Source organism: Stegostoma tigrinum, chromosome 9 (genome assembly GCF_030684315.1).
Source record: "Stegostoma tigrinum isolate sSteTig4 chromosome 9, sSteTig4.hap1, whole genome shotgun sequence".
NCBI classification, from domain to species: Eukaryota; Metazoa; Chordata; class Chondrichthyes; order Orectolobiformes; family Stegostomatidae; genus Stegostoma; species Stegostoma tigrinum.
Genome location: NC_081362.1, coordinates 27,058,166 through 28,020,273, shown reverse-complemented (window position 1 = coordinate 28,020,273; position 962,108 = coordinate 27,058,166). Strand labels below are relative to the sequence as shown.

Sequence of the window (962,108 nt, the reverse complement as noted above, 5' to 3'; positions counted from 1 at the left end):
GAAAAGCAAATGCCTGGGAACACCAGCACCTGCAAATTTTCCCCTAAGACATGCCGTTCTGACTTGAGATATCTCACCATTCCTTCACTGCTGCTGGCTCAAAATCCAAGAACACCATTCCTAATACCTGCAACAGATAGACTGCAGCCATTTAAACAGGCCGCTGATTAAGTCAAGTAATTAGAGATGGGCACAAAATTCTAGCCTAGCTAGTGGTGTAACATACACTTAGTGCGTAGAAATATTCTTCAAACAACACTGAAATTAGGATCAGATAAGGATGAAAGACATAGAAGCATTTGGGACATTGTGTTCACTTTGCCATTCAATCAGATCATGGCTGATCTGATAATCCTCAACTCTATTTTCCGGCTTCATTACCATGATCTTTGATTTCCTGACTGGTGAAAAATATGCCTGCCTTAGCCTTAAATATGTTTAAAGACCCAGCTTCGACAGCCCTTTGTGGTGTAAAGAACTCCCTGGAGTGATTACCCTCAGAGAAAAAGTTCTCCTCATCTCTAATTTAAATGGCAACCTCTTATCCTGAGATTATGCCCTCTAGCCCTGGATTGTCTCATGAGGGAAACTATCCTTCAAGATCCCATAATCCTATATGTTTCAATAAGGTCTCTTCTTCTAAAGCCCAGTGAGTACAAGTTCGACTTACTTAACCTCTTGTCGTAAAAAAGACCCTCAATACCCAGAATTAACCTAGTGAACCTTCTCTGGACTGTCTCCAATTATTGTATCTCGCGTCTTTAATAAGTGGACCAAAAATGATCACAGTATTCCAGATGTGGCCTGAACAGTGCCTTATATGGTTTTAGAAAGACCTCTCTATTTTTAGAATAAAGAACTGCAAATGCTGGAGACCTGAAACAAAAGTAGGAAGTAATGGAGAACTCTGACAAAGGGTCACTGGATTCAATTCTGATATTCTCTCCACAGATGATGCCAGACCTATTGAGTTTCTCCAGCATTTTCTGTTTTTGTTCTCTATTTTACATGCCATTCCCTTAGAAATAAAGCCAATAGTGAATTTGCATTCTCTTTTACCAACTGAACAAATGAGTTAGCTTTTTGTGATTCATGTCCAAGGACTCCAAATCCGTCTGTTCTGCACGCTCTGCAGTCTTTCCCTATTAAATAAAATTCAGCCCTGTTCTTCCTCCTGCGAAAATGGATAATCTGCAATCATGTTCCATTTCCAAATTTTGGCTCACTCACTTAAATTGTGGGCTCATTGTGTCATCCTCACTACTTGCCTTCTCACCTATTTTATGTCATGTACAAACTTGGCAATAATACATTTACTTCCTTCTTCCAAATCATATACATATAAATAATTGTGGCCTTAGCACTATTCCCTTTGGCACTCCAGTTGTCACAGGTTGCCATCCTGAAAATGCTCCTTTTATCCCAAATCTGTCTTCAATAGTTAACCAATTCACTATCAATACTAACACATTACTCCCATCACAATGAGCTCATCTTATTAAGTAGCCTTATGTGTGATACCTTATTAAATGATAATCTGTTTCATTCATGTTAGTTGATGGATAAATATTTTCCAAGAATTCCAGGAGAGATTTCCTTTGGTTCGTCAAAGTGGTATCATGGGAGTTTTACCCATGATGGCAGTTGGGGCCTTGGTTTAACATCGCAGCAGTTAGGCTACACAGCACTCCTTCAATACAGTATTTGTGTATTGAACAGTATTTTGCACTCAAGTCCGTGGAGTGGAACTTAAACCTTAACCTTCTGATTCAGAAACAACAGAGAGCTACATTGAGCTTCAATTTGTAACACTCAAAATAGTACTATGTATCCTGTATCACTGCCACTAGTGTGATGATACTATGGCTTTAAGAGGTACATTTTGTCCTTTTTGTTTTGAAGACATGTTTTAAGACAGAGGTATCAAGCTGTCTGTTTGAATCCAATAAATTAAACAGCTTGTGAGGCACTTTTTTTAAGTTGGAACAATAAAAGCAGCCTGAATGGCTGGGGTCAAGCTTCCACAGAACCAGGATTTTTAGTTTTAGCTTGTAGCAGTTGCTGGGGTCTTGAAGTTGGGTTTGGAAGCTGCAGTACATCTCTCCCTGCAACTTGGTCTCTCTCTCTCTCTCTTAGGGTTTTGTCTTGATGATTTTCCTGCTGGATTAGAGAATTGCATGTGAGACAATCTATTTTACTGAATTTTCCTTTGCTAAGAGTGTGTTTATGAGATGTTACTATGTTGAAACAGTCACTGTTTCGTAGTTAAATAATCTATTATTCTGTTAAGTTTTCCAGCATAATTACGTTATTTCAATTTTTTTCTTCCTTTGGTAGTATATTAATTACAGTGTATAAATGAAATGTGTTTTGCTTCAAGACTAGAAGTTTGACCAATCGAATTAGATCTGTAACACAATACCTGGTACTTGAAATAAGAAAAAGTTATGGTCTAGGCTATCGTCTTAATATATCTTGAAGGGCTTTAGTCTGATCCATAACACTGGGAATGATGCACCACATGCTCTACCTCTGACAGCAATTCATTAGTAAATGTAGGCAAACCTGAACATCCTCCAGGATTGTGCTAATACATTCTAGATTCATTTTCATTTTAAAGGTACAATGCAAGTAACATTTGCATCACATTGTTGCCAGGTAATGGCCAACTTCAACAAAAAATCTAATCCATCTCTCCATGATCTATAATCTTATTATCACAGTGTCCCTCCCCATCAATATCCTGTAATTACCACTGACCTAAACTCAACTGGACCAATGAATAAATGCTGTGGCCACAAGAACCAGTGGACATTATGCAAAAACAGGTTCATCTCCTGACTCCTCAAAACATTTCTACTATCTGCAAAGAAAAAGGAAAGAATGAGGTAAAATATATTTCACAAGATGAATGACATTGCAACAATATCCAGGAAACACAACACTGTTTAGGGCAAAGCAGTCATCCGTGGCTGGCACATCCATTATTTAAATGTTCACTCAATGTGCACACACACAGCCCCCCACACTCCAATCTCTCTGGGCACTCTGGTTTCAGTGTCATTTACAAGATACACAACAACAACTCACCATGGCACTTCCCACAGAACCAGCCAATCTCATGAGATTTATTATCTGGAAGGAAAGTGACAGCAAAAGCAGTGGAATACAACTACTTACAAGTGTTTTTCTAATCATCCTGATTCAGAAATACTTTGTTATTATTTAATCATTGTCTAGTAAAATTTCTTAAAGTACAACACTTGTACCAGGCCAGGCAGCATCAGAGGAGCAGGAAAGCTGATGTTTTGGGTCTGGACCCTTCTTAAGAAAACACTTATAGCACTGTGTAAGTACCTTCACCTCATGGACTGCAATAATTCAAGAAGGCAGCTTGCCATTTCCATCTCAAAAACAACTAGGAATGAGCAACAAATATTGGTTTTGTTAACAATGCTCACACTGATGAATGTCAACAGAAGTGATGTAATACATCCATTGTATCACCACTGCAAATGTTGTATTACATCTTAAAAGCACTGGGAATGTGAGAACCCTTATGTCGAGCAATGCCTATAATTTCTTTTGTGAGGTGTACCTTTAAGACTAAAATTAATCAAGAGTGTATGCTGAAAGATTATTAATTTGTTAGGATGAGTTTCCAATAAATGTCCATGACCTGTGGTTGCTATGGGGATGAACAGCTAAGAAGCAAACGGTTAAAAGAAGTAAATTGCAGTGGATAATAAAGTGTGAAGCTGGATGAACACAGCAGGCCAAGCAGCATCTCAGGAGCACAAAAGCTGACGTTTCGGGCCTAGACCCTTCATCAGAGAGGGGGATGGGGTGAGGGTTCTGGAATAAATAGGGAGACAGGGGGAGGCGGACCGAAGATGGAGAGAAAAGAAGATAGGTGGAGAGTAGAGTATAGGTGGGGAGGTAGGGAGGGGATAGGTCAGTCTGATCCCCAGTTCTGCATAAGGGTCACTGGACCTGAAATCTTGTTTTTGTTCCTGATTCCCAAAGTCTTTTATTCATATATAAAGAGCAAGAGGGTAACTAGAGAAAGGATTGGCCCACTTAAGGACAAAGAAGGAAAGTTATGCACTGAGTCAGAGAAAATGGGTGACATTCTTAACAAGTACTTTGCATCGGTATTCGCCAAGGAGAGGGACATGACAGATGTTGAGGTTAGATATCGATGTTTGCTTAGTCTAGGTCAAACAAGTAATCACACATTAAGCAAAATGTGACAAGAAAGGGAGATTAAGACCATAAGACCATAAGACATAGGAGTGGAAGTAAGGCCATTCGGCCCATCAAGTCCACTCCGCCATTTAAATCATGGCTGATGAGCATTTCAACACCACTTCCCAGCACTCTCCCGTAGCCCTTGATTCCTTTTGAGATCAAGACTTTGTCGATCTCTGCCTTGAAGGCATCCAACGTCCCGGCCTCCACTGCACTCTGCGGCAATGAATTCCACAAGCCCACCACTCTCTGGCTGAAGAAATGTCATCTCATTTCAGTTTTAAATTTACCCCCACTAATTTTAAGTCTGTGCCCACGGGTCCTAGTCTCCCCGCCTAACAGAAACAACTTCCTAGCGTCCACCCCTTCTAAATCATACATTATCTTGTAAGTTTCTATTAGATCTCCCCTCAACCTTCTAAACTCTAATGAGTACAATCCTAGGATCCTTAGCCATTCATCATATGTTAAACCTACCATTCCAGGGATCATCCGTGTGAATCTCCGCTGGACATGCTCCAGGACTAGTATGTCCTTCCTGAGGTGTGGGGCCCAAAATTGGACACAGTATTCTAAATGGGGCCTAACTGGAGCCTTATAAAGCCTCAGAAGCACATCGCTGCTTTTATATTCCAACCCTCTTGAGATAAACAACAACATTACATTCGCTTCTTAATTACGGACTCTACCTGCAAGTACCTGCAAGTTAACCTTTAGAAAATCCTGGACCAACACTCCCAGAACGTTTTGCACTTCTGAGTTGTGAATTTTCTCACCGTCTAGAAAATAGCACATGCCTGTATTCTTTTTTCCAAAGTGCAAAACCTCACATTTACTCACAATGAATTTCATCAGCCATTTCCTGGACCACTCTCCTAAACTGTCTAAATTTTTCTGCAGCTTCCCCACCTCCTCAGTACTACCTGCCTGTCCACCTATCTTTGTATCATCGGCAAACTTTGCCAGAATGCCCCCAGTCCCTTCATCGAAGTCATTAATGTATAAAATGAACAGCTGTGGCCACAACAATGAACCCTGCGGGACACCACACGTCATCGGTTGCCATTCCGAAAAAGAGCCTTTTATCCCAACTCTCTGCCTTCTGTCAGACAGCCAATCCTCAATCCAAGCCAGTAGCTCACCTCAAACACCATGGGCCCTCACCTTGCTCAGCAGCCTCCCGTGAGGCTCTGTATCAAAGGCCTTTTGGAAGTCTGGATAGATAGCATCTACTGGGTTTCCCTGGCCTAACATACTTGTAAGCTCTTCAAAGAATTCTAACAGGTTTGTCAGGCACGACCTCCCCTTACTAAATCCATTCTGACTTGTTTTAATCTGTCTCTGCACTTCCAGGAATTTAGAAATCTCATCCTTGACAATGGATTCTAGAATTTTACCAACTACCAAGGTTAGGCTAATCGGCCTATAATTTTACATCTTTTGCCTTGATCCTTTCTTAAACAAGGGAGTTACAACAGCAATTTTCCAATCATCTGGGACTTTCCCTGACTCCAGTGACTTTTGAAAGATCACGACCAAAGCCTCTGCTATTTCCTCAGCCACCTCCCTCAGAACTCCCTCAGATTGAATAAGGGACAAAGCTAACAAATCAGTTCAGCCTACAGCAGTTATGGGGCACACAGGCAAGCATGGATTAACAACTATGTGACTAGAATAGTTAAAGTAGAGTAATTGGGTGAGCATTCGTGCTGGCATGTGTAGGGTAGATGTGATGTGTGACAAGATAAATACTAACATACGGGAGTGAGGTCACTTTAAGATAGGGGTCACTTTAAGGTTGGAAAACCATTGTGGCAGAACTAGCAGTAGAAACTTATTTATAATAGAATAAGTTAGAGATAAGTCAGAAGTAGAAGAAACCATTGTGGCAAGATAAGGCATGAATAGTCATTATATCATGAATTAAGTGTGGAGGGAAAAACCATAGTGGCAGGAGTGGAAAGGTAAGACAGGCTGACTTCATTGGTTTGAGATAAGATAACTCGAACTGTCCCAGTTGGGCATGCTGATAAGCTGAGCGAGAGACTGATAACGAAAGGGTATAAGAAGTGTAAGCCAAAGAAGCTTGGGGGCACTCTAGGAAAATACTTCTGGATTGTCACGGCTTTTATTTGCAAATAAAAGATCATCTACTTGAGGAACTCTCCGCGTCTCCAAGTGATTTTCTACCACATACGTGCTCTGTTTTGAACCTACACCACATATAATCGGGAAAACAGAGGTACAAACACAAACAAACAGATCTCATGTAAAGGGGATACATTATAAGATCAGATGATAGAAGCTTAGACTTTGCTGTCCAAAGAGAAGCCAGTTGTAGAGATGGACTGGCTGACCATTAAAAGCTCATAACTAAGTTGGAGGGTGCCAATAATTCAATGCTTTGGAACCATTCATGTTGAAATCACCCCATTTCTCACGTGGCCAGTCCAGCCCTAGATAGTTAAGATGGGACATCACATAATGGAAGCTTGAGTCATAGTTAATTTTTTTTATTGGTAAAGAGAAATTAGGGAACAGCCCTTCACAGCTATAAATTTAAAGGATATAATAATTGCAATCACCATGAAATTGATCAAATGATGTGTGGGTATATTTTGCCTTTTTTCATATTGAAGGAACTTACTGAAAGAAGTAGATTATCATAGCAAAGCTGAAGCCTATCTTTCACGTCCTTCACCACTTTGAAGAAAATTAGGGAAGAAGCATAATCTAAGCCAAACTGAATGGGGTAATAGCGAGAAAGGATCCAGCAAATGTCCATCTGGGCTCATCCATTTTTTAAACTGTGTAGTAATCTAAGCCTCTTCATGCAATTATTTTGGTGTTATTCTATCTGCGCTTGTAAAATGATACAACAATTTTAATTAGGAAGCCATTTGATAGCTGTGGTACTTCGTACCACAGTGTTTTCTAAAGTAAAAATATCAATCTCAAGTCATTTGTGAAGGTTTTAGCAGGTTATTAGAATGTAAGCTAATCATTCACATGTTAAACCTTATTATTTTACAAATAAAATGTAATTATTCTGCATCAGTTATATTTTCAACTCTGGTTTATTCAAATCTTGAACACAAAAGATTGCTAAGAGTGTCACTGTTATTCCTGGTTCAGGTCAGCTTTACTACTCAGCGCAGGGCAAGATTTGAGTTTGGCATCATTGCATTAACAAGAAACACAGCAAAGGAAGCAATGCTGTCAGTAACCTTCAACTATCAACTGTCAAAAAACATGAAACACACCACACACTTAGTAAAAGCTAGTCTGTGTTAGCTGTTGGTATCAAGGGATATGCAGATAAGGTGATAAACAAAGATAAACTAGAAATCATCTATGACCTACTGAATGGCTCAGCGGGTTCAAATGGTTGAATGGCCTGTCTCTGTTGCCACATTCTTTTGTTCATACACCTTGAATTATGAGGGTCTCGCATAGCAATAAAGATCCTAATCAGTATCAAAAGTATCTTTGCCATAACAGAGGATTTGATATTTGAGAATGACTTCAGTTATATTTGAAATAAAAGCAGTGGTAATTACTTGCGTAACATCTGAATAAATAACTCTGTAATGTATAACGTTAGCTATAATAGGTACGGGTATCAGTTTAACCTTTGGTCTCAATAGACGATAGTGATAAATTATTTTGGTTTCATGCTTCTGGCAAAGAGACTTGCCCACTGACAGCACATATTAGAATTGCAAGGCAATGCAGTGCACAACTTCAGCATCAGTACATTAGGCATGTACTGCCCACCATAACCTTGAGAGTCTGAAAGTCTGAGTATAATCACCTGCTGAAGTGGAACCTATCACAAAGAACAGATTTGAAGTGAGTCTAAAAAGATAATTGTAGTCTCATAGTTCATGGTCATTCAAAGGTTAAGGAGGGGTATGGACCAAATGCAGGCAAATGTGACAAGTTTAATTGTGAAAATTGGGCCGCACAGACATGTTGAACCAATGGGCCTGTTTCCATATTGTAGATCTCTATGATTCTATGTCTTTGAAAATATGCCGTATTTGCACAGCCCATGTTGTTATCATTTTCCACTGCTCCATAGGCTCAACGAATAATGTCAAGTGTATAAATGAGATACGATGCAGTGCGAATGTCTGACAGAATGTCAGAGGACAGCAAAGCACAAGCAAATATTGCGGTCAACAGTGGGGAATGAGCACTGGGGAAACCTAAGTCTAAAGAGAAAAGCCAAAATAAATTTCAGTAGGAGATCATGGGGCTTGACAATAACATCAAGTATTGTTAACTTATCCTTTTGACCTCACATGTATTTCATCAGCTGTAAGGGGCCTTCAGACATTTAGTTGTTGTGAAAACAATGTGTAAGTGGAAGTGGTAACACAGGTATGGAGCTGAGAGAACAGAGCAGGCCAGGCAGCATCAGAGGAGCAGGAAATTTGACACTTTGGGCCGGGTCTGTTCTTCAGAAATGGGGATGGGGAAGGGAGCTCAGAAATAAATAAAGAGAGGAGGGGTGCGAGTGCGGAAGGTAGGTGGAATGGTGACAGGTGAGTGCAGCTGGGAAGTGGTGGGAATTGGTCAGTGGGATGAGAGTGGCAGATTGATGGATGAGAAGAGTGACAGGTGGTGTCAGATCAAGGAAGTGGGGATGAGAGGGAGGGTTGGACATGGGATGAGGCCTGGGGTAGGGAGATTTTAAAACTGGTGAATTCCATGTTTAGGCCATCAAGCCATAGGCTCCTGAGGTGGAATATGAGGTGTTGCTCCTTTAGTTTGCAGTTAGTGTCATTGTGACACTGGAGGAGACCCAGGATGGACATGTCACCCACGGAGTGGGAGGGGGAGCAAAATAGTTGGCAACCGGAAGGTGTTGTCTTTTGTCATGTACAGAGTGCAGATGCTGTACAAAATGGTCTCTGAGTCTATGCTTGGTAGCGAGTTTTGAGAAGATTTGTAGCTCAGGTTGAGGTTCTGGATGTGAGTTTGCTCGCTGAGCTGGAAGGTTCGTTTTCAGACGTTTCGTCACCATTCTAGGTAACATCATCAGTGAGCCTCCGACGAAGCACTGGTGTTATGTCCCGCTTTCTATTTATCTGGTTAGGTTTCCTTGGGTTGGTCATGTCATTTCCTGCATTGGTGATGTTTGTCTATGCTTGGTCTCACCGATGTAGAGGAAGCGACACTGTGAGCAGTGGATGTAGTAGCCAAATTGATGGATACTCAGGTAAAGTGCATCCCATTTCTGAACAAGGGTACTGACCTGAAATGTCAACTTTTCTGCTCCTCTGATGCTGTCTGGCTTGCTGTGTTCCTCCAGCTCCACACTATGTTATCTTGGACCCCAGCATCTGCAGACCTTGCTATCTCTGTACAAGTGGAAGTGTTTGTTCTGGTGTTGTAAAACATTCCAGGACATTTTACACAAGTCTTATCAAACAAAACATGACATTGAGTCACAGAAGGGGCTGCTGTGGGAAGAAAAACGTAGGATCACAAGATTCAGAAACAGCTGTAAACCATTCAGCCCCTTGAGCCTGCTCTAATACTCAACAAAAAAACCAAAAGAACTACCGATGCTGTAAATCAGGAACAACAACAAAGTCGCTGGAAAAGCTCAGCAGGTCTGTGAAGAAGGAAACAGAGTTTACGTTTCGGGTCAGGTGACCCTTCCTCAGAACTGATGGTGGCTGGGAAAATGTCAGTTTATATTGCAGAAAATATGGAAGTGGGTGGGTTAGGGAGTAAACAATTGGATAGATCCCAAACAGAGAGAAAGACAGTTGGACAGACAAAGGAGTTGCTATCGATCAGGCTGGAAGGGTGAATAGTTGTTAATGGGGACTGTTAGGGACTAACAACATGGGGGGTGCAGTGGCAGGCTATGTGGTAATAAGACCTGGTGTGTGGGGTGGGGGACTGGGACATGGGAGAGTTTAGGCCCTAAAATTATTGAACTCATTATTGAGTCTGGAGGGCTGTCGAGTCCCCAAGCGGAAAATGAGGTGTTGTTCCTCCAGCTTGCATTGGGCTTCACTGGAACACAGCAGCAAGCCAGAGAGAGATGTTGGCCAGAGAGCAAGGTGGGGCATTGAAGTGTCGGGTGACATGCAGTTTAGGGTCTTTTTTGCGAGCAAAATGTAGATGTTCTGCGAAGCGGTCGTCAAGTCTACACTTTGTTCCCCAGTATAGAGGAGACCACATCGTGAGCAGTGAACGCAGTAGACTAGATTCTGGGAAGTGCAGGTGAAGTGTTACTTCACCTGGAAGGTATTTTTTGGCCCTTGGGGAGGGAGGAGGTAAATGGGCAGGTGTTGCACTTTTGCCGGTTACAGGGGTAGGTGCTGAAGGGCTGTGGGGCGGCATTGTGGGTGAAGGAGGTGTGGACCAGGATGTCCCGGAGGGAACAGTCCCTGCAGAAGGCAGACAAGGGAGGGGAGGGGAATATGTGTATGTTGGTGGCATCTTGCTGGAGATGGTGGAAATGGCGTTTGATGATCTTCTGGATGTGGATGCTGATGGGATGATAGGTGAGGATAAGGGAAACCCTATCGCTGTTGTAGGAGGGAAGAGAAGGGGTGAGGGTGGAAGTGCAGGAGATGATTTGACCTGGTTGAGGGCCCTGTTGACAACGGAGCTGAGGAAGCCTCGGTTGAGGAAGAAGGTGGACATTTCGAAGGCTCCCTTGTCAAAGCTGGCCTCATCTGAACATATGCGACGGCGACGAAGGAACTGAGAGAATGGGATGGAGTGTTTACAGCAAGTGGGGTATAGTCCAGGTAGCTGTGAGAGTCAGTGGGTTTGTAATAGATATTAGTAGGCAGTCCCTCCCCAGAAATGGAAACAGAAATGTTGAGGAAGGGAAGGAGGAGTCAGAGATAGATCAGGTGAAAATGAGGGAAGGGTGGAAATTGTAGGCAAAATTGATGAAGTGTTCCAATTCCAGATGAGAGAGGGAAGCAGCACCGGTGATATCATCGATGTATCGGAGAAAGAGTTGTGGGTGGGCGCCGGAATAACTGGAACAAGGAATGTTCCAAATACCCCATGAAGAGACAGACATGGCTGTTCTGATTGTGGTTTAGTTGCACATTCCTACCAAAACCTCATTACCCACTGCACACAACACCATTCCTCCCCTTCTCCAGTAATCCTAACTCCTTTGTTGATCAAAAACTTACTCAACCTCAGCCTGGAATGTACTGCAAATTTTGTTCTAACTGGCACGGGTACACTCGATAAACCGGCAAAAATTATATGCCTCAATATCGAAGTTTACGGTATTATCGCGATGTCCGAATAGTCAGTTGAGTGTGATTAAGATGGCTCTATGCTGATAACTTTTATTTAAGGTAAAATTGCATTATTATTTAAGTGATTTGAGCTGCAAGTAAAGTATAACAGTGATGTGTATACCCTCTGTATCATGTTTCTATTATTTAGTATGTTTTACATTGATTAGGTGGATCTCTTGATTAAACAGAATATTTGAGCAATCAGCATATTCCTTGTCCGGTTGATGCAGATAATAAAAAGTTTTTTGTATTGAATGTTCCATTAGAACATAGGACAGCACAGTACAGGCCCTTTGGCCCACGATGTTGTGGCAAACTTTTACGCTAAACCTAAGGTCGATCTAACCTCCACCCTACCTTATGCTATCATCCATACACCCATCTAATAGCTGCTTCAATGCCCCAAATGAGGCTGACTCCACTACCGTCTCCGGCAATGCATTACACGTCCCTACCACTCTCTGAGTAAAGAACCTACTTCTGATGTCTCCCCTTTATCTATCCCACTCACTTTAAAACTATGCCCCCTCTTTATTATGCAACGATCAAAAGATTGGTCATGAGAGTAGTTTTTAAGCAGGTGGCATGTTGGGAAGGAATTTCAATGCTTAGGTCTCAAGTAGCTAAAGATTTCATCAAAGTGATGAAATTGATAGATCAAGACTGAGTGTTGGTGGCAACAATGGAGACTAAGAGGGGCATAATGCTAATGGGTTGACAAAACAAGGTTCAGAATTTCAAAACTGAAGCATCAACCATTGAGACTGGGAATTAGTACAGCTCAGCAAATACAAGGCTATTCATTAATCGAATATAGTATGATTCTGATTTGAAGTTGTTTGAATGAAATTTGTGGCTGAACCTAGAATTTGGGCAGGACCTGGTGAGGAGAATAAAGAAAGGCACAGATTGAAAGATTTGAATGGGAATGGGAAGAGAAGTTGTGACTAAGCCAGAGGTATCTCATAATTATTCATATGGTTCAAATTGTAATATCAACAGAGCAGTTACGCAATGACACTTGCATATGAAGAAAAGTAGAAGGAGGATCAAACACAATGAAGATGACGTGACAAGAAGCAGGTGGACTCCTATTTCACATGGTGGAGGTAAAATTGGGTTGGAGTTTCACATGAAGACAATGCCTATGGATAGAATATAACAGAGAGTGAAAGATGGACTGCAATTGCACATGACTTTTTTTTTATTCATTGAGACTGATAGCAAAGGTAAGAGTCCATGGGATCCAAGGAAATTTGACAAATTGGCTGAGTGGCAGGAAGCAGAGGGTGATGGTTCAGGGGTTTATCTGATGGAAGTCTGTGTTCAGAGGGATCACACAGTAGTCAGTGTTGGGGCCCTTGCTAACTGTGGTTTATATAAATGGTTTAAACTTGAATGTGAGAGCGTTGATCAGCAAGTTTGCAGATAGTAGATAAATTGGCGGCGTGGTAAACAGTAAGGAGGATAGCCTTGGCTTACAAGAGAATGGTCTGATGGTCTGATCTGTGGCAAGTGGAAGTCAATCTGGATAAAAGTAAGATGACACCTTGGACAGGACAAACAAGGCAAGGGAATACATGGTGAATGGTAGGACCCATCGGAAGCACCAAAAATGAGAGGGACTATGGTGTACATGTATACCACTCTTATAAAGTATCAACACAGGTCGATAAAGTAGTAAAGAAGACATATGGGATACTTGCCTTTATTAACTGAGACAGAGTTTAAGAACATTGGTGGAACTGCATAAAATATTGGTTAGGCATGACTATAGTATTGTGTGTAGTTCTGAAATCCACATTGTAGGAGGAATGTGATGGCACAGGAGAAGGAGCAGAGGAGATTTACAGGGATGTTTTCTGGTCTGGAGAGTTTCATTTGTGAAGAGAGATTGGACTGACTGAAGTTGTTTTCCTTGCAGCTGAGGAAATGATTGATATGTATAAAATTATGAAACCATGGGTAAGGCAGACCTTGGTGGAGGGATCATTATTAAGACCATAGATTTAAAGTAAGGTACAGAAGGTTTAGAAGAGATGTGTGAAAAGCTTTTTCACCTAGAAGGTGTTGGGAATCTGGAACTCACTGCCTGAAAGGTAGGAGAAGCATGTGACCGCATGGTTACATTTAGTTGAATCCTATGAATTTGGAGAGCTGAAAGGTGATCTTATCAGTGTTGGATTATCTTAAGCATAGGATAGACTCTCGCAAGAACATGTTTGCTGGGAAAAGGGAAATTAACTCTCAAGAAATCTATCAAAATGTGCAGAAGCTCTTAGATTATCAAAAATCTGGTATATTAGAAAAATAGACACGACTTTCCACCACACTAGGAGATATTCCAGGCTGAATGATAAAAAGATTAGAAAAAAAAGAAATATTAGCAGAAGAGCTATCAGAAAGGTCAAGGCCAGAGGATAGAATGCAAATATAATAGAGAACATCACAGAAAAGAAAAGGAAGCATGTCCAGCTGTTCTCTAAATGGAAGCAGCAAAATCACTTGTAAAATTAATGTACGTAATTATTTAGTTAGCTAGAAATATGGAAAGCTAGTCTAAAAATGACTGCTAGGATATGTCTTCTAGAAGCCTAATGAATGACTGTACCGCAGGCCTGCCCCATTTCAGCCCAGGAGCCAGAACAGAGCCTGCCAAAAGATTCTATTCAGCATTCAAAGCCTTGTGCAAGACTCACACGCAACAGACAAGGAGAGTGGATTTCAATATTGCTGCAGAGCTGCTCGGGCTACCCCTGGCTGTTACCTCCTACATTTGCTGTTTGTTAGGTCACTGCTGTGCCTGTCAACAGTAAATACAGGTGAGAAATAGCCTTTGAGTAGCGAAACATGTGTGGCAAGTCTCTTTAGTTTCCTTGAAGTGAGAGTTTGTCATGTGTGTGTGTGCGTGTGTGTGAAGGAAAGGGGAGGAAGACAGAGTCAGTGTAAGGGAGGCAGGCAGAGAAAGTGTGTATGTGTGAAGTTAGGGAAGAAGAGAAAGTGAGAATGAAGAAGGAGAGATAGTGTGTGAGGAGTTCAAGGGACGGGTGCTGGGGGGTGGGTGTGGGCTGGAGGAATTGTGTCTGCCAGTCAGTGGGAGTGTCTGTCGGACGGAGGGACAGAGACATGAGAGAGACTATGAGAACCATGAGACTGAGAGTGAAGCCATCAGCAGGATTAATGATGATAAATAGATTGTGATGGATAGAATCATCATAGAATCCCTACAGTGTGGAAATGGGCCCAACAAGCCCACACAGCATCCTACCAAGGCCCATCCCCCAATCTACATATCCCTGAACACTACAGGCAGTTTAGCATGGCCAATCCACCACACCTTTGGACTGTGGGAAGAAACTGGAGCAAACCCGCACAGATATGGGGAGAATGTGCAAACTCCACACAGACAGTCGCCCAAGGGTGGAATTGAACCTGGGTCCCTGGTGCTGTGAGGCAGCAGTGCTAACCACTAACCACTGAGCCACTGTGCCACCTCGTACAACAATGACTGCAGACTGAAAACATTCATTACAATTAAAAGTATCAGGTATACACTGAGATTTTGTTTTTCATAGACCCGGGCATAGTGACTCAAGATGGTTATATGAAAATGAAGTTGATGTTGAGGTTGTATAATGGAATAATTCTCATACCAAGAGAATAATGAAGCTGAGAACAATGAAAAAAACAAAGATCTGAAGTTCCAGATGATAGATGTTAAAAAAATTCAATCATCTCAGTTAAAGCAAATCTAAAGATTGAACTAGTAACCCTGATATAGTATGGTAATTTATTATGACATGTATTTATGAAAATACAATAAAATATGTACAATGGTCATAATTAATCCGGTGCCATTTTAAATACTAAAATTATTAAATAAAATGCATACAAAGTTAAGACAAATTTCATTTCTTGCTCCAGTTGTGGGATGCTACCTTATTCTGCAGTGACAAAAGCTGTCCCTGAGGTCACAGCAGCAAGGAGGAAGCATGCTGAAGCAGATCCCACTGCTGCTGACCAAACCCAAAATGCTGCCTCTGCCGAAGCCACCAATACTCCAATCACCACCATAGCCAGCACACTGTCCCCACTCTGGAGGACCAGGCCCATTCTCAACTTCTGAAGACCAGCAGCTTGCATCCCAAGGAGTAAGGGTTCCTTCATTCCACCATTGTTGCAGAAGCAAATGTACCTGAAGAGATTGGCAACATTTTGGAGCCATGAAGTCATTGGCGGTGGAACAAATTCTAGAAGATTGCAAATTTTTTTTAATTGATGTTGGATATCTTCCTCGTGAATATCACATTAAGTTGGTTAGAGCCATACAGCAACTGCACAGGAGGGTTCTGATGCCCTCAAGTCCACCCTCAAAGACCAGATAGAAGAGAAAGAAAGCTACAACTTGTACTTTCTGCATTTGCGTCATGACACAATCTGGAAACTGAGTGCATGAATAGATCTAAAGAATCTCAATAAGCTTTTGAGGAGATCTCACTACCATTATGTCAACCATTTAAGAAATTTTGTTACAAGCTGCCAAGGCAGAGATCCTTCCAACGCTCAATGCAAAGGAGGATTACTAATAAGTAAAGCTAGAAACTGGGTGGTACAGTGGCTCAATGGTTAGCACGGTTGCTTCACAGTGATGGGGGACTTGGGTTCGATTCCACCCTCAGGCCACTGAGTGTGTGAAGTTTGTACATTCTCCCCATGCCTGCGTGAGTTTCCTCCAGGTGCTACAATTTCCTCCCACAGTCTGAAGATGTGCAGTTTAGGTGGATTGGCCATGCTAAATTGCCTGATGTGCAGCCTAGGTGAATTAGTCAGGGAAAACACAAGCTAGGGTGGGGCTGGGTCTGGGTGGAATGCTCTTCAGGAAGGGGCCAGTGTGGATTTGATGAGCCGATTGATCTTGCTCTACATCATAGGGATTCTATGAGATGAAAGCAGAAGTTTTCTACATTCTGGATAGTATTCATGGGATACAGATGTTGCACATTCTGTTTGGGATTTCCAGTGCTCCAGAAAAGTATTGATGCAGGCAGCACAAGATAGTCAGTGACCTTCCCAGAAACTACAGTTGATGATCTGCTGGTCTATAACTGTGGAGAAACATGGAACAAAACATCACAGGCTATGCACCAAGGGCATTAACACAAACTGAATAACGCTATGCTCAGAAGTTAAGAATGAGTACCTGGTTATTTTAATCAATACCTGTTTGGGAAAGACAAAATTACAATGGAGTTTGACCACAAACTACATCAAAGTGCACTAAGCCTCCAAAGGTAGGTGATGGCCTGATGGTATTATCGCTCGGCTATTATTCCAGAGACCCAGATAGTGTTCTGGGGATGTGGGCTTGAATCCCACCACGGCAGATAGTAGAATTTTAATTCAATGATTCAATGATCATGTGGAAATAAGAGTCTAATGATGACCATGAAACCATTGTCGATTGTCAGGCCAACAACACATCTGGTTCACTAACATTCCTTTAGGGAAGGAAATCTGCCATCCTTACCTGGTCTGGCTTACAGGTGACTCCAGACCCACAGCAGTGTGATTGATTCTGAACTGCCCAATGGGCAATTAGGAATGGGCAATAAATGCTAGCCCAGTTAGTGACACCCACATCCCATAGATGAATAAAAAAAATTTCCTCTGTCTTCTGCAGAGAATGTTTATTTTCAAAGATATCATCTGGGTGTGATCTACACGCAAGTGAAACAGGTATATATTGCCAACATGTTGCCAAGAGCAGAAGTAAGAATCATAGAATCAGACTGCATAGAAACAATACCTACCATCCAACCAATCCACGCAGACCATAATTCCAAATGAAACTAGTCCCACCTGCCTGCGCTTGGCCCATATCCCTCCAAACACTTATTACTTATGTACTTATTCAAATGTCTTCTCAACATCGTAAATGTACCCACATTCACCACTTCCTCTGGAAATTCATTCCACACATGAACCACTCTCTGTGTAAGAAAGTTGCCCCTCATGTCATTTATAAATCTTCCACCTCTCACCTACAAAATATGCCCCCAAGTCTTGAAATCCCCAACCCTGGGGAAAAAGACTCCTGCCATTCTCCTTATCTGTATTCCTCATGAACCTCACTCTTTATAAACCTCTCTAAGGTCACCTGTCAATGTCCTACACTCCAGTAAACATTACTTCCTATGAAAAAATTGAAAATGCTTGCAAGACAAATTGTGAAATTGTCCAGATTCAATCAGAAGCACAGCTTAGCAGCTCATCAACCTGACAGATACTAAATCTGTAAAGCAAATGTCTTGCTCAAATAAAATCAATTATGCAAGTGTAAATTTCCTATGCTGTGGGAAGCAGTGAAGAAAGGAAGACCCGAAGGCACCTGGGTTACACCTGTTGGAATAAAAATAAATTGTGTTTCAAAGATGTGAACAAAGGAAATTGAGTCATTATTGCTAAGGAGATGAGAAAAGAAACAGTAAAGTATGACTATGCAAGCAATCAAGGAATTCAGTCTAGTCTGAGGGAGACAAGAGAAATGTTTTACCACACAAATATAAGCAGTGAAATGTTGGAGTACAACAGCCAGTGCAGTACTTGTAATTGAAAAGTATGTTGAGCAATAGCGAGAGTCGCTAATGACACACTATATCCCAGACAAAGCATGGATGAAGCTGAGAATTGATCTCTTCTTTCTTGCCGGATCTGACCACCTTGTCACCATCGCCTGGGAGTCAGACCAGCTGATTTCAATGACAATGAATAAGACTGGAGAATGCTTGACTGCATATTTCAGATGCTAAGGCATTCTAGACATTGTCTTCAGTGACACTATCCCTCAGTTCACGGTTGGAGAATTGAGCCCCTTTGTTTCTTCGTTATCAAATATCTATCCCCAGTCAAATGGAAAGGATGAGGCAGCAGTGAAAATTGCTAAAGGGATCATAAGAAATTGAGCAAATCCAGCACAGTCTAGTACCAGAGCATCCTTGTGTGGAGCAGTACAGCTTCTGAACACATGAAGAGTAAATCAGTACAAAGACTACATCAGGAAGCACCCAAATTACTGTTCCAAAAATGAAAGAACTGAAGCCAGAAGTGGTGAAAGACACTGAGTAACATAGTCCAAGTAAAACCACAGAAAAGCAAATTTCACTTTGATAAAACTGCCAAGTCTATGTCAGATCTGAGCGTTGGTGAATCTAGTGAAATTATTCAATGCTGTAAACAAGAGTTAGCCCATGTCAGTAACTGGGGAACTATGATAAGCAATTATCACCATCTATGTAGGCAGTGAATAACTAGATATATCACATAACCGCAGACATCTATACATGCCAGAAAAGCTGTGCCTTCACTGCAGGCAGCTGATGAAAAAGATATGTTTTCACCAACTGCATAGAATACAAAACAATGATCAATTTCAGAGGCCCATCATTCCCCAGCAATGGAAATTAATTAGCAAACAACAACTACCATGGGAATGTAACTCCTCAGAGAAGGAACATCACCCTATGAATGAATAGATACCAGATGAACAGTCAACAACAACATACAAAGGTACCATTAGAAGACCTGCATAGTTGAAAGACTATATATGTAATGCATGTGCAAAGAAAAATGAAAGTGGCACTGACTATAGCTAACACATAATAAAGGTTCAGAATATGTTTTATTTGAGAGACTGGGTTATAAAGCGAAAAGTTGAAGTATACAAAGTTAAACATGTAGTCTTATCAGAACATAGGGCCGGTATGATAATTTCAGCTGTTTTAGGAATTGATCCCACACTGTTGGTATCGCAAATTGGCTGTCCAGCTGACTGAGCTAACTGACCACCTGGATACCTTTAAATTGAAATTATATTTTAATGTTATATGTTAAGAAGAGGAAGACTTTTTTTAGGTTTGTTCTATGAGTGATGATAGGTGGTTGGAGATTTGTTTTGTTTACATAGCTTTCAGGTGAACCATTACAAAAAAAAGGAAGAAAATCTGTGCTTAGTGACAGAGTCTAGTAACACAGGAGGTTAAAAAGTTAACAGCTTGCATGTTCATTTCGGGAGAAAAGTTCTTTAACTGTAGAGCTGTTATTATTTTCAGCAGTCTCCAAAATAATAAGAGCAGAAGGGGAATCTCTTGATCTCTTGAGGTTTTTAGAAGAAACTCTAGAAGCAAAAAGCTGCAGAGGTTCTGAGAAGGAAGACATGTTAAAGACATTTGTTTAATAGTATTGTCAGTTGAATTAGCTTTAGTTTGATTTTTGATTTTGATTTTATTGTCATGTACTAAAGTACAGTGAAAAGCTTTGTTTATGAACAGTACAGGTAGATCACTGCAAGCACAGGATGTACCAATCAAAAAGACTTAGAGGCATACATGTTACATTGCGGGTTACATTATTTGAGGCTAGAGTCCATTCAGCAATATGGTAACGGCCAGAAATAAGCTGTTCCTGAACTTGCTTTTGCACGTGTTCAGGCTTCTGTATCTTCTGCCTGATAGAAAAGGTTGTAGAAGGTCATTACCAGGGTGTAATGTGTCTTTGATGATGTTGGCTGCCTTTCTACAGCAGCAGGCCATGTAAATGGACTCCATGGATGGAAGGTTGGCTTCTGTGATGGCCTGGGCTGTGCACACCACCTTCTGTAGTTTCTTACGGTCCTGGGCAGAGCAGTTACCATACCAGGCTATTATGTACCCGGACAGTATGCTTCAATGGTGAGGGATCTTATGGACATGCCAAATTTCCTGAGGAAGCGGTGTTGTTGTGCCTTCTTGACTGTCACATCTACATGGGAAGTCCAGGACAGGTCGTTGGTTATCGTCACTCCAAGGAACTTGATGCTTTTCACCCTCTCAACCTCAGTTCCATTGATGTATCTTGGGGGCGAGTTCTCCTCCTTTCTTTCTGAAGACAATGTTCAGTTCTTTATTTTTGCTGATGTCGAAAGACAGATTGTTTTCATTGCTCCACATCATCTAGCCCTCTGTCTCTCTTCTGTATTTTGACTCATCATTGTTAGATATCCATCCCACTATGGTGGTGTCGTCAGCGAACTTGTTCATTCAAAATTTGACAACATAATCATAGGTGTAAGGGGAATGCAGCAGAGGGCTGAGGACATGTCTTTGGGGAGGTGCTGTAGCGTTGACTGTTATTGTGGATGAGGCACGGTTACGTATCCTCACTGATTGTGGCCTGTAGGTCAGAAAGCTGAGGATCCAGTTGCAGAGGACGGAGCTGAGACCAAAGGCACAGATTTTTAAGATCAGTCTCTAGGGGATAATGGTGTTGAAGCTGTAGTCAACGAGCAGGAGTCTGGTAGGTGTCCTTGTTGTCCAGATGTTCCAGGGATGAGTGCAGGCCGAGGGATATGGCATCATCTGTGGACCAGTTATGTTAGTAGGCAAATGGCAGGGGATCGAGGCAGGGTGGGAGACTGTAGTTGATGTTGGCCATGACCAGCTCCTCAAACCATTTCATGATTATTGAAGTCAGAGCTACTGGGCAGTAGTCATTGAGGCACATAGGATGTGTTTTCTTGGGTATGGGGATGATGGCGGTCTTCTTGAAGCAGCTGAGCACTTCTGCTTTTACGGGAAAGGTTGACGATGTTGGTGAATGCCTCCACCAGTTAGTCCACATAGGATCTGCGTGCTCAGCTGGGAACACTGTCTGGGCCCATTGCTTTCTTTGGGTTGACTCCCCAGGAATACTGATCTGATTTCTGAAGTGGTGACCTGGGGAACAGGTGTGTCCAGGGCTGTTGAGGCAGGTATCATCACGCTGGTGGTATTCTGCTCAAACTGAGCTTGGAAAGCATTGAGCGTGTCAGGGAGGGATGTGTCATTGTCCACTATTTTATAGTTTCATTTTGTATCCCATAGTGTTGTTTAGGCCTTGCCATTGATGGCAGGAGTCTGTGTGGTGGATCTGGGCTTCTAATTTGGTCCAGTACTGTCTCTCAGCTCCCTGATGGCTTTGCGGAAGTCATATGTTGGTTTCCTGTCTGGGTCACCCAACTGAAATGCTGCACACTTGGCATTCAATGGGGAGTGGATTTCCTGGTTCATCCAAGGGGAATCTTCTTGGGGAATACTCAGATTGACTTATTTGGTACACAGTCCTGCATGCATTTGCTAATGAAGTCAGTGATGGTGGTGGTATATTCATTTAGGTTTCCCGCTGAACACAAATGCGAACACGAACACAGTCCGGTCCACAGAGTCCAAGCAGCCCCGGAGACAGTCTCCCTCTGTCACAGACCAGCACTGTACTTCTTTTCATGAATAATTCTTCTGTTTCAGATCCTGCTTGTGAGCCTGGAGGAGGAACATAGCGCTGTGGTCAGATTTTCCGAAGTGTGGGTGGGGAATTATGCAGTAGGCACCTTTGCTGGTTGTGTAGCACTGGTCCAGAATGTTTGGTCCCCTAGTGGGGCAGGAGATGTATTGATGGTACTTTGGCAGCACCCTCCTGAGGTTGGCTTAGTTGACATCACCAGCCACAATAAATAGGGACTTGGGGAATTTTTACTCTAGTGTGTTTGTGGCAGTGTAAGTCATATCTAAAGCATTCTTCACATCTGCATGGGGCTGTCTGTAGATTGCTGTCAGGAATGGCAGAGGTGAACTCTTGTGGTAGGCAGTAGGGACAGCATTTTACTAAAGGTATTTTGGGTCCAGGGGCAATTGCTTGCCAGGGTCATTATATCCAAGCTCCAGGAACCACTGCCCTTCGCCTTGCGTGAGGACACCATGTGGTCATGCAGTGTATGAACAGCCTGTCACCTTGTAGGGCACAGTCAGGAAGAGCAGGAGTGAGCCAAATCTCCGCAAAGCAGAGAACACAACAGTCTCTCAGTTGCCTTTGGTAGGTAAGTCTAGATCTGAGTTTATCCATTTTGTTTTTGATACTTTGGACATTAGCTAGGAGCGTGCTGGTTAGGGGAGCCTTGAAACCTCCCCTTTCGGCCAGCGTGTTTGTTTAAGGGTGTTAGGAAGAGTCATTAACTAAATACAATAGTAGTAAATTAATGCAGAAATTTGCTGAGATGAAACAGATTAAAGTTTTGCCAGTTGACGATGAACTTCAGCGTGGAGACACCGTTGACTGAGGTTCACTGAAATTTCAGCATCTCTAAGATGATTGTTGGAGTACAAAGATTGTACTTTTCTTTCTGATACTTTTGATCATGCCATTTCAAATAGTTCCTACATAATGAAACATAGTTTGTGTTATTATGTCTAATGTTCTTTTGTTAAAAGTACATTGGTAGCCTCCTGCAAATATATTCAGTAACTGAACGGCATGGTAAACAACGGAAAATAAAACAAAAGTCCCATCAAACCAGGTTTCAGTCTAGATGTGATTTGTCTAGTATTACTATCAGCTGGGATCATAACACATAGTTCTGTTAATGAATAATCATTTTGTTTGAGACCATCTATATTGGATAACTTGGGTAATTACAAATTACAGTGCATTAGTTTTCTTGATAGAAGTCTAGGAGGGGGGAATGCTTGGAGAAATGCAATTATACGTAATGTATTTGCCGTTGCAACGTCGAGGGCCGAAGGGCCTGTTCTGAGCTGTATTGTTTCGGCTGGCTTGCCATGGTCATGTGCCATCTACCACTCCTGTCATTGTCTTTCAACAGCCATTGAAGACATTATTTGAAACAGACTTGTGTTCATTTGCTATTTTATGTTTTTGTTCATTTCTGTGTGAATTTCCTTGATTTGTGATATTTGTATTCGGGGATCCCTTACTTCTCCTATGCCATCTAGACTTCCAACTTCTAAGAAATAAGTGATGGCTCTATTCTTCCAACCAGAATGTACTATTTACCTGTTTTGAACTTCATTTGCCAATAATTTTCCAATTGTGCAAGTATGTTAATGTTTTCCTGAAAATTATTGTAAGCATCCTCAGCACTGACTAAACCCCTTCGCCTCCCTTACCTAATTTGGTAACTTCTGCAAATTTAGGAATTGTGTTTTTGTTTTGAAATTTCAAATCATTCATATAAATTGAGAACAGCAGTGTTCTAACACTTATGGAAGTCTACTTCATATCTTCTGCCACACTTAATGACTGACCTGTACTCATTTTCTGTCTTGCAGCCAGTTAGCAATTCATCCATTCATCCTGCCACTTGTTTACTGATTCTATGTTCTCTGACCTTATTCATTAGCTATCATGGACACCTGACTGAAGGTCTCTAAAAATCCAGATACATGACATCTACTGCATAATTATTGTCTAGTCTCTGTTATCTCTTTTAGAAAAAAAAGCAAGAAAGTTGGGCAAGCAAGACATTTTCTTCTGAAATCCATTCTGACTATTCATTATTATATTTCCCACTTCAGTTACTCGTCCCTTCTGTCCTTCAGTCAGAATTCCTTTTCTTCTCTCACCACTGATGGCATGCTGAGTGACCATCAATTCTCTGGACATTGGAAGGCTACAAAAACAAACTGAGGATAACAAAGAGAGCAATAAGGAAGGAGAGGATCAAATAAGAAGGTAGGCTAGCTAGTAATATTAGAAATGATAGTAAAAGCTTCTTTCAATACATAAGAAACAAACGAGAGGCAAAAGTAGATATTGGGCGGCTCCAAATTGATGCTGGAAGGCTACTGATGGCAGATAAGGAAATAGCTGAAGAACTTAATAAGTACTTTGCATCAGTCTTCACAGTGGAAGACATGAGTAGTTTGCCAACAATCAGGGAGAGCCAGGGGGCAGAGTTGAGCATGGTAGGCATTACAAAAGAGAAAGTGCTAGAAAAGCTAAAAGGTCTAAAAATTGATAAATCTCCTGGCCCTGATGGGCTACATCCTAGAGTTCTGAGGGAGGTGGCTGAGGAAATAGCGGAGGCTTTGGTCGTGTCCTTTCAAAAGTCACTGGAGTCAGGGAAAGTCCCAGATGATTGGAAAATTGCTGTTGTAACTCCCTTGTTTAAGAAAGGATCAAGGCATAAGATGGAAAATTATAGGCCGAATAGCCTAACCTCAGTAGTTGGTAAAATTCTAGATCCATTGTCAAGGATGAAATTTCTAAATTCCTGGAAGTGCAGGGTCAGGTTAGAACAAGTCAGCATGGATTTAGTAAGGGGAGATCGTGCCTGACAAACCTGTTAGAATTCTTTGAAGAGCTAACAAGTATGTTAGACCAGGGAAACCCAGTAGATGTTATCTATGTAGACTTCCAAAAGGCCTTTGATACAGTGCCTCACGGAAAGCTGCTGAGCAAGGTGAGGGCCCATGGTGTTCGAGGTGAGCAACTGGCTTGGATTGAGGATTGGCTGTCTGACAGAAGGCAGAGAGTTGAGATAAAAGGCTCTTTTTCGGAATGGCAACTGGTGACGAGTGGTGTCCCGCAGGGTTCAGTGTTGAGGCCGCAGCTGTTCACCTTATATATTAATGATCCGGATGAAGGGACTGGGGGCATTCTGGTGAAGTTTGCCAATGATACAAAGATAGGTGGACAGGCAGGTAGTAAGTACTGAAGAGGTGGGGAAGCTGTAGAAAGATGTAGACAGTTTACGAGGATGGTCCAGGAAATGGCTGATGAAATTCAATGTGAGTAAATATGAGTTTTTGCACTTTGGAAAAAAGAATACAGGCGTGGACTATTTTCTAAATGGTGAGAAAATTCGCAAAGCAGAAGTACAAAGGGATCTGGGAGTGTTGGTCCAGGATTCTCTGAAAGTTAACTTGCAGGTAAAGTCTGTAATTAAGAAAGTGAATGTAATGTTGTCATTTATCTTGAAGGTTGGAATATAAAAGCAGTGATGTGCTTCTGAGGCTTTATAAAGCTCTAGTTAGGCCCCATTTAGAATACTGTGTCCAATTTTGGGCCCCACACCTCAGAAAGGACATACTAGCCCTGGAGCGTGTCCAGCAGAGATTCATATGGATGATCCCTGGAATGGCAGGTTTAACGTATGATGAACGGCTAAGGATCCTAGGATTGTACTCACTCGAGTTTAGAAGTTTGAGGGGAGATCTAATACAAACTTATAAGATAATGTATGGTTTAGAAGGGGTGGACGCTAGGAAGTTGTTTTTGTTAGGCGGGGAGACTAGGACCCGTGGGCACAGCCTTAAAATTAGAGGGGGTAAATTTAAAACTGAAGTGAGACAACATTTCTTCAGCCAGAGAGTGGTGGGCTTGTGGAATTCATTGCCATAGAGTGCAGTGGAGGCCGGGACGTTGGATGCCTTCAAGGCAGAGATTGACAAATTCTTGCTCTCAGAAGGAATCAAGGGCTATGGGGAGAGTGCAGGGAAGTGGAGTTGAAATGCCCATCAGCCGTGATTTAAATGGCGGAGTGGACTTGATGGGCCAAATGGCCTTACTTCCACTCCTATGTCTTATGGTCTTATGGACACGTTCTATCCCCTTTCACAAAGATGCATTAACAAGCTTCTGAGGTCTGCAATTACGCCTTTTTCTAATGAATTGTTACTATGTATAGTAATACCTCTGTTATCTTTTTCCTTGACACTTTTAAAATGCAATCCATGTAGAGGATCCCCTTGTAGGGGATTTATCCTTTTCGATTAATTTATTCAATACCTACCCTTTAAAGAAAAATTTAAATGCATTTACCTGATTATTCAGCTTATTGTTCAATGTCAAGTGGAATGAATTATTTGTGTGAGAACCAGTCAAATATAATAATTTGAATGCTTGGAGCAGGAGGTGAAATGGTGAATAGGAAAATAAGACTGATAACGGAAGTGGGAGTGGAATGGCAGTCAACATAAAAAGGAAGCTAAAAGTCTACTTCATGCATGTAAATAGTAAATGGGTAGTGAGAAGTTGAGCGGGTGCTATTAGAGACAAAAAAGTTTATACATGACACAGGACAAGTCCAGAAAACATTGATTACTATGCATTGGTGGTAACTAATAAAGAGGAATCTGACAAAATATCTATAGAAGTGAAGATATTAAAAGCAATAAGATACTGTCAAAATTGAGGCCTCTAGTGGCATGGTGATAGTGTTCTTACTTCTCAGTCATGGGATCTAGGTTCAAGTCCCACCTGCTCCAGAGCAGTTTTATATCATCTCTGAACAGGTTATTGAGGAAAATATCTTAAAATTGAAAAGGAGATACTGGTAAGGCTCACTATACATAGGGTAGTGAAGTCACCTAATCTGATGGCTTGCATTCCAGATTCTAAAGGAAGTTGGAGTGGACATAATAGCAGGAACATTGCCAACATTAGTGGTGGATAAGTTTTTCGTATTCTTAAATCACAGAAAAATGCAGAGGTTTGAAGTAATTAAGGTGAACCAGTATGGATTTGCAAATAGTGTATCACACGTTTGATTAATCTCATCAACTTTTTGATGACATAGGATGTTCTCTATATGAATCTAAAGAAAGCATTATTCAAAGTATCACTAAAAGGCTGATTAGCAACACTAAAGCTTATGGAATAGGATAACTGACAATCTGGATAACAAATCGACGTAAGGACGGAAAGCAATGAGTCATGGGAGATGGTGCACAGTTACAGTCTCCAAAGGTCACTGCTCGGACTGCTTTTTTTTTAAATAAAAATACAAATTAACGATTTGGATCTTGGACTATAGAGTAAAATTTTTCAAGTTGCTAATGAATAACAAACTCAGACAAATGGCAAACAGTGGGGATGATATGAATCATTGGCAACAGGTTATAGAACATAGAAAAGTACAGCACAGTACAGGCCCTTAGGCCCACGATGTTGTGCCGTGGAATAATCCTAATCCAAAAATAAAATAACCTAACCTACATTCCCCTCAATTCACTGCTGTCCATCTACAACCAGGCTAGTAGTTTAAGACCCATCATAATGTAGTGTATATTCAGTAAAACCCCACGCACCTTTCTTATTCATGAATTCTTCCTAAATTACCTCATGCGATAAGCCCTCCAAGCTGTCATCTCTTAGTACAGCTATGACATTCTCCTGAATCAGTAATGCCACTCCTGAAACATCTGAACTCTGATATGTTGAGCTGTCAGTCTTGTCCTTCTCTCAACGAAGTCTCTGTAATGGTTACATTATAGTCCAATGCACAAATTCAGGCTCTAAGCTCATTTGCCTTGCCTGTTGCAATCTGAATTAAAATAACAGTTCAGACTGCAGTCCTACTGTGTAATGCCTGTTCTTCCTATTAAATTTACTTGATTTAACCTCTACATTCTCCTCAATGACTCCATATGCTGACTAACTGTTCTGGTAACTCCCTCCCTCCCCCCAGCGCATTAGTTTAAACCACCTTAAAGTTTGGGTGCAACTCATCCTTTTCGTACAAGTCCGTCTTGCCACGGAAGAGATCCCAATGATCTAGATCTCTGAAGCCTTCCCTTCTAGACTCACTTTTTAGCCTCAGCTCCTCTTGCAGAGATGTCCTTCAGATGAAGTAATTGACATTCAACAACTACAACCTTGCTTTGTGCTGGGTAGGACTATAAACAGGGGAGACATTCTCTCCCACCCTGAACTCAATTGACTCGTTTTGCTAGAACTCCTTGATGACATTTTCTCATCAAACGCTATCTTGATGTCGAGTGGTCATTCTTACCTTCCCTCGGGACTCCACTCTTCTGTTCATTTGGACTAAAGCTATAATGGGACCAGGAGCTCAGTGGCCCTGGCAAAACCCATACTGAGCATCAGTGAGTAGATTATTGTTGAGCAAATGCTGCTGGAAAGCAAAGTTGATGACCCCTTCCAGATTGGTTTTGTGCTACTTTTTTTCCAGTGAGGGCATGGGTGTCAGTGTTGTAGCAATACTGAAACTGCTTAGTTCTGGGGCATAAATATTCACTAGTTATCAGGGCCCATAATCTTTGCCACCAAATGCCTTTGGTCATTTCCTGGTATCATTGAAGTGAACTGAATTGGAAGACTGGCATGTGTGATACTGGGTCCTCAAGAAGAGGTCAAGATAGATCAATTTACTCAGCAGTGCAGGCTGACCATCTATGCAAATACACCAGTCCATCAGCACACATGGGCTGGACTTCCCATTGTTGAAACTGGGGATATTTATGGATTATCTCCTCCTGGTAGTTGTCCACAACCATTTGTGACTTAATACGGCAGGGTTTCATAACTTGGATCTGATCGTTTGGCTGAGGGTTTGGCTGTATCTTCTGTTGCTTCCACTGTTCTGCACTTATCTTTGTTGTAGTCTCACCAGATTAACATCTTATTTTTAAGGAATATCTAATGCTTCTCCTGTACTCTACCGTGATTCAAGGTTAGTCTCCTGGTTTGATGGTAGTGGTAGAGCGGGAGGAAATGCTAGGCTTTGAGATTACAGATTGTAGTTCAATATAATTCTCAGCCATTTTTGGGTTGCTAGAGATGTTCACAATCTATCACTTTAACACAGTGGCTGCACTGAACAAAGTAAGGAGAGTTGTTCTAAATGTGAAGATGGGACTTCATTTCTGCAAGGACTGTGGAGCAGTCACTCCAATCATTACGGTCATGAAAAGATGTACCTGTCACATATAGATTGGTGATGACAGGATCAAACAACTTTTTCCTTCTTACTCATTCCATCACCACTGCTGCTAGTCTAGGTCTGCAATAAGTGTCTTTTAGGACTGCACTAGCTCAGTCACTAGTGGTGTTGCTAAATTGGTGAAATAGGATATAGAACATAGAACAGTACAGCACAGAACAGGCCCTTCAGCCCACAATGTTGTGCCGACCATTGATCCTCATGTATGCACCCTCAAATTTCTGTGACCATACGCATGTCCAGCAGTCTCTTAAATGACCCCAATGACCTTGCTTCCACAACTGCTGCTGGCAACGCATTCCATGCTCTCACAACTCTCTGCGTAAAGAACCTGCCTCTGACATCCCCTCTATACTTTCCACCAACCAGCTTAAAACTATGACCCCTCGTGCTAGCCTTTTCTGCCCTGGGAAATAGTCTCTGGCTATCAACTCTATCTATGCCCCTCATTATCTTGTATACCTCAATTAGGTCCCCTCTCCTCCTCCTTTTCTCCAATGAAAAGAGACCGAGCTCAGTCAACCTCTCTTCATAAGATAAGCCCTCCAGTCCAGGCAGCATCCTGGTAAACCTCCTCTGAACCCTCTCCAAAGCATCCACATCTTTCCTATAATAGGGCGCCCAGAACTGGACGCAGTATTCCAAGTGCGGTCTAACCAAAGTTTTATAGAGCTGCAACAAGATCTCACGACTCTTAAACTCAAATCCCCCTGTTAATGAAAGCCAAAACACCATATGCTTTCTTAACAACCCTGTCCACCTGGGTGGCCATTTTAAGGGATCTATGTATCTGCACACCAAGATCCCTCTGTTCCTCCACGCTGCCAAGAATCCTATCCTTAATCCTGTACTCAGCTTTCAAATTCGACCTTCCAAAATGCATCACCTCGCATTTATCCAGGTTGAACTCCATCTGCCACCTCTCAGCCCATCTCTGCATCCTGTCAATGTCCCGCTGCAGCCTACAACAGCCCTCTACACTGTCAACGACACCTCCGACCTTTGTGTCGTCTGCAAACTTGCTGACCCATCCTTCAATCCCCTCATCCAAGTCATTAATAAAAATTACAAACAGTAGAGGCCCAAGGACAGAGCCCTGTGGAACTCCACTCACCACTGACTTCCAGGCAGAATATTTTCCTTCTACTACCACTCGCTGTCTTCTGTTGGCCAGCCAATTCTGTATCCAAGCAGCTCAGTTCCCCTGTATCCCATTCCTCCTGACCTTCTGAATGAGCCTACCATGGGGAACCTTATCAAATGCCTTTTGATAAGGTTTTCTCTCTCCCCTCTCAAATTACTAGCTAAAAAGAAAAAAAAAACCACACCTGGGAGACATTTTTCAACCATGTGGACAAACTTACTGGTGCATCATAACTGGCTTTGCACAAGTTTTGGCTGAACGCATGTGAGCTAACTTCGAGGAAGACACTAATGTCTGTTAGACGATCTTGCCATTGAATCCAGAATAAACAGCAAGGGCAGTGATGATGGAATTTCTCTATCACTCTTTGCTACTTAAGGGGAACAATGATGTTAGCATGTATGTGCAGGTTGGGGGATGGAGATAAGATTCATGATGTTCTGTAGTTGATAAGGTGTTCTGTAAGCAATACAGAGACGAACAGTGCAAAAAGGTTTCCTCCTAGTAACTTTAGAATAACAATCTGGACAGTTCAGATTGCAAGCTTGATCCAAAGCAAGATCATACTCTGGTTGTATTTTTCCAGTCCTTGACTCCAGTACTCAATCATATTGTTTCTGCAGAAAAGTGTAGCATGTATGATGGATGTACCATGGATCAGAGGAATCACTCTGCATCATCCCAACATTTGCAACTACAGCCATACCACAGCTCCTGCTTCTGTACTGTGTGCATTGCAAGCTACAAGTCCTCTGTGAAAAACCACTGCGTAAACCTCGCCTCCAAACAGAATCTTCATGGAAAATGGAGCTTACGTTTAGCAAATTCACTGGGTTACCTATTCGACCTGTGATTAAGAGATGCTGTGCCAACATCTAAAAAATTGCTGTCAATACCCATGTGCCAACCAACTCATCTATGAATCTTAGAATGCCCAAGATCTATAATCTAGAGATGCAGTGAAGTAATTAAAGATTATTTTGACTATTATTTACAACAGAGGAATTAACATACTTAGGGAGAGCATCTAAAACAAAGCGTGAGAGAGGGCAGAGCGATGTGGTGATAGAAAAAGATAGGGCCCAATACCAAGAATCAGTGTACAGACATCAGCCAAAGATGAAAACAATGCTTTTTAAAAATCCACCCAGTATCACAGGTGTAGCAATTCTGCTGTATTAGCTGAAGTAAGGTTGACATCTGTAGGTCAGGTCTGATTAGCATACTAGATGATGTTTACAGTTGTGTCTGGGAAATTGTCTAAGGTATAATAACAGTATTATTTTATCAGGTTGTTGCTTTAATAGTCTATGGGACAGCTCTCCCAAATTAGGTAGCCAAACCAGCCATTAATAAAGAGGACTATGCAGGGCTAACATGACAACTGATGATGTTTTATTCTTGTGACGGTGGTGTGTTTCAGTTAGGAGACTTGAAATTACGATCTATTAAACATATACTCTAGTTTAAATAGAGACTGCTGATTGAAGTGCCACGAAAATGATTTAGATAAATTACGAACCAGCATGTATGGGGGAGACAAAAGGTAATAGTACTGAATGCATAGAGCTGAATTAGAATAACCCAAGTGATTTATTTAACTGAGTTCCGAGGAAGGGTGACTGGACACAAAACATTAACTATTTCTTCCTTCACAGATGCTATCAGACGTGCTGAACTTTTCCAGCAACTTCTGTTTTTGTTCCTCATTTACAGCATCTGCAGTTTTTTCAGTTTTGGTTTCTTAAACTAGTTTGACGGCCACAAAGTCACAGAAGAATTTCTTAAAATTCTTTCCCTCCCTGCCCATTTCACTTCTCCCAGGATATGACATAGTACTTCTCTCTAGAACTTGCAAAAGGAAATAACATTGTGGTGTGAAATTATTTTTGGACAATTATATAGGTTGATGGTAACAGTTGAAAGATAAGAAGAATGCTTCCGGCTGCACAATAAAGTAGATAATCTTGTTTACATCATTCAAAGATTTTCCACAAAACAAAATAAACTTATTTGAGTTGCAACTAGGAAAAGGCAGCTCAAAAAAGTAGTCTCATACATTCAGGACCAACCTGCGTAAGGAGATCAAGAATCATTTGTCAATTAACAAAGTAAATTGTCCCAACTAGCACCTATTATGTAACCTCGTACATCTTGCCTCTCGCTCTGGTCAGTCAACTATCATATCCATACTTTTGACATATATAGTCTTCCTAATCCAAGTGGAAAGCAAAAAAGATCCATTCACCAATTAAAGGATCTGAAGACTGTTAGTCAAATAGTATTTCTCTATCAGATATATAAAAAAAACTAAGAAAATAACAAAAACCCAATCTTATTTTCATGTCCCAAAGATTTTGCATCAGGGTTGCGTAAGACAGTGCTCAAAAAGACTGATCTCCAATTCCTGGAAATTTTAGTCCAATCCTGGTGGATTGGTACCCCTCTACTCAGAATAAATTGAGTGATAAAATCACTTTTTAACCTTACAAGTCCATACTCCTTGGAATTCACAAAATGGATGCCAAGCACCAATGCAGAAATCTAAATTTGAAGCTCAAAAAACAGCAGGCAATTGAACATTTCTGATACCAGAAGTCATTATTTAATTATGCAGGTTTAGGAAACAATCTACATATTGTTATTACCTGGAACACCGTGCATTGATGGCCAACTAGATACGCACTGCTTGACATTGATCCAATCCAAAAATTCCACCAGCAGAGTCAACTTTTCAGCTCTGGCTCTATACTTCCCGAGGCTTATATAGTTATGCACCTACATAAGTTTGTCCATTGGGTAAAACGGCAAATGCTACCAGAACTAAAGGAAAACCAGCAAGTAAGATAGAACCAAAGAGAATATTAGGTCCAAATACAACTATTGGTGTTCCATCCTTAAAACCTGATAATGGTGAGAATTTCAAAGATGTTTCAATAATTATATACCTGCTGTACCTATGGCACAATTTCAAATTCTATCCCTGACTGGGTAAATCATTGCCAATCCTAACAGCCAGAATAATGAGAGTGTAATCATTTTACAGCATAAGAAGAAACTGACATTTCTCAAAGATGAGCAATGGAAGAGGAAAGTTAGCAGGCAGTACAAAACCAAAAGCATAGACAGAAACATTCGCTTATTGGAACAAACAGAAGCCACTCACTGGACTATTAACAAACATTTTAATCCATATAGGAAAAATATTATTTGCTGCCATGTAGTTGATTGCCTAATTTTACTGAAGGGAAAAACATGTAAATACCACTGCAGCGTTATGTAATTATGTTGCAGCTTGCCCTAAGTGATTAATCTAACAAGGTATAGAGTCCTCGAATTTCCTCCCTCCTCTCCCATAGATGGTGAATTATACTACAACAAACAGGAACAAACAGGTTTGAACTCTCTAATTAGCTACCCAAAGCGTTCATTCTTTACAGTCTGGACTATGATTGTCACGAGACTATTAAATGGGGCATGATACAGGACTTGACTCAACACTCACTTTGAACAGACGGTAGGTAGAAATAAGGACAACTTCAAATTACTGCTTCTCCTGCCTTACAATTTGTGACTGCAGACATCAAAAATTAGCAGACTAACATTTCCAAACTGAGGCCAACCATGATGTAACACATCTTGCATTTAGCATTCATTGGATTACCTTTTAGAAATAATTTTTCAATTTTGTTTCAACTTCTCTTTTTTAAAAGAAGGGGTTAAAGGGATTTAAAAGAAGATTAAACTCAAGGATTGCTAACATCAAATCATGTGAATTAGCATCTAACAGGATTGCTATCATGGTGTAAATGGCCCAATGTTTAAACCATTCCCTCACTCTAGTATCAGACTTGCAGCTTCAATAGTGTATTTGAGAGGCATCTCTGGTTGTAGCAGCAGAAAAATGAACTACGTACAATCAAAGCATGGGCATGCCCTGTAAATTAATACAGATTATAGTTTAAAACCAGAGGTACAGAAAATCAGCACAAAATTGTTTTTATGGCAATTACAGATATACAGATGTACATAAATATGCTGAGGTATTGTTGCAGAGGAGGAATAAATCCACAACATATTCAGTCAAGTTCCAAATATGATTTAGATTAAATAAACCTCTGAATATAGTTTTAATACAACGGAACAGCGAAAACTGACAGCAGATAGTTTGAGGCAAGGGGAAAAGAGTAATGGTTTTGAAGACATCCAGACTCAATTTCAGTGATAGTCTTAGTGGATATGGTTTGATTACAATCAATTCCATGGAGCATTTTACCTTGAAGTTCACCAGTCTTTCATCACCCAACTCTTAAAATCGGGAAAAAAAAGATAATCTGACTTGATTGCAAATTAATAATCAGTAAATGCCAGGACATATAAATGTATACCAATTACCCAAGAGAATTTTTTGAAGGCACTTGCTTGCTTTACATATGTATCTTATCCTTCATATCAAATTTCTCTTTGCCCATCATTTCTGGAAAACACCTGGTTCCAGGTGGAATACAATCAAGTACCAACTTAAGTAGGCTTCATTTACACTGGAGCCTCGATTCTAAAACCCAAGAACTTCCTGGTTGGATACAGTTCAGCAACTGGAAGAACATAACGTGCAACCACGTTTAGTGCTCTCACAGACAGCTGCTGAGATACAACATGCATTCCCATTTAAGAACTGGCTCACATTTATTCATTGTGCCTGCAGTTCAGCAAAATTATTTATCCAGTTTTCAAACTAGCTGATCTCAAGCTTGGCTACAAATTAGCCTTAGCATCCTGTGGTTAAAGATGAATAATAAGGTCAGATCCTCGTTCCTCAGTAACCTATGTCAGAAGTATGCATGGACGGACATCTGCCAAGAACAGGACTGGATGCTCCACAGAAGGGTAAGGCTGCCAATATAGTGTTAAGGGCCATGCTCAAAGGCAACTTTGACTATGTACTGAAGAACACCTCAGAACCATATTCAAGCAAGGAGTGAATTCATTCATGTGAGTAGGGCAGGTGGAGAAAATGTAAAGTGAAACTTGGCCAAAAAAATAGATTTGCCCAGTCCATTTAATACTACAATAACTTTTAATCATACTTGTAAGTAGCTATCCAACTACCTTTAACAAAAGTACATACGAAAATGCTTACTAACCCAAAACAGTGAAATTGATCACAAATGCAGTAAATTCAGTTTATGAACATATATACAGTTTGTCATATTTATAACAGCACATTAACATTCATCTGGGTGCCTGTAAAATGAAGAGGTGTGCATCAAAATGTTCTATAAGATCAAACACACACAAAGAATTCATCCTTCTGTAGAAACCAACACTTGAACAAATCCAAGTCGTTTCTGTGGTAGTGCAACAACATCCAGTAATTGAAAATGGCATCTTCTGTCAGAGTCTGTCTTGGCCAGGCATTGCTCATGAAGGTGCCTCTGTTGCTCTGTATTCCTGTCCTTTCTTCCCTTTGCTTTGTGTCTCACAGAGTTTGAGAATTACATTTCGGATTTCTTCTCGTTTCTTTTTGACTTGTTGCTGAGGAAACCATTCCATCAAATTCATAGGCAGTTCAAAACTTGGAATTGGATTCTGTGGATGGATTGAGCTGATATTAACACAGTGTAGCATACTGGAGGGGGAACAGAAAATATTTCTGCTGCACAGTACTTTTATAGCTACTGTCCAGACAACATTGGTTGTGTGTCTTGATAACATTGAAAACAGAAGCTGGAGTAGGCATTCCACTATTTAATACAATCACAGTTGATCAGCCAACTTAGTACCCTGTTCCTGCTTTGTCCCAGTACTCTTTGATCCCTTTAGCCCCAAGAACTCTATCTGATCCATTTTGAAAACATTAAATGATTTGGCCTCAACCACTCTCCGTAGCAGATAATTCCACAATCTCACGACTCTGGGCAAAGAAATTCTTCCTCATCTCAGGCCTAAATGGCATATCCTTGGAGTGTGACCCTTGCTTCTGGACTCCCTAGTTATCATGAACACATTTTCCTGCACTTACCCATCTAGTCATGTTAAACTTTTATGGGTTTCTGTGAGATCTCCCATGTTTTTCAAAACTCTAATGAATAAGTCTTAACTGATCCAGATACTTTTCATACATCAGTCCTGCCATCCCAGGAATCAGTGTAGTAAACCTTTGTTGTACTCCCTCCTTGATCAGAACAATCTTCCACAGATAAGGAGACCAATACTGCTCACAAAACTCTGGGTGTTTTCTCCCAAAGGCCCCCCCCTCTCTGATGAAGGGTCTAGGCCCAAAACGTCAGCTTTTGTGCTCCTGAGATGCTGCTTGGCCTGCTGTGTTCATCCAGCTTCACACTTTGTTATCATAGCAGACTACTGCTGCTCCTGTACTCAAATCCTCATTATGAAGGCCAACGTGCCACTTGCCTTCTTCACCATCTGCTAATCTGTATGTTTACTTTCAGCAAGTGGTGTACAAGGACACCCAGGTTTTTGGTGTACCTCCCACTTTCCCCAATCTACTGCAATTCAGATAGTCACCGCCTTCCTATTTTTGCTACCAAAGGTGAATAACCTCACATTTATCCAAATTATACTTCATCTGCCATTCATTTGCCCACTCACTCAACTTGGATATAATTGCATAAAAGTGACTGGTAGGTCAGATGACTGGTTAGGACACAAAAAAGGCAAAGGATGACAAGCGGTTAGTCAAGACAAATAAAGCTTGAGAAAAGGCTAGCTAGAAATCTGAAAATAGATAGCAAGAGTTTCTACATATATCTAAGAACTAAAGAATATTTTGAATTAAGTGCTGGTCCTCTAGAGGGTGAGAATGGAGAATTAATAGTAAATTTAAAAAATGGTGGCTGTGGTAAATAGATATTTTGCTTCTCTCTTCACCATGGATGATATAAAACACATCTCAGTTATACCTATAAATCAGGAGGCTGAAAAGGGTGAGAGAGAAATTTGGTGAAATTATAATCACAAGGAAAGTAGTACTGAGCAAATTGAGAGTTGCAGGTTGATGTGTCCTTAGGTCCTGACTGACCACATTGTGTGGCTTTAATGGCTAATGAGATAGCAGATATGGTTGGTATTAATTTTCCAAAATTCATCAGATTCTGCAAAGGTTCCTGTTAGACTGGCAAGTAGCAAGAAGGGAGAGGGGGAGAAAACAGGAAACTATAGGCCAGTTAGCTTGACATCTGTTGTAGGTGTTAAATTTGATGATTATTAACGAGATTATAACTGGTTACTTGGGAAAACCCGAGATAATCAGGAAAAGTCAGCATGGTTTTTGAAAGTGAAATGTTTAATCAATTTATTGGAAGGAGTAACATGTGCTATTGATAAATGAGATACCATTAACATGCTGTACTTGAATTTCCAAAAGGTATTTGGTGAGGTTCCACATCAAAGGTTATTGTGCAAAGTAGAAGCTCATGGTATAGGGTGTAACATATTACTATAGCTAGATGATTGGCTGGTTTGCAGAAATCAAACTGTGGAAATGAGTCTTTTTCTGGTTGGCAGGATGTGTTAAGTGAGGCTTTGCAAGGGTCTATGCTGGGCCCTCAACTATACGTATTCATGACTTAGTCAAGGGATCTGAACGCATGACGACCAAATTTGCAAATGATACAAAGATGGGTCGGAAAGTATATTTCTTTTATACAGAACACTGGTGAGATCATATCTCAAATACCGTGTGCAGTTTGCACTTCCTTCTTTAAGTAAGGACATAAATGCATTGAATGTGGTTCATAGGTGACTTACTAGATCGGTATCCGGAATGAGGGGTCTTATTTAAAAAGAAAGACTGAACAGGCTTGGCTTGTTCTCATTGGCATTTGGAAGAGTGAGGCCTAATTTAATTTGGTGTCATACAACCCTGAACAGTCTTAGTGATTCTGGAAAGGGTAATCTGTAACTCAAGCATATTTCTAAAATTAGAGGTCCCCTTTCAGGAAAGTAATTAGGGGTCACAATTTTCAAGATTTGCAGAGAGAGAGCTAGAAGTGAGACAAGGAGAAACTTGATTATTAACAGTGTTGTTAGGATTTGGATTGCACTGCTTGAAAGAATGGAGGTGGATTCCATTCAAAGTTTCAAAGGAGAAGTGAATATATATTTGAATGTGATGAAATTTGAGGACCATAGATCTAGGACTGGAGAATAGGTCGAGTTGGATAGCTCTTTCAGGAGTCGAAACAGGCATGGTAGATTGAATAGCTTCCTTCAAAATTCTACAATTATATGATAGAGATGAGGGGAATGTCTTTCCATCAGGGAGGGGTGAGAGACTTTGAAAATTTGCCTTGAAACTATGTAATTGAATATTGTTAAGGTGAAGGTGGATAAATTCTCATTAGGCAAGTGAATCAAAGTTTATTGAAGATACATAGGAATATAGATTTCAGAACACAAAAGGGATCAGCTGTGGCATTATTGAATGGCGGAGCAGGCTTGAAGGCCAGAATAGCCTAATTCTGCACCTAATTCATATGTTAAGTTGGTTTCTATTCTCATGTGAATAAGAACAAGATTACATCCAGATTGAATACTCATTGCCCAAGTTGGTTGCTGGCATCTCACGCATTCTTATCAAAGCAATGCAAAACTTTCAGCCAGGAAGATGGAAGGCAAAACTGACTGGTCACCCTGACAGATACATGTACTTGCAAAGCCTTTCTTCTTTTGCAGAAGATTTTCTCTCTATTCTAACACACAAAAGTTGATACTAACCTCAAAAAAACTTTCGACATACTGTAAGATATAAATACCACAATCACTAAAGTTATCTTGCTGAGGAACACGAGGATTGGAGCCCTTTATCACATCTTTGGTGAAAGCTCTTTTGCTTCCTTTTCTCATTTCCCACTCTACTTCAAGGTATCTGTTTCAAAGATCAACAAACGAAAGTTAAGTGGGGATAACCCTTATTAGAACTTTTTAAAAAATCCAATACTTCACAGAAATGCCCTTACTCTCGCAGGATCTTAACCACATTTGTACGACTTGGTCCACGTAAAGAATCCATGATGAGAATGCAAGGCCTGTGAAAGAGAATAAATGTGGAAGTGAGATTGTTATTGGTCGTTAAGTGAGTTAACAGGGTGTAGCAAAAACTTAATAACCTCTGATAGATATTCTAGAATTTCAAGAATATGTTTGCAATGTCACATTTTGGATTGTTTGAAGTCTGGTTACATAATCCACAAATGTATGATCAAAGAAGCACGAGTAGGCCACTTGGCCCTTTAAGCTTGCTCTGCCATTCAGCAAGATCTTGGCTGACCCAATTTAAACCTCAAATCTACATTCCTGCATATCCACAATAAACTTTCAGTCACTAGGTAATCTCAAAAATATCCACCTCTGCATTAAAAACAAATTAAAGATTCTGCATCTATTTCCTTTTGAAGAAAGAAATTCTATAAGAGACTCAGCCCTCAAAGAAAAACATCCTCATCTCTACCTTAAATGGGCACTCCTCATTTTTAAACTATAACTCCTAGTTTTACTTTCTCTTAGAAGAGGAACTGTTCCTTGAACATCCACCTGTCAAGTTTCCTCAGGATCTTGTGTTTCAATTATGTCATCTCCGACTCAGACTCTAGAGAATACATGTGCTGCCAATCTAGCCTTTCTTCATAAGGCAATCCACTCATTCCAGCCTTCTCAGGACTGCATCCAATGCATTAATATACTTCCCTAAGTATGATGACCAGTATACCCACACAGTACTCCAGAAACAAAAACAGAAGTTGCTGGAAAAGCTCAGCAGATCTGGCAGCATCTGTAAAGAAAACAAAATCAGTTAACATTTCAGGTCTAGTGACCCTTCCGCAGAACTCCAGATGCCATCTCACCAATGTCGTGATTAGTTGAAGCATAGCTCACTACTCTTGCATTCGATTCTCCTTGCAATGCAACATAACATTCTATTAGCTTTTCTGATTACTTGTTGTACCTGAATTCTAGCCTTTTACAATCCATGCACAAGGACACATATCTCTGTATCTGAGCTGTGTTCTGTCACTATTTAGATACTATGTTAAAATGGGCAATTTCACACTTTCTCATATTGTACTCCAGTTGCCAGATCTTTCCCACTAACAGCTTATCTATATCCACTTCACAACTCACTTTCATACCTATCTTCTTCTCAAAACAACAAATTTAGCTACTAAACATTCAGTCCCTTCACCCAAATAATTAACACAAGTTAAAGAGTAAAGACTCCAGCACCCACCTCTGTGACACATCACCTATCACATCCTGCCAGCCTGAAAAACATCCAGGTATTCTTACTCTCTGCTTCCTGTTAACCTGCCCATCTTTTATCCGTGCTCATACATTAGCATCTACACCAAGAGCCTTTATTTACTATCCTAATCTTTGATATGGCATCTGATCAAATGCCTTCAGAAAATCTAAGTACAATATGCTGGAATTGTATAAAATGTCAGAGATAAGGTGTGGAGCTGGATGAACACAGGAGGCCAAGCAACATTAAGCTTTCCTGCTCCTAAAATGCTGCTTGGCCTGCTGTGTTCATCCAGCTCCAAACCTTGTTATCTCGGATTCTCCAGCATCTGTTCCTATTATCTCTTGTATAAAATGTCAATTAGGCCACAGTTAGAGTACTGTGTGCAGTTCGGAAGATAAATCTTAAGCTAACTGGCCTGTAGTTTCCTGCTTTCTGCCTTTTTCCTTCTTTGAATGAAAGGAGTTATGTTAGCTTTTTCCAATCTAAAGGAATCTTCCACAAATCTAAATTTAAAAAAAGACATGAGCGAGAATTTTCTTTTTTTAAAAAAGACAGAATGGTGTGTGTGTGTGTGGAATGAACTTCTGGAGGAAATGGTGGATGCGGGCACAGTTACAATATTTAAAACGCATTTGGATAAGTACATGAATAAGAAACATTCGGAGGGATATGGGCCAAGTGCAGGCAGGTGTGACGAGTTGAGTTTGGGATTATGATTGGCATGGACTGTTTGGACCGAAGGGTCTGATTCTGTGCTGAGTTTTGGAAAATTAAAACCAATGCATCAATTGTCACTAGCTACTTCTTTAAAGGTCCTGGGATGAAACCCATCAGAACCTGGGGACCTGTCAATTCACAGTTCCAACAATTTACACAGTACTATTTCCCTCGTGCTTGTAATTTTCTTGAGAACACCCATCCCTACTTCACTCCCCCCCAACCACCCACCCCAGTTTCAATTCCTGATTTACAGCTATTTCTGAGGTATTACTTAAATCCTGTAGTGAAGGCAGACAATATTTCTGTTGAATTCATCAACCATCGCTTTATTCTCTTTTACTAATTTCCTTGACACATTTTCAAAAGGATTAACACAAAAAAAAATCCAAAGAAATTTTTCCAATCTTTTTATATTTTTGGTCAACTATCTCTCACACTCAGTTTTCCCCTTAAACGTTTGCCACCACATCTCTATTGCTATATCCCTTAACCCAAATAATCAGTTGATTTGGGCCAGCCCTGCTTTCATGTACTCATGACTGCCCTTATTTAAATTCAAAATAATAGTTATGGACCCACACGTCTCGCCGTTAAACAGCATGAAAAATGCCATCATATTCTGGTCGCTGTCAGATGATACAGTCGACTGAAGGGAGTACAAGATTGAAATAAAAATACACTGCTGGAAGATCTGAGATATCAAGAGCTACAGATGCTGGAGTCAGAGACAACACAGTATGGAGCTGGAGGAACACAAGCAGACCAGGAAGCATCAAAAGGAGCAGGCAAGTTGATGTTTTGGGTCAGGACCCTTCTTCAGAAATAGGGAGGGAGAAGGGAGCTGGGAAATAAAGAGAGGAAGGGTGGGGCTGGGGAAGGTAGGTGGAATGGTGATAGGCGAATGCAGGGAGCAAATGGTGGGGATTAGTTAGTGGGATGATGGGGCGGATAGATGGGAGAGAATGGACAGGTTGTGTCAGGTCAAGGAGCCGGAGATGAGAGGAAGGATTGGACATAGGATGAGGCAGGGGTGGGGAGATTTTAAAACTGGTGAAATCCATGTTCATGCTACAGGGCTGTAGGCTCCCGAGGCAGAATATCAGGTGTTGCTCCTGAACTTTGCAGATGGCGACATTATGACGCTGGAGGAGGCCAAGGATGGACAGGTCATCCAGGAAGTGGGAGAGGGTGTTTAAAATGTTTGGTGACTGGCATGTATTGTTGTTTGTTGAGAACAAAGCGCAGATGATCTACAAAATAGTCTCCAGGTCTACATTTGGTCTCACCAATGCAGAGGCCACCATATCCGGAGCAGTGGGTACAGTAGACAAGTGGACAGATGCGCAGGTGAACCCATCTGATATGGAATATTTGTTTGGTGCCTTGAATGGAGGTGGGGGGGGGAAAGGTGGTGCAGGGGGATGGTGTGGGGCAAGTGTAGCACTTAGAGTGGTTGCAGGGAAAGATGCTGGGTTGGTGGGGTTAGTTGGGAGTATGGAGCAGACGAGTGTCGTCGAGAAAGCAGTCCCTAAGAAAGATAGATAGAGATGGGGAGGGAAGTGCCTCTTTGGTTGTGGGATCGGATTATAGGTGGCAGAAGTGGCGGACAATGATATGTTGGATATAGAGGTTCGTTGGGTGATAGAATCCCCCTTGTCCTTCTGTCTTTATTTTTGTTGGAGGGAGGGGGTCTGAGGGCATGAGGGCTTAAGTGCAGGAAGTGCAAGAGATGCAGCTGAGTGCATTTTCGATCACTGGACGGGGGAATGTTATGGGTCCTCCTTTCTCAAGGGCATCTGGGATGTTCAGAACTGGAACACCCCATCTGGGAGCAGATGCAGTGGAGGCGCAGGAATGATGCAGCAGCATCAGTGTAGATAAATCAGAGTCAACATTTCAAATCAAGTGACCCTTCAGATAATGGTAGCTAGGAAAAAGTTGTTTTTTACACAGAAAAAAGAATGGGGAGAGGGGGTAAGGTGTAAATGACAAATAGAGAGACAGTCCAAAGACAGAGAAGAACAGTTGGACAAAAGGAATGGGTAATGGGAGAATGAATGGTTGTCAATGCGGACTATCAGTGGCTGTCAATGGGTAGTGTGTAATGGCAGACCATGTGATAAGATCTGGTGTGTAGGGTTTAATGTGTAAGGTTTTCTTGGAGCCTGGGATGGAGGTGGGGTGTGGGAAGGAAGGTGTAGGGGTAGATGTAACAGTTCCTATGATTGCAGGGAAAAAGTGCCGGGGTGAAGGGGCTAGTGGATGGTGTGGAGCATACGAGGGAATCACGGAGAGAGCGTTCCCTCTGGAAGGTAGATAAGGGTGGAGAGGGAAATATATCCTTGGTAGTGGGGTCAGTTTGCAGGTGGCGGAAGTGGCAGAGAATGATATGTTAAATCCAGAAGCTGATGGGGGGATACATGAGGACTAGGGGAATTCTGTCTTTGTTGTTATTGCGGGGAGGGGGTGTGCGGGCTGAGGTGTGGGAAATGCGAGAGATGAGGTCAAGGGTGTTTTCGATCACTGTGGAGGGGAAATTGCTGTCCTTGAAAAATGAGGATGAGGATGAGGATGAGGACATCTGGGATGTCTGGGAGTGGAATGACTCATCTTGAGAGCAGATGCAGCAGAGGTGAAGGAACTGGGAATAGGGGATGGCATTCTTGCAGGAGGGAGGGTGAGAGATGGCGTATTCTCGGTAGCTGTGGGAGTTGATGGGCTCGAAATAAATAAGTTTCCAGATGGTTACCAGAGAGATGGAGACAGAGAGGTCCAGGAAGGAGAGAGAGGTATCAGAGATGGTCTAGGTGAACTTAAGGCTGGGGTGGAAGGTGTTAAAGTGGATGAACTGTTCGAGTTCCTTGTGGGAGCACCAGGCGGCGCTAACAGTCATCAATATACCAGAGAAAGAGGTGGGGGATGGGGCCAGTGTAGCTGCAGAAGAGGGATTGTTCCACATATCCTACAAAGAGGCAGGCATAGCTTGGGCCCGCGTGGGTACCCATGGCTACCCTTTTGTTGGTAGGAAGTGGGAGGAATTGAAGGAGAAGTTGTTAAGGGTAAGGACAGGTTTGGTTAAGTGAATAAAAGGGTGTTGGAGGGGGGGGGACTGGTCAAGCCTGTGGGAGAAGAAGCAGCGGAGGGCTTTTAGGCTATTTGCATGGGAATGCAAGTCTACAGGAATGGCTATGTGAAGATGAGGTGGTGAGGACCAGGGAATCGGAAGTTTTGGTGGAAGTGTATGGCGGAGGTGGTGAGTTAAGTGGAGATAAGTTCGGTGGGGCAAGAACAAACAGAAACAATGGGTCAACCAGGTTAATGGGTTTTGGGAAGGAGGTAGAAATGGGCGGGTGTGGGGTTGGGCAACGATGAGGCTTGGAGTCTGCGGGTGGGAGGTCACCTGAGGCGATGAGGATAAAGGAAGGTCTGGGAGATAATATTTTGGTGGTCGGGGTGGGCTTTGCAGAACACCTCCGCTTGGTTCGCAATAAACAACTGCGCTTCCCAGTCACGAACCATTTTAACTCCCCCTCCCATTCCTTAGGCAACAAGTCCATCCTGGGCCTCCTGCAGTGCCACAATGATGCCACTGAAGGTTGCAGGAACAGCAACTCACATTCCGCTTGGGAACCCTGCAGCCCAGTGGTATCAATGTGGACTTCACAAGCTTCACAAGCTCCCCCACTGCATCCCAAAACCAGCCTAGCTCGTCCCCGCCTCCCTAACCTGTTCTTCCTCTCACCTATCCCCTCCTCCCACCTCCATTTCCCACCAACCAACCTCATCCCGCCTCCTTGACCTGTCCGTCCTCCCTGGACTGACCTATCCCCTCCCCACCTATCTTCTCCTCTATCCATCTTCAGTCCGCCTCCCCCTCTCTCCCTATTTATTTCAGAACCCTCTCCCCATTCCCCTCTCCGAAGGAGGGTCTAGGCCCGAAACGTCAGCTTTTGTGCTCCTGAGATGCTGCTTGGCCTGCTGTGTTCATCCAGCTTCACCTTGGAGAGGTTGAGGTGATGGATTTCATGGCAGCAGTTGATGACGATGACAAGGTTGTGGGAGGGTAGGAGTTCGGGGTGTGCTAGAGGAAGCAGAAGGGGTCGGCTGCGGGGGGGGGGGGGGGGGGGGGGGGGTGGTGGTGGTTAGGCTTGCAATTAAAGTAGTAAGTGTGGAGGCAGAGGTGGCAGAAAAACTGTGATTTCCAGGCGTGAACAGTATTCATTGATGCTCAGGTGGACGGGATAAAGGTGAGTCCTTTACTGAGGGCTGACTGTGCATCCTCAGTTAAGAGGCGGTCGGGGGGGGGGGGGTGAGGAGGCGAGGAGAACAGAAATGGGGAACACCCAGCAGGGTTGGGGGCTACTGTCTGCTGTGGTGCTGCTGGCTGTGTGGGTGATGGGTGATGGGTGGAGTGGCATCGGCGGCGAGTGGATATTCGGCTTGGGAACGCTGCAGCTCAATGGTCTCAATGTGGACTTCGCAAGCTTCAAAATCTCCCCAGCCCAAACCTCATCCCAAGACCAGCCCATCTCATCCCTGTCGCTTTGACCTGTCCATCTTTTCTCCCTCCTATCCGCTCCTCTCAGTTCACTGACCAACCCCCACACCTACTTCCTACCTACCAGCCTCATCCCTGCCTCCTGGGCCTGTCAGTCTTCCCTCCCACTTACCCGCCTCTCCCTTCTCACTGAGCAACCGCCTTCCCAACTCCCCACCTACACTCATCTTTACTAGCTTCACCCCACCTCCTTGACCTGACAGTCTTTTCTCCACCTATCTGGTCCTTTATCCACCTTCCATCATTGAAATAGAGAGAGAGGGAGGCAGAGTCTCCTTCCCCTCCCCATTTCTGAAGATGGATCCAGACCTGAAAATTCAGCTTTCCTGCTCCTCTGATGCTGCCTGGCCTGCTGAATTTATCTCTGATCACTTTCTTGATCTGTGCGCCACCCAGCCTTGCTCTCCTTTTGTTTTAAAACTTCATTGTATAATTTAATTGAAACATATAAAATAATCAGAGGGTTAGATAGGGTGGATAGGGAGAGCCTTTTTCCTAGGATGGTGACGGCGAGCACGAGGGGGCATAGCTTTAAATTGAGGAGTGAAAGATATAGGACAGATGTCAGAGGTAGTTTCTTTACTCAGAGTAGTAAGGGAATGGAACGCTTTGCCTGCAACGGTAGTAGATTCGCCAACTTTAGGTACATTTAAGTCGTCATTGGATAAGCATATGGACGTACATGGAATAGTGTAGGTTAGACGGGCTTCAGATCGGTATGACAGGTCGGCACAACATCGAGGGCCGAAGGGCTTGTACTGTGCTGTAATGTTCTATAATTTATTTTCAAACTTCTAACTGTGTAGGCTTTGACCTCTATTCATGATATTTCTGCAGTTACTTATCTACTTGATCACAACATTACCTTTGTTGCCTATGCCTACTGCTCTTTCAAATACTAGTTGTTTGACCAGGACAGTACGGACTTCATCCTCACTCCCATTTGAATTCAATAAAAGAAAAATCTGGAATTAAAGAGTCTAATGATGACCATGTATCCAATACTGATTGTTGGAAAAACCCTTCTAGTTCACTAATGTCCTTTAGGGATAGAATCCTTACCTTGTCTGACCTACATGTGATTCCAGGCTCACAGCAAAGTAGTTGATTCTTAACTGATCTCTGGGAAATTAGGAATAGGCAATAAATGGTGACCTAGCTGGCAGTGCCCTCATCACATGAATTAATATAAAACAAAATTAAGACTAAGCGATAGACTCAAGTCAACATGACGGACAACTGTTTTAGCCATTCATCACCAGATCTGACAGCCAGCTCAAGATCTCTTTTCTCTTAAAAACTGTTAACCCATCTGCAAACCTCCTTTTCTTCTCCCAAATCCTTGAATGTGCTGTCACCTCCCAAGTCAGTGCCATCCTTCCAGGAACTAATGTCTGAATTGCTCCCATCAGGTTTTTCCCCCTGCCACTGAATAGAAATGGCTATCATTTGTAAGGCCTGACACTTCATACTTTTGGCACAGGCCAACAGAATACAACGTAACAGTTTGTTGATAATACAGAACGACGAATCAATTTAAGGATTTTTATTTGGCAAGCCTACATTAATGCATAGGATTGCAGCAACTACTTGCTCACAAGTGTGACCACTGCAGGTATCAGCTTGGTCAGGGCTTTGCATAGCATCAACAACTAATGATATTTTAAAACTAACAATTCTACATTGATTCCTAGAGAAAATGGCAGAAAAAAAATTGGGAATGTAACAGTTTCTCAAGATGATAGAACAGTAAGAGGTAAAAGTCAGTGTAACAAAACCTTGTTTGGATAGCTCAGGAGATGTACCCATGTGAAGGATAACCAATAAAGTGTACCACACTTGTAGGCATTTAAAAGTCCACGAATCCAAAGTCAGATGAGGAGAAAACTCCACAATATTTATGGCAATTTTAAGAAATTATACTGTTTTATTGGTAGAGGGATTGAGACATGAGGTCACGTTGCAGCTGTACAAAACTCTGGTGAGGCTGCACTTGGAGTATTGTTGACAGTACTAGTCGCTGCATTATAGGAAGGATGTGGAAGCACTGGAAAGGGTGCAGAGGAGATTTACCAGCATGTTACCTGGTATGGAGGGAAGGTCTTATGAGGAAAAGCAGAGGGAATTGAAGCTGTTTTCATGAGAGAAGAAGATTAAGAGTTGACTTAATAGAAACATACAAGATGATCAGAGGATTAGATAGGGTGGACAGTGAGAGCATTTTTCCTCGGATGGTGATAGCTAGCATGAGGGGACATAGCTTTAAATTGAGGGGTGATAAATATAGGACAGATGTCAGAGGTAGGTTCTTTACTAAGAGTAGTAAGGGTGTGGAATGCCCTGCCTGCAACAGTAGTAGACTCGCCAACTTTAAAGGCATTTAAATGCTCATTGGATAAACATATGGACAATAATGGAATAGTGTAGGGTAGAAGGGCTTCAGATTGATTTCACAAGTTGGCGCAACATTGAGGGCCGAAGGGCCTGTACTGCGCTGTAATGTTCTATGTTCTATACTCAAATAGAGACTTGCCTTCTTCATAACACTCATGTACTCACTGTTTTGAAGGCTGCTGACCCCATGGTACACTTTCTGGTGAGCTCTCCTCTGTCATGCTGCCAGCTTCATTGCTATCATCCTTCATAATAGCAGAAATTTTACAATCAATACAAAGAACTGATCCTGATAGGCAGTGTGAGAGAAATATACAAAGTAAGCAAGCAATGTTACTGCCTTCATAATCACCAATTATACTCCATTTCCCTTGCTTGGAGTTCTGAACAATTCAAACGTGGTATTTAAAAGGACATTTTTATATCATAACAATATTGTCGAGGACATTAAAAAACCGACAAATGCATAATCATTGCACCAACTAGCTCGTGCATTTTACATTATCTTGAATACTATGCAAATTCAGTCAGTCAATCTTTGGACTTGTATAGGAGACATAACTTTTTGCTTCCATTATCATTATCACTGAGCGCATGTAGAATGCGGTTTCAATTCTCTATGCCATCTAATCTTTAAGGTGACATGAGATTTTATGCAGTTTTTAGACATTAGTCTTTACTGTAAGATTGAGAATATACTTTTTACACGGTGAGTGGTTAAAATCTTGAAACCCCTACCTAAAGAGGATGGTGGAGACAGATTTAATCATTACTTTTAAAAGCAAATTTGATAGCAGCCGAAAAGAAAAGTTTGCCACTCCTCAGGGAAAGGGCAGGGATGTGGAGCTCCTGTAGAAGGCTGGCTTGGTTCAGTTCTTTCAGAACTGTTCTGAAGAAGGGCCCTGAAATGTTACGAGATAATGGGAACTGCAGATGCTGGAGAATCCAAGATAATAAAGTGTGAAGCTGGATGAACACAGCAGGCCAAGCAGCATCTCAGGAGCACAAAAGCTTGGCCTGCTGTGTTCATCCAGCTTCACACTTTATTACCCTGAAATCTTAACTCTGCTTTCTCTCCATGAATGCTGCAGATCTGGCTTTACAAAAAATTTGTTTTTGTTTCAGATCTTCAGCATTGTTTTCCCTTATATTTTCGGTTTAATATAATGTTGCATTTATATGTTAAATTAGGTTGAACATAAATTCAAGCTATCAATCCCTCATGCTGTTAAAACCAAATACCAGTCCCTTAATCCTCCAGTTGTTTGTAACTTAATAACAATTTATGAAACAACAACAGTAACAGGCTGGAAGACACAGGAAAGATAGTTTCAAATTTAGAAATGTCATTCTATACACATTAACTAGATTTAAGGTTTCATGTTTGATGAGATTAAAACATGCGCATTACATGTGTAGGCAATGAACGGTGAACTAAAAACTGTATTCTTAATCTTACAGTAGAGACTGATGTGCTAAAAACTGCACAAGACTGGGCAAATAAAAGGCAGCCTAAGATGGGTTGGAAATGCAGGTGCATAAGCGCAGAGAGGCATGGTAAATAAGAGCAGCAAGCTAGAGATACAGGTCACTGCAATGGAACATGATGTACTGAAAATAATAGAGGCCCTGCCTCAAAGAAAGTGTAGATTGAGAACATCTGTCTCCAAATTACTAAGGATAGATAGGGAAGAAATAAAAAATGAAGACTGTTTGCAGTATTGGCGAAAAGGAGTAATGTTATCCAGGGAATAATGAGATAATCTATTTGATTAAAATTGAAGAACATCAATTTTTATTCTACTCAGTGAATACAGCAAGCCACCAAATAATATGAAGGAGATTGATAAACAAATCTGCAAGCTAACTATAAAATTGAGCAAAAATTGCACATTAAATCAGAGACAGCGAGATCAACTGTCGTCACATACAAAGGGCATACAAAGCTACAGCTCCTTATATGACTAAAGATATAATGGATTAAGTTCAGACCTTGAAACTGGGTGTGGGATTGTAATGCATTGCACACATTGGCATGCTGACTGCATAGCAGTCAATTTCATAAATGCAACTAGTTCTTGTCATTGAAATGTCTGTGACTTATTAGTTGTTTCTTGTGGATGTTTATCAGACAGGTACTATTCTGAAACACTTACAAGTGCAATTTTTGGCAATTCGTAAGTGTACAAAGCCATAAGCAGGTTATCCTGTATCCTTGAAATAATTACACAATGAAATGGCTATACAGAGTTATAATCTCACCTGGCTGTACTCCTGATCTGGTAAAAAGTCAAAGGAATCATCATTACCATCAGCATAACTGATTTGGATTTGCCTTAAAGCATCTGTTTAGAAAATCAACATACATTGTTATCAGTGTTGAAATTGAAATTTCTAAACATCAGCAGCTCAATTAAACCTCCAGCTTTGAAAATTATGCCACTGATGATAATATGGTTCAGAACATGCTAAAAATCTAAGTTAACAGCAGAATGTCCGTCAACCTCCATTGTCAATTTTGGGCCAACCTGATCACCAACTATACCCTATCACTAATTAGGGCCCACTTAACCTCTGAATCCAGAAAAATCCTGACCTCTCATTCGCAAACTTCAAAGACCAAACTGCAGTGTCCTGCCATTGGCCAGTCAGCTAGTCCTTTTAAGTCAAGAACAGTTTTTAAGTTTCATTCACACCCTCCTTTTAAACATCAAGAACAAACTCGAGAGCCATTTCTTGGAATTCAAAATAAATACTTGCTCAATGCTCTGAAACAAAGGTTTTCTATCAGGTTGATTTAAATGAAGTATACTCTATCAGATAGTTGAATGTCATGGCACAGTAAACCCATCAAGTCCAAGCACTTTTAAATAAATTTAAAATTCACCTGGATTTTACAATTCATAGCTTTTAGCAGAGCAGCAGTGATCTGCAGAGAAATGCTGCCATCGCAGTTAGACAAGTGGTGTGTGCAGAAAACAAATTGAGGTATCCTTTATTTGCAAAAGTATCCTGAGTGTTCACATAGTACAAAACTATAACCTGGTTAGACAGCTTACCATAATTTCACAGCTCCTTTGTTTCCAAACTATGTTTCAGATTAAGGGAACCATAATTTTCAATGAGGTCTCAGAAATAAACTTGCAATATAATTAAAACACCTCCACATTTGATACCAATTGAAAATGTTGCCCAAAAGCCTTCCAAGCTTGCAAAACTATGGGAAAATATGAAGTCTATAGCGGAGAAATCTTATACATCTCAGTAGAAAGCGCTTTTCCATCATTTCCACTTGCCCCCCGCAAAAAAACTGAATTTGTCATTTTGATTCATCATATTCGGCAAATATTTTAAGTGTAAGGACTAAACGAAAACTGATTTTTTTCAGTAATACATGCAAAAACATGAGTAGAATTATCAGAACCAAGTAACATTATTTAAAAGCCAAGACTTGGAAAGTAAAGAATGTAAAGTTGTCATCAATTATGAAATCAGTAAAGGAGATTCCGAAATGGCTATTTGGCAGGGGTACCAACCTCAAATGGCAGCTTGTAAAGTTTACTTAAATCTTGACTCAGGTTCCTTGTACAAAAGATAAAGCTTCCAGAGTTGATCAAAATCAAATATTGACAAGTACCTAGCTGTTTACCTTCTGCAACATTTTGTGTCTTCTGGTTTGCATTTTGGTCATCTTCTGATTCAGTGTTCAGTTGATTAACATTGCTGAGGAATTTATTAGGTGCTAACAAACATCTTCTTGTATGTAGTTTATCAAATTCTACACACTCACAGATATTGCCAACGCTAAGTTCAGGGATTTTGTCTATAGTGTCTGAAGATTTTCTCAACACATTTGCTGCAGTCGAGTTGTCAGCTAAACCATCAGTCTCCCCTTGCAATGATGACCAGTTATTGTTGCTTTCCTCGAGTACAGAGTTGTTGGATTGCATTCCTTCATTTTCCTGTGATTTAGAATTTGGTTCAGTGCAAAGGCCAGGAAAACAAATCACAGCCAAAAACCAATGGGCCCTAAAGCAGAAAGAAGAATTTTATATTAACATCTTAGTTCATTCCCAAATAACAAAGGCACTTAATTCAGTTTTCTGGATTAGGTTTATTTTCCCAAAATGAAAGCTTAGAAAACTTCCAAGTTATATTTTCATAAGATATATGAACCTGTAATGACACCAGATAGCTTAGCATATTTACCAAATACCCTGACCATAAAATCCAAATCCTATTCCAGATTTCTATAAATTACTTGAACTCATCAGGCCATAGTTGAAATCAATGGTTGCAACACAAAGATGCAATTGTCACCTCCTTGGCCACTCCTTGCCTCAACCATTCCATGCTTCAAATGTCTCCTCATTGCCATTTCTCATCCCTGAATCACCATCCAGAAAAGTCACTTTCAAAACTTTCTTGTAAATTAACTGGACTGCTTCACAGTCTCTTCTGCTCTAGTGCCCATACAATCTTCTGTATATGTCAAGTCACCGCATAGGAGATTTACTAGAAATCTATCAGGTATAATTAGTGGAATGCATTGCCGGAGAGGGTGGTGGAGTCGGCCTCATTAGGGGCATTTAAGCAGCTATTAGATAAGCATATGGATGATAGTAAAAAGGTAGGGGTTGAGGTTAGATAGACCTTAGGATTAGGGTAAAAGTTCGGCACAACATCGTGAGCCGAAGGGCCTGTACTGTACTGTTCTATGTTCTACGTTCTATAAGCAACTTCAGTCAAGTGGCACGAACAGAAAAACTGGGATTATTTGCCTCAAATCAAAACAGAGGGGGCTAGAAGATGTAATGGAAATGTTCAAAATCATGAAGGATGCTGAGAGAACCAATAAGAATCCTAACTCCCAGTTGCTATTCAGTTGAAAAATCATATGTTGATTTTGGCTGAGGGCAAGATTAGACTGAATTATAATATCTGCAATAATTGATTCATCAGTTAAAACTTTGCTGCAGATCAGGCACTAATAATAGCCACTTAGTGTGCCTGGAGATCCCAGAGCTATGCTCCAGTTATCAGTTTCTTGTGATCTTGGTTGATGATACTACTAGGCAAGTCAGAACCTAGAATATAATCTGCCTTTACAGAGCATATGTTTATGTTATTTGTTTAGTTGGTTAATGTAGCAGTTAGTCACCAAGACATGGTGACTCAGTGGTTAGCACTGCTGTCTGGCCAGGGACCAGAGGTCGATCCCACCCTTGGGAGACTGTCTGTGTGGAGTCTGCGCATTTGCCCTGTGTCTGCGACAGTTTCCGCTCGGTGCTCCACTTCCCTCCCACAGTCCAAAGATATACAGCGTAGGTGGATTGCCATGCTATATTGCCCATATAGCGTCCAGGAATTTGCAGGCTAGGTGGATTAGCTTTGGAATTCGGGAATCGGGGGTGGGTCTGGGTGGGAAGCTCTTTGGAGGGCCAATGTGGACTTGATGGGCCGAATGGCCTGCTTCCACATTGTAGGGATTCTATAGAAGATTACAGTCACATCAGGTTGTAGATTGTCTTGAATGACAAAATAAAAGTCGATTAAAAAAAGAGGAAAACAGGACTAACAGGTAAGTCAGATGCACTCAAGGCACGGTTAGGAACATAGGACAGGGATATCATAGCAATGGCTATGACGTGGCTCAGGGATGGATAGGACTGGCAGCTTGCTGTTCCAGGGTATACATGAGAAGGATTGACACGAGGGAGAGTGGTGTTTTTGATGAGGAATAAAATTATGGCTGCATTTGGGGAGGATATTCCTGGGAATACATCCACAAAGTTATTTGGGTGGAACTGTGAAATAAAAAGAAAGGGATGATCATGCTATTGGATTCTGCTATAGACCCCCCACCCTAGTAGTCAGCAGGAAATTCAGAAAAAAATGTGAGGAAATATCAGTTATCAGAAAGAATAATAGAGTAATATGGTAGGGGAGTTTAACTTTCCCAACATACACTGGGCTTGGATGGAGAGGAATTTGTTAAGTGTATACAAGAAAATTTTCTCAGCCAGTACGTGGATGTATCTACTAGAGAAGGTGCAAACTTGACCAACTCTTGAGTCATAAGGCAGGGCAGTTGACTGAGGTGTCAGTGGGGAGCACTTTGGGGGCAGTGACCATAATTCTATTAGTTTTAAAATATTGATGGAAAAGGATAGACCAGCTCAAAAAAAGTTAAAGTTCTAAATTGGAAGAAAGCCAATTTTGGCAGTATTAGGCAAGAACTTTCAGAAGTTGATCAGGGAGGGGGTGAATGTTCGCAGATAAAAGAGACAACTGAAAAATGGGAAGCCTTCAAAAATGAGATAAGAGTCCAGAGACAGTACGTTCCTGTTAAGGTAGGGCTGGTAGGTGTGGGGAATGCTGGTTGACTAGGGAAATTGGAGGTTTTGATCAAGAATAAGTAGGAAGCATGTGTCAGGTATAGACTGCAGAAATCGAGGAAGTATAAGGCAGTAAGAGTATACTTAAGAGGGAAATCAGGAAGGCAAAAAGGAGACATGAGATACTTTCGCAAATAGGGTTAAGAGACTCCAAGAGGATTATACAAATATGTTAAGGACAAAAGGGTAACTAGGGGGAGAATAGGCCCCATTAAAGATTAGCAAGGCCACCTGTGTGTGGAACTGCAGAAGTTGGGGGAGATAATGAATGAGTATTTTGCATCAGTGTGTGTTATGGAGAAGGACATGGAAGATAGAGATGTGACGGAATAAATAGCGACATCTTGAAAAATGTCCATACTATAGAGGTGGCAACGCTGGACATCTTAAAATAGGAGTAAGGTGGATAAATCCCTGGGACCAGATCAGGTGTACCCTAGAACTCTGTGGGAAGCAAGGAGAGATTTCTGGGCGCCTTGCTGAGTTATCTGTATCACTGAGGTGCCAGATGACTGGAGATTGGTTAACGTCATGCTATTGATGCTATTAAAGAAAGGTGGTAGGGAAAAGACAAGGGACTATAGATCAGTGAGCCTGACATCGGAGGTGGGCAAGTTGATGGAGGGAATCCTGGAGGACAGGATTTACATGTATTTGGAAAGGCAAGGACTGATTACAGATAGTTAACATGGGTTTGTGCATGGGATGTCATGTCTCATGAACTTGATTTGAGTGTTTTTTGAAGAAGTCACAAAGAGGATTGATGAGAGCAGAGTGGTGGACATGGCCTGTATGGACTTCAGTAAGGCAAGTGACAAGGTTCTTTGTGGTAGGCAAGGTTAGATCACATGGAATAATGGGAGAATTAGCCATTTGGATACCCAATTGACTCAAAAAATGTAGGGGAGGGTGGTGGCAGAGGGTTGCTTTTCAGGCTGGGGGACAGTGACCAGTGGTGTGCCACAAGGATTGGTACTGAGTCCACTTTTTATTATTCAGTTAAATGATTTGGATGTGAACGTAGGAGGTATGATTAGTAAAAAGTTGGCAGATGACAGCAAAATTGGAGGTGTAGTGGACAGTGAAAGTCACCTCAGTATGAAATGGGATCTTGATCAGATAGGCCAATGCATCGAGTGGCGGCAGATCAAATTTAATTTAGATAAAAGTGAGGTGCTACATTTTGTAAAGGCAAAGCAGACCAGGATTTATACACTTAGATGTTAAGGTCCTGGGGAGTGTTGCTGAACAAAGAATCCTTGGAGTGCAGGCTCATTGTTCCTTGAAAGCAGAGTCATAGGTAGATAGGATTGTGAAGGTGACGTTTGGCACACTTGCCTTTACTGGTTAATGCACTGAGTAGAGAGTTGGGAGGTCATGTTGCAGCTATAGAGGACAGGGTTAGGCCACTATTGGAATACTACATGCATTTCTGGTCTCCCTCCTATAGGGAGGATGTCGTCAAACTTGAAAAGGATTCAGGAAAGATTTACAAGAATGCTGCCAAGGTTGGGGGGTTTGAGCTATAGGAAGAGTCTAAATAGACTGGGGCTATTTTCCCTGCAGCATCAATGGCCAAGATGTGACCTTGTAGGGGTTTATAAATTCATGGAGGGGCATGGCTACGTTAAATAGACAAGACCTTTTCCCTGGGGTCAGGTAAAGTCCAAAACCGGAGGCATAGGTTTATGAATGAGAGGGGAAAGATATGAAAAAAAAATCTGAAAGAGATAAAAAGATCTGCTTCTTCATGCAGATTGTGGTGCAATTACGGAATGAGCTGTAAGGGAAAGTGGCCAAGATTGGTACAATTACGACATTTAAAAGGCATCTGGATGTGTACATGAATAAGGGTTTAGAGGGATATGGGCTGAATGCTAGCAAATGGGAGTAGATTTATTTAAGATATTTGGTCCACATGGACAAGTTGGACCGATTCGTCTGTTTCCGTGCTGTATATCACAATGACTAATTTTTAAAAATTAGCAAGAATTATCTCAGAACGCACAGCAAAACCTGTTCACAACATTTATTATGTAGTCACAGGTACAGCAAGATCTCCCACTTATCTGAATTCTTTAGGTTTCTACTTTTTTAAAATTCACTCATGGGATGTGGATATCATTGGCCAGCCCAGAATTTTATTAAGTTAAGTGTCAACCACATTGTTGTGGCTCTGAAGTGTTTTTGTTTTTTTCTACGGACTACCAAAAGTTCACAAACCAAGAGCCCCCCTCAGACTCAGTCTCGCTACCTGGAACACCAACCTAAAGATTAGCCAAGCAACTACACCAAAGACTAAAACACCTAGTAGAAGACTCATGCCACTCCATTCACTCCACCCAAGAATACCTGAACACCAAAGACGCCAAGATAGAAGAGGATGAAATAATGGTCTCCTTTGACGTAACAGCCCTGTTCACATCCATCAACATCAATCTGGCCATAGAAATACTGACTACACTATTAGAAGAACCAAAAACACATACACCAGACACCACCAACCTCATCAGCAAGGACAACATCATCAAGCTGGTGGACCTGTGCCTTACCACCCACTTCACTTTCAATAACAAAACCTACAGACAAACCAACGGTACACCCATGGGATCTCCAATATCGGGGTTCTTAGCAGAGGCAGTAATGCAGAGACTTGAACAAACAGCTCTACCAATCATCCAACCCAAACTTTGGGTCCACAACGTGGATGATACGTTTGTCATCACTAAACAAAATAAATTAGAGGAAACCTTCAAGACCATCAATAATACCCTTACTGGCATAACATTCACAAAAAAGGAGGAAAACAACAACGAACTGCCATTCCTAGATGTCACGGTAGAGCGAAAGGTCAATGGAGAACTTCAAACCGGCGTCTACAGGAAAACAACACATACGGACTAAATACTGAACTACAGGAGCAACCATCCCAACACCCACAAATAAAGCTGCATTAGAACATTATTCCAATGAGCCACCACACACTGCAGCACAGAGGAACTACGCAGAGCAGAAGAAAATCACCTATACAGCGTATTCAAAAAGACCGGGTACGCAATGAACACAGTCCGCCGATTTTCTCAGCAACAAACCAAAAGAAACAGACAAAACAGGCCCAGAAACCACAACCACTCTCCTCTACATCAAAGACATTTCCGAAATGACTGCCAGACTACTTGGACCACTTGGCACCAGGGTAGCCCACAAACCCACCAACACACTAAAACAGCAGCTCATGAACTTAAAAGACCCTATACAGACAACAAGCAAAACAAACGTCATCTACAAAATACCTTGCAAAAACTGTGACAAACACTACATTGGACAAACAGGCGGAAAGCTAGCCACCAGGATACATGAACATCAACTAGCCACAAAACGACATGGCCCACTATCACTAGTATCCTTACATACAGATGAGGAAGGACACCACTTTGATTGGGACAACACATCCATCCTAGGACAAGCCAAACAGAGACATGCACGAGAATTCCTCGAAGCATGGCATTCCAACTGGAACTCCATCAACAAACACATTGGCTCCAAATCAATCTACCACCCTCTGAGAAAAAGAAAAGGAAATGAAATCACCAACACAGGAAATGACACTACCAACCCAAGGAAACCTAACCAGATAAATAGAAAGCGGGACATAACAACAGCGCTTCGTCGGAGGCTCACTGATGATGTTACCTAGAATGGTGACAAAACACCTGAAAACTAACCTTCCAGCTCAGCGAGAAAACTCACATCCATTATATAATATTGCCAGATATTATGTGGGTTGCTGGATTAATACTCTGATGATAATAGACTATCACCTCCCAATTGCTTAACTGACTCGACAGTTTTCTTGCTGTGGACTGCAAGAGGATTGAATAGATATTTTTTTCCCCAAATGTGTCAACATAAGCTTTTTCACAAATCTGAGAGCCTGTCATAAAGATTCCTAAACAACCTCTCTTAGCTAAACTCTTCTGGAGGTAGCTTATTCCCTGAACTAGTTCTAGGACAGAAAAGAAAACCATCTTCTGAAGTCAACACTGAGGTCATCTGAACTGAACAGAAAAGCTTGCTTTTGAACTGAATTTCATAAAATCTTGTTCATCATAGATTCTTCTGAATCAGAAACAAAGTAGTGGCCTGACATATTTCCTTTACATGTCACAATCCAACATCATAAATGCCTTGCCGGGAACACTACAGGAGTGTGCAGTTGCTGCATTCTGACACATTGATTAGACCACTGTTCCAGAAAGACACTACAATCATTGTTGAAGAAAACTTTCACCAGTCAACTTTCACTAAATCTTTACCGAGAAATCAGTTTTCTCCCCCCGCACTTCTCTCATTTACATGTGGAGCTCAGCACTGAATTTCCTTTCTTAAAATCTCTCACCTTTCTTGACAAGGCCCATTTTAAAATTACACGACTAATTTTTTGTCACCTGTCCTGATGTTGCTTTTAGATCAATGCTAAATCAGTCTGATTTAAGCTTCTGTACAGTGTTGTGGGATGTTAAACTACATTCAAGTTGATGTATAAATACAAGTCGTTCTTATTGTTATGATTCAGCATTTACATTCCACACAAGGTTCTAACCATACAAGAGAAATTACTGGTGACAATTCAATACTGGATTCTACATTTTACTATTCTTTTGACACATGGATATACCACCAGTCATATCAACCATCAGAGCAATATTCTTGTTTAATCTATGGTCTTCTCACGAGTGGTTCATATAAAACCCTTTGAAACTCGTGAAACATAACTGACCACACTTCAAGGGGAAAGGCTATCAAACCTTAGCACTTGAATAATTCCCAAGATCAATATTTATGATATCCTGCATAAATTAACACAAACAGGTTGCTCCAATACTCACGTTTCATTAATAGGAACAAAAATAAAATCCTTTTGAAAAATATCCACATGTCTTGTCCACGTTTTCACTCTGGCATGACGTCGTTTTGGTAACCTAGTGATAGACACCAAAAGACTTAAGGTCATAGAATGCAAGTACAGATGAAAGAGAAGCACGAGATATAAAATATATTCACTGCTGGATGGCCTATATGAAAATTGTACTAACTATTAGTAATTAAAATGGAAGTCCATTATCATTCAAATTTAACTTTGGGACACAGTGTTAATTAACTGAGGACCCTTAGTATAAGTACAACATAAATATTGTCACTTCGGCATACAAAATATCTCAAGGAACATAACCACAAGGGGGGTTTAGGAGAACCAAATATGTATTAAGTTGAAAATAAGGACTTACAAAAGGTTTTCAAAAGTTATTCACAGTAGTAGAGATGTAGAAAACATTGAAATACATTAAAGAATGGACCTAAAGTGACCAAATTCTCTGCTCATGATACAGCAGAGTTCGGGAAAGAAAGGAAACCGAAAAATGCTCGAGGACATTCAGAGGTGAAAGACTTCATTCAGGTAGAAAAGATTCAGGCATTAAACAAAATTTTAAAATCAGACACACTGGGAAATTCAGGGAACCAATGTTGTTCAGCAAAGGAAAGGTGCGAAGAAAGAATAAGAATGTTGAAAGGTAAGATGCTTATGTTGCAGAGCAGAAAATAGGCAGCCACAGTTTGGTTAAGTTGAAACATGTCTCGGCGGATAATAGAACACTAGAGCACAGAAGTAAAAGTGAGGTCGAATTTTTCAAAAGCAAAACCAAAGTAGAAACAAAATCATCTCCAGGGTATGTCAAACGAGAAAAAATTTGAATGCCATGTATAAAAACAGAGGTGCATCAGAGAACATGGTCCCTAATAAGTCATTAAAGCTAGAGAAAGGATCAACAGATGCTTGGGGGTAATTTTCTGGACCATGTTGGTTTGCATGCTAACTATTTAATCAATACAGAGAGGCAACATCGAGGCTCTGGCTGTGTTTCACTCCAACCTAGATAGGTTAATTGTTTCAGGTGACTAAAAGGAATAAATTCCCAAGCCCATCCTCTGAGCCGTTAGATTTAGTTGCAAACGTTTCACCACTCTGTTAGGTAACATCATCAGTGTGCCTCTGGTGAAGCTTCAGTGTTCTGTCCCACTTGTTATTCATGCACCTCGGTTTGCTGGGGTGGTCGGTATTACTTCCGGTTCTGTTTCTCAGTGGTCTGTACACAGGGTTTATATTCAGTGTGTTTATTGGAATACCAGGCCTCCCCTGGTGGGTCTCTGTTGGGCTTGTGCAATTATGGATGTGTTGTCCCAGACAAATTAGTTTGTAGCGAGACAAGTGAACGACTAGAGGCGTGAACGACTAGAGGCCTGAACGACTGAGAAACAGAACCGGCAGTAATATCAACCACCCCAGCAAACCAAGGCATATAAGTAACAAGGAGGACAAAACACTGAGGCTTCACCAGAGGTGCACTGATGATGAAACTTTTGCAACCAAACCCACCGGCTCAGTAAGCATGTTACAACCTCAGTGTTGCTGAATTCCCACTAACAACATCCTGAGGTTACCAGCGCTGCTCGAGAGCCTTGTTGATTACACATTTCACCACTTTACTGATGATTAAATATAGACAGACAAGGCATTAACTGGCTGGGTTGGATCTGTCCTGCCTTTTGCAGACATGATACAACTGGGCAATTTTCCACATTGTGCAGTGGAAAAGCTTGGCTTGGAGTGAGGCAAGTTCTGGAGCACAAGTCTTCAGTATTATTGCTACGTTTTTGTCAGGGCCCATAGTCTTTGCAGTGTCCAGTGCTTCCAGCTGTTTCCAGATACTACATAGGAGTGAAGCAAATTGGCTGAAGACTGGCAACTGCAATGCCAGGGTCCTCTGGAGTAGGTGGAGATGGATCATCCACTTGGCACTTCTAGGTGAAAATTGGTCTGAATGCTTCAACCTAACCTTTTGCACAGATATACTGGTCTCCGCCGTTATTGAGGATGGAAATATTTGTGGAAGCTTCTCCTCCAGCAAGTTGTTTAACTGTCACCACCGTCCACAATTAGATGTGACTGGACTGCAGTGTACATTGTGGGTGTACCTTCACCAAGTAAACTGCAGTGGTTGAAGGCAGCTGCATGCTGCCACATTCTCAAAGCTAACTAGGGATGGGCAATAAATGCTAGAATATTTGCAACTCAAAACCAGGCAACTATGTGGTACTGTTAGCAATCAGCTGCAGCAGCAGAATTGCATTCTACCTCAATCTGTAACCCTGTCATATTCTCAATTTTACATTACCATCAAGCCAGCTGCAGGAATACCCATCATTGTGAATGGGAATACTTGTAGAATAATTAGTTGTTTAATTATCCAGCATCTTGTATATCACAGGACTGCACAGCTTCAAGATCAAGCCTGCTTCACTGAAGACTGCAAAGGGTCTACCAGAAGCAGCACCAGGTGACATTTTAAAACAAGGAATCAACTTGGTGAAGCAACGAAATAAACAAATGGGCAAATTGAAGTGCTGCAGTCCTGCCGTATCTGTGGTGCTAGATATTTAAATAACTAATTGTTCCACAAATATTCACATCCTCTATGATGGAGGAGCCCAGCACCCATGCAAAAGACAAAAAGATCAATTTGCATTCATCTTCAGCCAAACGCACTGAATGGACAATCCACTGTGGCTGCCTCCTTGTGTCACCAGCATCACAAATGCCAGTCTACAGTCAATTTGAGTGCCTCCTTATGATATTAAAGAAGGCCAGAAAACCCTGGACATGTGCACCAAAAAGACCCTGACAACATTTTGGTGATAGGACTTAAGATTTATGCTCCAGCACTTGTCATATTCCTTGTCAAAGTGTATCAGTTAAGCTACAACACAGGCTAATAACTGGAAGTCTGGAAAATTACTCAGCTATGTCCTGTTCACTAAAAGCAGAACAAATGTAACTCAGATAAAGTGTGGAGCTGGATGAACACAGCAGGCCAAGCAGCATCTTAGGAGCACAAAAGCTGACGTTTCAGGCCTAAACCCTCTGTGATACAAATGTAACCCAGTCAATTACACCCTATCAAGCTTCATTCTATCATCAAAATAATGGAATGGGTCACCAACAGTGTTATTATGCAGAACTTGCAAAGACTGACCTGTTCACTGGCACACAATTCTGGTTCTGCCAGGACCAGATGCTTCAGACATCATTATAGCCTTCAACAACAAAAAATCATAAGTTGCTGGAAAAGCTCAGCAGGTCTGGCAGCATCCGTGAAGAAATAAAAAAGTTAACTTTTTGGGTCCCGTGATCCTTCCTCTGAACAGTTCCAAGGGTCCCTAGATGCAAAAATTTTTTTTTCCCCCCCCCTCTTCACAGATGCTGCCAGACCAACTGAGCTTTTCCAGCAACTTATGATTTTGTTCCTGTTTTACAGCATCCACAGTTCTTTTGGTTCTCATTACAGCCTTGGTCCAAACAGACACAAGATGTAAATTCCATAGATGAAGTGAGATCTATGCAGCAAATCTGAAGTTAATGAAAATCAGGAAAAAGAGCTCTGCCGGGTGGAGCCATGATTAACACAATGGAAGATGGTTGTAGTTTTTTTGAAATCAGCTATTTCAACTCCACAACATCACTACAGGGAGGTCCTCAAGATGCTGTCCGAGGTGCAACCATCTTCAGCTGCTTTATGTAAGATTTTGCCTCCATCAGGTCACAAGTTGACATATTCACTGATGACTGCACAATGATCAGCAGCATTTGCAACTTCTCAAATACTGAAGCAGTCCATGTTCAAATGCAGCAAGACCTAGACAACATACAGGCCTGTGCTGCCAAGTGTCAAGGAATATTAATGCCACACAAATGGCAGGTAATTACCATCTTCAATATGCGAGAATTTGATCATCACCTTTTGATGTTTCAACGTGGTCACCATTACCAAATCACCAACTAAAAAATTTCGGGTGTCTCCATTGACGAGTTATTTAGAATCAGTCTCATTTTTGAACGCCCGCAACTCCATCAAGGGTGGACACCTTTGTGCCTCATACTACCGTAAGCTCATGGATAACCTCATGGTGCTGCATTTCTCTAGCTTCCACCCTAAACATAGTAAAACAGCCATCCCCTATAGACAAGACCTACACATACAGTTTCTGTTTGGATGAGTAGGAATGAGACAGACACCTGAATGTTTGAAGGACTCCCTCAAGAAACAGGATACAATGCTCACCTCATTGATTACAAGTCCTGAAATGCCACAACGGATGTTGGTCTACAAAATCATAAGGGGTGTAGACGAGGTGGATAGCAAGAAGCTTTTTCCCCCCCAAGAATGGGAGACTCAATTACTAGGGGTCATGAGTTCAAAGTGAGAGGAGGAAAGTTTAAGGGAGATATGCATGGAAAGTTCTTTACGCAGAGGGTGGTGGGTGCCTGGAACACGTTGCCAGCGGAGGTGGTAGACGCAGACACGATAGTGTCTTTTAAGATGTATCTGTACAGGTTCATGGATGGGCAGGGAGCAAAGGGAAACAAACCCTTAGAAAATAGATGACAGGTTTACTCAGAGGATATCGATCGGCACAGGCTTGGAGGGCCGAAGGGCCTGTTCCTATGCTGTAATTTTCTTTGTTCATTGTTCTTTGAACCAGCCATATAAATACTATGGCTACAAGAGCAGGTCAGAAGCTAAGCTAAAGCTTGTCTACATTCTACAAGGCACCAATTAGGAGCATGATGGATGAGGACAGCTCCAACAACACTCGAAGGTTCACACCATCCAGGAAAAGCAGCACACTTGACTGCCATTACATTTACACTTTCCATCACTGACATACACACTGCTTCCACAGTGCAATCAACCATTATTCCCAGCAGTAAATCATGAAGTGTCCTTTGATAGCACCCTCCACCCTATGGCCATGACAACCTAGACAGGCAAGGGACAACAGCAGCAGATGCATAGGAGCACCACACCTACAAGTACTCCTCCGAGCCCCACACCGTCCCAATTTGGAACTACATTGCCATTCCTTCACTGGGTCAAAATCTTGCAACTACCCACCTAACGGCATTGTGGGTGTTCCTCTATCCCAATGATTGCAACACTTCATGGCAGCTGCTCACTATCTTCTCCAGCGCAATTACAGGCAGGCAATAAATGCTGGCCTAGCAATTATTGCCTACATCACACAAAATTTTTTTTAAAAAGTGGCTCTCAAGTCCCTTAGAATTTAATTGACAATCCAACAAATAATTAAGCTATTGGGGAAGGATAATTGACTAAGTTACAACACCTGCAAGACAATAGGAAAATTATCTTAAGAATTTTTAGAAATCAACTCTCTTCCAAAAACACAATAAAACATAAACTGGGATTCTGCACACAGCGATCAGAGATGTTCTATTTTGTAAATCATATGGACAGAAAACTGCAGATTGTGAAACAGACAACCAGAAAACCCTAACCTAGCAAGCCTTAGATGAATAAACTAAACCGAATGCATCTATACTGGAACAGGATGGGTAACAGAAAAGACTACTTTAGAAATGAGCAGGATACCTTAGAAATCTGTGTTACTCATCCAATGTGGACAGAGGAAAATAAATTGTTTGAACTGAGCTGAAAGTATTTCGAAAGGAACATCAATGACAAGTCAAAGCAAAGTGCAGTGGATGCTGGAGATCTGAAATAAAATCAGAAATTGCTGGAGAAACTCAGTTGATGTGGAAGAGAAACACAGAGTTAACACAGTCGAGTACAACTTTAGAACTTGCTTTCTCCACGGGTATTGTCTGACCTGATTTTCATCAGCACTTGCTGTTCTCAGTGACAAGTTAATGGTCCAACATAAATGGTCAACCCCTCAAAACAATCAGCCTCACGGATTTCCCACTGGTGGGGTTCAGGAGGTCATCCTCAAAACTTTGGAAGAACACAGGATTTCTTCACAAAGCCTCTTTTTTATGCATTCCACTCCAATACAGGAAAGTCATGCAACTGTTGATTCACAGTCATGAGAGCTTACGATAGATTGGCAGATTCCGGAATGTTCCGTCGTTCTCGTTGATTCAGTCGTTTATAAAAAAAGGAGCTGAAAACATGTACTCTATCTGCATCTTGCTGTTTGATCTTTTCAAGAACCAAATACCTGCAGAGTTGAAACAAAAGTATCAGGACAAATTCAAAGTCAAAGAAAAAATTCTCATTTGTCACAGTAAAACTAACTCAACATGAACTGCTCTCTTGCTAGACACCTAAATAGTACAATTAAGTCAGATATTGTAAGAACTGCAGATGCTCGAGTTAGAGATAACACAGTGTGGAGCTGGAGTAACACAGCAGGCCAGGCATCAGAGGAGCAGGCAAGTTGAGGTTTCGGGTGGGGTCCTACTGTGCTCCTCCAGCTCCACACTGTGTTATCTAGTACAATTAAGTGACCTCAGGCCTTTCCATACCCTGTGGTGAAAGATCACCACCTCCATATTCATCTAACTTCCACCAATATACAGCTAATTGACAACTACACCAAAACTAATTTAACAAATACCTTCAGAAGACAGCCAATATCTTTTTCCTAATTTCTGCTCTCCTCCACGAACAGAATTGAAAATAATTAAATCAATATCTGAAAGAAAATTTGTATGCTCTTGGCTTTCCTGCTCAGGATCAGGGCACTCAGTTCTATTGGAAGCTGCAGTTATAGATGGTGTTGAAGAATATGCGGCATCCTTTAGATCTTCTGTGGAACCTTTCTAAAATTCTTGACAAATTGAACAGTGGAAATGATCCACCATTGAAATGTGGCAACTCAAATTTGAAACAATCTGAACCCATTTGTACCACTTTGCTTTACTTAACATTTTAGCTTCCTTCATATCACCTTTCCCTTGTTTCAACAACTGACACATTCACTCAAGAGTCAGAAATGTACAACTTCCAAGCTTCCCATCAACAATGGCACAGTAAATTTAAACTGACATACCACTCTTGAGAATGATTTATTGCCAAAGGTGGAGGTTTTGGCATGCTTTCAAAAAATTCAGCCTGCTTTTGAGGTTATTCAAGTGGATACAAAAGATCTTCTAATAATGAGAGATTTAATGGGTGCCGCAGACAACTTTCTAACTATGAAAATAGATCAAGTTATTAATTTAAATGCTACATATAAAATTAGCATTGTTAGTAGGAAACAATACATTTAAAAAGCATCTTAAGTTTGAGAAAACACTTTTACACAGGAACTGGAGAAGTTAAAAAAGTGAACCAGAAAAATTACTTAGAGCTGGAAAGCATTTAGAATGTTCCAAGGAAGTCACTTCATAAATGCGGATTCTTTTCTTTTATAAATGTAATTCACTTAACATTCTCAAATTCACTAGTGAATTAATATTCATTAGGCAAATTCAGTAATTTGCCACGTCAAAAATGGGAGATTTTCTGCAACACTGCACAGTGAAACGGTGGAAAAAAAATGAAACAGGCTACATTAAGTTTTCTGATAGTGCCACCCAGTGACATGAATTACATACTACGACATAGGGGTAAACTATCAAAATACTAGTAGACTTCACATACTGGAGTGGACAAACATCAAACATTTTGAACAAGGATTTAAATGGCTATTGGAAGAAACATTAATTCATTGCCATGCTGGAAGGTGGGATAGCGAAATGATGAGGGGGAGCCCACAACGAACAAAACTTGGAAGTCTGAATTTCTGTCTGTATATATGCTGTGAAGGTATTTTCATTCTCTCCTATGTGTCCCAATACCAGAGGTTAAAGAAATGCAGGCCAGCCACAATTAAATCTGAAAAAATGTCCAATCTGAGGTTTCCAGCCCTATTATTTTATGTAAACTGCCACCATCTCTGGAGAGCAGGTTAGCTGTTCAGGCTATTAATGTCTAGTACAACTATGCCTAGTACAAACTTAGTATACTATACCTAATCAAATTTGCTCACCTATGGTAAAATGCTTATTACTTCAGCTTAGTTCCCAAAAATAAGAGACAATATTTAATTCATCTAGTATTCAAATTAGTTGTTTGTATACCAATGACGATCTTCATACCATAATCTTGGACGGGGTATTGTGTACAAGAGTTGGCAGGTCATGATGCAGTTGTATAGGACTTTGGTTCGGCCACATTTGGAGTACTGTGTACAGTTCTGGTCGCCACATTACCAAAAGGATGTGGATGCTTTGGAGAGGGTGCAGAGGAGGTTCACCAGGATGCTGCCTGGTATGGAGGGTGCTAGCTATGAAGACAGGTTGAATACATTAGGATTATTTTCATTAGAAAGACGGAGATTGAGGAGGGACCTGATTGAGGTCTACAAAATCATGAGGGGTATAGACAGGGTGGATAGCAAAAAGCTTTTTCCCCCCCCAGAGTGGGGGACTCAATTACTGGAGGTCATGAGTTCAAAGTGAGAGGAGGAAAGTTTAAGGGAGATATGCATGGAAAGTTCTTTACACAGAGGGTGGTGGGCGCCTGGAATGCGTTGCCAGCGGAGGTGGTAGACGCAGACACATTAGCGTCTTTTAAGATATGTTTGGACAGGTACGTGGATGGGCAGGGAGCAAATGGACACAGACCGTTAGAAAATAGATGACAGGTTAGACAGAGGATGTTGATCGGCACAGGCTTGGAGGGCCGAAGGGCCTGTTCCTGTGCTGTAGGTTTCTTTGTTTCTTGATGGCTATTAGAATGATTACTTTTTTTTGATTAGATTATATTCCCTACAGTGTGGAAACAGGCCCTTTGGCTCAACAAGTCCACACCGCCCCTTGAAGCATCCCACCCAGACCCATCCCCCTATAAGCCACATACCCCTGAACACTATGGGCAATTTAGCATGGCCAATCTATCTAATCTGTGCATCTTTGGACTGTGGGAGGAAACCGGAGCACTCGGAGGAAACCCAAGCAGACATGGGGAGAATGTGCAAACTCCACACAGACAGTCACCCAAGGCTGGAACCGAACCAGGGTCCCTGGCGCTGTGAGGCTGTAGTGCTAACCACTGAGTCACTGTGCCACCCACTTGGTTTTTCTGTCACCAGGTCAGTGTCTGACTCAGCAATGATCTTTGGAGACTGCAGCATCAGGGAATGGGTGTATGGGTGGAGGCTCCGATGGAGATGCTCCAGCACTTGTTTTGGAGTGGAAGTGTTGTACTCACGCTTGTGATATAACAATAATTTATGGATCAACTTACATTGCAATTGGACATGTAAAAAGGTATCCAACAGAAAATTCTTTAAACACAGCTTCAAGATGGAAGACAAAAACATTGGAGTGGACTCAGGACGCAAGAAATTAAAAGCTGACGATAAGAATAGGCCACTCAGAACTCAAACAGAAAATAGATCAATTAGTTAGTAAGCTGGTTTTGCCATTCTGTTCAATTTTCAAACCAATATTCCATTTACCTTTTTGATTACTCTTAGTATTTCACCATTATGAAAATATTCTGGTTTGTATTTATCAGATCTAAAATGAATGATCTTGCACTTCCCTACATTGAACTGCAACTGCCACATTTCTGGTACTTAGTGTTCCTCTGAATTTTGTGTCCTCTGCAAACTTGGATATAAAACTTGATTCTTTCATCGTTAATACATACAGTGGAAAGCTGATGCAATTGTAGAGCACCACTCATCACATCCTGACAAACTCCAAATACTGAGATAACACAGTGTGAAGTTGGATGAACACAGCAGGCCAAGCAGCATCAGAAGGGCAGGAAAATTTGACATTTCGGGTCAAGACCCTTCTTCAGGTGGTTTTCTGAAGAAGGGTCTCGATCCGAAACGTCAAACTTTCCCAGTCCTCTGATGCTGCTTGGCCTGCTGTGTTCATCCAGCTTCGCACAGTGTTATCTCAGATTCTCCAGCATCAGTAATTCCTACTATCTCTGTAATGCTCTCCAAATACTCCCTTTATTCGTACCTATTACCAATATCCAATGGTTACCTCTAATTCGGAGTGCGTTGATTTTTGCTAATAATAGTTTGGGTGAAGCCTCGACATTGTTGACATCACAGCTTGTTATGCTAATCAAGTTCATCAAACCAAAATCCATTACACTTCTAATATTATTAAATTAACTATTCATTTAACTATTATCTCCAAATATCTCAGTCTCAAAAGAAATAATATTCCAATATTGATTTAAAATCTATTTTTCAACAATTTATTTTTTGTTATTGTCAGTTTCAAAGTTCGGCTGTTCTGAATTGACAATGCATTCTATCTAAAGTTTTCATGTATTTCAACTATAAGGTGCTTTTGCATACAACTTAAACAGGACCATTTTCTTCTCTGCATGCTCAAAAATATCATATCTATATATTTAAATACCCATATGCACCCCTTTACGTGCACACACATACACACACCCACCCCTATATTTAGATTATGACTTGAAATGACACTGCATATAAAATTATGGGACAAGTGCTGGTAAATAGTATTAGACTAGATTGGTTCTGGAGACTGGCACCAATACAATGGACTTTTTATATTCATTCATGGGATGTGGGCATAACTGGGTGTGCAGCATTATTGCCGAGAAGGCACGAAAGAGTTTACCACATTGGTGTCTATATTGGCAAGTATGCCCGATCAAGTAAGTTCAGATGCCCTTCCCTAAAGGACATCTCTCAGGCCCTTCGGCTCAACAAGTCCACACCTACCCTCAGGGAATACTGCCCATACCCATCCCTATAAACGCATCTAATCTACACATCTGAACATTATGGGCAATTTAGCAGGGCCAATTCACTTAGCCTACACAGCTTTGGACTGTGGGAAGAAGCCAGAGCACGCAGAGGAAATCCACACAGACATGGGAAAAACATGCAAACTCCACATAGACAGTCGCTCATAGGTGGAATCGAACTGGAGTCTCTGTTGCTGAGGCAGCACAGCTAACCACTCAGCCACCGTGCCATCCCAAATCAGACTACACTAATGAACCAGGTGGCTTTTCCTCAACAATTGACAATGGTTTCAAGATTTTTTTCTTAAACTGAATTCAAATTCCACCTGGGATTCAAATTGGACCCTCCGAAACCTGGGTTTCAGAATTAATAGAATAGTGACAGCAATCACTAGAACATCACCTCCCAACTGTCGATGTTAGACTATTTTAAGTACTTCCAAACAATCTTGAAACTGTGCAGTACTGTTTAAGCCAAGCATTCCAATAATGTCAGAGATAATGGGAACTGCAGATGCTGGAGATTCCAAGATAATAAAATGTGAGGCTGGATGAACACAGCAGGCCAAGCAGCATCTCAGGAGCACAAAAGCTGACGTTTCGGGCCTAGACCCTTCATCAGAGAGGGGGATGGGGGGAGGGAACTGGAATAAATAGGGAGAGAGGGGGAGGCGGACCGAAGATGGAGAGTAAAGAAGATAGGTGGAGAGGTAGGGAGGGGATAGGTCAGTCCAGGGAAGACGGACAGGTCAAGGAGGTGGGATGAGGTTAGTAGGTAGCTGGGGGTGCGGCTTGGGGTGGGAGGAAGGGATGGGTGAGAGGAAGAACTGGTTAGGGAGGCAGAGACAGGTTGGACTGGTTTTGGGATGCAGTGGGTGGGGGGGAAGAGCTGGGCTGGTTGTGTGGTGCAGTGGGGGGAGGGGATGAACTGGGCTGGTTGAGGGATGCAGTGGGGGAAGGGGAGATTTTGAAACTGGTGAAGTCCACATTGATACCATATGGCTGCTACCATATGGTATCAATGTGGACTTCACCAGTTTCAAAATCTCCCCTTCCCCCACTGCATCCCTCAACCAGCCCAGTTCATCCCCTCCCCCCACTGCACCACACAACCAGCCCAGCTCTTCCCCCCCACCCACTGCATCCCAAAACCAGTCCAACCTGTCTCTGCCTCCCTAACCAGTTCTTCCTCTCACCCATCCCTTCCTCCCACCCCAAGCCGCACCCCCAGCTACCTACTAACCTCATCCCACCTCCTTGACCTGTCCGTCTTCCCTGGACTGACCTATCCCCTCCCTACCTCCCCACCTACACCCTCTCCACCTATCTTCTTTACTCTCCATCTTCGGTCCGCCTCCCCCTCTCTCCCTATTTATTCCAGTTCCCTCCCCCCATCCCCCTCTCTGATGAAGGGTCTAGGCCCGAAACGTCAGCTTTTGTGCTCCTGAGATGCTGCTTGGCCTGCTGTGTTCATCCAGCCTCACATTTTATTATCATTCCAATAATGTACCTGCTTCTCTGGAGGGTCAATACTGAAAGGGCATCTATTGTTACGGTTCAACATTTTTTTAAAAACCTACTACACTAGATCTGTACCATTACCTTTATACTTATATCACTTGTTTAAATTGAAAATCCACGACTCAATGTTGATTCAGTTGCATTGAATATTTAATCAGGCTACAAATCGTTAACTGCCTATGCCGTTATTTTAATTTGCAGACAGCATTAAACTAAGTGTTAACTGATTTTTACATGCAGATCTTTTACGCAGATTAAAAAATATCCAAACATTGACACTTAGTTTTCCTTTCAATTGAATAGCTCCCTGAGAGTGTACACAGCACACTCATGAGTCATCTATTTGTCACCAAATTCTTATCCAGGTCCATGGTCTACCTTAAATTTTCAGTCAAATTTACGCAATGGTGCATGCCAAAAATCGTTTTCTGTAAAAATTGTTCGTTCACTTATCAGCTATTTATCTAGCCCCAATCCATAACGTGACTTCCACCATTTTACCCATTGCAACTATTAAAGCCTCAGAACCATGGTCAAGAGTCTGCTTCTAAACAGTTCACTACATATACTGCCTGTTACTACTTACAGAAATTTATAACAAACAGTATTACTTACTTTAAATAGAAATCTATGATAACATCATTTAAGAATTCTCCCTCTTTGAGGCAATAGAGATCTTCATTAGTCACAGATATGCCGCCCTTGGATGGAGGTGGTGGGTAAACTATCAGCCTGGTAAAAATAGAACCACACTTGGAGCCATAAAATTCCTTGAGAGATGGAAATGTATGTAAATTATAAGTAATTTTTCATTCTAGACAGTGCAACACTCTAAACTAAGTGCCAACTCATTCTACATTTAAGTGCTTAAAGCATTTGATGAAATTCCAAGTTGTTGCAGAAATGCACTTTCAATCAGGTTTACATCACAAACTATCCTAATTGCACTTAAGGGTGGCAAGGAAAAGAAAAATAAAACGAAAACACCAGAAAGTACGTTCAGTGACCTCACAACGCAGTGGATTGGGGTTCCAAAAAAGTTAATGGTTGCTAAATTTCTTCTGTATTTTCTTCCTCCATTACATGATATGTGGCCTCTGCTTAAAATTATCAACTGGAACATCGAATTCCATGTAAAATGGAATGAGGAATTTGAACCCCTCTGTATTCACAGTCATTTTATGCAACCCTGTATGTCAACAGTTAATTATTTCTGTAAAAAATAACTTTTATTACCTTCAAAAAGTCAACATTTAAAATAAACTCTAGTTTGCTTCAAGTACTTTTACTCAACTATTGAGAGTTTTCCTCTCAATTTAATGACTTACTTTTCAATAGGACCTGTAAAGGAAGTATGGGATGTTCCCAAAGCATCATCAGTTGAAAGGCTGGTGTTTCTCAAACAGTATTTGGAGGAAGCCTAGAAAAATAGATTAAAAACATGTCACATATAGGGGGAAGAAGAAAACAGAAGCAATGTTGGGGAATGGGGAAAAGGTTAGGAGGGACCAGGGGGCGAGGGGAAGCAGGTGAAATAGATGCAGAGAAAGACAAACACAAATTTGGGAGAAGTAGGGAGAATTACAGGGGTTGGCAGAAATAAAAGCAAGTCAATAAAGTAACTTACAGTTATTCTAGTAATTTTTCCCTCCATTACGGCAATAGATACTACAGCTTGAAATCAGATGCCTGGTGAAACTATTTTAAAGTTTGCCCACTTGTATTGTCAGATTGCTGGCGAGCCTGCCCCTCTCAAATGGATGGTATCTTCAGCCTATCTTTAATTCTTACCAACCAATCATAGCAGGACAGTTACCAAATTACCTCTGGAAAACACCAGTTCCTTTCACTTACAGAAGGAATGAAAATTAATAATGTTTGACATTCGATTAGAACTTAAAAAATCTTGATATGAAACTTCATTAACTAGTTGACTCATTCAGTAGAAAACCCACTTTCACTACTTTGGGGAGCAGATGAAGTTGACATTTGCAATATCCTTTCATGGCAAGGCGAAAGTTGACAAATACCAGAAGAGGTCTTATTTCTGCATTATTGCAGCTTATGTACTTAGAAACATATCCAGGTCTTTTTTTATTTAAAAAAAATGCCACAGTCTACCTTGAAATATAATCTGCTTTATCCGCTAAGATTGCCAATTCATGTTTATATAGATTTACAGACCCTAGTAACATTCACTGCTCCTTTCAGGCGAAGCCAGTTTAAATTTCAGAGTTTTGATTGCAAAGGTCTGCAGACTGACAAGATCAGCATTTACCAGTATAATTTAGGACCTTGGAGCATCTCCAAAACCAATTTACAACTAAGATAACTTGAAAACTACGATGTGGAGATGCCAGTGTCAGACTGGGGAGGACAAAAATCAGAAATTACACAATAACAGGTTTATTTGAAATCACAAGCTTTCAAGCGTAGCCCCTTTGTCAGGTGAAGTGAGAGAGACAGAGAAGAACTTATCGGCAGAGGGATCAAAAGATCATAGAAATGGTGCGAGTGGAGTGTTGAATAATAAATCTCTGCAGGTGATTAAAAAGGTCAGACAGTGAGAGTAAAACATCAACAGCAGATGAAAAGCGAAGGGATGACCTATAATCCAATTAAATGAGGCTGAGGGAGAATTACAAAATGTTAAAAATAAGGTAGTGCTGGAGTCATACCAAATGACTGGAATAACGTAAGATAACACGGAGTGAAGCCGGATGAACACAGAGGACCAAAGCAGCATCAGACGAGCAGGAAAGCCTGACATTTTGGGTCAGGACCCCTGAGAAATTTCTGAAGAAAGGTCCCGACCCGAAACGTCAAACTTTCTTGCTCCTCTGATGCTGTTTGGCCTGCTGTGTTCATCCAGCTTCACACTGTGTTATCTCAGATTCTCCAGCATTGGCTGTTCCTACTATCTGTGACTGGAATAATGTGATAGGTTTGAGTTGCATGCCGAGGGTCTAACCAAAATAATAAGTAATCCAAAACTGTACAAATTCCTGAAGACAGAGAGATCATAACAATTTATGAATGTGATGATGTCAAACAGGTCTGCAAGTAAAATTTTACCGATACAGAAATGCGGTGGGGTCACATGTAGCACGACATGAACCCAAGATAACGGTTGAGGCCACCTTCACAGGTACAAAACTTGGCAATGATAACCAATGAATGGACAACAGATGAATGAACACCGTGCAACAATCACCAGACAGCAATATTCCCTCCCAGTCGGAGAGCGCTTCAGCAGTCAAAGACACTTAGCCTCCGATCTTCAGTTGCGTCCAAAGCGGCCTTTGAGACATACAACGACGCAGAAACACAGTATAAATGGATAGCCATGTACCCATGAAGACTGTCTTAACCATGATCTTGGGTTCACATCAGGCTACATAGGACCCCATCACACCGTTCCATATTTGTAAAATCTTCCTTACTTTCCTATTTTGACACCTTGATAGATTGTATGATTGCTCTACCTTAATTAGTTTGTACCGTTTGGATTACTTATTATTTTGGTTACCCTTGGCATGCGACTCACACAACTGTCATGTTATTCCAGTCATTTGGTTTCTCTACAGCACCACCTTATTTTTAAATTTTTTTGTAATTATCTCTCTGCCTCAATTAGTTGGATTATAGGTCATTCCTTTGTTATTCAGGTGTTGACATGTCACTCACACCTTTTGGCACGGACAGTCACTCACACCATTCACATGATCTTTTGATCTCTCTGGCTATAAATTCTGTGTCTGTATGCTGCTCTCTCACTTCACCTGAAGGGGCTACGGTCTGAAAGCTTTTGATTTCAAAATGCTGTTGGGCTATAACCTGGTGTGGTGTGACTTCTGAACTTGAAAACTATGCTAACTTTTACAATATAAGGAATTTGTGCATAGTAATCTCCCACAAACTGAAACAAAATAAATGACTAGTTACATTTGTTTTAGATGTTGGTTGATGGATAAACACCGGCCAGGATATTGAGAAATTTCAAATGAACTCTCATTTTCTTCAAATGTTACCATAGGATTGGTGTGCAACTGATGTTTATCAGATTGATTCTGGGGACAAGATGACTGGATAGAATGGGTCTGCATTCTCTGGAGTTTAAAAAAAATGAGAAGTGATCAATGGGATACAGAAGGATTAGAAAACTGGACGTTAAGAGGCAGTTCTCCAAGGCTGGAAAACGTCAGGATAGAATGTTAGCTTCTTAGGGCCAAAATGAGGAGATTTCTTCACTGACAGAATTGTGAATCTTTGGAATTCTTTACCACAAAATGCTATGAAATGCCCAGTTGAAGAATTCATTTAAAGCTAACAGCAATAGATTTTGGGTGCTAAGGAAATTAATGGATTGGGTGAAAAAGGAGAGTCGATATTCATGTTCAGCCCTGATCTTATTTAAGGGACAAGCAGGCATGAGGCACTGTATGGCCTTAATACTGCTAGGATGTCTCATGTCAGTTTGTTCAAGTTGATCATATGTAATGGTCTTGATCTGCATGCAATGATGGAGGCACATTGCCTCATTAGTCCGTCTGGATGTTGAAGTCATTTTATTATTCTCTGAAGTCTGGTGCTGATTGTGTCAGTGCCATCTAACTGAGTTCGTATGAGTGATATGACTGAGGCTACTGCAGTGACTGTGCATCAATTCCGGCCAGATTATTTAAAGAGTTTTCCGGATGCGTTGCTCTTGGTGGATTTTCTGATGTCAAATCACCTTTACAGTTCACTCAGTAGTACTTACAGTATTACTACAGGACATACAGTAATACTTATAATTTAGCTTTCTATTCTCTGAGCTGCCCACCTGTCTTAAAAGGTACTTAGACAAGGAGCTTGCAAATCTTCATGCTGCAGCATCAACAGCTAGAACGGGGGGGGAGGAATGGTCCAAGCCTGATTCAAACTCTGAATACTCCCCTAGAGCCTGAAAGTCTATGCCAAGAGGCGCCACTTACCATTCAGCATCTGCAATGTGCTGAAGCAGAAATATCTTTTCCAAACTTACTGGATCTCATTCCTTTGTACTGACCTCATTACTAGTCAATGTCTGCTAATATGTTTAAATATAATGCTCTTCCCCAGTGACAAAGCATCTATAGAACCGTTTGATCAGGAATCAGACATGGCCTCACGAATAAAGTGAAACCTTGTTTGATCTGCTGCTCTTTTAACTTGAATTGCTAGCCCCAGCTCAAAAATAATGATTAGTTTAGTTTCCAATTTAAAGCTCCAAACCAGAATTAAAAGAAAATAAGAAAATGAAAATTAAGCAGAGGTTTTTACAATCCACTTTAGAAGTACTGTATTAGCCGTAAGCACTTTGGAATCTCCGAGCTTCAGAGAATCCCTACAGTGTGGAAACAGTCCATTCAACTCATCAAGTTCACATCGACCCTCTGAACAGCATCCCACCTAGACCCTGACTCCCCTAATCCTATCCTCGTAACCTCCATTTATTGTACCTAATCCACCTAGCCTGCACATCCCTCGACACTATGGGCAATTTAACATGGCTGATCCACCTTACCTACATATCCTCGGACTGTAGAGGGAAACCAGAGCGCAGAGAAGAAACCCACATGGACACGAGCAGAATGTGCATACTCAACACAGATAGACAGACGTCAGCCAAGGCCAGAACTGAGCCCAGGTTTGTGGCACAGTGAGGCAGCAGTGTTAACCACTGAGCCACCATGTCACCCCTTATTTATATATTCCTCTACGTGTACATTCCTAACATTTCTTGCGACACAGACCTCTAGTTTTCAGATACCTGACTGAAACCTGCACATTGCTTCATCTACTTTTAAAATTTCACAAGAAGGCACAATAAGTCATTGAGTCTGCACTAAGTGCACACCCTAGATTGTAGAGTTTTACACTGATGAGTCAGAATCTCAAAATAATACAGGTATTTTTAAGCCCTTCATTCTAAAATTGAATTTGAAAGAGAAGTGATACCAAAGCAAAGTAACTGCAGATGTAAATTCAGTGGTTGAGTGGCAAAACATACATGTAGACTGACAGACTGTAACACCTGGAAATGCCAGAAGAAACTTCAAAATGACAGACAGCTACCTCTGGCAGATGTTTTTATGTTTTATCCCACCAGGACAAAAAAGACGTCTTGACACAAGAGTAACTGAAGAATCAAGGTTTACTATTTCACATTACATTGCCATTTGTTTGCACCTAAACATCCATAAGACAATTCCATCGGTGGAAATAAACCACAGAAATACGGTGACATGCTTACCCCGCTCTCTTTAACCAACAGATTTCCTGCATGATGTTCTTCTAGGTTCTGTGTAAAAAGAAGAAGCCTACTGTTTGCTTCAAGAAAAGAAATGATGGCAAAAAAGTTTAGTATACTGTTCCTTTTGCCAATTTCAGTTAAAATCCTTTCCAAAATATCAGCTGCTTGAGGATCCGGAACAGCTTCAAAAATCAGAACAATGTACCGTTCAGCAGTAGCTGCAAAATACAACATACAAATCTTGGTCAATGTGCATATCCCTGGAAAAAAAAAGAGTTACGTTGGTGTTAAGTGCCAGCTATTTTCTGCATTATCCATGTTGTATTATGAAATAAACACAATGAATAATTTTCAAAAAGTACATGATAAATTGCTACTCTGGGGATCTACTGAAGATGAGAAGTAAAACATTGGTAGGACAAAACAACTGGTATTTGTACAGCATCTTTACTGGAGTTTGCATCAACACACTTGGTAGAAGAACGAGGGAAAGTAGATTGCGAGAGTCATTATAGACTTTTAAAGGCAAGATCAATCTTGATGAAGTGAATTTTTAAAAAAGTTTTAAATAATGAAGAGGGAAACACATACTGATGGTTTTTACATAAACCACTAGAAGACATTTGCTAAAGTCCCTCAAAAGCTTAGGTTCTGAAGGCAAATTAGTGACATGGTTAGGAAACTGGCGGAGAAGCAGATCATAGAGTGGGGAAGGGCCAGATGTGACAAGTCGAAAAATGCAATAAGCGGTGTTGCAGCCTCAATTATTTTCTGTATTTATTAATAACTTGAATGACATGAGGGAAAAACACTTACAAAGCTTTGCTGATGATCGAAAGAAAGGTTGCATTGAGAGATTTTACAGGGAAGCGTAAAATAAAAAAAATAACAGACATTAATGGATTTAGTGAACAAAAAAAAAGTGGATTTCAAAGCACATAAATAAGATGTCACTCACTTTGGATCTGTAGAGGATAAGTCAGTATATTTTCTAAACACTGAAAACTGAAAAGCAGTAAAGTTCCAAGGTGACTTAAGAGTCCACTTATATAGATCATTAACATATCATAAACAGGTATAGAAAATAATCAAAAGTAGTGCATGATCTTCAGCTACAGAGGACTAGAATACAACAGATTTGAAATCCCACCTCATCTGGATTACTGCATTTAGTTCAGAGCACTACATCATAGGAACGAAGCACTGGCCTTGGGAGGGGGTAAACTTTACATTCATAGAACGATGCAGAGACTCCAAGGGTTCATTTGTGAGAGATTAAGAATATTAGGGCCGCACTCACTTGAATTTACAATGTCAAAAGGGCAATTTGATTGAAGTTTTCATGACATTAAAATGGAACTGAACGGTAATGAGACAGAAATTATTAAAATGGATGGATTTGAGAAACAGGCACAGTAAATGCAACAGAGGAGAACATCACATAACATGAAGGATAAGACACAGGGAAAAATTTAAGTTATGCCATGCTTCATTTAAATTTGATCAATCAATTGTTCTTCAACCTATTTCTAAATATAAATGTCCATCTAATCAATGGAAAAATACTAGGACAGCTCAGCCCCACTGAATGCTCATCTGGCAGGGAGATCACAACATTAGTTAAGAAAAATCACAGCCAGGAAGAGCAACAATATATGTTAAAGTACAATCAAGAAAAGCTGAAATGAGGAACAGAAGAGGGATAATCAAACATTGTGCAGTGTACCACAGAATTCCAGAAAGGAAGATAACCATGTCGGCAAACCTCAGAAATGCAGAAACAATAGGGCATAATAGCAAGGGGTTCTAACTGTTCTAATTTAAAATAATTGTTACTGGTATAGAGGGCACAGATTTCCTGAAGTTGTTTCATATCAACATTTTTTTGTTAGCCAGTATTCAGCAAGCCTAATTATTTGCACATTCCTGACCACAACTCAGTTGTATTCATTGTATTTGTAGAAAAAGACAAAGATAAACTAAGAATCAGTGCTTAATTGGAAAGGGCCAATTTTACTAATTGGAAATGTGATTTTTGCTAAAGTGGATTGGATAAAAATCATTTTAGAATGAACATGGAGAAATGAATGAAATCGTAAAATTTGAAACAGTAGAATTAAAAAAGGGCAAGGAAATATGATTAATTGATAAACTCTTTCAAAGAGCCAGATGCACATAGAGGGCCGTATTCTTCTGTGTTCCAACATTATCATTCTGTGAAGAGATCAGGTTTTTAAACTAATATACGTAGAGACATGAAGAGCAACAGAAGGAGGAGGCTATTCTATTTCCACAAAGAGCCTATAATCCTTCACTTAAAAAAAGTGCAAACTGCCTTAGTTCAATAAAAACAACCTGTACTGATGGACCAACATTAATGCAGTGAAATGTTCCAAAGCATTTCACTGAAATTTTGCAATGAGAGATATTTAGGAATATAGTCCAAGAGTTTAAGATCGAGGCAGCTGATGGCACAAATACCAAAGGTGTAGAAATAATAACTGGGGGTGAATGAAAGTTCAAAATTAGGGTCCAAATATCCGAGGATTTTAGGTCACAAAAATGGGCTGACAGGAAGGTCATGGAGGAGAATAGGAATGTGAATATAAAATAGCAAATTTGGAAAATCAAGTCAAAGTTAGGTCAGCAACTAGTGGTAATGGTTGAATTATTAAGCATACAGGGGCAAGTAGCACTTAAGTACAGTAATATTCATATAAAAGATCAAGCAGCTTATATGCATTTATGAATTTAACTTGTTTCCTGCAATGGATTATACTTACTGTTCCCCTGAGAATCAAACCAGCTCTTTTCTTTGCTCATTTTGAGGGACGATCGTATATTGTGGCAAGCAGCAGGTGTCATTTGCAGAAAAAGTACCGGTAACACACGCGAACCACACCATTCACACATAGTGAATTCTGATGCTTTAAAAACTACCTCCTGAGATGACTCATTAGGTACTGCAAAGGAAGAGCATTTATATTACTGCCTTCTCTTTACTTTTTGTACACGAAACAAATTTTATTACTGATTTGATTTTAGTTTTAACAAAGAAACTACCAACAAATGGGTAGAGAATTAATTCAACATGGAAGAAATTCAAACTACATTCCAAATATAAGGAAGCTCACTGCTACTTTAAGTGATCTAATGCTGCTTCTGACTTCATTGACCTCCAACATAGCAATTCAGAATTGCAACATTTTAAGCAGTTTGGTTGACAGTTGGGTATGCACTGTTCTTGTTAATGTAAATAAGCTACAGGAGGATATGGATTCTTGAGTCTTACTGCTGATATCAATTTACAGTATAAATAGGCGTACAGAGAACACGACAACTTAGCTGATACACGGTTCAACCAAGGAACTTATAAAAAAGATTTTGTAAAGCTACAAGTTAGTAACTTTGTCAAATCAGCTGGAGAACAAATTTTTCAAAAAAGGTTACAAACATCAATTAATTTACAACCTAGTTAATTATAAAATTGTTCCAAATAAAATAATGTTGGTAAATTCTTCATGGTATCCATATAGATTAACATGAAAAAAGCACAAAAATGCTATACAAGAACAAGATTAGCACAGTAGAAAGAAAACAAATCACCAAATGGCAAATGAAAATTAGTTTTCACTGGGCAATAATCATTACAAAAAAACGCACGTGTATATTTTGATTCATTAGGTCAGCATTCTGCACAATTTACTTTAGGCATGAAATAAATTTTTCCTTCGCCAGCAAATGCTAGGATATAGGTTTAATTATTTGACAAGTTGGATTTGGAGAAGTGGTTTAGTAGTTAGATGTTGGAGTAAAACTGTTAGGTTTCTTCCCTCTGTAATCTTTGTGGATGTCAAGAAACGTCAACCCCAAAATGGAGGTTAATTTTGTTTTAAATCTCCAAAAAGGTGTCTTTTATTTTAAAAAAGGAAAATAGCCAAACAACTTTTCCCCCATTCAAACTATTTCATTCTCAAATTTATATGGAGGTTGTACATTTGATCTTGAGTTTTATAGTTCATTGATTTGCAGTTTTAGACATTAATTGAATCGACTTACCTCCCATACTGACCTTGATGAAGTCAAGACTGAACTGAAAGCAGAAGAGTCTGTTTTTAGTGTTTGCAAATCCAACAACTTCAGCTGTTAAACAGCATCAACAAAAAGATTTAACAAAATTACAACACATCTCTAACGAACAGCAATTTTCAATAAACCTTTATTTTTCTTCAAACAAACTTCAAATCTAAATTAAAATCAAATAAGGTTTGTTACATACTTTAGATGACACCATTCACTATTAGAAACATACACAATGTCTCCTTCTTCAACAAGCATTGCAACAGGACTTGCCCATTATCAAACGAACAGCTTCTGATCATCACGGGTGCTCCAACATGCCTGTAGTTTCAGACACCCACTAAATGGAGTCTCAGAAGCCCAAGTGTCCTACTTCTTACAATAGGACTGGTCCAAGGTTGTCAAAAACCATCAGATTTAAATTTAGAGATAGTAGAAACTGGTGCTGGAGAATCTGAGACAACAAGGTGTTGAGCTGGATGAACACAGCAGGCCAAGCAGCATCAGAGGAGCAGGAAAGCCGATTACAGGGCCTAGACCTGAAATGTCAGCATTCCTGCTCGGCCTGCTGTGTTCATCCAGCTCTGCGCTTTGGTAACTCAGATTTAACTTTAATTGGGCTTTGGTGTCTAAGGCCCAGTCTAAATTCATTGGCTAAAATCAAAGACCTGTTAAAAACCTAAGGAACTGTAGATGCTATAAATCAGGAACAAAAACTAAGCTACTGGAAAAGCTCAGCAAGTCTGGCAGCATCTGTGAAGGAAAAAAAAAGTTAACATTTCGGGTCCAGTGACCCTTGTGCAGAACTGGGGAACTGTTTTGAGGAAGGGTCACTGTACCCGAAATGTTAACTGTTTTCCTCCTTCACAGATGCTGCCAGGCCTGCAGAGTTTTTCCAGCAACTTTGTTTTCAAAAAAAAACTTGTCTTGGTAAAAATGCTGCTTTGCCTGCTAAAAGCATAGCCTTTTCTTACAATGTTTCAATTTCAAGAGCTCATCTGTTACTTCCTGCAGACAATGTTCTTTTTAATCTCCAAGCTTAAAGGGGCCACGCATTCTTCCCCCAATCATTTTGCAAAAACTCTAAGTGCCTTCTTTCCAATCCATGAGTACTATATCAATTTCAACACACGATAGCTGCAAATATATTTTGCAGCTTGCCCCCACATCCAAACCTTCAACTCCTTTCTGGATCAAAACTTCCTACAATACAGACTTGAAAATGTTCAACAACTTCAGCCTGTAATGCTTTCTGGGAACAAACTCTGAAGGCTAATGATCTTCAAAGACGAAATTCCTCATTATCTCAATTCTAAATGGGATACCCCCTCTTTTCACACCATGCTTCCAAATTCTTTATTCACCAACGAGGGGAAACATCTTCTCAGTATCCAACCTGTCAACTCATTCAGAATTTTGTATTTCAGTACAATTTCTTCTCATCCTTTTAGACTTCAATAATACAAGAATGAATGAGCCTAAACTTGCTCTGACCTGTTTCCAAAAAGTACATCCCTTCTTAAACAAAAGAGGTCAAAATTGGACACAGTATTCCATGTATGATCTCACCAATACACTGCACTGATCTGGTAAGACCTTTCTACTTTTATATAAAAAATACTGCAGATGCTGGAAATCAAAATCAGAAACAAAGAAACAGAAACAGAAACAGAAAGAAACAGAAACAGGTAGGAAAACTCAGCAGATGAGGCAGCATCCGTGGAGAAAAAAAACAGAATGCACGTTTTGGTTCAGTGACCCTTCCTTAGAACTCCAGCTTCCCATATCGTGTTTCCGCTACAAAATATCTGTCCATGCACTTGACCTATCTATGCACCTTTGCATTCCCTTCACCACTTGCTGACCCTAAGTCGACATTATCCAGGGCAGAAATGGCTAGCACGAGGGGTCATAGTTTTAAGCTGGTTGGTGGAAAGTATAGAGGGGATGTCAGAGGCAGGTTCTTTACGCAGAGAGTTGTGAGAGCATGGAATAAGTTGCCAGCAGTAGTTGTGGAAGCAAGGTCATTGGGGTCATTTAAGAGACTGCTGGACATGTATATGGTCACAGAAATTTGAGGGTGCATACATGAGGATCAATGGTCGGCACAACATCGTGGGCTGAAGGGCCTGTTCTGTGCTGTACTGTTCTATGTTCTATGTTCTATGTTCTATTATCCTTGAAGAAGGCTAACAATGACATAAATTCAAGGTTTTGCTGAAGGCTTGCTTAGGTTTTTGCATTGCCGCCCATCATCAACAGTCAACTGCATGGATCCCACTGAGTATCACCCAGCCATCCATAGTCAGCTACACTACTCAGCAATGACATAAAATCAGCTATTCAAACCTGGCACAGTCTTCTGTCCCATACATACTTGCTACCTGCCTTTTACATTTCAGCCCAACTGCTAGTAGCCTACTGCTCTCCTGAGACTCAATTGTTGTCCATGGTTTGGTAATGCCAATATCTTCTACACAACAAAGTTGGTTTTAAAAAGACAACGGCACGGAAAATTATTCTTGCACCTGGCAGTTGATCAAAGTTGGGAGATGATACAAACATCAACAGGTTTGTCAGTTTTCTTCTTTAAGGTGATCTCACACTTTAAGTGAGCCGCCCTCCCTACTCCTGGTTTGGCTTGTTGTGTTACTGGCTCTAAAAAACAACAATTATGAGTGTTCCACATGCTAAGACATCATTTCATTCTATCATTTGGTATCAGCTGCAGCTTTGTGGATAAATCTCTTACTTGAGACAAAAGATGGACATATAATCCAGCTGATGCTACTGGGCAGGACCAAAGGAGAGCTGCACTGCCGTAAGCACCACCACCAAATTAAATAACTACGCTATTGAATAGATGCAGAAACATTTTAAAAGAGGGACAGGAAAACTTTTCCTGGTGCCCTGGGCAACGTTCATCATCAATCGTCACATTGCAATTTGTAGGACATTGTGTTAACTCCTTGCTGTAATTCTGACAGTTGAAGTGACTGGACTTCAGAAGGTTGTAATGTACTACTACTTGGTCTACTTCTGAAGTCAAAGAAACTACATAAATCAAAGTTTTCTTTTCTTTTTTCCTCTTTCCAAACCTCCTCTCCCTTCTAACTCTGCTTGTTACTTCTGCTTAAGGTGTTCTCCTACTTTTTCCTCCTACCTTCCACCTTCTAAGTGGCAGCACAGATTGACTTATGCTGCAGTCCAATTGCTTAAACAGTAAATCACACTTGCCCTTGACCCTCTGTGTAACATTAAGGAAAATTGACTGGTTAACATTCACTTTGGAAAAGGATTCTAAATATTCCAGTAAAACAGTCATCTGCAACCTGCGAATTGGCACCAATTAGAATTGGAACCTGCTGATGCCAATGTTTCTCTTTCTTGACCTCTCCTCAGAAATAGTCTACAGAATCACAGTATGGATTTTGTTCTATTTGAAAGTAAGTCCATTCTGTTCCTTGAAACTTGAATTTCCTGCCTCATGTTCACATCCGAACACATGGTCAAGTTCATTTTTTAAATCCACTATCGTGTGGAAATAAAAGACAAAGCTCCAACAAAATGGAAACTTCCAAGAACATACTTACAATGACGGGTTCCAATACTGTTGTGCGAAAGCTTCCTATTCGTATACTTCGGCACTTGAGGATAATGCTTTCACAGCTATTTTCCACTTGCAAACTAAGAGCATCTGTGTGTGTCTGAGTAACTTCAAATTTTCTTTTTTTGCCTACTGTGTCATGATAAGAATTTCCAAACTGTAAAGAGAGTAGAGACGAAGAGAGCTTTTAAATGCATACTAATAACCAAAATGTTGTGCAGATAGATATGGACTTTACATATATCTAATTAGGTTAGGAAAAATTACAAATGAGTTTCTCCAACATTCTGTTCATTACAAATGAGATACTTTAAGATAAAATCTTTGTAGAATCTGAAACAAAGAAGTTAATTATTATTAATGCATTCTTATGTCTCATCTCTATCCCTCGGCTTACTTCAGTCAGTACATGGTATAGGAACTAAACTTCATGCAGCTATTACCATGGAAGATAAACGCTTTTTATATAAACTGATTTCTGGAGCAAATTAGAATTGCATCTTGGCACTATCCATGCTACTAGATTTATTGACTGTAAACAATTTTAGAATTCATATTTTAAGTGGTTTCAATGTCGACTTCAATCACAAAAAACATAAAACTGTCTGATGGAAATTCATCTTTTTCTGCTTTGTGAACATGGTGGGTGATGCAAAATGTGCAGAAACCAAATGGAAGTGGACTTCATACATTTGGTCAAGGTTATCCGACCTGGTTTAGGATAACACAGTCTCTCAATCAGTCAATGAAATAAATGAGCAGACATGTTACTTATCTTTTCAATGTTTCTTGTTTACAAAGAGATCAGCCCTGATTTACAGAAATGCACGTGCCCTAAAGTCTGAGAAATTACAAACAGTCACATTGACTTTGTTTCACTGTTCAGTCTCAACTACATTTACATGCCTAAATTTTGTACCCCATATGCTCTTAGCCAACAAATGTTCTACTTTCTCAATGGTAAAAGGTTGAACTATCCTAGCATCTTCTGGAAAACAAAATCCAAGTTTTTATTGGTCTTCATGTAAAGAGGGACCTTTCTACCTTTAAAGGTTAGGATCCCTCATTCTAGATTCCCCATTAAAGAAATTGCTTCCATATAATTACTTCCGTTGGCTCCTTATAACATCTTAAAGCGGAGCAATCAGGTTATTCCCCAATTTTCTACAATCAAGCCAAATTTATTCAACCTGCCTTCATAGTTTGACCCTCAGATCAATCTGCATCACGCTCAATTCCAGAGGCAGAAGAACACCGCATCATCTCTGTGGGAACAACAGTGTGAACAGCCCAGTTTTCCAAATTTGGTGGGAAAAATTATGACCGTGATCAGGATCAATTCCTATAGGCTAAGCATTTCACCTATAAATTAGAAGCTGCATCTTTATTCTCATATACCCTTACAGGACTGCCCCTGGAATGGATAGTTACTCTGCTTGTTGTAATTAGTACAGTATTAATTAATGTTACTAAATCATTTTGAAATGAAGTACATCACTTCATTCCAACTCCCCTTCTTGCTCTGAAGCATACATTTCGATTGAACTCCAATCCTCATCTTGTTTGCATGGGTTTGCTCTTACCAGAGCTGGCCACTTTTTTCTTCAGAAAAAGCTATCGACACCTATTTCAACCAAGCAGCAAACTCAATGAGCTCTATGGCATAATCTATCCAGCACCAGAAAAATTGCAAGTGAACTTTCCATACAGATCAGAAGCTACTCAGGCTGCTTTAAGAAAAAGCAAAATTACAGTATACTGTCATTTTTACATGGACTGGCAGCATACTGAAGTATACACCAAGAATGGAGAAATGAAAAACAGATTAAAAACCTTGGAAAACTACATTCAATTTGAGACAGAGAGCGTCATAAACAATAACGTAAATTATGACATTTCCTTTTCAAACTGTTTACAATAACCTGTTTAAAAATTAGTAATTATATGATGCTTCGCACAAATATGAAAACAGAAGTTGACTTTTAGCCCTTTGTGCGAGTGGATAATTAGCAACTTACCTCCACATTCCTACTTTTGTTCAAAATTGATTTGGTGAACAAAAGTATGATCTCAGATTTCAATCACAGTCAATTGCTACTTATGGATGTGAGTTTAAACTTCTACTGAGAATTCTTACGACATCTACTGAATCCACACTGGATTACCCCATATAGTAGAGTACACTACAGAGTAATCCAGTCAGTCCTATTCCTCCACTCTAGTTCCGTATGCCAACAAGTTTATTTCCCTCAATTTTCTAATCAATTTCCTTTTGAAATCACTTACGTCTTCACTTTCACCACCATTGCAGGCAACAAGCACTAGGTCTCTATCATTCACTGCATTAATAATGTTTCTTCACATGCCCTTGCATCCCTTGGGCAAAACCTTACCCATAATAGAAGCAAAAAAACTATAATCTGGATGAGAGTTCGCTCGCTGAGCTGAAAGGTTAGTTTTCAGATGTTTCGTCACCATTCTAGGTAACATCAGTGAGCCTCCGACGAAGCGCTTGGTGTTATGTCCCGCTTTCTATTTATCTGGTTAGGTTTCCTTGGGTTGGCAATGTCATTTCCTGCGTTGATGATGGCATTTCTTGTTCTTTTTCTCAGAGGATGGTAGATTGGCTCCAAATCAATGTGTTTGTTGATGGAGTTCCAGTTGGAATGCCATGCTTCTAGGAATTCTTGTGCGTGTCTGTTTGGCTTGTCCTAGGATGGATGTGTTGTCCCAATCAAAGTGGCGTCCTTCCTCATTTGAAGGAAAGGATACGAGTAATAGTGGGTCATGTCGTTTTGTGGCTAGTTAATGTTCATGTATCCTGGTGGCTAGCTTTTTGCTTGTTTGTCCAATGTAGTGTTTGTCACAGTTCTTGCAAGGTATTTTGTAGATGACATTTGTTTTGCTTGTTGTCTGTATAAGGTCTTTTAAGTTCATTAGCTGCTGTTTTAGTGTGTTGGTGGGTTTGTGGGCTACCCTGATGCCGAGAGGTCCGAGTAGTCTGGCAGTCATTTCCGAAATGTTTTTTGATGTAGGGGAGAGTGGTTATGGTTTCGGGGCCCGTTTTGTCTGTGTTTGGGTTTGTTGCTGAGAAATCGGCGGACTGTGTTCATTGGGTACCCGTTCTTTTCTTCTGCTCTTCGTAGTCCCTCTGTGCTGCAGTGTGTGGTGGCTCGTTGGAATAATGTTCTAATGCAGCTTTGTTTGTGGGGTGTTGGGCTGGTTGCTCCTGTAGTTCAGTATTTGGTCCGTATGTGTTGTTTTCCTGTAGACGCTGGTTTGAAGTTCCCCATTGACTGTTTGCTCTACTGTGACATCTAGGAGTGGCAGTTTGTTGTTGTTTTCCTCCTCTTTTGTGAAGGTTATGCCAGTAAAGGGTATTATTGATGGTCTTGAAGGTTTCCTCTAATTTGTTTTGTTTAGTGATGACAAAGGTGGCATCCACGTAGCGGACCCAAAGTTTGGGTTGGATGTTTGGCCGAACTGTTTGTTCGAGTCTCTGCATTATTGCCTCTGGTAAGAGCCCTGATATTGGAGATCCCATGGGTGTACCGTTGGTTTGTCTGTGGGTTTTGTTATTGAAAGTGAAGTGGGTGGTAAGGCATAGGTCCACTAGCTTGATGATGTTGTCCTTGCTGATGAGGTTGGTGGTGTCTGGTGTACGTGTCTTCGGTTCTTCTAATAGTGTAGTCAGTGTTTCTTTGGCCAGGTTGATGTTGGTGGATGTGAACAGGGCTGTTACGTCAAAAGGAGACCATCATTTCATCCTCTTCTATTCAATAACACCCTTACTGGCATAACATTCACAAAAAAGAGGAGGAAAACAACAACAAACTGCCATTCCTAGATGTCACAGTAGAGCGAACAGTCAATGGGGAACTTCAAACCAGCGTCTACAGGAAAACAACACATACGGACCAAATACTGAACTACAGGAGCAACCAGCCCAACACCCCACAAACGAAGCTGCATTAGAACATTATTCCAACGAGCCACCACACGCTGCAGCACAGAGGAACTACGAAGAGCAGAAGAAAATCACCTATACAGCATATTCAAAAAGAACGGGTACCCTATGAACACAGTCCGCCGATTTCTCAGCAACAAACCCAAACAAACAGACAAAACCGGCCCCGAAACCATAACCACTCTCCCCTACATCAAAGACATTTCCGAAATGACTGCCAGACTATTCAGACCTCTTGGCATCAGGGGAGCCCACAAACCCACCAACACACTAAAACAGCAGCTCATGAACTTAAAAGACCCTATACAGACAACAAGCAAAACAAACATCATCTACAAAATACCTCGCAAGAACTGTGACAAACACTACATTGGACATACAGGCAGAAAGCTAGCCACCAGGATACATGAACATCAACTAGCCACAAAACGACATGACCCACTATTACTCGTATCCTTACATTCAGATGAGGAAGGACACCACTTTGATTGGGACAACACATCCATCCTAGGACAAGCCAAACAGAGACGCGCACGAGAATTCCTAGAAGCATGGCATTCCAACCGGAACTCCAACAACAAACACATTGAGAAAACTAACCTTCTAGCTCAGGGAGCAAACTCACATCCAGAACCTCAACCCCAGCTACAAATCTTCTCAAAATTCGCTAAATTATAATCTAATCAAGCAGAATTAGCATGCCTTTGTGAAAGGGAAATCATGTTTGATTAACTTATTATAGTTTTTGAAGGAAGTCCCATCTAAACTGGACAGAGGGGAACCAGTAGGAGTGTTGTAATTTGATTTTTCAGAAAGCATTCAACAAGATTCTTCAACTTGATTGAGATTTCTTAAGAGGTAGCAAAGAAGATAGACAAAGGCATCTTGGTAGATCTTGTCTATACGGATTTTAGCAAGGCGTTCAACTCTCTTCCACACAGTAAATTGGTAGCTCGGTTTGGTCGTATGGAATCCAGGGGGAGCAAGCCAATTGGGTACAAAATTTCCTGGAAGGTAGGAAACAGGTGTGGTGGTAGAGAGTTGTTTTCCAGACTGGAGGTTTGTGACCAATGATGTGCCACCAGGATCAGTTTGGATCTACTGCTATTTTCCATTTATATAAATGATGTAGATGCGAATATAGGAGGTATGGTTGGTAATTTTGGAGATTATGTCAAAATTGGTAGTGTAATAGACAGCAAAGGTTATCTTGGTACAGTGGGATCTTGATCAGATGGGCCAGGAATAGCAGATGGACTTTAAATTTAGACAAATGTGGGATTTTGCATTTTGGTGAGGCAAACCATGACAGGACTTCTAAACTGTTAATGGTAAGGCTTTGTGATGTGCTGATGAACAAAGAGACCGAGAGGCGTTGGTGTATTATATTTGTCCCTTGAAGATGTAGTCATAAGTTGACAGGATCATGAAGACGACATTTGGCACTCTTGCTTTCATTGGTCAGTGTACTGAATATGGGAGTTGGGGCATCAACTTGCTGCTGTACAGGATTTTTGCAAGCCACTTTTAAAATAAGGCATTCAGTTCTGACCATACCCGTCATAGGAAAGATGTTATTAAACTTGAAAGAGCTCAGAAAACATTTACATGGATGTTGCTGGAATTGGAGTTTTTGAGCTATAGAGAGAGGCTGAATAGGCTGGGGCCTTTTTTCCCCCCTGGAGGGTTGGAGACTGAGGGATGACCTTTTATAAATAGAAACTTGTAAAATCATGGAAGGACATGGATAAGGTGAATAGCCAAGGTCTTTTTCCAGGGTAGGGGAACCCAAAACTAGAGGACATGGGTTTAAGGTGATTTGGGAAAGATTTAAAAGGGGCCAAAGAGGCAAACTTTTCACACAGAGAATGATGGTCGTATGGAATGAACTGCCAGAGGTCATGGTGGAGGTGGGTACAATTACAACATTTAAAAGGCATTGGATGGGTATATTTCCTAGGGTGGAGGTAGCTTTTACGAGGGGACATAGTTTTAAAGTGAAAAGAGTTAGATAACGGGGAGATATCAGAGGTGGGTTCTTTACTCAGAGTGGTCGGGGCGTGGAATGCATTGCCGAAGAGGGTGGTGGAGTTATCCTCAATAGGAGCATTTAAGCGGCTCTTAGATAGGCATATGAATGATAGTATAAACGTAGCAGCGGGGGTTAGATAGACCTTTGGTTTTGGGTAAAAGTTCGGCACAACATTGTGGGCTGAAGGGCCTGTACTGTGCTGTACTGTTCTATGCTTTATATTCTACGATCCCTGCTTCTTGCAATCAAAAAAACGTGAACAGTTTTTCTTTGTCTAACTTATTTAAACCAGCCACAAGCTTGTACACAATAAAAATTTCCCTTTAACCCAGGATGAACAATTCCAATTTTATCACCTTAAGTTTGTAGCTGAAACTCACATTCTTGGAATCTTTCCAGCAAGTCTCCTCTCTATCCTCAAGGACTTTCACGGGTTGTCCCCCCCAGGGTCAATTTCTCCATTTGTGGTTTGACCAGGGATTTCTCTCAGACACAATCTCTCTCTGTACACGGTACCTGTTCTTGGTCCTAATATCTTAGAAAGCTTTGAAAGGCCAAGAAGGAACTATGTTGTGCCTAATGGACGACTGTTTCTCTGTTCTTTCTCTTTTCTTCTAACCATTGCCTAAAATTCTGTTTCTGTTTTACAGCAAGGGCAGCATTGTGGTTCAGTGGCTATCACTGCTATCTTTCAGCGCCAGGGACTCAGGTTCAATTCTACCCTTGAGCGACTGTGTGTTGAGATTGCATATTGTCGCAGTGTCTGGGTGGGTTTCCTCCAACGTGTTCTGGTTTCCTTCACCAGTCCAAGGATAGGTGCAGGGTTGGGTAGATGGATTGGCAATGTTAAACTGCCCATAATGTTCAGCAATGTGTAGATTAGGTGAGTTATGAGGAATGGGTCTGGGTGGGATGCTCTGAGGGGCAGGATGAACTTGTTGGGTCAAAGGGCCTGTTTCCGCACTGTAGGGATTATTTTCTATTCTAGTGCCAAATTCAGATAACGCTATTGAGAAAAATAACAGCAAGACAAACAGTGATCTAAGAAGATGATTACCTAATCCATCTTTTCCAACCAAGTCCTCCACTGCTCACTCATTCTTTCTGCAAGGACAACGGCACGAACGGAATTCAAATGGAGTTGATCCCAGGTTTTCATAGAATCCCTACAGTGTGGAAACAGGTTCTTCGGCCCAACAAGTCCATACCGACCCTCAAAACATTCCACCCAGACCCATCCCCCTATAACCCACCTATCCTACACATCCCTGAACACTACAGGCAATTTAGCATGGCACATCTTTGGACTGTGGGAGGAAACCAAAGCATCCGGAGGAAACCCACAGAGACATGGGGAGAACACGCAACCTCCACACAGACACTCAACAGAGGGTGGAATCAAACCCTGGTCCCCTGGCACTGTGAAGCAGGAGTACAACCCACTGAGCCACCGTGCCGCCTCAATATTAATGCTGGTGTTTTTCTAATAGAACTCCTTTCCCACATACAATCAGGAACGAAACACATCCCTCCCATCATGTCCTTTACAAAATAACTTGTGATAATTCTCTAGGTCGAAAGATGTCAAAATTCTTTTGACTTGTTACACCATTCAAATGAAATTTACCACCCTTCAAAATATTGATTATTCCATCTACTGATATCAACTTCTATCTTGGGGAATAACGCAGTTAAACCATAACAATCATCTCTCCTATGATGTACTCCATGGAACAAAAACCGTTTTGATAATGGAGTCAACTATTGCCCAGTGACATAATTCTTGCCAAGTGAAAACATTCCACAGCACTCGTCTGAGAAACCAGGGATGTTTCTACGGTGCCCCAGTCAATAATGATCATAAAACCAACACTACAATCAACAGATGATCTGATTATTTTGTCACACTGCTGTTCCTGAGAACTTGCTGCTTTCAAGTTAGCTGCTGTATTTCCATCAGTAACTGTATGTAAAACCTTTTTTAAAAAAAGTGCTATTAAAATTAAAGGATTTTTTAAAAATGTTGTTTCATTGTCAGCAAGTAATAGAATATTTAGAGCTTTGCCTTTTTATTACCTTGTCTTTCATTTTGGCCTTTCTTGGTAAAGTAGCTGTAGATTCCACTTCTGTGAGTATGTTTTCTGAAATCTGTTCTGCTGCTTTCCCATCAGGAGGTTCCTCTAAGACAGGCTCTAAGGGTCTAGTGGAGGGCACAGGAGAAAGACTTGCAGTGTCAGTAACTGTACCAGAACGAACACTGTCCATTCTGCTACTTCCAGTACTGGCATTATCATCTTCTTCCTCTTCATCACTGGACAGCACAACTGGGCAAAAATTACAAAATTAGTGCACAGAAGCAGACCTAGCAACATTTCCCCAGTTTTAACAAGGAAAATTTCACTCATACATCGCAATATCATAAAGCAGCTGCAATGTGTAACAAACAGCTCAAAAGCAACTTTGTAAATATAATTCCATGCATCTTATGCTGTTAAAGATGATACTAATTTTTGCTTGGAATACGTTTCGGTCACAGAACAAAACAGACAAATGCAGAAGTGCGAAAAGGGATGTGACACCAATTTAGTCAGATCATGGATGAGCCGGGACCAAATCACCTTTGCCTATATCGCTTAATACCTTATGTTAACAAAAGTCCAATAATCTCTGTTTTAATTTTAACCACCAACTGAACAACAATTTGTGGAAAATTCAAAGCTTGTTTTGCAGGTAGAAATGTTTTGTAATCTTACCCTGAAAGGCTCAATCTTTAAGCTATACTTTAAAGTCCTACACTTAGCAATCAGCAGAAATAGCTTCTCACAATCTTTTCTATCCAATTCCTTAATGTCTTGAAAGGTTCCATCAAATTATCCTTTAATGTTCTAAGCTGTCGGAAATACAACTTATCTTTGCATAATTTTATCTTCTTATTTTTGGGAGCTGGGCCTCACTGTCTATGCTGGCTGTAATTTGCCATCTGTAATTGCCCTCAAGAAGATGGTGGTAAGTTGACTTCTTGAACTGCTGCAGTCCATTTGATAACAGCTAGACTTGTATTGTAAGGGAGGGAACTCCAGGATTTTGACCCAGGAACACTGAAGGTATGTAGACACAGCTCCAAGTCGGGATGGCAAGTGACTTGGTAAAGGAACTTGCAGGTGGTAAAGTTCTAAATGTGTCTGCTGCACTTGCCCTTCTAGATGGATGTACTCGTGAGCTTGGAAGACACTCAACAAGGAGCTTTGCTCAATTTCTACAGTGAACCTTGTAGACAGTAGACACCACTTATACAGAGCATAATTGGTGGTGGTAGAGAATGCTTTTTGAAGTGGTGTCAAACTAGCAAGCTGTTTTGTCCTGGATGGTGACAACGTTCTTGAATGTTGCACTTGTATTGCATGCATTCAGACAAATGGGCAGTACTCCATCACACTCCTGACTTGTATCTCGTAGTTGGTGGACAGGCTTTGGACAGGCAGGTGGTGAGTTACTCATTGCAGTAAGCCAAGCCTCTGGCCTGCTTCCATACCCACAGTACGTATATGGCTAGTCCAGTTCAGTTTCGGGTCAATGGAAACCACCATGTTGTTGGTATAGGGATTCAACAATGCTTATGTCAACGTGCAATGGTTAGATTTTCTCTTGTTAGAGATGGTCATTTTTTAGTATTTGTGTCATGCCAATGTCATTTGGCACTTGTCACCCCATACCTAGGTATTATCCAGGTCTTGCTGCATATGGACATGGACTTCTTCAGTTTCTGAGCAGACACAGATTGGTGACGAACACTATGCACTCAATGAACACGCCCCTTTAGATGTCATGATGAAGGGAACTCTGTGCTGAAGCAGCTGATGACCGAGCCTGGGACATTACCTGAGGGGCGTTTGCAGAGATTCCCTGGAGAGACCTCCAATCACAACTATCTTCTGTTATGCCAGCAGCACATTTGCTCTGATTCATATCCACTCCAGTTTTGCTACAGATCCTTAAATGTTGCAAAAAGTTAAGAGTGCAATCAAGCAGCACATGCTCCCAGGGCAACTCACATTTGACTGTATATCACCAGACTGCTACTCCTGTTGGGCATATGAAATAGGACACATCCAGTTATGGTGATGCTGTTGTCTGAGGCATTGCATGCAATGTATGCTTCCATGACCAAGATTTTGTCAGGTTGCTGCTTGACCAGTCTGAAAGACAGCTCTCCCAATTTCGACATTGTTGGTAAGGAGAACATTGCAGGGTCAACAAAGCTGGGTTTGCTGTTGTCGTTTTTGATACTCATGCGATCTGCTGGGTTTAATTTCTTCTGAGACATTCTAGCAGTTTATAAAGCTGAATTGCTTGCTTGGCCACTTCAGAGGGCAATTATGATTCAACTGCATCCGAGGTGGATAACCTTACCTTTGTCTAAATTGAAGTAAACTCGTCACAGATTTGATCAATCACTCTTGTTACTATAGTGGTTAAATACACCCTACTGATTTTCAAATTTCAATCTGCTTTTGGGATTTTCATGGACAGAAAATGTTTTCACAGGAAAATAAAAACTGATTTAAAAATGGCTGCAGTGTCACCTGACCATAGCTTCCTGAAACTTGACTCAAAGAACAGTATGATCGCCTCCGAACATTTTTATCAAGAAATTGAAACTAGTCAAAACAAGAAAAGGCCAGTTTCATCCATTTGATTTAGACCTTTATGAGTTGACATGTTGGATAAGGAAGGCGATGGCCTAGTGGTATTACCGCTAGACTGTTAATCCAGACACCCGGATAACATTCTGGGGACATGGGCTCGAATTCCACCATGGCAGGTGGAATTTGAATTCAATAAATATCTGGAATTAAGAATCTAATGATGACTGTGAATCCATTGTCCATTCTCAGAAAAACCTCTCTGGTTCACTAATGTCCTTTAGGGAAGAAAACTGCCATCCTTACCTTCACTTTGCAGAACATTTATGTTCTGCTTGCAAAAAAAGACCCTGAACTACCTGTTGCCTGCCACTTCAATGCACCACCCTGCTCCCCGGCCAACATCTGTCTCTGGCTTGCTGCAGTGTTCCAGTGAAGCCCAACGTTGGCTGGAGGAACAAGACCTCATTTTCCATTTGGGAACCCTACAGCCCACTGGACTCAATACTGAGTTCAATAATTTTAGGGCCTAAGCTCTCCCATGTCCCAGTCCCCAGCCCACACACCAGGCCTTGTTACCATATAGCCTGCCACTACATACCCCATGGTTGTTAGTCACTAACAGTCCCCATTAACAACTATTCACCCTCTCAGCCTGATCGTTAGCCACTCCTTTGTCTGTCCAACCGTCTCTCTCTCTTTGGGCTCTCTCCTATTGTTTACTCCCTACTCCATCCCCATCCCCTTTTTATTTGCATATAAACTGACATTTTCCCAGACGCCATCAGTTCTGAGGAAGGGTCACCAGTCCCGAACGTTCTATGTTCTATGTTAACTCTTTTCTCCTTCACAGATACTGCCAGATCTGCTGAGCTTTTCCAGCAACTTTGGTTCTGTGCCATCCTTACCTGGTTTGACCAACATGTGACTTAAGACCCACAACAATGTGGTTGACTCTTAAGTACCCTATGGACAATAATGCTGCCTAGCCAACGATGCCCTCATCCCGCAAAAGCATAAAGAACAAATATTTTTCAAAATGCCTGCAAGTGTCAGGCTCAGAGGCAATTAACCTGAACATGGGAGGGAGGGTGGCAGGCATAGTGGTAATATACAGCACTTGTGAGCGGATTGGTAAAGACGACCTTCAGTACAAAACTAAAGTGGCTTATGATATAGTTTCTCACAAAACCACAGAATAGGATATCTTAAGTCAAATCGACCTTGCATTACTAAAGACATGCCACCCAGACCATAGAAGCCTTATTAATTGCTAACCGATAATAGTAAACAGGGCAGAACCTTACCAGGCCACAGGATATTCAGGGGTAAAGGTTACAAGGTAGGCAAGTGTGACCGCATGTGTGAACAGGCACTGCATGTTTGAATCGATTCATAGACATTACATACACAACGACTTGATGTAACCAACACGGTCCAGTTAATTGAACTATGAATTTGATCTAATTTATCTACAGACCTAATGTAACTGACTGATTAGTCAATTGATTTACAGACTCAACGTAGTTACCTTGGTTAATTGACTTACAGACTTTATATAAAATCAATTGCATAGTAACAGTTTGTAGAATTACATAATTACAATATAAGATACTAGTATTGTGCGAGTCTTCTGTAGAGTCAGCTCAACTGTCCTACAGGATGATGTGAAGCTCCTCTATGTTGTAATCAGTTACCACTCGAATAAACTGCTGGTCCTGATGAATTCCCCGATGCCTTCAGAGGCCTCTTGCCTCAGAGGCCAAGGTCACTCCTACAACTCTTACCAATCTTTACAGATGCACCAGAAGAAGCAACCTATCTGGATGCATTACAGCTTGGTATGGCAACTGCTTTGCCTAAGACCATGAGAAATTACAGCAAGTTGTGAATGCAGCCCAGTCCATCATGAAAGCCAGCGTTCCTTACATTCACAGTGTCAACTCTTCTTGACGCCTTGCGAAAGCAACATAATCACAAGACCCTCCCAGCCCAGTTATACTCTCTTCCATCAGGCAGAGGATTCAAAAGTTTGAAAACACGTACCAACAGATTTAAGAACAGCTCCCCTGCTATTATCAGACTTATGAATGGACATCGCATATATTAGAGGTGATCTTCACCTTGAGTCCCAGTAGCTGTAACACTATATTCTGCATTCTGTTCTATTGCTCTGAAGTAGAACATAGAACATAGAACATAGAACAGTACAGCACAGAACAGGCCCTTCAGCCCACAATGTTGTGCCGACCATTGATCCTCATGTATGCACCCTCAAAGTACTTATATAACGTATGATTTGTCTGATTAGCATGCAAAATGATACTTTTCTCTATTGCAGTAGATGTGACAATAATAAATCAAAGTAGGAAGACATGGCAAATGCAACAAGTGTGAAATGTGTCATTTTTATGTGTGAAAAAATTGCAAAGACAGGTATAAAGTAGATACAGTATATGAAGTGTTTATATATGTGGGCAGGTTAAAGTATCTGTGCATGTTGAGAACAAAATCATAAAAGCATATATGTTTTTCTTGACTTTATTAATGGAGGCATAGAGTACAAAAGCAAGGAAGTTCAATAAAACTTTGAAATACTGGTTCAGCCTCAACTAAAGCCCTGTTGTTAGTTTTGGGCACCACACTTTGGGAGATAGAAAGGGGACAGAAAAGACTCAAGAATAGTTCTGGCAGGGGGAATTTCAGTTACATAGACTGGAGAAATTGGGTCTGTCCAACTTGAAGAAAAAGGTTTAGAGAGGATTTGTTCTAAATATTCAAAATAATGAGTGGTTTGGTTAGACAAGATGGGAGACATTCTATTGGTGGAAGGATCAAAACTAGAGGATGCAGACTTAATATTGATCAATAAAGCAATCCTGACACGAAGAAAAGTTTCTCCATGCAGCAAGCATTTAGCATTATTTTACAAGTCCTGACAAGAACCGTAGGTTGTGATCTGGTTAGGGATTGGTAACTGTTTAAAGCAGTTTGGGAATCCCAAATCCTCATTAAGATAAGCCACTTGATTTCACATATCAAGTTACCATATCAAGACCAATAAATAAATTAGCATTTATCATCAATCTTAAAGTACAAGATCCAATATTAGCATATGGTAAATATGAATTATCAAGCATTATATGGTCAAGCACTTTCACCTGTACATTAAGTGGCAGATACAACCAAAATTTTATAGAAACCTTCCCAGATGTCAGTAATTAATGAGCTACAAAAATCTTGTTAACACTTTGATGTTCTTCCAGAGGCTTTTCATTCCTTGCTCTTAAGGCACTATTTCTCAACTCCCTCCAATGTCACTCCCAAGTTCCTGAAACCATACTCACCTGGGGGCAGTCCAAGCTCATCTCCCAAACGTGTCATAACACAGACTGAGGCTAATAGCCAGTTCCATCTCATCATCCTCCGGGCCTCTCCTGCTCAGTTTACAGGAAGCCAGACACTGCACCAATCCACTGCTTGGAGTCTCCTCTTCCTGGTCTCCACCATCTAGGCTGTGGTCCCTACCTGGTCTTTCAGGAGATTTATCCTTTCTTTCTGGTTCTTGTTATCCTTGGTGGTGTCTTGATTTCTTCAGGTGTCAGTTGTTTCTTTCATAATTCCAGATTCATCTTCAACTTCCTCTTTTGGAACCAGTTCTGGATCTTGTGGGCTCTTTTATTACACAGCTCACAGTAGGTCCCATGACACCTGGTTTTCACTTGCTTGGTTAATGAACATCTGATTGTCCAGATGGCCAGGTCCTTTAAAATGTTTAAGAGGAATGCTGGTCCAAACGTGCATGGCCTGCCCACTCTGTGCAGCTGTCAGGATTCTCAGCTACCTATGGACACCTGGGAACATGCAAAGTTAATTTCATAACAATTTGGTATGTAATGTCCAGACAATTGAAGCAGGATCACAAAGTTTTTAAAAGGGAATTGGATCATTATTTACAAAAGGAAAAATTTGCAGGGCTACAGGAAAAAGATAGGGAAGTGACAAGAGGTGAACTACTCCTTTAGAGGGCCTGCATACAGATGACTAACTAAATAGTCACTTTGTGTTGCATCCACTCTAGAATTCTAAACCAATACTAATCAGCAAAAAAAAATTCAAGTGACCTCATCACCTTATTCCCAAGCATAGAACTACATAATTTTTCAGCTACAGATGTCAGGCTAACTTATATACAATTCTCTCCTTTCCCTCTCTCACCTTTCTGAAATAGATAAAGAGACAACATTCTTAGCTACAGAGATGGCTCCCAACGGAGAAATCTGTGGAGGATTAGTTAGGGTAGTTGCAAAGTACTCACCTATTTATTTCAGAATCTCTATGACGAAAACAATCTAGTCCTGGGGATTTGTCACTCATGCTATTATTTCCTTTTTTTTTGTACGATTGTTGTCACTCGTCTTTTCTAATTTATCCAGTCACTAACTTTTGTGTTCTTTTTCTTCTGGATTTGTGCAGGTCTCTCACTTCTTTCATCATTAATAGCATCTTTCTCCTTGGGATAACAACTGGCTCTGTGTCACATTAAAATTTTGAGCACTAACCACTCAAGACTGGTTGCTTTATCCAATAAAGGAACTGTGATCAGATTATCCTGGTCTATAAAACTTTCACTCCATTGGTCATCATATTTAATGAATCATCCTCCATTAGTCCCACAACTTTCTGCATGTTGAACAAATGAAAGAGGACAGCATAAAAACAGGCCCTTCAGCCCTCCAAATCCTCTGCTGACCATCATGCCCTAATTATTCTAAAAACAAACCTGCCATTTTTCCTTCAATATGCCTCTATTCCTTCCCTATTCACATACCCATCTAGGTGCCTCTTAAATGTCTTCAACGCGCCCGCCTCCACCACTTCTTCTGGCAGTGCATCCAGGCTGCTATCACAGTCTGCGTGAAAAATTTCCCTTGCACATTTCCCTTAAACTTTGACCCTCTAACCTTGAGCCTGTGAATCCTTGTAATTGAAACTTCAATGCTGGAGGAAAAAAAAAGCCTCTGACTATCCACTCCATTTATGCCTTTCAATTTTGTAGACCTCTATCAGATCTCCTCTCAGCCACCATCTTTCCAGTGAAACTTTTTAATCTTTCCTTACAGTCAATGCCTTGGAGACCAGGCAATATCCTGGTGAACTTTCTCTGCACTCTCTCCAAAGCCTCCACATCCTTCTGGTAGTGCAGTGACCAAAACTGCACACAATACTCCAAATGCAGCCTAACAAGGGTTATATATAGCTGCAACATATTTTACCAACTCTTATATTCCACGCCCTGGGCAATAAAGGCAAGCATGCCATATGCCTTCCTAATTACCTTGGCTACCTGTGTTGCCACTTTCATGGAGCTGTGGACCTGCACACCCAGATCCATCCAAATGGTCCAAATCCATCCTAAGAGTTCTGCCATTTACAATATAATTCACACCTAAATTTGATCCTTCAAAATGCATCAATTTTCATTTGTCTGGGTTAAACTCCATCTGCCATTACTAAATGCATCTTTTCCACCCTTTACCTTTCAGCAATCCAAAGGCACTGCTCATGTCACAATAACCCGGTCCACTCCTTGAATCATCCCCATCTCCCATGACACCAAAGAGGGCAGATATTTAGTTCCTACGATGAAATTTTCAGATGCTGGAGAGAAAGTCAAAAAGAAAGCTGTCAAAAGGCGCAGATCTCCGATTACTCCCAGCACAGCACACTAGCAAGAGCACACATCAAAAAATACAGAGAATTAATGCTTGGCTACTGGCATATTGCAGGAAGGTAGACTTCAGATTCTTGAGGGAGTTGGGGCCAATTCATGGAACTGGAAGAATCGATACAAAGAGGCAGGTTTCAGCTCAATGCCACTAGAGCCAATTGTGATAACCACCAAAAAAACCCCTCCTCCTCACGTATCAACCCACCAACCTCTGGATCCAGCGCATCATCCTCCGACACTTCAGCCATCTGCAATCCAATTCCACCAAAGACACTTATCCCTCCCTACCCTTGTCTGCTTTCCACTCCACACTCTGCTCCAGCCCCACCACACCTGGCACTTTTCCCTGCAACCGCAGGAGGTGCTACACCTGCCCCCACACCTCCTCCTTCACCCACATCCCAGACCCCAAGACGACTTTCCACATCAAGCAGATGTTCACCTGCACATCTGCCAATGTGGTATACTGCATCTGTTGTTCCCGTTGTAGCCTCTTCTACATTGGGGAAACCAAGCGGAGGCTTGGGGTCCACTTTGCAGAACACCTACACCTCCCAGTCACGAACCATTTCAACTCCCCCTCCCATTCCTCAGACAACACATCCATCCTGTGCCTCCTGCAGTGCCACAACGATGCTACCCAAAGGTTGTAGAAACAGCAACTCATATTCCGCTTGGAAACCCTGCAGCCCAATGGTATCAATGTGGATATCACAAGCTTCATAATCTCCCCTCCCCCTAGCGCATCCCAAAACCAGCCCAACTCATCCCAGCCTGCCTAACTTGTTGTTCTTCTCACCTATCCCCTCCTCCCATCTCAAGCCACACTCCCATTTCCTACCTACTAACCTCATCCCGCCCCCTTGACTTGTCCGTCCTCGCTGGACTGGCCTATCTCCTCCCTACCTACACTCACCTTTACTGGCTCCATCCCCACTTCTTTGGCTGGGCTGTCTCTTCTTCTATCTTCTCCTCTATCCATCTTCGAACCACCTCCCCCTCTCTCCCTACTTACTTCAGAAACCCCTTCCCCCTCCCCAATTTCCGATGAAGGGTCTAGACGTGAAACGCTAGCTTTCCTGCTTGGCCTGCTGTGTTCATCCAGCTCTACACCTGGTTATCTCGGATTCTCCAGCATCTGCAGTTCCTATTATCTCTGTTTTTGATTTTGCCGTTTTACCAAAGATGAGTTTGTGGGATTTTCTACATTAGTATTTAATTAGTAACAGTTACTCAACCTATCATTCCGTTAAGTTTTCCAAAAGAATTAAGGTATTCCAAATACTTCATTCTTTTCTTGAACTTGAACTAGTGTTTTGCATAACACAGCACCTGATATCTAGCTTTTTAGAGGAAACGGGGTGCGCAAAACAGAGAGACACACACACACACACGGGGAGGGAGCGTGCAAAGAAAAAAAGAGAGAGATAGAAAAGAGAGAGACAGAAAAAAAGAGAGAGACAGAAAAAAGAGAAACAGAGAAAAAAGAGAAAAAGAAAGAGAGAGAGAGAAAAAGGGAGGGAGGGAGGGAGAAAATTAGAGACAAGGACCCAGGGACAGACAGAAACAAAGACAAAGACAGAGAGATAGGGAGAAACAGGCACTGAGAGAGAGTTTTAAAGTTGATTAAGGACAGCCAACATGGATTTGTAAAAGGTGGGGTGAGTCTGTAACAAATCTAAAATTAATTGTTCGTAACAGTGAAGGTTGAGGAGGGGAGTACAATGAATATTGTTGGTGTGGATTTTAAGGAAGTGTGTGACAGAGTACCGTATAAAAGGCTGGTTAACATAGAACATAGAACATAGAACAGTACAGCACAGAACAGGCCCTTCAGCCCACGATGTTGTGCCGACCATTGATCCTCATGTATGCACCCTCAAATTTCTGTGACCATATGCATGTCCAGCAGTCTCTTAAATGACCCCAATGACCTTACTTCCACAACTGCTGCTGGCAACGCATTCCATGCTCTCACAACTCTCTGCGTAAAGAACCTGCCTCTGACATCCCCTTTATACTTTCCACCAACCAGCTTAAAACTATGACCCCTCGTGCTAGCCATTTCTGCCCTGGGAAATAGTCTCTGGCTATCAAAATAACTTCTCATAAGCAAGATTCCTATTCTAAGATTACTCAAGATAGAAGAATTTCACACTTTATACAACACCATTGGATCCTTTGCCCATTTATTCAGATGCATGTCATCTGTCAGTAATATTTTGTTCAGTGTGTTCAGTAACATTTTGAGTATTACGTGTGATTGTTCAATTTTCTTCAGTGAACACTATCATAGGTGATCAAATGATGTACATTATGTATTAGCATGTATAAAATCACTCAAGAGAATCATATGCAACAAAGGAGATGGCCATTTTGCCATTATCCCCAGATTGTTTCTGAATGAACTTTTAATCAGTTCCACTTCTGCTCTGTCAACAGCCCTGAAAATGGATATACAATATAATTGTAAAAAACAGTTTTGAAAAAGGTACTGTTTAATTGGCACATACATGCATAACTCTCTGCTTAAAGTAATTTCTTATCCCAGTTTCTAGCAACTTATCTCAGGTCAGTACCCCCATCATTTAGTAGCTGCTGACTCACATGTAATGAGGAGCACCTGGCTAGGAAAATGTGGGCAGATTTATTTCCTTCAAATAATTTTCAAATTTGCAGTTACTCTGCTAATAACTTTCAAGGTAGCAATGCACTTTAAATTACCTTAGCTTTTGCAACAAATTAAATGTTCAGAACAATTTCTTTAACATTATTGGGGATAGAAAAGTGTTACAAAATATCACAAAGTTTTGATACCAGAAATTAGGAAGAACTGGTGGAACATAAACTGAAGATAACCATTAAAATGACAAAGTGGGTATAAAGAAACGCTGAGATAACACGGTGTGAAGCTGGATGAACACAGCAGGCCAAGCAGCATCAGAGGAGCAGGAAAGCTTGACGTTTTGGGTCTGGACCCTTCTTCAGAAAAAGAAAAGCTGTTCGGGTATGAAATGCTCCACCACAAATACTTTCAAAAAAAAAGTTGATCATTTTGTTAATAAAAGGTCCAGAGAGAGAGAGAGACAGAGAGAGAGAGACAGAGAGAGAGAGACAGAGAGAGAGAGACAGAGAGAGAGAGACAGAGAGAGAGAGACAGACAATGTCATGTACAGTATACACCTGTGTCACAGTAAAAATAAACTGATTCTACATTGATAACTGAAATGCCAACAAGAGCCATTTTAAAGCAAAGATTTGCATTGTATACTACTGTCCTAGCATCAAAGTGCCAGAAAGAACTGAAGCCAAAGCAGCACTGTAATGGTATTGGGAACACGGCAGCCATTTTACACACAAGGGTCCCACAAACAGGAAGATAATCATGCCAATATAGTCTGATTTTGTGTATTAAAAAAAAAGTGATTCTGAGTTTTAAATCATGCCAAGCACCAGAATTTCCATGGTTTTCTCCAAAATAATACCGAGGTCTTTTGTCCTCATTGCAGACTACCAAAAGGGATTTGTTTTTACTGCTGCATTTGAATGCTAGTGCCTTCAAAAATATAAGAGAGATCTGTAGACACCACAATGGAGTGAGACTTGAACTCTCAACTATGATTAAGTAAGAGGGGACCACGTGACAGCAGTCCCACTCAGTAAGACAAAAGGAGGCAGTACAGCAGAATGCAGTACTGTACCATGTTGAAACTTGCAGCTAGGTTATCAAGGATGAGGTCAATGTTCATTTGTGACCAACAAATTTGTGATTTTTTTTTTCTGCAAGCATATGGAAGAAGAAGCATTGCCTTCCTAAAATAACACTTGCTAACCATACACTTGTAGTCTGTCCAGAATGACTAACCTTTAAAGGATTTTAGTGTTGCACCACAATAAGTAGATCTTTTAGTTGAGAGGTATTGAGGTCATGTTAAGAAATAACTGAGCTTTGCTAAAAGCTTAAAGCTCTCTGGAAGAGAGATGAACTAAAGTAACAGCATAGAGTAAAAGCAGAAACTTAGTACATTACAGCCAAGCTAACTGAACAAGGAACTTTAAAAGTGCAGACAAGGTAATCCTTCACTGAAGTATGAATAACTGCAAGGTTGTTGTTGAATGTAAAATCGTCACTTTTGATTGAAACAGTTTGATAACAACTAGTTCTTGTAGACAGTGTGACATATTTAGCATTATTTCCTTTGGAGTGTAATAAGCTAAGCTTTCCTGTTTTAGTGTTGAAAATACATTGGCAACCTCATGTTCAATCACTGACCAGGGTAAACAAACAGCAAAAATAAAGTTAATTGTTAGCCGAGAAACACAGGTCTCAACTTGGGACTCTGACTTGTCCAATATTACAGCCAGGATTTTAAAATACTGATTTGGTTCAGGACATGAGAACTGCACTCCAGTACAAACTGTACAGCCCGGTATATTCTGCACTCAACCATTACCAGCAAGCGAGGGGATCCACAATGGTTCGGTGAAGAGTGCAGGAGGGTATGTCAGGAGCAGCACCAGGCATATCTGAAGATGAGGTACTAACCTGGTGAAGCCACCAAAACAGGAATAATTACATGCCAAACAGCAAAAGCAAGTGACAGACAGAGTTGTGATTCCACAACCAACGGATCAGATCTAAGCTCTGCAGTCCTGTCAAATCTAGTTGTGAATGGCAGTGGATAATTAAACAACTCATTGGAGGAGGCAACTCTGCAAACATCCCCATCCTCAATGGTGGAAGAACCCAGCACATCAGTGCAAAAGGCTGAAACATTTTCAGCAATCTTCAGCCGGAAGTCTGAGTGGATAATCCATCTTGGCTTCCTCTAGTGATCCCCAGCATTACGTATACTAGTCTTCAGCCAATTCGATTCACTCCACATTGTATCACTGGATACTGCAAAAAGCTATGGGCCCTGACAATATTGTACCAATAGTACTGAAGGCTTCTACTCCAGAACTTGCTGCTCCCCTAGCCAAGCTGTTCCAGTACAGTCACAACACTGGTATCTACTCGACAATATGGAAAATTGCCCAAGTATGCACTCTACACAAAAAGCAGGACAAATCCAACCCTGCCAATTATCGCCTCATCAGTCTACATTCGATCAGGCAAGTAATGGAAGGTGTCATCAACATTGCTATTAAGCAGCATCTGCTCAGCAATAACCTGCTCAGTGGCCTCCAATTTGAGTTCTGCCAGGGCCACTCAGCTCCTGACCTCATTATATTCTTGGCTCAAGCATGGACAAAACAGCCAAATTCCAGAGGCGAGTGGAGTGTGACAGCCCTTGATATCAAGGCTGTATTCGACCAAGTGTGGCATCAAGGAGACCTTGCAAAACTGGAATCAATGGGTATCAGGGCCAAACTCTCCAGTGGTTGGAGTCATCCCTGAGATGGTCATGGTTGTTGGAGGTCAATCATCTCAGCTGCAGGATATCTTTGCTGGGGTTCCTCAGGCTAGTGTCCTAGGCACAATCATCTTCAGCTGCTTCATCAATGACCTTTCCTTCATCATAAAAAGGACAGAAGTGGGGATGTTACACAATGTTCAGCACTATTTGAGACTCCTCAAATACTGAAGCAGTCGATATTCACATGTAAAAAGATCTGGACAATCAGGCTCGGGCAGACAAGTGGCAAGTGACATTCGCACCACGCAAATGCCAGATTATGACCATCATTAGAGACAATCTAACCACCATCCCTTGACATTCAATGGAATTAACATCACTGAATCCCCAACTATCAACATCCTGGATGTCATCATTGACCAGAAACTCAACTGGACTCACCACATTAACAAAGTGGCTACAAGAGCAGGCCAGAAGCTACGAATATTGCAGTAAGTAACTCATCTCCTGACTCCTTAAAGCCTGTCCACCATTTCCAAGGCACAAGTCAGGAGTGTGGCAGAATATTCTCCACTTGCCTGGATGATTGTAGCCCCAACAATGCTCAAGCAGCTTGACACCATCCAGGACAAAGCAGCCTGCTTGATTGGCATAGCAACCGCAAGCTTCCACTCCCTCTACCACCCACCCTCAGTCGGAGCAGTGTGTACTATCTACAAGATGCACTGCTGAAATTCACCAAAGAGCCGAGACAGCACCTTCCAAACCCACAACCACATCCACCTAGAAGGACAAAGACATCAGATACATGGGAACAACACCATCTCCATGTTCCCCTCCAAGCCCATTCACCATCCTGACTTGGAAATATATCTCTGTTCTTTCACTGTTGCTAGGTCACAATTCTGGAATTCCCTCCCTAATGGCACCGTGGCTCAACCCACAATAGGAGGACTGCAGCAGTTCAAGGCTGCATCTCACCACCATCTTCTCAAGGGCAATTAAGGATGGGCAAGAAATGCTGGCCAGCCGGCGACACCCACATCTCACAAACGATTTTAAAAAAAATCAAATTCTAGGATTAGCTCATGTATGGGCATAACAGTTGAATTACAATAACAAATTACAATATGCTAGAATGGTTTAGCTGGAATTAGAACTCCCAGTCACAGTCCGTACAAATAGCAGTCTGCCTCTTTTACAACATTGAATGGAAGCTGTTTCTGTTGACATTTTTCTCCTTTTTAAGCAGGGTAGGCACAGTCCATGGAGTGGCTTCCTTTGATGCCGTAAAATTTGATGATACCACAGTATTGATAGTGGTATTAACAATAACAGCATCAATTTGTTTCAACAATAAATGTCTCCCGTCAAAAGCAGTGACTGGAGCTCCTATTCCCTTGGTAAACACTAAGGCAATAACTACTCATTGTTTGGCTCTGCTTTCTAGGTATAATGACATCAGGTAGCATAATTAACTTAATTTTTAGACTGCTTGGTTTCAAACCTAGCCGACTGCTTCAGCAATATAGACTCAAGCGTTAGCACACGACTGAAAGAGTGTTACATTGTCACTCATTTTTGACCCAGACGCTAAATTATGTTGTATTCCAACATGCACCAAGTTGTAGTCACTCATCATTGTTGCATTGGTATAGCTATAATGATTTCTACTCCACAGATGGATCACAATTAAAATAGTCATTTATTTTCCAAACACTTCACGACCTCATCCTGCATCATTTCAGTGTAGAAAGGTACAAAAAAAAACTCGATATGGTGGAAAATGTGTCAATGGAAGGGCAGATGTAAACATCTGCTGTTTGCTTCATGAAAAAACTGTTGATTGCAAAGTCACTTTTTCAAGATTAAACATAACAGCATTTAAACATTTAGATCAGGTTTCTCATGGCTGTTTATCAACCTACAATTTATTTTTTAACCTATTGTTTGAAATATGCTGCTGCTCACCCCTACTAAGCAAGCAGTCTGGTCTTGTGTCAAATTTTGCTTGAAGAGCTTTGAGGCAGTAGCACGCCACTCGTTATCAAGTCAGAGTCATACAATACAGAAACAGATCCTTCGATCCAAATCGTCCATGCCAACCAAGTTTCCCCATTTGCTTGGACTAGGCCCATAACCCCCTAAACCTTTCCTATTCATGTATCTCCCAAATGTCTTTCAAATGTTCTAACTGTACCTGCATCTACCACTTCCTCTGGCAGTTCATTCCACATATGCAACACCTGTGTGAAAACTTTACCTCTCTGGTCCCTTTAAACCTTTCTCCTCTCAGGTTAAGCAATTTATAAAGTTTGTTTTCAGTATAAAATTAGATTATATTCTGCACTAGAGTGAAGTATTCAAAAGACTTCAGAACATGATGGTGCACTTCCAAGGTATGAAAAATGACCGTAAAGTACATTACAAATACAAGAGTTTTCTTTCATAAGCTTTGCTGAAACCAGTCAAAGTTTAGGCTTCAAACAGCTGCTTGCACCTCATGATCACCTTCACTGATGAGATCCTGAACACACCTACAAATAAAAGACAGAAGCCTGGAAGTACAGAAGCTAAGTTTTGATTAAGAAAAGAGATATTGTTGAAGCTCTCTGCCTTGAACTCATCAGGACATTCAATATGCAAGACTGAACAAGATGAAATGCTCAGCTACATGACACTCAGCAGTAACAGATACTGCTGCGAAGTGGAAGGTTCCTTCCTTTTTGTTTGAAAGCAGTCGAGATCATCACCACTGCGTAACCAAATGAGTTATAAAAGTGTGCAAGTTTCGAATTGCAAGTATCGACCACAAAATAGTTTATTTAACTTTGCAAGTGGAGTCTTCAAAAGTACAAGTGGAGTTGAAATGCCCATCAGCCATGATTTAAATGGCAGAGTGGACTTGATGGGTCGAATGGCCTTACTTCCACTCCTATGTCTTATGGTCTTATGTTCCTTCAGGAAAAAACAATTAAATGGAATATAATCACATATTACAGGTTGTGTCCACAATCAATACTTGCCACTTGTATCAATGCAGTCTTCGGGCATAACTGACAGAAAACTTAAATCCTCCTCATTTTTGTTATGCTACCAAATGCATCTTCTTTCCTTAAAGATCTTAGTAACACTTAAGGAAATATCTGTTCATATTATGGCTACATCAATACTCTTATCATGCAGCATTACCATGCAAAGTGCCACATAGTGCACAATCCCTTGAACATACCCTTACACTTCTGGTGTGGAAAAGTCCATACTTACTGGGATCATTCATTGCAGGCTTCTTGGAGTCCATCCGTCCAGCTCCATATACAACCGTACGTTCCATCAATCCTATGCCGCCATTAGCTTGTAAAAAGTTGCTCCTGGTAGAATATAGTTTAGTAGTGGGTCCTGTAGTCAATATTATATCGAGAGAAGGCTTGTTGTAAAACACCTTGGTACTAACACTCATGTTGCCCTCAGCTTGTGTTGGGGCACATGCATGAATCGATGGACGTGGCTGAGGTGTCCCAACATAGGCGGAATCAGAAACTTGCTTGGGTCGTCTTATTGCATCTTTGGGTATTGGTTTTCTACAGTGTTCACACTTTGTATGATCTTCACTTTTTCTCCCACAATTTTTACATATACTGAAGAATTCATTGAGTGTCTGCCCCTGAAATTTGAAAAAAAAAGCAATGTTTTAAAATATAAACTTAACATTGGCATTGCAAAAGGGTCACATACTATCTTTCCTTCAATGTCAAACCTACTAGAATAACAGATTGAAATTGAACTAAAGATGTGAAAAGCATTTTAAATGCAGTGTGCTTGAATTCTTAAGAAAAACGTAAAACTCTGGGAAAACGGATGTGGTGAAATCAGCATTTTTTGAGAAAGAAACTGTGAGATGGAGGTGAAGGTGAAAACAAAAGAGGAATGTCTGAACCTGCCCCATCATAAAGTGGTTTTAAGTTTTAAAAAAAAAGTTGTCAAAGAAGAGCAGTAGTGGAAAAGCAGGGAAATAAAGGATAGGATCAGAGAAGGTACAAATGGTAAAAGCAGAAGGTTCACCAGCAAAGGGCCTCTACCATTTTCTCCACTTTTTCATGTTCTGCACGTGTTAAGTAACTTAAAGGAACATCAACACCAGTGATTTCTTCCAGCTCTGTTGGAAGGTCATTAAGTTACCAGTATTTATACCACATTGCTCTGGTTAGGTATGAAAAATGTCAAGAGATCACTCAGTGGAAAACAAGCACAAATAATCACAAGAAACCAAATGAAAACAGAAAATGCCAGAAGTGTTCTGATTAAACAGCATTTGAAGGAGAAAAGGAAGGCCAAAAATCCCTGCAAGATTGGTTTGAGTACTTATTTGATAAGTAATGCCAGTTTAACAGATTTACTGTTTGACGTTAAACATCTTGCATCCAAAACATGAACCTGGTGTTTTCATTTCAAGTTAATCAGTGGGCCTGCTACACTTCCAGCTTTGCCTGCTTTAATTTATGGCTGCAATTGCGTAGAGTTTTATATTCACTTCTTGTTCACTATATCAGTAATCAAACAGAATCTAGTTCAAAAATCATTTCACAACATAACTAAGATAAAAGACATCATTCAACTATTGCCTCCACTCTAATGTGAATACATTGCAAGTCTTGAGAATTTTCTGTTCTGCATCAGATAACAGAAAACCACTTTCAGGCTGAGCATGCCAACTAGAAACATACCAAGTAACAGGCCATATAATTACATATTTAAACACAAATATCAAAAAGGTAATTTGAAAATTTAAACCACAATGTAGAAACACCAATTACAATTTCTTCACTTTTGCTATGCAGAAATAACCAACACACATTTTAAAATAAAATCTTTTAATAACACTCTTACAAAAAAACTATTCAAGCCAAATGGCAAATAAATGGTAGTGGATCATGTGATTTTAAGAACAAGATCAAGATGAAGGTCCATTTAAATAGTCACTTGGTCGTAAAGGACTAGAGTATTGATGAATAAAAAGAGACAAACCACTTCAGATTCTTTTTACTCAATTCATCAGGATAAAATTGCCATAATACTAAATTGCAAAAGGGAACAATAATTTACATTGCTAACAAGAGTCTGCCGATTGATCTAATTCCCAACCAATCTTGCTCTGGGAATTGCCAGATATATCAGGAAACAAGTGAACTGCCAAGCTTTTGATTAAATTCACAGATCTGTTTAGTGTCACCAATGCACCACACACATGCACAAATTTATGCAACTTTATTCAGCCTTCACGCACATGCTCCTTTGCGTCAGCAAGTGAAGCCTATCATACCGTAGTCATTTTTAAAAATCTCATTAATTGATTTTGATAACTAACACAGAACTGATTGTTGCCAAATGTGAATGAAGCTAATTGTTGAAATTTAAAATGAAACTTGAATTTTGTTTCATGCTTTGCAATCCCATTTACTGTTTCATTCAAATAACGTTAATGTGTAATTATAAGAGATATTGCTACAAATGGCATTCTCCTTGGTGTCACTCAGCGGAGGCTAAATTCAAAATATATAAGTTGACTATGATTGGTTCAGGAATTTGATACGAGTACGGACAGACAAAAGGCTGTCCTCGAGCTTTTATTCAGTTGAAAAAGATGCATTAAGGTGGGCAAATTCTCTGTTTTCAAAGGACAAGGTTCAGAGCATGAATACATCTGGCTTCCAGCATACACAAGCAAGCCACATTGAGGGGTAGTGATAATCTTAAATTTCTACCACAATTCTTAGCATAAACAGGATTGCTTGGCATATATTGTCCAATTATAGAATGACCTCCAATGTTGAGCACTGTATTCAAAGTTTGATGAGGACAAGCTAGCTCGGTACTGTCAGTACTCTGTTGTGAATGTTACAGCTTCACTTTAGAAAGAAGTATGCTGATGAAAAAATAACCAGGGCGCAAAACATGTCACCAGCAGTGACCGCAAAATCCAGCTTGTAGAATGTGATGTGAGAAAGCTGCAGGAACGATTTCCTGCAACACTGCTGAACTTTTATAATGATGACAGCTAAGAAACCCTGTAATAAATCTTAAATAAACAGAACCTACACTTGACTTTACCTGGTATGAGCTGTTATGTTCACTAAACAGAGCAACAATAGCAAACAGATGAAGGAATATTTTAGTTTATACGATCCAATCATTGGACCAAAAGGCCTATATACCCTGGTTTCACAATTCTAGTGAAATTCATACATCGCAATAGTCATCGTGCGCTCAAATTGTTGTTCAAATCTTTCAGACACTTAAACCATCCAGGCTGATGGGAGGTAGATTAGGCACCTTTCAGGATTGAAAGCCTTAGGCCCACTCATGAGCTCACACTACGTACAGGGTAACCAGTAACCCACAGGATAGTTCCAATGCATCTAATTTCAGCATTAAGCTTATATGACACAAATAGCAACAGGCTTACTTGCGAGGTTGCCAATAAGATCACTCTTTAATACAAGGTGTATAGAACAGGAAGGATTCCCATCACTTGTGACTGTGACTGTGGGCTTGTGCTACACTGTAGATAAGAAACAACTCGCAAATTTCTCAAACTTGCACCCTGAAGAAAAGGAGTTCAATTGTTCATTTCAAAGGTGAACATCAGCATGGGATTGGACCTCTTAAAAAGCATGCAAGGAAAGTCTTACATGCAACTACAAATTCAGAAATGGCATTTTTGTATTGGGAATATGCAAGGGGTGGAGGGTTAGGAGTCATTCCATCAAAAGCGCTTGTTCTTGTGAAACCTGATGGATATGTAGTGAGGATTGGGCTCCATTTGAGCATATGAACTGCATGAGTTGCTATGTTCATAAGTTCAATAAAGAGAAATTCAAGCAATGGCAGCGCACCTAGTCTGCTATAATATTGTGAAGTGGTACAAATCTAAGTGGTCAGACAGACAGGTTTCATTGGAGTGAGGCAGAATCATATCTAGGAATTTAACTCGTGGGAATTCAACTGGTAAATTTTATGCAAGCTCAATTATAAAGTAAAAGTCAGATTCAGACCTCAAACTAATGCCTTTTCAGGAAATTAAAGTAGCCCTGTTAAACAGTCAGCTTTCCAATGTGGCAGTTATCTGTCAAACACTTGGAATTCCTTGCCTGAATTAGGTGTTGAACTACAGTCTATAGCACAAAAAAGGCCATTCAGCCCAGCAAGTCTGCACCAATCAAAAATAAATCATGTAACTATTCAAAATCAATTTTCCAGCACTTGGCACAGATTTGTATGCTTTGGCATCACAAATACACATCTAAATATTTCTTAAATGTTATGAGGATTCCTGGCTCTATCACCCTATTATGCAGTGAGTTCCAGGATCCTATCATCCTCTAGAGGAAAAAAAGCTTTCCTTACATACCAGCAAACGTACTGCCCCTTTCCTTTAATCTATGCTCCTGGTCTCCAATTCACCCCACCAATGCAAAAAAATTATCTTCCTGTCTGCCCTGGCTATGCCCCTCAATTTTATACATATCAATTATGTCTCCCCTCAGTCTGTCCTCGATCAAGGAAAATATCAGAGTTAACTATTACGTACTGTGCAGACAGATTGGCAGGAAAGACAGTAAGCAACCAGTGGCAGGCATTTAAAGGAGGTAATTCATTATGGAGGAAAAATGGATTCCAATAAGGAGGAAAGACTCTAAATGTGGAATGAAACCAACCACAGCTAACCAAGCAGGCACATTATGAAGTTGAAAGAAAAAGGTATAAAAGAAAGGCAAAGTCAGTGATAGCCCCATAGATTGGGATAAATTCAAAATTCAAGGGAAGACTAAAAATGATAAGAGAGAGAATAAGTGAGGGCAAACTAGCAAACACTAAAATCTGATTATACCAGCTCCCTTAAATACATAAAAACAGGAAGAGGGGTCACAGTGAACAGAGGCTTCTTAGAAAGTGAACCTAATGAAATACTTATGGGGGACAAGGAAATATTATTTTTGCATTAATCTTTAAGATGGAAGACACCTGAAATAAGCCTATACTAAAGAAGATGAGGGAGAAATTAAGTAGAATCACTAGAGAAGTGGTAGTAAATAAATTGATAGGGCCAAAGGTAGGCATGTGCTCTGGCCCTGAGGGTTTGTATCCAAAGATTCCAAAATAAGTATTCAGAGCAGGTGGATGCATTTAAAACAAAAACAAAGGAAATTGCTGGAAAAGCTCAGCAAGTCTGGCAGGATTTCTGGAGAAATTGAGGTAACGTTTCAGGTTGAGTAATGCTTCCACAGAACTTCTGAGCACCGAGGAAAGGTCACTTGACCTGAAACATTAATTCCGATTTCTCTCCAGAAATGCTGCCAGACCTCTTGAGTTTTTATAGCAATTTCTATTCTTGTAGTGCTTGCATTGATTGTAATTTTCTAAAAATCTTTGGGTTTTGGAGGATTGGAAAACCGCCAATGTGACATCAATGTTCAGAAAGAAAGGCAGGCAAAAAGCAAATAGCTACAAGCCGATTAGCCTTACATCTAGTGGCTGTATCCATGTTGGAATAAGTTAAAGGAATAATAGCAACACGTTTGGAAAATCAATCTAAATCAAGCAGAATCAGCATGGCTTTACAAAAGGGACATTAGTCAATTTACACACACACACACACACACACACACACACACACACACACACACAGAGACAAAAACAGTTCTGAGGAAGAGATAACACAGTCTGAAGCTGGATGAGCACAGCAGGCCAAGCAGCATCATAGGAGCAGAAAGGGTCACTGGACCCGAAGCGTTGGCTCAATTTTCTCCTCCACAGATACTGCCAGGCCTGCCGACCTTGTCCAGCAACTTTGCTTTTGTTCCTGATTTACATCATCCACAGTTCTTTTGGTTTTTATAGGTCAATTTATTACAGTTTTTCCATGAAATCTCAAAGAGTCGACAGAGGAAGACCAGTTGAAGTGTTGTATTTGTACTCCCAGAAGGCATTTCGCAAGGTACCTCACAAAAGGTTAAGTCATAAGAAAACAGCCCATGGTGTTGGAGGTAATATATTGGTGTGGGGTGAGAACTGGCTAATGGGCAGGAAGCAGCAAGTTGGGATAAAGGGTTGTTTTTCAGGTTGGCACCCAGTGAACGCTAGGGCTCCACAGGGATCACTGCTGGGATTACAATCGTTCAAGTGAAAGAGCAGGGAAGTGGACATGAGAAATGTCCGATCAGCTATGATCCTAAATATGGAGTTGCAGGCTCGAGGACTGAACAATCTATTCCTGTTCGTATTTCATATCGTCTTCATGAATGCGCTGTCTACAACATGCTCAGCATTGAGATGTTCCATACTGAATTCCCTACTGTTCAAACTCCAAAATGCAGTTAGCTAGCAACTACAGCTAGGCACACTTCCAGACAGGTTACCTGTTGTAGGAAGTTAAGAAAAGCAAGAGACTCAGGAGGTCTCTATACAAGGCACTATTCAAAGATCATGGGCAGAGAATGCCACATGGTCAGAGATAGGAGGACATTGCTGGACTAGTCAAACAGCATATCTGGGAATTTGACTCAAAGTGAAATTTAGCAAAATGATAAAGAGGTGCTTTAGGTCAGGTTTATTTCGAGAAATAAAGTCTCCAGAGCTAAAAACTGGGCAGGAGAAGAAACAACGTATCAAGAGGCTTGTCTGCATTGAGACAAACCATGGCACAACATCACGAGTACAGAGAAAGCAGGTGACTGATCAGCAGGATTGGACAATATTTTTCATCTTTAAAGCAAAATGCTGGGTTCTTAAGTCAGCAGTCCCTTGTTAGTGAGTATGATTGTCTAACAAGAATATTCCTTATTACCGGTCAAGGATTCGGAGAGACCTTGCATGGCTGATGAGTGCAATTCTCACGCTGCATCTTCATTGCACATTTGGCAGGAGATGGAATTGGTCCTTGCACTTAACACCATTGGCATTCCTTTCACTGATGGGTACTCTCAGAATATTTTTGTTTCTATAGAATCCCCATAGTGTGGAAACTTGACATTCGGCCCATCAAGTCCACACCAACCCTCCAAAAGAGCATCCTACCCAGATCCATCCTGTAACCCTGCATTTCTAATGGCTATCCCACCTACAGGGCAATTTGGTATGGAGAATTCACATAACCAGCATGTTTTTGGACGGTGGGAGGAAACAGGAGTACCTGGAGGAAACCCACGCAAACATGAAAAGATTGTGGAAGCTCTGCATAGACAGTTACCCAAGGGTAGAATCGAGCCTGGGTCCCTGGCACCGAGATGCAGCAGTGCTAATCACTGAGCCACCAGTTCATACCGGAGGCTTCTTCAGGCTGGACTAATCTGAACGAGGATCTCCAAGGTATTGACATTTGAGGCTAGTCTTTGAAATGCTTCCTTGGTCCTTTCTCTTATTCAAGTGCCTTCCTTGAGCTGGATGAAGATGATTAGCATTGTTGGTAAGAATTCAGACAACTTAAGCATGTAATCAGCCCAGCAGAGTTGATTTTGAATGATTATGGGCTCAATGCTGGTACTACTGGTTCCTTTGAAGAGGCTGACGATAGTACATCTATCCTCTCAGTTAATGCAGAGGATCCGTTTCAAGCAACACTGATGGTCTTGAGGTGGCATTATACTCCAGCTCCAAGTAGTCCAATTATGGAGTCATATAGAAGAGTCCTAAGGACAACAGCATGATATACAAGAATCTTGGCATCAATGCTGCGGTCATTAAAAACTCTCACCTTTAGGTGTCTGAATGTGGTGCTTGTGAAATAGATATGGTTTTGACTCTACATTCATGTCAACTTAAAATGAGAGGTGGCTCCTTGTGTGGGGGATATGTTGCACTTTTGGGTGGATTTCTCCAATTATCTTTTTGGAGGGATTGGTGAAGGACATGCGTCCTTTTAAGGTTGAGGCTGAGATCAATTCTTTTGTATGACTCTGAGGACGTTAAGTGAGGGTTGAGGATTTTCTTCTGAGAGGGCAGACATGACAGCCTTCCATACACTGAAGTTTTATGAGTGACGTCAGTGTCATTTTCTTCTGGGATTTCAATGTCCATACCACTGGGGCGCTTAGTCTTGACAAAGAAGAATGGTGGCAATGAAAATGAAGAGAGGGTGAGGGACAGTGACATATCCCTGCTTGACTCCTGTCTTGATGGAGATGGAGTCTATCATATTACCATTGATTAAATCTGTGACAAAAATCTTGTTGTGGTGGAGATAGAGGATGTCGATGAATTCCTCTGGGCAGCCATCCTTCGATATGATTTTCCACAGCACTTCCTGACTGAAATTGAAAGCGTTAGATCAAATTGGTGAAGGTCACATAAGCGATTGGTTCTCTAAGGGCAATAAATAGTTTTTAAGAATTTATGGGTGGAAAGTCTGACAGGCCAATTCTCAGATATGTATGAAGTCATTGACATTCCATATCTCCTAAGTAAACATTTGCAGGAAATGTCAGTGGCTGCACAAATCTGAAATCTGGGTTTTTGAACATCAACAGTAGCTCAAGTGACTGTCGTGTACCCATGAGGTAGGGGACTACATGAATTGCATGCATAGGGAGGCGATTAGAAGCAGACATTCAGAGGGGGATTAGGTGATTACCAGGCAGTCTAAAGAAACCAGGCAGGTAATGTAGGAGTTTCCCCCACGTAATGGAAATTCCATTTTGGAAACATACGAGGGCGATGCTTTCTCAGGGGAGTGCAGCTAGGGTGAAGACCATGGCACCCTGTGTAACTCAGCTGTACAGAGCTAGGAGGAGGATGGAACGGCAAATAGTTGCAGAGGATCCCAAAGTCAGATGATCAGACAGGTGTTTGTGGCAATGAACATAATTCCAGAATGACATGAGCCAGGGTCAAGGATGTCACAGACCAGATGCATAATTTTTTTCTGTGGCGTCAGGAGGGGTGGAAAGTGAAGGGAGGAAAAACTAAAAATCAGGCACAACGGTAATAACAGTATAGGTAGGAAATGGGATGAAGTCTTGTCAGCAGATTTCAGGGAGTTAGGAAGAAAACAAGCTAAATCTCAACAGCAGCAACCTCAGGATTTTGTCCTATGTCATGTTCTATTAAATGTAAGAGCAGGAGGATCCACGGATTTAATACATGGCTGGAAAATTTGTACAGGAGGGAGTGCATCAGGTTTCAGGAATTGAAACTAGTTCTGGGGCAAGTGGAACTTGTGCAAGCTGAATGGGTTACACCTTGAGACTATAAACAATAACCTCAAACGGAGAGATTAGCTAATGCATTATGTGGAAATTTACATAATACTTAAAGCGAAAGGCAAGAGAGATGTAAGCAACATGTTTTCATTTGCTGGGGAGTCTCGAACCAAAGGGGCACAACTTAACAGTGGGATGCCATTTAGGTCTGAGATGAAGAGAAATTTTTTATTCAGAGGGTTGTGAACATTTAGGATTCCTGACCACTATTCCAGTCCCCTCATCAGGCTTATAGATATGCATGTCTGGATTGGCCATGGTATCTCATAACGCTACCAGACACTAGTGCTGCATGTGAAAATCAGCTGAGTCATTGAATATTCAATCCTACCAGAGTCCATTTGCAATGCTGCGCTATGGAACACAAGACAAAATGTTTTGACAGCATGCCCATTTATCTTATATTACCAAATTATATTGCATGGAAGACAGAGGTAAAGACAGGATAAGATATTGCACATGCACATGAAGTCGGTGGAGTAGAGTTCAAAGAACCAAAAATAAAGGTTGTGATTCATATTCAGGACCATAAAAGATGTGATGCAAGCCATAAAAATAGGTATTGATGAAATGTGAGAACCTGAGCTCAAATAACTAGAGTTGAGGTGTTCCTGGGAACTAAGCTTACAGATTTTAATCTTTCAAATCACAGTGATTTAAAAAAAAATTCCTTTGCAGAAATCAGAAGCAGGCAAGTACAGATGAAATCCAGGATAAGTGATGATCATTATGGCAGTATAGTGTCTCAGTGGTTAGCACTGCCGCCTCAAAGGCCAGGGGCCTGGGTCCAATTCCACACTCGGGTGACTGTGTGTGCAGTTTGCTCATTCTGCGTCTGCGTGGGTTTCATCTGGGTGCTCTGGTTTCTTCCTATAATCCAAAAACCTTAGTTAGCGAAACAGTGGGCAGCTGAAAAGCATCACAGAAGAATTCTGAGAGACATCACTGCTGTCATCACAACTGAGAGAACTTGGTGTCAAGGTGTGGTTAAACCTGAAACACTGCACTGGTGTTTCCATGCCCTCCCTCCTTCCCTGCCCAAAAGGAAAAAAGGGCTCTGTTAGGAGGTCAACTGGTAAGATAATAATGTACAAAGGAACTGCCATTAACTGAGCAGGCCAGTGTTATAGTGGAAGTGCTGAGGCCTTTGCTCAAGAGGTGTTGGAATGAACAGGCTTAGCAGGGGCGCAGGTAAGGGCTCTTTAACTCTCTGTCTAGACTGAAGGCAGTAGGGATGGCAGTCACGGCAGTGGCATGCTCCTCTTGCAGGATGTGGGAGATCAGTGCAGCCGCCTGTAGCTCCTGGCAGACCATGTTAGGGAACTGGAATGGAGCTGAGCTGGATGTACTCAGAATCATCCAGGGTATAAAATATTACTGGCAGGAGATATAGTGAAGTGGTCACTCCTAAGGTGCAGGCTGCAGGTAGCTGGGTGACAACCAGAAGGGGTAAAAAGGGGGAAGGCAGATAGTGCAGGATTCCCCCGTGGCCATTGCCTTCAATAAGAGATACATTGCTTGGCATGCTTTTTTTTTGTTTGGAAGGGGCGATGGGTGACGACGACCTTTCATGGGCACTGTGGCCAGATCTAAGGCTCAGAGGATAAGGGTGCAGTCAGACAGCGATAATGACAGGAGACATGTGTGAGGGGGACAGACAGAAGATTCTGTGGATGCAGAAGAGACACCAGGATGGTGTGCTGCTTCCCAGGTGCCAGGGTCAAGGATGTCTCTGAGCAGATGCACAACATTCTGAAGGGGGAGGATGAACAGGTAGACAATGACCTCTAGCTATGTCATTTGTGCCGATGCACACAAAGGGATGGAGTCCTGCGAAATCAGCATAGGGAGTTAGGGAAGAAGTTAAAAAGTAGGAACTCAAGGGCAGTGATCTCCAGATTACTCTCAGGGCTACATGCCAGCAAGGATAGAAATAAAAAGATAGGCCAGACGAATGCATGGTAAAAGGAGTTGGTGTAGGGAGCAGAGTTTTCAGCTCTTGGGTCATTAGGATCTCTTCTGGTAGAGGTGACCTGTACAAGAGGGATGCATTGCATTTGAGCCAGAGGGGATCCAATATCCTCACAGTGAGATTTGCTTATTACCTAGGAGGGTTTAAACTAGCTTGGCAAGACAGTGGGACTCTGAACAAAATAGTGGCCATTGAAAAGTTGGAGAAAAAACATTAGCCATCGAAAGCAAGTTTACTATTCAGGATAGCCAGGGTGGGGTGGGGGCGGTGGCGGCAGTCAAGGGAGGGAAAAGACTTAAGTGTATTTATTTCAACGCATGAGGTTCTGACTAGTGGTGTGCCATAGGGGTCGGTGCTGGGACCTTTGTTATTTATTATTCACATAAATGATCTGGATGCAAAAGTACAAGGCATGATTACGAACTTTGTGGATAATACAAATTAGGAGGTATCATTGATAGCCAAGAAGGTTATCAAAAACTACACAGGGATCTTGATCAGTTGGGGAAATGGGCTAAAGATCGGCAAATGCAATTCAACACAGTTAAGTGAGGGATTGCATTTTGTAAAGCCAAACCATTTACCATTTAAGTCCTATCTTGATAAGGTCCTGCGGAGTATTGTGGAACAGAGGGACTTGGAGTACAGGTACATGATTCATTGAAAGTGGCTTCACTGGTAGAAAGGGTGGTGAAGGCAGCATTTGGCATACTGGCCTTCATCGGTTGCGGCACTGAGTTTGGGAGTTGGGATGTTATGTTACAGTCGTACAAGTTAATGGTGAGTCTGCATTTGGAGTATCGTGTACAGTTTTAGTCACCCAGTTATGCAGAAGACATAGTTAAATTGGAAAGTATACGAAGAAGATTTACAAGGTTGTTGTCAGGACTAGCAGGCCCAAGTTGTAGCGCGAGGTGGCCAGGGCAGGACTTCACTCCTGGGAACACAAGAGAATGAGGGCTGACCTTTTTGAGGTGTATAAAATCATGAGGGGTATAGATAGGATGAGTACATATAGTTTTTTCCCAGGGATGGGGAATTGAAAACTAGAAGGCCATAGGTTTAAAGGTGAGAAGGGGAAGATTTAAAAAAGGACCAGAGGGCAAATTCTTCATGCAGAGAGAGTGGTGCATATATGGAATGCGGTGCCAGAGAAAGTGGTTGAGACAGGTATAATAGCAGCATTTAAAAAAAACATTTGGATTGGTACATGGATCGGAAGAGTTCAGAGTGATATGGGTCAAACGCAGGCGATTTGAACTAGCTGAGTGGGCACCATGGTCAGCATGGACCAGTTTGGGCCAAACGGCCTGTTTCCATGCTGTATTACTCAGTGACTCTAATGTGCAGATTAAATGGCCGCATTAAGCTGCCCAAAGTGTCCAGGGATGTGCAGGCCAAATGGATTAACCATGGGAAATACAGGAATAGGTTCTGCAGAGATTCTATGATATTCAGGAGCAGTGAAGAGAGTGCTCTTTTAGCATTTCTGATTTGTGTTCTTGTGTTCTGATTGAGCTGGCAGAATCTATTGATGAGATTACAGCAGGTCACTTCAAAAATCTTAACACAAATCAGGTGGAGGCAACATGGTTATAAAAAGGAAAATTAAGTTGACTAATAAATTAGAGTTCTTTGAGGAAATAAAGATAAGAGGAGAAGTGAATTTTCTATACTTAAGATTTCCACAAGATATTTGATAAGGTGCCAGAAATTTAATATGTAAACAAGAGCATAGATACAGGATTGGTCAGCTCATATGGAGCAGTGGTAGGCATAAATGGGTCATTTTTCGATTGGCAAGATGTGACAAGTGGTGTGCTACAGGGTCAAATGTCAGGGTGTTGCCCTCAATTTCTTCTGAATCATATCAGTGACTTGGACAAAGAGTGGACGTATGGTTAACGTAAGATGTACAGCTGGATAAAAACAGCACGCCAGGCAGCATCAGAGGAGCAGCAAAGTTGACGTTTTGGGTCTGGATCCTTCTTCAGAAATGAGGTAGGGGAAGGGGGCTCTGAAATAAATAGAGAGGGGTAGGCAATGATGGAAGGTGGATAAAGGAGAAGATAGGTAGAGAGAAGACAGACAGGTCGAGAAGGCAGGGATGAAGCCAGTAAAGGTGAGTATAGGCAGGGAATTGGAATGCAGGTTGGTGGGTGAGGGAGGAAGGGGCAGCTAAGTGGGAGGGAAGACAGACAGGTCAAGGGAGGTGGGGACAAGCTGGGCTGGTCTTGGGATGAGGTCAGGGGTGGGGAGATTTTCAAGTCCACACTGAGACCATTGGGCTGCAGAGTTCCTAAGCGGAAAAATGGGGTGCTGTTCCTCCAACGTTTGGGTGGCATCTTTGCGGCACTAGAGGCAGCCCAGGATGGACATGTCATCCAAAGTATGGGTTGGGCAATTGAAGTGGTTTGCGACTGGGAGGTGTTGTCATTTGTCACGAACCGAGCATAGGTGCTCCTCAAAGCGGTTTCCAAGCCTCCACTTGGTTTTCCCAATGTAGAGGAGGCCACATCAGGAACAACGGGTACAATATACCACGTTAGCAACTGTGCAGGTGAACACCTGTTTAATGTGGAAGGTTTTCTTGGGGTATACTATCTCTGCATGGATGTATGGTTGTTAGATTTGCAGATGATACAAAGGAAGGTAGGAAAGTAAATTGCAAAAAGAACAGTCTGCAAGGGATATATAAATATGTTTAATGAGTGCAGGTAAATTTGGCAGTGGATTAGAGTGTGGAAAAATGTGAACTTGACAGGAATGGTGAAAAAGCGTATTGTTTAAATGGAAAGAGATTGTACCAACTGACATTTGAATGTCCTGGTAGATGAATCATAAAATGTTAAATATACGTTGATAGACAAGCGATTAGGCAAACAATGGAAAGTTGTTCTTTATTGTGAATGGAATGGAACGGAATGTACAAGGAGCATTTTGCTACAATTGTACAGGACATTGGGGAGGCCATACCTCATGTATGGTGTATAGTTTTGACCTCATTTAAGAGGGGACGTAAATTTGTTAGAGATTTGAATCTTCTCTGACCTATCGACTGACACCCAAGATGAGGGGATCACCTTACAAGATAAACTTGGACAGGCTGAGCCCCCTTTCCATCAGAGTTTAAAAGAAAGTAAGGCCAACTTACCGAGACATACAAGATCAGAGGTAACTTGTCAAGTATTATACTGACAGCATATTTGGCCATGTTGGAGAAATTAAAACTATGAGACACAGATTAAAAAATCATGAATCTCCCACTTAGTCTTTGGAACTCCTCCCCAGAGAACGATGGGGTTGGATCACTGAATATTTTAAATCACCGGGAGCTAGAACCCTAACCAACATTATTGTGAAGTTTAGGCCACATTCAAATTAATCATCACCTTACTGAATGCCAGAGACAACTAGAGGCCATACAAGGCCTTCTCGCAATCATAATTCTTATGCTCAAAATTATGTAAATGTGCAGTCTCACCTGTTTTGAATATTTCAACCAGACTTGTAACCCAATTTCCATCTTCTTGAACCACTTCCTATACCAATCAAGAAACTTGCTTCTATAATTAAAAAATGTCATCTCTGCAAGTGATTCTACGCCATGCATAGCATTTAATACTCTATATGATCAACGGTGTTATCTGCCAGACTTGATTATTTGGCATTTAGACACAACTACTAGCACATGTGAATGATGGAGCCCAGATAAACATGTCAAGATAAAACGATTAATAACATCAACTTTCACTACCTTTTCCCCCAGAATGCCATCGAAATTACTGGAAATGTTAAGTGCATCAAAGCACCTTCCATTTTCAATAGTCACAGGCCTCACTATGTTGTCTCATGATGTATTTTTTCAGTTATCGTTCTAGAGTCATTAAGAAAATCTCCAATGCCCACCTCTGGACATGCTGGATTTTGTGTAGCGGGAGCTTCAAGAGCTGTTGATTCTGTCAATGTTGCTGTTGAGCCTTCTCTCAGTCGCTTCATCGAAACATGTCTTTTAATGTTTGGCACAGAGTACATCTGTTCTAATTCTGGAGAGCCTACATCTGACAAAAGGCAAAGATTGATCTCTGTAAACAACTTCAAAAATTAGAAATACTTCATCAATATGAAGAGACCATTAAAACTTGCAGTAGGCTTACAAAAGTTAACAAACATCTACTGCAAATGTCATAGCATATTTGCACTCAAGATTGCTTAAAGTTGGTGCAAGTCAGTCCAAGAAAACAGAACTCTCAGATTTCAAATATTAGCTATTTTTTCTTTCCACAAGAGCTGTCTGGTGTATATTTCTAGCCTTTTCTGCTTTAATTTCAGCCACTCTAGGGGCAGAATTCATCTGTTTAAAAACATATGACTGGTCAGGTATCTCAAACAGATCTACAATTGACCTCTAACTGAAGCTAACTATTTTTTTTTAAATCATGTGTCATAAAAGTGATTTTAACGTAAAAAGTTATGAACCAGCTTTAAATTACAAACTCACCTCTCCCATCAGACTCCATTAAAATAATACTGTCCATTGGAACCCTTTGAACATCAGCTGGATATTCTTTTCTGAAAGTACATAAAAATGATTTTAATGTAAAAATTGGTCTTCACACGTAATAGACTTTTCAGTCCACTGCACAACTATACAGCCATAATAACATTTAATTTAGTTCACTTGTTAACAAAAGAGCACTCCTGCATCCACCATCCACAATAATCCACACCACCCACAGCATTAAAGCCAGACACAACTGAGTGCCTATTCACATTCACCTAGAAATGTCACTGCTAATTCAAAACAGACACTATTTTAAGAATATCAAACCCACCATTACTTTGGTCAACCTGAAAGTTTCATGGAATTCCGCTGAGCCCATTTCACCATTCAACACAATCATGGCTGATCCGCTGTCTCAATATCATACTCCTGCACTTGGTCTTTATTTTGATATCTTTCACCTCTCAAAATCTATATTATTTTCCTAAGAATATTCAGTGACTTGGCCTCCACAGCTTTCTGTGATAAATATTTCCACAGGTTCAAAATCAGTGCAGAAATTTCTTCTCATTAGTATGAAATGGCCTATCCCAAGACTATGGCCCCTTGTTCTGACCAACTGGACTAGAAAAATAAGTAAATCAGCCTTGCATCTATTCTGTCCAGCCATGTCAGAAAATAACGTTGTTTCAATGAGATCCCCTCTCATTCTTCTAAAATCCAGTAAATATAGACACAGTTGACCCAATTTCTCCTCAAGGAAGAGTCTGGTGAATTGTCACTGCACTACCTCTGTGGCAAGTAAGGAGGCCAAAACTGCAAGCAATACCCCAGGTGTGGGCGGCCTGTTTAGTTCCAAATGACTTTTTTTTGCCTCTGTTCTCAAACTCTCTTGCAAAGAAGGGCAACATACTATTTGCTTTCTTAACTGCTTGTTGCACCTGCAAGTAATCACGCATAAAACTATTTTAAATGACATTACAAGATATAAACATGAGCACATGCAATTATGCATTTTTCTTCGGAAACTAATTAAGATTTAACATGATGCCTCACATGATAGTGAGCTGCTTTTTGAACGAAGCACTAAAGAATGGGTCCTATTATTCAGCAATAACAGGCCTGATGCATCACTTTTAGGCAAAAGTGCATTAAGCAAAATTAAGCAAAGCACATTCACATTGACAATGATCCATTTAAAAGCTTGAATTTGATGCAACACTAGCAGGTTAAAATGCACGAAGAAAATTTTCAACAATGGATTCTAGTTTAATTTTAGTTGAGCTTCAGTAAAAATGCCATGGTATAATGAAAATTATACAAGTGCAGACAAGGGGTCCTGTGATGCAGGGGTAGTAATACTACCTCTGGTTCATAAAGACCTGATTTCAAACACAACCTGAAAATATATTTGAACAGATTGATGATGAATATTTACAAGTAGCAATAAGAGTTTCATGGCAGTGGTTATGCCCTTACCTCTTGGTCAAAAGATCTAGGTTCAACTCCTACCTGTCCTGTGAGGTCAGTCATAACATTCCCAAACAGGCTGATTAAAATTAGAGAAAATATTGCTACCTTGAAAATGGTAACTTCTCTTCTGTTTAGAGAGCAATGTTGGAGCTGTATAAAACTTTAGTTATGTCACAGCTGTAAGTAGAGTGAGTAGTACTACAGGATGTTTGAGATTGCACTAGAGGGAACACAAAACATTTGCCAAGACGTTGCCAGAGTTAGAGAATTTTAGCTATTAAGAGGGGCTGGATGCATGTGGTTTATTTTCTATAATTCAGAGATGGCTGAAGTGGGACCTGATATTGGTGTACAAGATTATGAGATACTTGGGCAAGGTGGACATAAAATAGCTGTACCCCCGAGCAGAAGGGTCAATAACAAGGGGACATAATTTTAAGATGAAAGGCAAAAGTTGAGGGGATTGGAGGAAAAATATTTTCACCTAAAGGGCAGTGAGAGTCTGGAATGTACTACCTGGGAGGGGAGAACAGGCAGGAGACCATACCACCTTTATGCAGTATTTTGATGAGCCCTTGAAACATAATAACATTCAAGGCTATGAGCCAATGCCAGAAAGTGAGATTTAATGTAGATATATTGACACAGACTTAATGGGTTGAAAGGATTCCTCTGTGGTGTACGGCCATATCAGAAAGCAATAGGAAAAAGCTATTCAGAATCAACACTTTTCTTGGTGAACAAACAAATATGCAGCTCAGGTCGTACTCCTGCTCACCGAACCGGAGTGTTCGATTGCAGACATTTCGTCACCCTGCCAAGTAACATCATCTCCGGTGAAGCGTTGGTGCTGTCCCATTTGTTACTTATATGCCACCGTTTGCTGGGGTGCATTCGGTTTCATTCTTTTTGGTACCAAATGCTTTGTGAAGATTTTGTGACAGATCTTTCACAGCAGTGTAATTAACTGCAAGTTACATTTTTGTAATTTGGCAATTAAGATTACATATACAATGAAACAAAATTGAAGTAGATACAAGGACTCAAATGTGACGCAGAGGTGTTGAATTATAGTCAACTTTGTACAAGTGCAGACAGTATAATGGTGGACTAATGATTACTCCTTGAAACATTGCAATCGATCTTCCAAAATCAAACAAACTCAGCACTAAAATCAATCTGAAACTGCTTAGTCACTGTTCACGATGAAACACTGTTTCTGAAGAACTGTTTCAATTTATGACACCTAGACTCTATAACAGGATAAAACTCTCATCTATAGCTTTGGAGCAGATAGGAATCTTGCTTGCACAAATTTGTTAGTGAATAGCAGAACAGCAAAATTAAATTAAAGGAACTTCAAATTTGTTTGTATTAAGCACAGCATGCAATATCAAAATTTAAAATGATTGGATCTGTGAACAGTATCATCAGAATTACAGCAAGTACATGTGCATTACTTTTGCAATTTTTATTATGCAATACTAATTAGGCAAAGATGATTAAACTGTTAGATCAGCAAGGTTATTCAGAACACCTGTGGTGGGAAATGGAAAAATACCATTTTGAAAGACAAATGCTAACATGAGAGCAGCTGAAACAGCACACTTGCATGTTTTGACTGTACACATTTTAAATGAAATCCCAAGCAAGTGGCAAGCACAAAATGCACTTACACTAATCAAGCCACTAAAAGTGCACAATTCCAAACACAGCTGTTATGTGAACACATCAACGGTACTTACCCCAGATCAGATAAGCCAAGATTGCTTTAAGAAAATGAGAAAAGGTAATAATCTCAGATTAATGTTATATCTTGACAGAGCAAAATATTAGTATATTACATGTTTCATCTTTCAGTTTCTTTAGAAGTTAACTATAAAATGCTATTTCCAATTATATAGAGGTTGCTCCTTAAAAAGCCCCTTATTATCTTGAACATAAATTTTGAAAAGTCCAACAATATCACTAATCAAAATAAGTGCTTAATCAGGCGATGCTTTGATAATTCCAAATTTTGAAAAGTTTAGAATTTTATTCCATGTATCACATTCCCAGCATCTCTTTAGATTGCACTGTAAAATTTGAAAAATAGACAAGAGGCTTTCAGCAAAATGCTTCTGCCAGTTTCAATTGGCATTAACTATTCCACTGAGTGGGTTGAAGTACTTGGAATCCTAAGGTTATTTTTTTAAAAATTCACAGAATGAAGGCATCACTGGCTAGGCCAGCATTTATTGCTCATCCCCAATTGCCCAGAGAGCAGTTAAGAATCAACCACCTTACTTTAGATTTGGAGTCACATGTAGGCCAGACCAGGTAAGAATGAGAGTTTCTCTTCCTAAAGGACATTAGTGAATCTTCTCTGACAATTGACAATGGATTCATGGTGGTTATCAGACTCTTAATTCCAGATTTCATTTCCCCGCCCCCTAATCCAAATTCCACCATTTGCCATAGCAGGATTTGAACCCAGGCCCCTAGAACATTACCTGGATATCTGAATTAACAATCCAGTGATAATACCACTGAGCCATCCCCTCTCTCCTCCACAACAGACAGTTGTCAACATCTTTATCACAGAGCAACACTCAGTCCAAATTCCTATTTTTTTTAAATGCCATAAAAGTGTTAATCACAAATTGAAAATACTGGACAGCTGAGGAACTACCATGCTACTACCATGATTTTACGTGATTATGATTCCCCTGGAGGCAATGATTTAATTAAGGCAGACTGAACTTCAGTAATTTGAAAACTGATGCTATAATTCAATCATGCGAAGATATGGACTGAAAAGCATGTTTAGAACATATAAATATCATTGCAAAGACCACACAATTTTCAACTTTATACTGAAACAGTCTTTTCTGCTTAAGATAGTTTAACCACAGCCTTGACTGACTCGGTGCATTTGGTGACTGAAATAGCTGCATGATTTACTTGAAAATGTTGTTCAAATGATATGCAAGGCACACTTGCCAGTCACCACAAAAATCTTTTACCCACCTCCCAAAATTTAGAATAAAATATTCATGAACAAACATGAGTTGCAGTATGAGTAGCGAAAAAATTGAAAAAATTCATGTTCCAAAAAAAAAGGCAGTTTCATTCATTGGACTTCGAACTACTCTACATACACAGAACAAAATAATTTTGGCTTTGTTAATATAAAGCAAGCTGATCAGTTAACAGTTGAAAGCAACCAATATGAAAAACATTAAAAGAGAAACAACAGTTACATTTCCTGACTGATTTATACATTCACTTTTTTTGTTTACCACATAATTAAATGAATTATGGTGAAATCTTTCAAGCACTGACATTTGGTCATTTGCTTAAATCTCAAACACTTGCTGATGAATAATTGGGTATCGCATGAAATCAAACCCCACATTGAACATTATTTAATCTCTTCAAATTTCTGCATTTGGATTTGATCAATGTTCATTTTTTGAAAACTTCTGCAAACAACCAATGCTGAAAAAAGCTAAATACATTAGAAGAATTCATCAGGATTCAGCTAGTTCAAAAAAATCAGCTTAAATTCACGCACACAACTGATTTATGTTTAGCAGCTTGTGTGTTTTCAGCAATTTTCATGCTCCCCAAAACAAACAATCCCTCTGCTGGTAATTTTATTCAGGCTCTCTAAAGCGAACAGCAGCACCTAAAATTAGGACAAAAACCAAACAAACTGCGGATGCTGTGAATCAAAGAAACAAAGAAACCTACAGCACAGGAACAGGCCCTTTGGCCCTCCAAGCCTGTGCCGATCAAGATCCTCTGTCTAACCTGTCATCTATTTCCTAACGGTCTGTGTCCATTTGCTCCCTGCCCATCCATGTACCTGTCCAAATATATCTTAAAAGACGCTAACGTGTCTGCGTCTACCACCTCCGCTGGCAACACGTTCCAGGCGCCCACCACCCTCTGCGTAAAGAACTTTCCACGCATATCTCCCTTAAAAACTTTCCTCCTCTCACTCTGAACTCATGACCCCTAGTAATTGAGTCCCCCACTCTGGGAAAAAGCTTTTTGCTATCCACCCTGTCTATACCTCTCATGATTTTGTCGACCTCAATCAGGTTCCCCCTCAATCTCCGTCTATCTAATGAAAATAATCCTAATCTATTCAACCTCTCTTCATAGCTAGCACCCTCCATACCAGGCAACAGCCTGGTGAACCTCCTCTGCACCTCCTCCAAAGCATCCACATCCTTTTGGTAATGTGGCAACCAGAACTGTACACAGTACTCCAAATGTGGCCGAACCAAAGTCCTATACAACTGCAACATGACCTGCCAACTCTTGTACTCAATACCCTGCCCAATGAAGGAAAGCATGCCATATGCCTTCTGACCACCCTATTGACCTGCGTTGTCACCTTCAGGGAACAATGGACCTGAACACCCAGATCTCTCTGTTCATCAATTTTCCCTAGGACTTTTCCATTTACTGTATAGTTCGCCCTTGAATTTGATCTTCCAAAATGCATCACCTCGCATTTGCCCGGGTTGAACTCCATCTGCCATTTATCTGCCCACCTCTCCAGTCTATCTATATTCTGCCGTAATTTCTGACAGTCCCCTTCACTACCACCTACTCCACCAATCTTAGTGTCATCAGCAAACTTGATCAGACCACCTACACCTTCCTCCAGATCATTTACATATATCACACACAACAGTGTTCCACAGGGATCTGTGCTGGGAACACCACTGGTCACAGGTCTCCAATTTGAGAAACTCCCTTCTACTACTACCCTCTGTCTCCTGTTGCCCCGTCAGTTTTTTATCCATCTAGCTAGCACACCCTGGACCCCATGTGACTTCACTTTCTCCATCAGCCTGCCATGGGGAACCTTATCAAACGCCTTACTGAAGTCCATGTATATGACATCTACAGCCTTTCCCTCATCAATCAACTTTGTCAAGTCCTCAAAGAATTCTATTAAGTTGGTAAGACATGACCTTCCCTGTACAAAACCATGTTGCCTATCACTGATAAGCCCATTTTCTTTCAAATGGGAATGGGTCCTTTCCTTCAGTATCTTCTCTAGTAGCTTCCCTACCATTGACTCAGGCTCACCGGTCGATAATTACCTGGATTATCCTTGCTGCCCTTTTTCAACAAGGGGACAACATTAGCAAGTCTCTAGTCCTCTGGACCCTCACCCGTATCTAAGGACACTGCAAAGATATCTGTTAGGGCCCCGGTTATTTCCTCTCGCTTCCCTCAGTAAACTGGGATAGATCCCATCCGGACCTGGGGACTTGTCCACAATAAATGTCTTTTAGGATACCTAACACTTCCTCCTTCCTTATGTCAACTTGACCTAGACTAAGCAAACATCGATACCTAACCTCAACATCCGTCATGTCCCTCTCCTTGGTGAATACCGATGCAAAGTACTCGTTAAGAATGTCACCCATTTTCTCTGAATCAGCGCATAACTTTCCTTCTTTGTCCTTAAGTGGGCCAATCTTTTCTCTAGTTATCCTCTTGCTCTTTATATATGAATAAAAGGCTTTGGGAATCAGGAACAAAAACAAGATTTCAGGTCCAGTGACCCTTATGCAGAACTGGGGAACTGTTCTGAAGAAGGGTCACCGGGCCCAAAGCATTAACTGTTTTTCCTTCACAGATGCTGCCAGACCTGCTGAGCTTTTCCAGCAGCTTTGTTTTTGTTCCTAAAATTAGGATTATGCTCAGTGAAAAGCTCATTGGCTTGTGCTGAGGTTATATAGAAATCTAATTCGTAGTTCAAAAAACTTTTAGAACTTGTGACTGCGTTCTACAACAGCGCCCCCCCATGCCTGAACTTCACATTCAGCCCCAAATGCTGCCAACTATTAGAGACTAAATAAATGATTGCGCAAGAAGAAAATTGAATCTCAAACTTTTTTTTAAACATATTGCAATTATCATTTAACTGAGTTTTTCCCATCATATTACATCCAAAGCCTTAACTGAGGTCAATGGAGACAGTTTTCTGTTATTGGAAATTACTGTTTATTTTAACTACAAGAGGCATTAGCTTTAAAAAGAAACACCAGTTACAAACATCAAAAAAAACAAAGAAAATTACAGCACAGGAACAGGCCCTTCAGCCTTCCAAGACTGCGCCGATCCAGATCTTCTACCTAAACCTGTTGCCTATTTTCCAAGGATCTGTATCCTTCTGCTCCCTGCCCATTCATGTACTTGTCCAGATACATCTGAAATGATGCTATCATGCCTGCCTCTACTGGCAATGTGTTCCAGGCATCCACCACCCTCTGCGTAAAGAACTTTCTAAGCATATCTCCCTTTAAACTTTTCCCCTCTCACCTTGAAATCATGACCCCTAGTAATTGAGTGCGCGTGCGCGCACACACACACACACACACACTCGTGTTTGGGGGGGGGGGGCGGGCATGGAGAGAAGAGAGCTGCTTGCTATCCACCCTGTCTATAGCTCTCATGATTTTATTGGCCTTAATTAGCTCCCCCCTCAACCTCTGTCTTTCTAATGTAAATAATCCTAATCTACTCAACCTCTCTTCATAGCTAGCGCCCTCCATACCAGGCAACATCCCCATTACCAAAAGGATGTGGATGCTTTGGAGAGGGTGCAGAGGAGGGTAATGTGGCAACCAGAACTGTACACAATATTCCAAATGTGGTCGAACCAAAATCCGATACAACTGTAACATGACCTACCAACTTTTGTACTCAATAGCCCATCCGATGAATGAAAGCATACCGTATGCCACCTTTGACCACTGTCAACCTGCATTGCCACCTTCAGGGTACAACAGACCTGAACACCCAGATCTCTCTCTGCATCAGTTTTCCCCAGGGCTTTTCCATTTACCACACAGGATCTTCCAAAATGCATCACCTCGCATTTGTCTGGATTGAACTCCATTTGCGATTTGTCCGTCCAACTCTCCAATCTATCTATATTCTGCTGCATTCTCCGACAGTCCCCTCCACTGTCTGCTACTCTACCATCTTCGTATTGTCTGCAAACTTGCTAATCAGACATCTGTACCTTCCTCCAGATCATTAATGTATATCACAAACAGTGGTCCCAGCACAGATCCCTGTGGAGCACCAGCGGTCACAGTTCTCCACTGGGAAACTCCCTTCCACTACTACTCTTTGTCTCCTGTTGCCCAGCTAGAACACCCTGGACCCCGTGCGACTTCACTTTCTCCATCAGCCTACCATGGGGCAGCATGGTGGCTCAGTGGTTAGCACTGCAGCCTCACAGTGCCAGGGATCCGGGTTCGGTTCCAGCCTCAGACGACTGCCTGTGTGGAGTTTGCACGTTCTCCCTGTGTCTACGTGGGTTTTCTCCAGGTGCTCCGGTTTCCTCCCACAGTCTAAAGATGTGCAGGTGGATCGGCATGCTAAATTTCCCCGCAGTGTTCAGGGGTGTGTGGGTTACAGCAGGATGGGTCTGGGTGGGATGCTTCAAGGGGCGGTGTGGACTTGTTGGGCCAAAGGGCCTGTTTCCACACTGTAGCGAATCTAATCTAAAGAACCTTATGGACTGTAGTAAGGCGTTTGATAAACATCAATGTCTTAGGCTTCAGAAATAGAGGCATAAAGCTAGAAATTTATGAAGAAGTCCTATAAAAATGTAAGTGTGGCTACAGCTGGAAAAAAGTGTGTTTAATTTCAGATGGCATATTTTAGGAAGAATTTCAAGGCTTTCATGGGGAGGGATTTACAAATAGTTGCTGGTGTGGGGGATTGCAGCTGTATAGATAAATTGAAATGGTGGGTTTTGAAAGAAGTGACTAAAAGGAAACCTGACACAGGTATTTAAAATCATGAAGGATTTAGGTGGAGTAAATAAACAAAATGGTTACCAGCAGTCAGTAATGTACAGATTTTAAGGCAGCTCACAAATCAACCAGAATGGAATCAGCAAAACCCTTTTTAGAGATGAGTGGTTAACTGGGTGTGAAGACGTTACTCTAGTAGGTGTAAAAAAAATTAAAACCACATACATAAACGTTGTAGTCTTAATTTCAACCACAAGTACCAAATAAACAGAAAGACCATAATGAACAAAGTTGGAGTAAAGTAGTTCATTGGTTAACATCCATTTTTATTCTTGACTTTTAGGTTATGATTGGAACCTGACACTACACACAGTATTTAGCATAAACAAGATTTCCTTCAAAAACTGTTTTCAGAGATTAGATGTCCATTTGATGCCGTCAAAATAATAAACTACTCTACAAAACGAATGGTAATTTAGCTCAACAATCTGAACAAATTATACAAAGGCTGTGTGAAATTTTTGTTTATTTCACTCAATAAAACTCCGTTTACGTGCCCATGAATAAAAGATTGCAACTGCAGTAAGTGATAAAAATTGAGATACATGTTTTCAACACTTTTACATGATCAAAGACGGGAAGAAAATCACTATTTTCTAGAAACAAAAGGTTATCTGGTACTTAAAACTAAGATCTCAGGTAACTCTTCTTCCTGTGACCAGGGCTTTAAGTAAAGCAGCAAACCTGCAAGACAGATGAATTGATGAAGCAATCAGTGCCTGAATGACAAGTAACCCCTAAAATATGAATTGGCACTACTGAAGCAATAAGCAGCAAGAACTGTTCTCAAGTGGCAGCCATAACAATCAAAAGGTTCAGGTTCAGACCCTATTGTGAAGATTTTAAATACATAAAAATCGGGGAGACAGTTCTGTAGTGATACTGTCACTAGGCTAGTAACAAAGAGGCCCAGGCAATGTCCTGAGGACAGCGAGTCAAATTTCACTTAGGCAGCAGGGCATGCAGCAAGTGCTGAGGGAACCAATCTATTCTGACCACACAGCCTCTGGTATAAAATGCTGCCATGGACAGATGCATCTGCATGATAGGTGAAGTTGACATAGCACACTTCCTTTGAAAGAAAAGCCCCTTCTTCACACTGAGCATATCTTTCATTGTGGAACATAGTACAAAACAATGCCAAATGGGAAAGATTCACAACAGAACTTGCCATGATGGACTTATATTCAACAATCTCTAAGCTCATAGCCCACCGTATACTCCACTTACCATCAAGTCAAGGGATAAATTCAGTGCAATAAAACATACTGGATAGCATGACAAGAGCAGCACCAGGAATTTCCAAAATTATAAACACTAATGAAAACAGCACATCCACTAATTTTCGGTAACCGTTTGAAGGTCAACAGTAATTACACTTCATATTCAGCTAAATGTGCAGAACTCAATACTTCAAATACAGCAATCAAGACAAATACCATTCTTTAGTCTTCTTGCAATACTAACAACGAGAAGATATCTGTTTGTCATACCATACAAAAAGGAAAGATTTCTCAATGGGGATTGCCAATCCACTCCTTTTTTAATGTAAATAAAATTTCTACAATTCTGAAAGATTCCAAATCAATCAGACTTCCTTCAGAAAGGCAAAGCAACTTTAATTCTTCTGGTGCCTCGCTGTGCAGGATATTTGGGGAAAGTCAAGCTATAACTGCTTTTTCATACCAGTAGCTGTGGTATTCAACGTGTTAAATGGTTTGTATTACAAGCTATTGCTTTGACACCTTCTGTGAAAGGGTAAGCACATTAGGCAAATGTGCAATTGGGGCAAAAGACTGGAAGAAGGACATGTAGGTGCTGCAGTGTTTCAGGCATGCAGCGGTGCACAGGCTATCAGGTAATTCAATCCCGGACAGAAAGTGATGGTTGGTGTCGGAGGGTAGGGGATGTTGTGGTCGTCCAGCTGTGGGGGAGGTGGGGAATGCCAGTTAGGATCCAAAAAGGTGTAAAAGGTTGTGCAGGAGGCCATGATTGTTTTGAATAGCGGGACAGGCCTAATGGGGTGAATGGCCTGTTTCTGCTCCTTTGTTCTCATGTTCTGAATTTGGTGGTCAGTTTAATAATTTTCTAGGTGTTTGGTTTTTAACCAATCTTTCCCAAGTCACTATTCAATTAATTACAGAACTCTCCAAGTCTCCAATTTAACTGCACATTCAGAGGGTTTCAGGCACAAAGGAAATTTTCATTGGAATCTTCAATTCCCTGGAAGATTCCTTGGGGTCTTCTATGTCAGGGATTCCACAGGGTCCCGACGCATAACTCTCATCGATACTGTAGAAAGAATCAGCCAGCCACTGGAAGATCTGGACCAATTTTTCAGGATTCTGAACCAGAGGATTTTAAAAAAAGTAATCCAATAAATTAACAGTTGGACATTAAAAAGCAGAATACCTTTGTGCTGCTGTTTTTACAATTGACTGCACGTTGGCATGAAGAAAACGCCTTCCACGAACCACACTTCCTGGACTCGAAGGGCCACTAATCACAAAGTTTTTATTCTGATTTTTTTCAATCTCCTTGTTTGGTTCAAGATGCGAAGTCACAGTCTCACTGCCAAAAATTGAAGCAAGTTAGCATTTCAATATACTTTTATTAGAGAATTGCCATTCTAATTATCTACCAACAAGCAGCAACATTAGCATCTTAGAATTGAGAAGGGATGGAAGTTTGTAAGAGCATACAAACTTTCAAGCAGATGACCATAAAACTGACCATGCTAAATAAAAAGCTAAAAAGAGTGACAATTGAAAAATAGGTTGTACAAGTTTATGTTGATCAAAAGCCAACATTACGTGCAGCCTCTGGGTCAAAGCTGTAGAACTACAAGTTGTTTTATAAATCTGTTGATGATTTAAGGCAGTCAATATATCCCATGCAGGTACACATTTGAAACTTTCTCCTAAAACCAAGCAGTGGAGGCCCATATTTTTCTAGCTGTGTTTTATCTTAAAGGTATCCCTGCATTTTGTTGAGTGTCTTAACACTGAAAATTTGGCACTTAAGTTTATGTTTCTTCACTTGTTTCCATGCAGCCACACAACTTCGTTAAAACATTCAATCATTAAGCGCAGTATCTAATGAGCTACACTTCATTCTTAAAATACACAACCAGCACAAAGATGCATGCTATTTCCACAGAGCATAGACAGTGCCTTATGAGAAAGGCTGTCTAATCATGCAAATATAGAAAACAGGATTGACCATTCAGCCCTTCCAGTTTGCTCTGCCAGTCGTTACGATCATGGCTGATCAGCCAACTCAATAGCCTGTTCCTGCATCTCTTTAGCTCAAGTGCTATATCCAACTTCTTGAAATCATACAAGATTTTGGCCTTGTCTGCTTTTTGTGGTAGCAAAAGCAACCAGAGTCTCAACACTCTGGGTGAAGAAACTCCTCATCTTGGTCCTAAATGGTTTACCCTGAATCCTTATAGTGACCCCTGATTCCGAACTTTACAGGCTTATGAGATTCCTCCTCGTTCTTCTAAACTCCAGTGAATAAAATTCTAACAAATTGAACATTTCTGAAGTTTGAGACTTTAGTTGACATAAGGAAGGAGGAAGTGTTAGGTATCCTAAAAGACATTTATTGTGGACAAGTCCCCAGATCCAGATGGGATCTATCCCAGTTTACTGAGGGAAGTGAGAGAGGAAATAGCCAGGGCCCTAACAGATATTTTTCCAGTGTCCTTAGACACGGGTGAGGTTCCAGAGGACTGGAGACTTGCTAATGTTGTCCCCTTGTTTAAAAAGGGCAGCAAGGATAATCCAGGTAATTATCGACCGGTGAGCCTGAGTCAATGGTAGGGAAGCTACTAGAGAAGGGGACTGTCAGAAATTACAGCAGAATATAGATAGACTGGAGAGGTGGGCAGATAAATGGCAGATGGAGTTCAACCCGGGCAAATGCGAGGTGATGCATTTTGGAAGATCAAATTCAAGGGCGAACTATACAGTAAATGGTAAAGTCCTAGGGAAAATTGATGAACAGAGAGATCTGGGTGTTCAGGTCTATTGTTCCCTGAAGGTGACAACGCAGGTCAATAGGGTGGTCAGAAGGCATATGGCATGCTTTCCTTCATTGGGCAGGGTATTGAGTACAAGAGTTGGCAGGTCATGTTGCGGTTGTATAGGACTTTGGTTCGGCCACATTTGGAGTACTGTGTACAGTTCTGGTCGCCACATTACCAAAAGGATGTGGATGCTTTGGAGAGGGTGCAGAGGAGGTTCACCAGGATGTTGCCTGGTATGGAGGGTGCTAGCTATGAAGAGAGGTTGAATAGATTAGGATTATTTTCATTAGAAAGACGGAGATTAAGGGGGGAACCTGATTGAGGTCGACAAAATCATGAGGGGTATAGACAGGGTGGATAGCAAAAAGCTTCTTCCCTGAGTGGGGGACTCAATTACTAGGGGTTATGAGTTCAAAGTGAGAGGAGGAAGGTTTAAGGGAGATGTGCGTGGAAAGTTCTTTACGCAGAGGGTGGTGGGTGCCTGGAACGCGTTGCCAGCGGAGGTGGTAGACACAGACACGTTAGCGTATTTTAAGATATATTTGGACAGGTACGTGGATGGGCAGGGAGCAAATGGACACAGACCGTTAGAAAATAGATGACAGGTTAGACGGAGGCTCTTGATCGGCGCAGGCTTGGAGGGCCAAAGGGCCTGTTCCTGTACTGTAGGTTTCTTTGTTTCTTTGTCAATCCTGCCCTGGAATCATTCTGGTAAACCTCACTGTGCTCCCTCTGCAAGAACATCCTTCCTCAGAAAGAAAACAAAACTGCATACAATATTGCAGGTGTGGTCTCACCAAGGCCCTGTATATTTGCAACAAGTCATCCTGCTACTGTATGTGAATCTTTCAACTAATGAAGCTAACATACTATTTGCCTTCTTACATGCTTACCTTCAGCAAATGGTGAACAAAGACACTCTGGGCTCAGCACATTCTCTTCTTTCAATTTATTGCCAGCTAATAATCTGACTTCCTGATTTGCTAAAGTAGGCAACTTCACATTTATCCACATCATCTGTCATTTATTTGCTCACTCACTCAGCCTGTCCAAATCACACTGAAGCATCTCTGCATCCTCCTCACAGTTCACCCTCCCAACCCGCCTTGCGTCATCTACAATTTGGAAGATATCACATTTAGTTCCCTCATACAATTCATAAATTCTGAATAGCTGGGGTCCTAGCACTGATCCCTGCCATACTCTACTAATCAGTGATTCAGAAAAAGGACTACTTTATTCCTACTCTTGGTTCCTGTTTACCAGCCACTTCCCTATCCACATCAGTACACTACACAGAATTCCATTCACTTTAATTTTACATGCTAATCTCTCGAGAGACTAAAGGCCCAAGCAACTCTACTTGTTATATCCTCGAAGAATTCCTATAAATTTGTCAAGCATGATTTCTGTTTGGTAAATCAATGCTGACTATCCAATCCTGAAGAGCCGTTTTCCAAATACTCAGCTATTAATTTGTTTATAATAGACACCAGCAACTTCCCTACAACTGAAGTCAAGATGACTGGTCTATTATTCCCAGTTGTCTCTATTTAAGAAGGAAGGCAGAGAGAGGTTACATTAGCTAATCTTGAATCTGTAAAAAATTGTTCGAGTCGCAAGGATCTTTGAAGATTATTTTTTGACCACTTCCTTAAATATTCGGGGATGCAGGTTATCTGGGCCTGGGGAAATATTGGCTTTCAAATCCCAATTTCCCCTAATGTAATTTCCCTACCGTAGTGATTTCCTTCTGTAACTTCCCTCTCACTGAACCATGTTCCCCAACATTTGAGGTGCTGCATCCTCTTTGTTAACACAGAACCAAAGCATATATTTGGTTTGTCAGCCCTTTCTTTGCTCCCCATTATAAAATCCCTTGCTTCTGATTAAGGAACACAATTTTAACCCCTCTATAACTTTCACATTGTCCATTTCCGACACTTCCTTTCCTTTCCCTGGACCTCCAGCTCCATTCCAGGGAATAGACTGTCCACTGCCATCCACCACAAAGCCACTGACTCCCATAGCTACTTTCACTATAGCTCATCATACCCAAGTCCTGTAAGGAACTTGATCCAATTCTCCCAACTGCTCCTCCAACATTGCATCTGTTCAGATGATACTACCTTCCAAAGCAGCACTGCAGACTGGCTTGCTTCTTCCGTGACTGTGGTTTCCCATCCACTGCAACTGACAGGGCCCTCAACCACATCAGACCGATCACCCGTACTTCTGCCTTTCCAGTGAATCATAGTGTAAACTGGATGAACATCACCACATGTTCATTCTAGGAACTTTCAAATTGTGAACCATTTGTTCCCATTCTTTTAGCTTGTTTCATTTTGTTATCATGTCTTCTCTCCCCTCCTCCACCTCAATGGGACTCAGTCAGAGTCATACAGCACACAAACAGACCCTTCAGTCCAACCGGTCCATGCCAAACGTAATTCCAAACTAAAATTCTACAGCATCTGCAGTTCCTACTATCTCTGAAACTAATTCCACTATCTTCTCCTGGCCCATATCCCTCCTAACCTTTCCTATTCATATACTTATCCAAATGGGTTTTAGACATTGTAGCTGCAGCCGCATCCACTACTTCCTCAGGAAGTTTATTCCACACGTGAAGCATCCTCTGCATTAAAAAAAATTGCCTTTCACCTTTAAAATGTGCCTCCTCATCTTGAAATCCTCTACCCTAGTGACGGCAACTACTATTAGCCCTATCTATACCTCATTATTTTATAAACTTTTACTTGGTCACACCTCAACCTCCAACACTGGCAAGAGACATACCATTATTCTGCTATCCTCACATTCCGAGCACTTAATCTGAACTATCAACATCTTTTCTCCACCAGTATCCTATACCCTTTATCCCCACATCACCGACCTCATAAATGCCATCTCCTCCATACTTCACTTCAGGTCTGAAGAGGACTCATCTAAACTTGAAACATTAGCTTGCTCTCTCTCCACGGATGCTGTCTGCCCCACGGTGATTGCTGGCACTGGTTGTTTTCAATATATTTGTATTCTAGTTTTCTCTCTTCATAGAACCCTTTCCAGTTTCTTTTAATGGATATATGTTCTCTACAAGTTTCTTCTCTACAATTTGATACAGTCACAACAGGATTATTTTGTAAATTCCACATATAATGTCTCATGGGAATTTGGTATTGCGTACATTTCAACAAGTTGCATAAAACATGCACATAATTTAGTACAAATAAAAGTCACAGACCTCATGATAACACGCAAGTAAACTCATTTAGAATTGCAGACTTGCTGTAAAAGTGTACTGGAAATGCCATCTAAGGACAGAAAAGTCAGTAAGCAAATGATGGTGCAAAATAAAAATGGAAAAGTCAGTCTCATCTGCGGAGTGAACAAGAGTTTCAAACTGTCCGTTTCCTTCTTGCAGGCACTGTTGACCTAAGTACTGCCAGAATTTTTTGTCTTCATTTCAGCTTTATAATATCTGTAATGTGTTGCTGAAGTGATAGATTTAAGTTGATTGACAAATGATCAGAGGCACCACAAGGAAACATTCCTTTAATCTGGAGCTACCATAATGAAAGATACAATAGTAACTGTCAAAAATGAATTGGATAAATACTTAAAGGAAAACAATAGAGGTATAGGAAAAAATAGCTGGTGAGTGGACTTAGTTTGTTTCTAACAAAAGCCTAGCACAGCCTCAATGAGTCAAATGGCCTGCTTCTGTGTATGAAATCTTTTGATCAATAGACCACAATGATTATTTTAGCTTGTCCATACACTTTAGCATCTTGAATCAATGCAGTATCACTAACATGTTTTGAATGTAAACAAAAAGCACTGGCTAAAGAGTCTACAGAAAATATTGCCCATCTGATATGTTTGAATTTAAATGAGTTTATAAATTTAACAGACCTTGGTTTCTTGCCAAACCCCAGCATGTTGAGTCCAGTTGCATTTCCTTTCAAAGTTTTAGCAAAACCACTGCCTTGATTTCTTCTTGTATAGTTTTTCAAGAAACCAGTACTGTTAACTGATTCTGATGAAAAGGGAGTTTTGGTCTGAAAGAGAAAGTAATCACAAGTGGCACTTTAGTGCACATATTTTCTGAATTTGTGTGGTCAGTTACAACTTAAGTGGGAGGTATTGTGTAGTGGTAAAGTCACAGGGCTAATAATCCACAGATCCAACCTAATGCTCTGGGGACACAAGCTCAAATCCTGTTACAGAAGCTGGTGGAATTTAAATTCAATTAATAAACATCTAGAAATTAAAGTTAGTCTCAGTAACAGTGTCATTGCATGGATTTTAATAAATCTGGCTCATTTCTCCTTCAGAAAAGAAAATCTAAAGGTTCTTGTTTGATCCTGCCAACAGGTGATTCAAGATCAATGTGGCTGACCTTTAACTGACCTTTGAATGGTCAGACCACTCAGTTCAAAAGGTAATTAAATATGGGCAACAAACTAACAACTGTCCTTGCCAGTGATGCCCACATCAAAAGAATGAATAAAAAAGAGCTTTTTCTTAAAAAAAATGACACTGCAATTCTCTCCACTTTCTTTGGTCCAATTCAAGAATGAACTATATGGCAAATGGAAAAGCCCTGAGGCAAAGTGATGGAGAGAGAGATCTGGGTGTTCAAGTCCATTGTACCCTGAAGGTGGCAATGCAGGTCGATAGAATGGTCAAGGCAGCATGCAGCATGCTTTCATTCATCGGATGGACTATTGAGTACAAGAGTTGGCAGGTCATGTTACAGTTGTATCGGATTTTGGTTCGACCACATTTGGAATACTGTGTACAGTTCTGGGCAGCGATGCCCATGTCCCAAGGGTGAGTGAATACTAAAGAACTCCTACCATTTCTGCCTAGTGGTAGCTGATTATGACATTTTTGTCACAGGCAACCAGGCTCAGATCTAACTTGACTGTAAACTAGATGCCAATTTATAAATACCTGAAGACAAAGGAAGTCTTACTGATGCCAGGCCCAAGACTCAGAGGCACAGCACAGAGTCAGAGACAAGAAAAAACTGTGGCTGCTGGAAACAACCAAGAAAAGGTGGATATTTTCTGATATCTCTCCAGCATCCTGCCTGGTGGCTAGGGACTGTGAAGATTAAAGACAACTCAAAGATTCACCATGCTATAATGGGGAGTCATCATAGTCACAGTAGAAGGTGGCTCTGATTTTTCCAAAGACTAAAGGGAAATTACTTTCACCAGACATCAGCTCTCAGCAAAATGGGGAGTAACATGCAGGTTGGAAGCTGGGATTTGAACTGATTCTTGTAAGGACTGTGATTATGCAGAGTGCAACAGAACATATTAACGAGGCTTAAAGTATTTGGTCATGTTAGGAAGCTACAGGGGATCTCTTTTCTATCATTTAGTAGGTAATTAATACTTAAATAGGGTCATACTTTATGGAAACAGATCCTTCAGTACAACTGGTCAGTGTCAAAACGAATTCCTAATCTGACCTAGTCCCATTTCGAGTCAGATTTGTACAGTATAGAAACAGACACTTCGATCCAACTCATCCATGCTGACCAGATATCCTGGTTAATCTAGTACCATTTACCAACATTTAGCCCATATCCCTCTAAAACCTTCCTATTCACGTACCCATCCAGATGCCTTTTAAAGGTTGTAATTTTACCAGCCTCCATAACCTCCTCTGGCAGCTCATCCCATGCAGACACCAGCCCTTGAGAGAAAAGGTGGTCCCTTAGGTCCCTTTTAAATCTTGCTCCTTCCACCTTAAGCTATACCCTCCAGTTCATGACACCCCATCATGGGAAAAAGACCGTGTCTATTAATACTACCTATACTCATGTTTTTCAAAAACCTCTATAAAAGATCACCCCTCAGCCTCCACAGAAACACAACTCAAACTCAATAGGTGTCGACAACATCCTAGTAAATCTTTTCTGCGCCCTCGAATTTAACATCCTTTCTTTAGAAGGATGATCAGAATTGTACACAGCATTGTAAAAGTGGCCTCACCAAAGCCCTGCGCAGCAACATGATGTCCCAACTCCGGTATTCAATGTTCTGACCAATGAAGACAAACATGCCAAATGCATTCTTCATCACACTGTCTACCTATGACTCCACTTTCAGAGAAAAATACACCTACACCTTATGTCTCTGTTTGGCACACTACCCGGGGCCATACAATTAACTTTAGAAGTTCTGCCCTGGTTTCATGGCCAAAAATGCAGCACATCATTTATCTATATTAGACTCCATCTGCCACTCCTCGGCCCATTGGCCCATCTGATTATCTGTTGTACACTTCACTGCCTACGACATCACCTATTTTGGTGTCACCTGCAAACTTCCTAACAATGCCTCCAGTGTACACATCCAACTAATTTATGTAAAATGAGGAAAAGCAATGACCAGCATCGATCCCTGCGGTACACCCCTGGCGACAGGCCTGCAGGCTGCAAAACAAAGCTCTACCACCACCCTGTCTTCTACCTGCAAGCCAATTTTGCATCCAACTGACTTGTTCCCCTGGACCTCACGTGATCTAACCTTACTCAACAGTCCACCTTGTGGAATCTTGTTGAGCACTCAAGTCCATACAGATGAGTACTGCTTTTCCTCAATCTTCCTTGTCATCCCTTGAGAAAACTCAATCAAGTTAGTAAGGCATGATTTCCCATGCTCAAATCCATGTTGACTATCCCCAAGGCTCACCTGTCTATAGTTTTGTGGGTTTTCCTTATAGCCTTTCTTAAGTAATGGCACATTAGCCAACCTCCAGTCTATTGATACCTCCCCTGTAGCTGACAATGAGACAAATATCTCAGCAACAGCCCAACAATCTCTTCCCTAGCTTCCACAAAGTTCTAGGAAACACGATCAGGTCCCAGGGCATTTATTTACCTTTATGCCTTTTAAGACTTCTAGCATCCAGTCTTCTATAACCTGGGCTCTTTTCAAGACATGGCTATTTATTTCCCCAAGTTACGTCACTTCCATGCCCTTCTCCACAGTAAATACTGACACAAAATGTTCATTTAGCATCTCATCCATCTCCTGGGGTTCCACACAGACAGTCATGTGGATTTTAAGGGCCTTATTCTCTCCCTAGTTACCCGTTTGCCCTTAATGTAGTCCTAGAATCTTTGGATTCTCCCTAACTATTCAAAAAGGTATCTCATGTCCCTTTTTGCCCTCCTGATTTCCCTCAAGTATTCTCCTTACTGCCCATATTCTCTAGGATTTCACTCAATCTCAGCTGTCCATCTCTGACACATGCCTTCTCCTTTTTCTTGACCACAGAAAAAATTAATAATGCTTGGTTAGTATTAAATTTCATTTTGTTTGTTGCAGCAAAATTCTTAAACTGTCACTTGGAACTCAAATCTCTTCAAAAGTTATCGCTGCCTACTGGGATTGCAAAAGGGGAGGAGTATTCTCATCTGTTTCAGTCAAGGTCAAGTACAGCATCATCCATATAGTCTTAAATTCTAAAACGATGGAATGGAAAGTCATATTGTATTTAAGGTCAGGATAGGATCCCTACCTATAATCTGAACAGAAGTAAAATACTAAATGATGTTGAAAATCTGAAAGCTGGAAAGTTAAGAGAACCAGTTTGTTTCAAATACATAAGCATCTAAGGATTTCTGTTCTGGTGACAATTGCATTTAGATAGTGCCTTGCACATTGCTCAAGTGCTTTTGAGCAGTAGCACTTGCTGGATCGCAAGAAATATACCAAACATTTTGAGCACAGCAAGAATCCACCGTGAAAAACACTGACAGAATTTGTTTCCGCGACACCAACTGAGACAAAGTGTTGGTTGGAACACCAAAATAACCCAAGTAAAAACAGATAACAGTCGAGAAACTCAGTAGGTTGGCGGCATCTGTCAACACAGAAACAGAGTTAATGTTTTGAGTTCAGCATAACGCGTCTTCGGAATTCCGAGGAGTCTTACAGGACTTGAAACATTAACTGTATTTCATCCACAGATGCTGCCAGATCTAAGTTTCAAAGAATAAAAATTGCAGCACAGGAACAGGCTCTTCGGCCCTCCAAGCCTGCGCCAATCGAGACCCTCTGTCTCAACCGGTCATGTATTTTCTAAGGGTCTGTATCCCTTCGCTCCCTGCCCATCCATGTAGCTTCCAGATACATCTTAAAGGACACTATCACGTCTGCATCTACCACCTCCGCTGGCAATGCGTTCCAGGCGCCCACCACCCTCTGCGTAAAGAACTTTCCATGCATTTCTCCCTTAAACTTTCCTCCTCTCACCTTGAACTCATGAATCCTAATAATTCAGTCCCCCACTCTGGGAAAAGATCCTTGCTGTCCACCTTGTCTATACACTCATGATTCTGTCGACCTCAATCAGGTCCTCTACTCAATCTCCGTCTTTCTAATGAAAATAATCCTAATCTATTCAACCTTTCTTCATAGCTCGTGCCCTCCATACCAGGCAACATCCTCGTGAACCTCCTCTGCACCCTCTCCAAACCATCCACATCCTTATGGTAATGTGGTGACCAGAGCTGTATGCAGTACTCTAAATGTGGCAGAACCAAAGTCTTATACAACTGTAAAATGATCTGCCAACTCTTGTACTCAATAGCCCATCCGATGAAGGAAAGCATGCCATATGCCTTCTTGATCACTTTATTGACCAGGGTTGCCACCTTCAGGGAACAATGGACCTGAACACCCAGATCTCTCTGTACATCAATTTTTCCCAGGATTTTTCCATTTACTATACAGTACTTGAGTACTTTGAGTTCTTTCGGATTTCAAGCATTAGCAGTACTTTATTTCTGCCAAGGATAACCCCTCCGCCTTTTCTTTGAAATAGCCACAGAGGGAAGAGCTCAGACAGACACAGTGGTAGTTAATAGCACAAATGACATGGGTTCAGTCACATCAGATGTAGTTTTTGGGGCCTACCTCTTCTTGTCTCATTATGATAAAGCAAAAAAGTGATGTTTGGAACACCATGACTTACAGCCTTTCACTAATGGGGATGCCGTATGAATTTTTAAAAAAAGGCATAGGACACCTTGCCCTATTGCTTCATCTGAAAGGCTGTACCTCCAATAATGCAGCATTCTTTCAATGCTCTACTGGAGAAGTCAAAGATCCAAGCTGACTCAAGTTCTGGATAGGAATTGAATGCAAAATTTTCTGACTGAGGGTACAATGGTGCTTTGAACAGACCCATGACTAACAGGGTTTATAGCTGATACATGGACTGATGTTTTCTCTTGGGATTTTGCCAACGTTCCTTATTTGTCTTTTTTTCTGCATTACTTGGAAAAGCTGCATGGATATAACTGGTAATTATTAGAATGCTTCACGGTACGGTCATATGAATGATGGTGTAGATACTCATCTAATTTTAATTGTGTTTTTTTTGCAATTTATGGGTTATTAGAAAGGTAATTCAAGCCACAATAAACCACGCAAATACATTATACTGACTTCAATTTTTCAAGGTTTGTTTGAAAGTTTTAGAGGGTCTCTGCATGATTTAAAAGAAAGCAATATCAACAATTTGCAAATTCGAAAGTGGTTAGCAGCTTTAATTATTCTGATCAGCAATATTAGATTACATGCCATAGGTATGGCAGGGTAGGAATGGAGAACAAGTGAGAGCATCAGGAGATGGTACAACTGTGGGAGGAGTAAATGAGGAAGCAGAGGAGAGAAACCAAATTTACTTGAAAACTCGACTCATCAGTCTCTAGACAGGAAGAGACTGCAGAAGATGGGGACTTAAACTTGGGAGTCACATTCAGTTACATTGGGACATGACACTATCTTTCAGTAGCACTCTACTCATTAACTAAATTAATTGTAAGGTTAAGTACATTTGATTTAGTTTAATCTCACATAAGTAAACTATCTTTTTCCAAATTGGAAAGTACAACACAAAGCAGCTTTAAAAAATTAGCGAGCTGTACATAATGAAAGGTTTCACTGTCATAAGCTCCAGGTCACATCATAGAACCTAATATAAACAATAAGTGAGAACTCTAATCATAAGGCTCCATTTATAGAAGATGAGTCATAATAGCTGCAGAAGCATATCTGCAGAAGATATGAAGTTTAAAAATTATGCCACGGATGGCAATGAAACACATTATGGTTGTATGTTCATTGTTAAATGAAATCCTTTACGTCATACTGTAGCAGTGTGTACGGATGAGCAATCAGGGACTCAGCTGGATTGGAGAAATCACAAAAAAAATCTGAACAACACTTATTTGAAACTCTTTCTGGGAATGGAATTTCCCTAGTACACATCCAGTGTCAGTCATTCCCAAGTCAGATACAGATAGCATAACAATTGTAAAACGTTGTGCCGAAATAAAAAATAAATTTCCAAATCACCAATTCCCAGAAAATTCCCAGGGCAGAAAAGTGATTTTTTTAATCTTTCAAACAGCTGTTTTGCGATGTATTTAAATGAGACAGCCAGACAGTTAGCACTTATCCATTTAGGTTGTTTACCTTAAAGAGGTGAATTATTTCTCTTATTGAAAAATAGCAACATTCGACATTGTGTACCAGATGAAAGACCATTTAAGTGTGCACTGAGGTTATGCCTTTCAAACTGATCTGGACTTTTGGAACATTTTATGGCCATGTTCTATCCTCAACATCACACTACACTTGACAATAAACACACTTGCATGCAGAAGTTATGCTGATCAAAACACCATGCCAGAATGGCGTCCAATGTTAAAAATTATGACTCATATTTATAGGTTTCTGGATGAAACATGGAGAATGTTCTTTTGAAAAAAGAAATCTTTCAGGTTGCAACACCTGCCAAATTTTCCATATTGGCACCAAGAATTGACCCAAATCTTAGGGAAAATACTTTCTTTTTAAAAATTGAACTTGTGTTTTGAAGTCACATTATAGTCAAAGCCAAAATAACATTCAAAAGACGGTCACACTTATAGTTCTTTACATTGGCCCGTTCCTCTTGTAAAAGCATAGAAATTATTGAAAATTCCAATTTTTCCTCCATAATAGTTTTGGGCACAATTTGAGGGTGCAATAATAGCATGATGCTGAATTCCTTTCGTGAAAAAGATGTAGACCTCAATATTACTGCACAATTTTGTATACGAGTTCACAGCTGGTTCAGATATACACTTAAGACTAATGGTACCATGTGTGTTTCTTATATTAAGCGATAGTAATTACTAATGTATTTTTAAGTATGTTTTTCACTCCACTCAGATTTCCAAGTGGTCTACCAGATAAATGAAAAGGGTGAAAAAACATGCAGCTGGAATTTTTTTTGCAAAAATTAGACATGGAAAATGAATATAAGGCTGCCTTATAAAATGATTTCAAGTATTACTACAAACAGCTGGAACACTGTGTTCCTTCACAATGGTCCACTGAATTCTTTGTCCTCTTCTTTAAACAGAAGATTTAAACTTCACTCCAACAAAAAAGAGATTGCCAGAAAAGCAAGCAAAACTGAGAAAGGGTGAATTGACCCAAAACGTTAACTGATTTCTCTCGAGATGCTGCCAGACTGGAGTTTTACCAGCAATCTATTTTTGTTTCTGATTTACAGCATCCACAGTTCAATTGATTTTTAAACTTCAGTGCAATTCATCTAAAAATACATTAAATAAGCATACGCAGAATGAAGGCCACATTGTGACCTGCACTTGTATAATACCTTTGACTTGTCAAAGGGTTTCAAAAGTATTTCACACAAGTGGAATCAAATTAAAACATCTATACAGAAGCCAAGTAGGAGGTAGTCTGTATTGCAATTCTTTAATTGCTGATGCAATTTCTGTTGGTATGCAACAGGACTGGAGGACAGTGAGGCTTATCCTGATTGATGACAAGTAGTATTTACACCATACACAAACCAAGGAATCACAATTTCCAATGAGAGAGGCAGCGAATCTAATTATTTATCCTTGAAGTTCAATGGCTGAACTATCTCTCTGAAATCCTGGAAATTGGCATCGACTTGACAGTTAAATGGGCCAGTTAGGGGAGGCGATGGCTGAGTGTTATTAGCACTAGACTATTAATTCAGAAACTCAGCTAATGTTCTAGGGACCCATATTGAAATGGTGAAATTTGAATTCCACGAACAGCCTAGAATTAAAACTTAAATGATACCCAAGAAATCAGTTAACTATCAGAAATACCATCGGCTTTGCTGGATGTTCTTCATGAAAGGAAATCTACCATCCTCACCTGGTCGGGCCTACACATGACTGCAGAAAGTCGGCAATCTGGTTCACTCTCAATTACCCTCTGATGTGGTCTAGCAAGCCACTTAGGCTAAACATGAACAAGAAAACCTCTGCTGATTATCACATATGCCCTCTTTCAGCTAGTGAAATCAGTGCTCTTCCACATTGAGCAAAACTTGAAGGAAGCATGGATGGTGGCAAGGGTGCAAGATGTACTCTGGTTGGAGGATTCCAAATGTCCAAGAGTGGCTTGGCAGAAGCACTACTGATTGCGCTGGTTCGGTGCTAGAGGATAAAGCTGCTAGACTAGATCTGTGTCAGGTGGCAAAGGAACCAAGTGGGAAAAACATTTTTGATTTCATCCTCAAATCTGCCTGCTGCAGACTCATCTGTTCATGACAATATTAGAAAGTGACTGCTGCACATTCCTAGAGGAGATAAAGCCCCACAGTCACATTGAGAATACCTGCCATTGTGTTGCATAGCATTATGCTACATCACTCTGAGCTGACCGAACTCAAGACTGGAGATCCACAAGGAGCTGTCAGCAGCAGAATCATAATCCAAAATGCAATCTAAAACCTCACCCGAATCTCCTATTCTAATCACAGCTAATCAAGCCAGGCAATCAATCCATGTTGAATGGAGAATACAGGAGGGCATGCCAGGGCATTATCAGGCATGCCAAAAATGCAGGTGTCAATCTGGTTAAGCTACCAAAACGGGACTACAGGAAAAGATAACGGAGGTGACAGGGTATAAGTATTTGGACTCCTGGGCCTGTTCACTCCCTCTCGCATGACCAACTGCAACCTTCAGTTTAATTTACTTCATTTAACTTTTGAATCAAATTCATCTTTTCTTCCTTCTACAGCTGTAGTGGTGGAGAGGCATTGCAGGGACTTTGAGTGGTGGATCCATTCTGTTCCTCGTGGCCATGGTGGTTGCAAAGGGAGCAATGGCTCCTGCGGTTCATTTTCCTCTGCAGCAAAGCAGCCGATCCCTTGCCATCATATACACCACCGCAGCCAGGCGATGGATGCCAGTCCAAGAATTGTGACAGTCACCTTATTATGGTGGCTGCTGGATTATTGGCAGCGATGAGGCAGCTTTGGCAGAGGCAGTGTTCTGGGTCCAGGCAGCGGGGGCTGCTTCAGCGTGCTTCCTCCTTGCTGTTGCAGCCTCAGGGACAGCTTGATGACTGCCGAGTGAGGCGGCGTCTCATAGCCACTTAAGGCATCAAGCAGCGTGGAAGGAACAAAAAAAAACCTGAAATTTGTCTTAAACTATAGAAAGAAATAATTTACACAAAAAGTTAGGTAATTAAAATGACGCAGATTATGGCAACTTAAACACATTTTACTGTATCTTCAGAAATACAAGTGATGATAAATTACTCTACCATAGACTATAGTATACAATTTGCCTGTTGAAAAGCATAAGCAGCAAGTGTTAGAGGTTAAGATACACCACAACCAACCATCTGCCATATTTCTCACCCCTCCCCCCCCGCCCACAGAGAAATGGACTTAAATGTTTTATGTTGAGTAGCCTTCCTTCTCTGGAAGGAGGAAGAACTGTTCAGTTAGAGCAAACTTGTAGCAGATTCACTTTTGTCTCTCTCTCTCTCTCACACACTCTCCATCGTTCTGACTTGAAGAAATATTGCCTTTCCTCCAAAATTGTGGGATCAAAATTTTGCGATTCCTTCTCTAATACTGTAGATAGACCTATGCCATTTGAAATGCACCAGTTTAAAGGAGGCGCTTCACCATCACCTCCTCAAGAGCAATTAGGAGTTGACAATACCAACTAAATCCACATCAAATGGAAGAATAAAAATACATTAGTGCCAATAATATTGCATTCTCATGCTCACGTCTGCTCAGAGCTTGAACAACAACTGCTAAATATTGTAGCTAGCTAAGAGACTTGAATCCAAGACTAGGCTGTGTCTTTACATGAAATACTCTAAACCAGGCTGAATGCCTTGCCTGTACAGGAACATGGCTAATGCAGTGTACAACCCACTGCTTTCTGTACTTGCATGTTAACTTCGTTTATAACCAGATCCATACAAATACAGGTATTTCCCAAGCTTCTGCCATTAAAAATTTTCTACTTTTCTGTTTGGTCACTAAAGTGGACTTCTTCATACATTTTTACCATCATATTCTGTCTGTCACTTTCTTTACTGCCTCAAAGAGACATCATGTCACAAAATGGAAACAGACCCTTTGGTCCAACTTGTCCATGTTGACCTGTTAACTTGTCTTATTTGCCTGGGTTTGGACAATTTTCCTCTAACCCTCTCTTATTCAGATACCTGTCCAAATGTCTTTTAAATGCTACAATTGTGCCAACCTTTGCCACTTTCTCTGACAAATCATTCCATACACACACCACACTGAAAAAGCTGCCACTCAGATCCTTTTTAAATCTTTCCCACAGTTAAACAAATTATGAAGAAAAGTATGCAATTTGGGATCTGAATTTCAAAAGCAGAGGCAACTGGATGTGGACCAATTCTGCAAAATGGTTTTTAAAAACACCGCTCTGAACAACATTTAGTACAATGCATTAATTCCAAGAAAGCATGTGACCGCAGGCAAAGAACATAGTAAAGTTAACAAATGGAATAGTTATGCTGATGAGTTGAAAAAAAAAACCAGTAAGCCATCGACAAAATTTTGCTTTCAGAACGGAAGTTTCAAGATTTCAGCTCAGAAGGGATAAAATCTTTCAATGAAAATTAGGTTTTAGTTCCAGGGAGCCAGTCACCATTGTTAAAGTGTTGTTAGTTTGTTGAGCTTCTAGAGAGCTTATAGAAAAATCGTCACCTTATTAAAACTGGAAAAAGTTAATGCCATCAGAATTAAGAAATTTTCAAAACTGCAAACTTGGAAATGTAAAACTATAACCACAGACCAAGGAAAAGAAACTTGGAGGTGTCCATTCAGCAAAGCAGAGTTGACGTCGGAATGAAATTTCTCTGCAAATGAGTCTCTGTAAAAAGACAGTGTTGGGAGTACGTTGAAATTTGGCTTTACTGTTTAAGATCTTTAAACTTGTCCAGAAAAATCATTCCCCACCTCCCCCCACGGATCTATGTATAACTAAATGCATGCTCAGTTGTTAAACAGCATCTGCAGTCTCGTGAAAATATATTTCATTGAAAAGCTGCTATGGTACCTCACGCAAAAATTAAATATTTGATACATTAAGTCATCTGGTATCTGATATGTTCAGTATTACCATCAAATGGGATAACACATTCCATTTATATATTTTCTGTTTCTTCCTCAGCATAATTTTCCATTCAATTAAACTTACCAAGTGACACATTAAACTTGACACCCTCACGTATGATATTAATAGAACACAAATAATAGACTTCCAAACATTGATACGTCTGATACTCCACCAATTTACATACTATCAGTCTGAAAGTGACCAGTTTACTCCTCTTCCAGAAGAACTTAAATCAAATAATAAAATTTTGTGTAATGACCTATTGGGTAGCACTTCAATGAATGCCTTTGGAAAAATATACTACACTCACTGGTTTGCATGTACGCTGTTCATGACAGTCTCAGAAAATATGAGCTTTGGCAACAGTGTTTCCCTTTCATCACTTCATGCTGGCTCTCCCCTATGATTTAAGTTCCTATTTTCATATCCCTAATGAAAGATTCCATCATTATCATACTTCACCATGGATGCCCAGTCTCTATATACCGGCTTTCCCCATGCAGATGGCCTGAAAGCCCTCCACTGCTTCCTCTTCCGCAGGCTGACCAATTCCCCTCCACCGACACTTTCATCTACCCGACCGAACTTGTCCTTAGCCTTAACAACTTCTCCTTCAACTCCTCCCACTTTCCTGAGACAAAAGGGGTCGCCATGGTTGCCTGAATGTGCCCAAGCTATGCCTGCCTCTGTCAGATACGTGGATTAGTCCCTCTTCTGCAGCTACAATGGCCCCATCGCCCCCACCTCTTCCTGTGTTACATCAATGGCTGTATTGGCACCACCTTGTGCTCCCACGAGGAGTTCAAACAGTCCATCCACTTGAACACCACCCACCCCAGCCCTAATTTCACCTGGACCATCTCCGATACCTCGCTCTCCTTCCTGGACCTCTGTCTCCATCTCTGATAACCACTGGGAAACTGATATTTATTTCAAGCCCACTGACTCCCCAGCTACCTAGATCACACCTCTCACCAACCTTCCTGCAAAAAGACCATCTCCTATTCCCAATTCCTTCACTCCCGACATCTGCTCCCAAGATGTGGTATTCCACTTCCAGACATCCGAGATGTCCTCATTTTTCAAGGACTGTAATTTCCCCTCCAGTGACTGAAAACTCCCTCGATCACATCGCTCACGTTTCCAGCACCTCAGCCTGCACAGCCCCTGTCCGCTATAACTAAAACAGAATTCCCCTCGTCCTCACGTATCACCCCATCCACCTCCGGATTCAATGCATCATTCTCCACCACATCTGTCAGATCAATCTGACCCCATGACCAAAGGATATATATTTCCCTCCCCACCATCATCTGCCTTCATGGAGACAAGGCCCCTCCAGACTCCCTCATCCACTCCACACTCCCCATTACCCCCACCACTCCCTTAACCTTCCATTGCAATTGCAGGAGATGCTGTACCTACCCTTACACCTTCCCCACCGCCATTCCAGGCCCCAAGAAATACTTCCACATTAAACAGATGTTCACCTGCACATCTGCTAACATGGTATATTGTATCCATTGTTCCTAATGTGGCCTCCCCTACAACAGGGAAACCAAGCAGCACCTTGGAGACCGTTCTGTGGACAACCTATGCTTGGTTTGGGACAAATAACAACACCTCCCTGTCGCGAACTACAACAACTCCCCGTCCCACTCCTTGGACAACATGTCCATCCCAGGCCTCCTCCAGCGCCACAGCGATGCTACCCGAAGGCTGGAGGAACAGCACCTCATATTCCACCTGGGAAACTAGTATCTCAAATGGTTCCAATGTGGACTTCACAAGGTTCAAAATCTCCCCACCCGCTGACGTCATCCTAAAACCAGCCCATCTCATCCCCGCCTCCTTGACCTGACCAATCTCCAACCCCACCTCCTACCTACCAACCTCATCCCTGCCTTCCTGACCTGTCCTTCTTCCCTCAACTGACCAACCTCCAACCGATACTCACTTGTACTGGCTTCATCCCCATCTCCTTGACCTGTCCGTCTTCTCTCCACCTCTCTGCTCCTCTATCCACTTTCTATCCCCCCCCACCCATTAATGAATTTCAGAGCCCCCTTCCCCTCCCCCATTTCTGAAGGGTCCAGACCCTAAACGTCAGCTTTCCTACTCTTCTCATGCTGCCTGACCTATGTTCATCCAGCTCTAAACCTTGTTATTTCAGGTTTTCTGGTTTTGTCTTCATCCTTTCATGATGAACCAGTTTACATTTCTTACCTTTCAATCCACCAGGGCTATTCCTAAATCAAGAAAATTTTGGAAGATCAAAACCAATGCATTCTAAGACAGACAGCTATAAAGCCATTGCTCTCATTTCTTTAAGCTCCATTACAATTTCCCAATCTTGACTATACAGATGTTTCGCTGACAGTTTCCTTTTTACGTATCTATGGAAGCTTTTACAACCTTTTTCTAAAGTCTCTTGTCAATTTCTTTTGGACTACTTGCTTAATTATTAATCCTGAGGATTTCCCAAATTCTCCCAATCTCCCAGACTTAATACATTTTTTGGCAACAATATAATCCTCTTCCTTTGAATGAGATCTTTACATTTTCTTTAACTATGGTTGAGCACCTCTCCCAGATGCATTTTCCCTTAAGGGAATAGAGATACAATCTATTTTTTGATCTTTACCAATGCTTACTATTTGTTAAATATTTTAAAATCTAGTTTTCCAATCCACCATTTTCAACTCAGTCTCATTCCTACATAGTGTACTTTGGTTTGAATTAAGACCAAAGCTTTAGGCTGAGCTAAGTCATACTTAATGTAAAATACCTTCATGCTATGATCAATCTCCTGGACAGGTTCCTTATGAGGTCATTAATTAAGGGCATCTCATTGCAGAATACAAGACCTGAAGTCATCTGCTCCCAGGTTGGCTCCTCAACATGTTGATTAAATTAAAACAACCTGGGATGCATTTCAAGAACGTGTCTTCTGCACTAATATTTCAAATTTTGTTTTGCAATTTTTAAAAAGACAAAAAATACTCTATGATTACTAGTTTACTGTGGTTATATGTACCTATGATTTGCAGATTTAGACTCTAGTTGACGTTACAACTATGTGCACAGCCCTGCGAAAGTTCTCAAAACTTGGAATGCAGGAGCTAATCATAGCGATCCTACACATTTACATCTGGAGGCAAGAAGAAGACGACTGTCACCGTTACATCTGATGAAAATAAATTAGACTCAACCATGATTAAACAAGTTCCGACAGTGAATGGGCACATAAATGATACCTGTTGCAAAATATGAGCAGCACATAAAAATCCAATTTGCTGTCCAGTGAGTAGAGAATCTTTTAAAGTAACATGTGTATTTGGGCTAAAATTACAACAGTGTAATCACTGTAGGATATATTATAATAATCAATACCTCAAGTGGACATGTTGTTGTTACATGGCTTTCAACCCAAAAAATGCATTATTTAGAACTTGCAAATTTTCTGTAATGAGGTGTAAGAGCAAGCAAATATAATGCACTACAAAACATGCCTTAAAACACCTCAAAGGCATGCACGTAACTTAGACTGACACTTCAGTGCAGGAATGTGGAATGATGCCTGCCAGTTGAAAGCATAAAATGAAATCTATTCAGATGACAAAGATACCATGGCACATTGAAAAATGAAAATTTTAGCAAGTTTAGCCATACAAGGGCATATTTAAGTATGGGTTAATGTATTGAGGGTTTTGCCTTTCCTACTCATTGGCAGTGAATTCCAGACCCCGACACACTGAAAAGAAATTCTCAACTCCCTCTAACACTTTTTCCATTTACTTTTCATCTATATCTCTGGTTACTGACCACACTGCAATGGATCTAAACTGCCATCTACAATTTTATATATCTCAACCACATCTCCCCTCAACCTCATGCTCCAGCACATCTAACTCCTCCCTCTGGCTTAAATATTCTAATCCTCCCAACAATTCCAAAACATCTGTTATTTCTTATATAATATTTTAGATACATAAAATCTGAAAGAGGCATTTAAAGAAGTTTAAATTTAATGCAAAGTTAATCATTCACTCTCAAATTATCCCAACATATTTTACAAGTTTCAGAAAAAAATTTTTTACATTGTGGCAAACAGCAAATATCCTCAACAACTTTGAAACAGCTCATTTTCTTACCTTTGGTTCTTCAGTTTCTTCACCGTCAGTGCTCAGCAGATTGGTTTCACTGTGAAGTGAAATTCTATGGTTATAAGCTTGAAATTAGATTTGGGTTTTATAAAAGGCAACATCAATTTATAAAAGGGTTTGCATCTGCTGTTCTTGCAAAAATAGACTTTTGCTTCTAAAAGGAAGAGAATAAAGAAGAGTTCATGTATTACACTTGTCCTCAGAGTGACTGGATGGATTAGGCACTATATTTAACCTGAACATTTACGATTGAAGGCAGAAGAAAATATTATGCAGTTTGAAGCATTATGATGGGAGCATTGGGGGCGAGGGGAGTGGTTATCAGTCTGTGGTTTTGTAATAATGTGTGATGATACTATGATTTTAAGAGGTGCATTTTATCCTTTTTTTTAAACTGAAGAAAGACTGAAACAGTGGTTTTGAGCAGTCTGCTCAAAGTCAATAGAGTAAACAGCTTGGGATATCTTTTTGAAAGGTTGGAACAACAGAACAGGCCACAACAGATGGGGTCAATCTCCCACAGACAAAATCCTGGCTCAGCTTTCTGCAGTTGCTGGGGTCTTGAAGATGGATAAGAAAGCTCTTATTCTTCTTTGTTATGCCTAAAAGTGGTCATTCTGTCCCTGCTGTTTGTCTCATACACAATCCTATCTATTTTAATGAATTTTCCTTTACTAAGGTTATATTTATGGGTGTTACTATATTTGAACACTTAATTAGTAATAGCAAATATATCTATTGTTTTCTTAAGCATGTCAATAGTTAGTAAAGCCAATTCTTTTCATTTTGTTTATTTTTACAGTACAGTTAAAAATAGAATGTGTCTTTTGATCAGATTAGATTCCCTACAGTGTGGAAACAGGCCTTACGGCCCAACAAGTCCACAATGCCCCTTGGAGCATCCAACCCAGATCCATCCTCCTATAACACACACACACCCCTGAACACTATGGGCAATTTAGCATGGCTGATCCACCTAGCCTGCACATCTTTGGACTGTGGGAGGAAACCTAGCACCCAGAGGAAATCCACGCAGACACGGGAAGATTTTGCTCAATATCGAGTGGTATCACCAACCAAACTGCATCTGGAAAGCAACACCGTACACTTACTTTTAAAATAGGAAAAGGTTCGGACTAAGTCTAGATTATCTTCTCAATAATATTTTGACAAGGTTTGGCTCTGGTCCAAGACACAAGACACTGCTCAAAGGAGCAAATGGTACAGCAGCCTATGCTGCAATTCCATCCCTCCATTAACATTTCAGTGTATTAATGGAAGCTTACTAACACCACAATTACTTGAATTGTCTGACTACTTGAAGAGCACACTAATTTTGAAATGAAAATAGAGACAGCAATATGATTTTACAGATTGTTGCTCAATGCTAAAGACAAAACTACAACATTAAAAAGGCTCCACTGGATAGACACGGAGGTGCCGGGATTGGACTACAGTTGACAAGGTCAGAAATCACACAATACCAGGTCCAACAGGTTTATTTGAAAACAAGCTTTTGCAGCCTCATTCCTTCTTCAGGTATTAGTGAGCGAGAGGTGGTATCAGACAGAATTTCTAAGTACAAAATCAAAGGATCACACCATTTATAAGGATGCATTAAACAAACCCAAGATGCTGTTAAATCTTTCATTAGTTAGGTTTTAATTGACTTCCATAGAAGTGAGAATTATTGTAGTTCATTTTTAACTTCACTGCACTGATGGAAGCACAACTGTATCATTTTGTCATCCAAGAGTTTGATTTTTTTAAAAAACATTTTAACAATGTATATGGATCATTAAAAACTTTAACTTTAAAGGCTTTGATGTCATTCAGAAACTGTTAGATCGAAGTCACACTTATTGCTTCAACTGAGGTAATTATCACAAGCACACACAAAGCAGCAATTCCACACAGTCTCAATGAGCGACACACTGAGTGGAGAAAGGGACACTGGTTCTTCTATGTGCTAATCTTTATTGGAATACATTTGAGGACACCATCTTGTCTTCCACCAGTTTGGAAAGTCTTACTTCATGAATAAGAGTCATTAAGGGAAAAGCTCGAGAAAGGTATGTTAGTTAGCCTGTCACCTTTATTGCAATAGTTAAGTGTAATAAGGAAAAAGTGCCCAGAGTATCTTTAGCCATTTTTTGCATCCACAACTTGTTGAGCATCTTCAATGCAATGAAAATGTCCAAAGCTCTTCATATGGGCATTATAAAACAAAATTTCACATTAAAAACTATACAAGGTGGTAACTGGTTGGATGACCAAAAGCTTCATTCAAAATGAAAGCTTTACAGATTGTCTTATTGGAGAAAAGTAGACAAGCAGACAAATTCAGGGAGTATATTCAAGGGATCCATTCTAAGCATTTGATAGCATGGTCACCACAACTAGAGAAATTCAAATTGGCTCAACAGGCCAGAATTCAAGAAGCTTTGTATTCAGAGAGGATTATGGGGAAGGAAGAGAATACCACATTGAGAAGCTGAAGGCCATGGTGGATTATGAAAACAAAGATGAGAACTTTAATGGTGACATTTCTTAATTGGGAGCCAATGCTGGTCAGTGAGATCTGGGATGATGGAGTTTAAGATAAGCGTGATGCATGGATCATAAAAAGGGAGCAAATTTCTATTCTGGTTATCTTCATCTTCAACTGTCACCCAAACTTTAGGTACTGTGTGAGATGTGGAAATAGCTATGGGTGAAGTTCAGAAAAAAAAAGTCAAAAGAAAGTGTGACTACTGAAGGCCATTCTTAGACTTGTCAACAAGAAACCAAGTTCCATAACAAATGTTTTGACCATTTAAAAAAAAAAGATCTCAAAAAACAGACATGAACATCCATCTACACCTTGACTGGGATGAACCGAAAGAAAGGAGACATTCCAATGAAGCTTGTTCCCAAGATCAGAAGACTGAATTCTGAAAAACTGCTGAAGAAGCTGTCCATTTTATGTGCCAACTGCAGTGACAATTCCAAGATAACTGGTACAGAAAGTGTAAATTTGGAACTGGTTTTCAAATTAAAGAATGACAAAAGGGCAAGGAAGAAAAAGCAAAATTGGAACAGATACATCCATTTGTCATGAAAGAAATGATCAACAAATGCAATAAGCCTGAAAGGCGGACGACACTAGAGAAACTCAAGGAGGTCTGACAAAGGGAGGGAGGGAAGGAGGAAATACTAACCATTTCTTTCTCTGTAGACACTGCCAGACTTGTTTAATTTCTCCAGTATTTTGTGTTTCATTTCATGGTGGACCTATGAATTATTTCTGGGTCACGAAACAAGATTAAATAGCCTTTTTCCTAGAAATAGTGTACAGTGATCTCAAAATTGATTTCAGACCTTGGTAACAATTCATCTAGAAGCACTAAAGTATTTCCATAAGAAATTTAAACTAAAATAAATTTCAGGATAGTTAGTCAAGACACATTTGATTGCTTGGTTCTATGTGCTATAAGCTGCCACTGCACCTGAACAGGCAATTCAGTATAACTAGTCAGTTATTATCTCTCACACAAGCAGGTAGTCTTGTTCATAGCCATCTCCTTTTTAAGCTCCAGCTTCTAAACATTACAACTTTAATTATTTTTAACCAAGATTATGCTACACCACCTTTTATCAACACTGCACTGCTTCTTATGTTTTTAGATGTTTCATGTTTTATTGATATCAATTTGAAGTTTCAATTAAACTTCAGAACTGGGTCAAAATTTTAAATCAACTGCAATTTAAAAAAACACTTCCAGCCATGTCAAAACTCTTGATGGACTTAGCAAACAAACAGTCATGATCCCAGAGCAGAATAGGACACAGCCACCTAATTTCAATTATTCTTAGAAGCTGCCCTCAACTCTGACACTATTTTCTCTCTGCCAAGCAGTTCTTAACCAATTTTCTAGACTCCCAAATTCCACATCTCTTCTCCAATGTTATTCAAACTCTCCTTTATCACACTCTTGGACAACCTTTTTTGTTCTTGCCCCTCTTCCAACCTCCAAAGCTACTTTAAAATTGTTAAATATACTTTGACAAAAAAATAATTAATTAATCTGAAACATTAATTCTCTCTCTCCATTGATGCTGTCTGACCTGTTGACAGTATTCCCAACATTTTCATATTGTATATCTTGGATGGTGAACATCCACAGCGTTCTAGTTTTGCAACCCATTTGGAGGTACCTACTCTCGTTTTTGTTCAAATGATTCCATACATCTCCCTATCTGAAGAATAAGGAATGCTGGATCTTTGTGAATATACCCTTCAAAAATCCTGAACATCAATGTGGAGCAGGAAGCACACAGCCTGAAGCTTTGGATCAATCTCTAAGGAATCCTAAAATATATGGCAGTCAGGCAATGTTACCCTCTCTCTCATCCCCACCTCCTTGACCTGACACAACCTGCCCATCTCCTCTCCCACCTATCTGCTCTTCCCACCTCACACCGCTCTCTACCTGCACTCACCCATCTCCATCTTATCTACCTTCCCCAGCTCCATCCTTCCTCTATTTATTTCTGAGCTTCCTTCTTCCCCCTCCCCCATTTCTGAAGAAGGGTCCAGACCCAAAAATGTCAACTTTCCTGCTCCTCCGATGCTGCCTGGCTTGCTGCATTCCTCCAACTCCAGCTCCAGCTCCACACTGCGTTATTAGAAACTTGTCCTTTCGTTCAACTGTTTATTTGCCATCTGTTCAAAGTTTTAGTGTTTGAGTGGAAACTCAACCTAAGTCATTAAAAGGGCTTGTAGAGGTTTACAAAATCATGAGGGGCATGGATAGAGTGAATAACTATTTTTTCCTAGGGTGTGGGAGTCCAAAACGAGACTGCCTATGTTTAAGGTCCCTTTTGAACCTTTCTCCTCTCACCCTAAAACTGTGCCCTCCAGTTTTGGACTCACCCACGCTGGGGAAAAGGCCTTGGCTATTTAACCTATCCATGCCCCTCATGATTTTATAGATTTTTTTTTTAAAAAATGTCACCCCACAGCCTCCGATGATCCAGGGAAAATAACCCCAAGCCTATTCAGTCTCTCCCTATGAGCCACATTGTTTATCCATCTGTTAGAAACTATCCTCTTTACTTGGATATATTTTTGCTCAGTCGCCATGAATTACCTCCCTAAACATGTCATTGCTTGCTAATTTATTCATTCAGTTCACTTGAGTTAACTCTATCCTCACTTCATTGTGAGTTCCTTCATTTAAGTTGAACACAGCTGTTTGACCTAATTTTTCACTCAAAATGAAAATTAAATTTCATAATATTATGATCACTACTTCCCATTTATTAAAAAAAACTTACCTCAATACCCATATCAGATCCAAAATAACCTGCTCAGTTGGTTCCATGATATAATGCTCCAGGAAACTATCCTTAATGCACTCTGAATAAGTGGTCATAGCTACCCTTTCCAATTTGATTAACCCAATCAACAAGATTAAAAGTCACCTGTAACTATTGCTCTTCAATATTAATGGAGTTAAGTCTGAATCAGAAAGATCAATGGAAAACTGTAGCAAAATTGCTTGCCGTTGGATTGCACAATCAATTCATCTAAATTTATTTTGATATCATGGCACAGGCATGAAAAGGAGCCAACAAACCAAAATCTCCTGAAAATCTGGCGTAATGGAAACAAATGGTATTTCTTACTAACAAAATTCAGCTTTCAATTTGATATTTAAAAAATGACAAAGATATGAAAAACTAAATTAGCTAAAACTTAATCTCTTGGAAAATAAGGCAGGGCAAGTGACTGAAGTGTTAATACGGAAACAGTTTGGGACTAGTGATCCTAATTCTATTAGGTCAGAAGAAGTCACATGACAAGGTAATAGTCCAACAGGTTTATTTGAAATCCTTACTCCTTCGTCAGCAAAGTTAACCTGATGAAGCAGCAATGATCAGAAAGCTTGCAATTTAAATTAACCTGTTGAACTATAACTTGTTGTCGTATGACTGCTGACTTTGTCTATCCCAGTTTATCACCCGCACCTCCACATAATTCTATTAGTTTTAAAAATAGCTAAGGAAAAAGATAAAATTTCCATAAAAAGGTTAACGCTCTCAACTGAAACAGGGCAAATTTTAATGGTATGAGACAAAAGCTTTCAGAAGTTGATTACAGTAGGCTGCAGGTAGACGGACAACTGGCAAGTGGGAGGCTTTCAAGAGTGTGATGATGAGCATTCACAGGTATTATGTTCCTGTTAGAGTGAAGGGTGAGACTGGTAATAGTAAGGAACAATGGATGAATAAAAATAGAGGTTATAGTTAAGAATAAGAAGAATTGATATTTAATATAGACAACAGGGATTGAATGAATCTTGTGGTTGGTTGGCACATCGTTTTTCCGCAGATGTTTCATTACCCTGCTGGGTAATATCATCAGTGCAGCCTCCAATGAAGTGCTATTGTGTTTTCCCACCTGGTATTTAAACTCGAGTCCATTGAGCTGGATTACCTCATTTCCAGTTTTCCTTTGCAGTACAGTGTATATGGGGTCAAGCTCTACGCGTTTGTTGATGGTTTTCTTTGTGGAATACCCAGTCAACAAACACAGAGCTCGACCCCATGTAGACTGTACTGCGAAGGAAAACTGGAAATGAGGTAATCCAGCTCAATGGACTAGAGTTTAAATACCAGGTGGGAAAACACAATAGCACTTCATTGGAGGCTGCACTGATGATGTTACCTAGCAGGGTAACAAAATGTCTGTGGACAAATAAACCAGCTAGGCGAGCCAACAAACCACAACATCCACAACCTGAACTACAAATCTGCTCTAAAACATTAAATGAATCTCTTGTAGAGTATAAAGTGTGCAGGGGCCTTCTTCAGAGAGAAATCAGAAAGACAGAGAAGATATGAGATAGTCTTGGCAGATAAAATTAAGGATAATCAAAAGAGATGGCATAGGAGTAAAAGAACAACAAGAGCGAGAATGGGGCCCCTTAAAGATCAACGAAGTCGTCTATGTGTTGAACCTCAAATGGTGGAGAGATACTATAAGAACATTTTGCATTAGTTTTTACTGTGGAGAAAGAAACAGAAGCTAAAGAACTCAGGGAAATAAATATTGATGTTTGTAAACAATTCACACAGTAGTAATAATGCTGGAGGTCTTAGATATATCTCCCTAGGACGTTGTTGGAAGTTAGGGAAGAAATTGCAGGGCCCCTAGCAGAAATATGAATATCTATAACCATGGGTGAGTTGACGGAGAACTGGAGGGTGGTTAGTGTTTTGCCTTTATTTAAGAAGGGCTGCAAGGAAAAGCCTGGGAACTATAGACCTGCGAGCTCTCTGTTGGTGGTAGGCAAGTTGTTGAAGGTAATTCTGAAGGATACATGCTCTTGGAAAGGCAAGAACTGATTAGGGATAGTCAACATGGTTTTGTGCAAAGGAAGTCATGTCTCACAAACTTGATTCAGTTTTTTGAGGAAGTAACCAAAAATATCGATGAGGACAGAGCAGTAGACATCGTTTACATGGACTTCATTAAAGCCTTTGCTTAGCTTCCACATGGTTGATGAAATAACCGCAAAGGCTGGTATCCCATCACCAGGTCACCCTTTGTTTACATGTGAAAAGTATATGGGCTCTGACTATCCAGCTGAGAGCCGGTGCTGACAATAAGGAAACACTGAATCTCCTGTTCACTTCAGCCAGCCGGGATTCCCTGACTGGGGGTTGTGAACCTGGGCCAATCAAGGAGTTCAGTCAATGCAATACCCTAGCCCTTGTTCCCATCACTATAGTCGACTAATTAATAAATTTAGATCTCATGGGATTCAGGAAGAGCTTGCCAACTGGAAATAAAATTGACTCGAAGGTAGATGACAGACGGTGATGGCAGAAGGTTGTTTTTTGGAATGGAGGCCTGTGACCAGTGGTGTTGGACAGGGCTCAGTACTGGATCCATTTTTGTCTGTCACCTATACAGAAAATTTGGGCAACAGCATAGGAGGCATGATTAGTAAATTTGTGGATGACACCAAAATTGGTTGCATAGTGGACAGTGAAGAAGGTTATCCAAGATTACAAAGAGACCTGGATCAACGGGCTGAGGAGTAGCAGATGGAGCTTAATTTGGATGAATTAACGGTAGGGCACTGTAGAACAGAGATATCTAGGAGTTCAGGTACATAATCCTTTGACGTTTGCATCACATATCAAGAAAGCATTTAGCATGCCTGCCTTTGCTGCTCAGGCTTTTGAGTATTGGAGTAAGGGTATCATGTTGAGGTTTTTAAGTGGATGTAGATGAGGCCTCTCCTGGAGTGCATTTCAGATCGCTTTACCAGATTTACCAGGCTGTTGCTGGGAATGGAGAGTTCGAGTTACAAAAATAGGCTGGGACATTTTTCATTGGAGCATATGAAGTTGAGGGGTGACCTTCTAGAGGTTAATAAAATCATGAGGGGCATGTATAAAGTGAATAGCAGGGGTCTGTTCTCTAGGGTGAGGGCATTCAAAACTACTCAGCATATTTTTAAGGGGAGAGAAGAAAGCTTTAAAGAGGACATGAGGGGAAACCTTTTTTTTAAAAAGCGTAGTGTAGTGCTGTCAGACGAAGTGTGGATACAGGTACAGTTACAACATTTATAAAGACATTTGGGCAAGAATATGATTAGGGAAGATTTGAAGGGATATGGGCTAAACGCAGGCATGTGGGATTAATTTAGTTTGGGAACATGGTCAGTGTGGACTAGTTGGACCAAAGGGTCTGTTTCCATGCTGTATGACTCAAACTCTTGTTTTTAATACAAGATGAAACATAAATCAGAAACTGTTTGTTTGTAACTTGAACAATCCTCCTTACTTCTTTTCTGTATTCACAGGACAGTCTTCTTTCTTTACCTCTTCACAGCTCCACTTACTTTTAAAGCCACAATCACTCTGAGCTGTTGATCTATCCAGCGCTGCAACAAAACCAGAAAGAGTTCAGACGAAAAATGCACAACCAGCTATTTCCTTTCTCTTCAATACCCAAGGCTGCTTAGCTAGAAAACAATATTCTGCAACATTAAATTTAGTTGTTAATAGGTATGGAAATGTTCACTATTAGGCAATAAGACAAAGGAGCAGACTTAGATCATTTGGCACATTGGGTCTGCTCCACCATTCAATCATGGCTGATATATTTGTCAACCTCACCCTCCTGCCTTCTTCCTGTAATCTTTAATCCCCTACTAATTAAGGGCTATCTCAATCTTCAATACAATCAAATGATGTCTTCCACAGCTTTCTGCGGCAATGAGTCCCACAGATTCGCCACCCTCTGGTTGAAGAAATTCCTCCTTGCTTAGTTCTAAAGGGTTGTCCCTTCAATCTAAAGCTGTGCCCTCAGGTCCTAGTTTCTCCCAGGAGTGGAAACATTTCCACATCCATTCTATCCTGTCCTCTCGAAGTTTAAAGTTCAGCATTTCTACTGGCTGGCTCCCATACCCATTTGCACTTCTCATTTGATCTGTCCGTACCCACGTTTACCCCATCCTTCTCCTATATTCTCTTTAAATTCCCACAACTGCCCCACAAAACCTTACCATCAGAAGAGTTGGCAATCACAAATCAAGTGGCCATCTTTGATCAGTTTATCACCTTCACCATTGACTAACTCTTTTCCTCAACTCAAAACTATTAGCTCCAACAACAATTTAACAGTAACCACTCCTTGCAATAAGGCAAGTGGGAGTTGAGGATTATCAGAGCAGCCAAGATCATATTTGAAGTCAGAATGAAAGCAAGGGGCTGAACGACCCATTTCTGCTCCTACTTACGGTCAAAAATATCGCAGATGCTATAATTTGATATACAAAAAAAAGTGTTGGGGAAACTCAATTAAACTTTCAATCTCTTCAAGGTATGCTCTTCTCCGCAACAGAATTTCCATTTTAGTCTTCTGGCTTACCAACTTAGTGCAAGAGCTGTTGCGTTTCTCCATCCCTTTGATTTTATTTCAACAGTAACTATGCTTTGACTCTTACTCCTTTGGCTCTCAAGCTTGTTATTTCTCTAAAGCATCACCAACATTTGAAACCTTAAAGTTAAAGTTAGTAGCCATAAGCTGGAGGGCGCACGTTCACTGAATGACTCCTGCAATTCCCGATGGCACCAAAAAATAGTTTTGGTTTGACTACCTCAAGCATCCCTTATCCATTCTTGGTTGTCAGAGAATCTAGAGGCATAAGTGGCAACCGTTCAGCAAGTCATGTTTTTAAAAGTCCTTTGCAAAAGCTGAGCAATTTAATCCTCTCGAATACATTTTCTCCAAGCCCTGCAAATTAGTCCCAAGTGCAAATTCCAGAGCAGATTGAAAATTTCTATGGAATCTGCTTCCTGTCGTCATTGATGTAACAGATTTGAGGTCTCAACAATCCTTTGAGAGAAGGAATTTCCTTTCACATCCAATTGAATTCATTCAAAATTATCCTAAACCCATGGCTTTCAGCTTAATCTTGCATACCAGACAAAAGCAATATATTTTTTCAACACTCCCCAATTTTCTATAATTTTACAGGTCTTCTTTGAAAAGAAGAAATCTCAGGGACGAGAATATCTTCACAAAACTGAAAGTCTTCCATGTGGACTGTCACTCTACAACACCTCCTCAAAGCCTTCAAATCCATCCAGAAGCAATTTTTTTTAAATAATACAGTTGAGGTCTAATCAAACATTAAAATATTTAACCATATTTTCCTGTCTTTTACATATCAATGTACAATATAAAACTGTTCATCTGCCATGGAGATGCATTATTTTGCCAAGACATAATACTGCATTATCCTTCAGGGGAGAGGGATAGCAGCTAGGCTGTTGAAGGCTCTAGCACAGCAGGCCATCAGAGTAACATTCGAACCAAGCAGATTACCACAAGTGAAAAACCAAACTGAACAAAACTCCTCTGGTTTGAATAAACTGATTCAAGCTTGTGGGATGCCCACATGCTCATTGCTGAGTAAATCTGACAGCACACTATGTGTACAAATACACTCATTAATAAATTATAAAATACAATGCTTCACAGTATGATTGAGGATGAGAAATCTTATGCCAAAATGGACTTTTAGAAACCTACCATTTGACTGTTACCAAACTTCAGAAAGGTTTGTCAAAAAACAAAAACAATCTTTACTGATGATTACTTTGACCAGGAACTGCAGTTCAACCCTCAGCAGCTTCCGAGCCAGCAATTTTTCCCCGCAAAAGTCAAAATTGACAGCAAATGAGGGGATACCAGAAATTCCAGTTATACTGAAATTATAATTAAAATGTTATGGATGCCAAACAAGGCTCAAAAAAAGCTTTTCTAAAAAAAGTTTGCTGTGAAATAGTTAATTAGTTAACAACCAGACAAAACTGGATTCTTATTAAGCAAATGAACTGAGCTAGCACATGTTGACAGCTGATGTAAGTAGCCAACTTACTGCAGCATTAGTGCTAGATGTAGCTTCCAACAGAGTGCAGAGTTGAACATCAAGTATGTTAAGTGGAAGAAGAAGAGATATTTGAATGTATTTGTCTAAACAAAGAAGTTGATTGCCAAGTAGGACTGGTGAGTATACCTAGTCTTTAAAGCAAAAATTAAAAGAGGTCCTGCTATTTGCTTTTCATATCTCTAGTTGTTTTTCTCTCGAAGTTGGGTTGTTAAGTAGAAGATTGATACTCATTAGAAGAAAAAGAGAGAGGAGGATATTGGAGGACTAAATGATAAATTAAATTCAGTATGATGGATGTGGCAGGTAGACGCTGCATTGCTGCCTTAATATCCAAGAATGCAACCCATCAGCCATTAGCCCTATTTTCCGCAAGTTCCTTTTTCTTTAATGAGTTATTGTACTTATTTCCTTCCCTTAATTATTCAGTATTTTTGGAAAGTTGTTAGTCTTCTACCAGAAAGGTTGATGAACAGTGTTTGTTCATTTCCCAGTTGACCATTATTTTACCAGCTTCAATCTCTAAAAGGCTTATGTTCACTCTTTTCCTTTTTATACATCTGAAGCAGCTTGATTTCTTTTTGAAATTAGTTCATTCTTTACCTAAAGTCATAGAATCCTACAGCATAGAAAAAGAACCTTTGGCCCACCACATATATGCTGACCAACACACAAATTGTACTAATCTTGTTTGTGTGTACTTGGTCCATAGCCTATGCCCTGGCATTACAAGTACTCTTCCAGATGCTTCTTGTTGCAATATAGTGTCTGCCTTCACCACCCTCCTCGAGCAGCACATTCCATATTCTACCACCCTCTGCGTGTAAAAATTCTCTGATCTCCTCCTCCTCACTGATGATGTTACCTGGAATGGTGACAAAACGTCTGAAAACGAACCTTCCAGCTCAGCGAGCAAACTCACATCCAGAACCTCAACCTGAGCTACAAATCTTCTCAAAACTCGCTATGTCCTCTAAACCAGTGCTTCACCTTATACTGATGTCCTCTGGTCTTACACACACCTGTCATGGGGGAAGAGATTATCACGATCTACTTGGCTATACCTCTCAACTTTGTATATCTTAATCAGATCCCCATTCAGCCTCCGATGCGCCAAGGAAAATCAACCCAGACTATCTAGTCTTACCTTATAGCAGAGACTTTTCATCCCAGGCAAAATCCACACGAATCTCCTCCACACCATCTCCAATTACATCCTCCTGATACTGTGGCAACCAGAGCTGCACACAGTATTCCATCTATGGCCTAATCAATACTTGATTAAGTTGTATCAAAACTTCCTTGCTCCGATATTCTACAGTCCAGCTAATGAAGACAAGCATCCCATATGCCTTCTTCACCATTGTGTCTACATGTGCTGGCACCTCCAGGATTATATGCATTTATACACAAAAGGTGCCTTTGTTCCTTAGTACTCCCTAGGGATCTACCATTCACTATGTATATTCTTCCCTAATTAGGCCTCCCAAACTTCCCTCACACTTATCAGAAGCAAATTCCATTTGCCACTGCTCTGCTGAAATTACCAGCTGTTCAACATTAGACAGTTGTTTGAGATTATCCTCCTCTGTATTAACATGTGCAAACTTGCTAACTATACCTCTACATTCACTTCCAAGTTGTAAATGCAAATAAATAAACTACACAGGTCCCAGCATCAAACCGTGTAATACACCAGTCACAGGCTTTGAATTACAATCACTTTGTCTCCTATTCATAGAATCCCTACGGAGCACAAAGAAGCCATTGGACCTACTGAATCTGGACCAATCTTCTGAACAGCATCCCAAGTGCATTTAAATTTAAATATCAACATATAACGTACAATTTGGTAGGGCAATAAATGCTGGGTATGGACTGACATCCTTGTTCAGTGAGTAATCAATTCAAATTAACCCCAGCCCATTGGGCACATCTAAGACTGTTTCTCTCGGCAGATGGTCTAACTTGCTGGGTTTTCCAGACTCTCTTGGTTTTTGTACTCTCTTATATTGGTCTTCTGTTTCAAGCTCATTGCACTAATGCCTGCAAGTCAGACAAACCATAGGAGTCTAGAGGTGACTGAATGCCATAGGGCTACACATTTCATGACATTGCTACCAATTGTGGAGGCAAAGAAGCTGACAGTGTTCAAGGTGGCAGCTCACCATCAGCTTTTCAAGAGCAATTAGGAATGGTAAGCAAATACTGGCTTTACTAGCGACATCAATATGCCATGAGAGAAGTAAACAAAAAGGTCAACTGCTGTTAACAAGTATTTAGTTCTAACTGCATTTGATAATGTTGCAAGGTGAAATGTTGATTGGATAAAGCCATTTAAAAAGCTTTTGCAAAGCCAGTCGGTACTAGTGCACTGAATACATTTTAAGTGCTGTCTTGGTAATCAAAGGCAACGGTAATGCAGAACTGTGACTGCCTCAGAACTGTGGCCTGATTACGAACTGTATTGAGTACAAGAAAAATACTTCTGTAACAGGCAAAAGGGAAGAGGAATAATAAACATGCATTACCAGATACCTACAAAGTAGCAAGGCTTATTCCCCAGTCATTGTTTTTTAAGCAATTGGAGAATACACAAATTGAAACACAAACTAGTTATTTTCTTTTTATTCAGTAGACATCCAAGTATCAAAAATATTCAAGAAAGGACAAAAAAAAATTACTCTTGCTTTGCATAATTTAAACTAATCTAATAAGTAAACATGGCTCAATCTAACAGATTGCATTCTGCTTCCCTTGAATACCTTTGCTTTCCTTTTATTTTCTGAAAGAGTTGAAATTCAAACAAGAAAAGGTGCAAGAAACACGGATGATTAAAAAGCCAAACTTTTGAGGGTGACTCCTTTGCACCTACAAACAGCATAGTGAATCAATCAAATCAAATATTTTACTCTGAAGTCTGCAGACACTTTGGAGAAGGCCAAGATGAAATTAGCTTACTTTTTGGCATGGTCATATGAGAGGTCATGTATGACTTTGCAGAGAGATCCCAAAATGCTGCTCAGGAATAGTAAAGGAAAGCTTGAAATTGAGCCCTGGAAGCAGATTCACCACAAGTTTGGCCGAAAAAGAGAGCTAACTTTTAGGGAGCATCTCAAAAAAAGGTGGAATGTATGAGGTTTAGGAAGAAATTGGAGGACTGACACCTTCAATCACAGCTACCAATGACTGAGTGGTGAAAACAGAGATTGTGCATGATGTCTGAATTAGAAGTGTATGCAGTTCTCAGCAGGGTAGAAGGCTAGAGCAAACACAGAGTTTGGAGGGGCAAGAACTTGGAGAAATATGAACAAAGGCTCATGTGTACTCATTTTGATACTGTAAAAACAGCTGTCCATGTTAACATAACAGAAACGAAAAAAGTGGAGCCTCCACAGCATATGAAATAAAGCTTTGACTTGAGACAATTCCAAAACACGCATCTGGAAGATTGGTAAAAATATAAGAGGAGATATAAACAGCCATGGAGACACAGCCACAGTCTGCATTGCAAAAGCACACCATGCTATTGTTGTTGCAGACTACACCAAACAGAAGTCTCAGCATTTTCCTTTGTTGCTGGTCTGGGTCCCCACCCCCACCACCCTGGCCATCAAATGTTAATCCCCATTAGACATCCTCAGAGGAAAGGATAAAAAAAACTGAAAACGTTATGCAAATCCACAACCTTGCCACCATCAGATTCGTAACAAGAGACTAATTTACGTTCAAAATAACTAGTGATAATATCAGGAAACCTTTTCTCAAAATGTATACCATTATTTCACAGAATGCAGACCTTACTGGCAATGCCATCATTCAATGCCCATCTCAAATTGCCATTGAACCAAGGGGCTTGCATGGCCAGAGGGCAGTTATATGTCAAACCTTGGATCTGGAGTTACATTTTGGCCCAACCAAGAAAGAATGACAGATTTCCTTACCTAAAAAGATGTCAGTTAACCAGACAGGGTTTTTCAACATTCGATGCTAGTTGACATGGTCTGTCTCACAGAGTCCAACTTTATGTTCCAGATGTGTTAACTGAATTTAAATTCCACCAGCTGCTGTGGTGGGATTTGAACCTCTGTTCCCAGCGTATCAGCCTAGTCCAGTGACATTATCATGACACTTATCTCCAAAAGCAAAATTACTGAAATCAATAGCAACATTCAAAACATAGCTGAACAGATACTGCAAGAGAATGAAATTTGCAGGGTTAGAAGGATAAAGCCAGGGATTAGGATAGGTTGATTCAGAAATGATGGCATGATGGTCTCGTTCTGTGTTGCAACACTCAAAAGATTCTTTCAATATGTGATAATCTTTCAGAACTCTTGCTGTCTTACATCTCTCCAACTATTTCCCCAGACTTTTAGTCTGTGTCTATAAAACAATTGGGTCATGAGTAGTAAGTTATGTATCCCACATGTTCGAAAGATGTTTCCTCAATCAACCATGGATTTATACATTGCTTCAATCAATCAATCATTCTTGCTGGTATTTGTCTAAAAATTCTGCCAATGCAGCTAGTGTCTGTCACTAAAGTTTCAGGAGCCAAACATAGCTTGAACACAAAATTGCTGTAAATTTAAATTGTCATTTGCCAAACCTAAAATTTTTGACCACCGGCACACTACCTTCTTCTTTGAGTTGATTTTTTTTCCTATCTGATTAATTTGGAGTCATATAGCATGGAACTAGAGGTTATAGTTTTAAAAAGTGAAAGCGGAAAGATTTAAAAAGGGGCCTGGGGAGGGGGGCAACTTTTTCCACAGATGGTGATGCAGATATAAAATTCTGGGGATACTTTGTTTTGTACTTTAAAAGGTGTTGTGTAAACGTATGTTGTTACTTCAAGTCGATATATATCACTTTGTACAAAAGAAAGAAAAAGTCAGTTCAAGTCCTAGTTGGGATAACCTTTTACTGAGAGGTGTGGAATCAATATATAATCCTCATAATTTTATCCTGGACTCTTTCCTCTTCATGCAGAGATTTACAATATAGAAGGAGGCCAAGATGGTCCACCAACCCAGAACAGCTCTGCATACAGTACTTCAGTACATCTCCCTCCACCACAGCTTAGAGTTTACTTTCTACAACCAAACATTCATTTTCCTATTGAAATTACCAGCCTGTTTCCTAGATGGATAGAATGTTCTAGGTCATAAACCCCTTGCAGAGTAAAAACAAACTCCTCATATTCCTCCTGTACCTCTTGCCCAAAAACAGGAAAATTGATTTGCATCATCCTCACTTTTTGTCGCTAGTTCAAGTTTAATGTGATTATCAAGGTTAGTTTATTTCAAGGTACATGACATAAAACAAAAACAGCAATGATCCTACTAGCGATAATGGGAATTGCAGATGCTGGAGAATCCAAGATAATAAAGTGTGAAGCTGGATATCAATGGTATCAATGTGGACTTCACCAGCTTCAAAATCTCCCCTTCCCCCACCCCATCCCAAAACCAGCCCAGCTCCTCCCCTCCCCCCACTGCATCCCAAAACCAGCCCAGCCTGTCTCTGCCTCCCTAACCTGTTCTTCCTCTCACCCATCCCTTCCTCCCACCTCAAGCCGCACCTCCATTTCCTACCTACTAACCTCATCCTACATCCTTGACCTGTCCGTCTTCCCTGGACTGACCTATCCCTTCCCTACCTACAGTCTCCTCTCCACCTATCTTTTCTCTCCATCTTCGGTCCGCCTCCCCCTCTCTCCCTATTTATTCCAGAACCCTCACCCCATCCCCCTCTCTGATGAAGGGTCTAGGCCCGAAACGTCAGCTTTTGTGCTCCTGAGATGCTGCTTGGCCTGCTGTGTTCGTTCAGCTTCACACTTTATTACCATGATCCTACTAGCATTGACCACTGGAGCACATCACTGTTTATTATCCTTCGATTGGAAAAATAACCATTTACCAAGTTGTTTTATGGCCTCAAATCAATCATTTTAATTTGATAGACAGCAACCTTCCTATTCAAGGAGCCTCAGTTTGCCTTGTCAAACATCTTCAAAATGTTTAAACATCATCTCTTAAATTCCTTTCATCAGCCTTCTGCATTTGTTAATCAAAGAATTCAGCGATCAACCATTATTTTTCATAAATATATTATGTTTCCTCATGTATTCAAAATTAACTTCCAACATGCGCTTCTTTTTCAAAGCCCCTTTCTCATACAGCCAACATGTTGTTTAATACAAATCTCAGTAATTCCTACAGGGATTTCCCTGAATGGCTACATCTTTCAGGATTCTATATTTTCTGCTTCATACAACCTAGATCAGTGTAGGTGGTCTCAAGGATATATTAACTAGAACTGCTCTCAGTATTCCCAGATGAGTTTAACGAGTTTTTTTCATAGCTCAGGCATTATACCTAGCTCTTTGTATTCCAGTCCCTTAGATACAAAGGTGTGCACTTCATTAAATGTTGTTGACTATGCTCTGTACAGGCTCATGACATCTTTATACCCTCTATCTTCATACTTCCACTATGTCAAGCTTTTCACAATGTATTCTATTCCACTTTTTTTTTTAAGATCCAAAATGGTTGTTTTCATACGTGCCTACGTCAGGATTATATTAACAAAATAAAATATCCCATTGTGCTTCACAACAACATTTTAGAACAGTCAACCACTGAAGGAAATATACAGTCCAAAGATCAAAAAAACACTTTGCATAGTCGCATATGGCAAAGCTTGCCTAGATCAGCGAATCTGCTGAGTAAAGCATGAAGTTCATAATCTTGAGAACAAGAGCAATGGCAGTGATGCTAACAGTTCTAAGCTTTTGGACAGAAGGGATAGGAAGAGAAAGAAAAAAAAACGAGAAAAGGAACTGCAGTTGATGTGATCAGCAGAAATAAGAGGCTGTGGGATCTTTGCAAGCTAAAGTCATGTGGGATAGAGATGGTTTACAGTTAAAAAAGCACATTCCACAATTATACAAGGAATCCAGAGATTTCACCTTCCCTCTGGAATTCAACTTGTTTGTTTATTTTTGAATCAAGGCTAACAAGGTCAGGAGCTGAGTGGCTCTAATGGAACCCAAACTTGGGCAAGAGTCAGCAAGGCAGTGCTAAGCAAGTGCTGCTTGATAGCACTCTAAATGACACCTTCTGTCATTTTATACATGGGGTGGTAACTATCCAGCTGAATTTGGCTTGTGTATGTGTGGGACATTCCTGGGCAATTTTCCCCATTTTTGGAATAATGCCAGCATTCTAGCTGTACTGGAACAGCTTGGCTTAGGTGGGCCAAGTTCTGGAGCACACGTCTTTAGTACAGATGCTGAAATTTTGGTGGGGTTACTAGCTTTTGCCGAATCCAGGGCCTTCAGTTGTCACTGGATAGCATGTAGAATGAGTCAAATTGGGTGAAGACTGGCATTTAACATTCTATGACATGAGGTGGTGACTAAAATGATTCAACGGCATGATATTTCTGGCTGAAGATCACATATGCTTCAGCCTCAACCTTTCCACTAATAAGCTGGGCTTTCCATTTTTGGGAATGGGGATAGTTATGGACCCTCCACCCCTAGGGAATCATTTCAATATTCAGCAATGTGACAGGACAGCACAGCTTAGATTTGATCCTTCAGTTGTGAAATTTTATAACCCAATCTGCCATTTGCTTTTAATGTTGCTTGATACAGAGTAGTCCTGTGTTGTCACTTCAGATAGGCACCTCATTTTTAGATCTGCCTTATGCTGCTCCTGTCTACGCTTCGGCTGATGGCCCACCATGCCTTATTCACGCATAGTCTTGAGTTACTAAGTCTGTTCAAATTCTGTTCTGATTAGCATGGTGATAATATCATACAATATTATGAAGGTTATCCTCAATGTGAGGTGGGTCTTCATCTCCATAAGGATCACGCAGTGATCACTTCTATTACGTACAAATACATCTGCAGCAGGCAGATTTGAAGATGAGGTAAAGTATGTTTTTCCTGGCTTTTTGTCTCAGACCCCATCTGACAGCTTAGTGCTTTAAAACTCGACCAGTTCAGTCAGTAGTGGTGCTGCTGAGCCACTTTTAGTGAGCCATGTTGTAGTCCACATTTCAGAACACATTCTATGCACTGGTCACCCTCAGTAGTTCTGCCAAATGGTGTTCAACATGACAACACTAATTCATCAGTTGAGGGGGCAGGGGTACAGGCAATCAGATTCCTTGCCCGTGTTAGATCTGATGCAATGAGACTTATATAAGGTCTGGAGTGGAGGACTCTCTGGAAACTCCTTGCTGGCTGTATGCCATCAACTCTGCTCTGTGCCCTGTTGCTAGAACAGTCTGATTAGGAGTATACAAGCTTGGTTAGTCTGAGCCAATGTTGATACTATGTTTCAGCAAGGAAGACTTTGCAAAGCTAAAAGAACTAATGGGCCATAGATTCCTGTGCCTAAGGTGATGTCCTCAGGGAATCATCTAATTTAGGCCTGTTCGTGTTAGGCAATTTCAGAGGGCAGGTAAGAATCAACATTACTGTGGCGAGAGTCACAAATCAACTAGTTTAGGTAAAGATAGCAGACTTCCTTCCCTAAAAAAGCTTTTGGTGAACCATGTGTGTTTTTAACCACCATAATCCATGATTTTAATGCAGTCAATAGACTAACTCTAGATATTTAACAACTTCAAATCAACAATACTTGTACCATGTTGACATTTCAATCTAAGCACCTGTCGTACGAGTTAGCCAAGATATTGCAATGAAAGGATAGGATAAGGTAATTAAAGCAGCTTCAGTGGAGCACATTTGAATTTTTAAAATTTTGGTTTGGCCTTCCTTGTTTCGTTGGCATTTAATTGCCATGTTTACTACTTCTGTGTACTTTCAGTGACAACTGTCATTGAACCATGTTGAGTTAAAACATATTTTCGTTGCACAGAATAAGGTAAATGAGTGAGGGATAGTGGGAACTGCAGATGCTGGAGAATCTGAGATAACCAGGTGTAAAGCTGGATGAACACAACAGGCCAAGGAGCATCAGAGGAGCAATAAGGCTGATATTTCGGGCCTAGACCCTTCTTCAGAATTGTCTTCATTCGGCTCTACACCTTGTTGTCTCGGATTCTCCAGCATCTGCAGTTCCTACTATTGCTGAAACAATTTTAATCCCATTGCAAAACCTCTTCTAAGGATGCTTGCCCTGAAGAAGTTACCCTCCTCCCTCCAGAAAAACCTCAGTGGATTTCTCTCCCGCCGCAACTCTCTCGTAATCTCTTCAGCCTTGAAACTGCTCGGCCACATCCTGAAGCAAACCAGGTAGGCACATCATCTTTCTTAGTACCTGCCTGTGGAACCAGATCATCCCCAATGGACTACGGTCCACATTCAGGCCTTCCCACTTTGGCTCCACCTGTGACAATATCTACATTCAGAATGTTGATATCCTTCAGAACCGTTTCTCCCTGCGACTTCTGAAACACCATTTCTGAAGAAGGGTCTAGGCCCGAAACATCTGCCTTCCTGCTTCTCTGTTGCTTGGCCTGCTGTGTTCATCCAGCCCTACACCTTGTTATCTAAGGCAAATGAGTGCCCCACTTGTTTCTCCACCTGCCCATGTGACTGGCAATAGCAACCATTGACAAGCAATGAATATAACCTTGGGTCTTGAAGTTCTTCAGTTTTAGAATTGGGATAAATGTACAAATCATTTTAAGTGTGTGTCCTTTTTTTTGTCAAATTCTTTTCTGTCGGGAGTTGAATGGATGAGGTTCCTACCCTCTCATTTCTGTGTCTCATTTTCTGCATATTTTTGTGTTATGGAATATCTAAATTATGTTTCCCTACAGTAGACCATTTCAGATGATGGATTGTGCCTGGGGTGTATGCTGCTTGTGGATTTAAAATTTGTGTTTCTGGCTGTAGAAACTGACACAAGCAACGATCCCTTTCACAGCTGATACTAATAGATAATGATGGCCTGTAATTCGCTGACTCTTTTTTTCCAATCATGTGATCCTGCTTCCAGTCTCTGGCCATAGCATTGGACCTCTTTTTTTTCCCCCACCGTCTTTCCAAACAGATTATCCTGTCAAGAGGAAGGGCATCTCATGTATTGAGACCAATTCCAGTTAACGTGAGGTCTTGATAACTGATGTCCACATATCTCAACTATGGATAACCTGTTAGTTTTGTTCAGTGGTGAACTTGCTATTGGCACATGTTTTGGAAACATAGCTATTGTCCATGGCTATTGGCCATTAAGTGCGCATGACCTTCTCAGTTCAGTACCTGTTAGAGTGAGGCAAACCTGCTGGGTATTCCTGCTCTCTGGTGTGCTTCCGTTTTTAGCACTCTGTTCTGCAAGGAGGTGCCTAATTTTTATCCAAGACAGCGGAGCTGGAAGGTATAGAGCTGTTTTAGAACATAGAACATTACAGCACAGTACAGGTCCTTTGGCCCTCGATGTTGTGTCGAGCTGTCATACCGATCTCAAGCCCATCTAACTATTCCATGAACGTCCATATGCTTGTCCAATGACGACTTAAGTGTACCTAAAGTTGGCGAATCTACTACTGTTGCAGGCAAAACGTTCCATTCCCTTACTACTCTGAGTAAAGAGATTACCTCGGACATCTGTCCTATATCTTTCACCCCTCAATTTAAAGCTATGCCCCCTCGTGCTCGCCGTCACCATCCTAGGAAAAAGGCTCTCCCTATCCACCCTATCTAACCCTCTGATTATTTTATAGGTTTCAATTAAGTCACCTCACAACCTTCTTCTCTAACGAAAACAGCCTCAAGTCCCTCAGCCATTCCTCGTAAGACCTTCCCTCCATACCAGGCAACATCCTAGTAAATCTCCTCTGCACCCTTTCCAAAGCTTCCACATCTTTCTTATAATGCGGTGACCAGAACTGTACACAATACTCCAAGTGCGGCCGCACCACAGTTTTGCACAGCTTCACCATAACCTCTTGGTTCCGGAACTCGATCCCTCTATTAATAAAAGCTAAAACACTATGCCTTCTTAACAGCCCTGTCAACCTGGGTGGCAACTTTCAAGCATCTGTGTACATGGACACTGAGATCTCTCTGCTCATCTACACAGCTAAGAATCTTACCATTAGCCCTGTACTTTGCCTTCCGGTTACTCCTACCAAAGAGCATCACCTCATACTTGTCTGCATTAAACTCCATTTGCCAGCTCTGCAGCTTATCTATGTCTCTCTGCAACCTACAGCATCCCTCGTCACTATCCACAACTCCACCGACCTTAGTGTCGTCTGCAAATTTACTAACCCATCCTTCTACGCCCTCATCCAGGTCATTTGTAAAAATGACAAACAGCTGTGGACCCAACACCGACCCTTGCGGTACACCACTAGTAACTGGTCTCCAGGATGAACATTTCCCATCAACTACCACCCTCTGTCTTCTTTCAGCAAGCCAATTTCTGATCCAAACTGCTATATCTCCCACAATTCCATTCCTCCGCATTTTGTACAATAGCCTATTGTGGGGAACCTTATCGAATGCTTTGCTGAAATCCATATACACACATCAACCGGTTTATTCTCATCTACCTGTTTGGTCACCTTCTCAAAGAACTCAATAAGGTTTGTGAGGCATGACCTTCCCTTCACAAAACCGTGCTGACTATCCCCAATCAATTTATTCTTTTCTAGATGATTATAAATCCTATCCCTTATAACCTTTTCTAACACTTTACCAACAGCTGAGGTAAGGCTCACTGGTCTATAATTACCAGGGTTGTCTCTACTCCCCTTCTTGAACAGGGGAACCACATTCGCTATCCTCCAGTCATCTGGTACTATTCCTGTAGACAATGACGAGTTAAAGATCAATGCCAAAGGCTCGGCAATCTCCTCCCTGGCTTCCCAGACGATCCGAGGATAAATCCCATCCGGCCCAGGGGACTTATCTATCTTCACCCTCTGAAGGATTTCTAATACCTCTTCCGTGTGAACCTCAATCCCACCTAGTCTAGTAGCCTGTATCTCAGTATTGTCCTCGACAACATTGTCGTTTTCTAGAGTGAATACTGTTGAAAAATATTCATTTAGCGCTTCTCCCAGCTCATCTGACTCCACACACAACTTACCACTGCTATCCTTGATTCGGCCTAATCTTACTCTCATCATTCTTTTACTCCTTAAGTACCTACAGAAAGCCTTAGGGTTTACCCTGATCCTATCTGCCAACAACTTCTCATGTCTCCTCCTGGCTCTGCTGAGCTCTCTCTTTAGGTCTGTCCTGGCTACCTCGTAGCCCTCAAGTGCCCTAACTGAGCCTTCACATCTCATCCTAACATAAGCCGCCTTCTTCCTCTTGAAGAGAGATTCCACCTCCTTCGTAAGCCACGGCTCCCGCACTCTACAGCTTCCTCCCTGCCTGACAGGTACATATTTATCTAGGACACACAGGAGCTTTTCCTTGAATAAGCTCCACATTTCTAATGTGCCCATCCCCTGCAGTTTCCTTCCCCATTCTATGCTCCCTAAATCTTGCCTAATCTCATCGTAATTGCCTTTCCCCAAGCTATAACTCTTGCCCAGTGGTATACACCTATCCCTTTCCATCACTAAAGTAAACATAACAGAATTGTGATCGCTATCACCAAAGTGCTCACCTACTTCCAAATCTAACACCTGGCCGGGCTCATTACCCAGTACCAAATCTAATGTGGCTTCTCCCCTTGTTGGCCTATCTACATACTGTGTCAGGAAACCCTCCTGCACACTCTGGACAAAAACTGACCCATCTATAGTACTCGAGCTATAGTGTTCCCAGTCAATATTTGGAAAAGTTGAAGTCCCCCATAACAACTACCCTGTCTCTCTCACTCCTATCGAGAATCATCTTTGCTATCTTTTCCTCTACATTTCTGGAACTATTCGGAGGCCTATAGAAAAACTCCCAACAGGGTGACCTCTCCTTTCCTGTTTCTAACCTCAGCCCATACTACCTCAGTTGACAAGTCCCCAAACATGCTTTCTGCAACTGTAATACTGTCCTTTTTTCTTATCTTTATGACTGTAGAGAATGATCTGAAGAATGGGCGGCACGGTGGTTCAGTGGTTAGCACTGCAGCCTCACAGCGCCAGGGACCTGGGTTCGATTCCAGCCTCGGGTAACTGTCTGTGCGGAGTTCGCACATTCTCCCCGTGTCTGTGTGGGTTTCCTCCAGGTGCTCAGGTGTCCTCCCACAGTCCAAAGATGTGGAGGCTAGGTGGATCGGCCATGCTACATTGCCTGTAGTGTTCCGGTGTGTGTGCGCGCGTTATAGGGGGATGGGTCTGGGTTGGATGCTCCGAGGGGCGGTGTGGACTTGTTCGGCCGAAAGGCCCGTTTCCACACTGTAGGGAATCTAATCTAATCTGCTCTGGTGTGATGCAAACCCAAGTCTTCAGAGCGTTTCCTGGTCTCTGGATTACAAGCCCAACAACAAACCACTGTGTTATTGCTGCCCCTTCATGCCAAAACTGACTGAAAATATAATCGGTAGCACCTTGATCTGACATTCTCGAATTTTCATTCCTATCATAGTTTGGGAACACTTTGTACCATATGCTGAGGCAACGCAGAAACGTGCCAAGTTCTTCTGACAGCAACTTTCATACTCATGACCTCCATCAGCTAGAAGGACAAAAAGCATCAGGTGTTGGTGTTCCCATATGCCTGTTAATTACTCTCCAAGTTACACACCATCCTGTCTCAGCAATATATCAATGATCATTCAACACTGTTTAGTCAAAATTCTGGAACCTTCCAATCAACAGCTCTGTAGGAATACATCCACCACATGGGCCTCTGAACGTCTATACAATAATTAACTATAAAAGTTTCTCAAAGGCAGTTACGACGGGCAATAAATAGTAGCCTTGCCAACACATTCAATAGTTGAAGCAAAAATCATGTTGGAATATTCATACAAAAATATGCTAAATAAATGAATGCACCTTAAAAGGTCATTTTTCCCCCAATATAAAAGCAGATCAGCATTCATAGTACAATTAAATGACAGACTACAAGTGAATCAATAAATATCTACAATTGACATGTGTAGCACAAGTTTCTAACTTGGTAGAACAACTTCAGAATTAAAAAACCTCTGGAAGCAATGTGCAGTTTAAACAAAAAAATCAGTTAACCATAAAAATCTTAACATCATACTGCACCCAATGGCAGAGCTCCAAAAATTATGTACTGAAGAGTCTGGCTGCTTGATAGCCCTGAACTGTGTGTTGAAATGGTTCCCAGGATAGAGGTGCAGATTCATAACTAGCTTTGCCAATGGAGCACTATCAGCAGTGAATAAGAGTCAGAGAGGTGCATGCAAAGAAAGTGAGATTCGGCCTTAAGCAGTTGTGGCCGAAATGGTGAGTAGTTCCTTCTACAGGATACTATTGAAGACCTTCACATTCATTTTCACAGCAATAAAGGAATAAAAAGATGATAGAAATGGAGATGAACGAATATACAGCAAAGAGAGAAACTGGATGAAAAACAGCAATCTTGAAATATGGAACATTCATAATACTCTCGAATTTTCAGTGTTGCACCCCGCTCTCCTCTAAAAAGCCTAAAAGGAGTATAAAAATAGAAATCCAGAGGCACAGTATTTTGTTCAAAATGGGGATTGAGGGCATTCAATTTTCCTTTAATAGGATGAAAACAGTGTGCCATATAGCCACATTAATCAAAATAGATCTAAATCTAGCTTCAAAGAAGTTGAACATATTTGGGCCATCAGTCCACTGGGCTGGACCACCAGAGCCGTCTCAAAGAGGTTTTACCTCATGCACTACACAGGTGCATGTGGAGTTTCTGCGAGGCCAGGTTCTCTCTGTAGATTTAAGCAAATTGAGAATGGACAGGATCCAAAATCTTCTGCTATTGTGTAGCAATTGCATTGGCGTTTTAGTCCTTTATTAAAACTGCCTGAACAAAACTGCAAACTACTCTTGGGCTGCGCACTGCAGTCATGAAAGTTGTGATGTTGCAGGGGTCTAGGCTCACTTTAAACACCTGACAGAATTCAGTAGAGTTAGCTATGATCTTATAGCCAGTTACAGCAGGACGGAAAGCACAGACTTTACAGTAGGAGATAAAACCACAAAACAAGGGGAAGAAACATTTTTCAAACTTGAGAGTGAATTGCTCAATGCAGGCATTGGGCAGCTAATTACAAAAGTTTGGCTGAAGGGAACTATGTACTGACACTAACGAGTTTGGAGACCTTTTACAGTTCACATTGTTACGTACCATATTAAACAAATTTGCCCGTAAAGTTCAATAGTATCTATCATAATCAAAGCATGCACTATTATTAAAGACCTTTCTGGAATAGATGGTTTTGGAAAAGATTCTTTTGAAAAAAAACTGGTTGTATTTTGAGTTAAAGTCAAGTTAGAATACTTCTTGATCATCTACATTAGTTTAATTCAGCTAGATTACTTTAAAAGAACATGACAAACAAATCTGTCAGTTTCAAAAGCTTTTCATGGAGTTTGAGAGATGCACACAGTAATATTATGTGACCATAATGCTTCTTTCGGCAAATATTTGGGAACTCCTTGCATCCTGTACCTGAAAAAACACTGAAGAATGCTTTAGGGAGATTAGGTTCTGGTCAATTCTATGTTTTACAATCAGACCTGGTGTGTTTGGTGGCACACTTTTCTGGACTCTTCATACTAATCCCTAATTGCAATATTTCGCAGGAAACACTGATCCATTTATAAGATCGCAGTCAAACAAAATTTGGCATAATGACACAGATTTATAGATGACTAAAAGAAACTCTTAAAAGATTCCAGACTTTGGGATCTTGAGAAATTGCTATTGTACCCACTTCCACCAACCTTTAAGTCATTGAAGTTGTTATCTGCACGAACATAATAATTCGTAGTAGTATAGCCCTACTCAGCCCTCAAGCCTGCACTACCATTGTGATATCAAGACCAAGACTAATCAGACTGTTCCATATTCCTACCTACACCTTTGTTGCTCATCAAGAATCTAATTCCCTCTGCCTTAAAAACATTCAAAGACTCTTCTTCCACTGTCTTTCAAGAAGAGTCCCAGAAACTCATGACCCCAGGGGGAAAAAAAATCTCATGTGTCTTAAAATGGAAATCCTTAATTCCACACTTTCCAACAAAGGAAACACCCATCCAAATAAGACTCATGTTATGCCTCAATCAATCCGTGTCTTGCTCTTGCAACCTCCAGCATTTGCCTATATTTACACAGCATTTGGAAGAATCTCTATTATACCTTGCTTCAGTAAATTAAAATGGATGACATCAAGTTCATGACTAAAAGCCTTCACATTTTTGAGAGACTAAAAGGAAGTTTGCTCCTTATTTTTGATGGCCTTCTGTTAAGCACAATTTCCACTGAATTTAAATCACGGAGAAATGATTCCTCAAGTATTTTGTGCAAAGCTGGCTGGACCGGATGGGATTTGAATTTGTAATTGCAGCCAAAGTTTTTGAAAACGTATGAGAATACTACTCAGCGGGCGTGAGTGTGCCGAGTGTTGAAATTTTCATAGGAACCACTGATACAGGTGATTCAAAAGGGAGCCTACAATTATCACGAGTGTATCAGCGTCCGAGAGGGTCTAGAAACTATAGCTGACTTAGTCTGTTCTTGGAAAAGATCCGGTTGTATTTGTTGTCTCTTTGGTGTATGCAGCAGACAGTTTGGAGTATCTCATTAACGGCTGCTTTTCCTGCAGTAGCAGGAAACATCCTGTATGTTTAAGTGCTTCATGTTAAACTTATGGCCCCTGTCTTCAAATCTCTACATGACCCCTTTGTGAAACCTTCACTGTGTGCATGCATGCAAATATTGTTCAACTATTTACTGAAGAAAATTTGAGTTGAAATCCTTCTTATTGAAAAAAGTGAATCGTTACTAAATTCCATCAATAGCTCCCGCACTGTGGAGCAACCAGCATTCAAGAAAATAAAGTCTGATTAACTCTGTCACTGGTGTGCAGCACAGGTCATAGACACTGGATTCATATGACATTGTCAATTGTTGAATGCAGGTCCTCGCTGCTTATAGACACACACTAGATTTCTCTAGTTTCTGGCCAGAAAGCAGACTACACTGTAGCTATGAAAGCTAGGATCACGTTCATGACCACAGAATAGGTCCTGTAGATCACAGGTTGACATCAGGTCCTCAGAGGATGTCAGAGACTGACAATTACTCCCTTATTGAAACACTGTCCATGCAAGTGCATGTTTCCCAACAAATGCTTAGGGTGGATGCTGTGAAACTTGAAAGGGTTCAGAAAAGATTTACAGGGATGCCAGGGTTGGAGGGTTTGTACTATGGGGACAGGCTGAATAAACTGGGGCTATTTTTCCTGGAGTTTCTTCAGCTGAGGGGTGACGTTATAGAGATTTATAAAATCATGAGGGGAATGGATAGGGGGAAAATAATCAAGGTCTTTTCCCCAAGGTGGGGGGGGTGGGGAGTCCAAATCTGTAGGACATAGGTTTAAAGTGAGGGGGAAAAGATTTAAAAGTGACCAAAAAGGGCAACATTTTTCCCCCCACACAGAGGGTCATATGTGTATGGAAATGAGCTGCCAGAGGAAGTGGTGGAGGATAGTACAATTACAACATTGAAGAGGCATTTGGATGGTAAATGAATGGCAAGGGTTTAAGAGGGATATCGGTCAAATGCTGGCTAATGGGACTAGATTAATTTAGGATATCTGATTGGCATGGTCAATTTGGATCAAAGGGTCTATTTCCATGCTGTCCAGCTCTATGACTCCAAGTACCGCGAATAATATCCAGTCCCTGTTCTCTGAAGTGTAGTAGAGTGTCCAAACACAGGAAAGGCAATAAAAGTGAAAAGCATTAAAAAAAAACGCTCATGGAGAACCTGTGCATAAATTTTGAAGGTTAGGTTAACAAGATTTATATAGAAACATGGGCTTTACAAATTGAGACATGGATTAGTGTTACATAGGAAACGGTTAGGATCAGGAATTCACTCGAATGCAAGGTAAATACAGACACAATTAGGGCTTTCAAAAGAATTGTTAAGTACCTAACAAACAAAAAAAATTACAGGTCACTGAGGAAAGGGTGGTGAAAAGGGTTTCGTGCAGTTGCTCTTGTACAGGCCTCTCATGGACACAAAATGCAAAAAGGACTCTTCCTTTGCTGCAGGCATGCTATGATGCTATTCACTTACGGACATATGCCAGTTTATTTATTCTATATCCACATAAAAGCAAAATATTCTATTAAAACACATTACTTTTGCTGCATCTTTTCTACTCTGCATGTATACAATTTACCAATTCACACTTAGAAAATGATTTAAGTTTGTGGGTCAAAGTCTTATAACAACCTAGTCTCTACAGCATGCACCATTTTTCATCATAGTCTTTTTTTTAAATCAACCTGTTCAGAAATATTACTACAAACTTCTGGAGCAGATGTAACAAAATCGGGGCCTCCTGGCTCAGAAATAGGTTCAATATCACTGTGCCGCAAGTGTCCCTCTGCCTTTCACTATATTCTCTCTCTCATCAACACAATTTTAGTTCTAATTAAGAAAGCTACTTGTCTCCCATTATTTTACCCCAAATTTTTGGCAGGCCTTGTAACCTGAAAAATTGAGTTTCCAGTTTGACACTAGGTCTCAATTGTGGTGACCATGTACTTCTTCCTAAGTTAGATTTAATTAAATCTATCTGTTGGCATGAAGACTGCTGATTTCGACAGGCATTAGCCTTTCATTAGAAAGTAAAATTCATAAACAGGAGCACTGCTGGACCCAATAATAGATAAATCAGAACAATAAGAGATGTTTATGTATTGGGAACAAAATAATGCATTGAGAACAGGAACCTGAAGTAACAAACTGAAGAAAATCTAGAGATAAACAGAATGAGAATGGAACCATGGAAACCAAGCCAGAAAATGCAAACCAAGAGAAGTGGAAAAAACAGCAGCTAAAAAAATTCAGTAGCTTGGAAGAATGAGCACGTAATTAGCAAATAAAAACTTTAACAAGCAAGGGTAATGTGGTGGATTTTGAAAGGAAGAATGAGGAGGCTGGGTATTCTTTAGAAAATAATATTTTAAAATATGGACTTATGGATCTGAATAACGTGTCCAAAAAAGGTAAGAACGTTGGATAAAGTGGTCAACCCATGTGAAATGTGCTGAGCCAGTAAACAGCAGCAACTGGGCACTAGAAATAAAATGCACTGGAACTGCATAAACTACAGCACGGAGAGACTATCAAACAATGAAGGAGGACTAATCTTGGAAACATCTGGAGGTGATGGAAACAAGTGTGTGGGAATGTGTCAGCTGAAGAGGAATGAACTCTGGGGGTGGATCTTGGAAATAGAATTTAATACCTAACAACAGGTGTTTGGCAGCAAGAACCTAGGACCAACACTCAGGGAAGCAAATAGCGAACAGAAAAAGTAAAAGTATTTTACATGCACATAAATTATGACAGGGATAGAATACTCAAGGGTGCACCCATTAAACTCAAGGAATGACTGAAATGGCAAAAATACTGAACTATTACTTTCTCCCCAAAAAGTAACATGACAAACACAACAGTGGAAGAGATCAAAGGAGGCACAGCATTCAAAAAGATAGAAAGCTAAATAGGGAAGGAAGTTGCAGTGGCAGATAACTATTAAAACTAATTCAAAATGAATAAACCATCTCATCCAAATAGATTGCATCCACTATTTTTTGCATTAGGAATAAACAGAGGTGCAGATGAAATTCATAAGAATAGTATTTTAATAGGGAGAAATATACTGTGTACTGAAGTACAAATCAATACCATCTGGAAGAGCATTAGGAGAATTTCTGCAGTGACAAAAGACAGTTTGTTAAATTGTTATTGATAACTTATGTGCAATGTATAATTTCTGAATCTGAGGTTTAAACATCATGGAGATACAGTTGTTAGATTAACAGTTTGTTATTGAAATGTTAGTACTGGTGCTTCACTAATTGAGATGTAAGCAGATATAATCTCAGTCTAATTAATAATTCAAACTCAAATTCATTTAAATTTTTCATGTCCTCGAAAATTGTTCAATTTATCTTACATATACACACCTCTGGCGACAATTACATTTGTGTATAATCTCGCTCACCTTTTCATGAAACTCTTCTTTCCCTTAATGTCTTAACCAAGTGCCACCAACAGTATTAATACTCAAATCCTTTCCACTATCTTAATTAACTAAGCTGTTCTTACAGCTTTAATTCCCTCCTCAAGGGCACTGTAGGTTTATCCACAGCCCACAGACTGCGGTAGTTTGAGGCAGCTCACCACCACCTTTTCAACGAGGGCCACGGTGTGGAGATGCCAGTGTTGGGCTGGAGTCGACAATGTCAGAAATCACAACACTAAGTTATTGTTCGAACAGGTTTATTTGAAAACACAAGATTTCAGAGCATAGCTCCCTTCGTCAGGTGAAGTGATTTCTGACCTTTTCAACGACAGAAAGGCAATAAATGCTGGCCCAGCCAGAGATGTCTACATCCCATGAGTGATGTTAAATAAAGGGAATTCCACAGACTAATATAACAAGGTGTAGAGTTGGATGAACACAGCAGGCCAAGCAGCATCAGTTGAGCAGGAAAGCGGACATCCCGGGCCTAGACACTTCTTCAGAAAATGGGTCAAGGCCCGAAGTGTCGGCTTTCCTGCTCGGCCTGCTGTGTTCATCCAGTTTTACACCTTGTTATCTCAGATTCTCCAGCAGTGGCAGTTCCTACTGTCTCACCGCAGACTAATAACTTTTTCTCCTCACCTTTTTCTTAAGAGAGACACCTTTTGGTTTCAAACTCCGTCCCCTAGTTCCAAACTCTCAGACCAATAATGTTTACACTCTACAGTAATCACATTGCACTGTACCCAGAGAATCTTCCCTTTGCCTCATCATAATTAAGATTCTCTGCTGTTTTATAACAGACAAGAATGTTATCTATAAATTTGTTATCCTTCGAATAACAAGGAGGTTTTGCCTTTTGAGGACACAAGGTCTACCTGCTAGGAAGTAAACAGAGGCTTTTCAGCAGTAAGTTTAATGGTGAACACCTCTGAAGAAACACCAGTGGATTTGAAACAAAAAAAAGTTACTCTCACTAGAGATGCTGTCAAACCTTCTTAGTTTCTCCGGCAAGCTGTTTTTGTTTCAAAGTTTAAGAACTCCTTTTAAAAGGCAATTTTTCAAGTTTACAGCACCCAGATCTCAAAAACACCATTCCTCCTTTCTCTCCTCACTCTCACACAATGTGATCAAGATAAATCAAAAGCTACAGATACTGATGAGTAATAGGCAAGTGCCTTATTGCCACATATCAAGACACAAGCACGAAGAGGTGGGACTAATTCAGTTAGGGATTACGTGAAGGGTCTGTTTCCATGCTGTATGAGTATACGACTCACAAAAGGAATTGGCTTTGAAATCTGACCAATTTGTAGAAACTTCTGGCAACATGAAAGCTGGAAGTAGTTTTAGATGTTGTTCGTACGCCAGATAAATAATTTTGTTCAAGATGTTACTACATGTTTTTACCATGTGAAGCACAATGCATTATTCTATTGCTGCTGAACAGGTAAGTGTCTTATGGCTAATTGACAAAAAAATTCAGATTAATTCTTAAAGTTAATTGTTACTTAGGTTATGATCACAGATTTTGCTTTCTAAGAAGCTCAGCATGGAGCCTGCAGCCATTGTCATCTCCAAACTTCTACTCCTGCAGAGTTTTTTTCTAGGCTGTACAGATGTCGTGTTTAGTGCAATGTAAAAATTTTAATTAGGGCATTAGTAATTGGAGGCTTGCCACACAGTGCACATGCACACAATAGGGCAAGTTTAGTTGAATGTGTACACTTCCACATAAACTGGAACAGTAAACAATGTTTTGCAGTGTATTATTCTATGTCCAGGTGAAATTTTGTTCTTTTATTAAAACATTTAATTGCTATTAAATGCCAAGTGCAGAAAGAAAATGTAATGTCTCCTCGGAAATAAAGTAAGCTGTAGTTGAAGTTGGACATCTACAACTGAAAAATGGAGAGTTTTACAGCTTGAAAAACAACTGCTGCACATTGTATCATGCAGCTCAACAAATGATACATGAGGAGAGAGAATAAGCCTGAATGACAACACAACCATTCCAGTTAGGATTCTGTCTGACAACAGCCCTCCAATTGCTGCAGTGGCACTTGCAGCTTCTTTTATAAAACTAAAAACAAACAAACAAACAAGTCTGCAGCACAACCAGAGGACAGTAAAATTGCCAGAACCTGCAGAATGCTTCATTTCTCCTCTTATTTGTAGAAAGGACAAGAAAAACCAAAGAACGCATTAATAAAGAATTCTAAAACAAGACCTGGGTCCACCTAATCAACCAGTGAACCAAGGAACAACTACAAAATGTAAAGACCAAAGCTTGTCGTTTTTGTTAAGATTTCCATAGTACCTAGAAAAATTACTTTCAACCTTATGGTCTTTGATCTTAAGAATTGTGTTTTCCCTAACCTGTTTTCTTTATCCACCTATTGTATCTGTACTAAACTGTCTTTTTTCCCCTGGAAATGGAGTGACCGCATGCACATTTAAGGCTTTACAAAGAGTTGTAGATTAAGTGCAAAGTGGTAGATTAGAAATTCTCTCTGTTCCCGTTGCGGAGAAATTACATTAAATATGTGCCTTATCCTTATGCGGTTGCTTTTGTCCCATCAACGGAAGACAAATTGGTTATTTTGTTGGTCTCTTCAGTTATGCATTTTATGGCAGCTTGTCAAGCAGTGCAGCACAGTGAACGAACACTCGTCACAAATAAATCATGACAAAAAAGTCTGAGAGCTCAATTACAATCTTTACAGCAGACCAAAACCTTGATGTACTCAACATTACTGGTCAGACACTCAGCATTTTGCCTTTCATGTCAATTAAGCATTCTTTATACTCCCTTGTCTCATGTTTGTTTTAAAAAGTGTTTCATATAAAATTTGCATTAGACACTTGATTAACATGCTAGTATCATTTTACTCATGTTCTTCTCCCTTTTGTAAGACCAAATCTGTCAATCTCAGAATGGGCCAAAAAAGAACTGTCCCAATTCCCTTAGTCCTTCATTCACAAATTCTTGGCTATCAAGCTTTTGGCCTTTAATTAATTTTGATATCTTATCCATACACACGTCATCACAAACTAACTTTGATGAATTTTTCCCCAACGAAGGCTTCCCAGCCTAACTGTTCCTCCCAGTATACTAATGTCTTAGCTCCCTCAAGTCCAAATATTGCAAATTTAAGCACATTTGGTGATCCGAGATAACAAGGTGTAGAGCTGGATGAACACAGCAGGCCAAGCAGCAGCGGAGCAAGAAAGCTGGCGTTTCGGGGATCAATTGGTTTTCATCACCAGATCTAGCTAAAATGCAAATCATCAAGTTCTTGTGCTGAAGTCCCACCTGTTCCAGAAGAAATGTGTAATAAAATCTCTGACCAGGCCGATTAAGAAATACACATTTTGGTCAATGCTGCCCATTGATTAAAAAAAACTGCCAATTATTCAAAGATCATGCAGGAGCAAAGTTAACACTTGAATTCTTTTCCATTCTCACCCCAGCAGGTCAATCCTTCTCAAAAGCTCATTCCTGTCTTAACCCTGAATTTACAGCTCACTCTAGTCTGTCCCTCATCTGTTTCCATGTGCTTTCTGAGCACAGCTTGTGAATGAGACCCATTTCCTGCCATTAAACCCCAAGTATAACTTGCCATATATGCAATGTTAATGGAGATAATGGTTCTTTCCTGTCACATACAATCCTTCTTTCATCAAATCTGTCATTTTCCCTCCACACAAAGAGAGTCCTTCTGTCTTTGCAAACCATCCATCTTATACCTCCTCGACATTCTCAACATCCTTAATTTGTTGTTGCCTCTAAAATCCTGACCTACCTTTCTCAGGAGCGTCTTTAAAGAACAGCCACAATCCATTGATATTACCGGACTTCCTTGAAGCAAAGTTAAGACAAATTCTTGTTGACAGTGATAAAGGATAAACAAACCTCAATCTTTCTACAGATTCTGATATGCTGGATCATGAAATTCCACTCCAACGCTTGCACCTTAGTGTTGCTAGGTAAGATAGAGTCATAGGGTCATAGAAAGTATAGCATGGAAACAGACCCTGCAGTCCTACTCATCCATGCCAACCAAAATCCTAAATTAATCCAGTCTCATTTGCCAGCATTTGGTCCACATCCCTCTAAACCTTTCCTATTCATAGAGGTATCCAGATGCCTTTTCAATGTTGTAACTGTTCCAACCTCCACTAATTCCTCTGGCAGCTTATTCCTTACATGCACCATCCTGCGTGAAAATGTTGCCCCTTAGATCCCTTTTAAATGTTTGGGGGAAAGACCTCGGCTATTCACCCTGTCCACGCCCCTTATGATTTCATAAACCTGCGTAAAAGCTCACTCCTCAGCCTCAAATGATCCAGAGAAAATATCCCAACCTATTCAGACTATAGATGAAACCCACTAACTCTGGCAACATCCTTGTAAACCTTTTCTGAACCCTTTCAATTTTCACAACATCTCTCCTATAGCAGAGGGACCAGAATTGAATGCAACACTCCAAAGTGCTCTTGCCTGCTTTCATTTGTACTTATCGTGTCATAGCCAGTGAATCACCTACAATGGTTTCATTTCTCATTCATGTACCCTGTTTTCCTCCAATGAATTAATCTGGGTCTGCTCGTTTTTCCACGTGTTGACACTGTTGTACCCAGTTCTCTCTCAATCTCCCCTGTTTCCAAGCTGTCTTGCTGCTTATCCAACAACCAATTTTAAATAGGGGAAATTCCAATCATTCAAATATTGAGAAAACTGAAATCATTATCTGCAGTTCCCAAAACTGTGTCCTTTGCATCAGAGCCACCTCTAACCCTGGCAACCAACTGAATCAGACTGATCACAATCATGCTTTCTTACACGAATTCAAAGCAAGCTTTGTACCACACATTAATAGGACTACTTAATCACAAGTTTCTAAAATTCGTACAACTTGCTTCAACTCATCTGCCATTGAAAGCATCACATACACCTTTGTACAGACTTGATTATTCCATAATAATCCTTGATAGTCTCTTGCACCCCACTCTCCTAAATTTAGAGTTGTTTCAAAATTCTGCTTGTCAGCCCTAAAGCACAAGTTCCAGTCAGTCACTCATCTCCTCTATGCACATTGGCCTACAGTGGATCTCATTCAAGAAATGTCTAGTTTCTAAATCCATCCATGACTGTCTACCAGACCTCCCACCTGCCCGCCTGATGGTGCGTAAATCTCTAATTCTTGAGATCCCCACACTCCACAGCTTCTGGCCACTTCAGTACTGCCTATTTTAAATCCACTAGCGCCAGTCATGCCTTCAGTTACCTGTTCTCAAGCTCTGTAATTCCATCCACTTTTTTCCTCCTTTAGACAGTAAAATCTACTAACTTGACCAAATTTTGGCAAATCGGGCTGAATGTCTCTGATCTGGCTTGATGCCCCATTTTGTTTGTGTCCCTTAAAACCCATTGGGATGTCTTGTCTGCTTCAAAGCAGACTTACTTATTACTTTAAAGCCGGTTTTCACAAAATCCCTACAGGGCTCCACAGCATCTGGAGGAAACCCATGCAGATGTGGGGTAATGTGCAAACTCCACAAAGTCACTCAAGGGTAGAATTAAACCAGAGCCCCTGGTCCAATGAGGCAGCAGTGTTAACCACTGTGCCACCATGTTGTACTTTTATTCGACTAATGCAGGTCAATAGAGTGGTCAAGGTGGCATACGGCATGCTTTCATTCATCGGATGGGGTATTGAGTACAAGAGTTGGCAGCTCATATTACAGAGATAATGGGAACTGCAGATGCTGGAGAATCCAAGATAACGAAGTGTGAAGCTGGGTGAACACAGTAGACCAAGCAGCATCTCAGGAGCACAAAAGCTGACGTTTCGGGCCTGGACCCTTCATCAGAGAGCTCATATTACAGTTGTATAGGACTTTGGTTCGACCACATTTGGAATACTGCATACAGTTCTGGTCACCACATTGCCAAAAGGACATCGATGCTTTGGACAGGGTCCAGATGACGTTCACCAAGATGTTGCCGGGTATGGAGAATGCCAGCTATGAAGACAGGTTGTGCAGATTAGGATGATTTACATTAGAAAGACAGAGGTTGGGGTTGGCGGGGCGGGGGGGGAAGCTGATTGAGGCCGACAGAATCATGAGGGGAATAGACAGGGTGGATAGCAAGAAGCTTTTTCCTCCCCACAGCAGGGGACTCAATTACTAGGGGTCACGATTTCAAGGTGAGAGAGGAAAAGTTTAATGGGAGATATGCTTGGAAAGTTCTTTACGCAGGAGGGTGGTGGGTGCCTGGAACGCATTGCCAGCAGAGGTGGTAGAGGCAGGCACGATAGCGTCATTTAAGACCTATCTAGACACATACATGAAGAATGGGCAGGGAGCACAGGGACACAAATCCTTGGAAAATAGATGACAGGTTTCGATAGAGGATCTGGATCGGCGCAGGCTTGGAGGGCTGAAGGGCCTGTTCCTGTGCTGCAATTTTCTTTGTTCTTTGTACAATAGAGAGAAAATTAAGCCAGTGATCTTACTCACTTTATGAATTTGTAGTGACATGTGACTCAAGGATGATTTCTTCTTTCCATCAGAATGCGCAGTTCATCAGTTACAACAGAGCAATATTAGAGCTTTTAAAAGGTCAGCAGTTGGGTGAAAAAAATGGGGTGCATGCTGATGCCAATCCTCTAGCAAATTCTCCACATTGCACCTATGCATTTCTGGCAATTCAAATGATGGCATCTAGCTGCATACCAAAGATAACGGTACCCTGTTTAACTTGGCAAAAAGCAAAGTACATAAAGTACTGGTCCATGCATTGCTGTTTGAGAATTAGTTGCAGTGATGTTCCCCATTGCAGTTCACCAGCAGGAGCATGCAGTCTAATTCACACAGAAATGCAAGGACCTTAAACTGACAATCAGCATCAAGAAGACAAAGATATGGGCCAGAATGTAGGAACTTGATCTGATCAGATTGACTGAAAGTACGAAGTTCCATGGTGCACCAAACCAGTGTTTTAGATTAGATTAGATTAGATTCCCTACAGTGTGGAAACGGGCCTTTCGGCCGAACAAGTCCACACCGCCCCTCGGAGCATCCAACCCAGACCCATCCCCCTATAACGCGCGCACACACACCGGAACACTACAGGCAATGTAGCATGGCCGATCCACCTAGCCTCCACATCTTTGGACTGTGGGAGGACACCTGAGCACCTGGAGGAAACCCACACAGACACGGGGAGAATGTGCGAACTCCGCACAGACAGTTACCCGAGGCTGGAATCGAACCCAGGTCCCTGGCGCTGTGAGGCTGCAGTGCTAACCACTGAACCACCGTGCCGCCCATTCTTCAGATCATTCTCTACAGTCATAAAGATAAGAAAAAAGGACAGTATTACAGTTGCAGAAAGCATGTTTGGGGACTTGTCAACTGAGGTAGTATGGGCTGAGGTTAGAAACAGGAAAGGAGAGGTCACCCTGTTGGGAGTTTTTCTATAGGCCTCCGAATAGTTCCAGAAATGTAGAGGAAAAGATAGCAAAGATGATTCTCGATAGGAGTGAGAGAGACAGGGTAGTTGTTATGGGGGACTTCAACTTTTCCAAATATTGACTGGGAACACTATAGCTCGAGTACTATAGATGGGTCAGTTTTTGTCCAGAGTGTGCAGGAGGGTTTCCTGACACAGTATGTAGATAGGCCAACAAGGGGAGAAGCCACATTAGATTTGGTACTGGGTAATGAGCCCGGCCAGGTGTTAGATTTGGAAGTAGGTGAGCACTTTGGTGATAGCGATCACAATTCTGTTATGTTTACTTTAGTGATGGAAAGGGATAGGTGTATACCACTGGGCAAGAGTTATAGCTTGGGGAAAGGCAATTACGATGAGATTAGGCAAGATTTAGGGAGCATAGAATGGGGAAGGAAACTGCAGGGGATGGGCACATTAGAAATGTGGAGCTTATTCAAGGAAAAGCTCCTGTGTGTCCTAGATAAATATGTACCTGTCAGGCAGGGAGGAAGCTGTAGAGTGCGGGAGCCGTGGCTTACGAAGGAGGTGGAATCTCTCTTCAAGAGGAAGAAGGCGGCTTATGTTAGGATGAGATGTGAAGGCTCAGTTAGGGCACTTGAGGGCTACGAGGTAGCCAGGACAGACCTAAAGAGAGAGCTCAGCAGAGCCAGGAGGAGACATGAGAAGTTGTTGGCAGATAGGATCAGGGTAAACCCTAAGGCTTTCTGTAGGTACTTAAGGAGTAAAAGAATGATGAGAGTAAGATTAGGCCGAATCAAGGATAGCAGTGGTAAGTTGTGTGTGGAGTCAGATGAGCTGGGAGAAGCGCTAAATGAATATTTTTCAACAGTATTCACTCTAGAAAACGACAATGTTGTCGAGGACAATACTGAGATACAGGCTACTAGACTAGGTGGGATTGAGGTTCACACGGAAGAGGTATTAGAAATCCTTCAGAGGGTGAAGATAGATAAGTCCCCTGGGCCGGATGGGATTTATCCTCGGATCGTCTGGGAAGCCAGGGAGGAGATTGCCGAGCCTTTGGCATTGATCTTTAACTCGTCATTGTCTACAGGAATAGTACCAGATGACTGGAGGATAGCGAATGTGGTTCCCCTGTTCAAGAAGGGGAGTAGAGACAACCCTGGTAATTATAGACCAGTGAGCCTTACCTCAGCTGTTGGTAAAGTGTTAGAAAAGGTTATAAGGGATAGGATTTATAATCATCTAGAAAAGAATAAATTGATTGGGGATAGTCAGCACGGTTTTGTGAAGGGAAGGTCATGCCTCACAAACCTTATTGAGTTCTTTGAGAAGGTGACCAAACAGGTAGATGAGAATAAACCGGTTGATGTGTGTATATGGATTTCAGCAAAGCATTCGATAAGGTTCCCCACAATAGGCTATTGTACAAAATGCGGAGGAATGGAATTGTGGGAGATATAGCAGTTTGGATCAGAAATTGGCTTGCTGAAAGAAGACAGAGGGTGGTAGTTGATGGGAAATGTTCATCCTGGAGACCAGTTACTAGTGGTGTACCGCAAGGGTCGGTGTTGGGTCCACAGCTGTTTGTCATTTTTACAAATGACCTGGATGAGGGCGTAGAAGGATGGGTTAGTAAATTTGCAGACGACACTAAGGTCGGTGGAGTTGTGGATAGTGACGAGGGATGCTGTAGGTTGCAGAGAGACATAGATAAGCTGCAGAGCTGGCAAATGGAGTTTAATGCAGACAAGTATGAGGTGATGCTCTTTGGTAGGAGTAACCGGAAGGCAAAGTACAGGGCTAATGGTAAGATTCTTAGCTGTGTAGATGAGCAGAGAGATCTCAGTGTCCATGTACACAGATGCTTGAAAGTTGCCACCCAGGTTGACAGGGCTGTTAAGAAGGCATAGTGTTTTAGCTTTTATTAATAGAGGGATCGAGTTCCGGAACCAAGAGGTTATGGTGAAGCTGTGCAAAACTGTGGTGCGGCCGCACTTGGAGTATTGTGTACAGTTCTGGTCACCGCATTATAAGAAAGATGTGGAAGCTTTGGAAAGGGTGCAGAGGAGATTTACTAGGATGTTGCCTGGTATGGAGGGAAGGTCTTACGAGGAATGGCTGAGGGACTTGAGGCTGTTTTCGTTAGAGAAGAAGGTTGTGAGGTGACTTAATTGAAACCTATAAAATAATCAGAGGGTTAGATAGGGTGGATAGGGAGAGCCTTTTTCCTAGGATGGTGACGGCGAGCACGAGGGGGCATAGCTTTAAATTGAGGGGTGAAAGATATAGGACAGATGTCCGAGGTAATCTCTTTACTCAGAGTAGTAAGGGAATGGAACGTTTTGCCTGCAACAGTAGTAGATTCGCCAACTTTAGGTACACTTAAGTCGTCATTGGACAAGCATATGGACGTTCATGGAATAGTTAGATGGGCTTGAGATCGGTATGACAGCTCGACACAACATCGAGGGCCAAAGGACCTGTACTGTGCTGTAATGTTCTATGTTCTAAAACAGCTCTATACCTTCCAGCTCCGCTGTCTTGGATAAAAATTAGGCACCTCCTTGCAGAACAGAGTGCTAAAAACGGAAGCACACCAGAGAGCAGGAATACCCAGCAGGTTTGCCTCACTCTAACAGGTACTGAACTGAGAAGGTCATGCGCACTTAATGGCCAATAGCCATGGACAATAGCTATGTTTCCAAAACATGTGCCAATAGCAAGTTCACCACTGAACAAAACTAACAGGTTATCCATAGTTGAGATATGTGGACATCAGTTATCAAGACCTCACGTTAACTGGAATTGGTCTCAATACATGAGATGCCCTTCCTCTTGACAGGATAATCTGTTTGGAAAGACGGTGGGGGAAAAAAAAGAGGTCCAATGCTATGGCCAGAGACTGGAAGCAGGATCACATGATTGGAAAAAAAGAGTCAGCGAATTACAGGCCATCATTATCTATTAGTATCAGCTGTGAAAGGGATCGTTGCTTGTGTCAGTTTCTACAGCCAGAAACACAAATTTTAAATCCACAAGCAGCATACACCCCAGGCACAATCCATCATCTGAAATGGTCTACTGTAGGGAAACATAATTTAGATATTCCATAACACAAAAATATGCAGAAAATGAGACACAGAAATGAGAGGGTAGGAACCTCATCCATTCAACTCCCGACAGAAAAGAATTTGACAAAAAAAAGGACACACACTTAAAATGATTTGTACATTTATCCCAATTCTAAAACTGAAGAACTTCAAGACCCAAGGTTATATTCATTGCTTGTCAATGGTTGCTATTGCCAGTCACATGGGCAGGTGGAGAAACAAGTGGGGCACTCATTTGCCTTAGATAACAAGGTGTAGGGCTGGATGAACACAGCAGGCCAAGCAACAGAGAAGCAGGAAGGCAGATGTTTCGGGCCTAGACCCTTCTTCAGAAATGGTGTTTCAGAAGTCGCAGGGAGAAACGGTTCTGAAGGATATCAACATTCTGAATGTAGATATTGTCACAGGTGGAGCCAAAGTGGGAAGGCCTGAATGTGGACCGTAGTCCATTGGGGATGATCTGGTTCCACAGGCAGGTACTAAGAAAGATGATGTGCCTACCTGGTTTGCTTCAGGATGTGGCCGAGCAGTTTCAAGGCTGAAGAGATTACGAGAGAGTTGCGGCGGGAGAGAAATCCACTGAGGTTTTTCTGGAGGGAGGAGGGTAACTTCTTCAGGGCAAGCATCCTTAGAAGAGGTTTTGCAATGGGATTAAAATTGTTTCAGCAATAGTAGGAACTGCAGATGCTGGAGAATCCGAGACAACAAGGTGTAGAGCCGAATGAAGACAATTCTGAAGAAGGGTCTAGGCCCGAAATATCAGCCTTATTGCTCCTCTGATGCTCCTTGGCCTGTTGTGTTCATCCAGCTTTACACCTGGTTATCTCAGATTCTCCAGCATCTGCAGTTCCCACTATCCCTCACTCATTTACCTTATTCTGTGCAACGAAAATATGTTTTAACTCAACATGGTTCAATGACAGTTGTCACTGAAAGTACACAGAAGTAGTAAACATGGCAATTAAATGCCAACGAAACAAGGAAGGCCAAACCAAAATTTTAAAAATTCAAATGTGCTCCACTGAAGCTGCTTTAATTACCTTATCCTATCCTTTCATTGCAATATCTTGGCTAACTCGTACGACAGGTGCTTAGATTGAAATGTCAACATGGTACAAGCAAGCTAGAAAAGTATGTGTAAAGCTGGAAGACTTCATCTTTTTGGCGATCGTAAAATTTTGAAGTACTATTCCACAATTTTTTTACACCGTGAGATTACGTTTATGGCGACATTTAGCACAAATAAAATCAAAGCTTTAGAATTCAAAACAACAGGAACGGAAATGATAACAGTTCAGTTCGCTGCTACTTCTAATATTTCACTTTCGTACTTTTTTGCTTAAAGTTGACGTACAGAGTAGTTTTAAATCTGAGTTTCTGTCACTCCTATAGGCCTAGACCGTCTAGAACAAGCCTTCAAATCAGCACCTCCACTGAATCCAGTTACCCTACCCTTTAAGGCGCACACAATATGTGCAAAAACCAGGACATCTCTTTTCCTTCAGCAACAAACAAACCGACATTACTCTCTCCAGTAACCGACAGCCAGTGAAGCTCGCTCACCTTCTAAAAGTAAGCTTCTCCTTCCCGCCATTTTTGTTTTCAGTCCTTTGTGGCCTCCGACCGAGCAGTACCGGCGGAGCGCGGACTGCACAACATCAGCTCAGCCATGTCAGTGCGCACAGTCCATGGGAAGGGGGAGGAGGGAGACAAGGCCGGAACCAACCAATCCGGAACTTAACAGCCGGGACCGGATCACCCGGGAACCCAGCAGCATCGGGCCCTGCCTACTGTCTGCCAGCGGTCTGGTCTCGTCATTGATGGTGTGTCGCAAATTTATGTGCGTGTAAGCGAGTAAAAATTGTAGCACTGTCGATTTTTCTCAACGTATGTTTCAGAAGTAGCGTACATTTCTCTAGATATTTAACAAACGACTGTGTGGTACATCCAGGGTCAGCAGATTTTCAATGGTTTGTATTCCGCCAGTGGTTTTAGGATTAACTGTCTAACTCAGTCGCTAAACTGTACTTGTCGAACGCGTGAATAATTGTATGCATATCTAAGATATGCAAAGGGTCATGTGATTTTACTTTGTACATTTTGTGCAGCACTTTATCAAATACCTTCTGAATGTCCAGATATCTATCTACCGGACCCCAATGCTCCTTACATCTTCAACAAACTAGCAAATCAGTCGAACGTGATTTACCAGTCATCCTATTTGCGAACTCTGATGGATTGTATTTTGACTTTCCAGATGTCTTGTTAATACCTTCTTAAGAACAGATTGCAACAATTTCCCAAAGATAGATGTCAATTTAACTGGTCTATAGGTTCTTATTTTCTTCCTCCATTTTTTGAAAAGGAAGATACATTATCATTTTACTCATCCAGTGGAACCCTTCCAGAACTAGGAAACCTTTGAACATCATAAATGAATTCATTTGCTAATATCTGCAACCACAGCCTACATCCTAGTATCTTAAAGGATATCAGGCCCTCAGAACTTGTCTGCTTTTAATCCTAGTTAGATCTGTACTTTTTCCCCTACAGAGTAAGATTGTTTTATGTTCCTGCTTTTTGATAACTTCAGCATTACCTGTAGCTGTGGGGATTATACTGTTGTCCTACGACATGAAACACAAGGCAAAACATTGCTTTAGGCTCAGAGCTAGTAGGAACTGCTGATGCTGGAGTCTGAGATAACAAGGTGTAGAGGTGGATGAACACAACAGGCCAGTCAGCAGGGGAGGAGGAAAGCTGACATTTCAAGCCTTGACCCTTCTTCAGAAAGTGATTTTTGGCTTTGTCATTTCTGTTTCCTCATTAATGCTCCAGTGTCATCCTCTAATGGTCCAACATTCATTTCAGCTGCTCTTCCTTTTTATATTCTTATAGAAGCTTTTGCAATCTTTCATATTTTGAGCCAGCTTCTTCTCATAAGTTCTCAATATTGTTATTACTTTGTTTAAAAAAGGCACTTTGTTGGTCTTTAAAAGTTTCCCAATGTTCCAACCTGACACTGATCATTGCGATATAGTACGTACAAGTTTTTATTTTTGTGCTTTCTTTGACATCCTTACTTAGCCATAATTTTTTCCCCCTCTTGCAATCTTTCTTCCTTGGAATATATTTTAGTTGAGAGAAATTGAATGTCTCTGTTTCTTTAAATGCCCATCACTATTCATGGACAGTCCTACCTTGTTGTGTGCCAAGTCCACAAAATCTGCCCTCACCTATTTATTTACCTTTGTTTAACACCTGAAAACTGTTGTGGGTCTGAGGTTTCTCAATTCTCAAACTAAATTTAAACATTCCTGCATACTGTGGTCTCACTTCCCTCAAGGATCCTTTACTATGAGCTCATTAATCTCATCTAATTACACAATACTGAGTCCAAACTGGCCTGCTCTTTGGTTGGTTCTCCAATATATTGCTCCAAGAAATCAACTCAAATGCACTCTGAAGTCTCCCTTGAGGCTAGCCTTATAATTTGACTAATTCAATCTATATGCATATTAAAATCACCGATAATTTTTGTCATACTTTTCTTACAAGCCCTCAATATTGCCTTCTTTATGCTTCTGCCCTGCTGTGGAAGTACTGTTGGGGGACCTATATTACTCCCACCAGGGATTTCTTTTCCTTGCTGCTATTATTTCTGATTCCACATCCTCATCTCTTGTACCAAAATTTTTCAATAGAACACTGATGCCCTCCTTTACTAACCATGCTACACCGCCTCCTTTCCTTTTTTTGTTTGATTTTAGAAACACAAACCTTGGATATTCAACTTCTAGACCTGATCTTCCTGTAAACTTCTCAGTAATCACCACTAAATCATACCCATTTGCCTCTATTTGCATTGTACTTTAATTTTATACTGCATGCTTTGCACATTCAGATACGAAACATTAAAGTTGGCTCTATTTATCAATCTTCCCTTCTGTTGCATGATTTCTTGGTGAAATGAGGTTCACACAGTCTGTCTCTTCCTTTCCTTTTCTGTTTAGGAATCAGCCTCATCACTAACCTGCACTCCTGCATTTAATTATTTTTAAGTTTTCTATACAACTGACACCTCCCACCTCCACTATTTGGTTCAAAGCCCTGTCTATAGTCCGAGTTATGTGATTTGCTAGGGCTTTGGTCCTAGCACGATTAAATTAGAGCCTGTACCTATAGAACAGCCCCCTCTTTTCACCATTGTCCCATGAAATCAAAATCTATTTGCCCCTACCAATCTTTAAGTTTTGCATTTCTTTAGTCTCATTTATTCTGTGCCAATTTATTATCTGGAGGTACAAGTCAGAAGGTAGAAGTTATCTGGAGATTACTACCTTTGTGGTTCTGCTTTCTAGCTGCCTGTATTGCATCAGCAGAACCTCTCTTTTTGTTCTACCTGTAATGTTGATATCTACATGGGCCATGACAACTGAATCTTGCCCCTCCCACTCCAAGTTCCTCTGCAGTGCAGTTGAAATATTCTTAGCCATGGCAGCAGACAGCTTTTGGGACTGTTGATCGTGGCTACAAAGAACATTGTCTATTCCCCTAACTCTACTACCCCTAATTACAACTACAATTGTTCTTTTTCTCCCAACTTGAATGGATTCCTGCAGCACGATGCTGTAGTAAGTTTGATGCTCATCCATCAAACTGACTACAGTTTCTGTTCTTGTCGACATAGGGATCAGGAATCTCAAACCTGTTGGACAAAGACAAAGGCTGAAGCTTTTCAGTTCTACCAGCCTCACTCGGAGTCACACCCCTCATCTCTGTCCACTGTTAGAGTTCAAGATCTTTTGATCGTGCCTTGTGAATCTGTTTTGTCTGGCAAGGGAATTGGCGCCCAAAAGTCTTAGAATAAAAATGACAAGAATTTTTTCCACACCTGACCTTGTTAGGATGTTGAATACTCACCAAGATGCAACACCTCACATTTATATATTGAAACTAAATCTGCCAATTACACAGCTCTGCACATTTTTGTTTCTTCTTTTGTCACAATCCTTCTCAGTTAAATAAAGCACTTTTTTGTTACTGCAAGCTTTGAATATGAACTTCCAATTTCCAATTCTAACTCATAAATCTAAATAGTGAATCAATGGTTCCAATACAAGTCTCTTTCCAGCACTTTGTCTGAATAAGTAATGTTAGCACTCTTTGATAGAGCTTACAATTTATCCTACCCTTCTGCATTTTAACATTGCCCTGAACTTTATTTTAAATAATGAATTATGACTCCAATTGGAACTTGTCTTAACTCAGATCCTCTACTTCTTCCCATTTTCTAGCCTTCATCATCTCTAAGCACTTCATTTTGCCCCGTCCACAACCTTAACCTTTCTCCCTCTGCATGCTTCTACCTCCCATTTTTCCAGCATTTTGCCATCTGAATAAGTAACATTAAACCCACTCTGCTTTGCATATTTTGACAGCTTGCTATTCATTCTGCTATTTGTTATCAGGCTTAATGCAGAGCGTTAATGAGTAAGTTGTAGCACCTCATAGGTTCATATACAAAGTGGGACAACTCATAAGAATGAAAGAAATAGAAGCAAGATTAGGATATTTGGCCCCCTCAACTCTTCTTTTGTGCCATCTTGCAGAGTTGAGGGCTATGAAGAGATTTTTTTTTTAAAAATCCACCTACCTTTTGTTTAAGCCTTTTCAATGATCTTGTCTTAACTCTCTGGGATAGAGAATCCCAGATATTTGTTACCCTCTTGGAGAGAAAATTCCTTTACATTTTAGCTTAAAATGAGTGACTCCTTATCCTACAATTATGTGCCCTAGTTCAAGGTTCCCGTACTAGTGGAAATATCTTCAATATATATCCTGTCAAATCCCTCAATCTTGAATGTTTCAGTAAGATCACCTCTCATTCTTCTAAACGCTAATGAGTAGAGACCTAACCTATTTAGCTATTCTCAACAAGTCAACTTCTGCAACCCACGACCCAGCCTAGTGAATCTCTCAAACTGTATCCAGTGGCAGTGCATATTTTCTAAATACAGTGAGCAGAACTATATGTAGCACTCCAAGCATGGTCTCACTGACATAACACAGTGTAGAGCTGGAAGAAAACAGCAGGCTAGGCAGTGTCAGAGGAGCAGGAAATCTGACGTTTTGGGTCGGGAACCTTCTTCAGACTCCAGCATCAGCAGTTCTTTTTATTGGAGATGGTCTCACCAACATCTTGAGCAGTTGTAACACCACTACCCTATTTTAAATCTCTAACCCCTGTGTAATAAAGACCAAAACCAAATTTCTTCTTCATTTCTTGCTCAACCTCTATGTTAACCTTTGTATTTCATGCACAAGAACATTTAGATCTCTCTGCACTGCATTATTTGGTGTCTCTCTTCTTCTTAGATAATAACGTGTTTTGCTATTTCCCACATCCAGCTGTACACCTTGTTATCTCAGAGCTTTCCTGCTCGGCCTGCTGTGTCCATCCAGCTCTACACCTTGTTATCTCAGATTCTCCAGCATCTGTAGTTCCTACTATCGACGTATGATTTCACACTTTCCTACATTAAACTCCACCTGGCATATTTTTGCCCACTTACTCAACATATCTATATCCCTTTGCCAGTTAATATGTCCATATCACTACATGCCCTTCCATCTGTTTTTATATAGTCAGTAAATTTGGGTGCATTGTTCTCTGTGCATCTCCTCCAAGTCATTAATATAGAAAATACATAATTGAGGCCTTAGGGCTGACTGATCTTTGTGGCACTCCACTAGGTACACTTTCCAATCAAAGATTTATTAATCCTGACATACTGTCTTCTATGTATTAATCAATCTTCACTCCGTGCTTACGTATTACCCGAAATACAATGAGCTCATAATTTGTGAAATAACCTCTTATGTCGCACTTATCAAATCCCTTCTGGAAATCCAAGTACATTATATCTGTCAGTTCACATTTTTCAATTCTGCTTCTTAATGCTTAAAGATCTCCAGTAAACTTGTGAAATGCAATTTCCCTTAGACAAAAAATTGTTGATTCTGTTTGATTGTGTTAAGATTTAAAAATGTCCTGCTATTTTCTCCTTTTGATCTATTTCCAACTTTAGACTTACTGGCCTATCGCTTCCTGGCTTAAGTGGTCTCTCATGCATTTCCCTAATTATGCTATCCCCATTACTACTATGTTTCTCTTTTCTATCCTTACTTGTACCATGGTGCTGCAGTAATTTCCCTCATCCTTTCTGCAGCTTGTGCCCTTGTCTACACTCGGAATAAGAACCTCATGTATTAGAAAAAGGGAACTAGCTCATGCTCTCCAAAGCTAAATTCTAAATATTTATACTTGCCTAATTTACAGTTGCTGTCTCAGGTCCCTGCCCACAGACCAAATTTGATATATTTATGGAATGTGATTGCCTCCCGTTTCTGATGTGTCACAGTGTCCATAGCTTGAACTTCAGCTCATTAGTTCTGAGCCAAAGTTGCTCGAGCAGCCAACACTTGCTACAGATGTGGTCACCATGGATTGTACCAGTGTCCATCTGCTTCTACATATTACAGCTGTAACATAATGTCTGCCCACAATCTCTATCCTACTCAGTGAATTTGGATGTTAAATATTTTCAAAGTAAATTTCTTAAATGTGCTGTTCAGTTGTAATAGCATCCATTGATTTAAACCATTTGACCATCAAAGGAGACATGGATGAAATATCTCCAGCCACCAACCCCAGCTATTTCTTTTCTTGTGGTGTCACACTTCTGCTCTGGGTGGTAGAAACAGGTTGATGAGACTCTCTGCCAGTTTTAAATTTTCTGCCACTGCTGCCTTTTTTGTGAAAATGCTGACTCTGCTCTCTCCCACTTTGTTTCGCAAGAGTCCTTCATTTCTTAACTCTTCTGTTTTGTGACTATTCCTGAATTCTCTTTTGTTTGTGCCATAGCTGTGAAAGGTACGAAGAAGGAAATTGATTCATTTATATGTGAGAATCCCCACGCTGCTCCGAAGCATTTTAAAGCCAATGGCTACCTTTCAAAAGTAATCCATCAATATTTGACAAATAATATAGCCAATTTAATTACTGAAAGCTCCCTTTAATAAATTAATTGCCAGTTAATTTACTTTTTGTGGTGTTGTTAAGAAACTGCATATGGAGCAGGAAGCTAAGAAACTCTGATCTTCTTAGAATATTTCAGTGAATTTTTTCATTTGTCCTGAACAATTAGTCTAGGATACAGTATCAGACCTAATCAAAATGAAAGACCTGTATTTACAAGTATTTCATGTTCACAGGGTGAACAAAAATATTTTACAACTAAAAAGGTACTTTGGAAGACTAGACACTATTGTAAAATAAGAAGTGTAGTAGTCAACCTATGCTCACAAGGAGTCACAAACGTGCTGAGATAATAAGGAGTAAATCAGTGAACTGCAGAATAGGTATCGAAAGCCTCGTGGAAGTACTGCTCTTTGATATAAGGCCATTTACATCCATCTGAGGGGGTTGAAGTTGGCTGCAGAAATCGTACATTAGTACTTAAATTGCCAGCTTCTAAATCAGAGACTACAGTGCTGTAGAATTATACAACAGGTTTTGTTAAGGGGAGATCATGTCAGACCAATTTGGAGGTGTTACATTTTCCTAATATGAACAAGGACAGAACTTATAGTAAATGATTGGGTCCTCGGGAGTTGTAGAACAGAAGGACCTAGGGATTCAGGTACTTAGTTCATTGAAAGTTGTGTCACAGGTAAACAGTGGTAAAGAAGGAATTTGTTTGCTTCTGTTGCTCAGACCTCTGAAAAAAGGAGTTGGGACATAATGTTGAGGTTGTACAGGGCTTTAGTGAGGCCGCATTTGAAGTACTATGTACATTTCTGGTTGACCTGCTATAGGAAGAATATTATTGGAGAGGGTGCAGAAAAGATTAAGGATGTTACTCGGATTGGAAAGTTGGAGTTCAAGGAGAAGCTAGATGAGCTGGGACTTGTTTAACTGGATCATAGGAGGTTGAGGGGTAACATTGTAGAGGTTTCTAAAATTAGAAGGGGCAATAGATAAGGTGAATTACAAAGGCCTTTTTCTACAGGATTGGGGAATTCAAAACTAGAGGGCATAACTAAGCGAGAGGAGTAAGATTTAAAAAGGACACAAGGGGCAACTTTTTCCAGAGGGTGGTTTGTATGTGGAAGTCAGCTGCAAGAAAAAGTGGTAGATGCGGGTACATTTGCAACATTTAAGACATTTAGAAAGGTACATGAGCAAGGAAAGATTTAGAATGAAGCAGGCCAAGTGTAGGCAAATGGGACTATTTTAATTTTGGAAACTTGGTCAGCATATGAGAGTTGGTCCAAAGGGTCTGTTTCTGTGCTGTATGCCTTAATGATTCTATAACTTGATTGACTTTTTCCAAGTAAAAACCAGGTGTTTAGGTGAGGGCAATGCATTTATGTAATTTATTTCGACTTCAGTTTTTTGATAAGGTCCCCCTTGGGAGATTGACAGCAAAGCCAACAGCCAATGGGATCCAAGGAAATTTGGCTAATTGGATCCAGAATTGGCTGAATAGCAAGAAGCAGAAAGTGATCGTTGAGTGTTTTTATTTGACTGGAAGTCCCGAAGGGGCTCTGCATGGATTAGTATCGGGACCTTTGCTATTTGTTGTGTATAAAAATTTAGTCTTTAATTTAAGGAGATTTTTCAATAAGTTTGAGAATGATACAAAAGTTGTTGAAGTGGTAAATAAGCTAGAATATTGTGTACTGTTCTAGAATCCACATTTATAGAAGGGAGTTATTGCACTGGAAATTTACCAGGACATTTCCTGGGGTGGAAAGTTTTAGTTATGAAGAGAAATTGGACAGACTGGGATTGATTTCCTCGAAGCACAGGAGACTGAGGGGGACAAGATTGAGATGTATAAAATTGGGGGGCATAGATAGGCTAGAGACTAAGAAACCTTCCCACTTGGTGGAGGGATCAATGACCGGGGCATATATTTAAAGGTAAGGGGCAGGAGATTGAGGCAATAGTAGGAAATATATTTTCATTTAGAGGACGGTGAGAATCTAGAACTCACTGCCTGTTAGGGCAGTAGAGGCAAAAAACCCTTAACATTGGAGAAGTATTTAGATGTACACTTGTGATCTTTACAAGCTAATGAACCAAGTCCTGGAAAATAGGATTAGAATAGTTAAGTGTTAGTTAAAGTTCATCAACTTTGCTAACGCCTTCCATCCCAACCTCAAGTTCACTTAGCCATCTGATATCACTCACTTCCTAGACTTCTGGTGATCACCTCAAAACCAACATCTATTTAGAGCTCACTGACTCCCACAGCTACCTAGACCACATCTCCTCTTGCCCACCTTCCTGCAAGAATGCAATTCCCTACTCCCAATTCCTCTGCCTCAGCCATGTCTGCTCCCAAGTTAGGGCATTCCACTCCTGCACATTGTACATGTCCTCCCATTTCAAGGACTGCAACTTTTTCCCCTCTTCAGTGGTCAAAAATGCTTGACCACATCCCTTGCTTTTCCCACACCTCTAACCTCACATCCTCTCCCTGCAACATTTCAAAGACAGAATCCTTCTTGTCCTGACATATTACCCGACTAACTTCTGTACTCAATGTATCATTCACTGCCACCTGCAATCTGACCCCACAAGCAAAGATATGTTTCCCTCTTCACCTCTATCTGCCTTCTGTAGGGGCTGTCCTTTCCCCAACTCCCTTGTCCACTCCACACACCCTATGAGCCCCACCACCCCCAGTACCTTCCCCTGCAACCACAGGAAGCACTACATCTACCCCCTCACCTCCATCCAAGGCACCAAACAAACCTTTCACGTCAGAAGTTCACCTGCACATCCATCAATGCAGTCTATTGCATCCACTGCTCCCGATGTGGCCTCCTGTACATCGTCGAGACCAAGCGGAGTCTCAGACTGCTTTGTAGAGTGCCTGTGCTCTGTTTCCAACAAATGACAACACCTTGCAGATGCGAACCATTTCGCCTCCCACTCCCTGGACGACATGTCCATCCTGGGCCTCCTGCAGTGTCACAATGATGCCACCTGGAAACTGGAGGTGCAGTACCTCATATTCCACCTTGACAGCCTACAGCCCAATGGTCTCAATGTGGACTTTACCAGTTTCAAAGTCTTCTTATTCCCTGCGTCCTTGAACTGACACAACTTGTCCATCTTGTCTCCCTCCTATCCACTCCTCCTACTGACCAAACCCCACCCCTCCTTACCTGCACTCACCTATCACCATCCCACCTACCTTCCCCAGCCTCACCCCTCCTCCCTATTTATTTCAGCTCCCTTCTCCCCACTTCTGAAGAAAGGTCCCAACCTGAAACATCAGCTTTCCTGCTCATGCTACCTGACCTGCTGTGCTCCTCTAGGTCCATACTTACCTGACTCCAGCATCGACAGTTCTTACTAACTCTTAGAATAACTAATGGTTGTTTTTGACTGGCGGTGACTCAGTGGCCCAAAGTGCCCTTTTCTGTACTGTAGGCCTCGACAACTATTTTCTTAAGACAAAAAGTGATCATTCAACCCTAGATACATTTGCTTTTAGAGCTGTTCAATTGGTCCCATTCCTCTCTATTTGCCACTGTCCTGTACTTTAGTTTAAATCATTCATAGAATCTCTACAGTGTGAAAACAGGCCCTTTGGCCCAACAAGTCTACCCCGACCCTCAGAGTCCCACCCAGACTGTTCCCCCTATAACCCACCTAATTACACAAAGCCATGGGTAATTTAGCATACCCAATCCACCTAGCCTACACGTCCTTGGACTGTGGGAGGAAACCAGAGCACCCAGAGATGGAGAGAATGTGCAAATGCCACAGAGACAGTTGCCAGAGGGTGAAATCAAACCCAGGTCCCTGGTGCTGTGAGACAACACTGCTAACTACTGAACCACCATGCTGCCCATGATGATCCCAATTAGAAATTTTAATTTTCCAAAATAGTAGGACTGTCCTCTATGCTAATCCTTCCTTTCCATCTCTCTCTCTCTCTCTGATGCCCTGCCCATCCTGTTAGCCTTCATTTCTAACTTCTTCATTCCTCACTTCCCCTTTCCTTAACTTCTCTTCACTTGCAACCTTTTAACTTTCTCTTGCTTTCCCATTATCCTCCTAGCCATCCTGCTTTCTCATCCTGGACTTCTACTACACTGTTATCTTTTCCCCCTGTTCTTTAACTCTGCTTGACCTAAATGCCACATTGACCTTGACTCTGGAAGTGAAGAAGTTAGATGAATTGAATAGAGCCACATTAACAGAACAATAAGAAATATGGTAGCTGAACATATTTGCATGCTGAACTGTGGAGGCATTGAGATAGACAGAGCTAGGTAATCCCGAAGATCAGATCAAAGCTGTGCAGTCCTTCCACATTTTGCCATGAATAACAAATAAATAACTTGATGAAGAAGCTGTATGACCACCTCTGTTCTCAATGATGAGTGGACCACTTACATCAGCATACAAGACAAGGCTGAAGCATTTAGAGCTATTTTCAATCAGAAGCACCAAGTAAATGAGCAACTTGAGGTTCCCACCATCACAGATACCTCAAAGTTAAGTGTTTTTATTTTAAATTTCTCTATTCAGTTGGCACAGCTATACATATTTGCCATAAGACAGATATCTGCAATCACAATGTTATATTCCTTAGTTAATATCTCTTCATGAGACATGTAAAGGAATTACCAACAAAGCTCATTTGTTCTTCAACCTCACAAATTCAACAGCCTCAGAGGATGTCTTCCTGTCCGACACCTTGAACCCTTCCGTTTCTGAAGGTATTCCTAATTTTTAAGCTACTCATACATTTTTTTAAAAAAAATCTGCCTTTACCATTTTGGAAACTGTTAAACTGCACCACCACAGAACTGTTCTGTCTAAAAGAAATCTCCTGCCACACTAACCTTCAAGGTAGATCTTGATAAAAGAAAACTGAGTTTTGTCTCTATTTCCCTGGATCAAAGACACCTGTGTTTTTCTTCCCCTTTTACCATTTATTTCATGAACTATTAACCTCAAAGGATTTTTTTTTTTAAAACTTATGTGCATTAAAATAAGGCTTTAACTTACCACACAACCTGGCACCACTCAATGAAGCTAAAATTGTGCCTCTTCTTGTTAACAAACAATATAGAAATACAAATAAAATTAAATCATACATCTAGTGAACAAATCCAATTTAACCAATTATTGTCCCATTGGTCTACTCTTGAACACCAATGAAGTGATCAGTGAGGTCATTGATAATGTTATGATCCCAGCTGATGGTAATATTGGACAAGTCAGATTTGAAACCTGGCTTGAATAGATCATATGTTTTATTGATTGCAATTTGTTCATTGTGGTGGGCAGGCATAGAACAAATTCAGAGATTACCAATATTTTAATGCGACAAGAGACTATCAAATTCTTTTCCATAAATGAAAATAAAAATTCAAACTATGCACATTAAACCATTTAAAACTGTTTTATTACAAATAACAGAAAAATTCTACCCCTTTATCCTCAAGAACAACCTAAAGGACATTGTTGCAGGAGCTCCCTGGAGTTCTGTCCTCGGCCTAAACAATTTATGCTGGTATATCCAAAATAATAAAGTGTGAGGCTGGATGAACACAGCAGGCCCAGCAGCATCTCAGGAGCACAAAAGCTGACGTTTCGGGCCTAGACCCTTCATCAGAGAGGGGGATAGGGTGAGAGTTCTGGAATAAATAGGGAGAGAGGGGGAGGCAGACCGAAGATGGAGAGAAAAGAAGATAGGTGAAGAGGAGAGTATAGGTGGGGAGGTAGGGAGGGAATAGGTCCAGGGAAGGCGGACAGGTCAAGGAGGTGGGATGAGGTTAGTAGGTAGGAGATGGAAGTGCAGCTTGGGGTGGGAGGAAGGGATGGGTGAGAGGAAGAACAGGTTAGGGAGGCAGAGACAGGTTGGACTGGTTTTGGGATGCAGTGGATGGAGGGGAAGAGCTGGGCTGGTTGTGTGGTGCAGTGGGGGGAGGGGACAAACTGGGCTGGTTTTGGGATGCGGTGGGGGAAGGGGAGATTTTGAAGCTGGTGAAGTCCACCTTGATACCATTGGGCTGCAGGGTTCCCAAGCGGAATATGAATTGCTGTTCCTGCAACCTACGGGTGGCATCATTGTGGCACTGCAGGAGGCCCATGATGGACATGTCATCTAAAGAATGGGAGGGGGAGTGGAAATGGTTTGCAACTGGGAGGTGCAGTTGTTAATTGCGAACCGAGCGGAGGTGTTCTGCAAAGTGGTCCCCAGGCCTCCGCTTGGTTTCCCATGCTGGTATATCATTGACTTTCCACCAAAATAAGTTCAGAAGTTTGGATTGCTGATTGCTCATTTGTGCCTGTTTGGCTATTGTAGGACTATTTGTGCCTACTTGGTTATTAAAGCAGTCTGTACATACATGCAGCAATGGTTAGACAACACTCGGCTTGCGCTGGTAGGTTGTAGGTAACATTCACACTGGAGAAATGCCAGCCAATGACTCATTTCCTCAGGTGTCAAGATATTTGCTTTGTCAAGACTTTGGACCTTGTTGAGGTTATCCCGTGGGTTAGTTTTCACTTTTGTTTGATTTGGAGATGTTTGGTTTTTGACTCCCTTTTTTCATTCTCTCCAACTCCTTTATTACGTGACAAGTTGTGTAATAACGTTACTTGTGTTGTTTTTTTTTCTTCGAGTTTTCCTTCAGATAGGATAGCATTTATGTACACACGTATATATTGTATATGTATTTTTATAATATTCTATTCCTGTTCCAAAATTGTAAGGATATGGAAAAGAACACAATCATAGAACCCATACAATGTGGAAGCAGGCCATTTGGCCAATCGAGTCTACACCAACCCTTTGGAGCATTCCACCCAGACCACCACCACCACCCCTGTCCCTACACCCCCCAAATCCGTGTGACCCTGCATTTACCATGAATAATCCACCTAGCTTGCACATCCTGGGGCAATTTAGCATAGCCAATCCACCTAACCAGCGCATCTTTGGACTGTGGGAGGAAACCGGAGCACCTAAAGAAAACCCAAGTGCAGGCAAGCATGTAGTATCACTTCAAATCAATTTTTTTTATGTTTGCCTGCCATGAGATTTAGGCAACAGTTATAAGGCATGATTTTATTGATTAATATAAATGGAATGATAGCAGTCTTCTCAAAGGTCAGTCACCTACGACACATTTTCGTCACTAAGGGTGACTTGGATCAGGTTCTAATAACAAGGCAGTTGTGGCAAGAGAGCTGATCAAGTTTTTTTTATATTAACTTGTAGTCCCCATAGATAAAAAGGATCAGAGAGCGGTCGCAGTGGTGGAACTAATTAAAGTCTCAGTATCTAGGGCACTAACGCATGCAGTATTCACAATGAGGTGAATGATTTGAAGGCTCAAATAAAAGAATTGATTTGATTGCCGTGACATACATGTGATTATAGGGTAATCAAAACTGTTTGATGTTCAAGAATATTCATCATTTAAGAAGCATATGCAAAAGGGAAAGGAGATGGGTAAGCATTCTTCATACAGAATAAAATCAGTACATGAGTGAAAGATGATATTGGATTGAAAAATCAAGGTGTAGAATCAGCTTGGGTGGAACTAGGAAACAGCAAAGTGCAGCAAATATTCAGAGTTTCTTATTAGCCACCAAACATTGGTGGTAATTGTGGGCATGGTATAAATCAAGGAATTACAGCTCCTTGTAACACAGGTAGTACAGTCATAATGGGTGACTTTGATTTATATACAGACTGGGTAGACCTAATTAGTACTAATGTTTTCTTTTTTTTTGCACAGAACAGGCCCTTCAGCCCACAATGTTGTGCCGACCATTGATCCTCATGGATGCACCCTCAAATTTCTGTGACCATATGCATGTCCAGCAGTCTCTTAAATGACCCCAATGACCTTGCTTCCACAACTGCTGCTGGCAACGCATTCCATGCTCTCACAACTCTCTGCGTAAAGAACCTGCCTCTGACATCCCCTCTATACTTTCCACCAACCAGCTTAAAACTATGACCCCTCGTGCTAGCCATTTCTGCCCTGGGAAATAGTCTCTGGCTATCGACTCTATCTATGCCTCTCATTATCTTGTATACCTCAATTAGGTCCCCTCTCCTCCTCCTTTTCTCCAATGAAAAGAGACCGAGCTCAGTCAACCTCTCTTCATAAGATAAGCCCTCCAGTCCAGGCAGCATCCTGGTAAACCTCCTCTGAACCCTCTCCAAAGCATCCACATCTTTCCTATAATAGGGCGCCCAGAACTGGACGCAGTATTCCAAGTGCGGTCTAACCAAAGTTTTATAGAGCTGCAACAAGATCTCACGACTCTTAAACTCAATCCCCCTGTTAATGAAAGCCAAAACACCATATGCTTTCTTAACAACCCTGTCCACTTGGGTGGCCATTTTAAGGGATCTATGTATCTGCACACCAAGATCCCTCTGTTCCTCCACGCTGCCAAGAATCCTATCCTTAATCCTGTACTCAGCTTTCAAATTCGACCTTCCAAAATGCATCACCTCGCATTTATCCAGGTTGAACTCCATCTGCCACCTCTCAGCCCATCTCTGCATCCTGTCAATGTCCCGCTGCAGCCTACAACAGCCCTCTACACTGTCAACGACACCTCCGACCTTTGTGTCGTCTGCAAACTTGCTGACCCATCCTTCAATTCCCTCGTCCAAGTCATTAATAAAAATTACAAACAGTAGAGGCCCAAGGACAGAGCCCTGTGGAACCCCACTCACCACTGACTTCCAGGCAGAATATTTTCCTTCTACTACCACTCGCTGTCTTCTGTTGGCCAGCCAATTCTGTATCCAAGCAGCTAAGTTCCCCTGTATCCCATTCCTCCTGACCTTCTGAATGAGCCTTCCATGGGGAACCTTATCAAATGCCTTACTGAAGTCCATATACACCACATCCACAGCTTGACCCTCATCAACCTTACTAGTCACATCCTCAAAAAACTCGATAAGGTTTGTAAGGCATGACCTACCCCTCACAAAGCCGTGTTGACTGTAATGTTGTGGAGTATTAATTTCTGAAGTGTGTTCAAAATGGGTTTCCGGTGAACTACATTTGAGAACAAACTAGGGATTAGGCTACTTCAGATTTAGTGCTATGTAATGAGAAAGGCTAAGTCAGTTACCATGCTGTAAAAGGGAATTCGGGAAGTAGTGACTGTAACCTGATAGAATTTTACATTAAGTTCGAAAGCTATATAGTTCATTCTGAAACTAACATCTTAAATTTTAACAAAGAAAATTACGAAGGCATAAGGAGCATGTTGCCTACATTCAATTTGAAAAACATGAAGAGATTTGATGCTGGACTACCGATGCCGATTAGTTAAGGAAGTATGATATGGCCTACAACAAATATACATTCCATTAAAACATAGAAGCCCCCCAAAATGAAAATGAATTAACTGTGGCTAACAAAGGAAATTAAAGATGGTTTTAGGTAAAAGGAAGTGGCTTATAAGATTGTCAGATGTGGTAAACGTGAGGGTTGGTAGCAGTTTAGAATCCAGCAAAAGATGATCAAGAAAAGGATTGAGGGTAAAGAGAATATGATGCAAGCTTGTGAAATATGTAAAAGTGGACGATGAAAGATTCTTTAGGTATATGAAAGAAAAATGTTGGGAAGGGCAGTGTAGACCTGTTACAGGCAAAGACCGGAAGTATTTACAATGGATTATAGGAAAATGGTAGAGAAACTGGATGGTCACTTTGTGTTGTCTTCATGAAAGAAAATCTCATTGAAATGCTAGAGAACTAAAGGACTGATATTAATAAAGAGGTGATTCTCTAAGAAATCAACAGTATTGAAGGTTGAATGATTTAACTGGGCAGAATCAACATTGATTAACAAAAGGGAAATCACATTTGACAAACCTATTGAAGTTTTTTAAGGATGTTACTTGTAGCACAGATAAAGGAAAATGGGTAGAGGTCCTGTGTTTGGATTTTCAAAAGGCTTTTGACAAAGTCACATGTAGGAGGTTAGTAAACAAAATCAGAGCACATGAGATTGGAGGTAGTATACCGGTATATATTGAGAGCTGGTTAACAGATGTACAATGGGAAGTAGAGATAAATAGGCTAATCTCAAGGTGGCTGTTATTAGTGGATTCCACAAGAATCTGCCACAACTGTTCACAATCTATTAAGAGATAATGGGAACTGCAGATGCTGGAGAATCCAAGATAACAAAGTGTGGGGCTGGAAGAACACAGCAGGCCAAGCAGCATCTTAGGAGCACAAAAGCTGACGTTTCGAGCCTTGACCCTTCATCAGAAAAAACCCTTTTTCTGATGAAGGGTCAAGGCCCGAAACGTCAGCTTTTGTGCTCCTAAGATGGTGCTTGGCCTGCTGTGTTCTCCAGCCCCACACAATCTATTAAAAAGTGGGTAAATGTGGGGACTGAAGGTAATATTTCAAAACTTAGTGATGACGCACAACTGGGTGGGAATGTAAGTTGTGAGGAGGATGCAAGGAGGCTTCAGGTGGATTTGGATAGAGGAGGTGAATGGGCCAGAATATGGCAGGTAGAATGTAATGTAAATAAGCATGAAACTATCCACTTCAGTAGCAAAACAAAATAGTAAGGCTGAATATTTTTAAATGGTGAGAGGTCAGGAATGACTGATATCCAAAGAGACTTTGCTGTTCTTGTTCAGAATCTTCTGAAAACTAGCATAATAGTGCAGCAACTAATTAGAAATGCACATGGTATGTTGACCTTTGTCACAAAGGGATTTCAATACAGAGGTATTGTCTTGTTGCAGTTATAAGGAGATTTTTTGTCAAAATGTGTCAGACATATAATTTAAAATAAATAACTGCTCTAGTTCCTCCACTCTCAGGTTCTGTCCCTGCCGATCACATGCTTCTCTAATAAAAACCATAAACTGTGGATGCTGTAAATCAGGAACAAAAACAAAAGTTGCTGGAAGCTCAGCAGGTCTGGCAGCATCTGAGAAGAAAAACATCAGGGTTAACATTTTGGGTCCAGTGACCTTTCCTCAGAATGTGCTCCTTTAGTTGTAGATCTGTCTCTGAAGAAGTAGCAACAGCAGGATGGGAGAGGCCTGTGATTGGAGGAACTGGAGCAGCAAGAATGGAACAGACAGAACCTTTGATGGAAGAGCTCCAGACTGCTTCTCTCCCATGCTCTGTACACTTCCAGTCAAACTCTGCATTGTTTCCCTGCCTCCCAAGGTGACGCCTGCTCTTATAGTTCGATCCTTTTGGACCATGGAAGACCCCGTAATGGACGGGTACAAGCTTTCTTGAATATTTTGTCTCCATCCAGCTACTTCTGATATGTCAAGGGTGAATTTGCCTGTTCTCTCTTTGTGTATGCATCACTGATCCAGCAAGTGAGATTCTGATCTTCACCTCTTGATAGTCAGCAGCATTATCATTGCTGAATATTGGTTCTGAGGGAAGTAACTCATCTTCTAATTCTCCACAGCCTGTCAACCAGAAATCAGGAAAATTATGGAAAATTTTCACAGTGTGTACTTCCCAGTGGACAGTCTATCCCCAGAAATGGAAAGATCTGTCGAGGAAGGGAAAAGTCCGAGATAGACCAGGCAAAAGTGAGGGCAGGGTGGGAATTGGAATTTTTCCAATTCCGGGCATGAGAAGTAAGCAGCACCTATGATTTAAGCAATATATTGGAGAAAGAGTTGTGGGTGAGGCCAGAATAGGACTGGAACAGGGAATGTTCCACATACCCCACAAAGAGACAGGCATAACCAGGGCCCATGCTGTTACCCATGACCACCTCTCTGACCTGAAGTAAATGAGGGGAGTTAAAAGAGAAGTTGTTAAGGGTGAGGATGAGCTCAGCCACGCAGAGGAGGGTGGTGGTCAGTGGAGGTGGTTCAGGCCTTTGCTTCAGGAAGAGGTGGAGAATCCTGAGACCATGCTGGTGCGGAATGGACATGTAAAGGGATTGCATGTCTGTGGTAAAGACGATGCAGCTGGAGCCTGCAAACTGGAAATTCTGGAACTGGCATAAAGGGTCAGAGGAATCCTGGATGTACGTGGGCAGGGGGTGGACCAAGAGAGAAAAGACTGCATCAAGGTTTCTATTAACAGCAGTTCACCCTCCCAGCCAGATTGTTATCAACTTCTTTGTCTGTCCCACTGTTCAACTCTCTCTAATGGCTCTATCCTCACCTATCATTTACTCCTTACCCCATGTCCCACCCTAACGTTTGCATATAAACTGACATTTTCCTCGGTACTGACTGTTCTGAGGAAGGCCCGCCAGATGTGAAACTTTAACTCTAATTTTTCTACAGTGATACAACTTCTATTTTTCTTCCTGATTTACAGCATACACAATTCTTCCAGTTGTTCTTCAGACTCCCTTCTCAGTTCAAGCTGTTTCAGCTTAACTCCTTTTTTCATTTTTCTTTTGTGGAATTCCCTTTCTTTCTTTCTTTCTCCATCGCTGGTGCAGCCTCTACCTCTTTTCCTAACATTTTCTTTCGATTTTCAGTTCCAGCCTGTAGCTTTTCCAATTTCAAAAGATGTGTTTTACAATCCTGAGTTTTCACCTCAAGGTTCTTTGCTGCCTTTTTCCTGACATTTGGGTAGAACTCAATCTCTAGATGCCTATCTAGCCCTTCTAATTTTTCCAAGGAAGAAGATTTTAGTATTTTATTAGGTTTTTTTCCGCACTAAGCAGTGTTAATGGAAAATGTGGAAATCTTAATGCTTTTAATATTAGATTCCAGAAGACATTATTACAGTCTCTCTTTGTCAAACCAGTTTATGAAAGAACAATTTATTTTCCTCATGAGCATTACTCTTTGCCTGTCAGAATTATACTGGACTCCAAGCCTCTAAATTTGTTCTAACTAGCTGAAGAGGAGAAATTAACTCCCCTCTAAATCCCAATTTGATTGGCCATAACAAATGTTTTTATTTCTTTTCAAGCATCTGCCATCATATCTTAATTAGAATATAAATAACTAGATCAAAGAAAGGAGCCCATTCCAATGGTTTATTGAGTGAATGAAAGAGGAATTTTATCATTGTTCTGTACAGTTAAAACATAATTTAACTCAACATCAAATGCACACAGAAACATTGGTAAAAGGTTGTAGTGTTCCATCTGAGTTCCCTGGATTTGCCTCAATCTGTAGTCAGCTGAGCACTATATAGCCATTTTAGGTTAACATCTTGAAAAATCTCTTCAGTCCATGAAGCTCTTGAATATTAAAGTGAGATGAAGGAAGTTGAAAATCAATATTCTGTGTGTACCATTATTGTAATAGTATCTCTCCACAGAAAACCATAAGGTTGAAACTTGGCAGTCCCTGAACTGAGCTATGGTAAGAAATTTTAAGATCAAATGCGATGTCAAGTGACCCTTCCTTGACATTCAGATGAACAAGTTTTCCAAGCAAGTCCTCTGTCAAGACATGATTTTTGAGTTTTACGAGAAGATTGTCATTGTGCTTAATGCTCAATTTCACTCTGCGTAGTACCTAATTTATCCTTGTTAATGAAGTCTCTCATTCTCCATCCATCAGTTGTCTGAACAGATAACTGGCAATTTCAGCTCAGCACTTGTTCCACCAGACCTTTATTTAGATGCCCACATCAATATCTTGTGCATGCTGTAGGGGCAGTGCCACAGCTATTTGCTAGCTTTACAGGGGTGTACAGTAGAAATGAAGCCTACTAGTCTCTGAGTCACTGCAAAAGTGGCCCTCCACCACCACCCTTAAGCCTGTGGTAGCTCAATATGAAGAAAGGGAACATGCCTCTGGACAGCATCCCTGAATATTTGCACATTTAATTTTCGCTGCTACTTGTGAGGTACTTTAAACAAGATAGCTAAATTTGTTTTAAAAGGTATTCAATGAAGGCAAGTTGTTATTGATTTAAGATACCATTATTTTTATTAAATCCTGCATTCTTTCGCAAATAATGAATGACCACTGAATATCTGCTAATACTGAAGGTTTTTTTTTCTCTTTTTAAATGCGTGATTTAAGTAAATGCAGTTATTTATGGAAATTCAGCGTCTCGCAATAGTTCATTGTTGGTCTGAAACGCATGCGCGTATTACTGGGTTGATCGATGAGTCGGTGTGATGTGCAGGACGCATGCGCGTACTATTGCGTTTATCGATGAGTCCGTGTGATGTGCAAGACGCATGCGCATATTATTGGGTTGATCGATGAGTCCGTGTGATGTGAAGGACGCATGCGCGTATTCGTCTTCGGCCAGAGCAGGTAAGTGAAGGTTAAAGTTGTGTCAGTGATAATGTGAACTGCAGATATTGGAGAATCCAAGATAATAAAGTGTGAAGCTGGATGAACACAGCAGGCCAAGCAGCATCTTAGGAGCACAAAAGCTGACGTTTCGGGCCTAGACTCTTCAGGGAGGGGGATGGGGAGAGGGTTCTGGAATAAATAGGGAGAGAGGTGGAGGTGGACCGAAGATGGAGAGAATAGAAGATAGGTGGAGAGGAGAATATAGGTGGGGAGGGGATAGGTCAGTCCAGGGAAGACGACAGGTCAAGGAGGTGGGATGAGGTTAGTAGGTAGGAGATGGAGGTGAGGCTTGGGGTGAGAGGAAGAACAGGTTAGGGAGGCAGAGACAGGCTGGACTGGTTTTGGGATGCAGTGGGGGAGGGGAAGAACTGGGCTGGTTTTGGGATGCGGTGGGGGAAGGGGAGATTTTGAAGCTGGTGAAGTCCACTTTGATACCATTGGGCTGCAGGGTTCCCAAGCGGAATATGAGTTGCTGTTCCTGCAACCTTCGGGTGGCATCATTGTGGCACTGTAGGAGGCCCATGATGGACATGTCATCTAAAGAATGGGAGGGGAAGTGGAAATGGTTTGCGACTGGGAGGTGCAGTTGTTTATTACGTACCGAGCGGAGGTGTTCTACAAAGCGGTCCCCAGGCAACTGATGTCCATTTCAAGCCCATCGACTCCCACAGCTACCTAGAATACACCTTCTCCCACCCACCCTCCTGCAAAAATTCCATCCCCTATTCCCAATTCCTCCGCCGCATCTGCTCCCACGATGAGGCATTCCACTCCCGCACATCCCAGATGTCCAAGGTTTTCAAGGACCGCAACTTCCCCCCACAGTGGTCGAGAACGCCCTTGACCGCGTCTCCTGCATTTCCCGCAACACATCCCTTACACCCCGCCCCCACCACAACCGCCCAAAGAGGATCCCCCACGTTCTCACACACCACCCCACCAATCTCCGGATACAACGCGTCATCCTCCGACACTTCCGCCATCTACAATCTGACCCCACCTCCCAAGACATTTTTCCATCCCCACCCTTGTCTGCTTTCCGGAGAGACCACTCTCTCCGTGACTCCCTTGATCGCACCACACTGCCCTCCAACCCCACCACACCCGGCACCTTCCCCTGCAACCGCAGGAATTGCTACACTTGCCCCCACACCACCTCCCTCACCCCATCCCAGGCCCCAAGATGACTTTCCATATTAAGCAGATGTTCACCTGCATGTCTGCCAATGTGGTATACCGCATCCACTGTACCTAGTGTGGCTTCCTCTACATTGGGGAAACCAAGTGGAGGCTTGGGGACCGCTTTGCAGAACACCTCCGCTCGGTTCGCGATAAACAACTGCACCTCCCAGTCGCAAACCATTTCCACTCCCCCTCCCATTCTTTAGATGGCATGTCCATCATCAGCCTCCTGCAGTGTCACAATGATGCCACCCGAAGGTTGCAGGAACAGCAACTCATATTCCGCCTGGGAACCCTGCAGCCCAATGCTATCAATGTGGACTTCACCAGCTTCAAAATCTCCCCTTCCCCCACTGCATCCCAAAACCAGCCCAGTTCGACCCCTCCCCCTCTGCATCACACAACCAGCCCAACTCTTCCCCTCTACCCACTGCATCCCAAAACCAGTCCAGCCTCTCTCTGCCTCCCTAACCTGTTCTTCCTCTCACCCATCCCTTCCCCCCACCCCAAGCCGCACCTCCATCTCCTACCTACTAACCTCATCCCACCTCCTTGACCTGTCCGTTTTCCCTGGACCGACCTATCCCCTCCCCACCTATACTCTCCTCTCCACCTATCTTCTTTTCTTTCCATCTTCAGTCCGCCTCCCCCTCTCTCCCTATTTATTCCAGAACCCTCACCCCATCCCCTGCTCTGATGAAGGGTCTGGGCCCGAAACGTCAGCTTTTGTGCTCCTGAGATGCTGCTTGGCCTGCTGTGTTCATCCAGCTTCACACTTTATTAAGTGAAGGTTAGGCTGGTAACATTAAGTCATCGGGCATCAGTATAGAAATGAGGGCCAACTGGGGGTGTTGCCTGTTTAGCATCTCGGTTGCTAACCTTGAGGTGCATTTCACTATCGACCGGCGTCTATATTGTCAGTGGGTTGCACAAAAAGACTGAGAGGAGGTTGGGTAGCAACTGGGGAGAAACCCTTATAGTGTGTGGCTACTTGTCCTGAAACGATAGTTTTCTCTTTCCAGAAACGTTCCCCCAACTAAATATTTCTACCACTTTTTTTTTTCTTGTTTCTGTTTTTATTTCAGATTTCCACTATCCACTTTAGTCGGGAAATGCTGACCAGGAGACCAAACGGTTGCGCCATCTTGCGTTAGGAAGGTGGGTGTTTCTCTGCCTTATACTGCCCATGCGTTCCGCCTTCTTGCGTTAGGAGGATGGGTGTTTCTCTGTCTTATACTGCTCATGCGTTCTGCTACCCTGGTGACTGGCCATGATTTATTTGTCTCTGGGTAACTGAGAGCTGGCTGTAATTATGTTTTAAAGATTGTTCTGCCCAGAGCTTAAGTATTCTTTCTGAGCTAAGTAAGCATGTTGGCAAATGGATGGTTTTAATTAAAATTCTCATTCCTCAACTTATTGAGCTTCAAATTATGGTGTGGTAATGTTGGACTTGAGTATTGCCAGAGAGAGAGAGGAAGAATTTGAAGCTTTTTGCCCTCTATTCATCACCACCAAACTTGGAAAGATAAACAATCTCAAGAGTTTGAACAATAACCAAATCCACCCAGTTAGACTTGCTGCTGTGCAGTGGCTATCCTATGGCTTTCCAGTCACCACAGTGCTGTTGACCCAAAAAGTAGATCTGCTGATCATATGATCAAGTAACGTTGTCCTGAATTTTAATATTGGTATGATGAAGGGTACTTAAATTCCAAATTTCAGCAAAATGGTCCATTGTTGTGCATAAGAGTGTAACCATGCAGTGGGCTGAAAAGCCCGAAGCAAAATATATGTTGATTGTGATCCTGTGATTGACAGCAGTTGCCAAACAACTGTGTGTGCTGATATAGAACACAAGAGTACAGCACAGTACAGGCCCTTCGGCCCACGATGTTGTGCCGTGGAATAATCCTAATCCAAAACTAAAACAACCTAACCGACATTCCCCTCAATTCACTGCTGCCCACGTGCATGTCCAGCAGTCGCTTAAATGTCACTAATGACTCTGCTTCCACGACTACCACTGGCAAAGTATTCCATGCGCTCAACTCCCTAGGTGAAGAACCTCCCTCTGACATCTCCTCTATACCTTCCTCCTAACACCTTAAAACTATGACCCCTCGTGGCAGTCAATCCTGCCCTGGGGAAAAGTCTCTGGCTATCGACTCGATCCATGCCTCTCATTACCTTGTACACCTCGATCAGGTCACCTCTCTTCTCTCTGGAGAGGAGGAGGAAAAGTCCGAGCTCAGTCAACCTCTCCTCGAAAGACAAGCCCTCCAGTCCAGGCAGCATCCTGGTAAACCTCCTTTGCACCCTCTCCAAAGCCTCCACATCTTTCCTATAATAGGGTGACCAGAACTGGACACAACATTCCAAGTGTGGTCTCACCAGGGTTTTGTAGAGCTGCAGCAAAACCTCGCAGCTCTTAAACTCAATCTCCCTGTTAATGAAAGCCAAAACACCATATGCTTTTTTAACAACCTTATGCACTTGGGTGGCAACTTTGAGGGAGCTATGCACTTGAACACCAAGATCCCGCTGTTCCTCCACACTGCCTTTAATCCTATATTCAACATTTAAGTTCAACCTTCCAAAATGCATCACCTCACATTTATCCAGGTTGAACTCCATCTGCCATTTCTCAGCCCAACTCTGTATACTGTCAATGTCTCGCTGAAGCCTGCAATTGCCCTCGATACTATCAACGGCACCTCCAACCTTTGTGTCATCAGCAAACATACTAACCCACCCCTCAACCTCCTCATCCGAGTCATTTATAAAAACTACAAAGAGCAGAGGCCCAAGAACAGAGCCCTGTGGGACACCACTCGGCACTGACCTCCAGGCAGAATACATACCATCAACAACTCTGCCTCCTGTCAGCCAACCAATTCTGAATCCAGACAGCCAAATCACCCTGTATCCCATACCTCTTGACCTTATGAATGAGCCTGCCATGGGAACCTTATCAAATGCCTTGCTGAAGTCCATGTATGCCACATCCACTGCTCGACCCTCGTCAACCTGTCTCGTGACTTCCTCAAAGAACTCAATAAGATTTGTAAAGCATGACCTGCCCCTAACAAAGCCATGCTGATTCCCTTTAATCACTCTATGCTTTTCCAAATAGTCATCAATCCTAGCCCTCAGAAATTTTTCCAAAACCTTGCTGACCACAGACCTAAGACTGGCTGATCTATAATTTCCAGGGATTTTCCTATTCCCTTTCTTGAAAAGAGGAACAACATTTGTCTCCCTCCAATCTTCTGGTACGACTCCCATGGAGAGCGAGGAAGCAAAGATCTTCGCTAACAGCTTAGCAATCTCCTTTCTCACTTCCCGAAACAACTTAGGATAAATCTGGTCTGGCTCTGGGGACTTATCAATCTTAATGATTGCCAAAATTTCTAGCACATCAACTTCCTCAATCTTGATCTGTTCAAGCCTGTTTTCCTGCTCTTCAAAGTTCTCATTCGCAACAAGGTCCCTTTCCTTCATGAAAACCAAAGCAAAACACTCATTTAGGGCTTCCCCTATATGCTCAGACTCCACGCACAAGTTCCCTACGCTATCCTTGATCGACCCTACCTTCTCCCTGATCATTCTCTTATTCCTCACATATGAGCAAAATGCCTTCAGGTTCTCCCCCATCCTTCCTGCCAAGCCTTTGTCGTGCCCCCTCCTGGCCCTCCTCAGTCGACTTTTGAGCTCCTTCCGAACAAGCCAAGTGAAGTTTCTGCAGTTGCGAATTTAACCTTAGGTTGGATTTGCCATCATCTAGAATTAGTACTCTCTGGTTTTCAGAATTCTTTCATCAATGGTGCATTTTCTTGCGATCTGCTCTGCCAGACCCCTCATAATAATCTCCAAGGCAAGCTAGCCCACTTCTCCAGTTGATCCACATAATGAAGAATTATTCTTGTCAATCTTTTCTGCATCCTCCCTAAACTTTGGCTTCACATTTATCCTGAAGTGCACTGCCCAGATTTGGACACAATACTCCAGTGGAGCCTGAAACAGTATTTTCTAGACAACTAACTTTTATTTTCATACCTCAACACAACTTCCCCACACAGGAGCATTTAAACTCATTCCACTAACCTCACCATCACCTAACTCTTAGGAGGTCCTAGTTTATGATGAAATTCTAAAAATAAAACACATCTTTCATCGACAGTCCTATATTTTAAACAAGGCTGGCACTCTTCCCACACACTGACGAACAATTCTCCCTACCTAATTGCATACGAGAGGGATCTGTAGAAAAAGACGACACCAGACGCATTTGATGTAAATAGTTTCCTTTTTTAAAAAGGCACGAAATGCATTCCAGTTACTTATGTAATGACACTAGTTCATACTGCGTAGCTTTCAGGTGGAACCCAAAACAAGTACAAATTGGTTGACAACTCGGAGGTGAAATAAACCTGACTCTTTCGTCTCTGAAAGTAACCTAATTGAACTGCTGGGATTGGAGACAAGGGTCATGGGACACAGACAGGATGAGCGGAATTGAGAATGCAACCACAGCAGCCATGATCTTGCCTAATGGCTTAACAAGCTTAAATGGCTTACTCCAACTTTATTCCAACACAGTGGAGGAAACAGTATAGTGAGGTCTGATAATCATACTGTAATAATAGCACATATACTGTTTTTAATGCTTAATGCCACTTTCTCCCTCAAATCATTATTCTCTCCACTTCAAAAGCCCTCTGCCCTATTCAATATTTTCTATCCCCAAATCAATAGCTCTCTTCCTCATTGATGACCCTCTCCAATCTTACTCACACCCAATGACTGTCAACAAGCCCAAGTTACTCAAACAAAACAGCACATTGCATTTAATGGGGTTCGTAAATGCAAGTTTCCACTATAAGCTTGATTTTGATTCTGAATATTATCCTCTGAGGGAATGCCCAAGACCTAATGGAATGGACACAGTAACTCAGCTAATTGGGTCTGAATTGGCTGTATAAATCTGGAGAGCTAGTAATCAGTGGGTTGAGAGTTTTGAGAAGTGTGGCTCACTGAAATAAAACTTGCCAAGTGTGAAGTTGAATTCTGTACAATTTTCTTTGATTCGAAGAATATTGTTGAATTAAAATTATAAAATGGTAACCCATCCTTTCTGAGAATTCGCCCCTTAACAAGTCTAGATACAGGATGCAGGCAACACTAGAAAAAACAAGGGCTGTACCCAATAGAATTGAGGAAACAAATACTATCGATATTAGAGAAGCAAAGAAATTGAGATTGACAGGAAACCAGTAAATCACAAATGCTCAGGGTGCAATTAGCTGATGTTTTGGGTGCAATTCAAAGTACCACTATGCCATGAGCTGGCCAAATTTAATAAATGTTCAAAAATCAAACATGAAGGAGCATTGCAATGACCACAAATTGGTGGCAACTAATACATTCAATGGGTTGAAGAGTCTTTTAGTTGTACAGTATTTGACAGTGGGTGCATCTCTCTCATTCATGGAACAAAATGACTAAAATGCTACCTTGATTCTGAATAAAGAAAGATCAGACAAAGTTAAACAATGAGAATTTGACCAGTTTCAGCTTTGGGGATAATATCACAATAAAGTTTTTGCAAAGAGTGGTTATTGCTTCTACAATAGCTTGACTCCACCATTTTATTGGCATTGATATAGCATCCAGTGAAATAATATTGTTATGAAGTAGACCATCGATTAATGAAGAAAGCACAGATGAAACCGGATGTGGAAAATGGATTTGCAATTTATACAATATAGTGTCCTGACTGCATACTTTTAAAGGAACATCAACTCAGGAAATTAATGTAGCATTATTGACATCTATGCTCAAAGCTAGTGAAAGATAATCGGTTCAGCTTAAGACATGGATTATACTAGTGTAAGTAACATTATGCTCGTATGAACCTATTTTCTGCAATTAAGTGAAACATGTTCAGACATGTGCCTTTTTGAGTTACCCAGGAGCTTGGGACCCTATTGTTTTCTCCATGGCAAAAACTTAGCTAGTGAATCAAATGTCAGTTAATCCCCTTTTCACGATAAATGGTTTTGGTTTCCCACTTCTAAGTTAGGGTATCCACATTGAAGGCCTGCATCAGGACATGATGGCTAGAAATATGTCAAAATGTCCAAGCAGCTTGATTATATTGAAAGGCCATGTTCACTGACACCAGTGTATGCACATGTATGAATCGTTTTAGGCGTTGCTGCCTTGTGAAGATCGTGTTGTGCTGGTGAGTGAGTGAAGAAGAGATGCAGACCTGCGTGGTGAGAGGGGACCATTGATAGAGAACTGGTAGGTGGGCCCCTCCTTGTCACCCATGCACAGTTGACAGCAAGTGCAGGTATTAATGAACACTGCCTTAACAAAAAGCTATGCTTGTTTGAAGAGATAGAGAGAACTGCAGATGCTGGAGAATCTGAGGTAACCAGGTGCAGAGCTGGATGATCACAGCAGGCCAAGCAGCATCAGAGGAGCAGGAACACTGATGTTTTGGGCCTGGACCCCATTTCTGAAGAAGGGTCTAGGCCTGAAACATCAACCTTTGTGCTCCTCTGCTGCTTGACCTGCTGTGTTCATCCAGCTCCACACCTTGTTATCTCTTTTGCTTGTCTGAAGTTTGGCATTCTGTTGTTTTGAGGACATGGTGAAAGCTCTTAGTGTGAGGGTGGTGGTGGTGAAAGGAGAGAGGGGAGGATTGGAAGGTATGGGTCCTCCCCTCCAGTGCCCTTCATATTTCGTCGTCCAACCTCAGCCCTAACCACAGGCCCATCTCACCCTACCCATGCATCTGGTTTGCATTTCAGCATTGCACTTATTTTGTGCATTCAAGCCACGTGGAATTCACATATGAAGTAATGATGTATGGGATGTGGAATCATGCACATGCACAGTTGCCCAGCAGTTCGAGTGTCAGCAGACAACGCTTTTTCTTTATATGTACTCATAAAAACCTGATTTCCGCAACCCAGTAAAGATCTGCTCTCAAGCTGTGAAATAATTATTCTTCACGGGTGCAAGTTAGTTCTTCCATCTGTGTTCAGATTGAGTTCTATCCCAGTCAGTACAATTAAATACTTGCAGTTCTTTTTTGGAGTTGAAATTATAACCCACAGTTTACATTTTAGGGGTCATTATTCTCTACAATTGCCTTCACACCCTGTAAGTTCAATCGGCCACAGGACCAAATAAAGAACTTTTACAGGACAATTCCCAAGTGCTCTGCAATGAAGATGTCCGTTGGATCATACATGGATACGTTACTCAAACTATTTAACTGGCCTTGCTGTAAATAAATTCATTGCATGTACATCATTTGACATTGCATTCAGGGCAATAATTATTTTCAATATGCTGAAAACAAAGCTGCAAAAGTTTTAAAAACTGCATTTGATGCTGTTTTGAAAGATGCAAGTTGCAACTATTGCCTCTAAATTTTTACTGGGATGGAGATAAGATGATTCCAGAAAACTGTTAAAATACTGTGTACGAAGGGGATGTTTGTCTGTTAATCCTCTGACTTAGACATCTGATGCTTCAGAGTTGTTCATGTCAGTTCATTCACATATAACAACAGAGCTGAATCGTGAAGGCATGCTGTGATTGATTTGGACCAATCATGGTTGGGAATTTGCATGATGGAAAACAACCTGTAACACTAATTTGATCAAGATGACAGAAAAAATCTAAAATAAATAGCTTCTGTAATTTCATTCAAATCCAATTCTGCAAATGATGTGGCCATTCCCATTTTACGTGCTCGTGATAATAGCTTGAGTCAGAAATCCTGCCCAACACTAATACTGAATATCTTGGAATAAAACAAAGAGCTGGAGATTCTGAAATAGAAACAGAAATTGCTAGCAAAACTCAGGTCTGGCAGCATCTTGCAGAGAGAATGCAGAGTTAATGTTCATTCCAGTGACTCTTCATCAGGAGTTCTGAGGAAGAGTCACTCAACTCAAAATGTTAACTCTGCTTTCTTCTACCAGGTGCTGCCAGAGCTGCTGAATTTTGCTAGCAATTTCTGTTTTTTGGTGCTGAAGTTTGAAAACTCTTGTTGATTGCCAGCTATGCTATGTGCTTTGTTCAGTATTCTGGTTAACTTTTATGACTCAGTTTTTATTCTTTGTTCTCTTTCACACTTCTTTCCCTTTTACTCTCCATACATTTGTTTAGAAGGTGAGAATTCTTTTGGTCAATTTTCCTTGGATTGAAAATGGTCTACTTGTTTTGCTTCATCCTTGCACTTAGGAGATATTTACTCTTAACTGTGGGTTTCTCTTTTCCCTTTCAACATTGCTGCTAATTTGTTAATAACAACAAAGCTGATTTTGGAGTTGTCTCATTCATTCAACCTGATAAGAACTTTGCATTTAGTCTGGTTTCAAATAAAGTATTTGTTTCTCTCTAAGAACCTGCACCTAATAATGGGTCGTGTCATTATTTATTTTGTTTCTAAAAGGAAAATAGATTTCTTCTTTCTTTTATAGATAGTTCCAATCTCTTTCCAGCACATTTTTGTTAAAATTCAACTGATCAGGAAGTTTTATCCTCCTAGCTGTAAGAAAAAAAATGTTTCCACTGGTGGAATGCTCGGGAACAAGAGCTTGCACGCTTTATGGTAATTAAGAGAAGTCATTGGGAAATCATTAATGCAGCAAGTGCTTGGGATCTAAAAATGCATGGTGTAGGTGTGTAGTGAGCAGGTTCAGTTGAAGCATTTAGTTGGGAATTGGATACTTCCCTGAAAAGCAAGAACGTGCAGCCCTATGAGGAAAGGCCAGGAAATGGCACTTGAGCAATTGCTGCTTATGCCAGATAGAATGGTTGCAACACAGAAGAAAGCCAGTCAGTGGTTCTGTTTAATTCTGTATTGTTGGTCAGGCTTTTTCACATTCTAACAAATTTGGGAGTTCTGCCTAAGAACTTTAAAAAAGAGAGGCTACACTCGAATGTTCAGTTATCATTATAGAGTCCCCATAGTGTTCAAACAAGCCATTTGGCCCAACAAGTCCACATCTACTCTCCAAAAAGCGTCCCAGCCAATTGACGTATCATATTGTTGTATTTAGCATTGCTAATTCACCTAACTTACACATCCCTGGACACTACGTGCAATCCCCCTACCCTGCATATCTTTGGACTGCGGGGAGAAATCGGATTGCACCTGGCAGAAACCCACACAGACATGTGGAGAATATGCAAACGCCACACTGTCGCCTGAGGGTGGAATCGAACCCGGGTCATTAGTGGTGAACATTACACACTGTGCTACCCTTGCTGTATTCACAAATTACAACAAGCAGGGACCTTTCTGGAGGAACAATACATAGAGAGTCAGCACTCCCTTTCAGTTAACCATCAAAAAGCCTTTGTTACTCCTTTTTTGTGTACAAATACATACAACATCCAAGCCATAAACCACAGCAATATCAGGTGGTTAAAAGGAACGTGCAACCTACGACTGGTCACAGTTTTATGAAGTAGTCTTTCAAATGATAGGATTACCTCAGCTGCAGCTGTAACATCTAAAAGTTGATGCCTTGTATAATTGCAACCAACGTGCTAAACTAAGGATGGATCCTGAGATAATGGGAACTGCAGATGCTGGAGAATTCCAAGATAATAAAATGTGAGGCTGGATGAACACAGCAGGCCAAGCAGCATCTCAGGATGGATCCTTACTGTCTGATTGTCTTTGTTTTTGTTTCAGATCAACTAAATGCGCAATTGTCCAGAATGCTTAGTTATTAACTATTAATTGGACTTTTAAAGTCTGAGTGTTTAGAGATGTGCACACATGCATCTTTCCAGATTCCTAATACTTATTTCAAAACCATTTAATAAGCTTCCATTGTCTTCATACTGATACGACTAGGTACAGAAGTTGGCCTTCCAGCCCCATTGAGTTTGCCCCACCATTCAGTAGATCATGACTCAGCTGATTTATTCTTGACTCCGTTTTCTTACCTTTTCCCCGTAACACATTCCCTTATTAAAAATCTGTCTTAGCCCTGAATTTACTTAATAACACAACCTCGACCCAGCTGTCTGTGGTAAATAATTCACAGATTCATAAGAAATTTCTCTTCATCTTCCTGTTAAAGTGCATAATGTCATTTTGCTAATTATTTTTCATCTGCTGAACTTTTTTCATTACTTTCTAAAACTATCTATTTCTCTCTGCAGACTCATTATGACATCCTCAACATTTGCCTTCTCAACTATTTTTCTGTCATCTACAAACTTGTTATGACACATTTGTTTTCTTCATCCAAATCAGTGTGTTGCAAATAATGGTGGCCCCAGTACTGATCTCTGTGGCACACCAATGGCTAACAAGTTGCCATCATGAAAACGCCCCTGTGCACCAACTCTCAATCTATTTAGCTAATCATCTATCCGTGTCTGTATCGTGATATGGAGGTGCTGGTGTTGGCCTGGGATGGGACAAAGTCACCTGATGAAGGGACAAAGGTCCGAAAGCTTGTGATTTCAAATAAGCCTGTTGGATTATAAGCTGGTGTCATGTGATTTATGACTATGTCTGCATCACCACGGACTCTTATTAAACAGCCTAATATATGGCACCTGAATGATTGCCTTGTGAAAATCTAAATATATTATACCCAGAACTTCCAATTTGTTTATCCTGATTGTCATCACCTCAAAAAATTCTAATCAATTTATCAGGCAATTAGGCTATTTGGCCCATTGAGTCTGCTCTGCTATTCATTAAGATCATGGCTGACTTGATAATCCCCAATGTTGTTTTCTTTTCCTGCTATTTCTCCTTAGCACTCAACTCCATTTTAGAGAGATGATGTTGTCTCTCTTTGCATGGCAATAAGTCAGTTTTCAAGACAAACTGTTCAATTTTGAGGGGAAACAAAAGGCATGTTTTTCTCAGGGTCCCAATGCATGATGGACTAAGCTGGTGAATCTTAAATACTGTGCATCATTGTGTAGCTTCTGTGAGCCTTGAACTGTACTACAATTCATCTTGCTACAGCTTACAGAACCTCACATGGGGAAACTGGTTTCTGCCTCAGTGTCTTTGTGATAAAGACTTGGAGAATCAAAAAAAAGTCTGTGTAATTCTGGCAATGGGCTGAGAAAGTTAAAATTAGTGGAGCACGCACATAGGAATGGTTCTCTGTTGCATTAAGCTAGAACTGGACTCGATATCCTTCCTCTGCTGACCTCATTGCTAAATATAGCAGTTTGTTATTTCAACAAATGAAATCTCAAGTATTGCAGGATCAAGAAAGGATATAATGTACAGACAACTGTTGAGTTGTTGGAGTTGGATGATCGTCTGATAAAGATGACATGTGAAATGTGTTTATTGTTCAGACAAAATCTGACCCATACAGCCTTTGAGTTATTTTGCCCTCCTAACCACTTAACCATTCTGTCACATCTTCTGAGGAAGTAAAAGGAATAATTTGCATTATTATGGTTGCATTAACATCATAGTACTTCTCACAGTCTCACAGGAACATTATCAGACAAAATTTTATATTAATCCACATATGGCTTGATGGCAAAAACACTTGGCCAGAGTTAGATTTTTAAGTAGCATCTTAAAGGGAGAAAGAGAAGTTCAACATCTGGGCGGGGATGCTGGATGTTCTGACCTCAGCAGCTGGCGGTATGTCTTTCAAAGATGATTAAAATCAGGAAAACTGAAAAGACTGTATTATATTTCTTTCTGATGTGAAATATGGGACTGGAATAGGTGAGAGATAGGGAGGCATAACAACCAGGGGCTGAAAATAAGGATGCAAAGTTTAAACTCATGACCTGGTTTAACCAGGATCCAGTAAAGGACTTGCTCCAAATTTAAAGCACAAGCAACAGAATTTTGGATGTATTTATCCTTTGAAGCAAGATGTGGGAGGGAGGCAGCCAGCAGTGCTCGCAGATTTTTCAAGTTTAGAGGCAACAGGCACCAAGTGACAGTTTCATAAGCAGTTGAGGAAGGGTTGGAAATAGGCTTGTTCTGGGGCAAGAGATAATGGGAACTGCAGATGCTGGAGAATTCCAAGATAATAAAATGTGAGGCTGGATGAACACAGCAGGCCAAGCAGCATCTCAGGAGCACAAAAGCTGACGTTTCTGCCCTAGACCCTTCATCAGAGAGGGGGATGGGGAGAGGGAACTGGAATAAATAGGGAGAGAGGGGGAGGCGGACCGAAGATGGAGAGTAAAGAAGATAGGTGGAGAGAGTATAGGTGGGGAGGTAGGGAGGGGATAGGTCAGTCCAGGGAAGACGGACAGGTCAAGGAGGTGGGATGAGGTCAGTAGGTAGATGGGGGTGCGGCTTGGGGTGGGAGGAAGGGATGGGTGAGAGGAAGAACAGGTTAGGGAGGCAGAGACAGGTTGGACTGGTTTTGGGATGCAGTGGGTGGGGGGGAAGAGCTGGGCTGGTTGTGTGGTGCAGTGGGGGGAGGGGACGAACTGGGCTGGTTTAGGGATGCAGTTGGGGAATAGGAGATTTTGAAACTGGTGAAGTCCACATTGATACCATTAGGCTGCAGGGTTCCCAGGCGGAATATGAGTTGCTGTTCCTGCAACCTTCGGGTGGCATCATTGTAGCACTGCAGGAGGCCCATGATGGACGTGTCATCCAAAGAATGGGAGGGGGAGTGGAAATGGTTTGTGACTGAGAGGTGCAGTTGTTTGTTGCGAACTGAGTGGAGGTGTTCTGCAAAGCGGTCCCCAAGCCTCCGCTTGGTTTCCCCAATGTAGAGGAAGCCACACCGGGTACAGTGGATGCAGTATACCACATTGGCAGATGTGCAGGGGCACACCTCCTCCCTCACCCCTATCCCAGGCCCCAAGATGACATTCCACATTGGCAGATGTGCAGGTGAACCTCTGCTTAATGTGGTATACTGCATCCACTGTACCCGGTGTGGCTCCCTCTACATTGGGGAAACCAAGCGGAGGCTTGGGGACCGCTTTGCAGAACACCTCCGCTCAGTTCGCAACAAACAACTGCACCTCCCAGTCGCAAACCATTTCCACTCCCCCCCCTCCCATTCTTTAGATGACACGTCCATCATGGGCCTCCTGCAGTGCCACAATGATGCCACCCGAAGGTTGCAGGAACAGCAACTCATATTCCGCCTGGGAACCCTGCAGCCTAATGGTATCAATGTGGACTTCACCAGTTTCAAAATCTCCTATTCCCCAACTGCATCCCTAAACCACCCCAGTTCGTCCCCTCCCCCCACTGCACCACACAACCAGCCCAGCTCTTCCCCCCACCCACTGCATCCCAAAACCAGTCCAACCTGTCTCTGCCTCCCTAACCTGTTCTTCCTCTCACCCATCCCTTCCTCCCACCCCAAGCCGCACCCCCATCTACCTACTGACCTCATCCCACCTCCTTGACCTGTCCGTCTTCCCTGGACTGACCTATCCCCTCCCTACCTCCCCACCTATACTCTCTCCACCTATCTTCTTTACTCTCCATCTTCGGTCCGCCTCCCCCTCTCTCCCTATTTATTCCAGTTCCCTCTCCCCATCCCCCTCTCTGATGAAGGGTCTAGGGCAGAAACGTCAGCTTTTGTGCTCCTGAGATGCTGCTTGGCCTGCTGTGTTCATCCAGCCTCACATTTTATTATCTTGTTCTGGGGCAATGCAGTTTCTGTTTCTTCAGGTAACTAATCTGGAGAAAAAGAAAATTGCTGCAGAACAGAAACGAAGTCCACACATAAAAAGAAGGCTAAATGGAAAATTGAGAAACTGAGTTATATTAAAAGATAGAAGGCTAGAATTTGTAAAATGAGCAGAGTAACTGAAGTTGCTTATGCTGAAGCTTTGTAATGCAATGGTCAGTTTGCAATTTGGAAACTGTTAAATAAATGCAAAGATTTGAGCAAAGCAAGTAGGTTGATTTCCCCCAGGTAATGAGAATGAATAACGGGGATTGGTTACAGAAGCTTGGAAAGAAGTGGTTAAATTGTAAAATAATACTGAAGTATGAAGTAAACAAAAATGAAATAAATCTGTACTTGTACTTCTCACAACTAAGCACCAAAGTAAAACGGAAATGAGTAATAAATAAATTTAAACATCTTTACCAAGAGTTTCTATAAACTATTTCCATAAACTGTCAGGTGGAGTATTTTAGTTAAAAGATACATGTATTACAGGGAGAACTCCAATTGTACTTTGTGTTCAGACGGGCATCTAATGATTGTAATTGTTCACTGCTGGATTTGGCAAAAGTGCAGTAATTATTTCAGTACCAAAAGAGCAGTTCTAATTGAATGATACAAGTAGTTTACATGTTGAGTGATGGTACATTATAATGATTTGGAGCTGAAATCTATTGTTCTTCAGAACCTTTATACTCAGAACAGGTGACAGAGCTGGGATGTAATTGATCTGGACTACTGGGCATCCCAGTGGCTCACTTAAAAATATGTGAATATTTCAGTGTGAGATTTAGATTATTCAATCAACTAATGTCCAATTTACATGTGTCAGGAAGGTAGACTCTAGCATATTTCAATCATAGGTTGAAGCAGAATCGACAGTTGTGCCATCTTGTTTGACCCTGAGCTAATTGACCGCTCTTACTAAGACTGCCTACTACTTCTGACAAAACACATTCTGTCTCAGTGCCAGAGGTAGTAGGAACTGTTGATCCTGGAGAATCTGAGATAACACGGTGTGAAGCTGGATGAACACATTAGGCCGAGCAGGAAAGGTTGGCGTTTCGGGTTGGGACCCCACAGTTCTGAGGAAGGGTCACTGGACCCGAAACATGAACACTTTCTCCTCCATGGATGCTGCCAGACCTGCTGAGCTTTTCCAGCAACTTTGTTTTTATACCTTCCTCCAGATCATTTATATATATCACAAACAACAGTGGTCCCAACGCAGATCCCTGTGAGCACCACTGGTCACAATTCTCCATTTTGAGATAATCCTTTCCACAACAACTGTCTGTCTGTTGTTTCTCTATCTATCTAGCTGGTACACCCTGGTCCCCATGCGAATTCATCTTCTCCATCAGCCTACCATGGGGAACCTTGTCAAGTGCCTTACTGAAGTCCACGTATATGACATCTACAGCCCTTCTCTCATCAATCAACTTTGTCACTTCCTCAAAGAATTCTCCCAAGTTGGTAAGACATGGCCTTCCCTGCACAAAACCATGCTGCCTATCATTAATAAGCCCATTTTCTTGCAAATGTAAACAGATCCCATCCCTCAATATCTTCTCCAGCAGCTTCCCCACCATTGATGTCAGTCTCACTGGTTGAGAATTACCTGGATTATCCTTGCTACTCTCCTTAAACAAGGGGAGAACTTAGAAATTCTCCCGTCCTCCAGGACCTCACCCGTGCCCAAGGATGCTGCAAAGATATGTTAAGGCCCCAGCTATTTCCTGTCTCGCTTCCCTCAGTAACCTGGGATAGATCCCATCCAGACCTGGGGACTTGTCCATCCTAAAGACTTTTAGGATGTCCAACACTCCACACTACACCGCCCCGCCGCCTTATGCTGACCTGACCTAGCATAATCAAACATCTAACCCTAACCTCAACATCCGTCATGTCCCTCTCTTCAGTGAATACTGACAAAGTACTCGTTAAGAGTCTCACTCGTTTTCTCTTCCAAAGCTTCATCTGTTTTCAGCTGCCTAGACCTTATGTATGTTTCCTTTTTTCCTCTTTGTTAGTCTTTCAATTTCACCTGTCATCCATGGTTGCCCTTTCTATCCCTCATTTTCACAGGGACATGTCTGTCTTGCACTCTAATCAACTTCTCTTTAAAAGCCTCCCATATATCAAATGTGGATTTACCCTCAAATGGCTGCTCCCAATCCACATTCCCCAGCTCCTGCCCAATTTTGCCATAGTTGGCCTTCCCCCAATTTAGCACTCTTCCTTTAGGACATAAGAACTAGGAGCAGGAATAGGCCACCTGGCCCCTCGAGCCTGCCCTGCTATTTAATAAGATCATGGCTGATCTTTTTGAGACTCAGCTCCACATACCTGCTCATTCACCGTAATCCTTAATTCCTTTACTGTTCAAAAATGCATCTAGCCTTGCCTTACACACCTTCAGCAAAGTAGCTTCACAGCAGGGAATTCCACAGATTCACAACCCTTTGGGTGAAGAAGTTCCTCCTGACCTCAGTCCTACATCTGCTTTCCTTTATTTTGAGGCGATATCCTCTAGTCCTAGTTTCACCTGCTGGTGGAAGCAACCTCCCTGCCTCCACCTTATCTATTCCCTTCATGATCTGATTTGTTTCTATAAGATCTCCCCTCATTCTTCTGAATTCCAATGAGTATAATCCCAGTCTATTCATAATCCAACCCTCTCAACTTTGTGTTGGTAAAACATCTGCAAACAAACTTAGCCATTCATTAAGGAAGTCAAAAACCGCATTTAAAAGTCATCTGGATGGGTACATGAATAGGAAGGGTTTAGAGGGATATGGGCCAAATGCTGATAAATGGGACTAGATTTATATAGGATGTCTGGTTGGCATGGACAGGTTGGACCAAAGGGTGTTTCTGGGCTGTATATCTCTGATACGCAGGACCACTCTCGTCTTTGTCCATGAGCATTCTAAAACTTACGGAATTGTGATCACTATTCCCAAAGTAATCCCGGACTGAAACTTCACCCACCTAGCCAGGCTCATTCCTCAGCACTGGGTCCAGTATGGCCCCTTCCCAAGTTGGCATATTTACATACTGAATTGGACTAAGCCTATAGCTGTTTAGGTACCATGTTAATTTCACTATTTTAACCTTCCCTTTCACACACTTTACAACTGTCAGTCTGAACATTAGGTCAGTTTGATGAAGGGCCACAGATTATCCAAAAAATGATGATGATTTAGGACAGCACACTGACTTACTGGTTAGTACTGCTGCCTCATGCCAAACCCTTGATATGGTCCTGAGTTCAATTCCAGTCTTGGGCAACTGTGTGTGGAGTTTCTACGTTTTTCCCTATGTCTGTGTGGGGTTTGGTTTCCTCCCACAGTCCAAAGATGCGCAGGTTAGGTGAATTGGCTTTGGTAAATTGTCCTGTTGTGTCAAGGGATGTGTAGGCTACGTGGGTTAGCCACAGTAAATGTTGGGTTACAGGGATAGAGTGGATCTGGGTATAATGCTGTTTGGAGAGTTGGTGCTGACTCCATGGGCTGAATGGCCTCTGCAGTGTAGGAATTTTATGATCACAAGTTCTTGTTGAGGAAAAACAATTCAAAGTCAACATATAATCAAAATAGGGAAAATAGACACATAGCCCGAACTCTCAATCACTCGACAGGTATTGAAATGGAATGATCTGATCTTTGTAGCCTGTAGAAATGATTTCCGAAATTGGTATGGAATCCACCTTAAGGTTGAATTGATAAGAATATCAAGCTAAAGTTAGCATGAGTTCACTTCTCTCATCTCCCCTTCACTTACAGTCATAGAGATATACAGCCCAGAAACACCCATTGGTCCAACTCATCCATGCTGACCAGGTATCCTACATAAATCTCGTCCCATTTGTCAGCATTTGGCTCATATCCCTCTAAACCCTTCCTATTTGTGTACCCATTCAGTTGACTTTCAAACTCGGTTGTTGACTTGCTCAATGAGCGGGTAAGTTTGTTTGCAGATGTTTCACCACAACACTAGGTAACGTCATCAGTATGCTTTTGGTGAAGCATCGGTGTTCTGTCCCACATTCTATTTATGTGTCTCGGTTTGTTAGTGTGGGTGGTATCACTTCCAGATTTGTTTCTTAGTGGTTGATATGAGGTCCAGCTCTACATGTTTGTTAATCTAGTTCCAATTTGAGTGCCAAGCCTCCCGGAATTCTCGTCCGTGTCTTTGGTCTGCTTGCCCTAGGAAGGCAACATTGTTCCAGTCAAATTGGTGTCCATCTTTGTCCGCGTGTATTTTGGTTCTGTTAATTAGGGTTGTCGGATCCTTTATTCTCATCGGTGGTGGCCCATATCCCCCTCAATTCTTCCTATTCATCTAACCATCCAGATGCCAGTCCTGTGTTCATTTGTGGGCTACCATGATTCCTAGGGGGCAGCGTAATCTAGTGGTCATTTCAGATATGTACTTAATGTATGGTAGGGTGACTGGTGTATGTGGATGTTTTGTGTCTTTCCGTTTGGTCTATTGGGTAGGTGTTGGCGGCCTAGGCTTTTCAGGTAACCGTTGTTTCTAATGATGCTGGATAAGTGTTCTTCCTTGGCTTTGTGAAGCTCCAGGGTGCTGCAGTGTGTTTTGGCTCACTTGAACAGTATTTTAATGCAGCCCTGTTTGTGGGTAGTGGTATGATTGCTATTGTAGTTAAATTCTTGATCCGTATGAATGGCCTTCCTGTGTACGCTGGTCTGGAGCTCACTTGCATTCAACCGTCACATCTAGGAAGAGAAGTCTGTTTTTGTTTTCCTCTTCCATGGTGAATTTTATGCCAGTGAGTATGTTGTTTATGAGTAAAATAGTTTCCTCCAGTTTAAAGCATTTGATAATGTCAAAGTTGTCATCCACATAGCAGATCTGTAGATTTGGTTGGATGGTGGGAAGGACTGTCTGTTCCAGTCTTTGCATTACGGCTTCCACTGTTAATCCTAGTGTGGTGATGAAACATCTGCAGACGAGCTTACCAGCTCAGCGAGCAAGTCAACAAACCAAGCTATAAATCATTTCAAAAACCTTGAATGCCTTTTGAATGTTGTAATCGTACTGGTCTCCTCCATTTCTGTGGCAGCTCATTCTGTACATGTACCACCTTCTCTGTGAAAAGTTGCCCCTTGGGTCCCTCTTATATCGTTCCCCTCTCACCATAAATCTATGCCCTCGAGTTTTGGACTTCTCCACCCGAGCAAAAGTCCTTGCCTATTTACCCAGTCCATGCCCCTCATAATTTTACAAACCTCTATAAGGCCACACCTGAGTCTCCGACACACCTCAGCCTCCAACACTCCAGGCAAAATAGCCCCAGCCTATTAAGCCATTCCTTATAGCTCAAACCTTCCAACACTGGCAACATCCTCATAAATCTTTTCTGAACCCTTTCTAGATTCATAACGTCCTTCCTATTAGGAGGAAGATCAGAATTACAAGCAGTGTTCCAAAAGTGACCGAAACAATGCCCTGTACAGCCACAACATGACCTCCCAACTCCTATACTTAATGCACTGATCAATAAAGGCAAGCATACGAAATGTCAGCTACACTATCCTGGATACCTGCAACTCTTCTTTCAAGGAACTATGAACCTGCACTCCCAAGGTCTCTTTGTTCAGCAACACCCTCCAGAACCTTACCATTAAATGTATAAGCCCTGTCCTGGTTTGCCTTTCCAACATACAGGTCCTTACATTTATCTAAATTAAACTCCATCTGCCACTCCTTGGCCCATCTGATCAAAATCCTGTTGTACTCTGAGGGAACCTTCTTTGCTGTCCACTACACCACCAGTTTTAGTATTGTCAGAAAACCTACTAACCAAGGCTCCAAATCATATATATAAATAACGAATAACAGCAGACCCAGCTCTGATCCTTGTGGCACAAGCTGGTCACAGGCCTCCAGTCTAAAAAGCATCCCTCCAGCCCTACCCTCTGTGCCAGTTCTGTAACCAGATAGCTACTTCTCCCAGCATTCCATGTGATCTGATGTTGCTAACCAATCTACCAAGAGGAGCCCTGGCGAATACCTTACTGAAGTCCATGTAGATTACATCCACCACTCTGTTCTCATCAATGCTCTTCATTACTACTTCAAAAAATTCAATCAGGTTAGTGAGACATGATTTCCCACACATAAAGCCATGTTGACTGTCCTTAATCAGTTGTTGACTTTTCAAATACCTGTAAATCATGTCCCTCAGGATTCCCTCCAACAACTTGTCAACTACATAAGTCAGACTCACCTGTCTATTGTTCCCTGGCTTTCCTTACCACCTTTCTTAAATAGTGGCACAATTTTAGCCAATATGTAGTCTTCAAGCACCTCCCCTAGATGATACAAATATCTCAACAAGGGGCCCAGCAAACTCTTCCCTCGCATCCCACAGAGTTCTAGGGTATACTTGATCAGGTCCCGAGGATTTATTCATCTTTATGCATTTTAAGACCTCCCTTACCACCACCCTCTAATATGGACAGTTTACAAAATGTTGCGATTTATTTCCCCATGTTCTCTATCTTCCATATACTTCTCCACAGTAAACATTGATGCTAGATACTTGTTTAGTATCTCCTGTAGTTCCACACGTTGATGGCCTTGCTGATCTTTAAGGGGCCCTATTCTTTCACTGGTTACCCTTTTGCCCTTAATGTATTTGTATAATCCCTTTGGATTCTCCTTAAACCTATTTGCTAAAGCTATTTTGTGTGCCCTTTTTGCCCTCCTGATTTCCCTCTTAAGTATAATCATACTGCCTTTGTACCCTTCTAGGGAATCACTCGATCTCAGCTGTCTATAACTGACAATCCTTCTTTCTTGACCAAAACTTCAATTTCTGTAGTCACCCAGCATTCTCTAAAACTAGCCTTACACTTCACCCTAACAGGAACATACAGTCTCTGGACTCTCATTATCTCATTTTTGAATGCTTCCTAATTTCCAGCTATCCCTTGACCTGCGAACATCCGCCCTCCAATCAAATTTGTTTCTCGGTTTCTTGCTGACCATTTGGGGGTCTATAGTAGAATCCCAATAAGGTGATCATCACTTTCTTATTTCTCAGTTTCACCCAAATAACATCCTTGTACATATTCCCAGGAATATCCTACCTAAGTACAGCAGTAATAGAAGACAGAACAATACAGCACAGAACAGGCCCGACAGCCCTCGATGTTGTGCCGACCTGTGAACTAATCTAAGGCCCTCCCCCTACGCTATCCCATCATTATCCATACGCTTATCCAAGGACTGATTAATTGCCCCTAATGTGGCTGAGTTAACTATATTGGCAGGCAGGGTGTTCCACGCCCTTACCACTCTCTGAGTAAAGAACCTGCCTCTGACATCTGTCCTAAATCTATCTCCCCTCAATTTGTAGCTATGCCGCCTTATACAAGTTGATGTCATCATCCTCGGAAAATGACTCTCACTGTCAACCCTATCTAATCCTCTGATCATCTTGTATGTCTCTATTAAATCGCCTCTTAGCTTCCTTCTCTCCAATGAGAACAGACCCAAGTCCCTCAGCCTTTCTTCATAGGGCCTGCGCTCCAGACCAGGCAACAACCTGGTAAATCTCCTCTGCACCTTTTCCAATGCTTCCACATCCTTCCTGTAATGGGGTAACCGGAACTGCACACAATATTCCAAATGAGGCCGCACTAGCGTTTTGTACAGTTGCAGCATGACATCACAGCTCCGGAACTCAATCCCTCTACCAAAAAAACTTAAAACACCGTAAGCCTTCTTAACAGTACTATCAACCTGGGTGGCAACTTTCAGGGATCTATGTACATGGACACAAAGATCCCTCTGCACATCTTCACTATCAAGAATCTTTCCATTGACCCAGTATTCTGCCTTCCTATTATTCCTCCCAAAGTGAATCACGTCACATTTATTCGTATTGAACTCCATTTACCACCTTGTGGCCCAATTCTGCAGCTTATCCAAGTCTCCCTGCAACATTCTTCCACACTGTCCACCACACCACCGACTTTAATGTCATCTGCAAACTTACTAACCCATCCACCAATGCCTGCGTCCAAGTCATTTATAAAAACGACAAACGGCAGTGGTCCCAAAACAGATCCTTGAGGCGCACCACTAGTAACCGGACTCTAGGCTGAATATTTTGCATCAACCACCACTCGTTGCTTTCTTACAGAAAGCCAGTTTCGAATGCAAATTGTTAAATCTCCCTCAATCCTGTGCCTCTGTATTTTCTCCAATAGCCTACCATGCGGAACCTTATCAAAGGCTTTACTGAAGTCCATCTACACCACGTCAACTGCCCTACCCTCATCCACATGCTTAGTCACCTTCTCAAAAAACTGAGGTTTGTGAGACACGACCTGCCCTTGACAAATCCATGCTGACTATCTCCAATCAAATTGTTGCTTGCTAGATGATTATAAATCCTATCTCTTATAATCATTTCCAAAATATTTCCTACAACAGACGTAAGGCTCACAGGGTCACCCCTACTGCCCTTCTTGAACAAGGGCACAACATTTGCAATCCTTCAGTCCTCTGGTACTAAACCTGTAGACAATGAGGACTCAGATCAATGCCAAAGGCTCCGCCATCTCCTCCCTAGCTTCCTAGACAATCCTCAGAAAAATCCCATCTGGCTCAGGGGATTTATCTCCCTTCACACCTTCCAAAATTGATAACACCTCCTTACTAACCTTAATCCTTTCAATTCTAGTAGCCCGTAACTCAGTCATCTCCTCTACAATATTTTCCTGTTCCTCAGTGAAACAGATGAGAAATAATCATTTAGCACCTCTGCAATCTCCACAGGGTCCACACACAACTTCCCACTTCTGTCTTTGACTGGCCCTATTCCTACCCTAGTCATCCTCTTATTCCTCACATACCTTTAGAAAGCTTTATTGTTCTCCTGTATTCTACCTGCCAATGTCTGCTCATGTCCCCTTCTTGCTCTTCTTAACTCTCTCTTTAAATCCTTCTTAGCTAATCTGTAACTCTCCATCGCCTCATCTGAACCATCTTGTCTCATCGTCACATAGGCCTCCCTCTTCCGCTTAACAAGAGATATAATTTCTTCAGTAAACCACGGTTCCCTTAGCTTATCACTTCCTCCCTGCCTGACAGGGCCATACCTATCAAGGACACGCAATATCTATTCCTTAAACCAGCTCCACATTTCGATTGTCCCCATTCCCTGCATTTTGCTAACCCATTCTATGCCTCCTAAGTCTTGCCTAATCGCATTATAATTGCCCTTCTCCCATCTATAACTCTTGCCCTGTGGCATGTTCCTATCCCTTTCCATTGCTGAAGTAAACATAACCGAATTGTGGTCATTCTTTCCAAAGTGCTCACCTACCAGGTCACTCTCTTCAAAGTGCTCACCGAGCTTAAATCAAAAACACCACTCCCGTCCCTTTCTTGCCTTCCTATAGCATCTATATCCTGGAACATCAAGCTGTCAGTCCTGTTCGTCCCTGAGCCACGTCTTTTGTAATTGCTATGATAATCCAGTCCCATGTTCCCAACAATACTGAGTTCATGTGCCTTACATGTTAGTGCTCTTGCATTGAAATAACTGCAATTTAATTTTTCAGCCCGACCTGATTTACTGCTGTGTTCCTGTCTGCCCTGACTTTTTTTTCTCTCCCTCTCTCTCTCTCTCTCTCTCTCTCTCTCTCTCTGTGTTTCTCTCTGTCTTTCATTCTTTCTCTCTCTCGCTCTCGCGCTCTCTCTCTCTCTCTGCGCTATTTCCCTGCTTTTCCCCCTCCTCTCCACTGGTTTAAATTCTCCTGAGCAGCTATAACAAATCTCCCCACCAGCATATTAGTCCCCTTCCAATTCAGGCGCAATCTATCTTTCTTATACAGGTTGCCTTCCTTTGCTCAACTCCTTTTTGTAAAGACTTTTTTCTGGGACAATGAGAGGAATGAATTGCATTCTAATGGTACCTTTAACATCACAGTCTTCACAGGAACATTATCAGACAAAATTTGATACTGATCCACATACGATGTATAGGTGGGTAGCAGAAAGCCTAGCCAGAGAGATTTTCAGTGAAAAGGAGAAAGAGAAATAGGAAGATAATAAAATGTGAGGCTGGATGAACACAGCAGGCCCAGCAGCATCTCAGGAGCACAAAAGCTGACGTTTCGGGCCTAGACCCTTCATCAGAGAGGGGGATGGGGTGAGGGTTCTGGAATAAATAGGGAGAGAGGGGGAGGCGGACCAAAGATGGAGAGAAAAGAAGATAGGTGGAGAGGAGAGTATAGGTGTGGAGGTAGGGAGGGGATAGGTTAGTCCAGGGAAGACGGACAGGTCAAGGAGGTGGGATGAGGTTAGTAGGTAGGAGATGGAGGTGCGTCTATGGGTGGGAAGAAGGGATAGGTGAGAGGAAGAACAGGTGAAGGAGGCAGAGACAGGCTGGGCTGGTTGTGTGGTGCAGTGGGGGGAGGGGACGAACTGGGCTGGTTTTGGGATGCGGTGGGGGAAGGGGAGATTTTGAAGCTGGTGAAGTTCACATTGATACCATTGGGCTGCAGGGTTCCCAAGCGGAATATGAGTTGCTGTTCGTACAACCTTCGGGTGGCATCATTGTGGCACTGCAGGAGGCCCATGATAGACATGTCATCTAAAGAATGGGAGGGGGAGTGGAAATGGTTTGCGACTGGGAGGTGCAGTTGTTTATTGCGAACCGAGCGGAGGTGTTCTGCAAAGCGGTCCCCAAGCCTCCACTTGGTTTCCCCAATGTAGAGGAAGCCACACCGGGTACAATGGATACGGTGTACCACATTGGCAGATGTGCAGGTGAACCTCTGCTTAATATGGAAAGTCATCTTGGGGCCTGGGATAGGGGTGAGGGAGGAGATGTGGGGGCAAGTGTAGCATTTCCTGCGGTTGCAGGGGAAGGTGCTGGGTGTGGTGGGGTTGGAGGGCAGTGTGGTGCGAACAAGGGAGTCACGGAGAGAATGGTCTCTCCGGAAAGCAGACAAGGGTGGGGATGGAAAAATGTCTTGGGTGGTGGGGTCGGATTGTAAATGGCGGAAGTGTCGAAGGATGATGCATCGTATCCGGAGGTTGGTGGGGTGGTGTGTGAGAACGAGGGGGATCCTCTTTGGGCGGTTGTGGCGGGGGCGGGGTGTAAGGGATGTGTGGCGGGAAATGCGGGAGACGCGGTCAAGGGTGTTCTCGACCACTGTGGGCGGAAATTTGCGGTCCTTGAAGAACTTGGACATCTGGGATGTGCAGGAGTGGAATGCCTCATCGTGAGAGCAGATGCGGCGGAGGAATTGGGAATAGGGGATGGAATTTTTGCAGGACGGTGTGTGGGAGGAGGTGTATTCTAGGTAGCTATGGGAGTCGGTGAGCTTGAAATGGACATCAGTTACAAACTGGTTGCCTGAGATGGAGACTGAGAGGTCCACGAAGGTGAGGGATGTGCTGGAGATGGCCCAGGTGAACTGAAGGTTGGGGTGGAAGGTGTTGGTGAAGTGGATGAACTGTTCGAGCTCCTCTGGGGAGCAAGAGGCAGTGCCGATACAAGTCATCAATGTAATGGTGGAAGAGTTGGGGTTTGGGGCCTGTGTAGGTGCGGAAGAGGGACTGTTCCACGTAACCTACAAAGAGGCAGGCGTAGCTGGGGCCCATGCGGGTTCCCATGGCCACCCCCTTTGTCTGTAGGAAGTGGGAGGAATCGAAAGAGAAGTTGTTGAGGGTGAGGACGAGTTCGGCTAGGCGGATGAGGGTGTGGGTGGAGGGTGATTGGTCGGGCCTGCGGGACGGGAAGAAGCGGAGGGCCTTGAGGCCATCTGCATGCGGAATACAGGTGTATAGGGACTGGACGTCCATGGTGAAAATGAGGTGTTCGGGGCCAGGGAATTAGAAGTTCTGGAGGAGGTGGAGGGCGGGGTAGGTGTCACGGACGTAGGTGGGGAGTTCCTGGACCAAAGGGGAGAAAATGGAGTCCAGATAAGTGGAGATGAGTTCATAGGAAGTTCTGAGCAGGAATTCTTAGGACCTGAGCTGGTGAGATTGTGTCTTCTTAAGATAGAGCAATTAAAATCAGAATTTCGAGAGGGTTAGGGTTTCTTCCCAACTCCTTGTTTAAAGACTTTATTTGGGATGGTGCTTCCTCATGCCAGTCTGTTTGTTTATGTTTTCCCCATTCATTTGACCACTTACAAGAAAATAGGTCACTCTTATGAGACCCAACTGCAAGTACATAGAAACCTGTTACTATATTAAAAATGTAGCTACACAACAGCACCTTATGAGAAACGTAAGCTAACATTATTAGCTTTGTTTAGCACAGTTCAGGCAGACTGTTGAGGGATAGATAGAATGTCTTTTATTGTCAAATGTACTCCGGTATAGGAGTGCAGTGAAAAGTTTTTAGAATGGCTTCCTTTAATGGCACCATCTTAGGTACAAGTACCTAGGTACAAATCCTAGAGTAGAAAATAGCATTGTTACAGAGTAACAAAAAATACATAGAATAGCATGAAACAGTGAAGAAGTTCTTCTTTTACTAGTTTTCGACTCTTGTAACATTATTTCTTACAACTTCCCATTTTGAAACAAATATTCTTATTTTGTCACAATCAGCTGCTGACTAATTTGGATATTCCTAATTGAATGAAATCATCGGGCCCATTCATGCTTTATGATGACAACTGTTGGCTGAATGACTTTAAGTGCTCTCAGTTTGAAAACAGAACCATCTTATCATTCTGCAAACAAGTTTGTAAGATTTTTATTCTTTTGCCAGTTTCAATTGATTTATGGTTTCGTTTGGCAACATTTTTGTCCCTGCCTACTTTTTATCCATAATTTGGATCAAATGCAAAGTGGAATAGGCCCTGTCCACCACTGAATAAGGTCCTACCCACTTGAAAGGTGTGTTCCTTTCTTAGACAATAGAGGGCCACAACCACATCTCCTAGCTGATACTCAGTATTTTTCATCAAGATTTTTGAGTTAATCTCCTAGCATGTTGGACCATAAATTCATCCATATTCTGAACATGCTTCTATCATTAACTCTCGCCATTGCTTTTTAAACACCCCTTGTAAAGCAAAGTGAATTTTGAAATGAAGCCATGCAGAGGCGTACTCATTAACCATCCCATCATAATGTCATAATCACTTTGGTTGCACTCCTGACCTTATGCACACAGATGATATAGTATGCGTTGGTGTGTATATTTTCTTTCTAAGGAATATTTTAAGGGTTCATTTGCCCCTTTCGACCATTCTCAATGAATCTGGGTGATTTTCATAAGTCACTGGAATCCTGAGCAAGTTTATCTAATGAGTTTGGTTGCTGGTCACTTTCTGTTCCTGTTCTGAGGAAGGGTCACCAGACCTGAAATGTTAACTCTTTTTTTTCCTTCTATAGATGCTGCTAGACCTGCTGAACTTTTCCAGCAACTCTATCTGATTTACAGCATCCACAGTTCGTTTGGTTTTTACTATATCTTCCTGGTTTGGTATTCCCTTCCTGTAGACTCTCCACACCCACACAAAGCCAAATAAGTTTAGGGGTGATGTTTATCTTACGCCACAAGGCCTCAATCCATTTCATAGATTTATTTATCAGAATCTGATAATATCTGTAGCTAGACAATCCTATGGCGAGATAAATTTGATAGGCTATCTGAATTATGTCCTGCGGAGGTGCTTTTTGTTTAGCGATAGTCTAGTCTAAGCTTGATGATTGATTATTGCTAGAATCATAAACTAATAAATTCTGGTTGTTAATTTCTCTTCATAGCAAGGTATGAGGTTCTGGATGTGAGTTTGCTCGCTGAGCTGGAAGGTTAGTTTTCAGACGTTTCGTCACCATTCTAGGTAACATCATCAGTGAGCCTCCGACGAAGCGCTGGTGTTATGTCCTGCTTTCTATTTATCTGGTTAGGTTTCCTTGGGTTGGTGATGTCATTTCCTGTTCTTTTTCTCAGGGGATGGTAGATTGGCTCCAAATCAATGTGTTTGTTGATGGAGTTCCGGTTGGAATGCCATGCTTCTAGGAATTCTCGTGCATGTCTCTGTTAGGCTTGTCCTAGGATGGATGTGTTGTCCCAATCAAAGTGGTGTCCTTCCTTATCTGTATGTAAGGATACGAGTGATAGTGGGTCATGTCGTTTTGTGGCTAGTTGATGTTCATGTATGCTGGTGGCTAGCTTCCTGCCAGTTTGTCCAATGTAGTGTTTGTCACAGTTCTTGCAAGGTATTTTGTAGATGACGTTCATTTTATTTGTAGTCTGTATAGGGTCTTTTAAGTTCATTAGCTGTTGTTTTAGTGTGTTGGTGGGTTTGTGGGCTACCCTGATGCCAAAGGGTCCAAGTAGTCTGGCAGTCATTTCAGAAATGTCTTTGATGTAGGGGAGAGTGGTTATGGTTTCTGAGCCCGTTTTGTCTGTTTGTTTGGGTTTGTTGCTGAGAAATTGGCGGACTGTGTTCATAGGGTACCCATTCTTTTTGAATACGCTGTATAGGTGATTTTCCTCTGCTCTGCGTAAAAAAAAACAGGAAATGACATCACCAACCCAAGGAAACCTAACCAGATAAATAGAAAGCGGGACATAACACCAGCGCTTCGTCGGAGGCTCACTGATGCTGTTACCTAGAATGGTGACGAAACGTCTGAAAACTAACCTTCCAGCTCAGCGAGCAAACTCACATCCAGAACCTCAACCTGAGCTACAAATCTTCTCAAAACTCGCAAGGTATGAGGTTGTTTGATTGTCTGTCTTTCCAAGTTGGCATTTGCTGAATAATGATTCCCTGTGGGGTGACTATACAGTAACTCAAGTAATACATTTGCCATGACTAATGAATACTGGCAATACAAAACCAACGGTCACTACCGAATATAAAGGTGGGTTGGATGTCAGGGTTCCATTTACAGTCTGATAGTCTACCAGCACTGGATAATCTCATTCTATGTGACAGTTACAAACATAGTTTATGGTTTACCAACCTTATGATCAATAGAATAAAAGACTTCGGAGTAGCGCAGTCTATTCTGCCTATGGAGTCTACTCCACCATTCAATGAGATCATGGCTGATCTATTAATCCTCATCACCATTTTCCTGCCTCCCAACCCCCATCGCCAACCCTTGATTTCCACACTGATTTAAAAACATGTCCGTCTCAGCTTTGAATATTTTCAAAGACCCACCCTCAACTGCCCTCTGTGGTAAAGAATTCCAAGACGCACCACCCCCAATTCTGTTTTCAGTGGCGACCCCTTATTCTGAGATTGTGCCCTCTGGCCTGAGTCTCTCCCACAAGGGGAGACATCCTTTCTACATCTACTGCATCAAGTCCTTTAAAAATCTTGTGTGTTTCAACGAACATGCTTCTCACCCCCTCCAAATTACAACAAGTACAGACCCAATCTACTCACCCTCTCCTCATAGGACGGCCGCTCCATACCTGTTATCAACATGCTGAACCTTCTTTGGACTACCCGTAATGCGAGTGAATCCTTCCTTGGATAAGGGACCCAGAACTGTTCAGAGTATTCCAGATGAGGTCTGACAGTTTTGGCAAGACCTAATACTTTGACACATCATTCCATTTGAAATAAAGACAAATATTCCATTTTCTGCTGTATTACCTGTTAAACATGAACAGGTCCTTTGTATTTCACGGACAAGGACTCCTAATCCCTCTGTTCTACAGTCTTTCTCTATTTCAATAAAGCTCAGGTGCTCAATTCTTCCTGTTCAAGTGCATATTTCCCTACATTATATTCTATCAATCCGGTGTGGCAAATCCAATGAATGGAAGGGATACATTGTGGTGTATTGGGCAGGATATACTGAGACGCTACAGAGGTGTTAGGAGTGACTTCCAGTCACGTTATCTAAAATTCAAATATCAAGTGACCCAGGCAAGCTGATGGCACCAGTTGTACCTTCTCGTCAGCTCGGTAGATTTAAGGGGGTTATTTGGACTGTGCAGCATGAATTCCTTTGAACTGTTTGTTATTAGGATAGATTGGTGCAGCCTCACCCCTTGAAGTTGGCTGAACTGATTTTACTTTATCATCAGAAGTTTTATATCTATTTTACAGATAATCTCAAGTTCGACTATTCCTACAAACAATACCTTCACACCAAGGGGCTTACACATTTATTCATCCCCATCTCTACCAAATCGTGTGTAAACAGTTAATGTTCAAGTCATTACACATGACTATTTACCAATTATTTTCAAATTAATACACATGACTGTTATCCAACCATATTTGTTTGTGTGTCGTAGTTGTTGTACATGCCTGTGTTCCACAAACAAGTCCTTAATCATGTTTCTGTTCAGAAAATAAATTTCATCTTTTTTCAGTTATAAGTGTTAGTAACTTGAGTCACTTTTAAAACGTCCGTGGAATCTTGAGCTTTTACAGGACATGATCTTACCTTCTCAGTCGTCCTATAATTATTCTTTGTCACTAACCCTTTGATCTTTTAGTGTGATGACCTATTCAAATTGTTGTTTGTGTTTTCTTTAAGTTCATCTATTTCCATAATCTGTTCTAAAACTCATCAGATTCAGTTATCTGTAGTCTCTGAATAATATCAGCTAGGATTTATGCTCCTTAATTTGGTTTGACGTTGTCTAGTTCTCTACCTGCAAATCACTCACTAAGATTAAAATAATAGGGGTGGCACAGTGGTTCACTGGTTAGTGCTGCTACCTCATAGTGCCAGGGATCCAGGTTCAATTTCAACCTCAGGTGGCTGTCCGTGTGGAGTTTGCACATTCTTCCCATGCATCGATTTCCACTGGGTGCTCCACTTCCCCCTCCATTCACAGTAGTGCAAGTTAGGTGGATTGGCTATGCTAAACTACCTACAGTGTTCAGAGATGTGTAGATCAGGTGTGCTGGCCGTAGGAAATGTATGGATAACGTAGGGTGATAGGTCTGGGTGAGATGCTCTTCGGAGGGTTGATGTGGACTTGTTGGGCTGAATGGCCTGTTTCCACACTGTGGGGATTATATTAAAAAGAAGTCTTATTTGGACTTAAAATTTCCCAGCTCTCTTTCACCTTGAAGAAACATCTTAGCAAATGTTTCTATTCTAAAGTTGTTCAAATCCAAATTTACATCCTCCTCCCAATTTTGCTCACTTCAGTAGGTATGAACATCTTTAAATATATCCTAATTGTTTTAATATTAGTTTCTCTAAGGAGTTCAGTGCCACTGCCGCCTTGATTCAGATGTTTTGATGCTTCACTAGCCTAATTAACCTCTTCATGCTATACCATTCATCAAGTAGGTGCACATGATTAAAACCTCTTCTTCAGTTCAATATTTTCCATCCTTTGTAGCAGTATATTTTGGAGTCAAAGAGCATGGAAACAGATCCTTCAGCCCAACTTGTTTGTGCCAACCAGGTTTACCAAAACGAAACTAGTCCAGTTTCCCTGCATTTGGCCCATATCCCTGTCAACCTTTTTCTATCCATGTATCTGTCCAAATGTCTGTTAAATGTTGTGATTGTACTCGCCTCTATCACTTCTTCTGGCAACTTGTTGCATGTAAGCACCAACCTCTACATGAAAACATTACCCCTCAGTTCCTTTTTAAACCTCTCCCCCTCACCTTAAACCCATGCCCTCTAGCTTTGGAATCCCCTACCTTGGGTAAAAGACATTGGCCATTCACCCTATCCACAGCCCTCATGATTTTATAGAACTCTTAGAAGGTCACACTTCAACTTCCTACACTCCAGAGACACAAGTCCCAGCCTATCCAGCTTCTCCTTTATAATTCAAATCCACCAGTCTCAGTAACATTCTTGTACATTGTTTTTTGCTCCTTTCCAGTTTAATAACATCCTGCATACAGAAGTGTGTGCAGTGCACCAAATGATGTCTTGTACAGCCACAACATGACATCCCAACTCCTATGATCATTGCTGAGACCAGTGAAGACAAGCATGCCAAATGCTGCCTTCATCATCCTGTCTTATCTGTGGTGCAACTTTCAATGAGCTATGTAACTGAACTCCTATGTCTGCCTGTTTGACAGCATTCCCCGGGGACTATGTAAGTCTTGCCCTGGTTTGTCTTATCAAAGGCAGCACCCCACATTTATCTAAATTAAACTTCATCTGCTGTTCCTCTGCCCACTGGCTCAGTTATTCAAGATCCTGTTGTACTCTGAGATAATCTTTTTTGCTATCCACTATACCATCAGTCCCTGAACTTATTAATCATGCCTCCAATAGTCTCATCCACATTGTTTATATAAATAACAAACAACAGTTAACCCAGCACTAATTCTTGAGGTACACCGCTGGTCACAGACCTCCAGTCCAAAATAAGCCTGCACCACTACCAAAAGCCAATTTTGCATCCCAAATGGCTAGCTCTTACCTGGAACTCGTGATCTAATCTTCCTAACCAGTTTACCACATGGAACTTTGTCGAAGTCCTTAATAAAGTCCATATAGACAACATCCAGCTCTCTGCCTTCATTTATCTCACTGGTCACCTCTTCAAAATAAAAACTCACTAAAAGTTTGAGAGATACAATTCCCCACACACAAGCCCATGTACAGAATCTGTAATCAGTCCAAGCCTTTCCAAATGTATGTAAGTCCTGTCTATCAGAATCCCTTCCAACAACTTGCCATGCTGTCAGGCTCACCGGTCTGTAGTTCCCCTGGCTTTTCCCCATCCTTTCTTCAATACCGCACAACATTAGCTACCCAGCAGTCTTCTGGTGCTTCACTCGTACCTATCAATTATACAAATATCTCTGTTAGGGGCCCTGCAGTTTCTTCCCTAACTTCCCACAATGTCCTGGAATATACATGAATAGGTCCTGGGATTTATCTATCTGCATGTGTTTTAAGACCACAAACACCACTGATTCTGTAATGTGGACTCTTTTCACAGCATCACTATTTATTTTAATGAGTTCCCTAGCTTCCATGACTTTCTCCATAGTAAATACTGAGGCAAAATATTTGTTTTGGATCTCACCCATCTCCTCTGGTTCCACGCACAGATGCCTTTGTTAATCTTTAAGGGGCTCTGTTCTTTCCCTAGTTACTTTTTGCCATTAATATACTTGTAGAATCTCTTCGATTCTCCTTAACCTTTTCTGCCAAAGCTATATCATGACCTCTTTTTGTCCTCCTGATTTACTTCTTACATGTGCTCCTTCACCCTCTGTACTCCTCAAGGGACTCATTCAATCCTAGCTGTCTATACTTGACATAGCCTCCTTTTTCTTCATCAGAGCCTCAATATCCGGTGTTCCATACTCCTGCCAGTCTTGTCCTTCATACTAACAGGAATTTGCTTTTGAAACCTCCCACTTGGCTGATGTCCATTTCACTGTGAACAGTTTCCATTCCCACGCCAGTCAACTTTTGAAAGTTGAGGCAACAAGGTGTGGAGCTTGATGAACACAACAGACTAAGCAGGAAAGCTGACGTTTCAGATCTAGACCTTTAGAAAATGATTTTGGCTTTGTCGTTTCTGTTCCCTCGTTATTAACTCTCCAGGGTCATCCTCTAAGGATGCCTACCTTGAAGAAGTTATCCCCAGTTCCTACTATCTCTGCAACAACTTCTGAAAGTTCCTGTCCAATGAAATCAAAATTGGCCTTGCTCCAATTTATAACTTTAATTTCTGGACCAGATCTATCCTTTTCTATTTTGAAACATTTCAATACAAATAGAATTGTGGCCACTGGTCCCAAAATGCATGCCTGCTAACAACTCAGTCACTTGCCCTGCATTACATCCTAAGAGGAGGTTGAGTTTTGCCTCCTTCTCTCATACAGCCATCCACATATTGATTGAGAGAGTTTTCTTGAACACATTTAATAAATTCCTCCCCATCCAAGTCCTGAAACACTATGGGAGCCTCTGTTGCTCTCTGGTGGGTGCTCCATGACTTGCGCATGCATGCATTTCTCCCTGTCGCGAGCATTCTCTCACCTTCCCTCTTGCTTTCCCACGTACACTCCCTCATGTGCATGCTATTTCCCCCTCCATGCTCCCTTCCATGTGCTCTCCCTCCCCACCTGTGCTTTTTTCACGTGCGCATTGTCAGTCTCGCACATCGTCTCTCATTCAGTTTTGCGTTCGGTCTTTCACTTTCTTTTGTGCTCTTCATTCTCTCGCTCCTGTGCTTTCTCTGTCATAAGCACGCTGTTTCTTATGTACATGCATTCTCGCTTTCTCATACGCTCTCTCTCTGTTATGCTGTTTGCACTCCCTCCCACATGCGCTTTCTCACTGTTGTGTGCTGTCAATCTCGCAAGCTGTCGCTCTTTTTCTCTTTGGTGCGCTGTCTCTGGAGCGGTCTCTCTCTATCCCTAACAAACTCAAACTATCCAAAAGCTGTTGCTATTCACCCCCAGGATCGCTTTGTTCCACTCCTCTCCTGCCACTGCTCAGTTGCTCTTCCTTTTAAGAGAACTGAATTTGACATTGGGCCACCACCTGAGGCATCGGGACAATATGTGGAAAGATAAGAAAAATCTCATGGATTTTCCTTTTGATTAGATCATGTAAGAATCAAGAATGTGTGATGTGGAATGGAGATACTGCAAAAGTGCGAGAAAATGTACTGAAACAATTTTCCTCCTGTGCATTGAAATCACTGAGACTGTGCATGCATTTTATGATTCCTCCTAATCCCTTTAAAGCTCAATTCAGTTTTCAGTCTCTTTTTTTTGAGAATCAAATCACATGAGTCCCTTATTATTATTGACTGCATCCAGGCTTAGCAGTTTTGAAATGCCTGATCAGCAGGTTTGGCAGCATCTGTGAAGAAGGAAGGGTCACCGGCCCCGAAACCTTAACTGATTTTTCTTTGTAGATGCTGCTAGACCTGCTGAATTTTTCCAGTAACTTCTGTTTTTGTTTCTGATTTGCAGCATTCAGTTATTTTGGGTTTTATTTTGAAATGCCCGATAATCCATATGTTTCATGTTGTTCAGCTCAATGTTAGAGAATGGCTTGGGTGAGTTACAGATGATTCCTTTTCAAGAGGTACAGTGTTTTCAGGCTTGTGAACATGAAGTCTCCAGACAAATTCACAAGTTCTTGAAGTTGCCTTGCCATGTCTGAAAAATGTCAAAGTCCATCCATCATGCTTCAGGAAACATTGGGTAGTTAATCCAAACATCTGACAATTCACAAACCCAAAATATTGAATATTATAAATTCTCAGAACTTTGAGTTCACAAAAAGAGTTGATGCGAAAGTCTTAGAGTCCTTCCATACGGAGACAAAAGCCACCTTTTTGTCGTATTTTTAGAACAAAGGACAAACCTACATGCTTTTCTGAAGAAGGGTCCAGACCCGAAATGTCAGCTTTCCTGCTCCTCTGATGCTGCTTGGCCTGCTGTGTTCATCAAGCTCTACACCTTGTTGTCTTTGTGTTTTGTTCAAATGAAATTATTCCTCCAATGTTTCCTTATTTTCTTGAAAGAATTAGTTCACATTAAATACTCATTTAATCTTCTTATCAAGTAAATCTTCTTATTCCACTGTTAAAAATTCACTTGTATGTTAAAATAATATTTGGAAGTTCACTGTGGTTAGAAAATGAAATTCCTTAAACTAAGCACAAAACAAATTGCAATGTTTTAAGAAAAGAAATAAATTATGTATGTTTTCTTGGTTCTTCTTTCTTTAAATAGCTTTTATAGGACTATAATCAAACTTTTAGAACAAAGGACAAAACTACATCCTTGTAGTTTATTCTTTTAGTTGCAAACTCTCTGAAATTGGCTTTCTGATTTCAAAACATGCCTTAGATTTGCTGCAATAAATTCTCACAGAAACTTTGAACATTCTAATTTAAAATAAAAATTTCATTATAATTTTGTTTTTATGACCAGACAGCTCATTTAAGGGAACACAACACTGCAACCACAGAAGCCTTTAATCAATTTGCATTCCTCTGCAACTAAGTTCCTTGTTTGGGACAGTCGTCATAACACGATAAAATCTCAACACGAATACTTTCCCTAGATTGGCAAATTTACATGCTTTTAAACTGACACTGGCACACAACATTGTAGCATCCTCCTTCATATTTACTTGCACATTCAAAATATGAACTCCTACAAATAATAAGCCTAAAATGCAGAATGTATGCCCAGATCTCGAGGTCAAAGGGGAAAGGAAAGACACACTGAAATTTAAATGTGTATAATCTCATCCATAACAGAAAGATATGAATAATTTGGATGTGAACGTAGGAAGTATGATTAGTAAGTTTGCAGATGACACCAAAATTAGTGTAGTGGATAGCAAAGAAGGTTGCCTCAGAGTACAACAGGATCTTGATCAGATGGGCTAATGGGTCAGGAGTAGCGGATAGAATTTACTTTCAATAAATGTGAGGTCCTGCATTTTAGAATAGATCCCCTACAGTGTGGGAACAGGCCCATTCGGCCCAACAAGTCCACACCACTCCTTGCAGCATCCCACCCAGACCCATGCCCCTCTAACCCATGCCCCTCTAACCCAAACACTCCTGAACACTATGGGCAGTTTAGCACAGCCAATCCACCGAGCCTGTACATCTTTGGACTGTGGGAGGAAACCCACGCAGACACGGGGAGAATGTGCAAACTCCGCACAGACAGCCGCCCAAGGCTGGTATCGAACCCAGGTCCCTGGTGCTGTGAGGCTGCAGTGCTAACCACTGTGCCACCGTGTCGCCTTGAGAAAGGCAAATCACAGCAGGACTTATACACTTAATGGTAAGGTCCTGGGGAGCATTGCTGAACAAAAAGACATTGGAGTGCGGTTCATAGTTGCTTGAAAGTGGAGTCACAGGTGGTCAGGATAGTGAAGGCAGCATTTGGTATGTTTGCCTTTACTGGTCAGTGCATTGAGTATTGGAGTTGCAAGGTCATGTTAATGCTGCACAGGACATTGGTTAGGCCACTTCTCAAATACAGTGTTCAATTCTGGTCTCCCTGCTATAGGAAGAATGTTGTGGGACTTGGGGCTGGAGGGTTTGAGCTACCACGAGAGGCAGAATAGGCTGGGACTGTTTTCTCTGGAGTGTTGGAGGCTTGGCAGTGACCTTAGAGAAATTTCTAAAATTATGAGGGGCACAAATAGGATGAATTGGCAAGGTCTTTTCTCCAGGGTGGGGGAGCTCAAAGCTAGAGAGCATAGGTTTACGGCGAGCAAGGAAAGATTTAAAGGGGACCTAAGGGGCTACTTTTTCACAGAGGGTGGTGCATGTATAGAATGAGCTGCCAGAGGAAGTGGTGGAGGCTGGTACAATTACAGTGTTTAAAAGGCATCTGAATGAGTATATGAATAGGAAGGGTTTAGAGGAATATGGGTCAAATGCTGGCAGATGGGACTAGTTCGGGATCGAAGGGTTTGATTTCATGCTGTACAGTTCTATGACTATATGACATACAAGACACCATTTAACAACCAAGGAATAAAATTTATATAAGACCAGACCACAGAGGGTTAATATTCAATTCAGTAGTAAACTCACATTCAAACAAAAAAGATTAATGACCCCAATGTAGTATAAAAACAAGTTTCTCTCTTTTCTCTCCCCGCTATCCTCCTCACCCCCACTCATCTTACCCTCCTTTTCCTCTCGTCCCCTCCCCCCCCTCCTCCCTTCCTCCTCCCCCTTCCTCCCTCTTCCAGCCCCTCCTCTTCCTCCCCCCGCTTGCCCGCTCCTCCTTCTCACCCTCACCCACAACCCCCACTCTCTGCTTCCTTCCAATCTTGGTTTCTAACTTGTGTGCTTAGGAACCTCTTGATCTGGACACTGCTGTCTTTGGAATTCTTTTTTAAGCAAGGAACTTTTGTGTTTTAGTTGAATCTTTTATCTTGCTGACAGTTAGTAAGTACTTTAAAGCTCTGTTGCACAATGTATGATGAAATACCTAGATTAGTTGAACAGTGTAACTTTCATTGGCCATCTGTTAGTGGTAAAAATGCTTTGTGTTCTGCTTACAAAACACTGAAAACAATTTGCCAGTTTGAAATGTAAATACTTCTTATTCTTTATTTTGTTTCTCATCTATTTTTATAAATTGTCATCTTCGCTTAAAGACACCTGAACTTTGATGCATGTGTGCTCCCAAGTTCCTCAATCTGATTCTAGTCCTCTGATCTTTAAGCTCCGTGCATGCATAACCCATGCTTTTCGAACTTGCTCTGGCTTTTCTGATCTTCAAACCTTACCATACTTTGGATCTCCAACCCAACTCTGAAATTTAGATTGGCCCATGAAGTGTGTACTGCCAAATCTACTCTTGTCTCACTTTCAAGCACTTGGCCCATTGCCTTAAATGTTATGATATTTCAAATGCTCATCCAAGTGCTTTTTAAAGGTTGTAAGGTTACCTGTCTGCATTACTGTCCCAGGCAATGCATTTCAGACCCTTCAGAGGTCCTTGTCACCCTGCTATTATTCTAAATAATAGATAATAAATTGTACAATTGTAAAACAAATTACTGTTGCCAGTACACATTTTTAAAATTACTAGGTGAGACTCAGCAGTTACTCCTTACCCTTCAGTTAGCATAGGTTCAGTCTGTAATTTTGGAGAAAAGACAGCGCAACAGCAATACTCTGTATGAGTTCCGAATGAACTTAATGGTCATTCTCACTCTGCCTGTTCCTGCCGGCATGACCCCCATCTCCCCTCATCAAAGTTCAAGAGATGGTGAGTTGAAAAGATATGGCAGACAACTGCTTTATCCACCCACAGAAAGGCTTTTTGGATTACGTAGAGTACTTCTGCGTATTATTCTTGTCCTTTAATACTGTTCACTGTTCCAGGGCTGTACAGGAATCTGAAGCTAACTAATGGCTTATTTTCTGTCCTGGAAAGTTGTAACCTTCAGACTTCTTTTTCTTCAACAGTAAATGTAAGGAGCTCATGGATTTCTTAGTTACTAAGTTAAAGCAACATAACCAGTGCCTCTGCTACATTTCTCCCTTCCCCTGTCCAGATTTCAAATATGACCCTCTGCTCTGGCCATGAACTTCTTACCTTTCTCAAATTTCGCATCTCTCTTCTTTCCCTCTCTGATCTCATTGTCTACCTCTACTCCCCTGATTCTATTCCCATTAAACTGCTCTCCACCCAACTTCTCCTCCTTGTCACCATGTTAACCAATATTTTTAATAGTTCTTGCTTCAGGATTTCTTCCCCGCTCCTTTAAAGTCTGTTACCACCCCACAACCCCAACGCCCAAAATGAACCCTTGACCCCACCATGGCTAATCCACCTCACCGTTCACATCTCTGGGACAATTAAGCAAGGCCAATCCACCTAAACTGCACATCTTTGGATTGTGGGAGGAAACCCACTCAGACATGAGGATTATGTGAAAACTCTCCAGTCACCTGAAGCTGGAATCAAACCTGGGTCCCTGGCGCCATGAGGCAGCAGTGTTAACCACTGAGCCACTGTTCCAACCACAAAAAATAAACCCTGTACAGTGGCATAGTGGTTAGCACTGCTGTCCCACAGTACTGGGGGCCTGGATTTGATTCCAGCCTTTAGTGACTGTCTGTGTGGAGCTTGCATGTTCTCTGCATGTCTCATGGGTTTCCTCCAGGTGCTCTGGTTTAATTTCGGTCTAAAGCTGTGCTGGTGAGGTGGGTTAGCCGTGGTAAACGTAGGGTTTTGGGGATAGTGTGAGTGAGTGGGTCTGAAGGGCTTTCTTCAGAGGGTCAGTGCAGACTTGATGGGCTGAATAGCCTCTTTCTGTACTGTAGGGATTCTATGGTTCTGTGATCCTATGTCCTTGCAAACTTACAGATTCTCCAAATTCCAATGTCTTTTCAAGGAGCTTGAAAATGTTGTTGTCCTCAAATCCATGTCCATCCTATCTAATATTCTATGTTTGAAATCCTCTATCTTTCCCTAACCATCAATGTGCTGGTATCCCACATTTAAAGCGTGTTCTAATAGTGCATTTTTCTTTTAGTGCAGTTTGTAAATAGTGGAATAAGGTTGAATAGTGCTGACCTCATTTTAATTTCAGCATAGCTGCTGTATATGCAGCAAGAGCCTTGTATATCTATCCATGCCCAATTTCTTTCTTAAACAGATGTACAGATTATTTCTTAAATGATGTAAGGCTGAAAAATGTAGATGTTCAAAGGGCCCTAGGTATGCTTCTCAAAGTCACTGAAAGCTAACATACAGATCCAGAAAGCCTGTTGGAATGTTAGTTTTTATTGCAAGAAGATTATTGCCAATGAGGGAATGCAACAAAGGTTCACCAGACTTGTTCCCAGGATGGCAGGATTGCTGTATGAGAAGAGATTGAACAAACTAGATCTGTTTACTCTAGAGTTTGAAAAATGAGAAGTGATCTCATTGAAACTTACAAAAGAATAAATGTTTTTACTGAGAGATTTGTGAACCTTTGTAATTCTCTAACCACAGAGAGCTATTAAAACTCGCTGCTTGAGTTTGTATAAGGTAGGGATTCAATAAATTTCTGATTACAATGGCATACAAAGGTTTGGAAATTGGTAGGCAAAATGCACTGAAGCGTTCAATCAGCCGTTGAATCGTAGGGCAGACTGGATGGGCTGAATGGCTTACTGTTGTTCCTGTGCTTTGCAATATGCTGTTTTATCCTTAAGGAATGTTTGTAGTTTATATCTAAAGAAGTACCTGAGACCTGTCCCATTACTCGTGCTAAGATGTGGCTTAAAGCCCTACTTATAACTGGAACTTACAGGGATATTAGCTATCGAGACAGGTAGAATGTTGACTTGTCCGGCTAAAATTATTTTTCCAAGTGCTTCACCACCTGTCTTTTTTCTTCCAAGTGCCCCATTCTTTTCTTCTTTGAAATTGCACTCCCAACATGCCCATCTTCACAGTAAATCTGCTTAATAACCCACAAAAGCAATTCGATGTTTTGTAGTTTTTGTCGGTCAAATAACAATATTATAACAAATAAACTAAAGATTGAGATACACAGTAATTTTCAATGATCCTTTACCTTATTTTTCTACTTGTGGCAATTTTGAGAAGATTAATTTTTAATTCCTGACAACTTTAATTCCTTGACAACTGATATGGAAAACAGTAAACATGTAGAGGTTAAAATATGGAGAGACATGTTTAAACAAAGTATAAAGTGACTACACACTATAGCAAGGTGGAAAGCTGGATTAATTTACATTTTTATGGACAGGCTCTCAGACCCTGCAGAAGTCAGGCAGCAGAAGGAAGGGCTAATGAAGGAACAAATCACTTCCTGGGTTAAACTGGGAAAAGAAACGTAGGGTTTGGTTGTCAGCTTGCACATCAGAATACAAAGCAGAAAGAAGAAAACCACAACATTCAGAATCTGCAGATCACCTGACTCGTAATTTGCAGGGAAATCAGTGCCTGAAAGAAAACAACAAAGAAGGAAACGAATTAAAGAACAGAAACAAGCAGAAAAATTCAAGTGATTAAACAAAAGCAGTCAAGAAGGAGACAAAGAGTTTAGGTAAGTCTGGGTTGAGAAGGGACACAGGGAAGAACAAATATTACCAAATATGAAAGGAATAGGTTATGAGAAATGATGAAAGAAAATTGAACTTTATATCCTGTGAAGAAAGTGGTAATTTGAGGGGGAAGGGCCCAGTTGAAATATTTAAACATTAAAATTAAATGAAGGAACAGCCAGCAGACAGCATTTGACACTAGAATAAAGCATGTTTTTATAAAAGAATTTTCTCATGATAAATGGTTTCAAAATTGCTTTTCACAAATAATGCATTTTGAATGAGCTGCCATATGAAGTAGCCTAGTTAAAAGTGCCAAAGTGTTTTTTAAAAAATCAATTTCAGATGCTTTGTTGGGAGTGTTCAGAGAGCTTCAATATTATGAGTGTTTTTGATTCATTAATTGGATTGAGTAGATGAGTTAATTGAGGTGACCATAATATGATATGGTTAAGGACACAGTAGAAAAATGGCAAATAAATTATTATGAAAACAAAAGCCGCTAGATTTTAGAAAATGAATGAACTGAAGCAAGTGAAATGAGAAAGTAACACAAGTACAATTGATCAGCAATAGGATTTTAAGACCTGGACGTGCATAGCAAAGAGGAGTATGATGAGAATGAAAAGCATTATCTTAAAGAAATGAAATAAATGTGTCAGGTTTTTAAAAAATAGTTTAGATTAGATTAGATTCCCTACAGTGTGGAAACAGGCTCTTCGGCCCAACAAGTCCACACCGTCCCTTGAAGCATCCCACCCTGACCCATTCCCCAATAACCTACACACCCCTGAACACTACAGGCAATTTAACATGGCCGATCCACCTAGCCTGCACATCTTTGGACTGTGGGAGGAAACCGGAGCACCCGGAGGAAACCCACGCAGACACGAAGAGAATGTGCAAACTCCACACAGACAGTCGCCCAAGGTTGGAATCGAACCCGGGTCCCTGGCGCTGTGAGGCTGCAGTGCTAACCAATGAGCCACCGTGTCGCCCCGTTAAATGTGGAAAGTCCAGGAGTGGAGCAAGCGGTAGAGGAGAATGGTTGTGTGATCATCAGAAATTGGTAATTGTAATTGACTACAAAAAATACTTTGCTTCACTGTTTATGAAAAAAATCTTAGGAAGAGTTGATTCATGAATTGGTTAAAAGAGAGATGAAATACATCACGGATTCCAGATTCCAGATCTATCACACAAATTTTGACAAAACATTCCAGGAAGATCTATTGGCCTTAGAGAGCGTGTAGCATAGAATTATTAGAATGATACTTGGTCTCGCAGGATTAAGCTATAAGTGTACTGCCTGAATTTTAGAAGGTTTATAGGGTTATTTGATTGACGTTTTGAATATATTATGGGGAACAGAGAAGAGGAGCTTACATGAAGCAATTTCCATTAATGAAAGACCAGTTGTCATTGTCTAAAGAAAGTGAGCCAGGCCACTTGGGAATGAAATTTGGAAGCACTTTTAAACATAAAGGACGGTAGAGATTTCAAATCTAGGTAACTGTTAAAAATGTATTAATAGTTTTTTTTGTTCTCCAGAGTGGCATGGTGGCTCAGTGGTTAGCATTGCTGCCTCAGCTTCAGGGTTTGGAGGTTACACTTCAAAAGGTTGTGTTTTCAAATAAACCTGTTGGACTATAACTTAGTGTCATGTGATTTCTGACCTTGTTCACAGTGACAAGGACGGAGATTTGATTCCAGCCTTGGGCAACTGTCTGTGTGGAATTTGCATGTTCTTCTCGTGTCCACATGGGCTTCCTCTGGGTATTCTGGCTTCCTCCCACAGTCCAAAGATGTGCAGGTTGGGTGAATTGACCATGTTGAATTGCCCCATACTGTCCAGGGATGTGCAGGCTAGGTGGATTAACCATGGGAAATACGGGGATTGGGTAAGGGAATGAGTTTGGGTAGGATGCTGTTTGGAGGGTTGGTGTGGACTCAATGGGCCAAAGGGCCTGCTTCCATGCTGGTGCAATTCTGTAATTTCGCACTTCTGTTAGGATCCTTGGGAATATCCTGTGAGGTCCCATCTCTTTGACTTACATAATTTCAAACAATTTCCTTGTACTGTATAGTAACTTAATTCACTCAACTAATTTAGAATGAATCTTCTTTTGAATATCCCTTTCTTCTGTGGCAGCAGCATCGGAGGCGGGTTTGGGTTCCTGGCAGCCTCTGCATTGTCGAGCTGGTGCTAGCACCAACTCATGGCTGCTGCTGCGTTAGGGTTCCTGATAATGACTGCTTCCAGTGCAGCTTCAAGGAGGTGGCAGTGGAGACGTGTTTGGGCCCCATACAAGACCCCATGCATCAGCAGCAGCTACATTGATGAGGTGGGCCTGAAGGAGACTCATGGAGGCGGCAGAGTCAAATTTTGGCTGGTGTGGTACCTGCGGCAGCAATGACATCCGCATTGGTGAGGTCCATCAAGGACTCATAATGGCAAGGGTGTCCATGGAGGCGAAATGGTGCAGAAGAGTGGCAACTTTCATTTCAGCTGCACAGTGAAGGCGACTTATGCCTGGCCACTAAGTCCACGGCGCGTAATAGAGCACTTAACATGAAGGACTATAAGTTTGGACACTTTATTTCTTCATGTTTTGCCTTTTATATTCTGTTTTTGGCTTATTTTTCTGTTTTAAGATGGCGCCAGAGCGTGGCGACACTATTCAACACTTTTCACTGTATTTTATAACGAAATACATATGACAATAAATAAATCAGATTGATATACTACAAATTTTGTATGCTGCAGCATGATTTTCAACTCTTGCAATCTCTTCTGTATGTAAAAGTCAACATTTTGTTAGCTTTTTAGTTATTTTCTGTATCTATACATTCAAAGACCTGTGTATCTGGACCACCAAGACTTTTCTTTCATCTACTGTTTCTAGTATATCATCGTTTAGAAAGTACTGTGTTCTATATTTTTAGGTTTTAAGTGGATGACCTCACATTTGGCAATATCAAAATTTATTTCCTGTAGTTTAGTCTCTTATTCTCTTATCCTTCAAAAAGGATAGGTAATTTTCTGCTGTAGACCTTATAACCTGATATGTTTAGTTCTCAGTCCTGACCGTCCTGCAGCCATGTCCCTATAAAGGCTACTAGATCATAGTTTTCAAGTTGAATATGTGCCTGCAACTCGTTTATTTTGTCCCTTACACGCTGTGTATTTGTATAAGGAATTCTAATTTTGGCTCTACTCTCTAAACAGTTCTTAAGTACCCTTTTATTATTCCTCCCTCCTGTCTTACTCAAAACACTTTTTAGAGTCCCACCTTGTTCATTAAACTAGCTTAATGACCCTGGCCATACTAGTTTTAACCACCCCAAACCATATTAGCAAACTTCCCTGCAAAGATATTGAAGCCCCGCTAGTTTAGGTGCTGTCATGGTTTTCGTATAGGTCCCATCTTGATGGGATCCCAATGATCCAGATATCTGAATCCCTCCCCTCTATAACAGCTGTTTAGCCACATATTCAGCTCTACCATCTTCCTATGTGTGGCCTCACTAGTGCGTGGCACAGGGAGTAATCCTAGGAATTACACCCTTGAGGTGCTGCTTTTTAACTTTTCCCCTAACTCTCTAAATTCCTTTTACAGGATCTTGACACCCATCCTGCCTGTGTTGTTAGCCACGACCTCTGTCTGTTCACCTTCCCGCTTCAGAATGTCCTGCTCAGAGCCATCCTGGACCCTGGCACTGGGGAGGCAACACTCTATCCTTGAGTCTCAGTTGCAGCCACAGAACAACCTATCTGCATCCCTGACTATAGAATCCTCAACTACAAATACTTGTCTGCACTTTTGACCCTCTGCTCGGCATGAGGCAGCTTTGGTGTCACTGTTCGGGCTACTGCTGTTTCTAGCCCCAGATTGGCCAGCCAGCACTCCTCACCCTGCCAATCCCCCACTCCCCCAAGAAAAAGTTGAGATCCCAGCAGAGATCTTTGCGAGATGTCATATCCTTCCAATTAGTGCTTACCCATTATTTCTACTCTTGCACCTAAAAGTCCTGAATAGGTTCAGACACTCTGTTTTATGATTCTGATCAGATTTAAAAATTTACCCATTATCTTTTGATGACTTATGCGCTGAAGATTTCTGAATGAGGACCACCTGTGACATATCTGTTCAAGAACTCTGTAATCCTCCAGCACAGAAGTACATTGCTGAGATGTGTATTCAATGCATTGTGTACTGTATTGTAAAGTTTAAATATTCAGACACTTTAAAAACTACATTAAAAGTTAGAATGATAAGTAATGGTTAAGTTTGGGAAGTGATTGAGTTAGGGAAAGGAATCATTGGGTCAAGTGAATTAGGGGCTATGGTGCCAGGTGGGTGAGAGGTTAAAGTATTATGTGAGTGGGTGTTGATGGCATGCCAAGTATGTGAGAGGGTTAACAGAACAGATTAGTTGGGGTTGTGTGTCAGGTTCAGTGATGTAGGTTGATTGAGTCCTGAAGAGGAAGGTCAGTTCAGGCCTTGGGGAGATAGGGTTAGAGGGCTGTCTAGGTTTGCAGCAGGGGTGGAGCTACTTACTCTCACTAAAGAAAGAAAAATGAGAGGGAATAGATTTAAAGTCATGTGAAAATGAAGGAAGGGTTATGTGAGGAAAAAAGTTTTCACAATTGGTACCATCACCTTTAACCAGTTGCAAACGTGTGCCATACACAAGAGACTGATGCCATATTCCAAAGCATTATACCAGAAAAGTTTGGCCCAGCTCAAACAATTTTTGACATGCTAATCGTAGCCCTGAAACACTCGATTCTAACTCACCCTAACACCACACTTGCTTCAGACACTGTCCCTTTCATAGGAATTGTCAAAATGTCTTCTATACTGCTGGACCTTTAAATCTCAGAATACAGCATGCCGACTGCTGCAAAAACGATGGTGATTTTCTTCACTCCTCATTCAGCAGCAAAGCCATTTCCACTTCGAACCAATGTCATGCTAGTAATATAACTCCATAACAAAGTCCTGACCTGATTCTCAATATTATAGAAAAGTTAGTCCTGAGCACAGTACGCCTTAATGTACTGGACACCATATTTATTCAAAACCCAGAGCCTAAATGCTCTGTACCTAAATGTTTTGTGTCCATTCTGATAGATATCCGTTTAGTAAGTAATTTAGGGCTGGTTAGCTCAGTTGGCTGGACAGATGCTTTACACTGTAGCATGATACCAATGTAGGTCCAGCAAAGTTTCAATTCATGCACCTGCTGATATTACCATGAAGGAGATAACACCGTGTGGAGCCGGAGGAACACAGCAGGCCAGGCAGCATCAGAGGAGCCGGAAATTTTCTGAAGTATCCCAACCCAAAATGTCAGCTTTCCTACTCCTCTGATGCTCCTAGCCTGCTGTGTTCTTCTAGCTCCACACTGTGTTATCTCTGACTCCACCATTGGCAGTTCTTACTGTCTCTTACCATGAATGACTTTCTTTCTCAACCTCTCTTCTTGCCTGAGCCCTGGAGACCACCTGGTTAAAAAACCAGTAGCCACCACTCCCAGGTGGGAATGCAGCCACATCGTCCAGTAAGACTATGGTAGCTTTACTTATATCTTTTAATCTAAGCCTTGAAACTCTGAGGGTCAGGTTTCTCCAATCCGTGTTTGGTTCCAACTCAAATTAGTATGGTAACAGAGCTAGTTAGTAGATATATGGTTCCTTTGTTTTTAAGCAATCTATGAAATATAAGTAGAATGTGACTGCAGCAAGTGTTGTCCAGGGCTTTGGCACCACGCAGTGGTCCTGGAACTTGATATAATTGAATATCCTAAATTTCATATCAGAGTGGTGAGTTTGCAGTCTGACAGTATAGAAATGGACTTTTGTTCTGAGGTGCAATGTACTGATCACTTTGCCCTCGGAAGCTGCAATCTTTTCGGTTATCACTTTTTGACAGTGGGTGTGTAGGTTCTATTACTGGGAATTGATTTGACTCAATCCTTTGTTGAGCTCTTGAAATTTGTGTATCTTGTTCGCCAGATTTCTATGCTTAACAACAAAGAAGAGAATGCAAGCCCTGGCCCAGGTAGCAATGGAAGGTTCTATTCAATGTGATCGCTTCTGTTTTGTGATTGGCTCTTGATCATGCTTGTATCTGTATTCTGTGATTTTAAAATCCACTAATAACCAATCTCTTACCAAACTTTAGCCACCTTTCCTCATGTTTTATATTTTTCAATTTTTGACTGACTGTCCTCCTGAAAAGTACTTTGGGGTTTTCTTCTATATCAAAGATATTACAGAAGGTTGTTCTTGGATCTGTGTTTGTGTTTTTGTGTAGTTCGGGTGCAATAAGTGTTAATTAAAAACTAAATATTCTAATTTATCGACAATAGACAGGTAATGAGGGGGGTGTTTTTGCTTTCAAGATTGGAGTCTATCTAAAATGAAGCTGAGAAAATAAAATAAGTCTCATAATTTTAATATAGTCTCTGAAGTTTATACAATATACATCAGTTTTTACTGTCTGTAATGAATAGTGTCATTTTCTGTCTTTTTGACGTACATGCCAAGTGTTTTTTCCATAATACAGCTTTTGAACTTCGTATTCTTTATCTTTCTTTTAAGAAAATATAAAATAAATTACAGTCCCTATCACCAAGTACAACAAGTCTCCTGCAAAGCAACTAGATACATCAGACAAAATTTTACGTGACCAACTAATTAGATATATAAAAATGCCCAAAAACTAGTGTAGAGATGCAAAGCATTTGAGGAGAGTGTTCCAGACTTTAGGGCAGTTCTTCCCAAATTTTTTCCTCACTGTGTAATCGCATTTCAGGCTTGAAAATTGTGACAGCCCTTTGGTGAGATTCTGTAGGGTGGAAGGGTGCTTGTGGAGAAAGATCTGAGAAAGCAGATCAGGTTTCCAACCTTCAACAGTGTGAGTAAAAACCGAAAGAACTGTGGATGCTGTAAGTCAGGAACAAAAACAGAAGTTGCTGGAAAACTTAGCAGATCTGGCAGCATCTGTGAAGGAAATAACAGTTCACATTTCGGGTCCGGTGACTGTCGTCAGAACTGATGGTGACTGGGAAAACGTCAGCTTATTTTCAGAACAAAGGGGAAGGGGGATGGAGCAGGGAGTAAACAATAGGATAGAGCCTAAAGAGAGAGATCAGTTGCACAGATAAAAGGTTGATAATGATCAGGCTGCGAGGGTGAATAGCTATTAGTGGGGACCATTGGTGACTAATAACAGGTAGTGTGTAATGGCAGGCTATGTGGTAACAAGGCCTCGTGTGCAGGCTAGGGGGCTGGGACATGGGAGAGATTAGGCCCTGAAACTATTGAACTTGATATTGAATCTGGGGGCCTGCAGTGGCCCCAAGCGGAAAATGAGGTGTTGTTTCTCCAGCTTGTGTTGAGCTTTGCAAGAATACAGCAGCAAACCCAAGATGGACATGTTGGTCAGGGAACAGGATGATGCGTTAAAGTAGCAGGCAATGGGTAATTCAGGGTCTTTTTTGTGAGTGGAACGTAGATGTTCTGTGAAGCGATCACCTAATCCATGTTTCATTTCCCCAATGTAGAGGAGACCATGTTGTGAGTAGCGAATGCAGTAGACTAGATTCTGGGAAGTGCAGGTAAAGTGTTGCTTCACCTGGAAGGTATGTTTGGGCCCTTGGATTCTGGGGAGGGAGGAGGTAAATGGGTAGATGTTGCACCTTTGCTGGTTAGATAGACCTGTGGGAGGGTGTTGGGGTTGAAGGAATTTTGAAACAGGGTGACCCAGAACGATCCCTGCGGAAGGCATACAAGGGAGAGGAGGGGAATATATGTTTGGTGGTAACAGCTTGCTGGAGGTGGTGGAAATAGCGCCTGATGATCACCTGAATGTAGATGCTGGTGGAATGATAGGTAAGCACAAGGGGAACCCCGTTGCTGTTGCAGGTGGCAAGTTTGGAGGTGTGGAAATGTGTCGGACCCGGTTGAGGGCCCTGTCGATCACGTAGCTGGGGAATCCTCAATTTAGGAAGAAGGTGACTATTTCAGAGACTTCCTTGCCAAAGTTGGCTTCAACAGAACATATACAACGGAGGAACTGAGAGAAGGGATGGAGTCTTGATAGGAAATGGGGTGTGAGGATGCAGAGTCCAGTATCTTCCGGGCATGCCCACCCTGAAGAAGTTCTGCTCCTCCCTCTGACAGGATTTCTGTTGCAATCTTTCTTCTTGCCCACCGATATTGATTTCACTGTCAGTTTTGGTGTTTGACCGAGTATTTGCTAAAATTTGTTTCCACAACCGTATCCCGTTACTCAGTGGCTATCTCCAGCTCAGACTTGCCACAGGTGGATTCCAAAAGAAGTTTCATCCCTCATGTTTTGAACCCTCCCAAGATCACAGATACCTCTGTGATATTCAGTGTGCCACGGACAGCTGCTCTGGCTGCATCCTGAGATCTACAGTCAGTGCTATGCGGCATCACATGCACACTCTCGACTTTTCTTTTCAACAGCATCACAACACACTGGTTCAGGGTTGCACCACCCTGTAGTTCCACTTCATCCTCTGGCTCATTTGTCGTGCTAACAAGAAACATTTTCTTTTCCTTTTCAGGCATCAAGGCCCACAAGATGCATCAAAGATACCCATGGCCCTCTGGAACCTCCCTCTCCTCCTCTTCTCTCTGACTACACCCCTCCCCCAATCCCCTACCTCCTGTCAGGTATCACCATCCCTCCTAACCTTCAGCTGTCCAATGCTGAACATGCTATACTCGCAAAGTCCTCAGCTTTATTCCTCTGCGTCCCCATCTTAATGAATTTCGGGCATGACGTGACGCCAAACTCCCCTTCTGCCATCTTTGCCACCGTGCTCATTTCTTTAGACAAGAGTCTTCTTGCTGTCCTGCAGACCCATTCACCCAGTACCAACCTCTCCCTCCGCCTGGACCCCTCCCTCCAGCCTTTTACCTGCACTCAATTTGTTCATTCAGAACTGTCGACATGATATTAGTCACCTCAATTTTACTGCCTGTCTTTCAAAATCCAACCTATCTCCCTCTGAACTGACTGCACTCTGTACACTCGGATCTAAGCCTGAATTTGTTATTAAGCCTGCCGATAAGGGTGGTGCTGATGTAATCTGGCGTACTGACCTCTACCATGCAGAGGTTGAGCGCCAACTCTCAGATACCTCCTCCCTCTTTCTCTGGACCATGATCCCACCATGAAACATCAGGCGATTGTATCTGCTATGGTAACTGATCTCGCTTCATCCAGTGGTCACCCTGTCTCTGCTTCCAAGCTGATAGTCCCGCAGCCCTACACAGCTCGCTTCTACCTTCTCCCAAAAATCCACAAACAGGACCGTCCAGGCAGGCCCATTGTTTCAGCCTGCTCCTGCCCCACAGAATTCACCGCTTCCTACCTTGACTCTGATTTCTAGAACAAAGAACAAAGAAAATTACATTACAGGAACAGGCCAAATCCAGATCCTCTATCTAAACCTGTCACCTATTTTCCAAGGATCTGTATCCTTCTGTTGCCTGCCTCTACCACTTCTGCTGCCAACACATTCCAGGCACCCACCACCCTCTGCATAAAGAACTTTCCATGCATATCTCCCTTAAATTTTCCCCCCTCACCTTTGAAATCGTGACTCCTGGTAATTGAGACTCTCACTCTGGGGGGAGAAAGCTTCTTGCGATCCACCCTGTCTGTACCTGTCATGATTTTGTCGACCTCAATCCATTCCCCCCTCCACCTCTGTCTTTCTGACATTAAATAACCTAATCTACTCAACCTCTCTTCATACCTAGCAGCCTCCATACCAGGCAACATCCTGGTGAACCTCCTCTGCACCGTCTCCAAAGCATCCACATCCTTTTGGTAATGCGCTGACCAGAACTGTACACAGTATTCCAGATGTGGTCGAACTAAAGTCCTTTACAACTGTAACATGACCTGCCAACTCTTGTACTCAATACCCCGTCTGATGAATGAAAGCCTGCCTTATGCCACCTTGACCGCTCCATCGACCTGCGTTGCCATCTTCAGGGTACAATGGACCTAAACACCCAGATCTCTCTCTGCATCAGTTTTCCCCAGGACTTTTCCATTTACGACATAGGATCTTCCAAAATGCATCACCTCGCATTTGTCTGGATTGAACTCCATCTGCCATTTCTCCACCCAACTCTCCAATCTATCTGTATTCTGCTGCTTTCTCCGACAGTCCCCTTCACTGTCTGCTACTCCACCAATTTAGTGTTGTCTGCAAACTTGCTAATCAGACTATCTATACATTCCTCCAGATCATTTATGTATATCACAAACAACAGTGGTCCCAACACGAACCCCTGTGGAACACCACTGCTCACAGTTCTCCATTTTGAGATAATCCCTTCCACTACAACCCTGTCTGCTATTTCTCTATCCATCTAGCTAGTACACCCTGGTCCCCATGCGACTTTACTTTCTCCATCAGCGTACCATGAGGAACCTTATCAAACACTTTACCGAAGTCCATGTTTATGACATCCACAGCCATTTATCAACTTTGTCACTTGCTCAAAGAATTCTCCCAAGTTGGGAAGACATGACCTTCCCTGCACAAAACCAAGCTGCCTGTCACTAATAAGCCCATTTTCTTCCAGATATAAATAGATCCTATCCCTCAGTATCTTTTCCAGCAGCTTCCCCACCATTGATGTCAGTCTCACCGGTCTATAATGACCTGGATTATCCTTGCTACCCTCCTTAAACAATGGGACAACATTAGCAATTCTCTAGTCCTCCGGGACCTCACCTGTGCTCAAGGATGCTGCAAAGATGCCTGTCAAGGCCCCAGCTATTTTCTCTCTCGCTTCCGTCAGTAACCTGGGATAGATTCTATCCAGACCTGGGGACTTGTCCACCCTAAAGCCTTTTAGGATGTCTAACACTTCTTCCCCCCCCCCAACCCCGCCCCCGCCTTATGTCGACTCGACCTAGAGTAATCAAACATCTGTCCCTAACCTCAGCATCCGTCATGCCCCTCTCCTCAGTGAATACCAACGCAAAGTGATCATTAAGAATCTCACTCATTTTCTCTGACTCCTCACATTACGTCCCTCCTTTGGCCTTGAGTGAGCCAACCCTTTCTCTAGTTACCCTCTTGTTCCTTTTGTACGAATACAAGGCTTTGGGATTTTCCTTAACCCTGTTTGCTGAATATATTTCATGACCCCTTTTAGTCCTCCTAATTCCTCGTTTCAGATTGGTCCCACTTCCCCGAAATTTTCCAAAGCGTCATCTGTTTTCAGTCGCCTCGACCCTTTATATGTTTCCTTTTTTCCACTTTGCTAATCTCACAATTTCATCTCTCATCCATGGCTCCCTAATCTTGCTCTTTCTACCCCTCATTTTCACAGGGACATGTCTGTCCTGCACTCTAATCAACCTGTCTTTTAAAGCCTCCCACATATCAAATGTGGATTTGCCCTCAAACGGCTGCTCCTTATCCACATTCCCCAGCTCCTGCTGAGTTTTGCTATAGTTGGCCTTCCCCCAATTTAGCACTCTTTCTTTCGGACCACTCTCGTCTTTGTCCACGAGTATTCTAAAACTTACAGAATTGTGATCACTATTCCCAAAGTAATCCCCCACTGAAACTTCAACCATCTAGCTGGGCTCACTCCCCAACACCAGGTCTGGTATGGCCTCTTCCTGAATTGGACTATTTACATACTGCTCTGGAAAACCCTCCTGGATGCTCCTTACAAATTCTGCTCCATCTAAACCCCTAACACTAAGTTAATCCCAGTCAATATTAGGAAAATTTAAAATCTCCAGTTACCGCGACCCTGTTGCTCTCTCATCTTTCCATAGTCTGTCTGCATATTTTTACTTCTATCTCACACTCACTGTTGGGAGGTCTGTAGTACAGCCCCAACATTGTTACCGCGCCCTTCCTATTTCTGAGCTCTACCCTTTTCGCCCCATTGCTCGAGTCCTCCATAGTGCCCTCCTTCAGCACAGCTGTGATATCCCCTTTGACCTTGCTCTCTATCCCACCCGAAGCATCTATATCCTGGGATATTTAGTTGCTAATCTTGCCCTTCCCTCAACCAGTTCTCAGTAATAGCAATAACATCATACTCCCAAGTACTTATCCAAGCCCTAAGTTCATCTGCCTCACCTACTACACTTCTCGCATTAAAACAAATGCACCTTAGACCACCTGGCCCTTTGCATTCATCTGCTGTCTGCCTACTGGTCCCCTTAGTCAGACTGACTTCATTATCTAGTTCCTTACAGGCTTTATTTACCACCTGTTTACTGTCCACTAACCTCCCCATTTGGATCCCACCCCTGCCACATGAGTTTAAACCCTCCCCAACAGCATTAGCAAAAGCACACCCTCAGGCATTGGTTCCAATCCTGCCCAGGTGTAGACTGTCCAATTTGTAATAGTACCTCTCCCCCAGAACCGGTCCCAATGTCCCAAAAATCTGAACCCCTCCCTCCTGCACCATCTCTCAAGCCACTCGTTTATCCTGCCTATTCTTTCATTTCTACTCTGACTAGCACGTGGCACTGGTAGCAATCCTGAGATTACTACCTCTGGGGTCCCGCCATTTAACTTGGCTCTGAACTCCCTAAATTCTGCTTGTAAGACCTCATCCCATTTTTCTGCCTTTATCTTTGGTGCCTATATGCACCACAACAGCTGGCTTTTCACACTCCCCTTTCAAAATATCCTGCAGTTGATCTGAGACATCCCTGACCCGTGCATTTGGGAGACAATGTACCATTCAGGAGTCTTGTTTTGGACCACAGAACTGCCTGTCTACTCCCCTTACAATCAAATCTCCTATGACTATAGCCCTACCACTCTTTTTCCTGCCCTTCTGCACAGCAGAACCAGCCAAGGTGCCATGAACCTAGCTACAGCTGCTTTCCCCTGGTGAGCCATCTTCCCCCAACAGTATCCAAGACGGTATACCTTCTCTCCCCTAGTCCAATCCCTGCCCACATACATCCATGACTCCTCTGATGCCTTACGCTGGTTCCAAAGCTTCCAGTTTGCCAGTTCCAGCTGCATCCTTTTTACCACAGACGTGCAATCCCTTTACACATCATTCCCCACCAGGAGGGTCTTGAGACACTCCACTTCTTCGAGGAGCAAAGACCTGAACAATTCCCACCCACCACCACCATCCTCCACTTGGCCAAGCTCATCCTCACCCTCAACAACGTCTCTTTTAACTTCTCTCATTTTCTTCAGGTAAGAGGGGTGGCCATGGGTACCTGCATGGGCCCTAGTTATGCCTGTCTGTTCATGGGATATGTTAAACATTCATTGTTCCAGTCCTATTCTGGCCACCACCCACAACTCTTTCTCCAACACATTAATGATATCATTGGTGCTGCTTCCGTCTCTCACCCCGAATTGGAAAACTTCATTAATTTAACCTCCAATTTCCACCTTGCCCTCACTTTTACTTGGTCTATCTCTGACTCCTCCCTTCCCTTCCTCAACATTTCTGTTTCCATTTCTGGGGATAGACTGTACATTAATGTACACTACAAACCCACTGACTCCCACAGCTACCTGGACCAAACATCCTCACTCCGCACTTCCATCTGTAAAGACTCCATCCCATTCTCTCAGTTCCTCTGTCTCCATCATATATGATCAGATGAGGCCAACTTCGACAAGGGAGCCTCCAAAATGTCTAGCTTCTTCCTCAACTGAGGATTCCCCAGCTCTGTGGTTGACAGGGCCCTTAAGAGGGTCCAACTCATCTCCTGCACGTGTCCCCACCCCTTCTCTTCCCACCTGCCTTAGGGTACCCCTTGTCCTTACCTATCATCCCACCAGCATCCACATCCAGAAGATCAAGCGCCATTTCTGCCACCTCCAGCAAGATGTCCACCTTCTGCAGGGACCATTCCCTTCTGGACACCCTCATCCACACTTCCTTCAACCCCAGCACCTTCCCCTGTAACCAGCAAAGGTGCAACACCTGCCCATATTCCTTCTCCTTCCCCAGTATCCAAGGCCCAAACGTACCTTCCAGGTGAAGCAACACTTCATCTGCACTTCTCAGAATCTAGTCTGCTGCACTCGCTGCTCACAACATGGTCTCCTCTACATTGGGGAAACGAAGCATAGATGAGGTGACTGCTTCGCAGAACATTTACGTTCTGCTCACAAAAAAGACCCTGGACTACCTGTTGCCTGCCACTTCAGCACACCACCCTGTTCCCTGATCAGCATGACTGTCTCTGGCTTGCTGCAGTGTTCTAGAGAAGCTCAATGCAAGCTAGAAGAACAACAACACCTTTTCCGCGCTGCCCAACAGCTCTTCTCTCTCTTTAGGCTCTATCCTATCGTTTACTCTCTACTCCATCCCCCTCCTAGTTTTCTCTGCCCATAAACTGACGTTTTCCCAGCCACCATCAAGCCACCATCAGTTCTGAGGAATGGTCACTGGACCCAAAATGTTAACTGTGTTTTTTTTCCTTCACAGATGCTGCCAGACCTGCTGAGCTTTTCCAGCAACTTCTGTTTTTGTTCAACAGAGTGAGATCCAGACTGTAGTTTTCTTTTGTGCTCATGGACAGGGTGGGATGGAAGTAAATCAAGGGGTTCTACCCTGCTTACTGTGCACTGACTATTGCTGGAATTATTGTCATGAAACTGGAAGCTAATAAATGGACGTAATCCAATGACTTAATAACTTAACCTGTTTAAACTTTGAAATCTTTCACAGCAAGGAATCAGAAACTTGTAGAGAAGAGTAGAAAAATTCGGTAAAATAAATGACTGTTTTTATTTTGCAGACAGGATGAATACTGCAGTTTGTGCCACATCGCCGTCCGAAGAACAATTTCATGTAGTTGTTTCAGGGGAAAGAGTCAAGTTTCTGACCAGCCTAACCCAGACTGAAACCCATCAGGGAGAAAAACCAGATTCAACAAATTCATCTGATCAGGGAACCAGTGCTACATCATTAGAACTGAAACTATTCGGTCGAACCTCTGAAAAAAGTATTTTCCAAGACATTGCTGTAGGATATTCTTCATTTCAGGAGTCACCTTGTGAGGCTAATAATAAGCTGACCACATTTCCAGGAGAGTTTGTGCAAGATGAAAATTTTAAATGTTCTCGTTGCGAAAAGACCTTCAAAGAGTTATATTTATTCACTGCACATCAGCGCTTCCACAAGAATGAGGATGCATTGAAATGTAAGGTGTGTGATAAAGTCTTTATGCACATGTCAAGTCTCCTGAAGCATCACCGTATTCACACTGGTGAACGGCCATTCAAGTGTGAGGTTTGTGGAAAGGCTTTCTCAGTTTCATCAAGCCTCTTACAGCATCAACGAATCCATACAGGTGAGAAGCCCTTTCAGTGTGATGTCTGTCTGAAGCGCTTTACCGAATCTTCATCACTGAAAACACATCAGCATATCCACACGGGTGAGAAGCCATTCAAATGCTCTGAGTGTGGGAAAGGTTACAGCAGATCCTCACAGCTGCTAATCCATCAGCTCACACATACAGATGAGAAGCCTTACCAATGTACAATTTGTCTGAAAGGTTTCATCCAGTTTACCCACCTAACCAATCACCAGCGAGTTCACACCGGTGAGAAGCCATTCCAGTGCAACCTCTGTCAGAAGCGTTTTGTCTCCTCTTCCTCACTTGCATCACACCAGTACATTCACACTGGTAAGAAGCCATTTAAGTGTGAGATGTGCGATAAGACCTTTACGCAATCATCAAACCTTCTGAAACACCGACGCATCCATACCGGTGAGAAACCATTCAAATGTGAGGTCTGTGAGAAAACCTTCACTGTGTCCTCAAGCCTTCTGAAACACCACCGCATCCACACTGGTGAAAAGCCTTTTAAGTGTGATGTTTGCTCAAAATGCTTCATTGATTCCTCTTCTCTGACAAGGCACCAGCGCATCCACACAGGAGTGAAACCATTCAAATGTGAAGTGTGTGGCAAGGTGTTCACAGTGTCATCAAGCCTCCTGAAACATCAACATATGCACAAAAGGTAGAAGACCTTCCACTCTGACACCTGCCAGAAATACTACACTGTCGCCTTTCTGGATGTAGCAGTATATCAACACAGAGGGAAATCTATACAGTTACTTCATATTTAGGAAGGGTTTAAGCCCTTCATACCCATTAGCATTCATTCATTTATTCATGAGTGACTGTCTCAAGCCTTTCAGTGCCATATTTTGGCATCACCATGACAAACATTATAGTGTCTGTAGATGGAGTTTCTACTCATTTACACTGGTAAAATCAACAGAACTGGAGGGGATCAACAGAACTAGTGCAGAATATCGGGAAGTTTCTAACTGCAAATTATGCCCAAAACCATTTAAATTTGTGTTTTCTGTAATATCGTATGTTAATTCAGCATTCAATTTGTGAGGATCTGATCATATCCACAGGATCCTTAGTAGAAATTGCACGATTACATGAACTGCCTTTGTTCAGGAAAACTCTGAAAGTTATGCTAATTTTCTTGTGTCACAGCATTAGTGAACAACTTTTAATTTTTTTTAGTCATTTTCAGTGGTTTTAATTAAAATCACTCAGAGGCTGATTAAAAGTGCTTGTTTTTGCTGATTAAACCATTTTCAGCTGGGTTTTTTTTAAATGTCGTGCAGCAGGTTACCCTTTAATGCATCAAAGAATACTTTTTAAGGAAGAAGGAACAGAAGCAAATTTTAATTCTTGTATGGGACCTGTGCATGACGGACAAGACTGGCATTTGTTATCTGTCCCTAGCGGTCCTCGAGTTAATTAGTTCTCTCGGCCATTTCAGAGGGCACTTAAGAGTCAGCCACATTACTGTGGGTCTGCAGTCACAATTAGGCCAGACTAGGTGAGAATGTCTCTTACGTCCCTTTGGGATGGAAATGTGAACCAGATAGTTTTTACAACAATGGTTTCATTATTGTCATTAGACAAACTCTTAATTCCCCAGAATTTATCAAAATTCAAATTTTTCTAGCTGTCGTGGTGGGAATTGGACCTTTGCCCCCAGAACATTAGTGTGGATTTCTGGACTGCCAGACCAGTAATATTTCCACTATTGTAATTACTGCCTTCCTGACCTAGTTTCAAGCCAGATTGTTTCAGAGATCTGAAGAAGGGTCTTGGCCTGAAACGTCAGCTTTCCTGCTCTTCTGCTGTTTGACCTGCTGTATTCACCCAGCTCTACACCTTGTTATTTCATGCCAGGTTGTGCTGGTTTAGGGAAACTTTAACACGTTTTTGATCATGCAGTTAACTTTGAGCGGACACTGAACTATGACCAAATCAATGCAATTTTGAGATAGCCTTCCTAGATTTATTTCACAGCCTTCAATCAAAGCTTTCACTTCAAAATTGATAAAAGGTTTGGAAGCTTATAAGAAATGTCCAGAATCACTAAAAAAGAGTTGCTTTTGTGTGGCTTCTTTCATGATCTCTGGATCTTTCAAAATATTTTAAAATGCAGTTGCTACCATAATATAAAAATAGAACAACCACTTTCCAGGCAATAAGCTGTCATCAACAGGCTTGAAATAAATCACAAATGAACTTCATGGAGTTCCAGATGGCATTTGATACTTGATTGCAAAATTGAGCCCTGTAGAATAAAAGAGTTAGTGGCAGCATGGATGTGAAGGTAACAGAGTATCAGGAAATAGAATAATGGTATGTGGTTCCTTTAGAAACCCACAACGAATTATATCATTTGGGGTTTTCCAAGGGTCATTACAAGGAACACAATTTCTCTTGATGTGTATTAAAGACCTATACCTGGGTGTGAGGTGTGCAGTTTGTAAATTTGCAGATGACACAAAGCTTGGAAGTATCGAACGGTGAAGAGAAAAGTGCTAGGCTGGTAGTATAGACAGAAAATTGACAGACGACATTTCTAGGGGAGAAATATGAGGTGATAGGAAACAATGAGGACAGAACATAAAATAAAAGATACACCTCCTGAAAGAGGTGCAGGGGCAGAGGAATCTAGAGGTGTAGGTGTGGAAATCCTTATAAGTGTCAGTACAGGTTAAGAAAATGGTTAATGAGGCATATGGGATCAGGGTTTTCTCAATTAAAAGTGTCAGCAAAGTGGTGGTTTACTCGATAGAACTGTTTCCTCTGAGTCAAAAAGTTCACAGTTCAAGTCTCACAAGAAACTTAGGCATGAAAATCATGGCCAACACTGCCATTTAATATATGAGGGATTGCTGCACTGTCAGAACTATTATCATTCAAATAAAATGTTAAACTGATGCCCTATCTGTGGTCTTATGAGGAGGTAATTATAATTGATCTACAGGTCTTGTTGTGTAGCAGTAGTGTTTCTCCCTCTGTGGGGGAAAAAGTCTGGGTTCAAATCTCACCTGTCCCAGAGGTGTGTCATAACATAAACAGGTTAGTGCGTGAAAGCAAGGAAGTTATGATGAAGTCTTACAAAACGCTGGTTTAGCCTCATTTGGTATATTGTGTGCAATTGTACAATGACATTCCAGGAAGGATGTGAAGGAAATCAACAGTATACAGAAAATTATTTTCAAGCATGGTTCCAGGCTTGAGAAACTTTGTCACATGGACGGATCAGAGAAACTGTTTCCTTAGGGAACATATGATTGAGAGATATGCAAGAAGTGTTCAGAATCATGCTTGTCTGTATAATGCAGAATAGGAGAATCAATTCCCTTTGGTGAAAGACTCAAGAACCAGAAGGTATGGCTTTATTGTGAGTGGTAAATAGAACTGAATGCAACATGGCAATAGTCTTTGTAGGATGAGAGGTGTTAGGATGTGGAATGCCCTGCCTGAGAGTGTGGTGGAAGGAGATAAAATTGTGGCTTTAGAAAGGAAATTAGGTTGTTATCTAAGGAAAGAGGGGGAGGAAAAAAAGACTTGCAGGGCTACAGGGAAAGGACAGATAAGTAGGACCGAATGAATTTGTGTAGCAGCAAGTAGATTTGACAATGGACCTTCTGAGTTATAACCAGTTATGATTCCAGTTGTTAGTTCAGATAAATGTTTAAGTCAGGAAAATCACTATCCGTGTGACTTGGGATCCTCATGCCATTCTGTATCATCGGGTCCTTATTTAAAATAATGATATGTAAACACAGGCATTTCAAATGACACAACTATAACAGATCCTTGATAATTTTGCAATCAGTGGTACAACCATTTTAATTATGGAATTTACAAAGGAAAATTTAGTCATTCCATGGATCATTCAGAAATGTTTCAGCAAGGAGTCTATCACTGGTGATTTTGCTGACACCTTAAAATATCTCACATTTTGGGAAGAGATGGGATTGTACCCCAGGAAAGAATGTGAATATTATGGAGGATCAAATGACAACCCAAGCACTTGAAAGTCTGCTGTGTTACTGATGCTTATCCAGTTCCTGCTGCAATTGCTTGTTAGAAACAGGAATTGGATCTCTAAATTCTGACTGGATTAACTGAAGTGTGAAGAACCATTACTTGATTACAGTAGGTTTTTTTCTGTCATGTCTAGTGAAAGTAGTGTTTTTCTTTGAACATCTTTTAAATGTAACAGGTAATTAAAGGGACTAAACACAACTGTTCAAACAATGCTTTGCTGATGTGAATTTTCTTCACCGAAAATCAATGTAATATTTAGCATGGAAAGTCAAAGAAAGAGATGAAATAAATTAGCCTGAGACACAATTAGTATTTCTGGAGAGATTGATGGCTTTGAGTATATTTTCCTCAATTTATATTCATGAAAATGTTATGCAGACAATTTGTGAACATTAGCAAATGGATGCAAATACATCACATGTTTAAAGGCTGGCTAACTGAAAATCCTTGCTTGATATCATGCACATAACTGACCATGTGTTTACATAATGAGTTTGGATTATTTCCTCTTGTTCAGGTATTAAAAATAAAACATTAAACATTTGTAATTGAATAAGAATCTCACTTCAAAGACAAAATTCTCCAGAGGAAGCGATGTCTAATTCATTGACTGGTCCCATTGAAATCTGTAGCAATCTATCCTTTTTCAAATACCAAGCTTTCTTCTCCAGGTTGCATCCTCAATCATTCAAAGACTGCAAATCTACAGCTGACACTATACTGTTAGTGTGTGTCAGGGAAAGGAGGGAGACAACCAGCCTTATCTCAGCCAGAATAAAGTTTGAACCCCATAATGCTGGTGTTATTCTAAACAACACATTTGTCATCTAATCAATAGAACGTAATGCCCCAACTTTCTGCCCCCTCCCCCACTCAGCCAAAATCTACTTGTGCCTATGTGTGTGATGCATTGAGCTGAATCCCCAACCTTCACAAAGATCAACATATTTCTCTTGAATTACACGTTAATGCTGTAGCTCAAAGTCGATCAGTTAGATTTGTCAGAGCCAATGTGAATGGTCGTGAAGATGAGTAATTGCAAGCAGATCCAAGAATAGCCTGACGCTCTTAATGAAATAAAAGCAAATTTAATGCTTAAAATTTGAAGCAGAAGCACAAAATGATGGAGAAACTCCACAGCTCTGGCAGCACCAGTAGAGAGAGAGGCTCAATTAATGTTTTGAATCTAATTTGAATTTTTCAGAACTATTCTGAAGAAGAGTTGTATTAGACTTGAAACATTAACTGTGTTTCTTGCTCCATTGTTAATGAGGTACCTGAAAAGATCTCTTTATTTTGGCCATACAGTGATGAATTTGATGTAATCATATTTTCGAAGTAACAACTCCTAATACCAAAATACACTATTCCAAGATACCATGTCTCTGTGACACCATGGGTAATGAACTCACAGGACAGCTAACATGTAAATCTGTACTGGCCAGGGATGAATCCATCTGACAGTACCATGAAATACTCTCCTTCTCAACCTGTCCCTTCTCCTGAGGTGTAGTGACTGTCCGCTTATAGTCTGATAAGACAGTGGTGATATTTTATATGTAAGGCATACCAAACGTAGCAACTCCTGGCAATAGAAGAAGCCATTACATCCTTGTGACAGAGAACTTCCTTAAATTTTCCCTTATTCAACAACTCAGTGCTACAACATAACTGTTGTTGACACAATAAACGCTACTTTCAGTTTATTGAGTGGCCTGGAATGGACAGTGTCTGACAACAGTCTGTGTTGTACTGGCAAACCGTTTCAAAACATTGTCACTCCAGCATCCACCTTTAAATGGTCCAAAAGAACTCATGGTATGTATTATCAAATCAATGATCACAAAGCAAATGTATTGCATCGTGTTGGTGCATTTTTGTGTAACACAATGCAGAAGGAGTTGGCTTCCTCAGTACAACTTATGCTTAGAAGGCAAATGAGTGATTTGCTGGAAAAAAAAACTATTTGACCATTCTAAGGCAAAGGACATTTTCTTCAAAGACAGAGGAGAATGAAAGAGATATATATGTGCGAGCCAGTAAATAACTGTGCTGTAGCAAGAGGGCAGGTTGGCAATACAGGTATAATTATTTGAATTGCAGCAAAAGCTTCTAAAATATGGACCCAATCCATGTAGAAAACCGTTATTGATCATAGTATTACACTGTGAAGGGACAGAAAATATCTAGAACAATTTCGAGCGCACCAGTACACACAAAGATGGTAAAGAAGTACACTGATGATAACTGCGCAGCAATGTTGAATGATAGCAGTCAGCAGCAAGACAAGAAAGTTGTCAAACAAGCGCAACAGGGCACAACGTAAACCTCTCCAGATGAGTCTATATTCACCAGATTAGGACAACTTGTCAAACCTTCGAAATGTTACATTGAAGCCTGAAATGTTTGCCTGAGATAACAAGGTTGTAGACCCTTTCTTCAGGGTCTAGGCCCGAAACATCAGTCTTCCTGCTCCTCTGATGCTGCTTGGCCTGCTGTGTTCATCCAGCTCTACACCTTGTTATCTCAGATTGTCCAGCATCTGCAGTTCTTATTATCTCTGAAATGTTTGTCTTGTAGTTTATATAACAATTGAACTGGCAACACATGCCAATGGACAACCAATTATATATGTTGGTAGAATGTTTTTAATCTTAGGAAACAAAGATATAGAATTGCATCTCACAGTTGGTATACCATATGCCTTTAAGATGCTTACTCATCATTATTGTATCATGGAGTGCAATGAGGATATAAAGATTACAGACTCCACCTTACCTTGGATCACTTGAAGTATGACACTAGACTGGAAGAGTGCTCCTCTGTTATGAACTATTAGCTTAATGTTAGCCCGGACACTTAAGTGTCTGAAGTATCAAATGCTTTTACATAGTAGTTCATCATGATGTAAGTCTCCGGAGTTCTTCAATTACAAAATCCATATCCAGTTACTTATAGTATGAGATAATGTAAGCATTGCTAGATTGCATAAAACACCAAAAGATACCTGTATGTGATTTTTTTTCTAAACTAGGATTGTTGCACATTGACCATCATACAGTCTCAACAGAGTGAGATTTTTATTCAATGGCAAGGGGGTTCCAAATTGGAGCCAAGATTTGCTATGAAATATAGTATGATCTATGCACATGCAAATATAAGTACATATCACCCCAGTGCAAAGAAGCTCACCAAAGCTCAATTCCCTCACACCTCATCATGCTGTACATCATCACAATGGCTCCCAGTTGTTTGCAACTGGCCCCTGCCACAGACCACACTTTGCCTTATCTACTCCTTCATCTGGTGCTGAAAGGAACACATACCAGTGGTCAGACTTAGACTCAGCAAAAGGCTGAAATCTCACAATCACAGTAGTGGTGGGAGAAAGGCAATGATCTGGTTGAAGCCCTTTAAATGGACAAAACAATAAAACAATAGGCTCTCGCAGTATTACTAGCATTTTCCAGAGCAGAAATGTCTTCCTGTTGTTGAGAGGAAGTCAGGAACTTAAAGTCAAAAATGGGAGAAAATCTATGGCCAGATCGTTTCAAGATCCAAAACTCACAAGGTAGATCTACCACCTCCCACTGCCTAATCCCAAACATTGGAGATAACAGAAATAAACCAGTTGCAAGAATGAAAGCACAAAGATCCCACAGCAGTATCCCTTTTCATGCAACGTCTCAATGCCAGCCTCTCAACTACTAGCCACCAGATCTATGGTGTACCACAGTGCCTCATTGAGCTTGGAGATAAACACCCACAAGCAGGACCTTCTGTCTGTCTCTCCATCTCTCTCCCTCTCTCTGTCCCACCAATCCCACACACCCCCACACCCCAAAGACACATCAAGACTGGTTTAATGAAAATGACTGAGAGAGACAGGATCTAATCAAACATAAGTGCTAAGCTTTCACAAACTGATAATTTCACTATGCATTAGCAAACAAACAGTGGACAAAAAGAGCAAAGGAGGTTCAACAACTTGGTGAGATCTACTACTTGTGCAATTTCTTCAAAGGTGTCAAAATAATCTGTGGTCCAATCACACAAGGACCCAGATAACTTAGATTTAATGATGGAGTGGAGGTCAGCAACGATAGGAAGCCAATCAGTTTTCTGGAGAGAACATTATTATCCATGATGATCCATAAGATGACCCTTGAGACTTAGTAGTAAAGCATGAATGTTGACACTCTTAATGAACAGGTTTGTGAACTAAGGAGCCAATGTGACTTCCCTGGGATAATGCTATAACAATTTTCTTGACTGCTGTCAGCATTTGCATGTAATGAGTGTTTTCATGGCATTGACCAGTTCTGTCTGAAGCCCAATGCAAATTTGGAGTTGGAGATCTTCTAACTCATTGAGGGGCATAACACTCTTTGTGGAAGGCCTGCCAATGCACAACGTATCTCTGCTTATCAGCTCTCTCCTGCATACCGTCCCTGTGAAATCTGCCTCAGAATCTTCTACAACCTTGTCCTCCACTTCGCTGTCACTTTTATCATTCTTCTCTGCAACCTGAATGCAGCAAAGGAAGAGTATGAATAGTGAGGCTGACAGGTTATAATGGCCATCTGGTACTGAGACATTGGCCCAGTTTTAAATCTGAATGTATGGCATGCAATCCTTTCCCCTCACTACCTTCACATTTTCCACCCACCCCATTATCAGCACTCCATTTTTTTCATATTCCACAAGCTCCTTCCTATTCCACGTACATTACATACCTCCTCACATATCCGTGCTTGCTCCAAGCTCCCATGTATCATTGATGGATGGGGTTAGTGGTGTGAAATGGTCAAGATCAAAAAGATGATGAAAATATGCTTACACATTATAATGTGTTGTATTGCATGCAGTATCATTCAAGAAGAAGTTCTGGTGTCTGTTGACTGCCAAGTGAGGGGTGAAACATATGTTTGATAATTGCCCAACAACTGCCCCCTCTTCCTGGGATTTAAGCTGATTTAGGAGACGAGTGGGTGGTTCAGAGAAATTAAATAATCAGCAAGGTCTGTTGGTCCTGCTGGCTGCGAAGTATCAATGACATAATATAATAACATCATTACAGTGCAGAGGCTATTCAATATACATTATGGAAAAACTTCAGGAGCTGTATTTTGAGATACAGCTGTTAAAAAAAAATCAATGTATAACGGTCTAATTTAACTTTAATTCAGACACATTTCCTACTGCAAAAAGCATTTAAATAATTAAATTCTGTTATGATCCCAGACCAGGCCGTCAAATTCATGTTATGACGTGGTCAGGGACTAGTGACATTTTTTCTTCAATAGACAAAGTGTGAGAACCAATTACTAAGAGAGTAAAACCATATAATTCTACTGTTTTGAATAAATAGCAGTAAAATTTACCATACAATGCTAGAACAGTCATGAAACATACATATCCATTATCCATATTCTAACATCCCAAAATGCAAATACAGGTAGCAGATAACTGCTTGAACATCCCACAGAAAACATCAAATACAAATGTAGTCAAGGTAAATATTAAGGACTTCTCTGCAATATCCCATCCCTTCCCGCAACTTTTAGTGAAACTGTGTGACATCAGATCTCATTAAAACTTTAATGATGAATGTATGGCATGAAATTCCACTTCTTTTCAAAGATATAACTTATGAATTCCCTCAAAAGCACAAGCTACTTCAATTGTTGCTCGTTATGTTCCCCTCCCATGTTCCATTGGGTGGTTAAAGTTATACTCTAGCACATATTTGAAGTACAATTCCAACTTCTTCCAAACTGTTAGCTTCTCAGAGCTAGTACTGCCCTTGCATTCCTCTGAATTCCAACTGTTGTTGGGTTTCTTCACCCTCACCCTCAGCTGCACTGATCTATTAATGGCTCACTTTTTCTGCAGTGCACCAGCAGCTCCTAGATCTTTTTCTATACCTTTGCCCCAACACTTGCCTGCAACTTGTGATTTCTAGGATTTCTCCGGAATCCTAACTGATGTGACCCTGCTCCATCACAACATTTTCAGGATGGAGCATCCTCTCCTTGCTCCAAAATGCCTTGCAGCCTGAAAGTAACAATGTTGTCCTCTGACTTTCTCCGTCTAGATGCCCAAAATTGACAACTCAATTACACACATGAAGAGTTCTGAGTACCATATTGAAAGTATTGCAGTAAGCCTACTCCCATTGCTAAGCAGCATTGAATTTTAACAACACAAATCAATTACTATTGGTGTAGTTTTGTGACAGTGTCCTGGGACATCCTGAACCCGTGGCAACTCAGCGTCTTGCTTACCTGGAGAAAATGGCATAAAGGGCAATAGACTTTCACCCCACCCCTCCATCTTCTGTGCATTCTGAGGGGCCCTTCAGTTAGGTCCTCTTCAATGTGGAGGCTATTTAGCATCTGCTGAAAGTTGCTGCTAGTCTTGGCTTTCTTGCTAGCTCATCTCTTCTTCATCCACCGCCCTGCACCTTTGTTCCAACACAACAACAGCAAGCAGAACCCTTACTATGGTTGAATCCATCAGTCAAGAACCTGTGGGGAAAATATTAGAAACAGAGCAATAATGTGAGCAGCCAACATTCACATCACTCAATTTAATGTATTCGTCCATACACTGGGACAAGGAGGGTCATGTAAACCCTATGTACGGACCTCTGACTTAGGCATGATGTGGAGGAACTAATGTTGGACCAGGGTAGATAAAGTCAGAAGTCACACGACACCAGGTTATAGTCAAACAGGTCTATTTGATTTCACAAGCTTTCACAGCACTGTTCCTTCATCAGGTAAAGTGTAGGGAAGTGCACAGGCACAGTATTTATATTCAGAGAGATAATAGCAAAATAATCCCAGGAAATTAAGAGTGCCAAAAGATAAATACAAATGGTGTGAAGTGTTGACGGGTTGAAGTTTTTGAAGGTGATCAGAAGTGTCAAATGGTGTGAGTAAAGTGTCAACAGCTGAATAGTAAGTGAAAGGATGACCTATGATCTGATTAATAATTACAAAAAATAAACAAAAATAGGATGGTGCTGGAGACTAATCAAATGGCTGGAATAACATAATAGGTATAACAGTCACATGACAAGGGTCTAACCAAAATAACAAGTAATCCAAAACTGTACAAACTAATTAAGGTAGCGAGACAATAATGAGTTATCAAAGTGATGGTGCCAAAACAGAACAGTATAGTGGGGTTACATGTAGCACGACATGGACCCAAGGTCATGGCTCAGGCCATCCTCATGTGTATCAGAACTTGGCTATTAGGTTCTGCTTGGCAATTCTGCATTGTTGTATATCTCAAAAGTTGCCTTGGGGGACACTTATTTGAAGATCAAAGGCTGAATGGCCTTGACTGCTGAAGTGTCCCCTTCCTAGTCAGGGACAACTGTTCAACACTTGGTTAGAGAATGAGACTTCTTGCTCGCCATGTTGAGAATCTTACTACTGCCTATCTCACCCAAGTTTTACAACTTTGAGGTTGTAGAATTGTTTGCTGAGCTGGTGAGTTTGATTGCAGATGTTTCCTCACCTTGCTCATATTTGTGGAGGTGGTTGTGAGCATCATTGATCATAACCCTTAGCATTCTACTACAACCACCTCCAAAAATATGAGCAGGAAATTGTGCACCAAAAATCTTTGTACTCCAAAGCAACCAACCAAGAATGGACAACAACACTGGAACAAGCCATCACTATACAACAACTAAAGACCAGAGCAAAGAAAAGACTAGCCTACCAGGAACACGATCCAAATTCACCCACAACAATGACACGGACAATAAAGAAACATGGATTAAGAACATCTCAGACTGACAACTTACAAACACTTAAAAGACTGTCCTAGTACGCAACTGAATTATAACTGCAGAGACGCTAAAAAAAACTGACTTCCTGGCTACACCGGACTCAACACTAAAGAACAATAGACTCACAGAAGAAATGCAGCAGACCATCAGACAGACTATAGTCCCAACACTTATCAGAAAAGGAAAGTGGAATATATTTAACACAGAAGAGAAGGAAGCACTGTAAAGATTCAAGGAAGGCAAAAACATTGTACTGTTACCAACGGACAAAGGACGCATGACTGTAATCCTTAATAGAGCCCGGTACAAAGAGAAAGCTAATGCACTACTAGCAGATACTGACACCTACCAACAGATGGCCATCGACCCAACACTACAATCAGAGAACTAGATTACAAAAACCCTGAAGAAATTACACAACTCAGGGCATATCAGCAAAACAGACTACCAAAAAATGAAGCGAGCAGGATCCAACACACCCCACTTCTATGGACTCCCTAAGGTACACAAAGCCAGAGGTCCCCCTCAGACCTATTGTCTCACTACCAGGTACACCAAAGTATAGACTAGCCAAAGAACTACAATGGAACTGAAATACTTAGTAGACAACACTTCCCACTCTATCCACTCCTCCCAAGAATTCAGCAAAATAATCCAGGATTCTAGAATAGAAGAGGACAAGATAATGACATCCTTCGAGGTAACAGCACTATTTACATCCATAAACATCGACCTAGCCAAAGAGACAATTGCCACACTGCTGGACAAATCAGGAAAGCAGACTCCCCATAACACCGACAGCATCAACAAGGATAGCACCCTGAAATTGCTGGATCTGTGCCTCATAACACACTTTAGCTTCAATGATCAGATATTCAAAAAAAATCAATGGAACACTAATGGGATCCCTGATATCGGAGTGGATAACAGAAGCGGTAATGCAAAGATTAGAATGAACAGTGTTCCCTACTATACAACCCAAACTCTGGGTCCACTATGTAGAGGACACTTTCGTGATTATCAAACGCACAAGACCAGAAGAAACCTACCGACACAAACAAAATCCTCACCAGAATAAAATTCACAAAGGATGAAGAGAACAGCAATGACCTTCCTTGACATAATGGTAGAACATAAGAACAACAGGGAAGTCCAGACCAACGTACACAGAAAGACCACATAAATGGACCAGATACTTAATTACACCAACAACTAACCCCAAAATCCATAAATGGAGCTGCATCAGGACATTATTCAAATGAGCCGTAATATACTGCAGCAATCTGGAATTGTGCAAAGCAGAACAGGAGCACTAATATGGAGTTTTTTAAAGGAAAGGAGACCCAAAAAACACAATCTGCTGTTACTTCTGCAACAGACCACAACAAGAAGACTCAACACAACCATACACACTAGTCACCCTATTGTGCATCAGAGATATACCAGAGATTACCACAAGGGTACTCGGACCCCTATGTACCAGAGTAGCTCACAAACCAACAACCACCCTACGACAGCTACTGATGAGCATAAAGGCGAGCTCATAACCACAACCAATAAAACCAATGTAGTATACAAAATATCTTGCAAGGACTATGAGAAACATTACATAGGCCAAACTGGAAGAAAGCAGACAATAAGGATACGTGAACACCAACTAGCCACCAAGAGACATGACCAATTCTCACTGATCTCAATACACACAGGCAAAGAAGGACACAAATTTGACTGGGACAACACATCCATCATAGTTCAAGCCAAACAGGGACATGCCAGGGAATTCCTGGAGGCCTGTCATTCCAACTAGAAATCCATCAACAAACATGTTGAACCGGACCCGGTATACAAACCACTGAAAAACAAAACTGGAAGTGATGCCAACCACCCCAGCAAGGTAAGGCGAATAAATAAGAAGTGGGACAGAAGACCAATGCTTCACTGGAGGCGCACTGATGATGTTACCTGGCAGGGCAACGAAACATCTGCAATCAAACACATTGGCTGGGAGAGCAAGTCCACAAACTCATCTACAACTGAGCTACAAATCTTCTCAAAAACTTTCCCAATTTTCTCATCAATACCCAAATCATTCAGTGGCTGAGAAGAATCTCCCCAAGGTTTTAGAGATTTGGATAAGGAATTGTTTTATTACTATACATTAGGAATGCCTGTAATGAGTTCACATGATTGAGCCTTTTCAAACTGGCACATGTGCTTGAGGTGAGAGGAAATTTAGTTCAAATAAATTTAGAAGAAATTTATAGATAACAGCTCAGAGACTATACTTGCAACGTAATGTACTAGGTTTCAGAAAGAAACTAACTAAAGCTTAGGAACTGGCATAAGCATTTCAAGTTTCCATGTTATATGACTATATGACTTGATGACGTATGACTGATCAACAAACATTTAAAAATAGATTAGCCAAAAAGACCAAAGCTTGAAATTTTGCTATTGGGAGACAAGGTATTAGTGTTGTTACCTGTTTCTGAGGAATCATTAAAAGTAAGATTCTCTGGACCTTATCAAATCAAATGTACTCAATAATTTGAATTATATAGTAAGTACTTCAGAAGGGACAAGAATTAGCGAGTCTATCATATTAAAGTGCCAAATAGATACCATGATCTGGAGGATAATCAGAATAGTGATTGATTCACAGTGGTGAAAGTCATTGTGAGTTGATCAAAAATATCACAACAATTGGAGAATGAATCAGAAATTGAAAGCTCAAGAGTTGACCCTCCAGTAATAATAATGTGGAGGTGCTCAAAATAGATGAAATATACCAGCAATATGACCTACAAAAGTTCGGACTGACTCAAAATTAATTAGCATGAATAGACCAGGAAAAACATTTTTGACCAAACATCATAGTGTGGGGTTTAAGATCATAAGACATAGGAGCAGAAATTAGGCTATTCATCCCATTAAGTCTGTTCCACCATGGTTGATAAGTTTCTCAACCCCATGGTCATGCTTTCTCCCGTAATCCTTGACCCCCTTGACAATCAAAAAACCATCTATCTTCATCTTTTAAGTATTCTCAATGACCTGGTCTCCACAGCCTTCTGTGGCAGTGAATTCCATGGACTTAACACTCTCTGGCGAAAGAAGTTTCTCCTTATCTCTGATCTAATCAGTCCTCCCTTTACTCTAAGGCATCCTTTTATATCCTACCAGTGGAAACATCTTCCCAATGTCCATTCTGTCCAGGCCATTTAGTATTCTGTAATTTTCAATTAAATCCCTCCTCATCCTTCTAAACTCCTTCAAGTATAGGCCTGGAGTCCTCAAACGTTCCTCATATATTAAGCTTTTCATTCTGTGGACCATTCTCGTGAATCTCCTCTGAATCCACTCTAAGGCCAATATATCTTTGCTGAGACATGGGGCCCAAAACTGTACACAATACTCCAAATATGGCCTGATCAGAGCCTTACAGAGCCTCAGAAGTACATCCCTGCTTTTATATTCAAGTCCTCTCAAAATAAATGCCAAAGTTGCATTTGCCTTCCTAAATACTGACTCAAACTGCAAGTTTACCTGGACGAGAACTCTCAAGTATCTTTGCACTGAATTGCTAAATTTTTTCTCTATTTAGAAAATAGCCTATGCTTCTATTCCTATTACCAAAGTGCATGACCTCACACTTCTCAACATTGTCCTCTGTCTGCTATTTCTTTGCCCACCTCTTAACCTGTCCAAATGCTTCTGCAGCCTCCCCACATCCTCCATACTACCTGTCCCTCTACCAATCTTTGTATCATCTGTAAACTTAGCCAGAATGCCTTTAGTTCCTTCATCTTGATCATCAATGTATAAAATGAAAAGTTGTGGTCCCAACACTGACCCTTGCAGAACACCATTTGTCACCAGCTGCCATCTTTTAACCTCACTCTCTGGCTATCTGGCAGAAAGCAATCTTATATCCACGTTATTACCTTCCTTCTAATGCCATGGGCCCTTTTCTTACTTAGCAGTCCCCTCTGTGGCACCTTGTCAAAGGCCTTCTTGAAGTCCAAGTAGATAACATCCATTGGATCTCCTTGCCCCATTTCACCATGCACTTCCAAGTATTCAGAAATCTCATCTTTCACAATGAACTCTAAAATATTACCCACAACCAAGGTTAGGCTTATCGGCCTATAATTTTCAGTCGTTTGCCTTACTCCCTTTTTAAACAAGGGTGTCATGTTAGTGATTTTCTCATGCTATGGAACCCTCCCTGACTCTAGCAATTCCTGGAAGATCACCACTAATGTATCCACTATCTCTTCAGCTTTCTCCTTAAGAACTCTGGTCATTTTGATTTATCCACCTTCAGGTCATACAGTTTTTCTAGCACATTTTCCTCGGTGATAACTATTATAACTCAGCTCTGTTCCCTGACTCTCTTGAAGTTTTGGGATATTACTCATGTCTTCCACGGTGAAGACTGATGCAAAGTAATTATTCAGATCCACAGCCATTTTCTTGTTCCCCACTACTATCTCTCCAATATCATTTCCAACAGTCCAACTTCCACTTTTGCTTCACTTTTGCCCTTTATACATCTAAAGAAACTCTTATACTCCTCCTTTAGTAAGTCCTACCGGCTAGCTTACCATCATATTTAATGTTGTCCCTCCTTATTTCTTGTTTTGTTGCCCTCTGTTTGTCTTTGTAAGCTTCCCAATCATCTGGTTTCCCACTGCTCTTCACCACATTATATGCTTTCTCTTTTGGTTTTATGCCATCCCTGACTTCCCTAGTCAGCCATGGTTGCCTCATAGTACCTGTACTATGCTTCTTTTTCCTAGGAATGAATTTTTGTTGTGTTTCCTGTATTACTCCTAGAAACTCTTGTTAATGCTGTTCCACTGTCTTTCCTGATAGGCTCCTCTCCCAGTCAATTCTGCCCAGCTCCTCCCTCATACTTCTGTAGTTACCTTCATTCAGCTTTAACACCATTACCTCTGATTCTAACTTCTCCCTCTCAAATTGCAGAGTAAACTCAATCATATTATGATCACTGCCTCCTAAGGGTTCCTTCACTTTAAGGTCCCGTATCAAATCTGCCTCATACCTTTGGGTTTGTATTACCCTAAAAACATGATCCTTTCAGACTCAATCCAATAGGAAGAGTTTAACTTAATGATTGAGTATGATTGAGTTGAGTAATAACAGCTGTATTTCAGCTTTGGAGTAGTGCTGAGACTGGGTCACTCACAAAGACTGTGTTTTATCATAAAAGCAACATTGTACCAAAAATGAATTCTTATCCTAATCCATAATTGTAATGAAATATATGGACCAACAGAATTTGTCACAGAAGACTGACTTGTTGGAAACAAGTTCCATTGAAGGAATAAAGCTTTTGTAACCCTGGATGGACTTTACTAATGTAAAATCATGCCATTTAGAATGAAAAATGCACCAGAAGCTTTTCAAAAAATAACTTGGAAGAACACTGACACCTCTTGAACAATTAAAATTACCAAATTGGTCTTAGATCTGACTAGAAGTGAATTTGCTAAAGCAAAAGTGACTTACTTGGTCCACAAAGTGGGACAAGCTGAAGAAGCACCCAAAGAGAGAAACACAAAGGTTTATCTTAGAAGTTTGCATGCTTCAAATAATGCACAAAACTTTGTAATATATTGGCATCAGTTGATTTTATCCAAAGTTCATTCTAAATTTCAGCACATGAAAGATGAAAGTTACAGTCCTATATGCCTTCTTAACCTGTCTTGCTGCCTTCTGGCATCTGTGGACAAGCATCCCACAATCCACCTGCTGCTCTGATCTTCCTAGTGTCCTGCCATTCATCGAGAACTCCTTTGACTTATTTATTCTTCCAAAGTGCATCACCTCCCACACATCAAGGTCAAATTCCATCTGCCATGAATCTATCCATCAGACCAACCCTTCTATTTCTTCTGGGAATCTAGGATCTTCTTCATCATAATTAACCACTCAGTCAATATTTGCGTCATTCACAAACTTACTTATCATCCCACCCGCATTGTCATCTTCATTGTGATCAGAGATAATGGGGACTGCAGATGCTGGAGAATCCAAGATAACAAAGCTTGAAGCCGGATGAACACAGCAGGCCAAGCAGCATCTCAGGAGCACAAAAGCTCCTGAGATGCTGCTTGGCCTGCTGTGTCCATCCAGCTTCACACTTTGTTATCTTGGCATCTTCATTGCTTGTAGATATCATGAACAATAAGTAACCCAGCATTTATTCCTGTTGTTCGCTATTGGACATTGGCCTCCTGTCATCCAATCAGCCTTATACTACCACTAATCCAGTTTTGGATTCAGCCTGCCAAGTTACCCTGAATCCCAGTGATAATGGGAACTGCAGATGCTGGAGAATCCAAGATAACAAAGTGTGGAGCTGGATGAACACAGCAGGCCAAGCAGCATCTCAGGAGCACGAAAGCTGACGTTTTGGACCTAGACCCTTCATCAGAGAGGGTCTAGGCCTGAAACGTCAGCTTTCGTGCTCCTGAGATGCTGCTTGGCCTGCTGTGTTCATCCAGCTCCACACTTTGTTACCCTGAATCCCACATGTTTTTGCCTATTTTCTCAGTCTCCCATGTGTGGGACCTTGACAAAGGCTTTGCTGAAATTCATATGAACTACATTAACTGCACAACCCTCATCAACACGTCTGATCACCTTCTAAAAATTCCTATCAGCTTTGTTAGACATGACATCCATCTGACAAAACTATGTTGGCTATCTCTGATCAAACCTTGCCCCTCCAAGAGGGGATTAATTCTCTCAGAATTTTCTCCAATAGTTTCCCTATTCTACTTCCCTGGTTTATCTCTACCACCCTTCTGTCCTCCAGACGAATGATTAGCAACAGAAATATTCATGCTGGAGAAAGACACTGAGCTCGGACTTGTCTGTAAAAAATTTTAATGTTTACTTATTCAACAACTCTAAAACAACTCGTTATTTCTATGGACTACAACACTTTGGATTTTTGGAGAGAATCCATGACAAGAATCTGAGACTATTTCATTGGAATTTAATATTTTAACCACACAATTTTAAAATCGTTTCCATTTCTGGCATCAATTGGGTTCATGACACTGCACATACAAATGCACTACACTGCCACCTAGGATGATATTTTAAACTGGTTGCCGGACCAGTATATTTGTTGCAAACTCAGCCTTATTTAACAAATATTGTCCTTTGCAGAATCACATCTAAGTTTCAACACTGTGATATGAGTTTTGCAAGTGTTGGCTGTACCTTGCCTGTTTGAATAGCTGAAAGAATGTTACGATATGCTGTGATCTTTACGTATTTTAATATCATTTATTGTAAATTTTGACTTTTGAATTAGTAACATGAGTTTTCTGTGTGTTTGTGAAGATAATAATTATCTTGTAAGTATTTCTGTAGTGATGCTGATTTATTTTAAAACTGCTTCTGTGGCCTAGATTTGGGATTGATAGGCTTTGTTTACCTTAAGTTGTTTTAAGACCCAGTAAAGTAAATAGTGGGGTCTCTAAGTTTGTTAATGATTTATGGAACTTGGATCTTTTTAAGCTTAAGGGAAATACACCTACTTGGAGACAGAGATTTTCTTTTCCATTTTATTTTGAGATTTGAGCAGTCCTTTGAAGCCCTCAGATAAAGATGTTCATATACACCAATGCTCCTGAGATGGGAAGATATAGTGAAAATAGATTACCTTGGAGTAAAGAGCTAGTGTTAATCCTAGAAGAGGTTACTTAAAGCTGAGTACATTTATGGTCAGGTGTAATAGCTCCAGAAAGTCAAAGTCACAAGTGACTGAAACATGCCGAGGTGTTATAGACAGGAACTCTAATGTAAGTACTATATGAGTGATGTTTTTGGGTACTATGTCAGGTTTATTTTTGGGTATTTGCCAACCAATCAATGTTCACCTTTCATATGGAATGAATAATATTTCCCCGTTATTTTGATATTTCTTGTGAATGTCCTGATGAGCGCAGCATGAAAATCTCGGATAATTGCAATATTCAAGTTCTGTATTTTCAAATAATCACCTGTTAACTAAGGTAAATTTGATTTAAAAGTTGACTCTTCAACAGTTGCAGTAGCTTCAATTCACTCAGGCAAACTTCTAGTTGCTATCAGAGAAATAGAGTTGCAGAGACCTACAGCACAGAAAAAGGCCCTTTGGCCCAACACATTCACTCCTGTCAAAAACGACCACCAAATTATTCTAATCCTAAATACCAATTCGATATATTTTGGCTAATTAGTGCTTTTGGCTTGCGTGGTACATTTATATTTACTGTTATGGAAGTGGTTGTCACTGGATTAATCCTTATTATTTCATAAATAATTATCACGATTTTACAGTAAACCAGTCACAGAAAAAATGTATGAAAAACAAAGAACTTGTTTATTAAGACTTGTCATGTAAAGCAAGCTATGTTTATGAAATAGACATGTTTCTGTTTGAAGCCTCCTGCCAACATCATATATTCTTAGATCAGGTATGTATAGCATGTTGCACTGCAAACCTCCTTTCTTGTGTCATTTTGGTCATCTTGTCAACATCAAAGTAACAGGATAGTGTACGCTCAAACACAAGGAAAGGCAGTTTGTCCACTGCAGAGAAAAAAAACACCTTAAGAGCTGAGGATGGACAATCTACCTCTAATTGGCCAATTAACAAAAGAGTTGCTTTAGGATATAAGAATAAGCTACTTGTTGACAACAGCAAATAAACAATGAACTATACAGTTACTGTTCATAACTTCTTGATCTTGCATTTATAAGTCCCCCTATTGATCAGTTGGCCTGCATGGGCCCACATGTGAACCAATGAAAGTAACTCTAATAACGACCAAACTCTGTTTCAAAAAATAATGACCAATCAGCTGGAAGAAATACCATGGTTATTACAGAATTACAGAAGTATTCCAGCACAGTCATAAATCACCTGTGTAATTAGGTCCAAAGAAACTACAATAGTACTTCTTGCGTTCATATAGTGGCTATCTTAAGGAATCTCATGAGAAGAATTATTTTTGAACTGTAATGGTTTACCATGTGAATAGTTAATTAGCAACTCGGATATCAAACAGGGGTTATTTTCAACATCTAAGTTGAGTTAATCACAAACAAAACTTATCTCATGCAAACTATACTGTAATTGCTGTGCCTAAAGCCCATATTCCAACAGGTTCAATGTTCCAAAACTCAGCTACACAATTCATTTCATAGGACATCAGAATTTTTTTTAACTTGGCTGTTGCTCTTTTGAATGTTCTTACTGACCCAAATATTCATAGATGTTTAATATACAATCAATACAAAACCATTAATATGCTTCCTATTTTCACTTTGTAGTTAACAGTGGTATTTTACCAGGTACCGAAGTGATGGGAGAGATAAAAAATAAATTGAAACTTGGATGAGATCTTCAACAGTTAACAAACTATGGTGCAGGGCACCCTGTGGTTAGTGATGAATCAGTGTGAATTCAGGTTTGACTGGCTGTTCACACGAGCACAACTGTTCATTTAGTCATTCAAACGTGTTGAGTATGAATACAGATCATGATAGATGTTATGACCATTACATTACAAGGAGCGTGAATATGTATTTGAAAAGAAATGGGAAAACAGTATGGAAATGGGATAGCAGTAGCTCCAGTTTTAAGAGCTCACAAAGGCCTAATTGGCTGAATGACCTCCCATCTGTGTTGTAGTTTATGACTTTATATGCATTGTAAATTGGTTATTTTATTAACTATTTTATTATCTTATTAAAGTTGCCACCTGACAATTTAAAAGAAGAACTTGTTCTTTATGTGACGTCTCGCATAACTTCAGGGTATGCCAAAGTTCATCACAGCCGATTAAGTAGCTTTAAATTATAGTCACTGATGCAATGTTGGAAAAGGACAGCCAATTTGCACAAAGTGCCAAAAAATTACCATGTGAAAATGACCAAATAAGTTCTTTAATGATATTGATTTAAGGATAATATTAAAAAAAACATTTTGAAATTTTAATTTTGAAGTAAATACTTGCTTTTTTGTACAAGGGTTGCTTTTGTACAATTTGCAAAATTATACCTTGTTCTAAGAAATAGTTGCTCATTTCGCTTCTTGTGATGGAACTTATTTATGGATGTTGGAGATTGTGGGAGTTATAACATTCAGAAAGATCTATTACAAAGAGGAAACTGAGAGAAAAGTACACTAGCTATTAAACTATTTTATGGTGTCTTCAGATATGCATTGTCAGCAGCTGATAATTACATTAGGAAACAACTTTCTCTGCCAACTATTTAAAACAGAATCCACAATGCACTTTTTAACATAAAAATGGTCTAATCCAGTTTGTTTATTTTGTGTCAACGTGAATTGTTTACAATGACTGAGTGATGCTAACCACTCATTCATTTTGAGGTGCTCATATATATTGTTCTTGTGTTTTATTGACATTGTTGTTTTTACAATCATATGGCAAACAAAGAGAAAATTGTCTCGTTTAATGGTTTTCACCCATTTTCCCACTAAAAAATATGTCAGATATACTTTTAACTAAATTGTGCAACTGGCAAGTCCCAACAGTTTGTCAAGGCAGTTCAAGGCTGTAATCCCATTCTGTTTGACAGAGTGACAAGTATAAAGATCATAAAGATTCAGAAAATATTGTTTATCCATTGTCAATCCTCAGATTATAAAATCATTCCCGGGATTACCAATAGCCTGTCTCCAATTCTTTTTAAATATGGAGCCATTTCATGCAATTTTCTCTTGGCGATGTGAGTACGCAGGTGGTTGCCAAATGTGGAAGAATTGGCAGATTTCTTGCCACAGATATTTGTATGTCTTCCCACCTGTATGAATACGCTACTGTGTCATCAGAATGGCAGCAGTGCAGTACAACTTCTTGCAAACTAGACACCTGTATACCAACTGTTGGTTGTGGTTACATTGATGTACTTTCAAACTCGAGTTTTAAGTATATTCTTTGCCACACACAAGACATTCAAAATGCTTCTTCTTGGAGTGAAGTGGTTGGATAATGAGTCGAGTCATCTTCTGGAATCAGCTTCACTCACAATCAGATCTTCACACAGGAGGTTGTGGAGTGTTCAGTTGTGAAATTAACAGTTCTCTTTCTTTTAATTGAAGTAAAGGAGCTAATTTCTTCTTAGAACTCAGAATTGGAACTTTAGAGTCTTAAATGAATTATATAGTCTGTAGTAAAAGAAGTAAACGGTACATTTTTGTTATATAATTGAATACAGATACTATACATTTCCTTGTAAATTAACAAATATTTAATCCACATGAAGATGATATTTAAGATTTCTCACATTGGAAATATGCCCCTTGTGTGGGCTGAAGCCAGATCAACCAGGTTCCATTTCTCATCTGTGCTGATTTTGTTCACTTTGGGAAAATAATGTACTGCTGTCCGTTTAATTTAGGATTTCTGCTCTGGACTGCTATCCAGGGATCTATGCTGGACAATATTATGTTGGCCGATTGATTTTGATTGTGATGCACTTTCGAGCCAAGTATCTGCTGACTTTCTAGACTTGGATTTAGTCACTTCTAGAAGCTATGAACTGAATAATGTTCATATTAGTAGAGAGGATAAGGTGTTGGAATTGAGATGGGGGAGAAGGAGTATTGTGTTGAAGTGAACAGAATGATAATTAGCAAATCGATTATCTATTTTGTACATGTCACACTTCATTATACAGCTACATATTCTCACTGGCAGAATGTTTTAAATAACATGTCATATTTATTTCATTGTTGTTGTTTCGAGTCTCCCTGAAATATTTGCATTTATAAAGCATTTATCACACAGCGGTGAATTTTGTCATAAATGGCAACAATATGCTTTAGCCAAATATTCTTTTTGGTAATATTGGCTGAAGGAGAGCATTGGTCTAGGGAATAACATATATCTGAGCCTTAGGAACCAGCAGATAAATATAATAGTACAATTGTAAAGGGGCACCTTTAACAAAGCCATCTTTCCTTAGCGTTGTACTGAAGTGTTTGCTTTGGTCACATGCACAGGTCCAAGCTGTTGCTTGAATGCATAACTTTCTGACTCAAAAGTATCAATCAAGCCAAACTGACATTCTTGGCAGACTGAAGGCCTGCTCTTGGGCCTTGGGCATTGTTGCTCTGTTAACTGGGTGTAAGGACGTTCTCGTCCAGTTTAGATTCAGTTCCTTGGCAGAAAGATTCTGCAATGGTTTGGAGTCTTCCCTTCCATCGTGTATTTTTACACTGGATTCTCCTTTTCATGCTGACCTGTATTGTCGACATTGTCTAAAGGATTGTTATCGAAGGATGCTGTTGTGATTCAGTGACTTCTTTTAAGGTTAATGCATTGTTAACTAACATCTGTTAACTGACACAACTGCCACCTCTCCGCCTTTTTAATCCCCTTGCCCACATTCTAGAGCCTGTTAACTTCAGACAGCAGAATTTCAACCTGTCAACTAATCCCTTGCCCTCTCCTTAAGGATAAATTTGATTCACCAGCCTCTCCAATTTTTCAACATTCTATCATTGCAGCTGGTATCTTCTGACTGAGTGCCACTGATGCAAATAGGGGATCTGTCTTTCAGGTACAGGTTAGTCACTAATGTCGACTTCACACTGTTACTGCTAATTCTTTGAAAGCAAACAGCAGGGAGGCAGAATATTCCAATTGGTCTATGGGCTCGTCAACTGTTCAAGGCATCACTGCTGAAGCAGGAAATCCACAAGTTTATCAGATACAAATAAAGAGCAGAAACTTTGGTTGATGACACTTCCTCCCAACACCACCTCAGGTTGTCTGTGTAGCTCTTTTTCCTGATTCCAAGTTTACTCACATTACATTTGGATGGAGGTGGCAGACAGCTATTGCATTACATTGATGTTGGTTGGAATTTTCATTTGTTTTATCAATGCTTTACAATGCAACTTTAATCTAGCTACTGACAGGGAACAATGGGGTGCTCAACTTACAAACATTCCCATACTGACAATAATGAAGGCACAATCTATACTAATACTGCAGAAGGAAGCTAGCCTGTCAGAGATTGAGAAATATGTAGTTGAACCTCTAAGGAAAACAGTGATGTCTTTGAGACCTCGGTAGTAACGTGCCAGGGCTCTGCTAAGAGGTCAGACCCTGGTATGGCACAGAGCGCATTGCTCCACCATCTTGTACAGTGGAGGAGTATTAGACAGAGTTTAACTGTTACAAAGAAGCCTGTCCTAAGCTCGTGTTGAGAAGAGCCCACACCAGAGCACGTTCAAACTGAAGGGCTTTCAGATTCTCAGGTCATTGAGACTAGTTTTTGGGCAGGAGGCACCAGTTAAAAAGGAGTGGGTTGCACCTTAACAGAACTGGGACAAATGCCTTCAGGTGAAGTTCATGAGATGGATGGTGTAATCAGACAAGAGGCAATAATCGGATTCTCTCTGTCCAGATAAAATTCAGTAATTACCTTCTGTTCCTTCCAGCGCAGGTTGATTATGTTGCCTGCAGGTGGCAACATGCCTTTCTGCATACATTTGCATCTCATTAAGTCTGCAACCCACTGGAATTAATGTCACTATCCAATCAAGAAACCTGACACTTCAGATCTCCAACAACAACAAGCAGATGTGTCCCTGGCAAGTTGTATTTCTTCCTTCTTAGGTGAAATACTTGCTGCTTTGTCCTTCCCCTGATAAAACTTTAGCGAGGGGAGTGCAGCCTGTCTCCCCAGGACACTTCCAAATACAATTGACACTTGGCAAACAGGAGCAACTTCAGGACGAAGGGTAGGCTTTAATGTACACAGCAAAGAGGTGTTGATGGCTAAAGGACAATGGACTGTAAAAATGGTGCACAGAGTGGTTGTGGCTGAACCGTATTGAACAGTGAATGCTAGGAAGACGAGAGGATAAGTTTGGTTAGGTTGTGCTCTAGTCAGTTCAGGTTTTTCAGTTTCCAACAGGAGCCCCACCAGCATGTGAAAAGCCCAATGAAAATACAATTAGCATAAGGCAGAGAGCTGATTGGTTGATATCTTGAATAAGTTGATTTTCTCAGCTTTAAAACTGCATTAATCAAAGGTAAGAGTTTGAGCTTCTTTTTATTAAGGGCACAAAGAAGGAATTTAAATTTTTTTTTGCTTTAAATTTAGGGCAAGGTTATTTTAACCAAAGGTATGGCAGGGAAGCTCAGTCCCATGTAATTTTGCAGCCTGCAGTGTGTGGGATATCTTGAAGTTCCTGGCAGTTGAGATGGATTGAAAATAATGGTTATGAGTTGTGAGGAAGCAATCTAATACAATAAGGCAGGATCTGGTCAAAGTGAACTGGGAGGAGCTACTTGTAGGAAATCCATATCAGCGGTGGGAAACATTCAAAAAGAGGAAAAATGAGAGTGCAGGGACAACATGTTCCTCTAATGGTGAAGGGTGAGACCAACAAATACAGAGAATGCTGGATGTTAAGTGATGCATCAGAAGGAATCTTATGGTAAATATTGAAGGCTCAAAGCTGCAGATGCCATACAGGAGCATAGAAGATGCAGGGGGTAGCTTAAAAAAGAAATTGAGAGGGAAGAGGTGTATGAAAAATCACTGGTGAATAACATTTAAAGAAAACCCAAATACATTTTCTAAGTATGCTAGGAGCAAAAGATAACTTGGGAAAGAAAAGAGCCCATTCAAGATTAACTGTGATTTCTCTCCACAGATGCTGCCAGACCTGTTGAGCTTTTCCATCAATTTCTGTTTTTGTTCTTTCATTTCCAATGTCGGCTGTTCTTTAGGTTTCCATGAAATACCAAAGTGACAACCTGTGTGTAGAGATGGAATAAGTAGCTAAAGTTTTAAATGGGTACTTTGCTGTAGAGAAAAATAATGTAGGTCTAGAAATCAGGGAGGGGTCCTGTAATACATATAGTAAAATCAACATTGTCAGGGAGGAGTTAGTAAATCCCCAGGCCTATATGAGATGCATCCTGTCAGTAAGTCTAACATCAGTGGTAGTTACATCTACTCCCGAGGTGTGTAATAACATCTCTGAACAGGTTGATTAGAAAAAATAGGTTAATCTCCATTTGAAGAGGCCAGATTAATCAAAGATAGTCAGCTTGGCTTTGTCAGGGTGAGATCAAATCTAAAAAAAATTGATTTTGTTTTTAGGAGGTAACTTCGTCTTTTCATGAGGGTAGGGCAGTTGTTGTATCATAGATATACAATTTAGACACTGGCCCTTCAGACCACCACGTCCACACTATCCAACGAGCACCAAACTATATGAATCCCAATTTCCTATACTTGATCTACAGGAAATCTTCATCCAGATGCTTTTTAAATGTTGCAAGAGTACCTGCCTCCACCACGCTCTCAGGCAGCATGTTCCATTTTTTCCACCTCCGGGCGGAAAAAATATTTCCTCAGATCCCCTCTAAATCACTTACTCCTCAAATAAACCTATGCCCTCTCCTCTTAGACATATCTGCCATGGGGAAAAGATTCTCATGATGTACCCTATCTATGCCTCTCATAATTTTGTATGTCTCAATTAGAGACTCCTTTACTTCTCTGCTCCAGGGAAAACAACCCAGCCTTTCTAATTGCTCCTCATAGCAGAGAATTTCTATACCAGGCAACATCCTGGTGAATCTCCACTGCACCCTCTCCAATGAAATCACATTGTCATGATAGTGTGATGACCAGAATTGCACACGGTCCTTCTCAGTGGCCTAAACAATGTTCTATAAAGTTGCAATGAGAATAGGTCTATGTTCTGAGATGGTGGGAACTGCCAATGCTGGAGAATTTGAGATAACAAGGTACAGAGCTGGATGAACACAGCAGGCCAAGCAGCAGAGGAGCAGGAAAGCTGACGTTTCGGGTCTGGACCCTTCTTCAGAAATGGGGGCGAGGAAGGGGATTCTGAAGTAAATAGAGAGACAGGTGGAGGCAGACGGAAGATGGATAAATGAGCAGATAGGTGGAGGGGAGACAGACAGGTCAAAGAGGCGGGGTTGGAGCCAGCAAAGGTGAATGTAGGTGGGGAGTTGGGGAGTTAGGGAGGAGATTGATCAGCCCAGAGATGACGGACAAGGAGGTGGGTGTGGGACTTAAGGTGGGAGGAGTGGATAGTTGGGAGGAAGGACAGGTCAGGGATGTGGAGTCGTGTTGGGTTGGTTTTGGGATGTGGTCGGGGGAAAGGATGGGGGATTTTGAAGCTTGTGAAGTCCACATTGATGCCGTTGAGCTGCAGGGTTCCCAAGCAAAATATGAGGTGCTGTTCCTGCAACCTTCGGGTTGCATTGTTGTGGCACTGCAGGAGGCCCAGGATAGACATGTCATCCAAGGAGTGGGAGGGCAAGTTGAAAGGGTTCGCGACTGGGAGGTGTAGTCATTGTCGCGAACTGAGAGTAGGTGTTCCACAAAGCGGTCTCCAAGCCTCCGCTTGGTTTCCCCGATGTAGAGGAGGCCAGATCGGGAACAGTGGATACTGCATACCACATTAGCAGATGCACAGGTGACCATCTGCCAAAAGTAGAAGGTCTTCTTGGGGCCTGGGATGGGGTGAGGGCAGAGGTGGAGTGCGGAGTGTGAAGCCCACAAGAGAGTCACAGAGAGAGTGGTCCCTCTGGAAGGCAGACAAGGGTGGGGAGGGAAAATGTCTTTGGTAGTAGGGTCAGATTGCAGATGGCGAAAGTGCCAGAGGATTTTTGCAGGAAGGTGAATGAGAGGAGGTGTATTAGGTAGCTGTGGGAGTCTGAAGACTGGAAATGGATATCGGTTTCTCGGTGGTTGCCAGATATGGAAACAGAGGGGTCCAGGAAGGAAAGAGAGGTATCGGAGATGGTCCAGGTGAATTTCATCCACTTCACTAACACGTTCCAACCCCATCTTATGTTCATCTGGATATCCGTTTCAAGCCCACCAACTCCCACACCTACCTAGAATACACCTCGTCTCACCCACTTTCCTCCAAAAACGCCATCTCCTATTTCCAATTCCTTCGCCTCCACCACATCTGCTCCTGAGATAACACATGCCACTCCTGGACATCCCAGATGTCCTCATTTTTCAAGGACCACAACCTCCCCTCCACAGTGGTCAAAAAAGCCATCGACCATGCCTTTCACATTTCCTGCAACTCATCCCTCACACCCCTTCCCCGCAACAACAAAAACAGAATTCCCCACATCCTCACATACCACCCCACCAACCTCTGGATCCAAAACAACTTTCTCCAGGACTTCTGCCATAACAAAGACATTTTTCCCTCCCCACCCTTATCTGCCTTCTGGAGGCAGCCCAATGGTATCATTGTGGACTTCACAAGCTTCAAAATCTCTCCTCCCCTGGCTGCATCCCAAAACCAACCCAACTCATCCCCGCCTCCCTAACCTGTCCGTCCTTCCTCCCACCTATCCCCTCCTCCCACCTCAAGCCACACCCCCATTTCCTACCTACTAACCTTATCCTACCTCATTGACCTGTCTGTCCTGTCTGGACTGACCTATCTCCTCCCTCCCTCCCCACCTATATTCACCTTTACTGGTTCCATTCCCATCTCTTTGACCTGTCTGTCTCCTCTCCACCTATCTTCTCCTTTATCCATCTTCTACCCGCCTTCCCCCTCTCTCTATTTATTTCAGAATTCTCTTCCCCTCTCCCATTTCTGAAGAAGGGTCTAGGCCTGAAATGCCATCTTCACCACACTGTCTGACAGTGTTGGCACCTTTAGGGATCTATGGACTTGAACATCAATGTCCCTTTCTTCTTCTGTACTCCCGACGGACTTACCATTTATTATATATACCCTTCCCCTATTAGACCTCCCAAAATGCATTACCTAGACCATAAGACATAGGAGTGGAAGTAAGGCTGTTTGGCCCATCACACCACTCCGCCATTTAAATCATGACCGATGGGCATTTCAACGCCACTTCCCTGCACTCTCCCCGTAGCCCTTGATTCCTTCTGAGATCAAGAATTTGTCGATTTCTGCCTTGAAGGCATTCAGCGTCTCGGCCTCCACTGCACTCTGTGGCAATGAATTCCACAAGCCCACCACTCTCTGGCTAAAGAAATGTCGTCTCATTTCAATTTTAAATTTACCCCCTCTAATTTTAAGGCTGTGCCCACGGGTCCTAGTCTCCCCGCCTAACAAAAACAACTTCTTAGCATCCACCCCTTCTAAACCGTACATTATCTTGTAAATTTCTACTAGATCTCCCCTCAACCTTCTAAACTCTAATGAGTACAATCCCAGGATCCTTAGCCGTTCATCATACGTTAAACCTACCATTCCAGGGATCATCCATGTGAATCTCCATTGGACATGCTCCAGGGCTAGTATGTCCTTCCTGAGGTGTGGGGCCCAAAATTGGACACAGTAGTCTAAATGGGGCCTAACTAGAGCTTTATAAAGCCTCAGAAGCACATCGCTGCTTTTATATTCCAACCCTCTTGAGATAAACGACAACATTACATTTGCTTTCTTAATTACGGACTCTACCTGCAAGTTAACCTTTAGAGAATCCTGGACCAACACTCCCAGATCCCTTTGCAGCTTTCCCACCTCTTCAGTACTACCTGCCTGTCCATCTATCTTTGTATCATCGGCAAACTTCACCAGAATGTCCCCAGTCCCTTCATCAAAGTCATTAATGTATAAAGTGAACAGCTGTGGCCCCAACACTGAACGCTGTGGGACACCATTCGTCACCATTTGCCATTCCGAAAAAGGGCCTTTTATCCCAACTCTCTGCCTTCTGTCAGACAGCCAATCCTCAATCCAAGCCAGTAGCTCACCTTGAACACCATGGGCCCTCACCTTGCTCAGCAGCCTCCCGTGAGGCACCGTATTGGAAGTCTAGATAGATAACATCTACTGGGTCTCCCTGATCTAACATACTTGTTACCTCTTCAAAGAATTCTAACAGGTTTGTCAGGCATGACCTCCCCTTACTAAATCCATGCTGACTTGTTCTAATCTGACCCTGCACTTCCAGGAATTTACCTCAGACACATCTGGATTAAATTCCATTGTTCTGCCCAATTTACCAGTTGATCGATATCAACCTTCGCACTTTCGACACCTCCAATTTTTGTGTTAACTGTAGACTTATTAATTATACCATCTATATTCACAAATCATGAAAGTACATAATAAACATCAAGGTCCTAGCACTGCTGGTCACAGACTTTTAACTACAAAAAGAATCCAATTCCATCACCCTTTGTCTCTTGTTTGCAAGTCAGTTTTAGATGCAGTTTGCAAACTTACCTTGTATCCCAGGGGTCCTATCTTTTGACCAGCCTTTGTTGAGGGACCTTGTCAAGTGCCTTATTGAATTCCTTGCAAACCATATCAACTGTAATATCCTCCTCAATATATTTAGTTAACATTTTCAAAAACTGAACTAAATTAGTCAGACTGGAACACCCTGTAACAATTCCATGTTAATGCTCTCTGATAAATCCTTGCCTTTCATAGTGTTGATTAATCTTGTCCTTCAGAATTTTTTTCCAATAATTTCCACTGACATCAGACTAACAGGCGTGTAATTACCTGGCCTGTTCCTGCTGCCCTTCTTAAACAAAGGATCCACACTGACTATCCTCCAGTCATCTGGCATTTAACCTGTGGCCAGCTAAGTATTGCATAACTCCGTCAGGGCCCTAGCAATCTCTTCTCTTGCCTCCAAAATCAGTGATACATCTCTTCAGGCCCTGTGGATTTATACACCACTAAAACATTTAATGCCTCCTTCTTACTAATTTTAACATGTTTTAGAATCTTACCATTTCACCTGAAATCTTGAGCTACAATGCCTTTCTCTGCTGTAAGTACAGATGAAAAATACTCATTTAAGACCCCACCCACATCCTCTAGCCCTTCACACAGGTTGCCTCTTAGGTCTCTAAAAGGTCCCATTCTTTCCCTGGTAATCCTTTTGCTGTTAATATACTTTCAATACCTCGAGGTTTTCCTTAATCCCATCTGCCAAAAATATTTTGTGGCTCTCCTTTGCCCTCCTAATTTCTTCTTAAAGCATCCCTTACACTCTCTATATCCCTTTTACTCTTAGTTTTACTTTTACTTCCTGTGTTCAATGCTCTGTACCTAATATGTGCTTCCCTCTTTTTCTTTATCAAGCTCCCAATATCCCTTGATACCCAGGTTTCCCTGGGTTTGTTGGCCTTGCCCTTCACTCTTTGAGTAACGTGCTGGCCCTGAGTTCCCACTGTACTACTTTGAGAAGATTTCCAATTTCTGATATAATCTTAACTGCAAGTAGTTTCTCCCAATCTATGTTTACCAGATCCTGTCTAATGATATTGAAAATGACCTTCCCTCGATTTAGACACTTAACTTCTACAATATCCTTTTCTCTTTCATAATGACTTTTAAACCTACAGAGTTTTGGTTACTGTCCCAGAATTTTTGCCAACTAACACTTTAATTGCTTGACCAACTTCATTCCCCAGTTTTAGGCCTCGCATGCCCTACTCTAATAGGGCTATCCATGTACTGGCTCTCCTCAATGCATTTTAAAAATTACACTCCATCTAATCATTTCATACTAAAGTGATCCTGGTTCATGTCAGCAAAATTGAAGTGTCCTCCTATTATGACGCAATTCCCCTCTCACCTTTCGGTGATTTACCTACTTGTCTGTTCCTGTAGCTGTTGCATGGCCTGTAGGCTAATCCGAGCAAACTGATTTTTGTTTTTTTATTTCTACGCTCAATCTAGATGGCCTCATTTGAAGAATCTAAAGACATCCTCCCGCATTACTGTAGTGATGGTTTCCTTTATCAATAATGCAATGCCTCCACCTTTCTTACATTACCCCACTATTGCATCTGAAACTTCTTTACCCTGGAATGTTGAGTTGCCTGTCCTTCCTTCAACAGGTCTCGGTGATTGCAACAATATCATATTTCCATGTGCTGATCAGCACTCTAAGTTCATCTGCCTTATCAGACAGGCTTCTCATCTTAAAACAGATACAATTTATCTTTCTGGTCCTCCCATTGCCTTATCATGCCCACGTCTTCTCTGCTGACTGGACTGTCGTAGCATTCCTTCTATATCTGATCGGACCTTTCTCCTGACTTTACATCTATTCTGTGCATCGTCTCCCTGCCAAATTACTTTAAAATCTCCCCTACATCATGAACAAACTTCCCAGCAAAGATATTGGACCCATTCTGGTTCAGGTGCAACCCATACCAAGTTGTACAGGTCTGACCTACCCCAGAAATTATCCCAATGATCCAAAAATCTAAAGCACTCCCTTCTGAACCATCCTTTTAACCACACATTCATCTGATCTATCTTCATTTTCCAATACTCAGTTTCAGGTGGTACTGGAAGTAATCTGGAAATAACAATTTTAGTCATCCTTCTCATTAACCAGCTACCTCTCTAAATGCCTGTTGCAAGATGTAATTTATGCTTTTGCTCATGTCAATGGTATCACCATGTACTACAACTGTTGGCTGTTCACCCTCCCCCTGCAGAATATTCTGCAACAGCTCTGAGACATGCCTGACCCTGGCACCAGGAAGGTAATATACCATACGAGAGGCTTGTTGCCGCCAGTGAACTACTTATCAGTTCCCCTTACAGTTGAGTCCTCTGACACTAAGGTTCTTCCAGTCTTTGTCGTCCCTTGCTACACAGAAAAGCCAACCAGAACACACCAAACTTGGCTGTTGCTATTTTTCCCTGTCAGGCTGTCCACCCCTCCAACAGTATCCAACACGATATATCTTACTAGTGGTGTGACAAAATCACTGATTATAAATATAAGTGTTGTTACAATTATATGAGATATTGGTGAGACTATATCTGGAATATTGTCCATTGGATTGGATAATATCTAAAATATTGCTTAGTTGTCGGCAGGCCCCTCAACCAGGTCCAACCCATCTCCTGGATAACAAAGTGTGGGGCTGGATGAACACAACAGGCCAAGTAGCATCTTAGGAGCACAAAAGCTGACATTTTGGGCCTAGAGAAGGGTCTAGGCCTGAAATGTCAGCGTTTGTGCTCCTAAGATGCTGCTTGGCCTGCTGTGTTCATCCAGCCCCACACTTTGTTGTCTTGGATTCTCCAGCATCTGCAGTTCCCACTAGCCCTAACCCATTTCCCACACTTCTGCCCTCAACCCTTTTCTTACCTCCCGCAACAGCGATAGGGTTCCCCTTATCCTCACCTACCATCCCACCAGCATCCACATCCAGAAGATCATCAGATGCCGCTACCACCAGACACATATTCCCCTCCCCTTTCTTGTCCACCTTCCTCAGGGACAGTTCCTCCGGGACACCCTGGTCCACACTTCCTTTACCCGCAACACCTCCCCACAGCCCGATGGCACCTTCCCCTGTAACCAGCGAAGGTCAACACCTGCCCATTTACCTCTTCCCTCCCTAGAATCTAAGGGCCTAAACAAACCTTCCAGGTGAAGCAACACTTCACCTGCACTTCCATGAATCTAGTCTACTGCTTTCACTGCTCACAATGTGGTCTCCTCTATATTGGGGAAATGAAGCGTAGACTTGGTGACCGCTTTGCAGAGCATCTACGTTCTGCTCGCAGAAAAGACCCTGAACTACCCATTGCCTGCCACTTCAATGCACCACCCTGCTCCCAGGCCAACATCTCTGTCTCTGGCTTGCTACAGTGTTCCAGTGAAGCCCAACTCAAGCTGGAGGAACAACACCTCATTTTCTGCTTGGGGACCCGACAGCCCTCCAGACTCAATATTGAATTCAATAATTTTAGGGTCTTAACTCTCCCATGTCCCAGCCCCCCAGCCCACAAACCAGGCCTTATTACCACATAGCCTACCACTACGTACCCCCTGTTGTTAGTCACGAACAGTCCCCATTAACAACTATTCACTCTCCCAGCCTGATCATTAGCAACTCCTTTGCCTGTCCAACTGTCTTTCGGCTCTATCCTATTATTTACTCCCGACCCCACCCACCTCCCTATTTTCTGCATATAAACTGACATTTTCCCAGCCACCATCAATTCTGAGGAAGGGTCACCAGACCCGAAACGTTAACTTTTTTTTCCTCCTTCACAGATGCTGCCAGACCTGCTAAGCTTTCCCAGCAACTTTGTTTTTGTTCCTGATTTACAGCATCCACAGTATTTTTTGGTTTTTATCTGGAATATTGTGTCCACTTCTGATCTCTTTCTTTAATGAAGGATGTAGTGCCCCTGGGAGCAGTTCAGAGGTGGTTTACAAGATTGATTCCAGGAATGAAAGAGCTGTTGTTTGATGAGTGGTTGAATAGTTTGGGCTTATACTCACTGGAGTTCTGAATAATTAGGGGGCTTCTGATTGAGGTATACAAAGGGCTAAAGGAATTGATAAGATGGATGTTGAGAAAATGACCCCCCTTGTGGAAGAGTCCAGAACAAGAGGTTATAGATAGATAGTGAAAGGAGGTAGGTTCAAAATTGAGGAGAGGAAAATCTATTTCTTGCTGAGGGTTGTGATACTGTGAAACTCACTGCCACAGAGTGCAGTGGAGGTAGAATCAATCAACAAATCCAAGAAAGAAATAAAAATGTTTCTGATGAAAAGCATGATAAAGGGCAATGGGGAAAAGGCAAGAAGATAGAATTGAGGCCAGAATATGAGCAGCCATGATCATGTTAAATGGTGGAGTGGGTTTGAAGGGCTGAATTACCCGCTCCTGCTCCTATATTTTATGTGCTATTCATTCTCGTGTTTTGGATGCTGCACAGTGAGTCTTTCTACAGTTCCAGCTGCTATGTGTGGTCATTTTTAGAGCTCTAGCTGAACACACACTTCCTGCAAACATGGTCACCATGGACACTGGAAATGTCCCTGATTTCCCACATAATGTAGGAGGAGCATTCCGTGGGACTGAGTTCTCCTGCCATTTCGATCCTTATCAATGATAAACAATGAACTTGGATCAAATTACCTCAACTACTGCTCACCAAATCAGGTTTCTCTCTCTCATTCTCTCTCTGTCTCTCTATTCCTAACCATCTACAAACCACAAAAAAAGTAGGATTTTGTACACTGTATTCCACCCAGTACTACTTCTCAGTGCCTAAAGCTGGTTCCCATGTAGATAGTCATCTCACTGCTTCCTTGTGATGGCACAACGATTTTTTTCCCCCTCATCAGAATAAGTAAACATAATCTTTACTTAAGCCTGTTTGTGAAGAATTGTGTTTGTAGCGAATGTTATAAGGTCAGCTAGCTAACCCCATAGAATATAAATTCCCTAAATGGGGCTGTTAATCTGGTCCAATCAGAGAGCCCTGGGTGACAGATAAAAAAATGAGTCAGAGATTCTGGCATTTTGAAAACTGACTCTGAAGAGGCAGTACTAGAGTAAATAAAGAGTGACTTGGTGATGGGATGACAGTCTCTGTGGAGTTATTTTAGTGAAGAAACTCCCTCGCAACAGCCAACTATGGGTTGAATAAGCATTTGTAACATTATGCCTTTGTTTGGGAAGCCTGACTTATTTGACCCTGCTATTGAAGACTGGGCCTAGAATGTGGAAAGAATGCACTATTTGTTCTGGGCACATGACATTGTGGCAGATGAAAAGCAACAAGTAGCCTTCCTGAGATAACAAGTTGTAGGGCTGGGTGAACACAGCAGGCCAAGCAGCACCAGAGGAGCAGGAAGGCTGATGTTTTGGTCCTGGACCCTTCTTTGGAAAGTTCCTGACAACCTATGAAGGCAGAGCTTTTTCTGTTATTAGGAGACTAACATTCCCTGAGGAACCAGATACTAAAACCTTTTAAGAATTGACTGACATAGTTAAGGAATATTATGATCCCAAATCTTCTCTAATTCTGAGATGCTATCATTTTTACTTGGCATTTTGAGAAGCAGGAGAATCCATATCAGCATTTTTGACTAGTTTAAGACAACTGGCAGAAGGATGAGAAGGTTTAACCTTCATTGAGATGCTCAGAGATAATTTGCTATGTGAGATTAATGATGTAATTATGCAAAAACACCCACTATCTGTGAAGCTCAATTAGACTTCTACTCTCTTTGTGATTAGAAAATGCAGCAAGTGGAGTGTATGCTGAAGCAAGTGGATACCCTCACTAGGCTAACTGAGCTAAGGAGACAACACTTGAATGAAAGCAATTGCACAGACTCACTCAAGACATATCCTGAACAGATGGACTATTGATCAGCCCACAGCAACACCCCAAAACAAAGCCAAGTATTGATCAAACGGTTACAATTTTCTGAAGGATTCTGGTTGGCAAGCCATTGTAGTTGCTTGTATGTGGACTTGAGACAGTTAAAGAGTCCTACTGGACCAAAATTGAGTAAGAAAACTCAGAGCGCTACCCCGGGAGAGTTCAACCCTGGAATGTTCACCTACATCTGGTTTGGAACAGTTAAATTGCTTAGCAACATCTAAATCAGAACGAATGTCTGGTTAAATAGTCATCCCGTGTTAATGGAGGTCAATACTGGCAATGTCATATCAGTGATCACAGACCATCCAGCCAACTGAGCTAAACTGACACCCCATTAGCAGAAACATCACTGCATGTAAACCTAGTAGAGTCCGTAAAGTAAAGTGTTCTGGATATAGTCCCGGTCACAGCTGACAATATTAGACTTTAGATGCATAAAGACCCTGTCCTTTCAAAACTAAAACAACTGATGGTGATGATGGAAATCAAAGGGCCATCACATAAGAATTGAAACCTTTTTGGATCTAGAGAGACTGGATCAGATTAGAGGATAGAACATTATTTTGGTGAGCAAACAGTGATTGCCCAAGCAAATGTCGCCGCCAAATACTGAACTTGACCAGGACCATTCTGTCCCAGTAGCAGTTCAGCTCTTTGTCTTCTCTGTCACTAGCTGGTCTTAAAGCTGAATCAGTGATTTTCTGAAGGCATGGATTTTTGAGTTCTTTGCTTCTTCAGGCGACCTCAGAACTATTTCTTGATCTTCACTGCTGCCACAACATTCTAGAATGTGTATCCGGTCCCTGCCACCAACTTATATTGCATAGTTTGAAGCCAAACAATAAAAGACTGAGTGGTCATGGAGAAGAAAGGTAAACTGTTGTCAAGCTCAGGCCTCAATGTATTCTTATTTATTATACGTTAAAACTTAATACTACTGTACAAGATATTCTTAAACATTTGGTACTTATTGTCACTTTATCTACAATACTAGATTATTTTCTTTATGTCTTCATGTCCATCTGTTCTTCAGTCTCCTTATGTGTTCAAACTTCACTTATACTGTGCTTTTTATTTTCAGTGAGTTGCAATTCCATAACATAATTGTACAATTGTTTTAGGGTCCTGAAGTCCCTCTAGAACAACATGTTCTTGGTTCCACTAAGCAAGAGGATTTGCTGCAACTGGTACTGGACAACAAAGTGAGCCAAAAGGACCAAATGTCTGCAGGGGATGTTGGTGTAAGATTGAATTCGCAATGGCTGATTTAAGAGACTCATGTAAGATTTCAGGTTTATTAATTTTATTGTAAGAAGCAAACTAAAAAGGCAATACAGACTACTGTGGGACAAGCACACCTTAAGTGTGTTAACATGACCAATAAACCCCCATCAAATTCTACGTTACAGCATGTTCTCTGCAGCTTACAGTCTTTAAAAGAAACAGTCCAAATTCCTTCCCAGCAGCCATCCCTTTGTGGTCAGGGCCTAAGAACATAGAACATAGAACAGTACAGCACAGCACAGGTCCTTCGGCCTACAATGTAGTGCTGAATTTTTACCCGAAACCTAAGATCTATCTAACCTCCGCCGCTACCTTATACTACATCCATATGCCTATCTAATAGCCACTTAAATACCCCAATGAGGCCGACTCCACTACCCTCTCCGGCAATGCATTCTACGCCCCTACCACTCTCTGAGTAAAGGACCTACCTCTGACATCTCCCCGATATCTATCTCCTTTCACTTTAAAACTATGTCCCCTCGTAAAAGCTACCTCCACCCTGGGTAAAAGTCTCTGGCTGCCTATCCATACCTCAGATCATTTTGTACACCTCTATCAAGTCACCTCGCATCCTTCATCATTCTAAAGAGAATAGCCCTAGCTCTGTCAACCTTTCCTCGTAGGACCTTCCCTCCATTCCAGGCAACATCCCAGTAAATCTCCTCTGCACCTTTTCTAACACTTCTACGTCTTTCCTGACTTTGAAAGGAGGTAGCAACCTCTGAGTTCTCTTGTGTGTATGGCAGTTTCCAAGATAGCTGTTTAAGACCACCTGAATTTGGCATCAATGGTCAAATATAACATGTGCGTTGTTCGAGTTGAAACCTCTCCCATTGACAAACACTTCCTTTGGTGATAGGGCACTCTGTTCAGCTCAGCTCCTTTCCTTTTGCCATAACTTCAATTCAGAGGGTCTGCTGGCTGTCATATCAACTGGTTACTATTCTAGTGATTAGATGGGTGGACAATGTTGGAGTACCGGAATTATAGAAAATAATATTGATTAAAGAATCATGGGGGAAGATAACAGCTGGCATTAATCCACTCTCACGGGAAATATATCCATTGAAACAGACTATAATTTCTAAAATAAAACTATTCTTCAGTAGTTGAAGCTGCCGAGCAATTTTAATGTGATATTCCGTCCTGGTAGATTGATTACTCTTTTCAAGTTGAATACCAATTCCAGTTCTGAGGAAGGGTCACTGGACCTGAAACGTTCACTGTGTTTTCTCCTTCACAGATGCTGCCACACCTGCTGAGCTTTCCCAGCAACATTGTTTTTGTTCCTGATTTACAGCATCGGCAGTTCTTTTGGTTTTTATTTTGTAATATCTAGATCTTTGTCTACAATGCAATAACTTGTGCTTTATTGATTAATGATAAAATTAAGAAAACACAAATAATAGAATAGCTTGATAATTGCCCTCTATTTTCCTGAAAATTTTATATGGCAACACGAGCATCTTTGCAAATGTAAATATCACAGCCACAGGAAAAGTCAACCTGTTTTGAGGGAACCTATCTGCCGCGAGGTATAGAAAGTCACTTAACTAAGAAATATGTGTTTTTGTAACAGCCAGTAAGGTGCAACATGTCAGGTATTGGTATTCAACTTGAAAAGAGCAATCGATGTACCAGGACAGAATACCACATTATAATTGTTCGGCGGCTTCAATCACTGAAGACCAGTTTTATTTTATTGCCATCCTCCTGTATTTAATATGGACATTAGCTGTAGTTCTTTTTGTGAAGACCGAAGTAATTCAATATTTATATTCTCCACTTTATTTTAAAAGAAGCAAATCTATCACCAGAGTTTATGCTCGTATCTGTCCTTCAGGAAGTGAATGGAGAAATTATTCTCTCCTTTGTCACCAGCTATTCCATTGTGCAATGGTGTTTCTAAAGTCCAGTTCAGAGCAGAGCCCTGAGGTACAACGTGGGTTACTGTGAGTGGGAGAGAGGTGACCAGAGTATACAATACTCTTCTGTGTATTCCTCAGTTTCAATAATTTCAGTTTATTTCCAATTTTGTCCACACGCCTCATATTGTGCCCACTTCAAGCTGTTTGAAGTAATCAGCTCATCCCTGACAGTAGCAGCTTGTTTCATGGTGCATTTCCAGGATAGATGGCTATTAAATTGCCTTACCAGATGCCAGGCATTTCTTCAATGCAAATTTAACACCCACCTATATAGTGAATATGCATTAACTTCCTGCACAATATCTATTATGGTTTTGCAGAACTTTAAAAATTTTGGGCATTGGTAGAATATCTAACATTCTCCTAGTTGCATAACTATCAGAGGATTATTTTTCTGGAGTACTTCAATAGACAAGTTTTATATTTCAACATCTTTTCAAAATTTCTGCATGAACTGTTAGTTGAATGATGGTTGTTTTTATGTTTCTACTTTTTTAAGGCTATCATCCTCATATCACAATGTGACTGATGCTAGGCAATCTTTGGAGAGCTGTAACTGTGAGCATGGTGAGTAAAACTATTTACTGTGATTTTGTGTACAGCTTTTGAATCATATATTTGATAAGTTATTTAAATAATAGGCGGATGGGCATACTGCTAAATATTTAAGTAATTAACAATCCCTCAGGATATTTAAGCTTTGAAACTGAGAGGAATTCCTGCAGCCATACTGGTTTTGCGGTGAAATTCTGTCAAAGAGCAAAAAGTATTAGCTGATATGGTCTTATGGCTGAGTGGGCTGAGCGTTACATCAGCAATGACATGTCTTGAATAAAGTAGATGTTAAATGCTATTGTCAATAGACACAGCATGCAGCTACCTGTCAAAAGTGTGATTTTTATTAATCTTTAAAAATAGAATAACAATACTGGTAATAAAAGTGGACCCAGTTGGAAATAAATGTGTGTTTTGCAGTGGTTAATGATTTGATCATGTAACTTCATGTTGCTCATTGAATTCAGTGTTGCTTAGAAGTCCATGTATGATCTTTAATTTCAGATAGAAAGCAAAAAAATGTTTAGAAGTGATCATCTATCATGTTAGCTTGAAACCAGGTTAATATGTCTGCGAAAAGAAAGGAACTAATGTATTTTTGTCCAACATTACTTTGTTAAAAGCATATTATTAATTTAATCTGAGCTTTCTGCTGATTGGGAGTCTGGGACTGGGTCACATAAATAAGTTGGACTTTTCAGGAATGAAATTAGGAAAAATTCTACACAAAGAGAATGATATAATTTTGGAGTTCTAGTCTGCAAATAGATACAATAATTGCTCATTTTAAATGTGAAATTGATAGATTTTATGAACCAAAGCTTTTAAGTGATACCAATTTATAATACTGAGAAGGAAAAGCTACACTTGGCGGAAAGAAGATAATAGCCATGTAGAGCAAACAGATAGGGGACAGCATAAAATTGAAAGAAAGGGCAAAAAAAAGCAAAAATCCTGCAGTTCAGAAATATACAAAGACCAACAGAGCATCACAAAGCAGCATTTTAACTAGGGATTTGAAATAAACTAACCAGCCTATCAAAATCAATAAGACAAAATCCTATAATTACATAAAAGAAAAATGGACAATCAAGAACAATGTTGTCTCACTAAAGACTGAAAGAGGGATACTGTCAAGGACAATGGGGAGATGTTGGATATGTTGAATAATTACTTTGCACTAGTATTCACAGTAGAAAAGGAGGATAAATTGTTGGAACTCCTGAGGAAATTATTAGTGCATTGGGAACAAGGACTGAATAAAATTAACATAAGTAAAACATTGAAATAAGGAAATTAATAAACTAATGAGAGACAAATCCTGGCACCTGACAGCTTCCATCCAAGGATATTAAAGGAAGTAGAGGAGTACATTGTAGATGGCCTGACTGTAATCTTTCAGAGTTCCCCAGATACAGGAGTCATCTCTCTGGATTGGAAAGTTGTACGTGTCACTCTGCTTTTGAAAAGGTGTGAGGAAAACCAGGGAATTACAGACCATTTAGCCTAACATCTGTGGTCTGGAAATTGTTTGAAGCTATAATCAAGGATGTTCCTCAGCGGTTGGGATGCTATCAGGTGCGAACGTCCATGGACGTGGAGTGCATATGGCCAGTGCCCACAGAGTATGTATTGAGGTGTTGGCATCTGGTATTGTTTGGAGTAAGCGGAAAGCTAAATCCAGCTGGTGCTTGCTCTGGTTTCCTAATTGAGGTTACCTGGCATCAAGCTTGTTTGGTAAGTTTGGTAAGATGGGACGCTGATGCATTTGGGCTATTAACAAGGCATTTAGCGAGCCATAATCACCATTACTTACCAACTTGTCACTGACTAGTGAAAATCTCACCACACCATTTGTGAAAAGCACAAAATATGGCATGAGTTGCTCCCAGTGTCAAGATTGGCACTGCTGCACTTGTTACCCAATTCTGCCACATGTCTTAACATGGACCACATTACTCAGGTGCATATCTACTGAATAATTCCATTTAGTTCAGATTTTATTTCAGATAGCTAGCAGCATTTGCCTTTGCATTAGTAAACTTCAAAATTGTTTAATTGCTTGAAGCTCTTTGAGGCGTATGAGAATGTACACGTTATAATAGAGTCTAATATTTCTGTAAGAAGCTGTACTATACCACAGGTAGTTGAGAGAAACATGATCAGTATATCAGACTGCTGCTATCATGCTATACTGGTGACCTCTGCAAGTTGTAATCTATTACAAAAATTTCAGACCAGCTTATAATATCTAAGCTTACAATGTCAATGACTTGTCAAAACAAGCTGGTGGATTTACTACTGAATGGAGATGCCTGTCTCTGTTAGCCAGTGACACGATCATTTAGGGTCACAGAGATTGAGCCCAAACTTTACAATACAACTGAACAATAGGTATATATCAAGAAGTTACCAACCAAACCTTGGATTTTCCCAGTTCGCAAAATGAGATGCATTTGCCTTCCACTTGCAGCCATCCTGATGTTCTGGGTGCATAATTCCAACAAGATATCATACTTTTTAATCCATGACCCCTGTAAATTACTGGAAATTCTCATATGATCTGGCAGCATCTGTGGAGAGAGAAACAGTTCAAGTCATTACCTGAAAAAATTGGGGAATATTTAATGGAGACAACAAGAATAGAACTCACCAGAGAGAAGGTTGGTGAGAGTGCCACACCACTTCCAATAGGGAAAGCCCACCTTATTAATTGCAACTCAAGCACTTAGCTGGACAGAGTGGACAGTCCCTGATACCAAGAATTCCAGGGGTGGAAATCTCACCCACCCATATCTAATTGCCAATAAGACATACAGCTCAATTTGAGCTGCAGCACCATTGGGAACTACCCCCAGTATGTTACTCACCTGAAGTCTCGGATCATCTCCGGATTCCTAGTTACAGGAAAAAGATGATGGGAGCAGGGCCCTAGGGTGTGAGTTGCAGGTAAGGGAAAGTGCATCAAGGGTGGGGGTGGCTCACAATAAACCCCTCATCCTTCCCAGTGTCAGATCCCTTGATTAGACACTGAGTTCCTTCAAACAAGGATGCCCTTCTAGATGCCCAGATAAAAACGCTGCACTGGCTTGCATGATATGTTTTCTTAACAAAGGTTCATAATGACATTATTATTTGGAATGTTTGGTTCTAATGGGCAAAGAACTATGCACAGCTTCAAATTTGATTTGTATTTCCATATTGTGTGTGTTAAAAAGAAATGGACATAGTTTAAGTTTCATTAATTTAAATGCATTTAAATAAAACCTTTAGGAAAAGCCCTTGAGGTGAATACTTCAGTGCTTTCCAGAATCAGCATAGAGCAGAGGAAAGAAAATTGGTCTATTACCTAGCAACAAAGTATCTTCAGAGCAGAGCCAGAAAGAGATACTTTTATAAATGCAGAGCTATGTAGAAGGCCAGTGAATGGAAAGAGATAATAGGAACTGCAGACACTAGATAATCTGAGATAACAAGGTGTGGAGCTGGATGAACACAGCAGGTCAAGCAGCATCTTAGGAGCAGGAAAGCTGACATTTCGGGCCTGGACCCTTCATCAAAAATGGATCTAGGCCTGAAATGTCAGCTTTCCTGTTCATAAGATGCTGATTGGACAGGTTGTTTTCAGAGAGAGAGCAACAGGTCATTCAGAGAGGAAAGACATCCCAAATTTCTTCCATCAACCCTGACTGACTCTAACACTGCATCACTTACCTGGTTCCTTGCAACCTTGCAACTTACTCACTTTCCATGGCATCCTATACTGCTGCATTCTACCCAGACTTCAGGAGGCACTCAACATTTCCTAGCACACTATCACTCTTCCAATCTGGCACCCTATCCTCCCAGAACCCTAACATCTCACTGACCTCAGAGCTCAATTCCCAATGGTAGGTGAAAGGACTGTCCTTGACATCAAGGCTGCATCTGACCAAGTGACATTAAGGAAACAATGAGAATTGGGAAATATCTCTGCTGGTGGGGGTCATACCTAGCACAATGAAGGTAGTCGTGGTGGTTGGACGTCAGTCATCTCAGCTCCAGGACATTTCTGCAGGAGTTCCTCAGGGTAGTGTCTTAAGCCCAAACATCTTCATCTGCTTCATCAATGACCTTCCCTCCATCATAAGGTCAGAAGTGGGAATGTTTGCTAATGATTGTACAATGTTCAGCACCATCTACGACCCCCTGGGATACTGAAGCAGTTCATGCCCATATTTAGCAAGACCTGGACCATATCCAAACTTGGGGTGACAAATGGCAGGCAACATTTGTTCCACACAAGTGCAGGCAATGACTATCTCCAACAAGGGAGAATCTAATCATTGCACCTTGTCATTCAATGACTCGATCAACATCCGGACAACTACCATTGACCAGAAACTAAACTGGACTGGTCATACACATGATAACAAAGCGTGGAGCTGGATGAACACAGCAGGCTAAGCAACATCTTAGGAGCACATATACATGCCCTGGCTACAACAGCAAGTCGGAGGTTAGGATTACTGCAATATGTGGACAGATTATGGAAAAATGTTATAACAACAAGGTTGCTATTGTGGGTAATTTTAACTTCCCCTATATTGACTGTGATTCGCCAGGAGCTTCGATGTTGTGGGGGTTGGGGAGGGGAGAGCAGTTGTTAGGTGTGTCCAGGATGGTTTTTGAAATATATCCTAAATAGTCAACTTGGGAAGAGTATTGGTCCTGATATTTGGGAATGACCCCACCAGGTGATCAATGTTTTAGTGGGACAGCATTTTGCGAACAGTGGCCATAAATCTTATGGACAAGGATAAGCGTAGTTCTTGGGTGAAAGTATGAAAAAGGGGGAAGGCCGGCTGCCTGGAGTCGGGCTTCCTGTGACAGATCCAATGCCAGTGGTTTTGGTAGGCTGTCTGTCTGTCTATCTGCCTGTCTGCCCATTCATCTACCTGGCTATCTTTCTCTCTGTCTGTCCATTCATCGAGTTTCAGGACAGCTGCTGGCCCTCCTACAGAGGGGCTCTACCTCTGCAATGATGGCTCAGGTGTTGACTCTACCTTTTTATCAAAATGAAGAAAATGTTGGAGTGAAGGCATTCACCCTCCAGCTTAAAAAGCTTAAGGAAAACAACCACCATTAATTGGCCAATTCAGGAAATTCTCAGTTGGATGATTGCTCCACTACATACTAAAGGTGTCAGACCCCCATTTGTTCTAAATCACAAGCCTATAGTTTTGGACCATGCTATCAAATTCTCTTCGAAATTATTATCACATGGAATCAATGTTTACACCAGGCACTAACCCTTGGCCAGATTTTCACTCCAAGAGAGAGCAAATCTGGTCCGGTCAGCCAACCGAATTCATGGTACTAGTGATAATGGGAACTACAGATGCTGTAGAATCCAAGATAACAAAGTGTGGAGCTGGATGAACACAGCAGGCCAAGCAGCATCTCAGGACCACAAAAGCTGACTTTTTGGGCCTAGACCCTTCATCAGAGAGGGGGATGGGGAGAAGGAACTGGAATAAATAGGGAGAGACGGGGAGGCGGACCGAAGATGGAGAGAAAAGAAGATAGGTAGAGAGGAGAGTATAGGTGAGGAGGTAGGGAGGGGATAGGTCAGTCCAGGGAAGACGGACAGGTCAAGGAGGCAGAATGAAGTGGTAGATAGGAGATGGAGGTGTGGCTTGAGGTGGGAGGAAGGGATGGGTGAGAGGAAGAACAGGTTAGGGAAGCGGAGACAGGCTGGGCTGGTTTTGTGATGCAGTGGGGGGAGCCCAGTTCTTCCCCTCCCCCCACTGCATCACAAAACCAGCCCAGCTTGACTCCTCCTCCCACTGCATCCCAAAACCAGCCCAGCCCGTCTCTGCTTCCCTAACCTGTTCTTCCTCCCACCCATCCCTTCCTCCCACCTCAAGCCACACCTCCATTTCCTACCTACCACCTCATCCTGCCTCCTTGACCTGTCCGCCTTCCCTGGACTGACCTATCCCCTCCCTACCTCCTCACCTATACTCTCCTCCCTACCTATCTTCTTTTCGCTCCATCTTCGGTTCACCTCCCCCTCTCTCCCTATTTATTCCAGTTCCCTCTCCCCATCCCCCTCTCTGATGAAGGGTCTAGGCCCGAAACGTCAGCCTTTGTGCTCCTGACACGCTGCTTGGCCTTGCTGTGTTCATCCAGCTCCACACTTTGTTATCTCCAATTCTTGGACTCCTGGCTTTCCATTGAATAGTTTTACTTACTATAAAATTTGGAGGGAGCTGAGGGTGCCTGGGGAGGTGATGGTCTAGTAGTAATGTTGCTAATCCAGAAACTCAGTTAACGTAATTGGGATCAGGTTGGGAAACCTGCCATGCCAAATGGTGGAATTTGAATTCACTAAAAAAAAATCTAGAATTAAGAATCTTCTGATGACCATGAAACCATTGTTGATTGGTAAACTAAAAGGGTTTTTTCCAACAATGTCCTTCAGGGAAGAAAATCTGCCATCCTCACCTGGTCTGGCCATATGTGACTCCAGACCCACAACAATGTGGTTCACTCTCAATTGCCCTCTAAAATGGCTGAGCAAACCATTTGGATTTACCAATCACTACAAAGTCTCAAAGAAAAGAAGCCAGACGGATCACCTGGCATTGACCGAGGCACCAGAAAAGACAATGGCAGACACAACACTGTCAATCCTGCAAGTCCTGCTTATGAACATCTGGGGACTAGTGCCAAAATTGGGACAGCTGTCTCACAGACTAGCCAAGCAACAGCCTGACACAGTCATACTCATGGAATCATACTTTACAAACAATTTCCCAGACTCTACCATCACCATCCCTGGATATGTCCTGCTCTACTGGCTAGCAATTGATGGCATACAGTTGGGAAGGAGTTGCCATGGAAGTCCTCAACATTGACTCTGGATCTTGTGAAGACTCATGGCTTCAGGTTAAAGAACAAGGATACCTCCTGCTGATTACTGTCCTCCCTTTGCTGATGAATCAGTACTCCTCCGTGTAGAACAACACTTAGAGGAAACACTGAGGATTGCAAGGCCACAAAATGTACGCTGGGTGGGGAATTTAAAAATCCACCACAAAGAGTGGCTTGGCAGCAGTACTACTGATCGAGCTGGTCAAGTCCTAAAGGACATAATTTCTAGATAGGGTATGGGTCAGGAGCTGAAGGAACCAGTAAGAGGAAAAAACATACTTGACGTCATCCTTACTAATCTGTTGGCTGCAGACACATCTGTCCATGATAGTATCAGTAAGAGTGACCACCATACAGTCCTTGTGGAGTCAAAGTCCTGCCTTCCCATTGAAAGTAACCTCCATCGTATTGTGCGGTAAAGTTTGAATTATAATAATATTCAAAGTTTGCCACACAGTACGGTGGAGGCTATCCTCAATGTTGACCTAACAACTCAAGAATGGACATCCATGAGGCATTTTGGGCCATCAATAGCAATAGAATTGTACTCCAGCACAATCTGTAATCTCATGGCCTGGCATAACTCCCACCAAATAATTACCATCAAGCCTTGGGATCAACCCTGGTTCAAATGAGACTGCAGGAAGGCATGACAGGAGCAGCACCTTAAAATAAGTTATCAGCTTGGAGAAGCTATTGAACAGGATTACTTGCTCACTAAACAGCATAAGCAGTAAGTGATAGATAGAACTAAGTGATCCCACAGACAACGGACCAGACCTAAGATTTGCAGTCCTGCCACAGCCAGTTATAAATGGTGGTGGACAATTAAACAACTCATTGGAGGAGGATGCTCCACAAATATTCCCATCTTCAATGATGGAAGAGCCCAGCACATCGGTGCAAAAAATGAGGCTGAAGATTTTGCAGCAGCCCTCAGGTGGAACTGCTGAGTGGATGATCCATCTCGACCTCATCCAGTGATCCCCAGCATTACAGATACCAGTTTTCAGCCAATTTGATTCATTCCACATGATAGCAATAAATGGTTGTAGACGCTGGATACTGCAAAGACTACTGATCCTGACAACATTCTGGTATAGTACTAAAGACTTGTGATCCGGAACTTTCTGCTCCCCTAGCCAGGCTCCTCCAATACAATTTCAACACTGGCATTGACTCGACAATGTGGAAAATTGCCCTGGTACTTCCTACACATAAAATGCTGGACAAATCCAATCCAGCCAGTTACCACTCCATCAGTCTACACTTGATTATTAGTAAAATGATGGAAGGTGTCATCAACACGCTACCAAACTGCACTTGCTCAGCAACAACCTGTTCATTGATGTCCGGTTTGGGCCACTCAGCCTCTGACCTCAGTACAGTTTTGATTCAAACATGGACAAAAACACTAAATTCAATAGGTAGGGTGAGAATGATAACTCTTGATGTTAAGGCTGCATTTGACCAAGTGTAGCATCAAGGAGCCGTAGCATAACTAGAATCAACGGGTTGAAAATCCTGGAGATCACAACAGATCAAGCAGCATCTGTGGAGAGAAAACAAGCTAATGTTTTGAGTCTAGATGACTTTTCATGAGAGCTGAAGTGAGATGTGGAGGGGGCACTGTTTACACAATAGTGTGGGGGTCAGAGTGCTGAGGGAAAAAGCATGTTGATGGTTCAGATTAAGTGATTGGAATGTGAGAATGGCAGAACAACAGTGTGTCTAATTGCCAGACTGGAAAGAACAGACAGTCCCATAGGAGTGGGGGAAGGGGAGAGAGGGTGACATACAATGTAACAAGCAAAGCAAAAGGAAAGGGAAGGAATGGGTTCACAATTTGAAGGTGTTGGACTCAATATTGAGTCCAGAAGGATGTAAACTGCCGAGTTTGAAGATGAAATGTTGCTCTTCCAGTTTGCACTGATTCACTAGAGCATTACAGCATGCCAAAGACAGGCTACAAGAAGGTCAGGGTTATGCTTGCACACAGACCAGTGATGTTCTCCAAAGCAGTCACCCAGTTTGAGTTTAGTTTCTCCAATGTAGAGTAGGCCACATTGGTGCAGCAAATAAAATGCACAAAATTGGAGGAGTTGCATCTGGATTCATCTGGAAAGACTGTTTAAACCCTTGGTGTTGCACCTTCTGTGGTTACATGGAAAGGTGCCATGGAAAGCAGGGTTGTGTTGGCTATTCACCTTGTCTATGCCCCTCATGATTTTATATATCGGAATAAGGTCACCTCTCAGCCTCCTACACTCCATGGATAAAACTACCAGCCTATCCCTATAACTCAAACACTCCACAGTCTCGGTAACATTCTTGTAAATCTTTTTTGCACCATTTCCAGTTTAATAAAACCCTTTCTATAGCAGGGAGATCAGAATTGTACTCAGTACACCAAATGTGGCTTTACCAATATCTTGTACAGCTGTAATATGACATCCCAAATCCTGTACTTAATGAAGGCATATGTGCCAAACAACATCTTCACGGTGGGTACCCACATGGGCCCAACCTATGCCTGCCTCTTAGTAGTTACGTGGAACAATCTGTCTTCCATACCCACACTGGCCCTAAACCCCACCTCTTCCTCCATTACATTGATGACTGTATCAGCGCCGCCTCGTGCTCCCATAAGGAGCTCGAAGAGTTCATCCACTTCACTTACACCGTCCACCCCAACCTTAAGTTCACCTGGACCATCTCTAATACCTCTCTCTCTCCTTCCTGGATCTCTCTGTCTCCATCTCCATCGACCACCTAGAAATTGATATCCGTTTCGAGCCCACCGACTCCCACAGCTACCTAGAATACACGTCGTCCCACCCACCTTCCTGCAAAAATGCCTCCCCTATTCCCAATTCCTTCACCTCTGCCGCATCTGCTTCCAGGGTGAGGCATTCTATTCCTATACATCTCTGATGTCCTCATTTTTCAAGAACCGCAACATCCCCCATCAGTGGTCAAGAACACCCTCGACCGTGTCTCCCGCATTTCCCAAAACTCATCCCTCACACCCCCTCCCCGCAATAACAACCAAAACAGAATCCCCCTAATCCTCACATACCACCCCACCAACCTCCAGATCCAACGCATCATCCTCCAACACTTCTGCTATCTGCAATCTGACCCCACCACCAAAGACATTTTTCCCTCCCCACCCTTGTCTGCTTTCCGGAGGAACCACTCTCTCAATGACTCCTTGTACGCTCCACACTCCCCTCCAGCCCCACCACACCCGGCACTTTTCCCTGCAACCGCAGGAAGTGCTACAGCTGCCCCCACACTTCCGCCCGCACCCCCATCCCAGGCCCCAAGAACACTTTCCACATCAAGCAGATGTTCACCTGCACATCTGCTAATGTGGTATACTGCATCCGCTGTTCCCTCCTCTACATCGGGGAAACCAAGCGGAGGCTTGGGGACCGCTTTGAAGAACACCTTAGCTTGGTTTGCTCTAAACAACTGCAACTCCCAGTCGCAAACCATTTCAACTCTCCCTCCCGTTTCGCAGATAACATGTCCATTCTGGGCCTCCTGCAGTGCCACAACGATGCTACCCGAAGGAACGACAACTCATATTCCGCTTGGGAAACCTGCAGCCCAATGGTATCAATGTGTATTTCACAAGCTTCAAAACCTTCCCTCCCCCTATCAAATCCCAAACACTGCCCAGCTCGTCCCCGCCTCCCTAACCTGTTCTTCCTCCCATCTATCCCCTCCTCCCACCTGAAGTCCCACCCCCATCTCCTCCCTACTAACATTATTACTGTGCTGCTCCTTTAGGCTGGAGCTCGTAATGCATCGCAGAATTAGTTCTGAAACACCTTCACATCTTCATTCAGATGAATTTTAGAAGCGCTCTCAGTCTTTCGTCAGAGTTATGCCTTCTAATTCCTGAAATGTCAGAAATGTTTCTTGGAAATGTCAGATGTTTGGATTTTCAAATAATTTAAAACTATGTGTCACGCAGCTTTTTGATGAACACAGAGATGGCACTCTGCACATTCCAAACCGTAATTCACGAAGCACCCCAATTATATACAGATTGTTACAAAATGTAGGACCGAATGGTGACAGGTCAAAATAAATTGTTAACTAGTCCTTTTCACATATTAAGTATACTGAACAAGGCAGTTCTTTATGGAACAGGAAACTTATTCAATCAGTGAGGCCACCTGCTTGTTGGATTGCAAACATCAGTTGAATATTAAGTCAAGGAATCAGGCAGTTCAAGCTGTCTGTTATTCATTGAAATATTGCAGTTTCAGAAATGCTTTCCAAGTGTCTTTTTTTAAAAATGCACGCAAGTATCAAGATATGCTAGGAATTTGTTGCAAAGTTTTACAGCAGAATATGGGAAGAAAACACCAGTTATTTAGTTAGCACAAGATACTGTCATGGACATCCGAATGTTATGTGTGCTTCCTTTGACTGTAACCTTCTGCAAAATTTATTACTTTGCAATATTCTATGAGTTGAATTTGAAATAACTGTGCATGATACCAAAACAGGAGGGTTTGTCACTTGACTAGACAGCTCCAGCCTGGTTATCAGGAAGAAGTGGTCTCCCTTAATGGGATTGCTCAACAATACTCGGGTCTTTCAATATGAATCTTGTTTCCAAATATATTATGTTACCTACTGACAGCACTCTTTGAGAACATTGGAGCATCTCCTTGTTTTTCAGGACATTGCACGTCTGCGCATTGTGGGACTTCTCCCTTTTTATTCGACCAACACAGTTATTGGCCTCTAGCATCCCTAGTTTATCCTTATCCCATGCTCTTTCGCTGTTCAGCTCTGACACTTTATCTGTATTTGTGTACATACAGGTTACTGAGTATACCCCTCCATCAGTATTGTAAAATTCTATGATTTTATTTCTGTCAAGCCTTTCTGATAAGTTGTTGCTATTTCTACACGTATATCTCACCTATGTGGTTACTGTTATGGACCCGTCCATCACTCCTACAAAAGACTTCTGGCCTTTATAATTTCTCATCTCTATCTAAATTTTTTGTATATTCTTATTCCTTGAACGTATGTCATCCCTCTCTTTTAAGCTAATACCATCATTAATAAATACAGCTGCGCCTCCAACTTCTTCAATTGCCCTGTCATTCCTGTATATTGTGTACCCACCGCAATTCAAATCCCAGTCCAAGTAACCCTGCTGCCATGTCTTTTTATGACTACGAGACCATACTTATTCGTTTTTCATCCATTTTGTTTCAGATGCAAAATGCATTCAGATTTAGTTTAGTCCTTATGACCCTTCATAAATTCTAGTCCTATCTGTTGGTAACTATTAGATTCATTGCATTTATTTCTTTATGTCATGTTATGTTTATCATTCTCCATATTAATACCTTTCTCTTTGAATTTTTCTCTATTCTTTGGTTTACTACATCTTCACTCTGGACAAAACTGATGTCCATGAATTCCTGTATGCTGTAGTGATACATCATCTTTCCTGCCATCTTAATATGTTCTAAGAAACTACTTAATTTTTGTATTCAACTTTATTTTTAGTTTTGATTTTATTTATTTAATTAACATTTTCACCAAATTCTATGTTATTTTGAAACTTAGAAATAGAATAAACCTTAATTACTTTTGGTGAGGGGCAGGTCATGCCTTACAAGCCTTATTGAATTCTTTGAGGATGTAACAAAACACATTTATGAAGACAGGGCAGTCGACATAGTGTATATAGATTTTAGCAAGGCACTTGATAATGTTCCCCTTGGTAGGCTCATTCAAAAAGTAAGGAGGCATGGGATTCAGGGAAATTTGGCTGCCTGGATACAAAACTGGTTGTCCAATAGAAGACAGAGGATAGTAGTAGATGTAAAGTATTCAGCCTGGAGCTCGGTGACCAGTCTTGTTCCGTAGCGATCTGTTCTGGGATCTCTGCTCTTTTGTGATCCTTATAAATGACTTGGATGAGGAAGTGGAAGGGTGAGTTAATAGGTTTGCCGATGACATGAAGGTTGGCAGAGTTGTGGATAGCGTGGAAAGCTGGTCTAGATTGCAATGGGATATTGACAAGATGCAGAGCTGGATAAACAAGTGGCAGATGGAATTCAAACCAGAAAAGTGTGAAGTGATTCATTTTGGAAGGTCGAATTTGAATGCAGAATACAGGGTTAATGGCAGGATTCTAGGCATTGTGGATGAACAGAGGGATCTTGGGGTCCATGTCCATGCCCATAGATCTCTCACAGTTGCTACCCAAGTTGATAGGGTTCTAAAGAAGGCATATGGTGTGTTGGCTTTCATTAGGAGGAGATTTGAGTTTAATCGCCGTGAGGTTATGCTGCAGCTCTATAAAACTCTGGTTAGACCACACTAGGAATATTGTGTTCAATTCTGGTCGCCTCATTTTAGGAAGGATGTAGAAGCTTTAGAGAGGATGCAGAAGAGATTTACCATGGTGCTGTCTGGACTGGAGGGTAGGCCTCATGAGGAAAGCTTGAGGGAGCTAGGGCTTTTGTCATTGGAGCAAAGAAGGATGAGAGGTGGCTTGATAAAATTGTAGAAGATGATCAAGGCATAGATAGAGCAGATAGCCAAAGACTTTTTCCCAGGGTGGAAATGACCATTACGAGGGGGTATAATTTTACGGTAATTTGAAGAAAGTATTGGAGAGATGTCAGAGGTTGGTTCTTTACACAAAGTGGTGGGCGCATAGAATGTGCTGCCAGTGCTGGTATTGGAGTCAAATACATTAGAGACATTCAAACGACTCTTGGATAGGCACATGGATGATGGCATAATGTAAGGTACACAGGGTAGTTTGATCGTGGGCCAAAGGGCTTGTACTGTTCAATGTTTCTACTTACCAGATACTTGTTCTGTAAGAATCAATTTCTAGAGGCTGGAAATGTTTATGCAAATGCAAAAGCAACAAAAAACACCTGTTTTCTTTTTTTCTGTTTACTCTCTGATCAATTCATTTCAGTACTCCATTAGAGGTTGCACTCAAGTGCTAAGCCACATAAAGGTGACTGATTATATTCCTAACACAAAGGGCCTGTCCAACTCATTTGATGAGGATATAGTTCCAACTAGTTATTAATTAAGCTGTTGTTTTCATGGAACCCTTGAAAAATTGTTGCTTTAAGTTGCCAAATACTGAGTTTAAATTGTAGTTTTTGGCTTATTGTCAACTACAAACTAAATCAGATTTGTACAAAATAAAAATTGAGACTTTCTTACCTAATAACTTCATACAGTCTGGCCTGGTTTGCAGGGTAGCAGTGAGCTAATTCATTTCAGGGGTGGGGCTTCTCCTCAATCTTCTGAAAATCTGTAGTCTGTTCCTGACTCCAGTACCATTGGAGGTTTTTAAAAAGCTCTGTTGTGAATTGAATGGGACTGGCAAGATATTGAATTAACTGTTCTTGTTTAATGCCAGGCCTGTACTGCAACACACTTTATTCGCACTGAAAGGCAATACCCCAGTGCAGCTTCTCACTCCTGCTCCAGTTCATGTTTCCTGTGTTCTACCCTACTGATGAAAGGCTCAGGGTATATGTTATATCATTGCGTCTGCATATTCATATTCCAGTAAATTACAAAACTTACCAGGTCAACAATCACACTCAGAAATGAATTATAGCTGCTTGAACATGGTGCCAGTAATTGACCAGTACCATGGAACAAATAGCTCAACAAAAAGGCAGCAGAGAAGAAAATTAGCGGGAAGAAAATTTCCTTTCCATTAAGAGAGCAGCTGTAGGCTAGGTACAATTGTTTTCTAGGCATTGAATGAAGTGTGCATACTTCATAAAGTTCATCATATCTCCTCATTATAAATAGTTGAAAACTTAAAGAACTCAATCTTACAACATAAAATGGAGAGAGCAGTAGGCCTTCCATTTTTGTCCTTTTGTTTGTAATTTATTCTAAATTAAGGTGACCTGCACTTTGCAAAGTATTGTCATTATTTGTATCCTGAAATGTTCATAGTTCTTCAAATACTTTATTCCTTATTTTGATTTTAGTAATGGGTCATAATGAGTTGTAATTACTTGTCTTACCTACATCATCATCACAATGCAGAAACCTGGAGTCAACTTAATTTTTTTAATAAACCAATTATCATATGTTCCCAGTGCAGTTTTCTATTTCATGCCTTTGTATGAGTGAGTTGTGGAATGGCTTAAGCTATTAAACCAACCAGCAGATGTCACTATTTTTTTCTGAATTATTTACATCCATTCATCACAGTACTTTTTGCACATATTTCATGTTGTTTCAAGTATGTTATATCAATAGAATGTTTTGAAGTCACACATGTAATTGCTTAAGAAGATAACAAGCAGAGTTAGTGATCTTTTAGAAATCTTGAAAGCCTTCTCAGCAGTGCACCAAAACTATACCATTACATTTCAATGGCATTAGGTCATTAATGTGAGTGATTTATACCATTAAAGGAGTCAGAATAGGCACATAAAGCTCATTGTTCACCAGTGTAACACAGCTCTCTGTCTGCAATTGAAACTAATGTACAGAAATGAAAACTAACCAATAGATAACTGAATTTTTCTTCAATAAATTTAGCTGAGAATTCTGACACCAGACATTACAAACTGTAAAAAGGAAACTACGCCTTTATTCAGTAAGCCAACATCATTATATTGACAAAGGGAAAGACTGTAATGGAACCATTAGCTTAGCCAGAGGCCACATCATGACCTAGTGCTAATCAGCTTTTCAAGTATCCAACTTGTGCTTTCATCTCGCGATAATATTATGCAGCATTGTTAGTGAGAAATATTAACTTAAAAAAATTCTTAAATGCAATACGTCAGCAAGAAAAGCAATTGCAAGAACGTATCTCTTACTTGCTTTATCTTGAAAATATTTTACCTCAAATAACTGGTGCCCTCTGTGCCCAGGATTAATCATGATCACATTTTTGAAATGAGATCTGGTGTTCTGTATGGTCTGTCCATGGGGCATCGAAAGAATTGCAGCGTGGTTAATATTTAGTTCCATGATCACAGAAAATAACAGTACAGAAGATGACCATTCAGCCCATCATGTCTGCAGTGGTTCCCTAAAAGAGCATCATGACTTATCAAAATTCTCCCACTCTTTACCCATAATCCTGCACATTCTTTGTATTTAAAGAATTATATAATGCCCTCTTGAATGTCTCGATTGAACCTGCCTCCACTTTACTTCCAAGCAGTGTATCCCAGATATAAAACCATTCGCTGTACAAAAAAGTTTTTTCCTCACATCTTCTTCTTTTGCAAACACTTTAAATCTGTGTCTAGGATTTAAATAAAGCCTGGGATATAATATGCTTTATTCATTGGCCTTTTCACTTGTCCCACCACCCTTAATGCTCTATGCATATATATAGCCAGGGCTCTCTGCCCCTGCACAATTCTACAATTAGTGGTCTTTATCTTGTGTTGTCCTACCATGTTCTTTCTACTAAAATGTATCACCTCACACTTCTCTGTTGTATAGTTCACTAACTTGTGAATATCCTTCTGAAGTACTACACTGTTAAGACAGTTTACAATGCTTCCAAGTTTTGTATTGTGTGCAAAGTTTGAAATTGTTCTCTGTACACCCAGATCTAGATAATTGTATATTTATCACGAAAAACAAGGGTCCCTTACTGACTCTGGGGAACACTACTACAAATTTTCCTCCAGCCTGAAGGATATCTATTATCTATTAGTTTCTTTTTCCAGTCACTCTGTTAATCCAAGCAAGTTAGTTAAGCATAATTTTCCTTAATGAAAACCATGCTGGCTCTTTCTAATTAATTCATATTTGTCCATGTGACTATTAGTTATATCCCAAATGAATATTCCAAGACATTTCCCCACCACTGAAGTTAACTGACTGGTCTGTAATTGCTGGATTTATCTTCACAACCATTTTTGAACAAAGACATAATGTTTGCAATGATTCAGTCCCCTGGTTCCACTTCCTACTTCATGGAAAATTATGGCCAGTGCCTCTGCAAAACCCATTCTCACTTCCTTCGAATTCTTTGGATGCATCTTGTCTGATCCAGGTTCCTCAGCATACCAACAGCTTTTTCAAAACCTCCATGTTAGTTTTGGGGAGGGGATGGCCTGGAGGTATTATCGCTGGGCTATTATTCCAGAGACTCAGATAATGTTCCAGGGATCCAAGTTTGAACTGTCACAGCAGATAGTGAAATTCAAATTCAATAATATATCTGGAATTAAGAATCTAATTATGGCCATGAATTCGCGATTGAGGGGAAAACCCATCTGGTTCACTAATGTCCTTTAGGGAAGGAAACTGCCGTTCTTACTAGGTCTGACCTAACAGTGACTCCAGACCCATAGCAATGGGATTGACTCCGAACTGCACTGTGGGCAATTAAGGATGGGCAATATATAATCTCTAGCAAGTGATATCCTCATCATGTTAATGAATAAAGGGGGAAAAAAGTGTGAAACCTCCTAAAGGCTTAATTTCCTCCTAAATTACCTTTGTTTGGATAACATCTGCATCCTTGGTTAAAAAGCTTGATGTAAAATATTCATTTAACACCTCTTGCCTCCATGCGTGAATCTCCTTTTGATACCTAATCAATTGCACTACTTTTTTTACTACTCTTCTGCTATTTACATGCCTGTAGGATACTTTAGGATTCATCTTTGTGTTAGCTGCCAATCTTTTCTCATTACTCCACTTTGCTTCTCTTTTTTGCTGTTTCAACTGACTTCTGAAAGTTCTGTATTCAGATTAATTCTCATTTGCATTTCCTCCCTGAAACCTGTTGGTGATTGATGGAGTGTTGGTTGAGTGGACCCTGGGCAGTGTTGATCATCTTGGGTGTTGGTGAAGTACATTCATTCAAGCAACTGGATACTATTCCAATACATATTTGACTTTTGCCTTGTAAATGATGGAGCCTGGAGGTGAGTTACTCAGCTCAGAATTCCCAGTCTCTGACTGCTCTAGTCCATTTTAGCTTTTGCTCGATGTAGACTGATTTTTGACTTGGTAGCAAAACAGTAAGGCAAACTTGTAATTTCTTTAAAATACCTGTAGATTCTGTAATTGTTTTACAGAATATTTCAAAAGGCAATTAAAAGTTTATGGCAATTGTTAAGGGATCAATGATAATTTTAATGAAGAGTCAGAAACACCGGTCCATGTGACCTGATGACACTTGATATGGAGGCAGCACCAAAAGGGAGAAAGGCAAATTCGCAAAGAAATCATGTGGCCAGATAGAAATAGGGCAGACAATAAAGCTACTTCTGTAAAGGACAAAGTAGAACTGTAGAAATGAAGAATAAAAAAGGACAATTAAAAAGAGGTGAGTAAAAGGACCGAAGCAAAAGACAGGGTTAAAACAGGGATTGTGAATTGGACAATTCAATGGCGATGCTTTAGTTTTGCCACAGTAGGGTAGACCATTTAATGAGGTTCTTATGGGGTAGGCCACGTGAGTGACAACTGCCTCCAAAGGTCTCTGAGGAAGTGGAGTTACCATTGCAGGGGACCTGAGGATCAAGTCTATCAAATAAGGAAAGTGTTCTGAAGGCTAAATTGGAAACACTGAGATTGCACATGGTGTGGGAAGTGACATTATCTTTGTTATATCTACTGCTTCATGTGGAACTTATTGTTTATGCAGACCATAATATACACTCAAATATTCATTAGTCTTCAAAAGTTTTTATTAGCTTTGTAACCTCTATTCTCCTTTTGCAGTCCTTTTCTCTCTTTGGCCACCTGGTAATTGAATTCTCTAGGGCTTTTAGAGGACAAATCTCTGGGCTACTTCTGTATATTTTGAACACTGAACCAAACCGCTTGTAACAGAAAGCTCAAAATCTTTGAACTTTGTTATAATCACAGCTGATGTTATGGCCAGCCAAGTCCGAACCCAAAATGAACTTTTTTTCATTCTTTCATGGGACATGGACATCTCTGGCTGGTCAGCACTTATTGACTATCTTTAGTTACCAGAGGACCATAAGATATAGGAGCAGACTTAGTCCATTTGGCCCATCAGGCCTGCTCCGCCTTTTGATCATGGCTGGTATATTTCTCAATCTCCTTCTCCTTCCTTTTCCTGTAACCTTTGAAACCCTTACTGATCAATAACCTATCTTTCTCTGTCTTAAATACACTCAATGGCTTGGCCTCCACAGCCTTCTGCGTCAATGAGTTCCACGGATTCATCACTCCCTGGCTGAAGAAATTCATCCTGATCTCCATTCTAAAGGGCCGTCTCTTCACTCTGAGGCTGTGTCCTAGGGTCCTAGTCCCTCTACTTGTGGAAAAACGTCCTCAACGTTAACTCTATCTAGGCCTCTCAGTATTCTGTAAGTTTCAATGAGATCCACCCTAATCCTTCTGAACGCCACCAAATATAGATCCAGAATCCTCAACCACTCCTCGTAAGACAAGCCCTTCATCCCTTGGATGTATTTGGGCAGCATGGTGGCACAGTGGTTAGCACTGCTGCCTCACAGCACCAGGGACCCAAGTTCAATTCCAGCCTTAAGTGTCTGTGTGGAGTTTGCACACTCTCTCCGTGTCTGCATGGGTTTCCTCGGGGCTCCGATTTCTTCCCGCAGTCCAAAGATGTGCAGGTTAGGTGGATTGGCCATGCTAAATTGCCCATAGTGTTCAGGATGTATAGCTTAGTTGAGTCATAGGCAGATGGGTGTGGGTGGGATGCACTGAGGTTCAGTGTGGACTTGCTGGGCCGAAGGACCTTTTCCACACTGTAGGGATTTTATGATTCTATTCTTGTAAACTCCTCTGGATCCTCTCCAAGGTCAGCACACCATTTCTTAGGTACTAGGCCCCAAACTTCTCACAATATTCCAAATACCCTTGAGATGCCTTCTTGAACCACGGTAGATCACATGCTGTAGGTTGACCCACACTACTTTTCATAACTGGCGTGTTGAGAATCTCATTGACCAGCTGCAAGTTATGAGTTAAGTGTGATTATTGTTTGTTAAACTTTGTCAACAACTCAAATTGCCCCAACTTTATGTTCAGCTTCTGGATCTTGTCAAACTTGCCAAACTAAGTAAATGTAATGAAGTCTCACAAATCCTAACAGGCTCCTGAAGGTACAGGGCCTGGCTCTTCACTGCAGCTGCCAACTTGACTATGGAGTCAATCACAGGGTGACATGACTGCTGCAGCTCCTGGGCAATAAGGGCCATGGTTTCCCATGTACCTATCTGCACTCCTGTTCCTCCCTCTGCATTTGTTCCTGATTGCCCCCACCATGGGGTACTATCCTGCCTGAAGCTGAACAAGCGCCTGGTCTCCGGCAATCCTCTGAGTGCCAGTGACCTGGGCTTTCGCTCATCCACCAGCTGTGGAGCAGTAAGGTGCTCACTAGATTCTGCTCTCATGCCCTCGAAGCCTAGCACATCCACCGAGATATGAGTATCTGAACTGGTGGGTGAGCAGGAAGCAACAATGCCCATGCTCCCTCTAAAGCTCTGACATATTTATTGCTAGAGGTTCAGGAGGTGGTTTTGGGGGAAAATGGACATTGTCTGTCTCATTCTCACTTTTTCTGACTGGAGGTCTGTGACCAGTAGTGTTCTACAGGGATCTGCCTGGGACCTCTGTTGATTGTTTGGAGGAGAATGTAGGTGGCCTGATTAGTACATTTGTAGATGATATCGAGACTGGGGGAGCTGAAAATAGTAGGGAGAATTGCCGGGGGATATAGCAGGATTTGCATAATCTGGAGTCTTGGGCAGAGAAATGCCAGATGGAGTTTAATGAGAGATGAGAGGTGATGCATTTTGGAAGGTCTAGTGCAGAAGGGAAGTATACTGTAAATGGCAGAACTCTTAGGAGCACTAAATTATAGAGGGTTCGAGGCATACACATCCACAGTTCCCTGAAAGTGGCAACACAAGTAGATACGGCGTGTATCTACGTATATAAAATTAAGAGGGCATATAAGGTTAATGGTGCGAGAGTTTGCAAGGGGGTGGCGCATGCATGAGAATGAATGAGGGAAGATGCTGTGGTCAGTAGTAAAAGGAGCAGGGCATGAATCTTGATGGAAAGTAGGTGCAGGAGCAGAAATAGAGCAAATTTGAGTTAGCGAAGAGTTTGACACTTATCCTGAGAAGATCATTGACCTTCTTTCAACACTGCTGGCTGTCATTCCACACCCTGGAGACTTCAGTGACCTGGATGATGTCCACAGACCAGGATAAGGAAAGGTCACTTGACCCAACATGTTAAACTCTGATTTCTCTCCACAGACCTGCCACAGATGCTGCCAGACCTGCTGAGCTTTTCCAACAATTTCTGTTTTTTCCTTTCCCAATCTAGCTTCTGTTAAGCTAATGGCTTAATTTTTAAGAGTAAAAAAATTAAATGTTTCCTCTGCTTTCTTGTAAAACCCCATAGCATAAACAAACTTTAAATCACCTTCTACGAGGCCTTCAGTTGTCTACTGTCTGACACATGCTGCTTTGAAATCATTGTTTCAAAAATGCAGGCCAGTTAAGTATTAAATCCCATCACACATAAATAAACTAAACGCACATGTCATTTGTTTAAAATCCGAACTCTCGGAGTCCAACACCTTTCTTCATGACACATACTTGTAATACTTATAAACTACCTCCAAGTGCATAACTATTCCAACATTTCTTTCTGTGTGGAATGAGCAAACTTTTTCTCAGGAAGTGAATCAAGTGGAAAAGGTAAGATAGCGGAGTTGAAGATTATTAGATCAGCCATGATCTAATAGAATGGCAGAGCAGATTTAATGGCCCAAAGGGTCGTCTTCTGCTCTAATATCTTATGGTCTTATGCAAGGTGGCATAGCAAGCAATATGAACATGTATGATCATTCACAAGCCTGAAGTGGGGAAGAAAACCACTAAAATATATCTTGATTTTACTTTTTAACAGTTGAGGTATTAAATTTGCTGAATATCTACGTCACTGTGATCATTTTGTTGAAAGTTACCTATACTGAATCTGAGTCACTTCTCTGCACCCTATATAGCTTATGTTACATGCATTTTTGTCTCAATTAGTGAACTCTTACTAAACAACTTGGGCTACAGTGAAATTTGTTGCAGAATTCGTAGGAGATGTCAGCAAAGGCTACTGTGAAGTCAGGAGCAACTCATTGCATCTTTTATGTAACTACCGGGCAGTCAGGTGAGTTTCTCGATAGGCAACTACATGCTACCAGTTAAGTGGGGTTATTGTTTGTTAAATGCCTTATAAATGGCACAATATGCCTCAAGCTCAGCTTCTTGTCTTACCAGGCACACCAAAAAATGTAGATGCTGAGAGTTTTCAACATGGTCGTCAAAGCAAGTACCTGAAGATTTCAGCTTGGCTGCTTCCTCCAAAGAACCTTGATGTTTGGCCCTGGGTACCAACACCTCAGGCCACATCTCTGATCCACTCTTACAGGAACTTCCTGCACTTGACTGCTGTATCTCTGGCTGGACAAGCAGCCATCATTGTAATTTTGCAGCTATGTGGTCACCTAACGGAATGGTCTGGGCTCTGTGTTTGGCCTGTTTGCCTTCTATCATTGTACTCACAATGCCTGTCTCCCATTACCTTGCTGTTTCGTCCTTAACCCCCACTACCAGAGATTTTGGCACACATTATTGCTGTATTGTCAGGCCACTTAGCATAGGCACGAAGGTAGGAAGCCTGCCACAATTATCAGTAGGCTCCAGTCAAGGCAAGAGCCCCTTCACTCAGGGGTTCCTAGCACATTAAGTCAAAAGTAGCCTCTGCTACAAGTCCAGCGGCTTGCATCCAGTTAGTCAGGCTCTCAGAGTTGTCATAGTCACTCTGCATAAGGAATGAGGAAACAAATGACGAGCAACACATTACTTGGCTCGACCGTTTCTGCCCAATTTGGAGCTGCTTTCCTCATGGAATGAGAGAGGCAGGTATTAAGGGAGATGAAAGTGGCTGGCACAGCTATTAATGTTAGTGTGAAAATTTCCCAAGTGAGTGAGTTGGCAGCTTTGAGGGCAAAGCCATGTTAGTGTTTCCAGGAGATGGAGTGGATGAAGGAAAATGTTCCAGGCTGAAGTGAGAGAGGTAAAGCATAACCCTTGGTGGAAGCTGAATGCAGCAGCAGAGATAGCATGAGTGTGAGACAGTACATAGAAGAGAGCACCACTTAACTTGGTAGAATGGAGGAGACAATAAAGCCATAAGAGATAGGAACAGATGTAAGACGTTCAACCCCTTGAGCCTGTTCTGCCATTCAACTGGATAATGGCTGATTCAACATTGCTCAAGTCTACTTTCCTGCACTTTTCCCATAACCTTTGATTTCCCTACTGATCAAGAATCTATCTATTTCAGCCTTAAATATACAGAGGGATGCCGACCCCATAACTTTTTGTGGCAAGTCAACAAAAGGCTCACAACCCTCTAGGAGAAGGAGCTTCTCCTCACCTAAGTCTTAAATTGACGTCCCTTTATTTTGAAAGCATGCTCTCTGGTCCTAGAGTTTTCCATATGGGAAAACTTTCAGTGTTTATCCTGTCGAGTCCATTAAGAATCCTACATGTTTCAATGAGGTCACCTGCTTATTCTTCCAAATTCCAATGCATCCCAATCTGTTTTGCTTTGCTCATATGACAATCCCACCCTAGTAGGATCACCCGAGTGAGCCTTCTTTGAACTGCTTCTAATGAAATGATATATTTCCTCAAATAAGTGAATTAAAGCTGCTCATGGTACTCTAGATGTGATTTCACCAGTATCTTGTACAAATGCAGTAAGACTTCCCTACTTTTATACTTCAACCTCCTTTAAATAAGGCCAACATTTTATTATGATGATACCCCAAAGTAGCAGTCTTGTATATTGGTATAAACCCTTTTGGGTATTAATTATAGCGTACATCTGGGGCTCCTCATCCAGTCGCAATTGCAGGTAGGCATGGCTCATGTTCAGTTTTGCAAAAAAAAGCCCCCCAGCCAATTTTGTATACAAGACCTCTATACAAGGAATTGGGTATTTATCCTGATTACCTGCTGCAGCTGTGTGCTAGCTTTCTGTATTTCATGCAAATGCACCCCCAAGACCTTTTGTGTTACAACTTTCTGCAGTTTTTCCCTATTTAAATAATATTCTGTTCTTTTGTTCTCCTTTCCAAAATGAACAACTTAGCATTTTCCCAGATTGTGATCCATTTGTCAACTTCTTTCCCACTATTTAACTACTTATCAGTATCTCCCTGTAAATTGTTGGCATCCCTCTCACAACTGCCTTTCCATCTATTTTTGTGTCATCTGCAAATTTGGCTATATTCACTCCCTTTCTCTGAGTCATCAAAATATATTGTAAATACTTACAGTCCCAGCACTGATCCCTTTGGAATTCCACTGGTCACAGGTCATCAACCTAAAGAGCCCTTTATCCCCACTTGCTGTTTCCTGCGCGTGAACCAATTCTCTATTCACCTCAAAACCCATACACACTTACCTTCTGACTTAACCTTTTATGAGGTACTGATCTTCTTCACTGCACTGTTGGAATTCCTCCAGACTGTGGAATCTGCACTGAACCAGCTGGTGATCTCAGACCAGGCTGCCAGGGTCTGGTGATGAGGCCGCCTCTGATGAGGACATCTGTCCTGTACTCCACCCTTTCCACCACCACTCCACCTCCCTGTTAGAGAATCACAGCACCATCTTCTCTTCTCTCACATCTTCTGACTGAATCTGTCACTGAGCAGGGCAGCTTCAGAATGCCAGTGATAGTGAGAACTGCCGATGCTGGAGTCAGAAATAGCACTGTGTGGAGATGGAGGAACCCAGGCAGCCACTGAGGAGCAGGATAGTTGACGTTTTAGGTGTGTAATGTATAATAGCTCACCTCGGCACCCAGAATGTCTTGGAAGAAATTCATTCTCTTCTTGAGGCGGCAAAAGCATTGAGGCAGCAACGTTCACCGTGTCCATCTCAGATTCGTAGGACTCTTCAATGCTTGACACAGAGGGAGAACCCAAGGGTTCTGCAGCCTTTCTGACTATTCTAGGAGTCAGACCTGTTTTGCCCCATTTACTAGTTTGTAGCTTTTAGGTCATCCACGTCCTTAATTCAGGACCATTGCACCCATCCAAACATCATACATAGAATACAAGGTGTAGAGCTGGATGAACGCAGCAGGCCATACAGCATCTTAGGAGCAGGAAAGCTTGGTCTGCTGTGTTTATCCAGTTCTACACCTTGTTATGTCGGATTCTCCAGCATCTGCATTCCCAATTATCTCTCTCAAACTTCATACATCACTGGCCCTGACTTGGAGTTGACCATGCCTCTTACCCATGCCAGATCATTCCTGTGGTTCCTAGACCAAACTTTGTCCACTGTTGTAAACTGTCTCTTTCACTCAGAGGAGTCTTGTGTCTGGCATTGGCATTCCTGATGATATTTTGCCCTCCCTCCTCAGGTCCAGGAAGATCATATTTAACCTGCTGTGGAATCTTCTCCCCATTAACAATTCTGCTGGAGCTATCCCTGTAGTTGTATGAGGGGTATTCCAATAATCAAATAGGAACCAAGACAGTTCAGAATCTAACAAGACTATAGGCTAATTCTTTAAGAATGCCTTCAAAGCTTGGACTGCCCTTTCAATCAGACCACTGGGATGGGATGATGGACGGTGTTGAGCTGTCCTTGTATGTCAAGTGCTATTGGATGAAAGGAAAGACTCAAATTCCTCGCTGGCCTTTTAACTGTGACCAACTTTTCTGGGAGTCTGTGAATTTCAAAAATGCTTGCAGTTCTTCTATCATTGTCTCTGTGTTTGATGAATGAACTCTATGCACGTGCAACCACTTTGAGTGGATTTTCACAATGACTGAAAACACTAAGCCCAAGAGAGGACCTGCATGGTTGATTTGTAACTGAATCCAGGGTTTATTTGGCCATTCTCACGAATGTGGCAGAGCTGCTGGCAGTAATTCTTGTCCTTGTTGGTATTCTGGTGACTGCCCCACCACTGCAGCTATATCTGTTTAGTGATTGGAAAGCCCAGGCTGAATAATATAATCAACAGAAAAGTATACATATAATATTTATGCATAAAACAAGGAGATTAGGGAAAAAAAAATAAAGAAAAAAGAAGACCAAAAGAAAATATAACCAGGAGATTTAGAATGTCCTCAGTTCAGGGGACTGACTGTGAGCTGGTTGGCTACAGTGTACTGTGCTCAAGTAAATATAAAGGGTGATTCGGTGACAGGATAGCAGCCTCTGTGCTGACGGAAGAAAACAGGATGTGCCTGAAGAATATTTGCTTGCAATAGTCATCTTGGAGTTAGGGTAAACAAGCTTGACATGTTTGATCCTACTGTTGAAGACTGGGGCCAGTTTGTGGAAAGAAGAAATATATTTTCTGGGCAAATGATGTTGGGCTAATGGAAAACAATGAATAATCCTTCTGATTGCTTGTGGACCTGCAGCATTTTCTGTTATAAGAGGCTTAACTTTCCCAGAAGCACCAGACATTAAACCCTTCCAAGAGTTTACGGAGTTGGTTAAGGAATATTACAACCCCAAATCTCCTCAAATTCTGAGACACTATTGGTTTTATTTGGCTGTTAGGAACCAGGGAGATCCGTACTGGGAGTTTTGTTGAGGCTGAGATGACTGGCACAGGTATGTAATTTTGGTTTAATTCTGAATGAGATGCTGAGAGACGATTTGGCATGTGGACTTAATAATGTAACCATGCGAAAGTGCCTATTGGCTGAAGCACAACTGGACTTCAAACAGGCACTGCAGCTGGCCTTGTCATTAGAAAATGCAATAAATGGAGCATGGGAACTACAGAACATCCCTCATCTGTCTGACGGAGCCTGTGGAACACAACTTGATTGTAGGCAATTGTGGAGCCTCATGCAGGGCATATCCTGAGCAGACTGACCCCTAGGCCAGCCCATAGCAGAACCCCACAACAAACCCAACCATCGACAAAGTGGCTACAAAAGTTCTTCCAGATCTTGGCCAACAAGCCATTGTATTTGGTGCTGGTATGTGGACTTCACACAGCAAGGAAGTTCTACAAGGTCTGATTTGAGTAAGAAAACTCATAGGCTGGTATTCAGGAGACAGCACAGCCTGGAAAGTCCCCCTAAATGTGGATGGGAATAATTAAATTGCTCAGTGACATCCAAATCAGAACTGATTAAAATTAATGTTTGGTTAAGTGGTCACCCAGTTCCCATTGTGGTTGATCCAGTGAAGCTCCATCTGTGGTTGCAGAAGCTGTCTTTAACAAGATTCACTCAGGACTCCAACCCTTAGGTCTGCATAAGATCTCAGCCAGACTGAAAACATACATTTGGGTACTGTTGCAGATTAAGGGTATGACTTTAGTTCTAGTATCCTATGAGAAGCAACTGGTGCAGTTACCATCGATGGCAGTGAGAGGCTGGAACACAAGCGTATTGGGATAGAATTGGTTGAGAAAGATTCAAATAGATTGGCTCAACATTTTTTAATTGGGAAATGGCTGCCTCAGTGAAGTACTGGTGAAATACCCAGGAGTATTTCAGGAAGGGCTTGGGACTATCAAAGGGGCTAAAACAACTTTATCTGTTGACCAGGAAGCAAGTCCAAGATTTTGCAAGACGTGCCCAGCGCCATTTGCCTTGGGGGGAAAGAATTAAGGTGGAAATCATGAGGCTAGAGAGCAAAGGAATCATCAAACTAGGGCGGGCAGTTTGCAGAATGGGCAGCACTGATCATAGTGATTGTGAAATCTGATAGCTCAGTTTGCCTTTGTGGGGATTTTAAGCAAATGGTAAACCATTTCTTGCAGCTGGATGAATACCCAATTCCTTGTATAGAGGTCTTATATACAAAATTGTCTGGGGGGCAATTTTTTGCAAAACTGGACATGAGCCATGCCTACCTGCAATTGTGACTGGATGAAGAGCCCCAGATGTATGCTATAATTAATACCCCAAAGTGTTTATACCAATATACAAGACTGCTATTTTGGGGTATCGTCAGCCTGCACCCCTTTCCAGCTGACCCATGGAGAACTTTCTACAAGACCTACCCCAGGTTATTATTTATCTGGATGATGTACTAATAACAGAGAAGACCAATGCAGAATACTTGGAGATTTTGAACATACTGCTTAAACATTTCTTCCAGGCAGGTTTATGCCTTAGAAGGGAAAAGTGTGTGTTCCAGGCATCCCAAGTGACTACTTGGGTCACAGATTGGTGGAATAAAATCAAGTTACACCTGTTGGAAGATAAAGTGAGGGCAATTAAAGGAACTCTTGCTCCCGCGCCTGTACCAGAGTTTAGTTCTTTCCTTGGGTTAATGAATTATTATGGAAAATTCATACATAACCTGTCCTCCATCTTGGCACCCTTATATCTGCTACAAGAAATTGTATCGTTCACAATATATGATCTCCCAGAAGCATTGGTCGCTGACTCTGGGATATCTACCTGCACGGAATTTGAATACATAGAATCCTTTCAGTGTAGAAAAAGGCCATTTGGCCCAACAGGTCCACACTGACGCTCTGAAAAGTATTCCACCCAGAGTCATCCTCTTACCCTATCACTATAACCCTACATTTCCCACTGCTAACCAACCTCGCCTACACGTCCCTGGATACTAGGGGCAACTTAACATGACCCTTCACCGAAATTGCCCAGACACAGGGAGAATGTGCAAACTCCACACAGATGGTCGCCTGAGGCTGGAATTGAACCCAGGTCCCTGGCACTGTGAGGCTGCAGAGCTAAAAACTAAGTCACTGTGCTGCCCCAAGACTAGGGAAGCCCTATGTTTCTTGGTGGTTTTGAATCACTAATCTACTTGTTAACAGCTGAACATGCTAACCTATTGTGCCACAGAGATGGACAAATTATTTATTTTCCCTCCTCCTCATATTCATCTCTGAAACACAAGGAGATGAGCAAACTCACTTCTCATCTGCCCTCAGCTCTCCTCTCTTAAGCCCTCAGCTCTTCATATTTCCTAATGTCCAATTATATTTGGCACATGAGGACAGCTCCATGCAATCCCATTGTCCAGTGATCTGGTGGAAAGAGCAGTCCAAATGTTGAAGGAGAGCTTAAAGAAGTAGCCTACAGCATCACTTGATATCAAACCGCTCTGGCTCTTGTTCGATTATAGGACCACACCTCATGCAACCACAGGAATAGCTCCAGCAGAATTGCTGATGGAAAGAAGACTCTACATCAGGTTAAACCTGATGTTTCCAGACCTGGGGAGGAGGGCAAAACAACAGCAGGAACACCAATGCTGACTACACGCCTCCTTTAAGCAAGAGAGACAGTTTAATTCAGGGGATGAAATTTGGTGCTGGAACATTGAAATGGGCCCTTTTTGGGTACAAGGCAAAGTTGATGTAGCGTCAGGTCCCATGAACAGGCACAGTAGTGGCAGAGTGCTGGGCAAATAACAGAGGTCAATGGATCAAAATCATCCTCTGCTATTTGCTACAGGTGCATGATGTTTTGGGGGCGGCACGGTGGCTCAGTGGTTAACACTGCTGCCTCACGGTGACAAGAACCCGGTTTCGATATCACCCCGGGTGACTGTGTGGAGTTTGCACATTCTTCTCGTGTCTGCGTGGTTTTCATCCGTGTGGTCTGGTTTCCTCCCACAGTCTAAAGATGTGCAGGCTGGGTGGATTGGCCATGCTAAGTTGCCCGTAGTGTTCAGGGATGTGTAGATTAGGTGGGTTATAGGGGGATAGGTCTAGGTGGGATGTTCTGACAGTTGGTGTGGACTTATTGGGTTGAAGGGCCTGTTTCCAAACTGTAGGGCTTCTATGACCTACGGCTTACAAAGTTCGAGTAGTTGAGGCAGTCCTGACAAACACTGGGATTATCTGAAAGCTGTTACCTCACTAATGGGGCAGGAACAAAACATACTTGGCCCCTCAGAACAGCCAGAAGGCCTGTCAGAAATTGTAGGTTCTCTCCCTCCATCTACTGTCAAGGAAACCTCAGAGTCTGAGATGGATGCGGCCTCAATACTGCTACTTACTGCTACCTACTGCTGGAAAAACAGGAGGAAACTCTCTCAAGATCCTTTGAGTGTAAGAGATGGCTGCGGTCCAGCACTTGCTGCCTATGTCAGAATCCAAGTCAGAGGAACTGGATGTGGAGTGAAAACATCACAAGAGAAGGTACAAAAGAAAGACCAGTCCTGTATCTCTGGACCTGGGTGGGGAGGGAAACTGCTGGATCTTGTTGACCATGAGATCCTCGATTGGGGTTGTTAACCTGGGCCAATCAGAAAAACCCTGGCTGACCAATATAACCAGAAGATTTAGAATCTCTTCAGTTTGAGAATGGACTCAGAGCTGGCTGGTCACAACCAGTGTACTGTGGAAGTTCTGACTTTGGAGTTGATGTGACTCTTTTTTGGCTGTGTAAACCTTCTATTTCTGTGCTTTAAAGGAAAGAAAAAAAACCAAAGAAAAAATATAACCAGGGGATTTAGGATCTCCTCAATTTGAGAATTGACTCTGAGCTAGCTGACCACAGCTAGTATACTGAGCACAGGTTACTAAAGGTTGACTTTTCAATGGGATTCTAGCCTCTGTATGGCTATTTCAGTCTGCATCCAAGCATAGCCAGTAGGCATAATTTCTGGCTAACATCTTCATTTTGGAACCCTTGGTTGACCCTGGTGGAGTTCAGCAAGTATCTGGCTGTGACATTGCTCAGCACAATTACTCCTTTTCCCCATGATAATATGCCATCCTTTACTGTGATCCAGTCTCTCCGGGCCCAAAAAGAATTCACTTCTGGTTATGACCACCCTTTGGTTACCTCCAACAATACCAACTGTTTCAGTTTTGCCAGGGCTGGATCTTTCTGCATCGAAAGTCTGATTTTATCAGCTGTGACAAATCATTATGGACTTCTCTAGTGGCAGCGTAACTAGCGTATCTGCCAGTGGGAGGAAGCTCAATGCATCTGCATTTGCTGCTTGGCCTCCACAGTTAGTATTGGAGTCCACTGCTGAATTTGGCCTGAAGAAATGGGCAGCACTGTCTTGACCTCTTTAAGTAGCCCCACCAGGTATTTGTGGTCCATTATTATCATGAATCCTCATCTGTAAAGATATTGGTAGAACTTCTTAACTCCACATATGACCGCCAAACTTTCCTTCTCTATCTGTGTGCGCTTACATTTTGCGTTAACCAGAGCCCTGGATGCACATCTTATTGGCTGTTTCTTTCCATTGGGCCACCTATGAGTTAATACTACCCCAAAGCCATATAAGGAGGCATCAGGTCAATACCATATCTCTCTTGGGATCATAGTGTGCCAACCCCTTGAGGATGATAGCTGATTCTTCACTTCGCTGAAAGACATGGGTTAGCTACATGACCCTTCTAAGGCTGACGCTTTTTTATGCATTGATGCAAAGGTGATAGGATGGAGGACAGGTTATATATGAACTTTCTGTAATAATTCACCAACCCAAGGAAAGACCTTAGTTACAGTACAGCCATGGGAGCTGGGGCAACTTTAATTGCTCTCACTTTATCTTCCAACGGATATAACCCAGTCTTGTTGACTCTTACCTAAGCACTTGGAGTGCCTGGAACACACATTCTTCCCTTCTTAGGTGTACACCTGCCTGGGAGAACCATCTAAGGACTATTGGTCTTCCTGGTTATCAGCATGTCATCATCTACATAAATGACAATCTAGCGTAGTCCTTGAAAAATATTCTCCATCATCTGCTGAAAAATGGCAAAGGTGAAGACACTGCAAATGACAGTCTCTTATATTGGTAGAAACCCTTATGGGCACTAATTATTGCATACTTCTGGGAATCCTCATCTAACCACAATTATGAATGTGCATGACTCATGTCCAGCTTCATGAAGGACAGCTCCCCTGCCAGCTTTGCATATAAATCCTCCATGCAAGGGATTAGGCATTTATCCAGCTGCAAAAAGTGATTTACAATCCGTTTAAAATCCCCGCAAAGGTGAACAAATCCATTAGGTTTCAAAATGGGTGCTGCCCATTCCACAAAGTAGACTGGTTTGATGATTCCTTTGCTTTCCACTATTCTGATTTCTGTCTCTACTTTTGTCCAAAAGACAAATGGCACTGGGCAGGCCTTGCAGAATAACGGACTTAATTCATTATGAACATGCATGGCACCCCTAGCTCCTTTGATCATCCCTCGACCTTCTTGGCAGATCCCTGGGAATTTAATTAGGACTTCATTCAGGCGATCATTTTTAATTGAAAAATGTTGAACCAGACTAGCTAAATTGCTCTCAACAATTTCACCCACTAAACTTGGACCCAAGCCTTTTACTACAATCACTGGTAACTGAACTAGCTGCTTTTCATAAGACAGCAGAACTGAAGTTGCACTCTTAATCTGTAAATGTTCTCTGTTATAGTTTCTCAGTCTAGCCGAGGTTTTACACAAACTAAGAGGCTGGAGTCCAGACAGAATTTAATTAAAGATTGGTTCTGCAAACTCTGGTACAGCTGCATTGGTATCGACCTTCATTAGAACCAGATGATCATTGAACCAAACATTTATTTTGATTGGATCTGATTTGTATGTCACTAAGCAAATTAACTGTACTATACCAGACGGAGGTGGATTTCCCAGGGTAACCACTCTATTAGATACTGCCCTATGGCCTCTCTTACTCAATTTAGGTCTAGCAGGACTCTTTTACTGTCTCAAGTTCACCTACTGGCTGAAACTACAATGGCTTGTTGGCCTGAATCCTAAAGAAAATTTTAGCCATTTGGCTGAGGCTTGGCTTTGATTTGAGTTTTGCTGTGGGCTGACCTAGAGTCCCTATGTTCTGGATATGTCCTGGGTGAGGCAATGCAAATACCTGCACTCAAGTGGTGTTTTTCATACTCAGTCGGCATGGCAAGGGTGTCTATTTCCATTGGAATACCCTGCAGTTCTTATGCTCCACTTGCTGCATTTTCCAATGATAAAGCCAATTGCAGTGCCCGTCTGAAGTCCGGTACGTGCTTTTGCATAGTTAAATCATTAATCCAATGTACCAAATGGTCCTTCAGCCTCTCATTAAGGATTAAACCAAAGCCACATGCCTCTACCAGTCGTCTTAACCTTGTCAAAAATCCCAACACAGGTTCCCCTAGTTCTCAAATTGCCGAAGAAAAACAATAGCATCTCAGAATTAGAGAAGACTTGGGGTCATAATATTCCTTAATTAAATCTGTCAGCTCTGGCTACACTCCCCTGGGGAACCATTGCCTTCGCCAAAAGGGAGAGGCAGTGGCCTAGTGGTATTATTGCTGGATTGTTAATCCAGAGACCAAGGTAACAGTCTGTGGACTTGGGTTTGAATCTTGCCAAGGCTGATGGAGGAATTTGGATTCAATAGACAATTGACAATAGGTGCTGGAGTAGCCAGCACCACCATTCATTATGATCATGGCTGATCATCCACAATCAGTATCCTGTTCCTGCCTTATCCCCATAACCCTTGATTCCACTATCTTTAAGAGCTCTATCCATCACTTTCTTGAAAGTATCCAGAGACTTGGCCTCCACTGCCTTCTGGGGCAGAGCATTCCATTTTTCCATCACTCGCTGGGTGAAGAAGTTTTGCCTCAACTCTGTTCTAAATGGCCTATCCCTTATTTTTAAACTGTGTCCTCTGGTTCTGGACTCACCCATCAGCGGAAACATTCTTCCTGCCTCCAGAGTGTCCAATCCCTTAATAATCTTATACGCCTCAATCAGATCCCCTCTCATCCTTCTAAACTCAAGTATATACAAGCCCAGTCGCTCCAATCTTTCAACATATGTTAGTCCTGCCATTCTGGGAATTGACCTCGTGAACCTACGGTGTACTCCCTCAATAGCAAGAATGTCTTTCCTCAAATTTGGAGACCAAAACTGCACATAATACTCCAGGTGCGGTCTCACCAGGGCCCTGTACAGCTGCAGAATGTTTGCTCCTATACTCAATTCCTCTTGTTATGAAGGCCAGCATGCTATTAGCTTTCTTCACTGCCTGCTGTACCTGCATGCTTGCTTTCATTGACTGATGTACAAGAACACCTAGATCTCGTTGTACTTCCCCTTTACCTAACTTGACTCCATTGAGATAGTAATCTGCCTTCCTGTTCTTGCCACCAAAGTGTATAACCGCACATTTATCCACATTAAACTGCACCTGCCATGCATCCATCCACTTGCCTAGCCTGTTCAAGTCACCCTGTATTCTCATAACATCCTCCTCACATTTCACACTGCCACCCAACTTTGTGTCATCAGCAAATTTGCTAATATTACTTTTCATGCCTTCATCTATATCATTAATATATATTGTAAACAGCTGCGGTCCCAGCACCGAACCTTGTGGTACCCCACTGGTCACTGCCTGCCATTCCAAAAGGGACCCGTTTATCACTACTCTTTGCTTCCTGTCAGCCAGCCAATTTTCAGTCCAACTCAGTATTTTGCCCCCAATACCAAAATACCGAGTTGGATTGAAAATTCAATAAGTATCTGTAATTAAGAATCTAATGATAACTGTGATTCCATTGTTGATTGTCAGGAAAAACTCATCTGGCTCACTAACGTCCTTAAGGGAAGGAAACTGCCATCCTTACCTGGTCTGGCGTACATATGATTCCAGGTCCACAGCAAAGTGGTAGACTCTTAACTGCCTTCTGGGCAGTTAGGGATGGGCAATAAATGCTGCCTAGCCAATGACGCCATCATCCTATCTGCATAGGGTCTATGTTACTTTTAGAGCAGTATGACCAGCAGACATAAACAGCTTGCTGATCCTGTGTACCAGTCTGATTCTCTGAGACACATGCTGCAACATGACCACTCTGGAGTTGATTTCTGTGATGGCCTTGGGACATTTCTTGCCTTGTTCTCCTTGGACAGGCCTGGTAATGTTGTAGAGCTGACAGCAAAAGTGAAGATAATGCATACCATAGAATCCCTATAATGTGGAAACAGGCCATTTGGCCTAACAAGTCCATACCAAACCTCTGAAGATCATCCGACCCTACCCTACCTCTGTAATCCTGTATTTTCCATGGCTAATGCACTTAATGTACATATCCCTGAACGCAATGGATATTTTAGCATGGCCAATCCACCTAACTTGCACATCATTGAACTGGGGGAAGAAACTAGAGGACCAAGCAGAAACCCACACAGACATGGGGAGAAAGTATAAACTCCATGCAAACAGTCACCCAAAGGTGGAATGCACCCAGGTCCTTTGTGCTGTGAGGCAGCAATGCTAACCTCTGAGCCACCAAGCTGCCCTCATCGAAAACATTTCAGTAGAGGCAGGAAATTGGGTAGACATTAATTAGATAAGTGAGGTTCATTCCAGCAAATTGCGCAATTAATGAGATGCCAGTAAAAAGAAACACAATACATGCTGCCACATGGCCAGAACGTTGTCTGGCCTTTTGATGAGGGAGGGTCTTAATTACTAAAGTTTACCTCAATTGCAAGAACTTGACTTTTTTTACTCTTGCCTGGTTGAGTTCCTACACTCGCCTCAGTGATAAGGTAGGAAGGCCATGCAAGGGACTTCCCATCTGACATTCAATTTGGATGGGGACAAGAAAGTGGTGGGGATCTGGGAGCCCAAAGCCCACCTATTTAGGTTGTATTCCTGCCACTGGAATAGAATATTCAGGTTTAATTACAGATATCCGATCAAGAAAAGCTTATCATATTTCTTTGCAACTCAGTGAAAGTGTAAAATGCCTGTTACTCCATTGGAATTGTCAATAATCTTACACAATGACGTTAACAAAATTATTATTTCTCAAAACTTCACAGTGTTTCAGATACATCTGTTGGCCTCTAAATATCATTCTATTCAGCATACAATGTTGCTGGTGGACAACTTTACTCATGTCATTGGATACTAACCGTATTACTTCTGTTTTGTTTGGACTATATTGGTTGCAGTTGTGCATTTACTTTTTGGTAATACTAGCAGTAACAAAGCAGCAGCCTTCCGAACAGGTTAGCAGTGTTTGTGTCCAAAATATTATCTAATCAACAGATTTCATTTTACCACATTCTTCACCTGCAAATGTGCAATTTCCATTCTTTAGTGATAAATGCCCAGGAATATTTTGATGAAGTAAAACAAAGAACTGCACCCCCTGAGACACATGCTGCAACAGTACCACTCTGCAGTTGGTTTCTGTGATGGCCTTGGGACATTTCTTGCCTTGTTCTCTTTGGACAGGCCTTGTAATGTTGTAGAGCTTACAGCAAACGTGAAGATAATGCATACCATAGAATCCCTATAATGTGGAAACAGGCCATTTGGCCTAACAAGTCCATACCAGCCAGTTGTCGTGGTGCATATAGGCACCAACGATATAGGTAGAAAACGGGATGAGGTCCTACAAGCAGAATTCAGGGACTTAGGAGCCAAGTTAAAAAGTAGGACCTTAAAGGTAGTAATCTCAGGATTGCTACCAGTGCCACGTGCTAGTCAGTGCAGAAATGAAAGAATAGCCAGGATGAATGTGTGGCTTGAAAGATGGTGCAGGAGGGAGGGGTACAGATTTTTGGGACATTGGAACTGGTTCTGGGGAAGGTGGGACTATTACAAATTGGATGGTCTACACCTGGGCTGGACTGGAACCAATGTCCTTGGGGGTGCTTTTGCTAATGCTGTGGGGGAGGGTTTAATGTGGCAGGGGGATGGGAACCAAATGTTGGACAGGAAAGAGGTAGTAATGAAAGCCTGTAGGGAACTAAATAATAGAGTCAGTATGAGTAAAGGGAATAGTAGTTGGGGAACAGATGATGAACACAAAAGGACAGATGGTCTGATGTGTATTTGTTTTAATGCGAGAAGTGTAGTAGATAAGGCAGATGAGCTTAGGGCTTGGATCAGTACCTGGAAGTATAATGTTATTGCTATTACTGGAACTTGGTTGAGGGAAGGGCATGATTGGGACAACTAGTTGTCAGGATATCACTGCTTCAGGCAGGATAGAGAGGGAGGTAAAAGGGGTGGAGGAGTTGCAATACTGGTCAAAGGTGATATCACAGCTGTACTGAAGGAGGGCCCCATGGAGGACTCAAGCAGTGAGGCAATATGGATAGAACTCAGAAATAGTAAGGATGCAGTAACAATGTTGGGGTCATACTACAGGCCTCCCAACAGCGAGCGTGAGATAGAGGTACAAATATGTAAACAGAAAATGGAAAGGTGTAGGAGAAACAGGGTGGTGGTGATGGGAGATTTTAATTTTCCCAACATTGACTGGGATTCACTCAGTGTTAGGGGTCAAGATGGAGCAGAATTTATAAGGTGTGTCCAGGAGGGTTTTCTAGAGCAGTATGTATGTAGTCCAACTCGGGAAGGGGCCATACTGGACCTGGTGTTGGGGAATGAACCCAGCCAGATGGTTGAAATTACAGTAGGGGACTACTTTGGAAATAGCGACTACAATTCCGTAAGTTTTACAATATTCATGGACAAGGATGTGAGTGGTCCTAAAGGAAGAGTTCTACACTGGGGTAAGGCCAACTATAAACAAGATTCGGCAGGATCTGTGGAATGTAAATTGGGAGAAACTGTTTGAAGGTAAATCCACATTTGATATGTGGGAGGCTTTTAAAGACAGGTTGATTAGCGTGCAGGAGAGACATGTTCCTGTGAAAATGAGGAATAGAAAAAGCAAGATTAGGGAACCATGGATGACAGGTGAAATTGTGAGACTAGCCAAGAGGAAAAAGGAAGCATACATGAGGTCTAGGCGACTGAAAACAGACGAAGCTTTGGAAGAATATGGGGAATGTAGAGCGAATTTGAAAAGAGGGATTAAGATGGCTAAGAGAGGACATGAGATATTGCTGGTAAACATGGTTAAGGAAAATCCCAAAGCCTTTTATTCATATATAAGGAACAAGAGGGTAACTAGAGAAAGGATTGGCCCACTTAAGGACAAAGAAGGAAAGTTATGCGCTGAGTCAGAGAAAATGGGTGACATTCTTAACGAGTACTTTGCATCGGTATTCACCAAGGAGAGGGAAATGACAGATGTTGAGGTTAGGGATAGATGTTTGCTTACTCTAGGTCATGTTGACATAAGGAAGGAGGAAATGTTAGGTATCCTAAAAGACATTAAGATGGAAAGGCCCCTGGTCCGGATGGGGTTATTGAGGGAAGAGAGAGAGGAAATAGCCGAGGCCTTAACAGATACCTTTGCAGCATCCTGAGACACGGGTAAAGTCCCGGAGGACTGGAGACTTGCTAATGTTGTCCCCTTGTTTAAGAAGGGTAGCAAGGATAACCCAGGTAATTATCGACAAGTGAGCCTGATGTCGGTGGTTGGGAAGCTACTGGAGAAGATACTGAGGGATAGGATCTATTCCCATTTGAAAATTCCCAAGAAAATGGGCTTATCAGTGATAGGCAACATGGTTTTGTGCAGGGAATGTCATGTCTTACCAACTTAATAGAATTCTTTGAGGACATGACAAAGTTGATTGATGAGGGAAAGGCTGTAGATGTCATATACATGGACTTCAGTAAGGCGTTTGATAAGGTTCCCCATGGCGGGCTGATGGAGAAAGTGAAGTCACATGGGGTCCAGGGTGTGCTAGCTAGATGGATAAAAAACTGGCTAGGCAACAGGAGACAGAGAGTGGTAGTGTAAGGGAGTTTCTCAAATTGGAGACCTGTGACTAGTGGTGTTCCACAGGGATCTGTGCTGGGACCACTGTTGTTTGTGATATACGTAAATGATTTGGAGGAAGGTGTAGGTGGTCTGATCAGCAAGTTTGCAGATGACACTAAAATTGGTGGAGTAGCAGATAGTGAAGGGGACTGTCAGAGATTACAGCGGAATATAGATAGACTGGAGAGTTGGGCAGATAAATGGCAGATGGAGGTCAATCCCGGCAAATGCGAGGTGATGCATTTTGGAAGATCAAATTCAAGGACGAACTGTACAGTAAATGGAAAAGTCCTAGGGAAAATTGATGAACAGAGAGATCTGGGTGTTCAGGTCCATTGTTCCCTGAAGGTGGCAACGCATGTCAATAGGGTGGTCAAGGCGGCATATGGCACGCGTTCCTTCATCGGATGGGGTATTGAGTACAAGAGTTGGCTGATCATGTTACAGTTGTATAAGACTTTGGTTTGGCCACATTTAGAGTACTGTGTACAGTTCCGGTCACCACATTACCAAAAGGATATGGACGCTTTGGAGAAGGTGCAGAGGAGGTTCACCGGGATGTTGCCTGGTATGGAGGGTGCTAGCTATGAAGAGAGGTCGAGTAGATTAGGATTATTTTCATTAGAAAGACGGAGATTGAGGGGAGACCTGATTGAGGTCTACAAAATCATGAGGGGTATAGACAGGGTGGATAGCAAGAAGCTTTTACCCAGAGTGGAGGACTCAATTACTAGGGGTCATGAGTTCAAAGTGAGAGGAGGAAAGTTTAAGGGAGATATGCTTGGAAAGTTCTTTACGCAGAGGGTGGTAGGTGCCTGGAACGCGTTTCCAGTGGAAGTGGTAGACGCAGATACACTGACGTCTTTTAAGATATATCTGGACAGGTACATGGATGGGCGGGGTGCAAATGGACACAGACCCTTCGAAAATAGATGACAAGTTAGCTCAAGGATCTCAATTGGCGCAGGCTTGGAGAGCCAAAGGGCCTGTTCCTATGCCGTAATTTTCTTTGTTCTTTGTTCAAACCTCTGAAGATCATCTGACCCTACCCTACCTCTGTAACCCTGTATTTTCCATGGCACCTAATGTACATATCCCTGAACACACTGGAACACCAAATAAAAACAAAAACTAGTGGAGAAAATCAATAGATCTGACAGCATCTGTAAAGAGAAAACAATGTGAACATTTCAAGTCCAGTGACAAATTTCAGAACCAAGAAGAGTCAATGGACTTGAAATGTTAGTAATATCATAACAAGTCCTGGGACCTTGCATCTTAATATTGTTTTTTGATAATTATTCCTGTCCTACTTTATTTTCACTGTCAGCAGCAAGACTTCTCAATGACCCCACTTATGAGCCATTCTGTTTGCACTTTGTTACTTTGCGCAATTGTTCCAGGATATTCTTCCCCATTTTTCTTGGCAAGTTCTGCTACTGATTTCTATTTTCATAATTGAAATTTGAGCTTTCATTGTGTAGTCTATCTGCAGTCACTGATCTGTTATATTTTATGTTTCTGTCCATATATTCTATAATCAGTATATCCAGCACCTTTACTACATGGAGTCAAATGAAAGATCTGTTCAACAATCTAGCAAGGACTTTCCTCTCACTTTCTGTTCAACTCAGGAAGTTTCCTGTTAGTTATGTAACTTTTTCTATATTCAATCTTTGAATCTCCAGTTTTAGGCAATTTGTGACTATGATATTTTTCTCACATTATTATTCAATATCTAATATCTTAGTAGGGGCATGTCAAATGGAAAGTGACAAATGTGGCCTGTTTTACATTCCTGACAATTCCAATAGATTCTTCCTCATTGTTCTTTTGTCACACTTGCATACTGTGACTTTCCACTCATTCTTTGGTTGTCATGGTTTCTATGTGACTTTATTCCTTCTGCTTCATCTTGTCTTGGTTTAGTTGTGTCAGCGTGACAGATAACCATCTATGCTCTGCCAATATGTTATATGGGTAACCCTAGCTAAACTAAGCATAATTTAGTGAGATTGCAGCCCTAATAATGACAACTTTTAGATGGTAGAAATCTAAACTTGGTTCTTGATGATTCCAAGTGACAGTGGTGTGACTATTTCCTTTGGCAGTTTGTTCCATTGTGGGATTGCCTTCAAAAGGAAAGACTGTTGATGCACTGTTCTGGAAACAAATGATGATTACCTCATGTTTTCTCGTTACCATAGGGCACCAAGTCCTATGTCAATTCCCACCAGTCCATTCCATATTTTATGGAACATGGTGAGTTCACTTTATTCTTCACACACTAACTCTTGCAGAATCGTGCAACATGTCTTTAGATTATTTCAATCTTATTTATATCTCTTGCCATATAAGAATCCTTTACACAACTTGCATATTCCGGGTTTGGGCAAGCAAATATCTGCTAAGCAATAACGCTGATACATTTGTTGCAATACCAAAGATTTTTCCTCAGAAATCTATGTACCCTGTTTGCTTTGGAAGTTATCTGCTAAATGTAAAATCCCCAGCGAAGATTGTTTATAAGATGAACTACCAGGTACTGTTGTGTATTTATCTGTTGGAAAATTTGATTGTATGCCTGAAACGTTATCTGTCAGTGAGTTCTCTTTGTTGGTGATACATGTAACACAGCATTTTTTGGCATTGAATGCTATCTCCCATTGGTTTTGGTCTGTTTGCATTTCCAGAATATCATTTTGCAGTGAATTGATATGATCTTAAGCATTTCCTGACAAGTAGCCCACCCATTCATCTGCAAATTGATGAATTTTCTTTTTAACTTTGGAAGATTGTGAATGTAAATCAGGAAAGCAAATATCCCAATATAGTTCCCTGGGGTAATCTGAATAGGACATCATGAGGAGATAATGATGCCTATCACATACCACTATTAGACTTCTTTTGGTTAAGAATTGCTGGATCTAATTTAATAGTACAATTTCAACTCCAAAGTACCGGACTTTGTGCAAGATTTTAGGTCAAGAAATTTTTCCAAAGTCTTTTGAAAAATCCCATTTCGCCATGAGATTAGTTTAATCTCTTTCAAGACTCGAACAATGTGGGAAGGATAACAGCTTTGTAGGCCAGAAGTTCAGTCTGGGCCTGTAGGTGATGGTCTTCAAACATACCTCTTCTGAACTGGGCACAGGCTCCACAGGCACAGCTCAAATGGTGTTGCAGTTTTCATCACTATTAGCCTTGAGGGAGAAGGCTGCCAAAGTATGGGAATTGATCCATATTTTCAAGGGGATGGTTGTTGACCCTTATTGTAAGAGGGCTGGAAGGACTGTTGGGTTGTGGTTAATGATGTCTTTTTTATGTTAAGGGTAAGGCATAGGAGCTTATATGCCTTGATAAAGCCATCCAAGATGCACTGCAGATCTTCTGCAGAGTGTACCACAATGGCTTCAGCACGTTGAATATTCAAGACAGAGGTGGTGGAGACCTTGCCCTTTAGCCTTGAACCTATTAAGGTTGAAGAGCCTGCAGTCGACATGGTAAATGATTTGAATTATCTTGGGCAGGTTTTGGCCAGTGAGGCGGAGGATGGTGGTGATGAAAATGGTGAACAGGGTAGGTGTGATGATGTAGCACTGCTTGAACCCCATCTCCATGGCGAAAGGCTCTAATCCACAGTTGCTAAGCACTGTCGCAGACATGTCATCATGCAGCAGCCTCAGCATTCTGATGAGCTTATCAGGGTAGCTGCAACTTGACAGTATCTGACAGAGATAACAAAGTGTGAAGCTAGATGAACACAGCAGGCCAAGCAGCATCTCAGGAGCACAAAGGCTGACATTTCGGGCCTAGACCCGTCATGGTCTAGGCCCGAAACGTCAGCCTTTGTGCTCCTGAGATGCTGCTTGGCCTGCTGTGTTCATCTATCTTCACACTTTGTTATCTTGGATTCTCCAGCATCGGCAGTTCCCATTATCTCTGATCCCAGTATCTGACAGAGAGCCTGTTGGTTAACTGTGTCAAAGGCCTTAAGATAATGAAGGCCATGTAAAGCGATTGTTTCTTTTCCTGACTTTATTTTTAGTTGATTTGCTGTGAAGATCATGTCTGTTGTTCCTCTGGATGAGTGGAAGTCACACTGTGATTCAGGGAGTATTTCCTCAGATAGTGGCAGAAGTCTATTCATAGAGACACATGCAAGTACATTGCCAGTGGTTGACAGGAGGGGGATATCTCTGTCATGCCCACAGCCAGCCTTGTCACACGTTTTGAATATGGTCACAATCAGAGCATCCTTGAGCTCTGAAGGGAATTCTTCTTTGACCCAAATCTTCAAGATCAAAGCATGTATGTGTTCAAGAAGCTGTGGTCACCCACCTTTAGGATGTCTGCAGAAATTCCAGCAGACTTGTTATTTTTTAGGTGCCTTATGCATATTGTACTTCTGTCACACTGGGAAGTTCTTCCATATTACCGTGCCAGGATCTCTGGGAGATTTGATTGATGATTTCCAAGTTACCATTGGTATTATAGTTGAGGAGTTCTTGAAAATACTCTTTACTGCAAGTAGTGATTGCCTCATTGCCTTGAGCAGTTTTCATCCATCTTTAAAGCACAGAGGAGTTAGACTGCCATAGCTTGGACCATATACTGCCTTGATAGCACTGAAGAAGTCTTTTGTGTCACTGGCATCTGCCATTTGCTGGATTTCCAAGGCTTTATCAGTCCACCATTTGCTTTTGAGCTCCCTTACCATCGTCCAGGCATCAGGCTTAGCTTTGGCATAGGCCCTTCTTTCAGCCTTGCAATTGATGTCACTCTGCCAGTCAACAAGGCTATCCTTTTTTTGGAAATGAGTTGTTAAATATCCATGCCATTCTCATCGACTGAGTTCTGATGCTTTCTGTACTTTTACCTGAGGGTGTTGGTGCTGGTACTGAGAATGATTGATTTAAGCATACTTCACTGTTCTCTTATGCCATCTGGGTATTCCTGAGGTAATTTTTTAGCAAGTGAGGCCTGTAGATGTTGCATAGTGACTGCGTCACCCAGGCTCTCCATGTTGAATCTTTAATGGGTCTGTTTCTTCTGAACCCTTGTCTTTCTGTGTAGTCTAATGGACATCATGGAACAGATATGGCCACGGTCAGTCCAACAGTCACCTGAACCAATCATAGGCCTGGTGACATTCACATCCTGGAGTGAACAATGGCAAGATCAATGAGAATTCCATTGTTTCGTGTGTGGGTGCCTTCAAGATGCTTTGAATTTGTTTTTCTGTTGGAATTGTGTGTTTGTGATGGTGAGGTTGTACTCAGCGCATTTTGAGAGATGATAGTCTCCATTGGAGTTGATGTTGTCAATACGTTTCCTTCTTACAGTGCAATTCCAAAGGTTGTGGTCTTGACCAACATTAAATTTGAAGTCTCCAAAAAGAATGATCTTGTCCTCCTTGTGGATGCTTGACAACAGTGTGGCAAGGTTGGCATAGAAAGTATTCGTTACTTCCTTCTTTGAATCAAGAGTTGGGCCATAAATGCTCACAACTGTAGCCACCTGGTTGTTGGTGAGCATTAGGTGGATGGTCATGAGTCGGTTGTTGATCCCCACAGGATGTTCAGAGAGGCAACTGATGGTCTGGTTCTTACTTGTGAATCCAACATTGTGAACTCTGGGCTCATCAGCCTTCCCTTTCCTGAAGAGGGTGTATCCACCTTTCACGTCCTTCAGTTCCCCTTTATCTGCAAGGTGGGTTTCAGAAAGACCAGCTAGGTTAATCTGCCATCTCTTTTGCTCTCTGACTATGATTGCAGTTCTTCTCTCATGTTGGTCGCTGTTAGTTGGGTCCATCGGGATTCTTATATTCCAGGCTTCGATGTTTATTATTCTTTGTTTCTAACTGCATGTGCATGATCCTTCTTGACGAGGTAATGCAGTCAGGAATTTTGATGGAGGCTACTCTTAGGCATCTTTACTAGTCCCCTCCAATAGTGGGGTGAGGAGAGTAGATCCTAAACAGGATCCTTAGTTGTGGGCACAGCCCCTGAAATGCTGTAGCTGCATTATCCAGGAGCCAATCAACTGAATCTGACACCACCACCTGATGTGTCAATTTGTGACTAGGGGCTTCCAGATATAATAGCCCTGCCCCCTCTACCACCAGCTGATCACCACTGGGCCTTTGTCTGGGATGTAAATAGGACTGGTACTTCTTGGAGGATGCCTCTGTGTAACACTCTTTAATGTCAAGAGGCCAGTACAAAGGCTCACAAGGGATCTTTTGGACCTTGGTAGATAGTGGTCGAAGCCCAGAGGCATAGAGACCAAGATGACTGGTGGGCCATGTCTATAGCAGCCTTCATTCACTTTCGTAACTGTTGTGATGCTCTAATTTAAGTGCAGGTATCATCCTCTGTCTGGTCTGCCATTGAGGTCTTCATGGATTGCACTTTGTCTGGAACTTCCCATGATCTTGCCATCATGAGTGACTCTGCCAAGAGCTATGCTCCAGGCAAGTTAGCTCTTGGGTTCTGAGGTACATACAAGCCTCTCCACCACAACAAGATCAGCATCAGTGCATTCACAATATGCACATTGCTCAAAATCAGTGCACGGGTAAGATGCATTGCTCAAAATTGGTGCATTTTTCAGATGCATTACTCAATATTAGTAGATTCACAGTATCCTTTGCTCAGTAACAGTCACTTTCTAGATGAATTTTTCAATATCATTTTCTGAATGAACTACGACTGCTCAAGCTTTGCATGCTCCACGAACTATATGTCACCAACACCTACTTCCAGGCCAAAGCTCAGCACAAAGTCTCATGGTGACATCCCCACTCCAAACACTGGCACCAGCTAGACCTGATCCTCACAAGATGCAGCCACCTGAAAAACATGCTCATGACTCGGTCCTTTCAGAGTGCTGACTGTGACATGGATCACTCCCTGGTTTGCTGCAAACTCAGACTCCAACCAAAGAAAATGCATTACACCAAGCCTGCAGGCATGCAGGAAAATGCTACTATGACCCAACATTCAGACAAAGTGGCAGTATTCATCAAGTCACTGGAGGACGCCCTCCATGCAGACCCACCAGAAGGAGCTGCTCAGCAGAGATGGGACTCTCTAAGGGACACTATCCACAGCACTGTGTTGAAGACCTTTGGGAAGAAGCAAAGCAAGACACAGGACTGGTTTGAAGCAAACGCGAATGAGCTCAACGTGACCGTTGAGACGAAGCATGCTGCACTGTTGAAACACAAAGACTAACTTACCCAGGCAACACTGCAAGCGCTGAGGAAGGCATGAAACAACCCACAGAAGACAGCCAGATGCTGTGCAAATGACTACTGGCTACAACTATGCGAAAGCATCCAGTTATCATTTTACACAGGCAACATACGTGGAATGTATGAGGGGATCAAGAAAGCCATCGGTCCAACGCAGAGCAAGACAGCTCCACTAAAATCCAGGACAGGCGAGATCATCAAAGACAAAAGCAAGCAGATGGAGAGATGGGTAGAGCATTACTCCGAACTTTACTCCAGGGAGAACGACATCTCGGCCAATGCATTAAACATCGTGGAATGCCTACTGGTTATGGAGGAGCTGGACGCATTGCCGACTGCTGACGAGCTGAGCAGAGCCATCGACAGCTTACCCACTGGGAAGGCACCAGGGTTGGATGGCATCCTACCAGAGGTCATCAAGTGTATAAAGGAAGTTCCGCGTAGCCACCTGTTGGAACTACTGTGCCAGTGCTGGGAGGAGGGATCAGTGCTGCGAGACATGAGACACTGCAACATTGTCACCCTCTATAAGAACAAAGGGGACAGAAGTGACTGTAACAACTACAGAGGAATCTCGCTGCTGAGCATCTTTGGGAAGGTCTTCGCCTGCGTGGTCCCGAACAGACTACAGAAAATTGCCGGAAAGGTATACCCCAAATCTCACTGCAATTTCAGGTCAGAACGCTCCACAATCGACATGATCTTCTCCCTCCGACAGCTACAAGAGAAATGCTGAGAGCAAAGACACCCATTCTGCGTCGCTTTCATTGACCTCACGAAGGCATTCGACCTTGTGGGCAGAGAAGGCTTGTTCAAAATCCTCGCCAGGATTGGCTGTCCTCCGAGACTCCTTAAAATAGTCCAATCGTTTCACACGGATATGAAAGGCATCGTTCAATTTGATGGCTCTTCTTCGGAGGCTTTCAACATCCGCAACGGTGTTAAGCAGGGCTGTGTGCTTGCCCCCACCCTGTTTGGCATCTTCTTCGCAGTCATGCTGAAACACACATTTGGAACATCAGCTGATGGTGTCTACCTCCACACCAGATTGGACGGAAGGCTGTTTAGTCTGTCCCGGCTGAGGGCAAAATCCTAGGTTTGTGAAGTACTCATTAGAGACATATTGTTTGCAGACGACACAGTGTTGGCAGCACACTCTGAACAGCAACTGCAGCGCCATATGGACAATCTCTCAAGAGCCTGCCAGGAATTCAGCATGACCATTAGCCTGAAGAAGACCAATGTGCTGGCTCAAGGCGTTGAGCACCCCCGTCATCACCATCAACAACTACGAGCTGGAGGTAGTCCTCGAATTCACATACCTTGGCTCCACTGTCACAGATAGCCTCTCCCTGGACTCTGAGATCAACAGGCTGATCGGGCAAGCAGCTTCCACATTCGCCAGGCTGACTGAGAGAGTCTGGGAGAACAAAAAGCTGACTACAAACACCAAGATTGCAGTCTACAGGGTGTGCGTCCTCAGCACACTGCTTTACAGCAGCAAAACCTGGAGCCTCTACTCCAGGCAAGAGCGGCGTCTCAACGCTTTCCACCTTCGCAGCCTGAGACGCATTCTGGGCATGAAGTGGACCGACCGAGTCGCTAACACCTAAGTCCTCACCTGTGCCAGGTACCAAGTCTCTTCACCCTACTCCAACAATGCCACGTCTGATGGTTGGGTCACGTACATCGTATGCCGGACGGGAGGATCCCAAAAGATGTGCTGTACGGGGAATTGGCCATCGGCAAGAGAGCATGAGGATGACCTCATCTTCGATTCAAGGACGTCTGCAAAAGGGACATGAAGTCAATGGACCTGGCTGTCAAGAGATGGGAAGACGTCGCAAAAGATTGTTCACGCTGGAGACGGGAACTATGTAGAGGGCTGGAGTGAGTAGGGAAGAAACTGAGGCTTGCCATTGAGGAAAAGCACACTCGATGGAAAGAAAGCAACACGGCAACACTGGAGGAGAGTGTCTTCAAATGCAGTTGCTGCAATCGAGACTGTCACTCCTGTGTGGGCCTGTACAGCCACAACAGACACTGCGCTATCACTAGCAGCTGAATCAAAACTCTTCAGGCGCAGATTCATGGTCTCTCGAGACTGATGGATGCCACACACTATGTTCAATATCGTTACGTTATCTGGAAACATTGTTCAATAACAATGCATTCTCAAGACACATTTCTCAATATCAGTGCATAATTTGGATATAATCCTCAATGTGATGCTTCACAGAGACGTTTGCTCAACATTGGAACATTCACAGGATTCATTGCTCAGTATTGATACATTTGCAGGATGCATTTCTCAACATTGGTACTACACATACAGGATGCAATGTTCAATATCCATGCATTTCCAGGACATAATGCTCAATATCAGTGACCATGCCAAACATAACCCCAAACTAAAGTAGTCCCACTGCCTGCTCTATATTCCTCTATCTTTCCTATTTGTGTACTTATCTAAGTGTCTTTTAAATGTAATTGTGCCAGCATCCACCACTTCCTCAGGAAGTTCATTCCACACGTGAACCCCACTATGTGTTTGAAAAGAAAATTGACACTTCTTTCTTGAAAGTCTATCTTGTCACCTTAAAGAAAAGAATCCCCCTGAGTCTTGAAATCCCCACTCCTAGGGAAAAGATACTTGCCACTAACCCTATCTATAGCCCTCTTAAATTTATAAACCTCTATAAAGTCACCTCTTAACCTCCTACCTTCCAATAAAAAAGATCCGTGGCCTTTCTTTATAGCTTAAACTATCCATACCTGGTAAATCTCTTCTGAACCTTCTCTAGCTTAATATCCTTCCTATAACAGGGCAAGTAGAGCTGGTCACAGAACTCTAGAAGAAATCTTACCAATGTCCTGTACAACCACAATGTGACTTCCCTACTTCTGCACTCAAAGTACTGAGCAACGAAGGCAAGCGTGCTGTCTTTTTAACCACCGTCTATATGTGACACAAACTTCAAAGAATCATCTACCTCAAACCTTACATCCCCCTGTTCTACAACACTACCCAAGGTCCTATCATTAATTGCATAAGCACTATCCTTGCTTGTTTGTACCAAAATGCATACCTCGCATTTATCTAAATTGAACTCCATTTGCCATTTTTCAACCCATTGACCCCTGTGATCAAAATCTGTTTGTAATTTAGAAAACCTTCTTCACTGTCTACTATGCCACCAATTTTGGTGTCATCTGCAAGTTACTAGCCATGCCTTCTATATCCTCACCAAAATCATTTATATAAATTACAAACAAAAGAGGGCCTAGAGCCAATCCCTGTGAAACACCACTGGTCACACGCTAGTCCGAAAAGCAACCCTCCAGCATTGTTGTCTGTCACCTGCTATTAAACCAATTATATATCCAATTGACAAGTTCATCCTGAATCCCAAGTGAACTAACTTTACTAACTGGTCTAGCATGCGCAACCTTGTCAAAGGCTTTACTAAAGTCCAAGTAAACAATGTCTATTGTTCTTGATCCCTGAGAGATAATCTATCTCAACATTTGAATATATTCAACAATAGAGGATCCACAAGCTTCTGAGGTAGAGGATGACACAGTGGCTCAGTGGTTGGCACTGCTGCCTCGCGGTGCTAGGGGCTGGGGTTCAATTCCATCTTCTGGCAGCTGTCGGTATGGAGTTTGTATGTTCTCCCTGTGTCTGCATGGGTTTCCTCTGGGTGCTCCGGTTTCCTCCCACAGTCGGGGGACGTGCAGGCTAGGTGGACTGGGCAAGCTGAATTGCCCAAATGTTCACGAGTGTATATTGGGTGGATTATAGGTCCGTGTGGGATGGTCTGAGGGTTGATGTGGACTTTGTTGGGCCGAAAATCTATGATCTTTGATTGCAGGAGCATTGCCCAATATCTGTGATTTCCCTGACTGCAGTCCTCGACATCAGCATATTCTCAGAATCCATTGGTCAACATTCATTCATTCTCTGGATGAATTCATTGTCCAATATCAGTCTGCAGATGCATTGCTGATTTTCAGTGCAATGTCCTGATGTATTGCTTAACATCAGGCATTCTCCAGATGTAGTGTTTAATATTGCTAAATATTCACAGGATGTGTGGATCCTTTGGTCAATATCAGTGCATTTAGAGAATCTATCACTCAATATCTGTGTATTTGCAGATTGCATTCCTCAATATTAATGCAATTGCAAGATGCATTGCTCAATATTTGTACATTTTTCAGATGTACTAATCAACATCAATGCATTCTCAGGATCCACTGTTCCACACTGGTGCATTTGCAGAATGCATCTCTCAATATCAGCATATTCTCAAGATGCACTCAACGATAATAATGCATTTGTGGGATGCGTTGCTCAATATCAGTGCATTCCTTGGACCTATTGCTCCACATTAGGAGAGTTTCTGGATTCATTGCTCAATATCAGAGCTTTCTCCGAATCCATTGTTCAAAATCAATGCAGTCTCAGAATGCATTGCTCAATACTGGTGCATTCTCCAAATATATTACTTAATATTACTGCATTGTTAGGTAATAGTAATAGCGCATTCTCCATATGAGTTACTCAATATCAGTGGATTTGCTGCATGCATTGCATGATGTCAATATATGTGTTGCTCATTACCAGTACATTTTCTAGATGTGTTGGTCAATGTCAGTACATTCACTAAAACTGCTGCTCAATGTCAATGTATTTATTAGGACCTTTGCTTATTATTGCTGGTAAGGAAAAGCTAGGGAACTGTAGACTGGTAAGCCAGACATCAGTGGTGGGCAAGTTGTTGGAGGGAATCCTGAGGGATAGGATTTATGTGTATTTGGAAAAGCAAGGACTGATTATGGGTAGTCAACATGACTTTGTGCATGAGAAATTGTGTCTCACTAACTTGATGGAGTTTTTGAAGAAGTAACAAAGAAGACTGATGAAGCCAGAGTGGTGGATGTGATCTATATGGACTTCAGTAAGACATTCGACAAGGTTTCTCCTGGTTAGGAAGGTTAGGTCACATAGAATACAGGGAGAACTAACATTTGAATGCAGAACTAGTTCGAAGGTAGAAGACAGAGGGATGGTGGTGGAGGGTTGCTTTTCAGATTGGAGGACTGTAAGCAACAGTGTGCCACAAATTGGTGCTGGGTCCATTGCTTTTGTCATTTGGATAAATGATTTGGATGTGAATATAGGAGATATGATTACTAAGCTCGCAGGTGATGCCGAAATTGGAGATGAAGTAGCCAGCAAAGAAGGTTATTTCAGAGCACAATGGGACCTTGATCAGATGGAACAATGGGCTGAGAAGTGGCAGATGGAGTTTAATTTAGATAAACATGAGGTGCTGCACTTTGGAAAGGCAAATCAGGGCAGAATATAAACATAAGTAGTAAAGCCCTAGGAACTGTCGCTGAACAAAGTGACCTTGGATTGCAGGTTCTTAGTTCCTTGAGAGTGGAGTTGCATATAGGCAAGATTGAGAGGAAGGCGTTTGGTATGCTTGCCTTTATTGGTCAGTAGATTGAGTATGGGAGTTGGAATGTCATGCTATGGCTGTACAGGACATTGGTTTGGCCACTTTTGGAATACTGTGTCAATTTTGGTCTCCCTGCTAGAGGAAGGATATGGTCAAACTTGAAAGGATTCAGAAAAGATTTACAAGGATGTTGCCAGGGTTGAAGGGTTTGAGCTATAGAGAGGCTAAATAGGCAGGGCTGTTTTTCCCTAGATCATTGGAGGTTAATGGGTAACCTTACAGATGTTTATAAAAACATGATGGGCATGGATAGGGTGAATAACTAAGGACGATTCCCCAGGGTGGGGGAGTCCAAAACTAGAGGGCATAGGTTTAAGGTCAGAGGGAAAATATTTGAAAGGGATCTACGGGGTAAAGTTTTCACACCGAGGGTGGTGCATGTATGGAATGAGCTGCCTGAGGAAGTGACAGAGGTTAGTATAAATATAACTTTGAAAAGACATCTGGATGGGCACATGAATAAAAGGGGTTTAGAGGGATATGGGCCAAATGCTGGCAAATAGGACTAGATTAATCTGGTTGGCATGGACAAGTTGGACCAAAGGGTCAGTCTCCATGCTGTACATCTCTATGACTCTATGGTGCAGTAGTATCAATGCACTTCCAGGATGCAGTGCTGCACATCTGTGAATTTTCTGGATGCATTGCTCAATACATTTTCCGAATTTATTGTTGATTTTCTCTACATTATCCTGATGCATTGCTCAATATTGTGTTCTCTGGATGCATTGCTCAATATTGGTGCATTCACAGGACATATTGCTCAATGCAAATACGTTCTCCAGATGCATCATGAATGTCTGTTCATTCTCAGGATCCATTGCTCACTATCAATGCATTCTCCAGATGCAATCCTCAATATCAGTGCATTCTCAACTTCTACGTTTTTTCCATATTGGAGTTTAAATCACCACAATATGATCATAGAACTGAATTAATATTGCTTATTTAAACCATTTTTCAATGTAGAATGATTCAAGTTAAAGGAGACCATCCATCCAGCTTTAGGTTTAAGCAAATTGATGACCATGTTTGTAGAAGTTATACTGAAGATTCCTTAGAAATAAAAAGATAAAGTTTTTAACTAAAAACAACAGGCACTGCTTGATTAAAACAAGTACAGATAAGACAAAATAATACTTACGTGAAGAAAATCCAAATAAGTCTCTTTGGCATATTTTTGTGACCCATTTCTTGAGTTCCTTATTATTGAAGTGAAGAGTTAAATCTTGAAGCAGCTGCACTAGCTTCTGTAGTTATGTAGTTGGCATCTTCTTGCACAGGCAGATAACAGTTTCTGAGCAGGAGACTGGGTTAGCCATTTTTAGCTGCCTTCTGATGCTCTCTACAACTGACCATTAGCTATATCAAGATAGCTCTCTCTTTCATTCTGGAGATGAGTTTCTTCCAGATTCTTCAAGGTAGAATTTCCCATTTTCTAGACACCTTGACTTTTTTGTATCACTTACAGCATGCAAGTTATGATGGACATTGTTACCAGACACCTTTGTAAAAATTTAACTCATGGGCCTTGAAAGCATTTCAGATACAGCCCTCCTTCCACCTGTTGTTCTTAGCTTTTGTTGTGGTCAGTGCCCAATTTATATTCCTAAAATGTGCCATCATTTAAAAACAGTACTATCTGAATAAAAGAAAAATACTATGGATGCTGACGATTTGAAACATTAATATTATATTCTGGAGAGTATGTTTTACATATCTCGGCATGTCTCTAATCTACTTCAAGCTGGGAGTTGAATAGTCAGGTGACTTGTAGCAGCCATATCTTTTATTTTCTGGCATCCAATTACAGTCAGAACAGCATTTTTCTAAAATATAGCAGTGTTTAAAAGCTTTCTTTCCCCTAAAGTTTATCAAAATTACACAATCACTAAGATGGCATTCTCAATATCTGTTGTTGGATAACAAGCCATTCTTTAATAATAATTGCTCAGTAACAGGGCATACTAAGAATTCATTGCTAATGTCAGGGCAATTACACACTCTGTTGGTTGATATTGTTGCATTCCCAGCCACTACAGCTGAATGTCAGGGTTTCTCAACATCTAGTGCTCAAAGTCAAGGCCCTCTCAAGATATGTCACCAAATTTCACAACAATCTAAGGATCCATTGCATAATGTCAATGCATGTCTCAGGATACATTGCACAATGTCAGTGCAATTCTTGCGTCTGTTGCTCAAGGGGGTGGCATTTAGTTTTATTTATGCAAGATCTGGCAATTGTCAGGCTATAAGATAACAAAGTGTGAAGCTGGCTGAGCACAGCAGGCCAAGCAGCATCTTAGGAGCACAAAAGCAGACGTTTCGGGCCTAGGCCCTTCATCAGAGAGGGGGATGGGGAGAGAGTTCTGAAATAAATAGGGAGAGAGGGGGAGGCGGATCGAAGATGGATGGAGGAGAAGATAGGTGGAGAGGAGAGTATACGTGGGGAGATAGGGAGGGGATAGGTCATCCGGGGAGGATGGACAGGTCAAGGGGGTGGGATGTGGTTAGTAGGTAGGAAATGGAGGTGCAGCTTGAGGTGGGAGGAGGGGATAGGTGAGAGGAAGAACAGGTTAGGGACGCTGGGCTAGTTTTGGGATGCAGTGGGTGGAGGGGAAGAGCTGGGCTGGTTTTGGGATGCAGTGGGGGGAGGGGAGATTTTGAAACTTGTGAAGTCCACATTGATACCATTGGGATGCAGGGTTCCCAAGCGGAATATAAGTTGCTGTTCCTGCAACCTTCAGGTGGCATCATTATGGCACTATAGGAGGCCCAGGATGGACATGTCATCTAAAGAATGGGAGGGGGAGTGGAAATGGTTTCCGACTGGGAGGTGCAGTTGTTTATGGCAAACCGAGCAGAGGTGTTCTGCAAAGTCGTCCCCAAGCCTCCGCTTGGTTTACCCAATGTAGTGGAAGCCACAACGGGTACAGTGGATGCAGTATACCACATTGGCAGATGTGCAGGTGGACATCTGCTTGATATGGAAAGTCATCTTGGGGCTTAGGATGGGGCTGAGGGAGGTGGTGTTGGGGCAAGTGTAGCACTTCCTGAGGTTGCAGGGGAAGGTGCCGGGTGTGGTGGGGTTGGAGGGGAGTGTGGAGCGGACAAGGGAGTTGCGGAGAGAGTGGTCTCTCCGGAAGGTAGACAAGGGTGGGGATGGAAAAATACCTTGGGTGGTGGGGTCGGATTGTAGATGGCAGAAGTGTCAGAGGATGATAAGTTGAAGAATTGTCAGGTTATACTGCTCAACAACAAAATATTTGCTTTTCTTTGCTCAATGAAATGCCATTCCCAAATGTTAGAACATTCTAGTGACTTCTACTCAGATTGAGATCATTTTGACTGTCTGAAGCTCAACATCAATGCCTTCTCAATATCAATGCAGCATCAGCATCTAATTCATCAATACTGTGGCATTTTGCATGGTGACTGGTATGGACACAATGGGTTGAAGGGCCTTTTCCCCTGCTGCAAAAACTGAATGATTTTATTGCTCTATTTATTGCTCAATGTCACTACAGTATCAGCGTTAATTTCTTAATATGCTAATTTATTCTCATCACATTTCCTCAAGGGCACTGTATTAACAACTCTGTTTCCACAATGTCACTGCATTCTTTCCATTGCGTCACTGCATTCTCCGTGTCACTGCTTTCTTAACACTATTTCCTCAAGGTTATGGCCCTTGCAGCTTTTTTCCTCAATACAAATCTCCGCTCTATTTCCTCAATCACACTGCATTCATAGGAACATTTCCTCATTGTCACTGAATTCTTTGCACCGTTTTCACAATGTCACCACATTCTCAGCTCCACTTTCTCAATGTCACCACATTTGCAACAACATTTCCCCATTGACACTGTCTTTTTGTCACTGTTTCCTCAGTATATTCTGACTCCAACTGCTGATAATACTGGTCAAGTCAGATCCCTGAATGAAACCTGCCTCGATAGCTTATATATTTAATTTTTGCAGTTGGTAACATTGTTGTTTGTCTCTGAAAGCAAATGTTCTTTATTGACAGAACAAACATTTATTACACAAAAGGAAGAGAATGAACAGTCTATTACAGTCACAACAATCAGATATCACTTCTAACTCAACTCTTAAGTTGCTAATTAACTAAATACTTCGAGTTTTTTTTCCCTTGAATAAAGATACATTTTTATGTTCCTTTCCAAGTCAGATGGCAGGAGCCACTCTCAATCCAGATAACCCAATTTTTTTCAGCTCAAGCAACTTGATGATTTTTCTCCAAACTCTCCTTGGCTTGGAAGTTGCATGGACTAGAAGACACTTTTGCTGAAGCAAATGGTTTTCCTGAACTGAACTGGATGGCATAAATCTCTGCTTTTAGCTAAGCAGTCTAAGCAAAAGCAATTGCTTTGTTCTGTTTACATAGTCTGTTACAAACTCTTAAGTATAAATATTTTCTCTATTGACAGTAAGGCTTCTTTGAATGATCCATGTGACTCTCTAACCTGACTGATAAAAGAAAACACTTCATAGAACTAACCCAATGCTACATCATACACATTTAATCTCAATTGTCTCAATTTCCTTGATTGTCACTGCATTCTCAGCAGCATTTTCTCAATGGCACTGAATTCTCAACAGTTTTTGCTATATGTCCCTGCATTCTCAGCTGCATTCATTCACTGTCATAGGATTCTCAGTTAATGTTTCAAAACCAGTGAGTCTTCATCAGAATTGTTCTGATTTTGAATCCCCAGGCTCAAAATCTTGTTTTCTACCCATGCATGCTACCAGACCTGCTGAGTTTCTTTCAGATCACCAACATTAATAATTTTTTTGTTTTAAATTATTGCATTTGTGTCATTTCCACAATATTAGTGCATCTTCAGAACAATTTGCATTTTTGTCACTATTTCATCATTGTCATTTCATTCCCAGTAGTATTTCCTTACATTCAGTTCATCATCAGCACTGCCACTGCATTCTCAGCAATGCAGCCCATGTGGTTTAATTGTTAAAAGCAAGATTCAGGATTTTCACCAGTGATGGTGAAGGAATGGTAACACAGTTTCAACTCTGGATGGGATGTGAAGTTAAACTTGCAGGTGATGGTGTTCCCATCTGCTGCCTTGGTTATTCTGAGAGGTAGAGGTTGTTATTTCAGTAGATGACCTGAAATGACTTGGGAACCATGTGCATTTTTGACTGAGGAGCCCAGCACCCTTTAAAACTTACTGTGGTCCAACATGATCTATTGATGAATTGTAAACTAGTTGTCTATAATACTCATTTCAGTCTGCATCCTATAGACTTCAGGGAAAAGAAATGAAGGACATGGTAGAGGCTATTTATCAAGGTGAGCGAAAAGTAATTTTTGCAGGGATAAGTGCATCAAATACGAAAGTGAGAATGTAGTTGAGTAGATCTATCAAAACAAAAAAAATGAATGTATAGCCAAATACAAGACAGTAGGAAAGCTGAAAGAAATAAATAAAATCAAGAACTGGGGATTCAGTAACTCTGAAACAAAACCCAAAATGATTGTAAAAACTCAGCAGGTCTAGCAGCATCCATGAAGAGAAAGCAGAATTAACATTTTGAGTCCAGTGTCCCTTCATCAGCACTGAGGAAAGTTGAAAGTGCTATTTTAATATATATTGAGAGGAAGAAATGAAATAAGAAAGGAAGGTACACACAAAGGAGGACATCAAACCATGTGTACTGTTCCATCTCTGTGGTTTCGGCAATGCAAAATACTGATGTCAAGTTAAATACAATGTAACAACCTACACAGCTACCATGACTACAATAAAACAGGGTAGAAGTCTGAGAAAAATGGGAATTAGCCAATTATTCATGGTTTTATAGACTGCCCTCTGTATCTATCCTGCCTAATATCTTCAACCTTTGCCTTGCATTCATGGGTAGATTTTCTGGATGCCTCCTCCAACATTGAAAAGCAGAATAGCCTAATATTCTGTTCACTAGAATTAATGGAAGATTATGATTCTTTGCTAAGTTCAGTGGATGGGGCTCTTCAATGGTTCTGCATATACAGAAAAATACCCATAACAAGTCGTTATAATGCGTATGTTTGTATAACGCTAAGGGTCTTCTCATTATCTAGATTAATATAAGATTAATCACTGGTGACAACTAAGAGGAGCACTAGAATAAATTCAAATTTGTGCACGCCATAGTGGAAAGTTTCATAATTTAAACTTAACTAATTTAAAATCTAAAGAGTAATCTAAACTATAACTTACAATTCTATTGAATGTTTTTGCTTGCAGTTTCTTACAAATTCTCTAAGTTATTGATCTCTGAAAACACAGCATTCATTGCACATGGCTTTATGTCAACCAAAACGATGTCTTTCTTTTCATGTTAAGTGTCCAAATTTTGTCACTTGAATTTTTTGCTCACTGTCTATTGACGTCATGTGCAGAGAACCAAGGACTCTACATTTGTGGACAACGTTGAACTTTACTGATCAAATAGGAGCTGACTTGAAGAGGAAAGCTGCATAACCTAAAATAGTGGCTGTATGCAGATGAAATATTTGGCCAGAGGCCACGGAAGGATTTGATGGTTTCACTCCTTCTTTCCTCTGTATGTGGCAGTTTGGCTGTAACTCCTCATAAGTCAGAACAGCTCAGCTGTTCTATAGCAAAGAGAATTGCTACAAAGTTTTCAGCTGTTGACAGGCTTGACTTGCTGAGAACATGGGTTAAATATAACTCAGGGGAGCAGATTGCTACATAGCCACTAGTGTCACAGTATCTGAGGGCTGTATCAGCACCGACAGAGGAAACACAGCAGTAAGACACTAAACAGGAGAGCAACAGACTTATTTTCCAAACACTAACAGTTTCAACTCGGAGCCTATGTGGACTTTTTATGCTGTCCAGTCTATCTAAACGAAGAAACATACTCTCACCCTGTTCTCCATTATTTCCTGCATGGTCTCAGCAGATGTCGGGCAGAGAGTATAAAAGAACTTATCTTCATCTGTTCTATACTGTAGCACTGTTTGCTTGATCTATACTTACCCAAAGATTGTGGAACAATTTCCAATCACTGAACCTGTGCTTGATTAGATCTGTTCTGTGTCTGATAACACCAGGTAAGAGAAAGTTTTTGTTTTCTTTTCTTTCTAAATTATCAAAATAAAATGAATAAGAAAACAAAATTACAGATTGTACCATTAAAAGCTTCTATTATTTATAGATAGTGAAGCATACATTGTCTATTTAACCCAAGTAGTGATGAGTATCCTTTAAACTGTGAAAAGGTTGATATAGCATATTTTCTTTTTACAAACTGAAGCTATCAACAGAAGTATCACTTTTTTTAAATGGAAGTTTAATTGTGTAATATATACAATAATATAGCACAATAAGCTAGATTAAAGTAGCCTCAATTTACACTAAAGTCCAGAATTTGTTTTGCAACAACAAAATATGAAATGTCAATAAAATTGAGAGCTCTTGCTCTCTTCATTATCACTGCCTTCTCAGTGCAGTAATGTAAGCTTTTGAATATTGGACTGGAACTTATGTTCCTTTTTTTAAACATTTAAAGTTTTATTTTAAAAGTGTTGTGTATTTCAGTCAGATGGTTCATGTCTTTAAAGAAGCCAAACAACACAAATATATTCTCATAATGAAATCTAGCTGTCTGAAATCTTTTGCAATTTACTTCATTGTAATTTGGTTATTTCAAGGGTCACTATTGACAGCCCTGTAGCTCAAACAACTACCATCTGTTTAATGTTTTGTTCTGCCTTGTTGTGAATATCCAGGACAGACATAATGGGTGTGATTGGCCACACAGACCACATAGGTTTTTTTCCCTCACTCACAGTCTTAGCCAACTCTTTTATATAAAGGCCAATCACAGAGCAACAGAAATACTAGCCCGAGCAGATGCGACTCCAGTCATTGGACCATTCTCTGAGACAGTAAGGAAGTCAGACCCTTTCAAATAAGAGCCATGTAAATTAGATCTGGAATTAAATGCACTAAAGTACTATGGAGAGATGTCATAATACAAAATTGAGTCAGTTCATCATTTCAAAGATCCTTTTATGAGGCTGTGAATATTCCATTATTCTGAAACAATCAAGAGTACAGTATTCCCATGATTTTTTTTCCCTTGGAATGATTCAATTTTTGGTGTTGTTGCCTGCAATTTTAACACCATGGTGTCATTGTTGCTGATTCTTCAGCAGATATTTGGCAGTAACTAGCCATCAATTACCAGAGTGAATGGCTTACAAATGTTAACCCTTTGAAAACCATATTGAAGGTTTAAAAATTAGGAATTAAAACAAATAATCATTTTAAAGTCTTTTAATTCACTGAATGCAATGAAAAGCTGTTGTTTTGGTAATTTGATTTAGTTATGTGAATTCCAAAGAAAATCAATGATGTATATATCTTATTGTAAGATGGGTATATTTTGAAAGCTTTGTCATTGAAATAAAGATGAATTCTGGGAAGTAAAAAATTATTAGGTTTTGTGACATCACTTCAGGTGGCATAGAAGTGGAATAAACTCTAAAGAATGTGATTTGAAGGAAATCTGCTGGACATTAACTTCAAAATGATGTTAAACCATTTAGAAATTCATATTCTTCAGTCCTACAAAGATAGAAACAAAAACAGAAATTGCTGGACAAGTTCAGCTGGTCTGACAGCATCTGTAGACAGAAATCAGAGTTAACATTTTGGATCCAGTGATCCTTCCTCAGAACCTCTGAAACATTAACTCTGATTTCTCTCCACAGATGCTGCCTGACTTGCTAAGCTTTTCAAGCAATTTCTGTTGTTGTTTCTCATGACCCCATCCAAAGTTCTCTCAGTTTTTGCAAGATAGTTTATATTTTAGAATGCATGAAAGGCTTTAGACTATGCTAGAAAAGATAAAAGTAAACTTATAGGTAAGGACGTAAAATCATACGAAGTTTCTTTGCTTGTTTTCCACTATTTTATCCCACATGTCTGCAGGATTTTTTTAAAAAAGTAAAAATTCTTTCATTGTCCATTAATTCAACCTTTGTCCGAACCATCTGGCCCGAGTTAGTGCATAGAAATGTTAGTGACGTGTTAACTACTTACTTATATTCTGGAATACATAGATTTTTCCATGTGCTAAATTTGCATGGTGCTTGGAGCTGTCAGAAAACATTTGGAAGTGACTGAACATAAGACAATTTCATGCAAGATATTGACAACAAATAGAAACAACAAGCTCTGAATGAATGTTGAGATTTCATCATAGAGTTTCCCATTTACCAGCAGATGTGTCCACACCAATTGATCTTTACTCAGATTGCATTGTAAAGTTATAAATAACAACAAGCAACATCCACGGCCTCAGTGCCTTCACAGCAACATCCTACATCTTTTGGAAATGAAACCCATTAGGTAGTTACATTACAACAAATGTGACTGGAATGATCTGGTACATTATCTTAATGGCACTGACTCCTATAGAAAAGTTATTGGCTTCAGAAGTATGTCTTTCTAAAACCTGTGAATTGGTTTGTCCTGGCAAAGAGGTTAAGTCAACAGGCGAAGTGGAACTAAATAGTGGTTGAAATGTATATCTGCATGAGCCGTCAATTAGGATCTGTGCCACACACAAGGGGACTCACAGTAGCATTGAGTGAGTCATCTTACTTTATAGTAACATTTTGTTGCTGGTGAAGAAGAGAAGTAGCTAGACATCGTGTGAGACATGAAGCCATTGCAACGTTTGCTTCAGGAGCAGTCTGGAACCTCTCACCATTTTGCAGAGGCATTTTACTGGTGTCCTTTTTTTTGTATCCTATTAGTAATCAAAATTTAACCAGACCGCATTCAGAATCTTCTCTATTTTTGAAAAAAAGAAAAGTCTTGCTTGCAGAGAGACTTTATCTTGGAGTTGTAATTTATCAAACCTCAGGACTATTTTGGTGAATATAAGGAATTAAATATTTTACGAAGTACAAAAGGTCAAAGCTTTTTTCATATTTGCACATAGATGTAATGCCCTTTTATAATCCACGTTTGTGTACAAAAATTATTGCCAGTGGTAATTTTGGGGAATTATAAAGAAAATAAATTAGTACTAGTAAAGTTTATATTTAGATTCATGAATTGATAACAGTTCTGTTGGAAATGTAATGCTCTCTCGATTTTAAGACAAAAGGTGTAACATTCACTTCTAACCCAGAATGATGGTTCATATTAAAGCAATTTTGACATTTTGGTTGCCATTTTGTTTTGCAGACATGTTATACCATTCCCCATGATTTTCTTTGTCAGTTAGTTACCTCCCAAGGCATGGACATTCTACTTTCAGCACAGTGAGATGGACTGTCGGCTTCTAGTTCACAATCATTGCCATATCTGTCAAAAAACCTGGAATCATATGGGAGCCACCTGTGTTCCCTCTCTCGACAACAGAACATCTACCTAGGTCTGCAATCAAGGCAGACACATGATGTACCTTCATTTCTGCCATTTTTGGGTATATTGACAATGAAGGATTTCATTTGATATTGTTTCCAATTCAGTTTGTAGGCCCTCTTATGGATCTGGAGCTAAAACAGGTTATTTAGCCAGTCAGAAACTCATTCTCCAAGCAACTATCAGAAATATGTACTTGGCACTTGATGTTTACACAATGAAAGTATAGGAAAACATCATTTGGAAAACACTCAATTTTTAAACTCTTTATGTTCCTTCCTTGGATGAACAAACAAAAACAATCACTTTTCTCCTGACCTGCCTCCTCAGTTTTGGGATAAAGCTGAAGTACCACAATCAGCAATGTGTTGTGCCAGAATTCATCTGGCTTTAAAAACATTGTACTTTCCTCCAAGTTTAATTAAACTGACAGTACTATTTAATTTAGTTCAGATATCCCACTAAGTCATGATAATGAAAAGCATCGTCTTGAAAGTAATGTTTGGGGAAAAAAAAAGCCTAGATTGATTTGTAAAGAAGAACCCTCCTTTTAATAACAAACAAAAATAGGGATTGCTGGAAAAGTTCAGCAGGTTTGGCAGCATCTGTGGAGTGAAACCAGAGTTAACATTTTGGGTTGAATGACCCTTCCTCAGAACTTTTAATAATGTAATTATGGCATGAAATACAAGGATGTGCCAAAGTTTAATGACTAGTTTGTTATTGAGTTATAGATTTCTGACCACAGTGAAGAATGATGTAGGTGTTGTACTGTTGTAACTGAAGGCCCTACTGATATCTCAAAAGATAATAGGCAGGAGATGGAAGTTGCGTATTATACTTGGAAAGCATGAAGGCACCTTTTCAGCCAGTTAACAATACATGTTCCAACAGATCTTAAAATCCTGAAATAATATAAATAAGGGACAAACTATTTATTTATCCAGTGGGCACGTGAAATATGGAACATGCTGGCACATGTGGAGATTTGTTATGGAAAATAATAATGAACAGACCAGATGGACTGAGTATCCTATTTCTGGGCTATAAGTTCAATTTATAAAGCATTTTCATGATTTGTTCTCTTCATCATGCTTGTTGTGTGTGAATGTGATTAGGATCAAAGACCCAGTTTGTGAACTTTTAGTTTGATTCTAGGGAAGGTGATTGAGAAGAACATGTGAAGATAATGAGCAAAGACTTGGAAACAGTGAATTGTTTTAAGTATCTGGGATCAGTGCTGAGAGAAGATGGAAGTATGGGAATTGAAATGAAGCAACAGATTAGCTCTAGTTAGAATAATTTGAAGAAGGGCAATGAGGTATATTGTATAAGATAATGGTTTTGAAAGGGTTAAGTTTTGACACTCCAATAGGTCATACCTAATCTGATGATGTCACACAGTTTAGTTTAGTTCAAAGTAACAATGTAGTTAGATGCATCCTTGCCAGCTCTTAGTAGACTTACCAATGTTGGCTAACTAGTCAATGTAACTTGCACCTAACGGCCATGCAATTAACTGCATCACATTGGTAAGACAACTACCTCTTCTGTTAAGACCTACTAGTGGCTCATCTTGTACCACAGTTAACTGTCCCTTAGACCCAGTAAAGAAAGGAGGATAGTTTCCCACCTGTGGTTGTCTAACTGATTAATGTTTTGTTTGGAAGAGTCAAAGGAGGATTGGTGGTAGTACTCAAAACCATTACCTGGTAGAGGTGGCTTCTACAAACATTTGGGAGAGCGTTATGTTTCAGGGTTGTTCAGCAAAGATAATAGAAGCATTGATGGGTGTAGCTCTGAGGAGCTTGAAATGATATGGTCATCTTGTGCAGGGAGAGAGGAAATGTGGCAAGGTATGGTGAGAGGTGAGACTGCTAGAAAGATGAGGAAGGAGAAGGCCTGAGATCAGATTGAAAGATACTATAAATTAAGTGCAATGAGATTGGAAGAAAAATAAGTAACTGACAAGAGGGCTTGGAGAAGGATGATCAACCAGCATTGTGGCGATCCCAAGTGAAATGGCAGAAACAGACAGAAAAGGAATAAGACAAAGAATTCAAGCTTCATTTTGCAAGGGTGGATAGGAGAAGGAGTGAAGGAGTTAACTGTTATCAGTGAGAATAAGACCTCCAGAAACAGATGGGAGGGGCTATGGCTGACACCAGTGTGTCACTCATGTGTACTGACAGACCCAAGGACACAATATCAGTTAACGTGATGAGTGCCATTTTAGCACTGTGTTTATGAATGCTGAAACTATGTTTCAGATTGCCAGGAACCATTAGGTCATATTTTAAAATAATGTTCTGATATGTTTTGACAATGCAGTGAAATGCTCTGCAGAGTCCTGTGTAATTGCCAAGCTTCCTAATTTGTTCTGAAGTTTCAAGGGAATGTACTGTGTCCCACAGTACACTCACTTGTAAGGCCAAATATGTCATAGTTTTCGCTTTATCACAGTTCTCAGTCTACTGTTGCATCAAAGAGGCACTGAATTTCTGGTAGCTACACAACTAAGTGGGAAAGAGAAAAAGTACATGCTCCATGATGCATAACATTGGTAGCTGGAGAAATATTAGGAATGTCCTTTCACAATGCAGATTTTCACACAGTTTCATTGGTTGTGAGTGTTACCAAACCAAGATATTTCATTGTTAGATTTTACATTTCATTTTTTTAATTTGTAGAGCCTATTTATGTAAAATAATGTTCCTTAAACAAAGTAAGGTATAGGTTGGCTAAAGCCTGAAAACAGGGATGGGGAGAACAATATGGCTGGAGTGTGCCGTTGGAAAATGGTGGTGCTGACATCACATTAGCATTACACATTGATTTACATATTAATTTCACTGCTCTGCATGATGCTGCCTATTTACCGAGAAAGTGGCTTGCAAGCTTTTTGAAATACAGTCACAGAGTCATGGAGCTGTACAGCATGGAAACACACATCTTGGTCCAACTCATCCGCAACAACTAGATATCCTAAATTAATCTAGTCCCATTTGCCATCATTTGGCCCATATTCCTCTGAACCCTTTCTATTCATATACTCATCCAGATGCCTTTTAAATGTTGTAATTATACCAGCCTTCACCGCTTCCTCTGGCAGCTCATTTAATACACGCATTACCCTTTGCATTGAAAGAGTTGCCCCTCAGGTCCCTTTTAAGTCTTTCCCCTCTCACCTTAAACCTATGCCTTCTAGCTTTGGACTCCCCTGTCCAGGGGAGAAGACCGTGGCTACTCACCCTATCCACGCCCCTCGTGATTTTATAAACCTCTATAATGTCACCCATCAGCTTCCGATGCTCCAGGGAAAGTAGTCACAGCCTGTTCAGCCTCTCTCTACAGTTCAAACCCTCCAAACCTGGCAACATCCTTGTAAATCTTTTCTGAAATCAATGATAAAAATATCTCAGCAAGGGGATCAGCAATCACTTCACTGGTTTCCCAAAAAGTTCTAGGGTACACCTGATCAGGTCCCATATTCTTTCTCAACAAGGAGGCATCACTGGCAAGGCCAATATTTGTTGACCATCTCTAATTATATTTGAACCAAATTGCTTATGTTGCTATATTAGAGAGCAGATAAGAGTCAAACATATTGTTGTAGGTCTGGAATTGCATGTCGACTAGATCATGCTAGGATGACAGATTTCCTTCCCAGAAAATTGCAGGTTGACAGGATAATGAAGGCGGCTTTTGGTACACTTGTCTTTATTGGTTAAAGCATTGAGTATAGGTCTTGGGATCTCATGTTGTGGCTGGATAGGATATTGGTGAGGCCACTTTTGGAATATTGTGTTCAGTTCTGGTTTCCCTGCTTTAGGAAAGGTATTGTTAAACTTGAAAGGGTTCTGAAAAGATGTTGCTGGAGTTCAAGTTTATGAGCTATATGGAAAGGCTGAATAGGCTGGGGCTATTTTCCCTGGAGTGTCAGATGTCGAATACTGACATTATAGAGGTTTATAAAGTCTTGAGGGGCATGGATAGGGTGAGTAGCTAAGGTCTTTCCCCAGAATAGGGGAGTCCAAAACAGGAGGACATAGGTTTTATGTAACAGGGGAAAGATGTAAAAGGGATCTGAGGGGCAACTCTTTCAATGCAGAGGGTTACACACGTATGGAATGAGCTGCCGTAGGATGTGGTGGAGGCTGGTACATTTACAACATTTAAAACGCATCTGGATGGGTATATGAATAAGAAGAGTTTATCTTGGGCTAAATGGGACTGGATTAATTTAGGATATCTGGTTGGCATGAACAATTTGGACCAAAAAGTCTGCTTCTGTGCTATACATCTCTATGACTTAAATAAAGGACATGAATGAACCCAGAGGGTTTTTATGGTAATGAATGGTCACCATTACTGAGACCAGTTCCAGATTTTGGAATTAGATTTAAATGTTCCACCAGATGCAGCAATGATATGTGAACAATGTCCCCTGGTTATTCATCTGTATCTCTGGATTAGTAGTCTCAAGGCACAACCACGACATCATTATCATCCCCACATCACATTGCAAGTATAGATGCAAATCTTGAACACAATCTGTGGATATTAGCTGTCCATATAGCACTCAAACCTAGCTGTAGCAAAGTCCAAACTAAACCCCTACAAAGTGATTGACTCCTAGATTATGTGTGTGTCTCGGCACAAATCATTTCTTGTATTTAAATACATGTTCTTTTTTGTAAAACATTTCCCAAATCTGCAACCTTTCACCATCTGAAAGAATAAAGGCAGAAAATTCACATGGAAACACCACCGCTTCCAGGTTTCACTCTACTGCAAAGTAGATCAACAGAATATCGGGGAGGCGATGGCCTAGTGTATTATTGCTGGACTGTTAATCCAGGGACCCAGATAACGTTCTGGTGACCTGGGGATCTGGGTTCAAATCCCACCATAGTAGATGGTGGAATTTGAATGCAATTATACAAAAAATCTGGAATTAAGAATCGAATGGGACTGTGAATCTCTGGTCAATTGTCAGGAAAAAACCCATGTGGTTCACTTATGTCCTTTAGGGGAGGAAACTGCCATCATTACCCAGTCTGGCCGACATGTGGTTGACTCTTAACTGCCCTTTGGGCAATTAGGGATGGGCAATAAAAGCTGCCTAACCAGAAAAATTAGGGTTAACATTTTGGGTCCGGTGATCTTCCTCAGAATTGAAACATTACCTCTGATTTTTCTTCATAGGTACTGCTGAATTTTCCAGCAAATTCCATTTTTGTTCCTTCAGCATGTTAGGTCAAAATCCTGGAACATGTTTCTAAACAGCATTATGAAAACACCTTCATAAATGTAGACTACAATAGATCAATCAGAAGATTAACTTTTTCAGGCAACTAGAATACTGCGTCCAGTTCTGGTCGCCGTATTATAGGGAAGATGTGGATGCTTTGGAGAGGGTTCAGAGGAGGTTTACCAGGATGCTGCCTGGACTGGAGGGCTTATCTTATGAAGAGAGGTTGACTGAGCTCGGTCTCTTTTCATTGGAGAAAAGGAGGAGGAGAGGGGACCTAATTGAGGTATACAAGATAATGAGAGGCATAGATAGAGTTGATAGCCAGAGACTATTTCCCAGGGCAGAAATGGCTAGCACGAGGGGTCATAGTTTTAAGCTGGTTGGTGGAAAGTATAGAGGGGATGTCAGAGGCGGGTTCTTTACACAGAGAGTTGAGAGAGCATGGAATGCGTTGCCAGCAGCAGTTGTGGAAGTAAGGTCATTGGGGTCTTTTAAGAGACTGCTGGACATGCATATGGTCACAGAAATTTGAGGGTGCATACATGAGGATCAATGGTCGGCACAACATTGTGGGCTGAAGGGCCTGTTCTATGTTCTATGTTCTATGTTCTAGAGATAAGCAATAATTGCTCGCCTATCAGTTATTCCAAAACCTGAAAATGATTTTTTTTTAGAAAGTCAACATAATTGTGGAGTCACAGTGGGACCAGAATCCCAGTGGACAACAATCCAGGAGCAGGAAAACTGACTGATTCTCGTAGCTTACATACAGGCAATTCCAGCTTCCTGTCCATCATTCTTATTATAGTTTCTACAAATAGACTGGCTGTATAGTCCAGCTCATCACATATTAAACTCATTCAGTAATTGATAGAACTAAAGCACTTGATAAGTGTGAGCCAATGGTCTTCTTTAGAAGCTTTATCACAATTCATCTTCATCCTTGTTGTGATGATGCTGAGATGTATTTTCCCTACCGACACCAATACAAATTCATGGGTGGCACAGAGGCTAAGTGGTTAGCACTATTGTCTCACACCACCAGGGACCCAGATTTGATTCTACTCTTGGGTGAATGTCTGTGTGGAGTTGGACATTCTCCCTGTCTGTGTGGGTTTCCCCCCAGTGCTCCAGTTTCCTCCCACAGTCCAAAGATGTGCAATTTATTTGGATTGACCATGCTAGTTTTCCCGTAGTGTCTGGGGATATGCAGGCTAGGTGGAGTAGCCATGGAAAATGCAAGGATACAGGATCGGGTAGGGGGGTGAGTCTGAGCGGGATAGTCTTTGAAGGGTTGCTATGGACTCAAGGGGCTGAATGGTCTGCTTTGTCACTATGGAGATTCTACCAGTGCTGAAGAAAGATTCGATTAAGTCACTTGGTCTCATGATGTACTGTGTTTTGTTTCTCAGCTGCAACAGGCAGGCTATGGATTGTCATTCTTCATGTTCTGATTTATGTTGATTTTCTAATTTTAGGGACACGTTGACTCAATCTTTAAACCTTTGGATAGAGGGTCACAGTTTTAGTATCAGAATAACCTTGCTATTTCTCTGATCTGCAAACATTAACATAAAGCAATCAAGAAACCACACAATCAGAGATGTAAGGAAAGACAGAATGCATTCACCTAGCACTTTTCATAGCTACTAGGCATCTCAAAATGTTTTGGAACCAATGATGTGATCACTGTTGTAATGTAGGAATTGTAGCAACTAATATGTACACAATGATTTTCCACACATCATCATCATCATCGGGAGTCCCTCGCAGATGAGGATGATAATTTTCCACTCTTAGGGTGATTCCGTAGGTGGCAGTACAGACCAATGCAGCCACTGGAGGCTCTGGGCGCAGATGATGATCATAGGAATAGGTAGGTGGTGCATTAGTGTGACAGTGCGCTCCTTTCGCTATTTTGGCCTGGTTTCCATTTTTGCCTGATTTCAAGTCTGGAGGTACTCAGTGTCTTCCCAGATGATCCTCCTCCACTTTGGATCATCTAGGGCCAGTGATTCCCAGGTATCTGTGGGAGGGCCGCACTTTCCCAGTGAGGCCTTGAGGGAATCACCAAAGAAATTCCTCTGCCAAAAAAACTTCCACATATATCAAAGTGATAATGATTACTTATTTGCTTTTGTGATCTATATCAATTGACTGGGGGATAAATATTAGCCACGACACTGGGGATAACTCTATGGCTTTTCTTCAGAGTGCTACCGTAGGATCTTTCACATCTATGTAAGAAGGCAGATAGGCCCACCAGTTAACTTTTCTTTAATCCAAAAGACAACATCTTCAATGATGCAGCAACCCTTTGGATTGCACTGTGCTGTGGTATTAGACTTAATCAAATCCTGGAATGGGACTTGAACCCAAAATTTGTGACAGAGTGAGAGTATTACTGAATCAGCCAAGGCTGACATCTTAATCCGAGATTACCAGCCATTTTGAACACCATGCACTTGCCCGATATTCAATCATATTGACTTTGATCTAAGACCATATCAAACTGATTTAATTTTATTTTCTTTTCATGTGCCATGTGCAAAAGTAGAGGGGTACAGGGAAAAGTGCACAATGTCATCACACAAGGTGTTGCATGTGCCTAGGTACAAAATCTTAGGAACAAGATAGGAAGAAAGAACAAAGTTAAAAGTTAAACACTGCAGTAATTATACTATAGCATAAACTATGTGAAGCAAGGTTAGAAGTTGCATATCGTGGATCTGCGCATGTAATAGGCATCAATTCCATGTGACAGAGTCCTTACTGTGTTATCATATGAAATCAACTCTATGCCGTTGTAAACAATGTGAAACTAATAGAACTACCCATTAGATTGTTACTTAGCTTGTTACTAATGTACTATTTGTTACATGATGGAAGCTGATTACTTGCATGTTCAGCAAGCTTAAAAATAAAAGCTCCTGCAAACTGTAACAAGGTAACGGTTGCTAGCAACTTTAAATGAAAACATTGGGTAACGTTATGTGGGTGCCTGTGACTCAACACGCACGTTCCTTGTGACAGAAAGCTGCAGCTGCTGTCCCTCCTATAGTTCGACTGACAGCTACAGCTGCTCGGGTTTGTACTGGCCTCCTTTGAGACTAGCTTTATGTGAAAATTACACTTTGAAAAACTCTGTGGCTGGAAATACTTCCAACTTGTCTTTCCAATAGCTTTATTTCCATTGCAGACTGCTTCAGATAAACAGCACATTAAAAAGATGTCTTTGTTATTTGTTTATTTAGCAAGTGCACATCCCCAGGGCCAAATGAAAGCCTCTTTATTTGTTGATTTTTAACGTGATTGGTTTGAAACTTCGTATGTAGACACGGACTTGCTTCAGTAACATGCAGCATTGCTTGTGCTTTCCACAAGTCCCGGTTGTGGAGGTGGATTGCTAATTTCAAATCTTGTTACTTGCTGGAGTCCAGTTCCCTGATTTCTTGCACTTGTCGGGTCATCATTCTTTATAATACTGTCATTTTGAGATGGATATCACAGGCACTGTCACTGTCTCATTACTAAGTTGAATTCTGTCCCATCCATCTACCACTGATACCTTTTACTATCCTCTTTCACTGGACAGTGATCAGACATGCAGACTTTCCTTTTTTTGCCCATAAGGTATTTGGGTTAGGTCCTACTTACACTCCAAAGCTGCCTCCATATCATTCAGAATAGAATTTATCTGATAAGTCACTGTATAGCTTTGCACTCATGATTTTTGATTTTAAAAATTGAGGCAATAAATGAAGGTTTGTAGATCTGTTTCATGTACTTAGCTGAATTATATTGAAAATTTATCTCTTCCCTTACATCAGCATGTGTGACACTCAACCTGTAGAAAATTCTTCAATTAATAAGAATGTACCGTTCTATGGTTGAGTACATTATTCAAACAATCTTGCCAGCAGTTCCAGCTTTTATTTCACACTTTGGAAAGTATCTTACCTTTTCCGATACTCTACGTCAGCATGTATCAGTCAAGTAAATATGAAACAAAATCATTCAAACAGTATTAAGTTTATGTCTGAATGTTAAGTTGGTTAAAATATCCTGCACATGTGTTCTTTTAACATTCCATTACTAATTAACATACATAAGCTTTTCAATAAACTTTACAAACATCAAAATGTTGAGTGGCAACGCAAAATATTGGAGATACCAGTTACCATTAAACATTCAGAAGTTATGTAAATATCACCCTGTATTGCTGGATGGTTTTATTCTTTCTTCGTAAACTAAAGAAGACAGCAAGCTTGGAAATTAAACTATCAAGTGGTATAGATGAATATTGAATGATTACAAGTTGCCCTTGAGTTGCACTATGGAAGCCAATGAGCTAAATTATAGACGAATAAAAGGAAAGAGATAGTAATGCAGAGAGCAGTTAGAACCATCCAAGAACAGAGAGCAAGGTTCAAATTATTGGATATATGCCAAATCGGTTGGAATTCTCAGTTGTCCAAACCCTGGGGTGTGCTTGGGTTCAAACTACTGCATTCCAATTTCGCAGCTGAGTCTACAGGATAGATCATAGTTCAAAGTGGAACATCCAGCAAGCCCTGCAGCAGGGACACAATATAGCAAACAATGGCACAAATTTAGAAATAGATTATTGTATTTGTGCAGTAGAGATGAATACAGTGCTTTCTCACCAATGGAAACAAATGATCGAATAAATTCTTGGCAGAAGATTCATACTCAAAAGATTTCATCCCCATTTCACCCACTTTGAAGTGCATAGTTAAGTAGGCTTCATTTTCTTTTAACAATGATGTGGGATGAATTAACTTCAACTTTAGAAGTACATCCTTGAAATATTTGAGAAATTTCTCCTGAAGACCTTCATCTCAGGAACACAGAAATATAAAAATAACCTGTTGTTAAATTGCTAATCATAGTCCAATAAGAGCTAAAGGGATACTCCCTCTAGTAAAAGAGCATGTGTAGTCTTGACACACTGATTGTATATGTAAGTAAATGAACATCATTATTGAAGGATTGAATTTCCTCAAAGCAGCAGGGTTTCGACTGCATTTGTGGCCAGCAAATGGCAGCGAAGTAGACGTAACTTCAGAAATGTTCCAGACAGAAGTCTCCTCAAAACTTTGTCGAAATTGCAGTCTAACTGCAGCCTAATGTTAATTTTTCTCCTGAAAATTTAAGGAAATTCAGTCACATGTGACCTAGACTAGTTCTTATTCTTTACTAGAAATTCCTTGATACTTAAATCAATTCCACAAAACATTTGCCAAGATCTTTTGCCATTCTTAATGCACGCAAGCCCCATGCAAATATACAGCTCAAATTAATATCTTCAAATTATGACATTTTTGAATGAAATGTAAATTTATGACTAAAATTTTAAATGCCGCATGATCCATAAACTTTGGTGTTAACGGTGTTAAAAATATTACACATTTTTACTTAATTAAACAGAATATTTTATTTTAAAAATTTTTTACTACATCTTCATGGCATCAGAAAGGCTTGCATTAAAAATTACAAATTTTTCTGATTGCATTTTTGTAAACATGTGCATCTTGAAGTGTGTAAAAGTTGGATTGATGGCTTCAGACATTAATGTTCGTGTATGAAGACAGCCTTTGAAAAGGAATGTGTTATAAATTTGGTACTTTTCCTGGGGTTTTACTGTTTCCAATGATTTCCACATCTTCATATTTTTGCAAATGAAGTTCTCAAATATTTCTAAGAAAATCTGGCAGATGAAAAGAAATGTTTGGATGAACATTTCCACCTTTTGTAATTAAAAGGTCTTTATTAGCCTAACTGTTCATAGTTGCTAAAGGACAAATCCTATTCCCTGTCTGCTTGTTTCTGTGCAGGCAACATTTCAAAGCCCTCACTCCAGGCCATTTTAAAATTCCATTTGGTGCTTAGTAACTACCCTTTTGCTTAGAAATGATAGACAACACAAGTTTTGCTGGGAGATCAGACCTCCCATAACGATCTCCAAGGTACACATTCAAGGTTTTTCAAAACACAAGAATTTTGACTTTTTCCAAAATTTATTTGACATAACTGAAAAGATCTTAACTTCTAAGCCTGGCTGTGGTACAGGCATTCCACTGGTCAAATAGGCCAAGTTATCAGGGTATGTTTGCTAGTGGCGACAACGCCTTGTGAAATTCCCAACTAATGAAAGCTGTAACTCAATCCACACAAACTCCTCCACTGGGTAGTACACTGGATATCAGCTTTAGCAACAGCAGACTGTCGATCTACCCTGTAATAAAATTGCATCTTATTTTTGTCATGTATCATTGTATATTAGCTCCAAATCATAAATTTGTGTTTCCTGTTTTAATCAATTTGTACATTCTGATGTCACATAATTACCTTTATTATTTCTGCTCAATCGTACATATATCTTTTATCCAAACATTGTGTTGATCAAGAAAGGGGTAGGCTGTAAAGAACTCTGAGATTGCCTGGTATGCTGCTTAATCTCGAATGATTAACTCTGCTATTCACAGTGGGATGCAGTCGTGCAGGATTACATTGCATACTTCATGAATAGATTTATACCCCTCACCCATTCCCCCACCCCGACTCCTTTTAGCTCCCTCCTTACTAAATGACATTCTAGCTGATATAATGGGCAATCACATTAGGACATCACTCTCGTCAAAGTTACAAAACTGATGTCTGCCGGGCAGCTCATCCTCTTCCCTTGGCAATCGCAAACCTTTACTCTCTACCTCCTCCTGGTGAGTTGATCGAGATAAGGTCTTCTTAATTTGGATGGCTGATGGAGGCAAATAGGGGCAACATTCTGTCCTCTGAGGCATCTCATCCCATCAGAAAGTGGCCACTGTCTAGACAGACTACCAGAAAAACTCTTGCGGCCTCCCCGGTCCCTCCATCTCTTATGGCTGGTCTGAGGCCTTTGGGAAATGTGGGTCCCCAACAGCAGTAGACGAACAGCCCCATGGCGTCAGTACCAACACACTATGACTCCATGCACCAGCCACTTGGGTCTGCCTGCCTTTCCCTAGCGTCAAACTTAACTCCTGTTTGAGGGCACCTCGTCATTGAAGCATTCTACCCTTCATTTGGCAACCCCATAGTGGTGACATTGCCAAGGCTGCCAAACCTCTGATTGCACTAACAGCACTGCTGGGTGGGCCATTATCCTCAATTGGAAATTTATCCCGGTGCTAGCCTCCTAGCTGGTCACTGCAAGTAAAATGCTATGCCAGGGACAGAATTCCGGTATTGGAACATATTATCTTTCAATAAAATTCAGCGTTTATTCTGTACTGCAGATTTATTTCATTAGCCTAAATTAAGTTCCCTAGCTGCAGCGGCAGGATGAACTTATGTTTCCATATCATGACCTGATTTTGTCTGTGTGTAAATTATTGGGTTGTGAGAGAGTTAAAACTGGCCCACAAATTAGTCCCAGTCTCTGATTACTGCACCAACAACGTAGCCATGGAGCTATATGTTGTCTTGGCCTAAAAGATGATTATGTAATAATAATTAAGCACTGAGTAGTCTTCTTCAAATTTTTCCTCACAAAGAAGATTGTTCTGTCTGTTAAAGGTTAACAAATGACTGCTCCACTATCCTTGATTGATTTCATTAGTGTATTCATGATAGTCAATTGACAAGTGCACCTGCTATAACTAACATAAGGAACAACAATGAGTTCATTTGTATATACATGTGTGTTCACAGCAAAATCCTCAAAATCCCTCTGTATTATGGAATGCATCATTTAATATAATTATCATTGATTCATAAATTCACAAATTAGGTTTTGCAGTTCACGTATAATTGCATACACATCATTTAAATTATAATTATCCGATTTCCTGATTATACAGTCATGGAGTCATACAGTTGCACAGCATGGAAACAAATCCTTCGGTCCAACTCGTCCATGACCACCAGATACCCTAAATTAATCTAGTCCTATTTGCCAGCATTTGGCCAATATCCTTTTAAACCCTTCCTGTTCACATACCCATCCAGATGCCTTTTAAATGTAATAATTGTACCAGCTCCCACCACTTCCTCTGCTAGTTCATTCCTCACACACGCCACCCTCTGAATGAAAAAGTTGTTCCAGACGTCCCTTTTAAATCTTTCTCCTCTTACCGTAAGTTTTGGACTCCCCAACCCTGGCAAAAAAATGCCTTAGCAATTCATCTTAACAATGTTCCTCATGATTTTATAAACTTCTATGAGGTCACCCCTCAGCCTCCAACACCCCAGGGAAAGTAGCCCCAGCCTATTCAGCCTCTCCCTATAGCTCAAACCCTCCAGCCCTGGCACATCCTTGTAAATCTTTTCTGAACACTTTTAAGTTTCACAACATCCTTCCTATAGCAGGGAGACTAGAATTGAATATAGCATTCCAAAAGGAGCCTAACCAATGTCCTGTATAGCCTCCCAACTCCTATAATTAATGCACTAATAGCTCCTGTCAGTGATACTTCAAGGGATTTGGAGTTATTTAATTGGAATTAGGCCTCCTTTGTCTGCCAATATTACAACTGGATATGCAGGTACTGAGCTGGGCAGATTAAAAACTTTTTTTCTGTGTGTGATAGATTTATCGATAGATAATTGTGAATCTAAACCTTACCCTTTAATCTCTTCAACACTGTTGTTCCTAACTCATCCATGCTCACTTACCCAACTCTGTATCCTTCAGGCCAACTCATCTAGCATCTACCAATGTATAGACTTTTTGAACCCTATTACAACATAGGGACGGCTTTGAGATGCTCATAAAATGGTCAAGCTAAATAAACAGCCTTCCACAACTGACTTGAAAAAAAAACTTCTAACTAGTTATAAAACCTACCAGACAAACAAATTAATACTCTTGTTGACAGTTATATCAATAAAACCTACTGAGCTGAATTTCATGATGGGGTTTTGCAGCTCAGCCAAACATTCATAATAAGATTCCATTGTAAATTTTGTCAACAAATGTACCAAAACTTAATAGATTAAAGCTTTTGATGTCAATCTAAGAACTTAACCATCTGTTAAAGCTTTAAATTAGGAAGAAAGGAAATGTAAACTATCAATAACATAATTCATCTAGGAGCCAATTGCCAGTGAAATATGAATATCAATATTGTTTGATGTAGATGAACATATTATGTGGTGGATACTGAACTACAAAGAGTCAGCACACAGGTACAGCAAATGATTAAGAAGTCAAATGAAATGTTATTTTTTATTGCGAGTGGTGGTGGGATGGGGTATAAAGTAGGGAAGTCTGACTACAATGTATTGGCCATTTATACAGATCACACCTATTGTACTCTGGACAGTTTTTGTCACCTTACTAAAAGAGAGAAATACCTGTGATGGAAGCAGTTCAGAGAGGCCCATTAGGTTTATTCCTAAAATGAGAAGTTTGCCTTATGAAGAAAAGTTGAGCTAGTCAGACATATACTCACTGGAGTTTAGAAGAATGAGAGGTGATCATAACACAGCCTGACAGGGTACATACTGAGAGGATTTATCCTCTTGTGGGGAATATAGAACCAAGATGGAAAATTTAGAAATGAAGGGTGTCCCATATGAGATGTCAGTGGGGAGGAATTTATTCTCTCAGACAGTTTTTTGTATTGAAGGACTCTACCCTTGTGAGTAGCGGAACCTGGGGCATTGGATTTATTCCAAGGTCACGCCAGATAGATTGTTCATTGACCACGAGTACAGATTAGAGGAAGCAGGTGGGACAATAAAGTTAAGCGACAGTCAGATCATTTATAATCTTACTAAATGGTGGAGCAGGCTGAAGAATCTGAATGACCTACTCTTACTCATTTCTTATGGTACTGTGGTTCTCATGCATCTGAAGATATTTCCATGTTCACAATGCTGGCCAAGTTACCAATCACTTAGCTTTTCAGAACAATGTTCTACTGCTAATTGCCACATTTGACACAGGATACTTTGAAGGTGATACATGTTGTTTAAATTTCCTAATCTTTATGAAGCCGCTGAATTCTTAATTTGTCAACTGGCCACAACTGTTGCGAAACTCAGTGTCTGGAAAATTGGATCGACTGGATTCAAATACTTTCAAGTATTCTGCAATCTCACCAGTAGTCAGTTAGGCTAGCTCCCTGCAGTCAGAATTGTCTTCAAATTTGACAAGATAATCAGTTCCTCTGAGAGTAAAACAGTCTATTTCTTCTGAACTGAAGAATGTTTCTGAAGAAGTGTCATATTCAACTTGGATTATTAACTCTGTTCTCTCCACAGATGTTGCCAAGTCCATTGAGTTTGTTCAGAATTTTTGTTCTTTATTTGAGTTACAGGGTCAGCCTCTAACTGATCAAAAGCTCCCCGAACCTTCATATTCCTTTCTTCCTGGCCGTCCCTGTTGAGACCATCAGTATTGAACATTTATACATTCCCTCACACTTCTTTGAATTGCAACTTAATCTCTCAACATTGCCCCAAACCCTAGACCTACAGCTTAGTCATACATTTTGCTTCAGCATTCTCCTATTGAAACAAGGGTAGTTTGATCATTGATGACCACCAGTAACATAGTAACCCATATCCCCCCATACTTTCTCATCTCCCTCTTATACATTGAATTTCCTTTCCTTCACAGTTGTTGTCCCCTCTGCATTCCCAGAATCTCCCCCAATCCCCTGAATTAATTTCCTCAACTTCTATTGAGCTGACAATTAGAACTGACAATCGTTCATCCCAATTGACTTGGAAAGACTGTCCAACTAATGATTGAACAGACTGCTGACTGACTCCTGTGCAACTCCACATCTGATTTATAACACGTGCCTCATTAATACAAATTGGCTGTAACATGATTGATGAATAGTGGATGCTGTTTGGATAATGAGAACTTTCCGCTACACAGGTATAGTGATTTTCTATAGAGATTTCCCTATATCATGATTTTCTATGGCAATTTTAATAGTGGAATTTTCTACAGTGCAAGGTCATACAAGAACACACTATTGCATTTTCGGAGAACTACCTGTACTGTGAATTCCTGGGCTGGTTGCATTGGACCTGCCAAACAGCCATTAGCCCAATCCCTGGACCGTAATGATATGGAACCACATATCCTGACTGTCCCACATGACCTCGTACAAGTCCCTGAACTGATTTTGAATGCTGCCATCATGGGAACCCCTGACTGATTACTTATTGCCTTGGCCTGATGGAAGACTACTTCACTTAGACGTTGAGCATAACCATTTTGTTGAAGCATATGCAGAATGTTTGCCAAGTGTTTGTTGCTGGCACATTGTGCAGGAATGAAATTGAGCATGATCCCACACAACAGAGTCACCACTTGCTTGATTAATCACTGCAGATAGCCAGTGACATGTTAAGTTAATGGGCCCAAAACTGGCAGATGGAATATAATGAGGGAAAATGTGAGTTTATGCATTTTGGTGGGAAGAATAGAGGAATGTAAAGTTATTTAAGTGGAGAAAGACTGCAGAAAGCTATGACACAATAGATATGGGGATCCTTGTACAAGAATCACAAAAAACTAGTGTAGAAGTTCAGTGGGAAATAGGAGAGGCAAATGGAATGTTGGTATTTATTTCAAAGGAAATGGAGTTTTAAAATTGGTAGGTCTTGCTAAGATTGAACAAGGCACTAATTAGAACAACTATAATGCTGTGGACAGTTTTGGCCACCTTGAGTAAGGGATTATGCTGATATTGGAGACAGTGAGCTTGTAACATGATGTCAGAGTGAAGCTGAGATTGAGTGTTGAAGAGCTGCTAATGAGTTGCGTTGAGCAGGACATACATTCGTTTGCCTGACACAAGACTTTCAAAACAAGCTCACAATTTTGAAATAGCAAAGTGTGGAGTTGGATGAACACAGCAAGCCAAGCAGCATCTTAGGAGCACAAAAGCTGACATTTCGGGCCTAGAGATGAAGGGCCTAGGCCCGAAATGTCAGCTTTTGTGCTCCTTAGATGCTGCTTGGCCTGCTGTGTTCATCCAGCTCCACACTTGGTTATCTTGGATTCTCCAGCATCTGCAGTTCCCATTATCTCTGCCCACTATTTTGAACTCCGTTTCAGTTCATGGCTATCAGCTGGGCAAAGTAAATGCTTTAAGGACACTCTCAAAGCCTCCTTGAGAATGTACAACATCGGCATTAACTGATGATAATCTCTTGCCCAAGACTGTCCATCTGAGAAAGTGTCAACTATCTCATGCATTTCTGACAGACCAAGACAGAGACCCAGAGCACTCAAGGAAAGGAATATGTGATAGTCTGAGCACCCACCTCAGAGAACGCAACATTGGATCTTTAGGGATCAGAATGCTCAACTTCAGAATGGAGAATAGTTTCCTTAGTCTTGAGCTAACTGCCTGTGAAAAGATAAAGAAGGCTATTAGGTGGATGCTTACAAGGAGTACCTTGTCCTAGAGGTCACATAACGATGGAAAAACAGGAACACATTCATTTCTGTCTATATGAGTGTTCACTAACATTTTAATCAGTTGTGTGAGTTTAAAAGAAGGTAGGTTTCCAAAACAGCAATATTTGTGACATTGTACACTGATTAATGTCATAATTTGCCTCCTAAGCATACAACTTTGTGGATGTTAAGTGTGCAGGCATTAATAGAGTCAGCTTAAGGGCCTTAATCGGGGAGAAGGTGCACTGGCCACCTAAGTCTTGCTGACCCTCCTCAAAGAGGCTGTCAAAAAGGACACCAGGATCCTCTCTGGTTTGTAAACCTCCGGACATTATGATTTGTCCTTTTGGTTCCAGAAATCCACAGCATTCTGATTTTATGCACATTTTCAATGTCACTGGCTATAACTGTCACTTTGTAAAGGGAAATAGTAAATGTGAACTGAGGAATTTTACTCGCTGTTCTGCTTTTTCATCTCAATAACAACCCGAGAATATATTTGTGTTTGTTCTTCTAGAATACTTCAACCATAATTCTTGACCATTCTCTTTTGAATACAGCAGGTTTGCCATGCATTTGCAGCAGTTTTTTGGGAGTGGGATGGGTCTGTAAATGGAGGGGTTGTGGGGGGTTGAGGGGTTGGGGTTGGTCCTGAAAATTGAATTCAGAGTTTTTTTTTAAAGATAAGTTTAGTCTGAAACTTAACTGTCATCATCTATTATCAAGTCCAACACCCTAAAGTTCTGAACCTTCGTGTTGGTTTGGCTAATTATGCAACAACAAAAAGAAACAACAGAATCTTCAGAACTCAAAAAAAAATTCATTTGAACTGAAATAAGTTAATATGTTTGTAGAACAGAAAAAAACGTAGTTTATCTTTGAAGGCAGAGTTTAACCTATACATGTCTGAGGAATGTGAAATAATGATATTTTACATCTTTTACATTAGATTTTGATCTGTCATTGATGTTCAATAAGGTAAGCGCTGTTGCTTGTGGAATGACATGTTCTCTGGTGAATTCCTGGCAATTTTTAATTACTGTCTAAAGTTATTTCTTTCACAGTTCCTGCTAAGTGTTACATACTTGGAAATAGTGGAACTTCTATGAATGATTGGTAGCACTATTTTGATTTTTAAAATATCATGAACAATAGCCTATATTAACGGTCACTGTTATGAACTCAAGTATAGGAATACATGAGTGCAGCAAAAAGAATACAATCTAACCTACACTTATTTAGTACAAAGTTCAACAACCTCTTCACTTGAACAACATTTAAAACAAAAAGCCTATCTTAACTATCAGGAGTCACAAGATGAATAATTAGTGGAGTGGCAAATTGACATGCATCTCTAGTAGAATGCATAAATTGCAGATGTAATTAATAGAACGCATCTTTTGACTTTCTGTATGAACACTATGTGAAATTAAAAGAGACATAACTCTGAATATTGATTTTTTGATATTTTTACCGCCATTTTATTTTTAGATCATATTTAAATTAAAATTTATATTTATAAAATTCATAAAAATAGAATTAAGACAGTATTTTGGTACTTGATCCTGGAGATTTCGCTTCTAATATCATCCTCAGAATATTTTATCATCACAGCTTTATTAGAAACAGTAATGGTCATAAGCATAAAATCTGCTGCTTGAACCAAAAGCACTATCTATAAATATGGAGTAGCTCTCCAACTCAAACAATTTTATTTAAAGCACAATAATGTTTTCTGTTAATAATAATCACTTGAAAGAGTAAGGTACAGTATAGTGATTAGTATTTCTTCCCCGCAACAAAAAACAAGACTGTTCTTGGCTTTTCTTTTAGGCTGATTCATGTTAACATGATCCATAAATGAAATATTTAATGAACTACATGTGACTCCAGACCTAACGCCTTTCACAAACTCAGGGCATCTCTAAGTTCCACATTACAATTAATTATTTTCAAAATTTATAATTGTTGTTCTTTGGAGACAGTTGCCAATTTCAATAGGAAGTTGTTCCACCATGCAATGACATAAGTAACCAGCTGATCTGTTTGGGGACCATTGTTCAAGAAAAGCATTTATCTTGGAGCAGTTGAAGAATTCCTCCCCTCCCTTCTTAATACAATACCACAGATGTCGTTATATCCTCCTGAACAGAACATAGAACATAACAGCACAGTACAGGCACTTCGGCCCTTGATGTTGTGCCGCCCTGCCAGGCCTCAGTTTAATATCTCATGTGCCTCCATCAATACAGGATTCCTTCAGTACAGCAGAGTTGGTGAATTCTTGTGATTACAGTTCATTCATTATATGCAATTGCCAGTGTAACCTGATGGCCGTATCCTGGCTGGTAATGAAATTTGAGACTGTAGTATCTTGAGACCCTTTACCTTCCTTACAGATTTCGAATTTGCTGATTTATATAAATTGCTAAAGCATGGTTCTTATGGCACAGTGGTAGTGTCCCTACTTTTGAGCCAGGAGGCCTGGGTCAAGATATGTCATAACATCTCAGGACAGGCTTATTAGAAAATGTCAGCAAAGCATGGTGGGCTGTGCTGAGGCCTGGCTATTTTCTGTGGGTTACAGAGGCAGGAGAATGCCACTGGGTGAAGTTTCAAACTCGATACTCTCACCTGATTGATAGACTTGGTTTCCATTCGAGCAGAGGCACTCCAGAGGAAGTATCATTTAAGGGGTTATAGACTTCTGTGTAATTAGAATATTTATTCCCAATTTAAAAGTAGCTTAATGTTACTAATGATTTATTTTGTGAATTTACAGATCTACATTATATATCTGAATGAAATGTAATAAAAATAACTCAGTGTTATCTGTGGTCTGTATTTACTGAATAATGTTCAAATCTGGCCTATTTATTACAGCTAATGGACTGTATGCGTAAATTCACTGGAAAGGTAAAAGAATAAAATTCTTTAATTAAGTTTTTTTACTACATTCAGCGCACTGCAATGAGATGTTATTTATTTATGTTTGTTTGTTCTTGAATTTTGTGCCCATTAATGATGTGTAAGCTGGGGCAGTTTCTCTGCCCTTAATAAATGTAGCACTTATCGATGGTGTAAACAGTAACTTTGAGGTTGACTTTAATACAGATTAGGAATGATTTTCATTTCTCAGTTCTAAATGTAAGTGCTTCAGGCTGGGGATTATACTGGCAGACAGGAAAGTGTCAGCTTGTGTCCTGCAGTGAGACTTGACGCTGCCAGACAGGAGCGTCCCCGCTGAACTCAGTTGACCTTTTATCAGCAGTTAATGTCTAATGCAGTCACAAATCACAACATACAATCTAACTCTCTGGGGAAAATTTGACTTTGTGCAATATTTTAAAATGGATGATTGTGAATTAACCATCTGTTTTACATCTCTCCCAATATTCAAATCAATTTTAACTAAAGCCAATGGAAACAGAAATTGGGAAAATTATAAAATGTGCTGTTAATTCCCAATATTCATTGTACACTATCATACAAAGTCAAAATTATCTCCTTGTCTTTTGTATTGCTGCTATTTATATTCTCCATTTTGCATTCAATCCAGTGTGCACATTTAATTTAGTAATGGCACGAAATAGATTGGAAGGTGTTTTAGTTTGCATTTTTTTCCAAGTATATTTAAGACAATTTATTTTAATTTAAAGCACCAAACGTATGAAAATAAAATGATCAGAAAAAGAATTGGGAGACAAAAACAAAGTTGCTGGAAAATCTCAGCAGGTCTGGCAACATCTGTGAAGGAAAAAAGAGTCAATGTTTCAGATCCGGTGACCTTTCCTCAGAACTAATGGTGCCTGGAAAAATGTCAGTTTATACGCAGAAAAAAAGGGGACGGGGATGGGTTAGGGAGTAACTGTTAGGATAGAGCCCTAAAGAGAGAGAAGAGCAGTTGGATAGTCGAAGAGTTGATAATGATCAGGCTGGGATAGTGAATAGCTGTAAATGGGGGAACTGTTCAAATGAAGGTAAATATGAACCCATCAAGTGGCCTTGATTCAATTAATTTAACTTTTCAGCAATTTACATCTCAGTATTAATCCTCTCAGATCCATAAACAACATTCCCCCAGCCACTCTTTTTCTTCATGATTAACATTATACTTACCATCCCTGTAAATGTAGAAGACTGGAAGTTGGCTGGGTGGAGGACTATTGCTTTGCATTCCCTTCCTGATAGTCTGAAGATTATAGGTCCCTTTAAGCCAGAGAAACTTGAATCTTCTGGATTTCCTTAATGGAGGACATTCTTCCTGCTCTAATGGGCACTTTCTTCTTTGTGGTATCTTGAATATTTGGACAATGGTCATCCATTGTCAATGGTTCTTCCCCATGGAGTTTTATTCACCAGATCTTCAATCTGTGTCATCAGATTTTTTATTCTCAAATCTGTCAGTGGATTTGTGCTGAAGCATTTTTTATTACTTCAACTGATTGTGTGGTTTGGACTCTCTCATTTGCAATCCAGCAATCGCAATATTGGTGAAACTTTCACTGGCTCGCTATGTCGTTCTCCGAGTTACATCAGCTCCAGACTTTTAATATGGCCCTGGTGTGGAATGTTATTCATTGGCTATCTCACTGCTTGGTATTCATTGTAAACCTGTCTGGCTGTTACAGTCTGAATCCTCGTCACTGTTAAAAGAAATCGAAAAGTTTTGGGCCTATTTAGTACAGACACTGGTTCCCATCTGTTGATCATACAAAGCAAATTCTTTTGTGCTCACATAACTAATCTCAATCGACTGTTTTCTGTCTAGGTTTTTTCAATTGTTCACGCAATTTCATTGGGTTGGCCAGCAGTTATTGCCCATCCCTAGTTGCCCTTGAGAAGGTGGTCATGAGCTGCTTTCTTGAACCGTTGCAGTTCAGGTAGACCCACAGTACCATTAGGGAGGGATTTCTAGGATTTTAACTCAGCACCAATGAAGGAACAGTAATATATCTGCAACTCCAGATGGTGAGTGGCTTGGAGCAGTCTTGCAGGTGGATGTTGTCCCATATATCTGCTGCCCTTGTCCTTGTAGGTGGAAACAGTCATATGTTTGGAAGATGTTATCCAAGAAAATTTGGTGACTTTCTATACTGTTTCTTATAGATGGTATACACTGCTGCTACTGAATGTCAGTGGTGGAAGCAAGTGAATGTTTGTGAATAAGTTGACTGGAAATGCTATAACTCTAGTACTTCGGATGGATCAGTTTTTGTCCAATGTGTGCAGGAAGGTTTCCTGACTCAGTATGTCGAAGGGCCAACAAGGGGGGAGGCCACACTGGATCTAGTACTTGGTAATGAACCAGGCCAGGTGTTTGATTTAGTGGTAGGTGAGCACTTTGGAGAGAGTGACCATAATTCGCTTATGTTTACTTTAGCGATGGAAAGGGATAGGAACATGCCACAGGGCAAGAGTTATAGATGGGGGAAGGGCAATTATAATGTGATTAGGCAAGACTTAGGAGGCATAGAATGGGTTAGCAAAATGCAGGGGTTGGGGACAATTGAAATGTGGAGCTGGTTTAAGGAACAGATATTGCGTGTCCTTGATAGGTATGTCCCTGTCAGGCAGGGAGGAAGCGATAAAGGTAAGGGAACCACGGATCCCTTAAGAAATTGTACTGCTTGTTAAGTGGAAGAGGGAGGCTTATGTGACGATGAGATGAGATGGTTCAGATGAGGCGATGGAGAGTTACAGATTAGCTAGGAAGGATTTAAAGAGACAGTTAAGAAGAGCAAGGAGGGGACATGAGCAGACATTAGCAGGTAGAATAAAGGAGAACCCGAAAGCTTTCTACAGGTACGTGAGGAATAAGAGGATGACTAGGGTAGGAATAGGGCCAGTCAAAGACAGAAGTGGGAAATTGTGTGTGGGCCCTGTGAAGATTGGAGAGGTGCTAAATGATTATTTCTCATTTGTTTTCACTGAGGAACAGGAGAATATTGTAGAGGAGATGACTGAGTTACGGGCTACTAGAATTGAAAGGATTAAGGTTAGTAAGGAGGAGGTGTTATCAATTCTAGAAGGTGTGAAGGTAGATAAATACCCTGGGCCGGAAGGGATTTTTCCAAGGATGGTCTGGGAAGCTAGGGAGGAGGTGGCGGAGCCTTTGGCCTTGATCTTTGAGTCCTCATTGTCTACAGGTTTAGTACCAGAGGACTGGAGGATTGCAAATGGTGTGCCCTTGTTCAAGAAGGGCAGTAGGGATGACCCAAGTAATTATAGACCTGTGAGCCTTACTTCAGTTGTAGGAAAAATTTCGGAAAGGATTATAAGAGATAGGATTTATAATCATCTAGCAAGCAACAATTTGATTGGAGATAGTCAGCATGGATTTGTCAAAGGCAGGTTGTGTCTCACAAACCTCAATGAGTTTTTTGACACGGTGACCAAGCATGTGGATGAGGGAAGGGCAGTTGATGTGGTGTACATGGTCTTCAGTAAAGCCTTTGATAAGATTCCACATGGTAGGCTATTGGAGAAAATACAGAAGCATGGGACTGAGGGAGATTTAGCAGTTTGGATTAGAAACTGGCTTTCTGTAAGAAGGCAACGAGTGGTGGTTGATGGAAAATATTCAGTCTGGAGTCTGGTTACTAGTGGTGCGCCTCAAGGATCTGTTTTGGGACCACTGCCGTTTGTCATTTTTATAAATGACTTGGACTCAGGCATAGGTGGATGGGTTAGTAAGTTTTCAGATGACACTAAAGTTGGTGGTGTGGTAGCCAGTGTGGAAGAATGTTGCAGGTTGCAGGGAGACTTGGATAAACTGCAGAATTGGGCTGAAAGGTGGCAAATGGAGTTTAATACGGATAAATGTGAGACGATTCACTTTGGGAGGAATAATAGGAAGGCAGAATACCAGGTCAATGGAAAGATTCTTGGTAGTGTGGATGTGCAGAGGGATCTTGGTGTCCATGTGCGTAGATCCCTGAAAGTTGCCACCAGGTTGATAGTGCTGTTAAAAAGGCTTACGGTGTGTTAGGTTTTTTTGGGAGAGGGATTGAGTTCCGGAGCCATGATGTCATGCTGCAACTGTACAAAACGCTAGTGCGACCTCATTTGGAATATTGCGTGCAGTTCTGGTCACCCCATTACAGGAAGGATGTGGAAGCTTTGGAAAAGGCGCAGAGGAGATTTACCAGCATGTTGCCTGGTCTGGAGAGCAGGCCCTATGAACAAAGGCTGAGGGACTTGGATCTGTTCTCATTGGAGAGAAGGAGGCTAAGAGGGGATTTAATAGAGACATACAAGATGATCAGAGGTTTAGATAGCGTGGACAGTGGGAGTCATTTTCCGAGGATGATGACTTCAGCTTGTAAAAGGGGGCATAGCTAAAAGTTGAGGGGTGATAGATTTAAGACGGATGTCAGAGGCAGGTTCTTTACTCAGAGAATGGTAAGGGCGTGGAACACCCTGCCTGCCAGTGTAGTTAACTCAGCCACATTAGGGGCATTTAAACAGTCCTTGGATAAGCATATGGATAATGATGGGATAGTGTAGGGGGAGTTGCTTATATTAGTTCACGGGTCAGCGCAACATAGAGGGCCGAAGGGCCTGTTCTGCGCTATACTGTTCTATGTTCTAAGTTGAGGGATATGATTTTGTAGCCAAAGCCTGGATATTGTTCAGGTCTTTCTTTCTTTGGACATGGACTGCTTTAGCATTGAGGAGTCATGAACAGTGTTGAACAATGTGCAAGCATCAGCTAACATCCCTACTTTTGACCTCATGATGTAGGGAAGGTCATTGATGAAGCAACTGAAAATGATTGTGACTAGGTAACTACCCTGAGGAATTCCTGCAAAGATGTCCTGGAGCTGAGATTACTGACCTCCAATTACTGTGACATCTTTCAGTGTGCCAGATATGACACTAACCAGTGGAAACTTTTGCTCTGATTCCCATTGACTCCAGTTTTTCCTCAGGTTTCTCGATGCCACACTTGGTCATATGTACCCTTGATACCCAAGGCTGTCTCACTTCATTTCTGGAGTTCAACTGTTTCATCCATGTTTGAACCAAGGCTGTAATGAGATCAGGAGCTGAATGGCCCTGGCAGAACCAAACTGAACATCGTAATGAGATTATTTCAAAGAAAGTGCTGCTTGATAGTTCTGTTGATGACACTTTTTATCACTTGACTGATGATCAAGAGTAGACTTGTGGAGTGGTAATTGACTGGGTTGGATTTGCCCTGGTTTTTGTGTACAGGGCATACCTAATAATTTTTCCACATTGTCAGGTAGATGTCAGTGTTGTGGTTGTACTGGCACAAATTGACAAAGGGTGCAGTTAGTTCTAGAGCACATATTTTTAGCCTTAAGTGTGAAGTGAACTAAACTGCCTAAAGACTGGCAACTGTGATGATACTTGGGACTTCTGGAGAATGCTGAAATGGGTCATTCATTTCGCATTGCTGGCTGGAGAATGTTTGAGCCTTATATTTTGCACTGATGCCGAGTTCTCTTATCAATGAGGATGGAGGTATCTGTAGAGCTTCCTCCTCCAGTGAGTTGTTTAATTGTCTGCTACCATTCATGACTGGAAGTAGCAGAACTATGGAGGTTACATCTGATCTGTTGGTTTTGGGATCACTAGGCTCTGTCTATCACTTGCTACATATGCTGTTTGGCATGCAACTAGTCCTGTTTTGTAGATTCACCAGGTTAACATCTCATTTTCCAGTATGCCTGGTGTTGCTCCTGGCATGTTGTCCTGTGCTCTCCATTGAATCAGCGTTGATTTCCTGGCTTGTGGCACTATGCCAGAATGTGAGGTTACGGGTTGGTGTATAACTCTGCTGCTGCTGATGGCCCACAGCACTATGGTTTCTACATCTGTTTGAAGTCTATCTCATTTTACACAGTGATAGTTACTCACAATGGAAGGTATCAACAATATGAAGGTAGAACTGTTCTCCACAAGAAATGTGTGGTAGTCACTCTCACTGATGCACATGCAGCAAGTAGATTGGTGTGGACGAGGCCAAATATGTTTTTCCCTCTTGTTGGCTCCCTCATAAATATATCCAGACCCAGTCTAGGAGCCATCTCCTTTAGGACCTGATCAGGTGGGTGATGTTCATAGATCATGGAATCCGTAGTGTGGAAGCAGGCCCTTTGGCCCAACAAGTCCACACTGACCCTCAGAGCACCCACCCAAACCCATCCCTCTATAACCCACCTAATCTACACATTCCTGAGCACTACAGGCAACTTAGCATCACCAATCCACCTAACTTGCACATCTTTGGACCATGGGAGGAAACCAGAGCACCTGGAGGAAACCCACACAGACACAGGGAGAATGTGCAAACTGCACACAGGCTGTCGCCCAAGGGTGGAATCAAACCCAGGTCCCTGGCATTGTCAGGTAACAGTGCTAACCACTGTGCCACTGTACAGGATATGCCTGGGAATGGTGCTGATGTTGTCCGAAACAGTGTAATGTATCATTCCACCAGCAGAGGTATGAAAGTCTTTTGCTTGATTAGTTTGTACTAGGTCCCTAATGGATATTACATTGGAGAACAGCGTGGGTTTTTTTTAATAACAATAGACTTAGGTCATCATTCGACTTTTCATTCCAGATCTTTGTTGAATTCAAATTTTGCCATCTGCTGTGATGGGATTTGAATCCAGATCCCCACAAAATGATCTGGGCCTCTGGATTACATGTCTAGTGACAATATAACATTATAGTCTCCTCCTACTTGTTTTTAATTTGTGATCCCTGTTTGTTGTGACCTTAATAAAGACCCCTTCTTTTTACTGAATGATTTTCTTTTCTTTCAGTTTAAATAAATTACTCCTGACTTTTGTTGCAGCTCTTATAAAACACCTCTGGCAATTTCTGTGACTCTGAGGTGGTTTCCTAAACTTTCCATTCTCATTAAAGTTGGTCGGCATAGGATTTTAAATCTGCCAAACATTATTATTTAAATTATTGGCTTCACGAGCCTGTGGCTTTTGTTTAATGTTTCTTTTGAGGGCTCTTTGCTCCCTTTGTTGTAGCTGTGCGTCATGGTGTCAGCTTGTTCTGGTGACAATGCTTGATGTGAGCTGTTGATAATTTTTAAACTTCTTGCTTTGCCTGCTGGGCTAATGCACAGTTTTAAAATTTCCCCTTGCCTACCAGGGGCTTTTAATTTTATTCACAAAGCCTCCAATGACTGTTTACTCACGATGTGAACTGTGACTCAGGATCACACTCACCCACCACCACCTCACAAGGCAGCCTGCATCTGCTTTGGAGTTACTATTTGAGTTGTTATTTTTTCTGTTGCAGCTAGTTTCTTACCAAGTCAGAAACACCTTCGCCATTCTGAGGAGCGCCACAAGAGTTTCTGCTATTCAGGTTTTAAAACTTTAACTCTTGCCTGCTGCTGTGTTGTATGTGCAGGTGACATAAAGCTAAGCTTGTAGATGATACACCCCTGCTCACCACAAGTTAAAACAAATCCACACTACACAGTAGGAACTGCTGCTCACGATAAAGGTTGCATGGTCTAGTGTAATAGAGGAAAACTACTTCCTGGTTTAACTTGAAGAAACTCTTATAATTGATAAGATAAAGCCTATTGCATATTACATTAGATATTAATACAGAGACTTCGAGGAGGATCAAATGTTACATCTCACTCCTCCAATATTCTAAGATGTTCTTTCCAGAAATCTATATGATATTATCATAAGTGGAATGCTTATAGCATTCCTCACCTTAATGCTTTCAGACTAATATACAACAGAAAGCTCTCACTCCATTAAGAGCTTCAATTAGCAGGGCCTTTTCAAAAAACACATTATTACATTTAGCCGATGTGGAACAAACAGTTGTGGTGGAGACTTATGTTTGTTTAAAATTGCTTTCAACTGTAACAGGCAACAATCTACAGAAAATATGTAACATTGCATGAAATCAATTCTTTGATTATACAACTACTGATCCAAACTAAGCTTTCAAAACAATACAATGCAAAGGCAGGAGGAGAAGAAATGAACATTTGCAATCAGAAAGACCTGGATGCCCTTGTAAATGAATCACAGAAAGTTAATATGCAAGGAACAGGGAGGTAACTGCTATGCCAGTTTTTATTACAAAGGGATTGATGTCAAAGAATGAAGAATACTTACTACTATAATACAGAGTCTTGAGGAGGCCTCGTGACTCGAATACTGTGTACAGTTTTGGTCTCTTTACCTAACAGAGAACATATGTACTTGGGAGGGAGTACAACAAAAGTTCATCAGACATGTTCCCAGGGAGTTTTGAATAAGGAGAGATTGTCTAGACTCAGCCTATTTAGTATGGAGTTTGAAACTTTGAAGAATTAGGTGTGATGGATGAAAACGCCTGTGGTATCTAAAAGATAGGGCCACAGTCTCACTATAAAGCTTTTAAAATTGCAATGACGAGACATTTCATTATTCAAAAGATTCTGAATCTTTGGAATTCTCAAACTCAGAGTTTGGGATGTTCAGTTATTCAACGTAAGGGTCATTTGACATTTGAATACTAAGGGAACTAAGACATTTGCAGGTAGCACAGGAGGGTAGGATTGGGATAAAAGATGGTCTTGTTGAATGATGAAGCAGGCTGAAAAAAGCCAAAGAGCTGCTCCTATCTCCCATATTCTTACAGTGGACTTTTAATAGCTATGTTTCTGGTAAGCATTTTCAGTGTTATAGAAAATTTAAGAATTTTCACCATTTCAAAAACGAAGTTTTTCTGATGTACTTTATAAACCAGGAAATGTGAATCTCTAAATAACTGTAAAGAGAGAAGTCAAATTCACTCCTGCAGCTCATTCACTCTTTGAAGGAAGGATCATGTTGAATAGGTGAAAATCCTGCCATCATGAGGGATTCCTACCTCATGTTGAGAATTTTGAGCATAAATCCGCCTCATAAACACAAGATAGTTTGGAGCTAAATTGTTTTCCAGCCACGTACACTGCTTCAAACAGCAAGAACTTGCAGTTATATAGCATCCTTAACATAGAAAAACATGCAAAAGGAGCAGGGAAAGGACATTCTCAATATTCTTGGTGTGGAGGTGAGTGTACAACGTAGGTGGAATCTGGCAGTGTTTGAATTGCAGTGAATGTGTGATTGAAAACTCATCTTGGAGTCAAGTACAACACAAAAGCTGGATATAGTCTGGGTTAACTACAGAAAATTGGCAGGGAGATGAATTGAATTTCCAATAAAACCATATCAGGCCATGTTCAGACAAATGATTGAAAGTTTGGCTAAAAAATAGATTTCAAGCAACATCCTATGAGAGAAGGGAGAGATAGAGAAGCAGTGAAGCTTAGTGGGGCAGGGGTGGAAACTTTACAATCTAGCATGTAGACTTAATAGCTGATGACATAGTTGGCAATGCAATTCAAGGATATGCAATTACAGAAATCTTAAAGCATTGAAGTGCCAGAGAAATTGCAGACAGACATCGAATAGAGAGGTTGAGAAGAATTTTAAAAGCAAGGAGTAGAGTTTTTGATGTGTTGTTGAACTGGAAACCCAGATGGCAAAGGAGTGATGGATAAATTGAACTTAATGCAAGTCAGGATAGATGGAACAACCTTTGGATGAGTTCAAGGTATTGGAGGCTGGCTTTGAACATTGGAATAAAAACAGAAAACTCTGGAGGAACCTAAAAGTTCTGGCAGCATCTGTGGAGACAGAGTGAATGTTTCAGGTAGAGATCCTTTCATCAGATGAGTTCTGTCAACTATCATGTGTATGGAATACTCAAGTCTTGAAATAACAAATGCATAGATGAAGATGTCAATGGCAGATATGCAGAGGCGGGGGTGGAGGTGAGTATACTATGAAGGTGGAATCTGACGGTGTTGGTATTGCAGTGAACATGTTATTGAAAACTCATCTCGGAGTCAAGTTCAACACAAAAGTTGCAAATGGTCTGGGTTAACCTCAAACATTTGGCAGGAAACGAATGAATCAATGTTTAGGGAATAACTTCAGTTTTGCTAACTGTGGGAACATTCTGCTCATCTAATCAGACAAGCAGTCTAACGAATCAGAGACAGCAGAGGGATTGAGTAGTGCTGGCAAGCCACAGCCAAGAATCCTCAGTATACTAGTGCAGGATATCACTGTGAAGAAATGCAGATGAGAAATAGCAGAATGTACAGGGTTAGATATCAGTGATCACCTGAGGTAACATGCTGGAAAAGAAAGAGGAGCAAATGTAGTGAGCGAGGGCAGTGTTATCAAAACTAAACGACATAGCCGAGGTACTAGAAGGGAATTCTGCAGTCAACAAAGGTTGAAGGATAAGGGGAAATCGTTTACCCTAGTTGCAGTCATATAGTGTTACTTGTGACATTGATAAGGGTCACTTTAATATGATAGCAAAAATGACTCAATATGGAGTTCATGGAAAGATGGGCACAGATTTGGAAGATGACAGCATGGTCAAACAGCTTTAGGAAGGCAAAAGTTGTTGACAAAATTACAAAATTACAAAATCTAGCCAAAATAGTATCTTTACAATCTTCCTGTTTGGGCAACCAGCCTTAACACCACTCATACGATCAGCAGCAATTGTCACAAGATATCAGGATTTGTTTGACCTGTATCCATCAGATAGTCTGTCTAAATTTCTAAATATGTGTTGACTTAAATCTGCAAATTGCAGATGATCTTTAACTAGAGACTTGGGAAAATCTACAGCACAAATTGCCAAAAAGATACTGAACTTTGGTAATTGTGAAATAGGAGAATTGTCAGAGAGTACCGTATGTGATTACACACTTGGGCTCATGTTTTCACTCCAGTGGTGGGTAGCAGGAGAGAAAAATACAATCCAGATCTCTTCAGGAGAAGTTGACCTAAATGGCAAGATATTCATTCTGGGAGGGTAGATCTGGGATGGGGTCTCGACTTGTCGCCCCCAGATACAAAGTGAAAGTTGCCACAGGGATTGACCAGTGCTGAGGTGGCCTGTTTAAAGGAGTTGTCTTGTTCTCTGGAACTTCAGACCAGCTCTGCTAAATGTTAGGACCTCTAGTCCTCACACCTCACTCCTTATGCCTTCCAATCCAAATCATGCCATCTCGACACATCCCATGGCTTCTTATAACTTGAAGTAGTGGTAAGGAGTTTTATACCATCCAGGACAAAGCAGATTACATTCAGACAATATCCAGGCTTGGCCTGACAAGTGGCAAATAACATTCGTACCATGCAAATACCAGGCAATAGCCATCTCCAATAAGAGACAACCTAATCACTGCCCCATTGACATTCAATGGCATCGCCATCACTGTAACCCCCAACTGTCAACATACTGGGGGGTTCCATATGAGTACAATGTCTACAAGAGCAGCTCAGAGGTTAGGACTACTGCAGCAAATAACTCACTTTTTGATTCCACAAAGCTTGCCCATCTCCAAGGCACAAGTCAGGAGTGTGACGAAATATTCCCCTCTTGCCTGGATGGATGCAGCTCTAACAACACTGAAGAAACTTGACACTGTCCAGGAAAAACCAGCCATTCACTCTGGTAGTGACTCTCAGTAACAGAGGTGTATTCTACCGATAATATGCACTGCAGACGTTCACTGAGCCACTGTGCCACCCATCTCGATGTTGAGGTAATCTTACTCCATCTTTTATGCTTTTCAGAGCTGAGTGACGATAACCGCTCTAGGCTGTGGCAAGATTCCATTGATGGGAATTCATGCTTGCTGAATGCCTTGTTAATGTCAAAACTCACCTGGTTAATATTCAGACTCCCACCTTACTAAATGTGCCAAACAAACAGGTTCAGCCCACTCCTTGCATCAAAGAACCTCCATGTTCCAGTGACCAAATTATAGCCCTGAACACGGTCAATGAGGATTGGATTACTGCACTCTTCCTCTGCAAACATTGGCATCCAGCACCCACTACTGATCACAAGCTTTCCCCTGCTCAAATTATCCACACTGTGTGCTCTGGAAGCACAAACTTGCATTGCAGGGCACACCCAATAACAAACATTGAAATCCTGCAGCAGGGAAAATTTGTATGCAGGCACAGGCTTGCAGTCGAGGCCAGGTTGCATCTCAGTGATGCTTGCTTGCTGGCTTAGAGTTCACTCACCTAGGGGCCACCATGCTTTTAGCATCCATGCCTTGCCTTGTTTCGGTGTGGCACTTAGTGCAGTCTGGCTTGAAGGTGGATGGGGCAGTGAATGTGGTCACCTCATTTGCCAATGTTTGGGTGGGACGTATAGGCAGGAGCAGGATCATGCAGATGGGTTGGATGAGGAATTGGAGAAATGTTAATTTTGTGGTATTGAGAGGATTATCTACTAGGAAGTGGATGTACATATATGGGGGCTCACCTGCAAAGTCAAGCTGAGGCTGAAGGTCACTAGAGGCCCATGGTACCGGAAATGGTTGTGAGTACACTTGGACTAGGTGGGATAGGTGACTCGAGCTGTTTGGGAATCGCAGCAAATATCACTCAGAGTTTTTAAAAGAGGAAGAACGCTGGTCACAGGCCCGTGTGGCAGTCTTCCAATTTCCTGCCATCCTGCAACACTGACACTCTCTGTATGTTACACCTTTATTGCACAGCCACATGCTGGGCAACTTTTTGACAGCTACATCTCTGTGTAGAGAGGGAACCAAAGAGGAGGAATGTTAAATGAAGTGAGACAAGGGCATTAACAGGATCCAATGCCATGTGTATGTATGTTCCCCCAGCTTCCAGATGGTACAGTAGGCTCTCAGCATATACTCTATCCATTAACCCTCATATGTGTCCATGAACTAATGTCAGCTGGTGCGAAAGTGTGTTTAGCCCCTAAACAGGGAGGCACACAAACACATACAATATCAAGTTCATTTATGCTAAGGCTATTTGGGTGGGTTTAAACTAATTCAGCAAGGGGATGGGCACCAAAATTGTGGTTCGACTATAGAAAAGGTTGAGAGTAGGGTGGTCCGAAATAAAGTTTCAGGGAAGCAAGAAGGCACCGGCAAGCAAGAAGTTGGTTTGAAGTAGGTCTACTTCAATGCCAGGAGCGTCCAGAATAAGGTGGGTGAACTTGCAGCATGGGTTAGTACCTGGGACTTGGATGTTGTGGCTATTTTGGAGACATGATAGAGCAGGGTCAGGAATGGTTGTTGCAGGTTCAGGGATTTAGATGTTTCAGTAAAAACAGAGAAAATGGTAAAAGGGGCGGAAGTGTGGCATTGTTGGTCAAGGACAGTATTATAGTTGCAGAAAGGATGTTTGGGGACTCGTCAACTGAGGTAGTACGGGCTGAGGTTAGAAACAGGAAAGGAGAGGTCACTCTGTTGGGAGTTTTCTATAGGCCTCCGAATAGTTCCAGAGATGTAGAGGAAAGGAATGCAAAGATGATTCTCGATAGGAGTGAGAGAGACAGGGTAGTTGTCATGGGGGACTTCAACTTTCCAAATATTGACTGGGAACACTATAGTTTGAGTACTATAGATGGGTCAGTTGTTGTCCAGTGTGTGCAGGAGGGCTTCTTGACACAGTATGTAGATAGGCCAACAAGGGGCGAAGCCACATTAGATTTGGCACTGGGTAATGAGCCTGGCCAGGTGTTAGATTTGGAAGTAGGTGAGCACTTTGGTGATAGCGATCACAATTCTGTTATGTTTACTTTAGTGATGGAAAGGGATAGGTGTATACCACTGGGCAAGAGTTATAGCTGGGGGAAAGGCAATTACGATGAGATTAGGCAAGATTTAGGGAGCATAGGATGGGAAAGGAAACTGCAGGGGATGGGCACATTAGAAATGTGGAGCTTATTCAAGGAAAAGCTCCTGTGTGTCCTAGATAAATATGTACCTGTCAGGCAGGGAGGAAGCTGTAGAGTGCGGGAGCCGTGGCTTACGAAGGAGGTGGAATCTCTCTTCAAGAGGAAGAAGGCGGCTTATGTTAGGATGAGATGTGAAGGCTCAGTTAGGGCACTTGAGGGCTATGAGGTAGCCAGGAAAGACCTAAAGAGAGAGCTCAGAAGAGCCAGGAGGAGACGTGAGAAGTTGTTGGCGGATAGGATCAGGGTAAACCCTAAGGCTTTCTATAGGCACTTAAGGAATAAAAGAATGATGAAAGTAAGATTAGGCCCAAGCAAGGATAGCAGTGGTAAGTTGTGTGTGGAGTCAGATGATATAGGGGAAGCGCTAAATGAATATTTTTCAACAGTATTCACTCTAGAAAACGACAATGTTGTCAAGGAGAATCCTGAGATACAGGCTACTAGACTAGGTGGGATTGATGTTCACAAGGAAGAGGTATTAGAAATCCTTCAGAGGGTGAAGATAGATAAGTGCCCTGGGCTGGATGGGATTTATCCTCGGATCGTCTGGGAAGCCAGGGAGGAGATTGCCGAGCCTCTGGCATTGATCTTTAACTCATCATTGTCTACAGGAGTAGTGCCAGATGACTGGAGGATAGCGAATGTGGTTCCCCTGTTCAAGAAGGGGAGTAGAGACAACCCTGGTAATTATAGACCAGTGAGCCTTACCTCAGTTGTTGGTAAAGTGTTAGAAAAGGTTATAAGGGATAGGATTTATAATCATCTAGAAAAGAATAAATTGATTAGGGATAGTCAGCATGGTTTTGTGAAGGGAAGGTCGTGCTTCACAAACCTTATTGAGTTTTTGAGAAGGTCACCAAACAGGTAGATGAGAGTAAACCGGTTGATGTGGTGTATATGGATTTCAGCAAGGCATTTGGTAAAGTTCTCCACAATAGGCTATTGTACAAAATGTGGAGGAATGGAATTGTGGGAGATAAAGCAGTTTGGATCGGAAATTGGCTTGCTGAAAGAAGACAGTGGGTGGTAGTTGATGGGAAATGTTCATCCTGGAGACCAGTTACTAGTGGTGTACCGCAAGGGTCGGTGTTGGGTCCACAGCTGTTTGTCATTTTTATAAATGACCTGGATGAGGGCGTAGAAGGATGGGTTAGTAAATTTGCAGACGACAAAGGTCGGTGGAGTTGTGGATAGTGACGAAGGATGCTGTAGGTTGCAGAGAGACATAGATAAGCTGCAGAGCTGGGCTGAGAGGTGGCAAATGGAGTTTAATGCAGACAAGTGTGAGGAGACGCACTTGGGTAGGAGTAACCGGAAGGCAAAGTACAGGGCTAATGGTAAGATTCTTAGTACTGAAGATGAGCAGAGAGATCTCAGTGTCCATGTACACAGATCCTTGAAAGTTGCCACCCAGGTTGACAGGGCTGTTAAGAAAGCGTAGTGTTTTAGCTTTTAATAATAGAGGGATCAAGTTTCGGAACCAAAAGGTTATGGTGAAGCTGTACAAAACTGTGGAGTATTGCGTACAGTTCTGGTCACCGCATTATAAGAAGGATGTGGAAGCTTTGGAAAGGGTGCAGAGGAGATTTATTAGGATGTTGCCTGGTATGGAGGGAAGGTCTTACGAGGAAAGGCCGAGGGACTTGAGACTGTTTTCATTAGAGAGAAGAAGGTTGAGAGGTGACTTAATGGAAACCTATAAAATAATCAGAGGGTTAGATAGGGTGGATAGGGAGAGCCTTTTTCCTACGATGGTGACGGCAAGCACGAGGGGGCATAGCTTTAAATTGAGGGGTGAAAGATATAGGACAGATGTCAGAGGTAGTTTCTTTACTCAGAGAGTAGTAAGGGAATGGAACGCTTTGCCTGCAACGGTAGTAGATTCGCCAACTTTAAGTACATTTAAGTCGTCATTGGATAAGCATATGGACGTACATGGAATAGCGTAGGTTAGATGGGCTTGAGATCGGTATGACAGGTCGGCAAAACATCAAGGGCCGAAGGGCCTGTACTGTGCTGTAATGTTCTATGTTCTATGTTCTATGATTAATATTAACAAATAAGCTTCTTCACCCATGCCACCAGAATGCCCTCTGATGTTTTTTGTTTCAAATCGCTTCCTCCCACTGTGTCTCAGTGTACTCCCTGGTTCCACAGCTGGAGTTGGTGGGATCCAACATTTCTGAAGAGCCAATTAGCCCTGTAGGCTTAGCGGGGTGGCCCCATGCTGTTCTTGTGTCTGGACAGGCCAGACATGCTGAATGTCTTCTTGCCAGATGCAAGTTGACTTCTCATTTGACCTGCCAAAGGTTGGAGGGGCCCAGGCAGGTTGGAGGTGGAGGATTTGGCCACTCTGGAGTGGCCAGAGTGGAAACTGCTGGGGAACCTGTGCATGGCTATACTTCCAGTTGCGTGCCTCCTGACACCTCCTTTTATGAAAGGGAGCAGGTGGAATTGAATCAAGGTTCCCCATGAACCCCCTCAGTGTCCTACCTTCAGTACGGAGGACCAATGACTGAGTCTGTGGAGTCTAAGCGTAGACATATTTTCAGCAGCCAACTTCCCTAAGCATGCTGGGCCTGTCCCTGAATGCCAGCCGATAACATGTCCATGGGGGATGGGAGGCAGTCACAGGACTCGCTGCACTGATGCAGCCTCAGAGGAATGAACACCAATGTTTCATGTATACCTGTCTGCTGCTCCTCTCTATGAATTTGGATGAAGTCCCTGATTACTGATGCTTCAGCATCATCTTATGCCGAAGCTTGAGCAAGCACCTTGTCAAAAGCATTCCTTCCATGTGCCAGAAGCCTGGGATGTTCCTTTCTTGGCCAACTGCAGAACCATCACATTGAGGAGCTCACTAGACTGTCTACAGTTCCCACCTATGAGGGCTCACTCTGCTTTGCAATGGGCTGCCTTTTCCTGTGGAGGAATCTAGAAATGTGTGACCTGACAGTGGGTGGAATTCCTCCAAGTGGTGTTGCATGTTGGAGAAAGGCAGATTCAGCACAGATGGCACACAGGGTTAGCGGTATGGGAGGCTGAGGGGGTAGAGCAGATGAGGGCAGTAATTGCATGAAATAGCAGGATTGGCAGAGCATGAGCGGCATGGGCAAGTTGGGCCAATGGACCTGTTTCCATGCCATAGGCCTCTATGACTCTATGAGCCTTGGAGAGAGCTGAGTATGATGACAGAGATAGAAGACAAGTGAGAGAACAGTTAATAAAGTATACAGGTGTCCTTGAATTTCTTAATCAGGGCATGGTGTACAAGAGCAAGGAGGTAATATTCAATTTGTATATGATGCCTGTCAGACTTCAGTTGGAGTACTGTGTATTTGCCACATCATGAGAAAGGTACAAATGTATTTGAAAGAATGCAGAAATGATTTTCAAGAATGGTTCCAGGAAGGAGATATTGATAAAGTTGGGATTGTCTTCCTTGGCGAGAAGGCGGCTGGAAGGAGATTTGATAGAGGTTTCAAAATCATGAGCAGACTGGTTACAGCAGATAGGAAAAAGCTGTTCCCACTTGTAAAAGATTTAAAGTGAAGTGCAAAAGAAGCAAGGGTGATATGAGATTTTTTTTTACTTACTGAGTAATTAGGGTATGGAATGCACTGGCTGAAAGTATGAAGGAGATAGGTTCAATTGTGGCATTCAAAAGGCTGTTGCATCATTATTTGGACAAAAATAATGGGGAGAAAGCAGCAAATTGGCACTAGGTAAGGATGCTCATCTGAAGATTTAGTGCAGCCACAATGGGCTGAATGGCCTCGTTTTGCCCTGAAACAATTCTGTGAATGAGTGTGAGGTGGTAGAGACAAGAATGTGGTACTTACTGTGGCAGAGTGAAGAAGCTTAGTGACAATCTTTCTGCATTGTTGAAGCTTCCTCCGCACCCTGGAGATAATACTTAGCTCAGTGGTGACCTCAGACCAAACTGTCAGGTCTAGTGGCTCGTCCTCATCTTGTGATCCTCCAGGAATAAGCTACCTTTTTTCTGCATTGCCCCTTGACCAGGGCCTCCAAGTCTCTGACAGAAAATTGCAGCGCCATGTTTCCCTTCTCTGACATCTGATGAAGCATCCTTGACCAAGCAGAACAGCTGCATAATATCTGCACTCATCTAGGTCCAGAGTTGTGTTTAAACAGTGGTACAAGTGCAAGAAATGCCAATGTTTCACTGGATGCCCACTAAGTGGCAATTTGTTCCAGAAACAGAAACAATGGTGAAGTTGGGTGGAAATGGGACATTGAAGACATCAAAGGGGCAGGATAGGTAACAAAGTCCATTGAATCTGCTTTGCCACGTAATATGATTTTGACTAATCCTTCAAATCAACACCATACTCCCCCACTAGTTCAATAACGTTACCGCTATGTCACTATCTCCCCATAATACATCATAATATGGTTATATATAAACTCTGGATAATGTAAACCTAAGCAATATAACAGAATTGTTCATCCATGTTTGGCAGTTCTTTCAATTAGATCAATATGTAGATGCAACTTAAACCAAAATACCTTCTAGGGCATCTCCACCTATCTGGACTCCATTTTCTCCCCTTTGGTCCAGGAACTCCCCACCTATGTCCGTGACACCACCCACGCCCTCCACCTCCTCCAGGACTTCCAATTCCCTGGCCCCCAACACCTCATATTCACCATGGACGTCCAGTCCCTGTACACCTGCATTCCGCATGGAGATGGCCTCAAGGCCCTCCGCTTCTTCCTGTCCCGCAGGCCCGACCAGGCCCCCTCCACCGACACTCTCATCCGCCTAGCGGAACTCGTCCTCACACTCAACAACTTCTCTTTTGACTCCTCCCACTTCCTACAGACTAAGGGGGTGGCCATGGGCACCCGCATGGGCCCCAGCTATGCCTGCCTCTTTGTAGGTTACGTGGAACAGTCCATCTTCCGCACCTACACAGGCCCCAAACCCCACCTCTTCCTCCGGTACATTGATGACTGTATCGGCGCCGCCTCTTGCTCCCCAGAGGAGCTCGAACAGTTCATCCACTTCACCAACACCTTCCACCCCAACCTTCAGTTCACCTGGGCCATCTCCAGCACATCCCTCACCTTCCTGGACCTCTCAGTCTCCATCTCAGGCAATCAGCTTGTAACTGATGCCCATTACAAGCCCACCGACTCCCACAGCTACCTAGAATACACCTCCTCCCACCCACCCTCCTGCAAAAATTCCATCCCCTATTCCCAATTCCTCCGCCTCCGCCGCATCTGCTCCCACGATAAGACATTCCACTCCCGCACATCCCAGATGTCCAAGTTCTTTAAGGACCGCAACTTCCCCCCCACGGTGATTGAGAACGCCCTTGACCGTGTCTCCCGCATTTCCCGCGACACATCCCTCACACCCCGCCCCCGCCACAACCGCCCCAAGAGGATCCCCCTCGTTCTCACACACCACCCTACCAACCTCCGGATACAACGCATTATCCTCCGACACTTCCGCCATTTACAATCCGACCCCACCACCCAAGACATTTTTCCATCCCCACCCCTGTCTGCTTTCCGGAGAGACCACTCTCTCCGTGACTCCCTTGTTCGCTCCACACTGCCCTCCAACCCCACCACACCCGGCACCTTCCCCTGCAACCGCAGGAAATGCTACACTTGTCCCCACACCTCCTCCCTCACCCCCATCCCAGGCCCCAAGATGACATTCCACATTAAGCAGAGGTTCACCTGCACATCTGCCAATGTGGTATACTGCATCCACTGTACCCGGTGCGGCTTTCTCTACATTGGGGAAACCAAGCGGAGGCTTGGGGACCGCTTTGCAGAACACCTCCGCTCAGTTCGCAACAAACAACTGCACCTCCCAGTCGCAAACCATTTCCACTCCCCCTCCCATTCTCTTGATGACATGTCCATCATGGGCCTCCTGCACTGCCACAATGATGCCACCCGAAGGTTGCAGGAACAGCAACTCATATTCCGCTTGGGAACCCTGCAGCCATATGGTATCAATGTGGACTTCACCAGTTTCAAAATCTCCCCTTCCCCCACTGCATCCCTCAACCAGCCCAGTTCATCCCCTCCCCCCACTGCACCACACAACCAGCCCAGCTCTTCCCCTCTACCCACTGCATCCCAAAACCAGTCCAACCTGTCTCTGCCTCCCTAACCGGTTCTTCCTCTCACCCATCCCTTCCTCCCACCCCAAGCCGCACCCCCAGCTACCTACTAACCTCATCCCACCTCCTTGACCTGTCCGTCTTCCCTGGACTGACCTATCCCCTCCCTACCTCCCCACCTACACCCTCTCCACCTATCTTCTTTACTCTCCATCTTCGGTCCGCCTCCCCCTCTCTCCCTATTTATTCCAGTTCCCTCCCCCCATCCCCCTCTCTGATGAAGGGTCTAGGCCCGAAACGTCAGCTTTTGTGCTCCTGAGATGCTGCTTGGCCTGCTGTGTTCATCCAGCCTCACATTTTATTATCTTGGAATCTCCAGCATCTGCAGTTCCCATTATCTCTGATACCTTCTAGGGCAAGTAGGTAAACTAATTAAGTTCAATTTGTGATCAAGACCAAGTATTTTTCTATGTCACAATGTATTACTATAAAATGTATTTGAGTGCTCAATGGCGTTATTGACATTTTTCTGCATTTAAGGATCCACAGTTAAAAATATCTTTCACATCAATAGTCAGCCAACTTAGATTCAAATATCTGGATGTATTGAAGACTACAATTTCAGAAGCCAAAAGAATGTACTCCAGCAATTGTAAAAATGTACAATTGGCAAGTACAAATGGCAGTGGTATGTTGTAGGGGGGAGGGTTGGTGAAATACTGTAAATGTTTATTTAACCACAGAAGAGATTATGTGGCTTAAGTTCTTTGCTTCAGTTATCTCCCGTTATCCACAGACATGGAGTTTTCCATGATTCATTTTCTGTTCCATGGTACATAATGTGTAGGTAGACAGGATGTCTACAAGTTGTTCTGAACCAACTTCATGGATCCAAAACAAAATTAAAAATTGGACTAAGTAGTTTGAAAATAAAGGGAAAGTGTTTTGTTTAAGAAACAACTGCTTGATAGATTCATAGTAAGTGGTTTGGCTTCAAGAAAAACTGCAATTCCTTTATTCATTCATGGGATGAGGGCATCGCTGGCTAGGCAGCATTTATTGCCCATTCGTAATTGCCAAGGGGGCAGTTGAGAGTCAAACACATTGCTGTGGGTCTGGAGTCACATGTAGGTCAGACCAGGGAAGGATTCCAATTGCAATTACGAAGTTTAAAAGTTTGTTCACACATTAGAAATGTCTTTAAGCTAAATGAATGGGTTCATGTGACCTGCTCTGAAGCCTCCCTCACAAATCTAGTTGGTTTGATTGTTAAAAATTAAAAGGGATCTACATGGTTTGATAGTTCAGAAAATGCAAGGTACCTACATTTGGAGACAACGGCAACAGCTAACAGTGAGTCTCCAATGAGAATAACACGTTGTAAATAGTTGTACTTTAAACTGGCCATTTACTTCCAAGAGAGTAAATGAGAATGAAAGTCTCAAGTGTAACTGATCAGCACCTCTACCTGGATATAAGATGCATATGATTCTTGTTGGCACAACAATGAGCTGTAAGATAGGAAGGATACAGTGGAAGTTTGAGAGATGTTGGGTTACCAGCTTTCCTAAAATATCACAGACAAGTTAGTTTGCCAGGAACAAGGAGAGAGAGAGCAGCATTAAGCTGGAAGTTTCTATTGCTTGTCCTATTCTGGAATGCAAGTGGAAGCTTTTGCTTGGATTGGAAATACCAAATTCAAAAGGAATCAAATTGGGGATGTAAGTTTTGTCTAGCTTTACCTAGCGGGAGAAGTCCCGAAGAAAATTTGCACCATGCAATATACTTCTGGTGTTAAACTCTTCAGGCTGTAAAATGAAATAATTTGGAGTAAACCCTTCAGAATGAAAATCATTTTGGATTGAATTTGGGAGGATGACCGTGTCCTTAAAGAATGCGCAATACATGTCCAATAGCTTTTCTTTGCTTGCATTAAAAGTTCTGTTTGTAGTTGGAAGTATATGTGCCCTACAAAAACTAGGCTGGATACTCCAAGAACCCAGTAACCACTGCAACAGTGCACTCTGAAATTGTGTGTTGGGACCAAGTAGATAACCAAACACAGCAGAGTCCATGGGAATTACTTGGAAAATTGATGATACCAACAAGAAATTTCCTACCTCTGGAACCCTTCAAAAAATCTCTCAACATCTGAGAATTTGGATCGTTCTACTTGATAATTTACGAGCTACCCAGGAAATTTTAGATAATTAAAAGCCCACTTAAAATCCTGTGCAACTATCCAGTTGAGCCCCACTTGTCGCACATCCCTTCAACTGCATCACCCCGAGGCGTTCATACCTCCTGGACTACTGACAACCAATTCTGTCCTGCCCCAAACTGATTGGAACATCCCTACCTGAAATATATCATTGATTTTCAGGGAAGATTTCTCTCCAGGAGGATCTCTTGCCACATCTTACTGAACTTGCCTCATTCTTACCTCACAACCATGACATCATCCAATTCTAACTCAATGTTACCACTTGCTGTATGTGGAATGACTTTCCACCACCAGAATGTCCCTGAACGGTCTGGCTTCTCTGGCATCTGTCGTGAGGATGATGCGTTGGATCTGGAGGTTGGTGGGGTGATACATGAGGATGAGGGGGATTCTGTTTTGGTTTTTATTGCAGGGAGGGGTGTGAGGGATGAGTTGTGGGAAATGCGGGAGACACGGCCGAGGGTATTCTAGACCACTGATGGTGGGAAGTTACGGTCTTTGAAAAAATGAGGAGAAGGACATCTGAGATGTTCGGGAGTGGAATGCCTCATCCTGGGAGCAGATGCAGTGAAGGTAAAAGGAATAGGGAATAGTGGATGGCATTTTTGCAGGAAGGTGGGTGGGAAGAGGTGTATTCTAGATAGCTGTGGGAATTGGTGGGATTGAAATGGATGTCGGTTTTTAGGTGGTTGCCAGAGTTGGCATCTTGTTTTGTGGACAAGGACCTGGTGGATGAGATGATGCTGGGCCAGATGTCATCCTCCCCCAGAATCAATCAGTAGAGGGTGCCATGACACCAGACCATGCCACCTTGGTCGGTGCAGTCTCAGCAATCTGGAGGAAGACACAAGTATGTAGGATGAATGTCAATGTCCTTCTCCCATTCTGCCAGAGTAAGTACCACCATTTTCTCACAGTCACTAGTTCTGCTACTGCTCTCACCTCTCACCAAGACTCATACTGTAGCAGTCTCATTATAGCTTACAATATCTCTCATCCACCCCAATCCCCAACCCTCGGTTGGTCCTCTGTGCTGCTTGGGAAACCTCCCCACTTGCACCCTAAGAAACAGCTGTGCCACCCACTTCCATCTCCCATCATGCCCGGCTCCGTCTCATTCCTGGAGGAAAACCGCCCTTAGCTGTGTAAAAAGACTGAAGGTAGGTAGTGGGTTGTCTGACATTTGCATCCTAGCCCCTTCTGAAAGAATCCTGACTCTGACCTTGATTCGACTGAGGGCTGATGACAACCATGACGAGTAATGATTGGCCTGGGAGAAATATTCTCTAATTCATGGGGCATTGGCATCACCACTTGGGAAAGAAAGATGGGATGGGCTTGATTTGAACAATGCTGGGACCAGTTTTCACAGTTGTAGATAGAGCATTAAATAGTGGGGTGAGGATTCAATTGAAGAGAACTTTCGAAACATCAAAAAGAATAGAGAGCGATGTACAGTGTAGTGAAGGGTTGATTGATAATCAAAGTACAACAGGAAGGGTATATATGTGGAGTATATATGCAGAAATAAGAACTAGGCAGGATGATAATGGAAAATAAAGGCTATTTTTCTGAATTTATGCAGAATGTGTTGCAAAATGATGAGTTGGCTGCAGATGCAGAAATAAATGAATATGCCCTGATAGATGTTATGGATATGTGACCGAAATTGCAAACTCAATATTCAAGGGTATTCAACATTCTGGAAGAATAGGCAAAAAAAGGGAAAGGGGCTGGGAAAGCTTTGTTAATAAAGGAAAGTATCAGTGTGGTGGTGTGTGAATGAGAAGACCTTGTAACAGTCTTTATCATGAGGCATAACGTATTTAACAAGTTTTTCAAGAAGATTTGTAACTCAGGTTGTGGATGAGATTGTGGACATGCTTGCTGAACTGATGGGCCTGGTTGCAGACATTTCGTCACCTTGCTAGCTAATATTGTCAGTATGCCTCCGGTGAAGGGTCAGTGTCTGTCCCTCTTGTTAATTATATGCCTCAGTTTGCTGGGGTGTTTGGTACCATGTCTGGTTCTGTTTCTCAGTGGTTTGTAAACAGAGTCTAATTCAATGTGTTTGTTGATGGAGTTGCGGTTAGAATACCAGACCTCCAGGAATTCCCTGATGTGTTTCGGTTTGGCTTGTGAGATTATGGACATGTCCCAGTCAAATTCTTGTTCCTCATTGTCCATGCATCATGAGACAGGCTAGTCTGGAGTTCACTGTTGGTTTTGCCTTCTACTATTACGTCTAGGACATCAGGGTAGCCCACAAACCAATACCTAAAACAGCTACTGATAAACATAAAGGATCCCATACCTAAAACCAGCAAAATTGGTATAATATACAAAACACCGTGCAAGGACTGTGAGAAATACTACATAGGCCAAACCAGAATAAAACTGACAATACAGACACATGAACACCAACTAACCACTAAAAGACACGACCAATTCTCACTTGCCTCACTACACACAGACAACGAGGGACACGCATTCGAATGGGACAATGTGTCCATAATCGCACAAGCCAAACAGAGATATGCCAAGGAATTCCTGGAGGCCTGGTATTCTAACCAGAACTCCATCAACAAACACATTGAATTAGACCCTGTGTACAAAGCACTGAGAAACAGAACCAGAAGTGATACCAAACACCCCAACAAACTGAGGCATATAAATACTGGACATATGGTAGAACTCAAAAACAACAGGGAACTCCAGACTAGAGTATATAGAAAGACCACACATATGGACCAGATAATCAAATATACTAGCAACTACCAAACGTCTACAAAGTGAGCTGCATCAGGACATTATTTAAACGAGCCATAACATATTGCAGAACCCGAAACTATGCAAAGCAGAACAGGAGCTCATATACAGAGTCTTCAAAAGGAATGGATACCCGAAAAACACAAGTCACTGTTACCTCCAAGACAGACCACAACAGGAAGATACAACTCAACCAGGCTCTCTAATCACTGTACTGTACATCAAGGACATTTCAGAGATGACCACAAGACTACTCAGACCCCTAGGTATCAGGGTAGCCCATAAACCAACAACCACCCTACAACAGCTGCTGACAAATGTAAAGGATCCCATACTCAAAACTAGCAAAACCGGTATAATATACAAAATATTGTGCAAGGACTGTGAGAAACACTACATAGGTGCGGACACATGAGCACCAACTGGCCACCAAGAGACACAACCAATTCTTACTTGTTTCACTACACATGGACAACAAGGGACATGAATTTGACTGAGACAATACATGTAAAATTGCACAAGCTGAGAAGTCTTCTAGCCAGAATTCCATCAACAAACACATTGAATTAGACCCTGCGTACAAATCACTAAGAAACAGACCAGGAAGTGGTACCAAACACAACAACAAACTGAGGCATATAAATAACAAGTGGGACAGAACATCGATGCTTCACCAGAGGCGCAATGACAACATTACCTAGCACGTTGACAAAACATTTGCAATCAAACCCACTGGCTCGGTGAACAAGTCTACAGCCTGTGTTTGGCAAGCTAGTGGGACCACTCTCTGAGGACACGGGACACTGTGGACTTGGATTTGAGAGGGAAAGTACACATCCGCTGTTGATGACGTGAAGGTATGATTGTACAGCTGGAGAATGAAATTAGCTGGGTATCTCTTTTGGGAGTCAACACAGACGCGATAGGCTGAATGGCCTTCTTTGATAGTATGAAATTCCATTATTCTGTGATTAAAGACAAATACCTCACCAGGACCTGTTTGTCTACATTTAATGGTTTTAAAGGAAGTTACTGCAGAGATTGTGGAGACTTTGGACAAAATATTCCAGAAGTCATTGGATTTGAGGAGGGTTTCTGCTAAAGTGACATCCCTACACAAGATGGGAGGGAACAGAAAACAGAAAATTATAGTATGTTAGTCTAACATCTTTCATTGGGAAAATGCTAAGTGCATTTTTAAGGAAGAGATTTCAGAGCATTTAAAAAAGCTTCACACAATCAAATACAAACAAATGGTTCTGTGAAAGGGAAATAATATTTGACAAATTTGCTACAATTCTTTGAGGATATAACAAGCAGGTTTAATAAAGGATGAATGTAATGTATTTGGATTTCCAGAAAGTATTCAATAAGCTGCCACAAAAAGGCTAAATGCACAAGATATGAGTTCATGTTATTGGGAGTAAAGTATAAGCATCGATTGAGGATTGGTTAATACATAGAAGACAGTGAGACAGAATGAATAGATTTTCTTCAGGTTGGAAAGACTCAACAAGTGAAGTGTCATGCCATTCAGTCCTGGGACTCTATTTCCTATGTATATTGATGATGTGGAGGAGGAGGCAGTTGTAATGTATCCAAATTTGCTAAAGTTATAAAATAGGCGGGAGGACATGTGGTGATGAGGACATAAGGAATCTGCAAGGGGTTATCGATTGTTGAGTGATAGGGCAAAATCCTGGCAGATGGAGTTTAATGTACGAATGTGTGAGGTCATGTGCTTTGCTCGAAGATTCAAAACACAGGCTATTGTTTAAATGAAGAGAGAGTCCAAAAAGGTACAGCTCAGAGAGAACCGGATGTTCTTGTGCATGAAAAACAAAAGGTAAACATGCAGGTACAGCAAGTAACTAAGAAAACAAGTAGAATTCTGGCCTCCATTATGGGCTGGAGGGGAAGTGATTGGGGTGGGTTTGGGGTTCAAAACCAGAGAATTTTTGGCACAACTGTATAAGGCTTTGTTTAGGCTGCACAAGGAGTATTTAGTGCAGTTTTGATCCTTATATTTGAAACAAGAATGTATTGGCATTGGAGGCTATTCAAAAGAGATTCACTAAGCTGATTGAAGGGGTTGATTTATCGAGAGTGGCAAAACAGATCAGGGTCATTATTCATAAGAGAAGAATGAGGGGCAATCTTATTGGAACATATAAGATTCTGAAGAGACTGGACAGTGGAAATGTGGAGAAATGTTTCCCCCTTGTTGGGGGCTAGAATCTTGGATGCAGGGACATAGCGCAGAATACTTGAATGCTTATTTAAAGCTGAGGGACAGAGGAATTTCTTCTGCCAGAGGACAGTGAATGTCTGAAATTCTGTACCCCAGTGAGCTGTGGAGGTTACTGGGAAAAAAAAATTAAAGAGCAGGTGGATAGATTTTGTAAATATCTGGGAGTTGTCAGTTATAAGAGTGAGCATGAAAGAGGGCTTCAAACTCAGGGCAGATTAGCGATAAACTTGTTGAATGGTAAAACAGGCTTGAGGGGCCAAGTAACCCACTCTGTTCCTATTTTTATGTTGTTTTGCTCTTAATTAAGTTTCCTGATTTTGTGTTTGCTCTAATGGCAAAGCAGTAAGCAGCATTGTGTACCCGCTAACACTGTCTGAGGGGCAACACGTAAAAGGTAAAGTAAGATAAGGCAATGCAGAGAAGTTGTGATCATCCAGGTCAAATCAAAATGAGCAGGCACTAGGACAGTGAGCAACAGCTGGAGATGCAGCCTGATCCAGTCCATGAGCTGAGCACATGTTTCCTTGTGCAAAGTGTCCATGCTGTAGCATTGAAATACAGAAGCATGCACCACATGGATTGGAGATGTTCCATCAAGAGGATGGTACATGTTGAATGCCAATGTCCATGGACATGGCTTACATGTAGCCAATGCCCATGAAGAATGCCTTGAGATGTTATTGCATGGTGACCAACAATGAAAATCTTTGCAGCCAACAATGAGCTGACGTCACTAGATTCTCACTTTGACTTCCATTGTGAGAATTCCCAGTACCTTTTTTGCTCACTGCAGATGAAGTAAAAAGCTAAATATTAATAAGGTGGATGCACCGTTGATAAGGACTTTGACAAGCAGGAGGCATGGTGATATAGTGATAATGTCACTAGGCTAGTAATCTAGAATCACAGGCTAACGTTCATGGTCTGAATGCAATTTAAATTCAATGAAAACAATTGGAATAAAAACGATCAAGTCTAATGTTAACCATTTAAAAACTGCCAATTGTCATAAAAACCCATCTGCTTCACTAATGAGATAACACGGTGTCGAACTGGATGAACACAGCAGGCTAAGAAGCATCAGAGGAGCAGGAAAGCTGACGTTTCAGTCAAGACCCTTCTTCAGAAATGAGGGAGAGGAAGGGGATTCTGAAATAAATTGGGAGTGAGGGGGAGGCAGATAGAAGATGGATAAAGGAGAAGATAGGTGGAGAGGGGACAGACAGGCCAAAGCGGCAGGGTTGGAGCTAGTAAAAGCTGAATGTAGGTGGGGATTTAGGGAGGGAATGTGTCAGTCCGGGGAGGATGGACTGGCCAGGGAGGTGGGATGAGGTTAGTGGGTAGGAGATGGGGGTGAGTCTTGAGGTAGGAGGAATGGTTAGGGAAGCAGGGACAAGCTGGGCTGGTTTTGGGATGTGGTCGGGGGAAGGGAAATTTTGAAGCTTGTGAAGACCACCCTGATAACCTTGGGCTGCAGGGTTCCCAAGCAAAATATATGAGATGCTGTTCTTGCAGCTTTCAGGTGGCATCACTGTGGCGATGCAGGAGGTTCAGGATGGATATGTCATCCAAGGAGTGGGAGGGGGGAGTTGAAATGGTTAATGACTGGGAGGTGTAGTAGTTTGTTGCGAGCTGAACGTAGGTGTTCCGCAATGCAGTCCCCAAGTCTCTGCGTGGTTTTCCTGATGTAGAGGAGGCCACAATGGGAACAGTGGATACAGTATACCACATTAGCAGCTGTGCAGGTGGACATCTGTTTGATGTGGAAGGTCTTCGTAGGTCCTGGGGTGGGGGTGAGGGGGGTAGTGTGGGGGCAGGTGTAGCACTTGCTCTGGTTTCAGGGAAAAGTGCTGGGGTGGTGAGGCTGGAGGAGTGTGTGGAGCGGACAAGGGAGTCACGGAGAGAGTGGTCCCTCCCAAAAGCAACAAGGGTGGGGAGGGAAAAATGTCTTTGGTAATGGGGTCAGATTGCAGATGGCAGAAGTGTCAGAGGATGATATGTTGGATTTGGAGTTTGGTGGGGTGACATGTGAAGACAAAAGGGATTCCGTTTTGGTTGTTGTTGCAGGTAGAGGGTGTGAGGGATGAGTTGTGGGAAATGCGAGAGACACGGTCAAGGGCATTTTCGACCACTGTGGCGGGGAAGTTGCGGTCCTTGGAAAACAAGGACATCGGAGATGTCCGTGAGTGGAATGCCTTTTCCTGCGAGCAGATGCAGAGGAGGTGAAGGAATTCGGAATGGGGGATGGCCGACCTAGAATATACCTTGTCTCACCCATCTTCCTGCAAAAGGCCCATCCCTTTCCTGCTCCTCTGAAGCTGCTTGGCCTGCTGTGTTCATCCAGCTCCACACCGTGTTATCTCAGATTCTCCAACATCGGCAGGTCCTATTATCTCTGCTTCACTAATACCCTTGAGGGATTAAGGAAATCTGCTGCCCTTGCTTGGTTTGCCCTACAAGTGAGACCAGACCCACAGCGATGTGATTGACTCTTACCTACTTTCCGGGCAATTAGGGATGGGCATTATTGCTGGGCTAGCCAGTGACATCTCATGAACGAATAAAAATAAAGTTCCCCTCAACAGGCAACTCGCCACTGTCTAGTGAGAATCTCGCTTCATTGACTGGACCTAGGTGAAGAGATGCAGCAAGTTATTCCTCAGGCTGAAAGAGACCTTGCTGGACTTTGCACACCATTCTGCCACATTTTTTATCATAGCCCATGTTGTTCAGGAATCCACCTGCAGTGTTTTGTCAAATGCTTCTATCCTATTACAATAAACATATTAAAACACAAAACCTTGTTGTGTCAACATTTAGCTCTGTAATGTAAAATCAGATTCCTTTTTAAAAGCTATTGGTCTCTGTGGGGATTGGAACACACTTAATAATTTAGCAGCAGTTGTTTGACAGGCTACTTTAAAAGTTAATGTCTTCTTTATAACTGAAGGCTGCATGCCAACACAGTTATGAAAGCTTTTCTTTTGAACAGCTTTCTTACAATTAATTGACAAATTTAGCTGGAAAAAGCTCTGTATCATGTTGATGATTTTAGCAGCCAGTTGTACCATGTTGGAATCCAACTAAGCACAGTTTGCAGTTTAATTTTCCTGACATTGTACAGACATGATGGATGGATTGTACAGGCAGACTGAAGTCATGATAGATATAAAATGAAAAGTTGTAAATCCCTAAGATGCTGCTTTCCCAGCAATGCCATATTTCCCAACTATCTTATTCCAGAGGGAGGTCAATGAGTGAGTCAAGGCAAAAAGGAATTCCACCTTGAATTTCCACTTGAAAGGAAGTTGCAATCATTGTTACAAGACACTTGCTGCAGGGAGGAAATGTTAACGGAAGCATTTTACATTACGTTTTATTCTTCTGAGGATTTGAAAGCTGCCTGCCAGATTCTACTTCATTAAAGATAATAAATGATGGATTTTAACATCTGTTTAGCTCTAGACAAAGGAAAATTAAGAGTCTGTTGTTGATCAAGATGGAGTTATTGTCTGAATATCTGAAAAAAAGATTGCTATGAACAAAATTAGTTCAGCAAATATCTTTTGAAGTTGAAGGTTTTAGTGACATCGTTCACAAGAGCATTATTGTGTTGGTTCCATTCAATATAATTGTGTGAAAATGATGTAGGCAATTGGATGTTATCATTTCCTGGTCACAAGGATAGTGTCATTGGGAATTTTAGAATTTAGGGAGCTTAAGAACTCCAGTTCCGGTATGGATGACCATGTTTACTAACGCAAAGAGGGAATGATAAAGCTCGTTGAATAATTAATTAGACCACATTTAGAATATTAGTGGTCTTTTGACTTTGGGCAATAGTGTGAAATGGGTGATTATCAGATCAGTAAACTTGTTTATATTACCATTGAAAGTCAAAACTATTTTCAGTTCAGGTGCTTTGCTTTGGGAAAGATGTCAAGGCCTGGGTGCAGATGAGGGTCTGTCATTCCGAAATCATGAGGGGAGATTAGTGATGCTGGGATGTATTTTTTTAATTATGAAAGCAGGTAAGGGTTAAGAGCTAATTGGCCTATTCAGGATAATAAAGTAAAAATATTTTCATTAATCAGTGAATTTGTTTTCGTGACAGGAAGCCAGTGTCCAGCAAGGTTCCACAAGGATCTGTATAGAGGCTCTTGCTGTTTTTGGTTTATATAAATGATTTGGACTTGAACAAGAGAGGGTTGGTTAGTAAGATCACAGATGATATAAAATGTGGTGGGGTGATAATTAGTGATGAGGATAACCTTAGATCACAGGAGGATATAGATGAGCTGGTCAGATGGGCTGATCTGTAGCAAATGGAATTCAATCTAGCTAAGCGTCAGATGATGCACTTGGGCAGGATAGGCAAGGCGAGCAAAGACACGATGAACAGAAAGACCCTGTGAAGTCCTGAAGATCAGAGGGATCCTGGTGTGTATGTCTACCTGTCTCTTAATGTAGCAGGATAGGTGGTTAAGAAGCCTTATGGGATACTTGCCTTTATTAGTCAAGCCATAAAGTTTAAGAGCAGGAATACTATGCCAGAACTATATAAGATGTTGGTTCGGCCACAGTTAGAATATTGTGTACAGTTCTGGAATCCACATTCTAGGAGGAATGCGATAGCACTGGAGAGAATACAGAGGAGATTTGCTAAGAAGTTACCTAGGATGGAAAAGTTAAGTTAAGTTATGAAGAGAGATCGGGCAGACTGGGGATGCTTTCCTTGGAGCAGTGGAAACTGAGAGGATATACGATTGAGTTGTATAAAACCATGAAGGATGTTGATAAGGAAGACAGGAAGGAACATCTCCTCTCAGTGGAGAATTTAATGAACAGAAGGCATAGACTTTAGTAAGGGGCAGTAAGTTTAGAGTGGATGTAAGGAAAAAAGTGTTTTCACTTGGATGTCTTTTTCTTTCGAGATGGAATGAGTTTGGAAGATGCTGTCTAATGATCCTTGGTGAATATCTGCAGTGCACCTTTTAGATAGTAAAGATTGTTGCTACTGAGCATCATTGTGGAGTGACTGAATGCTCGGGGATATGATGCCAATCAAGCGAGATCTTTTGTATTGGATGGTGTCAAGCTTCTTGAGCATTTATTAGAGCTGCACTCTGCGATGCAAGTAGGAAGTGTTCCATCACAGTTATTACTTATGTTTTGTAGATGGTTGATAGGGGAGTTACTCACTACAATATTCCTAGCTTCTGACCTGTTCTTGTAGCCATATGACTAATCTAGTTCAGTTTCTGGTCAATGGCAATGCTGAGGATATTGATAGTGGCGAATTCAATGATGGTATCACTTTTTTGAAATGTCAAGGTGCAGTGGTTAGATAGCCTTATTGGAAATGGTTATTCTTGGCATTTACGTTGTGAGAGTATTATTTGTCCAGGTCTTGATGCATTTGGACATGGATTGCTTCAGTATCTGAGGAATTGCAAATGTTGCTGACCATTGTGCAATCATTGTTGAACGGCCCACTTATGATGGAATGGAGGTGCTAATTTTTACTGGTACAGACTTAATGGGCTGAATGGCCATTTTCCATATTATAGGACTCAATGACTCTATGACAAGGGTCAGACTATCCTTAAGAGAAAAGAAGAGACAGGTTAGGAGAAGTTCATCTTTGGAATTCATGACAAGGTATTTAATAAGGTACCACATGGGCACTACTAAATAAGATAGGAGGACATGGTATTGAGGATAATATATTATCATGCACAGAGAATTGGCTAACTAATAGAAGACTATTAGAATTATCTTAACTGATAGAATTGGATTAAGCAGAGCATTTTCAGTATAGCAACCTAGATGGAGAGCCACAGAGACTGTTGCTGAGGCCACGATTATTTATAATATATTGTAAGAACTTAGATGAGGAAGTGAATGGACTGTTGTCAAAATGCAGGTGATACAAAAATAGGCAGGGAGGCAAATCGTGAGGATGACACAGAGAGTCTACAGAGAGATTTGGACTGGTTAGGTGAATGGGTAAAATCTTCTCTCGTGGAATATAAAGTGGGAAAATGTGAGGTTACACGCATTGGCAGAAAGACAAAAGAGCTGAATGTCACTGAAACAGAGAAAGTTTTCAGAAGGCCACAGCATTGAGGGATTTGAGTGTACTTGTGCATAAATCACAAGGAGGCTATCATTCATATCAGTGGGTAATAGGAAAGGCAAGTGGATTGATCCTTTTTACTTTGAAGGGAATGGAGTCCAAAAATTGTCAGAATCATAGAGTTGTACAGCACAGAAACAGACCCTTCAATCCAACTCACTCATGCTGACCAGATTTCCTAAGTTAATCAAGCCCCATTTGCTAGCATTTGACTCATATCCCTCAAAATGCTTCCTATCATGTATCCATCCAGATGCCTTTAAAAAGTTGTAATTCTATCAGCCTCCACCACCTCCTCTGGCAGCTCATTCCATAAATACATCACCATCTGTATGAAGAAGTTGCCCCTTCGGACCCTTTTAAACCTTTCTCCTCTCACCTTAGACTTATGCCCTCTAGTTATGGACTCCCCTACCTTGGGAAAAAGACCTTAGTTATTCACCTTATCCATGGCCCTCATGATTTTACAAACCTTTATAAGGTCACCCTCTAACCTCCAATGCACCCAGGAAAAATAGCCCCAGTCTATTCAGCCTCTCCTCATAATTCAAACCTTCCAATCCTGCAACATCTTTGTAAATCTTTTCTGAACCATTTCAGGTTGAACAACATCTTTCCTAAAGCAAGGGTACGAGGATTAAACACAGTGCTCTAAAAGTGGCCTAAACAATATTCTATACAGCTACAACAGACATTCCACCTCCTATATTCAATCCACTGACCACAAAGGGAAGTGTACCAAATCCCTTCTTCACTATCCTGGCTATCTGCATCTCCACCTTCAAGAAACTATGAACCTGCATCGCAAGGTCTCTGTTCGGCAACACTCCCTAGGGCCCTACCATTAAACGTATAAGTTCTACCCTGATTTGCCTTACCAAAATGCAACATCTCACATTTATCTAGATTAAACTCGATCTGCTGCTCCTTGGCCTTTTGGCCCATCTGATCAAGGCCCCGTTGTACCCTGAGATAACTCTCAGTTGTGAAGTCTTGCCAAAAATAATGCAAAGCTCTAATCAAACCACACTGAGAATATTGTGAGCAATTTTGCTCCCCTTATCTAAGACAAGATGTACTGGCATTGGAAGGAGTCCAGAGAATCATCATTAGGTCGATCCCAGGTATTGAGTTTTTTTTTTAAATGAAGAGAGGTTAAATAGGTTGGGTCTGTAACTCATTGGAGTTTAGATAAAATTGGTGGACAACCTTATTGAACGGTATAAGATTCATTGAGGGCTTTATGTAATAGATGTTAAGAGGTTTTTTCCTCTTGTGGGTGAGTCCAGGATGTTGTCTCAGAATATGGGATCACTGAATTTCGACAGAGACAAGGAGAAATTTCTTCTCTCAGAGGACAGAGAATCTATGGAATTTTTTGTGGCAAAGGCAGCAGAAGCTCAGTTATTGTGTTTATTCAAGTCTGAAATCAACAATATTTTTAAATTGACAATGGAATCAAAAGTTAAGGGGAAAAAGGAAGGAAAAAGGAGTTGAATATTATTAAATCAACATGTTCCCTCATTGAATGGCAGGACATACACAATGGGCCAAATAGACTACTTCTGCTTCTATGTCTTGTGGTCACACATTTGTTTTCTTTTATTCATGCAAGGTATGTGAGCATCACTGCTCACTCATCCCTAATTGCCCTTGAAAAAGTGGTGGTGGGCTACTTTTTTTTAGAATGCTGTGGTGTACCCCCCTAATGATGTTTAGGAGGGAGTTCCAGGATTCTGATCCAGCGACACTGAGAGAACAATGATACATTTCCAAATCAGGTCGGTGAGTGGCTTGAAGGGTAACTTGAAGGCGATAGTGATCCCATGTATTTGTTGCCCTTGTCCTTCTAGATGGTGGCTGTGGCTTTGGAAGATACTATCTCAGGAAAATTGGTGAATTTCTACTGTACATCCTGTAAATAGTACACATTGCTGTGATTGTGCTTGGTGGTAAAGGGAGTTAATATTTATGGATGTGGTGACAACTAAGTGGTTGCTTTATTCTGGGCAGTGTAGAGCTTCTTGAACATTGCAAAGCTGACAGTTGGAGAGGATTCTATCTCATTCTTGACCTGTACCTTGAATTTGGTCGACAGGCTTTGGGGAGTCAAGTGGTGAGTTACACACTGCAGTATTCCTAGCTTTTGACCCCCCTCTTGTAGCTGTTGTATTTATGTGACTTGTCCACTTCAGTTTCAGGTCAATAATAGGCCCCAGGATGTTGTTGACCCCAAAAGAAATGGGTTGTGGATAAAGGAGTCACAATAGTTTTGAAAAATAAAGGGGATAAATATTTGAAGAATTGCAATTAGCAGACTACAAGCAGGGCGATGGGACTAGGCTGGCAATCAATGCCAGTTGACTCGATTTAATGGGCCTCTCACTGTTATACCAAATTCTAAACAATTACATTTTCTCATACTTTCTGTTGGTGTGCAGCAATCCACAACTCCCCACTGAACATGTTTAGAGAAGTTCCTCTACATTGGGGAAACCAAGCGGAGGCTTGGGGACCGCTTTGCAGAACACCTCCGCTCAGTTCGCAACAAACAACTGCACCTCCCAATCGCAAACCATTTCCACTCCCCCTCCCATTCTTTAGATGACACGTCCATCATGGGCCTCCTGCAGTGCCACAATGATGCCACCCGAAGGTTGCAGGTACAGCAACTCATATTCCGCCTGGGAACCCTGCAGCCTAATGGTATCAATGTGGACTTCACCAGTTTCAAAATCTCCCCTTCCCCCACCGCATCCCTAAACCAGCCCAGTTCGTCCCCTCCCCCCATTGCACCACACAACCAGCCCAGCTCTTCCCCTCCACCCACTGCATCCCAAAACCAGTCCAACCTGTCTCTGCCTCCCTAACCTGTTCTTCCTCTCACCCATCCCTTCCTCCCACCCCAAGCCGCACCCCCATCTACCTACTAACCTCATCCCACCTCCTTGACCTGTCTGTCTTCCCTGGACTGACCTATCCCCTCCCTACCTCCCCACTTATACTCTCTCCACCTATCTTCTTTTCTCTCCATCTTCAGTCCGCCTCCACCTCTCTCCCTATTTATTCCAGAACCCTCACCCCATCCCCCTCTCTGATGAAGGGTCTAGGCCCGAAATGTCAGCTTTTGTGCTCCTGAGATGCTGCTTGGCCTGCTGTGTTCATCCAGCCTGACATTTTATTATCTTGGATTCTCCAGCATCTGCAGTTCCCATTATCTCTCTCTCTCTCTCTCTCTCTTGAGAAGTTCCAGTTGTTTTTTGCATCTTATCACCTCTTGCCTTCTCTTTGATATTTCTGTGAGCCATATACATTAAACTGGATGAGAGAATGGCAGGCTGCTCACTAAAATTCTTTAAATTGTGGTGGAACTTTGATCTCGCATTACTCAGTGCCTAGCATCACATCTACCTCATTCTCTAACTGTACTAGCTGAAAGCAATCTTGTTGCTGAGCTTGACTTTCCAGCCAAAAGAATTTCTCTTCGCATGAAGTGCAATTAGATTTATGTTATTGATCTCTCATTGGATAAACAGTAATGGAAAATCACCCCTAAAGCAGAAGCAAGGTCTAGAGATGGCAATATCTGTTCTAAATTCTCATTAATTTTCCATCTGCAAAAGACAAAAACATGTGTGGTTCTCTTTGCGAAGAATCCCCAATTAGACTTGTAGTTTTACAGACTTGAAAAGAGGCTTTTCAGTCCATTGTGTCCATACTCGACATCAAACATACATCCATTCTTATGCTATTTTCCCATCATCTGGCACATAGCCTTGCATGTCAAGTGTTCAACTATATACTTTTTTAATGTTTTGAAGGTTTCCACCTTCGCCACACTTTTAGGCAGTGAGTCCCAAATACACAAAACCCTCTGGGTGACATTCTTTCCCCCCTCAAAACCCTTCTAAACGTTCTGCTTCTTACCTTTAAAATTGTGTCCACTGGTTATCGAGCCCTCTACTAAGGGAAAGATTTCTCCTCAATTATCCTGTCTATGTTCCTCATAACTTTGTCTACTTCAATCAGTTCCTCCCTCAGTATTTGCTTCCCAAGGAAAACAGCCCCAGCCTATTTATTTTCCTTTCATCACTGAATTACTCCAGACAAACAAACATTCTGGTGAATCTTTTCTGCACTGTCTACTACGCAATCACATCCTTCTAATAGTGTCGCAATCAGAACTGCACACAGTACTCCAGCTGTGCCCGAAGCAACATTATAACCAGCTCCATCGCAACTTCCTTGCTTTTGTATTCAATGCAATGACTAATAAATGCAAGTATCCCACATGCCTTCTTAACTAGCTTATCAGCCTGCCCTGTTGCCTACAATGATCTATTGACATACGCACTAAGGTCCCTTTGATTGTCTATACATCCAAGGCTGCTACCATTCAGCATGTCTCATCGTTAGTTCTCCCAAAATGCATCACCTCTCACTTTTCAGGATTAAATTTGTTTCTTAGCTGAGTTGACCCATTTAGGGCACCTTTTCTCACAGGATTGTGGTGGCTGTTGGTGACACAGTTCCTTTCACTGGGGAGTCTAAACTGTAGATCATTCTAGAAGATGATTTGCTTGCATCACCAGGGCTTGATAAGCAAAGTATTTGGCTTTTAAGGTTTTTGAGCAGTTTTGTAGCTTGGGTTGTGGATGTTATGGTTGATTGGCTCGCCAAGCCGTTTCATTGTTTCAACAGCAACCACCCTCACACCCACAAATGAAGTTGCGTGAAAACTCTATTTAAACGGGCAGCAATGTACTGCAGCAACACAGAACTACATCAAAAAGAAGCGTACCTCCAAGTATTCAAGGATAACGAATACCTGTAAAATTGGTTCAGAAGATGCCTATTACGTGAACAACACCAGGAACTACACACCCTGGCACACTCATCACGCTACCTTACATCAGGAACACATCTGAACTGACAAGACTCTTATGACTACTAGGCACCAGAGTAGCACACAAACCTACGTCAACCCTATGCCAGCTGCAAACCTGAACCAAAGGCCCTCTACCCACTATGGACAGGACCAACGTAATATACAAGATTCCCTGCAAAGATTACGACAAACATTACATTGGACAGACAGGAAGAAAATTAGCCACAAAAGTACACGAACATCAACTAGCAACAAAAAGATAGGACCAATACACACTCAGCTCCATCCACATGGATAAAGAAAACCACCAGTTTGATTGGGACAACACCAGGATCCTGGGACAGCCAAACAGAGACCAGCACAGGAATTCTTAGATGCCTGGTTCTCCATGATGAAAGCCATCAATAAACACATAGAACTAGACCCTATATACGCACTCCACTGTGAAGGAAAACTGGAAGTGAAGTAACCCAATTCAATGGACAACCGAGTTTAAATAACAGTGGAAAAATACAAGAGCGCTTCATTGGAGACTGCACTTTTGCTTTTACCCAGCAGGGTAAGGAAACTTCTGCAGAACAACGAGCCAACCTACCACAACAGTGTTTGGTTTTGTCCTGTCAGATTTAAACATTTCCAATTTACAAACAGAGGGCATTGCAGTGATATGATAGCATTATTGATCATTTATGTCTTGAATTTTTCATTCTGTTGGCACGAAAACCAGTGATAAAGAGTGAATTGCAATGAGAACTTTGCATTATAACAAATTTAATACATGCCACAATACAAATGTATCTCCAGTGAACTAAACTTTAGTGAGTTTTGAGAAGATTTGTAGCTCAGGTTGAATTTCTGGATGTGAGTTTACTCGCTGAGCTGGAAGGTTAGTTTTCAGACATTTCGTCACCATTCTAGGTAACATCATCAGTGAGCCTCCGACGAAGCGCTGGTGTTACGTCCCGCTTTCTATTTATCTGTTTAGGTTTCCTTGGGTTGGTGATGTCATTTCCTGTTCTTTTTCTCAGAGGATGGTAGATTGGCTCCAAATCAGTGTGTGTGTTGATGGAGTTCCGGTTGGAATGCTATGCTTCTAGGAATTCTCGTGTGTGTCTCTGTTTGGCTTGTCCTAGGATGGATGTGTTGTCCCAATCAAAGTGGTGTCCTTCCTCATCTGAATGTATGGATACGATTGATAGTGGGGTCATGTCGTTTTGTGGCTAGTTGACATTCATGTATCCTGTTGGCTAGCTTTCTGTCTGTTTGTCCAATGTAGTGTTTGTCACAGTTCTCACAAGGTATTTTGTAGATGACGTTCATTTTGCTTGTTGTCTGTATAGGGTCTTTTAAGTTCATTAGCTGTTGTTTTAGTGTGTCGGTGAGTTTGTGGGCTTCCCTGATGCCAAGAGGTCCGAGTAGTCTGGCAGTCATTTCTGAAATGTCTTTGATGTAGGGGAGAGTGGTTATGGTTTCTGGGCCCGTTTTGTCTGTTTGTTGCTGAGAAATCGGTGGACTGTGTTCATTGGGTACCCGTTCTTTTTGAATTCGCTGTGTAGGTGATTTTCTTCTGCTCTTCATAGTTCCTCTGTGCTGCAGTGTGTGGTGGCTCATTGGAATAATGTGCTAGCGTAGCTTCGTTTGTGGGTGTTGGGATGGTTGCCCCTGTATTTCAGTATTTGGTCCGCATGTGTTGTTTTCCTGTAGACGCTGGTTTGAAGTTCCCCATTGACTGTTCGCTCTACTGTGACATCTAGGAACGGCTGTTTGTTGTTGTTTTCTTCCTCTTTTGTGAATGTTATGCCAGTAAGGGTATTATTGATGATCTTGAAGGTTTCCTCTAATTTGTAGCGGACCCAAAGTTTGGGTTGGATGATTGGCAGAGCTCTATACAGACAACAAGCAAAACGAAAACAAAGCCAAACAGAGACACGCACGAGAATTCCTAGAAGCATGGCATTCCAACTGGAACTCCATCAACACACACATTGGCTCCAAATCAATCTACCATCCTCTGAGAAAAAGAACAGGAAAGGACATCAATGCAGGAAATGACATCACCAACCCAAGGAAACCTAAACAGATAAATAGAAAGCGGGACATAACACCAGCACTTTGTCAGTGGCTCACTGATGATGTTACCTAGAATGGTGACGAAACGTCTGAAAACTAACCTTCCAGCTCAGCGAGCAAACTCATATCCAGAACAAAATTTTGTTGTTATAATACCAAGTGTCCTGCCAGTCTGAAAACTGTAGCATAAGGAGTTAAGTCTGACTGTGTGATATGCTAATGAAACAGTGTACACCATTACTGAAAATGCCACAAGATCTTGCTTTCTCCTGCGGCTTTGTGACAAGATGAAGCCACAGTAAGATGTTTCTTAAATAGAGTTAATGTTTATCTTTCCTCAGTTATCTTTCCTCTGGAAATACTCTTTAGAAGCACAATGAGACCAAGGATAATAGACAAAACTACCCATCTGATTAATAGCTTGCCTTTCAGACACTTCCTTTTGAAATAATGATTACAGCGCACAGTATAGCTGTATAAAACAAACTGCACGAGACAAATTGAATACATCAGATCTGAAGAAAAGCAACATATTTGTAAATGTACATTCATGCTCATTTCATGCTATAGTAGTGAGAGGGAAGAGAGATTATTTTGGACCACTCATTTGTGGAGAATAGATCTGAATAGTTTTAAGTAATATTTAGTTATTTTGTTCCAGCTAGCTTCACTTGTATTGTTATTTGTTCTCCAATTTTTTACAGCTTTACACATTTCACGATATATTAAAGTTACTCTTCTCATTTTCTACCAGGCTAATAGGATTGCCATCAAGTTATTAATTATAAAAATTCCTTCAGTGTGGAAACAAGCCCTTTGGCCCAACAAGTCCCACCAACCCTTGGAGCATCCCACCCAGACTCATCCCTTTATAACCTACCTAAGCTACACATCCCTGAACGCTACAGACAATTTAGCACGGCCAATCTGCCTAACCTGCACATCTTTGGACTGCAGGAGGAAGCCAAAGCACCCAGAGGAAACCCACACAGACACGGGGAGAACATGCAAACTCCACACAGACAGTTGCCAGGAGGTGGAATTGAACCCGGGTCCCTGGCACTGTGAGGCAGCAGTGCTAACCACTGAACCACTGTACCACCCATTGGTAGTTGTCTATAATCATCCAGAAATACCCACTCACTATTTTGTTATATTCATAAACACACAAAGTGTTAGCGAACATCATTTGTTTGTGTCATTATTAAGATAAACCAAAGCTAAGTGTGTCTGCTTTCCTTAAAAATAATACTTTCTAAATATTCTTCAATTTAAAAAGGTGCCCTTTTAAATATTTAACAACAGCAGATTCAGATGTTTGGCATTTGAGCATTTAACATGATGTCATTATGCCCAAGATGCCCAGACATGTGCTAACTAACAGTGAGAAGGAGCAGCCACATGTCAAAAGCCAATTCTTGAAGGGTTGAACATTCAACAGCAACACAGATCAAATATCCAACTACAGGGAATTCCTCTTCACAGCCAACTCATTAACCTGTTAAAACTTGGCTCCATGGTAGCACTTTGTCCCTCAGTTAGATTGTTTTAAGTTTAAACCTCAGAATTAAAGCAGATTTCTATGCTGAAATAAAGATTAGCTTTGATGGAATGCTGCATTTTCAGATGTAGTTCCTTCTGGATGACACTTTTTTCAATGATAACAGCACTGGCTGCACTTTGGAAAGTAACTTGTTGGGTATAAACAATTCAATCTTTCTGAGGATTTATGTCTCTATGAGAAATAACAGGATAGTAAAAGGTAAAAGGGAGAGGAAAGATCATTTCTGTTTTCCCACTTCAACATTATGTTACTCTGATAAACATGTACAGACAGATGTTTTCACCTATTCTTTTTCTCAAAATTTGTGTAATAGTGCATACTATTTTGAGTGGCAATTCTTCTGTGTTTATTCCAACATGATATGGCATTACATCAGCTTTAAATAGTTTTTTTAATTAATGTGATGTTTTTGCCATTTGTTCCTGTGAGAACACTCCACCCCTAGGCAGATTTACGTTCAGCAGACAGTAACAGGATCAACATTAACTGATGAATAAACCTGAAATGTTAGCTTTGTTTCTCTCCATAGATACTTCGAGAACAGCCTAGCATTTTCCAACAGTTTGTGTTTTTATTTCACATTTCCAACATCCATAGCACAGTAATTTGATTTTGTTGTAGAAACAAAAAAGAGACTTTTCAAGCTGCCACAAAGTGCTTTACAGCTAATGAATTTCAATTGTATTGTATTCACTGTTGTAATGTTGGAAACATGACAGCCAATTTGTACACAGTAAGCTTGCACAATCCTCAACACAATAATAACCAATTAATCTGAATTTTACATAATTCAATACTTTTTGAAAGTAATATGATTTATTAATGTAAATTTGAGGTAAATATATTGGTCATGACTTCGGGAATAATGCCCTGCTCTTGATGCACCTGAGAGAGCAGATGGGATCACCATTTAACGTCAACAAAACAAAAATGGTGCTACTATCCCTCAGTATCACTATACTATCATCCTAAATGTATGTGCTCAAGAGTGTTGCTGAGAATTCAAATCCTGTTGAATCTGAGATGAAAGTACCACCAACTGAACTGCTCTGATACTTTTAGAAAAGCTACATTTGTTTTACGAGTGTTCTTTGAACACTGTCACAGGAGGGTGCTCTTGGAATAGTCACTGTTGGTAAATGTATCTTATCAATTTTGCATACTTAAACAATGGCTAATCAGTATTAAATAAGGTCATGGTGATATGGCTCAGAAATACAGTGTCACTGAAAATGAAAAGAGTAAAATTCAGGAATAGAAAATTCTGAAACATAAATATTAGAAATACTCAGCAGGTCACACATCCTCTGTAAAAAGGAACAGGGTTAACTAATTCTGATGACAGGTCTTCAACCCGAAATGCTTCTGTGTAATTCTTCCTAAAAATTCTGTCTGACTTCCTGAATACAGACATGAAGATTAACCAAAATGAGGTAATGAGAGGCATATTTTAAACCGATAGTAAATCTGTGTCAATTGAGCAGATCTTACCTTGTCTGAAGCCCTTCAATGCTATCAAAGAATCATTATAGACATTTAAATAGGAGTTGTGGAAGATACAATTCCACAGGTACAGAATAGCCTCAGGTCTCTGCTTAAAGCAGTAATAGCTGGAAACCACATCTTTCCTTTATGCACTGGACCATTGTCAAAGAGATTCTTAACAAGCTAAATGTTGATGCAGAGATATTAGGAACTGGCAATGTTGGAAAATCTGAGATAACAAAGTGTAAAGCTGGATGAACACAGCAGACCAAGCCGCATCAGAGGAGCAGGACATCAGCCTTCCTGCTCCTCTGATGCTGCTTGGCCTGCTGTGTTCATCCAGCTCAACACTTTGTTATCTTAGGTGTTGATGCAGCTCAGCATGTCTTCAGTCACCTCTAGCAGACTTCAAAGTTTATGTAATGGTGAAGGTTAAGACCAACAAGTGCAGAGAGTCTGGACAGCAAGGGATATACAAGATTGGATTAGAAAAATAAAGACGTTTCTTGTTGATTCCAAAGGCTCAAACTGTGGACATCTGAGAGGAGTACAGAAAGTGCAGGGGTTTGTTTAAGTGATGAATTAGGAGAGTGAAGAGGGAACATGAAAAATGCTGACAGGCCATGTTCTTGATAATCCAAAAGCATTTTATTTGAATACAAATACTGTGCAAAGATATGGAGAAAAAGCAGAAAATTAGCACTGGGTAATAATGCTCTTTGAAGTGCCAGCACAATCATGATAAGTGAAGTGGCCTCCTTCTGTATCTTAACAATTCTGTGATGAGTGACCAAAGTGGCAATCTGTATGTTGAGCCAAAAGACGCTGCTGAGGGTTTAAACGTGTGCTTAGCATTTATATCCACTGTAGAGAGGGTGTTGTAACTATAGAAATCAGAGAGTGGCACTTTGCTATGTTTGAATAGATTAGCTTTGAGAGAGAGGAGGTTTTAGTGGGCTTGAAAGTGGACAAACCTCCAGGCCCAGCTGCTATAGGAAGCAAGGATTGCAGGAGCTCACAGCAATTTTCCAATTTCTTTCTCTGTAAAGCAGGGGTGCCAGAGGAACACAGGACAGATAATGTGCTACCATTTTTCAAGAGGTGGAAGGAATAAACCAGGAAACTACATGCCACTGTATCTAATATCAGCAGAAAGGAAACTACTGTTAAAAAAATTTTGAGTGGCAGAATGAATGTCCACTTGGAGGGGCAAAGACTAATTAAGAGTAGCCAGAGATAACAGGAACTGCAGATGCTGGAGAATCCGAGATAACAAGGTGTGGAGCTGGATGAACACAGCAGGCCAAGCAGCATCTTAGAAGCAGGAATGTTGACATTTCTGGTCTAGACCCTTCATCAGAAAAGGAGGTTGGGGAGGCGGTTCTTAAGTAAATAGGGAGAGAGGGGGAGGCAGATAGAAGATGGATACAGGAGAAGATAGGTAGAGAGGAGACAGACCGGTCAAAAAGGCGGGGATGGAGCTAGTAAAGGTGAGTGTAGTTGGGGAGGTAGGGAAGAGATAGGTCAGTCCAGGGAGGACGGACAGGTCAAGGGGGCGGGATGAGGTTAGTAGGCTCAAAATGGGGGTGCGGCTTAAGGTGGGAGGAGGGGATAGGTGAGCAGAAGAACAGGTTAGGGAGGCAGGGACAAGCCGGGCTGGTTTTGGGATGTGGTAGGGGGAGGGGAGATTTAGAAGCTTGTGAAATCCAAGGGCTAGTCAGGTGGGCTGAACAACAGCAAACTGAAAAGTGTAAGGTGATGGAGTTTTGAATGACAAAGGCGGCATGGGAATACATAATGCATGGTAGGACCCTGCGAAGCTCAGAGGGTCAGAGGAACCTTGTGATGCATATTTAAAGATTCTTGAAGCAGGTCAGGTAGATAAGGTGATTAAGAAGGCATATGAGAAATTTGCTTTTAACTAGTCAAGTCATTGAGTACAATAACATGAAGGTTGTGATGGGCTGTATGTATCCTTAGATAGGCCACAGCTAGAATAGTGTGTGCAGTTCTGGCCACCACATGACAGAACAATGTGATTGCACTAGAGAATATGCAGATGAGATTCACCAAGATGTTGCCTGGGATGGAATGATTCAGCTATGAATGGAAACTAGACAGGCTGGGGTTGTTTTTCTTGAAGCAGAGAAGGCCAAGTGGGGAACTGATTGGAATGTACAAAGTTCTGAGGGGAATAGACGGAGTAGATGGGAAGAACTTTGTTCCCCTTAGTAGAGGGATCAATAACGAGGTGGCACAGTCTTCAGGTAAAAAAAAAAATCAGGACGTTTAGTGTGAATTTGAGGTGAAACCTTTTCACTCAGATAATTGTAGGTATTTGGAACTCACTGCCAAAAAGAGTGGTAGAGGCAAGAACTCAAGACATTTTAAAACAATTTAGATGAACATTTAACCACAGTGTACAAGACTATGGGTCAAGAGTTGGGAATTAGGATTGCTTGATGATCAACAGGGATATAATGGAATAAAGGGCCTCTTTCTGTCCTGTGGAAAAAGTTATGACCTGACGATACATATCATATCAGTCATAAAATGAATAAATGTGATATACAAATAAAAAATTAAAACATTAATTCCCGTAAGAACAGTGTATTACAGTTAACAATATATCAACTAGCGAATGGAAGAGCTGTGCCAAGTATTTCAATTAATGTTCATGATGTATAAGAATGAAGGAAAATGAATTACAGATTAGGGAGAAAATGGTATGGAATGGAATCATAGTCCACAAGGTTCACAGCATTTCTTCCTATTAAAGAGAGACAACAGGTTATGTTCAGCTTAAGGGAGCATATGGTAAGGTAAGTGAGTAGGCCTCTGAAATATAGTTGATACAATGATTCAACCTGTATTCCTAAAGTACTTTTTTTACACCACATATTAATCATCCAACCAAATGAGATAACGAACATGACTAGAGGAAAATAGGTACTGAACAAATAGTTTTTAATCAATTCTTTCCAATGTTTCAAACTCTGCAGGACATGTAGGCAATGAATGAATAAATATTCAATTGAAATGAGTGGGCACTGTTGCCCCTTTTCTTTTTAAAACTAAGCCAATTTTAGGATCCTATCTGCCAAAAAGCCTGTTTTCATGGGCTCCTAGCATTTTAACCATTGCATCACATAGGATCTGGTCAAAAGCCTTGCAGAAGCCAATATAGTCTGCATCAACTATGCTATTCACAACGACATACCTACACCTCAGAAAATTGTGTCAAATTTAAAAGACATTACAAAATCATGCTGGCTACTCTTGATCAGTCTTTGCCCCTCCAAGTGAAGAATCATTCTGTCACTCAAAATATTTTTAACAATAGTTTCCCTTCCACTGATATTTGACACAGTGGCATGTAGTTTCCTAGTTTATTCCTTCCGCCTTCTTGAATAATGGTAGCACATTATCTGTCCTATACTCCTCTGGCAACCCTGCAGTAGGCATTGCTGCATTTTGTGGCCTAAATTGGAATTTTATGGAAGTAGAATCTTCACTTCCATCAATTATAATTATTTTTCATGTTGGTTCTATAAACCTGACTTTGAAAATTGATTCAATTATTGGCCATTTATTAACAAAACATTTAGTCACTTTGCCTTTCTATGCTTCCTCCACTGTAGGTTGGAATGAGGTCACGGAGTAGTGGAGAATCTCCATCTCATGGACGCGCATCCAGGGATAACAACCATGAAGGTGAGGAAAGCACTTCTATGTGCAGTAAAAAGAAGAAGAAAACTCACCGTCAAAATGATGGAGAAAAGGTAATGGGTGTATCAGGCCCCGTAAAGAAACAACAGAAACCATTTGAAGAAAATGAGCGACAAAAGAAGTTACTGGAGCTCTCCAAAGATGACCTCCTGCGTCTGCTCAGTATAATGGAAGGAGAAATTGAGGTGAGATTCATGTAGCCATGTATTAACATAAATAAGTTTACTTTGTAGGCCACAAACTGCTGTCCAATTGAAAGCCAGAAGATTGGAGCAGATAGTGACATCCCATTGAGTTGCTGATGGGATAGTGTAGGAGGAGGGGCTTAGATTAGTTCACAGGTCAGCGCAACAGAGGGCCGATGGGCCTGTTCTGCGCTGTATTGCTCTATGTTCCATGCTCTATGTTCTATAACCTTAACTTTGCTTTAAATTTGGACAGAACATTGCCAGCTGAACATAGCTGCACACTTTTTAACAGAAACCCACAAGTTCCCTTGGATATGAAGAGTATAATGGGTTGGATGTCTAGAAGAGCAGAGGAAGGAAATGATTTAGAACGAATGTAAAGGACAGACTTGGCCTTAGAAACAAATTACAATCAACTCAAAATCCCATTAAAATTATGAGACACGTAATACTGTACTTAAAGTAAGCCTTGGCCAGAAGAACAGATGACAGTCAGCAGTCCATGACTCATTCATATTTACTATAGTGGTTTTATTGCAATACATTATGAAAGGGGTTGAGTGCAAAGCACTCAAAGTGTTTGCAGATTCTTAATGGAAGTATTAAAGACAACAAATTTCCATCATCTGCAGAATCTAAGATCCAAGGAAACCAATCAATAGTCTAAGAATTTTTTGTCAATACTAAGCCTGAAAGGATGATAAAGAAGAAACATGCACTTATGCAGCAACTTGCACATCCTCAGGCCATGCAATGTGCTTGACAGTTATTTTTGACGTGCGGTCTTTGTTTTCAGTTGACAAGTGTGACAGTTTGTACACGGTCAGGTTCTATTACCATGACAGTAATGAATTACTACTGCACTTATTTGGATGTGATTGGTTAAGTGATATTCATAGTCTGGAAAAGGCTCTGCTCATCTTCAAATGCCATGATGGGGTCTTTTATATTTGTCTGAATTGTCTGGTGGCAACTTGGTTTCACAGCTCAAAACACAGTGCAGCACACCCAGCAGTATACAAATAATAATCAAAAATCATGTGCTCGTGTACTGAGATAGTTGGAACTGCTGATGCTGGACAATCTGAAATAACAAGGTGTAGAGCTGGATGAACTCAGCAGGCAAAGCAGCATCAGAGGAGCAGGAAAGCTGACGTTTCAGGTCTAGACCCTTCTTCAGAAAATGCAGTTTTCATTCACAAACTATGAAGTCGTTTGTGAATCCAAATTACTTCCAGACCGGAGCTTTATTACTCAATTTTTCATTGAATTCCATTGAATCTATATTGTGACGTGTCCATCAGTTCTTGACATGAAAATATTAGCCTTGATTTGACTGGTATAAAGCCTTGTTAACAGTACAGGGATGCTGTATATTTCAGTAGTAACTAGTGCATACACATTATTCTGTTCTACTCTTATAATGATCTCCTACTCAAATGATTTTGAACGGAAAGGCTTCACGAAAATGAGTTCGGACTTTTGAATACTTTTGGATTGTTTTCTCGGCAGAAAGAACAGAACAGGGTTGCACGTGAAGCCTAGTGGCAAGCGACAGTCCATTAGGTACAAGCAGTTATGCATCACAAAAAATAGTGCAGACAGGATGCAGGGGACACTTAGTTGTGTGGGGTGGAGGCACTACCATTTTCTCATCTCTGCTTAAATCCATTGTGGCTGTCAAGGGGGCAATTAATGCCCAGCCTAGCATCTGATTTCCAAGCCAGCAGCTGGGGGAACTATTGGGCAATGAGTTCAAAAAGCAAACCCCCTTTCAGGTTTATTGGATCAATTTTGGGTCAGGATATGACTACTTGAGGGATGCAGAATCTGGAAAAAGGAGGGTTATTGAGCATTATCCCTCTCCTTTTCTCCCTTTCAAATGAGCACCCTCTTCTTCAGCCTGCAACCTTCATCCTATTGTCACTCAGTTATGGCCTGGCTCCTTTGTCAATCCAGCCCTTTGGTTAGTGTCGACAACTGCCATTCTTGGTGGTGCAGAAAGCAATGGAAAACTACCATTTGGGGTAGAATTTGCTCCGCTGGACTCTAAAACTCAGCAAAGCCCCAATGCTGGCCAGTTAAGCACCAACTGGACATTTAATTCCATTGGGTTTTCCCAACAGAGGCACCATGGGAGAGGCTCCTATAGTTCTCTGGTTGGTGGGCAAGACCCCTCATTGTAATCAATAACCAATCCGTGACAAATTTGACTGTGGTTACTTGTACCCACTTCGTGCTACGGTATTCAGCTCCATCTTCCAGCCTTTTTTTAAATTAGTTCATGGGATTTTGGACATCATTGGCTGAGCCAGTGTATCTCTGCCCAGATAGGGCAGCTGAGATTCAACCACGTCACAATGGCACTGATCATGCACACCCCACATCCACCAACATTGGCACATGTCAGATGCTAAACTCTAAGAACCCTCATGGCACATCTCCAATCTACTTAAAGGCAATTAAAACTGAAAGAACTACAGATGCTATAAATCAGTATCAAAAACAGAAATTGCTGGAAAATTTCAGCAGGTCTGGCAGTATCTGTGGTGAAAAATCAGATTTAATGTTTCGGCTTCAATGACCTTTGCTCAGAACTGATGGTTGCTAGGAAAAAAATGTCTTTGTCTTTTCATATGGAAGATTGTGTGGGGGTTGGTGGTAAGGAGCAAAACTATAGGAGAAGATAGAGCACAAAGGGAGAGAACAGTTAGATAGGCAAAGGAACAGACAATGATCAGCCTAGAGAATGAATAGCTACTAATGGGAACTATTAATGGTTAACAATGAGTTGTGTGTAATAGCAGACCATGTAACAACAAGACCTATATAATAAAATGTGAGGCTGGATGAACACAGCAGGCCAAGCAGCATCTCAGGAGCACAAAAGCTGACGTTTCGGGCCTAGACCCTTCATCAGAGAGGGGGATGGGGTGAGGGTTCTGGAATAAATAGGGAGAGAGGGGGAGGCGGACCGAAGATGGAGAGAAAAGAAGGTATGTGGAGAGGAGAGTATAGGTGGGGAGGTAGGGAGGGGATAGGTCAGTCCAGGGAAGATGGACAGGTCAAGGAGGTGGGATGAGGTTAGTAGGTAGGAGATGGGGGTGCGGCTTGGGGTGGGAGGAAGGGATGGGTGAGAGGAAGAACAGGTTAGGGAGGCAGAGACAGGTTGGACTGGTTTTGGGATGCACTGGGTGGAGGGGAAGAGCTGGGCTGGTTGTGTGGTGCAGTGGGGGGAGGGGACGAATTGGGCTGGTTTAGGGATGCGGTGGGGGAAGGGGAGATTTTGAAACTGGTGAAGTCCACATTGATACCATTAGGCTGCAGGGTTCCCAGGCGGAATATGAGTTGCTGTTCCTGCAACCTTCGGGTGGCATCATTGTGGCACTGCAGGGGTGGGGTGGCTACCTCTACATTGGGGAAACCAAGCGGAGGCTTGGGGACCGCTTTGCAGAACACCTCCGCTCAGTTCGCAACAAACAACTGCACCTCCCAGTCGCAAACCATTTCCACTCCCCCTCCCATTCTTTAGATGACATGTCCATCATGGGCCTCCTGCAGTGCCACAATGATGCCACCCGAAGGTTGCAGGAACAGCAACTCATATTCCGCCTGGGAACCCTGCAGCCTAATGGTATCAATATGGACTTCACCAGTTTCAAAATCTCCCCTTCCCCAACTGCATCCCTAAACCAGCCCAGTTCGTCCCCTCCCCCCACTGCACCACACAACCAGCCCAGCTCTTCCCCTCCACCCCCTGCATCCCAAAACCAGTCCAACCTGTCTCTGCCTCCCTAACCTGTTCTTCCTCTCACCCATCCCTTCCTCCCACCCCAAGCCGCACCCCCATCTACCTACTAACCTCATCCCACCTCCTTGACCTGTCCGTCTTCCTTGGACTGACCTATCCCCTCCCTACCTATACTCTCCTCTCCACATATCTTCTTTTCTCTCCATCTTCGGTCCGCCTCCCCCTCTCTCCCTATTTATTCCAGAACCCTCACCCCATCCCCCTCTCCGATGAAGGGTCTAGGCCCGAAACGTCAGCTTTTGTGCTCCTGAGATGCTGCTTGGCCTGCTGTGTTCATCCAGCCTCACATTTTATTATCTTGGATTCTCCAGCATCTGCAGTTCCTATTATCTCTAACAACAAGACCTGGTGTTTGGGGGGCACAGCAAGTGAATGGCAGACTCCAATGTCAGACCAGGGACATAGAAATAGTTAGTTGGCCACCTTGGGGCATTCAGAGTCAGGATATTCTCTAGGAATCAAATTTCAGACAGCCTATTGCCTGTATTCACTCTTTCTGCCCTATGATAGGGGTGGGAGAATGCTGATTTTCCTCTTGTGCCAAGAGAGGTAAATTATTAAGGGAAATGGAAGTTAGTGGTGCCACAGTTATTTTTGTTGCAGGTGGGGAGGTGTTCAAGGCAAGTACGTATCTAGTCCAATGATGTCATGGGTTCGAGTGGGTGACTGTGAGTGAGAGAATATCTTGTAGGTAATAGTGAGAGTGGTAGAAGCTAAGTACAATAGCAGATATAACATAAGTATGAGGAAACAGAGGTGGCACTCTGCTTGGGCAGAGTGGAAAAGGTTAATTATTTTTTCTTACATTATTGTGCATTCTAGTCCTGGAGGATGAGGATGTCCTGTGTCTATACTGCCCCACGCAGCGGGACCGCTGGGTCTGTGGCCACGAAGTGGGGTGCCATTCTATCCAATTTACCATGCCTAGGGCAAATGTCAGGACCTATAATGGGCATCTCTGGATTGACAGTTCTTTTCCAGGTGCTCAATATGCTTTTAAAGGTGGCATAGGTGCAGAGAGTCCTGGTGAATTGTGGAATATGCGATTAGTGGTGGGTTGTTTTGGGAGCAGTGCACAGTGATATGCAGCTGGAATTGGATGTGGGGACAACACGGGGTACGGTAGCAGGTAGTTAATGAAGCAACATGGTGTGAAGCTGGATGAACACAGTGGGCCAAGCAGCATCAGAGGAGGAGGAAAGCTTGAATTTCGGGTCGGAACCCTTCTACAGAAATCTTGATTTCTGAAGAAGGGTCCCGACCTGAAACATCAAGCTTTCCTGCTCCTCTGATGCTGCTTGGCTGGCTGTGATCATCCAGCTTCACATCGTGTTATCTCAGATTCTCCAGCATCGGCAGATCCTACTATCTCAATTAATGAGGCAAGATTTGTTAGATATGACAGGAAATTCACAAGGCCTCGTGGTGGAAAATAAACTCCAACAAAAATCGACGCAACTCAGATTTGGCCAAAAAAAAAAGTCAGTTTCAGTCCATTGATTGTCATATTCTGTCTGTTTGGTGCACCTGAAGATATAATTTCTGTCAACAGGCCACAGTATCCAGGCAGAATATTCGGGGATACGTGAACTAAATCAGCTGTGACCCATATGATGTTCTCCACATTACTGTAGATCAAACGGTTGGCCAAGTGAATAGCTTAGACTGTTAAACCACTTATCCTAAAGTGTAAGATCAAATCAAAATAAGATTTTCATGTTGCCATGTTACACCTCAGAGCTACATCTCAGATGCAGGGCTACCATCAAGCAGAGGTAATGTTCAGAAGCCAATTGAGACCAATATTTCCAGGCCACCATCTATCCAAACTTTGGGATACACAATGTAGTTCCTAAAATAAAAACCAGGAAGGATAAAGGTAGTGTGTGATCAGCAGGCAAATGTGAAATTCTCTCAACTACCCATGGGGCACAAGGTTATCAGCAGATGTTTTCAAAGTATGCAGCGAGCCTTAACGAAGTCAGGGCACCAAATGGCGCAAAAATGAGGAGGAACAGAAACCATTTCAGGGATTTGATTTATTTATTTATCATCACGTGTATCTTATCACAAAATACAGTGAAAAGTGTTGTATAGTATCACCACTAGTGCCATCTTAAAACACAGGAACTGGGCAGAACAGCGGCTCAATGGTGAGCGCTGCTGCCTCACAGCACCAGGGACCCGGGTTCAATTCCAGCCTCGGGCGACTGTCTGTGTGGAGTTTGCACATTCTCCCCGTGTCTGCGTGGGTTTCCTTCAGCTGCTCTGGTTTCCTCCCACTGTCCAAAGATGTGCAGGCTAGGTGGATTAGCCACGCTAAATTGCCCGTAGTGTTCAGGGATGTGTAAATTAGGTGGTTATCTGGATGGGATGTTCTGAGGGTTGGTGTAGACTGGTTTAGCCAAAGGATCTGTTCCCACACTGTAGGGATTCTATGATAAATATGGAAATAAATCAAAACAGAGTACAAAGGCAGAAAAATGAAGAAAATGTCCAACTTTACAGTACTTCTTGTTAGGTGCTATGCCATGGACACTGGATCTGGTGGACAGGCATGAGTCCCCCCCCTTCACCATGCTGTTGCCAATGGAACTAATGTCACCACTCTTTGGCATCAGTGCACATCCACTGATGCAACCAGTGTCATCTTGGTTACTCCATTGTTTACAAAACCAGAACATAAATTGTAAAACTAAGGAAAACATATGTTCATGAGAATCCATGATAACACAAGAATAATATTACATTCGTGGTTTGCTAGGAATTCCTGTTAACTGACTGGAAGCATGTCTGTGTCTGATATTGTACATGTAGACCCTTTTGTGTGTTTGTATTTGTAAGTTTTGCCATTAATACACATTCTTACAGGAATAAAAGGGGCAATGTGTAATGCTGAGTTTTTTTGGAGACAGGGTATCTCTGTGGCAGTTTATAAAAGATTATAATTAACACTTTATTCCCACTGGAAGTAAATAAAGTGTTGGTTGCCCAGCTGATTTGACTTCTGTGGAGGGTTCTGGAAGGGCTACTGCTAAGTCCAGCTGTCTTTGTTGGGCTGTTTAAAAAGTGTATTTAATGACAGTTTTAAAACAAAAATAAAATTGAAGAGGGGTTTACAAATTGGTTCTTAATCCATGTGTGACATTTTGCAGGAGCCTTATTTTAAAGGCACTGTAAATGTCTGCTCCATGCTTCTATCGGTCTGCCTCAGGTCAGTCTCAATTTCTAATTAATGCATCCAGCCTTAACTGATCACACACAGGAAATTGGCATTCAGGAAAAATGCTGAGAAACCGAACAGACAAATGACCTTCTGCGTCATAAAGATTTTAATGATTCACAGACAGCAGATACCAGGCGACCGCGAACACCACACTTTCCTAACAACACTGATGGTGTACCTACAGCATGTGAATGTCATTGGTTTAAGAAGGCAGCTCTCCATTACCTCAAGAGTGATTAGGGATGGACACAAATACTGGTCTTGTAAGCAATGTCTACTTAGAGTCTAACAGCATAGGAAGTACCCATTCAGCCAATCAATATGGACTAGTACTTATCTATTCAAGTTGCATTTGCCTCATTAGGTCCATATAGTTTTATGTAGTGGTGTTCCAAGTGTTCCTTTAAATACTTCTTAAAAGCTGTGATGGGTCCTACATCTGAGATAATGGGAACTGCAGATGCTGGAGATTCCAAGATAATAAAATGTGAGGCTGGACGAACACAGCAGGCCAAGCAGCATCTCAGGAGCACAAAAGCTGACGTTTCGGGCCTAGACCCTTCATCAGAGAGGGGGATGGGGGTAGGGAACTGGAATAAATAGGGAGAGAGGGGGAGGCGGACCGAAGATGGAGAGTAAAGAAGATAGGTGGAGAGAGTGTAGGTGGGGAGCACAGGGAACAAGGGAGTCACAGAGAGAGTGGTCTCTCCGGAAAGACCACTCTCTCTGTGACTCCCTTGTTCGCTCCACACTGCCCTCCAACCCCACCACACCCGGCACCTTCCCCTGCAACGGCAGGAAATGCTACACTTGTCCCCACACCTCCTCCCTCACCCCCATCCCAGGCCCCAAGATGACATTCCACATCAAGCAGAGGTTCACCTGCACATCTGCCAATGTGGTATACTGCATCCACTGTACCCGGTGCGGCTTCCTCTACATTGGGGAAACCAAGCAGAGGCTTGGGGACCGCTTTGCAGAACACCTCCGCTCAGTTCGCAAAAAACAACTGCACCTCCCAGTCGCAAACCATTTCCACTCCCCCTCCCATTCTCTTGATGACATGTCCATCATGGGCCTCCTGCACTGCCACAATGATGCCACCCGAAGGTTGCAGGAACAGCAACTCATATTCCGCCTGGGAACCCTGCAGCCATATGGTATCAATGTGGACTTCACCAGTTTCAAAATCTCCCCTTCCCCTACTGCATCCCTCAACCAGCCCAGTTCGTCCCCTCCCCCCACTGCACCACACAACCAGCCCAGCTCTTCCCCCCCCCACCCACTGCATCCCAAAACCAGTCCAACCTGTCTCTGCCTCCCTAACCGGTTCTTCCTCTCACCCATCCCTTCCTCCCACCCCAAGCCGCACCCCCCGCTACCTACTAACCTCATCCCACCTCCTTGACCTGTCCGTCTTCCCTGGACTGACCTATCCCCTCCCCACCTATACTCTCTCCACCTATCTTCTTTACTCTCCATCTTCGGTCCGCCTCCCCCTCTCTCCCTATTTATTCCAGTTCCCTCCCCCCATCCCCCTCTCTGATGAAGGGTCTAGGCCCGAAACGTCAGCTTTTGTGCTCCTGAGATGCTGCTTGGCCTGCTGTGTTCGTCCAGCCTCACATTTTATTATCATGGGTCCTACATCTGCCCCCTTTCAGGCCAAATAATCCCCACTCCAAATGAAAACATACTTCCTCAAATCATTTTTAAACTTTTTGCCCCTTGCCTAGACTCCTCTACTAAGCGGAAAGATTTCTTCCTCTCTAACCTCTATGTTCCTCATACTTTTGTACACCTCAATCAAAATACCCCTTAGCCTACTCTGCTCTATGGGAAACAGCACCTGACTATCTAATCTTTCTTCATTGCTGAAACAGCCCAGCTCAGGCAACATCCCCTGGTGAATCTGCTTTGCACCCTCACTAGTGCAATCACATTCTTTCTAAGGAGCAGTGACGAGAACTACACACATACTCCAGCTATGGCCAAACTAATGTTATTTACAATTCCATCATAACTTCCTTAGTCTTGTATTCAATGCCTCTATTAATAAACATCTATATCCCTTCTGCCTCTAATCCAACTATACTGTTGTCTTCAGGGATTTGTAGAGATGCACACTAAGATCCGTCTGTTCTTCCTACGGTTCCCCAAGAATGCATCACCTCTTTCTCAGGATTAAATTCCATTTGCCATTGTTCTGCCTGTCTGACCTACCCATCTATATTGTTCTGTAATGTAAGATTTTTCTCCTTCCTATTTACCACACCAGCAATTTTTGTGTAATCTGTGACCTCACTGATCATATATCCTGCATTCATGTCTAGATTAATATGCACCACAGAGAGCAAGGGACGCAGCTCTGAACACCACAGTACAACAATGGGCATAAGCTTCCAGGCACAAAAAAAGTAACTTTCACCAATCATCCTTCGCCCCTGACACTGAGTCAATTAAGGATCCCCCCCAATTTAACAAATTGCCCTAGTCTCATGATTTATCATCTTGATCAATATGCCATGCTAGACATTATCAAAAACTTTACAAAAGTTCATGTAGACTATATCAGTTGCACTGCTTTCATCAGTATACTTTGTCACTTCCTTGAAGATTCAGTCAAATTTGATAGACATAATTCCTCCCTGACAAAACCACACTGACTATATTTATATATTAACACTTGCTTTTTCAAGTGGAGATTAATTCTCAGAAATTTTTCCGATAGATTTCCTATTGCTGATGCTAGACTCAGCAGCTCAGTTTCTGGTTTACCCTTACCACCCTTCTTGATTAATCGTACCACACTAGCTGTGCTTCAGTTCCCTAGCACCTCTCCTATAGTCAGTCTGCAATCACCCTTTTTTCCCCCCCCTCCCTCAGCAGCCTAGAACACATCTCATCTGGGCTGAGGATTTATCTACCTTTAAAGTCTACAAGATCTGTTCATACCCTCCCCCTTTCAATTCTAATTAGTTCAAATATATCATAATCACCCTCTCTGATTTCTATATCTATATTGTACTTATCTATAGATCCCAATAAAGAAATTGGGAACAAATTAAACCTATTAATAATCACAGATTTTCCTTTGCCTTTGACCATTACATCATCTTCCTGGGTCAAAATAAAAATAATCTCAAAATAAACATTTCACACCAAAATTATGAATGAAATCACACCATATTATGTTCAAACTTAAACTAATTACTATTATGCATTCCCTTATCATCTATCTTGCAAGTGTATTTACCTGTGTTGATGTTATACTGTTACCTCAATGACTGTTTCATTTCTGGTGGAGGGTTCCTGACTTACAGACTGACTTTCTAAACAAAGACTTAATCATGACTTAGTATAAGTCAGTGTTGAAGTGGTATTTAATGTAGGTGTTTTGGATCATTCCTAACATTTGGAGAACCAATAAGGGCCATAGTGTCATTTACTTTTATGAAGGCCACACCACACCTCACCTCCAGATTAAGTGGTAATCAGGCACTTGTCCTGGCAATAGTGGATTTGATCATGATCTGTCATGTGATATGGATCATGACCCCTGGATCATGACCACTGTGAGACAGAAAGACCACCCCTCCTCTGAGAGCTGCTAGCCAATCAGAAACTTGCACTTTCATATTGTGCAGAAGCAACATCAGAGTGGCTGTTGCCAGTAACTCACCCACCTGAGAGCTAGGATTACCGACAGATCCAGACCAGAGGTAAGTGGTGGTACACTGTAAGATTGGTGTCGGAGGAGGAAGAATAAGGAGGATAGTCAACAGCAAGAATAGGCAGTTGTTTTTCAGTGGTACTCCTCTTTCCAATTTGAGGTCTGCTGATCAGGCACTGATCATCCAGTCCCTCCTGCCTGATTGAATATACCTCACTGCCAAACTCATAATTGTTCCGTAGAGACTTTTAAGCGATTCTTGAATAGGCACGTAGAGGATAGTAAAATATAGAGTGTGCAGGTAGATTGATCTTAGTAAGGTAATAGGTCGGTACGACATTGTGGGCCATAGAGCTTGTACTGTGCTGCACTGTTCAATGTTCTATGTTCTATAATGGGAAAGGGTGCTAAATTCAACCTTCGATAGGCGATGGAATTTGGTGCGAGTGAGGATGTGGGTAATGTTTTGCATGACTTCAGGTTTATAGAGGATGGAATATCAGGAGGCTGAAGAAGGGATCATTGAAAAGTCAACTCTTAAGGCTAGAAAAAGGCATGGATGAAATAGCTGAGATGGGAGTGGAGCCAGGCTATCTCAGGGCTTTGGAGGTCTTACTGTTGACATGAATATGAGATTGGAAACTCAACTAGGTGTAAAGTGCAACATGTATGTTATGAACACTTTGGCTCAGTTTAAGAAGATATTTGCGGCGAGTGAGATAGAATTGGTAATAGGAATAGAGCAGGAACCAAAGACGTTGACCAATGACTTATTAGAAGAAATCTTTGCTCACTTAGCAGGGCCATTTGATAATTTGGCAAGAATTGGAAGTTCAGAGGGTGTCCAGGGCAGCATGTGAGCTCTCATCAAAAGCGCTTCATTAACCGTAAAATGTATGGGATCATGGTAGGATTGTAAAAGGTACTATATAAGCGCAAGTTTTTCTGTTTATACAGGACAATTTCTGTCTATTCTTTTATTTGGATTCATCAGGAAAGAAGTAGTTGTTTATGAAATTTCAGTGATTTTAATTGCTGGGCAAGTTGAATACCTAGCTTTCTAGGTTTTAGCTTTTTTAAAGAAAGTATTTTGAGTCATCCATAAAATGGTCAAAGAGGCTTCCAGATTATTGATTGTCCTCGAATGGTTCATATCATATGTAGTTAATTCATTTGGGATCCATGCTAATGAGAAAAGAATGTGAATCAAAATTGCCGTAACACCATCCCCCCTTCTTCATTCACTGACAACTTTCCCTATCTGAAACTTGCCCAATCCCCAGTATTTAATTTTTCATTGACTTACAGCTTTGAGTAATACTCTTCACTATTAGAATGAAAACTTCTAAACCTCAGGAACTGTACAGGTCAGATGGCCTTATCTTATTCAGACGGCAAATTGCTGAGTCAACCAGCCTTTAATATCATATTGTCTACTTCAGTGAACAATTGTTAACATTAATGCTGAAAGTAAATCTGTTGCCTCTGAATTGTCTGGGTTTGTTCTCTGGCCTCCTTTCGGAAGACGTTCTGAACTGACAGCAGTCTGGATAGTAACAAGGTCTTACGTTAGCTGACACTCGGCAGCATTTTGGCTTAGCAAGTTGTGAAATAACTTTAGTTCAAGAGGATTGGAATAATAACAGGTTACTTATAAATCACTAGCTAGTTCAGATCAAACACAATGACACAAAGAATTCTGTGGCCTGTGGCTAGGTATTGGTGCTTGCTGCTGACTGTCAGAAAGCTGTCCACATTGATCCATTATAATAAAACGTGAGGCTGGATGAACACAGCAGGCCCAGCAGCATCTCAGGAGCACAAAAGCTGACGTTTCGGGCCTAGACCTTTCATCAGAGAGCGTCCACATTGATCCATTGATCGCTGTAATGGGAGTTTCCCCTTTCCTAAAGGTGGTTTAAATCTGGTACTAATTCAGAGGGATGTTTTGACATGCAACAGCAATGATAGTAGCAAACAGGTAGACAGCTCATCAATTGAAGTATTCACACACACCCCAAATGAGGATAAATGCATGTAAAATTGTTCACTTTTAATGTAAGTTTTCAGATAATGCAATAAATGTATGAATGTATTAAGATACAATAACATAAAGGTATATTTGAAAAGGAAAGCATGTTTAAATAATATTTCATCACTGATAAGATATTTGACTTTCCGCAAATATAAAATTCGCTTTTTAAAGCCAGCAAGGCTGCTTAGCAGAAATTGTAAAAGAAAGTTGTAAAAAGAAAACTAAATACACCTCCTTCAACACAGTGTACATTTTTTCAGGGATTTTGCAAAACAACAAGGATTAGACCATAAATCTGTCTCCATCATTAATGACCCTGCCTCATCTGGACTAAAGAATTCCCAAGATTCAGTATTCTTAGAGAGAAGAAATCCATCCTCATCTCTGTTTTATGTGCACAACTCCTTATTCTGAGATAATGTCCTCTGGTCCTAGATTGACCTACAAGGGGTAACAACATCGATCTTTGGTCCACCTTCCCTTCTCTCCCTATTTATTTCAGAACCCTCTCCCCATTCCCCTCTCTCATGAAGGGTCTAGGCCCGAAATGTCAGCTTTTGTGCTCCTAAGATGCTGCTTGGCCTGCTGTGTTCATCCAGCTTCACAGTTTGTTATCCTACATTTCTGCCTCTACCCTGTCAAGTTACCTAAAAATCTTATATGCTTCAATGATGTCACCTCTCTTTCTTCCATATTCCAATGAACTGCAGGTCCAATTTACTCAACCTCTTCTCACAAGACAATTTCACTGCACCTTGAATGAAACTAGTGAACCTTCTGTGGTCAGACTCCAATGCCAGTATATCTTTCCTAAGGCAACTCAGCCAAAACTGTTCACAGTATTCCAGCTTACTTCTGACTCATGTCTTGTTTAGCTTTAGAAAACCTCCCTCCTGTTACGTTCCATTTGCTTTGAAATAAAGGCCAATATTCCATTTACCTTCCTTATTACACACTGAACTTGAAGACTATCTTTTTGGGATTCATGGACAAGGACTCCCAAATTCCTCTGTTTTGTAGCTTTCTGTCGTCCGTCTCCATTTAAATAATGCTTAATTCCTCTATTCTTCCTCCCAATGTAAATGATCTCTCATTTTCCCAGATTATATTCCATGTTTTAAGTTCTTGTCCATTCACATAACTTGCCAATGCCCATCTGCAGATTCTTTGTGCCATCCTCACCACTTGCCTTTCCATCTATTTTTATGGCCATTCATAAAATTTGGCAGTAATATATTCACTTGCATCATCAAAGACATTAATATATATTATAAATACTTGTGCCACCGCACTGATCCCTGTGTGATTAGAATGTAAGTTTCCATCCATTGACAATTGAAAGGGAGACAGCAGTTAGTGGAAATCTTAGCCTTATCAGTACAGAAAACACACTGACAGCAACCTCTGGATTTTCATGGTACTCTCACATGTCCAAACTCCCAAAGTGGCTGTCACTTTCAGTGGAAAAGTGTCAGTGAGTGCTGACAGACTTCCCATTATTGCTGCTGCAAAATCCAGACTAATGAATATCAGATGCACCATGATGCCTACAAACTAGGAAAACAATAACTTCAGTCAAATAGCATTGTACGAACATGTTCAGTGGTTGACTGATTACTGCTTTGGTCACTCAGTAGGCACACTACTTTGATACCTTTCTTTTTTAAAATTCACATATTATGTGCCACATACTATTCTTTTGTCACATGTTTACATGCCACATGATGAGTGGTGGAATCATGGCAGACTAGTCAAGAAGAAGATAAGCCAAGGACTTTCTTCTATTTCAAAGTAACATGACTTACTAAACTTCATATAAACACTGTGATGTATGGCAATCATATAGTAGAGTGTATCCTATAATTCCATTATGTTAATTAACATAACTTCCTCAAATAGTCATGTTGATTTGCTTTCTGTGTTTCTTTAAAAGAGTCACACATTTCAATGTGTTTCTTCCAGTGCTCTTTAAAGAGTGTTCTAACTCTGCCTACAAGGCAGTAATTATATTCAATGATATGAAGCAATGTAACATCACAATTAAAAAAAGCAAAGTTGCTGGAAAAACTTAGCAGGTCTGGCAGCATCTGTGAAGATAAAACCAGAGTTAATATTTTGGGTCCAGTGATGAGGAATGGTCACCAGACCTGAAACATTAACACTATTTTTTCTTCACAGATGTTGCCAGACCTACTGAGCTTTCCCAGCAATTTTGTTTTTTTATCCTGATTCACAGCATCCGCAGCTTTTTTGTTTTCTTTTTAACATCACAGTCAGTTTGCTCCAGGGTCTTCTTACCCTAACAACTATGAAGATCTTGCCAGCTATTGCAGGCTTTCACCTACATCTGAACATGTATACCATAGCCAATGTCACTTCACCAAGCTCAGGCCAAGCAGAAAGTTTACAGCAATGCTGCACTTCAGTTCCAAGGGAGTATGATCTCATCCTTTAGCAGATCTAAATCTTTCCCATGGAGATCGAACACTATCAGAAAAATGCAGGCTTCAGACTGACCAAATATATGTTGTTGTTGGCAAAGAAATGTTCCCCAAAGGTTCCGCAAACAGCAGCTGTTAATCCACAGTAATACCCACACTGATTTTAAATGTTTCCTCATCAGAGGCCTGAAAGGAAACAGGAAACAATGTGAAAAAATTGTACCAGACTCTTTTTAGGCATTTTTTTTTGAGATGGGGGTCTTTTCCAAATATTTTACTCCCATGAGGCACATGCATCTATCCGGATCTATATTTATTGGTCACAACTTTTGCAATTTCAGCTAAGGCCAAGAGATAAACTCTGAGAGTGTCTGAGTCAGTCTGTCCCATTTAAGCTCTCCAAATGTATTTGGGGGCGGGTTGGGGGGGGGGGAGGGAAAGATTGTATGGCTTATTTTCTTGTGAAAATAGTCAGAAGTCACACACACACATAATAACTCTAACTTGCTGAATGTATGAAAAGAGTCTTACTTGAGACCTGGTTTTTATCAAGCCTAGGAATATTCTTGGAGTATAAATTTGAGTGTTTCCCATGATTGGTGGTATAGCTAATCATAAAACATCAGAACTGAATGCTTACTAAAGTTTAACAGTTTAAATTTTAATATGTGCTACTCAGTTTCAACAAAAGGAAGAAAATAAAACACTAGGAATTAGGAATGTTTTAGCTGATAAAAAAGAGGAGGAGGGGAATTAGTGAGATTTTGAATTTTGAAATAACTCGACAGAGGCCAATGTCCTGTCACCAAGTCACCCTTTGTTTGAGTGAAAACTCTTTGACACTGATCCAGCTTACTCAGATCCAGGTCACAGTGTGGACAGAACCTTTGACAGTCCTGTTCTTAGCTGACAACCAAGCGTCCCTGATTGGACCCGGTTAACACCCCCAATCAGGGAACTCATATTCTATAATGTCTACCTGAATGGTTTCATTGCAATCGCAACATTAGTTTCTCCTGGAGCTTCTTCCAAGTGGAATTCAATATGCAAGAGTACTTATACATCAGTTCAGTATGGGAGGACAGTAGCTATTGATCAACAAGGGCTTTTTTTGCCATTGTTTGACTTGGAAGCTATAGCATTTCATAATAATGACTTTTCATGCCAATACAATCAGGCGATACATCACGATGCCCATATTGCTGGTGAGTTTACTCATCTGGGAGAACAGACTTGCCAATGGGTGCTGATGTCAAGTATAGCATGTTGGTTGTTAGATAAAGCACTGTAAGTATGACTATTCCCTGCTGTGTACACAAGTAGCCTGTTGTACAGATCCAAAACCTAGCAAAGAAGGCTTTTTAGGGTCAACTTGGCCATGACTGCTGGAATCTTGACCTTGTCTGATGTTTAGGTTGTTGGTCACTAAAACCCATAATGGCTCCTTATGTAAATTCCAGTAAATCTGGCACCAACAGCAGAAGTGCCTGTTAGCTGGCCAAAATATTCAATAGTTAGAAAAGTCAGTCTGATGTCAGAAATAAGAAACAATTAATTTTTGTTTCAAATGATCCAAATTAAAGTTATTGATGCACTCAATAAATATATCAAAATTCCCTATTTTTTAGTATGGGAAGTTTGAGTTATTAAGGAATATGTGTCACTTGTGTATTAAGAACTGCAAGGTTGAACTTCTCTAGCTAAGCTCCAGAACTTTGTCTGTATTAGGTACAGCATCATTGCGCTGAATTTCACACTGTGAAACATGTGCTTTGTTTCCAGCTGTTTTGGTCATCTTGTGTGACCAAATGAAAGGACCATCCTTTTAAATTTGCAACTCACTGACATTATGATGGGAAGCTTGTGTAACACAAAATGTGAAAGGTGATTGATTCTGCTTGCTGAAACAGAGTCTGTAAGATGATATTTATTGCAAATTGATGAAGAAGCATCAGACATATAGAAGTTGCTAGAGCATAATATCCAGTTTAATTTGAGATCGGAGGGACAGTCACAATGTAGGAGGGAAGATCAGATAAATTAGATGTAACACACACAAGCTGTCATTTTCTATCTTCACAGCTGGAAATACCAGTCGGTCTACTGTTGCTCATAGTTTAATATGGGGTCATTCTGTTTTAATTAAATAAATTAGAATTATTTTAGCATTGCTTATAATGAGGATTAAAATATCAGTTGAGCATACTACAAAGCAGTCTTCATTGTAATTTAAGCTTTTCAAAGCCATTGTTTAACTTTATGCTTTTATATAATTTAAACCTCTGTGTTTGTTTTGACACAAAAACTGTCATGAAAACTTTACTAAATCCTCTTTTGTTATCATTAACTTGCCTGTGGATTGTATTAGCAGTTATTCCATCTTTTGTTTTTGATTCTGCATTATAGATCAAGGAGTATTCACAGCTCAATGGTACTTTGTCTTATTATAAATATTTACACAATTGTTTATGTTTGTCCCAATTCTCTTCTAAAGGCAATAAACTAATTAACTTTCAGGGTTGTAAGACACAAAAAACCTGAACATAATCTGGTATGTTCTTGGTTGTAATTTGCTCCTGTAGAGGTGACTACTATTGCCAGTGATGAGATTTGAAATTGAAGTGCAGCATGTGGGCCTTCCTATTAACAATTGTCACCGTTCCGCTGTATTTATGCAAAGACAGAATAGACTGTGGGCCAACTATTTCCTGCCCCAAACAATGTGGGTAATGGTGATAACAAGGTGTAGAGGTGGATGAACACAGCAGGTCAAGCAGCATCAGAGGAGCAGGAAAGCTGATGCTTCGGGCCTGGACCCTCCTTCAGTTTTCTGAACTCAGTGCCTGCTTAGCAACTACACACAAACTCTAGGCTGGTAATCTAGTGCAGTACTGAGGGAGTGCTGCTCTAACAGTGGTGCCACTTCTCTTTTTTTTACTCAGAGTGGTAGGGGTGTGGAATGCATTGCTGGAGAGGGTCGTGGTGTCAGCCTCATTAGAAGCATTTAAGTGGCTATTAGATAGGCATATGGATGATAGTATAAGGTAGGGGTGGAAGTTAGATAGACCTTAGGTTTAGGGTAAAAGTTCGGCACAACATCATGGGCTGAAGGGCCTGTAAAATGCTGTTCTGTTCTATGTTCTATGCTCTATGCTCTGCCAGTCCTCCATCTTAGATAGCAGCCCCCTGAAATAACTCAGGTACTCCATCACCAGCTCATCCTTTATTTGCATGTGGAGAATCCTTGACACTGATCCAGTTCCCTTAGAGCCAGCTCTCAGAGTGAACAATATGTCTGATACTTCTGCTCTTATCCGTCAGCCAGAACTCCCTGACTGGACCAGATTAACACCCTCCATCAGGGAACTCTTATTCTATAAGATCCACCTGGCTGACCTCATTGCAATCACTACGTCCCCAACATTTTTGTGGGCATTGAACACCCACACCCACATGGGTCTATGGACATTGGCATTAGACATGCAACAGCCTTTCACCATCCTAATGGCACATGTCTGCCCACACAATACAGTTGTGCACTTTGATGCTGCACTTTTTGGAGTGCTTTAGCACCTTCATTGGATGCTGTTGTCGCGACACTTTGTGTAGAGGGACATATACTCATCTCATTGATAGGATCAGGTTGCATCCCAAGGCTCCTCACTTGCTGTCTTAGCAGTCACTCACTTTGCACTTATTCAGATGCTCATAGCACCTCTGCCTTGCCTTGTGCTGCCTTTTTGCACTTCAAACATCATGCAGAACTTAAAAGCTCACAGTATGTCTGTCTTGCCTTGCCATTTAGTGCATACGCAGCCAAACAACTCCTCATGGTTGTCAGCACGGACCAGCAAAGAGGAGGGACATGTTTGTGTATGGCATCATACCAAGTCAATCTCGGATATGCAGTGTGTGGTAGCAGTTTATGCAGTTTACACTGTATGCACTTTAACCAAATGGCTATGTTGCAAAGTCTACAGGGAATGGTCAGTCAAGTCAAGGGAAGTGGCCTCCAGTCGGGGATCCCAACGCAGTAATTCAAGAGCAGTGTCTGATATCAGTCCAGAGACTTGGACATTGTCAGTGAGCTGCTTGTGTAAGCAGGGTGTGTATCACTGTCTTCCAGGAAGTGGGCAGTCCTGCAGGTCTAGACAGCCAGTCCAGTAATTCACAGAAGTCATTCGGGGAGATGCACAGAGATCAGTCAGGTACCCTGTCTCGCATCATTTGGGGATGTCTGTCCAAGTTTACCTTTTACCTTTTTACTTTAGTTGCAGCAGCATCATGGAATGTCAGATGAAGATTTGGCCCATGGGCCCAGGGAGCGGTGAGGCCGAGTGAATGATGAAAGAAAAAGCATCTGGCAACAACGCCAGGACAAGGCAAATGAGCCAAATAAGGCTCCACCTCAGCCTGAGGTGAGGATGGCAGATTTCCTTCCCTGAAGGACATTACTGAGCAGATGAATTTTTATGACAATTGAGAATGGTTTAATGGTCATCAGTTGGTTCATAATTCCAAACTCTTTTTTTTGAATTCAAATTCCACCAGCTGCCACATGGGATTTGAACCCGGGTCCTGGAACGTTCACTGATTTTCTGGACTAATAATCTAGTGATAATACCACTACAACATCATCTTCCAGAGCCCCTGTCCCTACCTGGTCTCGAACCACCAATATTTCAGTTAATAGCCAGATTGCAGGCAGGATGCTTGGATGCAGAGGGAACAACAAAGGTGACGGGGGCAACACAACCGAAAAGTTGGGGAAGTTTAGCACACTGGAGGACTTGGGTTACTTTAGGAGAGAGAGTTATCAACAGTTACAAACTCAATAGAGTGATAATGAAGCACTATGGTTGGAATGACTAGGTAACAGAGGCAGGACCTGGGAGTAATGATTGGAGAAAACACCGTAGTTCAAAGAAATAAATGGGAACATGTGGAAGCTCAGTACTGATAGAGCAACGCTGAGGAAGAGAAGAAAATAGATGTTCAGAGGAGCCCTTTGATTACTTGGCTGAGCCAGTGATTTAATGTGCCAAGAAGTCTGTAGTCATTAAATTGTAAATGCGCAATGGGAATGGAAAATGGAATTGACCACGCCTGACCTGTACAGAATAAATAAATATTTTGTTTGAGGGAGTGCACTCGAATTGTGAGCTTTGTGAGACTCCTTCAGGGATAATTGCATTTATTAAGCATTTACTAAAGGCTGAAGTCAACTGCAATCATGATACCCTGCTTGTGAAATGCTTGCAATGCCCAATTGTGAGGGATACACATCCTGGTCATGCACAATCTTGACCATGTCCTTTTTAAAATTGATAGCCACAGTTCACAAAGGCAATCTCATAGGCTGCAAAAGGGCAAGGAGCTTATTTGCTCTCACCTTGAACTGTAAGTATTTGCAAACATTCTCTAACATGAAATGTTGCCCTTCTTGGGTGATGTGCAGAGACAGGATAGCAGTGATCGTACAGCACTAACAATCTCCTACTGCATTTGCTGTACATAGCTTGTGCTGCATTCATCAGAATAGGGTCACTCTGTCAAAGGCCCATGTACAGGCATTCATGGCCCTCCTAAGTCAGAGTCCTTCATGCTCCACTGTATGGAGGGCATGCTAAATGGGAATTTATAGGTGATGTGAATGAGGACTGCTCATAACTCTGAGGATCTATTCTGCTTCTATGTCGCTCTGAAGGTGCAGAGAAATGAAGGAAAACAGATTTGCTAGCCAGCTCAGGACCTGCACCAACATCCAGGAGCTGTCAAAGACCTCCACGTGAAGAAATTAAAGTTGAAGGTACCTGCAGGATGCAGAGGTGATACGGGAAGTCTTTCATCCAATATGGCATTTTCTCCACATTAGCCAGGCATAGTGTCGCCACAGACTGAGGATGTCCAGAACATGGACAAAGAACTATGTCAGCTGCTGGAGCAGGACCTGTGTCCCAAAGGAGTGGGTGGTAATCTTGTCTCAGGGCACTGTCAACGTGAGAGCTGCATTAAACATTTATGCATGATAACAAAGTGTGGAGCTGGACGAACACGGCAGGCCAAGCAGAATTTTAAGAGCACAAAAGCTGACGTTTTGGGCCTCGATCCTTCATCATAAAAATCCTTTTATGATGTAAGCTTTTGTGCTCCTAAGATGCTGTTGGCCTGCTGTGTTCATCCAGCTCCACACTTTGTTATCTCGAATTCTCCAGCATCTGCAGTTCCCATTATCTCCCATAATCTCTTATCCCTTAAACATTTATGCAACTGGCTCCCTCCAAGGATCCATGGGGAATCTTTGTGGGATCTCTCAATCCTCAGCCCATAGAAATATCAAGGCTGTTACTAATGCAATTTGTAGCAGATCGCACCACTATATCTCGTTTCCCAGTGATGAGGTCAGTGCATCAGCTCAGGGAGTGGACTTTGTCAATGCAGCTGGCTTCCCCCACATGCAGAGTGCCATAGACTGTACACAACACATTGAGAGTATCATATCACATCATAATGTGGCTGGCTTCACCTACAGAAAACAGCTTCCATTCCATCAATGTTCTGTCATCTATGATCATCAGTACCACATCTTCCAGATGCCCTGGGAGCTGCCATAATGCATACATACTTCAGCACTCTCAAGTTCCTGCTTCATTTGAAGGGCCAAATGCGTTAAGTTTACTGGTAGACTCGAGCTACCCTCTGAGACCATTGGCTGATTCAATTCCACAATTCCCTGACCAAGACTGAGTGGAGTTACAATGCAACCATTCTTCAACCATGATGGAGCAGATGAGACATCTGCTGGGGAAGAAGGGAGCTTACAGAGTGTGCTGTTTAATACTATCATGCTGTGCTCTGCATAATGAGAACAGACAAAGAGAGGATGTAATAGATGATGAAGAGCTATGAAAGCAACAGGAGTCTTTGAGGGTGAAGGCAAACAAATTTAGGATGGAGAACATCACCATCAGCACAATAGAGCAGTGCAGCACCAGGCTGAACAAACCAGACAGGGACTAGTTAACAGTGATAATGGGAACTGCAGATGCCGGAGAATCCAAGATAATGAAACGTGAGGCTGGATGAACACAGCAGGCCCAGCAGCATCTCAGGAGCACTCTGATGAAGGGTCTCGGCCCGAAACGTCAGCTTTTGTGCTCCTGAGATGCTGCTGGGCCTGCTGTGTTCATCCAGCCTCACGTTTCATTATCAGGGACTAGTTAACACTCAGTTTCAATAGATATGAGTTGAGGGCAGCGATCATTCATTGACTGTGGATTTGTTACTGGAATGGCAAGTAGTCTCTGTCAGTTCCCAGATGTAAATGCAGTTCTTTGTGGTAGATTAGGGGGAAGAGTAGTAAACCCTTAGGCTTCTAAAATTAGATGGTTCTAAGGACATGTAGCCTGTAGACCTTGATTCTCACAGCTGCAGTTACAATGGTATAGTTATAATGCGTCACTACAGGTTAATGTACACTCAACAAAATGTGTGATTGAAAAAAAGACAGGGTCAGTTTTGTAGAGCTGGATGAACACAGCAGGCCAAGCAGCATCAGAGGAGCAGGAAAGCTGACGTTTCAGGAAGGGTCTAGGCCTGAAACGTCAGCTTTCCTGCTCCTCTGATGCTGCTTGGCCTGCACTGTTCATCCAGCTCTACACCTTGTTATTTCAGATTGTCTCATCTGCAGTTCCTACTATCTCAGGATCAATTTTGTAGTTTTAAAACAGATGCTGGACTTCAAAGAAACCTCCAATTTAAAATGGGTGGATAGCAGTAATTAGCTATCTGACTGGTTTACGAAAAAGGAGCAAGCTCTAAGAAACTGTTGGACATTCTGGAGAAAGGGTATTGCAAATTTAATGTGCAAAGATGAAACAGAAATACAATATTTTGTCAGTATGAATGGTTTGTTTTGTTTATTATTTTTATTATGATGTTGACTTGTTGAAAATGAAAAAGTGGAATTTGATATGGTATGTAGGGATATTGGAGATCTATTAGAATGAGGTTTAGGTGATGGACTTAGTAACTAAGGGCTAATTTAGTATAAACTGGTTGAGTAAAAATGGGGAGCAAGAAATGGGGGTGTGGTGGGGTGGGGGGTGGGGGGGAGGCGCGAGAACTGGGTGGTTTATGCAATGTGCTTTACCAAAATAAGGCTACCACTAAAAGTGTGCATGTTCTAACTACCATGCATTTTCTGGAATATGACAAAGCTGAGCACCTTTTTAAAACTTTGATTTTCAGAGACATTTGGATATGTTTACATATATATAATGGAAAGAAAACATGCAGGTGTAGCAAACAGTTAAGAAAGCAAATGGAGTGTTAGACTTCATTGCAATGTGGTTGGAGTGTTAGCATGGAAGGTGAAATTTGGCTTAGTGGCACACATTTTCCTTGCATAGTCTCTCATCCGCACTTTGTTTCTACAATCCTATAAATTCCTCATCCTCAACTAACTGTTCAATTTGCTGTAACAATTATTAAAGAAATCAGCTTCTCTAACCTTTTCAGGTAGAGCTCCAGATTCTATTAATTTTGTCAGGTAGAAAGAAATCTCTGTACTTCCCCTCTAGCTATATTGCAATTAACTTTGAATCAATGATGTTTATTTATTTCCTCATTCATCGGAGTTTATAATTTATAATAATTATAATCTTTCTCTATCCTATTCTATCAAAACATTGAATCTTTCATTCAATCACCCCTTAACCTTCTGTGATTTAAGAACATCACTGATGTTCCTCATCTCTGGATCCCTCCTCTGTATATTTTCAAAGGCCTCTGTCTGTGCTGAAGAATAGTATCCTGCATTATCCACAGACTCCATTTGAGCCCTACCAATGATTTTTAAAATGATTTTATTTTATTCCATTCCTGTATTTATAAACTCAAATAATCCCCATGCATTTTTAACGATCTGAAGGATTTATGTTTGTAAACACCAACGTCTTCCACTCATCTACTCATCATTATTTCTCGACTACTTTCTTTTCAAATTAGGCCTCCTATATCACCACACTTCCCTACGTCCAACTCTACCTACCATGTCTGTTCCCATTCCACCATTCTGTCCAAATGATCTTAAATCCTACAACTTCCATTGTCGAGGAAGATCTGCCTACTGAGTCAGTATGGGTGGAAATTAGGAGCAGCAAGGGAGTAGTCACCTCGTTAGGGGTTTACTACAGGCCCCCCAATAGCAGCAGGGAGATTGTAGAAAGCATAGGTCGACAGATTTTGGAAAAGTGTGGACGCAGTAGGGTTGTTGTAATGGGTGACTTTAACTTTCCTAATATTGATTGGAACCTCCTTCGAGCAGAAGATTTGAATGGAGCTGTTTTTGTAAGGTGTGTTCAGGAGGGTTTCCTAACGCAGTACGTTGACAGGCCGACGAGGGGAGAGGCCATTCTAGACTTGGTGCTCGGAAACGAGCCGGGGCAGGTATCAGATCTTGTGGTGGGAGAGCATTTTGGTGATAGTGACCATAACACTCTCTCATTCTACATAGCTATGGAGAAGGAGAGGATTAGGCAGAATGGGAGGATATTTAATTGGGGAAGAGGAAACTATGATGCGATTAGACACGAGTTAGGAAGCATGGACTGGGAGCAGTTGTTCCATGGTAAGGGAACTATAGACATGTGGAGATTGTTTAAGGAACAGTTGTTGGGAGTGATGAGTAAATATGTCCCTCTGAGACAGGCAAGACGGGGTAAGATAAAGGAACCTTGGATGACGAGAGCGGTGGAGCTTCTAGTGAAAAGGAAGAAGGTAGCTTACATAAGGTGGAGGAAGCTAGGGTCAAGTTCAGCTAGAGAGGATTACATGCAGGCAAGGAAGGAGCTCAAAAATGGTCTGAGGAGAGCCAGGAGGGGGCACGAGAAAGGCTTGGCAGAAGGAATCCGGGAAAACACAAAGGCATTTTACACTTACGTGAGGAATAAGAGAATGGTCAAAGAAAGAGTAGGGCCGATCAGGGATAGCATAGGGAACTTGTGTGTGGAGCCTGAGGAGGTAGGGGAAGCCCTAAATGAGTTTTTTGCTTCTGTCTTTACGAAAGAAACGACCTGTGTAGTGAATGAAACCTTTGAAGAGCAGGTGTGCATGCTGGAATGGATAGAGATAGAGGAAGCTGATGTACTGAAAATTTTGTCAAACATTAAGATTGACAAGTCGCCAGGCCCGGATCAGATTTGTCCTCGGCTGCTTTGGGAAGCGAGAAATGCAATTGCTTCGCCACTTGCGAAGATCTTTGCATCCTCGCTCTCCACTGGAGTCGTACCTGAGGACTGGAGAGAGGCAAATGTAGTTCCTCTCTTCAAGAAAGGAAATAGGGAAATCCCCGGCAATTATAGACCGGTAAGTCTCACGTCTGTCGTCTGCAAGGTGTTAGAAAGGATTCTGAGGGATAAGATTTATGACCATCTGGAAGAGCATGGCTTGATCAAATACAGTCAACACGGCTTTGTGAGGGGTAGGTCATGCCTTACAAACCTTATCGAGTTTTTTGAGGATGTGACTAGTAAGGTTGATGAGGGTCAAGCTGTGGATGTGGTGTATATGGACTTCAGTAAGGCATTTGATAAGGTTCCCCATGGAAGGCTCATTCAGAAGGTCAGGAGGAATGGGATACAGGGGAACTTAGCTGCTTGGATACAGAATTGGCTGGCCAACAGAAGACAGCGAGTGGTAGTAGAAGGAAAATATTCTGCCTGGAAGTCAGTGGTGAGTGGGGTTCCACAGGGCTCTGTCCTTGGGCCTCTACTGTTTGTAATTTTTATTAATGACTTGGACGAGGGAATTGAAGGATGGGTCAGCAAGTTTGCAGACGACACAAAGGTCGGAGGTGTCGTTGACAGTGTAGAGGGCTGTTGTAGGCTGCAGCGGGACATTGACAGGATGCAGAGATGGGCTGAGAGGTGGCAGATGGAGTTCAACCTGGATAAATGCGAGGTGATGCATTTTGGAAGGTCGAATTTGAAAGCTGAGTACAGGATTAAGGATAGGATTCTTGGCAGCGTGGAGGAACAGAGGGATCTTGGTGTGCAGATACATAGATCCCTTAAAATGGCCACCCAAGTGGACAGGGTTGTTAAGAAAGCATATGGTGTTTTGGCTTTCATTAACAGGGGGATTGAGTTTAAGAGTCGTGAGATCTTGTTGCAGCTCTATAAAACTTTGGTTAGACCGCACTTGGAATACTGCGTCCAGTTCTGGGCGCCCTATTATAGGAAAGATGTGGATGCTTTGGAGAGGGTTCAGAGGAGGTTTACCAGGATGCTGCCTGGACTGGAGGGCTTATCTTATGAAGAGAGGTTGACTGAGCTCGGTCTCTTTTCATTGGAGAAAAGGAGGAGGAGAGGGGACCTAATTGAGGTATACAAGATAATGAGAGGCATAGATAGAGTCGATAGCCAGAGACTATTTCCCAGGGCAGAAATGGCTAGCACGAGGGGTCATAGTTTTAAGCTGGTTGGTGGAAAGTATAGAGGGGATGTCAGAGGCAGGTTCTTTACGCAGAGAGTTGTGAGAGCATGGAATGCGTTGCCAGCAGCAGTTGTGGAAGCAAGGTCATTGGGGTCATTTAAGAGACTGCTGGACATGCATATGGTCACAGAAATTTGAGGGTGCATCCATGAGGATCAATGGTCGGCACAACATTGTGGGCTGAAGGGCCTGTTCTGTGCTGTACTGTTCTATGTTCTATGTTCTATGTTCTAACTAAGTTTTTCACTATTTGTTGCATTGCCGAGTTTCATGTCATGCATACACTTTGTAATGCTGCTGATTTCACCAAAATATTAGCCATTTGAAAATGTTGCTACAGTTAATGGAATGAAAACTTACACTTGGGGAGAAGCTGTGTAAGTCACCTCTCTGTCAGAAAAATATCTATCTATCAGCACCTTTACCTTCCTACCACTGGGCCTATTTTGAATCCATACCTCTAAATTCCATCAGGTTCAATTTTCTTCTAAATTCCAAAAATATGTACAAAATCTACCAACTGTCAGGATCAACCTTCTCTGCACCACCATAAACAATTCAATGAAGCTGGTCAGATCTTTTACAAACCAATTCTCTTTGACTGATTCTATTCTAAATGAATATTCACATCACCTCAGATGTTACTGTTTTTTACCAAAATCTTATTCAAAGAGTAAAAAATATTGATACTCTGTTATATGAAGTTTCCCTAATATTGAAATATGCTATCGTTCACTCATGGCGTTTTGCTGTTCAGTTTGATGTTTCTAGTCATTTCACGTGATCACCACATAAGGCGAGAATTCCTCTATCTTGTGTTTGCAGTGAGTTCTGAATCTCTGAAAATAGCAAGAACATATCTAACTGTCTATGTGCTATGACTGGACTGTATTTGAAATTGACTATTTTGCCTATAACTCTGTAAACAATTATTACTCATTCTAACCCATTTCAAGGATGTCGTTGGCACTAGACTGCATCAAGCAGAGAAGGCTCAATAGTCAGTGATTTCTTCAGAGCTTTATCAAGTTCACAAGGATCAGGAGGAGTTTCAGAGCAATGTCTGATATACAAATTGGTCCTTCTTTAGAAACATTACACAACTTCATTTTAAACACTTCTGAAGTTCTTGTCAGTATGATATGTTACCATTGAGTTGGGCTAAGAAAGATGAAGTGGGAAAGACCAAGATCCAGAATTAAGGACATCACCAAAATGGCAAAGCGTAGGAGAGAGTGAGTAGTGATTGGACATTGCTAATCTTGGAGAGAATGGAGGAAAGAAACCAATGGGTTTCACAGTCTTAAGACTCCTGTTAATTATTAAAGTAGAAGCCCATGCAACAAGTCTTCATCCAACGCAGTTAGGTTGCAGGAAGCAAGAACAGCTTGAAAGCTAATGTATTTGGTGTTAGGGGTGAACAATATTAGACAAGCGATGAATAGATTTCTGAAATAAATGTAGTAAAAGATTGAGAGGTGGCCCAGAGGTGAGGGGAGAAACAGCCATCAAGCAATAACTATTTTTGCTGTCATTTACTCAGAAGTATGAATGAGGTGTTACAAGAATCTCCCAAGACATTTTAGCTGTTTGCAGTTTACCACATGCTGTGCTTTTCCCATAATAACAGCCTGTACATGGGCTTAAATGGTGTCTAAATTCTTTGGGCAATTTAATAAAATTGTGTGATATGATGAAAAATCTCACTTTTGTTTAGCCTAAATTGCACTCCCCCATCCCGTCTCAACTGGATTTGAATTGTAAAACCTCCATGGGGTATGAGTTTTCTAAATGGCTTCTTGCTGCTCCCTAAACAGAAACATTGGTGATGGGATGATGTCATCAACATCAAAGGGATAAGAACATTGTGGAAAAACAGATGTTTCTCCATGAGCAATAAAACTGGTCTTTGACCTTAACTTTATGGGATTTAGCACCACTCCATTTCACTATAAATTCTGCGCACGAATCTGGTTATAGAAAAATGTACAACAATGTGTTTGCTGTTAACTAACAAAATCAGAACATGCTAGAGAAACTCAGCAGATCTGGGAGCATCAATGGGGAGAGAAACAGTTAACGATTTGACCCCAGTGGCTCTTCTTCAGAATACTGGTCACAAAACATTAGTTCTGTGTTCTCTCTGTTATTGTTTCAGATTTCTAGATTCCACAGTTCTTTGTTTCATTTTGCTGTTAACTTGTTTGTTGAGCCAGATTTTTGAATTCATCTTTGATATCAAATCATTATTTTGCTAATAAAACAAGAGCAACATTCAAGCAATCTGACCCCTCTCCTATCCCCTTCCTACGCTCCAAATGCATTTCTTGTTCACAGCAACAACTGACTCAACTTAGTTCCTCAAATAGTGGACCACGGACTAAGCAAGCTGAGCAGGAAATTTCTTCTGAAATTTAAAAGTTGCTATAGCCCCAAAGAGCTATTCTCTCCTTAGATAAGGACAACTGATGGAGAGTTCAACCTGAGGGTTGCTACTCCGCGATTGAGGGGTGAGGTTGAGAAAGTAGGACCTTCACGATAACCTTGGCCAATGTAGAAATTGAACCCATGCTATTGAAATCCTCTGCATCACCAACCAGCTGTCCATTGAGAGCCTGCCCACCTCCCTCAATTGAACTGGCAACTCAATCCATACCAATTCTAGGAGGCACTGTATGAAAATCCCAATGAGTGCCTGCTCCCCCACCTCTACCCCCTGCCCTAGTACAGATTCAGGATCTGGAAACAGTCTTGGTTTGTGTTTCCTGCCATTATAAGCATAATCCAATTTTGGAGATAATAAACAAATCATTGAGCTATCATCACAAGTTTTTTCATGGCTTATTTGGCAAGGCACTATCTAAGAAGATATTGTACGATATAGCTCTGCCTAGTCATCGATCTATATTGAGTTTGGTGATCTCAATCAAACCAGCAGTTGCAGGCCTTCAACCGGTCTCAGGCAGGACTTGCACTTCTGAAAGACTCATAGAACATAGAAAAGTACAGCACAGTACAGGCCCTTCGGCCCATGCTGTTGTGCCATGGAATAATCCTAATCCAAAAATAAAATAACCTAACCTACATTCCCCTCAATTCACTGCTGTCCATGTGCATGTCCAACAGCTACTTAAATGTCACTAATGACTCTGCTTCCATGACTTCCACTGGCAAAGTATTCCATGCGCGCTCAACTCTCTGGGTGAAGAACTTCCCTCTGATGTCCCCTCTATACCTTCCTCCTAACACCTTAAAACTATGACCCCTCGTGGCAGTCAATCCTGCCCTGGGGAAAAGTCTCTGGCTATCGACTCTATCCATGCCTCTCATTACCTTGTACACCTCGATCAGGTCACATCTCTTCCTCCTTCTCTCCAGAGAGAAATGTCCGAGCTCAGTCAACCTCTCCTCGTAAGACAAGCCCTTCAGTCCAGGCAGCATCCTGGTAAACCTCCTTTGCACCCTCTCCAAAACATACACATCTTTCCTATAATAGGGCGACTAGAACTGGACACAATATTCCAAGTGTGGTCTCACCAGGGTTTTGTAGAGCTGCAGCATCACCTCACGGCTCTTAAACTCGATCCCCCTGTTAATGAAAGCCAAAAACACCATATGCTTTCTTAATAACCTTATCCACTTGGGTGGCAACTTTGAGGGAGCTATGCACTTGAACACCAAGATCCCGCTGTTCCTCCACGCTGCTGAGAATCCTGCCTTTAATCCTATATTCAGCATTTAAGTTTAACCTTCAAAACGCATCACTTCACATTTATCCAGGTTGAACTCCATCTGCCATTTCTCAGCCAGCTCTGCATACTGTCAATGTCTCGCTGAAGCCTGCAATAGCCCTCAATACTATCAATGGCACCTCCAACCTTTGTGTCATCAGCAAACATACTAGCCCACTCCTCAACCTCCTCATCCAAGTCATTTATAAAAACTACAATGAGCAGAGGCCCAAGAACAAAGCCCTGCGGGACACCACTCAGCACTGACCTCCAGGCAGAATACTTACCATCTACTGCCACTCTCTGCCTCCTGTCAGCCAACCAATTCTGAATCCAGACAGCCAAATCACCCTGTATCCCATACCTCCTGACTTTATGAATGAGCCTGCCGTGGGGAACCTTATCAAATGCCTTGCTGAAGTCCATGTACATCACATCCACTGCTCGACCCTCGTCAACCTGTCTCGTGACTTCCTCAAAGAACTCAATAAGATTTGTAAGGCATGATCTGCCCGTTACAAATCCATGCTGACTCCCTTTAATCACGCTACGCTTTTCCAAATAGTCATAAATCCTATCCCTCAGAATTCTTTCCAAAACCTTGCTGACCACAGACGTAAGACTGACTGGTCTGTAATTTCCAGGCATTTCCCTATTCCCTTTCTTGAAAAGAATAACAACATTTGCCTCCCTGCAATCTTCCAGTACGACTCCCATGGAGAGTGAGGAAGCAAAGTTCTTCGCCAGTGGTTTAGCAACCTCCTTTCTCACTTCCCGGAGCAACCTAGAATAAATCTGGTCTGGCCCTGGGGACTTACCAATCATAATGTTTGCCAAAATTTCCAGCACATCAACTTCCTCAATCTTGATCTGTTCAAGCCTGTTTTCCTGCTCCTCAAAGTTGTCATTCACAAAAAGGTCCCTTTCCTCAGTGAAAACCGAAGCAAAAAACTAATTTACGGTTTCCCCTATCTGCTCAGACTCCTCGCACAAGTTCCCTACACTATCCCTGATCAGCCCTACCTTCTCCCTGATCATTCTGTTATTCATCACATTGAGTAAAATGCCTTCTGGTTCTCCCTAATCCTTCCTGCCAAGCCTTTTTTGTGCCCCCTCCTGGCCCTCCTCAGTCCACTTTTGAGCTCCTTCCGAGCAAGCCTGTAATCCTCTAAAGCTGTGCTAGACCCTTGCTTCCTCCACCTTATGTAAGCTGCCTTTTTCTTTTTGACGAGAAGCACCTCTGTTCCCGTCATCCAAGGCTCCTTAATCTTACCCCTTCTTAGCTGTCTCAGAGGAACAATTTTGTGCATCACTCGCAACAACTGCTCCTGAAACAGCCTCCATATGTCGGTTGTGCCCTATCTGTGGAACAATTGCTCCCAATCTGTACTTCCCAACTCCTGCCTGATAGCGTCATAGTTTCCTTTTCCCCAGTTAAATATCTTCCCCTGGTAGCTGCTCCTTCCCCTTTCCATGGCTATTGTAAATGTGAGGCTGTTGTGCTCACTGTCGCCAAAGTGTTCTCCCACCACGAGATCTGACATCTGCCCTGGCCCATTGCCGAGCACCAAATCCAAAATGGCCTCGTCGGCCTGTCCACATACTGAGTAAGGAAACTCTGCTGAACACACCTGACAAAAACGGCTCCATCCAAACCATCTGCACTGAGGACGTTCCAATCAATATTGGGAAAGTTGAAGACGCCCATAATAACAACCCTGCTATGTTAGCACTTTTCAACCATCTGTCGGCCTATGAGTTCTTCGATCTCCCTACTGCTATTTGAGTGTCTGTAGAAAACCCCCAATGTGGTGACTGCTCCCTTGCTGTTCCTAACTTCCACCCATACTGACTCAGTTGATAAACCTTCCTTGGCAACTTCAACCCATACCACCTCAGTAGACGAGTCCTCATCAAAAGTTCTTTCAGCCACTGTTAGACTGTCCTTGGCCAACAAAGCCACACCTCCCTCTCTTTTACCACCTTCCCTGACCTTAATGAAAGATCTAAACCCTGGAACCTGCAACATCCATTCCTGACCCTGCTCTAGCCATGTCTCCGAAATGGCCACAACTTCGAAGTCCCAGTTACCTATCCAAGCTGCAAGCTCACCTACCTTATTCTGGATACTCCTGGCGTTAAAGTAGACACACTTCAAACCAGCTTGCTGTCTGCCAGTACACTCCTGTGACAGTGAGATCCTGGCCCATGTCCTCCCGACGCTCATCCTCCTGAGTACTAGGACTATACCTCAGTTTCCCATCCCCCTTCTGAGCTAATTTAAATCCACCCAAATAGCACTAGCAAATTTCCCACCCAGGATATTAGTGCCCCTCTGGTTCAAGTGGAGACCATCCTGTTTGTAGAGGTCCCACCTTCCCCAGAATGCGCACCAATTGCCCATACACCTGAAGCCCTCCCTCCTGCACCATCCCTTCAGCCACGTGTTCAGCTGAAACCTCTCCCTGTTCTTTGCCTCGCTATCATGTGCACGGGTAACAATCCAGAGATAACCACTCTGTTTGTTCTAGCTCTCAGCTTCCAACCTGGCTCCCTGAAATCCTGCCTGACATCCCTATCCCTCTTTCTGCCTATATCGTTGGTGCCTATGTGGACCACGACTTGGGGCTGGTCACCCTCACTCTTCAGGACCCCAAAGACACGATCCGAGACATCACGGACCCTGGCACCTGGGAGGAAACACACCAACCGTGAGTCTCTTTCGTTCCCGGCAAACCTTCTATCAGCCCCTCTAACTATTGAGTCCCCAATGACTATCGCTCTCTTCCTATCCTCCCTTCCCTTCTGTGCAAGAGGGACAGACTCTGTGCCAGAGATCTGCACCCTACTGCATACCCCTGGCAAGTCCCCCCACCGCCCCCCCCCAACAGTATCCAAAACGGTATACTTGTTTTTCAGGGGAATGACCACAGGGCTCCCTGCAGTGACTGCTTTTCCCCCTTCTAACAGTTACCCAGCTTTCTTCACGCTTAGGAGTAACTACTTCCCTGAAACTTTTGTCTATCACTGACTCACCCTCCCGAATGATCCGAAGTTCATCCAGCTCCCGCTCCAGTTCCCTAACGCGGTCTTGGAGGAGCAAGAGTTGGGTGCACTTCCTGCAGACGTATTTGGATGGGACACTAATGGCGTCCCTCACCTCATACATCATGCAGGAGGAACATTCCTCTACCTGCACTGCCATCCCTGCTAATGCCCTAAACAGAAAGTAAGGAGAAAGAGAAGCTTACCTCGATTTGTCCCTGGTGTATAAGGTTAGAGGAGGTGGATGGGTGGGAGGCCCTACAAGGGTAGGGTCTCGGGTTTACACAACAATCACTTATACAGCTGAGGGATGTTTTAAAAAAAAAGGTCCCTCCCTTCCCACAAACCTCTGCTCCAAAGTGCTGCTGCTGCACAAAGAAATGGAAGGCTCTGACTCCTATTGGAAAAATTAAGTGTACATGTACTTTGAGTAGCAATGGATTTCCTCAACTATGATTGCCTCTGTATATTGCAATAGCCTGCTGAAACCATTGCCAATCTACATGAGTGCGGAATGGCAATTGATATTCCTATTAGAACGTGCTTTTGTATGAACACATCTTTCAAGAAAGGAAGTGACAGGAATCAGTGAGTAGGAGAGCAAAGAGACAGCAAATAGGAAAGGGTTTGCTTATTTTCTCAATGCAAAAACATGATGGAAACCAACTGCTAACCGCCAATTCTATCTCCAACATTAATCCTGAGCATTTCTGGATTTCTGTGCATGTAATATATCTGAAAATTTCCACAGTTGTTGAGAAGAAGCAGAAAATGCCAACAGATAATTTGATAATACAGTGCTCATATCATGAAAATTAGCCTGTCACATTTTTGGCCAACTTCCTGACAAAGCAAGCAGTACAATTGACTTAGTGTAAGCAGAGTTTATTGTGATTCCTCACCAGACAGGTTTACTCGCTACTACTTCCAGAATACCACACTGCTGGGGCTAATGTCAGAGACTTGCATCATCTTATGGTTTGGTTCAAGGCCACCATGCAAATAATTAATTACATTAGCTGCTTAACTTCACTGTTCTGTGAAAAGTGATATCATCCCATGGAGTGCTTTGGCAACAGAGCAGAAAAAACTTTCATAGGCAGGAAATTTATTTAAAAAAAGACAAATGTCTCTGAATGCTTAACTAGCCCATGTGGAATGCACAAAGCCATTTATAGTCAAATAGAGATTAAATCATATTAGAAAGTTGTGAAGAAGATGTCTTTTGGAGGGAATATTTATCAAGATGACAGATAACTGCACTAGAGACTGGAATAAATATCTCCACTTCCCAGTTAATAACCATCTCATAGATTACCAGGTCAGGAATGGGACAACTCAAATATAATACAAAGCTGCCCTACTTTTATAGCAATCTCAGCCTTAAGATTATTTGATCAATTAGACTATTATGATGTTTTTTTTTTCTTAGTTTCTGTCCTCATTGGCAATCAGAGTGCAGAGAACAAATATCCATTCCAAATTGGCTGATGCTCAGATTTGTGAATTGGATGAAATAACAACTGGAAGCAGAATGTATTCTGCACCTGACTAATCTGTAACGGGCTGGCTTCATCCCAGACTGAGTCAGCCTAATTGAAATATTCAGGGTGTGCACTGTTATGAGCAAGAGCTAGCTTCACTCTGTCGATTTAAAGGCACCCACAAAATGGGCTAGTAGCACAATTGTTTAAAAATGATTTCAGAGATAGTAAGAACTGCAGATGCTGGAGAATCTGAGATATAGGGTGTAGAGCTGGGTGAACGCAGCAGGCCAAGCAGCATCAGAAGAGCAGGAAAGCTGACGTTTCTAGGCCCAAAACATCAACTTTCTTGCTCCTCTGATGCTGCTTGGCCTGCTGCGTTCATCCAGCTCTACACCTTGCTATCTCTATTTAAAAATGATGTCTGGCAGGTTTGCAGGAGATCAGAAGGCCCTTGGGCTTTCAGATGCAGCTGGGACAGCTGGTAAGAGGTGTAGAGGCAAGCAATTCTGGATGTGAGTTTGCTCGCTGAGCTGGAAGTTTAGTTTTCAGACATTTCGTCACCACTCTAGGTAACATCATCAGTGAGCCTCCAACGAAGCGCTGGTGTTATGTCCTGCTTTCTATTTATCTGGTTAGGTGTCCTTGGGTTGGTGATGTCATTTCCTGTTCTTTTTCTCAGGGGATGGTAGATTGATTTGGAGCCAATGTGTTTGTTGACGGAGTTCCGGTTGGAATGCCATGCTTCTAGGAATTCTCGTGCACGTCTCTGTTTGGCTTGTCCTAGGATGGATGTGTTGTCCCAGCTCAGCGAGCAAACTCACATCCAGAACCTCAACCTGAGCTACAAATCTTCTCAAAACTCTCTAGCAAGCAATTCTATTTTGCAAAAGTGGTGAAGGACCACTTGTAGGCAATGGCCAGGTTAGCCATTGCTAGTTTCATGGCTAAACAGTGCAGAGATATGTTAAGTTGTCAAGATTAGTGAAGCCAGCTATTCTTTCCAAGAACGTACTTTACATATCCTGTCTGTGTTGTCAATTATCTTCCCTTGCACTGTGTTTAAACACTTGAACAGCTTCAACTCATGGACTGAGCCTTCACATAGAAACATTCCTTGGCACACGTGCACTCATCCAATAAAAGACTGACATAGAAACATAGAAAATAGGAACAGGAGTAGGCCATGCCATATAATCATGGCTGATCATCCAACTCAGTACCCTGGTCCTATTGTCATCCCACATCCTTTGGTCCCTTTAACCCTATAAACTTTATCTAATGTCTTCTTGAAAACATTCAATGTTTCTACTTCAACCACTTTCTGTGGCAGACAATTTCACAGGCTTTCCACTCTCTGGGTTGAGATATTTCTCCTCACCTCATATCTAAGTGTGCTATCCTGTATCCTTAAACTGTGACCCCTTTTTCTGGACTCCCCGATCATCAGAAACATCCTTTCTGTGTTTACCTTGTCCAGTCCTGTTAGAATTTTAGAGGTTTCTATGAAATCTCTCTTAATTCTCCAATTGGTATGCCAAAGCTGCACAGAATTATCCAAGTCTGGTAACACCAAGGTACTGTACATTTGCAGTAAGACATCCCAGCTTCTGTACTCAAATCCTCTTGCTGTGAAGGCTAACATAAAGTTTGCCTTCTTCACCACTTGCTGTACCTACATACTTATTTTCAGACATTAGTGTACAAGGACATTCAGGTCTCATTGCACTTGCCCTTTTCCCAATCTGCATCCTCCTTACAGTTTGTTCACCCTCCCACCTAGCTTTGTGTTGTCTGCAAACTTGGAGATATTATGTTTAGTTTCCCCCATCTAAATCATAAATATATATGGTGAATAGCTGGGGTACTAGCAGTAAACTCTACAACACTCTGCTGATCATTGGCTGTCTCTCAGAAAATGACTCATTTGTTCCTCTTTGTTTCTTGTCTGGCAGCCAGTTCTGTATCCATGTCAGTACGCAACACCCATTCCATACACTTTAATTTTACATGCTAAGTTCTCTTATGGGAGCTAATTGAACACTTTTGAAAGTCCATGTAAACCATATCTGCTGCATCCCTGATCAACTCTACTAGTTATACCCTCAAAAAATTCCAATAGATCTGTCAAACATGATTTTTTTGGCATCCATGCTAACACTGTCCAATACTGTCACTACTTTCCAAGTGCTCTGCTTTAACATCTTTTATAATGGACTGTAGCACTTTTCCTACTACTGATGCAAGGTCTATAATTCCCCATTCCCTCTCTGTCTCTTTTAAAAAATAATTGGATTACATTAGCTAATTTCCAATCCAAAGGAACTGTTTAAGAGTCTAAAGAATCTTGAAAGATGATTGTCAATGCATCCGCTGAACTACTTTGTGATGTTGACTGTCAAGCCCTGGGGATTTTTCAGCCTTTAATCCCATAAATTTTCCCAACACCATTTTCCCACTAATATTGATTTCCTTCTGTTTGTCTCTTGCACCAGACTATTCATTCCACACCATTTATGGGATTATATGTGTGTCCTCTTTTGTGACAACAAAACCAAAATATGTAATTAATTTGTTCTCAATTATAACCTCTCCTGTTTCTGGTTGTAAGGAACTTACGTTTGACTTGACTAATCTTGTTCTCCTCACATACCTATTTATATTCAGTTTTTATATTCTTTGTAAACTTACTCCTGGTATATCTAAACTCTACATATCTGGATTCCATTTTGGCTAATATCATTCCTCCCAAATATGTTTATGTCCTTATTAGCCAGCAATGCTACCCCATCTCCTTTTCATTTTTGTCTGGCCATGCCAAAAAAGGAATACCTCTGAGTGTCCAGTTCCCATCCACAGTCACCCTGCAGTCAAATGACTGGAATCCCAACAGTATTGTATCCCATTGTATTTATTTGCATGACTAATTCAACCACATTATTATGAATGCTTCGCACATTGTAATGCTTTAAGTCTTGTCTTCTTAATACTTTTAGTCTTGTCGACATCATTTAGCATTGTGGGTTAGTTCTCTGCCTGTCGCTTTTCTTTTTTCTGATTCTGTCTTTTGTTTTTGTCCTTGTTTCTCTCTCTTCTGTGTCCTTGTTTTGAGGTGAAAAGTACATCAGTGTAATACAAGATAATGTTGGATGCTCTACTTTTTTGCTCAAAGACACGGGAAACCCACAATAGCTGAAAGAGAAATATGGTAGCTGACAGACCCCCAAATGCCAGCCCTCTCACCACTTCTGTGGAAGAATCTCTCCAAATCTTCAAAGATGATGTCAGTGATATAACGTAGGAAGGTGACTAAGAGTTCAATTGTGACTGTGAGCTTAAAAGAAATTCTAACCTTAAAAACCAAAAGAACTGCGAATGCTGTAAATCAGGAACAAAAACAAAAGTTGCAGGAAAAGCTCAGCTTCCTCAGTTCTGAGGAAGAGTCACGGACCAAAAGTGTTAACTTTGATTTTTTTTTCTTCACAGATACCACCAGACCTGCTGAACTTTTCTTGAAACTTTTGTTTTATTTTCTCCTGATATACAGGATCCACAGTTTTATTTTGGTTTTTGGGGTCTGCTAAGACCACAGTTGCAACTGAGCTCCTAGTCAGTTCTGAGGAAGGCCATCGGATTTGAAAGGTTAAGTTCTATTTTAGACCAGTTGTGCTGAAACAAGAGGATGGAGGTCTTGCGGATGGATCAGAATGTATCAGAGCCAGATTTTCAGGGATTTGATTTTAAAATAAAGATGTTTGTAGAGCAACAAATGTTTCAGCAAGAACTAGACACTGTAGAAGCCAATAGGCTGTCGAAATGGGATTTCTAAATCATACATGGAAGGTTTTGTACACTGCAACCTTAAATCATCTTTATCTGGAGTTGAATTGCCATAACAGAATCTCCAAGAATATTTTGTGTTATTCCATAGACATTTAGAGGTCTGGAGTTTGATGTATGAAAAAACTTGATATCTGGTTGTAGACAACATAAACAAGAGCTAAGTGAACTTATTTTTGTCCTTCAGATTAGTGCCTCACTTGATAAGTCTATCGCAGTAGTTCTCTTTCTAGATGCCATTTGTCAGAGCATTGAGTAAACAAGTTAGTACATCATTTTGCAGCTGAACAGGACACGGATAAGGCACACTCCATATAGTTCTGGTCAACCTGTTATCAAAAAGGCATGATTAAAGTGGGAAGGGTGGAAAAAATATTTACAAGAATGTTACTAAGACTGAAGGGTTTGAGTTATACAGAGAGGCTGGGTAGGCTAAGACTTTTTCCTCTGGAATATAGGGGGCTGAGGGTGGCCTTTATAAAGTTTGAAAAAATCATGACATGCATTGATAAGGTGAACAGAAAAGGTCTTTTTCCCTGTGGTAGGGGAGTTCAAAACAGGAGTGCATAATTTAAGGTGAGGGGGGAAAGACTTAAAAGCGACCTAGTGGCAACATTTTCTCTGAGGGTGGTGTGTGTATGGAATGCACTGCCAGAGGAAGTGGTAGATGCAGGTACAATTACAACATTTAAAAGACATTTGGACAGGTAAATAAATAGGAAAGGTTTAGATGGATTTGGGTCAGATGCAGGCAAATGGGACTAGTTTTAATGAATTGGTCTGTCTCTGAGCTGTATGATTCTATGACTCCTTGTCACTGAAACTGTAAAATGCACCAGTGTGAACAGTTGTTATGAAACCAAACTGCAAGGAATTCCAGCTTGGGGTTGGTTAGCACATTTGGCTGAATGACTGATTTGTGATACTAACAGCAACAATGTGTGTTCAATTCCCTCACTAGATCAAATCAGCATAAAGGCTATGCCTGCTCAGCCTCATGCCTTGCCTAAGGCATGGCAATGCTCAGATTTACTTCATTACCAGTCTCACTCTAATGAGAGGGCAACATCTGGGATTACATGTTTAGAAACACCATTTTTAGAAATCTAGATGATGATATTATTGTGGGAGACAGGGAATGAGTTTGTATTCTTGACCAGTTGTGGTAGTCAAGAGATGATCTCCTCTATACACATAACCTCTACTTCCCATATCCTACACTATATCAAGTTCCCTTCACTGCAGTAACTCACCAAGGCTCCTTAAATAGCACTTTTCAAATTCATGACATCTATTATTTAGATGGATGTGGGTAGCAAATGTATATGAACACCAACACCTGCAACACCTTGAAGCCATACACAGTCCTAACCTGGAAACATACAGATGTTCTTTCACTGTCTCTGGGTCAAATTCCTGAAATAACCTTACTAACAGCATCTAGGTATAGCTACGTCATTCGGACATCAGGAAGGCAAATCTTCATCACCTTTTGAAAGGCAATTAGGGGTGGGCACCAAATGCTGACCTAGCCAGTGATGCCCACATCCCATGAAAGAATAACTATTCTTTAACTGTTCTGACAATGTTTATGGTGACCCACCTTATTTAACCACTTCAGTGCAGGTAGCTCTTTCATGTCATTAGGTAGCAGTTTCCAAGATTTTAAAACAGCAATGATAAAGGAATGACAATATATTTACAAGTCAGAATGGTACATGTCTTCTAGGTGGAGATCACAGGTTGGACATTATGGTTGAAGAGCACTGACAAGTCCTCAAAATGCGTCTTATGGATGGTATATATTGCAATTGCTGTGCACGGGTGTTGGAGAGAGTGAATATTTAAGATATTCAAGCTGGCAGTGTAAAATCTTCTTCCTTCATTACTCCTTGATTTCATGATTTAATGAGTGGATGTAACGCGAATGTCCAACTACAAAAGTTCCAAGCTGAAGCATGTGGACCTTGGGAGGAAATGGCTCCCTTGTAGCAAAGAACAAACAGTCTGGTGGCAAAATAGTGTTCAACAGAAAATGAAGAGAAAAATTGCAATTGAAATGATTTAGAAATAAATATTGCATATTATGCATAAAAATTATGCATATTATTTTCACCTGTTCTAGAGTGTTGTGCAACCTTGAGCATTGCATTTTTTTTGGGGGGCTGTGAATTTGATTCAGTTAAATGATGTTCGAGCAAAACCATTTGTACAATTTTCTGTCATCAGGCTAATAAAAATAACAGAAATAAGACACATAATTGTCATTTCCACCTCATTTACATTGAACTGCTAAAAACACACAGGTCAATCCCCAAACAATCAGCAATAACTGTGGGAAGAGGGATGGATGTGAACATAGAGTTATAGAGTTGTACGGCACGGAAACAGACCCTTTAGTCCAACTCATCCATGCTGACCAGCTATCCTAAATTAATCTAGTCTCATTTGCCAGCATTTGGCCCATATCCCTCTAAGGCCTTTCCATGGTGGTGATCGATTTTCCACTGCTGCTCTCTGCACAATGTCTCGTCTATGCAAAGTGCTGCATTGAAGGAATGTGATATTGTCAAAGGTGGCATCTTTACAAAGGAAAATTAAAGCAAAATCTGTTTGACATCTCTGCTGGATGTAAAAGATCTATGTTGGTATTTCACAGACGAGTGGGAGAGTTTCTCACCAATAGTTATTCCGCAATCAAAATCAATCAAAATAAAGAGATCTGGACGTCATCACATTGCTCCACTAAAATTGATTCCTGCTTTTCCTATATTATGGGAGTGACTATAGTTGCAGAAGTACAAAGTTAGCTGTAATGCATTTTGCAACTTTAAAGGCTATATGAATACATACTTTTTCTTATACACTGTCTGGGGATTCATTAATGTTTTTGTACACTGGCAAGATCTTCACGTTCCAATTGATTTCAAAAGATGGCAATGTTAAATTTACTTATTGGGTGGATCAGAACCTTTTTCCTGGGAAATTAGCAAGTAATCTCTTTGTTTATCCTAAAGCAAGATTGCTTGATCATTTGGGAAAATATAACAAGATCAGCAGAAATGAGAATCTTGACGTTAAGAAGAAAATGTCAGATTCTGCATTCAGACTTTGAATGGTCAGATTAGAATCTCACTAGTGAGTGATGTGAGGCATATTTGCAAGCAATTAGGTGCAATTTGTTCTTAGTCTCACTTCATTTATTTACATTATACTTTTCTCCCACCTGCCAGATATAAACTAGATGATGACAATTTCTGTTGTGAAAGTAGGTACCCGACAACTCCAGCTCACCTTGACCCTCCATCTTGGACAGCAGTCCCCAACACCTCAGGGCATGCCACAGGGGTAGCGGCTGCTCATACCCTACTATTCACAGATGTTGGTATCAGACACATACTGACCTCTTTGCATGATCATGGTACATCTCCAAAGTAGCAACCACTTTCCACAGTTCCATGACTTGTGCAATGTCAGGAGCTGCTAATTTCAAATCTTTGTCTATAAAATATCCACATCATTATCCTACATGAAATGCTCCCTTTCATGGGTACTGTGTGGGTTTGGAAGTTGGGAGGAAGATTTCATTACTGCTGCCTCACGTACAATGTTTGGCTGAGTAGGCATCAGAAGGCTGGAGCAACAGACAACTGAATGAGGACATTAATGTGCAAGGTACATGTCAGATGTATCCCACTGGCCTCCTTGCAGGGGCCTCCTTGACCCAGTGCTTGGAGAATGCTTTTTAAATGTTATTTGTATGTGCTGCAACTACTGAATCATTATACTATGAGGAGATGTTTCGCTTCAGATATTGACCGAATAGACTTATTGGAACCATTCTCATGGATCCAGCCGTAGAAGCTGTGGGCCTCTCCGTGGCTGTAGCATCATGATCTACTAGGTGAATAGATGAAAAGTACATGTTCCTGGAAGCCCAGGGCCAGCATTAACCTCCAGCAAATAAGGATCCATCTCCCATGGGGAGCTTACAGCCTCAGATGCTGCCATGATGTGGTGAAGATGCAGAAGAGCTGTCATTATTTGTCTTCCATAGAATACCATGTAGATAAGAGAGGGGCCAGGGGTGTCAGTCAGGACAATATGTGATCTTCCTTCAGGCAGAAGTCACAGAAGCTTGAACATACACGCACCAAAACAGGTTCGACAATAACTTCTTCTCTGTTGTTATTAGACTGCTGATTTGCCCTCTCTACTCTCAAATCTAACATTGACTTTGACTTTGCTTTTGTGCACCTCCTGTGCAGTCATACCTTGTATGCCTCATTCTGTCTAAGCAAACTGATCAGTATATCCTTGTTTGCTATGATCTGCCTGTACTGCTTTAAAAACAAAACATTTCACTGTACTTACGTACATATGATAACAATAAATTCAATACTTTCCAGCATTTCTGCAATGCACCATCTTCTTCCACTGAGGCCAATGAGGGACATAGGATGATGCCTTGACATAGGGTTTCCATACAGATTATGTCTGCGGTTTCACACCAATACTGTACAGATGGAGGACACCACTTGATCTGTGGAACCACTGTTCCAAACAAACAAAAAGCACATTAAGGCTTTGAGGTAGATAATGTGGATTGAAGAGAGCCAAAGAATAGAGTAAGAAGACGACGGTGTTCTTCAGATACAACAATAGAATAGATACAGGTCAGCAATCATGGCAAAAATAATGCAGGTGGGACTTCTTTGTGAATATCTTTCAACTGAGTTGTGCGAAATCATTTTTCACAGACTGCAAGATGGAGGTGGAGGCCCTGTACACATTTGGTGTGCCCTGAGAGGAAACTTTGGAGGGGGATGTCCTGGAATCACTTCCTCCTCCAGATGGGTGCCTGGTGCCATGACTGTATCTCCTTGTGAGGAAGGGGCACCTGGAGTGATGTCAAGATCCCTCAGCCCTCTGCCACCTTGCCATTTTTACTGAGTACTCAAGGCTAGGGCTAGAAGACTTTGACAACAGACATTGTTGTGATAACAAAGTGTGAAGCTGAATGAACACAGCAGGCCAAGCAGCATCTCGGGAGTACAAAAGCTGACATTTCAGGCCTAGACCTTTCATCATCCAGCTTCACACTTTGTTATCTTGGACTCTCCAGCATCTGCAGTTCCCATTATCACTGAGACATTGTTGTGATACCCTACAGACTCTGAGTATATTGGACCTAGCGCTCCGTGGCAACCATTTACTTATCCTGGAGGTAGCCCGACTGCAGCATGGACATTCTTGTGAATCTGGGATAACCCCAAATTAGAGACCTGCATTCCTCCTTTATGAAATCTGCTTACTGTGCAGCTTTCAGATGGTGGGAAAAACACAGAACAAATAGATTGGGAGCACTAATGTTATACAAGGGGAGGAGAATAAAAGGAGTTCCAGAACAATTTTTTGACAATCTGAATGGCAGGAGCAAAAGGAACATGCGAAAGGAGAGAAATTGTGTAATAACCGGCTTTACAAGGAATTAACTTATGCAAAGAAAGAGGTTAAAAGCTAAAGTGTTTACTACAATGCGTCAGGTGCTGGATGCATTTATTCGAATTATATTGGCCCAACATGGTTAAGCACTTTAGAAAGATGTTAATGTTGAACTTTTAACTATATTTCCTTATTTTTCTATTTTACACCTAAGAATTTGTACCTGGGTATTCTTGTACCTAAGATAGTGCTGGGAATGATGACATTGCACACTTTTCACTGTATTCCTGTATCCCTGTACTTAAGTACAGGTGATAATAAATTCTAATTCTAATTCTAATTGTTTGAACCAGCTAAGTCACACCAGTGACTAGATGAGTTTCAGTGTTAGTCCTACTCAGTAAAAGCACAATGGTCTGCTTATTTGATGTAAAATGCATTTCGTTTAGTATTTTTCTTTTAGTTCTTTTAAGTGTTAAAATATACTCTATATCTAAAGGTGAAGGTAATTGGCAGCGAAATTAATTAATTGCCAACATATTTGTTGGCCTTTATAGTTTTTACTTCACTAAAAGTTAAATGTGCAAGGCTGTATTAAATGTGTATTAGCTTCTTTAAAAATGCCGCATGTAATAGTTCTAAATGAATTATTTTACCATGAAGTCATATTTCACTGCCCTCTGGAGAAATCAAAATCACAAAAATGCTTTTTCTGGTTGAAAATGAAGACGTGCATGGTACTGTTCTACGCTAAGATTTGTCAATATATTACTTCGGAGAAGTGAGGAAATATTGCAAACATTTTACAAACTGGAATTACACCACTTACATTAACTTTTAGATTACGCCTGCCAAAGGAACAACACTTTCACTGAGCAAAGCACTCCCATAATCATTTGTCTTATGAGCCCTAATGTTGAAAGGTTAATACCACAGCAAGTTGTATTTATACAATTTTAAAGTAAGTATATCTACATGCTCTTCACAGAAAGAGTAAAATCAACATGGAACATAGGAGGAAGTGAATGAGAAAGGGATCTTAACATTAGACTGGTAATGTTAATGTTAGAATAATTTACAAATGTAACATTAGTTCCATATTACTAAATAAAACACATACTAAATAAAATCCCCACAATACAAAATTTGAATTGAAAATTCCTCTTTCTGTTGTCTTGCTTTCATTTTTCCATTTCTCTTAACTTAAATTCTCCCATTGTGAATGAGTGAAAGTTTGTGGGAGTGGTGCCAAACAAGTGGGTTACTTTTCCTTAGATGGTGTCAGGCTTCTTTTGCATTTTTAGAGCTGCACTTGTCCAGGCAGGTGGAGGGTATTCCTTTATACTTCTGACTAGTGCTGTCTAGATGGTAGATAGGCTTTGGAGAATGAGGATCTAAGCTACTCATTTCAGAATTCCTAGCCTCTGACCTGCTTGGGCTGCTGTGTCCATCAAGCTCTACACCTTGTTAGCTCTGTGTATGGAGTTGTGTGTAGGTTAAACTATGTAAGGATGGTAAGTTCCTTCCCCTAGGACATTAGTAATCCTCATGGGTTTCATTGTCAAAAATCGAAAATAGTTTCATTGTTATCATTTGGCTAACTTTAAATTCCCAATTGTTATTGAATTCAGATTTCACCAACTGGCATGGTTGGTTTCAGAACAATATCTTGGGTCTTTAGATTGCTAGTTCAGCAAGTTTACTTCTGCCACTATTTATCTTGATGGAGTTGGTAATTGCCTGATACTTGGGTGGCACGAATGTTACTTGCCGCTTGTCAGCTTGAGCCTGGATATTAACCAAATCTTATTGCATTTGAACATGGACTGCTTCAGTGTTTGAGAAGTCGTAAATTGTTCTGAATATTGTGTAATCATCAATGAAAACCATTACCTCTAATCTTATGATGGAGGGAAGGTCAATGATGAAGCAGCTGAAGATGGTTGGGCCGAGGACACTACTCTGAGGATCTCCTGCAAAGATAGCTGACCTTCAACAACCACAACCATCTTCCTATGTGCAAAGTATGACTCCAACCAGCAAAGAAAATTCCCCCCAATTATCATTGACTCTAATTTTGTGAAAGCTCCTTGATGTCATATTTGATCAAATTGACGGCAGTCACTCTTACCGCCCTCCCCGAGTTTGATTTAATTTTTGTTTACATAATTTTTGTTTTTTTATAAACTAATTTTATCCATATGTTCAAAGCCTTTTGCTCATAATAAAATTTAACTTAAACCATATTCTGACATTTTAAAAGACTTATTGAATTAATCAAATTACTTGTTTAAAATAATCTTCACTTTCAAACATCTATACACTTACATGACAACATGGGACAGAATGTTCCATGAAAGTGTTCGGATCAGAGACACTTACATTCTTGGTCCTTCAAAAATTCTTTATTATATTCATGACTCTGTAATTCCACTTTGAGGTAAATGCGCATCTTTCTATGCGTCTCAGCAGTGCTGATCTTTTATATAAGGATGCCAATTCTAGAGCTTTTCTGATGAAGGGTCTAGGCCCAAAACGTCAGCTTTTGCGCTCCTAAGATGCTGTTTGGCCTGCTGTGTTCATCCAGCTCCACACTTTGTTATCTCTGATTCTCCAGCATCTGCAGTTCCCATTTTCTCTGATCCCAAATCTAGAGCTGTTGGCCCTGTCTTCGGTATGGCAGTGTCAGAATCCTGTCTTGATCAAAGAGCTAGAATGCAGTCAGTTAAGAGACCACCTCCTGTGAAATAGTTCAATGGGTCTGTCTTCTAATAAGTACACGTTTAGGACCCTCACTTGGCCCTAAAACTGTGATTCTAAACATTGTGGGAAAATCCTGCCTATTTTCTCGAGCCCCTAAATCATCCTCCTGTTACTGGAAAATGGGGTTTGTGATGTGTGCTCACACTTCTGATTGGAAGTGTGCTGGACAGCATCTTGATAAAGGGATTTCTGTGTGTGCACATAACAACTGCGAGGAGCATGTGAAGCTGCCAAATCAGGATATCAGTCAATTTACTGATTTCACTCAAACATTTCAATTTCCGATAACCACCCTACAACTGTACCCTGCCTTGCATAGTTGAATATATTAAACAGCATATAACTCCACCAGTGTAACTTAAGGGGATTATTAAACATTCACAAGTTAGTTGCTGGATTACTTCTTTCTGGTTGTTGTACAATTGTGTGTATGCTTTGCTAAGCATTTTCAACTTCCCAAAGTTTGAGTACTCTCCCTGGCAAAGTCTAGCTGGTGCCAAGATATATATTATTGATTCCAATGCTTCCAGATATGAATGGCCTGATAAGCCTTCATTTTGGAATCAAGCATGGCGGGAAGAATGAAAAGAGCCCGCACAAAGCAGAACATTCTGCTAGAAGAGGAGCAGGATTTGGAGTTAAGTTCACAGCAGGTTTTATATTCACCGAGAATGTTAAAGGCTTTAATTCTCTTAGTTCAACTTCAGCAATGACTGATGGTTCAGAACTTGGTGCTTCATTAATGTGGTAATGACAGAAATCTGCAAAATTCTGCTGCCTCCAATAGAACCTCAAACAGGCAAAAATACATTCATGTTAGTTGTCAATGTTATCCTGGATCTTTGCTTTTATGATCCTAACTCCTTCCAATGCTGTTGGAGCACAGCAACATGTCACATTTTGCAGTTCAATACTGTCTGAGGGAATGCACTGGGGCTTTATAGAGACACAGCCTCGCCTCATTCCCACTTGCCAGAGACAAGCAGACAGAATGAGCCTGAGGGTTTGGAAATTTTGCTGGCTTCCCAAAAGTGCAAGGTAACATTTAACCGCATCCCATCACTTTTCAGGAGCCTCTTTATGAACTTGGCTGTTTTTGTGAGTTCCAATTCCTCGGGATATTACTCTGGATACTCCAATACTATGCAACTAGTGGCTCAGTGGTTAGCACTGCAGCCTCACAGCACCATGGACCCAGGCTTATTTCCGGCCTCGGGCGACTGTCTGTACAGAGTTTGCACATTCTCCCTGTGCCTGCATGGGTTTCGTCTGGGTGCTCCGGTTTCCTCCCACCGTCCAAAGATGTGCAGGCTAGGTGAATTGGCCATGCTAAATTGCCTGTAGTGTAGTGGGTTATAGGGGGATGGGTCTGGATGGGATGCTCCAAGGGTTGGTGTGGACTTGGGCCAAAGGGCCTGTTTCCACACTGTAGAGATTCTAAAACTAGTATTTGAGCACAGTCCATCTAATCAGAAATAACAACTCTTTTATCATGTGACAGTCTCTGCATTCAAAACATAATCATTAGCCAAATGCTGGTTGTTGAGTTGTTAACTCATCACATGGCTTATTAAGCATGCGATAGGAGATGTGCAATGACAGCCACGCTTCCTCACGGAATGTTATAGGTTGCACCCATCAGCATTCTCAAGCAATTCTTGGACTGCCCTGGAGAAATGCTGCAGGAGTGGTCCTCAACTTTTCTATATTATGGACCAGGCCAAATCTCCTTAAAATATATTAAGCAGATAATTTAGACCCCAACTTTTTTCTCATTTTAAAAGTAGGTGCAAATTGTTGCATTCCAGATACAGTTTGATTGGTCAAACTACTCGACGTTAGGCAAAACACACATTCTTCATACAGAATTAATAAATTGCAACAAAAGAAAAAATAAAGCGAAGAAATGGCTTCGCTGTAATTCTATCAAAATGCTCAACAATATAATAGGTGCACAACTGTTACCAATTAACTGTTCCAATATTGTAACATCCCATACGCACACTCTTGACAAAGGTAAATTCAGAAAAACAGAATGTCTCACATGCAACTTGAACAGCAGGAACAGAACCCCCAGGAAAAACTGCTGAAAGCTAAATTAAAATTTTTGTTCTGTCGGAGCTTGACCACACCCATTCAGGCTGCTTCTCTTCATAGATCATAGAATCCCTACAGTGTGGAAACAGTCCCTTCAGCCCAGCAAGTCCACACCAACCTTCAGAGCATCTCACCCAGACCAATCCGCCTATAACCCATCTAATCCACACATCTCTGAACACTAAGGGCAATTTAGTATGGACTATCCACCTAGCCTGCACATCTGTGGACTGTGGGAGGAAATTGTCACAACCTTTGAAAAAAACCCAAGGCCTCACAAGCTGTTTACTCCAGTGGCTCTGTGTAGACTGCTTTTAAAGCAATAGGATCGCCACATCTACCAGTAAGCTGCATGCTCTACAACCTGCTCATTGTGAGGGAAGAAATCTGTAGCCACACATTGGTTCACATTGAAGGAATGAAATCCCTTTAAGTCTAAAGCATTCTTTGGATGCCTCACTGCACACAGTGCTGACCCTGCACTCACATTGTGAAGTTCACAGAACCCTGGGCCTTGGCCTCACCATAATGTAGATGATTCTACTGTTGGAGACTACACCAAAATACATGCCAGTTGCCATTTAAATGGTCAGTTTGGATAGTGGATGTGATGAAAAGGAAGGGATGGGGATCAGTATCTGTACTTGCAGTTTGTTAAGAGGCTGGGATTACTGTTTTCCAGCTAGGGCTGAAATGAAGATGACCTGGATGATGAGGTCTTCGAAATTTTGAGAGAGCATGGAATTCTCAGGGCTGGAGATCATGACATATGCTTACTTTTTAAATCTGTTTAGTGTTGGTTTTCCTGGAGGTAACGAGCAAAAACCTGGCTTCCTCAGCGAAAACCAAAGGTGCAGCAGTAGCCAGGAACAAGCATTTGTTCCCATTTTTACACTTGCAAACACTCCAACATCAGCTTCAAATGTGGTGAAAGATATCACCAAGATGGCATCCCACGCACTTCCTGTTAGAAGTGTACATGAGAATCTTACACCCATCTTTATGTAGCCACGTAGAACCTATAAACAGACCCTGTGTGTTTCAACCTATCCTGTAATACATATTTATTTAAAACAAAAAATAACTTTTTTAAGTATAATGCATAATTTCCTCAATCATAATTCTTCCTTCTTAAAAATGTGCTTTTAACTTTTTCCCACTGTGTTGTTCAATCAATAAAAGTAAATGCTAAATAAAAAATGACATTTTGTTCAACAAAGAAATTAGACCAAAGCCTATTCTCCTTATGATTTATGAACTAGTAACGACTTCTAGGCATTTTCTTTGCAAATCAAGAGGTGTTATTACACTCCTCTAGAGCAGGTGGAACTTGAACCTCGGTCAGCTAGCCCAGAGGTAGGGATACTACCACTGCATCTCAATAGCCCTAGTCATGGTTTCAATAATTGCTGCCACCTTGTAACTTTGTGGTGGACTAATAGTGAGATAACCAGGAGCAGTTCTATTGGGTCCTTGGCAGAATCTACAAGCCACGCTTTTTCACAGGAGTTTTAACATCAAAAGGTTTCGGCAAAGAAGACAGAGTGTTGAAATTTCTTGTGCAAGGTGACAGCATGCTGGTTTCTACTCATGTTACACCATAATAAAGTTCCTGGTCTCAAGGTTGCAAAAAAGGAAGTGGCAAGAGGAGTGAGAAGTTATCTTTTATTGACCTGTTTTATAGACTAAGACACAGTTTTGACTCTGATAAATATCTAAAAATTTTCCTGGTAGCTACCTAAAACATCTTTAGATATATAAATGTGAGTTGTAACAGCATGCTTTGGTCCCCTCAGAAATTGGGCTGAAATGAGGGGATAAACATTAGCTTTCGTGTTTGTTATAATACCCTCTCCTCATCATCACCTCCCCACCCATTATCACTTTCACACATGTTTCTGCTGAAGAAGCAAGAATCCTAATATTTGCTGATGTAAATGCACAAACTGTGTTTAAAGACATAATGGAGATGACAAGTCAAAAATTTCTCTTTTGTGATGCCTGAGGCTCAATTTCAGGCTAGCCTCTTAGTTGGAATTTGCGTGCAAACCAATGCTGAGCCTGAAAATAGGCTGAGATAAATTTCCACTTGGAGATGTTTCTCTACAGGAGATAAAGACTTTCACCCTAAACTGTGCATGTACCTCTCAATGGATGTATTCAAGACTATGCTCCTTGCTGGAGACAGAGACTAATATTTAGGTAGTGGTGGGAGCTGGAAAGGTGTAGGTTAGTGTGGGGATAAACAAGGAAATCTAAAGAGGCAGAATGGGAAATTAATCAGAAGCTTTAGGAAATTGGGATCACCATTTGTAAGTCCATGCTTAAAGGATAAAATGACTATTAGTCGTGCAATTGTTTGTACATGATTCTATATCAAATTCTTATCTGCATCCTGTTAACGGATTCTTAATCCATTAATAGCTCAGATAAAATAGCAGTGAGAGAAATTCTTCTGAGCACATTGTGCTGATATGACAAGGTGACTGGGAATAATTTCCACCCTGACATAATGTGTATAATTTAGGTGCAATAAAAATTTTTGTGATATTCATGGGCCTTGTGGTTCCATGATTTTTAAGTGAAGTAATTCCATGTAAATTTTATAAGTACAAAACACTGCTCACGGTCAAAAGTAGAGTGGTTCACTGAAAAATAAACTTATGGCTGACATGTTTCTGATCTCTTCAATTATTTATTTTTCAGTACATCACAACTCCCTTTCAGTGCCCTTTTATACAAATGATCAGAGAGAAAGATAGAAGGGTGAGGCTCAGTGAACAAGGGATGCTGTGACACTGGTTCAAGTTTTTCAACCATTTCAGACCATGTGAAGACATTTCCTTTTTCCAGTGATCTCATTTCAGTGTTGCATCTAATTGACACAGGGTTTCATATTTCAGTGACCACATAGATTCCATGCGTGTTGAAACAGTTGAGGAAGAACCGTCTTTGTCTGGCCGTGTGTAAGCTAGATTGAGAACTAACTCTTTAACCATGTAATCACTGAGTTGTTGTAAAATTAAACATCTAGAACAAGAAAGTTGTGCAGAACCTCCATTTTTAAGATTTGGTTTATGAGACAGCAAGAAAATAGAAGCAACAAATCAAATCAATAGATGGAAATAAGAACAATGTTGTGTGATAACACAAATACATCCCCACTCTCAATTCTGTAACACGTATCAGCTGGATTTTTAATTAGGGTGCAGGCACACAGTGAAAGTTGCAATCTCGGACAGTGTCATTAGAACATTAAGCACGCGAAATAAAAGCATAAACAAGGAGCCAGCCATTTGGGCATTTCCGATTGACATCTTGCTGAGCTCATGAACAATCTTTGGGGCAGCAGTTTGAGAAGAAATGGAATATGATGGCAAGGGATATGTTTCTTCATAGCTGTCATGAGCACAGTGTGAAGCTGGATGGGCTCATGAATGCATGCTGAACACTTCAAAGAAAGTGAAAATTTAACCTGGATAAGTTGCATGGAGTTTGCCAACATTGGTACTAAGGGTTTTGTATTTTAAGCAATGACTTGTTGGGGTCATGGAGGTGTGTGAAAATGCTGGCATCACTTAGGTATCAGGTGAGTAGACAAAGCTGTGGTCAACCAACAAGAATGAGCTGAAGGAAATGAGACAGGAGAAAGCTGTGAGGAGGAGCTTCAGCTGATGCAGTTTCATTATCTTGTTGTCTAAGAGGTATTGCTGTTAGATAAAAGAAAGCTTCTCATACCTAAAATGTTTCCATCTAAGAAAATATTGCATTTTACTGAATTGTACTGAATGTTACTGTTTTTTCCTGCTTACCCTTGAAATGAATCATTAACTTGTGAGCTAAATGTAAACATGTTTTTACACAATTTCTACAGGCTCGAGAGGACGTTATTCACTTGCTGAAGTCGAACAAGATTAATCCGGAGTCTTTAGAGGCTTATTATGGTCTGGCTGTTCCTGAGACAATTTTACGTACCTTGTACAGGGATGCCAATCAAGCCCAGGAAAAGAAGACATGTGAAGATGTTTATGAGAAACCAATGGCAGAGGTATGGTTTCAGATTTGGATTATTCATGTGCCATGCAAAAACTCTTAATTTGATACATCACATCTGAGTGCTTTCATCTGGGTCCAATGAGGAATTAGCAACTCATTTCAGGCTGAGAATATCAAAAAAGTCCCAATATCCATTTTAACCAGAACTGTACTATCCAGGTTCTGAGTAGTTCCATGTGTAATGGAATTTCAGAAATCCAGTCAGTCAAAAAACCTCCCTGTCAGATTTAAATAATGCAAAGTTCAAGAATCTATTGAGAATCTTAAAGATTGTACCTTCCTATAATGATGAAGTGGGATATTTGCATATTGTTGGATGGCTAAGCAGATGAGGAAGAGGTTACTACAATTATTACCGTAATGAATAGCTCTACAGTGTCCTATCAGAAGTTCATAGGATTTTCCCGTTTTTTTTCTTCAAGTTCCTCCTCAATTTCTCTATGATGTAACACCAGCAAGTATGGTGCAGGTTTTACAAATATAAAAGCCCCAAGTATATAAAGGTTAGGAGTCCTAGTGGTGCAGCGCTGTTGTCCGTACCTCTGAGCCTGAAAAAACTGGGTTTGAGATCCACCTGCTGCAGATGCGTGTCATAACATCTCTGAACATGTTGTTTACAAAATATCTGTCAGGCTAAATAGTAATCTGAAACCAGACATCCTTGCTGGGATGTGTACCAATGGGCATTGAGGTCAGCACATCTTGCAAGAGAAAAGGCCAAAGCATTCGCAATCATTTTCAGTCACAAATGTTGAGAGAATGATCTACCTCTAGCTCCAGCCACGAACTCCATCTTCACAGAAGCCTAGCCAATTCAAATCACACCATGTGATTTCAAGAGAAGGCTGAATACACCAGATGTGCCAAAGGCTATAGGTTCTGCCAACTATAGGGAGAAGCTGAATAGGGTGAGGCATTCCTCCCTTGAGCATTGGAGGCTGAGGGGTGAACTTACAGAGTTTTGTAAAATCATGAGGAGCACAGAGTGAACAGGCAAGGTCTATTTTCCAGGCTAAGATGGCATAGATTCAAGGTGAGAGTGGAAAGATTTAAAAGGGATCTGAGGAGCAACATTTTAACACAGAGGGTGGTACGTGTATAGAATGAGCTTCCAGAAGAAGTTGTGCAAGAGGATACAATTACATCATTTAAAAGGCACCTTGTTAGGTACGTGAATAGAAAGGATTTAGAGGGATATGGGCCAAATGCTTGCAAATGGGACTTGTTCAGTTTAGGATATCTGGTCAGCGTAGACGAGTTGGACTGAAGGGTCTGTTTCTGTGCTGTAAAGTTTTGTGACTCTGTGACGCTATAATGTTGAAAACCTATTCTTCAGAACTAGCCACGCTCCTAGTACAGCTGCAACACCTACATATACCAGACAATGTGGACATTTTCCAAGGTATGTCCTGCACACAAAGAAAGGGAGAAATTTCTCTAGACAATTACTGGCCAATCAACCTAGCTTCAATAGACTCATAGAGATCAACAATGCAGAAAAAGACCCTTGAGCCCATCGAATCTGTTCTAGTCAAAAACAATCACCTAACTATTTATATTCCAGCTCATGGCCTATAGCCTTGTATAGCTTAAATATTATAAAGGCTTCTGCTTCTGCACCCTTACAGGCAGTGAATTCTAGATTCCCACCACCTTCTGGGTGAGCAGGGTGTATAGCTGGATGGAGGACAAGCAGCATCAGCAGAGCTCGAAAGCTGACATTTTGGGCCTAGACCCTTCTTCAGAAATGGGGGAGGGGAAAGGGGATCTGAAATAAATAGGGAGAGAGGTGGAGGCAGATAGATGATGGATAAAGGAGAAGACAGGTGGAGAGGAGACAGACCGGTCAAAGAGGTGGGAATGGAGCCAGTGAAGGTGAGTGTAGGTGGGGAGATAGGGAGGAGATAGGTCAGCCCAGGGAGGACAGATAGGTCAAGGGGGTGGGATGAGGATAGCAAGTAGAAGATGTGGGTGGGGCTTGAGGTGGGACGAGGGGATAGGTGGGAAGAAGAACAGGCTAGGGAGGCTATGTTCCCTGGTCATTGATCCGTCCATTCCTCCCTCCTAGCTACACTGTCTACATTCCTCATAATTTTGTACATCCCAATGATGTCTCCTCCCACTCATATCTCCCTGCAATCTCCTCTGTTCTAAGGAGAAAAGCTCCAGCCTGACCAATCTCTATTCATAACTGAAACTCCTCAGCCCAGGAAACATCCTGGTAAATCTCCTTTGCACCCATTCCAGTGCTACCACTTCCCTTCTATAATTTAGATTCCAGAACACTCACACAATTTTCTAGCTGTGGCCTAACCAATATTTTACAGGGTTCCATCTTTACCTGTCTGTTCTTAAACTCTATGCCTGACTAATATAAGCAAGTATATCATATACCTTGTTAACTACTTTATCCTGTCCTGATGCTTTAGGGGCCTGATGCTAATACGCACCAAGGTCCCTCTGATCGTTGATGCTTCCAGGCTATTATTGTGCCCCATGTATTCTTTTGTCTTCTTAGCCCGATCCAAGTGCAACATCTTCTGTTTACCCAGGTTGAATTTGATTTGCCACTGATCAGCCCATCTGATCACCCCGTCTATATCCTCTTGTAGTCTAAGCCTATCCACCTCACTATTTACCACCCCACCAATTTTTGTATCATCTGTGAACTTACTGATTAACCTTCCTATGTTCAAATCTAAATTATTTTAACATACAGCAACGGGCCTAACACTAACCCCTGTGGGATCCCAACAGGCACAAAATTCCAGACAGATAAACACCCCTCAACTAACAACTTCTGCTTTTGCCACTAAGCCAATTGTGGATCCAAGTTTCAAAATGTCCTTGATTCCCACTGGGTCTTATCTTTGCTTTCAGTCCCCTGTGCTGGACCTTATCAAAAGCCTTGATAAAGTTCAATTAGACCTCACTAAAAGCGTTGCTCTCATCTACATATCTGGTCACCTCTTTGAAAAAATCAATCAAGTTGTTCAGACATAACTTTCCTTGAACAAAACCATGTTGGCCGTTCTTGATTTAATCTCTGCTTTTCCAAGTGTCGATTAATTCATGTCCCTGAGAATTACTTCCAATAATTTCCCCGTTACTGAGGTTAGACTCACTGGCCTGTAGTCTCCTCATTCATTTAATAAAGTAATGGAAGCTGTCATAAACTGTAGCAACAGGAACCATTTACTCAGCAATAACCTGTTGATTGATGCATACTTTGGGTTCATATTTCAGGGCTCAGCCAGTTCATTGGAAATGGAGTTAGCAAGCTACTCTTGGTGATGTTTTTGAAGGCCTCCATTTAGACTGCATCTTGGGTCCTCACCATCCTCAGTGCCTACTCCAAGTGTTATATAATCCAAATGTGAAAAAGAAATTGGATTTCAGAGGTGACATAAAACTAACTGGTTGTAGGCAATGTTTGTCCAAGTGTGGTATCAAAATGTTGATTGAATTCAAATTTTACTATCTGCTACAGTGGGATTCAAACCCATGCCTCCAGGATATTAACCTGGTGTTCTGGATTACCACTCCACTAACATTACTACTATGCCACTGCCTCTTTCAAGTGTGGTATCAATAAAACCCGCCATAATTGAAGTCAATGGAAATCAGAGTGAGACTTCACTGACTGGTGTCATACTTCACGCAGTTAGGAAGATGACAATGGTTATCAGAGACCAATCATCCTTATTCCAGGCCATAACTTCAGGAGTTCTTGAGAGCAATGTAGCAGACCAAACCATCTTCAGTTGCTTCCTGAGATAGTAGGCACTGCTGATGCTGGATAATCTGAGATACCAAGGTGTAGAGCTGGATGAACACAGCAGGCCAAGCAGCATCAGAGGAGCAGGAAGGCTGACGTTTTGGACCTAGCTCCTGAAGAAGGGACTAGGCTCTACACTTTGGCACTTCAGTTGCTTCCTCCTTGTCATTCCCTCCACGGTAAGGTCAGAAGATCAGGACTTTCACTTCTTATTGCACTGCATTCAGTTCTGTTCACCACTCCTTAGACATTACATAGCTTATGTCAGCAGGCAGCAATGTCTAGGCAACTTTTGGATTTGAGCAAATATAAACCTCTAATTCAGAAAGGGTGGTACAGAAAGCAGAAAATTATGAGCCAGTTAGACTAGCATCTGCCATTGGGAAAATGAAGGAATCTATTATTAAGAAACTAGTAGCAAGACATTTCAAAAATCATAATAAAGTCATCCTGACTCTCCTTGACTGAATGTAAGGAAAATTGTAATCGACAAATTTATTCGAATTCTTTGAGGATGTAACAAGCAGGTTGGATCAATGGGAATCACTAGAGGTAATGTATTTGAATTTTTAAAATACACCTATTAAACTGACGTAGTGGTAATGTGACTGGGCTAGTAATCTAGAAACTGGGCTAATGTCCTGTGTTGAATCCCATCACAGCAGATGGTGAAATTTGAATCCAGTAAAATGCTGACCTAATGCTGGCCACATAACCACTGACAATTATAAAATAAAAACATCTGATTCACTCATATTTTTCAGGAAAAGAAATCTACCAACCTTATCTGGTGTAGTTTATAATTACACCCAGATTTTCTGCAATGTGTTAAATAAACGCCTGTTAACATTGAGATCCAACTGCAGCTCTCTGTGGTTTCTCTCCATTTCAACAATATTCTGTTCTTCTATGTTTCCAGTCAAAAAGAGAGATAGCTTCCCACTTCATATTACTTCTCATAAATTTTGTCCACTCACTTCACCTAGCTTAGTCACTTTGCAGATAACAAGGTGTAGAGCTGGATGAACACAGCAGGCCAAGCAGCATCAGAGGAGCAGGAGAGCTGATGTTTCAGGTCTATACCCTTCTTAAAAAAACACTTAGTTACTTGGCAGACATTTTATCCTCCTCACAACTGGTTTTCACTTATCTTCTTTTTGTCTTGTCTGTCCTCCGTTAGACTAGCAATTGATGTCATGAACAAATATAAATTTAAGGTGCTCCATAATTGGTTAATACAGAAAAAAGGAATTAATAATGCAGGGAATGATATATTAACTTGTATAACCAACAGGAAAGAGTCATAGTAAGTGAGTTCCTTTCTGTTCAGCAACAAACTGATGGACTGCTACCTGTTAGAGTTAGAAATGAATGGCCCTTCTAAGGGTCAGACCAGTTTCAGAATTGATTTGTGAGATGCTCATTGGACTGCTCTTCACCTTGGGGGGCTGGAGTGAATTATTCTCACTCCAATACTGTTTTTATATAGTTCCCTCTCTTGTTTCCCCAACTTTTTGTTTTGTTGTTGCATGCGCCTAGTTGGCAGGTAATTATTTGCGTGAGTGATTAGCTTTATCTAATAATAAGTTGAGTTGATCTCCCTTATCTCCTCCCCTTTTGTTCTTTGTTGTTACACTGCCCCTGGTGGGCAGTGTTTGTAATTTTATTGACTGATATGAAAGTGGATTGTTGAAATAAAAAGAAGAGATGAGTTTTTCTCCATTGGAGTGTTGACTTCTGGTCAGAGAAAGTGTATGGAAGAGGTAAGTGGAAATTGATGTCTGTGCTAAACCATGGATTCACAACAAAACCCTTGAGTATCACAGACTTGCTGCCTAATTCAGTAAATTGCTATCGGTGTATGAAACACAACCTGGCTGTGTGCTGGAAACTTACTATATGACTGACATGGATGAAGGGACTGATCTACTGCAGCTAAGACAAAAAGAAGATAAGGGAAAACCAGTTGTGGGGAGGATAAAATATCTGCCAAGTGACTAAGCTAGGTGAAGTGAGTGGACACAATTTATGAGAAGTAGTATAATATGGGAAGGTATCTCTCTTTTTGACGGGAAGTATAGAAAAGCACAATTTTGTTGAAATGGAGAGAGACTGCAGAGAGCTGCAGTTGAAAAGAGATCTGGATCTCAAAGTTAACAGGTATTTATTTAACACAGAGAAAGGAGAGATAGTATTACCTCTTAAGGTGAAGAGGATAACTAGAGGCCTTAAATTTTAAGAGATATCCATTCAGGAATTCGGAAGAAACATCTGTATCTAAAGAATGTACAAATATGAAACTTTTAAACAGGAAGTGGTTGAAGTGAATATTATTGATGTATTTAAGTGGGAGCTAGAGAGGAAGAGTTACAATGGTTGCAATGATAGATTTAGATGAGAAGGATGGGAGAAGACAGTTAACCCTTTCAGGCATGAATTACTTAGGCCAAATTGGCCTTTACTGTGCCAATAGATAATCGTACTTAAAATCCCTGTTTAACAGAACTGTATATATTTAAATCCATGGGCAACTGAGGCTCAAGAAGGCCACTCGCCATCACATCCTCAAGAATGATAAATGCTGGTCTTGGCAGTGATTCTCTCTTCCCAAGGATGAATAGCTAACATGTATCACACAAATTGAGTTTGTTTTTTTACAGTATTTCCCTTGTCAGTGGCAAGATATTCCATTGTATCAACATTGAGAAAAGGCCCAGAAGTTATTTGGTTTTTTGATCAGTTGAAGATAGAGGAGAACTGCGTGTATTCTACCAAACTGTACAGTCCTAGAATGTGAAAAGTTAGTGGTGCCGTAATATTTTAATAGATTACATTGGTGCTGTTAAATGTTTGTACAAACAGATGAGCGCATTGCTCAAAGATCACTCACGTGCACATGTACATAAAATCACCCTGCCTTCCTCTGGTTGTCTAGCAGAGTGCTACTTTTCATTTCTGTTTAACAAGCAACAGAAAGTGTGTACTCCTATGATGTCTGCTCTGAGAGGTATCAGCATAGAACTCTTGCTTGAGTCAGAAGGTTCAACACACAATCTGGAAACACGGTGTTTAATCTAAGCTAATGATTCTGTGTTTTACAGACAAAGACATCTTTTAGACAATTCTTTAACCTGACCGCATTCTGAGGAAGGTATAAAAGATCCCCTGGGAAGTAAAAGAGAATGGGAAATATCTTGGGAGGGGCATGGTATCAATTAGCACAGGACACTGTCTAAACGTGGTATTCGCATTCCTTCCTGCCCTTTCGCCAACTCTTGAAGATTAAAAATAAGAGATTTGTTACTCTTGTCTGTCTTCTAGTGCCTCCGTTAGATCTAAGGGTGGACGTGTTAGCTTGTGCTTGTCGACCTATTTTGCGTGGCTTGGGAAGGTTTGGAGATCAATGGCTCACCTCTCCTAATCTGTTGTTACCCCCTCACCCCACCTCAAATAGGAACAGGAATAGGCCATTCAGCCCCTTGAGCCAGTACCGACATTCAATAAGATTATTGCTGATCTAGTTTTCCTTGCATCCACCTTCCTGCCTTTACCCCCATAACCTTTGATTTCCCTACCATTGAACATAATTTTTTTTACTCCAGAAGAGGAGTCACCACTGCCAAGGCATGCCATTGTATGGCTAAATAAGATGATAACTAATCCAAATCATTCTTCCAATAGCACTACGACAGGTGAGTTTCCTGATCAGACAGACCTTATGGTGGCTGCAGCGCAATGTCCTCCCATTTCACAAGGCTCCACTGATGTTCCTGTAATGAGCAAGTGTCACTTTCATTCAACACAGTGAGAGGCAGAACTCTTACAGGCTTCATCTAAAGCAGGCAGAGCTGTTAAATTTGTAGGAGGCGCCAATAACAGAATTATTTACCAAAACACTAACACCAAATTAACTGTTGATGTTATACATCATATGTACGTTGTTACATCTGGAGAGCCAAAGGTTTTATTCCTGTGCACTCCTGTTTATTACCAATAATCTGTTCCTCTGACATGATGAATAATGTAAGGTTCCCATGCGAACATTAATGGATTGCAGTACTATCTCACAACCACCCCCTTTAAGCTTTTATCTCTCTGATCAATCACACTATTTGTTAAACATGAGCAGAAGTTTTCTCCAATAAAATTGAGGAAGATGGAAACTATTTTCTCCTCCTTTAAATCAGCATATTTAACATCATCAGAAGTCTAAGCTGACATCAGGTTTATCGAAATGTAAATTGTTTTATAAATGCAGTTGAGCATGTAGAACAAAGAATGTGTGATATTCATTTGTCTGTTATTGCAGCACAAGTGTTTAGCCATTTAAAATAAACAGCCAGCATCATGCAAACCCATTCAACATTCAGAATCCTAAAGCATTGAAAATTATTTCTTGACTTTTAACTGCTTTGCAGCCGCATGAGCATGGTGCCTTATTGAACTCAAGATCCTGGGTGGGGTAGAACTCACAGAAAATAAAGGTTGCCTTATTAAGTTCTGTAGTAAATTGAAATAGTACTAAGTGTGACCACTGACCTTGACACTGCATAGCGTTGATTTTCATACAAAAGCTAGTAAATACCATTGATCTGATATCCCTGAGCAGATTACTCTGTTGTGCTCATAACTTACAACAAGTCCTAACAACTTACAGCACCAAGGTCGAAACAGAGCAGAGAAATAAATGTAGTGAGCAAATTGCCTAGTCCACAATTCATGCATTCTTCTATGTTGAACACCACATAGAGGAAGCACTGAGGGAAGGGAAGAATCTGTCTTGGGGGGGCTTCACTGTCCATCAATAAAAGTGGGCCATCAGCATCATTTCCATTTCCACTCCCCCTCCCATTCTCTAGATGAACCATTTCCACTCCCCCTCCCATTTTCTAGATGAACCATTTCCACTCCCCCTCCCATTCTCTAGATGACATGTCCATCATAGGCCTCCTGCACTGCCACAATGATGCCACCCGAAGGTTGCAGGAACAGCAACTCATATTCCGCCTAGGAACCCTGCAGCCATATGGTATCAATGTGGACTTCACCAGTTTCAAAATCTCCCCTTCTCCTACCGCATCCCTAAACCAGCCCAGTTCGTCCCCTCCCCCCACTGCACCACACAACCAGCCCAGCTCTTCCCCCCCACCCACTGCATCCCAAAACCAGTCCAGCCTGTCTCTGCCTCCCTAACCGGTTCTTCCTCTCACCCATCCCTTCCTCCCACCCCAAGCCGCACCCCCATCTACCTACTAACCTCATCCCACCTCCTTGACCTGTCCGTCTTCCCTGGACTGACCTATCCCCTCCCTACCTCCCCACCTATACTCTCTCCACCTATCTTCTTTACTCTCCATCTTCGGACCGCCTCCCCCTCTCTCCCTATTTATTCCAGTTCCCTCTCCCCATCCCCCTCTCTGATGAAGGGTCTAGGCCCGAAACGTCAGCTTTTGTGCTCCTGAGATGCTGCTTGGCCTGCTGTGTTCATCCAGCCTCACATTTTATTATCTTGGAATTCTCCAGCATCTGCAGTTCCCATTATCTCTCTCTCATCAGCATCATTACTGGTTGAAGTCAGGAAGTAAGTTTCTTTCCACGGTATTTCCAGCATCTAACCTGTTCTTGTAACCACTGTGTTTATGTGACAAGTCCAGTTGAGTTCCTGGTCAACGGTAACCTCTAGGATGATGACAGTGGTGGGTTTCAGTGATGATAACACCATTGATTGTCAAGCATGGTGATTAGGTTATCTGTTATTGGAAATGGACATTGCCTAGCATTTGTGTGGTGCAAATGTTACTTGTCGCTTGTCAGGCCAAGCCGGGATATTGCCTAGGTCTTAGATTACAAAGTGTGGGACTGGATGAACACAGCAGGCCAAGCAGCATCTTAGGAGCACAAAAGCTGACGTTTCGGGCCTAGACCCTTCATCAGAAAATGGGGATGGGGAGAGGATTCTGAAGTAAATAGGGAGAGAGGTCGAGGCGGACTGAAGATGGATAGAGGAGAAATAGGTGGAGAGAAGAGTATGGGTGGGGAGGTAGGGAGGGGATCGATCAGTCTGCGGAGGAAGGTCAGGTCAAGGGGGTGGGATGAGGTTAGTAGGTAGGAAATGAAGATGCGGCTTGAGGTGGGAGGAGGGGAGAGGTGAGAGGAAGAACAGGTTAGGCAGGCGGAGACGAGCTGGGCTGGTTTTGGGATGCAGTGGGGGGAGGGGAGATTTTGAAGCTGGTGAAATCCACATTGATACCATTGGGCTGCAGGGTTCCCAAGCAGAATATGAGTTGATGTTCCTGCAACCTTTGGGTGGCATCATTATGGCACTGCAGGAGACCCATGATGGACCTGTTGTCTGCGGAATGGGAGGAGGAGTTGAAATGGTTCGTGACTGGGCGGTGCAAGAACATGGGCTGTTTCAGTCTGAGGAGTCATGAATGGTGCTGAAAATTATGCAATCATCAGCAAACATTTCCACTTCTGACCCTGTGATGGAGGCAACATCATGGTTCGCATATCCCTTACTCTATCATTGCCATCAAGCCAGGGTATCAGCCCTGGTTCAAAGAAGAGTCACAAGGTTATGCCCAGAGCAACTACAGCAATACCTAAAAATGAGATGCCAACCTGGTGAAGAAACAACACAGGACAATGTGCATATCAAACAGCACAAGCAGCAGATGATAGATATGGCTAAACAATTCCACCACCAATGGATCAGCAAACATTTCCACTTCTGACCCTGTGATGGAGGCAAAATCATTGATGAGGAGGCTGAAGATGGTTGTTCCTCAGATATTACCGTAAGGAACTCCTGCAGAGATGTCCTAGAGCTGAGATGTCTGTCCTCCAGCTGCAGCAGCCATCTTCCACTATGCTAGGTATGATTCCAACCAGTGGAGAGTTTGCCCTGATGACCAATGATTCCATTTTTAAGGGCTCACCAAGTCCTAAAGGATATTGCTACCTAATTGGGTCTGTGGTAGGTGGTAAGAGAACCAGCAAGAGGAAAAACACATTCTAGGTCTTTCCTCACTGATCTGCCTGCTGCAGATGCATCTTCCCTGACAATATCAGCAGGAGTGACCATTGCATTGTCCTGATGGGGACAAAGTCTCATTTTCACACCTCCACCATGTTGAATGGGATATATTTCAAACAGATTTAGTGACTCAAAACTGGACTTTCATGAGACACAGTGGATCATCGACTTCAGAACAAAAAAAACAGTCCAAAGCTATCTGCAACATCATGGTTCGCATATCCCTTACTCTATCATTGCCATCAAGCCAGGGTATCAGCCCTGGTTCAATGAAGAGTCACAAGGTTATGCCCAGAGCAACTACAGCAATACCTAAAAATGAGATGCCAACCTGGTGAAGAAACAACACAGGACAATGTGCATATCAAACAGCACAAGCAGCAGATGATAGATATGGCTAAACAATTCCACCACCAATGGATCAGATCTAAACTCTGCAAACCTTCCACATTTAGTCATAAATGGTTATGGGCAATTAAACAACCTGCTGGAGGATGAGGATCCGAAAACATCCCCATTATCAATGAAGATTGAGCCTAGACCATTAGTGCAAAAGATAAGGCTGAAGCATTTATAACAACCTTCAGTCCGAAATGCTGATTGGGATCCTCCATCTTGGCCTCCTCTGAAAAATTTCCTATATCATAGCTGCCAGTCTTCAGCCAATTCCATTCACGCCACATGATATCAAGAAATAGCTGAAGGCAATAGATGCTACAAAGGCTGTGAACCCTGACAACATGCTAGCAATAATACTATGACTTAAAATCCAGAATTTGCTGCAGCCCAAGGCAAGCTGTTTCAGCATGGTTACAATGCTGGAATTGACCTGGCAATGTAGAAAATGGCCTAGCTATGTCCTTACACATAAAATTAGATCATATTCAACCCAGTAGATCACCATTCTATGTTTACTCTTGATCATCATGAAAGGGATGAAAAGGTGTTGTCAACAGCTTTACCAAGCAGCACTTGTTTATCAATAACCTGGTTAGTGATGCCCAGTTTAGGTTCCACCAGGGCACTCAGTTCCCGATCCCATTACAGCCTTGGTCCAAACATGGGCAAAATAGCCGAATTCCAGAGTTGAGTTGAGAGTGACTGAGCTTGACATCAATGCCAAATTTGATAAGGTTAGAAATCACTTGACACCAGTCCAACAGGTTTATTTGAAAACACAAGCTTTCAGAGTCTTACTCCTTCTTCAGGTGGCATCAAGGGACCCAAGCCAAACTAAAACAATGGAAATCAAGTGGGAAACTTTCTGCTGGTTGGAGTCTTATCTGGTATAGAGGAAGATGGATGCAGTTGTTGGACGTCAGTCATCTCAGCTTCAGAACATCTCTGCAGGAGTTCCTCAGAGCAGTGTCCTATGCCCAACTGCTGCTTCATCAATGACCTTCTCTCCATAGGGCAGAAGTGGGAATATTCACTGATGATTACACATTGTCCAGCATTATTTATGACTCATCAATGTTGAAGCAGTCCATGTTCAAATGAACCAAGAAATGGGCAATATCGAGGCTTGGGCTGATAAGTGGCAGACAATGCCTGTCTTCAGTAAGAGAATCTAACCATCACTCCTTGATATTAAATGCTATTACCCTCACTAAATACCCCCACTATCAGCATTCCAATGGTTATCATTGACTGGAAACAGAACTGGACTAATAACATAAATACTAACCATATAAAGATGGTCAGAGGCTAAGTATTCTGAGGTGAGTAACTTGGCTCATGACTCCCCAAAGTCTATCTAGCATCTAAAAGGCACAAGTCAGGAGTGTGATAGACTACACATCACTTACCTGTGTATTAATGAAACTTCAAGAACATTGAAGAAACTTCCAACCAGTGTTATCATTTAATGGTATTTGAAGAGATATCTGAAACCTAATGGCTCAAGGTCGTGGTCATTAAGTAAGGGCTAATTGTGTATGGTTAGTTGTATAAATATGGGGAAAGGGCTAGTAATTAATGGGTGGTGCATTTTTATAGAGTGTATTTAACAAAAATAAAGCTCTCATTTAAAGTGTGGACACGGAGCCTGTGTAAAAGCATTTATCTTCCAGTGTATAACAACTAGGGTAAAGCAGCCTACTTGATTGGCTCCACAAACATTTATCTTCCCACCACTGATGCACATGCACAGCAGTGTATACCATCCATTAGGTGCCCTGCAGAAATTCACCACGGTTCATCCCATAGCACCTTTGATGGCTACTACCAACCATAGTGCAACAGATAGATGGAATACTGCCACCATCACCAATTTTTCCCTGCAAAGCACTTACTATACTGACTTGAAAATATATGGCCAATTTTTCAGTATTGCTGGGTTAAAATCCTGGAACTTCCTCCCTAATAACATCATGGTGTAACTATATCAAATAGGCTGCAGCGGTTCAAGAAGGTGGTTTGTTATCACCTTCTCAAGAGCTACTAGGCATACATATAAAATGCTGATCCAGCTAACGAAGCCTGCATCCATTTATGAATTAAAAGGAAGATAAAATAGCCAATGACAAAGAATCTGTCAAAAATCTCCCCATGTTACAAGAAAGTTTTAACTTCGGTGATGGCAGTATAAATGTGAAAACCCCAATCTGTTATATTTAGCAGGTCAGTGCCTGCTTCCCCTCTGAGACAACAGGTTAATGTACTATCTGATGTGATGATGGCTACTGACCTTGAGTGCTGCTGCCTGCCCTAATGAGCATGATTGATCTCATTAGAGGTCAGCACAGCCTCAGCATTGTTGGAAGAAGTAAGATGATCAGTTGGGGTTCCAGTTCCTTGTTGATTTTTGCAGGCCTTTTACTGGAAAGTCTGCTAGTGTGGATGCTGGTGGAGAATAGTATCAAGATTCACTTTAATTCATTGAAGTATTAATCTGATAGGTTAGGGCAGTCCAGCTTGATTGTAATGAGTTTTCTTTGTGTCTGCAGTTGGACTTGCTGGTCGAGAAGCACAGAGAGACATATCGACGTATGTTGGAACAATTACTTCTGGCTGAGAAGTGTCATAGGCGTACTGTCTATGAATTGGAGAATGAGAAACACAAGCACACAGACTACATGAACAAGAGTGATGACTTCACCAACCTTCTTGAACAAGATCGAGAGAGGTAAGGATGAAGGGAATTTGATGTCTCGTTGTATTATTAGTGGCAACAACCACTGATAATATGAAGTATGAAATAGCCAGATAAGTTTAACATTTCTGTGACACAGCAAAGCATTTTTTCTGACATTGTATGCCGTGACAGTTATGCATACGATTAGTTTATTAGTAGTTTGAATTCTGCTGCTATTTATTGTGGCTAACATTCCATTTGAGACAATAAATAACTTTTTGTAGAAATTTTCAAAAAAAAGCAGAATCCCTTGCTTTTCATGGCTCTTTTGAGTTTGATATTTCCTACCAGGCTATGAATTCGAAGAAAAGAAATCACAGAACAAGAGGAAACAGTGTTACCGCTGCTTAGAGCAGACATGCAATTTTCTCTCTATATGCATTTCCATCTCCAATGATCAGAAACACCACAGTAATAAAGATAGCTGAAACACAATAAAAATGCTGCTCGGTCAGGACATAATTCAGACGAGTATTCAAATTGCCATACATCTAGATCTATTACAAACTGCATGCGCTTAACAAATGATTAAATCTGTTGATGGGCTGTAGGCATGAAAATATCTGAAGAGTAATGGAGCTCATTTTTGGCTTTGATCAATTGGGCTTAAAATAAACATGTCGGCTACCAAAGTCTGCAGCTTTGAAATTGATATTCATGCAAAGGATAATGGTTATTTTATTTTTGGTAGTTGTCCCACTTTAAATGAATATTGTGGATATCAAAACTCCAAAATAAAACAATAAATTCTGGAAATAGTCGAATTCAGGCAGCAATCGTCAAACAAACAGAGTTCACATTTAAAATGACAATCTTTCATCAAAACTGGAAATCCCACACTGCTCTTGAAATGAAGAGATGGGACACTTTACAACCACTTGAGGAAAAAGGTTACTTTAGTTTCTGTCTGAAAAACAGCACCTCCAACATGTAACATTTCCTGACATGAGCCATCTGTTGGGTTGTTATTATAACAGATAGATGCACTATTTTAGTTTGTTAAAACCTGTTTTGATCACTAGCTATGTTGCTGGATTTCTTCGCACTGAGTGTGGTAGTGATAAACTGGTGCATTTTTTCCAGGTGAATGAAAATAAAACTCAACGTCTGCACTCAGAATATTAGTTTCATGAGAAACTTCAACTATCTCTAAAAGCCACATTTTACCAAATGGGCTGAGAGACAAAGAGGGCTGGTAATATGGCAGGAGGAAGGTGCTAAAAGGAAGCCCAAAATCTTCCTACCAACATGGCATATTGTCAGCAATGGAAACTTGGGTGGTGCAGCTGCCACTGGGTGACCAATTGAGTCATTGTGTTCTCAATCAATCGAGGGCTTCTTCTCACCATGGCTGCTCTTGGCTCCATCCTGGCAGAGTGAATACTGTTAGGTAAAACCTGACAGCCTCTCAACGATTTACAATCTGCAAGTCTGGATATTTCCTTTATGGTTACATGAAAATAACACTTAAGCTTGTCTCCTGGCAGGGTGATCTGCCAACCCTCCCACCACTGGCAAACTGACATAATGGCAGTGAGGCATTGAGCGCCCACAATGCCTTCACATGCCAATAGGTCAACATTCCACTTCTCCCCGCATCACTAAAGAGCTGGCAAAATTGTGGCCATTGAGCTCAACAGGCGGAATGAAATCATTGCTTTAGATCTAAGAAAGACAAATCAGAATATTTGCCTAATGATGACAGATTAAGAACTATGGAGAAGTAAAGAGATTCTGTAGTCCAGGTTAGAAACTCACTCATAGCTTGTATATAGTTAAAAGTGTAATCAAAAAGCTGATGAAGTGTTGGCCTTTTTATCAACGGAGTTGAAATATAAAAATGAAGATGCGGTGTTTCAGTTATGTAGGGAGTTGATCAGACCCCACCAGGATTTATTTTCAATCACTGTACTTCAGGAAAGATGTATTTGCTTTGGAAAGGATACTATACAGATTTCCAGGCATGTATTCAGTGAGTAAAAGATTAAACTATAAAGTCAGCTTGCTGGTCATATTCCCTTATGTTTAGAAGGCTGGCATATGGAGAAATCCATGATAATCTGTAATTTTAAAATTAGAGCTAGACCATTCAGGAGTGAAATCAGGAAGCCCTTCTTTTTCAAACAACGGCACTGAAAATCTGGAATCTGTTTCTTCCAAAAGGCTGTGGATACAGGATCAGTTGAATATTTCATTCTTCACAGTGTGAATTTAGGGTGGATAAATTGATTTCATTATCAGCCATGATCTAATTGGATAATGAACTATACTTGAGGAGTTGACTGACTTGTCCTGCTTTCTATATTTAATCTTTCACTTTTGCTTTCTCTTGTGATCCACAAGACATAAACTTCTTAAAATTCGCCTTGGTACCAAATGATCAGTAATTAATTTGCTGGATTTTCTGGCCTACGTAGTTCAGTTTGTTGCTCTTCAGTACTGTATGCCTTGGTCTTTCAACTGTATTTCTCAACAAAAGTAATGCAGTTTGACGCTCTGCTTGAAAGGTGTGTTATCAAGATTGTATTGAATGTACTTTTCAAAACTAAACTAAACTACTAAAACTACTTTCAAATAGCTAACATTCCAGGAGAAGACAAAGAAAATGCTTTGAAGACACTCTGAAACTCTTCATGAAGCATTTTGGCAATAAGTCCAATGACTGGGAGGAACCTAATACCTATCGTTTAGAATGGCGACAACTTGTTCACCAAACTGCATCACACTTTGAATCCCAAAACATTAACAACAAGTCAGAACAGGGCAGAAAAAGAAAGGAAGCAAATCTTGCACTCTGGATCTTATGGCCTTATGGGGCAACCTGCCCCATGTGCTCAAAGTTCTTTGGTTGAGGAATCAACCTGTTCAATCACAAGACAATCAATCTCCAGCACTGAGTAGATGTCACCTTGAAATTAAGGGACAGCCTGAGCCACTACTGGATGCATGCAATGTGAGTTGAACCAGTTCTCATCATTGAATAATATTATTGAGTGTTATGACATTGTATGTTTGGGATAGCAAGCAATTGTAAAGTTATTTCATTTCCATGAGCTTAATTTGAAATAATAATTGTTTAACAGTATCCAAGTCTATCTGGAATTAAACAATAAAAATTCAAGTTGGGCTGCATTATTTGCAACATTTATGTCTGTAACACTGCCCTGCCATTCTATGTCCATTGAATTACTTCAGTCAGACTTGTTCCACTTGTCTATCAAGCTCAAATTGTGGCTATTAACTGTTCTTGGCTCTCATTGAGTCTATAAATTTTTTCTTCAGGACAAGGGGCAATGTGACACAGGTTGCTTTGGCATCATGATACCTTGCTGCCTTTTCTGTTGTCATGAACCCAGTAATGGCCTTTGCCACCTTTCTGCTCCCATTGACATCTTTTCTGCTTAATGCTTTTCTACTCTATCTCTACCTCAAATTGTGGCTATTAACTGTTCTTGGCTCTCATTGAGTCTATAAATTTTTTCTTCAGGACAAGGGGCAATGTGACACAGGTTGCTTTGGCATCATGATACCTTGCTGCCTTTTCTGTTGTCATGAACCCAGTAATGGCCTTTGCCACCTTTCTGCTCCCATTGACATCTTTTCTGCTTAATGCTTTTCTACTCTATCTCTACCACTGAAATAAATTTTTGCATAGGTGGCTCAGGCCCCTGGAAGCTAACTTTGCTGTTTATTGTCTCAGACCCCCAAAAGAGTGCTCTGAGTCCTTCCCTCCCAAAATCTGTAACTGATGCCCTTTTTGGAAGAGTCTCTCTTGATCACTAGAACAGCACATCCTAGCAGCGCTTAATCCTTGCAGACCCTGTAGCTCATCAATCACTATTCCTACTCGCCTCTGATGATCCCAGTTCACTGGGTTCCCATACTCGCTGCCACTATCACAGTTCTCTCAGAAACAATGGCTCTGCTTTAACATGGAGGCACATTTGGATATGGCTATGACAGAAATCAAGAAGTAAATTCTATATTATTCAGTAGCATTTATATTCTTTTTTCACTGCAACCATTTAAATATAACTTTACTTATGAATTTGTCATTGATTCCAGTGCAGCAGGTCTACTGAACACAACATGATGTTATATTAACTCCGGTATTTGATGGGCCAGTCCATACTCAGAATTTGGCAAACACCAGAAGCAAGAAAAATTAACTTTGACAATCGATTCTGGATGGACAAAGATTGCATCCTGTTTAGTAGATACTCCCCTTCTAGACAATCAGGTTCAATAAGGAGAGAGAAACCTCATGGTTTTACAAAGTGTGCCCAGGAGGTCAGTAGCGGGAATATTGTGTTACTTTAGTGAACGATGCAGTTCAGGAAAAGCAACTACAGTTTTACATTCAACAAATCCTCCTGCGTGTATCACCCTCCTCCACCCCACCATTAGCCTTGTCAGGCCTACACCAGAACATCACGTATAATGTCCACTTTCCCTGCAAGCAAAATTTGTCACATTCCCATGTATCTATCCATGACTGATACTCAACCTCTTATAATGCACTCCATCTATCAGTTGAACTAGTGTAGTCAATCCTACTTGTTGCAACTCCTGTTGCAGGAGAAAGAAGAATGTAGAACAAAAGGCAGAAGGAAAGAATTAGAGGTGGGCCATCACAATCAACAACTGCAGAGGAGGAAGTGCAGAAAAATACATGTGTCTTTGTTCCATGGCCAAGAGACTTTTCAGCTTACTATTGACAGAATAAAATAACATGTGCACATTTGTTATACAACAGTCAACCATGTTCTCTTGACTTCAGCAGCAAATGAAATTGAATCACTTTCGGAATGACAATTGTAAATATGTGTCTTTTATCTCCCACAGGGCATTAGACATACTGCAGAATTCTATTGGCATCATCGGTAATGAAGCCTCAGAAGAGGTTCTTCCTTCTGATGCATCACCATCACAAGTCTTGAATGTGCCATGCATAAGCTCAGATACTTGCAATTTGATAAGGGAATACCAGGTTAGATGACCAAAAGCATGGTCGATGACCGAATTTTACAGAGGTTAAGATTGTGCGACATTGGCCAGGAGTGTATTGAAACAGCCTAATGGTGATGGTACAATCACCATAGTTCAACTCTCCTTTTGGAGAGAGGGATGACTGGTGGTGGTTTAAACTGAGAGTCACCACACTTCAGGTGGGGTAGAGGTTAGGGTTAGGATAGAGTCTTATAGTCATAGAATCATAGAGTCTTTCAGCATGGAGACAGGGTCTTAGGCCCAAACAGGTCCATGCCAACCAAAGTGTCCATCCATGCTTAACCTATTTCCCTGTTCTTGGCTCATATCCTTCTAAACCTTTCTATCCATGTATTCATCCAAATGCCTTTTAAATGTTAATGTACCAACCTCAATCACTTCCACTGGCAGCTCATTCCATATGCATACCACAGTCTGTGTAAAAAAGCTGCCCCTCTGCATGCAATATTCCAAATGAGGCCGCACTGGCGTTTTGTACAGTTGCAGCATGACATAACGGCTCCGGAACTCAATCCCTCTACCAATAAAACCTAACACACCTGAAGCCTTCGTAACCGCACTATCAACCTGGGTGGCAACTTTCAGGGATCTATGTACATGGACACCAAGATCCCCCTGCACATCCACACTACCAAAAATCTTTCCATTGACCCAGTATTCTGCCTTCCTATTATTCCTCCCAAAGTGAATCACCTCATATTTATCCGTATTAAACTCCATTTGCCACCTTTCGGCCCAATTCTGCAGTTTATCCAAGTCTCCCTGCAACCTGCAACATTCTTCCACTCTGTCCACCACACCACCGACTTTAGTGTCATCTGCAAACTTACTAACACATCCACTTATGCCTGCGTCCAAGTCATTTATAAACATGACAAACAGCAGTGGTCCCAAAACAGATTTTTGAGGCACACCACTAGTGACCTGACTCCAGGCTGAATATTTTCCATCAGCCACCACTCGTTGCCTTCTTACAGAAAGCCAGTTTCTAATCCAAACTGCTAAATCTCCCTCAATCCTGTGCCTCTGTATTTTCTCCAATAGCCTACCACGTGGAACCTTATCAAAGGCTTTCCTGAAGTCCACGTACACCACGTCAACTGCCCTTCCCTCATCCACATGCTTGGTCACCGTCTCAAAAAACTCAATGAGGTTTGTGAGACACGACCTGCTCTTGGCGAATCCATGCTATCTCCAATCAAATTGTTGCTTGCGAGATGATTATAAATCCTATCTCTTACAATCCTTTCCAAAATTTTTCCTACAACAGACGTAAGGCTCACAGGTCTATAATTACCTGGGTCATCCCTACTGCCCTTCTTGAACAAGGGCACAACATTTGCAATCCTCCAGTCCTCTGATACTAAACCTGTAGACAATGAGGATTCAAAGATCAAGGCCAAAGGCTCCACCACCTCCTCCCTAGCTTCCCAGACAATCCTTGGAAAAATCCCTTCCGGCCCTTCACACCTTCTACAATTGATGACAGCTCCTCCTTACTAACCTTAATCCTTTCAATTCTAGTAGCCCATAACTCAGTCTTCTTCTCTACAATATTCTCCTGTTCCTCTGTGAAAACAGATGAGAAATAATCATTTAGCACCTCTGCAATCTCCACAGGGTCCACATACAACTTCCCACTTCTGTCTTTGACTGGCCCTATTCCTACCCTAGTCATCCTCTTATTCCTCACATACCTATAGAAAGCTTTAGGGTTCTCCTTTATTCTACCTCCCAATGTCTGCTCATGTCCCCTCCTTGCTCTTCTTAACTGTCTCTTTAAATCCTTCCTAGCTAATCTGTAACTCTCCATCGCCTCATCTGAACCATCTCATCTCATCATCACATAAGCCTCCCTCTTCCACTTAACAAGCAGTACAATTTCTTTAGTAAACCACGGTTCCCTTACCTTATCACTTCCTCCCTGCCTGACAGGGACATACCTATCAAGGACACACAATATCTGTTCCGTACACCAGCTCCACATTTCGATTGTCCCCACCCCCTGCATTTTGTTAACCCATTCTATGCCTCCTAAGTCTTGCCTAATTGCATTAAAATTGCCCTTCCCCCATCTATAACTCTTGCCCTGTGGCATGTTCCTATCCCTTTCCATTGCTAAAGTAAACATAAGCAAATTATGGTCACTGTCTCCAAAGTGCTCACCTACCACTAAATCAAACACCTGGCCTGGTTCATTACCCAGTACCAGATACAGTGTGGCCTCCCCTCTTGTCGGCCCTTCAACATACTGAGTCAGGAAACCTTCCTGCACACATTGGACAAAAACTGATCCATCCGACCTACTAGAGTTATAGCATTTCCAGTCAATGTTAGGGAAGTTAAAGTTTCCCATAATGACCACCCTGTTCTTTTCACTCCTGCCCAGAATAGTTTTGCCGATCCTCTCCTCCACATCCCTGGAACTTTGTGGGGATCTATAAAAAAAACTCCCAGCAGTGTTACCTCTCCTCTTCTGTTTCTGACATCAGCCCATACCACCTCAGTTGACTAGTCCTCATCAAAAGTTCTTTCAGCCACCATTATACTGTCCTTGACTAACAAAGCCACACCTCCCCCTCTTTTACCACCTTCCCTGACCTTAATGAAAGATCTAAACCCTGGAACCTGCAACATCCATTCCTGACCCTGCTCTATCCATGTCTCTGAAATGGCCACAACATCGAAGTCCCAGGTACCTATCCAAGCTGCAAGCTCACCTACCTTATTCCGGATACTCCTGGTATTAAAGTAGACACACTTTAACCCAGCTTGCTGTCTGCCAGCACACTCCTGTGACAGTGAGGTCCTGTCCATGTCCTCCCTTCGCTCATCCTCCTGAGTACTAGGACTACACCTCAGTTTCCCATCCCCCTTCTGAGCTAATTTAAATCCACCCAAATAGCACTAGCAAATTTCCCACCCAGGATATTAGTGCCCCTCTGGTTCAAGTGGAGACCGTCCTGTTTGTAGAGGTCCCACCTTCCCCAGAATGAGTCCCAATTGTCCATGTACCTGAAGCCCTCCCTCCTGCACCATCTCTGCAGCCACGTGTTTCGCTGAAACCTCTCCCTGTTCTTTGCCTCGCTATCACGTGGTACGGGTAACAAACCAGAGATAACCACTCTGTTTGTTCTAGCTCTCAGCTTCCACCCTAGCTCCCTGAAATCCTGCCTGACATCCCTATCCCTCCTTCTATATACTTCTATGGTCTCCTATGTGCTAAAGGAAAATGTCCTAGCTTGTCCAACCTGTCCCTATAACTCAGTCCCTTGAGTCCTGGCAACATACTTGTAAATTTTGTCTCCACTCTTTCCAGTTTGACAACAGCCTTCCTATAGCAAGGTAACCAAAACTCAACATGATACTCCATATGCGGCCTCACCAATGTGTTGTACAAGTGCAACATAACTTCCCAATTTCTCTACTCTATGCCCTGACTGATGAAGGTCTGTGTGCCAAAAGCCTTCTTCACTGCCCTGTTTACCTGTGACTCCACTTTCAGAGAACCTTGCACCTGAACTCCAAGATCCCTCTGTTCTGCTGCACTCCCTAAGGACCTACCATTTACCATGAAACTCCTACCTTGATTTGATTTTCCAAAATGCAATACCTCACACTTACCTTTATTAAATTCCATTTGCCATTTCTTGGCCCACTTCCCCAGGTGATCAAGATCCTGCTACAATTTCTGATAACCTTCTTCACTGTCCATGATACTGCCTATTTTAGTATCATCCGCAAACTTATTCATCATATCTTGCATATTCTGATCCAAATCACTGATGACAAAAAGCAATGGGTACAGCACCGACACCTGAGGCACACCACTAATCGCAGGCCTCCAGTCCAACAAACATCCTTCCAGTATTACTCTCTGGTTCCTACCATCAAGCCAATTGTGTATCCAATTTGCTAGCTCTCCCTGGATTCCATGCAATCTCACCTTCCAGAGCAGCCTACCATATGGAACCTTATCAAAGCTCTCACTGAAATCCATGTAGACTATGTCTACTGCCCTACCCTCATCAACCTTCCTGGTCACTTCATCAAATAATTCAAACAAATTTGTGAGACATGATCTGCCATGCACAAAACTATGCTGACTATTCCTAATCAAACCCTATCTTTCCAAATGCATACATATCTTATCCCTCAGAATCTTCTCAAGTAACTTACATACTACAGATATTGGGCTTATTAGTCTATAATTCCCAGGTTTTTCTTTGCAGCCCTTCTTGAATAAGGGCACAACATTTGTTACCTTCCACTCTTTCAGAACCTCATCCGTGGCTAATTATGATGAAGATATATCAAGGCCCCTGGAATTTTTTTTCTCTCGCCTTTAGCAGAGTTCTTGATATATCTGGTCAGGACCAGGAGATTTATCCAACTTTATACATTCTAATACTCCCAACACCTCCTCTACTGTGATATGGACTGTCCCCAAGATATTGTCACCAACTTCCGCAAATTCCTGAGTCTTCTTATCTTTCTCCATGGTAAATGCAGAGGAGAAATATTCATTGAGGACCTCACCCATGTCCTGCAATTCCACGTGTACATGTCCACTTTGGTCACTGGGGAGTCCTATTCTCTCTCTGGTTATGTTTTTTCCTTTAATATACTTAAAAATCTCTTTGGGTTCACCCTAATCTTCTCAGCCAATGCTCCTTTTTCACCCTCCCGATCTCCTTCTTCAGTAAACTCCTGTATCCTTATATACCTCTAGGGATTTCCTTGATCCCAGTTGCATGTACCCTGAGCCATGCCTCCTTTGTTTTCTGGTTGAATTTTCAATATCTCTTGTCATCTACTGTTCCCTATGCTATTAACCTTGCCCTTTACCCCCACAGGAACATATAGACCTTGAACTCTGGCTATCACACCAAAGGCCTCCCACTTGCCGGAGGTCCCTTTGCCTGCAAAACAACTACACCAATCAACCCCTGCAAGTTCCTGTCTAATTCGATCAAAATTCACCTTGCCCCAATTTGGAACTTGAGCCTGCGGACCAGTTTTGTCCCTCTCCATAACTATTTTAAAATTAATAGAACTATAGTCATTGGCCCCAAAGTGCTCCCCTAATGTTACCTCAGTCACCTGTCCAGCCCTATTAGAGTAGGTTGAGTTTTGCCCCTTCCCGAGTAGGACCCTGTGTATACTGCTCGAAGAAACTTTCCTGAACACGTTTAATAAATTCTACTCCATCTAAGCCCTTAACATTATGACAGTCCAGTCTATGTGAGGAAAATTAAAATCTCCCACTATGACAACTCTATTACTCCTGTAAGTCTCCCCAGACTCCCTGTGTATTTGTTCCTCTAATTCCCGTTGACTCTTTGGGGCCTGTAGTACAACTCCAGTAATATCACCATCCTCTTCTTATTTCTTAGCTCCACCCACAAAGCCTCACTGGTTGATCCCTCAGTTATTTCATCTCTGACTACTGCTATGATACTCCCCTTAATCAAAAATGCAAGTACTCTGTACCTCTTTCCTCCACCTCTACCCCACATAAAAAACCTGTACCCTGGCACATTAAGCTGCCTGCCCTGTCCCTCCCTTATCTACGTTTCTGTAATAGCTGTAATATCCCAGTCTCACATTCTTATCCATTCCCTGAGTTCATCAGCCTTACCTGTCAGTCTTCTTGCATTGAAATAGACGCAATTTAATCCAACAGGCATTCCTCACTCCCTATCATGTTCCAGCCTGACCTGCCTCTTTGACTTGCTGATTCTGTTTACTGTATATCGTCCCAGCCTTGTGCTTGCCTCCATGCTGTTTAGGATTTCACCACAGCTCCCTACCACCACCGTGCACCACACCCCCCACACCCTGTGCCAATCGAGTTTAAACCCTCCCTTGCAGCACTAGCAAATTTGCCTGCCAGGATGTTGGTCCCCCTCCATTTCAAGTGCAACCTGTACCTCTTGAACAGGTCACCTCTGTCCCAGAATAGATCCCAAAGATCCAGCAATCTGAATCCATGCCCCCCACCCCGCACCAATTCTTTAGCCACGTTATGCTGTCATATCCTCCTGTTCTTACCGTCACTAGCACATGGCACTGGAAGTAATCCGGAGAGTACCACCATCAAGGTTCTGGTTTTTAACTTTTTCATAGCCTTCAATAATCACTCCACAGGACCTCATCCCTAGTTCTACCTACGTCATTTGTACTAATATGTACAATGACTCCTGGCTGCACACCCTCACTCTTGAGAAGGTTCTACAGCTGCTCCGAGACATCCTGGATCCTGACATCCTGGATTCCTGTTTGCGTCCATAGAATCTCCTATCTGTACCCCTAGCTATCGAATCTCCTATCACTAAGGTCCTGTTCACCTTTACCCCTTCCAACTGTGCCACCGATCTGGTTACTGCTGCTTCCCCCTGAACAGTTAAACCCCCAACAGTATCCAAAACAGTAGACTTATTTTCAAGGGGAATGGCCACAGGGGATTCCTGCACTGTCCGCTTACTCCCTTTTGCCTTTCCTGGTGGTCATGCAGCTACTCTCTGCTGGTACCTTAGGTGCGACAACCTCATTAAAACTCTTATCAATGGTGCAAATCGGATGATCTTGAGTGCATCCAGCTCCAGCTGCAGCTCCCTAACACAGTCACCCAGGAGCTGCACCTGAGTGCACTACCCACGGGTGTAGTCATCAGATATGATGGAAGTCTTCCTGAGCTCCCACATCCTGCAGGAGGAGCATGCCACTGCACTTACTACAATTTCAACTGCTCTAAGACTGAAAAGAAAGTTAAAAGCACTTTACCTGAGCTTACCTGTACTTTTTGCTTGACTGCTGCTCACCGAAGCTTCTTGAGCCAATGGCTTACTTCTTGCTCTACTGCCAACAAATTTTCAATAGCGTGTCTCTTGCCTCTTTCTTTCTTTGGCTAGAGAAGGAGGGAGGGAGGTTGAGAAGGACAGTCCTTCATGGTAACCCCAGCTGATGCAGGAATTGTACCCATGCTGTTGGTTTTGACCTTATATTGCAAACTGATAGGCCAGTTAACTGAGCTAACCAATCTCCAATAGTCAAGTCTATATGTAACAAAGGGAGGATAGACTGTTTCAGCAGCAGATGAGATGTGACAAGCAGCAAAGCCAAACAATGTCATGGATGGAGTCAGTGGTCATAGTGATGACACAAGAAGGAGGTCAGAATCACATCTTAGTGTTAAATTTAACATTGCAATCTATTCACCTTAACCTCAGACCTTTGCCAGGCAGGGTATGGAGTCAATGGATAAAAAACCGAAAACAAAAAATGCTGGAAATCACGGTGTGTGAGGCAGCATCCATGGAAAGAAAGCAAACTAATGTTCTGGAACATAGTTTGATGTAGGGACCGAAAACAATGGTTTCAGTCTTTCCAATATTTATTTAGAGGAAATTTCTACTTATCTGGTATTGAATGTCAGATAACATAGCAGCAGTCAAATGATTAGCATATATTTTTAAGCAACACGTCTTTCCTGAGGAGTTATGCACAACTGATTTACATGTTTGAATTAACAAAGGTTTGCCATTTGGAGCCATCCTTCTGATAATGCTCACATTTTTGATGGCTTTAACTCACTACTCCCCAGCCGTCTACATCCAAAATCACACACAATTCCATGTTAAAGTTTCCCATTTAAACACCACCTTCCCATTTCCACTCAACAGAACTTGTTCCACTTTCAAATATTATCACATCCCATGTCTACTATCCCAAATCTCCAGACCTCAGCATTATCCACAGAGAATGTTACTGTTATTAATAATAGCTTTCCATTTTTCTCTGTCTTTTGTAGCTTTGTGATTATAGCAAGATATGCAAATTCATTTCCATGTTCATTTGACAGAGAGCTGAGAGTATCTGACTCTGGCTTCCATGCTTAAGTGTGCTTCCAGTTAGTGTGACTCCAATATCTGAATATTATGATCAATACTAATGTGAGACAGAGGCTCTGTGTGATGAAATTTCCAAAACCAGATCTTACATCAATGTGAGATTGTGTTACTTCAGTCGCATTCTACATCTACTTTTTCCCAGCCAAATTTTGAATCTAACCATGCATTGACTCTATGGCTTGCAAATTTGAGACTCAGATGGAAAATATATGTTGTAACTTGACATTTAGTTTTGCGGCCAACCTCGTTGTATAAATGAATGAAATTATATAAAATTAGTCCTACATATTATGTTGCATGAAAACAGTAAATTCCTTCTGAGGTGAGTAATTCCTTTTGTGGTTTCTTTAAGAAATAACTCGTCAAGTTCAAAGTACCCCTTTGTAGGCCAAGAAAATGTTGATTCTGTTAACATTTTCTTTGTCACAATTGATTAAAAATATCTTGAATAGGCAGAAGATAAGAACGTGTGCCTGATGGAAGTATTTTTGACATAAGTTTTGGGTTAGAGAATGTCATTGCTAAAGGATATGGATTCTACTTGTTTGCAAGGCGATTGTATTGCTGTTATTTTAGGTGTTGATAAGTGCCACTGCAGCAATGCCCATTGAGGGTGGAACAACTGGATCTTTGGAAGTAAAGATTCATTCCCACCATGCAGTTTATGATTTTCTTGGCAGATTCTCTGTCCCCTCAGGAATGCATGGGCCAGTCTCTGAGCAATGCATGATTGCACATTCCTTTCTGCTGCTATCATTCTGGCTGCTCCTCCGGCGGTGTAATGTTAGGATCAGGTCACTCCAGACAGAGAATTCTAATCCAGAAGCAATAAAAGAATGTTGCTCCACCACTAACTACAACCCTAAAATCATTCCACCCCTCTACCACCCCAACAACCCCAACCCTCATTCATCACAGCTTTTGAAGAAACTCATCATTCCAGTTTTGTAAAAGAAAACTATTCTAAATGTCCTGTGATAATGGGAACTGCAGATGCTGGAGAATCCAAGATAATAAAGTGTGAAGCTGGATGAACACAGCAGGCCAAGCAACATCTCAGGAGCACAAAAGCTGACGTTTCAGGCCTAGACCCTTCATCAGAGAGATCCTTCAAGGAAAAAAGGTAAAACAGGAAAGGTGGCTCAACCATGGCTTATAAAAGAAGTTAGGGATAGTATTAGAACATTTGGTAAGTATAAGCAAGCTTAGACAAAGTGAACATGGCTTTATTAAAAGCAAATCATGCTTAATAAAACTTCTGGATATTTTTGAGGATGTAACTAGTAGAATAGATAAAGGAGAGCCAGTGAATGTCGTGCATTTTGCTTTCAAGAAGGCTAAAGATAAGATATACACATGAAGCTACTGGGCACAATTAAAGACATGAGTTTGGGATAAGATACTGGCATGAATTGAGCATGGTTGACAGACCAGAAACAGAGGGTGGGAATAAAAGTGTCTTTTCCTGAGAGGCACTTGGCTACTGGTGACATATCACAGGGATCAGTGTTTGGGTCCCAGCTATTCAAGATATATATAAATGACTTGTATGAGGGGACTAAATATAATATTTTCAGGTTTGCTGATGACACAAACTAGGTAATATTGTGAATTATGAGTTCAGGGTGACCTGAGTTGAGTATGTGGGGAATCTCACAGCAGATGCAGTATAACATGGCTAAATGTAAAGTTATACATCTCAGAAACAGAAAACCAGAGGATTATTTATCTGGTGATACTTTGAGATATGTCATTGTGCAAAGAGGCCTCGTGGGGGAGGAGGTGTGGGGGCAGGTGTAGCACTTCTTGCGGTTGCAGGGAAAAGTGCCGGGTGTGGTGGGTTTGGAGGGGAGTATGGAGTGGACAAGGGAGTCGCAGAGAGAGTGGTCTCTCCGGAAGGCAGACAAGGGTGGAGTTGGAAAAATGCCTTTAGTGATGGGGTCGGATTATAGATGGTGCAAGTGTGGAGGATGATGCGTTGTATCCGGAGGTTGGTGAGGTGGTGTGTGAGGACTAGGGGGATTCTCTTTTGGCGGTTGTTGTGGGGGCAGGGTATGAGGGATGAGGTGCGGGAAATGCAGGAGACACAGTCGAGGACGTTCTTGACCACTGCGGGGGGAAGTTGCGGTCCTTGAAGAACGAGGACATCTGGGATGTATGGGAGTGGAATGCCTCATCCTGGGAGCAAATGAGGCAAAGGTGAAGGAATTGGGAATAGGGGATGGAATTTTTGCAGGAAGCTGGGTGGGAGGAGGTGTATTCCAGGTAGCTGTGGAAGTCAGTGGGCTTGAAATGGACATCGGTTTGTAGGTGGTAGCCTGAGATGGAGGCAGGAAGGTCCAGGAAGATGAGGGATGTGTTGGAAATGGTCCAGGTGAACTTAAGGTTGGGGTAGAAGGTGTTGGTGAAGTGGATGAACTGTTTGAGCTCCTCTTGGGACTATGAGGCGGTGCCGATACAGTCATCAATGTAACGGAGAAAGAGGTGGGGTTTAGGCCAGTGTATGTGCAAAAGAGGGACTGTTCCACATAACCTACAAAGAGGCAGGCATAGCTGGGGCCCATGCGGGTACCCATGGCCACCCCCTTTGTCTGTAGGAAGTGGGAGGAATCAAATGAGAAGTTGAAGGTGAGTACAAGTTCAGCTAGGCGTATGAAGGTGTTGGTGGAGGGGGACTGGTCGGGTCTGCAGGACAGGAAGAAGCAGAAGGCCTTTAGGCCATCTGCCTGGGGAATGCAGGTGTATAGGGGCTGGACGTCCATGGTGAAAATGAGGTGTTAGGCTCAACATGGTTTCAGCCAGCTTATTAGGTTTCCATCCATCAGTTGATATGTAAGGGAGTGATGCTTGCAAGGGCAGGAAGCCGGGTGGGGGGGTGGGGGGAGGTGTTGAGTGGAGGGTTCCGTTATGACATGCATTATTGCTTTCAATCGAGTGTCAACAAGATATGAGTTGCACAGGTGCACGAGGAAAGAAAGGCAGGAGAAGCTGTTACAGGAGATTCATAAAAATCGCTATATGCAAACAGACCATTTGGACCAACAATTCTATTTCAATTGCTGAAGAAACTCAGCAGGTAATGCAGCATCTGTGAAGACAAAACAGAGTTTATGATTCCAGTTCAGTGACCTTTCTTCAGTTGTGAATTTCTTCAGAATTTCTTCTGCAATTTCAGTATTCTTTTCAGATTACCACTCCTTCAGCTCTTTGTTTTGTTCTTTTTCTGTATTTACCTTCTACACAAGCAAATAATCCCAATCAATTTTTCTCACATTGTGCTCAAATCCCATATTTATTTTTCCGTAATTTCACATTTTATCCCTTTACCATGTTCTACCATTTAATTAGATTTTGGCTAATTAGTATCTGAACTGCAATTACCCATTGTGGTTTTGAAGCTCATGATGTTCTCACGTAGCAAAATTTTACCAGCTCATTTGAACAGTTTTTTAAAGGAGGTAGTTCCAGATTTCAGTTTGTTCTTTTCTCCTGCCCATCCAAAATAAACGTGAATATTGACATAGTTTTTGCCTCATTTTGGAACCCTAGAAGTGAATTTCAAAGCTTCGTTTTTCAACATGTAAGAAATATTTTTGGATAGTTTTATTTCTGGACATTAATAGATTAATATCTACTTAAGCCAGAGATTAATACAAAGGTTTGAGCAAATCAGTATTTTTTCACAAATGCAAGAAAATTTCATAAAGCGTGAAGGGGCTGGAAGGGTGATGACAATGAAATAACCTTAGAATGCCTTAGAAAGGGAAGGATGCAGGTGGGATGCTTACCGGAGAAATTTGAGGACTCCAGGATTGGATTTTAACATGGACATTTGAAACACTGCCTGAAGTTAGTGAGTGGTTATTGATGTAGCCAAATACTGAGTTGATGAGAGATGACTTGACAGACAAGAACTGGGTTTACTGAAGGGCCAAAAAAGCAGGTTACAGGATTTAATGAAGAAGATAAATTTGTGAAGACTCAGTGTGGGAGTGTAGGAGAGTGTATGTGGAGAAGTTAGAGATTGTTGTGGGGATATAGGCAATGGGCCAGGTGGAGAAAGCAAAACAAGTGGGAGAAGGTTGAGGAATTTAACTTGATAGTTTCAAATCTGGAGATAAAAATCCATATGCTCCTTCCAATAGCTTTAGGGGTAGCATATTAATGGAATCTTGGAATTGCTACAGCATAGAAGGAGGTATTCTGTCTGTTGGTCTTGAGTTTGCTCTCCAGAAGTTCAATTTAGCTAGTTCCACTGCCTAAGTCCTTTCCTCATTGTTTTAGAAATGATATCTTCTTAGTTGGTTACCTAATTCCCTTTTGAAAGCTATGATTGAATCTATTACCTTTTAGGCAGTATATTTCAGATCATAACCAATTGCTGCATTTAAAAAAATAAATTTTCCTGTTGTCTCTTTTGCTAATCATTTTAAATCAGCGGGTAGAATCTTATCAGGCTCTGAGCAATGTTGACTACAGTGAGATGAGTATTGAAATTGGACAAGATGTTCATCAAGGCCTAGCTCAACACAGATATCTCATGACATTTTGTACATATTTCTCAAGAGGTGTGGTGAGGTTCTTGACAAATTGTAGCAAGTGTTCAATTTATGCCCATTATTGTTTGTTAAAATGCCTAGTTAACAGCCCAACTTGCAATGGGTTGTGCTATTACCAAACCTGTCATACGAACTAGCTGTTGTAGAAACTACGCACGGAAACTAGAGTGTGCTCCTGATGGGTTTAACACACCAATTGCTCCAAAAGACATTCATCTTGGACACTGGGTACAAACGTCTCAGGCACATCTCATGGGCACTGACTACATGCACCCCACATTCACAAAACATTTACATCCGACATTACCAGCATCCATGGCATATCTATGATCCACTTACAGCACTTCAATGTTGCACCTTGGATAGCACTGGCAACTATCATTGTAATGTTGCAGCAAAGACACTGTGCCCTCAGGGACCCGCACCCATCTCATGGACTGAATCCAGATTGCATGTCCAGGCTGTTCACTTGTTGTTATAACATTTGCTCATTGTCCTTGGGTGCTCACAGCATCATAGCCTTGCATTCTCTTTTTATGCTTTTCCCCGTCAGCCAGCAATACCAGACTCATATTATTTCTTTCCTCAGGAGTTTGGCCTTTTCTTAGGGGATCCCGGCACAGTAAGTCAAGAGCAGCATCTGACACCAATGCAGGCCCTGCTCGGGATGGTTAAAGTCAGAATCTTTTCTGTATAAGAGCTGTGTAAACGAATGTTGGCTAGCACATCACCCATCCTTAATAAAAACTGGAAGAACTGCAGATACAGTAAATCAGGAACAAAAACATAAGTTGCTGGAAAATCTCAGCAGGTCTGGCTGCCTCTGTGAATAAAAATCAGAGTTAACGTTTCAAGTTTAGTCACCTTTCCTCAACCATCTTGATTCTTTCTGTCCAATTGTATGTCATTTCTTCATTAAATGAGACTGAGACAGTTTTTAAGGGAGATGAAAGTCAGTAACATTTGGTGCATTTTGGGGAGGTGCCTCGAGTGAGCGTGTAAACAGTGCAACTTGTAGGGTTAGTGGTGTTGGGATAGGGGGTGGGTGACAGTGAGTATGGACGATGTTGCAGGCATTTTAAAGCATGGTGGAACATGAAGCTTGGCAGCAGTTGGGTACTGTCACACAAAGAGAATGAATACAAGGTAACAGTGTGAAGATAGTAGTATTTCCCCAGGTGGAGCAGAGTAGGACATTGACCTTCTTCCTACAGTGTTGACCATTCTGCAAGATGGCCGTGACTGTTTTAACCAGGTGGCAAACTCTGACCAGACTGGAATGGGCTAGCGTCGTGGCTTCCATTATGTGTGCAGAGGGTAGAGGAAGTCCTGCCCCTGCCCTATCTAAAAGGACATGCAGGACCCTGCCTACAAAACAGGGTGCCAATTTACCCCCGTATGCTAAGTGTGAGGCAAATTTCAGCACCTTGGCAGTGCACCTACACTGATACTGCTTGTCCAGGTACATAACAGGCTTTTAAAAATGACACAAGGAATGTCGGTGAATTCCAGGATATCCGCTGACTGGTGAATTCCTGGGACAGCAGATTGCAGGATTGCCTGGAGATCAGGCAGCTAATCAAGAAGATGAGTTTGGTAAGGTATGCTGAGAGAGGTCTCATGATGACAAGCCCTCCAAAAAACATGGCTCAGCTCTCATGTAACCAAAAGGATTGTAAGGTAAAGTCCATGGTGTTTACATTTGCAAAACAAAAATCCACTAACAAACTGGCATAATGTAATGAGTAATCATCAATGCTTTACCTTGTACTTCTGTCACTGTTTCTCCATATGTGCACACTTCTTTTAATATGGCAGCTCCACACGAATAGGCCAACAGCCTCCCACCACCACCAATCATTGGCCAAGTGCTAAATACCACGAAAAATGCCTTCTCTTGGCCTTAATTTACTTCCTCAGAATTCTCCCTAGAGCCCACATTATATTTTCCTTGTAAATACTGACCATGAATGTTCAGGTTCCAGAAAAGTTGTTCCTGTGAATTTGGTTCATATATACCTAATTATATTCATTGGCATCTGTTACTTAATTAACTCGTGGAGTTCCATGTTGCAGGGTGAATTAGAAACTTGAGTGTGATCAGCAGGTGATACTTTGCCCAGGTTTGGCCTACATTATGCGAACAATTGAATTGGATGAAAGAGGAGGAAACAATAATTAAGCCTTTCCAACTTAAGCAAAAACTACCTATTTATAGTTGGAGGTTGAGCAAACAAATAATATTAGAGGTAACTGACAGGGTGTGAAGAGAAACAGTGTAATTTTAATCCTTGGCAGGTTTCTATACAGTGAGAAGTGACATACTATACAAACATTATAACTCCAAAGGTGCACAACGTACAATGGTCCTGCCAGGAAAGCCATGATAATGCCTGTTGGTGCCAGTACAGGCACACCTTGGATGCCCACTTGCCTTGTGCTACTGGAAACACTGCAGCCACCATTGGGGTGGGCTGCCCAGTCCCCTTTGCTTAGAACCTCATATAGCCCTCCTCAAATGCCATGTACAATGGGACCAATCCCACAATCTTGATTTCTCAGCATTTCCCAATTTCAGAAATTTAGAATTACCCTGACTACAGACTTCATTAGAAATCAAAATTGGTGGGATTTGAAATAAGTGCTGCATCCAATCCCATTAGTTTCCTGAAAAAAAACAGGCTCAATTAAAATAGATGTGTTGGCTTTCACAAGATTGTGTTAAGTTTATTCCTCCTGCAATGGAAACAGCAGACAGAATGTTGTTGCAGCATCAGGGCTGGAGAACTGGTGAAAATACCGAAGTTGCTGGAAAAGCTCAGTAGATTTGGCAGCGTCTGTGAAGAAAAAGAATCAAAGTTAACGTTTCGGGTCTGGTGACCCTTCAGGGTCCAGTGACCCTGAAAGACCTAAGGTGCCTATCTTTGGGAAAGCCCTTCAAAAACGCACTAGTTAGACATTAGTGAGGCCACCAGCTGACCCTCTCTGCAATCATGACCACAGGAGTGAGAGTCTTTCCAGGCCAAACTGACACCAGCATCAGAGAGGGGGATAGGGTGAGGGTTCTGGAATAAATAGGGAGAGAGGGGGAGGCGGACCGAAGATGGAGAGAAAAGAAGATAGGAGCAGAGAGTATAGGTGGGGAGGTAGGGAGGGGATAGGTCAGTCCAGGGAAGACGGACAGGTCAAGGAGGTGGGATGAGGTTAGTAGGTAGGAGATGGGGGTGCGGCTTGGGGTGGGAGGAAGGGATGGGTGAGAGGAAGAACAGGTTAGGGAGGCAGAGACAGGTTGGACTGGTTTTGGGATGCAGTGGGTGGAGGGGAAGAGCTGGGCTGGTTGTGTGGTGCAGTGGGGGGAGGGGACGAATTGGGCTGGTTTAGGGATGCGGTGGGGGAAGGGGAGATTTTGAAACTGGTGAAGTCCACATTGATACCATTAGGCTGCAGGGTTCCCAGGCGGAATATGAGTTGCTGTTCCTGCAACCTTCGGGTGGCATCATTGTGGCACTGCAGGAGGCCCATGATGGACATGTCATCTAAAGAATGGGAGGGGGAGTGGAAGTGGTTTGCGACTGGGAGGTGCAGTTGTTTGTTGCGAACTGAGCGGAGGTGTTCTGCAAAGCGGTCCCCAAGCCTCCGCTTGGTTTCCCCAATGTAGAGGTAGCCACCCCACCCCTGCAGTGCCACAATGATGCCACCTGAAGGTTGCAGGAACAGCAACTCATATTCCGCCTGGGAACCCTGCAGCCATATGGTATCAATGTGGACTTCACCAGTTTCAAAATCTCCCCTTCCCCCACCGCATCCCTAAACCAGCCCAATTCGTCCCCTCCCCCCACTGCACCACACAACCAGCCCAGCTCTTCCCCTCCACCCACTGCATCCCAAAACCAGTCCAACCTGTCTCTGCCTCCATAACCTGTTCTTCCTCTCACCCATCCCTTCTCCCACCCCAAGCCGCACCCCCATCTACCTACTAACCTCATCCCACCTCCTTGACCTGTCCGTCTTCCCTGGACTGACCTATCCCCTCCCTACCTCCCCACCTATACTCTCTCCACCTATCTTCTTTTCTCTCCATCTTCGGTCCACCTCCCCCTCTCTCCCTATTTATTCCAGAACCCTCACCCTATCCCCCTCTCTGATGAAGGGTCTAGGCCCGAAACGTCAGCTTTTGTGCTCCTGAGATGCTGCTTGGCCTGCTGTGTTCATCCAGCCTCACATTTTATTATCTTGGATTCTCCAGCATCTGCAGTTCCCATTATCTCTGACATCAGCATCTGTTGTGCATAGCAACACCTTTAGAGAGCCCATTGCTGTTACACAAAAGATACCCATGGGTGTCCCAGGGTTACCAAGCTATTCTGTAATAGTAACATTAGAGCGGTCCAGGGAAAACTATCTGAAATCCTGAGCAGTTTGAAATTGTACATGACCCATTCAAATACAGGAACAGGCACTTGAGAATACAAACCAGAGAATTTGTAAATGTCAAGAAACACAAGGCAACGTTTCAAGAGTTTATCAAAAATTACTCAACCTTGAGCCATGAAATAGACGTTGCTTTTTTTGAGCATAAGAAGTTAAAAATTATTACAATAGAAAGACATCTGGAGTTGCAGTCAGTGAGAAAATAAGCAGAGTGAAACATTCTTCAAAAGCAAAGTGATATTGCACCATGACTCAAACTAAAGTGATATAGGACTGTATCCCAATGTTAATACCCTGATAAGAATGGGGTGGGTTCACCACTGATTTACATGCAATATTGAGATTGGTGCCTTTTGGATAACATAGTTAAACCAAGGCCCCACTAGCCTATTCAAGTGGATGCAAATGTTAATTGTTGTATTTGTAATTTGTAGGACCTTTCAATATTCACACTGCTCCCTGCATTTACCTCGACAAGGATAATGATTGGCCTTCAAAACAATTAATTCAATATTTTCAGACAATATGAAATCGGGGTGCGATGTTATATGAATTGAATATTTTCTTCTAACAGACTAAAATAACAAAACTTGATTGTTTCACATCATGGAATCCATACATCTGCATTGTGATATGACAAAATAGAAGTCAAAGCTCTGTGATCTAGCCAGTTGTAATGTTTTAACACTCCATTAAATAATTAGATCATGGGAGGAGAGAATCATCAAAGAAACTGTGGGATTTTAAATCAATCAAAACTCAGTTGTGCTTTCAAATTAATCATGCATGTTCAGGCCATGTGCATGAGGGCCAAACATTACATCAGGTATGTATATAATTGCAAGGTATTAACTTTAGCAGAGGGTATTTCTGTTTGTGGCTGACTTGATTAAAGGGAACACAAGAATATGTGGAGAAACAGCTGTAGCACCATACACCATAGTATGAAAAAGGCAGCAAAACGCTGAACAAGCAGGAGCTCAACAGAGTTATTGAAGGACCAAGGGAAAGTATGTTTAGAAAAACAGTTCTTATTTGGTTAAGAAAGGAAATACCATATTGTTTTGTCTTGAATTCATTTCTAAACTCATCCTTGGGATTTGAGTATCACTGGCAAGACCAGAATTTATTGCCTGCTCCCTAATTGTTCTGAGCAGGTGGCTGTTAACTGAGTTTTTGAACTTGTGACAATCCAAGTGGTGAAGGTGTTTTGGTTGGGTAGGGAATTCCAGGTATTTGGAAGGAGCAACAATGCAGGAACAAGTCAGGATAGTGTGTAATATGGCCTAAAACTTTCAGGTGATATTACTTCTATGTACCTTTTAGCCCATCCTTCCAAATGGGAGAAGTTACAGTTTTGTGACAGCAACAGCAGAGACTTTAAATGTCCAACAGGATGACTGCAATAATTGCCCATTATAGTCAACCAGTCTTTGTACGATGTGTTGTTGCTATTCCAATGTGCAAAGAATTGATACCGTTGGACTAGTAACTGAACTGGCTAAATAACAAAATCTAGATGGTAAGGTAGTTTGAAGTGATCCTTTTATCTGTGTCTTTAAATTTGATTCCATCCAGCAAAACGGATAAAACTTTAGTTCTCTCCTTTCTGCTGGAAAAGTTTTACATAAAACGCAATTAAGGCTTCTCAAAATAGTGAGTACAATTCCACATCAAAATGCTGTCCAAAATCCAATTTTTTTAATGCCCCCAGCAAGGTTACAAGATTAGTTGCTGTGGGAAATGTCACATTAACAGTTGTTGTTCTATGGTTTGAATTAAGGAAAATAGGGCTGCAGAGTGGAACTTTACACTGCAGCTTTACCTGAACTGGGCATACATGATGCTGATACTGGACACAAAAAGTTAAAGTGTTCTATTTATCAGTACTAATGTTCCTTAATTAACTAAAGACAAAGCTCCAACATAAACAATGTGCATGTTTTGGTGAGATGGTTGCCACAATCTCAATTACCCAATCTTTTATTGACAGAAATGTATAATTAGGTCTTGAGAGGGAGGTGGCAGCTTACCATTTTATTGGTTCCCATAGAGAGTTTCATGTGAACTTTTGACTATGTCTCCAGAACAATCTCATTTGGTTTTGTCAAATGTCACGGGATACTGAGCAAGCGCTTTCTGGATTCAGACAAGGTCTAATGGTTGTTTCAAAAGAAAGGGCTTATAAACCTTGTTTATTACTTTGTAATCAAATATTAAAATTGCTGCTCTACTTATAATTCAGCACCACGGTGAATGGTAGCTTATTATCCAACTACAAAAGCACAGCTGCATGACAATACTGTGTAACCATGTTCAAAGGTAAAGGATTCAACTTGGCACAAAGCATCACGGCACCTGTAAGAAATCAGAGTCATAAAGGAAATTCCATATGTCAGGCTCTATATGCTAAAAAGCATTATGTAACACTACCATCGTGCCTTGGACAACATGGCTGTGATTAATTGAAAGGTGTATTTAATTAAAGTTATTGCAAATCATGTGTTGCTGGAAGAAAAATGCAAAGTGTTGCTTTTTTTTCTGATGGCAGTCGAAATTTCTCCAAGTTGACGGTAGGTGCAGATTCCATATTTGGTGCAAGATGTAAAGAGTTTAACATTGAGAGCCACTTGGGTCCACAATCCTTGAGTTCCTGCTCGTGCCAAAGACGATTGAACAAATTAGCCACAGTTGGTCACAATTGTCACTTCATCATCGTTTAAATTCTTCTTTAAATTTAAAGGGTCAATGCCATGTAGTTTCTTTAAAATGGTAAAGAAACATTGTTTTATAAACTTTCAATATTTTAATCTGTTACAGCAGTGATACCAATACACACACACACACTACTGGTTCATGATTAAAGGCAATCAAGAATGGTGAGCAGGGAGAAGGTGAAGGGGCAGGCATTGCATCTTCTGCAGTTACATGGGATGTTGCCATGGAAAGGGGATTATTGGTGTTGGCAGTCGTGGAATGGACTAGGGTCCCCTGGAGGAAACAATCCCCATGAAATGCAGACGGGGGAGTGATAGGAAGATGTGTTTAGTGGTGGTGTTCTGCTGAAGTTGTCTGAAATAGTGGACAATGATTCTTTGAAATGTGGAGGCTGGCGGGATGAAAAATGGGGATAAGAGGGACCCAATCACACAGTTGTGAATGATGGGAAGGATCAAGGGCTGAAGAATGGGTGATACATCAGTTGCGGTTGAGGGCCCTGTAAACCACAGTGGGCGGAAGCCACGGTTATGGAAGAAGGAAACCATGTCAGCAGTGTTATTTTGGAAGGTGGCAACATCTGAACAGATGCCACATAGGTAAAGAACAGGGAGAATGGGATTAAATCCTTGCAGGACATGTGGTGGGAAGAGCTGTAGTGAAGGTAGCTATGGCTTTGTAATGGATGGCAGTGGACAGTCTATTCCCCAAAGTGGAGACAGAACAGTCAAGGAAAGGAAGGGAACTGTCAGAAATGGACAATGTGAAAGGTTTAGAGGAGCAGAAATTGGAGCCAAAATGAAGAAATTTTTCAAGGTCCTGGCAGGAGCATCAAGTGGCACTGAAGCAGTCATGATGTACTGAGAAAAGAGTTGTGGGAAGGGTCCAGTGTAAGACTGGAACAAGGATTGTTCCACATACCCCATAAAGAGACAGGCATAACAGTGATCCATGCGGGTGCCCATAGCCACTCCTTTAACTTGGCAGAAGTGAGATGGATTAGAGGAGAATTTATTCAGTGAAAGAACAAGTTCAGCCAAACAGAGGAAAATGTTGTTGGATGGAGAGTGTTCAAGCGTCTGGTTGAGGAAGAAACCAAGAGCTCGCAGGCCATTCTGGTGGGGAATGGGGGTCCAGCAGGATTGGCCATCCATGGTGAACAGGAGGCAGTTAGGGCCAGGGAACTTGAAGTTGTCAAAATGGTGGCGGGCAAACTATCCACGCTTCACTTCAGCTCTGATGAAGAGTCAGCTAGACTCAACGTTAGCTTGCTGTCTCTCCTTGGATGCTGTCTGACCTGCTGTGATCTCCAACATTTGGTGCATTTGTTTATTGCTTCTTAGTCGATCTAGAGAAGATGTACCTCAGGAAAAAAAGCACTTTCCTGGTCATTGGCTACTACGCACAGTATGTTATCAAAGCAAAAACCAAAAGAATGGCAGATGCTGCAAATCAGGAACAGAAACAAAGTTGCTGGAAAAGCTGAGCAGGTCTGGCAGCATCTGCGGAGGAGAAAGCAGAGTTAACATTTCGGGTCCGGTGAGAAGGAAGGGTCACCGGACCCGAAACGTTAACTCTGTTTTCTCCTCCACAGATGCTGCTAGACCTGCTCAGCTTTTCCAGCAACTTTGTTTTTGTATATTATCAGAACCTTCACTCAAAAACCTGCCTTAATAATAGAACTATCTTTTTTTTGAGCAGATCAGTTTGGCTATGTAAATATTATTTTTACGCACAATGACAAAATACATCAGGACTGATACTGATAATTACTGAGAACACTGATAATTAAGCAGCTTTCAATGTTTATTCATAAATATTTCCTGAACCTTTTTCTTAATCTTCATAACTGACCCACCTAAACAGACTTTCTTATTGACTGCAGGAAAATTCTTTGGATCCTTTAACAATAAGGGAAAGACAGTTTATGTTTCTGTCACGTAGGGTATATCACTGTGCAATAGATTAATCACACTCATTCTGACACCATTACCTCATTTTTCAGGTGTTTAAAAACAAAATGATTGTCTCTTTTTTCTAAGGCTGAGATGATTTATTAGCGTATGAGGTAATGCTCTGTAAATAAATAACATTGATGTCAGTTTGTTCAGGGTCCGGTTTTATGACTGTACAGCAGCTTTTTCAATATGTGGTTAACACTTTCCTCATGAAAACTTGGACGAAAAGAAAACCAGCCATTAAAACACTTTTTATGCCCCTCAGTCTCTAGAAAGGTGATAAAAGCTTCCACTCAGATTAAGAGCTGCAAGAAATTAGGCACATTGCTCGAAGTTCAGACCTTAAATGACCCCATATAAAGAAACAAAGAAACCTACAGCACAGGAACAGGCCCTTTGGCCCTCCAAGCCTGCGCCGATCAAGATCCTCTGTCTAGAGTTAATATTCCAGGATTCTTCAGAAGGGTCACCAGACCCAAAAGACTAACTCTGTTCTCTCTCACCACAGATGTTGCCAGACACATTGAGTTGATCCATCAATTTCTGTTTTTGTTTGTTCAATATTCCAGATGTCAGTTCGGCTTCTGATTTTTAAAAAAAAGGGAAGAAAGAGACAAAGAGGCTAATTCCATATCATGATGTGTGGCTAGGAGGGAATTTGGAGGTTGTGGGGTTCCCGTTTGCACTTGCCCTCCAAGCAGTGGAGGTTACAGATTTTGAAAAAAGTGTTGAAGTTTTGGTGCGTTGCTACAGTGCACTTTCTAGATGGTGCAAGCTGTTGCCACTTGTGGTAGGGAAATGAATTTTTAAACTGGTTGATGGGGTATTAAGAAAGCAGGCAGCTTTGTCCTGAATGGTAATGAGCCTATTGCATGCTATTGGAGTTGCACCTATCCAGGAAAATAGAAGTATTTGATCATTTTCCTGACTTGTTGTTATAGAAGGATTTTGAAAGGTAAGGGCAAAATGCCTTAGCCATGCCCCACTCCCACTCTCTCCATGCCAATTCTTCGGGAAATCAGGATCTGTCTCACACACATACACACATGCACACACAAACTGACTTGATAGTGGCTGATCCAACAATTGTGCACCATTTAATGTTGAGGCAAAGTGGTTTCAGATTGTCTGTTGTTTCAAGTGGTCATTGCCTAATGTGCCTGGTATATGATTGTCAATGCAGTTAGTTATGAACTGTCAGTGTAAGTCTGAACGTTGCCCAGGTCTTGCTGCAAAAGTGTTGGCTTGATGTCATAGCCTCATATTTTATCTGAATCAGCAGTACAATCATAGTGTACGGGTGCAATATGAGGCAGAGAGATTTCTGTAAATCTCTGCCCAGGCCAACACTTTATGATTGTTTCATCTTAACCAGATCCTATCATCCGAACATGGCAAATAAAACAAAATCATCACCTCCTCCCCAGTGATCTGAACACCAAGAACATCTGAGTGATCAGAAGTAAGCAGTGAGGGGTCAGGGCTCAAAAGGCCTTTGAAAGTTTAAATGTCGCTGTTTGGATTGGGCATCTATAAAGAGGGCTGACTCGTGTCAGAGCCTCCACATTTAAGGCTGTGTGCTCGTGGGCCCATCTTGTCAACCCAGTTCTGCACTTCCTACTCCATTCTCTAGCAGTTGCGCAGGGTGTGCCTATTTTGAGTTGATGTTCACAGGGAGCTTCAAATATTCTTGATGTTGTTCAAGCCATGGATATTCTGGGAGCATCAGGAGAGGAGATCAGAGATGTTTACTGCGCTGTCTGCATACTTATAAATGTTCAGGCCCGATTTACTTAAATGTTGCAATCAGATCACACTAAAATAAAAATTGGTTCTACATTGCCAAAAAAAGCCCAGCCATTTTAAACAATTTCCTGCTAATTAGACATTGCAATTAATTGAAAGCTATGGACTCCAAATTTAGCCAAGTTTAAACTGTAGTGGTGAGATTTGGAGCGTGAAACAGGTTGGCATTGGGCACAAGAACTGCTGACTGCCAAGGCATCTAATTAAGTGGATCACCTTAATCCTGTGAGACTTAGTTTGCTTATATTTAAGGTTCTTAACACCCTCACTCCCATTAAACTCTGCCAACTCCCCACGCCATCTCCATGTCTTTTGTAGCCTCCTCATTGTTCTCCTGCCCAACACAAATAGCCCTCCATATTCTCCTTGCCAGCTCATAACATTCATCCAGTAAGCCCTCTATGAACCCTATTGTAACAAGAAAATGCTGCTGTTACTACATCACCATTTTCTCAATCAACCAGAATCTAAGTATCAAATACAGAAACTATAAGAACTTGACATCCCTTTGTCTTGTGCAAATAAACTTTGAGTCATTATTAGACAAGATCACAGAAAAAAAGTGATTTTTATAGCATCCTAAAGTAAAGTTTTCACTTTCCTACACCTCTGACAATAAAAATAAATCTTTTACATGAGTCTGGCTTTTCACCAACTTGAGGATGGGTTGGGGTAAAGGTTATGAAGGGCCTTGGAAGTGCATGTGGAGCATGGGTTGACTTGAATCAGAGTGGAGCATGCATATGTGTGCATGTGTGCCTTTTGACCTTGCCTTTGAAACTACCTGAATACAAACTCTAGATAACAACTCCACTGAAGGTCCATGAACCACAAATCATACAGAAGTTGACCCAACTCCAAGAACCTTGCACAGGGGAGTCTAGGAGATTACAGCATCTATTATGGAACCAATCAGATCAGAAGTATGGATTCACTAACCACATCTACCTACCTTATAGGGAGGCACAGTGGCTCAGTGGTTAGCACTGTAGCCTCACAGCACCAGGGACCCAGGTTCAGTTCCAGCTCGGGTGACTATGTGGGGTTTGCACATTCTCCCCATCTCTGCATGGGTTTCCTCCGGGTGCTCTGGTTTCCTCCCACAATCAACAGATGGATTGGCTTTGCTAAATTGCCTGTAGTGATCAGGGGTGTGTGGGTTATCGGGGGATGAGTCTGGGTGGGAAGATGCTCGAGGCAGTGTGGACTTGTTGAGCTGAAGGGCATGTTTCCATACTGTAGGGATTCTATGATCTGCATCTATCACTACCAGGAATGAGAGCTAGAATTCCCAATGTGGGTCCCACAGGCTGTTTTTAATTTACTCCTGAATTTTTCCAACTCTGTGAAAAGCTGGCCCATTATCTAGGCCTGCAATCCAGTGCAGTGCAACATGACTGGTGCCATCTTTCAGATAACATCTTAAAGCATTATTCCATTTGCCACAACCTAGACATGAAAGCTTCCATGGTATTATTCAAGGATATGCAGGATTGTTCTCCAAGTATCTTTATTGGCATTGCTTCCTCAACAATCTTTCAAAAAAAATTGAGTCATTCATTTAATTTACTTTTGAAGGGTACTTATGCTAGTTAGCTACTCTGCCTACAAAGTGACAGTGATTACACGCCAAAGGAAATTGTTTGAAACCACTTTGTGTTTACACTTTTGCCATTATTTTAAAAGATTAAAGTCCTCAGAATTGTCTCAGTGCTTGTGACACTATTGATTCTTTCATTGCGTTTTTTTAAAATTTGCATGAAACCATCCTGATAAAAACTGTGCTTCAAATAATTAGGAAGCAAGGACTTTGATGAGATTGATAAAAGATTACACAGCAATTGCAAAGAAGATAAATGTGTGCTCAATTAGCATATCAATGTATAAAATCAAGCAATTAAATAAGTTCCATCTTTTATTTGTCAGGACTGCAAGTTTGTGGGCTTTTTAATCATGTGCAGCACAGAACAAAAAATCATACTTTTTAAAGTACTAAATAGGGTTACATACAGCTTGCCTTGATTTGACATGAGTGAAGTTAAAGACATGCAAAGTTCACACCTTTTACCCCTTCTCTCCCCTGACAAAAACACCTCCCTGTCCACTAATACAAATGTAGTCTAGCCTGGGATTTGAGCTTTGTTCCAGCTGGATTCCTCTGTTAGTTGAAGTTCCTTGCACTCAGAGCTAAAACTCCACCTCTTCACCGACCAAAGTAAAATTCTACAATGTTGCCCCATATAAGGAAGAGATGACATCATTAGTTCTTAGTCCAGGACTTCTACATACCGTAAAATTCACCTCTCATTGTCTAATGACATGGCTGGAATGTTATGGTTAATTCCCAGTGGGACAGGGACCAGTGCCTGTTTGGTCTGTGAACACAGTAGAATACAGTGAAAGCTTCTCAGGCATAGAGTTAAATGTATTCTATCTTCGAGGTAAGAAAGGAGTTCTCAAATTTTCCTCTCTCTCTTGCTTTGAGTTTAAGCTGTTATGTACAGAGTGCTTACCTTTTATTTCAGCTGAGGCTTCTAAGCAGCTAAACTCACCTGGCAACTGTTTTAAGTTTTTGGAGTTCTGAGGATATTTCAGAATCCAATGCTCGTTAAAGTGTATATTTTGTTCTGCGATAAATGTTCATTTGCTGTGCTACTTATAGAGATTAAGTAAATGTTGTCAACTGACCTGTCTGTTCAGTTTTAATGTGGGATCTCTAGATGTTCTCTTTCCTTTCACAGCTCTATACTTGCTCGAGCATGGTGACTTCATGCTGAGGATCAGAGGGGGGAGAACACTTGTTTAATCTAAACCTCCTTTGTTCCTTAATTATTTTTAGATGCACTTCCCAATATTCACAATGCTCTATTGTATTTTTGCTTTGTCTTAAAGGTTTTCTTATTTAATTTGTAATGTTGTTAGAATCCCAGTCTCTCTCTATCACACACACAAACACAACATGTAATAGATGGAAGTTTGCCTTAAAATGGGGAGAGGAATGGAGGATAAGAGAAGACCCTCAGTTTACAATTAATGCAGGAAAATGTGTCAAGGCTAAGACTACTTAATTGAAGACTTCAAGTTATTGCAATGTGTATTGATCAAGTAATTATCTTGTTAATTTGTACTCTTATTGGGTGGTAGTTTGTGATTGTTTGCATAGTGTAAGCAGTAAGTTTCCTGGAGTGTGTGTGAGGTAATTTTTAATTATTAATGGCAATGATTAATTGCAGCCTGACCCAGATGTTTTTCTGCATGGTGCCCACTGAGGCAAAATTGATATCGACCTTAATTTTTTTTTGAGTTTGCACTGGTTCAAATAAAAGCGGCTCTAATCAAATATATGTTGCAGTTACATGCCCTTCTGATTTTTAAAAATATATTAGTAGTTAGATTAGATAGCTCTTAGTATGAATACCAACTCCAACTTAAAGGAGTTTTTCATTCAAAAGGGTACTGCCAGTAACATTTCTTGAACTCTCACTGCCTAACCATAAAAGATGAGCATTTCAAATGGTCCTACCAACTGCTACTGAGTTATCATTAAATTCCCTGAGCTCAATTCTCACCCCACAACCCTCTCAAGCCACATCCCCCACCTCCCACTCCCATTTCCCCTCCCTTTCAGTTTCAAATATTGCATAGGTTTTCCCACCAACTGGCCTTTGGAGCTGTGGTATTGGTAAACTGGGTAAACAAAGTAAACTGTGAGAGATGTTGTGTGAACGCGTTAGAGCTCTATTTGAGTGTGACCTTCACTGGTACTCTCATGACTCTGAGAAAGATAATTCAGAAATCTATTCTTACACATGCAAAAACAGAGCCAGCAAAGTTGTGTGCGATTCTTGCTGATTCTCATGCTCTGATGCCATGCTTTGCAATTCAAGTTTTCTATTAGGTGTGTGTTCTGGAAAGCTTTTCTTTTATTTGCAAACAAAACATTTTGACTGTACCAAGGGTCCAAAGAATTCCAACAGCAGTGAATCATTCAGGTGGTGGTCTCAGTTTCTGACTCCAAGAGCAGCATTGTCACTCCAAACTCAGCTTTGAGCTAAAGCCAGAGTCCTATGGCAGTTTTGGAAATCAGTCACTCATCTGTGACTTCAGGTTGTTAACCAGCCAATTCATACTGAGCTATGAGGACCACTAAAGCTGCAACCAATAAGAGGCAGTTCAGTTGATAGAAACAGAAGCTGAACCCTCAGTTAAGGGACAAGCCTCGCAAAGATAAAAGTACCCTCCCTACAATTGTCATGAACTTAAGTAATGAGTTCAGTAGTCAGGCCACAACGTGTAGAGGGAACATACCTATGGGGTAATCTGCAGCTGCAAGTGAAACCAGACAGGCAGAGTGGGCCTCTGATCCTTAGACCACTCAATGGGCAGCCAGTACGATGTTGGTACATTTTTGTCTATGTGCTTCTCAGGACTTAGATGCTGAAACTTCCAGTTGATTCTTGACCCATAGCCTTTAAGGTGGAATGATTACCTGCAAGTTGTGGGAAAGTAGTCCCTCCAGCCCTTTCTGGGAAATTGGCCCGATATGGAATAGAGATGAGGAGCTGCTGTATACTTACTCACCTCTACATGGATCTGAGTGGGCCTTAAAACAAGCAGCCCTAAGTCTGCGTAGGTTGGAGCACTTTTATATTAGTCTTGTTAATTATATTTAAGAGGTTTTATAGAATGGATTGACTATCCCATAATTGTAACTCGACCAAACAATGACATCACATGGTTTGTATCATTTCAGAAATACACCAGACAGAACATACTTCGTGGTCCTCGCTTTGTTCTGATACAATGTGTTGAAGTTGGCCACATGCCTAAATTATTCCACAGTCATACTAAAAGTGTGATCAAACCTTTATACTGATGTTCAGTCAGAAATCATTAAAGCTTTTCTTTTATTTGCAAACAACATTTTGACTGTACCAATGGTCCAAAGAATTCCAACAGCAGTGAATCATTCAGGTGGTGGTCTCAGTTTCTGACTCCAAGAGCAGCATTGTCACTCCAAACTCAGGACTCTGGCTTTAGTGGCCCCTTGAGTCCTGCATTGACCCTCTGAGGAGCATCCCACCCAGACCAGCCCCCACCCTATCCCTATAAGCTTGCTTTTACTGTGGCTAATCCAATTAACCTGAATATCACTAGACACTATGTGGCAATTTCACATGTTCAATTCACCTAGCCTGCATATCTTTGGAAGGCTGCAACTTTAGGACCTGGATTTTCAGTCTTGTGTGGGTGCACAGAGAAGGGAAAAATAAAATCCCAGATCTATAAGCCCAACCTATATGTTGGTATGTAAGCTGTATGTTTGTCTGATAATGTGGGGTTGGGGTGGGTGGATGCTGAATTATAAATTGGACAACTCAAGATGCAGCCATATGCAGGGGCTGACTTGCAGGAATGCCTGCCTTCGGGATCTGACACAGTATCTGAAGTTTGAAGAGTAACAGATTCGGAGAGTCAGACAGCATGGAAATAGACACGTCAGTCTAATTCATCTGAGCCAACCAGACATCCCAATCTTACCCAATCTCATTTGTTAGAATTTGGCCCATATCCCTCTAAACTCTTCCTATTCGTGTATTCATCCAAATGCCTTTTAAATGTTGTAATTGTACCAGCCTCCACCACTTCCGCTGGCAGCTCATTCAATAGACACACTGTCCTCTGTATGAAAAAGTTGCCCCTCAGGTCTTTTTTAAATCTTTCCCCTCTCACCTTAAACCTTTTGGACTTTGCTACCCTGGGAAAATAAAACTTGGCTATTCATCCTATCGATGTCTCTCATGATTTTATAAACTTCTGTAATTTCACCGCTCAGCCTCCGCAACTCCAATGAAAATAGCCACAGCCTATTCAGCCTGTCCTGCAACTCAAACTTTCCAGTCCCAGTAGCATCCTTATAAATCTTTTCTGCACCCTCTCAAGTTTAACAAAATCTTTCCTAAAGAAGGGAAAGCAGAATTGTATGCAATATTCCAAATTGGCCTCATTAATATCCTGTACAGCCGCAACATGACATCCCAATTCCTATACTCAATGTTCTGACTAGTGAAGGCAATTGTACCAAACGTCGTCTTCACCACCCTGTCTTCCTGTGACTCCACTTTCATGTAACTATGCACGTGCACCCCCTAGGTCTCTTTGTTTGGCAATACTCACCACATTAAACATACCACAAGCTCTTACTCTCACAAACTCCTCATTCTTCTACACACTCTGTACGTTTCATCTATACCAAACCATGACCTCAACCACCCCAAGGTATACCTCCCAATTGACCTCGATGGATATTCCTCCTATCTACTCCCTATGGCCTCCATTGCCTCTATGCCAAAAGGTATCGCCCTTCATTCCCCTTTGTGGTCCTTTATAGTCTGTATGCAAACTTAGTGCCAATCATACTTCCTATCCACCATGTACCCTGACACCTACCATGCCAACTTACCCACTGTTCACCATGGGCACATTCATGCAAAGAAGAGATAAATAAAGTTCTATAAATAAGTTGCTAACATCTGAAGCAATTTGAGGGAGACCAACTCTGGGTCTCAAACCAATTACCTCAACTTAAACAAGGGCATTTACAGAGGAATGAAGAGAGTGTCTGAAGTGAAAATAGACCAATGGGAAGGCCAGTAAATAACAAGTGACAGACATTTAAGCAAATATTTTATAACACTCAGAGAAGAATTACTTTAGTTAGTAAGAAGAACTTGATGAGAAGTACGGACCATCCATTATTTACAAATGCATTCAAGGAGAATATCCAAACAACAATTAGGGCATGCAAAGCAGTAAAACTCATGGTAGGCCAGAAGATTGGGAATTTTGGGAACTATAAGTAGATAACTAAAAAGCCAATAAAAAGAGAGAAAAGCATGAAAGTAAATTGGCAGAAAATATGAAAGCAAACAGAAAGGGCTTCTACAGATATATATAAAGGAGTAGCTAAAATGAGTATGTGACCTTTGTAGAATGCAACTGGGAAATTGATAACAAGGAAGAGGGAATTTGGCAGATAGTGGGAGGCTGGGTTTATTTTCCTTGGAACAGAGGAGACTGAGGGAATACCTGACTGAAGTATACAAAATTATGGCAGGCATGGATAGAGTAGATCATGGGAATTTTTTTTCCCATTGCAGAAGTGTCTAAGACCAGAAAGTATATGTTTAAGGTGAGGAATAAGTAGTTTGGAGGAGATCTGAGGAAAAGCCTTGTCACCTAAAAGTGGTAAAAATGTAGAACATGCTGCCTGAGAGGGTGGTGAAGGCAAATATTCTCACAATATTTAAGAAGTATCTGGATGTCCACTTAAAACACCAGGGCAGCGTAGGCTATGTACCAAATGCAGGTAAATGGGATTAGGATAGTTGGTGTTTGTTGGTCAGCATCAATATGGTGGACCAAAAGGCCTGTTTCTATGCTGTATGAGTCTATAACACTATAATTTAAACCAATACTTTTCATTGCTCTTCACAGTGGTAGACACCAGAAATATCGCAAATATATTAGACCAATTCAATGAAAGCTAACAATCTCAATCATGAGGATCAGTGTATTTGACAAAATAATAGGATGAAAGGCAAAAAAAAAGCACCAGGACCTGACGGCTTGCATCAAAGGCTTTAAAGGAAATAGTACAGAATTGGTGGATATATTGTTTGAAATATTCTAGAATTCACTGGCTTCCAGGGGGGATCTGTAGTTCGGAAAACAATTAACTTGATATTCCTGTTCAAGAAGGGAGAAAGACAGAAAGCAGGAAACTATAGGCCAGATAGCTGAACAATCTGTTATTGTGAAAATGCTAGAGTTCATTACTAAAAGAAGAAATAAAAGGACACTTAGAAACACATCACATAATCAACATGGTTTGCAAAAGGGAATATTGTGATTGACAAATTTGCAAGAGTTCTTTGAGGACATAACAAGCAGGGCTGATGAAGAGAAGTATAGTGAGAAGAGTAGTGTAGTACAATTTTCAGAAGGCATTTGATAACGTCACATAAAAGTTTACTGCAAAAGACAGGACAAACAATGATGGGATGATATATTAGGGTTGAGGGTTGGTTAACACATGGAAGTCATTAGGGATTAATTAACCTTTTTCAGGTTGGAATGTTATCTAAAATTACAAAGGAAGCTTGATTATTTGGACCAATGGGCCAAGGAGTGGCAGATGAAGTTTAATTTAGATAAATTCAAGGTGTTGCATTTTGGTAAGATGGACAAGGACAGGACTAACACAATTAATGGTAGGGCCCTGCAGAATGTTGTCAAACAGAGAAACCTAGGGGTTCAGGTATGTACTTCATTGAAATTTGTGTCACAGGTAGACAGGGTGGTGGAGAAGGAGTTTGGCACACTTGCCTTCATTGCTTAGACCATTGAGTACAGGAGTTGAGACGTCATGTTGTGGTTGTGCAGGACATTGGTGAAGCCAGTTTTGGAGTACTGTACTGTTGTAGATCCCCTGCTATTGGAAGGATACTTGTTAAATTGGAGAGGGTGCAGAAAACTTGTACTATTATTTTATTGGGACTTGCGTTATAAGAAGAGGTTGGATAAGCTGGGACTTTTTCACTGAAGCATAGGAGGTTGAGGGGTGACTTTATAAAATCATAAGGAGTATAGATAATGTGAATGGCAAGGGTCATTTCCCTAGAGTTGGGGAGTTCAAAATCGGAGGGCATAATTTAAGGTGAGAGGAAAAAGATTCAAAAAGGACCGGAGGGTCAACTTTTGCACACAGAGGATGGTTCGTATGTGGAATGAACTGCCAGAGGAAATCATTGCAAAGTTGGATACAGTACAACAGGACTGGGAGGCAGGATGTTAGAATTTGGTGTTTGTAAAATGCAATGGGGGGAAAGCATTGCATGGTCCCTTTAAAAGATCATGTGTGGGGTCAACCTCCTCTTTATGACAAAGTGGTAGATGTAGGTACAGTTATAACACTTAAAAGACACTTAAACAGTACATGAATAGGAAAGGCTTAGAGGGATATGGGCCAAACCAAACAAATGAGGTTAGTTTAGTTTAGGAAACTTGGTCAGCCTGAACGAATTGGACCAAAGGATCTGTTTCCGTGCTGTATGATTCTGACTCTATGACCCTACCAGGGGATCCAAGGTGGCTACCTTGGTCAGTACAGTCTCAGCCATCTGCAGGAATATGTACCAGTATAGGAAGACAGTCACTGACCTTCTCTGGTCTGCCAGGTTAAGTGCTACAATCTTCTCTCGGCTACCTCACACTCACTTTGTCTTTGCTACTGCATCCAAGTCCTTCCAAGACTCATGAATGAACTGGGGAAATAATAATGAGAAACCACGAAATGGCACAGAAATTGAATAATTACTTTGCATCAGTCTTCACAATTGAAGACACCAATAGCATTGCAAGAATTATCAAACATGCAAGGGTCAAAGGGCGAGAAGAAATAAGTACAATAACTGTTGCTAGAGAAAATGTGTTCTGGAAACTAATGGGACTAAAGACAGTTAAGTCCCCTGGACTAGATGGGATGCAGCATAGGATATTAAAGGAAGCAGTTTTTGCAACAGTGGATACACTGTAGTAATTTTCAAGGAAACCGTAAATTCTGGAACAGTCCCAGAGGATTGCACAAGTACCAGTGTGAAACCTTTATTTTAAAAGGGAAGGAGACAGAAAACAGAATTGTGCCATTAAGTTTATATTGTATCTACTTATCCATCCTATTAAAATGCATTACCTAACACAACTCTCTATCATATCAGAGATAGTGGGAACTACCGATACTGAAGAATCTGAGATAACAAGGTATAGAGCTGGATGAACACAGCAGGCCATGCAGCATGAGAGGAGCAGGAAAGCTGATGTTTCAGGTCTGGACCATTCTTCAGAAATGGGGGAGGGGAAGGGGATTCTGAAATAAATAGAGAGATAGGGGGAGGCGGATGGAAGATGAATAAAGGAACAGATAAGTGGAAAGGAGACAGACGGGTCAAAGTGGTGGGGATGGAGCCAGTAAAGGTGAGTGTAGGTAGGGAGTTAGGGTGGGGATGAGTCAGTCCTGGGAGGATGGACAGGTCACGGAGGCGGGATGAGGCTAGTAGGTAGGAGGTGGGGGTGGACCTGTCTGTTTCCTCTTATACATTGTCTACTCATTTTTCTACTATGTTGTAAGTGATTTGTATCCTCCTCACTAGATAACAAAGTGTAGAACTGGGTGAACACAGCAGGCCAAGCAGCATCTTAAGCGCAGGAAAGCAGACGGTTTGGCCCTAGACCCTTCATCAGAATGTATCCTGTATCCTCCTCACCGTTTGCCACACTTCCAAGTTTAGTCTCACCAGTAAATTTTGAAACTCTACTCAGTATTCCAAAATAAAATCCTTTATATATAGCAAAAATAGGAGCGTTCCTAACATAAGACCCAGGGGAACACCAATGTTCATGGCTTTTCAGTTTGAAAAACAGTCACTTACCAGAACTCGTTTTCTTTGCTTAATATTTTTTTCTGACTAGACTATTCCATGAGAGTCAATTTGATAAAACAGATATTTAAAAAGTACATTGTCAAAACTCTCTTAGGTCCATAGTTGACAACATTATTGTATTTCCTTCATCAAACATTTCTGTTACTTCTTCAAAAAATTCATTTAGTTTTGTCACACACGAGGCCAGAATTGTGAGAGTGAACATACCTTGGACAGTTGTCAGGCGATAATTGCTCAGGACGTAACAGAGATGGGGAAAGAAAAAGCCATTGAGGATTTTGAACATTAAATGCTCCAGAATATTCTCAGATCAGTTGTAGGGAGCACAGGTGAAACCGCATCTGAAGTACTGTTAGATATAACGAGAACTGTCAATGCTGGAGTCAGCGATAACAGTGTGAAGCTGGAAGAACACAGCAGGCCAGGCAGCATCAGAGGAGCAGGGAAGCTGATGTTTCGGGCCTGGACCCCTTTTCTGAAGAAGGGTCCCAAACCAAAACATCAGCTTTCCTGCTCGTCTGAAGTACCGTTAACAGTTTTAGAGTCATAGTGATATGGTCTCTTTATTTAAAAGGATGTGAACACATTGAAAGCAGTTCAGAAAAGGTAGCTGGGAGAGAACATTATCTCATGAAGAAAGGTTTGACAGGCTACGCCTGCATTCAGTGGACCTGAGAATAGTAGAGATGAAATATTGAGATATATAACATCCTGAGAGGGCTTGACAGAGTTGATATTAGAATACTCCACCTGTGGGAGAGTCTAGCACTAGGGAACACAACTTAAAAATCAGGGAAGGCAGAAATGAGGAAATGTTTCTTTTTCTGAGGGTTCAGAGTCTTTGGAACTCTCTTTCTCAGAGATTGATGGAAGCAGATCAATAGAAGACTCTAAAGATAAAGGTAAGTACCATTTTGACTAACAAGTGTTAAACATTATTGGGGTAAGAGAGATTGTAGAGTTAAGGCCACAACCTGGTCACTCGTCATCTTATTGAATGTCAAACAGACTTGAGGGTCTGAATGGCCTATCACTCCTACTAACTGATATGTTTGTATAAGAGTCCTAGCTATTAACATAATGCTACATCTCTCTCCAAATTCTTCATTCTACTCATAAGCTATTTACATTTTCATTCCATTCTTGCACTGACACCCCAGTTTCACTGTCAGGTCTTCTGAGTCACATAGAAAGTGGTTTAACTAATCTGCTTCACACTGTAATAAAATGTGAGGCTGGATGAACACAGCAGGCCAAGCAGCATCTCAGGAGCACAAAAGCTGACGTTTCGGGCCTAGACCCTTCATCAGAGAGGGGGATGGGGAGAGGGAACTGGAATAAATAGGGAGAGAGGGGGAGGCGGACCGAAGATGGAGAGTAAAGAAGATAGGTGGAGAGAGTATAGGTGGGGAGGTAGGTAGGGGATAGGTCAGTCCAGGGAAGACGGACAGGTCAAGGAGGTGGGATGAGGTTAGTAGGTAGATGGGGGTGCGGCTTGGGGTGGGAGGAAGGGATGGGTGAGAGGAAGAACCGGTTAGGGAGGCAGAGACAGGTTGGACTGGTTTTGGGATGCAGTGGGTGGGAGGGAAGAGCTGGGCTGGTTGTGTGGTGCAGTGGGGGGAGGGGACGAACTGGGCTGGTTTAGGGATGCGGTGGGGGAAGGGGAGATTTTGAAACTGGTGAAGTCCACATTGATACCATTAGGCTGCAGGGTTCCCAGGCGGAATATGAGTTGCTGTTCCTGCAACCTTCGGGTGGCATCATTGTGGCACTGCAGGAGGCCCATGATGGACATGTCATCTAGAGAATGGGAGGGGGAGTGGAAATGGTTTGTGACTGGGAGGTGCAGTTGTTTGTTGCGAACTGAGCGGAGGTGTTCTGCAAAGCGGTCCCCAAGCCTCCGCTTGGTTTCCCCAATGTAGAGGAAGCCGCACCGGGTACAATGGATGCAGTATACCACATTGGCAGATGTGCAGGTGAACCTCTGCTTAATGTGGAATGTCATCTTGGGGCCTGGGATAGGAGTGAGGGAGGAGGTGTGGGGGCAAGTGTAGCATTTCCTGCGGTTGCAGGGGAAGGTGCCGGGTGTGGTGGGGTTGGAGGGCAGTGTGGAGCGAACAAGGGAGTCACGGAGAGAGTGGTCTCTCCGGAAAGCAGACAGGGGTGGGGATGGAAAAATGTCTTGGGTGGTGGGGTCGGATTGTAAATGGCGGAAGTGTCGGAGGATGATGCGTTGTATCCGGAGGTTGGTAGGGTGGTGTGTGAGAACGAGGAGGATCCTCTTAGGGCGGTTGTGGCGGGGGCGGGGTGTGAGGGATGTGTTGCGGGAAATACGGGAGACGCGGTCAAGGGCGTTCTCGATCACTGTGGGGGGAAAGCATCTGCAGTTCCCATTATCTCTGATATCCAGCATCTGCAGTTCCCATTATCTCTGATATCCAGCATCTGCAGTTCCCACTATCTCTGATATCTAGCATCTGCAGTTCCCATTATCTCTGATTCCAGCATCTGCAGTTCCCATTATCTCTGCTTCACACTGTCTTTGTTTCCCTTGGAGGAAGGGCAGGGACAACTGCATCCATAGGAGATGTGAACAATACACAAAAGCGATAGGGGTGTCCTTCCCATCACCTGAGCAGTCAATTCCAATCCACAAGGGCAGCTTGCTAATTGACACCTTTACTAGTTGAAAAGTAAACTCAGCAGAGGTTGGATATCTGAAATAAAATCAAACGTTTTGGAAAATCTCAGCGTGTCTGGTAGCATCTTTGGAACTATCGATCAATGCTTGTCTGTTTTGTCTCAGGATGTCATGGGTGGTGTTGTCTTAGTAAGAATGAGGATGAATCATAAGACTGAACTCAGCCAGGTTGGCTCTTGTTCTGAATGCTGACAGAATCCCAAGGGCAGGGTTGTGTATTAGTTCCTGTACTTTATAGATGAAGTTGAAGACAACCGCTTGGTTTGTATGATAGCGATCTACCGCCTGGCCTTGTCCAAGTCAGCCTCTGTGATATCTGGTCAGACAGTATGTAGGAGTCTTTGAGTCTAGTGTGTAACCTCTTGCCCATTAGGAGTTCTGAAAAAGTCATGTCATTGTGCACAGAAGTAGACCATTAACAAAGCAAAGATAACAAAACGTGGAGCTGGATGAACACAGCATCTTAGGAAGTAAGCCCAGTTTGATATCTTCATTTGTCTTTAACAAGGTCTTGACTGTGTAGAATCTTCCACCTTCACCCTCTGCGTTGGTTTGTGGGTATTGAGGTGAGCTGTCTTAGAAATTTGAAGAAGTCATTAGTGAAATTTAGACGATTGTCTGAGATGACCATCTTGGGAATTCAAAGTGTGGCAAAATCCCTTTCAGCATAGCGATAATTACTGACCAGGTGAAGCCATAAAATCATTTGACCTCCAGCCATTAGGAATATTAGTGAATGAAAATGAGAAAAAGATCCATCCCCATTAGCAAGAGGCTATACATGAGACCATCATGGTTCCTTATATTCTTGCATATGGACTGTACATGTTAGACAATAGCCTTTGACGTGACAGGACACTAGATAAAGTTGGGGTACATGCTTGGCTCTTGCTAATGCCCACCTGATCCTGAAATAGGCAGTGGAGAAAGTCCAACTCTAATATAATGGGAATAACAACGCAGTCACTATAAATGGGGTTGACATCTAGAATGCTAAGATGATGACATTGCTCAATATTTGGGATGGGTGGAATGTGTTTCAGTTCATAGGCACTGGCAATAGTATTGGGCAGAAGAGAACTGTCCCAGAATAACAGGCTTCACTGTTTGGGACCAAGCTCCTGATGAATTGAATACTCAATCTTTGAACAAATGAGAGACGGGAGAAATCAAGAGTGCGGAAATGTAGACTTACAAAGCAAAAGGATGTGAAAGCATTGCAGGGCAGCCATTTGATACCTAGAGTGGGACTGGAAGGGCTATAGTGTACAAACATTGAAAAACAGCAGCAAATAGGGTCAAAGGGAGACAAAATGGTCGAGGCCCTCTACTTAAATGGATGTAGTATTTGGAGCAAAATAAATGAATTAAAAGCATAACTGGAGGTTAATGAATATGATGTTGGAGCCATTATGAAGACATCATGGTTACAAGGAGCGCAAAGCTGAGAACTCAGTACAATGGGATATGTGCCTTTTCAAATGTACAGACAGGAAGGAAACGGTAATGAGGTAGCATTGTAAGTATAAAATGGAATACGTATAATGGCAAGAAATGATCTTGGATTGCAAGATATAAAACCGTATAAGGTAAGAAATAATAATATGGAGAAGACACTATTGGAAGTAATCTATACACCATTCAATAATAAGGAGCTATGGAGGAGGTGATAGCAAAGTGGTATCTTCTGTAGATGAGTAATCCAGAAACCCAGGTCATGTTCTTGGTTTTGGATTTGGATCCACCACAGTAGATCCAGTAAAAATCTAAGTAGAAGTCCACCTGATTCACTAACGCCCTGTCGGGAAGGAAACTGGCATCCTTCTCTGCCCTGTATGTAACTCCAGACCCACAACAATGTGATTGACTCTTTACTGCTACCTGAAATAGCTGAGCAAGCCATTCAGTTGTATCAACCACTACAAAGGAAGGATTGAAACCAGAAAAACCTGACATCTCCTATGACACCAGAAACAACACAATCTTGTTAAACCCTGCAAAACTATCCTTACTAATTGGGAGAGCTATCTAGAAAAACAGACTGACATTGTCATAATCATGGAATCATTTTTTACAAACAACGTCCTAGACAACACCATCACCAGCCTGGCTGTGTCTTGTCCCAGTAGAAGGACAGACTCAGCAGAAATGGCAGAACAATGGTATATAATGGAAAGGAGTTGTCCTAGAAGGTGTCAACAATAGTCCTGTCAAGCACCACTTGCTTAGGAACAACCTACTCACTGCTTCCAGTTTGGATTCTAACAGGACATCTCCGCCCCTGACAACATTACAGCCTTGCTTCAAACATAGATAAAAGAGCTGAATTAAAGAGGAAGTGTCATATTTGAACCAGTGTGGTATCAAGGAACTCTAGCTAAACTGGAATCAGTGGAAACAGGGTAAAAATTCCATTGGTTGGATTCATACTGAGATAAAGGCAGATTGTTGGGAGTTCTTCAGGGGATTGTCTTAGGTCCAGTCATCTTCAACTGCTTTATCAAAGACCTTCCCTCCATTATAAGGTTGCTTGCGAGAGCACACTTGAAAAAATACCTGTAGTAATAAAATCACAGTAACTATCGGCTTCATGGCAGCTGACAAGATGTGCACAGAAAGGCCTACTTCACCTGAGCTCCTGAACACCACAGGTAGCCTTGACTGAAGTGCACACCAGAAAAAATAGCACCACCAACTCATTCAATACTGAATCATACCTTCAGACATGCTCAAAAGCCACAAAAGAATCAGGTCAGCATGTTACAATCAGCAGCTATGCCAATGATCTTTTAAAGAAGATAGGGTTAGGGTTGATGAAAAAACTGCTAACTATAGAGAATTATTTATGTTTTTGATTCATACTTCAGGTTCAAATGAGGACTCATATACCAGGAAAAAATTGGCACAGGCATATAGGGCTGTGCTGCAATTTTTTATTCCTTAGGTAATTATTTCCATCAGGAAGCAGTTAAGTGTGGAGATGGGAGGACCCCTGGTGAACCTACAACAAAGCAGAGCTGAAAGACAGAAGGCACAGTCATCACCATTAATTGATATCTCCATTATGATGGAAAAGAATATAAGGACATAAGAATTAGAAGCAGGAATAGGCACATCAGCCCCTGAACCTGCTCCACCATTTAACATAATCATGGCTGATCTCATCTTAACTCCACTTTTCTGCTTGCTCTCAACAATTCTTCAACTCATTACTAACTAAAAATCTGTCCTTCTCCTCCAAAAACTACTCACTATCCCAGCATCCACCACAATCTGGGATAGTGAATTCCACAGCTTCACGACACTTTGAGAGAAATAATTTCTCCTCATCTGTTTTCAGTCTGCTCCTCCTTATTTTAAAACAATGATCTCTTATTCTAGATTAACCCACATGAAGAAGTATCCTTTCTGAGTCTACTTTGTCAATTCCTTTAGCATCTTATAAACCTCAATTAGGTCTTTTTCCTCCTCTAAACTACACAGGGTATTGGGCTAAACTGCTCAATCTCTCCTCATAAGACATGCCCCTTATCTCTGGAATCAATTTACAGAATCTCCTCTGAACTGCATCCAATACAAGTATATCCCTCCTCAAGTAAGGAGGCGAATATTGTATGCAATACACCACGTCCAATCTCATTAATGCCTTGTACAGTTGCAGCGACACTTCTCTACTTTCATACTTTATTCCTTTAGCAATAAATGACAAAATTCCATTTGCCTGCCTTACTACCTGCTGTAGCTGAAACTGGTTTTCTGTGATTGATGCACAAAGACAGCCAGATCACTCTGCACCCTGGCACACTGAAGTTTCTCTCTATTTAGAAAATAAGTTACTTTTCTATTCCTCTGACCAAAACGGATAATCTCACACTTATCCATGTTAAACTTCATCTGCCTAATTTTGGCACATTCATCGAATATATCCATATTGATTTATAAATTTCTTATTTCTTTATTGCAACTTACTTTCCACCAATTTTAGTGACATCTGCAAATTTATTTATAGTCCTTTCTATCCCAGCATCCAAGTAAAACATCACATTGCCATCAAGCCTGGCCAGCCATTGATGTTCAGTGCAATATCAGCCTCAGAGGTCAGCATTTGCAAATGCTGCTATCAACTCTAACTGAAAAATTGTGACCTCATCCAGCCACCACAATAGTTTCTGGTGCACCAGGGAATACTTGGGAAATCCTAACGATTGGATTCTGAAGCTCATACAAAATAAATTTTATAACAGCGATTTTATTTAAAAGGCATCTGAATGGGTATATGAACAGAAAGGGTTTAGAGAGATATGGGACAAATGTTGGCAAATGGGACTAGATTTAAATAGGGTATCTGATTGGCATGGACGAGTTTGACCAAAGGGTCTGTTTCCATGCTGTATATCTGTATCAATTACTCTAACTTTGAACGTTAACGACCACAAGACATATTTTAAATTGGGTCAAAAGTCACATGCCACTTCACCTGACGAAGGGGCAGCACTCCAAAAGCTTATGATTTCAAATAAATTTGTTGGACCATAACCTGGTGTTGTGTGACTTTTTACCTTGTCCACCCCAGTCCACACACTGGCACCTCCACATCATTTTAAATTGGACACAAGAGGGTCATCTGCATGCTTTCAAATTGGTTCTCACCTTTGCTTTCACATCTTGGTTGAAACCTGAGCTATTTTCAACTGTCCACCATTCAACTCCATGGCCCAAAACAAAGCCAATGAAAACACAAGGCCAGATCATTGGCATTCTTGGTTATAATGTAAGAGAAATGACCAAGATCCTTTGTCATCCACAATCAGGAGTCCTCCTTGCTGAGCTGTAGTCTGTAAAGACTTGTGTTTTACCTGAACATTGAAGAGCTAAACAATTATGGCAGCCCGACCAAGTTAAAAAGAGAATTTCTAGAACTACTCACATGACTTGGGAAGGAGCCAACACTTTATCATACCACCCTAAATCCAACCATGAAACCATGCATTTATTCATTCGATGAAATATTCCACACTCTCTTACATAAGGCCAGAAAGAAGACTGAAGCCATTCTGCAACTGCAGGTCATACTACCAGTCATCCATATCACTTCTAGTTGCTCCAGCATAATGCCTGTATCCAAGTCTAATTGTTCTTTATGCATTTGTGTCAACCTTACATAGCTCAACAAAGCTGTGAAATGGGAAATTCATCATTGACGAATGTTTGTTGAAGCATACAGAGAGCTCAGTCTTCACAAAATTGGATATATTACCACCTTTGGCAGCTCCTTTTAGATGCAGAGTCAAAATAAACATTACTCCCCCCAGAGGATATTGTTTTGACTACTGTTTGGGTTTGTATCAGTAGCCAAGGTCTTCCAATGTACCATGACCTTCATTTGACAGGTCCCCGATGGAATCATACACCACATGGATAATATTCTCATTCATGGCTCCACAACAGTGGAAATTGATACGAAGGCCAAGACATTTTATAGATTGTGGGTCTAACACTTAACCATAAATATGAGATTTCCAAGTCTAGCATGAACTTCTTTGGCAATATTTTTGATGCGTCTGGATCAAGGTAGATCCTCAAATCACAGTTCCCATCAAGAGTTTTTCACCATCCTGTCATTGAATTCCAGCTCAAACATAAGCATAGTTAACCAGCTGGCAAGTCCCTACCCAATTTGGCACACATCAATCAACTGGCACAGAGGGTCCAGAAATAGGATGAGGCTTGGTACTGGAGCAGGCACCAATAACAGGTCTTTAAAATGATTAAGAACATATCCATCCTCTGTCATATGAAACTGTCAACCATTTTTGCAGACAATGCATCCTTCATTATCACAAGATTTTGTTCCAACTCCAATGTGATGGCTTCCAACGATTTGTCTACTAGCCTCTAGGTCAGCAATGGAGCAAAGATACACAGTCATCTGGGAAAGAAGTCCTGTAGTCACCTGGGCATGCAAAAGGCTCAGGCCTCAAGATTACATTGCAGGAAGATCAAAAGCCATTGGTGACCTTCCTTAACATCAAAGAGCCAGAAAAGATACTACCTTGAATCCAATAGCTCCAATGATGTCTTATGTGTTTTGCCATCAGCAAGGACATTTTCTAAGACAAGCTCTAAACCAGACCTGACGCTTGATCTACATTCCTGTAAGGATGCCTGAACTGATTTGTGTCTACTCTATTGAGGAAATTGAGTCCTATATTTCCTTGTTAAACATAATCCTCATTGCAACCTGTCAGAAGCTGGAAGAGCTTTGTAGAGCTGATGCAAAACACACACATTCCCGAAGTATTATGTCTTGGGAAAGCTTACATACGTTCTCACTACTTGCATTCTAAAACACTTGGCTCTATTCACCCTGTGCTAGTTTGCCTGTAGCTTGGGTAGCAATCCCAAGATAATTACCTTGGAGATTCCCCTTTTAAATTTAGATGACATTTGTTCAAAATCTTTTAGCAGAAAATTGAATCCCTCCCATCTCAATTCAAGTTCCTCTCCATCCCTGAGAAAATCTCTTTAATTCTGGTACTGAACAGGCATCAAAGACTTGGGACTCATGTACATAGCAAAACAGCATTGTATGTATTCCCTTGAATTGTCCTATCCCTTACCGATATTTTGTATTGCCTCTGCCCACTGATTGGTTTCCTGTATCATGGTGCTGTGGTCTGTTTACTCATCCTCAGTCCCTACTCTCATAAATATAGGTTGCAACAATCTTGTAACTGTTAAACTGTTCAAGGGCTGGGGCACCTCGAATGCTACCCCATACTTCTCTCACCTGCAGTCCTAGCCTCAGCATGGACTTGGACTTTTGGCCTCAGTGCAGACATAGCATGGCATCCACTCTGTCTGGTATGACATCCTCTTGGCATGGCATAGTGTCTTCCTGGTCTGGCATGCTGGTCCCGTGGTGGTCATGGCGATTTTTCAGTGACTCAACGTGGCAGTCTTTTGGCCCACCATGGTATCCCCTCGGCCTGATGTGATGATCTCCCAGTCCTCGTTGCTGTTTCCCGGGCTGGCAGTCTCTCATAGCTTAATGTAGTGATGTCCCAGCGGATTTGGTGGTCTTTCAGCCCACCGTAGCCTCAGCTTCCAGCCTCGGTGATTCAAGGTCCAGCAGAGACTCGAGGCAAGGTCCTAACTAGGTTGGGACAGATTGTTATTCTGAACTTTATATTCTTTATTTTTCTAATTTATTCCTATGATCTGTATTGCTGAACTTTTTGCTTCCTCATTTTTAGAATTTTCTTTTCCTAAGAACTTGGACCGAAGAATCTGTACCTAGATACCTTGTACCTAAAATGGTACCATAAGTGGTGACTTGTATATTTGTTCACTATAATCATTTGAGTACATGTGACAATAAAGGTGATTCAATTTAGTCACACCCGCCTGTACCTAATTGCGAGGTGAAGAGGTGAACAGGTAGTGCATGATGTGGGGAGGCATGGGATCATTGTAATAATGACGCTGCACATGCTTTAATTTTTTCTTTGATCTGACTGGGGTTCCCACTTATGCACCTTGCGATTCATTGGCAAGAAAACTATACGCTGACAAGCCCCAGAAATGACAAACCTCAGCTGCCATTCCAATGTTGTTTGTTAAATAATGTCACCCACCAGCACTAATCCCAGTGCCAAAAATAAAACAGTCCACTAAATTCCTGCATACATGTGACTACACTTGCTGTCAATGAAAATTCAGGTCTGCTGATTGTGGTATGTGTGAGCATGTGAACGTAAAAGATAGTGTATCTCATGGCCTTTACTAGGTAAATGCATATGCACTCCAATCGATATATTTCATATGTTTACATGCTTGGTGAATTGTACTTGCATTTCATAACATCTTGCATTGAAATATGTTAGTCGTTCTGGCAGGAGTCCTTTATATGGGTCATGAAAGCTTAGGCATTCCCATAGCTGCAGCTGCTCAAAAAATGCAGTCCAAGTAATCAGAGGTGCTCATATCTTTGCCTGCCTTTTCACTCTTCATTTTGTGGATTTGCAATGGGTTTCAGACAAGATTTTTACACCTTTATAAAAAAGCATTCATGAGATGTGGGTGTCGCTGGCTGTGCCAGCATTTATTACCCTCCAATTCACCCTGGAGAAAGTGGCAATGAGCTACCTGCTTGAACTGCTGCAGTCCCTGTGCCCTTAGGGAGAGAACGCCAGGTGGGCAGAGGAAGCTCTTCAGTGATACTTTCAAGGCTTCACTGGTGAAGTGCAATATTCCCACAGATACCTGGGAACCACTGATCCAAGGCTGTCCAAAGTGGAGGAGGAGCATCAGGGAAGGCCTCAAGTCCCTCGAGACTTGCCATCAAGGAAAAAATGGAAGCAAGGCAAAAACAGCACAAGGAGTACATTTCCACACTGATGTCCCACCCACTCCTTCCTGTGATCACCACCTTCACCAAGTATAACACAGCCTATGGTAGCAGCATGTCTGTATAGCCAACTACGGACTCCCCCTGAGAGTGGAAGAGAGTCATCCTCTTTTGCGAGGGACTGCTGCTGATAACATAGAACATAGAACATAGAACAGTACAGCACAGAACAGGCCCTTCAGCCCACGATGTTGTGCCAACCATTGATCCTCATGTATGCACCCTCAAATTTCTGTGACCATATGCATGTCCAGCAGTCTCTTAAATGTCCCCAATGACCTTGCTTCCAAAACTGCTGCTGGCAACGCATTCCAAGCTCTCACAACTCTCTGGGTAAAGAACCCGCCTCTGACATCCCCTCTATACTTTCCTCCAACCAGCTTAAAACTATGACCCCTCATGTTAGCATTTTCTGCCCTGGGAAATAGTCTCCTGCTATCAACTCTATCTATGCCTCTCATTATCTTGTATACCTCAATTAGGTCCCCTCTCCTCCTCCTTTTCTCCAATGAATAAAGTCCGAACTCAGTCAACCTCTCTTCATAAGATAAGCGCTCCAGTCCAGGCAGCATCCTGGTAAACGTCCTCTGAACCCTCTCCAAAGCATCCACATCTTTCCTATAATAGGGCGACCAGAACTGGATGCAGTATTCCAAGTGCGGTCTAACCAAAGTTTTATAGAGCTGCAACAAGATCTCACGACTCTTAAACTCAATCCCCCTGTTAATGAAAGCCGAAACACCATATGCTTTCTTAACAACCCTGTCCACTTGGGTGGCCATTTTAAGGGATCTATGTATCTGCACACCAAGATCCCTCTGTTCCTCCACACTGCCAAGAATCCTATCCTTAATCCTGTACTCAGCTTTCAAATTTGACCTTCCAAAATGCATCACCTCGCATTTATCCAGGTTGAACTCCATCTGCCACCTCTCAGCCCATCTCTGCATCCTGTCAATGTCCCGCTGCAGCCTACAACAGCCATCTATACTGTCAACGACACCTCCAACCTTCGTGTCGTCTGCAAACTTGCTGACCCATCCTTCAATCCCCTCATCCAAGTCATTAATAAAAATTACAAACAGTAGAGGCCAAAGGACAGAGCCCTGTGGAACACCACTCACTTCCAGGCAGAATATTTTCCTTCTACTACCACTCGCTATTTTCTGTTGGCCAGCCAATTCTGTATCCAGACAGCTAAGTTCCCCTGTATCCCATTCATCCTGACCTTCTGAATGAGCCTACCATGGGGAACCTTATCAAATGCCTTGCTGAAGTCCATATACACCACATTCACAGCTCGACCCTCATCAACTTTTCTAGTCACATCCTCAAAGAACTCAATAAGGTTTGTGAGGCATGACCTGTCCCTCACAAAGCCATGTTGACTGCATTTAATCAAGCCATGCTCTTCCAGATGGTCATAAATCCTATCCCTCAGAATCCTCTCTAACACCTTGCAGACGACAGACGTGAGACTTACTGGTCTGTAATTGCCAGGGATTTCCCTATTTCCTTTCTTGAAGAGAGGAGTTACATTTGCCTCTTTCCAGTCCTCAGGTACGATTTCAGTGGAGAGCAAGGATGCAAAGCTCTTTGCGAGTGGCGAAGCAATTGCATTTCTCGTTTCCCAAAGCAGCCGAGGACAAATCTGGTCCGGGCCTGGCGACTTGTCAATCTTAATGTTTGTCAAAATTTTCAGCACATCAGCTTCCTCTATCTCTATCCATTCCAGCATGCACACCTGCTCTTCAAAGGTTTCATTCACTACAAAGTTCGTTTCTTTTGTAAAGACAGAAGCAACAAACTCATTTACGGCTTCTCCTACCTCCTCAGACTCCACACACAAGTTCCCTATGCTATCCCTGATCGGCCCTACTCTTTCTTTGACCATTCTCTTATTCCTCACATAAGTGTAAAATGCCTTTGTGTTCTCCCTAATCCATTCTGCCAAGCCTTTCTCGTGCCCCCTCCTGGCTCTCCTCAGACCATTTTTGAGCTCTTTCCTCGCCTGCCTGTAATCCTCTAGAGCTGAGCTTGACCCTAGCTTCCTCCACCCTATGCAAGCTACCTTCTTCCTTTTGACGAGAAGCTCCACCGCTCTCGTCATCCAAGGTTCCTTTATCGTACCCCTTCTTGCCTGCCTCAGAGGGACATATTTATCTACATATCTGAAGCCCTCCCTCCTACACCAGCTGCGCAGCCACGTGTTAAGCTGCGCCCGCTCCCTGTCCCTCGCCTCGCTATCTCGGGGCACCGCTGGTAAACTAGAGAACACTACTCTGTATGTCCTGCTTTGCAGCTTCCATCCTAACTCCCTGAAATCACTTTTTACATCCCGATCAGAGATATCCCGGACCCTGGCACCAAGGAGGCAACATATTCCGGGAATCCTGATCCTGACCACAAAAATCGCCTGTCGATTCCCCTAACTATCGAGTCCCCTACCACGAGTACTTTTCAATTCTGCCCCCTTCCCTTCTTTGCCAGTGTCAGGCGCAGTGCCAGAGAACTGACTACTATGGCTTTCTTCTGGTAGGTCATCCACCCCAGTATCCAAAACGGTATACTTATTGCTGAGGGGAATGCCCACAGGGGATCTCTGCACTGTCTGTCTGTTCCCTTTCCTCCCCCTAACTGTAACCCATCTATCCTTCTCCTGAGCCTTAGGAGTGACCAACTCCTGGTAACTCCTCTCAATTACCCCCTCTGCCTCCCGAATGATCCGTAGTTCATCCAGCTCCAGCTCCATTTCCCTAACACAGTTTTCAAGGAGCTGTAGTTGGGTGCACTTCCCGCAGATGTAGCCAGCGGAGACGTGAGCCATGTCTCCCACTTGCCACATTCTGCAGGAGGAGCAAGCAACTGCCCTAGCATCCATACCCCACTTATCTGAACACCCACTCAGTACTAAAGTAGAAAGCTTAGTTCAAGTTGCTATAAAATTAACAACCAACTTATATTCAATAGAGAAAGTTTAGAATGAGCCTTACCTTATTAACTAGGTTAGAGGAGGAGGGTGGGTGGGAGATAAGGAGGAAATTCCAGGACACTGACAAAGAGATACTGAAAGACTGATGATACATTTCCAAATTAGGATGGCGAATGGCTTGGAGAGGAACTTGCAAAGGGAGGTTTTCCGTGTGTAGAAAGAAGCAGTTGTAGGTTTGGAAGATGCTGCCTAAGGAACCTTGGTGAATTCCAGCTTCTGACCCTACTACTACTGAGCATCAATGGTGGAGAGACTGAATGGTTGTGGATGTGGAGCCAATCAAGTTGGCTGTTTTGTCCTGAATGGTGTCAAGTTTCTTGAAGGTAATTGGAGCTGTACTTATCAAGACAACTAGGGAGTGTTCAATCATACTCTTGACTTTGCTTTGTTAATGGACAGGCTTTGGAGACTCAGGAGGTGAGTTACTTTCTGCAGGATTCCAAATCTCTGACCTACTCTTGCAATCGTTGTATTTATATGATTTGTCCAGTTTGGTTTCTGGTCAATAGAATGCCCAGGATGTTGATAGTGGGGTATTGAGTAACAGTAATGCTATTGAAATGTAAAGTTAGAATCCAGTGGAGATTTATTGCAATTCAATAATATACATAAATATTACATTAAGGCACATTAATCTTTGGGCTCACATTAATTTTGTGGGATTACAAAGAGCAACATGCCTCCACAAGTAACGTCATGCTTCAGATAATCCAAGTTGAAATGGCATAAGAGACTCTTACACCCACAAGTCACATGTTATGATTGTATGATATCATGAGCTTATCTCTTTAAAGTATACTGATTGTGAGGCACAACACAACAGCTGCCACATCAGCTGAGCATTTCCAGTACTTGCCTTTTCTTCATCAGATTGCAAACAGTTGCATTATTTTACTTTTATCCTGTATCATCAGTCCTTCAGTATCTCTTTGTCAATGTCATGGAATTCCCTCCTCATCGTTATCAGCAGCAGTCCCTCGCAGAAGAGGATGACTCTCTTCCACTCTCAGGGGGAGTCCGTAGTTGGCTGTACAGACTGATGCTGCTACCACAGGCTGTGTTTAATTCTGTCAGGACTTAACTAGTCTGAATGGAGTGATCTCGGTCTAGAGTTTCTACTCGTTTGTATTGGTCTTATTTGCATTTGTCACACGTAGTCAGCCAAAGCAGCATAACATATTGCTAAATTTTAAATGCATGCAATGTCTTTAACACTGGTTCAAATAACATTGTATTGAGGGAACTTTGCCACCAGATCAAATTAATGGTCCAGTAACTTTGTGCCTGTTCAAGGAGGATTTTCAAATTAAGCTAGATATGCAAACATAAACCTACTAGTTGGTAAGTTTTTATAACATTTAAGTAAAATATTAAATTACTAAGAAACTGTCTGCTGTAATGTAACTAATAAAAGACTATGCTTAATTTTTTTAAAAGTCATTTTTATTTAAAATCAGTATACTTACAGGTGTGGGCGATATGGTAGCATAGTGGTTAACACTGCTGCTTTACAGGGAGCCGAGTGCGATTCCAGCCTTGGGCGATTGTCTGTGTTGAGTTTGCATGTTTTCCTTGTGTCTGCATGGGTCTTCTCTGCGTGATCTCGTTTCCTCCCACAGTCTGAAGATTTCCAGGTTCAGTGGATTGGCTTTGCTAAATTGCCCATTGTGCCCAGAGATGTGCAGGCTAGACATATTAGCCATGGGAAATGCAGGGTTACAGAGATGGGGTGGGTCTAGGTGAGATGTTCTTCAGGAGGTCAGTGTGGACTTGACGGGCCAAATGGCCTGCTTGGGTTGTAGGATTGCATGATTCTGTGGTGTACTAGATACTTCATAAAAAATGCTTTTATTTTTGATAAATCTATTTTACCCTGCATTAACAAAGCTGTACCATATTACCATTTATCAGAGACTTTTTCAATGCCAAGATAAACAGCAATATCCTATTATGCTGCTTGATTGCACTAGTTCATGGATACTTTCTTGTGTGATTTTTCAAATGCAAGTTTAGGCATAAGTTTGAACTTTAACTTAAGCAAATCATTATAATTTCAAGCAAAGTGCAACCTGATGCTGTTTGTATCCAACTGGAAACCATTAATTTGTACTCTTTCTGATCTAAATACAAGGATGGGTAAAGATTGTTGTTAAGCAAGGGAAATGGGTGAACACATTAAAAGCAAACACTTCCAGAAATCACAGTGAGATGTGAAATTAATGTTTTAGAGGAAATTGGGGTTGAATAACTGATCTGCAACCTGCCTTTCCAGCACTGAATGCTACCACATAACATGCACAAAACAACTTAACAGGAATATCCAATATTGTTAAAAGATACATTTAGAGCCAATCACAGGATTACAGAACTCAGAACCACAGTATTGTTACAGTGCAGAAGAAGGTCATTCAGCCCAGTGTGACTCCATTGGTTCTCAGAATGAGCATCCTGCCCTTCCCCTGTAGCCCTGCACATTATTTCTATTCAAATAATCATCCAATTGCTTCTGGAATGCTTCAGTTGAACCTGCCTCCACCATGTTTACAGTCAGCGCCTTTCAGATCTGAACCACTTACTTGTGTGAAAGAGCTTTACTTTGACATCTCATCTACGTATTTTGCAAATCATTGTAAATCTGTGCCCTATTGTTCTTGATCCTTTTCTGAGCAGGAACCAATTCTTACTGATTCTGTTTACCAGGCCCAGCTTCTTTTCTGGTTGAACTGTACACATTCTGCTATCCAAAATTCTCCTGAACACCATCTAAGAATGCTTGCCCTCTCTGCTGTTAACATTACCTCTCTCCCAGTAAATTAACAGCAACTGAAGTTTCCCATTGTAACTACTCTATAATGCCTGAGCCTCTCTGAAATTTTCCTGCATATTTGTTCTTCTATATCTTGCCCAAAGATTGATGGCCTACACAAGGCATGTAAATCTTCCTTAGCCCCAGACAAACCAACTTTGTCATTGAACCCTTCAGGCATCTTCTTTATCCAATGCTGAAATAGTCTCCTTTACCGGCATCAGAGACTGAGGGACGACCTGAGAGGTTCATGAAATCATGAGCAGCACAGATAGTGTGAATAATCAATATATTTTCCCAGGGTGTGGTAATCCAAAATTAGAGGGTATAGGTTTAAGGTAAGAGGAGAAAGATTTAAAAGGGATCTTAGGGGCATTTTTTTGACGCAGAGGGTGGTTCATGTATGGAATGAGCTGCCAGAGGAAGTGGTGGAGGCTGGTACAATTAGAACATTTAAAAGGCATCTGGATGGGTACATGAATAGGAAGGGTTTAGAAGGATATAGGCCACATGCTGGCAAATGGGACTAGATTTATTTAGGATATCTGGTCAACATGTGCGAGTTCCATGCTGTATAACGCTCTGACTCTATTTGTTTGTTTTATCATTCTATTGCTCTACTCATTTGCACGCACAACTGGGGGGAATGTGGATTATGTTTGAAGTCCAGCTTGCTAATTTACTCAGAGATAATGGGAACTGCAGATGCTGGAGAATTCCAAGATAATAAAATGTGAGGCTGGATGAACACAGCAGGCCAAGCAGCATCTCAGGAGCACAAAAGCTGACGTTTCGAGCCTAGACCCTTCATCAGAGAGGGGGATGGGGAGAGGGAACTGGAATAAATAGGGACAGAGGGGGAGGCGGACCGAAGATGGAGAGTAAAGAAGATAGGTGGAGAGTTGCAATGGGAGAGAGATTCCCTGAGGTTGGTCCGGAGGGAGGAGGGTAACTTCTTCAGGTTAGGCATCCCTGGAAGAGGCTTCGCAGTGAGGTTAAAATAGTATCAGAGATAATGGGAACTGCAGATGCTGGAGAATTCCAAGATAATAAAATGTGAGGCTGGATGAACACAGCAGGCCAAGCAGCATCTCAGGAGCACAAAAGCTGACGTTTCGAGCCTAGACCCTTCATCAGAGAGGGGGATGGGGAGAGGGAACTGGAATAAATAGGGACAGAGGGGGAGGCGGACCGAAGATGGAGAGTAAAGAAGATAGACGGAGAGTTGCAATGGGAGAGAGATTCCCTGAGGTTGGTCCGGAGGGAGGAGGGTAACTTCTTCAGGTTAGGCATCCCTGGAAGAGGCTTCGCAGTGAGGTTAAAATAGTATCAGAGATAATGGGAACTGCAGATGCTGGAGAATTCCAAGATAATAAAATGTGAGGCTGGATGAACACAGCAGGCCAAGCAGCATCTCAGGAGCACAAAAGCTGACGTTTCGGGCCTAGACCCTTCATCAGAGAGGGGGATGGGGAGAGGGAACTGGAATAAATAGGGAGAGAGGGGGAGGCGGACCGAAGATGGAGAGTAAAGAAGATAGGTGGAGAGTTGCAATGGGAGAGAGATTCCCTGAGGTTGGTCCGGAGGGAGGAGGGTAACTTCTTCAGGTTAGGCATCCCTGGAAGAGGCTTCGCAGTGAGGTTAAAATAGTATCAGAGATAATGGGAACTGCAGATGCTGGAGAATTCCAAGATAATAAAATGTGAGGCTGGATGAACACAGCAGGCCAAGCAGCATCTCAGGAGCACAAAAGCTGACGTTTCGGGCCTAGACCCTTCATCAGAGAGGGGGATGGGGAGAGGGAACTGGAATAAATAGGGACAGAGGGGGAGGTGGACCGAAGATGGAGAGTAAAGAAGATAGGTGGAGAGTTGCAATGGGAGAGAGATTCCCTGAGGTTGGTCCGGAGGGAGGAGGGTAACTTCTTCAGGTTAGGCATCCCTGGAAGAGGCTTCGCAGTGAGGTTAAAATAGTATCAGAGATAATGGGAACCTCAGGGAATCTCTCTCCCATTGCAACTCTCCACCTATCTTCTTTACTCTCCATCTTCGGTCCGCCTCCCCCTCTCTCCCTATTTATTCCAGTTCCCTCTCCCCATCCCCCTCTCTGATGAAGGGTCTCGGCCCAAAATGTCAGCTTTTGTGCTCCTGAGATGCTGCTTGGCCTGCTGTATTCATCCAGCCCCACACTTTATTATCTTGGATTCTCCAGCATCTGCACTTCCCATTTTCACTGACTCATACCCAATTCTGAGGCTGGAAGACTGTGTAGAAAAAGTACGATGAGCCACTTACATCACAAAGTTGGATTTACTTTGCAGTTACTGACAGGCACCTTTGTCAGAGAGAGTGAAAGAAGTTTCTGCTTTTGTAATGGCAAATGGGTTATATAATTTAAAGTAATGCCCTTTGGGATGAAAAATGCACCAGTCACTTCTCAAAGGCTTATGAACAGAGTTGTTGCAGGATTGACTAATTGTGCTGTTTATATAGATGATTTAGTGATCTTTAGCCATTCATGGAAAAATCACAGAGCATTTGGCAGACTTTTTGAGAGACTATGGAAGGCAAAGTTGGTCATAAACATGGCAAAAACAGAATTCGCAAAGGCAGAAGTAGCATTCTTACGGCACATCATTGGAACTGGAAGGATAACACTGAAGAACGGAAGACAAAGGCCATCAAGGAATTGCCAAGACCATCCCTGAAGAAGCAAGTGCCATGACTTTTAGGATTGAGCAGAATCTACTGGAAATTTGTACCAAATGTTAGTAGCGTAGTGGCACCATTGACAGATCTATTAAAAAAGAACACAAAATTTCGCTGGACAGAACAATGCCAGGAGGCATTTGAGAAATTAAAAGCAGTGTAAACCACCACACCAGTTTTAGCCACAACAATTTTTTAAAATACCCTTCAAAGTCATCATTGACTCAAGTGATGTAGTTGGTAGAGCTGTGTTGTTACAGAAGGATGACTGTGGAATTGAATGGCCAATCAGGTATTTTTCAAAACAAAACTCAATACTCTCCAGAAAAAAAATTCAACCATCAGAAAAAAGTTATTGAGTTTGGTAATGGCTTTTCAACATTCTAATATTTACTTTGCAAACAATGCATCAGGAGTGATTGTGTATACTGATCACAATCCTTTGACTTTTCTGAGAAGGTTTAAGGACAAGAACACCAGATTATTTCATTGGTGTCTCATGTTACAAGCATTTAATTTACAGCTTGTACATGTTATACAGACGCTTTATTGCAAGTTTTAGAAAAGTCAACACAAGATTGAAACGATAGTGTCCAGTTTTGTGTATATAATCAGCAATGCATCAAGTAATATAATGGAGTTAAGGTCGTAACAGGAAAAAATCCATCTTTTCAGAACGATGATTCATTTTTTTCTTGGCACAGGGCGGTGTTGCGAAATTGGGTGGAGTACTTGTGATTGGGAGGAAGCAACTTAGAATTGGTGTTTGTAAAATGCTAGGGGGAAAGCATTATGTGGCCCCTTTAAAAGATGAAGTGCTTTTTCTATGCTTAGGATTTAAAATGGATGTTTATGAGTAGCAGCATGAAAGTTTGCATCTACACAGATCATCTGAACTGAAACATTTGTTTTGAAAGGCTGTACAGTTAGCAAGCCACGCAGCAGTTTTTACCAAGTCAGGTTTTGTATTTAGCCAATCAATTTGAAACAGGCACTTAGATACCAAAAGACTATTAAACTTAATTCTGATGGTTTTGACAACATAGGACCAATCCTATTGTAAGAAATATTGATACTTCATCAAAGGTGTAAAAAGAGAATTGTTTACAAAGCCTAAGAGCTAACTGCCATCCACTAGAACTAACAGTCCTCAACTCTCAAGACAGAATTATTGGTTGTCACAGACTCCTCTATGTCTTAGAGAAAGCACCATCTAAAGAACAAAAGTTCCCATGGCACAACTAGTAAATATTTCTGACAGAAGAATCAAAGAAGGCACAGAATAATCTGGAATACACGTAACCTGGCTGTAATTCTGAGAGACTAAATTCTACTTTCATTAAATAAATGTGACTTGTATTTATTAGAACAGCATACCAATAGAATCTTGTTTTATTCGGGAACTGTTAGTAGCTACAAAGGGTTCATTCGGTTTGTTAATAGATTAGTTAATTTATTCACTGTTAGAGTTGGATAAATAAATTGGTACTTATTGATTTTAAATTGAATCTCAGGGAGTTATTAACAACTAGAAATTGCTGAAAGGCAGATTACACTACTTTCACACTCCTTTCTCAAATTAATGGGTGATGTGCTCCTCTGGATGTTTTGCTTTTAGTTCTCAGAGGCAGGGGTTCATCCTTCGCTTTATAACATAACACACTTGACGGCTGTGCTGGATAATCAGGGAGAATCATCAGTCAATGATAATAGTGGATGTACCTATTGGCACACCTTCTGAAATAACTATCGGTTCTCATTTCTTGGTAGATTCAGAAATGTCACAATAAAAAATTTTGAGCTGGTGAGCATGGAGCTAATTTTGATAATTGTTTAATCTTAAGTTATGTAGAGGTATTTATAGGTCACAAAGGCAATAGTTATTTGTCACTACTTTCTCAAACTGTCACATTGATCTTCAGAAGCCAGTGAGTACTAAATTCCATTTGACTTGTATGTTCAGACTTTCAGCTGGAAAATATCTATTTCTCATGTTACATGCTTCCCAAGATATTGATCAAAAATTAAAATCTTTCAATCAGTCCTAGAGTCTGAATTATCATCTCATTTTTCCACCAAAATCTTATATCTTATTCTGTCTTTAAAATAGCAAAATGTTGTTAAGACACATTACAGGAGCTTAAACAAATGAATATTTGAAATTTAGATATATAAGGCTTGGTGTCTCAAATCTTGGCGAAAGAGGTGTATCAAAGATACAGCACTAAAACAAGTCACTTCTATGCAACTAGTGTTTCTGGTCAAGTGCCAGCTTCCTCTTCATCCTTCCTCATGCAATATCATCATAACCTTCTATTCCTTTCTCTCATGTACAGCTTCAACTTCAATTCTCACAGGGTTTCCTTTGCATATCGTTGTGATGTATTTATTTTAATCAACCTATTCAGACACATTGTGACATTCAGCCTGGGGCAGATGGGACCTGAGCACAGTCCTTCTGGCTCAGAGTTAGGGATATTGCCACTATGCCATAAGAACCCTCCCTTGTCATGATGTAAAATTTTAAGTTGTCGTTCAAACATAGCAATTAGCCAATTGTCACAAAAGTTTAAATTAACCATCATAGCTTCTCATTGCCACATATCTAATTGCTAATTGCTCTTCGTCTTTCCAGTTGCAATAGGCAACCAAGACTGTCCTTTAAGGTGTATTTTTTTAAAATAATTAACTAAGAGGACCCTTGAGACTTGATTAATCTCAGTTTCTGATGATTTTTAATTCCATTCTCATGCAGCCTTTCTCATCCCTAGGTTGAAGAAATTGCTTGAACAAGAAAAGTCCTACCAGGCACGGAAGGAAAAAGAGAACAGCAAGCGATTGAGCAAAGTGCGAGAGGAGTTGGGCAAGTTGAAATCATTTGCACTGATGCTAGTGGATGAACGACAGATTCACATTGAACAGCTTGGCCAGCAAGCGCAGAAATTGCAGGAACTGGGCCAGAAACTCCAAGAGGAGGAAGAGAAATTCCGAAGTCTTGATGAGAGGGCTAAGGAGGAAAGTCAGAAGGTTATCCGGCTTGAGGCAGAACTTGGACACAAGTCTGCCAAGTCTTTGCAGGAACATGATGAGATGATGGCCAAACTAACCACCCAAGAATCTCAGAACCGCCAGTTACGACAAAAGCTATCCAGTTTAAACCGCCGACTTGAAGAGCTGGAGGAAGCTAACAAGAGCCTACAGATGGCCGAGGAGGAACTTCAGGAATTGCGGGTTAAAATTAGCCACGGACAGTGTGGAAATTCCAGTTTGATGGCTGAGGTGGAAAACCTGCGAAAGCGGGTACTGGAGATGGAGGGAAAAGATGAAGAGATAACTAAGGCAGAAGATCAGGGCAGAGAACTAAAAAAGAAATTGGAAAAGGAAGAACTCCACAGTAAGGACTTGAAACTAGAAGTGGAAAAACTACAGAAGAGAATGGTTGACCTAGAAAAGTTGGAAGGTGCCTTTAACAAAAGCAAATCTGAGTGTTCACAGTTACATGTTAGCTTAGATAAAGAAAGGAATCTGACCAAAGACTTAGCCAATGAGTTGGAATTAGTGAAAGCCCGAGTGAAAGAACTCGAAACATCGGAGGCCAGACTGGGAAAAAGTGAATTCCTCTTGAAAGATGATTTGACAAAGCTAAAGTCTTTTACTGTGATGTTAGTAGACGAGAGGAGAAGTGTGGCAGAAAAGTTGCATCAGGAAGAACAGAAAGTGAATGACCTTAATAGCAAGTTGATGCAGGAACAAAATAAAACAACAGAGGTAACAGAAAAACTGATCGAAGAAAGCAAGAAGCTTCTCAAATTGAAATCCGAGATGGAGGAGAAAGTGTCTACCCTGTTCAATGAAAGAAATGATTTGAAGGTAAAGCTCCATGATGAAGAACAAAAATCTAATGAGCTAAGTTTTCGAGTTGGCCTGTTGAAGAAGCGGCTTGACCGTGTGGAAGAGGCTGAAACTGACACCCTCCAAAATAAGACCAAGAAAGAGATGGACAGACTTCTGGAAGACACTGGACTTGACAACAACAGAATAAAAGAACTAACGCTGGAAATCGAGCGGTTGAAATCTCGATTGAAGCAGTTGGAGGTGGTGGAAGGTGACCTGATGAAGACTGAGGATGAGTACGATCAGCTTGAGCAGAAATTCAAGACCGAGCAGGACAAAGCAAATCTCTTGACCCAGCAGCTAGAAGAAATGAAAAAGCAGATGACCAGGGGCAAGCTTACAGAGAAAGGAGAAGCCCTGAGCCAGGAGGCCGAGGCCCGCAATCGACTTCGACTTGAGGAGGCAGAGGTTCAAGCACTCAAGGAGAAGATTCATGAGCTGATGAACAAGGAGGACCAGCTCTCCCAACTGCAGGCCGATTACTCCATCCTCCGGAAGAAGTTCCAACAAGAGGAAAGCAAAAATAAGGACATGAGCCAGGAGGTGGTCAGCTTGGCGAAGGAGCTGGAGTTTTCCAAACGCTACAGCCGGGCCATGAGGCCGTGCCTCAATGGCCGAAGGATGGTCGATGTCCCGGTCACATCCACTGCCGTCCAGACCGAGAGTCCATCCAACGGGCTAGGGGAAGAAGACAATGCCGCGGTTTTTATCCGAAAGTCCGTCCAAGAAGAGAACCACCTGATGAGCAACCTGAGACAGAAGAAGCCCATGGAGCGGCCCTCAGTGCTGGAGCGCTACCCGCCGGCCGCCAACGAGTTAAATCTGAGGAGATCCTGGATACCCTGGATGAAGAAGAAGGAGAATGGCCTCGAGAGAGCCACCCAGGCGAGTGCAAGCCCCAGGGAGGTGATCGTGGCGCAGAGGCAGGGCCAGCCACTGCACATTCGGGTGACCCCTGACCACGGCAACAGCACAGCCACTCTGGAAATCACCAGCCCATCGGCCGAGGACTTTTTCTCCAGCACTACAGTCATCCCCACCCTAGGCCAACAGAAGCCACGCATCACCATCCTGCCCGCCCCCACTGTCGCCTCGTCCAAAGGCAAAGCCTCAGACAGCTCCTTCTCCACGGAGAGAGCAGCGTCTCCCGTTACCATCACCACATTCTCCAGGGCCACCTCCCCTCCAGCGAGAGACAAGGCTACCTTTCTGGACACGTCCGCTTGTCCGGACAGAGCAGCCTCCCCCATTCAGATCATGACAGTTTCCACCTCGGCAGCTCCCGAGTCTTCAGCCCCTCCAGATCAAGGCCAGGAACCAGGCACAGGACGGGCAGTTTTCAAAGTGTCCCCGGAGAAACAGCTGGCGCCATCACCGACTCGAAGATACAGCCCAAACGCAAACATCATAACGACCGAGGACAACAAGATTCACATCCACCTGGGCAGTCAGTTTAAAAGGCCTGGCAGCAGCTACACTGAAGACACCAGCTCTCTGATTACTGTTCGGCCTCTGTCTGTCGCTGGTGGCGGCGAGAACAAGGAGGTGACAATGGGAACTGTTCTACGCTCCCCTCGTAACTGCACTGGTCCTAAAAACTCACCCAACAAAATGACCAGCAGCATCACTATAACTCCAGCCAGTACCACATCCACAAGAACTACCCAGTCAATGGTGAGTCAAGATTTCATTTTTTTTGTCCTTTATTCGGAATGTGGCGGTATCGATTTGCATCATATTTTACCTTCAAGTGCCTTGTCATCTTCAATGACCTTCATTTGGTTATGGTTACCCATTTTTTTGTTTGTTTTTACAGTAAATTGTATTGCATTCACAAATTAACCAAAGAATGGACAGAGACAATTCTCTGTTTCAAAGCACAAAAATATCACTGCTATAGTGGTTTAAAAATTCAATTTCTAACTAAAGCTGTGTTTTTCACCCCCTGAAGATTTGAATGAGCTGGTGCACACAATTAACTTGGTAGAACCACAGTTAATAATGTTGCTCCAAACAAATGCTCACAAACGCCACAGCAGTGATAATGAGGGAGAAACAGTAGTTAGTGTATTTGCAGCTTTGCTGTCAGAATTGCAGTGATACTCTGCAAGCCTGTAGATTCAGGAAGACCTTCAAAATGGAAATGAATGGGAAACTCTTTGAGGAGATGGTCTCCATCAGACAAAGAGGAAGCCCTTGAAAATTGTCTATGTGTTGAATGAGCATTGAGGTACATGTTTAAAATAAAAGGGCCCACTAGCTTCCCTTTGTTCTGCAGTTAATATTTACTCTAGATATGGATGTGAGTTTGCTCGCTGAGCTGGAAGCTTATTTTTCAGACGTTTCGTCACCATTCTAGGTAACATCATCAGTGAGCCTCCGACGAAGATATGTGCTTTGTATTTTCTCCACAACCATTACCACTCTTTGTGTGTATTTTCTCCACCATAACTTTAATCTGTAATTTTCCTCTACTCTAACTTCTGTTCCACTTGCCAACTCTCACCAATGTAAATAGAATGAAATCTGTTACATTTTCATCTCTGTCCAGTTCCAAAGAAGAGTAATTTTTGACCTGAAAACTGAGCTGTATTTCTCGCTGTTCAGATGCTGCCAGATCTTTTGAGTTTCTCTAGTGCTTTTTGTTTTAATCCTACAATTTAGCCATCTTAAAAGTCAGCTAGTAATGCACACATTGCATCTTTTAAAATTACATAATCATAAGGAGCAATTTTGATATGACTACACAATATTACTAGTAAAAATATTGTTTTGATTGAAATCCTACTCAAATGTAGTTTCTGTACAATCTGCTTTTAAAAGGGTTAACGTACTTGGAATGCATAGACAGTTTTAGATCAATGTGATCATATTTGCTGTAAAATCATCCCAATTTCTGTAACTCAACTACCAGAATTTTGTTTTAGATATTACATGTTCTAATTTGTTAACTTGTTTTGAGTTGTCATGCATTGTTAATACCTTCACCATACAAGAATTGGCATTCCAATGGGTCATACATAATTTTCAAGCAATAGTTAAATGAGTGTAACTTGTCAGGTAAAATGTGTTGGAGAATTGATTTCGACCACTTTTTATGTATCAAATATATCAACTTATAGCAGTAAACTGTCATATAATAGAATCCATACAGTGTGGCAACGGGACATTTGGCCCATCAAGTCCACACTGAACCATAACACTGCATTTCCCATGACTGATTCACCCAGCCTGCACACTATGGGCAATTTAGCATGGCCAATCTACCTAACCTGCACATCTTTGGACTGTGGGAGAAAACAAGAGCACCTGGAGAAAACCCACATGGTCAGAATGTACGAACTCCACACAGACAATCAGCGAGGCTGGAATTGAACCCAGGTTCCTGGTGCTGTGAAGCAGCAGTGCTAACCAGTCAGCTATCATGCCACTCCATGTTTGTCTAATGTTGTTAGAAGCTTCATTTTAATAGGACAATGAAGTTCCAATGATATTTAGATGTCAAGGCATTTTTCTCCCTGCACATCACAAACTTGTGATCAAGTTTCAAGGTGTCAAGGTTTGCAGTTCAATGTATGGTAAGTGATTTTAGGTTTGACTCAATGGTAACAATTTCATCGTTGAGATGCAGGCCTAAAATTTGAGCACACAAACCAGGCTGATGCTCTGCTGTGGTACGGACGGAGTGTTGCACTATCAGAAAAACCAGCTTTAGATGACTCATTAAAACAGCCCAAATTTATCTACCCAAAGAAAAGCAAGGGTGTTATCCCTTTTCTGCCACCACTAAAATAGGATTGTCCTGTCATTATCTCATGCTGCTTATCACAAGACAGATTTAACATCCAAAAATACAACATTAATTGTGAAGCAACTTGGAACATCCTAAAGTTCTGACATGTAAATCTGTCTGTTGTAAGAAGCACTACCATAAGATTATTGGGAGCAAGTATGAAGCTTATGTTTTTTTTATTATTGCCATTCTTGACAATTATCAAGAGCCTTTGTGACAACAGCAGTGAAGACAACAGTCAGAAAAGCCTATCGGGAAAATACGTTCAGCAGTAGGCCATTTATACCCTCATTCAATGAGCTCAAAGCTGGTCTGAAATTTGATTCCAGTTTTACCCAGATCCCAGAATACCTTTTACATAGCAAAATTTCATAAATATTAGTTTCAGAATTAACAACTGATTTATCATAATTTACTGTTTCTGGAAGAGTTCTGCAAGTCCAAATTTGTGCCACCTTGCTGTATAGAGAAAAATTTTCCTGATTTCATTCTGGGTGTTCTGGCCCTACTTAAACATTTACCCTACTTGTTCTGCTTACATTTCACTAACTTCCCATTTGCACTAGGCATTAGTTAGAAAAAGGTTGTTAGACTATGCCCTTGTCCTATGCACTCCGGCTAGCAAAATTAGTTATTATATCTCCCCTACATGTGTCCCTTAATTTTTGAAAACATCAATCAACTCACTGTTTAGGTTTCCAAATTTCACGGTAGGCAGTCTAAGTTTTTTCAAATTCTTTGTAGTTCAACCTTTGGTATTCCAGTATCATTTTAGGAAATTTAAGCAGTATTCCCTCAAAGGACATTATTTCCTTCCTAATTTGTGATGCTTAGAACTTGAAACTGGGTGGATCACCAGGCATCGAACTAGGCACCGGAAAAGACAATAGCAGAAACAACCCTGTCGACCATGCAAAGTTCTCCTCACTAACATCTGGGGGTTAGTGCCAAAATTGGGAGAGCTGTCTCACAGGCTAGCCAAGCAACAGCCTATAGTTATACTCACAGGAGCATATCTTACAGACAATGTAATAGACACACCATCATCATCCCCGGATACATTATATCTCACCAGCAGGACAGACCCAGCAAAGGTGATGGCACAATGGTATACAGTCGGGAGGGAGTTGCTCTGGGAGTCCTCAACATTGACTCCAGACCTCATGAAGTCTCATAGCTTCAGGCCAAACATGGGCAAAGAAGCCTCCTGTTGATTACCTTGTACTAATCTCCCTCAGCTGATGAATCAGTACTCCTCTGTGTTGAACAACACTTGGAGGAAACACTGAGGATGGCAAGGGCACAAAATGTACTCTGGGCATGGGATTTGCTTGTCCACCACCAAGAGTGGCTTGGCAGCAGCACTACTGATCAAGCTGGTTGGGTCCTAAAAGACATAGTTGCTGGACTGGGTCTCCGACAGGTGGTGAGGGAAACAAGACGCAAAAATATACTTGTCCTCATCCTTAGCAATCTGCCAGCTGCAGATGTAACTGTCTGTGACAGTATTGATAAGAGTGACCACTGCACAGTCCTTGTGGAGACAAAGTCCTGCCTTCATATTGAAAATAACCTCCATCATGTTATGTGGCACTATCACTGTGTTAAATGGGACAGACTTCAAACAGATTTAGCAACTCAACTAGATACTGCAAAGGCTATGGGCCCTGACAACATTCCAGCAATTGTCCGAAGACTTGTACTCCAGAACTTGCTGCTCCCCTAGTCAAGCTGTTCCAGTACAGTTACAACACTAGCATCTACCCAATTGTGCAGAAAACTGCCTAAGCATGTCTTGTACATAAAAATAGGACAAATCCAATGCAGCCAATTACCGCCCCATCAGTCTGCTCTCGACCACCAGTAAATTGATGGAAGGCGTCATCAACAGTGCTATCAAGTAGCACCTGCTCAGCAATAACTTACTCACTGACGCCCAGTTTGCGTTCCACCAGGGCCACTCAGCTTCTGACTTCATTATAGCCTTGGTTCAAATATGGACAAAACAGCTGAATTCCAGAGGTGAAATGAGAGTGGCAGCCCTTGACATCAGGGCTGCATTCGACTGAGTATAGTGTCATGGAACCTTAGCTGGAATCAATGGATATCAGGGGGAAAACTCTCCAGTGTTTAGAGTCATACCTGACACATAGGAAGATGGATGTGGTTGTTAAAGTCAATCATCTCAGTTCCAGGACATTTCTGCAGGAGTTCATCCGGGTAATGTCCTAGCCCCAACTATCTTCAGCTGCTTCATCAATGACCTCCCTTCCATCATAATGTCAGAGGTGGCGATGTGCAATCATCAGCGAACAATGTGAAGCACCACATGTGACACCTCAGACACTGAAGCAATCTGAGTCCAAATGCAAAAAGATCTGGACAATATTCAAGCTTGGGCTGACAAGTGGCAAGTAACATTTGTGCCACACAAATGCCAGGCTATGACCATCATCAGAAAGAGACAATTTACCCACTGCCCCTTGACATTCAATGACATTACCATTACTGAATCCGCCACTAACAACTTGTGGGAATTATCATTGATCAGAAACTCAACTGGACTCACCACATTAATGCAGTGACTACAAGAGCAGATCAGAGGCTAGGAATACTGTGGTGAGCAACTCACCTCCTGAGTGTCTGTGGCCCATAGTAAAGCTCAATCTCTCTGAGCTGGAGTGGTTCAATATGCAGCTATCTCCTGCAGATGTGGTCAGTTGGGACAGCCTCAATGTCCACAAACTCTACAACCTGCAGCCAAAACATACTAACTGCTCTGTCATTATCTCACAATTAATATAAGTAACTTTAACTATCTAGTTTTTAACTCATTTCAACTGTTTTCTTTCTCAACTCAGAACATGCACTAAGCAATGAACAGAATATTTTGAGTACTTAGTATTTCAAGCTTTGGAGGTAAAAATTATAAAGAACCTCCTGACCACACTGTATCAAATACCCAAATAAGGATGTTATGCTTTAGTTTTGCAAAGCATCGGTGACCCACATCTCTACAACTGTTTGCAGTTTTGTCTCCTATTTAAGGAAGGATGTAAATGTGTTGGAGGGGATTGAGAAGTTTACTTGATTGATTGGTTTAATAATTGGGTTGTCCCTTGAAGACAGGTTGAACAGACTGAGATTATTTCCACAGGAGAATAGAAGAATGATGGGTGACCTGATTGATCCTGTATTGGATTCTGAATAGTTTTCACAAGGTGGACATGAAAAGGATGTTTCTCCTAGTGAGTGAATCCAGAACAAGGGAGTACTGTTTGAAAATTAAAGACAACTTAGGGCGGAGATGAGGAGAATTGTCTTCACATGGTAGTCAACAGGGAACAACAATACTGAAAGAGTTTTTTAGTGCAGCCAACATGCATATAGTGTTGAAACAGCATTTCCAACTTTGTTTCCATCTTCTTTCAGCCTTTCTGGAATGCTTTCAAATGGGTTGAGTGCCCATTTGCCACTTCCTTTTTAGCCTACAGGCAGTACAACCTCCTTCTGCAATTATGGAGTCAGATGCTGAACTGTTCTCTCATTTGTTTTCTGGATGGATTTTCATTGGTTTTTCACTGTGAACTTCACTGGCACTGCAAAATTTTGTCCTAGCGCATATAAAACTGAATCCACGGAGATCTGTTTCTAACTTAAACCTTAAAATTCTCTCTGGATATGGTAAGGGGCAATGAGCAACAAATGTTTGTTCTTCTCTGGACATGGGTTCAAAGTAAGCCTAGACTGATGGAATGAAAATCTCTTGCATTTGGGACTCAACAAGAACAACTTTCTTTTTGATATGGTCCCTTTAATATAGCACCCATAACTAATAAAGTAAATTACTATAAGATTTGATGCTGAACATGAGATCTTAGGATAGTTGACTCAAGGTTTGGTCAAAAGAATAAGTTGTAGGGAGTCTCTTGAATGAAGGGGAACAAAGAAAAAGAAGAACAAAAATTTCTGTTGGAAAAGCTCAGCAGGTCTGGCAGCAGCCATGGAGAGAAATCAGAGCCAATGTTTCATGTCCAATGACCATCCTTCAGAACTGAGGGTAGCTAGGAAAACACTGCATTTTATGTAGAGGATTGTTGGGTGGCGGGGGGATGCAGATAAGGAGTAAACAACAGGTACGGATAGAGCTCAAAGAGAGAGAGAAGAACAGTTGGACAGACAAAAGGGTGGAGTTAGTGTGTGAATTCCTAATCTGAAGGCTCTGTATTCAATTTAATTCCTGGTGAACATAATTTTATAGCACAACATTGTCTAAAGATTGATGTTGCTGTAGTCTCTTTAAGTGTTCTCACAGATGGCTTTCAGATTAATTACAGCAATTATTCTTATTGCAATCAACTTTTCTTCTGGGGCAGGGAGGAATGAAATGTGCCTTCAACGTAAATTAACAACTCAGAGGTGCTTGAGTTGCTTTCAAGTTCAATGCTTACATATAAAGAAATGTACGGCATTGTAATCATTTTTGAAACTGCTGAAAATTTTAATTGTAAAATTTAATTTGTTACATGTTTTATTTCATATTTCCTAAAGAAACAGTTGCCTCAGAATAGAGTTTCTTTTTGAGAATGTTGAAGAGTTCACATGTTGCCTTGTTTTAGTATTTATGTAAAGAAAAACAAAAGTTTTGCTGTTTGAAATAGTTCCTTGGGGATAATTGTTGCAGTAAATTTTGATTTATAAATGAGCAACAGTGGGATGAAGGATACAACCTGGTTTGCTCTCAAAATGACCAGTCCCACCACCAATAACCAAAAAATACAGATGTTCAGTTTAGCCAGAGGGGAGTCATCCTGAAATACATGCTCAGTGACTTCTCCACAGGCCATGTATACACTGCCACATAATGCTTCATTGTTGGACTTTGAGCTGACAGACTAATCACTGGGGAATCTCCATAACCTTTTTCCTTATGGTATTCAAGATTTCTAATGAAAAATGTTCGTGGCACTTAAGATACAGATAACACTTTGTAATCTTAAAGTCTATTTTCTGGTCTTTATGTTATAAATTTTATTCTCCATACAAGTTCTTAGTTATCTGTTGAAGACCAAACAGAGTCAAAGTATTTTCAGAAAAATATTTACAGCAATTTGATTGGTTGTGATTTGCATTTTAATAGATTTTACTGATTTCATACATCATCTGTTGTTCGCCATTGGATTTTTTTCTAGCAGCTGTTCTTGCTTTTTGCACATTCTTTATTATGTGATCTTGCTTGTTCTTTTCATAAAATAAATGCAATGATTTTGATTTATCTGCATGCTTAAATGCAGACTGGCAGTAGCAAGGAGGGGTTTCTAACGAGTTCCATAGACAACATTTAACCATCAATTAGTTCTGCAGGATAAATGGGTAAACATTGTGTTCTATACCGTGCCTGTTTCGAAATGACATTAGATTAGCAAAGGACCAACAAATATTAGAAACTGATTGAGCTTAAAGTGGTAATATTGTTGAATTGTTTTTTATAACATTGATCAAGCTGAGCTTTAAGATATAAGCATTTTTGATGCTTGAGGGAATGAGGAGAGATTATCTGAAGAGAAGATCATTAGAATTTGCGAAAGACCCACTGATATAAACTCACTGAAAAATCTAATATAAAATATATATGTGGCAACAATATAGGTTTGTTCTTTTCCTGTCAGCAACCATCATTCCCCCCACTCACCAGTCTTCATTTATTGTAGTTGCCTGATTTGGCTCATCGGTAGTAAACTCACCATTGTGTTAGACGGTCAATACTATTCTAAAACCTTTAGCATATATCCACACTGATACTTTCAACGCTATATTGAGGGAATGATACACTGCAGGAGGTGCTGTATTTTAGATAAGACTTTAAACTGAGGTCACATTTACACTTTCTGATGGAATTAAATGTACTATTTGAAAAGTAAACAAAGTGTTCTCCCAGTTTCCTGAGCACTATCTATCCAATTCCCAAAACTGATGACCTTGTCATTTATTTAAGGCTGTTTGTAGGGCCTTGCTGTATACTAATATGTTGTTGTAATTTCCTGCAATGCAACCGTCACTGCACTTCAGAACTACTTAATTCAGTTGAAAAATGCTTTGAAATGCTTTAATCTTTTGAAAACGGCGTTGGTGGGGGTTATCATTGAATTCAAGGGTTTATTTTTCATTATGTAGTCTGATGGATTGTGATAAAGAGAATGAAATGGGCTTAATGTATATAAATCTTATAAAACATGTACATCATGTTGAAATGGTATAGAAAGTTTGAAATTTAAACTGTTAAGAGACTATTGGTTTTTATTCAAATTCTAGAAAGACAATATTATTGACAATAATGGAGGTATCATCTAAGATATGCTATACTTAAATAGTGCCTCATACTTTTTGATCTACAGCTAATATTTAATAACTAGGCAGTTGAAACAGGACTCTGCATATACAATTTATTTTTGATCATTGCTCCTCCCTAACATATAAATCTGATTGACTAAACTTCATTACTGTATCATGTGTTTTGTTTAGCTGCTAATTTTCTCAATCGTGGTCTGATCTCCACAGAGAATGTCTTAATCCTCATGTAACCGTTACACTCTTTCACTCTGGCTATTACCCTGGTAAGGCCATTTCTGCATTCCCAAAATCCAGTAGAAACTAATGAATGGACCTGGCAAAAAAACTGCCTGCTATCAACTGCGAGGTTGGCTAGACAATTAAAAAAACTGTTGTGTCTTGATTTCATTTGTTAAAAATCATCATCCAGGAATGCAAGAATACTCTAGGAATAACTACTGAACTCATGGCAAAGGAGCTGTCATAGTGACATCAGATCACATGCAACTGGAGACAGAATCTTCTAGGGTTCCAGAAGATATCCTCTCTTTAAAACTACTGTAATTAATTGTTTAAGATGCTTATTTATATTCACTAGTTACTAGCTTCTTGTAGCATTGCCAATTCACACAAAGTTAAGTGAGATCTGTTATTTCACTTAATTTTGTCAAAGTATATTAAATGAAGGTGAAGATTGGAAGACGGAACAGTAGAACTGATACTTTGTTCCATATTTACTGGGTTGTATTTGATCCTGTCTTGAACACTGGAGGATCTTCATTTTGGTACAATAACATTAGGTGTTATTTCTGAGGATGCTCAATCTCAGAAAATGGGCTCACCATTACAGTAAATGTTCAGGAACAAAAACAAAGTTGCTGGAAAAGCTCAGCAGGTCTGGCAGCATCTGTGGGGGAGAAAAAAGAGTTAACGTTTTGGGTCTGATAACCCTTCCTCAGAACTGATGGTGGCTGGGAAAACGTTAGTTTATATGCAGAAAATAGGGAGGTGGGTGCGGTCAATAGAGTAAATGTTCAGTTCTATAAGGCAATATAAACAATCAAAACTTTTTCATAAACTAATGGTGGCTGAATGTGTAAAGAGTCTATTTCTCTGTCTTTCTAGGCAGCACAGGAGGGGTCAACACAACGACCCACACCGACACGCATCCCCATGTCAAAAGGTATGAAAGCAGGAAAACCAGGAGTGCAAGCTGTTGGAGCAGGAGGTGTGGCAAAATATGAATCTCGTACTGAGAGCCAGTTAATGAGAATTGAACTGAAGAAGTCTCCTGTCAGCAGTCCGATCTCTCAGGCTGGGGGGAAGGGCTGAGGATGGAGATCATGGGGTAGGTGGATGTGTTACTGTAACAATAGATATCACCCTATCTGGGCAGACTTCCTTATCACATATTCACTCAATAAATGAACTCCTCCCTTGTGATGTAGTAACAGGTCCTTATTTTAAACTGGTCATTAAAAATACCAACATTTTAGCACTGATAACTGCTGTATCTCAAGGGTGAGATTCACTTTTGAGTACATGCACACTTGTGAAGACAAGTTAACCAATTAACAAAGGGTTAAATTATTAATTTAACATATTACTTCAGCATTGGTAAGAAAAACAACAAGCTCCTATTTGTAGAGATAGGGAAATGTTCCAGTCACTTGGTTTTGATTTCAAGTGAAACTTGCATAACAACATATCTAATGGTTTGGATAAATAGTTTTCATATCTTGCCTTTAAAATAATACGGAAAATTAGTTGAAGAATTTGCAAGCTGAATAACTGACTGAAAGGCATGGCATGAACATTGACCATCTTTAAACTAGCTGATGTATGACTGTAGTTCTGGTTATTGGAGGTTTTTATCATTTCCTGCAACCCATAAAAGGGTGCTGGCACAAGGGACAGCTGACCACTCTCACCAAATGGGAGTCTCAAACTGATTTTAGAAAACATAATTTCCACAAATATTTTCAGGTGCATTAGCATTAAATTAATACAAATTTAGGGTCAGCTTTGAGCACTTTCTAACAAGTAAATTTCTAGTTGATGTAAAATGTTCACTAATCTAGATCACATCTTCAGTCATAACAAACAACTGCACCTCCCAGTCGCGAACCATTTCAACTTCCCCTCCCATTCCTCAGACGACATGTCCATCCTGGGCCTCCTCCAGTGCCACAACGATGCCACCTGAAGTTCGCAGGAACAGCACCACATATTCTGCTTGGGAACCCTGCAGCCCAATGGTACCAATGTGGACTTCACAAGCTTCAAAATCTCCCCGCCCCCCCCCCCCCCCCCCCCCCACTGCATCCCAAAACAAGCCCAGCTTGTCCCCGCCTCCCTAAACTGTCCTTCCTCCCACCATCCCCTCCTCCCACCTCAAGCCCCACCCCCATCTCCTACCTACTAACCTCTTTCTGCCCCCTTGACCTCTCCATCCTCCCTGGACTGACCTATCTCTTCCCTGACTCCCCACCTGCACTCACCTTTACTGGCTCCATCCCCAACTCTTTGACCTGTCTGTCTCCTCTCCACCTATCTTCTCCTCTGTCCATCTTCTATCTGCCTCTCCCTCTCTCCCTATTTATTTCAGAACACCCTTCTCCTCCCCCATTTCTGAAGCGGAGTCTAGGCCCGAAATGTCAGCCTTCCTGCTCCTATGATGATGCTTGGCCTGCTGTGTTCATCCAGGTCCACACCTTGTTATCTAACATCCTGGTAAACCTCTTTTGCGCCATCCCCAAAGTCTTCACATCCTTCCTATAGTGCAGTGACTAAAACTGCACACAATACTCCAAATGTGACCAAACTAAAGTTTTTTATACAGGAACCTCCAAGCCAGTCATCATTAAGTGGGTAATTTTTAATCTAATCAGAATATATGGAACGATGTTTTTAGGAATTTACTTTGCAAAACCAGAGTGGCTATGTGCAGGCTATAATCACAACCTCACACTATGAAGGACCCAAATATGGCAGTTTGCTGGTTTATTTAGTGTAGATTAACAGAGTCAGTGCCAGCAGATTTCCCAGTTCTAATCTATCTCTACAGGAAATTTCATGTCTACTTATATGCCTGATGAGAGCCTGTTTGTGCTCATATCTAGATTTTCTCCCTGAACTTTCTGTCTGATTTCAGGTGAGATGTATTTGCTTTATCTGCAAGTCTTGGCAGGTTATTTGGTTCTGATCCTGCCTTCTATGTGTGCATAATGTGCTATAATGACTTTATGGTCAGATTTTTCTGGAGTTAGGTTGAGCAGAGGGGCCTTTTTAAAATGTGCAGGTCCTGATTCTCGGATTCTCACCCCTATTCCATTTCCACCAATGTTTAGCAGTGGAAGATAAGGATAGCGTAGTCAACCCATGTAGAGGACTCAAGTCCAAGCTAATTCCATTATGGCCCCTTCCCACAACTTTGATGATATTGGGTCAGTGGTTTTCATAGACATGGTTTATGGCACCTCAGAGTAGTCATGAACCACTGGGATTCTCAGTCTTAAGTTGGGAATTGAAAAAGGGCAGCTATTTAGTATTCTGTTTGAAATACATCATGCACTGTCATTAAAGCTGTAAATCAATCACAATCATTCATAGTATCAATGACAAAGAACTTTTAACCAGCTTCATATCTCTCAATTATGTGTGAATAAACATAAAGACATTGAAAAATGCTCCAAAGAAAGATAAGTTTATTACAAGTTAATAAAAACAACGACAGATATAACTAGCATTCCCCTGCAAGGTGTGTCAACATTGTGTACAGGCTAAGTCCATTAGACATTCCTGGTGTTCAGCAAACCAAACATATTGAGGCAATCTAGCAACAGTACCAATAAGAGATGGCCAGCTATCTATTTTTGTTTTTTGCTAGGTGGGCTCATTAAGAATGCTTAGGGATATGTAAAGCACGAGGGATATTGAGTGGTATGGAAGGGCATAGGACATATGACAGTGCATGGAGGAGGCATGGAGGTGGCGAAGGGTAAGGGTTCGAGGGCTGTACAAACATTTTTACAACAGGGTTGATGTTGTAGTAAATTGAGCTGGTCCCTTTAGCCAGACGTCCTTGCCATCTACCCAGCTCTATTGCTGCCTGCCTGTACAGGCAATGGGCTGGATTCCATCTCATCCCCACTTCTTTAGAATGGAAATAAGGCAGGCAGAGCTTCCTTTATTAAAATACCTTGTCCAGTCAAGAACTTCCCCAGTTCACATTTTTCATCTACTTTATGAAAATCCAGTCCGATGACATAATGTCTCAGTTCAGTCACTAGAAAAGATTGGGTACTTCTGTACATCTTTGTTCCGATGTAAAGTGGCCAACTGTAATTCACCAATCACCAACCTGGATTAAATTGGTTAACTCTGCATATAATGTAAGCCTCCTCACTCTGTAAGGATGAGTACCACATTATACCATATTTTAGTGCATTGAGCCACCAGACACTGCTCAGCTAATGCTTTTTAATGGTGCACATTATAACATCTTGACCTTACTCTTTTTGATAGCACAGAACAAGAACTTATGTTGCTAAAGATTTTCCTACACTCATCAGAGAGCTGGCAATACTGAAGCCTCAGAAATTTCTCTGGGAGATTTAGTTATTGCTCAAACATGCAGCAGTTCTTGGATCTTCAACTAGTAAAGTTTTTTTTGGTAAAGGTAGAACTTGAAAAGAAATCACCCGGCCCAGTTTCAACAGGAAAGCCCCTCAGGCGAAATCACTGGGGACAATATAGGTCATTGAACACAGGTCTGTTTTGTGTGAGCGTGGATGACCTCAACCTGACAGAAGGTAAAATATGGGAGATTTTCTAAATTTTGGACTGGAATTGTCAAGTCTTAGAGGGATGGATAAGGCTTTCAACTGCAGGTGAGATGAGGTAGGGGCAGAATTGGACATTGTTAAGGAAGTAAGCAGTCTTAGCAAATGGTATGAATATGTGATTGGAACCTTATCTCAGGCTCTATAAGGGTTGTGAGCAACTTGGTTCAACCTCACATAGTTCTTGAGAAGATGGATGGAGTCAATGGCTAGGGAACAGAATTTTGCCAGATGTTGAAGAGCAATAGCTGGCAATGGGATGGGTATCATCAATGTGCAACTTGAGTTCTGAAATTTTGCATGATTTTGCTAAGGGGTCAAGGAAAGATCTTTGAAGGATTCAACAGGTAATTCTGAGGGACCAGGAAGAGAAGCCATTGCAGGAAAGGGAGGCAATGTCCTAGTGGTATTATCACCAGACTGTTAATTCAGAGAACCAGAGAAAGTTCTGGAGACCTGAATTCGAATCCAATTCAATAAATATCTGGAATTAAGAATCTAATGATAACAGTGAATCCATTGTCGATTGTTGGAAAAACCCATCTGTTTCACTAATGCCCTTTAGGGAAGGAAACTGCCATCCTTATCTGGTCTGGCCTTCATGTGACTCCAAACCCACAGCAATATGGTTGACTCTTAACTGCTTTCTGGGCAATTAGGCATGGCAGTAAATGCTGCATAACAAGTGACGTCCTCATTCCGTCAATGAATAAAGAAAAATAAGGTGATTTTCTGAATATAACCGATTGTGTAAAATTGGGATCAAATACGAGCAGACCTATCCAGTGGGTTAACAATGAAGGTCATTAAAGGAGGGTGGTGTAGCCAATCATGTCAAAGGCTGGAGATAAGTAAAGAAGGAGATTTCATTTGTGACTTTGAGAGCAATTGCGGCAAGGTCAGAAAGCTGATTGGAGGAATTTAAACTTTGGATCCTGGAAAACGTAGGTATAACTTTGGGATATGACAGCATATTCAAAGGAGATTAGAGATAGAATTATATAAGAACAGAGGAATTGAGGGATATTTTTGAGGATAAATGTGGTAATGGCAGATTTGAAGGAGAAGGCTCAGTATCTGAGGAGAGAGAATTGTTTACAACATCAGTGACAGTTTCTTTGTTCACTTAAACTATGTCGACTACCACACCAACCACTTTGCCCCTATCAGCCACCCCTTTGTCAAAAGGACCTTCAAATACCTCCGTACATCTTCAGTCTGAATCATTCTTTCTATCCTTACTACTTCTTGATGCTGATTCATAATTGTTTCGTGATACTCAGCATTAAAGGTTCTGTCTGCATGTAAGATGTTCATGTTTAAATAAACAGTACAGAATAGATTGGTTTAGTACTGAAATGAGCAGTAAGAAATATGCCATCAAGTTAAAAGACAATAATTACTCTAAAGAACTGCTTCAGAATATATTTAAGTGGGAGTCAAATATGAGGTGCACTGTTCCATAACAAAGAACTTGTCTCAGGCTCCCATCTGATGGTACCCCTATGCTGTTGACTTTTATGAAGCTTTTAAATGCTTCTATTGAGCTTTTGGGGAGGAAGTCTACCAGGGGAACAGAACTTGATATTCTTCATTCAAGATGACTTGCAAGGCCAAAACTAATGATTAATGAAGATGGTCTTTGATTTTGTTTCTATTCAATACATACTACTCCAAGCACAGTCAACTTATTTCCCTTAAGAGACTATTACAGTTGAACTGGAAGATATTTATTCTGTATTGCCTGATTTACTAGTTTTTATGCTTTCTACTGCTTAACATAGGGAATGAGGTCCCCTGTGAAGCCTTGCAAGCATGCTGGTAATTAAAGAACAAAAGTGAATTGAGATAGGATGTTAGGGCTGGTTCAACATAAGGTAAGTAACAAAGTAAACAAAGTCTGGTAGTTCTTTGTGTGGGTTAATTTCTTAAATTTATTTTTGCTTCAGATATCAACACTTACAGCACCTTACGGAGGACAAATTACATTTTGAGAGCTATTTGATTTCAGGAGATGCCTATTAGGTGATCAATTTATTTCCATTTGTGCATACCAAAGTAATTAAATATTCCTCCCATTCAGAGTAAACAAATACTGCAGGTGGGGATTCTTTTCATAAACTATCTTTTTTCTCACTATTTCAAGTCTAAGTTTAAAAAGCAAATAATTTCAGACATTTCCTAATTGGAGTTTGTTAACTAAAACAAGTTTCCCCTCTTATGCATTTCTCAGAGCATCTTTGCTACAGTGGTCTTTGACTCTCCCTTTCTACATGAATAACCTGATTGGAAATCCATGATCTTTCATTCAGCTTGGTTAATCTCAGTTGATTTCCTGCTGCACATTGACTTTTGCAGAAATGATAATATCTGCTATCGTGCAAGGATGAACCTAGTGATACATGGACATGAGACGGGTTGATCAGAAGACCAAATAAAATTCACATTGATACATATGATATGAAGTGGTCTTCTATACCATTAGTAAAGGCAAAAGGTATCGATCTGAGTAAAATGTTGCAGGAGCAAGATTGAGATGATAAATCTCAAGAATAGCCACTAAGTTAAACAGGTACTGTGTAATATTTTGTAAGTAAACTTATCATCACCTCTTCCAATTCATCCCAAGCTTCGGTGTTAAATCCAATTGCCTTTTATAGTGAATCTACGTTGGCTAAAAAGCCCCCAAAATCTCTAATCTCAAAGCCTTTAAATCCCTTTATGGCCTTGACCTCCTGGTCTACAGATAGTTGGAGGCACAATATACCTCAAATGATAAATACAGGGCCATCTTAAAAATCTTGACATACTGATATAGCAGGAACTTCCTAAATGTTTTAAACTGACACTGGGAAATTCCTCAACTTCTTTGGGCTCTGCACAAATGTGAGTCAGAGGCCTGGAAGAGAACTGACTTAATTACCTCGCTAGTTGCTCAGGAGATGTTAGTCAAATTAAAACCATGTCTAACTCTTGGTTAACTATATAGTTAAGACACTACCACTTAGATTTGCCCTAGTGACCCAAAAATCCTGCCCCTCCAATTCCCCTCCTGACCTTTTGATTCCACCAACCCCCACCCACAACATTCCATTTCATCCTCTGACCCTATCACCTCAACACACCAAAACACAGCCCTCAAACCCTTGACTTCGCCCTGAAGTAACCCCTCTAACCCACCGTCTACCCTCCCAGCAATCTGCCACCCTACCCATCCTGCAATATTAACAACCCACCACACTCACACTCATTCACTGTCAAACTAAAAAGCTATTTAAATATACCAAGCTGCTCAGCATGTAGTGAATCATGTTTTAGCAGAATATAGCAGCTGATGCTGTATAAAAGAGACACTGTTTATCATCGCCCCACGATGCCTGGCTGAAGATCTTGCTCTGCATTTCTGAAGTATCCAGGTTCAGAACTCCCAGCCATAAAAGTGGAGTTTTGTTGTCCAGTTTAAATAACATTGGAGAGGACTGTAGTCCAATGGTGATGGTCAGACCTTAGAAGAATAAGTCATCAGTTCTCCTACAAATGTCCTAGAACCTTTTGTTCTGCTTTTTCGCAAGTGTGCCCCATCTTCCCTCTGCTTTTGTTAGAACATAAGATGGTAAGAAATAGGAGCAGGAGTAGGCCATTGGCCTGTTCAGCTTGCTTTGTCATTCATTAAGACAATGGCTGGTCTTTTTGCCATTGCAGCTTCACTTACCTGCCGGCTCAACATAACCCTTAATTCCTTCAAAAATCTATCTTTGTCTTAAAACCACAAGGCAGTCTCAACTGCTTCACTGGGCAGGGACTTTTACAGCTTTGGGTGAAGAAGTTGTCCTCAACTCAGTCCTAAATCTGCTTTCCCTTATTTTGCAGCTATATACCCTACCTCTAGTTTCATCTGCCAATGGAAGTAACCTCCCTGCTTCAGTCAAATCTATTGCCATGCCAACAGTCATCCTGAACCCGTGCTTTAGCAGTTTCTCCCTAAATCTCTGTCCCTCCTTATCTCCTATTTACCCAAATGTCACCTCACCTTGATATCTGTTTTAATTACAGCTCTTGCAAAGCATATATCCTTCTGCATTAAAAGAGTTATATAAATGCAGAATAAGGTGTTCAATTTGACCAGTGGTGGGTGGGCTACTGCTGCCCCCACTGCCCCAATTCCTTTCATTTGTCAGTGATGCGTTTTGTCTCTCTCCCCATCATCAGTCAGCCAGTCAGCCACTCCTGGTAGGGCTATAAAACGCTCGATCCAGGTTTGAGAACCAATAGAAGGTAGAAACTTCTGGAACCCAGCTTTGTGAAGGGTACATTTACTTAGATATAGTTCCCAACAAAGCCAAATTATTTTTGATGCTGATTATTGGCCCAAGCATAAGGTGAAGTTTAATCAAATATAGCTTGCTTGAATCGAGGTGGCACTAGATGTTTTTGTTGATGAGGTAATGGAATTGAAACAGTCTGGAATTTTTTTGAAGTCAGATTCTGTTTATATGTTCCTTTAATAGCTTGTTTCAAAGCTGTGTCGTATTTCGACTTTCAGATCAGCAAAATGTTGTGCAAAAGTAGTAAATTGATGAAGATATTCAAACTAGATTTTACTTAATGTCACAAGACACCTTCATTGTAGATGACCAATTTACATGCTACTTTAATCAAAGGGTTAGTAATAATGGGGCTAATTGGTGCTGCTTTGATCCCTGGTCACTGCAGTGTTGACTGGGTGGATGGAAAAGTCCCTAATAACTCCGTATTGGCGGTGGTGTGTGTGTGTGTGTGTGTGTGTGTGTGTGTGTGTGTGTGTGTGTGTGTGTGTGTGTGTGTGTGTGTGTGTGTGTGGCCCTTTCAGCCTGCTCCACCATTCAGTAAACTTATGCTTTCTTTAATTAACCTATTTTCTTGTCGACTCTAGACCTTCACTGCCTTACAGATCAGGAACCTTCCTAGCTCTGCTTAAAAATATCTGAAGACTCTGCTTTCACACATTTTGAGGAAGGGGATTCCACAGATTCACCACCCTTTGACAAAAATATATATCCACATCTCCGCTTTAAATAGCGACTGCTGTTTCTACAGTCTTCCACAAGAGGAAACATATTTTCCACATCGTGTACGTTTCTATCAGGTCACCTGTTACTTTACTGAACTCCAATGGATGCAAGCTTAGCCTATCAAACCTTTCCTCAAAACACAATCCATTCTAGGGAATAATGTACTATATCTTCTCTGAGTCACTTCAAATGTGTATACATCCTTCCTTAAATAAGGAGACCAACAGTGTACACAGTACTCCAGACATGGTCTTACAAAAGCCTTTTAAATCTGAAGCATAATCTCCCTACTCTTATATTCAATTCCCCTCCAGTAAATGATAACCGTACATTAGCTTTTCTAATTATTTGCTGTACCTGCATACTAAACTTTTCTGATTCATGCACAAGGACACCCAATCCCTCTATATCTTAGAGCTCTGCAATCTCTAATTACGTAGACATGTTTCTTTTTTATTCTTCTTGCCGAAATGGACAATTTTACAGTCTCTCACATTACAACCCATTTGCCAGATCTTTCTTCACTCACTGAAGCAATCTCTATCCCTATGTGGTCTCCTTATGTCCTCTTCATATCATGCTTTTCAATCTGTCTTTAAGTCATCGGCAAACTAAGCAATCTTACCTTTAGTCCCTTCAGCTAAAACATTTAAATAAATTGTAATTCGTAGAATCGTGGATTTTACAGTACAGAGGACACCATTTGATCCATTGCGCTTGTACCACCTGCTGAAAGAACTACCCAGTTAGTCCCATCCTCCAGCCCTATCTTCATTGCCCTCTAAATTCATAAATTTCAAATATATATCCAGCTCTCTTTCAAAACCTCTAATGGAATCTGCCTCCATTGTTCTTCCTGGCAGTACGTTCCAATTCCAAATAAGTCTCTGAGTAAATAAGTTTCTCCTCATTTCACTCCTAGCTGTCTTTTTTTTTCCTGACAATCTTGAAATTGTGATCCCTAGCTACTGAAATATCAACTGTTAGAAACAGAATATTCTTCTCTGCCCTATCAAAATTGTTTATAATTCTGAACACCTCAATAAGGTCATCTCTTAATCTCTGCTCCAAAGATAATATACCAAATTTCTCTAATCTTTTGTTGAATCTAAAATCCCTCATTGCTGGTATCATTCTAGTAAATCTCCTTTGCACTTTCTCCAGGACTTTAATGTCCTTCCTTAAATAAGTTGCCAAGAACTGAATACAATACGCCAAATGTGATCTGACCATTGATTTCTAGAGGAGTAGCATCACTTCCTTGTTTTTAAACTCTATACCACTATTTATGAACAGAAGAATCTTACAGGCCTTCTTAACAGCTGTTTCGACTCGGCTGGCCACCTTCTGAAAATTATGCATGTAAACCCAGCTGTCTCTGCTCCTCTATTCCCCTCAAAGTTGGACCATTGTCTCTCAGTGTTTCTTCTACTAAACTGCATAATCCCACATTTCTCTGTGTTAAAATTCATCTGCCAGGTGTCTTCCCATTTGGCCAACTTGTCAATGTCTATCTGAAGTCATTCAACATCATCCTCACAATCCACTATTCTCTCTGGCTTAATATCATCTCAAAATTTTGTACCTGTTAGTCAGCCTCAAGAACTGCTGGGTTTTCTGGACCTGCTGTCTCCTTTCCTTTAGGCAAATGGTCACCCACTCATAAGAGCTTAAGAACATAAGAACTAGGAGCAAGAGTAGGCCATCCGGCCCTTCGACCTGCTCCGCCATTCAATAAGATCATGGCTGATCTTTTTGTGGACTCAGATCAACTTACCCACATTCTCACCGTATCCCTTAATTCCTTTTTGTTCAAAAAATATCTACCTTAGCTTTAAAAATGTTTACTGAAGTAGGGTCAACTACTTCATACTTCAATTCCATAAATTAACAACCCTCTAGGTGAAGAATTTCCTTCTCAATTCAGTCCGAAACCTACTCCCTGTAATCTTGAGGCTATGCCCTCTTGTCCTTGCTTTACCTGCCAGTGGCAACTTCCTCTCTACTTCTGTCTTATCTATTCCCTTCATAATTTTATATGTTTCTATAAGATCCCCCTCAACCTTCTGAATTCCAATGAATATAATCCCAATCTACTCACTCTCTCCGCATAAGCCAACCCCCTCAACTCCAGAATCAACTGAGTGAACCTCCTGTGCACCCCCTCCAGTGCCAGTACATCCTTTCTCAAGTAAGGAGACCAAAACTACACACAGTCCTCCAGATTTGGCCTCACCAGCACCTTGTACAGCTGCAACATAACCTTTCTGCTTTTAAACTCAAAGGACAAATTCCATTTGCCTTCCTAATTACTTGTTGTACCTGCAGACCAACATTCTTTGATTCCTGCACAAGGACACCCAGGTCCCTCTGCATAGCAGCATGCTGCAACTTTTTACCATTCAAGTACATTAGAACATTACAGCACAGTACAGGCCCTTCAGCCCTCAATGTTGTGCCGACTTGTCATACCGATCTGAAGCCCATCTAACCTACACTATTCCATGTACGTCCATATGCTTATCCAATGATGACTTAAATGTACCTAAAGTTGGCGACTCTACTACTACTAAGTAATAATCCTTTTTACTATTACTCCTACCAAGACGTATGGATTCACATTTATTTACATTGTATTCCATCTGCCAACCTTTGCCCACTCGCTCAATCTATCTATGTTCCTCTAATAAGTTTCACAGTCCTCTGCACACTTTGCTCTGCCACTCATCTTAATGTCATCTGCAAACTTTGACACCCTACACATGGTCCCCAACTCCAAATCATCTATATAAATTGTAAATAATTGCGGTCCCAACACCGATCTCTGAGGAACACCACTAGTCACTGATTGCCAGCCAGAATAGCACTCATTCATCCCCACTCTTTTCTTCCTATTAGTCAACCAATCCTCTATCTATGATAATACTTTGCCCCTAATGCCATGCATTCTTATCTTATGCTACAGCCTCTTGTGCAACACCTTGTCAAAGGTCTTTTAGAAATCTAGGTACACCACATCCACTGGGTCCTCATTGTCCACCTTGCTCATAATGTCTTCATAGAATTCCAAAAGATTTGTCAAGCATGACCTGCCCTTCATGAACCCATGCTGCGTCTGCCTAATGGAACAATTTCTATCGAAATGCCTTGCTATGTCTTCCTTGACAACAGACTCAAGAATCTTCCCCACTACAGAGGTTAAGCTAACTGGTCTGTAATTCCCCATTTTTTGTCTACCTCCCTTTTGAAACAGTGGCGTCACATTTGCTGTTTTCCAATCCACTGGGACTGCTCCAGAGTCCACTGAATTTTGGAAAATTACTGCCAGTGCACCTGCTATTTCTCCTGCCATCTCTTTTAGTACACTAAGATGCATTCCATCAGGGCCAGGAGATTTATCAATTCTTAACTCCATTAGCTTGCCCAACACTACCTCTTCCGTAATAATGATTGTTTCCACGTCCTCAACTACCTTCGTCTCTTTCTCAATTACTGGCATGTTACTAGCATCCTCCACTATGAAGACTGATACAAAATAACTGTTCAATGCCTTGGCCATTTCATCATATCCCATAACTAAATTCCCCTTCTCATCCTCTAAAGGGCCAATGTTTAATTTAGCCACTCTTTTTTGTTTTATATCGTTATAGAACCTTTTGCTATCTGTCTTTATATTTCATGCTAGTTTTTTTCTCATGTTCTATATTACTTATCTTTATAGCACTTTTTGTGGCTTTCTGTTGACCTTCAAAGTTTTCCTAATCTTCTAGTTTTATGCTGTTTTTGGCCACTTTGTATGCCTTCCCTTTCAATTTGATAGCCTCCCTTATTTCCTTAGACACCCATGGCAGATTACCCCTTTTCTTAGAGTCCTTCCTTTTCAATGGAATATACTTGTTTTGAGCACTTTGAAAAATTGCTTTGAAAGTCCTCCACTGCTCATCAACTGTCCCACCATAAAATCTTTGTTTCCAGTCTACTTTAGTCATGTCCTCCCTCATTCTATTGTAGACTCCTTGTTTAAGCACAGGACCCTGGTATTGAATTTTATCTTCACACTCTACATCTGTATTCTAAACCTGCAATCTCTGAATTCCTCCTGTACTGCCTCTCAGAATGTAGAGCAAAATCACTGAGATTCTAGCACCAAGTCCTGTGCCAACCTAAAAATGAACTATTTACACCTACTCTTTACTTCAGATAAGTCACTCAATTACTTCATACCAATATGCTATCTCCTTTACCATGGGCTTTTTTGAAATAATGTTTGATGTGACCCTTTCAAATGCCTTCTGAAAATCTAAGTACAATACATTCACAAGCTCCCCTTTATCATCGACATATTTGTTTCTTTAAACAACCCTCAAAAAACACATAGACTTTGTCTGATTATCTTGCCCGATTTTTCTACATATCCTGCTATAATATCATTGATAATCGTTTCTAACACCTTCTTACAACGGATGTTTAACTAGCCTGTAATTTCCTCCTTTCTGTTTCTCTTTGTAAAGGTGATTTTTCTCCTGCTCAATGTTCTAATTTTCCTCCTCAGACAATTGCTGTGGCTCTGCCAGCTCCTCAATATCTAGTACATCACAGTTGTGCAGGACATAACGTTGCAAGGATTATCTGTAAACACTGGCTGGAGTGTGCCACAACTTTGTCTACTCACCTCATTACTCGCCCACTCTCCAGCTACCCAGCCCCCACACACACCCCAAGAAAGGCAGTGTTGCACATCAGAGCATGCTTTTAATCCTAACAGTTAAGAAGGAGAGAAAATCAGCTCTGTTCCTTTGTGATGCCAATGACACCTTTGATTTTTTTTTTGGATTATGGCCCAGGGATGACACTTCTAAGGTCATGTCTGCTTAATTCCCCTTCACAGAGATGACGTTGATTTATTTTTAATGGTAAAGATTGTCTATAGCCAGGGCTTGTATTTCACTTGCAAAAACATAAATTTCTGGAGAAACTCAGCCAGTCTGGCAGCATTCATGGAGAGAAAACAGAGTCAGCATTTCACCTGAAACATTATCTCTGCTTTCTCTCCATTCCCAGCAATTTGTTTTTGTTTCAGATTTCCTACAATCTGCCATACTTGGTTTTAATTGTGCTTTACATAGTTGATCACTGCATGTAGTTCATATGCAGAATTCTATGATCACACACATCTTAAACATTATACTGATTAAGTAGCTGATTAATGCAATTGACTCTTGAAGGTCTTCACATTGCTCATCAGTTTTGTCAGACATAAAAAAAAACACCACCCACTCTGGGTGCGGAGGCAGCCATTTCATTTCCACTGCAATGCAGATGAAGATGGAGGCAATGTGGAATGTTCTTCAAGTGTGAGTTGCTAGCTTGGCCTGTTATTCTAGGTGACCCTCCCAAATCTTCATGTTCCTTTCTTCCTTGACCTGTCTGATAGTCTTATTAGTTCTGTGGCTCCCTCCACATTCCCACCCAACTCTTCCATTTAAGTGTTTGCCACATTATGCACTATAATCTGGCCTTAATTATGCCAACCAGCTTAGTTCTGCCAACTGTCATGCTGAAGCGTTACCCTGTCAAAGCTAACGTGGTGGTGATCATCAATGACCCCTGCTCTCCTGCAGTAACCAGTGACCTCTAAAGCATTATTGTCTCCATGCCCTATATGTTGGGTTGCTTCCCCCCATCATAATTATTACCCCCTCCATGCTGCAGCATGTCCTCACTAGTTGCCCTTGACTTTGAGTGAATACATCCTGAGGACTGACCACAACCCTGGCCCTGTGATCAACTTGGAACAATGGCCCTGATGACTGGTCAGGCCCTTGATTGATCTCTATTCAGCTTCACATACCCAACACAGGATGCACAGGGTCTGGAAAACTAACTGTGGCCTAAACCTTGGACTGTAATGATATGGATCACTTGACCTTGATTACTCCAATCTCCTGGACTGAATTTGGTCAATGCCCTTGACCAACTCTGCTGGAACTCCCTGTCTAAAGACTCCTCCCCAAAGACTTTGAGATATGGCCATTTGGTTGTAATACATTCAATGAGTTTGGCATGTAAACTGATGGCACATGCTATTGGTAAATCATTGATATAGTCCAGTGTTGTACAGAATATGTCCACCCTTTTGACTGATCGTTGCTGACAGCCGTGACAAGCTGCCTGGCTTTGTGTCTGCACCAAAAAACGGAGCCAAACAGGTGCGTTGTGAAACTGCAATTTATGAATAAGAAAACAAAATGCAAAAAGACAAGACAAGGCAAGGCAGAAATGCTGTCAGCATCCAAGAAAGCACAAAATGAGTCAGTGGTAAAACAGCAAGTTAAAAAGCTTTGAGAAGCACCCTGTTTTGATGTCTGTCCCTGTACAAAACTGTCTTTGTAGCAGTATTGCAATGAAAGGTGTCAGTGCATTCCAAAGCACAGCATTGAAGTGGAGAACTGTATTATGTCAGTCAGAGATGTACTATGAGAATGTGGTGAGGCTGGTTTGTGTCCAATGCTAACCTTGGATGAAGGGTGCCACTAATTACTTCCCACAGGACATAAGCCGAGATGTTGGGGAATACTGACCAAGTTGGAAGCCTGGAGTAACAAGTAGCTATTATGACTTCCATGTCAGAAACTGTTGCTGTCTTGTTTCTCACCAGTGCCTGATAAAATAGAAAATTACATAAACATGAGACAAGATTGGGTAATAATAAGATGTTAATGTGTGCAAACAAGTCTCTCACTGCTTATAGCAAAATTCCAACAGAAAATCAAACTCTTTATTTTTCAGTAGAGAATCTCACTTCTCTGATCTAACTTAATTTCCCAACTGACTTGCCACTATCATTGACATAGAGAGACTGGGAAGATTCCACTCCAGGTAACAGCTATCGTGTGTTTCGCGATTGAACCCTGTACCATACTTTTGGTTGGTTTATGTAACAAATGTGCCCTCTAGCGAATTTTGAAAGCAAAGCACACTCAGTGACCAGAGATTGGGGAATTGACTTAAAACTGTGTGAGGAACATTGCAAACGCAATTCCATGTTGAGTTAACAATAAAAATGCCTCACCCTACATATCTCTACACAGGAAACACATTGTTTTCCAACCAATCTAATGGTCCCATCTCACTAAAAGATATTACTGCACCAACTTTGACTGTTTCATGAACAACTGTGGACTCAAATTTGACCAACTGTTAACTGTTGTTCCATATGGGACCTGTGGTTTGTAATTGAAAGAAAATATATTTCTGATTTAATGGTTTCTTTTCTGATAGTCAGCAACAGAGGTGCTTGTTGAAAATTGGGGAAAAGAAAACAATCGTTTTGAATACAACTACTTTTCTTCAAATTAGACTTATTTCCATTGTTGTTTTTAACAAATTATATATAGTTGCTCGGTAGCACGAAACTTGAGTATTGTGCGGAAAAGAGATCTGTGTTGTTAAACCTTCTCATTCTGCATTCATCAAAACAAACAAAAGAATGTTAAATTTCAAAGTGGACAACAATTTTTACTGTGTTAGAAAATGGTGCTGTTTAGTTAGTGCTTCAACTCTGGTCAGGGTATTATTCATGGAGAATGCACCAAATACCAATTGCCACCAACCCCCAACCACATGATTTTGCTTAAGGTTGTGTTTTTCTGCTTTTAGAGGACAGATCACTGTGTCTGAAATATATAGCTTCTGGCAGGCATAAATGAGCCACATTTTAACCCAACTTAATCTGGATTTCACCGATCAAGAGATACAGTGGACATGATCTTCTCAGCAAGTCAGGTCCAAGAAAAGTGTAGACAACAGCTACAATCTTTAAATATGATCTTATTTGACCTCACAAGAGCCTTCAACTCTGTCAATAGGGTTGGATTATGGAATGTGCTCCTTAAATTTGGCTGCTTGATCTTCATTATCCTTCATTGTCTCTCAGCTATTGCATGATAGCATGCAAGCTGTGACCCTCAGTAATGGATCCACTACAGACCCAAAATATATGCAAATTGGGGTCAAGCAATGCTAAATCATCGCAGGAACTCATCTCCATCTTCCTTGTTACAATAAGCCATCTATTTCCTTGAAGCTTCTGTCTGGTGAGAAGCTAATTTGTAGCAGAAGCAGGAAACTGATCAACTCGCATTACATCCAATTCAGATTCATGACTACCCTGACCTTTGACATTGTGCTGCAGTCTACAGACTACGCTCATGCATATGTTAATCCAGAGGTTAAACTCCAGATTATCAATGAGGCATTTGCAGAGACATATGAGAGTGCACATTAAGTTAAATATCCAAAAGACCAAGGTCTTCTATTAACTGTTCCAACAGCAAAACATTGCCCTGAACTATTAAGATCCAAGGTGGGCCACTAGTCAATATGGATTAATTTCCTCTTCTTGGAATGTCATCCCAATGAGGGTAGACATCAACGATAAAATCCAACATTGCCTCTCCATTTCTACTTCAGGTTCCATTACAACAGTTGATTACTAGGTAATCTCTTCATGGATGCCCTCAAATCCTCCTGGAAAAAAATACACTATCCTCACAGACTCTTGGGAATTTTTAGCCCAAAGACTACCCAATTTTGCAGAAGAAGCATCTGTGAACAAGCCGACAATTTCAAGCATCTCCACTAGGCACAGGGAAAGCTTGAGCATCCCACCCACCTGCTTCAATAGACACTACATGCCCCATTTGTAGCAGAGTTTCTGAATCCATAAATGAACTGTTTAATTACCTTAGGACCCACAACCCTGTAGTGGAAGAAAATCTTGATCCCAAGGGACTGCCTAAGAAGTTGTTAGTGAAAAATACCACTCATGTTACCACTGAATGGTAGGAGTGTAAAATAGCTAACTTCACCTAATGGTTAAATGTTTTGAGACACTTAGGCTTCTAGGGAGATATTTGGTAGATTGGGGACTTTCAGACATGGAAGTGGCAGTCTTAAGTTTGTTGATGAGTTTACATGAAACAAATAAGCAATGATCTACTCTAGGTAGCCAGTATTCTACAGAATATATTTGATATATCCTAATTCAATGTCAAGCCTACATGGTGAGCAATTGGCTTGAGCAACTATATGAGGTTACAGTATTTGGAGCCACAAAGGGAAACAACCTATCCACATCAAACTTGTCAAGTCCCCTAAAAATCCAAACAAATCCCTTAAGAAAAACCACTCTGTTGTCCTTATCTTTTTAAATCTTTCTTCTCTCACCTTAAAAATATGCCCCCTCACATTGAAATTCCCCACCATAGGAAAAAGGCACTTGCTATTCACCTTATCTATAAACCTTACATTCTCAGTTGCATCCTGGTATATCTCTTCTGAGCCCTCTCCAGCTTGATAATATCTTCCTATGACAGAGCAACCAGAAGTAGACATAGTACTCCAGAAGAGGCCTCACCAATGTCCTGTACAACCTCAACATGACATCTGAACCCCTGTACTCAAAAGTCTGAGCAATGAAGGCAAGCGTAGTAAATGCCTTCTAAACCACCTTGTCACCCTGTGAAACAAGCTTCAAAAAATTATGTACCTGAGCCCCTAGGTCTCTGTTCTCTAATACTACTACAATACTTAACAGTTCTAATTGTATAAGTCCTGCCATTTACTGTTTTACCAAAATGTAATACTTCACATATATCCAAATTAAACTCCATCTACAACTCCTTAATCCATTGACCCAGTTGATCAAGATCTCTTTGTATTCTGAGATAACCTTCTTCACTGTCCGTAATACCACCAATTTTGGTGTCATCTGCAAACTTACTAACCATGCTTTTATATTGTCATCAAAATCATTTATGTAAATGACAAACAAAAGTGGACCCAGCACTATTCCCTGTGGAACACCACTGGTAACAGGCCTCCAGTCCAAAAAACTCCACCACCACTCTCTGTCTCCTTCTGTTAAGCCAATTTTGTATCCAATTGGCAAGATCACCCAGAATCCCATTAGGTCTAACTTTAATTTGGGGAACCTTGCCAAAGTCTAAAGTCCAAGTAAACAACATCTACTGCTTTGCCCAGGTTACTTCCTCAAAAAATTTAGTCAAGTTAGTGAGACACGATTCCCCTCACACAAAACTATGCTGACCATCCCCAATCAGTCCTTGCCTCTCCAAATGCATAAAAGTCCCATCTTTCAGAATCATCTCCAAGAACAATTTAGGTTGAGGGATGACCTTATAAAGGGTTGTAAAATTCTGAGGCGTATAGGTAAGATGAATGGTAGGTATCTTTTTCCTATGGTGGGTGATTTCAAGACTGGGGGCATATTTTTAACGTGAGAGGAGAAAGATTTATAAAGGACCTGAGGGGCAACTCTTCTTTACTCAGAGAGAGGTTCATGCATGGAATGAACTTCCAGTGGATGCAGGTACAGTCACAATGTTTCAAAGGCATTTGGATAAGTGCATGAATAAGACTTCAGGAGGGATGTTCTGAATCTTGAAAGTTTTTACAAGTATATTGCCAGGGTTGGAGGGTTTGAGCTTTTGGGAGAGGCTGAAAAAAGCTGAGGCTATTTTCCCTGGAGTATGGGGGGTCTAGGAGGTTATAGAGGTTTATAAAATCATGAAGACCATGGATAGGATGATGGACCAGATCTCTTCCCAGGGGTGGGGAGCCCAAAACTACAGGGCATAGTTTTAAGGTGAGAAGGGAACAATTTAAAAGGGACCTAGGCAGCAATGTGGTGCGTGTACTGATGAGCTGCCAGAGGATGTGGTGGAGGCTAGTAGAATTAACACATTTACAAGGCATCTGGATGGGTATACAAACAGGAAGGGTTTAGAAGGACATGTGTCAAATGCTGGCAAATGGGACTAAAATTATTTGGAATATCTGGTCTGCATGGATGAGTCAGACCAAAGGTTTGGTTTCCGTGCTGTATATCTACTCCTGCTCCTAGATTCTGTTTCAATATTAGATTAAGTGTCACCAGAATATTACATTATGGAGAACTTAAAGGTGTTCTCACTCTATATCCTTGCGCATATTTTTAAGCAAGGGTCCATAAATAGCAATGAAGAACAGAAATCCTAACAAGTATTCTTTCCACTAAACACCTACCATTCCTCCTTCCTGACCATGTGTGAATCCTGGATCTTTCTGATCTGTAACACCAGATGATTACTTCAGATGGTTGGTCATTTGAGAGGTCATTATTCATTAGATTCTTGCAAGCTTTTTCTGAGTGGTGTACAGTGTAAATTTGTTTCAACATTTTGATCATTTCCATTTGTGTTATTTTTTGAAATGATCAACCAGGAGTGTTTTCCTGTTAGGGTTTGATGGTGAAGCATGCATAAATCTGGCCTAATTTGTGGAAAACATTGCTTGCCTTGTTACTGATACTTACGGTCACAGTTCTGTGGGAAGATCAAAATATTCATCAAAATGCCTCAAAATATTCTATAAAGATTTAAATAATTCTGAACTAGCCTGAGAGGAATTTTATGTAGTCCCATGGTTCAGATCAGTGAAATTTCCATGACAAAATGCATCATTTTTAATAGAAATATTAGCAATTTAAGTGTTTGTAAATATAAGTAGATTTCTCAGCATCTGAAAAGAGTAGAATAGCTAGTTAGATGTCACTGCTTATCAGTGAACCAGTTAACTTGCATTGGATTTTCAATTTTTATGCTTAATTCCCAGCAATCATCTTTTTTTTCACCTCATAACTTGGAGCCCTAAAGAAGACGATACTCTGTCATTCAAAGTAGCTACTCTTTTTAATGTTCTAATCGCACTTTTATTTCTCTTTTTGCAGAAAGCATAGTCACTCATCCGGTACAGTGACATCAGCATGATGGCCCTCTAACTGATGGGAGCGTCCTGTTCCTGCCTGTGATTTTATTGCACTGCAATACAGTTGGCTGAAAAAAACATTGCCCTTGCTGCAGCCTCCAAGGCTCTGACTCTAGTCTTGTATGCTACTGACCACTTTAAGAGAGTCACTGAAATCATAACCAGCATATTTTTGAAGAAATTGAAAATTCCACTTGATGTGTAGAGAATTAGCCCATCATTTTCCCCTGGTCATAAGAAAAGAGGAACAGAGGCACAATGTCAAGATTTGTTGCAATTTGTTTCATTAAAAGAAAGTGTATGTTTTTAAAATGTCTTCTTAATTTGTACATGGCCAATGCTATCATGGGTTTGTGTCATCACAACACATTGATCAATCCTTGTCCCTTTACATGGGACAGAATGACACCACTCTGAAACTCATACATGAAGAATAAATGGAACATTTATTAATCTGATCTAACCTTGTTAAGAAATTAAAGAAACTAATTTTCATATGTTGATTGACTTTTAATTTACCTTTTAGTTCTGTTTGGCATTTGATGTGAATCATTTTGAATCTGCAGCAACACTTCAATCTGTACCTAAATAAAGGAAAGTAAACTTTTTTTAACACTCCATAAGTTTTCAAGTTTTTTTGCATTTGGAATTTTAAAACAGGGTTTTTCATTTTCATGGACTTCTATTTTGAAACAAAATAGCAGTGATGATTCTAGACTTGAAGCTGTGGTCAGATTAGCTATTTGGCACCGACCTGTCTGGTTTTGTTCCTCTAGTGGAGTTATATTACAAAATAACATACCAGTGTTTTGAGATGTAATTTTAAAATTGGCTAATGCATAATGGCTAATATGCATCTTACGTTCTTGTAGCCATGGTGCTGCATTATACTGATGAATTGTTAATGAATATGTTGGACATCTTATACTCTGGTTTTAAAAATCTACAGTACACTTTGTTTGATTGCAAGTGCAATTCTAAGTTTTTAATAATTAAAGACTATATATTTAATTCAGCATTTCGGCCTTTTTTTCTCTTTCGTCATTGCAGCATGTACTTGATTATCCTATGGTTCAAACAATAGTGTTAACAGTAGGTTTTATTTCAATTAAAAATGAATGGCCAAGAATACCTTTTACTGTTTCCACTTGTCAAAGTAATTGTCTGCATAAACAAAAAAGCAGACTGAAAATTAACTCCTTGTCTTTTGTGAATGGTGACAAAGCTGTTCTAAAAATGGTCCATTTTGGAGGAAGACAGAATTTACCATGTTTCTAAACAGTGCTGTTGTGGATCTGTTAAAGTTGATGGAGGTAAACAGCTAACTCATTTGTCCATCTGCCTTTAGGTGTGCTTTAAATATTCCTGTTCTTGACTAAAGCAGAGAATGATTCAGAAATCAGTTATCAACCTGATGATCAATTTGCCTGCGTAACAGAAATGCACTTCAAAAGTTATAGATTACATGACGAGGCTTGAAACATTTTGCATTATGCTGTGTTTAAAATCAACACAACTACCTGCATATTGAAACATAGTGATCTGATCACTGAGACACTGCTCTGGGGTGTCTCAGGCTATGGGGGCCAGAGGCTGCTTGCTCTTTATCTCTGAGTAAGGCTCCTCACGTATTGTAACACTCTTTTACTTTACATAAATACATAGGTTTTCAAATACAGTTCTCTAGTTTATTATCTAAGAACTCTCTCTTCACATGTTCATTCTCACTTACTGATCACCAACATTCCTGCTCATTCTTTTTTATTTCTGCACAGACCTGTGATGTTTCTGCGCATGGTAGCAACTTCCAAAGCCCAGAGTCAATGCTGCAGACAGCATCAGATTCTTGGAGTGGCTGTGCATGCACCTTTGCAGCTCAGAGGAAACCTTTCTGATCACATTTCAGTCATTAGTTACATCAGCATGATTTGCATCAATCTCATTATACCACATATAGCACAGTTTGGAGCTGGAGGAACACAGCAGGCCAGGCAGCATCAGAGGAGCAGGAAATTTGAAGTTTCAGATCGGGACCCCTCTTCAAATGTGAGGAAGGGGGAGGGAGCTCAGAAATAAATAGAGGAGGGGTGGGGCTGGGGAAGGTAAGTGGGATGGTGATAGGTGAGTGCAGGTAGGGAGTGGTGGGGATGGGTCAGTGAGGTCAAAGGAGCAGATAAGTGGGAGAGAAGATAGACAGGTTGTGTCAAGTCAAGGAGGTGGGGATGAGAGGGAGAGTTGGACATGGGATGAGGCTGCGGGTGGGGAGATTTTAAAACTGGTGAATTCCATATTCAGGCCATTGGGCTTTAGGCTCCTGAGGTGGAATATGAGGTGCTGCTCTTTCAATTTGCGCATGGTAACACTGTGGCACTGGAGGAGGCCCAGGATGGACATGTCACCCAAGGAGTGGAAGGGAGATTTGAAATGGTTCACAACTGGAAGCTGTTGTGTCACGTACAGAGTGCATATACTCTTCAAAATGGTCTCCAAGTCACCGTTTGGTCTCACCAATGTAGAGGAGGCGACATCAGGAGCAGCGAATGCAGTAGACCAAGTTGACGGATGTACAGGTGAGCTCCTGTCTAATGTGGAAGGTTTGTTTTGTGCCTTGAATGGAGGTGATGGTGGATGTTTAGGGGGAGGTGTAGCACTTCCTGCAGCTGCAGGGAAAGGTATCAGGGGTGGTGGGATTAGCGGGGAATGTGGAGCGGATTAGAGAGTGGTCTATATGAAAGGTAGATAGGGATGGGGAGGGAAATATATCTTTGGTTGTGGGATTGGTTGTCGGTGGCAGAAGTGGTGGAGAATGATACGTTGGTTGCAGAGGCCAGTGGGATGATACGTGAGGACGATGGCGTTTCTGTCTTTATTTTTGATGGGGGGGAGAGGATGTGAGGGCAGAAGACCGGGAAATACAAGAGATGTGGTTGAGGGCATTTTCGATCACCGGAGCAGGATTTTATGGTCCTTGAACTCGGAAGACATCAGGGATGTGCGGGAGTGGAATGCCCCATCTTGGGAGCAAATGCGGTGGAGGCAGAGGAATTGGGTGTAGGGGAATTTCATTCTTACAGGAAGGTAGAAGACAAGAGGTGTAGCATAGGTAGCTGTGGGAGTTGGTGGGCTTGTCAGTTTCAGATGTCATCACCAGACATGGAGACAGAAAGTTCCAGAAAAGGGAGGTTTCGGAGATGTTTCAGGTGAATTTAAGATTGGGGTGAAAGGTGTTAGTAAAGTTGATGCACAAGGCTACACCAATACAGTTATCAATGTAGCGGAGGAAGAGGTGACAGTTAGTGCCAGTGTGGCAATGGAAGAGGGATGTTCTGTATATTGTACAAAGAGATAGGCATAGCTTGGGCCCATGTGGGTTCCCATGACTACCCCCTTAGTCTGTAGGAAGTGGGAGGATTTAAAGGAGATGTTATGAAGGGTAAGGATGAGTTCAGTTAAATGGATGAGGGTGTTTGTGGAGGGGACAGGTTGGACTTGTGGGAGAAGAAGAAGCAGAGGGCTTTTAGGCTGTCCGTGTGGGGGATACAAGTGTACGGGAATTGGATGTCCATAGTGAAGATGACATGGTGGGGGCCAGGAAATTGGAAGTCTTGGAGGAGGTGGAGGGTGTGGGTGGTGTCCTGGACATAGGTGGGGAGGTCTTGAACCCAGGGGACAAAACAGAGTCAAGGTAAATGGAGGTAGGTTCAGTGGGGCAGGAGCAGGCAGAGACAATGGTTCGGCTGGGGCAGTCAGGTTTGTGGATTTTGGGAAGGAGATAGAAATGGGTGGTGTGGGGTTGGGGAATGATGAGGTTGGAGGCTGTGGGTGGGAGGTCACCTGAGGTGATGAGGTTATGAATGGTTTGAGAGATGATGGTTTGGTGGTCAGGGGTGGGGTCACGATCAAAGGGGCAGTAGGAGGGAGGTGTCAGAGAGTTGTCACCGGGCCTAGGCTATGTGAAGGTCAGTGCACCTCCCCTGTCTGCAGATTTGACAGTGAGGTTAGCATTGCAGCGGAATGCTGCGTGACTTGAAACATGAACCTTCCTGCTCCTCTGATGCTGCCTGGCCTACTGTGTTCCTCCAGCTCCACACTGTGTTTTCTCTGACTTCAGCATCTGCAGTTCTTGCTATCTCATTATACCACATCTACTGTCTTCTCCACTTATAGAGTCATATAGCATTGACACAGATCCTTTGGTCCAACTAGTGCATGCCGATCATAATCCCAAACTAAATTAGTCCTGCCTGCACTTGGCCCATTTCCCTCCAAACCTTTCCTATTCATGAGCTTATCCAAATGTCTTTTAAATGTTGTAACTGTGGCCACATTCAGCACTTCTTGTGGCAGTTCATTCCACACATGAACTACTGTCTGTGTAAAAAAGTTGTTCCTTGTGCTTTTTAAATCTTTCTTCTCTCACCTGAAAAATATGCCCCCTAGTTTTGAGCTCGCCCACCCTAGGGAAAAGATCCTTGCCATTCTACCTCATCTATGCCCCTCATGATGTTATGATCCTGAATAAGATCATCCCTCAATCTCCTACGCTGCCAGCCTTTCCAGTCCATTTTTATGTCTTAAACCCTCCATTCCCAGCAACACCCAGGTAAATCTCAATAGGAGCGGGGTAGGCCATCTGTAAGATCACCCCCTCCCCTCTGGTAGTACACTCACATCCACATTCTCAGTGACTTCTAATAACCTTTGACACCTTTGTTCATCAAGAATCTATTTGTCTCTGTCTTAAAAATATTCGATTACCCCAACTTCACTGCTCTCTGGGGAAGAGAGGTCTAAAGAGTTATAACCCTCTAAAAGGAAAATATTCTTTTAATTTATGTCTTGAAATGGGGACATATTATTTTCAAAGTCTGTTGCCTAGTTATAACATCCATCACAAAAAGAAATATCTTCTCAGGATCCATGTTGTCAAGTCCCTTCAATGTCCTTGTTTCAATTAGATCATCTCTTATTCTTTGAAACTCAATGGGATGCAGGTACAACTTGTATAACCTTTCCTCATAAGAAACCCCTTGATCTACCATTGTCCCAGTTGTTTATCTGTCTCAACTATGTTGTCTTGGTGGTGATTAACATCATTAATACTTTTATCACTGTTAAAACATAATCACCATCTCTCCACCAAAGCCCTCAAAGTCAAAACCTGACATATTGAGATGGATCTGGATTGCTTGAATTTCATAAAAGGATGATGGTATTGAAACATGTCTACAAAGTGGCACCATTCTGTATTTTGTCTGATGTATATATATGGCTGACCCATATACCATGATAATCATACTTCACATCATTTCATGTTCCTCTTGAACACCTCTTCAGGTGTTCTGATAATAAAACCTCTAAGCTGACTTGTTTGTAATGATGAACATGGCTTCTAACTTCCTGTCCCCAAACCAGGCTGTCTACGTTGGCTTCACTGTGGATAGAGGTTTGGCCCTGTGTCCATAATTGTACCACCTCTGCTGCAATTTTCCTTGGCTTTGCTCTAGTTATTTTGGCCTTGAGAGATTATGTTTAGTTTAAATGTTGTATTCTAAAGCAGGAAATTCTATATTTAACCCGTTCCCCATCTGCCGGTAAGAATGACTATAAGATATAGGAGCAGAAGAGGGACCATTCAGCTGACAAGATCTGTTCCACCATTCAGTAAGATCTCGTAATCCTCAAGTTCACTTTCCCACTTCTCCCTATACCCCTTGATTATCTTACTGATTTAAAAATGTCAGTGTCAAACTTGAATATACTTAATTACCTAGCCTCTTGCATTATTCAAACATATTACATAAGAACATAAGATTTAGGAGCAGGAATAGACGATTCAGCCCCTCAAACCCGCTCACTATTCAATAAAGATTATGGTTGCTCCATTCCAGACTTCAAATCCTCTTTTATATTTTATGTTGCTTTATAACTGAGCAGAGCTAATTTGTATCAGAGATAATGGGAACTGCAGATGCTGGAGAATTCCAAGATAATAAAATGTGAGGCTGGATGAACACAGCAGGCCAAGCAGCATCTCAGGAGCACGAAAGCTGACGTTGCGGGCCTAGACCCTTCATCAGAGAGGGGGATGGGGAGAGGGAACTGGAATAAATAGGGAGAGAGGGGGAGGCGGACCGAAGATGGAGAGTAAAGAAGATAGGTGGAGAGAGTGTAGGTGGGGAGGTAGGGAGGGGATAGGTCAGTCCAGGGAAGACGGACAGGTCAAGGAGGTGGGATGAGGTTAGTAGGTAGCTGGGGGTGCGGCTTGGGGTGGGAGGAAGGGATGGGTGAGAGGAAGAACCGGTTAGGGAGGCAGAGACAGGTTGGACTGGTTTTGGGATGCAGTGGGTGGGGGGGAAGAGCTGGGCTGGTTGTGTGGTGCAGTGGGCGGAGGGGACGAACTGGGCTGGTTTAGGGATGCAGTAGGAGAAGGGGAGATTTTGAAACTGGTGAAGTCCACATTGATACCATATGGCTGCAGGGTTCCCAGGCGGAATATGAGTTGCTGTTCCTGCAGCCTTCGGGTGGCATCATTGTGGCACTGCAGGAGGCCCATGATGGACATGTCATCTAAACAATGGGAGGGGGAGTGGAAATGGTTTGCGACTGGGAGGTGCAGTTGTTTGTTGCGGACTGAGCGGAGGTGTTCTGCAAAGCGGTCCCCAAGCCTCCGCTTGGTTTCCCCAATGTAGAGGAAGCCGCACCGGGTACAGTGGATGCAGTATACCACATTGGCAGATGTGCAGGTGAACCTCTGCTTAATGTGGAATGTCATCTTGGGGCCTGGGATGGGGGTGAGGGAGGAGGTGTGGGGACAAGTGTAGCATTTCCTGCGGTTGCAGGGGAAGGTGCCGGGTGTGGTGGGGTTGGAGGGCAGTGTGGAGCGAACAAGGGAGTCACGGAGAGAGTGGTCTCTCCGGAAAGCTGACAGGGGAGGGGATGGAAAAATGTCTTGGGTGGTGGGATCGGAGTGTAAATGGCGGAAGTGTCGGAGGATAATGCGTTGTATCCGGAGGTTGGTAGGGTGGTGTGTGAGAACGAGGGGGATCCTCTTGGGGCGGTTGTGGCGGGGGCGGGGTGTGAGGGATGTGTTGCGGGAAATACGGGAGACGCGGTCAAGGGCGTTCTCGATCACTGTGGGGGGAAAGTTGCGATCCTTGAAGAACTTGGACATCTGGGATGTGCGGGAGTGGAATGTCTTATCGTGGGAGCAGATGTGGCGGAGGCGGAGGAATTGGGAATAGGGGATGGAATTTTTGCAGGAGGGTGGGTGGGAGGAGGTGTATTCCAGGTAGCTGTGGGAGTCGGTGGGCTTGAAATGGACATCAGTTACAAGCTGGTTGCCTGAGATGGAGACTGAGAGGTCCAGGAAGGTGAGGGATGTGCTGGAGATGGCCCAGGTGAACTGAAGGTTGGGGTGGAAGGTGTTGGTGAAGTGGATGAACTGTTCGAGCTCCTCTGGGGAGCAAGAGGCGGCGCCGATACAATCATCAATGTACCGGAGGAAGAGGTGGGGTTTGGGGCCTGTGTAGGTGCGGAAGAGGGACTGTTCCACGTAACCTACAAAGAGGCAGGCATAGCTGGGGCCCATGTGGGTGCCCATGGCCACCCCCTTAGTCTGTAGGAAGTGGGAGGAGTCAAAAGAGAAGTTGTTGAGTGTGAGGACGAGTTCAGCTAGGCGGATGAGAGTGTCGGTGGAGGGGGACTGGTCGGGCCTGCGGGACAGGAAGAAGCGGAGAGCCTTGAGGCCATCTCCATGCGGAATGCAGGTGTACAGGGACTGGACGTCCATGGTGAATATGAGGTGTTGGGGGCCAGGGAATTGGAAGTCCTGGAGGAGGTGGAGGGCGTGGGTGGTGTCACGGACGTAGGTGGGGAGTTCCTGGACCAAAGGGGAGAAAATGGAGTCCAGATAGGTGGAGATGAGTTCGGTGGGGCAGGAGCATGCTGAGACGATGGGTCGACCAGGGCAGGCAGGTTTGTGGATTTTGGGAAGAAGATAGAAACGGGCCGTGCGGGGTTGGGGAACAATGAGGTTGGAGGCTGTGGGTGGGAGGTCCCCTGTGGTGATGAGGTCGTGAATGGTGTTGGAGATGATGGTTTGGTGCTCGGGTGTGGGGTCATGATCGAGGAGGCGGTAGGAGGTGGTGTCGGAGAGTTGGCGTCTGGCCTCGGCGATGTAGAGGTCAGTGCGCCATACTACCACTGCGCCACCCTTGTCTGCGGGTTTGATGGTGAGGTTGGGGTTGGAGCGGAGGGAGCGGAGGGCTGCCCGTTCTGCGGGGGAGAGGTTGGAGTGGGTGAGAGGGGTGGAGAGGTTGAGGCGGTTAATGTCTCGACGGCAGTTGGAGATGAAGAGGTCGAGGGAGGGTAGGAGGCCTGGGGGTGGTGTCCAGGAGGAGGACTTGTGTTGGAAGCGGGTGAAGGGGTCAGTGGAAGGAGGGTTGGGTTCCCGGTTAAAGAAGTAGGCATGGAGGCGAAGACGGCGGAAAAACTGCTCTATGTCCAACCGTGACTGGTATTCGTTGATGTGTGGTTGTAGGGGGACAAAGGTGAGCCCCTTGCTAAGGACTGACCGTTCGTCCTCAGTCAGTGGGAGGTCTGGGGGGATGGTGAAGATGCGGCAGAGCTCAGTGTGGCTGTCTTCTCTGGAGTTGCTGGCTGTGGAGGTTGTGGGCGGAGCGATGAGGTCGTCGGCCGTGGGCGGGGTTCCGTCGGCCGTGGGCGGGGTTCCGTCGGCCGTGGGCTAATTTGTAGTCTGACTTGTCATGTATCAGTGACCTCACAGTCTTGACTCCTCTCTACACCTCTCTTTTTGACTGAAGATACAATGGAGAACTTGTTACCAGCTTGTTGACTGCCTCCAACGCAAACTTCATGAAATCATTCATGAACTGGGGTCATGGTCTGATATGAATTTTTCTGCAAAGATCCCTTTTGGTACTCTGATTACTGAGCAGGCTGTGATTGAATTAAGTCTTAAATCTATCTTGAATAATAGTCAACTAGGACTAAATGTCTCCTCCTTATAAAATTGAAAAAAATCCATTGCTGGCATTCCCATGACTGTTATGGAAATTTTGATCAAATTGTTGGCTCTGTAGCACTTGGCTATGTGTTTGGCACAAGGAAATGCAATGCTGTTTGTGTTTCAAAATGCAGAGTTATGACATTGTTGTGCTCTTGATCTGTACTTTGTGATACCTGGATGTCCTCTGTGACATTTTTGTGGGATTTATCTTCACAATGACATTGGTATAAACAACTTTGAATTAAATGATGGAGAGGTAGAGAGGAAATAGGTCAGCCCAGGGAAGATGGACAGGTCAAGGGGGCGGGTTGAGTTTAATAGGTAGGAAGAAATTACCCTCCTCCCTCTGGAAAACTCAAACTGCACCCCCATTTCCTACCTACTAAACTCATCCCGCTCCCTTGACCTGTCCGTCCTCCCTGGACTGACCTGTGTCCTCCCTGCCTCTCCACCTACACTCACCTTTACTGGCTCCATCCCTGCCTCTTTGAACTGTCTGTCTTCTCGACACCTATCTTCTCCTCTGTCCATCTTCTATCTGCCTCTCCCTCTCTCCCTATTTATTTCAGAACCCCCTTCCCCTCCCCCATTTCTGATGAAGGGTCTAGGCTCGAAACGTCAGCCTTCCTGATTCTGTGATGCTGGTTGGCCTGCTGTGTTCATCCAGCTCGACACCTTGTTATCTCTGGAGAAACGCAGACTCCTTTTGCACTGTTGTTTTCTCCGACTGTCTGTGCTGAGTACTCTCTGAATCACTGAAGCCTCATTCTTACAAGGAAATGGCATCGAACCTCCAAGCGTCCAAATACAGCACTGTTCCTACCTATGCACAGATGCAGTCAAAGTTAAACCAATGTTACAAGAGACACAACTAGATCCTAGGTAATAAAATGTGAGGCTGGATGAACACAGCAGGCCAAGCAGCATCTCAGGAGCACAAAAGCTGACGTTTCGGGCCTAGACCCTTCATCAGAGAGACCTCTCTGATGAAGGGTCTAGGCCCGAAACGTCAGCTTTTGTGGCTCTCTGATGAAGGGTCTAGGCCCGAAACGTCAGCTTTTGTGCTCCTGAGATGCTGCTTGACCTGCTGTGTTCATCCAGCCTCACATTTTATTATCTTGGAATTCTCCAGCATCTGCAGTTCCCATTATCTCTAGATCCTAGGTAGTTGCCTGCATTAAAGATAGTGTGGCTCTTCACAGAGTCCTCACAGACACATACAAAAGCAATTTGGAGGACTGAAAGGGAACGGAATAGGCAGCATGGTGGCTCAGTGGTCAGTATGCTGTATCACAGTGCCGGGGCCTTTTTTGATCCCAGACTTGGGTGACTGTCAGTGTGTTGTTTACACATTCTTTCTGTGTCTTTGTGGATTTTTGCCAGGTATTTCAGTTTCCACCACACCACTGTGCAGAGATTGCAAGTTAGGTGGTTTGGCCATGTTAAATTGTTTATAGTATTAAGGGATGTGCACACTAGGTGTCTTAGGCAGGGTTACAGGGATAGGTTGGGGGAACTAGGTCTGGGTTGGATGCTCTTTGGAGGGTCAGTGCAGACTTGATGTCCTGAATGGCCTCTTCTGCAATGTTGGGATTCTGTGATAAATACATGTGTATATACTTCATTTTGTTTTCAGATGATTCATACACTGCAACAAGTGCGAAAATGTAATTTTGGAAGTGGATTATTTTCAATGAATCGATGTCCATGCATCTGGTTTCCTAACCTTATGTTCCTGCCATAGGACCTGAGAGTCGTCATTAAAATTCAAGTTACATGAAGTTGCATCAGTCTTGAGTTATGAACAATAACTAGGGATTCTGATATTGGATTATCTATCCGTGATGCTGAAATGCTATAAATGGTTCCCAACAAACAAGACAATGGAATCACCAAAGTTAGGGAAATAATATATCAGCATTCTTTGCAGCATTGGTTCAGAAATAGTAATATTAAGTAAAACAAGTTGCATTTGGAAATGACTGGTGCTGGTACAAGCTGGAACTGTATTTAAATATATACAAGACAAGTTCGGGCCAGTAGCTGTCATTTCCAAGCTTTAAATTTGTGTATCAAGGAATCATGTCTGTCAAGCAGAAACATCATTTGCTATTTCCAGAGCTAACTCCTGCAGCTTATAGTTTTATGCAAAAATTGTATTGCTAGCAGAAGATCTTTGAAGTGATCAAAAGCATTTTTAGACAGCAGGCAAGGTTTAAAGGAGTGCCACAGATTGTTCATCAGTGTACCCACACAAATCATTTGGAGGATAGGGCTTGTAAATTTTTAAGGACATATCTCTTCCGCCCTCCTGACTCAGGAATGCAGGAAGGTTAGACTTTCAGATGAGGGGATCATGCTAAATAAGCTGCAAAATGAGGATGTCACTGTTACATATATAGGCCATTGAAGTAGTGGGAGAAATGTGTGTCCAAATGGAGAGGACAAGACCAGAAGCTGGAGGCAAATATCATTACCAAGTAGGAAGTGGAGACTACAAGGTTTTGTACTGAGCTTAAGGTATGCGACTCCAAAGGGCCTATCTGGACATGACAGCAAACCAGTGAAGAAGATAAGACCATAAGACATAGGAGTGGAAGTAAGGCTGATGGGCATTTCAACTCCACTTACCTGCACTCTCCCCATAGTCCTTAATCTCTTACGAGATCGAGAATTTATCAATCTCTGCCTTGAAGACATTTAATGTCCCGGCCTCCACTGTGCTCCATTGCAATGAATTCCACAGGCCCACCACTCTCTGGCTGAAGAAATGTCTCCTCATTTCCAATCTAAATTGACCCCCTCTAATTCTAAGGCTGTGCCCATGGGTCCTAGTCTCCCCGCCTAATGGAAAAAACTTGCCAGCGTCCACCCTTTCTAAGCCATGGATTATCTTGTAAGTTTCTATTAGATTTCCCTTCAACCTTCTAAACTGTAATGAATACAATCCCAGGATCCTCAGCCCTTCATCGTATGTTAGGCCTACCATTTCAGGGATCATCCGTGTGAATCTCCGCTGGACACACTCCAGTGCCATGGCTGCGATTAACTCAAGAAATTATTTCAGAGGTATTTGCCCTGGTGAAACAACATCTGGCAACACAGTCTGCAAATCCACATGCTCTGCCAGTAGTACTTAGTGTGATGGTGGCTCTAAATTGTTATACAGCCAGCTGATTCAATGGATTGTGGTAGATTTGTGGCAGATCTCTGCAGGTTTTCACAATCAACCACCCACAGGTAGTTACAGATACCAACTTTGCCTGGGAGCGCACATTAACTTTGCCAATGATGTGAGGAATGGGGACTTCACAGCAACAGCAAGTTTCTTCAAGTACAGGTAGCCATAGCTGTACCTATGATACCATAAAGGCACCAATTAATCAATGGAGACCTATGTTAACAGAAATCCTTTCATTCTTTGAATGCCCGGATGATATTTGAACTCACCAAAGTGTTTCTGCATTTAAGTGCAAGGTATCCTACAAGCTTCCATGATTATTTTATGTTGAGGACAGCAAGCAGTTTTCTAAACCACAACACCGTTTTATGGTTGGTTCCTGAGAAATGGCATGTACTCATTAATGAAGTGACCAATGATCTCACTTAGGCGGCAGCACACGAAGCCCAAAAGGGATAGAAAAACAACTATATGCTGACCTCCAAAACAATTCAGCAAGCTATTGGCATCTTGAAAATATGCTGGAGGAAATATGCTTTGATAATGCTAAAGGGTCACAACAATAGTCCCAAGCAAGGATCTTCAGAGTAGTTCTCATGTGCTGCATGCTCCACAATATGACACAGTAGAGGGAGTTACAAGCAAAGGGGAGAAGGAGGCAGAATAGAAAGACCTCTGGAAGGTTGGGCTGCCATATCCACGGCAGAGTCCATAAAGGAAGAAGGCATTATCAGAAACCTCACAATACAGAGCAGATTCTCCGAGGTTCTTGCTATGCTCCCAAATACATCAACAACACGCTATTAAAGTACTTCCACATAAATTAGCCTTTAATATGAAACTCACACTTCTTCAGTGAAATGCTATTCTCAACAAGAGAGAAAACCACCAGAACATACTGAAAGTCAATATCATCAACATGGCTGAAACAATGGCCATCCTAATCTTTGGCCTCAATAAACTGCACAAATACATCTTGAATAGTCTTCAGAACCTTGTCATTGCACACACATGCCAAGATTGACAGTAGGAAGAATGACTTCAGACTCACAACATTCAGATATGACTGTATGTGCGACAGTACTTCACAACTATATTATGCAAGTGTGATCTTCACATGTACACCTTCCACATTATCCCTTTATTGCTGGCATCCAGTGTCAAGAGTATGTAACACATGCAAAATTCAGTGTTGCCAACATTGCAGTTCATAACGAACGCTACAACCTAAGAAGACAAAAAGTCATAGGGTCATCCGGCATAGAAACAGGTCTTTTGACACCACCCACACACTCCCTCCCACCGCCCACATCTATGCCCACCAACAAACACCAAACTACACTTAATTCCACCTACCTGGACTTGATCCATAGCATAGTATGCCCTGGCATTTTCAGTACTCATCCCATTGCTTCTTAAGACGCTGAGGAGTATCTGCCCCCACCACCCTCTTGGTGGCATGTTCCAATATATCTACCAGTTTCTGGGTAAAAGAAATTTTTCTCATACCTCTTTTAAACCATTTTCCCTTTGCCTTAAACTTACACCCTCTAGTCCTAGACGTCTTTGCAATGGGGAATGACTCTCCCAATTTACGCCACCTATGTTTCATAATACTGTATAACTCAGTCAGAATCCCCTCAGCCTCCTCTTCTTCAAGTAAAATAAATCCAGGCTATCCAGTCTCTTTTCACAACTGAGATTTTTCATCCCAGGCTACATCCTAGGGTGAATCTCCTCTGTACTCTCTCCAGTGCAATCAAAGTCCTTTTGATAGTATGATGACCAGAATTGCACATAGTATTCCATTAGTGGCCTAACAAATGTTTTAAGAAGTTGTAACCACACTTCCTTGCTCCTATGTTCTGTACCACAGCTGATGAACGCAAGCATCCCGTAAAAATACAGAAGATGCTGGAAAAGCTTAGCAGATCTGGCAGCATCTGTGAAGAAAAAATCAGAGTTAACGTTTCAGTTCCGGTAACTCTTCCTCAGAACTGATGTTAGCTGGGAAAACATCAGTTTATATGCAGACAATACGCAGGGGGTTGGGGTAGAGAGTAAATGAAAGGATAAAGGATACCATCCCATACACTTTCCTCACCATACTGTCTACCTGTGCTGATACCTTCAGAGATCTATGGACTTGTATATCGGAGTCCCTTTGTTCCTCAGCATCTTGGATCCTATGGGCTCTTATCTTTTTGACCAGCTTTCCCTGTGGGACTTGTCAAGGGTCTTAATGAAGCCTGTGTAAACCACATCACCTACACTGCCAACATCAGTATATTTATCCTTTTCAAAAACCCAATTAAATAGACAGGATCTCTCTTTAAACATTTCATGCTGCCTATCACCAATCAATCCCTGCTTTTCCAAATATTGATTAATCATGTCTTTTAGAATTTCTTCCAATAATTTCCCAACCACAGATGTCAGATTTACGGGTTTGTAATTACCTGGCCCAGCCCTGCAGCTCTTCTTGATCAAAAGAACTACATTGGCTATCCTCCTGTCACTCAGCATTCAACCTGTGGCCTGCGAAGTATTAAATATCTCTGCCAGGACCCCAGCAATCTCCTTTCGTGCCTTCCATAGCAGCCTAAGATGCATCTCATCAAGCCCTGGAATTTATGCACCTTTATGCCTGCTAAGACATCTAACATCTCCTCCTTACTATTCTTAACATGTTCCAGAACCTCACCATCCATTGAAATCCCCAGCTAGAATGTCTTTCTCCTCTGTGAATACAGATAAGAAGTATTCATTTAAAACCTCACTGACATCCAATGGCTCCACATGCAGATTGCCACCTTGGTCTCTAATAAGTTCCACTCTTTCTCTGGTAACCCTTTTATTCTTACAAAATGTTTTGTAATTTTCATTGATCCAATATGCCAAAGATGTTTCATGGCTCCTCTTTTCCTTCCTAATTTCCTTTTTAAGCAACTTCGTATGTACTCTATAGTTTTGAAGGACCTGCCCTGTTTTTAATGCACTACACTCCATATATGCTTCCTTTTCTTTCCTTTATCAAACTCTTGACTATCCCTTGGCATCTACAGTTCCCTAGATTTGCTGCCGTTCCCTTTCACTTTTTGAGGAACATGCTTGCCCTGAATTCTCACAATACTATTTTTAAAAGACGCCTACTTCCCAAATGTAGACTTATCTGAAATAATCTGCTCCCAGTTTATGTTTGCCAGATCCTGTCAATAATATTGAAATTCACATAAAGAATTCATCCTTCCCCAGTTTAGATACTTAACCTTTGCACTATCCTTAGTCCTTTCTATAATGACTTTGCAACTTAGAATTATGATCACTATTCCCAAAATGTTTACCTTCAAATATCTTGCGAAAATTGCATAAGCATATTTCCCTAGAATGAACACAGCAACTAGGCAAGTGGAACTCCCTTTAATCACTGCATAACAAACCTATACAGTAATCGTCATAGAGTCATACAGCACAGAATCCTTCAGTCCAACTCATCCACACTAATTAGACATCCCAACCTGACTAGTCCCATTTGCCAGCATTTGGCCCATATTCCTCTAAACCCTTTTCACCTGGCATGGTGGCTTAGTTGTTAGCACTGATGTCTCACAGTGCCAGGGGCCTGGGTTCGGTTCCACCCTTGGATGACTGTCTGAGTGGAGTTTGCATGTTCTCCCTGTGTCTGCGTGGGTTTCATCCAGGTACTCCAGTTTCCTGCCATAGTCCAAAGATGTGCATGTTAGGTGGATTGGCCATGTTAAATTGGCCCTTGCGTTTAGGGATGTGTAGCTTAGGTGGGTTATAAGGGTATGGGTCTGGGTAGGATGCTCTAAGGGTCAGTGTGGACTTGTTGAGACAAAGGGCCTTGGCCACAAGGAAGAGGTATTAGAAATCCTTCAGAGGGTGAAGATAGATAAGTCCCCTGGGCCAGATGGGATTTATCCTAGGATCCTCTGGGAAGCCAGGGAGGAGATTGCCGAGCCTTTGGCATTGATCTTTAACTCATCATTGTCTACAGGAATAGTGCCAGACGACTGGAGGATAGCGCACGTGGTTCCCCTGTTCAAGAAGGGGAGTAGAGACAACCCTGCTAATTATAGACCAGTGAGCCTTACCTCAGTTGTTGGTAAAGTGTTGGAAAAGGTTATAAGGGATAGGATTTATAATCATCTAGAAAAGAATAAATTGATTGGGGATAGTCAGCACGGTTTTGTGAAGGGAAGGTCGTGCCTCACAAACTTTATTGAGTTCTTTGAGAAGGTGACCAAACAGGTAGATGAGAGTAAACCAGTTGATGTGGTATATATGGATTTCAGCAAGGCGTTCGAGAAGGTTCCCCACAATAGGCTATTGTACAAAATGCGGAGGAATGGGATTGTGGGAGATATAGCAGTTTGGATCGGAAATTGGCTTGCTGAAAGAAGACAGAGGGTGGTAGTTGATGGGAAATGTTCATCCTGGAGACCAGTTACTAGTGGTGTACCGCAAGGGTCGGTGTTGGGTCCACTGCTGTTTGTCATTTTTATAAATGAACTGGATGAGGGCGTAGAAGGATGGGTTAGTAAATTTGCAGACGACACTAAGGTCGATGGAGTTGTGGATAGTGACGAAGGATGCTGTAGGTTGCAGGGAGACATAGATAAGCTGCAGAGCTGGGCTGAGAGGTGGCAAATGGAGTTTAATGCAGACAAGTGTGAGGTGATGCACTTTGGTAGGAGTAACCAGAAGGCAAAGTACAGGGCTAATGGTAAGATTCTTAGCAGTGTAGATGAGCAGAGAGATCTCGGTGTCCATGTACACAGATCTTTGAAAGTTGCCACCCAGGTTGACAGGGCTGTTAAGAAGGCATACAGTGTTTTAGCTTTTATTAATAGAGGGATCGAGTTCCGGAACCAAGAGGTTATGGTGAAGCTGTACGAAACTCTGGTGCGGCTGCACTTGGAGTATTGCGTACAGCTCTGGTCACCGCATTATAAGAAGGATGTGGAAGCTTTGGAAAGGGTACAGAGGAGATTTACTAGGATGTTGCCTGGTATGGAGGGAAGGTCCTATAAGGAAAGGCTGAGGGACTTGAGGCTGTTTTCATTAGAGAGAAGAAGGTTGAGAGGTGACTTAATTGAAACATATAAAATAATCAGAGGGTTAGATAGGGTGGATAGGGAGAGCCTTTTTCCTAGGATGGTGACGGCGAGCAAGACGGGGGCATAGCTTTAAATTGAGGGGTGAAAGATAAGGGACAGATGAGAGAGGTAGTTTCTTTACTCAGAGTAGTAAGGGAATGGAACGCTTTGCCTGCAACGGTAGTAGATTCACCAACTTTAGATACATCTAAGTTGTCATTGGATAAGCATATGGACGTACATGGAATAGTGTAGGTTAGATGGGCTTGAGATCGGTATGACAGGTCGGCACAACATCGAGGGCCGAAGGGCCTGTACTGTGCTGTAATGTTCTATGTTCTATGTTCTATGAAGGTCCTGGACAGCAGCAACATGGCTTCCCAACTCCTATACTCAATGTTCTGACCAAAGAATATGCAGATGACTGCATGCAACTCAGTCCTCATGCTTGGACTACACCTGCTAAACTGGATTGGATAATTGAAGCTAATCATTCATTCTCACTTAAAAGCAGTTCTTGAGGTTTTTTTGTGGTACCATGGCAGTGTCTGTACCCTTCAACCAGGAGATTTGGTTTCAAGTCCCACCTGTTCCAGAGGTGTGTAATAACATCTCTGAACAGACTGATTAGAAAAATAAGTTAAAATAAACAGAAGTAAAAGCAGTCTTTGAAGATTCTTGTAGTGCAGTAGCAGTGTTCCTAACTCAGAACCAGGAGTCCTAAATTCAACTTCTACTTGCTCCAGAGGTTTGCAATAACATCCCCGAACAGGTAGATGAGTTAAAAAAAAGTCATTGATGGAAAAGAAATACTATAAGGAGCATTTCAATCCACAACTACTATTACCTTATCTGAAGTTCGTGATAACAAATAGGTTTCCACCTCTAGTCATGCTATGGGCACAGAAAACAACAAATGGTGGAGATCACAGCGAGTCAGACAGCATCAATGGAGAGAGAGCGAGCTAACTTTTTGAGTCTACGTGACTGTTAAACAGAGCTGAATCAAAGTGTGGAGAGGGCAGCTTTTACGTTGCAGATGGGGGGCTCGTTGGGGTGTAAAGTACTGGTGGAGACAACATGTTGATTGTTCAGATTAAGTAATCGGAATGTGAGAATGGCAGAACAAAGGTGTGTGGAACTGTTAGATTTGAAAGAGAAGACTGTTTCAATGGGGTTGGGGGAGGGGAGAGAGGACATGGTGGCAAAGAATGTAACAAGTAAAACTAAAAGAAAGGGAAGAAATGGGAGTTGGTTCACAATTTGAAGGCGTTGAATTCAATATTAAGTTCAAACGGCTGTAAAATGCTTGGTATGAAGATGAGATGTTGTTCTTGCAGTTTGTGATGATTCGCTGGAGCACTGCAGTGTGCCAAAGACAGACAAATGGGCATGCAAACAGGACGCTGTGTTGAAATGACTGTGTGAGAGATTAGAAATGTTTCTGCAGATAAGGATGAATGGTGGGGTCTTGCAAAAGAAGAACATTATAGTCACAAGATTTTGTAGCAGAAGTTTATCATTAGCCAGAGGTCAGGTTCTACAAAGGCGGCAGTTAGCACGACCAGAATATTGTTTCTGCAGACAAGGACGTGGTAGAGATAAGGGTGTTGTAGCAGAGGCTTATTTCTGCAAACCTGACAATTCGCACGTACAGCATGTCTAGCGCTCTTTAGGGTAGCAAATAAGGATTGCATAAACAAGGGAATGGGGCCTTCGGCTGGCAGAAAAGGGAACAATAAACAAGGGCGGTCCGATAGGATGGGGAATGATAGGATAAGAGAAGACCAATGGGAGCAGGGAGGCGTGATTCCGCAACTTGTAAACTGTATAAGAATGTTTAACATGCTTTGTAGTGTGTGCCTGTCTAGCAGACACCCTTTCTTGCAAGATTGTACAGAATAAAATTGTCTTGTTTCCAAGGCTTTGTCTCAGGCTGAATTTGTGAGCAGGTACTGTTTCTCACAATTGGGGGCTCGTCCGGAATCCGACACTCCGACCGCTCAACACTCTTGGGAAGACGGGGAAGGCGCGCCTTGCCGATTTCGGCGATCTCCAACTCCCATGTTTGTCGTTTGGGTTTGGGCGAGTGCAATCCAGACTGGGAGACCCTGGAAACAAGACGGGTTGACGCGGCAGGTCCGGTCGGGTAACTCTTGTGCACAAGACCCGGGTCAGGAAAGGTCTTAAAGATCTGTCTGGGCAACCTGGGGAGCAGCGGTATTTGCTGCAGGTTTTGCCGCAGGGACGTACAGGAAGTACGGGGAAGAGCTGTAACGACCAGGTAACTCCGTGCACGGACCAAGGTAAGAAAACTGACCTTTAAGTATTGCCTTGGTGGTCGGGGACGTACGGAAAGTACGGGGAATTGGCGAAATATAAAAAGTATATATTTGGCCTGATTAATCGGACGAGTAAGGTGTCTGCCTGATTCGAGCACCCAGCCTTAGACCGGTTGTTAAGAGGGGAAATCCCCCACGCGAAGGTCAGGACCCTGAAGTGGGTGTGGAAGAAGGCGCCACTGAATCTTGACAAGATTAATTAAATTAGCAACAATGGGAGGCAAGGGGAGTTGCCTGAGTAGCGATCGATCTGCAAATAACGTCAAAGTGGAATATATTCCGCCCGACAGCCCTTTGGGGAGAATGTTGGGCAGTTGAGAATACGGCTCCCAGACGCGGGAGAAAGACAAGACTACAATGATAAATTATTGTTGTTTTGTTTGGTCTAGAGAAAGCATTAAGGTACCTGATATTCTTTTTTGGCCCAAATATGGATCCGACCAAGATTGGCTGTGCCAATACCTATATATATATATATATACATCAATCGGAAAGAAACATTCAGTCAGAAAGAGTCAGATTATGCGGCTTGTTGGATAGGAGGTGCGAAGGTAGGACTATATCCTATGAGTGCAGAAGGATCAGGGGGAGGACAGGAAAAGGACGAACAAGAAAAACCACAATGGGATCCCCTAACATGTTTGCCGCCTCCATATCCCCCCTCCTCCCCACTGACAGCTGTGAGCAGCCTCCACAACCAGCCCACGGCCCCAGAACTAACCCCAAACACCTGAAAAAGAGACTATCTCTGAGGTAAAAGACGCAGAACCTAGAGGGCCCAGAATTACATGATCTACCACACGTAAAGGAGGGGCAGAAACAAAGGAAAAGGAAAAATTATACACTTTAAGGGAGGTCCCGATTGGGGATGGTGAAATTGGGTATATGAACGCTCCCTTAACCAGTAGTGAAGTTAGGATCTTTAAGAAAGAAATGAAAAGTTTAATTGAGGATCCGGTCGGACTGGCCGAACAGTTAGATCAATTCCTAGGATCCAATTTATATACCTGGGGAGAACTGATGGCAATTGTAGGAACTCTATTTACGGTGGAAGAACGAGGTATGATTAGGAGGGCGGCCTTACAGGAGTGGAAAAAAAAGGCACCCAGCGGGACTAAACGTAGTCCCGGCAGATCAGAAATTCCCGAATGCCGATCCTCACTGGGATAATAATAGAACAACCCATAGAGAATTAATGCGGGATCTGAGGGAAATGGTAATATTGGGAATTAAAGAGGCAGCACCCAGATCGCAAAACTTTGCTAAAGCCTTCGAAGTACGACAGGAGAAGGATGAAACTCCTTCTAAACTTCTTCAAGGAGGCCACAAGGACGTATTCGGGGATGGATCCCGATGATCCGGTAGCTCAGGGACTCTTAAAGGTCCAGTTTGTAACTAAATTGTGGCCGGACATACAAAAGAAATTACAGAAAATAGACCCTCTCTGATGAAGGGTCGAGGCCCGAAACGTCAGCTTTTGTGCTCCTGAGATGCTGCTTGGCCTGCTGTGTTCATCCAGCCTCACATTTTATTATCTTGGAATCTCCAGCATCTGCAGTTCCCATTATCACAGAAAATAGATGGATGGAGTGAGAGACAGATGGAGGAATTACTACGAGAGGCGCAGAAGATATATGTAAGAAGGGAGGACGAGAAGCAGAAACAAAAAGCAAAAATGATGGTCGCCGCCATTAACGAAGTAACAAAGAAAGAAAGAGTTGAACAGGGAACACGGAGGCAGAAAGAGTGACAAAGAGAAGAGGCAGATACTAGACGCGGGAGACAACAGGCTTAATGTTACCATTGTGGAAGAGTGGGACATTTTAAGCGGGAATGCCCAGAGTTAACACGGGAAAGGGAAACGGTCTCCCTAATGGCCCTCGATGAGGAATAGGGGAGTCAGGGGTTCCTTCCTCCTAAGGCCCACCGGGAACCCTTGATAAACTTAAAGGTGGGACCTGAAGGGGAGGAGGCAGTATTCTTGGTGGACACCGGTGCGGCACGGTCATCCCTAAGTTTTACACCTACTAGTGCTAAATTGACTAACGAGTATCTCAAAGTTTCCGGAGTAAAAGGCGAAGGATTCCCAGTGCCTATTTTTGAGCCAACCCTAATTAGAAATGATGATAAAGAAGTGACAGGACAATTACTATACATTCCCGACATTGGGAGTAATTTACTGGGTAGGGATTTGATTATATTGCTGGGCTTAAAAATTGGGGTAGAGAATAGTGCGGTAGCTGTAACAATGGCTATGTTAACGCCTAGGGAAGAACAACAAATCAGTCCTGATGTGTGGGCGAGAGCTGATAACGCAGGGCACCTAACTATTACCCCGTTGGTAATCACACTGACTCGAAAAGATGAGACGGTTCGGGTTAAACAATACCCTATATCCTCTCTCCTTATGAAATGATGTTTGGATTACCTTTCTTGGGTTCGAAAAGGGGAATTACCAACTGTAGAGTTCAATAATAAGTTTTTAGAGAACTATATTGTGGTGCTCGGTTCTTCTTTGTCTGTCCTTAGGAAGAAGGGTCTGTTGACCCAGACACCTCCGCTTGAGTTCGCAGTACATCGGAAATGACCGGGTGATTGGGTCCTGATCAAAACCTGGAAAGATACCAAACTGCACCCAAGCTGGGAGGGACCGTTCCTAACCCTCCTGACTACTGAAACAGCTGTCTGAACTGCTGAAAAATGGTGGAGTCATCACACTCGTGTTAAGGATCCGGTGGACGTTTCTTCCCTTCCGGCAGAGTGGCAAGTTCATCCTACATACAACCCTCTGAAAGTCAAGCTGAGCAAAAAATAAATGAACTGAACTGATATGATATGAAAGACTATCAAGTATTGGTTAGAAATTTTGTATTGTAAACGTTGCGCGAACTCACGCCTCCTGGGTATTTAAAGGGTTAGAGAATAGACAGATAGGGGTTGGGAAGCTGAAATGAGCAGTCAGCTTTATATTGTCACGATAATATTGGCGCTAGTTGCCAAGGGGGTCGGGAAAAATCATTTTACCGCGTTATGTCACAATTATGCTAGAGTAACGGGGCGTACTGACTGTTGGGTATGCGCTGCAATCTCACACCATGGAGAATCTGGAATCCCTCTCACAGTAATACCATTTACCAATAGAGAGGTATACGAGGTACAACAATTTGACTTGGGCTCAAATGATACAAAATGGAGATCTGAAAGGGGTGATTATAAATTCGCGGGATGGTTCCCACGACCAGCTCCGAAAACCCCGGGTGCTATCGACGGCCTTAGGGTTTCCCCACCAAAAGGAGTAGTCAATACTACTTGTTTCTGCAATCAGAATGACAGTGCACCCTTCCAGTTAGGAAACTCATCTTGTGTCACCACCAGCCAAGCTACTGGCACAAATGTACCCCACACATTGAACGGGACATATTGGATATGTGGCCTAGAGGCCTATCCCTTTATCCCCGGGGAAAGGTACATTCGGGTGACCGAATGCATAGGAAGCGTAGAAATGCAGGAATGTTATGATTTTGATCTAACACTGCCTCAAAGTCAGAAAGGCTGGAGTGGCTGTTGCTACCTCGCCTACCTATTTCCCCATCTGAGGCTGTTAGATAAAACCCCAGAAATAACTCAGAATGGGCAGGGAGGGAAGCGGACACCCCGAGAAGTAACCGAAGGGGATCGTTTCCTCTGGACTTTGATACCTATGTATGAGACTGCCCGGGCAGGAAAAGAAATACAAAAGTTGGCGCCTTCCCTGGAGGAGTTGGCCAACAATACTGCCGATGCGTTGGCCGAGACCCAATCCAAAGTGGCGGCCATAACGACTGAAATGATTGCCACCAGGCTAACAACTCCTCAGAATAGGATGGCTCTAGATTGTATTCTGGCAGAGAAAAGTGGTACCTGTGCACTAATTGGGGAAGAATGTTGTACATACATACCTGAGGTTTCCCATAACATTACTGATATCTCCCAATACGTGCGAGACAAAATTGCCAAGATAAGGGAGGCCGGTAACCGATACCGGAATGAAAAAGGCTAGGAATGGGGGAATTGGGGATGAACTGGTTGGGGAAGGTAGTTGGTTAATTTGGCCATCTATGGATTATTGATTTAAGTGGGTCTGGTGGTGGGGTTTAATGTCCTCAAATGGATACTGAACCGATTAATGACATCTCTACGGGAATGAACCCTAGTACATCACCAGATGCTTTTACAATCAGCAGATGGTATGCAACAAAGAGAAAGTCAAAGAATGCTTCTAGAGTTCGAAAAATGAGCATCACAAAGAATGATTTAAGGGCTAACTGTGTACAAGATTGGGAACCTCAACGCTAGCAAGCGTAAGAGGGCAGAAAATGGGAAAATGAATTAGAAAAGGGGCTTAATTAGTGCAGAAACAACAGTTTGAGAAAAAGAAAAAGGGGGAATTGTGAGAGATTAGAAATGTTGTTTCTGAAGATAAGGATGAATGGTGGGGTCTTGCAAAAGAAGAACATTATATTCACAAGATTTTGTCGCAGAAGTTTATCATTAACCAGAGATTAGGTTCTGCAAAGGTGGCAGTTAGCACGACCAGAAATATTGTTTCTGCAGACAAGGACGTGGTAGAGATAAGGGTGTTGTAGCAGAGGCTTATTTCTGCAAACCTGACAATTCGCATGTACAGCATGTCTAGCGCTCTTTAGGATAGCAAATAAGGATTGCATAAACAAGGGAATGGGGTCTTCGGCTGGCAGAAAAGAGAACAATAAACAAGGGTGGTCCGATAGGATGGGAAATGATAGGATAAGAGAAGAATGGGAGCAGGGAGGCGTGATTCCGCAACTTGTAAACTGTATAAGAATGTTTAACATGCTTTGTAGTGTGTGCCTGTCTAGCAGACACCCTTTCTTGCAAGATTGTACAGAATAAAATTGTCTTGTTTGCAAGGCTTTGTCTCGGGCTGAATTTGTGAGCAGGTACTGTTTCTCACAACTGGCTATGGGATGGTCAGGACCATGCTTGCACACAGGCCGGACGTGTTCTGCAAAGCAGTCACCAAATCTGTGTTTGGTTTCTCCAGTGTAGAGCAGGCCACATTTGGTGCAAAAATACAATACACAAGAGTGGAGGCGGTACAGCTGAAATGTCGCTTCACCTGGAAAGACTGTTTAGGCTCTTGGATGGTGAGCAGGGAGGAGGTGAATGGGCAGGTGTTGCACTTTGTGCAGTTACACGGGAAGGTGCGGTGGGAAGGGAGGGTGGTGTTGGTGGTGGTGGAATGGACAAGGATATCACTGAGGGAACAGTCCCTGCAAAATGCAGACAGGGAGAGTGAGGGGAAGATGTGTTTGGAGTGATGATATTCTGTTGGAGTTATCTGAAATGGCGGAGAATGAGCCTTTGAATGCAGATGCTGGTGCAATGAAAGCTGAGGACAAGAGGGGTAGGCTATGGCCTAGTGGTATTATCGCTAGACTATTAATCCAGAAACCCAGGTAATGTTCTAGGGATCCAGGTTCAACTCCTACCACAGCAGATGGTGGGATTTGAATTCGATAGTTTTAAAAACAAGTCTGGAACTAAGAATCTATTGATCACCATGAAATTGTCGCCAATTGTCAGAAAAACAGATCCGGTTCACTAATGTCCCTCAGGGAAGGAAATCTGCCATCCTCGCCTGGTCTGGCCTACATGTGACTCCAGACCCACAGCAATGTGGCTGACTCCCAATTGCCCTCTGAAATCACTTAGCAAGCCATTCTGTTGTACGAATCACTACAAAGTCTCAAAAAAATGAAACCAGATAGATCACCTGGCATCGACCTAGGCACCAGAAAAGACAACAGCAGAAACAGCCCTGTAGACCCTGCAAAGTCCTCTTCACTTACATCTGGGGGCTAGTGCCAAAATTGGGAGAGCTGTCTCACAGACAAGTTAAGCAACAGCCTGACACAGTCATACTCACAGAATTGTACCTTGCAGATAATGTCCCAGACATCACCATCACCATCAAACAATATGTCCTGTTCCACCGGTGAGAGGTGCTGGCACAGTGAGATACAGAGGGCAGGGTGTTACTCTCAAAATCCTCAACATTGCCTGCAGACCCCATGAAGGCCTATGGCTTCAGGTTAAATGTGGGCAAGGAAACATCCTGCTGATTATCATATCCCATCCTCCCTCAGCTGATGAATCGATGCTTCTCACTGTTGAACAACACTTAGAGAAAGCACTGAGGATGGCTAGTGTACAAAATATGCTCTGGGTGGGCATTTCAATGTCCACCACCAAGTGTGACTCAGCAGCAGTACTACTGATCGAGCTTTTGAGTCCTAAAGGACATAGCTGTCAGACTGGGTCTGTGGCAGGTGGTGAGGGAAGCAACAAGAGGGAAAAACATACTTGACCTCATCCTTACTAATCTGCCAGCTGCAGTTCTGTCTGTCTACGACAGTATCAATAAGAGTGGCCATTGCACTATCCCAGTGGAGACGGAGTCCTGCCTTCACATTGAGAATAACTTCCATCATGTTTTGTAGAATATCCCCATGCTAAATGGGACAGACTTTGCACAGATCTGTGAGGGGCCATCAATAGCAGCAGAATTGTACTCCAGCACAATCTGTAACCTTGTGACTGGCCATATTCCCCACTCAGCCATTACCATCAAACCAGGGGATCAACCCTGGTGCAATGAAGAGTATAGGAGGGCATGCCAGGAGCAGTACCAGGCATACCTGAAGATGAGGTATCAACCTGGTGAAGCCACCAAACAGGAGTACTTGCACGCCAAACAGCGAAAGCAGGAAGTGATAGAGCTAAGCGATCTCACAACCACCAGATCAGATCTAAACTCTGCAGTCCCGCTACATCTAGTTATGAATGGCAGTGGACAATTCATAAACTCACTGGGGGAGGAGGGTCCACAAATATTCCCATCCGCAATGATGGAAGTGCCCAGCACAGCAGTGCAAAAGATAAGGCTGAAGTATTCATACCAATGTTCAGCCAGAAATGCCCAGTGGATGATCGATCTCGGCCTCCTCCAGTGGTCCCAAGAATTACAAATACCAGTCTTCAACCAATTTGATTCACTCCATGTGATATCAAGAAACAGTTGGAGACACTAGATACAGCAAAGGGTATGGGCCCTGACAACATTCCAGCCATAGTACTGACAACTTGTGTTCCAGAAGTTGCTGCTCCCCAAGCCAAGCTGTCCCAGGACAGTTACGACACTGGTATCTACCCAACAATATGGAAAATTGCCCAAGTATGTACTGTACACAAAAAGCAGGACAAATCCAACCAAGCTAATCACCACCCCATCAGTCTTCTCTCGATCATCAGTGAAGTGATAGAAGGTGTCATCAATAGTGCTATCAAGCAGCACCTGCTCAGTAATGTCCATTTGAGTTCCACCAGGGCCACTCAGTTCCTGGCCTTATTACAGCCTTGGTTCAAACATGGACAAAAGACCTGAATTCCAGAGGTGAGGGGAGAGGGACAGCCCTTGATATCAAGGCTGCATTCGACCGAGTGTGGCATGAAGGAGCCCTAGCAAAACTGGAATCAATGGGTATCAAGGCAAAACTCTCTAGTGGTTGGAGTCATACCTGACACATAGGAAGATGGTTGTGGTTGTTGGAGGTCAATTATCTCAGCTCCAGGACATCTCTGCAGGAGTTAGTAGGAACTGCAGGTGCTGGAGAATCTGAGATAACAAGGTGTAGAGCTGGATGAACACAGCAGGGCAAGCAGCATCATAGGAGAAGGAAAGCTGACGTTTCGGGTCCAGACCCTTCAATGCGCCGGAATCTCCAGGCACTACAAGCATTTCTGAAGAAGGGTCTAAGCCCGAAACGTCAGCTTTCCTGCTCCTATGATGCTGCTTGGCCTGCTGTGTTCATCTCTGCAGGGGTTCCTCAGGGTAGTGTCCTAGGCCCAACCATCTTCAGCTGTTTCACCAATGACCTTCCCTCTATCATAAGTGCAGAATGGGGATGTTCACCAATGACTGCACAATGTTCAGCATCTTCATGACTCCTCACTGAAGTAATCCATGTTCAAATGCAACAAGATCCAGACACCAGCCCGGCTTGGCTAGTGACATTCTCACCACACAAATGCCGGCTATGACAACCACCAGTAAGAGACAACTTAACCACCACTCCTTGACATTCAATAGTGTTACCATCACTGAATCTCCTACTATCAACACCCTGCTTGTTATCATTGACCAGAGATTCAACTGGAATTACCACATAAACACAGTGGCTACAAGAGCAGGTCAGAAGCTAGGAATACTGTGGCGAGTAGTTCACCTCCCAACTCCTCAAAGCCTGTCCACCATCTACAAGGCACAAGTCAGGAGTGTGATGGACTACTCCTCTGGAAGAGTGCAGCCCCAACAATGCTCAAGAAACTTGACACCATCGAGGACAAAGCAGCCTGCTTGATTGACACCACATTCACAAGCATTCACTCCCTCTACCACCGACAATCAGTAGCAGCAGTGTGTACTATCTACAATGATAGGAACTGCAGAAGCTGGAGAATCCGAGATAACAAGGTGTGGAGCTGGATGAACACAGCAGACCAAGCAGCACCTTCGGAGCAGGAAAGCTGACGTTTCGGGCCTAGACCTGATGAAGTTGGAGAATGTTGTTCTCAGTCAAATAAATGAGGAATGTTATCAGTCAGGGTTAACAGGTAGCAGTTAACAAAAGCCATTGCTGTGGTAGGGAAATTGGGGAAATCAATTGTAGGGATTGGCACATTCTGAGATCTAAAGGGGATTACTCAACATGAAAGAACTGGAGGCAATAATGCTTTGAACGATGTGGATTACTACGGGTGTGGGGATTCCTCGATGGTTAAAACCACTCTCGCTACAATGGCAAATTAATGCTACACTATGGTTGGCATGGCTAAGCTGTAGAACTGGGGCTCAGGATTAATGTTGGGAGATGAAGATTTTGAAAGTTGACAGGGATTGTGAGGAAGTAAAGAAGATAGCATTTTGAGGGGAATGGGGAGAACCTTGATTACGCATAGGTAGGATAGACAGGAAGGAACTTTTCCCTTGGTGGACTGATCAATGATTAGGGACATAGATTATGTAAGGTGGCAGGAGGTTTAAAGGTGATGTGAGGAAAAATTCTTTCATTAGGAGAGTGGTGGGAGCTTGTAAGTCACTGCCGGTAAGGATAGCAGTTGCAGAAACCCTCCTAACAGTTAAAAAAATTCAGATGTACACTGATGAAACCAAGGCATACAGGCTGTGGGCCAATTACTGGAAAATGGCATTTGAATAGTTAGGTAGTTATTTTTTGACTGGCACATATTCAATTGGCTGTAGGATCATTTTCTGTGCTTTTTCTGATTGTATGAATAGAAATCCCTGACTGAGGCCAAGTGCAGATTTAGTGCAGCCCAGTTTTTGACCAGGGCTATGGTGGAATGATGATAGGTCTCCTGAAGATGAGGTTCCATTGCTCGGATAGGTCTGGGATGGGAGGCAGTGAGGCTTGCAATACATTCTACACAAAGTGTGGCTCATCATTCTATAATGCTTTACTCAGCACAACTGAAGCAGCCAAATCAGGGATGTGATGAATGTTGAAGAGCTGGGAGAGCAGCAGCAATATTCTGAGGAGGAAGATGGGGACCTTGAATAGCACAATGAAGCAGTGTAGCATCAGGAGCAACAAGCCAGACACGGCTTAATTGATACCTGGTTCCAAGAGATTTGAGCTAAGAGTTGTGATCATTAATCAACAGTAAATAAGCCTCTTGAAAATGAGGATCTGTTCCTTGCACCAGTATGTGTAGCCTCAGACTATACTCCAGATAGAGTATCAGAGATAATGGGAACTGCAGATGCTGGAGAATTCCAAGATAATAAAATGTGAGGCTGGATGAACACAGCAGGCCAAGCAGCATCTCAGGAGCACTCCTGAGATGCTGCTTGGCCTGCTGTGTTCATCCAGCCTCACATTTTATTATCCAGATAGAGTATGCTGCATTATACTTGGATGCTGCACTCTGAAAAGATTGTCTGTCAAAGAGATGATGAGCTCGAAGAGCGGGGAGGTCTACTGAAGAAAATGAGGACATTGGGTAGGAGCAACAACACCTTCAGCATGATACAGTGCAGCAGTGTCAGACACAACATGCCAGACAGAGTTCAATTGACATCTTATTCAAGTCGATGAAAGCTGGGTGCAACGATCATTCATTTACTGTAAAAGCTTTGTGCTAAAAGGGAGTTTCTGCTCCAAGAGCTAAATGCAGCTTGTTCATTTGTTTTATGTTAGCTATTGCTATTATTAAATAAAAGCCTAAAGGTTTTCCTATATGTGATCAGCCCGCATTGAACAATGTTAACACACTGGGCTACAGTGGGCATTGGGGAAAGAGTGGCGGTAACTTGGCCACATCTCATCTTATGACCTCATCATCAAAAGTCACATGATACCAGGTTATAGTCCAATAGATTTATTTGAAATCACAAGCTTTCAAAGCACTGCCTTTTTGTCAGGTGGAGTGAAGAGAAGCACTCAGGCACAGCATTTATAATCAGGGAGATGAAAAGATCTTACAAATGTGTGGTGAGTGGAGTGTCAACAGGTCGACTAATACCTCTTCGCAGGTCGTCAAGAGTGTCAGACAGTGTGGATAAAGTGGTTAACAGCTGAATAGCATGTGAGGGGATGACCTTTAATCGCATTAATTAAGAGAGGGATAACTACAAAGCTCTTCACTCCACCTGTTGAAGGGGCAGCACTCTATAAGTTTGTGATTTCAAAGAAACCTGTTGGACTATAATGTGGTGTTGTGTGACTTCTGACCTTGTCCACCCCAGTTCAACACTGACACTGACACTGACACTGACACTTCCACTTCCACTTCCACATCATGGTTACCTCTCTAAGGACACATCAACTCTATAAAGCTTTGGTTAGACCGCACTTGGAATACTGCGTCTAGTTCTGGTCGCCGTATTATAGGAAAGATGTGGATGCTTTGGAGAGGGTTCAGAGGACGTTTACCAGGATGCTGCCTGGACTGGAGGGCTTATCTTACGAAGAGAGGTTGACTGAGCTTGGTCTCTTTTCATTGGAGAAAAGGAGGAGGAGAGGGGACCTAATTGAGGTACACATGATAATGAGAGGCATAGATAGAGTTGATAGCCAGAGACTATTTCCCAGGGCAGAAATGGCTAGCACGAGGGGTCATAGTTTTAAGCTGGTTGGTGGAAAGTATAGAGGGGATGTCAGAGGCGGGTTCTTTACACAGAGAGTTGTGAGAGCATGGAATACGTTGCCAGCAGCAGTTGTGGAAGCAAGGTCACTGGGGTCATTTAAGAGACTGCTGGACATGCATATGGTCACAGAAATTTGAGGGTGCATACATGAGGATCAATGGTCGGCACAACATTGTGGGCTGAAGGGCCTGTTCTGTGCTGTGCTGTTCTATGTTCTAACTGTGTGGCTTGATGATTAAACAATGAAAGGTGCTGGAATCTAAATAGAATTAGGGTTCCAAACATGTACCCAGAGGTAGCTCACAGTCACGGCCTCAATGTTACATTTTTCATTAACTTATTTTTCTAATGCCCACTGTAGCCCAGCGTGTTGAGAGATGCTATTCTCAACCTCTGGGACAGGAAGGACTTGAACCTAGGCCTTGCAGTCCAGTGGTAGGAGCATTGCCACTTCACCAGAAGAGGACACCCACTGTATCTGCTTTATTGTTTTTTCCAGGGTAGGAACACTAGTATTATGTCACTACAGGGCCCTATGGGTTTGCTACTTTTTAAGAAGGCCCAATAGTGCTCTTTATTATTTTTCCTCATATCACCCATGGTTATTGTTGAGGTTGGTTGGCTTGCCGAGCTGGTTTGTTGTTCCGCCATGGACAGGGCCAATGTCATCTGTAAGATCCCCTGCAGAGACTGCGAGAAACACCACATCGGACAAACAGGAAGGGAACTAACAACAAGAGTACATGAACACCAACTGACTACAAAAAGACACGAACAATACTCGCTCATCTCAATCCACATGGACAAGAAGAACCACCACTTCGACTGGCGCAATACCAAGATCCTGGGACAGGCCAGGCAGAGACAGGCACGGGAATTCCTGGAAGCATAGCACTCCATGAAACAGGCTATTAATGAGCACATTGAACTCAACCCCATATACATTCCACTATAGAGGAAACCCAGAAGTAAGGCAATCCATCGTAACGGACCCCGGCATTTAAAAACCAGGCAGGAAAACACACTGATGCTTCATCAGAGGCTGCACTGATGATGTTACCCAGCATGGTAATGAAATGTCTGCGGAACACCAACCAGCTTGGTAAGCCAACCAACCTCGACACCCACAACCTGAGCTATAGATCCATTCCAAAACCTTAGTCACCCATGGTTACTTATCTATATATATATTTTAAAAATATTTTTATATAGAGTAAGACAGAAAAAGACACTGTTGTGAATATACTTTATTATATACATTTTTTCACCATCAGGAAAACACCCATGTGGCCAATTGTGTATTAACAAGCAAAGCCTAAGGGCAATGCTGACATCAAAAAAGTGAAGAGTTGGGTAGGGAGAGATGGAAGGGACTAAATCAAAATGGAGTTGGAATGGCCTCAATTTTAATGGGGGTGCCCCTTAACTGACCATTAGATGGTCTCACTGCCAAATTAAGTGCAGCGAAAAGACCTTTAAAGCCGAAGAATTAATCAGAGGCCTTCCTGTTTGAAAGAAGTAGTGGAATTTGAAACGTTATCTCCACTACTGTTGTTGCACTATTTTTATTTCAGATTTTCAACATTTGTAGTTATTTTCCTTCCATCCAGCATTTGGCTTTTGAACCTGTACTATTTCTGCAGCTATTGATTTCCACAACCAAACACTCAACTGCACCTTTGAACACCCTGGTTCCCAAACAAAAGCTATGATACTTACTCCCTAACATCTCAGCCATTCTCCCAATTCTTCCATGCCTTTACATTGAAGGACATCGATATGGTAGATAACTGGTTTAACCATTTCCTATCAGATCTGGCTGGACCATATAACAAACTATGAGATCTTTCCCTCATCTGCTAAAGATCTTATTATTCAACGGCCATCTTAGAATGCAAAGATAACCCTCAGTTTCTTTTATCTACTTTCAAACTACTTTCTTAATTCCGATCTTCAGTATCATCTATCCCAGTTCCATTAAACCTTCTAGAAATCTTTATCACTAATGTTGAGGTCATTCAATCAGTTGCCCCTACTACTTCTCTCCATCCTACTCATCAACCAGACCAAATTTATTCTAAACTGTCCCTGGCCTAACCCTAAACTTGCATAAATCTCTTTCTTTTTCTATCTTCAATCATGTGTGGTCTAAGTTCATCACCAATCTTTTGTTTTTATTCTGTCACAGGACGTGAGTGCTTTAGTTTAGCAAAATTTCTCTTGGGAAGATGGTAATGAGCTGCCTTCTTGAACTGTTGCAGATGCTTTCTGTTCCTTATGTTAGCTGCTATTTTTAATGGTTCTTTCGTTAATACTGTCTCTTTCTTCTTTAAATCATTTATTATCGACACTCGCCTCACAAACATCCAAACATTTGTTCAGCATTTGAAAAAACTGAACAGACACCTGATTCTTTGACTGAAATTCCATCTGTTGATGCTTTGAAACAACAGATGGCTCTTGCTTACAGTTTAAGGAAATTGTTTTATTGACAGTTTTGTGAGCAGTTAATAGGATTAAATTGTTTAAAGGGTCTTTAATCTTCCAGTTATGTTCAAAGCCAGGTATCATTGGAGAGGTAGCATGAGGTGCCCACCAATATTCTCAATACCTTTAGGGAGAGGTGGGCCCCATGGAGAATTGAATGCCTTATTTCACCGCCCAACTCTATTTTGATTTAGTCCCCTCCTTCTCCCCCTTCATGTCTTGACATAAGCATTGCCCTTATCAGGCTCTGCTTTTGTTAATGTTTCAGGAGTCACATAGGTGCTTTGCTAGTGGTGGAGAATATAAAATAGTTTTGTACAATAATGTATTTTTTACTGTGAAAAAAAAACAAACAATCTTTAACTGGCTGAATGAGTTTGACTCGCAGTTTTATGTCCTCCCAAGAGAAACTTTATTTTCAATGGAATTTAATTTGATAGTTGCATATTTATTTATTTCATGGACATTATTGACAACATCCCGATGTTATTACAGGATTATGAATGCTGCATGACTGGATGTAGAGGATGAATGGAGGACACGAAGTTTAATGGAAGGTGGGAACTACAGAGAGAGTTTACGTTGTAAGGAAATGCCTCAAGTAGTCAGGTGATCTATGTACTGCTTTGGTCTTCTCACTTAAGTAAAGATACGCTTGCAATGGAAGCAGTCCAGAAAAGGCTTACTAGGTAGATTTCTGGTTTAAAGTGTTTGTCTTACAAGGAAATGTTGAGGAAGTCAGATATACAATCATTGCAGCTAAGGAGATAATCTTATTGAAATACAACGTTGTAAGGGGCTTGATTGTGTAGATGCTGGGAGCATGAGCCCTCTTGTGGAGAAAATCCAGAACGAAGAGGAACATTTTAAAATTAGAGTTTCCCATTTAATGCTAAGCTGAGAAGAAATTTCTGCTTTCAAAGGGCAGTAGTCTTTAGAATTCTCTTCACAGTCAGAATCATGATGCTGCATCATTCCATTTTTCAAGGATGACTTAAGGCAAGTTTTTAATTGACAATACAATTAAGGCTTATGGCAGGGAGGCAGAAGAATATAGTTAATGCCACAATCAGATCAGCTCCAATCCTATCAAATGTCAGAGCAGGCTTGTTGAGCAGAATAGGCTATACCTGCTCCTATTTTTTATGATCTTATTAGGGGGCCGGGGCAAGAGGGTTTGAAGCCTATGAGGTGTAACAGTGAGAGAGAACTGTGTCAATATCCCACTGAACAAAGGCAAGCCGTATAATCTGTTAGTCTCAGCAGCCACTCAACTCCGTTGGCCTGGGGCTGCTTCAGGAGCTATTGGCCTCCACTCTAGCATGAATCTACTTCCTTGGGAGGAAAATAACATGTGCATATGGGTTCATTAAGAACTTGGGAATGAAGCATTAGAAAATGGTCCAAATCATTGAATGTCAAACCTATCACAAAAACCCAGCCCAAAAACCCCCAAATCCAATTCTTCTTTGAAGTTGCTGAACATATTCTCACTTACTAAATCTGTGTCCAAGGCCTCCAATCAGGTTTCTGTCCCTGCCACAATTCCAAAGTAACTCACTTCGAATTCTCCATATAATGTCTGATGGGTTTGCAATCTTCAATATGGTTGACCACATGCACTATGTCTCTCTGTTGTCACCCAGGTGCATGGGACTAAAGTTGCATGTTCCATTACCTCACTTACAATACCTTCTCTTCCAATTCTTGTACAGTATCACCTAAGGATCTTTCTTTGGCCTCTCCTTTTATCATGCAAGTCTACTGCTCCTTAACAACATCATCTGAAATGTAAGAACAACACATATTTTGTTTGTCATTGCGAACGGGAAAATGGTATTGTTAATTATTAAAAAATCACCCAAGATTTGAAGCAAAAGTGGAATTCTGTGATCACTTAATGGCTACACAAAAACATAACTTTTTAAGCTGTATTTGATACTTTCATTAGGTACGTTGGTGCCAAGTATCTGAGGGGAAAATAAAAAGTAACTGCCAGCAACAGTTTGTGGATAGTTTAAGTACAGGTTGTCACAGAACTTACAAAAGAGGTAAAGCAGACCTGTAATGTCTGCCAGCAAGCAAAATTGCTTTGTCTTTTTCTTTAACTGGAAAAGAAGCATATAAAAAAACTGCTAACTCAGACAAAAACACAGGTCCAACTGAACCGGCTACTGAATTTAGATTCACCACAGTTGGTAACAATGTGACATAATTATCAAAGACCAAAAACAAATTGAGAAAGTCCACCTCATTTCTCCTTCGTAGTTTGGTCTTTGGTGCACAGACTTGTCATTTTTTTGCATATACTTTCTACCCACTATATTTCTGCTTGAGCTGTTTGTCACATCTGCCCTGTTCACCCAATTAGTGAATGAATATGTGTTTGGATTCATAGGGGCATAAAGAGGACATCTTTTTTATTCCTTTCATTTTTGGACTGTTGACCAAAACTAAAAAGGAAAAGATAGCAAGAACTGCAGATGCTGGAGTCAGAGACAACACAATGTGGAGCTGGAGAAACACAGCAGGTCAGGCAGCATCAGAGCATCAGGAAAATTGACGTTTCAGGTCAGGACCCTTCTTCAGAAAATGGAGAAGGATCTTGACCTGAAACATGAACTTTCCTGCTGCTCTGATGCTGCTTGACCTGCTATGTTCCTCCAGCTCCACACTGTGTTGTCTCTAAAAACGAAAATACTGTTTTAATCAAGAGATTGCACAAAAAAGTGACTGCAGTTTTAGAAATCATATCTACTGGAACACTTTGTGAGTTACATACGTGTTGCATTTTTTTCCTGGAACAGAAGAAGGAGACATGTAGCTGATAAGTTCTGAACTAAAGGAAAGATGATTGATGGTAATGTTCTGACTGGATCCTGACCAGGTGACCATGGCTTGTATGAAACCAAGTACAGCAGAGAATCACCTGGTCTGCAAAGAGAAAGCATGAAAAAACATCTCCCTCTCTCATGTGAAGGTACAAACAAATCTCCAGAAACAGCTCAGATAATAGTGTGGAACTGGATGAACACAGCAGGCCAAGCAGCATCTCAGGAGCACAAAAGCTGACGTTTTGGGCCTAGACCTTTCATCAGAGAGCGGGGGGGGGGGGGGGGGGGGGAAGAGGTTCTGGAATAAATAGGGAGAGGGGGGAGGTGGACCGAAGATGGAGAGAAAAGAAAATAGGTGGAGAGGAGAGTAAGAGATTGCAAGAGAGATGCAATGGGAGAGAGATTCCCTGAGGTTGGTCCGGAGGAAGGAGGGTAACTTCTTCTGGTTAGGCATCCCTGGAAGAGGCTTCACAGTGAGGTTAAAATTGTATCAGAGATAGTGGGAACTGCAGATGCTGGAGAATCCAAGATAACAAAGTGTGGAGCTGGATGAACACAGCAGGCCAAGCAGCATCTCAGGAGCACAAAAGAGCTCCACACTTTGTTATCTTGGATTCTCCAGCATCTGCAGTTCCCATTATCTCGCTCCAGAAACAGCTCATTATCTTCAACTCAGCTTTCTCTGCAAATCCTTTGTAGAAGAATAAAATGAATTTAGTGACAGTGAAAGGATGAGGATCACTAACTGATGAGCATTTATTGAGAATCCCTAGGTGCTCGTGAGAAGGTGGTGGTGAGTTGTGTTCTTGAACTACTGCAGTTCATGTGCTGGAGCCACAATGCCCTTGGGGAGGGAATTCCAGGATTTGACCCAGTGACAATGAAAGTCAGTATGTTTCTAAGTCAGCATAGTGAGTGGCTTGGAGGGGAACTTGCAGGAAGTGGTGTTCCCTATCTGCTTCCCTTATCCTTCTCAATGGAAGTAGTCACAAGTTTGGAAGGTACAGTCTTTGATGAATTTCTTCAGCGCATCTTGTAGATAGTACACATTGCTGCTACTGAGTATCAGTGATGCTTGTGATTGCTTGTGGATGCGGTGCATATTGATTGGGCTGCTTTGTCCGATGGTATCAAGCTTCTTGAGTGTTAAAGCTGCACCCAATCCAAGCAAGTCGGCAGTATCTCTTGTGCCTTATACACAGTGAACAGGCTTTGGGGAGTCTGCGGGTGAGTTGTTTGCAACAGTATTCTAGCTTCTGACCTGCCCTTGTAGTCATTGTATTTATATGGCAGCAAGTCCAGTTGAGTTTCTGGTGAATCGTAACCCCAGGATGCTGATAGTGGAGAATTCAGTGATGGTGGCACCATTAAATATCAAGGGGTGGTGGTTAGATTGTCTTTTACTGGAGATGGTCATTGGCCAACATTTGTATGGCATGAATATTACCTGCCACTTGTCAGCCCAAGTCTGATTAATGTTACTGATCTTATTGCATTTGAAAATGGACTGCTTTGATGTTTTAGGAGTCGTAAATAGTGCTGAACATTGTGCAGTCATCCGCAAACATCCTCTCACGTCTGACCTTATGATGGTGGGATGATCATTGATGAAGCAGCTGAATATGGTTTGGCCCTGGGCACTACCCTGAAGAATTCCTGCAGAGATGTCCTAAAGCTGAGATGACTGACTGCCACAGCCAACAACTACTCATCTTCCTGTGTGCCAGATACGACTCCAATCAGCAGCGAGTTTTGACCCAATTCTCATTTAGTCCAGTTTGCTAGGGTCCTTGATGCCACACCTGGTTGAACGTGGCCTTGATTTCAAGGGCAATCACTCTCAACTCACCACTGAAGTTCAGTTCTTATGACCATGTTTAAGCCAAAGCTGTAATGAGATAAGAGCTGAGTTGCCCTAGTGGAGATCAACTGGATGTCAGTGAATTTGTTATTGCTGAGCAGGTGCTGCTTTGATACCCCTGCTGATGACACCTTCCATCACTTTGCTGATGCTCAAGAGTACACTGATGGGGCAGAAACTGATCAGGTTGGATTTCTACTGCTTTTTGTAACAGGACATCCACATTGTCAGGTAAATGTCAGGATTTTAGCTCTACTGGAAGAACTTGGCTAGGGGAGTGGTAAATTCTAAAGCATTAGTCTTCAGTGCTATTGTCAGAATATTGTCAGGGCCCATAGTATTTGCACTATCCAGTGTCACTAATTGTTTCTTGATATCACGTGGAGTGAATCGAATTGGCTGAAGAGTTGGCATCTGGAGGGTTGTAGGTATTTGGAACTCATTGCTGAAAGGGTGGTAGAAGTTCACATCATTTGAGAAGTATATAGATGAACGTTTGAAATGACATTGGTTACAAGGATACAGGCCAAGTGCAGGAAAATAGAAATAAAATAGATGGATATGTGATGATGACAAAGTGTAGGCCCAAAACATCAGCTTTTGTGCTCCTGAGATGCTGCTTGGCCTGCTGTGTTCAACCAGCTTCACACTTTGTTATCTTGGATTCTCCAGCATCTGCAGTTCCCATTATCTCTGGATATGTGACAGTTGGGGTAGACAGAATGGGTTGAAGGACCCCTTAAAACTGTAAAAATTCGACAATTCTCTGAAAATTGGGAACTTAATCAAGGTGCTAATAGTTCCTTATGTGTGTGGAACCACAACCTGACGCCCCTCTACACCACCCTCATAGCAGAATGTTTGCTTTAATTGTTGAGCAAATTGATCACATCAGTCAAGGTAGAGTCAAATTAATGCACTGTACACTGAGAATCTTCCAGGTTATCCTTAAACTCACACAGAAAACTAATATTGGGGTGACTAGGGTTTGATCAATTAATGGAAGCGTCGAATCACAAATTGGTATGGCACAGATAAAGGCCATTTAGTCCAACATGCCTACACCATTTATATCCAAGTGTTTTCATTTTCTCTCACAACTTGCTTGCTTCATTTGCGTATCACTTTAAATCTATGCTTTCTTGGCATTCCTTCTTTTACGAGCCAGAATAGCTCTGGATTGAACCTCGTCTGTCATCTATCCATCTACTCCACCATCTTGTCAATATGTTTTTGGAGTTTCATAAAGTCCTCTTCGCAGTTTACAATTCTTCCTTCCACTGATCATTACTCTCTGTTTCCTATCAGTCAGCCATTTTTGTATCCATGTTACTATTGTCACCTTTATAACCATGACCTATAATTTTCCTCACAAGTCTATTGAGTGACACTGTATCAAATGCCTTTTGAAAATCCATGTATACTATTAAATCATAGTCCCATAGGACCAGAGGGCTTCTCTCTCATGAGAAAGACATCTGGTGGGGAGGTCAACCATAGGTTCACAGTGCCTTAGGGAAACGGGTCAAGAAGGCAGGACTTTTATGGTCAACAACAAGAAGTACAAAAACAGAAGCTGCTGGAAAAGTTCAGCAGGTCTGGCAGCATCTATGAAGAGAAATCAGAGTTAATGTTTCGGGTCCGGTGACCCTTCCTCAGAACTGATGGTAGCGAGGAAATGTCTGCATATAGGCAGAGGATAGAGTGGAGGGAGGTTGTGAGAAATAAATGAAATGTGGGGAAAGAGCCCAACAAGAGAGAAAAACAGTTGGACACATAAAGGAGTTGATAATGATCTGGCTAGGAGGTTGAAAAGCTGTTGATGGGAACCGTTGGTGACTAACAGTAGGTAGCCTTCATTCCCGACCCCATCCCTGTCCCTTTTTTTCTGTATATAAACTGACATTTTTCCAGCCACCATCTGTTCTGAGGAAGGATCACCAGAACCAAAACATTAACTCTGTTTTCTCCTTCACAGATGCTGCCAGACCTGCTGAGCTTTTCCAGCAACTTTGTTTTTGTATCAGATTTACAGCATCCGCAGTTCTTTTGGTTTTCAACAGGAGGTAGTGTGTCCTGGCAGACTATTTGATAACAAGGCCTGGTGTGTGGAGTAGGGGGCTAGGACATGGGAGAGTTCAGGACCTAAAATAATTGAACTCAGTACTGGGTCGCGGGGGGTAGCTGTCTGTCGAACTTTGAACATCATAGAGATAACTGTGAGTCTGGGTGGATTCAAGGCTCTGGGGAGAGTCTGAGCAGCAGGCAGTCACTGAGGAATATGGACCAAATAAAAATCAACAGAACTGCAAATGCTGTAAATCAGGAACAAAAACAAAGTTGCTAGAAAATTTCAGCAGGTCTGGCAGCGTCTGCGAAGGAGAAAATAGAGTTAATGACCCTGCGAAGGGTCCCCAGACCCAAAACGTTAACTCTGTTTTCTCCTTCACAAATGCTGCCAGGCCTGCTGAGCTTTTAAAGCAACTTTGCTTTTGTCACTGAGGAATGTGATATAGCTGACCTCATCTTGGTGACTTCAGCTAGTGAGGGAATTGAACACGCACTGTTGGCATCAGTTTGTGTTGTGTACCAACCATCCAGCCTGAGCTAACCACATCAATCTTTTCTGTTACCTCTTCAAAAGACTCCAGCAAGTTCACTAAACATGATTTTCCTTTAGGGGAGTGCAAGGTGCCATAAGCTTGAGACTCACTAAATCCAATGTGGATGTTCAGAAAAATAACCCAGACAGCAGTTGAAATATAGAAATTGGTCAAACAGGGAGTAGATGAAATTTTCGGTGCTTTGACTGTGAAGCTAGTTAAAGAGAAGAAATGCGAAGCATATCAGCCAATCAACACTATTCCCATAAAAGTGTAAGCCATAAGGAATTGTTTGGACGTATCACCTTGGAATCCTGACTAACGGTAAGCAGGACATTGGGGGTTAGGTGGATTCAGCTTGTCTGGTCCAGTCTCCTTTCGCTGTGTGAATTGCAGAAACAGAAGTTGCTGGAAAAGGTCAGCAATCTGTGAAAAGAGTTCCGAGGAAGGGTCGCCAGACCGGAAACGTTAACTATGATACCTCTTCACAGATGCTGCCAGATCCGCATTTCCAGCAACTTCTGTTTTTGTTCCCGATTTACAGCATCCGCAGTTCTTTCGGTAAACTGTAGAGAGTCTGACCTTGTGGCCGCTCTGACTGAGGGGTGTGAGCCGAAATGACAACTATTTTTTCCCCCGAAGACGGTGACGGTGAGTAACATACGAGCAAGAAACCGGATGGAGGTTTGGAGAAGGCTTGTCTGGAGCAAAGCACCACTTAGACGGAATATCCTGCTTCAGCGCTTTGCATTCTCCATAATTTATCTGTAATATAATTAAGGGAGCTGTTTACTTTGTTTGATTCCACGCTCGGACCTCTTCACTCCTCTACCTGCCATCTTCAGGTATTTTCTCTATTGTATCTTCCAGCCTGGAATATCAGTAAAGTCCTAGTGTTAGTCAAGCCCCTAAGACTGTATTTACAAACAATTCATCATGTCTTAGACTTCCATCAGCTGAATGTTGATTGGTCTGTAACAAATTGCTGTCGAAACGCTTTACTGGTCGTTATGGAAACAGCAGCTCGGAATGTTCAAGAGCGTCATGACGTCCTTGAACGTGATCATGCGATGACGTTAATTATAGACGTCATCGCGTAGCAGCGTACTCGGGTTTTGGTTTCCGGGATTAGTTCCTTCTTTCTCCTCAGGGGTTAGGTCCGAGCGGTAAGTGGTACATTGGGGTTTGGTGTGTCAATCGTAGAGACCGTGATCTTGTGGCCGCTCTGACTGGGGGGGGTCTGAGCCGAAAATGGCAACTAATTATTCCCCCAAAGATGATGATGGTGGTGAGCAGCACAAGAGCAGGAAACCGGACAACACCGCATTTAAGCAGCAGCGCCTCCCCGCCTGGCAGCCTATTCTCACCGCCGGCACTGTCTTACCCGCTTTCTTTATAATAGGCCTCATTTTCATCCCCATCGGCATCGGCCTGTTCGTCACCTCCAACAACATCAAAGAATTCGAGGTAAGTCCCGTGGCGGAAGCACTGTAAGCTTTGTGAGGTTGAGGACAAATGAGGAACAGCGTCAACCAAGGCATACAATTGTCAACCTAATTCTTCCTTAATATTATTGGTCTACGTACGGCACACCCTAGACACTGATACCATTAGGTTTTTAACTTTTCGGTCTATGCCAATATATAATAGTGTGGTTATCAGTAGTAAAGTTGCAAATCTGCAAAGAAGCATTCCTTTTGGATGTATTCTTTTGGAGGAATGGTGTTTAGTTCGATCAGACCTAATGTATACCAAACTAATCTGTGAAAACACATTATTGAAACATCTGTAATGATATCGTTTCTCGTTATGATCGGGAACACTTGTAGGCAGTGTTGTGGTGACACCCTGCTTTTAAATGCGAGCACTCTAAGCATGGAACCAACGTAGATTGCAGATCCTAAATCGTTGGGTATTTTTGGGTTTATTTGGAAGATGCTTTCTGAACGGAATGGCCTGCTTTGCATTACCTAGCAATGTTTTTAATTAAAGTACCTCCAGATTTTGCAAACTACATTTATTTTAATTATTTTTCCTTTTATCAATTGATGCTCCTTAACATTGGCTTTATTTTTTGCAAACCTTTGGCAAGATCAGCAACACAGACAGATAAAGGCAAGGTGTACTACAGAGACAACAGTCAGAATGTGGAGTAACAGAAGTACCTTGAAACTTTGGGAAATGACTACCTCATTTGTGCCTAATTCCAAATTTCTTTGTTTTTTTGCTAAATTATCATGAAAGAGATTAAGGTCATATCCTCGGTTACTGTAATCTATAAATCTTAAATGTTTGAATGTTTAAACTAACAAGAGACCTACTAAAATGTTTCAATCATATTAGTACTGAAATTGTACCTCTTTACAGGAAGTATAGTTATTCTTTCACCAAATATATCAACAGAGTCAAAATGCCAATGTTTGGAATTAAACTACTTAAAACTGTCCATGCGTAAACATGGTACAGAAGTACATATTTTTGTTAGGGCTCTGACTGTTTTTTATTTGGTTAAAACTATAGAATGTGAAAGTCTTGTTGGAAACTGTTTTCTCCCAGGTTGAAAAGACAGGTTTAGATCCGGTGAGCTCAATAGTATTTGAATGTACAGTCTCTTTGCTATTATAATTTTTTTTGTCTGTCATTGGAAAAATAACAACATGTTATCTACGAACCTTGTTCCATGATTATCGCTGTTTAGGATTCCTGTTTTTGAAGCGGTATTCTAACTACTCCATTCTTCAATTTATTTGTGTGGTGGCATTCCCTTTCAGGTTAGATTGTATAGACGTTCAAGATATGAATGTTAGCTTCATCTGTTGAAACAACGTTCATGTCAAATGATTAAAATAATACATCTTTGCAAAAACATCAAATCTGGTGAATTTTCTTGATTTAAGATCAAAAATAACTTTTGGATAATAAACCATTAAATAATTGTCCCTGCTATTTGTCACACTTAACAAATCCACCATTTCATTGTTTCCTTCCATGCCATTCCCTATGCTACTCTCTAATCCCTCCTGTGCTATTTCCAAGCATTTGTTGCCAACCATATCCATTCCACCAATCTCATCCATTCCTCACAAAACAATTTTTTCAGCCAGAATAACTTCATTACTGGGCTCTGCTTTCCTTCTGCCGTTTTTGAGCTCCCCACCTTTGGTGTCACCAACTGTGGGTAGCCACATGCCTGTCATGAGGTCTTGTTCTCTGCTTTGCTCATGTGCCTTTGTGTGTGCCAGTTACTGCCCAGCAAATAGACTTACCAAGAAGTGCACACTTCAGCTGCTGAATCATAATCATGTACCTTGACAAAAACTGAGTTTATCTGCAGATTTTGATATAAAAAAAATCAACTTTACATTAGGCTAAGAATTTACCAAGTATCAGTGTATGTCTCATTACGTAAATTCATTTTGCAGATAAACGTTGTGTGTTCAGTGCCAAACTGACTATCAGAGTGCCATCAATTCTTGAAACTCTGTCCTATAACTTTAATCGTGAAGTGTATGGTTTCATGATGCTATGAGAATGAACTCATTTCTGTCAGGCCATTATGGAAAAATAGTTTCCACCTAGCAGCTCCTTTTTCTCCCCCCTCCTATGGAGAAGAAATTTTAGTTACTTGGGCTGTAATTGACCAAGGACCAAATATGACACTGGCAAATTCCAGCAAATGTGTTGCCTTGTTATCATAAACTTTTTGCCCCAGTTACAATATGGTGCATGAAAAAGCAAGGGAATTTAAAAAATAAACATTGAGGTAAAATTATTGGATTTCAGCCTGATGCAATTTCTTTTCAGGTTCAATGATTCTGAATAACTGTAAAATAATCCCATTAAGATGTGTGGCTTGCAAGCCAGGGCCTGTCTTTTTAGCCCTTGAAAGCTGAATGCAATATCTCTCAAGAGTACTGGTCAGGAATCTTCAGTTTAAATTGCCCTTGTTACCTCTGAATAGTATCTTATATCACATTTTATTTTATTTTGAGGCATCGTTGAAAAATAACAAAGTCTGGTAATTATTATTAAAACTGGCGAGAATGAGTTTGATAGCAAGCCTTTCATCTGTCTGAAGGACAAGAGAAATTCCTGTCCTCTTGTTCACTTTTAGCTCTGGTGTTCAATATTAAAATCAGAGCAGTGGTGGTGATAAATCTCCTTGAATTTCAGACATAAATGCTTTAATTTAACATGCACAATGTTTTCATTTTCCTTCCTTTGCCCCATTTATCTTGTTTCAATTAGTCTTTAAAAAAGGGTATTTATTTCTATTTCTGCTCTAATCATGTATTTTGACAGGAGGAACACCTTTTTTGAAGTAATTGTGAAAAGCTAGTGGAAAACAGCTGTTATATTTGTAAAGAAAAGACAAAGAAATAAAAATTTCTTTTATCTTCATCCTGGACCTGTTTGTCTTTAGTTTTTGCCATTTATGTGGATTTTCAGTGTAAGATCAAAGCTTCCCATTGGGTGTTGGTAAATGTTGCTAAAGACTTCCGTCCTGTTTAATTTGTCTTGAAAACACCTCTTTTAATGGGATTTGAAACAAAGGAAAAAGCGATGCCAGATGAAAAAGAGCAGATGTTTTTGGGCTATGATTTCATCATGGAAGTGACAGAACTCCAAGCAATATGATGAATGTTAATCTTTGACTTATTTCTGATATCAAACAGGAAGAGTCTTGGGACCAGACAAGTAACTTTTTTGTTTGCTACCAACATATTTTTCTTTGGATGAGTAAGTTTCACTTCATATTATGGGTTAATAGAAACGATGTTGGGTATGAGCGCACCATATTCCCACTGCCTAGATGATTGGTTATTCACAAATGGTTGTTTCCAAAATTGAACCTAAAACCACACTGTTCTCAAATTTAAGTTGTGATTTGATCTGATTATCACTTTAAAAATAGACAGTAACCACAATCCTAAAACCACTAATGATGACTATATGGTAGAAAATGTGACAGTTAGGGAGGTGGAATACAGGCCTACTGAATAGACTATTTGGAGAAATGACATCAGATACTATTTAGAAGAGTTGATGTGTTTGTATAGAGTGGGCAGGGATTACAAAACCATAATTGAAGGGCTTAGGTGATTCTCAGAGCAGTTTATACTTGGTTGCCTTTAGAGTAACAACCAAGACTAGAGTTAATCACTAGGAAATGCAGAGAAGCTAAAATATCTGATGACTAAATCCAACTGGGTGTTTGTGCTGAATGCTCTAAATGATGAAATGTTCTGTTTATTTAAAGTGTGCCTCAGTTCAGTTGTGTGCCATTCTTCTTAGTGTTGTGTGTAAACGCTAAAGCATGTTAGTTCTGTTAGCTGTTGTAACATATTCTTATGGAAAGTATTACTTTTTCTCCAACTTTTAATGACAAATGTTTAGATGTTAAAGATAAAAGTGTGTAGCTGGATGAACACAGCAGGCTAAGCAGCATCTCAGGAGCACAAAAGCTGACGTTTCGGGCCTAGACCCTTCATCCATGAAGGGTCTAGGCCCGAAACGTCAGCTTTTGTGCTCCTGAGATGCTGCTTGGCCTGCTGTGTTCGTCCAGCTACACACTTTGTTATCTTGGATTCTCCAGCATCTGCAATTCCCATTTATCTCTAGGCTAGTTTAGGGATTGGTTTCAGAAAATTATTTGCTGCTACTCTTCAAATCAGAATGGAAAGTTAAGAATTTCCATATGAGCTTATCGTATGGAATAGCACCTGTTCAGATGCACATGACAGTACACCTACACTTCACTGTCACTATAAAGAAAAAACAAACTTCATGTATTTCAGTTATTTTACTTGTAACATTGAAAGGCTATGCATTCTTGGAAGCAACCTCACTGCTTTCAATTAAGTAATCACATTCTTGCAAACTTCTGCATACCTAGTCACTAACATTCATCTTTTTGTTTTTTAAAAAAGACACTTTTGTTCAGAAGTATATTTATTCTGTACTCTAATTATATTTGCTCCCCTTAGCATTATTATGATAAAAGTAAAATTGCCATTGTCCTATTAGCTGACTTGCTTGCTTTTAAATGCATATTGGACACTTTGTTGAGCACCTGCATATGGTGGACGTTTCGTATCTGTCAGGAAGAATTTTATTAGTCTCATCCCCTCTTTTTCCTGCATTATCTAAATTTTATTAAATAGCAATTTCGTACTGTTTGCCAACAGTTGGCTTGATATGCATTTTGGAAATATTCAGGAAATTGATTAAATATTGGAGCACCATTGTATAATCTACATACAAGCAAAACAAACAGGTTAATTGTTCTTTCTTCTTACTGCTGTTTGTGCAATGATGCTGTCATAACTGCTTCTGTCTTTGCAGAAGTAACAATGCTTTTGTGAATTGTTTTGAGAAATCTGACGTAAGGTAATTCATTAAATCAGCGTTTTCTGTGCTGTGTAGAGCTCAAATTTGTATTTGCTTTATTTGCATAGATTTTGTACTTGTCATACCCTTGTGAAAGGTAAATAAATCTCTAATTGTAGAGCATTTTACAAAGGTGCACCTTGAAATAATTGGATGGCAAGGGTTTATGTCAGAATATTTTTTTGAGTGTTTTTAACTTTTCTAAATGCTGGAGATTCGGAGATTTGAATTTGTGAATAGTAATTGTGACCCTTGGAAATGGGCATACATCGATGTCTCTGTCTCTGAGTAAACTGACCTACACATACTGTGATACTCTGCAGATCATTATATTAATGGCCAGAAATTGCACTGTTGATCAGTTTTTCACCTTGCTATACAATGAACGCTAAGGCCAATTTGAGACTGCCTTGTGGATGAGCAAATTTTCCACAGATGGATTTTGTTTAGTATTTTCTACTGTTTTGTTAGGCAAACTCCATAAATAGTTAGAAATTCTAATGTTTCAAAATCAGAACTTATTTTGCTTAGTCAGTTGGTATTGCTGGCCCTTAAACTTTCATAATTCCAAGATAATTACAATCTTTGAACACTAGGTTAAAATATTCTAATGGAAGAACCCAACAAACATTACATCAAGTCCTGAACCAATTGATGGGCCATGGCTTTGTCAACATTAGTTATTTTGTTTTGGATTGCAATTATAGGTGAAATAATATTTTGTGTAAGCTATTCTTGATTCAAAGTGTGAACACTATTAGTAGTTGGAAGGTAAGTGTACACTGTTTTATGCTAATTGTTGAATATTAATATATTCAACAAATTAGTTTTGTGCACTGTGATAGTTAAGAATACAGCTATCAGTTTAAAGCATGTTATCGACGTAAGCCTTAAACAGTTTTGAGATTCTTGATCTTCTAGGATACAATTCCTTTTTAGTTGTATGTTTTGATTGCTCAATTCTTCGTCTGAGATTATGGACAGCTAGTTGTCTCTCCATCAATTAAGAAACAGTCTCATAAATGATATGTAAGGGTGATGTAGATTGTATTTGAGGGAATCTTTCATGAGGAGAATCTCCTGGTCTGGGCTCAGCAGTTCACCCACAGATGCAATAGGGAGGAAATGAGGAGTGAGATCTGTTCTTATGGTCAGTAGACTGGGAATGCACTTTGAGGTGGGTCTGGCTGTGTAAATGATAAATAACATTTAATATTTAATTATATTTTCTGTTTAATGCACAGCATGGATATTCTGCCTTGAACAACAAAAATGTGCAGCATAGAAAAATAATGGAGGCTGTTATCTTAGAAATGTCTGTCAATTTAGAACATAGAACATTACAGCACAGTACAGGCCCTTCGGCCCTCGATGTTGTGCCGACCTGTCATACCGATCTCAAGCCCATCTAACCTACACTATTCCATGTAGGTCCATATGCTTATCCAATGATGACTTAAATGTACCTAAAGTTGGCAAATCTCCTACTGTTGCAGGCAAAGCGTTCCATTGCCTTACTACTCTCTGAATAAAGAAACTACCTCTTACATCTGTCCTATATCTTTCACCCCTCAATTTAAAGCTATGCCCCCTTGTGCTTGCCGTCACCATCCTAGGAAAAAGGCTCTCCCTATCCACCCTATCTAACCCTGATTATTTTATATGTTTCAATTAAGTCACCTCTCAACCTTCTCTCTAATGAAAAACAGCCTCAAGTCCCTCAGTCTTTCCTCGTAAGACCTTCCCTCCATACCAGGCAACATCTTAGTAAATCTCCTCTGCACCCTTTCCAAAGCTTCCACATCCTTCTTATAATGTGGTGACCAGAACTATACGCAATACTCCAAGTGTGGCCGCACCAGAGTCTGGTACAGCTGCAGCATAACCTCTTGGTTCTGGAACTAGATCCCTCTATTAATAAAAGCTAAAACACTGTATGCCTTCTTAACAGCCCTGTCAACCTGGGTGGCAGCTTTCAAGGATCTGTGTACATGGACACCGAGATCTCTCTGCTCATCTACACTGCCAAGAATCTTACCGTTAGCCCTGTACTTTGCCTTCCGGTTACTCCTACCAAAGTGCATCACCTCACACTTGTCTGCATTAAACGCCATTTGCCACCTCTCAGCCCAGCTCTGCAGCTTATCTATGTCTCTCTGCAACCTACAGCTTCCTTCATCACTATCCACAACTCAACCGACCTTAGTGTCATCTGCAAATTTACTAACCCATCCTTCTTCCTCATCCAGGTCATTTATAAAAATGACAAACAGCAGTGGACCCAACACCAACCCTTGTGGTACACCACTAGTAACTGGTCTCCAGGATGAACATTTCCCATCAACTACCACCCTACTGATTTTCTTGACTTCTGTGTAAACTTCGAAGCCTTTCTTCTGTTGATATTGAGTGTGGTTGATTTTAGAACTGTCATTTCATTCTGTATATGATGTTTTAGGAATTGTGCTATATTTTTTAAAAACATTTTTTTCCCCAGATTGATTACACGGGCATTGAACCAAATTCTCCCTGTAATAGCTGTGCTATGAATGGTACATGGAATACTACGTGTATATGTGAAGTTCATTTCCAGCTGGATCAGCCATTTGAGGTATGAATTAATTACCTATGTATAATTAGCTGTAAAAACATTGCTGCTGCATTTAGGCCCCTTACCTGCTATGGTTAGGTTGTTGTGAGACAAACAACTGTTGCACCTCTCAACTGATATGTTCTCTGTGATGTGAATGCATGTAGTGATTAAAACGAAGGGGGCACTGTATTTTCATGTTTTTATGGTAGGTTGTGCTGCTTGACGTGCTGTTGTTGCTCTTGACAATGGTGCCTGCTGCCTATCTAATGAGGGCTACCTAAACCATACATGCCAGATTTACAATGGCTTCTCGCATCCAGCCTCCTGACAGTATAAGGGGTAAAAAGATTCTCTTTGCGGTGAAGCTGGCTGAAAGATCATATGCCTGGAGATGAAAGCACAGAACTAAATAAAATTGTGTGAAGGATTTGGTAATCTGCTGTCTGAAGCAGACAGCTTTACATTGCATATGGTACTGAATATAATTTAACAGTTTAGTGGAATGTCAAGGGGTAGGCCTGTTATTGGGGGCTGAAATTCTTTTCATTTGGTTCCAACTATACCTGCAAGTCATTGTACCTTTAGGTAGTCATGGTTGGAGCATACAATGGAAACTGATCAATACCCTGCAGTAAGGTCCAACGCATCACCTTGTTAAGTCCCAGCAGCAGCCTGTTTTTCCAGACTGCATCAAAGTTTCCAGGGCTTGGGTCTCTTGGTTGCACGTCTAGAGTGGCAGGGCAATGCATGGAAGGGAGAGGTAAGTCTTTGCATGTTATTTTGACAAATGTGCACTTTGTTAGTATTGGCTTTGAAGAGTTTTAAATGTAAGAGGGGAGAATTTTACATTTTTAAGCTATTGTTCGGAACATTGGAACAACATGTTAGAGATGTGGTCTCACCAATACTGTGTAAATTTATAATGTCCTTATTTAAGGAAGGATATAAGTGCTTTGGTGGATTGGAGGAGGTTTACAGCATTTGATTCCTGAAATGACTGAGTTATCTATTAGCAATGTTCCCTGAAATTATTTTTGTTGCTATGTGGACCTGCATGGAGGTCGTGCATAATGACAGGATCTGGGATTGAAAGCCAGTGTATTGGTCTCCCTGCTGGCATGTGTGGAATCACCAAGTGGCCCCACAACCCTGCAGCTTAGAAGCTATATTGCTGATGAAAATAGATTAGGCAGGCTGAGTTCATTTCTGCAGGAGTTTAAAAGATTGAGAGTTGACTTGGTTGAAACGTACAAAATCACATCTGCCCTTGACAAGATGAACGTGAAAGGATTGTTGTTGCGTCAGTCCAGAACTGGAGATTGATATAAAATTCAGGATTGCCCTTTCATGGCAAGAGAGGACTTTTTTTGGCTGAAGTTTGTAGGGTTTTGGAACACTGTCTCAGAAGATTGTGCCATTAAATAGTTTTAAGGCAGGAGACAGATTTCTGTTAGGCAAGGGAATGGAAGACTCAATGGGAAAGTGGATTATAGAAATTTAGGAACATTTGGCCCTTTTTGAGTCTGCTATGCTGTTCCACATGATCATGCGTATGGGTCTGGATGGGATGCTCTTGAGGGTTGGTGTGGACTTATTGGGCCTAAGGGCCTGTTTCCACACTGTAGGGATTCTATGATCTATGATCATCTATGAGCTATCTCTGCATCGTCTCAAAGGTCACCTTCCCACTCGGCTTTGTGACATCTGGAAATATTATCTTTAGTTGTCTCACTTGAATATATATTGTAAACAGCTGGGAATCAAGCATTGATCTTTGTGGTACCCCACTGGCTGTCACTTAGGAAACTACAACAGGTCATTTTCTGTCTGCCAGTAAGTTTTCTATCCATGTCAGTACACTGTCCCCAGCCCCATATGCTTCAATTTAACATGCAAATCTCTTATGATGGAACTTATCAAACAACTTCTGAAAGTCCAAGTAAACCACATCCACAGGTTCTCCCAAAGAATTCTACTAGATAATCCTTGAAAAATTCGAATAGATTCATCAGGCGTGATTTCGTTTCCATAAATCCATGCTGCCTCAGTCTAGTTTTCCATGTTTCCCAGGTGGTCTGATATTAAATCTTATTAGAATGGACTTCCAGCATTTTCCCCACTCCCGACATCATCAGGCTAACCGGTCTATAATTCTGTTTTCTTGTCTCTCCACTTTGAAATAGTGGGATTACAATAGTTACCCTCCAAACCATTTGGAACTGTTCCAGAGTGTATAGAATCTTGAAAGATGACCACCAATGCATTCGCTATTTCTCGGGCCAATTTCTATAAGTACTGTAGAATGTAGATTGTTAGGCCTTGGGGATTTGTTGGCTTTTAATCCCATCAATTTCTCCAACACCGTTTCTCTGTTAATACTGTTTTCCCTCAACTCCTCTCTCATCATACCATGCATTACCCAAAATTTTTGAGATGTTATTTGTGCCCTCCTTTGTGACGACAAAATCAGAATATATTTAATTAGTCTGTCAACTCCTTCCCCATTATAACATCTGTGTTTCTGTTCGTATAGAACCTATATTTGATATCACTACTTGGTTTTTCTCTTCACATATCTACAATAGCTTTATAATCAGTTTGTAAACTCCCTGCAAGCTTACTCTTGTACCTTTTCTCCCCCTCTGTCTTAGTCCATTCCCTTGACCTCCTTTGCTAAAATCTAAACTGATCCTCAAGTTTGCTGGCCTGTTTGGCCAATTTGTATGGCCCTTCGATCAAATTGTTAATGTTAGCCATAGCCAAGCCACCCCTCTTCTTTTACTTTTGTGTCAGGCAGGAATGACTAATTGTTGCACTGTTCATGTACTCTTTAAATGTTTGCCATTGTCTATTCACCATTATCCCTTTAAGCAGCTCTGTCCAATTTATCTTAGCCGGCTTGCATGTCATTGCATCGTAGTTTCCTTCCTTTAGATCAGGACCTTAGTTTCAGAATTAAATGTGTTGCTCTCCATCTTAATGAAGAATTTTATATATTATGGTCACTCTTCCCAAGGGTCCTTGCATAGCTAGAGTGCCAGTTATTCCTTTCCCACTAATAACATCCAGTCTAGAACGACCTGTGCTCTAACTGGTTCCTTAATATATTGATCCAGAAAACTATCGTATACACACTGCAGGAATGTCTCCTCTGTGGCATTGTAACTGATTTTGGTTTGCCCAATCTATATGCAGATTAAAGTTACCACTGTACTTTTATTGTTTTTGGCTCTAATTGCATGTTTAATGCCTTCTACAACATCACCACTACAGTTTGGTGATCCATATAAATAAAAAACTGCCATTATTGTTTTCTTCCCATTGGTGTTCCTCGCTCTATCCTTGCAGATTCCACATAATAGCTTTCCTCACTATTGTGTTTAATGTCCTCTTTAATCAGTAATGACACCACTCCTCCTTTTCCTCTCTTTTTTTTGTCTGTTCTTTCTAAATACTGAATACCCCCTGGATACTCAGTTCACATCCTTCATTACCTTGCAGCCACGTCTCCATAATTCCAATTATAATGTGTTTGTTTATATCTATTCGAAATGAAAATAACTGAGCCATGATCTCATTGAATGGTAGGGTAGGCTCAAATGGGTGAATGGTGTACTCCTGCTCCCAATTAGTAAGTTTGTCATAGGAACAAAATATTTAGTGTCTCAAGTCTGTTTCCCCATCCAGTGAGATTGCTGTTTTCATAACACTGAAATTTTTTTGCTAAATTTTATAACTGATTTTAATAAATTGTTCTCTGTAGAACAGAATTGCAAACTTGAATTTTTTGCATGAATAAATGTTTCATAATTTCACTCCTGAGAGGTTTGGTATAATTTATGCTTTATTTCCAGTCTACTGTTTTGTTGTCCTTTTTAATATCTTGAAACTTGGGATAAATATCTCAGTTTCCTAATTGCCAAGGATTAAAACCTTAGTTTGCTTAATCTCTCCTTGCAGCTTAATTCTTGGTATCCAGATATCATTGTAGTAAGTCTAGGCTGCACATGCCATGATGTCCAGGATTCAGGTTGTGGTCTAATTATGATTTTGTACAGCTAAAACATGACTTCTGCCTCATGTATTCGTTCCCTGTACATATAAAGCAGCTCATCAGTATTGATTGTTTTTGTTTTTGATACAATTTCATGAAATTTAAAGGGTTAATGTGTCTGAAACCCAATCCTTCTTGAACATGTCACTCGTTACAAAATGCCGCTTCTGCCTATAATCAAATCCACTTGTTAACGATTTTGCACATTCAATTAATATATCTCTAATTTTAGCTTCCATATCCATCCCTTACAATGTTGAATCTTTGTGTCTTTGGAAAATTTGAATGTGTAGCTATCAGTTCCATCATCTAAATTATCAATGAATTGAATGGATAGAAGATGGAATGTAGAAAGCTATCACTCATATTCTGCCAGTTGGAGTAACTGCTCATTACTGTGTGCTTTGTTTCTTGCAAATATTTCAATTTGTTAACCAAGTAATAATTTGCCCTCCATTGAAAGAGCTCAAACTTTAGCTGACCTGACCATCTCTTTAAATTTAAAGATTTCCTGGACAAAACCTACATTGTACAAATCCTTGCTACTTTTCTCTTAAAAATGTCACCTGATCAAAGTGTTGAATGTTTGTTAAAATTTGTCCAAGGGACTTGAGCATGAAAATGTGGTAGATAACTGCCTATCCTTAATTACAGACTGTTATAACTTTATCAAATCTTTGGTGAACTGGTCTGGAACTGATTTTTCAATTGTCACCTTTTTAAAATAGTGAAGTACCAGGGAAGCACCAGTCTCCAATTAAAATGACAGTTGTCTAACAATGAGAACCTTGTCGATGCCCCAGGAATAAAATTCCAAATTTCTGTTTAGTCCTGAATGTTTGTCTGTCTTCATTGTGATTAATTTATCAATTATTGTTGTTTTAGCTTGTATTATTTTGAGTCCCTGTCCTTGATTCAGTAATAGTTCCAATGTGAGTAATGGACAATTAAGTAAATGTTTCTTCCTGCATTATTTCTGTCCCTCAAATGTAACAGGCAGCAGTAGAGCGGATTAAAAACTTTAGCTGTGAAAAATCTTTAGCTTTATGTATTATTTCATTTTTGTTGCACAGAAATTTAATTGGCTTTCTTCATTTTTTAGCATGCTGATAAAGACAGTTTTGGAACATTTGCAAAGCAGTTTTGAGTCAGCAATTTGCCTTTGTGGTTACATAATCATGTTCAACATCTTTCGTTAAAGATTTGGTTGAGAGTTCATTTGCTTATAGTTTAAATAAAGATTGAATGGATTTAATATAGGTGTTAGACTCTAACTTGGATTCTAAACACAGACTACAGATCATTGGTCAAATTTTAAATGAAAGTAGCTATTAGCGGGTTGAGACTTTTAAACACTCTAGACTTCCTTTGGCTGGTGGGAAAGGAAGTGTTTGTGGATGACTGCCTGTGTTGAATTTTGGTTAATTGTGCAGTAGAAGATCAGGATTATTCATGCCCTTCAAAATAATTGTGTTGGTTCACAATTTTGGCAGCAGGGAGCAAGATTATGAAGTCTGTTGAATGCTGGATCTGGGGCCTGGTGCTGTGCTGTTTAAATTGTGGTTACATTTTCTTCCTTCTGATTGACAAGAATGACAGGTGTAAGAGACAGTGATGCACTTTGCTTCTTAGAACAAAGATACCGTGAAAGAATGCTGAACTAAGTTGCTAGTATGATGCAATACTGCTTATTTATACTTCGGGATAGTCAGGATCTTTTTGTTTTCAGTGGAAATATTTATGCAGCGGTTTTCACAAGATGACATTAGAAACAGTAGTATGGAAAAAAAAATAGTTTGAACTAGTTTATTGAAACTTTTCAGTAATAAACTTGTCTATACGTTAGACATTCAGGAATTCCATAAATTTAACATTTTTTAATGACGTTCATTAACACATTGTGACATCTTCAAAGCCTTGTCTGTTAGGATCAGAAGCGCTGACATGATTTTAATGACCTGCAAGGTAGTGGAAATCAGATACTGCTTTTTGTTGCAGTAACTTTTTAAATTAAACAGTATGAGACAGCAATAGGAAGTGGCTGTATGCAATAAATCCAGTGAAGTAATCGAGCCAATTCTTTCTGTCTTGTAGGGCTCCCATTACGCTATGGGGTACTCTTGATGGCATTATATGTTAATAGCCAGATAGGAACATTAAATCTGACTGGAAATTGTACATGCTGGAAACATGACCTTGCACAACTTGCTGTGTGAAAATTACAATTAAAAAAAAATATGTATCTGGCAAAAGGAACAGGGTCTCCATGGAGATAATGGGAACTGTTCTCTGATGAAGGGTCTAGGCCCAAAACGTCAGTTTTTGTGCTCCTGAGATGCTGCTTGGCCTGCTGTGTTCATCCAGCTTCATTCTTTGTTATCAAGGGTCACCACAGAATTGTTTTTATACCTAACTCAGTTACTGAAAAGTAGGAGGGGCAATAATATTCATCTTGGAAATGTCCCAGGTGAAGCTCAAACATTTTTTAATTATAACTTATTTTGTTGGTCACTGCAAAAACTGATTATACTATACCTATATACGAAATAAAGGTGGATTGTGTTAGCAAGCTTGTACAATGTCTTACAGAAACTTTCCTAACAATGCAAGTAGCCTTCTGTTCAAAATTTCTAACTGAACCTTGTTTAAACTTAATATATTTTTGCAGGGAAACGTTTTCATGTATTATGGATTGTCAAATTTCTACCAGAACCACAGACGGTATGTCAAATCAAGAGATGACAGTCAGCTTAATGGTGATAAGGCTTCTTTAAAAGTAAGTGAAAGTTCTTTAGGAATAATAATTTTAGCAGCTGAGTGTTGAATGCAACTTTGTTTTAACCTGCACTTATGAACTGGTGCCCTTGATAAACTGGCAAAATTATGCTTCAAATACTGTGAGATTTGCTGTGTTATCCAATTATCATAGCTTATGAAATTTATTTACCTCTATGTTGTTCAGTTGTATAGCTACATGGAATATAAACTGTTAATTCACTTTTGAGTTAATGTCTTCTCAAATACCACCACTTACCGCAATGTCAGAGTAGTCCGGTGAGGACGCAAGTAAGAAGGCTCACTGCTGCTAAGTTTTATTTAAGGCAAGTTGCATTATTTTAAAGTGATTTATGTTGTAAGTAAAGTATAAGTGACGTGTATACCCACTGTATTACATTAGTATTACTTACTGTGTGTTTATACGTTGATTGCGGGGGGCCTCTTGATTAGCTAGAATAATTGATCAATCAGCAAATGCCTGGTCCCATAGCTGCTGGATAATTTAACTGTACAGTCAATTTCATTCTGTAAGTAGCACAGTATTAAAAGCTGCAATAATGGCCGTGCTAGTATTCTAGCAAGGAACGGAACAGGGCAATTAAGTATCTTTTGTTTTAAAACTCTTTCCACTTACTTTTAATTTTTTTGTTTCCTATTAGATTTATTAAAGCTGTATAGAGAATACATAAATTTATTCATTTTGACATACAATTTCAAGTGGTGTTTTATAGGGCTCAATGTTGGTACCCCTGTTGTTTGTTTCATAGACTTCAAGTTTGGATTTGAACATGGGTGGTGGGAGCAAAATTTGGAAGTTTGCAGATGACACAAAAATTGGCCACATAGTGTGCAATGCAGTAGATACTTGTAAGCTGCAAAATGATGTGGATGGGTTGGCGGTGTGAGCCGGAAAGTGGAACTCTGATTAAGTGTGGGATAATACATTGAGGAAGATCAAACAGTTAAAAAGGAATGTACAAAAAAGGGAATATTCTGAGAGGGATAGATGATATGAGCGATTGGGATTTGGATGTGAACGTCAGAAGTATGGTTAGTAAATTTGCAGATGGCACTAAAATTGGAGGTTGTGTGGACAGTGACGAAGGCTACCTCAGTACAATGGGATCTTGACCGGATGGGCCAATGGGCTGAAGGGTGGCAGGTGAAGTTTAGTTTAGACATGAGGTGCTGCATTTCGGGGGGCATTGAACTGGAAAGCTGACAGTGTGTCTGTCCTTGGATGAAATGAGGGAGGTAGCTGATTTGGAAACAATAGCCTGATGTTTGATGGTAGGGTCATGGTTCAGGGGAGATAGGAGAAGATGTCAGAGAGCTTATGCTCAGCCTCCACAAGGTAGATGTCAGTACAGCGGACAACAACAGCACCACCCTATTGGCAGGGTTCGATCCAAAAACATATGGAAAAGTAAGTTCAAATAGTGATAGGTTAGAACGGGTGAGGAGAGCAGAAAAATTGAGGTGAATAATGTCATGTCGACAGCTTTCAATGGACAGGTCAACTGCAGGTAAGACACCAGAGGGAGGGGTCAGATGGAGGGAATGTCGGAGTGAGGTAAATAATTCTGTGGGATGGGACCGGACTCCAGCCCAAAGAAATGGGCACAGAGGCCAAGACATCAGATTGAAGAGTTTGATGTCATGTTTTGCTTGAAATTCATTAAGGTGGGGGTATAAAAGGGTAAAACCACTTCCTTTGCTGTGTACAAATCCTTCAGCATCACAGTAGCTAAGAAAGTATGGTAAATACAGGATGAGCAGTGAAGGTTAGAGGAAGGGATGAAGCCAGAGTGAAGGAGAGAGAAGGAAGATTCCAAAGGGGTGTAGATAGCTCATAGATACCTGTGATTGTGGGTGAATTCAAAACAGAAGGGATGAAATTTCAGTTAGAATCCATGTGCAATCAGTCTGAGTTGGAGTGAGTCACTAAAGGATGAGTTCTGGCTATGAAAGTGAGTTTTGGCAAATACCATGTCAAACACTAGGAGGGAAGATGAAAATAACGATGAACAAGAAGGAAGGCAACAAAATTCCTGTAAGAGAGCAGAGCTGAACCTTTTCAAGATGGCTGTACCTGGAGGAGATGTGGCAATGTGTACTCCACACCAGAACATTAAGAATTGTGGGTTCTGGAAGTCTGAAACAAAACTAGGAAGTTCTGGAGAAACTCAGCAGATCTGGCAACAATTGCAAAAAGGAAAAACAGTTAACACTTCAAGTGTTTTTTTAAATCATTTTATCATCTGGTCTTATTATCTTTGTGCATATGGGACCACCAGGGACTGTGGTCTCTCTGCATATATACACATCAAAATTCTGCAGTTGATAATATTCATATTCCAGGTTATTACATCAAAAGTGCATTGCTTCTTACTTGAACCTTCTATACCATGCTTCTTTCCATTTCATCATATCTGTACTATCCTGATGTCTAAAAATGATCCTCATCATAATTTATCATTTTGTATCATCTTCACCCTTTACAGATCCCTACGTCGCCGAGACCATTTATGAAACTTCTGCATGATAATTGACCCAAAATTGTTCTTTGGGAACAATCCACCCCCAAGTCTGAAAAACATCCACCTGCCACCAATGTTTTCTTGTTGTCACCAAGCCTATTTTAAACTTACACTGAAGTTCTTCCTGTAATTCCATAGATTTCCAAATACTGAATAAAAACCTGTGTGGTCCTTCCAAAAGTTAATACATCTGTTAAGTGTTCTGCAGTTGCTACTGTCTCCAGATACTGGAGAATCTGAGATAACGAGGTGTAGAGCTGGATGAACACAGCAAGCCGAGCAGGAAGGCTGGCATTTCGGGCCTAGACCCTTCTTCAGAAACGTCAGCCTTCCTGCTCCTCTAATGCTGCTTGGCTCGATGTGTTCATCCAGCTCTACACCTTGTTATCTAATTAAGTGTTCTATATTGATTGACCTTCTCTTATAAAATTCAACTGGACTAGTCATTTGCAATTTTCCTTTAACAAATACATGCTGGGTCTCCCTGATCAGGGTTTTTTGAATGTGTGTATTTTGTCTCTGAAATGGTTTCAACTCTCTTTCTTGCCATTGATATCTTAACTGACTGCCCTGTATTTTGGGGCTTGTGTCTCTCTTTCCTTGAATAGTGCTACAGCATCAGCAGTCTTCTAGTCTTTTAGCTTGTTCTGGTATCTATCGAGGACTGAAATATTGTGATCAATGCCTCTGAGTGGTTTTAGCAATCAAAGATAAATTTCTCAGTGGACTAGGTGGTTTACCAACTTAAACTGTTCTTTTTAGTGTGTCTTTTCTATTGATTATCATCATGTCCATAACTTCTGTCTCTCCTTTTGTGGTATGGCATTCACATCGTAGAACCAGAATGGAGGAAACTATTTGAATCCTTGCTGTCTCATTGCTGTACTAATTTAGCTAGACTCAATCCTGCCCTTCCCTGACAACCATGCAAATTGATTTCCTCCAGGTGCTTAATCTAATTCCCTTTAGAAAGCCACAATTAAATATATTCTATTATCCTCTCAGGCTGTGTATTACCAAATCATCATTTGCTACACAAAAATCTTTTGCTGATATCTGTTCTTGTTCCTTTGCCAATTTGTGCTCCCTTTTTCTTGACCTTCTACCAGCGGTAATCGTTTTCCTGTATCAACTTCATTTGGGTTCCTTTTGAGTTGAATATCTCTATGAAATCACCTCTCAAGCTAATGTGTGTGGAACCTCTGAGCAGCTGTTGGCCATGGCAGCCTGTAGCATTCTGGCTTGTCACCTTGAGGTGGTGGGGGCCCCTGGTGGCAAACTGTCTGTGGGAGAGCTTCTATTGGATTTGGCAAGAAGGGCGTTGCATAGAATTGTCCGAAGCATTACACAGATTACACAGTTCACGGACTTTCAGACTCCCTGCAATTTTTTTGCAGCCTTGTATCTGTGTTCCTGTTTGCTGATTGTGTACTATTACAGACCCAAAAACTTCAGGGGCTTTTGTTCAAATTTTGGCTGCACCTCAGCTGCATGGTCCTGATTTCTTTGGTTACCCAGCATCAAAGGGACAGGCAAAAGGAGGAATTTCTCCTTGATCCATTTCTGGGCCTGGCCAAGGTGACCATAAACTAGTCCAGGCAGTGAGTAATTGAGGAGGTAATTCAACCAAACTGCCTGCCTACCTTTTTATGGCTATGAACATGCCTGCGTCTCCCTAGTGAGAAGTATGTAATGTTGATCAGTGTACTCAAGGCCTTCTGCCATTGGGGGATGGCACTGAGGTTGGACTGCATCATTAACCTCCCAAAATAGTTCTTCGATTTAAGCTTAAGATTTCTTTTGAAGTTTTGATTTTTGTTAGTGTTCTTTTAAGTGGCTATCAGTTAAGTTGTTTTAGCACTACAGAAAAGTTTCAGCACAGTGAGGCCATTTAGCCCATCATCTTTGCACTACTGAATAAACTAGCCACCCATTCTAATTGCATTCACCAGCACCTGGTCTGTAGCCTTGTAGGTTATGGAACTTCAGGTGCTGATCCAAGTTCCTTTTAAATGGCTGGGTGTTTTCTCCTTGACTACAGAACTGGGCAGTGAATTCCAGGTACTTAATACCTGTGAGTGAAAATATTTTCCCTTGGGTCCCCTCTGATCCTTCTACCAGTCACCTTTAAAATCTCTATCCCATGGTAACTGACCTCTCCTAGGGGAATTAGGTCTCCCCTACCTGCTCTAACTAGGGCCCTGATTAGTTTATACACCTTGATTAAGTTGCTTCTCCACCATCTCTGTTGGAAAGAAAATACCTATTCTTTTCATCATACTTGTAATTTTCAGGCCCTCAAAGTTCTTGTAAAACTCCTTTGTAGGAAGGACATAATTGGTCTGGAGAGAGCACAATGTGGTGAACAAAACTACACGCCGAAGGCTGTGGTCTAACCACTGTCTTGTATAGTTGTAGCACTGCATCTAGGATTTTGAATTCAGTGCCATGCCCAATGAAAGAACGCATAAGACCATAAGACATAGGAGTGGAAGTAAGGCCATTCGGCCCATCAAGTCCACTCCGCCATTTAAATCATGCATTTCAACTCCACTTCCCTGCACTCTCCCCGTAGCCCTTGATTCCTTGTGAGATCAAGAATTTGTCAATCTCTGCCTTGAAGGCATCTAACGTCCCGGCCTCCACTGCACTCTGTGGCAATGAATTCCACAAGCTCACCACTCTCTGGCTGAAGAAATGTCTCCTCATTTCCATTTTAAATTTACCCCCTCTAATTTTAAGGCTGTGCCCACGGGTCCTAGTCTCCCTGCCTAACGGAAACAACTTCCCAGCGTCCACCCCTTCTAAGCCATGCATTATCTTGTAAGTTTCTACTAGATCTCCCCTCCACCTTCTAAACTCTAATGAGTACAATCCCAGGATTCTTAGCCGTTCATCATATGTTAAACCTACCATTCCAAGGATCATCCGTGTGAATCTCCGTTGGACACGCTCCAGGGCTATTATGTCCTTCTTGAGGTGTGGGGCCCAAAATTGGACACAGTATTCTAATTGGGGCCTAACTAGAGCTTTATAAAGCCTCAGAAGCACATTGCTGCTTTTATATTCCAACTCTCTTGCGATAAATGACAACATTACATTTGCTTTCTTAATTAAGGACTCTACCTGCAAGTTAACCTTCAGAGAATCCTGGACCAACACTCCCAGATCCCTTTGTACTTCTGCTTTACAAATTTTCTCACCGTTTAGAAAATAGTCCATGCCTGTGTTCTTTTTTCCAAAGTGCAAGACCTCACATTTACTCACATTGAATTTCATCAGCCATTTCTTGGATCACTCTCCTAAACTGTCTAAATCTTTCTGCAGCTTCCCCACCTCTTCAGTACTACCTGCCTGTCCACTTATCTTCATATCATCAGCAAACTTCGCCAGAATGCCCCCAGTCCCTTCATCCAGATCATTAATATATAAAGTGAACAGCTGCGGCCCCAACACTGAACCCTGCGGGACACCACTCGTCACCGGTTGCCATTCTGAAAAAGAGCCTTTTATCCCAACTCTCTGCCTTCTGTCAGACAGCCAATCCTCAATCCAAGCCAGTAGCTCACCTTGAACACCATGGGCCCTCACCTTGCTCAGCAGCCTCCCGTGAGGCACCGTATCAAGGCCTTTTGGAAGATGAGATACCATCTACTGGGTTTCCCTGGTCTAACATACTTGTTAGCTCTTCAAAGAATTCTAATAGGTTTGCCAGGCACGACCTCCCCTTACTAAATCCATGCTGACTTGTTCTAATCTGACCCTGCACTTCCAGGAATTTAGAAATCTCCTCCTTGACAATGGATTCAAGAATTTACCAACTACCGAGGTCAGGCTAATTGGCCTATAATTTTCCATCTTTTGCCTTGACCCTTTCTTAAACAAGGGGGTTACAACAGCAATTTTCCAAACATCTGGGACTTTCCCTGACTCCAGTGATTTTTGAAAGATCACAACCAAAGCCTCTATTTCCTCAGCCACCTCCCTCAGAACTCTAGGATGTAGCCCAACAGGGCCAGGAGATTTATCAATTTTTAGACCTTTTAGCTTTTCTAGCACTTTCTCTTTTGTAATGCCTACCATACTCAACTCATTTACTCTGATCCGGAGTTCTTCCAAAAACCAACACTTGCTGCAGATGTGGTCGCTGCCACTCACAATGGGATCAGCCAGCTCCCACATCATACAGCTACAGCATATCCTGTCCAGCCATTATTACTTTAGTTAACTTCTACAATTTGTGTATTAAATGCTTTCTAGTACTTTTCTGCTACACTCCCTTAATTAAGCAATTAAACTTTTAATCAATTACACGATACACAAGGATATAAATTGAAAAGCCTTACCTTAACAGTCCTTCTTGGTTAGATCTCCTGCTCTTTCTGCTAGAACAGGAATGGAGGGCCCGCTGGTCAAGGTAGGTATTTTCTAATCTTTAAAGCAGAGACTCCCCCACCTGTAGGCCTCTGATCGACACTCCCGCTCTTCCTGCTGTGAGTCTGTGGACTTTTAATTAGGTTAGAGGGGGAGGGAGGGAGGCCCTACTGTGTAGGACCTGGGGCTTCAAAGTAAGTGCTTAAATACCAAATCACTCTGCTCCAACCTCATTCCGCTTAGCTCCCACCGCTCTCTGCTGAAGAAAATCTCCTACGCCTCCTTTATCGCGTTATCTGTTGTACTGCTTTCAGGGACCTGTGGACGCAAACCCCACGGTCTCTTGCTTCCTGTGTCCCTCTTAATGTCCTCCTCTCTATTATGTATCACTGTGCTTTGTTGGTCCTCCCCAATGTGTACGCTCATACTTCTCTGGATTGAATTCCATTTGCTATTTTTCTGCCAACTTAACCAAACCATTGATATCTTCCTGTAGTTGACAACCATCCTGCTCACTGTAAATTATCTGGCCAATTTTTGTGTTATCTGCAAATTTCCTAATCAAGCTTCCAATATTTCAGTATAAATCATTTAATACAGGTCATAAATGGCAAGAAACCCAATGCTGAGCCTTGGGGGTTTTCCATTCACAGATACATCTGGTTTTCTGTCATTGAGCCAATTTTGGATCCAGCTTGAAACATTCTCGTATATCCCAAGGGCTTTAATTTTGCGTAAGTATGCCACATATGGGACCTTGTCAAATGCATTACTGAAATTAATGCAGACATCATCCACTCCTCCACACTCATTGCTCCCTCAAAAAATTCAAAAATTTAGAAAACATGACTTTCCTTCATCAAAACTATGCTGACTATCACTGGTTAATCCTTGCCTGTCCAAGTAATCTCTCAATATTGATTGCAATAATTTTCCCACCACAGAGATAAGAATGACTGATGTAATAATTTGGCTTATCCCTAATATCCTTTATGAATAAATTATGTTTGCAAAGTTTCGATCCTCTGGTACCTCGCCTGGAACAAATGAAAATTGAATCCTCTGAGCATCCGCTATTACCTCTCTGGCTTCTTTTATCCCAGATTACAATTCATCTATCCACCTTCAAAAGGTATGGGATGATGCAGGCAAAGTACAGCAAACTTTGTTTTAACCTACGCCTGATCAACCTGCACTCTTGACAAACCAGCAAAAAAGTATGAATCGCATTAGTATTTGTGGTATATATCATAAGTCAAGAATAACAATGATGTGTTCATCCCTTGCATTACGTTTCTATTACTTTGTGTTTTTGCATTGAGTTTAGGATGTGTTGATGTTTTCATGTAGATTTTTGGAGGGATGTGGATGTCTTGAAGCTTCGCTTGTCACGGTTTACTGCACTTCTATGCATACCTCTTGATTATACAGAATATTTGAGCAACTGGCACACTCCTGGTCCCATAGATACTGATTAATAGCAAGTTTGCTGTGTATAAGTATTAACCGCTAAAATATCGATAAAACATTCATGTGCAGAATTTCTCTTGAGGAAAAGAAAAAAACAAATTCTCTGCAGAGATTGGCTTTCTAAAGTCAAAACACTTTAGTCAAGGATTTTTCTTGAAGGTTAAAGGATAAGGTGTGGAATGTTTCAGAGTCCATTGCTCTGATAAAGTAAACAAAGAACTTTGGATGTTGCAAGCATGAAACAGAAACAAAAATTACTGGAGAAACCCAGCAGCATCTGCAGTGAGAAAGCAGAGTTAATGTTTCTGGTCTACTGAAGAAGGGTCATTAAATCTGAAAAATGATCAATTTCTGTTTATTAGAAATTTCAGATTTTGTTGCTGGTGTGATCATGTCATTAATCATTAATCATAGTTGTCTCTGCAGTCTTTCAGAAATTGCCTGCTCAGGAAATTGAGCATTAAGATGCTCATTCAATCACCTGAACTCAACAGAATTTCATTTCAGAACTGAAAGTGATCAGCAGGATAGTTTGTTCTTAGGCTTTCTTCCAACTGGCTTATTCTTATTGGCCGTCTTTCTCATAGAACCAGATAAAATCAGCATCTCTTCAGGCCGGTCACTGTTCAAAATTGGCCTTAGTGAGGGTTTACAGCAAAGCGGTATCAGCAATCATGTGACTTACAAGCAGACTTGTTCCAAAAAAATTACTGCCACTGTGAACTTTCAGAATGCTCTTCAGGAAATCTGCTTGAAGTATTTCCCCAAAGCTTGGAATAATTCAATTCTCCACAATCCTTTGAAACTTAGCTCTCCAAGCAATGATAAATATAAAATGTCTTAGTGACACTATCCATTCTGCTGTCAACATAGAGCCAGGGGATCATATTCATTTTGCCTATTTGCTGCTTTATCAAAGGTCGTCTTGGAATCTAGATATATTTATCTACTACATTATCTTTGACTAATCCCATCCTTTTGTAGTACCCACCTGCAATTTTTGTCATAGTGTAGGAACAGGACTTTAATATCATTGTAGATTGCTTGCTATTTTGTTTTGTGTACCTTGATATTTTTATCAATCCTCTGTAACTTATCTCAAATTTCTTTGTATTCTCCACATATTATCCCTTTTTGTCCCTGCACTTAACATTACCTTAGATTTTTCTTTTATGCTGTTACTTATTCATGGTCTTTCAGTAGAATTTAATATTTTGGTGTCTTAAATGGATTTTTTTTTTCCAGCGTTCATGTTTCCCATTGCTGTTTTGTACCTTTTTTTAAACTTGCCTAGATTCTGCTGTATTCCTCCATTGAATTTTCTATAGTTCATTAGTCTGTCATCTTTATTGGTCATGCTTGTGTTTTTAGGTTTCCGCTTAAATAGTACTACATCATGAGCACTGTTGTCTTGCAATCCCCCGTATGTTTACATCTCTCCTATCTGCTCTACTTCATATCCATTACTAAATTTAATTATGAATCTTCCTTGGTTTGGCCTCCTGCGTAGTCAGTTTATACATTGTAGCAATCCCATTCTCTGGTCCAATCTTACCGTGAACCTAATTGGTCACAAGAATTTGAATTTATTATAAAATGGAAAAGAAATGAACCTGACCTTCTTCGCTTCAATGTCCATTTATAACAAATTCTGGGTGAGGCTTTTTCAGCATACAAGAATCTTTTGTCTCTTTACTGTAGTACTACAATATTAAATCTCTGTTCTCTACCTCACTCAGGATCCCAGTAAAGAATGTGAGCCATATCGAGTGTCTGATGGATTACCTATTGCCCCTTGTGGAGCTATTGCAAACAGTCTGTTTAATGGTAGGTAACCATACAAGACCTTTTCACATATCAAATAGAAATTAGATTGTATAATTTATGTACAACATGTTTTGAGTTAGACAGACCTGTGAATATACAGCACTTCTGTGTGTTAGAAAGAATATTACTTTGTAAAATACTTATTGGCCTGGTAGCACGGCATACCAAGACAATAAAATATTCAGACATATTTAACCTTCCATTGGAAGAAGGTCATTTAGAATGAAAGTAGAACATCCATGAGGCTATATCCCACATGTGCCATTCACAGGCCTGATACAGAGCAGTGGAGCAAGTTGCTGGTATGCACTCTAGTTGAGTGTGTTGGACCCTCCAACCAAAATAATACAGAGACTGTTTGTTTGATTTTTAGTTAGAACATTATGAAGATATTTAGTTACAATGTTTGTTCCGAACCATTATACCATTCAGCTACTGATTTGTTTTAAAAAATAGGCAATGACATTCTGAGTATTGACAGTTGAAAAATTGTGAATAATTCAATTACTGTAGTTTTGCTGATGGGCTTACATAAGAATGACATACATCTTATCGTTAGTTCTTTTCTGTTTGTGTGTCCTCTCAGACCCATTTCATTGCACCACTTGTCAATGAATCTTGCTAGTATTCTTTTGACTTATTTTCAATCAGTTACTCCTGTTCTACATATTCTGTCTGTGTATTACTGATTTGTGTATTTGAAATATTTGTAAGTGGTAAAAGAGGAATACAGACTGTTTTCCAAAACGCAATACTACAGAGGCTGATCTAAAATAAGTACTAAAATATTCCAGCCTGTCAGGTCTCTACCAAATACTTCCCATCTGAAAACAGCTTGTTAGAAATCCTGTTGTCTAGATTCCCAGTGCCGTATCCTAACAGTCCCCAACACCCACCACCAAAATGGCAGGTCCATGATCAAAGTTAATTCCTGTTTCCCTCTCCTGAGATGGTGCCTGACCTACTAAATATTTCCAGCATATTTTGTTGTAATTGCGTACTATTTTGTGATGGTACAATCCATTTGAATACTCTTGTTCATTATACAAGAAAATAGACAAAAATCCAGGTAAGTGGCCACAGGATCTGGAATGGGTATAAAAATGTTGGTATTAGATGTAGAGAGACCACTTTGCAGATGCATAATATGTATATGTATAGGAGACTACAAGATCAATACATTGATGGTTACTAAAATATAATGAGTACTTGGGGGGACAACCCAGGCCTGGGAGGGAATACAGCAGAGATGTGGAAATAGGCTGGAAAAAGAGCTGAGCTGGAGAACTGGGAGAGATCGGCACAGCACCTTTTAGATGAATCCTTAAAATTGGTGGGTTTGGGCCAGGTGGAGGGAAGAGAAAGAATACGAGTTTCGTGGAGTGAATAAAAACCTTCCTTTTAAATAGGATTAATGGACTGGAAAGCAAATAGTTCAAACATGATTTTATTATATGATTCACTAGGACCATCATTCAGATCAGTGATAATGGCCCGAAACGTCAGCTTTTGTGCTCCTGAGATGCTGCTGGGCCTGCTGTGTTCATCCAGCCTCACATTTCACCATCATTCAGATCAGATTGCTCTATGATGGCAAACAGTATGTGTGAATCAATAGATAATGCTCCAGTCACACTAGAGTGGATCAATGTCATCAGTTGTGTACAATTTATAGGCTACCAAATTGTTTGTGTAGATCCAATTTGATTTCCTCCTCACTTTGCTTTGAATATTTTGACTTATTGAATGATCTAGTCGGCGTGAACAAGTTGGATCACAGGGTCTGTATATAACTCTATGATCTCTGGCATCTTACTATGGTGACCGTTGTTGATTCACGGAACAGACTGAATGGTGAATCTTGCTGAAAATTTGACAAATGGCATCAGCATGAAGTCCAGGACTGACACAACTCAAACTTCCAGCAAGGATCACTTTCAAACATCCATAATTCTTAACTGACCTTTTTTTTTCTTATTTTGATGTCTAAGGGCAGCAGCAGTATTCACTGTGTGACCCCAGTACCTGCTTGTGGTTGAGCAAATCTTCATAGCCTGATTGATCTCTTTTACGACCTGCATTTAGCCACTGAGTTATTGGAAGCAAGCTTCGTCTCCTCTTTATTCCAGATTGTGTGTTTTCAAAATTTCTCATGAAATAAATGTGAATCGGTTTGTGTTGTGTTCTCTATCTATCTATCTCTCGCGCTCTCTCTCCTTTACCCTGCAATGCACCCACACCCAACACCCTGCTCGGTATTTGAACTGATACACCAGCTCCCTACAGTTACATTAAACTTTGAGAAACATCTGTCAATTTTTTTGATGTATAATTCTTGTGTCTTTGATTTTTCATTTAGATACTTTAGTATTGTACTACATAGATAATGGCACTCGAAGTGAGATTCCATTGATTAAAAAAGGCATTGCTTGGTGGACAGACAGGAATGTCAAGTTCAGAAACCCAACTGGGGATTCCAATTTATCAACCATTTTTAAAGGTAACTTAATTTCAACACTGGGTATAATTTTGAATCTGTATGAAGTTTGTTTTTGTGTAAATTCTACATTGGAATTATCCCAAGTTCATTTAAAAATGAAAATTGATTGCGTCCCTGTTTTCTTGAATATATTAATTGTGAAGCTATCTTTGAGAGCAACTATATGGGTCACCTACAATTAAGAAATTGTGTAGAGTTGTAATGGTACAATGGCAAGCACACCTTTTCCCAAGTTTGAATCTGATGGGATATATTTTGGTCTCTGACAGTAAATTAATTGGATTTAATCATGATATTTGTGGGGGTGAATATACTGTGCAAACAGGTCTGAATAGGAAAATTAGCATTAGGCTGGCAAATGTGTGAAACAGAAGTACTACACTAATACATTAAGGGATGTTCTTCTGAGTGTGGAAATTGCACCATCCATTGATTTGCTTGAAACGGTGGACTGAGAATAACATGGATCTTGCAGTGGCTCCTAAGATTGTAAGCTTACTTCTAGATTTCTTATCGTTATTACGTATCAGCAGATATGAAAGATTTAGATGAAAATATAGAAGGCATGGTTAGTAAATTTGTGGATGAGACCAAAATTGGTAGTATGTTGGGCAGTGAAGATGGCTATCTATGATTGCAAAGAGATCTTGATCAATTGGGTTGAGAAGGGGCAGGTGGAGTTAATTTGGACAAATTAAAGGTATTGGATTTTGGTTAAAAAAAACTTACACAATTGACAGGGACTTGGGTAGTGTTATAGAACAAAGAAACCTAGCAGTTCAGATAGATAATCCTTTGAAGTTCGTGTCACATGTACACAAGGTGGTTAAGAAGGAATTTTGCACATTTGCCTTCATTGCTCAGACCTTTAAGTATATAAGTTGGGATGTTACATTGAGCTTGTATAGGACGTTGGTGAGGCCTCTTTTGGAGTACTGTGTCCGTTCTGGCCACCTGTTACAGAAAGCATATTACGAAGCTGGAGCAAGTTCAGAAAAAATTCACCAGGATGTTGCTGGGAATGGAGGGTTTGAGTTGTAAGGAGAGGCTGGATAGACAGGGACTTTTTTCAGTGGAATATAGGAGGTTTAGGGGTGACCTTAGGGATTTATAAAATCATTATAGATAAGGTGAATAGCAAAGGTCTTTTCCCTACAGTTGGGGATTTCACGGTTAAGGGGCATTTTTTTAAAGTGAAAAGAAAGATTTTAAAGGCATCAGGGATAACTTTTTTATAGTGTGGTTCATGTATGGAATGAATTTCAAGAAGAAGTGGAATTACAACTTTTAAAAGACATTTAGATAAGTACACGCATAAGAAGTGTTTGAAGGGATATGGGCCAAGTGCAAGTAGGTGGGACCAGTTCAGTTTGGAATTATGGCTGGTATGGACTGTTGGACTGAAAGGTCAGTTCCATGATGTATGACTCTGACCAGCTGTCTAATGAATGACTGGAGAAATATGGGATGTCTAGTCATGAAAGGAATTGAATAAAAGTTGATTTTCTACTTTAATAAGTAACAGGTAAGTTTGTTATATTGCTACCGATAGGGCTGATGTTTCATTAGAGAGCGAGAGAGAGAGCACGAGCGAGCAAGGTAACTTATTGTTTAACCTGAGGGTCACCATGCCTTGGGTGAGGAGAGAGATTGAGAAGGAAAATCCTTCATGGTAGCCTCAACCAGGTTCGGGAATTAAACCCACAGTCACTGCATTTCAAACCAGCTGTTCAGGCAACTGAGCTAACCAATTCCAGAATTAATGAATAGATAAGTTCTGGAACACTATTTTTACTCAAGAAATGACAGTAACGTGAGTTTCATGGGTTCAGATTGAAACAAATTTCTTTAGTGTGACCAACATAAGGACTGCATTTAAAAACAGAAAATGAGCAAGCCTAGCAACATCGTGAGGGAATGAAGGAGTTGAAGTTTGAGTCCAGTGTTACTCCTTTCAGAACTGGCTGGACTCCCTATTAGAATATTAAAATAGATATAGATATTGTAAAATCAGTTTCAAAATTAAAAAAAGATTCTGAATAGATAAACTTCAGGTTAAAATCAGAATTTTTTCATCTATAACTATCTCAAAATCTTTGAATTAAAAGGGACAAAAATTTCCAAAAAGGCCCTTTTAAAATTCCACAAAATTACCTAGTGGAACTGGTTAAGTTCAACATAATATCAAGGTGTATTTTGGGTTATATTACAGGCACCACAAAACCCGTGAACTGGCCAAAGCCAGTGTATGAACTTGATCCAACTGAAAAGGACAACAATGGATTCATCAATGAAGATTTCATTGTGTGGATGCGTACTGCAGCTTTACCTACCTTTCGCAAGCTGTACCGGCTTATTGTAAAAAATGATTCATTGACTCCTACATTGCAACAGGGAAATTATACATTACATGTTACATACAGTATCCTTTTTACTGAAGTTGCTAACAACTGACTATAGATGCTCTGATGCTGCTTGGCCTGCTGTATTCATCCAGCTTCACACCATGTTAACGAAAGATGCTGCCTGTTTGTCATCTTAATTCTCCTCCTTGAAGTCTTCTGAAGATCAGTGGGTTTTAAGTACTGATTCATGTTTGTTCAAAAAGCAGTCTTGTACATATGAACTTATTTTCTTGCTGCAATCAAATGTTTGCAGCTATAGGTCAAATAAAATCTGATATATTGCTTTTTTTTAAAAAAATCTGCATCTTGGCTCCTTTTCATGCCTATCATTTTCACTTTTCTAATTGCATTATTGCTATAAATGAGAATGTAAAGAATATAGATGTTGCATCAACGAGCATTGGTACAAATTACAGACCTGCTAATACATAAGCAGTAAAACTATAGTTAGGTATCCAATTGAAAAGCAGTTCACAGATTTAATTGATCATAAAAGCTAAAATGAGAATTTATTCTGAAATTCTGTCCACCTAAAGTTACTAGTAGTTTTTCACTTTATACATGAAGATAGGTTTTAGCTTGTACTGTGACACAATCTCAATCATAAAGTCAACAACAGATCATTTTTGTAAATTACTGTTTTGATTATCCTATGTGAACATCTGCATTGTGGAAGGAAGGAAGGAAATGTTATTGTCTGTATGCAAGTTTATGTAACAGCATCAGGAAATATCTCATTTCATTCTGTGACAAGAGGGCAACATGGTTTATCTTTTCTCTTTAATCTAGGTCCATTTTGAGATGTCAAGTAGATGCTCTCAAATTTGTGTTTTGTTTAATTAATTTATGGGAAGTGGGCATTGCTGACTGTGTCAAATTTATTGCCTTTCCCTAATTGCCTTTGAAGGTAGTAGTGAGCTCCCTTCTTCAATCACGGCAGTCCATTTGCTGTAGGTAGACTCTTGAACAGAGTTTCAGTGCTTTGACCTAGCAACACTGAGAAACAGCAATTCTGTTTCTAAGTCAGCATGGTGAGTGGCTTGGGGGGTAACAACCAGGTGGTGGTGTTCCCATGTATCTGCATTCCTTGTCCTTCCAGATGGAAGTGATGGGTGCTGTCTAAAGATCTTAGAATTGCTATAGTGCAAACAGTGGCGCACACTGCTGCTACTGTGCAGTTGATGGAAGGAGTGAATGTTGGAACATGTGTCAATCGAGCCATTTTATTCTGGATGGTATAAAGTTTCATGTATTGTTGAAGCTACATTTGCCCAGGCAAGTAATGAATATTTCATCTAATATTTGAAATTCTTCCTTTATGTCAACCACTATAATTTGCAGCATCAGATCATTGAACCTTTCTGGAGTCGTAAAATGAGATTCGATTGACAAAGATTGAAGATTAGGTATATCAAAGTTTTTACTCCCCCAGCTGAAGTATTACAAAAGGACACATCCACAACCAGGACTCTGACACAATATACATTTTTCCAAATCTTAAAAATGGTCAAGAGAACATTACCTTGTATTGTATAAGATTACAATGTTGAGATAAGTGCAAAGACAGTGTGCAGTAGTACAAAGCCTGATTACAATTTACAAATGGTGTATCAGGCCAAATTATCTAGTAGTAAGGACAGCTAGAATGTGAAAGCCAAGTCTAAATTTTCAAATGAAAGTTAAATTGCTCACTTGTTTCCTTTAGCAGGTGGAAGTGAATCTACAATTGATCAAATGATAATTAATTTGAAAATTGGACTATGCTATGAAATAATATGAACACACAAAATGCAACTGCATTATATGTTCTCTGGTTTGATCCCAGGTCAGGGCTGAATTAACTGATTTGTTGGGAGTTTTGCAATTGTCTCAATAGGATGTCCTCATCCAATCTGTGATCACTGCTGGGAAGTACCTCTTAAGCCAGGGCAGGATTAGATTCAGATTTGATGCTTTCCAAAGTCAAAAGTAGAGTTTAGGCAATACGTTATTGAGAACAGCTTGATGATGTAACCCCATATTTCATCTGTCGTGCTATAATGAGCTGAACAGTTCAATATATGCTGTCAACATAGGATTACGCAATGACAGATTTTCAAAATTAAAATCCCAATGAGACCAAAAGTTAATGTGTCAAAAATAACAACAAAAGTTGAATTAAAAATGCATTCTTGAAAATTTATTCTGGTAAATAAATCAATGTTCAAGAAGCGTAAGTTTTAGTTAAGTACTATACTAGTCTTCCTTTACTATAATGTTCAGATTATCCAGTGCGCAGTTTTGACGGGCGAAAAAGAATGATCTTGAGCACTATTTCTTGGATGGGAGGAAAGAATCCATTCCTTGGAATTGCATACATCACTGTCGGTTCCATCTGCTTCTTTCTGGGAGTTGTACTACTGATCATCCACCACAAATATGGAAGCCGCAACACCAGCGCTGACATTCCTAATTAGTAGCATCTTTGCAACAGAATAACTGCATGTGCGTCCATCCAAAGTTCTGATATATGATGAAGCTTTAGGAAAATCTTAGAAAGCAACTCCCAGTTATTGTACATGAAATGAGGTTTGGCTGTGTCTTTGGTGCATTGTCAATTTGTGATTGATGTCTGCAAAAACATGTTGAGAACATTTTGATTTGCAAGTGATGCAGTATAGTGCAAAGTTGCTTGATCACATTGTTTAAATCACCAACGTTAATGACTATAAATTTTAAAACCTGTGCGCATAGATGTTGATATTCTTAGACCTAGAAATTGCTTAATATTTCTTGAGCAATGGTAAAAATTAATTGTACATTTGCTCTTACTTACCAACCAGAAATTCAGTGAACTGTGCAAGTTCAAATAAGGACCTAATGAGATGCATGTTATTTTCTGTACATATGGTGAGTATTTCCCCTTGGTATTAACAAACTGTGACTAGCTTTAGTGATTGTTAAGTAAAACACAATACTGGTCAAATGCATATATAATGGTCAATATCTCTTATCTTAAATTCTTGTAGATAATTGTTTTGCCTCTTCCAGTGAAAATGAAAAATTGAAATTATTTTGCTTTGTGTTTTTGATCAATGCATTCATATTCCACCAATAAATAACTAATTAGCTGTTGGAATTTAGGAGGGGAAAACTGAAATCAGTATAATAGTTCAATACAACATATCGAGATCATAACCCTATTATGCTATAAAGTATCTTCGAATAATATTGATTTCCAGAAGCTGTATACCCAATATTCTTGTAATATCTTTTCTAGACCAACCTGGCCACAGATGGTGCAACTAAAAGCTATTTTAGTGGGATAACAAAAGTCTTCTGTTGCAAAGAAAGTAAATGGTTAGCTGGTAACCACTGGAGTCCATCCTGAGTAGTTGCAATTGTCATGATCTATGTTGTCAATCATCCCTTGTTTTTGAGGTCATTAGCTCCTTTATTACGAAATGTTGAGGTAATTAGTGTTTCCTTTTTATGGGAGGCAAATTAGGGGAACAATGATGGGGTTAGTAGGTATGGTGGGGGTGGGGGGCAGGCTGTAATCTAAACTTTGACAACCAAGTGTAAATTTTGCCAGTTGTAATTTTATTGGAATGTAAATGATATTATTGGTATGAAAATAAAGGTCTGGCTGTAAATGGCTCAATGTTGCTATGCTTTGTGCTGGAGAATTTATTCCAGTGCAGATCTGGGAGGGGGAGGTTTTGTTTCTTGAGAAATTAAGCAAAAGCTTCCTTTTTCCAGTTCCACTCTTTGTGAAATTCTGCTCAGCTGGTTGAAACTAAGAAGTATTTTCTTTGGTGGCTGAGGAATGAATATTGTGCACTTAAGAATGCACAGACCATAGCGTAAATCGGCCAAGCCACAGTGAGTTAAAAGTATTGTTCTAGCTACGGTTGGGGGAAAAAATGTTTGTTAAATGAATGTAATTAAAGTTTATTTATCACCACTTTTGAAAATTTGTATTTTTTTAAATAATTAAGTTGTTTAAGATTTTTGAAGCCTGCTTTAGTCTGTTGCCAGCTGGATTAAAGATCTTTTCAGATGATACATACACTTAATCTTCTGACACACAGAAAGCTCCTTGTTTTATGTGGCTAGTCTCTGGAGTTAGGAAATAGTGGATTACAGAAGTTTGAATTAAAATTTGTTTAGTCTGCATTTGAATACATAAGAGTTCATAAACTGACTTTTATTGCTAAAGGAATCCTTTTTTGAAATTAATCAGTATGTTGAATTCAATGCTCATGTTCAACATAATTTGACTTTTCTTGAAAGCAGTTGGAAACTCTCAATCCAGCAATTGGGTACTACCTAACATCCGTATACAAGTATCCACTTTGAGATGTGACGAGTGATGTTTATATTAAATATTTTGTTTCAATAAGGTGCAACTGCACCTACTGACCTTGCATTTGTGCTGATAGATCAATAAAGTCATAGTTCAAAGCTATACCTCTTTTTGCATCTCACTATATTTCAAAAATATTGTTGAACTTTTTTAAAGGAATGTACACAGTTATGTTACTGGAAATCTTGTGCTATGGTTTGTAGTACAAATCTTCCTAGGGCTTTTGTTTTAAAAGATACAAAGGCATACAAGGTAGAAATGGTCCAAACTAAATCTTGATTCAGTGTTGGGTTACTGATCTCAACTTGGACAATTCTATGAAGGTATGAACTGGATCCAGCACCTTTTGGATTGGGGAAAAGATTTGGCTCATTTCATAATAGTTTGTAACACTGCAGTGAAAACACTGTATTGCAGATACTGGCGATGTAAAATAAAAGCACAAATAATGGGAGAAATTCAGAGGACTGGCAGCCTGAACCCGGGTGTTCCAAAGAAGAGTCATGCTGGCCTCAAAACATTAACTTAGGTCTGGTAGCAGCTGTAGAGAACAGTATCTCCAGACATTTCTGCTTTCATACCATAATGATCCCAGCATGTGATGCACATGTGGATGTTTTAGTAAGGGCAGAAGCACAGTTTGCTGTGATTGATAAGCTTTAGGTGAATTTATTGAAGCTGCTGACATGCAAGATGTGGCCCACACGAAGCAAAGTGAACAATGGGAATGAGTGATTGCCAGAATACTGAAATGGGCCAAGAAACAAGAAGTACAAAAATTAGCTTTTACCATACTTAACATTAATTCACCCGCCTTTCAAAAAAAGTCTATCTGCTAAACTAATGCCTTTCCAATGAACATGGGGTGATGTATTACATTCCTGGACAGTCATTCCAGAAGATGATGTGAGAAGTGCTGTCTTAAAACACTTAATGTTTTCACCTTTACCTCACATTGAGTAAAAACTACAATACTTGTTGCATGGTGTTGACTAAAATCTTGAAAGTTATCATTTGAAAGACTTTTATAACTAACCAGTCCAGTTATCAGATTCTGAACAGTAATTGACCTGAAGCATTAATCTTTTTCTGTCTCCATAGATCTTCACCTGAGTGTTTCCAGTATTTTCTTCTATTTTTAAACTTCCAGCTTATGTGGTATTTTGTTTCTGCACCAGCCTCAGACTGAAACTTAATGAGAATGAATGACTCAAAGCCAAAATTTACAGCACACAATGCTATGTTCTGCAGAAGTCTTATTGGACTCTAAATATTAACTTTGTTTCTCTCTCGACAGATGCAGCCTCAGCTGAATATTTCCAGGTGACTTTCTCAATGTTCTAAGATGGTTGACTTGTTCGTCTGGAAATCAATCTTTCAAGTCTGATCTCTCTAATATCAATCGACAGTAGCGAGTGAGATGAGAGAAAATGTGTAATTACATATATTTTCAGTTGACCAATTCTTGTGGATCCTTAGAAATGAATAAAGGGTAGAATATATTCCTGTAGGGACTAGGAGAGGAGTTGATGTTTGATGATCGATTTTTTTTTAGTTTGGTCTATTTATACCACCAAAAGCACATTTATTAATTAACCTAACACATTCTGCCTTACTTTAATCTACACAAACTTTACTATACCATGTGCCCCTGCTTAGACTCACTTTTTAAAAGAACATACCATGAGATTTTACAGAGCTACACTGTGAGAACTTTCAACCTTCAAGATTGAATTGGCTTACATTCTCCTGACTTGTTGCATCCTTGGCAAAAGGCTTTGATATTTTCAATACAGGAAGACAAGAAGGTATTTACTGTAGAGTGGAGGGGGGAAAAATACAGCATCTGTGTCCTACATTGTTGGTGTTTTAATTGTGTTTTAGAAGAGAAGCAATTGTATTTGACTAAATAACTTAGGTTGCAAAGGTAACTTAGTTTAATGATAGCTATATAATCCTTCAGAATTTATTACTCAATAATAAAGTGACTGTACAAGAATCTCACCACCTCAACTTTTATATAGTTTCTTACATTACCTAATGCTGATGCTTCAGTGATATGTGTATGATCAAATTTTGTACAAAACTGGATATCCTATTTTCTACTTAACCTGTTGATGTTATTACACACTTCTGGAGCAGATGGGACTTGAATCTGGGCCTCCTGGAGTATATTCTATAGGTTTAAGGTTAGAAGTCACTTTTCCAGCATATTCTTTTCTTTCCAATGAATTTCCTTTTTAAAGGACCAATCAACAGTTAATGGAAAGTGATGTCAGTAGATGACAATTTAAGAAATAAATCCAATTTGCCACACATCACCTAGCCAATGCACAATTAACCAAGAATTATCCATATACTGTGCATACTGTAGCTAGCCAATTAATAAACTGATGGTGTAATGCCCGGACAAGTCATGGGTCACCCATACTTCTGATCATGCTATGGACTGTGTTTTAGACATAGATAATTTAGGTTTACTTTTCAATAGCTGTGTGTGCAATAAGAGACATTATACCTCCACAGTCCAAAGACATACAGGCTAGTTGGATTGGACATGCTAAATTGCCTGCAGTGTTCAGGGATGTGTACATTCAGTAGGTTATAGAGAGATGGGTCAGTGTGGACCTGTGGCACTGAAGGGGCTGTTTCCACACTAGGGATTCTGTGATCAATATAAAATTGAGAACAGGCTTGTAAATTTTTCACTTCAATAGCTGAATAAAGAAATGTAGAAAGAATAGAAATAAAATGTAAGAAAGATGGAGAATGCTTGACTATGCCCAACATATGGTGGGGTAGGGTAAGTAGTAGTATATGAATAGAGTCAATTGTGCTTCAGAATGTGAGTGTGATTGAGTTTGGATGTGCCAGACTGTGATGATATTCTTTAACAAATTGATTAAAAAAGGGCAAACAGCAAATGCTGGGAAGCTGAAACACTACCTGCTTGTTACTGTTGATGACCCTGTTTCCAGCATTCTGCAGTCAATGTTTTAAATGCATGTTAATTATGAAACATCAACTTCAATTTTCTCTTCCCAGGTGCTGGCTGTCATGCTTTACATAACGAGCAGGCACATGTCAAGGGTATTTCATTGGATACAAAGTGCTTTAGAATGTCTTGAGGTATATTAATACAAGTTTCAGATGTATTATTTAATATTTTGCCCTCTAACATCCATCTTCAATATACTAAGATTGCACACCTAAAAGCTGCTTCATGTACATTCAGTGCCACTATCTTCAAGGACCTTTCCTGTTTGGTTGAAATGATTTAAGTTGCTTTATTGCATGCCATCTCTCCCCACCTTTTCTCCCACTAATGTTGTAAATATAGAAACATCCATGTCACGGCATGAAGGAAGCTTTCCTTCAGTTATTAAGATTAGAAATAAACTTGCATTTATATAGTAACAAAAACAGACATTTACTGGAAAAACTCAACCGATCTGGCAGCAATTGTGAAGAGAAAATCAGTTCATGTTTTGAGTCCTGTGATTCTTCCTCAGAACTGGAGATCACTGAACTCAAAATGTTAACTGATTTCTTTCCATTGTTGCTGCAGACCTGTTGAGTTTTTCCAGCAATGCCAGTTTTTGTTTATTTCCAGAATCTGCCATTCTTTTGGTTTGCAAAAAGTCAGGATATTCAAAAGCCCTTTACAGCCAATTAAATTTCTTTTTGTTTTGAAGGGTAGCCAGTACCACAATGAGGGAGAATGTTTGTGACACTGGGAAATTAATGTGAAGATTAGCCCTTTACATTGCATTCTTTAGCATAATTATTCCTACCAAGTGTGTAATATTGCTTCTGTATGTAATCAGATTAACAATTCCTCAACACTGGGATCTGTTGTCATTTTAGAAGCACGTTCAGCGAACTCCAACAACTAAAACCTTTTACGGGATAGTCCAATTCTAAATTTGCTGTCATAGTCGTAAGTTATCAACAAGATTTGAAACAACTTTACAGTTGGTCCATGGGGTTGCCTTTAACACCATCCTCAAAGGTTAAAATCACAATGAATTCCCATGTCTGAAAGTTTTCAGGTCTGGAGTTTTCAGTGTGTTGTTTCTAAAATTGAGCTCCCCAACATGACTAAAATGCTTAATTTATACAATGAGCTTAAGACAAGGTTTGACTTTGTTAATTTGCAAAGAACAAATACACAGTGGGAAATGAACAGTGGGTCAGCTTTATGACCTTCATACAGTTCATAATGTTATGGCCCTGCACAAAACACAGTTGTGACAGTCTTGATATTTTGTGATTCATTATTTTTGGCATGAGCTCAGTACATGCCAGAAAGCAAAACAATGGATCAGCAGAGAAGGCTCAGGGGGAACCTGATTGGGGTGTATAAGATTAAGGGGTGTGAACAGAAGGAAGCAGCTGTTCCATTTTAGGCATAATTTTAATGTGAAAGGCAGGAGGTTTAAAGGAGATTTCAGGAAAGGCTTTTCACCCAGAGAGTAGTTAGACTCTGATAATGCATTGCCTGGGAGTGTACTTGAGGTGGGAAACCTCACAACCTTTTTAAAAGTACTGAATGAGCACTTGAAAAATGTCAACATTGAAAGCTATCGGTGTAGTACAGTAAGTATACTTTGGTAGTACAGACTTGAAGGGCCAAAGGCCTCTTCTATAGTGGTTGAGTCAATGACTATAAATACCTCATTCTAAGTGCAACTGAAGAGATGTATGTTAAAATGTTACTTTGCCTATTATTTTAACCTTTATTAACTTAGAAAAATCAACATTGTTTGGAAATACCAGTTGATGAGAAATGTTTAAGTGCACCCAAGAAACTCAATTTGTTCTTTGAGAGCAGAAATGAGGAAGATGCCATTTATATAAGCAAAACATTATTTGTTTTAATCACTTATACCAGAGGTAGGTATTTACCTATGGTGTTTTCCAATTCTCTTGAATTATTAAACATCTGTGGACAAGTTTGACCGAAGGGTCTGTTTCCGTGTTATAGAATGATATTGTCATTGTTATATAACTCAAACTTGAAAATTCAGAAACGGCTTGGTCACAAACATACCAGGCTGTAGAGGTTAGTGTATGACAGTGTAATTGATGGTATTCCTGTACACAATTCCAGTTAATGAATAAGACATACATTTTGCACTCATGCACACTTCTTCCTCGCTCCTACATTGTAATTTAAGCCACTTTTTTTTTTAAACTCTACATATTTTCACTTCTCTTTTTCCAACTATCCCTATGGGTGTAGTGTTATTCAAGATTTGGGAATATTTACACATGCCAAGTATTTGGATAAATTTTATATCTAGGCAAGGCAAAAAAAACCTCTGTAGTAACTGAGATAATGGGAACTGCAGATGCTGGAGAATTCCAAGATAATAAAATGTGAGGCTGGATGAACACAGCAGGCCAAGCAGCATCTCAGGAGCACAAAAGCCGGGCCATCTCCAGCATATCCCTCACCTTCCTGAACCCTTCAGTCTCCATCTCAGGCAACCAGCTTGTAACTGATGTCCATTTCAAGCCCACCGACTCCCACAGCTACCTAGAATACACCTCCTCCCACCCACCCTCCTGCAAAAATTCCATCCCCTATTCCCAATTCCTCCGCCTCCGCCGCATCTGCTCCCACGATGAGACATTCCACTCCCGCACATCCCAGATGTCCAAGTTCTTTAAGGACCGCAACTTTCCCCCCACAGTGATCGAGAACGCCCTTGACCGCGTCTCCCGTATTTCCCGCAACACATCCCTCACACCCCGCCCCCGCCACAACCGCCCTAAGAGGATCCCCCTCGTTCTCACACACCACCCTGCCAACCTCCGGATACAACACATCATCCTCCGACACTTCCGCCATTTACAATCCGACCCCACCACCCAAGACATTTTCCCATCCCCTCCCGTCTGCTTTCCGGAGAGACCACACTCTCCGTGACTCCCTTGTTTGCTCCACACTGCCCTCCAACCCCACCACACCCGGCACCTTCCCCTGCAACCGCAGGAAATGCTACACTTGTCCCCACACCTCCTCCCTCCCCCCTATCCCAGGCCCCAAGATGACATTCCACATTGGCAGATGTGCAGGTGAACCTCTGTTTAATGTGGTATACTGCATCCACTGTACCCGGTGCGGCTTCCTCTACATTGGGGAAACCAAGCGGAGGCTTGGGGACCGCTTTGCAGAACACCTCCGCTCAGTTCGCAACAAACAACTGCACCTCCCAGTCGCAAACCATTTCCACTCCCCCTCCCATTCTCTAGATGACATGTCCATCATGGGCCTCCTGCACTGCCACAATGATGCCACCCGAAGGTTGCAGGAACAGCAACTCATATTCCGCCTGGGAACCCTGCAGCCTAATGGTATCAACGTGGACTTCACCAGTTTCAAAATCTCCCCTTTTCCCTACTACATCCCTAAACCAGCCCAGTTCGTCCCCTCCCCCCACTGCACCACACAACCAGCCCAGCTCTTTTCCCCCCCCGCCACCCACTGCATCCCAAAACCAGTCCAACCTGTCTCTGCCTCCCTAACCGGTTCTTCCTCTCACCCATCCCTTCCTCCCACCCCAAGCTGCACCCCCATCTACCTACTTACCTCATCCCACCTCCTTGACCTGTCCATCTTCCCTGGACTGACCTATCCCCTCCCTACCTATACTCTCTCCACCTATCTTCTTTACTCTCCATCTTCGGTCCGCCTCCCCCTCTCTCCCTATTTATTCCAGTTCCCTCTCCCCATCCCCCTCTCTAAAGGGTCTAGGCCCGAAACGTCAGCTTTTGTGCTCCTGAGATGCTGCTTGGCCTGCTGTGTTCATCCAGCCTCACATTTTATTATCTCTGTAGTAACTGGTTCCATTATGTTCCTGAAACACATTCTCCTGGCATTCAGAAAGCAACCTAATTTCACACCTTGTTTTATGATTTTATGGATAAATAATAAAATGATTAGTAGGATCAAAATATTTTGCATTAATTGTTGAATTAGCTCTTTCTACAGTAAAGTTCTGCTTTTATAATTCCAGTTTACTTACTGGCACAAAACATTGTGCATCATAATGCCCGTTGCAAGTCCAATGTTTGCTTATCTGCACGCTTCAGGGAAAATAAATTCTGAAGAAAATTTTAAACAATTTAAAAAGTATCTAAATGAATGTGGATACCTTCCTTTAAAACAATGTGTTTCTGTTCCTGAAAATATGTATGTTTGCAAGTGGACATATTTGTACATTGGTTATTGGAGTGTTTGAATGTGGTATTCATTGGTACAATTGAAACTTGTTATTTACCCTGACTAAATTAGTTATTACGTTATTAAACATATTAAGATGTTCTGCTATATTTACCAGTTTGAAGAAATGCTATTTATACATTTAATTTGGTTCCAGGTCACATTTTTCGAAATACTAATCAACACATTTGAATATGTGAAGCAGAATCTTTTTGGTTTTGCCTCCCTCCACAAATTTATTTTCAGGCTATTGCAACACAGTGTAGCTGGAAAAAGAACTGACTTAAATTCTTCTGGTCTACTACTTATCTATTACCACATGTACAATGCACCCAAGGCCCGATTAAATTATGCACTTTTGTGTAAGATTTCAATCACCTACAGTACTCTATTTGTAAGTTGAAAATAATCCCTCAATAATTTGTTTGCAAAATAAATTTAATGTCCTCAAATTTGTAGAACTCAAAGTGCAGCAGGAATTGCTATGAAATTTGCACAGCCTTGCTCTTTCCAGGGAAATATACAATTATTAAAGAAGGGATTGAGGCAAAACCTCTTATGAGGCTTTTGATATAGTTGTCAAGATACTGATTGTTTTGAACTCTTCTTGTGCTAGATAATATGAAAATTTCATTAAAAAACTACATGGTGAATACAATTACTGAGATATTTTTCACCTTGGCATCTGTGTTTGTTGACAGGATTGTGAAAAATAAATGAATCCCTGTAGTATCATGGATGACAAAGTGTACTGCTAATAAGCTGTTTCCCTGCAGCCACACTCATGTTTTAAACATATTTTCCCATTAAAAAGATAAAATAAGTTAAAATGTCTAAAATCACAGCTAGTTTTGAGGACACTATGCTACAAGTAAATTGCTCACATCTTAGTAACTGACAAGACCCTCGCACTGTATTGGAAGTCACTGGTCTAGGTATTCAGCTGGGGTATAATCAGCTATCCTCCTATCCTCCTGGCTATGAAGAGCAAGAAACAAAATAAATACCGTATGTAGGCAGTTATCATTTTTGAAGTAAAATGTGAAGAGTTTTGTAAAGATGACCTCCCAGTTGACAGAGGCTGCATCAATCAGTAGTGTGTTGGAGTAGCCTAGTCTAAAGGCATGAATGAGGGTGTCAGCAGCAGGTGAGCTGTGGTAGGGTGCTGCAATGTGTAACAAGGAAACTGTTTGAAGTGGGTCTGAAATAATCTACTTCTTTGGTACTGGCAGTTGGAGTGATTGTAATAAGGTCAGCCAGGTGGACCTCTGAATAGGAGTCCCCTGATTGGGGCTGTTTAATCTGGTACAATCAGGATCCCAGGCTGGCACAAACAGGAGTGTCACAGGTTCTGTTCATGCTGAGAAAGCTGGTTCAGTGTCAAAGGTTTTGCATATATCAATAAAGAGTGACTTGGTGATGGCATACTGGCCTCTTGTGGAATTATTTCCAATGTCTCCACTTTCAACTGTATGCAGTTGGGAGAGGTGATGATTCAGTAAATTTGGAAGTTGTCATTACTATATGCTGTGCTTTTGGGCAGTGTCTCTAAGGGGCAGTATGCACAAGGAGGACGTGGTCAGAATCTTCAGGGACATTAGAAGTGTTGAGTGGACAGATGAGCCATTGCAAGTAGTAATCTTATTTAGATAGATAAGACTGAAATTCGAAAGCAATCCCACCCAGCTCAGAACAGAGAAGCATTGAAGAAGCATCGTGTGGTTAATCACAGACTGTATGTCAAAGAGGAGGGATAGGTATTTCTGTCAGAGTTATGTAGGATGTCATCTGTAACTGATAAGAGATGTTTTGTACAATTGCAAGCATTGAAATTGGGCTTAATAAATTTTGACAAGTTAAAGCATAAGACAGGGGAGCAGAATTGGGCCACTTACTCTATTGCAGCTGCTCGACTGTTCAGTGCTGGCTGATGTTTCTGTATCCTATTCTCCTACCACCTTCCTGTAACTCTTGATCCCCTGATTAATCAAAAACCTGTCCTCTAACACACGCAATGACTTGGTCTCCACAGCCTTCTGCTGCAAAGAATTCCACACGTTTAAATCCCACAAACTACAGTGATGGAGATAGTAGGGACTGCACGTGCTGGAGAATCTGATATAACCAGGTGTAGAGCTGGATGAACACAGCAGGCCAAGCAGCAGGAAGGCTGACGTTTCGGGCCTAGACCCTTCTAGGCCCGAAACGTCAGCCTTCCTGCTCCTCGGCCTGCTGTGTTCATCCAGTTCTACACCTTGTTATCTCAGCTACAGTAATGGGTCTTGAACAACAGCCCCAGCCTCTTAGTTAAGTGGCATTACCATTATATCGCTCTCTCCCAATTCATTTTAAGAATTACTACAAAACCTGAGCTCTGATTTGAAAGGCTGGGGGCTTTTTGTTTTCGAGGAGTTGCCGAGTTATAGGCGTGTGAAACAACTGAGGATGGAATCAATAACACTAGTTGGCTAAGTGAGGACCAGGAGGAGGAATTGGCAATAGAAAGTCTCCTATGAATACAATTAAATGCACTGGAGAGGAACATCGTGGTTAAGATGAACTCTGTATAAAAATGCAGAATACATTCTAAGCCACATCCACAATTCGGTACGTTAATAGAGAAATTTGCCGTGCTTTGCAAACAAATTACGACTAATTTTAAAATAAATGGTGAGCGTTTAGGTTTTATTATATAATAGTAGGAAATAGTGGCACATTTTAAAGAAGTGTTCGGTACCTTATTGCATTCAGTGCCTGCGTCGCCCTAACCGCCGCCAACAGCGCTACTCGCGTGCTCGGTTTAATAGACCGTTACTGCTCCATTCGCGCTTTACAGTTCGTCAAACCGCCTCGAGCGTCAGCAACCTTCTTTCATTTAACACGCACGCGCCAGCGATTATTTTCAAAACATTGCACTAGACTCTATATATTGTTTTGGGGGGGGAGAGAAATAAAAAAGTTGTCAAAGTGCCGCTGTGAATAGAGCACTAGCAAAGCTTGGGTGGTTGTCTTGGTAAAATGTCGGCGGATGAGGACACAGAGCTGCGGGACTTGCTGGTGCAAACCTTGGAGAACAGCGGCGTCCTCAACAAGATCAAGGTAATGCGCCATCACCCTAGGCCGCAGGCCGTCGTCGCCATTTGTTGCGGAACCGCTGGTTTGCAGAGGCCTGAGGAGCCGGTGAAGTTTAAGTCACCGGATAACGCGTTAGTTTAATGGACGAACTTAGAGGCAGTCGACAGCCCATGGCTTTGGGGTTTTAGCTCATGTCGATAGCTCTTCAACCACAAGCAAGGTGAAGGTTTCTCATTATTTCAGATCTTAACACTTGCCTCCCCTCCCATCCTTTATCATCAAGATAAATGCCCCTTTTTTAAAACCCAGATGCTATCAGTTCTGAGGAAGGGTCATCGGACTCAAAACGTCTGCTTTCTCTCCATTGATGCTACTAGGCTTGCTGAGGTTTTCCAACAATTTTTGTTTCTGAGACCCTACCCCTCGCCCTGACTTTTTATTTAAGGTCTTTTACAGTTGCTCCATCCAACTCAGTACGTTCTCTCTACTCCTCCCCTGCACACCAAGTTCTCATCACAGAACCTTTTTAAGGCCACAACACAACATTGAGAGAAATCAAATGTGTCAATTCTTGCAAGGAAGTGAATTGAGCCCAGTAGTAGAAGAAATTTGCTGGTTTCAGTGTGCTAAATAGATTCATGCTTTTAGCCTAATTAGCTTCACTTTTATGTAAGGCAGTCATCTTTCTGACTGTCCATTTGGCTTGAAACTTGGAGTACGTGCAGACGCTACCTGAAGACCCTTGAAGCACCATTGACACTTTTTGAGATGGATCCTCTGCATCAGCTGGGAAAACAGGCACACAAGCAAAAGCATTCTTGAAGCCGCTAACAGCCTAGACTATGATCACAAAAAAACTCTGTTGGGCTGCCATGTGCTTAGGATGCCTGAAATCCAACTTCCAAAACAAATCTTCTGTCAGCGAAAGCAGTTGCATAAGAGGACAAGGTATTTCAAAGACTCCCTTAAGGTTCGTTTCCTTCAAGAAATACAATATAGATGTCAATGCATAGGAGACACTCATTTAGAAGAAACTGACTTGGAGGAAACTCGTGTGAAGGGACAGTATTCTTTGAGCACACCTATTAGCAAGAGGAAGTATGGAAAAGAAACCGGGAGAAAGAAATGCCAAGTTCTCAAGGCCCAGGATCATTTGGCAGAAATACCTGTCAAAATGTATGGTTGGAGATATGGATGTAGAATCAGGCTCATCAGTTGTACGAAGATCTGCAGAACCCATGATCATTGAAAGTGAAATTTTGTATATGGACAATCATACTTGTTAGTTAATAATTATCGAGGACAATGATACATGTGTTGTATAGAGGAAGTCCTAGATTGTGTGTGGTATAATTTTGCCATTGATCCTAAATCAATGACTGGGATAGAAGACTACTATGAAAAAACAGTGAATTTATCTGTGTCAGTGTCATCACAATAACAAAGTCTGGCATTTTTTTTCACTTGAGAAAACAGCAATAAATGATATAAAAATGGAAAATGTTGTGTAGACTTAATATATCAAGCAGCATCTATTGAGGGGGGGAAAAGAAGTTAATGTTTCAGGTCAATGACCTTGCATTAGAAATGATTTTATAGAACCAACTGAAGCAGGAGTAGGCCATTTGGCCACTAACTTACTGTGACATTTGTTAAGATTGCTATTGTAGAGTCCTTAGTTCTACTTTCCTGCATGTGCCTAAAATGCTTTCACTCATTTGTCAATCAAGGATATGACCTGAAAGTTGGAACTAGGAGCAGTAGGTAATGTGGTTGTTGCTGAGAAAGGAGATCTGGCCGTGAAAGTGATCTCTGGTAGACATCTGATTGATCATGAGAAGGGATGCAAAACAATAAAAATGGTAAAAGAGACAAATGGAACTCCCATTGGAATCATAGAATCCCTACATTGTGGAAACAGGCCCTTCCGCCCAACAAGTCCACACTGAACCTCAGTGCGTCCCAACAAGGCCCATCCCCTTATAATCTCCGAAGCTAGGCATCCCTGAACACTGGACAATTTAGCAGGGCCAATCCACCTAAACTGCACAGTGGGAGGAGACCCACGCAGACACAGGGAGAATGTGCAAATTTCACACAGACACCTGAGGTTGGAATTGAACCTGGGTCCCTGGTGCTGTGAGGCAGCGGCACTGACCATTGTGCCACCTTGCCACCCCTAAATTGGAGGGAACTTCTTTCAAGATAGGCATTCCTGGAAGAGAAGTGTCTCTATACTTAACGGTGATGCATTTTCTTTTGTTTTATTTCATCCTTCTAGAATCCATATTAGGTGTTGATGTTCATATTTGATATTCATAATTACAAGTAGAAGCTGATCCTGTTATGATGCCGCATCGAATGAGATAGACAATAAGGGGATGACTAAAATTTTGGTGAATGTGGAGAATATTAAGGAGAATGAAACTCTGGATGAATGGGTTCAAAAAGGATATCTAAAGTTTTGGACCCATGAAAGCCAGGTAATTGGTCACATGAGAGGGAAAGATGCTATAAAGATCGGTCAGTGAAACAAAATCTTGGAAAGATTTGCATCATCTTTCCTATTTGCAGGGAGACCAGGATTGAACACAGGATTTTGGAAAGAGTTTTTAGGACTAGCGGGTGTTAAGAGAGAGAGTTGGAGATCTGTATATGTATTTAAAGTGTTATAGTCCTGTTCCTGCATCCTCTTTAAATGTATACGAGTTGGGATGTCATGTTGCAGCTGTGCAGGATATTGGTTGGACTACTTTTGAAGTACTGCGTTCAATCCCTGTCTCCCTGCAGTAGGAAAGATGATGTGAATCTTTTCTGAACCCTTTCAAGTCCCAAAGGGATGTTGCCAGGTTTGGAGGGTTTGAGTTATAGGAGAAGCTGAATAGACCAGGGCTGTTTTCCCTAGAGCATGGAGGGGGGTGGGGGGGGAATTGAATTAGCATCAACTACCATTTGAGGAAGAGAATTCCAATCCCCCTGTACATTTTGTATGTAGAAGATCTTTCTGATGTGTCTGCTGAATGGCCTGGCCTTAATTCTTATGCCTGCTGGTTCTACACTCTTCAAGCATTGGGAATAATTTATCTCCCCTATCTTCTCCTGTTAATATCCTGAAGACCTTTAAAACCCCCACAGCATCCTAAATTTTAGAGAATAAGTGTCTAATTTGTCTAATCGCAGCTCATAACTTAACCCCTGAATGAAGTCCAGGTATCATCCTTTTAAACCTGCATTGAACTCTCAAGGGCCAAAACACCTTCCCTAGGAGTGCTGCCTAGATCTATTCAAGTCCTCTATGTGGGGTCTAACTGGGGTTTTGTATGTCGGCAGCATAACATCTGTATTCCTGTAACCCCTCTTATCCTTTAGGTAAGAAGGCCAGCATTCTATCAGCATGTTTAACTAATTTCTGCATCTGTTCATGGCATTTTAAAGAACTATGGACCTGAACCCCCAAATCTTGTTGGACATCCACTTTCTTCAGCTTTGTGCCTTAAGAAATATCCTGATCTATCCTTTTTCAGTCTGAAATGGATAACATCAGTCTTGTTTATATTAAAATCCATCTCCCACAGCTTTGTCATTTGCCTGATTTGTTCATTCCTATTGTAATTTTTTGCTGTCTTCAGTACTGTCTACAATACTGACTAGTTTTTGTGGTGGCTGCAATTTTGGATATTTGACTTTTTGTTCCATTATCCAAGTTGTTAATGAATATTGTGAATAATTGAGGATCCAGCACAGATCCCAGTGGGACACCACTAGTCAAGTCCTATCAGTTTGAGTCCTTGCTCTTCATTCCAATGCTCTTTTCTGCCACTCAGTCAATTTACTATCTATGTCAATAATTTGCCCTCAATTCTGCAAGCTCCCACATTAGCTAACAGTCTCTTGTGTGCGACTATCAAAAGCCTCTGAAAGTCCACATAAACAACATCCATTGACTTCCCTCGTTCCACCACCTTAGGTGCCTCCTCAAAAAAAATGTTGAGTTTCGTCAGGCATGACCTACCCTTCATGAATCCATGTTGACTTCCTTCATTAACTGAAATTTTACGAGGTGATCACTTACCCCATACTTGATTCTTGACTGCGAAAATTTCCCCACCACGGTTGTTAGGCTAACTGGTCTGTAATTCCCTAGTTCCTGTCTCTCACCCTTAAAGAGTGGAATGTCATGAGCACATTTCCAATCCAAGGCTCAACACCTGAACCCAACTGCGACATGGAGGAATATTGTTCCAATGGAACAGTAGGTTGTAATCGGAGGAAGTTTTCTTGCCCGTGTCTGACCTGATACCATGAAATTTTATGGGATTCAGAATCCGTATTGAGGACATTCATGTGTGAGGCAGGATGATGACGATGGAGCTGTCGAGGCCATTGTCTGAAAATCCTGATTCTAAGAGTATAACTATGTCAGACTGTTACTTGACTAGCCTGCAGGAAAATTATGCCAGTTTGACATGTCTCAAGATTTTGGGGAGAGTTTCCTGGGCTGTCTGGGCAATGCCTTTTATTGTATTCAGTCCCTGGGTTGATGCCTTTTGGTATGTCCAGTTGTACTATTGTTATATGTTAAAGTCAGTGGCTTGCGAGATTACTTCTGAACTTATGGGAACTGTTGAGAGCTAACAACATTGGTTTGGAACTGTGTTCATGTAGGCCAGACCAATTAAGAGCAGCAGATTTCCTTCTGTCCAAGACATTAGAAAATCATTTTTGTATAATCTGGTAGTTTTGTTGTCACAATTAATAATAGCTTGTGTTAAGGACCAGACCAGACGCCCTCAAAATGCATCAAGGGGATAGCCTGGCCCCGAACTTCTATTTTATTCAAAGACACGTGTCAGGTGTTGTCTTCCAGATGTGATTCGATTGGTTAAACTACTAGGCTGCAGGCACAACATGCTTTATTCTTGCACTACATTTAATACAACAAAAAAAATTGGCACAACTTAAACTGTATCAAAATACTTAATAATATATTATTTAACTACACATCCTCCGTTCCAAAATAACAACATTCCATAAACACCCTGCCTCCCCAGCAAAGGCAAATTCAGCAAAACAGATTTCCCTCACTTGCATTTCCAGTCTAAAAGAAATGAAGCTAGCAGCAGAGAGAGAACTCAAGCTTCGTGCAGCAGTAGAGAGCGAGCTTTATCTAGCAGCGTCAACTCCAAGTAAAAACTAAACTTCAACAACAGAAAGCAAAGCTAAAACCCTGCGTCTCTGTGAACTCGATTCCACCCGTTCGTGCATCTTTTGTCTAATTTTAATAAAGACCCAAAGCTATTTACTCTGCTTTCTTTGATGCAGACATCTCTGCACCAGGTTGACAACACCCTCTTCAAGAGAAACAGGACAGAACAAATCCCTCTTCAAGGCACAAATTGTGACACATTTCTAGTTCCAGCATTTATTGAATGTATACGGGCATGTAAACAAGAGAAATCCACTCAGCTCTTTCAGCCTGTTCTACTACTCAATAAGATCATGATTGATCTGATTTTAACCTGAACTCTACATTTCTGTATATCCCCAGAAATCTTGTACCCCTCGATAATCAAAGCTGTATTTACCTCTCCCTTTCTAAAAAAAACTTTTAAGATTTTATGTCCACTGCCTTTTGAGGAAGTAATTCCAAAGACTCTTAATCCTCTGTGAGAGAAAATATCTCTGTTTTAAATGGGCATCCGCTCATTTTAAAAGTATGATTTCTAGCTATACATTCTCCCACAAGAGGAAACATGCTTTCAGCATCCACCCAGTCAAGTCTCTTTAGGGTCTTGTTGAGTCATAGAGTCTAACAGCACGGAAACAGACCTTTCGGCCCAACCAGTCCATACCAAACATAATCCCAAACTAAACTAGTCCTATCTGCCTGCTCCTGACCCATATCCCTCCAAACTTTGCCTATTCATATATCTAGCCAGATGTCTCTTAAGCGATATAATTGTACCCACATCCACTACTTCCTCAGGAAGTTCATTCTACACACAAGCCACCTTCTGTGTATATTAAAAAAAATTGCCTCTCATGTCTGACTCTTCTAAATGCCAAAGGATACTGGCCCCCCTTCACACTTTATGCAGTCCTTTCATTCCAGGTATTAGTTTAGCATGCCTTCTGTGGAATTATTCTAACACATTAACATGCTTCTTTGGGTGCAGTGACCAATATAGTATACAGTATTCTAGTTGCAGTCTCACCAATGCCCTGTATAACTGAAGCATAACCTCCCTCTTTTTCCATTGAATTTCCCTCACAATAGAACATAACATTCTATTAACTTTACTGATTTCTTGCTGTTCCTGCATACTTGCCTTTTGTGATCATGCATCAGACACCCAGATCTTTTGGCATCTCAGAGCTCTGCAACTTCTCAACATTCAATGAATATGCTTTTTTTGGTCTTTCTACCAAAATGGACAATTTCACGCATTGGACTCCATTTGCCAGAACCTTGACGACTTGCGTAACCTATCTATATCCTTCGTAGACTCCTTATGAATTCTTCACTACTCACTTTCTTATCTATCTTTGTGCCATTAACAAACTTAGCTATGTTTTAACCCCTTTATCCAAATCATTTTTATAAATTGTAAAGTGTTGAGGATCCCTGCTGCATACTACTTGTAATATCTTGCCAGCCTGAAACAGACTTACTTATTCCCACTCCCTGCTTCTTGTTAGCAAGTTAATCTTCTATCCATGCCAATGTGTTGCCCCCTACGCAATGAGACTTTATTTCTGCAACAACCTTTAATGTAGCTCCTTATCAAAAAAGAGTTAATTTTACACGTCTGCTGGTTTATCTTTATTTACAACACTAGTTATTACTTCAAAGAATGATAGTAAATTATTTAAACATTATTTCCCTTTAAAGCTTTTGAGAAGATTTGTAACTTGGATTGTGGATGAGGTTGTAGATTTGTTTGTCGAGCCGGTGTGTTTTGTTGCAGACATTTCATCACCCTGCTAGCTAACGTCGTCAGTGCACTTCCAGTGAAGCATTGGTGTTCTGTCCCACTTGTTATTTATATGCCTTGGTTTGCTGGGGTTGTTGGCATTACTGCCGGTCCTGATTTTCAGTGGTCCAGTCCAATGTGTTTGTTCATGGTGTTCCAGTTTGAATGCCAGGCCTCCAGAAATTCCCTGTCACGTCTCTGTTTGGCTCTTGCTATTATGGATGTGTTATCCCAGTCGAATTTGTGTCCTCCTTTGTCTGTGTGTATTGAGACCAGAGAGAATTGGTCATGTCTCTCGGTGGTTAGTTGGTGTTCGTATCTGCTTAATGTCAGTTTTCTTCCAGTTTGGCCTATGTAATGTTTTTCACAGTTCTTACAGAGTATTTTATATATTACTTCAGTTTTATTGGTTGTGAGTATGGGATCCTTTTATGTTTGTCAGTAGCTATCAGAAAGTCGTTGTTTGTGGGCTCCCCGATACCTAGGGGTCTGAGTTGTCTTGTGGTCATCTCTGATATGTTCCTGATGTACATTAGGGTGACTAGTGTGTCTGGCTATGTTGTGGTTAGTCATGAAGGTAGTGGTGGATTGTGCTTTTTTGGGTGTCCATTTCATGGAATGCCTACCTTCCTGATTCATCCAGCAGTTTAGCAATTGTCTCTTTGGCTCAGTCAATGTTTATGAATGTAAATAGTGCCGTTATGTCAAAGAATATCATTATCTTGTCTTGTTCTATTCTGGTGTGCTTGATGTTGAGGAATTCTTTGGGAGGAGTGGATGGAGTAGCTAGTGTTGTCAGCTAACTATTTCAGTTTACATTGTAGTTCTTTGGCTAGTCTCAAAATTGGCCTGCCTGGTAGTGAGACAGTTGGTCTGAGGGGGACTGCTGGCTTGTGTACTTGTGGGGAGTCCATAGAAGTGGGGTGTGTTGGATCCCTTTGCCTTCATTTTTTTTTGGTCGTCTATCTTGCTGATATCTCCTGAGTTGTGTAATTTCTTCAGGGTTGTCATGATCCAGATGTTTAACTGTGTCTTTGGGTCTATCGCCATCTGTTGGTCGGTGTTGGTATCTGCTGGTAGTGTATTAGCTTTCTCAACGTATTGGGCTCTTTAAAGGATTTCTGTCATGTGTCCATTGTCCACTAGTAAGTTTACAATCTTGCTGTCTTTCATGAATCTTTCCAGGTCTTTCTTTTCCACTGTGTTGAGTGTGTTACACTTTCCTTTTCTGCTCAATGTTGGGACAGTCGTCTGTCTGATAGTCTGGTGTATTTCCTCCATGAATCTATTGTTCTTTAACATTGATTCCAGTGCAGCCAGGAAGTCAGTTTTTTTTTGGCATTTCTGTAGTTATAATTCAGTCTGCTACTTAGATGACACCTTCGTGATTACCAAATGTACAAGACTAGAAGAAATCCACCGAAACATAAACAACATCCTCACCAAATAGAATCCACAAAAGAAGACAACAACAATAACTGTTTACCCTTCCTAGATGTAATGGTATAATGTAAAAACAATGGCAAACTCCTAGTGTGTACAGAAAACCACACATATGGACCAGATACTTTAATTACTCCAGCAACCATCCCAACACCTAAAAACGGACCTGCGTTAGGGAATTATTCCAACAGGCCACAGCACCCTACAGCAATCTGAAATTGCGCAAAGCAAAACAGGAGCACTTAGGTGGAGCCTTTAAAAGGAATAGATACCCAAAAGCACAATCCGCCGTTACCTCCATGACAGACCACAACAAGGAGACGCAACATGGCCAGACACACTAGTCACCCTAACAAACTTCATTGCTCCTCATGAATCATTTGGTAATTTCTTTTGCCGTTTTTATATTCTGTCTGACCTTTTGATCTGCCACCATCTTAGCAGAATTATATGTCTTTTCTTTGAGTTTGACACTATCTTTGACTTTTTTTTAAGGTATCCTCAGATTGTGGGGTCTGTCCCTTTAGAATTTTTCCCTTTTTTTTATTGCAAAGCAACAACTTGAGTGACGCTTCGTCAGAACTTCAGTGTCACTGGACCCAAAATTCTAACACCGATTTCCGCCCCCCACAGGTGCTACCAGACCTACTGAGGCTTTCCAGAAATTTTTTTTTATTTCTTCCAAAACATTTCTCATTGTGACCCCATCTCACGATTTGAAAATGCCATAACTCTGCAGTCGGGTTCAGCAGCAGAGCTCTGAGGATCAGCAACAAAACATTTAAACTTAAGGGATTTTTAAAAATCTCCTTTTCATCGGCCTTTTTAGAACAGGAATCATGCCTTAAGAATTGCTCGGTTAGTCCGTATCCACTATTAAAAGTCATGAGAATTTAAAGGGACCTCACAGCTACTAGTAGTCAGTCAGAGAATAGAGCCCCTGAAAGCTTAGCAAGGCCTTCTATGTATGGAACCCCAGGAGGTGGGAGAAATACTATGTGGGGATTTCATGTCAGTTTTTTACGGTGGAGAAGAATATGGAAGGTAGAGAATTTGGAGAAATAAATAGTGATATCTTAAAAAATGTCCATATTACAGAGGAGTGGGTGCTGGACACATAAAGGTAGATTAATCCTTGGGACTGATCAGGTGTATCCCAAAACTTTGTGGGAAGATAGGGAAGAGATTGTTGGGTGGCTTGCTGAGATATTTGTATCATTGATGACCACAGGTGTGGTGTTGAAAGTCTGATACCATTATCTGTGAAAGGTGGTCAGGAAAAGCCAGAGAATGAGAGATTGGTGAGCCCGAAGTCAGTGGTGGATAAATTGTTGGAGGAGATTCTGAGGGATAGGATTTACATCTATTTGGAAAGGCAGGGAACGATTACGGATAGTCAACATGGCATTGTGTGTGGAAATCTTGTATCGCTAACTTGATTGAGGTTTTTGAAGAAGTGACAAAATAACGATGAAGGCGGAGCGATGGTTGTGTCTGTATGGACTTAAGGCATTCAACAAGGTTCTACATGGTTGATTCGGTCACATGAAATACAGGGAGAGCAAGCCATTTGGATATAAAATTGGCTTGAAGGTAGACAGGGGATGATGGTGGAGGGTTGCTTTTTGTACTGAAGGCTCGTGACCAGCGGTGTATTGCAAGGATTGGTGCTAGGTCCACTGCTTTTTGTCATTTTATATAAGTGATTTGGATGTGAAAACAGGAAGTATGGTTAGTACGTTCACAGATGTCACCCAAATTGGTATTAAAGTCAACAGTGAAGGAAGTTATCTTAGTACAATGAACCTTGATTGAATGGATGAATGAACCGAGGACGCTGAAAGATGTGACATGTTGCGTTTTTGTAAGGCAAATCAGGATAGCACTTCTGCACTTAGTGTTGAGGTCCTGGAGAGTGTTCCTGAACAAAGAGACCTTGGAGTGCTGGTTCATAGCTCCTTAAAAGTGGAGTCACAGGTATTCAGCATAGTGAAGATGACATTTGGTACGCTTGCCTTTATTGGTCAGTGTGTTGAGTGCAGGAGTTGGGAGGTCATGTTGCGGCTGTGCTGGACATTTTAGCCACTTTTGGAATACTGCATTCAATTCTCTTCGCCCTGCTGTAGGAAAAATTTTTGAAACTTGAAAGGGTTCAGAAAAGATTTTTACAAGAATGTTGCCAGGGTTGAAGGGTTTAAGCTACTGGGAAGATTCCGAACAGGCTGGGGCTATTTTCCCTGGAACTTTGGAGGCTGAGGGTTGATCTTATGGAGGGTTATAAAATCATGGGGGGCATAGATAGGATGAACAGCCAGAGTCTTTTCCTCAGGGTAGGGAGTCCAAAACTAGAGGTCATAGGTTTAAGGTGAGAGAAGAAAGATTTAAAAGGGACTTAAGAGGCAACTTCTTCACTCACAAAGGGTGGTGTGTAGATGGAATCAGCTGGCAGAAGAAGTGGTGAAGGCTGGTACAATTAAACATTGAAAAAGCAACTGAATAGGAACGGTTTAGAGGGACATGGGCCAAATGCTGCAAATGGAACTAGATTAATTTCGGCTATCTTGTCAGCATGGATGAGTTGGACTGAAGTTTTTTCCATACTGTACATCTCTGACTATATGAGATCAGACTAAGTATTTCCTGTTTCAGGCTGAAATACGGGCAGCTGTATTCTTGGCACTTGAAGAACAGGAGAGAGTAGAGGTAAGTGTTTTTGCAAAGCAAAGAATTATTTTCAACAGCTGATAAGTAGTAACCCTGTACATTTTGTTTTAATTGTCAAAAATCAATATTGTATTTATATAGCACATGCTAAATTCATGAGGATGTCTCAACTTGCTCCACATGTAGTGCAGTGACTGTTGTTATAGAAGGCACTGCTACAGCCGTTTCATGATTGGTTGAAAGCTGTCGTTAAAAATAGAATTAGTTTGTATATCTGCAATATTTTTTAGTGTAATTAGTTATTTTTGGGAAACATTGAGTAATTAAAAAAATTACCTAAATGTATATAGAAATTAGCTTTTGAGATGGATAAGAAACTGTTAGATTCCACTGTCAAGTGTAGTGATTTCCATGCCTTTCTTTTTGTTATCCAACTTCTTTGTACAACTAGCACGTAAAAATTGCTCAGGAAAATCTTCCTATTTAGTCCAACATAGCAGCTTTTTGTATCTAGTTTACAGTGTACCAATGTTTATATAACAACACAATTACAAGCATCAGAAATAGATGTTGAGAAAAAAAGATAAAGTTATCCAGAGACATTGGAAAGGAGTTAATATTTAACAGAATAGGGGACAAAGTCAACAGTAAAAGATAAGTAGATAATAAATCACAAATGTGGCAAAAAGTAAATATAGAAAAAAAAGCATTGCAAAGAAAGACAAATTTTAATGGTATAGAAGGTGGATTTCAAGTAGCTAATTCTAATTCATTTAATAGAACAAAACACCATTGGTTAATGAGAGCTTGAAGAAATTTCTGAACACTGAGGATGGTAAGTACTGTTTTAATTGGATTTGTAAGGTAAATAAATGAAAACAGCACAATCCTGCTATGTACACTGGAATATTGTAATGTAAAGGTGGGGTATAGTTTTTGAAATGTATTGGGAAGAATTTCCTAGATCATTTTGTTTCCAAATCAACAAGAGAAGTCATTTTTTGCATTTCATTCTGAGGAATGAGTTAGATCGACTAAGAGATAGTGATCGCAGTATCATAAAGTTTGGCTTAGCTGCGGAACAGGATAATACGAAAGTCAGTGAAAAAATAATTGAAGATGGAGAGGGCAGGGCTGGTATGGTACAATTTTAGTTTTGTGAGAACAGACCTCATCATGGTAAATTGGAATCAAAGATTGACAGGCAAAACTGTAAGGGAGCAATGGGTTGTTTTGAAAGTGAAATATCCCTCTATGGCTCTGTTTGATTATAAGTAATATTTTTCCATGAAATGAAAGACAAGTCAAATTTAGCCAAAGCTCTTTGGATGACGAATGTTACAGCAAAAAGGAAAGATGAGAAATAGCAGTTATCAGGTTGTTTATATTTGTAAGAACAAGACTGAATATAGAATGACCAAAGGAAAAGGAGAACCGGGAAGAGACTGGAAGCTAAGATAAAAGAGAATCTAAAAATTGCAGAAAGGCACCTGCATCATAAAAGACTGGGTGGGCCAATTAGGAATCGAAAAGGCAATACATGCAACGAGACAGAGAGCATGGATGAGATGACAAATGAGTTCCTTGAGTATATTTTTGTTGAAGAAGCAAATGCCATCAGTCATATTGATAAGGCAGTAGCTGGAACACAAAATCAGCTGATAGTTGATAAAATTGAGGAATTAGAAAGTCTAGGTGCACTGAAAGTTAATATAATTCTCCAGGACTAAATGAGATGCATCTGTGGATTCTGAGGAATTTAGGAATAGATGTAGAAGAGGCATTGGAAATAATATTCAAATCCACCTTAGATACATAGTTGGTACTAGAGGATTTGGAATTGCAAATAATGTACCTTTGGTTCAGAAAAGGAAGTTTGGATAATCCTAGCAATTAGAGACAAGTCATTGTCAGTCATAGAAAACAGAGCTAAGGAACAATAAACAGAGTCAAAATTTAACCACTATAAATATGGACCAATTAAGGAAAGCCAACACTGATTTGCTGAAGGCAAATTATGATAGTTTAACTTATTTGGTAAACTAGCAAAGAAGGTTGATGAGTAATAATTGTTGTGCTGAACAAGGACCTCCACACCGCATTTGTTGAAACAGCACATAATGAGTTTATCAGCAAAGTTAAAGGCCATGGAACTGTTGTTAGTTATCCCTCAGTTGGAGCATAATATCTTCTTAGTATTTTTCCCATGGGTGTGAATTGTGACTGAATAGATTGATCTATGGATCTCTGGGTATGTGGGCCAGGATGTCCCATAGATTGTGAGTTCCAGAGTCTAGGATTTGTATTTTTTTTCCTTTCTACTGTTCCGTCTCTTCAATATGATATGTGCATCAAAGCATGATTCAACTTGATGAACAAAGTTGTAGCCCTTTTGATAGGCTCCTCCCAGTCATTGATGCCGTGATCCATGGAGAGCCTCAAACTGCATTTGAAACACTTCTTTTTCCTCCCTGTAGTGTTGATCACTTCTTTTCCCTCCCTGTCGTGTTGATTATTTGAGTTGAGAAAACCACCTGACAGGAGAGATTCTTTTATGACCATTTGAACCTAGTTCCAGTTCATCAAAGATAATAAAGTGTGAAGCTGGATGAACACAGCAGGCCAAGCAGCATCTCGGGAGCACAAAAGCTGACGTTTCGGGCCTAGACCCTTCAGAGAGGGGGATGGGGAGAGGGTTCTGAAATAAATAGGGAGAGAGGGGGAGGTGGATCAAAGATGGATAGAGAAGAAGATAGGTGGAGAGGAGACAGACAAGCCAAAGAGGTGGGGATGGAGCCAGCAGAGGCGAATGCAGGAGGGGAGGCCGGGAGGGGACAGGTCAAGGGGGTGGGATGAGGCTAGCAGGAAGGAAACGGGAGCGCGGCTCGAGGTGGGAGGAGGGGCAAGTGAGACGAAGAACAGGCTAGGGAGACGGGGACGAGTTGGGCTGGCATGTGGGGTGAGGGGCGACCCCGAAGCTAGTGAAATCCACACTGATGCCACCGGGCTGCAGGGCCCCCAAGCAGAACACGATTCGCCGTCCCCACAACCCCTGGGCAGCACCGCTGTGGCACTGCAGAATGGACATGCCGTCTAAGGAATGTGAGGGGGAGCCGAAATGACAACTATTTCAACTCCCCCTCCCATTCCCCAGACAACCATTTCAACTCCCCCTCCCACTCCTCAGACGACCATTTCAACTCCCCCTCCCACTCCTCAGACGACATGCCCATCATGGGCCTCCTGCAGTGCCACAACGACGCCACCCGCAGGTCGCAGGAACAGCAACCCACACTTCCCCTGGGAACCCCGCAGCCCAACGGCACCAACGCGGACCTCACCAGCCCCAAAATCTCCCCCCCCCCCCAACTGCATCCCAAAACCAGCCCAGCTCATCCCCGTCCCCCAAACTGCCCCTCCTCCCACACATCCCCTCCCCCCAGCCCAAGCCACACCTCCATTCCCCACCCACCAACCCCATCCCACCCCCCAACCTATCCGTCCTCCCCAGGCCGACCCATCCCCTCCCCGCCCACACCCACCTCCACTGGCTCCATCCCTGCCCCCCCCCGCAACCTGTCCGTCTCCTCTCCACCCATCCCCTCCCCAATACATGCTCAATTGGCCTACCACCCCCCCCCCCCCCCCATCCATGTCAGAATCCCCCTCCCCTCCCCCTTTTCTGATGAAGGGTCCAGGCCCGAAACGCCAGCCCCCGCGCTCCTAAGATGCCGCCCGGCCCGCCGTGCTCATCCAGCTCCACACGCCGCCATCTCGGATTCTCCAACATCTGCAGTTCCCACCATCTCTGATACTAGATTTGGAGGGAAATGGGCCAGGAGCATGCACGTGGGGCTATTTTAGTTTGGGGATTTGGGATTTAGTTTGGGGTTGTGCTCCTGAGGAGCTGCTTGGCCTGCTGTGTTCATCCAGCTTCACACTTTATTATCTTGGATTCTCCAGCATCTGCAGTTCCCATTATCTCTCTCCAGTTCATCAAAGTTGATTTTCAGGTATTTTGTCTGAATTTTAGTGGAGCTGTCTTGAAGAAGGATATTTCTAGATGTTTGGATTACAGCAGTGTGAGATGACAAGCTGCCTATACACTATACTTCTCTGATTTACAAAGATCTTTATTGTTAAATATAAGCTGCTGTAGTTTGCAGAAGGCTGAACTGGTGTAGTTGAGTGTCAGATCTCCTTGTCGATGATGATCCTTTGGCTGCCAAAATATAGGAAATGCTGAAAATTCATGACAGTTTCCTTCAACATATGTGGGTTGATTTCTGATGTTTATTTTGGCAAGAATAAGTCACAAATCTTGAATGTAGAATTGAAGAGATTGAGCAGGGCTATGCAGTCATCTGTAAACTGTAGGTCACTTATTCATATGATGACCAACTTGATTTTGGCACTAAGATGACTGAGGTTGGAGATTTCCGTTGCTGTTCTTACTTAATGCTGACACCGGAGGGCAGTAATCTTTTAAGGTGAACCTCAGAGGCTATCACACAGTTTTGCTTAATCCCGGTTTGGATTTTGTAAGAGCATTTAGGACTTCCCATTTGAATGTAATGTTTGCAGAATTATGAAGTAGTTTTTTATTGGAGATCCAGAGCTTTTTGAACTATAGAGTGAAATGCATTGGTCAGAACAATTAATGCACTGAGGGATTCCTTGTGTTGATTTCAGCATTTTGCTTGGATTTGTCTGGCAACAGAGCAAACAGAAAGTTCTTCAGAAAAGCCTAAAGCTACACTTAATGTCCCCGTGTGAATTACTCAGCCCCCAGATGTAAGCAGTTCAGGAGCACGTGAATCAAGATTTTCCATTCTATGGACAAAAAGAAATCTTATTTGTTCCACACATAAATTACCTGCCTTCTTGAAGATAGTTAACATTTCTGAAGTCTGGATGTCTTTTATTCCTGAATCATTAAGATGGGTGCATGGAGTTTTGATATTGGCTAAAACTGACCACCTTTGAAGACCACAGTTTGTCTGTGTGATTGCATTTTTCAGCTCTACCATTAATGGCATTTCACCATGGATTCTATAGGAGAATAGTGGGAGAGTAATTTTATTGTGGATTCACCTTTAAAGAGTTGTTGAAAATAATTCCTCCAGATATTATTAATTATTACTATTATTATTATAAAGAGAGACATGCAAAGTGAGTTTTGGCCATTTGACTTTGGTAAATTCAAAGCTTCACTGTTATTGCTCAGTACATTGTTGCATCCCTCTGGCTTTCTCTTCCCACCACATCCACTTCGCTAACACCTTCCACCCCAATCTGAAGTTCACTTGGCCCATCTCTGATACCTCTTTCTTCTTCCTGGACCTCTGTCTCCATCTCTGGCATCCACCTGGAAACCAATATCCATTTCAAACCTACTGAATCCCACAACTACCTAGAGTACATCTCCTCTCGCCCACCTTCCTGCAAAAAGGCCACCCCCATTCCCAATTCCTTTTGCCTCCGCCGCATCCGCTCCTGAGATGAGGCATTCCGCTCCTGGACATCCCAGATGCTCTCTTTGTTTCAAGAACCACAACTTCCCCTCCACAGTGATCGAAAATGCCCTCAACTGTGTCACCCGCATTTCCCACAACTCATCCCTCACACCCCCTACCCGCACTAACAACCATAACAGAATCCCCCTCGACCTCATGTACCACCCCACCAACCTCTGAATCCAATGCATCATCCTCCAACATTTCCACCATCTGCAATCCAACCCCACTACCAAGGACATTTTTCCCTCCCCACCCTTATCTACTTTCCGGAGGGACCACTCTCTCCGTGACTCCCTTGCCCACTCCACACTCCCCTCCAGCCCCTCTACCCCTGGCACTTTTCCCTGCAACCGTAGAAAGTGCCAAACCTGTCCCTACACCTTCTCCCCCCCCCCCCCCCCCATTCCAGGCCCTAAGAAGACCTGCTGCATCAATCAGATGTTTACCTGCACATGTGCTGACGTGGTATACTGTATCTGCTGTTCCCATTGTGGCCTCTTGTACATTGGGGAAACCAAGCGGAGGCTTGGGGACCGCCTTGCAGAACACCTACGCTCAGTTCGCAACAAACAACTGCACCTCCCATTCGTGAACCATTTCAACTGCCCCTCCCACTCCTTGGATGACGTGTCCATCCTTGGTCTCCTGCATTGCTACAGTGACGCCACCTAAAAGCTGCAGGAACAGCATCTCATATTTCGCTTGGGACCCCTGCAGCTCAAGGATATCCACGTGGACTTCACAAGCTTCAAAATTTCTCCTCCTCTGACTGCATCCCAAAAGCAGCCCAGCTAGTCCCCGCCTCCCTAACCATTCCTCCCACCTCAAGCCCTGCCCCCATCTACCTACCAAACTCACCCCTCCTCCTTGACCTGTCCATCCTCCCTGGACTGACCTATTCCCTCCCTAACTCCCCACCTACATTCACCTTCATTGGCTCCAACCCCACCTCTTTGACCTGTCCACATATCTTCTCCTTTATCCATCTTCTATCCGCCTCCCCCTCCCTCCCTATTTATTTCAGAACTCCCTTCCCCTCCCCCATTTCTGAAGAAGGGTCTCAACCCGAAACATCAGCTTTCCTGCTCCTCCGATACTGCTTGGTCTGCTGTGTTCATCCAGCTCTATACCTAGTTATCTCTTTCCACCACATGACCTTTTTTTCTTCCGGATTTGTCTTAGGATGTCGACCTTGAGTTTTAGAAATCTGCTAATTTTAACGTGCAATCCTGGATTATTCTGCAAGGCAGTGAAGATTGTCGTTTTTCTTTTCAAAGATTCTTCCAATTTCAAAGCATTTTCATCACACTAGCCTGATAATAGCAATGGAATGAAGAGGCTGCACAGCATGTCTCTGAAGTTAGCTGGGTGTCAGGAAACAGATAAGTGGTAAATTAAAATACTGGAGAGCAAGAACTGTCAGAGTCAATATAGGGTGGAACTGGAGTTACACAGCAGGTCAGGCAACATCCCAGGTGCAGGAAAATCAACATTTCAGGTCAGGACCCTTCATGAGGACTGGGGCAGAGGAATAGAGCTTGGAAATAAATAGGAAGAGTGGGGTGGGGCTGGCCTGGGGGCAGGTAGGTCGGATGGTGATAGGTCAGTGGGAGGGATGAGATGGATAGGTCGAAAAGAAGCTGGACAGATAGTCTCAAGTCAAAGAGGCAGGGATGAGAGGAAGAGTTCAAAATGGAATGTGGCCGGGGTTGGGGAGACTTTGAAACTGGTGAATTCTAATTTGAAGCCATCGGGCTGTAGGCTCCTGAGGTAGAATGTGAGGTGTTGTTCCTCCAGTTTGCATGTAGCATCGTTGTGACACTGGAGGATGTCCAGGATGGACATGTCACCAAGGGAATGGTTGGCAACTGGGAGGTGGTGTTGATTACACCGTACAGAGCACAGATGATCCGCAAATCATTCACAGAGTCTGCTCTTGGTCTCACCAATGTAGAGGAGGCCATATTGGGAGCAACAGATGCAGTAGACTAGGTTGGAGGATGAACCTCTATAGGATGCGGAAAGTTTGTCTTGGACCTTGGATGGACGTGAGAGGGGAGGTTGTAGGGGCATATGTAGTACCTCCTGCAGTTGCAGGGAAAGGTGCTGGGTGTATTGTGGAGTGGACGAGGACGAGGGAGTCAAGGAGTGGGCTGTCCCTAGGAAAGGCAGGGGTGGGGACAGAAATACCCCTTTGCTGGTGGAGTCAGATGCATATGGTGGAAGTGGGTGAAGAGGATGCACTGGATGCAGAGATTGGTTGGGTGGTATGAGAGGACCAGTGGGACTCTGTCCTTTACGTTGATCATTGTATCGGTGCTGCCTTGTGCTCCCATGAGGAGCTTGACTAGTTCATCAACTTTACAAACACCTTTCACCCCAACCTCAAATTCACCTGGCCCATCGCCGATACCTCCCTCCTCTTCCTGGATCTCTCTGTCTTTGTCTCTGGTAACTGTCTCAGCACCGACATCTAGTTCAAACCCACCGGCTCCTGTAGCCACCTGGATATACCTCCTCTCACCCACCCTCCTGCAAGAATGCAATCCCTTACTCCTAATTCCTCTGCCTCTGCTCCCAATTTGGAACATTCCGCTCCTGGACATCCCAGATGCCCTCCTACTTCGAGGACCACAAGTTGCCCCCTCCACTCAGCAAAAATGCCCTCCACCACATCTCTTGCATTTCCTACACTTCTGCCCTCAAACTCGCTCCACCCAACAAAAATGAGGACAAAGTCTTCACATACCATCCTACCAATTGCTGCATCCAGCACATCATCCTCTGCCAATTCTGCTACCTGCAATCTGACCCCACCACCAAAGAGATAGTTCCCACCCCACCCCATCTACCTTTCATAGGAACCGCTCACCCTGCGACTCCCTTGTCTGCTCCACACTCCCCACGAACCCCATCACACTCAGCAAACACCTGCCCCTTCAGAGGCATGCAATAATATCTCTGAAGAGGTTGGATTTATAAAAATCATTAAAATATTTGGAAGGCCTCTTTTGAAGCAGTAATAGTATCCCTATCTCTGAGTCAGGAGGCTTAGTTATAAGGGTAAGTTGAGACTTTTTACTGGAGAGTGGGAGTTTGATGGGTGATCTTATAGAGGCTTATAAAATCATGAGGGGCATAGATAAGGTGAATAGCAAAGATCTTTTTCCTCGGGTGGGGGAGAGTTCGAAACTAGAGGGCTGTTGGTGATACTGAGTCCAGAAGCCTGTAGAGCTCTCAAGTGGAAAATGAGGTGCTGTTCTATGCTGTCTGTGCTGACCTAGTTTCCCAAACTAAACTAGCTTACTTGTCTGCATTTGGCCCATATCCCTCTAAACCTTTCCAATTAATGTATCTATCCAAATGTCTTTTAAATACTGGAACTGAATCTGCATCTACCACTTTCTCTGGCAGTTCAAAAGGCCCAAATTCAAGTCCTTTCCATAAGTATACAAAATAACAAATCTGAGCAGGTTGACTAGAAACTGTATAGTTTCTAAGCATTCTTGTCGTGCAGTAGTAGTTGTAGAGATGTACAGCATTGGAATGCACCTGTCTCTGAGCCAAGAAATTTCAATTCCTATCTAGTCCAGAGTTGTATCATAATAATTCTAAACAGGTTGATTGCAAAATATGTCCAAAATGGATAGCAAGTGCTGTATGGCACAAAGGTAGAGACTCTATTGCAGCCTGGAGGCCCAGATTAAAGACTCATTTAATGCAGTCTTAACAATTCTGAACAAATTAATTCGAAAATATCTAGACATGCTGAGATCTGCGAAACAATATTTTAGTGACACTTGTTGAGCAGTGATAGCTTATCTGTCTCTGGGCCAGAGTGCCTTCATTCGACTCCCATACATAATCTGAACAGAGAGATTTTAACCTATTTCTAGAAATTATCCATTGAGGAACGGTGAAGAAGTAGAAAGCACTGATTAAAGGTGAATGGAAAAAGAACAAAATCTATTTAGTGCAATGAATGATTACAATGTGGAATAATATAGAATTTGGTAAAGGCAGATGTAACCCATATTTTCAAAGGGGAACTGGAAACTTATTTGAAGAGAAAGCAATTTAAGACTATGGGGAAAAGCCAGCGGTATATAACTAGCTGAGTTCATCTGCATCGAACCAGAATTGACACACTTGGTCAAGTGGTATCCTTTTTGGCTATAACTGTTCCACGTATGACAACATACTGGTAAATTTTTTTCAGAATTTGACAGACAATTTTCCTTCATAGGGCGTTTGGTGGCTGGTCTTGTTGTTGAATTTCTCCAATTTTTCAATCTGGACTTCACTTTGGCAGTATTCCGACCAGAAACAAACACTGTAAGTTAATTTCTCTTTTTAAAAATTTAAATAGATAAAGTCTTTCCCTGCAACTGCAGGAGGTGCTACACCTGCCCCCTCATAAGACTTCAGGCTGGTCAGGCCTTGTCCAAAATATCTTGAGGTTCGTACTATTTAAGCTATATTTTTGTTTCTGACAAAATTTAATGAATGGTGAAAGTGATGACCATTTCTTTTTTAAAAAAAAATGCCTTCTACACCCGCACTTCCCAATCCGGAAAGTGAGGATGGAAAGAACTTGCATGTCTGTGACCCCTTTCATAATCTCAAGATGCTATATTGTGCTTTACAGCTGATTTTAAATACTTTTGAAATGTGGTCACAAATGTAATATCTGTAAGTTTGTTCCAAATTTCTCACTGTCACATTTTTTAAATTTCCAAATACCTCACCTTTGGTTCCCAATCCTTTATTATACCTCTGCAGTAGTGTTTCTGTGGGGCCTTGCTAAGTACAACCATGTCAAGCTTGACTAAACAGTAAGAAAGCTGTTGTAATTTTGGAATGAGACCCCAGTTATTAGTAAGGAGACTTCACAATGCTAACTGGGCCAACCTTGCCCAGGGCTGCATCTGGTGTCTACGTCTGTGCTGGGTGGTTTGTTTGGTTTTATTTTATTTTTAGTTTTAGTTAGTGGCTTGGTACAACTAAGCAGCTTGCTGGGCCAATTCAGAGGTACACTAACAGGCAATCACACTATTGTGGGCTTGGGAATCAAATAAGGGCCAAAATTTATAAAGGGTATTTGTGAAACGTGTTTAAATGAGAATCTGATGTTGCCAGTCATGATGAATGTGAAGCTGACATTTCATTCCAGTTTTATTAATTAACTAATGTCGTAGACCAGACCAAACACCCTCAAAATATTTTAAAAAGGTGGCCTAGATCCTAACTTTCTCTTATTTTAAAGGCAAATGTAAAGTACTGTGTTCCAGATGTAATGCAACTGGTCAAACTACTCAACATTAAACAAAATACAATTTATTTAAACACTACAGTCAAAATACAAAAAAAAGGAAGAACTCACATTAATGTAACTGTTTTGGAAAACTTAATAGAATAATAAATACAGTAACTATTACCAATTAACTGTTCCAATATAGTAACACCCCACAAATGCACCCTTTGGTAGAAAGGCAAATGAGAAAAATAAACTTGTCTCACAAATAACCCAGCAGCAGAGAGAAATCCCAGCTTCTAGCTGTAACTGAGAAACGGAAAGGATAGCTTCTACTTCTTCAAAACGGCAGTAGCTTCTGCCTTGCGGAGACTCCAATAGCAACTGCTTAAAGGTAAACCTAAAACCTAAAGAAAATGATATTCTGTTCTGTTAGAGCTGGCCACACTCAACCGGGCTGCTCCTATTGTCCCAACTTCTAAAAAACACCTCAAGACCTCCTAAGCTATTTATTCTCTTTGGGTCCTCACTAGGCAGCTTTGAGCCTCTGCCTTAAAATCTGCCTTCAAAAAAAAGGACAAATAAACTCTTACGGTCACAGCACTCTCACACTAAACTTAAATTCCAGAAGCTACCATGGTAAGATTTGACTTGTGTGTCCAGTGTATTACTCTGTGTCTCTGGATTATGCCACTATCTCCAAAAAGTGCATTTGCAATCCCTGCCAAAGTGATTTATTATTTACAAATGATCAAGTCTTCGGTTTCTATTGGTTGTTTTGTACTCAGTTCACTGGACTGGATGGACGAGATAATCTTGCAAGGGAGCTAGGCATTCATGAAAGAGAAGAATTGAAGGGAGTACCATTATTATTGGAGGTGATAAGAAACAGTCAACAAAAAGAAAAAGGCACTTGCCCCTCTGACGTAAGTAGTTTATATAATAGATGATAAATATTCAAATAATACGCTTGTTTCATTAGCAGTTGCTATTTGTGCTATTTTCATAAAATAATTTTGATTTGTAAAGAATTGTTTATGAATGAAGAGCTAGATTTTGCAGCTGTAAATTGTGTGGGCCACTGTTATGTGCACCCCAATCCCCAGTCTTCAGCATAGATAAAATATGGCATAATAATGTCCGGTTAGCCATCTGCTGTCACCACGTCAGGTCCAATACAGAGAACATGCAGGCATGAAAACCAGAAGGCTGCCCACCACCATTTTTAGAAAAAAAAACAAGCAAGCTTTTAAGCTTGTTATGGAGTCAGTTGTATGTAACTTATTTTGTTCCCCATTCCACTTTTGGGTGATGGGTTGAAAAATCTTTGGGAGTGTCAGATGCCAGGTATAGTGAGGTGACAAAACAGCGAAAGAAGCTTGCAACAGGACCATAATAACAAGGTGTAGAGCTGGATGAACACAGCAGGCCGAGCAGGAAAGCTGACGTTTCAGGCCTAGACCCTTCTTCAGAAAAAAAATTTCTGGATCTCGGCCCAAAACATCAGCTTTACTGCTCCTCTGATGCTGCTTGGCCTGCTGTGTTCATCCAGCTCTACACCTTGTTATCTCGGATTCTCCAGCAGTTCCTGTTATCTCTCTCCAACAGGACCATGTCTCCATGCAGCAGCGAAGTCTGATAGTGAATGAATCGGTATATGTATGTTTGTTGGCTTAATTTATTCATTGCTTGGAACCTATCATAAGCTATTCATTGCTAGGACACTGCCAAAGAAATAAAGAGAAATTAGAAACACAGGTGTCTTTAGATTGGTGGCTGTTACCAATTTCTAGTTCACAACTTACCCCACCTCCTATGTGACATGTAAACCTAGATGTGCAGTGCCCTGTTTTGCGCCACTAATTGACAGCCCAATGGGCAGCCATTAATTTTCATCTGAAGCTTAGTTCATCATGCTGAAGAGCATGAAATCCAGCTCCAGATCTTGTGGTACTTCAGTTTGATTCTGCAAAGTCTGCACTCTGTTTCATCCAGTTGCAAATAATCTTATGCACAAAAGAAAGCCTTGGTTATAGGGGAGAATTGTGTACATTCTACTGAGTTTAGTAGTTGGTAAGACATTTAATCAGGTAGGAGTATAGTGAATAGGAACCTGTTACCTACCTGTTTGCACTCCAATTAAGCCTGGGGCCTGTTGATAGCCCACCTGCCCCACTACCAGTTGATGCTCTTAAGTAAATAATCAATTGCCACTGGAGGTTTTTTTTATATAGAATCCCTACAGCGAGGAAAAGGCTATTTGGCCCAACTAGTCAGACCAAGTCTCTGAAGAACATCCCACACAGACCCACCCCCCTACCCTATCCCTGTAACCCTGCATTTCCCATGGCTAATCCACGTACCTTGCACATCCCAGATACCATGGGCAATTTAGCATTGCCAATGCACGTAAACTGCACATCTTTTGAAATAATAAATAAGGAAACCAGAGTACCCGGAGGAAACTCAAGTAGACACGGGGAGAGTGTGCAAACTCCACACAGACAGTCACCCAAGGGTAGAATTGAACATGGGTCCCTGGTGCGGTGAGGCAGTATAGCTAACCACTGACCCACTGTGCCACCCCATTCATTGTGGTGATCTGTGGTTTTAGTGGTAGCAACTGTGAATTCTTCCTCAACCACACTACACCAGACAGGCCCTGTACTTCCCTACACTGAAGAGGATTAGGGCAGCAACCTTTCTTACAACCAGCAGCTTGCACAGCATAGTGAATGGTACATCCATTCAGCAATACTGAGCTCAAAGAAACAGGGCTGTGATTATTGAAAGCCATTTGTTCCCAGTCCCTAGTCTTCTCTGCAGGGGTTCCTGGCCTAACCAACTTCAATGAATTTCCACCTATCATAAAGTCAGAAAGAGGAATGCTCAGTAATGACTGCAGTTTTCAACACCATTTATGACCCTTAAGTAGTTACAGTCCATATTAGCAAGACCTGAAAAACATTCAAGCTTGGGGTGACAAATGGCAAATAAGTTCGGCGCCACACTGTTTCAGGAAATCACCAATGAGAGAGAATTTAACCTATCTTCCCATTCATGTGCAACAGCACTTCCGTTGCTGAATCTTCCAATAACAGCATTCTGAGGGGTTATTATTGATGAGAAACTTAACTGGACCATTCATATGAATATTATAGCTGCAAAAGCTATTATGGAAAGAACATTCTTCGATGAGTAACTTCCCTCCTGATTCCCAAAAGACGACCTGCCATCGGTAAGGTACAAGTCAGTATTGCAGTGGAATAATTTCAGTTCGGTTGGTAGAATGCTTTACTGTAGATTGAATTGTATTGCAGCTTGCCTAACTGTCACCCAGTCCACCAATTTAAACATGTGACCTCTACATGGACCGAGGCCAAATGCCAACTCTCCGACACCACCTCCTACCACCCCCTTGATCATGACCCCACCCCCGAGCACCAAACTATCATCTCCAACACCACTGACCCACTGTGCCACCCCATTCATTGTGGTGATCAACTCAGGGGACCTCCCACCCACAGACTCCAACCTTATTATTCCCCAACCCCGCACGGCCCATTTCTATCTCCTTCCCAAAATCCACAAACCTGCCCATCCCTTCCTCCCACCTCAAGCCACACCTCCATTTCCTACCTACTAACCTCATCTCACCTCCTTCACCTGTCCGTCTTCCCTGGACTGACCTATCCCCTCGCAACCTCCCCACCTATCTTCTTTTCCCTCCATCTTCGGTCCGCCTCCCCCTCTCTCCCTATTTATTCCAGAACCCTCTCCCCATCCCCCTCTCTGATGAAGGGTCTAGGCCCGAAACGTCACCTTTTGTGCTCCTGAGATGCTGCTGGGCCTGCTGTGTTCATCCAGCTCCACACTTTATTATCTTTAATTTAAGCATGTTGTCGGGTGGGGACAGAAGGATGTTGCAAGTGTGGGAAGCACAACAAGCAAATCTGTGCAGTATTATTTGCAGGCTTTCTGATTTTAAAAGTTACTGGACTTAGTGTTACCTCTGCTTTCTTCCCACAAATGCTGCCAGAACAGCTGAGTTTCTCCCGCAATTTTATGACTTATTTCTTGATAACAATGGCCATGTTCCAATACTATAGTATCAGTCAATCAATCTCTTGATTTGATTTGATTTGCTCTAGGCAGTGGCATTTCCCTACACTGTTGTGACAGCAGTTGGATGATGTTGAATTCTTCATGCTGAACCACTGTCTCAGTGTAACTCCTGTATATTTGTTTTATATTAATTTTAAGAGTTGGTTTTTATTTGCAGCCCTGTGTTTTTTTTTATATTTCATAAAGTCCAATTCGAGGGATTTCAATCCTTCAGTACTAACCCAAAAGCAGATGCTATAAATCTGAAATAAGAGGCCATGTGAAATGTTGTTGATCTGAAATTTTTAATTCTGTTGCTTTCTCCACAGTTACACCTAGATTTGTTAAATATGTCCAAAACTTGATGTTTTTGTGACATTGGATGACTTTCCCATTCATCATGATGTCCACTCACGTGATCTAACCTTTAGTTGTACTCAATTACTTCATTAGTATAGGCATAGAATATAGGAGCAAGGAAATCTTGTTACAACTTCATAAATCATTGGTTAGGCCACAGATGGAATATGTGTGTAATTTTAATTACCACACTAACAGAAGGACATGATTGCTCTTGAGAGGGTGCAGAGAAAGTTCAATTGGATATTGTATGAGATGGAAAGCCTCCGTTATGACGGGAAACTGAACAGGCTGAGTTTGTTTCCTTTGGAGCAGTGGAGGCTGAGGGGGCGGGAATCTAATCAATGTGTGCCAGATTATGACAGGCACAGGATTGTTCATGAGAATTTTTTCCCATAGCAGATGTGTCTGAGACCAGAGGGCCTAAATTTAAGGTGAAGAGTAAATGTTTTAGAGAAGATCGGAGGAATTATTTTTTCACCAGAGGGTAGTAGGAAAATGGAACATGCTGTCTGAGCAGGTGGTGGAGGCAGGTATTCTTGCAAAATTCATGAATATTCTGGATGAACAATTAACCAGAGTATGGTAGACAGTGGACCCAGGGCAGACAAATGGAATTTGGTTGGCATAGACATGTTGGGCCAAAGAACCTGTATCTGTGCTGTCTGTTCATGTCAGACATGATTAAAGGCTTTCTGAAAGTCCAGAACAAAGTATATTGTGGGATTTTCATCATATAATTTCCATATCTTCCAAGGAAGTTTGTCGTTCTAATATAGCTGTTTTAACTCCTTTACCTTCTTATTTATTTCTGTATTAATTTACCTTTCTCATAATCTAATTTTTGCATTTCTGTCCGCAGCAGGCCATTTGACTGTGTTGGCATTGCAGTTACACCTAACCTGTCATGTGCATTTTTCAACAGGAGTTTGAAGTTGATAAGTACAGATTGGAAATGAGAATGCTGGCTGATTTTTCAACTCTTGTGCTCTTTCCGTGAATCTGCGGCAAATTTGAGCTCATAATTTATTCCTGAGTTTAAATCCGTTATCTTTTATTTTGGAAGAATCACTACTCTTTATTGGAGGTGTCTTTATTCTGAAGTCTACCAGGATAGCCCCTTGAGTAATGTTTAATTATGAAAACAAAGTTTTGTTTAGACGCCAGAAATGATCACTACTGTTGTTTCTGTCCGATGCGATAGGGAAAGTATATAATTATGTATAACTTTTGATTGCTTAAAACCTGACATTTTAAGACTCATTATTCAAAGCACAAATTGTTAAAACCTTTTTTAAATGCAATATTTTGGTTTAAAAGAAATTTCTAAAAGGAAACCATATGTCTTTGCTGAACATTAACATAAGAAAGTTGGTGGTGGGTGAATTCATGACAGTAACATAAAAACAGTGTGTTCTTTTTGTTGTAGGGTGACCTGCTTAATTGTATTCCTAAGGTACTAAATAATTAATGCCTCACTTTGTGCGACTGGTGATAAGTATTATTGTTTGTAAAGGTTACTGGGATTTACATACCGATATGGTCCTCTTTCTGCTCTCAACCTTCATAATTATTTTAAGTTCCAAATTCCGCAGCTTTTCAATATGTGAGGCTGTGGGAGATTATGTTGTTTTACTAGGCCATTGGTGCTAGAGGTGAAGGGATGTGAATGGGGAAAATTAGAAAATGAATGACAGGAATGCTAACGTTTTAATCCCTCCTGTAGTTTCTGGAGGTAGTTCAGTGCACCAGTGACAAACCACTCAGCAGCACTAGGAAGCTAATTCAGATATAAGTGAAGCAGTTAGCAGATATTTTCTGAGAGTCATGAAATTTTACTGACGGGAAGTAAGATTAGAATGCCATGAAAATAATGCATAGATCTTGAGGTCAGTAGCAAAGCAGAGGGATTCCTTGCCGACTGCATTTAAAATTACATTCTTAACAGTTTCATAGGCTACAGAGGGAACTTGTTCTCTTCGCTGTAGCGTAGATGTGTCAGCAAGGTGAGGAGAGAGATGCAGATATAGGTACAACTCCAATAAACCAACTTTTGTTGTTAAAAGATGAATACAGGCTCCTCAAGATATGCTTTTAGCTCAATGCTGAATATTTTTCGTAATTTCGTTATCCTACTTTTAATTCCTACTCCTGTTACCCATTGTCTCTGGGTATCGGTGCGATTAAGTAACCAAGGCGGAACTGATAGAAGCAGGATTGTAGTTGGTGACTGGAGTGGGAGTGCAGAATGGATGTGTGAGGAATGACCAGGTTGAGGGGGATGTGGGGAGTCTGAGTAGTGAGCAAAACCTGGGATGACTTGGAGCTACAAGTATAGTGTTGAAATTCGCAAATGACACAGAACTCAAGGGAAATGGTATTAGATTTCAAGGGGGGGAATAAATGGACTGTCAGCATGGATGGTCACATGACTGTTTCTGGTGACTAAAGTCAATGACCATTTGTGGAAATACTTGTATTAATAAGAACATTTTGGAATTGGAGCAATCTGTCTAGGAGGTGAATATAGATTCAATGATAACCTTCAAAGGGAAATTGGATAACTTCTTAATGGAGAAAACATTTTCAGGAATATGAGAATGATCTGGATAGTACATCTGGAGCTAGTGCAAGCTAGGTAGGCAGAATGGTTTCTTTTATGCCCTATTTGTGCTTATTCTGAGAACTACCATATTTGCGCGAACCAGTGTTAATGAAGTATTATAGTTTCTCAGAAGCATGGAATTGTTAAGGTCGTTTTAGTGTACAATAAAACATGACCAAGAGGGATGGTCAATGTATGGCCACCTAATTTAATAAATTTACAACTGTGTAACAATTCATATATTTTTCCCTATTTGGGTTAAAAGCTTGTTTTGACTTTTTTCCAGGAGTTGTCAGCAAAACATTTAACAGAAGCCCAGAGAAAGTTTGAATTTTATGATAGAGTGAGTTTTTAACATTCTGCCAGTATAGTTTGGATTGTAAATATGTGCTGAATTTTGTGTATGTTCTAATTTCTTATGTATTTTCATGCACTTTTGTTATCAGCTGATTTGTGAGGTTGATGTTTTATGGCTATTACCATAAATTTTTTTTAATGAATGGTGTAAAATTTACACATTTTAATGACACGTAAACAATCCAATATAAAAATATAGCACAGTATGAAAATAAAAGAATCCATATTTGGTTGCCTGCGGTTAGTGATTGTTTTCCAGGAGAGCCTGTCAGAAAATCTCAGGCCCATAACAAATGATTTTGTTATCTTGAAGTTTAATGGACAGACTCAATGCAAGAAATCATGAGATGTCATATTTTCTATGATTTGATTGGAATCCTTCGTGTTCTGTAATTTCAATATTTTAGTTCAATTAAATACCGGAGTTAACTCCTTCTGGTGTACACTCAAGGGATGGAAATCTTTTGGGAGTGTTGTGTTTATCAGAGTTAAAATTTAGAAATGTGCATATCATCTAAAGGTTTTAGAAAGTACATGGCCTATCTCAATTTTAGGACAAAAATGGCAGGATAAATAAAGAAGAATTGAAGGATCTATTCATAGACCTCTTTCCTCACTTTCACAAGTAAGTGATTTTTCGCTGTTTACTTTTGTATTGTTCTCTGGTTCAAACCTTGCTTTTTGTTGAATTTTAACCATCGAAACCATAATTTGTTTCACTGATAGGAATATGCTGGACAGATATGTAAATGATGAATTTAAAGCTTTTAATAATGGTAAGTATACTTGGCAATAAGTTTCTTAAATACATTTAAGGCTGCTGAAGTAATTGGAATTTTGTCGTCTGATCCCAGTTAAAATTTAATGTTTATCTTTCTAGCATGTTTATTTTGTTACTAAGATTGTTAGATTCCTCTGTGATGTAAATTCATTCTACTTTGAAATTAATAATGTGTTTCAACACAAAGGGAACTTTCCTGTCCGGATATTCCTCTGATGAACCCATTAAATGTGTAGTTTCCTAAGGAATAGAAAAATTAGGAATAGAATATTTGGGTCCTGTAAAGCGCTGGGCCATTCAGTACTACACCTAAGTATCTCCGTTAACTTTACTTTCTTCGCATATCCTTTGATTTTCATTAGCGCTCTCAAAAGATCTATTGATCACATGTTAAACATGCTCATTAGCTGAGTTTCCACAGCCTCATAAGGTAGAAAATTCCCGAAATGTGACCATACCCGTCCGTTCAACAGGATTCAGATTTTGAGCGTTTATTTTGTAAAACCTTGTATGAACTCTGTGTGTTTCACTGAAGTGACCCTGCAATTTCTTTATTCTCCAAAATACTGAGAAGTTCTACTTAACCTTCAACCATGGGACACCCCTCTTATTTAAGCAATAAATCTAGGAAACCATTGTTCTGTCTCTTCTAAGGGAAGCATACTACTTTCGATAAAAAATTTTGCACAATACAACTTGGTCTCTCCAGATCCCTGTATAATTGCTGGAAGATTTTTTTTTGTTCCTATGACAATAGCTTACGTAATGATGCTATATTTAAAAAAAAATAACTTCACTGACTTGATAAATGCTCAGACCCCTTGTGATGAAAGTTAATGTACTGTTTACCTTCCAGAGTTGATGCTACACAGGCATGCTAACTTTCTTGGATTTAGTATATAACACCAAAATCCCTCTCAACATATACATTCATTATGGTGTGTGGCACACCTACCTCTTAACCAAAAGCTGTGTGTTAGAGTCCTACCCCAGGACCTGTTGCCAAGGAAGATGCTTTGCTGTTAATTACTGACCTATTTTAGAAGTTAACAGTGGAAAAATTCTCAAACAAGTGTCACCCAGGAAGTCTACGCCTCTGACAGAGTCTAGTTTGGGAGCTTATTTGGAGATTACCAGGCAGTGCAAAACTGCCTCTCAGAAATTTAGATTTCTTAGATAATTATTGTACGTCTGTGAGGGTTGGGAACACTGGGATGCTGATGCACAACTGCATTTGTTTCAGTGTTCATCATTGTTGACATTGAATATCTGGCTGACTCTAAAAGGCTTTTAAGAATGAGGAAATGGTTGCCTGCTATAGGGAATGGGTTATGCAGCAATACCTAGGCATTAAACATATTTTGCTGTGACCAAGAAGGTGGAGGAACATTTGATCCAGTATTTTTAAAATGAAAAAGTTGAGTGTATGTTAAAGGAGTCGAAGCCCCGTGTTCAGTACACATCGATGTTAACTCAGAGCTCCTTTACTATGCATGTGGCTGAGGCTAGAGACTGCTCTGAATTTTGCCCCACATGCTTTCTGAATCACAGGTCATATTGGACGTCAGTGACACTCTACCTTTCCCAATAAAGTACAGGATATTTATACATACTACATTACAATGGTTACATTGCAACATTGACATCAGTGCTTTCTGTATCTCTTTGACCAATACACCAAATCCTGTAAATGCACGATCAATGATGCACAACTTCATTGACCACCTTAGGGTCTCTCATCATCTCATGATGTCTGCCAGACTCTTTATCAGCTGTCCTTTTGCTCCTACAATTATCAACCACATTCCAGTATAGATTTACATCCCTTACTAGACATGTGCTAGCCGCATCGTTTTCTTGTTTATTACTAATGACGACTTTTCAAATTTGCTCATGCAATTCAGATCCCTTGCAAGGGATGTTGATTCCTCCAATTGAGAGAATATTTGTAATATCAACTCTAATATAAAGTTATGTATAAAAGTATACATAGTTAAACATAATACTATGATTCTGTGACAAAGGTAACAATTTCGTTAACAGCTTCCCTCTTATCTGACTGGTAAAGTAGCAGTTGTTTATTCTCTTGAGGTCGTAGTGATCTGTTGCAAAATTGTTTCTATCGCCCCTGCCGTGTTGTTTGTCTTCAGGTCCTTCATAGAATCTGTACAGTGTTGAAGTAGGCCAATCTGCCCATCATATCCACAGTGACCCTCCGACGACCATCTCACCCAAACCCACCCCCACCATATCCCTGTAACCGTACATTTAGCACAGCTGCTCACCTTAAACTGCACATCCCCGGAAATTTATGGGGCAATTTAGCATGGCCAGTCCACCTAACCTGCGCATCTTTGAACTGTGGGAGGAAACCAGAGCACCTGGAGGAAACCCACACGGACATGAGGAGAATATGCAAACTGCACGCAGACAGTCACCCAAGAGTCAAATCAAACCTGGATAACTGGTGCTGTGAGGCAGCAGTGCAAACCACTGAGCCCCCATGTTCTAATCTTCTTGCTGACGGAGAAAAAAGTTTCTTCAAGGGCGTTTGTTGAAATTAATCTCTGCATCCAAAACTAGCTGTCTTCAAAATTTAATTCCCCAATATCTAGTAAATTTAAACTTCTATTCTTGTGTAAATGTGTCTACTCTTAATACGTAATAATAGTTATTTAAAAAGCTTCATCTCAGGAAAATCAAGTTTTCCCTTTCTACTTCGTATAAAAATCCGAAATCTCAAATCAGATGGTTTTCATCTGAGCTGTCTTATTAGTCTTACTGTTTGCATTCCAGTCTGATCTTACTAAGACTCAGGCATTTTGTTGTCTGTCTGTGAAGGCCATGATTTGAGCTATATGAAATGCTACATCAGCTAAAATTTCCTTCAATTGACTTGTCAACTTAAAAAAAACCCTAATAGCCATTTTGTCATACTCAGCCATGGGCAGCTACAACACTGCAAATGAGGAAATCAGCAGGATAATTAACCTCAGCAACCAAGAAATCGCAATGGAAAAAGTTGTTATTTTGCTTTGTTATTCATTTGATACAATATTAGATTTGTCAGCAGATCATATAATCAAAAATACTTTGAAGCTATTGTTTATCCAGTTAAGATTTTAAAGTGATTTGTTTTGTTTCTTCCTTGTTGAATTAGTGATTGATTTTGATGAGTTTCTGGGAATGTACAAAAGATTTTTCGTCCAATGTAGAAGTGTGGTAAGACAAGCTTTTGTAATTAAAAATTATAATGACATATTTGTTTAATAAAAAGCTCCCTTTTTCCAATAGGCATACCCAGATTTGAGGGGAAAAGTAGCAGCCAGGACCCTTCTAAATCCCTGATGCTGGAATTCTTTAACTGGCTGTTCTGATTTCTAAAACCAGTTCTATCCCCTTGAGAGACTTTCAAAAATGCATGCTTGGAACAAAAAAAATGCCAATGAACCTAAACAATCTTCCAAGCAATCATTTGCCTTAGAGATTCTGAAGTGAACAGTCACGTGCATTCATTTGAAGAGTACACTCAAAATTTTTCCCAAACTCTTATCATAATAAAGTAAAATCATAGAAAAAGCAGACAAAAGATTTTATTAACACTTTGGTCAATTTACAACATGGCATGACCTCAGCAGACAGAGTATGTGGTATCCAAAGAGAAGTACTGGTTAATCATCAAAAATATTCATTTGCCTGTGGAAATGCCAAAATAACCAATTTTATATTCCTTATCTATGTCTGGTGTTCAGCATCAAAATCTACCAAGCAGTTTCTTGAACAGAATTTTTGGTTTATTTTAAAATGATTTTTATTCAGTAAAGATACAAAAATTGTTTTATACATAATCGTATACAGTAATGTGGAAGTGTAAATGTTTAATCCTCTGAATATCTGAAAAAGAAAATACTTGGGTTATACTTGGAGGCAAAAGAATAAAGTGTAAATATTTTGCACTTCCTTGTTCTGATGTTCTTGCTGGTGTGGTCAAATCACTAATCTCACATATTTGGTTCTAACATCTTGCTGACACTATTTGCTCAGGAAATACAATCTCGAGATATTGGTTGATCTCATCTTGGCCTCAACTCCGCTTCCTTGCCCACTGCCCATAACTAATTAAAAATCTGACCATCTCCTCCTTAAATTTATTCAGTATCCTGGCATCCACTGCACCCTGGGGTAGGAAATACTGCAGATTCACGACCCTTTGATAGAAGTAGTTCCTCCTCGTGACTCTTAAATCTGCTATCCTTTAGCTTAAAACTATGACCTTTCATATTGGAGTGTCCCACAAGGTGAGATATCTGCTTTATGCCCACTTTGTCAATCCCACACACTTATCCATATTAAACTTCATCTGTCACGTATTGAATTATTTACTTATCCTATCCATCCCAATTGTAAATTTCTTATTTCTTCATTGAAGCTTATTTTCCTCTGATTTTAGTATCTTCTGAAAATTTGGCTATAGTATATTTTATTCTCATATCCACATCATTGATAGAGATGGAGCCCTCGTTATACAGATCAGAAACAGACCATTTGGCCCAAATTGTCTGTGCTGACTGTACCCTAAACTGATCTAGTCCCATTTGGCTCATATTTCTCCAAACCCTTCCTATTCACGTACCCACCCAGATAACTTTTAAATGTTGTAATTATATCCACGTCCACCATTGCCTCTGGCAGCTCATTCCATACATCCATCATCATCAGTTGAAAAAGTTCCCTCTGATGTCCCTTTTAAGTCTTGCCCCTCTCACGTTAAACCTGTGTCCTCTGGTTTTGGACTCCCTATCCTGAGAAAAAGACCATGACTGTTCCCCCTATCCATGCACTTCATGATCGTATAAACCTGTACAAAGTCACCCCTCTGACGTTGTGAGAAAGAGAGAGAGAGTATGTGTGTGTGTGTGCGTGTGTGTTTCCCTGCCAATTAAGCCTCTCCCTGTTGTTCAAACCCTCCATTCTCAGCCACATCCTTATAAATTTTTTTCTGCACCCTATCAAGTTTAACAATACTTTTCCTAAAGCAGGGAGACCAGAAATCAATGCAGTATTCCAGAAGTTGCCTCACCAGTAACCTGTAAAGCCACAACATGACATCCCAGCTCCGATGCTCAATGCGCAGATCAATGAAGGCAAACGTGTCAAATGCCTTCTTCACCACTGTCTACCTGCGACTCCACTTTCTCAGAACTATGCACCTACACTCTTCGGTCTCTTTGTTTGGCAGCACTCCCCTGGGCCCTACCACCAACTGTGTAAACCCTGCCCTGGTTTGGCATACCAAAATGCAACACCTCACACTTATTTAAATTTAACTGCATCTGTCCTTCCTCAGCCCATTAGTCCATCTGATCATGGACCCATTGTACTCTGACTCACTGTCCATTACCCCAATAATTTTGGTGTCATCTCCAAACATAGTAACCATACCTCCTATATTCACATCCAAATCATTTATATAAATGACTAAAAACAGCGGATCCAACATTGATCCTCGCAGCTCAGCACTGGTCACAGGCCTCTACCACCACCACCCTATGTCTCCTGCCTCAAGCCAATTGTGTATCCAATTGGCCAGCTCCTGCTGGATTTCACGTGTTCTAACCTTGCTAAACAGTCTATCATGCGGAACCTTGTGTCTTGCTGAAGTCCATATAGACGTTAACGGCTTTGCCTTCATCAGTCTTTGTCTTCTCTTCAAAACACTCAATCGAGTTAAGGACTGATGCCTCTCGGGGGAATATTACACTGACAGCCAGCTTTCCAGTACCCTAACTGGCTGTACTGTAAAAAGGCGTATATTGGGTCCCAAGTATTCTATTGTGATAAGGGAGAAAAGAGATAGGTCTGAGGCTAGTTCAGTGAATAAGGGCTGCAAGTTAAATATTCAAGGCAAGAGCAGAGAATAAGGTGAGGGTGATTAATTAAACTGCATTTACTTCTGTGCAAGAAGCCTGACAGGCAAGACGGATAAACTTAGGGCATGGTTGGGAACATAGGACTAGGATATCATAGCTTTGATAGAAATGCGGCTTAGAGAGGGGCACGACTGGCAGCGCAGTATTCCAGGGTATAGAACCTAAAGGAAGAATGGAAAGGGATAGCAAGACAGGAAGGGCTGTGGCCTTTTTGGGTAAGGATATTCCTTGGAAAACATCCAGTGAAGTTATGTGGGTGGAACTGAGAAATAAGAAAGCGATGATCACCTTATTGGGATTTTACTGTAGGCCTTCAAATAGTCAGTGTGAAGTTGAGAAGCAAATAATAAAGGAGATCTCATATATATGTAAAAATAATATGGTAGTAATGGGAGGGGATTTTAACTTTCTAAACTTAGATTGGAACTGCCATCGTGTTAAGGGCTTGGATAGAGTGGAATTTGTTAAGTACGTGTACAGGAAAATTTTCTTATGCGGTATGTGGATGTACCTATTAGAGAAGGACCAAAAGTTGAGCTTCTGTTCGAAAATAAGGCAGGGCAAGTGACAGAGTTGGCAATAGGGAGAGCACTTTGGAGCTAGTGATCATAATTCCAATAGTTTTAAAACAGTTATGGAAAGGGATAGATGTGATCTAAAAGTTAGAGTAAGGCCAGTTTTGATGGTGTTAGGCAAAAGTTGATTCTGAGAAGTTGAAAAGTGGGACATCTTCAAAAATTAGATAATGACAGGTGAGAGGTTAGAGAGTATATTCCTATTGGGTTAGGCTGGTAGTTATAGGGAAAACTAGATGACTAGAAAAATTGGGGTTCTGGCCAAGGGATAGAAAGAGGCATATGTCAGGCAGAGACAGCTGGGATCGTGTGAATCCCTAGAGGAGTATAAAGGCAGTAGGAGTACACTGAAGAGGGAATTCAGGAGGGCAAAAAGAGGACATGACATGGCTTTGGCAAATAGGGTTAAGGAGCATCTAAAGAGATTCTACAAATATATTAATGGCAAGAGTAACAAGGGCGAGAAAAGGGCCATTTTAAAGATCAGCAAGGATCTAAAGATGCTATGTATGGAACCACAGGAGATGGGTGAGCGGTGAAATACTAAATATTTTGTCAGTATTTAATGTGGTGAAGAACATGGAAGCTAGAGAGGTACAAAAGGGTCCAGAGAGACAATTTATTTTTTTACAGAGGGTGGTGAGTGCCTGGAACAGGCTGCCAGAGGGTAGTGTGGAGGCGAGTACAATTTTGTCATTTAAGAAACATTTGGACAGGTACACGGATGGGATAGGTATGAAGGGATATGAACTAAACGCAGGCAAATGGGACTAGTTTAATGTGAAGGTCGAATAGCATGGAAACCAGGCTGTAAAACTCTGTCTATATCTATGTCTATGTGATTGTTCATTAGTCCTGTCTCATTATACAATACTAAATCCAAAATAGTCTGCTCCCTGATTTGTTCAGAACAATTTGTTGGAGAACCACAATCTGTAATAAAATCGATGATCACTCTCTTGAGGCTACCCTTGTCAATTTAATTAATCCAGTCTATAGAAGATGGAACAGTATAACAGTGAAATAGGTCGTATAGCCTGCCATTCTAAACAAATCCCATTTGCCTGCACATGGTCCGTATCCCTCTATTCTCTGCCTGTTCATGTGTCTGTATAAATGCCACTTAAGTATTGCTGTCATATCTGCTTCCACCATCTCCTCTAGCAGTGCATTCTAGGCACGTAAAACTCACTGTTAAAATAACTTGCCTCGCAAATCTCTCTTAAACGTTCCCTGTCTCACCATAAACTTATACCCCCAATATTTGATATTTCAACCCTGGGAAAAAGACTGTGACTATCTGCCCTATTGATACCTCTCATAATTTTATATACTTCTGACAGGTCACCCCTCAGCCTGTGACGTTCCAGCAAAATCAATCCAAATTTGACCAGCTTCTCCATATAACTAATACGCTTCAATCCAGAGCAACGTCCTGGTAAACGTATTTTGCAACCTCTCCAAAGCCTCAATGTCCTTAGTGTGGCAACAAGAACTGCATGTGGATGTGAGTTTGCTCGCTGAGCTGGAAGGTTAGTTTTCAGCCGTTTCATCACCATTCTAAGTAACATCATCAATGAGCCTCCGACGAAGCGCTGGTGTTATGTCCCGCTTTCTATTTACATGTTTAGGTTTCCTTGGGTTGGTGATGTCATTTCCTGTGTTGGTGATGTCATTTCCTGTTCTTTTTCTCAGGGGATGGTAGATTGATTTGGAACCAATGTGTTTGTTGATGGAGTTCCGGTTGGAATGCCATGCTTCTAGGAATTCTCGTGTGCGTCTCTGTTTGGCTTGTCCTAGGATGGATGTGTTGTCCCAATCAAAGTGGTGTCCTTCCTCATCTGTATGTAAGGATATGAGTGATAGTGGGTCATGTCGTTTTGTGGCTAGTTGACGTTCATGTATCCTGGTGGCTAGCTTTCTGCCTGTTTGTCCAATGTAGTGTTTGTCACAGTTCTTGCAAGGTATTTTATAGATGACGTTTATTTTGCAAAACGAACGTCATTTACAAAATACCTTGCAAGAACTGTGACAAACACTACATTGGACAAACAGGCAGAAAGCTAGCCACCAGGATACATGAACGTCAACTAGCCACAAAACGACATGACCCACTATCACTCGTATCCTTACATACAGATGAGGAAGGACACCACTTTGATTGGGACAACACATCCATCCTAGGACAAGCCAAACAGAGACGCACACGAGAATTCCTAGAAGCATGGCATTCCAACCGGAACTCCATCAACAAACACATTGGTTCCAAATCAATCTACCATCCCCTGAGAAAAAGAACAGGAAATGACATCACCAACCCAGGAAATGACATCACCAACCCAAGGAAACCTAAACATGTAAATAGAAAGCGGGACATAACACCAGCGCTTCGTCGGAGGCTCACTGATGATGTTACCTAGAATGGTGACGAAACAGTTGAAAACTAACCTTCCAGCTCAGCGAGCAAACTCACAAAAAGAACCTCAACCTGAGCTACAAATCTTCTCAAAACTCGCTAAGAACTGCATGCTCTACTCCAAATGTGGCTTTTATTTTTCTGCAACATTATTTGCTAACTTTTATACTGTATACCTGGCCGATCGAAGGCAAGCATGCCATATACCAGTTTATCAACTTGTGTTACCACTTTCGGGAAGCTATGGATTTGCACCCCAAGATCCCTCTGTATATCAGTGCTCCTAAGGGTCCTGCCATTTCCTCTTGCATTTGACATCCCAAAATGCATTGCCTCTCATTTGTCCGGATTAAACTCCATCTGTGATTTCACCATTCAACTTTTCAGCTGACCTATATCTTACTGTATCCTTTGACAACCTTCCTCACTAACCACAACTGCATGAACTTTTGTGTCTTCTGCAAACCTACTCATCAGATTACCTACGCTTTCAATCAGATCATATTAATATAACTTTATCTTGATATTACAAGCAGCAGAGGTCCCAGCTCTCATATTTGTAGAAAATACACTAGTCACAGGCTGCTGTCGGAAAAGCAACACTCTACAACTAACCTCTGGCTGTGTCATAGAAGACAGTTTTATATACAACTTGCCTAATCATTATCGATCCTAAGTGACTTAATCTTCTGGACCAGCCTACCTTCAGGGACCTTGTCAAATGCCTTTGTAAAGTCCACATAGATTATATCCACTGCCCTGTCCTCATCAGTCATTTTTGTCACTTAGAGTTATAGAGACAGATAGTATGGAAACAGACCCTTCGGTCCAACTAGTCCATGTTGAACATAATCCCAAACTAAACTTCTTCAAAAAGCTCTGTCAAATTTGTAAGACAAGACCACCCCCACACAATACCATGCTGAATATCCCAAATAAATCCATTCTTTACCAAATACAAATATTTTTTGTCCCTGAGAATCTTCTCCAATAATTTCCCTACTTCTGATGCAAGGCCCACGGCCTATAATTTCATGAATTGCCCTTGGTTGCCCTCCTTAGCAAAGAAATAACATTGATTATTCTCTAGTTTTCAGGGACCTCACCTGTGGCGAAACAGAATACAAATCTCACTGTCATGGCCCTTAGAATCTTCCCCCCCTTTCCTCCCTCATTATCCAGGGATAGATCTCACCAAGCTCTGGGGGCTTATCTACCTTAACGTTTCCAAGACGTCCAACACCACCGCCTCTTTAATATCAACATGTCCTAGAATATCAACATACTCCTTCATATTCTTAACGTTGTCCATGTCCTTCTTGGTGAATACCAATGTGTAGTACTCATTGAGGACATCACCCACTTTTCCTGGCTCCATTTTCTCTTTGTTCCTTTGTCTTTAAGTAGACCTTACTTTTACCTAGCTACTATGTTGCTCCTAACGTAAGTATGAAATGCCTTGGGATTCTCATTAATCCGATTTGTCACAGACATTTTGTAGACCCTTTTTTTGTCTTCCTAATTCTTTGTTTAAGTTCTTTCCTGCTGCCTTTATATTCTTAAAAGATCTTGCCTGATTTCAGTTTCCTAAACCTTACAAATGCTACATTTTTTGTTTGACTAGACTTTTAATATTTCTTATCATCCAAAGTTCGTGAATTTTGCCATCCATATCTTCCTCACAGGAACATGCTGGTCCTAAACTCTGATCAGCTAGCCTTTAAAAGACTCCCATATTTCAGTTGTGGATGTACCCTCAAAAGGCCACCCCCACGTATAATTTGTCTTGTTCCTGCCTAATATTGTTATAATTAGCCCTCCCCGAGTTTAGCACTTTCACCTAAGGGACCAATCTTATCCAGTAACTATCTTAGAACTTACAGAATTATGATCACTGTTCCAAATGCTTTCCCACTAAAACTTCGATTGTCTGGCCAGGCACATTCACCAATACTGTTCTGGTAAGGCCCCTTCCCTAATTGAGCTATCTACATATTGTTTTAAGAAGCCCTCCTGAATGCATCTAACAAATCCTGTCTCATCTAAGCCCCTGGCACTAAGGGAGTTCCCGTCATTATTGGGAATGTCAAAATAACCATGTTTTAGCATGTTTCCACGATCTGCCTACATATCTATTTCTCTATCTCCCATTCGTTATAGAAGGCCGACATTAGAACCCCATCTTAGTGATTTCATAGTCCTGAGTTCTATCCGTATGGCCTCGCTGGATGAGTCCTCCAACATGTCCCGTCTCAGTGTAGCCCTCCTTAATCAATAATACAACTCTCCCACCCATTTTACATTCCTTCCTATAATGGCTGAAACATCGAATCTCTGGAACACTGAGCTGCCAGGTCTCCCTTTCTCTCAACCAAGTTTCTGTCATGGCTATAACTTCATAGTTCCACTGACTGGTCTAGGTCTAAGTTCACCTGCCTCGTCTGTTGTACTCTATGCATTAAAATAAATACACTTAAGACTGCCAGCCTGAGTGTATTCATTACCTGGCCCTGCCTTTCCCTCCATCCCCCGCCACAATACTTTAAACCTTATCAAATGGTACTAGCAAACTCTCTGCAAGGATATTGGTTACCCTCCAATTTATGTGCAACCTGTCCTTCCTGTACAGGACCTTCTGCTCTGGAAGAAATGCCAATGATCCAGATATCTGAAGACCTCCCTCCTACACTAGCTCTTTAGCCATACATTAACCTGTATTATCTTAATTTTTCTGGCCTCAGAAACGTGTGCCAGAGCGTGTAATCCTGAGATTACAATCCTAGAGGTCCTGCTTTTCAACTTAGTACCAAATTTTCAAAAATCGATTTGCAGGGGAGTAGTCGCTCTGTCTATGCAGTGAAAACCAAGAAGGACCACAACTTTTAGCTACTCGCCCTCCCCTTTCAGAATGTCCTGTGCCCACTCATCCCTGACCCTGAAGCTACAAGATTGCCAGAGGCTAAGAAAATGATAAGTAACTCATCCCCTAACACCTGAAAACCTGTCCATCGTCTGGAAGGTGCAGATCAGGGAATGATGAAATAATTTCCAGTTATGTGGATAAGGTACAATTCTAAAAATGCTCAAAAGCGCACCACCATCTAAAATAAAGCAGTCTGTTTGATTGGCATCTCATTTACTAACTTAAGCATTCACTCTCAATACCGCTGATGCACAAGAGCAGCAATGTGTGTCATCTGGAAGGTGCACTGCAGCAACTTGGTACATCTGCATCAAAAACTTGCTCCAACATATGATCTGTTAGGAGGACAAAGACAGTAAATACAGGGGAGCAGCAGCATCTGCAAGCTCCCTTCCAAGCCACATGATCGGAACGGGGCCTTGAAACTGTTTCACTGTTCCTTCATTGTTGATGAACCAAAATCTTAAACCTTCATTCCTAACAGCACTGTGATTGTCCCCACACTTCGAGAAGGCAGTTCACCGCCACCATCTCGAGGACCATTATATATTGGCAATAAATGCAGGCCCAGCCAGAGATGTTGGTGTCCCATTAACTAATTAGAATTATAAAGTTCCACCTCCAGCAAATTATCATTAAATTGGCTTGCTGTCATTCAGGATGCATTCACCAGTCACTGTTTGGGTGGTAAGGCAGGAAATTCATCTCCTGAAAAATATTTCTGGTGGTTCTATATTTCTCTATTTGTACTTCCTATTATCTCCACACTTGCTGCATTTGATCCAGTATTGAACAAGAGCGTTAACAACTTATCATCAAACTTTCAAAATCCTGCCATAATGCCCATTCTTTGTTTTCCTTCAGTGTACCAGCCAGCTGAGACAAAGTCTGTGTCAGAGAAGGTGGCCATTTGACCTACTGACATTTTCCTAGCTGTATGCTTAAAGAATTGCTCTATCGACAAGAATCACCAAGGGTCTTTCATAACACCTTCTAAATCTGCAGCACTTACCATGCAGAAGGGCACAGCTGCAGCAGGTTTATTTCAAACCACAAGCTTTCAGAGCGCTGCTGCTTCATCAGGTGAAGTCCAGTTCAGCACTGGTGCCTCCATATCAAGTGCATGACATTTATTTCAAACCACAAGCTTTCAGAGCGCTGCTGCTTCATCAGGTGAAGTCCAGTTCAGCACTGGTGCCTCCATATCAAGTGCATGACAGCACCACCTGCAAGTTGTCCTCCAACTCCTCACCTCTTACAAAAGAGTTTAAAAAAAGAAATGTTACATTGTCATCTGTTACAGCACAATTTTCTTGTGGCAGTTTTGTAACTGATTTTGTCTTTTTCTATGATAGATAGTACAAGATGATACTGTTGCAGATTCTGTACAGTCACGTGGCAAGCTCTCAGAAGGGAGGCAAACTTTAAATACAGGGAGCAAGGTAAGAGTAATGTTAACTTTGGCCATTTCTGTGAACAAAGATTTTCTTACATTCTTGATGTGGCTGTTCGCAACCATCATCATCATTTATAAAAGGTTTTCAATCAAATGATATTTACGAAATAAATGCCATAATAAATATACTATTGAAGTAAAGGCATTTGACTTAATTAGGATAGACAGAATAAAGTTATAACATTGATTTAAATCACTCAGTTTGCAAAATTGAGAATCTACTGATCTAGTCACTTTTTTGTTCTCATCTAAAAATGAAATTATCAAATAACTTTAATAAAACAAAGTAGATAAAGGTGCAGTGGGAATTCCATGGATTATTTTGAAATATCATTAGTTTGGATTCTTAGGAACTTGTGCAGCATAATGTCGAAGCAGAATACTGTTTGAAACACTAACTTTGCTTCACTACAGATGCTGCCAGACTCGCTGAGTTCTCTAGTATTTTGGTATAATTTAAGATGGAACAATACTATTCAAATCTTTTGAATTCAAAATTGCTTGATTGAAACAATCTGCTAGTTTTTCCCAACCAGTTAGTTCCCATTTTTCTATATTATTTACATTGCTTCGTTTATATTAGATAATTCTTCTCATCGCAACATCAAAATGACTGAATTAGTAGACATTGATTGATTGTGCAATCTTCTGTCGGTAGCTAGCACCAAGATGTACTACATTTTAAATCATGTTTGAATTACCTATAACTTAATTTAAACAAGATCATTAATAGCAAAGGGTGTATTTAATGCTTTAAAGTTTAATGATCACGTAGTTTTAAGCAGACTGGAATTGCTAGGATTTGACTGTAAATAGAGTCCACTCCTAATTAAATGTTAGTGGATTCAAACTTACTGATTCGTTAAATTTCTGCTGTCTAATGCTGAATGATCAGTGCTGAGCTGAGGATTCCATTTTACCTTATTATGGTCCCATCTCCATGAATTTCCCTCTATTCACTTCCTGTTCATCTGTATCAAGAATGTCTTAAATGTTGCTAACTTGCCTGTTTCTACCACCTCCACTGGCAGTGCATTCTTTACACTCACCAGCCTCATGTGGCTTGGAAGAGAGCTTGCAGATGCTGCTGCTCCCCTGTATTTACTGTCTTTGTCCTTCTAACAGGTCATATGTTGGAGCACGTTTTTGATGCAGATGTACCAAGTTGCTGCAGTGCACCTTCTAGATGACACACATTGCTGCTCTTGTGCATCAGCGGTATTGAGAGTGAATGCTTAAGTCAGATATGACATGAAGCTGAACTCTTCTTTTGTCTCTGTACCCACTTCTTTGGGATTGAGTCCTTCTTCCTCGCTCAACTTACTCTTTCACCCATCTGCAATTTCACCCTTCCGCATGGACACCATACTTCAGTCTCTTGTGCACTTTTGATCTTTACATCAGGAACTGTGAGCACAACATCAGCCTTCTGAATTTTTCTGTGTTCTTCTCACCTATTCCAACATGACTTTCTCTGACTTTGCTGTACTCTATTCTCTCTGGTCTAATCCTGACATTGTTATCAATCCAGCATTTAAGGATGGTGCTGTTGTCACCTAGCATACTGACCACTACCTTGCAGAGGCTAAGTGCCAGTAGCTGAATACTTTCCATCTCAAGCCCATGACCTTACCACTGAACATCAATCCAATGTTTCTAGGACTGTCATAGACCTCCTCTGCTGTGGAGATTTGTGCTCCATAGCTTTCTCCAATTTCTCCACAACCTGTTTGTACTTTTTTTCCCGAAATATACAAACTGGATGGCCCTAGTAGATCCACTGTTTCGCCTTGTTCCTGTCCCACTAAGCTTCTTTCATTATATTCCCACTCTTCAGTATTCAGCAAATTTGGACACTGTATCTTTTGTCCCTTGGTCTAAGTCATTTTATCTAAGTTGTGAACAGGTGAGGGCCCAGCACTGATTTCTGTGGTAGACCACTCTTTGCAACTTTCCAACCTGAAAAAGCCCCATTTATGCCTACTCTGTATTTTCTCTTAGCTGGCTAATCTTCTATTCCTGCCAATATGCTGCCCACTCCATTGTGAGATTTTATTTTCAAGCGCCTTTGATGTTACACCTAATCACGTACCTTCTAGAAATCTAATTATGATGCATCTGCCATTCCCTTTATCCATAGCATGTGTTACTTCTCCAAAGAACTCTAATAAATTAGTCAAGTATGACTTCCCTTCACAAAATCATGTTAACTCTGCCTGATTATCTTGAACTTACCCAAGTCCCCTGCCGTAACTTCTTTAACAAAAACAGCCTCTGCCATTTTCCACATGACTGATGTTTTGCTAACTGGCCTGTAGTTCCTTGTTTTCTATTCCCTCCCTCTTCAGATAGATGTGCTACCCTTCAATCTGACGGGACCTCCTCCAAAGCTGGGAATTGTGGAAAAATTAAAATGAATCGACCATTTATCTTAGTCACCACTTCTTTTAAGACCTTGGGATGAAGTTCCATAAGATCTGCCGTGCAACAACTCCAACAATTTGCACTATATGTCTTCTCTGGTAATCTCCTGAGTTCCTCCCTCCGATTTCCTGATTTATGGTTGCTTCATTTTCAATACAAACTGACCAATTCCTGTAACTACAATGACTATACTTCTCACATTGAACTTCCTGTAGAGATCACATTTCATTTTTACATGTTCTCCATCTCGATTGCGTATGATCCAAGGCAACGTTTTATAATGTGTTCCTGAGATGCTTTTGTTTTTCCTCAGTTGAGGATTCCACTGCATGATGGACAGTCCACTTCCCATAAATCTGCACTTGCTGTCTTCCCTGTCCTCCTTGAACCATGGTAGAGTTCCCCCTTTCTTCACTTGTACCCAAGCAGCCTGTGTAATCAATAGATCATCCTCTGTAATTTACACCATCTCCAACAATCTACCATCTAATATATTTTCCTCTTCTCTCTCCTCCCATGTCAGCATTCCAAATGGACCATGCCCTCTGTTACCCCTTGGTCCACTATTGTATCAGCCCCAACATTTCATCACCCTAATATCCCATCTCATTCCTATGATACACTTACTGTGATTACATGGAAGGTAATACTTTCTCTTTTATCACCTCCCTCTTCATTGTCCAAAGCAAAAATACTCTTTCCAGGTGAAACAGTGATTTACTTCTACTTCCAATCTGTTCTACTGTGTTTGCTGCTCACACTGCAATCTCCTCTGCATTGGGGAGACCATGAAAGACTTGTACAGAACACCACTTCCATTCAGCCCTCAAACATGATCCCAACTTCCCATTTCCTTGCTGTTTTAATCCATCACCTTATTTACATTGCTGCCCTAAATCTATAGGTGTTCCAGTAGTGCCATTCGCAAGCTAGAAGTAAAAAAAACCTATTTTTCTGTTCGGGCATTATTACATACTTCTGGACTGAACATTGAATCTAATAGCTTTAGACCATGAGATCTTTCCAACGTTTTATTTCAGCTCTTGCTCTTTGTCGCTGTGTGTCTCTCTCTCTCTGATTCTGTGAGAGCCTCTCTCTCTCCCTGATTCTGTGGACTCTCTCTCGCGCTCTCTCTCTGATTCTGTGGAGTCTCTGTCTGTCTCTCTCTCTCTCTCTCTCTCTCTCTGATTCTGTGAGAGCCTCTCTCTCGCTCTCGCTCTCTCTCTTACTCTTTCTCTCTCTCTCTCTCTCTCTCTCTCTCTCTCTCTCTCTCTCTCTCTCTCTCTCTCTCTCTGATTCTGTGGAGTCTCGCTCTCTTTCAAGCTGCCTTTCAACATGACTGCACGTGGCTGAAGCGAACCTAGCACTCCAGCCTTATTTTAGGCCAAGTAAAGTTCAGCTCTGTCTGGAAGTGGGAGTGTTAATCAAAACTGCTGTCTTTATTTTCTCCTCGCCTTTCTCTTCCCTCCTCTTCCCCCTTTCCTCCCTCCTTCCTTATTTTGTCATGGGTGTTGGTACGGCCTATCTTTTTCTAAAAAATTAATTAATAGAATGTCTGTGTTGCTAGCTGGACAAGCATTTGTTGCCCATTCTTAGTTGCCTTTGAGAGGTTTGTGAGCTACCTTCGCGAACTGCTGCAATCCGTTTGTTATAGTTACACTGTCAGTGGCATTTGGTTTGAAAGCACTGCTGTAATGGTGATATTTCCAAGTCAGGATATTGAGTGGAGGGGAACTTGCAGGTGATGGTATTCCCATGTATTTGCTAACTTTGCCCTTCTAGGTGGTAGTAGTCATGAGTTTGGAAAGTGCTTTTTTAGATACCTTGGTACATTTCTGCATTGCATCTTATTTGCATGATCTGGTATGCAGTGCTACATCTGAGCATTGGTGGAGAGAATGAATGTTTGTGTAAGTTCCAAGATGGACCAGACATAGTGTTAAAACAGCAGGAACTTTATTATGGAGATGTTTACAGACAGCAAGGTGAGACTTGCCATCCAAAGTGGCAGATGCTGTCATTGTTATGACATGTGATAAGACTCTTGGTGACAGTTCACCATACTTAAACAAGAAAACCACCATACTTGCAGTTAAAAACAACATCCCTTCCCTTTACATCAGAGGTTCCTCAAATGAAAACATGCAGAGTATTTGCAGTCGAAAATACTGCAGTCACTAGGTAAGTTACTTCCAGTGTGGATGTCAGCCACCTCAAGCATGTTTATTTTTCTTGCTGGTTTTAACCTGTGGTGTTTTAAGTGTACTAGGAGCATCTTTTGACATTGTTTCCGGAGTCAGCTGAATATTTTAGAGGTCCACACAGTGTTGTGGCATTCTCCATGAAGGTACTGTCTCCCTCAGATGCTCCAGTTATGGTTCTGTCCTCTGACATATCCAGGGCGCTATTTGGCATTTATTGTTGATCTTCAATTAATGTCTCTGGCATATTCATTCAGGTTGCCAGGAGTTGATCAGCATGTCTTGTGTCTGGTCCAGGCTTCAATTGTGGCTGGTATCCATTTCTCACCAGTTGTGTAATTCCTCATCAAACGTACTGTTCTCTTTAGAAAGTATGGCATTTGGCCATGTTCTCCTATTGGAAAACCTCTGCTGTCAACAGTGAGATAACAAGCTGTCGAGCTGGATGAACACAGCAGGCCAAGCAGCATTAGAGGAGCAGGAAGACTGATATTTCGGGCCTAGAACCTTCTTCAGAAATAGGGGAGGGGAATGAGTTTCTGAAATAAATAGGGAGAGAGGGGGAGGTGGATAGAAGATGGATAGAGGAGAAGATAGGAGGAGAGGAGATAGACAGGTCAAAGAGGTGGGGATGGAGCCAGTTTTAACCTGACCAGCATCAAAAGGCTACACCACAGCTTTAACTACAGAACAGTTTTTTTCCCCTCTGGATTTATTGGATACAAATTATGAATTTAATTGAACAAAAGTTGAAATATCTTTGTACATGACATTGCTGCGTGTTTGAATTAGTTCAGTTGGTGGATAATGGAACTCTCTGACCCTGGTTTTAAACCCAGCATCGGCTGATAAATTGTTTCATTAAATATTTTATTCAAAATGCACTTAAAATTCATTTTTAGAAATAAGGATCATCTCAATTTCCCTGACTGACTGTGGCTTCAAAGTCACTGCAAGAGCTTAACATTATTCATGATGACCAGTTGAACATGTTGATAGAACTATGGATGCTGAAAGTCCAAAACTAAAACAGAAATTGCTGGAAAACTCAACAGATCTGGCATCATCTGTGGAGAAAAAGCAAACTTAATGTATCAGGTACAGTGACCCTTTTTTTGAACCAGTTTCAGCTGCCAGACCTGCTGAGTTTTTCCTGCAATTTCTGTTTTTGATAGATTCAATGGTTTGGATTGGGAGTGCTACTTAAAAGTTTTGCTCAGTTTTTGATGCACATATGCTGCTTGAGATCAATTGTTACATTTGGAGAGGCATTTTGATACACATTAGGAGACTTTTGAGCACTTAATTCAGATTTCACCAATACTCTAATACTTTTTCTGGACATTTCTAAGGGCTTCAGCCGTTTATTAAAATCAATGAGTGCTGTGTGACTGAATCTTACGGGAGACCTTTAAGATATCACAAGGAGGAAGGGAAGGATTAGTTGTGGGCATCTTGCTTGGGTTCTGTCTTGATCCGGAGAAAAAAATGGAAGGAGACATGACAGACAGCAAAACCCTAAGTGATGGAATAGAGCCTTCAACAGGAGTTCGTATCCACCCAGAGTCTTCAGAAACTATTACTATAAATGTTCACATGCTACAAAATCCAGTGTATGAGAAGGGAGTCATGGAGATCTGTAGCCTCATGATAGGAGGCTTTCATTGCCTTTAGAAATTATAGTTATTTGCAGCGTGTCATAATCCTCTGTGCACTTCCACATATGGGGTGTTAGTGACAGCAGACCAACTTTATATCATTTATATATTTGTCAGAGACAACTAGAAACATGGAGCTCCTGAATTCAACAGTAGTTGGCCAGTTAGCCTGTGGAGCCTGTTCTATCATTCATAAGAAAGGTTTTGCCTCATCTCTGTCTTAAATGAATTACCTGTTACTTTGAAACTCTGCTTCCTTCGTTGTAGATTCCTCAGTGAGGCACACCTCCACTCGGAATCTGCTGTGCCAGGGTCTCTAATTTTACATGTTTCAATAAGAGTATCTTTGATTCTTCTAAACATCAACTGAATATAGGCCCAATGTATTTAACCTTTTCTCCTAAGACAACCTTTTCATCCCAGTTCCATTTGCCCAAATCACTCTCAACCTTTCTTATTCATGTACCTATCCAAATGTCTTTTAAATGCTGTAACTGTACCTGCCTCTATCACTTCCTCTGGCAGCTTATTCCATATGTGCGCTACCATCTGTGTGAGAGTGTTGTCCTGCAGGCCCCTTTTAAATCTTTCCCCTACCACATTAAACCTATGCCCTCTAGTTTTGGACTCCCATACCCTTGGAAAAAGACCTTAGCTCGACACCTTATCTGTGCCCCTCATGATTTTATAAACCTCTTAGGTCTCCCTTTAGCCTCCAAACCCTGCCTTTGTACCTCTGTCCTCTATTACCTCTATTAGATGTGCTTTAAAATTTAATTCTACCTGTCCTAATAAAGTAATCTTCCCCAATATCTGGGAGCATTGCATCCAAAATTCCCATCAAACACCAAAATGTTCGAAGAAAATTTACCATTTTTATAATGCTCTTCAAAAACATCAATTTTGAATTTGATCTGCCAAGATCTGATGCGTCAATGTTCACCCATGCCATGGTAGTTCTCACAGAGGTCGCTAGTAGCACTGCCTGCCATCCTCCCTCTCACAAAGGCCATCATAGTAGCCGCTAGTTCAGCTAGTGATCATATTATATCCAAAATCTTTCCCAGTCAATCTACCTGGCAGTCTAAGACAACTCCTAAGGAAAGACTAAAGTAAAAGTGTGTTGTTTTGACTTTGAAATAGAAAATGGAAATATGTGAAAGACTACAAAAGAGTGGAAAAATCATCACGATCTTCTTACGCAAGAATTCAGTATTGGTTTTTCAATGATCTATGAAATTAAAGCACAAATGGATAGTTTAATTAAAATTCTTTGTGAAATCTGTGAGTATAAAAGCATAGGGCTTTGTACTCCTAAGCTTAAAGACTGGGGTTGTGCACAATGCAAATGCTTTCATTAAAGAGCTCGCAGATGCATGCGTCTTTGAACTAATGTTCTTGGAAAAAGTGAAATGTTAGTGGAAAAGGTGAAGGAATTTCATGAGAAGGTGAAAATCGTCAAGGTGTGTGCCTTTTTTTCAAGAATGGCTCACTTACTTTTAGATACAATATGGAATCCAAAAGGTTGACATGTCAAGTGAACAGAATTCTGCAGATATGAAATTAGTTGAAGATTTCTGTGAAACTTTTAATAAAGTAATGATTGGACATGACCTGACTGCTGAGCAGATCAATAATACTGATGGTTAAGGTGGTGATAGCTTCCAAGCACAACCTTAGCTGGTTCTGATGAAAGGGTTGCTTGTGGTTTTAAACAAAACAAAAACCATATAACCATGCTTATGTGTGGAATGCCATGAGAATTTATAAGGTGGAATTGACAGTTTTGCACACTTTCCAATAGCAAAGATGTTCCAAAAGCATAATTCATCTTCCATTTGATTATGAAGTCATGCTCGAATAGATGCAGAAATTTTTACATGATGGTTTCATCATGTTTTTGTGCCTAGTGTAAAGGCACATTTGCAAAACATGGGAATGCCTGAAGAAAGCACGACTTTGTTAAAGGCAAGATCATTGTGTGTTTTTCCCTCCTAATGTGATCAGTTTCATTCATCCAATGGATTAGGATGCAATCCAGTATTTTGAAAATGTTTTACCAGTGTGATTTGATGAGTAAGCTGACAAACCACAAAGGAAAAATTACCGAATTTAAGTCCAGATACTGTATCAGAGTTGCCGTTTTTACAGGTCATGGAACCAGGTGAAAAGCGAAAATTCTGGTGAAACCAATGCTGTCTCATAATGTTTGAAAAAGGATTGTCTGAGGCAGATGCTTTTGAAGGATTTTGTGCGTGTAAGAAAGCAAACAAATGAAGACTCTGCGTGAAGAAATCATGGAATTCGTGAACTGTGCTCGTGCTGTCAAAAGCAGTTCCAGAAATGGACTCGATGAATGTTTGAATGTTGACAAAGATGGTCCTATTACAATGCCTTTAAATACAGAAGAAATTATAAACAGTGTTTTGTGACAGATCTAAAATTTAAGAAGAGGAAAGTGATGACATAGGGGAGCAGGGCTGAAAGTGTTTCATGATGGACTGCTGCTGAAGATTCTGAAAATGGCCGGAAACCGTTTGAGCATCAATATTGCTTTATTGCACAAACTGTAAGGCAGTTTCCACTCCTGTCTTCCCAATTTCTACATGAGTACATGCAGACAGGCTGATATAAGGAATTTATTCAAGAGGGCTATTAGGACTAAATTTCTATCTCCTCAGCCCTCAACATCATCTGCTGCTGAAGATGCCAGCACTAGTTCTATTGATGACCATGTTGAAATACTATCTCAGAGTTTCCAGAGCTTAGTGAGTGAATCAAGATATAAAGTTTAAGATTATAGTGTGCTGTGTTGGGCCTCTAAGAGTTTATTTCTCATACAATGAGCAGATTCCTGTAAACCAGCCCCCACTCCATCCCATTCCCCATACATATGGATAACAGGCTATATCTTATCTATATCTGTGCTATATCTTATGTAACTCTGTCAAACCTAGGTTGATGACATTCCTGTGACTCTTAGAATGTTTTACTATGTTGAACATGCCATATAATCCATGTTGTTTAAATTGAGATTTTGTGGGATTGAAAGCAAGTGTAGATCACCAAAAACTGGATGATGTCACTTCAGACCCTGAAACTTGCTGTAGTTTCTAAACTAACCTCACTGTGAATGAAAAGCTAGAAAACTGAATGTTTAGTGGCAGAAGGGTCAGCCTTGACAAATGATTCAACATCCTTAAACTGCTGTATTTACAGTATGAATCTTGTGTGTACAATCAATCTTTAGTGGTATGGCTTATAAATGGTGCAATATGAATTCTGCAATAATGCAATTAGCAAATTAGATATCCTGCTGGGCTGTCCTTTGCAAAACACCTTGTAGTCTGTAGGCTTTGAATTGTTTCCAGAAATATAAAATGAACGTTAAAAATGCAGACAAAATCTGTTATTTATTTTGATTGCAATAATTGATCACAGAATGGTTAGGGCCAGCTTACATCTCAACTTGTAGTGCCCCAAGCTGTGGATTTTTTATCAGGCAATTGGAAATGATTAAGGGAATGAAACATTGATGTTACTGATAGAAAATAGCATATTTTTAAGAATGAATTGGTGGAGGGAAAGATTGATCTATGGTGGCAGTTAAATACCTTACAAATGTTCAGAAGCATTTGGGGAAAATTTGCTGTTTGTGCCAAAGGAGAGTATAAATGTGATCACTGCAGTTGCAGAAACAAAATGAGACCACCACCAGCCAATCTGTCTCATACTGCTTTAAAATGTGATCCTTCATCACAAAGTGGACTTTTTAAAAAATATATACTCAGCTGCTCAGGCAGCATCGTGGAGATTTAGCATTTCAAGTTATGACCCTTTTTCAGAGTGGATGATGTCGAGCTTCTTAAGTGCTAATGAGTACTGCCCCAGCAAATCTCAAGAAACTCAACACCAATCAGGACAAAGCAACCCATTAGATTGCTATTCCATTTATCACCTTTAACATCACTCTTCTTGCCACTAACACAGAGTATCAGCAGTGTGTACTATCCAGAAGATGAATTGCAACAATTGATGAAAGTCCTTACGCTGCAGCTTCCACACCCAGGACATCTCCCACCTGTAATGACAAGGGCAGATAAGTTGGAATTCTGCCATCTGCAGGTTTTCCTCAAACCACACTCCATACTGTTCCTTCAACGTTGCTGAGCCGAAGTCTTGGAACTCCCTTCCTGTAAAAACTGTAGTGTGCATACACCATAGAGACAGCAGTGGTTCAAGAAGGCAGCTCATCAGTACCTCCTTAAGGACAATTGGGGATGGGCAATAAATTCTGGCCTTATTCCAATTAAGGCCATTCAGACACTAAACAATGGGTGGTGAAGAAGATGGGAACAAATTCAGAATGCTATGAGTGCAAGTTCTCTTTTGAAATGGAAATTAAAATTCAATTGAAAAACAGGGATTTGAGAGTTTTATATATTGAGATGATGGCTGATCTGCTAATGGGCTTAAATCCACTAAGGCCCCTCCCTTTTCCCCAACTACCACAACCACCATCACCACCACCAACTCCCTGAATGGATTTCTCCCTCATCTCATGGTTTAAAGTTCTGAAAATTATGATAGTCCTGTAGCAAGAAGAACGTTTATAAACATTTCTAGCTGGTAATGTTTTGTGGGAAATATTTGTAGAATTTAAACTACATACATCAGAATAACTGCACTGGATTAAATAAATAGCTCACCCCACCTTTCTATGAATAATTAGGAGTGAGCAATGGATGCTCGCCATTTAATCAACATCACATCCTGTGAACAAATAAAAAGAAATCTGACTTCTTTCTCTTTATTGGAGTCATCAAAGTCATTGTACTGTTGTGATTGTGTGGTTCATTAATTGTATTCTGAAGTGTTACTTGCTTCACTGATCTTCCAAATTTATTTTATGCTTTCCTGTCAAGGATGAAGAGGTCAATGTTGCGTTCCATCTCATTTTCCCTGAATCGTCACTTTTTAAAGAATTTTTGAAGCTGAATATAAGTAAATATTCTCACAAACGAGCATGGTGCACTTTATCTGTAGTTTAGTTTAGGTTTAGATTTATTTTGCAGCTTTCACTATCATTGTACAAGGCTGTGAATATTAGGTTCTCAATTTCTGTTTTCAATTGCTTTTGTGGTTGGTCGGTAATAAATTCCATTGTTGGAATTTGTTATCAAAACTTCACCTTTTCACCTGCTGCCTACACAGTCATTCATCAATTGCTAACTGTAATATTAGTTAATTTTTTTATGTTTATGTTCAGATACCTAGATACAAAGGAACTGATAAAGTTAAAGAGAGCGAGGAGAAAACTGGTGAAAAGGTAACTGTGTTGTTACAAACCTGATTGTGGCTCAAACATTACCCTTAATACAGACATGGTATGCAGATACTTTAAAAAGCATATTGGGGCTGCCAATAGATATTTTAGAAAATCTAGATATTATACAATTTGAGTAAATGCTTTATAATTTGATTACTAAAGATTATGTAAATTGTGAAAATAATGAGATCAATTTAAGTGCAAGAGTTTACCAGTAGAATTTAGCATGTTGGGGTAGATGAGCATTTGTTTTAATGAAAACTATTTTGATATTGGACTGTTACTCCATATTACATTTGTGAAAAACCACACAATTGTGCTAAGCTGCTCAAATGATCTTAAGCTTTCTTTAATAACTTTTAAGTTCATAATAAGACTTGGCACTCTAATTGTTAACCTGCTGTGATGTGGTGTACCATGGTATTTAGCTTCGTTACCAGTTCAGTATTGTCTGTTGATCTGTGCTAATTGTTAAGGCACTACTACAGGTGAACAATCAGTTCTGCTGTAGTACAGAGTTCAGTCTTGTGTTATCCCTTCACCTCAGTGTTGTAGATATTATTCATTCAATGAAATATTGATATGCGAACATTTATGGTTTCATTTGAACTATCAAAAAATATTTGATGGTGCTTCTTGTCTGTTACAAGCAGGCCGTTGTAAGTAGCATGCAACGTACTATCTTGCATTGTTTAAAAATGTCTGGTGAAACTCTAATTATAGGTACCAAAGCCCAAATGATTCAAGCATAACCTTTAATGCACCAATCTGAACCTTCTTTACACAGATTTATCGCTTGGAAGCAATACAATAACATACTGATAGCAGCCATAAATCAATTGGAATTTGGCATAGTAAAAATCAATATAAATATTTCTTTTCAAATTATTGTGTGCTGTGAGATCTGCAATAGATTTAGCAACTGTGCATTATGTTAAGAATTAAGAAAAGGCTACAGTTGATGCTGTTATAGTAGTTTGGACATTCCTACATTTTGTAATTACAATGTTTTTCACCTTCCTACCTAGACCTGCAAAAGCTTAGGTTTGATGAAGCGCCCAAAACTAACTCCTATATTAATGCAGGCATCTTTAGTATTCCAGTAATATATTTAACCAAACAAAAATAGAAGGCATGGAAGCCTAGAGATTTTGTCTCTTAGTTAACATGTACGTGTCATCATTGTTTCATAATTAGAATATTATAGTATTCCATCTGTATATTTGGGCATCTTGTTAATAAGTTCTAGAAATTTGCTAGCTTAAAGATGTGTTCGAATCCACTTAATTCATTGGTTTTATATAATTGTATTTTTACTTCTTTTCCAAAGTTCACTGAAATCAGCTTTGGAGATATCAGTGTAGCCTCAGGTGAAGTTAAAAGTATAAGCAATCTTTCTACTGGTGAGCCAAATCAAGACTTCATTCCTATCACAACATCCAGTCTGCCAGCATTAAAGAAAAATGAAAAGATATGCCTTGATGATGAAGACTCATTCTTTGATGACCCATTGCCTGAGCAAAAGAAGATCTATGCCTGGTAAGCAAAAATACAGATATAGTAAAGAAAGCAGATAATTGCATTAATGTGGCCGCTTTAAATCCAAAGGCACTTCACTGGAGTAGTAGCAGATAAAGTTTGACTTTGACCCAAAGAGTAATTGGGACAGATCACTAATGTCTTGATCAAAGGATCAGAGATAATGGGAACTGCAGATGCTGGAGATTCCAAGATAATAAAATGTGAGGCTGGATGAACACAGCAGGCCAAGCAGCATCTCAGGAGCACAAAAGCTGACGTTTCGGGCCTAGACCCTTCATCAGAGAGATGATGAAGGGTCTAGGCCCGAAACGTCAGCTTTTGTGCTCCTGAGATGCTGCTTGGCCTGCTGTGTTCATCCAGCCTCACATTTTATTATCTTGATCAAAGGAGTAGGTTTTATGGGTCACCTTCAAGGAAAGAAGCAGCGAGGTTTATGGAAAAATGCCATATCCGCAGAGCTAGAAATTCAAAGACACAGTCACTAATGGTGGAGCAATAAAAGCTGGAGATGCACAAGAAGCCAGAGATGAAGTAGTACTGTCAGCTTAGAGATAGCAAGAGCTGAGGAGGTTGACAGAGATAAGAGTGGCAAGCTGTTATGGGATTTGAATGCTAAGATCAGAATTTTAGGACTGAGCCATTGATTGACCATGAACTATTGTCAGTCAGTTGAGTATGGCTGTGAAGTGCAAAAGGGACTTCTTCAGAGTCAGAATGCGTGCGTCAGAGTTTTGGATGAGTCAACTTGACAGAGGCACAAAGGTGAGCATTATACTTAATCATTTAAGTAGATTGTAAATAGGGGTGCCACTGCTTATCTGTTGTTCTTAAAAGGTCTGATCAAGCATAATGTGTAGCATTTGGTTAAAAAAAATTATAGTATTTGACTTAACTAGTTTCTTTCACAATTTTTTTTTCAAAAAAAAGCTGAATTCAGTGTGATATCTTAGCTATAAAAGAATGTTATTGTCAATTGAAAAGATTTGTGTGATGCTTTATCTGATAGTAAACTTGGGAATGTTTGTTGACAAGCTTGGTTATAGTGACTTTTATCAGTGGTATTACTGTTTATTTTAACATAAACTGAAATGTTATTGTACCACGTTACAGTGCAGCCACAGTCTTATGTTGGCAGCCAACTAACGCATTTGAACAATTTATTGGAATAATTGCCAACAATAAACCTGTAAGAAAGTCCCTCAATTGCTTTGACTGCATAATATTGCCACAAACCATCTTCCTGTCTTTTTTGTTTTTGATCTGTGTTGTTCGGACATTGGTTATATTGTACCCATGTCTATTATTAACCCAGTCCAGCATTTCCATGGTTGAAAGTCACTGAAGCCTTATTTATAAGAATGTGGGCAATGGGAAATCTTGTATTGTTAGCAGTTAATATGGTTGTACAGTCATACAGGCAACCTTGATATATGCTTTTGAGAACCCACAAATTTAATAGAATATCAACTGAAAATCTTGGAGAATTGGGTGTCATCTTTGGCAGAAGATAGGGTTAGCATTTCAGATTACTAAGCTGTTACAAGAAATGGGAAATATGAGCAGTTTTTTTCGGAGGATGCCACTGGCAGAAAAACAGATGAAAAGCTATGATTAGATCAAGGACATGAACTGATTAATTGAAAGAAGAGGTAATGATGCTTGACTAAATGAAGCAATGATGAATGAGAGTGGAGGTTTTAAAGATGTACCTGAGACCCAGAGAATCGTGAAAGCTAATAGCAAAGTGCAGAATGTGCACAGGTTTGGGATGGGAATGAGGATTCTCAGAAGATGAATTAGATAATTTTGTTTAGTCGTTTTTAGTCTGCTTTGTGAGGTCTTGGGAAATGTGACAAATAAAAGAAGACATGTACGGTTGTATTCATAAGTGGACTTGTAACACTGCTTATGGATCATAAGGAGGAGGAATATTTTTCTCCAGGCACAAGAGAGGTTTGCATATTCCCACTGCTCCATTATATATGGCTATCCCCAACTCCACTGTGCCTCCAATCCATGTCCCAAACTCTTCTCCTTCCCCAGCCTCAATATAATTAAGACTGACCACAACTTTCCCAGTTGTAAGTAAAGTCACCATAGTCTGAGAGAACCTTAGGGCTGCTCTCACATTGGAGAGAGATAGGTATTGGTGCTTTAACCTGAGGGTTCACCATGCCTCAGGCGAGGAGAGATTGAGAAGGAGGAACCTTCATGGTTCCCATAGCCAGTGCACTATTGAACCAGTGTTGTTAATATCACTTGGTATCGTAAACATCTATTCAACTAACTGACCACTTTTCCAGTTATACAGGCTGCAGATCCATTGGGAAACTGGGCAGAAAACAAATCCTTGACTGAAGCTAAACTGCAGGACATCCAGGAAAACCCATGCTTCAGGGTTCCCTGACCCTATTTATGATCAAATCCACCCTCATACAACAACCACTACCACCATTACACTCTGATATGCACTTCAGAAATTATTACGCTTTAGAGCCAGTATCTGTGGAATAAATAAATTTGCCAACATTTTGAATCACTGGTGTTATGGAATTGGTAGCTCCTCATTTCTAGTTTTCTAGAATTATACTGGCCAAGTTTGGTCAGTTGTAATCCAGTTGATAGCGCTGTCACTTCCAAGCCAACGGGTTCTAGGTTTAAGCCCCACCACAAGGCCTTTGCATACAAAAATCAAAACTATTATTCAGTTTATCATTCCCTCAGTACTGGAGTTGTCATTCTTTGGCTGAGATGGGAAGCCCTGCCTTGTAAAAGATCCTACAGCACCATCTTGTAGGGGAGTAATGCTCAACATTGTTACCAATACTTAACCCTCAGTCAACACCAGGAAAGTAAGTTATCTGATCATATCATATTTCTGTTTGTCAAGGTTTGCTATGTACATTTTAGCTGATGGGTTTCCTATAACAACAGTGACTATACTTCAAAAAGTACTTTTTAAATTCATTCATGGATGAAGGTGCACTGGCTAGGCCAGCATTTATAGCCCATTCTAGAGGACAGTTCAGACTTAACCACGTTGCTATAGATCTGGAGTCCAAATCCAGACTAGGTAAAGATGAACTGCACTGACTGTAAAGTTGTTTGAGCTATCCGATGGGTATGAAACATACGACATGAATACACCTTTTTGAATCTTTTAACTGATTCACATTTTGAAACATTAGTTTATTATTTAATGCAATACTTCCATTTTTCATAGGGCATGCTTCTAACAGACATTGTTTGTCAACATTTTCTAACTTAAATATCTTGAATGAATGATATTTTGCATGTCTTGTAGCAAGTAACTTCATTATTGATCTGTTCTCTTTCTCTTCTTTACATAATCTAATATCGTTTGTTCTGTTTATTTTCTACTCTGGCGTGTCAGTCCATCACAGGAAGAGAAGAGTATTTCAGGGTTGCGCTCTTCAGGTAGCAAAAAGAATGACATTCAAAAATTGTAAGTACCTCATTTGTTCATACGTGTACATGATTGATCCTCAGATTAGATTAGATTAGCTACAGTGTGGAAACAGGCCTTTGGCCCAACAAGTCCACGCTGCCACTTGGAGCATCCCACCCAGACCTATCCTCCTATAACCCAAACAACCCTGAACACTACGGGCAATTTAGCATGGCCAGTTCACCCAGCCTGCACATCTTTGGACTGTGGGAGGAAACTGGAGCACCCGGAGGAAACCCACGCAGACCCTCGGAGAATGTGCAAACTCCACACAAACAGTTACCCGAGGCTGGAATTGAACCCAGGTCCCTGGTGCGGTGAGGCTGCAGTGCTCACCACTGAGCCACCGTGCTGCCCCTTAAAGTGGTAGTAGTAAAGATCTGAGCAAAGACTTGAAAGTAGACCCATGTGCAAAAAAAATGTCAAGTACTTCTGAGTCGTGGAATCACCATTGGAAATCAGGTCAGGTTAAAACCCAGAATTGGATATTTGAAGCTTTGTGGTTTCCAAATGTTTTGACATTTTTCTTGAGATGACCATCAGTTTAAATTATTTTCATTGTCATATAAAATAATTATAAAGAGCATGAATTTAAATAACTAGTTTGAATTGGTAGAGCTAATGAATGAATCAGAGTGTTCGACTCTGACATGAATTAATTGCAGTAAGTTCAAGAAAGAATCATTTCGTTGAAAACAAGCTTCAAACCAGTAGCCTTTTAGACTGATTTGTATGATTTCAAGCTTTAAAAAAAAATCCTAAGCATTCCCAGTCATAATCTCTTGTTAATAATTACTGTAATGTTTATGTGGAACCTATTTGTCACAATTGACAAGTATGTTTTGTTTTCTTTTGCTTCTGCTGCTGCTTTGCTTTCTCATGAGGCAGAAACACTGGTAAAAACAGTGATACTGATGAAGATGCAGAGGATCCCTTTATAGGCGCAGGTGGTAGACAGAGTACTCTGGAAAGGTGAGATCACCAGCACGATTTGATACTTTTGATAATATGGTGATAGGTGGAAATATTTTGCAAATCAACAGAGGATTTCTGGTGAAAAAGCAGACAACTTATAAATATAGAAGAACTTGAAACCTTGGTCACTTAAAGTTTCATTGGCAAACAGGAAGATATTTTTCAGTCTTCTTAACTCTTCTGACATGGTCAAATTTTAACATTTTTACATTTATATGTTGAAGGTAAATATCAGGAAAACAATTGTTTTTCAGTAAAATCCATCTGACCCTATTATAACAATGATTTCATTTTGCAATATCATTGAGCCCCTTTTTCTGTTATGTGATATATATATATATATATAGAAAACCTCGGCTCCTTCAATGGTTTTATGTTACGGTCAGCAAGAAAATGTATGCTAACAATCTGTAAATGTCTGCAAGTGTAAATATAACCAGATTGCATTTATTTTCTATGAAAAACTGACTCAAACAAAACTTTGGCTGGAAAAGTACTGGAGTTTATATTTACCATTTTTGAGTTTTGTTCACTTCTTGAATTAACTGCGTCATTTTATTATCTTACATATTACCTGTTCCCTTTGGTTCCTTACTGGTGATGATTTGATTTACTGTCACATGTACCTAAGTACAGTAAAAAGCTTTGTTTATGAACAGTACAGGCAGATCACAGCAAGCAAGGACATGCAGATTAATAGGGTGAAAAAAAAAATCTTGGGCAGAGGTATACAGGTTACATTCCACAGGGCATGTACTAGGCAAGATCAAAATTAGCAAGAAGTTAGTCTATTCATCAGTCTAATAACAGCAGAGGAGAAGCTGTTCTTGAACCTGCTGATGCGTGTATTCAAGTTTCTGTATCTTCTCCCTGATGGAAGAGGTTGTAGGAGAGCATTACGAGGGTGGGATAGGTCTTTGATGATTTTGGCAGCCTCTCCACAGCAAAAAGCTGTGTAAATGGAGTCCATGGATGGAAGGTTGGCTTCCGTAATGGTCTGGGCTGTGTTCACAACTTTCTGTAGTTTCTTATAGACCCAGGCAGAGTAGTTTCCATAACAGGCCATTGTGTACCCGGACAATATGCTTTTAATGGTGCACCTGTAAATGTTGTGAGGTCCTTGTGGACATGCCAAATTTCCTGAACCGCCTGAAGAAGAACATGCATTGTTGTGCCACCTTGACTGTCGCCTGTACATGGGAAGTCCAGGACAGGTTGTCAGTTATTGTCCTTCCTAGGAACTTGATGTTCCCAACCCTGTCAACCTCAGCCTCATTGATGTAGATGGGGGCATGTTCTCATTTTGATCTGAAGTCAATGATCAGTTCTTTAGTTAACCAACATTGAGAGAGAGGTTGTTATCATTGAACCACGTGAGCAAGCCCTGTGTCTCCTTTCTGTGTATCGTGCCCTGTCGTTTGATATCTGTCTTACCACAGTGGTGTCATCAGCGTACTTGTCAATGGCATTTGTTTAGAATTGGGCAACAAAGTTATGCGTGTACAGAGAGTGTAGTAGAGGCCTGAGAACGCATCCTGTGGGGTTCCAGTGTTGAGAGTTATCATGGAGGATGCGCAGTTGTCTGTCCTCATTGAATGCAGTCTGTGTATCAGAAAGCTGAGAATCCAGTTGCAGAGGGGAGGGCCAAGACCTAGATTATGGAGTTTTGAGATCAGTTTTGGGATATTGGTGTTGAAGGCAGAGCTGTAGTCAATGAGCAGAAGTCTAACATAGGTGTCCTTGTTGCCCAGATGTTCCAGGGATGCGTGCAACTCTAGGGACATGGCTGTGGATTTGTAGAAGAAGCAAATATAATTTTTTTTTAAGAGAACTACCAAGTTGATGTTATTTGCTGGTTCTTCCATCAAGGATGTACAGTACAGTGATTTGGCCACTTCTCATGAAAACTACCAACATAATAAAATCTTGATGTATGATTTGAAATATTTCGGATGATTATAAAATAAAAAGATTACAAAACTTTCTTGTGGGGCACATATTTAGAAGTCAAGTTTTATATTGGAGCACCTAAGTCACTTGAATATTGATTGTTTTTTATCTTGGTGATCGACTGTTGATCATCGCTTTATATAGTTTCATTGATTTGACTCGAAGAATCTGCTTTCAGTATGTCTCAAGAAATCTGTCTCTAAAAATTCCATTCACAAAAGGAAAGCTATCAAAAACAGTACCTGGTGTTCTCTTATTTTCCCCTATAACTTCAGTGATTGAAATCACTGATCCCATTGTTAATTTTCTTGTAAATTCTCCAGTTATCTAATTAAGTTTCTTTCTTAAAATCCTAAATTTTAATTAATATGTTTTAAGAGTAAGCTCATAAGCATTCGCTGGCTTTCTTTTTAAGTTTTGTAGACTGCACATTGTCAGAAAAACAAACTGAAGTACACATAACTTTACCTGTCAAGAACATACGTAATATTAAAACAAAAACAAAAACAAAGTCGCTGGAAAAGTTCAGCAGTTCTGGCAGTATCTGTGGGGGAGAAAACAGAGTTAACGTTTCGGGTCCAGTGACCCTTCCTCAGAACTGATGGTGACTGGGAAAACATCAGTTTGTATGCAGAAAGTAGGGAGGTAAGTGGGGTAGGGAGTAAACAATAAGATAGAGCCCAAAAAGAGAGAAAGACAGTTGGACAGACAAGGGAGTTGCTAACGATCAGGTTGGGAGGGTGAATAGTTGTTAATGGGGACTGTTAGTGACTAACAACAGGGGGTGTGTAGTGACAGGCTATGTGGTACAAGGTCTGGTTTGTGGGGTCAGGGACTGGGACATGGGAGAGTTTAAGCCCTAAAATGATTGAACTCAGTATTGAACCCAGAGGGCTGTAGGGTCCCCAAGCAGACAATGAGGTGTTGTTCCTCCAGCTTGCGTTGGGCTTCACTGGAACACTGTAGCAAGCCAGAGACAGAGATGTTGGCCAGAGAGCAGGCTGATGCATTGAATTTGCAGGCAGCAGGTAGTTCAGGGTCTTTTTTGCGAGCAGGACGTAGATGTTCTGCGAAGCAGTCACCAAGTCTATGCTTCATTTTCCCCATTGTAGAGCAGACCACATTGTGAGCAGCGAATGCAGTGGACTAGATTCTTAGTGCAGGTGAAGTGTTGCTTCACCTGGAAAGTGTGTTTGACCCCTTGGATAGTGGGGAGGGAGGAAGTAAATAGGCAGGTGTTGCGCCTTTGCGGTTGACAGGGGAAGGTGCCAACGGGCTGTGGGGAGGTGTTGGAGGTGAATGAAGTATGAACCATGGTGTCCCGGAGGGAACAGTCCCTACGGAAGGCGGACAAGGGAGGGGGAGGGGGATATGTGTCTGGTGGTGGCATCTAACCGGAGGTGGCGGAAATGGTACCTGATGATCTTCTGGATGTGGATGCTGGTGGGATGGTAGGTGAGGATAAGGGGAACCCTATCGCTGTTGCGGGAGAGAAGAGAAGGGGTGAGGGCAGAAGTGCGGGAGATGGGTTGGACACAATTGAAGGCCCTGTCGACAACGGAGCTGGGGAATCCTCGGTTGAGGAACAATGTGGACACTTCAGAGTCTCCCTTGTCGAATTTGGCCTCATCTGAACGTATGTGATGGAAACGGAGGAACTGAGAAAATGGGATGGAGTCCTTACAGGAAGTGGGGTGTGAGGATGTATATTCCAGGTAGCTGTGGGAGCCGGTGGGTTTCTTATGGATATTAGTGGCCAGTCTATCCCCAGAAATGGAATCAGAAATGTTAAGGGAAGGATGGGAGGAGTCAGAGATAGACCAGGTGAAAGTGAGTAATATTAAAAGTCCAGACTTCTTTTGACCACTTCATCTTCACGGTTGCCTTTTTAAATGAAATCTCTTTTAACTCTGTTTCCTGTGTGCATTTGAATGGCAAATGCAGATTTCTAACTAAATCGCATCCCTCACTGGAATCAGAATCATTCTTTTTTTTGTGTTACTGTAACCTTTTCTCTTGTCAAATCACGTCTGACTTCCTTATCTCTTTTTGGTATTTATGTGTTTTAAATTCCATTTTCCTGTTTATTCTATTCTCCTTTTTTATTGCACTTCACTTTTCATTCGCTTCTCTTTCCTTTGCTCTTTCCTACTCTTTTTTTTTTTGCCTCTCCATTCAAATCTTTCAGTTTTTTTTTACTCTCTAAATCAAATGTTTTTATTCCTAGCTGAATCTTTGTTAATTTTGGCAATGATGCATCAAGTTCAGGGTTCCCTCCTTTCAGTTCTGAATGCTAGATAATTATTTTAAGTATCTCATTCAGGTGTGATTCTGCTTTTATTCTTACCTTCAGTTTATCTGCCAGCACTCAGTTAATTTTAAGTCTTTGATTAAGGTTAATCTGTTATCATGTCTTCCACCTCCTGAACAGTCCCAACAACATTTAAAGCCACTTTGAAAATCCAATCTGTAATCTGCTTCATCAAGATACTCCTGTTTTATGTCCAGTACTTCCGTGTGTACATTCCTTGTTAAATTCAGTGAATTTCAATCTTGCTTTATGATCCTAGCCAATCATAATACAGGAAAAATCAGATCTTCGATTGAAAGCTAGCTTGACAGATCATAAATTTGATTTTTGTAATGGTTACTTGGGTGCTTGTATTCCTTAGCAAAAGTTGTGAGTTTATTACACAAGATAAGAGCTAACAAAGTTTTTATATACGATAAGACAGTTTTAGAAAGTTTTGTGAAAACAACAGAACAAGGTTGCATCTTGTTTCCCAGCAGTAACTGTTACAGATATTGAAATCGCAGAAAAACATCACTCTTCTCTAAACTTCTTTTTTATTTGCTCGTGGGAGGTGAGTATCACTATTGCCCTGGAAGATACAATTGTGAGCTGCTTTCTTGAACCACTGCAGTTCTTGGACTTGTAAGGACGAAAATTCCAGGATTTTGACCTAGCAACAGTGCAGGACTGGAAATGTAGTTCCAAGTCTGAATGGTATATGGTTTGGAGGGCAAGTTACAGGAAGTGGTGTTCTAATGCATCTGCTATCCATGTCCTTCTGGGTGGTAGAGGTTGCCAGTTAAGAAGATCCTGTCATAGGATCGTTGGGAGTCACTACTGTAGATGGTATACCGCTACCATTCTGCATTGATGGTGAAGGAAGTCGGTGTTCAAGATGGTGGACGAGAATCCGGTCAAGCAGGCTGCTTTGTTTTGGACGATTTCAAATTTCTTGAGTGCTGTTAGAGCTGTAATCATCCAGGCAAGGGCTCAGCATTCAGTTTCACTTATGATTTGTGCCTTGTAGGTGGTTGACAGGTATTCAGAGATGCAATCTGTTGGAGAAGTCATGAACTCCGACCTTCTCTTATAGCCACAGTATTTATATGACTGACCAGGAAGTGACCTGGACCAATGATAAACACCTGATGTGAGGGATAATGAGGGATCCAGAAATGATAATACTGTTGAACCTTCAGGAGCAATGGTTAGATTTGCTCTAGTTGGAGATGCTCATTGCCTAACTTTGTGAGTCATGCATATTACTTGTCACTTATCATCCCAAGCGTGGGTGTTGCCCAGGTCTTGCTTCATGTGCACATGGACTGCTTTAGTATCTGAGGTGTCGCAAATGGTGCTGAACATGTTATCATCAGGGAACTTGCCCACATCTGACCTTACGAAGCGGAGGGATGGTTATTGATGAAGCAGCTCAAGATGGTTGGAGCCTTTGACATCATCCTAAGGAATTCCTGAGAATATTGACTAACAACAACCTTCTTCTGTGATTCCAACTAGTAGAGAATCTTCCCACCGATTCTCATTGACTCCAGGTTGACTTGGGTTCCTTTCACTTTATGATTGTTTTAAAGTCGACAGTTGGGGCAGTAATTGCCTGGGTTAGATTTGTTCTGCTTTTTATACACACCACATTGTCGGAAATATGTTGGTCTTGTACTAGAACAGCTTAGCTAGGAGCATGCAAGGTCTGGAGCTCAAGTCTTTAGTACTATTGCCTGAATATTGTTAGGGCCTATCAGCATCTACTGCCTTCAGCTGTTTCTTGATATCACATAGAGTTGATTGTAAACTGGTTGAAGACTTGGATCTGTGATGCTGGGAACCACTGAAGGAGCCCTAAATGGATCATCCACTAGGCACCTTTGGCTAAAAATGGATACAATTATCTTAGCCTTGCGTTTAGCACAGATGGGTACTGGACTTCCCCTTCGAGTACAAGGGTGTTTGTGGAGCCTCCACTTCACATTAGTTGTTACGTTTCCACCACTATGACTGGACGTGGCAGGACGCAGGACTTAAATCTGGTCTGTTGGTAGTGTGATCGCTTAGCATGCTGCTTTCACTATTTGGCATAATTATAATTTAATTTCTTACTTGAATGACTCTCTACAGTTCTCTTATAAAATCAAAGTACTGTGGATGCTGGAAATCAAATAAAACAAAGTGCTGTAGAAACTCGCGTCAGGCAGCATCAATGGTGAGACAAACAGAGTTAACGTTTTGAGTTCGATATGACCCTTCCTAAGAACAGACTGCCATGACAGTTTTATAACTTCTTTCCGTGTCTAATTCATTAAACTTTGCAGTTCTGAAAATTTAAAGAACTTCCAGATAAATATGCTCAGCCTGGAGACTTCACAAACTTAAGCTCTCCTGCAAAGGTGAAAGTTTTTGTCCAAACCGAAAAATTAAATCTTGTGCCTAGAGGAAACTGTTCTTCTGAACTGAACACCTAGTCAGAGCAGTATAAGGCCCTGAGTGACGTGACCATGGCATGAAATCAGGGAGAATTGCTTGAAACACCCAGCGAGGCTGTTCTCACTTTGGAAACAATTAGTTCCATTTTCCAACTCAAATCTGGTCATTGAGATGCTGCTGTTGTTGGGCAATCGTGAGATATCTATGAAAAGTGTTTACTGCTTGTAGGAATTAACTGCACGTTTTGATTCATTAATATGCAAATTCCTATGCTACCATCTGCCATCAGGGAATTAGATGCCAAAAGTTCCTGACATGAAAGTCACAGTGGGTGCCTGGCACCTCCAATTCACTGCTTGCTCGTTCAAACTTCCATCTTGGGCACCTAACGCCACCATCTCAGTGTGCCAGCCACACACATCCTACATCCACAGACTTTAGCATCGGACACTTACCAGTCTGTCTGCGTCATCTCTAATCCTTTTAGACCTTACCTTTGCAGTTTAAAGTTGCAACTGAAGGAATACTAGCAACTATCATTGCAATACTGCTGTAAGGCTGTTTTAAATGCCGAAATGGGCACCCAGCTCACAGCCACATCTTGGGGATGAATGCTTGCTATCTTTGAGTCTACCAAGACACATTCAGCATCTCTACCCTGCATTTGTGCACTTGGCCACCTCAGCTCGAGAAAGCAGGTCACAGTACTTCTATTTTACTTTGCTGTTTAGTGCAGCCACAAAATGAGAAAATTTGTAATTTTCAGCAGTCCTCCGCCCTCCGTCATGTCAGGAGAGACAGCCTTAATTCAAGTGATTTCCAATAAGTTAAGGACAGTCTCTGATACCTGCTTCAATATAGTCAGCCACTTGGGATGTTAAGCACTAGAATCCTAACCTTGTAAGGCATGAGGAGCCTCATGTCAAGCAGCACATCACACATGGGCTCTTCTCTCTTGGAATGAGAGAGAGATGCGGTGGGGGGGGGTGCGGTGGGGGGCGGCGAGTGAAAGTGAGGAAAATGGCTGGAATAGCTGTTAGTGCTGTTGGATGAAAACAAAGAAGTATAGAAAATAGAAACAGGTACAGACCATTCAGTCCTTCATGGCTAATCATCCAACTTGGTACCCAGATCCCATTTTCTCCCTGTACCCTTTGATTCCCTTAGAATAAGAATCACATCTAAATTCCTTCTTGAAACCATTCAATGTTTTGGCCTCAACCCATTTCTGTGGTAGAGAATTCCACAAGCTCACCATTCTCTGTGAAGAAGTTTCTCCTCATCTCAGTCCTAAACGATCTATCCTATATCCTTAGACTACGACCTGTTACTCTGGATTCCCCAATCACCAGAAACGTCCTTCCTTCATTTACCATGTCAAGCCCTATCAGAAGTTTCTATGAGTTCCACCCCTCCATTGTTCTAAATTCCTGTCAATGCAGTTCAAACTGACCATGTCTCTCTTTCACAGTGAATTTTCCTGACTGAGTGAGTAGGCAGTGCAAAGTCAATGCTTGTTTATTCAGATTCAGGGTTGGAATAGGTGACAGTAAGTGAGAAAGTTTTGAATGCAGTGATTAGAATGGTATAGTGCAAGCCTTCATGTGGGGTGGGTGCACCAGCACAGATGGAGTGAGTATGAAGTAACAGAGAATATGGTGACTGTCAAATGGCTGAGACCTCACTGACCCAGAAGGCAACTTTGGAAAGGACTGACAGGTTCTGGTGTTGTGCCTTACTGGTTGTGGGGGAAGAAGACATCTTTCCCCTGCATCACCCTGTTTACCATAACCTCCAAGTTCCTGATAACAAAGAAGGGCTCCAATGTCTTGTCCTATATTGTACCCAGGGTAAATGTCAGGAACAATGCAGGATAGCTCAGGTCTGAGCACTTGACTGAGTGCATGAAGGGCTCAGAAAGGATGGCATCAGCGTCAGGGATACCACTGCATTCAATTGTTATACCAACAGTGCTGAGTTTTTGCAGGTACAGTAAATGAGAGAATGGGTCTACTAATTTTTCATTGAATGAAAGGGCTGCCATGTTTGTTCGGGGAGGGTGTGGTCGGCACAAAATTTGGGAAATATGGGGAAAAAATCTCACTGACGTTGTGGAGGGGAACCCTCTGAAATGTTTGGCTTGAACATGGGCAGGCAGAACTTACTATGTGGGAAATGAGAATTCTACCACCACAACTGATCTAAAAGGAAACTTCTGCAACAGTAGTTTGCATGGAATGTGACTTGGCCCACAGACCAGCATTTTGACAATCTGTGACAAGTGTTCTTATTTTCCAAATTTTTGGTTACTTGATCAAAGTACCTTTCTAACAGTGTGATTTTTTTTTGAATGACCTTTTGGGAGATGAAAGAGAATTAGGTGAAAGAGTTCAAAGTGAACAGTGCTGAATATTTTATTTTAGTGACTGTTGACATCTAGTCAATTTAAGTGCCATGATGGCAGTGTGATATGTGTGACCAGGTATTCTGGAGGTCCCATCTCTGCATTGACATCAGTTCTGTATTCTAAAACTGCTTATGTCCAGAGTTTTACTCTCCAGAACAGTGAGAGTGGGCATGACTGATGGGCTAACCCCAGTTCTCTCCCTCATCCTGATATTTTGTGGATTCTTCTGCAGAGAGAGGATGAAAAGATATGGATGTGAGAAATGGAATATATCGGAGGTTGAAATGACAACACTGTGGATGTTTTGATAGATTTGGGTGAAATGACAATGAGATAGAGGTGAGTGAAACAGCAACGGATTGCTTGGAGAAACTCAGCAGATCAGGCAACATGTGTGAAGAGGAAGCAGAGGTAATGTTTGTTGTCCAGTGACCCTTCTTTAGAACTGATAGTAGTTAGGAAAAAGTGGTATAAATGCTAACGACAGGGAGTGAGTGGGTTTGTAGGGAAGGGAAGGTGTGAGTGGATAAGTCGGAGATGGAATCCAGACAGAGGGAAATTGACAAGTAGACAAAATGGGATGGATGATAATATGCCAGGAAGGAAGAAAAGTTGATAATGGGGAGTGTAACTAGATGAAAATGGGTTAGCTGCACTGAAAGCAGCCCATGTCATGACCAGGTCTGGGGTGTGGGTTTGAGTAAAGTAACATGCAAGAAGATGTTTAGATTCTGAAATTATTGAACTAGATTTTGAATCCTGAAGGCTGCATCTTCCCCAAGCAGAAAATGAGATGCTGCTCTTCCAGCATGCATTCAGCTTTTCTGGAGCACTGCAGCAGGCTCAGGACAGAAATCGTGGCCATGGAGCACAGTGGTGCATTGAAGTTGCAGGCTCCTGGAAGCTCAGAGTCATTTTTGAGGACAGAACACAGTGTTGCACAAAGTGGTCACCGAATCTGCATTTCATCTTCCCATGAGAGGAGGCCAGATTGTTAGCAGTGAATACAGTTGACTAAAAGAAGTGCAGGTAAATCACGGATTCACCTGGAATGTGTGTCTGAGATCTTGGATAGTGAGGAAAGAGGAAATAAACAAGCAGGTGTTATACCTTCTTCTACAATCGCATAAGAAGGTGCCATGGGGAGGGGGAAGGGGCGTGTGTGGTATGTGGTGTGTGGTGGAGAGGTGGTCGGAATGGACAACGAGTGGACCAGGGTATCCCAAAAGAAATGGTCCCTGTAAAATGCCGACAGTGGAGGGAAGGGGAATATCTGTCTGGTGGTGGCTTCCCATGAAGGGGGTGGAAATGGTGGCTTATGATCTTTTGAATGTAGAGGCTGGTGGGGTGGAAAGTGAGGACCAGGTGACCCTGTCGGTGTCATGGGAGGGAACAGAAGGGATGAGTGCAGAAGCTGGGGGAATGGGTTGGAAATTGCTAAGGGTCCCATCAGCCATAGTAGCAGGGACTCCGCAGTTGAGGAAAAAGGTTAAGATTTCTGAGGCCCTCCTTGGGAAAGTAGCATCATCAGAACAGGTGCAACAGAGACTGAGGGTAGGAGGAGACTGAATGAAATGGAATCTTTACAAGAAGTAGAGTGTGAGGATGTAAGCTCAGGTAACTGATGGAATCTGTGAACATGTAGTAGATATTGGTGGCCAGTCTGTCCACAGAAATGGAAACCGAGATGTCAGGTAGGGGAAGGGACACCTCAGAAATGGACCGGTGAAGTTGAGAGCAGCAAGGAGATTGGGGAAAAAAAGGTTGATAAATTTTTCCAATTCCGAACAACAGAGGGAAGCAGCGCAGTTTGTTATCAATGAGCTGGAGAAAGAGTTGTGGGGAGGGACCCAAGAAGGATTGGAGCAAGGAATGTTCCATGTACCTATAAAGACACGGCCATAACTGGGGCTGTAGCCATAGTCACACCTTCAATCTGAAGGAAGTGAGAGGAATTAAAGAAGCAGTTGTTCAAAATGAGTGGTGAAGTGAAAGGTGAGTGTCAGTGGTAGTTATTCAGATGGGGACAGGAGTTGTGTCAAGTGCAGAATGGTTGGACTTGTAAAGGTATGTTTTGCTGGAGAGGGCTGATTGGAGTGTGCCACTGAAAGATCGATTCCTAACCTGGTAAGGACATTGAATCTCCTGCAGTAAAACATCCACGAGCAACACCACTGTCTGTTCAACAACTTCCTGGCATGAGTGCTTAATTTCAAAGGCAAGCCTCTTCCTCCTGTCCAAGGGGAACAGTATTATGGTACAATCCCTTACTGTTCACAGCTTGATCTCTTGTGATGTTTCAGAGAATCAGAGTGGGGAGCTTTCACTCCTTGAGATTTCATCAGTATACCGATAATTGTCTCTCAGCTAGCAGTTACAGAATGCATTCATTGTCACTTGTTGGGGGAGTCCCTTTTAAATATTGAGTTTTCAGCAGTTGGAATGAATCATGATCATATCCATACATTGTCTGTTCAGAAAATTGAGTGCTTATGCTGTGGCTTGGATAAAAAGCCTTTGTAAAACTTATTTCATGAGTTGAAGAATACTGACCTGCCTTGCAGCAAGCAAGCTCAAAAGTGAAAATTCAGCCTAGTGGTTTTGCAACAGTCTTATTTTTGTGAATGTGTTTGTACACCAGAAATACATGAGTAAATTATGACTGTGAAAAACCTTGAGCATCAGCATCTGATGAAGTGGCTTCACACCTAAATATTATACTCATTGAATTGATTGCTCAAATTGCTTGAGTCCAGGCACCTAATAAAATGGAAAAGGAAACTTCACTGAAATAGTAGCTGCTTTCCTAACCAGGATAAAAATGCTCGCCAAGATACATCAATTGATTGGCAAAAAGGGCTAAATACATCTTTTACAGAAAGGCAGCATAACCACAGACTGTTGTAATTCAAATATGGTAAAGCTGTTGAAAAAAAATGACTGTGATTGGCGTACATGAATTTTATTCCCTTTAACATTTTATGTAATTCTTAATCATTAATTTAATTGAGTTTGACTGTACTCGTGTTCTCAAGTCCACATCACTAAACTGACTTTTCGGGCTGAATTTTACCAGAAACTGGCTGTGTCAATTTTGTCAAATTTCATGGATCCAAGTACAGATTTTTAAAACAGGTGGTAAAAGAAGTATGTGACAATTTTTTCTTTATTAATTGTGGCCTAAAGCATATGAACAGGAATGATATAAAAATATAATGGAATTATTTAAAACTATAAACAATGAAGAGGACACTGAGGTGCCAAAGAGATATAAATAAGTCAAATGAGTAGGAAACGAGGTTGCAATGGAGTATAAGATCATTTACTCAGTCATAATACTTGTATGTGTTGATATTAAGTGGGTATACTCGGGTAGGAATGCACAAAATTATCATGCAGGTACATTAAGGAATTAAAATGAATAGCATGGTAACTTTTACTGACGAATCACTTGACATCATACAATATCATTCAACAAGTTGAGAGGTAATTAATGGCTTGGTGACTGTTGGGAATGATGATTGTAGAGAAGAATGTAGGTCACCATAAGGTGTCCAACATTAGTGCATCATACAATATCATAACCATCAGAAACCTGTATGAAGTGCCTCTACAATCCAAATATGAAGCCCTTGAAAATAAGGTTGAAGCTGTATGATGTCACCAGACTCCTACCAAGAGGACAGATTTCTCTATGAGCTCAAAACAGTGACAAGAATGAGATTCTGTATTTCCAGACCATAGAGAGGAAGCAAATGCTACTCAGCCAGAGCAACCCAAAGTTTGGGCTGCTGATCCTCAACATGCCAAAAGAGCTTTGCGACATGTTGCGGCAAGCTAAACCATGGACAGCAGAGCAGATCTTAGAGGAGTACAATGTCATATTAACAGAGTTAAAATGTTTTCCTGTAGAACATCTTGAAGTTGATGAGAGGGTAGGAGCAATTCACTATCTGCTAAGGAAAGTTCCACCTGCCCTCCAGGCCTGCCTGACAAGGTAGAGAGCAGAAAAGCAGGGAGTAATTATGAAAGAGACAATATACAGAATAGATTAGCAATACCATAGCAGGAAAAAAAAAATCTGGAGAGCTAAGAGTATGCGTCCACCCAAAGAATTTTGGTAAAGCTCTGGAAATATCTCACTTCTCTATGTCAACTATGAAAAGAATTTTGCCACAATTTTAAAAGACAAAAATCTTACTACTCAAGATGCAAAGGGTGGTTATTGGCAAGTAAAACTGGACAAGAGCCGCCACATAAAATTAATTACATTCCGGATACCATTTGGGAGATGCAGATAAATACACGTACCATTTGACATTCCCATGGCCCCAGAGGGGTATCAGCACAAACAATGTGAGACAGGTAGTGGTCTTAATGGGGTAGAAACTATAATGGATGATCTGCGAATTTATTGATGCAGAGATACAATCAAAGAAAGCACTTATGATCAAGATCAAATTATAGTGCGACTGCTAGATGGAGTTTGCCAAATGAACCTGAAGTTGAAGAAAAAAATAAATTTATATTGATAATGCCTGCTGTCAAGCGCATAGGCCATGTACTGACAGTAAGGAACTCTAAAAGGTGATAGTTCCAGTGTAATGTGGCAGCCAACAAATGTAAAAGCAATCCAATGATTTGTTTGATTTGTCCACTATTTAATAGATTTCTTGCCCAAATTGTCTTTGGAAGTGAGAACTATTGTGCAAACTGATGACCATGACATGCAGTTGTATTGGGGCTTGGAGCAAAAAGCAACATTCATTAAGGTCAACCACCTACTAATGTTGCCAATGCCAGTGCTGAAATATTACAGTGTGAATGGTTAAGTCACCCTGCAGTGTGACATCAGACTTGAAGCAAACCTAGTGCAACATGGTTGTATTTGCATCTAAAACTTTTTTTTTAATAAAGAGCAGCTATTACATATGTACATGTCCAAGTAATAATGCTAACTTCCTTATAACTGCCTTCAGTCATGTACTAGAAGAGCCATTTGGAAAGAAAATGACTTATAAATGAGTTGTACAGTTGCTGTTTTCAGTTGAATTTGGGTGGATGTTGAAACAGTAGGTTTAAATCTTTGTTATATTGATTTAGCAATCACTTCCCTTGTAAAGTCCCTTGCTTAGCCCAGAAATCCTTTCACTACTTTCCCACTGTTTCCCACAGGAAAAAAATGCGAAGGTACTTTTTTAAAATAAAATCTGGCTCATTGGTTAAAGAACAGCTCTGATACGTTGGAATGGTACTTGTGATTATCTTCAATAACCAGAAATTTTGCAAGCTTACATACAGTTCACACCCTTTTCTTTGGAGTAGTAAATAAATCAACTACTTCACTGTTTGTTTGCTTGTTTGTTTTTTTGTTGACTAGGCTTGCAGACTTGAACAGTAAACCAACAGGTGGCCTTACATCCCTTTCAGATGCCCCCCCTCTGAATACAAACTTGAGGTCTCTAGCAGGAACACTACCTGTAAAAGATGCTGACATAAAAGGTAGGTTGAAATTACTTAGCCTTTAAAATGATGAATTTAAATAATTCAGCTCTACTATTCTCGTTAATTGATGAGTGGTTTTGGGATAATTTTGTGTAATATCATTTACTATCCTATTTTGTTAGTCTGGGCTAAATTCAAACCCAGGTTGTAGAGATAAAGGTTCTAGTGCAATGCACTGTGCTTTGATGCTGTTCTGGCCCCTAACACTACGAAAAAATACTTTTCAGTAAATTTCAAAAGATTGTTCTTTAAATTCATAATCTGTCAAAATGTTGAATGTTCAGATTTTATTTTCTGATCAGTTATATAAGTTCAATTTTTCTTGACTGTGGCATAAAGGCGATTAAGGGAATGTTATGGGGAAGAGGGAGTTGAACTCCGTGATGGATTTTGATACTAGTTTGGGACATGTGTTCTGTTCATTTTGTTTCATTTAAAACTGAAAAGTTGTTCAGTGTGACGAGGAAACTGCAGATGCGGGAATCCAGGTAGACAAACAGGGAGCTGGAAGAACACAGCAAGGACTGGAGAAGGGTAATACCAGACACATTGACTGCTCCTTTCCTCCAGATGCTGCCTGGTCAGCTGTGTTCTTCCAGCCTCCTGTTTGTCTACTTGTTTTTCAATGGGGTCTTAATAGGGAATTCCTCCTCATTAACTTGTCATCTGTGTATCTATTTGATCCATCATTAATCAGGGGACAGTTACAAGGCTAATTTCTTTAGGCTTTTTCTCATTCTTCCAATATTCTGCCTCCTAGTTTTATTTTCCTTAATGCTACATTTGATATCTGACTACTGCATTCTTCTACCTCTCCTTTCTAATGAGGTTTTCTCGTCCCCATTCTGTGTATGCCTCTGTTTCTCTCCTCTAACCTCAAGCACTCAATCTTGTGCATAAAGTCACTTTTCAAATTCATCTGTCCTACTTTCCGTGTTCAGGTTTCAGTCACATTGGGAAACTTTTTTTCAAATGATGAAAACAGCATTCTGCGTCATACTAAACCAATGACTAATGAGGATTGGTCACTGCAGATTAACTTTAAAATGCTCTTTCTAATTTCTGCAGGTACTGATAGAAATAGTAATTACTGAAATTGTCAGGAGTTAACTTTCTGATGGCTTTGCTGTTTGTTGGCAGTGACAAAACCAAAGTTGAGAATTTTAAAGTAGTGATGAACAAAAGTTTTCACAGGGATTCAGTCAGTAAAAGTAATATGAGCAATCCAAAACGGTTACATAATCAGTCAGTAGAAAAGTATTTTAACACATAACTTATTGCAAAAGTTCTCATTTCAAGTCTCTATCTTAGGAACAGATGAAGAAGAGTATTACGATGATGATTTCATTAGGTAATGCAAATTTTATCATCTTAACTTAAATGTTTATTTTCATATTCTGACAAAAGGCACACTTTCTGTTACTGAGTAAATCATTTGGTCAGTAGTCAGAATATTAACTTCTTTCTGAGGATCTATCTGTTGAAATGCTTGAGTACTTAAATGTTTCCAAAATGCACTAAAGTTTCTGTATTAGTCATAGAGATATATAGCATGGAAACAGACCCTTAGGTCCAACTTGTTCATGCTGACCAGATATCCTAGATAAATCTAGTCCCTGGTAAACAAGCAGGTAAGTGGACCTGAGTCCACAAAGATGAGCTGTGATTTTGTCAAATGGCAGAGCAGGCTTATTCCTACTCCTGTTTCTTATGTTCTTATCATTTGTTCAGAGAGATGCAAATTGGTTAGAAAACATGTGGAGTATTGTGTTCGGGTCTGGCCACAGTATTGATGAAAATGTAAACATTCAAAAACATTCAGAAAAGCGAAGACCTCATTACAAGCCGGAGTTAACAGTGGTGTGGTGATATTTGTAAGACTTAAACATTCAGTATTAGTTAGTGCAATAATAGTTGTTTTTTTTTACTAATTATAAAGGCCGAGTTCCTTTTCCCTTTATTAAGATATACTCTAGATTTTCCTTGTTGTCATCTGTGCATTTTTTTTAATCCATTTCTAATTGCCCTTAAGGTGGTGATGAGCCAGTCTCTTGAATTGCTGCAGCCAGTGTTACATAGTTATGTCTACAGTTATGTTGGGAAGGGAGTTCCAGGTCTTTGACCAGTGAGCATGAAACAGTGGCAGTATAGTTTAAATCCAGGATGGTGATTGCTTAGAGGGGAGTTTAAGGTGGTAGTTTTTCAATTGCATTTGCTGCCATTGTCCTAGGTGATATTACTCAGTATTCAGCTGTAGTGTACAGTGTAAGAATAATCTGTTACCTGTTTGCACCAATCATGGACATTGTATTGTAATGTGAGGCATCAGCAGCAGAGAAAAATAACTAGGAATGTGTAACTCCCTAAATATGTTTCCAATTTGTAGCTACTGTTGCGCCCCCTGTGAAACCTCTAAACCATTCATTCCTGAAGAAGTCTTTAGACTGTATAACCCTGAAGAAGCTTCTTGTCTTTATTTTTGCTTTATTCTTTCAAGGGATGTGAATGGCATGGCCAGTGGTGTTGTACATCCCTAATTGCCCTTTAACCTGTTAATTCACCAAACCATTTCAAAGGGCAGTTAAAAGTCTGCCACATTGCTGGAGTTTGAGTCACATGTAGGCCAGACTAAGAATGCTACCTTTTCCTCATAATCATTGAGACAAGTCTTTATGTTGTAAATATACATGAATTCAAATTATACCCACTGCCATGGTGGGATCTGTACCCATGGCCCCAGAACATTCCTCAGTTTTGAGCAAGGGTCACTGGACCCGAAACATTAACTTGGATTTTTTTTCTTCACAGATGCTGCCAGACCTGCTGAGCTTTTCCAGCAACTTTGTTTTTGTACCCAGAACATTAACCTGGTACTAATCCAATGACATTGTCACTATGTCTTTGTTTTAGTGGCAGTCAACGTTCAGATAAAACCAAGAGTGAAGTGAGCATTGGTGAAGAAATTGAGGAGGATATTTCTGTGGAGGGGGAAGATCTTTGTACCGATGATAAGGTTTGTAGAACTACTGAGTATAAATAAGACTATTGAAGGACTGGGTGTATCACTGCCTTCTGAAATCTAATAAAATGTGGCTTTTGAGAATAGATTCTTATCAAGGAATAGTGACAGATTAAGCATTAACTGAATATAAATATTTCATTGCTGTAAGAAGCTAATAAAGTTTAATGCAAATTTTAATGATAATCTATACTTTTATTCATTTTAAAATGTCTTTTTAAAATTAGTTTAATTTTTTAGATGAAAATAGTTGAAACTCACTTATTCTGTGTGATTTTAAAACATGTCGATACATTTTGCAGTAACTTTGCTGTTTTTTTGTGTGAAAGTGTTTTAGTGACTTTTGTTTTATATTTTGTAGCTCGACGATTTGACACTGGACCACACCATTTCTCACTTAAGTGATGTGGCAGATTATATAGAGGAGGTTGCATAGTAGCTTCAGAATGAATAATTAAATCACTGTACAGACAAATGAGTAGTATTTTTGTCACTTTTGTTGTTCTGAAGAAGTTCTGAAGCAGTGTTGATGGAATTAGGCTGATAGAATCCCTCTGTTAGCAGACAGTTCGTTCAATTTCTTGTATTCAGTTGATCCAAATGAAAACCAAAGACCATGTGTAACATTCAAAAGTGATGCAATCAGAATGGTACTAAGTAGTGCCACTGGGGGGTCTGAAAGTATCCTCAGACCATCTTCGAGTATCTATGAAAAGAGGCCTATACTCTTTTAGAAGGGATCAGTTTGGTTCTAAATTGTAATGTGTAAAAATACATTAAGTAAAAATTATTTTTAAAGCAGATTTATTTTTTGAGTATTACATGTGTTTTTATTGCATCACGTTTTATCAAGGATCGCTAATCTTTTTAGGGAGGCTTGAAAACTTTTAAATGGGTAATTATTTCCCAAAAATGCAACATTAATCAATTACTGGTAATAACATATAGTGTTAAATTGGTTTGTGTTAAATCTGTTTGAACTCTCTTTTGGCATTTGGCAGCCTATTCTTTATTATTAATATTTATAATATTCCAAACTCTGGAGCAGCAGCTAATGCTATTCTGTTAACTTTGGAATGAGTTTGTGATGAAGGAAATAAGCTCTGATGAAGGGTCTAGGCCCGAAACGTCAGCTTTTGTGCTCCTGAGATGCTGCTTGGCCTGCTGTGTTCATCCAGCCTCACATTTTATTATCTTGGAATCTCCAGCATCTGCAGATCCCATTATCTCAGTATACTTCCTGCTGCTTTTGTTACTGTGTGAAGCTGGATTTGTTTGTGTGGGCATTGAATAAGACCTTGCTGGTTATATGATCAGCTAGTGCATTTTAGGTTCACAGATGAAAGTGCATCCATATTACTGAAAAATCAGAAAACTACCATTTCCCCTAGAAATCTATCCCAGGGTGTTCAGCACCTCTGGAAGAGAGTGGGCAGGATGCAAAATTGCTAAATACTGATGTCATCTGTTGTGCTTGTCCTTGAGCAAAGCCTGTCTTGGAACTGCAGTTGCTTTTCACCTGCACACTTATCTTAATTTTTATTGTATTAATTAAAGTATGGAGATTCCTGGAGCTGTTGATTAACATTTGTATGTCATTCAATAAACTGACAGTCATTGTTCAAATGCGTATGCATGTTTTCAAGGCAGTGAGAATTATGTTTGGTCACTTATTGATATTGATATTCTTTTATTTGCCCCTTTTTTAAAAAAAAAACAGTAGTTTTAGATAAAATGGAAAAACTTCAAATTTCACAAAATTACTCATTTGGATGTTTTCTGAATTTTTTGAATACTCCATTTTGCATATTATTGAAGGCCTCAGCTACACTCAAAAACCTAGCCTAGGCCTTGATATTTTGCCTGTCGCTTGTTGGTTCAAAGTGCATCCCGCAATCTTGGCAAAGTGCTAATATGCACAACTTCCCCCAATATATCAAGATATTAAAACTAGGAAGCTTCAGTAACAAAATCTTATTTTAATATTTTTCAATCCTGTTTAGAAGTTAGAGGATACCTTGTTATCTTGAATGGGATCTGTAATTAATTATCAATGGAAAAATGAAATGTTACGCTAAATCTGAGAAACAATGGAAAAGAGATGGGATTGCAGTTGGAGAAAGCTACACACAAGCAGAAGATGGAGGTGGGATTTTAACTTGTACATTTACATTCATTTACACAGACTTAAAATCAGTCTCCAGGCTAATACCACATGTTGTACAAGGAGCGATGTGTCTTCTGAGTTGAAGGCATAACACCACCACGTTATTCAAAGGACAGCAGCATAAATCTGTGTCTTCCTTGAATTTCTTCCTCGACCAACATCATGTTGAAATGCACAATGTATTTCCTTACTATATATGTACTGCATTTGAAAGTTTTTTAAAATTGGCCACAAAATGCTCAAACACCACTCACACTTGACACAATGTAAATGTATTTTTTTTAGTTTCTCATTGTTCTGATATTTTATACATAATTGGTTAACATAGTATTCATTGGGGAGAGAAAAGACATGAGACCCCCACCAGCGTGATGCTTTGACTGCACATTTTAAACAAATGTCAGTAGATGCTAATTTATTTGGTGATACAACAGTTTAAAGAAAATGTGATGGGCGGTAATCTCCAAGCCTCAGCTTTTCACCATATCAATTAATCACCTCAATGAAGGACTGTGTAGTTGAATATTAAAACTTGTGGATGATGCTAAATTGGGAAGCCTAATAGGATTAGGAGGTTCAAAGGGAAGTAAGTAGGTTGACATCAGTGCGCAAACTTTTGATCTATTTCAGTATTAAATAATTCACTCAATCCAAGAAAAGCGAGTTGTTTTATTTTCTTAATGACAAGAGACTAGAAACTAGAAAGTGTCTTAGATGATGAGCTGGACAAGCCACTTAAATTCATTTCAAAGAAACAAAAGAACGAAGATCTGTGATGCCGTAACATCCCTATCTCTGGACCAGAAGCTGTGAATTTAAGTCCTCCTCAGGTTTTGGCTGGTAAGTGCAGGAGAGGTTCCTGGTCAGAGTGAACCTTGTGACAGCTCCAGCACTTCAGGTTCTTGCCATGAGCAGGAAATATCCTCATTCTGAGGGGGAGGCATATAAAGTGGATGTTCTAGAAATAAAACCAAATGCTGGAGAAATTCTGGCAGCATTCATAGAGAACTAGAAATGCCATTTTAAGTTCAGTTGATTATTCATAAATAATTTCAAGGTAGGTTATTAAATTTTATTAAGTAGCTGTTTTGACACCATGTATATTGGCTAAATACAGGAACACCTTTCTTATTGGCATTGCAGACCTACCTACACAAAGTAAACTTTCTCAAGGGCAACTAAGAACGCTTAATAAATGATGGCAAACGAACATCAAAAATAGGACCAGGAGTAGGCTATTTGGCCCTTTGAGCCTGCTGTGCCAATCAATATAATCACAGCTGATCATCCAACTTGGTATACTGTTCCTGTTTTCTCCCATACCCTTTGATCCCTTTACCCCTAAGAACTACATCTAACTTCTTGAAAACATTTAATGTTTTGGCCTCAACTGCTTTATTTGGCAGACAATTCCACAGGCTAACCACTTTCCCAGTGAAGAACTTCCTTCTCATCTCATTCCTAAATGGCCAATCAGGAATATTCTTCCTATGTTTGCCCTGTCCAGTCCTGTTAGAAGTTTACAGATTTCTGTGAGATTCCTCCCGCATTCTTCTAAACTCCAGTTAATATAATTTAACTGATACAGTTTCTCTTTATCTGTCAATCCTGCCATCCTAGGAATTAGTCTACTAAGTCTTTGCATTCCTCTCATAGCCAGAACACCCTCACGTAAGGAAACTAAAACTGCACACAGTATTCCAGGTGTGATCTCACTAAGGCCCTGTACAACTGCAGTAAGACCTCCCTGCTTGTGTATTCAAACTCAATATGAAGGTTAACATACCATTTGCCTTTTCACCATTTGCTACACTTGCATGCATACTTTGTGCAATTGGTGTACAAGGACAAACTTTACCCCTTGCCCAATCTATTGCAATTCTGACAATCTGCCTCCCTGTTTCCATTTTCAAAGTGGATAACCTCATATTTATCTAAAGTATACTTCATCTGTCATGCATTTGCCTACTCTCTCATCCTTGATCATTAATATATAATGTGAATAACTGGAGCCCAATCACAGATTCTGTGGTACCCCTATGGGTTCTGGCTGCCACTGAGAAAATGACCTTTTTATTGCTACTGTTTGTTACCTGTTTACCAACCTGTTCTCTATCCATGCCAGTACATTACCCCAAATCCATGCATTTTAATTTTATGTGCTAATCTCTGATGTCAGCCTTGCCTAAAGTCTTTGCAATGTCTATATCTCTGTCTTTAAAATAAAACAGCACAGAACTGGCAGTCAGTGGTGGTTCACTGATACTAGAGAACGAATGGACATCTGACAAAAAATACGTTGAGTTCAATAGCTTGTGATGGCAGCAACCAGCTCGTTAGGGGACTTTTCCCTTCATGCAGTTTTCCTGATCCATCTTTGATCTGAAGCAGAAAACTTTTACAGGCACTGCTTCCTGAAGAGGACTGTCCCTAACGAGTACTTGTGAATTTTACTTTTATTTCATGTGGATGGTAGTTTACCTATGTCAATCATCCACTTTAACCTTCCTGACGTAGTAGTACAAGGCAAGTATGTACATTACTAGGATGACACCCTTCACTTTATTCATGTAAGCATTGGGCTTTTAACTGGTTCACTGGCCACAGGGATGTTTTCCTGCTGGTGGAAATATTGAATAAAGTGTTTTGGATATGGTGTCTTACTGGGTCACTGCACATTTAAACACGCACACAACACAGGTGTTATGGAAAATATAAGCACTGCTGCTGTGCAGTGATAGTATGGGGAAGGGTAAAAAGTTATAAACAAGGGAATGAAAATCTCCCCAGTTCAGGGTCTGAAAAAAGATAAATGGGTTTCTTGTGGAGCAGACTTTTATTTATAAGAGTCTTCCCACAGGTGCTCAGTCCTTAGAACTTTGGATTTCATGGTTGAGTTTAAAAAAAATAAATTGTTAGGATGGTTACCACCATCTTCCATCTTGAAGTCAGTACCTTTTGGTTTATGTCATTCCCTTTGCCCCGCCCCACCCCACCCCCCCAAAAAAACAGGGTGCTGATTGACATTGAAAGTTTAGCAATGTGGAAGCCTGAGCTAAGTGACCTAGCTACTTCCTGGAGCTGTTTGGAATAAGCTGTGTCTCTGCAGGGTGTGAAAATCCATGCTGTATCAATGAATGTCAAGCTTATGATGAATATTGATGGACAGCCTGCCCCCAGAAATGGAAGATAGGAGTGAAGGAAAGAATCCGTTATGGAATATGAGAAAATTGTAGAAACAAAATTGATACTTTTTCCAGTTCTGGATGAAAGCAAGAAGCAGCACACACAGTCATCTATTTATTGGAAAAGACTTGCATGAGGAGGTCTGTGAAAGACTAGTGGTTACTGAAATGCTGAGTTTTGTTTTCTAACTCAAGATAAAGGGAAGAAAGTTATTTTTCAATTATACGCATTAATCCAGAGTTCATTCTGTTTTGAACGCTACATTGCCAGAATATTGGGCTTGGAGAATGTACAACAGAGACATACTAAAACAATATGGAGACTAAAGGAGACAGTAAGAACTGCCGATGCTGGATTCAGAGATAATACAGTGTGGAGCTAGAGGAACATAGCAGGCCAGGCAGCATTAGTGGAGCAGGAAAGTTGACAGTTTGGGTCAGGATTCTTCTTCAGAAATGGGTCACCATTTCTCACCTATCACCATCCCACCTCCCTTCCCCAGCCCCACTTTTCCTCTCTGTTTACTTTCCAGCTCCCTTCCCCTGCTACATTTCTGAAGAAGGGTCCTGACCCAAAACATCAACTTTCCTGTTCCTCTGACGCTGCCTGTCCTGCTGTGTTATCTCTGGGGACTAAAAGGTCAACTTATGCTGCATGGTCAGTAAGTCAATACACCTTTAAGACACACATATATGATATACCCTTAATGAATATGTGTATGATATTATCATTGCATCACAGCATGTGGCCTGAGGGTATGAAGGTCCCAGATGCAATCTTATTGAGGATCACTTGAAGCGTGATGCACTCACGGAAGCATACCATTCTTTATTAGCAAATAGTTCAATTTGAACCCACACATTATTGTGTGGATGTAATGCTTGTATAAGTGAGCTATATTAAGTCTGTTGGATACTACATTATCCACATTTAATTCTTTATGCTGTGAAAAATAATATATACATTGCTGCATCTGATAAAGACACGCGGCTGGTGGGTTTTTGCCACATCAAACTTATGAGAATTGGTTGTATTTGCATGTTAATTTGCACTTAGAAGATTGACGGTTGATCTAGTTGTTCCTCTTTTGTCAAGTACTTTTACGCCAGCATCTAAAAATTGGGGTTCCAAGACAAACATCGAAGAGGGTACCCTATGAACACAGTCTGCCGATTCCTCAGCAATGAACCCAAACAAACAGACAAAACGGGCTCAGAAACCATAACCACTCTCCCCTACATCAAAGACATTTCCGAAATGACTGCCAGACTACTCGGACCTCTTGGCATCAGGGTAGCCCACAAACCCACCAATGCACTAAAACAGCAGCTAATGAACTTAAAAGACCCTATACAGACAACAAACAAAACGAACGTCATCTACAAAATACCTTGCAAGAACTGTGACAAACCTACGTTGGACAAACTGGCAGAAAGCTAGCCACCAGGATACATGAACATCAACTAGCCACAAAACGACATGACCAACTATCACTCGTATCCTTACATGCAGACGAGGAAGGACACCACTTTGATTGGGACAACACATCCATCCTAGGACAAGCCAAACAGAGACACGCACGAGAATTCCTAAAAGCATAGCATTCCAACCGGAACTCTGGCTCCAAATCAATGTCTTTGTTGATTATCTACCATCCCGTGAGAAAAAGAACAGGAAATGACATCACCAACCCAAGGAAACCTAACCAGATAAATAGAAAGCGGGACATAACACCAGCGCTTCGTCGGAGGCTCACTGATGATGTTACCTAGAATGGTGACAAAACATCTGGGGTCAAACCTTACAGCTCAGTGAACCAGCTTACATCTCGAACACAATAAAGACCCACTCTCTTGTGGACTGAGAGGACGAGAGTGCAGTCTTGGAGGTGAAAGGAGGACGTCGGGTTGGCTGTGCGCCCTTGCGACCAGTGGATCTTAATGCTGGCTTTGGCCTAACGCTGGTTCAGGGGAGCAGCCAACCTGCAACGATGGCTGCGGCAAGTGCTCGTGCCCCAGGTCAGGGGGTCCGGAACACCATCCGTGTTTCCGTAAAGAAGGTGGATGAAGGTGCACCTGTGGACCGCACCTTCTTCGTGAAGAGGGTCCTGTTGGACTGTTGTGGGTTCGCTGCTGCGGACATTTACTGCCTGCAGGATTTCCCCGGAGGGGGTTTTTACGATGTGACCTTCCGGAGTGCCAAGCTTTGCGAGCGCTTCCTGGAGGTTTTCAAGGAGAAAGGAGGTGAGGGCCCCCTCTCTGTATTGACCGCTGTCCCACTGTTTGTGATGCCAGCACAGAGGAGCCGTATGGTGACTGTACACATGTACAACCCGCATGTGCCAGCAGTTGATATCCTGACCTTCCTCGGAAGGTATGTGAAGGTGGAAGGGGACCTAACTGACATGGTGGACCCCTTTGGCATCTGGACGAGTAAGAGGCAGGTCAAGGTGACGCTGAGGATGGGCGCAGACGGGAATGTCGCACACCCACCGTCCAGCTTCGCGATCGGCGGGAGCAGGGGCTACCTGACCTATGCAGGGCAACCTAAAGTCTGCCATGCCTGTGGTAGGTCAGGTCACATGGCGGCCGACTGCAAAGTCACCATCTGCAGGAACTGCAGGGAGGAGGGACACCTTGCAAAGGATTGCCCACGAGAGAGAAGCTGCAACCTTTGCGGGGAAGCGGGCCACTTCTATAGGGCATGCCCGCGGCGGGGTACCACCTATGCCCAGGTCGCCGGCAGGGGAAATGCGGGGCCAGCCCCCCCGGAGGAGAGGAAGGCACCAGGACCCAGCAAGGACCCCACTAATGTGCAGGAGGGCCAGGCCGTGCAGGAGGGCCCAGCCCTGCAGGATGGGCCCGAGGCCAGCAAAGCACCCCTGCAGGCTCCAATCCCCCCCGACAACCCGGAGCCAATGGAGGCGGCGACAGGCGACCCAGGGGAGTGGACTACAGTCCGGAAAGCGAGGAGGAAGGTGCGTCGACGGGCCCAGGAACCGCAACAATCAGGAGGGAAGAGACAGCTACAGGGGGGCTATAAGAGCTCCTCTGACGAGGAGGATTCGGAGAGGGCCCACCCGAAGCAGAAGTTAAAGGTCTCGAGGGGGAAGGAAAGCAGCACCCCGCTTCCAGGTGACGGGAGGCGTCCTGAGGCTCACTCCGACACCCAGTCAAGTGCCGCTGGAGCACTGGAGGGCCCCCCGGAACTTCCAGGCGGGAAGGAGGAAACAGCACGTCCCCAGCCTGATCCGGAGCCGGACCCTCCTGCCTCCGCACCCCTGACGGGGGGATGCCACCCGGAAGGCAGCACAGACGGTTTCCTGAGCCCAGAGAGCGTCCAGCTGTTAGCCCGGGCAATGGGCATGAAGGGACAGATGGAGGGGCTGGACCTTGGACTTGGGGAGGGTACTGCGGTCACTGCCCACAATGGGGGTACGAATTGCGAGCATTAATGTGCGCAGCGTCAAGTCAACCGCGAGATGTGTGTCCACGTTGGCCTACCTGACCACCATCAAGGCGGACCTCCTGTTTCTGCAGGAGTGCGGGATACCGCACCTCGGCAGGTACGGGAAATGGTCCGGCGCCTGGACCTGTGGGCCTTCGATCTGGTCGGGGGGTAACGACTGTCGCTCCTCGGGCCTGGCTATTCTGCTGCGGGGGCACAACTTCACCATCTCTCAAGTTCAGGAGGTGGTGGGGGGGCGCCTCCTAGTGGCTGACATCACCTACAGGAATGCTCCCCTGAGGCTGATCAACGTGTACGCCCCAGTGGTACGGAGTGAGCGGTTGGACGTCCTGCAGCGGCTTCCACCCCTGCTGGCTACGTCCAGGCCGGTCATCCTAGGCGGAGACTTCAACTGCATCATTGATGCAGATGGAAGATCCGGCGTGGGGACAGCGGGTGGGGGGATTCAACTGGACGTCACGTCCAGATTCCTGATGGGCACGGTGAAGGACGCCAAGCTGCTCGACGTCTTCAGCACCCCTGCAGACGGAGCGCAGCAGAGGTACACCTGGTCGCGGCCAGACGGGTCTATCCGCTCAAGGATAGACTTCCTGTTTGTGTCACGGACGTTCTCGGTCAGGTCCACTGGTGTCGAGCCGGTGTTCTTCTCTGACCACTGCCTCCTGTTGGCCGACTGTCACTTACAGGACGACCGGCCGGCCGGCAAGGGGACGTGGAAGCTCAACACGACTCTGTTGACCCCAGAGAACGTCGAGGAGCTTAAGAGGGAGTACACCGGTTGGAGAACCGTGAAACCCCTCTTTGAGTCTCCAGGCGACTGGTGGGAGACGGTGAAGGAGAACATCAAGAGGTTCTTTGTCCTCAAGGGTGTTCAGAAGGCAAGAGAGAGGCGGGGAAAGCTGTCGCGACTCCAGAAAAGGGTGCAGAACCTGCTCCTTCTGCAGTTGATGGGGGTCGATGTCACGGAGGACCTCCGCGAGGTGAGGGGCCAGCAAGCCTCGCTCTTCGCCGCGGAGGCCTCCAGGATAATCTTCCGGTCCAGGGTCCGCTCTGTGGAGCAGGACGAGACGTGCTCGCGTTTCTTCTTTCAGAAGGTGCACAAAGAGAGCTCTGTGCTCAGCCGGCTGAAGGAGGACGACGGCTCGGTGACGTCGTCTCGGCCCGACGTTTTGAGGATCAGCAGATCCTTCTATGCCGGACTGTACGACACGAAGCCCACGGACAGCACGGCCTCCGAGTCGTTCCTGTCGTCTATCACGGAGGTCTTAGACGACGGCACGAGGGAGTGGCTGGACCGGCCGATATCCCTGGACGAGCTGGCCAGAGCCCTCAAGTCCTTGCAGAGGAATAGGACTCCCGGAAGCGATGGCTTACCGGTCGAGCTGTATTCTGCTCTGTGGGGCCTGGTCGGCCAGGACCTGCTGGAGGTGTACGATAGTGCGCTTCGGGCAGGGGAAATGTGCAAGTCCATGAGGAAGGGCATCATCACCCTCATTTACAAGAGGAAGGGGGAGAGGGAAGAAATTAAGAATTGGCGTCCCATTTCACTTTTGAACGTGGACTACAAAATCCTGGCCAAGGTCATTGCCAACCGGGTCAGGTCTGTCCTGGAGTCGGTGATTCACCCTGACCAAACCTGTGCTGTGCCGGGCAGGAAGATCGCTGAGAGCCTCGCGCTCATCAGGGATACGATCGCCTACGTACAGGACAGGCGGGTGGACACCTGCCTCGTCAGCCTGGACCAGGAGAAGGCCTTCGACAGGGTCTCTCATGCTTACATGAGGGACGTCCTCTCCAAATTGGGGTTCGGGGAGGGCATCCGCAATTGGATCTGGCTGCTCTACGCCAACATCGTTAGCGCAGTCTCGATCAACGGGTGGGAATCAGACAGTTTTCCTGTTAGATCTGGAGTCAGGCAGGGCTGCCCGCTCTCTCCTGCCTTGTTCGTGTGCTGTGTGGAGCCCTTCGCCGCCTCCGTCAGGAAGGACGTGAGCCTGAAGGGCGTGACTATCCCAGGCAGCGGAGGCCTTCAGGTCAAGACCTCCCTGTACATGGATGATGTCGCCGTCTTCTGCACCGATCGTCGGTCGGTGAGTAGGCTGTTGGACATCTGCGGCCAGTTTGAACTGGCCTCGGGTGCCAAAGTCCATAGGGGTAAGAGCGAGGTCATGTTCTTCGGGAACTGGGACGACCGCTCCTTCATCCCCTTCACCGTCAGGACAGACTACCTGAAGGTGCTGGGTGTTTGGTTTGGTGGAGCTGGGGCATGCACTAAGACTTGGGAGGAGCGTATCTCCAAATTTAAGCAGAAGCTGGGCAGGTGGACGCTCTGGTCCCTCTCCATCGCGGGTAAGAACCTGGTTGTCAGGTGCGAGGGGCTTTCGGTACTGTTGTATGTGGCGCAGGCCTGGCCTATTACCTGGACCTGCGCCGCTGCGGTCACCCGGGCCATCTTCCACTTCATTTGGGGGTCGAGGATGGACCGGGTCCGCAGAGATACCATGTACAAAGACCTGGGAAATGGGGGAAAGGGCGTACCGAACGCCACCCTCGCCCTGACGGCTACCTTTGTGTGTGGCTGCATCAAGCTGTGCGTAGACCCTCAGTACGCAAACACCAAGTGTCACTACTTACTGAGGTTCTACCTGTCCCCGGTGTTGCGAAGGATGGGCCTGGCCTCGTTGCCGCGGAACGCTCCGAGTAGTTGGACCGTTCCGTACCACCTGTCCTTCGTGGAGAAATTTTTGAAAGGAAACACCTTTGACCACAAGGCCGTCAGGCAGTGGTCAGCACGTAGTATCCTCGGGACCCTTCGGGAAAAGGAGAGGGTGGATCCCGTCGTGTGGTTCCCCACGCAGACTGCCAAAGTCGTTTGGCAGAATGCCTCATCGCCAGAACTTTCAAACAAGCACAAGGACATTGCTTGGCTGGCGGTGAGAGGGGCTCTGCCAGTGAGATCCTTTATGCATGCCCGGAATCTCTGCACCACCGCACGCTGCCCTCGAGGTGGCTGCGGGGGGGACGAGACTGTTGATCACCTCCTTCTGGAGTGTGCCTATGCGCAGGAGGTTTGGAGGGGGATGCAGTGGTATTTGTCGAGGTTCGTCCCGAGCAGCTCCGTGACGCGGGACTCCGTGCTCTACGGGCTGTTTCCGGGGACGCACACCGAGACCAACATCAACTGCGCCTGGAGGACCATCAATGCGGTGAAAGACGCTCTTTGGTCTGCCCGCAACTTGCTGGTCTGCCAGCTGAAAGAACTGACCCCGACCGAGTGTTGCAGACTGGCGCACTCCAAGGTCCAGGGCTACGTGCTGAGGGACGCGCTAAAGCTTGGGGCAGCCGCCGCCAAGGCGCGGTGGGGAAAGACCACCGTATGAGCCCCCTCGTCCAGAAAAGGGAAAAGAATCCTATCTGGTAACTGGGCCCAGCTGGCGCCTTCCCCAACTGATCAGGGGGCCAACTGGGACTGTGCGGGGTGACGACTGCCGGGGCGGTTTCTTTGCTTTGTTTTCTTTTTTCTCTGTTTTGTTTTTTTTTCCCTTTAGTTGGTGTACGTACCCCCGGGTAACCCGGAGTGGCTTGCATGACTGGGTAGGTGTATAAATGTTTTATTTTTTGTACATTCTGTGAATAAAGTATATTTTTTCAAATAAAAAAAAAAGGTGACGAAACGTCTGAAAACGAACCTTCTAGCTCAGCGAGCAAACTCACATCCAGAACCTCAACCTGAGCTACAAATTTTCTCAAAACTCTTTATTCCTTATTTATACTAAATACACATGGTAATCAGAGATATACCAGGCATGAATTTTGTGGTTACATTGAAATTATTCTATACATGTGCTTTTCTCTTCACTCTAACTTAACGGTCCACATTGATATTTATGCCCAGTAAGGGGAAACTCCATGATATCCTGGCTAGTGGTCGCTGTAGGATCTTAAGCTCAGACTTTTCTCTCTGGAGAGAAGGAGGAAGAGAGGTGACCTGATCGAGGTGTAAAAGGTAATGAGAGGCATGGATAGAGTTGATAGCCAGAGACTTTTCCCCAGGGCAGGACTGACTGCCACGAGGGGTCATAGTTTTAAGGTGTTAGGAGGAAGGTATAGAGGAGATGTCAGAGGGAGGTTCTTCACCCAGAGAGTTGTGAGCGCATGGAATAGTTTACCAGTGGTAGTCGTGGAAGCTGAGCCATTAGTGGCATTTAAGCAACTGCTGGACATGCACATGGACAGCAGTGAATTGAGGGGAATGTAGGTTAGGTTATTTTAATTTTTTGGATTAAGATTATTCCACGGCACAACATCATGGGCCGAAGGGCCTGTACTGTGCTGTACTTTTCTATGTTCTATGTTAAAGCCCTTACGCAATTGTTTCAAATCATAGAAACATCCAGTATAGATAAAGAGAAGTTATTTCCTTATAAAAGGAATTCAGAACAGGTTCCACAATATTGGAACTGGAACTGGATCATTCAGCACTTTTTCACTCAAAGATTAATGGAAAGGTAAAATTATCACCTTCAAAAGGTGATCAATAAAGTTTTCAAGACAGAGTTCTACAGATTTTTATTGGGAAACTACATTAATTATGCAATTGGGTAGGAGTTGATGAGGAGGTGCTTTTTCTGGTCAGTTGCAAAAATGCAGACTACAATGTAATTGCCCACTTAGCATCTCAGTTCCACTTTGAATCGTGTGACAAATAGACAGAAGGCCATGAGGTAAATTAATTCCAGAATGAGAAACCTGCACAGCCTTATCCTGGCAATTTCACCCCCTCAATCCTGATAATGCTCAACAGTGGTCAAACTCTTCCCTATTTCTGGACAATGTTCACACCCTTCCTTAATCTCTGATACTGTTCATCCCTGCCTGTCAGGGTTTGCTGCCCTCCTTCAGCTCACCGTTCACCCACTCCCTCACCTTAAGCATTAACAGGTTCATCTTCCACCTAAATGCCCGACAATGGTGACTCCAACAATACCAGCCATACTTTACCTAGGAATTCCTGAAAGTGAGTCATAGAGTCATACAGCTTGGAAACAGATGCTTCAGTCCAACTGGTTCATCCCGACTAGGTTTCGAAACTAAACAAGTCTCCCATTTGAGATAATGGGAACTGCAGATGCTGGAGATTCCAAGATAATAAAATGTGAGGCTGGATGAACACAGCAGGCCAAGCAGCATCTCAGGAGCACAAAAGCTGACGTTTCGGGCCTAGACCCTTCATCAGAGCCATCAGTCTCCCATTTGCCTACATTTTGCCTATATACCTCTAAACTTTTCCTATTCATCCACCTGTCCAAATGTCTTTTAAATGTTGTAACTGTCCCAGAATCTGCCACTTACTGGCAGTTCATTCCACATATGAACCACCCTTAATGTGAAAAGTTGCCCCTCGGGTCCCTTTTAAATCTTCCTCCTCTCATCTTAAAAATGTGCCCTCTAGCTTTGAACTCTACTTCCCTAGGGATTAGCTTGTCACCTCATGATTTTATAAACCTCTATGAGATCACCCTTCAAACTCCTATTCTCCAGTGAAAAAAGTCTCAGCCTATTCTCATAACTCTAAATGGAGTATTTGAATTGTCAAAAGAAAAGTTAATCTCACCTCCTCAGTCCTGCATATTCCTGACAATTTTTCATCTCTTTGGTAATCAAGAATATATCTACCTCTCCCTAAAAAAATTTCTAAAGATTCGGCATCAACTGTCTGGTAAGAAAGGAAAGTCTAAATATTGAAAACCTTCTAGGAGAAAGAAAATCTTATCTCTGTTTTAATGGGCTCACCCCAGTTCTAAATTCTCCCACAAGATGAAACGTCCTTTCAACATCCATCTGGTCAAGTCCCCTAATGATCTTATATGTTTCAGTTGGATCAACTTTGACTCTTCTAAATTCCAGTGGAGACAGGCCTAGACTGTCTACCCTTTCCTCATAAGATATTCTAGGTATCAGTTTAATTAATGTTCTCTGAACTACGTCCGATGCATTAATATCCTTCTGCAAGTATGGTGATAAGTACAGTACACAGTACTCCAAATAAAGTTTTACTGATGCCCTATATAACTGAAGTATAACATCCCTGCTCTTGCATTCAATTCCCTTTACAATAAAACAAAAATTCTGGTAGCTTTCTGGATTAATTGCTGTAGCTGCATACTAAGCTGCAATTTATGCAATAAGATACCTCTGCATCTCAGAGCTCTGCAAACTCTCACTATTTGGATAATGTCATAACTTCTATTCTTTCAGTGAAAATGGACAATTTCACTCTTTCTCACATTGTAATCCATTTGCCAGATTTTGGACCTCTCACTTAACCTATCTATATCTCTTTTTAGGTTCCTTATGTCCTCTTCACAATTCACTTTCCTAGCTTTGTGACATCGCAAATTTAGCTACCATACCTTCAATCTCTTCATCTAAATGATTTATATAAATTGCAACGTTGTGGCCTCAGAATTGACCCCTGCGGCACACCATTTGTGACAGCCTACCAGCCTGAAAAAGATAATCTATTCTTACTCTCTGCTTCCTGTTAGCAAGCTAATCTTCTAATCTTCAGCCAATGTGTTACCTTCCATACCATGAGATTTTATTTTCCGCAGTAATTTTCTGGCAGCTAATCAAATGCCTTCTGGAAATCTAAATACAATAAATCCACTGATTTCCCTTTACTAACAGCACCAGTTATGTCTTCTAAGACTTCCAATAGATTAGGCAAAAATGACCAGAATAATGTTGGCTCTACCTGATTACTTTGAACTTATTCAGGTGTCCTGTTCCAACATTCACTTATAGCTTCAAACACTTTCCCAAGGGAAGATGTTAAGCTAACTGACCTGCAGATTTCTGCCTCCTTCCTTCCTTGAATAAAGGAATTACATTAGCTATTTTCCATTCTAAAGGAACTTTCCCTGGGCTTTGGAAAATTAAAACTAACATATCAATATTTCACTAGCTAACTTCTTTTAAGATTTAGGATGAAATCCATTAGGACTGGGGAGTAGTTAACTTGCAGTTCTAATAATTACTTCCCTGGTAATTATAATTTTCTTGAGTTCTTCCTTCCTTTCAATTCCTAATTTGTTGCTATTCCCACAATGCTACTTGTATTCTCTCCTGTGAAAACTGATGCAAATTATCTGTTCAATACATCTATCATTTCTTTGTTCTCCATTACTAAATCCCCAGACTCATTTTCAAAAGGACCAACACTTGCTTTGTTAACTCTTTTTTAAGATTATTTGAAGAAACTTTTCCTGTTTTACTATTTCTGACTAACTTTGTCTCATACTCCAGTTTTTCCCTCCTTGTTAATCTTTCATAATTTTTTTTATATTCTGTCCAATCTCTGACCTGAAAATACCTTTGCAGAATTTTATGTTGTTTCTTTGAATATGACACTATCTTTGATTTTTAGTTAACAATGGATGGTGGGCCCATCCTTTAGAATTTTTCTTATTTGTTGGAATATATCTATTCTGTGCTTTCTTAAATGTTTGCCACTGCATCTCTAGTGCCTATTCCTTAATCTTAATTGCCAGTCCTCTTTCACTAGCTCTGCTTTCATGCTCTTACAATTAGTCTTGGACCCACACCTCTCCCCTAAACTGTATAATAATTTTAAGTTGCTACCCAGAGGCAATTTCAGTATGAGATGTGTGAATAATCTTATTTCATTGGTCAAAACCATGTGAAGCATAGCCCGCACTCTGGTTGGTGCTATAACATACTGGAAGAAATTGTCCTGAACATACTAAGAAATTGTCCTGAAAATATTCAATAAATTTTTCCTCTCGACTGCTTTTTCCCCATCTGATCTCCCTAGTCTATATGTAGGTTCCTGCATGATAATTGCTCTGCCCTTTTGGCAAGTTCTGTTATTTCTTCCTGTCCTGTCTTTTCCTACCATTTGGTTACTACTGGGGGTCTGTACACAACAACCACAACTGACTTCTTGCCATTATCTCTACCCAGACTGTTTCTATATCCTCGTTTCCTGAATTAAGGTCATCCTTCTCTATTGTGCTATATCATCTTTAATTAATAGAGCCATTCCTCCACCTTTTCCTAGCTTCCTGTCTATCCATAATTCCTCACACCCTTCAATATTTAGGTCCCAGTTTAAGTCATCCCACAGCCACATTTCAGTAAAGGCTACTGGATCATACTTATTTATCTCAATTTTTATAACTATTTCATCTGTTTTCTCTTGAATCCTACAGGCATTCAAATGCAATGTCTTAAGTATTATCCCTTGATTAATTTGTAATCATCTGCTAGATCTGCATTCTTTGTCCCTTCCTGTCATTGTCTGGTTATCATTTCCCACATAATTCTTTTCCCCGTTGCCCTTACCCCAATCTTTGATTCACTACAACTTTCTGAAATTTGGGCCTTTGTCTCCAGTATTTAGTTTAAAACCTAGTTACATGGTCCACAAGTACACCAGTCTCATTCCAGTTCAGGTGCAGACGATCCCGGCAGTACCAAACCCACTTACTCCAGCGCCAGTGCCCCATGAACTAGAACCCACTTCTCACACACCAGTCTTTCAGCCATGCATTCATTTCTTGACCTTTGTTCACCTCTCACAATTTGCATGTGACTCAGGGAAAAGTGCTGGGGGTGATGTGGTCGAGGGCATTTTCAACCACTGTGGAGGGTAAATTGCAGTCCTTGAAAAATGAGGACATCTGGGATGTTTTTCAAGGACCGCAACTTCCCCTCCACAGTGGTTGAAAATGCCCTTGACCGCATCTCTTGAGTTTCCCACACCTCAGCCCTCACACCCCCTCCCTGCAATAACAACAAAGATGGAATTCCCCTTCTCCTCACGTCTCACCCCATCAGCTTCTGGATTTAACATAGCATTCTCCGCCACTTCCACCAGCTGCAATCTGACCCCACTACCAAGGATACATTTCCCTCCCCACCCCTATCTACCTTCCGGAGGGACTGCTCTCTCCACGACTCTTTTGTCCGCTCCACACTCCCCACTAGCCCCACTACCCTCTGCACTTTTCCCTGCAACCGCAGGAGCTGCTACACATGCCCCTACACCTCCACCCTCACCTCCATCCCAGGCCTCAAGAAAACCTTCCACATTAAACAGATGTTCACCTGCACATCTGTTAATGTGGTATATTACGTCCGCTGATCCTGATGTGGCCTCCTCTATAACAGGGAATTCAAGCGGAGGCTTGGAGATGGCTTTGTGGAGCACCTACACTCAGTTTGTGACAAACAACAACACCTCCCAGTCACAAACTACTTCAAATCCCCCTCCTACTCGACATGTCCATCCTGGGCCTCCTCCAATGCCATAACAATGCCACCCGAAGGCTAGAGGAACAGCACCTCATATTCCGCCTGGGAACGCTGCAGCCCAATGGTCTCAATGTGGACTTTACAAGCTTTAAAAACTCTCCACCCCCAACTTCATCCCAAGACCAGCACCCCCTCTTGTCCCCACCTCCTTGACCTGTCCATCTTTCCTCCCACCTACCCGTACCCCCCCCTCCTCACTGACCAACTCCCATCCCAACTCCCTATGTACACTCACCTGTACTGGCTTCAACCCCACCTCCTTGACCTGTCTGTCTTCTCTCCACCTATCTGCTCCTCTATCCACCTTCTATCATCGCCTCCCCCTCTATCTATTTATCTCAGAGCCCTCTTACCCTCCCTCCTTTCTGAAGAAGGGCCTAGACACGAAAAGTCAGCTTTCCAGCTCCTCTGATGCTGCCCGGCCTGCTGTGTTCATCCAGCTCCACACCTTGTTATCTCAGACTCCAGCATCAGCAGTTTCTACTATCTCTGTGGTATGGACCTGATTTGCCGCATAAGCCTGAGGGTGTGAACCAGGAAGATCTTAGCGTCAAAGCAGTGTACACCACATAACCACTGTAGCAAAAGAAGGGGAAATTTGCAGTCCCAGGGTAAATTTTCAGAGAAACACTGCCACATGCATACACCCTGACATTTATGAACCAAGCTTCCAGCTATGGAATAATAACTTTCCTAAACTATCCACAAGGCAGTAGCGTTGAAAGCTAAAGGGAAAAAAACCTTGATGAAAAATCTGGAGTGGAGCCCAAAGGCAGATTGTTGTCTAGATATGTCATTTCCCCAGCAATTCCTACAAACAAATCAGTTTAAATGAATGGTTCACATATAGTTAATGGAAAACAGTTTCTCCTAAGGAGCTTGTGCACACGCAGCTTAGTATACTTGAAGTAAATGCAGAAGTTGATTTTAACCACGTATCTCCTCCCCTTCCTCCACTGACCTACATCCAAATCCATGGGCCTTTTCAGATTAAAAATCAGCCTGTTGGCCACAAATGAACACATTAACATTTTAGTGAAGAATATGCACTCTATTAATTACATTTCTAATATACAGATGCTGATCGGCATGCTTTTATTTTCACTCTTTCTGTTTTGCCATTAAACTTAAACTTGTGAATACAGACATTGCATGAGTTAAGTAATTTTCCTAATTGATGGGTTATAGCTGAATGAGGAAGCAATTTTGTTTTGCTTTTGACAGAATGTTTCCTCATTTTACCGAGTGCAGTTTGTCCCACACTTCCATAGCTCATGTCTGGTTTATTTGAAATAAACCTATGAAAATATATTTCACAAATTATTTCATGGTGTTTACACCATGAAATTAGTTCATTAAATCCAGCAGAGTCATGATGATGTTTGTTTGCCATACTTGCTTCCTTTCACCCTTCTCCATCAAACCCATCAGCATATCCTTCTAAGATAATAAAATGTGAGGCTGGATGAACACAGCAGGCCAAGCAGCATCTCAGGAGCACAAAAGCTGACGTTTCGGGCCTAGACCCTTCATCAGAGAGGGGGATGGGGGGAGGGAACTGGAATAAATAGGGAGAGAGGGGGAGGCGGACCGAAGATGGAGAGTAAAGAAGATAGGTGGAGAGGGTGTAGGTGGGGAGGTAGGGAGGGGATAGGTCAGTCCAGGGAAGACGGACAGGTCAAGGAGGTGGGATGAGGTTAGTAGGTAGCTGGGGGTGCGGCTTGGGGTGGGAGGAAGGGATGGGTGAGAGGAAGAACCGGTTAGGGAGGCAGAGACAGGTTGGACTGGTTTTGGGATGCAGTGGGTGGGGGGGAAGAGCTGGGCTGGTTGTGTGGTGCAGTGGGGGGAGGGGATGAACTGGGCTGGTTGAGGGATGCAGTGGGGGAAGGGGAGATTTTGAAACTGGTGAAGTCCACATTGATACCATATGGCTGCAGGGTTCCCAGGCGGAATATGAGTTGCTGTTCCTGCAACCTTCGGGTGGCATCATTGTGGCAGTGCAGGAGGCCCATGATGGACATGTCATCAAGAGAATGGGAGGGGGAGTGGAAATGGTTTGCGACTGGGAGGTGCAGTTGTTTGTTGCGAACTGAGCGGAGGTGTTCTGCAAAGCGGTCCCCAAGCCTCCGCTTGGTTTCCCCAATGTAGAGAAAGCCGCACCGGGTACAGTGGATGCAGTATACCACATTGGCAGATGTGCAGGTGAACCTCTGCTTAATGTGGAATGTCATCTTGGGGCCTGGGATGGGGGTGAGGGAGGAGGTGTGGGGACAAGTGTAGCATTTCCTGCGGTTGCAGGGGAAGGTGCCGGGTGTGGTGGGGTTGGAGGGCAGTGTGGAGCGAACAAGGGAGTCACGGAGAGAGTGGTCTCTCCGGAAAGCAGACAGGGGTGGGGATGGAAAAGGTCGACCCATCGTCTCAGCCTGCTCCTGCCCCACCGAACTCATCTCCACCTATCTGGACTCCATTTTCTCCCCTTTGGTCCAGGAACTCCCCACCTATGTCCGTGACACCACCCACGCCCTCCACCTCCTCCAGGACTTCCAATTCCCTGGCCCCCAACACCTCATATTCACCATGGACGTCCAGTCCCTGTACACCTGCATTCCGCATGGAGATGGCCTCAAGGCCCTCCGCTTCTTCCTGTCCCGCAGGCCCGACCAGGCCCCCTCCACCGACACTCTCATCCGCCTAGCGGAACTCGTCCTCACACTCAACAACTTCTCTTTTGACTCCTCCCACTTCCTACAGACTAAGGGGGTGGCCATGGGCACCCGCATGGGCCCCAGCTATGCCTGCCTCTTTGTAGGTTACGTGGAACAGTCCATCTTCCGCACCTACACAGGCCCCAAACCCCACCTCTTCCTCCGGTACATTGATGACTGTATCGGCGCCGCCTCTTGCTCCCCAGAGGAGCTCGAACAGTTCATCCACTTCACCAACACCTTCCACCCCAACCTTCAGTTCACCTGGGCCATCTCCAGCACATCCCTCACCTTCCTGGACCTCTCAGTCTCCATCTCAGGCAACCAGCTTGTAACTGATGTCCATTACAAGCCCACCGACTCCCACAGCTACCTAGAATACACCTCCTCCCACCCACCCTCCTGCAAAAATTCCATCCCCTATTCCCAATTCCTCCGCCTCCGCCGCATCTGCTCCCACGATAAGACATTCCACTCCCGCACATCCCAGATGTCCAAGTTCTTTAAGGACCGCAACTTCCCCCCCACGGTGATTGAGAACGCCCTTGACCGCGTCTCCCGCATTTCCCGCGACACATCCCTCACACCCCGCCCCCGCCACAACCGCCCCAAGAGGATCCCCCTCGTTCTCACACACCACCCTACCAACCTCCGGATACAACGCATTATCCTCCGACACTTCCGCCATTTACAATCCGACCCCACCACCCAAGACATTTTTCCATCCCCACCCCTGTCTGCTTTCCGGAGAGACCACTCTCTCCGTGACTCCCTTGTTCGCTCCACACTGCCCTCCAACCCCACCACACCCGGCACCTTCCCCTGCAACCGCAGGAAATGCTACACTTGTCCCCACACCTCCTCCCTCACCCCCATCCCAGGCCCCAAGATGACATTCCACATTAAGCAGAGGTTCACCTGCACATCTGCCAATGTGGTATACTGCATCCACTGTACCCGGTGCGGCTTTCTCTACATTGGGGAAACCAAGCGGAGGCTTGGGGACCGCTTTGCAGAACACCTCCGCTCAGTTCGCAACAAACAACTGCACCTCCCAGTCGCAAACCATTTCCACTCCCCCTCCCATTCTCTTGATGACATGTCCATCATGGGCCTCCTGCACTGCCACAATGATGCCACCCGAAGGTTGCAGGAACAGCAACTCATATTCCGCCTGGGAACCCTGCAGCCATATGGTATCAATGTGGACTTCACCAGTTTCAAAATCTCCCCTTCCCCCACTGCATCCCTCAACCAGCCCAGTTCATCCCCTCCCCCCACTGCACCACACAACCAGCCCAGCTCTTCCCCCCCACCCACTGCATCCCAAAACCAGTCCAACCTGTCTCTGCCTCCCTAACCGGTTCTTCCTCTCACCCATCCCTTCCTCCCACCCCAAGCCGCACCCCCAGCTACCTACTAACCTCATCCCACCTCCTTGACCTGTCCGTCTTCCCTGGACTGACCTATCCCCTCCCTACCTCCCCACCTACACCCTCTCCACCTATCTTCTTTACTCTCCATCTTCGGTCCGCCTCCCCCTCTCTCCCTATTTATTCCAGTTCCCTCCCCCCATCCCCCTCTCTGATGAAGGGTCTAGGCCCGAAACGTCAGCTTTTGTGCTCCTGAGATGCTGCTTGGCCTGCTGTGTTCATCCAGCCTCACATTTTATTATCTTGGAATCTCCAGCATCTGCAGTTCCCATTATCTCTGATACTATTTTAACCTCACTGCGAAGCCTCTTCCAGGGATGCCTAACCTGAAGAAGTTACCCTCCTCCCTCCGGACCAACCTCAGGGAATCTCTCTCCCATTGCAACTCTCTTGTAATCTCTTCGGCCTTGAAACTGCTCGACCATGTCCTGAAGCAAACCAGGTACCACAGCCACATCACCTTTCTCAGCACCTGCCTACGGAACCAGATCATCCCCAAGGGACTACAGTCCACATTTCAGCCTTCCCAATTTGGCGCCAACCGTGACCACCTCTACACCCAGAATATTCAGACCCTTCAGAAGCGGTTCTCCCTGCGAGTCCTGAAACAGACACTCGCAGCCATGCGCCGGCACCTCCAGGCACTGCAATCCAGCCTGCCCCAGCTCAGAGCCTCCCTCTCCCAGACCTGCAAAGGACCCCTGCTGTTTTTTATCCTCCGCAGGATCCACAGACTGAACACCCAGTTCCACTCAGCTTTACTGGACACCAAAAATCGTAAGTACAACCAACTCACTGGCCCCTGCCACCCACAAGAGGATTCCTGCGCCTTCCAAATCCCGACTCTGTCCCTGTCCCTCCCCCACCATGCACCCGCCGCCATTGACCATGAGGACACGGCCGGAGACCCCACCGATGACGTCACATCGGCCTCCGCCGGCCACAGAACTTCCGGAACCGCTGCTGCAGTCACCACCTCCACGTCCAGGTACTACAGCCCACACACCACCCTCACCTCAGCTGCTGCCGCCCACCCCGATCCTCCCACCGCCGACGGAACCCCGCCCACGGTCGACGCCGACGGAACCCCGCCCACGGTCGACGCCGACGGAACCCCGCCCACGGCCGACGGAACCCCGCCCACGGCCGACGGAACCCCGCCCACGGCCGACGACATCATCGCTCCGCCCACAACCTCCACAGCCTGTAACCCCAGAGGAGACCGCCACCCTGAGCCCTGCCGAATCTTCACCATCCCCCCAGACCTCCCACTGACTGAGGACGAACGGTCAGTCCTGAGCAAGGGGCTCACCTTTGTCCCCCTACAACCACACATCAACGAATACCAGTCACGGTCGGACATAGAGCAGTTTTTCCGCCGTCTTCGCCTGCATGCCTACTTCTTCAACCGGGAACCCAACCCTCCTTCCACTGACCCCTTCACCCGCTTCCAACACAAGTCCTCCTCCTGGACACCACCCCCAGGCCTCCTACCCTCCCTCGACCTCTTCATCTCCAACTGCCGTCGAGACATTAACCGCCTCAACCTCTCCACCCCTCTCACCCACTCCAACCTCTCCCCCGCAGAACGGGCAGCCCTCCGCTCCCTCCGCTCCAACCCCAACCTCACCATCAAACCCGCAGACAAGGGTGGCGCAGTGGTAGTATGGCGTACTGACCTCTACATCGCCGAGGCCAGACGCCAACTCTCCGACACCACCTCCTACCGCCTCCTCGATCATGACCCCACACCCGAGCACCAAACCATCATCTCCAACACCATTCATGACCTCATCACCTCAGGGGACCTCCCACCCACAGCCTCCAACCTCATTGTTCCCAAACCCCGCACGGCCCGTTTCTATCTCCTTCCCAAAATCCACAAACCTGCCTGCCCTGGTCGACCCATCGTCTCAGCCTGCTCCTGCCCCACCGAACTCATCTCCACCTATCTGGACTCCATTTTCTCCCCTTTGGTCCAGGAACTCCCCACCTATGTCCGTGACACCACCCACGCCCTCCACCTCCTCCAGGACTTCCAATTCCCTGGCCCCCAACACCTCATATTCACCATGGACGTCCAGTCCCTGTACACCTGCATTCCGCATGGAGATGGCCTCAAGGCCCTCCGCTTCTTCCTGTCCCGCAGGCCCGACCAGGCCCCCTCCACCGACACTCTCATCCGCCTAGCGGAACTCGTCCTCACACTCAACAACTTCTCTTTTGACTCCTCCCACTTCCTACAGACTAAGGGGGTGGCCATGGGCACCCGCATGGGCCCCAGCTATGCCTGCCTCTTTGTAGGTTACGTGGAACAGTCCATCTTCCGCACCTACACAGGCCCCAAACCCCACCTCTTCCTCCGGTACATTGATGACTGTATCGGCGCCGCCTCTTGCTCCCCAGAGGAGCTCGAACAGTTCATCCACTTCACCAACACCTTCCACCCCAACCTTCAGTTCACCTGGGCCATCTCCAGCACATCCCTCACCTTCCTGGACCTCTCAGTCTCCATCTCAGGCAACCAGCTTGTAACTGATGTCCATTACAAGCCCACCGACTCCCACAGCTACCTAGAATACACCTCCTCCCACCCACCCTCCTGCAAAAATTCCATCCCCTATTCCCAATTCCTCCGCCTCCGCCGCATCTGCTCCCACGATAAGACATTCCACTCCCGCACATCCCAGATGTCCAAGTTCTTTAAGGACCGCAACTTCCCCCCCACGGTGATTGAGAACGCCCTTGACCGCGTCTCCCGCATTTCCCGCGACACATCCCTCACACCCCGCCCCCGCCACAACCGCCCCAAGAGGATCCCCCTCGTTCTCACACACCACCCTACCAACCTCCAGATACAACGCATTATCCTCCGACACTTCCGCCATTTACAATCCGACCCCACCACCCAAGACATTTTTCCATCCCCACCCCTGTCTGCTTTCCGGAGAGACCACTCTCTCCGTGACTCCCTTGTTCGCTCCACACTGCCCTCCAACCCCACCACACCCGGCACCTTCCCCTGCAACCGCAGGAAATGCTACACTTGTCCCCACACCTCCTCCCTCACCCCCATCCCAGGCCCCAAGATGACATTCCACATTAAGCAGAGGTTCACCTGCACATCTGCCAATGTGGTATACTGCATCCACTGTACCCGGTGCGGCTTTCTCTACATTGGGGAAACCAAGCGGAGGCTTGGGGACCGCTTTGCAGAACACCTCCGCTCAGTTCGCAACAAACAACTGCACCTCCCAGTCGCAAACCATTTCCACTCCCCCTCCCATTCTCTTGATGACATGTCCATCATGGGCCTCCTGCACTGCCACAATGATGCCACCCGAAGGTTGCAGGAACAGCAACTCATATTCCGCCTGGGAACCCTGCAGCCATATGGTATCAATGTGGACTTCACCAGTTTCAAAATCTCCCCTTCCCCCACTGCATCCCTCAACCAGCCCAGTTCATCCCCTCCCCCCACTGCACCACACAACCAGCCCAGCTCTTCCCCCCCACCCACTGCATCCCAAAACCAGTCCAACCTGTCTCTGCCTCCCTAACCGGTTCTTCCTCTCACCCATCCCTTCCTCCCACCCCAAGCCGCACCCCCAGCTACCTACTAACCTCATCCCACCTCCTTGACCTGTCCGTCTTCCCTGGACTGACCTATCCCCTCCCTACCTCCCCACCTACACCCTCTCCACCTATCTTCTTTACTCTCCATCTTCGGTCCGCCTCCCCCTCTCTCCCTATTTATTCCAGTTCCCTCCCCCCATCCCCCTCTCTGATGAAGGGTCTAGGCCCGAAACGTCAGCTTTTGTGCTCCTGAGATGCTGCTTGGCCTGCTGTGTTCATCCAGCCTCACATTTTATTATCTTGGAATCTCCAGCATCTGCAGTTCCCATTATCTCTGAGCATATCCTTCTACTGCTTTCTCCCTCACTCAATTATTCTGCTTCCCCTTAAATAAGTTTAAGTAGTCATCTTAACTTTTGTGAGATCTCCTATTTTATTTTAATCACTCTAAAGTTAAAGTTCCTATTGGACAAATTGGTACCCTTCTTGTACTCATGACTCCTGGTTTAACTTCCTCCACCATTGGCAATATCATCTCTACATCTACTTTATCAGATCATGCATAATTCAAAGACATCTAACTGGTCACCCTTCAGTCTGCCCTTTTGACAGGAGGGAGGTATATTGATGTCTTGAATGCAAACAAAATGAAGGAATCACATCATTTGTCCGAGTTTAATAATGAGAAGAGGGGCCAGGACATTGACCAGGAGAGATATTCAAAAGAGCACAATATGGCAATGTATTGTTAAGCCTGACAGGCTAGAGAACATACTTAAAATCCCTGTGTTTGGATGTGGTTAATTGTAGATAAATATTCATCTGTCTGGTTGTAAGTATTTTGAATCTAACTGTTTGGATGTATTATGTCACATTTCTGGAACAGGTGGTGCCTGAACTCAGACCTTCTGGCCAAGAGGCAGGAATACTACTTCTGTGACACAAAAGCAGGTGATCCCATTTTCATGTATGTATGCATTACATGTCCTATTGACCATAAGGGAGAAAGCAGCAGTCAGTTTGACAATGTATTAACATCACATGATGCTTAGATTAGGTAGATCTCATGGTATCAAACAGAGCATCATACAGTGAAAATAGAAAGTGCTGAAGAAACTCAACTGCTTTGGCAGTGTCTGTGGAGAGAGAAGCAGAGTTAACATTTTGAGTTCAATATGTCTTTTCACAAGAAGCGGAGATATAACTGAGGGTCTCCCCTACCTGGTGGATGTTCACTGGGTGCCACAGGCACCTACAGGAGAGAAGAGTGGGAATTAGTTCTATAAGAGGAATAAAATCTTGTTTAGATGAAGAATGAGTTAATGTTGGTGATAATGGGAGAGTAACACAACGTAATGAATGAGAAAGAGAAATTCAAAGAAAACAGTGGCTAAATGCTGGCTTACGGGTGGAATTAGAGATAGCATATAATACAAAAAAGAAGCATACAAACTGGCAAGAAAGAACAGAAGTCAGCAAAGGAGGAGCAAGGAATTAATTAAGATGGGGAAAATAGAGTATGAGAGTAAGCTTACAAGGAACATAATAAGAACTGAATGTAAACATTCTTATAGTTATGTAAAGAGAAAAATATTGGTGAGAACTAACATAGGTCCCTTACAGTCAGAAATAGAGTAATTTGTAATAAGGAAGAAAGAACTGGTTGACAAATTCATATATTGTTTCCGTCTTTACAAAGGAGGACACAAATAATTTATCAGAAATGAAGGGGAACACAGGGTTAGTTTGAGTGGTTTCTCTGTATTAATAGAGAAATGGTGTTGGGGTGTTGGAGAAATTGTCAGGATTGAAGGCTGATAAATTATAATGGCCTGATAATATGCATCTCAGAGTACTTAAGGAAGGAACCTTAGAAATAATAGACATAATTGGTGATCATCCTCCAAGATTCTTCAGATTTTGGTACAGTTCCTACAGATTACAGGGTGGCCCCATTATGTAAAAAGGGAAGTAGAGAGACAACAAGGAATTATGCACCAGTGAGTCTGATGTTGGTGTCAGGAAGATGCTATAGTCTATTAGCAAGGTTTTTATAGCAGACCATACAGAAAACAGTGGTAGAATCAGACATAGTCAGCACATATTTACAAAAAGGAAATTGTGCTTGAGAACTCTACTGGAATTCATTAAGGATATGATTAATTTAGTTGATCGGGGCGACCGTGGATGTGGGAGTGGATGTGGTTTATTTGGACTTTCAGAAGGGAAGTCCACTTAAGAGATGTGTAAATTTAAGTGTATAGGATTGTGTAGAGTATAGAGATGGATAGAAAATTGACTAGCAGACAGAAAACAAAGAGTTGGAGTAAATGGGTCTTTATCTGAATGGCAGACTGTGACTACTGGGGTACTGTAGGGATTGGTACTAGAACCTGAGCTATTCACAACATGTGCTTATGATTTAGAGGAGGGAACTAAATATAATATTTCAAAATTTATAGATGACAAAAGCTGGGTAGAAGGATGAGCTGACAACAATGTAGAGATGTTGCAGTATGATTTGGAGTGAGTGGGCAAATGCATGGCAGATGCAATTTAATGTGGATTAATGTGAGGTTATCCACATTGATAATAAAAAAGTAAGGCAAATTATTATTTGAATGGCTGTAAATTAAGAGAGGGAAATGTTCAATGAGATCTGGGTACCCTTGTGCACCAATCACTGAAAGTAAGTGTGCAGGTGCAACAGGCAATAAAGATGACAAACTTCATAAAGATGGCCTTCATAATAAGAGGATTTGAGGATGAACATGAATGTCTTGCTGCAATTGTACAGGGCATTGGAATATTATTTGCAGTTTTGGTCTCCTTATCTAAAGAAGAATGTCCTTACTGTAGAGAGAATGCAACGATGGATTACCAGACTGATCTTAGGGATGGCAGGACTGACATACAAGGAGAGATTAAGTCAGTTAGGATTGTATTCACTGGACTATAGAAGAATGAGGGGTGTGGGGAATCTCATAGAAACCTATAAAATTCTAACAGGACAAGACTGGCTAGATGCAGGAAGGATCTTCCCAATGGTGTGGGAATCCAGAACCAGGGCTCATAGTTTAAGGATGAGGGGTAAATCTTTTAAGACTGAGATGAAAGAAATTTCTTTACCCAGAGTGGCACATCTGTGGAATTCACCATTCTAATTTTGGCCAAAACATTTTTTGTTTTCAAGAAGGAGGTAGGTGGATGGGGAGGGTTGGATTAGATTATTGAGCTCAATGAGTAGGTGGATTGCCCATGCTAAATTGTCCGTAGTGATCAGGAATATGTAATTTAGGTGGGTTGTAGGGTGATGGGTCTGGGAGGTATGTTCCAAGGATCGGTATGGGCTTGGTGAACCGAAGGGCCTGCTTCTACACTATAGGGATTCTATGATCCTATGATCAGCCATTATCATAATGAATGGTGGAACAGACTTGAGGGGTCCAATAGCCTACTCCTGCTCTGATCTTCTTTGTTTCTCTGAATCATACTGTGCTGGTTGGCAATTCTTTTATTTATTCATTCCCTTCAGTAGGCAGAACTATATTCTTTCTCCTTGCAAGGAACTTGGTACTCCTCTAATTCCCTCACCCCCACAAAGGCTTCTCCTTCTCTCAGCCCAGTTGTGAGCCAACTGTACCTATAATAAAACAAAAGGGAAGAGTTGAGTATGACGGAATGGCAGTTAGTGGTGGTGCATAGACAGGAGTGGTGACGAGGTGTCACCAATGAGTGAATAGGAACTGCAAAGGGCTGGAAGGCTTTGTAGTTTGGAAGGATGAAGTGGACAAGTTCTGTTGCAAAGTCATGACAATGCAACAGAGCGTTGTAGTCCTTGAGTCTTGGTGAGATATCTATCCACTGGCAACATTGTGAGCATAAGGTAACAGGGAGACAATGTTGGCACTTAACTTTGCAGAGTGCAGAAGGTCTACTTTCTGGACTACTGGGCATCCTGCTTCGCACTGCACTGACCTGGGCTGTAACCTGCATCCAGTCTGGCTTTGATACTCTCATCAGAAAAGTTCTAAAGAAGGGTCACTGCATAGGATACCTATAATGCTGCAGGAAAGGATACCCTGTGTCATGGTATATCAGTGAGCCATGAAGACGCAATGATAACAGATTAATGGACACCACACAATTATCACCAAACATGAAGGTTCCCTCCCAGCCAGGGAATACCTCAGCAGTCATGGGCATTCAGCATCCGATCTTCGGGTAAGTGTCCTCCAAGGCAGCCTTCCAGATGCACAGCAACACAGTATCACTGAGCAGAAACTGATAGCCAAGTTCATACTCTTGAAGATGACATCAACTGTGATCATAGGTTCATCTTGCACTACAAGTACTAAACTGTTCTGTGTCTGTGAAATCTTCTTTACTGTTCTATTTTGACACCATTATCTTGATAACTATTCCTCTTCCTTTATTAGCTTGTATAGTTTTGGATTACTTGTTACTTTGGTTAGACCTTCGTCATGCAAATCTTTTACCTATCATGTTATTTGCTTTGTCTCTAACACCTTCTTATTTTTGTCTTTTTTCTAATTATCTCTCTGACTAAAGTAATCAGATCTTAGGTCATCCCTTCATTAGCTATTCAGCTGTGACACTTTACTCACACTTTGGATTGCTTGCAAAGACTTATTATTCAGCCTGTCAACACTCCACTCACACCATTTGTACTTATCTTTTAACACTCCTACTTACCTGGACTTAACTTGCAATGATCTCTTCACCTATAAATTTTGTGTCTGTGCACTTCCGTCAGCCTCATCTGATGAAAAAGCAACACTCTGAAAGCTTGTGATTTCAAATAAACCTGTTGGACTATAACCTTGTATCATGTGATTTCTGCCTTTGCCCACCCCAGTCCAACATCGGCACTTCCTCTCCGTGAGCTATCCAACAAGATCTAGGTTTCCGCCCATGAAGCAGGGAGCAGGCTTTGCTTGTCTCTAAGCTATGTCCTGAATGTAGAGGCTTGGGCGCTAGAGTTAGGTGACAGGTTGTTCCTGGCTCCCATCACCTGAAGTGGTGTGTACCACAAAGTTCCACTCATAGCAAGCACTTCTACCTCTTCGCGAGATCATTCTCCAGAAATGATGTCCTGAAACCAAGTAGTATGATTCATGAGGTGAAAAGCAGAAGATTGTATAAGAAATGTCACTCCAAGCCACAGTGGTGCAGGCACAAAGAATCTCACTTGACAAAACATTTTAACCGAAAGTGGGAAAGTTATTTCTGGTGGGTCAGCAGCGATCAGGACCCTGGTTAAATATGATGTGAAGCTGACTGAAAATGCCATGTCCAGTTGTTGGCAACTGCATTGTTTCAAATTTTGGCAGAGACAGATGTTTCTATGCTCAGGCATTTTTGTTTTGTGGGAGAATTTTCTACTACATTTCAAAGAACTTTCTCTAAACAAAAAATAAATATCTGTTCAAATAATTTTGTTTTCTAGTTCCTGTTATATACAAATTCCTTTCCTTTCAATGATATAGCTGAGTGCAACCACTTTCGTTCATGTGTAGGTAAATAAAATGCTTACACCACTTGTCAACCACTTCCATTTCACTTTACACTGTTGTGGTTAATCTTTAACTGAAGGTGTGAATTTCCAAAATTACTCTCAACGTGGAAAGCCAAATTATATAGAGGCAAGAAAAGAGAGAGAGAAAAAAACTTCCTGAGGGTTCTTGGTTTCACCCAGATGCTTGGCCAATGCTCTGAATCTGAAAGATTTTGGAAAGAAGGGCGGACTTGGTAGTTGAGTGCATTACTAGGTTGGGTAATGTGGAACAAGGAAGTAAAGTTCATTGATAGATTAAAGAGAATCAGAAAACTCTGGTGAAACATTATCATCAGCTTGGATTGGTTGGGCTGAATGTTCTACTTCTGTACTGTGTAATCTGATTAACTAATGAAAATTGTTTCCTGCATTTAATGATTTGCATTGTAATATAACATTACGGTACATGATTGGTTTTCATTCTATTTAAGAATGTAATTACTTCTCTGATTTAATGTTACTGTAGTATATTGATCAAATAAAAATTTAGATACTGCTTCTGCAAAGCAAGAGATATAACTAATGCATAGCAAGGTAAGGGCAGGCCTCATGTTTCACATGAAATTAGCCTTGTTTTTAGAGGGTGAGGGAGCCCCTTGCTGATAACAGTCCCTATCTTGCTGAAATATTTTGGGTCTCATGATATGACAAAACTTCTGTGGAAGTGAATGTTGAGCACAATTCACTTAATTACCTAAAAAAAATGGAAAGAACTGTGGATGCTGTAAATCAGAAACAAACACAAAGTTGCTGGAAAAGCTCAGCAGGTCGGGCAGCATCTGTGAAGGAAAAAACAAAAGTTAACGTTGTGGGTCTGATTCTGAGGAAGGGTCACTGAACCCAAAACATTAACTCTCATGTTTTTTCCTTCACAGATGCTGCCAGACCTGCTGAGCTTTTCCAGCAACTTCTGTTTTTGTCCATTTAATTAGCTCTTGTGATTGATACCCTATAACTGAACTAACCTGATGATTCATCTGTGACCTGCTTCTTATGAATGTCTGAGTGGGTCTTCCTGCCAATGTTAGCAACTCATCATTTGCAAATGGGAGTTCAGGTTGCTCCAACAAAACAAAACCCTATGATCAAAAGCAGCAGCTGTCTCTTGTTCTCATTTCTCTGGGCATCAATACTCAGTTTGTGGATGCAATTATATAACATCAACTGATGCAATGAGCTTTATTGTCTCAGGAGCTTGTAGTACAACCACATCAATTTCGGCTATCGATTAATGACTTGAAATTAAATATACAGGGCATCATTTCAAAATTTTCAGATGACATAATGAAAATGATATAAATAGCTAGATTGTAATGGACCAAATGAGGTACTTTAATTCTGAGGAGAAGCCAGAGCAGCTCCACACAGCAAAGAAGTTTAAGAGGAGTTTTAATAGAGGTGTTTAAAATTATGATTAGCTTTGATAGAATAGATAGAGAAAATGGTTCCATCAGCAAGGTGGTGGGCAACAAGAGAACACAGATTGAAATAATTTGCAAAAGAGCCATAAGGAGACTAGGAGAATGTATTTTATTTATGCAGCAAGCCACTATGATCTTGAAAGCACTGACTGATAGAGTGGTGGAAGCAGGATCATTAGTATCTTATTAAAAAGAATCGAAGAGATATTTGAAAAGAAAATAAATCACAGCTACTTATGGAATAGTGGGAAAGTTGGGACTGGAGTCATAGAGTCATACAACACGGAAACAGGTCCTTTGGCCCAAGCTGTCTATGCCAACCAAGTTTCCCAAACTAAACTAGTTCCAATTGCCTGCATTTAGCCCATATTCATTTTAACCTTTCCTATTCATGTACCAGTCTACATGTCTTTTAAATGTTGTAACTGTATTTGCATCCATCGTGTCTTCTGGCAGTTCATTCCACATACGAACCACCATATTGAAAGAGTTACCGCTCAGGTCCCTTTTAAATATTTCTCCTCTTAACTTAAAAACATGCCCCCTAGTTTTAAACTCCCCCACCCTAGGGAAAAGACCTTTGCTATTCATCTTATCTATGCCCCTCATGGTTTTATAAACTTCTATAAGGTTACCCTCAAACTCTTGTTGGTCAGCAATTCTCAGTCTAACAGATGCACATCATGCTGTATAGCAGAGTGCAACAACAATCTCATACCTGCACCATGTGCCAGCTGTTAATGTAGCAGCAACAGGCAGCCTTGCCTCAAAGTCCACACCAAATTCCATGGAGGTATCTGTCAGTCAGGTGGTCCTAGCACAGTGAGTCAAGGGCAGCCTCAGAAATTAGCCCAAAGATTTGCTAGGAGTCAGGTGCCCAGTTGGGGCATTCATAGTTAGGACACAATGCCTGTGCCACCCAGCGAATGGACCATGGTCACGGAAGCCCTCTGCTGCAGGAATTAGACTTGGGAACCTATTCTTTGCAATTGGGTGTTGTAGAGTGGGAGGGAAGGGGAATGACAGTTCTGATGAAAGTGGGGGAGCAGATTCGGTGAAGCACGGTCACACAAGAAAGAGGTGTTCATCCATAGTCTGGATGGCTTCAAGAGGAGACAACGATTGACCATACCTGCTGTAGCCACCTCACACGCTGGGGTCAGGGGCATAAGGGATTTGAGAGTAAAGATATGGAGGTGCAGACTTATATAGACAGTTTGGTGGGGTATAAAGCCTACAGGGTTCATGGGAGGGAACCTTGATGTTCCAAGTCTCATTGAGGTGGAGGCTAGAAGCCACCGGGTGAAAAGCACTCATCGTTGCCTTCCATTATGCTGGGTATTGAAAGTATGAAATGGGGAAGTAAATGCCTATGAGTAGTGGTGGTGCGAGTGGGATAAATAACTTAACCTTGAGGGACGGTTCTGCAAAACCTACCGATGTTTTGAAAGGAAATGGCATTACACACAGACTCATACACTGTACATGAGGCAGATCTGTGGGATCTGAGAAAAAGCTAAAACAAAGCCTTCTATGGGTGTATAAACTTTGAGAAACAATTATTTGGGATGGAATTAATAGTCACATGGAAGAAGGTAGGTTGATTAGGAAGTGAGAAAGGATCGCTAAAGGTGTATTTACGTTTAACTAACTTGCTGGAGTTTTCCGAAGAGGTAACAGAGGGTCAAAGAGGGTAATGCTGATGATGTAATATACATGAATTCCAAGAAGTTGTTTGATACAGGGCTAAACAATAGAACTGTGAGGAAAGTTATAGCTCATGATATATGGGGGACATTAGCGACATGGATACAAAATTCGCTGAGTGTTAGGAAACAAAGAGTAATGGTCAATAAAGATAGCAAAAACTGCAAACGCTGGAGTCAGAGACAACGCAGAACGGAGCTGGAGGAACACAGCAGGCCAGGCAGCAACAGAGGAGCAGGAAATTTGATGTTTTGGGCCAGGACCCTGCATCAGAAATGTGGACGCGAAAGGGAGCTGGGAAATAAATAGAGAGAGGAGAAGTGGGGCTTAGGAAGATAGGTGGGATGGTGAAAGATGAATGCAGGTAGAGAGTGGTGGGGATTGGTCAGCGGGCTGGGTGGGGCAGATCAGTGGGAGAGAAGATGGACAGGTTGTGTCAGGCCAAGGAGGCGACCGAGAGAGGGAGAGTTAGACATGGGATGACGCCAGGGATGGGGAGATTTTAAAACTGATGAATTCTATGTTTAGGCCATCGGGTTGTAGACTCCCAAGGTGGATGGAACATAGAACATAGAACAGTACAGCACAGTTCAGGTCCTTCGGCCCATGATGTTGTGCGAACCTATTATCTCACTCTAAGATCAAACTACCCTGCATACCCTACATTTTACTATCACCCATGGCCCTATCCAAGAGTCGCCTGAATGTTCCTAATGAATCCGACTCCACTACCACCACCGGCAGCGCATTCCACTCACCCACCACTCTCTGCGTAAAGAACCTAACTCTGACATCTCCCTTATACCTTCCTCCAATCACCTTAAAATTATGCCTCCTAATAATAGTTATTACCGCCCTGGGAAAAATTCTCTGGCTATCCACTCTATCTAAGCCTCTCATTCTCTTGCACACCTCTATCAACTCATCTTTCATCCTTCTTTGCTCTATTGAAAAAAGCCCTAGTTCCTTCACCTCTCCTCGTAAGACCTGCCCTCCAGTCCAGGCAGCATCCTGGTAATTCTCCTCTGCACCCTCTCTAAAGCTTCCACATCCTTCCCATAATGAGGCACCCAGAACTGAACACAATATTCCAAGCGTGGTCTAACCAGGGATTTATAGAGCTGCAGCATAACCTTGCGGCTCTTAAACTCAATTCCCCTGCCAATGAAAGCAAATGTGCTGATCTCCCAGTTTACGGGTGGTGTCATTGTGACACTGGAGGAGGCCCAGGATGGACATGTCACCCAGTGAGTGGGAGGGTGAATTAAAATAGTTGGCAATCAGAAGGTGCTATCATTTGTCACGTACAGAACACTGATGCTGTACAAAATGGCCTCTGATTCTACGCTTGGTCTATTTTTCAGGCTGGAAGAATGCTTGTAGTGGTTCCCCAGGGATTTTCATTAGGACACTTGCTTTTCCTGACTTACATTAATAATCTGGATCTTGTTGTGCTGGGGACAATTGCAAAGTTTGCAGATGATGTTAAACCTGGAAGAATTATAAACTGTGAGGAGGACACAGTGTAGAATCCCAAAAAGACATTGACAAGTTAGTAGAGTGGGTGGATAAGTTGCAGATGAAGTTCAATGTAGAGAAGTGTGAGGTGATGCACCTTAGTTGGAAAAACTTTGAAACACAACATAAAATAAGAAGTTCAATACAAAGGAATGCAAGAACACAGGGATCTGGGTATAAAAGTGCACAGGTCATTGAAGGTGACAGGACAGATAGAGAGAACAGTTAATAAAGCACACTGTGTTCTCAGACGAAAAGAGCAAGGTGGTAATATTGAACTTGTTCAACACATTTGTTAGACCTCTGATAGAGAATTTGTGTGCAGTAGACGTCGCATTATAGGAAAGATGTCAATGCATTGGAGAGAATGTGGAAATTATTTAGAAGAATGGCTCCAGGAATGAGATCCTTCAGCTATGAGGATAAATGGAGGTTGAAGAAGTTAGGACTGTTGTCCTTGGAGATCACAAAGCTGAGAGGTCATTTGATAGAAGTTTCCAAATTCAGGAGTAACCTGAACAGAGTATATAGGGAGAAGCTGTTCCTTCTCATAAAGAAGAAGGAACGCAAGGGCATTTAAAATGATGCACAAATGAAGCAAGGATGATATGAGAATTTTTTTCAAACGTTGAGTAGTTAGTCTATGGAATGCATCACATAGAAATATAATAGAGGCTGGTTCATTTGAGGGAATCAAGAGGGCATTTTTTTTTTAATATAGCAATGGTGTGCAGGGATGGGGGGAAAAGGCGAGGCTTTCCCCTGCAAAATAGATATACCCATTTTGGATACAGTTGAGGGGAATGACCTCGCAGGGGATAACAGCAGCAGCCAAATTCATGACACCATGGTTGGCTCTGCTGCAGAGGGAGGGAGAGATAGGCATAGAAATGCTTATAGTTATTGGGAATTCATTGTAAGGGGAATAGATATGTGTTTCTGTGGCTGTAAACAAGGGTCCAGGATGGTGTCAAAACCCAGGAATGAATCTGGAATGCAGTTCCCACAATCTCTGCAACAATTTTAACCCCACTACAAAGCCTCTTTTTAGGATGCCCACCTTAAAGATGTTACCTCTCTGATGCTGCTTGGCCGGCTGTGTTCATCCAACTTAGATTCTCCAGCGTCGGCAGTTCCTACTATCTCTCCAGGATGGTGCATTGCCTCCCTGGTGCTAGGATCCTGGAAGTCGCGGAGCTGGAGAGGAAGGGTGAGCAGCCAGTGGTCGTAGTACATGGTGGTAGTAACGACATAGACAAAAAAAAGTGATGAGGTCCTAAAAGCAGAATATAGAGAACTAGGAAGAAAGTTGAAATGTAGGGCATCAAAGATAGTAATCACAGGATTACTATTAGTGCCACGAGCTTGTCAGAGTAGAAACAGCAGGTCATATAGCATGAACAAATGCCTGAAAAGGTGGTGTGTGGGGCAAGGTTTCGGATTCATGGGGCATTGGGGAGATCTGTTCAAATTGGACAAGTTACACATGGGCAGAATTAGGATTTATATCCTTGTGGGGATAATTGGTAGAGCAGTTAGGGCAGTTTTAAACTAGTGTGGCAGAGGGATGGGAGCTAGAATAGTAGGGCAGTAGATGCAGAAATTGAGGCAGAGGTAGAAATCAAGGTAAACATGACTAAGAACAAGAACAGGCAGGGAACCCTGGCTGAAAAGAGCAGGGGAGGTGGTCTAAAATGCATATGTTTCAGTGTGAGAAGTATAGCAGGCAAGGTAGATGAAGTTAGAGCTTTGGTTTGTATTTGGAGTTAGGACAATATTGAGATTATAGAGACTTGGCTGAAAGAGGGACAGGACTGGCAGCTGAATGTCCAGGATTTAGATGTTTTAGGTGTGGTAGAAAAGGGAAGTCAAAGGGGTGGAGGAGTTGCACTATTGGTAAAGGAGTATCTCATAGCTGTACTGAGGGAGGATACATTAGAGAACTTGAACAGCGAGGCAATATATGTAGAACTCAGGAAATGGAAAGGTCAATTCACAATGCTGGGGGTATAATACAGGTCTCCCAGCAGCCAGCAGGTGATAGAGGAAAGAATATGTGGACAGATTTTGTGAAAATGTAACAACAGCAGGGTTGTTGTAGTGGGTGATTTTAAGTTACCCTATATTAACTGGGACTTACTGTGTGCTAAGGGCTTGGATGGGGCAGAATTTGTAAATAGTCCAACCAGAGAAGGGGTTATACTGGGCCTGGTTTGGAAAATGAGCCCAGCCAGGTAAGTGACGTTTCAGTGGGGGAATATTTCGGCAATAGTGACCATAATAGCATAGATTTTAAGATACTCCTGGATAGCAATAACAGCAGTCCTCAGGCGAAAGTGTTAAATTGGGGGAAGGTGAACTATAATAATAATAGACAGGAACTGGAGAATTTTAATAGAAGGCAATTGTTTGAGGGTAAATCTACATTGTATATGTGGGAGTATTTCAAATGGCCGTTGATAAGAGTTCGAGAGTGGCACATTCCTGTGAGGATGAAGGAAAGGTATGGCAAGTTACATGAACCTGGGATGACCAGGGATATTCTAACCTTCAGAAAGGAAAAGGAAGCATATGTAAAGTCTAAAAGGACGCAAACTGATACAGCCCTTGAAGTATATGAGGAAAGTAGGAAAGAACTTAATCAAGGAATTAGAAGAGCTAAAAGGGGTCATCAAAAGTCATTAGGAAATAGGGTTAAAGAGAATCCTAAGCTTTTTAATACATATATAAAAAGCAAGAGGGTAACCAGAGAAAGGGTTGGAGCACTTAAGGACAAAGAAGGAATCAATGTGTAGAGCCAGAAGACACAGGTAAGGTTCTAAACAAATACTTTGTGTTGGTATTCATCAAAGAGAAGGAATTAGTGGAGGATGACCTCAGGGAAGGGAGTGTTGAGTTTCTAAGCCAAGGTGCTATTAACAAGAAAGAGGTGTTATCCATCTTAAAAGTATTAAGGTAGATAAGTACCGTGATCCTGATGGGATTTATCCCAGAATATTGAGGGAGTCAAAGGAACAAATTGCTGGGGCTTTGACAGACATCTTTGCATCCTGTTTGACCACAGGTGAGGTCCCAGAGGACAGGACAATAGCCAATGTCATCCCATTATTTAAGAAGAGTAGCAAGAATAATCCTGGAAATTACAGACCAGTGAGTCTCAAGTCAGTGGTAGGGAAATAACTGGAAAATATTCTCAGGAACAATATCTATATGCATTTAGAAACAAATGAACTTATTAGCGATAGACAGCATGGTTATATATGGAGGAGGTTGTGCCTCACTGACCTGATCGAGTTTCTTGAGGAGGTGACGAAGATGATTGTTGAGGTAAAAGTGGTTGATGTTGTCTACGTGGACTTCAGCAAAGCCTTTGATAAGGTCCCTCGTGGAAGATAGGTACAAAAGTTGAAGTCACATGGTATCGGGGTGAGCTGGCAAGATGGATAAAAAAACTGGCTTAGTCATAGGAGACAAGGGTAGCAGTGGAAGAGATAATGGGAACTGCAGACGCTGGAGAATCCAAGATTACAAAGTGTGCAGCTGGATGAACACAGCAGGCCATGCAGCATCTCAGGAGCACAAAAGCTGACATTTCGGGCCTAGACCCTTCACCAGAGAGGAGGATGGAGAGAGGGTTCTGAAATAAATAGGGAGAGAGGGGGAGGCGGACTGAAGATGGATAGAGGAGAAGATAGGTGGAGAGGAGTGTAGGTGGGGAGGTGGGAAGGTGGGGAGGGGCTAGGTCAGCCCGGGGAGGACGGACAGGTCAAGGAGGCGGAATGAGGTTGGTAGGTGGAAAATGGAGGTGCGGCTTGAGGTGGGAGGAGGGGATAGGTGAGAGGAAGAACTGGTTAGGGAGGCGGGGATGAGCTGGGCTGATTTAGTGATGCAGTGGGGGGAAGGGATGAACTGGGCTGGTTTTGGGATGCAGTGGGGGAGGGGGAGATTTTGAAGCTGGTGAAGTCCTCATTGATACCATTGGGCTGCAGGGTTCCCAAGCGGAATATAAGTTGCTGTTCCTGCAACCTTTGGGTGGCATCATTGTGGCACTGCAGGAGGCCCATGATGGACATGTCGTCTAAGGAATTGGAGGGGGAGTTAAAATGGTTTGTGACTGGGAGGTGCAGTTGTTTATTGCGAACCGAGCGGAGGTGTTCTGCAAAGTGGTCCCCAAGCCTCTGCTTGGTTTCCCCAATGTAGAGGAAGCCACACCGGGTACAATGGATACAATATAGCACATTGGCAGATGTGCAGGTGAACCTCTGCTTAATATGGAAAGTCATCTTCGGGCCTGGGATGGGGATGAGGGAGGAGGTGTGGGGGCAAGTGTAGCACTTCCTGCGGTTGCAGGGGAAGGTGCCGGGTGGGGTGGGGTTGGAGGGGAGTGTGGAATGGACAAGTGAGTCATGGAGAGAGTGGTCTCTCTGGAAGGCAGACAAGAGTGGGGATGGAAAAATGTCTTGGGTGTTGAGGTCGGATTGTAGATGGTGGAAGTATTGGAGGATGATGCGTTGTATCCGGAGGTTGGTGGTGTGGTATGTGTGGACGAGGGGGATTCTCTTAGGGCAGTTATTGCGGGGGCAGGGTGTGAGGGATGTGTTGCGGGAAATGCGGGAGACACAGTCAAGGGAGTTCTCGACCTCTGTGGGGGGTGGGGGGTGACGTTGCAGTCCATGAAGAGCGCGGACATCTGGGATGTGCAGGAGTAGAATGCCTCATCCTGGGTGCAGATGCGGCGGAGGCAAAGGAATTGGGAATAGGGGATGGAATAGGGTCTAGGCCCGAAACATCAGCTTTTGTGCTCCTGAGATGCTGCTTGGCCTGCTGTGTTCATCCAGCTACACACTTTGTTATCTTGGTAGCAGTGGAAGGATGCTTTTCAGAATGGAGGGTTGTAACTAGTAGTGTTCCACAGGGTTCAGTGCTGAATCTTTATTGTTCATGGTCTACATAAATGATTTGGAGGAAAATGTAGCTAGTCTAATTAGTAATTTTATGGATGATACAAAGAATGATGGACTTGCGGATAGTGAGTACATTGTCAGAGGGTACAGCAGATCACTTGGAGGCATGGGCAGAAAAATGGCAGATGGAGTTTAATCCACACAAATATGAAGTGGTGCATTTTGCAGAGGCAGCTACAGGTGGAAATTATACAGTGAATGGCAGAACCCTTAGGAGTACTGACGTGCAGAGGCATCTGAGTGTGCAGGCCCAAAGATCACTGAAGGTGGCAAATAGAAAATATAGTAAAAAAGGCTTATGGCATGCTTGCCTTCATTGGAAGGGGAGTTGAGTATAAGGATAGACGAGTTATGCTGCAGTTGTATAGATCTTTAATTTGGCCACTCTTGGAATATTACCTGCAGTTCTGGTCACTCCACTACCAAAAGGATGTGAATGCTTTGGAGAAGGTACATAAGTTGATAAGAAATAGGGGCAGAATTAAATGATTTGGCCCATCGAAGCCATTCAACCATGGCTGATTTGCTCCTCACCTCCATTTTCCTGCCTACTCCCCTTAACCCTTCAACCATTACCAATAAAAAATCTGTCTAACTCCTCCTTAAATTAACTCATTGTCTCAGTATCCACTGCAATTTGAGATAACAAATTCCACAGATTCACAACCCTTTGGGAGAAGTAGTTTCTCTTCAACTCTGTTTTAAATTTGCCACCCCTTATCATAAGACTATAACTTCCTGTCCTAGAAAGGCCCACAAGAGGAAGCATCCACTCCATGTCTATTTTATTCATACCTTTTATCATCTTGAATACCTCAATTTGATTTCCCTTCACTCTTCTACATTTCAGAGAGTATAAGCCTAAACTATTCAATCTCTCTTCATATGACAAACATCTCATCTCTGGGATCAATCTAGTAAACCTTGTCTGAACTACCTCCATTGTCACAGCATCTTTCCGCAAATAAGGGGACCAAAATTGCACACAATACTTTGGGTGCAGTCTCATCAATGCTTGTATAATTACATCAGCATTTCCATGCCTTTATATTCTATTCCTTTAGCTATAAATCCAACATTCCTTTTGCTTTATTATCTGCCGTACCTGCATGCTCATTTTCTGTGCCTCATGAGCAAGGACACTCAGATCCCTTTGCACCAGAGCACCCCAAACTCTCTCCCCATTTAGATAGTAGGTTGCCTTCCCACTTTTCCGATCAAAATGCATGACCTCACACTTATACGCGTTAAAATCTATCTGCCACATTTTAGCCCACTCTCCTAACCTATTTATGTCCATTTGTAAGGTTCTTATTTCCTCATTGCAATCTACCATCCTACCTAGTTTTGTATCATCTACAAATTTGTCTATATAGCCTTCTATCCCAGTTTCTAAGTGTCGGACAGGGAATGGCTGAACTCCTCTGATAATTAAACTAAAATACTAGTCCCAATCTGTTATGACAGGAGTAGAGGTTCCCCTCTAATGAATAGCCCTGAAACCCCCAGAGAATCTCATCTTTCCCTGCGTGATCTATCAAAAGTGTTTGAAAAAAAGGAAGATCCCTGATCTCCACTTTATAAGTAACAAGAAACAATTTATTTACTTAACCCAACAATGAACTAATTAACAAAAATTCCTAACAAACCGACAATTCCACCCAGGCTATTAACTACTCTCTAACTGGTCTAAATTCTATTGGAATGCTGTTTAAATACGAATAAGTCCTACTAATATAAATCTAATTAATCAGAAGCAATAAATTATAACTTTCTTTCCAAGTTCGCGTGGACATTGGATCCACTATCTCCACTGCTACTTTAATAACCTACGATGTAGGTCATCTGGCCTGGGAGATTTGACTGGCCTCAATCCTAATAGTTTGCTGAGTACCTTTTCCCTATTGATGTCGATTGTTCTGAGTTCTACCATTTCAATTGCTCTGACCTGCCCATTCCAAAAGGAATGGTACTATTGTCCTCCACTGTGAAAACTGAGGCAAGGTATTGATTTAGCATTCATGCCATTTCAGTGCTCCCCGCTATTAATTCTCCAGTTTCATCTTCCAAGGGACCAATATTCACCTTAGACACTCTCTGCCCTTTTATATACCTATAGATGTTTTAGCTATCCTTTCTGATATTTTGTGCTAGTTTTCTATCATAATTTACCTTAGTTCTTTTTATTAATTTTTTAGTAGCCTCGTATTTATTTTTGAAAGTTTCCCAATCCTCCTGCCCATCACTGGCCTTTGCAATACCATATACCTTAGTTTTTGACTTTATATTGTCCTTGACTTCCTTGTTTAGCCATGGATGTTTTTTAACCCCACACCTTCTTACCATATTTCTTCCTTCCTGGGATATATTTTAGTTTTGCAGAAAAGGTTTACAAGGATGTTGCCTGGTATGGGGGATTTTAGCTATGAAGATAGGTTGAATAGACTGGGTTTATCTTCTCTGGAGCACAAGAGGTTGAGGGGCGACCTAATAGACCTAATAGATTATGAATGGCATGGACTGAGTGAAAAGTATGAGGCTTTTTCCCAGGGTGGAGAGGTCAATTACTAGGAGACACTGGTTCAAGGTGCAAGGGGGGAAAATTAAAACAGATGTGTGAGACAGGTTTTTCACACAAAGGTTGGTGAATGCCTGGAACATGTTGCGAGAGGAGGTGGAGGGAAGCAGATACAACATCAGAATTCAAGAACATAGAACATAGAACATTACAGCACAGTACAGGCCCTTTGGCCCTCGATGTTGTGCCGACCTGTCATACCGATCTCAAGCCCATCTAACCTACACTATTCCGTGTACATCCATATGCTTACCTAATGACAACTTAAATGTACCTAAAAGTGGCGAATCTACTATCGTTGCAGGCAAAGCATTCCATTCCCTTACTACTCTCTGAGTAAAGAAACTACCTCTGACATCTGTCCTATATCTTTCACCCCTCAATTTAAAGCTATGCCCCCTCGTGCTTGCCGTCACCATCCTAGGAAAAAGGCTTTCCCTATCCACCCTATCTAACCCTCTGATTATTTTATATGTTTCAATTAAGTCATCTCTCAACCTTCTTCTCTCTAATGAAAACTGCCTCAAGTCCCTCAGCCTTTCCTCGTAAGACCTTCCCTCCATACCAGGCAACATCCTAGTAAATCTCCTCTGCACCCTTTCCAAAGCTTCCACATCCTTCTTAGAATGCGGTGACCAGAACTGTACACAATACTCCAAGTGCGGCTGCACCAGAGTTTTGTACAGCTTCACCATAACCTCTTGATTCCGGAACTCGATCCCTCTATTAATAAAAGCTAAAACACTGTATGCCTTCTTAACAGCCCTGTCAACCTGGGTGGTAACTTTCAAGGATCTGTGTACATGGACACCAAGATCTCTCTGCTCATCTACACTGCTAAGAATCTTACCATTAGCCCTGTACTTTGCCTTCTGGTCACTCCTACCAAAGTGCATCACCTCACACTTGTCAGCATTAAACTCCATTTGCCACCTCTCAGCCCAGCTCTGCAGCTTATCTATGTCTCTCTGCAACCTACAGCATCCGTCGTCACTATCCACAACTCCACCGACCTTAGTGTCATCGGCAAATTTACTAACCCATCCTTCTACACCGTCATCCAGGTCATTTATAAAAATGACAAACAGCAGTGGACAATAAAGACATGAATAGGAAGGGAATAAAGGAATACAGATCCTGTAATAATATGGCAGGGCAAAAATATGTTGATCCAGGCTTTGAGGGCTGAAGGGCCTGTTTCTGTGCTAGAGTGTTCTTTGTTCTTTGACAGGAGATTGATAACAGATCATAGAGCTGGGGATGGCATGATGGGCCAAATGGCCTCATTCTGCATTATCATAATTTTGTAATTCTGTGCATGTCCTTGGAGTCAATATCTTTAATCCTTCGTCCTTATAATGCATTGGGCAATGGGCTCACCAGATTGTGGTCCTACATCTTCTAAGGCTGACATTGCTACAGAGCTAAATAAAAACCAAAAGAACTACCAATGCTCTACATTAGAAGCAAAAACAGAAATTACTGGAAAGGCTCAGCAGGTCAGGCAGCATCTGTGAAGAGAAATCAACAAGCCCTGTTGTGTGGGGGTGGGGGCTAGGACATAGGAGAGTTTAAGCTGTTAACTTATTGAACTCTATATTGAGTCCAGAAGGCTACAGGGTCCCGAGGTGAAAAATGAAATGTTATTCTTCCAGCTTAAGTTGAGCTTCGCTGGAATGGGAACCCCATTGGAGAAAAGAGCAGAGCTTCTTCAAGGTGTACATGCCTAGAAGAGATGCGGCAGTGAATTAAATACTACATAAAAAATAAAAGAATTGTGGATGCCGTAAATCAGAAACAAAAACAGAAATTTTCCACACATGTCAGGCTTTGTTGATTTCTTCTCACAGATGCTGCCAGAACTCTGAGCATTTCCAACAATTTCTGGTGCAAAAACAAAAGCAAGCGAAGGAAGGTCAGGTGACATGGTGGCTTAGTGGTTAGCACTGCTGCCTCACACCATCAGGGACGCACTTTGATTCCACTCTCAAGCGACATAGAAATGTAGAAGATAGGAATAGGAGGAGGCCATTCGGACCTTCGAGATTGTTTCACCATTCTTCATGATCATGGCTAATCATCTAACTCAATAGCCTAATCCTGCTTTGTCCCCATAACCTTTGATCTCATTCACCTCTAGTGCTATATCTAGTCACCTGTCGAATGCATTCAATGTTTTGACTGCCTGTGTGCAGTTTGCACATTCTACCCATGTCTGCATGGGTTTCCTCCAGGTTCCACTCACAATCGAAAGATATGCCAGCTAGATAGATTACCCATGGGAAATGCAGGGTTACAGGGATAGGATAGGGGGATGATGGGCAGGATGCTGTTTGGATGATTGGCATGGACTGGATGGGTCGAATGTCATGTTTCCACACTGTAGGAATTCTTTGATTCTATGAAGCAAAAGTGAGATCAGCAGAGTATGAGCTTTGGTGAAAGGTGGATACAGTTAACAGAGAGAGTGAGGGTAGGTACGGTAGAGAACAGTGTAGCACTGACCCTGGTGGACTGGAGAAGGACATTGACCTTCTTACGGCTCCGCTGGCCATTCTTCTGCGCTATGGAGACAGCACTGACCTGGGTGGCAACCACAAAACAGGCTGCTCGGCACTGCAACTTTTATAGGTCCTCCACAAAAATGATACTCCTCCTTTGCAGCACCTCCTCGACCAAGACATCCAGATCCCTGTCAGAGAATCAAGTGCCATTATCTGCTTCTTCAGCATCTTCTGTCATCTATCCTAGACTAAGCAGGGAATGTTTGGAATGCCAGTGCTCAACTGGATGCACCATGATCTTTTACGTATAACATGGGTACTAGGAATTTGGGGGATACCTCATGAGTATTGTTCGTTCCGGAAATGGTGCGTGGTTAGATGGGGAATAGAATTGGACAAAGGGATTCCATGAGGCAGGGTAGATAGTTCATAAGGTCTTTTTGATAAGATTCGATGAGAAAACTCACTGAGATAATAAAGTGTAGAGCTGGATGAACACAGCAGGACAAGCAGCATCTGAGGAGTAGGAAGGCTGACGTTTTGGGCCTAGACCCTTATCTCTGAGAAAACTCACTGAATGTCTAAAATCCCTCCAAAAATACCTAAGATGACTCACGCTTAGCTAAGAAGAAAACATAAGATTCACTTAATTGTGTATAGCATTTGGTTGAAGAAATTCCACCAGTGAAACACATATATTGAAGCATTTACACAAAAATCATAATGTAAATGAGTCATTATTCAAGTGAAGAGCACATAAAATGAAGTGGTAATGTTACTAGCTAAAATACATATGCATAGATTTATAATAATTAAGAATAAGCTTACAAATGCAGACGAAAATATGATCAGTCTCTAATATCATCATGGATTGGTTTGTCTGAGGAATCTTTTTCTGGTGTGAAGGGTTTGACACTTGAAATCAAATTTAGCAGTTGCAATGGCATCTGCTGTCAAATATTTGAAGGTTGCACTCAACAGATGGACTAAGTAGGGCAGATCCTGGGAGAATGTGAAAACTCCGAAGATTCAGTTTTGCAGAGCTGCAGGTTGTGGCACTTAGTCTAGAAGTCCTTCCGCATTGTTCTGGAAGCTGCAAGTCTTCACATATTTTGAGTGTTCAGGGACAGCCCTGGAATCCTAAAATCATAGAGTCGTTCTTCGTGATTGACTCTTAAGCTAACACAGTCTGATTGCCTGCATTGGTTACAGATGAATCCACAAAATAATTCACATTGCATTTGGGAACTGTTTTAAAAGTTTTGTTGTACCCATTTTAAAGAAAAAATGGCTTTACAACATATGTAATATTACAACTCCATCTTTGTGACAACCAGATTTACCAGATTTTAGTCTTTACATGGGTCAGGTCAACACAATTGTTATTGAGAAGGCATTTGCAAACAGAGTTGAAAAATCCAGCTGTAGCAATGGCTGGGAGTAGGTAATCCTGACTCTATCTTTCCAATAGTGTTCAGTAGAATGCCTGAAAAGTATCCAGAGATCACTTTTTCACTAATGCTATTTCCCTCGCCCCCACATTTCATGGAGTTGATTAGACCTTACTGTATTAGTTTTATGGGTAATGCATGTTTTTTGGCATATCTCCCAAATGAGCATTATTAATGCCTGAATAATGACTGAAAACGAGCAAATCATACACTTAGAATGGCCAAATCATAGTCAGGCACGTACCTGTCCTCATCCAACACTGAGATTTACATGGATCCAACAAGGATCACGATAGGCACTTCAGGAGTAGCGGTCCCTAGCATCCCCCCCACTTTCACCATCGTAATACAAGGTGAAGTAACCAGCCAACTAATTATAATTAATGTTAAGCTTGCGCAGGTGAGCAGTAATGTTAAAGAGAATTATGAACGCACATGAAAGTATCATTTAAAGAAAGCATGTGTAACTTACGTATTGGTTTCCAGTTGATTTCTTCTAGCTGCTTTTATATCTCCATACTTGTGTAAAGATTGAAAACCTACTGAGAGTGTACACCGGCTAGTATTGTAGCACATTTGTTAGAATTAAATTCTTCTGCTGCAAGAAGTTACTTAAAGAAATGGATAGGCTGGTAGGCCTTCTGCTGGAAATGACCATGACCAGGAAAAATGAAGAAAGTCCATGCAGAGCAGAATAAGCTACTAGAAGAATTAGGAAGCGAGAAGATTGTTAATGTGAGGCCTTATCCGCCCTGGGTCTTCAGGGAACATTATTCTTACCTTGGCTTCAATGTAGACCAGTGCATGAAATGTCTTTGATTCACTAGAGACGTCATGAGGAAAATCCAGCAATGGTTGCATCCACAACCACTGCATCAATACAGGATAAATGTCGCATTGCCTATGACTATTAAGGAGACTGTGGCTTTTAATTCTTTTGCATCTGGCTCCTTCCAGACCTCTGCTGCAGATAAGCACATGTCCAAATTTGAAATGACCACAGTTTAATGGAGTTCACTGAAAGACTGTATATAAGGGAGACAGGACCATCTCATTCCCTCTTCACAGATACTTACAGGAGGAGTGAGCATTTCTTTTGTATAATATTTGTTCATATCAATTGTGCATTCTTCACTCTTCCTCTGTCAGTTCTGTACCAAATAGACAGCAGCAACTACCCATGGCTTTTTTGACAGGATCTAAACTCATAAATTCTATCATTTGGAGGAACAGAAGCATGGGTGCTTCTACTGCAAATTCCCCTCCAAGCCACACCCTATCCTGATGTGAAAATCTAATACTGTTCCTTCTGTTATGGCTGAGATTGGAGGAGTGCACTCTAGTCCCACTACTCCACAATATATAAGTAAGTATTTTACCCAATTACCATTATGACTAATTATTTACTTTATCTATAATAAGTTCAGAATAAAGAGATGCATCATCCATATTTCTTTAGTAAACAGGTGACTTATTAATGTATTCCCAGAATAAAACATATTCAACAAAGATGCAAATCAGGTTAACACAGTTTAAAAAGTGGAAGTATAATTATTTGGCCATCTAAATACCTAATACACAGGCACACACATATCAGTTAAAGGAAAAGTGAAGAAACTTGCTCTGCAGAGATCAGCTTTTAAAAAATTGCTTTGACTAAATAATTATTTGTTCTTGAAGAAAAAGTGATAGGTTGTGGATTGAGATAGTAAGAACTGCAGATGTTGGAGAATCTGAGATCACAAGGTGTAGAGCTGGAGGAACACGTCAGGCCAAGCAGCATCAGAGGAGCAGGAAAGCTGAGGTTTCGGGAAGGTCTAGGCCCGAAACGTCAGCCTTCTTGCTCCTCTGATGCTGCTTGGCTTAATGTGTTCATCCAGCTCTACACCTTATTATCTCAGGATGTGGAATATTCCAATTCTGATCTGGCTTGCCGACACAGGTAGACAGTTGTCATTAGACATATTTGCTTGTCACTGGATACATACAGTTCTCCCTGGGATCGCTTCAGATACAGTTTATAAAGGAGATGTCAAGAGGAAGTTTCCAAGAAGCTTCTCAGGAGAATAGTTGTTTTGGTATTTAAACTCTAAAAATAGATTCTCCAAAAGGGCTTCCTAAAAATAGGTGGGAAAGGGGGATTTGTGCTCATTCTCTCTTAATAGGCTATGCACTTACAGAACACAACATCAAATGAGCCAAAACTCCTGACATCCATAAACTCAGATATGCGACTTCCAATAAATCTAATCATTTCCACAGATTTCAAGCGTTGGCTGTGAGCTTAAAACATGTGACTTCCAATAAGTAGTTTCGAAAAAGAGTGTTGTACATTGTCCTTTTGTGAATATATTATTTTTTTAAAAAGTCCTGATATCTGAACACTGCTTCAAATGAAATAATTTTCATAATCCTTCAGACATTAGTCCTCAAAAAATATTATTAATGTAAGCACATTCATAACACTTCTCAGTCGCGGGGTGAAAATCATGACACTTCTCCCTAATATCACCATGAATATACCTTCACCTCATAGACTACAATGATTCATGCAGCTCACTACCACCATACCAAAAACAGTTAAGGATCAGAAATTAACATCTGCAATGTTCCTGTCTGACAAACAAAATTTAAAAATCAAATTTACAACACAATAATAAAATATCATTTGAAGATGCACATTCAAATATAGTTTTACAAATTTACTCATTAAATAATACATGTAGGATTAAATCAATTATCCTCATACATTCTCTTAATGCATATCTTCTATCCGTCTTTGCCCATCATAGTGCCTTTCGTTGTGTTATCTTAGGAGCTGTGACTTTGGCCGTGCTAAAATTGTCCTGTAGTGTTCAAGGATGTGTAGATGAGGTGGGTTATAGGGGAATGGGTTTGGGTGGGTGTTCTGAGGGTCGGTGTGGACTTGGGCCAAAGGACCTGTTTCTACGCTGTAGGGATTCTATCCTATTCTATGGCTGGTGGGCAATGGCTGATCCACAACTGAGAAGATTACATATGGCATTGATATGGCATACTCATACATATGACATACTCATCTCAATCTTCTCTCAGCTCTGAGCACCTATGTCCAGATTACACCATCATGGCCTGGGCTGTAACAATCCAATAAGCTGTTTAACAGGCAACAAGGGGACCAGGAGAATAGTGAGGGTGGTAACAGGTATATCATATCTGTGAAAGTGCTACTGTCATTTTTTCTGTTACCTCACCATCACGTTATCCCTGCTATTGCATCTGCCTCTCACCAAAGCTCATGTTGTACCTTTTCACTTTCATGTATAACACCTTACATCATTCACTCTCAATCTTTCCATCCTCACCCCAACACTAGTAACCCTGCATGCCCTCCACACTTCCTATTCACTCAGTCGGGCACTTTGTTCCCTTTCCTCCACCTGTACCTGCACTAACACTGTGCCAAACTCTACCACCTCACTCAATCCTCCTCTTTTTCTCATTAAGGACCAAATAGCTCATAACAGGGTCAGAAGAACCAGGAAGAATGATGAGATGTTCAAAATCCATCTCCTCAGTGTCCCAATGAGCGAAGGATCCCAGACCTCACGGGAGAGAACTGGCACCATTATTGTGCAGACACCCAAATATTCATGCTCCTGCCAACCATGTAAGAAGTCTTTGCAGTGTAATCCTCACATTAACCCCACAGTCACCTGCAATAACACTTGGCCATGGTGCCTTGTCTTTTGTGTTTTACAGGTACCTGTGGCCTGTCCATGGCAAGAGGGTGTCATGTCATACATGCCCACAAGTACCTCTAAAGAAGAGAGTAAAAGTAAAGTACCATAGTTCCACACACTCATTAAGGAGAGATGAGTGAGGTGGTAATTTCAACTTGAGGTCACTACACCTCAGGAGAGGAATCATCAGCCAGTGTGGGGGAATTGAATCTATGCTGTTGGTATTACTCCACATTGCAAACCAGTCATCCAGCCAAACTGAGCATGGATCCCTCAGAGGAAGCAATGGCAAGGTCAGCTCAGAAACTGTCATCTCAGTGGATGGTTTAGAGTCAGGTGCTGATGAGTTCTTCACTGCCAGGTCTCCATAATCGCTCAATGGAGAAATGTAGCTGGCACTTGGCAGACTGCTGGAGACCAGGCACCAGCTCAGCCTCAGGCAAGAGGGGACCCAATAGTGTTAGTCATTTGTATTTATACAGATACACAGCAGGGACATGAGCAGCAGACATGTTGAGAGGACAGTGGCCGTAGAAAGCACAAAATAACACATACACAGCCTGTTGTCTTTGCCATGTGACCATCTGGTTGCCTCCAAGGACACTTTCATGGCTGCTATGGAGAACCAAGTTGAGAAGTCTCAGAACCTGCTGGAATCAGCACTGACCTGCACTTCATCATACATTTCTCAGCATCAACAAGAAGTCAAGGATATAAGGGACACCTTAACCACACCCAAGGTTCCCCTTCCGCAGAAGGAGAGAGGGTGGTGCCATTGGGAGCCCAGCTAGAGGAGAAACTGCACACAAATCACCTACAGATCTCCTCATAGAGCCCTCCAGAGGCTCCCTGCCTGCTATACTCAGGCCAATGGGAATCCAAATCAAAAATGGTTTATCTGCCTCTAGAAAGGACACACTCAGCATGTCTGGGCCCACTACACACAAACATTCCTGCGGTCAGTGACCTAAGCTCTAAGGCCAATAGGAGGTTCCCTCCAACTCAGCTGTGGACATCAGTTCAGCACCAAGGCATCTTGAGAGGGAGAGAAAGAAGGGAATGTTTTGTGGGCACAGTGGTGAAATACCTGACATGGCTTGATTCTCACATCTGTAAATGCCTGTTTACCCTCTGACAGTACCCTGTTTATGTAAGTGTCTGTGTAGTCATAAACACAAGGCAGCCATCATTATCCGCAGACACAGGCCCATGTCTTGAGGTGTGGAGTGAGAGGCTGCTGGCCCATGAGGAGGCAGACAGAAGGAATCTCAGCAACCGGGCTCCATATTTCCAGGCGAACAGACATCACTATTTCATCAGAGACATTTGTGGGTTTCAGCCATTCATCTGCATGAAGTGTTCAGCAGGTCTTGGGAAAAGCAGTAAGACTGCACACTGTGGATGAGTTATAGGGAATGCTGAGCTTGAACATTTATTTCACCTTTCACCATAGTGGGGTGGTGTTGGGAGAGGGATGTGTCACTTTGTGCTGCCCTTTGAAGGGTCCCATGTATCTGTAATTTACACAAAACCCGCAAACACTTCTCACAGATGGCAGCACTTAACTCACCCACTCAGAGTGCGGTCACAGCCATTTTTATTTCCATTACACAATTGCGATTGCCTCATTGTGTAGATGAAGACCCCCAAAGATCACCATCTCCTTCCTGGTAGGCATTTCCATCAGGCTATATGCATCACACATCTTCAATTCTCCACCAGCTAATGTACCTGAGACTCCATGCACCCAGCTGTCGCCCCCAGACCAGGCATATGAGGTGACGATGTTACATCTTTACTGTCCCTCCGGAAATCAACGTACTGCTTGCTGTCAACAATCACACCACCTGCATCAATTCGTATCCTCTCATACCTTGTTGTCTCTATACCCCTCATATATTCATAGAATAGAATCCATAGATTCCCTACAGTGTGGAAACAGACCCTTCAGCCCAACATGTCCACACCAACCCTCAGAGCATTCCACCCAGATCTACCCCCCTATAACCCACACACCCCTGATTGGGTTGTTGGGTAATACCAAAAAGCAGAAAAAGAAAAAATGTCTCTGTGATTTAGTGATGGTAAAAACAACAGTTCACTTGAGTGGAGGAGCCCTTCTGGATATATAAAAAAAAATTGCTAAATCCATTATGTACTGTTTTAATTGGTAAAAGGAAGAGGAGTTTTTTTAATTCAAACATGATACACAACTTTAAGGATATAGTTGGTTATGCTGTTCTCTATTTATGAAATGACATTGTTTTCAGTTTCCTTGATGTAAAGTGGTTGCTGTTTCAATAGTTAATGGCAGTGAAACCTGTGTATAATATGTGCAACATATTCCACAAAGATTTTTTTTGATATACCCACTTAAAAATGTTGAATCAGCCTTCAGTGATTACTGTTCACTGAATAAAAAACAGCAAGTGGTTGGGATATTGCAACAGGTACTTCTGCAGCTGAGTACTGCAAATGTACATAAAATGTTCAGCAGTGGATATTTCTGCATTCTGAATGGCTCCAATGGCAAAGTAGGGCACTTGCCTTAACTATAAAGTGGCATAGCAGAATGAGTTCATCAAATGGGTTTTTCATGATTTGTTCTGTTTCTTACTAACATGCAGATTCCAAGGACATCATCTGCTGAAAATCAGTGCTCGCCCCCAAAATATACAATATCTCACTTGTCCTTCATATTGAATGGTAGGTCACTCATTGAGGTATTGAGCATCACCCACTATTATGTCCTTTGAAAGAGAGAATTTTATACAGCAAGGGGATTTTTTAAGCCATTCCACCTATACTCAAATCTCTGAAGCAGTTATTCACGAAACCCTAAATCCTGACTTTTAGAGCTAAGCTCTTACGTTTAAAAATATATATACTAATTATGTAACCATTTATACATTTCATTTTAATAAGTTGTTATTGGAATTAGAATTAGAAGTAGGTTTTATTGTCACATGCACTCAAATACAGGGATACAGGAAGTGAAAAGTGTATAAAGTTGCCATTTCTGGTGCCATCTGAGGTACAAAGGTGTCTAGGTAAGAAATGTTAGATATTATTTCGAAAAATAAAGAAATTACATTAAAAGTTCAGCATTACAGTCCTTCTAAAGCATAGAAAGAGAGAAAAAAAGTGCAGACAGAGCAGATGTGTCTTTACTAAACTTCATCTCAGGGCTGGGAGTCCTTTGAGCCGGTGATGAGCCTCAATTTGAGTCTGTGCTGGGCCTCAATTCGAGTCTGTACTTAGCTTCACTTCAGGTCTGCTTCTGAACCCCACCTGGAGACTGCACTGGCTCAACTCGCCACTACTGATGAGGTCCAAGAACAAGAGGTAAGTAGAAAGAAAAAAAAAGATGAGAAATGGATAAAAGAAGAAAAGAAATGGATGGAACAGAGGAGGTCCAGCTCAGGAGATTTACCTGAGCCGCCATCTCGGATACTTCAGATTCTTCTCCACACAGTGTAAAGTTTAGAGTGCCTCAGGTCCTAATATTTATTTTGAATTATTCTGTCTCCTTAAGAAGTGAATTTCTCAGAGCAGACATTTGGAGTTCAGTTGTTATTTGACCCATTTCAGCAATTCGGCACAAGATTGTTCTTTGAAATAGCACATGTGTATTTGCTACTGCATTGTATATTTAAACTGCTGCTTTTGTTCATAAACCCAGCGTTTCCAGGAAGCAATATTCCTGATGTTTCAAGCATTTGTCTCAGTGTTCCAAACTTCTGGTGTAATATTGTACTATTCTATTGTTTGATCAGTTTCAATGCACTTTTATACATAAAGTTCAAGTTATTTTTATTTCCAAATTTAAATGGAAGTTTAGATGAATTTCAGTTCAGTTCTAGACCATCAAAAATAACACAAAGCAAATGAGTCGTGCACCGAGTAACAATTTCAAAAAGTACCAAAAAAATTATAAAATTTCTGTCAAATAAATATAGGTCACTTCATCGAGCAAAGGCTCATCCGTTCTCACCAGACAGACCTGACACTTTAGCTCCGAGCCTGACTGTGAAGTTTCATGCTGTGATAATCTAGCTGTAGTCATACAGACCAGAAACATGTCTGAGGTTAACCACAAAGGATAGTGTGAACGCTTTTCCAAATATTCAACCCAAGAAAATACCTCAATTTGTACATAGGATATATCATAAATTATGTTTTTCTTTATACAATATTAGGAACTTGTTAAACATAGTGGTAAGATATGAGTTCAGTAATACCGTTCCCAAACTTAAATAATTTTAACACAATATCAAAACACAGCAACTGTCATTTTTTGTAATAAATTCTTCTGCTTTGACCTACTTTCAGGTATTCTGAAAATTAAACCTAAGTCAGATTAAAGTGAATACATGGAAACTCCTATTACAGAAATGGTGTAAGAAAATTGAATTTGTTACTTCAGATAGAGAGTCAATTTGATTGTTTAAAATGTGGATGAATATATGGAAAGTAAAGATACTAGGAAATTTTGAGAGAAGGCAGGGATTGCAATGTAATATTGAAATGGTAGAGTAGACTTGATAAGCTGAATTTCTCTTTTACCTAATAGTCACTTCTCTGTAGTAACATTAAATTAATATTTTTTTCTTTGTGGGTGAGAAGCAGTAAATGACTGAGAGTAACTGCTAGATTGGGAAAAGGTGGGTGTGTAGGGAGGCGGTAACATAACATTCAAGTGGAAAACAAGTAATAATGTTAACTGTTCTAATGTTGAAACATGTAGACATAATGCACAATTCTTAGTTCTACAATTTCCAGTACAGAATGTTAACATTGATTTCATTTAATGATCCGGCGATGTTGTCAGTAATGGAATTCAAAGTGACTATTGAAGTGAATAAATTTTCGGCAAACTAATCATGGCTGTTTGTAGACATTCATTAGTTTAACAGCCTCAAATGTGTCTATTATGCAAGTGCTGACTGTATGATTGTGATTTCTTGCAGCATTTAGAATGTCACCCAAAAGACTCATGTGTTGTATTATTGAGCAGATCTCTGAAAAGCAACATATCTCTAAGATAGCTAGATGACTCCATGACATAAATGCTCTGATAGTTTGCTGTCTGTACAGTCAATCAACTAGTCAGTTCAAGATTCAGTCAGTCAACTAATATAAAATAGAATATATAGTTTATCATGTAATGGGAACATAAGTAGCATAGAATCCAGACCATATATGTCTTATATTAGAGTGCATAGTAAGTTGTTACAAACTTCAAGATATCTGTCCAAAGACCTGAGTCTCTGAGAGAAAAAGAATGCAGACAGAGTAGATGTATCCACATTGAGCTTCACCTTGAGGCCGGGAGTGCTTTGAGTTCAAGCTGGGCCCCACTTCGAGCAGCTTCACAGATCCAACAACACGACCCTCAGTAAGAGTAAGGGGCCGAGTGAACATCCCCAAAGGTGGGAAGGAAAGGAACACTCTCTCCAAAAAAGTAAACATGCGTGGTACTGGCCAAGGAAGTGAGCAGCAAAAAAATGTACCATCCAACCTGGAGATAGTATACCAAAAGGACCCAGATCCTTCAAAAAGCTGGAAAGAGAAGAGAGAACACAAACTTCCAGGTACCAAGGTCCATAATCTGCAAACTCCAATATTCTTCTGCTCAGAACAGCACATTTTGCAGCTACACTCTTTCCAGTCTCTCTCGTCACTTCACACACTATCCTGGAAAGCACATACTTACATTCACCGTTATCCCTATGTCCTTTTGCATTTGTGCTGCTGTCACCATCCACAAATGTTGTCCATCTGTCCTATCCGCACAAGCTATTGTTAATGTTCATGACATCCAGCTTTTTTCTTGAAGAAGAGAATTTCCTATCATGAAGAGAGGCTATCACCCAGAGATGCCCCCCCAATAAGTTCACAGTGTGAGTGTGCGCCCATCTGATTAAATGGGAGGGAGCACGATGAAAGGTTTGAGGGTTTAGATCTTTTGTGGCAGGAACAGACTTGGCAGCAAAACGTTGTAGCAAATGCACTTTTGACAATTTCAGGACAACTTTATGAAATTTCTGAGATAATGCCTTAAACTAGAGAGTGGTGATTTTCAGTTTATTCCAGATTTTACTACTCATGTCAAGATTTGGATGACAGAATGGACCATATCTTTGGTCTTCTTATTTTCAAGCCTCTCTCTTTCTTTCTCTCTGATCTCTTTTTTGCGTCTGGTCTTGTCTTTGGTTGGCCTCTATCCCAACACCTCACGAAGAGCAATGTGCGGACATTTTTTCTATTTTGGCTGTTATCCAAATAACCCTTCCTTTACCCTAATCACCCATTTCTGAAGAAGGATCGAGGCCTGAAACATCAGCTTTCCTGCTCCTCTGATGCTGTGTGGCCTGCTGTGTTCATCCAGCTCTTCATCTCGTTATCTCTCTCTCCAATCTACACTGCTGGAATGATAATATAGCTATTTGAGTATCTGGGCTGTTCTGAATAGATTGTAACCAAAAATAGGATCTTAGAGCAAGTAGTATCATCTTCAATTTAAAATACCCAAAAAGCCATTTTATTGCAAATGTATAAGAACTTTTCACACCTAAAAAGAATTGAAAAGTAATCCAGTATTAGTGCTGATGCAGCCAAAGCTGCAACAGCCAAAGAAGAAATTCTTGATCCAGATTGGGAATGTATCAATTCACATTGCAAAGTAAGAAACTGTTGGAACAATATACCGCATTTAAATGCTTCAAGATCATCTTTGTTCAAGATCCCTCTTGTACCATTATTAACTTCACAACTAAACAGGCTAGAATTAGAATGGATGTGATATCTCAAATGGTTGTGGAGCTTTGTTGCCATTTTTTTGTCGTCCTTTCTCATTGTTATTTTTAAATAGTAGCCTTTTCTCAATTAACTAATATTAGTTATATTTTGTTGAATATATTTCTCTTTCTTTAGGTTTCTAATAACCATTTCCTAGGAATTGACTCCTGTTCAGTGCATCAATTTTACATATATGTATTTTTGTTTTCAGTTGGTTATATATTTGATTTCATCCAAAATGGCCCATCTTATTACAAATAATTACCTATTGAGAAACTTCATTTTAAGCAAATCAATTCTTCCCTTTAAAGTTACTTTGACTAAATAATTATTAAGTAAAATTTTTTTTGACAGCAAGTTATTTTTGAAAATCAGCTACACGGTATCATTCAATCTTACTTGTTAAGCACTTAAGCCTACAAATTATTTGTCCTATGTATAAAGACAACCAATTTCATTTCAATTCAGAAATTGCTTAGATGTCTTTGTTGAAATTAATATTTACATTTATATTCACTTGCCTTTGCTGCCTCATACATGGCGTGATGTTTCTGGATGTTATTTTACAACTAACCAAAATCTAAAATTTCTGACACCTTTACAGCATCATTTACAAATGAGCTTTCAAAATTTTGAGTGTTGTTTTAAGCAGCAACAAAATTAATTATTACTACGTGTTGCTAAGTACCAAAATAACAGGGGAGAGGAGAAAGATAAAGAATAAAAAAGGGGAAGAACCAGAGACAAACAATAGCTCCTAAAAGCACAGATGAGAGAAGGCAGAGACAGTCAGCAACACCTAAAAGATCTGTCCAATCCAATCCAGTCTGTGGCTCCAAAGTGGGTTGATTGCATTCTGAAAAATAAATAGTTATTGGGTTAGTGAGAATTTTTCTCATATATCTTTCAAGCCAGGTACATATAGTAGTAAAGTTTGTTAGCAGTATTGTAGTTTACCTATAGTAGTAAAACCTATCAGATTGGAGGATCTATTAGAGGATTTCCTTTTTTATATTAGTTGGGGAATTTTAAGAGGAGAAGCTTCTTTGAAACAATGAGAATATGAGCGCACATGACTGGAGCCATAATTAAAATTTCATCAGTAAAGTAGTTAATTCATTTGACATCTTAACAATGGCAGACCAGATAATGTGTGGCACCAGTAGTAATTTGGACTCTCATGGACAGCTATGTGACCTAAGACAAACTCATTTACTGTAAATATTTGTGGATGGAGGATCTTTGGCTCAGTGTCACTGAGCTGCTGACAATGCAACACATCTTGGTCATAGATAGCTACTTGGAGACATTGTGCCAGGAGGTGGTTGCACTCCATACTTTTGGGACATTTGATTTTCTTCATGGCCAGGGACTGGATGGTTTGTTTACAAATGAGTCAGATATGAGAATCGGAAAGATAAAAGTGGAAGGTCATCAGCCCTTATAATTGACCAATAACTATTAGATTTTTGCAAACTGCATAGATGAAAATAGGACTATGCAGAAATGAATGAACTGAATGGTACAGAAAGCATCCAAACAGGAATGTAGCGGTAGTAGGAAACAGTGTAGTGAGGAGGATGGACATAGTTGTCTGCGACTGAGACTGAGAGTCCATAGGTGGACCAAATGGCCTTTGCCTGCGCCGTAGATCCTTATGACTCTAAAAGCTGTATCGCCTGCCTCTTGTCAGCATTCAAACCATCTAATCTCAGCTGGAAAGGAAGTTATGGTTGGAGGGGTAGGATACAGTTGTTAGAGTTGTTAGTAGGGGCCAACAAAATATGTGGTACTAGGAAAATGTCTTGGCTTCATGAATATGAGCATCTAGGAACTAAATTAGAAAGAAAAACCTCAAAGATAAGAATCTCTTACCTTAGTCAGAAAGTTGGAGTAGAGTAAGTAAGATTAGGGAATTAAAGACATGATTTAAAATGGTGCTGGAGAAAAGGGTTTCAATTTAATGAGCACTGATACCAGCAATCCTTCATTGCGGTTTTCTGTTTATTAAATGAAAACAATGGCAATAGGTGGAGAGATATTATTTCTGTTGGTTGGAGTGTTTAAGGCTCTGAGGACAGTTTAATAATAGAGCTAAGCATTTTAGGAGTGGATTTGGGGAAAATTTTCTGCATACAAGAACTTTGGTTCACTGTTCCACAAATGGAAATTTATGATAGACAGATAGTTAATTTTAAATCTGAGATGTATATTGTTTTGTTAACTGAAGATATTAAGAAATATTGTGCAAAAGCCTCATCTGGGGTTAGGTCACAATTCAGGGTCGCCTTCAATGAATAGGCTTAGAAGTTAAATAGTCAAATCCTGTTTCTGTGTTAATGGTTGTATAAGATACATGATGGAGAACCTTGAAGCTGGAAAATAGTATGTTTATATATTCCCAAGGATAAGAAGAGAGCCCCTGTCAATGATATTTAGAAATCTCAGTCAAGAACTTTCTTACCCTAAATGCCTTGTATTTAGTGAAAGAAGGAAAAGAAATGAAGATCTATCACATGATGTGTCTGTTTCAACTCAACAAAATAAAACAGCCATTTTCTGTTTCTTTTCTTGAGGCAAATTAGAGTCAATCCTCCTGGTTTAAAACTTTTTAAAAAGCTCAGCAGTTCATTGTCAATCATCATTGACTGGCACTTTCTCCACAGCAATAGCTCTATAAATCAGCATCCAGCTGTAAACCAATCAGCACTTCCTTCTCATTCAGTATGCATGTTGTTTTCCCATTCCTTTGTTTTTTTTTTGAAAATTGCTTTCATGAATGCAAAATAAAAACATTTGATTATATGTGTATTGTTTCAACTACGCTTATCTTTTAACAAAAGCTTTACATTTGACAATATATACCCATGAAATGAGAGTTATTACCCTCTACATCAAGGCAGCATATGATCGAGTGAGGCCTCAAAGAACCCCAATAAATTTAAAATGAATTGAAATTGGGGAATATCTCCCTACCGATTGGACTCTGACCTAGCGTAAGGTAAGATTGTATCAGAGATAATGGGAACTGCAGATGCTGGAGAATTCCAAGATAATAAAATGTGAGGCTGGATGAACACAGCAGGCCAAGCAGCATCTCAGGAGCACAAAAGCTGACGTTTCGGGCCTAGACCCTTCATCAGAGAGGGGGATGGGGAGAGGGAACTGGAATAAATAGGGAGAGAGGGGGAGGTGGACTGAAGATGGAGAGTAAAGAAGATAGGTGGAGAGAGTATAGGTGGGGAGGTAGGGAGGGGATGGGTCAGTCCACGGAAGATGGACAGGTCAAGGAGGTGGGTTGAGGTTAGTAGGTAGATGGGGGTGCGGCTTGGGGTGGGAGGAAGGGATGGGTGAGAGGAAGAACCAGTTAGGGAGGCAGAGACAGGTTGGACTGGTTTTGGGATGCATTGGGTGGGGGGGAAGAGCTGGGCTGGTTGTGTGGTGCAGTGGGGGGAGGGGGCAAACTGGGCTGGTTTAGGGATGCAGTTGGGGAAGGGGAGATTTTGAAACTGGTGAAGTCCACATTGATACCATTAGGCTGCAGGATTCCCAGGCGGAATATGAGTTGCTGTTCCTGCAACCTTCGGGTGGCATCATTGTGGCACTGCAGGAGGCCCATGATGGACATGTCATCTAAAGAATGAGAGGGGGAGTGGAAATGGTTTGCGACTGGGAGGTGCAGTTGTTTGTTGCGAACTGAGCAGAGGTGTTCTGCAAAGCGGTCTCCAAGCCTCCGCTTGGTTTCCCCAATGTAGAGGAAGCCACACCGGGTACAGTGGATGCAGTATACCACATTGGCAGATGTGCAGGTGAACCTCTGCTTAATGTGGAATGTCATCTTGGGGCCTGGGATAGGGGGGAGGGAGGAGGTGTGGGGGCAAGTGTAGCATTTCCTGCGGTTGCAGGGGAAGGTGCCGGGTGTGGTAGGGTTGGAGGGCAGTGTGGAGCGAACAAGGGAGTCACGGAGAGAGTACGCCCAAAGAGGATCCCCCTCGTTCTCACAGCGCCCAAAGAGGATCCCCCTCATTCTCACACACCATCCTACCAACCTCCGGATACAACGCATCATCCTCCGACACTTCCGCCATTTACAATCCGACCCCACCACCCAAGACATTTTTCCATCCCCTCCCCTGTCTGCTTTCCGGAGAGACCACTCTCTCCGTGACTCCCTTGTTCGCTCCACACTGCCCTCCAACCCCACCACACCCGGCACCTTCCCCTGCAACCGCAGGAAATGCTACACTTGCCACCACACCTCCTCCCTCAACCCCATCCCAGGCCCCAAGATGACACTCCACATTAAGCAGAGGTTCACCTGCACATCTGCCAATGTGGTATACTGCATCCACTGTACCCGGTGTGGCTTCCTCTACATTGGGGAAACCAAGCGGAGGCTTGGAGACCGCTTTGCAGAACACCTCCGCTCAGTTCGCAACAAACAACTGCACCTCCCAGTCGCAAACCATTTCCACTCCCCCTCCCATTGTTTAGATGACATGTCCATCATGGGCCTCCTGCAGTGCCACAATGATGCCACCCGAAGGTTGCAGGAACAGCAACTCATATTCCGCCGGGAACCCTGCAGCCTAATGGTATCAATGTGGACTTCACCAGTTTCAAAATCTCCCCTTCCCCAACTGCATCCCTAAACCAGCCCATTTCGCCCCCTCCCCCCACTGCACCACACAACCAGCCCAGCTCTTCCTCCCCACTCACTGCATCCCAAAACCAGTCCAACCTGTCTCTGCCTCCCTAACCGGTTCTTCCTCTCACCCATCCCTTCCTCCCACCCCAAGCCGCACCCCCAGCTACCTACTAACCTCATCCCACCTCCTTGACCTGTCCATCTTCCCTGGACTGACCTATCCGTCCCTACCTCCCCACCTACACTCTCTCCACCTATCTTCTTTACTCTCCATCTTCGGTCCGCCTCCCCCTCTCTCCCTATTTATTCCAGTTCCCTCTCCCCATCCCCCTCTCTGATGAAGGGTCTAGGCCCGAAACATCAGCTTTTGTGCTCCTGAGATGCTGCTTGGCCTGCTGTGTTCATCCAGCCTCACATTTTATTATATAAGGTAAGATTGTGATGGTTTTTATAGGCCAATTAACTCAACCCTAGAATATCAAGGGTTTCTTAGGGCAGAGTTCAAGGCCCAATCATTTTTTATTGCTTTATCAATGAGGTTGTTTGTATTATAAGTTCAGAAGTTGTGACATTAACTGATAATTTCACAATGTTTAGTTCTGTTCAGAACTTCTCAGATAATGAGGCAATAAGCATATTTGCAGCAAGACCTGGACAACATTCAGAATTGAAGTGACAAGTAACATCTGCGCCATGCAAATGCCATTGAATGATTATTTTCAACAAAATAGAATCTAGTCATTTTCTCTTGATATTGAATGGCATCATCACCACTGAATCCCCACCATAAACATGGTTATCTTTGAGAAGAATCTGAACTGACCCAGCCATAGAAAGATTGTGGTTGTAAGATTCTGCCCAGGGGCTGGGAATTCTGCAAATCATCTGCTGACTCTGCAGAGCCTATCCACCCTCTACAATTTGTGATTGTAATGCAATACCTTCCATTTGCCAGGATATGTGTGGCTCCAGTAACACAAGCAATCTCAGCACAATCCAGGACAAAACAGCACCTTGATCAACACCCACCCACCATCTTAAATATTCTGTCTTCACCACAAGTGCACAGTGGCAGCAATATGTACCATGTGCACGATAACTGAGGGACATCAGGGTTCTTCCAAATAAACAATCTACAACTCCAAATAGCAAAAACAGCTGCTTCTCAGGAACGTAGATTCCCCTCCATCCACACTCCATCCAAATATTGGGATATGTGTTGCTGTACCTTCACCGTTGTTATATCAAACTTCTGGGAGCTTTTTTCCTAGTAATACAGTGGTTGCCCCTATACCAAATCGACTGCATTGGTTCAAGAAGGCATGTCGCCACTTTATTCTCAAAGGAAGCTTGGAAGGGGGTATAATGCTGGCCTTGACAGCAATGTTAACATTGTATGAATAAATGTAGAAACATGTTTAATATATGCCAGTTGATTACATTTGGGCCTTTGACTAGTTTACTGTCAATGGAAGATGACCGGAAAGTCTTGTATCACTGTGTTAACTTTGTACTCTCTGATGTAAAATATAATCTTAAGCTATGTTAATCATAAATGCATGAGAATTGAATCATGATTTATACAAATATGGTAAAATGCAATGACAGCATTGAAAAAGCAGATCCAATTAAGAAGGAAAATGGGCCCCCCCTCAGTTTAGTGTCTTGAGTGACTGTGTTGCACTATGATGTTCAATTAAATGAAGAAGCTGGATTGAACTTGGCAAATTGTGACAGGAAATATGGCCAGCAGGATCCACTTAGTCATGGGACAGGCCCTGCAGGGCAAAACATTTCCTAATTAAGTCAGAAGTGGTTGTTGTCGAGGCATTCAATTCATTCAGTTGGTTAATGAGTTCTTCTACATCATGTCCCTCATTGTCAAGATTTTCTTCCCAATCAAGAGACCCATCATTATGCAGGGTGTGTCTGCTGAAAGCCACCTCTTGCCCTTACATACCTTCCTTCCCCATTTCTTGCAATTGCCACCCCACAACACCCATCCTGCCTACACTCACCCTTGGTCTGGGTGCTTTAATGATCCTGGACGTCTGGTAAATGCATTGCTACCAGCTGCCAGCATATCACTAAGACTGTCTGCACACAGACTTGCCCACCTCTGACTCTCAAGCTGCACTCAGCACACATGACTTCCATCATTAGAAACCTCAGTCACAGAGACGGCCAGATAGAAGCCACATAGGTACCTGAAAGGCACTTAATTCTATCTATGACGTCCCATGGGACTGACAAGGTCATGCTGTCAATTCTCCAAATGATGGGCATGGCTCCCATATGCTTGATGAAATTCCCAGCCATGAGCACAAGCCACTGGGGCCAACATCCTCTCAAGGTTGAAAAATGGATGTTCCCAAGTCCTGATTCCAAACCCGGATCAAAGTAGTCACAAACCCTGATACTTGCTAAGATGCCCTGCTAATTGGCTAGACGGAAGTTTGAACAGCCATTAAGGTGCTGTGAAGGCAGGAATGAAGATGGATCTGATCAAGTGCAGACCTGGTTTAAATAGATCAGAGCAGCCATTACTGTTGCTGCCACTTTACTCTTTGGATTGCAATAATGGACATGGAACAGGTAAGGCAGAGAGCTGGGAAAAGCTATCCCTTACAATGTCATTGCATATCTGGAAGCCTTCTTTGAAGTAGTGAGGAAGAGGAGGTAGGTGCTCTTTCCAATGTCCATTCTCCTAAACCAAGCTGGTATAGTTTGAGGTAGCTGAGAACATGTGCAGACAGAGTACGATTGGGAAGATCTGAATGCAGGATAGAAGAGGGTTCATTTACTTCTTCACTCTGACAAGGTAAGTACATTGACAGGCCTTCATTGCAGGTCTCTGGGTATTCAGCCTCCACTGGACTCTTCAGCCGAGAAGTCTGAAGGTATATGTGCTCCTGGACATGGGCATTTGTGCCTTGGGTATTTCTTGAATCTTTAACACAATTTAAAGCAATAGTGCTGCTGAGGACTGCCAGCAATGATACCTCCAGCTCCATGTCTCAATGAATTGATGGCCATAAAGACTAATGCTGTCTCTTTCAACTCCGTCTTTTGCCTTAACAGGAAGTAAAGGCATGCAAAATCAGAGTGTGGTGAACAGCGTTTGTGGTATTTTGTCCTAAAAGAGATGTAATTGTATCATTAAAATACAGAAGGAGGCCATTTGGCCTATTAATTTCATGGTAGCTCTGTGTACTCTGCCTGTCAGTCTTACTTCTCACAGCCCTGCAAGTTGATCTCCTTTATGTGTATTCAGTTTTGTCAAAGGCTGTAAATCTCTTGTCTGCTCAATGTGACAGATCATCAGTGAAAATCCTTCATCTACTATTTTATTAAAAATATTATTTTTACAACTTTTATTTGTAAATAAATTACATGATTTTGTTCAAGCATTATTTATTTTGTTTTTATTGAATGCTAAAGAAGAAAGAGAGGCTCCACTGTCTATACTGTTTCATGGCTCTGTTAGGAACTACATATGAGAAAGATGTGACCATGGGCAGTAAGGTGATCAGCAAGTACATACCGCAATGTTTCAGAGCATAGCCAGCTGTAATTCCAGTACATTGCTGTTTGAGTTTTTTTCTATGCAGTTTTCAGAGGTCTTTGCCTTTAAGAGGTAGAAATTGGGAAGTAATTTAGCCACAAGAAAAGAAACAAATTCTATTTTTAGTTCCCTTATTGTTACTGTTGCTAGATTCCAGTTCATCAGCTCAGCAGTGGTGATAGTTTCTCTTTTCAAGGTCAGAGGCCTAGAATTTACTAAGTTAAAAGGGTTGATGGAGGAGCCACATAAACAGTAATATTTACACTCACATATAAATATATATATATATAAAATACATATTTTTACTACTTTTGCAGCAGGTATAAGAGTTGAACAGACAAAGCCAATGACAGTATTCTGTAAACACATTAACTGCTTATGTAAAGTAAAGGAAAAGATCTTAATTAATAGGCAAAGTGTGAAATAGTCTCGGTGCAGGGTGGAAGTAGAAGCTAGCTGCGCAGAACTGTAAGCATTGTTGGCTGTCAACATCCTTCCTTCTCTGAATCACAAGTAAACACAAGACTTCTGAGGTTAGAATTTACAGAGCAGACTTTTTTATTTCCTAATATGAGTCATTGGCTCAATCAGACACAGAAAGTGGCATCATCCCAGCCCCTGAATGATGTAGGCGTTAGTGAGAAAGCTGAGAACATAGGAGATCAGCAATGATGAGACTCTCAATATCAAGAGCAAATAGTCTGACTCAAGTGTTAAATGTTAAGATGAAAATCTTCCTGGTGTGCAGTGAAATACCTATTTGCATGAAGTAGCATGTCATTATTTCTTAATCTTGCTCAGTAATATGCACAGTTGATAGAAGCTAGATAAGGACAATTCCCTGCATGAAAGTAAGGGGCATCTGGTGACTATCGTTCATTGCTTACTCCACCAGGATTCCATGTTGGATAGTTGTCACCAATATGACAGGCAACACATCCCATTGGTCGCAGTTGTCCATGGACATTGACATCGGATACACATCAGCCTCTATACATCTTCATGGCACATCTATAATCCATCTACAATGTGGGTTCTGCAATGCAGTGTGGGGAATTTCGAGTCCACCAGCACCTTTCATTGAAATGTCATTGAAATGCATAATTCCTGGAATAACTCACAACTTAGAATTCCTCGGCACCTTTGTATCGTCTTTGAAAGACTATTGTGCACCCAGACAAGAACTATCAGTCTGGAGCTCCCTGTACAATTCCTTATTTGTCACAGACATAGTAGAGAGGCGCAAATAGGTGTGCCACTTTATGAGCAGGGTCCTGGTGGACAGTGTGGTGCCAAAATGGGGCTTTGTCCTCCCCCAGGATCACAATACCATACCATTGCCAGTCTGCAGTCCGAGGTTGTCTCACCCAGGGTAAAACAATCTCAGCTGTCTGGTGGAATATTCAACGTGGTAGGAAGAAGATCAATGCCCTTCTTCAATCTACCAAGGTAAATGCCACTATCTTCTCTCCCACTCACTCTATCTCTGCTACAGCATGCACGTCCCACGAAGACTGATGCTCTGCCACTCACATTATTACTCTCAGCCTCAGCAACCCCAACCCCAGACACCAATAACCCTGCATGCCCTCAGTGCTGCCTTCCCACTTGCTCTAGACTCCTTCCACCTGCACCAGTGGTGAGGGCTGTACACCCACTTTCATCTTCTGTAATTCTTGTATTTCTCATTCTATGGGGAAACCAGCCCACAATAATACAAAAAGTGTCAATTTGACACACTTAGAGAGTTCATTGCAGGCTTAGTGACAATGTCAAGAAAAGTGTAAGTGGATGTATCAGTAAAAGATATGAAAAGATGTTTTTCTATTGAAACGTTCCTCGTGCCATGTCATTTTACTTCAGAGATGTGCCGGACCACAGCACAGTTTCATCTTTTAATTCAATCAGTACCTTAACAGAAAACCTTTTGTCTTTCTTTCAGGTATCAATGTCACAAGAATCAATGACAAATACCACCAATGTTTCTGACGATCTTCTTATCCCTTCATGTGACCTCATTCCTTCTTCTAATCTGGGCCTTAGCCTTCTTGCACTAACACCACTGACATTTCCTGTTCCCAAATTATCCAAGTTAGCAAAGACTTCAGCTTCAGCCCTTATGGTTTCGTTTCTTCATTCTTGGGATGCGAATGTCACCAGCTAGGCCACCATTTGTTGCTCATCCTAAATGTGATGGGCTACCTTCTTAAACCACTGCAATCCTTGGGCAATGTGAGTGTGTACAGTATAATTAGATGGGAGATCTGGGATTTTGACCCAGTAACAGTGAAGTAACAGCAGCATATTTGTAAGTCAGGATAGTGAGTGGTTTGGAGGGGGATCTAACAGGCAGTGATGTTTCCATATGTCTGCAGACCTTTTCCTTCTAGATGATAATAACCAGGGGTTTCGAAGGTGCTGTCAAAGAAACTTTGGTGAGCTGCTGCACTGCATTTTGTAGATGGTACACACTGCTGCCACTGTGCATCGGTGGAGGAAGGACTGACTGTCAAAGCTAGTAGATGGATGGTCAATCAAGTAGGCAGCTCTGTCCCGGATGGAATCTTGAATGTTGTTAGAGCTGTACCCATTTGGGTAAATGGAGACTACGGTCCTGACTTGTACCTGTAGATGGTGGGCAGGCATTGGGGAGGGGGGAGATAAGTTTTTCACTGCAGAATTCCCAGCTTCTGACCTGTTCTTGAAGTCACAATATTTGCATTTCAAGCCTCTGGCCTGATGTTGCAGTGGTGATATTTATAGGCTAGCTGAAGTCAGTTTATGTTCAATGTTAACCTCCAAGATGTTGATCGTGAGGTATTTAGCAGTGCTAATACGGTGAACAAAAAGAAGTTACGGTCTGTCTCTTGGTAGACATGGTCTTTGCCTGGCACTTGTGGGGCATGAATGTTACCTACAACCTGGTCTTGCTGTATGTGTAGCCATGGGCCACTTCAGTGACTGAGAAGTCATGATGTTCCCAACCTCAATAAATTTTTAGCACATCACAATGCTGAGCTCTTCTTTTGTCATCTCATGCCTACATCTTTGGCCAGGATTCTTCTCTTCCCCATCCATCATACGCCACACAATGGCTTTGTCCTTATGTCATCTGGATTCCAGTTACACCCAAACCCTTCCCTCCAGCCTTTTACCAACACTTTTACTTTTCATTGAGAACTATTGACATGACATTGGCCCTTTCAAATTCTACGTTCACTTTTTTCATGCTACTCTACCTCTGAGATGAAAACTACTTTCATGCCTTCTATGATCCTCCTCCTCCTATTTAAGACTGCCCATGCTAATCTTATCCATTTTTGTATTCTGATCCAGTATTATTCTATCATTTCCCTCTGCCTTTTAAGCAATCCCAGCTGTAGTAATGCAATCTCATCAATGAGACCTAAATCCTGCTCACTCATAATTTTTTCCATGCATTTCTGAACAATGAACAGCCTTTCATTTGCTCCTGTGCTTATAAATGGCTGTTTTTACCTCTTTTAGAAGAACTGTGTTCCTCCCTCTGCAAAGCAACAATCTTTACAACAACTATATAATGTCATTACTATTTTATTTCATCAAGATATTTGAACAGTAAAAACCAAAAGAACTGCAAATACTGTAAATCAGGAACAAAAACAGAATCTGATGGAAGGGTCTGAGGAAGGATCACCGGACCTGAGATGTTAACTCTGATTTTTCCTTCACAGATGCTGCCAGACCTGCTGCGCTTTTCCAGCATCTTCTGTTTTTGTTGTTATTGAACAGTAGTATATAGTCCTAAAACAATTATACTTTTACTGCCCCATTCTATATCCATTAATCTTAAAATACATGGTTTGAATCCTGCAACCTGATTTACCACATCTGTTAACACTCAGATCAGTCATTATCTGCATCTGTAAACATAGCACACAATGTTTTCTTGACTACTTCAATGTCCTCAATATGGTTGATCAAATCATTCTCTCCACTACCTCTTTTCTTTTGAGATTTATGTTCAGAGACTTAGTCAAACATGATTTATTGCCTTTGCACAATGGTTTCTCGTTCTTTCTTTGCCAAATCAGCTCTGAGATAAACTCAGGTATATCTCTTCACCACTCTATTTCATGACTACTTCTCCCTTATCATATCATTCACTGGCTGTAAGCCACTCTTTCCAGTTGCACATCAGTAAAACCAAAATGATCTATTTATTTCATGATGTGGAGGTGCTTATGTTGAACTGGGGTGGACAAGGTGACAATCACATTACGCCAGGTTATTTTCCTGCAGGTTTATTTGAAAACACGAGTTTTCGGAGCCACAGTCCTTCTTCAGGTGTTAGTGAGAGAGGTAGTATCAGACACAGAATTTATAAGTAAAAGATCAAAGGGTCACACCATTGATGGGAATGTACTAAACAAACCTAAGGTGCTGTTAAATCTCTAATCAGCTGGACGGTTTTAACTGATTAATATGTCTATGTAAATATCCGAATTTCTTTCAAGTCACAGTCCTGGGAGAACCAAAGGTTTTATCACATGAAGAAGGTCTGAGGCTCCGAAATTTCGTGTTTTTAAATAAACCTGTTGGACTGTAATTTGATGTTGTGTGATTTTTGACTTTGTTCACCCCAGTACAACACTGGCACCCCCACATCAGTGTTATCAGAGTAAAGAAGAGGTGATATTTTAGGTCAGACAATGCATGTAAGGTGTGAAACCTTCTTAGAATCTCTCGCCGCCACACATCTGCAGATACAATTTATTTTGTTTGAAAGGCACACAATTTATAGACAGTCAGCCAATATGGTATTTTATAAATTCCTACTTTAGAAATAACACCAGTCTGACTCCAAATTAAAACACAAAGAGATTCTAAACAAGGCCAAACACCTAATATGTATTGTCGGACCTAAAATGTCACGTCTTCTTTCCACTGATAAAATTTTTACTTCTCTGAGAACTGTGACTTGAAAGGAATTTGGGGATTCACATATACATATCAATCAATTAAAAACCTTCTAGCTCATTAAAGATTTAACAGCATCTTAGGTTTGTTTAGTACATCCTCATCAATGATGTCAACCTTCAATCTTTTACTTATAAATTCTGTGTCTGATACTACCTCTCTCACTAACACCCGAAGAAGGACTGAGGCGCCGAAAGCTTGCGTTTTCAAATAAACCTGTAGGACTATAACCTATTTCACATTGAGAGCTCTGCATTTATGATCTAGATTTCATCTTTTTCTCAGGTTGCTGACTTAGACTCAACCACATTGTGATGTCCTTTTGATCTCGACCTAAGTTTTAAATCCTGTATGATATTCATTATTAAGACCAAATTTGTCCACTGTTTACTTTTATAATTAGTTTACCATCATTACTGAAAATCTTATACATGCTTTTGTTACTTCACCGCAACTTTTCAAATGATCTCATTGAGCTTTCAAACACTTCTCTAATGAAGTCAACTTTTGAATTCTACACATATCCAATCCAGACAAAGCCCCACTTAACCACATTCCATCATTCTCAACCTACCTGTTTTTAGTGCACCAAATGGAAACATCTTAGAAACATGGAACCTCAGAAACTGAAAGACTACAGCACAGAACAAAGGCTTTCACTCCATCTTCCAGCCAAAAACATCTTGCCTGGTCTCATTCCATTTTCAAGCCTCTTCTCTGTGGTCTTTCAGGTTATAGCACTTCAAGTGTATATCCAAGTACTTATTAAATGGAGTTATGATTCCAGATGATGTTAATAACAGATAAGTCAAATTTCGTAGTGAGACCTGACCCTATAGACCATAAGTTTGCTTTTGCAATTTGATTATTGTGGAGGTTCATTACTAGATGTTGCCTGTGTACTTCATACAAAAGAAAGTAAGTCTATCACACAGAGGAAAAATGCTTTATACATGACAATTTGGAAATATCTTATTCAGAAACTGCAAAAAGAATTTTTTTCCCCTTTACAGATACTTAACCTGAGTAAAGTATCCATTCTCCTTAAAACTTTTTTGCTTAACTGATGCAACCATTCCTTTTGATAACTTTCTATATATTCACCAGATGTGATTGTCTCCATCTCTCCCAGACAGGCAAACTCACTAACCTTTCCTCACCAAACTCTAAAGCTCAGGGCTTTTTCCAGCCATTTACACTTGGACTGTAAAAACAGCTTAAGACTTCTTTCCAGCTCTGATGGCCTACAAAGACTAAACTGCCTTTCTGTTAGTATATATCTGTTTCTGCTTCTGAACAGAACCTACTTGTGGCCGTTGACGTTACTTTCCATAAATTGTTAGTAAAACTCAAACCTTATAAACCCTTCAGTGATTATCTTCCACGTAGTTTATCTAGCCATTTGTCTTAATTCACATGCTTTCTTTGAGATGCTGGCTTCAAGTTGCAGCTCAAAATTACTTTATGACTTTTAAAAAAATAGTAAGCCACCTTCACAGAACTCAGACCAAAAATTCATTTGCCTCTTCCTTATGTTCCAAGTTCCCAAGCAATAATCATGTATTATAGGCTTTTATTGCAATACAATGAGGAATTCTGTCTATGTCACCCTTTTAGGTGCTAAGCTCCAGATTTCCACCAGCCAGTGAATTTTTTTCTCCATTTCCCTGTTAATCTTTCTGCCAGTTACTTTAAACCAAATGTCTTGCGTCCCCTGTGTCTTGGTCTCTCAGCCAATTTACAAAATCCTGTTTATTCACTCTATCTGTATTCTTTTAGTTTTACACAAGTAAATCACCCCTCCATCTCTCCAATACAAAGAAAACGTCCCCAGTCTATTCAAATGTGCACAAAATTAAAATTCTGCATTCTAGCCAATATACTGATAAACGTTTTCGTATGCTCTTTAATGTAATCATATCATAGAGTCATTGAGATATACATGGAAACAGATTCTCATCAACCATGTTTCCAAACTAAACTAGCCCAACTTGCCTGCATTTGGCTCATATCCCTCCAAACCTTTCCTATTCATGTACTTATCTAAATGTCTTTTAACTGTTGTAACTGTACTTGAATCCACAACTTTCTCTGGCAGTTCATTCCACACATGAAATATTCTCCATGTAAAAGGTTCCCCCTCAAGTTCTTTTAAAAAAAGTTCTCATCTCACCTTAAAAATACCTTAATAATAGCAGTTCTGGGCGCCCTATTATAGGAAAGATGTGGATGCTTTGGAGAGGGTTCAGAGGAGGTTTACCAGGATGCTGCCTGGACTGGAGGGCTTATCTTATGAAGAGAGGTTGACTGAGCTCGGTCTCTTTTCATTGGAGAAAAGGAGGAGGAGAGGGGACCTAATTGAGGTATACAAGATAATGAGAGGCATAGATAGAGTTGATAGCCAGAGACTATTTCCCAGGGCAGAAATGGCTAGCACGAGGGGTCATAGTTTTAAGCTGGTTGGTGGAAAGTATAGAGGGGATGTCAGAGGCAGGTTCTTTACGCAGAGAGTTGTGAGAGCATGGAATTCGTTGCCAGCAGCAGTTGTGGAAGCAAGGTCATTGGGGTCATTTAAGAGACTGCTGGACATGCATATGGTCACAGAAATTTGAGGGTGCATCCATGAGGATCAATGGTCGGCACAACATTGTGGGCTGAAGGGCCTGTTCTGTGCTGTACTGTTCTATGTTCTATGTTCTATGTTCTATATGCTCCCTAGTTTTGCACTCCCCCACCCTAGGGGAAAAATATCCTTGCTATTCACTTCATCTATGCCCCTCATGATTTTATAAATCTCGATAAGGTCACCCCTCAACCTCCTACACTCCTGTAAGAAAAGTCCTAGCTTATCCAGTTTATTTTTAAAACTCAAATCCTCCGGCCCTGGTAACATTCTGGTTAATTTTTTTCTGAATCCTCTCCAATTTAATAATATCTTTCCAATAGCAGAGAGACCAGAAGCGCAAATATTACTCCAGAAGAGGCCTCACCAACTCACTGTAAAACCTCAATATGACATTCTAACTCCTATACTCTAAGGTTTGAGCAATGAAGGCAAGTGTGCTAGATGCCTTCTTAACCACCTTAGTCTACCTGTGATACAAATTTCAAAGAATTATGTACCTGAGCCCCTAGGTCTCCTTGTTCTACGACTTACCCAGGACTCTACCACTAATTGTATAAGCCCTACCTTTGTTTGTTTTATTAAAATGGAATACCCAACTTTGATCCAAATTAAACTCCATCTGCCACTTCTCATCCCATTGAACCAATTAATCAATAGATCTCTGAAATCTTTGATAACCTTCTTCACTGCCCACTAAATGACCAATTTGGGTGTCATCTGTAAACTTACTAACCATGCCTCCTATATTCTCATCCAAATTGTTTATATACATAACAAACAAAAGTGGACCCAATACCAATCCCTGTGGAACATTGCTGGTCATAACCCTCCAGCCTGAAAAATGACCCTCCACCAACACTGTCTCCTACCTTCAAGCCAATTTTGTATCCAATTGGCAATCCCACCCTGATTCCCACGTGATCTGACTTTACCAATTAGTCTACCATGCAGAACCTCATCAAAGGCTTTACTAAAGTTCATGTAAACCAATTCTACTGTTCTTCACTCATCAATCTTTTTGGTTACTTCCTCAAAAAACTCAATCAAGTTTGTGACACATGATTTTCCTCATACAAAACCATGCTGATGATTCCTAATCAATCCTTGCCTCTTCAGATGCATGTAAATCCAATCTTTCAGAGTCACCTCCAGCAACTTACCCACCACCAATGTCAGGCTCACAGGTCTACAGTTCCCCGGCTTCTCCTTACAGCTTTTCTTAAACAAAGGCACAATATTAACCACCCTCCAGTCCTCCAGCACCTCACCTGTGGTTATAAATGATGGCAATATTTCTGCTAGGGGACCCACAATTTCCTGCCTAACTTCTCACAAAGTCTTGGGATACAGTTGATTAAGTTCTGGAGATTTATCCAACTTTATGTTTTCTAAGACCTCCAGCACTTCCTCTTCTGTATATGAACTGTTTCCAAAACATCAATATTTATTTCTCTGAGTTCTCTGGCCTCCATTACTCTCTCCACAGTAAAAACCAATGTCAAATATACATTTAGTATGTCTCCCATATCTTTCATATATTGTACTAATCAGAACTCTACACTTTGTATAAAGTTCCAGCTTAACCTCCTGATATATTTTGGCCAATAAAGAAAGGTATGTTGCTGGTCTTCTTGACCATCTTAATAAATCGTGCTGCTGTTGACAGGCTTCTGCAGATAAGTGATCCAAGTTCTTTTCGTCCCTTTGCACTTCTCAGAGTCTTTGGATTTCTTGTGTTTTTCCTTGTTTGTCCTCTATAAATACACTACCTCACTCTTCTCTACATTGAATTTCATTTGAGACTGCCTGCCTGACGGGTTCATTGAAAACTTGTTGCACGCCATGGCTTTCTTATTATCAACCAAATGATCCATTTTTGTTTAATCTGAAATGTCTTAATTATGCCCCCTCTATTTAAGCCTACTCCTTTATTCCTGTTTATAAATTCATTGCATCCCATCCAACTCTGTCCTGGCCTAACTTCAAAAGACCCCCAATATCTATCTTTACAATAAGATTTCTGGCCAATTCTGTAATTCGGTATCCATTTGATCCATTTTCAACTACATGAAATAACACAGGAGGTGTTATCTGTTTAATATTTGCCAAATTAATACATAGGTTTCTCAATTTTGCTCTGATATCAATTGCTTTTCTCTAGCTTATATAAGAGATTTTAGTTAAATGTAAATTTACCAAGTGCACAAAAATCTTGAAGTCATCCATGAATTTTCTATCATTGCATTTGAAATATGATAGGACAGTTTCCACTTTACGCTTCCTACTATTACTTGTATTAACTGTAAAATAGTTTATATTCTTCTTTTGTTGGTCCCTTATCACCACCTTCTCTTTTGCATCTTATTTTTTGTCCTGTTCAATTACCAGTTGTTTCCACTATTGATGCCTTTTTCACTTTTTCTCTGTACCATTTCAACTATCCTTGTTAGTTTAGTTTTTCAGTTTCTTGATAAGTTTTTTTTGTCATCCATCTTTTTCGTAAAACTGCATTACTTATATTTAAAAATGTGTTAAACTGTTTATTCCTAATGATAATTGTAAAACATTTTTTAATTAAATACATTTAAGAAGAATTGTTGTATCTCATGCTTTGCACGTTGTTTTAGGACCCATTGTAAAAGTTAGGCAGTGGTATGTCTTGTCTTTTACCAAATCTCTCGATATTCATTATGAATTGCTGCTCTGACATCTCTTGTCCTAGTTTCTCCTCTCTTCTCAATTATCATCAAGCTTTCTTGAAATTTCTGATATTCCGACAATAATAGCAAAAATATGACAAACTTAATATGGTAATGGGACTTTCACTGTTTCAAACAGATCTGCAACAGTTAATCTTGATCTCACCACTAAATCAAATTATGATTGTCCTGAGTCAATTCATCTGAATATCTTTAATTATCAATGTCATTGCGCCCTAACGATAAACATTTTTAAGGTTTACAATTGTGATAGTCCTGATGGTAACAGTTTGCTGAAATCCTGCCAGATATCTCAACTTTTCTTGTTTAATCTCCTTTTTAATCATGTCTATCTATGACTACACTGATTTGATCTTTTAAAACCTGTCCCTGCATCATTTCCTTTCACTTTAGATAATCAATCAATGAGAAAGATTACCTCCACATCCTATGTTTCTTCCTTGATCAATCTCCACACCATCTGATGACTGAACTTGTACTCAACCATAACCACTTCTCTTTAAACTTGACATACTTCCTTCAGATCAAACTTGTTGATGTGGGAATTTACATACCTCAGATTGTGCTTACTTCTTTATGCGGTATAATAGACGGTCCTTACAGGTTTCCTCCTCAGGCTGCTCCTTTAAGTTGTTCTTTTCGGCTGTTGAACCTGTTAATACCACTTCCTGTCTCGTTGTACTCTGAAGGGGTTAATTGGCCTTATTTTTCATTCATTCCTCGTTTCATCCAACATTTTAACTGAGTTTTTTATTTTGAATGGCAAGGAGCTCAAACTTCAATAACTTTGAGATACTAACACTCCTCCTGATCACCTTTCTGCATCACTCTCTTCTGATTCCAACCCTCTTTCCAATCCTGAATGATCAGTTCTCAGCAAGGTTTCACCAATCTCCATTTTGAGTCACATTAGCACCCAATTTGTTGTTGACAGGCTCTTCTTCCCCTTGCACAATATGCCCTTTTCTCCTTCCTCAGAATTCCCTTTCCATCTAGACTGCTCCCCTTGGCCTCTTAACTTCTTTAGGTCTTGTCAGTGAGAATTATTGATGGAACATTAGCCAGCATAAATTGTCTGCTCCACAGACTCGCTCTGATCTACCTCCCTCTGAATTTATCATCACTTCCCATGCTTAATGTTCAGTTCAATCGCAGTTCAACAAACATTGAAGCGCCCATGTTCATGTGCAGCAAGAACCGGACAGTAGTCAGATATGGGCGGAAGACTAGAAAATAATTTTTGCACCATATAAGCACCAGGGGATGACCATCTCCAACAAGTGAACATATGACCATTAGCCTTTAACATTCAATACAGTTGATCCTACCAACATCAACATCTTAGTGATCACTATTGACCAGAAATTTAATTGGACTGACCATATGAATACTATCATACCACAAGAGCAGACCAGAAGTTAGTTACTCCATGAATAGTAAGTAACTTTGACTCCCTTTCCACAAGCATAAGGTAGGAATGCAATGGAATACTCTCCACTGATCTGGTTGGGTGTAGCTCCAACAACACTGAAGAATCTCCACGCTATCAAGGACAAAGCAACCTATACAGTATGTCTGTATGTATTTACCATCTACAAGATGTACTGTAGCAACTTGCCAAGCACTTTCAAAAATACTTGCTAAACCTTGATCCCTACCACCCAGAATGACAAGAGTAGCATGTGCATTTGAGCAATTCCAAGTGGGAACAGCATGTTTGAGAGAATGTTGTATGTACGGAGTGGCATGCTTGAGGGTAATGATAGATTTGCGAATGGTAGGTTTGGGGAAATATGTTTGGGGAATTGTGTGCTTGATGAATGGTATGTTTAGGATTCCACCGTTTGATTAACTGATTTCAGGCTTGTTATCCTTTGTGTGCAAAGGCTCCTTTTCCCCTGACGAGAAATCTTGACCAGTGGATTGGCAAGAGCAGAAAGCCAAGATGGTCAGTCATGACACTGGACAGAGCTGGTCTGAGTTGGAATTGAATGTTGACCATAAACCAGCTAATTGGTGCCATGTTGTGGTACAGTTTAGTCCCTCCCCTGGACTTTGTCATAAATGGACAGAGAAAGCTCAAAGAGCTGTTCTGGAACCAAAAGCAACACTGGGTGACTGAGCTGCTGAGTTTCCTGTTTAGAGAAAGGTTGGGGAAGGATTTGGTCAGGTTCCCCGGTGCCTCTGCACTCAGAAAGTCTCTTTACTCATGCAGAAGTACGTTATGTTCTCCCTGTCCACCTGAAGCTTGATATTTGTGCAAGAAACTGAAACTTCCTTTGTGATCCTACACCTTAATTAGAGCTTTCCTGTGATAATTCCCTTCAAAATGATGTGAAGATGTTTCCTCACTTTTGCCTGTCTCCTGATTGTGCCGAGACACAATGTCCTATCCACCTTTCAGTGGCTGAGGTCCCCAGTGCAGGGCTCTCTATATGGCTATCGATAACCTTTTTTCACTGGGACCTGGGATGGACGTCACACAGCAGTCACATGCAATAGACATATACTTAGGGTCATTTGGTGTCAGACGACATATAATCTTTCTTGTCTGGAGGAAACTTAATTCCGTGATTATTTGGATTGTTCTCAGTTTCAAACTTTATTTGTTCTTTTTTAAATGGGCTGTTTTTAAGGTTTTAGTTGCACTCCTGCCCCTCATTCCTGACCATAGACACCTCGTACAAAGAGAAGTGAGCTAATTGATAGACTTCCTCCTGGGCCTGGCTAAGACGGCCATCACCTTTGATCCAGATGGTGGACCATAAAGGGGATCAGATCTCTTGACTGTCTGCCCCTCCTCTGACATTGCATCATGCAGAGGGAGGATGTGGAGACCATTAACACAATACACAACTTACATGAAAGCTGAGGTTAATTTTGTTCAGTTTTCATTGAAATTTTGATTTTTTTTGTTTTAGTGCCCTCCCAGGGACTGTTTAAGGCATAATTGTCTATCATTCAAGGTTAGAAAAGAGGATAGATTGCAGCATTCTACCCCAACCTTTAGCTTGTTCCACAACATGTAATACAAAAGTTCCAAATAGGTAGAAGGCAGTTGTGTCTATTGGGGCCATGGGAAATGCAAATGGCAAAGGGCAGGGAGAATTAGTGAAGCAAAGGAGGGTCACTGTTTGTGACCCAAGGGAGGGGCCCTTGTATGTCCAAGGGAGGGACCTTGTCTGCCAGGGGTGGGGCACTGCCTGACTAGGGGAGGGGCACTTCTGCCAGGAAGGGCCACTGTCCATCGAGGGGGAGGGAGGGACACTATCTGCAGAACCCTGCAAGTCAAAGGTGCCCCTGAGGTCTAAAAGTGAAGTTCTGAATGGCAGAAGTGGGTTTTGAGTTTGTCTGAGATCAGCCATGATAATGTGGAGAAGTTGGTGGTTTGTCGATGTTGACTTTGGTGGAGGAAAATTGGGTTAGTCATAGGTCATACAGCATGGAAACAGACCCTTGAGTCCAACCTGTCCATGCTGACCATAATCCCAAACTAAATGAGTCCCACCTGCCTATGCTTGACACATGTCCCTCCAAACATGTTTTATCTAAATTTTTTTTCTGTCAAAGAAGACAGCCCAATGATTCAAATAACCGAATCTATGCACACTGCACTGCCTCTTCAGCCATTGATTTATCTTCCCTATCCATTTGTTCTTTCCCTCATTAGAACTTGGTAATGGATGTAAACTAGAGATTATTACTTTGATATACTTACCTAAATGTCTTTTAAAAGATGTAACTGTACCCACAGCCACCACTTCCCCTGGAAGTTCATTCCACACATGAACCACTCTCCCTGTAATAAAGTTGCCCCTCATGGTTTTTTTAAATCTTTCTCCTCACACTTAAAAAATGGCCCCTAGTCTTGAAATCTTAGTCAGAGTTCCGCAAATGTATCAAGAGATGTTAGTAGAAGAACCTGAACATGGAGGCCCTTGAGAAGAAATCACAAAGCTGTATCCACCCAGGTAAACTACTCCAACATTCCTGATGGAATTGGCGCCCTCTAGTCTCTCACTATAACATGGGAGACTCTCAAACTGCATTAAAATGAGGCGATCTAAGTTAATAGTGAGGTACAAGTGCAGGGAAATAGGGTGATGCCTTTTTACTGGTGAGATTCTTAACTTGGCTAAAACCTGGCCTTCTTTTCCTTGACATTGAGAATCAATATTTTTCATTTCTCATTGCATTTTCCAAATTTCTCAGCATTACCCATGCCTCTCAAACTCTGGGAGTATTCAGCCCAAGATTTTAATTTATTTCAATTTGATTGGAGAGTGAGAAGCCAGAAGTCATTGTACACATTGGTAGGAATGACATAGTTAGGGAAAGAGTTAAGGCTTTGCAGAATGAATATATGAGGTTAGGTAGAATGTTAAAAAACAGAACATCAAAGTAGTAATCTCTAGTTTACATCCATTACCAGGTTCTAATGAGGGAAAGAACAAATGGATAGGGAAGATAAATCAATGGCTGAAGAGGCAGTGCAAATTGCAGAGATTCAGTTACGTGAATCATTGTGCTGTCTTCTGGGGCAGAAAAAAACAATTCAAAAAGGATGGGTTTCATCTGAATTGATATGAGACCAATATCTTGGTGGAGAGATTTGCTTTTTAGGGAGCCTGTAAATTTGGGATTTGGGGATGGGGTTGTTGCTTCCTAAGTAACAGTAAAAATAGAAAGAAAAATGAGAATGTTCTGAACCAGAAAAGAGCAAGTTAATTATGAAAGACAAACAAGAGCAAATTCAGAGAACGAGGTAACTCTGAAGAACTCAGCTGTATTTATTTCAATGTACAAGGTCTTACAGGTTGGCTAATGAACTCAGGGCATGTGTGGAACCTGGGATCAGGACATCGCAGCTAATACAGAAACTTGGCTAAGGGAAGGACAAGACTTCCAGCTCAGTGTTCTGGGTTTTAGATGTTGTAAGAAGGATATAAAGAGAGGCAAGAAGGGAGGGGGAAGTGGTATTTTTGATTAAGGAAAACATTACTATTATAATTCGAGAAGATATTTTTGAGGGCTTGTTTAGTGAACATATGTGGGTTGAAATTAGAAATAAGAAAGGGATGATCACCTTGATGGGACTATTGTAAGCACTCGCTCCATTAATAGCCAGAGGAAAATTGAGAAGCAAATATATAGAGAGATTTCAAATATACATAAAAATAACAAGGTTGTAATAATAGGGGATTTTACTTTTCCATACATTGACTGGGACTGCCATATTGTTAAAGGTTTGGATGGTGAAGAATTTGTTAAATCTGATTAAGAAACTTTTCTTTGTCAAAATCTGACCTTCTCTTGTGAAATAAGGCAGGGCAAGTGATAGAAGTGTTAATAGAGGAACACTTTATCACTAGTGATCATTATACTATTAGTTTTACAATAGTTATTGAAAATAATGTCTTCCATAAAAGATAAAATTCTTAATTAGAGAAAGGCAATTTTTAAAGGTATGAAACAAGAACTTTCAGAAGTTGATCAGAATATACTGTTTACAAGTAAAGGGATGACTAACATGTTGGAGGCCTTCAAAAGTGTTTCAAACAAGAGTTCAGAGGCATTATGTTCTCATTCAAGTGAAAGGTAAGATTAGGGAACAATGGATGAATATGAGTATTGGGATTCTAATCAAGATAAAAGAAATCATATATTGGATGTAGACAACTGGAATGAACTGAATCTCTTGAAGAGTATAAAGAGGTTTCCTTAAGACGGAAATCAGAGTCAAAGAGAGGATATGAGATGGCCTTGGCAGGTAAGATCAAAGATAATCTAAAAAGATTCTACAAGTACTATAAGAGCAAGAGAGCAACAAGAGAGAAAGTTGAACCCCTATAACATCAACAAGATTGTTTTTGTTTTGAACCTCGGGAGATGGAAGAGATATTAAATGAATATATCACATCAGTTTTACTATTGAAAGGGAAATGGAAACAAGAGAACTCAGGGAAATAATTACTGACATTTTGAAAACAGTTCACATTACAGAAAGTGTTGGAGGTCTTAGAAAACATAAAATAGATAAATCTCCAGGATCTGTTCAAGTGTAACCCAGGATGTTGTTGGAAGTTAGAGAGGAAATTATGGCCCCCTAGCAGAAATATTTGGATCATCTATAAACATTGGTGAAGGGCTAGAGGAGTGGGGAGTGATTAATATTGTGCCATTGTATAAGAAAGGCTGTTAAAAGAAGCCTGGAAACTACAGACCTGAGTGTGACATCAGTGGTGGGTACGTTATTGGAAGTAATTCTGAGATATCGGACTTACATGCATTTGGAGAAGCAAGGATCGAATAGGTATAGTCGTCATGATTTTTTGCAAGGAAAGTTGTGGCTCACAAACTTGGTTGAGTTTTTCAATGAAGTAAACAAAAACATTGATGAGAGAAGAGCGGTAAGCGGTGTTTATGTGGACTACAGTAAAGCCTTGACAAGGTTCCACATAATACACAAATTAGTAAGGTTAGATTACATAGGATTTAGGGTGAACTTTGCCACTTAGATACAAAATTGATTTGACGGTAAGAAACAGATGTCGTTGGAGGTTTGCTTTTCAAACTGGAAAGGCCTGTGATCAATAGTATTCCACAGGGGTCCACTTTTGTTTATCATTTATATAAATGATTTGGATGAGAATATAGGAGGCGTGATTAGTAAGTTTGTAGATCACACCAAAGTTGGTGGTATATTCAACAATGAAGATGGTTATCTAAGATTACAAAGAGATTTTGATCAATTGGGTCAATGGGCTGAGGAGTGGCTGATGGAGTTTAATTTGGATAAATGTGAGGTATTGTAATTTGGTAATATAAACAAAAACAGGGCTTATACAATTAATGGCAGTGCCCTGGGTAGTGATATGGAACAGGGAGACCTAAGCGTTCACGTACATAATTCTGTGAAATTTGCATCTCAGGTAGACAGGGTGATTAAGAAGGCATTTAATATGCTTGCTTCATTGTTTAGACCCTTGAATATAGGATTTGGGGTGTTAACTGAAGTTGTAAAGAATGTTGGTGAGGTCTCTTTTGGAGTACTTTGTGCAGTTCTGGAAACTTTGTTATCAGCAAGATATTATTAAACTGGAAAGGGTTCAGATAAGATTTACCAGGAAGTTGTGGGAATGGAGGATTTCATAAACAAAAATAGACTGGAAAAGATGCAACTTTTTCTACCTGTGGTGTAATTTTCTCATACAGAGGGTGATTCATATGTGGAACAAAATGTGGAGGATGAGGTGGGTACAGGTACAGTTGTAACTTTTGAAAGACACTCGAAGTTCAGGAATAGGAAAGATTTAGAGGGATATGGGCCAACTCAGGCAAGTGGCACTAGTTTAGTTTGGAAACATGGTGAGTGTGGATTTGTTGGACCAAGAATGTGTTTCTATGCTATATAACTCTACTTACAATCAGAAAAGCAAGAAAAGCGTACTGCAGAATAATCAACATAGATGCCTAGGAAATTGGGCATTGGTTGTTCATTGACCCAACATAGAGTTTTATCCCTTCAAATGTTATTTTGTCTGTCTGGTTTGGTTCCAGCCTCCTCCAAACTGTAAACCTGCTGCTTTTCTGCACTCATTGAACTTTCCAACCAGGCTCAAGGGCAGTGTGTTCATGAGGGGTGGTGACAGAACAACAAACACAACCACAACACAGCAAAGTTCGAGAGAGCAAATCTGTGAAATGAGAAACAGGTTTCTTTTTATTTATTTGTGGGATGTGGGCATCGCTGGCTGGCCAGCATTTCTTGCCTATCCCTCATTGTTCTTCAGGCAGTGATGGTGAGCTGCCTTCTTGAATCACTGCAGTCCACCAGTGGAGGGAATTCCAGGATTTTGACCCAACATCAGTTAAGGAATGATGATATATTTCCAAGTCAGGGTGGTGAGTGGCTTGGAGGGGAAGTGCTCCCATGTATCTGGTGCCCTTGTCCTCCTAGATGGAGCAGATTGTGGATTTCGAAGGTGCTGTCTGAGAATCTTTGGGAAATTTAGGCAGCGCATCTTGGAGATAGTACACACTTCTGCCATTGCTCTTCCAGTCACAAGTTCATAGATTCATAGATTCAAGTCTGCAATAATTTCCCATACTTAGAAACTGTGAGAAATTAGCGGTGTGGGAACTTCTGCTTCAAACCTTTCAGCAATCCCACGGGTTTCTGAACCAGCTTTTGTTTCATTTTTTTAAGACCCAGCAGTTTTTTACCCCTTCTCCCAAATCACATCACCCGAGGTGACTGATTTGTTTCACTGGTGATTGTACCAACCCTGTTTAGACAGAGGTTATGAGATCCAGATTTACAGCTGTGCAGGTTCAGACTGAATGCACATCATGGGTGCAGGTCTTGATGCTCAACAGGGCACTTGCAGCAGTCCAACTCTCAGTACATCAGCAGATTATGAGGATGGATAAGGTGCAACTCCGAGAGAGTATCAGAGTCCCTGTAGAGTATGAACCTATTGTTCACCTCCTGATCTCATTGCAGCTCTGGTCCAAATATGAACAAAACAGCTAAAATTGTGGAATTGAAATCAGTCAGAATCAGATTTGGAGATGGTTGTAGTGGGGTGGTTGGGGGGTGCGGTATCATATCCAACAGAAAGGAAATTGTGTTTAGAATCATAGAGTCGTAGAGTTGTACAACACAAAAACAGACTGTTTGGTCCAACTCGTCCATGGGCAGAAATTAGGAGCGGCACTGTGGCTCAGTGGTTAACACTGCTGCCTCACAGTCCCTCGGGCGACTGTCTGTGTGGAGTTTGCACATTCTCCCCATGCCTGCGTGGGTTTCCTCCGGGTGGTCCAGTTTCCTCGCACTGTCCAAAGATGCGCAGGCTAGGTGGGTTGGCCATGCTAAATTGCCAGTAGTGTTCAGGCATGTGGAGCTTAGGTGTGTCATAGGGGGATGGGTCTGGATGGACTCGTTGGGCCAAAGGGCCTGTTTCCACATTGTAGGGATACTATGAACTGAATTGCTTTTGTGTCGATGTATATGTACAAAGAGATTTTATGAATGAAGTATATATTTGAAATATTAAAAAAAGTGCATTAGTAATCTTTTGGCAGGTGGTTGAATTCCTAGCTTTGGGTCGGAAGCATTCATAATGTGGCCAACAGATTGTTTGTGTTCTGAGGAAGGGTCACTGGACCTGAAATGTTAACACTGATTTCTCTCCGCAGATGCTGCCAGACCTGCTGAGCTTTTCCAGCAATCTCTGTTTTTGTTTGAGGTTGATTGTCAGCCTGTAAATTCTACCTAATGACAAGTAATAAAAATGGGACAGTTTGGTAGATAACATTCAAGCAGAAGACAATAGTAAACTGCTACAGTAATTTTCATATTCATGTGGACACCAGAAATGAAAGACAAGAGGAAAGACAGGCAAAGGGATCACAATGAAACTTCTCTTGGCTGGTTCCTAAGCTGAAAGGGATTGTATGCAAAGAAGAAGTTAGTAGTTAGGCTATATTCCTTGGAATCTAGGAGACTGACAGATGATCTCATTGAAACATGTAAAATTCTTAAGGTTATGGTAGAAGTTGAGAAAATGTTTCCGTGGCAGGCAGTCTATTGCACAAGGTTAAAATCGCAGAATATTTAGAGCTGAGATGAGGATTCATTCCTCACCTAAAGGGTTGGGAATCTTTGAAATCACTTAAAGCCATGGTTGTTCAGTTGTTGAGGATATTCAGAAAGAAATAGATTTTGGACACAGCAGGGATAACTTATAATTGTGTGGCAGATTGAACATAATAAATTAGTAATAAAATGTCCCAAAGCATAGTGTTATCATCTAATATGGTCTGAAGAGATGCCTGAGACCTAAAGCAACAAGGGAACAGGTATTCAATGTATCTACTAAGGATTAATCAGTGTAAATTGGTTGGATAAATATGAGGAGCTAGTAATCAGTGAGGTGAGGTTTATGGAATGTGGTTAACTGAATAAAAGCTCTCACTTCAACTGTGGACTTGAACTGTGTGCAAAATCATATGTCTTCTAGGTCTAACACATGGGACCTTTCGAAAACAAGATACAAAACCAAGCTCCATGAGGTGACAGTAAGTCAGTTAACCAAACAGTCAACCAACAGGGAGTTTTAAGGATGACAATGAGGTAGACAAGTGAAGAAAGGTGAGGAGGAAGTTCTAATTTCATAGGAGGAGCTATCAAAATCAGATACGCTCAAGAGGCCAGAAATGAAAGAAGGCAAAAGAGTTATGAAGCTGCAGAATATTTCAGAAAATTTAGAGTGGGCAAGGTATGGAGGAATTTGAAAGCGAGGATGAAAATTTAAAAATCAAAACGTTGTTTTACTGAGGGCCATACTATAGGAATTAAGGGGTATGGGAATAGCATGAAAAGATGGAGTGGTAGTAGATCACTCAGAATCTTGTTGAATGGTGGACTTGGCTTGAAGGAACAAATGCTCCTGCTCTGATTTCTTCTCTTTGTCAAGAAACAATGATTTTGATTATATTTCCCAATACTTAGTTTTCTTCTTAAGAAAGTACCTCACCATATAGTTTAAACAATAGTGATGACTTTCTTTCTAAATGACCATACGTTAATTTTAACAATCTACTTTGAACATGCATCAAATCTTGTTTTGTTAAGTTTGGCCTATTTCACTATAGTGCCTTCTCCACATTAGTTCATTTTGCTACTGTTTTCAAAATTTGGCTTATTTGTGTAAACAAGAAACAACACTGACACCAAAACAGTGAAATACCACTCAGTTTTAGCTACTCCACCCATTGGGACAAACCACGACGCATTTCCCTGTTTCAGGTGCTCAGCCAACTTTATGCCCACTCTGTTACTCAACACTAGATCCCCACGGTTTTTAGCAGTGTGAAAAATACAAACGACACAAAACACTTCAATTACATTCAGGGGAATGTTTGTAACCAGTGTGTGACAAGCTGAACAAGAGAGGGGAGGGGTCAAATCTGGATTTAGTTCAGGGAATGAAGCGGGGCAGATAAAAACAATACCAATGGCGGAACACTTTTGTGTTAATGATCACAATTCAGGACAAAAAAAGAGAAGTTAATGTCAGATACCACATTCTTAATCTACAGAATTCCTCGTAGAAATTATAAATGAAATTAGGAAAGCAAAGAGAGGTCATGAAAAAATACCGTCAAGTCAGACAAAGAAAATCTAAAGGTCTTTTATAAATACATAAAGTGCAAGATGGTAATTAAGGAAATATTAGGACCTATAAGGAGGTAAATGCTGTAGTTAATGTTCTTAATGAATATTCTGAACCTGCCTTCATAAAAATGGGAAGGAATGATGACATAATGGCTAAGCAAGAAGAATACAAAATATTGGAAAGGGTTAAATGTTGGCGGAAAGGAACTTTGGAGAATGTGAGATCTTTCACAATAAACAAATCACCGAGTATCAGAATATATCCCAGGTTGTCAGCAAAAGCAAACAAGGGAGGAACAAAAATAGAAGTTGCTGGAAAAGCTCAGCAGGTCTGGCAGCATCTGTGAAGAAAAAAATCAGATTTAATGTTTCGGGTCCGCTGATCCTTCCATGGAACTGATGGTGGCTGGGAAAACATCAGTTTATGTGCAGAAAATAGGGAGGGGTTGGGGTAGGGAGTTAACTGCAGGATAGAGCCTAAAGAGACAGAGGAACAGTTGGACAGGCAAAGGAGTTGATAACAATCCGGCTGGGAGGGTGAATAGTTGTTAATGCGAACTGTTAGTGACTAACAATGGGTAGTGTGTAATGGTAGGCTATGTGATAACAAGGCCTGGTGTGTGAGGTGGGGGGATAGGACATGGGAGAGTTTAGGCCCTAAAATTATTAAACTCGATATTGAGTCCGGAGGGCTGCAGTGTCCCCAATCAGAAAATGAGGTGATATTCTTCCAGCTGGGGTTGAGCTTTGTTTGAACACTGTAGCATGCCAGAGACAGAGATGTTGGCCAGGGAACTGGGCGGTTGTTGAAGTGGCAGGCAACAGGTAGCTCAGGAACATTTTTTGCAAGCAGAATGTAGATGTTCTGTGAAATGGTCATCCAGTCTGTGCTTCATTTCCTCAAAGTAGAGGGTACCCCATTGTGAGCAGCAAATGCAGTTGACTAGATTCTGAGAAGTGTATGTTTGGGCCCTTGGATAGTTTGACGATCTGCTGGATGTGGATGCTGGTGGGGTGATAGGAAAGGACAAGGGGAGCCCTATAGCTGTTGTGGGAGGGGAGAGAAGGGGTGAGGGCAGAAGTGCAGAAAACCAATTGAGGGGCCTGTCGACAAAGGTGCTAGGGAATCCTTGGTTGAGGAAGAAGGTGGATCTCGGAGGCTCCCTTGTCAAAATTGGTGTCATCTGAATACACATGACAGAGGCAGAAGAACTGAGAGAATGAGATGGAGTCTTTACAGAAAGCAGGGTGCAAGGATATATAGCCCAGGTAGCTGTGAGAGTCAGTAGGTATATAATGGATATTAGTGGCCAGTCTGTCCCCAGAAATGGAAACAGAAATAAGAATGAAAGGGAGTGAGAAGTCAGAGATAGACCAGGTGAAAGTCAGGGCAGGGTGGAAATTGGAAGCGAAATCAATTAACATTTCCAATTCCGGATGGGAGAGGGAAGCAGTACAGATGATATCATTGATATATCGGAGAATGAGTTGTGGGTGGGGGATGGAATAGGGCTGGAATAATGAATGTTCCCCATATCCCACAAAGAGACAGGCATAACTGGGGCCCATGTGGGTACCCATGGCCACCCCTCTTACTGGAAGAGAATGAGAGGAGTTAAAAGAAAAGTTGTTGAGAGTCAGGACAAGCTCGGCCAAGTGGAGGAGGGTCATGGTGCGTAGGGATGGTTCAGATCTTTGCTCCAGGAAGAAGTGGAGAGCCCTAAGTTCCTCCTGGTGGGGAATGGATGTGTAAAGGTATTGCATGGCCATGGTGAAGAGGAGGCAGCTGGAACCAGCAAACTGGAAGTTTTGAACCCAGTGTAAGGCATCAGATGAATCATGGATGTACCTGGGCAGGGATTGGACCAGGGGACAGAAGACTGGGTCAAGGTAGGAAGAGATAAGTTCTGTAGGGCAGGTGCAGGATGAAACAATATGTCTACTGGGACAGTCCTGTTTGTGGATTTTTGGGAGGACGTAGAAGCAAGCAGTGTGGGGCTGGGGGACTAACAGCTTGGAAGCAGAGGCAGGGAGATCACCAGATGAAATGAGATCAGTTACTGTAGTAGATATATTGGCTTGATATGTCATGATGGGGTCATGGTCCAGGGGAAGGTAGGAGGAGGTATGTTAGAGCTGGCTCTCAGCCTCTGCAAAGTAGAGGTTGGTATATCAGACTACAACAGTACCACCCTTGTCAGCAGGCTTAATAATAAAAAGTCAGGGTTAGACCTAAATGCATGGAATGCAGTCAGTTCGGAAGGAGATACGTTGGGATTTGGTGAGACGGGCAGAAAAATTGAGGCAACTAACATCTGGTTGACAGTTCTCATTGAACAGATCAAGTGCAGATAAAAGGCTAGAGGGAGAGGTCCAGGTGGAGGGAGAATGGTGGATCTGGGTGAAAGGGTCTGTGGGACAGGAAGAGGGCTTTTGTCCAAAGAAATGGGCACGGAAGCGAAGTTGGCGGAAGAAGACGGAAGAAGAAGGGTGAGGGGTGGGTAGTTGCTGGGGGTGAAGGAAGAGTGGCCCAGTGTGTCCTGGAGGGAACAGTCCCTGTGGAAGGCAGATAAGGGAGTGGAGAGGAATATGTTTCTGGTGGTAGCATCTCGCTGGAGGTGGCAGAAATAGCATCTGATGATCTTCTGGATGAGGATGCTGGTGGAATAGTTGGTAAGGACAAGGGGATCTCTATCACTGTTGCGGGAGGGAAGAGAAGGGGTGAGGGCAGAAGTGTGAGAGAGTGGTCCGACCCGGTTGTGGCCCTTATTGACAATGGTGCTAGGGAATCCTCCAGTTGAAGAAGGAGGTGAACATTTTGGAGGGTCCCTTGTTGAAGTTGGCCTTATATGAGCATGTGCGTCAGAGACGGAGGAACTGACAGAATGGGATGGAGTCTTTACATGAAGCATGGTGTGAGGATGTGTAGTCCAGGTAGCTGTGGGAATAAGTGGGTTTATAGTGGATATGTCATCATCCCCTACAGCACATATCAGGCCTTGTTACCACATAGCCTGCCATTACACACTACATAGATAAGCTGCAGAGCTGGGCTGAGAGGTGGCAAATGGAGTTTAATGCTGACAAGTGTGAGGTGATGCGCTTTGGTAGGAGTAACCAGAAGGCAAAGTACTGGGCTAATGGTAAGATTCTTGGTAGCATTGATGAACAGAGAGATCTCAGTGTCCATATTCACAGATCCTTGAAAGTAACCACCCAGGTTGACAGGGCTGTTAAGAAGGCATACAATGTTTTAGCTTTTATTAATAGAGGGATCGAGTTCCGGAATCAAGAGGTTATGGTGAAGCTGTACAAAACTCTGGTGCGGCCGCACTTGGAGTATTGTGTACAGTTCTGGTCACTGCATTACAAGAAGGATGTGGAAGCTTTGGAAAGGGTGCAGAGGAGATTTACTAGGATGAGTGATAATGGGAACTGCAGATGCTGGAGAATCCAAGATAACAAAGTGTGGAGCTGGATTGACATAGCAGGCCAAGCAGCATCTCGGGAGCACAAAAGCTGACATTTCGGGCCTAGACCCTTCATCACAGAGGGGGATGGGGTGAGGGTTCTGGAACAAATAGGGAGAGAGGGGGAGGCGGACCGAAGATGGAGAGAAAACAAGATAGGCAGAGAGGAGAATATAGGTGGGGAGGTAGGGAGGGGATAGGTCAGTCCAGGGAAGATGGACAGGTCAAGGAGGCGGGATGAGGTGGTAGGTAGGAAATGGAGGTGCGGCTTGAGGTGGGAGGAAGGGATGAGTGAGAGGAAGAACAGGTCAGGGAAGCAGAGACAGGCTGGGCTGGTTTTGGGATGCAGTGAGGGGAGGGGAAGAACTGGGCTGGTTTTGGGATGCAGTAGGGGAAGGGGAGATTTTGAAGCTTGTGAAGTCCACGTTGATACCATTGGGCTGCAGGGATCCCAAGCGGAATATGAGTTGCTGTTCCTGCGACCTTCGGGTGGCATCATTGTGGCACTGCTGGAGGCCCATGATGGACATGTCGTCTGAGGAATGGGAGAGGGAGTTGAAATGGTTCGGGACTGGGAGGTGCAGTTGTTTGTTGTGAACTGAGCGGAGGTGTTCTGCAAAGCGTTCCCCAAGCCTCCGCTTGGATTCCCCAATGTAAAGGAAGCCGCACCAGGTGCAATGGATACAATATACCACATTGGCAGATGTGCAGGTGAACATCTGTTTGATATGGAAGGTAATCTTGGGGCCTGGGATGGGGGTGAGGGAGGAGGTGTGGGGGCAAATGTAGCATTTCCTGTGGTTGCAGGGGAAGGTGCCGGCTGTGGTGGGGTTGGAGGGCAGTGTGGAGCGAACAAGGGAGTCATGGAGAGAGTGGTCTCTCCAGAAGGCAGACAAGGGTGGGGATGGAAAAATGTCTTGGGTGGTGGGGTCGGATTGGAGATGGCGGAAGTGTTGGAGGATGATACGTTGTATCCGGAGGTTGGTGGTGTGGCATGTGAGGACGAGGGGGATCCTCTGGGGGCGGTTGTGGCGGGTGCAGGGTGTGAGGGATGTGTTGCGGGAAATGCGGGAGACGCGGTCAAGGGCGTTCTCGACCACTGCGGGGGGGGGAAGGGAAGTTGTAGTCCTGGAAGAACGTGGACATCTGGGATGTGCGGGAATGGAATGCCTCATCCTGGGAGCAGATGCGGCGGAGGTGGAGGAATTGGGAATAGGGGATGGAATTTTTGCAGGAGGGTGGGTGGGAGGAGGTATATTCTAGGTAGCTGTGGGAGTCAGTGGGCTTGAAATGGACATCAGTTTCTAGCTGGTTATCTGAGATGGAGACTGAGAGGTCCAGGAAGGTGAGGGATGTGTTGGAGATGGCCCAGGTGAACTTGAGGTTGGGGTGGAAGGTGTTGCTAAAGTGGGTGAACTGTTCAAGCTCCTCTGGGGAGTAAGAGGTAGCGCCGATACAGTCATCAATGTAACGGAGGAAAGGGTGGGGTTTGGGACCTGTGTCGGTGCGGAAGAGGGACTGTTCCATGTAACCTACAAAGAGACAGGCATAGCTTGGGCCCGTGCAGGTATCCATGGTCACCCCCTTTGTCTGTAGGAACTGGGAGGAATCGAAAGATAAGTTGAGGGTGAGGATGAGTTCGGCTAGGTGGATGACGGTGTCGGTGGAGGGGGATTGGTCGGGCCTGCGGGACAGGAAGAAGCGGAGGGCCTTGAGGCCATCTGCATGAGGAATACAGGTGTATAGGGACTGGACGTCCATGGTGAAAATGAGGTGTTGGGGACCGGGGAATTGGAAGTCCTGGAGGAGGTGGAGGGCGTGGGTGGTATCATGGACATAGGTGGGGAGTTCCTGGGCCAAAGGGGAGAAAATGGAGTCCAGATAGGTGGAGATGAGTTCGGTGGGGCAGGAACAGGCTGAGACAATGGGTCGACCAGGCCAGGCAGGTTTGTGGATTTTGGGAAGGAAATAGAAATGGGCCGTGCGGGGCTGGGGAACAATGAGGTTGGAGGCTGTGGGTGGGAGGTCCCCTGAGGTGATGAGGTCATGGATGGTGTTGGAGATGATGGTTTGGTGCTCAGGGGTGGGGTCATGATCAAGGGGGCGGTAGGAGGAGGTGTCGGAGAGTTGGCGTTTGGCCTCGGCAATGTAGAGGTTAGTGCGCCATACTACCACTGCGCCACCCTTGTCTGCGGGTTTGATGGTGAGGTTGTGGTTGGATCGGAGGGAGCGGAGAGCCGCCTGTTCTGCGGGGGAGAGGTTGGAGTGGGTGAGAGGGGTGGAGAGGTTGAGGCGGTTGATGTCTCGACGGATTTACTAGGATGTTGCCTGTTATGGAGGGAAGGTCTTACGAGAAAAGGCTGAGGGACTTGAGGCTGTTTTCATCAGAGAGAAGAAAGTTGAGAGGTGACTTAATTGAAACATATAAAATAATCAGAGGGTTAGATAGGGTGGATAGGGAGAGCCTTTTTTCTAGGATGGTGATGGCGAGCATGAGGGGGCATAGCTTCAAATTGAGGGGTGAAAGATATAGGACAGATGTCAGAGGTAGTTTCTTTCCTCAGAGCAGTAAGGGAATGGAACGCTTTGCCTGCAACGGTAGTAGATTCGCCATCTTTAGGTACATTTAAGTCGTCATTAGATAAGCATATGGACGTACATGGAATAGTATAGGTTAGATGGGCTTGAGATCGGTATGACAGGTCGGCACAACATCGAGGGCCAAAGGGCCTGTACTGTGCTGTTATGTTCTATGTTCTATGTATTGTTAGTCACTAACAGACCCCATTAACAACTATTCACCCTCCTCACCAGATCGTTATCAGCTCCTTTGTCTACCCAACCACTATTTCTCTCCCTTTAGGCTCTATCTTGTTGTTTACCTTGTATCCCACAACACTCCCTATTTTCTGCATATAAACCAATATTTTCCCAGCTACCATCAGTTCTGAGGAAGGGCCACCGGACCTGAAACCTTTACTTTGATCTTTTCTTCATAGATACTGCCAGACCTGCTGAGCTTTTCCGGCAACTTTTGTTCGTCTTCTTGATTAACAGAATTGGCAGTTCTTTTGGTTTATATTTCAATCCTCACTGGTTACAGAAAAAATCTCAGAGGATTGTGGTTGCCAACAGTGGGCCATTGATTAAAAGAAAAGTGAGTGATAACCTAAGTAATTATAGCTTAATTTTGATTGTGAACTTGTGCATGTGATCAATTTTGAGAGATCCATTCATAATAGTGTAGAGTAATCAAGGAAAGTCTCCATTTATTTGCTAATGGAAGGTCTCTTCTGCTTAACGTTTTTTTGGAACGATTGACAAGTGGGGTTAATGAGGGAACTGTGGTGTATGGAGCAACATGGAGTTTCCACTTTTGTAAAGATCTTACTTGGCAAGCTTTCCCAGAACAAAACGTTCCTCGAAAACCAAGAGAAAATAGCAAATGGGATCTAACGTTGGTTTAATGTCAGGAAGAGGTTTAGATTTAGATTTAGGTTTTATTGTCACGTGTTCTCAAGTATGGGATACAGGAGTACAGTTAAATGCGTACAATGTTGTCACACACGTCATCATCTTATGTACAAACTTCTAGGTACGAAATCTTAGTTACAGAAATACAAAAATAAAGAAATAAGTTGGAAAGTTCAGCATTTAAGTCTTCTCAGTGTACTAGTAGAAAAATAAAGAAATAAAGTTAAACATTAAAACATTACAGTCCTTTCTTAAGCTATAGTGAGCAGATACTCCAAGTTGGGCTTTCCCCAAGAGGGTTCACGCTCTCCTGCACCGCACATGCTTTCACCCACGTTGGGCTAAGACTCACTTCTTTGCCATCGACTTGCCAGCTGCCTTTGCCACCGACTGCCGCTGCTGATCTCTATTGGGCATGCCAGGCTTCACCACTGCTGCCATTCTTCATGACTGACTGCCACTGCTGCCATCTTTCACGGCTGCTGCCTCATTGCTGATCACTGCTGCTGCCACCCTTCGCTGCCGGCCATCGCCTTGCTGCTGGCACTCTCCAGTCTTGCGCTGGGCCCCAGGCAGAGCCAGGCTCCATTGCCATGTTAGTAGCCTCACTGTAGAGTACCGACACAGCCATCCTTGAAGCTGAGATGCCACTGACTAGAAAGCGGGACATAACACCAGCACTTCGTCGGAGGCTCACTGATGATGTTACCTAGAATGGTGACGAAACTTCTGAAAATGAACATTCCAGCTCAGCGAGCAAACTCACATCCAGAATGCCACTGATTGCCAGAGCCCTGCTCGAGCTCACCAGATTCCTTGTGGCCAACTGCCAAAGTCCCCTAGCCGCTGTCATTTCTCCTGCTGCCTGTGTGACCGAGCTCACTCCAGAAGGTAAGTAGAGAAAGAAAAAAACCTAAAGAACTGAAAGAAATTGGCAAGAAAAGTGGCCAGAATGGACAAGGTCTGGTCAGGATTTCTAGTCCACTGTCATCTTGCTTGTTCGGAAATATGAACATTTGAACATAACAATTAAGGTACCTACTCCAACATTTAATAAGATTCTGTCTGATTTGATTACAATCTCAAATTCACATTCCAGCCTATCATGAAACGTTTTCACCGCCTTGCTTAACAAAGATCTATGCCTTGAAAATATTCAAAAACACATATACGGGTCTGAGTGATGTAAGCTTTGGCGAGATGTGTGGCCGAATGAAAGACAGACAGGTATTAGGGGAAATGAAAGCGGGTGCTGCAGGTGGGAAGGTGTCCCGAGGGCGTGCATTAACAACACATTGGGCATACAGGGTTAGTGGTGTCAGGGTTTGGAGTGCGTGAGGGCAATAGAAAGACGTTGTAGGCAACATTGAGAATGGTTGGACATGTGCCTTGATGGGAGGTGTGTACAGTAGCTGAGATAGAATGAGCATGAGGTATCAGAGAGAGGATGGTGGCATTTACACGCTGGAGTGAAGAAGGACATTGATCTTCTTACTACAGTGCTGAGCACTTTTCCAGATGGCTGAGATTGCACTGACTTGAGTGGCACCCCTGGACCAGGCTGCAATGATTTGGTATAGTGGCCTCCACTACTGGTCCTGGGGGATATGGGAAATCCCATACAGGCCCACCCCATCCCTAAGCCCTCCAGAACCCTGCCTACAATGCATGGTGTTGATTTCCCCTTGTCTACCACATCCAGTGTCAATTTCAGCCACTTTGCAGAGCACCAGTGGACCATCAGGGCTTGTCTGGCTGCACAGCAGGCTTTTAAAGATGACGCAACCGCAAAAGATGCTGGTGAATTCTGGGATACCTGGCGAGTGTCAAGTTTTTCCTGGGATAGCACATAATAAAATTGCCAGACATTGCACCTGAGAGAGATCGTAAGATACTTCATGTGGTGAGTAAGACAGGGTGAGAAAACTCACTTGGCCTCACTGCAATAAACATTTCAGTTGATGTAACTCGGGACAATAGCACTCGGAGAAAAGGGAGTCATTAGGTATATGTTTGTAGCTGCGTAAAGCTTGCAGAACAGCTCAATACAGTGGCTAAGTAGGGATAGAACATACCTTCCTTTATTGGGGAAGGTAGGGAACTAAAGAGAAGGGCGGTTATATTAGAGTTGAAGGCTACAACCTGAATACCCCATCATGTTATAGTCACTACAATGTAGGAATGATGTGATTACAATGAAGAGAATGCAAAGGAACTTTATGAGGATGTTGCCAGGGCTTGAACATTTTAACCATCAGGAATGATTGCACAATAATTGGGTTTGTTTTCTTTGGACCAGAAGAAAGTAGGAGGTAACTTAACTGAAGCATGTAAAATTGTGAAGTTCCCAGACAGAGGAATTAGAGATGATTTATTTACTATAGCAGCGTGGTTCAAAAATCAGGTAACATAGAATTTACAGTGATCGACAGAAGGATTAGTTTGAAGATGAGGAAATGATTTCCACCTACAGCGCAGAAGTGACCTGGAGTTCACTGCCTCAAAGGTTAATAGATGTAGAAACTCTAATCACATTTAAAAAGTACTTAGATGTCTACTTGAACAGCCATGATCTACAGGGCTACAGACCTGGTGCAGGAAGGTAATTGCTCTTCATCAACTGACACAGAGATGATAGGCTGAATAGCTTTCTGTGTGATAAACTTTCTATGATTTCGATAACATCAATGAATTTTCCTTCACATGCAACTTTGTGAAAAGCTTTCTGCCGGTTCAGGTAAATTATATTGAACTGATTTCAACTATCTGGTACATCTGTAAAATCCTCAAAGGAGCAAGCTTGATCTTACATCTTCTAAAATAATGTCAGCCAATTCATATCAGGTTGTTATTATTAAACTAGCACTCTTCTAGCCAATCCCTTAGAATTCGTAAAGAATGTTCCCTAGAGGATAGACCTCAGATTAACATTAGAATTCACACAAAGATTTTACTGACTGTGGACAGAGAGGTACAACGTACATATTAGAAGTGTCAGAAATATTTTTGCATGGCTCCACCTTGATGCTACATGGCTGGAACTAGTCTTGAATAGAAAGTAAATTATTTGCTGGATGGGCTTAAAAGCAGGAACTGAAAGATTATTATTATTAGGTGCATTTCAGACTGGAAGCACTTTGTATCTTGGAGATTATTCCTTGATTTCTTACTATTATCAATGTATTTTAATAACTTGACATGAGATATCTTCATTAAAATCTCTTGATTTACAAATGATGCCAAAATAGGGGAAGAAAACAGGAAGAAATTTTGCTGATTTCCTGCTATAACGCCGGAATGCATTATTGTCACCTTAAAGGCATACTGACACACTAACCATGAGACATAACACAACACATTTCACTAAGTTATGAGCAAAAACCTAGCAGTTACCCAGTTGTTGAACACACTTCCTGTCCCATCAAAAACACTATAACAATTTGAGTTGCATTAGCAATGATGTCGCAAACAGTTATTCTAATGCAGATACACATGTTGGATACCTTATAGCAGCATACTGAGATAACAAGATAACAGAAAATGAAGGAAGGGCCTAGGCCCGAAATGTCAGCTTTCCTGCTCCTCTGATGCTGCTTGGCCGGCTGCGTTCATCCGGCTCTACACCTTGTTATCTTATATTCTCCAGCATCTGCAGTTCCTACTATCTCTTATAGCAGCATACTGTTATTTTTCCAAAACTAACTATTACTGACCTGTCTCATCGTACTGCTGATTCCCATTCAGTTTGTTAGAAATGAGGTTAACGTTAAAACCACCTGAATTAAGAAATCATTATATTCATTGGTGGAAGCTTGTGTTAGTGGCCCTTTTACACAGATTTTGCTTAAGTTGAATTTACTCAGTCTGAAAAAAAGATAATTAAACTGATGCTGTGGTAGATTTATATGTTAAAAAATTAACAAAATAATAATTTTTCATGAACTGACTCTTCCTAATGATTCTGATTTAACAAAATAACCTCTTTATTAACAAATGCTCAAAATTAACATACATTAGGCATTCTAAATTGTTACATCAATTTGTAACATCTACAGGATGTATGCAGCAAAAATACACAGGCAACTTATGCCTTTTTTCCCGAGTCTTTAACTTTACAGGGGCAAAATCATTTTGTGAACGGGAAATCATATTTGACAAATTTACTAAAGCCTTATGAGGACATAACAAGCAGAGTTGATAAAATGGAACTGGTAGATTTGGTGTATTTGGAATTCCAAAAAGCATTCTATATGATGCCACATAAAAGTTTAATATACAAGACAGGAGCTTACAATTTGAGGGTAATGTATTGGTATGGATTGAGGATTAGTAACAAACAAAAAACAGAGTTGGAATTAATGTGTCTTTTTTAGGTTGGTAAGATGTAAGCAGTGGATACAGAAGGATCAGTCTGAGGCACTCAATTATTTACTCTCTGTATTAATTATGTGGAAGAGTGAGCAGAGAGTAATATATCCAATATTGTTTAACGATGTAAAAATAGGTGAGACAGCATGTTGTACTAAGGAATCTGAAAGAGGATTTTGGTAGGTTGAATGAGTGGACAGAAACTTGGCAGATGAAGTTTAATGTAGGAAAATGTGAGGTTATGCATACATGGTAGGAAGAATCAAGAGGCAGACTATTATTTAAAACGGAGGCAAGCTCCAAATATGAACAGCATGGAGGTAGCTGAGTGCTCTTGTGCATGAAAAACAAAGAATTTAGCATACAGGTGCAGCAAGTAATTAAGAAGACAAATAAAATTTTGCTCATTATTGCTAGGAATTGGAGTTGAAAATAGGAAAATCTTGTTGCTACAGTATGTAGATATGGTGAGACAACATCTGGAGTACTGTGTACAGGTTTGGTAATTTTCTGATTTTTAAGTTGTTCAAAATAGCCCCAGATTGCTCATTAAGACACTGGACTTAATTAGGGAATTTGAAATGAAGAAGGCAGTAGATAAGTGTTTCAGGGCAAAAGAATCTCTGTGTTATTTAAAATACAAAAGGTAAATATAATGCAAGAAAATACAGGTAAACCCAATAAACAAGGAAATTGACACAATCAAATATACAGAGAACAGCAATACTATTAAATACACTATTAGCAGATTAAACATTACAGAACCTAAAAACAACAGTTTTAATTACATAATCTTTAATCAGGCTTCCTATACTTCGGAGCTCAATGCACTGTCACCCCTGCTTTCCCCTCCCTGCTACCTAGGTCAGAACTTTGGGGTTTCAGGTGTTTCAGCTCACCACTGGGGAAAACACGGTTTTAAAATGCTGAGGTTCTTGCCGTTTGTCCTCTTGGTTCGGAACGGACCTGTGCATGGAAGCTCTTGTTAGCAAAACACTTGGTTGGCTTCACCTTCTCAGATGTCCTTTGCTCCAATGATGCTCTTTGTCTGGCTTCCCAATTCCCTGTTTGGCCTCTGTGGTTCTTGGTTTTGAAGCTGCTTATTGGGGTAGAAGCCTGTGGAGAAGCTCTGTGCAGAAGCTTGTTGCTAAAAAAAGGCTCTTCCAGGTGAGATTGGGGCTGTTTGTTATACCCTATGTTCTCTTTTGGAGTTAATTTCCAATGGTTAGAGCATATGTGAATGAATTTTAATTGAGTTTGAATGTCCAGTATCTCTGTAGGCCCTATGCTGTCTATGCTGGATTGTCCGCTTAGAGAGGAGGGGCAACGCAGACATTTCATTACCCTGCTGGGTAACATTCTCAGTGCAGCCTCCAATGAAGCACCAGTGTGTTTTCCCACCTGGCTTTTAGGCTCTGGGGTCTGTTGAGATGGATTACCTCACTTCCATGTTTCCTTCGTGGTGGAATATATATGGAGTTGAGTTCAATGTGTTTATTAATAGCATGCTTCATGAAGTGACATGCTTCAAAGAATTCTCGTGCTTGTCTCTGCCTAGCCTGTCCCAGGATCTTGGTGTTGTCCCAGTTGAAGTTGTGGTTCTCCTTGTCCACATGGATTGAGATTAGTAAGTATTGGTCGTGTCTTTTTGTAGCCAGTTACCATTCATGTACTCATGTTGTTAGTTTCTTTCCTGTTTGTCCGATGTAATGTTTCTCACAATCTCTGCAGTGGATCTTGTAGATGACATTGGTTCTATCCATGGTGGGGATTGGGTCCTTAGTTCGGGTGAGCAGTTGTCACAGGGTTGACGTGGGCTTGTGTGCCGCTCTGAAGCCCAGAATGGCACTCCATGAAGCATACTATTAATAAACACATTGAACTCGACCCCATATACATTCCACTACGAAGGAAATCCGGAAGTGAGGCAATCCATCTCAACAGACCACAGAGTTTAAAAACCAGGCAGGAAAACACACCAATGCTTCATCAGAGGCTGTACTGAGGATGTTACCAAGCATGGTATTGAAACAGCTGCAATACAAGAAACCAGCTCAGCGAGCCAACCAACTTCAACAACCTCAACACCCACAACCTGAGTTACAAATCTACTCCAAATCCTGAGAGAGGAGGTGTAATTAGAATTCTAGGCTGACAAATGATTTCAGACAGCCATCTCAGTTCTGTGCTCTGTGTTTTTGTATTTTCCACAGAATACATTCCAGCTTCAATTACCTTCTAAAAGCTTAGAAAAGTCCAAACTTTTGTTCAGTATTTTAGATAATAGAAATTTTTGCTCAATCCTACAGGAGGCAGTTCCGAAGTAATTCACTAGGCTGATTCCTGGGACAAAGGGGTTGACTTATCAAGTGCAGCTAAACAGGTCAGACCTTTATTTATTAGAGTTTAGTAGAATGAGGGATGATCATATTGAAACACATAGGATTCTATGGGAGCTTGACATGGTGAATGTTGAGAAAATCTCACCTCTAGTGGGGAAGTCTTGAATTCTTGGACAGTCAAAAAATAAGGGGACACTGATTTAAATCCGAGATGCAAAGGAATTTTTTCTCCCAGTAGATAATGACTGTCTAAAATTCTCTAACCCCGCGAGTTGTAGAGATTAGATCACTGAAAGTATTTAAAAACAAGGTAGATACATCTTTAAATATCAAGGAGTTGAAGGCTATGCTGAGCTGGCACTAAAGAGGATCTGAGGCCTGGAACAGATCAGCCATGGTTCTGTTAAATGGGGGGCAGATATCAGGGAACAATTTTTTTAAACCACTGTCCCTAGTTGCCCTTGGGATGGTGATGGTGAATTTCCTTCTTTAAGTGCTGACCCACAATGCCCTTATGGAGGAATTCCAAGATTTTGACCCAACAATGGTGAAGGATATTTCCAAGTCAGGATGATGAGTGGCCTGACTGGACCTTGCAGATGATGGCATTCCCATGTGCTGCCCATGTCCTCCTGGATAGAAATGGTCACCGGTTTGGAAGGTGCTTACTTGTGCCCCATTTCTTATATTCTTATTTTTTTTATTTGTGCCAGATTTTACTAGGACTTCCAAGGATTGAGATGTATGAAATTGGGGATGGTGAAAGGGTTAGGGAAGACAGACAGATGTAATACCTGTTGTCTTCTTGCTACCACGGCATTTTACCAGTGGTGGCAAAGGTAGTGGGGTAGCCCTCCTGTCTCGAGACAAATTGAGCCAATTTAAATGGCCAAGTGAGAGATTCTTTCTGCTTCCACCGACATTTTACCAGGCAAGACTGGGCATTTTGCCATATAGAGAGGTCAGCTGCTAAACCCAGATGACCTTTCTGCAGGTTTACTCTTATTCAGGTAACTGTGATCCATAGAGGGGCCATCAGTGGTGATGGCTGCCACCATGGGCAATGCTATTCTCTGCCCTCGCCAACAAATGGCTCCTTGATTGAATCTTTTGGATAAGCCTCAGTGCCCCAGGCTCTACTTACATGGCCTGGTGTTTGAAGCTCACCTTAGACAAAGGACAAGAAATAATTTGAATGAACAGCCTTTAAACAGAACATTTAAAGAGATTAAAGCATTTGATGATAAGTGGTTGCCTGGAATCAAAAATTACTTATGGATTTTATAAAGCATTTATTAAGTAAATGTAATGGTTGGAAAGTCACAGGAACAGGGAATAAACATGCAGGATGTAAACTAACCAGTGTCCAGGTAAATGAACAGGGTAGAAACTAAGACACCTTTTTCATAGATTTCATAGATGTTTCACAGTTCAAGGTGAGCATGAGTGAAATTACTCGGTTTGATTCTCTAGGGATTTGTCCAATGGTACAGAATTCTTGGCATGGGCAGTAGCCAAATATTTGAGAGTGGACAAGATCTTTCAATATTGTGTTAGGTATTAGCTGCAAGTGTCTGGGCATGTGATGGCACAGATTGGCTCTATGCTGAGCAATGCCTGTGATACCAGCTTCTTCTTCTCTTTGCCCGTTTTAGTACCAAACCTGATGAATGATGAAAGGTGTAGGTGCTCTGGCTGTGGTGCTAATTTATAAAAATCTTTAGTTCCAGCCTTTATCCCCTAAGTACCTGTTAAGTTCATATATTGCCTCACTGGAGAATGAGAAAGGTTATCCCTCTTTGGCTGTCCCCTACCACTGGACCAAACCCAACACCCAAGCACTCCTCACTGTGGCAAGGAAAGTTCAGAATTTTGACTCAGTAACTGTGAAGGTGTTTCCTGCGCCTAAGCTGATGCTGGGTGACCCATCTAGTTTCACTCCTCTTTTGGCTTTGTTGTGGTTTGATATAACTGAGTGGCTTCCTTGGCCATTTCAAAGGCATATAAGCCAACCTCATATTGAGTCCTCAACAGGTAAGGATGGCAGAAATCCTTCACTTAACGGCATTACTGAACCAGATAGCCTTTTATGACAATTTACTATTTTGGGCCGAGAATTGGCTGAGTGACTGGAAACAGAGGGTAATGGTCAAGGTATGGTTTTATAACTGCAAGCCTATCTCCTGAGGATTTCCATAGTGATTAGTGATCTGATCCTTGCCATTTGTGGTTTATATAAATGACTTGGACTTGAATGTAGGAGGGTTGATCAGTAAGGTTGCAGATGGTACAAAAATTGGTGAGTGGTAAATAGTGAGGAAAAAAGCCTTTGATTACAGGATGATATAAATGGGCTGGTCAGGTGGGTTGATAAGCAGCAAATGGAATTCAGTCCATATAAGTGTGAATTGATGCACTTTGGCAGGACAAACAAAGCAAGGGAATACATGATGCACACATGTTATTTACCACCAAGCCTGGATATAGTCCAAATCTTGCTGCATATGGCACAGACTCTTTCAGTATTTGAGGCATTATGTGCTGTTCATTGTTAATATATCAGCAAGCATCCCTACTTCTGACTTTATGATGGAATGAAGTAATTGATGAACAAACCAAAGATGTTTGGGCCAAAGACAGCACCTAAGGAAATAAGACTTTTGTGGTGCAGTGGTAGTGTCCCTACGTCTCATTCTGAATGCCTGGGTTCAAGTCCTACTTGCTCCAGACGTGTATAGTACCATTACTTAGCGGGTTTTTTCAAAAATATCTCTTTCCTGAGAGACTAAGACTTTCATAGTGCAGTGTTTAAGTCCCTCCATACATGTGACATATCATGTTTGAACAAATTGATTTAAAACTAAAGAAAAATCAGAAACTCCTGTAGTGACGTCATAGCATTGAGATAGCTGACCTCCAACAACCACACCAATCTTCTCCACTCTAACCAACAGGGAGTTTTAGAGTCATAGAGTCATATAGCACAGAAACAGACCCTTCAGTCTAACAAGTACATGCCAAAAATAATCCCAAACTAAACTAGTGCCACCTGCCTGCTCCTGGCCCATGTCCCTCCAAACTTTTCCTATTCACGTATCTCTTCAAATGTCTTTTAAATATTGTAATTGTACCCACATCCACCACTTCCTCAGGAAGTTCATGCCATACATGAACCATATTCAGTGTAAAAAATTTGCATCTCATGCCTTTTTTAAATCTCTCTCCTCTCACCTTAAAGATGTGCCTCTTAGTCTTGAAATCTCCCATCCTAGGGAGAAGACAACTACCATTAACGCTATCTACACTTCTCTATTTTAAAAACTCCTATTAGGTCGCCTCTTAACCTCCTAAGCTCCAGTGAAAATAGTCTCAGCCTAACCAGCCCTCTTTATAACTCAATCTTCCATTCCTGGCAACATCCTGGTTCATCTCTTCTGAACCCTTTCCAGCTTGGTAATATCCTTCCTATAACTAATTGACCGGAACTGGACACAGTGTTTCAGAAAAGGCCTCGCCAATGTCCTGTACAACTTCAACATGACTTCCCAACTTCTATGCTCAAAGGACTGAGCAATGTGTGCCAAATGTCTTTTTAGCCACTCTGTCTGTATGTGATGCAAACTTCAAAGAGTTATGTACCTACACTCCTAAGTTCCTCTGCTCTACAGCACGACCTGTGGCTCTGCCATTAATTTGGATGGACCAGAATGCAATACCTCACATTTATCCAGGTTGAACTCCATCTGCCATTTTTCAGCCCATTGGCCCATTTGACCAAGATCCCTTTGTAATCTTAGAAAGCTTTCTTCACTGTCTACTATGTCACCAATTTTGGTGTCATCTGTGAACTTACTAACGACCCCTTCTACATTCTTATCCAAATCATTTCTATAAATGACAAACAAAAGAGGACACAGAATCAATCCCTGTGAAACACCGTTGGTCTCAGGCCTTCAGTCCGAAAAGCAATCCTCCATTGTTATAGATAACAAGGTGTCGAGCTGAATGAACACAGTAGGCCAAGCAGCATCTTAGGAGCAGAAAAGCTGATGTTTTGGGCCTAAACCCTTCATCAGAAATGGGGGAGGGGAAAAGGGTACTGAAATAAATAAGGAGGGGGTGAGGCGGATAGATCCCCTGAGGTTTATCCAGAGGGAGGAGGGTAACTTCTTCAGGTTAGGCATCCCTAGAAGAGGCTTCATAGTAACCCAAAGAAGTTACCCTCCTCCCTCCAGACAAACCTCAGGGGATCGATCCCCCTCCAAAAACCTGATACAATTTTAACCTCACTATGAAGCCTCTTCTAGGGATGCCTAAATTGAAGAAGTTACCCTCCTCCCTCTGGATAAATCTCAGGGGATCTATCCACCTCCCCCCTCTCCCTATTTATTTCAGAATCCTCTTCCCCTCCCCCATTTCTGATGAAGGGTTTAGGCCCAAAACGTCAGCTTTTCTGCTCCTAAGATGCTGCTTGGCCTGCTGTGTTCATCCAGCTCTACACCTTGTTATCTCAGATTCTCCAGCATCTGCAGTTCCTATTATCCCCTCCATTATTATTCTCTGTCTCCTGCCAGTAAGCCAATTATGTGTCCAGCTGACAACCTCACCATGAATCCTATGTGACCTAATTTTACTAATTAGCCTTGCATGTCGACAGCTTTACTAAAATCCAAATAATCAACGTTACTACACTGCCATCATCAATCTTTTTGGTAACTACCTCAAAAATACTCAATCAAGTTTGTGAGACACAATCTTCCTTATATGAAAGATAGAGAATGTGAGGAAATAAATAGTGACATCTTGAAAAATGTCCATATTACAGAGGAGGTGGTGCTGGACGTCTTAAAATGCATAAACATGGATAAATGCGGAGAATCTGATCCAGTGTACCCTAGAACTCTGTGGGAAGCAAGACACATGATTGTTGGGCCCCTTGCTGAGATATTTGTATCATCAATAGCCATAGGTGAGGCGCTGGACGACTGAAGGTTGGCCAATATGGTGGCACTATTCAAGAAAGTGGTAAGGAAAGGTTGGGAAATTATAGACCAGTGAGCCTGGCATCAATGGTGGGCAAGTTGTTGTTGGGAATCCTGAGGGATAGGATTTACATGTATTTCGAAAGGCAAGAACTGATTAGAGATAGTTAATGTGACTTTGTGCATGGGAAACCATGTCTCATTGACTTGATTGAATTTTTTGAAGAAGTAACAAAGAGGATCGATGAGGGCAGAGCAGTGGATGTGATCTGTATGGGCTTCAATAAGGCATTCAACAAGGTTCCTCATGGTACAGGTTGGCAAGGTTAGATCACATGGAATACAGGGAGACTAACTATTTTGATAAAGAACTGGCTCGAAGTTAGAAAGATGGTGGTGGCAGAGGGTTGCTTTTCAGACTGGAGGCCTGTGACCAGTGGTATGCCACTAGGCTCGGTGCTGGGTCCATTCTGATTAGCAAGTTTGCAGATGGCACCAAAATTGGAGGTGTAGTGTACAGCAAAGAAGCTCACCTCAGAGTACAACGGGACCTTGATCAAATGGACCAATGAGCCGAGGAGTAGAAGATGGAGTTTAATTTAGATAAATGCGAGGTGCTGCATTTTGGAAAAGATAAACCAGGCAGGACTTATACACTTAACAGTAAGGTCCTGGCAATTGTTGCTAAACAAAGAGACCTTGGAGTACAAATTCATAGTTCATTGAAAGTGGAGTCCCAGGTGGACAGGATAGTGAAGTAGGTGTTTTGTACGTTTGCCTTTATTGGTCAGTGCATTGAATATATTCGGAGGTCCTGTTGCGGGATGTACAGGACATTGGGTAGGCTAATTTTAGAATACTGTATTCAGTTCTACTCTCCTTGCTATAGAAAGGATTTTATCAAACTCAAAAGCATTCAGAAAAGATTTAGAAGGATGTTGCCAGTATTGGAGGGTTTGAGCAATAGGGAGAGGTTGAATAGGATGACACTATTTTCCCTCGAGCATCGGAGGCTGAGGGGCGACCTTATAAAGGTTTAATAAAATTATGAGGGGCCTGGATATGGTTAATAGGCAATGTCTTTTCCCCATGGTGTGTGTATTGAATGAGCTGTCAGAGAAAGTAGTAGAATCTGGTCCAATTGCAACATTTAAAAGACATCTGGATGGGTATACAAAAAGGAAGGGTTCAGAGTGATAGGGGCCAAATGGTGGCAAATGGGACTAGATTAATTTATGATACCTGGTTGGAATTTGAGTTCGACTGAAGAGTCTGTTTCCATGCCATATAGCTCTATGACTTTAGGAGAAGAAATTCTTCTTCAGCTCAGGCTTAATTTGTGTCCCTTTCCAATTGCAGTAAGGCTTCCCTATTACTGTACTCTAAACCCCTTGAAATGAGGGCCAACATTCCACCAGCCTTCCTTATTACCTGCTGTGTGCTAGTCTTCAGCATTTCAGATACAAGTACCCATACCTCCACAAACCCCTTTATGTTGCAGCTTTCTGCAGTTTTTCTCCATTTAAATAATGCTCTGTTCTTTCTTCTTTTCTGCTTTCTAAAATGGTCAACATCACATTTCCCCATATTATACTTCATTTGCCAACTATTAATGTCTCTCTGTAAACTGTCTGTATCCTTCTCACAAATTGCTTTTCTACCTATTTTTGCGACATCTCCAAATTTGGCTTTATTAAATTAGTTTGCTTCCTCCAAGTCATTGATATACATTGTAAACAGCTGTGGTCTCAGCCCTGATCCTTGTAGAATCCCACTGGTTGCAGGTTGCCAACTTGAAGAAGAACCTTTCAACACCACTCACTACTAATCCTATTTCAGCTTTTTTAAAATTTCTTTCTAGGTTTCATCTTCAAATTTCAATGCATCTTTTATTTTGAAACATGTTTTTCTATAGCACCAGTGCCATAGGAACTGTTAACTCTTCTGATGTGCTCTATTTGTTTGTGTATTATCTGCTGTTCACAGTGCAGACAGTATTAATAAGATGTGCTATATAAAGGATTAATTTAGTAATAATATGAATAACATATTAAATATACCACGAGCATTGCATTCTGGTTAACCAAAAGCTTCTCTTTTTATTGGTGTTCTTAATTTCATTGTGAATATTTTTTCATGTTCAGGTGAATATTTTTTGATGTTCAGGCTAAAATCAATCATCTTTTTATTGTCGTATCACACACACTGTTCGCTTGCTTCATGTTTCGTTGCTCAATTGTACTACATTTGGTAAAACATTTTGAATGCTTCATTCCAACATTTATGGAAAATATTCATCCTGTATTAAACATCTAAAACAGATTCTGTGGCCATTTCATTCTTTACTGTTTATAGGACGTTAGACATATGCAGATTAGCTACCACAGTCATACATTCTAACTGTAATTACATGCTGTAGGTGCCTTATTGATTTTACAGCACTTAGTGTTGTCATGAGGTTGTGAAAAACACTATATAAATGCATGTCATAAAGGTCTTCCTTTCTTACAATGCTTATTTGCTTATTTGCACCCTTTATGCAAGGTTGCTGATTGCAATAAACATAGAGGCCAAGCTTCTCCATGTGGTTAGTTCCATTGCTTTTATACCAATACAAAAATATTTGGCTTGTTGGTGGTTTAGAGAGATATTTAAGTGTGTTTCCTTGGATCAACTCATTTGCATTTCCATTGGACAAATTGTTGGTGTAAATTCTGAGTAAAAAGAGCATAATCTGCTGGTCTTCATGAAAATTAGAGAACAACCTTTAAAAGCAGTTTGGCTGAACTTTGCAGTTGCAGGCACAAAAGGACATAAGGACCCATGGAAGTTTGGCTTCTTGAACTTCAGGAAACATGACTGCATGTTCCATGATTTTTTTCAGAGCACATTTTCAATAGAGTCTACCAGAGGGGCAGCTAACACATTGCTAAACACAGCTGAGGGCCATCTTACTTTGGCACAAGAGGAGATACATCTCCTCAGTTGTCCTCCTCAATTCTGCATTTTGTATATTTTCTCGATTCTGAAAGATCTGAACTATATCTCAATAAAACATTGCAGGCTTAAGGTCATCAAGGGCTTTCGAGTTTTTTTTAAAAGAAGATTTGGTTAGGTCAATTGGCTAGATGTTTAGCATATGCTTCAAAATTAATGCCAAGAGTGAGGGTTTGATTCCAATCCAACTCAGGCAGAATTAAAACTTACCTCCCTGTCCTGTTCCTGAGCATGGAAGTCAATGGCAAACCAACAGTGATTTAAAAAATCTGCTAGAAAACAGCTCAGGACGAAGCATCAGCAGGCAGTAAGCCAAGGGCCATGCAGGGCACATGTGATGATCATTGTCAGCGGAAACATTTTTTTTCCTTCAATTTGAGGTTAATAGTCGGATGGTAAAAATTTGCTCAGTACATTTCTGTTGCTGCAACAATCACAAATTAGGTTATTCTTTGAGCAATATCTCTAACTTTCTTTCTGGTACAGCAAAATGCTATTGAACTTCCTTTCGAAACTGTGGGACCTAGCTACAAGTCTATAAAACCACAACATCTGCAGGTGTGCAGCAAGTCTACTTAAGTGCGATGCTGATAGAAATTTGTTATCGCAAATTATGCCTCAGAAGATCATAAATCATGGATTTAGTGAAATACATTGCTGTATAAAACTTTATTTACTAAATAAAAGATTCAATTGCATTTGTTAATTCAATTCCAATAGTTCATGAAATTAATTCACAGTCTAATTTGAGGTTGAATATGTGACCCCAGCTGTGCTGCAGCGGGATCACTGCTTGCAACCGAAGTGGCTGACAAATCATGTTTTTATGGCACAATACCACAGGGTAGAGTTAAAGGGTCACTGGCTGCTTTTAAATCTGCAGTTCAAACAGCAAGAAAACAGTCTCTCTCTCATTCAGCCAGTGAACAGCAGGCACTTGGAGGTAGTGGCCAACAAGCACTTAAAGAAAGAACCAGAATGCTAATAGAGATAGTAGGAACTGCCAATACTGGAGAATCTGAGAATAACAAGGTGTAGAGTTAGATGAACACAGCAGGCCAAGCAGCATCAGACGAGCAGGATGTTTCAGGTCTTGACTGTTTTCAACTGTGTCAACCCAGTCTCATTTGTGAGAGAAATCTGGGACCAGTTGAAGTTGAAACTTTAATGTTGCCAAAGTTGCTACCTGTATCCACATTTGTGAACATCTTAAAAGCTTGTATTGCCAAACCTCCTTTTTAAGATCAGTGGAAAAATTCTAATGAACTATGCCAACATCTGATCATGATAAGTTCCTTGGCATCGGATCGCATGGTTTTTCACTTGCTATGATGATACATTTCCGTACCATTTCTGCCCTGTACATATGAAGTAAATCTTGACAGACTTCATCCTATGGCCTTAAAAGAAGGGAATATGAGATAATTGATGCACTGGTTTTAATTTCCCAAAGTTCCCCTGATTCAGGGATGGCCTTATTAGATTGGAAATTAGTCATTGTGTCCTTTAGTCCAAAATGTCGGTAAACAAAAAACAGGAGGCTACAGATCAGTTACCTTAACACTTATCATGAGGAATTACATTAGAAGCTATTATTAAAGATGATTTTGCAGGATACTTGGATAAATTCAAGATAATCAAATAGAGTTAACATGAATTTGTGAAAAGGAAATCCTGTTTCACCAACTTATTGGAGTCCTTTGAGAAGGTAATGCTTGTTGTAGATAAAAGGGATGTATGTACTACACTTCAGTTTTCAGAAGGCATTCAAAAAGGTGCCAGACCAAAGGTGATTGAAGAAAATAAAAGCTCATAGTATAGGTGTAACATGTTAGCATGGATAGAAGATCGGCTGACTAACTGGAAGCAGAAAGTAAGAATAAACATAGAACATAGAACATAGAACATCACAGCACAGTACAGGCCCTTCGGCCCTTGATGTTGTGCCGACCTGTCATACCGATCTCAAGCCCAACTAACCCACACTATACCATGTACGTCCATATGCTTATCCAATGGCGACTTAAATGTACTTAAAGTTGGCAAATCTACTACCGTTGCTAGCCGTCACCATCTTAGGAAAAAGGCTCTCCCTATCCACCCTATCTAGCCCTCTGATTATCTTATATGTCTCAATTAAGTCACCTCTCAACCTTCTTCTCTAACGAAAACAGCCTCAAGTCCCTCAGCCTTTCCCCGTAAGACCTTCCCTCCATACCAGGCAACATCCTAGTAAATCTCCTCTGCACCCTTTCCAAAGCTTCCACATCCTTCTTATAATGCGGTGACCAGAACTGTACGCAATACTCCAAGTGCGGCCGCACCAGAGTTTTGTACAGCTTCACCATAACCTCATGGTTCCGGAACTCGATCCCTGAATAAGTCAGACTTTTTCAGGCCATCCGAATATAATCAGTGGTGTGCAGAGGGAACAGTGCTGAAGCTTCAAGTGTTCACAGCTTACATAAATAAATTTGATGAAGCATTGGAAGGTATGGTAGCCAAATTTTCTGATAGCACAAAGATAGGTAGGAAAGTAAGTTGTGAAGAGGTAACAACAAGGTTATTAAATGATATAAATTTGTTCAGTGAGTGACAAAGATGGGGCAAATGGAATATAATTTGGAAAAATTTGACATGATCTATTTTGGCAGCAAAAATAAAGAAGCCTATTATCTAAATGGCAAGAGAGTGCATACCTCTGAGATGCAGACATATTTGGGTGTCCTCATCCATGAATTATAAAAGGTTAATTAGGAAAACTAACAGAATGTCATAATTTATTATGAGGGGAATTGAGTATAAAAGCAGAGATGCTATGCTTCAATCATGCAGAATACTGGTGAGACTGCATGTGGAGCACTCTGCATGGGGAAATCACATTATTTAAGGAAGGATGGAAATATGTTGGGCCCAGTTCAGAGAAAGTTCATCAAATTAATATCTGGAATGGGACAGATGTCTTATAAGGAAAGGTTGAGCAGGCTCAGCTTGAATCTACTGAAGTTTAGAAGATTAAGAGGTGATTTGATTGATTTGAAGTTCTAATCAAATCGTCATGGTCATATTAAATGGTGCAGCAGGCTTCAGGAGCTAAGTGGCCAGCTCCTGGTCTTAATTTTTATATTTGCGTCACAAGTTTTAGATTCTAATAAGATAATTTGACCCCATCTGTGAAGGCCTCCAGCATCATTGTGTATCCTTCTGTCTTTTACAATTCTGCCAGATTGGAGAATTGTATAGAGGCTGCCAAAACATGGCATAGCAAAAGGACTTTATCAGGGCCTCACGAAGAAACTTACCATGTCATTTCCCAGTACAATACATAAATGGTAGTTCAGAGGCCTGGAACCATGATCTGGTGATATTTCCTTGAAATTTCTCTTTTTAAGACTAAGTGTGGAGGCAAGCCTCTTTTTTTCAACATGTACATGGGTGGGTAAAATGCCAAACTTTATGGGCAGGAAATTCTTGGTTCAAGTGTTGCAACATGATGAACAATCTGTTGTGCTCTGCCACTGTCTAACTTAAAGCTTCATGCTCCTTTGACTCAGTTAGCATTGTATGGTTGCCACCCAATGAGACTGTCACACACAAGACTGAGTGCCAGACTGCTCCAGCTTCATTATGTACATTACCTGTCATTTCATGCAGCTAAAAATGTAGCACTATTTGCGCACCAATGGTACTGCCCCTCACACATCTGATAGGTTTGCACTTAAAAGAAGTTACAACATTCAACAGATGACTCCCTGGACTTTTAACACAACCAGAAGAATCCACACATTTGGCAAATATCTACCAAACGCTTGTGTGGGTTAAGGACATGACCAGAAAAGATGGCCTTTTGATTAAAGCACCCTTTCAAGTGGAGTCCTGCTTGCCTGCCCTCGTCAGGTTTGCTGGCATTGGTCAGTGTGTGGCTGCCTCGCTTGGGCAGGTTTATTAGCCGGGTCAAACTTCACGCCAGCACTCTAAATATTTCACAACAAGTCAGTATACATATGACTAAGACTTCTCATGAGATGGTCAACATGGAGAGGCTTTACCTACTCTCGTAGGTGCTGCAATTCACCTTCAACAAATCTAGGAATAGTGATTGTGAAACTTTTGGATTGCCTTAAAGCTTAATTGGTATCATTCAGAGAACGAAATCCACCATCTTCAACTAGTTTGGCCTGCATGCGAATTCCTTGACCCTAGCCCCAGGGAGATAATACATCATCCTAGAATTATTTTTGTTGCCACAGAAATCCTTCATTATTGCAACTCCTGCCACTATTGCACTTCCTCTCAGTCTGCTCCTCCCTGGTGCAGCTGGACTCTGGCTACACTCCCCAGAGGAATTGTCATTTTCATCCTTCTCCAACACAGAATTCTTGAGTGGGGTGCAATTTGGGGCTTTCCTGACTCCCTCCCTGTAGTTCTTCTTCAAATTAATAGTCACCAATTCCCTATCTGATTGCACTTCCTTAAGCTACAGAGTGACCATATCTAAAGACATGTCATCAGCGTAACTCTCAGACTCACGATGCATAGCAGTGACTCCAGCCAACACTCAAACTCTGAAAACCAGCGCTCAAGCTGATCAAACTGTTGCCACTTCCTGCAGATATGGTTATGCCAGGAGCTTCAGGATTTCCTGTATACTGCAGGCTGTGCAACGCATGGGACTGAGGCCCTTTGCCTTATCTTTAGTTTAAAAAAACTCAAGCCAAGGAGTAAAATAATTAAGTTTTACTTTGAAAAGAAGCAGCTCAAACTCTTCCCTTTACTTAATGAAGCTTTAAAGTGGACAAAAGCAATTTATCCACTACATACCAATCAGCTCACTGCTTTGTGCTAATATCACTTCTGTCATGATTCTCAAATTTTGGTGGGGTTCCTGTTGGGAATTACCTGCTACTCAAACTGAGCTCAATCAGGCCAGCAACCCCCAGGCTTTTACTGGGGAGCGCCACTGCTGTCATTCACCACCACAATCATTCCTCTCCATTCCCGCTCCAACTGGTCAACTTCGAGTCAGAGCAGACTATCAGCTGGGAAAATCTTGTCTTTATTTATGTCCTAATTCCCACCCAGTTCCACTCTCTTAGTCAGCTCCACTTCCTTCTGGGAACCCCTATAAAGGGTTCAATAACATAGGGAGGCACAGGATGCAAATTTTTAAAGTGAAGTCTTTAAGGATATGCAGAAAAAAGATGTTGCTAGATTGTTGGTAAAGTCGTTGTAAATTATTACAGAAATATCACAACATATTTCAAATATCCCAAAGTTTTAAATGTCTTCTTCAGACATTCAACAGGAAGTGAAGAGTTAAAGATGATAAATAGAAATCAATGTCCTATGCAACATATCTGAAACTTAATCAGCTGATCACTGTTAGAGAGGGCATTGGATAAAGCACTACACATTGAAGTTTGACAACTCTTGTGGTGCAGTGGTAGTGTCCCTATCTCTGGGCCCAGAAGATCCAAACTCAAGTCACATCTACTCCAGACATGTGTTGTTACATGTTTGAACAAGTTGATTAAAATATTAACATATCAAAGTTCCATGAAGTCTCATTAATGAGTGCCAATAGACAATTTAAAAGGCAATCAACTGCCTCAGGATCATCTGGGAAGCTGTTTCTTGTTCATGTTTCAACTCCTTTATCACAATGGGTTGTCCTAATAAATGTGTGCGCAACCAAATAAAACCCCATCATCATCACAACGAGGGAAAGTTACACCCTGTGTATGTCCCTTCTGCAGCTCAATAATGGTCAGTGATAGGACGATCATGGGTGCTTTGCGAATGGGCTGACATCATTAAAGCTGTTTTACATATATATAAAAAATTTAACAGCACTAACAGGTCAGCTATAATGCAATTGCTGCGTGAGTTGAAACTGAAATTCAAATTTGAACCTGCTAAAGTTACGAAACAACCATAACTTGTAATATTTATTTTATCAATTTTATTAAAAGCCTAACCAGCACATATGTGACCTCGACATTTTACCCCTTGAGGAAAAACACTTTCACCGAATATATTTATGCAAAGTAGCACTGTATATCAGTGAAATATTATACTTAATATTAAATATGCTATTCATGGAACTGAATTTTCATTGCACAGAGACTGTAGGTTATCAACAGGCAAGGAAAAGGTTGCATTTATTTATCCCCTGTTTTGATTCACTCATGGGAGGTGAACGCCATTGGCTTGCTAGAATTTATTGCCTGACTCAATTACATTTGAGAAGGTGGTGATGGGTTGCTTTTTGAACCTCTGCTGTACTGTGGGTTGACCCACAATGTCCTCAGAGAGGGAATTCCAGGATTCTGACCATACAACAGAGAAGAGTACAAAATTAGACTGATGGAGTGGTAGTTGGCCAGAGACATAAATAGAAATTGTGGGAAAAGTTCAGCAGGTCTGGCAGTATCTGTGGAGAGAAATTAGACTTAATGTTTTGAATTCATTGACCCCTTCTCAGGTCTTCTCCAGTAATGTCTATTTTTGTCTCTAATTTATAGCATTTGTGGCCCTTTCACTAACTGGCCAAGTTGGATTCTCTTGCTTTTTATGTGCAAGACATATTTGGGTACATTTCCACATTATTGAGTAGATGCCAGTGTTGCAACTATACTGGAACAGCTTGGCCAGGGAAGCGGCAATTTCTGGAAAATTCTTCAGTGCTATTGCTGGAATGTTGTCAGGGCCCATAGACTTTGCAACATCCAGTGCCTCCAACCATATCTAGATATCATGTGGAGTGAATCAAATTGGCTGAAACTGGTATCTGAAATGCTGGCACCACTAGATGAGGCTGAGGTGCATCATCCACTTGGTATTTCAGGTTGAAGATTGTTGCAAATACCTCAGGCTTATCTTTTGCACTGATGTGCCAGTCTCTCCTATAAGTGAGACGGAGATGTTTGTGGATCCTCCTCCTCCAGTGTTTTGTTTAATTTTCTGCCACGATTTATGACTGGATATGGCAGGACTGCTGAGTTGTGGGATCACTTAGCTCTGTCTTTCACTTGCTGCTTTCGCTGTTTGGCATGTAAGTACCTTTACCAGGTCACCATCTCATTTTATGTATTCCTGGTGCTGTTGCTGGCGTGCTATTCTGCACTCACCATTGAGCCAGGGCTGATACCCTGGCTTAAAGGTAATGGTTGAGTAGGGGTTTGCTGGTGTATAATTCTGCTGCTGATGGCCCACAGCACTTCATAGATGCCCAATCTTGAGTTGCTTGATTTGTTCGAAGTCTGTTCCATTTAAAGCAATGAGAGTGCCGCACAACCTAATGGAGGGCATTTTATAATTTGAAGATGGAACTTCCTCTCCACAAGGATTATGCAGTGATCGCTCTTACCAATACTATCACGACGGATACATCTGCAGCTGGCACATTGGTAAGGATAAGGCCAAGTATGTTTTCCCATCTTGTTGATTCCCTCACCATCTGCTGCAGTCAAAGTCTCGCAGCTATGCTGCTTAACACCGAACCAGTGCAATCAGTAGTGTTGTTGCCAAGCCACTTTTGGTGGTGAGTGTGGAAAACCCTCACTTAGAGTACATTTTCCATTAGGGGAGATGAAACAATCATGGAATTTCAAATCTTCATTAATCACTTTAGGGACAGAAATTTTCCATCCATTTCTGGTGCAGCTGACATGTGAATCCAGACCAACAGTAATGTCACAGTTGACATTTATGTCACAATTGACTCTTAACTGCCTTCTGAATTAGTCACTCAGGCCAAAGTCAATAAAAGATGGCCAACAAATGCTGACCTTGTCAAGGACAGCAACATCCCACAAAAGAATTTTTTTAAATTCTGAGAACATCTTAACGTGCTTCACAATCAATGGATTACTTTTTCTTTAGTAGTTGTGATATCAGTAGTTTTATTTTTGTACAGCTCTCCGAAAAGAACAAGTGAACTATTTGTTTTGATAGTATTGATTTGACTGGTTAAAGGTCAAATGCTATAAAGGACAGTCAGAGAATTCCCTGCTCATCCTGAACATTGGCCTCAGTTTCCTTTCATTCACTTGAACAGGCAAATAGGGAGCAGAAGCTCACACAATGTAGTACAACGTTAGGCAATGTGATTTTATCCCACACTAATAGCCAGAGTGAAGACAAATAAGAGCAGCAGGAGAGCTCTCGAATCTACAGACAGGTCATCAGGCAGCAAAAAACTCATTGCAGTCTCAGCTGCCTTCTGTTAATGGGCCTAAAATTTTCTGCCTGGTGCCACTCCTGGCATGCCTTCTCTATTGAACCAGGGTTGATCTCCTGGGCTGATGGTAATGGATGAATGGGAGATATGCCAGTGTGAGCTGGTAGGTTTTGGATCCAGGCAGGGAGTCCATTGCGTATGACCACAGCATGGTCAGAAGGGGGTGAGTGAGTGTCTTAATGTGATTAAATATATTCAAAGCTGAGACAAGCAACTTTTTATTCAGTAAGGGAATCAAGGGCTATTAGGAAAAGGCAGGAAAGTGGAGTTGAGGATTATTAGATCAGCCATTGAATGCAGAGCAGACTCAGCAAGCTGAATGGCCTACTTCTCATACATCTTGTGGTCTAACTTAAACTGCAAAGGAATTGCCATTTATTTTTCCACAGATTTGTTCTCAGAGAAAAAAAACAGTTTGTATGAAAATGTGCCTGAAAACATCTGTAGTTGACTTGCACCCTGCAAGTTCTGTGCAGTTTCAAGCTGCATGAAAAGTTATGTGTTAGTTTCAGACTACAAATTATTTAAAAACAGAAGTATACTTACCCTGTGTGTATAGTTATGGCTTATGGCACAGTCAAACTGACACATCTCTATCTGCCTTTTGCAAGCAATGTTAGTTTTGCTGCATATCAATGTGCAAGTAAGGGTGCACAAGAATATTCTTCCAGCCTGCAGCCTTTTTGCAATTTTATTTTTGTTCAGTTGTGGAACATGGAGATCGTTTTTTGGGCAACTATTTATTGTCTATTCCTAGTTTCCCTTGAGAAGATGGTAGTGAGCTGCCTTATTGAACCACTGCAGTTGTAAGTAAATCCACCTGGTATGGATGGTAGTTTCCTTTCCTAAAGAACATTAGTAAACTACTTATCCAGAAAAACCTGTCAGGTTCACAAATGTCCTTCCAGGAAGGAAACTGCCACCCTTACCTGGTCTGGTCTAATGTGACTCCAGATCCACAGTAATGTGGTTGTCACTTAACAACCCTCTGAGCAATTTGGAATGGGCAATAAATGCTGCCTGGTTAGCAATACCCTGATCCCATGAACGAATAAAGAAAATACAACTGCATGAGAAAGGAAATTCCAAGATTTTGACCCAGCAAAACTGAAGGATCAGTGAAATGTTTCCAAGTCAGGATGGTGAGTAACCTGTTGAGGAACATGCTGGTGGTGGTGTTCCTTATGTATCTGCTGCCCTTGTTCTTCTAGATGGAAGTCGTCATGGGTATGGAAGGTGACGTCTAAGGATCTTTGGTAAATTTCTGCAGTATATCTAGCGGATGGTGCACACCGCTGTGACTGAGTATCATTGGTGAAGAGACTGATTGCTTGTAGCTGTGGATGTAATTAGATGGTATCAAATTTCTTGAGTATTGTTGGAGCTGTACCCATCCATGCAAGTAGGGAGTATTGTATCATGTTCCATATTGTATCATACTAGTGCCTTGTAGATGGTGGAATCGAGATGAATTACTTGCTGGAATATTCCTCACCATTTATATCACTGGTTGAATGCAGTTTCTGGTCAATGGTAATCCTCCAGAATATTGATAGTGGGGGATTCAGGGATGGTATTGGAATTGAATGTTTAGGGACAATGGTTAGATTATAAGTTATTGGAGATGGTCATTGGCTGGTATTTGTGTGGTGTGAATGTTATTGGGCACTTATCAACCCAAGCCTGCATTTGAACATGGATTGCTTCAGTATCAGAAGAGTTGCAAATTATGATGAACATTGTGTGAACATCCCCACTTCTGATCTTATGATGGAGGACAGGTCATTAGTGAAGCAGCTGAAGATCATTGGGCTGGACATTCCCCTAAGGAACTCATGCAGGAATATCCTAGAGCTGAGATGACTAACTTTCAATAACCACAACCATCTTTCTTTGTGACAGGTATGATTCCAGCCAGCAGAGTTTTCTCCTTGATTCCCAATTATTGCAGTTTTGACATCATAGTTGGTCAAATGCAACTTAGATGTCAAGGGCTGTCAGTCTCACCTCACCTCTGGAATTCAGCTCTTTTGTCCATGCTTCAACAAAGGCTGTAATGAGGTCAGGAGCTGAGCAGTTTTGGCAGAACCCAAACTGGGCATCAGTGAGTGGATTATTGCTGAGCAGGTGCTGCTTGATAGCACTGTTGGTGACACCTTCCATTACTTTACTGATGATCAAGAGGAGACTTATTGCACTGTACTTGGCTGGGTGGGATTTATTCTGTTTTTTGGGTACAGGATATACCCGAACCATCTTCCATGTCATTGGATAGATGCCAATATTACAACTGTTCTGGAACAGATTGGCTAGGGGAAGGCAAGTTCTGGAGCACAAGTCTTTAGCACTATTGTTGGAAAGTTGTCACGGCCCCCAGATTTTGTTGTACATAATGCATCCAACCATTTCTTGCCATCACATGGAGTGAGTTGAATTAGCTGAAGACTGGTGTCTGTGATGCTGATGACCACAGGAGGAGGCTGAGATGGATCATTCACTTGGCATCTGCAGCTAAACACTATTGCAAATGCTTCAGGTATAACTTTTTCACTGATATGTTGAATTTTCCTAATATTGATGCTGGGGTAATGTATTGAGTCCCTTCCTCCAGTGACTTCTTTAATTGTCCACCACAGGTCATGACTGGATGCGGCAGTGCTGCAGAGCTTAGATTTAATCCATTGGTTTATGGAATCACTGAGCTTTCTCTATCACTTGCTGCATCTGCTGTTTGGCATACAATTAATTCTGCTTGGCAGCAAAACCAGGTTGACACCTCATTTGTAAGGTGGACGCTGCTCCTGCATGCTCCAATGAATTAGGGCTTATCCTCTGCCTTTATGGTCATGTTTGAGTGAGGAATATGCTGGGCTATTTAGTTACAGATTTTTTGGAGTATGATTCTGCTGGTTCTGATGACACATGGCATCTCTCGAACACCCAGTCTTTAGTTACTAGATTTGCTTGAAGCTTGTCCCACTTGGCACCATGATAGTGCCATACAACACAAAGTGAGGTGTTTTCAATGTAAAGACAAGATTTAGTCTCCATGAGCTCCATGAAGTTGTCACTCTTGCTAATAGTATCATGAATGTCACCACCTACCACAAACCCAGTTTGTACCCATATATCCGTGGGATGTGGATATCATCTACTTGGCCAGTATTCATTAATCTGTATGCCTTTGAAAAGTTGGTCGTGAGCTGACGTTTCGAACCTCCGCAATCCTTGAGTTCCGGGATTTTCACCAGTTGATACCAAATATTCACTTCTGTTGCTGGCATGACATTCTGAAGATGGGATATGGTGAAGTTGTGATACAAATAAATAGTATAGGCAAATCTGAACATATACGTGCAGGAAGCTGACAATGACTTGGTCGAAATGCCAAAAAAAAGCAAAGAGATGAGGAAATCAATCTAATTTAGCTGGAGATAATGGGAACTGCAGATGTTGGAGAATTCCAAGATAATAAAATGTGAGGCTGGATGAACACAGCAGGCCAAGCAGCATCTCAGGAGCACAAAAGCTTTTTTTTCATCAGAGATAATGGGAACTGCAGATGCTGGAGAATTCCAAGATAATAAAATGTGAGGCTGGATGAACACAGCAGGCCAAGCAGCATCTCAGGACCACAAAAGCTGTGCTCCTGAGATGCTGCTTGGCCTGCTGTGTTCATCCAGCCTCACATTTTATTATCTTTTAATTTAGCTGGAGGTTGTGTTTCTTAATTATTTTGTTTATAAAATATTTCCTTCATAATACCAATGTTGTGATTGTAATGAGGTCAGCCAGGTGGAACTCACAGAACATGAGTGGCCTGACTGGGGCTGTTAACCTAGTCCAGTTAGGGAGCCCTGGCTGACAGATATAAACAGGAGTGTCAGAGGTTCTGATGAATATGACAGCAGGCTCTAATGAAGCCAGACCAACGTCAAGTATTATGCGCATGTAAGTAAAGGGTGATATGGTGATGGGATACTGACCTCTGTGGAGTTATTTCAACAGACACTTAAGCAATACTACACATGAGCAACATATAACTTTCCTTTCTCCCTTTACAATTTCCAAGCCAAAAGTTGACGGAGAGATGGCAAAGCAGAATTATGGTTTCAGATGTTCACTTAAAAGGCAAATTGGGAATGGTGATGGATGAGGGAGTGCATTGAACTGACAAGAAGACAATTGTTACTGATTGGTGATATGCTCATTGGTTAAAGAATATACTGATGCTAACGGGCCCAAAACACATTTTTTGCACAAATTATAGTGTTTTAAACTAATTATTTAAATCAAAATAAATGAAGTAGGCAAATTGTTTCCAATATTCAAGAAACTGCTTCCTAAAACAAATGTTTCACTCTTTATATTTGTAAACGTGAGACCTAACACCTGTTTTAGGTGCCATCATGGGCAATGACAAATGATTCCGATGTTGAGTCTTGGTGAGGAACAATCAATGACTGAAAATTAAAATGTCTATTTTTATTGAAAAAGAAACACCCTGTGAAGTCAGAGATCTTGCTGCCCCCTCCCCCAATAATTCCCCATCCAAAACACCATTTTGCCGTAGACCCTAGATTTTAGGCACTCACTTTGCGTTCATTGCTACAAGGGCAAGCAGTCAACATTCTGTAATGCAAATGCACTGGCTTCCTTGTTACTGTTTGTGAAAATTTGCTGCATGAGAATTGACTGCTGCATTTGCAACATTACAAAAGCAATTGCACTTTGAAAGTATTTAACTGGTGTTTTTTATGAGAAGTACTTAATAAAGTGCTTTGGGACTTCCTGCGATCTTGAAGGTGTTATATAAATGTTTGTCTTTCTAGCAGCTTTTTGTGTGAAAAAAGAGTGAATTCCAACTTGTACATCATTACTCATCACTGATTTAAGATGGTGAAATAATGACCACATAGGGACCATTTACCATGTTCTTTTTGATCCTAACTTGCAATTTAAATCATTGATTGTTTGGGCCATACATTCTAACTGTGTCCAATTAAGCTCTAATCAGGCATGAGGAATTGCATTGTACAGCCCCTATTGAACACTTTGGAGTGCACTGGTCATTATATTAACTTCAGTCATTTCAGGTCTTTGATATAGATTAGATCCCCTACAGTGTGGAAACAGGCCCTTCGGCCCAACAAGTCCACACCGCCCCTTGCAGCATCCCACCCAGACCCATCCCCCTTTAACCCACACACACCCCTGAACACTACGGGCAATTTAGCATGGCCAATCCACCTAGCCTGCACATCTTTGGACTGTGGGAGGAAACCGGAGCACCCAGAGGAAACCCACGCAGACACGGGGAGAACGTGCAAACTCCACACAGACAGTTACCCGAGGCTGGAATCGAACCTGGGTCCCTGGCGCTGTGAGGCTGCAGTGCTACAATTTCTTCAGAAGGAAGAAATATGAACGGCCAGATAGCTTTGAGTGATATTGATTGGTGTTGATGTATAGTCCAGGACATCAGGAGAAGTTTCTTTGTTTCAAATAATGATATAAGATGTTAATGTCTGCCCAACAGGGAGGCTGTAGCCTCAGTTCAGTGTTTCACTTAAAAGATGGTGTAAGATAAAATGTTTCAGGAAGAGTGGAGAAAAGATTAATGCTTACGGTGGGATCTATTTGAAGGAATACTTAATCAGCAACCTAAATATTGAACCATTTTCACTTTCCTGAAACTCTTAGGCTGTCAGTTTTGTTTTCTTCATTTTCATGTTTCCATTTCTGTAAAAGTTTCCCTATCCCATTGCTACCAGTGCCACCGTCATTCCTTCAGTTATTCACTATACTCTGTAAATGTAATTTTTCACATTACAGCACCTATCATTCCATATTAATATTTCACAAGCCATTTAACTGTCTCATGTATGAACATCAGACCTTATCTAAAGCACCACTTTTACTTAGGCAATGTTTGATGTGAGTCTGATACGCAAAGGTTATAGGCGAATGGCTATTTTCTTGCCATGAGTCAGAAGTTTGTGAATTCAAATCTCATTCCAGAGACATGAAATACAATCTGTTCTAGACTGCACTCCAATATAATACTGAGAGGGAGCTACTAGGCTGTGCTGTCTTTCACATGAGGCATTAAATTCAGCCTGTCTGTCCTCTCAGATGGACCTATAATATTATTCGCGAAAAGCAAGAGACATTCTCTGGGTGATCTGACAAAGGTATTTAAATGGATGTGAGCTAGTTTTTGGTGGGGAAGGTAATGTTACTAAACTGGTAATCCGTGGGCTGCAGGCTAATACTCTGGGGACATGGGTTCAAATCCCATTATTATAGACAGTGGAATTGAATCCCTTCATAAATCTGTAATTGGAAGTAAATCACCGTCGTGGTGACTATGGGAACTATCATTGGCTGTTGTAAAAACCCATCGGTTCACAAAAAATCTTCAGAACGGGAAATCTGCCGTCTTTACTAGGTCTGGCCAAACTCTCAATCATGTGGTTGATTCTTAACTGGTCCCTGAAATGGTGGAGCCGAAAACTAGGGATAGGCAGTAAATCTCATTTTAAATAAAAACTTATTTCATTACTGTTTATCCTTGTCCTGAAGCTTCACCCCACCCCCAAACCCCATTTTCCACATAAACAGCGTTAGGTATCTACACTAACACAGGCGTATACTTTTCCATCTTCCTCTTTTTTATAGGTGATGTTCGTTCCCCTGTAATATTTTGCCGTTCTGTTTAGGGTTCCGCACATTAAATATCAGTTGTGGAGTTGTCAATTCCAGATATTTCCAGATTTCGCCGCGACCGCCTTTTCCTCTTCAATGTCCATAATAAAGATGCAAAACAGTTTAGGAAGAAATAAAAATCCATTTTGTAATATCCCAAGGATGCCTCCTGTCAACTATTACTGCAGTATCCAAGACTCTCGACATAACCTTGGAGTGTTAGTGACAGTTGCTAGTTTTACCCGAAGGTGCTGACTGGTTTGTTGTTTTGCATTTAACACGTGATATGAGTAACCGCATACATCATTGAAACTCCTACCAGTAATGTTTCCTGTTGCTGCATCTGGAGTTCGAACCTTGCGCGTCCTGCCAGGCGAGTGCAGCTTTCAGCAGGTCCAGATCGAAGATCACGAGGTGAGAAAGAAATCTTTTCGGTTATCCGCATTCTAACTGTCTTCATCTCCAATCTCACTCCGCAAACGTCAAAATTTATCGTCGATCGCAGGTGAGATGGAACGAGTGGTAGGTTAGTTTGGAAATTGGGAATGCAATTTAATTAATTTTGTGGAAAAAATAGCTCCAAATTCCTGTAAAATGTACAACTAAGATTTAGATATCCTTGTTTGAAAATATAAAAAGTCTATATTAATAACTGTATCAAAGTTTCGTTTTATAAATTAATCTAAATGGTTATTGTTATGCACCTGGATCTTGGAGCTCGTGTCATTCATCGATATTTTTCTCATATATCTGAACTATAATAAACAAGCAGGAGGGTTTATTGAGACGTAGGGCTTGCAACATTCAGAACAATTCTTAGAACAGATTCAAGAATAACACTGAGAATTACCAGGAATCTCATGTGTCCACGCCTGTGTTTTAATATCAAGTTGCTCAAGAATCTGTTAATGATTCGGAGGGGGTAAGGGGGACGACTCCGAACTTCTGCCCCAATTGTATAATTTTTGTTTGAAGATGTCCGCTTTTGGGGGTCTCGAAAGCAGATGAAAGTATTTTGTGACCGCTGTAAAGCGTAGAAGACAAAACCAAGGTGTCAGATCATGGTTAGAGTGAGGTTGGAAGCTTTACCCGCTTTCAGACCAGTTAACAGTACTCAACCGTTCCTGCATCTACGATTTGAAACTGGTTCCATGTGCAGGTGTACTGAGAATCATTTCACATTTTAAACCTTGCTTCTACCTATTGTTGGCACATTTTAGCTTTCAATTTATACAATTTAGACAATTTCAATTGAAGGAAGCTCTTTTATACTAAGTGGCCAAGAATTGGTTATGCCACTTCCCCTCTAACAATGTTGAAATTTGCGATTGCGAATGCTGAGTTTCTCCCACTTTAACCTCAGCGCCCGTTACTGCTTACTCAGAGATTTAACGCAAACTTCAAACCAAGTTAATTTTATTCTCTAGATTCCATCTACATTTGGGCCACTGGACCTGCTTTTCATTTTTGTCTACCTCATCAGTAGCAATTCTCGTTTACACGGCCTGCTTTTTAGAAGTCTTACATTCAATGTAGTGTGTCTTAAATTTTATGGCATACCAACTTATATTGACTATAGGTATATCTCAACATATATTGCATTTGTAAGATCATTGCATATTTTTATTTTATTGTTTGATCATTTAATGTTTCTGCTTCAAGTGAAACTAATTTTAGGGCATATGACCTTTTTTAGGTCAACAGCAACTTACATAGCGTCTTTAACAGCTAAATATTCTAAGATGTGCCACGGGAGCAATTATCAGGAAGAATTTGACTCAGAGCCACATAAGGAAATATTAGAATAGGTCACGAAAGCATGGTCACTGAAATAGGTTGAAATGAATATGTTAAAGGTTACACAGAGGGAAAGAAGCTGACAGGCTTGGGAAGGGGGCATCAGAGCTCAGGGCCCTAGCAAATGAATTCACAGCTGTCAATTGAAGAGGAAGAATAACAGGGGTGGAGAAGAGTCTAGGATTGGCAGTGCACAATGAGTTTTGCAGTTTAGAAAGCTGGAGAAGGTAACAGAGATATAGTGAGATTTGTTGCAACATAACCAAGAATTGTTAAATTGAAGTATTACTGTGCAGGAGCCAGTGTGGATCACATAGCACAGGAGTCATGAGTGACCAGAACTCAGTATGTGAAAATGCAACAGCAAATCTTCAAAAGAACATCGGGTTATAATGTCTGAGATTAGCAAGCAACGATTTGGAATCACTAAGTTTGCAGGTAACACAGGCATTGGTGAGTATTTCAGCAGCTGGTGCATGAACTGAGGCAGGGGAGCGTTTTGGCGGTGTTACAGAGATGCAAATGGTTGTCTTGATGAAACAGGATATGAATTTAACGGATCAATTCAGAGTCAAATAGGACTGGAAGAGCAACTAAGATCTTATTAAAAAATCAAGGAGACATCTTAAGAGAATAAACAGCAGAACTGGTATCTCATATTGGTTTACAAACTGAAATTTTGTGTGTCACAAGTTCTGAAGCAGCAATGGTGGCCATGAAAAATAAAAACTGAAAGTACTGTGGATGCTATAAATCAGAAACAAAAAATAGAGATTGCTGGAAAAGCTCAGTGGGTCTGGCAGCATCCTTGAAGAGAAATCAGAGTCAGTGTTTTGGATCCGGTGATCCCTGCAAAGGCCTCCTCACAGCTGTTGTCAGACTTGCTGAGCTTTTCCAGCAGTCTCTATTTTTATTAAATAGTGACCAAGTAGCTCTGCAACAACCACAACCCCCGCGCATCCCCCACCCCTCACCCCATCCACAGTTTTCAGTCTTTTCTCCCCTACCTCTGCACTCATTAATCTTTGCCCAGTCACCTCTGGTTTCTTCGTTCTCACTAACGGGTCACAATAATATTCAAATCTTAAAAATTGGGTGACCATGGGAAAAACATTGGAAAGGACAGCTTCATTGTGACGAAAGGATAAATTCATCAACATTTAATTGGGGAGGGAGTGGGTGGGGGGATGATGGGTGTCAGAGTAGTGGGGCATAGGAGGGTGGGTAGTCTGGGTTTGGAGGGGCAGGGTGTGGGGAATGGGAGTGGGGGCAGGAATGTGGGCTGGGCTCTGGAAGTGGTGATGGGTCAAAGGTGGGGTCTGATCCAGAAAAGTAAAAGACACCATAGACCCCTCTGTCGTTAGAGAGAAATGACTGGTGGAGAGTTATATAAGCTTCACCACACTTTATGCTTCAACCAAGGGGTGAGTTTGAGAAGCCAGAGCTTTCACAGTGACTTCAGCTGATACTGAAATTGAACATGCACCATTAGCGTTAGTCAACATCATAAAGCAATGATCCAACAAACAAAAATAGCCTCCCTAAAGGATCTGCCATCATTGCAATGAGAAGCTGATTGAACTCATTGAAACTGTCAAGGTCACTGAAGGCATCTTCAAAGGACATGTTCTATCACTGCACTGTCCACTTTACACTTTGCACAGTACCCTCATTAGCAGTACTTAGCACTCAAGACTCAGGCCAAACATCCAGAGATTTCATTTGAGCCTCATACATCTTCTATTGATGCCAATTGCATTTATACCCAGTTCCAGCTTCTAGCTCATTTTGGCTAATTAGCAATGGCATATCATGCAACAAACTGTGAGGTAATCACTGAGTTTTCTGCCTCCTCCTCGCAGGTCAAGATGATTCATAACATGAGCAGAGTCAAACCAGTGAAGGACAAGAATGACTATATCTCCCAACTTCCACAGAAATGTTATCTATGTCATGAGACCAGTTGTGCTAGGGCAGTAGTATAGGACATCACAATACACCCATGAGAATGAATGTTCCTGCTTTATGCTCTTTCTCATCACTTCATTGTACTACCAAAAATGGTGCAACAGCAGAAGTTAGTCTAAATCACTGTGTAGTACTGTTTGAGATGCTGTAGTGAGCTCATGGAAAGGAGTGTGATTGCATCTTCACAGAGAGGTAAAGTTTTTGATGACCTGTCCACAGAAAGGGCTGTAGTTGCAATGCCTATAAGTCTGCAAAATAACAGGGAGATGGAAGTGAAGCTGTCGAGACATAAAGTTCAATGTGATGACTTCTGCCATGTGGGAGCCAAGCATTTCCATGTTCTTCGACAGCGACTGGGCAGTCTTGCAGCCCAACCAAGGGATCCACATCCTCATTAGTATTCTCCTGTATGCCACCCATCAAAGTCCTCTTCTGAATCCTCTTTAGCAGAACTCATCTGTAACGTAGAACATAGAACATTACAGCACAATACAGGCCCTTCGACCCTCAATGTTGTGCCGACCAAACATCACCCTCCAGGGATCACACAATTGAATAAGTCACCTTAACTGCAAGTTAGTTGTATAACCTTTAAGTAACACCAGTTGTGATTCCCTTCTGCAGCAATGGACCTGTAAAATCTAAGTTATACGATATGTGTTCAGATTTTGTATGGCTGTTTCCTCCAAGACCATATGATGCAGGAGCGGAAATAAGTCATTTTGCCCATAGAGTGCGCTCTATCTTTCATTGAGATCATGGTTGACTTAATAATACTCAACTACACTTTCCTACCTTTGCCCCATTACCCTTGATTCCCTTACTGACCACAAATCTGTTGACCTCAACCTTGAATACATTTAACGACCCAGCTTCAATAGCCCTCTGTGGTAAAGAATTCCACAGGTTCACGAAATTCTAAATAAAATTTCTCATAATTTCTGTCTTAAATAGAAGATACCTTACTCTTTGATTATGGCATCTGGTCCTAGATTCTCTCATAAGGGGTAACAACCTCTCTGCATCTACCCTGTTAAGTCACCTAAGATTCTTATACATTTCAATAAGGTCTCCTCCCATTCTTCTAAACTCTAGTGAATACAGGCCCAACCCATTAACTTCTTTCCGTAAGAAATCCCTCATAATCGGAGTCCACGCAATGTACCTTCTCTGGACTGCCTCTAATGCAAGTATACCTTTACTTAGATGAGGGAACCAGAATTGTTCACAGTATTCCAACTGTGGTCTGATGAGTGCCTTTTATAGTTTTAGCAAGACCTTCCCATTTTTATACTCCATCCTCCTTGAAATAAAGACCAACATTCTATTTACCTTCCCTATTATCTACTGGACTTAGATGCTACCATTTTGTGATTCACTCTGAGGAGTCTATATTCAACCTGGCCTGTCTTTTCCTTTTTATGTATTGGATGGAGCTCTTACTGCCCATTATTACATCATGTGCTGGTTTGGCCTTGCTGTTTATTCTCCCCCTCTTTCTTTTTGGTCATTTTTTGTTGGCTTTTTAAAACTTGCTCAATTCTTTGGTTCACTACTGCTCTTTGCAATATTATAGATGTATTCTTTCAATTTGATACCATCCTTAACTTCTTTAGCTAACCATAGTCGAATTATCCACTTCTTAGAAACCTTCCTACTGGGTTAGATCCTTGTTGTGAGTCATAAAGTATTTACCTAAACATTTGACATTGTTTCTCAATTATCTTTTCTGCTGAACTCCTGTCCCAGCCTACTCAACTGTCATCCATTTTTAATTATCCTTATTTAAATTTATCACAGTTGTTTCCAAACCAAGTTTCACACTCTGAATCTGAATGCTAAATTCTCCTACGTTATAGTCAGTGTTCCCTAGGGTATCTCTTACTCTGAGATCACTTTTTAAACTGCCTCATTACATATTACCTGATCCAAATTAGTTTGATCCCTGATCGAATCTACAGCATGTTCTTCCAGGACTCTGTCCTGAATGCACTCTGTAAATTCTTTCACCAGGCTGCTTTTGCAAATTTGATTTTCCAAATCTACGTGAAAATTAAAGTCACCCAGTTATTGCGCTGGGGCCCAGGAGCCACTCCCATTCGTGTTCCATCACAATCTATCCAGAGAAAGTGCTGTTTTGTTTGGTTCATGCAAAGCAAACAGTCTGTTTTCATGGTTTTCAAATAAAATTTCATCTGAATTTTTTTTATCATTTGTCTGTGCTTATACAGTTGTACCCAATAAAGCATTCAGTTAACGAAGGCACAAACCATAGCTTTCCATCGTCACTTCTCTGAGCAGCTTTTATTTTTAAAAAATTACACACAAGATGAAAACTATAGAAATATAGTTCAGTTTAAAATCCAATATCACAATTAAATTGAAGAAACATATATGTTAGTTCTAACTTTTAAATTAGTTTTTGTCAGTTAGCATGAAAACACAATGCAGAGATTTCCCATAATTCTTACTCCCTTCGCTCTTTATTTTTATGTGTGGGTTTGTGTCCACTTTTACATTCTGATCTATTCTCAGACAATCCTTTTGGCTCGTTTGTATTCTTAATTTATTCTTGACAGGATTGAGAACCCAGCATTTATCAAAAGCTTCCTTTCACTGTTCAGACTCAAACTCTGAGGTTTAGAGTTCTCACTTTGGGTCTAATTGGCATTCTGAGTACAAATTAGGCAGAGCATTGTGCTAGTTCCTAGATATAAATTATGCAACAATTATTAGTAAAAACTACAAATGTAAAATATTTTATGAACTAGTACAATCAGGCATAATGTATAATACACAATTGTCTTTATAAAGGATTCCTCAATCTATTTAAGAGTGGTAAACTGCTTTTATTGATATAGCTGAAAATGCGTATATTAAAGGCAATTGTCGTTTTCAGTAAGAGTAAGAATGGGAGGGGGAGTTAAAATGGTTCGCGACTGGGAGGTGCAGTCGAACGATTTTAACTCCCCCTCCCATTCTTTAGATGACATGTCCATCATGGGCCTCCTGCAGTGCCACAATGATGCCACCCGAAGGTTGCAGGAACAGCAACTCATATTCCACTTGGGAACCCTGCAGCCCAATGGTATCAATGTGGGCTTCACCAGCTTCAAAATCTCCCCTTCCCCCACCTCATCCCAAAACCAGCCCAGTTCGCCCCCTCCCCCCACTGCATCACACAACCAGCTCAGCCTGTCTCTGCCTCCCTAACCTGTTCTTCCTCTCACCCATCCCTTCCTCCCACCTCAAGCCACACCTCCATTTCCTACCTACTAGCCTCATCCCACCTCCTTGACCTGTCCGTCTTCCCTGGACTGACCTATCCCCTCCCTACCTCCCCACCTATACTCTCCTCTCCATCTGTCTTCTTTTCTCTCCATCTTCGGTCCACCTCCCCCTCTCTCCCTATTTATTCCAGAACCCTCTCCCCATCCCCCTCTCTGATGAAGGGTCTAGGCCTGAAACGTCAGCTTTTGTGCTCCTGAGATGCTGCTTGGCCTGCTGTGTTCATCCAGTTTCACACTTTATTATCTTGGATTCTCCAGCATATGCAGTTCCCATTACCTCTCTCACTCCTTTGTTGAATAATTTCTTGTTCTATAATTATCGTGAACTTAGCAACATTGTGATAACTGTCTTTCAAATATTTCCTCACTTGCCCCAAATCATTCATCAGCACCACTTCCTTCCTCATTGGGTTGGAAAAGTACAGATCAACAATTTTTTCTTGTGCACATATCAGGAATTCTTCTCTCTTTATTCTAATACTGTCTGCGTCTCTCAAAGCTTTTTGCAGCTCATGTCTCTCTTACAGTGTATCATCAACCCTTTTTCTGCAGGACTAGTTAACTTCCCCTCCAGGACATTGGTCCCACTTCAGTTGAGCATAGCCTTTCCATTTTGTGCAAGTTTCTTCTGCTCCAAAACTGAATGCAGTGCCCAGGAATCTGGAGCCTTCTCTCCTGCACCATCCATGTGTTAATCCGTGTAATCTTACTGTTCAAAAACTCTCACTACCAAGTAACGCTGGTAGTCACCTTTTTGTCAACTACCAACTTTTTGGATCCAGATCTTTAACTCTTGAAACCCTTTTCCTTCGTATTTGATTGTTTCGCACATGGGACATTACGTCTTTTGTTCCTTTTAGAGCTGTACTGTGCACTTGTACTAGTGAAGTAGGATACGAAGTAGGACGATGTTGGAACTTTCAGAAACATTGTCCATCGCTTGAATATCAAACCATCTGTAATCTTTCCATTTCTACACTTCACTGTGTCCATTGTGCAGTATGTGCACACAGTGTGATCAACATGCTCTACACTGGACTTTCCCACAGTATTGTCAAATTTAGTTCTGTTAAGAACAATGCATAACTTTAAGCTTAGATGTATTTTTTAATAAGGTTTACAACCCTGAAGTGAGGAGCTTGGGTCAATTGGTTCTGTGCATTATAGAAAGGAATTCTGCTGATGCTGAGTGATTGGGATCCAATGACATAGAACAGCAGAACAATCCACAAAGTGAGTCAGCCTGTAACTGTGATTGGCGCAGGACAAGACAAAGCAGCTGGACACAGAGTTTAGGGTACTCTTGGATTTGCTTTGAACTTAACGTCATTGTGAGTTTAGTATGTAAGTTTTAGTTATTTCAGAGAGAATATCGGCTGAAAGAATGTAACATCCATGACTTTATGACTGGACAGAAATTTGATGAGGCAATACTGTGCCAGCCTGTATCTGAAGATGGAATTTTAGTGTGGAGACGGTTACTCTTCACTGAGGTTCGAGTGTAAGGATGTTATTGGGATAAAAGGAACAGTGCAACTTTGAATCCTCTTCTGACTGTAACGAACTCTTGCAACCTTTTGTGTTTTATGCTGTCATATAGTTCACATTTAATAAATATGTTTCCTTGTTTAACAAATACACTTTCAACCTCATGGTGAATGTGTTCAGTAACTGACCTCCATTGTTGTAAAAAATTAAGATCTATCAAGCCAGGTTTCATTCTGGATCAGTATTATCATCTGGGATCATAACAGCACTGAAAGCTGGTTTGAGACTGTTACACTTCCAGAAGATCCCACGCTGTCTGCCTTTCCCTGGTTTGTTGCAACTCTCTGCAGCACACTGTGCAACTTTTGATGTTTAAAGCCTTAGCCTTTCTTCAAGCTCAGAACTTCAGAGCCCAAAGCAGCAATGACTACTTCTTCTGATTTCCAAAAGATAAAATATGTACAAAGGAGTTCCCACATGAACAGGAATGTTCATTATGACTTATTGTAGTCTGTACAATTATCTTTACTTTAATATTTGTAAATATCTAACCCACTGAAGAAAATATTGTATTTAACTACAAAGAAGAATTATCATCAATTTGGAAATCCAAGAACATGTGCAAAACTAAATGCCTGAAAACAAATCTTCTGGTAAATCACCTGTAGATTGCACAAATTCACGACCATCTGTCGGTGTTTTGCTGACACATTAGTACGAAGGAAGTGTTTGACCTCTCTTCAGCTGTCCAGTGGCCAATGTAAAGGAAGGTCATTCCCTCCTCTTCATGCTATTCCCAGCCCTAATGGAGCAGATTTCCACCTCTACATGTTGTAGGCAGGAACTCTTGTAAGATTTGGTGAACAAAGACCATGATCCATCCCAGCATTTGTATTGTAATAATGTACAGTGGAGAGGAAAATCTGTGTGGCATATGTTTCACTATATATGTGTAAGCAGAGTTAGGGAAAGTAGTTGCCATGACTATGAAAATAATGTTGGGGCTGGTTGGCTAGCCGAGCTGATTTGTTGTTCTGCAGACGTTTCATTACCATGCTTGGTAACATCCTCAAGTGCAGCCTCTGATGAAGCGTTGGCGTGTTTTCCTACCTGGTTTTTAAACTCTGGGGTCTGTTGCGATGGATTGCTTCACTTCCAGGTTATCTCCATAGTGGAATGTATATGGAGTCGAGTTCAATGTGTTTTTTTCAATGTAATTTTTTTCATTCTGCCACTGGTAAGGGCATATTCTTTTATGTGTAAATGGCAATGCCCCTTTAGATGATGAAGCTATGCGCAAGGCAACAAACTGCAATGCTATTGAAGATTTTTACAGGGCTGTCCTGCAAGAATCCACTGACCTTTGAAACCTGTGTTTTCATACTTGAAATCCATTTCTTCAATGGTGATCTCATTATATTCTTTTTAAGCTTCTGCTCATGGCTGTTTTAAGATTGATTACGCTGGCTCTGAAGACCTCCAATGATACATCCACAGAATAAGTAATGTTGGTGACATAGAGTTAAAATATTTTGTTTTGTCTGCTGCGAGGACAGCATAATTCTGTAGCTATGTTCACAGACTAGCTGCATCCTAGTCAAGGCAACGGTAGCCATTTCAGCCCATGAAGGATTAAGTTTAATGGCTTTTATAAACTGCTGAACTGTTTTTTGAGGAAATCCATTGCATGAAAAAAGTTTGAGCTCTTTCGTGCTGCTGTTGGATTTCTTTGTGAAAACTGATCCAGCATTCTCCCTGAAACAAGACAATTGCTATATTTTCACTTGTGTCAGTGTACTCTTAGTTATGAGATTTAGTAGATATCTCTTTCTGTTCGTAGGAAAGTAGTGGTAGTGTAGAGTTTTAAAGTATTGGTCATCTTATAACTGGTTTACCGCAGGATATTGCGCACTGTTTGTATTTTGTGGGTTTTCTTAGTTGGCTAAGAAACAAAAGATTATAGATGAGACAGATTCAGATTTCTTGGTTAAAGACCATGTATTAAACAGTTAAATATTTTCAAAAAAAGTGTCAACTTTTTAGATGAGCACATTCATCTATTTGCTTGCAATTTACTCTACAAAATATTGCACACTGATATTGAAGTTCTGTTGGTTGAAAGGATTCATCATCTAAATCATTAAAAATTTTCTTCCTTGAATACTGAAAACAAAATAATTCACTAGTGATGAGATGATAATTTTTAATTTTGGATTTCTTGAATATTTTTCTTTGAATCCAAGAATTATTTCTTGGAGGACCTGTTCATTTAGAATATTTCCCTTCAGGCGGCTTATTCTAAAACTGTTTGGTCCTATTGACACTGTCAGGGATGTTGCTTTTCACATTCTGAGTATTTGAAACAATATGGTCTTATTGCTGAAAGGGATGAAAATCCTGTGTTGTTTCTCAGATGTTCCAACTTTTAGATTAGGTGGAATATTTTGTAAATAAGGGATTTCCTTTGAAGTAGTTTTAAGTTGAACTAATTGACAGTCCCTATAACTTAGTTGTCTATTAGGCTATCTACCTCATACCTTTAAATACTAATAATAGCACCTGCAGCCCTTAGCTATGATAATTTATCAGCCATATCTTACTGGAGGTTAAAATAAAACTAGGAATACTGATGCTATAAATCTGAAACAAAAGCAAAAATTGCTGGGGAAACTCAGCAGGTCTGGCAGCATCAAATCCAGTGACAATTCTTCAGAAACACATCTGGAGTTGCCCTAGTAACTTCTGTTTTTGTTTCTTACCAAAGGTTTCCTGATTCTCAACAGCTTTGGTACCATTGATGACATGCTACTGAGCCTACAGATAGTCATAGAGTTCTACAGTACAGGAAAAGGCCCTTTTGGCCCATTGAATCTACACAGGTCGAAAACAACGACTTAACTATTTTATTCCCATCTTCCAGCACTTGACCCAGTTGTACCTCTTGTCATTGTAGGCATACCTATAAATACTACTTAATGTTGTGAGGATTTCTGCTGTACCACTCTTATAAGCAGTGACTTCAAGATTCCTATCACCTCTGGAAAAAAAAGCTTCTGTTTAAATGTCCTGCCCCTAATTGTCCTACCCCTTAAATTTGTGCCACCTAGTCAATGATTGTTCTACCTGGGGGAAAGTTCCTTTTTATCTATCCTCTCTGTGGTCCTGATAATGTTATGCACCCTCAGCTTTCTCTGCTCCAAGGAAAACAACCCAGTCTGTCCAGTCTCTCTTCATAAGTAAAAATCTGAAGCCCAGGCAACATCCTGCTAAACCTCTGCACCTGCTCCTCTGGAATCACATCTCTCCTATAATGTGAGTTCCAGAACTCTCGCTATGGTCTAACCAACATTTTATATGGTTCCAGCATAACCTCCCTGCTCTTAAACTCTGCACCTCAGCTAATCAAGACAAGTATCCCATATACTTTAACCAGTTTATCTACCTGTCTCTCTCTATCTTGGATATGCACAAGATCCCACTGATCCTTGGTGCTTCTCAGTATCCTACCACTCATCACGTATTCCGTTGCCCTGTTTGTCCTGCCAAGGTGCATCACCTCACACTTATCTGTATTGAATTTAATTTACCACTGATCAGCCCATCTGACTAGCCAATCTATGTCTTCCTATGATTTCAGGCTAACCTCCTCACCATTTACCTCCCTACAAATTTTCATATCATCTGCAAACTATGATCAATTCTCCTACAGTCCTAAAGTGTTTATATAAACCACAAACATCAAGTGCCTAACATTAATCCCCATGGAACCACATTGAACACAGGTCTCCAGTCACAAAAACATCCCTTGACCGCCATTCTCTGCTCCTCCCAAATTTTCTTGGATCCCATGTGCTCTTGTATTCACTATCAGACTTCCATGTGGGACTTTATCAAAAGCCTTGCTGAGTTCCAAGTAGACAACATAGAATATATTATCCTCAACTACACATCTGGTCACCTCTTCGAAAAATTAAATCAAGTTGGTGAGACATAACCGCTTCTTAACAAAATTATTCTGACTGTTTTTGATTAATCCCTGCATTTCCAAATGTAGATTAATTCTGTCCCTCAGAATTGCTTTCAATAATTTCCCTACACTAAGGTTAGACTGACTGGCCAATGGTTTCCTACTTTATCTCTTGCTCCCTTTTTGAATGCTGGTACCACATTGGCTATCCTCCAGTCCTCTGGCACCTCTCCTGTGGATGGAGAGGAATTATTGTCAGCATTTCCATCCTTGCCTCACTCAAAAGCCTGGGATTCATTTCATCTGGCCCTGGAGATTTATTTACTTTTAAGCCTGCCGGACCACTCAGAACCTCCTGGATCTCTACTAATTTCTATAAGTATATCACAATATTTTTGCCTGGTTTCTACACCCACATCATCCTTCTCCTTAGTGACAGTAAGTATTCATTTACAGCTGTGCCTACATCCCCTGGTTCCATATACGCATTGCTGCTGTGGTCTTTTATGGGCCCTACTCTTTCCCTAGTTATGCTTTTACGTTGAATGTACTCGTAAAATAACTTGTGGTTTTCCTTTATTTTACCCGCCATCTTTCATGCCCCCTTTTTTGCTCTCCTAATTTCCTTTTCAAGTTTTCTCCTGCACATTCTATATTCCTCAAAGGCTTCTGGTGTTTTGACCTGCTGTAAGCCTGCTTTAACCAAACCTGTGTATCCCTTGATATCCAAGTTTTGCTGGATTTAACAGTTCCACCCATTCGTCTTTTTTTGGAAGATATGAGACGTTTATAAAAACCACTGATTTTACAGTGCTGGATTAGAATTCTACATTATTCTCATATTCAATGTTTCAAGAATCCCTTAGTGCTGCAAATTATTGGAACACTTACATTATTGGCACAGCTATTCAAATAATTTGGAAACAACTACAGTAGATGACTGATAATTCATAAACCACAATACAGCATACTGTGAGAAAATGTAAAGACGTGTTTAGCTTTCCCCTCAATGTTATGTGACTAAATCACTTCTGATAAATTGTTGGTCTTCACCTGGCCTTTATTCATTATTGTCTCCTTATTAAAGTTTAACAATATTTTATTTATATTTTATTAGTATTGTGATATAGTTATTATTTGTGCTTTATTCATACAGACTCAAGAATTCTCTGGGTCATGAGCTGCAAGCCATATAATTCATCAAACCAGGTAAGAGAATGGCAATGGCCACTATTGTGACTTCAACGATACAAATTATTAACATTTATTTTTTTGAAAATGAAATATTTTTCCAGAGGGGTGAGGTGGATTTTTTTTTAAATGCAGCAAGGCATTATGATTTGGATGAGCTTTCTGAAAAGACAGCAAAAGCAGAATCAGTAATTTCAGAAGACAGTTGGATAAATATCTCTATGGGCGAATTGTGGCGATATTGGGGGAGAGAGCAGGGGATAGGACCAGTTGAATAGCTCTTCAGACAGACATAAATGCTGCCCTGCAGGATAAAGTTGTATGATTCCATGCTATGACAAATTATTCCTCCACTTTATATTGACAATAAGAATAAGGACTAAGTGGATAGTTGTGACCAATGTGCACATAATGCACAAACCCCATCCCCTAAAGATAAATCCAACTTTATGTTGATACAAATCATTACTAACTCAACAGGTATCTTCCAGACAAGGTCATAGTTCAGACTACCTGAATAAGAACTGTTAAGCAAAAACAAAAACATTTCATTTGGGTTAAGCAAGGGTAGTAGGGGGTTTGATGTTGATTGGGGCTCCTGTTTTCCTGAGTTAGAACTGAAATGTGCTGTGCTGTTTCTCCTAACTTTTTGTAGAAATTTCCAACAATATTTTTAGTAATTATCTGTTCAGCTTCTCGATAACTTTAGACATTAGGACTGACGTGCAACATATATGCTTCATCCATTTCTTCTTGTATGTTGAAACTGGGGTCCTAAATCAGAGTGAAGACTGTAATTTGAATATTTAACGTATTCCCAGTCAGTTTTTGTTTGGCACGACATGACTGTTGTCCATTCATTTTAATGTCTGCCTGAAACTAGACTCAAATCAACAAATAGGTAGACTATAACTTAATTAAAAATTAGTTACTAATTGAAAATGTGCAACAGTTATGCAATATCATTTCTTGTTTTCCACAAACGTTTGTCAATATGGTTCAATAGCTTAAAGTATTGCCTTTGTATCATTTTGAACATGATCTTAAATATTTTGCAGTATATATCCTGTAAATTTATGACTCATATGCAAATGCCTTATCAACCGAAAAGCAGATTTTGTGGATAGATGGAATCAATAGAAGCTGATAATTTGCTGCATGTTTGATCTTGGGCAGATCTTGTATTTCTGTGGCTAATTTGAAGCTTATCTTTTCCAATTAGACGGTCAAAAATAACATAGGCTTTGACATGTTAAGTGTTGTATCTTCTCTTGTTCATTTTTGTCTTTAAATTCTGTGCATAACAATATATTTCGAACTGTATTACAATTTTTAGTAAATGGGTTACCACTCAGCAGAGGGACTCTTTGAAAATTGATAATTAGATCTTGCTTCTGATCGTGGTTCATTGAAATCTCATTGATTTTATTTTACATTCAGCATGGTGCAGATTTCATGTGAGTTAGACTTTTTCGGATGATAAATTTATTTAATACCAAGTGTAATTTTGGTATTTTTGAGCACCGCTTGATTATGTAGTCCTCAGGAGATTTGATGAATGTGGTTAGTGTGTGATAGAGATATTGTGATCTGTCAGACAATGGGATGCATTACATATTCTCACCACATACTTTCTCATTGAAAAAGAACAGAGCAAGATCACTCATATCTTATCAGGTCTTATTAATACTGCATGCTACACCAGAGTATATCAAGTCTAAATGGAAATTTGACAACCCGCACGCAACCCAGAAACACAAGTTGCATTTATAACTCTCACAGGGATTGTAAGAACTGCCAGTGCTGGAGCCAGCGATAACACAGTGTGGAGCTGGAGGAATACAGCAGGCCAGGCAGCATCAGAGGAGCAAGAAAGTTGACGTTTTCGGTCGGGACTCTTCTTTAGAAATGGGACTTTTTTTCAGGCAGAGTAAAATTGTTGGTTGAGGTTGAGGATCCTGCTAAGAATGAAATACGGAAGAGGTCCTTTGCAGGTCCGGGAGAGGGAGGGTCTAAGTTGTAGAAGGCTTGATTGTAGGGCCAGAAGATGCTGGCACATTGCTGACAGTGTATGCGTGAGGAGCTGCAGAGAAAACAGTTTTTGGAGGATCTGGATGTTGTTCATGTAGAGGTCGTTGCAGTCAGGGCCACATTGGGATAGCTTGAATGTAGATTGGAGTCCACTGGGGATGATCTGGTTGCATTTATATAATGCCCTTTATGATCTCTGGTAGACTCAGTCATTTACAGCTGTTCAGTATTTTGGAAGTAGGGTCATTGTTGTAATGTAGGAAAAACAAGATTAATTTTGTACAGAGAGTTTTCAGTGTTACACAAACTGGACATTTGCTTTACTGTTTTTCATTGATAAATATTAGTCAGGATATAGAAAAGAATATCATGCTCTTCTTCAAAACAGTGCAATGGGATGTTTCACTCTTGTCCTTTTAAACTCTGCATTCACCTTTTCACATCTTATCCAAAATCCCCTTTTTTTTGTGATTTGAAGGTGAGTGAACTGCCACTGACTTGTGTATTAGAATACCAACATTACCCATTCCTACTGACGCATGAATGACAGCAACAGGTCTGGAAGTGTTAATCATGCAAAGTATTCCAGAAGTCTTGAGACGAGCAGAATGGGTTCTAAACCAGAAATTTACTGTAATACTGCAAAGTCAAAGATCTGAGATACTACTTTTAACTCAGAGTACATCCTGAATGTAGTACATCAAAAGTGAGAACCGTGTTTGCTTACAACTTCAATTCTAAAGTAGGTTAAGACAATCAGGTCATTCAGTAATAGTTGAGGTGAAGACTTAGTTTCGTACTGAATGCTCAGCTTTTGAAGTTGTCTGAAGTTGACCTTTTGATGAGTAGCACACATTAGTTTCACACTTAATCCTACAGACAATTTTGTAACAATGAGACTCCAATGATTAGTCACTGCAGGGGAACAGTTTGTGCCATTTATTCTGTACATAATTTAAGAGGTGCTAACTTATCTGCTCATAAAATGTATTTTGCAGTTCTTTGATACTGTAACCAAATGAAAATCTATTAATAAGCAGCCCGCTATATCCTGGAATCACCTGCCGTTCAGTTGCTGTCTGTATTCACTGCACATTTCACAGTTGAATATAGCTTTTTTGTTCTGGGTAGGCCTTGTACCATAAACAAAAATCCATTCAGCCATCCCCCAACCTTACACACACGCGCACACACACACACACCAAGCCCCTATCAAGCCAACCTATGCTACTTAATTCCCTGAATTTGTATCCCATTAAACCCCTTATAACTGGCATGCCAAATTTAGCTACTGCGTCCACTCTCATGGATCCTCAGAGACTCTATTCTAATCAACACCTTTGTAATTACTGTCTGGCTGTTTGTAATCCCTCCACCAATTTATTGCCAGCTCAGTCAAACTGTACCCCCACCCATCACTCATTGTCTTTTGACCTACAATTCCAAACCACTATAATCCATAAGGAACAGACCTCCATACCCGCAGATGAGAATAATAAAGTTCTAATGAATTAGTTAAATTAATTAAAGACTTCACTATATTAAGAGAAACACTCATAAAACATATATTACATTTAAAGTCCTTAATCTCAATAAAGCCTTATAAAAATAAGGTTTTCCTTCTTGTATCCTGCACTCCGCTCTGTTACCCTGATGTACTTGTTTTGTATGATCTGCCTGTAAAGCACATAAGACAACACTTATCACATGTACTGGGGTACAGTTAAAGTAATAAATCAAATGGAATCAAATCAAATTAAGTGCAGCAAGCTTTGGAATTCATAGTCCCACTTCATACAGTCCGTAGCCACTCGTAGCTGTCAGTCATACTATGAAGTGGAGAGCGCTATTGTGATAACAGATTCTGTGAGAACAATTATATAAAGCTAATCTGGTCTATTGTGATACTGTGGTAGGAGAAGGCCTGATTTTTAAGTCCCGCTTGCTCTGCAGATGTGTCATAACGTTACTGAGCCAGTTGATTAGAAAATATTCACAATGCTAATCCAACAAACAGATTGAAATAGAAGGAAAACTCTTCAGATTTTTTTTCAAAGATCAAAAAACTTGGTGTTTTAAATGATTACCAAAGGGCAGTGTTCCTCCTGTAAAGATGTCTTAGGGCCAAATCCAAAGGAATATCTTACCTCTTCAAAAGGGCACCCTGGCTATCCATGCAAATCCATAAGGTTCAGACCTGCTGTTACATTTCAGGCTTCAGACACAAATCATACAGGACTGAAGGAAGATGATGGGTTAAATGGAGAATCCTGAGCACTCCATTCTCTTCCCTGTAGAAATGGAAAGTGCCATGTTTCGGCAGAAGATGGATAGTTTCTAGTAATTTCTGTTATTTTCAGCCTCTCTGCAAAGCTTTGGGCATTTATGAGTAGAATTCAAACAAATTCTTTTGAGTAGGATATGGAAGAAATATTAATCTTACAACTTTTGCCTGTGAATTGAAGGAAAACTCAATACATCATATATTTGACTCTCAGTAATAGGACTGACCATGTAAGATCTGAGGTGTCAGCTTAGCTCTCTGGCCCAGAAGAATGCTTGTCACTGTTGTAATGAATGGTCTTGTGGGCAAGAACTGTGAGCATAAATCTAGCTGAGAATGGTTAAGTCTTTCCTCTATCTTAGTTTATTTGAAGTAATTTTGACCTCTTAGTCTCACTCTGTGTGTGTGTGTGTGTGTGTGTGTGTGTGTGTGTGTGTGTGTGTGTGTGTGTGTGTGTGTGTGTGTGTAAATCTAGAAAACAAATGCCCAAGTTCAATAGAAATGAAGAAATGATAATGGAAAAGAGATCACAAAAGTGAACTATCTAGGTTTTTAATAACAATCCAGCTGTTTCATACTGAACATCAATGATACTAAGTTTTTATTCCAGAATTATTTATGAACTGAATTTAAATCCCCCAGTGACTGTGGTGGAATATGAAGTTCTGAGTCCAGCATCTTTGTCCAATACTTGTTAGAGTACTAACCTGGTGAAACGACAACAATGCAACCATTGTCTGAAAACCTCTTTGGCTATGTTATAGGTTAACTTATATTCATGACTGCTTGTTTTGGACTCACCATCAAGTAGGAACATTTTCTCCTGATACACTCTATAAAACCCCATCATAATTATGAAGATCTCAAACAGGTCTCTGTTTAGTCTTCTCCTTTCCAAAACCACTGTGGATGAAGAATTTAAATTCAAAGTTTGTTGTAAAAAGATGAAAGCAAACACTGTGGTGGACAGGCTTAGAAACCCCACTGGCAACAATAATGCAACGGCTTGTGTAGTTAATGGTGTGGCTTTATAGTGCCATCCAATGTAGTTCCTGTGTGTAACCAACAATAATCACTCAGATAATTTGGTTATTTATAGTGTTATAAAACAGTCAATAATGAGACGAATGTGTAACAGGCAGGTATTCAACTTTTGTCCATTTATACTGTCCCCATCCCCACTCCACCACAACTGTCACTACACTGTCTTTAAAACCTCAAAAAAAATGCAAAGTAGTTTCAAAAGTACAACAAACACATTTTGTTATAAGTGCATTGCCGGTAGCACTCAAATTTAGGCATTAATTTGTGTGTTGGGGCAGCACTGTGTTAATGTTATAACAATGTATGTTTATTGTCTCCACCTTCATAATTTCCAATCACATTTAATTTAGTTGCCTTTTAGTTTGGATGAATTGTAAGCTTTTAGAATTGAAGAGCAAAGCGAATTTTCTATTGGTATTGGAGCAAGGATCAAAATGACAATTTGATGGCCTTTGCAAACAAAAGGGGCAACTTCATATCCCTACATTTCATCAAATGATCTGTGTCAGTCATTTTTCAATATTTTAGATCACCTTTCAATATGCTTAGACATAAATCTTTTTCCACTATTTTGACATAGGAGCCAACTGATTAGGGGAGAGATTGTATTAAAAACATATGTTTACAGTTTGAATGATACTATGTGTTATTTTCATTGGTGAGGGCATTTGTTGCATTTTGTTATTTATTTTCCCATGCCCATGCACTCCCTCAATTTGAGCTGTTTTGCATCTTGGATTCTTAATGTTACTGCATTAGGGCAGTACTTTCAGTCCCATGAGATCTGGAATCCTACTTCCAAAAGTTTTTACCTCTCTCTTTCCTCTTTTAAGATATTCCTTAAGATCTTTCTTTAATTATGCTTTTGGTAACTAGTTTCTATTAAGTGCCTGTGGACATTTAATGATATTCAAGGCTTTTAAAACTTACGTGCAACTCATTTTTTATTATTTGAATGTTGGAAGTGGAAGTATTTGATTATTGAAATATTGGAAGTGGTGGCTGTTATTGAGTATTACTTTCTGTATGTGTTACTCAATCCCTTATTCATCCCTATTCCAGGAGTGAATTTAGTTTGACGTTGATGGTTTAGGTTGAAGCTCAATGTGAGGAGTTCTGCATTATCAGAGGTCTTGTGTTTCAGATTTGTTGTTAAATTTTCTCTCCATGTTTCTATGGTGGTAAGGGATCCCATGTTCCATTTGAACAATACCTGTGGAATTTTCCAGGTCAGTTTCTTGAAATACTACAATGCCTAGCTAATCATGTTCTTCATTTACTGTTTATTGAGACTTTGCTGTGTATAAGTCTATTTACCAATTTCACTACCATGACTGTACTTAACAGTTAATTAGAAAGAGTTCGTGTTCTGTGAAGCAATTTCAGACATCCTGAGAATCAGATGCAATATCAATACAAATTATTTCTTCTTGAAAATGTCTTTATAACTTCTTAGAGACAATTGTAATGAAAATTTCACCTGGGTTAAACTGTTGCTAGAGATAATGGGAACTGCAGATGCTGGAGAATTCCAAGATAATAAAATGTGAGGCTGGATGAACACAGCAGGCCAAGCAGCATCTCAGGAGCACAAAAGCTGACGTTTCGGGCCTGGACCCTTCATCAAAGAGCTATAAGGGTTTGGAGGTAAATATTTCACATTCATCCAAAGCTGATCAACAAACAGTAGGGGAAACATAAGGAAAAAGATTTTTCTTCCTTGTCCCCAGGTATCTAAATGAAACAGAAGTTTTCAGATTCCTATAGTACCGATAAACTGTGAAACCTACACCTTCACTGCAGATACCACTGAGTGCTCAGTCTCACCCGCTGATTGCTCTTCAGCCTCAAAGACAAGATCTCCCTCATGTGTATATGTGTGCTATTACATGCATAGGAACTTCACGCTTCTAAATTGTGTTCTGGCATTTTGTTACCAGCTTATAATAAAAAAATTAAAATATGCTAAGTTAGCTTTGGCCTGGTACAAAGTTGCTGTAGCAGATCAATCCATCCAGTCCTGCCTAGTTTTAAAAAGGCATCATTTTTATGGAGCATCATTTAGAACATGTCTTTCTTCAGAACTTTTATTTCCATTTGATCTGTGAGCTAACCATACTATCATTTGTCTAAAACTGAAAAGCACTATTTTCAGCCACTTTTACTTGTCATGGAGTTCTGTATGCTTCAGCACAGAAAGACTTGCACTATTACTTTTGAACCAGAAGCAAATACTTGACCATTATTGCAGAGTTTAAGGATTTTTAAAGGCTTTGCTTTTCTTTGAAAGCAGGTTGTGGTTAAAATGTTATATACCTGTCATCCAGTTCTTGTCGAATATGGTTTGTAAGCCAAACCAAAACAGGTTGCTGTGCATTTCAGCCAGTGCTCTTGCAATCTGATAAATAGATATCAAGGTTGCTTAATCAGCATGAAAGCAAAACATGAGTATCGGTTGAAACTCAGTTCATGAACTGCCAATCATTTTAGCAGCATTGACTGTAGTTATTACCTGGACATGAAATTTCCCTTCTATCTGAATCATTTTATGGGAGAAATTATAGCGCAGGAACAGAATATGAATATTTGTTGTCTAAGTAAGCATGAGTAATTTCGAAATGAGAAACGGCCCACTGGGATAATTCTGAGCCTAGTTGAGATTATATCTGAAGTGGACAGCCCTTTCACATCATTGGTTGGTTGACTACTTTATAGGACAGTAGGTTCCTTCCATGGCATTCCCATGGAAATAAAAATCAAATTGACTAGGAAATGGAAAGTTTGACATTTCGGGCCGAGACCCTTCTTCAGAAATGGGAGGGGAAAGGGGATTCTGAAATAAATAGGGAGACAGGGGGAGGCAGATAGAAGATGGATAAAGGAGAAGATAGGGTGAGTGGAGACAGAGAGGTCAAAGAGGTGGGGTTAGAGCCAGTGAAGGTGAATGTAGGTGGGGAGTTAGGTAGGGGATAGGTCAGTCCAGGGAGGATGGACAGGTCAAGGAGACGGGATGAGGTTAGTGGGTCGGACCCCCATCTTCTACCCACTAACCTCAACCCCCCTCCTTGACATGTCCATCCTCCCTGGACTGACCTGTCCCCTCCCTAATTCCCCACCTACATTCACCTTCACTGGCTGTAACCCCACCTCTTTGACCTGTCTGTCTCCATTATCCTATCTCCTCCTTTATCCATCTTCTATCCGCCTCCCCTGTCTGCCTATTTATTTCAGAATCCCCTTTCCCCTCCCCCATTTCTGAAGAAGGGTCTTGACCGGAAATGTCAAACATTCCTGCTGTTCGGATGCTGCTTGGCCAGCTGTGCTCGTCCAGCTTCACACCGTGTTCTCTCAGATTGCGCAGCATCGGCAATTCCTACAATTGCTGACCAGGAAATGGCCTTCGAAGTATTCCCACTCTGCTGCTGTGCTGTACCAAAAGTGTGCCAAAACTCCAGTTCAGAAGATTTAAAGATTGAGAAAGAGAAACAGGACTGTCCAAAGAAGGGGGACAGATTACAGTTCAGTCATGACAGAAAAAAGAAATAGAAAGGAAAGATTGGATTAAGATAGAGAAAAATAGAAATAAAAACAGCAAGTAAGAAAGAAAAATTGGAAATAGCATGTTGCTGTTTTTAAAATCTCTAACAGGTTGCAACATAAGAAATAATGAAAAATACAAACACACTGTTTTGTGGCAGAAATAGACCATTTGGTCCTTCAATCCTGCTCTATCAATCAGTAAGATTATGGTTGATCTATTTCTTCCTACCCTGGGTGAATAATAATCACATATTAGTCTATACTCATAGTCTGGGATTATACTCATTGGAATTCAGAAGAGTGAGGGGAGATCTTATAGAAACATATAAGATTATGAAGGAAATAGATAAGGTGGAGGCAGGGAAGTTGTTTCCACTAGCAGGTGAAACTAGGACTAGAGGGCATGGCCTCAAAATAAAGGGAAGCAGGTGTAGGACTGAGGTCAGGAGAAACGTCTTCACCCAAAGAGTTGTGAATCTGTAGAATTCCCTGCCCCGTGAAGCGGTTGAAACTATCTCACAGAATGTTTTTAAGGCAAGGCTGGGTAAATTTTTGAACAGTAAAGGAATTAAGGGTTATGGTGAGTGGGCGGGTAAGTGGAGCTGAGTCTCTAAAAGATCAGCCATGATCTTATTAAATGGCAGGGCAGGCTTGACGGGCCGGATGACCCACTCCTGCTCCTAGTTCTTATGTATATTGTTTTAAAAAGTACTTATATTGTTATTCCAGTCCTAATTTTAATGTAAAGGATTAATATATGCAAATCCAAGACATTCTTAGTAATACTGTTGAAGCTAGGTATGATAACATTTTTGAAAGGCAAGAAGTAGATTAACAAGTTTTGAAGATTTGTAATGATCTATCTCTTAATTCAGTAAATGTATTGACAAGGTTTTGCATTAATAGTAGTATGGATCATTAGCAAAATCTGGCCTGCTGTTTACATGCATACCTCGGATGGTGACGGCGGGCACGAGGGGGCATAGCTTTAAATTGAGGGGTGAAAGATATAGGACAGATGTCAGAGGTAGTTTCTTTACTCAGAGAGTAGTAAGGGAATGGAATGCTTTGCCTGCGACGGTAGTAGATTCGCCAACTTTAGGTACATTTAAGTCGTCATTGGATAAGCATATGGAATAGTGTAGGTTAGATGGGCTTGAGATCGATATGACAGGTCGGCACAACATCAAGGGCCGAAGGGCCTGTACTGTGCTGTAATATTCTATGTTCTATGTTCTATACCCTAAAGTAATATTGACAGAGTAGCTCTGTGAAAATGCCCAGCATTGTCAAATGTCCCATAAACCATAACCTCACTTTCTGCAGATATTGCTCCAGTCATTTTATGAAAGTGCTAATTATCTTTGAATTTGGAAATTAATTATGTGCATCCCTAGGTGTATGGGCAAATTTTAAGATTTTTTCTTATCTCTGATATCTATTTGTGTGTCCATTAGATCCATGCATAAATTTCAAGATAAATGAAATTTCTTTAATCCAAACAGAGACATAACTCAAGTTTAAAGCCTTGGATTCTTACTGTTGTACTTCAAGGACCATTTTTCACAGCTGCACTTGAGAAAAACATACCCAGGAATAAAGGATGGCATGCATTTCCCTTGAATTGTAAGCTTTCTGTGATGATTAGTGGGCCATGTATTTGGAAGTCACACCATCAATCGTGAAATGGGTCATTAAGCATCAATGACATTCTTGCTGTTTGGAAATTGACGCTAGCTAGAAGTTGTGACTACAAGATGTCACCAACAGGACCATATCAGATAACAATCTTTAAAACAAATGCAGTGCATGTCCCTAAGGAGTGTAGTGAACCTCAGATCGTATCAGTTATTTACACATCCACACACATGTAAATTATGTTTCCTTTTTTCTGGTTAGTATTTTACTTAATAACCTAGTCATCATTTACATGTTACACAATCCATATTTGAAACTTTCCAAATGATCATTGCCTGCCCGTCCAGAAAGAAGAACCAAATCAAAATCCTACTCTAGAACATGTTGGGTTACACTAAGAAAATTAATGGGTCTGTAGATGTTTCACTGTTAAGTAATACGCTGAATGGAAATAGGGGATGCTGTGTGCCATCTCCTGCTGTAAGTCACTGTGCAAACTTCACGAAAACTCTGGTCCTTTTCCATTCTAATTTTGATAACTGATATAGCTAGATAAACGCTGCTGTATGTGAAATTCCACCGTTTCCTTCATTTTGTCATCAGAAATCTGAACAGGCTTCTTATCTCTGTCATTTTTAAACTTGTAAGCTGGGTCAATAATTCTTAGATGCATACAACATTCATAAAAGTGGGCAATTCCTAACCAATCAGAAGAACATAGAAAAATGTCAATTTGTGGCAGGTGCAGGATTTTTGTCTTTTGGGTCAGGATCTCAATGTTCAGATCAGATCCAGATTCTGACTTCACACTGTAAAATAAGTGTTCAACTCATAATGGTTTGGTTGGACTGGTGAATTTGTATTCATAGTATGCACTTGCCATCCAATCAAGCATGTTGCATAAGCCCTCCAGTGTGCAGGTAAGGGAGAGAATGCCTACATAAAAATGGAAAGATGTCTCCTAACAGATAGCTTAGTGAACTTGTAAAACCCCACCTGTCTCCTTTCTTGCACCTGTATTGGGCCAGAAATTTTGCCCCAACTTTCTGATCAAACTTGTTGACATGACCTGGGGGTGGATCGTGCTACTCAAAGCCCCACCTTAACTGTAGACGTGTTCACCTCTTGAGAGCCCCACCAAAGGCAGCTTCAACAGCACCAAGCAGGGGAAAGCTGAGGCTTGGACCTGTAGAATGTTGGGTGGAGGAATGTAGGTCAGAAGTAGGAGCTCTTAAGATGAGGTTTCCACTTCCATATCCACTTTCAGCATCATATTTACCGTAAACCAGTGCCTTATGGATTCATACAGCATGGAAACAGACCCTTTGGTCCTACCAGTCCATACCAACCATGTTCCCAAACTAAACTCTCCCACCTGCCTGCGCTTCATCCAAATATCTCCAAACCTTTCCTTTTCATGAACGTATCAAATGTCTTTTAATTGATGGAACTGCACCTGCATCCACCACACATGAATCTTTATGAAAAGGTTTCCCCTTATGTCCTTTTTAAATCTTTCCCCTCTCACCTTAAAAATATGCTGTCTAGTTTTGAACTCCCCCACCCTAGGAAAAGGACACTTGTCATTCACCTTATCTATGCCCCTCATGAATTTATAAATCTTAATAGGCTCACCCCTCAACCTCCTTTTGCTCCAGTGAAAAAAGTCCCAGCCTTTGCAGTCTATTTTTACATCGTAAATCCTCCATTCAGTGCAACATCCTGGTAAATCTTTTCTGAACGCTCACCAGTTTAATACATGATATCCCCCCTTTGGCAGGGCGACCAGAGCAGCACTCCAGAAGAGGCCTCACCAATGGTCTGTATAACTCAACATGACATCCCAAACTCCGATAGTCAAAGGTCTGACCAATGACAGCAAGCGTGCTGATTTTACTGGTGAGCAGCTGAGTGAAGATTAATGACATATATTTGTAAAGACACAGATAATTCTTATTAAAAACTAAAGAACAGCAGATGCTGTAAATCAGAAACAAAAACAGAAGTTGCTGGAAGAGTTCAGCAGGTCTTCCAGCATCTGTGAAGAAAAAATCAGAGTTAACGTTTCAGGTCTGGTGACCCTTCTTCAGAATGCTGTGCTTGGTCCATATACCTTTCTTGTTTTAAGGAACATCTTCCGCATATAGCAGTGGACATAACCTACAAACACTTATATGAGAGCCACATTTGATGTTCCACAGAGATGGAATGCCTCTCCTTGACAATTCTTTAGTCCCTAATAATTCTTAGTTCCCAATTTCACCACGCTTACTCCAGTTGATCAAGTTACCCTCCCCTGTCCTGTTGTGGAGAATTCCTATCTCTGTCAGTACCTAGCCACGTTGCTCATTTTTCTCCAGCATTTTACTTTTCAGTAATAGGCTCCAGAAGTCAGCATTGCTCTCCTGCTGAATACAGCTTAAAGAAGATTGCACACTCCCACGTGAACACTCCACAGCCGACACAATCATTAGTGCTTGCCTGTGCTCACTAGAAAAATGGAAATACCAAGTGAAAATTTAAATCATTAATTAAATCCATTGATAGTTTAATTAGTTTAATTTAATTTAATTCCAGTTGTGTTAGTGCTTAGCTGTGCATCCTCTAGCAGTGCACTATTGGAAAGAATGAGGTTTTCTGACGAATTGACCTTAATATGATCGAGGATGCAGTGCATTGAATATCGGAGTTGGGTGATTGTGTTGCAGCTGTACAGGATGTTGGAGAGACAATCCAACTCTGTGGAACTTCGAATATGGCTCTCAAATGAGTCATTGCTGGCTATGTCTGTAGCTGTGCAGGAGATGTCGACTGCCTTAAAACAAGAAAGACAGACACTTTTTCTGTGGCTTTACAAATATATAATTAATGTTCACCCAGCTGGTCACCAGTATATTCAGCATGCTTGCTTTCATTGGTCAGGTCTTTGGGAATTTGAGATGTAATGTTGAGGCTGTACAGGCCATCAATGGGGCCTCTTCCGGAATACTGTATGCAGTTCTTGTCTCCCTGCTATAGGTGGGGCGTTGTGAAACTTGAAAAAGTTCAGAAAAGATTTACTAGGATGTTGCCAGGGTTGGAGGGTTTGAGCTATAGGGAGAGATTGAATGAGTTGAGGCTATTATGCCTGGAATGCGGATGCTGAGAGGTGACCTTTATTGAGGTTTATAACAGCATGAGGGGCATGGATAGGGTGAATAGCCAAGATCTTTTCCCTGGGTTGGGTGAGTCCCAAACTAGAGGGTGTCAACCGGGCGAAGCTACAAAACATGACTATGTGCATGTCTAGCAATAAAAGTAGTAACTTATAGACAGAGCAAAGTGATTCCATGACATTTTAATCAGACCTAGACTCAGAAGTTCTGCAATATCCAGTCATGAATGGTGGTGGACAAGTAAACAATTCACTGGAGAAGAAGTTGTACAGAGGTGACCAGCAGATCAGTGCAAAAGATAGGATTGAAGCATTTGGGATAACTTCAGCCAAAAGTGCCAAATAGATGATCTATCATTGCCTTGTTCAGAGGTTCCCAGCATCATGGCCAATTCAGCCAATTTGATTCTTTCCATGACATATCAAGACACAGTTAAAGGCACTGGATGCTATAAAGGCTAATAGCCCTGTCAATATTTTTGGAAGACATATGCTCCAAAACTAGCTAAGCCGTTAGCTAAGCTGATTCTATATAGCTACAGCTCCTCTAATCACTCACTTGTCACCCCAGACATTAATTTTGAGGGCATTCAAGGGCAACTTCACCCTTCCCTAAACCCTGATTTGAGATACAGGAGGTGAGAGGAATTTGTACTTAGATACATAATTTGTCAGATTATGGAAAAAAATGAAAGAGGGGCTAAATTCAGCCTGAATTGAAGTATGTTTAATCCACAGTGGTTGTTTACAATGCAGTCAGATGCTATTTCATGCCATCTGTCCTTTTCAATGATTTTAGTGTCTAGCCAACACTGATGGTGCTTTGATTGTATCGCTGCTGATATGTCCGATCAATGTGAAGAGTGGCTAGACCATTTAAAACTAGTCGGCATGACTCAGCACTTGCCTTTACCTTCATAAGGGAATGGTGAATTGGCTTGCAGTTAATCAGAAGGTGACTGTTTTCTAGGAAACATAAACGAGTGGCACCAGACAAGAGACATCTGTTTTCGGATACTGTATTGCAAATCTTGATGAAGGAGATAATAAGGCATGATGTCTTGTATCTTAAGACACATTCGGAAAGCACTGGTACAGGTATGAGTGGAAGTCATTACCAAGTAGGCCTAGATGCCATTAAACATTTTTAAAAATACTACTCCTATGTCAGTTTGAACAAATATTTTGGGAATTTACCTTGGTCATCTTTTTAAATAGATTAGTTTAGATTCCTGCCTGATACCTGAGATAATTAAAAGCAGTTTGAGAACTGGGAAGCAACTGTGTCAGTGGGAAACTGCTCTTCTTAATAAATCAATAACTATAAAGGTGCAGAAATGTCTACTTAAAACTCATATCCATCTTAGTTCTACGGTGTATAATTCAAGGCTTCTGCCAGCCTGAATGAAATAAACATGTTTTTGCCAAGAGCTTAAACTCAAAATGACTTCTATATTTTGATATTTGTTAAACATAAACTATTTGGTTTTGAATTGTCTATGCTAATATCTTGATTTGTAAACTGTATTAATACGGGAGACTCCCTATATTTCATAAAGAGGTCATTCGCAACAAATTTTCAATTTTTCAATTGAAGTGGTCTGCTGAGTGAGATTCACAGTACCTGGCCCATAAAGGCTTTGAGTGACTTTGCTCATGCAGTTTTATATTCTTCATTAATTATGTAGTCAGCCTGGAAAAGGGCTGTGTCCTGTGTGAAATGGGACTGCCAGTGATGCATGAAGAATATCAATGATTTTGCCATCTGGTGGTAAATACCACCATCATGCTTCTGCTTACACTCCCATATCATACTGACTCCACTGTGCCACTGCACACACCTCTCACTATGGTCTGTCGTTAGCTCATTGACTACAATTCTCACTATTGCATGCATCATGTCCACTCAATGGTTTTCATCCACCTGATCCTCTGCATCTGCATCTGCAGTTCCCATTATCTCTGAGCACTTCCATCCCCATTCTGTTTCCCACTCACTTATTGGAGACATTTCATCATCTGCCCTGCTTGTGCATCATCACTAATTGCTCCTTCATCTACTTCCATTAATCCTAATGATCCAAATAATGTGGTGAAGTCTCCATAGTACCCTGACTAACCTACCTGTAATCTTCAGACTGGTTACACTTGGCCTGCAATCCCCAGATTGTAAGGTAATGGATACTGGAACTCTGGTAGCACGGAACATTTTACTGACCATTGCTAAATTCCAGAACTAGAACTTGACTGATCATGTTGGTATCCCCTGACTGACTGTAGTCCCCCTCAGCCCACTAAGTACTGATGCTACCCTTTGACTATCACACATTGCCATTTGCTTGAAACAGAAGCAACATGTTTGCTGCATTAAACTGCTGGTACGTATTCTAGGTATGACGTTAATATAGCATTTGTCCGTAAAGTTCAGGTCCATCCCTTGACTATTCAAAGTCTGCAAGTCATAGGTGTTCTGAGCTCCATGTTAAAGTTTTGAAGGGCTTATGTGGTGTGTTAGTCTGATGATATGGCAAGGCTGGTGGCTTTTTGCTGCCAATTTGGTCTTAATGGGAACCTGTTGTGAGAAAGTATTTACATATTGGCTGGATTTGGTGACCTGCAATTGCCAGGTACCTGCTGTTGTTTACATGAGGGAATTTGGTGTCTTCTACTTTATCGTGGAAGGAGATGAGAATTGAAAGTCCACCATAAATAAAGCAAGTTGAGGCTTTAATAAGATGCAAATGTGTGGAGGTAATGAAGTCACTGCACAATGGCACAATTCTGAAGTCACCATTTAAGACTTGATGCAAAAGCTACAAGTTTTTATCGTCAATATTCTGATTGGTTTTTCATTCTGTTTGTCACCTTTCTTGCCATTGTTCATGCCATGCCTTGGTGAGAAATAATCCACCTCCATCTCATGCTTTGATCAGCATGAACAACTTGGTCTATTTATATGAATCTTTGTAATAGTTTGTACTTGGGAATGTAGTACTATTTGCATAACTGGAATATGTATATAAAATCATGTAACCACAGGGTGGTTAGGGAATAGGAAATTGACATTTGTCTTTTTCTGTATGACCCAAATGACAGAGGAAGTTAAGTTGGGGTGATACCAGTTGACTCTTACTTATAGCCAGTAGGAACAGTTAGTTTGGACTGTTTCTTAAAAGGAATCTGAGACTGTTGAAAATAGGAGAAAAGTTGAGAATTCAGAGCTTTCCTCAGCACAGACACACCAATGCTTCCATGGTGTAGTACTTCTGAAACTTATTTTAAGATCAATTCAGAGATACAAAAAGCAGATTTTCACCTGTGCCGTCAGAGAAAGAGGGAATCCAGACTCCTGGGGTATATGAAAATCCATAATGTCTTCGTTTCTTTACATTAAGTGTAGCTAACATCATGCTTAATAAATTCTACTTGATTCACTAATACTAGTCATTTTCTACCCAGTAGGTTGTGGCACATCGGGGATCCCATTGTTGGAAATTGAGAATTTGGAAGTTAAGAATTATCATTAAAGGGCTATTACACCTCGCAACCCCTAAAACCTACACAGTGCCACAAGACCTTCAAAGGCCTCAAACAAATGGTCAAGGTTAGTCAATGCATCTTCAAATGCTATTTCTTGCTGGTACATCACTAGTCTCAAATATTACTCAATTTATCACACCTCCATCACACACCCACGCATGATCATTATCAATCAGGACTCGAATCAACACAAGTATCTTCTACCTCAACCTCTCAGTTAGGACTGCAGTACACACCTTACAGGTTACACGCACGGCCAAAAATTCAACCATGACAGACATAACATTCTGGTCAAGGAAATATCACAATAGACAGTAACACGGAGATGGTGAGGCAAATGGGGAGTTTAATTTCAGTTTCTGATACCACGCCTAGACAGACAGCCTAGCCAGAAGATTGCTGTACGAATTCCTTCCTCCTTCCAGCTCCTTTTTCTCTCCTCAGCTACACTCAATATAGTTGATGAAAATAGATGACCTCTTATGAGGGATGATGGTGACGCATGCAGCAGATTTTCATAAATCCTGAAATCATTGCTATGACTACAGCAGGGGTCCCCTGAGCAGTTCAGCTTGCTGAAACATTGTTTTAGCAAAATGGATATGTTCTGTCTTATTTTGATTTTCATGTTGGGCTTATACATCTAGGTTACACACTGGAGTTATCAGCCACATTGATAGCAGACAGCAATCATGACTGTTTAGCTACCTGCCAGTTCACTGTCGTGACTTAAATATTAGGTTATGGGTTACAGCAGAATGAAGGTTACCAGGATATTGGGTACTGAGTTTCATGATTCCATGCCAATAATAGCAGTCCAGCTAGCTGCTGAGGCGGTGGAATGTCTTTTCGTTCTAATATAAGGTAGGGTTGAAGCAAACACAGAGAATGTTGCAAAAACTCAGCGGATTTGGCAGCATTTGTCAAGAGAAAACAGTTACTGTTTTGAGTGAGGTATGACTCTGCTTGTGTTCTTAAAAAAAGTCTTACTGGGCATGAAATGTTAATCCTGTTTCACTTTGCACAGATGTTGTCAAAACTGATGTGCTTCTCCAGCATTTCCTGTGTTTCTTTCAGATTTTCAGTATTTGCAGTTTTTTGCCTTTGTGAGTTGACACATGTTATTTATGAAGTAGTGAGTGTGCAGTCAGTAATGGTATGCATCATGGAACGTGTAATATAGTTAATAGAAGTAGGGCTCTTGAATTTCATATCATATTTTTGATAACATATTACTTTATGATTGATTATTTAATGTTACACTTTGAATTGCAGGCTACCAAGTTGGAATAATTACATCTTCCTGATAAAACGCAGCACTGCATTGAAGAAAAACCGGATAGCATTTCCTTGCTCCAGATTCTGAGGTTTGCTTCTTCACGGTATATTGAAAATAGATGTTGGGATAGTTATGATTTGATTATAGGAGTTGCCTAAAATAACTCAAAAATTGTAAGAAGACTGGAGAGGACTTAACTGAGCAACTGTTGAATTCAATAGTCTCATGGCATCTAACAGTATCATATGAAGAACCTTATTGTCTTTAATAATGATTAATTATGTTTATCTGTTTTCCAGACCTACTGACCAAAAGCTATGGAATATCTTTTCGACAACTACAGTTACTTTGAATACAATGACAATTTTGATTATACCGACATAGAATTCTTGTGTACAATGAATGATACCAGGAAATTTACACGGGTGTTTATTCCAGTTTTGTATTCAATCATCACTGCAGCAGGCATTATTGGCAATGGCCTGGTTGTGTTAACCTACTCTCTTTACAAGAAGGTGAAGTCTATGACTGACATGTACCTAATGAACTTGGCTATAGCTGATATATTGTTCGTAGTTACTTTACCATTCTGGGCTGCCAATGAAGTAAATGGGTGGATCTTCGAGGACATTGGATGTAAAGTTCTCAAGGGGCTGTATAGTGTCAACTTCTACAGTGGAATGTTGTTGCTAGCTGTTATCAGTATTGATCGATATATTGCTATTGTTCATGCAACTAAGTCCTTCAATTATAGAGGAAAGACACTGATATACAGTAAAATTATTTGTGTAGCTATCTGGCTATCAGGAATTGTTGTATCCTTGCCAACATTCATTTTTAGTGAAATGTACAAGTTTGAAACAACTGGAGAATATATATGTGATATCAGGTACCCTAAAAGCTATTCAAACATTGGTAAAATGATTGCTCCAACAATACAACTCACACTGGGGTTTTTCATACCTCTTTTAATCATGGTTTTCTGTTACTCTTTAATAATTAACACACTTCTCCAAGCTAGAAATTTCCAGAGGCATAAGGCATTTCGAGTTGTAATGGCAGTAGTAGTAACATTTATCTTTTGCCAAGTGCCATACAATGTCATTGTACTTTACGAAACTGTACATAAAACAGACAGATGTGACCTTCACAAACAAATGACCATTGTGCGTACAGTAGCACAATCTTTGGCCTTTTTACATTGTTGTCTGAACCCTGTTCTCTATGCATTTATTGGTGTTAAGTTCAGGTTTTATTTTACAAAAATAATTCGAGATATCTGGTGTTTAAGTAAAAAGTACATTACATTTCGTCACAGCCCTTCAAGGCGTACCAGTGAAACATTTGTGTCCAGGCGCACTTCAGATTTTGATATTGACAACCCATCATCTTTTACAGTATGATCTTCAGATTTCTACATGAACTTTGTAAATTCAAATTTCATGCCAAAATGCAATGTTAAAATGCTGTTTCACAATCTTTCCTGCTAATGTATTACGGCATAGTGTATGTATGAGAAATATAAGAGGACTCAAGGTCTACAATGCTCTTTCACACCACAGACTACTTCAATTTTCCCCATCTGTTTACTGAATCTCTTGTTAAAAGTGATCAAAGTTGTAACTCACAACAAAATTATGCTCTGTGAAATTTCTCATCCTGATACAAAGAAGCACAATATAATTTCAAAATTAAATTCCTATCCACCTATATTTCTAGTCGCACGTGGAAACCATTTCATCATAATCCTGACTTGTGCCTTGTTGACGGTGAAAGGGCTTCGCAGGGCTAAAAGCTAAGTATCTCACAAACTGATAGCCAGCCTTTGATTTGCGTTTATAGTCACTATTTATTTGGCTGGTCTAATTAGGTTTGTACCCTGGAATGCAAAATAGTGGAGGATTCAGTAATCACAAATACCATTGAATCTCAAGTGAAAATGTCAGATTCTCTCTTATTTGAATGTACCATATATATTATTTGTCAATTTACAACACAAACCTGAATAATGTCCAGGTCTTGCAGCACGTAATTTAATCATAGGCTATTCAAAACCTCAGTACTTATCAAAATTAATTGAACTGATCAGAATATAAAAACATAAGAGAAAGTTGTAAGTCTTAAAACCTCATGAGACAGTCTGCCATTCAGTTAGATTGGGGATGAACTTTCTCATCTACTCCACTTACCTGCCAGATCCCCATATCCTTTAATTTCTTTAGTTCCCCACAATGTTATTTATTTCAGTAAGATCACCTGACATTACTCAAATGTGTAGACCCATTCTACTCACTCTTTTGAAAAAGAGTAACGTTGGTATCCCAAGAGTGAATATAGAGAACCTGTGATGCAACCACTTCCTGCTCATATCTTCTGCGATATCTTCTGGACACTCAACTGTTTTCACACTAAGATTAAATAAAACTGCAGATTCTGGAAATCTGAAACAAAAACTGAAATAGTTGAAGAAACTCAGTAGGTCTGGCACTAGCTGTGAAGAGAAAACAGTTAACATTTCGAGTCCAATGACCTTTCAACTCTGATGAAGAATCACTGGACGTGAAACATTAACTCTGTTTTTTCTCTACAGATGCTGCCAGATTCACTGAGTTTCTCCAGTAATTGCTGTTTTGTGTCAGTTTTCACACATACAATGGTAACACCCAGTATCATTGATTCAAAACTGTTTGCTGGCATTAGGTACTGGATGAGCAGAAAGTTTGTTAATCAAATATTGATCAAATGAAACCATTGTCTTTGATCTCTCCTATGACCTCTGTTTCCTGCCTGCATACCTCTGCTGGTGAGTGTCTGAGGCTAAACCAGACTTTAAAATCACAGATTTCCATACAAGACAGAAAGAGGCCATTTGGCCTGTCAAGTCTGCACTGACCTTCCAAAGTGTATTCCACCCTATTCTGAATGTGGGAGGAAACCCATCAGATACAGGGGCACACAGTCCAGATAGACAGTCACTCGTGGCTGTCATCGGACCTGGGTCCCTTGCACTGTAAGGCAGTAGTACTAACCAAAGAGCCGCTATGCCGCCCACAATCTGTCATTTTCGGTTAGGAAGAGGGTTTTCAACCATATTGTGTCACTGATGCAACTAATTTTAGCCTTTGTAACATTTACCAGCTTCGCCCTTGTTGAAATCCTTATCTAGGTCCTTGTCACTTCCAGTTTTGTCCAAAGTAGTGCATTCAAGATTAGTTTATATTCTAGCTGCTGTAAATTTGGGATCATACACAAATCTATTGTTCATACTTCTAAGCTGCTCTGAATCTCATTAACTTTGTACTTGCTGTTATATGCTGCCTTCTAGTCATGCAACAACTTTGTTTTACAGTTTTCATCACTTATTTTCCTTAACCCCTTATAATCCTCTCCCTAACTTTGCAATATTCACTAACCTGAGAAGCCTCTGAGACATCTACAATTTGGCACGACTGATTTTAATTGCTACACTGTTACTGACTGTGCCTAGACATAAATTTTGAACTTCGATCCAAAAGCTTTTGGTCCATACATCCCTCTTATAAGACATTCTTTAAAACTTACCTTTTGTCTGAGCTTTTGGCGATCCACCCTCCTATCTCCTGATGTGACTTTGTGTCATACTTTTGTTTATTAATGCTTCTGTGAAACACTCCAGGATATTTAATCGTATTAAATTCACAGCATAAAATTCAAGTGATTACTGTTGTACTTCATTTTCCTCGTAATATAAACAGTTGTTTTCTGTCAATACTTTGTCTAACCATACCAATATAATCTTCTGTTCCTTTCTCACCAATGCACTTGTCTATTTTCCCCTAACTTGAATAATTGAAGGTTATGTGACTTGTCTCCAACTGTGAAGAGAAACATCAAATATTAGCGCTGGTAATCAGATTTACCACAGAATCAGTTACGTGTCGAATATTGAAAGTCAGTGTATATAACAACCTTCCTGTTGTGGAGTACATTGAGCCTGTTACTGCTCAGAATTAATCATCTTTATGGGTCTTGGGACTTCTTCTTTGCAAAAATTGCAGTACTTGTGCAACAATTACATTTTCAAAATTTTTGAGGTTGATCGTAAACTGTTATGCTGTACCAATTCATACATGTTCTGACTTACAAATGGAAATTAGATATTTCAAATGAGCTGATTAATAGATGTTCCTTTTTGCAACAAATCAGTACCTGCTAATATTAATGTGCATTTTACAATTTTTTAACAATTAGTTCTACAATTTAAAAAGATACACATCAAATTTATATTTTGTAGAATTGTTAACATGAAGATGCAGGTTAGTTTTTTTTAACATTGAATTCTAATACAGTGCTTAACATTATCACTGTCACAGAAACATTTTTTTTAGGATAATGCTCTGTTTTAATGTTGATAATTGAAAGCATTGTCTTCTTGATGCATTCAATTTGTATTGTTTTATTATGTTTGTAAATAGAAATATTTCATCGTGTCACTGATTGTGTTTACTTAAAATTAATTTTTAGTCAATTGTGTGTTTAAAAACCTAAATTGAGATAGAAATATATGTGCTGGTGAGTAATGATATGCTGCCATGATAAGAGTTCTGGAGAGTTTCACAAGGTGCCACTGCCTATTCAAGGAGTTGCATTAAATACCCAAATGATGACTCCCCTTTAAATGTTATGTAAGTTGAAACCTTCAATGCAATGAAAACAAAAGGTGTTGGACAAATTAAGCATCTGTAGAGAAAAAAAACAGTTAATGCTTTTAGTCCAGTCACCCTTTGTCAGAACTGAAAGTATGTGGGATATGCTGATAACAGGGTTGGAGGGGTGGTGGAATGAAAAAGGGGTACACGGAGACAGTGCCCAGCCAGAGAGAGAAAAGGGATAGACAAAGATTGCTGATGCTAAACTGAGACAAATGCTGGGTAGGGTGTTGTCAAATGTAAATGGTTGAAAATGAGTTGGCTGTACCAGGAGCAACCCATAACAAAATATATCTAGTGATGTGAGGGTAGGTAATGAACATGGAGCAGGGTTCTCACATTCTGAAATTGTTAAACTCGACATTGATTCCTGAAAGCCATAAGGTATCCAAGAGGAAGATGAGGTGTTTTTCCTACAGCTTACATTGAGATTCAAACAGAACTGTTGAGGAAGAGTCAGACATGAACCAGGCGAAAGTCAGAGCCGGCTAAAAATTGGAAGCAAAATTGATAGTTTTTACCAATTTCAGATGAGAGAGGGAAGCAGCACTAATTACATCACTGATGTACCGGAGAAAGAGTTATGGAGATAGACCCAAGTAGGACTGGAACAAGAACTGTTCCACATAACCCACAAAGAGACAAGCATAACTGGTACCTATGTCCAGACATCACTGAAGAAGTGAGAGGAATGAAGGCGAAACCTTCCCTGTCTTTGTTCTGATCTGTTCCAGAATCAGTAAAGTCTTTTCCTTCTATGCAGTGAAATTGTGCAGTAAAATAAACACAAAGAACTGCAGATGCTGGAAATCTGAAAGAAAAAGATCGCTGAGAAACAGAGGAGGTCTGGCAACATTGTTGAGGAAAAAGGTTTTTCATGGAGGACTGTTTTTTTTAAGGACCATTTACTTTGCTGACTTTAAGCTCAGCTACAGTCCTGTGGGGATTGCTAACTAGAAGACCAATAAACTTCTCACTGAGATGGTAAGAATGAGACAAAAAAAAGAATGTGATGAAATTAAATGGCCCCTATTTGCTTGCTTGGTGTTCAATTTAGCTAAGTATTGGCAGAAAGTGCAAGAGACAGGCTCAACAAGCTTTAGCTTTTCTTTTAAAGGTTTGTTACTGTATATTCAAATCAATCATTTAAAATAATGGGATAAAATTGTGAATATAGCATCCATGCTGCAGGAAAGAGTTTATGATAAGATTTATGATTTTGCTTTACTACCATGTTCTCAAATGAATAAAAGTCAGTGTATACTGTTTCTAGAAATAAATGCACAAAAGTATTCCTTACTTACTATTTATTACTGTTGTGCCAAGAACAATTGTATTGTTCAAACCTGATTTTAATAATGTTATGATGTGACTGGAGGACTGGGAGGAGCCAATTTGTCCTGTAGCTTAAGCAGTGGTCCGACAAGTGAGTGATGAGAGTCAAAAAGAGGAAGCTTTTTCTATTCCACAGCAATCTTGTAGAATTCGTCAGTGATAGCACTTATCATTTTTGCAGGAGACCTCCCATCGTATCTGCTTTATGACAGCTAGTAGTGGGGAATGAGATATGCAAATTTAGACCTGGTAGGAACAGGTCTATACTTAGAGGAGTTGCCAGATAGGTACCCTTTTGGAAATAGTCCTGAGACACCTTTGGGGCAGATAAGTTGCCCTTTTAGGATTGTTAAAGGTAGACATGACTTTGCACGCAAAGTGCTTAAACTCATTGGAATTAACAAGCTCATTAAAACTGTCAACAAGTAGCAAAAAAGACCTTCCAACAGAGTTGTCAAAAGGAACGATCAATAGAGCCATCAAAATGAGATTTCAATTCTCAAGACATTTTTACTCTTTCTGTTTAAATATTTAGGAACAAAAATCTACAGTTTTTTTAAAAAGATGCTGGCTATTTCACTGGGTCTGTGACACTAGCCTGAGGGTTTTCATTACTTGATGAGTGCTTCATGACTGACTTTACAACCCTCCATTATTATGGTGTGGTTTCTATCAATTCAGTTAGATTGATGGTTCCACTTGGTTATAGACTCTGAAATTGAACCTTCAATCCCAAAGGTGTTTCACAAGGGATTACATTACGTTAAATGTAGTGAAGGAGTGTTTAGTGAATTTTGGTACTTGGTAATCAACAGGAGGTTTTCTTGCCCATGTTTAACCTGAAGCTATGAGACTTCATGGAGTCCAGAATCAATTTTGAAGACTCCTGGGTCAACTCCTCACCAAGTGTGTACCGCTGTGCTGCCTTTTGTTCTGGCTCTGTCCTGCCATTAGGACAGGACATATCCAGGGATTGATAGTGTTGGTGGTGTTGAGGACTTTGTAGGATATGATTCTGTAATGTCAGGCTGCTGATCAACCAGACTGAACCAGCTCTCCAAATTTTGGCACTAGCCCCCAGATAATAAGAGGGAGGACTTTGCAGGGTTGACTGGGTTTTTTCTGCTGTTGCCTTTTCCAGTGCCTAAGTCTATGCCATGTGGTCCATCTGGTTTCATTACATTGTTGAGACTTTGTAGTAATACTGCCTACATGTGACTCCAGACCCATAATAATGTGGTTTACTCTTAACTTCCACCTGAACAATTAGGAATGGGTGATAAATGCTGCCTAGCCAGCGATGTCCCTTATCCCATGAATGGATAAAGAAAAATTGATACAATTGCTAAGCCATTTCAGATGCCAGTAAAGAGTCAACCACAATGCTGTGGCTCTGGAGTGAGACCAAGTAAGATTGGTACATTTCTTTCCCTGAAGGAAATTGGTGAGACAGATGGGTTTTTCCAACAATCAACAATGATTTCACGGTCATCAATAGATTCTTAATCATTGACAATCAGATGGGTTGTTCTAGTAGCCTATGTGATGACAAGTCTATATGTGTGTGTGGGTTGGGGTAAGGACTTGGGAGAAGATAGTCTGGCCCTAAAATTAATAAACTTGATATTGAGTCCCAAAGGCTGCAGGAAATTAGATACCATTCCTCAGCTTTCACTGTGCTTCACTAGAATAGTGCAGCAAACCCAACATAGATATTTTGGCCAGAGAACATGGTGGTATGTTGAAGTGCCAGATAACAGGAAGCTCAGGTGTTCTGAAAGCAGACTCCCAGTCTGTATTTCATCTCTCCAGTGTAGAGTAGATGACATTGTGAGCAGCAAACATAGTAGACTACATTGTGTGAAGTGCATGCAAAATACTGCTTCACCTGGAAGGTGAATCTGAAGCTTTGGAGGAGGGATAAAGTGAATGTGCAGGTGTTACGCCTTCTGAGATTGCATTAGAATGTGGCATAGAGGTATGGGAAGGAGTTGGGAGGAGGAGTGGACCGCTGCCTCCTGAAGCGAATGGTCCCTGTGGAAGGCTGACAAAGGAAGGGAGGGAAGTAACTATCTAGTGGTGGTATCCTGCGGGAGGTGGCTGAAATGGTAGCTAGTCTCCTTTGGATGTAGATGCTGATGGGGTGTTAAGTAAGGACCCTAAGGCTGTTGTTGGAGGGAAGTAAAGGGTTGGGGGCTGAAGTGCAGGAGATGGCACGGAGCGGGGACATGGAAGTTTAAGGGACAAGGTTGGAGAAGCATGGATTGGCATTAATTTTTTTAATTCATTGGATGAGGATGTTGCTCACTGGGCCAATTTATTGCTCATCCCTAATTGCCCAGGGGGCAGTTAAGAGTCAACCACATTGTTATGGGTCTGGAGTCACATGTAGGCCAAACTAGATAAGGATGGTTGTTTCCTTTCCCAAAGCACATTAGTGAAATAGATAGGTTTCCCAACAATCGATAATGGTTTCATGGGCATTACTGGGTTCTTATTTCCAGATTTTTACTGAATTCAAATTCCACCATTCAACCCATCTGTCTCACCAATTTCCTTCAGGGAAGGAAATGTACCAATCTTACTTGGTCACAACAGCCTTAGGGTCCTTACTTAACACCCCATCAGCATCCACATCCAAAGGAGCACTAGCTACCATTTCAGCCACCTCCTGCAGGATACCACCACTAGATAGTTACTTCCCTCCCTTCCTTTGTCAGCCTTCCACAGGGACCATTCGCTTTTGTTTTGATGGGTTTTGAACCCAGATCCCCAATACATTATCTGGGTCTCTGGGTTAACAGTCCAGCAGTAATATCAGTAGACCAGCACCTCCCCTAATGGAGCATGAGGAGTGTGTTGGAGGATGATTGCTATGGAGATGAGAACTTTTTTGTTTCATTGTGTTTTCATAAGCCTTTGACAGAATGCAGCCTGCCTCTGCACTGGGTCACCATTACATTGTAGTGGCTACCCTGAAATCAGTTCCAATTTGCATCACCCTCTAGATATTTTCTTAGATAGCATTACAAATGTTTTCATAAGGGTCTTCATATTTCCCATAATCTTGAATGTATCTGCTATTGCACAATATTGAGTTAAATGACAGAAAAACTCCAAGGTTGTAACAAGTCTTCCTTGCCAGATGTTACTGGGCAAGACTTCTTTCTTTGATAGTCTGACCGGATATATATTCCTACCAAATCATGTTTTGAGCAAAGGGAGACAAGCGAACAGCACAGCAGAGTGGGGAAAAAAAAAATACATCCTTGATGTTTAAAAATAATAGCCACTACTTACTTTCTCAAATGGTTTTGAAAAGAAATGTTGAGTGAAATTTTAACTGTTGTACGTTGTTACCTCAGATGGAATTGGAAGTAGGCATCACTGCCTTACCTTTTGCAGGTACTTAAGTGAGAACAAATAAAACACAAGTATTGGCAGCATGTATGAGAAACACTTGTAATTAAGATCAAATATAAGTGAGAAAAACAATTATGGCTCTCATACCCAAGCCTCAGTTGATGATTTGTTACTTCTCCATAGAGAGAGGTGGTGGCATTGTTATGACATTGTTAGAACTCCAGAATCTCAACTAATTTCTTGTGATAATAAAATGTGAGGCTGGATGAACACAGCAGGCCAAGCAGCATCTCAGGAGCACAAAAGCTGACGTTTCGGGCCTAGACCCTTCATCAGAGAGGGGGATGGGGTGAGGGTTCTGGAATAAATAAGGAGAGAGGGGGAGGCGGACCGAAGATGGAGAGTAAAGAAGATAGGTGGAGAGAGTATAGGTGGGGAAGTAGGGAGGGGATAGGTCAGTCCAGGGAAGATGGACAGGTCAAGGAGGTGGGATGAGGTTAGTAGGTAGATGGGGGTGCGGCTTGGGGTGGGAGGAAGGGATGGGTGAGAGGAAGAACAGGTTAGGGAGGCAGAGACAGGTTGGACTGGTTTTGGGATGCAGTGGGTGGAGGGGAAGAGCTGGGCTGGTTGTGTGGTGCAGTGGGGGGAGGGGACGAACTGGGCTGGTTTAGGGATGCGGTGGGGGAAGGGGAGATTTTGAAACTGGTGAAGTCCGCATTGATACCATTAGGCTGCAGGGTTCCCAGGCGGAATATGAGTTGCTGTTCCTGCAACCTTCGGGCGGCATCATTGTGGCACTGCAGGAGGCCCATGATGGACATGACATCTAAAGAATGGGAGGGGGAGTGGAAATGGTTCGCGACTGGGAGGTGCAGTTGTTTGTTGCGAACTGAGCGGAGGCGTTCTGCAAAGCGGTCTCCAAGCCTCCGCTTGGTTTCCCCAATGTAGAGGAAGCCACACCGGGTACAGTGGATGCAGTATACCACATTGGCAGATGTGCAGGTGAACCTCTGCTTAATGTGGAGTGTCATCTTGGGGCCTGGGATAGGGGTGAGGGAGGAGGTGTGGGGGCAAGTGTAGCATTTCCTGCGGTTGCAGGGGAAGGTGCCGGGTGTGGTGGGGTTGGAGGGCAGTGTGGAGCGAACAAGGGAGTCACGGAGAGAGTGGTCTCTCCGGAAAGCAGACAGGGGTGGGGATGGAAAAATGTCTTGGGTGGTGGGGTCGGATTGTAGATGGCGGAAGTGTCGGAGGATGATGCGTTGTATCCGGAAGCTGGTGGGGTGGTGTGTGAGAACGAGGGGGATCGTTAGATAGAATACACCTCCTCCCACCCACCCTCCTGCAAAAATTCCATCTCCTATTCCCAATTCCTCCGCCTCCGCCGCATCTGCTCCCACGACAAGACATTCCACTCCCGCACATCCCAGATGTCCAAGTTCTTCAAGGACCACAACTTTCCCCCCACAGCGATCGAGAACGCCCTTGACCGCGTCTCCCGTATTTCCCGCAACACATCCCTCACACCCCGCCTCCGCCACAACCGCCCAAAGAGGATCCCCCTCGTTCTCTCACACCACCCCACCAACCTCCGGACTTTAGATGACATGTCCATCATGGGCCTCCTGCAGTGCCACAATGATGCCACCCGAAGGTTGCAGGAACAGCAACTCATATTCTGCCTGGGAACCCTGCAGCCATATGGTATCAATGTGGACTTCACCAGTTTCAAATCTCCCCTTGCCCAACTGCATCCCTAAACCAGCCCAGTTCGTCCCCTCCCCCCACTGCACCACACAACCAGCCCAGCTCTTCCCCTCCACCCACTGCATCCCAAAACCAGTCCAACCTGTCTCTGCCTCCCTAACCTGTTCTTTCTCTCACCCATCCCTTCCTCCCACCCCAAGTCGCACCCCCATCTACCTACTAACCTCATCCCACCTCCTTGACCTGTCTGTCTTCCCTGGACTGATCTATCCCCTCCCTACCTCCCCACCTATACTCTCTCCACCTATCTTCTTTTCCCTCCATCTTCGGTCCGCCTCCCTCTCTCTCCCTATTTATTCCAGAACCCTCACCCCATCCCCTTCTCTGATGAAGGGTCTAGGCCCAAAACGTCAGCTTTTGTGCTCTTGAGATGCTGCTTGGCCTGCTGTGTTCATCCAGCCTCACATTTTATTATCTTGGATTCTCCAGCATCTGCAGTTCCCATTATCTCTGATACTTTGTAATTACCTGCTCACTAACAAGCACATTGGGTTCCACAAGGGCCACTCAGCTTCTGACCTCATTAGAGCCTGGATTCAAACATGGGACAAAAAAAATCTCATTTTGAGGTGACATGACAGTGACTGTCCTTGATATCATGGCCACAGCATCAAGGAGCCCCCAAAAAGAACTGAAGTCAAATGAGAATTTAGGGGAAAAGCACTCCACTTGTTTGAGTCACAGTATAAAGTAAAGTGGCTGTGGTTCTTGAAGGTCAATAATCTCAGTTCCAGGACATTCCTACCCAAGTTGCTCAGGGCAACTATTTTCAATGAACCTGTTGAGACGTGGCACATGCCTGGGGCAAGTGAGATGTAAACTCAGATGTTTTAGCCCATAAGCAGGAACACTACCACTGTACCACAAGAACCATACAATTGCTCAAGGTAATAGGAACTGCAGATGCTAGAGAATCCAAGATAACAAGGTGTAGAGCTGGATGAACACAGCAGGCCAAGTCTTTTCTTTCTTAGTTGGGATTGGAGCAGAGGGCTGCACGTTCTGTGGGGGAAGAGGTTGGAGGGGGTGAGAGGGGTGGATTCTTTTCTTTCTTAGTTGGGAGGGAGCGGAGGGCTGCACATTCTGCAGGGGAAAGGTTGGAGTGGGTGAGATGGGTGGATTTTCTTCCCTAAAGTGCTACACCTGCCCCCACACCTCCTCTCTCACCACAATTCCAGGCCCCAAGAGGACTTTCCACATCAAGCAGATGTTCACCTGCACATCTGCTAATGTGGTGTACTGCATCTGCTGTACCCACGTTGTGGCCTCCTCTACATTGGGGAAACCAAGCAGAGGCTTGGGGACGGCTTTGCAGAACACCTACGCTTGGTTCGCAATAAACAACTGCACCTCCCAGTTGCGAACCATTTCAACTCCCCCTCCCACTCCTCAGACGACATGTCCATCCTGGTCCTCCTACAGTGCCACAACAACACCACCTGAAGTTGCAGGAACAGCAACTCATATTTTGCATAGGAACCCTGCAGCCCAATGGTATCAATGTGGATTTCACAATTTCAAAATTTCCCCTCCCCCTACTGCATCCCAAAACCAGCCCAGCTTTCCCCGCCTCCCTAACCTGTTCTTCCTCTCACCTATACCCTCCTCCAACCCACAAGCCGCACCCCATTTCCTACCTACAAACCTCATCCCACCCCCTTTACCTGTCTGTCCACGCCGGACTGACTTATCCCCTCCCTACCTCCCCACCTACACTCACTTTTACAGGTGCCATTCCCGACTCTTTGACTTGTCTGTCTCCTCTTCATCTATCTTGTCCTCTATCCATCTTCGATCCACCTCTCCTTCTCTCCCTATTTATTTCAGAATCCCCTTACCCTCCCCCATTTCTGATGAAGGGTCTAGGCCCAAAATGTCAGCTTTCCTGCTCCTAAGATGCTGCTTGACCTGCTGTGTTCATCCAGCTCTACACCTTGTTATCTCAATTGCTGAAGGTGGTTATTATTAAGTAAAATGTTTAAAGATGTTACTATACACTTCTGGAGCAGGTGGGACTTGGCCTCTTGACCCGGAGGTAGGGACATTAGCACTGCACCTCAAGTGCCCAACTGAATATTTAGGAATTTTAATCAACCTGTTCAGCAATGTTATTACACACCTTTGGAGCAGGTGAGAATTGAACCTGGGCCTTCTGGGAATATTTGTTGATGACTGTAGAATATTTAGCACCAGGTCTGTTGCAGGTGGTGAGGGCATGAACAAGAGGGAAAAGCCTATCTGACTTCATCATCATAAATCTACCTGTTGCATAGATATCTGGCATTACGGTATGATATGAGTGAATCACCACACATTACCGGTGAAGACAAAGTCCACCTTCACACAGCGGATATTCTTCATTGTGTTGTGTGACAGAACCATTCTGCTAAATGGGATGGATTTTGAACTAGCGATGCAAAACTGTATTTATCACGTGGTTTGGATGATCATCAGCTCTAGAACTATATTTGAATACAATCTGGTGTTCTACCAGAAATTAAACCAAATCAGCCTTACTATCACTGGATTTGTAACATGGTGAAATTAAAATATTCAATGTCCTTAAAATTTGCCCAGTTGTTTCAAACCAGGCTCGGCAAACACAGATCTTGGACACCAAGTTTATAACTGAAATAAAAATTAACAATTTATTAATACTGAAACTTTAGCAGGACAAAGCCACACAACAAGGTAATCTGAATAATATTTATGATTTAAACCCAGTCTTGATTGATCATAACCTCACCAGCACAGACAGTCTGGCAGAAACAGTTAAGGGATAAACTGAAAGAGAAATAAAAGAAATGTAACTTACCAGTTCAATTAAACAGTTTCAAATGATGGATTCTAAGCCTTTATGTAATCTTTGGATAATGGATTGTTTACAGGCACAACTGTATATCTAAGTTCTAAGTCACTGGTGAATGCAAACAAGCTCAGTAGATTTCCACAATTTTTTTTTAATTTTTCAGACTGAGATTCTTTTTTTCAGAACCTTCAGCAATTCTTTAACAGTACAGAGAACTAGAGAGAGTTTAAAAACACATCACCCAGTCCTAAGTATTTTTCAAATCACGTTGCACCTGCAAAACCCAGTCAGAGCAGGTTTACTTCCTCCTTTTCTTTTTTAAAAATCAGTATTCTGTGGTTGGTTGGTTCACATTGGTCCTCCCTTAATTGACCACTTCAACATCCAACTAGCAGCCAGCCATGGGCATTGCAACACCGTCAAATTGTACAGTGGTCCTTATTTTAGTAATTATGTTACATTATATCCTGGGTCAGTTACCAATAGCAAACATCTGTTCTTCTTTTGAATAGCTGTGTGTTTTAAAAAAAGTTCAACCAACTCTAACCTCAACTCACAGCTCTAATCCAAAACAGAATGAGAAAATTAACAGAATACGATTGAGGATTTCTACACTTACAGTCTGTCGCATCCCCGCTATACCATTATATCAAGACAGGGGACCAAACATGATCCACTGAAGAGTGCAGGAGGGCATACCAGAAATAGCAGCAGGCTCACCTAAAAATAAGGTGCCAACCTAAAATCAAAATTAAGAACTACTTGCATATCAAACAACAGAAGCAACAAGTTGTGGAAGAGTTAATGATTCCTCAAAAATCAGGTCAGATCTAAGCTCTGCAATTGTAAATGGTGGTGAAGAAGTAAACAATTAACAGGAGGAGGAGTATGCCCATTTTCAATGATAGGGGAGTCCAGTATTTCAGACTTTGCTGAAGCATTTGGAATCATCCAGTCAGAATTACCAAGTGGGTGATCCACTTTAGCCTCCACCTCAGATCCTGAGCATCAAAGATGCCAATCTTCAGTCAATCTGATCCACTCCACATGATATGAAGAAACAGCTAAAGGCACTGGATAGTGCATAGGCTATGGGCTGTGATGACACTCTGCCAATAGTTGCATCTAACAGACAATGTGATGGAAGTGATTGAAAGTACCACTAAGCAGGAAATGCCTGCAATAGCCTACTCATTAGTGCACAATTTGGGTTCTGCCATGGCCACTCAGCTTCTGACATAATTACACCTTTGTCCAAATATGGGCAATAGAGTTGAATTCCAGAGGCGAGGTGAAAGAGACTGCCTTGACATCAAGGCAGCATTTAACCAAATATGGCATCAAAGAGCCCCAGAAAGCCAAGCATCAATGAGAATCAAGGGTATAGCTCTCTGCTGGTTGTAGTCATACCTGGCACAAAGAAAAATGACTCACGAGTTGGAGGCTAATTGTTTCAGTCCTAAAGCATCTCTGCAAGAGTTCCTCAGAGTAGGCCCTACCATCTTCAGCTGCTTCATCAGTGACCTTCCCTCCAATATACTGTCAGAAGTGCTATTTGCTAATGACTGCAAAATGGTCATCACCTATTATCATCAAGCAGTCCGTGACCATTTTCAGCAGGACCTGGATATTATTCAGGCATGGATTGATGTGGCAAGTAACATTCATGCCAGACATTAACCATCTCCAACAAGAGAGAATCTAATCACATTCATTCGTCACGTGACGGCATTATTATCGCTGAATCGTCCACTATCAATATCCTGAATGCTACAATTGACCAGAAACTGACTGGATTAACCATATGAATACCATGACTATATGAGCAGGTCAGAGGCTCAGAATTATACAGTGAGGATCTCACCTCCTGGCTTTCCAAAGACCTGTGCACCACTTACAGGGCACAAGTCAGGAATATGTTGGAGTACTCCACAGGTCTACATGAGTACCACTTCAGCAATACACCATAAGCTGAGTACTATTCATGAGAAAGCAGCCCACAAGAATTCATGGGTTAAACCAAAAACCTTTCACTACTCAAGAGTCAAACAAAGGAAACAGTTAATTTTATTTTAGGTAACCATTTATATTCCAAAACTCAAAATTAACAGAGGTTGAAAACAGATTAGTAGGCAAATTGTGGTTTATTATAAACCATAAAGTACATAGTAAATGACTGATACAATTCAGACTGTCCTGGCGAGTTGGCCCAAAAGTTCATTCAGCCCATACTTTTATGAAGTATAAAAGTACTTCAAAACCTTGTCTTCCTTTCAAAAACCTTCAGCACTTTCTTCTGGGTTTTGTGTAAACCTCTGCTGACAGCAGCACACTACTAACCTAAGTTCCTTAGGCAGGGTCTTCAGTAGAAATGGCACATCTGCAGAACATCATTAACTCTGCTAATGATAGTCCAGATGGTGTAAATAAATCAATATTATCTTCAAGTGACGGCAGCAATTGTGTATTTGCCTTTTTGGTCTAACCTATACCTTTTTGGCCTGTCTGTACAGCGTCGCTGGAATCATTATCAACAACATAATTCTATGACTCTGTGCCATTTATACCCTTGCCATGGGTTTCAGTGTCTTTTCAGTTTTGGTCTCCAATCTGTTTCAATCTTGGTTCCATAGGAAACTGGAAGGGTCAGTTTCCTTTTTCAGTTTCTGATTCTTTTTCAAAGAAGAAATACTTTGATGTATTTTATCATTGAGATTCCTTAAAACCTATTCCTTTGGTCAAGAAAATCTCATTTAGTGGCCCAACGTCTCATTTTGTTTAATTACTCTGGAATTTGTTCAACCTACTTTTTGATAAATAGCTGCCACTACTTTATGAATTCTTGGCCAAATTGCGGGGAAAGTTCATCATAGAATCCCCACAGTTTGGAATCAAGCCACAATGACCCTCTGAAGTGCATCCCACCCAGAACCACCACTACCACGCCCTCCCCATACCTTTAATCCCATATTTCCCAAGGTGCATCCACTTAGCCTGCATCTCCCTGGACACTGTGGACAATTTATCATAGCCAATCCACCTAATCTGCATATTTTTGGACTGTGGAGGAAACCCATGCAGACATGGGAAGAATATACAAATTCCACATAAGCAGTCACCCAAGGGTTGAATCAAACCCGGGTCCCTGGCGCTATGAGGCAACATTGCTACCCACTGAGCCAGCTTGCTGCTCGTTAATGGACTCAGCCCTTTAGGCAATTAAAGCAGAAATGGCAGGGGAGTGGCATGTTTGATTTATATCTTCACTACCTTCTAATAATTTGATTATTTAGAGTTTTCAATACTTAAGTGATTATTTAAACATGATTAATTGTCATGAAGTGGATAAAATCTTTGTTGTTCAATGAATGGTTCTGATCGATTGACAGTTTTCATGAGAAAGTAAGAGGACAATGTATTTCAAGGGAATGCTAAATGGCTGTTTTTGCTTTGATGCCTGACTCAGAACTATATTTTATCCACAGCTCATGAATCTTCTGAGCTAACACCTATGTGCTGAATAAGCCCAGTTTGATCACAATTACAGTAGATTTCGGATTTGAAGTTCCAACACCCAAAAAGCCCCAACCTTGCAAGGTTGAATGTTCTGTATGCTAGCCGCTGCATACAATCTTAGTCATAAAAGTTAGATTTTCACAAACTACAAAATTTCAGAATTTTGCTCTCTTTTAGACCCAGAACCATGACATAAAACTTGGACCAGGTTGTTGTACTTAACAGAATTGCTATTTATTAGAAATAAATAGACTCTAGCTACAGGTAAACAAATGTGAACTGTCAGCATATAATTCTACCCTAACCTTAGCCCTTTATAAGCTCTCTTTTACATACTTATATACACACAAACACACACACACACACACACACACACACACACACAGGAAAATAATAACATGGGTGTTACAGACAGAACCAAAGATTGAGAAGATAGTCAGTGGTTCCTTAGATGATTCTTACGACTTTTGTACTGGTCAGAATGCTGGTTCTTGGTCATCCTTCTCTAATGTCTCCATTTGTTTGCAAGAGTGGTTGGTTCACTTATGAAAGGTCTCATATTCAGCAACTGCTGAAGGTAAGATTTTCTTCTGCATAAAAGTGGCTTTTACCATAAAGAACAGAGAGAGGTCATGAGCTGCTCATAGTCTGATGGCTTCTCTGTATCTTGTCACAGTGCCAAGCTGTTCAGCTAACAGAACTGATCAGATAGTTGCTAGCAAGCAGAAGGCCTTCTTCAGCAAAAACAAACAGTTTGTAAACCAATCAGCCACTTGTTGCCAACCAAAGCTCTATCCGTACACAACCCCTCAGTTTCAGTTCATCTGCAATCACACTTTAACCACAGCTCAAATGAGCACCTATGTAAACGATGCTTTCAATGAATGTCAGGTTAGTACTTTCAAAACATGGCGCAATCAGTGGTTCCGAAACTGTTCTTTTCTCATTTCAATCAATAGCCAAAAATACAGAAATTTAAAAAGATATGGTCTTTACTTACTATCGTTTTCAGTATATCATTGCATGCAATCACCATTGTTTATCAACTGAATTGAGTCCAGAGAGCTGCATTGCAAATGGCTGCAGCCTGGATATATCGATCAGGTTTGACGATTCTTCCACATTAAAATTGTAGAATCCGTACAGTTCAGAAGCAGGCCACTCAGCCCATCGAATCCACACCACCCATCCAAAGAGCATCTGACCCAGACTCACCACCTACCCGATCCCTGCATTTCCCATCCAAGATATTATGGGCAATTTAGCATACCCTATCCACCTAACCTGCATATCTTTGGATATTGAAACACTCTAAAAAGGGCCACAGCTGAATCTTGAATATTCGCATTTCATTGCAGGAAATAATTCTTCAACTGTTGAGGCCCTTCCAGTTTGGTCTGAATTATATCAGAGAGAGATTATAGTTGGAAGTTGCCCAAACAGCATTACTATAAGCAAGGACACAAATCTGCTAGTGATAAAACAAAGGTTGTTGGGAGAGAAAAAAAATCAAAGATAACAAGAATTATTTTATTTCACAATTTATTATGCTTATCCCCTTCCCCATCGCCTCTCCCATTACCGCCTTCCCCCGCGCTCTCCATCCCTCCACCATGATCCCTTTCCCTTCCCCCTTCCCCTTACCACCTCCACCGTTCCCTCCCGCCGTTATCCCATTTCCATTTGTACCCCTCCATTTTCCCCACCGCTCACTCTCACCCCTCCCCCATTTTCACGTCCGTCTCTGCCTCGATCGTTGCTCAAGCCAACGGATGGACGTTGTGATTTAATCGGCGTCCCCGGTCTCCTAGCGACCGTTTCGAATGTTTGGAGTGGATCGCTCGCGAGCGGCAGCTGAAGAAGACTGGAGGAGAAGTGAGTGAAGGAATTGAGGGAGTGTGGGGAAAATTAGGGGCAAATGAGTGAGTGGGATGGAGTTTGAGTGAGTTGGGGCTGAGGGTGTGGGGTCAAGTGGGTTGGGTGAGGGATTGAGAGGGTAGAGTGGGTGTTGGGCACTGGGCGAGTGTTGGAAATTGGGTGCTGAGAAGTGAGAGTGGGGGCACGCTGAAGGAATGGAGTGAGGTATTAACAAAATGAGGGAATGGTGAGATTAGAGCTGAGTATTTCGTGAGCTGTGGGCACGGAAGTGGATGGTGGCTGAAAGAGTGGGGTTGGTTGACCGAAAGGGGAGATGGTGACCGGAAAGGAGAGGGCGCTGGGAAAGGAGATGGGTCTGAGGATACGGAGAAGGAGCGGCAGCAGAGGAAGGGATAGAGTTTGTGGGCTGAGGAGGAGACGAGGGAATTAGGAGGACAGTAGTTCTCGGTTCTGTTGGTATAAGTTACTCTGCAATGTTTCTAAATCATACACCAATAAAGCTACTCCAGATTTTCAATTCAAAATCAGATGGTACAACATGAACTTTCCTTCATTCAAATGTCATTATCCGAGAGTAAGGGAAAGATCAGGAAAATTCATGACTTTCATGAAATTCGAAAATGTAATACTTATCCCTTGTTATGTCAAGATCCCTTTGTTTTGCTGACAGTTTTCATGTTTTGTCTACCACTAGGTGGACTCAGGTTTGAAAGATCTGCATTCCCAATTGCTGGTGTGAACTTGATTGGAGGTGTAAATAACAATATTTAAATGTGTCACTCCTACCCACCATCCTACCACCAAATAAATCTGCACTTAGAATGGGGAAAACACTGAATTGACAACTTTCTCATTAAGTTCTTTTTTCCTGCAGAAGCCAAATGCTACTAAAATAAAATATCAGTTTGGTCCAATCAGGAAGTCAGAAAATTGCTATCGTTGAACAAAAATTAAAACAATACCCACTTAGACCCAGAGATAATGAGACGTAGAGCTGGATGAACACAGCAGGCCAAGCAGCATCAGACAAGCAGGAAAGCTGACATTTTGGGTCTAGACCCTTCTTCAGAAATCCTCCTCCTTCCTCACTTAGAACCAGTTAATTATTTAACTGCAGAATGGATTTTAAAGCTGCGATTAGAGACACTTAGCCATCAATACTCTAGAAAAAGAAATTGTTTCATTTCTTAGGTTGATTTTCATTGGTCAGCCATTTTCATTATTTAGTTAGGAGGCACCACCTTTTTAAAAAAAAACTTGTATAAATTAAAAGAACTATTTTGCACTTTAACTTACCTGGATGAAATCTGATGGAATATTCAATCTTTAATAGCTTAAATTTTCTGCAATTACATTGCTAGTCCGTAAGAACCATAATTATTCAGTAATACATGAACGAATAAGCCAAGAATAATATACTAATAAAACAAAACTATCTACTTTCTAGTGGAAACATTGCCATAGTGTAGTTTTAAAATGTTAATTGTTGGCTAAGTAAGTGATTGAAATGCTAATTTTAGTTATCTCAAAGATTTGAATAGACAGAACTTACAGAAGTTGTTAGCCATGGCCAGGGAACTTTAAAAAATGTAGAATAAGACATCTTCACAAACTTCCTGACAAAAGTAGGTTTTTTTGTGGCAACAGTTTGTTACAAGCAATCCAACATGTTCCAAAGAAAAAGCTTATTTCCCAGATGATCCTCACAGGTACCTCAAGTGTTTGCAGGTGTGGAAACCAAATGTAATGGAACTTCTTTCATCACTTTCAAAAGAACTGGGAGAATTAAAATCGTGATTACAATGATGATGTGTTAGCAAAACAATTTGCAGTCGTGCATTATTCTGCAAACGCCATTATGCCAAGCAAAGACAATTTTGCAATATGAGTCAAATTCTCTGAACCCACAACAAAACTTGTAAAATAATCCCACCCCAATACAAACTTTGTTCAGCAGCAATCAAAGACAAGCTTTACAAACCAGGCCGGTGCAGTTTGACACATTCCATAGTGAATGTAACCAACAACCCATAACTTACAGGAAGTTAGATAGGTAAATATTACTGACAAAGTTTCGCTCAAACGTTTTCAGTACAGCTATACATTTTGAAAAAAACTCCACAGAGGCCAGTATCCCATCACTAAGCCACCCTTTATTTACATCTGTGTTGTGTTTGACACTGGTGCAGCTTCCTCAGAACCAGCTCTCAGAGTGAACGGAACCTCTGACGTTCCGGTTTACATCTGTCAGCCAGGTGTCCCTGAGTGGATCATGTAAACAGCTCCAAATAGGGAATTTATATCCTGTAATGTCAACATGGCTGACCTTGTCAAAATCACTACATTCGTTCCCCTCTAAATCCGGAGACATAAGTCTGTTATTTCTCTTGTAGCCTCTCCTGGGAAGTTATTGCAATGGGTTTGGTATCTCTGACTCAGCCGGGCAGTGTATACCAGACCATAGCCTGCCTCTTGCTCCTGGGATGTCTTGGAAGAAATTTATCCTCTTTTTCAGGTAGTCAAGGTGTCGAGGCTGTGACAACCACTGTGTCCATTTCAGACCCCAAGGTTTCTTCATCACTAGACAGAGGGGGAGAACTCAGAGGTTCTGACAGCCTTCCTGGCTGTTCTGAGGGGCTGGGTATGTTTTCCTCCTGCCCCGTTTGTAAGGCTGCAGCATTTATGTGGTCCATGTGCTAGTTCAAGACTACCTTACCTACCCGAACTTTGTATAGGACCTGACCTCATTGTTGTCCATACCTCTTACCCATTCAGGGCCATTTCCATGGCTTCACACCAAACCTCATAAAATAAAATAAACTGTCTCCCTCATAGACAAATCTTGCGTCCAGCATTGGCATTCCTGATGCTGTTCCACGAATCAACACTGTAAGTCCAACCATTTTGAATGTGTGTCCACAATGACTAAGAGTGTTGCATGAATGAAAGGGCCAGCATACTTGACATGTAACCGAGTACATACTTTACTTCACCATTCCCACGAATGTGGAGGATCTACTGGCAGTAATTTTTGACCTCATTAGCACTTTCACCAACTTGGCCATGTCTGCGTCCAATTCTGGTCCCCAGATATAACCATTTGCTAAGATCTTTATTTTGGAAGCCCCTGGATGACCTTAGTGGAGTTCAGCCAGTATTTGGCTGCGATCTTTACTTGGGACAATCACTCTTGTTTCCCACAATACAATGCCGTCCTGGTGAACTGGTCTCGCTGGGTCCAGGAAGGTTTCAGTTCTGGTTGTGATGGCCTTTTTGTTTCTGCCATCACCACCAGCTGTTTTAGTTTTGCCAGGAGGGGCTCTTTTTGTGTCTACGGTCTGATATTGTCAGCGGTGACTGGAAGGGTGTCTAGAAGGTTTAAAATCAGAACAGGTTCTTCTAGTGGCAGCACCACCGTATTGTATCTGCTGGTGTGGGCAGTTCAAGGCATCTGCATTTGCTACTTGGCCTCCCAGACAGTGGCCCAATTTGTAATTCTACATACTTAGAATGAGAGCCCATTGCTGAATTCAACCTGAAACTATGGGTGGCACAACCTTGTCTCCTTTGAATAGCCTTAGCTGGGGTTTGTGGTCTGTTACTATTACAAATTTATGTCTGTAAAGGTATTGATGGAAACTTCGTATGGCAAAGATGACCACCAAACCTTCCTTCTCTATCTTAGCCTGCATCTGCCAATGTCCAGGAAGCAAACGCTTTTTGGCATTCCTCTCCATTGAGCCATATGTGAGACAAGAGTACCCCAATACTATAGGGGGAAGCATCGCATGTCAGCACCGGATCTCACGTGGGATCATAACCTTAGATGATGATAGCTGCTTCTTTGGTTCCCTGAAGGCTACTTCTTGGATACGAGACGATTTCTGATGCTGACCATTTTTCAGTAGCAGATGTAAGGGTGCCAGGAATATAGGCCAGGTTATTTATGAACTTTCCAAAATATTTCACCAGTCCAAGAAAAGATCTAAGCTTCGATTCAGACATGGGATCCAAGATGCCTTTAAACCATCCTCATTTTATCTTCCAATGAATGTAACATGGCCTTATCAACTCTGTAGCCTAAGTAGGTCTGTTGGGGTGCGGGAAGCACACATTTTTCCCTTCTAAGGCATATGGCCACATTGGGAAAATATCTAAGGACTATGTCCAAGTTCTCTGATTGTTCTTTGTGGGTCTTCCCTGTTCTTAGTATGTCATTCAGATAAATGGTGATCAGGGGTAGACCTTGTAAAATGACACATGCTGAAAAATGGCACAGGCTGATGATACTTCAGGGAATCTTCAACTAACCACAATTGCAGGTACGCATGGCTCATGTCCAACTTCATGAAGGACAACACCCTGTCAACTTTATGTGTAAGTTTTCTGTGCAAGAACTTGGGTAAATATCCAGCTGCGATAAGCTGTGTACCATTTGTTTAAAATCCCACAAAGCAAACTGACCTGTCGAACTTCACAATCGTTATGACTGGTGCTGCCCATTGCACAAACTGCACTGGTTTGATGATTCCTCCACTTTCCAGCATCCTGATTGATGCTTCTACTTTTGCAAATGAAACTGGGCAGGCCTTGCAAAATACTGAAAATGCTTCCTGGTTAGCATGCAAGGTGGTCTTGGCTCCTTTGATAGTCCCTAGACCTTATTGAAAAGCCTCTGGGTATTTAATTAGGATTTCATTTAGGCAGCCATTTTCTAATCAAAAAATGTTGAGCCAATCAAGGTAAATCTTTCTCAACTAATTTCACCCATCAGATTTGTGCTTGAGCTTTGTACTACATGTCAGTGGCAACCAGCTGCTTCTCATATGAGACCTGAACTGAAGTTGTACCCTTTTTCTGTAAAAACCTTGGTATAGGCTATCAGACTAGCCAAGATCTTGTGCTGCCTTAAGGATTGCAATCCAGAATAAATTTTGTTAAAGGCTGGTTCTACAATTACTGATAGTGCCATGCCGATATCAATCTTCATTAGAACTGCTTGACTATTTAACCACGTGTTTACTTTAATTGGTTCTGGTTTGATGTTGCTAAGTAATTTAACTGTTCCAAGCCAGAGGTAAGCGATATCCAGGGTGTGCACTCTCGTGGATACTGGCCTATGGGTTCTCTAATTCAGTTCAGGCCTATTGGGACTCTTTTGCTATCGAGTCCGCATGTGGACAGTGACTACAACGGCTTGCTGGCCAGAGCCTGAAGAAAATGTTAATTGTTTAGCCAAGGCTTGGCTTTGTTTTCGGATTTTACAGTGAACTGACCTAGATATGTCTGCATGAGGCTATGCAATTGCCTTCACTCAAGTGGTGTCCACCAAGCTCAGTCAGCCTGTCAAAGATGTCCACTTCCACTGGAATACCCTGTAACTCATGTGGTCCACTTGCCACATTGTTTGATTACAAAGCCAGTTGTACTGCCTGTTTGAAGTCAAGTTGAGTTTCAGCTAGTAGGCACTTTTGCATGGTTACATCATTAATTCCACATACCAAATGGTCTCTGTTTTATTAAGGGTTAAACTAAAGTCACATTTCTCTGCCAGTCGTCTTAACCTCATCAATTTCTTGACAAGGATTGCCCTGATTCTCAAACTGCTGAGTAAAGCCATTAGCCAGAATTAGAGGAGGCTTGGGTCATAATATTTCTTAACTAAATCCATCAATTCTTGAAAGATTTCAGTATCTGGTGCCCGAAGAAACATTAGGCCAAAAAAGACCAAAAAAGCTGTGTCTACAAACAGTCAGGAGAATTATGCGTTGCTTTTCATCCACCCTAATGTCATTTTCCTAAAAAAAAACTCATTCTTTCCACACACACAACTGCATATAAACTGACGTTTTCCCAGCCACCATCAGTTCTGAGGAAGAGTCACCAGACCCGAAACGTTAACTCTGTTTTCTTCTCCACAGATGCTGCCAGACCTGCTGAGCTTTTCCAGCAACTTTGTTTTTGATTCTGATTTACAACACCCGCAGTTCTTTTGGTTTTCATTCTTTCCACATACTGGGCCCAGTCTTCAATGGCAGGATGTCATGTTTCCCAAATGTCAGAAATGATGTCAGAAATGTTTACTACAACTCAAAGATGACTGTTGTAAGTGAACTTCTTCTGGAGCATGTTTTTTCTCTTGTTGCCACTAAAATAACTCCGTAGAGATGGGTATCCCATCACCAAGTCACCCTTTATTTACATGTACATAGTATTTGACATGGGTGCAGAGTGAATACAATGTCTGACACTCCAGCTTAGATCTGTCAGCCAGGGCTCCCTGCTTGGACCAGGTTAACTGCTTCAGTTAGGGAACCCATATTCTATGAGGTGCACCTGGCTGACCTTGTTACAGTCACTACACATTTGATGTAAATATACTGTATAAAATATTTTACTGCATAATTTTTATGCTTAGAATAAAACTCTTACTTATGGTTTTGGATTTTTTTATAAATGGAGAACTTGATTGAGAAACTGGAAAAGGACCCTAATCATAGAATCCCTACAGTGTGGAAACAAGCCCTTTGGCCCAACAAATCCACACTGACCCATTCCCCCCTGTAACCTACCTATGCTCCACACCCCTAAACAAGATGGGCAATTTAGCATGGCCAATCCACCTATCCTGCACATTTTGGTATATGGGAGGAAACTGCAGCGCCTGGAGGAAACTCACACAGACACAGGGAGAATGTGGAAACTCCACACAGACGGTTGCTCAAGGGTAGAAATCCCGGGCACTGTGAGGCAGCAGTGCTAACCACTGCACCACCATGCCGTCTGAATCTAATGTCAGAATAAACCACATAAGCCTGGGTTGATTATGCATTAAAGCATAATCTGTGCTTATTTTCTAAGATTAGAATTAAAAGTAGGAAAGCCTTAAACAATGAATGAATTAATCTCTGATGACTTGATAGAACAGATTAGCTCAAAGCATCTAGAACCAAGTTTTGAAAGTAGGGTGTAAACCACAGCGGTTTCAATTATTCACATAATTTCCTCAAATGAAAAGAAACCAAAAATACTTTGTAAACAAAGGGTTTCTTTATGTAATCAGTAAGTCTGTGGGGAACAAAGTCTGTTTTTTACCTTGAAGATATAAATTATTCAAGTCGGCCACTTAATCAAAGAGTCATTTGTGGTTTAAAGATTATTAGCTCACATTTCTGTTTGGAGCTTCTCAAGATATGCGACATTGCCTTTGAGTAAGGCTATGGAATTAGAAATCTTCCATTATTTTAATATGTTTATGTATTTACTTATGAAAATGGCAGCCATGTTGGTTAAAATTTGGAGAAAACAGAGAAAGATAGAATTTGCTGAAAGCTGTTAAAAAACTGTGGAGGCAGATTTGAAGAAAATAATTCGTGCCTGTCTAAAACCAAATCAGGGAACATAGAGGGCTATTGGAAAGCCCAAAGGTTTTTTTTTATTTTTAGGCCTGATCGTTGCACAGAAAAGACTCTCAATCTTAACACCAGAGACACAAATTCAGCATCTCACCCCTCACTGGGTCTCTGCCTTTTTGGCATGGGAAGAGGTGAACAGAACAGGTTTCAAGATGCACATTTGTGGTTAATGGAGGTAACTAAATATGTTAAGGGGTTTGTTAAAGGCCTTCAGTCAGATCTGATTTTTGCATGTGGAATGGCCAACGTAAAACTTGTAACTA

At 41.5% G+C, this 962,108-nt stretch overlaps 6 protein-coding genes and 1 long non-coding RNA gene across 35 annotated transcripts; 5 read left to right on the top strand and 2 right to left on the bottom strand.

Annotated features, from left to right (window-relative positions):
* Positions 1 to 35,299: 35,299 nt before the first annotated feature.
* On the bottom strand, positions 35,300 to 203,191 carry senp6a (SUMO specific peptidase 6a). 10 transcript variants are annotated; one of them, XM_059648439.1, is made up of 24 exons: positions 203,008 to 203,190; positions 168,058 to 168,157; positions 159,204 to 159,252; positions 143,472 to 143,617; positions 137,933 to 138,091; positions 129,425 to 129,448; positions 126,204 to 126,274; positions 125,612 to 125,763; positions 110,744 to 111,140; positions 93,819 to 94,066; positions 85,730 to 85,900; positions 82,116 to 82,149; positions 80,840 to 81,019; positions 78,057 to 78,274; positions 73,108 to 73,199; positions 72,395 to 72,511; positions 65,556 to 65,678; positions 59,468 to 59,560; positions 51,818 to 52,209; positions 50,443 to 50,525; positions 48,346 to 48,425; positions 39,223 to 39,291; positions 38,981 to 39,131; positions 35,300 to 35,830 (listed from the first exon to the last, which is right to left on the bottom strand). In XM_059648439.1, exons 1-24 carry the CDS (start codon positions 203,036 to 203,038, stop codon positions 35,663 to 35,665), a joined length of 3,348 nt encoding a protein of 1,115 aa, XP_059504422.1. In that variant the 5' UTR covers positions 203,039 to 203,190; the 3' UTR covers positions 35,300 to 35,662. The 10 variants fall into 10 exon arrangements, with proteins under 10 accessions (XP_059504422.1, XP_059504423.1, XP_059504425.1 ...); XM_059648440.1 differs by having other exon boundaries at positions 51,830 to 52,209; positions 203,008 to 203,188; XM_059648442.1 differs by lacking the exon at positions 168,058 to 168,157 and adding an exon at positions 142,801 to 142,870 and having other exon boundaries at positions 203,008 to 203,133.
* Positions 203,136 to 285,809, top strand: LOC125455082 (zinc finger protein 664-like). 12 transcript variants are annotated; one of them, XM_059648445.1, is made up of 4 exons: positions 203,150 to 203,284; positions 223,632 to 223,765; positions 226,075 to 226,147; positions 281,002 to 285,809. In XM_059648445.1, the coding sequence occupies exon 4, from the start codon at positions 281,007 to 281,009 to the stop codon at positions 282,231 to 282,233; it is 1,227 nt and encodes a 408-aa protein (XP_059504428.1). In that variant the 5' UTR covers positions 203,150 to 203,284; positions 223,632 to 223,765; positions 226,075 to 226,147; positions 281,002 to 281,006; the 3' UTR covers positions 282,234 to 285,809. The 12 variants fall into 12 exon arrangements, 7 of the variants coding, with proteins under 7 accessions (XP_059504428.1, XP_059504429.1, XP_059504427.1 ...); XM_059648444.1 differs by having other exon boundaries at positions 203,154 to 203,267; positions 223,526 to 223,765; XR_009446135.1 differs by lacking the exon at positions 281,002 to 285,809 and adding an exon at positions 232,129 to 233,368 and having other exon boundaries at positions 203,230 to 203,284; positions 223,526 to 223,765.
* A 17,648-nt stretch (positions 285,810 to 303,457) lies between these two features.
* LOC125455230 (uncharacterized) lies at positions 303,458 to 336,734 on the bottom strand. Its single transcript, XR_007248181.1, has 3 exons — positions 336,581 to 336,734; positions 324,849 to 324,999; positions 303,458 to 304,631 (listed from the first exon to the last, which is right to left on the bottom strand). It is a non-coding gene; the product is annotated as an uncharacterized LOC125455230 (long non-coding RNA).
* On the top strand, positions 319,849 to 614,616 carry LOC125455229 (filamin-A-interacting protein 1-like). Of its 5 annotated transcripts, none has more exons than XM_048536968.2 (9): positions 380,519 to 380,994; positions 402,965 to 402,993; positions 404,899 to 404,931; positions 451,975 to 452,247; positions 505,209 to 505,382; positions 519,156 to 519,334; positions 580,629 to 583,425; positions 593,000 to 593,057; positions 613,561 to 614,616. In XM_048536968.2, exons 2-9 carry the CDS (start codon positions 402,982 to 402,984, stop codon positions 613,587 to 613,589), a joined length of 3,555 nt encoding a protein of 1,184 aa, XP_048392925.1. In that variant the 5' UTR covers positions 380,519 to 380,994; positions 402,965 to 402,981; the 3' UTR covers positions 613,590 to 614,616. The 5 variants fall into 5 exon arrangements, with proteins under 5 accessions (XP_048392923.1, XP_048392925.1, XP_048392921.1 ...); XM_048536964.2 differs by having other exon boundaries at positions 593,000 to 593,222; XM_048536966.1 differs by lacking the exons at positions 380,519 to 380,994; positions 402,965 to 402,993; positions 404,899 to 404,931 and adding exons at positions 319,849 to 319,936; positions 322,371 to 322,438 and having other exon boundaries at positions 593,000 to 593,222.
* Positions 614,617 to 655,395: 40,779 nt separating this feature from the next.
* On the top strand, positions 655,396 to 689,185 carry LOC125454912 (cell cycle control protein 50A-like). Its single transcript, XM_048536218.2, has 7 exons — positions 655,396 to 655,775; positions 663,196 to 663,309; positions 670,014 to 670,121; positions 680,247 to 680,334; positions 682,694 to 682,834; positions 685,047 to 685,256; positions 687,502 to 689,185. The coding sequence occupies exons 1-7, from the start codon at positions 655,560 to 655,562 to the stop codon at positions 687,693 to 687,695; spliced, it is 1,071 nt and encodes a 356-aa protein (XP_048392175.1). The 5' UTR covers positions 655,396 to 655,559; the 3' UTR covers positions 687,696 to 689,185.
* A 10,424-nt stretch (positions 689,186 to 699,609) lies between these two features.
* Positions 699,610 to 779,268, top strand: cep43 (centrosomal protein 43). 3 transcript variants are annotated; one of them, XM_048536215.2, is made up of 19 exons: positions 699,610 to 699,917; positions 710,960 to 711,013; positions 711,755 to 711,809; positions 720,740 to 720,828; positions 722,536 to 722,673; positions 727,641 to 727,667; positions 729,103 to 729,159; positions 729,728 to 729,798; positions 729,900 to 729,949; positions 733,115 to 733,176; positions 743,154 to 743,240; positions 754,807 to 754,866; positions 756,197 to 756,405; positions 759,803 to 759,874; positions 760,766 to 760,849; positions 775,322 to 775,443; positions 776,758 to 776,797; positions 778,357 to 778,459; positions 778,827 to 779,268. In XM_048536215.2, the coding sequence occupies exons 1-19, from the start codon at positions 699,837 to 699,839 to the stop codon at positions 778,899 to 778,901; spliced, it is 1,536 nt and encodes a 511-aa protein (XP_048392172.1). In that variant the 5' UTR covers positions 699,610 to 699,836; the 3' UTR covers positions 778,902 to 779,268. The 3 variants fall into 3 exon arrangements, with proteins under 3 accessions (XP_048392172.1, XP_048392174.1, XP_048392173.1); XM_048536216.2 differs by lacking the exon at positions 727,641 to 727,667 and having other exon boundaries at positions 699,612 to 699,917; XM_048536217.2 differs by lacking the exons at positions 727,641 to 727,667; positions 729,103 to 729,159 and having other exon boundaries at positions 699,611 to 699,917.
* Positions 779,269 to 903,210: 123,942 nt separating this feature from the next.
* On the top strand, positions 903,211 to 939,273 carry ccr6a (chemokine (C-C motif) receptor 6a). Of its 3 annotated transcripts, none has more exons than XM_059648819.1 (5): positions 903,211 to 903,280; positions 916,533 to 916,585; positions 933,721 to 933,862; positions 935,074 to 935,165; positions 935,377 to 939,273. In XM_059648819.1, exon 5 carries the CDS (start codon positions 935,395 to 935,397, stop codon positions 936,478 to 936,480), a length of 1,086 nt encoding a protein of 361 aa, XP_059504802.1. In that variant the 5' UTR covers positions 903,211 to 903,280; positions 916,533 to 916,585; positions 933,721 to 933,862; positions 935,074 to 935,165; positions 935,377 to 935,394; the 3' UTR covers positions 936,481 to 939,273. The 3 variants fall into 3 exon arrangements, with proteins under 3 accessions (XP_059504802.1, XP_048392390.1, XP_048392389.1); XM_048536433.2 differs by having other exon boundaries at positions 933,718 to 933,862; XM_048536432.2 differs by having other exon boundaries at positions 903,245 to 903,371; positions 933,718 to 933,862.
* The last annotated feature ends 22,835 nt before the right edge of the window (positions 939,274 to 962,108 follow it).

Bases quoted from the DNA above. Each gene is read 5' to 3' on its own strand.
- senp6a (XM_059648439.1), bottom strand. From the start codon at position 203,038: ATGGCGGGAAGGAGAAGCTTACTTTTAGAAG. The intron at 78,275-80,839 runs GTAAGTATAATC...TGTATTTTGCAG, and splicing joins GTTTGATTCTCAGGGGAACA to CTACTGCTGAACGGTACATT. The intron at 72,512-73,107 runs GTAAGTCATTAA...TATTTTTACCAG, and splicing joins TTTACAGGTCCTATTGAAAA to GCTGATAGTTTACCCACCAC.
- LOC125455082 (XM_059648445.1), top strand. From the start codon at position 281,007: ATGAATACTGCAGTTTGTGCCACATCGCCGTCCGAAGAACAATTTCAT.
- LOC125455229 (XM_048536964.2), top strand. The intron at 452,248-505,208 runs GTGAGATTCATG...CAATTTCTACAG, and splicing joins TAATGGAAGGAGAAATTGAG to GCTCGAGAGGACGTTATTCA. The intron at 583,426-592,999 runs GTGAGTCAAGAT...CTGTCTTTCTAG, and splicing joins CAAGAACTACCCAGTCAATG to GCAGCACAGGAGGGGTCAAC.
- LOC125454912 (XM_048536218.2), top strand. From the start codon at position 655,560: ATGGCAACTAATTATTCCCCCAAAGATGATGATGGTGGTGAGCAGCAC. The intron at 655,776-663,195 runs GTAAGTCCCGTG...TTTTTTCCCCAG, and splicing joins ACAACATCAAAGAATTCGAG to ATTGATTACACGGGCATTGA. The intron at 680,335-682,693 runs GTAGGTAACCAT...TTTTTCATTTAG, and splicing joins TGCAAACAGTCTGTTTAATG to ATACTTTAGTATTGTACTAC.
- cep43 (XM_048536215.2), top strand. From the start codon at position 699,837: ATGTCGGCGGATGAGGACACAGAGCTGCGGGACTTGCTGGTGCAAACC. The intron at 720,829-722,535 runs GTAAGTTAATTT...TTTTGTACTCAG, and splicing joins TCCGACCAGAAACAAACACT to TTCACTGGACTGGATGGACG. The intron at 729,950-733,114 runs GTAAGTATACTT...TTGTTGAATTAG, and splicing joins ATTTAAAGCTTTTAATAATG to TGATTGATTTTGATGAGTTT.
- ccr6a (XM_059648819.1), top strand. From the start codon at position 935,395: ATGGAATATCTTTTCGACAACTACAGTTACTTTGAATACAATGACAAT.